Raw genomic sequence first — 1,153,433 nt, 5'->3', positions numbered from 1 at the left:
GAGTGAATGAAGGAAAGAAAAGGAAAAAAGACACATTTTTTTTTGAATGAGAGTTACAGGGTAATTCTGTTTGAAAAGTATTATAACCCTGATCTGTAAAACACTGTGTACATATAAACACATATATATATATATTTACTCCACACAAGTACGCAAAAATTGAACACAGAAGGCCATATCTTATGTGCAAAATGGAATGACACCAATTTTACAAAGAAAACCTCTTCCCACAGGTTTGAGTTTGCTCTCCTTTGCATCGCTCTGAGTCAGGAGGTCCCTGACCAAAGCCAGTCAAATCCCATCTCTGAGACTGGCTAAGGGGAAAGATGAGTATATTCTTCTTGCTGACTTGGAAAATAAAACCTGAATTTTTTTTTTTAAGTCATTCCGCATCTGCAACCTGTGATTACTGGTGTTGTATCAGGTATGGCTAATGCCACTGAAGTGGGAAGTGGAACGTTTTCTAGAGAAAACATCTGGTTTTGACCTGTCCTGACTACTTTAGCAGATTGCCACAGAGCAGTTTCCAGTGGTGTGCAAGCACGGGGGAGGCTGACCTGTACGCCCTGCTTTCATCCTCTCTAATTAAGCCAGAGCAGATACATTCCTTGTCGAAATTGATAGCTGGTGGCAGATCCAAATGAATTTTCACATATTTCTGACGATGTACAATACAGTCCCGTTGTTTATGCAGCATCATGCCGTATGCCAACATGATGCACCATACCATGTGAGACTCTGGCAAACTTACAAAGGGGAACAATTTTAATAGCTTTCTTTCAGATTGGACGGTAGGTATCTGATCTAAATGTTAGGTGATTTCTCTTGAAGTGCATATCAGTAAAGGTTGATGATTTAAACATCTCCAAATACTTTTAATCTTCAGCTATTTTAGTGCCAAGTTATTTTTAGTGAATATAATGGATTTCAATGTCGAGAACAGTGGAGAGGGTGGGGTTTTCATATACATGCAACTGCAAGCATCTTTAATGCCCTTTGAAATGTAGTAGAACAAAGCTGCTTTCTTCTCTGATTAGCCAAATTGAAGTGAGGGTTTATTTACACTAGGGCTCATTTAAAGATATATTTCTTCCTCTGCGTTGTATCTGAATGTAGCATTATAGGTAGGAAATCCAGATGGACTTTGTGTACTGTTCAAAGCCTTCTTTAAACTCTTTACACTGTCATCGATTCTTAGTTTGGCATTTAATTCAAAACTATTTTGATTGGATTCCGGTTTCCCCCATTTTTGCCTAAAAATTTGCTTTTCTGTTTATATTTTTTATATTTCTGACATTTTTAATTTATGTAAATTTGGTTAAAAGTCTAATAGTTTAAATACCTGGAGAAAAGGAGCATGGTGTTGTGGCTAGACCACAAGGCCAAAAAGAGAAGTGCATATGAAATAAGCCTCCGGTTTTGTAATTTACGGTTCCTCTTACATATCTGTTCCGTTAGCATAGTTTCCCTGTCCTATCATGAACCTCCAGCTTCCTTCTTCTGGCTCCTTATCCTGTGAGTTGCACTTTCTCGGCCTGCATTAAGGTCACTTAAGTCTCTGAGTGGATCATCTCGTATTTCCTCTCTGCATTTTGGACTGCAAATCAGGAGTCATCACAATTGGTTTCTTACATCAAATTTTCCAGTCCTTTGATGAGTGTGTTACTACCTGCTTCACAGGGCTGCTGTGGTATTTAAATAATTCATTTTTCATCATAATTCACATACGGGAGCAGTGACGGTGCCCCCCTCACCTATGTGCATCTTAAGACTGCACCTTCAGACAACAGGTCTGCACAAAAAGCTCTCTGTCGCCTTGTATGACATTAATGCAGCAAGGCACTGATCTCTGTGTAAAGTGCCACGTTTTCAAAATCACCTCACCAATCAGCACTTCCCAAAATTTGGCCTCAATTGCATGAACTGAGCTCTTTGGAAGGTCCGTCCTGATTTGTATTGAACGTGCACATTAATCAAACGTGGAGAGTGTGGCATGCTGACAATACTTTGTTCTGTAAAAATGTATCTGTGCTGATAATACCTGAATTTGTTTTGCTCCGAACCAGCTGTGAACTCACACTGGTGAGTGCGAAGTGGGTATGAGATGATGCCTAATCAGAACAGCCCTTATTTTATATCCACTTTCGACCAGTGATAAACCTATGCAAAAACAATGAAATCCACGTGCTCTAAGTGGACCGAATCTTGCATATGGTTCCATGTCTGTGCACGTTTGTTTTGCAGAAGGACGAAGCATGGTGGGAGGCTGTGCTTGATGCAGGGCTCGGCAACGGAGCGGTTGAACAAAGCCAGCCTGTTCTGAAACGGGAGTAGGAGTGACCACTTAAAATGAAAGGAGATAGATACCATGTACAGATTACTCAGGGCAAGCTCAAGGTAGAGCAGAACAGCCGTGTAAGTTGTAGTAAATAAAGGAAATATCATTCATAAATCTTAAAAATACAATACCATTAATAACTTCAGTAATAAATAAAATGTGCTGTACTACCTGCAATGATTACACGTATTGAGACTATTATTTTTGGTGACTAGTTGTAGAGATTCCGGTTCATTGTTGAAATAACAGTGTAAAGGGTCCGGGTGGCGGTGAGGATTTTGCTTCTCCAGGCTTCCTTTCACTGCCTATTGTTCAGCAATTTTTATAGACCTTGTAAAAACTGGAATTCCCTATCCTACTAACGAGACATTAACATGCAAAATGGGGTGATATGAAATGCAATATTTTTATGAAACTAGCTGTATTCCCTTAATCCTCACAACAGCAATATTCCTTGATCATATCCACGACATGATTTTACTTTGCCTGACATTGTGTTTGTGATGTGGTAAAATTAAGGCATTAAGACAATAGTTTGACAAAAACTGTCCAAGAATATGCAAATAAACTCAAACTGAAATATAAATATTAGTTTATGGTGTATAGTATTTTAAAGTAAAAAAAAATTTTGCTTTATTTGTTTTCAAAGTACGATTCTAGGCTTTAGTGTCAGAAATAGGGGGAGATCATGAATGCTGAAAAAATATATCCAAGTATACTTAAAAATTTGATAAGTAACAAAACAAATTAAGGCTTGGTAGTGCTTTGTAAATTGCAATGAGCAATTCAAGAAACACTTAAAATAGAAGCAGCAGTAGTATACGCAGTATTTGCACATCCTATCTTTTGTGACTGTGCCGTCAAAGTCCAATACAAACACAACATGCTGTACCTAGAGAATCACTTGGTGCAAAAACACTACATATTTTACAATCTAGATGTTCAGTTATGATGAATGTCAACAAAAGCAGCCACAAGAATGACCCTCCTGACTGCACTTCAAAATCTTGCCAAGAAATGTATTCCCTATACTGTCATAAACAATCTATTTGCCTTCATTGTCTACTGATAAACATTTCCTATCCATTCTTTTGAAGCACGTAATATTGACATACTCTGAGATAACAATAGGTAGTCTAAAATAAAATCCATTTGGGTTAACTCTTATGTTCAAGGTCTGCTTTCCTAATAAATGAATTGATTGTAATTGTCATAAGCAGTCATCGAATACTGTGAAGCGTTTTGGGTGTCACAACTTTAGAAACACGACAGTGTGTTAGCAGCATTATCGTTTTCAAATTGTGACACAGCTTTCTTGTGCAGAGCTGATACTCCTAAATTGGCAGCACAGTCTGAAAAAAACCCCAGGAATACCATTTCATCAAGCAGCAGTCATAAAGTGGCTTTTTTTCTTTAGCTTTACTGTTAGCAATCGAGTCAGAGCATTCTGCCAGTTATCAGTAAACAACTGATCCATAGTCTCTCTGAGACCTGTATCTCTAAACATATTTGTCAATCAATTTGCCTACTTTGTATTAACAGCTATACTGGTTGTGTTTACAATGTCAGGAATATTTACTGAATTAAGCATTGTTGTCACGCAGATGGTATTAAACCATTGGTATTAATATTGACTCACTACAGTTCCAAGCCATGCCTTTAATGCATGGTATCTTACCACAGATAAAGAGAACACAGTAAAAAGTTATTTTAAATACGGTATAATTATATCGTGCTATATTACACTGAAGTCTAAGTCAAATGGGTGTTTCAGGAAAAAAAAAAGAAATAGGTTCCACATACATTGACCTTTCATCTCAGGTTAGCGATGAGTTAACGGTCATGGAGCACTTCCTAAATATAATTTCAAGGTTGTTTTTCATGTTTTACATTAAAGGTTTTCTGAACACATATCACATCTTCTCCAACCTGTAGGAGAGAGGTAACTTTTACCACGTCCCTTTTAAGGCTTGAAAGAGTTAAAAAACTGGCATGTCTTTATTAGTCATAAATATAAAGGTGATTGTGTAAGCCAGACACTGGGGCCCTGTGTCCATACACTGTGGTCTGTCTACTAGACTGCTGTCAATGAGTCTGATAATACATAGAAATACGTTTATGACTATTTCCAAGCGGCAGGAATAACAGTGTTGAGATTTGTATTTTTTCCAGACACAAATAAATAAATAAATAAATAAATAAAGAAAGAAAGAAAGAAAGAAAGAAGGAAAGAAAGAAAAAGAAAGAAAGAAAGAAAGAAAGAAAGAAAGAAAGAAAGAAAGAAAGAAAGAAAGAAAGAAAGAAAGAAAGAAAGAAAGAAAAAGAAAGAAGAAAGAAGAAAGAAGAGAGAAACAAGCACAAATTCAGTTTTGTTTTTCGTCATCCTGTAAATTAGAAATTATTATTTATAAAAACATCCATTTTATCTGATACTCTGTACAATATACATTCTAAGATACTACAGAGCTAAGACGTCTATCTGGGTCACAATAGCTGAATTATGCAGCATATTCCCAAATAAATACTCAGAGCCCCATCGCCTGCTGCTTGAAGTCTGTAAGGAAATGCATTTGTGAGTAAGGTAAAAATCTCTTAGGAAAACTGGCAATATCTCCCAAGAATCTTCAAGATGTAGGGGAAAGTGTGTCATTTTCTCACCAACAATCTGCACTTTTATCTTACATGAAACAATTTTTCACAAAAAAAGTCTGCACTCCTTGTATTTGATAAAGAAAAAGAATTAGAAATAGGTCCAATTTCCTTTTGAAAAGCAGGCTGCTTCTGCTTTTGATTGGCCTTTTCTGTGACCCTCTATACAAGAAGACAGATAATAAATATAATGATTTGTACTGAAAAGAAAACTGTAAGGATAATGGCCCAAACAGTGTAGGTTTTTGTAATGTTACCATAGTAAATAATAGCAGCATGGTTCGCATGGTTATAGTTATGGCTGTATCAGTGTTTCCATTATAAATCCTGTTTTTCATAAGTTTATAATTTCATTTTAATAAATTTTCTCTTGGCTGAACTGCAACATAGAAGGTTTCAACAAGGAACACTTTTCCTTTAATTTAAAAAAGAATTATTTTTTTTGGCTAGTCACGAGCCATCTGTTAATCAAAAAGAACAATTTACTTGTTTATGACAATGTTTTGCACCATCTAACAGAAAAAAACCCCACAACTTCAAATGAAGTAATGAAACCAGGCAATTGATTAACCTATAGCAAACTGTCATCAGTCTTGATTGTGAAACAAGTTCTTTTGCTCATCTGCTAAATGTACTTTTTGACTACACATACTAATACCTCCTCCAAGCCCCCATTCTGCAGTTAAGCATATGCTTAAGCGCTCTCTTGAATAGGAATGCTTTCCAGAGCTAAGGCCCTAGAAATATATACATATTTAATTAGATGGTAGTGCTTGAAGATAATTCAATCCTCTCCAAACAGCATGTGGTTTTACTGACTTCTGCATGTCTAACAGCAGTGTATTTTTGCATTTGTGTTTTAATGATCAAGTATCGCTTTCTTCCCTCCACACCATTCCTTTCTCTTGATAGGCATGTTTGTTAATCAAGGAAAAGGTGAGGGTACACCTGAATATCTGCTTAATCCTACAGCGCCTCTGCATACAGCACTCACTAATTTCAAGAAGTATTTTATGTTGCACAGCCCGAGCAAAATTATAGCTTGTTTACCATGCATTTCCTTGATTGGTCTGTGTCATAGCTCTGGAATTACTGAGACGCAGAGATGTGTGTTAGTGGGGAATAGTATTCATTAAACGTAGCGGCAACAGATCTATTTTACTATACAGTAATATACTATAGTGTTTCACAGTACTACACAAATCTATTTTACTTTACATGGTTAGATATTAGTGGCATAATTTATTAGCGACAGTCTTTAACAATCTAAATATAAAATTAATATTTCATCATTTAATAACAGTGTATAAATATCAGAGATGTCAGAGATGCATGGAGCAGCCACATTTTAAGGGGCCATGCTTAGGGGAATAAAGATCGTCATGTGTGGAGATCTCTGAACAAGACAAAAGCACAACCTGGGCAAGCACCAAGGCGTCAAAGGTCCCCGCAAGAGCTACAGATTATTACTCCACAACAATCCTTCTTGTTTCTCCTGAGCTGAGTATCTTGGCTGTGAGACCATCTTGCTGAGACCATCGTGGTCTTCTGCAAAGTGGGGGTGGCATTGAGGGGAGGTGGGATAACTCTGCGGTCTTATTCAGGGGAATCGGCACCATAAGAGCATTGTGCAAAGACTGCTCAAGCGCTCGGCGGATCATGAGGACTCCGACGGTGAATATATTTTGCATTCAGAGTTCTGGGTGAATTCTGGTCTAAAAATAGGATTCAGCTTTTATTGCCACACCCTGAGCACTAGACCCATTCTTGGCCTTTATCCTGCGCTAGAGCATCTGCACTTCCTCATATTCAGCAGAGCTGCTGCCTTCCCACTGCTCAAGGACACTCCATGCCAAACAAAGCTGGTTTACGCCAACTGCCTGTGCCTGCGGCTATGGGCTCACGGGTGAGCAAAAGGGGCAATGCAAGGCTACGGCGTGGCAATATGGGGGGCATGGGGCTCCCCGCACATGGCCACGTCCCTCACCGGATCCTTTTCTTCGCTCCTTGGGCTGATGTGTAATCCCATGTATTGGGAATCTAGTAACTGGAGAGGGTGCTGTACAAAGAACATCACAGCTAAAAGCCGAATACTAATAAAACACAGGAGCCTCCATATTATCACTTGCCTGCATGATAAACAGCTCTACAAATGTTAATTTCTCCAATGTTACTAGAAGTACAAACAGTACATATTGCTTCAACGCTGCTGTGCACGGCTTGTGCATTTAGAGGGAATGTGTTTAGTTTTTATATTTATTTACTAGGGACACAAATTTTAACAACATGAAATATTTTGCTTGTATGGTACGAACACCAATAGTTTAACATAAACTATGGAAGGAATCCAGGCTGTGTTGACATATTTTATGAATGTTATGGGATGCCAGATTGGAGGTGTACATCTGTGTGGGTTGGCCAGTCATCCCACTGCCGTCTGTGTATCTGTATGCTTAAATGAATTAGCTATTATAAAAACACTGCATAAACAAGTTTAATGCTGTACACTTCCCTTTTGCTGATATAAAAGTATCTGAATCACAGTAAGGCAAGCTAACAATGACGCTCAACTGCTCTTTCACTACTCTCATGTAAAAAAGCTGGAAAGCTGTGCACTTTAAGCCATTTGATCTCCAACCCTGAGGACCCCTCTCTCCCTTTGACTCCGTCTCCCTCCATGTCATTGGCAACAATGTCCTTGCAGCTCCTGATGGCGGGAAGTACCACTGCGTAATCCTGCAGTCAAAATCATTACCCAGCGACTGCCATCCACAAGGTCACTCAAGGTCACTAAAATCCCTTCCAACCAGCCCGGGCCTGGAGCAATGACTGTCAGAAAGCGGCACCAGATTGCCCTGCTACCAGTGCCAGGATACCAATATAGAAGTCACGAGCTGCGAGATACCTCAGGGATTCCTCCTACCTGAGGCCATCATGCTGGCTATCAAGGCAGACGTGGGAATTGTAAGGAAATCTTTTTCCTCCTGCGTATCTGAAAATGCTGCTGCAATAACAGTTTGTTGCTCCCTTTTTTTTCCTTTTTTTTTTTTTTTTTTTTACACAGCACATGCCAACAAAGGCTTTGGGTTCAGTTATTGTAACCTTTACATTTGTCGGAGGATAAACATAGAAACCTCGGTGGCCAACGAACTTGGTAAGAAGTGGGATGGTCAGCACTGAGAGAAATCACAGGGGAACAGGGAAATCAAGCCATTTCTATTTTACTGTGTAAATACACACTTATAAGCTGGGCATTAGGCATCTTGTTCTAAATACGCTGGTGAAACGGAATAAAAAAAATGGATCAGAAGAAAAGTTTGTGTGTTTACTTACAGAATTTGATCTTTGAGTTAAATTAGAAACAATAAAACATTTTGAACTTTTTTTCAGCTAACAGTTTGTAGGCTAATTTTGAATTTGAATTCATTCCAAGCATGATAGCTTAGATTTGCCCCAGATGGACTTTCAGTTCTGTTCAAATCGCTTGACAGCACCATAACAGCCATTTGTAACTAAGTCTGCAGAAATGGGCTGGCACTTGCAGCCTACTAGCGTTGCTGATCTTTTTGTATGGGAAAAGCACCCATAAATCACAGTGCATTAAAAAGGCACACGCATCCCAAGCAAACATCATGGAGAATCCATTGTCCTGTAGATAACTATACAAATAAGAGCAAAGCATCACTTAAGTTTTATATAAGGCACATATTTTTTGGAAGGCAACCAATGCAGTTTCACATGCTGTACTTTTTCTAATCTGACTGACTCACAGTCTTGTGATAGTGAGATAAGCTAGGTAGGCAAATTTTTACAGAGTTGCAATTACTGAAATTGTCATTACGCTGCTCACTGTAAAATAAATATAGATAGAAGTGAAATTATGCACAGGCTAGAAGTAGAAAGTGTTTTGCTTCTGTTTGCTAAATTAATCTCTTCCTAAATGGCTGCAGGCCAGGTAGGTTAGCATTTGTGGTTTCAAAGGTTTTCAGCGCTTGCAATGAGCCATGAAATTACTGCATGCTGCTGAAAATGGCAGCTGATGAAAGGAAAAGAGCGAATCCCAAAGGCAGAAAGACAGGAGGAAGCAAAATTACAGGCAGAAAGTCTGATTTTTGATGTTGCTCATTGTGAAATGTACACCCAAACTTTTAATAAAACATAAAACATTAATAAACCTGCTAACAATTCCTTACAATTTCTTTTGAAGTCTCAGTATAATTTCTGAATACTTATTAAAACAGGCAATGATTCAATGGTGGCTGAGCAGTTTCTGTCTGTCGGATATGGTATATTGGTACACTAGTGACTTTTGAAATTAGATTTTTATTGATGTTTTTTAATTGAATTATCCAAAGGATTGATGTTTTCTGTTAATTATGTGACCCTAAACTCTTGAATTGTTGATCAAGTTTAACTAATATTAAATTAGATATTCAATGGTAAACCACACTGTCTGATCAATGCTGCTTCACCGTTCCAAATCTTCTCAACTTGGTTGGGAAAATAAATCTGGCTTCAGCTAGGCATGTTGCTATCGGGTAGTTTATTATATGATATGTATATGCCACAGGAATGTCGGCATTATTTCTGGGGAGGGATGAAACAATGATTTTAAGCACTATGAAAAGCAGGATACTAGCAGAGGAATCATGGACAGCAATAGCCGTATAGTACCATTTTAGTTTATAAGGAACATATGAATGTCCAATTCCTTTGCATCGGTATCATGACACCAATTTTTTGGCTGAATTGCCTACTACTTTCAAAGATTCACAGTGTGGTAGGTACCCCTGTAATTACTTTGCAATATTTAAGACACAGTTTGTCATAGGAGAAACTTATTGACAAAGAAAAAAAATTAATTTTCAAGGACATAACATTGAGAAATTGGCTTTCTATTAAAAAAGATACTGAACAGATTAATGAATTTTCTTAGTATCTGGTTATATTCTTCAGGGCTCTGTGCAGGCAGATAACTTGCCTTCTGTGATCAACCATAACGTAAAATGGGGTACTTCCTGGTAGAAATAAGCCCACATCTAATATCTTTGGGGACTGAGGAAGCTTACACTTTGCTGGTGTGATTGGTTATGTAAAGTAATGGATGCTTTTATAAGCCCTTTAAAATAGACAGACGTGAATCAAGCAAGGCAAGCAGGCAAAAACTGAATTCAATACTATGTCTAGAAGGAATTGGGCACGGAAAGTAGGGGCACATCCTAAAATTTCATTGATAGAGGTGACTGGCTTTAAATGTTTCTTTACCTTAACGTAGCAGTTTCAACCTGAATTGTCTCTGAAATATGTATCAATAAGTACAAGGACACAGAAATGGTCTACAGAATAACGGCAGCCACTAGAAGTAGGAGTGCAATATGGGATGTGGTGAGGGGAGAAGGCATTTCAGCAAAGGAACCTGGGCAAAAGCACTTCTGCAGTGTCACAGGCTCCTCAGGGTCTGTGTAGGAAAAAGAGTACTTTGGCTTTTAAGGTATCGTCCACCTAAGAAGGAAGCACGCAGAAAATTGCAAGGAATGCTGTTATTTACCCAGGGAGGTCCACTGAATCAAGGCAATCATGTTGTAATTTGAATGGAGACTTAGAAAAACCATAGCGTTCCTGAACAGGGCCCCAGCTGCATCCCGAACAGGGGAGCTGCAGTGGAGGCAGTCGGGCCAAATCTCTTCCCAACAGAAGAATGCAGTGGCCAGGTAAAACTGCAGGAGGAATGCCACAGGTAAGAAGAAAGTAATTGCTGAATTGGAATCACAGGCATGTACATACACACAAATTGGGATTTTGTGTGCATAAGTTCAGTGTGTGGTAACGCGTGTGCAAAATGTCATGCCCTTATCTATTCAGTTGCTCATTCATACTGTGCTAATCACTGTCTCAGCACCTAATTTTGAAGACTATAAATATTTTATTATCCATACAAAAATCAGAGGTGGTAACTGAGCTCAAGCTGTGCCCTGAGGAAAATAAAGCAAATTGTGCCACATAATAAAAGATAGATATAGAAAGCCATTGCATGGACATAATTCATATTCATGTTGAGAAGCCCTATATTATATCTAGAGTAATCACATTACTCATTATATACTGTATGCTATAGAAATAGCGAGTGTGTACTACACATATTGTAGCCTAAGAAACATTTTAATTATGTTTTTATTAAAATTTGTAAAATAAGAAGCAAATATAGAACATGCTTACCTCTCAGTGTGATAGGAAGAATTTACTGCTGCACTACAGAAAAAGATAGCAATAGCACATGTCCAACATTTAAAAACAAAATTGTGTATACTTGATCTATGGTCTTCGTTACCAGACTGAAAGAATCTTATAAGCCTGTAACAGAAGACAAACAATGCCAGCATATGCTAAGTCACACATGCACAAAGAATAGCATTGAGCTTCATGGAAAAACACAGTAATTTTGAAGCTGCCTTATAAAACCAAAGATATTTCTGATTTTTTAAATCTTAATAGCCTAGCAACTTTCCCCATGTCTTCCAGCAAATAAGAAAGGAAGGGAGGGAGAGAGGGAGGGAGGGAGGGAGGGAGGAAGGAAGGAAGGAAGGAAGGAAGGAAGGAAGGAAGGAAGGAAGGAAGGAAGGAAGGAAGGAAGGAAGGAAGGAAGGAAGGAAGGAAGGAAGAGAGAAAGAGAGAAAGAAAGAGAGAAAGAAAGAGAGAAAGAAAGGAAAAGAAAGAAAGAGAGAAAGAGAGAAAGAGAGAAAGAGAGAAAGAAAGAAAGAAAGAAAGAAAGAAAGAAAGAAAGAAAGAAAGAAAGAAAGAAAGAAAGAAAGAAAGAAAGAAAGAAAGAAAGAAAGAAAGAAAGAAAGAAAGAAAGAAAGAAAGAAAGAAAGAAAGGAAGAAAGGAAGGAAGAAAGAAAGGAAGAAAGGAAGGAAGAAAGGAAGGAAGAAAGAAGAAAGAGATAAAGAGAGAAAGAGAGAAGGAAAGAAAGAGAGAAAGAAAGAGAGAAAGAGAGAAAGAGAGAAAGAAAGAGAGAAAGAGAGAAGAGAGAGAAGAGAGAGAAAGAAAGAAAGAAAGAAAGAAAGAAAGAAAGAAAGAAAGAAAGAAAGAAAGAAAGAAAGAAAGAAAGAAAGAAAGAAAGAAAGAAAGAAAGAAAGAAAGAAAGAAAGAAAGAAAGAAAGAAAGAAAGAAAGAAAGAAAGAAAAAGAAAGAAAGAAGGCAAGCATCCCTAGGAATAAAAATCTATTTGAAAATACATGAGAAAAAATAAGACAAGAATAACAGACAAAGCTCATGGTGTGAATACACACTGAAGTCTCCATTTATAAAATAAAACCAGTAGCAGAAATGGAGATACAAAAATCTACAACTGAAGCAAACTAAATGCTGGCAATGTCCCTCTTTCTTCCCAGCCATGTAAAAGAGAAGAATTTTTGGGATGGCTACTCCATAAGGAAACAATGCTCTGTGTGATAAGTGAAGATACCAAGATATGCATTATTTGATGGATTATTCTCTAATGAATGCATGGGGAATACCTAAATGAATTTCAGTGGAGAAATAAATGTATTCCATATGTAGTGCGTTATAATTTGCTGCACAGAGTGGAAATCTAATGTAAGCAGGACTCGTAGAGGAAGTTGCAACTTACGTGCAGTTTCTGTGGGGAAGAAAAAGGAAAGAAGTCTCTTAAATCACTCACTTAGCAGGGTTGCATTATCTCCCTGCGTCGAGAGAAAGGTGTTCTGGCTCCCGAAACTGTCCCTCTTTGCTACTGAGAAAGTACTAGGTGAAGTCAGTAACTTCATTAGATACCATGTGAGTTAAAACTGTGTGTGAATTAGCATTGCATGTGTGGGTTGGAGAGTAGAGCTTACCCTTGAGTATTTTGCTGCTAAAGGCTTAAGTCTGATAGTATACATTGTTTACTAGGACCAATTAGAGAATGAAATATAATGAACACAACGTACACCCTGGACATATAGACTGCACAAAAGTCAATAGGTCTATACTACTGTCAATCAAGGCAGTCTATAACTCCGCCAAAATGATAGGCAGTATTTTCCAATTAGATTGCTACTTTTCTCCGTGGTGCTATGGGCTCACACGCTCCCACAGCAGGATTCATTTTGAAGATGGAGAGGTTTGACTAAGTGGTTTGATTAAAAGATTTGATTAAAAGTGATTAAAATCAAAGGTATTCCTTCCTCTGTAGCAGGTGGAGTTTCACAGCAAATGGTTTCATAGAAGCATGGGTTTGTTTCAATGCATTTGACCTCCTCGCTCGCAAGCACTGGATTAGAAATGAAAATGAATCTCAAAAACAAATCGCCAAAGAACTGCCATGACCTGTGCGGTTTCACCTAGCGGTATGCCCAAGAAAGCTCAAAGATCTCCATTCTGCATTACCTTAGCTGTTATCTTGGAAAACTGTTCCCTTCCTATGGGAAGCAGATTTTATTTATCCCCTTTAGAATGTAACCATCTTTCTTCATCCATTGTTACTAACAGCTCAATTTCATTTGTTTAATTGCAGGCATTTTGCAGCAGAAATTGTAATTAAAATCAGGAACCTTGAGTAACATGATACAGCTTTCCCCCCTCTGAATAAAATGATCAGAAGTCTTTGGCATCACTGAATTTGAAGCAGAAGCTGAACCACAAGAACTCTGGCACAAGATAGATAGTATGTGCCCAGATGACTTCTTTGTCTACCTATAAATGAGAATATCCTTAGAATTAAGGTGGTGTATCCTTAGTGCAACTATTACTGGAACACTGAACCCTGAAAAACTGCAAGAAGTTTGATAAAGGGTTACAGGAATGACTGACAATGTAGATCTTACTTTAATGGTAGAGAAGTATAAAGCTTGATTTCTTTAGTTTGTCAAAGAGAACGTGAAAGAAGCAACTTGATCAGAGCCTACAAGTAAGAGCTGAGGAAGAAGATTTCCACTTGCAGAGGGGTCTTTCCACCTTCAGTCAAAGACTGGACCAAATTCAATATATGGCAGGTATAGGCAGACGAATTCCAGGTGGAATTGATATAACGTTCTAAACACTGAAAATAATTACCTGTAAGAAGTTTTTTTACCTAGGGAGGTGACAGACATCACCTGGAATGCTACATTTGATGTCTTTCTAAAGGCTGTGCTTTATTGCAAAAGCATTGGAAGCAGTGGCTGAAATTATAGCTTCTATTTTATGCAGAAAGTCAAGTTAAATTATCATTATGTCTCTTCTAGTTTTAAAAAACTGCAGATATACAGGAAAACAAAAGAACAGGTGGCAGTTATAAGAACAGACAAATCAGAGAAAAAAATTAAGCAAGCCAAGCCAAACCTTTGTGAATTCCTCTTGTTGATTATTCAGGCCACATGTTCTCTTTGCAAAATTTGCCAAATCATTTGTGCTCACGTAGGAGCCCATCATACTCAAATAGCTCACATTTTTCCACTCATAAAGTAGTGGCCTGTTGGACTGTTAAAGTGATTTCTAGTGTAAAGAAACAAAAAAAAGTGCCTCCCCAGTTGAGAAGCGCATCAGGCTAAGAAATGGGTAAGGCCCCTCGGTTTCCGAGAGCAGTGGCATGCTTTTAGATGGGTGAGATGGCCAATGGCACATCCAGCTGTAGCCCAAACAGCCAGCGCCTGCTTCCCGATGTATGGAATGGAGCTGGTCCTCATCACAAGCCAGAAACAAAACTTCAGCTCGCATGTCCACATTCCTGGTTGTGTCCCTTAGCTGTACTCTTACCTCAGCCTGGCTAGGCTGTACGGGGGAAGAGGGGTGAAACCAGGCTGGAAGTGCTTCAGGTTGCCATGTATGTAAGGGTGAATCTTTTTGTTCTTTAAGTAACCACCACCTTATACACTGTTATTCTGCTGCCAATTAAGGCAATTACCTGCACACACTGCCGCTGCTGGTTGGCTGCTTGGCAAAGTTGCCACTCCAGGAAACTGTAGACACAACTGGAAAACCATTGCTTAAAGACAGCCTGACATAAAGGCTCACCTTCCTTTGAAACACAGACACGGAGACATTTTTAAGATGCGGGAAGTGAAAAATAACCTAAACTCATGGCTCCACGAAGAATGCAGCCCCACACACACTAGCGGCAGTATCGTATCAAAGGGAATATGTATTTTATTTTTTTTTATTCATTCCCCCCAAACACTGACTTTTCTGTTGCTGTTTCCGCGTGGCGGTGTGCAGGAGCAGAAGAGGTTAAAGCGCATCCTGCCTGGCTCTGGCGAGCGAGCAGGTGTTGCAGGAGGATGCTGAGGACTGCTACAGAGATGGGGAAGGAGAGCTCTCGCTCGCCAACCCGCTCACTCAGGGCTTAGCTGATCGCCAGGGGAGGGATGGTTTTGTTACCTCCCTTGATCTGTGTTTGCAAAGATCCTCTCCTACTGAACAGACCTTACTACCTTTTGCTGTATTTATTTCTACTCGGTTATTTTACCAGCCTCTGTTTCGGCACCCGCCTGTGTCATGGCCAGTGAATGAATGAGTGGAAAGCAACAGACGGATGCACGCATTAAACATATGAGAAAAAAAGAAAAACTCCAAGCAGGACTCAGGGAAAGACGTATTCAAAAAGGCATTCGGAATGGTTAAACACAGGCAAATGTGGAAATCTGCACTTGTGTTTGTCAAACTAAATTAAGAAAGGTATTATATAAATTGTGGTCTGCTTTTAGGACCCGATTCTGATTTCCCTGAATTCATAACTGTAAAAAAAGCCAGGCTTATATATATGTATACATATATATAAAAATCCTTCAAGCATTCACCTCTCTACGTGTTGCAATGTGTCCTCAAGTGTGATGCTATGTCCAGGTAAATTTATTTGTTTGTAATGGTGTAAAATTAATGCTTGTTTGCAAGATGTTACTCTGTGTTCTGAGCTTTTACATCTTTACCAAATGGTGGCATTTAATTGATGTTTTTCTCCAAATTGTTAAAACTAAGAAAACACTAATAATTATGTGGAAATAGAAAATATCGAAATCTCAAAATTCTGAAACAGAGAGAATGTGTCCTTATCAATAGCCTCAGTAGAGATCAATTTGTCAAAACCCAAATAGCACATTCAAGGTATTTAGAAAGACTATAAAGATGTTTTATGAAGATGACACAGGGAAAAAAAAAATCCCTCTCTTATGAGCAGGGAGTTCAACTTAGAATTTCAAATTAACTTATTGTATGATGCATTATTTAATAAATGTTAGCATTAATTTTTGAAGAGTTCAATTTGCATACTATTACTGGGCCAAATGGTTGATGAGGATCACAATTAAAGAAAGATGCACTGTTCATTTGGCTAAAAAAGAAAAATCAAACGAAGTCAAACCTTCATCATTACACAGAATAAAGGTGGCCTATAACTGCCAAAAATACAGATCTCTGTGACAGATGTATTTAAAGTTCTGCTGATATTTAAATTAAACTTCTTGTAGCGTGACCCTGTGCAAAAGCTCAGGATCCTCTCCTAGACTCAGTTAAAACATTTTAAAAACAAAACTTCTAGCCTACGAAAAAGATCCATCGAAAAAGTAGACTTTCTTTTAGGATGACATCTGAAATAAGTTTTCATCACCTTATCTATGACTCATTTTCTGATTTTTTTGGATGAAAAATAAAATTAAACTATTTGAGCAAAATTGTTAGTATTAACTTACCCTCCCAGCTATATAAGTTATACCAAAGAATGTTACAGCTACAAATAAACATTGGCATTTAGAAGAAATGAACCGTAAAAGATGGTAGCTCTTACAGATTCATGGATTATTATGCTGGAAGAGATGATTGTGACCCTCTAGTCTGACCTCCTGCATAATGCAGGCCACAGGACTTCTCTGAATTAATTCCTGATTGAACTAGAGCATCTCCAATAGACTCGGAGTTCAAAGGCTTCCATCACCTGCCCGGAGCAGCCACCTTTTCCATGGTATGCAGAGTTCCTCCATGCAGATCCTAGTTTACCACGTCACCTTTGCTTTTGGATTCGGAAAAAGAGATTAAATTAAATATTTTAAAACTAGTTTTCATACCCCTAAAAATCCTTTAATGGAAAAAAACCCCACCCACCAATAAGTGAAAAAAGTTAAGGCTTTCCAGTCTTTCATCAAAAACCGGAAAATGAAAATCAAAATGTATTTTGGGGAGAGGGGGAAGGGTGGAGTTGTTGGAAACAATGGTCCAGACTTCATCTATCCTCTTTTAACCTGAGCACTATTCCCTTCAGGGCCACAAGTCATAGTTTCTTTTCTGGCATAGAGTTTCGGAGGGGCCCGAATCCCCAGCTGTTCTGGCCGGGGTCCACCATGAAGGGCAGAGGGTTTCTCCCTCATCTTCATGCCTCTTGAATCCTGTATGCTTTGTCACAGCTGTGAAAGGAGGCTTCGGATGCTGTTAAGAGAGATCGATGCTGGGTGCAATATTAATGTAGCATCTGGCACTTCTGGCTTTGGACTGGGACTGTGTTGTACTTGGGACTGCACAAAACAGAACAGAAAGAAAACCATGTCACAAAGACAACATTTGGGAGACAAAAGGAGGATGATGTGTAACTTCAGAGAAGTCTGGTGTCATCTTCTCTTAATCATGAGAGGTAGCATAGAAGAAAGAACAAAAAATTGAAAGCTGGCCTACTGGGAGTCAACATCAGCCTTTAGATATTGTATCTAAATGATGAACTAGTTGGGCCTTGCACATGAAGACGAGCAGGGCATTTTTTGAGGTGATAAAGGGCAGAAAGTCATTGAAGATCTGTAAAGAGAGGATTCTCTTGAAAACTTGCCATTCCTGCAAGGATCTACAAAATAGTTGTTACAAAGACCAATATTAGCTCATTATTTTCTTGAGCTTCCCTGTCTGCCTGCACCATCTGTTGTTTTTTTAGAGATACTAAGTCATAATATGTAAAGCCGAGCCGTGGCTTGGACATGAAAACTAAAAGTCTGAGGCAAAGATTACGTCCATGTTAGTGGTGTGAGCAGCAGGCAGAATGATGCTGCTGCTCATAGCAACCGAGAAAAGTCTGGGGGCAGAAAGGAAAGAGCTTTTTCTTAGTCATATTGCACTCGAGTTGGAAGCTGCATCCATGAAGAGATATAATAGTTTAGCTTTTCAACACAAAGATTGATTTCAGGACAGAGCATTAGAGATACATGTATATGATTCATCTGCACAGAGAGGGTAGCTGAAGTTGGGTTATTTAACTAAATGGCCCAGATATCAGATGCTGAGGAAATGTTACAGCATTAACGTCCTCGAAGAGTGGAGCTGACACACAGCATAACATTGGGAGGCCAATGTCCATGGAAGCGTTATCTGGTATTGAATGTTATGGTTCATTTTATCAGAATGGTACACTGTACTTGTAGTCCATGCTTTTCCCTGGCTACCCATCTGCTGCCAGGTCAAAGTGTTGGTTATAATCTTTAAATCCCTACAAAGCTTTAGGGTCTGCAATTCTAGAGACTGCCTCTCTATTTTATGTTCTCACACAACAGTTAATCCTAGTTATGGCTGTTTCAGGTAAATGGGAAAAAGAAGCAAACGATGCTGTTTAATTAAGCCACAACTCAATTTATTTGGGAACTATTATCTGCACCATGAAGTCATTTGTAAATCATTTCCAACTGAAGAGGACTGCCACTAACTCCACCCCACTGAGCTACTGGACTGATTTGCTTATTCGATATTAGAAACTCAGCTCTGTCCCACTACTTCTTTAACAGACACCTTCCTCTAAAACCATTTCCAATGTGGATTCATGAGGAAATCTTTTCCACCACAGACTGAATATCTTCACTAGAGAACTCTCTAAGATCAACTTTGGTTAATAGTAACTAAGTAACCCCATAACTGACTAACCAGCCAGGGCAAAAAACCGTACCCCATACTGAACAGTAGAAAGGAGAGAGGAACAATATTTTGAAAGCATCTAATATATAATATCCCCAGCTGACTATGATGATCTCAGGGGTAGGGACCACTGATCCAGGCATGTGAGTAGGATTAGACTTTGGAAAGACAGCAGAGTTTTTATCCCTTCCTGTATACAGATCTACATCCAGTAACACAGATGAACAAAAGGGGAGAGGGGGAGTGGGGTGGGGGAGAATGACCCTTAAACATCTCCTCTGGTTCAATCTCAGTATTGAAAAAAACCATATTTTCTAGGAACTGTGTCCCCTCTCATGGCAACAAGATCTTAGTATTGGTTCTTGGAATATCTCTTGCAGTTTCTCTGTACTTCAGCAAAGTGGTTGGCACTTTCCCACAGCCTTCTCCTGGACAAACTGGCAAGATACAGATCGGGTGGGTGATCTGTGAGAGGGGTCAGAAGTTGTCTAACAGGTCACATTCAGATGGTGGTAATCAATATTTTTTTTACTTAGGCCGGCAGCCTGTCACAAGTGGGGTCCTCCCACGCTGTTCAATATTTTGAACATCCTCCCACGATGAAGCCCCACGCTGTTCAATATTTTCATAAACGATGTGGATGATGGGATTGAAAGCACCCTCATCAAGTTTGCTGATGACACCAAACTAAATGGTGAGGTGAACACACCAGAAGGGAGAGCCACCTTACAGAGAGACCTGGACAGGCTGGAAGAGTGGACTAGCAAGAACTGTATGAAATTTAACAAAGACAAACGGGTTAGGATTTGTGTGTCTGGGGAGCAACCTTGCTGAAAGGGATCTGGGGGTCGTGGTGGACAACAGGGTGAACGTGAGTCAGCAGTGTGCTGCTGCAGCAACAAACATAAATCGGATCCTGGGCTGTATCCACAGGGGCATTACTAGCAGAGATAGAGACATGATCATCCCACTCTACTCAGCACTTACCAGAGTGCACCTGGAGTACTGTGTCCAGTTCCGGTCCTGGCAACTCAAGAATGATGCAGACAGACTGCAGGGGGTCCAAAGGAGGACCATGAAAATGATCAAAGGGCTGGAGAACCTGCCCTGTGAGGAAAGACTGAAGGAATTAGGTCTTTTCTCGCTGGAGAAGAGAAGGCTTAGAGCGGGACCTAATCACAGTATTACAGTACTTAAAAGGGCAGCTACAAAGAGGATAGAGGCTCTCTCTCCACAAGGAGCCACTGGAGAAGACAAGGGGCAGCAGGGGAGAGCTTTCATCTTGACGTAAGAAAGAATTTTTTTACAGTAAGACTAGTCATTCACTGGAACAACCTCCCCAGGGACATGGTAGAGTCCCCGTCACTGGAGGTTTTCAAGATGCAACTGGAAAGGGTGCTAGATAACCTCATCTAGGCTCATCTAGGTTAGACCAGATAACCTTTCAAGGTCCCTTCCAACCTGGGAAATTCTGATTCTATTCAGGGCTAATAACAAGGCTTCTTCTGAAATATCAGCTCCACCCCATGATCCAATGAAGCATATATGTGATTTTCAAGGGACAAAAACCAGACCTGGCTGTTCCACTTTATTTTCAGTTAAACTTTATAATGGTTGTTACAGTTTTCCAGTTGAAATGCACGCATCCTATTGTCCAAGGCCACGTTAGCATCAAAGCTATCACTCTGAAGTTGTCTTCTCTTGTCTGCTGATATGACACTGGTTAGAACTTGGGTTCTATTTCTATCGTATTTGCCCATTCATAAAATAAGGATGGTGAAACCTTCCCTAATAAAAAGCTTTGATATCTTGCTTGAAAAACGCTACACTGATGTTACAAATTCATGTTAATCTGTTTGCCTTTTGAAGATACAGGCTAAACTAGCAGTAGTCTCACCATAAATTTTTGTAGATTGACTTGCAATTGCTATACCTGCAAAATCTGATAAATGTCTCATTTCCAGTGAAGAAAATATGGGAAAGCTTTTAGAGAGTTTTGAGCACATTTAAGCCATAAGTACTTGAAAGTGTGTTTTATAGAATAACAGCAACTGTTTTATGACAGATTATGCTAAAAAAGAATCCACATGAATACACCAGTGTTGAGCACCTTTTTCAAACTCAAATATCTTGGCTATTTAAAATATATATGTATAGTGCCAAAAGCAATTAAACCACATTATGAACTAATTCCTTGCCAAATTTTCCTGCTTACACTGCAACACGTTTCAAGTCACCCAAATACTAAAAAAAAGCCTCAATAGAAAAACCCCAAACAGCTGAACCAGTATCTTTGAAAAATTTATTTTAAAACCTCACATCACTCCCAAGCTAAATCCTTGAAGCTCTGGATGCCAAGTTACAGACTACAGTGTGGGTTTTTTTTACTATTGAGCTTTAAAACTCAGAAGTGAAAGTTTATAATGCAATTAATTATACAATCTAATTATTGTGATGCCACTGGGTGCCGCTATAATTTTCATTGAATTCTTAGACCATGAATAAAAAAAAATAACAAATACCAACAAATATAAGATAAAGAAACATAAAGGTAAAAAGCAAACGTTATTTCAGGGATTACCCCACTGTGATAATAGAGTCTGACTCTTATCTGTTGAACTGTTACTTTACTGACCCTTTATAGATCTGTTTGTCCAATAACCCTTCTTACTTACTGCAATATTAATTCATTTATTCACATTTCATTCCTCAGGAAAAAGCCATTAACACACAACAGTTCAATGTGATCTAATGCAATCTACTTAAAACAGATACTTTGGTAAGGTTAATACAAGATTTTTTTCTCTGTCACTAACAGACTAATGGGAATTCTGAAAGGTGTTGCTAAACTGTTAAATATCTGACCCTTGATAGCATCGGAAGCACTATTTTCTTCGTGCCTGAAGACCACCATTTAGTAGTTTAGAGGAAAATATTATTTTGGTTTTCTTCTGTTACAACAATGTCAGGCGGCAGTCCTATTAATAAAAGATGTCTGTTAAGAATAAATAATCCAGGTAGGGTGCTGCCAGCTGAAAGATTTGTCACCCACTAGCATGGATTGTATTATCCAATGGTGTTTAAGAGGAGTCTGGATCCAGCAGTCTTTGGGGACTAACCTCTTACAACTATAGCATGAGGGATAAAGCATATCATCTGTAAGTTAAGTTGGAAATCTCCAGAGTTTAGCTATGTTTAGTATTTTATCATCTCAGGTGTATTTAGAAGCTTTAATTATCTGTGCATAGTATTGACAGATGACGTGTCAAGTGTTTAAAGCATAAGCTGCTATCAAAGCTGCACTTCTGGTTTTGGAGAAGGTATTTAAACATATGGCTATTTCTGTATACTCCATGATGCAGTCCCAGATACCTGGCCAAGTGCTTTGCTCTCACAGGACTGTCTTCCTTCAGAGGTGGTCAACCGCCTCTGTGGTGCAGAACGCTTGGCTCTGCGGCCAAGACGTCCCCGAGCCCCACCTGAAAACTGAGGGCCCAAGGACCTTTTTTCATTGTAATGTTTTTTCAATTGGAAGTGCCTGATGCATTGTAAGAGTTCTGCCACAGCCCACCAGAGTGGTATTTTTAACAGCACAACACTAAAAGCACCTTCTGCATGCCTGGGAGCATGAATAGAGTTTGAAGGTAGTGGTGATGTGGACAAGAGTTTTGAGGCTATTTGGGATGTAAAGGATGTTCTTTTATCTTTTTTTAGATCTAGCCCATACTGTTCATCATATGGACTCTGAACTCTCTGGGAAGGACCAAGAGAGAAATATTGTCTCAGCTTGAATCACTGACAGCACAGCCATCACCAAGAACACTGCCAGGCTATAACCCTATATCTCTATGTCTGATGTGAATTACATTATTCAGAAATCTAATAATCAGGGACAGAAACTAAGTGGCAGATGAGATTTCATTACGAGTATCAGATATCATAAGGGCAAGGTCACTAAACTGAGTTCACCTAACTTAAACATGGTTCAATATAATACTGAAGAAAGTGGAACAGTTTGGAGAAACAACAAGGTCTGTTCTACTATTGTGTTGGCAGAGCCCGACTTGAGGAAAAAATTACACGTTTTCCAAGAATTTTGGTCCTTTGCCATAGGCAAGGCAAACAGCCCTTGAAAATCTAAGACATGTATCCTGTCTGAGCATTCACGTGTGAGCTAAATGAATTTGAATGCCCATCTCCACTATTAGCATTCTGCACTACTGGTTTGATTGTATTCCATGACCTGAGTTCTGCCTTTCAATACTCTGGGCAAATCATTGCATATTGCAGAAAATCACTGCTGCGCATGTGTAGAAGAAGCAACTTTCTACTTACGCTGAATGGCAGGATAGAGGAGGAAATCACAATAATTTGCATACTAATAGGGTTGCATGAGTGATATCTGATATACTTTTTTTAAAGTAATTCCTATTTTTAACATAAATCGGAAGCAGAGAAAAATGTTTATCATCATTTTTTCAGTATATTTTCTTTATTTGAATGATTGCTTAAAACATTTTAGTTACTTGTATTAAACCCTAATAAGATCCTATAGAAATTAAAAACAGGGGTTATAAGTGAGATATCAATTAACATAAGAATCAATTTAATGGTAATTTAAATCGCTAACTTATAATTTTTGCATAATGAAGTGGCCTGTGGGCTTGAAGTCCTAATCATGTCTAATTAATTTAAAGGATGTTACTTTTTATTATCATTGAAATGTCTGACAGGTGATAAAACATTTAGGGTTGCAGTCACAAACTTTTTACATCAGCTATAATATAAGGCGACAGGTTATATAAACCCTTTCTCTGAAAAATGAATATTTAAGGAAAATAGCATTAAGCAATTTGGATCAAATTCAGCCGTGGTAGAAGTGGGTGAGAGTCCCATGAAGAAATCCTGTCCGCCTGTGTGAGGCTCAATTTTATTGTATCTTTCAGTATGAACTGGATCGTGAAATTCTGGGTTTCTTTGCTATGCATACAGAGTCCTATTGCAATGAGCGTATGTATCACAAAAGGAGGTCTTAGCCAGGGGTCATTTTCACAGTCAAATTTTTCTTTTTTTTTCCTTCTGTGAATCTGAAGAAAATTAAAAGGTGACCTAATTAAATCCTAATTTGTGGTATCTTTTAAAGAAAATAATGAATTGGGGCGAAGACAGCCGCGGTTGTCTCCCCCTAAGAAGAAGTAGTTGCGACTTGCAGTATGTTTGTTGCCACACCAGTTGTGTGGGTGGTCTATATGTGCCCTGTGCATTCAGCATCATGGCATTCCAGCACGTGGTGTCTGCTGGGGCCCGCGCTCCTCCACCTCCCTCCCTGATAGCACTGGGGTTAAAAAGGTTCTGCGTGTTCTTTAGTTCTTCTGCTTATACGTAATCCAGGTTGTAGGAATCTCTAAGAGCGGGGAAAGAGGGCAGGTCATAGAGTACATGAGGATAACACATCTCAGAGGACTGTAGGCAGTGTTGGGTAGGTAATGGAGTGAGCCTTCAAAGGGCTGTCTAAGATGTGCCACTCTAGGTGAACTGCGAGCCCTCTCCCTGCGGTCAGGAGGTTGTACTTATGGGCATTTTGAATAGTCCGTCAAGGCAGCTTTTCCAAAGCAGGTATCAAGTCTTGATGCCTAGAGTAAGGGAATAAAGCTATATGGAAATTGAGACTAGTCTATCTCCAGAAGCTGTAAGAGCAGGGCTGTACCGGGCTGTAAGGAGCGCCTGTAATCTGCGCGACTCATGTAACTAGATAAGCTGTCAGAAAATTTTCAAGATTTGTCAGCTGTCACAACCAGCTCAGAGACCATGGAAGCAGCTTCCAGGAGTTATGGAGATGTTCCCGTCTGTTCTGTGAGGAAACCCTATGGGGAACCCTACAGGGAACCTGCACGCAATTTTTTTGTGAGGCTAAAGGAGGAAAATTATTACCTGACTTAAGTGAAATCCAATGTCCCTGTTAGATCCCTGTAGGTAAGACTGGAGTTACAGACAGCCTACCATGTTTCACCAGGACTGGGAAGGGTAACATGAATTTTGCCCTATGTCTTTCAGGTGACTGAAGAAATGACTGCTTTTTATTGGCTTCAGTGGAGAAATTCTTGATGTCACCCAATAAAGAATGCAAACCCTCTTATTTTCATACTGATTAGGAAGATAAATATGATTAGAAATAAGATTTTCCAGAAATGCTAGTCACCTTTCTTTACAATGCCTTGACTTTAGCAATCTATATTAAAGATTTTTTAAAAGTTTACCAAGATGAGGCACTTTTACATTTAAAAGTTACTTTATATCACAGAATTCAATACCGATAATAAAGGAGAAATTATATAAATAGGTGAAAATCGGAAAAAAAATTTTGGGGAGAAAAAATGTTGGGAAAAAACCAGACAGCGGTAGAGGCAGCATCAATAATGAAGTGTATTTTGAAATTACTAGGACTACACAGATGAGAAGAGAAAACTTGTACAGAGACCCATGAGGACATACCTGAATGTTAGGAAAGAAACAGAAGTATCAGGAGTAGGCATACGGGCCATTTGTACGTCAGAAAAAGGATGAAGAAACTGCTATGCAGACAATTATGTGTGGATGAGTAGGAGCCAAGACCTATACAAAAATCTTTACAGCACGCCACATCAAGTTACCTTGTAAATAAACACTTTTAGCACAGCAGGTTCCAGTGAAGAGTGAGCATGCCAGACTCTTTTGCATTGCCCTAAATGCAACTAAGACAAGGGAAGAATGCAAATGAAAAACACATTTTGTTTATAGGAAGATAGGCAGTTAATCGTGTTCAGTTATTATCATAGAAATTACATGTTTTCTGCTTTAGCTATATTCTGCCACAGTTAATAATTAAAACACAAACACATGAAACACTAATTTAATGGCAGACTTTGTAATTACACAAGTACCGTAAGTGTTTGTTTTGTAAACATATGTGAAGTTCTTTTGTACATACTGTAATTAGGAGATCATAAAAATCACAGACTATCGCAAAAGGAAAAACTGGCCCACTTTATTTATTTTTTTTTTCTGAAGCAACTGTAAGTGTACAGGAGCCGTCATCAAAACAGGCTTTTCACAAAGCCTTAAAGTATCTAAGCACGTCAGTTAGTCGACGCAAGTCTATTGCTGATTCTTCATTTTTTTACAAAATAAAAGCTGTTGGCTCAACCTGCTCAGAGCTGCGGGAAGCAGCCCCGCACCGGAACGGCAGTGCTCGCAGGCTCCCCGAGGAAAAGGCAGGGCTGCCAAACCCATCCTGAAGTCTGAAGAAAGGTAATGGTGGCTCTGAGGGCAAAGGCCTTCATTTGAACAGTCACAGAGAAGGATTTGGATTTGCATCCTATGGGGGGTACCTCAGTGAACAAATTCAGCTTTTGCAAATCTTTGTTTCCGAAGAACTTGTCCAGACTGCACTTTTTTGTTATGTTTCTTGGCTAGGTGTCTCTTCTTCTCTCCCTGTCTCATGGGGGAAATGAAGTAATTGGGGAAATGAAGGAGGACTTGCAGAAAGCAGGGAAGAAACATGTTTTAGAAAGAAATGAGCCGTGCTACAGGAGAGAAGGATCCAGGCTAAGGAAAGCACTGAGACCAGAAAGGAGAGCAATCCACAAAGACAAGTGGAAAGAAGAGGAGGAAGGAGAAATATGAGAGGATCTGGGATAGAAGGGTAAAGAGAGAGGGTCCTCAGCAAGGCATGAATAAAATGAGACAGGCTTCCAGTTCTTCGCCAGCCTGTTTGCCTTCTATGCTATAGTCAATCTCCTGACTTTCCTACTGAAAAGCCGGTGACCAAACGCACCCCTTCACACACCCCAGGCCCCTTCCTCCTGGGCAACTACATTCATTTCCCTTTTGTCACTCAGGTTTTGTTTGGTTTTGAACCTTTGTATTCTTGCAGCTGGACTTCTTTTTTTTCTTTTAAAACAGGGATGTTGTTTGACAACAATACTTTCTAAAAGAAAATAAATGCAAGATGGAACAGCTGGACTTCCAGCCCCTGCACTTGGTATAAACACAGATTATTGTCCACAACTTTTTCATTTCTCATCTTGCTCAGCATTTGCTTTTCATGTAGAGAGTAGAATCTCTGTAAAACATAGGGGCTGGGCTGATTTTTCTCTCTTGCCTATTACACATCTCCCCAGAGGATGTTACTGCTAACTCTGTTCCCAGCTGGACTTTCCTGGCTATTGAAACAGCCTTCTCTGGATGAAGAAGCAAAATATCCACTCGGGCCCCCAAAGCCCAACCATTGCCCACCCTGTGGTTATTTTAAAACATTAGCCTAGTTTTCTGTTCAGAAGGGACAACGTTTGGACACTGTTCTGATACATAATTAGGTTTGAGTGAACAATTTCAGGGTTTTTCTGTGATTTCTTTTTCCTTCAGGTCACCCTGCCTTCAACTAAAACCATCACCTCCCCTTCAAAGACTGTTTGAAAGCCATCTCTGTCAACACACTTCTCAAATCAGCATCCGAACAACCAGACAAGATGCTTCTATTGACTTCTGCTGCTGTTTCAGCACATAAAACATCTTCTCATTTTGTATCCCGTCTTCACCTGCTCTTGTAGTCGTGTAGCCTCATTTCAATGTTTCCTTTGAAACTCACTCAATCAGCAGCAGCTGAAATCTTTTCTCAAATCCATCCATGCGCAGTTCATGTATCCCCGTGAGCCTGCTCATTGATGCTTATCTCAGCCCCGCTTTCATTGAACTAGGCTTTTACATTCACACCAAGACTGTTCAGAAGGTATACATATGTACATATAAGCAGTCCCGCAAAGTGAAAAAAAATTCAAAAGGAAGTACTACTGCAAATGCACCCTCTTCGGAATCTCTAAGGTCCATCCACTGCAACAGAGGATATGTGTTCAGATCTCCGAAGATAAAAGGAGCACATCAAATGTAGTCAAATCTCTCTATCCTCATTGAGATGGAGGCATCAAAAGTATACACAGGGGATACGGGATTTACTTAATGGCAGAATTATGCATTTTGTTTGTGCCCTGGTCTTATCCTAATAATACCCAACTTTCTATTTTGTTTTTGTTTGTTGTTTGTTTGCTTTTAACAGCTACTGTGCGTAAGGCTAATGTTTTCTTAGAATTACCTATTACAACTTTGGGATTTCTTTACTGTGTGGTAACAGCTCAGAGCCCAATACCACATTTGCAAAATTAGGCTTGTTTTCCTCCAACTGCATTGCTCTGCATTTATTAGCACCGGATTTCGTCTCCCATTTTACTGCCCAATTAGTCAATACTGTGAGATCCTTCCACATCTCTTCAGAGCCAGCTTTCATTTTTACTACACTGAATAATTTAACATCATCAAGCTTTATCAGTCTCTACCACCTTTTCTAGATCCTGTATGAATATACTGAACAGGACAAGCCTTAGCACAGGTCTGTGTAGAGTACACTTATTTTCATCCTCTGATGACCAGTTACTCCTACCTTTTGTTTACTATCTTTTAAGACATCTGTTCTTGCTAAACTGATGATAAGTAAGTTTTTACAAGAAATATGGGAAGAGCCTTTGGAAATCTCAGGAGACTGTATCTGTTGGCTCATCCTTGTGCACATGCTCAATGACTCTTTCAAATAAATTACCTAATAGACTTGTAAGACATAAGTTCCCGGTACAGAAGCCATATTAACACTTCTGTCTATATTTGTCAAATTGTTGGCTGATTAATTTCTTTTATGATAATAATTATGATAATACAAAACTTTGCAGTCTGGACATCAGACTTGCAGAGCATTCAGGATCCTGTTTTAAAAATTGGCATCATATTTGCAACCTTCTTTTTCAGAGGCATGGAAGAAGCTCTAAGTGATAAGTCGTATACTCTGTAAACAGGTCAAGAATTTCACGGCACAGTTTCATCATAACGTGCACCTGCACGCATTCAATCCACGTCTGAAGATTTGTTATTTTTCAGACTATCAACACATTCTAAAATCTCTTTTTCTGACACTTTGGTTTCAGGCAGACTCTTTAAGATGTTTCCCATGAAGGTTCTGGCGCTGGAGCCTCTTTACATCCTCCACAGTGAACACAAACGCAAAAAATTTCTCTAGATCTCTTGCTGCAGCCAAGTTTTCTGTGAGTGTTCCCTGCTCGCTCTGGTCAGCTATTGGTCCTCCACATCATCAGAAAGGCTGTTTGCTTCTGAAACATCAGAAAAAGTACTGGTGATTAATTTTTATAGCTTTAGCAAACCTCCTTTACTTGTTTTTTTACTGTAACAGCCCTTCGTTGATCTCTTTGGAGTGTTGCTATGTGCTGTGTGCCCCAGATGCAGTGTTGTTAATTAATCTGTGAAACCTGAAAGCATTTCACCTTTTGATCATATCTATGTCACCTTATGACTGGAACCAAAGGCATTGATGCCACCCAGATTAGCTCGAAGCTAAGAATGGATCTGGAGACCTCCCCTGGGAGGTTTTAGGATCAGCTGCGTGACTAAGGCTGACCCATGGGTATGGATGCAGTGTGTCCTTCATGTTCAGCTGATGATCTGCTTCCCACCTTGTCTTCTTTTCTTCCCCAGTTTTGACAGAACTACTAAAGATAAAGGGGTTCTCCTGACACAGAGGGGAAACAAAGAACATTTCACCTTTACAAATATCAACGACCAAGAGCTTACAGCTCAGGCCACCCCTGCCTCGCCATATGCTGCAGGTTGAGAGGACGCACAGCAGACCTTGCGCTGTGCATATGCCCCCTGCTGACATCCTCTCCCATGCTTACACCATCAGGCATTGTCAGACCAAGTTCTGCAGAACTGTCGAACCATTTTGGCTGAGTTTATATTCTTTCATTTGTGAAAATATCCACTGCTATGTTTCTTAAAGTATGAACCTGAGGAACTACCTGAAGTCTTCATATCAGGCACAGCAGATAAACATCACTTTTCCCGGCCACAATTTCCTGCATGTATCTGTCCAGTGTATGGTAACACTGGAGCAATTGTATTTAAACTTGTTTCAAGCTCTGTACCATCTTTTTGATGAATTTTTGCTAGAGATTTTCTAGAGAATCAGCAAGGGGAAAAAAAAAATGACGGCAAAAATATTATTAGAAAGGCCTATTTGGATAGCTCTTTTCATTCCTATCTTTTGCCCTGAAGAACATAGCATAGTCTTGGAAATAAAAAAGGAAAACATAATAAGGGTTAGAAATACCTGCCAGCAGGAAAAGAAGGAAATGAAACAAAGAATAATAATTTGCCACCTGCATTTTCTGCCTTTGCCAAACAGAAGAAAAAAGTCCTCCTCTGCAGGGCATATTAGGTCAAAGATGTTAGTAAAAATTCAACCAGACTCAGTAAGGATTAAGCTATTTAAAAAGAAGATACAAAAATAGAAGGGAGTGTCTGCTTTCTGTGTATCTCAGCTGTATCACCTGCCTCTTTCACTGGGTCTGCTTACATCTTCTTCTCTACAGTTTTCATCCAGCTTCTTTTCTGTCTGTTGTATATTGCTGTTGCCTTTCCAGCTTCTCAGAAACTGGATTCGCCGTCCAAGTTCCAAAGCATCAGATGTGAATTTTTCCTTCATCGAATATTTGCTTTCACGTATCTCAGCTCCATTTCTACACAAGATGAGATGGCTCAGCACTCTCATCTTTTCAGAAGCAATATTCTATGGAATTAAAGTATTTCTTTTACTATCATGTGACTTTCTAATCTGTGTTGTACTCATGAAAATTTTCATGGGAAAAAATCCTGCAGTAATCTTAAAAGAATACCTTTTAACTGAGTAAGCCAGGCACCTCTACAGGGGATTTGTTTAGGAATCAGAGCCTTCTATAGCCCTTCATGTCAGATGATACTCAGCTAAGGTGCACTACATGAAACAGGAGTTCAGTTTTTCTCTCATCAGCGACATACACAGTAATTGATAGCTGAGGCAGTTTGTGAACATAATAGAGCCCCAAGACCGATTTTAAGCTCGTGTTCACTACATGGCCATCTGCTGTTATTTCAAATAGAAGTTTTATTAACTTTTACATTTTAAGCTTAGCATTTCTACAAAGGTCACAATTAAATATTAACACTTCAACTCGCAAAAAAAATTAATCGTTCCTTTTCTACTAATAACACTTGGTCTTTGCTTCTGAACATGTCATAAATGTGATAAAGAAAGTGCTAGAGTGCAAGGGAGGTTTCATCAGCAATCTGGTCAGTGAGGTTAGAAAATTTATTTGTGTATCATTTCTTTCTCTCAACGGAAAAGTAATTAGGATGTTTTGTGATGAGAAGAAAAATCATGCACATTTTAATCTTCATGTGCATACTCTTTTTTGCAAACACAGAGCAGGTCTCTTTCTGAGTACATTATGGACTAGAATTATGATGTTAAAACTATGGAAGTTGACACATACAGAAACGGTTCACTTTAAGTTGAAATGCTAAATAGAATAAACACCTGATGGTTTTGTTGAAATCAGTATTGAAGTATTGCTCACATCTGGAGCACTTATTAGCTAATGCAATTTAAAGTATGCAATGTTTAGGAATGCAGTGTGCCAAATAGGTGACAGGAATTCCGAAAGAAGCACCCGTAACTTTGAAGATAATAGTCTTGAATGCCCAGTTTAAGTTTTCTTGCACATGATTTAAGCTTCTGAAATGATTGCCTAGGAATTATTTTTTGCTTTTTATAAACAGATCTGATTCTGAAAAGGCTGAGTTCAGTATATTATGAAATCATGTTTTTTGTTGTTTCTTAAAATAATATGCAAAATTTATATTCTTGAAATAATTTCTTGTTTGCAAAACACAGGTTTAGGGGTTCCACAAGACAGGGAAGATACTCTAAAAATATGGAGCAAACTAAATAATCGAGAGGGTACTGCAATGACTCTTGGATATCAGAAGAGAATTTTATCTGCATAACTCATCTGGAGAAAAACATGAGTCAAGGGCAGAACTTACACCAAACATATCACCGGAAGGGCAGTATTTCTGATGCTTAAAGTCATAGTCATGCAGCACTAGCACATCTTTCAGCATTGAAGACAACAACAAACTCTCAAAAAGAACTTATAATCAGTCTCCCAAAGGCAAACTAAGTGTGAGGAGAAATGAAAGTAGGTAATACTAAGTGGGAAACATGAATATTGCAGAGCATCTTAGGTTCACTACATAATACTTGGGACTGTGAAAAATGTTTGGAACAGTCTTAGTATTATCCTTATCAAAGAGAGCTGAGTTAAGCCAGTAAAGACTTTTTAAAAATCCGTCTTCACAGCCATGTCTTATTTTTTTAAAAAAATAAATGTCCTAACCATCTTTGAAACATTTAGAAAATATGAATCTGGTAGTGACAATTAAACAAAACCAAACACAGCACTTAAAATAGCATGGTGCAAGAGATATGGCTTGGTATGGAAGTAAATTCCAGAAAAAATAGTCCACTAAAGTTCATTTTATATATTACAGCCACCTAGACTTCAGGATAACATGTGCAAAGGTTTAACCCCAGCCAGCAACTAGGACCACGCAGCCGCTTGCTCCCTTCCTTCCCCCAGCAGGGTAGGGAGAAGAGGGAGAAAAGGAGGGGAAAAAACCCCTCATGGGTTGCGGTAAAGATAGTTTAATAGAACAGTAACAGAAGAGGAAAATAATAATGATGATGATGATGATAATAATAGTGAAAGAATATACAAAATAAAGTGATACAACAGAATTTGCCCTCACCACCCGATGATCGGTTGCCCATCCCATCCTGAGCAGTGATCGTGGATTCCTGTCCCCCAGCCAATCCTCCTTTAAATACTGAACATGACATCTATGGTATGGAATACTCCTTCAGCCAGCTTGTCCTGTCTATGTTCCTTCTCAGCTTCTATGGGAAGCTCAAAAAGTCATCTAATGTAAGCATTACTTAGCAACAATTAAAACAATATGAGCTATCAACATTATTCTCATACTAAATCCAAAGCATCGCAGCCACTAGAAAGAAAATTAACTCAATCCCAGATGAAACCAAGACAGCATCATACACTGCAGAGGCTTAAACCTAATTCAGCTGAATCCTGGTAAGGAGCTGGAGGACACAGAAATGCACTGTGGTAGTACACAAAGAGTACTGTTTACCAAAACAGAATATTTTACCCCCAAAGGAAAAATCTACCAAACTCAGTCCTTCTCTGTAGAATGTTCTGTCATCAATACAATATTTTGTTTTATGAAACAAAAATATCTTGTCAGGAAGGTTTTGAACCATCTGAACTGTGAACGTTTTGTCCTTTACTCCTCATTGTTTCATAATAATTGGGTCATACTTCCAAGATAGTGACTCCCAAGATAGACTGAAGAAGCGAGTCATGTCAACATGCTGAGGAAAAGAAAAAAAATCTGGGAAAGGAGATTGTCCTGCCCTGCTGCTGCAAATGCTCTGTAGCTCTAGCTCTTGTTTTGCTTGGCAAGCAAACGGCACTAACTAACCCTATTTCCTGAGCATGAAGAGACTCCCCATTCGCTGTCAGCAGCAACAAGTTTGTCTAAACAGTGGCCTGAAGTGCTGAGTTGGGATCACCACGCAGGGCAGCCACGGTCCCTGGTTGACTCTGGCTGTGTCGTGGCACGTGCCTTCCCAGGTTAGTTGCTTGGTCCATCTGCAATTTGAACAGGCACAGCACTGCCAAAATACTGGTTTTCTGCTTCAAATTCTGTGGTTAATTCATCTGATGCTGTCTCAGATGTATCTGTAGATAGGGAAGAAATCTCTACTTTGCTCTTATGTTTCAAGGGACAAGAACAATAAAACACAAATAATTTCCAGGCAATTACCAGGATGTGCAGAAAGGTTGTTGTACTGTGGACTACACCTTCATGGAGAAAATATTTTGCAAACTCTCTGTCTTCTGCTGGGATGAATAAAAAAAACTTGCTATGGAAAGGTGATACTAGAGAAGTAATGAAACAGACTCCAGAATGAGAACCAATGCAGGTTTTAACCATTGTCGTTAGATACTTTGTGAGGTTTACAGAAAGGCAAATGTGACTGATATCTATCCTTGTTACTAGGGTTCATGTCAACTCATGTAGAGTTTCACTAAAGCTGCTGAAACTAGAATCAATCTAAGGTCTCTGCAGTCACTGGAGAAATGCAGGCACCAAAGTCCTAAAACATCCTCTGGAAACATCTCACTCTCGTCTCTGACTTCACAGAGTGTCAAGGGCATCTCTAGCCCTAATTTAGACACTGCAGTCAGGTGCCTAACATCAGATAACTGAGTATAAGTCTGTGTTTGAAGGTAACAAATCACAGATGATGTGAATAATGCATTTAATAAAGGTGTTGGAAAAAATACACTGAGCTTTACCATTTAAATGTAAGTATTAAGAAGCCAGATTGGAGGAAATATTTTCTTTTGCTTTATAGTCCTTTATATTCAGTTACTGTGAAGAGATGTTGTTCTTCTACACGTAACATCTTTAAGTCCCATATGCAAAATATCATGTTGCTATCGTTTAATGCGCACATCTCGAGCATATGTGTACATCACCATTGCTTCTCCATCCTTACCGCGTGGCTGTCTGTTATGCAGCACTCCCAATGTTCAATAGCACATGATCTCTAAAACCAGGTGATCCTGGACTGACTATACTATAAATTTTCATATATTACAGTGAATTAAGTATAAATTGTCACATTTTTTTAAAATATTTTGAGGAATTTTCTGCACAAGGCTTCCAATATACAAATAACCGTGATAGAGGGGATCTAGTTGGCAGAACTCTCAGGGTTCTTTGCAGTCTTATGCTTTTCCAATTCCTCAGGCTCTCTGGTCAGCTTTGCCCAGTGGCTGTATTGACCTTGACTACACACCGTTCCCTGCGGATCACCAGTAGTCTGCCTAAAAAGGCAGGGCCTTCAGGCTACGCAATTGCTATCTTTGAAATCCTAAGGTTGCTGTAGCTTTGGGATTGGGAGCATACGGAAAAGTCTTAAAGGTCTATTTTTGTCAGTTTTGCTTATCCCTGACCATAGCTTCATAGTCGTTATAGCCTAATGTAAACTCACATTGCCATTAAGGTCCTTCCCTCCATCCTCACCTACTCATTTCCCCACTGTGCTGCCCCTAGCATCTGCACAGCTGGTCAGAGAGTTGGGTGTTGTTGAGAACTAACCTGAAAACTAACCTGATCAGCTCTGAGTCTTGGTGTCCTGCGCATCACTTTCACACCGGGCACACATTTATGTCGGATTAAAATGACAATGTAACTGCAACCTCTGCAAATTTATACTTCAACTAAGTAATGCCTTAAAATGTCATTACACGATTCAAGTGTTAGGGAATTCCAGTGGAGCAGGGAAAGGAGCCTTAACACCACCATTTAAACTCTTCCTGCCCCTAATCTTTATTGTTTCCATTTGGAAAACAACACCAATACTTTAAAAATAAATTACATAAATTGGCTAGGGAATTGTAATTGTTGTCAGATTTTAGAGACTGAGCTGAACAACTAAATAAGCTTCATCTTTGGATTCATAAGCAACTGTTACCAACATGTAAATATAGATGCATAACAGATGTAAAGTGCAAGGGGTTTCCTTTTGTCCATCACTAATTCCTGCCTTCACAGCACAGGCATGCAGCCTCCTCTGTTAGGCATGCAACCTTCATTTTACTCCTGAATCAAGGATTTGAATGGTGCAGCCTTCTATAATTGGGATTTCCTTAAAAATATTGAACAGTTTTTACTATTAACTGCTATCTTCAAAATCCTAGGGCAACATTCCAAGAGCTTTGATTTGCCCCCAAATGATTTGGTTCCCAGAATGTTTCAATTTCTGGATTTAGCGACTCTGAGCTGTGGTGCAGAAAAATATATTTTAAAAAATCTTTGAAGCTAAGTGCAGAGAAGAGCCCAGTAGCCAGCTAGAAATTGCAGCACGCTTTATTTTATTTTTTCCGGCATCAGAATTCCAGCCCAGCAGGCATACAAACATCTAGTGTGTGCCAGAAAACACAACGAATGAACTAGATATCAGGATTTAACTTTTTCTAATAATAAAAAGGCAGAGAAAATGTGGCTGCTGATGTTAGTTTGGTAATTATCAGCTTCCATATTATCTGTCTTTTTTTCTGCCATTGCTGATGGACACAGCCTACTGAACTCTACTTTCAAGTTTATAGTCCTAGGAATAGGTAAAACTGTGCTAGCGTTATAAAGCCTTAAATAAAGGTAATTTTCTTTCTAGCCCCATCTCCTCATCTTCAGCAAAGGGAGTAAACCCTTAAACTAACAGTAGCTGTGTGCCAAGGATCTCGGTTTTCAAGCCTTGCTTTAGTAGTTTATATGCTGGCAAGAAACTCAAGGGGATGGGAGAGATTATACTCAGTCCTGGAGGAATCTGGATGACTATCCAGGAACTCCACCAACTAAGTAAAGAGCTGATGCTATTTTCTGAAAAGTCTTTCTGGGAAGAAAGAGAATGACCATATTATAGAAATTAGAAGCACTATCTGGTGGGTTTTCTAGGAAGACACTTTAGGTTCAGTCTTATTTAACATTTTCATTAATGAGTTGGAAGTGAAAGTAACTAGATTGTAATTACATTTGCTGATACTAAATTGAAAGGAGTTTCAAACTTCACTGGGGACAGAGAAATAACGCCAGGGGACTAACGGTACAGATATAGGCAGAAAAATCACAAAATGAGTGGGAAGGATGGGAGTAAGGGAAAGAGGAACAGAAACAGAATACCATTTTAATTATTTTTTTAATTGATTTGTGTTCCTATCTGTTAATTTGCTTTGTATCACATACAGACAAACACTAGTTCCAGGTATGGAGTAGCGAGTCAAATACTATAATTAGGTATTTGGCAGACATCTAATAGGAATATGAAGGAACTGCAGGGTAGGAATCAGGGATCTGTGGCCGTGAGGACAGTTGTGGGTTCACTGTATCTGCTTCACAAGCAGCAAAGCATTCAGTTTGTGAAGCCCTCGGCTTCAGCGTCTAGGCAGAGAGGTGCTTTGGTAAAGGTGCATGGACCTGTACTGGTGAATCTAGGGACTGAGAAGTGACTGATGGCTCTTTAAAGAGAAGTGAACGCATTTTTTTATTTGATTAATGCAGGAACCGAAGCAGGTTTTTTCAATGCCCCCTTAGTATTTTCATAACGCGACCCTTGTTCAATGGTGAAACGATGATTTGGGTTTTTCTTATTACTTAGGAATTTTTGGTGATTTAAGTGGCAGAAAAATATATGTCTGTATGTGCACATTTGCACATGAAGAAATAAACTAGTTAACAAGAATGGAAAACAAAAAAGGGGCCTTTTGCTGTTCACTGCAGAAAGCTTTCACCACGCTACTAATAAAGGCACAAGATGTCAGAAGGCAGAGCAAGTACTGTATGTTAAAATATTAATGTTAGTAAACATTGATTTGTTTAGATTTAATATAGAGGATTAAGGAACGCAGAATGAAGAAATAGGCATCAGGTAGGGCCCCAAGGTAAAATGCAGCTTCGTAGTTATGAAAATTTAATTTGACTGCATTGGGAATAATTGCTCCTGTTTGGTAGCAGGCTTATGCCAGCAAGATAACAGTCACTCAAATGGACATCACCCTGCGTACACTCTTAAGCAGCTGCATAATATTCTCAACTGGAGAATGATGTTGTATCCCATTGTTATAGCAGAACCATGCAGCTGAAAAAAACGCTAAATCAGGCTGAATAATACCCTAGTGCAATATTTTTTCTGTAATTAAGCTTCTTTTTGTTCTCACATAAAAGTCTGCTTAAAAGCCAAAAACTTTTCCTTCTAAAAACAGAAAATGTATTGCATTGTTAAAAACAAACTAACAAACAAACAAGCAAACAAACAAAAACATTTGGGTCTAATTTTCACTGAGGTTCTCCTCTCCTCTCCTCTCCTCTCCTCTCCTCTCCTCTCCTCTCCTCTCCTCTCCTCTCCTCTCCTCTCCTCTCCTCTCCAATAATGTAAAAACCTTTAACGATGTGTTTATTTTATCTATATATTAAAAAAATAAATTCTATTTACATTCAATGTAGGATATCTTGACATTTCCAGGATAGAAGGGCCTTAATAAAGCAAAAGAGTTAAGTCCTTGTGCTTGATCTGACAGATTCTTGGTTTTAAAATTTGCTGATAGCCTGAAAAAAAAAATAGCAAAAACCGGGCATTATCTTATGTTTCTTTCAGACCACTCTGAGATATAACAGAAAATAAGTGATGGAGGAACCAGCATCCCAGCTGTAAGACTCACAGTAGCAAATGTACTCATTCACTGTCTGCATTTCCTGTAACACTTTTTTTCATGCATCCTTTTCCTCTTCTCCTGTTTTCCACAACACTTCATGACTACTGAGAAAACGTCATTAATAACTGATACAAAGAATCACGCATGTGCATATAGATAAACTGAGGATGACAAAATATCAACTTGCAGCTGCTCAATTGAAAGCCGTATCTACACAACGGGTAATTACTTTTAATTTAATTAGGACTCCTGGTATTGTTTCTATCTCATAGATTACATTATAACATGTAATGTGTTAAAGCAGGAAGATGAACTGCGAGAAGACACAGAAATTATTACCTGTTTTGTCTAGAAATACCATACTTCAACGCCTCTCTAAGCACTTGCTGCTCATTGGCAATGATCAGTTCTTGCATCCTACTCTTATGAACAATTTGGTGCATTCAATACACTCAAATTAATATGATACATTTTAGCTTTGTAGAAGTAACACAAATCGACATATATATTGGGCAAAATTTTCAGATATTTTATGCTCCAGAAAATGCAAATTTTAAAAACAAACTTCAGTTAATCAGCTGCAGAATATAATCGTCAAACTTAAAGAGCAAAATATATGATTTACAGAAATCTGCTTCAAGAATAAAGTCATGTTATGTGAAATACCATGGGGCCAACTTCCTACTGGTGTAAATGGGAATAGTTCCTTTGGCTTCACTCGCCTATGCCACCAGAGAATGCACCAGTTCTTAGGAGAGCAGTAAACTGAATGAAAGAGAAATAGCCCCTAAAACCTAATAAAATTTTGAACTATTCATGTAACTAGACAGATTTTGGTGCTATTACTGACTTTTACACAGTTTGATAGTCTTTCAGTCTATTATTATGCACAATTTTTTTTATACATATAACCTGATTCTGTACTCAGAATATAGCTTCTCATTTTAACATATAACAGAGTTCATGTTTTTTTTTCTCTGATTCCCTATTATGTGACCCTTTCCTTTCTATTTATCAGCAAATCCCAATAAGAATATTCAGCCAGAAGTGCAAATATTCCTCCTTTATTATTTTATTGTGTTGGACAAACAGATCTAATGAAATCATTCCTGAAGGTTCAACCTAGCATCTGGCCCATCTCTTCCTCTTCCTCTCCCCATTCCTACCTGCCTGCATCTAACATCCTCCTGGACTGTCAATGCAGGACAAACAGCAGAGGAGATGCTATGTACGTGGTAGATTATCAGCTCCAATTATGTTCCATTTTATATCATAGCTCATTTCCAGCCTCCCTAGGAGTGTGCCATGGAAAAAAACTTTCCTTTTTGTATTGCTCAATAATTGGAGGCATTAGCTTTCAAAGTCCCTTTGTCTCTACTGCTAATGCTAGAGATGCCTTTGGGGCTGATTTTATCCATATAAGGCCTGAATTTTCCTCACTTTGTGCAATCAAATAAAAGTGAACGTGATACTAGTGTTCCAGATGTACAACAATTAATAATAATAAACATCTTTCCTATAATATGGTCAAATTCTGACATTGAAAAAATTATTTTTGTATGAGTTCAACTGAAAACAAGGATAACTTGCAATTTAGACCTGAAGAACCATATTCAAACCACCAGGGTTTCACTGGTGGCTCTTTCAGTAAATTGTTCTGTGTATTGAGCAAGTTCAGTTCTCCAAGGTCGGTGCATACATCTAAACCTAAATATAAGCCCTCATATACAGCAAACATTATGTGTAACCTGAATAACAAAAGTATGGAAACATCATCCCTTCATACTAAAGTGAATAACTGTAAATGAAAATAAACTTCAGGAATGATTAGAACAAAGATTATGTTTCAAGACACCCATTGCAAATTGAAACATCCATAAATCCTCACCGCCCCTGCCCAAAAAGAGAAAATTCCATATGAAACCAACTATACAAACCAAAAAAAACCCAGCTACTTTCTGCTAAAATGATTAATCCTCCGAGAATTGCTTTGTGAATTTGCTCTGAACTTAAGTGAATGATTCATTCACCTTGCCAATCCTGTCCTGAATCTCAAGTTTTGTTCCTGGAGTCACTCATACCACTTGCGACGTAATACTTAATAATATTCCTGGTAAAGGGGTGATATTTTTTTATACACTTGTAGAAGTATGAGTGATTAATTCTTTTCATTCAGACACTTTAAAAATAACCAAATAGCAGGACACTGAGGGATGTGGATTCCAGAACATCCTGATGAAGGATGCTATCCTTCCCTGAGATGAGTGTGTTGGAGGACTGATAAAACCCTGCAAACAGGAGATAGCGATACTAACTGACAAACTTAGACCTTTCAGAGCTGTGCTGGCATCACAAGACATCGTAATTCTTCAGAGACTAAGACTAATTAACAGAAAGAGATGAAGACCCAGGGCCCAGGTTTAATGGGAAGTTCAGAGCCACTTCGCTGAATCTGAACCCGAATGTCATCAGTAAAAGTCTTAAAAGCTGGTCTTGGCAAGAGTTATGGCACACAGAGTTTTGCAGACATTTTCCTTCTCACATACTTTAATTCCTGTTTAAATCCTGCCTGGCTGAGGTATTCCAGAAGGTGGAAATAGGTCTGTCTGTTTACCCTGACTGTCGTTGCCTACCTATAAACCAAGGTTATCCTTAAGAGAACATTTAGACTGGTTTGCTTAACAGGGAGGAAAATGAACCAGGCTTGAAAGGACTGATAATGATACCTCTTTGTAATCCCCTTGGTGATAAGCACTTAGTTATATCAAGGGAGAACACCATACATATAGAAAGTGTATAACATTTCATCTCAGTATGAATCTGTGGAAATAGACTGAAACTATTTGCATAGCTAGCAACATTTGGTATCTTGATAGAAACTACATTCTCTCCTCTTGAGGGGGGTCTGCTCTTCAGCAGAAAGTGCTCTCAGGTTCTTCTCCATTGGTTGTTCAAACTACACACACTCCAGATTGCCCTTAGGCATTTTTATCTCTATTGTTGCCCTCTGAGGTGAAACTCAGGTGCGGTCTTGTGTGGTGTTTGCTCTAGGATGAAAAAAAATGTACTGAAGTCCAAGTCTGCATCTGCGAACTTTATACCTACAAGTACTCTGTCTGTTTGACGTCTTGCCACTGCCAATAGCTTACATTACATCTTCATCATGCTGCTATAAATAGCACGTCACAGGCCATGACAGAGCTGTTACATCTTAGTCACTTCAAACTGAAAATTAAATGATACTTTAGGGTATATTTCAGAGGGGTTCCTATGGCCTGAAAATATCTGGACGAAGGTTACACATCATGGCTGAGGGGCAGCTGGCCTAGATCAGTGTGGGAGATATTTTGTACCATTTGGTCTGTAGGTCAGGGACTGTTCCTACAGCACTACAGATGCATCCAGAAATTATGAAACACTAAAGCAAATCCACCTTGTCTTTTACTTAATTAGCCCATGCTCCTTATCATTAATGAAAGTCATCTTCAAGGAGGCCATGGGCTTTGTCTAAATTAGCAGGTATCACTACTACAGGAATGGATCTGTATAACAAAAGTTTTTTTCAGGCACCATAGCCATCATGTGTTTCACAATGAGCTAGTTCCAGCCTTTCCTGCAGACAGAGCATCCTTTAGTGTCTGGCCCATACCTGGAGTGGTCCTTTTAGAGCTTCTTCTTGTTAGTTTCCTCCAAAGAGAAACCATCTTGCATGTTCTGAGACCTCTCTGCAATGCCACCCTTGGGCATGGTCAAGGGATTCTCTTCAAAACCCCACTCACTAAACTAGAGTGCAAAGATGCACCTATGCCATGAGTCTCAGTAAGCAGGACAATAAGCCAGCCTATGTTAACCTTGGTTAACAATCCCACTCCTACCCATCTGCTCACTCACTCCCCTCCACAGTGGGTCAGGGAGACAAAATAGGATGAGAAAGCTTGTGAAGTGATTTAAAGCCAGGAAGATCACATACCAGGTATTGTCATAGGTGAAACAGGACTGGACTTAGGGAAAATAGTTTTAATTTATTGCCAATTAAAATATATTTGGGAAATAATCGCTACAACTTTTACCTTTGCTACTTGGCCAGCCTTATTTTGTGAAGTAATGGTGATCCCATTCCTGTGGCGTATAATTTCTTCCTATCCATATTTCAAATCTTTACAGGTAGACTACTGAAATCAATGAAGAATAGAGGTATCTCTGGCTGTAATGATAGCTAATCTTATGGCCATGATCGAGGTGTCACAAACATTACCAATCAAAGCAGACATTAATGTTGTCTTTTTTATCAATTGCTTTTGCAACCATGGATCACAAAGTTCTGAGGCTCCTCTCTGTGAATAAATGAATGCTATACTGATCTTATATCTCTGAAAGACTCCAGAGATAACAATAGGTAGATGTTATTCATTCTTGAAGTTTTCATCCTTTAATCTTATTCAATTCCTGTGTAAAACTGGTGGGATGACCAAATTTCCAGCCTGTGGATTATTCCCAAGAACATCTCTTCTTCAACAATAATAGTATTTCGCCAGCAGAATATCTGAAGAAGAATAACGAGGGAAAAAAAAAAAGACAAAAAAAAAAAAGGGAAAAAAAAAAGACAAAAAAAAAAGGCAAAAAAAAAAACCCAAAAGAAAATTGTCCAGAGATAAGTTCAGGTAAGATGAAGGTAACATTTGGAGGAAGAGGAAAACCACTAACAACAGCAAAAACCCCACATTTCCAGTCAATAAGGTCAATCACAGTCTTGGGAACAAAGTAATTTTTTTTACTGTTCAAGTACATTAAAAAATCTGCAATGGCCCCAAACCTGTCTTTTAGTGTTGTGAAGCCAGGAAAAAAAATCTTTTTAGCTTTATCTGAATTTGTTATACACAGGCTATTATTAATATTTATCATTCATCCAATAGTAAGCAAGTGAGCCACGCCCTCCTTATCTGCAGGTTAAAAGATATGTAAAGATAAAATATCACAAAGGAGGCATACAGACAGTAAGCCATTTAACTTCAAACAAAAGACTTTATTAGGAGGAATCTCTAGAAACTTCCTGGAGGGAGCTCTAAAAATTTTCTGGAGTCCATAAAGTTGTTCAAAAAAATCTCAAACAACCTTATTAAATAGAAAAGCAATACCAGGTATATTAAAGATGCTGGAACAGAGGTTTAACAAAGAATGAAACTAAAATTAGCAGTAGAAATGGTCAAGAGATCCCTAAAGAAAAAAAAAATGGCAGACCAGATGTTATCAGTAGTTTTTGGCTTCAGTACTTCGTATTTCTGCACCCAAGACTAGCACAGGAATATTCTCAGGACTAATCATTACGATGCATGTCAGAGTAGTGTTAATTATGGAAAACAAAAGCAAGGGCCTCCAAGTAGTTCCCAACACCTAAATAATCACATGTCTCTCAACCATATGCAAACTGCTAACATTGATCATATCAGAGCAAATCCTCTACAGTGTGGTTTACCGATGCAAATTTCACATGGGAATGGAAAGGACGCAAAAGAAATACTAGTGCTTCTGGGGATCAAATTCTGATTGACACGTTGGTTATGAAGACTGCCAAAGCCAGAAAATCTCAGGACAATATGCAAAGACTATGAGGTCTTTGATTTTGTCCCTCATACATGAATAAAGAAAGCATTAAGAATGTATAGCACTACAGTAACATAATTCTTGCAAATTTAAATAAAAACATCTCAAAGACAGATCTCATGCTCCAAGATTGCAACTTATACCCAGTCCATAACCCCTGGGGAAATTTCCTGGGGGACTTGTTATCATCCCAATTTTCATAATTTACAACTTGCCATTATTCAGCCTTCAAAGGAAAATCGGAATGAAAATTTAATGCATCTTGCAAAAAATTACGAATAACCACCCCATGTATAAATAATCTCAGATGATTATTAGGTCAGGTAAAGTTATCCTAACCTCAGAAGATCATCAAGTCTTTCCAAAAATCACGCAGCTCAGGCAAATTGCAAGAAATTATTTACGTTTAACACCAGAGGAAGCCATTGAACTGTTATCCCTTAGAGAAAACTGACTCCTTAAATGGCAAATTACCAGAAACAGCCTCTCTTCAAGGGAAATAATTCCATGCCCTATCCTGACTATATGTTGCAGGGACTTACTTAGAACTGAGTAGAACTGAGGTAGTTGGAAAAATAACCAAAAAAGTGACTTCCTCTCTAAAGAATACTACATCCAAAACCAGATGCTGAAATATTAAATATACTCGGGAGGAAAGCTGGAAGAATTCAGTAAAACCTGTGTTTAGAGACTTATTTCTCAGACAAGTTTTAAAGTTGTTGGTTGCAGGAGTAATTGTGGAAAATGCAAGAAAGAAATCTGATCGTGGGAAGAAAATCAGTTTTAGAGACAGGAAGCGCTGATACAGGAAATGGGTGAAGAGACATTAAAATGTCAATAAGGACTCTTCTGGGTAAGATAGCTCAGCTAAAATCATTCACTGCAGTCCTGGCTGCAGTTGCTCGCTGCCTCTTCACACACAAAGGGAGGAGGGATAACACGTGTGAAAGACTACAGAACAGAACGCCATAATACATTTGGCACAATGTGTAAACCACAGATAGCATCAACGTTGCCCTTCACTATGATCTGTGTGGCCAATATTCCCTTCCTAGACATCACAGACAATGAAATCAGAAGCCTGATCTACTGGCAGATGAAAGAAAGAGGAAAGAACCTTTGGGATCTTGTATCTGGGTAGATCAGTAAAAGGCAGAAAAACGGATTCCAGAGACTTCAAGATCATCATCGCCATTGTCAACGCTGCCTGCCCATAAGCTTAACATAAGACAGAAAGGGAAGTACAGTTCTAATATTTCAGCACAACCACTTTGAATATAAGCCTTGAGGAGAGCACTGAAAAGGACAGGAAGGAGAATGATCAGAAGAGTACTGATTTTTACAGCTTCTTCTGTGGCTCAGCTGAAAACCCCTAGACAATCTGTCAGCGACTTGAACAATGACCTGAACATTTCCATCAGAAACTAGAGTCCCTGGGAACCTGGCTGTTACTTTCCCTGACCACACCCTGACCCTAAAGATCTGTTTTTTAGCTAGAGGTGGAACTTTGCCCATTTATAAACAATGACACCAATACATTAGAATGTTATATGAAAAAATAATAATAACAAAAATTTTGGCAATTATTCCAAGAAACTAGAGGGTAAACAAGAGAATATCACAAGGATAAAATACCCACATAAAACCAATGATCATCGCAACCTGCGAAGCATATTGTTCAAATCTGACATCTTCCTTCCAAAAAAAAAATCATGTTAAAGTTATTATCTGTTCTCTGTTGGCAAAATCTATTTCCACATGGAGCTACCCAAGCACCTGACCCACTGTCTGTGTGTTAAGAAAGTTGTGTAAAACTGAGTGTAACTTCATACAGCCCAGGAACAGTTATCATTACATGATGTGGACAAGAGGCAGAAGAGGGTGGAGTAACCCAAGACAATATGGGATGAGTTACTCTGGGTATTAGCTACTCAAAAAAAATGAATTCCTGACTTTGGAGCTCCTTGGCATAGTTCATATTAAAAAAAATAACACTGTTATCTACAAAATTTCTTTGGGATTGACTGTTGTGCTATGTCGCTGTCACTGCGGTGAAACTCATTTGTCCACTGGGCACGTGTTGACTCCATTTCTAGTAAACAACCAATAAAGAGCTTTCAAGGAAAATCGATCCTCATCATTTCACATGGTGGACTATATGTTGCTTTATAGGCAAAAACCCCAGGATTGACTTCAGCAGTTTGGATTTGCACAAACAGACAGGGTCTCTCTCACAGAGCTGAGATGGAGCAATGTTAGTGTGGAGCACAGCATAAGGAACCAAATGTGATTCTTGTTCTCATTCTTGCTTTTTCCAGTTTCGTATCATAGTGTTCAGGTCATTCACTATATGTCTTCTACAGCTGTTTCAGTGCCAGCATGCTTAGTCTGTGCTATTGCCAGAGTGAATTTTGTTAAAACAAGCAGTGATCTCAACAGTACGCTGTATTTGATCAATTGTGGCTACTGTTCTCATTTCTCTTCCCCAGCATCATTATCAGATGGTCCTGTCTCTTATACAGTTATCATTACATGATGTGGACAAGAGGCAGAAGAGGGTGGAGTAACCCAAGACAATATGGGATGAGTTACTCTGGGTATTAGCTACTCAAAAAAACTGAATTCCTGACTTTGGAGCTCCTTGGCATAGGAGTCTCTTATACAACTTGAGAAGAAATTATTTCATCTGGAAGAAAATGATACAGTTCATTGTGGTTCTATGTCTTCCTACATCCTATTTAGCTAATGGAGGTAGAGTTAAAGGTATACACATCTACTGGCACACACACACACACACGCACATGCACGCACGCACACACACACACACACTGGCTGAGAGCACAGTGTGGCATAAAGTAGGTGACTATGAGTCTACTTTGAAAGACATGACCCAGTAAAGTAGCAGAAGTTGCAAACTTCTTGATTGGGTCCAGCTGCAGGGAATCAATGTGGTTTCAATGCTCAATGAGTCATTATTTTATGATTAACAAAATTTGCAGAAAATAAAACAGTTGATTTTATCACTGATTCGTATGGTCTGTAATTAACAAACTTTCCAACAGGTATTTCAATTTAAGAAAGATTTAAAAGTGAAGCATTGCAGTAAAGTTTCCTTTTATTAAGACTTTATTATTTTTACAGAACATGTTCCATGCAATGCTATAATAAATACTTAAAACTAAACAAGAAAAAAACCCCGACATTTTGAAATACTGCATCTCGGACTTCAGATTGTCTTTTTTTGGTTTTGCTTTTTTACTCACTTGCAAAACTTAGTAAGTTATAATGAATCTTCAAGGTCTGTAGTGCAAATCATAACATTTCCACTATATTACTGTACACTAATTCTCTTTCCGTCTAACAAAATTCACAGAAGGTAAATTATACTTCATAGTTAGCATGGTAGATCTCTAAGTGGAAGATTGATGTTATCTGACTGCAGTTGTCTGAAAGCTGATGTCTACCTTGAGGGCCCTGATAAAAAAAAGGCACAATGTTTAAATACTGGACAGCAGAAGGAAAGTCCACTTTGCATCTGTGACAGGTATAGCCAGCCCAAGACAGGAACACCTGATCCACACGTGAATTTACTCCTGAACCACTGTGTCCTACACAGGTTTGAAAGCTGCAGTGATGCAGGAACTGATTAATGTTTAAATGAGATGTTTCTTCCTTAAGGGCAGAAACATTTTTCAGAAATTCGGGCAGACGACTGTGGGGCAGTAACAAACTCAGCTATCCAATTTTAATATTCTATCATATCTTTCTCAAAGCTTATACTTGTCATCTGGGCTCCCTCTGTAGACAATGGACTGAGACTTCATTGTAGGGTGTGATGAATCACTCTCTGGAGTTTCCTGCCTCTTTATTGACAACAGAAGAAGTCTGTAAGACTAGCTTAGATTATATTTCTAACTCTAGAAATACAATGAATCCCATCTCAGGTGCTTTATAGATGTCATCAGGTTGACCTTCTTTGGTTTGATACATGGCTGTGTTTCTTGCCTTGGTGCTTAATGCTAACTGTGTTTTAACTTGTAACATTCACCATTTTAAAAGATTGCTAAACCTGATTTGGAACATAAAAATCTTAGAAGTCTGGCTGCAATGCAAGTTTAATTGTTTGGATACAGAGAATTCATTAAAAGCTCTATGTCGATCAAATTTTCTTGAATTCATTTAGAACAAATTTTATTTTAACAAAGCAAAGGGTTAAATTCCTGATTTCAAAGCATGAAACACATTTACAAAGGAAAAGTATAAAAGGAAGAAAATTAAGACATGCAGTTTCACAGTCTAAACAGTGCATCTTATTGAACATACTTTCTTCTGAGAAGGACTCCATCCTGGGTTTGTCTCCCATTTATATTTGGTGGATTTCTTCTCATTGCTAAATGCTAGCAAAATTTCTGATCTTTTCTAAAATACTTCAGGTTTTCACTTTTTATTTGGAAGGTCTTAATTTGAGAAGGATGTTTTAATATTTGTTTGTCATTTAAGAAAGTGCTAGTGGAGTATTCTTAAGACTAGTTATGGCTGAATCTTCCTGATAAACAGAGTGAGAGTTTTGACTGCTCTTCCATGCCTGTTTAACTATCCACTCAAGTAGTAGCTGGATTGCAGTTTCAAATGTATGATGCAATGGTTTTTTTTTAAATAACTGTGTAAAAGTTTTTTGGCTCTCTGTAATGGTTTACTGGCAACTTGGTCTTCTAGTCTATTTGTTGATTATGTACAACACACTAAAATATGGTGATAGTCTATTGTAGAGACTATGTGCAACTTCATTGTACTTGTGACAGAGTGGGCTTTTAGAATACTTTACCCAATTTCCTGTTAGTCTTTGGCAGCTTTGAGGCTTCTGCCACCACAACAGGACTTCAGTTTTTCTGAAATATTCAATATCCCAGATATTAGCTTTTTAAAATATTGTCTCTCCAGAAGGCAACAGGAGAAAAAGCCATTGGAGCGGCCGTGATTCCACCAGAGCTTCCACTTCTTTTCTTCTGTGTTGAAGTGAGATTTAAATAGTTTTGATTCAAAGGATCTACATAACCATCTTGGGACTCTCCCTATTCCGACATGAATGCTGGCATTCATGACACTTCACTGCAAGAGCTTGGTAGAAGTTCCTTTCATTCACAGCTTATTAATTTCAGGAACAATAAAATGCTTCTGGCTCACACTTAAGAGTTCTAATAAAACACTGTCCTTGCTCCCTTTTCCCTCCTAATTCTATCCCTCTATTCTATCTCTATTTTCTCTTTTCTTTTTCTTTTTCCTTATAGTTTGATCTCAGGACGAACAAGCACATACACATGCACACAGGTGCAGCCTTCCCGTAAATAATACCCTACGGCCCCCTTTGGTTTTGACAGATTTCTGCCTGTTTGGTGGCTCCGTCAGCATCACAGCTCCAGTCAGACTTGCTCTTCACTGCAATCCTAATGGGCAATTTCAGGCTCATGATGAAGAGTAAGACAAACAGGCAAATGGCCGTAAGCACGCAAGCTTGAAGGGGTTTCATTGCCAGCTCATTATAGCTCCACTAATGAGATTTCCATCCAATTTGTGGGATAGCAGGGCTCAACTCAAAAAGGGAACAGAGCTACCAATACAGTAGGATTAGTATGCCTTATTAAAAAAAAAATAACCTTTGTTAAATCAGGATGCAGTGGTTAAAGCAGTGTCCTTATATGCTGGCGCAATACAAAAACAATTGCTGGATTATTCACATTATATACATCAGTTTGGCATAATTGCTGAAGTGATGTAAAGCTCATACAATTCACTTAGGCAGTAACAAATACGTACTTTATGTACAATCTTCAGTACAGTTAGTAAGATTTTTGCTAGCAAGTAAAAACCAGTGCTGTTGGTGAAAATGCTTTTACAATGAATCTTGGGATGCATAAAGTAAACAGCAAAAGAAATGGAGATCCTGTGACACTAAAATAGAAACTGGTGAGGAAATATAAAGGCATTCTCCAATTCTGTTGTTGTACATGATGGACTCAAATGCTGAAAGTGTGAACAGATTCTAGAAATACAGTAAAAAATTCTTTTCAATTCACCCAGAGATCTTCCACCTGTGCTCCATGATTGCTAACCTCCAAGTCCCAACTAAAGTGGTATTTATTATTTGCTTATGTATAATTATTTCTTTTGATTAACCCAGTCCCTATGTAAACCCCCTTGAAATACAGACTTACCTCTTCAAATTCTGAACTCACTAACAAAAGGTGATCGCTTTATTATTCAAATATGCAGTCATATATATTTCAATAGGCCTTTTATAAGCACAGATCTAGCATGTAGACTAATTGAAAATGGTTATAAATTTGTTTCATATCTACCAGAAGTAGATCTTAGTTCCCTAAGACTGTCTTTGCCTTCGCCACAAAGGATATAGATGTAGTTCTCTGTGTTGTGAGGGCCTTACTCTTCTGAACTTCTGGAAGTAGCAAGTAATATTCAAATGGAGAACTAACATTTGTCCTCTCCGAACATTGCTCTGTCTCCATGGAGGCAGATATTTCTGTCTAAATCCACGTGATTTTTTTTTAAAACTGCAAAGCACTGTAACAGGATTTTTTTTTCACAGTAACAAAACCTCAGTTCTGTAACCAAATGGAGTCAGCCTGGTTTAATCAGGCTATCAATCACCCTGCAGAAACTAGAGAGGAGGCAAATAATTTTTTTCCATCTCCTGCAAAGGCACAGAATACGCCATCAAAATTTCTCAGTGTTGCAGCGGATCAAATTTGGCATGGGACTTCCACCAGAAGGTAGAAATATTGGGCTCTGTTACTTAACCCACTACAAGTCATTTGTAAGCCATGCTAGGAAAAAGGCAAAGATACATTTAGGGACCTTCTCAAAAAATGCTGGAAGGTCAAAAGATCATTAGAATGTGCTACCAGACTGCTAATCTATCAGCCATCAGCCAATATTTATTGCAACAGGCTGGAGACTCAAAGCGTCTGCCAGTCATACAAGGCAGGCTCTCGAAGTGGCACACACATGCCTTAGTCTGTTATTTTTCATGCACTGCACAGACCAGCTGCTAGCTGGAGTGTCCCGGCAAGCACCAGACTTGGTGAGGAGTCATCCATACTACGGACTTTCTGGGCAAGAGGAGAGCTGTGCAGCGCTGGCAACTGGACACAGATTTCTTGAGCTGCATTCCCATGTCCTAACCACGGTCTTCTATGCAATAAACTATAGCTTGATCTTAAAGATGTTTTAGAGATGAGCCTGCCACACAAGAGATCTAATAACCCCCTGAAAAAGTGAAAACAGAAGACTTTATTAGAACATCTCTGCTCCCAAGTGCTCTGGTGACACAAACTGGAACAGTTCTAGGTTGGTGTCTAAAGTAGAATGGCTTAACTGCAGACAAATCTTGCAGGGGCTGTTTGTCTCATTAGCCTTTTCCTCAGGGCTAACCACTATCTGCCTTGTTGTTTAACCCACAGATATGCTGGGAGATCTATTCAATAGCATACCTTCTGTATTTTAAAGCCTGATTAGTTGTATTTCTAACCTGGACCAGGGGCTGCCGGTTTGTCTAAGTCAGACATTACTATGTTCCGGTATAATGATACTCAAAGGAAACTAGAGGAATACTGTTTCTTCAGGAGTCTGAAAGTAGCTCTGACATTTTTGTACAGATAAATGCAACAGTTTTATAGTTTGATGAGGAAAGAAACCACCACAATCTGCTTTGGCAGCATGTTCGCTGTGATTTCTGCAGTGTGTGAACACAGCAAGGAAAGTGACAGGGCTGAGGGGATTTCTCAGCCAAGCAGCATAAGTCAGAAACAAGTTCAACTCTGGTGAAAAATCTTCTTTGTCCTTAATTATCATCTCTTTGTATATCTATAAAATCTACTGGCTATAGGGCACAGTGTTCATGTATACTTTTTTTTTTAAAGTTGGTTCTTTCTCATGTGTTTGTCAATTGTTTTTCATCTTGACACAAATGGGGCAAGAGCGTTGGCACGTTTCTTGGGGAGTCCAAAGAGAAAGGAATGATTTACAATGTATTTGTGCGTATGTTGCTTTGGAATCATGGTCTAATGACTCTCATGGTGAAAATATCCAGCCATGGAAATCCTCCTGATTCTACAGCATTTCAGAATATTTCCCATCAAGTACTTAGGCCAACAGATACTTCAGGAGTTTGATTGCGTTAACAGTCTCAAAACTATTTTGGATCAATGCACATATCCAACCGCATTACTATCTTGTTATTCAATAGTATATTACTGAAGGAAGCCATACAGACCTGTATGTATGGAAATTAAGAACTTTGAGGGAATTGAATTAATTTTTCCTGGGGAATTAGGTGAATATCCATGCACTTTCCAGAAAATTAGGTCAATAACCGTGGGAGCAGATACAGGCATAGCAGGTACAGTAATTTCAGAACATAACTTTTATAATGGTCTCCAAAGAAAGACAGTCTGTTGCAAGGTACCCCTTAATGAACAGGTTACACTTCCTAGCTCTTTTTCACCTGAAATAATTTCTTCATGACTTTTCCTGGTCTCAAACCAGTAACCAGAATTTAGTGCACTAATTTGCCTATATAAGGTAGGATTGTCACATTGCTTGTTTCATATGAAACATAAACATAGCAGTAGAAACCTCTTCTGCCAAGGACATTGTGTTTTGGTTTCCATATAATTGTTCATGAAGGAAGGGAATTTTCCCAATGAATGAATCAAAGATTTAAAGCAAGTGTCTTCCTGGAAACAAAGAATTTGTTCTGTGACTACAAAATTAAGGACAAAAAGTTCTTATGAGTTCTAGTTCACAGCCATGTGGTAAAATAAGCCTATAAACTGCTTGTCAACTTGTCAACAGACTATGAAAAAAAGCCTTTAAAATAAGCACAGTTCCCTTCTTTTTCCCTTCTTTTCTCTACACCTGCCTTATGAACATTTTTTTACATTCAGATCTTGTACATAAATACCTTACTTGCTTTTACATTAGCATGGCTTGTGTCCTGACTGATTTTGGTTCAACTAGCTGACAACAAGGTCCCTGTCTCTTTGAACGCAAGAAACTAGCTGACAACAAGGTCCCTGTCTCTTTGAACGCAAGAGCCCTTTAACCCAAGGTTGGAAATCACCTCGTTTCACTTCCAGTGCTCTATACAAGGGCCGTACCATCAATCTGCCCAGAGGCCCTGTACAGAGCCCTGGAAGTGAGACAAGGAGCTCCGTCTGCAGCTCAGTCGGGCTGGGGGACTCAGGGCTGGGCAGGGAAGGTGCCCTGCCTGGGCCCAGGCACCAGGCAGCAGCTTGGATGTGGGCTACCAAACAGGTACTGGGTGCACCAAACGGGTACTGGGTGCACCAAACAGGTACTGGGTGCAGCCAGGATCCCCAAAGAGCATGGAGCAGTCTGGTAGTCTAATTAAACTAATTAAACACTGGAGCCTGGGAGTTGAGGAAGTCAGTTCCTTATTCTACCACCCAGTTCCTGTGTGACCATGCTAGTAATACTCATTTTTTCCTGGCGTAAGAACTGTTTTAAGTGTATGTCACACTCCAGGCAGCAATTGTATTAGAAAGATAACTGAGATAACTTTAAACAGGAAGGATAACTAGCACCTGTCATACCATGAGCCTGTAGACTAACATATATGTACTGCTTCTGGTAGCAAGACTAGCCTGGCTATCTCTGCACTATACTGCAGTTTAGGCTGAAGGCCCGTCCTTATTGCGGCGACATCTACCACAGATAAATCCCAACTCAAGATGGGGCTTGCAGTTACGATCATTGAACAACCGTTGAGATATACAATGATGGATTCTTATGTGGGTGACCAGTTCTTCTAATTTAGGCAGCACTGCCTGGACCAGACAGTGACACTTCTACCCACGACAGAGCCACACTCTTTCTTACTTGTTTCAGTTATCCCACTTGTTTCAGACTGAGCTACTGCTCAGCAGTTATGATGGTCACAGTTTGGACAATTAAGGGAAACAGCCAGGAACTTCCAAAAATGTAAATGAAATGTTAAATTTCCTACTGTTTTCTTCATTTGCTGTTGGGACATCTCATTTATCTGACTCTAACCAGACTTCTTCAGTGTGCTACAGATTTTGGGAGGTGTGCACAGAACTGCATTGTGGAAGTTGCCTTGGGCAGAGACAGGGAAAGATGAAAGATGGGATTTTAAGAGCTCTAAGGAACAAACAAGGACACAAATAAAAAACAGTAGAGGGCTGGGGTTGTGGAACAGTCACAGAAATATCCTTGATCAGCACTTAAATAGTTAACAATTGTGGAATTTATATTATCTTTAAGTTTCACAATGGACAATCCAACTGAATGAACCAGTTTGGTTACATCTCTGTTACAGATAAAATTTCAGGCTCCCTGAAGATTCAGAAGAGTGTTTTTATCAGCTCATACCTGGTGCATGTTTTAAAAGATCACAGTGATGAACATATGGTAGCTGTTTTTATTTTTTAAAGTTTTTTGATTCAACATCAAGGAGATGATTCTGCAGCCAGTGATAATTATGCATAGAAAATCCTGGGGTTTTAGTTTTAAACATAAAACAGTGCAATAATCCCTATAGACTCACTGACTGCAAAAATCTGGGTTAACCAGACCCACTCATCCCAACCAGTACTAATTCTGTGCTCTTAGGTTGTAGGCTTTCATGGGTTTTATTTTCCAAAACGTGACATCTCTGCTTGTAGCTATCTCAAGTGGCTGATCCCTTTCAAATGAATGACATGGACAAAGCTTTACTGCTCTATAAGAAGTTGCTAGGAACCATCCATACCATGGTTGAATCATAGCTTCAGTTTGGTCATTTTAATTACTGATTTTCAAAGAATGAGCAAGCCCAGAAGTGGAATTGTCTCTTTCTTTTTACCTGTGAGACTACTGTCAGTGCAGTAAGTGGTAAGGGAATACAGAGATAAGGCTGGTCATGATGGTACTAAAAGACTTCTTCCAGTGATATTACATACGTTATCAATCTACTCATGTCCTCTCATTTCTTGACCTCTCATACATGGAGAAGTTGAATCTGGATGGGTTGGGGAAGCCAAGAGTATTTTTGCAGGTCTTTACCTACCTCGGCCAGCAACACATGCTTCATCCTGGCTCTTGTCATCTAACAGCAAATCTGCCCAGTCATAAGGGGCATAAGTCATCCTAGCTCACTTGTAAAGAAAATGTCATCTCATCTAGGCTCCCTTTCCCACAAAATGTTGATCAGATGGTCTTTCAAGGTCCCTTCCAACCTGGGCTATTCTATGATTTTATGACTCTATGATATTTCTCTTCCATTAGGCTTCAGCTACAAAGTATCATTTCCCAGGTATTGCTGCTGTTGTTGGGTTTTCACGCTCAATTTGTAAAGAATCCAGTGTCCTCAAGGAGAGTGCTCAGTATAGGCCACCTCTGCTTTCACATCTCAGCAAGCTCTCCTGCTGTGTGTGGCATCCACTGTCTTCTGATTGAGAATAGTCTTTCTGGACTTAAGAAATGGTCATCGGCCTTTTTTAATGTAGTGTGTCAACTGAGAATCTCACAATGTCCTTCTGGTATTCAAGCACTGCTTTGCAGAGGATGGTAGTTCCGGTTGTTTGTGAAGCTGTCTGATTTCTCTTGATGCTGAGCAGCATCTGCAAATTTATACAGGACTGATGATCCCTGAGCACAGTCTACTATTGATGTCTTTATTGTTTTGATGGTTCAAGCCCCTTGTGTGCCATATACTGAGAAACTCCATGCTATGTCACACATAAAGAGGTAATGCCACTGTAGTCTTCTTGTGGATTCCACCTCAAATACGTTTCTGATATTTATTTATCAGAATAATAGAATTATCAGAATAATCAGAATCATAGAATTGTCTAGAATCTATCCCATAGAAGGGACCTTTAAGATCATTGAGTCCAACCACCAACATAACACTGCCAAAACCACCACTAAACCATGCCCCTAAACACCACATCTACCCATCTTTTAAATACCTCCAGGGATGCTGATTCAACCTCTTCCCTGGGCAGCCTGTTCCAATGTTTGACAACCCTTTCAGTAAAGAAATTTTTCCTAATATCCGTCCTAAACCTCCCCTTTTTAACCTCCAGTCAACTGGGACCTCTTCAGTTTAGCCAGGACTGCTGATAAACGGCGGAAAGTGGATTGATGAACACTTGCACCAGCTCCCTCAGTACACTTGGGTGGATCCCATCTGGCCCCATAAGCTTGTGTATCTCTAAGTGCTGCAGCACAGTGTGTGCTCATGCTGAAGTAGTCACTAGATGTAATAATTTCAGCCTATGAAGTCTTAGCAGCTAATGTTTTCTAAAACATACTTCTCAGTCACAATGAATCAGACTGATCCTTACAAGATTCACATACACTTTTAGGAGAATTTGCCTGGCCAACATATTGCAACTCCACATTTAAGCCTGTCAGGCTATCTTTATATTCAGTGGAGTGTAACAGGCAACTAGTTCATGTCATCTGAAGTAGACATCTAAAATAGCCTCCCTAAGACCCTGTTCTTTTCCACTAAATAAAAGACATCAACTGTTCTCGTGTCAGATGTGGTGTTATTTTTACTGTGTGCCCCTCAATATTATAGGTTACGGCAAAACAAAGGCTGTGGAGTGACTTTATAAGCATTTGTTTTGTGGAACAGAAAAATGCAGAGGATATTAATGAGATAGTTTTATGTTGGCAATGGATTAAGGTTGGAGAACATAAAGGTTGTAAACTAGGATTGTTTCTTAATATATATGAATGATGGGCAGAAATGATGAACAACAATGTGACAAAATGTTCAGGCGACACAACATGATTCAGAGTAACCAGCACAGACAAAGATAAGGAGTTTAGAGCACCATGTAAGTCTATGTGAATGGACATCCTAAGAAAAGTCAGCTCAGTGTCGACAATGATCAAAGAAGGAAATAATATATATGCTTGAATAAAGATAGGATAGACAATTACCCTAACAAGTTATATCAGCTCATTATATAAACAAGTAGTACATACTCAACTAGAGCACTATGTTCAGCTGTGGTTATCCTATCTTAAAGCAAAGACAGGAGGTAGAGAAGAGGTTTATGGACAGCTGATTACTATTATTAGAGTCATGAAAGAACTATTATAAAATGATTCTGAAAAAAAACGTGCCTGGCTGTTCTAGAATAAGCAAAAATGAGAGTAAAATAATAAAAATAGTGAGTAATAAGACATAGTGCTTTTTACTATTTTGCTTACATTTCATTCATGCTTCTAGGTAATAGGTAAAAAATATTCAGAATAAGGAACTGTGGATAATGGAAAAATAGGGTTATAAGGAGACCATCTAATCCTCCTCCTGCCCTTAGAAAGGACTTAACATCCCTAAACAGTACATAAATGTTTGGTTTACTTAATATGAAAAAGCATCTACTGGGATTGCATAAATTTCTTCATTTGTATACTCCATTGCTTAAGAATCTCAGTTACAAAGTCATGTCTAACATATAACCCAAATCTTTTTTAGAGAAAATAGTTGCAATTATTTCTGAATCTACATATAGTGAACATGAAGAACAAGTCATTTTAGTCTTTCTGTAATAAACTTTTACATATTGAAAGGCTGCTACCATGTCTCTCTCTCAGTCTGTTTTCTCGTAGACTAAACAAACCAAATTCTTTCAACCTTTCTTCATACACCATGCTTTCTAAACCTCTAATCACTCTTGTCACTCTCTCCTGGACTCTCTCCAAGCTCAGTTTTTCTTAAAGCATGGTGCCCAAAACTAGATAAAGTATTCCACCAGTAGTAGATAGACCAGAATAATTACCTTCCAAATCTCCCATCCAACAATCCTTTTTCTGCATCTTGGATTAAGATTTTATCTTTTTGAAACAACAGCACATTTCTGCCTCACATTCAGTTTGTGGTGCTGAAGATGTTTTCTCCAGCACAACATCTTTCCAGTTACTGTCCATTTTGTATGTATTTGATTTCTCCTTTCTGTATGTGTCACTTTCTACTTTTTTCCCTTTGATTTAATCTCATTAATTGCAGATGTTAATGTGTTATTTTGTTTTATTCTTCAAAGTGTCTGTAATCCTCCCACTTAGTTTTGACATTCACCAATTTTGTAACTGTGCTTCCCCATTCTTAATCCAGGTCATAAAAAATATTGTATATGGTTCAATTTGACTCCCAGTTTTATAGAGTGCTATTGATATATTCTCTTGGAGTATTGTTTTTCAACCAGTTCTTCATCTACGATGTAATTATTTAATCTAGTTCATATTCCCTTGATTTTCTTGGGAGTGTCATATATGACAGCATAAAAATCTTTACAAAGGTTAAGATAAATCATCATTATCTCTTCCAGTTTATTCCAATTACTCTGACAAAGAAAGAAAATAGATAGGGTTGAGATCATTTTGTCTGGACAAAGCCATGTTTATCTTCTATGTGCTTACAGATTATTGGCTAATAATAAAGTTCAATATAACAGAATTAACTCTACAGTGTCCTATGTCCTTTTTTTTTTTTCATTTTTATAAATCAAGTAATCTGTTTTCCATTCTTTGGCCTTGTGAATCCCCTCATTATTGTATGAATTCCTAAACATAAGTCCTTACTGGACTGTTTTGACCGGTTTGTTGAAAACTCTAGGAAAATACATCCCATTTGACAAAGTATTATCTGGCCTTTTTTCCTCTCCTCCCGTCTCCCCTCCCCTCCCTTCCCTTCCCTTCCCTTCCCTTCCCTTCCCTTCCCTTCCCTTCCCTTCCCTTCCCTTCCCTTCCCTTCCCTTCCCTTCCCTTCCCTTCCCTTCCCTTCCCTTCCCTTCCCTTCCCTTCCCTTCCCTTCCCTTCCCTTCCCTTCCCTTCCCTTCCCTTCCCTTCCCTTCCCTTCCCTTCCCTTCCCTTCCCTTCCCTTCCCTTCCCTTCCCTTCCCTTCCCTTCCCTTCCCTTCTTTATCATTGCGTTCTTTTCTTTTTTTCATTTTTTTGATTGCAGTAAAGATTTCCAGATGTAGCAGTGTTGGTTCTGCATTGGTTATGCTTCACGATAGTTTACTGCTATGCCTTTAATCTTGTCTCTCTTATGTGTGGCCAGCTTTTCTGGACTTCATTTCTCTTCTCAGAATTCTTTCCCAAGGGACTTACCTAGCCATAGTTTACTGACTTTTTCCTTTTCAAAGTTTATTGTGTTTACTTTCCTCATCTTCTTCCTTTCACTACAATCAGAAACTTCCCATTTCATGAGCCTTCTGTCCACAAATTTGTCAAAGTCCCTCCTAAGTAAATCAAATCTATATTGACTGCATCCAATTTCTTCTTTTTTCTTCCAAAATAAAAACTCTTGCCCTAAAAAAAGTCCAGACTAAGAAGAATAATGTGAAGAATAGGAATTGACTGATCTATTTAACCTTTTTTTCACAATACAAGAAAAAAGAAAAAAATTATTGATATCGAAATTTGATAAGTTTTGAGTTAATGAAAAGATTTTTTTCCCCCCACAATAAACACTTCGTGGAACTCATTGCTGCTAGATATTGTAAAAGCACAGAGTCAAGTTCACATGAGGATTGGATTTAAAAAATATTAGTGATATAAAATTTTATGCTTCAAGGAAGAGGTTCATACGAGGATTGGATTTAAAAATATTAGTGATATAAAATTTTATGCTTCAGGGAAAAATCCAGCCACTGCAATGTCTTAGAGTAGGTCCTTTGAAAACATATACTTTTTTCCCTTTTTTGCACTTTTTTCTGAAATAACTAGGGTTAGCCACTGTCAAGATAAGAAAAGTGGACTCCTAATCTGATCCAGTTCTTCTATTTCCATGGATAATCTTGGCATTTAGCTTGTCTGCAAATTCTTTCTAGTCTAAACACCAGTAAGTTAAATGCAAACCATAAATATAAAACCATTGGCGGGCCAAAAAAGGTTTTGAGGAACAACTTGCTAACGGCATAAAAACTAACAGTAAAGCCATCTTCAGACACATCAAGAAACCAGAAGTCAGACAGAGAATCTGCAGAACTGATAGAAGATGAAGGTGCAAAAGGGGAGCGCGATGAAAATAAAGCTTTAGCAGTAAAAAAAAATCAGAGAATTCCTTGCATTAATGTTCACTCTTGAGGGGCATAGAGGAGTCCAACACTGGAGTCTTTCTTTGAAGAGGACAAGTTTGACAAACTGTCTCAAACAAAAGCATAAACTGAAGAGGTTTTAGAGCCTGTGGATAAAATGAACAGTAAAAATCTCAAAGACCAGATAGTAGTCACCCAAGAGCTCTAAAAGATCTCAATATGTTGCTGAACAGTGGCCTGGTAGTCGCTGCTTAACTCTGGTTCAGTCCTGGCAGCATGGGAGGAGATAAACATGACATCAGTTTCTAAAAGTTGCTTTAAGGGAGACTCTTGGCACTTCGGACCAGTAAGTCTCGTTTCTGTACCATAAAAGCCAGTAGGAATGGAGAGATAGGTTAATCACTGCGTATAAAGGAGGAGAAACAAAGAATAGGGATACATTGGCAGTGGATGAAGGTTAAAAGAAGGTATCCACACATCTCTGTGCTGATGCAATTGAATTTCAATGAATCCAAAATAAAGTATAGGGGGAAAATAATCCTAAATGTAAATTAAATAGCAGTAACAGAATATCAGATAGGCATTACCCTTCAAAAAGAGATTCTGGAGATACTGTGGCTGTTTTTTTTTGGAAACCTCAGGTCAGTGCTGTATTATGAGCGCTAAGTGCTGACAGCACGTTAAGGAGCTGTTAAATGGGCAGCCTCTGTCTCAGGAAATCCCTAATCCATGCTGAGAGTGGCAGGATATGCCAGGAGAAGTGCTGTTCTCTCCTTGCCCTGGCTTTCTTCACTTGGGTGTTGGGGTTTTTTTTTCAGTCTGCTATTGGCAACTACTGGACGTGGGACAGCAGGCTAGATGGATGTTTCATCGTCTCCACTACAAACATGCTAATGTTCACATGAATTATCGCTGGATTTACAGGCTAGTCCTGAATTCACACTGGAGAAGCAGCCACCAAATTCCCCAAACCATACAGTGATATATTCCCCTCTGGAACCTTTTCTGTTTCTGGTTGAACATTTCTTGAGTTACCTGAGAATTTATGGCCAGATTTTTAAAACTGCACATAAACACATTTTTTTAATCAGCTAATACTGCAGATAAATCCATGCTTAGGCACCTAAAACTACAGATAAAAACATGCTTAGGTGCCTAAATACCTTTAAAATACGGCCTCACATGTCTTTGAAGACGATGCCAAGACTTCTGTGGACATCGTTAACATAGGGCTGAACTTCAAACACATTTAACAGGACTCAGATAACGTACAGAGCCCATCTTGGCACAAGCTCCTCTTAAAGGTCAAGAACTAAAAAAGGAAATTCTCCTACAAGATGGAGTGTACAAAGAATCTTTTGGGAAATAGGAAGACAGTTCTGGGCCCCCCTTTATCTTGATGAATAACATAAGGGTAATGAAAAACAAGGAGAGACAGATAAGGAAATAGAGATAAGAAAACAGATAAGAAAAGAAAGCCAAAGTTTTTAACATTAAATGCCATTAGAAAGCAATATGCCAACTGGGGAAGTGAAAAGAATATGAAAAGTTTCTAAAAGATCATTTTGAATTTTTTTTTAATGTGATGGAAGAACCTGAAGATCTCCTCGCATATATGAAATAGTTTTAACCTACACAGAAGGGCCCCTGAAGAAGAAAACTCAGAAGTCTATTCCTTTTTAGGCAAAAAATAACACAGAAGATGAGAAAATTTTATCAATAATTTCTTGCAGATTTCAATTGGAACAAATTTTGAGAAAAAAAATAAATTGACATGTCCAAATTCTGGCCTAATTGTTTCAAGATGCATACCTTTTTGTAACAAGGTATCAATGCTAAGCCATATTTCAATTCATTTGTTTACAATGAATACTAATTTATGACAGAAGAAGATCCATTGTCTGCCCGATTCCCAGTTTCACTATGCATGGTGAAAAGGGATTACATCTCTTACTGCAGATTATGGTATTCTGGCCCTAATTTTACTAATTAATCTCTGACTTTGGTCTTGAGACAGGATCATTGGTGACTAAATGACTTTTAGAAATCCTTCTGCTCTCTACATTGTACTAAGAAATTGTTATGAAGGATGTACATGGCATTCAAATATTCCATGCCTATGTCCCCAAAATATTATTAAAAATTTAAATATTAACTATTTTTCGCTGAACTAAATCTGGTCTGTCTGTGATTGTGTTCTTTCACTTTTGACTTCCGCTTTTTGTTGCCATTTATGACTGTGCAAAACACATGTTCTGCCGTACGGAAGTAGAAGCATTTCTCATGCAAACTATGGAGGTGTAAATGAATTCACGCAGAGTTCAGCCAATAAAACATTGAGGCTTAGGGGTCATTCAAGATGACGGCCACTTTTCTTATGTTAACAGTCAGCAAAAACACTTCTCCAGAGAGCACTCTAGTGATGGAGAATATCCTGATAAAATGGACTAAAACAACACCAGGAGAAACAAAAGTCCAGCAAGTGTCTGTAAATCATAATTTACTAATAAACCAGGATAACCTGAAGGATTTGTACATGTGAAGTCAAGAGCAATCACAATATGCAGTTGTAGCTAATGTAGTCAATAATTTCCACAGCTGCAGTAATGCATATATTTGACCGACTAAATGCAATCTTGCTGCTCTGCCTTTCTTGATATCCAAGATGGTTTTTATTTTGCATTTTATTGGTGTTAAGGCAGCTATTTAATTGCACTTAAAAAATGTTTATCAGTTCCATGTTATTACACTGAGCAAAATATATTGTGATAATTGTAATGGACTTTTGATGGTTTTGTGTTTATTAGTTGCACCATTTTAGTAGTGTGTAAATATGACACTAGTTATGCTCAGGAAGTGTTAATTAAAGAGGAAAAGAGAACTTAGAATAATACATAATCTCTGTAGCGTGTGCAGCAACAAAATATCGCTATCTTTATCTCACATTTCTTTACATAGTGATGACCTTAGTCATATATTCAAAAAACATTTAGTTCACGTTAATTTTAAATTTCTAATAAAAGACTTAACTCCTTTGTCTCTTTGTCAACATTGGTTTTATTAACCTCAGTTTTCAAAGATGCTTGTTAAATAGTCAGCAGTTATCATAAGGTTATGTAAATGAGAAACAAACACAATGTTTTCTTATATTCCAGACTGGAAAATAGTACAGTATCTCAGAGCCCACCCCTGGTAAATGCTTTCCCTGAGTTCCTTACTTTGGTATTTTTTTTCCAATTCTGTTATATAATGTAATTAAGAGGAGTGCCGGAATTAAAACATAGTGTTTATTTATAAAGACTGACTCGTCTCCAGAGAGTATCTCAACAGATTTTGTACTTCAATACAAAATTCATTCTTGGCTTAACTCTTGGTAGATACACCCAGGGATGTGTTTGGTCCTTCTATTTTGCAGAAGTATTTTGCACTGATTTATCCCTCTTTTATTCAGTTTGGCATCTTCCAAGACTTAGAAAGATGTAGGAATATTATTGACTATCACTTTAAATCCCATTCCACTCAAAAATCCTTTGAGTAAAGTAAGGCAACTAAATTTGAAGTTTAGAATAAGACAATCCTTGCAGTAAAAATCAGTCACTTATCAGTATACTTCCATGCAGCTCATTCGGAATTCAGAATTTGGAACACAAATTTAGAATATTGAACATGGCATTATTCATTACCTGGCACACACTCATTCAAGGCAGTTAGCCAAACAAGCTATCTCTCTACTTACAGGTGAAACAACGTTTTTGAGAATCTTAAAAATTTGAAAACATTCATAAATCAAAATACGAGAGTTTCTAAGAGGGAAGCTAACATCGTGCCAATTTTAAGTATACTGGATAGGAAAACAAGTCAGCAATTTAAAAGGCTTCTCTGACAGGCACTTCCACTTATTCAGACAATATCAATTAGCGTCTGTAGAGCAGAGTTACCTATGATGACATTTCAATTGCTGTGTTTTCCAGATGCAGAGAGACCCTATTTTTCCTCTCTTTGTTCTAGACTGCATCAAAAAGAACAATTAATATTGAAGGTTAGGACATGAATTGGGGTATAGAATGGGTGCTTAAACATAAGTTTGAAAACCTGTCAGGTCCAGAAACTTTTCCACAGTGGTCTTCACCACCCCTTGCAGTGATTTTCTCTACCAGCAATCTGTTATTCTCTTTTTTTTCGTGGCCATACACCAAGAAGCATGTGGCAGGGCTGCAATGGTAGGAAGGGCTGGTGGGAAGGAGCCCAGGAGAAGACAGAGTGGTGATCCTGGCCATGTAACCTGCTCCCAGGGGATGCTCACCTGCATCACCTTACCAGCAGCCTTTCCAACGTTACCAGTCTTGTCTGCAAATGAAGAGAGAACTCCCGGATAATTTGGACAATTGCTGGGGTTGGAAGAATGAATAAAAGAAGTGCTATCTGACTAGTTTTAAAAAATAAACTGTTAACGCTGTTCAGCTCTTTATTTCTGCCACTATAGCTAAATCTGTTTTAGACTCTGCTGAAAACTGCCACTTCATCCGTAATGTCCATCACTCCCAAGACTTTGAGTAATTTCAGCATGAATATTCATACTGGCAGGGTGTTTTGGCATTCACCTTTCATCTCTTGGTATTCCTTTTTAGGGGTAGGGGGCTTTAAAAAGTATCAGCCATCCATCAGGAATCCAGAGCAATACTATAAGGTTTAGAAGATCAGTCATGCCCTGTCGATGTCAACAACATATTAAATATGATTGGCCCCCCTCAGTGCTTCAAAAATATATCAATTGTAATAACTTTCTGAGAAAGTCAAAAGCAAATACTTGTGACTAAAATATACCTAAAATATATTATGTTCGGTTTATGATACAGAAAAAACAACAAGATACAGGAAAAAAGGCCTAAATTCATGGGAAAAAATCATTCATAACAAATAATTTAATCACATCTGCAAATATTATTCTGTCTGGTTGGAATCCCCTGGAGTTTCAGCTGGATTAGTTCTCCTTCACTTCCTGTCCTAAACATTTGTTTTATGTTTCTGTCTCCTGTTAAACAGAAATTGCCTTTCACCTCAATGGATGCCAGCATTTCAGTGACGCATGAAGAGTTTCACGTATGTATCCTATACAAAGTTAGACAAAGACATAAAGATAGATAAACGGGCAAGCATGTGGTACGTTCGTTATAAAAGAAAAGCCAACATGTACTATGCAATGCTTATAACCTGGGTTGGATTCGTATCACTAGAAATGGGTATAGCTGCTGTGATTTCAATAGAGCTAGGCTGATGTATACACTTCTATACAAAGAACACAATATTTATGTAGGTCCTTCAATTCAAAGGGATCCTAAAGTGCTTTGTGTTTTAGTAAAAATCTCTTATCTGTATTATAGCTGGGTGAATAGTACTTAAGGAATCCATTATCCAAGAAATTTTACCATTTTTCATCAAATAATGTGTTCAACAAGTAGTTTTATGAGGTGTTAGAGTAATTCTATGTGTAGTTGAACACTGTGCATGCTTGAATAAAGAATTCAATAAACAGTGGTAATATGTATCAAAAAATACATTCATTTGTTTTGGTCCTTTAAAAAGCTTCAATTAATTTCTATATAAAGAAATACTAGTATAACTATAATACTGAGCACCTTGCAAAATTTGATCAAATTTTCCCTGGCCCCAACAAGAGAATAAACATCTGAATGAGGTCTCCTATTCTCGTTTTAGAGAATGGAGATACAGAGATGTGAAATACAGACCTTGACTCAGATTTTTTTCACGTGCACAAAGACAGAATAAGACCCTTCTAGGAACTTTTACCTGCTTACTGTTGATAAATGCCACTAAATAGGATCTACATCTTAGAGACCTCAGCAGCACCAGTCAACAAGAAGTGCTGACAAAGGGTAGGTGCTTCATACCTTGCTGGCCCTTCCTTCGCTCAGAGCTCCTCATGGGTGCCTTTGTCCACCTGGGCTGCACAGCCTCGTCTTTTCCTTACCTATAGCTTAACCCACCTTTCCTTTTAAACTACTGTAGTCTTTACCGGCGCAGCCTACTTCTTGTAAAATGTCATGGTGATTAGTCCCTCAAAAAAGAAAATATCAGACTTCTTTCAATGCCCAGCTCACTCTGAGGGAATTTAAACATGTTTCCTACTGGCCGGGGGAGTAGACTGGTTGGCTTGGGAAAGGTAGGCTTGAATTGTAGACGCTGCTTGAGAAACATTTCTGTATTTAAAACTGAGCAAAATACAGAAATAAATCTTGAGTCGGGTCTTGGAAGGCAGTCCTGCCTGTTCTGTGCTCTCCCTCCCTCCTTCTCTTCTCCCTCCTTCTTTCTGTCACCGGCGAAGTCATGTTTTGTTTTGTTGATCTGCTGCACCCTCAGCAATAGTCCAGGAGATCAAATCCAGGCCTACAGTTATGTACTAATTGCTGGATCAGCCGTCTTCCCCACTTACTGATACAGACAGTGTACATCTAAATAACAATGTACCTCTGATATAGACATAGCTCTTTTATGAGAAGCAGTAATAATTTAATGAAGAAGCAGCAGACATAGTTTGTTAACCTCTTTGGGATCCTGCACAATGAAAGGTGCCTTATAAGTTACTATTAATGGTACTATGATTGTTACAAAAGCCTTCATAGTGCCGTATGCTGGACAGATTCTTGAAGCAGAAAAGACAAGGACATATTCAGTATTTTAAAAATTGTGATCTACCATGATCTTACCTAATTTTATCTTATTGGGAGTCTTCTGCATACATTTAAATAATGATCAGATCTTCCTTCATCTTTATCTTTTCACAGTGCTCATGCAGCCAGAATGATATCAAGGTATTAAAATTCAAGCGCTATTCTTTTTAAAACCAATTTTTCTTTTTCTGTAAGGATATGGTTTAATTCCATGTAAATTAATTTCGCTCAGGAAAGTATTTTTTCACTTCAAGTATCTGTTAAATGCTTCTTTTTACACCCAACCTGCTGGCAAAAAAAAATAGAGAGCAAACAAATGAGATGATTTGCAGTGAAGAGACGGGATGCCAAAAGAGCATAGTATATAATTGGAAGAGCACAGGAGAATGTTTAAAATAAGTTCAAGAACAGCGATAAGGCTAAAGATGATGTTATCTGTTGGACAGAAGAAGCCATTAACATACACCAGAGTGTTTTCAATCACTTAATCAGAAAACCCTTTTCCTGAGCACTGTTTCTTGTCCATGTGCCATGAACAAACATAAATATTTTGGATTTCCTGCATCCTTCACTCTGATAATGGGCTCTTAACTGTAAGCCCTTCCCACCTCAAAGAAAGAGCTAAAAACAAATGATAAAACACGAACCACAGAGATGATTTCTAGACCAGATGAGTTACAGAATTCAACTGCATGTTCAAAATGGCTTTTGCACCACACTGTTACTCCTCGTTTAATATGAATGTAATTTAAAATGAGAGACAAGGAGAAAAAGGCGTGGATGAGGATGAAACTGCTCCCAATGGGCTAAAATAACTAAATTATCACTGACTGCAGTGTTATATGTTCAGCAACACAGAAACAAGAACTTGACTGTTCTGTTTTTACAGCAAATACCAAATTTTAGTTTTCAGTGAAATCACATTTGATTTTTCACAGAAATATATTAGATGGAGACAATCTTGTTCTTTTTTTTTGTTCTCTTCATACACATTTTATGTGTGGAGGAAACATTCAGGAGCTTAGATATGTACTTATTCCAAAGGAGACCTCTGCGAGGTCTTGAGGATGTCGTGTCTCTGCTGCTGCAGTTTTCCCCACCAGTTTCTGATGATTCGAGGAGGAAATGTGGGTGACACTAACCCTTTTATAGAAAGAATGACTGGATGATTTCTGTAACTATAGATCTCCATCAGTTCTTCTTGCATATGTGCTGTACATATTCATTCTTCTTCATTACAGCTGAATGGCAGTCGAGTATCCTGCCCTGTGTTTACAGCACTGCAATAACACATCCAAATGCTGCATCAGGAAAGGACAGGATAGCATTCACTCTATAATGGTCACGGTATATTATCAGAAATATCCCAAGTTCGCAACAGCAGTATGGCTTCAGGAACTGTTTTCAGATAATTCTGACACCTCTGATGCAATGTTTTCCTTGGTCCAAATGAGCTGTATCAGTCATTTGAATAATAATGAACTAGAAACTGCACAGTGTGTTTCAACAAATAAATCAAAGTGGAATACTTGGGCATCAGGTGAAACTAACTTTAAGTGATGATTACATAGAAAAAAAATAGATTCATTTTAAAATGGTTTTGTACTGCTTCAAATGACCAGGAGACAAATTTGTTTGCTGTGTTACAACACATAAAAGAAATCACACACCACGTAACAGATCGATCACTAGTCAAGATTTAACTTCCCAGAAGTTATATAAAAAATAAATAGTGCCAAATAGTCAGCTGGTGTAAACAGCTACACTGCATTGAGCAATACCACCTTGCATCAGGTGTGGATCTGGCTGTTGCAATGGTTCAGGAACTTGAAAGTGGTCATTTGCGTGGCTTTAAAATACCCACGTTGGGACAAAAGTTGATATAAATTCTGAATCGGACTACAAGAATATAAAACATATATAAATGGAAAAACAAAACCGGGGGTATGGCAGTGAACCAAAGTCAGAGAAAATAATTACCCAGTTTAATTAAAATGTTTGGAAATGTTATAGCATTGAATTAATGTGCAAAATCTGCCTTTTCCCAGGTGGCATGTAATAGTTATCAGTTTTATACTTAGGTATAAGGGTCATGAGTGACTTTGCCATCACAGAATGTGTTTCTGGGCTCACACTTGTATTCCAAGTAGAAATAAACAAAACCTCCTTGAATACATGCAAAACACAGAATGCAGAATCGAGTTGATTCAGTGCTTTTGGTGAATGTTCCCTTTGTTTGTGTGTCTGAGCTAGCAAAAGGAAAACGTATGCGATTTTCAGATTTATGACATTTTCTACTTGTTTTCTTACAGGTGAGATGCACTTTTTATAATAAAAAGGTGAAAACATTTTTTTTTCTGGGGAAACTGCTAAAGAAATCTGATGGCTCATTAGAGAGACTGTTTCCTCATCAAAAACATTTCCTCTCATTACTGAGAAAACTGCCACTAATCAAACGTATTTCTGAAGTACTACAAAAGGATTTGGCATTAAATTTCAAGATAATGGTTGTTAAGTGAGGCTTGTTTCATTCTTAGTCTTCATTTTTAGTCTGTTATTGCTTTATTCTTTTTCTGTACACTGGAAAATGTGCAGCATTGTTTGTTATGGAGTGCGGGACATAAATATGAATCAAACCTGTTTACATATGATTTTGATTTTGGGGGGAGGAATTACTTCTCAGACAATCAGCCTTAATAAGTGCTACAGAAATGAAGAGAATGCAAAGTTGGTTTGTTTTTTCGTTTTAAAAAATGTTGGTTGAATCACATCAAAATCTCAAGACAATTCTAAGATGAACCGACTCTGAGAGTAAATGACCTCTTCATCTCAGTGATAAAGTTCCAGCCAAAATATTCTCTCGGCCTGAGACGTGATTCATTAGAAATATGTGCATGGTGTGGAGCTCTACTCTCTATCTGGCAGAGTCCGGCCTGCAGACTGATAAGAAGCAAATGCAAATGTCCTGATAAGAACTGAATGCAAATATTTATGATATGATATTCCCTGGGAATTATGTGCAGATAAAACAAAGTGTATTATTTTCCCGCTTCTCTTTCAGGTTTGCCAAAATGCCCTTTTTCGCTTTCGGAATTTGCATTTCTTCAAAATTGATTCGGCTTGCGTATTATGTTAAGCTATTTGTTTGCTAAGGATGGTAATTAGTTACTGTAATTACAGCAATGACAGTTGCTAAATTGTTTTTAAAGCATTACAGTGAGCCTGTGCCAGAAGATTGCAGTATTTTTTTGGATTTAAGCAGAGGCTGGAAAAACTCCCACTCTAAGGCCAGCATGGGATTTTCAACTACAAAGCTGCTTTTCCTGATTGAAATATTTTTTTTAAGAAATCATTAATTTGCATTGATTGTAAGTACTAACTTTAAATTTTGGTTTATTCACAGATCACAGAAATATTAGTGATAGTGGGCCCTGTGGGAAAGGAGATACAAGGGGGACTCCCATCGTAAATAAAAGTGAAAGCTGATAGCAGAGGAAAAATGGTATAACTATTACTCTGAGCCTGTTAATTAAACTCTTTAGCCTGTTTTTAGATAAATTAAAAACAATTTAAAAATGCCTGATTGAAAGTCATTCCTGAACTTTTCTGAGGTGCTCAGAGCTAAGTAAGAAACTCAGAAACAACTATATTCACCAAGTCCTTGCTGTATAGCACTTTCTGATTCAAGAGAGAGCAAAAGACGGACAGAGACAGCTCTTCCAAATAAACTCACAAAGTCACTTGCAAATGAAGGTTTCTAATATGGGGGCTTGAAACAGTAGTCACTGCTTTTCCATTCTTATTTACAGACTAACACTGGACACTTGCATCCGGAGTATGTCCAGGGTCAATATTTGGTGATAAACTCAAAAAGCTCCAAGTTTCATCCTTTCCTCCTTCCCCCTAGCATTTCCTCCAACAGAGGTATTGTCACAGCAGGAAGAGTGTGCAGCTCAGCAGTGGAAGAGCCCCAGGCGTCTTAGCATGAGCTCTTCCTCTTCCAAGACATGTGGTCTCGGGAGATTAGCTGGTGTGTGTGTGGGAACCCTAAGGCTTTCACCCATCTCTTCATTCTGTTCCTCCTTCCACTCCACCCCCGTATAATCTCATTCCCCACAGTTTATAGGAATAGACATAATCACTGCACTTTTCTTCCTTCAGAGGAAAGGCAGCCTCCTTTGAGGCTACAGTTCTGCTCTGTAACTAGGGAGCACAACACCTGCAACCCACCTTCCATCACCTTCATCCCTCTCTTGGATGCCAATTCACCTAGAGCCCTAGTGCCTGAAGTGCTGGGATTAATCTGAAGATTCCTCCCACCCCCAAAACCAGCCTTTCTTGGCTGGTCTTTACCATCAGTCTTGCTTCATTTGCTTTCCAGTCCCGTTTCACCTCTTGATCACTCCTGCCTCTCTGTCGCAGAAGGCCATTGCACAAGGAGCGGTAAGCGGCACACGCTGCTGCGTTACCACGTGTGTGGAGTGCGCTCTTCTTCTACTGAGGGTGCTGTCACTGTATTTAAATAGACAGCACTGCATGAAAGCAAAATTTGCTTCATGGTTTGCAGGCCTATGTTTTCATTTTGACATAGAGTCAGTCTTTCAAAGGTGCGTTGTGCTTTGCAGTACGGTTTATCTAGTCTCCAGCTAATAGACATTTCCAGCTGATTAACTAAATATCCAGTTCTCGTCCCAGAACACCAGCCTGAATCAGCTATTGTCCTCATGCTTACATAAAATTCAATTATTCTGATGATATAGAAGATTTACATTTCTTTGGACAAAAAAAAAAAAAAACACAAAAAAGAAAAGATTCTGTGCTGCATTGTCTTCATGAAGTAGCTGAAGATCCAGAGAAATGCAAGTCCCATGGTATTACCGGATCATTCAACACAGGGGAATCTTGCCGTTTCTAATCACGAGGGAATAGCATGCTAACAGCTCATGAGAAACACATGGTGTGACATTCTGAGGTCACTTTTCTATCCCATATATAAACTTACAACAGTGGATTTTGACTGAGCAGTATTGGATCAAAGAACAACTTCAGGAAACATAAGTTAAGATTCAAATATCAGCTAAGTGATTGCTTAGCTACAGAAAGAAAAACATCTCTCCTGAAGTGAGAGAGCTTTCTTGTCCTGAGTTTCAAAGGCTTATTCTTCACAAAGTTTATTGGCTTATATTTGGATTATACTCTTCACTTTGAAACTCCTACCAAGGATTTACTTCCAAGGCCCTACACTAGTTGCATAGACAATATATCAGGACATAACAGCCCCATCTGCCAGTAAGTAGATTTCTATCTAATTTATACTTGTATTTGGACGATAGTGTTTTTAGAGAAGGATGAGATAATATCTTTAAGCATTATTTTGGATCAAACTTTATATGGCATTTTCATTTTAAAACGGAGAATAAATTGATAGTAAAAGCATGTATGGTATGTTATAGAAGATTCTCAGAATCTCTATTAAAGGAGTTGTGAGCGATGAATATAAAAACCCCAGTTACTCCAGTCAGGCTTTGAAACAACTCATAACTATTGATAAATCATTGGCACATCTGGTAAACATTTAGTTCTATTTATTGACCATTTATAAATCAATATATAAGATCCAATCAAGTGAATGAGAACTGTTCACATATTGTCATGTTTGTTAGGGAAAGTGAATTGCTATCTACTTTGGATTTCTGAGAGCAACACAATGGCAGAATATATATATATTTAACTTAGATAATAAACTAGTAAATATATTTGATTACTGCAAGAGTGAGCATGACTGTAAAATTGCATACTAATTCTACAGTGTCTGTCTTCTGGTTTGTGTGTATCTATATCTAACGCTATGGTTTGGGTTGTGCATGCAGAGCCTTAAACTGTGCTGCTTGTGAATTTGGCGGACATCGTATGGTTAGATGCATAGTTAGATGCAAGTGAAGATATGCGATGTAAAGCACACAGGAGTGATATATATATTTGCGTAAACACACAAAACATAGCAATTTACTTGAAATCGGGACTAACGCTTTGGAAACACGCATCTGTCCGACTCAGAAGTTAGCACAGTAGGTTATAAAGGACATTTACAGGTTACATATTGCCAGCTTCATTTTCTAGTAAAATTAATCTTGCAAAACACTGGTGTAACCGATCAGTGTTTGCTTTATTTGTTCTTGTGTTACAGGAGAGCGACTGGGTCAGGGGAGAGTCCTGGAGGGAGAGAGGACATTGCACTGTTTCAGCAGCTGAGGGGCTCTCGGAGAAGCGGCTTCTGAAATCCAGTCTGGGCAGGAGTGAAAGCCACAGGGATTCACGGTGAGGATTTGGGAGATTGCAGATTAGGAGGGATGCTGGGAAGAACAAGGGAGAAATGCACAGCTAGGGTTTTGAGGTGATGGAAGAAGAAAGGGCCTGGGGACTAAAGAGGAGCGTGCAAAACTGGTGCCATCCAGGTGATAGTTTCTGAGTGGCCCGAACCGAGTAAGGAAGCAAAGACAGACCTGGAAGGTCTCAGATGGTTGCAGGAAAGGGCTTTCTGCCCTCCTTGTTACTTCTGTGCACTCTGACTTAATTACTTTGCTTTTTCTCTGTACAAGAAGTTGTTAATTACCCTAGGTTAGATTATAACAAAACCTGGAATTTTAAATTGAAAGTCTTTGTTTTGGGTGGGGGTTGTCACTTGCCGTGTATAAAACGTAGGCAGATGCTCCTCAAAAGTCTGACTGAGGCAGGATTCTGTCACACTCCATTACTTTTTTTCTCTTTTGTTTTGCTTGCATTTTGTTTTGTTTTGTTTTGTTTTGTTTTGTATTTTTTCTAAAAGCCTCAGTTCTTGGAATCAAGAAATAACAGAAATACATTAATTAAAAAGGAGTTCCCAGACCATGTGAATGCTGACGAAATCTTGAAATGGACCCAACTGAAACCAAAAAAGCTCAGAAAAAAATAGATCACAAATAGTGGAAAAAATACCAAGCTGTATTGTTTTAAAAATCTTGTTATTTTTAAACTAGTCTTGGGGTTTTTGCAAGTTTGAGGTTGCTAATGCCTTAACTGTTTTGCGTCTGTGCTATTAGGGGACTGGGAACACAGAGCATCACAATACATAGGAAGTTGTTTTATACTCCCTGAATAATAAAGCAAATCATTAAATAGATTTCTCTGATGTGACGCATTGTTTAAGGTGCTGTCTTCCTGTGTGCATCCTGGCAAATGATAGGGATTAAAATCCCACACAGCATTTAATTAACACCAATGCTCTGGCTACGATAAAAGTTGAACAGACAGATACAATGCTTAGAAATGGGTGTTTATTTTCTAGCTTGAAACACATGAAAAGGATTAAGTTATAAATGATTGCAGCCATCTCACTTGACCAAGGCCAATAGACCCTGACTATTGTAACAACTGTTGGCTTTTTTCTAAATCAAATAAAAAAAAAGATTATACCAACACTTAAGTGCAATGTTCTGTGTTACTATTATGTTCTAACATGACAAAGTATGGATGCCTTGACTCTGCCTAGGTATTTGGAATCTGATATGCTTTTGTTAATAATGCATTTCTGTCACTGCCTAGCACAGGTTTGCTGGAACTGATGGTATATGAAGGAGGGTGGAAAAAAAAGAGTTATGAAGTGTGGGTCATTATCAGTGAACAACTCGTCATCAGTCCCATGGGGAGCCGGTGACTGGATGCAGCTGTGATGGGGACAGGGTGGGGAGCAGACTGTGGAGACACCATGGGATTATTTCCCAACTAGAGCAAGTCATGTTAATGGGTTCTGAATGGGGAGGGAGGAGTACAGGTCCCTTTGCACTTTCTCCAACCCCAGCAGTAAATCCACCACTGACCCTGTTGTAAGTCAGAGCATCGTTGTGTTACTGCCTGAGGTGCTGTGCAAGTCCTGGATTCTTAAAATCTGTCATTTCACTCCAAAAAGCTCTTTGCTCTCCATTTCAACCTTCTGCACCAAACTTGAATTATAAATATTACTTTGGCAGGAATTTTTCACCTGAATTCTTTTTTTTTCCTACTCAGAGAATCTTCCAAGTGATCAGTTTAGATGTTTTTCTCACATTCATCATGAGGCCAAACTCAGTTCTAATGTATGATTGTACTGCCACTCCTCTATCATGTGGCATGGAGCAAGGACGCCTTACTGGAAGATGCTGGGAGAACTTTCTACAGCAGAAATTCTTAATATTTTTTTTTTCTTATCTAAATACTTTGGAGAATTATACTGAATTTGACAAGTTCTCATCAATATACAGAAAGAATTTCAGTAGACTGGGGCAGGCTGTTAGGACACACTAATCTGCCAGATTCAGTGATTCTGGGGCAGTACTGCCTAGAACTATCTTGTCCACATGGACCAGTTTCCCTGCCAGCTCACTGCAACTTAGAGCTGCCTGCACCACCTGCTTGTGATGAAGCTTGGATCTCTGTTGCAGCCAGGAGCACGGAAACTTTGCAGGACTCAGTTTGGATTGTGACTTTCTAGACTTCTATCAGCTTTGAGGTAAGGGGTTTCCCCGAATCAAGGGACTTCCCCAGAATGGTGCAGACCCCTCAGACAAGTCGGCTTTCCCGAGTTAAGTCCCATTAGTGAGAGACAGCTTCTGCACCCTTTGCCTGGGGACAGTGGGATGAGTTCCCAGGAGCTGGAATACCTGGCTGCTCCATTTTTTCCTATAAAAATGTAACAACCCATAACAATTTATTAGGAAACAAAGTAAAAGTTTTGGGTTAGATTCAGTGTGAGGTTAAAACAATGTAATTTAAGTATCTACACATAAACCTCTGTGCTAGGTATCTGAGTCAGTGCAGTTCAGCATACTGCTCTGGGTAACCTCGTGCCCTTTGAGCTGCTCTCAAATGTCCCACTCATCCTCCTGCTGCCACTGCAGAAGGTCTTTGGTCTTCTTTAGGCCCTGTGCATATTCCTGAGCTTTTGCACATGTCTGAGATACCTTGGGGCATCTCAAGTGACACTAGTTAGCTGTCGAAGGACAACTGAATCAAGCCCAGTAGAGTCAGCCATGCTTAGATATTCGTTTACTGAACACAAAGTACATCTCTGCTTTAGATGAGCTAAATCACTCCTTAGGCTCTATTAATTAGATCCTCAGTAACTATAATGAAATTTTAGGCACTTAGTGCCCACGTGGGCATCTGCCTGTAGAGTCCTGAATTTAAGTGTCTTAACCTAGAGCTGACCCCACTAAGAATAAGTTACGCCAGTAGTGTGTAGATATTTGCCACCAGTATCCCTTAGAGCAACACATATTTCAAATCACATAAAGGGGAATTGACAGTGTAACCCACACTTCACAGCTGCGTCTAACCATTTGATATAAAAGAAACTGTCCAATTTGCTTATTTGTAAGATTTTCAATTGTTAGCATAATAACACCATTTGTGGTAAAAGACTCATTTACGAATTAATTGTCTAAATAAAATTAATTATAGATTTTTGATGGCTGTCGAACAGGTATAAGGCATGTAATTTTATTTTAACTTACATCTGTAATCTCAGAGTATAAATTGCACATTGCATATTGTCTTGATGCGCAATGAAGACATATCTAAATAGGATAAAACCAACAAGCTCAGGTATTTGTAACAATTCAGCTATGGAAGAGCAGGGCTCATAATTATCTAATATATTCTGCTTTTCTACAGTCTGTTGAGTACACACATCCTTATAGTATTAAAATGACTTATAGAATCATAAAATAATTAGGGTTGGAAGGGACCTTTAAAGGTCATCTCGTGTAACCCCCATGATTAGGATTGTGCTACAAATATAAATACAATCTCTATGTGTACAAAACACAGCAGAATTTGCTAAGGAAGATAACTGTTCTGATCAAATCACTGACAAATGAGTGTAGCCAAGCCTAACACTGGATGAACCCTGAAATATCCACGACATGCTGAAACACACCAAGTGCTTGCTGGCACAAATTTGAAGATGGCTCTGTTGTGTTCCATTAAGAGGATGAATGTGTCCTAATCACAAGTCCTAAAATAGTCTCAAACTCCATCAAAAGAAATTCATTCAGTCCAGGTGCACCTCTTTTCCAATAAAGTTTTGATGGTAGATGATAGATGGTAAATATAAATTAGCTGTACCGGATCAAAGACCAGCCGTAATGATGGGGAGAGAAGAATGGCTGCATTCATCATATCCTAAAGTGGAGAGAGACACAAAATGGCACTAGTTAAGCTGAGCTGAGAATATGTGAAGGGGAGAAAAAGGAAAGGAAAACTAAGATATAGAAGAGAGACTATGAATCATCATGCACAATCAGTATCCATATCTTAAAAAAATGACTACAGAAATGTGAAAAGACCGTTATTTTCCAAAAGGACTCTGCAGATCATTTAAGATCATTTCATTATCCTCATACTGAAACCTCTAAAAATATTGTTAAAAGAGGTTGTATCCTAGTTTGGTTTTTAAATGTTGCATGTTTTAATATTAGCATTATTTTTTAATCAAAATATAAAATCCAAATACAAGCTACCCATAATCTTAAAGGTTTTGCCAAGAAAGAAATCTCCCTATAAATGAAAGCAGGACAACTTTTGCACAACAAGACAAGCACGTACCGTGGAAATTTAAGCATTTTGTATTTTTCTATATGAAACAGTTTTGATTTGTGGAATCTTATACCAGAATAAAAAAAATCAAATGGGGGGTTTCTAATCTGACTTCACTATTTAACACAGATAAATGATCCCTTTCCCACAAAACTCAAGATTCAGTTGGAAACAGAACATGAATTGTGTCTGGCTCTTCTCCTGGACTTCATTCATCTTTCATCAGGAATTCACTTTCTACAAAAATCTGTCCCTTTATATGAAAGCTTTACTCCCTCCCGAAGCACTTAATGATTTAAATTTATTATTCAAAACTATCAGCATTTAGATCCAGTGTCTGAGTTTCATTAAGCCTATGGCCACAGGCGCCAGAACTTGAAGGGCATTGGGAGTGTAAAGGGGAATCAAAATTGCTCGAGGTAAAATGCTTGGCCCCTTGTTGGGTACGAAAGGCTGAAAAGAACATAAAGATTTTCTCTAATGCTCAGAACTGACCAGAGAAAGTTGATTTGAACGGGTAAGAATTGCTTATGTTTTCATTGTTTAGTGACAAAAAAAATTTAGATGCAGCAAATGTAGCAGATCTTAACTAGAGTAAATAGATATACCAGACATCACAGAAACTCAGTCTCTCTTTTCTACCTTTTCTGCAAACCTGACTATTGCAAGGGTTCATATGTTAACTGACGCTGAACCAGGGAAGATTTTACTAAGTTTGTACTTTGCGAGCTTTGCAGCAGGGACTTTCTGTGTTTATACACCACTTACAGAAGTGGGGTCCTGGCTTATCCTAGAATTAGATCAAATAATTATAATCTCAATAATAGTCATGACAGTGGTAATAACAGCCCATCAGGCTCACCTGAGAGCTACATGTTAGCACGCCTAATGATATTTCAATTGATACCGTGCTCTTTGAAGCATTTGAAAGCTCCACTGGTGTTATGCAGGATTTCTTTGGCCTTTCTTTAAGAGCTATGCTGAATAAGGACACAATGGATCTAAAATGAATAGATAATTCATTTCCACACTTATGCAAAACAGTTTAACCTCAACACATAGTAAAGTCATTGAAGGTTTTATTTGTGAATTTTTTGTGATTATGCCTTCACTGTGAAGAAACTCTGCTGATGACCTACCTGTACCTAAGGATAGACTGGTTCTTCCCAGGAACTTGGACCTATGAACTACCTCTTAGATCATGCAAAGCAAGACATAATTTACATATTAAACAAACCAGAAGCATTTTACACTCCTTAACATGAACAAGTGGTGACAAAAGACAAAACAGAGCGGTTCATTAGAAACCCCTCTTTCACAGCATAGAAGTACTTGAAAAGTTAACCCTGCTTCTGATTACCTAGTAAATAAATATATGTTTCCTTCCAGTGAACTACCCAAGCCTACCTGGAAACTGCAGAACTAAGTTCACAGTTCAGCATGCTTCTGAGCTGACTGTGTTTCTCAGGTTTACAAAAGATTTCTATTGTGCTGTAGATGTTGTAAGACTTTACTTGAGTTTCCTTCAAAAATGATGGGGAAAATTTTGCTGCATACCAAATATTTTCTTATGTTGATTTGGCTTACCGCAGTATGGCTGAAGTAACAAAACATAAGTGGGTTTTTTTATAGCTATAAATTATTTCCTGGTACCTAGATGTTAGATTATTAGACCTACTCTAACAGAACAGAGATAAACTCTGTCTGCATAATGTGATGTGAATAGTTTTCCCTGTCATGTGGTTTTGATCCAAGTTAGATCAGTAACAACATATTGATAATTTTGATGGGTGCAGACTTAGGCCCTAACTCAAAAGAGTAACAACATGCCTAGGCTTCATGTGGCTTCTTGTGCTCCACATACAATAGAAGACAATTTCAGTTGTCCATGTCCTGCCTCCTTGTAAAACGAGCCAAGCTGTACCTATCTGGTGACTTTTCCTTTCTTTTAACCATTGCCTTCAATAACACTGATGAAACTGCCTCCTTTGGAAATAAATCCTCAAAACTGCCTTGGCACATGGGTGTCCATATTCCTGTTGTAACCACGATAGTCTAAAAATTTAAATGAGACAAGATTTGTGAATGACTCAAAGAGGCTGTGCACTTGAAAGCATGCCTATTTTTCCAGCTACATATTACCTTTTCTTAAAAGTTTTGTCTTTCGTGGGCTAAAATGCATTTATATATGCTCATGGACATTGATTCTGATCTCTGTTATCATTCTTTCAGGAACTCTGACTATATTTTCCCATCAGCTCTCACACTGATAGAAGGTCTTTGTCTGAAGCTGTCTCTTTCCCAGCTCACATCCACAGTAAGATTGTGGATGAGAAAAAGGTAGATTTTTTTCTGTGTTTGGCAATGCTTTGCTTATATGGAAGCATCTTGGAGCTCCAGACAATTGGATGCAATTTAAAGCAATTTTAAGGCTGTCCTAAATTACGCTGTCAGGTCTCCCGTAGGAGCCCAGGAATGGATGCTGGCAAAGAATCCTTCCCTTGCTCCTCATCTATATGGGACCTCATTTCATCACCTAGTTATATATTTAGATATATTCTAAGCAATGAAAAAACCACATGTTTATCTCAGAAAATACTAAATCAAGTGCATACAACAACCTGTGATTTTCATCTTATGGCTGATTTAAGAAGACTCAATGAACTTCTGGTTCTAAAAATGTGATGACCACTTTGGATCTGACCAAATAAACATTTCAAAGGTTGTAATTTCTATTCACAACCCTTTAATTGCATTGGATAAAACAGGTAGTTCAACAGAGTGATATCTGCCTGTATTTCTTACTTTATTACGCTTTGCCAACGCTTGCACAGTTGGCTTGCCAAGCTGCTCTCTTTCTATTGAACTGAAATGCACAGCTTGGGAAACACAAATAATACTTTTTTTTGCTGAGAAAAACATCATTCTGCTGGTTAATAGCAATCAGAAGTCATTGAAGTGTTTACTAGATGGCTAAGCAATGAGACTTACTAATAGCTCTTCCTTCAGAAAGGGTTATCAGCCTCTGCTTCACTTTCATGTTTTGTGTCTTTTATCTGAAAAGCACTTTTTAGGCCTACAATTCATGACAAACATAATGAAGGTCCATGCAGATTTCAGATTGCTAATCAACTCACTTAATTTGTCAATGAATGCCAACCTATCATATCTACTTAATGTATAGCATGCTTAAAATAAGCAGAACTGCAGTGTATATTAACACAAAAGGGGTATTTCACTGCCAACAAAAGACTGTCGTACACAAGTTTTTAACAATGTGTTACTGATTCCCAAATGGTGTGTTACTGATAGTAAAACTAGCCTTTATAATCATCCCTAGAGTGCATAAAGCACACTCTTGCATTTGCTGAGCATTACCTTGCTGTTTGCCTTTGAGAAAACAAAGAATTCCAGACCAGGATTCAAAATATTCGATAGCTAAAACCCTGTGTTGCTGAGTTAGTAGTAGCTAAATCCTTTACCAAAAGATGCACAACTAAACAAGGAACTGCGGACCACCCAGTGCTGTAAAGATCATACAGTTATCATAAATGAAGATGAAGCTATGCCATCTATATCAAACAGATGTGGGGCACGTACAGATGTCCCGCTTTTACTTTGGAGCTACCACATCTGCTGTTACTAAGAATCAAATTTTAGCAATATTTATAAAGGATATGAAGGGCTGTTGCCAGGCTTACTGTATTTTTTAAAATTTCAGAATGCTTGTATTTCAGCTGACGACTGAACAGTCATGTCAAACACAGAGCTAAAATTCTAAAACCAAAACTGGACATTCATGTACTCTCTTTGAACACTTGTAAAACTAAATAGTATTACTGCAGGATTATCTTGGTAAAGGAAAGATGAAAAATGTTCATGTGGCATTTTCTACATGTTTTAAAAGTGAACACTGCTTAATGTATATGTAATTCTTGCCAAATTATCATGTACTTCTGCAGCTAGTCCGAATTTCTATAATACCATTTTGTATTGACAAATCCACACATCCTACATATCTTGTCAGAAATACTGAAACAGTAACATAGGTTGCAGTTTAAGAACACTTTTCATGTAAATATTGTTATGATTCTTCCCTTGGCAGCGAGGGTTTGAAATTCAAGGTGCTTTAGACACAACCTTAATAGTATGATTTCAAACTTATTTAACAAGGCAATGCAAAATCCTTTGTTCATTTAGGAAATTTTCTATTACATGAACTGCCTTACAGATTTCGGACAGGGATGCTTACATAAGAAAAGAATACCCCAGCGAGTGAAATCAGTAGGACAGAAGCCTGATTAAGCATTTAAGATCCTTGTGTATAAGGAAAGTGCTTAAACCAGGCTCTTTTCACTGTAGGCAATTTAGCCAAGGAGCTAAACTGTCCTCTTTTCAAACCCAAGAGCCACGAAACACACAAGGATATGAAGGATCATGTCAGTGCGAGACTGTGTTTGAAGTCCATATTTTTGGCAATAAGCTAAGCTTTGCTAATGGTGGTGGCTTGGAATAAACTGTGAAGTTTCTCAGTACCTGAGCTTCGCTTTCTGTAAATGGAAAAACAACGCGCTTTCTACTGTGTACTGAGATACGCAATGCTAATGCTCACAGAACATAATGTTTTGCTAATGCTCACAGAACAATGTGAGAGTCTCAGACAAAAACTATTATGAAAGTACAACATATTATTTCAAGGACAAAAACTTTCAGTAAATTATTCAATACAAATCTTATATTCAGACCACCCACCAACACACATAATTAGTGTATTAATACTTATCATAAATACTCCTTTATCATATTTTAACATCATTGCCGAGTTGAAAATGGAGTTGTTTAGGAAGCTATGGCAAGCCAAGCCATGCACTAAAACTGCTATTCCCAACACCTGCCCTTTTACAGCTAGCGTTCTTCTTGGGTTTTAGGGCTGGCCATAAATAAAAAAAAATTAAAAAAAGAACAAAAGATTGGAAAACTGGGGAAATTAACAGAAATGCAAACCAAGAATATTAAGCCGATATTAGAATTATCTTCAAAGCTTGCCTGTTGGTATTACTGGCCTTTAAGCATACATTTGCAAGTTACATAAAGAAAGAAACCCCACAAATGAATGTTCCAAACCCTAATTGTTGTAACTTATCCATGCATTCCAGCAAAAATTTTCAGTGCTCTTCAGAGATGTTTGTTCACTTGCTGCAAACCATGTCACAAATCTTCAGTGCAGCAGCTAATATTTTACAATTGATCAAATAAACTGGGATATGTATTCTAAATATGTGACTTAATGAAAACAACTTAAAGATTTATGCTCCATTTAATGTACTTAGCTGAAGTCTCATGGGATTGCCAAAGGAGATAAAAACTGCAACATGGGTTAATGCTTAGTTATCTTTTGGTTAACTCATATAGCTTAGTAATCAAAGGACATGAAAGGAAAACCTTTGATAAAAATTAGCCTATTTTAAAATTCCACAAAAGACAGCTGCCTTTAAATATAATACAATGTAAACTTTTATACTTCCAAACCAGAGCTCGTAGCTAAACTTAATTTGCAATTTGTAGACAAGAACAGTGTAGTTCCTTGGTATCCTATTAAATATAAAAATCAGTTTGGGGAGAAAAAGGAAGAATGTGAAATGATAAGTAGTGCTGATATGTCTACATATTTTCTTCTTCCTGTCTTTCACTGTCTTTTGCAAGACAATAGTGGAAAACAAGATTCTGCAATGTAGAACATTACTAAACAAAGAGAAAGAAATAAATTATGAGTAAATAGTCATCTAGGTCTCTGTCAAGTTCTCAACATTTTGCAAACTGAAATAGAAGCATAAAATGTATTTGCTTAATCAGTCCACTGAAGAACAATGTTATTGATTTTTATAATTATATCACCTTGTGGTTGAATATTGCTGTTGATGTAAAATGGTCAAGTGGTATAACACTGCTGTTACAAATGTTAAAACAAAAATTGCTTCATAAATAAGAATTACACCTGATTGATTCTGTCCTTGAAACCAAAGTGCCAGCCCTCTTGGGATCCAAGGCAGACCGTCTACTCCAGATCTGCGTTCAGTCCTCTTAAAAGCAGTGTCTGTGTTCAAATCCAGCAGAACAACGAAATGAACATGTTATTAAATACTGGTGACTGAAAGACTGTCTTCCTGAGATTGATCAGTCTAAATACTAAGCAACAGAGGTTGGAACAAAAAGACTTCACTTGATGACATTGTGCAAAATATGGCGTGAATAAACACAGAGGATCAACCCATGGACTAATATACCTCCCTCACCCGTTATATTACAGGAAGAAAATAATTAACAAGACACTTAAGGTAGAAAAAGCAGAGACATTATTTCATATTTCCTCTATGGCTGTTTTTGCTGTTCTGGGGGGGAGGAGGGGCAGTCTGACCTGCTACCTGTGGGTGTATCTCTCTGACACATTTCTTGCCCGTGTATACCTATGAATCCTACCCGATCTTCATTTTTGCATCTTGCTTTCACAGAGACGGCAGAAAACTATTATTCTGCTATTACTCCACAGGTTATTTGCCCTAGTGAGTATGAGGCTGAGCTTGCTGGTACTATGTTACTGCAAATCATGAGAGTGACCACTGAAGTATAGTGGCTGCTGTCAAATACAGCTTTTATCATTGAGAGATTTGGGACACCCAAGAGGGAAAAAAAAAAAAAAAAAACTTTGGAAGACCTGTAGGGCTGTGTCTCTTGTAACATTCATTGTGAAACTCCATTTTGATGTTTGTGGTTCTAAAAAGACGGAGTTGAGGAAAAAATTTCTTTCTGGCTGTCCAAGCAGAGAAGGAGAGACGAGAGGGCATGCTGAGAGGCTGTATCAGTAACTCGAGGCTTCCCCCTTGATGGCTTAATGTCAGCAGGGCTGGTCTTGTTGAAATTAATCCAGTCACAATAATGGCATAAAGACATGCATTTATACCTCTATTGACTTTTCACGTTCACAGGATAATTGTTGTAACATTTTCTTAAAGGCCAAAGACCTTTTGATGATAAATATATCTCATTACATGGAATTTTATATGTAATCATCACATGAATCTCAGTGTAATTCAATGGATGTATTTACCATATGTTAATCCTAGCATAACAAGCCTTTAACCTATTTGACTTAATTATAGGCATATCATCAGATTTAGTGTAAAAAAAAAAGCCTTTTTTTTTTCACATCTGCTTTTAAAAACCCTTTTACTTGTTTAACTCTTTTGTGAATTCCTTATCAAAGAGTGCATCTTCTCCGCTCCTCACCTTGCTTGAACACAAACACCAGGGACGCATGATATCACTGTTTGCTCTGCTGATGTGAAGATAGGCAGAGCTAGAGAAGCTCCTGAGTGGAACTTTTGAATACATCTAGACCTTGAAAAGACTCCTACTGTGTTTCATTTGAAATACTTCCCAATTTAGCAATGTATAATTGATCAATTCTGATCATATTTTTCAGCCAGCAGTTATGATTACATTTTCATTGCTTATGAACATTACATATAAGACAATGTTTAAAGCCTTCCTAAAATAGAGATATATCGATACCAAACTATCTTAGTGATCCAAATCTACGTACTGTTAGAAGTGAGCCTCATGTACAAGACAAAAAATTGAGGAATTGAGATTATTTAGAGGAAACTCTGTTTCAAAAGCCTAATTTGTGGATAAATGTGAAAATACTCAAATGTTCCTCTTGACTTCTAGAAGAAGGATGAGATCATAGAATCACAGAATGGTTGATGTAGGAAGGGGCTTCTGGAGGTCATCTGGTCGAAGCCAGCTGCTCAAGCAGAGCCACGTAGAACCAGTTGCCCAGGACTGTGTCTAGAGAGTTTTTTTATATCTTTAAGGACGGAGACTGCACAGTCTCCCTGGGTAGCCTGTAACAGTGCTCAGTCACCCTCCCATTAAACGAAAGTTTCATTATGTTCAGACAGACACTACTGCATTTCAATTTGTGTCCATTGCCTTGTGTCCTGCCACTGGGCACCACTGAGAAGAGTCTGGTTCCATCTTCTTTGCGCTCTCCCTTCGGGTATTTATATACATGATGAAATTGCTTTAATTTGCAGAAAAATCATAGATTGGTTGTTAGCAAAAGCATTTAATAAACAGAACTGTGAAATATTGAGCTTTGATGGAAACTACCTTAACTAGAGGCTTTAAGAGCTGGGTATAAAATGTCTGCTGGAGCTTGTGTATTCCCCCGTGATCTTCCTTCTGTGAAAGTGGTTATACTGCACAATCTCCTGAGGTGTCTTTCGGGCTTGCAGTTGAGTAATTCTATTACTTTCCTCTTGTTACTGTTCCAATCTTGTTACCGTCCTCAATTTCTCTTGACCAGTTTTAGCGCACTACCATCACTTGAGCATAGACATACTCCTGGGAGCCAAAGCTTTTCTAAACTAGTGCTTGTACCATATGGCCTCTTTAAAATGTAAACAGATTCTGGATGTTCTTTCAAACATACACTTAAACATGGCAAAAAGTAAACGCCATAAAAGCAATGCTTCTTTCATGAAAATGCCATATCAGCAATATATTAAGAAGAAAGCCAACAAAATCTTAATTAAATCAGGTTAAAGACCCAGTATTTACATAAGTTATGTGTATTCAAGTTTACAGTGCCAAATGGTATCCAAGCACCGGGCTGTAACGATCTATACAAAGTAATCTCTGGACCATCAGTGATAATGTCCAAGATTTTGTCAAGTATGGGGGAGGTTCCAGGGGACTGAGAAGGGCAAATATAGTAACTGTTTTTAAAAAGCAGAAGAGGACCTTAGAATTACAGCCCAGTTAAAGACAGCCAGAAAGGCACACCAGCAAATTATCAAACAGTCCAGCTGAAAGCACCAAGAAGATAACAAGGTGAAAAGAAACAGCCAGCATAGATTTACCAATAACAGATCACATCAATCTAATTTCTTTCTTTGACAGGATGACTGGATAACAGCATAGTAGAAGGCAGAAGATTTGATAAATCCTGACTTCAGTAGGGCTTTCAACACTGCTCTGCATACTGTTCTCATAAGCAACAGAGAGAAATGTGGTCTGGATGATTTCATGAAAAGATGTGTGACCAAGTGGTTGAAAAACAGTACCCAAGATAATAATTAGTACTGACTCTCTGTATACTCTCTGGGCATTTCAAATAGGATTCTACAGGACCCTGTCCCTGTGCCTCTTTGTCCTAGCATGATTTTCACTTACAATCTTGATGGTGGGATGGAGGACACAATTATATTTTTTATGCTTGGCATTTATGGGTAATATTCAAAAAGTAAGTGGAATGAGACAAGAACTGCAAAGCATTTTGGCAGTTCAGTCAGAATACAAGTCATTCATCAACTCCTGGAGAAGCATTCACAAGTGAATATGAAATGCAATCAATATACATGCAAAATACTAAACTTAGTGGTGTTGTATGAGCAATTGTTAAATGAAGGATAAATACGCAGTATTACCGTAAAACAAACAAACATAGTGGGCCACAAACTAAATTATTTCTTGCTGTTGGAAGAAAGTCTGGAGCTCAAGTGGAAGTCGGGAGTGTCATGTATAAGTTATTGGAGGTGATGTTCTGCTCTCCTTGGGTATTGCTCAGAGCTCAGCTGGAATAATGTTTACCATTTTGGTCGCCACATTTCAGGGAAGATACAGACAATGTAGAGGGAATCCAGAGGAGAGCAACAGGAATGATAAGAGGTTTGGAGAACGTGACCTACAAGGAAAGGTTGAAGGAGTTGGATTTGTTTAGTCTGGAAAAGGGAAGACTGAGGGGAAGCGTGATAACGTCTTCAAATATATAGAGCTTGCTAGAAAGAGTATGGCGATCAATTATTCTCAGGGCCTGAGTGGGATTTGTACAAGAAGAAAGCAGTATAATTTGCAGCAAAGGAGATTCAGACTACAAGGTTTCCAATTGAAAGGGCCGTTAAGGGCTGAAATAGTTCACTGAGGCAGGTTGCAGATTCTCTTTCACTGAAGGTTTTTAGGAACAAGTGAGATATGTCAGGTTTGTTTTATGTATAGTCAGGATAGGGAATGAATTAGTTTATGTCTGTAGATACCTTCCAGCCCTATATATCTGTGATTCCCATGACAATGAAGCATTGATTCCCCAGACACGCAAAAGGATACTGTGAGATATATCTATAGACTGCTTCTTGACAGTCATTTGTATGACTGCATTGTGGACTGCCCTGCGTGTCCCAGAAATTAAAGAGCTCAAATGTCCCCAGTAAAGGTCTCTACTGTGCTTATTCTTCAAATAATAAATAATGTGAGTTTATACACAGGGATACAATGAGTAAGAAGGTGTCCTATTTACTCTTCACGTAAGTGAAATGAACACATTTCTCTTGGAAACATGAAATATGGAAATATTTTTTTTCTTAGAAGAAAAGTGACTGCTGATCAAACCAAGAACCAATAAGTGGCTAAAAGGAACATAAAGACAATGCCTGCTGGGTTGGTAGCCTCCTATCTAATTACAGTGAATTAGATACCCATAAAATTCTGTGATTTTGTAGCTGATAACAATCACCACATAAACTGAGACCAATATCGCTGTCTTTGATCAATGGCAGGAATTCACTGCAGCATCTGAACCTTGGAGACTAACATAACTGTTCTTCCCATGTTCAGATGAATGTCTAACTATAAACAAAGTCAGAGTGATGTGAGCCAGAATGTGAACTAAGTACATATGGGTAAGTGGTTTTTTGCATTGTCACATGAAATTTGTTAATGGAAGTGAGAGCTGAACTGCTCCCATGAGACTCTTAAAAGGGGAATAGCCCTATTTTGGTAAATCATCAGACAGGGATGCCTGATGCTCTCTTACCTATACAAAGTACTCAACATTCACAAGTCTGGCCCCTACAAACCATCAAATTGGCTTTAAAATATGGCTTTAAAAAGTGTCTTAGAAGGTATGTTTCATTTGAACTCTGGTTTTTGAGCCTGCAGTGTGCACCCAGTTCACATTTTCAGGCTTTTCTCAACAACCACTAGAGACTCATTAGCTTTTTAAGCTTTGTAGGTAGCAGGAAAAGAAGTAAGGAAAAATATATACGTTTGCAATCAAATCTTAACCAATACCAGTCCTTGAGATAGTTCGCTCTTCTTACAGATGTAGGTGAACTGCTTTGCCTTGGTCGACGTGGTGACAGCCTGGCTTTGAGCACTACAGCACAGACAACTGCACTGCTTCACCGCCGGTGCACTGCCTTGCAAAATTTTTACTCATGCCACGTAGCTTTCTCTGTGACAGCACCTGGACATGGCTCATGCGACAGCAGAAGTCAAAGCCCAGCCTCAGGACAAAACAGAAGAGAAGCTGAAATTCTTAAGTAGGACCAACAGTGTGCTTTTTTTCTAAGTTTTACGTTCATTGGCCTCAGAAAGGGAAAAGCATACAATGAGTGTGCATCTCCAAACATCGCTAAGTGACCAACGCGCTTCAATATCCAGATGCTGAATGTTCCACTTAAACTGCATGTAAATAAACAAGAAGGAAATCCTGCTACCATTAAACTCCTGCTGGCAGTATTTAACTTCTGGATTTTCACACTAAGCTTTATTGAACAGGAGGATTGCTACTGGGAGAAAGAACTGCAGTTACATCAAAAAGGAAAGAAAAAGTCACTTTGGGCTTCTCCCATGCTGTATTATGGTCTGTGATAGAAGACAGGGCAGGGTGGACGCCACAGCCTTCATACAGAAAGTAAGAAAATACAGTGAATAAATGCAAAGGGAGATATTTACATAACATATAACCATATGCAGCTTATTAATAAATAAATGTTATGCATACAGACCTAGATGAGTGTCACATTTAGATATATATTCACATACAGATATAGACACACACACACAAACATAAATACGGGATATATTTATACTCCACAGCCCCTTCCTTATCTCCAGAGCACCTCTCTCAACAGCAGCACAGTTGTAGCCTTCCTTGAAACCTGTTTGAACTTTCCCTTTACTGTGAGGACACTAAATTAACTTTAAACTAACCTCTAATTTAGGATTTCATTTCATACAAAGCAAAATCAAAAGCCAGCAGGTTACCACTGAACCATTAGAAAATGTGGCATCTCCATTGATACAGTGGGTGGGGAGAGGAAGCTATTAACATGTCTGTAACACTTTGCTTTATACACAACTACCCTGCTTTTAACTCCAGCCTTGGTCGCTAAGGTCAGGCAAGACAGAGCTGACTAATAGTGTGGCTTTCCTACTGCCTTGCGGCGTTCACCCCTGCCACAGCACGACAGCCCGGAGCTGGAGGGGTAGCGTAACACCTAGCCAGGGTGGGGGAGAGAAGAGCTAATCGGGGCTTTTCATTAAATGGTGGATGTTAGGGAAATAAGTGTCATACCGCCATAGCTATAAAGCTGTTGAAAAGAGAGCTACTTAGCCATTCATGAAACACTGTTATGTTAACACAATAATGAATAGGACAAGGTCCCTTATTGTCAAGCAGGTGGTGGACTTTCACTCCGCTTGAAGGCACCTGAGTGCCCAAATTGCTCTAGCCAAGTGTAAAAAAGCTCACAAAACATAGCTGCCAGCCCATTATTTCAAGTTTAAAATAAAAGTATATGTGATGAAACGCTCCAGCAGAAATTGAATCTTCAGAAGTTCCAGTTCATAAATGCATCCTCTAGACTGCTCTATGCAGTGGGGCATTAGTATAAAGGTATAAGCTAGCAGAGCATGAAGCACTCGTTCAGTCACATCATTTCTGAATACAAAATAAGAGCAGATTTTTTTTTTCAGAAATTATTTTAAGCATTCCTCATTGCTGTGGTTCTATTTGTGCCTGTCACTGAAAAGAAAAACGAGCCACTCTGTGAGGAGCCCTTCTCAAGACCAGTCCACTGGCCCACCAGCAAAGAGCAGTGCAGAGGAGTGAGGGCTGCGGCAATGCCTGAGACTTCCATTTTTCCCCAGCTTCATAACTTTCATGCTCAGTGCTTCAATGTGGTTAAGGATCCAGCACTCACTACAAAAAATTTTTAGCAGGGACGCAATGTGAATTTTGCCCCTGAAGCTGAGCATTTTGGCCATAGGTACTGCAGTAACTGGAAGACAACACTTGGAGGAATCTGGGCCAAACTCAGCACCGTAGAACTGAAGTCTTCTCTTGGCCTCAGAAAAATACCTAGACCAAGAAGGGCTATCCTTCTTCTCCAGCGGAAAAGCTTGGCATCCTTAATCCTTGAGGCAAAACCCTTTTTCACGACTTTTCTACGATAATTCAGATTTCAAGAATTGGAAGGTAAGCGGTGTTAATTTTATAGGTGATCTTTCTGATTCATATTATTTTAAATCCTTTCAAGATTTCAAGCAATTCAAGATCCAATTTTCTCTTCCTAATACAGTTTTTTTTATCAAATACAGCACTGGGTCATTTCCATTCATAGAGATCTGAATACACCACCCTTAACTAATGGGATAGCATACTTTATGCTAAATGCACTTGATATAACTAAATTTGTTACTCATGCTTATAATGCAATTATTGATGTAATGGATAAAAAATTGGAACCACAAGAAATTTTCAAGAATATATAACTGGGACTTAAACAGCACTGTGAAACGGGAGAACTGATGCACATTTGCATAAAATATAACAATTAATGCAGAACCTCAATTTTTTCTTAATTAATGATCTTTACTGGAAAATGAAACATATATTTGCTCATGGCATACACAGGATCACTTTTCTACTTTATAGAGAAAGCTAAGACAATAGAATTATAAAATCAGATTACTCAAAACATGATGAATGCTTCTAAAATAGAGAAAGAAAAAAAAAAAGAATTAATAGAACATCTCAAAAATAATCCACCAGATCCAAAATGATTCTCTTAGGCATGCTTCCTGAAGACAAAACTTTTCCTTCCATCAGGTACAAATTTCTGGTATTTTTTTTCTAAAAAAATGATGTAATATACAATGAAAATAGGAAAAAAGATCACAATGACATGAAAAGGATTTCAGAGGTGTCACAGAGCACCCTGTGCAAAGAGCTGGCTAGACAAAACAGGATGGAGAATTAAACCAGAGGACTGAACGTCCCAACAAAACAGATTCTTTCCTGTACAAAGGAACAGGTAATTCCTCTAATATACCCACATGGAGCAGATTTTCCAGTTCTTTCCCTTTACAGTCTTCTAGCAATTCTTTTCAGTTTGATGAAATTACAAAAAGGGAAAGGATATAAAACCTGGAGTGTTAGCTTAGCCCTTGTGAATTAGAAATTTATTTTGAACAAGTATCCTTAGATTTAAAATCAGGCAAAAGACTCCACTTCTCCACAATACCAGATGATTCATTTTACTTTCTCTAAACAGACTCTGGGTTAGGCAGACATTTGTAGATGATACGCTGGGAAGCAATCACCCATTCAGTAAGGACTTCTATTCAAAGCATACACACAGAGGTGAAGCTTAGTGAGACACCTGAAACACTGCATCCAGTTTTGAGACCCCACTGCAAGAAGGACACAGATAAACTGGGGCCGGTTCAGGATAGGGCCCCCAGGCTGGACAGGCTGGAGCACTTGTCCTGTAAGGAGAGGCTGGAGGAGTTGGGCTGCTCCAGCCTGGAGAAGGGGCAGTTTCGGTGCCTAAGAGCATCCGGCCAGTATCTGCTGGGAGGTTGTGCGGTCCACATACTTTTTGTTTTTCAAGAACAATCTGGATAAAACCCTTTATGCTCATAATGTAATGCAGACAACATTATAACCGTGTTACCCCAACTATCATTACTTATAGTGATCACCATATTTTGTGTGGGCCTAATCAATAGGAATCTTAAAAGTCAGCATAAGCCTAGGGAAATTTAGGCTAAAATATTTGACCCCACTTCATTCACAGTCAACAGAGTTACAGGCTATTGTCGGAGAACGATTCAGTGCAGCAGTCTCTGACTTGACCCCTTCAGGGTATCGTTTGTCTCTGTGGCTAGAGAGAAGACAGTATAAGATGGAGACTGATTTCATCATGAGAACTGGTCTTCCTTAGTCTCTCTCTCATTCCTTCTAGATGTCATATACTCAACTTAGAGCTGGAGGATTCCAAATTAGCTGAACTTGAATTTCTGCTATGATATTTCCCTTTATTTCACCAACGGTGTTCTCATAGCATAGCACGCAGATCCTTGGGAGATGCTTCACTGCTTCAGTGTAGCACTGGGAGTTCCAAAGGGACCCCTCCTGCTGCAAGATTTAAAAAGCTTGGAAGGTCCTGCATAATGTGTCCAGTTGTGCTATTAAAAGTAAGCACTTACTTTTCCTTTCTCCTTGAATTGGGTCCAAAGCCTTCTATTACTTCTGTGAGTCAACTCTAAATGAGGCTAGAGCTGCCAGCAAGGGAGAGGAATCACTCCTCAGTTTGAATGTATGAAGAATTAAATAATTTGTATAAATGTAGAAAAATTAAATTTTCATTTTCTTTGTGAACATTTAATTTTCAATGTTTTCTTTGATACTTACACTCCAGAAATCAATTAATGGGAACAGTGTGTCAATTAATGGGAACTGCAGAATTAACACAATGCACATCTGGATTCACTTAAGTGGAGTCAGTCTGAGTTTACAGCTGTGAAGACGAGTACAAAATCTGACCTGTGCTTTCTTTTTCACTGGAAATTTTCAGCTAAAGAATGACAACATGGCCGTCTTCATTACTTTAAATTGAAGTCTTTTCTCGCCTGTATCCCAGCTCAGTAGACAGTATTGGAGGCTGAGCATCAGGCAGGGTTCTTACAGAAAATCAAAGCAGTACTTCTTCTTACTACAGATCTGGGCTACTGTTGCAAAGTGCAGAAATACAGGCTGAACACAATAAGAAACATCTGGGCTTCAAACAGCCCCCCATCGGGGGGATTTATCTTTCTAGTAAACATTGATCTGCACTCTTCAAATGCCACTTCTCAAGATGGGAGAACTAAAAGACCTTTTGTTCCTTCACAGTATTTTCAAAATAATGTAGATACCTGGTGAATCATTTCCGCAATGGAACAATTATTTTGAAAACAATTGTTTATATTTGGTCACCATCTCAGAATGCCAGAAAACGTACATTTTTCTAACCATATGGCTATTTGCAATGTGAAAAAGAAAACCACCAAACATAATTTGTTAAATATATTCCTTGAACATGCCAGTAGAGTAAACTTGTTCTTTTTTTCCTGCTAGTAACAAAACAAGGAATTTCTACTATTTGGATAGAGTAAATGCTAATTATCAATAAAATACAGGCCCCACAGGGAAATGACCAGAGGAACATATTTATTTTTACAAGGCTAACCTGCTATACACCTTAAATATTGCAAGCCTTGTAAAAGAAAACAGTCATCATAAAAAGTGATGGACAGTTCTCCATAGAGAAGTCTTCTAAAAAGTTTCAGACGCATTTCAGAGTAGTTTGCATCAGCAATGCAACCTCACTTAGCTTCAGAAACATCTGTGTATACCGATGCATCTGTCCTTGGGTCTTCAAACTAGTTAGTTTTTCTGTTGGACTGTGCTTTCAGGGCTTTCCTCCAGGCATCATATTGAGCTGGGAAAGAATCTCACTGACAGAGTGGTATAGGTAGGATTATTTTTTCAGTTCAGGTCTCTCTCCCACCCCCTGCTTCTTAGGCCAGCACATTTTTCATGACCTAGGTGTGAATAAGCACTCCTCTGGGTCTTGCTTTGCTGAGAAAGCAAAATTCAAAGCAGGAACAGGAGAAGCTGAGAACAAAACTGGAAGATGTGTAATGATGTAACATATTTTACCAAAAGAAAGCAATCTGGTTTTCCTCACTGTGTCACATGCAGTTTAGTGAGCCTATAGAGCCCCAGGAGTGCTTGCTGGACACGGATTAACAAGGTGAATGTGGCTGAAATGGAGGAAAACTGGTTAGGCAGGAAAAGGAAACGCCATCCGAAATCCTTCTCAGTATAGAAGGAAGAGTTTTGATGCTGATAGTTGCCCTTGACCAGCTAAAATGGGTAATAATGAGAAAGATATGTAGGAAAATCTATGACCACACAGTTCCAGACACATTAGTACAATTATGACCAAGTTACAGCATACCTGTCATGCCTTGTCCTTTCTTTTCTGGTTTTCATGATAATGTATTACAGGACTTTGTGGTAATAGCTAAAAAAAAATAGAAAGTAATTTTCTAAACCATTATGATTTTGAATACATTACCCCATCTCAAACTCATTCCAGCATCGCTGCAGAATTAAAGGAAAATAGGAATTTTAACTGCACACTGAGTACAGGACTGGGGAAAAATAAAAATAAGGCAGCTGACCAGTGTCATGAGTGTTAAGGATAGAAACCCTTCTTCTTAACTTTTGTAATTCCAATTTGCATGCAATAGATTGTGGATTAAGTTTCTTACTCAACTACTCAGAGTAAATCACTGAGATTTAAGCATCACTTAGGCATTGTTAAGAATATACATGGTGGATACAGAATCGTGTCCCAGATTTTTCTAGAATGACAGTAGACACTTCCTGGGCATGAGATTTAAAAAAATAATTAGAGGATATATGAATCTATGCCTTACAAGTAGGCAAGTATATAATACAAAATATGTGAGTCAGGATAAAAGGTCCTATTGAAATAGTTGCATTCTGCTATGGCAATTCTGTGAATAACTATTTTGAAAGTTGGTTTAGAAAATAATTAAATGTAAAGTCATTTTAATATACAAATGTCTGACAGGAACTTGAAGTCCAACCCTTAACCCTGAAAAAAAGATAAAATAAATTTAGATTAAAAAAGGATTTGAATTTCTCTAAAACCCACAGAAAATGTTACCATTTAGTAATGACATTCCCTCTCCATTTGACCTCAGCTTGACATGCTGAATTGCTCTGAACATTCGCCACCATGTACAGAAAGTCTTACTTCTTAACTCTTGCTATTCTAATTTGCACACAAAAGTACATTAAAAGGGATGTTAAGGCTGGGACATAGAAAAATAAAAGCAGTAAATTCATAAGTAATTAGGAAACATACTATACAAAATGTTCTCCATTATGGCCTCCAGTGCATAAGGGCTGCTAATACATCACAGAGAAGACAGAGTTCTATGAGAAAACAATGGAGTTTTCTGATACATAATGCCATGTCCCTGTTTTAAGGGAAAAAAAAGAGTTACTGCAGCTGGGAAACAGAGACTAGCATAGCTATGTATGCTTACCAAATATTATGGCTACTTCAGAGATGAATCCAGCAGCACTCATTCAGGGGTGTGGAAAACCAAAGGACTGCCTACAAAATACTTTAGACCTTTATTCCCTTATGTAAACTATGAAAGGCAAAGAATCATATCATAGAATCATAGAAAGGTTTGGGTTGGAAGGGATCTTAAAAATCATCATGTACCAACCAGAGGTTGCCAGAGGCTGGGACACCTCCCACCAGACCAGGTTGCTCAGAGCCTCATCCAACCTGGTCTCGAACACTTCCAGGGAAGGGGCTTCCACAACTTCTCTTGGCAACCTGTTCCAGTGTCTCACCACCCTCACAGTAAAGAATTTCTTCCTAATATCTAATATAAATCTACCTTCTTTCAATTTAAAACCGTTACCCTTCGTCCTATCACTACATTCCCTGATCAAGAGTCCCTCCCCATCATTCCTGTAGGCCCCCTTCAGGTACTGGAAGGCTACTATAAGGTCTCCCCAGAGCCTTATCTTCTCCAGGCTGAACAACCCCAACTCTCTCAGCCTGTCCTCATAGCAGAGGTGCCCAGCCCTCTGATCATCTTTGTGGCCCTCTTCCAGACCTGTTCCAACAGGTCACAGAATCACAGAATCACAGAATCTTCAGAGTTGGAAGGGACCTCTAGAGATCATCTAGTCCAACTCCCCTGCTAAAGCAGGATTGCCTAGAGCACGTTACTCAGGACTGCATCCAGGCGAGTCTTGAAAATCTCCAGAGAAGGGGACTCCACAACCTCCCTGGGCAGCCTGTTCCAGTGCTCTGTCACCCTCACTGTAAAGAAGTTTTTCCGTGTATTTGAACGGAACTTCCTATGTTCCAGCTTGTGCCCATTGCCCCTTGTCCTGTCACTGGGAACCAATGAAAAGAGTCTGGCACCATCCTCCTTCAACCCACCCTTTAGATACTTGTATGCCATAATAAGGTCTCCCCTCAGCCTTCTCTTCTCCAGGCTAAAGAGTCCCAGCTCTCTCAGCATTTCCTCATAAGGGAGATGCTCCAGTCCCTCAATCATCTTAGTTGCCCTTTGCTGGACTCTCTCCAGTAGTTCCCTGTCCCTCTTGAACTGGGGAGCCCAAAACTGGATGCAGTATTCCAGTTGTGGCCTCACCAGTGCAGAGTAGAGGGGGAGAATGACCTCCTTCGACCTACTGGCCACAGTCTTCCCTATGCAGCCCAGGATGCCATTGGCTTTTTTGGCAACAAGGGCACAATGTCCATGTCCTTCTTGTGCTGAGGACTCCAAAGCTGGTCACAGTACTCCAGGTGAGGTCTCACCAGAGCGGAGTAGAGGGGTAGAATCACCACCACCCTCAACCTGCTGGCCACACTTCTTTTGATGCAGTCCAGCATCTTCTGGTCTGTGAGCGCACTTTGACAGCTCATGTCCAGCTTTTCATCTATCAGTACTCCCAAGTCCTTCTTGGCAGGGCTGCTCTCAACCCCTTCATCCCTCAGCCTGTACTGATACCAAGGGTTGCCCTGACTCAGGTGCAGAACCTTGCACTTTGCCCTTGTTGAACCTCATGAAGTTCACACAAGGTCACTTCTCTAGCCTATCCTGGTTCCTCTGGATGGCATCCCGTCCCTCAGGCATGTCAACTGCACCACTCAGCTTGGTGTCATCTGCAAACTTACTGAGGGTGCACTCAATCCCACTGTCTATGTTATTGGTAGAGACATTAAGCAGTACTGGTCCCAACGTGGACCCCTGATGCAACCACCCAACCGGTTCCTCATCCACTGAACAGTCCACCCATGAAATCCGTATCTCTCCAATTTAGAGAGACAGATGTTGTGGGTAACTGTGTCAAAGGTCCTACATAAGTCCAGACAGACGTCATCCGCAGCTCTTCCCTTGTCCACTGCTGTAGTCACTCCATCATAGAAGGCCACTAGTTTGGTCAGGCAGGACTTGCCCTTGGGGAAGCCATGCTGGCTGTCTCAAATGACCTCCCTGTCCTTCATATGCCTTAGCATAGCTTCTAGGAGGTTCTGTTCCACGATCTTCCCAGGCACAGAGGGGAGGCTGACAGGGTCCTCCTTTCTACCCTTTTTAAAAATGTGTGCAATGTTTCCCTTTTTCATCAGGACCTCACCTGACTGCTGTGATTTTTCAGATATCATGGAGAGTGGCTTGGCAACTACATCAGCCAATTCCCTCAGGACTTTGGGATGCATCTTGTCAGGTCCCACAGACTTCTGTATATTCAGGTTCCTCAGGTGGTCATGAACCTGATCTTCTCTTACAGTGGGATGGACTTTGCTCCTCCAGTCCCTGTCTTGCAGTCTATCCGCTCAAGAGGTGCATGGAGAAAGGTTGCCAGTGAAGACTGAAGCAAAAACATTGTTGAGTACTTCATCCTTCTCCTCATCCGTTGTTACCAGTTTGCCAGTTTTGCTTGTCAGGGGGAGTACACTTTATTTGACCTTCCTTTTCTGGCTGACGTACCTGTAGAAACCCCTATTATTCTTTGTATTCCTTGCCAAGTTCAGCTGCAGCTGCACCTTGGCCTTCCTCACCCCATCCCTATACAACTGGGCAGCATCCCTATAGTCTTCCCAGGATACCTGTCCCTGCTTCCACTGCCTGTGCATTTCCTTCTTTAACTTCAGTTTGACCAGCAGGTCTTGACTGAGCCATGCTGGTCTCTTGCCTTCCTTTCCTCTTTCTTACTTCTGGGGATTGAGAGCTCTTGCACTCTGTGGAAAGTGCCCTGAAAGATCTGCCAGATCTGTTCTGCTCCCTTGTGCCTGAGGGCAGTTTACCAGGGTGTCCAATTGACTAACTCCTTGAAGAGCTGCAATTTTTCTTTCCTAAAACTCAGGGTCCTGACTTTACTCTTCACTTTACCCATATCCCTCAGGACTGCGAACTCCACCAGTGCATGGTCACTGCAGCCCAGGCTGCCTCCAATCTTGATGTCACCAATTAGCTCACTTGTGTTTGTGACCACGAGGTCCAGCATAGCATCCCCTTTAGTAGGGCTGTGCATTACCTGGCGTAAGAAGTTATGCACTCCAGCCTAGAGTTCACTGTGCTACTTTTCCAGCAGACGACGGGGTGACTGAAGCCCCCCAGCAGGATAAGAACCTATGAGTGCAATGCCTCCTGTAGCTGGAGTAAGCAGGCTTCATCAATAGGCTACCCTTGATCAGGCAGCCTGTAGTAGACACCAATCACCCCAACCACCAGGTTCCCTTTGTTGCCTCAGTCTCTAATTCTTGCCCATAAGCTTTCAACCCACTCGTGGCTATTCTTCAGAGAGAGCTCTTCACACTCTATATGCTCCTTGATGTAGAGGGCAATGCTTCCGCCCTTCCTTCCTCACCTGTCCCTTCTGAACAGCCTGTCGCCATTGATAGTCATACTCCAGTCATGGGATTCATACCACCAAGTTTCAGTAACAGCAACCAGGTTATAGCTTCCTAGCAGCACGGTGGCTTCCAACTCCTCCTGGTTTTGCCCATTCTGCATACACTGGTGTAGAGGCACTTCAGCTGGGCTTTTGGCCATGTTACCTTTTTAGAGGAACACCCCTTAATTCCTTTCAGGTATTTCACTGGTGTTTCCCTCTTGACTCCTATTACCTCAGGAGCCCCTGGTTCATCTCAATAAGACTTCAAGTATGCTGCAGTGTAGCCAGCACATCTCAGAGCAACCGGCTGAGGGCCCTCACTAGTACCTCATTGCTCTAACCTTGGTGTGTCATCCCACAGCTTATTACAGGCAAGACTGATATTTTCCCCCTTCCCCTTCAAGCCTAGTTTAAAGCTCTGTCAATGAACCCTGCTAGCTTGTGAGCAAAGACCCTCTTCCCTCTTTCAGAAAGGTGAATCCCATCTGACACCAGCAAGTCTGGTGCTGTGTAGGCCATCCCATTATCAAAAAAAATCCAAAATTGTGCCAGTGGCACCAGCCACGGATCCATGTATTAAGAGACTGATCCCATGTGTTTCTTCCAATGTTGCTGTCCACAACTGGAAAGAGAGAGGAAAAAATAACCTGTGCTCCAGATTCCCTTCGTGGCTGTTCCAAGGCCCTGAAGTCTCTTTTGATTGCCCTTGGACTATGCGTTGCAGCTTCATCCCCCTGTGGCAGTGGTGTTGGAACTAGATGATCTTTAAGGTCCCTTCTAACCTGAACCATTCTGTATTCATCCCCACCCACATGGAAAAGCAGTAATGGGCAGTAGTCCGAGGGCCATAGAGGCTAGGAAGTCTCCGAGTGATGTCCTTAACCCGAGTTCCAAGGAGGCAGCAGATTTCCCTAAGAGGAGGGTCTGTCCGGCATTTTGGACCCTCTGTTCCCCTCAGAAGGGAGTTGCCTACAACTATAACCCATCTTTTCTTCCTCGAGGAGGTGGTTGTGATATGGGAGGTAGGCCTTTCTGATCTTGGCAGCACCTCTGGTGAAGATGGACTGTGATCCACATCATCCATTGACTAGCCTTCCACATCCAGAGACTCATACCTCTTGTATAGAGGCACTCTGGAAGACAGGGTGGACAAGAAGGGGGTTCACCTGCTGAGCGTGGGCTTGCCTCCATTCACTCCCCTCCTTTAAGCTACTATCTTCAACCTGGCAGGGGGAGGATACAGGATTCCCTTGATCTTGGGGTTTTTTGCTGGCTGTGGCTATTTCTGTCTCAGGGACTGTGGAATAAATACTAAATTGGCTCGAACTTTGCTCATTATAATGTCATTATAATACCAAAACACACCTCCATCCCGAAGGCTACCCGCCTCCAAGGTGCGACCACTCCTTCTTGAGTCTGCGCCCTGAATTTCTCGTAAACTATACCTTTAATTGTGAAGCGAGAGAAATTTACACCAATCATGATAAAAGTATGTATGACTAAAGTCACTCAAACTCCACCTTGAAGATAACAAATAGTATAAAAATAGCCCAAGAGAGGGGGGATACCCAGGGAAGACACCATCATAAAGAATTACATCACTGACTTCTGGGATCAGTCGACGGGCTGAGCCTCTCTTCCCCCCCATAGGGACGCCTTTGGGTAAGACTTAGATTATACCGAGTGCTTCCTCGGGAAACTTAGAAACTTCTCTAGAGACTCTCTTTTTTCTACATTTAAAGCCAGGCTGTATCGTTTATAACTTTGTCGCGCGTTTTGTATATGTAACAATACTTTCATTTGCACGTGCTTTGCAGACAGTGTATTTATCACCGGCAATCCTAAGAACCTATATATCTGTTGTTTAAATAAACTGCACTTTTTTAAGTAGCTAGTCGTTTTGGTTTCTCACTGAACGCGACCAAAGACTCGAGAGTGGCCGTGCTAGTTCATGAGCACGACTAGACTGAAGGTGCAGTCCACTATTAGTGTATCCAAATCGTAATAGTTTAATACATATTAAACGCGATTGGACTGATAGTGCTGAATTGGGCATCACTCAGAATTTAAACCTAGCCGCACCTGGCCTCCCACCTCGGTGAGGAGTGTTAGAACGCAAGGGGGTTTATCTTCTGCTAAAACCGCTTTGCCCCTTTTCACGCAACAGGGACAACAGAGCATGGTTCCACCAGTCCAACTCTCTCACATTCTCAGACTAAACTGTACTTGGAGTTTTCTCCAAATCCCATTGAAATGAGGTGTAGAGAAGATGGGATCAAACAGTACAGAGGTGAGAGTGCTTGATTCTTTGTATATATGGGTGACTGTCAGCTTTCATGCAAGGAAGGCTGAATGTGCTAGACTGATGTGAACAAAGACTTAGACATTTACTTTAATCAGGCGAATAGTTCCACCAGCTTCCCACAGGCTTCAGACACAGCAAGAGTTAAACACTAGCATGTGATCAGAAGAATGGCTCAGTAAGTAGGATGGGATTCGTTATTGGCCTGCTAACATCATTGAGACATAGGGCTACATCATGGGCCTCTGGAAGATGACATTGTAAGCTCTTTGGGAACCTGCTTTGAAGAATGGGAGCAGGAGTTGGTTTTGGATTGATTTTTTTTTTTCATATATCTAAAACACTCAGCACAATTGTAAGCGCTAGATAATTTATCGACATGGTTCAGGGACATATAAATTTTGCCCACCAGGGAATACATTGGTGATAACATTAGCTACTTTTGATATCACCCCACCTATTTATAAAAAAGGTATGAGGTCCAATTTCCCCGAATATTGTAAGAGACAACAGGTGGTACTTTTTTGCTTATATCTCGAAGCCTCATTTTGCTAGTACCTTTCCCCAGAGGTCTTTCACAGGTACTTTCTCAAGGCCAAGCTGTCAGTGTTTCTGCAGATGCATCCCTGCCACAGCTTAAGACTGTCCAAGTTGGAGCTGCCATAATTACAGCCTGTGCCCCCGCCAGTGTCACCTATTCATGATTTCACATTCACCATCCACAATGGCGACTCCGTAAAGGGCGCAGTGATATGAATGAAGATGAAACAGTGATTATTTTTTTAACAGATCAGTTCATTCCCTGAATCAGTGCACAGAGCAAGTTCATGACCAGGAATAAGCAGCCAAGAGCTGGTGAAGGGAAGGCCATTATGGATCCCACCAAGATGGGATTATGCCACTGAAGAACTGGGCTCTGGGTCTCCTCTTTATCCTTTCTTGTCTTCCTGCTGTTTTTTTGTCCTTGCACAAAATTTTCCGTAAATAAAAGCTAATGAAAGTCTTCCTACTCGCTCTTTGCAAATATATTCTGGGTAGAGACACATCTTTCTAGTCAGAAGGCGGGCTACTGGTTACATAAAGGAGTTAAACTGTTTCTTGTGGACTGCATGCCGTTAAAGATGGTGGTTACATATTCCTTCTTCAGAGGAATCCGACTAAGCCTAAAGCACAATTGTCAGCATCTGTTGATAGTCCTTTGTTGTTTCTTTTCTGGGAATTGAGGAACAATGGAAAACAGATTCATTTTTTTTCTAAATGAACAGATCAACCTCACGCTTACTCATAGGGTCACAGTGTTCATTTCTTGCAAGCATTCAGATGATCATCTAGTATTTGTGAAAATGTTTTCAGATCTGAAATTATTGTATGAACAGCATTTGTCTGGGAATCAATGCCACAACTGTACTATTTTTTATTTACTATTTTACATATATCATTTTTCTATTTTAAAAATATCTTCCAATCAAAGAGCACAAAAAGATCATATTAACTTAGGTGAAAAATGTCAGTCCTTCTACTAACTGGAAAAAGCAAACAGACAGCTCACTCTAAATGGAAGCCCAGTGAAGATACTCCTAATGGTTTCGATGGGATTTGGTGTCAGGGATCAGCAAGTATGAGGCTGCTCCAAGAGGGAAGACAAGCCAGGAGATGACCCCAGCACAGGCAGAGGCAGTGCCCTCACCAATGAGATGCAGACAATTTTCTTAAGAGAATAAGAGAGGTAAGAGGCAAAAAAAAGCCCTTGAGACAAATTTTCCCTCTAGATGTTAATAAAAGAAGTGTTTTACTCTAGCTGATTTTGAATATCTTAAGAAGTTCTGCCAAGGTCCTTTGCAAACACTTTCTAACTGCCCTAAGTTTGGGAGTCAAGATTTTCTTTGCAGCCCCTTCAAATTATCTACATTTGGGTTTCTTCATCCCAGTAGGCCCCCTAAATTATTTATTAGCATTTTGACTTTACCCAGTGAAACGGTAAAAGCTTTGATCCCCCACCAGCAGCTGAAACACACTTACTCAGCCCTAGGAACTCTTCCTCTTCATTTAATGCTTCTAGAGTCTTTTCTGCATCCCAGGTCCCATATGCCCACATGCATCTCACTTATCATCCAGTTTGCTTTCTTCTATCACTCCTACATCTCTTATTCTATAACCACAAGGTCTCAGATGCTATCACTTCAATATCTCTTGTTCTTTCACTCTAAGGTCTCTTGTTCTCTCACCCCTAAATATCTCTTGGTATAGCAGGTTTCTCCAAGTTTCACCCACTCCTTAAGTCTGTTGTTGTCTGTTGTCTGTTGTGATCTGTTATTGCAAGTGTGAAACTAGAAAATTATGTATTTTGTTTGCAAGATAAAGTAATTTTGTTATTTCCTTGCCCACATTTCTAACCTCTCTATGATCCTTTGTATCATTTCTTATTTCTTGCAGTATCTCTCAGCCAGCTTAGTATACAACAATATTGTTAATGTGCTAGCTGCTGCTTCATCTCGAGATCATTAACTACACTATTAAAGGCTGGAGCTACTAACCAAGAGTACCACTGCCCTCCACAGGAGAGAATGGCAGACATACTCAAGCGTGTCCAAAATGCCACCTCTGTAACAACCACACCTTATGGAGAATTGTCTTCATCTCATCTGGCAGAAACCATTGACTGTCATTGCAATGGTCTGAAAGGATGGAAACATGACAATACTATGTTCCACATATTGGTGAGATAACCTAGGGAATGAAGATTCTCAGAAACCATGCCCATTTATTCTCAACAGCCAGTGCCAACTGGCTGTTGATTTTTTTGCTTCTGGGTAAAACACAATGAATGAATATTCCCTCCTTAACTTTACCACTTGATCAACAGTAGACAGAAAAGTTAATCCTTTGCTCTTCTTGTTGTGAAAGCCTGCATCCTGCAATTTCCTCCTATAAGTTGCCTTTCTGTCTCCATTAATCCATATCTCCTAGAGCAAACATTCCTTGTTCTTATGAAATGCTTTCTTTTTGCAAGCTCCTCACTTGCAGACGTTCCTTATTTCCTAGTCAGAAACACTTGAGTCTTAAAGCTGATGAAATTATTTAGTGGATGATTTCCCGTAAATCCGATGCAGTAATTATCCTCCACCGAGACATCTACACCTTCTTTCTCTCAGTTTTATCTGTACTGCAGACTATGAAGTGTCCCAGTCTTCTGTGAAACTCACTTTCACAGGGTCAGTAGCTCCTACTGAACCAGATCAAAGAGAAGAAAGAAGAAAGCCCTCAGTGCTCTCTTAGTGCCACTTAGTCTACTGAACTTCATCCTTAGTTTGCTGTTATATGGTCTTGATTCACCTCTACTCCAAGTCAATTATACTGGGGTATGGCAAATGCTGAATAACTGAATTTGAAAATAGGAAGTATTTTTCACAAGGTAACATTTCTTTGGGCACCTGAATATTTTCCTCTTTATCTAGAAGCTACTGATTAACTGCATTACAAAAGATCAGTTCCCAACACAGAGAATTAGGACTGGCTACATCACTCTCATCAACATTAACAGACATGCTCATCTATAAAGTCAGTCCTTCTTTACCTTTACAAGTAGTGAAGTATTCTGAGATAAGACCATCACAGAGGGAAAGTGAGTAATATTCGCTCTTTCACTTCTGGTTTACCCTGGAGTGACTCCACCAACATCAGCAATGAGTTGTCTCCTTTTTTTGTTCCCCTATAAATAAACAAGAGAGTGACCAGTTTTGCTTCTCATTATTTATAAATAACAATGAAAAGTGTTATCTCAGAAGGGAATTTGGGTAGTGAAGTTACATATCCTTTACAAGAGGGATTTATAATAGGAAATATACAGAAAGAAGCTATACCCTTGGTATTGTAATTAAGCTTTTAAAACATCCGATAATTCCGTGTTATTTGTTTTTCCTTTCTTTGATGAACTGATAAATGTCACTTGAATATTTGCATGAGCACTCAGTAGAGAAGCTGGTTTTCTTCAAAAGAAAATAGCATGCACACTTATTCCTCCTCTACTATATATAAATTCTAAATAGTACCTTGGCAGAATTATGAAATAAAAATGAATGCTTTTAAAGGCATTTGTGGAGTCTGGGGAATAAATGATAGAATTTTCTTATATTTCTCATATATGCAGATAACAGATACATTTAATGCAAGAAGGAAATAGAATTTTAATAGAATTTTTAACTAAAGATCTTGAAACAAAACTAGACATACATTTTAATTGAATTTCTGGCTCAAATTACAGCAAACCATTATAAATCATTAGGAATCAGTTTTAAAACTGCTTTCACTTTTACCCGTATTACAAACACAGAGGTAAGCTTTTACAGCTACAGATAAGTGTTAATAAATTACCCGAATTTCAAAATTAATGGCTGCCCGGCTGCTTTGGGGAGATATCATTGTGTTTCATGAATATTTTGATTTTGTGATTAGATCAAAATGCACTGAATTCCTAAACAGTCATAACTAAGGTCTGCTGATCATAAACTGTTCTTTTTTAATAAATTATATTCCTCACAAATCTGCTGATATGGAATAATTAGAAATTGGTTGCCTGCATTTACTGTAATATTTGCATGACTTTAGATCTCCACCTACTGATCTAGTGGCTGGCAGGAAATGTACATTTTGTACATTTCTAAATATACCTTGCCTGCAGAGATAATGGTTTATATTGTGATGTTAAGAAGGGTTTTATTTGCAAAAAACAAAGAGGTGTCACTTGCCAGTTCTGGAAGACATTGATTAGGCTGTTTATGTCATTCCTATTCAGAACTTATTATTTACAGCTTTCCTGTTTCCTTTCCTTTGTAGGAGATAATGATCTGTCTCTTGTAAACTGCTTAAAGTGTGCCTATTTTCTCTCTTTTTAGGGAGTCTTGAAATACATTTTGTAGAAGGCAAGCATATTGAAATGGAATGTAAACGGTGTAAAATACAGCATATTAATCGAAAACGATATCTGTCAGTATAATCTTTAAATTAAGTGGTATACAAATATTTATAGTTAGAGAAAATGAAAATTGCAAATCCATTTTTCATTGTGGAAGGCACATGTATCTGAATGTGATCCTGTAAGACATATATATACTCCACAATTAAATGCACTTACATTTTGGGAACTATTCATTTTAACATTACTGTACACGTGCATACCTGTTTTTTGCTACAGATCATCATTGAGGGAAGGGCGTGTGCACTGTTAGCTGGTATTCAGCTCTCAGAATGGCCTAAGCACACCGTGTCCCTATAGATTCTTTACAACCAGGTGCTTTAGGGCACATTTCAAATAGACAAAGGTGTCTTCACTTTTCTGGTTTATGCAGTAAAGATTTAAGACATTGGTTAATGTTTACTGTACACTCTGCACCAACAAGGCAGGCTACAGGCTACTATATAACATACTTAAATGATAGGAGAAGGACAGTACTTGGGATATTCACATGCTAAAATTAGAATAGACCTCCATTTCAAAAAAAAGCAAATAGAAATTGTTACCATTGCTGTGGCTCTGTAATGTGTATTATAGGTCAAGGAGAAAATACTGATGACAGGCAAAATCTTCAGCCAGTTCACAAGACTTATAGTTTATTCTAATCATACTATCTCTTTTTGAAGAAAAGTTGACCCTGCTGCCTATTTTCTCCCCATTGCTACTGTAGTTGTTACTGCACCCAGTGAAGAGCTTCTTACTCCCACACTGGACAACCAGTCCTGTAAACTAGAAGATATGTAAAGCGATCAAGGATGAAGCCGTTAATTGCTCACAATCATGCTCTTTTGACATTTCAGCCAAGTCTTTGTGCTGTTTATTTTCTGGATATTTATCCCATTCTCCCTGGCAGTGTGACTACTTACATTAAAACTTAATACTGAGTTTCATCAGTAACGTATCATATACCAATTTCAACTCTCCCTCAAATCAAATGTACTTTCCTTTTTAAGATAATCAGTGCTGTAGAACAACTCATGTGCCTCCACTTGTTGAATCACGTGTACTGATGGATGCTTCATCATTAGCCCTCAAAACTGCCACAGAAACATTAATCTGTCCAGCGAGTGCTTCTTCAACCCTGAAAAATCTCATAATTTGGTCAAGCATAGATTAATAAATGTGATGACAAGAGAGGGAATCATATGTCTTACACCCTTTCCACTGTCCGTACTGGAAACCAGATTGCCTGGCGAGGTCCTAGCCTGGCCCACTGGCTGCAAGAGCCAGTGGGTTTGTTGGCCCTACTTCAGCACGTTGTTTCTGGCCCATTAATAACTTCTGGTCAGAAGCAAACCCAAATGGCAGAGTATGTCATGTGGAGAAGGTCTGCATAGGCAGGGCACTTTGCCTAGACAAGGGGGTACGTGACCCACTGCCATTAAAGACACAGAAAACAACAAAGGAGGAAGAGGCTCTCCTAGCGCCAAACCTTAGGCATTTTAGGTGCCTAAACCGGAAGTCTTTGGTTCTAACAAAGGTTTCTTCAGCAAATGTTTCAGGCAGGAAATTAACTTAGGCAGCCTAAAGTTTCCTCTAAAGGAGACACTCTGTCTTCATTAGCTATATTGGAAGCTGAGAAAAACCAGCCTCCTGACTTAGGCATGCACATTAGGCATCTAAAGTTGGCCAAGGAGAATACTAGTGAAAAGGAAAACAAATTATACAAATAGCTAATAACTGTACAAAGGCAGCACACCATGCAGATCATTAATAATTGAATTGAGCTTTTTTTTTTTTTTCTTAAACTGTTACATTAGAATCTGGGAAATAATCTGGAAAACGAGACTGAAACAGGAACAAATAAATAACCAGGCTGATGTATCCCCCAGAACTCCTGACATCCAAGGAAAATTTGATGCTCTGTAGAATGGAGACCTACAGACAGAAAAAGTACATGGCCTAGAGTCAGAAAAAAAATGTTTTACTTTGAAAGCTATGTTTGACCAAGATATCCTTAAAAAGTACTATGTAGGACATGAGAGCTGCTATGGTTACACCACTGAAGATTGTCTTACTTGAACCTAAAGATTTCTGTGAGAATCCTAATTCTACCCTTAGCAGATATTGCTAACTCCCATTGATGTTAGCTCTTCGTGGGACAAAGTTTGGGCCGGAGGATTGTTAACTGGTATAATTCTTATGAAAAGAGAATATACATTTCTTCTTGCAAAGAAATAACAAGGGATAATCTGAAGTGCTCTAAGCCACCATCAGGAGGAAGAATTATTATCTTTTCTTTTCACAGGGAAAAAGACCCTACATTTAAGCTAATATTGACAGATCTCTGCAGACCAGAAGAGAAACAATCCCGCAGCCTAAGCAAAGCAAAGAGATCAGTCTCCGCCATCCATTCAAAGACTGGCTGCTGGTGAAAGAGAACAGAGGAGCTGAGAGCCGGAGGAACAGATGTGTCTGATGAGACGTGTGCAGGGCATATTCCTGGGACCCAGTAAGTAGGCCTAGCTATTTAGCAGATTTTGTAAAGTACCTTTTGTGTGGAGAATAAATAGACTAGAATATGATCCTGAAGATTTCAGGATCATACACGGCATAAGAAACTTGGGTAGCATCAGTGTTCTGCCGCTGAATTATTTGTACCTGCGCATGTTTGCATTAGCGATAGTGACTTCAAAGCACTGTGGTGACAGTCATTCTGCATAATGCCAAACAGCCGAGCGTGTTTTAACAAGGGGGCAGGATTACATTTTCAACAGTTCTGGTGCTATTTGCTTTGTGCAAATGCTTAATTGTATGCTAAATTGACTGTAGACATGATCTATTAAAGCTCGGTTTTTCAAGGGTACCTCAGGGAGTTAGTGCCCACCTCCCCGTGACATGCAGTGTGATTTGGGCAGGGAACTCCCCCAGGCTTGTGTGAATATCCCAGCCTCATTGTACTTTTCTGGACAAACATGTGGCAATCATTGTCCTGATTGGGGTGGTCTAATTAGTTAATATTTATATTGTGCTCTGCAGACTGTACAGTAGAAGTGCTAACTGCTGTGATTACTATTATTGAATTGGACCCCTCAAGTGACAGCTACAGGTTACAAACCTGTTTGCATGGGGTTTTGTTAAAACACACGGCCACAGGAATAGCCTGGGCAATCTTTTAACATTGTATGTCAACATATGCTGATGTCTCCTGTCCCTGAGATACAGGGAATTGCACATGTGTGAGGTAAAAAGGCAGCATTATCCCCATTATCCCTATTTGGCCATGGAAACCAAGGCCAAATAGCTTTGCCTGGGTCGCCGTGAAATGCTGTGTCAAAGACAGAGAGCCCTGATCTCTAGTGTTGCCTAGCAGTACCTAAACTGCAGGACTACTTCAGTGTATAGTTAAAAAGAGTGCTCAGTCTGTGCCATATAAACTTTGGGGATTTGGGATTTTGATTTTAACTTTCCTAAGTCCTTCCTCAAGAAGCAGACTGATCCTCTTTTTGTCCTTCTTGCTTCCATCACTTACCTGATCCTGTTCTCTGCAGATCTGAGTTCCCTGGACATGGTGATCATGACGAATGACCTGATCTAGAGATCGGGAAGATTGTTTTCCCCTCATGGGTCCATTTGGCAAGGATCACAAGGGACGGACCAGTCAGGACTAAATGAATAGGAAGTTCAAGTTAGCAGAAGACATGGAAATATTGAGCATGTTGCTACTGTAGTTCCCTGCAGATGAAGACAAAAGAGGCCAGTTGCCAGAAGTAACTGAGACATGGTGTTGGTAACATTTGGCATGTCAGGACTCCCTTTTCATTTGCCTTTATTCCATCAGGGCAGAGTATGGCAGTGTTCAGAAATGAATGGTGTCTTTGGCACAGGATGGGAAAAGCAAATCTCTACTTAACAGCTATGTGGTATAAAACCTTCCAGCTCTCGCTGGAACCAATTTAGTGCTTGATGTGTGAGGGAACATCCTTATCATTATCAAGTTGAAATGGTATGTCTTCTGTTTAAATCCATCCTTGTGCCTGATTTTGTGCTTCTTAATGCACATATTATTACAATGACACAGCAAAGTAAGATCATTCTGTAGTGTAAAACAAGATCAATTTAGGAAATGAAACCCTAGCCTCTACATACTTGGAGGTTTTGCAGCAAATTAAGAGTGTTCCATTAAGCGGGAGAAACACAACGTTGGCTCGCAAGTGCTCCTATTTTTAGAGTAGCCACTGACAATGGCTAAAGAAGGGTAAATTATAGTTCCACTGAAAAAGTCAGATGTGCAAAATACTGATGCATTACCTAGATTCTGCCTCACCAGAATGACAACTGGATATGGTAAAAGAAAAGTCTGTTGAATAAGGGGAGCATTACCTATGAATATTTATTCATGTGCATGTGTGTGATAAATTTCTTCAAACTGCAGTTCCAATCATGACTGGCATGTGGAAAAGAACTCACAAATCTGAAATAGACTGAAGTCAGGTGGAGAAAATCAAGGGGGAAAGCGATATTTTAAAATATGTTCAACTCAGGACAACAAATAAACCCAAGAGTAGAGCTCCCCTAGCATGATCGTGATCATCCTAGAGGCACCTGTATTAAGTATGAGCTGGAATGTGTACCCACACAGGAAAGAAAGATTTTGTGAAAAGATAATGCTTTGGGACTCAGAAACAATATAGATGCTGTTGAAGATCATCTCTCCTGATGCCAGGGGTAGTTCCCAGCTACTAGGTGGGCTTGTTCTATGTTATTGTATTGTGTCGTGCAGGTGTCCATTAAAATCCAGTGGATATTGCAGAGGCAAGGGCAACCCCACTAATTGTTGCTCTTGCTGCTCCTCTGCCCTGTGGAGTTTTTCTGCCTGCTGTATTAGGGGCGGGAGCTCGCCATCCCTCTGGAGGGATTCCTTCTCTCTTTGATTAACTGCCTAGCCTGTGTTGGGGCAAGCTCCTTAGGCCAACATTTTCAAAATTAAGCACATCAACCAGACACTTGAACCCATGTCAGGCACTTCAAAGAGTGGGCAGATTCCTCATCATGTAAGAGCTATAGCTATAGCAAGATTGATTTGGAGGTATTTGTGCTCAGCAGCTCTAGAAACTAGGCCATTTTTATTTAGAGTCCTAAAGCCAAAATCAAATACTTAGCTTTAGACAACTTCATCCTGAACCTTGGTCCTAATCTCTTTTTTAATTCTCTGCTAAGTAGAAGGATGCAAATAGTTACTGCGTACATAAATTAGTGTTGTTTCAAAGATTAGTTAGGGCTTGTAAGAAGTTATGCAACACGTAAAGTGGTTTTATTCTGTACATTTTTATTCTGCACAGACAGTGAAAATAAAAGATAATCACCTTTATCTAACCTTTTCTATCAATCACCCACATCACAGTATTATTCAAGTTGTACATGAAACTTTTCCACATGGGTTGACCCTCTCTAAAGCCACAGTGGAATGGTTGTGAGATGCTTGCTCTGGATCATGGTCGTTTTGTTTTAAAAATAAAAGCTTCTTTGGGTTTCTGTTAGCGAATTCAATGAAGAAATAGTTTTCCACCTGCTACCAATGAAAATTGATGAAGTTGACATGAGGAAGATCAAGAAAACTTCTACTCATAAAGAGGAATGTTGTAATTTACTTCATGAACGAATGCTACAAGGGTCAAATAAAATAATACTATTTCATTTGTAGCTGTATCTAAACAAATTGTGGCTAAATCTTTATTATCTTGGATTGGTGGGAACTTATATAAAGATTTTTCCCATCTTCAAGAGTTTAGAATTAGAGTTATGATGAGAGTTTTGTGTAAAAGTTGGATTACAGAGTTTACTCTAAAAATCCTGGAATTTTGCCAGGAAATGATGAGTAGATCTTGGTGGTAAAGGGCAAATAATTTAAGATTTAGGAGGAATTTATCTACATGAAGTAATCCATTCTTAAATTGCTCCAAGAAGTTAAATGGGTTCATTGGGCAGGCCCATACATAAATTCCATTGTATGAGTAGACTGAATTTACTCTGAGGAACAATGCACACCCGTAACTGTGGTGATCCAACTGGAACTACTTTCAGGAATAATTACTTGGCCACAAGGAGCATATAATCAGTCTCACAGTCTTCTTGTAACAGTGATTGCCTCTGATTCTGTAGGCCAGCACTGACCCAAAATTGGAAACTCACAGTATCTCATGGTTATACCATTCAAAAAAAGATAATTCTGCTAGTGTGAAGTAATCAAGAAGGGTGATGCAGCTTTCTCCGTAGTCATGAATATTCATTGTTATTCATGCACATTAATTAGCCATTTTCAAAAAATAGGATTATTTAAAGAAAGTAGAGAAAATTATGGACTTGAAGAAATCATTCAAAGGAACATTGAGAAACAGAGGGTCAAGTATTATCTCTTACTCAAACTGCTTTCCAGTTGATTTGTGGTCTAAAAAGTGTATTTTATATGAAGGTCTCCATTTGTCCTAATGGCTAAGAAACCTTTAGCATCCCCAGGATATAATCATAACCTTTCAGTATGTAGTGGAGTAATTGCTGGATGGTGTGAGGTCTTGGTAGAGCTGGGCATCTGTGACAGTTGGAAACACCTCTTTCACTTGAAAGTATCTCAAGGTCATATGTTTTAGCCCAGGAATCTAGCAGGATAATAAAAAAAGGGAAGCTATATCATATAATGGAAAATTTGTCATAAGGGATATTTTTGTTTGAATGTTTGCCTACCAATTTTATATACCCAAAGTAAGAAACTATGGTATACATTTAAGGTACTTAACAGAACAACCACTCTAATAACATGCAGTATTCATGTAGAAAATAGTGCTTAGAGAACACACACTTTACCACGTACTAAGCTAAGAAATCCGTCTTATCAAACCTGAGAGCCCAGGTCTCTTCAAATGTATATACGAATAAGGTTGATTGTATTCAAAACACTGCATGTTGTAATGGAAATACTATAGACCAATATTTATTGATTGAAATTAAATATTAATTTTCAAAGTAAATTAAGTATTGAAATCTTTTCATCGGCCTTCTATATTTAAAAAGTTATATTAATTTGGTGGCTAATTCATGCATTCCCAGAAAAAATCATGTTGGTAATGTCATCTGACCTCCCATATGAGGCAGGTATATGCAAGTTAATATTCTTTATGATTAGGCAGGATTGTAACAAAAGAATACCCAAATTCTAGAATTATTTTCTCTTCATTGCAACATTCTGCAAGACCCCTAATTCCAGGCAAAGTCAGAGGAGATAGTAATAAATATTTTTTGTATTACACCGTGAAAACAATCAGTCCTTGTGGAAATTCTCTGTATTGAGGCAATGCTGGTCATACTAATTTTGCTAAAGTTGTAACATTTTCACCAGAGGACGAAAGGGCCACAATTACAGACCAAGAGAAATACCTGCTCTAACAATCCTTTCATGTACCTGAAGAGGAGGAATCTGCAATGACCTTTCCTGCTCTTTAAAAAATTATTTCAGCCATGCTACACAAGTAGCCTCCTGCCCCTGTTAGAAGTCTTTTGGCTTTTTGGGCTGAGTATGAAAACTTATATCAGGGTATCACATTTGGAATAGAAAAGAACGCCACCCTCTGCTCCCCACTTGTCACCATTCCTCCCTCCTTGACTCAACAAATGGCTTTGGGGTAGGTCTGAAAAGAAATTGCATATCACTCCAAAATTTCTCTACTGTAGAGAAATCCCCAGTGATCCTATTATGGCAGTGTCAAAGAACTGGATACCCTCTTCTTGAAAAATGTAGTTATCAGTGATTTAAGTTGGGTTCCTAAATCCTCTGAAGGAGAACCTGCATTGTCTTAAGAATATATTAAAATTGGATCAATTTTTGAGGCTTGAAATTTTTACATTAAGATAGAATTGGTCATAAGAAATATGACAAAGTTTTCCTGTCTCATTTGATGCTCATTTGACTAAAAATATTTAATGAAGAAACATTGGTGAAAAATGCTTTAAAAATATTTGAGAATCCTGTTTTGATTTTTTCAGTATGAATGTTTTACTTGTAAAGTAATTATTTATACATATGTATTCATTTCAAAATGCAAATATGTTTTAAAGATACCTAAAATATTTTCAATTTATTGAAAAAAGGATTCAAGTGGCCATTAATGAAATTTTAGAAAATGGTCTCCTCATTAAAGACCTGATCTTCTTTTATATGAACACCCAGGAGCTGCCTCCGTGTTCCCTCATACCCAGCTCTGCACTTCATCTTGCTGCTGCAAGATGACCACTCTCTTCCCCTGTAGCATGTAAACCATGTCCTCTCTTCCTTGGAAGCAGCGATTAGTGCCTGCAGGCAGGGTACAATACAAATAATCAATACTCAGTAATGTTTTGAGAGGGACTGAAGGTGAATAACTCTACCATCTAGGGCTTTTTTTCCCCCCACGTTCAATATGAGCCTTGCCCCTCTCTTCCTATTCACTCCCTGCTTTCCTTTACCACACCTATTACAGCATCATCATTCTCCTGCACTCCTGACTTTCTGGCTGGTGAACACTTCGTGAAGATACGGTTGTGTTAAAAACCAGATAAAGTGAAAAGAATAAATTTTGAATGGGTCAGAATGCCTCAAGATGGGACTGGGATCCTTCCTTTTTTGAGCATTTAAAATCATTCCTCTGTCTTCACAAAATGTCTTTCTGCCACATAGAAAATTTTGGGAGGATGAACAGTCTTCAGAGCATGAGTTTCTCAACTCAAAAGGCTCACTCAATATTTTACAAAAACTGATGATGCCAAAAGTAGCCAGTAGCTGTTTGCATTTAAAGTCATGTATGCAGAATTCATCGAAAGGAAATGGTGGTGTTGAGGCACTGATAAGTTCAAGCCAGGCGTGGGGCTGACTGAGGAAACCACTGGCTTAGATTGTATTGCAATATGTCATATCCCAGATAGCTAAAACTACACTCAGGCCAAAAGTAGCCACAAAATTAAAAAGCAACGACTATTTTGAAGTCCATTATGGTCCAGTTGTTCTCTGGTGCCGAAGCTGTTCTGAACACCTGGCTTCTAGTCTGCAATGGGAGCTTCAATGTGAAGTAACACCTGTCAAATGATCAGTCTTAAAAAAATTCTACTTCTCTAAAGCTTTTCAGAAATATGCCTTTTAAAATACATATCTTACGGGCAGCACAAAAACATTTTAATGAATGCTAACATGTTTGTAAACACAATGAAAATGGTATTTCCTACTGAGCAGTATAAGATCATTTAAATAAAATATCTGCCTTTGGACATTAGACCCTGCTGGTGATCCCAATAGGATTTGTGCTTCATTTTCCTATTGGAAAACACAGCATATATGGACACGTTTTATGAGAACTGATAAAAAGAGAAATCTCTAACAGGTGACATCTGTACAGATTTCTCCTTTTTAAATCTATGTATCTAAATAGACTTCCAAAATTCGTCCCTGAAAACGTGTTGACTTGTTCTAAATGCCTCATGCTAAGAGGCGAATATCAGTATGAGAATTCATTATTTTAATAGAACTAAAGTTTGACAGAGGTAGGAGAGCAGAATGTAAATGTCAACATTGCTGGAGGTACCAGCAAACTGATAAAGCCCATTTATTTATATGACTATATTTTCAGTACAACAGTGTCACTCGAATATCTTCAGTCACTTTATGTATTCTAGTTTCTGTATAAAGTGACTTCCATCTAACACTGAACCTCATGTCCTAACTCAGTAAATACTGAGTTCTTACTCAGTAAAATATTATTTGGGTTAAACCTGAAACCTATTAAAACCGTGAATAGAGACAGGTTTGCAAGGTGCTGAGCCCTGCACAGTTTGAACACCTTTCACTCTATGTCAGCGAGAGCTACAAGTCAGAGAGCACGAGCACAGGAAGGTGACCACAGAATCTTCCAAGGTTTGGGCTCCTGGTTTCAGTGGAGAACCTAAGCCTGAGGGCCCCGCTGGGCAACCAAGCCCAGCCACCTGCTGCCACCAGCCTTTCCACTCATCTGCTCTTATAGACCTGCTTGTTCTTGTGCAGTCAGTGGCCTTTAGGTTTTATGGCTTCTCTCTCTGACCCCATTTATAGGCAGTAGTCACATCTTTCCCAAATACTGTAGACAAAGCAAAAGAAGCTTTTTCTCTTCTGAAACTTCTTTCCCCACATGCTACTGGTAGGCCTTTTTACACCGCCTCCAGTTTGGATTAATTTTTTTTAAGATACCAATGCCAGAATTTTGTACAGGGCAACAAGGGAGACCTTATCAGCATAGTGTGTGGTGGCCCTAAGAACTTTCCTCTCTCACAGTTTTTTTTCTGTATTTGCTTCTTCATGGTTGCAGCATTCCATCAGCCTGCAGCCATCCTGGGCTGATCTGGTACCTCAGGCTCTCCTCTGCTACAGGCGTTTCCAGCTGGTGACCTCTTAGCTCTCAGTAGGGGTTTCTGATCATCTTTTTCCTAATGAAGACCAAGCTGAAACTGATGCATCACTTTAGAAATGGCCCTGTGGGATATGAACTGTAGGTAGCTCCCAAGTAGCTGTGCTTCAAACAACTTCACTTTCATGCATTATAAACTGCCCGATCTGTTCAACTCACTATGCATTTTAATTTATCTTTCTTAAAGAAAACATATTTAGAACCGATTTTTTTTTTTTACTTTACAAATATTATTTTTCTGTCCTATCAAGAATAACAGGAAGACTCAATTATACGTACCCACAGCAACCATATCTACTAGTATTTATATAAGCCATTACTGAGGCTAACGAAGGACTATTCACATTAATTTCAGTGATATATATTCAGTAGCATAATTTATGACATTTGCAACACTGGATGGCTACCGACTAGGAAATCCTAGCTATGTGAGATACAGCACTGAAAAAAAATCTGAGGGAACACATTTTTAAACGCAAGGTCTGAGTGCTGATTGACATGCTTTGTACGATAGTAAAATCTGGCAGGTGCATTAACTTGCATTCCTCTGATCTGTACACATCCACACTTGTCTTCTTAGGGTACTTGGTAATAAGCTTCTTTAAAGATCCCTGAGTAAGCACTGAAGATAATATCTGGAGTATGTAGCACTCAGTCCTTTTAGAATGGCTTTTTCCTGCTCCTTTCGTTTTCTTAAGAAAATGTCAGTTTAATCATATCTTAATGCTTTGATAATGCGTTTCTTTACATAGCTGTAGAACACTCACTTCAGTGTTTTAAAAGAATTAATGTAGATGTAAAAATGCCAGTTAAATGAGATTTCTTCCAACAGGCTAACAAAACTGAAGTGCAAGGCTTCAAAACTTGCAAGACATTTGCACATCAACACAAATGTGCCACAACAGAGGCCACTCGGCATTTAACACTGTAGAAGAAACTTGTGTTCCCATTTGGCAACTTCAGAGAATCTATATTCAAGCTGCAGCTAGCTTTTATATAAAAGTTCACTTCTGATTTCTACCTAGCAGTCCACGAGTGTCACCAACCCAGGAACCCCAATGGCAGTTCTTTGGGACTAAATATTAGTTTTCAGAACTGGCCAAACTCATAACAGTGTACCCTTCTGTTGCTGAATAAAGTAAAGAATTGTACCATGTTTTCTCACTGGCTCATTCTGTACTGATAAGTATGTTATGAAACAAAATTATATTCCCTTGGAAGACAATACAATGAAGCCCCAGTATAGGTTGTCATCAAAGAGCAGGCGCACCGTAGACCGGGTTGAGAGAAGATCCTTCAAAGGCAGGCATACATTCCTCAGCTGAGTTCTGCTTGGTTCACAGGCTTCCAACAGATACATCTCTCAAACTGCTTATATTTGTTAGCAAAAGTAACCATGCCTTTTAATGAATTTCTTCTTGCAATATATGCTCAAATACAAAACCAAATCTTTCTTATTCGTATACAGTATAAAATTAAATATTACAACATAAGTTACAATGGCATACATAGAAACCTGTAGCATATTCATTTATACATACATAGCAAAGTAATCAACAGGAAAAATAAAAACTCAACTTTCTTTTTCCTGTTCCCCAGCCCAAGGAGGATTTATGCTGCTTGACATTTAACTTAACGGAATCTGCATACTTAGGAGATTCTACAAAATCCTTTCTTCACCGTTATATTTGACTATCACTAGAAATCCACTTTTTATTATTGATTTGCAGACTCAGCTCCTCTAATAGGTATTTGTGAGCCTTGTACATTAGTTTCTAAGTTTAAAAGAGGCCCTTTCCTCTAAGAAGAGCGTAATTTATGATGTACTGCAATATATGTTGCATGAGATAAATTGACAACTTGCATGTCTTCAGCTGTAGTCACTTTCTATAAGTAGAAAATACTTCTAATTCCCTGTGAGTCTTGTAAAAAATAAATATCTACTCTGAAATACAAACGCAATTTGGCAGAATACAACGTCAAGTAAGATGATCCTGTCTTTGGTATTTTGCTTGAAATGTCAGCCAAGACTCTCCAGTGTTTCAGTAGGCGTAGAACAAAACCAAGGAAAATCCTCATCCACACCCATACAAATTTAATGAAATTAATTTAATGGATAAATGAATACATGGATCTGGAATGTTTGAGCTCTGATATTATTTTTAAAATACTCTCACTGCAAATTGCTTTCATATGAATAAATTTTTGGAGGATGTGTCCTTCTTTTTATGCCCTATGTCAGAAGCAGCATGATCAAGGCCGTAATTGTAATAGAAATAATGAAGCACAATGGTTCAGAGAGTTCGTCTTTCATTTATGCCCTTATCTAAACCCTGTGGAAGTTAATCAAAATTTTTCCAATGATACAGTAGGCTTTGGATGAAGCCCTTACATGGGCATGAATAGAAAAGAACAACCATGAAATCTACAAAGTTAGACAGTTGTGTAACAAGTGAAAATGGGAGAGAATCAAGCCCTCCTTAGCTGTTGAAGAACCATTGTTCTTTACCCAGGAGGTTTAAAAAAAATTATGTATTATACAAAAAATATATTTAATATCATTGTTGCAAATGCATTTCGTAAAGCAGTGATTGCAGCCTTGAGCTACTGAAGAGGCACTTTAGGAGAAACTATGAGCAGATTGTTATTTGGGCAAATTACATCTTTTCTTTTTGCTCCAGGAGGCTGTTTTACTCCTGTACTGATGAAACTTTTCACTGTTTTATTTTGTGATATGTTGGCTTGGTTCCAGCTCTGCTGTTTAACATCTATTTTTTTGGACTGTTTCTTGTTACTCTGCAGGCGAGTCTGTTCTTATTAGCCCCCCTCATACCCAAGACAGTGCAGGCTGGATCCACCTTTGTGCTTGTTTTACATTAGGGAAAGGCAAGGCCACCTAACATCAAGAAGAGCCATTACTTTTTGGTGAACACTAGGTGGGTCACTGCAAAGACTATTTTGAGGACTAATAATTGGACTTCTCTAAGCAGTAAGTCAAGACGCACATATCTTTTTGAAACTGAGAACTGAGAAATGGTAACGGCATTTCACAATTCAGAATAGGAATTAGAGTAATGGGGCCTTCGTCTTTGAACTCCAATATAGATATTCTGACAAAAATTCTTTGCCTGGAGAAGATGTGCTTTATTGGCAATCCCAGAAATACAATTTCACTTAGATGAGAGAGAACAAAGCTCGGATGCCTAATGTAGAGTAGCAGAAGAAAGGAAGTGGAAAGGACTGCTACTGCTGAAACAAAGAAAGTGCAGAATTTGACACAAAGTCTTTCTAATAAGTAACTTACAACTGCTCTTTCTTTAAGCTAATTTTAAACTGTTCTCCCCACCCTTCTCACCCCTTTAAAACTCCATGTGATTGTGTTCTATAGGGAGTGGGTAAAAACATGAGCCCAAAGATATTTAGAATTAGAGTTCTTGTTTTACTCTGTATCCAAATGTCATGGTTCGTTCTTATCTAAACAACAGGATGAATCAAGACTGAATAAGTCTGTAGGACTTAAGATGCTTGGAATTAGACTTAAGAAGTTTGCATTTCATTCTCCCAAATAATGATCGAGGGCTACATTTGGTAGGTGGATCTCTACCTGGGGTTATTACATTTAGATAAAATGTACTCAAAACACCTAATAGATAATACTTCCTCTGGCTGTCTTAAATATAGATGTCACAATTTTGACAAAAAAGAGAAATCTCTTTTCCATGAAGTCTAATGAATGCAAAGTCTGGCCTTACAAACTTTACCTGTACCATCTTCACAAGCTCTTTTTGTCCTCCACTGAGCCAGAAATCATAAACGATTCTAAATCAGCAAATGATGCATCAGATTAAGGATGTGACCTCTTTATCATTATGGACATCTAACATGCATTTTCTGATACCACTTACTACAGAGGCCTTACAATGAACAGCAAGTTTGCAGGGCAGAGACCACAGCATTTGGATAGCGTGCTCTTCCAATGAAAATCCAGCTGCAAATATCAAGAAATCTTAAAAACTTAGTAAATTATTATAGATGTTAGCCTATCTGATTAGCCAAGATTACCTCCAACTGGTTTTAGCTTGTACTATTTCATGCTGCATAAAGCTGTCATTATATTTGAATGCTGGGTGTGGATTTGTCAGTGTAAAACTAACAAAAAGGAATAACGATACCAGATAATTCAATTAACTCATCTTTGCCCTGTTTCAATTAGAGGTCCTAGAAACTCTAAGGAAAATTTCTTAAGCACTCCACAGATGAGAGGTATGTTTCCCATGGTGAAAACTAGGGGAAAATACCTACTATTGGTAATTTTTCCTTAAGAAAAGGCAGACTGCCAGAAGCATTCAAGCATGCGTTTATTGGGTCCTTACTCAATAAATCCTCTCCTGACATTAATTTTCTTGCCAACTATTGTCTGATTGCTAAAACTCCCATTTCTGGGCAAGATTATTGAAGAGATGATAGATAGCAAATAGTGTCTAGCAGCATCTGCTCTTAATTTTTAGACACCAATCAGTCAGGCTTCAGACCTTGACATGGCATCTGAAGGGCATCAGTTTCAGTGACTGAAAATCTCCCTAGGGCAATGGGACAATGTTCAGTGTCCTTACTAATAACTCCAGGTCTTAGTGACCTTCTGTCTTCGATGCCAGAGACTATCAGGTGCTGTTTATTTGCCTGCGGAACCTGACAAGAGCTAAAAAAAATTAGTTTATCCTTTCTTATGCTAGAGAGGATCCTAATGGGTTATAAGTATTTGCTTTTCCTCTGTAGGGAGGACTGGGGACTGCCTCTGAAGAACAATCCTGACAGCCTTAATCTTTTTCTGTGCCAAGGAGAAGACAAACTAGGAAGTGGAAGCAGGAAAGTCATTTGAGCAAAACTGGGCAAATTTGCAAATGTAAAGCTGATGATATTCCATTTGGCCTCCTATTTTTCCAGATCCTGGCCCTGAATTAAATTCTGCCAGGTAAATGTCTTGCTGGCATGGAGGCAATGCTGGCAAGGGAAAGCCTAGTAGCAAACAAGTAAAACTTACAACCCCTCCATTTAGTAAGAGTATCTTCCTGCACATTTATAAGATGATGTGCAGATATGTGGCCATGCTAAATTCATTCGGCTTCTGGTTTCCCAAATAAAGAGGATCCATATGCATGTTTCTGCTCTGCAGTTATGTCACCACCCTCAGCCATACTTCTCTTTCGCCTGGGCTACATCACAACGAGCCTCAGATATGACCTGCTATGAAATGTAAGTGACATTCACACACACCACTCAACAGTCAAAGCCCACCTAATTGGAAGAGAGTTCCTTTCTCTCTCTCTCTTCCAAACCCATCCAGGTACTGCTGTGCTGAGTGGAGCCAAGCAAGGAAAGGGTGGTTTGGGCAGTTCAGAGAGCTTCTTCTCTCGTAGTCTTATGTGTAAATCAAGTTTCAAAAATCCAGATGCAATGCAGTAAATACATGAGCAAAGGGTTGCACCCAGGTGTTGTCAGTGGTGTCTAACTCATTCTGGTTTTGAGGTTTCCTCCCTCTCTGCCTGGGGGAAAGCAAAAATAACCGTGCCTTCTCCTGGGAAATGGTTGCTTGTTTACGCAGATGCAGCAGTGATGGATGTCTTGAATTGAGAGGGAAAAAAAACAACAAAAAAAAACCCTGAAAAACAGAGAGAAGGTTCAAATAAAAATTAATGTCAACGAATGAGATCAAAGTAAGAAGCCACAGATTTAAAACCTTAACCATAAAAACAGATTCTGGAATAAACTCTGAAAAAACATCGCTTGTGTTGAGGGAAACATCAAAACATACCTTGCTGCTGTCTCCAGGACGTATTTTATGGACATTAAGCATTTCCATAGCGTTGTGGACCCTGAATCTTAGAATGACCTTCCATTTCCTTCTCCCTTCCCCCAGTGAGGTGTCTTATGTGATGAACATTCCCCCATTCTGGGTAGTTATGATGTAATGTGGCTGTCAGCAGCACTACTCACCAGTCCTGGTCAGAGCCTCCCTCCTTTCACATCTGGGTAAGATTAGGTTTTCGGAACTCTAAATCCCACTGGAATCAGTGACTGTGGCAGCCTTCCCCTTCTGGCCTCGCAGATTCAAACGGCTAGAGGAGACAGTTTATATGTAATCAGAGGGAGATCTAATAACATATGTTTAAATACGATTATGAGCCGATTCCAATACAATCTTCAGAGTCTGCGTGAGACATTTCTTGCAGTACATCAGTGGCTGCAGTGCACTACCCTGAGAGATTTAAGGCACATAGTATAACAAGAAGGGAGCAGGGGAGTAAGAGAATTTGCAAATAAACAAGGGACACAGTGCATATAGAGCTATAGATATTGAAACATTAGGGATTCTGAACAACATAAAGCAAATTTTAGTGAATTTGAATCTTGTTTTCCTCTATTACTACCCCCTGTTTGTATTATATCCCAAAATGCCCAGGGTTTTACTGCAAGGGAAATCTGAGAACCTGAGGAGAACGGCACAGAAAAACAGACCCAATACCACAGGGGCACACAACCTGCAAATTTACATAAGGCACCCATAATTCAATTTGAGCCAAGTCTTAAATTCATCTCCAGACAGAATAAGGTAAAAACAGTCTCCTCAGATATTTTGACCAGAATTGTGTTTTGCAGACAGATTTTCCTAGCGTTAAATTGTTCTAAAATCATTGGAAATATATGTCAGTGGGAACAATAAAGGGAGGCTAGCATAACTGGCTGGAAATACTAATAGCATATATTTTTCCTGCATAATGAGGGGTTCTTACAAATAAGAGACTGCATACTAGATTAATAGAATTCACCTAAATTCTAAACATAACCAGAATGTCATGCAAAATATTGAACAGTGGTGTGTATTATACTTTGCAATGCTCTCTGAAGAGAAGTGCAGGAAGCTCCATCACTTCAGTCTCTTAAGGATGGATTAAGGAAAACACAAATACACTTTGGGAGGCAAAAATTGCAATTGGTAGATGTGGAAGACTAACCGTTTCTAGCAACAGATCTTGTCCGCCTCCCCTTCTTTTCGTTTTATTAACGTGAGAAATATAGAGATGCAGAATTATGTATCATCACAGCATAGTGTTACTTTCCATGGATAGAATTTTTCTGATGAGATTTTAAAAACCCTAGTGCTACATTGGAGAAAACTGAAGCTCTCAGAAACCAAGCTGAAGCCTGAACAACATGTATTCAATTCCTAGTCTGATTATTCGGTTCTGTACAATTGTGAGAAACTAAATAAGGACTTGTCTATTGAAAGTCCTTGATTACTGAAAACAACTGCAGGGCCACAGCCCCATTTAGCTGTTTCTCTTGAAAAAGTGTTGCTTTTGAACTGCTAATACTAACCTGCATTTTTTGCCTTCTGCAACAGTTTTTCACTCAATATTCCTACTGTGGAGAATGTATCATAAATACCTCGAAAACCTGAAAAACTATAGTTTCAAGCCAGTACTCAATAATAGCCTTTCTACTCTGAATAAAATTTTGTACGTGTGACTGTCAGATACAGGTTTCTTCAAACAACAAGCTATTGAAACAAATTATTTTATAATACACTTCACTGCGGAATCTTTTTTCTCTATTGTCACTGCTATTGTTGTTATTTGGTAAAAAAAATCAATCCTAATTGTTAAACTGTAACTGGAATATGTATCTTTATTCTCAAATCCAATATTTAATAATCTTTTGTACCCAGCAAATCATGTAATCACGTCTCACTCCATTCCCCTACAAAATGGGTGATGTCCTCTGCCCTGCCTCATGTTGCTCAGCATCAGGCTTTGAGACTTAATTAGTTAGAGTCAGTTGAGTGTTTTAAAATTCCCAGACCAAATATGCAGAGACAAACTGAAATCATCCTTGGTTTTTTGCAGGTGTCTTCAATTGCCTTAAATATACACATAACATGTATTTGGTTCATATTCTTTTTATTATTCTCTGATTCTGGCAAGGTTTTTTCCCTTCTGCTATTTTAATATCTCAGGTTTAGGACTGGGAGAATAAAAAGCCCCTGTGGATGTACACAGTGTGTAGCAGCAGCTGAGATACCACAAAATAAAGGTAGAGTCAAAGAAACACACTTACCTAAATAAAAGAGGTGCTGGCAGGGAAAGTCAGTGAAAACCTTTACCCGTCTTTCCTTGGAAATAATAAGAAAGGTATCAAAAGATTTCCACATTTCAGGATTTCAAAATAACTGGAATTCATAAGTCTTAAGAAAAAGGACTTTGCTAAAGTGAAGTAAGTTCAGTCTTCGCAATGTAATTCAAATTGCACTTGTAATTCAGGTCCTGGAATTAACCCACTGAAGCAAAGCTTGAAAAGATTTAGATTTACTCAGGCTACCAACAATACAATAATGTCTTACAATTTCACAACTCCCTGTCTATTGGTGATACTGCCAAACGGCGGTAATCTGTCAGTCTGAGGCTCAGAGTTGCTAATTGTTAAAAAATGAACCTGGACACCATTGCCGAGTTTCTCTGGCTGAAAACTTATACAGACTCAAGCAATTTTTAATCAGGACGAGATAACAACTGAGCTCTTCATTGAGACACTTGGGGAATGATTTTTACTGTGGTATTTAAGTCCCATTTTCTACAGGAGAAGAGGTGCGTTCAGGTGAGAATTCCCGTGCTGTCCGACCATTGACTCTGATGAAAACAGACTCTCCCACAGAATTGTCCTGCTTGAGGTACCATTCATGTTACCTCAGCTACCACTTTATTTCCGGAGAATTCATGCCTTCGGTATTGAGCAATTGGACGTTATTTTATATTATTATTTATTTATATTATTATTATTTCATTGTATTATTTAGTTGTAATTAATGATTATTGTTATTGTTGTTATTAATAATAATTATTATTGGGAGGAGAGTGCTGGGGACCAGGGAGGGAGACGAGAGAGGGAGGAAGGGGCTGGGAGAAGGATCTGGTTGAGCATATCAGTGCGTGGCAGAGCCCAGCCAGGCAGCCTGCCTTTTGTGGGGCTGTCTGTGGGTTTTCCATACAAGCAATTTAGGCTAACTCTGCCGTTGCACCTTTATCAAATTTGGCAACAGTTCAGACAGTAAAGTAAATCAGGTCTAAAGCTTCATTTTTAATAGGTATGCTCTTTGCCTGACTACCAAATAATGCTACAAAATGAGTAACGCTATTATGATGAGAAACTTAAAATTTCAACAACATATCCAGCTATTTTTAGAAGTGTTGTGATTATTTGGAAACCCCTCTGAATCTCCAGGGGACACTGAAGCCAGCTCTTCGTTATCTTAACCTCCATCCCCAATGGCAAGTCAACTTCAGCTAACAGGGTCCCTCCACTGATTTCTGGGGGCTTTGGATTCAGCTCTCTCGAAGTAAGAGAAAGCTGCAGTAATGTACTAAAACTGGTGCTATGTAAACAGCTAAAATATTAGGAAAACATAATGAGTTCAAAATTACACACACACAGAGATAATAAACAAAACACTTTGTGCAGATGCTGTTCCCACATGGAAAAAAAAAATATTATTGGGAGTAGCACAAGGAAAGTATTGCTGGTGAAATCAGAATTCTTTCCAGCGTTTTATATGATACCCCTACAGGGATGATATTTGTTATCAAAAAATACGTATACTTTTTGTCTCATAGCTAAGACATAATTTAGTATTAGAATATTGTATTTTCTGCTAAAAACACCGTATGCAAAGCAGTGCAGTTTTACATATATTTAGCTTCCTGCTTTCTCTCTTTTAAAACATTTATTAACCAGAAAGACCTCACTGACATGTAAATTTCATTTTCTATGCCCAGCAGATTAAAATACATCTGTTTCAGACATCATTCAGTAAAGAAATAATTTGAATAGTTCATTTTATTAGAAAAAGATTTATGTCAGCATTCAACTATGACAAGAGAGGGGATAGTGGCATGTGCACAATACTGGAAACAGATTTTCCATGAAAAGTATCTGTATTGAACAGAATTGTGCCAGAAATAACGTGGGCTTTCTATGAATAGGTTAACCTAGTAGGTTGTGGACAACACTGGTCTTTCCAGGTAGAGATATTTTGTTCTTGCCCTGGACAATTCACTCGGGCTCCTGAATTAGCAGCTGAGTAAATCAATGTACATTTAATACACATTAGGAGAACGTGCATGCTGAGGTAGATGGGAGTCAGTCCTGGCGGGCGATATGGGAGCTCCGTGTGTTGAGGAGAAAAATTTTATTCTCTTGGGGGTTTAAATGTACTGTCTCAGGAAAACTCCCTTCTATTTTATTATTTTTCTTAGAGTTTGCAACAAGACTATACGTCTCTTTCATAAAGGCATAGTAAATACAAAGCATAGTAAATACAGGAATAGCACATTAAGCAGCAGTATCCTGTGCTATATGATCTAGCAGCATATTATAACACACTGGGATATGAAGGTGATAAAGTGCCATGCATGACTAGGTAGTTTAGGGAGTGATAATAGAATACAGATCCCATCTTATCTAGATCGCTCGTCTGAAGGCAACCTGTTTTTTTGTGATTGAAAGTCATTGCTATCCAATGGATTTTTTAGTAGTCTGCATGCGTTGAGACCACGATAACCTCATATTTTTAAGAGAAACTATCCCACCTAACACCAGCTGAACTCTAGTTTCTTCCAGGGCTGGACAAAAATGACTACTGTGTTTCTAAATATGTCATTCTTTTAAATGTCATGATAGTATGTATGCTGTCATGCAATCACAACGTAAGTATTAAATACTGATTTGATTTCTTCAATTCCTGGGAATATTCACACCAAGTTCAGAAAAATGCTTGAGCCTGTAAAAATTAAAGTATGCTTTTCAGAACTTGCCTAAATACAGAAGGTGAGAAGATTTCTTGAACAGTAGCACACAAGGAAAAGATGAAATGGAAGAAAGGATGTATCTGTTGAACAACTTCTTTGGAAAAAAAAATAATCACAGCATTCAATGAGCTGTTAGGAGTGTTATTAAAACATACTGGCAGGTGTATTCAGAAGGGAGGGGTGTCTCTGCATCTCTAATACAGTCATACCATGTTAGTAAATCTCAGCTGTGGGTCTAGAGACTAAATTACCACAAAACCTCAGATGCAAAATGCAAAATAAATATATGTCACACTGGTTGAGCATATTGCAGCATTGTAATGTGTTCCTGTTCATACAAATATTTGATAGTGAACAGCCAATGCAGCCTGCTACAGAGAAACAGAGTACCAAAACAGAGGCAGAAAGAGATGAACTTCTGTACAGCCATCATTAAAGCTTGGTAAAAAAGGACACAAAAAAACCATTTGCTGAAGTTGCAAATCCCTGCTTCTGGAAGAGACCTTTTAAAACATATACAGGATTAAAATACACTTGCTTTACATACCTACAAGATATAAATATTTAGAAACAAAAATATCTATAGATATAGATATCAAATTGAGAAACTGAACTAATAATATATAGATAGAATAGAAGCAAATTAGGAGGAGAACTGTAAGGGCTTTTTAAGTACTAATTATGGTATTTAGTAATCACCGTTTTTGTTCTTTACAGACAAAGGCATTTATAAATTTGCCTTATGGAATCCCAAAAGATGTAAATCTCTGCATTGCTCTGGTTCCACTGTACTAAAAACAACTGGTAAGAAACTGAAAATCTGGTTTGTTTCAAACCCATCAGACTCAGCCTTGAATTTGTCTAACTATAACTACAGATTTAGAAAATAGTTCCTCACATTGAAATACAGTTATAAATATGATCACTATTATTCATTAAGGAAATTTTGATTTTGCACAACAATTAATATCTAAATGTATGAAATTCTCTCTTAAATAAGTTTGTTGCATTGTCCTTCAAATATTTACACAATGTATTTCCCATATGTATCAATATTCAACTCTGTGTAATTTTGTTCAGTACATATATAAGCTAGTGTGAATAGTGAGCTTGTGTTTACATATATGTTATGTTCTGTATATAAATACACAAACACAAATCAGAAACTTTTACAGACTGGGGTTAATTTTACCCTAATTTTATGCTCATGTTTGGAAGCCATTGCAATATGTTACAAAGGTATATGAATACTTCCCTATTTTCACATTAAAAAATTGGAGTAATAAATGAGCTTTTGACCACATTTTCCTGTCTGCGGTGTATTGCAACACTTGATTAGAGATCTCCTGAGAAGGACATTTGTGATAAGAAGGTACTATGTGTCTTAATTTAATGATCGTTTCCCAGTTAAGTAAACCAAATTAAACTGGCCATAGCAAAAATAGCAAAAAGGAAAGTCTTCTGTACGATGCCAAACAAACATCTGCATTCCTCCTTTTGTCATGGACATGATTCCCAACCGTTTGAACCTCCTGAAGGATTTACAGTAAATGAGAAGCAGAGAAGATGGCCACTTCATTGTGCAGGAACAGGCTAGGACCCATACGCCACTTATTTCATGAATGAAATTGGGTACGGCAAGCCTTGGTTAACCCATTCCTCCTCCAGACAATCCCTGTTTTATTCAATATAAAACAACCTTAAAGAAAGCAGGCTAAAGAAAATCCTTCGGAGAACTGTGTATCTAAAGCTGTTTCCCTTAATTAAATTCTTGGCAATAAAAAAATACTTTTTATTACATCTCTGAATTAGATGCAGCGACATTCATCCTAAAGGACCGCAAACTCTCTCACAAAGTGCGCGTACGTGTTTGTCACGCCCACAGTTTCACAAGGAGGTGAAATTATCTGTCAGAATACTTTTCGGAACAATCAGGAGAGTTGCCTTTTACCACCCGAATGAAAAAGGGTGCACAAAGATGCTGCTCGGCATGTTTAGATTTTTCTTTTAGAAGAAGGAGATTCAGGCAGCTCCCATTGCACGGAGTTTGGAGAGAAAAGCCCAGCCCCAGATGGTGGTGCAGGCAGGTGGAGCGCCGCGGCCGCGCTGGCAGGATGGGGCCCGAGCGTGCTGCTGCTCTCGCTGAGCGCCGTGGGGATAAACTTGCTCTCAATGGTTTCTTCACCCGCACTTCTAGTTAAATATCGTTCAATTATTAAGGCCCGTAAAAGTCAGAGAGACTGAAAGAAAGAAGAAATCTTGGAAAGATCTGAGGGGAAAATGGCATTTTTTATTAGTATAAAGATTATTTAACTTTGGAGCTCTACTAATGATAATTTCTGTGACCAAAAATGTCCCTTTATGATTAATCAATTATGCAAACCATCCCCATTTCAAGGCTAGTAAAGACTTATTTAATGACATTTTTCATGCATCTCATGTCTTTAATATATTATTTTTTCCCTTTGCTCTGACAGGGCAATCTGCTCTGCAGAAGCAGCACTCTGTGCCATCATATAAAATCATTCCCCATATCAAGAAACAATTGTTTATTTATAATACATTCTAAAAATTGATCCTTTTAAAAGAACTGATTCGGTGTTCAGCTTGTTTCTCTGCAGCACGAATTATTCCTCCACCGGCATGTTTCAGTACAGAGTGTTCCAACATTAATGGCATGAGACACTGAGAACAACAGGCCCACTGCAGGGTTGTTTTTTTCACTGTCTCTCCTTTCTGCTGCCCGAGGAACGATCCCGTCTCACCTTGGATATACCCTGTCTCTAGAGATGCAGCAAGAAGTCGTTCAGTCCTTTCACTAATTCGTTTCTGGGCGTCTTCTGGGCAGAGACTGGCAATAATCCCAAACTGTGTGTTATATGATGTGGGCTGGCGTGTCCCTACGAAATGAGCTGAGACAGCCAAGCTCATTTTAGTTAAGGCCAGTCCGTAGCAGTGTCCGAAGGCCTGAGGTCAGTGCCTTACGGGCCCCTCTGCAAAGCAGTTTGCAAAAGCCCAGTTTACCAAAGGGAGAAGAAAGAATCGATCAAGACAGGAACTATTTAAGACAATGGCTCAAAATATGATTCACATTTTATGGCTGAGCTTGACATCGCATGAAAGAAAGAGGTACTTATTGAACCAACAACATGTTAACAAGAGAGATGATTAATTTATTACCATGTGTACAAGTCATATGGAGATTTGGGGAAGATTGAAGGAAAGCGGCTTTCACAGTTGTATTGCTCAGGTTTAGTTAGCACACAAAGATCCCATTTATGCAAATAACAATGCTTGGGTCATTAGTCCTGCCGCAAGTGAGCGACTCCGTCGCCTTTCCCCTTGTCATGATCTGTGCTACGTGGCGGTAAAGCCATTGTCACTGCAAACCGCATCCCACACTGAAAAGTGAGAAAACAATTGCAATGTGCCATTGGAATTAAACAAATAATTAGGACGAAGAAGAGCATGTGCTCTACGGTTCCAGATGCATTTCCTTCTCTTTTGAAAGATGCACTGTAACCTTAATTAAACTTGTATGTTTAAAAGTAAATATTTATTTACTGTAGATTACCCTTTCCCCAAAAAAAAACCTTAGTAAAAATATAAATGCCTGAAGAGTAAACTTGCGTTGCATGTACTTTGTCCATGATAAAACAGATTAAAATAAAGCAAAGCAGGATAAAGGAGTCTCTAGCATGGCTGACTCAAGATCCCCATCTAGCGTCCAGAAGAAGATTAACAGAACCTTTTGAAAACTAGTATTTTAAATTAAAAAAAAAAAAAAAAAAAGGAAAAAAAAGAAAAAAAACACAGAAGATTTATTTCTCTAAGGTTTTAGGTCTCCTCATTTTATGGTACAACATGGTCTAGACATGGACATATTTCATTTCATGGCGACTGGTTGGTTTTCTTCACTTCAGGAGTCACTTTGCTTATATTCTTTTCTATTCTATTCTATTCTACTCTGTTCTATTCATGTCCTTATACTGCCCTCCTCACCTGCTTATGAGGGCAGGAGGAGGAGGATGCTGCTTACGAGAATCTTTAAGAAGCACAGTAGGTGATATGACTAACATATGCCGTGATTTTTTCTCGTATCTTCTCTTCAGTAGCAAATTCTATTTAGGGACATGTTTAACTAGGCTATATCACAGCAAAGAGTGGCGTATAAGTCCAACTGCGTTTCTGTTAATTGCTTTCTGTTGTTGTTGTTACTGCATATGCACATATTGGTCTGAATTTTCACTGTAAAAAGCAAGACCAGGACCGAGTGCTGTGTGCTCATGGCAGCAGGTACTGTGATTTAAGAAACCCCTGGATTCTGTCACTACCATTTGGACCTGCCACATTCTCTTCCCATAGAAACAGCCAGCCTGACGCAGGGTGTGATGGTCACGGGATTCTGCCACACCTGATTCTGCAATGGACAGCAACACAGAAACAAAAATCAGGCAAATAAAAACCCCTAATATTTAATCCAAACTTATCATACACACTAAAAATGGTGTTTAAGAAGGCTGCTTGAAGCAGACGGGAGGGATTTCTTCCTTTCCTTCTCATTCTTGTTCTACTCCTCTATGCTTCCTATAGTTTGGGTAAAAAAATGGATGGGATTTTAAAAATCTTTTCACAGTATGCAGCACATACCTCTCAGCCAGCACCTTTTAGCCAGCAATGCGGGAAGGAACGGCAGCATGGGCTTCAGCAGGGCTGTGCGCAGGAAAGAGGCCCTCTCCCCTCGGCTGCTCGAGCCTGGTGCTAGCTCAGCTAGATCCGAAAGTGCTGGCCCACACCTCCTGACTGCCCTGTAGAATCCTACAAAGGGGCACAGAGGGTTGTTACCCTTCCATTTTATGGTCCTGGATGAAGGGGTCTCAGGGCACAGGCATGAAGGGTGCCTTGATGGCTACGTGGCTCAGAGTCTCTCTCAGGTGTGAAGTTCTGGATGTATCTTCAGTGCTGGCCACCACCAACTCAGGAGAAGGAGGAAGAGCATTGTGGGATACCAGTTGTACTTAAACACAAACCAGGAAAGGCTGAGCTGCTGAGAAAGGTTGTTTTAAAATATTATTTCCAACAGGTTTGTAACAAGTACACAAAAATTTGTAAGAAAATTTCTTCTCCTGAGATATTCCTGGACTAGGGCAGCCTGGCTAAATGAGCCTGCGGTTATATGGGGCTTGTGCTCCTTCCCTTCACATGAACTAGAACACTTGATGAGCACATTTATAAAGCCGACCATGGTTTTCATGATTTCATAGAATCATAGCAATATTTAGGTTGGAAAGGATGCTTAAGATCATCAAGGTTCCCAGGTTTTTGCAATATTCCTTAAATTTACAGTGGTGAATGCCCCTAGAATCAGTAATATTTCTGAAAGTGGAATCAATTTTTCAAGAGCAGGACTGTAACTAAGCACATTAAGGCCATGCTGAACTCAGCAAGTGAACAAGACTCTCTAAGCTGGCTCCTAAATCCAAGTGGATATTCTGTAAGGCAAGGATAAAACACTCTGTCTTTTCTATATTTAAACTTTCAGATCAGGATTGGGCTTTCTTACACACAAAGACCACATAATTTTGCTGCAATATATAGACTACTGAGGCAGTGCCTCCCAGCTCTGGTCAGAGGTTTCTCCCAGGAGATGCACAAATGCAACAGAATTTACAGGAGTGAAGCCCACAAGCCCTATTAGTTAGAAGGATATAAACAGGCTTGAAAGAAGATGACAATTATTGTAGGTGATGGAAAAAGTCATCTCAGAAGTGTCAGATTGTCCTGAAAGGGAGTCTAGGGATGGAGGTTGAGACGACCATTTTCTCAGACATCTCCTAAGTCTGGGGGCTGCATAGGAGAAAGAAGGAAGAAGCTTCTGGCAAAAGGCAACAGTAGGCAGTGACGGCAGGAACTCACAGGCTGGATGGAGGTGCGAATCCACCATGTCAAAACCAAAGCAAGACGTGGAGGATGAGAGAGAGGATGAGTACCTGAAGTGAGAAAAATACAGGAGCAAAAGGAGGTGAGAGGAGTAAAGTCCCACCAGCCCAGTGCCGCCAATGCACATTATGGGGCAGAGCAGTGTCTCTCTTCCTCTGTGAGATCACTAAAACACCAAGGGATGAGGCTCAGGGCTGTGCTTTTTGCTATTATTAATACTGTTATTTCTTTTGCAAAGCAAGAATCGACTACACCTTTTAAAGAGTAACGGGAAAATTATAAATTCATATGTGATTTTATTCTATATGCCAATATTCTTGGATTGTTAGAAGCATAAATATCTCCAAAACTTTTGAATTATTTTTTTTTAAATAAAATCTGTTGTTGACTTCTCCCATTGTTCTGTCCCCAGGTGAAGTAGTCTATTGCATGTAAATACGTACAGTGCATGTGATCTTTAATTCACAAATCCTTAGCTTTTCTTTGCCTGCACTTACATGAACTGTTAAATATTTTGTTTAACACAAATGATGGGGAAATGACAAACTGACAAATAAAATGAATATTAACAAATTTCACATGATCTTCTATATACCAGTGAAATAATGACTTTCTCAGTGGTCACTACAGCTCTTCCACCCATATTCATCAAGCCTTGTTACCCATGCTCCTGGTGCTTTTAAGAGGAGCCTTCATATCCAAATTTCTTTCCCCTTCAGATCACTTCTGGAATTCCTTCTCCACCACACTTTGCTTCCCTCATTTCCTATGATTACCCAAATCAGGTCTCGAAGCTTCCCATCTAGTATGTAAACATCTCCCCATTAGTAGTTCGGCCAGGATACATTTTGTAGGACTATGTGGTGCTGTTTGATAAGATAGCAGGAAAGAAGCTATTTTCTGATTTAAAGATAGGGTATCTCTCCTGACGGTTTGTGTGGCAGTTAAAAAGTTCTAAAAACATTTGGATTCCCATTAGTACTCTGATGGCAGGGCACAGATAAAACATGTCAAATTTTATCAACGTGCAAAAATTTCCTCAGTTCTTAAGGTGTAAACCAGGCCCTATATCAAGCATTAATTCTTTAGGTAAACCAAAAGTCACAGAAATGAAGGGACCTGTGGGGTGGGGAAGACTGTGTGACTAAAAGGTATAGACAAACTGGCCTCATTTGCAAAGTTTTTATCCAAGAAAGGGCTGGCAGAAAGAGAGTGGTCTCACTGCTGTTGGCAGGGTGGCCACTTTGCAGAGATTTCTTGGTGAAGAAGAAGCTTTCAGCTGTAAAAACCAACGAGGTTTACAGTTATAAATTGATTCTCCAGTATGCTCAGTATCTGACCATCAAGCATGCTGTCTCTCTCAGCCTTTCTCGTGAGGTGTACTGGGAGGGTTTTCCTGACACCATTGTCAACAGTAATTTTCTAGCATGGTCGGCTTGACACGTACAAGAAGTATTTGTTTTCTACTTAAATTAATTCTTTTTATAAATAATTACATCTCCAGAGTGGTGCAGTGTACTTTTGAAAAGTATCTATGGATTTGAGGAGTGGATTCCCATTGCATTTGTGGGAATGGCTTTGGTATTTGGGCTAATACTGCCTTACAGGTCGTGGGTGCTCTCTCTCTTGGGCACAACAGCAGAATTTAATAGTAGGCTCATGGCATTTTCTGGGCCTGCCCATGCAGATTAAAAAACTCCAGTACTTTTTGCAAGCCTGTAATCTTTTCCCCGGTCCCCTCCCACCAGTCTTCTTCTGATGACTTGGTATCGTTAAGGTTATATTTATGTGGCCCTTAAGCAGAGTGCTATCACTCGGTACCAACACAATTATAGACAAATGGGGATGAAAGCTGCCTCAGACTCCAAATTAAAACAGAGAATAACATGCTCAGCCCTCTACACTGCCAGTCTAAAACTAGCTGGGGTGCAGCCACAAAAGCTGTAGTCTCAGTTTTGGGGCTGGTAAAGTCTCCCTGTGTGCTCTTTGTACCCCAGGGAAATGGTTACTCATCTCTGGCTATGAATAGTCAGAAGCTGAACTACAGTTATATTTAAACCAGACATTGTTTATTCAAAAGAGAGCGGGAGAGACAGAAGATACTGACAAAGCCAAGAAATAAAATAAAAGCCTGACCAGAGCCTTCCTAGAGGAATCTAAATATCATTGTGAAATAGTGGTAGCAGTAACCTTCCACGACGCTGACTCCCTCCCCGATATCAGCGATCCCTGACAGGTTGCCCAGACGGGATGCTGCTTTTCTTCATCTTCCAAAACATTTGGTGCTCGCTTCCAAGAAGAGGCTGTGGCTGTACCGCCCCGGCTCCCCCGTGGGCTCCGGCCGGGGAAGCAGCTCTGAACTCTGCTCGCCTCAGCCACAGCAGCGGCCGCCGCTTGAGAACTGCTTTAAATCAATACATTTACCAGATGTTGGGCCCCGCCAGCTTTGGCAGCTGTACCATCTGTCTCAGTCCCCGTGATGGAGTAGACTTGGTGGGCTGCTTGTAGCTCCCACAGGTCCCTCTGCACGGAGTGTACATCGCTGGGACTCGCTACCTGGGCTCTGCCAGCAAAACGCGGGGAATTAATCCATCTGAACACCCCAGGGCAAGAACGAGGGTAATATCTGTTACAAACTGTTTCCCTCCATCTGCATCCCAGAGGAGGTAATCGTTATTTTCATGTAGAGCTCCCAGTTTCAGAAGAGATGACAGCCTTGGATTTAAAATCTACAAAGGCTTTTTTAAAGTTCTACCAATTCCTTCTTTCTTGTATCTTTTGGCTGAAGTCTGGAGAAATTGTTATCACTTGCCCTTGGAATTCAATGCTTCTCTCTTTCCAGGCTGCCTGAAGGATCTTCTCCTTATCTCTCCTTTCCACTAAAGTCACAAGCATTGTGTTCTTGGAAGGAGTACCCTTGAGTTGGTTGTGGGTGAGTATTTTACAGCATCAATCAATACAGGAAACATCCTCATTCTCTGGCAGCTCCCGAATAGCAGACTGTCATTTTTCTAGGAAATCCACTAGATCTTTTCTGTCAGTTCCAGCAGAAGATACCGAGATTTATTCACACTGAGGGTCTGGTTTAAATACTAGCTTGTTTCTGAGAATTTCAGCCCTCTGAACATGGATTATATGGCTTGTTTTAACAGATCTTTGTTCAGCCTGCGTGCAGATGGCTTTTGTGTCTGAGCCATTGATCTGTGCAGTCAATCTGATTTCCCCCACATCGACGCAGAGCAGTAGTACTCACTAACTTTGCTAGAAGCCAAACACCATCCATAAGACAAATCCAAGGTCTGCATTAGTAATCGGGATCTAAAGAAGCAATCTTACTATTCCCTTCTCATTCTTTTTCTCTCCCTTCCTTTGGAAATCAGTGAGTCATTGGCAGGGGTCTGGGACTGAGAGTTGGGGAGAAGAGAACGTTGGCACAAAAGACATCTGACGATATGTCACTTAATAACTCTCTGAGATACTTTTATTATTCAAAGTAAAAGCCCAGAGCTGTAATGACTTAACAATATGCAGAGCTATAAATTATTTTCTTTACTGGGGGACAATATCTCAGTAAAGAGACAGCTGAGGGCAGGAGAACTGCAATCTGCCACCACCACTGACCTGTGCTTCACAAACCACCCGAGCTGTCAGTGCCTGCCGGCCCCCTTCTTATTTTGTGTATTTAGATTGAGGGTAGAGGCACATGGCATGTGGTCAAAAAGAGGTTTCAAACTCTCAAGATTGCTTACAGCACAAGTTATTATTAATCATAAATTCCAAGACAAAGAGCACACGCGACAGGATGCAGTGGCTCCTGGATACACACCTAAGGGATGCACACAGTTTCCCAGCATGGCGTGGTGGGGAGCGCTGCGTGCCTGACTGCTTTCCCCGCATTTGCCTCTGAAAGGGATGCAGCCAACAGGCGTAACTGCAGGAGATGGAAGAAATTCCTTCCCTCTCCTTTGGGGGTCTGTTTATGCAGAACTGGGGAAGTGGGGAGGGTGTTACGGCCATCCTTCTGCTCTCTTTAGTATCACCTGTGAGCACCTGAAAGGCAAGCCCGCTCCTGCGTGGGGTGCAGGAGGCCTGGCTGAGCAAGCTGTGCCTATGCTCAAGCCACAGGGATGGTAAAAGAAGCAGAAATGTGGCTGGAGGGAGAAGAAGAGAAGAGGACAGGGGACAAAACCCCCAGTGAACCAAATGGCAGTGTGGCTGAGGGCTGTGAGGATAAGAAAGAAGAGGATGTAAGGGCAGAACGAGGGCAGACATCTAATGACAAACTTTTTTCTAGGAGACTTTAATCACAAAAGCTGACAATCTCTATTGAGTGCTATAGCCTTCTGCTGATGATCACAGTACCACTATATTCATTAACATCTTCAAGTCATACTTAATTATATTTATTGTCTCCTTTTCCTCTGCTATTTTCCTCCTGGATTTCATTTCTTCATTTCTCTTTCTGGTTTTGCTTTCTGCTCTTCACTTTTTCCTCTCTCTTTCCAATTCCATTAATTGGCTGATATTGTAAACATTTTGTAAAAAGGTTTATATAAAAATAAAGCTTCCCTCACTGCATGCCTGATAAGAAGAAATCACATGTTAGCACATGTTGGATGTATTAAAGGAGTGACAACTTCACTGCAAAGTTCAAGATCTCACTGTTCTGAAGGGACAGAGCGTGGAGAAATACACGGATTCCCAGTCTGTGACCCTCAGATGCCCAAAATAAAATGAGAGATGGGTGGAATGAATTCTACTGTGTCAGCTCCATGGCATGTCGGGATTACACCCAACAACCCCTTCTTTCACGGGATGTGTGCAGAGGAGCAGCGCCCCAGGGCGTGATGGAAACAACTGCATGACCTCTCTACCAGCCAGACGTTCCCTGCCCCAGGGGCACCACCGCAGGCACCGCCAGCTGGGAGCCCTTTCTGTGCAACCCACCTCTTGGGTTTTAGTACCCTGTAGCAGGCTAGATCTTCATCAGGAATAAATCAGTTTAGCTCCACTGACTGCAGGGAAATCATATCAGTGTAAATCAATTTGGAATGTGATAAAATCTTCTTGAAACGAATCGAAGTGGGCTTCATTAGGAAACTTTCAGGAGTCTAAATTGATTAAAATTAGGAGGTTATTATTTGAAATAAATTGCAGGACTCACATATATGGCAATTTTTACCTTTTCCCATTTACAAATTAACCACAAATGAGTTACAAATTTTTCAAATATACTTATTATTTGAAGTCAGTGGAAATTTTATGAATAATTTAATCCTCAAATTGTGTATCTTTGGGACTTATTAAGAATTTGGTATTCACAGTCTCAGATATTTATTTTTGTTTTGACTGAACATACAGATCAGTGATGGATTTCTGCTCATTAGTATGAACTTTATGTTCTTGCACATAAGATTTACTATCCTATAAATAATATCAGCAAACTCATTTGTTAGTATAGCCTGACAAAATGAACACAAAAAGAGTGTAAGCACAGCTGAATATAATGTAGTTAGAAACTGGATATTCGCAGAATTTGACCTTTTCAAAGCCTCTTTGTATGAGTCCAGTTTTAGTATGCTGCGAAGTAGTCAAATCTCTAATATATTTTGAAGCAAAAATGTGAATTTATGTTCCTTTACAACTTCATAAATAGTCTCAAAGGGAATTGAAAGGGTATGCTGATGAGATGCTGAGAAGGTAACAGCTGGGGGAGAAGCAGAGACAAAGAGCTGGGCAGAAGGTGGACCTTCGGCACATGATGAGAAAATAATAAAGTAAATTCAATCTGTAAATATATTGTGGGCAGAGGGAGGCAGCACCTGCTCTGAGACCGCATGGTGAGCCAAGAGTCAAAATAACCATGGCTGGTTAGAGAGATGGTTAGAGAGGTTAGGAGCTGTCTTCTTTCTTCCACTCTCACCCCCAAACTGCCCATTTCATGCCACGGTGCCTTTTTCTTGCGGGAATTTGTAGCAGCCGTGGTATCTTGCCAGAGGTTTTTCAGAGCTGAAGCAGCTCTGCGGTGCCACCTGGGTCAAGCCTGACCTGGGCTCTCAAGGCGGTGAGCCAAGCCTCCCCTGGGGTCTCGGTGGTGACCCAGGCCTCCCCAGGGAGTCTGCGGGGCTTTGTAGCATCTTGTGGATGCCTGTGCCACGCTCAAAGAGGAGTATTTCACTTCCCCTGGGTCGATTTGCTTCATTTAAAGCCTGTTATTTTTGAAATAACTTCCCCTGCAGTGTAAGTCTCTATTTGCTCTCATTTGATGTTGGTTTTCTCAGGTTGTTTGGTGCAGCATTACTCTGCTATTGCAAACGGCATAACGGCTATCTTGAAAGCAGACACCTTCTGTCCAAGTAGACTCAGAATTTGCTGGAAGGCCAGCTACCTGAGCTTCTTGTAAAAGTATAGCAAGAGGTAGAGGGTATAAACAGCTAGTTTCTTTGTATAAGCAACTATGGAACATCATGTTATATTTTAGAACTAAATGGGGAAAAACCCTTCTGTGGCTCTACGTGGATTTTTGTCTTTGGCTGCATTGGTTTGGGATGGTTTGGTCTTTTGGCTGAAGGATGTTCTCAGGTCTTGGCATTTGAGTTTGATACTTCTGTCTGTTCTCTAAATTAGAAGTGCCATAAAGCACCAGGAAGCCCAGTGCAACAAATTTACATTGCTATGTGTGGATCTTGATAAAGCTAGTGATGTGAGCCCAGATCGCTTTCAGGGTTTCTGTCACTCCTCCTTCCCTCATGCTCCAGACTGTCTCTTTTCCTAGATTATTTTTGTTGAAAGATGAGAAAAAAATGCAAAGCCCCAGCTTGCAAAGCATTTGCAATCTCAGCTGAGAAATGAGTCACACCATCATGGACACTTCCCAATAGTGCTGCAACATTTGTGTGCGTGATTTGTAGTCACAGTTCGCAGGAGAAAGGAGACACTGATTTAAGTATATGTTGTTGGCAGTGTTTCTTGATGAAAGAAAGATAGAAACACTGTCAAGGAAAAATGAGGCTTGAAAGACCTTTTAGGAGGAGGGAGTAGCTGACAAAAACAAAAATGGCGAGGTGGGGATGCCCTGGAGAAGTTGCGTCCTCTTGGACTGAGCCTGTGTTTGGAATTCCTCTGAGATGAGGCTGTTTGCGTAGCCCTCTGTCAATAAATAAAACATTCACAAACTAGGTCAAGATTAGAGCTCTGAGACACTAACAAAACTGGATGATGAGCAGCTCTTTTATGTTGTTGAATAAATACACCAAGACTCATGAGCTGAAACTATTAAAAATTGCTTGTTATTAACTTTAAAAGTCCAGGGGAAAGTGAGGACCATGTGAAAGAAATCTCTGGAAAAACTCTTTGGGCAGAATTAAGTATCCAGAATACTGCTGCACAACTTTGGCTGAAGCTGTTCAGCTTCAGGAACTTGAAGTTTGAATAATTTTTATAAGCATGAAAGAATTTACAGAGAACTGTTTGGCATATTCAGCCTCTACTGTAGAAACAAAACTGGAAATTAAATGGAAAACCATTCAAATACTTGTGTTTTGTTCGTTGTATCACTACTCAACCTATATGATTCAGTGTATACAGTGTACAGGATTGTCAGGAACGGCTTGGCAGAACTACTGGGAGCAAAAAATTTACCATCAGTCAACCTGTGATGGGCAAAGCAGATGTCAGCACACTGAAGGCATGTTATTGAACAAGACCTATCCTTCTAGTTCCCGCCAAGTTTCACTCTCTTGTTTTAGGGGTGGGCAGCATGCTCTGCACACCCTCCAACCCCGAGGCTGGGAACTGGGGCGGTGCATTGAAGTTGTTTTCCAAGGCAGTGATAACAAATAGAGGATCTCTCACAATAGCTTAGGAGACATCACAAATGGGGACTGTTGGCTGGGGTGAAACTTTAGTTGTGGTCTGGTTCTAGACCCAGACAGCGCAGGTCTGCTATGGGATTGTTACAGCAGTTCAGTTAAACCGTGGGGTTGTTACTGTTTCATTGCTCATTCTACTGTCTGTGTGGCTCTGGTGTTAGTCTCACACACTACTCACACTTTGATTTCAATTAGTCTTACAGTCTTAAGGACAAAAGTCATGCTTATTGAAACATTTTTCAGCCTCCAGCATGATGCAACCCTATTCCCAACTCAGGTGCCGCTGGCTGCTATACTAATATCTATGACCAAACTAGTGTGTTTATAAAATATACCTCAAGGGCTCGATCCAGACCTAGTCAGTCCATGGATTTTCATTGAGATTGATGGTGTTGGCATGCTGCAGAGTGTGCTCTGTTACCTGAAGGATCCACTTCCAAGATGTGCTTCTGAAGAACCACTCCTGCGGCTTACGTTGCTTCAGCACACGCAAATGGTATTTAGTGAATAGCCCAATGAATTTTAAGTGATGAAGCAAAGTGTTAAACACACAGGATTCAGAGATCTACACATCCGCAGAACAGACTTTGAATTTGGTCAGATAAATGCAAACTGTGTGAAAGAGAAAACATAGTTTCATATCTTCCTTGATTCCTGGCAGAACACATTTTATGTTTATCTGTTCATTCGCAGATGAATATGTATGTCCCTGTTTGGCATTAGCGAAGGGACGCTAATCTGAGGCATGAGATAAACTGCTGGCAAATTGGCAGCCGAGTGCTTATGATATACTCTTTACCAAGTTGTCTCTCCGTCACAGTTCCTGTTTCCCTTTCTCCTTGTTTTTGCTGGAACAGGGAGCGATGCCCAGCAGGACCTCTCTGCGCATCTGCACACAGCCAAATTCCGGATGGTACGGGAAATCGTTACCGGTAACGATGCAGTTAGCAGCAGGCTTACGGGACTTACTTGAATAGGGATGGGCGGCCGGACTGGGGCCAAAACCATGAGACCTTTAGACCCGATTGAGGCGAGTCGCTTAGTGAGGAGCCTGAGGGGGTCGGTGGGCATCCGCCTGGTCTTTCTGAGCCCTTTGGGCTTATTTTAAAAGCGGCAAGCAGTCATTCAGCCAGCAGGACCGGCCGGTTTGTGGCCGTTTACAGTCGGCGATCGGCGGGTAATCGTTCACCGGCGGGTTTTAACACCTCGTGTCAGAAAACAAGCCCAGGGAAGCGGCTGTAGTGACTCCAACTCCTTCCCTCCCCGCCGGCCCTGCCCCGCTCGGACGCAGGCGGGGCGGCCGCCGCCAGAGGGCGCTGTGCAGCCGCCGCGCGCTGCGGTGAGGTGCGGGGTTCGGCGCCGCTCCGCGGGAAAACGCCCGAGCGGCGCGTACGGACTGGGAGCGTCTCCAGGAATTTAAAGAAACTGTGGCACGTTTTCTTTTTAGTACAACCCCTTATAGGTTAAAAATAGGACTATGTGCATATGGATAACCATAGAATCACAGAATGGTTCGGGTTGGAAGGGACCTTAAAGATCATCTCGTTCCAAACCCCCTGCCATGGGCAGGGACACCTCCCACCAGACCAGGCTGCTCAAAGCCCCATCCAACCTGGCCTGGAACACTTCCAGGGATGGGACATCCACAGCCTCCCTGGGCAACCTGTTCCAGTGCCTCACCACCCTCACAGTGAAAAAATTCTTCCTAATACCTAATCTAAATCTACCCTTTTGCAATTTGAAGCCATTACCCCTCATCCTATCACTATGTGCCCTTGTAAAAAGCCCCTCTCCAGCTTTCTTGTAGGTCCCCTTCAGATACTGGAATGCCGAAACATTTCTAATCAGCCATGTTATTTAGGCAACCTGGTATTTTCATGAAGCCAGTCTGGTAGTTACGACATAATGAACAGACCGAACCCACGGCGCAGGATTATGTACAGAGCACAGGTCTTGCATCCCGATTATTATTTTTCTTCCCCTGTGGTGACCAGTGAATCAGTGACTCGTATTATATAGGCACAGTTCTGTTTATATATATTTGCACAGCTCTTGTGGGCACTTCTCTTTCGGACACTTGGTGTAAGTTGATCAAGCAAAGATCTTCCCTGTCTCTCTGCACATAGGGAGACACCTGATGGGCCTTGCATGCATGAACTCATGGCTTTTTTTTTTTTTTAAAAAAAAAGTAGCTATTTTGTGCTCTGATATATGAACCTAACCAGCTCTACATTCATACCATCATGAAAACTGATTTTCAAACCAAAATTCTTTCAGCACCAATTTTTCTAAGATTATTTACATACTTGCAGTGAACTCTGCACTAAAGTACACATTAACGCCTCTTTGCAGCAGTGCTCCAAAACTACATTTTCTAACAAGAAAACCAATTAAACCTATTTTTTTTTCTTTTTTCCGTAACAGATCATAAATTGTTTTTGTGAAACTGAATATATTTTTATATACAGAATCATAGAATCATAGGGTTGGAAGGGACCTCTGGAGATCATCTAGTCCAACCCCCCTGCCAGAGCAGGGTCACCCAGAGCAGGTTGCACAGGAATGCATCCAGGTGGGTTTTGAACGTCTCCAGAGATGGAGACTCCACCACCTCTCTGGGCAGCCTCTTCCAGTGCTCTGCCACCCTCAAAGGAAAGAAGTTCCTCCTCATGTTTAGGTGGAACTTCCTATGCTCAAGTTTGTGCCCGTTACCTCTTGTCCTGTTGCCGGGCACCACTGAAAAGAGCCTGGCCCCATCCTCCTGACACCCACCCTTTAAGTATTTATAAGTGTTGATAAGGTCCCCTCTCAGACGTCTTTTTTCCAGACTGAAAAGACCCAAATCCCTCAGTCTTTCTTCATAAGAGAGGTGTTCCAGTCCCCTAATCATCTTGGTAGCCCTTTGCTGTACCCTCTGCAGCAGTTCCCTGTCCTTCTTGGACTGGGGAGCCCAGAACTGGACACAGTACTCCAGGTGCGGCCTCACCAAGGCAGAGTAGAGGGGGAGGATGACCTCCCTCACCTGCTGGCCACACTCTTCTTGATGTATATAAATCTCACACTCTTCTTGATAAATATAAAACTATTAATTTTCAGAATTTTCCTTTATAATGACACAAATCTGTTCAGTAAATAAAAATGTGGCTCAGAATCTTAGCATAATGGCAACAGAATTGGTGGAAAAGGATTGTGTATAAGCCACTGCATGTGACCTCCAGCCACTCTTCTCTTGTCAAGCCTGCTGTCTCTTTCAGGGGTCAGGCTCTGGCCATGATGCTGTTTGCTCAGTGAGATACCTTCTGCCACTGCTGAGGGAAATTCGTCACTTCTAAAGCTATCTCTGTGTCTTTCAGTTTGCTGAAGACCTGTATCCAGAATTTCAGAATTATCCTATGGAGACAGCTTCAATTTTACAATTTATAAACTATTGTTGTTAACACTATCTGGATGCTAGATAGCACCCTTAGTCCTTTGTTGCTCTTTGCATGTGTGTGTACCTTTTTCTGTTTCTATTCTTAGTAAAGAATAACTACATCACACTGGAAAAACCTCTCCAAAAGACTGCAGGCTGCTGTGTTCTTTGTCTGCTCCTGTAGCCAAGCTTGTTAAAAGGGAGATCACAGGTCGGCACATCGGCATTTGGTTTTGGTGATCTGTAAGTTCCCTGACGCATGAAGCTTACACAACTAAGCCCCACATGTTCTTTCCAGTATCTGTCACCATTTAGCTCACTGACCATACTGGTTTCTAGGAGTGAGACGGCAGGCAGAGCTTTGTCTGTGCCTTGCTCTACGTTCATTCAAACTGATGGGGACTGCTGCCTTTTTCTTCTCTTTCCAAATTGCAGATGCAGCTGAGGGATTTATGCATTTTATTTTTAATGCTTTCTCTTATAAATGTTGTGACTTTAAGTTGCTTTTAGCTTGCATACAGGCCTGAAGGAACTTTTGAAACTAAGTCAGAAAGCAAAAAAATAAATTAACTCTGACACAGACCAGATCATCGTCATGGACAAAGTAGCTTGAAGGTGGCAGAAACAGCGATCCACTCTTTCGAAGAATCTGTCTCTGCTCCTCATGGCACTGAGTGAAGGAAAAAGAGAGGATCCTGTCCTGCAGGTGATTAATGCTGGTTTTGTGCTTCCCCAGGCTCAGAGGTTCATCTGCAAAACCACAGGGCAACGTTACAGTGAGGGAGAGTAGGAGGGAGGGTGATAGGAAAGAAGTACATTGGGTCTGAACTGCTTCAGACCATTTCTGAGATAGACAATACTTGAGGGGGGTGGAATAAAATATTTAATTTCAAGTTTCAGCCTGCAATTGAAGGTAATTTTGAGAAATGTTCTGATTTTTATTTAATTCAGAATTGGTTTATCTTGAAAATATCAAAATAAAATCGAGAGGAAATTTAGGGAAAAAAAATCTCAAATCTATTTCCTCCCTGCCCCAAACGAACAAAATTGTTTTAATAGATTTTTTTTCTTCAGCTTTCTAAAGGGATGAGGAAATTTACCCAAAACAAATATGTGTGTTTTGCTTGTGTTTTGCTTGCATCAGCTCATCCCAGTGTGCATGCAGCATGCGATCCGGGGGTGCGGCTGATGGAGGTGTTAAGTCTGGGAGGCAGGAGGGATGGCAGGCCTAGCATCTGAAAGAAGGGCAACGTACCATTCTGCCATAAGGCACACAAAGCATGTCAAGAATATGACACTAGTCCCAGAGAATTTGAATTTTTTAAAAAAATGAAAAATGACTAAACTGTGAATTATTCTGCAGAGTGGCTACCTTCCTGTAGGATCAAGTTCCTCAGCCACATTACACAAGAAATCGTCTCTTATCTGTTTTGTCCTTTAACAGGATATTTTGGCGAGAAACTGTATCTGCTTTTGCAAAATGGCATCTTAACATACAGCTACACTGATGCTTACCTGAAACCGGACCCTGTCAAGCCCTGTTCTAAGTAGCCATATCCACAAAATATCCTGCCCTCCATATAAGAAAATCAAGAGATCACTTCAGTCTTTCTAGCAGTTTCAAAAAAGCTCTTTCTATCATGAACACTCAGTGCTTCTTACCCCCATCCTTGTCTCCTCTTGGCCTGCTTTTCTTACTGAAGTATTTGAATGCCTTCCAGAAATACATTGAGTGAACTCACTGAGACCTGTCACATGTTGTTCTTTCCATCTTTCTCTCATCCCTTCCTCGTGGAAAAATATTTATCCAACTTGCTGATTCATGTAATTATGAAAGGTAAATAGCAGCATTTGAAGCAGGGAACGCAGGGTTTCACCTTTCATCCAGAAAGTCTTTTACAGACAGCAGGGTAGGGATCAGAGTGTGAGAAATGCATTCCAAAATACAGAGTCTCACAGATTTCTTAACATCTTCAAAACCAGAACAGAGACTAAGCCATCATAGCCATTCAATTGTTTTTCTGTTATATCAGCATATATCAGGAATCAAAGTGTACATAAGCAGAATTTTGAGACTGTATTTCTATACTGACATAAAATAGGATAGAAAAAACCTTCAGAAGAGCAAAGAGAAAGGACACACGCAGAAAGAGATTCACACAACTTTTTTAGGAAAAATGCTAAAAACAGTTAGTGTGTGTTGCCTCAAAGCTCCAGCGAGTTACCCCAGGGTGTCCCAGCAGAGTAACCAGGGAGCACTGTGCTTCTTGGCCAAGCCTCTGCTACGTGCTCTACTTAGCACAGAGGAAAAGGGCAGGCCGCTGTCCTTAACAGTTAAGACGCTGACAGCAGTTTAAAAAAACCACAAATGGCAGAGAAGAGTCCAACTAAGAGAGACTTTCAGAAGAAACCATGGGTTTAATAAAAAGAAATCACTTGGGATGCCATCCGGCAAGGTGGACTTCAAGGTAGATGTTAGCTGGCTGCTCTCCCTGCTCGGTGGGTGAGTACCTACCTCCCAACACAGCACTGTGTCAGGCGAGCATAAACGTGTGGCTATGTCTACTTAAAACACGTACGGGTAGTGAAAGCTGGCACACAGCTTCAGGCTGCTGTAAGCCTGCTCCCCACTTCCACCCAGCTGGGCATTTTCTGCTGAAGGGGAGACTATGCCTTAGGGGTGTTTGGGGTCCGGCAGCCTCTCAGCCTGAAACAAGTGTGCACGTGACATGATCCAGAAAAGCACCGTAACTGCTGAAATTAAACTTTGGGGAACATATTTCTCCTCCTACTGCAGAAGAGCTGCCTCTGTGGGTAACGCAAACCAAACCCACGGTGCCATAAGAGAGACAGTGAGTGTAACTTAACGACATGCATTGTCTATGCTTTTTATATTAAATATTCATTAGATTAAAAGAACAGAAATAACCCAGGGAAAAAATCCCCGGTTCTTTTCCTGTTGAGCTGACAGGTTCTTATCACTGCTGATGCTTATTTTGGAATTTGACAAACGAAAAAACCCCATGTTCTTAGACATGGAAAAATTCAAGTGAGAAGTTACAGGAAACTTTAATGGTCATAAAATGTGCAGTCTCTCAAATTTGGCTGACAAAATCACTTCAGCTGACAGCTTCCATTGTTAGGGATGTAATGGGTTTAAAAAGAGATAGGAAGCAAATTATAGGCTCTCTACAAATCAAACCCACCCAGCACATTTCTGTGGTACGCAGCAGTCATCTCTGCAGGTCTCTGCCAGGCAGAGCCTGGGGTGGAAGGCATGCTGCACCTGCAGGAGGCTGATGCGAGACGTTTGTGAGATGAATACACTGAATTGCCAGAAATACTTTGCAGGGACGTGGAATCAAACTTGTAAACTTTTATCCTTGGTTCACAGTGTTTGAGAATTTATCTTCGGACTACAGCACCTGGCACATATTTCTGAAGGACTGTGCCGTACCCTCCCTGGATAGCATTCTGTAGTTTTTCTGGGACCTAACCTAAATTACTCCCGGTTACCTTGCTTAGCTAAGACAAATTTTATGTCACCTTTTCCCCTCACCTCCACTTTTACTTTGGAAACCTCATACTGGTAAAGCACGCACTTGTTGCCCGTGGGAATGGGCAGAAAGCAGCAGGAGGAGGCAGCAGGGCAGAGCCGGAGTGGGAAGCAGGTCCCCTCCCTCCAGGGACACTGGGGGCAGCGGCGGGGGGGTGGAAGGTGTGTCGGCATCTGCTGCACAGATGTGAGGGTGCGAGTCCCCTCCTGACCTCTGTCTCCACTCAGAAGTGGCGAAAAGGTTGTGCCTGGCTGTGTGGCAATCGTTCACCATCGCCATCTGATGTAAAGCTGCTGTTAGAAATGGCACGCAGAACTCACTCCCCGTGCAGCTCTAGTCAAAGTGGCACTTAACTGCGCTGAGTGAACGCTGATGAATGTTCTTTAATTAAAGCGCTATAATAAAAAACACAGAACATCTGTGCCAAGGTGCTAAGTAATCTGTCTAAACAGATGTCTAAATTTAAGTTCAGTCACATTACAGAAATACTATACAAAATTTTCACGTAGGAAATAGAGTTGCTGCTTTTCATATGCGCATTGTATTTCTTTCTCTTTAGTCAATGAAATCTCCGCCTGCATTTGGTTTTATTTGAAGTTCAGTGAGCTATTCTCCTCCTTTGGGCTTCCAGTTAAGCAGCTGACATGCTCTGTTGGTAGAAGACTTAAAAAATTTCCCTTTTCTTTTTTTGTGATTTAACACCCTAGTATTTATTACATCTAAACTACTGGAAACAAATATACCTGCAGACATGAACTTTTATGATAAAATGGTTCGCAGAAAAGATTTGGGATTGCTTGTGTTGCAAACAATCCTTTTGAAAAAGAGACCTTTACTTGAACAAACTGACCTTGCTAAACAGCTCCGCGGTGCGCCACAGGTCTCTCTTTTTAGTAGGGAGCCTGTGGGCTCCAGCACAGCCTGACCGCTGACCTTGAGCACACCAAACTGCAACGTAATCCCGAACTCGCACCAGAGAGACAGCAGCCTGAGCTCTTCCAACAGGTATCTTCTGCAAAACACAGAATGGGATGTGACCCTGTAAGGAATTAAGTCAAAAAAAGAAGAAACTTATATCCAGGAATGATCGAGCTGATATTCACCAGCCAGATTCACATATTGGCAACCTTTCACTCTGTTTATTTTATATCCTTGTCTTCAGAAAGGAAGTTATAGGCTGGTATACCTGATGCTCCTCCTGTCACTAAAACTTTCCCAGCATCTACCAGTCAGTAAAAAAATACGATGACACCTTCCACCTTTAGATAAAGACTTCTCTTTACCTTTAAGGCTGTCCCCCCCCCGACTTTTGCTCCAGCCTTGGCATCACAACTCATCTTGGGGCAAAATGCCAGCTCTGGTAGACTTTTGCTGAAAGGTCAGAGCTCTGGAAATGGCCGGCAGCCGCCTGGGCGCCAGGGGAGCGCGGGGGGCCCCGGGCAGCAAGGCGCACTAGGTACGGTTTCGGTAAAAGGTTTCTGGGATAAAGCCCTCTGCTAAAAATAGCATCGCTTAAGGTTTGTCACATTCTGCCACAGTTTCCTAGAAACCCAGAGAAATAACATGTTTTGATTGTGCTTCCCGATGGCTGAAGTTTACCCCAGCTACAGCTTGTCACTCACTGCCCTACAGGGAGAATAACATCAAGAACAGTATTTAGAGAAAAAACATGGGGAAAAAGAAAAGGGGGAAGTTCTCTAAGCAGGGGAGTGTCAGCCTTACTTGCAAACCTGAACTATAATGAGAGGCAGAGGTGCCAAAAGACCTTTTGCCTGCCAATTTTTATGTGTGATGGGTAGATTTTTCCACAGGAAAGTGGAAATGACCCTGACTCAACCCAAACCAGTGGCTGCTGGAGCCATAATCAGAAAAAAGAAAAGGGGTGGTGGTGGTGGAATAAAGCTCCTTATGTTCTTAGGGAAAAGTGATTCTGGAAGGTGAGAGGGGGAAGGTAGGGCATATAAAAAGGTGTAATCTGTGTGCAGCGGAAAATTCAGAAAATGTTCCGTTCTCAGAAAGGACAGAAATGGTGAGTATGGATGACCACAGGGAGGGGATGGAGGAGCTGCTTGCAGGATGGGCAGAGCCCTACGTAGGTCAGGAGGGCGAATAAACACAGAGAGTTTATTCACACAGTGGAGAGAGAGAGAACTTAGGGGAACGAGGAGTGAATCCCAGGGAGAAGTGGCGGCAGGGAAGAGACCAGTGGGATCAGGAAACACAGACGGGGCTGGAAGCTGGACGGATTGGCGCTCTCCTTTCCCGAGGGGCTGAGTGATCCTGAGCTCCTCTGTACAAGCCAAAAGGTTGTCTTCTTCTAGACTACAGCTACTGTATATTTAGGTTATCTTGAATGCATTCTCCTTCTGCCTGAAAACTTTTCCCAGGTGGATTTTCAATTTTTTCTTATGTTTGTCCCAGGTTTCCTGGCATGCAGCAACCTGATCGGAGTAATTCCTCAGGTGTTCCAGCCCCTGTGCGCCGCGTCTCCAAATCCTGAGCAACTCCCCTATGAAGTGATTGTCAGCACGTTCAGGAAGAAGCAGCTGTGCTGTACATTAACTTTTCTGCATGTACGGGAAATGCAGGCTGTCCCAGGCCCATCTGTATTCACACTATGTGAACAGTGGGGGTCAGTATGAAGTTACTGTGGAGGCACTGCGCAGCCTGTGCCAGGCAGTCTTTGCATAAGGGCCTTTAAAAAAGGCTGGGCTTTGCTTGTTTTAATAAGATCTTCCAAGTTTTTTTGTCGAGAGATGTAGAATTAACTCATGCCTCTGGCTGTCGATCAAGTAGGCCCCCATCACCTCCTGGGAAAGCATTACTGAGGCATGCAGCACAACGCAGTGCATCCAATTTAATTCTTTTCTCCTTTGAATGCCCCTAGGCCATTTTCTTATGTTGCCTGCATGTGGGGATTGGTTATGCCTGTGCCCCGTTTCCTGCCCTCTATATAGTCATCTTTGTAACCTGCCCCATAATACCAAAAAAGAAACCCCTCCAAGGAAATAACTGTTGCTCCAAGGAAATACCAGCTGAGGAGTTACAGTTCTCTGCATGTGGTAGCAATAAAAGGGGGGAGGTGGAGGCCAGGGGAGCAGGTGATCCATCAGGATGGGAGGCCAGAGCCTGGCAGTCAGCTGGGTGGGATGTCCTGGAGGCCACCTGGTTTGCTGTCCTGGCTGGGCTGCCAGAGCCCCAGAGCATGAGATCTGAGTGTAATAGCTGCCTCTGATTTATGTCTGCAATAGCAAAAGTGCTGGGCAGCAAGGAGTAAGTGTTCCTGCGTGAATGGTTTCTAGAATGCAAATGCTGTGATGGAATGAGAGGAGAGGAGAGGAGATGAGCTAGAAAAGCTGTCACTCGATTTTATTATGCCATTGACCCTGTCAGGATATGGGGGGGTAGACAACCTGATGTATTGTGTTACAGCTCTACAGAGAACAGCTTGAGCCTTCCACAGAGCTCCTTAATCGATCCAAGTGCAAATGGAAACCCGGTTCCTTGGGCTGTGGAGTTGCAAGCAGCTACACACACGGGCAGCCGCCTCCTTCCATTACCACATCTTAATGGTACGCACTTATGGGGCCTCTGGGCTTGAATGGATCTTACATCTTTATGATTGTTCATCATCTGGTCTTTAAGCTATGTCAACCTTTGTCATTTGAAGGGTAATACCTTTGTCATCATAAATTGATGGTAATTGCATACAATTCCTGCAAATATACTTCTACTTTTTCTGTGCTCTCAACAGACATTTATACAGCCTTCCTCAAGTCTACCACAAGATTTACCTCCGTTGTGACTCCGTGAAGCTTGGCTGCTAGTGAACTGAAACTATTCCTTGTTTTCCATAAGGACCAAAGCAAGGGAAGACATAGAAAATGCTGTATCGATGTGTTCCATTAGTGTCTTGCAATTTAGCATACATAATTCTCAGAACAGCAAGATTTCTCAAGAATTTTCTTTTTGTCCTTGTTTGTGTACTTTCTAACACAATGGAGTCCAAATGTGTGCTTTATTATAGACCAAGAAATTACCATACTTTTTTGGCGGTAAAGAGAACGAAGCAGACAAGAAGGAGATGAAGCTTTATTTCTAAGGGCAGTGCAGAGGAAATGACTCAGAGGAACATTCTGTGGTCCAGTGCACCTGAGTCTGCAGGTAGTATAAATGATCTCTTACAGGCTTCTTTGTCTTCATGCACACAGTGCAGGACCAGCATCTGAGAAAAAGAAAGCATAGGCTTAGGTTAAGAAATAGCTAGCACAAAAAAAGAGAAAAAGTCTCTTGTCCCAGCAAGAATACTCTTCAGAGTGCTGCAAGGGTTTGCGCTTGGACCTCTGCCATTTCTAACCTACGTGAATGGATCCAGACAAATGTTCCAAAGTGAACCAGTTAAAATATTAAGACCGAATTGTTTCGAGAGCAGAATAAGTTATGTGTATATTAGCTGGAGAGGAGGAGATATCTGGAACAAATGGATTTTCAGAAAATATTTTCTGAGAGTGTGATGTAGTGGAGTACCAGGGAGGAGGTAGATACCTTATTTAATTAGACAGTCTTTCTCTCCTCTATTATTTGTTTCTTTTTTTACTACTTATTTATCTTAGAAAGTAATGCAGGAATTAACTAGAACAATGTAGAGAAAAAGAGACACTCATGGAAAAACAAATGCTGATCATATTTGCATAAATGTGTGGGCACAAAGGTTTATGAACAAATGTGTGTTGACCGCTTTGCAATATCTCTGCTTTTCCTCTTGTTTATTAAGATGTTATAATTTAAGCAGTCAAAAAGCATATGACTGGTTACATCCAATTCTGCTGCCTTTTTTTTTTTCAAGTGGAGGCGATTCACCATGTGGTTTGTGTTTTGTAGGAACGCATTAAGTATTTATGTAGCTCAAAGACTTTCCCGGTAGCTGAAAGTCATGTTTGTGTAACTGACGAGTCATAACACATTCATTTTTAATTCTCATTGGGTCCTAAGGATGTTTAATCAACAGTGTAGTCTGAACAAGTCTAGAAAATTAGTGTTGTTAATTAATAACTACTTCTGTTGCAAAGATTGAGATGTTTCCAGTCAACATGAGTAGAAGATTATTATATAGGGCAGCGAGGAGGGTGCACAGCAAGCTCACTACCCTGGACTTCAGCAGAGCAGACTTTGGCTTCTTCAGGGGTCTGCTTGGTAGAGTGCTTGGAATAAAGCTCTGGAGGGAAGAAGGGCCCAAGAAAGCTGGTTAATATTCAAGGATCACTTCCTCCAAGCTCAGGAGCGATGTATCCCGACAAAGAGGAAGACAGGCAAAATTGCCAGCAGGCCTGCATGGATGAACAAGGAGCTCTTGGACACACTCAAAGACAAAAAGGAAGCCTGCAGAGGGTGGAAGCAAGGACAGGTAGCGTGGAAGGAATACAAAGAAATTGTCTGAGCAGCCAGGGATCAGGTTAGGAAAGCTAAAGCCCAGACAGAATTAAATCTGGCCAGGGATGCCATGGGCAACAAGAAAAGCTTCTACAGGTACATCATTGATAAAAGGAAGACTAGGAAAAATGTGGGCTCTCTCCAGAAGGAAATGAGAGACCTCATTACTTGGGATATGGAGAAAGCTGAAGTACTCAACAACTTTTTTTGCCTCAGCCTTCACTGGCAAGTGGTCTAGCCACACTGCCCAAGTCACAGAAGGTAAAGGCGGGGACTGGGAGAATGAAGAACTTCCCACTGTAGAAGATCAGGTTTGAGAGTATCTAAGGAACCTCATGAGGTACATCCACTGGTCCTGAGGGAACTGGCGGATGAAGTTGCCAAGCTGCTATCCATCATATTTGAGAAGTTGTGGCAGTCTGGTGAAGTTCCCACTGACTGGAAAGGGGGAAACATAACCCCCATTTTTAAAAAGGAAAAAATCAGGGAAGACCCAGGCCCGTCATTCTCACTTATGTGCCCAGCAAGACCGTGGAGCAAATCCTCCTGGAAAATATGCTAAGGCATATGGAAAATAAGGAAGTGATCGGTGACAGCCAACATGGCTTCATTAAAGGCAAATTGTGCCTGACAAATTTGGTGGCCTTCTATGATGGCATTACGGCATTGGTGAATAAGGGAAGAGCAACTGACATCATCTACCTGGATTTGTGCAAAGCATTTGACACTGTCCTGCACAACATCCTTGTCTCTACATTGGAGAGACATGGATTTGACAGATGGACCACTCGGTGGATAAGGAATTGGGCTGGATGGCTGCACTCAAAGAGCTGCAGTCAAAGTCTCAATGTCCAAGTGGCGACCAGTGACAAGTGGCGTTCCTCAGGGGTCAGCACTGGGACTGGTACTGTTTAACATCTTTGTGGGTGACATGGACAGTGGGATTGAGTGCACCCTCAGAAAGTTTGCCGACAACACCAAGCTGTGCGGTGCAGGGTCAACATGCTGGACAGAAGGGATGCCATCAAGAGGGACCTGGACACATGTACTGTGTCCAGCTTTGGAGTCCCCAGCATAAGAAGGACATGGATCTGTTGGAGTGAGTCCAGAGGACCACAAAAATGATCAGAGGGCTGGAGCACCTCTCCTATGGGCACAGGCTGAGAGAGTTGGGGTTTTCAGCCTGCAGAAGAGAAAGCTCTGGAGAGACCTTATAGCAGCCTTCCAGTACTTAAAGGGGGACTACAGGAAAGATGGGGAGGGACTCTTGACCAGGGAGTGGAGCAATAGGACAAGGCGTAATGGTTTTAAACTGAAAGAAGGTAGATTTAGATGAGATATTAGGAAGAAATTCTTTACTGTGAGGGTGGTGAGGCACTGGAACAGGTTGCCCGGAGAAGTTTGGGTGCCCCATCGCCGGAAGTGTTCAAGGCCAGATTGGATGGGGCTTTGAGCAGCCCGGTCTAGTGGAATGTGCACCTGCCCATTGCCGGGGGGTTGGAACTTTAAGGTCTCTTCCAACCTAAACCATTCTATGATCCTATGATTCTATGATCTAGCTTGAATGTTTTCCTATTTGATTCTACTTCCAAAATATAAATATTTTGTTAAAAATGTTAGAAATAATAAACATTTTCCATCTCCTGTGGTAAATAAATCCCATCAAGCCATTCATAATAAATAATCATAGAATCATAGAATCATTTAGGTTGGAAAAGACCTTTAAGATCATCAAGTCCAACTGTAAACCTAACACTGCTGAGTCCACCACTAAACCATCTCCCTAAGAGCCACATCCTCATGTCTTTTAAATACCTCCGGGAATGGTGACTCAGCCACTTCCCTGGGCAGCCTGTTCTGATGCTTGACAACCTTTCCAGTGAAGAAATTTTTATTTCAAATAAAATGAAATTCTAAATTATCTTCTCAGTCTGCAGTTGTCTCTGTTTGCAAACTATTCACACAACATCTTTAAGTCTGTCCTGGTTTGAGGTAAAACAGAACCAATTTTCTGATTTGTAATTTTACTTTTTAGCTGGGCCTCTTCTAACTGACTAAACTCTGAAATTAACAGCATATTTTTCAGACACTGTTCACTCTCAGAGTGATAAGACCTGACTATACCAAGGAACGGTATGTGCAAAGGCTCTTGTTTAGACTTATTGCTATAACAACCAAGGTCAGCTAACTTCGCTGTTTTGCCCAGTTAGAGGGTCGGAAGCAGAGAAGTGTAGAGGGGTCCCACCCGTAGGGAGGAGCAGATGGGACAGGTGACCCAAAACTGACCAACAGGGTATTCCAGCCCATATGCATCGCACTCAGTATAAAAGCTGAGGGATCAAAGGGGCAAAGGGGGCTCTGGCTCGCTTTTTCTTCAATGGCCGACATCTGAGGAGGACCCTGTCTGTTCGTCTGCCTTTGATCCTGATCCGAGCACTCCTGACTCTAGTTCTAGAATTCAGCTCCTGTCTGTTGCTGACTCCAGTCTGGGACTTTTCCTGTGTCTGCTGGTGACACGATCGCCATCCTTGGATCTAGATACGGTTTTGTATATATTGTATACCTTTTTTTCCTTTAATTTTTATTATTCTATTACTATTTACTATTTTCTTATTTATTATTATCTTCATTAAAGTAGTTTAGTTCTTTTTCTAAACTCATAAATCTCCTTATATCTTCCTTTCCTCTCTGAGGAGAGGGGGGGGGAAGGGCCATCTGTCGTTCTGCTTGGCCAATCCGTCCAAAACCACGACAAAGTCTTAGAAATTTTTGTGTGAGGACGTGCAGCATGTACATTAGCCCAAGGCTTCTTCCCCTACCTTGGCTGTTTGTTCCTCACAGTTGGTAAGGCTTTTGCCTTTGTCAAGTCCCAACAAATGGGATTGTTTCTCATCTCTGGTCAGCTGAAACTTATTAAGGGAAAAGGAATCTGAATATCATTAATGATAGCTGAGTAAGCAGGATGAACTCAAATGTATTTTCAAAGTTAGCAGGTTAGCTGCCCAAGTACCTCAGTTACCAAACTTTGTGCAAGTTCACTTCAAACACTGTTCATGAGTGGTTCTAAACCAATTTGACAACAAAGAACCAGAGATTCTCGTGAAGCTATTTTAGAAAGCAAATATAGCTATGAGTGAGCAAATTTAGGGAAATTGAATTTGATAATAAAAGTGGAAATTAAAAAGGTCCTAAAATCAGCTAAAATATATTTATTTTCCTAGCTGTAACATTTGTACTATGTTTGCTGCTACCAATGACTTGTTTTTCATATAAAATATACACCTGACTAGTTGATACTAAATCACGTTCTTGCTGTTATGTTACTTCATCGTCTAACTTGTCTTCATCACGCACTGATTTTTGTTGGTCTCACCCACACACTGTCTATTTGCATGATGCCTGCTAGCGGCTGGGTGCCCACCTGTTGTCTTGCGTAATGGGGCTCCCACTTGCCCCAGCCATCTATCATAGAATCATAGAATCTTCATGGTTGGAAAGGACCTTTGAGATCATCGAGTCCAACCATACACACACAACCCGCCCCCCCCTACAATCTCTGCCACTAGAGCATGCCCTGAAGTGCCAAACCTACACGTTTCTTAAACACCTCTAGGAATGGTGACTCAACCACCTCCCTGGGCAGGCTGTTCCAGTGCCTGACCACTCTTTCAGTAAAGTAATTCCTCCTAATATCCAATCTAAACCTCCCCTGCTGCAGCTTCAGACCATTTCCTCTGGTCCTGTCATTATTCACCTGGGAGAAGAGGCCAACACCCACCTCTCTCCAACCTCCTTTCAGGTAGTTGTAGAGGGCAATGAGGTCTCCCCTCAGCCTCCTCTTCTCCAAGCTAAACATGCCCAGCTCCCTCAGCCTCTCCTCATATGACCTGGTCTCCAGACCCCTCACCAGCCTGGTAGCTCTCCTCTGGACACGCTCCAGCACTTCCATGTCCCTCTGGTACAGAGGGGCCCAGAACTGAACACAGCACTCGAGGTGAGGCCTCACCAGTGCCGAGTACAGAGGCACGATCACTTCCCTGCTCCTGCTGGCCATGCTGTTCCTGATACAAGCCAGAATGTTGTTGGCCTTCTTGGCCACCTGGGCACACTGCTGGCTCATGTCAAGCTGGCCGTCCACCAGCACCCCCAGGTCCTTTTCTGCTGGGCAGCTTTCCAGCCACTCTTCCCCAAGCCTGTAACGTTGCTTGGGGTTGTTGTGACCATACACCACAAAACAAATAATTACAGCTACCGTGATTTACTATGTGTGATTTGTTTGAAAACGAAAATCGTCACAGATCTGTGAATTTCAAATGAATTCTGAATGTCTGTACCATGTCGCAATTTATAGCAACTGAGTATCTGCCCTTAATACTTGAAACAAGTCTTTTGTTAGGGAGCAAATTGAGGATATTTCTACATCAAGTATGCGTGCTTGTATTTTTCTATTGTGCTGATGCACGCAGTAATTGCAAAAATATTGCCTTATGCATTCAAACGGTGATAGTAGGCACTGATCCTAGGAGTAGGAACTTGTCTGCCACGGGGACATCTTGACGATGAAACACTATTGGCAGCTGTGGGCAGGGGCAGAGTTGGTACTTGCTTAGGACAACAGACTGATGAAAGCTGTTACCTGGTGATGCCCCTCCCACTTACATTGCCTGTGGCAAAATCGGGAAAGTCACTGTAGAAAGATACAGGCACGTGTAGGCAGCCCAGCTGCACAGGATTGCCCAGTCCTCCTCTTCAACAGCAGCAAAACCAGCAACCTTGGTACCTTCACCAGTTTCCCACGACGGTTCTCCCCTTTCCCATGGTCAAAGCCCTGGCTCCTCCATCCTTGGAGCGGCAAAATACAATTTTAACAATGCATCTGAGGAGCTAAAGATGACTCTGTGCACTACAACTCCGTAGTTTGTTATTAAAATTTCTTTTCTATCCTTTTCCAACACAGAGCTTTCTCTGTCGGTGACCTCACAAAATTTTCTGCAGGGCTTCTTTGGCTTGAAGAGCAGCACTTTAGGGATTACTAAACTGCAATGTGCCCGGATTTTATCCAGCATTACAACTGATAAAAAATCCTGAAAATTATGATCTTTAAGGGTGAAAATGAGAAGTGTTGTAATTTATTTCTTTTTTAAAAGAAGATCATGTGTCTTTCGATGAGTATGAACAGCTAGGTAGATTACCCTTTGAACTGCATAATGCAATCAGTTGAAAAGTTAACACAGGACTTGAACTGAAAATGAGAATTAACCAACAGCTGATTAGATCATGATAATTATTTATTTTCGGTCATTTGACATGTTTGTTCAGTTCACCCTCCCATAAAGATTGTTAGACTGCGTACGCAGTCGCTTACCTTTTCACTTACCTGTTAAGGCTAGTGGGGAAGAAATGTAATTAACTCCTACTTTGTTAATGACTGCATGATTCTAGCCTGTTATTAATAGTAGAGACAGACTTGGTATAAAATCCAAATTCTGTATCTGGAGTGAGAGACAGACACCCTTAAAGGACCATACTTGCTCAGAGCCAACTCGGGGATTAAGCTACTTTCTAATTCTTTCTCAAGGATCAGCTAGGCAGAGCGAATGCATTCATCTTCAACTCCTTGTTCTCTAGAGGACACATGCAGGAATTCACCATTCACAGTTTTACACTTCCAAACTCTCCCCTTGAAATAGATAAATGTCCTGGTGTCAAAAGAGGCCCAGAAGACAGCTAATTTAATACCATTTTATCATGCAGTTTTGGAAAATGTTTGCACAACTGAGTATTTAAGAGTCATCTAGATGCTTAAGATGGTCCTGCTGAAATGCATGTGAACAACTTTCCATCATTACTGGAGTGCTTAAACAACTGCATGAGAGTAATCTGCCTTCTTGAAAGATTCAGGTAGATGACAGAAGTAGAAACCTGACTGCCATGCCTCCCTTTGATCCTTGTCAGACTTCTATGGAAAGGATTTTGGCATCTCCATTCAGCGGGTAATGACAAATTCCTCCTGATCCAAGGGGTGACAAGGCAGAGCTGGGTCACCCAGCCAGGGCATGGAAGGGACAGCCCAGCACCTTGGGATCATCGACAACCCCTTGGTGAGAAGAAGAGTACTGAAATGCCTTTGAGAGATCTGGGGGTTTTATTGTTGTTGTTTTTAACTGGGTCTCAGTTGAGCAAGTAATTAGTTAGTAAATGATACCTAGCTTTTAAGACCCATCTGGAGGAAAGACATGTAAATGGAAAAGAGAGAAGCATATTTAGCCTTAAAATTATCCCTGAGTTTACTACTACCATCAATGTTGCATCTCATCTTCTTTATGGCTTTACAGTCTGGGAAAGAATAGTTGCTTGACTTTGGTTAGGTGTATTTTCAATGTAATTACCTTGTTCGCTCAGCCCGTCAGGCCTAAAAGAGATTTAAAATGACAGAGCATGGACTTGAGTATAGTTATTTTCCATGGCAATTGTAAATATTTGTTGTCTATTGTAACCACTCTTTGACTTTACAGTTTTGAAGTACCTATCCAAGCATATCTGGGATTTGTTAACTGGAAAGAAGCAGAATGAGAGGATGCAGGAAGCTATAAATAACGCAGTGCAAGCCCTGAGGGGTGTACTTGCATACCTAAAAACTTTTGGCCACACAACTTCTTCCAACTGCTTTTACGTGTGCTGTAGTTCAGTGTACCCTGCCTGTACCTACTACAAGATGGATGCAATTCAGCTCTGGAAATGATGTGCTGTGGCAATCCTGAGGGAAGCTGACAAACAAAATGCTCCTTCCCTGGGGAGATCTCGGCTGCCAGGGCTGTCCTGGAGCAAAGCAGGAGGACAGAAGCAGCAATGGTGAATTTGGGAGAGTAGCTGCAGGTCCTGTCCATGTGGTTGAAAAGACCTTGGCAGATTTGGTCTCTCAGTTTTGTTCAGAGGGTTGAAGAAGGCAGACGGGAGCTGTGGGACCAGATGCACAGGACATAGCTCAAATGCCATGCAAATGTCTCAGGGCTGTGTCCTTCCCCTCACTAAATGAGGGCTTAAAGAAGGCTCTGGAAACCATCCTTTAATCTGTTGTTGACTGTGAGACTTCTGGGTGCTATTTGTTTCAGAGTGACAGAGAAAAGGCTAAGGGCTGACTTGTTTCCCAGCTGTAGCCTATGATGGGAAATCGATACTTGTGGGGGTTTCAGTGTTGGAGATGAAGATGGGCCTGGTAGCCAGGAGCTCATGCTTGACAGAATTCAGTCAAGAAACTGAACCCAGAGGCTTAGTTTGCTCCATCATTTCTTTGTTGTTGTTTGAACAGTGAGGGCAAACAATAAACCAATGAATTCTGTGGGTTGCCTACCACATTTATTCCTTTTTTTAATAAAACTAAACCATTTTAGTAGATCTACATGTTTTTAAGTGGTTTCTTATTCAAGGGTATTCTATAGTCTTGTCCATAAGGAAAAAATATTATTGCAGTGGTTCATTCTAGCCTTTTAATCCGTAAGATTTTGTTGCTACTTCACAGACAAAAGCAAAATTAATATGTATCAAACACGAGTTTAATTTCCCACAGTGCCTGCCCTCAGTCTGGTGGGAAGAAGGAGAGACAGGAAAAAGATACACAAACAAATACCATGTGAACTAAAAATAGGTTGTGCATAATGATTTTCAACTGGTTGGGGGCTTGACAAATTCCCACAGAATTGGGAAATAACATACATCACCCATTCTCACGAGGTCAGTAGTCATGGGGTGTTTCATCCTTATTCCTCCCTCCTGAAATCCACACAAGGAAACAAAGCATAGGGGGTGAGAAAACCCCAAACAGAAAATGTTTGTTCCTGCCTTGTGGGATTTGAAGCCATTTCCTAGCTCCTGAACACTCTTCTACACAGCTGTTCTTTTCCTCTGTGTTACCAGGAGATGCACATGTCAGTCCAAAATGACACCGCCAAATAGTCAGGATAACCTTTGTTCTGGTGGCTTCAAAACCCACGTGGTACCTACACGTTGATTCCAAAGCTTCTTTATACCTCACCCCGTGACCTTAAATTTAGTCTTTATGCTTGTGTAGCCAGTTCATTTTCATTTTGCTATGGAATACCCCCGGCCCCTACCAATCGCACAACAGCTCTGTTTTGAAATCTTACAGCCTGTAAAAATATTTCTCTGGGGTTTTTAATGTGTGCTACCACGGTGCCCCGTCTCCAGTCACACCAAGATGCTGTTGTGTAGCAACAGTACAGAAGCCCGGAGAGAAACAGTCCCTCTCCAACATATTAGCTGCTTAAGTAGCAAAGGGCTTTCCTTTCAGCTGGCAAATGCAGAGTTATGGCACAGAAACATGAAATGAATTGGTAAATACAAGAACTGACTCTGGCTTTTCTAATTGTAAACCCAAGTCTTTAATGAACCTGGTGATCCAGCCAATCTCTCTTCTGGCTTTGGGTTGTTCTTTGTTTGATGGAAAGCCTGTTCTTTATTATTTTCTTTTTGATTCTTAAAGCAGATATTTTGTGCAGAGGTTGCTGCAGAGACCTTAATAGAAAACACCACCTTCAGTGTGATCGATCGGTTTACTATCATTCCTCCGGTGTGACTGTTTAGGGGAAGGGTGCTTAAAAAAGCGTAATAATAACAAGAATATGCAAAAGGACAATTATAAAACAAAATTTATTTTAGTCTGATTTTTCTAAAGAAGTATATACATAATAAACAATTTCTGAAATCAGCACTGCTGATCTAATGATACGTTAACTCCAAGTTATCTTTAATATAGGAGATTAATCGATACTTTTAGTGTAGGAAGAGTGCTAATGTTCTTATTAGCAATTATATAAAAAGATCACTTAACATAGTTGTAAACTATTGCTTTGTAGGATTTAAAGCAGTTTGCAACTCTTAAGGACCATGCTATATAGATAATCTTTTCTGTATGACTAGAAAATGTGCTTCTATTGAAATGTATGTAAATTTGACACATCAGGTCAGTTCTAAAAAAGTAAAGAAAAAAGATTAGCAGTAACTAAATTGAATGAATTATGTACTTACTGACAAAGAACACTGGTATTTCCTAATCCTTTCTAAGGCTTTTTTCTGTGTGTGCAAGATTATGGATATTTGTCCTGAACATAATAACATGTTTTCAAGGGTCCCCCACCTGAATCTTCTCACCTTTGAGGAAGAAGAATTATTTCTTAAAATTGTGGGGCATTATTAACATTTTCAAACTGGTTCAGAAAGAGATTAGAAAGTTACACCCTATCAGAGGAGAGTCAACATTTTTGAGAATAAAACCTACCTCCAAAGAAAACGAAGAGTTTTGTGCGGGGTCAGTGTATTCGTAGATCACTGAGAAGGGGTTTAGATTGCTGACGTTTTGGCTGGCGATTACAGCTAACTGAAACTCTTCCGACAGAAATTTATTTTTTACATTTAAGTTCATGTGGTCAAACAGTGACGAATCTGTGTGTTTCCAAATCTCAGCAGCGCTATCATCAAAGATGGACAAACCACTGCTGTTTATTCTAGACTTCAGCTTAACTCTTGATGTCATGTTAGTGAAACATTGATATCTCTAGCCTTTTATTTTTTGAGTACAGGTTTCCTGATTATTAAACATATTGGCTTCTAAAGCATTTCAATATGTACCCAAGAACTGTTTTCCGCTCTAAGTGATCTTCAGCAACACATTGGCATGATGCAGTAAGGCTGAATTGCTTCCATTTAATTTTTATGACTTTAACTTTAGACTATAACTCTTCCTTAAGTTTACTTTAGGTATATCAGAAATGACTTTTTTTAGATATTTTCTTTTTGGGGAAAAGTGGAGGTTTTATTTAAATTTGGGGAATCTTGAGTTGTTAAAATGTCCAAGGAAAAGACAATTCCAACTTTTGATGCACCCATCTTTTAGCTTAAGCCAAAATATCATCATTTTTCAGTCATTTGTACACATATGATGGACAAAATAAGATGAGGTTAGAATGCCAGATTCTCATTCCAGGAAATTTTAGAGGCTTAAGAAAATGTTGTTCTTTATAAGACGTTCCTTTTTTTTTTCCGTTTCATTAATAAATAATAAGTAATTTTCCACACATTCTTTTCTGAAACAGAACCCCCTTGATTTATAAACACTTAATGTAAAATTTTGACATATTTTGAAAATGTTTTTTATTTTGTCCAAAATCACTTTGTCTGAGCTAATACAACTTCATAAAAGTTAACGTATCAGTAAAGTAATGTTTTTTGCTTTAAAAGAAAATATGATTCTAATAATAACAAACTCTCTGAAGCAGCCTGAGATTTGAAGTGGGAAAACCTTATGGAAATGTCAAATACAGTTAAAATACGAGCACCAGAAGAGAGTTTCCTAAAGAAAATGAAACCTCACATTGCTATAACATACTGTCAACAGCCTAATTTTTCAGATAGTTTGCTTACTGCTTATAAACTTCCCCTACAGAGACCAATAAAGAAAGAACCGACGCCTGAATTCAGCTGTGCACTTTTCATGTCTCCAACACACTAAGACAATACTAGATTCAGGATTATTTATTTCAATAAAGCTTCTGTCATCATAAATATTTTGTTAATTAAAATAACAGATAATTTCATATGCATTGATAATTCTCAGAATAATATTTAAACTACTAGATCATTTAATATGCATGCTAGTAGATAATTATCAATTTCCCCCAACACTGTTCAATCAATAAAACAGAGTTATTCTTTTAAAGTGCTCCAATTAACCTTTGGATTTCCACCAGTGCTGTAGTTCAGCAGCAGACTGAAACATGAACCATTTACAAGCCTGTGTGTGACAGTCTCTTGGTTCAGCAAGTTCAGTAAAAGATTTCTTCAGGAGGCAAGATTACACTTGCCCAACAATTTTTATATTGCATAGATAATCATGTTTCAGCTTCATATCCTGAGGATTATATCTTGATGTTATTCCTAGGAACCAAAGGGATCTTTAATTCAGCATTTTGCGAGTGTAAATGACTCAGAAATAGCTTTCTTCCAGAACTGCAGGTCAGAAGGCAAACTGGTGTGATAGTCCAGGCAATGGGTGGCCTCCAACGAGAGCTGTCTGGCTTGCAGGGTGTATTTGGTTTGTGAGGCAAGGTTTTGGTAGCAGGGGGCTACAGGTGTGGCTTCTGTGAGAAGCTGCTAGAAGCCTCCCCCATGTCTGATAGAACTCCAAGACAGACCCGCTGCTGGCCAAGGCTGAGCCCATCAACGACGGTGGTAGCACCTCTGGGATAACATATTTAAGAGGGGAAAAAGTTACTGGGCAACAGCAACTGCATCCAGAGGAGAGAGGAGTGAGAATATGTGAGAGAAACAACTCTGCAGACACTAAGGTCAGTGACGAAGGAGGGGAGGAGGCGCTCCAGGTGCCAGAGCAGAGATTCCCCTGCAGCCCGTGGTGAAGACTATGGTGAGGCAGGCTGTCCCTCTGCAGCCCATGGCGGTTAACAGTGGAGCAGACAGCCACCTGCAGCCTGTGGAGGACCCCATGCCGGGGCAGGTGGATGCCCAAAGGAGGCTGTGACCCCATAGGAAGCCCGAGCTGGAGCAGGCTCCTGGCAGGACCTGTGGATCTGTGGAGAGAAGCTCACACTCTGCAGGTTTGCTGGCAGGATGTGTGACCCCAGGGGAGACTCACGCTGGAGCAGTTTGTGAAGAACTGTAGCCCATGGGAAGGACTCACATCGGAGAAATTCATAGAGGACTGTCTCCTGTGGGAGGGACCCCACGCTGGAGAAGGGGAAGAGTATGAGGAGTCCTCCCCCTGAGGAGGAAGGAGCGGCAGAGACAATGTGTGATGAACTGACCGCGACCCCCATTCCCTGTCCCCCTGCACCGCTGGGGAGGAGGCAGAGACATGGGGAGCGAAGTTGAGCCCAGGAAGAAGAGAGGCATGGGGGGAAAGTGTTTTGAGATTTGGTTTTATTTCTTGTCATCCCACTCTGACTTGATTGGTAATAAATTAAATTAATTTTCTGCAAGCTGAGTCTGTTTTGCCTGTGATGGTAATTGCTGAGTGATCTCCCTGTCCTTATCTCAACCCATGAGCATTTCGTTATATTTTTCTCTCCCTGTCCAGCTGAGGAAGGGTAGGTATAGAGTGGCTTTTGTGGGCCACATTTTGGTGTCCCAAACCATGACACCAACACACAGGGGGAGCCTGACTTGACTGGGATTTACAGTCCTCTGTTCCTTGGCAATTTTGGCAGGCCTAGCAAAGCACTGTTGGTTAAGTTCACACTTCAGTTGTTCGTGTGATTTATTTTCCAGATGTGACTGAGAAAAAACAAGATGCTATAGTCTTGCTCCGTTTGTAGCCACTTTTGCTCTCATGGAATCACAGAATCATTTAGATTGGAAAAGACCTTAAGATCATCAAGTCCAGCTGTAAACCTAACACTGTGAAGCCCACCGCTAAACCATGTCCCTAAGTGCCACATCTACACATCTTTTAAATACCTCCAGTGATGGTGACTCAATCAATTCCCTGGGCAGCCTGTTCCAACGCTTGACAACCCTTTTGGTGAAAAAATTTTTCCTAATATTCAATCTAAATCTCCCCTGGCGCAACTTGAAGCTGTTTCCTTCCATTTGTTACCTGGGAAAAGAGGTTGACCCCCACCTCGCTACGACTTCCTTTCAGGTAGTTGTAGAGAGCGATAAGGTCTCCCCTCAGCCTCCTTTTCTCCAGGCTAAACAACCCCAGCTCCCTCAGCTGCTCCTCACAGGACTTGTTCTCTAGACCCTTCACCAGCTTTATTGCTCTTTGGACACGGTCCAGCACGAAGGGAGAAGCTTCGTTCCTGGGCTCCCCTTCCCACTGGGTTGGTCCGTGTAACATCTCGCAGCAGCACTCCCCATTTGCCCCCTGCCTCCCTATCACACAGACATCCTGCCATCTGTCTCAGAGATAAAATCCTCCCAGGTGCCAAGCTGCTAAACTCTGCGCCGGCCTCTCGAGTCTACTGACAACGGAGGGTGTGCTTGAAGTTGCGGTTGTGCTAAATGCATATTCTAAGCATATCCCCGAATAACTGTCAGAAATGTCATTCATCATTTCATATGGTACAGAGAGAAAAAATATTTCTGGACTGGAGGCTGGAACTTACAACTTTGCGCAAGATGGCCCTAAGTAATAATTTCCATTGTTGACATTTATAGGCTTAGTTAAACATAAATAGGTGTGTTTGTCATTGGCCTGTTGAAGCATACCAAGCTGCCAGACTTGTGCACTATGGACAGATCTACATTGCGGTTTTTATGTGAACCTGAGAACCTCAGCTGAGACCAGCTGAGTCGAAATGAACTTCACGTGCAAAGTATTTTGACACCTCTATTCAGGTGCTGGGTTTTGGTGAGCTTTCAGGGTAAGCAGAAAAGTTTCTCTCCAATTCTGCCTTGTGCAGCAAAGGCAGGGCGGGACTTATAGGCAAAGCTGTACAGAAAACTTCCTTCCAGAAAGATGGATGTAGGGACTGTCCAAGAAAGTTTTATTCTCAGGTTTATATTTCTGTGCATAGCAGAGGAACAGCCAAAGTGGTATTTCTACTTAAAATCATGAAGCTGTTACGATAACTTTTCAAACAGCGCTATTTCATTTTTTTTAAAAAGAAGAAAGCTAAAAAAGGCCTTGTCTTGAATACATCTGATATAAATTAAAAGCTTTTGAACTGCGCTAAAGCTTTTTATCTGAATCAGTTTAACCTTTAATTGTATTGGGTAGTTTCATGGATTTGTGCAAATCATAGAATCATAGAATCATTTAGGTTGGAAAAGACCCTTGGGATCATCGAGTCCAACCATCAACCCCACTCTACAAAGTTCTCCCTTACACCATATCCCTTAACACCACATCTAAACAAGTGTTAAACACATTCAGGGATGGTGACTCCACCACCTCCCTGGGCAGCCTATTCCAGTGTCTGACCACTCTTTCTGTGAAGAACTTTTTCCTAATGTCCAGCCTAAACCTACCCTGTTGCAGCTTGAACCCATTCCCTCTTGTTCTATTGCTAATGACCTGTGAGAAGAGACCAGCACCAACCTCTCTACAATGGCCTTTCAAATAGTTGTAGAGAGCGATGAGGTCTCCCCTCAGTCTCCTCTTCCTCAAACTAAGCAGTCCCAGCTCCTTCAATTGCTCCTCATAAGATTTATTCTCCAGGCCCTTCACCAGCTTCGTTGCCCTCCTCTGCACGTGCTCCAGCACCTCGATATCTCTCTCATATTGAGGTGCCCAGAACTGGACACAATACTCAAGGTGTGGCCTCCCCAGTGCTGAGTACAGGGGGACAATCACCTCCCTCCTTCTGCTGGTCACACTATTTCTAATACAAGCCAGGATGGCATTGGCTTTCTTGGCCACTTGGGCACACTGCTGGCTCATGTTCAGCCGCTTGTCAATTAGAACCCCCAGGTCCTTTTCTGCCAGGCAGCTCTCCAGCCACACTTCCCCAAGCCTGGAGCGATGCATGGGGTCATTGTGGCCCAAGTGCAGGACCCGGCACTTGGCCTTGTTGAAGCTCATACCATTAGCATTGGCCCATCGGTCCAATCTATCCAAGTCTCTCTGTAGACCCTCCCTATCCTCATGTAGATCAACACTCCCGCTTAGCTTTGTGTCATCTGCAAACTTGCTGATGATACACTTTATGTCCTTATCAAGGTCATCAATAAAGATGTTGAACAGAAATGGTCCCAACACCGAGCCCTGAGGGACACCACTTGTGACCGGCCACCAGCTGGATTTAACTCCATTGACCACCACTCTTTGGGACTGCCCATCCAGCCAGTGCTTGATCCAGCAGATCGTATGCTCACCCAGGCCATGAGCCGCCAGTTTTCCCATGAGAATTCTATGGGGGACAGCGTCAAATGCTTTTCAAAAGTCTAGGTAGACAATGTCCACAGCCTTTCCCTCATCCAATAATCGGGTCACCCTGTCATAGAAGGAGATCAGGTTCATCAGGCAGGACCTGCTTTTCCTAAACCCATGCTGACTAGGCCTGATCCCCTGCTTGTCCTTTATATGACTTGTAATGGCACTCAAGATGATCTGCTCCATGACCTTCCCTGCTACCGAGGTCAGACTGACAGGTCTATAGTCATGTTTTGTGGCCCTCCTTTCCTCTATAGCCTGAGCTTCTTATTGCCTATACATCTCTCTCATGAAGCATTATGGCATACTGTCATGGCAATCATGCGCTGCAGAAAAGGCTGCCTGACCCTTAGGCAGGAGGGAGGGCTCTAGAATGACAGGTCCCATGAGGCACTTCAACATCACAGGCTGCTTGCAGTTTCATGTGGCCTTCAATAAACTTTTCTTCAGTTGCTTTTAATGCAAGAAAATTAAATATGTAGATATGAAAATGATGAAATGTTTCTTTCTGGTTTGGGGAAAAAAAAGATGTTTTCTGGGTTTTTTCCAAAACATTTCAAACAATATCTCAGAACATTTTGGTATTTATTCCATTCATGGAACGAAAGTAACATCAAAATATTTGAGCTTAGAAAATATTTGAATGAACAGTCATACGAGTCTTGATCAGTACCAAAATGAAGAAAAGATACTCTGGAAGACAAATAAAGAACAAGGAATTCCCAAAATACAGTGACTGCACCATGAAATGTTGGGTACACAAACTGGATCAAAATTTCATGTGAATGACAGAGAATTGCTTGTCATGTATAGTGCAGTTGACGAGACTGAGTGACTCAAATCGTCTTTTCTTAGCCTTTTGCCTAGGATATGCTACTACTTGTTTCCTCTGTGTGGATGTACCTCCATAAATCTTCTTTTGACACCTGCACTATGCTATTATTTTATTTAGTTGAGGATCTTGATAATTTTTTTTTATTATTATTTTATTTTGATGACCAAAGTAGTGAATTGAAAGTAGCTGGCTAATGTTTCTCACAAATTTGGACTGTGGGAAACTGCACGGATGGACCAGTATCTAAGAAGCACTTTGGGTTTTGGCTTATCATGGAAATGAAATCATACTGCCTTTGTGCAAGCATATACAGATGTGCGTTCCCTTCTTAATCACTTTTGAGTTCATTGTCCCTGTGGAAATCAGCCCTCAGAGATAATTACACTCCATGAAAATAGGTGAAAGGTTAGAGAAAGGAGATACCACACATGCCCTCAGGAAAAGATGTTGGGTGAGCTCATCCCCTTTTAGACAGGAGGTAATCAACAGAGGGATGATACACACATGAGCTGGCCATAGAAGTTTCAGATGAGCTTGCGCCTTTCTAGACAAGTAAAACAAAGCGAATTACAAGCTGTAGAAACCAGGCATCATTCATTTTAGTGCTTGTAATGTTTTAAGGGAAGGTTTCTCTTCCCCTCTGCTGATGCTCCCATGGTAGCTATTCATTCAAAGAGACAAGTTCTGAACCTGGATTAAGGAGTGACAGAGAAAAGTCTTTCATAGAATCACAGAGTCATAGAATGGTTCAGGTTGGAAGCAACCTTAAAGATCATCTAGTTCCATCCCTCCTGCCATGGGCAGGGACACCTCCCACTAGACCAGGCTGCTCAAAGCCCCATCCAGCCTGGCCTTTCAGTGAGATGTTTGTGTTCCTGCAGTTCTCCAGAGCTTTCAGCCACCTTGCAGCAGTCCTGGCTGGAAAGTGTCAATGGAAGAAAAGTAACTAAAAATACATGTTAAGTATAACTAATCTATTTCTCTCCACTGTGTCATGTTGCTATCTCAATACATAATCAAGGGATGCTCTGGTCTGTGTTTATGTCACAGCGCTATGCATGGAGCAGGGCTGATACAGAAAGAAGAGCTGATGTTGGATAGGATGACGTTTATGAACTCTACTTTGTCCTCTCTTTGTTTTGAAGTCTTGCTATCAAACAGGTCTTCTGAGGAAAAAGACATGAGACTGTTAGGATTTCTAGGTCAGACTGGTATTAAATAGAAACAACTAAAATACTCGCATTTCATGAAGTTAATACTCCATGACATTTTGATTTAAAACCTCGCTTTATTTCAGAACTGGAAGACATTTTAGTGTATTTATTAATACAAAGAACAGGGAGGGGAAGTTCCAGAAGGACCAAAGTCCCTTCTTTAGGAACAATGCTATGCTATAAAACCTGTGCTAATTAAATTTGCATATTCGCAAAGAGAGCTGAAATAACAAATTACTGAGTGATGGGTGTTGCTTAGTCAAATGTCACTTTGACTTTAGTGTAAATGTTCAGCAAAAAGCTTTCGCACGAGATTTAGATCTCTTTCTAAGAGCCATGCTTCATGTAGCTTCTGGGGGGGGGCGGGGCTGGAATGCAGCCTAAATATGTGAGATCAGTAGAGATGATTTGTAATCATCTCAGTCTGAAAGCCACTAACATAGAAAGTTGGTCCCCATCTATACTGTGAATTGAACCTAATAGCCATCCAAAGTAAACACTAAATCCGTGAGGAGGTCCAAACCAAAATTTGGATGCCATGCCTTATGTGTAATGTCTAAACTTGTCCTTCCATAGTTGGCAGTGTCTTAGATTTATCTCTATTATACTGCTGTCGGTGCTCATTGATTTTGCACACTCCAGCTTGATGGACCATTTAATTAACATTAATCTGTTTTGAATATACAGCCTGCATAGGTGAAATGTGTACACTGTAGTAACCAGTTTCTTGGTAAGTACTATCTTTATACAATTAACTGTTGATAGCCTATACTTCATTTACAGATAAGCTCCTAATAAATTTCCTGTAGTGTGGCAATTCTTATTTTAGCTTTTTTTTTTTAATGCAAGGACGTCGGCAAAGTTGTAGGTGTAATTTCCTACTGTAAAGGCTGACTTCTAACACCAGTCTGGTAACTGGACTATACAGCTGGTTCTTGAAGATAGGCCTTTGAATCATTTGCCATCTGGTTACTTGGAAGTTTATGGAAAATGAATTTGGTGTCATTCCCCAGATGTCCAGCCTCTTTTGCCATTTATGTTAATTGACCCAGTGGGCTGTCCAACTCCAAAGAAGGGACAAACAATGAATAGATTGTGGAAATCAAATTTCCATCTCTCACAGAAATGACTGAAAGGTTGGCAGGATGGAACAGGAGAGCTGGCGCTCTCATAATTTACTTTCCAAGAGATTTCTTCTTGCAGTAGTCAAGGAATTTGAAGAAAATCTGAACACAATTTTTTTTGTCTTATTCAAAGAAAAGCTTTCATTCCCAGAGGTTATGGTGTCTATTAGACCAGTGGAAATGTTCATTCAAGGTGAGCAACCAACATTAGCCAAGCTGAAAATTATTATACTGGGTCACAGAGGAGTAGCTGCTTTTTTTTTTTTTTTTGTCCTATAATCAAGGTCAAGAGGGAAGAACTGAAGAATTATTCCAAGTTTTTTGTGTATGTATGGAATAAAAAATCTTATGAAGGAAGAACAGGAGTTGTCTACCTTCTCAACGTAGGTATCAGACTACAGAACCGTACTATCTAATTTGAATCATTCTTTAGGAAGAGGTGAATATAATGACTCAGAACTGTGGAAGGTGAACTTCCTGACTGTAAAGAACATTAATATTAGAAATACGAAAAGATTTGTGGTATGCCTACCTCTTATGAAAGCTAATCTCTCAAGTCACTGGGTTAAAAAAATGATACCAAGTTTGTGATTTCTAGCTCTTTGATTCTAAGATTAACCAGGGTCCAAGAATTTTTCTAAGAGGAGAACTTCAGTGTTTCTGGGATGCTGCTCACACCACAGGCCTATGCAGACCATATCGTTACAGTGATAATCATGGGAGGCATGTGCACAATACGGGAGGGAACTGAATATCCACCACATCAAGGCTGGAACTTCAGTTAAACAAGAAGTAAATCATTAGCTTTGCCTCAGGAGCTGATTTCTGTTTTTTAAAAAGGATTTGCTAGGCAGACCTGTGATCCACATCTTAATCACTGCTTCTTAGAAGCATTGATTATTAAATGCAGACCTGTGATTCATATGGTAATCACTTTCAAAATTTTGGATGCTCTTCAAGGCAAAAGGTCTAATGTCAGGTCTAGATCTCAAATCTCTTGGGATTTCACTGTGATCTTTTGGTTTATGCAGGCAAAGACTCCAGTGAGAGATGAAGTTAAAAGAGGGAAAAAAGAAAGCAGATGAACAAGTACTATGCTTCTTAATTCTGCTCTGGGAACTGGTAGTGGCCATGTCAGCAAAAATACTATTTTGCCGGTGCAAGGGAGGCTGTGGACATCCATCCTTGTCTAAGCTGCACTGTGCTGCCTGGAGATATTATTGAACCAAGGCTGCTCCTTGTTTGCCTGCCCCTGTCCACAGCCTTGCAGGTGAAAATAATCACGCCACCACTTCTGACCCAGCTGGATGTCCTGAAACTGGAGCTCTGGGTGGACTGAACCCACTGGCCATGCTGGGAGCAAGCGGAGATGGGAAGGATCCTCTGGTTTTCCGACCCGCAGAACGGGGATGGCAACAGCTCCCAGCACAACGTAGTGTGTAAAAATGCCGAAAGCTTATTTCAGGATGGTGGGCTGCTGTGGTTGCTCCTGTATAACAGGAAGGTTTTTTCTAGTGAAAACAGGTTTAAAATATTCCATAGACAGTAGCATGAAAGTGTGTGTTCAGAAAGCCTGCATGTAATGAATATGCAAGAGGTTGGTTGTGCAGACACATTTAACTTCGGCTGGTTTTGTAGCCTCTATGTATTCTGAAGATAGCTTTTATATGAAATGTATATATATAACGCATTTAACATAATCTATGCTTTTTCTATATGAAAGACTATAAAATAGCTTGACTTCCTGTGATGAAAAATTGCAAAAAAGTCTCAAAACTAATGTATTTGAATTGCCTGATATAAAATGGAGGCTTTTTTTAAAAGGCTCTGAACATTTTCAGCAGTACAGACACTTTAATTCACGCTCTGTGCTTAACTAATGGCATCTGTATTCTCCAAAATTGTACACTTGGTCCTGTCCTCCCACATGCTCTAACAGTTAACCAACAAAAGCTCTCAGGGGTTTAAAAATAATCTTACTGAGCTCAGGGCAAAGGAGTCTTTTACGCTGATGATATGCTACAGGCCTTCTGTAAATCAGTTTATCAAACACAAGATAAAGCTGAAAATCTACAGATAAGTTTTTAACTCTAATTATGCATCTGGTAATTATTAATAAACTGATGGACAGCAGTTGAATGTTCATTAGGTACTGAGTATTAGTTCTGCAAATGTCTCATTTATGTTGCTTTTAACATTCAGATATCAAAATAAATCATTAAAACAAGCTTTGGTGTTTTTAATTAGTGACAAGTCTGAATGATTTTGATGGAGCCTTAATTTTCTGGAGAACTGGTAATTCTCATCATCACTGATGCTAATTGACTGGCACCAGTAAAAGGTTTCACTGACCACAGTTTTATTTAAGTTTAAGGAGCCGTGTTTGAAAATAGGGTGCCTAATTTAAGCACATTTTTTTGACGGTGTCATGTCTAGGACAACACACATAAGACTGACGTTTTTTAAAATGTTGTTAACAGTTGGTACAAATGATCATAAAAAAGTGAGAGGAAGAAATCACCCCTTTTTCCAGAGGAAGCATTTATGTAGAAACTATTTTTATCAGCAGTACTTACTGTGTAAGGACATGTGTATTGGCACATGCTGCCTTACAGTCTTGGTACTAAAAATTCCAAGAAACTAGCTAGCAATGCAACCAGAGAAAATATGCCGATAGCTAAAAAAAATTATATAACGACCTGTTTTGCTGGCTGCATTTTAGGTTTTTCAAGGGTTTCCCCTCCATGTGGACACATGGCATAGTCCCCAGCTATGTGGCAGACCCTTGCCACTCCACGACCCTTTGTGCCACAAACAGCTGGTGACTGTGCCACAGGCAGACGCTGTGTTTGAGGTGGCTAACCATCCTTCCTTCATGTTCATAGGAGTGCTGTGACTGGGCAGAGCACACTTCGTCATTTTAGTGCTTTTATCACTTGGACCGTCCATGAAAATGTTAGATCAGATGACTAGTCTTTGACTATTGATCTGCATTTAGCTTAAGAGAAGTTCAAGGGTTGTCCCTGCACCAGGCCCACATCATACAACTGGAAGCAGGGCTGTGGCACTGCCTGACACTGTTGGATAATCCAAATACTAGGTTGGGGTCATCCTTGGGCCAGCAGTACACCCATTCCCAGTTTACAGCCAGACCATTGTTGTTTTCCTCGTTGTTACCCACTGCATTCAACTCTTGGTCTTTTGGCAAAGGGAGAATTTTGACAGACGGTTGTTAGGATCAGGATTAGAATCTGTGCTGCCAAACGCAGAGGATATGACCTTTTTGCTGTGTAACAGCCACGGAGATAAGGACCAGCCCAATGTTCCTTTGCGACAAAGAAGTATAGTAGGGCCAACAATTTCATCATCAAAGGGCTTTCATATGTCAGACATTCACCCAGAAAGATTTTGAGGGCTGGAAAAGAAGACAAGTCTGGACAAACCCCAGACATTTGGTAGCCTTGCTCACAGTCAGGGTTGTCCTGATTTACCACCTGATTCTAGTGCACTGCCGCAGCTTGCCATGTGTTATGGGAAATAAAGTCGGTCACTCTTAAAGAGAAGTCTCTTGGTGCCATCCATGTCCTCCCAGGTGCAAGCTCAGCTTTCCTCCTGCACCTTGACTCCGCATGTTGGAGGTGTAGCCAAGAAGGGAGACACCTCTACACGTGTAAGGGCATGATGCAGAACTGCAGAGTTTCAACTCTTTTTGAGCCTTACTGTGTCTGTGATTTTAACCACTGTAAATATGGGAGTCCAACTCCCCACCCCACCTGTGTTGCTGTTCTAGCACCATGCCAATGAAATGCTCCTGGCTGCTGAAATTGGAGGAGTTGCATTTAGAAACAAGAGTAGTCAGTGGTGAATCTAACATATGGTTTTTCACTGCAAGCAATCACTAGAATTGAGCTGGTAAAAAGGGATGTGGGGCTAAGCAAGGGAATAGGGAACAGTAGATAGAAATTAAGGGCAGGAAGCTAGAAAAAAAGTGGAAGGAAAGAGCCTGGGAAAATTAGGGAGGAAGAAAGAGAACGGAAACCAAAGAACCATTGCTGGAAGAGAAGGATACATCGAAAGTGAACTCACAGACACTGGCAGCACAGTGGAAAAAAGAGAAATATAGAAAAAGAGGGAAATGAATAATGTATTGCTCCATTTGCACTTCAGTTCTGAAGTGGATTTTGGAGTTATTACTGCAATCTTAAATTTTTCCAACTGAATTGGAACCAAGCCCTCACTTCACCCTTCACATCCTATTAGGCAGTTCTCAGATCATAACTTATTTATAGGTGCTCATAATCTCCCATCCTGACTATGGTAGTTTTGCTACAGCTTGACCTTCTTGAGCCTTAAATGTCTTCCCTCTGGCACACACTAAACGCAGCAACCTCTGCATCCATCTGAAGCTGGACTCCTCATCCTATAGCTCTGAGTTTTCTTTTTCCTTCTAGAACCTTTCTAACAAATTCTCTGTTTACCTCTTTTTGCATCATCCCGTTGATTGTGTTTGTGAGGCAGGCTTCCATGTACAATGCCTGTCACATCTTATATCATGTTGCCCTCTATGCCTTGAATGTCTTCTGAATACCCCCTTCTTCTATGAAGTCAAGAAAATCCAAACTGATATCATTGAAGTCTGTTTTATGGAGCAGAAGCTACATTTTAACAGAAGAAAATTGTCTTGCCAAGCTCAGTCACCAGTATGTAGCCTATTGTAAGGCTGCATCCTTTCAAGTACTGTTTGTGAATTTTATGCTCGCAAACAGTGACCTTGATGTCTGCAGAGCTGCTCCTCTCACATGTTCTCACTCGTCTCTCCCACTGTCATTTCTGTTGCACAGGTTTGGTTTTTTTCCTTCTTAAATACGTTATCACAGATGCGCTGCCAACATCACTGATGGGGTTGACCTTGGCCAGTGGTGGGTCCGTCTTGGAGCCAGCTGGCATTGGCTCTATTGGACATGGGGGAAACTTCTAGCAGCTTCTCACAGAAGCCACCCCTGTAGACCCCCACTACCAGAACCTTGCCTTGCAAACCCAATATGTAGCCCTACATCTGTTCACAGAGCGGACGGCTAGTCCTGTCCGTCGCACTCCTCGCCAAGAGAGGAAGAGCTGATCATGCTCAGTGAGAAATTGAATTACAGTCATAGCAGAAGCCCTGCTGTAATTTCATTTGTTTCTCATTGCATTCTTAAAATTATTTTGTTGTTTGCTTAAAACTTATTATTTGGCTTCAGTTATCTAGCAATCCAAAATATTTAAACTTAAAATTTTAAATATAATAATAAGATAAAGATGATCATATGTGAAATATGAGTAACATGATTTCAGCCTTTAAAAGAGAAAAAATATGAGCACTGACAAAATATCTCTAAGTCATCAAATCAAGTTTCATTTTTTTTAATAGAATTAATATTTTTAAGGTCAGTAAAATAGTCTTGTAGGCTGGTGCAGTTTGGGATTTTCAGAAAATTGAAAACTTCCATTTGTGCTTGAGAAAATTGTCTTTGCACATTTTAATGACTAACGATTTCTTGTAAAACTGTTTTGTATGTCTTTATAGCATTCTGACATTAATGGAGTTGCCAGTTACAAACAGAACCATTAAAATACATGTGAGCAATTTAATGTTTCCTTTGCACCAGGAAAGTCTGAATCCCACTGAAATTACCTATTGTATCTGAGGAAATGTGATGTTATAAACGAGGCTGTTAAAGCCTGCTAAGATATTCAGCCTGCATTTCTTCTATATGTAAGAGGAAGCAATTATCTTAGGGGGGGAGGGGGGACAGGACAGGGAGAGATGCTGTTCTGTGTTTGCCCACGATCTAGAAGCCTTACTCTGTTTCTATTCAGGCATTACGTGAATTAAACATCCATTGGCTTTTGGAGACGGTGGGACCGCTATGTATACAGCCTGAAACTGAAGTTACAAGAGTGTGGGCTATGTCTTTGGTGGTAATACTAATTTTCTAGTCTACACTTTCATCTTTCTTGCATACTCATTTCTGGTACCTCACCATTCTATGCTGGTCACATCAACTGGGACACACTGAGATGCTTTTGTGGGTCCTACAAACCTTGAAGCCTTGCAGGCCCACCTAGTATACACTTTCTCACTTTCCCACCTTTATCTGCATCCCAGCCTTATCCACAGCCCACAGACAGCACAAATCACATTATCTGGCCCTTCATCAGACTGTTAAGCGACTGTGTGACCATGCTGCCTAGTGCTCCCACGCCTGACAGCAAGTCACATGAGACCTGGGTCTGGAAGGCCATATGATGCCTACTTCCAACTCACCTAGGCTTACATTTTCCTCAATATCAAAGGGAACTAACGCAGGTTATGCCACCTGGTAGCCTGCTTCTGCCCATCCTACACAGTCAGCAGCTCTGGAGAGCCATCCCTGGGTAGAACAGCCACTGGGTAATGAGATACCGCCAGTTGCTGCTAGGACCGTGTACTCAACCACTCACACCTCTACATCAGGAATAACCACCATTATGTATTAGCATTTTTTGTTATTTTTGTTTGTTTGTTTGTTTGTTTGTTTCTGACTACACAGGCAGCGGACCTGAATGTAGCCCATCAGACTCTTAAAGAATGTTTTCCCCTCTGCATATAAATGTCAGCATCTGTATCTTTTTTTTTTTTGCTATTGCTGCAACTTTACTGGCCACCTAGCTCATGCAATGAATGGACAAGCACATATAGGCTTTGACTCATTCTGTCACCTGATATTGATGTTATTTGACTTTGGAACCGTCCTAAGGTATTTTACAGTTCTGCAAGCACTTACAGTTTAAGAAGTATTTGTCCAAAGTCTCCAGTCAAGGACAGACCAGTGTCCCATCTGCTCTTGGCAGTTTGAGAATAGGGAAACCAAAATGCAGTAGTGAGACCACATGTCCTGCCACATCTGACACAGCCCATGGCGTGCACAAAACCTCCAGGGGAGAAAAGTCTCCTCTCTTCTTTCTGCCAGGAGCCGACACCCATACGAAACCAAAGACAGACAACTTCATCAAAACAGGGCAACTCTGCCTAATTAGCAGCAAAAGAAAAACCCATCTTCTACATCACAGAGAAGATGTATCTGTCCCTCTCAGGAGAATCGCCCTATCCACAGGGACCTGTGCTTTTTAACTGTTCTTTTTGAGGTACCTGTACCCGAAAGGCAAAAATCTCATTATCCTTCTCTCTCCTTCTTGGCCTGGAAATCTTTTAAAATATTCCCTCTGGAAATCAGGTCTGTGATTTCCGGAACACATGCTTAGTGTGGCCTGTTACTCCTTCAGATCTTAAAAAGGTCCAGATGCTCTGCTCCTCCCCATCCTCTGGCTCTGAGAGCTCTCCCTCCTGCAGATTGCTGCATGGGCACTGTGGCTGGGGGCTACAGAAGCCGTGAACATGCTGTAACACATCTTCTCTGATTACAGGCAGTTTAACAGGAACGGGCAAAAATCAGGCACAGCAACTTGGCTCTGATGTTCATATTTTTCATGTCTTGTATTTCATGGCCTCATCCTGCCAGTTTGAGCCTGTACTTGGAGCTACAAGGAAGTCTCTCAGGAGTAAATCTTCACTCTCCTCTGTCTCCCAATGTGCTGGCAAAGAGGAGAGGGCAGACTCTACATTAGAAGTCAGGCTCCTGCCAGATCACTACTCAAATCCCTTTGCAAGGCTCAGCTCATTTCCTTGCAGACCTTTACCCAGGAGAATTTCCTGGAGGTCTCTGGCCCCAGGTGGCAACACCTGGGCACCTGGCAGAGATAGCTGTCTCCTTGATGGCACCATGCTGTCCGTCTTAGACACTTGACCTGGAAAGAGAACCTGTGGCCTGGGGCCCGGGTCAAGGACGTGAAGAGGATGCTTCCTTCCCTGGTACGGCCCTCAGACTACTATCCGCTTTTGCTCTTTCAGGTAGGCAGCGACGAGGTAACGAGAAGAAGTCCAAGGGCAATGAAGAAAGATTTCAAGACCCTGGGACGGCTGGTCAAGGGATCGGGAGCGCAAGTTGTGTTCTCGTCTATTCCCCCAGTTGCGGGGAATGATGAGGGGCTAAATAGAAGGACCCAGCAGATCAATGCCTGGCTTCGAGCTTGGTGCTGCCAGCAGGACTTTGGGTTCTTTGATCATGGCCTGATCTACGAAACGCCTGGCCTGCTGGTAGCAGGCAGGAATACCTTGACCTCCAGGGGAAAAAGGGTTCTAGGACAAGAGTTATCGGGGCTCATTGAGAGGGCTTTAAACTAGATCTGAAGGGGGGTGGGGATGGTACTGGGCTTGCTGGTGAGGTGCCAGGGTGTAGTTGCTCAGCGCTCGTGGGCCAGTGTGCCAGTATTTCTGAAAGCCAGAAGGCACACCACATCTCAAGGGTCAAAACTACACACACAACTCCCTCTCTGAAATGCTTATACACCAATGCACGCAGCATGGGGAATAAGCAGGAAGAGCTGGAGGTCTGTGTGCGGTTGCGGGGCCATGATCTCATTGCAATTACTGAGACGTGGTGGGACAACTCGCATGACTGGAATGCTGTCATGGATGGCTATGTCCTTTTCAGGAAAGACAGACCAGCGAGGCGTGGTGGTGGAATTGCACTCTATGTGAGAGAGCATTTGGAATGCATCGAGCTCTCACTAGGGGCTGATGAAGAGCGGGTCGAGAGCTTATGGGTGAGGATTAAGGGACAGGCAAATATGAGGGACACTGTTGTGGGTGTTTATTACAGGCCACCTGATCAGGATGGGGAGACTGATGAGGCTTTCTACAGACAACTGAAGGTAGCCTCGCAAGCGCAGGCCCTGGTTCTCATGGGGGACTTCAATCACCCCGATATCTGCTGGGAAGACCACACAGCCAGGCATGCACAGTCCAGGAGGCTCCTCCAGTGCATTGATGACAACTTTTTGACACAGGTGGTACAGGAGCCAACAAGGAGAGGAGCACTCCTGGACCTGGTACTGACAAACACAGAGGGATTGGTAGAGGACATTAAGGTTGGGGGCACCCTAGGTTGTAGTGATCATGAAATGATTGAGTTCAGGATCATGGGTACTATCCACAAAACAACAACAAGAAGTAAAATTACAACCTTGGATTTCAGGAGGGCTAACTTCGACCTCTTTAAGAAACTGCTTGGAGAGATCCCGTGGGCTAGGGCTCTGGAAGGCAAAGGGGCTCAAGAAAGCTGGTTGATATTCAAAGACCACTTCCTCCAAGCTCAGGATCGATGCATCCCTAAGAGAAAGAAATCGGCCAAGGGACGCAGGAGACCTGCATGGTTGAGCAGGGAGCTTCAGAAAAAGCTCAAGTGGAAGAAGGAAGTTTATAATAAGTGGAAGAAGGGACTGACCCCTTGGGAGGATTACAAGAATGCCACCAGAGCGTGCAGGGATGAAACAAGGAAAGCCAAGGCTGCCTTGGAATTAGACCTGGCTAGGGACATCAAGCAAAACAAAAAGAGCTTCTACAAGTATATTGGAAGCAAAAGGAAGACCAGGGAAGTTGTAGGCCCACTGCTGAATGAGGCAGGAGTCATGGTGACGGAGGATGTGGAGAAGGCAGAGTTACTGAATGCCTTCTTTGCTTCGGTCTTTTCTGCTCGGCCCAGCCCTCAGGAGTCCCAGGCATTGAATAAAGTAACAGGGAAAGAAGACGACTTCCCTTGGGTTGAGGAGGAGCGAGTGAGGGACCAATTAGATCATCTAGATATTCACAAGTCCATGGGCCCTGATGGGATGCACCCGAGAGTGCTGAGGGAGCTGGCGGAAGTCATTGCTGGGCCGCTCTCCATCATCTTTGAAAAGTCCTGGAGAACAGGCGAGGTGCCTGCGGACTGGAGGAAAGCCAATGTCACTCCAGTCTTCAAGAAAGGCAAGAAGGAGGAGCCGGGGAACTACAGGCCGGTCAGCCTCACCTCCATCCCTGGAAAGATGATGGAACAGCTCGTTCTGGGTGTCATCTCAAGGCGCGTGGAGGAAAGGAAAGCTATCAGAAGTACTCAGCATGGATTCACCAGGGGGAAATCATGTCTGACTAACCTGATAGCCTTCTACGATGGCATGACTAGATGGATAGATGAGGGGAGGGCGGTAGATGTGGTCTACCTTGACTTAAGCAAGGCGTTTGACACGGTCTCCCACAGCATCCTCATAGGGAAGCTTAGGAAGTGTGGGTTAGATGAATGGACAGTGGGGTGGATAGAAAACTGGTTGAAAGATAGAGCTCAGAGGGTTGTGATTAGGGGCACAGAGTCTAGTTGGAGACCAGTGACGAGTGGTGTTCCCCAGGGGTCAGTACTGGGTCCAGTCCTGTTCAACATATTCATCAATGACCTGGATGAGGGGATAGAGTGCACCCTCAGCAAGTTTGCTGATGACACCAAGCTGGGTGGGGTGGCTGACACACCGGAAGGCTGTGCCGCCATACAGAGAGACCTGGACAGGTTGGAGATCTGGGCAGAGAGAAACCTTATGAAGTTCAACAAGGGCAAGTGTAGGGTGCTGCACCTGGGGAGGAACAACCCCATGCACCAGTACAGGTTGGGTGCTGACCTGCTGGAGAGCAGCTCTGTGGAAAGAGACCTGGGAGTCCTGGTGGACAACAGGATGACCATGAGCCAGCAATGTGCCCTTGTGGCCAAGAAGGCTAATGGCATCCTGGGGTGCATCAAGAGGAGCGTGGCCAGCAGGTCAAGGGAGGTCATCCTCCCCCTCTACTCTGCCTTGGTGAGACCGCACCTGGAGTACTGTGTCCAGTTCTGGGCTCCCCGGTTCAAGAGGGACAGGGAACTGCTGGAAAGGGTGCAGCGGAGGGCTACGAGGATGATTAGGGGACTGGAACACCTCTCTTATGAGGAAAGGCTGAGGGATTTGGGTCTCTTCAGTCTGGAAAAAAGACGTCTGAGGGGTGACCTTATCAACGCTTATAAATACTTAAAGGGTGGGTGTCAGGACGATGGGGCGAGGCTCTTTTCAGTGGTGCCCGGGGACAGGACAAGAGGCAATGGGCACAAACTGGAACATAGGAAGTTCCACCTAAACATGAGGAGGAACTTCTTTACCCTGAGGGTGGCAGAGCACTGGAACAGGCTGCCCAGAGAGGTGGTGGAGTCTCCATCTCTGGAGACATTCAAAACCCACCTGGACGTGTTCCTGTGTAACCTGCTCTAGGTGACCCTGCTCTGGCAGGGGGGTTGGACTAGATGATCTCCAGAGGTCCCTTCCAACCCTATGATTCTATGATTCTATGATTCTATGATTCTATGTTTCCTTGGAAAGTAAAATGGGCATTTGAGTTTAGTGGAGTGGATGCTGTGCTATGGTTACAGTACATCTGCCTAATGCCACATTGACCCACACTGGACCAAAAAGTGGTCTAGCCTGGAGTGTTATAACTACTACAGGCTGTTGACCACAGCCTGCAACTGTCAGGGCTTGAAATTTTGCTATTTACATGGCTGATAGGCGGGGACTACATTTGCAGTACAGGTCTGAGGAGCTGTGTGACTAGTAGAGTGTATAACCCCTTTACTGTGACTGCTTTACTGCTGGGTGGATGAAGAAAGAACATCAAAGATGCATAAGTAGAGGTGACTGGGAGAGGGGGGAGTCTTTTGGAGAGCCTTCCTAGCCCCAGGCACTCAGGTCTGCCCATTGGCTGCCAGTATGCCCTCCATAAACAGGGGTGTGCAGAGCATGTCCCCTCCCTAAAGATGACGTCTTCCCTTCAGCCTTGCTCCCGTCCCCGGCAGCACGCTTACGCGCAGCGGCACACTCACAGAGCAATGCCACAGAGCTGGCTGGGTCAGGCAGCTTAGCTTTGACTTGCCCTGGAGGGGAGGAAAATTGTCACTGCTGTAGCCACAGGCTGGGCTTGGGCATAAATAGTCTGTCTCCTGTGTCTTGGAAACTAGTACAGACAGGATGGGTGGTCTGGCTTGGTCACAGCCACTTTGTAAAGGATCTTGTCTGGCTTGTGGTAGTATGGGTAAATCTGCTGAGCTGCTCCAGACTGAAGGTTTTTGTCAGGGGAATGAACATGTTCCGCACTGGACTTCTTAATTTGAAGTGAAATGCTTTCCTGATCCATGTGTACCAGGCCTGGGACAGATCCACTGTGACCGAACCATCACTAGTGGTTTGTTCATCCTCACCACCTCTGCTGCTGGTCCAGCAGACGCGACAAGGTGAGAGCTGCCCCGTCCAGCTGCACGTGTCCCAGCACGGGGCACAGGCGCAGTGCTCGTGCCTGGGGGCACAGAGCGAGGAGGGGCAGGATACGTCCGGAGGCGGCGAGCAGGCAAACTGGAATCCAGCGATGTGCTGGGACCATCTGTGGATGCTGTGAAACTATTTGCCTGCCTCCAAACTCTTCCTTGCAGACATATCAACATATAGGCAGTATGAAGGACTGTAGACTAGAACTCCTGCAAGAAATTCAGTCCAACAGCATAAACACATCCTCTCAGTACATATCACCACTGTCAGTATTAAGAGAACTAAAGCCATATTTTGTTTTTCAGGAGTCAGGTGATAGATATGTCTAGTAAGGAATTCAGCCATAAAGCATCAGGACATTATCAACTAGATCTCATGAGAAAGCACTGTCATTCCAATATATGGGGTTTATGCCCTAAATATTGCAAGTTCTCTCTCTCTTGCATGAAGTTTTGTGAGCAGAATCTTTGCTGAAAGGAATCCCAACTGTTTTTCCATCAAAGACGCATGGTGCCAGCACATATGTTCCTGTCTGAATTGTGAAACGGAGAAAATGGAATGTGAGACAGCTGTGACGAGGTTAATAATAAATTAGCATTTTCCTATTGGAGTGTGAAGAGGGAGGTGAGAAGCATTGTTAATTCTCAATCTCCCTAAAAAGTCTTAAGAAAACTAGTCAGTTATCTTGCAACTTAACATTTTGCAATGCTGCTTAACATTCAGCTACAGTAAGTGAAAGCCAGCACTGGCTACTGTGCTGTACTTATTAAAGCTAACAGAGCATTACAGAAAAAGATTTATGGTTACTAGCAGGGAGGGAGGAAATGTTTCCAACAAAAGGGAAAAGAAAATAATCCACAGTGCAAATGTTACTTTTATTTAGTTTGCACGCAGTATCTATTATTCACCCAGTGCCCCAAACTCAACATAGAAGTGTTTCTAAAGAAAAGGAATCCTTTCATTAAAGAAATGTACTTTCACGTAAACAAATGAATGACAAACAGTACAAATAGTTTTGTTTTCCTGACCAATTGTCTCAAGACTGAAGGCACATCCATAGATTCAAAGACCTAAGAATATAAACTGCCCTAGGTTACAGGGAGCAACTTCACTCCAGTTGGTGAAGTTATTTAGTGTTCATATCTGTATGAAGGAGATCTTTCTTTTCTATTAAATCCCCATGCATTCAGGGATACTGCACTTTTTTGACTGTTGCATGATAGTCTGCTTAATCTCGGAATAAAGTACCAGGAAACATGGCCTTATTGATTATTTCTTTAGTGATGTATTCTGAGTACAGGGCTTCATCAAAAAGGCATATACACATTTATGTACATAGCATCTTCTAAGTTCTCCAGGCTAACTGTGTATTGGGGTGTTAGATAAGGGAACCGATGACAGTAGGTATGGAGGGACAATTTGGGTGGTTTGTGAGCTGGAGGAAGCGAGCTGATAATGAGTCCAGCCGTTCCTTAGCTGGAATCTCTCCTGATTCTTCACCCTTCTGTACCATCAGAGGCCTTTGAATACCTCCACTTTAAAAACAGTCAGGACCAGTATGACTTCCACACTGATGCAAAGCTAAATAAACTTTGGTAAGAGATAAGCATTCTTATGCCTCCACCCATTTATTTGCCACCGATTTCCCATTTGTTAGGGGTGATTTTCCCACATCATGTGTATTTGGACTTTGCTCTGAAACCTGAACAGGCATGAAAGAAATCTGCTGTAGGAAGGCAGACTGTCTCCAGTGTTTATGTTTTTCGCATACTGTCAGGAAGAAAGGAACCTCTGAGAACGGTGGCAGTGAGCACTGGGGATAAGGCTGGAGAAGAAATCAGTTTTGTAATGGTCCAGACTAGGCTTGAAAAGATTCTTTTAGTAACCTTTCTACCAGGCTCAAAGCTTTATCTTGTTGCTTTTTGACCCAAGTGCTTAGCCAGTATTCAGAGCTGTGCCCAATTACTCCGCTGGTAGGGGAAATTGATTTTTACAATAAGGTCTTTCTTTAGCAAAATTCAGTTTATTTACAAAGAAATCTACACAGCGTCCTGCTTGTGTGGACAAACTAAGACCAAACAGCAGCAGGCAGTTCACTCCCTCACGTTTTCCAAGCTGTCCTTTCCCGTGAATTTCACCTCGGTAGCTGAGCCTGTTCCTTCCCCTGCAAAACCGGGTGATGACTCTGCCCTCCCCTCCTTGTGCCCTTTTGCCTTGGATCGACAGATGCACGCATCTGCTGTCAGCCCATCCGCTGGTCCTGGTGGCTTAGCCATGGCCTGGCCCTGCCGTCCTGCCTTCTGGCCTTTAGCTTCAGGTTCAGCTGCTCCTTCATTTCGCAGGAACAAAGGCCACCCTGCCCGCCCACGGACGCTGGCCAGCTCGTGGTCTGCTCATGACAATCACTGGGTTCCTCCAGCACGCCAACACAAAGGGCTCCCTCCGAAAATTCCACAACTTCAATATTGGGAATATTAATTTATTTTTATGCATGTTATGGCTATCACCTACAGAAAGTATAAGAAAGATATGGTACTGCCTGCTCCAGTTGGTGTGTTTGTTGAATTTCTTAGTATATGTTCACACTACACAAGGTATCACCTCAAAATGAAAAGGGAGACCCTTTGCACACGTGGATTAAGAAATGAAAATGAACACCAAGTTTGAGAAGAAATGTGTGTGTCTCGGCGTCAGAGCCACATTTTTGTTATGGACCACCACTGCTTACAGTTCTGAATTCCCCAGGATACAAAGAAAAATAGCAGTGGGGGCTATTTAATTTTATGCAGAAGTGTTGTAGATCCAGATTTTTTAAAAGCACAGTTGGATCACTTAAGAGAAAAGACTGCAAAGCTTAAAGCAAGCATGAATGTGAAGCTTCCTTAGGGAAGGAAAGAGACTTCCACTGATCAGAATATGGGAAAACTTCAACAGGAGAACTTGAGTAAATGTCTTACTTGGTAATAATATTGATGACCTATATTTATAAACATTTGGGTTTATAACCTATTACTATTTATAGAAGGAAGTTAAAGAATTTAAGTTAAAGAATTTAAGTTAAAATCCTAGCTGTGGTGTCATTTTGATACTATTTTACTTCCTAGACTGTTGCCATCACGTGTATTTATAACGAATAGAAATTTTTGTAATTGGAAGAGCTATCCGAAGAAAACCAGAGCTTTTATTTCACAACTAAAATATCAATATTTAGTAGTAGTCAATTGACAGTTATATCTGTCATAGTGTTGCCATTTGTTATTTTAATATAGTAACTAAGATTTCATCATTACTCGATGATCTCAAAGATCCTTTCCAACCATGAAGATTCACTGTAGCTGTCAGTATGAAAAATGCTGACTTTTAAAATATAAGGTACGAGTGGAGTGGAGGAGGCAACCTCACTAGCTCCTTTACGCTGAAAATTTTCATGATGTGAATTTCCCTAGATTTCCCACCCTTAAGGCTACTGTTGTTGTTTACATAATGCTGAACTTGGTTTTCCCTGCAGGGAGTGCATGACACACAAGCTGAATGTTTTCATAACTGTAACAACAAGATATGATGGTGTTTAATTTTCTTGCATTTGTAATGAGACTTCGTTGACTGTTTAGTCTTGAATGCTTTAGAAAATGTTGCTTGCTATGCTGGAAAAAATCACACCTGTTTTCTTTGTACTCAGATCAATGAAGAACAGCATTTGAAGAAATGCTACATCAGATCTATTATCAGTACTCTTCAAATCTATAAAATATAAGATGACTGATCGGTTACTTTGGCACTCTGCAGAACTAGCAATATAATCTCTAAATAAACTGAATATTTACTAGAAATAAATATTTTCAGAGTTTTTCATTTGGATACCTTTAGAGTACATTGCAATTAAGAAATTTTCCTTTTTTATTTCCATCATTTTGTATCACCTGATTGCTGAAATTCTATCTCCTGCATTCCACCAGTGAGCAGCTGCAGCAGCATTTTGGGCTGGGTTTTTTTTTAAGAATTATGACAGTAGATCAAATGGTAAATGGGTTATCTAACAGATGTTTTACATTTTTCAATTTACCAGTCTTTGATGATGTCTTGTTTCAAACAGTATTTTTCTGATTCAGACACTGTGTGATCCCTTTGTATTTCTGCAACAGTTAACTTGACTTTTTTAATTTGCCAGTAATTACTCTTAAAGGACTGTTTGCTGAGCAAGCTAAATAAATGTAGGTACTCATTCCACCTGTGGTAAAACTCAGAGGTTCTGTAGTATAATCAGTACAAGCTACTCTTCTGAATTAAAAATGTACAAAGAGGAAGATTCTTACAAGTTAAGCTACTTTGGAGAGGATGAAATATAGGTCAGATAACCCCCCAGATGAAAGACTGGCAGCGTAATGCTATGAAAGTGAAATGTGATTGTAAATTCCCTTCTCCTTGCAGCTGCTCATTGCTAGCACTGCTCAGACCGTGGGATAAGCACACGTACAGTCAAGCTGGTGAGGAGAGGTACGGGGATGGGCTCAGACCTTTCTGCTGGCAGCCTCCGTACATTGGCATCGTTATAGAACTCCTTACAGTGGCTGAATCCATGCGGCAGCCACATGGCATATGTGCCTGATTCCAGATATACTTAACATCCTGCATCCACACGCACTGCAGTTTGTTTTGGTGAGGAAACACTGGAGCTACCTGGCGGGATCTTTCCATTTCTCCTGCAGAAAAGCGCACACACCCCCCGCCCCCGGCACACATTCCCTTCTGCCCCAGGGGAGCAGCTGAGCGACCGCGTGTGACAGACAGTAGTCATCTTCCTAATCCCCTGCAAGATACTCAGAGACCACAGCAATAAACTCAGTGTAAAAATGTATGTTGAACAAAATAGAATTAAGTATTGTCTGCTCCCACGGGAGTTCATGGGTATTTTGTTCTTGACTGCAAATTTGTGTAGAATTCCTCCCATGCTATTTCAAGCTAATTGGAAAATTGTCTTAAAAACTTCTATCAGATTTTGAATTTATTTGTTTGTTTGTTTGTTTGTTTATTTGTTTTCTACCGAAGGCTTTCTTCATCTTTAACTAGGCAGGTCTGGATTTTACTGTTTATCATTGTACTGTCTCACTGGAGAGGGATCTCAAACTTATGTTCCTGTTGACTCTCTCCATGACTCCTAAAGTAAGTCCTATAAGATTTTACAGCTGTATCTAATAGCTATCTGATCAAATTCTGAACTAAAATTAATAAGGTGTCATATGCCTTTGCATCTGCATCCTTTGACTTCTTGTTATTAGTCCTCACTGGTGTAGGTACGTATAGATTTTCTTATTTATTATCTTGATAAAGTTTATTATAGTTCCAGATATGTTTAGCAAATTGTAATTACTAGTATTTCTTTATATATAACAAAAAAATTAATCAGTCCATCTTTTCATTTCAAATTCCTTAGATATGATTCTGGCTCTCCCTTAGCTTACAAAATATAATTACAAATCATTCAGTAATTTTATTAGTGAATACCCTGAAGACTATGGGATGCATATCTTCTAGACTGGCTCATCTTTATATATTCTGTTCCTTCATGTATTCCCTTACCTGCCAGATCACCAGATACAGTGACATAATCTTCATTACTTAATTATAATTATTAGTCAAGGGGTTTCTACCCCAGACATATAGCTTCCGAGCAGTCTGTTGAACAGATTAGCAACAGGTTTAAAAAATAAACCATTTGACACTGGGAATATTATCTGCTAGTCACCCAAGAAGAACAGTAGGAGAATAAATACCCGTTTATTATTTGGAGAACACTATGTAATGAACAAGCACAAAGACAGAATGAAGGCTGCTATGTGCATCCATTGCTAACATTTATTCCCTTTTGAATGCACTGCAGTTTAAGGTACTTTTTCCCTTAACATATAAATTATGCATGTGTGTATATGTATATCAAAAATGTTTGCATGTTCCTTATGGGGCTGGAGGGTTTCTTGGAGGAAGGAAAATAAAGGGGGGGTGGGGAGAGCTTGAAATTCCAAGAAAAACTAATTTGCAAGCTATTTGCACTAGCAGCTATAAATTTCACTCAAGAGATTTCCAGGTGTTTAGGACACTTCTATACATGGGGCGCATTTCCCAAGAAATGAAACTTAATGGCAGCAATAAAATGAATCAGAGGCCTTATCTTAATGCAGGATATTTGCATCCCTACTCTCTGTGAATCTTCATGGATGCGCCTTTCGCTTTTGCACTGTCCTCGTCTTTTTGAAAAGAAAGCAGATGAAGAGGCTTTCTACTAATGAGTTACACTAAGAGCCTGCTGAATTTCCAGACGTACATTTCATGAACGTACTCGTCATTTACAGAGGCAGTTCTTTAATTCAGTTTACTATAGACATTATAGCAGACTTGAAATCGGAATCCTTGCGCTATGGGCACTGTGCGTTCATGCAATGAGACATCCACCATCAACGGAAATGGTGGGCAAAGGAGCATTACCTCATTCTTTACCCTGGAAACTGAGACTCAGAAAGGCTTTGGTTTTTCTCAAGGTCACTGATGATAACTGTTGCAGAGTCAAAAGGTTATCTCTTGATTTAGTGCCAGTTTGTGCCAGTTCCTGTGGAAGTCCTGTCAGCACCACTCCAATCTTGTATTATTCTTGACCTTCCTTTTTTCTTTTCTGGCAAAGCCTAAATGTCACAAATTGTCGCAGAGCTAACTAGATCTTACAGCTAGGCTGGACTGTCCTATGCAGAATTGTCTGTACTGAATGAAAGTGAGACTTTAGTCTGGGTCTGTTTAATGGGTAGTTCAAGAAGGCAGCAAACTGCAATATATGTGACACGTTCCACTTCTCCGTGCTCCTGGTTGGAAGAGCGAGAAATAAGTAACTAATGAGCAGAGCTTTAGAGTCCACAGAAAAGTTGCAGCAATATGTGGAGCTTTCAGTAACCTTTCCTTTGTCAAGGACATTTTAATCCTTAGAGCAACAAGCGCCATGTCTGTACCCAGCCTGGCCAGGAGAAGCCAGCACGTCCGCTGCAAACAGCCGCCAAGCTGGAGGTTGTCTTGATAGGTTTCTTGATATCCCAGATTGTTGGAATGAAGTTTTATAGTTCTGCCCCTATTTTCAGCATGTTTTATCTCCTCCTACAGGAAGAAATTGCCAGACCAAGACGGGGATTTGTTCCTGCGCTTTATGTCCACATTCAGGCTAGGAAGTTGAAGTCTTCCAAGGAAGAAACCAAGTGAGTTTTATCTTCTCCTCGGTGTCTACAGCAGCTTCTCTAGAAAGCTTTATCTGTTTAGAGGATTTAGAGATTAACAGCATAGCCAGAGTGTATACTGTCTCTGGACACACAGATTAAGTGTGAGGAAATATTGGCTTCCCCTCAATTTCTATCCTTCCAGCTCTAGATCTGTGATGAATAAGGAGGGGGAGGAGGGCAGGCAGGGGATTGAAATGAGAGACGGGTGCTGCAGTGTCAGCTAGCTGGGTTTCTGTGACACAGCCCGGTCATCAGGGACAGGATTGCAGATAGTGATGGAGGGTTTATTACTGACAGAGCCTTTGTCTTTACCCTTTTGCCCTGGACAGTCATGAATAAACAAGTAAAATTTGAACACTGTGAAAAATAACAAAATGCCTTTCTGAATTTTAAGAGCCTCACGTGCTAGTTCGGAAGAAAACGATCCCAGCTGCCAGCATTTCCAGGAGTCCCAGATATCTCCTGCAATGCAATTATGCAGGCTCAGTAGAAAACTATTCTGCACATTTGGAGCTAAAGGACAATATAATAAATGACTGCAGTGAACTACATTGCTATTGCATCAGATTGCATCTGAATCCACTACTAGTGGGTTTTCTGGTGCTGGAAATCTGCCCTTCAGGATCTCATTGTCCTCCTGTTTGTTTGCTTATGTCCTCCTTGATACTGCAATACCAGTGCGAGTCCAAGGTAGATTAGAAGCAGCTGTTTTGTAGCAAACAAACAAAAGCCTTTGTCTATTAGCTGTTATCACTTTTTTCCAGTGGGAAAAAAAAAGCCAGCTGTCTGTTTGCAGACAAGCAAAACTTCATCAAATGGTTGAACTTTTTACAAACGGAAAATGTGGAGCTTGATCCAAGAGTGATTTCAGGAAAACCAGATATTAGTGGAGTTTCATTTACTTTGAGGAACAATGCTAATTCCTGCAGTACAGCCTGTAGCTCTAAAATCTCTAAATATTGCTGATGTTATTATCACTGAAAATATTTCAGTGTAATTGTGCTACTGTTCATTTGGAGTGTGTCAAAGACTTCTACAAGCCTGACAGGAATATATTGAAAACATCGTTTCAATAAATAAGCAGCACAATGTAGTATGACTAAAGCTTGAAAGGGAAAAATGAAGTGCAAAACTGTCTGGCACAGTGGAAAACTCAAATGTAAACCAACTGAGTCTTGTCCTAAAGGCATTTTTTAGTATATTGAAACACTTCTCCAAATGATCATGTTAATTGTACCCCACGATCTCTGTGGCTACAGAGGAACAGGGAATATGAAGGGGTCTCTTCTGCCGTGGATCTCCCACTCTCACTCACGGTAGATGCATTGAAAGATGCAAATGGGATTTAGACACTCAGGCTTTAATTTACTCCTGTAGCTGTAATGACTAGATGTAAAATGTACTGTTGGTATGCTCTCTGAAGAATAGGTGACAGAATGTGAATGTCATAATCTTAATCTTCCTTTCACATTTTCTTGTATTTTAATTAAAAGATGAAGAAACGCTAAAAAAAAAGAAAAGTAGGACATCTTTCTTCACTACAAGATATCACTCTACCACAAGGTCCAATTAAAATATTGAATTGTTAAACTCAAGACATTTTATTTGAATTTATATTGCTGAACATGGTTCTTTAATATACTAATGTGCATCTTTAGGAATACGCACTTATTCTGTCTTCCTGTGTTCAATATAGGTTTGATTTTACAAATAAAGGTAGGTTTGTATATTAGATTACAAATAAAGGTAGTTTTGTCAGAGTAGACTAGAATGGTCTATAAAATATGTTTGTAAATGGACACAAGCTAAAAAAAAATAAATTAACTGCTTTGAGTTCTAATTTACATGTGTATTTTGCACTCACTTCACAACTAAAATGTTCGTGTTCGTCTGGGGGACTTGCAGACCCTTGCAAATCCCTGGCACTCTTAGCGTATTACCACATGGGTTTTGACTTAGCTTGAATGGGTGAGCATATGGTGGTATTGCCAAGTTTTATGAGTCAAGTCATATGCGAAGTCTTATTGAGAGTCTTACGATTTTTTAATAACCATGGGATTTGGGGCAAGGGAAGGCAAGACCTAGAATGACTCCTAGACTATTTGGAATAGATACTATTACGATTAAGGTACCTAGAGAAGAGTGGAGGGTGTAACTATGTAAATGAATACAATACATATATATATAGATACACATGTGTGTGTGTTTTCTATCATTTTGGACTTTTGACAGAATAACTGTCATGCTTGGAAGTTTACACAGAAAAGTGTAGTACTCCTTGGAACGCTTTTGCTCAAGCCAGTAGCTGCCAGTTACTGTGTCTGTATTTCGCAGCGTGAGAGAAGCTCTTAGAAGCCCTCTCCTCTAACCTTGGCTAACCTTATGTTAAGGTCTTCCTACGGTTAATTAGATGATCTGACCCACAGTTGTCATGACCCTTCACCTAAGAGATACCATTGCTTTCGGATTTAAGACAGGAGATCCTCTTGCTAAATCCGGTTGAGTCACGCATTAAGAGCCAAATTATGACTTTGGAGGATAGTTTCCACTGGATGGGACAATGGAAAGGAAGAGTAACACTGAAGTAATGTAATCCCTCTCTAAACATCTAGCTGCTGTAGGGGCTCCTCCCTTTGAAGCTAGCAGCTCTCCCACAGGGTGCTCATGCCCACCTCGACAAGTTTACACCCCATGGTTTTCTTCAAATTGCACCTCGCATCTACGAAATGGCATTAGGTATGGCTAAGCCTAACAAAATCTGTGAAGAATTTTAAAACAGCAACATCTCAACTGCTGTTGTGTAAGAAAGCCAAAGCACTTCAGTCTTGGTCCTGGAGAATTGTAGAAATCAGTTTTAGCACATATCAGGGAAGGATACTGGCTTTAGTTCCTGAAAGTGCTTAAGGGCTGCAGAGCTCTCCTGGCTGAGATCCTGCCCTCCAACTCAAAGTCCTCCCCTTGGAGGTTATGGGTGCACATGACAAACAGATGACCTGGAACCGTGGCTAAAGATTAGCAGCACTCAACAAGATAAAAAAAAAATCTGTTTGGGCAAAATACATCACGTTGGTTGCGTTTACTTCCAGCCTTGTCAACATGCCGAACATGATTACCGCTATAAAACTAGAGTTCATTCTGCTTCTTTGAACTTTGGGCTATACTTCAGAAGTAGTTCACCACTTCAGATTTCATGCTGTTTCCGCCTTAATGACCAGTGGGGACATGATGTGCATGTGCAGGCCAGATGAAGGAAGTTCTAATTTAACCTAATTAAAAATCAAGAATATTACCAGTGTCAGTATGGAGCTTGAAAAGATAATTGCTTCAAAAATTGCGTGTAAGAAAAAATAAATTGAATTCAGAAAATGAAAAATTCCACAAAAGAACCTGTAAGCTTTTTAATAGCTCCTTCCACACTAGCTAATTAGCCTCTTAGGTTTTGAAAACTGCTCATGAAATGTTCTGTTAGTATTGAAGAGATTTTTTGGTTTTCTCTGCAATCGTGAAGTCTTTTGTTTTGGCCTTTTCTTTCCTTTGGCATAGGGTTTTTTTTCCATTTTTTTCCCCCTTGGTCTTTGAGTTTGTAAAATGGTATTAATAGTTCAGTTCTTCATTCTGTCCATGAATCAGCTGAACAGTTGTGCTCTTTCTGTCCTTGGATAATTATTCAAAATTATTTGAAAGTTTTATACAAATATCTTCGCCTATCAATTAATTGTTTTGACTAGACCTTAAACTCAGGCTTTCCTTGTGGGTTTATTATAATGTTTTATACAGTATTGTGTTTACATGTGTAAAAAGCATATAGGTTTTAAAAAGAGATTGCAGTGACAGAATTTTCTTCCAGGTATCAGCTAGCAGATCCTGAGAAGCTAAATCCAAAGGTAAGAGAATGGCTGCTAAGAGCAGACTTAAGTCTCTCGTGGCTGGAGAGAACGACTAGATTTTCTTCTGAGATGTGATGTGACTACAGACTCAGACTCTCTCCTGTCTTCTGATGCCAGTCAACCACGTTAGATAACCACTGACGCTCCTCTAGTGCTGTAAATCCTGTAGTAAAACGATGCTAATACAGTGGTTCTTAAGCCAATCCTGGGGCTGTTACTAAGGGTGCAGGCAGAGGAATTGAAGGCATCACCATCTTGTTGATCTTTGCCTGCCATCTAGGTCCACACTGCCACAGTAAGAGTTAAGCTGCTTTAGTTAAAAGTAAGGAAAGAACAAAAGCAGTTTTAACACCGGTGGTATTACCATGTTGTAGGTACTCACCTAAGCATTATGTTACACAGTGTAATTGCAGGCTGAATTAGGTCACGCTTTGTCACATGGCTTATTCCAAATTGAAGTTCCTTCTGTTTGATTGTCCTTGCAGCAGCAGCAATGTACTTTAATAAATGAACAAGCTTGGGCAACATTTCCAGAAATGTCTAAAACTACAAAATTAGTCAATAGCAATTCACGCAGCATACGACAGAAGTGCTATTATTGTCGGGGAAACTACAGAGCCTGTGACTGCAACTCATGATTTAATCTGAACAGTCAGTTGAACATAAAACAGTTGTAATAATATTTAAAGCATAATATCCGATACATGTAAGAGAGACGGTCCAGATTCAGATGACTAATAAGAAAAAATAACTACATTAGGGACATGAATTATTTTTAACTGAGGTAACAAATTTTGTAGGCAGTTCTTAAAACTTGCTTGTACACAAATCCCTTTCTCCTGCAGGGGATCCAGTTACTCTGTTTAGATTCTAAGCAAAGAGCTTACAAACAGTCTACAACTCTACAGTCCCCAGGTGATAAAACATGGAAAAAGAGCACTGACTTATTCCAAGTGCGCTGCAGTGGTTTGAAGAAACCAATGTGAATCCCAGAAGCAGTTACTGGACCATGCTCCTTAAACTAATAAGCTGTACAAAATTAGTTTCGGTGCAAGCTACAAGGATGCAACGGCACCGTCACTGGCTCCAGACATACTTCATTTGCAGTTAACCGAGCTATATTTGGCCTGTTTTCCACTGCACAACGTACAGCATGTCCTATGTTTGTACAGTCCTTAGCATAATGGGACCCTACTCTTGATTGGCCTCGAGACTGCACAGTGATACTAATAATAAATACCAGGGAAATAAATGATCACTTAAACACATTTGATGTATTTCCTTCAGCATGCAACAGCAATACTAATACGTATACCAGCACAACACAAGCAGATTCGGACGTATGCTATATATATTTTAACACAATGGCCTTGATCCAGGCATTTCTGGCACCATCTTCTAGCGTCTTTCATCATTTTGTAGTGAAGCTATGTAGGGTACTCTAGATTTGAGGTAGCTGTGCTCTAGTATTAAAAATAATGTAGACTAAAAATCTAGGTTATTAGCACTCTTTAGACAACTGCTGTGCAAACAACTGTTTGCTAAAAAAAAAATTAAAAAGTCACTGAATAGATGGAATGAATAATTTTTGTCCCAGTCTTCATATGCTGTGCTGCAAAACAAATGCAAGTCTGGGAGAGAAATCTTTTCATACTTTTTCATCTTTTTTTTTTCATCTTTTTCATACTTTAAGTTTATAAATAATTGTTTTGGAAAAATTAATGTCACAAAATAAGAATATTTAGTATTCCATTGATGTCCTTTTTATGATAAAGTACTTGAGTTCTTCTGCAAAAAACAGGTGAAGAGAAATTCAGACGTGCTAGAGGTCTCACCAAAAATTAAACACTGGTACTGAATATACCAACATTTCTTATGATGTCACCTGAAGGAAGGATATGGGACAGAAAGTAATGAGATTGGTAAAGGAAAACTAATGTTACTTCATTTAGCTGAGATATAGTCAACATCTTAAATTGTCCCCATTCTTACTATGTATTAAAATGGTGCTGAGAGGTGCCAATCAGGACTTGGCATTAGAGACATACTGTAAGATCATCTCCTACCATTTTACAGACAGTCAGAGCAGGAACAGAGAGAAAGGAATGAACTGGGGAGAACTTTTACAACGGGTCATAAAACTGCTGTTAAATCTGTGGGTGGCATTTGCTAACAGCAGAGTCTGAAGGGACAAAAGTAAGGGGGAACCGATGAGGAAGGGGAATGAAGAGAAAAAGAGGAGATGGTGAGAAGGAAGAGCGCGTGGCAGGCAGTGAAGTGAAGCTGAAGTGACTGTAAAACAACCAAACATTAAAAAGAAAACAATGTCGAAAGTAAAACTACAGGGGGAAAAAATCATATGCTGGTATCGTCAGTAGGTATCTGATAATTCTTGCTGGAGCTGCTTCAGTAGGTTCACGTGCCAACCTTGAGGTTCAGACAGAAGAATGACTGCCTGTTACAACAGTCTTGGTTTGGTTCAAGGTGAATCATGTGTGCACTTTCAGGATGTTTTATCTTTGCCTGCCTTCAAATAAAAAAGAAAGATGGTGTCAACTTCTGTGCCAGCTTGAAATGATTCCTATTGATAAACTTTTATTATTCATCCTCAGATAAGAATAATAACAAAAAACCAACCAAAAACAAAACCAAAAAAACGCAGTCATTATTAGAATTTCATGTATATAAAGTTATGTCTGTGATTTACTATGTACTTTTCAGGCATAGGAGACACTATATTCTTCTCCCCAAACATCAAAGAGATTAAGAGAGACAGCTCTCGGCAGAAGCCAACAAGAAGGAGCAGCAAAAAAAAAGGAGTAAGACTTTTTACTCAGATAACTTTGCTAGGAAAGAAGTCTTTTGAAATACTTTAGAGTTCATAGATTTGTTGAACTTCCTAAGGGTGCAACATGGGAAATTGTTGCTTGACATCCTGAGTGCCTTATCTGGTCTACTAACACATTCTCTTCCCTGGACTTACAAGATCCATCTCATCTCATATGCAGACAAACTGCTCCTGCAGAGGTTTTTTCTCTAGGTCATTACTTCAGTATCTCACCTTTTGCTTGCCAAGCTCTTTTGGTATTGAGGCAGGACTCTTCCACGTGTCATCCTTTGCTCTGCAACTTTGAGAACAATGTTGAAATTAAGCACGATGCCAGGGGTTGATGCTTTGCTCTCTGCTGCCATGAATGATCAACCTGGGTATACAGTAAAGGGTAGCCGCTTGTTTGCGCAAGTGATTGAAAGCAGTTTTGACAACAGAGATATCTGGGTTGTTTGGAATAGCATTTAATCTGAAAAGATAATTACTGTTGTCTTCTTTGTTATGCAACTAAAATATATGGAAAGAGAATCATATCACATCTCAATAGCATACAACTGGGTGGTAGAAACTGGGTTGAACTAAACAGACAAAAATAACTTCGGGAGGAGTGGAGGAAGGCTATGGATCATGTGCTGATTTGTTTAATGTTGACCCATCTCTATGGCAGAGAGCTCCACAGGTTCCAGTAAGGACTTGCACCCAGCATGTACAGCTGTAATTACTGTGGGAGGGTTCGAAGCCCCTATGCGTTCACAGGCTCTGTGTGATGTCTGTTCATAAAAGCTGTAATGTCTCTCTCTGTGGCTGCAGACCAGATTTCCCGAGCATCCTCCCAGTGCCCCATTGCTAATAGTTAAAAACAAAAAGAGGAATGGGATACACTGGGTGGAAAACAGGACATCTGAGGTTTCACTGGAGAAGTTGGTTAGACTGGCAAGTAGAAAGAAACCAAAAGGGCTGTTGGCTAAGGTGCTGTGAACGCTTTATTATCTGTATAAACCTATGAATAAAGGTTGTGTTTTCTTCTCCCTTGAAGTGTTAATTTTGTGTGCATACTCATGGCTTCCGACAGGTGAACAGTCACATTCCTCATAGGTTCAAACTGTGACTGGACAAATGTACTGAAGACTAATCCACTGAGGATTATTAAACTCAATGATACCATCTCTAGTACAGGGTGTTCCTGAGCCACAACTTCTGAGAGAGCTGGAGAACATTCACGCTTGTCTGATTTACCTTCCTTCTTTGGTGACTATTATTAATGCTGCATCTTTATCCAGATGTTCACCCTTAAATAAACCTCTCCTCCCTCCCAAAAAAGACATCCCCCCCAACATACTCCTCTTCCTTCCCAAATAGATGGGGGAAGATTTGGAAGTAAATGTGGGAGAAATCAGGGAACAACAAATGAAAGGAAATGGCCTCCGGCTGCACTAGGGGAAGTTTAGATTGGATATTAGGAAAAATTTCTGACAGCACTGGAACAGGCTGCCCAGGGAAGTGGTTGAGTCACCATCCCTGGAGGTATTTGAAAGATGCGTAGATGTGGCACTTAGGGACATGGTTTAGTGGTGGCCTTGGCCGTGTTAGGTTTACAGCTGGACTTGATGATCTTAAGGTCTCTTCCAATCTAAATGATCCTACAATTTTATGAAATGAGAGGAATAAGGAGAAACAGCAAAGAGCTGTTTCTCCCCATAGCAATCACCATTCGCAGGGCAAGAACTCGGCTCTGACCCAACCCATCTATTCTCACGGTGTAGCTATGAAGCCCTACCAATGTAAGTTCATTTTTGTTTCCTTCAGGAATGGCAATATTTTGTTTTTCCACGTAGATCAGTTGGTCTAGTAGAACAGAGGCAATAAACACTTCTCCCAGTCTGCAAGAGGCACTGCAAAATTCAAGCTAAATATAGAAGTTGTGCTATGAATCCCACTTGCTTTTGACACTCGGTCAAACAATTGAGTGCGACAGATAACTGCGCAACGGGAAAATGGTGTCATTCCCGGGTGAAAGCTGGACGATCCTAACTGAGTTGGCGGCGTCAGGAGTTTCCGTGGGGTCCGTCACTGGGACGCGGTGCCCCGATAGCAGTTATGCGTTTTGCTCCCACGGCAGTTTTCGGGCCTCACCGGTGAAACGCAGATTCGGAGGGCAGACACGGCGGCCGCCAGCTGACGGGGTGTCGCTGGGCTTTACGGAGCGGCTGCGGTTTCACAGGCGGAGCGTCCCCCGGGGCGCAGAACCGGGGCACCCCAACACCCGTGCGGTTATTTCGCCTCTCAGCCGGGAATCCAGCCTGCTCCGCCGCCGTAGCGACGGGAACATTCACCCTCCCTCCCCCGTTTCGGCCCTTCTCTTCGGAGGCCGATCAGCGGCACGGCCCGGGGGGGGTTAGGCCGGCGGCGGGGCCCAGCCCCGGGGGACGCGGCCTCGGCTGAGGGGGTGACGGCGGCGGCGTCGGCTGCCGGGACGGGGCGGGCGGAGCGCTGCCAAGGGCGGGCCGAAACCTGGCGACGGAGGAGGAGGAGGAGGAGGAGGAGGAAGGAGGCGGCGGCGGGGCGGTGCCGCGCCGGAGCGTGGCGGCCCGGGCCCTCCCCCGCCGTCTGGGGGCCGCTGCTCCGCCCCGCTCGCCCGCCCGGCCCGCGGCTGCCGGCAGCGACTCCATGCGCTCGGGCCGCCAGTGCGCAGCCGCGGCGGAGCCCAGCCGGGGAGGAGGAAGCGGCGCGGCGCGAGGGGAAGGAGGCCGAGGCCGGCGGAGGTGGCCCATGGCTCCGCGGAGGAGCGGGCGGATGAGGCGCGGGTGTGCGGGCCGCTAGCACTCCCCGAGGCCGCAGCTCCGGTGGGCGAGGGGGCGAGGCGCGGCCGGCCGGCCCCTCTTGCGGCGGCTCCCGGCTCCGTGTTGGGGGCGCGGCGGTGGCAAGTCCGGCTCCTCGTCGCCTCCCTTCGGGCTGGTGTTATGGCCCCTTGGGGGAGCGCAGAAGGCTCCCCGGCTTGGAGGTCAGCGCAGCTCCTGCTCCTCGTCGTCTCCTGCTGCGGTAGGTACTGGTGGGGGGGGGGGTGACGCCACCCCTCCGCCTGCCTCTGCCCGGCCGGGAGGCGGCCGCCCGCCGCGGGGGAGGGGGAACAAAGCGGCCTTTCTCCCGGCCGGCCGCCGGCGGCGGGGTCCCTCGGCCCGCCCCGGGCCCTGGCGTCTCCCGGGACCGCCGCCGCGTTCCCCACCCGCGGCGGCCCTGCGGGCGTCCCCCGCCCCCAGCCCCGTCCTCCCCTCCGAGCTCGGCTGCGCCCGCACTCGTTCCGGGCTTTTTTTTTTCCCCTCTCTGTGGGGGTGGGCGGAAATCTCCTCAGGGAAGTCCTTAAAACTGCGGCTGGCATTTGGCCCGGCCACCCTCGGCTCTCGCTCCGGCAGATGTGCGTTGCCGGGAACTCCGGAGTTGGCGTGGGGCCGCGCAAACAAACCGGCCCCAAATTCTCTGAGTCACGAATAATCGCTGTCTGTGGATCACTGGGATGCCTGGGACATGTCCCGCGTCCGGCCGGGCTGCAGGGGCCGGGAGGAGCCCCTGGGAGCGCCGAGGGGCTGCGGGGACCTGGGGGGGGGGGGTACGGGGGGGCTGGCGCTGTGCGACGAGTTGGTGACACATCAGCACAGGCCTTGAAGCCCTTCCAGGGACCTTTGCTTCTTCTCAGCCTGCTTTCAGTTCGTGCCCGAGTGGCATTTCACTTGTGGTTATGAACCCATCTTTAAACAGAACTGCTAATGAAGAATACCTGTGTAAATGCGCTGGGGAATGTGCTTATGTCGGCTTTTACGGTATGCAAGTGGCCCGGTAATACGCGGTGATAGATCAAAACGCAGATACTTGACGATGAGAGTTGTCACATGTTTTCTCAGGGAGTTGTGTTTGTTTTAGGAACTCGAGCGTAGGTTGTGTCCGTGGGGCCCCGACGCCGGGCGCAGCCTTTGGCACGGCGCTGGGCATGTGCCTTGCTGCGAGGGGGACAGCAGCGGGGGCCCTGGCTTAGCAGTTCCTCAAGTAGGTGCTTTGATTGAGCATATGGAATTGCAATCTCTTTTGCTGTGTAGCAAAACAAGCTTGAGTCTGGAACATCAAGATACTTCAGGCTTGTCGGTGCCGCGATCAGTGCAAGCTCTTAAGTGTAGATGTACCACGTAAATTTGTAAGAACATTTGCCCTTTCGCGTTTATGTGAGTAGAAGTAAGGTAGGCTTCTTCAAACAGAGCTACAGTTATGCCAGTGCCTGTAACAGAATAGTTACACTGCTATAAGTTAATTTTTCACGGAGCCTACTTGCATGAGCTAAGCAAGGTACTGACCAATCTTTTAAATGCACACCAAGTCAAGGAAAAGCGTTTTAATATCTATATTAAAAATTTGATATGTCAGAAGCTGAAGTGAAAAGCACAACTGGAAAGGAGTTGCCTTATTTATGGTAGAGCAGGAACTGGTAAATCTCAAGTCTGGATATATTAAGCTGTCCTTAATGTTTGTATACTTAATGTACTTGAGAAATTTAACTTCTGTACGAAGATTTTTAACAAACTCTGTATTTGTTTATTATGCTCTTGACAGAATTGAAATAAAAAGTAAAAATTATAATTGTTGTGATATACTTCATCACCCTGACTTCAGTAGATAGATTTGGACTGTGATGCTCTAGCTTAGGCAGTACAGTCAGCATTTCCGCTATAAAAATTTAAACCACAAGCATAATAATTAGTGAGAGAAAAAACAACCAAATAAAATTCTTGCTGAGTAACATTTTTTATAGACGTTTAATCGAGGCTTTCTAAAGTTCAACCATGAATGAAGGCTCCGTAAGTTTCTTTTTGCCTTGCTGAGAAACACATCACCATCCGTTATCGCCACTGCCTGGAAAGAGAAGCTGCTTCCGATTTCGATCAGTGTGCTGCCTTATCCTCATGAGGGATTAGTTTCTCTTAACAATTTTTATTACAGATGTCTGAAGATCTGACTAGTTTCACTGCTCAAAGGAGAAGAACTTTCTCCTCCCCAGGCTAGAGCATCCAAAATGAAAGTGAGCATTTGCTGTGTAGTGTAGCCCTTTCTTAAGCCATCATTTGGTTTCTCCTGTTTGTTTCTTTTGGGAGAAGGAAGTGGGAGTGGGAACTGTTCCCTATTAAAGCATTTTGCCTTCCTATACAACTACTTCTAGCTCTTCCAAATTAAACTAATACCGACATGAATTTGATCAAGGCACTGCTGACAGCAGAGCTTTGGACGGTGATGTTGATTCTGAGCAGAGCCTTGTAGATACCATTTTGTTACTGCGTGTTAAGGCCTTGAATGCGGTAGGCGGTGCTCAAGGTAAACGCACGCTTGGAAAAGCAGTAGTGCATCACTTTGCTCGCTTTCCATTATGCAGTTGCAGAGCTATAATATCTAGAATTTTCCACTAATTAAAGTACTAAATTCACCAAGGTTGATATGTGGGCATTGAGCTCTCCAGAGAATGTTTCTCTGTTTCCCTGTGGTTAGTGAATTTTTCAAACCTTCCTGCTGATGATGACTATAATTATAAAAATTTGAGAAGGAGGAATACTGATGAGCGAAATATTGGAATAGCACAGAGTAACGAGAATTTTAACTTGGTGGGGTGTTGGGCAATGGTATTTGTTTTTAATATGTTTGGCCTTCCTGTTGGCTTGAGAGTTTTATATCCAAGGAATAATTAATTGTATGTGTCTCTGTGTAATCCTGGCATGGTTGTTACTGGGACAAATATGAAGACGTTTCTGCATATCTCAAAGTACCTGACTGTTATCTAAGTTCAAAACAGAACCATATGTGGTGCAAGGCAGTTTCTTTAGGAGAAAGTAGTTTGAGTAATTGGTCCTGTTCTTGTGGGCAGTATTTTTCAAGCCAAAGCTTGATGATTGATCAACTGGATGTCAAATGAATCTTACTTGTTTTCTTATTAAAACACAAACTTAGATTAGAGGACTGAATTCCTAATGTTACCATTTTGTTTTATTTTTATTTAACCCTTGGCTGGATGATGGTTTGTATCTTACTGGTGCTGTGATGCAGCATTTTCAGGACCAATTTGGGAGGGATTGGTGTTCCAGAGCAGAGGTTGAGTTAGGAAAAGTCTCTGCGGTGGTGCAGACCAAAGGCTAGGACATGCTTTCCTTTGGGACGGAGTCCAGAAGCATGGGTACTTGGCTTCTTCAGAGTTCTGGAAAGTTGAATTTTTTTACAGTCTTAACTATACTTGTCGCCCCAATATATTGTTTTGAATTTCTGTCCCACTGAACAGAAGACTACAGGGAACTTTTATAGTGTTCTGTACAGTCGGTAGTAGTCAATGCAGTAGTAAAGTAGGTAAACTTCCCTGCTTCTGGCTTCACCAGATGTAATGAGTGTCAAAGAAAAATATTTACAGTAGTAGGACAGGAAGACTAAAGCAGTTTGAAGGTAGAAGTTGGAGCAGATAGAGATCAGTCTTAATTCTCCTTGTCTCCAGGGTGGGTTTGACTTCAGTGAGTACTTCTTGAAGAACCAATGACTGAGAAACATTAGCAGAGGTCAGAAAATTATTATTCCCAAAAATTGTAGGTGAAACAATGTTGTATGTTACTACTGCTATTGACATTATTCTGGCCCATTGAAGAAAGATATATTACATTTCTTATATAAGCTTTAAAACACTTAGTTTTGGGTTAGAACCATTCCATATTTCTGTGGTACAAATGTTGCTTGAGATTACAATGAGACTATATGTATAATTCATTTTCATTTGGGTTTAAGATAAGGCAGGTAAAAAGTCATAAAAGTTCACTGCACAGGACCCAAATTTTACTTGCGTGTCAGTTTGTTAATGATGGTATGAGGAAGAATGAATAGTTCTTCTGGTTCGTTCACCTTGTTTGAAAGAATAGCCTGAATCATGTAAGCAAATAAAGTCTGCCAGCCAGTGAGTTTATTTAATTTTCTAAAGAAATTGAACTATAAAGCCAGAACAGACTGTCCTAAAGGAATGTCTTGGCTTAATAAATTATTGTACCTTAAACTCTTGAACGTCATTCTTTAGTGATACTTTTGTTATATACTGAACAGATATATTTTGCAAAACTGTAAATTGTATTATTGGCAAAAGTGTTGCGTTTAATTTATTAGAATGGTTTTGTAGTCCTTGAAGTGAAAATGTCCTAATTTTAATGCCATAGAAATTTATATTGTCCAAGAAGTTGATCTTATGTCAAATTGTGCGAGTACATACATATTCAGCTGGCTGTTCAGAGCCACAGTTAGGTCTGTAGTCAAATATCTATGAGGTCACATGGACAATACTTAAAGCAGTGTTCATTTGAGGGGAGAAGAAAAAAACCACATCCTAGACAACCTCGTAGCAAAAAGAGTTTGAAAATTTAATCTAAGGTAGTTGGTGTGATTGTTACTATGCACTAAATGAGAACATCATCAGCCAGAGGAAGAGCAGAGAGGTACTTGGAACCAGAATCAGGACAGAAGCCACCTGACTCCATTCCTGTCATCAGAGCAAAGCATATAATTAGCATGGCTTTTTTGGCTGTTTCTGTCATTGCTAGGAAAGGAAGAGCTCTGCTGGGTTAGTGTTGGAAGGGCCCTACAGGTGAATCAGTTTGACTCCTTTGCTTTAGTCACTCCTATTTTAGTGTCAACTAGATGTAAATTGTGTGGGTATTATTTTCAACTAAGCCCTAAATATATTGTTTACGTTTGTCCTGGCTAAAAGTTGCAATTATGATCAGTCTTGCGGTTTGTTAACAGTCTCAAATTTTTTACACCTAGTATCTTTTGTATGTTAGGTACATCCCTCTACACATCGTTTATCTGTTATGATATGCCTCAGTTCCCAAGCTATAGACATTATTTTCATACTTGTTAAGTATAATACACTAATTTCCTTACAGTTTTTTAAAAATTCATGAGTACTGTTTGTACTGTATAAATAGTGTGGTTTTGCTTTCCTAGATGTCTCTGCATTTTCCAGTTTTAGCGTTCCATTTATATTTTCCCAGATATTTAATGATGATGTTAAATACTGGAACGGCTGAGATATCTAGCTAGGCATTAATTCAAAGAGTGTAATTTGTCAACAACCTGGGATTTTTTTTTTTGCTTGTATGCATTTTAGAATTATTAGCTGTAACATTTTGCAGTACCATTATTACTGAGGTGTCAGTTGGTTGGCAAGATTAGTACACATGGTTGTAAGAAAACACTGGGTACCAATTGCATTGGATACTGTGGAAGCTGGTTGTAGATCTGAGTTCCTGTGTTTACCTCTCAGTAGAAATAAATGCTCCAAGTGGTTTATAGCTGGCTTTTGGGGGTACTGTGGGACATGACCCAGCAACATGCACTTGCAGCACAGAAAGCCAGCCGCATCCTGGGCTGCATCAAAATAAGCGTGGCTAGCAGGTTAAGGGAGGTGGTTCTGCCCCTCTACTCCATGCTGGTGAGACCCCACCTGGAGTACTGCGTCCAGCTCTGGTATCCTCAGCACAGGACTCAGACATGGACCTGTTCGAGAGAGTCCAGAGGAGGAACACAAAAATGATAGGGGTCCGGAGCACCTGTCCTATGAGGACAGGCTGAGAGAGTTGGGGTTGTTCAGCCTGGAGAAGAGAAGGCTCTGAGAGACCTTATAGCAGCCTTCCAGTACCTGAAGGCGGCCTACAGGAAAGATGGGGAAGGGACTCTTGATCAGGGCCTGTTGCAATAGCACAAGGGGTAATGGCTTTAAACTAGAAGAGGGAAGATTTAGACTAGATATAAGGAAGAAATTTTTTTACAATGGGGTAATGAAATAGTGTAACAGGTTGCCCAGAGAGGTGGTAGATGCCCCATCCCTGGGAACATTCAAGGCCAGGTTGGACGGGGCTCTGAGCAACCTGATCTAGTTGAAGGTGTCCCTGCTCAGTGCGGGGGGGTTGGACTAGGTGACCTTTAAAGGTCCCTTCCAACCCAAACTATTCAGTGATTCTACCTATGATATGATAACACACTCTGAAGAATTGTGTTGTTCAGACTACATTTTTTTGTTTTCTACTCTTGATTTTTTGTTGCAATTGTTACTTTAATAATGCTTTATTACATAAATGTTTACAGTTGCATTGAAATATGTAGTATGGATTCTTGTGAGTATCTAGGTTTAAACTACTAAATTTAGCATAATTGACAGATCAATGCAAATACTTTCAAAAGCACTATTCGAAATTGTAGTTCTGACTTGTTTCTCTGAACAGATACTTTAAATTTGGATATATTATAACTTTTGCTACATTGTTAAGATGTTGATATCTTTTTAGCAAAGCAAGCATGTTTAGTAGCTGTCTGCTAGTTGTTTCCACCCCCACCCCCCCACCCCCCCGGCTATTCTGTTTGACACTCTGAATTTTAGGTTATGGGAGAATTCCTGTGTAATTTCTCATCTGTTTTGCAAGGAACAACTTTCTGAAACTAGTCGAAAAAAAAAAAAAAAGTTTAGAATTCCACACACCCCTGACTTACTGGTTACTGGATCAAAAGTAAGTTAGCAAGCAAGAATAAGAGCCCCCAGAAATTTAGGAGAGTTAACAAGTAGACCATATTTTGAAGGTGGGGGGGCGGGCGGAAGTCACACAAACCCAAAAACATTTGGTTTAGTAGCTTGAGTTATCATGAGATGATCTCTCTTTTCATTTAAGCATCTTGTGACTTGTTAGTACTTTCCCAAATACCTTTAGCTGGTTGTGTAATTTTTTGATGTGCAAGAGAGCTGAGCTTGCTCGGTCTTAGTGAACTATGAATTTTCCACAAAGCAATGAAAGTGAACTAGTTCTGTTTCTCAGTAAGTGGAAAGTACGCCTGAACTGTGTATTAGGCTGTGAACTGCATGTTTTCACCCATGCGATTGTGTGTCTTTAATTCATGACTACCTTTCCCTTAAACTCTGAGGCGTTTCCTCTGCTAAGTGGAAGCCCCTGGGACTGACTCTGGGTAATCAGAGCAGACTTTTTAAGTCAGTTGCAGCCAGAAAACAGTAGAGTGATCCTCTAACAAGCAGCGTGAGCACACTTTGGCATGTGGTGGAAGCTTATAATGAAGTTGCTTGTATTTAAGAGTTAGGAGAGGCTGCTGTAACTTGGTTTTATTACTCAGCTTTGTCTGAACCTATGGGGAGGCATAGATAGGTCCCTCTGAAAGTACGGATTGTGAAAGCAGTTCTTACATGGGGGGTGAAAAAAAAAGGAATTTTTTCCCTCTAATTTATACAGTGTTACTAGTAATAAGTTTGTTCTAGTCAATGTCTTTTAAAAATGCAGCGATCTTACTCATTTAAGGAACTGCTCCTTTAGAAAGAACTTTTTAGTAACTGAAGGTGAGCAGTTTAGAACAGAAAATGGAGGTCTTGTTGCTGTGTCTTGTAGAGGAAAGGCATCCGCTTCCATTTATGTGCTCTGGCTTCTAGATTTTTAGTTGTATGTGAATTCTCATAAGACTTTTTGGTTACCGCCTTTTTTCCCCACACTTTACAAAGTGTATTTGTACAATGAATTAGTATATCCTGATAGGGTGTTTTCCTTCTATGAAATTGTATTTTGAGTATCTCAAGTAATAGAAAGTAAAAGCTTCATTTAGGGATATTGTAGTAACTGGGACTGAGCCAGATAATGAATAGGTCACATGCAGTAAACAAGTCCATATATATAAGTGTTCCTCTTATCGCATGGTTTTAAGAGCAGGCTTTAACCCTCCTCTCCTTTTTTCTTGCACATAGAGCTCAACAGAGTAATTTCCAAAGATAGAATGATACTAGAGTCCTAATTAATGTGCTGTTTTATTCATAATATTGTTGTATTTACTCCAGTCTGCTCTTTGTACTGCTAAGCAATTCTATTTTTCCATTTGCTCTCTTCTAAAGAAGTGCTCAGAGAGAGCACACAGGGATTTAACTCAAAATGCGTGTCTAAACCCTATGGAAATACTTGTAACTGGACTTGAGAGAGTTCATATTTCATTTTTTCCACAGTTGATATTTTTTTAAAAGTATGGAGATGGAACATTTCTCCTCTCTGTGATGTAAACATCAGTTTAAATATTCTGAAAGAGACGCCTGTTGGTGAGTCAGGAAGATGAATAATAAAATCATCAGTCACATCTCTCTTGATCACAGACACCTGCAACTGGAAGTACTGAGTGGGATGGACCTTCCATTGTTCATGTTTCCTATCTAAAGGTACTGAAAGAGCAACCAGTTCCATGGCTAAAGTTCAGTTAGTGTCTGTGGTTAGAGATATTGATGAAGACTGGAGAGCTGGGATGGCAAGGGAGGGAAAGATTGGGACGTCTCGGGAAGGCCCGTTTGCAGCTAAAGGTGGCAGAACTGTTCTTCAGTGTGAAAGAGGAAGGCAGGCTGTCTGGGAGAGCAGCTACTGTTTGAGGCTGTGCAAGTGGAAGGGAGGAAGGGAACCAGCCCCCTTTTATTTTAAGGGATGTTATGGTGGCTGAGTGAGCATCTAATTAGTCTAAGAGGTTACTCTTATGAGTTATCAGCAAGCAAGGAAAGGGGTTTGAGTGCAGGCGGAGCTCAGGAATTGCATGAGGTGTCGCTCTCAGGCCTTCCAAGTGTTCTCAGGCAGGGGGATGTTACAGAAACATTAGGTTCTTGCATTTCACCTGTGCTTTAGAAAATAAGTGAATGAAAAAACAGGTTTTTGAGCATTTTGTAACTCAGTGTATGGCTTTCGTCAATGTTTTGAAACATCCTTTTTTGTGACCCTGCTGTGTGTTCCTCTTTCTGGCTGGTACTGGCATTTGGCAATTGTGTGCTTTTTAGCAGCGTTACTGCTGGATGTGCCTGGGAGCGGTGTGTTTCTAGAGTCCGGTTACCACTGACCTCCCTGTTGCTGCTGATCCAGCTAATGCTGTTTCCAGTGCCTGTTGCCTAGGTGTTGCTTAGCTTGTCTCCCTCCAGTCCCTGATTTCAAGTTCTCTGTTGTGTCTGTCATGTGTGCACACTAACAAATGTTCAGTGGTATCACAGTTCTCATGTAAATGGCAATCCAATATACTAAAGCTGAGTGATAATGTTACTGTTCTTTTTCAGGTCCCCAGTACTACCTTTCTGTTTTTCTTCATCCATTGTGGTAATCTGGGACATTAATTTGCATGTACAGCCCTTTTGCCTTTACACTGTATATGAATAAGGCTTGGGAGAAGGACTATATCTTTATCCTCTTGCCTCAGTGAGGAGCACAGTCTGCCTTCCCCACTATCTGTTGGAGCCACACGGCTTGTGATTGGTGCCTTTGGGGTCCGTGAGGAGTTTTCCAGGAATAAGAGATCCTGTGTTCTGAATGTGTAGATTAGGAGGAGGAGCAGTGCTGCAAACTGTCCTATGCAATGGCATCTCCCAGAGGTGACTCCCTTGCAAGACAGAGCTGCCCAGAGTGAAAAGTTGAAGGTCACGGCTGGGGAAATGAGACCCCTCTCCACACTCCTAACAGAAAGTTCTAGTAGTGCTTGATAGCGAATTTTTGGAATGAGTATCATGAAATACTCAGCTGTACATCCGTCTTAAGATGTTAATTTAAAGCATGGGGGCCAGGAAGATGTATGTGGGACTCAAATGAGTAAGTCTATGTTTGAACCTCTTTCACCAGTTTTCTGGAACTGTCCCTAGTTTGTGGCTTTACACAGGAGGTGGATCTGCACTCTGGATATAGCCGTTTAGAGCATTGAACATGAAGGAATTTGGCATAAAATGCAATAGCTTTCAGAAATGATTAATGACCACAATAAAGCTGAATTTAAATTTTTAATTTGAGATCCTGCTTGCTGACCATGCTGCACGTTTGGGAGCCAATAAAGTGCTCAAAGCACCTAATTTGAAATAAGCATGCACAGTTTCTCGGGTGTGGGTGTGTTATTCAAGTAAAATGATCACATTGAACAGGTTTTTTCAAGGGAGATGAGTTACTCTGATGGGAAGGTCTGAACTAGCTTTAAACTTGTGAGTTGTCGAGCATGATTTATAAATTATTGCTATGAATGTAAGGATCATGGCATCGGACTCTCACTAAGCAACTCTTTCATGCTTGTACTGAAATACTGTGTACTTTGGTGTATTTTTCAAGTGTCTGAAGATATTTTAATTTATTTAGACATGTAATCAGAGTATGTGTTTTGCAGTTTATGGGGTTCCATTGTCCTGGGTCTGCTTTTTTCCCCTATATCTGGAAATCTGCTATTAAACAGGAAGGATGTGTACTTAAATGAATGATATACTTCATGATATAAAAGCAGATAAATAGAAATTCGAACATGGAGGCATTATGTCTGACATTGATCTTGTACTTGTCACCATGCTATGTCACATTTTTTGCTATTTTAAAATTCAGTGCCTCCCTTTAAAAAGGGTGTAGGAGCAAGTGCTGAATTTTGTTAGCAGGTTGGCTTTTAATAGAGTGGAATATCTGCCTGTATATGTTATTTTTTGCCCTTAATTTTACAGCTGAATTAGTGCGTTGAAGCCTAATTTACCCGTTTCCCTCTTCAAGCTACGTTCCTTAAAAAGGAAACCCATAGCTATTTGAACCTTAAAGCCTTTCCGTAGCAGTATAGAGTGAAGCATTCCCTGTTGTAGCATGGTCACAATTATTTAAAAAAAAAAAATAATATTACCAAATACTGTGTTTTTCAGTTAAACTTCTCAACAGCTAGTATTTGCATATTTGTGTAGGGCAGGCTCTGTCATTAACCTATGACTTTGTTTCTTTGCCAAGACTAACTTTCCTTGTGCTTCAGATTGTCTCCTATTCTGTTGACTGTTGCTGTAGCCCATCCTTAGTGAAGTTAGTCATCGACTTCATCCATAATTTTGTGTTAGCAGAAGTTCACAAAATCAAGGTAAATCTTTGGTTTTCCAACTTGTGTATGATTTTGTGTAAGTACTACTAAGTCCTATGCTTGCTTTGAATACATATGTACATATTTGGAAGGGGGAGGGTGTGGAATTTTAATCCATGCTCAGCCTTGACTTTGCTGCGCTTTGTTGTGATCAGTTTATATTTTACTGCTGGCATCAATAAGATCGAAGTCAAATCAAAATGAGCTGCTTTTAAAAAAGGTAGTAAAATTGTTACCTGCAGTTTGATAATTACAAGCAATGAAATTAACTTTAGACCTTAGAACTTTCAGTGGTGTGTTTATTAGTTCAAAATTATCTTTATAAAAAGCTGCATTTGAAAATTTTACCCACCCGGGATTATTGTAGGACATTTATCTCTGTTGTAGGTGGTCCACATTAGAAACCTATATAATTTGTTTTGCTTTGAGAGGACAAAGCCCAACAGGAATGTCATCTATACCATCACTTTTAGCTGCAGCAGGCCTAATGGTTACCTTCTGTGGCCTGAACTGGCTAAAATAATACAAGAGCGAATATGTAGATCTCTTGAGAAATCATGTTGTCTTGGTGCCCCAACACTGGTAATGACTGAATCCATGTAAAAGTTGTCTTGTAATGTCAGTGCTGAGCCTCTGAGTACTTCTGCAGATGATCCAGAACGGAAGATCAAGTAAATAGTCAAATGGATAACAATCAGTGATGAAGTATAAACAGTGCAAAAATTTGCAAGTATTCAGTCTTCACAGTATCTACTTTATCACAAATAAGCCTTGCTTTTCAGTTTTGCAATCTATGTCAACTTGAAAGTACTTCCTAATTTTAGAAAGTGGTATATGTATATACTATCGATAAAAGATGAGGAATGGAAAACTCAGATATCATGAAATATTCCAAACTTCCTTTATATTTCTTTCCCAGAACTTGTACCTCTTGTAGTGATATCCTCTTCCTATCCTCTTCCTTTTTTGAATAGCCAAGACACGGCAAAACCAATGCCCTTAAACTGTGGCTTATTATTATTATTCATTAGGCAGAGCTGCCAGTAAGGAGTTGTAAGGGATGTAATCTGCTTTCATCAATGCACAAGTGTAACAATGCTTTTCATGCAAATTGAAAAGAAGCTACATCCCAAAGAATACAACTGCCTGTCAAGTTTGGTAAATGGTATTAATATAAAAACTAGTGTATTTTTCACATAGCTATATTTCCAAAGCATTCTTCATCCCTTTCTTCAAAAAAATCATTTTGTTTCGTTGATACACAGGTTGAATCTGAGTGTCCCAGCGAATAGCTGCCGTTTGAGTTTCTTTCCCTAGTTGACTGTTACAAAGAAATGCCACATAGGAAGTAAAAGAACGCTTGAGTATCAAGTGGTGACTTGCTGGTACTGAGCTTTCTTCTTAAAATACCAAAAGAATACTATAAACTTAACTCACATCTAGATTTACAGTGTTTTGCTGATGTGGCATGCTTGGAAACAAACCTTCAATTAACACTTTTCCTTTAAAATATTTTTTGTGTAGTTGCCTAAAAGCTCTTTATCTGAGTTTTTTTTTAAGGTAGACTAATAACCCCTCACACTGTAACGTATTGTTGTTTGCAGGGTAGAAGCTGAAGCACAGGACATAAATACCTGCTCCGTGATTGTGCATGAGTAGTTTGTTAGTCCACAGTTCTGGTCTTACACTGATTTTGTGTGTGAGTATGAAGTGGGGAGTCTTGGTTTGGCTTAATTTAAGGCAGACTCAGTGTGGGAAAAGGCAGGCTTGTTAAAAGAATGAGAGGCGACAGGAATGTGACTTCCTGATCTGAACTGCTCTTCTGAGAAGTCTCAATTCTTGGTGTAGGCAGACTAGTCTGTCCCTTCGGGAAGATAAAGGAGGAAGAGTGGTCCTAAAGTATTTAAATGCAAACAGCACCCTTTTGGGAAAGATGCAGTTGCTGAGTTTTCATTGTGGAACTGGAAATAGGCTACTTAAAGAGCAGTGCCTCTGTTGTACTTCATTTAAAGCTCCAACTCCTGTCCTTGTCTGGTTTTACAAATGTGATTACCAAGTAACTGCTCTCATCCTCAAAATGCCAATCCTCTTCTGCTCATAAGAAACACAGTCCGTTGTATATTTCAGCTGTTGTTTCTTGAAGTGAATGGGTGCAGACTGCTTTAAAAGGTTTAGTGATGATCTGCTACTGCCGCTTAAAGAGCTCCTTCAGACCAGCTATCTTCTATTGGAAGCAGACAGGTAGAACATTTTTTATCATTTTGTGTGGAAATTCTTACATTTAGCAACAAGAAACTTCACAAACTTTATGTTGGAATACAAGTGAAAATGTATAATTGTTTTTCTTGTAATGCTAATTAACTGGATTTTCGGGACTATTACTCTTCTGCCAATGTGGTAGAAATAGAAGTATTTGGAAGCTGTGAGGAATGTACAGATGTGCACAACTGCTTTTATGCTGTGTGATCCATGGGAAACTAGGCTCAAGTTGATATTCAGATTGCCGGATAAAAGTGAATATGTGCAAACTAAACAACTGAATTGGCTTTTGGAGTATCGGGTGGTGAACTGGCTGGACAAAGGGGTGGGCAGTATTTCTGTAACTTGACCTTCAGCCATCTGGTGTTTATCTGAATGACTCTCGGCAGAGATTTCCTCAGAGGAAGAGTCAAAAACACGCTTTGGTACAGTATTCCATATATTTAATAAGTTTTTTAGGAAGTTCGAGTGCAGAAGAAGTAGTTAGTTGTTAAAACTGTTCTCAGGAAGGAAGTTGATGGCTCACGTAAGCGTGTGTGGTATGTTTTTTGGTCAAGAAAGGGATAGATGAGAAGAGCTGGAAGAGCTTGTGTCAAGGCAAAAGTGGAGAGAAGATGTACAAGTGTAGGGATAGCATACTGGAAGATAATTATAAATATGACTGTCAAGGTAAATGGTGATAAGGATTTTGGAAATACCTGTTTGATCACATTCTCTTCTCCAAGGTATTCATTCCACTCATTATGTTTAAACCTCTCTTCCTGTTTTGCTTTTGCCATAGGAACTCTGTCCTGGAGAGAGCCCTCTGTGTGTTTGTGTGTACGCATTCACTCATGGCTACCTGCTTTTCCCTCCCTGGGGAAACTGGTGGTTTGGTAAGGTTTTGCAGCATACTGCAGCGGGGGGGCCTCTGTGTTTTCTTGGTGAACATCCCAGGATCTGGAGCGGTTGGGGAGCACCTGCCTGTATGAACTCCCGTCCTAGTTCTGCTGGTGGGATTGGCGTGTGGGTAAGCCAGAGAAGAGGGGTATTGGAAATGGGCAGCCCCATGCTGGCCCTGGTGAAGCTGAGAGGGATGGTACAGTATGGCTGTCTTTTGGTGAAAGGGGGGCAGTTTATTTCTTTGTTGTTCATCTCCATAGTTTTTCCATTGAGGTGGTAGCATTAGGTGGAAGCCAATGGGCCAGTTCACACTTGTAAATGTGCCTATTTCAGGCATCTAGCTTCTTGGAAATCTGCTCTTTTGAGTTGCTATGAATTTACATCTGAGACATGAAGGTTTCAAGTGCAATGAGACACCGTATTTGGGATTATTTGGTGCTGAGATAAACAAATAAGGCATGTATCATGAATTTTGTAGGCATTTCCAATTTCTTGCAAAGTGCTCCAAATGAAATGATGATTCTGCTGCCCTGGGGTACATGTATGTGGTGGACAGAGGGTCAGGGTGGGAGTACCTGTGCATGTTTGAGAAGCAAAGCAGGATGGAGTGCAAATTCCATGTTACAAGTGAAAGTGAGATAAAGCTGAAGTATGCTTCTCTTTAGTGGCTATCCCAGCCCATACCATGACACAAGCTTAGAGCTACTGTAATGTAGTAGAACTTGGGATTTTGTGACCTGTACAATGTGAGACTTTCTTACTAACTCTATTGAGAGTAGGCACAGAGAGTGCATTTAGGGTCATACAAACAGCCTTTATTGGATACTATGGCATCTACAAATCACTGTGATCTCTTAATTTCTGTAACAAACACTCCCCTTGCAAAAAGCCAAAACCAGAATCCATGTAGTAAATTAGCTGTGTGTCTACTTTAACACATTTAAAGCTTTCTGATCGTAATTTTTGTGTCTCAGGGATATAGTTTGGCAGTAGGGAAATTATATACTTAAGTGTTTTGAAGCAAACTTTATTCTGCTCTCTTTGACTAATGTTACCTACACTATGGCTATCTTGAAAGTGTGCTGTACTCTGCTGAATTGCAGCTGCCTAAACTGGATGTAAAATTAAATGCTTATTCAACTGTACAGAAAGGATTTCTTTGCTTTATTTTGCAGTTGTGGAGTCGTAATAATATCCAACACCCTTGTTTCTAGTTCCTGATAGTAGAAGATTGTGTTTGTCTGCTCTAACTACTGAGAATCCCCATGGCAAGAGGCTCCAGTACCCTGCAGTACTGTGGAATGTGAAAAGAAGTATTCTGGCTGTCAGACGTGGGCTTCTTTTCATTGCATATAAAGGTGGCAGTGTTTACTGTCTCCATATTGCCGTTATTGTTTTGCAGCTGTTTTCACATAAGCTCTTCTGTCTTTATAGCTATCTCCAGCATAATTAATGTAATTCAGAGTTTCCCAAATGCTTCCTGAAGTTTCCACCTTTGGTGTTCAGAATTTTGAACTTTGTTCTGAGTGATTAAGGGGAGAGAGGCAAGATGAGGCACAATGAGGAGTCGTTAGCACAGGATAGCTGTAAGTCAGAGTTCTGTTTCACTTGGTTTTACTATCCAGTTTGTCTGCAGTGGTTCTTTAGTACTGATAGCTTTATCACTTATTAACATTACTCAAGTTCAGCCATTCTTTCCCTTGTGCTTCCCACCACCTGGGTCCTGGGTAGATCTGTCCATGGGAAACCCAAAGGCGTCATATTTGCTTTCCTCGAACCCTCTTGACTCTGCTGTCGTTCCTATAAAGCATTGCCATTTGATGATGTTTTGGTATCTGGTGTGTTGGGATTTCCAATGGTTTTATGTGTTGTGCTTTTTTATTGTCCTTTCCTTTACCTGATAAAAATGTAACATGCAGTTTTCACAGTGAGCTCTGGAGCAAGAGTCGTTTTTCTCGTTTGTACGGATCCTGACACAATAAAGCTATAATCATGATGAAAGTTATTTGTGCTTTTATGAAAAAACGCAGTAGCATGTTACTGTGTTTTACAGATACCATGAGCCAAATAAAGAAGACTCTAAACTTTTTGCAAATTTATTTTTAAGACACTGTGTAGTGTTTGAAATAAAAAGTGTTAAACTCTTTTACAGGTATACTTATGCTAAAGTGCAAGGTACAGCACCAGCATCATTCTTGCAGGACAAGAATCACGGGATTAATAGCAGATAACATGGAAGGGGAAAACAAAAAAGAAGAGATCTGCTTTCCAAAGAGAAGGAAAGAAATACCAGTTTGGGTCTTAGAGATTTACACCTGTTTGTCTATTGGTTTTTAATTATATATATATACACATATATAGATTACTTCTAGACTTTTAAAAATATCCATGGAACTTCCTAAAGTTTCCTGTTTTAGAATCAATGACTTGAGTCAGGCAGTAGCTGTAGCAGAATTTTCCTGAAGTGTACCCAGGTCTTGGGTAAAACACTGGAGAGAAAATAAGTTTTACTGGATTATAAATTTTACTGGATATTTCCCTTATCATTTGTTTGCTTTGATGAAACTAAATTGTTTGAACAAAAGAATGTGAAAGTAGCAAGGCTGCCATGCACAGAATTCTTACATGGGTGCTGAGCATACTCATGCAAGTGTGTGTGCACACGTGTTTGTACCAGGAGTATGCCGTGGCTATTTTAAGACCTGATTCTTAATTAAATAAGTTATTAATCTAAGTAAAATCAATTTCGTATCTTGCAGGCAATCTGTCTTCTATGAATGTCTGTCTTTTTTGAATAGAAGCAATTCACAGTGTAGTTTGAGGAATGCAGTATGTTATGACTGGCAAGCTATAGCAAGTTCATCTCTTCTTCTTCCTAGGTCCTGAGGGTATTTAATAAACAGCATAGTTTAGGCAAGTCTAGAAAATTAGTATAGCTAATTAATAGCCTTTGCTATCGTAGTGATAGAAATTTTGAAGCCGACAAATAACAGTAGAGAAAGAGCTATGTGGATTGAATGCCTTTTTAATACTGAGAATGGAAGCATCTACATGTGGTGCTTCCCTCAACTCAGTGACATCTCTGCTTCTGTCTGCTGTAACTAGAGCAGATCAAATTATTCGTAATAAATAATGAAATTAATTTTGCACATGGGTGTTTGCACGAGATTAACAAAAAGCATCGTTTTACGGATGTTGAAGGCACCGGCAAGAAGCACGTTGCCTTGGGAGCTCTTCCCTCCTTTGGCAGCTCTTTTTACTGTGCCGTTGCAGTCCATATGAAGGATGGCGTGCTGAGTTAACACTGTGGAGGTTACTTCTACACTTTAATTAGTTCAGTGAAGCATTAATAAGGGACAGAGACTCTGTCCTGTATTACTGGAGGATAGCTGGGCAGACTGCGTGACATTTCGTGTAAGTTCAGTTTCAGTCTGAATAGGTGCTAGGGGTCTAAAAGCTCCAGTTGCCAGACTTTGCATAAACAAGTCTGCACAAGTATTTGCATGGTCTGTGGTTTTTGTGAACTTTTCTTGTAAATTTAAGCAAACAAGCTTTCTTGGGAACTCTGCAGTGCTTTTTAATTCTATCAGAAAGAAACCAAAACACATTTAAGAGTATAAAAGGTTGTCAAAATCAAAGTTTTATTTCTAGTAATAAGTAGTGAGAAGAGAAGAAAACACAGTTTTATCTTTCAAATGAGGATATTTTTCCTAGATGCAATAAACATGCTGTGCTTTTATGATTTTTATATTTGATGTATGTGTAAAACGTGTATGTAAATATACTGCCGCTTCACCACCTTTTCCAGTAAATGGCTTGTTTTCAGTTCAGTTATGTCATCACAGTGAATGCAGCTGGGATGCTTTGCAGTTAGTTCTAATTTATTGCTGTTACCTTCAGGAAGGCAGAGTTGAAGCTCGGTGGGTGTATACTCTTGATTCCAGTATTCCCTGGTTTGCTTAGGCCAATGTATCAGAAAGAATATAGCAAATCTGGAAATTATGTTTAGATTTCTCAACCCCCTGCTTTTGCTCCTGTCAGAAATATGAAATTTCTTCCTTGATTCCTGCCTGAATGTAACATCTTAGCCCATCTGTTGAATAAAAACTTAAAATAAATAGTTTTTGTGATTTTATTTTATGACTGCAACGATCTTTCTGGGTTTTGAAACCATTGTTCTCTGGATGTGTCTTAGGTGATGATTATTTTTTTTAATATATTATTTTTTTCCTTTCCAATATGACTGCTGTTTTTCTTTTCTCTTTTGAGTTGTTGGTCACATGAGATGTAGGCTCTGTAATAAAGATGCAGCAGTGGAGCAGTGTTTTCCTTTTTTTCAAAAATCCTCGTGATTCTCCCCCACCCCCCAATATCGAATACTCCTACACTACTTAAGTCATTTTTGGAAAAAAATTAGTTGTAATTCTGAGTCATGCTATCATTTGGAATGAGAAGCTTGGATGTTTTGAGGGTTCCTGGTAGGGATTCATGGGGTTATAGCAGATAATATTTTCATTTCTGCAAGCTTATAATAGATTTATGATGGCTGCAGTTACTAGTTTATGAATAATTATTTTGTTTCTTCTGATAGCGCTTTTTCAAAACGGAATGGAATCAAATCATTGAAGAAGACAGGATAACCAGCAGTATTGTATCATAAGAACGTATGAACTGAAGCCCTGCTTTTACTGTCTAACTTCTGATAGAGGCCTGAAATCTTCTGGTTGACTGTAAACGTTTGGTTTTGGTTTGGTGGTGGTTTTTTTTTCGATATAATATGCCAGTTATATGTAGACTTCTGCCTAGTGCCATTTGTTGCTGTATTTATAAGGAATTAAGATGGGAAATCAGTCTAAACCTGCATGGAGCAAAAACAAAACCATGTTTGTTACCGCAACAGTGATTTACAGAAACTGTAGTAGATGAAAGTATGAAGCACGTGAAGAATATGAATCAAATCTGAAATGCTCTTCCCCCTACTGTATGAGCGCTCCACAGCCCACACATCGAAATTTTCCCCTAGTCTGGCACTTCTCAAATGTGAAATACTTTTAGTATCTGAAATGGAATTTCAGAAGAAAAGAATAGTTACTGCGGTTGAACATGTACAAAGGCTCTGAGCAGTCCTTTGTTAAAATAATTGAGTTTTATTATTTTAAACATAGCTGTTTAAAATAGCTAGAAACTTTGACTTTTTCTAGGCTTGTAAGTAATACAGCAGTGGAATGTTTTCAAACAGGAGGGCAAATTGTTAGGTTTGCATTCATGATAGGGTCTAATCAGTTAAGAATAGGCACCTAAGCCTTATAAAGGAGGTAGTTCATTTAAGGGTGGGTAGGCAGTATAGTCGCTTTTGCTTCCCTCCCTCCCCGCCCTAGTTTCTGGTATACTTTTTCCTTTGCTTATCTTTTTTTTTAAAGTTACTTGAGATTTAGCTGTAATTTAGAAGTCTGTATTCACTGTTTGAACTGTTTAATTGGTTTTAGTAATCTGGTTTTTTTTTTTATACTCTCTGTCTAATCCAAAATGCTGTGCTAGATTACCACCTGAGGACACGTACAACTTTACAACCTGTAGGCATTGGTCAGACAAGTAATTTCCTTTATACCTGGCTGGGCAGAAGTATATGGTTTGACATGAATAGAGCTACTTATGTGCTTAAAATCAGGAATCTTGTTGAAGCTGAGCCAGTGTCTCTGCTAGATTTCCAATTTCCACTGCCTGCTGCCAAGTATATTAGAGCTGTCTATAAATAGTTTGTGGAATTTTTGAGAGAGAATAAAAAAAAAAAGCCAGGTTCTTTTCTGTCCCCACCTTCTTAAACTACAACTGAGAAGCTTTAACTGTTTTTTTTGCTGAAACTTTCACACAAAAATCCTTCTCTTAAGTCAAGTTATTTTAATAATTTAAAATTTTGTATTTTAGTGACAATATACTCAATTAAAAATTGTCTTATGGGATTTATGGGTGTGACCAGATGTTTTTTTTCCACCTGCAACATTAAATCAGAGTTGCTATAGTTACTACTCTAGCTTCTCTTTTGCAACCTAGGATAAAGGAACCTCTGATTTTGCTGATTTGGTGTTTCAAGATCTCTTTCAAAAGTGCTTCCTGTTCTCTCTCATGAGTCTCTCCTGTCCTACCCACAAAAAAAGAGGTTTGTGCTGCATTAAACGCAGCCAAGTACAGAACCACTGGTTGCTTTGTCTGTCTGATTGGCAATAAGGAAGAGCTGTCCCTTCCTATCCAGGGAAGAGTGGAAAGTGGCTGAGAACCCACACCTATAGAGCAGGAATGCCAGAGCTCACGCTGTAGACTGCAGCATCTTCCAAATGTTTGCTTGATGTATCCCAGTGGTGCCGGGGGCTGTGTTTGGGTGCTCCAGCATCATCTGGCTGGCAGCATCTATGTTGGATTTCGTTATGCTAGCATCTCATTATGGTTTATATGAAATTTTGTAAATTTTCTTTTGTGTGTTGCAACAGCATTCACAATTGGTGTAATATTTGTGAATAACATGTGCCTGAAGTTGAGGTGGAGCCTCCCTGGCATCACTGGAGCTGCCGGTGGGCAGAGCATACTTGAGACGTTGGGTAGCGGGGGGTGTCTCTGCATCGGCACATCCCACAGCCTGGCAGGTGTGGATTTGTGAACTAAAACAAGATAGGCTGAAGATGTAACATTTGCGCTGTGAAGATTTCTGAAGGTTTTTCTTTGGACTAGCTCTAGCATGGTCCAGAGGAGTGAGTAGCTATTACTGGTAGGAGCATGTCTTCCAGATGAGTGTCATCTAAAAGGAGTCCAGTTTGATGGTTCCAAGGGCACAGTATAACGTGAACCAAACCACATAAAGCGGAGCAGATCAGGAGATTCGGAAGCATGCTCCTTATCTGAAATAAAATACTAATGTAAACAAATCCCCATTTAGCACCATAAAATTATCAGGAATTAAGGATAGTTAGTGTTTTGGCAGAGAAGTTAGTAGTTCTGTTACGACCTAATCATTATATATTATTCAAATTCAAAGCATTTATTTATGTAGTAAACTTCTGATTTTTGGAGTACCTGTTTTAATAGACAGTTTTTGAAGAAAAAAGACTTTTTTTGGTGTGTGGGAATAATGTTACAATGCTAAAGAATGTAAAAAAAGTAGAATATTTTTCTTGGAAGATTTTTAAGTCAGTGTTATCAAGACTATAGTAATGAAGGGATGTGCTGCTCACTCAAGTACTGATTAACTTTGGCTTTAAGCTCTGTACAGTGAATGTAGATTTGGAAACTTCATGACACTCTTATTCACCAAGAGATGAATAAGGACCTGTTTTTCAAAAGTATCATGCAGCTACTTGTCACTTAAAGTACTCTCTGTGAGGAGGAGAAGACAGTATAAGAATGAGGGGGTGGTAGAAAAATGCAATATTGGATGACAGATTTTAAGTATACAGTGCTCGCTTTCGTCACTTTTTTTATTGTTTTATACCCAAGAAATAATTTTCTAAGCACAAAATGGTAGGTATTTTGGTTGTTGTAAGAAGTAAAAAATAAAGATCTAAACCTACATAAAGAATTCCATTGCAGAATTGATTCTCTAATTGTCTTAGTTTTCTAAATAAACCTACATCACAGTTGGTCTAAAATAAAAATGGTACTACATAAAATAGCAGCATTGAGTAGAGTGAAGAATTTCTTTGCTTTATGTGTTTTTACAGTGAAATTTTATGTGCTTATTTCCTGCTTTTGTATCATAAACATATTTAAATAAGCCACTATTTCAGTATGGTTTCATCTGTTAGTCATTTTTATTCTTTCTTTAATTAAAGAAATTAACTATGCCATTGTAGTATTTGAGTACACAACACTTTCTTATTTTGCGTGAACGTTAGCTTTCACTGTTTGAAATTTTAGATATATTTACTGTATCTTCATTGTAGCAGATGTTCTTCTGTTATAGGGATTTGGAATAAATCTTGTCACTCTGTTGCTCAGCTTGCCTTTAGTAGAGAATTCTGACTGATGTCTGCACGACAGTAAGGCTTTCTCTCAATGTTTCTGTCTATTGCATGTATAATTTCAGAGTAAAAGAAATGGTTATTTATTCCTTCCCTTACCTGAAAGATAATTTACATCTTGCTGCACAGCTTAACGGTTTTACAAACGACCACCTGAAACTCCTATGACTCCAGTACTTAACCCTTTTGAAGTATGGAAAGGAACTGCACGTAACTAGTTAATACCAAACTATTGCTTTAAAAATAAATAATACAAAATTTGTCATAACTCTGGCAAAAATTCTACACCTAAACTGGAGAGTATTGATCAAGTAATGCCTAAAAGTCAATACTGTCACTTCTCACGATGCTTTTTTAATTGCCTTTGTCGTGAAATATATGAACTTATGCAAAAGCTGGTATTGCCCTTTGTCATGAAAGTTAGGAGCAGTTGGGTGTGGGACAAAAAACTTCTGGTCAAAGATGCACTATATAAAAAAGAACAATAAAGACATGAAAATATGAGATGGCTGTGGATCATGAATCGTATCTTGAGTAGTTAGTCCAAAGGCATATTAACACCGATGTGTTAATTTGATTTCATGCATATCTCTAATCAAAAGGATGCAGTGATTGCAAACTAAGCCATTAGAAGGCAGGAAGTAATAATATGGTGTCACCTGTAAAGGCTGTGACTGGTTTCTGTAGGAATCTGGGAATGGCACTGCTGCTTCCCTTTGTCACTGAATATAGAGACATAACAAATGTTGCCTGGCTTCAGTGGACTGTGTACTCTCAGCTCTGCCGCACCTTAATTTCCCTGTAGCAATAACACTGTTTATTTCGCGAACTGTTCTGGGAGGGTAAGTTTCAAATGCTTAGACTCTCTCTCTCTCTCTTTTTTTTTTTTTTTTTTTTTTTTTTTAATATCTGTTTGCTCCACTTTCAGTTCCTTGTCTGGTAATGTTGAAGTTGTACATGTAGCTCTGTTCCTGTCTTCTGAGGCAAAGTCTGAATTTCTGTAATCTGGTTTAGCAGTGGTAGAAGAACACATTTTGCACAGATGAAAGAGAAAGTACAGGAGAAACCATACTCTCATAGACTTTTCTAGGTTATAAAGGATGAAAAAACAAGTCTAGTCCCTTTTGTACCCTCATGTTCATTTGAAATCATAGAAGGTGATTTTTTTCTCAGTCGCATACTGTGTACTACTCCTTCTGTAGTACAGGAGAGTTTGGCAGCAGTGTGGCCACTTACCTATGGATATCTAGCTCTCTGCTGCTGTTACAGCATTAAATCCCTGCAGCTAATGCGTTCAGTTCTAAATGCACAGTAGTTTAACAAATACGGGTGCAAAATTGTTCAGGAGATGAGGAGGTTATAAATGATGAGACGAGAAGGTTATAAATGATGAGACAAAAGACTGAGGAGGATCCTACCTAATTTTTTTGGCTCATTAACTGCATGTGACCTATGTGTAAATAACTCAGTATAGTATTTTGGGTTACATACTGAACAAATGTTTTTGTCATAGAATGGCTTGAGTTGGAAGGGACCTTTAAAGATCATCTGGTTTATCTGGAGGAGGTGCTTGTTTTTTCTGTTGGTGGCCCCCATGCTCTGCTCTGAGCTGTAACATTCAACCGTAGATTAATTGTGGGTATGAAGAGTGGGCAGTTGCCTTTGCATTCTTCTCCCACAGACTTGGCAGACGAGCGTGACCCTGGCTCAGCCTGAGACACGGCGTCTTCAGGTGGAGCTGGTTTCTGCACAACTGTGCTTAGATATTTGCAGGGTGAGGGGGTGGGATGGCCGCTGGCCGGAGCTGTCACAAAATGTGCTAGCCAAAGGGGTCGCTTCCAAGAAGCGTTCTGGAATATTACAGAGGCATCATGGATGTTTCCAGCTCCCATATCTCTAGATCAAGGAGTTTGTTGCTATTTTTGGACTAGGGCATCATAGGACCATTGCTAAGTGGCTTTTTAGTGGGGTGATATGCAAAGCAGCACCAAACTGTTCATGGAATGGATAGTAAGGTTCTCATTTTGGTGGCATCATCCACACTTGGTCAGTTAGATGCAAAATTTGGTGAAGATAAAGGCAAGGTAACTTCAGCTGCCAAGAGGCAGCGTAAACAAGTTAGGCTTGGTCTTTGTAGGGTATAGAGCGGGCAGGAATTTTGAGTAGGATGAAGAAAGGAAGTTTGGTCATGAAGTGCATTCTCTAGAGCAAGTTGAACATGTACTGTGATAAAGGGTGTTTGGAAACACATGATATACAGGAAGTGGTGTTGATCTCTTGTCCCTGATAATTGTGGTTTAAGAGAAATATCCTGCCCAGTCTGCTTATGTAGCATTTGTTATGCACCACAGTACCTTTTAGCTCAAGGTAGTTTAGAAAAAGCGCTCTCTTCGTAAGCATTCAGGTGCAGCAGTTCCTCAATTTATATAGTTCTATTTATAGGGGGGGTTGTATTTTGCCTGTTAATCTTGATATAGAAGAATTAAGCTTCAATGGAGATACGTGTGCATGACTTATTTATAGACAGTAACTACTTGGTCTAACACCAGAAATAAAGGTAACTTAAATGTGACATTTGCAACTATGGATTTTTTTTTCTCTTTTCATTTTTCATTTCAACAGTCAAGTTCATTTCTCTGTAAAACACAGTCTGTATTTAACTGAGTCCCAAGATTCATGATGTTCTTCCAAACTTAAGTATAGAATTTTACAATCACGGTGGACAAAGTCGCCTGTACCAAACTTTCTGGGTGCACTTTTACAGTATGTGTCACTTCACTGTGCGCTCATATTGCTAGTTTTACTCAAATTGAAATTTAAATGGGGTTTTCATTTAAGAGTCGTTGTTTGCTATCTCAAATATATCAGTATTTAGATGAACTTCTTGTTCTTTGTCTGAAACCTGCAAGTTCATGTATCTGGAATACAGAAGCTTGTCTTGTTTAATCTGAATGTTTTGACTAAAAGGGACACTTAGTTATTGGGGGGTTGTCTGTTTGGCCATGCTTTTTGAAAACGGCATGAATTTGAGTGAAATTTAAAGGCGAAGCTCACTTCCGGACTGTGGGCTTAGTTTTATGCTCTGAAGTTATACGCAGATAATGCTTTGGGTCTGACAGTGGTCCCATTTCGAGAGCGAGCTGTGCTGCATAGGCTGTGGGGAAGGAGGGATGTAGGGGGGAACATCCCAAAATGAAGGCATTGTGGTTAGCCTCCACCTAAGTCCGAGCAGCACCGTCACTCTCTGAGTTTCAAACATATAGAACTTGGCATTTATTTTTTCCAAACATGTCATGGTTTTCAAATGTGAAAGCATTGTTTTTTCCACAGTTTCCCCTTACAGTTTTCCTCTGCAGTTTGGTTGGAGCATTTGCTGCTGCCACATTTTCCTCATTGCCAGCCCCACGCCCCTGGCCTGTGTTTATTTTCTTATCTCTGATGAAACTCAGAAGATGTCAGTGAACTGAACACCTTCCAGGGCTATGGTTTTTATCTTCCGCATAGTTTTGTTCTCCTCTCCAGACTCAGTGTAGGAGTACAGGGCTCATGGCTGTGGGACCAGGATGCTCAGAAGTGATGTTGTGAGGGTGCTGGGTTTTTCAGGGTGGAGTGGGAGGTGTTTAACACAGTTTCATATAGACTGATAGGGGAGAAATGCCCCAACTGCTGGAAAACCTGAAGGCAAACCTAGTGTCGTTTTGCCCACTTTTGTGGTCAGTCAGCTGTGAGACACAAATCAAAAGGAATTAATTCAAGTGTTTGTGGAACTACTTGTTGTCTCTTTCTAAAACAAGACAGCGTCTCAACCTGGAGGATTTGAGTGGGATAGAAAAAAAACTGACAAAGGTCAAAGGGACTGGCTTTGTGCTGTGAAAATAAAATTAAATTTTGTGGATGAGTCTCTGAGAATCAGAGACCAACTTTGACCGTAACCTGCTTCTAACATTTAAGAGATCTTTAAAGTTATTCAAGACAGAAAGGCACTTCAGAAATTGGAGTTTGTTCCATGCTGTAAACACACTCTAAACTCATTTAATAACCAATTGTCTGATTTTGTTTATTTTTTTATTGCAGTCAAGGAACCTTTAGAGATATTACCAAGAGTGGTGGCAAAAACCTCATGTGCACTTAAATAGGAAGCCATTAAAAGTATTTTCTATACTTTTGTTTAACCTAAAGGTTACCAGTAATTTAACATACCTCATATCCTATTTACCAAAGGTTATATTTTGATTATTATTTTTTTTTTTTAGAAAAAAACATACTAAATGCCTTGTCCATTTGAATTTTTTTTTTAACTTAAATGCAGTTGCTGACTGTATCTTAAGCTGCAGGACTAAAGTTGATGAACATTTCTGTTTATTTTAAGTGGTCCATTTGTCATACGTATTTACAAAAGGATATGAAGGAGATGGGTATAGCCCCGGTTACACAAGTGATTTTTTTTTTTTTTTTAAGAAGTCACCCCCCCAAAAAAAAATTGATAGAAGATGTTAGCTTTTGAAAAACAAACGTGGTTTCTCACAGGCAGAATGGATTCATGCTAGAGCTTCTCAGTGTGTGTCTTCCAGCGCTGTGTTGTCACATGTCACACAGACTTACCCAGCTCCTGTAACTGATGTGGACAAATTCTGTGTCATTTTGTTAGGTGGCACCTGTTTCAGCTTAAAACTTAAGGTTGAAATGGGAACGAGTAGTAAATATTTCTTTAAACATCAAGAAATATGAAAGCTTACTGGTGACATAAGAATTTTTTTTTTAATATACTCATACTGTGCTGTATTAAATAGACTAACAGAAATTTCAAAGATAATGATGTTCTTGTATCTTAATGGAAGTTAATGATCTGTTATCTGATACATTGATATTCTGGTGGACTCAGTTTATATGGAACCATGTGACATAATTTTTGTGATCATATAAGGTTCACTGCCTAAAACTTTCATAAAGGTGTCAGCAGTTAGTAACGCTTAAATGGCATCTGACCACACTCTTCAGTGACGGCTTCCAATAAAAAAGTGAAGTAATAATCTGAGAGGTTTCTAAGGTTCATCTTTCATGTAACGACGGATTATTGGGAAGGAGATAATTAAAAAAAAACCCACCACCTTTTTTTGATGCTATAGTACTTGGATCTGAATTGGGGCTTCATCGTCTCACATTAGTGTTTCTTCTGACTAATCACTGAAGTTAGTTTAACAATAAATGTGACATCACTTTATGTCAAGAGATTAATTGTTAGATCATAAAGCATATTTGGATGGAAAATAATGAAGCATTCCAGTTTTGGATACAAAGTTTTCTTCTTAATTTAACTCATTAATTCTAAGTCAAGGTATACAGGATTTGCATGTGAGTTCCTGTTTTAGTATGCTTCTCGTTATTACTAATTTATAGTTTTTGTCAATTTTTTATATATATACACATTGCTTTTCTTTCCATCACTTTAGTGTTATGTCAGTTTTTTAATATTTTGTTATTGTATTTTTATCACAACTGATTTCATTAAAATTCTGGGGTTTTGTTTTCCTTGTTTTTGTATGTAGGCAGCTTGTCTGTAATTCAGATTCTGGGTGCATCAATGGAGTGCCCAGATACTGACTGTCTTCAGTGTAATTACTTTGGGTTTTTTTTTATATTTCTAAATGTTTGTGAACTCCTCCTTTTTTTTGTCGCGCTGTTCATTTTCAGTGTTCAGTAACAAGTACAGATATAGTTGTATTTGCTTATAACCCCTTTTTGAAAATACAAGACCAGTGAATAATCCCTACTGTAATTTGAAAGATGAAATACCAGTAAGCTAATTTTAGCTTAAAACAAGAGGTCTTGAAGTGTGTTAATGCTTTCCTTATGTTGATGGAAATAATAGAAAACACGACAATCAGAAATATGCTTCCATGGAATCACAAGTAAAATCACTTTACAGCAAAGATGGTGTTTATTTTGTAAATTTAGAGCTAAGTGTTACTGAAGACATGAAATCAGAGCGGGAAACACTCCTTAGCTTGTCCATTTCTATGCAAAATGGAGAAATGATTTGGGAGTAGCTTTTTAAAACTTATAGGTATGTTTTACTTTTGAAAATAGTTCAATTGGAAAGTAGTTGCTCACTAATACAGTATTTGAAATAGTTTTTCTTTTAGAATACTTCTGTCTTGAACATTGAGGGGGAATTGTTACAGTGTGGAATTTTTTTAAAATTGAGACAAAGCAACTTGGTATGTAAATATATGCAGCAAAATTAGGACGTTAAAAATGGGGGGAGAACATGTCACTTTAGAGAGCCCAAGAATTTAGTGGGCTTTTTAAAAAGAAAATAAAAATTAGACTTGCTTTTTTTCTACAAATTCTGATCACCAGTTTCTAGCTGTGTTGTGTCTTTAGGAAGTAAAAAATTATGTCTTTGTGTGTTTGGTGTCGACCCTGGGAGCAATTTCTGAAACATTTTATTTGTAACCGCTGCCGTGGAGGAACACTGAGATGCTCGATTAGGTGTATGTGTTTTAGGTCAGTTCTCTAGGCTTGGTACAAAAGGAATTTGAGTTTTCTTCAAGTTTTTAAGGTTCTTGTTACCCAAACATATCACACTTACATTGCAATGCTGGTAGAACAACTGATTTCACATGGATGAAAATCTGTGTGACATGGCAAATCATCAATATTACAAAACTTTGAGGGATTAGGAGTTGTGGTTTTAAAATCTGCGTAGTGATGTGTTTTACAGTCTAGATTCACTGCCTATGCTCAAAGGAGCTCCCTCCTTCTGAAATGCCTGGAGGATTTTATAAAAATTTGTTGTAAATGTTATAAGAAAAGACGTTGAATAAAGGAGTGGGGAACGAGAGCTGTTCAGTGGGAGAAATGTGCACAAATACAACTGGATCTGTCACATCGTGTAACAGGGCTACCACCTGTCAGCAGCCGTATTCTCTTTAGCAGACTTCTTTTACTTCGGAGGAGTATCAAGTAGCATGTGATTTGGGGGAATAACTTTTTTGTCTCTAACTCTTGATGACCACATGGGTCTCATTGTTCGTCTTTGCCAAGTATACTTGGTTTTAATGAACATTGATGGGGAGTTACTCTTGAAGGTAGCGAGTTCCTGGCTATTCCTGAAACATCTTTCTGGGTAAAGGGTATAGGCTGCAATTCTTTATCAAATAGATGGATGTCTTCCCATGGATGTCTTTATTTGCATAGCATTTACTCACAAGCCTTGATCCAGGAGGAGATGGGGAAGATGCATTGAAATAAACCTTTCCTGAAAAAAAAATAGCATTTGATGCAAAATCATGCAAAGTCTAGCATCTGAAACGCCTGAAGTTTCTCAAAACTCTTTGCTGCGATCAGTCTCTTGTTACCTTAACTTTCTAGTGTATTTAATTGCTTCTAATACACTAATGATGCTTGCTTTTTTATTTTCATTGTATAGTAACTTTTTCTCTAGTTTTTCGCTAAGTTTTATCATAAAATGAACATAGGACCTTTAATGTTTAATATTAATTAAAATAACTTCAGTTCTGTTCTTTCTGTTCTGTAAAAGGGTATCTGAAGAATTTTTACAAATTTTATCTTGGAAATTAGCTTATTCATTATGTTTAATTTTAGGAAATGGTGCTCTTGCAGAACATTCTGAAAATGTGCATATTTCAGGAGTGTCAACGGGTAAGTCATTTTTTGTAATGTTTAAATTTCATGCATGACTTAAATAGTAAATATTGAAAGCCACCTGGTATCTTATGAAGAGATATTTGGCTATAAAAATTATTACTGCCTTTTGCAGCATGTAATAAGGAATGAAGCAACTGGAACATGGAAAAATTCTCATAAGATAAAATTGATACCTGCATGCTCATGAACAGATTATGCCTTTCTAAGTGGACTGCTTAATTATTTTTCCATACAAACATTGAACTAAGAGAAAAGTTGGTTTAAGTTGAATTGATATTTTCTTTCCACAGTAAAGTTTTTTGTGAAATTAAATTTATTGAAATGTAATTTTGGACACTGCTACTATCAAATAATATAAATCCAGGAGTTATGCATTTCACCTGATTAGATTGAAGCAGTAACTGAAACTACTGTACACTTGACTGCACAGGTTCCTTAATACAAGAAAAAAAGAATTTTAAAACTCATGAAACTGATGAGATGCTGGGAGAATACTAGGTATAAAAGCAGCACACGTTGCTCAGAGGTTGCTGTGTTCTCCTGCACTAAGTCGCTCTTAGGCCTCTTCTGGGCAGCAGCCGCAGTCGGGACTACTCTGTGTTAGTGATGTGCCTGTATGTCCGTTAAGGCGTTAGGCGATACCAGCGTATAGGCTTTGTTCTTCAGATCTTAAGCAGTGTCAGCTAAGCTGCTGGTCATGTTTTATGATACAGATACTCTGTAGATGTGCAAATGGGGAGATAAGCACTCTTTTTTCAGTGAGCAGAAGAATACAAGCCTGATTCTTTCCATAGGGAAGCTGCCTCTAATCCCTTGAAATCAAACTGATTTTCACACCCTTCTCCTAAAATAAGAGCCAAAATGCAATCTCGTCCTTTTTGACAACAGCTTGCACATTGCGCTGGAGTTATTCTTGCAGTATTCCTTCAAACAGTACGTTGCTACTTGTGCACACGGTTAAGTTTTTGGATAAATTTGTGGTCAGTGGATGGTCTCTATGACACCATACTACCTCCTTTTTCCCTTTCATTGTTTGCCACTCAAAGACTGTCAAAGTCTAATTATAGAAGGTCTTTGCTACCCATTCTTGTGCTGCATCATGAAGAGTGTTGTTGCTTTTGAACACTAGTAATGCACTAAGTATCATATATAGTACATTTATGGCACACTGTAAATAATAAATAACACTACGGGTACTTACCACTGTTGGAACAATTGTTGCTGGAACTGACTTGTATGAGATACACAGCCAGCCTAAAATCTAGCTATGCAGCTTTCAGGATATGTTTTAACAATCCTTCACCCCTTTGTTTACTGCAATAGTCATGTCACAGGTCGCAATACAGGCAGAAAAGCATCTGCTGGGCAAGAGGTGAATGGAATGTTTGACTCTGCTTTCAGTTCTGTGGCCAGCATGCATGAATAGGCAGCGCCAAGAAGAGGAGAACACAATGTACTTTCTACGCAAGATAACAGCAGCTGGTGGGCAGACCTTTAACTACTGAGAAGAAAGGTCCATTGAGGACTTCCATTTAAAAATAAGGAAAAAAAATATTTTTATATATATGGAAAAAAAAAAAGAGTTGTGGTGGTCCTGTGTTCTAAAATAGCTTTCCAGCTGGGCAAGAATAAATATCATACTCTTAAAGTTTCTGTCTTAATATAAAGTGAAACTTCTTCACTGGAGAATTTTGAGATAATGGGGATGGGGGTGGTCTGTTAATGAAAACCTGAAGAAAGCATGTAGACAGATCCAGTGGCATTTTTCTTACAGTTCTTTGTATGTACGTATTAAATGTTAAGTATATGGCCCGAGTACAAAAGATGCGGATGGATTTAGATGATTTTTTCGTTTCCTTTGAAACAACCTGATTCCCCCAAACATGTTTTTGAACTTGCAGATTATATATTTCATCAAGCATACCTGGACAGCTTTGTATTTATCTGAACAATTTTAAGCAGAGTTCCTGTGACATGGAACGAAAGACATTAATCTATCTAAATCCAACTTTTAACTTGTTGTTGAAACCAAGCAAGTGATTTTCTTAGACAGTTGCTACTGAGAAGGGATTTAAAATGAAATGATTGTCTTGATGGTAGATTTCCTGTCATGCTGCCGCTGTAAGGCTACATGACCTACCTTACTAAATTATGTTTTAATAGCACAGACCTCTGTGGTCTTTGGTATTTATGCTTCTGCTGTATATTAGATCTGCCAAGTTGCAGGTACACCTCTGATATATGAGCATGCTTTTTCTACCAACAGCAATAATGGAATGTTGTCTCTTGTGTATAAGCTATCACTAGAGAACAAGTGTTTTTAAAAATCTGAACATTAAAACAAGTGCCTTTAAAATCTGAAAAATTGAGAAATATTTTCAGGTCCGTCTTTAAGGTATGTTGCACCATAATTGTCACAACTGCAAAACCACCCACCCCCCTGCGTTTTAAAAAACTTCTACAGTGGTGAAAACATTTGTTAAAGTGGTAAAAACACTGGTTAAAAACATTGTTAAAAAAAATTATAACGATTCCTTTTTACTGAGTGTGTCTCGGTACTGCAGAGCAAAAGGCATTTTAAATTAAAGCTTTTCAGCTTGACCTGGAGGCAAAGATTCCTATACCTTCTCCCCCCATAGTTCTCCAAATAAGACTTTCAGTGGCTTCTGAGAGTTACAAATGCAATAATTATCCTCCCTATTCATGGTTTAGACTTTATCACAACATTATTCTCTTTTTACTCTAAGCTGTTTTAAACACCTTCAGATCATTTATCCAGCTGCATTCATGTCCTTACCATGTCCAATATAATGCATACCTTATCATCTTGTGGTTCACATTGAAAGCTAATTCTTTTATCTTTTCAACTAATCTCCTGGCATTACTGTGAAGATAAATCCCTAATCTCCCTCTCCCTGCTTTTCTGAAGTGACTTTTTTCCTTGACATGTTGTTCGCTGTTGCTACAGGTACTTTACTTCTCTAAATGTTGCTACAGAATTTTTGCATAGTTTTCTTTATTATTTTCTTGTTATAACTTGCAAGTTGAATTTGGTACTGTAAAGTTTTCACTGTCTCTCTTCTGTTTACTGATCAACGTCCCGTAGGTAGTTTACGGTCGTGTTCTGTAACGTGGGGCAGTGAACAGATTGCAGGAAGACGGGAATAGGGAAAAACTGTTGTACATTTTTTTTTAAAAAGTCTGCAAGAAAATCCATATACACCAGAAAAACACGTGCACAGTTTATCCTCTCAGCATTTTTTTTGACCGTTATTTTGCACTTTAGTTTGTGAAACATCTTCAGTCCTAATTACAATATTGCAATCCACTGAACAGAGTTATAGCAAAGTACAAACAAAATTGCAAATAGATTGTTAATAAAATAAAGGCTCACAGAGGAAAGAGTTTGAAACAGGTAGGAGATGGATGAGCAGAATTGTACCAAACAATACAGGGGAATTGAGAGGAATGTCGGCAGAGACAACACTTCTGTAGAAATGGTTGTGCAGGAGGGAGTTGTTCCCAGCCAAAAATCTAACAGCCACCAGCTGTAATATTGAAAATATCTTGGGCGTGCATCACTGTGTATCTTTTGCTTCTCTGTGCAACCTTCTCCACTTGTTTTGTGCTTCTGCCTCAGTTACAAACTCATCTCCTTTTTTTCCTGACTCCTCTAATTTTCATTGTGCTGCTTTCTTATGTATTTTTAATACTTCCCATAAATTATTCCAAACCTAGTCAGGTTTCCTGTAATTTTAAGTTCCTATAGACAAAACTGACCTGTATGACAAATGCCTGCAGGGCTATGAGCGATTGAAATTTGAAGTACAAATGCTCCACAACTTAGATGTTTGCCTCTATTCATACATGCCCATTTTATGTGCCGTCACTTGAATTATGTTTTGATTCCCATGCTTTTCTTGATGTGGCTCACATTCTCCTTGTTTGCAAACACATTAATAAAATGTATGTTACATTATATTCTCAAAAGCTTTAGAGGAAACATCCTAGTTAAGCAGAGAGTCAGGAATTGATTTCAAAAGGTTTGCCATAGTCTTTGCAAAGTACGTTTCCTTTAAAACTGTTTTGTTTCAAAAGGTTATCCTTGATTTTAAAAATCTTTCTGAGAAATTATTCTCTCTCAGATTGACAGCGCTTCTGAAGTGCAGCTTCTACACAGTTGATCTTGACCTTTATACACTTTTTTAAGCAAATGAGAGATTTCTGTTATAAGTAAGAGATTTCAGTGCATGAATGAATACCAAATATGCAAATATATTTAGCCTATCTAGCTAACCTGCAGTTATGGAAAATCCCTTTTCAAGTCCATTCCCTTTTATTTTTTGAACCCCCACTTTGTCATATTCACACTTTCTTGAGTTTGATTTTTTTTTTCCCTCTTCTACAGCAGAACTACAGTATTGTTCACTCCATCCTGTATTTTAGTGCCTCTGATCATTCTTGCTTCTGCATGCCCTCCTTAATCTGCTTCTTTCTTCCCGTATTGGGTGGTGCTGGAAATGGTCATGTTTTGCCCTCAGCTCTTTAGTGCTAACTTTAGTGGAAACAGAGAAAAAGCCATCTTAAGTAAAAGAATATAGAAAATATAGGGATATGGCTGGTATATTAAACAAAGGCTAAAAAACCAGAATTTGAGTAAAAGTGGAAGTTTTCACGGTGCTCTGAAAATACTGCCTTGATTATATAGGCTTTCCATATGGAATTTCTTCCGTTCAAACTCGTGTAACAAGTAAAAGTGACTGCTTATACCTGCTGCAGGGATTGGATCAAGTAAATTCTAGTTGTCGGGGTGTGCTGGACCAGCATAGGAAGTTGCAAAGCTAATTGCATAGTAATTTACAGTTGCCAGCAGTGTTTGGAGGTTCCTATTCAACAGGCATTAGGCTGTATGTATATTTATAGCATGCTTAAGTCTTTGGAGGTGAAATTTGTAAAATTGAACGAACATATGTTGAATGGATTTATTTTTAATCTTCTGTAAGGTTTTTCTTTGTCAGGCAAATTTAAAAGCTTCCTCAGAAGTTCTCAGTGACAAAATCTCATATGTCAGTTTGTAAATACCTAAAACCAGGTGAATGTTGTAATAGTATAAATTTCACCTGAAGGCAACTTATTTTAAGCTGAGTACAATTTCAGTAGCAACCAAGTAGTGCTTGCCGATGTTTGCAAGCTTGGTACCTTAGTTTTCTACTTTTTTGCATGTGTTTTCCTTTCATACCTGGTAAAAATGCTATTTTACTTCAACATTTAATTGCAAATACCCAGTTCTTCTTTCCAGTCCTTCCATTTCTTGTCTGAACAGATGTAAAATATATCCAGGTCATTCACACGGGAGTAGTGTTCCAAAATATCATGGTGTTAGAGCACCACCTATAGGGTTTGCTCAAAATTAAAACCAGAAAGTTTCTGGCAAATAGTTAATTGAATATTCAAATAAAATCATATACTTCTGTATTTTGAGACTTTTCCTCCCTAGATATTAGGGCAGGTCCTATGTTCTATAGCCAAAGTATGTTAATACTTAACCATGCAGTATGAATGAAGCTCTTTAGGAGAAACATGTGAAAACCTATTTAAAGCAATGTCTTCTTACAGCTGTATGTGAAAACAGTAAATTTTTTGTTTCTAGGTTTCTATATTAAACCTAATAGAGAAAATGTGGGATTATGCCACCATTTTTGTCTTTAAATCCTTCTAAAACTATTTTTAGAAATGTATTTGTTATGCCATATAGAAATATTTTCAAGTAAAAATAATTGTTTAAGAATATATAGTTCTATTGTATTAGAGCTAGTCAATAATTTCAGGTCCATGTTGCCTTGAAAAATGATCTTAGAAGCTTGATTGTGGATATAAATGAAAAAAATATTAAGAACCTCTACAAATTACATTATTACAACTTTTGCACTATTACGGATGCAGTTCATTCTTCATCATGTTTGCTCACTGCATCAGTTTGGATTTTTTATTTTTATCAATTACATATTCAAAATTTTAGAAGTTCTAAAAGCTTTTGCTCATCAGACAACAATGAAAATGCCTCCTCATTTGTAATAATTCTTGTGTTTAAACTGCTGTGCTTAACTAATTGTAAACTTTAAGAGCGCACAAGTTTTGGACTAGCAGTGAGGAAACTGTAAAATAAAAGCGCAGAGGGCAGTTATTTTTGATGTGTTTTCTGCCCTCTGAAACTTCCTCATAATTTCAGGCTCTGTAGCGATAGCATTCTGGCCCTCCCTATTTATGTGAGGGTTGTGAATATGCTGTATGACAGGTGTTGGATATAAGGCTGCTACGGGGAAAAAAACCAAACAGCAAAACAAAACTAGTAAGTACATTACTTGAAATAAAATCAGCAGAGCCGAGAACACTCCAGTAAAAGGAACGAGCAACTGTTAAGGCCAATACAGAAAGCTACACTTAGAATAAAGTAAGAATACAAATGGCTGAGTTACTTCAGTTGCATAGAATTAGTCCTTTAAAGACAAGCTTTCTAATCCGTTATCAGAAATGTAGTTATGCAAGTCCCTTTTAAGAATAATCTCTTCTAAACCCAACTTGTACTATCTAGACATGAAGTGTGCTGCAGCAAGTGCTCTTTGCCTTTCACGCATTGGAATCATGTCTATGAAGATCATTTCCATGCCAAGGGCTGGAAGGGGGTGTTTAAGTCATGGCCAGGCACTGGGTATTCCAAAGATAGGAAGTTTCAACTACTTGATTATTTTGCTTTAATTTATTTTTCACCTTCTAATCCATTTCTCAGTATAAGATGGAAATGCATTGTTAAATTGAACCGAGTCTTTGAGAAGGCCAAAAATAAAATTAAGAAATAAAAGTTGACAAAGTCTATAGAGAGTAATCTTTTGTAATCTGTAGTACTAATTGACATTGATATAAATTTCTGCACTGACAGCACTGGAAAACGTCTTTTGGCTGACACGTGTCCATTATGAACTCCATTAGACGTTGTTTTTATTGCTACCTCATCCAGTTCAGTAGGTTATTTTCCCTAATAAGTGTTGATTGATTTTTGTCCTACTGGCTTTTTAAAAAATGGCATTAAGCAAGTTGATTTCAATATATATATATTTTTTTTTATCTTTTTTTTTTTTTTTTAGCTTGTGGAGATATCCCAGAACAAATTCGATCACCAAGCGGGACAATCACAAGTCCAGGGTGGCCCTCTGAGTATCCAGCCCGAATCAACTGTAGCTGGTACATTCGTGCAAACCCAGGGGAGATCATTACTATAAGGTAACAGTGCTCCTGTATGAACTACGTGGTTTAAAGAAAGTACTGACTAGACATTTTTAACTGCCAGTTGTGTGCGTACCAATTTCATCTTCCTTCCTGTAAACTGAGGATTTCTGTTTTGTTTGTTTTCTGCCATTCCTTTTATCTGATTTGTTTTTACACAACCATGTAGCATCTATTTTCAGCTGGAGAGTTAGTGAGTAGAAAAAGTGTCTATTTGTTCATTTATTTGATTTGTTTTTAATGTCTCTGATAGATAAGAATTTTGCATTAAAAAATGTGTAGGGGAAATTCTGTAATGCTTCATTGCTGTGAATCTCATGGTGTGCTTAAAAGTCGCTGGGAATAAATAGTAAATGAATAGGTATGATCGCAGTTTTGGAAATGCTGACTTTTGATGCAGAGAGCTCCTCGCGGTTTCATGTACCTTGTAACTTTTCTAAAGAAGTAATGTAAAAAAGCTGTAATGTAGGTTCAAGTTCTCATGAGTTCATTCCCCATTACTGCCACAGGGGAAATCTAGGCTTGTTTTAGCATCAAGATACAAATTAGTACTGCTTCGCGCGTTGATCATGAAACCGCATTAGCTGCAGATTTACTTCAGTTTCTAGTACAGACCTGCTGACCTAAGAAGCAGCTCTTCATTATGAAGTATTTGCTTTGACATTAGTTACTCTTTTAAAGTACTGCTTTTTGATTTAAGCAGTCTTTCTACTAAATATTAAACTCGCATAAATGCAATGTGAAGTAGGAAGAGCTGTTTTCATACAGTTTATTTTTCATAAAATTCTTTTTTTTTCCCCTCTCACGTTGTTTTCTTGCACTCATCTACCTAGCACACATTTCACACTTCATTACCATGGCAGCATGTCTTGATCTAGCTGTAGGCATACCGTGATGTACCCTTTTGGGTAACCAAGTAGTGCAACTGGGAGCAAATCTTATCTGAAATCCTAGTTTCGAACAATTTAGCTGTCATATCATTGGCTAAGTGTAGCATTAGCTAAAGTTCTGATGAAATGGGGTTAAATAAAACCACTTAGTAATATATAAAGTCATTAAATGAGACTCATAGAGACAGTTTCGTTAACAGTATTGTTTATTTATTTCTTTTTAGACAAAGGCTTAATGTGGGTTTTTTATAGCAGAACTGAGCTTCTTTAAGTAGTGGACGCAATATTTTGTTTGACAGAATGGATTCTTGCTGTCCTAATAACAGTATCGTCACCACGAGGTTAAATTCTATTCCTACACAGGTAGAGAAGCTGCTCTTTTTATTTCAGACCAGAAAAGAACTTACAGCTAATTTCAGTTTTTCTGCATAGCAATTCATCACCTTGGTTGTGTAATACCCAGTTCAGTAGCAATTTTGACCTTTTTTCTTTTTTTTTTTAATTTTTTTTTGTGTGGGTTTTTTTTTCCTCTCCTAGCTTTCAAGATTTTGATGTTCAGGGATCACGACGATGCAGCTCGGATTGGTTAACAATTGGAAGCTACAAGAATATTGAAGGCTACAGAGCATGCGGCTCCTCCATTCCTTCACCATACATCTCTTCACAGGAACATGTTTGGATCAGATTTCATTCAGATGACAGCATCTCCAGAAAAGGCTTCAGATTAGCCTACTTCGCTGGTATGTTTCAAATAATACCTAGTTCAGTTTTATAGTTTCATTTTTATGGTTTTCTGGTTCAAGAACTAGTTCCTTGTAGCAGGGTACAGTATATGTATCTTCTGTAGCTGATTCAAGGCTTGTTGATAGTATACGTTGTGTAGATTATTTTGATCCCATGTACAACTTGACGATTCAAAGTGGGAATTAGTGTTCACAGTAATAAGCAGAATGAATGATTGAGGGGAGAGAAGTTTACTATTAATACTAGGCAACTTGGGAGGTTTTTTTTTAACATAGCTTAAGATTTGATATTTTTTCATCAGAGAAAAATTAGCTGTTAAAATAGTTGGGTAGACTTCTGAGTAGCATAAATAGGGCAGGAGAAGGAAGAAACAGTGGGATTTTTTTTTTTTACATTTCCGTCATTTTTTCCCGTCTCCAGGAGGTATACTCTATTTTTAAAAAACCCACAATGTAAAACCTTATTAACATGATAAATTACTCTAGCCAAGTATAGACATGGGTTTGTATATGCAAAATTTTTCTTGGATAATTCAAGTACACAATATAAGCTATTTACCAGTAGTAATAGTTTTAGACTGTTTGTGGGCAATTCTTGCTCTAGTAGCTGCTGCCAAGAGAGAAGAGGAGGACAACCATGGGTAAAGACTAACTCCACTTTTTTCCAGCCTTAAGCGATATTAAGATTTCATATAATAGCATGATCATGGTTTTCTGTGTCCTGATCATCAAAAATACTCAATTACGCTTCTCTCTGTTTTCACAATGGTTTTGCGTTCTTTTGCTTCTTGGTGTCTGCCTGTACTCCACTCTCTCACCTGCCCCAAAGCTCTGTGCACTAACCCTGAACTCCCCTCCTCCATAAAACAATCCATACTCCATAAAACAATTCCTACTGTCTTACACCTATCCACTGCTACCCATCTTCAAAACTATTCCACCAAGATTCAGTAAAATGAGCACTGATCTCCTCTAGCCTAAGCTTTGTTTGTCCCTGTTCTGTGTTGTGCACTCCTACCTAATGGTTTCCTCTACCCTGTCAGTCCTTCACAAACCCGAAGTTTCCAGGCAGGCTTATCCCTTTCTAGCGCCTGTTTTCAAGCCTACAAAAAAGTTCCATCTGCACTTCAGCTCCTTGCAGCTGTCTTGGGAGGAGTAATGCAGCCTTGCACTTCATGCTGGCTCAGCTTTCAGGGCAATGTTCTACCTGAGTTTTGCTTACTGTCTCACCAAAAAACATGATGGGGGGGAAAAAAAAGCCACTCTCTAATCAGTCATCATTTTCTACCGTTTCTGCTAACGGCCCGCGCACGTGCTGTTATCCTGTGTGAGGCATTGGCTTCTGCCCTGCTTATCTCCCTCTCCTCATAGGCACAGAGGGAAGGCAGCATTCCTGCCTGGGGGGCCTTGGGAAGAAAGGACATTTTGGCTAAGGTTTGCAATGGGCAGAGGAGGCAAGCCACAGGCTCAGTAGAGTTTTTCTGAAAATCCTTTCCTCTCTTTTTCTCTGTTCTTGACACAATTTCAGTATGTAATCCCTTTTGGAGGAAGCTGGAACACTTTCAGCAATAAGCAGTTTTTACTGTTAGGTGATTTCTGCTTGTTAGCATCATGCAGTGGTACTGGGTTTAGAGTACTTAGGACTTTAATTTAGTGTTTTTAAGTGTACTTTCGAAGAAAAACAGTTTTGTTTTGGCTTTTTTGGTGATTGTTTCTTTATTGTTTTGGGGATTTTTTGGTTTTTGTTTGGTGTTTTTTTTTTCTTTTTTTAGATGAACCTTGCTGAAACTTTGGTTTGAACTTGGTCTCTATGCTTAATATGATACTTAGGAAGTATTTCACTTTGAGTGGAAGTGTAGTGTTTCAGTGATCAGAGTAGTCTTCTAATGTTGTAAGCTGACCTGTCTATAGGAGAAGAGTTGACAAATCTACTTTAATAATCATCTGATCGTTTCTACTTTCCAGTGTGAAAAGGAGACTTCTGAAGTACTGACAACATTTTTGCTGTACATTCAACTGTGCCATTATGTTGTTTGATTTCTTCTCATTAGCATCATGCAGCAAGGCTCAGTTTAACTCCTCAGCAGACTAATTAATTCAGTGTTATTAAGGCTACTCTCAAAGGTGGCATGTGATCTTAGAAAAAGGGGAACAAGTAGTAATACTTTAGTTACATGGATGCAAGTTAGGTTTACTTCTGCTGGAATGATAGAAACAATATAGATTACAGATGTAAAAGGGACCACTACAGATCCTCATTTTTAAAAACTGATGTGGAAGATAGGCCATGTGAATTGTTTGAATTAATTCTTGTTTAAAGTAAATAATATCTTCCAGGTAAATACTCATATTTCCTTTTAATCAAACAAAACAATAACAAAAAGCATTACAGTTAGGAAGGGTACTTGACTAGGAGGTAAATTTTGTGTTGCTTGTCTTTCCTCTGTCTTCCTCCCACCCCATTTAATTTATCAGCCTCTTTAATTATGGATATCAAAATGGGATGGAATTTACTAATGGTGATGTAGAGTGGAAAATAGAGTTAAGAAAAGTGCAGAAGTTTGTTTGCTGTAAATGCATGAAAGGATTGAGTTCTTCCTTTGGCTCCAACTGCACAAGGGTTCTGCTAATTGACTTTATACTATCTTGAAGTCTTTTGTGGTACAGCTTCCAAGGATAGTCTTATTTCGTACATCTCTTATTATTTTACAACTCTAATTTTTGATTCATATGTAAAATTTCCTGATGTGATGACTTCAGGATTGGTGGTTAAAACTGCTAAATCAGGATCAAGGGATGTTTAAAAGCCTGCAGAAGGAAGAGCTTTGGTTGAAATTATTTACAGTCCCATGTTATATCTTCCTACTCGACCTTTTTCCAGGTTCTGCATGGTATAAGTTTTGAGCTAGAGTATGATCAGGATTTGAGCAAGTTCAATGATTCTGCTTATTCATATTCTACTGTATTGCCCACAGCCTATGGGGTACAGTCGTTCAATTTAGGCAGACAGAAAAAGTCTATCAGTTTACTTTCACGTTTCAAATTCAATGCCAAGGTTCATACTAAGTATTTGGCATGCTAATATTATGAATTATGTGTATGAGTGTATTTTTTATATATATATGTAAAAATACATATATGTATACTAGATCTGTTCTTTGGGGTTTTTTCCTTAATGAAATAAACGCTTTCTAAAACTTAATTACTGGCAGCACATACATTTTGCTCTCCTTTCACTCTCTGTCAGCAAATTTATTGACTTAAATGCTCTTCAGCTGTGCTTATAACATTTATTACTCTTGTTGGTTTCACTTTTTCCTGCATTCATTTTTTAAAAACGTTAGCATTTGTGAAATTTTTAAAATGCTGATGTTGCACCTTTAAAAAAAATAGTTCAAGGTAGAGTATTTCTTTTTCATGTCTTTTAAGATACTAAAATAGCAAAAAGGAGAACAGAGGTGTGATATGACTTGACCTATCACAGCAGATTAGTTGCAGCAAGGGAAGTTCAGGCTAGATATGAGGACTTTTATCGCAGTGTGTGGTTAAGCACTGGAACTTTGAAAATACTTGATGGGACAAGGCCCCGAAAAACCCAACTTCAGTTAGCTTTGCTTTGAGCAGATGATTTGATTAGGTGACCTCCAGAGATCCCTTCCAATCCGAATTGTTCTGATGTAAAGGAAGGTAGAACCTGCTTCTTCTGGGAAGTCTGTATTTCAGTAAGTTCATCATGCTGTCTTTCCTGTTTCTTTTTTAAAACCCTAAGTATAGTGTTGTTTAGATTTAGTATATGTTTGTCTAATTTAGTTCCCAAATTACCGCTGTGTAGGACCCATCTGCATTGCAGATTTTTTTGAAATTTTTTTTTTGAGGAGTGACTATGGTGGTTTGTTTTATAGCCAATTTTACAGTCTCTACCGTGATTTTTAGAAGTTACAGTGATTTCAAATGATACAGCAGTACTTGACTCAGCTAAATCATTGCAGAGCTGAATTAGCTTGCGTCCCAGGTATGCTTCAGTGTTTAAAATGGTTGTAACTTTAATAAATTAATCCCTGAAAAAAATATTCTTGATGTTACAGGTGTGGTGGTAGCCAGTAGACCATATTTTCTTAGATAAAGGTGTCTCTTGACTCTTTTTTCAGAATTAAAAAACATAAATAAAACCAACAAACCACTCAACCAAAGCACCTCACACTTCTGTGGTTTCTGGAGCACTACTTGCATTCTTAACTTTTAAAGGATAATTTTGTATAGTTTTGTATGTTTTAAGTATGTGTTTCTGCATTTGCTGTACTCTACTCTTAGTTGCTGGAGGAGAGGCAGGAGCAAACAGTGGGAAGAGGTGAGCAGAAGAGGTTTCTCTGTTCAGTTGGTGGTAATAGGTAATCTTCAGCTGTCGGCTTCTCCCTTGCCGTAGATCCTTTGGTACAAAGTAGGAACCTGCAGAAACAGGAGGGAGGTCTGACTGCCTTTACAAGAAAGAATTTGAGGATGTAGCTGGTACTGCAGGACAAAATGTTTCCGTATTTCGAGGGATAGAGGAGAGAAACAGTACTTTTCTGATTTATTTTTAGCACCTTAGAAGCCAGATTTTTTTAATCATTATAAATGAGCATTGTTTTCTTGCTTGGGTTGAAGTTATTTGATGGAAAGCAGGTACGAATGAGGCTCATGCTGACAGAATTTTGACTTGAAAAAAATGTTTTATCTTGAAACTTACTGGAAGTTGTGATGACTTACAGAGAATTTAAATAGTTGTTTTGTGATTCTGAACTACCTGATGGAACAAATAAATACGTGACACAAACCATAAAGTGCTAAATTCTAAAAAGATAATATTTTTATAATTTCTTTTTTTTTTTCTTTCAGGGAAATCTGATGAACCAAATTGTGATTGTGACCAGTTTCATTGCGCTAATGGGAAGTGTATTCCAGAAAGTTGGAAATGTAATAATATGGATGAATGCGGAGATAACTCGGATGAAGAAATCTGTGCCAAAGCTAGTCCTCTGGCAGCTTCTTCCTTTCAAACTTGTGCTTACAATCAGTTCCAGTGTCTTTCTCGCTTCACCAAGCTTTACACTTGCCTTCCAGAGTCTTTAAAATGTGATGGTAACATTGATTGTCTTGACCTAGGAGACGAAATAGACTGTGATGTGCCAACATGCGGGCAGTGGTTAAAATACTTTTATGGTACTTTCAGTTCTCCCAACTATCCTGACTTCTATCCACCTGGAAGCAACTGCACCTGGCTGATAGACACTGGTGACCATCGCAAAGTAATTTTGCGATTCACTGATTTTAAACTTGATGGTACAGGTTATGGAGACTATGTCAAAATATATGATGGATTAGAGGAGAATCCACGGAGGCTGTTGCGCGTGCTAACAGCATTTGACTCTCATGCTCCCCTCACTGTTGTTTCATCCTCAGGACAGATAAGAGTGCATTTTTGTGCTGACAAAGTGAATGCTGCAAGAGGATTCAATGCCACCTATCAAGTAGATGGCTTCTGTTTGCCATGGGAAATTCCATGCGGTGGAAATTGGGGTTGCTACACAGAGCAGCAACGCTGCGATGGCTACTGGCACTGCCCAAACGGAAGGGATGAAACCAACTGTACCATGTGTCAAAGAGATGAGTTTCCATGCTCTCGAAATGGTGTTTGCTACCCTCGTTCAGATCGCTGCAACTACCAGAATCATTGCCCTAATGGTTCGGATGAAAAAAATTGTTTCTTCTGTCAGCCAGGAAATTTTCATTGTAAAAATAACCGCTGTGTGTTTGAGAGCTGGGTTTGTGATTCTCAAGATGACTGTGGTGATGGCAGTGATGAAGAGAATTGCCCGGTCATTGTGCCCACCAGAGTTATAACTGCAGCTGTCATTGGGAGTCTTATTTGTGGATTGCTGCTTGTCATTGCACTGGGATGTACTTGTAAATTGTACTCACTCAGGATGTTTGAGCGAAGGTAAGTAGAACAGATTGCCTCGATAACTTAAATTTTTAAAATATTGTCGTATCTCTTATTGTTATACTTGAAAAATTTGTATTGATGTATTTTATTGATGCCACAGTTATTGTGGCATGTGATTTCTAAAGGCATTGTCCCTTCTTTGATGGTCAAAAGAGGTTAGTTAAAAGGGGACAGAAGTATTCTGATCACTTAACTATTGACAGTTAAGCTTTCAGATGTTGTTACTGAAAAGAAAGTGTGGAAAAGCTCCGTTTCTGCGATTAAATATCTCAATTCTGTATTTAACAGCATGTTTCTTCTATTGTAGACTATGTCATAGTAGGATTACACATTCTTCAATTTTTATAAAGTAATATGAGCATCTCTCGTAGTGCCTTTTATAAGCCCGTGCTCCTTTGTTTTTAGGAATTTATTGTTGAGTTGGTTTTCTTGTTCTTGTCTCAGCTGGACAGACCCATTGGAATGACTGCAAGGACTTATCGTATATTCTTTGTCAATTCAATTAATAAAACTTCATCTGCAGAAATTTATTATTTTAATAGTCAGATGTAGTTTTAACTGTATACATCACGGTCTTATGTATTGTGAAATTTCTTTTCTCTTTGAAAGATCATTTGAAACTCATTTGTCAAGGGTTGAGGCTGAACTGTTAAGAAGAGAAGCTCCTCCATCTTATGGACAGTTAATTGCCCAGGGTTTAATTCCACCAGTTGAAGATTTTCCTGTTTGTTCACCAAATCAGGTAAGATTCCAAAATAGCAGGCAGACCACTTAAAATTTAAGGAGACTGAAATAAAGGTATTTTAACTTTCATCTGCATTGTTTTTGTTTTATAGCATTTCCTTTTTTTTTGCTTTTCAGGCCAATACTATTATACTAAGGATTAGCCATTGCATAAAATCATGATATGGTAGTGCCACACAGTTTTCGTTGCAGGCTTTTTTTTTCTTGTTAATGGATGCCAGTAATGCACACTGTAGAATCCCTCTTGCCTGAAAAGTAATAGATTGGTAGATCTAGTTCTATGTTCTGCATTGGTGGTGGTGTGTAAGTTAAGTTGCAAGATAACAATTTGAAATTTGGGAAAGAGGAACTGAGACTTCTAATGCAAAATGGTAGCTCATATCCACTGTGCATATGTTTTTAGGCATGATCATCTTCACTCTGCGTAGAAAAGATGATGGCAAAGGCAAGGCTGTAATAGCATATAAAATTAACAGGAATGAGTAACAAAGTAAAAGCTAGTAAATGGGAGTTGATAGTGTCTACCCACCTTGATTCTCAAATGGATCATTAGCGCAATTCTTATTTGGTTTATGAATGAATTTCTATCAAAACAACTTTCTCATTTAAAAAGAAATTGGCTTTCAGTTATAATGCTCTTTTGTGAAATAAAGAAAAGTCTTAGTCTAGAACTCCTGCTGTGGTGCTCTATTAAAGTTGGCATTAACCTGTATTATGTGTTGCAGTTAGTACAGCAAAGTTTACTCTTAGTTAGTATTGCTGAGCATGTAAGAAAAATACAGGGCCATGAGAAGGGGAATTGTGTTGTTTTGGGTTTTTTTATAATTTGAACGGTACTGATTTCATTACACTTATTCTGACATAGATTTCACTTGTTCTTTCATGCGTATACGTTCATGAGCAGCAGCTGTGATCTGTGACAAAGGATCTTGCAAAGGAAACGGAAAATAAGTTGCAATTTGCATGAGAGACTTTGAAAACTTATCAGAAAGACGACATTGTGAAGATTTTTCAGTAGCTAAATTAGCGCTAAAACTTAATGAGCTTATTAATGAACACGGTGGAATCCCCCATTCTTAATGGATGGGTTATCGTGGTTAAAATAAAGATCAGTATTTTTTTTTTTTAAAAAACAACTCTGTACTTTTACAAATTTGGTTTGCTGTCATCTTTTCCAAAATTAAGCTTTACCAGTTTGATGCAGCTGTGCTTACACACCTCTTGAGGTAGGGTTACCTTTGGAAGGTCTGGTAAGACAGGGCCATTGTCATGCCCAAATGTGTAAGTCCTCTGGTACGGGTAACTTGGAGCAAGCCAATGCTTCCTGCACATCCATACCCCGTATGGGACACTTCAATTTGGTGTATGTTGAACATGTTTAGGAACCGTTACAATTTTCAGACAAACTTAACTTGCTCAGACCCATTTTTCATCATGAAACCCCAAGGTAGCCTAAAGGTCTTGAGGTTTACTAAAATGAAGTCTCCCGATAGAGAGGACAATTCTAGAAGACCCAGACATGTAGTAACTGCACTTGGAGATTAGTACTGGAGCTTTTGAAAAACTGGGCAATTACTGAAATTTTCTTTTATCTTCAGTTTGACTTAAATTGAATTGACCACTGTTCCTTTGGATGTATTTTAAATTATTTTTCAGAACTAAAATATAGTGGAATTTGAAAGACTTCCTGAAAGTGGCAATCTTTCATAGTGCATACAACAAAATGTAGTTGTGTCATAGTCGTTCTATGTAACCATCATTTCACACTCCATAACAATACAGATGCACGGACAATGGTTTTGAACAATGAAAGAGTGTTAGTAAATTCCCATTGTGAAAACCAGTGTTTCTGATAAGACTTGTGGCCTTGAAAACTTAAGTGTCTATTCTGGGAAATTAACTAGCATAAAAATAAGGAATAGTAGGGAGCAGGCCATCACCTTCAAAAATAATGAACAGGTTCTATAGCATTGATGCTTCCATGATAAAAAATTTTACTCTTATTTAAAGAATCGAGTTGCATTGTTTAAAAAAATATGTTTTCCAGAGGAGAGAACATTAGTAAGGCTAAAAGCTTAAGAGACAATGTAAATTGTATTCTATAAATTATAAAGCTCAAATTAATTTTTTAATATGGTTAAGTGTTGGGGAAAGGCAGTCAGTATTAAATCAGGATGTGTTCAGCTTGCTTTATTTTGAGCAATATATGCATTTTCAGATTGCAAATCTGCGTAGGACTGAAGATACCTATTCGAGATTTCCTAGAAGTTAGTAGTGTCGAGCTAGAGGAATCTCGGTTGTGCTGGTTTGTACGTAATGCTTTCTGCCTAAAATTGGTACATGCCTTCAGAGCTGGATTTTTAAGGGTGGGTAGTGGTCTCTCCAGTAGCTTTTGAAAGCAAGGCTACTGAACATGTGTTTTTATATGCTTGAATTCAAATATCATGCTATGAACTATTGGAAGGGAAGAGGTAGGTTGTCATGAAGTATTGTTTGGATACTGTGCTGTGTATGCCCTGTGGTATCGGAAGGATTCTGGAAGGGAGCTGAAGATGACAGCATGAGAACACTGAAGTTCAGTGTTCATAAACAAAGTGCATACGCATATATGTTTAAGTGTTTAATGGGGGGGTGGGAAAGGCTGTTCTGAAGAATATTCTGTATTTTTGCCATAGACTTCATTAAAAGATGCAAATATGGACTTTATTTTGTAATTAAACACATCTGTGAATATTTTCAGAATCATGGGCATCTGGCAGATCTTCTACCCTAGTATTTGAGAATTGAGCTACTTAGCAGAGGCACTGTTTTCTGTAAGCTTGAGGAAGGGAGCCCCAAGTCAAAGGTGTTAATATGTTTGTGTTACTGCACAATTTAAAAGTTACACAAGATTTTAAGCAGAAAAAATTCAGTCATGCATTGTTCTATAGCTGAATGGCTAGAAAATATATACCAAATGCGGGAAATGTATGGTTTAGAGCACATAAGATAATTTTAATTAAACGGAAGCATTAAAGCATTTTGAAACTGGAATTAACTGATTATTCCAGAATGGGGAAGAAATCAAACTACAAGCCTCTGCTAGAGTGGGTATTTAATGTAGTCTCTATTCTAGGCAGCCCCCTGGTAGTGGATAAGAAAAGGTCACCTCTGTTAAATCTTTCTGGAAGATTTCATTTTTAAGTCCTAAACTTTTTGAGGCATGTTTCTATGTATTGTATTCTAAAATCCACAGCGACTACTTTATTTTCTGGGTAAGATTTTACGTAACAGATCTTGCGTACCTGCTGTACTGGGTCTGCACCGGGTCTGTGGACATACTTTTCTGTAATCAGTGTTCCATATCCAGGTTATAGAGCATTGGTTTTCACTTTGCCTTTATTCAGAGGACCTTGATTTTGGCAGAAACACATCTTGTATACTTCATTGCTTTTTTATTCCCCCTTTGCTTCCATACATATTTCCATTTAATTTCCCTCTTCATAATGTTTTTTCCTCAAGAGAATCTAAACTTCTTCACGCCTGCTTTGTTTTTAAAATAGCCTATTGCTACGTAGACCAGATCCTTAATATTAAAGACGCAACATCTTTTTTAATATTTAAGACTCCACATTTAACTTTGTGGTTATATGCCGTTTTGCACGATAGTTGTTCTTTTGTTAGAACAGTGGCAACATACCGTTAACACTCGATTGTTGCTTGTCTTTTCTCATTTAGGCTTCAGTTCTGGAAAACCTGAGACTGGCAGTACGATCTCAGCTTGGATTTACCTCAATCAGACTGCCTATTGCTGGCAGATCAAGTAACATTTGGAATCGAATTTTTAATTTTGCAAGGTCGCGTCATTCTGGATCATTGGCATTGGTCTCAGCGGATGGAGATGATGTTGCCAGCCAAAGTACTAGTAGAGAAGCTGAAAGAAATAATAGTCACAGAAGTCTCTTTTCAGTTGAATCTGATGATACAGACACAGAAAACGAAAGAAGAGACACAACAGGAGCAGTTGGTGGTGTTGCTGCCACCTTGCCTCAGAAGGTCCCTCCTGCAACAGCAATAGAAGCAACAGTCGGAGCGTGTGGGAGTTCCTCTGCTCAGAGCGGCAGTAGTGGTAACACAGAGAGCGGAAGAGAAGTGACAAGTGTAGAACCCCCAAGCACAAGTCCCGCACGTCACCAGCTCAGTAGCGCGCTAAGTCGTATGACTCAAGGCTTACGCTGGGTGCGCTTTACTTTAGGGAGATCAAGCTCAGTGAATCAGAACCAAAGTCCTTTGAGACAGCTTGATAATGGGGTAAGTGGAAGAGAAGAGGATGATGATGTTGAAATGTTAATTCCAGTCTCTGATGTAGCATCAGACTTTGACATGAATGACTGTTCAAGACCTCTACTTGATCTCAGCTCAGATCAAGGACCAGGGCTTAGACAGCCTTACAGTGCAACACATCACGGTGTAAGGTCATGCAGTCGAGATGGCCCCTGTGAGAGCTGTGGCATCGTACACACTGCCCAGATACCCGACACTTGCTTAGAAGCAACAGTGAAAAATGAAACTAGTGACGATGAGGCATTATTACTCTGCTAGGTACGGATTGTTTAGGAAAGATTGTGTACAAGTTGGAGCAATATCTGTCATTGTTTTGTACTTCACGATTAAAACTAGTTTTTAGTTTTAAAAAATCCAGGACAACGTTATGTTTAAACTATTTTAGCCTGTGTGGTTGATTAAACATTTCTTATACTGGATGACGTTATGGAACTATTAGAGTGAACGTTTTAATGGCTCTGAATACGTGATGTGTGTATCCAGTATAATCTGATTACTCTTTAAACTGAAGTTATCCCAGTTAGTTTCAAATTTAGTTTATCCTGGTACTGTAGTTCAAACCAGAAACATGGCTGCTTAAGACTTATTTGGCTGCCTGTTTAACCCCATATTAACAGGTGAATTTGTACAGAATTATTTTTCTTTAGGAATTGACTCTGTTGTATTATTGCCAACGTACTTGTAACTTAATATACTAAATGCTGGTAAGGATTGTTAATGTAAAATATGTACTTTTCTTTGAGTTTATACACCACTTTGTCTAAATACTCTTGAATTTCATCATAATGTGAACTTATTTAAAGGGAGGAGAGACTTTCTCCAGGAGCATTCTATTTTTCTCAGAAGTACAAAATGCAATGATTTGTGAAATTCAGATATAATAGATAAACTGATGGCAAAAGCTTTTATAGCACTGACTTTCCTAAACTGCCATCTAATATGGTACAGCCAAATAGTACGTAAAACCCCCAGCCATTAGTCTTTTTGATTTGAAGTAAAAAAGGGCCGAAGATATTACAATGTGTTAGTTCTTTAAATATCTGATATGTACAAATACACTACAGAACAAGTTCCAACTGGTAATAGATCTTTCCCTAATACTGTAGGTTATAAAGCTTGTTTGGACTCAAGGGATTTGCACTAAAATCATATTAAGGTCTCTAATGAGCTTAGTGCACAAGCACTATCACTTTAAGTACTATTATTGTCTAATATTGCAATGGCTATATATTTCCATGGCTCTTTTCTTGGGGTGTTGCATTTTTGTTGCAATTGAATTTGCTTTACTAATTCCCTATTTATTCGTTGTATTTAAAAACTGGTTTACTTGGTTGCAGACTGGTTGTTTAAAAAAAAAAAACACATCCCTTTCAGTGTATTTTTTTTTTAAATGATATTACGTGTTGGAGAAAAAAGATCAGTGGGGAAAAAAGCTCGTAACTTCCAATTTTGTAATAAGCAGGTTAATATGTGGCTACTAGTGTGACAACAAGAATCTACACCTTTTAAAAACAAAAATGTCAACTACTGTTTTATTTATTCTTTGCCAGTCTGTTTTTAGTAGGCTTAAAGATCCAGTATGAAATGTATTTGTGTGTGATTGTATGCTATTTATTAAATTTTAAATACTTTGTTGAATGTCATTTTAAAGCATGTTTAAAGTCTTGTGCATTTCTGTCGTGTTACGCTGTCGGGCAGAACTGACTAAAATGTTTTAATATGTATCAAAATTAAATTGAATTTTTGTTATGTTTTTGAGGTACTTTTAAAGACAAATCCAAGGTCTGTCTGGCTTTTTCTTTTATTTTTTAAAAATCCTCATCTCTGAAGTACAAATCACATGCAGAAGAAACAAATAATTGAATGGATTCCAAAGTGTATATACCTTCTCCCTCTTCTCTTCTTTCACAGACACTGGGATGAGAAAAATAAACTATTTTACCATCTGGTTGATTTTATTCATGAGAATTAGCAGGTAAAATCTGAGTTCAGGACACGGTTATGTAGATTTGTGCTTTTGAGGAACTTATGTGCAATACAGTTGTAAAAGATTTTATTATAATGACCATGCAGTTTTAAGTTTCAGAACAGATCACATCACACTGGTACCAGATCAGGTACAGACTGGCCCATAATTACACATACCCGAGTAGAAGTCATCAATGGCCATTTTTATTCACATTGAATAATATCTAAATCTGTGGGTAATCTTTAGTCTGACTTCAGTGGCATTGCTTATAGAGCAGGCAAATTTGCAATATGAACATGGTAACACACCCTGAAATATATGTGAACAGTATGTCCTGGTATAAAATACTGGGTTTTTAAACCTTCCTAACTAATTGTCGTTAGAAAGTGGTCGTGGAAATGTTTGTCCCCGAGGCAGATACGTTTTGAAGAAAGAGTCTTCACAGAAAACCTTTGGTGTTATATACACATGCATAAAGTGACCTAAACTTGTTCCATTAGATGCCCCAAATAGCATGTACCTACGGACTCCATATTGCAGATGTAAAAAGATCACAATGTTTAATTTGTTTTAAAAGAGAAATGCTACACATTTAACTGAGAAGTTGGATTTCATTTAGAATTTGAAAAATTGTAAATAAAATTCATATTTGTATGAGGCTAATTTGTTCCAGTGATTTCTTTCTTAATGAATTTAAAGGGAGTGATCAAATGTTCTCTTGATTGATACTGATTGCGTTTCCTTTTGGTTGGTTAGTTGTTTTTTCGGGATGGTTTGGGTTTTGGGGTTTTTTTTGGTTTTGTTTGTTTGGGTTTTTTTAACTGAGGTTTCTGTTGAGTCATGGTACTTTATTTCTTATTTTGGAGCTACTCAAACGAATGTTTTATTTAAGTGACTTTTCATACAGCTGTGTTACAGTGCTAGGGCATTTTGAATCAAAGTCAGAATGATTTACTGTGGCATTACCTTACTTTCTGTAATAAATCACTTTCATCTGAAAGCTTTGAAGAATGTGGGCTATTGTGAGGTGATTTTTCTCCTCGCGTAAAGCTTTCTAAGCACGGAAGGAGTTTGTCATCGTTCTTTTATGCGTATCACACTTTTCTTGTCGTTTGATTTGCATTGAAACATTAAGGGGGGTGACTGAGCCTCCAATGCTACAAGGGCTTGTTTCCAAAGTCAAGTCCGTTTTCTGTACAAGTTCAGCAGGTATTGCTGGTAGCTCTTCTTTCAAAACAGGTTCTCAGAGAGGATGCTGGAATGAGTTACGGTATCTTGTGTTTCACTTCCTAGCCAAATGCCAAAGCAAGAATTTGTGCCAAAGCTTGGATTCAGTCTAGGAAAATCACAGTTCAAGTTTGGGTCACAAATACTTTTTCAGTGAGTCCTTACATGAAATACTTACTGTAGATCAAAGTTAATCATGGTTTTTCCTGTTGAGATGAGGTTTTGCTTCCTTTTCTGAAAAGTGAATGTTTACTGGCCTGTTTCATTCTCCAGCAGCTCTTTGACTGCTGCAATTGTCCAGAGGAAGTAGTGCACGTTTTCCACAAATCTTTAACAGCTTTAATCTTCCTGTAGTTGTGATGAGTGATTATTTTTTTTTTTCTGTTTGAGGTTTTTTTTGTTGTCGTTGTTGGTTTTTTTGACTCTGTCTCTGTTCTTCCTCACCTGTGAGTTTCTGAAAATAAGCAGTTGGTAACTGAACTCTTCCAGGATTTCACCTACAATCCAGTTGCCCAAAATGGGGAATGTTCTGGAAGGATAAGAGAGAAGTCTGTCCTGTCCCTTTGCCAAGTGACTGGAGGTACAGGGAGGTAAGCAGATACATAGTTAAAACTGCTTTCCTTCTAGCCTCTTTTGTGATTTACTACCGTAGTTAGCTTTCCCTCATCAAAGTAAATGAGTTCATGCATATTTATCTTGATACCGACAAGTTTTATAGCAGAACGTTCCTATCACATCAATTTATTTGCCCAGTTTGAGGCTTCCATTCACATCCAGTAACACACTATGGTCTGTCTGGTGAATAGCAATTTGGGGGAAGAGAACGTTATACCCACTAAATTTAAGTATTATCTAGCAATTTGGATAGACAAAACTTCCTCCATAACTAATGGGAGAAATGACAGAAGCAGCTCTATAAGCAATCTAGGTTAGTGGTTCCTAATTGCGCTTTGAGAAGGGGCGTTTGGAGAAAGCTAGCATTAACCAAATGTAGCTAATCTCTGTGAATATGCTGACACAAATTAGTGTTTGTAGCAGAAGAGCTTAGATTTCAGCATTTCATTCCTTATGAGCAAGTTGTATCGTGTTATCAAAGTACTAGAGAAAAGATACAATCTGAAAGAACTTACTTCGCTTGCATTCAGTTTGAAAGATTATTCCCCATTAGTCACTCTGTATGCTGCTTGTGCAGGAAGGAAAGGGATGGAACATAGGAGGCAAAAACAATTAAGATAAAAAAATGAGTCACTGTATTTTGATTTTGAATTATGGTGGAGTTGTAATAAAATGGACTAGGAACTTTAAAGGGATATAATAATAATTATTACATTGTGCAAAGGATTTTTATAGTTTTTGAGATAAACAATTGTAGGAGACCCTCCAAAAGTAAGTCAAAATGGGTAGGGCATGTCAAATCAGCAAAGTATAAGAGAAGGAAAGGAGGAGTTCTGGTGTAAGGTGCGTTTCCTAACAATAATGCAAAATGTAAAGGACAAAGGAATAAGCTTGTTGTAAGGAGTAAGGAAAAGATCCCTGGAATAAGGATATGTTGTAGATATTATCTAACAGGGGCAGGTATCTGAATCTAGACCAGAAATCTCAGATTTTGTCACAGTATTGTTGACTTGTGGTGTTACAGAGGTAAGGCAGAACGATTAGCAGAATTGTGTTCGGACCCTTGCAACCAAGTACTCAAGTGTCTGAAGGCATGCCAACTGAAATAATTTTTAGCTGCTTCTCCAGGTGTAGAAAACTGATCAAGAGCAATTGGCAAAATGTATTGTTTTAAACCTGTCGTCTTTCCTATGGTCAGCTAAGAAGTAGTTCTGGAGCATCAGATGAGAAACAAAGGCGGGAGCAATATGCAGGATAATGAGGAAGGTCATAAACATATCTCATTTCTGCAGTGGTATGGCAAGGAACAGAGATGTTCAGCTTTGCTTTCTCTTGCCTGGTATGTTGGGCAGCGGTTAGAATTCTGACTTTGTGCTCCTTCAAAAGAGAGATGTTGAGTTTGAGAATCGGCCACAACAATATAAATAACATTTTACAGTGTTTTTTCCAGATAATGCATTAGTAAAAATAATAGCTTCTAAAGGAAACTAATCTCTGTGCTTTTGTGGTTGTTTCTTGGAGTTTGGAAAAATCCCACCTAGGAACTGGCTTTCTTTGGCTGTGCTTATCCACCAGGAAGCAACTGCTGCATCTGATGAGTCTCTTTCCCAGAACGTCCTGAGACTTAGAACTTAAATGCCTGAGCTGAACTGCCTTTGTGGTCTCATGGGTATTTAGAAGGTGTTTATTTTATTGAACCCTTAGTAAGCCACTAAGGGAAGTGAGTATTTAAAAGAGCACAGTATTACAGTTCCTTAGATGCTACTCTGCTGGATTCCTGGTCTTTTCTCTTCCTTGGTTGTGCTGTCTGTGATCCATTTGGGTTGAGCAGGTTCAAGGAGCAAGAAACACTTAGTCTTATGAAAATGAGAACAGTGAGTAACTGTTGTCACTTTAAAAATGTAGGATGGTCTTCAGCACATGCAATAGTTTTGGCTGCCTTCCCGCATGTCACACGTGGGGTCCAAGGCTGCAGCATCACTTCCAATATATTTGGGGGAAGATTGGCACTAGGAGCTTGGATGTGGCCCAGTGCTTACACTAAGGAGAGCATATTTATGATTGTACAGGTGACATGGAACGATGGTAATCAACTCCTTTCATCATCTCTTTTTTTTAGCCTTGTTTTATTATAGAAAACCAATAGGATGTACTTGCTAGTTCTGGAAAGCGTTTACAACTGAAGAAGCCTTTAGAGATTAGATTTTAAATCATCACCACTTGTCTGTGTCTACAAATCTGTCTCATGAAAGTAGCCAGCACCAGATTGTTCGGAAAGCTAGTTACGAAGTTTTCAGGAGAGGCACCTGACTGTTCTCACAATTATGAAGACTTTCCAGGTAGAATTACATGTAGATCATTTTATTTCATTGAATGAGTATTAAATTCCATCTGCAGAAAAGAGGAGTATGAAAGTAAATCCCAGATGAACAGGTGTTATGGATTCTTTATAGGAATTGCAGAGAAATGCCTACTGAGTATTTAGAGTGCTTCTGACTTTCTGAATATGGGAAAAGATAACCATTCATTCCCTTCTGTAAATCCAGAGTTCACCTCAAACTGATAAATCTTTACACCTGTTCTCCAAATCCAAGTGCTTTTCCAGCATTACAAAAAGTCAGTGGTATCTTTTCTGATAATTTTCTTGAGTTGAAAATCTGGTTAATGATCCAGTCTTTCTTCCTTGGAGGAAAGTTTTCAAAAATAGAAAATATGATTAATAACGCATCTTCATTAGCCGAGTTTTCTCCCCACTGCTCATCATCAGGCTCTAGTTTTTGTCACAAAACATCTTTACTGTTTGTCCAAAAGCCTATTTGTCTCCCTCTCCTGCGTTTTGGGACACATCTCTGCTTCACCAACTTTTATTTGAAGCTTAATGCCAATAAGAATCTTTGGGTTAAGAAAATGCTGAAGTGATGATAGAAGGGCTTTTCAGAAATAGCATATGGTAGGAAGGATGTGAAAATGGAAGCGCAGGGCGAATAAGAATAACATGAGATAATTACAGCAGAAGATAGAAATTAGTAACATTTTATGCTAGGAGGCAGAAGTTAAAGGTTCCAGGGGGAGGTGGGTGAGCGTGTGTATCTCAGAAGACTTTAAACTGACTGTGCCTTCATTATAATGACTTTCAGAAGACGTCCTCAAGGTCTTCTGAATGTTTCAAACTTCTTGCAAAACTATTCCTTAATTTGCTGAAGTACTTTCTTTTGGCAAATAATAGATGTGGATTGCATTTTCTTCGGGGTTCTTCATCTTAACATTAAATCAGTTAAGTTAATCATTAGTTCACTAAGAAATCTCTTTGATCATACTTCTGTGATAGCTACACTAAACAAGACATTCCAATGTTTAGATTTCCAGGATTATTTGCTTTGCTGCAGACCGCAAAAGCATTAGCGTAAGATTCAAGTGCAGGGTTGCAATTGGTGACTTTCTGCAATATCTCTCAAATCATGGAATTACTATGTAATATTTTAGGATGAGTAAGTGTTTCTTAACAGGAAAATTCCCTGCACAGTAGTGGTTTGAACCCAGCTGGCAGCTAAGCCCAGCATCGCACAGCCACTCGCTCTTTCCCAGTGGGATAGGGGAGAGAATTAGAAGAGTGTAAAAGTGCAAAAACTCATGAGTTTGAGACAGACAGTTTAATAACTAAAGCAAAAGCTGTACATGCAAGCAAAGCAAAATAAGGAATTGATTCACTGCTTCCCATCAGCAAGCAGGTGTTTAGAGCCATCCCCAGGAAAGCAGGGCTCCATTATGCATAACAGTTACTTAGGAAGACAAATGCCATCACTCTCAACTTCCCTCCCTTCTTCTTCTCCCAGCTTCTGTTGCTGAGCATGACATTGTAATGTATGGAATATCCCTTTGTTCACCTGGGGTCAGCTGTTCCAGCTGTGTCCCCTCCCAGCTTCTTGGGCACCCCCCCCTGCTCGCTGGTGGGGTGGTGTGAGAAGCAGAAGAGGCCTTGATATGAGCACTGCTCAGCAGTAACTAAACCATCCCCATGTTATCAACACTGATTTCATCGCAAATACAACGTATAGCTCCATACAAGCTACTATGAAGAAATTTAACCCTCTCCCAGCCCAAATCGGTACAACAGTGCGGAGTCAGCCACGGATTACAGAGCAAAGATTTGTTTTAAACTGTGCAAAGCGAAGGATAAAAGGTTTTGTGGGTGAGTGAAGGTTACAAAGCTGAGTAGGAGCCAGAGGCCTTGTTGCAGCAGCAACGCATATTCAGTGACCACTAAGAATATGAGGCCAGTTCTCTTCTCACAGCATTATAAGGATTATTTCTGTCCCACAGGTGGCATTTCAGGCCATTCTTTCCAGAGACAGATGAGTTGTTAAATATCAAATATTTACTTAATGTATGTAAATGCAGCTGATGTGATTTTATCTTGTTTGTCCAAATGTACTAAATAAAAGGACTGCTTAGGTAGACTGTTGTTATCTGTCAACAAGCTATTTCATGTGTTCAAAACCACCTCTGGGAGATTCAGTTTTCCTAGGAACGGCTTTATAAGGCCTGACTCTGCATTATCTTGCTGGTTTGTGGGACCTGCAGCTCTGAGTTGGGCATGAAGTTACAGGTGGGAAGGTTTGGAGACTTAAGAATAGGATCCACAAAGTCTAAATTAGCCAGGAGGAAATCGGAGGAGGAGAAATGGAGCTCAAGCCTGATCCTGTTCAGAAACAGAGGTAAATAGGGTTTTGAGCTGTGCTAGTCTTCAACATTTAGGTGTCAAAGTCTTGTCAGCCTTTTGCTGCACGACACACGAAAAAGGGAACTGAATATCCTGGTGCTTACCCTGAATACCGTGGTCTGCTGTGATGTGGCAGGCCTGCCTTCAAGTCTCCCTCTGCCCCATTTTGGGGAGGGATTTCAGCAGGAACAGTCTACCACTAGCCTAAGAACATACTTGGAGATGATTATCTAGGTCTATCACATGGAAAATAATTTTGTAGAAATAACTAAATAGTCATTGACCAGGGAGAAGTAGTAAGAAAGTGACTATTTTTGTTTGGCAATTTGGGTACTGAGCTGGGAGACCCAGAATGAAGCCTCTTTGCCAATAAATACTTAATATTTTGTTGATGCTGTTCCACTTGAAGTCATTAAACATCAATTCGGGCAGGCATATGAACTTGACTGCTGCACTCCTTGTGACTGCACATGATCAAATGAATCCTTGTCTTTGCCACCCCCTCTCCTCACTTGACAAAGGTCACTTCATCCATACAAAGTGAAACTGTTGTACCTGAGACATACCCGTCTCAGACCCCTGTCAGTCCAGCTATTCAGGCGTCCATATGCACGGTGGGAGAAATGGCTTTACTGCCTCAGCAGCAGCACAGATTCAAAGTACAGCCCCGTTACCCCATTTCATTGTCCACCTGGACCTCTTCCACCCTCGCTCTCTAATGTTCACAATTCCTGTCTTACAGGACTATAGTTTGACTGCCCTCCTGCATCTTTTTTGCCCTGCTCTTTATCTGAATAATCATATTGCTGAAACTCAGCTCTTCCTGACCCATCAATACTGTTGTAATTAGTGAGCCAGAGTTCATGACTGAATTCCCATCATAGGACCTTGACCCTTGTCGTCTTACTAGCTTCAAATGCAGCAGATCTGGAAGGTGCAGGTTACCCTTTTCCTGCCTGTTCAGCACCACACAGATTCCCCAGGAGCCCTGCATAAACGGGAATCATAAGATGAGACAATTTGAGATGAGCAGATACAAAGGCAAACATCTGGTACTGCTTTCCTACCCACTGGGAGAGAAGGAAGAAATGTGATATGCTGATGGGAAGGTGAACGTTTTCCAAATCTAGTGTTATTTGTCTATGTGTCTTTTTGGCAGCATAAGTGCGCACCCTCTTATGGCCCTCAGAGACAACATTCTGTCTTCTGAAGCCATTGTCACCGAATTGGAAGAGGCTGAGGGGATGAAGATGCTGGTGCTCAGCAGATTCAGGGACAGGCTTGAGCAGTGTCACTGCTGAGTATGCAAACCCTGGGTTACCAGAGGAGAGAAGCTGGAAAAGTCCATAGAGCAGGTGCCTCTGAGACGGTGTAGAGGTCTTCCCTATTCTTCTGCTCTAAGCCTTTAGTTCATCTTCTAGCCATCCAAATTTTATTTTCCCTCCTCTTTTTCTAGGTCTGTATTATGAAAGGCACAAGCTGCTTCTCTCAGATGGGCTCATGCCAGCCCTGTATGAAACCCACCACAGAAGCCCTGGATTTCCTTTTCTACCTGGACCTTGCTGCCTGGTGGCAGGCTCCGCCGCCCTGGCCCTCAGGAAGGAGCTGCTCTTGGGTGCAGGGGCCCACCACAGCCCGGTGCGGCCGGCGGTGGCCAGCGGCTGCTGCCTGTGCAGGCCAGGCCCAGGCGGGGACGCCGGCGGTTGTGAGGGCAACAATGGGGGTCAGCGGGGAGCACCAGCCTGAGGACACTGGGCACGGGGCTGCAATGCAGATGGCGCAAGGCAGCAGCTACCGGAAGATTGCTTTTGCACGGTTCTTTGAGAGTGACCACACATCTCTGGCGCTCGAGCCTCCTGCTGACGCGGTGAGGAGAGGCCTCGGCAGGCTCCAGAAACCCCCGAGGGGCTTCCCCCTCAGCCCTGTGTATTGTCCAAGTAGTGGCACTGGGGATGGGGGAAGGCTGCTTTTGAGTCCTGAGGGTTGTGTGTCCCAAATCATTTTCTGAGAAACGGTTCGGGAGCAGTTCCTGATGGCTGATGTCCTCCGGTGGTGGCTCAGTCCCATGGCAGCAGAATGATCCCCACCATAGCAGCCTGCTGGGGCTCAGCTGAGTGTGGCGCTTGCACCACGGCAGCCCTGTGCTCTCCCGGGCCCTCTGCACAGGCACGACTCACAGGCTCCCCGGACACTGCTGCAGGGAGCTCAGGTCACCCTCGGGCACCCCAGCCCAAGGATGGATATCTCTCTCTCTGGGGAGCTCAGGTCACCCGTGGTTTCCTCAAACCCCATCACAAAGATTTGGGTCACTTTTGGGCATCACAAGCTGACGAATGGCCACATTTTCAAAACAGCCCAGCACATTTCAAGCCCCTGGGTGTACAGGGCAGGCTGGAGTGAGTGCCATCAAAGCCCAGCCAGATACTCCTGAAAGTCTGGCCCCGCTTTCTCCAGGCAGAGTCCAGAGCAGAAAGGGCCTGAAGCCAGTGCTCTGCCAGCAGCCTGCGCTCCGGCTCGCTGCTCTCGCGGGGCATTGGTGATCCACCGGAGGTGGTAGGTGGAGCTGCCGAGGGCAGAGGGGGCAATTCCCCTGGTGTCTGTTTAAAGAGCACTGTGTGGTGTGTGTTTAGGGCCGTTTGGAGATAACCTGCTGCTCTGGGAGAAGCTGTGAAATACTCTCAGGCAAGAGCAACTTTCTGAGCTGGGGTTTCACTCTTGCCTTCTAGGCTCACATGCCTCCCCAAAAGCTGGCTCAGCAGAGACTTTTGATCAAGGGGGGAAAAGTCGTGAACGATGATTGTTCTGTGGTGGCTGATGTGTACGTGGAAGATGGAGTGGTGCAGCAAGTGGGACCGAACCTAAACCCTGAGCCATCAACTGGACTCGTTGTGCTGGATGCGACCAACAAGCTGGTGATCCCTGGGGGCATCGATACTCATACACACATGCAGTTCCCTTTTATGGGTAGCAGATCAAAAGATGACTTCTATACTGGAACAAAGGTGGGTGCACATATGCATGTCTGTGTGTCCGTCTGAGCTTAGAAAGGGATGTCTGCTGATTAATCAATATTACTTCTAAAAGAGAGACTAGAGGATGTGCAATTGTTACTGTCTCTTGGTTGGGGCATTGTAATAAGTGGTTGGGGTACTCAGAGGTCCACTTTCAACCAGTATGTTACTTGGGTTCCTTCAGGGACTTTTCTGGCTGCGGGTGGCAAGTGTTAAGCACAGTCATTTACCCTGGCTGTCACCATGCAGACTACAACTTGCATTGGTACAGGCAACAAGCTTCATATTTTCTGAGCAAAGGTTAACTAAAGCAACAATTTAACTCCCCAGTGCATCGGGAGCACTTCTATGGTAATCTGATCTTTCTCCTCTGTTAGCGTGGAGGAATGCAAGCTTTTCTTCTGTCATTGACTTCAGACCTTACTGTGTCTCTCAATGAAAGTTCAAATACACCTCCTAAAAGTATCTCATTTCTCCCAGACTTACACTCGGAGTGTTTTTTTTCAGCTTTTTAGCTAATCTCATTACATTCCCTGCATTAGCAGTGTACCAATTAACAGTATTATGCATCTTCTCCATACTGTAAAAATACTCATACAGAGGTCCCTGAAATTTGTAAGGTGCTTTTCTAAAAGCCTTGCTCTTCATGCTGAAAGCCTTGGCCCTCAGAAGGGATCACAGTGCCCTGCTTCGCTTGTGTGTTAGCCAGCATCCTCAGAGAGCCTGTATATCCTGTCCCTCTCACAGCAGCACTGCAGAGAGTGATAGTACATGGATTTCACTGATGTACATTTTTTTCTGCTGTGCAAAATGCTAATTTGCCTCTTTGGAACAGTTGAAACAAGTTAAATACAACGTATTTTAACAAAAGGTGTTGTGCAATAACGACACAACTACTAAGAACATTTAAAGTTTGCTGTCTTGCTTAGATTAACCCAATTCTTTAACAGGAAATTTCATTTCTTCCTTGCCCCATCGTGTCATGAGAGCGCAAGTTAGATTGTCTGAGTGGTGTAATTGTACATTTCCACACTCTAACAAGGTTTTGGCTTTTTTTAATGTTGAGCCCAGAGAACGGAAGGGAGGACTACAAATTATCTGTATGCTATCCTTAAAATACTGGCATATTTCTTTCAAAAACAGTATTTTTTTCAAACTCAAGATAGATTTGCTGGTGTTCCTGCTGTTACTTGAATGGAAATATTTTACACTGAATAGTTTTGAGCACTAGAATGGTTCTTCTCAATAAGCACAGAAGTTATAGTGGCTCATTATAATAGACAGTGATTATTCTGCAAAACTTTTGACAAAAAATTGTTTTGTCCATCACAGCAGATCTTTCCTGCCATAGCCAAATGGCTGCTATGTCAAACATAACCTGTTTCTCCAAGTCAAACGTAAGATAAGACGTAATTTCCACCTCCAGAACTGATAGTTGGAAAGGGATTATAAATTTGATCATGGGAATTTTTTTCCCAACTAAGTCTCTTCTATAGCTATCTGGTAGAAATGGGGAAATCTATTATTACATGGGTCTAACAATACTGTCTTTTTCAGATGTCCCTAGATAAGAAATATTTTTTGAAAAAAAAAAAAAAAATTATAGTTACTGAAATGGCTTCCACAAGCAGTTTTTGGTCTTCACGCTGCTTTTTGTGATAAATGGAGAGAAAAAAAAGCAAGTCCACAATGTCTCTTCTACTTGTCTATAGACATCACTAAGTACGTTTCCTGGCTGAATGAAGTGTAGAATTTCAGTTCTGGAATACTTAGTTTACATAATTTACAGTACACACACATTTATATAAAAAAATGTTTTGCCGTTTTCAGCAACAGTCCTTTATTTCCCTGTGAAGACCATTTTTCCAAACTAATTATCAAGAACGTATTCAGAAATTTGATATTGCAAGAGAAATCAAACTAATGTGACTTGAAGCCGGAAGAGGATTTTGTTTGACAGGAGAAAACACATAAAAGAAACAGCAATGACCATGGCTTTCTTTTAAGACGCCTTCTTAGAGTGTAAGTGCCTCCATTGACTTTAAAGAGAACCAAAGCTGCAGACTAACTCAGATGTAGGTGCCTACACTGTGAAATTGCGAAGTAGGAGAGATAAACTGTGTGCTAACTTGCAGAAAAAAAAAAAAGTAATAGTGTTTTGAGGTTTTTTTGAGTAACTTTATGATGCACTGGACAGGGAAGCTGCAAAACAGAGATTGCATACACGAAACAGGATGTCCAGATAGTCACTTTCGTGCCTAAAAGAAGACTCTAGATCCAGCCCAGTGACCACCAGATGTCAAAAAGTTGGGTATTGTGGACCTTCTTAACCCAGGTCAAAGTGTGGAAGGTGTTTAGAGCTATTTACTGAAGGTCATAATCTGAAATATTTTGGCAAGAAAATCAGGGAGACAGAGTTGTGTTCCAACTATTGCAAAATATGCTACAATGATTAGCTAAGATTTGCTCATTCAACGGAACAAATAAAGGCACATAATACTTCTCCTTACAAAGAGAGGGGGAAAAAGATGTTAGGGGGAAAAAAGAGACTTTGAGTGGAGTTGTGGAATGTATGAACTTTTTTTTGTTGAACTCTATAAATATTCTTTAATTCTAAATCCCGTTTAACAAATAAGTAGTCGATCTGTCTTGTTGAAAAAAAAATCGACAGTTTGAACAACTTCTCTTGGAAAAACAGTTTTGCTGAATTAATCAGATTCACAAATGTTTATATCACTCTCCAAACTTTGTTTTTGCAAAATATGCAGAAATATTTACAATTTTGCTTCTGATTGCTAAGTGCAGAGAAGGAAGAGACTGATTGATCTAGAAACAGGAAGAGTAATATAGCAGGCATTTGAACTGTGTATATTTTGATCTGAATGGGTTGTACCTGTTGTGCAAAGGGATGTTGTTCAGAGCAGTACAGAGGATTTCTCTGGCTAATTTGGAAGACTGCAACAATTATAGTAAAGGAATTTGGATCAATTACTATTAGTCGAGGATCTGGTTTCTGAGAGTGACTAACAAAGAGCTTTCTAAGGAAATGAAAAAAAAGGAATAATTCAATTGTCCATAAAAGAGAGTAGAAATTATTGGTTAAAAAGCAATTTTTAATCCTCATAACATACATAAAGTAAGATTTTTGTTTATTTATTTCCTTTTAAATATTTATATGGAGGATGTAAATACCTCATGCCTGTCAGTAGTAAAAAAAATTTTAAAACACTTTCAAAATCCGTTTGGTATTAGACAAGAGTTTGGAGATTTTCACACTGGATTTTCCAACTGAATCTGTTTTTCTTTTCTCTTTGTGTATCTGCCGCTTAATACTTCCCTGTCACACAGGCTTGTTTTTTCAACTATATATGCTCTGAGGAAGGATTTCTCAAGTTAACTGTGGTCTCCTGGTGCTCTTCTTTCTCGGTGATCCCACCCACTTAAGGAAACTCACTGATGCGTGAATGCTGCAGACTCATCTCCAAATCTTTGATAAGATTTTGCCCCTGTGTGAAAACTTTTCCTTCCTCAGGGAAACTCTTCAGTGGCCTTTGGCTTTTCAATGTACCAGGATTAACTATTGCATAGGGAATCAGAAAGGGTGGGAGGAAATTTGCATTCTCTCTGATTGCTAAATATTAACTTTCTTCCTTTCAGGCTGCTATAGCAGGAGGAACTACTATGATCATCGACTTTGCCATCCCTCAGAAAGGCTGTTCTCTTATTGAAGCCTTTGATACATGGAAAAGCTGGGCAGACCCTAAAGTGTGCTGTGATTATTCACTACATGTGGCAGTTACATGGTGGAGCAACAAGGTAGACACAATAGCAGATTTTCAATTTCATGAATTGGTACCACACCTGCTTTGAATTAGTTCTCACATGGTAAATATAGCTTGCTGGCAGTGTAATAGTATTTTTGTGTGTAAAAACTACATTTGAAATATTCCACACCCTTCTAAAAGTACATGTATTTGTAAAAAAAAAAAAAAGTAAGTCTGCAGATGATAGCCTATATCTTTGGATACTGCTGCACAAAGTTAAAGGAAAAGGAAGCAATTGTGCAAGACAAAGACCAGGCAGGCCAGAGGGGGCAAGAGGTGTTTGCATAAATTTTGACTCCTGTTACTTGTACACTTTATAATCCTATGCTCCTGTTGAGTCTTAGTGGTATGGGTTTTTTTAATAAGGGTATACATGAAAAATTTGACACTTAACTTTGTTTGTAAAGGAAGAGTTCTATTCCTGAGTGACCACAGTAATATCTTCTTAAAATAAAGCAGGACTGGAGCTAATAATGACTCGAATGTGAGATTATCTAAAAAACCTTTTTGGAATTTACATATAGGAGAATTGTCCTTGTTATGTGAATGTTTGCTGATAGCCTGAAAGCTTTACTGAATAAATTAACTTTTCAGGTACTTGACATCTATCTGAACCTGACCTATGTTTTACAAGACCAGTTTGGATTCTCAGAGAACACGCATCAGTACAGAGACATATTAAGTAAATTCCATTTTAAAATACGAGTATTTCCTCTAATTTTTGACTTTTAAAATATATAAACCAAAGCCTTCACTCTGCAAACACCCCATCTTTGGTCTTCTGTGCACTAAGCCCTAAATAGACTGGCTGCAACTTCTAGCTCAAAGCAAAGACGTAAAATAAATTCTCCAGTGAAGTTTGAGGAATGTGCATTTGAAACAGCCTTAGTAGAAAACAGTGAATTGTACTGAAAAATCCAATAAAACTAGGGAGGTGTAAATCAATGAAATGTTCTGGTTTATGTTAAGAAGTTAACTGTTTCTAAAGGCCAAGATTGAAAGGAATAGAAAGGTCTGATGTTTTGTAACTGTAAAACAGCTGGGTAAAGACGACTGCTATTTCATGCCCTTCTAATTAGCTATCATCTCCTCAGGATTTAAAGTATTGATTAAAAACATGCATTCCTTAAAATGCCTTCCCTTAGTCATAGCAACTAGTGAAGAAGAAAATAAATGACATGCCCCTATATTTGTGCCAGAGCAGGGCCTTATGTCAGGTATATATTTGTTTGATAATTCCCACTGAAGATATGCTCCCATCCCTCCTCTGGATAAGTCCAGAAAATTTCCTTGGGTTTTATATCAATCTCTCACCTTTCTTGGGCAGATCCAACCAGATTATTAGACAGAAGATGAATAATAATGTTTTATTTTTTGAAATGAATTCATCTTGTGGAAATTGTAATAGCATCACAGATACACGTCTATTGCTGTCACTATAATTTACTGGGAAGGAAGAGCCAAAGTCAGGTAATGGATAGTTCTAGCTAACCAGCTGTACAAGGAACCATTGGGCTAAAATCTATATCTTTCTTTCTTTCTTTGTGACATAATCTTTGCTGGGCTTCACAGATGCTAGCAGAAGCAGGGAATCCTATCAAGGAGTGCATACAAGCCTGCCCTAGATGCAGGCTTGCATCTAGAGTTTTAGAGCCATTTTGTTTGACAACAAAATATTTCAAAAGGCTGTGTGTTGTTTAGAGTCAGGACAAAGTTCTAGGAGATAAGATCTTTTCTGTCACTCGGTTATTTGCCAGAAGCTGAAACATATTACAATCCAATTTTGAAAATAAATTTTGCACAAATCTCCATACTGTATATGTTGGATACATTTGTTGCAATATTGGGCTGGGTATTTCCAGCATCAGGGGGTTTATTTGGAACAAAATTCTGCCACACTATTTTTTGCAAAAAGCATTCCCTTCCTGCAATTAGCTTGTGCCTCCAATATCTGCACTGCAGTGGTACTGGTTTATTTACTTTGAGAATCAATTTGGTACAAGAACAACAGTATAAATCAGTCTTTAAATACATGACTTGGGCTGTTTGGACTGAACATATATGTTTGATGAGTGAGTAAAGGCTCACTCTTTATACTTATAATTTCTTTATACAAAATTATTAACAGGTAAAATATAATATTGTTGATTTTAAAAAATTGCTGGCTGTCTTTCAGGTGAAGGAAGAAATGAAAACTCTTGTTCAAAACAAAGGCGTCAACTCCTTCAAGATGTTTATGGCTTATAAAGATGTATACATGGTCAATGATGAGGAGTTATATGCAGCCTTTTCCTGCTGTAAGGAACTTGGAGCAGTTGCTCAAGTCCATGCAGAGAATGGGGAGCTAATTGCACAGGTAGGCATTTGATATTTTGTCCATCAAAGTCAGTAATATAAATGGTCCTGTTATCTGAGCACTTCAATAGGTGTAATTGTACCATCACCGCATCATAGGGAAAGGCTTTTGTACCCTATTTTGCTTCCAGGGAACTGAAGACAAACATCTTGTCCAAGATCCTAATGGATGCTTGAGGTAGGCTAAGAATTGTAACCTGCAGTCCTGTGCTCGGGGTGGACAGGAGGCAAATGATCCATATAATGAGAGTTATACTTGCAGTATGATACATATACTTGCAATATAATATATATACCCAACTGACAAAGAAAGCTACAGTCAGAACCTGACCATCGACCAAGTCAAAAGGGGGAACACTCAGCCAAGTATCTAGACGTCAGGTGTGTGATGCCTAAACCTAGGTCCCTCCAAACACAGTCAGCTCATCTAACAGGAACAAACCCAGGAGTATGGAGAAAGCTCCACTGACTGGGCACAAAATTCTCAACATCCCTCTGTGCATAGTTGGCCTCACCTCATGCTTGCTATTGCCATCTTAGTGCTATGTGGAGGCACTAGGAGCATAACTACACTGATGTCTTTGAGTTTCTTCAACTATTCTAATCAATAGTGTTTTGACTCTGCCCCAGGTCCTGCAATGGAAATGAATTTGTTGCTAAGTAATCTTAAATCAGCAAAGCATAGGTTCCTGGAATACAGCAGAGACAAAATCTTATGCCTCTTAAAACCTTGGAGCCTCATTCAGAGCCTCTGCATGTGTATCTTTGTGTTTAGTAAGGATCTTTCCATTTATTTCCAGTGAAGTGTTAGTACTGTCATCTCAGTTACTGGCTGCGATCATTTAAGAGTACATATTGAGAGACAGGTGGGGTTTTCAAAAGCAGTGATTTACCCCTGCAAGCCAGTGGAGTGTGTTCTCTGAAGTCACTTAGGCATTCTGAGACCTGTGTTTATTGAGAGATATATTGGATTTCAGTTAACAATAATTTATCTTGAAAAAAATCATAACTGCCTTGTTGTTTTTTTTTCTGTGACTAGCTGCAGTGGCTGGTTTAGGATCCATTTCACTGGCAGCATGTCCACAACACCGTGGTTGCGCTTTAACTGACTCTTCTATGTTTTTGTGTGATGTTCAGGGTGCAAAGAAGATGTTGGCAATGGGAATAACTGGCCCCGAGGGGCATGAGTTGTGTCGTCCTGAAGAAGTGGAAGCTGAAGCTACGCAAAGAGCAATTACCATAGCAAATGCTGTAAACTGCCCCCTTTTTGTAGTCCATGTAATGAGTAAATCTGCAGCAAAGGTGATAAGTAATGCACGAAGAGAAGGTAAAAGTCCTAATTATTTTATGCTCGGGCAATGGCATTGGAGGAAGGGTGACAGAAAACCAAACATTGCATCGGTGTCTTACTTGTCATGGGTGCCATAATGCTCCCATGGGTGAATTTCTTGGAGTGGGACGTCTAAACTGTGTGTGTGTGTGTTGTGGGGCCCAAGGGGAGCTAAGCAGCGTGGAAGAACAGCAGCTGGGATAGAGACTTTCCCTTCTCTCCAGAAAAAACTTTTTTCTCCTTCGTACTGTATCTCCAAGGTCAAAGTGATGGCCAGGACAGAATTATTGCATAAAAAACTATGTGACCAGTGCAAGACAATATATGCTTTGCTATTAGCTTCCCTTGAGTTATAGTCTGCAAGCTTTTACCAACTATTTAGACGAGAAATTCTACAACAGAGACCACACCATGTTTTTACAAACAGTGCCATAACACGACAAGGACTCCTATTCACTGGGCACTTAGAAATCATGGTGGTGATGATGGTGTCTGAAACCTCAGTTCCCTCCAGGGAAGGGTTTCTCAGGTCATGCACTGCAGTTCTGGTCATCTAAAGGAGCCCGACCCTCTTGGTCATCTGTTGGCCAGGCTAGAAGCAGCCTGAAGGCTGTAGGGATTCAGGATATTTTACCTTCTCATCCGTAAATTCATCCAGAGCAGCCTGTGGAACCACAGCGCTGTGAGGAGACATTATATGGGTGGAAGGAACAGGGCAGAAGCACGTGATTTGGAGGGCCTAAAACTTTATGGAGTATCTGTCCTCATTATCTTTTTACATCTCAACTCGTGTTCATCTGACCTAACATGAATTGCGTACAGACCTTGGTTTCCTTATTTCTTGACTTTAGTTAATGTTTACGGAGATTATTACTAGCAAAATGCAGAGTATGAAAGCTTGACCGAAGTGCAATCAAAACCAGCATTATATCATTGTGCTAATATAGATGGATACGTTTATGTGAAATATGTATTGATTATGACTTCTAGTAAGACTTATCAGTAAATCACTTTTATAAAGGAATCTACCAGCATATTTTTTTATGAGCACATCTTTTAGTATTGTGCTATATTAGCTTCCTCCACTAGATGTCAGTGCTGCTGGTAACGTGGATGTCTGCCAGCGTCAGTGTACAGTTATTTGTACAGTCCCAGGTGTGGTGTCAACATTAATGACAAGAAGCTGTAACAACAGTTAAAATACCCGGATTAAAGATGAATCACTGGCTGTGAACATAAAAGACCTAAGGTAGAACGTGGTGTTTTATAACAAAGTAAGAAATTCTATGCTGATAGTAAATACTGTAAAATATTGTTAGGTATGTGTTGTAAGAATAGTCTGCAGTGCCAGTTTGATAACTGACTTAATATATGCATGCTTCTTCCATGTGTAAAAAGAAGAAATTGGTACAATTTATGCCGATTGCGGTGCAAATTGGATTTTATGTCTTCCTGGGTTGATGCAGTCAGAATCATCAATGCTTGCCTTTGTGCACAGCGACATATAACATCTCTCCATAATTAATTTCTATTTGCATGGAAGTATACTGTTTAGAAACAGAAATCTAGGATTGATTAAGAAATTTTGAAAGATAGCTAGCTTATCATAAAGATAATTACAACAATTATAGTTTTTAATGAGATTGATCTGAATAAATTCTGGCAATTAGAAATTCATTGTTGTTAGTTTCAGTTAATAATAATTTTCCATTCTTCAATTAAAAGTGGTAAAAGAAAAAAAAAGGAGTTCCAGACAAAAGAAAAAATAAATTCTCTAAGTATTGTATGAATGACATAAATAAACACCAAATATTTTACTGAAAGATATTCAGCATGGACAGGTTAAAACCACTCTAATGTGAAAGCTGTGTCAACTCTTAAGCACCAGAAGCATTTGAAATATTCACTCTAATGTAGTTTATTCATCTTTTCAGGATTATTTCTCCATCTCTTGATGCTAGCTTCCTGCTGTTTACAATTGTGAAATTTTTCATGTTCCTTTCCAAGCACTTAGCATGAAGTACAGGGTGTGGGTGCATATTCATCCTTGCCCGTGTCAGAGGAAGATTGATATCCCCTCCTCTTCCTCAAATAGGAACTGACCTCAGAAAGGCAAAGACTGATCATCAGTGAGCACAATCTATTTTCTGGGTGACAGTGTGATACCAGAATTGAAGCATTGCTTCTCAAATTCTCTGCAATGGTGATTTTCCTAGTCAAAGATGTAAGTCAGAGCTTGATTCCTCTTTGTCCCTCATTTAGCTATACAAGGTGAAAAATAATATTAGAGCTAGAGACTGAAGGCCTGATACAGTTTGCTGAAGACAGTAGGCATAATTCTGTTGTCTTCAGACCTTAAAGGCTAAAATCAGTCATACAGACTGTAAAGGGATACTAGTTCTTACATTAGAATAGGCAAACTTAAGGGGAATCACATGAGTGACCATCTTTCCTTCTCCCCTCCGTGCCAAAGTCCACCATCTATGTCTGCTCTGATCTCCAGCAGCACTACTCACTGAAGGAAATCTCCAGATTGTAGCAGCGTGTTTTTCATATACATCAGTAACAGCTACAGTGCTGCTGAATATTCAACAGGAAATCCAAGATTTCCATGTTGTGACTGTGTTGGAGAGGGACAGGTTAACTCATGCCCCCATCCTGTTCTTTTTTTGGGCTCTACCAGCCTGTTTGCCAAAAGCAGTGGCTCACCAGTTCTCCACTGGAGTGGGTCAAAGAGACAACCTTTCTGTGAGAACTGTTCTTGTTCATCTCAGTGGGCTGTTTCTTCATCCCTACGCAAAACATGATCTTGAATCTTACTAGAATAGGTAGAGGAACTGTCAGCTTCCACAGAAGGGCAATCTGATATCTCCATGTGCACGACAGTCTTGTTCTGTTGAGTGGAAAGACAGAGAGGATCCTCTTCTCACTATTGTGTGAAGTCTTCCCTACAATGAGAAGACAAGGCTGTAGAGCGCAGGTGTCTCCGTCTCCTTGTTAGGACTACCTGATGTGAACTTACTGGGGAAAACTAAGCCCTGTCACCCATAGCTTCAGCCAGTAATGCCTATGGGGAAGCAAGGCTAATAAAATGTGATATGATTTATACTCCCTCCCACTTAAAAATGCTTTAATTCTAAGTGTACTAAGTCCTAGAGACATGTCCCTTTGCCCATTTAACTGTGCCAAGGAAAAAAGACATTCTCGTGCAGATCAGAACTAGAGAGCAGAATTTTACTAAAAAGACATTTTTAAAAAGGTTTCTCCCATGTAAAAAAGTGCATACAAAAATACATACTTGGTCAGATTACAAGAAGCTTGCTTAGACTTATCAATTTGGTACCTCCTAATACCAGTCACAGGTTAGTTCTGCTCTTAGTGAGAGGAAGGGCATGTCCCTAGCTGGGGGTATACAGACTCTCAAGCTGATTCTGAGCACAGGAGTGCAACTAAAAATGCCACCTTTTTAGCTGGCTCATGCAGGAGAGCTCAGGTCCAGACTGTAGATAGCCTAACTGATGCAACGCTATGTCTTATTCAATAAACCCTGCCGTGCAATTCTGCTTCTTTCAGATCATAGCTGGTCAGTGAGTATCTTTGCCCCATATGGCCTTAAGTGCTTCTGAAACTTTTACTAGAATAAGGACACAGGGACCAGTTTTTCAAGCCTGTAAATGTTAGTGTTTCTCAAGATCATAACTCTTTCTGAGTTCTGATAGGGAGTAAAATAAATTGCAATTACGTGTTCTTCTTATAAAGTAATTTGTGTGAAAATAGCTCTTGCCAGCCAGTTTGAGCATCTGATGAAGAAGCCATGAAATCCACAGCTATTTCCCAGCAGCTGAGATATCATAAAGACCGAACAGCAGAACGCTTTCTGCTTACTGTTTTTATCGAATACAGGAAAATATAGCAAATGGAAAGATCTGATTTATTACCGCATTACTCCGCTTTTATGCCTATAGGCAGAAGCCAGTCAAGCTAGAAAAACCTTAAAGCAGAATTTCCTTGTTGCCAATCAGGCTAAAAGAGCCTTAATGTAGAATTTCCTTGTTATTTGAATTAAAGCAGAATCTTGTTATTTTTGTCCCCTTCAGTCTGGCTAGTCATGGTCCAAATGAAAAACAAGAAATCACACAGTCAGCAAAAGTGTCCAGATGTAGTCCATTGAAGCTGCAGTGTTCAGAATCAAAATCACTTGAGAAAATGGCTTGTACTCCTTCCCACTCATGGGAACAAGGGGAGCTGCTCAGGTCAAATTCTGACTGCAGAAATACTGTCTTGAGCTGTGGTACATGAGCTAGAATCAACTCAGCATAATACGACTGTGAGCCTGGAGACTTCTTTTCATTTTTATGTTGTGAAACTGAGATAAGAAAATTATTTATGGAAGCTAAACGTTTACTCCTTTCCTACCAGTTTAAATTTTATCATTTATAGCTATGCCCTAATGATTCATAGGTCAGGCTTAAGTATCTTTATCTTGTTTAGATGCAGCAGGAAAGACACACCATACCCTACTTCTCCTTCCCCCGCTTTCCTACTGAGTTTGCTCATGAAAAATCTGTCAATAGCCTAATAGGTTATATATTGGTTAGCTATTGGTTGTTGGTTGTATTGGTTTGGTTATATATGCAGGATTGGTTATATATGCAGGAATTTTTCTGTATGTATCTAGGTTTGTGGCAGCCTTCCCTCAAATACCGTTTGGAGTTGCCCAGGGAAGGCCAAGATCCCCCTGACTGCTGCAGCAGCTCTCAATTAAGAAAACACTAATCTGACTCAAACCTCCACGTTCACTGAGTGGTCATATCACTTCCATGGATGGCCCAAACTACAACACTCATATTCAGTGCTTTAAGTTTTGAAAATAAGGTGCAAATAACAGTAAATAACTGCTTAAGTCATGATTTCAAGTCCAAAAAATGGTGGTGGTCTTCCTCTGAGCCCAACTGTAAATCTATAATATATGTAGCTAAGTGGGACTGGGAGCTTAGAATGATCCGAGCTGAAGTGTCAATATGAGACAAGCACGTTCAGTATGTCAGAGCATGCTAAGGTGATTAAAGCAAATTAATAATGCTAATAGGGAGTCTTTAGGTCGTGGAAGAAGTTATGCTACATAGTACTTGGAGTAAATGTACAGTACAGCAATGTCAGAGCACGTCCTTGAAACCTTGTAGAAATAACTGTAAAACTATGGGTTTTAAATGGTATGAGGCCTTTTTGCAAGTCTAACACAGAAGATTTAAGGAATGGCACTACTGCAGTGGGAAACATATCTTGAAAAGAATTGAGCTCCTCAGCAGCTGCCCATGCTAGTGTAGCAGTTATAATCCAGTAGCTCACAGAAGTACCAGAATCTAATGTACAGAGAGAAATCTGCAAGGGTTTGCTTTGTTGTTTTTCAACAGTACCATGAATATATGACTCACACGCAGAAACCAAAGTTCACTGTCTTATATCAACAAGCAATTACTAGTGGAGCCGTTGCTGGGGTAATGCAGTGATAGTTCTAATAAAAATTGTGCCTGGAGTGAAATCTGGGATCCATAGGAAGATACCCGTTGTCTGTAGGGCTTAGGGGAGGGAGAAGGCTCTTGCTGGGATCTGGAAGAAGCTGCCTTTAACCAGCACCAAGCAGCCTATGAGTGGGTGCGTGAGGTCCCAGCTCGCTCTGGTTCTTTGGTGACCATCACAATCAAGGTCATTACCACCTGTCACCTACAGAACTGCAAAGGGGATGGACCACCTCCTCAGGGAGTGAAACACCTCGTTTCATCTCCCATCTTGTTCTGATGAGTTTCAAACCTGTGTTTCCTAGGAGGAAAAAATAGTTAAAATATGTTAGTTTTATCCAAAGGCTAACAGCCAGTCTGGGTGGGTATCCTCTTCTGAGGAATCTAGAATACTGTGCAGCAAAGAATTTAAGAATAAAATTTGGGAGATAACTTTTAAAATTAAATTATTTATAGTTTTTTATTTGGGAAATGTTCTTACACTCTTTAAATTTATGTTTGGTGCCATATTATTCTTCCTGCAAAAATTATACCCTGACAATTAAAAGTACCACTTTGCAAAGTCTGTATGCTGTGTATATTAACTTACATTGTTACATAGTCAATAATTTCAGAGCACCAAACAGGTGCTACCAAGAAATATATGGATCTTGAACATAATTAATGCAACTGAGGACTGTGTTCCTTTTGAAATCTCAATCACATGCCTCGTAAACAATGTGTAAAACCCATTATAATATATCTGTCAACAATTTAATTAAAAAACTTGCCCAAACAATGTTCTTATGAGGAAATATATTGTAAGATCACCAGCAGAACATTCAGAACAGAGATGCTATGTTACAACTTAGTTTATTATGTCCTTCCATATGTTGGTGTTTAATTTGAAACACTCATTCAAATTTAAATCCATTGCCACCAAAAAGATATGGAACAGCGAAAATACAAGATATGCATTTTTACGTTGTTTGATGATGATACTATTGCTTTAAATTTTTCAGGTAAAGTGGTTTATGGGGAGCCTATTGCTGCTAGTCTTGGCACCGATGGCACCAACTACTGGAATAAAGACTGGGCTCATGCTGCAGCATATGTCATGGGACCTCCACTGAGACCAGATCCATCTACTCCAGGTTTCCTCATGAGTTTACTGGCCAAGTAAGCAGATGAACAAACAGTGACAGCTGATGCTGAAATACACGGCAAATTCTGTCTGGAGAATATAATACCAGGTTGATGCCCTGGAGATTTTCTAAGTATAGAATGTTACATTATAAGGAAGGAGAAATGGAAGGTGAAACCATAGATGAAAAACATTTGTTACAGAAATTAGAAAGTGTTCAGATTTTGTTTCTCTGAACTCTTGCGGCCTTCTGTCCCCATTTGATTTTAATCAATAAGCCTTGCTTTGCTAACACTGCGGCAAAAATTGAAACATGACCAGGGTGGACAGTGAGGCTGTAAGTTGATGGGAAACGTGTACAAAGTGGGGTCACAGCTAAGGGTTCTGGGGTTTGTTGTTAGCTGCCTTTTCACTTGAAATTTGGATGCAGCATAAAAACTAAGCCTTCAGACTTCTGAAGACAGATATAAGTAATCCACTCATAACATCTCTTCAGAAGGAAGTAGGAACAGAAGTATCCTTCAGATACCTGCAATTAACAAAATGTGTCGTTTGCTGGTAATTCATTACCAATAAGTTTAACTCCACAAAAGGGTTGAATTTGACCAGAGTCTGTGAATGTATGCCTGAACACTGGCTGATGCTTGTGCAGATCCATAGAAATTTCACAGGCTATATGGATTGACACAGTCTAAAATTGCCCTAAGTGAGAATGGAACCAAGCGCTTTGCTCTGGGCAAAGTGGGACAGTCCTCCATTTGTGGGACACCTTTGACATACCCAAAGTAAAAGAGGGTTTTTTTGGTGCTTGGTTTCTTCTGAGTGGTTTCTGAAGAGGAAACTACTTTACAGAGGAACTGGCTGTTACTGTGGAGCTACTCTTGGAGAATGGGACTGAAGACAGGTTGGCAGGACATATCAGCTTTTCCTTACAGGATGGATGGCTGGATCTACCCAGCCTTGCAACAGATTTTCTGATGTGCCACTATCTGGTACGTGCTCTGATTCATAATGAACTTTGTTTCTCTGTAGTGATGACCTATCTGTGACAGGGACTGACAATTGCACCTTTGATATATGCCAGAAAGCTCTGGGGAAGGATGACTTCACAAAAATCCCTAATGGAGTGAATGGTGTTGAAGACAGGATGTCAGTCATATGGGAAAAAGGCGTTGTAAGTATATCAAGATGTCTGAATATGGCGGTAACTGATTTCTCCAACAAAATATATTCTCTCAGCAGTTATCAACTATTCAGTTTTATCAAGTGTATATATCATAGGATAACTCCTTTGACCACATACCATAACAGAGTCCTTACTAACTCTCACTTCATGGTCCTGGGAGGTAGAAGATTCTCAGTGCTTAAAACGTAGTGCTAGAGAATAATTTCCATCATTTAGCAGCAAAAGACTGCTGTTGTTTCAGCAGTAGCGCACAGTACACTTACCTGCAGCTTTTTTTTTTTTTCAATGGATTAAAGGAAAATAAAAGGAAAGAGGTGCCCAAATTTTTGACTTGGTCAGTTCTATATTTTCTCCTCTTAGACCTCTCTCAAACTTAGCTGTCGCACTACTAAACTCGCATTAGTAGTGCGACACTTCCGCACTGGGTGTCGACTTCTAATTTGTGTTCTCATCCAGAGGAAACAAGCTAGAGATAAGAAATGCTTCTCTAATATATGGCTTAGTCCTGTGATATGATGAGATGAGCATGTTCAAATCCCACTGACTTCAGATTCTCAGTGCCAACACAAGAATGCTTGGTGCTTCTCAGGACAATGCCCTTCAGGCTCCAAACAAATATGAATATGAAAGTTAGTGGCCAGGTTTTTTGGATATGGGGTAGTCTGATGAGGGGAGAGGTGAAGGAATCTGGTGAGGAATCTGCTGCTTACTGGGTGTTATGATTGCTCTGGCTAATACAATACTGTTAATTTCCAGAGGCTCTAGTTCAGCTTTCTAATTAATAATAAGTTCTCTTGCAGTAGAGAAGTAGTGAAGTTTTGTTGATAATGATGTGATGTGAAGCTTATTTATTTGTCACAGTAGAATTATCTACCTCACACACTTGATAAGGATGTGGTTCGGCATCTTGTTTATCTGTATTTGGGATTTGTCTCCAGCTGGGTGTACAAAGCAGACTTCTACCTATATTTACCTGTGGCGTAGCTCTAGTGTGATTATTTATGGTGCAAACTGGAAAATCATCTAACTTGTGGTTAGTTAGAAAGTGTATATATGAATATGTACATCAGTGCTGTTGGGCAAGATCATTTTTCAAAAGGTTCTTCTATCAGTAATATCCTCCCTTTTCTTACTTGTAAAATATCGCACAGCTGTGAGAGTTTGTCTGGAAAGCTTCCCTCCCTTCCCACACACTATTATTTAAAAGGGCAGTGTTAACCACTTTATGCTTTTCTTCTCAGATGACTGCTCACAGGCCACCATACAAACATGGTTTTCGACATTCTGATTCCTAGACTGACATATGCACAATATTACTGCCAGTGTAGCTGGTTTTCCAAGCAAACAGTCATGGAGGTTGGATTAAATTAGTTGTGTAACAGTGGACAGTCCCAAGACACATGTATATCCATTATTATTTGCCATGTCACATCAGCAAATCATTTTTTATACTGCTTGATCTCAAACATTTACTGAACTGTTCTATCCTCTGTGTTATTGCTGAAGAGATTTGCGTATCACCTTTCCTATATGACACGTAGCACCTTGCCTCTCCTTTATCACATTCTAGGCTCTCCGTAATACTGTCTTACAATTTTCCAAAACCTAGGTACTTGAGACATGTTAAGTCTCCTGAGGAAACTGCTGAGCAGGACTACAGATTCAAAGACAGCTAAAAAATTTTATTTCAGTCGACTTGGGACCGGATCCACAGCGTGTTTGGCTTTTGGCTTTAAAGCCTTTTTTTCCCTTTGCTGTGGGATAAAGTAAGAGAAAGTTACCGTAATCAGTAAATGTACATTGCAGTATGTGCATCTGAGACAAATACTTATTTTTATTTCTTTTAAACTCCTCAGTATGACATTTAAAAAATACTGATGTGATGTTTGCAGAGAGCTGTCACTCATCTGAGACTTTTCAACAGCAGGAACATTTTTTTCATTCCTTGTTTAAAAAAGTAATGAGTTTGCTTTTGTGTACTCTTCTGCAGTACAGTGGAAAAATGGATGAAAACAGATTTGTAGCTGTTACCAGCACAAATGCAGCAAAAATCTTTAACCTTTACCCAAAGAAGGGGAGAATTGCTGTGGGGTCTGATGCTGACATCGTAATTTGGGATCCCAACGCTACAAGGTATGTATGGGTAGTTATTTCCTCCCATCCAGCCTCTCTGCAGGAAAAAAGTATCTCAAAGCCTCTGTACAGCAATAAACCTTTGGGGGGAGGTTATGATGTTTTTCAACAGCACTTCACATTAATTATTTACAGGTTATTTGTCTCCTACAATAGTGTGTAAGTAGAGATCTTTGATCTCTAGATAGATTTAAAAAAAATTCTCCTAGATTGCTGACCAAATGTAAAAATAGCAAGGTCTGTACATTATGCTTCCTGGGCTTGATAACCTAAGAGTAAAAATAACCACTTTGGGATGTTAGAGTAACTGTGTTAAGTGCTGGAGTATGTTTAGCTTCCTCCCACTGCAAAGAGCAGGGAGAGGAGCCAGTGTTCCTGCAGGATGACCCATTACAAGGCTTGTGTTTTGAACTTACAGCTACCTCAAGCGTGTTCAAAAGTGGTCAGGATGATGGTGAAAGTGTGGACTCTTGCCCTTCTAATGTCTTCTCCCTAGCTGATAGAGCAAATACAGTGGTAGAACCAGGAGTGGGTTCAGTTCTGAAGCTCAAGCTGTGCATGCTTATGCTTTTATTTAAGGAGTTTTCTGATTTTATGCACAGTAAGTCTGCTAGAATAGAGCTTGTCACACCAGCAACAGACGCAGAAAAGGTGTGGTGACGTCTCACCCTGCATGACTTGATGCCTTGGTACATTCTTGCTGCAAAGGGCATGCAGTGTCTTTCTAAGAGCGTTGACTCACAGAATCACAGAAACTTCAGAGTTGGAAGGGACCTCTAGAGATCATCTAGTCCAACTCCCCTGCTAAAGCAGGATTGCCTAGAGCACGTTACTCAGGACTGCATCCAGGCGAGTCTTGAAAATCTCCAGAGAAGGGGACTCCACAACCCCCCTGGGCAGCCTGTTCCAGTGCTCTGTCACCCTCACTGTAAAGAAGTTTTCCCGTGTATTTGAATGGAACTTCCTATGTTCTAACTTGTGCCTGTTGCCCCTTGTCCTGTCACTGGGAACCAATGAAAAGAGTCTGGCACCATCCTCCTTCAACCCACCCTTTAGATACTTGTAAACATTAATAAGGTCTCCCCTCAGCCTTCTCTTCTCCAGGCTAAAGAGTCCCAGCTCTCTCAGCCTTTCCTCATAAGGGAGATGCTCCAATCCCTCAATCATCTTGGTTGCCCTTCGCTGGACTCTCTCCAGTAGTTCCCTGTCCCTCTTGAACTGGGGAGCCCCAAACTGGACACAGTACTCCAGTTGTGGCCTCACCAGTGCAGAGTAGAGGGGGAGAATGACCTCCTTCGACCTACTGGCCACACTCTTCCCTATGCAGCCCAGGATGCCATTGGCCTTTTTGGCAACAAGGGCACATTGCTTGCTCATGGATAATTTACTGTCTATGACTCACACAGCATACTCTGCATTACAGCTTATTTCTGTCTTCGGGTATATCCACACCATCAGCCAGCTCCATACTCAGGCCACTGTAAATATCTCAAGAATTACACATCTTGAGTCCTGCTCTGGCTCTTGTGCCCCTCCTGGTCTTGTTTAAACTGCCTGGAGATGGTCTGGCAGCCAGGTGTCACAGAGCCAGCTCACCTGTGGAGTTGTCTTTCTCAGCAGAGATGCCTGTGGGTAGTGTGAATGCATCTACACCGTTCAACTGCTGAGCAGGTTACCCTAAATCTGCGGGCACTTTAAGAGCTGAGTCTTACATCTGACCACATCCAGCCCCGCACACATCAGCAGCAGGTCAGGAAGTGCGCTGGGCTGGTGCCTTTGTCTCTAGTGAGCAGTGTGAATGTACAATTGCGCTGAAGGCACACATTGACTCTCCTTGAAATCTCTTCATCAGTGTCATCCAAATAGTCAGTAAATCCGTAGAAGACCGTGACCAATAACCTTAGATGAGTTTCGTGGGGCGTTGGGCATGATGGCAGTATGGCCAGGTTTCATCAAGATTGTCACGGTGTTTGTTGTTCCTGAAGCCTGAGCTGTTATAACTCAGATGGCATTAGATTTTCAGCCTTTGTTTTAAAACAAAAGAGTTGAAGACTCCCCTCATGGCAGAGGAAAGTTTTGAAACATAACTGGGTATATCCGATTTTGGAAACCAAACAGAGGGAAAAAAAAAAGCCCTAATCCTAGATTTACATTACACAAACAAAATTTTCTTGACCAATCTTCTGGGTTTTGAATTTCTGATAAAGCGATTCTTACTCATTTCAGTATATTAATGAGTATGAAAAAAATGTGAGAGAGCATTCTGGTTTAAGCTGCAAAGCTTGAGGACATGGAAGTTGCTGTTCAGAAGTCCCACAAAAAACTGGCAACACCAGCAAAAGAAGTTTCAGGAGTGTCAACCCCAATAAATGCAGAGGCCTGCCCAGCGCTGGGTCAGAGAGATTTTCATGTGCATTTTGCCTTCTGGCATGTTGAGCAAGCATATTTTGAGATACTAGCAATGAGCTATTTCAGGACAGTGGAGCTATGAACTCTGATTAAAAAAAACCTGAAGGATTCTTTTCTGAGCTTACTTCTGCTCTGCCTGGGGACAAATGAATCTAGAAGGATAGCAGAGTTCTGACATTGTTCTCAAGGTGCTTTGTCAGCTCCTGTAATTATTTATCCTTTTGTTTCCCAAACATTCCTTCTGCCTCCCTTCGCTCTCTCCTGAGTGCTCTAATTGCCTTTTTGCCCTCTGCAGCTGTGAAGGTGCAGTTTTTCTTCAAATATTTTTTCAAAGACTAAACTGTATTTTCTTACCGAGCAAGCTGATATTAAGTTCAGCCAATACTTTTTTCCTGATCTCGTACTGTTCCCATTGTTTATCCCTTCGGCTTTGCTGGGAACAAGCCTCTCTGCAGGTACAATTGTGTGAACTACAGAAGTATAAATAAATCTCACTAGCGCTTGCCTATTCATTTCACTACAAATCCTGAAGAGGGCACAAACAGCCCAGCAGAAAAAAACAGCTCTAGCTAATGGACTTCAGCCGTTTAAGATATTACACAAGGTGCAGCCTCATGTGCTTTGTTGACTCTGGGGAGTGATTTTCAATTTCACAATAGGCTTGTTCCTCTTTCTTGCCAAGTCCTTTCTCTTTTGAGCGTGACTTTTTTTCTTGTTTGTAAATCTAAATCTTGCAAGAGGAAAATGCAATTTTCCAGTTCTGATTCGATGCTGCGTTGCCGTAGTCTTAAAATACTGGCTGATACTAGCCTAGAGAGTTAGACAATTGCTGAAGCATTGCTGTGAGGAACTGGTATTATCACAATCTGTCAGAGGAAGTCTATAGGGAAGATTCTAAAGTCAATCTGAAAGGTAGTGAAGCTCTTCAAAATACCAAAAACTTGTGTCCCTACAAAATCTGCTGCATTTCCCCTCCCACATCATTGCACAATAGTAACATGTTGGGTGCTATCTGGGCATTCAGGATTTTCTCTTTCTAGGTTGCAAAAACCTAGTGAATTCAACGTGACAGCTCTGCAAGCCGTGAGCAAATGCAATTCAAGGTTCCGCTTCCAGCACTGTGCCTCTTTAGCTGAGGCTCTCCTGTGGGTCAGCGTCTTTGACTGGCCTACATCTGTAGCATTTTCTGGTAATTTCTGCAGAAAATGTTATATGAACAGTTATCAGATTTGCTACTGTATTTAAAAGCTTCTAAATACTGGGTTTAGCAGGTCTCCATGAAAGCAAGAATTTTTGAGAAGAAACACATTAAATGTATGAATTAGAAACTGCGTTAGAAACGATGGGTTGTGAGCTCTGACAGGTTAGCTCTATTTCTTAGCTTCCTTATACTTATTGAATATTCGTTAAAGAATAAACAAATACCAAAGGGACCTGTTGGTTTATTGCAGCCATGTGCTACCAAACACCATCTTGCAGACGTCAACACCCTCAGCATCCCAAGCACAGCCTGTGCACACAGGATTGTTTTGTGAGAACTCCTTGGAAAAACATATGTAGGCAGCAAATGTATACTCAGCGTACCATCTTATTTAAATCTCTGCTTCGATCAAGAATATTCACTGACTTTTTTTAGAGGCACACAAATAAAATAACAGCCTCAAGTCTGTGAAACAAAAGCAACTGTAAAGACTGTTCCAGAAGGAGAGGGCAGACTAAGCAAGGAAAAGGGAATGTCACCTGTCAGCAAGTCAGTGTCCTCTATAGCTGATGCCTTTAGCTATTTGAAAGCAAGCAAGAATACAAAATCTCTTGGGCTTGTTTCAGAAATGCTCTAGCAAGGAATCTAAATACTGCAGTACCCAATTCAGGCTGTGGAAATAGCTGAGCATCCCTTGTAAAGTAGGGGCAGAAGGTGCTAAAGATCTCATAAGAGACATTTAGCTCCTGTCGGGTATTAGGGTTCGGTAAACTCACTGTAGCCTGTTGGATCCTTGCAAATAAGCCCTGGATCATGCCCCAAGATCAAACACCCATAGGGATAAAAAACCTGTCTCAAATGGAGTTTAACTTTCAAAGTTTATCCACTTCACTATGAAAACATGCAGCCTGGGAAACCTCACCCACCAGCTTTTTTCCACTTCTGAAATATAGCCTAAAAGTTAGCTACTTTTGAATGCAGAGGCAGAGCTGGCTGTGCAGGTAGCAGTCTCTCACCCCATCCTCCTGTCTCTTTGGCAGGCCCAGCGTGTGCCACTGGAGCTGGGCTCAGCCCTGGGCAGAGCAGTGATGGCTGCAGCCCCAAGCACACATCTGCTGGAGCAGGGTCCTGAGGTGAGGAAGAGAGGGAGGAAAAGGACACCTTACTCTGTAGTCTACCGGCTTTGATTTGACTATGACGTGACTAGGGAAGATGTGGTTTCTAGACCCTGTTTCCAGTGTTATGCATTTTAGGGGCAACAGTCACTGGATGCAAATCAGCAAGGAGTCGGAGTCCCCCAGTCTGCTGGCATATGTTCCCTTAATGCCTTTGTTTGCATGTAGATATAACCATAGATAAATCTGTTGCATTTGTTAGAACCAAAATCTTCAGCCTATGTCTGTCTCATTTGTAGTCAAGTCTTCAGCTTCAGAGGCTTAAGTGGAGACAAGTTACAACATTTAAGCACTCTTTGCCAAGCAACTGCCTGTAATTTTTTGTAACATGAAAGAGGAAGAAACCGAGATGTTAGCAGATGATTAGAATAAATAATGCCGCAACTGTCTTACTCTCTTGATGAATGAGCATAATTTTGAATACTAAGTATATGGATAACTGCATCTAGACACAATGAGGCAAAATGAAATAATGTGGCATACAAATAGGTATGCATAGGACAAGTATGTTCTGGCATTTTCAATAGCCCCACATTGTTTTGCACAAGTGCAAGCGTGTGCATGCATGAATGTACACTAATTCACTACAATCAGAGTTCCTGTCAAAAGCCTGTTATCTCAAATTAAGGGGACATGGAGAAAGAAACAATGGGCACAAATTAAAATACAGGAAATTCCATTTAAACATAAGAAATAACTTTTTTTTTGCTGTAAGGGTGATCAAACACTGGCACAGGCTGCACAAAATGATTTTGGAGTCTCCATCTCTGGAGGTACTTAAAACCTGACTGGACACGGCCCTGAGAAAGCTACTTTGGCTGACCCTGGTCAGAGCAGAGTGCTTGGAATAGATGATCTCCACAGATGCTTTCTAGCCTCAATGCTGTGGTTCTGTGAACTGTAGCAAAACAAGCCTCTCTGAGAGAGCATGATGTACGTTTCCCTAGTAACTTGCTGTCTCACAAAATGTCAGTTGTTCTCTTTAGACAACTGAATCTTAGAAATGTTACCAAAAATTTTTAAATCTTTTTTATTTTCTCCTTATATAACCTTGCCTTTTTCTCCCCGATGATCACTTCCAGATTTCTTTAGTCATTGAATAGACTAACTTGTATTTTCCTCTCTTTTTATGCTTTTCTGAAAGCTTAATTTCTCATTACAGTTTCCCTCTGCCCATTATGCAGTTTGACAATTTTCACTTTCATCCCATACCTGTTTGGAGTGATTGATAGGACCAGACTGATGGTATTGTTGACAAATAAGTTACTTACCATAATCAGAAAAATAATTTTGCTGTCATTCTCTACCCATCTTAAAATGATGAATTTTAGGAGTTATGATTGCATGAAATAAAGATCCCATCTCTCAAATGAGTCACTTGGACTCAGACCTCCCAAACATTAACTTCCTACCTCTTCTTGCACCTGTTATTTTATGCACAAATCTCCTCAATTCATATGGCTGCTCAAACTCAATGCTTATTAGAAGATATTTTTTTAAGAGGCTAGAAATACAACTTTACAAATAGTTGCCTGCATGTATTTGCATGTGCAGCAATTGCAATTCTTTAATATAAAATAGGGCATGCAGGTTTTAATCCACATTATAGGCTTATAGATAGCATTTTTGCACATAGATCTTAAGACTTTCTTCTTTTTCCTCTCTTTTTTTCCCCCCTCCTTTGCTTTTCTTTGTAATAAAACTGACTCTTTAACATTAACAAAGTTCAACTTAATTATCATTATAAATGAGTGGTGACTCAGGACAGCACAGAAAGGTGAACGATCTATTTATTTTTTTCTAGATTTTAGAAAAGCAGGTTAACATTATGGACAGTTCAAAGGCATCTGAAAATGATGTGAAGAGGCAACTCTCAAAGGCAGATACTATCCTCATCAAACTGGCATTTCTCACCTACCTGCAGCTCCCAAAAACTTACAGATACTGCACTGTAAACAGTGAGACAAGTCGCTTACAGCTCAAATACTCACTCTTACATAAGTTGGCTTTCTATGGCAGCTGTCAACGAAGCAGTTATTTTCTCTTCAACAATGGACTCAGGTCATTTTAGCTGCCTTTATTACTATATTTTTAATTAAGTAAGTAATTATAAAATAGGTGTCCTCCCTTTACTGAGATGTTGAGCAGCTATTCTCGCCTCTGGGCAGTTGACTACAGCATTCCTTCATATTCCTGTACTTGGAATTTTTAAACAAAACGGTGTGAGGTATGCTCTAGTTTCCATTGAAAGTCATAACATTCTTCATTTTCTTATGCTCACCTTGAAAATTAAAGTGATAATCCTCACAGCAGTCAAAGTTTAGGTCCTAGAGCTCACTCTAGTCCAACAGATCTACCTTCACTGGGCTGATGTAGCTTCCTGTCCTATGCATTATGAGGGGTAGAAGATCACCCTAATGTCTAATGGTTTCCCTCATCCAGTTCCCCTTCCTGCCTGTATTGATATGTAATGTCTGTAATGTGTATGTACAAATAATGACTGTAACTCATTATTTAGTACTTCAGGCTCTGACTGAAGCATAGACATGTTTATGATGCCCCTGGGTTGTGTTTGACTTGAAATGAAAACTGGTGCCTCTAACTCCTTAACAAAACTTCAGGGCACAACTTTTGAGCTGACCACCTGCACAGTCTTGAATTTCACCCTACAGCTTGCTGCACTAGGCTAATCTGATGGTCTTTTCTAAATTTCAAACTTCAGTTTGCAGTTTATTTACATATAACATTCTAGGAGTGGTGTAAAGCCCTTTCTCACCTGGAGCATAAATAAATACAGGCTTACTAGTCACTGAATCCTCACACAGTCAGAGAAAATCTGGTAATTGCTCTTAGACTAAAATAATAGCTATTTGACTGTAGTAGTTGGACAGAAGCACTGTATTGAAAAAAAGACAATTCCAGAAGCATGTCTTCCTCTTTGGTACTAAAGGAATGTCAATTTTTACATTCATAGCCTAAAACCTTTTGCAAGATAGGTGTATCAGAAGCAGCTGAAGTCAGTTACATGGAAACACTGACGTAAGCAGGAACGAAACAGGGCCTGATGTCTTTGCAGTATCCTCTTTGTAGAGGAGAATGTTCTTTTCGATATTGAAGAAATCATTCTCATCTCAGTCTCCATTTGAGAAAGGGCTGCTTGAAACAAGAGCCACTGTAATTTATAAACAGAATTAGAGAATTTTACAAATTTTATAAAACAAAATCCAATACAGGTTTTTGAAGCCTGGAGTCAGAATCTGCACTCTCATGTTGACTAATCCCTTACGTCAGGCATCACATAGGATGCTGGAGACAGCTGTTACATTATACTTCACTACGATGGCAGTCTTCTTTTCTTGGATAATAAGTAGGTTACAGCTGTTCTTGTCATTAGCTGAGTGGTCAATAGCATTCAGATGTTTGGAGCAAACATTGAAATTTTGTTAAGATTCCCAGCAAGCTGCCTGCTACTGAAACAGCTGGTACAGCAGGAAACAGTCTGTTGCAGAAGGATACTGTCTAGTTCTGTTTTAATTGGTTGGTCACTCGCTACCAGAAACTTTCACTGCCATTGATAACGTCAAAGGGTTAAATCACAGACGAATTTTGGTGATCTACATCAGGGACAATACACTTCACCTTCAGGAAGGGCAGTGCAGTCTAAGACTTGTTTCAACAGAAGAGTTATAAATGAGTTCGATACAAGTTTCTTGTTGAGGCAAGCTCTGGGAAATGTGTTTTGTCATATTGTAAGGTTTATCTGTACAAATGGATATTTCTTTTAAATGTGCTAACTCCCATTCCTTTTGTATCTTTTTATGAAGGACATACTTACCTCTGAGTGATCCTGCTGTAGCACATTTAAACAGCTCATATGTTGAGTTAAAGGATCTTGCTTATTTTTCTGTTAGTTTGCTCAAATTACCTTTCCCATTTTTAATTTCAAGTCCCTGCGCTATTGTGCAAATAGATATGATGTATACCCAGCGAATGCTAAAGATAATTATATTACAATTGTTCTTATTTACTGTTCTAGCAATTGGACCCATAAGGATAGTACAATAAGCTAGAGGAATATGTTCACAAACTCTTTGTAGGGCTATTCTAACACCCGCGGATATAGTTGTTCCACAGCGTTCATAGGACTGGTGAATGCAAGAGAGGTCTGACTTCTATTGCTCACTCTTTCCACTGTGAACCTACAAGATGATGCTGATACTGGTGAGCAGGCATGCATAATTTTTCTGCCCAATGTGTGATGGATAAGGAAAAGGATTTATTCCTATGGGGAGATTGGCCATATACAGCCTTTGAAAAGTGAGTTGCCACCAAGATTTAAATGTAGCCCCTAGTAGAACCAGTTATTCTAAGTTCAGCAGAACGATACGAAAGGAAAATGAAGTATCCTTCCACAAATTCTTTTTTCCTCTATATAAATAATCATTTGAAATACTTGATACGTGATTACTTTTGAACATGGCTATAATTCAAGAAAGATACAGGTTTTGTTGGGGTTTTGACATTTTGATAAGGATGTTAACTAAAGTTTTAGAAAATTCTTCTCCAAGTACATCAATATTTTAATCTCTTAATATTTCATATTAGTTTTTACTTTGATAATTCTTTTGCAAAAGATGTGGTCTCTGGAATAATGTTAATGCTGTATATGCATGATCGGTTTTTGGTTGTGTGAGCACCCATTCTGGAAAACACTGACGGCTAGCCAAAAGCATGATGGTTCCTTCTTTTCAGAAATTAAAATGACAGTAAAAATACCAACTGTCCAAATTATTTTTTAAAAAATAAAACTGTAGATCGGAAACAGGAAGTTAATTAACTAAAATTCAAAATCTTGTGACCCATTTTACATACAGTAAGATAGTAAGTATCTCAGTAGGGAAAACAGATAATAAAGGAAGTATACTCAGCCTGCAATTCCAGATGCTAATGTCAGCTCTAGCATTGGCTCTGCTTTTCACGTAGCCAGTTAGGGTTGGAGAAATTGGCTAGAAAAATGCTGATCATAAAGAATGAGGTCTATGCATAAATGAAACAATAATACTGTAGCTCAAATGAGTACTGTTGAGGTCTAAAATTATAATTTGCTTAATACCCTTGGAGGAAAGGTGTGTAGAAGTGTGATGTTGTCATTATTATTTAGCAGCATTGAGATATTTGCGTGGTAATCCAAATGGCTCAATCCAACTCACATTAAAAGTTACAAAAATTCATTGTCATCTACTGACTTTCCAGTGAAATAGTCTGTGTTATTCGTGAGTCTCAATCTTTGAAACATTGCAGCCATACTTTTCAAACTTGAAATTGCAAGTCATTCTAGCTAAAAGGTCAGAGCTTTTTCTGACCTTACCATGTGTAGATATTTGCTTGGCAAGGCAGAATGAAATCACGTTATCCAAATAAAATACTACAACCTGATTTTTTCCCCACTAATCTCTTCCTAGTGGAAAATTTTGCGTTTCAAGGCTGCAAAGTTCTGTCCTTTTGACTCCCCCTTCATTCTTTTGAAATGCAATTACTGTTCAATGAAATGTTAATGCTCTATCCTATTTTTACAGCAGTTCCATGATGTACTGTACAATGTCGTAGTTTAATAATGCTACTAAATTTTCTTCCTTTATCAATTTCTCAAAATTTTAAAATGAAGTAAAATGCAAGGATGATAGTAATTTTATGTATTGTTTTGTTTTGTAAACACAGGACAATATCTGCAAAGACACATCACCAGGCCAACAACTTCAATATATTTGAAGGAATGGTCTGCCATGGAGTCCCAGTTGCGACAGTTTCAAGAGGCAAAGTGGTTTATGAAGGTGGAGCTTTCAATGTCATAGCAGGAGAAGGCAAATATGTCTCCCGTCCACCATTCCCTCCATATGTCTACAAACGAGTCAGGCAGCGGGAGCAGGTTAATTAAACTAATAAATCTCTATAATGCTTTGGACAACATGAGGATAACTAGCTCTTGGGAAGAGAGGTTTGGGGAATCAATGGTAATTTTCCTTACTAATCAAAATCTGCCAAGGTGGGAGGAAATGAAACTAAGGACTCAAATTTATAGTTCTTTATCTCACAGAAAAATACCATAGCCTAGTTCCTGCTTTTAGGGTAGTCTGTATAGCTCATAAACTAAGCCTGGGTACTTTTTAAAATAAACACTTCCCACCTGAAATAAAGGTGGACAGAGTTTTGCTCATGTGTAATCTGACTAACTGCTAGATTTCATCACCGATTTCACTGAAAATCAGAGAGGCTTAACATCATATGCAGGAGAAATCTTATACTGTGGCAGAAATCGATAATTCTCTAATTCGTTCAAGGATCAGATGTTTGGAGCTAAACCCTGTAGAATTTTGAACACTTGGCTCCGTTCCAGCAAGAATGTGTTAAAAGCTGAACATGTGCAAAGTGCACTGCTGGACCAAGCAAGATAGCTCTGTTCAAGCTTGTGTTCTATATTTTTTTAAAGAGGAATGTTGCAACATACATGAAGATTAAATTTTCAGTAAATATTTACCATGGAAGCATTTATGAAGCATGCTTTTGACTCCTTAGTGTTACTTATTGTGTGTAGGATTTTCAACGCACCCAGACTAAGTATATTTTAAAATCACAACCTGAAGCAGTGGGATTCACTGCAGGACCTAAAAGTTGAATCAGACGAGCATCCATGTGAGATATGGCCCTTTGAAATTCTTCCAAGATAATTCTGTATGTTTCTTCCTGCTGTTGTCTTTATGGACTGAGAAAGGCATGTAAATGTGGCTAAGTGAGGCTTTCCTTCAAAGACCACGCTTTCACAGGAGCTGGTGGGCTGTGTGCAAGTTGATGCACACAACAGAGTGGATAGGCAGGGAAGTCCCCTCATGAGTGCACAGTTTTTCCCTGGGAACTGAGAGCAGAAAACAGATGATTGCATTTTTGCATTTTCCAAACATAAAGGAACACTTTTTTTTTTTTTTTGAAACGAGTACGAGTTAGTGTAAATTAGATAAACTAGAGATATTTTTATTTGCATTATGCTAGCATCTAACTGCTCACCTACAGTAGACTCATTCTGTATTTTTACAGATTCTCTTTGCAGTGTTTCTCTTAGAAATCATAGTCCTTTGGATCTGTCTCCAGTGCAGTATGCATCATGCACAAAGTTGTATGTGCTTGTAAATCTGTTTAATCCACTGGACATTGAAAATATTTGGTACTTTGTTAACGAGGGCTGCTTATTATTACAGCACTTTCATTGTTATGCAATGTTGATCTCTTTGACTTTTAATGCAAAATAAATGCCATGTAATGGTAACAGAAACTAGCTATTGAAACCAGATTTGTACTGGCATTATACCAGCAAAACTTGGGGCATTCCTTTTCATGCAAGAGAACATGCTGCAGTTATTAAATGATAATTAGGTTCTTCCTCAAGCATAGCCGAGTCTTACTGACTCCAGATCCTGGCTTCTCTGCTGAAGACTTATATCCCATGTTAGAAGAAGATGATTATCAAAACTAAACTAAAATTTAAGAGAAATTTGATAATTATAGAATTCTGAAAGGCTTCAGTGAATGTGGTAGTTTCGATCTCCCATCAAAGCTGCAGAGAATTTTCCCTTAATCAAAACATAAGTGCAAACTGTTTTCAGAAGTGATTTTTCAACCAGCTCAATCTCCTGTAGCCAGCAGCTATGATGGTGGATGGTACATGCCCATACAAGGCAGGATTCTCTTTGTTTCACTGATGTTCATTAACCTCTCTTACCTGTATTAATCACAGAATCACAGAATCTTCATGGTTGGAAAGGACCCTTAAGATCATCAAGTCCAACCAAACAACCTACAGTCTCTGTCACTAGAGCATACCCTGAAGTGACAAATCTACATGTTTCTTAAACACCTCTAGGGATGGTGACTCAACCACCTCCCTGGGCAGGCTGTTCCAGTGCCTGACCACTCTTTCAGTAAAGTGATTCCTCCTAATATCTAATCTAAACCTCCCCTGTCGCAACTTCAGACTATTTCCTCTGGTCCTGTCATTATTCACCTGGGAGAAGAGGCCAACACCCACCTCTCTACAGCCTCCTTTCAGGTAGTTGTAGAGGGCAATGAGGTCTCCCCTCAGCCTCCTCTTCTCCAAGCTAAACATGCCCAGCTCCCTCAGCCTCTCCTCACATGACCTGGTCTCCAGACCCCTCACCAGCCTGGTAGCTCTCCTCTGGACCCGCTCCAGCACTTCAATGTCCCTCTGGTACAGAGGGGCCCAGAACTGAACACAGCACTCGAGGTGAGGCCTCACCAGTGCCGAGTACAGAGGCACGATCACTTCCCTGCTCCTGCTGGCCACGCTATTCCTGATACAAGCCAGAATGCTGTTGGCCGTCTTGGCCACCTGGGCACACTGCTGACTCATGTTAAGCTGGCCGTCCACCAGCACCCCCAGGTCCTAAGAGCATCACTGGAACATGTGATTACTTTATCAAGAACAAGCTTATAGCTTGAACATGCAGCTAGTCAGCTGTTCTGGAGAGCGGCTCAGGTGTGTGTTCTCTGTACCTGTTCTCTCCTGGGATATCCTAAATAGCCGAAGCAAGATTAAAAAAATATACAGAAACAACCAGATTAATTGATTTATTATATTAGCATATCCTAATTATTTATGTGCCATAATCTGTGTGGTTTTGCCACTCCAAGATCTGTTTGGACTAAGGACAAGAGAAGCATCAATACAATGAGGTGGAGCATGGTCAGTTGCTTCTTTAAAAAAATAGGTTTTGAATTGCTTTGTTACGGTGCTGAACAGATTGAGCACTCGGCTCCTTATGAAAGCTGAGAATTGAACTGTTTAATGCCAGTGTGAGGGAACTTTTTAGGGGAGGGGTTTGACGAAAGTGTTGAGATGCATAACATACAAAGCTGGGTTATCATAGGGCTGCTGTTTTCATTGTGTCAAATTAGCAGTTGCAAGGGGAAGAAACATAATAGTGAAAGATTTGAAATATTTTATTGCAGGTCTGTCAGCCTGTTCCTGTTAAGAGAGCACCATATACAGGCGTGGCCTCAGCAATACCCATCGAACGAAAATAACAGGCCCACTCCCCAGCTTTGGCTCTTGCAGGTAACTGTCTCTTTTCATTAGTGAAAATTACTTTACTTAATTTTTCTCTGAAACTTCAAGGAAAAAAAAGGTGCAGTGGGCCTTCTAGCTTGTGACAGGCTTGTCTGAAAGAAGCCCTCTCAGAAGCTGAGTTGTCTTGGTATCTTTAAATTTGATGAAAACATGTGGCAGCCCAGGTATGGAGGACCTCTTTCTGACTGGAGCCTCATTTAAAAATGTCAGTTGAGAGAAGCAAATGGAGTTTAACTGCTAGATTGAGACATGGGTATGAAGGCCCATAGAAAAAGCGACTTCAGTTAGCACCAGGAGTACAAACAAAGCATAAATATTTGGCTTTCAAATTTACAGAAAGAAAACGTGTGAAAAATTAATTTCTCTAGTGTCGCTGTGTTACAGAAAACTCTCCACCAATTGTGATAGATTTGTTTTGCAAGGACAACAGCTGTCTTCATGCAATAGAGGCACTGCAGTCAATGCCAGCAGTGCTCTAATGGATGCTTGAGCTACTGTAAGGCTCAGTGCTGCTAACAAGGGAATAACACTCGATGTCTCCCTTTCCCTCCTCTCCAGTGTCCACAACGCATAGCTTGCTTATAGATACTCCCTCACCTGTATATACCCTGGTGCTCAGTAGACCTTTCTGTGAGATGATTTAGTTGCTAAGCCAGCAGAAAACAATTAGCTTCCTTTTTCTGGATTGGTCTTCTGTTGGCTTAGTTGGTTGAACTGTCTCTCAGAAGAACCTAGCAAGAATCAATGCAGTGCAACACAGGGGTGGGATCAGGCAGCTGGGGAGAAGGACTAGGTGATGCCACCCCACTCTTTAACTGTTTAACAAGAAGAAGAAATGCTCCAGGAAAAAGTAAAAAAACTGAGACTTACATCACAATTGAGACATGGTGCTGCTGTACGCCAACTGCAGCTGAAATGTCTTCTACAGCAGGGGAGTTGATTTACATGGGTCAGGAGGACAGTGAGGGGCAGTAAGCATGACAAAATCCAGGCTCAGTTTTTGGGGGCGTATGTGTACCAACAATGAAATCAACTAGTTTGAGAAATGATTTCCCAATAGATGGATGTAAAACCCCAGTTGCACCTCACATAAAATGGGTCTGTTCTTAGTGCTAATTAATATGAGGACATGAACAAACCTGCAATGGTGGGGGGGTGGAATTAGCTTGTCCACATTTCATTGTATCATTCCTTTAAAGCTCCCTCACAGTGAACCTCATCCAGGGCATCAGTAGCAGCAATAGAGTGCAGCAGGCTATTTGTTTCCCCGTCAAAAGGGAGAAAGCTTTTGTAATAGAGAGGACTAAAGGCGAAGCTGCAATAGAGTGAGGGAGCAATAATCATTCTTTCTAGCTCCTAGCACACTTTCTCCATTATTACCTCTCTGAGTGACAAATTGCAAAGCAGAGATTTTCTTTTGAAAGATTATATCATATTGTCTTTTTCTTCTCTGTAGATAAAAAGCAAATGAAAATGACTCTGCTGTCCCCACCAAAGCAGTGCATTCTGGGTCCAACAACCAATCCACAATCAACTTCACAAGAGCCAACATGAATCGACAATAACCAATAAACATTATGCTGTGCTTCTGGATGAAAGTTGTCATTGCCGTTTCTTTTTAAAAGGAATTTTGTTATTAGAACTGGAAAATTCTTTTTAGAAAATGGAATAATAATAAAATAATAACTACAATTATAATGTGGCAGCAGTTCTGTAGGTTCTTAAGTTTGGGAATGGTATTTCTTAATGTTTATCTTTAGAAGGTATCAGCTAACCTATAAAGTCAAAGCAACGAGAAATGGTATTTAGGCACATTTTCTACATTCTTGCTCTGTTAGGTCACATGAGGTAAATCCTATTTCTTTAATTTCATGTGCTAGGAAGATCTCTGTTGTGTCTAACAATGCAGAGAATTCTAATCGCAGATACTGAATTTGATTTTTTGTTTTTTCTTTCCTGGAAGGGGTCAGGTACAGAAAAATGCCAGTTCAGAGGAACCGTCACTATTTTAGAGCTTCTGCTACATCTCCCGGTCTTTAAAGGAGTTTATACATTTTGTCCCTGCCAGCTGCACTGTCAAGCCTCTATTGGTGTGTTCAAGTATTTCCTTTGCTACACCCTAGCCAAACCTATGCTAACCATACTGGTGAACTCACCTACAATACTATTTTGTGTTCTCACTTTATGGAGAGATGTACAACCATAACTTGAAGGCTTATGATGTGGGATCATCAGAGAAGAGAGTAATGCATTAATTAAAAATGTTTGACTGCAAATGTGAGGTTTATCTCAATTTAACTAATACTTTGGGTTTTGTGGGACAAGATTCCTAATTTAAAAAGAAATCTCATTTGCTCAACTTATCTGATTTCCCATTTGAGAAGTAACTGTATTCTTAGAAGCGTGACTCTCTTACCATGCCTAGACAGCTTTTGCCTCAGAAACCTAGAATGTTGTTTAAAGTTGCATTTTCACATGTGATAGCCTTTCTTTTTAAGCAATTGCCACTGGGGAATATTTAAGAGAGAAATGAGGCTCACACAAAAACACCTGTACAGTGAGTTTATTCTCCTATATGTAGAAACAGTATAACCTGTATATCTGTGCAACCCATGGGCCAAACAGGCAGAGAAAAACATTCATATTTTAAGATACAGAAAGCATATGATAATTGCTGTTATTTTTGATTTGACAGTGGAAGGCAGACTTGTTCCTGCTGTATTGATAGGCATACAGTGATGTATGAGTTTGGATGAGAAACAAACTCCAACCAGGTCAGTAGTTCTTGTGTCTCTAAAGAAAAAAGGAGAATTTTCTTTCTAAGATGACGGAGGATAACCATGGTGATGTTCAGGAAGAGCACAGGTTCCCATTTCTCAGATTGTCTTTGGGGCAGCAGAGAAGCAGAACCAGGCACCCAGCACTATTACAATGACTATTGCAAGGGAATGGAGTTCACTGTTCAGTGTAGACTTCCACACTGCAGTGGTCTGCATCTGAGTTTGTTGTCTAGTCTCCCTCTGTAAGCAACAGAGAGAAAGGTGCCCCTGCAACACTGTTCATCTCTGCATCAAGATCTAAAACAGTCTAGATGAACCTGTCCAGAGTTTTTCTCCTTTCAGATGAGATGAGTAGTTTTCTTGCAATGCCAGTTTGTCTCCATTGACTACAAAGAGAATACAGTGTGACTAACTAGTGCAGATGTCTACTCTGCAGCTGCCTTCCACCTAGTCCGTCTCTGCGTCTCAGAGCTGGAACTTCCTGGTACGAAGGATGCCCGCCTGTTCTTAAATTTTGTCTTGTCAAGAGTGCTTGTCAAGCAGGAATCCATTCTTTTGAATTAATCTTTTGCTACCCTGGAAGAAGAGCAGAAATTTGGGAGGAGTAGGGGAAAAAGCAAGGGGGAGAAAGGACCTATTTCTACTTTAACAATATCTTATACTTGTATGCAGTATTTCATCTGAGACTTCGGGTTTTAACAATAATTAGAGCCTAGCAACTGCATGATATACCTATGAGACAAGCAAATATAATTAGAGTAAATTTACAGTTGTGAGAACTATGGATGCTCAAAGCCCTGCAATCACTCAAGTGATTGAATATATGTAGTTGCCTGATGTTTAACATCCAGTGTTGGCTTAAGTGAGTTGCTCAAGGCCAAAATGACTCAAATATCACAGAAATGAAATCCAAGAGTAAAGGCTGCCGGTCCTTTGGATACTGTGGATGTGCCCAGGACTTTCAAATTTCCTTTGGGCTCTTGGGACACCTACTGAGATCAAAGTGATACAAAAGACTGCGGATCATGAAAGCCCAAAGGAATAAAGTGAGTGATTTTTCTCAAAACAGATGTTTTCACAGTGTGATAACAGCAAGTAGTTTTATGAGTTATATAAACACCCATTTTGTAAACTGAGCTCTCCAAACCGTGAAAGTGTAATCTGTGGAAAAATGTGTAATCTTTTTTAGGTTTCCTACAGATTTTTGTTAGATTAGAAATGAGGAAGCTTCTCCCTGTGCAATTAGCAGAGAGAGTTCCTGATCCCTGTGTTGGTATTTACTGCTCTGTACCATGGATTATACTCCTCGTAGGAGGTATCCTTTGGATTTTGTTCTTAACAAACACCTACTTTTTAATGCCAATGACTTTTTTAACTATTGTGCAGATGTCACAGAAAAAATTATCTGTGTATTTGAAATGGGATTTACACCAAAGCACATTCTGTATTTTTACATCCTTGAGTGCAACAAGTTATTGAGGCTGTCAAGTTTATGAAATTTATCAGTATTTGTTTTGCCATGACACATGCAGGCCCTAGGACCTGAATCCTGCTACAAGGTGACAAGTAATAATAGCTCTTGAGAAACTGTGTGACATCAAAAATATTTCAGGTGTGCTATTCAGGCACTACTATTAAAGTTGAGACTGTCAGGCTCCAAATCCCTGCTATCCTTTTTCTTTTTCCGCTTATGTGGGGCACACTATAATGGTGGTATCTTCACAGGGATATAATTTTCAAACTGCCCAGGTCCCTATTCCAAAACACTGGTAATAAGTTACAGCAGAGCCAAGCACAGTAGGATATTTTTTCTAGTGGGCATGTAGTTAATTTGGGATGAAACAGGATTATAAAATGCATTTGTGTCAGCACAGGTCCGGAACTGGAGCACTGGAAGGAGCACTGAGTGGTTTCTCAGTCCTGCCTCAGCCTCTAGACACTGACAAGACTTCTGAATTTGTCCTACAACCTCATCCCAGATATCATTTTTCATTACATTCTCACAGAATTGTTGCTGGGGCTGTGCTAGAACTGTAGTCCTAAAACAACAGACGCCCCGCATTAGGTTGGAAAGCTGGTTTAGAGGTGACTTTTGCAGGACAGTTTCCTTGAGCTTTTCACGGGGAAGTTAGACAACAGTTGCTTTCCCAGATGTTTGAATCCTACCTCATTTAGCTAGAGTCTGCAGGCTTCTCCAGCACCTGTTGAGAAAAATGTTTGCTTTCTTTGATTCTTTTTGGTCACTCAGCAAGAGTGGACTATCTCTGATTGCTTTGAGAGGTGGCATTGCTGCATTAAACCCCTTTTTCTCTGAAGCAATGCATCTCAGTACACAGGAGCCAAGGATTTGTTTTGTCAAGGCTGAAACACAGAACAGCCTTTCCTTGCTTAGCAATTCTCTTTGAGATTCTGCTGGTTTCCCCTCTGCTTTTGCGTGGGAAGGTGAAGACTCAAATACATTGTTAAAGTAAGGAAAAAATGCTGTTAACCACATTTTTACGGCTCTCTCCAGACAGTGAGAAATTTGGGATCTTTAGTACCCCATTCTCCCTGGTGATGTAGATTCCAGGGGCAGAAGCACAGAAGGAATTTGGAAGGTCTAATCCTGCCATACCTAACATTGCTTTCTTCCCCTTCGTTTGCCAGCGAAATCCTCATATGGCCAATATGTATTTATTGTCCAGTTGTCTGTTGGCTATCGTGTCACTGCCTGTGAAGAACTCATGGCTGTGGTGCAAGCACACACAGCTGCAGTGCTTCTCCCTTCAGCCTGAAGTACCTGGGGATCTCCGCAGAGCAGCAATACTGGGGCATGTAGCTTTACTGGGCCACTGGAGGGCAGGGCTGGTATTATATATCAGGAATGAGATGAGAAGGAAGGATCTTACTGTCATGCACAGCAGCACCCATGAAGCTAGTTCACACATTTTAAAGTCTGTGCCCATAAAGTCGACAATAACCTCCCCATTTTCAGGCTTTATTTCATCACCAGCAGAGTGATCCTTTGATCCTTACTTTCCACTTTTGCGATGTAAAACAGAACTACAGTGAAGGCTTTGCCTGTTCATTTCTTCTTTAATTGCAAGGGTCTCTGGGCTATTTAAACTGTGGTGAAAACAAAGTGAGTCAGTGTGACAACATTGACAGAGCAGGGATCAGGGTGAAAGCAGCTGTAAACCAGCATCCCCTGACTTGGCACACCCAGCTGCTCGCATGAAATACTGCAAGAAAACTAGCACAGATGAAAAAAATGAAGCAGCCTTTAGTTTAGCTGTGAAGAAGGCCAAGTTCAGGGGTATGGGGTGATGATAAGAAGAGCTCCATAAACACGGCTGTTGAAAGGAAACTGCCTTGTTTGTATTGTGCTTCAGGAGGGTCAGAACTACTAGCGTGTCTCTCTGAATTATCTTCACAAGACAATCAGGTCAGCCTTTCATTAATTTTGCAAACCGGATTTGATCCAATTGGGGGATTTTTCACAGTAAATCAAACAGCTTCTGCACTGGTGAAGGACGTTTAGAAAGGAAGTTGAGCTCTGCGGTGGGCTGGGGGAAGGAAAGGGACAAATGAGTCAAAAGCCAAATCCAGACTTCTCCTCAGACTCTTGTTTTGAGTGCTGGTGATATATGAATACATTTCTGACAAGCCCTAGAGAGGCCGTTAGAGACAATGTCCAGTAACATAAAAGATATTAAAAATCTCCATTATGCCAATAAATTAATAAATAAAACCCTTAATTTCAACTGTACCTCTAGTTCACTTGTGCTCAGCAGAAAGAAAAAATACATGCTTTCATGTATGAGGAAGAAGCAGAAGAAAACATACCGAAAGAGGAAAGAAGATTTTGAATGACAAAGATAAGGGAAAAGAACCAAAATAAAATGTAGGAAATGTGACAAAAGGGTAGGCAAGAAGAGGAGCAGAAATAGTTGTGGATGGAATACTGATTTTTTTATTGTAACTTGTAGAGGGTTTGTTTTTTTAGAAAAAAAAAGAAAAAAAAAAGAAGAAAAAAGAACAATGTAATCATGTGGTTGAGGGTTATGGTAAACAGAGAGGCCAAAGGGAATAGCTGAACAACTTGCAGAGGAGACAGATGAAGATAAACAAATCCCTAGACTTCCCCAGCTCACAGGACAGAAACACACACAATGTGAGAAAATAGAAACCAAGTAAGGTCTGCGGAGAATGAGAGGTATGTCTTTGTGTAATGCCAAGGGAGAGACAGACTTGCCGTTTCATCTGTGCAACTAAAGAGGACCTCAATTTACTGGGTATTTCTTCTCAACCACAGGACATCTGAAGGAATAGACCTAATACTGTAGATTGAGGTAAGAACTGTTCTACTACTGAGATAAACCTCAATGTCTTTGAGGCACTAATGGTGAATTTGTTTTAGAACTTAAAAAAAAGTGTGCAGAATCTGCCATTTTCCCTGGTACTGCCATTTTCTCCTGGTTTAGGGAGATGGAGAAGAGCAAACTTACCTCCTTTGCCTGCCATCCATCTCACCTTCAGCACACGGGTGTGCGTGTGTATGGTCACAGAAGAAAACAGTGCATCAGTCCACTCACGTGCGTGACTCCAGTATGAGTGTAACGGCAACAATATTTGTGAAGTGGCACCCTGGTTTTGGCACAGCCCATTCACAAATTAACGCAAGCTTTTGTGGTTCATGCATATGTTTTCTGCAATGCTTTCTGGAAAAGTCATCACAGAGCAGCTGAAGTAGGCAGGCACCAGGCAGGTTGGAGATAGCTACTCCAACCCCACTGCTCTGAATTGCTCAGAGGCATGATTAGTTGGGTTTTGAGTATCTCCAAAGGATGGAGATTCCATAACCTCTTTGGGCATCCTGCTACAGGTATTTAACCACCCCCACATAAAAAAGTTTTTCTTCTGTTTAGGTGATATCCCAGTCACGTTCCTGGCCTTTTTGTTTAAAAATGGCCTCCAGGGGAAACTGCTCCATCACCTTCCCACAGATTGAGGTGAGGCTGACAAATCTGTGGTTTCATAAATCCTCCTTCTTGCCCTTTGTGAAGATGGGAGTGACATTCACTTTCTTCCAGCGGTCAGGAACTTCTCTGTTCCTGACCTTTCAAAGATAATCAAGAGTCACCTCACAGTGACATCAGCCAACACCCTCAGCACCCATGGGTGCCTCCCATCATGTCCTATGGGCTTAAGTAGGTCCAGTGTATTTAAGTGCCCTCTGACTATGTCATCCTTCACAGGGGTGAGTCTTCCTTGCCCCAGACTTTCCCTTTGGTCTGAGGGGCCTGGTATGGCTGAAGGTCAGTCTTAACTGTAAAGATCAAGACAAAGAAATACCTTGGGCTTTTCCATGTCCTTTATCACTGGGAGTAGGGTCAAGCATCTAGGTAAAATGTTTACCAGAACTGAATATTTTGTACAGAATTACAATTAGCACTAATCTATTACCCCATTTTCTAGAGACGAATTGCTATCACACCAGCAACCTGAACTACCTGTGTCCAGGGAGGGAGGGGGGCTTTATTTGGAAGACCCAAAGAAAAAAAGTCTTGATGGTTTTCAGTGTTTCAGGTGGAAAATAAGATCTGACACTTGGTACTGAAAAGCTTTAAATAAGTCTTTATTCATTCAGAATAAAGATAACAGAAACAGCAATGAATGGCTGTTCTGGGACAATGCACGTGTTATAGAGGAACAGAGTAGCGTTTGCTATTCTTATGAAACATAGAGAAAGAAGTTGGCTGCGGCTGAAAATCAAGAATACACTGCGTGTTGGGTGGATTTTTAGCTCTACATTAAACCTCTAGTGCCACATCAGTCAAGCCATTCCTATGTTTTTCTGCTCTTATCGTCTGTGCTTGTGTTATATGAAGGTCACAACACCAATGTTAGTCGAACAGGTGAAGCACTCAATATTGGCTCACTTTTGTTTCATTGAAATCAAAGGTGGCTTTAGCAACATAATTAAGCCCATTTTTACCACTTCCACAAGCTTTCTCGGACTGCAAGATTCAAAGCATTGTTCACCTCTGCTCTTATGCTCCTACACCTTGAAACCAGCTTGTTTACACTCACAGCACTTGATTCCTCTATTCTAGCTCTCACGAACATTCTTGCTTCTGAGCATGCTACATTATCTCTCTCATGATCATTAAAGATAGGGGACAATCTGCACTAGCAATACAGTCTACAGACATCTGAAAATGGGAGACTAAAACCAAATGAGGATTTCTGTATGGTAGACTAGGATTAGAAACTTGTGAGAGACAAATCAGCAAAAGTAAGTGGGAGGAGGAGGTAGGAGGGAGGGTTGGGCTGGGCTACAAGACTGACAGGGCATATAGAGCACTGGCCCCGCAGAAGAGAGAGCTGCAGAGGCAGGAGCAGGTGTATGAAGCTAGGAATGGGAAAGAAACAGGCTGAAGGGTTTGGGGCAGTTGAGCTTTGAGAAATAGATAGTAATGTCTACAAACTTCTAAGCTCTCTAGTTAGGTTCTTGGCCAGCCCAGAAGCTGGACAGTCTCTGCTGTGTCTTCTGTCTTCAGTGTCTGGCAAATGTGAAGAAGACAAACCTGCTGCTGCCATTATGTCCTCTGTTAGCTCAACCCAAAGAGGTTTGCGCTGCAGTCCTAAAAGCTCCAAGCTGTTTGATTGCTTTTACATAGAAGAACATGGCTTTGTAGAGTATCAGGCAATGCATAACCCAAGTTGGAAAATGAGCATTAATGCAACACAGAGCTCTCTGCAGTGGAGAGCACACTATCTCCCATGGCTTCTTTTCCACATTTCCAAAATACTACGTTTTAAAATTGAAATTCTGTAGGAAAGATGGGTGCAAAACACATGTTCCTGAGGAGCTAGAGCATCTCAGCCTTAAACAAAGATTCACTTGGTCTCTTTCACACCATGTTGTCATTTGCCACACTCCTTTCTTTCTTCCTCACTGCCTCTCTTGCCTGGAGTATTGGAAACCAAAAGTTGACCTGAAAAGAAAGAAATGTGATGCTATGATCATAGTATTACTGAGTTAGAGATTGCCCATACATTAACATCCCGTATAGTTAGCGTTGAAGGCTATTATAAAAACACAAAGTAAAACAAACTGTATGTGTCCACAGTTGTCTATCTGTATTTGCCGTAAGTACACGCATGTGTGTTTGTATTTCCATTAGTGCATATATACATATATATACAGGTTGAATGTTTTTGCAAGCAAAAAGTTCGGTTTCCTAATGGTATTTGCAGTTGCACTCCCACTGTGCTTTAAAACAGAAATATATCACCTTCTGTTTTGCTAAACAACAACTAAACACCTTTCTCAACATTTAGAGGCTGCTCACAAATGCCTAACGTTTGCTGTCTAGGTTGCAGGAATACCCTTTGTGCTGGAGGCACTTTTCATACATTCATGAAGACCAAGTTTCTTCTCTGGAGAGCCCTGCGTCTCAGGGGTATTTTCTTGCCAGCACATAATCATTTGGGTGGGCCCTTGTCGTGTCTGATGCATGCGTGTTGAAGGACAGAACAAAACAATTATATGATCCAATCTGATAGGCAACTTGTCTCTGGCCCCTGTGCAGGAGAGCACTGGGGAAAGTCTACTAGCACATAATTGAAATTAACAAGTGTTTAAGTATTTCCTGGATCTCTTCTGAGAGAAGGAGGTATTTTATTTCTCCTAGAGCTGGTGGCTTACCGTTCTAGCAAACACATTCTTCCCAGTTTTCTCTTGTAGCTTCGCTCTTTTCTTGAGTAATTTTGCATGCAAATAATGTATCCTTTTCATCTCCCTGTCAGGATAAAATGAAGTTGACACGAGTATTTTAAGTTGGGTCAGGAAGCCAGAGAATAACCCAAAAATACTTAAGAAGAAGATGATGACTCCAAGCTGGATCCATGTCGTGGAGAGAGCGAGCTCTGGCTGAGGGATGCAGTCATGCTTAAACAAAGAGATCTTGAAAGGAGCAGTCTTTTCAATGTGCTCTCCCATATGAACGATAAAGCTGTCCTCATTCCGCTGCACAAGAAAAAGGGAAAAAAAGAGTTGATTACAGCACTGATTCCCTCTTTTCTTAGTGTTTCTCCCATTGGATATTCAGTTTTACAAAGGACCATAAATGATCCAGTCCATCCAGTGTCCACATCCCAAAGGACTTGGGAGTGTTGGTTGACAGCCGGCTGAATATGAGCCAGCAGTGTGCCCAGGTGGCCAAGAAGGCCAACAGCATCCTAGCCTGTATCAGGAATAGTGTGGTGAGCCGGACTAGGGAAGTGATCATCCCCCTGTACTCGGCACTGGTGAGGCCCCACCTCGAGTACTGCGTTCAGTTTTGGGCCCCTCGCTACAGGAGGGACATTGAGGTGTTGGAGCGTGTCCAGAGAAGGGCTACAAAGCTGGTGAGGGGCCTGGAGGACAAACCTTATGAGGAACGACTGAGGGAGCTGGGGTTGTTTAGCCTGGAGAAGAGGAGGCTGAGGGGAGACCTTATCACCCTCTACAACTACCTGAAAGGAGGTTGTAGAGAGATGGGGGCTGACCTCTTCTCCCTGGTGACAAGTGATAGGACGAGGGGAAACGGGTTCAAGTTACGTCAGGGGAGGTTTAGATTGGATATTAGGAGACATTTTTACACTGAAAGGGTTATTAAACATTGGAATAGGCTGCCCAGGGAGGTGGTGGATTCACCATCTCTGGAGGTGTTTAAAAAAAGGGTAGATGGGGCACTGAGGGACATGGTTTAGAAGTGGCTCTTGTCAGGGTAGGCTAAAGGTTGGACTCGATGATCTTAAAGGTCCCTTCCAACCTCAACAATTCTATGATTCTATGATTCTATGATTCTATATGTGCTATGCTCATAACAATATGTTTACTAGCTATTTATAAATTACTCAGACTGCATTTTCACTATTTCTCTTGGGAGACTGTCCCACAATTCAGGATGTTAGGAACTTACCTTCTCAGTGGCTCTAACAAATAAATATTTAGCTAATCTGACTATAATCATTTAATATATTCCCACTGTCATGAATCAGCACAGATCCTCTTTTGGATGGTCCTTCCTTCAGGGTAAAAGAGCAGACACACGACACTGCGTTGGTCCCTTTGTGGCTGGTGGCTCAGGTCTTGGTCAGCAGTGCTTCCACACCCACCTAGGCGGGTGCTCTGACCACAAGCGTACCCCGCAAACAAAGCCACCCCTCCTCCTCTAACAGGTGCCTTTGCTTAGAAGAGCTGATGTGTTGCATTGCTTGTGGGTTGAAATGCTGAATGAGAGGGGCTAAATTAGCTAGGCTGCTGGGACCAGTATTTCCTACTGGCAGGCAACTTTCTGTTCTGCATGTAGGGACACTGAATCACCCGGCCCTCTTTTCTGACCATGCTAGGGGGATATGTTGCTCTTCCTTACGGCTCTTCTAACCACCTTGCAGAGGCCAGGCACTTCTGTTAGATGCTCATTGGAAAAATCAGGTGCCCAAAGCATGCTACCCATTTTCAGCCTGGTATCCTTTCCTGGACATTATCCTGTTTCAGTCTCTCTCTACATTTTATCCCTAAACTGAACCTGCAATAGGAACGCACTTGAACCAGGGGTATAAGTGCATGAAGAACTTTACTATTCATACCAAAAATAAACATCTCAAGAAGTCGCTGCATCTGCCCTGCTCACCCAGCCAGCTTTCTAGATTCCCTGAGATCAGCAGCCCTGAGGCTTGTTATGATAAATCTGTTGAGATTAAATTTTACTTTTTAATTGACTAGCCTTCAATGAGGTAGTGGAAACAACCCGATAATAGTATGATTTTCTGTTTTGGGAGAGTCAGCCAGCTCTCCGCAGGAGTGAACACTGCACACAAAGAGAGCAAATTCATAGTACAGGACTCATGAATCAGCCAGACAGGGTCAGGTTCAGGCTCAGGTGCACTGTCCATGGATGGTGGGACTAAGCTCCTTCTCTGCCCTGACTAGGGTCACACCCAGGGCAGGTCATGATAAGGGGCTGTGCTCAAGGTACGAAGGGTAGAAACACGGGCAAAGCCACATGCAGCAGTACACGGAGAATAGCTACAGCCGGTTGCTTAGGGCAGTGTTCAGTTGGGTTTTTTAGTATCTCCACAACCTGCCTCAAAAACCTCTTCTAGTGTTTGATCACCTGAAGAGTAAAAAAAAAAAATAATAAAAAAAATCTTATAATGAAAGGGCATTTCCTTTGATTTTTCTCTCTGCCTCTTGTCCCTGCACTGGGCACCACTAACAAGAGTCTGGCTCCTCTTCCTTACACCCCTCCCTCCAGCAAGTATTTACACACATTAATGAGATCCTCCTGAGCTTTCTCTTCTCCAGCTTGAACAGCCCCAGCTCTGTCAGCCCCTCCTTGTAAGGCAAACGGGCCAGTCCTTTAATCATCTTCTTGACCTGTTACTCAACTCACTCCAGTATATGTGTGTCTCTCTTGCACTGGGGAGCCCAGCACTGGGCACAGCACTCCAGATGGGTCTCACAGGTGCTGAGCAAAGGGAAAGGACCGCCTCCCTCAGCCTGCTGGAAGCACTCTGCCTAATGCAGCCCAGGATAGCCCTTTCTTTGCCATAAGGGCACATTGCACGCTTGTGGTAAACTCAGAGTCCATCAGAACTCCCAGGGCCTTTTTCTCTAAAGCCACCTCCCAGATGGTCGGCCCCCAACATGTATTGTACATGGGGTTATTCCTCTTCATCAGACCAATTCTCTAGCCTTTTCAAGTCCTTCTGAATGGCAGCACAATCCCCTAGTGTTTCAGCCACTCTTCCCAGTTTTATATGATCTGCAGACTTGTATGGCTACAATATGTTCCTCTGTTCAGGTTAAACAGTATAGGTTCCAGTATCTACTCCTGGGAGAGATCAAAAGTGACTTTGTGCCACTAATCAGAACTTTTTCTGTCTAGTAGTTCATCCATTTTTCAGCTCACGTCACTCCCCATTTATCTAGCCCACACTTAAGCACTTTGTCAATGAGGATGTTGTGGAACACAGCGTTGGAAGCCTTAATAAATGCAAAATCAGCATCCACTGTTCTGTCTTCATCTAATAATCCAGTGATCATGTCATAGAAGGCTGTTACGTTGGTCAAGCATGATTGGAAATGCTTGCTGACTACTCCTAATAGCCTTCTTGGCCTTCACATATTTAGAAATGGCTTCCACAATGATATTTTCCATCACTTTCCCAGGGATCAAGATGAGGCTGACCAAATTGTAGTTCTCTGGATCCTCCTTCTTGCCCTTCTTGAAGATGGGAGCAACATTTGCTTCCTTCCACTCTTCAGGAACCTCTCTCAGGCACCATGACTTTTCAAAGATCATCAAGAGTGGCCTTAGAGTGACATCAGCCAAACCATAGGGGGCTACCATCAGGTCTCATGGGCTTTGTCTAAATGTTCCCTGACCTGATCCTCCTCCACCAAGGGTAAGCCTTCCATGCTCCAGACTTGGCCTGTAGTCTCAGAGGCTTGGGATTCCTGAAGTGTGATCTTCCTAGGAAAGTCAGAGCTGAAGGTGACATTGAGTACTTTGGGCTTTTCTATGTCCATTGTCAGCAGAACCCCTACTGCACTTAGCAGTAGACACACATTTCCCCATCTCTTTTTTTTTGCTGCTGATAGACCTGAGATAGAAGAGAACAGTTAGCAGAGATAGAAGCTCTTTGTGCTGCCCTTTGCCTGCATCACCTAATTCAGCTCCAGGTGGGCTTTGGCTTTCCTGACCCAATCACTATGTAATCAGACAGTGTCCCTATATTCCTCCTGGATCCCCTGTCCCTACTTCCACCTCCTCTATGTACTTCCACCTTTTTTATGTTTGAGTTATGTCAGGAGCTCCTTGCTCATCCATGCTGGCCTCCTGCTGCCTTTGCTTGATTTATCTGGGATGAATCATTCTTCAGCTTTGAGGGGCTGATTTTTGAATATCAACGAGCTCTCCTCAACCCTTCTTCTTTGAAAGACCATATCCTAGGGGACCAGGACCATTTTGTGTGCTGGTTTGTAGATGCTAGATGTGCAGCAGCAGGATTTATATGAGGTATAAAGCCCCCTTAGCATGTGTAACAATCTGTCTCCTCAACATATCTCGCATTAGACTGACTGACCAGATGGTGAAAGCCTCTCTGCTTTTGCACAGGAATCAACCTCTCCAGGATGGGTCTGACTTGTTATATATGTGCTGATGGCACAGTTACAGTAAATGTAATGGCTTTTGCATCTACCTTGCTAAAAGAAAGTTCAGGTAACACCCCCAGGTCCTTTTCTGCCAGGCTATCACTTCCCTAATCCTTCTGGCCACACTATTCCTGATGCAGGCCAGGATATTATTTGCCTTCTTGGTCACCTGGGCACAATGTTGGCTCATATTCAGCTGGCTGTCAACCAACATCCTCAGGTCCTTTTCTGCTGGGTAGCTTTCCAGACACTTTTTCCCAAGCCTGTAGCGCTGCATGGGATTGTTGTGACCCAAGTGCAGGACCCAGCACTTGGCCTCATTGAACCTCATAGAGTTGGCCTTGGCCCATTGATCCAGCCTGTCCAGGTCCCTCTGTAGAGCCTTCCTACCCTCAAGCAGATCAACACTCCCACCCAACTTGGTGTTATCTGCAAACTTACTGAGGGTGCACTGGATCCCCTCATCCAGATCATCGATAAAGATAGTAAAGCATACAGGCCCTAATAGTGATCCCTGGGGAACACCGCTTGTCACCAGCTGCCAATTGGATTTAATCCATTCATCCCAACTCTTTGGGCCTGGCCATCCAGCCAGTCAAGCATCCCTTTGAAATCTATTTATCTTGAAATTATCAAAGGGTTATGTGCTTTTGGGAAATGTTTTAAGCCTGATCTTGCAAGCTACCAAACTGGACAGCTTTCCTGGGCCTGAGAAATCTCCAGCCTTAGAAGTATTCACAGACAAGACTCTGAGCAATCTGACCTGACTCTGAAGTTAGGCCTGTTTTGAGCATGAAATTGGTATAAGTGGGCTCCAGATGTCCCTTCCAAACTAATTACTCTATGGTTCTGTATGCCACTTTATGCCACTGTTGCTCCTGCTAGAAGAATGTTGAGATTCTGGCAACGTATTATTATTTCGTATGTATGCAGCCATGCTTTTTAAAATGATGCATACTCAGCTAAGCAAAGGTAAGCATCTCCTACGTCAGCGTCACAGCAGCATTTTGACTATAAAAGTGGTGCTTCACGACTGTCATCACTGTGAGTTTCCAATTTTAAGCTTCTGGTCTTCTCCACATATATAAATGGAGTCCTTCTTCCAATATTTACTATACTTTAGAAATATGATGACACTTTGGAAAGTGCGGAGGACTGTCTGGTTCCATCCAACATACGTATCTGTAAAGGCAATGGCCCTTTTTGAAAGAAAATGAATCAAAATGCCATGAAAGCACTGATGGCTCATTGGCTGTATGTCTGCTCCTGCAGCTGCTGAAACGAAGGGAAGTTTTTCAACACTAAAATAAGAAATATAAAGTACTGATAAGTACTTACTTGCTGAAAGAGGCTGAGTTTAATCTCTAGATCGGGTACTTCTTGGAGATGTTTATTCACAGAAATAATTAACCAATAAAACAAATAATCTACTGCAGCAAACAGAAGCCAGATGCAAAGATGAATAATTACAGGGAGGAAAAAGTACTGCATGTTTCTTTTGTCCTTCCTTGTGAGGCAGAAAGATGGGATTGTCACATAATCTTTTCTTTCTTTTCTGTTAAGTGGCAGGAGGCAGGGTCTTTGCTGTTGCTTTTGCTGCTCATCAAATGCGATGAACTGTTTAGTGATATAAGTATTCTTAAATTTGGCACTGTGAGAGCCCACAAATTTTTTGATAAAGAGGCCAGTTCCAAAAGAAGCTAGAAAAATTCCCACTACAGGAAACACTTTCTGGCCTATACAGGGCAGTATAGTCAGCATAAAAGATATCTGGTTAGCAACTCTCTGGATTTCTTGCTTTGTGTCATTTAGCTGTTGTTTTAGTTCATCATCTGAAATTGAATAAGATGGTGTGAATTCATGCCTTAGTAATAGTTCAGTGGAAAGCTTGGCTTTGTCGTAAATCCATTTTACTGCCTCAACATAATATTTTATCAAGGCAAATTGCTCATACTCCAAATGACAGGTTATACTGTCTGCCAGAACCTTTAGGTTGTGAAAAATATTTTGGACGTTGCCGGCCACCACGACGCCTGTGCCAGCAGTAATAAGAGCATTCCTGCCATTTTGCAGTCCACAAGAAAGAAGGAACAGGACACTAAAACAGCGCAGGTGCTTGAAACAGGAGAGCGCGATAGAAAAGGAGATCCAGATGAATCCAGAAATCAATAAGGGACCCAAAGGGTGGTGTGCCAGGGAGAAGTGCATGCCAAGGAATAAGAGAAAGCTTGAGAGGAAGCCAACTGCAGAGCAAACTGCAAAAAGCTGCATCAGATACTTCCAGCCAGGCTTCCTTTCGGATATGAAAACTCCCCAGGCATTCTGGGCTATTGAGACAAATGTTTGCATTTTCTTCTGATTGTTGCTGACACTGCGATGGCTCAAACTAAAAGGAAAGGAAAACAAAAATACAGTTAGTTACAGGGTCACACTATTGACGATGACGTGCTTTTAACTGGCTGATCAATAGTACTTCCCGTTGCAAAAAATGCAGGTCTGACTCAACTTCCACGTGTGAGACCCAAACCTTCATCCCTAATATCACATATATAAACATAGGAGAGGTGACTCTAAAAAGTTCTGTCTTTTTTTGTTGCTGTTCTTTTAATTTTTATACACTTTGATTTCTCATTTGGTATATAGACACAGCGGTTCATATATACATATTTGTGTGTGTGTCTGTACGAGGAGAGAATGAGAGGGACGCAAGCCTTCCGTAGCACGCAGTGCTTCCCCACAGATGTTCACTTTGCCTTACAGGGGTACCGGGAAAGGGAAAGACGGGAGCATGGAAACTTCCCACCAGCAGCCCACTGGAGGGGAGCCTGTCTCAACCCACGGGGAGCAGCCAGAGAGCTGCCGGGGAAGGAAGGAACTGGTGGAGCAGCTGCCAGGGATGGGGGATGAAGCTCTCTTTTTTCAGCTGGAGGGTGGTCAGTACAGAGGGAGGAAAGTGTGTCTCAGAGGCATCATGCCTTCTTTGGGTCTCTCCTGGGAAAATTTTTTACACTGAAGGGGTTATTAAGCATTGGAACAGGCTGCCCAAGGAAGTGGTTGAGGCACCATCCCTGGATGGGGAGACATAGCGCTTAGAGATATGGTTTAGTGATGGTTTTTGTCAGAATTACGTTGATGGTTGGACTAGATGATGTGAAAGGTCCCTTCCAACCTAGGCAATTCTATGATTCTATGATTCTATGTGCACTTTTAACCCTAATTGCTCGTACTTCTCACTATCTCTCCTGCCTACCAGCATGCCGATACTGTAAGTTACAGAGTAGTCCTGTGAGATTCAGTTCATTTTGATCAGAGATAATCCAGTGGCCCCATCTTTCCTTCTTATTTTGCAATATAATATTTATAGTGCAATTTGTCCAGAGATGCAAGATCAATTTACACGCATATTAGCCTTTTAACATACAAGAACAAATGAGATACTAATTAAATAAAATAAAGTGTTGCAATTTTATCCTGTAATAGGGAACAGTTGTCTTTGCAAATACATCCTAAAGGTATTACTTCGTCTTTTGTTTAGTTTGAACACAGCGGGTAGCCAGGAACTAAACTATTATTTTGTATACATAGTGTATTTTACTGGCATTTGACTTTATGAATTCTGCTAGCATTTGCTGCACCATTTTCCCCTTCCTCTCATTGTAATTAGTTATTAGTTATATCATTATTGGCTTTGCATGCAGCAGGAGTTGAGGGTGATTGGAACAGGCATCTGACCCCAGGTGGGACCTTCTTGGACTGCTGTGCTTGGTGTGCTGCTTTTCCTTGGTCGCACTTGGGCCTGATCCTTTCTAGTGCTGAGGGCTATCCTGAAAGGTGCTGAGTGTTTTCAGTGCTTAATTGCTTCAGCAGGGATTAATGGTGGGCAATAGCTCTCAGGGTGGGCTCAATCCCTGGCACTCTCACTCTGCTTGGGAAGGCTGAGGAAATTGCTTCCCTCCAGGGCCTCAGTGAACTCATCTGTAAAGGGTGTATAACAGCAATTAGCAGCTCCTGCACAGGAGTGAAATCAGTTAATTAACGTCCACGAAGTATTCAGGAAGCTGTAGGTAGAAGTCGCTGTGTGTTTGGGGAAGTGGTGCAAGCGTAACGGGGAGGAGAGGTAGCACACAAGCCACCGGACTCCAGCTTTGCCGTGAGCAGAGCTACCCTTCGCTTATGGGGACGGTCTGCTTTGCCCTCTTCTTACTGGACTAGAAATTAATGAGGCCTTTTTAGGAAACATAATTAAAAAGCAGATGTTCATCATCCTGGAGTCAAGCAGGACCAGACCTAACAGCCAGCAAACCCTGCCAGAGAATCCTCAACTTCCTAGGCCGGGTCCTTAAACAGTACATACCGACACATCTTCTTGGTAGATCTAAGAAAAATTGCCCTGTACAGTGCATAGATCTGGACTTCCGTTTCAAATGCTAAAAACCTAACATTTATATAATATTCTGCAAAAACTTTGGGTGAGAGAACACATTTTGAGTTTTCTTTTGCAGCATTGATTTCACAGCTGTTCTCAAACATAGTTTCTGCATGGTGTTGTCTGTGTCTATGGGTATAGTGTATTCCTGTTAACGTTTCTAAGCATTCAGTAAATGGCTGCAATATGTGACTGGGAGTTTGGTATGACTGCATCTAAGAATTGGAGAAACAGTCAAGAATAAAGCCTTAGAATGAACAGAAGTTGTACTTCTGGACCAGGAGGCTGAAGACTTGCAAAATATGGACAGAATTTGAAAAGAATCAAAAAGTCTCCTTTACTGGGCGGATTCAATGCTGTTACGTGAGATCACTGCACTACTCAGCACATACATGGCAGGTTTGTCCCTAACCTGCATGAACCCAGAGTTTTAAGGCAGGAAAGGCATCATAAAGAACCACTAATTTCTGGAGCCTGTGGCATGGACGCACAGGTGTCTCTGCACTGGGAAGGTTGGGAAGGGAGCACCCCTGCCCTCTGCAGAGCCTGTCTCTGAGCTCGGCCACCACCAGGGTCAGAGTCAGGCTCGCAGCGTGCATCTCTGTGGCTTGTCTGACACCTCTGTTTTCCCCCATAAGACATCAGCATCAGAAGTAGATATTCAGCACAGGAGAATCAGGCAAAAGATGAAAACTCTAAACCTAAAAAAATGTGAATGCTGAAAATTCTTGTATCAGCAGGCACTTAAACAGCTGTGAATGCTTGGGAAGGGAAAATAACACTCTGGCTCAGAGGTAGAAATAAATCTTTGGCTCGACTAAAGAAGCTAATCCAGTGCTTAAAGAAATAGTAAACCTTGTGAGCTTTCTGTAATGACTCCTCTTGAAAACATAAATTGCAAAAGCTCTCCTGAAGCTGTTAGGTGCAGATACAAATTCTAATTGGAGGCTGACAAGAAAAAAACCTTCATTTCAGTTGCAGTCTGAAGCAAAACAATTTTTCTTCTGTCCTGTTACATGAATTAATACAGGGGCTGCTGCCATTATTTATGTAGCATAAGGAAATAATTATTCTTGGAAAGCAGTTTCTTACTCTTAAGTGCCAGTTTTTTTCCACTGTAGTTTCTCGTGATGTGCATCACAGAGAGGAGCTGGAAACTCTTGTGCTCTGGCTCTGCCTTTGAACCTGATTTTTCTGTAGGGTCCAAGGGGAACCTCTCCATGCCTTAGTTTCCCTCTCTAGGAAATACTTACTCAGATTTGGACGCGTGATATTCATCTACCATATGGCACACTGGCAGAAGTAATTATAAGAATGAATTTTCAAACAGAGACTCTACAGCAAGGAGTTTAGGCCATGCATCTTAAGGCTTGTGATGTACTGAAATTAATGCAATATAATTAAGAAGTATTTTTCTAGTTTCATTTTTAAAAGAGAAAAATTTCAAGGAGCTTTTAAGATCATACTTGTGATAATTCAGATATTGGCTACAGTTTTTAAGTAAGCGGAGGATAAGCACATAGCATCAAGAGTCCCTAAAAAATGTATTTCCAGCTCAGCCACAAGTCCTAAAGTATGGAGACTCCTCCATATTCGTTGTCCAAGAAGTTGAGGTCCTCTTCACTACTGATTTGGTCCTGTTCTAGTCCCTTCCTCATCCTGTATCTGATGATGGCTTGCCACAGTTAGAATAGAATAAATAGAATAGAATAGAATAGAATAGAATAGAATAGAATAGAATAGAATAGAACAGAACAGAATAGTTCCATTGGAAGGGACCTACAACGATCATCTAGTTCAACTGTGATAGATTGAAATTCCTTATATTTGCAGGGAATATTTCTGAAACCTTGCCAACCCAGGCTACTGCTTGCTTAGAGGTGATCACCAGGCCTAGATTTCTAGTACAGGCAATAGCCACCCGTGCAAACTCTCTGCCAATTTCTAATACAATGGAAGAAGCATATGTCTCCTAAAAGTGTGTAGTGAGAAAAAGAATGGGATTTACTAAATAATTAGTTTTTTTAGTAGAGTCACAGCTGATTTGGCAAAGCATTACAAACAGAGGCAGATCTTTAAGTCTACTTTCCCTGTAACACAGACCTAACTCGGAAAAAGCCTGGGGATTACAAGTCCCATTGAGTTGGTACTGATTAGTACCACTCAGTTTTCGTGCCCTCACACAAAGTCTGACACAACTTTTTTCTGTGCAACACTATTGTGTGAGCCGATCTCAGGAGGAGCGTGGCAGCATGGCAGGCCCTTTCACCCGTGCAGTGAACAGGATCCTTATACATAAAAATAAAGTCTTATTAAGAAGGACATAAGGTTAAATGGGAAACTTATATCCCATTGATGTTAAAGCTTCAGCTACACAGAGATCTTTGCCTCATAAATCCTGTTTGGATTTTATACAGGAATTAAGGAAGAGAAAGCACACAATAAGAATATAAAAACAAATATTTCCTTTTTTGGCAGTTTCAGCAGGCTGCTCTCCTAGCCTAGATCAGTTACATTGAAATGTAAGAGAATTACTTCCCTTTTTTGGATACCGTCAAAAAATTACAATGCTGAACTATGGTTTAGTAAGAGGCAGAAATACAGGAGGGAGTCCCACATTATTTCCTTTGGTCAATGCAGGGCATTCAGCAAAGCAATATAAGCCCAACCTAAAATCCAGCAATGTTATTGTAACTATGGCCAGGACTTTGTTGGGATCCCTGTCATTTCTCACGTTTACATTATTTGCTTTCAACTGCAGCGGGAAGAAGAGTAAATGGCACTAAACACAAGAAACACAGGCAAGGACTAAAATATCTAATCAAATGTGTGCACATGGGAACTCGAAATGCTAAACAACACAGCAATGCAAAGAAAACAATTTATACACAGCAAAACCAACCAAACAAAAATAACAACCGATCAAGATCTCTTTTTCTTCATGTATTTTAAATACACTGCTCAGGAAAATTCTGAACACTGCAGGGTATTATCAAGTCTGTAGGATGCCACAAATTGGTTAAATGTCATCTAATATCAGATATTAGCAGTGCAATGTCCACACCTGAGCTATCTGTCTCTATGTCAATGAGGAGAAAAGGGCAGTTACCCAGAGGCGTACTTCAGATCTGGTTTAGAAGTCCACCCTCGCATGAGATGGATTGCATCCTGTGGGAGCTTTTTCTCTCTCTCAACTATGAAAAGAGTCTGGATTACTCAGACAGAGCTATCCAAAGTCAGGTGGGATGAACCTCTCCCTATGTTTCTCGATTGCAAACACAGGTTATATTTGACTGAGCTGGGCACTCAGAGCAGCACACAGAAAATGTGTTGTGGGCAGCCATAGAAAATGGACAGCTATGGAAGGAAGACAGAACAAGAAATCAACTTTCTCACTTATACCACTATGGGCTGTGTTATGTTTGGAAGCTCTGATACAGCAGAGGCACAGACATATGCTTCCCTTAAAGTGCAGGCAGGTAATGGAGGCGCAGTTTGGGAAACCCAAATGGTAGTTTGCCTATTGACAGAAACAACTCTAGAAAACACAGAAAAATCCATTATGAGGGGTGGAAGGGAACATGAGGCGTTACATCATCCCTTCTCCTATACATAATATTACCCTACATAATTTCGGGAGAGTTTAGGACTAAATTGCTTCATGAACTTCAGGAATAGACCCTCCAATCAGTAAGGTGAAAACAATTAACTTAAAGAAAGTCTTATTACCTTAGAACAGCTAACTCAGTCCATGATTACTATCCACAGTTCCTTGATATTAACCCTAAAGCATTACTTACAGGCCCTCCTGTAAAGCGCATGAAGGATCTTCACAGTGCTGTCTGTCTCTTGGTTTTGGGGAGGAACCGAGATGGGCACTAGTAAAAAATTTCCCATGAGTAATATGTTTCCCATACCCTCCCTCAATGAGTCAGGCACACTACAATTTTGAAATTATTCTGGTTTTGACAAAGATTCATGAGGAAGTAACTTATGCACAAGACCAAAATAGTATATAATTTGCAAGTACCACTTTCCACCTTTTTTCTGGCAGAGTAATAGATATCAGCAAATGAGTTCTGGGCCCAGATTTCAAAGACTTAAATTTATGTTGAATAATGCCTTAGGTCTGGAACATCTAAGCTATTTTGGTGCTCCCCTTTGAAACTAGCAGCAGTGCCCAAATAACTTTGGAGCTCTAATTTTTTTTACCCTGCAAATGTTCCTACTGAGATCGGTGTAAATATTTCTGTAGACAATCTGTCAGAATACAGTCCTTAGAATGCTGCCCACCTTAAATATCCAACAAAGACACTCAAATTATGTAGTCTGTAGAGCAGGGTGGTCTCTAAATTTGAAATATGACTTGTGTATGGAGTTTTAGAATTGTACTTCAGTATTTTTCAATGAGACATAAAATAGCAAAGACATTGATGGCGCACTTGCATTTTCAAGATCATGTGCAGATATTAACTGATCCTTGTGACACCCCTAGTCCAACAGGCTATCTTTGCAGCATGTATGAAACACCTAATTATTAATACTTATTATCTTTATTAAGAACCTTTGAGGCCGCATCCTGAACAGGGATTGCCACTGGCCTGTTTACAACAGAGAAATGGTCCTAGTCCTTGTCTAAGTCTGCCAAGAAATGACCACATGATGAGCTGTGGTCATAGCTTACCAGACAATTAGCGATTGTTGGGTTTTAATTTTTGTCGGGTTTTTTGCTTCTTTGGTTTCTTTTACAAATATCCCAAGAAGAATAAGAAACCAGAAGTTAGCCCACACTCCCAGCATACTGAAAATATCTGGTGCTTTATTTGACAAGAAATTCCAACTGAATTCGACTCTGCAGGGATCAAATGACTAGTGACTTACTTAATGATAGGAAAGAGAAAAAACAGACGTGCTGCTGCATTGGGGAAGTTATTTTGGGACTCTTAAGACATGGTGTGCTTAAATAGATGTCCCAAAGTTTTAGGGTTCTTTAACATAAAAAATATTTGCAAATTAAATGTATTGAAATTATTATCTTTATTAACCAAAGACTCATTTAATTCAAATTGTTTTTCTGGTCTTGGATGCTTAGCAGAATCCCACCCGGGGGCTGCTTTGTTCCCAGCACATTCTCTCTCACTAGAGACTGACCCTTTGCTCCACCTGGCATGGCAGCATGGGTCTCCTACATCAGGAATTGCATCTACACTGATAACCAAGTATGCGTGTGTGTCTGCATCCAGCCCAGGGCTCAAATCCTACACTCATTGCCTGCACCTGAGACTTGGGGTGGCAATTAGATGCAGATCATCGCTGAAGGAAAAGCATAAACCCTAGTGTAGATTTACCCTGTCGACGAATGGGACGTGAGTGGGGCTGAGCATTTTTCAGTGCACTCTAAGACCAGTTCTTTGGAAGTAGGTGGCTAAGTACTGTTTTATTCACCTATCTCTATTTTTGGCTCTTGATCTTCATAAATAACATAGAAACAATCAGCCAAACTAAAAGATCACCAGGGGCACTCTGATGAGCCACATCAGCCACATAATATGCACAAACTTTCTTATATTAACAACTCTGATGGTGTGATGGAGTGCAAGTTCGTGGATGATACCAAACTGGGAGGAATAATTGATATACAGGAGGATAGAGCTGCTATTCAGAGGAATTTTGACAGGGTGGGGAAATGGATTGACAAGAATCTCATGAAGTTCACGAGAGGAAAATACGAAGTCTTGTCCCTGGGGAGGAATAACCCCAGGCACCAGTTCAGGCTGGAGCTGACTGCTGGGAAGCAGCTTTGCAGAAAAAGATCTGTATCTCTTCATGGAAAACAAGTTGAACACAAGCCAGCAATGCACCCTCGCGGCAAAGAAGGCCAATGGCATTCTGAGCTTATTAGAGCAAGAATCTTGCCCACAAGTCAGGGGAAGTGATTCTTCCCCTCAACTCAGCACTGGTGAGACCACATGTGTAGTGCTGTGTCCAGGGAAGAAATTCCAGTACCACAGAGCAACGTGATCTAGCTGGACCTGCTTTGAGTGGGGATTTGAACTAGATGGCTTTCAAGAGTCCCTTCCAACGTAAATTATTTTATTCTTCACCAGATGCCTTACCAGTCAAGACTGAGATATTGCATCCATTTGAACTTGCTTCTGATCTCTACTGGCACAGCACCATGTATATGCGCCATGTTCATATTCTACATTTGCTCCAGATAAGTTTAATAACTACTATATACCCATCAAAACTACAATATTCTACCCCAGTAATAAAAAAAAATAAACCACAACAAAATATTATTACTTTGTACCTTCGAGATCCTAAAGAAATGGTGAAATCAGTCTGTCTTCCAGGAGTTTTATCTGCATAAAAGACTGCAGAGTAACTTAGGGATTCATCTTGGCATCTTAAATATCCTACAGCTTTTATAACTTGAATAAGCTGACATATGATCTCTTACTTTTGCAAGACAGTAGTTTTCTTGCAGAGAAATGAAAAGTTCATTTATTGGATGTGGAAAATGAATTTGCTTCTTGCTCATGGTACTGATAAAAAAATGGTGAGAAGTGCTAATTTGTGTTGAAACATGAAAAGAGTTGAAAATCTAGAAGAGGTTTCATTATCACAGTGATATGGCAACACAACACACAGCAGAGACTTTTAATAACTTCTGGTTCATTCGGTAGCCAAATAAGATCGTATTTCTTACAACTTTCTGGAACATATATAAGAATTTTATTTTGCTTTAACTTTGGCACTTAAAATTTTACTTTAAATAAACTATTGGTTTCTGCAGACACTACAATTTGTGTGTATATTTGTGTGTAGGGGAGAGAAAGGAGATAATTCTGAACACCCATCCCCTCCACTTGAAATGGGTCACACCAATCCTAACAGTTATTGGGTTGATCCTTTGAATCAGTCAGTTCTTTCATTCAGTTGCTGTCAGGGACATCTCATAAAGAGGACTACAGATTTACTTTAAAGAAAACCAAAGGCTGAAACGCTGATTTACAAGGACAACAGCAACAGAATGAGTAAGAGGAATCTTATCCACAATCTATTAAGCACCTATTATACCTTTCCAATAACATCCTCATACACTGTCTCTTACAACCACTTTCAGAGCTAACTTGCAGTTATAGTTTTACTGTTTATCTTTAAACTTCCAGATCCATTTTTGGAATAAAAAGTATCCATTGCTTTTCTCACAAATGTCATAGGCGATTAGGTCCATTGCAGAGATGCCACCTATTACACCTACGGAATTCTAAATTGGAGATTGACTCTCATTTAGACTCTGATTTCAAAGATCTAGAGCTGTACGTCAGGCTCAGTTCTGTCCTCAGTCTCTTTGTAGAGTCCAGTCCAATCAGCCACTACTGAAGTGCTGGCATGAACATTATCTTTTTGCCCTTGGTTGAAATGTGCCTGCATGTAATTTTCCAGCCAGCTGGTTTTCCAGCAGGTAGTGAGAGCACTGAAGTAGCAGGTCTCAGTGTCTCACCATAAGACCAGGTTTCTCCTCCAGAGAGCAGCCATACCCCTGCTGTTTCAAAAGCAGCTACTGAACAAGTTCAGAAACCTGGCAGGCAGCAAAATGAACATAGCATAATGTTCATGGCATCTAAATTATGCAGAATGTAAGGGTATAATTAGATACAGTGGCCCATCTATAACTGGAGAAAGTCTCTGTTCATTATAGGACAAACGAATGAAATGATCTTTTAGCAGAATATATCCTTCATAGTATTATGCAGGGGAAAATTCTGTAAAGTGATCCAGGTAAGTGCGTATTAAGTCGGGCCAAGTCTTCATTGAGCCCAGCACCTCAGCCTTGATAGCAGCATGTAGCAGATGTTTACAGAATCACAGAATGGTTATTCTGGACCATCTGGACATGGTCTAGGTGACCCTGCTCAAGCGGAGGAGGGTTTGGGCCACATGACCTCCAGAGGTCCCTTCCAACCTCAACCATTCTGTGATTCTGTGACAGTTGAGATCCCTGTTGGTCCACTGAGGCCACTCCGAATGACAGCACAAGCATCTGGTGTATCGGTCACTCCTCCTAGCTTTGTATCATCTGCAAACTTGCTGAGGGTGCACACTTTCCAGGTCATTAATGAAGAAAATGATCAGAGAGATGGAACATCTCTCCTATGAGGACAAGCTGAGGAAGTTGGGGTTGTTCAGCCTGGAGAAGAGAAGGCTCTGGGGAGACCTTACGGCGGCCTTTCGGTACTTAAACGGGGCCTACAGGAAAGATGGGAATGAGATTTTTAGTAGGACCTGTTGCAATAGGACAAGGGGTAATGGAATTAAACTAAAAGGGGGTAGATTTAGACTAGATAAAATGAAGACCTTTTTTACAACTAAGGTGGTGAAACACTGGAACAGCTTGCCCAGAGAGGTGGTGGAGGCCCCATCCCTGGAAACATTCAAGATTAGGTTGGACGGGGCTCTGAGCAACCTGTTCTAGTTGAAGGTGTTTCTACTCATTGCAGGGTGAGTTGGACTAGATGATCTTTAAAGGTCCCTTCCAATCCAAACTATTCTATGATGTTATGGGAGACACTGTTGAAAGCCTTTCTGAAGTCGAGGTAAACTTCACTCATCCAGCAAGCCAGTCACATCATCGTAGGCTGTCAGGTTGGCTAAGCATATCTTCCCTTTTGTAAATCCATGTTGAACATTCCTGCAAGTGGTTTCCAAGATTAGTTGCTCCATTACCTTCACAGGGATCAAGATGAGGCTGACCAAATTGTAGTTCCCTGGATCCTCCTTCTTGCCCTTCTTGAAGATGGGAGTAACATTTGCTTCCTTCCACTCTTCAGGAACCTCTCTCAGGCACCATGACTTTTCAAAGATAATCAAGAGTGGCCTCACAGTGACATCAGCCAGCCCCCTCAGCACCCATGACTGCTTTTTATTAGGTCCCATGGACTGACTTTGTTTAAACGTTCCCTGACCTGATCCTCCTCAAGTATTCCTTGCTCCAGACTTGGCCTGTATTCTCAGAGGCTTGGGATTCCTGAAGTGTGATCTTCCTAGGAAAGTCAGAGCTGAAGGTGACATTGAGTACTTTGGGCTTTTCTATGTCCATTGTCAGCAGAACCCCTACTGCACTTAGCAGTAGACACACATTTCCCCATCTCTTTCTTTTGTTGCTGATAGAGCTGTAGAAACTCTTTGTGCTGCCCTTTGCCTGCATCACCTAATTCAGCTCCAGGTGGGCTTTGGCTTTCCTGACCCAATCACTATGCAATCAGACAGTGTCCCTATATTCCTCCTGGATCCCCTGTCCCTACTTGTACCTCCCCTATGGTTCATTTTTATGTTTGAGTTATGTCAGGAGCTCCTTGCTCATCCGTGCTGGCCTCCTGCTGCCTTTGCTTGATTTATCTGGGATGAATCATTCTTCAGCTTTGAGGTGGTGATTTTCGAATATCAATGAGCTCTCCTGGACCTCTCTTCTATCCTGTGACATATCCTGTGAGATTCTTCCAAGAAGATATCTGAAGAGACATATGTCTTCCTCAACATCCACCAAGCATTCATTGCTAATCGCTTTCTTCATCTCTGCAAGCAGTCTAGAGAAGGCACTATTTTCCTCACCTGGGATGATGTCTGTCTACTACTCAATTTTTATACAGTGAAATAAAACAGCTTATAGGCACTGGCTTTATCTCTTGGCCACGGAAATTTTGCAGCACTTCCTAACCCCTCTGGGGCTCCAGGAAGAAAAGAGGTTCCCACAGCACCATTAAAAGCAGTGGGAGTGTGCAACAGGACATTTCTTTCATGACCAGCCAGTTATGGCACTGAAAGTTCGTTCATAATAACCCAAATGCTGGCCGGGTCAGCAGCTTTTAACCAAGGAACTGGGCCCAAAGAGGAGGGTGGGGAGGAAGGAATTTTTGCATCTACTTGGGCTATATATAAGAAAGAAAGTAGTTTATGGTCATCTGGGTGGAATGACTTTTTCCACTCTTTACGTTTTCAAGAACAAGGAGTTGTGGGCAGGCTTTACCCATGCTCACCAATTTGAATCAAGTTGTGGCAGTAACTGGCATTAGTGTTCCTAGCCTCTCCTAGAGAACCAAATAAACCTGTAAAGTACACACAGACAATGCAGAAATCAATCCAGCAGCCTGAAAAGTGTCCTAACATTTCAATTCCTTAAGGCCCTAGCTCCCTTCAGCGATCACAGCATGCTGATAAAGATCTTCAGCTGGTCTTTCCCAACCCGTGTGCTGCAACCAGAGACACCTCTCCAATATGCTGGTGTCACTGGGCTTTTTTGTCCATTCCTTTAAAGCACAATATTTTAGTGACCCACTCACAGTCCACCTTCACTCACAAACTGTTGTGTCAGTACAACTGTCAAACACGTTTTTTGGGATCAAGGTGGATGCCTGTTGGCTGGAGGTGGCTGAGGCCACCAGGTCACAAACAACAGCACGAGCCTCTGTCACAGGGAATATTTTCTCTGGCTAACAGCAGCTTCTGTGCCTGCCTGGTTCCTGGACTTCCCTGGTGATGTTGTCTAGTATTGGCCACTGTAAAACAGGAGGAACTGACAGTTTGCTAATTTGAACAAAAGTAGGGTAATGGCTGTTGGTTTTTTCTTCCGCTCTGTCTGCCTACGCAGTATAAATCCTTCTGTCTGCACTAAAAAAGTGAGGATGGTTTCAGAATTAGTGCATTTCTGGCCTCTTTTCCCATTTTTCTTCTTAATCCCTGCAGAATGACTAGCAAAATTTACTTGCACATAAAAGTATTAAAAACATCTCTGCTCAAGATCCTACTGTTCTGGCAGTTCCTTAATGCATTTCCACTGATAACGATGCCGTGATTAACAGAGTTTTGATAATGCTGTGCTTCAGCAATTGTAACATGCAAGCTGGATGCGTATTTCTTTGGGTTTGTCTTTAGGATGCTGAAGGTTGCTTCCTTTTGTGACATATCTGTGTGCTGCGAGAACAAAGTGAGTTGAGAGCTGTGCACACCGTGTCGTACTGAAATCACCCGATATTCTGCTCTGCCGGCTTCTGCCTAAGGAAGACCAGCTAGCAACTAACAGTCCTCCCTTGAGGCTGACTTCCAGAGAGCCAGGAAAGAAACAAAGATTAGTGTTCGTAAATATTTGTGCTCTTGTTTTTGACTCATGGCTTTAATTACTGTTTCTGTTTTACTGCTACAGCAGAAATTTAGATTAAAAATAAGACAATTGCATTTTCTTTTCTAAATATCTGAGGAAATGAAATAATGACAGTGGATCATTACTCACAGTGAGCAGGGCTCCACCGGATGAGCAGTACGTCTGGAGCCAGTGACACAACAGCTATGAGTAAATGGTTCTCAGAGTGAATCAGGATTGTGGAAACTCACTTCTGATGGGCTCCAGAGAAAAACCTGGTGCAAATACTGCTGAGCTTGGGTAAAGCTTGTGTCTGATACTGGTAGCTGAAGCTAATCTTTGCATGATATAGAGGTAGTGTTTGAGTCACTGTGAAAACACTAACATGATGCTTGCTATAAAGAACTATTCCTGCAAATTGAACTGGGGAAGGTTCCTAACAGTCTCCAGGAAAGCAGTTTAACAGAGAGTGTTCAGCTGAATAATCATCACCGAGGGCCACATAAATGCTCCTCACTTGGTCCCAGGAAAATGAGATCTTGATGCCTCTGTATGGAGTCTTAATCTAGTGCACAACAGATACCATGAAGTGACTACCCAAGGCACAGATTTATCGCATCCTTCTCTAATGGAAGCTAGAAATGCCTCTCTTCACTGTTATAAGTCACTTTGTTTATCTTTCATAACCCCTTCTATGTTGGAGATGTCACTCCCAACAAATTATGGAGCCAGCTACAGCTGCTACCTCCAACTGCAGAGAGAATAGGCATTTTTAATGAAACATAAAATCAATGTTTAAAAAAGCACTGGTAGCAATTTCCCATTATAATGAGGAGCTGCACCTGCCTAACTAGCTCTAGTAAAAAGGAGGATGCAGCCTCTGTGAGATCCTGGGTTAAGGGCTCTGTAATAACAATCTTATTTGGAAATAAATATTTGCTGGGCAATGGCTACCTGTGGGATTCCTGCCCTTCACTTTACAGTCTGAGCTGTTGGGCAAATGCATGGACACATGCTTTTGGGCTGGAGCTTCCCCTGGTGCAGTCATGCACTTTGTTTTGGACTCATCTGAGTCCCTGGACTGAGCATTACCAGCCTCCCTAGAATCATGTGCCCAACTGCTTGTGTATTCCTGCTTTAACCCATTTCAAAATCATGGTACTTAGAAAAAGGTCTATTATTAAAAAAACTTTAAATTGGTGGTATCACTTTCACATAATTTCATGGAATTTTTCAGAATTGGAAGGGACCTCTAGACATCATCTAGTCCAACTCCCCTGCTAAAGCAGGATTGCCTAGAGCACATTACTCAGGACTGCATCCAGGCGGGTCTTGAAAGCCTCCAGAGAAGGGGACTCCACAACCGCCCTGGGCAGCCTATTCCAGTGCTCTGTCACCCTCACCGTAACGAAGTTTTTTCTCATATTTGATTGGAACTTCCTGTGTTCCAGCTTGTGCCCATTACCCCTCGTCCTGTTACTGGGAACCACTGAAAAGAGTCTGGCTCCATCCTCCTTAGACACACCCTTTAGATACTTGTAAACATTAATAAGGTCTCCCCTCAGCCTTCTCTTCTCCAGGCTAAAGAGTCCCAGCTCTCTCAGCCTTTCCTCATAAGGGAGATGCTCCAATCCCTCAGTCATCTTTGTTGCCCTACGCTGGACTCTCTCCAGTTGTTCCCTGTCTCTCTTGAACTGGGGAGCCCAGAACTGGACACAGTATTCCAGTTGTGGCTTCACCAGTGCAGAGTAGAGGGGGAGAATGACCTCCCTAGACCTGCTGGCCACACTCTTCCCTATGAAGCCCAGAATTCCGTTGGCCTTCTTGGAGACAAGGGCACATTGCTTGTTCGTGGATAATTTACTGTCTGCCAAGACACCCAGTTCCTTTTCTTCAGAGCTGCTTTCCAGCAGTTCCACCCCTAACCTATACCGGTGCCTGACATTCTTCCTGCCCAGGTGCAGGACCCTACACTTGTCCTTGTTGAACCTCATTAGGTTCTTCTCTGTCCAGCTCTCCAGCCTGTCTAGGTCACGCTGGACAGCAGTACGGCCCTCTGGGGTGATGATACCCAGTTTGGTATCATCAGCAAACTTGCTGTGCATACACTCTGTCCCCTCGTCCAGGTCATTGATGAATACGTTAAACAATACTGGTCCAAGTATTGACCCCTGGGGGACACCATTGGTTACAGGCCTCCAACTCGACCCTGCTCCATTAATCACAACCCTCTGAGTCCTGTCACACAGCCAGCTCTCAATTCACCTCACTGTCCCCTTGGCTAGTCCACACTTCCTCAGCTTCCTAAGGAGGATGTTATGAGAGACAATGTCAAAAGCCTTGCTGAAGTCAAGGTAGATGACATCTGCTGCTCTGCTCTCATCCAGCCAACCAGTTATAACATCATAGAAGGCTATGAGATTGGTCAAGCATGATTTACCCTTGGTAAATCCATGTTGACCACTTCCAATAACTTCCTGCTCTTGAACGTGCTTGGATATGACATCCAGAATGAGTCGCTCCATTACCTTCCCAGGGATGGAGGTGAGACTAACCAATCTGTAGTTCCCTGGGTCCTCCTTCCTGCCCTTTTTGAAGACTGGAGTGATATTCGCCTTCCTCCAGTCCTCAGGCACCTCTCCTGTTCTCCATGACCTTTCAAAGATGATGGGGAGTGGCCAAGCAATAACATTTGCCAGCTCTCTCAGCACTCGCAGGTGCATCTCGTCAGGGCCTATGGACTTATGGATGTCCAGTTTAGCCAAGTGGTCTCTAACCTGATCTTCCTCTACTGGGGAAAACTCTTCCTCTCTCCAGACCTTCCCCCTTGCCTCCAGGGCCTGGGATTCATGAGGGACAGCTTTAGCAGTGAAGACTGAAGCAAAGAAGGCATTCAGTAGCTCTGCCTTCTCGGTGTCTTCCACCACTAGGGCACCCATCTCATTCGTTAGTGGGCCTACATTTTCCCTAGTCTTCCTTTTTCGATTGATATACTGAAAGAACCTCTTCTTGTTATCTTTAACCTTGGTGGCCAAGATGAGTTCTACTTGAGCTTTGTCTCTTCTAATTTTCACCCTGCATAGCTTCACTACATCTTGGTATTCTTCATAAGTAGCCAACACCCTTTTCCAAAGATCATAAACTTTCTTTTTTTTCCTGAGGTCCAGCCAAAGCTCTCTATTTAGCCAGGCTGGTCTTCTTCCCTGTCTGCTTGTTTTTTGGGACTTGGGGATGGCCTTCTTCTGAGCTTTTAAGAGTTCCTCCTTGAAGTAAGACCAGCCTTCCTGGGCACCTTTGCCCTTCAGGACTCTCCCCCAAGGGACACTCTCAACCATGCTCCTAAAGCAGGCCAAAGTTCGCCCTTCAGAAATCTAAGGTGGCAGTTCTGCTGGCTCCCCGCCTTGCTTCACCAAGAATCAAAAATTCTATCATTTCATGATCACTCTGCCCAAGACGACCTCCAATCTTTACATTCCTTACAAGACCTTCTCTGTTAACAAGCAGCAGCTCCAGTAGGGCACTTTCTCTAGTTGACTCCCTCACCGGCTGTGTTAGGAAGTTGTCTTCCACACACTCCAGGAACCTCCGGAACTGTTCCTTCTCCGCTGTGTTATATTCCCAGCGGACATCTGGGAAGTTGAAGTCCCCCACAAGAACAAGGGGAAGCGATCGCGAGACCTCTGCCAGCTGCTTATAGAATATTTCATTGGCCTTTACATCCTGGTTGGGGGGTCTATAACAAGCTCCCACCATGATGTCCGGCTTATTGGCTTTCCCCTTGACTCTTATCCATAAACACTCAACAATGTCGTCATGCACATTGTTAAGTTCTTGGCACTCAAAACTGCCCCTGACATAGAGGGCCACCCCACCACCTCTCCTTCCTTGCCTATCCCTTCTGAAGAATTGGTAGCCATCAATCACCGCATTCCAGTTGTGCGTGTCTTCCCACCATGTTTCTGTGATGGCAACTATATTATAGTTTCCCTGCTATACAACGGCCTCCAACTCTTCCTGATTGTTGCCCATGCTGCTTGCATTCGTGTAGATGCACTTCATCTGGGCTAATTGCCTTGCCACTTTATTGGGGGGACAAGCCCTTATTCCTACCTGTCTGCGCTCAGACATTTCTGCAGTTGCCAACCCATCACCACTCCTCCTTTGCTAGCGCATGGGTCATCATCTCCCACCTTCACTGCAACAACAGGCTGCAAGACCTTGCTAGCGCTTTTACCCACCAGCACTGGCATGCTGCTCCCAGGCACCACTTTAGTCACTCCGGTTATATCCCCGTCCCCCTTCAAACCTAGTTTAAAGCCCTTTCAATGAGTCCTGCTAACTCCTGTCCCAGAATCCTTCTTCCCCTTTTGGTTAGGCTTTCCCCACCTGTTGCCAGCATGCCTGCTGTTATACTAGCAGGTATACTTTGACACCGTTATACTGGCTGGAGATTGCACAAGAGGTTATTCCAGAAAATCTGAGAGGGGAAGTAATCTCTGCTGAGCCATAATGACGGGGATGCGCTGGGGAGAGAAAGGCAAATTCTCAGGCTGAAGATGCTGATGCTGTGTAAGCTCCTGCTTAGCTGGGGGACACCTGGGAATGCTCAAAAGCACATTTTCCAGGAGTGGGTTCCAGATCATTTTCATCAGCTTAAATTAAACCCCAAGCTATTCATACATTGATAACTGGTTTTTCATTCCTTTTTTTCCTTTGTGTTTTCCCTCTATTGTTCACTCAATAGCCTATTATCTATATTACCAAAGCAAAAAATATGCCAGACAAAAGAATTGACTCTTTTAAATGACTCTAAGGAAATGAAAAACAAATAGGATGCACCGCAAAAAGGTTTTGCCCCAGACAGTTACACTGTAATGAAATACCAAACTATTCCAGTCTAATTTTTCCACAATATATGCTATTCCAGATAACCGAAGTCAGCGTTGCTCCAGTGAAGGCGCCAATACAGCAAAGACTGCTGAAGTGGTAAAGGAAAAAGGTTATATGGAAAAAAGAGAAAATTGTAATAACAGCAATTGTTGGACCATATCTTACCAAGAAATCTGATACATTACTAATAAATTCCTTACCGTATGCTATGAAAAGAATCAGTGAGATAAGGAAAGAAATAATGTAGCCATGGAACAGCACCTGGATAGCAATCTTTGCTTAGAATAATGCAAGTAGAATTTTTAATGGATCTATCAAAGCATCTGGCAATGTCGCTATAAAATAGATCAGGCTTTTTACCCCTCAGTTACTTTGAAGGAGTTTATAACTTTGCTAACTCCATTCAAACTTGCAATAAAGTATTATATTCCAGTCTTGGATGTTTTGGTTTTGTTAGTGACTAATAAGAAAGTTGCTTCTGACAAAAAAAAATTAAAAAATCAAAAATTAAAAAGTAAGGCAGCCTAAGGCTTACAAGACAATACTTGTCACTGTTCTTTCCAAAGCCTTTCCTTGTGTTGTCTACTTCTGGCCAAAGACTGAATTTTCTGTCTTCTGTTTTCTGACTCTCACATGGCTTAGCTAAAGAATGGCTTCTTTAAATTAAAAAAAAAAAAACGAGCGATAAAGTTAGTTCAGTTAGTTCTTGTGCACAATGAGCATATGATACTAAAATCAGTACAGAAATAGAGCGTTTTGAGGAAGAAGAACTGGTAAAACAAAGGGGAAGGCATAGAATGAAACCCACAAAGCATTATAAAATAAACCTCAATACATACAAGTTTGCAGAGTTATGGAAATAGTTAGAATTTCATTAGGCATTAATATGTAGCGTTATGGATTCCCATTTGTCCTGCAACTTTACAGGACGTGCCACCTTCCCAGGCAGCCGCAGCCTATATCAGCTACAAAAATATTAACAGAATAGTTCATCTCCTCAGAGGTATAAAACCAACAAAGGCTTGAGCCTGAACTTCTTAGCAACCGAGAATATGCATTATCCAGCAGTTCCCTCAGCTAATTAGGGCAAAAAGCTGCAGTTTAATGCTTCTGCGTGGATGTGGAAAAGGATAGCATCACCTTTATTTTAGCAAGAAGAAGAAAGAAAAGAGAAAGACGTAGACAGGACAGGAAAGGGAGTGACCACCTTGTATATGGTCCTAAAACCTAATCTTGACCCTGCCTGTAACAAGAGAGGAGACAAATAAGAACACAGCTATCCTGAGAAGGACTCACAATAAGAATGATGACAAACTGAGATGGGAAAGATTCATATCAGGCCATTACAGCTTCTGTAAGGGATTTTTTTTTTCTTTTTTTGGTTTATTTATTTTGTCTGACTACGGTCAATTAAATTATTCTTTATGGAAACAAGCAAAGAGAGACGGCATGCGTTCGACTAACTGGAAGTTGCAGCTCATGACAGTTCTGGTCAGAAGGAACAAGATAACTCAAATACGGAGAAGTTAAATATTTATTTATAAATAACGTTACAACAGCAGTAAAAAAATGAGCTCGCAGTGATAAAACCTGAAGGGTAGGATGCCACTTTTCTTCTGACCTACACAGAGATTTTTTGACCTCCAAATTCACTAATAAAATCAGAGGATTAGCTGTATGACATTTTCAGATAAACTTGGTATACTGCAAAAGTAAAAGAAAAACTTTTTCTTATTAACGATAGAAGACACAGGACAATACTGCTAGTTAGCTACAAAGAGGGAGAATGGAAGAAATTTTCTGTGGTTATATCATTTTTTGGTATCTTAAACCAATTCATTACAAGTTTCAAAATAAGTCTGGTACAATGATCGCAGCAATTAGTTATTTAAGTTGCTACAGGTGAGCACCGTTAGCATGCATCTAATGAAGAGAAATATAAAAAACAACAGTAAATGTTAAAGTAAGTGATTTATAAGAAAAAGAGTTTCAGTTCCAGCAGATTTACTTCCTTCTGCACTTCTATCGAAAGCAACATTCAGGCTTCCAGTATATCATCCTTTCTTCAGTACCCACAACTTCAATTACCATTTATCAACATTTGTACTTTGTTAGGAAGAAAACAGCTAATCAGCCATTTCCTTCCTTTCCTGCAATCAAGCGAAGATTGTGTTGAAGATGAGATAGGCCACTTTAGAACTACAAAACATTGTGTAAATATGGGAAAACTGGGGAAACATACATTTTATGATCAGCTGACAGGTTGCAGCATGGAAGATTTCATAGGTAATAGGGCATTTGACAGAAAACAGGGGTGTGAGGAGGCTTTGAAGGAAGGCAACTTCCCAGCTGAAGTTAGCCAGGCAGAGCCTGGGTTTTTCTCCAAGTGCTCAAACAATACAGATCATATGCCAGCACTGGGAAAATATGGTTAAAAACTGATTTTAACTGAGAGATTTACAGGAAAGGTAGTTGTCTTGAGAACACAGTTGTGTTGAACTGTAATTACTAATGGGCTGAATTACACTGTGCTGAAAGAACTTGATAATAGCCGTGACGCTAATAAGGATTGTTTGGAGCCACCAGCCAAACCTCCTGGAAGCAGGACAGGGAGAGATCCTGCGGCTGATTCCTGCCGCGTGAGGACCTGCAGCAGTAGAGAAGTACTTTGCAAAGAGAGTTAGCCTGGGGTATGCTCAAAATTTGAAACATAGATTATGTTATATGCTAAAAGCTCTACCATACAATAATTAAAATCAATAGCTCCTGCTGAAAAACTTGATCCTAGTTGACAAATGCCCTATTATGTACTTTTCAACAATCCCAAAGAAAATATCAGCGCTATGACAGAATTACTGCATTTTCTTTGCTTCTGGCGCCCTGTAAATGTTCGAGTCAATTGGATGGGAATAAAGGAAGATGTTCAATACACTGTAATTACTTTTCCTTTTTCCTGATTTACCAAGTCCCAATGGGTCTGCCCCCCTCATCACAATTATACTGAAAGCTTTCATTCTATTTTCTTTATCCTTTCTATAGAGATCGTTTAAATATTAATGACGTGAAATGTCTATAAGAGGAAATGCAACCAAGTCTTCTCAGTAAAAGTCAGTGAATATCCTCCTTGTTTCACCAACGTTTCATAAGAAGATTTGTATCTAAGTTACTTAACTAATAGGTAGACAGTACAGGTCAGATTAGCAAAGAAAAAAACCTTGTCATACTTCCAGTCAAATTGATTTGCTACCATTTATCCAGAATACCCATGCCATGGAGAGTTTAATCTTGCTCCAATATAATGAGCCTGGTGACTATTGATGTCTGTTATGTATTAACTTTTCATTTCCTGTTGCATGTTCATTCTCTTAAAATACAATTAGTTCCTTTCACATTTTTAATGGAAAGACTTTTGTGTGTGTGTGTGTGCCACAGTCCTGATGTCCCTACCAAGGCAAAAGGCCGAGTTCTTCACACAAGTGGAATTTACGTAGGATGCATATTGCAAAATTGCCATGCAGAGGTGGTGGCGCTCTGTGTCCTCAGCCTGGATACATTAGAAGCTGGCTGAAAATGGGCTTCTCTCAGTGTCCATCTGAAATGATGCAGGCCAGATCTCCCACGGTGGACAGATTTCCTTGAAGACTGCTACAGGGTCAGATCTGTTGCATGCCTCACAGATGTTGCCTGCTCTGCCTCCAGCCAAAAGCCCAGACAGGAGCACTCTTGCAACACTCAGCCTTACCTACAGCTCCCCAGTACCAACCCAGTGCACCCAGTGCTCGCCTGTGTTCCCCCCTGCACAGTGGGAGAGGAGATACTTGTTGGGAAGGTAGCAGAACTGTGGAAAAAACTAAGCTAGCTGTTTTTAAGAACTTTCCGAAGAGGTGGGGAGGAAGGAACGCTTTAGCCTTGGCCGCTAGTCCTGGTCAACTCTCATGCCGTGGTCATTCACTTACATAGTTCTCTCTTTAGACAGGGCTGGGGATCACTTACATAGTTCCCTCTTTAGACAGGGCTGGGGGCTCCCCCCCAGCTCCAACCCCACAGATAGTGTCAGCTGTGCGGTCAGGCTTCCCAGACTACATTTGTGTGTGTTTTATGAAGAAAAAAACCAAGCAGACTTTGTGCTGTCAAGGGCAGACCAGATAGTCCTGGGGCAACGCAGCACAACAGAATGGGAAGGAAGGGAGGAAGGAAGGAAGTAAGCAAGCAAGAAAGAAAGCAAGGAAAGCGTGGTGACCCTCTCCCCTGCTTTACCTTGCGTGCTGGTGACCATGGTCACTCCACCTCTTCCTTGGGTTTTGGTGGTTTGGGGTTTTGGTGTGGTTTGTTTTTTTTTTCCTCTTCAGCTACATTTCTCCTTTTCATATAACATAAATAAAACTCACATGCTGCCTTGGCTATCAACAACTGGGCTCCTGCTGGGAGAGAGGAGCTGGCTTCCCAAGGGAGCATTCGGAGGATTTTGCCTCACTCATGTGTAAAGCTGTGTAATAACACTATGCACATCTGAAGTTTACTTGGCTTTTTGTCAGTAAAATATCTACCTAACCTTTAGGGCTCTTCCTCGATGGTCCTTTCTTTTATGTTCTTGCATTTAATGGATATTTTTCAGTTTCAGATTGGCAGGTGTGCCTGTGTGTATGTGTGGGGGGCGGGTGTCAGAAGAAACATAAGACCCTTTTGCAGCCTGACTGAAATGTCTTCTTTCCACTAGTCAGAGTGTTATAAGGAATAAGAAGAGCAAAGCGTCTCTTCAGTTGGTTGTGCATGCTGGATGCCAACGCGATACACATTACAGACAGCACATGGTGCAGGCACTGCCCTGGCTGGGCAGACCTGGTCTTCCAGGGGTATCTGATGGCAAAAGAGTCCACTGCACATCCAAAATTGGGGTTACACTCAGCGTGTACCCTAGGGCTTGCCGGTGATCCTTCACCCTGACATGACTGCAAAGCATAGTCTCAAACTACTAAACTGATTTAAAAACTCTTTGCAGGCATAGCTCCAAGCAGCTGGCCAGGATGTGTTCTACCCACATCTCAAGCTTAAATAACATTTTTAATATAGCTGTAAAATTGTAATATTTTCAGAACGTTGTCATTTCGTTTACCTAAATGTGAAGTACTTTATTTATTTATTTCCCTCCTTTTAAATTGCTAACCAACATTTGGAAGACCATATAAAACAGCCTGTGGATTTTTTCCCTCAAAATTTAAGTTCTTTACTTATACAAGGTTGAGATAAATGGCTTTAGTGAAATGGCTTTAGTGATACAAATGCATCACATTAAAACCAGTTATTAGCCTGTGTGGCAAAAAAAAAAAAAAAAGAATAGGACTTGTTTCTGTTTCCCAAACTCAAAATTATTGTGTGTATTTTACTTTGTTTTTGTTTTTAATTAAAACTCTAGTACAGCATCTTTTGTGTTTGTGGTAATTATTCTGAACTTTGTATCCCAAAGGAGAAACGTGTAAATAGTTCACTCTTTTGTGACTATTTGTTCCTGCCATTAGCTCAGGAAATGTGTTTTCCAAGCTCTGCGTTAGTTTAGCCAACTGGTGACAAAAGTAGTCATTTGAGTTAACACAAGCAGAGCAGAGTTAAGCAACAGAATAGACTACATTTCTGAGTAACATAATATGACCATCTGAGGAAACAGTAATTGTACAAAATGTTTCATCTTAAGTGTATTCTTTATTATTCATGTGCTAGTTGTCAATGTGGATGGAGAATGGTTTATAAATCACTGACAGCTGTCACTGGAAACGTTTATATTTTGAGGACTTTTCAATCTGTTCTGCTGTCCTTGAAGTCAACATGGACACTACTCCCAACTTACACAGTAATGAACGGGGATTTAGGTTTTATCCAAACATACACCGTGCCACCTGCTCTGGATTCGACAGATCCACTACAAACGCAGCCTGGGAAGGTGGCTGAGACTCTGCCCCGAGCCAGCGAGGCTGCAGCACGAGCAGCGATGCCGAGTGCCACCTACAAGCCATCAGAGGGGAAATAACCGAGTGATCCTTCACCAGCGCAAATGCAACCGGCAGGGAGGGCAGCACGGCACAGCTATTCATGAGCTACCAAATCTATGATTTTGGAGAAAGGGGGGTGTGGATAAAGCCACATTTATCCAACTCAGAAACTCTGAAGTCAGTCCAAGTCCATCAACTTACAGTGAATCCCAGTGGGGGTAAAAGTTACAGTACAAGACAGTTTGCACCATTTGGGTTAATGGAGAGTGCAGGACAGACCCGGATCCCAGAGATACTCTGGGACTCAAGCCCTGCGATGCTCCTTGGTCCCCGCCAGCTCGCTGGGACACGGACAGGGACATGGCCCCTGCGCTTACGCTGCGCTAACAAACTCCGTTGGGGCTCTGGAAGTGCAGACACCCGCCAAGCTCTTCTCCTGGCTGTACCCCAGCTCGGTGCCCTCCAAGCCCCTGCCCCACATCTTTTCCCTCTCCTCACTTCTCCCTTGAGGACCCCAGGGCTGCCACTTCTGCCACCTCCGCTGCCAGCCTGTGGTCTTGGCTGATCCCTGCTGAAAAGCCAGCCTGGGTTTGGGCTGGCAGCACCCACGTCCCTGCAGGCAGCGTGCCACCACCCTGAGCTCCCTGAGCTCCCAGCCCTGTGTGGCATCAGCCCATGCCTGGCAGAGCCCATGCCCCGTGTCAGGCAGCTGCCTGCTTCTCCAGCCCAGGAAATGCCTTTCCGAGGCACTTCCTCACTTCATATTGGGAGTCAGCATGGACAATGCACACCCCAGATAATCTGCCCACAGATTGTTTGGAGTGGCTGGTATGCACTCTCTTTTTAAAAAAAACATCACTAAACCCCTACTGTTCTACAGTGTCTCAAATACTCCTTTTTTAGACCAAAACCAGGAGCTATTCCTATAGCAAACTATTAAATGCAATAAATCCTGCCAAGTAGTCTTTGTGCAGTAATCCTGTAGGATGAAATTTCACCACAGTTTGTGCTTCAGAACTTCAATCAAATAGAAGGTTTCTCAAACATGTATTGTGTCAAACAGAAAAGCCTCCCAGGCCACATTACCTGAACGCTGATGTCCATATCCCCACAAGCCAGCTGGAGGCTGGACTAGAGCCCTACTGAGGTCCACTCTAACCTGAATTATCCTGTTATCTCATGATTTTACTGTTCCTCTCCAGGTAGAGGACTTTGCATTTGCCTTTGCTGAATTTGTCTTTTTGACCCATTTCTCCAGCCTCACTAGGTGCCTCTGAAAGGCAGCACAGCTCTCAAGCGTATTGGCTGATTCCTGCCCCCTAATCTGGTATTGTATGCAAACTTTATGAAAGCAGATGGATTATGGCCCATTAACTACTGCCCTCTGAGCCTGACCAGCCAATCAGTTTTTTACCCGTCTAGCTGTCTACCCATTCAGGCTGACACATCCCAACTTTGATGCTTGAAGGACTTAATGCTCGGAGAATAAAGCACATGCTCTGCCGGCTCTTACTTCTTGAGTTTCCTAAGAACTTCCATAAGAGTCTGTTCATCCATTTTTCATGTCAACTCTAGAGCCTTTAAGAGCTTCACTACATGTCCTTTTCCTGTCTTGAATGTGTCTCAAATGAGTCCAGTAGTGCAAAAACACAGACCATCCAAACTTTAGCTGGAGTTTAAAGTCAGCATAATCCTACGTGTCAACTAGGTTTAGAAAAATATTACATTGTAAACACTCTAAATAATGACTATTTCATTGATTATTTTATATGACACTACAGTTGACATCTGGGAGTTTTCTCTTGTCTGACTATTGCCATTGACCTGTGATGTTTGTATGTTCTGTAACAAATCAGGGACATGTGAATTAGAGAAACTAGAACTATTCAGCCCCTCACAAAATACTGGTCTTTATAACACAGTATGCTAAGGAAATGAGACATTTGGGAACTAAAGACAAGTAAGGCTTGGCTGGTTTTGTGCTGCTCTGTCAATGCAAATATGGTTTTGCTGGCCAGTGTGCTCTGACTGCTTTGGTCTGTTCTGAATCTCTCCTTAAAAGTTGAAAAAATTTGAGTGGTTTTACCACCAGACTTCATAACAGCAAAACATTAAAAATAGCAAAGGGTGTTGTTCAGTGTTTATTTATGAACTCTTTGCTAACTTTTAAAGCCCAAAGATATTTCTAGACAAACAAGTATATTAGAATGGAGATAGAGCTGCTCATCAGCAAGATAAGAATGAAACACATACCCCAAATCACCTATTCTGAGTCCAGAAAATTCAAAGTTGAGATAACTCTTCAAAGTGAACCATGTTGACTAGTACTGATGTATCGAGACAGTCAGAAAAGCTTAATGCTTCCCAGCAATGACAATGTGAAGGAAAAATATTTTAAAACCAGGTCTTTACAAAATCACAAAATTGAAGAGTACTTGAGGCCGGTGGACGCCTCTGAATATCATCTAGTCCAGCCTCCTGCTCAGAGCAGGGTCAGCTACAGCAGATTGCTCAGGGACGTCAGGTTTTGAATATTTCCAAGGATGGATTGTAAATTTGAGAAATTTAAAACCTGCCTCAAATACCTGTTCTAGCGTTTGACCAACCAAACAGTAAAAATATTTTTTTCTGTTGTTGAAATGGAATTTTCTTTATTTCAGTGTGCCCCCGTTGCCTCTTGTCCCTGTACCTGGCACCACTGAGAAGACTCTGGCTCCTCTTTACACCCCCCTCCATGAGGTATTTACTCACTGATGAGAATCCCCTGAGCCATCTCTTCTCCAGCCTGAACATCTCCAGCTTTTTCAGCCTTTCTGTGTACGACAGATGCTCCAGTCCCTTAATCATCTTGACCCTTCACTGGGCTCACTGCAGGGTGTCCTCGTCTCTCTTGTACTGGGGAGCCCAGTACTGTCCACAGCACTCCAGATGGGCCTCACCAGTGCTGAGCAGAGGGGAAGGATCACCTTCCTCGACCTGCTGGCAACACCGAGCCTAATAAATCCCAGGATACACTGGCTTCCTTGCTGCAAGGGCACATTGCTGGCTCACGGTCAGCCTTTTGTCCACACTCCCAGGACTTTCTCTGTGAAGTTGCTTCCCGGCTCAGTTGGCCCCCCAGCCTGTGGTGGTGCATGAAAATCCTTTTAATCTACTCTGTCAAGAAGAAAATAAGGGCAACATGCAAAAGTACTTTGGCACCTCATAGCAACTAAGTGAAACTTATTTACCTGTGGTCCCAAGAGCCCATCCAGTACTGCCTTCAGGTCCTGAGAGGCTCTAGGAGTGTAAGTGGCCTCATCTGCTTTTACATCGCTGTATGTACACCTGCCACTTGCAATTCTCTTTATGGACTATGTCCACATGTAGGGTACAATTTGTGCTGACTGCTTTGGCATAAAATGGGTCATATGGTGCAGCTGCTTGCATCCTTCCATCTGCTGTAAAGGGAATCTGGTTGACAGCTTGGGTCAAATGAATCCATCCCTTGGACTCCAGGCTTTCACAGGAAGATGCAGGACACTAGATGCTGCTGCTCTTTTCCCTTCCTTTTCCTGTGATTCCCACCCCTCACTGCCAAGTGAGGACACCACACCTGGGAGTCCAGGTGATGAACAGGGAACTGATCTAGACTGAAAATAAAACATAACAGAAAATGGATATTTTTTCAACTGAGCTCTGTTTCTGCCCAAATAGTTGCATCCACACTGGGGGAGGTAGGAACCAGCAGCTGCATGAGCAGAAGCAGATCTACAAGCAGCTGCAGCTAAGCACAGACTAAGTCCACCCCAGCAAAGTCATCTCAGAGGCCTGTTTTTAGAGCTGTGCTGAGCATCTGACACATGCTGACAACAAACTGTCCAAATCCCACAGGTGTGATGCTGCTCTTAGTGCAGCGGCTGTAATGGTCTGGCCTCAGGGCCACCAGACCATACTGCTTCTCCTTCACTCCTCAGCCCTTCCCTGAGTTGCCCTATGCTGAAGGCATTTTATAGGGAAGAAAAAGAAAATTACTTTAAATCACCTTGATAGTGCAAGGAACTGTCACAAAGTTTCCCTCCACTGGGCAACAGGTACACACGATGACTTCTTTCTGGCTCACTTTTTAGGGAAAGACATGTAATCCAGTCATTCCCATCCAAAGAACATGGCTGTGCAAAACCCAGTCCCACAGAAGTACCTCAGGGCTGCACTTGTGCACAGAAAAGACAGAGAAAAAAAATCAGTTGTTTTTTCACAATCATAATTTTTTATCTCTCCTTTTTCCTCCCTCTCTATGCTTGATGTGCTGATGCCAGCACTCTCTCAAGACAAATGGGATGGCTCTGGGATTCCATCTCTGAAGGGCAGAGGTAAGGATGTTTGAATGCTTTAAGGATATTTCCAGTTAGTTCATTTCAAGTTACAATCCAAATACTATTTTCCAGGTTTGTAATACACACTTTTAGTAAAGTTATAACTTTGTGATGCTCTGTGCTTCCTTCTCTGTCTTTCTTCAATGCCATCTTCACACATCTGGGAACATCAACTAGCAAACCAATTCCAGTTTTTCAATGCATTCTAAACAAATAAATTGCAAACATGGTTATTGCTAACTGAAGCTACACCTTCCTCTACAAGTTCTTCTATAAATACACGTTCTGTACTATTACCAAGAAAAATTCCTCAAATTCTGTGTATTCTTGTAATAAAGCACTTATGTTACTGAAGCTACATATGCAGGAATGACTAAACTTACCAAACCAAGGACAAAGGGCTGGAGGTTTTTTGCCTGGAATATGTATGAGCCACTGAGCATTGCAAAACCTCAGGGTCAGGCTAAGGCTCTGACAGTGACATACCCCCTTAGAAAGCAGAAGTTCCTCACACACAGAAGAAGTTGTAGTGACTCAGGCTGCAGGATTCACAGCGACTGCAGGTTATAACAACAGCTGGTCAGGAGCGATCCAAAAATATCTTCTGAACCACTGAGGGTCCCAAGCTGTGTTCACTACGACGCCACGTCAAAGCCAGAGTTGATGTGGCTTGTTTCTGTTTCAGGTCTTGCCTGAGAGTGGATGAAATTCCTCGTGTGCACTTGACATGCTGCCTGAGCGTTGCAATGGCAGTTTTTCCTTTCTTTGACTACAAGCAGAGAACACACTGCACTCTATCAGAGTAAATATCATGAAAATCAATGGATCATGCACACGCATTTCTAGATTTGCTGTGACTTCATGTTCACAGTACCTGAAACTTTTATAATCAATGAATTTCACATAAGGACTAAATATCGAAAGTAATGATAGAAATGTCAGGTCAGATACTATGGCCTAATGTTTAACAGAGCTTACCGAAGTTCTTAAACTCATGTTTTTCATGTGTGAAGCACAGCAGACTTGATGGCATAAATCAGTCATGTACCAGTGAGGTTGCTCAGTAGGAGCAATAAGGGATTCCTTAATCCCACCAGCCTCTTCACACGGAGCCAAGCAACGCGAAGCTCGCTTCCCAGCTGAGGCTGCAGGGATGGCCTCTGCCAGGAGGATACTATTGCCTGGGACAGCAGAGTTCCCACCACATTTCTTACCTAGCACAGTGGCCAGAACGGCTCACCTTCAAAGTCGTGGCACAATCAAACCCACCCCTTTAGGGGAATGCCATGTCTAACTCCATGCTTAGGACTGGTGCAGCGGTGCGTGGTGGGAAAAGGCCGCATCCTACATTGACAGTGCTGCTTTTCTGCTCTCGGTTGCTTGGAACGTCCCTGGCAGCTTCCTGCCTACCCTGAGATATTCCATGTGAGCAAGCATGGTTCAGCTCAGAAAAGATGGGTGAAACCAGAGCACACAATGCAATGATACAGCTGGAGACCATCTGCTCTCTGGACTTAGCTCTAAGCAATAGGACCTACAGATGTGTAAGCACGTGTTGCTACAAAGCACACAACAAGCAATTGTGTGTGTTGTGAGGCTGAATCTGTGAATGGGAACAATTAAATAAGTGTGGAGGCAGAGGCAGAAGTAACTCCGGGATTTGTGGAAGCAGTGCCTAGAGCATGGGTCTCCACAGCAGTGCAGCGGTGCCCTGACCTGCTGCTTCTCTCTGGTCAGTGGATACCTGATTGCAACTCACAGAATAGAAGACACTTAACAGTACGGGTAGTATATTCTGAAAACACTTCTTAGTTTGTGCCTCTCTGCCAATGTAGGCAGAGGATCACCTAGTTCGTGGATCCTGTTAGGACTAAGGCAGTGGCGGGCATGCCTAACTAAATCTTCAGATGCCAAGGCAACTTTACTGATTAAAACCTGACTGATGCCTGTGATCAGTGTGGATAACTGTTAGCAGTTGCATGATGGGGGATTTGACATTTATAGAGGCAGTTAACAGAGACTAAGGGTACACGTGCACCAAGGCTCCGCTCTATTGCTAAGGAGATAGACGTGAGCTGCTCCAGCTGGGCAGCTCCGAAGCGCGGTGCTTGAAGCCAGCACAGGTCCCTGGCACAGCACTGAAATCCCAGGGCAGACCTGCCCTTAGGGTGCAGCTCTGCAGCCTGGGTCTAAGCTGCTGCCAGGGGAGGTAGTTCCTCCCTGCCCTTACCCTGTGCCCATGTATTCCCAATGACACTTTCTGCCAGTCCTGGATTCACACAACTATGCAGCTGTTGGATCAGAGAACTAATACAAGCTAATCCTGGGCATACTACAGCTTACTTTTATTTTCATTATGCCACAGCTCAGCCTAACTTGACCTGAAATCCCACACAGATTCACATGCTTCACTTTGAGGAACAAGGGGGATCTTATACCCAATATCAAACCCAATACAAAGTGGGTAACAATGACCTGTTATCATTTTAAAGGGTCAGATGTGAGGGTGTGAACAAGAAGTGGACTCATCTTTTCCTGATAGCAAAATAATTACAGACGGGAATTTGCAGATTGCTCACATGAGGTGTCTTTGCAAGTCCTTTCCTCAGCTCTCTTCTTGGGTTTTTATAATGCCTCTTATGGGCTGATTTTCCTCTCCTTAACTTATAAGAAAAGCGTTGCTTTAAATTTCAAGGAAACTGAGTAAGGTCTGTATAGCACAGTTCCTCAGGTAAACATAAAAATACTAGGGTAGAGGTAAGAGTTGAAGCAAGCCCTCCTAGTGGCATCCGAACATGATTTCAAGTAGCATTTATCTGCTAATGATCCCTTAATGGTTGTGTCTGACAAATAACACAATGAGAGGAACTTTAAAAATGTCTCTGCCGATAGCTATGACTACTGTGGTGGGAGATACAGATCTGTCTCGGATGAGTCAAAGGTAGGGTATGGCAAACATTACAGTGACAAGTACTTGGTTTCAGATGTTTCTCATGGTCTATGGAGAAACACCAGTTATGGAAGTGTTGCATTTCATCCAACCCTGACACTGTAGGAAGAGAAGCTTTCACAGATCAGGGTGGGGATTGTAAATCTTTGTCCCCTCGCTTTAAAACACAATAGCTGGCTCAGAGAGGCAATCTTCACATTTTTGGTCTGCCTGCAGAACATGTTTGGCTGCACAACATAGCTGTGGTTTTCCTTCCTATTAAAACCAGGATATCATGTATTCAGCTATTACATTCCTTTACTTTTGTTATGTAAATGTATAATACTCAGTATTACAAGAGGCTGCCCCCAGCCTACAGCACGAAACTCCGTGTTACTCAGAAACCTTCCCACCAGTGTGAAGGAGAGCTTCCAGCCCTGCCAGTCACCTCCTGCTGCCACGCGAAGCCTCCTGTGTGCCAGCGCCTGTCTACTGCCACCACGGTGCCAAGCACAGGGTGCTCTCACACCCCTGAGGGAGGCTGGTAAAAGTAATTCCTTAAGCCAGACAAATTTTACATAAAATGTGGGTGTGGAGATAAACCATGGCTTTAGGCTCCTCAGTGCTATGTTTTGGAGGAACTATTTTTCTAATCTTCCTCCAGTTTATTTTACAACATTTTTTGTTCTGACGGCTGACCTAGCAAAGCTGGAGATCATGATTTACAAACATGGGAGGAGAGGATGCAGAGTAAACTCCCATAAACTGGAGGCCTGGTGCCCCAGGACTTTGTTGGGTATGGTACTTGAGGTGTTTTTTCCAAGTTACCTGCTCCCTCCAGGTTATGGGGGCATTTGCCTACAGGTTTTGCAGAGTCATTCCAGAGCCTTCACATGTTTGGGCTTTTTACCAGCATAATTTTGGCTTTTGATATTTACAGCAGAAGCAGTTTCTCTCAGCATAAAGTTGGTCATAAAAAATCACATCTGCTTCTGCAGTTGGTTTGCTCTTGCCCTTGCTCTGCTTTCACTGAGACAGGCAGCACATCCCCAGACCACAGCACTGGGACATCAGGGGACTGTGTACCCGTGTAGCCCTGTACTACAGTATTGCTATCACTAGTAACAGACCATAAGCTTCAACACAAGTCTGCAAGGCCTCAGGACTCAGGTCCGTCAGGCTTGTCCTGTCTGAACTCTCCCCGAGCTGCTTGCAGCTCTGGTTTACTTGGTCTAGCTGTGACAGCAAGTTCTCTAATTGTTCAGGTGCCTATGACTAAGGTCTTTCACTTTGCGTGACACAGCTGCAGGTAGATAGCAGGCAGTAGCAAGCAGTTATTCTGCACTGAATGAGCTCTCTACCACCCCAACACTAGGATGTAGTGCAGAGAAATACAGACCTGGTGCGACAGCAGAGGCCTTGAGAATCATAGAATCATAGAGTTGGAAAGGACCTTAAAGATCATCTAGTTTCAATGCCCCTGCCATGGACAGGGAGACTTCCCATTAGACCAGGCTGCTCAAAGCCCCATCCAGCCTGGCCTTGAACACTTCCAGGGATGGGGCATCCACAGCTTCCCTGGGTAACCTGTTCCAGTGTCTCACCTTCCTCAGAGTAAAGAATTTCTTCCCAATACCTGATCTAAATCTACCCTCTTTCAGTTTAAAACCACTACCCCTTGTCCTATTGCTACACTTACTGATGAAGAGCCTCTCCCCATCTTTCCTGTAGGACCCCTGTAGGTACTGAAAGGCTGCTATAAGGTCTCCCTGGAGTTGAAAACCCCAACTATCTCAGCCTGTCCTCATAGGAGAGGTTCTCCAGCCCTCTGATCATCTTCATGGCCCTCCTCTGGACTCACTCCAACAGGTCCGTGTCCTTCTTATGTTGGGGGCCCCAGAGCCGGATGCAGTAATCCATGTGGGAAGCAGGGACACGGGATGTGGCATAGATGAGCACAGGCAAGGGGTGATGAGAGGTGGGGCACCAGTTGGCACTGGAGACCACCCGGCTATAAACAGTTCCCTAACAGTCAGTTAAAGAAATACAGAGCTGGAGATGGAGAAAACTGGGTTTAGGGGTAGCAAAGAGAACAACAAATAGTATCTAACATGTGTAAAAGGCACCATTTACAGTAAATTTGGATGTAACATGGAGCTACAGACTGGTGAAGAAAGAATAAAGATACAAGGTGTGTTAGCAAAGGATGACCCAGGTGGATCTCGGAAACAGCACCCTCTAAGCACAAAAGTGAGGTACACAGAAATGCTCTAAGGTATGACAGCTTTTTTTTTTTTTTGGTAAATTGGGAACTGAGGTGCACGGGAGTATGTTTAGTGTACTTAAATACGACTTCAGTGACTCGACCATGATTTCACAAGGAGTCTGTGAAAGGCAGGCATCCCACAAAGGGTCACTGAGTACAGTCTTTCCAGTTACAGGCACCACATCAACCCCTTTAGAAACCCCTGCAACGTCTCATGGTTTATCCACACAGAATTACTTCTGCATTTACAGAAAACTGAACCAGCTATCCCTCCCTCTTGACATAAAGCTTCAGTTCCTTCAGGGAATGTTTATGCTTTCTGACTTGCTATTAATTTTATTAACATTATAAAAGATATTTTGGCACTAAGGAAATATGTGGACAATATTTTATATGGCTACTGTATAGCATCCAGAAATCTCATGTTTCACGTCTCAGCCTTAACAATTCATGAATGCATCCAGTTCCTAAAAAGGTCCCAGTAGGCACAAACAGTCCTATTGATTTCTGTTGTATTCGGGAAGTCTGGAGCCAAGGTTTTAGTGCAAGACCACGCCTGAGATATTTTCTGGAAATAGCATGAGTGGTTTAAAGTCTACCAGCATCCAGAGGCAGTGTGGGGATGCTTCTGTTACCGCTGCTTTAGTGGATAAAAGGAGACTTCACCGTCCAGGGCTATCAAGCCAGCCCTAAGTTTGTCTCCCTGCAACTTCAGTTCAGTCTCTGCTGAGAGAAGAGTTTGTGAAATCAGTTTTAGTTATCTAAACAAGATGACAAAGGGACAAAACCCCCTTGTATAGTCAGTAGAAATACTCATGCAATTTTCAGTGATGAAAGTAGTGATTTGGCATTTGCTTTCTGAGCAAGGCTTTGAGGCAATTTCAGTCAAGCAGCCACAGATGTTACAGCCTGGATATTTATCAGTCTGAAACATGTTAAACATCGAATGCCCATACTATGGCTGAATTTCTAAGGTTTTTGATCCCCAAACCCTTGGCAGTTAAAACCTGAGACGAAATCCAGTCCAGTACTGGCTATGTGCTGTACACAGTTGCGCTTGCCTCCTAGGCCAGGGAGACACTGCTGAGAAGTGAAATTGGTTGCTGCAACTAGCAGAGGTCAGTGCTTGTGAAACAACTGCACCATCTTAACACCAGTGGTTTGTAGATTTTAGGATTTAGCAGCTTCCTCTGTGTGTGAGAGGAATAACTGTGTAGAAAGTAACGCAGCCTGAGTAGACTGCAAAAGTTTCTCTTGTTTGTCTTCCCTCTCTTTCTTTCACACTCATGATTTCACGGGTCTCATTTATAAGTAGTGATTCTTCAAAAAATGTTAATACGGGATTCTCTTCCAAGAAAAAGTTCAAAATAGGAACCCATGTAGTCTGATGGTCACATAGCAAGGCTGAGTAGGACCGTGATGCATCTTACTCCTACTGAAGGGAGAAGTGCCATCAGAGCAGGAGGATGGAAGAGCGGGTGTCAGGACCTGGTTGAACAGATTCATTTCACTCCACCGCCTGTTTGTACGCTGGTCTCCTCACTGTGCCTGTGTATGCGTGTGTCTGACTCCTGTCTCTCAAATACAGCAGATTTGAGCAGATATACGTGTAGAAGAGAAAAAATGTGGAGAGAGGCATTAAAGCCCATTGCTAAATAACGCTCTGTTCTAGCTGGAAAAAGCAGTGGATGTAGCACAGTTCAGCAAAAGGCTTTTCGGAGGAGTGCTATGATGGTTGAGTGTCTGGTTGCAGCCGCGCTTTCCACGGACCCTTGCACTTGAAGAGCGAAATAATCCAACCTGAAGTTCATCTCCGTCCTGCACATCACGTGCCTGGGAGTGTGACTGCTGAGGCTGCCGCGGACAGGCAGTCAAGCAGGCAAGGCCGTGCGCGCTGGCAGGAGAGGCTGCTGCCAGCCTGTGGGTCTGCTGCCGTGCGCCAATAACACTCAGCACAAGCATCTAATGTAGAGCTCTTCTTTTTCTTTTTTTTTTTTTTTTCTTTCCTTTGAGCATGCTGTGATCTGCAGTGGAATAAATTAATCCTCCAGTAAAAAAACCCCACTATTTTCCACAAGGATAAGAAGAACCTAAACCCTTTCTCCACAGGCGAGGCAGAGCCCCCAGAACTAATTAGCAGGGAACAAACTGTACTGATAACTCTCCACTTTCTCTTTCCTGGGCCAGGGAAAGCAAAAAGATTCAGAGCACCACTAAAATTGAAATTTATTGCAGGGAGCAAACCTTTTAACATAGGAAATGGGAGGCTTTTGTGGAGATAAAACCTTTTACGTTTTGGTTTCCTGCCACTCTTCGATGCAGAAGGCAAGGCTGTTATCTGCCACCGGTTTCCTGGGGCTCTGCAGGGCCCCCAGTGACTCAGCAGAGGCTGCAGATCTTCCTCCCATCAGTCACCCTCAGCTGATTGCTTCTTTTTGGTGGCCTCGGTCTCAACCAGCCTGGAAATCATCTGCCCCTCTCCGCATAAGACTTTGTTTTCCTTTGTTAAATTCTGCAGAAATCCAGTGTTTTAGTATAGATAATACATTACACTCAACAGCTGTTGTCAACGATGGTTTAATAGCAGGTAATAAAACTTTTATGGAAGTGCTCTCCAGTGCACTGCCCTAAACCAAAAGCATGTTTAAGGGCTGCTCTTCGAACTCTGAAGCGGAGCCAGCAAACTGATGTTACACCACTGCTGAATCTGGCCCCTCGTCTGCTCACTGGGACTAGCACCGACTCCTGTTCTCCTTTCTCTGCCAAACCTTAAAGACAAGTTTTAACAGAAATAAGACTATTACTAGAGGGAAAACATTCAAGAATGCATCCTTTTGTATTGCTCATCTTAATAATCACTATATAAAAAAAACAACTTTGCATACTTTTTCCCATTCCCAAGTGACGAGTCCTTAAAAGTTGATGGACAGAAATCTACCTGGAATAGTTTTAACTGCATCAGTCAACACGAATTTTGTTGTTGACTTTGATGAAATAAGGATCAGAGACAGATATTTCCAGGGTGGGCTCCTCAGGTTTAAACAAGAAATTATTTTTGAAAAGTGAGTAAAATTCCTGGGTTGGTTTTCTATGTTCTCAGCCTGTGCTGAAATCACAGAGGCTAACTTGCAAGTTCCAGTTCCCTCTTTTATGCAATATATACAAGCTAGGGTTCAAAATAAAGTGCAAGTTAAATAACAGTTCAACTGAAGGTTAATAGCAGAGCCAGGAGACGGACAGAGAAACACAGGTAGAAATAATGGCATACAGCTTCATTTCAGCAGCTTTAGAGATAATATAAAATAATAAAAATAATCCTGCACAAACCCACTCTCCACGGCAACAATTATCTTTGTTGTTTACCAACATACCTGCAGAAATCTGGTTTGGATGCTGTGATCATTTCCTCTTCCTCTGCGTACGAAGGAGAAGAGCTGAATATGAGAAGGGATGGGTATATTTAGGCCACAGAACCCCGCTCTGAAATGCCTTTATAAAGCCACTGGTCTCATTTGATGCTGGAGGATATCTTTTAGCATGACTTGCAGACTTGAAAGACTCACAGTGATGCTGAAAGCGCTGTGTCTGCAGGTTAGCTGCATCATTAACTGATAATTTTCCAGTGTTTAAGAAAAAAAAGGGTGCTGTTGCACCACTGGAAAATGCCAAATTTTTGCCAAATGCTTAGCATTTTGCCTTTTTTCTTGCTAAGCCTTTTCTGTGGTGCTGAAGACCTGCCCATTATCAGAAGTTTTGTTCCTGAGTAGACTAGCTCTGAAAATTTGGAAGGGGAGTCTGGTAGTTATTGGTAGCGTATAGGAAGAACTTTGTGAAATTGTATTAGTGTATTTCCCTTGGTGTGTTCTGGCTTGCTTTCTTCCAGTGTCTATTTGGTTGCATGCCTCTGGAGCAGCCTCAGGGGGCACCGCTCCTCCTCTAACTGTAGTCTATGCTAGACCACAGTGCTGTCACCTCCTTGGACCTGACTGGCCCCTTGGTGTCCATAGGACTCACAAAGAAATCTTTCTTACATGTTCATGTTTTTCTCAACCAATATCATATATGATGTTGTAGGCTAGGGTCTGTGTCACAGTTCACTATAATCAAAACCACGACAGAGATGGACAGTCTCTACCCAGGGATGTTGAAGTGTATTTTATTCAGCAGCTGTTTAAATCCAAAATGCAGAGAGGTTCCTCAGATCCCAGACCAGAATCCAGGCATGCCTAACCCCTGAGCTCAACCAGCATTCCCATGTGTCTGTCCATCCCTGCCTTGGATGTCCAGCCATATAGTTTCACAGAGGCTGGAAAAGTCCCTTTTCCATCCCGTGCCTGAGAGATGCCCTTTCCTGCTTGGCAAGAGATTTGTGTGTGAAGTCTTTCAGGAGTAAGGGGAAACACAATCTCACTCTCCAGTATCTAGGTCTCATAGTATAGGTGAGAGATGAGCAATACAGTTGCCTCGGCATGCTTTTAAAAAGCAGCCTGAGGCTGAGTTATCTACCTGAGACAAGAAAGGCTGCAGCCATCTCTCTTTGGGAGAGAGTTCTCACTCTGCACCACAGAAACAACTCCTGAACCCCTACAATTTTGGACATATTCAGAGATATCTTTGCTGTCTCTGCTGGGTTAGCAGCCACTGAGGTTATTTCAGCTGCCATCCTGCAGCACTCAATACTTGTCTCCAGTAGCCTCCGGCTGGATGCCGCCGTGGTGCCTCTTCTGTGCTGGAGTCATGTAGGAGGCTTCAGTCAAAAGCCCGTTTGAGTCAATAGCAAGACTCAATTAATGGGATTCAGCTGACCGGATGTACATCTGAGCTATTCCCTTTATAGTCAGTGACGAGAATAGGTACAGCTAAGCTATGATCCATTTCCATCTTAAAGGAGACATCCAAACTGTCAGATATACCGGGTTCTAAATGTACCATTTCCACTGCCTATACCGGGACACCAGAAAGAACCACTCAGATACGCACACCCACCTGCCTGACCTCTGAAATTAGGTGAGATGAGTCCTATCCCTAGAGACCTGCCAGAGGGCAGAGCACTCTCCAGCTTTAGTACCAAGGGAGAGGGAAAATCCTAGGTGAAGGAATTTTCACTGTGTGAAACACAGTGCAGTGAGCTGGGGAAGGTAGTGGTGAAGTTGGTGTTGTAACACATGGGGCATTCATAACAACATAATCATAAGATTAGGTATTTTTGCGACCCATGCAGCAGGGACTAGAGCCTGGTGCCGGAGCAGGAGGATCTCCAATCTCCAATGGGGATCAACAGCCTCAAAATCTGTCCGGTGTCAATAGATGTGAAAGCTGGAACAGTCCCTTCTCACAGGAACACCCATCAGAGGGAGATAATGTGCCTCTTTTATGCAGATACCAATGGGTGATTTCATTTACCTGCCCTAGGGAGTCCCAGTCTGCCAGAGGAATGGAGCATTTGGCAGAGGACACTTCTCAGACACTGCACTGAAGCCGTTTGCTGGGTATAACAATTCAGTGCTGACTGGAGCAATAATTAGAGGGCAAGTCTTGGTGTTCATGGTGACTCCATATCACTCGAGAGCTTAGGAGTCCTTCCAGCTTCACCTCACCACCATTTCACTAGTCATTATTGGTACCTGCATTTTCATTTTTAGTGAGACATCTAAACACTTCTAAAAAACCCAGCCCTGGCTACATGCCATCTAACTCAGCCATGCTGATCATCCCTGAAGATCTCAAGGGATCTGTGTGGTTTCACATTCCCAGTAAGCGGTTCCTCTGAGGCTGACTTGAGCTCCTCTCCCAACAAAAGAAAGTTCCAGCAAAGGCTTAGTGGGAGACAACTGCATCACAGCTTCTTCCAGCTTCTTCTCCCCCTGTGGAGCTGTGGGTAATGGTTCTTCTTAAAACAAATTCAATTTTATTCACTTCCAGGGGAGATGATGTATGGGATTTGGCGTCATTTGACAATGGCCCATTGTGGAGCCTTGCAAGGCAGGCACTTATTCCTTAACTTTCCTTTTCTGCATGAATTGTGAGCTGTTTCCTTCCAATTTGCCATTTTCTTCTTGGCCTCTACCCAAGACAACACTTTTTTTTTTTTTTTCCCTCAGAGAACAAGCTGTATTAATAGTTATGACCTGGATACATGTGCTCAGTAAATAATAGGGTAGTAAAATGAAAACCAAAACCACATTTGGGTGCAAGGGAACTTGAGAAAGAAAGAGGGTGTCATTTAGAGACTCATAAACATGATCACCATCTCATTTCACCATTATTTGGCATCCTAAAAGACTGCAAAGCAGCAGCAAGATTATAGCTAGCTTCGAAGACCATGGGAGACACCAGCTTTTTGTTTCACCTCAGTTTGACAAGCACCCCGGATAAATGCTTCAAAAGAAAGTACATGACATTCCTTGGTAGATAGGAGCAGGATAACTTGCCCCACCAAAAAATCTTATCCTTGTCTCTGGTGCTTGCAGATCAGCTTCAGCCCTGAAACACAAATAACTGCATCCCTTCCAAAAATCAGTTAGGAGCAGTTGTAATATCATAGAATCATAGAATCTTCATGGTTGGAAAGGGCCTTTGAGATCATCGAGTCCAACCATACACACACAAAAATCCCCCCTACAATCTCTGCCACTAGAGCATGCCCTGAAGTGCCAAATCTACATGTTTCTTAAACACCTCTAGGGATGGTGACTCAACCACCGCCCTGGGCAGGCTGTTCCAGTGCCTGACCACTCTTTCAGTAAATTAATTCTTCCTAACATCTAATCTAAACCTCCCCTGCTGCAACTTCAGACCATTTCCTCTGGTCCTGTCATTATTCACCTGGGAGAAGAGGCCAACACCCACCTCTCTCCAACCTCCTTTCAGGTAGTTGTAGAGGGCAATGAGGTCTCCCCTCAGCCTCCTCTTCTCCAAACTAAACATGCCCAGCTCCCTCAGCCTCTCCTCATATGACCTGGTCTCCAGACCCCTCACCAGCCTGGTAGCTCTCCTCTGGACACGCTCCAGCACTTCCATGTCCCTCTGGTACAGAGGGGCCCAGAACTGAACACAGCACTCGAGGTGAGGCCTCACCAGTGCCGAGTACAGAGGCACGATCACTTCCCTACTCCTGCTGGCCATGCTATTCCTGATACAAGCCAGAATGCTGTTGGCCGTCTTGGCCACCTGGGCACACTGCTGGCTCCTGTCAAGCTGGCCGTCCACCAGCACCCCCAGGCCCTTTTCTGCTGGGCAGCTTTCCAGCCACTCTTCCCCAGGCCTGTAGAGTTGCTTGGGGTTGTTGTGACCAAAATGCAGGACCCAGCACTTGGCCTTACTAAACCTCATACAGTTGGCCTTGGCCCATCGATCCAGCCTGTCCAGGTCCCTCTGTAGAGCCTTCCTACCCTCAAGCAGATCAACACTCCCACCTAGCTTGGTGTCGTCTGCAAACTTACCGAGGGTGCACTCAATCCCCTCATCCAAATCATTGATAAAGATATTAAACAAAACTGGACCCAAAACTGAGCCCTGAGGGACACCACTGGTGACTGGCCACCAAGAGGATTTCACCCCATTAATCACAACTCTCTGGGCACGGCCATCCAGCCAGTTTTTAACCCAGCGAAGAGTACACTTGTCTATGCCATGATTCGGCAGCTTCTCCAGGAGAATGCTGTGGGTGACGGTGTCAAAGGCCTTACCAAAGCCCGGACAGACAACGTCCACAGCCTTCCATTGACCTTCGAGGTCAATGATGGCTCTTTATTGGAAAAAAACACCTGCATGCTGATTTATTTTTACCTACTGAAATGATTATGGGACAATATCACAGGTGCTGAGCTAGACAAGGCAACACACCGGGTGCAGCCAAGGGATGGAGAGGAAGGAATTAAATTGCTTAGTAGGTTGGGGATTTCCCCCTCTCTCCTCAGGCTTTAATTACGTTGGTTGGTTCATTCACGTTATCCTTGTTGATTGTGATTAACTAGCCATGAGTCTGTTCTATTTTTGCAAACTTGTACAAGTAAAGTAGGACCAATGTGAGCAAGGTAAATATTTGGCCAGAACAGCAGACTTCTGGGAAGGTGGAATATGGATCCTGTTGCTTACTTTTCCTGAAGCAAACCCTCAGCAAGCTGGCTGGCTCTTACCCCTCCTGCTGATGGGGGCAGGGTAACGTGCTGTAGCCCTTTCTAATGCCCCCTCCAGCTCCCACACCTGCCATCTCTCCTGTGGTGGCAGCAGCACACTGTGGCTCCTCAACACCACCCAGTTTTTTCTTTTAACTCCACATAGCTTGGCCATCCTGGGGCAGGAGAGAATTGGCCCTTGTATGCTTGAGGCCAAAGTCTGTTGTTCACAGCTTTTGTGAACAAAAAAAATTGTGAACAATTTTGTTCACAGTTCCTTTTTATTTCTGAAATTCTTGTCGACTTCAGCCTTTCTCCCTTAACAGATCTGCATTTATTTAAGCATTTATTTAAGACCAAATAGAATAAAGGAACAGGCTGCAAATTTGTGAAGAAAGGTGCCATAGAATAAAGGAACAGGCTTCAGATTTGGCAAGAAAGGTGTCATATTCCCTGTGTGGAAAGGACTGATCTGTCCTTTGCTCATCCACTTGAATTCCCATCTAGCTCTACATCCTGATGTGTAAAGGTGTCCAGGCTGCATCTGTAAGCAAGGACAGACCATACCCTAAAGCCCTGGCTTGTATCATACATACTGTGCCATTGCTGGCATGGCCTCTGCTGTGGTTTTAACCCATGAGAGACAGCACTTTCCCAGGAAACACTTCAGGGATAGCATAGGCCAGCCCTCATACCCAGCAGTTTGGGAGAGGCAATCTTATTTGAGGAATGGGAAGAGAAGGGAGGAAGGAAGAGTGTTTGGGTGTGCAGATGGAAAGCAAGCCACATTACGGGGTCTCTGTGCCTGCAAACTGGAGCTGGTGAGTTTTATTTAGCAGTGCAGGTGTGACCTAACTGAACATGGTCCAGAGGCTGAAATGAGGCAGGGACACCGGGATGATGCTGACGCAGGGCTCCAGCAGCCAGGTGTCATCCTGCTTGTCTGCAAGTAGCTTGTTTGAGAGCAGAAATACAGCCAACACTCATGCCATGGTCTGTCACTGAGGCCAAGGTCAGCCACGGTGTTGGTCTGAAGTCCTGAGGTTTGCGTGAAAAGGTGGAGAAGCTTCCTTCAGTGGGTAAATTTTTCCCTTTCCCACATTTTTGCCTTCACAACACTCAAATTCATTGTCATTCTGGTCTCAGGAGAGAGATTTTCCCAGACGTTTTCCGGGAGCAGAAAGTATTGAAGAGAAAAAGCAATGATTCTTCTTTTATGTCTTATCCAGAGGGTGGCATTGTCGTTTCGGAAGCTATTTGTGTGGCCTACCTTGGAAGCTGAACTGCCTCCTACGCAGCTGATAGTGAAGGGTGCTCAAAGTGGCTTTCCAGAGGATCCTAAATTAGAATTACCCTGGAGGGTCTCCTGTCTCTTTCTATTGAGTACAATTAAATAGACTCTTAATTTTGACCCTCTTAGTTTCACCTAAATTAGATGTCTGAAGACAGTCTGAGCATCCATCTCGGGCTCTAAGTGTGGTTTGCTGAACTGCATTGACACTCAGCTGTCACAATTAAGTTTGTTAATCAACACTGGTTAGGAAAGCAAAGCTGCTGAGGGAGGGAGGGAGAAAACTATGCCAAATTATTCTGAATCTGTTGCCTGAGGCATCTGCTCACATTTTAAGTATAAACGAGACACATATTAGATGTGGAAAGGTCACAGGAAGGCAGCTCGGTCCTGGTCTCAGTTTATGGATCATTCTTAAAGAAAACATGGAAGAAAAAACTGTGCCTAAGCAGGTAAAGAAAAACAATTACTATACAAAAAAGAGTTCTTAGTTACCCAGTGTGTAACGAAGAAAACTAGCCCTACAGCTGTACAGATACTGCGATCTTTACTGGTACCTCAGCATGCTAACTGAAAACAAGAAGACCTGGGTTAGAAATGAACGTAGTTCCCAGAAATCTGGAAGGAGGATTCTTATGTGCATTTTTTTTTTTCTTTTTCATCTTACTGGAACTTTTGGACTGAGAGCTGTGCCAACAGGGTTTTTTGGTTTAAGGTTCTTTAAGGTGCTGTCAGGAACATGTCACCTCTGTGTCCCCACTCAATATTTCCTTGTCTAGGACCTGGCTAGTGTGTTTAGGGAACAGATCAAAGATGCAGTTCTTTGCTGATTTAGTGACCTGGTTCCCTTCATGTGACCCAAACACTTCTTGGCTCACTCTGAGATCTACTTAGAATCATAGAATCATAATCATAGAATTGGTTAGGTTGGAAAACACCTTTAAGATCGAGTCCAACTGTGAACCTTGCACTGCCAAGTCCATGACAAAACTATGTCCGTAAGCACCACACGTACAAGTCTTTTAAATATCTCCAGGGATGGTGACTCACCTGTTTCCCTGGGCAGCCTGTTCCAATGCATGACAACCCTTTGAGTGAAGAAATTTTTCCTAATATCCAATCTAAACCCACCCTGGAGCAACTTGAAGACATTTCCTCTTGCCACATCGCTTGTTATTTGGGAAAAGAGACCAACCCCCACCTCACTACAACCTCCTTTCAGGTAGTTGTAGAGAGTGATAAGGTCTCCCCTCAGCCTCCTTTTCTCCAGTTCTAGCCTGGAGAAACAGCCTAAACACCCCCAGCTCTCTCAGCCACTCGTCATAAGACCTGTTGCTCTAGATCCTTCACCAGCTTCGTTGCCCTTTGGGTATGCTCCAGCACCTCAATGTCTTTGTTGTTGTGAGGGGCCGAAAACTGGACACAGTACTTGGGGTGGGGCCTCACCAGTGTGAAGTATAGGGGGACGATCACTTCCCTAGTCCTGCTGGCCACACTATTCCTGATACAAGCCAGGATGCTATTGGCTGCCTTGGCCACCTGGGTACACTGCTGGCTCATATTCAGGTGGCTGTCGACCAACAAACCCAGGTCCTTTTCCACCAGGCAGCTCTTCAGCCACTCCTCCTCAAGCTTGTAACGCTGCATGGGATTGTTGTGACCCAAGTGCAGGACCTGGCACTTGGCCTCGTTAAACCTCATGCAGTTGGCCTTGGCCCATCAATCCAGCCTGTCCAGATCCCTCTGTAGAGACTTTCTACCCTCAAGCAGATCAACACTCCCACCCAACTTGGTGTCATCTGCAAACTTACTGAGTGTGCACTTGATCTCTCCATCTTGATAAAGATATTAAAGAGAACTGGCATCAATACTCAGCCCTGGGCAACACCGCTTGTGACTGTCTGCCAATTGAATATAACTCCATTCTCCACAAACCTTTGGGCCCAGCTACCCAGACAGTTTTTTACCCAGTAAAGCATACCCAGTCCAAGCCATGAGCAGCCAGTTTTTCCAGAAGAATGCTATGGGAAACCATGTCAAAGGCTTTATTGAAGCCTAGGTAGTCAGCATCCACAGCCTTTCCTGCATCCATTAAGCAGGTCACCTTGTCATAGAAGGAAATCAGGTTTGTCAAGCAGGACCTGCCTTTCACAAACCCATGCTGACTGGGCCTGATCACCTGGTTGTCCTATATATGGTTGTCTCTCTGTACCCTTGGGTGGATCCCATCTGGCCCCATAGACTTGTGTACGTCTAAGTGGTGTAGCAGGTCACTCAACATTTCTCCTTGGATTATGGGGGCTTCATTCTGCTCCCTGTCCCTGTCTTCCAGCTCAGAGGGCTGAGTACCCAGAGAACAACTGGTCTTACTATTAAAGACTGAGGCAAAGAAGTCGTTAAGTACCTCAGCCTTTTCCTCATCCTTTGTCACTGCATTAGCTCTCACTTTGTTTCAATGGCCAAAGTGCATCAGGATATATAAAAAATGTCTTTTCTCCAACTCGTATCTTTGACAGTGAAGAATAAAGTTATCTAGTGTTGAGGTGCCATATTACCCCAGGGCTGTTCCTAGAGAGCCAGAGCTGCTGGCTTTCAGGCAGTCGTGGTTGTACAGCCAAAACACAGTGAAGGACAGGACTCACTTGTTTGTGCATGTGGCTGTGTAATATACATGCACTGATGCCTCAGGCATGTGGCAGGTAGTAGCTAAGGCTTTTGGAAGTCCAAGTTACCAGATCTGAGAGTAAGCAGGTCTTGCATTCAGACTCTGGTCTGAATTCTATTCAGAATCAGAATATGGGCTGAGAAAATGTTAAACAAGGAAAATCTTTTGTCATTTCCAGTGTCTGGTAGACTGCAAGAAGGCATTTGAAATGTCCCCAAGCTTCGTAACTGAGTTGCTTCCCATGCAGCAGCACTTTCAGTGTGCTGGTCCCTGGGAGGTGGTGCCTGGTATAAATTACTTTTCCTCATCTTCAGGGCAGCTGTCTGACACTCTTCAGGAATGCTGCAGCTAAAGTGATAATTAACCAGAAACAAAATGGGGGATCAATAAAATATCTGACCATTGTTACTTTGATAATTTCACATTCCTACTTCATCCCTCAGTCTTCCCTAAATCTGCTTTTTATTCTCATCATGGGGATAATAATTTTGACCACTATTGGCATTCAAACTAGGTTGAGATACACTGGCAAGTGTAATACTGGTCTTTTCTTCATGAGTCAAATGCACTATTCACATAGCAGGACCCGCTGGTTGAGTTTTGGCCTAGTTAAGTGTTGGTATTTTGTTTTGTTTTCCTTTCGGTGAGTGGGGTTACCTTAATATAGATATCATCTCTAAAACATTGATTGTTCCCTTACCAAAACTGCAGCTAGACAGAATGACTTAGACTAACAGCTCTTAACAACATCCCTGCTAACAGCTGTCCAGAGAAATCGAATCATAGAATATCTCGAGGTGGAACAGACCCATGAGGATCATTGAGTCCAACTCCCTGCTCCTCTCAGAACTACCTAACACTAAACCATATGACTAAGAGCATCGTCCAGACTCTCCTTGAACTCTGACAGGCTTGGTGCTGTGACTGCTTCCCTGGGGAGCCTGTCCCAGTGACCGACCACCCTCTCAGTGAAGAGCCTTTTCCTAATGCCCAATCTGAACTTCCCCTGATGCAACTTCATTCCATTTCCTTGTGTCCTCTCACTGGTCACCAGAGAGAGGAGATCAGCACCTCCCTCTCCACTGCCCCCCTTGACGAAGCTGAAGACTGCAATGAGGTCACCCCTCAGACTTCTCTTCTCCAAGCTGAACAAGCCAACAGACCTCAATCGCTGATCTTAAGTCTTGCCCTCCAAACAGTCTACCAGTGCCAAACCTGCTTCCACCTCATTGAGGTATCCTAAACTTCCACACCCATAAAGCTAAATGGTACCCAGTGCCACTCACCCATTCTCTCTTCATGCCAACCCCAGTTCAGCAATACGTACATTTTGGATGGCACTTAATACTTGGTTGCAGGAACAATCACAAAGGACAAACATTTATGACAAACTTTTCCTCAGTCCTGTGTCACGCACTTTCTGCAGATCTAGGATGCTCTTTCTTTTCTTTCTGTGTGACCCCATGTCAAATATATTTTGGGGCATTAATGCCCTATGGCTTAATTAGTATGGCTGCTTCTCTTTCTCCCTGGAGCTGGGCTGAAGAGTGACCTGACAGGGCAGCGTGTCAGATCTGGGAAATTAATTCTCAGCCATTTCCTCCCTCATCAGTCATCGGCTGCCTGCTGCCCTCAGACCTGATAATTACACAGGCAGTTCACAGACTTACTAATGAAGGACCATGGAGTTCTTATTCCTGGCTGCTGAGGCTGGGTCCGCTTCTCCCAAGCTCAGCTGCTGTGAAGTTAGACATTCAACCCAAGCCAGCCATCACTCTTTCTGCCTCTGCGGTCAACGGGGAGAGAGGGTTCTGATCTCCCTAGAGTGACTCATCCCATCCAAAACAAGACATCTGAAATAGGCAGGTATTAAGCCAATAATTCTTGAAGCTGATGTATCTTCAGTTTTAGTAGCATATAGCTTTAGTTTTTGCCAGGTAAAGCTCATTCTCATAGTCTGTCCTATACGTGGGCTGTTCTTGCCTGGGAAAATGTTTGTCTTCTTTCTCCCATACCTGCTTGCTCCTGGTAAAGGCTTACTGTAAATATTTACCAAGGAAGGGACAGAGTGGGCAGTCACACTTGGAAGATTATTACGAGACCTACAGCTCTGGTGTCTGCTCTTTGCTGCTTGCATGACAGGCAGGTGGGAATTGCACAGAGGGATGAACTAAGGAAACAAATATGAACTGCTCTAGACTCCCTCACAGAATCACTTAACTTTGTGAGGAAGCTGTGAAATCTAATGCTTTGTTAACTTTTATGTCATATTGAAACATCAGTATTTAACCTTCTGTATAAAAAGTCATATTTACATTAGTTACACAATTGTGAGTGGCTATTTGATAGTAGTGGGAGGCCATGAGAATGCAATGGTGTGCTGGTTAGCACGGGCTGGCCACACGTGCACCCTCATTACAGCAAGAGCCTCTCACTCCTTAAGCCTTAAAGGCCTGCAGTAAAGGCATGGAAGCGGAAAAGCCCCACAGACAGTCAGGGTGACATAGTGTTTTACTGCATTTTCATATTGGCACAAACACTTTGCAGAATAACCACAAGAATCAACCATCTGAGACAACTTTTAATAGTCATGAGTAAAGTGGGACTGCTAAAATTAAAATTATCTACAGTTTTGTTTTGTTTTAAATTAAGTGGAGGTGGGCAAGAAGGTGTTGGTGAGGGGAAACAGCAAGCCATCTTGAGTAGTTTTCCACTCAAGAAAAGGACCTTTTAGAAAAGTAGTATTTTGTGGTCTTTTTTTTTGGCCTGTAGAGCTGTATCAGCGCGCCTTCTCAAGTATTTGCTGAGTGTAATTGTGTTTATCTCTAAAGAGGGCCAAAGGCAGACGAGCTCTGGTGTGTCCAGCTGTGGCAGGAGGGGGGGTTGTGCCCGGCTTGCCCACCCCACCGCAGGGCTGGTGGTGATGTGCTGCGGGCGCTGGCAGCCTCACCCACTGTCACAGCCCAGCTCCGACCCAGGTACCTGCCTGCCCTGTCACCCTTGCAGCAGCAACGTCATCGCTAGCAGAAGAGAAGAGTGACCGGCTGGGATGTTGGTAGTTTAGCACACCAGAATTTTGGGTCTGTTTCCCCAGCATTCCACTTTCAGACGCAGTAAACCAAACTGTTGGAGTTTCCTTCCTCACGGTTCCCACCCAGTGCTCTGCCCAAAATACACTTGCTTTCCTGGAGTTTTTATCTCCTAGCAGTATTGCAGTGCTTTTCTTTTGCCTTACCTGAGATCAAACGCACGAGATTTTCCTGTGCAAACTGCCAGCCAGCCTCTCAGTCTTCAGTAAATTTCCAAGGCATAGCTATCCGGCTTTGCGGCAAAGCTCAAGATTTGCCCAGCGGCCACTGCCTGTGCTGCCTCTGAGGAGTCGGGCAGCGAGAAAAGCCTCCGCTCCCACCGTCTCCGTGGCCACAGAGGTGTTGGATCACTGCCTGCTCCCTGCCGCAGAGGCTGCACAAGCCCCAGCAGCCACCACTGCTGGCTGGGTACTCTGGCCTCATTTGTGCCCTGCTCATAAAAATAATAAAAAAGCTAGTTTACGGGTGGTATCAAGGGATAGGGTGGAAGATTACAAACTTACTCTTTTTACAGTCCAACCTGTTTAATATCGTAGTTCAACAGCTGCAAATCTAAGGCCACAGCTTTCATAGAATCATAGAATCGTCTAGGTTGGAAGGGACCTTTAAGATCATTGAGTCCAACCATCAGCCTAACACTGCCAAAACCACCACTAAAACATGTCCCTAAGCATGTCTACCCATCTTTTAAATACCTCCAGGGACGGAGATTGCAGCCTGTTCCAATGCTTGATAACCCTTTCGGTGAAGAAATTTTTCCTAATATCCGATCTAAATCCCCTCTGGCAGAACTTGAGGCCATTTCCTCTTGTCCTACCCCTTGTTATTTGGGAGACTGACACCCACCTCGCTACAACCTCCTTTCCTAGTCAATGAAGTGGTGGCAGGAACGCGACCTGGTCAGGGAACACTGCCAGCGTTGCTCTGGGGAGGCCGGGCAGTGCCCTCCCAACAGACCCGGGAACAGGACAAGAAGTTTGGTCCACAGCCATCCCCAACCTTGAGCGTGGCCACCCATTTTGAATGCTGGAAGCCTAACCAGGTGGCAGGGCCACTCCACACCAGCACTTCACAGTCCCGGCACATTTTGTGTGCCAGTTATACCGGAGTTCGAGCACATCCTCGCAGCCAGGATCAGGCAGTTGAGAGCCAGCTCCAGCCCTGGAGCCGGGCGCCCGGGAGAGCAGGAGCATGGCAGGAGCGCAGAGCCTGATGCCTGGCTGGGGAGAGGCAACCCCGGCCTCCCCCTTCTCCCCCTGCCTGTGTGCACACGTGGTCCAAAAACCTCCGGCAGTGAACGTGTTATCTCAAAAATGGCACTTCATTTGCAGCACTGCTCGGAGAAGAAAAGCTGCATGTGCTGTTTCCCACAAACTCCGCTAAAGGATGGGGCTGACCATCTCAGGGAAAAGCAACAAAGTGCCGCACACAAGTTCTGTAAAGAAAATGTTTTATTTAAAGTGTTAAATACCATCACCAGAATGAGTTTTGATTTACATTAGTTGGTGTTCATTACAGGCCTAATCTGCCCTTTTTTTTTTTTCCCCCCAACTGTAATTCCTTTTAACTTTTTAAAACGTACTATATACAAGACAGCAGTGATCACTGGAATAGTGCTATTTACATGACTAAACCATAAGTAGAGTTGCAGACGTGTGAAAATTAAAAAAAATACATTAATTTTTTTAAAATAAATACTGCATAATGACAAGTATGTACAAACCTTCCATGCGTCATGTCCTTGATTTTAAAATTTGAAATAATTTATATAGGACTATGCATACAAGAATGTGTGAGCGCATCTCACAGTATCAGGAAAATGGTTATGTATTTTTGTTTAATATCCTAGGGGATATTGTAGACTGCATGTAAGTAGTATTTATTTGCTGCTGGTAGACAGGTGTCTAAATTATTTCAATAAATAGAATTTTACCAGTCTGTCCATTAACTTAACAATAATCCATTATATAAACTCTGAAGACAAGACACAATCTTGATTTCTATGATATTGCACAAAGTAAAAGGCATTTTAAGTGATACTGTTATTACTTTTGCCCTCTTATGAGGCATGTACAATTTCTTAATGGGAAACTTTAATAGATTTTCAAATAAAATCAGAATAATTGTGTGTGGCCTTAAAGGTAAATGTAATGTATATTTCAAAAATTATTGCAAGGTTTCAATATTAAACCTTAAATAGGTATTAAAGGCATACAAAGACCCAGAAAAAAAGGATATTTTGTTATTGAATGTTAGCCAGTTACATTCCCTTTAAATAATGCAATTTAATGAGAAGCTTGAACTTGCAGCACCACCCAACGGTAGTTACTGTCTGCTACAAAACCCAGGGGTTTGAAGATCCATTGACTGCAGAGAGGGTTCTGGTAATGGTGTCAAATAGCTGTCGGAGTGGTACTGATAAGCTTTCTTTAAGGCTATTTTACGAACCAAAGATTTGACTCTTTCAGACTGATATTACTTATGTCTTTTGCAACACAAATGTAGTTTATGAAAATTGAACTTTACAGCAGAAGAACTGTACGAATTATTAACCTTTGTTGCTTTTGTAATCTCAAAAATGTAGCAGTTAATTTGGTTTAGTGCAAATAAAAGTGTTTAAATTTATTTCCTAAAAATCAACCAGGTACTTGATTTTTCCTCTTTCCGAAAACCTTCAAGAAATGATAGTTCAACCTTTGAATGAAAGATGCTGGTGCTGAAAACAAATTTATTGAAGACATCTTACAATGGCCACATGATTCCAGTATTTTGCTGTAGAATTCAATTTGAAGGTGAGAAAAAAATGAAAATAAGTTACCATGCACTGTACAATAAATTGCAAAAAGTTCAAATATCTTCTTTATCAAATACATGCTGAATTACATTAATGTACTCCCAAGCCATGTTGCAAAATCCTTTTCAACATGCTTGAAAAAAAGTAAGTTCTTAAACAATATTTTTCTCAAATAATTCAGAAATGCAGAACAATCTGCAACCCTGAACCAAATATGGGGCATAAGAGCGTAATAAGTCAAAAGGTAGCCATTTCAGAATATGATGATCATCCTGGGAGGTAGAGGGGGAAAAGAGCAAAAGGAAGAAGGGAGACTGGGAGGAGAGATAGAGAAAGGAGGAGGTAAAAGAAGTGTACAATTTGCACATTATGTTGAACTTTACAAGGCTTGTACCTTTTACATTTAAATAAATTTAATATATTACACTTATTTCTTGTCACATAAACAGAATTTTAAATATTTGCTAGAAATTATTTTTTATTTTTAATATACGTCTGCAAAAATACAGACCATGACTGGTTTAAAGAATGATAAACGTGGTGTGTCTTTGTATCACCCTGTTGCATTCTCTTCCCTTTAAAACCATGCACTAGTGAAATTTATTTTTAAAAATAATATAAATTGTTGAAAATGGCTGATTTATTCTTTTTTTTTTTTTGCAAGTTGCAGCCCCAAGAAAATAATTTAAGTGTTCAGCTAAATCTGTGTCCATGCAAAAAAGTTTCTTTAATTTCATACAGTACAGTATATCCACAGAATTTTATTTTTCAGAGTCCATCACATCTGGGTTTTCACTGTATCTATAGCTGGAGGTATGAAGCCCGCTGCTTTAAGTCTTGAACCTTTCCAGTATGAAGAGTTTTGGGATCTCAAGCAACTGTTTCAAACAACAGTTGACTTTTCCAGCATCCTTACATTCTTCTTTTCTTCCAATGTCTCCTAATCCACGGACTTGTAACATGGCTTCATGGGAGGGTAACTCCATTTCTGTGGCATAACCAAGCTTTAGGAGGGGAGGGCAGATAAATAAAGAAACGGGAGCAACAGAACAGATATGCCATTGAAAAGGACTTTTGTTGCATGAAACAGATTGATTCTTTTAGTTTAGTCCATGGCTTCAGATTGGACCAAAACTGAGTGTCCCTGAACTCCAAACCTATCAGTTCTTCATGACTTCAGTCCTTCACCTGAGGGCCTTCTGTAGGGCACAATGTGTGCAACTTCCTTGAGAACACAGGATCGCGTTGCAGCCCTAGAAACAGGCTCAGAAGACACAACATTAAGCATGCAGTGTTACCAGGGTTTGCGACCTGTAATTTTATTTTTTTTGTAACGCTGGTTGCTATGACAACAGTTTCACAGCTGCTATGAGCGAGAATACGAAGGTCCTGTTGAACTTTCAAGAGATGATTGGGAAGCTCTTCTAGTCAGAGGAGCTAAAGTTGGGTCTACTAGCGAAGAAGGAGGGAAGAGTTTGAACCACCCAATCACCATGTTGGACAGGTCCAGTTCATCTAAAAGTATCTGTGCCACTCCCATAAAGGACTTGTGATCCATACGTCCGTAGTCTCCCCAAACAATTATCTGTTAGCAACGGAAACACAAGAAAATAGAAAAATTTCAGCAAAAATTATGAGAGATCCAATGTAATTCTTCAAACGTCTCTGCTTACTTAATTATAGTAAGGAATGAAATATTTAACTGCTGATTTAGTTCTGTGTACACTAACCACGAGGCAGCGACAGAAGTGACCTGGGCAGTAACAGAGCAGTTATCCATGATACTAAAGAAAGCCCAGTGAGAGAAGGAGCCCATACATATAGTAGAGGCAAAATAATCTAGAACTAACTTTTGCTCAGCACTTTCTACTTGCATTGACAGTTGTTACTCTAGTATTTATGTGCTCAACAAGCGTTAGAAATAGCAGAATTGTCAAATGAAGCATGAAGGGAAGTTTGAAACTCATTCAATGAAAACTGTACATGCGACATTTTCAGATTCAGAAGAATATTGATGCAAATTACCTGTAAAACTTTGCCTTGGGGACTTTCTTCAAATGATAGAAGTTGCTGATAAAGCGGTTCCAGCGTTTTTCTTGCTACCTTTGTTTTCTTTTTGGCTATGCAGACTCCATTTTCTAATAGATACACCTTTACATATGGTGCTTAGAAGAAAGAAAATAAAGAACAGTAAGTAAAGAAGTCCAGATTTTTTACATAACAGATACAATGTTCTATCACCATATGATAAAATCTGCCATTTACTGGATATATAACTTAAATGAACACATTTCCACAAGCAATACTAACATTTATTCCCATGCAAAGCAGCCACGCATTTTCTTTACTTTTCTCTCTGGTATAATTTTTTCTTTACTTCGTTTTATATGTCTCTTTTGCCATGAAACAATTCAGATTTTGACCTGGAAAAATCAGATATTCCTATATATAGTATCCCTATACTGTACAGTATGCAAAATAGGCCTATTAAGTAAATGAATGTCTTGCACTGACTTTGGTGAGATTTGGATCAATGCTCCAAATTGTTAATAATTTAAAATTATCTACAAGGTGAAAATCAGTGAAGAAAAGACTCTGACACAATTTCCATTTTAGCAGAATAGCTTGCTAAAAATACCATTATATTGTCCTTTTCATGTAGTGTTATAGGACACCATATTATAAAATAAGCAGTAAGTATCAAACACTGGTCTACTTTTCAACTAGGTACCTATTCCACACCTATCCCCCCTCTTCACCCCTAAGATTCCTACATCACATGTTCAGTGCGTACTTTCCTTTCTGCCCCATAACGAAGGATGTATTTGTCATTACTAAAATACATCAGACACCAGTCTGATTTTTTTGTTTCCTCCTGAAGTAGGGTTGGTTTTTTGCACCTACCGCAAGCTTGTATACCATTTCAGTACATTTTGCATTTCGGTGTACAATACTGTAATCTACTGACATGTGAATTGCTAAAAGTTTACCTAATCTGAACAGTATAGCCTCAGAAGGTGGGCGTTTGTTGGATTTTTCTGGGAGAACTCTGCTCTTGTTGCTAAGATTTTTCGTCCTTACCTGGCAGTGTCTTTGAACCTGGTTTTACAACAAGGCCACGAGCTCGGATTATTTCTACTTCCAATTGTCCTTTCTTGTCCATCATTCCCACTTGGATATCTCCTAGAAAAGGAAAAGAAATCCTGGCATTGTAATTCAAAAATATCTAAATGTATGAAAAGCTATGGGAAGTTCCAGGATGAATACATGACGGCTTGTATCCCCTGCATTCCACCAGTAAGTATGATCGGGATTTTAACACTACTAGATAACTTAATATGTAGCCTCTTCACTGCTATTTATGTTAGTAAACAATTAAAAAAACCTGCAATAACACCTCGTCTCCCTTTCTCATGCCCCTATCACTTATTAAAATGAAATTACTTTTTGTCTTAAGAACTTCAGATAAAAAGGCAGCAAGGAAATTAGTACGAAGCAGCTGTGTAAAACTGCTTGAAATTTCTTCACCATGCCTCTAGTTTAGGACAAGGTTTGAAAAGATACTTACTAATATTAAAAAAAAAAGCTGTAAGCACAATAACAACAGATACTTTGCACCTAAATTCCCATTTTTATTCAATACTATCCAAGTGATTCAGAGAAAGAATTTATCTCATTAGCCACATTTTAAAGATGGAAAACTGAAGAAGAGATAAAAAACTGATTTTTTTGAAGCACCTTTCTACTTTTGAGTGTCCTCATGAGCATCCACAATTATGTTTAACTTTGGCTGAGGTTACGGTTTTGGTCTTAACTGAGCTGTTCAAAGCCACATGGGAAATCCATTTTTAAAGAATGATAATCTAGATAACGTCTATGTTCTAATTACCAGACCTAGGAGATTATGCTATATCTGTAGGACATAAATGCTTACCCATTGATGGTGTTGCCAAAGTCTGTCGCCCTACAAGCTGGGCAGGACCAAGTCCATCCAGAAAATCACTGAACTGGCTGTCTGCAGCCAACCTCACACCAGGGAAAATCAAACTAAAAAATAATGTTGGAAAGAAAATCAGTAAATACACTTGAATTTACCCTTTTTTTGTTTTCTAGATAATTTGCATTTTTGGTACTACCGCTCACAAGGAACTTACTTACACTGAAAAGATTACAAAACAATTAGTGTCATTTTCAAAACTTCCCAGTGTTCGACAAGCAGCAATTCAGCCTCCAGCATATAAACAAACAGGTGAAGGAAGCGTTAATCCTCACTGGGTCTAATTTCCACATTAATATGCTCTTTTTTCCCCAATATATTAAAGACCACTGTTAATTATTGCAGTATTCATATGAGACCAGTTCAGTAAGATACTAATGCCCTTACCAGTAATTTAGTTACATGAAGGTAAAATTGCTCACATTTCTCAGTCAACATGAGCTCAATGGATGGATGCCAAATGGATCCAGTAAAATCACTGCATTAGACTGAACACTGGTCACTATTTTTCAAATCCCCTTTTAAAATCAGCATTCATTATAAACATTTTGTTAAAAATGTCTTTGAGAATGACATATATTCAATAATGGAACTGAAATCCATTGTGGCAAATTACCAAAGTAACTTAAAATTCAAATTCTTGACATAAATTATCTGTGACCCATTACAAGACAACAAGAACTAATGAGATTTATAATGACCAACCGTAAATAAATGTCCGTCTCACGTGCATATAGTGCATCAACTTGGGCATGTAAGATAAATTGTCCAGTATAGGTGTACAGAAAAATCTTATTGTGGATAGTGATACTCATGGCACTGGATAATGTCACCCAGTGCCGTGAATATCACTATCCACAATGAGATTTTTCTCAGCAATGTCTTGGACATACCACTCAGAATTCTTTAACCTGGGCTTTTATGAAAAGCATGATACATGACAGTCTCATACTTCTGCCTAGACCATTTCTTCAGGATTAATTAGTAGAATCTTTGAAAAAGTCTTGGGCCCAGCAAATGACGCCTGGAAATACTCTGGAACTGCTTTGCTCTGCAAAGCATCAATGTATCCAAGGAGTTTTGAGAAGAGAACCTGTCCTTTTTTGTGTTTTATGCGGTGCACTGTGCCCACTTTCCCTCCTGCCACACCGCACACCGATGTCTCTGAGCCACCAGCTGCCTTTTCTGCACTGCAGAAATGATCCTCATCCTTCCCGCATCAACAACCAGAGATTCTTTCGGTCACAGGGGAAGACTAGCTAGTGACATAGCTTGTGAAAGGAATTCTGACTGAACAGGAGCGCTCTCCTGACCCCTGCCTAACTGCCGGTTTCATGGGGAAGCACCCGGTAACCACAGTAATAGCTGCTGCTTACTTTCCCTCAGAGCTGTAACTGTTCATGCTCCCATCCGTCGACTCCCGGCTGGCCTGACGGGTCATCCAGTTCCTCATCTCCACGGCTAGCCCTGTCTCAGTGCTCCTCTGGACGGTGCTCCGCAGCTTCTTGCCCCCTGCTTCTGCGGAGACAAAAGAGAAGCCCCCATCGCACCGTGCCACCGCAGCCGGCCGGCCCTGCGGGCAGCACACCATCGCTCCTCCTGTCAGAAACACTCGGAGCCAGAAATTACGGACCTGTATCAAATCTTTCATTTTAAAATTACCATTTTTTTAATACTAGGCAAGCAGCATCGTAAATCTCTTTTACTGGACCTTGGTTCTGTCGCTGCCTGCTTTCCAAGGCAGACGACAGCATACGCAAAACACAAGTCTGCCCACGGAGGTAACCAGATTTACATTATCCGTAATCCAGTGTGTTTAAAATGTTTTCTCTGGATGAATACATCCCTCTTAGGAATTCAATTAAAATGTTACCATTATGTCAAAACCTGCTACGTCTGAGGAATGTTCTAATTCAGACGAATTATTTGGCTTAAAAACATTTGGTCATTATCTGCTAAATCAAGTTACGGATATCCATTAGCGTGGACAGTAGACAATAAATCAAGAACCCTTCCCATTCTGTCTTCTCTATTCACCCTCCTCATATTTCACTAGCTACTTTAACTTTTCATCTAGAAAATACAGTATTGACTTTTATGCACAATATGAAACTTTATTACCACCTCCACGACTAACAATTTTTCTACCTGCCTGCGTAGTTTAATTTTATTTGTAAAAACAGCAAAGTGACAGCTGAGTATCAGACAAGGGAAAAAATAGTCAAAACTTAATATAGTAGCATTTGACTGTAGGAATTTTGGTCAAGACCTCATCTGGAATTTATATTGAAAGCACCACCAAAAAAAAAAAAGAAAAAGAAAAGAAAAGAAAGAAATTAGTAGGAATAAAGCCTCAGTGTTTCTTTCATGAATATGACAGTCACTCCATTTACTTTCTGACTTTAAATGCTGTTCCCAATTCTGTATTCCAATTTCTTTCACCTTTTCAATACCCTCCTGACTTCAGCACAGAGATATACTGATACTATGAAAGAGGAATAACTCTAAATGTACACGACACCAAATGATACTGGAATTCTTAAATGTTGATACAATGAGGGTAGAGTATATCCAAGATCCCAAGACATCTAGGGACTCGCCCCTCTTCTGCAGCAATTCCTAGCCTCTGCTACCCTTTACATCTCTGGCTCATCGTGTACCAGAGGACAGAAGCTGGACCTGTGGGGTCGGTGAAGCTCTAGGGATTTGAGAACGGAAATGAGAAAGGCAGGAGATTGTACTGGGACAAGGACTCTCACACCCTGAGGAGGACATACGAGCTCAGGGGCTGGCTTATAGTAAGAGGACCTGCACGCTCAGACAGGGAATAGGAGAGGGACATTGATTTCAATGTCCCCACTACGTGTCACCCTGTCCTACAGGCTGCAGTGTGGGTAGAAATCTCCCAGGAACATACCTGAGGCCCTTGAGTCACAGATAAAGAACATGGGAATTTTAGTGAAGTGGGAAAGAGACATCCAAAACACCTTGAAAATCCACTGGCCCCTTGTCCAGAAAGATTTAATAACACTGAGACATTTCTATAACAGTATCATGAGTGGTCCAAATCATATTGCTTATTACAAGCCTTCTATGCATTCCTTCAGACCATAACTTTTAATCAGTTCATAAAGAATAACAGAAGTAATAATTTTGCTCTAGAACTTCAGCTACCCACATGAATTTAGTACGCAACAGAGGGAAATATTTTTTTCACTATGTCAAAACTACTTCTGAAAATTCCCATCAATATCTGCTGCAATAAATACAAATAGAAAAGATAGAAGGCTAACATGACATACAAAAAATGAAGGGCAGAAGTCAACAATTTCATTTCTATTGGGTTGTACTGTTCCAAGTGTCTGCTGGTTTTATGATTTATATTAAACTAATGAAAGCTGGCGCCTGACTTCCAACACTGGTCCAGAGTTGTTCTAAAATCCAATCATTCATATCAAAGAAATATTCCCATAAAACTGCCTGGAAAAAATTGTGCTATAATTTTGTAGAAAAGGTACACTGTGTCATAGTTACATGTGAAAGGTTCACAACTCCTGAAGGCCCATGCTCTTTTCATTAAAGTATTATTACAGGATATTACTCTTGCGTTGTAAGAGCTCTTGTGATTAGTAAGCACTAATTTTCGTTCAGCCTTGTTGAATGGTAGTCATTCTCCGCTCATTGTTGCAAACATGAATTCCCCCATGCAAATTTAATGGAACATCTCCATCTTGCATGGTTCTTCAATCTTTTTATATCATATCTTTCAAAGATTTTGGGGTTTGGGATAACTATAACTTTGAATATGTGATGTGTGAAGGAGTATATAGTAATTTTCATTAATAAGTAAGGCAGATCTTTTTCTGAATTATAAGTCTGTGTGCCTTCAATCTAGCAGAACATTCACAGAAAAAAATCAACACATCTGTTGCACATCAATTTACTGAGAAATCAAGGCAGAACTGGTGCAATTGCCTTTCTAGTCTCCATAGAGGCACATGTGTTTCACCAGCTGTTCCTAGCATCCCTCTGAACCTTATTTCTGAGCAGTTTTACTTTCCTGCCTTCATTTTAACCGAAATAAGTGCTCTGGTTCACACGAAGACAGGCCAACAGCTGAGAAGGTACAACTTTGATACAGCGTGAAAGTTAGGCATGCACAGTATATCCAACTTTTGTATAAGTGCATAAACAAATTACTTTGACCCTAACATTGAATTTAAGGAGGGGCGAAAGGAGGCTATGTGAATAACTATTTTTGAGTTTTCAATAGAAACAGGCAGAGCCCTCTCATGGTCCTAAAAGAGAAAGATCTGACCTTTCAGCAATAAGGCGCCTCATCACGATGTTGATGCTGCTTGAAATAAGAATTGAAGATTTAACAGCAAAATGGCAATTTGGAATAGAAGTACAGAAGAAGCCCCAGTTCACAGGCATGACTCCTGAGCCACTGCTTCAGAGAGGAATATTCTTTCAGATTAAGCTTGGCTAAACTAATATGTAATAATACACATGAGAAATACCTACACGCGATTGCCCACAACCCTAGCAACACAATGGTCCCTGGGAAAATGTAACAAATCAAATATAATCCCACAATCCCTCAAACAATTTACAAGCAAAGGCAGTATTTATGTAATCCATAATTTGCATTTCATGAATTCAACATAAAAATACTTAAAACCTTGCAAGCAGCAATGAAAATGCAAAGTAGTTACTCAACTTAAATAAATAGCCTTTGGTGCCATACCTCCAATCTGTAGCTGGCGGAAGATGTGGTTGAAGGTCTTACCACTCCAGTGAATCCAAACTATTTTCCCTCATTCCTGCCTCGAAATTAAAACCTCCTCTGTTATGCTAATTCAACTACTCATGTGGCTGCATTCTGTACTGGACCCAGCCCAAAAGGGACAAACCAACAATACATTTTAAAGTTACTCTTTTTCTTTTTAGACAGATCATTTCACAAAAACAATTGTGAAAACAAACACGCAGTTGAATGAGCCCAGTTGAGGTGATGCTAATCTCTAACTAGATGAATAATTTGGGAGCATCTGCCACTAACACAGAAGTAAGCATGTAACTGGTGCCGCCATAAAAGTGGGGGTTGGTTTTATATTCATAAAGTATTTAGACAGATACACTCACCTCATGTGCACTGTCTTTAATCCCACCAAATGAAAGGACATGGAAACAAGGAGAGTCTGGTAGTGTACTTTTTTGCTAAGTATGTTGCTGACCACCTACACTGAAAATCATCTTACTCACAATTTACTAAACTCTAATTAAAGAACACTGAAAATGTTCTCCAAATTAGTATAATCTAATTGCCCTTGAAAGAAGAATTTTCTCTCAAGTCCCCGTCACAACATATGGAATAAATTATCTAAAAAACACTAGTTCAGATTCTTGTGGCCATATTGTAAAGAGTGGAATAAATTACCAGAAATAATTGCTTTGGCATTTATGAAGGCACATTCATTCTTATAGTTAATCACACTGGTAATTTAACTAATATGGTTACTGCAAATAGACTCCACAGGCCACATTTTCTGAATTACACCATGGAATTATTTGTTCCCACAACTTGGGAGTGCAAATCACTTGCAAATTAGGGGTGCAAAACTACTGATAGGATCTTCAATATCAGATGAGGACAAATCGAAAACTGCAGTGAATGTGACAGACTACCTTCCGTGATCTGGGATCTAGCCAGATGAGATCTGCCTCCAGTGGGGAGAGCGAGAGCTCTCAGCTCGCGCTCAGCAAGAGCTTCCAACAACTGCTCACCACCAGGCACAGAGCCCCAGGAGAGGACACCACTGGCGCGGGCAGAGACTCGCTGGCTGTGCCACTCCCCAGGTGGTACGTGATCTCTTGGCAGGGCTTGCACTGAGTACAGAGCAGCTGTGGCTTCAGAAACACGCTCAAGTGCTTGAGGTGCCTCTTCTCTGCTCTCCCCACCTCACCAAAAAGGCTGCATAAAAACGGCTTTGGTATTTTCGTTTGAACCCGGGAGTTGTCTGCCTGTAAGTGACCATTGTTCAAGAGTAAAGCTCTTTACGTATCTAGAGATCTGCCCTGGGCACGTTAAGAACAGGCTAGATAAAAACGTCAGAGACAGTCTAAGAACATTTGATCCTGCCTCAGAAAAAGGCGACAGGGTAGGTCGCACATTCCCTTGCAGTGGCGCGGTTCTGTGTCTGGAACAGCCAAATGCTGCTGGAATGCAGCCAAAATGCCACATCGAACAAGGCATTTAGCTCTTGTTGAAGCACTGCTGGGAACCACAGCTGAGTTATTTCTTTCCTTGTGTCACCCACAGACCCAAAGCAGCAGCCACAGATTAGGATCTACTGATTTAAGCAGGCTTTGGGAAACCCCAGTTCCACTCTCACCTCAGTTTGAGAAGCTTTGAGCCCATCCCACCGATTCTCAGAGGCCAGTGCCAATGACCGGCTTATGAAGAGTTGTGTTACAGTCCTTCTGATGAAGGTTTTTCACAGCACATGTCGTAAGCATTTATGAAGCCTAAAGAGCATCTGCAGGGCTTGGGAGAAACTGTAACCAGGGGGCTCTCCCTTACTTAGCACTTTTAAGAAGGGAAAACGTGTTCCAGTTCCTGCTCCCATGAATATCTGAACATAAAACACTGAGAAATTCCAACTGGGATGGGGATGGCCTGCCCTGGTAGCCCAAAAGCAGAGCTGCCTTCAGTAGGGAAGCTCTTTAATATGGGAGCAGCCAGGTTTGGAAAGTCTGAGAGCCTGGACTGACAACCTCAGTTTGCACTATGCATTTTTTAATTTCTTGGGAGGCCTCACTAGTATTTAATTTTCAGCCAAGAAATACTTCTTCGCTCTTGTCCTGTGCCTTTGTGTTTCCTCCTCTCTCTTTCCTCTGGCCATACTGGAAGCATGGTTAATTAAGACTAAGGTTAATTAAGACAACACCTAAGAAAAAGTGAAAGAGAGAACTGAAAGAAAATATCAACTGCAATACTGTTGCTTTAGGTTCTGGTCAAAGGCTGGTATGAAGCTTTCAGGTCCCATTCTTGATGAATCCCCATATAGAGGACCCGAGGCTGCCATCACGAATCTCTGCTGTTCCCGGGATATAAAGCTTTGGCCAGATTGCAGCATCCTTTGTCTGTATTTCATTTCCCTTTCATGGCAAGGCTGGTTGTACTTTCAAACTAGAAAAGATCCCCACGGTTTGTTGTGGCCGCGCGATGTGAAGTCAGTTTACCACGTGCTGCTGCCAAGCCATGCTGTGGTTTAAGGCAGGCACCTGCTCCTTATTCTCTCCCGCTTTTTAATGTGTTTAAAGTTGTATTCTGCCATGTTAATTTCACTGCTGTGCTGATGTCCGTTCTTCAGTCCTAACTGACCCTTCAGCAAATTCCTAAGAGCATTGGACAATAGAAACTGCTTTTATCTGTGTGGGGCATCCGTAAGATTAAGATCTTCAACACTTGTGGTCCCAAAAGTTTTTGAAACATTTTTACAGGCCTCAGTTGCTAACAAGAGCTGGTTTTCCACATATGTGGTAATTACTTAATGTTCCTAAAATTCCTGTATCCCCCATATTATTATTCAGAATCACTACTGAACATGCTACATATAAAAAGTGCAAACAGCCATCTCTGACAGCTTAGAGCTCGTTTTCAATACCAGCGCTGTGTAACACTGCCAGGAAACCCCAATTAAGTACACACAGAACCACGGCACGGAGGTTTGCTGCTTAGCCATTCCCTTGACAGAGAGTTTACCCCTGATAACAGACAGCCAACAGACTGGGAGCCATCCCAGGGAATCCAAACTAAATAACCACACCTGTAAGGACAAGAGGTGTTAGTGCTGATGTGATTTCCACTTCTGTTTTGGTTACTTGGCTCTGACTATATAACAACAAATTGGAGATGCAGATCTGGTTGAGTCCTTTGTTTTACAGATGGTGATTACACATCTTGATTGTAATACACAGTAAGAAAATAAACTTTTTTAATATATATTTTTAGTCTCCTATTTGGCCCAAGAGAGACCAGAACATCTCTATTATGCTATTTTTTTCAAATGTACAACTGCAGGGCCAAGAAGGAATATTTTCTTCAAATTTGCGTAAGATATATTTCCAAGTCAGCTGCTATACCAAGGTTTACTGAGCTAGTAAACTACCCCTTGACTAGTCAGTCCAACCGGAGATCCATAAAAGTTTGAATCTAACTTGGAAAAAATACTGTTGCGCATTCTTTACTGTGAGGGTGGTGAGACACTGGCCCAGGTTGCCCAGAGAAGCTGTGGATGCCCCATCCCTGGAAGTGTTCAAGGCCAGGCTGGATGGGGCTTTGAGCAGCCTGGTCTAGTGGGAGGTGTCCCTGCCCATGGCAGGGGGGTTGGAACTAGATGATCTTTAAGGTCCCTTCCAACCCAAACCATTCTGTGATTCTATGAAATGTCATGAATATGGGATCAAAAAAAAGTTCAGTTCTGATGCAATATAAAACCAGCATCAAATGCAGAATTAATATACTATCCTAATTACTTTTATTTAGAAATGCGCAGCTCCTGACAGTGAGAATCAGGAACGTAACTGCACAAAGCTACTCAGGTCTTTTCGGCACTTCTGCAGATGTCTCTGTTTCTGCTACTGATAAGACCATCGGTTTTCTAAGTGTGGTCAGAGGATGCACCTGGCAAAATCCTTGTACGATTGCTGTAAAACTGAACACAGAGATGGGACACTGAAGAAGCACGTGGCTTTGCAGCCCACAGCTGTATGTCCCATGTGCCAAGCGACCTGAATGAACAGTTTTTCAGGAACCCTCATTTAGACCACTTACCATTTCCACACCGACAGATGTTCTTACCATTCAAATATAATAGGTCTGACTTTGTGCATATTTTGTGCATGTGTCAAAACAGAATGGTAGCATTTTATATCCACTTTGTACATCCTGTACAACAATCTACATGACTACAGAAAGCGCAAAGCAGTGGGAAATCAGTCTCATCTCCAAGCTATTAAAATCCTGAAAAAATAGAGCAAGCAATTTTGTGGAATTACGTTCTAATTTTATATACCATTTACATAAGAAATCACTAAATAGGTGCACATCTTCACCACAAGAAATTTTTCAACCTAGTCTTTGATTTTGCCAATGACAAAGGATGACCATCTTAAGTAAAAAGAGTCCATCACTGCCGTTTTGAGTGACAACATTTTTATGTTTATACATACATTTAATTTTCTGGATGTAGAGCATTCTTATGAACTTCTTAATAACAATTATTCCATGCAGTGCCAAGGGCAGATTAAAACTTCTTAAACAGTGAAGACTGTACATATTGAGGAGCTTAGAACTTCTCTTTTATTTTTGTATTATATAAATTGAGAGATACTTTCTAAATATGCACTAATGCCAGCAACACCATTCTTTAACCCAACCTTGACTATTTTTGGTATAGCTAGGGTCATTACATACACTATCAGATGGATCTGTGCAGCATTTTTGAATGATGTAGCAAGTGTGTTGAAACAATTCAACACCCTCTATTAGGGCTTAATGAGATAGATGGTGCCAAGTAGTTGGATGGCTACTGAGATTACACAAATTAGAAACAGTTCTTCCTCCTAGCTTTGTCTAAGATGAGTAATGATACTATGCAAATATCATTATTTAAGTAACCACAGTTCCCAAAACTCTGAGCAAATTTCACCCTGTAATGACCCATTTTCAAACTACTGCTGTTAAACATTTACCTCTCCAATTGAAACAACGGCAACACAGCGTGCCGCTGCTCTGACTACACTGTTGACCTTGCCATTGCAAAATGATAACTACAGCAAGCAGACCGAAGTGAGACTGATTTTTTTCAGTTTTATGTAGCTACCACCAGAAATGGAACCTGGCATACACTGTAGTTTCACTGACGCTGTTACAGCCATACCTGAGTTATCTGTTAGCTATCCAGGTACACGCTGCAGTGTAACTAGCAGCTCAGAAGAGAAATACAACAAATATGAGAAATACAGCTTTAAAACTCTGGTGGGAATCTTATCCATCTTGGCATCTACACCTCATTCATCAGAACAGTACACAAGTGTAATTGGTAAAAACACTTGGGACTGGAGAGAGAGATGCAAATTGCTGGGAATGACTTCTGTGCTGTCTCCACCCTAGAGGCAGCCCCAGGAGCTGCAGAAGTGGGAGCCACCCAGTCCCACCGAGCTGATGGACAAGCTGTGATCAGCTCAGCCCCTGAACTGAGCCCGAGCAGCAAACACAAAAAATTATCGACCATACACTTAAATGCTGCACAGATTCCGTCTTTGGATTGATTTTTATCCTCTGAGACAGCCCACTGATACATGAGATGCACAGCAGACAATCTCTGGCGTGTTAGCATCAACAAAGCCAAGGTCTTTAAAAGCTTCATCTTTCACACTGGATACCCTGCCACAGGGCACTATACCCTTCTTTCAAATTCCACCTTGGCTCTGCCTATGAACATTCCACGTAAGCAAGGTCATCTTTACCACCAAGGCCAAAAAGTAGGCCAATTCCCCCAAGAAGATATAGTTATTCTCATTTTCTTCATTGCCTGATACTCCTACTATTACTTTATTCTTTTTAAGAGGATAATTTTAAAGCATAACTACTTCATGTGCAGGATTCTCTTCACTTTAATAATTACTGTGTTAATGAATTTATTGTTACTACTTCCCCCATTTTCTATTTCTGGTTAAATTATTGTCTGCTTGTTATTGTCTACTGGGACCTCCAGAGGGACATTGTGATCTGGCGGCCTAACCACAGGAATAGAACCCAGGAACTGCCAAGCTGTATTCCAGCTCTACCAATGAGCAAATGATTAACCGGTGAGAAATGCCACTGAAGCCAATAACAGTGCTCAACTGAACAGTTCAGCATGCATTTAAATATGTCCCGATCCTTCACTCACTAACATCAATGGCAACACTCCTGCTGATACCTATGTGGGATCAAACAACCCTTCAAGCAAGTTCCCCAGATAGTCATCAGCCAGGTGACAGGAGCGTATAATGTGCCTCTGTTCCTACTGAACTCCTGCAGCAGCACTCGGATGCTTCTTTTGGTAAGCATCAATATGCAAAATTGTAATGTATCTTCTCCTCAGTTAACACAACTAATTTTTGCTATTTTTGGCATGATTGTCTTGGGCTGAAGAACATTCTGTGGCTTTTTTTTTTTTTTCCCAATTGCCTTTTGTTTTTCTAACATACTGGGAGACCAAGATGCTTTCCAGTTCTTTCTGAATTAATTTATGTCTCAAATTATCATAAATTATCTCTTGAATTGTCTTCAGCACCTGCAAAGCATTTACTTTCCCCGTGAATCTCAGCTTCACTACCACCCAAAAACTGGGAAAAGAAGACATTAAACTGAAATACACTCCCTTTTGGCAGGCATAGTTCTGCAGGCAGATCTTGCCATGACTAACAGTTCCATAGCTGCACTCCTGGCAACCTGTTATTTAACAGTTTACATCAACACTTCAGTGTAAATGCAAATCAGAAGTGAATGTAAATAGAGTTATAAAAAGGAAACTGTAGCGCAAAGTTATTACAGCAAACAATCCACACGGTGTAATCTGAGGAAGCACTAAGTCCGCAGTCCCACTCATAAAAACAGACGTAGACCTTCTAGTTACCACATGCGATCCGGGCCCCTCTCTTCTTTCTCAGTGCATGTTGGGTAACTGTAATTCTTCTCCAGTAACCTTTTTGTATGTAAGAATTCACTTGTTCTAACACATTTTCCAGTTGTGTCACAGGAACATTTCGTAAACTCCACTACTTTTAAATATATTGCGTGCCTGAAATTTTGCACTACCACACAGACATCTAAAAGGATGTCACACACTTTTACATTGGTCCTTTGAATTCAATGACAAAATTTCCTTTAATTTCAACAAAGCCAGGATTTCAGACAATTGTGAGGCTTGGGATGCTTCAAGAGCAGCTGGAATTCAGACAGGTACTGATTTGCCCTCTGCACTCCACACCTCTCTCCAACAATTTCCATGTAATTTAAATCTGTTCCAAGCACCGCTTGATGCCAATTCTCACTTTGCAATGCAGGCTGTACGCTTTGTCATCAATGAATCTAACAAAAAATGCAAAAGACACCCTTCGATAACCTTGATACTTTGCTAGCATACATCATTTGCTCTGGTACCATCTGACATGTTAGCTCTGTGTATGCACACGCACACGTGCCAGAAGTAAACTGATGATGAAAAAACTGATTTTTCATTACCTTTTACTAGACACAGCTAAGAATAACAAACTCCTTTAAAAATAAACTTGAAGGACTCATCCAACTGAACAGCAGGTAGGAAATGCAAGAATGAAATCAGTTCCCTGGCTTGTAAATCTGGATGACCATGGCAAGTTCAGGCCTACCCACGGCAAGGTCATGGCTGCCAAGTGGAAAACTGCAGCCTTTCCACAGCCCACTTCTTCAGTACATTACAGCTTGGCTTAAGAAGTCTCTTTAATCAACTGACACTCAAATGGGTCTTCTCAATCATCATGTTCAAAAACAGTTCCTAAAATTATTCTTGTTAATACATTGTACTGAGTTACTATTCAGTTACTTCGGAATTTGACATTACTCATATTCTTTCATACGCAAAGATATACCTATGGGCCAGTGTGTTAATTTCAGCAGTTAATGAACAAAAGTATCACAAATAAATGCCCCAGCAGGTCAGATTTTCTATTTGTACTAAAAATGTGAATGAGTGGGAAATGCGAAATCACCCCTGTAGCAGGTCATCTTTGTTTAAGCTACCCATCATGCACAGAAATAACAACACCTTGAGGATGGATAAGTTATGAAGTGGATTCTTTTAATCTTTTTCAGATAACACTGTAAAAGAGCATTAAGTATGTGAAGATGGGACTGCACATACCACACACACTTAAGGACACTGGTGGTACATAATTATAATTGCATAGGAGCACCCAGAAGACAATAAATTCCAATCTGAGTGCAGAAGTGACTCGCCATCAAAAAACCCACTGCATTTTTTTCTTCCTAATCTCAGTGAGAGCACTTGGGAAAAGAGTTCAGCTGTCATGCCTGTCACTCCCTCTGTAACCTCATATGTCTGAAATCTCAGGTAGCAGAAACTCAGCCCCATAAAAACTGCATCGTGATTATATCTATTTTTTCATTGGAAATACATGAAATGCATTTTCAAGCATAGGCTACATCTAAAGAGGAACAGGTAACATAAACCAACACACCATGTAAAAAAAAGCAGTATACATTCTTTCAACACCTCTGTTTAAGTAACTTGCCAGCACAACTAAATATAACATTACAACTACCCTTAAATTAATAGATATTCCTCTACTGACTTCCATATATTACATATTTCTTTGAACCAGTGAGCAGTATTAAACATTCACAGATCTCAACCAAGGAATAAGTTAAGTGTTTCCTAGAGAAGTAAAGAATACAGACCAGAACAAAACAAATAAATACTCTGATTTTACACAGGATTAATGCAATTATTGCAACTAATAATCAGGACTGAAAAGATAACTATTCTGGAATGCTAGAGAAAAGAAATCTTCAAAGAATACCTAAGCACATCTAGCATAATTTATGATATTTTCAGTGTTTTAAAAATGTGTATTTTCAGTCTTAGTGTTTATTAGCACATCAGAAGATTGAAAATGCCCTCTGAAGCCCACCCTGCAGTCTATTGGCAAAATTTTGCAGTTCACTCCATTGTTCAAGGCCGGGCACAGGCGAGAGTCCTGCAGGACAGCACGTTTTGCCCCAGGGAGTGGCTCCCTCTTGGGAGGAAAGGGGCAACCTGGCCAGCCCCAGGGCAGGGTGCAGGGACACCACGAGGGATCACCTCGGCATTCGCATCAGAGAAGGAAGGAAAGAAGATTTGGAGAAGGGACTTCAGGGACACAAAAAGATAAATCAAGACGTGTGAAGACTGGGGACAAACACTGCCACTGAACTCTCAGCCTGAGGTGTGGAAGGCGATCTATGCGTTTGCAGATATTTTAAATACAGATTATGAATGGTGTGCATGCATAGTTCATACATGTATGTCCAGCGGCATTACACCAATACTGACATCTTAATTTGATATTGCTCAAATCTATTGAAGGTGCAATATGCTCAATTAGTCTTAATGAAATTAAAAAACTTGAATCGTTTCTGATAAACACTAGCAAGATGGTAAATTCCTCCTATACGTTAACATACTTAAAGACACCACATTATTTTCTTTACAAAACCAGCATTTTCAAAACAAGCTCATGAAACTCAAGTTGTTTCTTGCATAGGGTTTGGTGCCATGCTTAACTATGCACACACATATGTTACACACATTCCAAATAGTAACTGGAACTCTTTATTTTTCAGGTTTTTTGATAGCTGTCTTAGGTTTTGGTTTGTGTTTTTTTTGTTGGGTTTTTTTTTTTTGGCCACAGCTATACAGAAAATCCATTGCATTTCTCTTCATTGCATCGTTAATGCAATGAATGTATGGAGATGACACACGCGCTTTACTGGTTGGACTTAGTTTTATGAGTAGAGATGAACTGTGCGTGAGACCCGCAGGGTCCGTGTGTCCTACCTACACTGCTGTTCTGAAGAAAAAGTGAAACAGAGCCAGTATTTAGCGGTTCAAATCTGGTGTTCTTTGTAAATTATGTTGCAATACCAGCCAGGGGATACCTGAGCAAGTCCATGTACTGTCAGAAAAGCACTCGTGAGGAAGCGTGGTTTGTTTTCCCTACGAGTGAGCAGAAAACAAGAAGCCCCTCTACCCCATTTTTTAAAAAATATAACTCAAGCTCAGCTAATAAGTTAATTTCCAATGTGATGATACACATCGTCTTTTAAATCACACCTCGTCCTCCACTTAGGAGCCGTGTCTCACCAAGCCCTCTCTTAACAAAGTAACTCTCCGGGACCCGCGCGCCCACACGGCGCTCCCCGCCGCCGCCCGCCCGCCGGGAGCGGGGACACGGGACCGCGACCCCCGCCGCGTCCCCGGCGGCAACCCGGAGTCCCGTCCCCGTCCCGCCACGGCCCCTCACCTCCGTCCTCCTCCTCCAGGGAGTTCATGCATGGGAAGTAGACCGCCAGCGCCTCGAAGGAGGCGGAGAGGCTGCTCCGGCTCTGCGACCGCTGCATGCTGCGCCCGCCGGCCGCCGTCTGACGGCCCATCTTGGCCGAGCGGCACCCGCCTTTGGCGCGGTACAAGAAGCGCGGCGTCTTGGCGGCGGGCGGCGCGGAGCGGGGCGGTGCGGGGCGGAGGGGCGCGGAGCCGAGCCCTCTGCGGGCGCTCCGTGCTGCGCGGCGGGACGGGGGGGACGCTGAGGGAGGCGGGAAGCGCTGGGCGGGCTGCGCGCCGCGGAGCCCCGCTCTGCCCGGCTCAGCCCCGCTCCTCTGCCCGGCTCAGCCCCGCTCCTCTGCCCCGCTCAGCCCCGCTGCCGCCGCCGGCGCCGCTGCTCACGGCGGGGCGGGCCGCCGCAGCCAGCACGGGGCCGCCTATCAGCGGGATGAGCCGTCAGCCGGCGGCGTAAGTCACCGGGGCGGGGGGACGGACAGACAGACGGACGGGGTGGGGAACGGACGGCACCCGTCGTGCGAGCCTCGCCGGCGGGGCTGTAAATACCCAGCGCGCCGCGGAGGCAGGACCGGGAAGCGGCGCCGGGCGATGGCGGCGGGCCGTCCCGCAGGCACCGCCCGCAAACTTTGTTCCTCCCCGCCCGGTCCCCGCTGGGCCGGCGGCCGGTCCCAGCGCTCCCCTCCGCCTCCTGCCGGGGGGGCAGAGGGACGCTGGGAACGGGGAGAAGGTCCCGGTGGCTCCCCACGCTTCGCCCAGGCGTGGAGCGCCTTGATGGCACCGGGGTAGCTCAGGCTAGTGACCGCTGCCAGCACTCCTGACCCGCAGCCAACGGGCAAGTGTCTGCTCTTCGGAAGCGTTTCTGTGGAGAATGGTGGTTTTATGAATCACTGAACCACAGAAAGGCTGAGGTCAGAAGGGACCTCTGGAGGTCAACTGCTCAAGCAGGGTCACCTAGAGCTGGCTGCCTAGGACGGTGTCCAGTTGGCTGTGAGTATCTCCAAAGAAGGAGACTCCACAGCCTCTCTGGGAAACCTGTGTCACTGCTCACCTTCACAGGCAAAAAAGTTTTCCCTGATGGTCATAGGGAACCTCCCATGTTTCAGTTTGTGCCCATTGTCTCTGGTCCTGTCACTGGCCCGGCATCTGGCGAGGAATCAGCCCCACAAGCCACAGGCAAAACCTTCACCTCTCCTCTACTTCAGGCAAGCTATTTTTCTCTTAAGCACACCTGCCTCCTTAGCAAACACGGGTATATCTTTTCTGAATTCATAGAATTTGCTCATAGCTACAACACATTTTTATTTGTGATTCAATTTTATTTCCGCATTTTCCTCACCACTATTTAACATTACCTTTCTTTTCTGTTTATCCACTATGTTATATTAATGGAGTGTGTAGCATTTGGCAACCTTTCCCTCCAAAATGACAAGAAACTAAAGCACTGGACAACATTAAAAAGAGCTACAAGCCACTGTAGCAGTCTTTTGCACTATGAATAACTTATTCCACTATAGTTCATGACAGTGCAAAACCAGTATCAAACCTTGCACATGGCTATTGTTTTCTTACTGGCCCCTTAAACAGTAATGATAATAAATGTGATTTTTTTTTTTCAATTTTCTTTAAAAGGTCTTGGGCTCCCTCAAAGCAACGGTAAATGATATTTAGGGTTTGATCTAACAAACTTTGCAGACAGAATGCCAGTTTGAAGCCAAATTAATCTCTTCATGAATCACGGAATTTTCGGAGTTGGAAGGGACCTCTAGAGATCATCTAGTCCAGGATAAAGCAGGATTGCCTAGAGCACATTACTCAGGACTGCATCCAGGCGGGTCTTGAAAGCCTCCAGAGAAGGGGACTCCACAACCTCCCTGGGCAGCCTGTTCCAGTGCTCTGTCACCCTCACCGTAAAGAAGTTTTTTCTCATATTTGATGGGAACTTCCTGTGTTCCAGCTTGTGCCCATTACCCCTCGTCCTGTTACTGGGAACCCCTGAAAAGAGTCTGGCTCCATCCTCCTTAGACACACCCTTTAGGTACTTGTAAACATTAATAAGGTCTCCCCTCAACCTTCTCTTCTCCAGGCTAAAGAGCCCCAGCTCTCTCAGCCTTTCCTCATAAGGGAGATGCTCCAATCCCTCAGTCATCTTTGTTGCCCTACGCTGGACTCTCTCCAGTAGTTCCCTGTCTCTCTTGAACTGGGGAGCCCAGAACTGGACACAGTATTCCGGTTGTGGCTTCACCAGTGCAGAGTAGAGGGGGAGAATGACCTCCCTAGACCTGCTGGCCACACTCTTCCCTATGAAGCCCAGAATTCCGTTGGCCTTCTTGGCGACAAGGGCACACTGCTTGCTCATGGATAATTTACTGTCTACCAAGACCCCCTGATCCTTTTCTTCAGAACTGCTTTTCAGCAGTTCCACCCCTAACCTATACCAGTGCCTGACATTCTTCCTGCCCAGGTGCAGGACCCTACACTTGTCCTTGTTGAACCTCATTAGGTTCTTCTCTGCCCAGCTCTCCAGCCTGTCTAGGAGAAGAAGAACGTGTATAGAGTCACACGCACCTGGAGCGTATTTCATTGAGTTGATGCTTGGAAAGGAATATTTGTGCCTGGATAATAATAAGAGATTATAAACTGCCAACACTATTACTCTCGTGCTTTGCTAAGGAATAAGGAACAAAAACTAATCAGAACTTCAGCACTCAGGGATGGAACCCATCATCACACAATCTATAGGAACACACTGAGTTTTGACAGCTATTTTTACAATATGCACAGTATTTTCATTTCTAGATCTTTATAATGTATTCTCGTAGTCCTAATAAAACATGTTTCATGTGACACCGTAAGTACTTATTTTAGAACAAGATAAATGCTCTGTCCCTCCGCAGTAGCAATAAATGATGTCTCAGGCAACTCATCTAGGCTTTGACATCTTTTAGACGTCTCATTCAGGCCATATACCAAAATGTGTATTTAGTTGATCATTCTATGTAAGTTCATGTTTCTGTGGTTACGTGCCAAAGGCTCTCACCTCCCAACACACCTGTGACTCTTTGCTGGTTATCAGGAAGGTGAGCTGCTGAGACAGACAGCCTGCCACTCTGGTTTGAGGTGGACACCCAGTTAGCCTGAAGGGCCTCCAGAACTCCCTCTAAAATCCCCCTTTGCATTTGCACCAGTACTACATCACATTAAAGTATATTCAAGTTGCAGAATGAACTTTTTCTGTTTACAGATTACTCTAAAAAGACAGTACTAAAAGACTATAAAGCAAACAGCTCTAAAATAAATTATAATGATAATGATAGTAATAATAATAAATCTCTAATATACAATTATCACGTAATTGGCAAAAAATAATAAAACACATTGAAGTAATTGCTAAAGATATCTTTTAAGCACTTGGTGACTACAGAATTTTCTATAAACACTAAAGCAGACAAAATAACTTCAACATTTTTATCAGTGTAAGATATGGCAGAAAAGCGTCAGAGGCTTGATTGAACAGAAATTCATGACTGCTTTTGAGAAGCTGGACACAAAAAAAAGTTAATGTTCAATACATTTCATCTAAACTACTGAAGACCTTCATGAAAACAGCTGAATAAAGCTGAATATGACGACGAGGATGCAGAGAAAGGCAAAACAACAGTTGGACAACTTGGAGGTATTTACAAAAATACAGGCAAACTGTAGAATATATATTCAAAGAAAAGCAACTGATTTGTAACATCTGTTTAATCTGCTTTCACTCCCATTTGGAAATACTCCTTTTGTAAGTACTCCCTTTAGAAGCATCCCTTGTAGAAGAAATAACACCTACTGAGGAGCCAGCAAGCTTTCAAGCAGCCTGCTCTTCCCAAGTCTTCCTTCCTAAGTAAGAGGGTGAGCACCTCCATGACTTCTCCCTAAGCTCTGACCTCATCAGAAACTAGGAGTCCCCCTCTGACACAGACGTTCTGCCATCGCGACATGGCCATCGCAGGGGTGGTCAGCATGCTGCCGGTCAGGTTGGATGGGGCTTTGAGCAGCCTGGTGTAATGGGAGGTGTCCCTGTCCATGGCAGGGGAGGTTGGAACAAGATGATCTTTAAGGTCTTCCTTCCAACCCAACCCATTCTATGATTCTGTGATTCTATGCTGCGCCAAACAAGCTGCCAACGGGGCACTTTGTTGGTGGTATGTGGCCGTGGTGGGAATTTGGCTGCACTCTGAAGCCGTGCCACAGTGCTGGGGCCACCACATCTCTCAGCCCCTCAGCACTGAACAAGACCTGGCAGACACAGCGATTATAACAAGTTGATGTTTTTGCTAATATTGCACAGTATATAAAAAATGTGTAACTCTCATTGATAAAATCAGCCTCTACCAAGAAAATCACTTTAAATATTCCACAATCCGTAGTCAATTCCAAATTACCCCAAATAGAGGTTGCGACACAAGACCCCTATTCAGTAAATCTGTGAAAAAGCACCAGATCACAATCCTGTCCAAGCTTCTTAAATATGCTTTACTCTCCTGATTTTCTTTCTTTAAAACAAAGGTTTAAAGAGAAGAATATAAACAAAGATGAATAACTGAGATAAGAAAGCCACAAATTGTGAGGATTCTGAGATTTGGGGAGGCTCGCCTTGAACAGTTGTTAATGATTGCATTATACAAATAATCTAATTGATGGCAATCTAGACACATGCCTTGACTGCAGAAAACAAGATCACTACCCTGATATTGACAACATCCCCTGGTTGTTTTGCTCATTTTTTTTAAATTTTAACTGCTACTCATTGATTTGTATCACCAGTTGCAAGTGAATCAAATTCCTGTTAAAGGAACTGCATCCACATCCCATCTCAATGCTAAATATCAAGACAAAGCACGAGACTCCCAGGTATCATATTTCTTTAACATTTTCTGATAGTTTGCTGAAAGAACAGTGCGTTGTAAGAATCCAGGTCAAACAGAACAAGGTCAAACATCTGCTATAAATGTATGTACTGTCCTGAGGCAATTCTATTTGTAGCGTTGGATATATTATAAAATATTTTGGTGGCTCATCTACCAAACTAGCAACGCAATTGCTTACTAGTTGTATTACCCAAAAATTACTAAAAAATGGCATGTAACATGAAATTTGTGTCACTAGCCACATATACAGCCAGCCAATAATGCGATTCTGAATTTAATAAACGTCTTTCTCTTTTTATATAGATACACTATGTGTGGTAATTAAGAAAATTAACATGGAAATTAATGTATTCTCCATCTTTTTCCATGTTTAGACTGTAACTGGGTGTATTTCAGCAAGCATGCTCCAAGTAAGCACAAATTACTAGACTTTAAATGGGGATGCTTTGGAAACATAACGATTTGATGATTCCTTCATGAAAACGTACCTTTTTCCCTAGGGAAAAAAAAAAAAAAAAGGAAAAAAGTTTCTTTACCTTCTATTGCTACGTCTGTGTATTGAACCTGGACTTCATAATGTCCTGGACTTGAAGAATGCAAAATTATTTGTGTGGATGATTTTTTTTATTGCCTATATTATGGATTAATTGCTGAAGCCTGCTCCAGCTCCTGAACACAAGACACATTGCCATCAAGGGGTTCTTAATGCCTTGTGCATATTTTGGAGAGGATTCTCCAGTGCAGACACTATGGAAAGGTGATCTAAAGTTTCTAAACATCCCCTTTTATGGGGGGTTAAGGAAGATATTCTGGGAATGGGACTGGAAAGGAGTTATTGCCCTTTTCTTTGTCACCTTTTCTACTCTTCTGTCAATTGTTGCCCACAGCTTTCTTTTGTTTGCTACAGAAGAGATTTATTTTCATCGTGGTTGTCTTCAGAAAAGACAATTCAGCTGCCTAGCTTTCTACATGGGTTAATTATCTTTAACTTGCACTACACCTATCAACTATTAGGCATAATGTATTACAAGTATAATTCAAACTCTTTAATGACTTTCCACTTAGGAGAAATCTTTGTGCAATGTGTCACTACAAGAAGGGCAAATGGCTTCCTCTTACAACGCGAGGGACAGTCCCCGAAGCCTACCACGGAGGTGCAATCCAGACCGTGTTTTATTTAACTGAGTTTTGGCTTCCTCTCATACCCTCAGCCTTCACTAAGCAGGTATCGCTGACACACGTCAACAGAGAAGAAACACTTGCTAAGCATCAAGGGCCTCAGAAGAATTAACTGAATTATCTCCCCCTCCCCAAAATAACCCTGTTTGAAAACCCAGCATTTATCTAATTCTAGGAATACGGAAAAGGGAAAATAAATACCAGTGTTAGCTGGAGGAAATGTGATTCCCCAAATAAGTTATTATTCAAGGAATTTCCAGTAATTTGTCCAGTTTAAGTATCACTGGGATATAAGACTGCCACTATTACCAAATTAAGCTTTTTTTTTTTTTAAAAAAAAAGCTAAAACAATACACTGAAAAGATCATTAAAAGTACTTCCCAGTCAGTGTACAACAGGGCTTAGGTATGAAAACTTGTAATGTGCAATAACAAGCTGTTGCTTGCTTTAATTTGCTAAATGTTAGGACTGTGCCAGCTGTCCCTATGCCTACAGAGAGGGGCACGTGCCAACACCAGCCAAGAGCTTGGAAGGGGCAGATTCCAGAAAGCAACAAGGTCCTTCACAAAGTAATGGCTGTTTTTGCTGTTTCCCATCACGTAACAATTCACTATTCTCACTTTAGTATTTTTTGATCATGACTAACATGATGACAAACTCCATCCCAGGGCAATGGCTCCCAATCCATACAGCACTAACCTTCGGTGGTCTCCTACTCTTCTTGAAGTTTCATGACATAATGACCATTCCTACATTGTTTCTATGCCCAGCAATCAGATATAAGTTTTCTAAATTCTATTTCTTTTTTTAAATCAATACATTTTGGATTTTCTGAGCATTCCCTACTAAGCAGTCATGGAGGATGCAGCCACGCTTTTCCATCTGCTTACATGATAATGGTAAATTTTTCCATTCTCCCAGTTTTTCTGGCATTTTCTACTGTAAGGTCAACTCCACCCCAAATATCAAGCTAGGTACACAGTACAGATTTCTACCAAAATAGCTTTGCTGACTGACACAGCTGTTCTGGGAGAATTCCCTAGCTGTTAGCGCAAGTGCGGTTATATCAGCAAAACAGGATTTTCCTAGAGTTGCTTGTTTTGCATGCCCACATTAGGGCTCATTTGCTGGTACCTGATTCCAGTATTCCTACACTGGAAAAGTGCTCCCAGTGTTCCTATCACCTTAAACAGTCTCTGCCAGCAGAACTCTACCTGTAAGCAATTTAGCCCTTGTAGGGATCATTTCAAAGTCTTGCACATTTTCAGAGGATACAGATTTGAAGAGCAGAAAGCAATTGCTTTTGTTATGGCTCTTCCAAAACCACAGATTTCCATTTCTGAAAATGAAATTGGGAAATTTTAACATAAAAAATGTTTTAAAAGGTAGAAATGGAAAAGTAGCAAGATTTTTCTTCCCGGAAACACGGGAGATACCAGTTTTAGTTTCTTAAACAACATAGAATCATAGAATCATAGAATTGTTAGGGTTGGAAAGGACCTTAAAGATCATCTAGTTCCAACCCCCCTGCCATGGGCAAGGACACCTCCCACTAGATCAGGTTGCTCAGAGCCCCATCCAGCCTGGCCTTGAACACTTCCAGGGACCTTCCTTGAACACTTCCACAGAACACTTCCTTGAACACTTCCACCACCTCTCTGGGCAACCTGTTCCAGTGTCTCACCACCCTCATGGTGAAGAACTTCTTCCTAACGTCCAGTCTGAATCGTCCCATCTCTAGTTTTAATCCATTCCCTCTAGTCCTACCATTACCTGCCATCCTAAAAAGTCCCTCACCAGCTTTCTTGTAGGCCCCCTTACGATACTGGTAGGCCACTATAAGGTCTCCTTCTGCAGTTGGCATTCTCTTCTGTATTATGCCTTCTTTAATGAACATGAAAGGAATCTGTAAAAATAAGTCTCTCTTTTGCTCTAACGCCAATATTAGTCGCATGTGAAGACTGTCTGTTCTTATTTAAATAAAATATATTTAACTTTCCCCTCCAATGTTTACGATAAAACCACAAAACCAAAAGTCATAATTTTTCTAAATAACAAAGGGAGTTGTTAATGGGCTAGCGTGCAGCAAGGCAGTGTAGCTAGCTCACAAGTAACTGAGAGGTCAGAATTGGAGCAGAAAACCTCTACACAGTGAGTAATTCTATTTTGATTAAAATAATTTCACACCTTTGTGATCACAAGGCAATCTGCAAACCACAAGGTGTCTTAGAGCTCAGCAAAATATATTACTTCATAATGCTTCATCGGGGTGAGAAACAAAGAGCACAGAAATAAAAATGTACATGGTCTTCTAAGGAAAAAGCGTTCTTGAGAAAGAAACTCACAGGAAACAATATCAAGCTGTAAAAAAAACCAAAACCAAGTGGTATTTTTTGTTTTGTCTTGTTTTGTTGTTTTGGTTGGTTTTTTTTAAATGCATACATGGAAACTATCTGCTCTCTCTATTTAGATCCTAATTCACCGTTTGTTTCTGAGAGTAACCTTCTTTATAATTCATCAGACCCACCAGCTTAGAGAGGAGCTGCAGTTATTCACATATACTCTCAAATCTTATTATTTCAGCTGCCTGTCTACTCACTCCACTGAAGGTTTTCAAAGCATCTCAGATGAGGACAACGCAATTAGTTTCTGAAACCGGAACTTCATGAAACACAATTTATTTCCCTCTATAGTGCAGTCTTCAGTACAGAAGGGACAAAACCAGTACAGAGCTACTGGTGCTCGAGCAGCCTGCGCAGCGCAATGAATGCGACCAGTCAATGCACCTGTGTTGATGCAGCAGTCTGCCGATGTTACTGAAGAAGATACACTGTGCAAAAGCACCCTGTGAGCTTTATGCTTGTATTTTTCCAGAAAAAAAGGTACAAAAAAAAAATCCCTACTGAGATGAAATGCGTTTTGCAAACAACACGTGAAAATGACAAATGAGAACAACAGGGCAGAAAGCGAGGTATGTGCCTGTCACACGCTGTTCTCTGCGCTCAAGGACTGCAATGTCTAGAGAGCACACAGTTTGCTGAGGACATTGCCGCTACAATGCAGGTTCGATATGTTTCCCACATAGAGTATTACATTATCATCAAGTGGCGAAAGCTTTAGCGAGTCCAAATGTCAGCACTGCAGAGAGACATTTGTCTTGCAGGTCTGTAACGTAATTTCGACATAACCTGTAGAAGGTTAATGTATATTAAGCGGGGATGATTTTGTAAAGTTCTGTGCCTATTAGATTATCTGCTTTTCTTGAGATCACAGGCTACATTTATTGGAAACAGTATATGCCACGGTCCTGTGCATTATTTCAACGTGGAACAACCAAACCCTGCTTTTCTGAGGCTTCTTCTGCTATGCAGAGCCCTGCAGAGCCTTGCCACATCTATTTTGTAAATTATGCTCTTTCAAATCGCCTGCCACTGTGTAGTCCACAGGTAAGCAGCTCCACTGGCCAGCCAGCCTGGCTTCCATTGACACCCTTACGGTTAGTGCTGCCTGGCAGCTGGCAAGCTCCGAATGCCTGACAGTGCCAGAACGTCAGTGGAGGCCACACCATTTTAATGAGGTCATGAATTTCACTTCTTACAGGTGCAAAGATAAGTGGTGTGACTACTGCAAGTCTCAATGAGGATTTTACAAGGGATTGAGAGGATTTCGAGAATTCAATTCACTAATGAAACACTTTCATTTTAATGGTCAGCTCTAAACTCACTGACTAGAATATGAGTCGGTGGGCACTGGGATCCATCCAGAAATAACCATAAAAAATACTCTCCAAGCAAGGTCTAAATGACAGAGAGGAAAAACGTATATTTTTATCTACTGATGTCATGTTTAACTGACAAAATCACAAATTTTAGTTTTATTTTGTAAGTTTTCACACTGTTTGTATTCCTGGCAGAGAAACGTATGCTGTTGTCATTACACTGCTCTCATTTCCATGGTGTTTGAGTCATAGCAGTGTCTCTTCAGCCATGATCACACAATCACATGAATCCCAAAATGCCATTGCTGATGAAAAACAATTTTATTTTTCTCTTTTGTTTGTTTTTATTCTGATAATCCACAGCTATGTCTACATGAGTAAATACAACATCAAGGCACGCTCTGATGCACGTGAAATAGAACATTTTACTGCTACGCTTTTAGAAGAGTCTTTAGCACAGCATAGGCTTTAAGTTGTAGGGCACCTCCAATACAGTTCTGGTGGAGGAGTTGAAAGTGGCCAGAAATCACTTCCAAATGGCTGTTTTGGAGGGTAGGAGAGTATCACAGTATGGATTTGAGTAACTCTGTGCCTACTGGACTCAGTCCAGAGACCAACCCTGTGTGTTTTAATGCTGTAATACAGCAGAAACCTATTTCTCTCAGATATGACACCACTACAGATTTAAAACTGCCAGAGAGGAATTGGATTGCAGGTACAAAATACAAAGGCAGCTTGCCAAACAACTTATTTGGCCTCAGAGTCACTATGCTACAAATAACCTGGGAAATAAATTAGCTGTTTGAAAGACAGTTAGCCATGCTATCACTATATTAATGAGTTCAAACGTGATTCAAAACACTATACGTGAAGTTTTAATTGGGGTGTATAACCTGGAACTCTTAGAAACTTTTCACTCACATAGGATTACATGTAGGGCCTCACTGGACGTCTTTTCACAATTTCATATTTAAGGACTGAGAATAACAGACAGAGAGCAATAAATGCCATTACTACTAATACTGTTGTAACTACTAGTAATAGTACTAGCTAATATTGTTTACAGACCAAATGTGCTGATACAGATTTGGCCCCATGCATGACCTGTGTTGGATCCTGCAAAATGGCCAACAACTTTAGCTTCTTTACCTACATTGGCCTTAAGAAATAAAATTTACTTCTCCAGCCAGTAAGGCGTCCCACTGAAGATGATCTAAAAATATGATACTTTCCAAAGCTCCCTCAGATACGTGGTTCAATATCTTTCAGGTATAATTTAGGCTGTCACCTAAAGTGTAAGTGACTGAAAGTAAAAAATGGTGGGGGAGATATAATTGATGTCAACCTCAAGCCACTTTTGTTCATCTGCAAAATCACCTAGGAGCATGGGTCTGTGAATAATATTCACAAATTTGATCAGTTTTCCTAGGATTATGCTATATTTTGTGTCTGTTTGTATTTCAAAATGTTGGTCCTTTAGCTTCAGCTGGCTACTTTTTGTTGTCTTATTTAGTCACCATTTGCATAATGATAATGCTAGAAGACCAAGAAAGCTTGTCCCTGAATATAGAAGACATTGTATGAAGTCATAGTTTGAGTTTTTGCTCAGAAGAGCTTACAGTCTGATAGGCACAGCAGATAAAAAACACAGGCTGCAGAACAGAAAGAAATGGCACCAAATTTACACCACCCTCAGTAAATCAGCAGCACAAACTTCCTACCATGTGGATAATCTCCATCAGCATAAAAGATTTGAAATTTATTAGCAAGTAACACCCTACTAATCTTTGCCTACCTATATATATTAAGAGAGAGTTGGTATCCATTGCCATTTCACTGGTGTAAATTCAGGCTGGCTTACTGAAGTGAGGACTATGATTTCCTCAGTGGAAGGGAAAGTGAAATGTCTGCCTTTTTCTTTATCTCATTGTATCACCTATTTTCAATAAAAAACAGCACAGGTAAAATTATGAAAAGAACAGTCCATTTAACAGTACAAAATCCAGTAATTGAGTAATTGTATTCTTTTTCAAGGGTCACAGCAGTCCCCATTGCTAGTGGTAAATGACTCCTCAAAATGCAAAGGTGTTTCTCTGGGTTAGAGAAGAAAAGAGACTCTCTAACTAAAGGGAAGAAGAAAGGGGGGAAAAAAGAAAAGATCTGAAAGGTTCATGCTGAGTGACATAATGATTTTACTTGCGCAGCACAACAGAGCTGGTACTTGAGCCCCAACTTGGGTACTGCAAACTACATCAGTGCTGGGTTTGGCCAGGCTAAATAGTATTGCAGAATATGTCACTTGTTTGTCTGGAGTCAGCTCAGGTAGTTGCGGCCCTGCTATGCTGTGTAGCACTGATATGCACCAAGATTCATCTCATTTCACTTCTGCATATTAAAAGTAGGAGTCTAGTTTAAGCCAATTGTCTGAGCTCCCTCTGTAGTCAATGGACAAAAATTTGAAACAATCCGATTGTAGCAAATTGTTTTGCCAGAGTACCAACTAGGGCAAATGAAAGAGTTTTCAGTCCTGGAGAAGTTAACGGCTAATGTTAACTGAAAATAGAAAACCTATGGACTTGATTAGGAACTACATACAGCCACAAAAGTAATAGAACCAGACCTACAAGATGACAGAAACCCAAACTATCAGCAGTGTAAAAGAGGTTCTCAAACCTTTTTGGCGCATCAAGTTTTGAACTAACAGAGTGCACAGTGGTACAACATAGAACTTCTTCTGACTCACCCACACAGAAGCCCATGGGCCAGTTTCCAGGTAGATCAAACAGGCAGGTTGCCTCCCACCTCCCCGTCCAGACGGAGATGCCTACCTACACTGTGACTGCTCTTTCGTAGAACACACTTGTGTGTCTGTCTCTATGCACACGTATATTTATATTCATATATAAAAATACACACGTATGTATATAAAAATGCTAAATTATGATTTTTAACAGAAACTTGTGTCTATATCATATTTTAATGGTGTTACACTGCAGAAAGTGTAGGAGTTGATGACGATCTGGAAAAAGCAATCAGGATGACAGCCTATCTGTTTGACGTATCTCACAGACAACGTATATTTAATTTGAAATATTCTTATATATAAATGATATGTTAAAAATAAAAAAATATATGATCGCTAAGTCTGTCTCCATAAATTTCATCTGAATAGTACATAAGCTATTTTGCAGAGGAGCTGAGAAACTCTCCCTCCCACTTCTTTCGGAGGGTTCTGTCAGGAACTCTGGGTTCTCAGACCCCTAAAAGTCAAGCCAATAATTCTTTGCTTATTTCTTCCCCCCCTACCCCGCTCCTTTTGTTTCAGAAACAAAATAAAATAGATACACATTTTGTTAATTAAAATTCCTTTTTTTTTTTTTCCTGTATGAATACTGGCTATTGTTACTTTCTAAAATAATCTTTTGTGGATTTAACAAATGTCAGACTTTCATCAGGACTCTGCACCAGCATTCTTGTTTAGAGAGCTCTACAAAATTCAATTAGAAAAGAAGCAACCCACTAATGCAAATGAGTTATTTGAATACATTTTTTTTAGGTCTGCCTATTATGTAGTGCGTCAAAGATAGTTGACTCTTTTCTTAATTTTACCATGTGAGCCTTTAGTTAATGTTTTAATGAAGTTTAGTTAAGAAACTCCTTCTAATTTTCTCTACATGCTACCATCATTCAGTTGCACCACGTTTAATAATGTTAATATCGTTTAGTTTGGGGAATATCTTTAGCTTCAGGGTCATTTAATATATAGATGACTTCAGACCTGTATGCATGAAAAAAACAGGAAAAATGTTCTCTAAATACAAATGTGACAAATGACCATATGAGAACATTCTTTTTTCCTGTAAATATTTCGAAAAAGTTTTACATTTGAATTTAAACCTTATTTTACTCTGTTCTATGTGATATGTAACAGACAGGTACAGATTGCACAGTTAAACTGTTAAACAATGTCTGCTAAAGACATGGGGCCACCTCCTGGCGTTGCTTACACCTGGGCAAATACGCAGTTACTCCATGAACCTCTCTAAATTTGAGGTTTCATAGAAGTACATCAGGTAAGCATAGAAATCAGCTGCACCTTTTTGCTTTAAAATCTTTTCTAATTAACCTAAGATGATGGTTAGAATATTGTTCTTAGGGGAAAGATAAGTATTCCTAAACAGGATTAAAGACAAATAGCTTAACACAATGTGAAGCTGTTTAATTGGGATAATGAAAACCAGCTTTGATATGAGCTACTCAGACTTCTACAAAAAGTCATATAAAACTTCTAATGGATGAAATGTTCACAGTGAGGAAATGGGAGATGTTTCTTTAAAGAGCTGAATCTGCCATGCTGGATAAATCACACAGACTTCTGGTTTCCAACATCCACATAGTCTAATAATGAGACTGCTTTTTTCATGTCCCACACCAGAGACAAATATGGACAAAACATAAGAAAATAAAAATGGCCACATCAGGAAAAAACAAAGGTCCAATTATTCAATATCCTCTCTGTCAGCACGGCTAGTACCAATGCCTAAGAAACACATGTAAGAAAAAAAAAAAGTATAGGAAAGAAGACCTCTGTTTCAATGACCACTGGTTTAGAAGCTCTCTCAGTTAGGTTTTTTGTGTTAAGGCTTTTGTGTTTAATTGCCATTGCTAGGTCCAATCCAACTCATTTTGTCTGAACTCCTTTTGAGACAGTAAATACATCAGGTCCATACAGTAGCCTAAAGAACGGGTCCCACAGTTTCAATTCGTATTGTGGAGAAGTACTTCCTCTTGTTTGTTTGCCTGGTAATTGCCTGCAACGCTCTAGATTTTGCATTGTGAGAGGAATTAATAAAACATTCTGTAGTCGTTTTCACAGTATTCCTGACTTTACTCAATCACCCCCTTCAGTCATTTTTTTCTGAACTGAAAAATCCTACCTATTCCATATTTTTCATCACCTTTGTTGCATCTCTTCCTACTTGATCTAGCTCTGGGTGCTTTCTGAGGCCACGGGGCCATCAGAGATGCATATGACAGAATAATGATATTTTATGTGCTGCTTTGTTATATTATTTTCCTAACAACTGTAACTTTATATTTGGTGAAAAAAAACAAAACAAAACAAAACCAAAACCCAAACAAAACCCCCAAATATAGGATTTTGACTGTGGAGTCAAAACAGAGGCAGGAAAACATTAACAACTTTCAATTTGAGATGACTTAATAAGAAATAAACTTTCTTATTTTTTTAACAACTTCTAAGCTGTAAAGAGAGATAAAAATATTTCCCTTCTATTTTGGAACGCCTCAACACATAAAAATCTGTGTTCAGACAGTGGTCTGAGAAAGCAGTGACCAACTCTGAGTACTTGAACTCAGGGATCTATGCCTCTTTCAGCACACAAATTCTGAGTCAGGTTCTATGCTTGCCTTGCGTTGCATCCAGCAGGACTGACGTGTATCAGGTAATCACATTTCAAGGTCATGTGTGATTGACAGAGATAGAAAATTATAAGCAAAATTATAAGCCTGGATCATTTTGCTGTCATACGACAAAAAGAAACTATAGAGAAACATGGGAAACTTTTTTAGACTTCCTAACTAGGAAAGTCTTTGAAGACAGGTAAAATTTTCTGACAGGATCAGGGTAAATTAGTGGCTAAGATGCTGGCAAACAGGTAATGAAATCCATCACAGGAAGCCAGCAACAGGTCTGCAGGAGAAGTGAAATGTTAGGTGAAGATGATATATAAATGAATGACAAAAATAAGAGCAATTGCTTCTTAGGCACACACCAACAAATGACAGAATCAAAGATATATTATTTTTAACTAGGAAACACCTCAATCTGGGATTTGATGCAAATTGTGCAATTAATTTTTATGTGGGCCTAGGAGAAATCACTCATCATAGCCACCAAATTTCAACTGGAAGGAAAGAAACCTCCCTTTCATGCAGCTCGGGCTAGCCAGAAGAGACTGAACTAGAAGGATGACTGTAGCCAAGTGCCCAGTAAAATCTTTGTCCTAAGTCACATAAAAGAACCTGCCGACACAAACCCTCATGCCTGCAGAGTCCTGGTATGAAAGGACATGTCTGCAGGGACATAAAGGCTCCTGGATTGCCATTTGTACGATCCACACCCTAGGAAAAGGATTTTTGACATAGGCAACTACATGAACAGGCCAGCTGGAAGACAAATAATGGGCGCAGTAGTTCTCCTTTTGAATTCAATATGAACCAAGGATGGGATTTCTTATAGAGAAGAAAACATTTGAACCAGGAAAAGTTAATTGTGAAAGGGAACATAATAACATGAAAATTGTGAACATGGGAAAATTTGTAATATAGACAGACAAGGGAAAGCAGACAGAAGACACAGACTGGGGCAGCTACAGAAGATTGTGCTGGAAGTGTTATCTCCTGAGATTTGAGGAGCTGCTGTTGAGCTTATAACAGACTGAATTTATTCCTCTGGATTGGGTGAAACTAACAGAGAAATGTATCTATTTTTATTACTGTGATTCCATTATAGAGACCACATGGGCTTTGGTTATATTCTGGGTTCCTACCAAATGCCCAGGTAACAAGCATGCCTGACATTATAAGAAATTTGACTTTGTTTTCAGCTGACTAAAGTATCAAGTAATGTAGTCACTGCCTTTTCCACTGCCTTGAGTCCCTGAGGAGCAGGGAAGCAGGTCCTTCCAGCTGGTACTCTCTGACCAGCTCTGTCTGCCAGCTGAGGTGCACTCATGGGACAGAGACCCAACAACTACACTCCAAAGCACGACCTCCAGTTGCTGTGAGAGAGTTAAAGGGCACAAAAGGGGGTCTTTGCTCAGCACCTAAGATTTAGCAGGTCTGATACCAACAGTGCCCTCAAGTGCTTTTGCAGGTGTCCCTGCCCATGGCAAGGGGGTTGGAACTCGATGATCTTTAAGGTCCCTTCCAACCCAAACCGTTCTATTATTCTATGGTTTTCTGTTAGTCAGACTAACATTTTCTTTTGTTTGCTTGTGCTTTCTTACTACGGTCCTATATCTTGGCATCGCATCCAAGGTTACTGCTAGAAAGCTGTTTTATATATGCATGAAGGCTGTTTTATATCTTGTAAGAGGACATCGTATCTTTGATTCGGTTTTAACTCAAACACACAAATTGCCACCTAAAAGCTACCTAAATAGACACTTTTAAATTATGAAGACCTGCATTTTATGTCATGGCTACCTCAAGAACAACCTCTTCTTTTTGTAATTACTCTCCTAGTGAGTATCAGCTGTACCTAATCTATCAAACAGAAAAGACGTAAGAGCAGGGTATTTTTAGAAAAGGATCCTTCAATTTCAAATGTAGTTCCACCTAGAGACCAGATATCGTTGACTTTTAGGGGAGTCCGTGAACCTTTTCTTCTTTAGGATTTTGAAGAGGAGAAAGGGAAACTAGGAGGGAAGAAATTGTAGTTCCAGTGGACTCCGAGTAAAAGTAATAATTTAATTTAGACTTTTTAAAAAACTATCATTAATGGAAATATAAGATGATTGAAATTTACAAAATAAAACTAATTTTAACTTTTAAGAACATCATTGTATGAAAAAAGAAAAGGAAAGAAATCTGCTGAGAATCATAGCACTAAATAAAATTTGCTCTGTGAGATATATAACTGACTGTATTTAGAAAGCAACTGTTTCATTAGAGAGGATTCTTTAGTCTCAGTTTATTTCAGGTTCAGTTTGTATCAAAAAACTGACCTAGTATTTGGGGGGGTGGGGGGGGGCAGTCCAGAATACATGGCTGGAAGGGACTTTTTGGGTTGTTCAGGATGCAGGTCCCTTGCTGCAGGACTTTTGAATCCATCAAGTTTGAAGAGACTTAGCATTTGCAGGTGGCCATACTAACATCTTGACTTTTCAGTCTCTCATCAAGAGGTATTAGATGCTTTGTGTCCGCTGCCCTGCTTGTTGTACTTCTACAAGAGTGACAAAGGTGCAGCAAGCCTCAGGATCTGATTCCTTGCAAAAATCCTGTTTAGAAAGATTAACTCATGAGAATATCTGGGTCTGACTGCAAAACAATCTTTTCAGTTGTCAAGGTGCTGAGAGGAAACAGTTAATTGTAGATTAATTGGGGCAAGAAATAATGATGCCGATACAAAATAATATTATAATCATAAGTACTGAATATGATGAATCTGGGTAAATGTTCATATGAAAACCAGGTTAACAGATTTCTCAAAGAGTTTTGGAGTTCAATAGCAAGGAACACATCTGTTCTTCCTCACGACTGAGATACTTTTAGTGACCTTTTCTTTAAAAAGCTGCACTCTCAACCCCACGCATTTATTATTTAACTTTGTATTAAATACTTCTGCAAAATCAAAAGATAATGTACGTGCTCAGAGCCTCTAAATGATGAATTTGAGAGTGGAATGAAGTCACATTCCTGTTCCTTTTATGGTTCTCAAATGTCTGTCTGTACTGGCGATTTATTTTCAGAAAAAATAGAAGTAACATTGTAATTACCCTTCTATGCTAACAGTTTTGGTATTGTATGAAAAATGTTTGAAAAGGAACACATGGCATTCACTGGCATAAACACTTGTATTGTGAAATGGCTCCACTCTGCTTATGCCTGCTTCTTCGCTGATATAATTTTCCAGCAGTATGTATATATTGTATTTCTATTACTGCAAGTATTGTTTGTATTGTATACAGTATTGTTTGCTTTCACAAAATAGAAGGAAACACAGTAGTTCTCTAAATTATTAAGATCATATTATGTAATTACTTGCAACATAACTTGTTAATTCTGAGCATTTATTACGACCAGATAAAGTAAAATACAATAGTGTTCATAAAGATATCAAAACAACACCTGTAAATGGCTAGAATAATGTTTGGGGGTTTTTTGTATTGTAAGACAAAATAGGGTGTATGAGGAAGAAGTATACTGGCATACTGTTAATGCCCATAAGATTATATGAGTGAAGGTTTAACATACGTTCAGGAAGTGGGAAGAGCGCCAAGCGTGGAGAAAACCACATTTCTGTCAAAGCAGTCAGGGAGCCGATGACATAAGAGAGGTGCAGGTTGGGCAGAATCATTTTAGGCATTCGGTACGCTTTACATACAACCATGCACAGGACTAATCTTCTAATGAAAATTTCTTCCATGGAGCTCTGCCCTGCCTGATATGTTCACTTCTCCGTCACTGAACAGTATCCCCCCAAAAATTTATTTTCTGAATGTTCATTTTACCTTCCTTGTTGAATTATAATAATCTAAATATTTCTGCCATGAAGTACATTGCTGTAAATGTATATGTTAACAGAGGGAGTGAGAAAGAGAACAGTCCTTTTCTTGTCCCATAATAAACATTCTCCGTTTCCCCTCCCTTCTTTCACGGGGAGGAAACATTTTATTCACATGCCCCATTTGGCTTCCTAGCCACTGAACAATGATGTAAGCCAAGCTCGAGGGCACCAAATTGTAAAAGAGAGACCACTTGCCTAGTTTATAAGCGTGCAAGACTGTATTTGGTAATGAAGCAAAGGAATTTACTCATAAATAATGTTGAAATAGGTACTGATAATACACTTCTCGCCATGGTCTACCCACAGTTGTGAACAAGCATAATTTGTTAATTTTTATTCACTCTAAATGCTATCTGTGCATCTAGCTCTGCTGTCAGAGTGAAAGGAACAGAAGTAACTTGATGAGAAACAAAACTGAGTAAGGATAAGAGGAGGAATCCTGAAGGATGCTGAAGTTCAGGACAATGAGGTTAAATTTATGGGATAAAAAGGGACACAGAAAGTCTCTCAGAGCAGTAGACAAGGGAGATTATTTTAACTACTGAGAACGTGAGGGCATGCTGACATACAGGAGAAACCAAAATATCCTGGGCTGCAGGAGAAGTGCATATACAGCACAGAATTGTATAGCATAAGAACAGGACTTGCCTTCTTTTGGGGAAGGGTGTTACTATAACATAGTGTTTGCCTTAAAAACCACAATGCGTACAATTTTTTCCACAGGCAGGCCAAGACTAATCTCTTTTTGCCCAGAAAGCAGCAATATCAAGTCTCATCATTCCTGTGTCATACTCCTGTCCCGCAAAAATAAGTACTCTGTGCTTATTAAGCTAAGCAAGGATCAATCATAAACTGCTGAAGAAAGCAGCAGGAAAAAACAGTTCCAGGAATAATCAATGGTGAAGTATTTCATTTCATTTCATTTCATTTCATTTCATTTCATTTCATTTCATTCATTCTTTCAATTGATTTTCTTCCTGCTTAGGGCTTAGGCTTTTGCATAACAAAGCTTTAGTGCGTTTTCAAGCCGGTAAGGAGTGGGTGGGAGCGATAGTCATCACTAAGAAATCATCTCCACACCTGCATGCGCATCTCACCCTTCTCTCTTGGAGCACTTCTGTGACTTTCTTCACTCATGCTGAAATACATTAAATTTTGTACATGATCTGCATGTGGAGAAGGATCTGTAGATTGTCTCTCAAGCTCTCTCTTGACAGATCAGAAAAATCCCATACCCTTGTAACTGCAAATATATTACAAAATGAACTGAAGAACTAATACAGTGCAGAAAAACTTGCATGGAAAAGTCACAGAAATCAAGCTGTTGCATGTCTGCCAAAGAAAGCATCAGTGTAGTCACTGTTACATGGTGACTTTCTCACCATGTCTCAGTTTGGAAGACTGGAAAGAAGTGGTTAAATGAGAATAATATCTATTACATATAGAGAAAATACCAGTTTTCATGGGGAGAATCACAGAAATTAGAAACAGAGAACTCTACTAATCCAGCTAGCCTTTGCCAACGCCAGAGCAAGGGTGTCCACTCTTGGGCAGCCCATTCAGGAAAGGGCCAAAAATCCTACTGGCATGATGCTATCAGTCGCTGTATGTTGTATGAATTACATTTTTAAAAATAACTCAGCATGTCTACAATATGCTGTTAATTGTTAGAAAGAAATTAATTTACTGGCTTCACTTACATAGATTTGGCTTTAAATTTGACCGAGAGCCCAATTCACAGAATCACAGAATCACAGAATGGTTTGGGTCGGAAGGGACCTTAAAGATCATCTAGTTCCAATACCCCTGCCATGGACAGGGAGATCTTCCATTAGACCAGGAGGCTGCTTAAAGCCTCATCCAGCCTGGCCTTGAACACTTCTAGGGATGGGGCATCCACAGCTTCTCTGGGCAACCTGTTCCAGTGTCTCACCACCCTTACAGTAAAGAATTTTTTCCTGATATCCAATCTAAACCTACCCTCTTTCAATTTGAGGCCATTACCCCGTGTCCTACCATAACACTTCCTGATAAAGAGTCCCTCCCCATCCTTTCTGTAGGCCCCCTTCAGGTACTGGAAAGCTGCTGTAAGGTCTCCCTGGAGCCTTCTCTTCTCCAGGCTGAACAACCCCAACTCTCTCAGCCTGTCCTCATAGCAGAGGTGCTCCAGCCCTCTGATCATCTTTGTGGCCCTCCGTTGGACCTGTTCCAATAGGTCCATGTCCTTCCTGTGCTGAGGACTCCAGAGCTGGACGCAGTACTCCAGGTGGAGTTCACAACAATTTCCCTCAGAAAGACATAGAATCATATAATCACAGAATCTTCATGGTTGGAAAGGACATAACAAACTTCATGACCAAGCATCCAACACTTTTCACGCATCCAGCTGGCAATTCTGTGCTTGTGCTCAGCCCAGGCTGCCAAGCAAAGATGAAAAAAACTCTATTTCAGGACTGAAATATACCACCAATATTAATTATCCTGTCCTGATGCACCAAGAGCCCAGCAATGCCCAGTGCTGTGACCCGAGAGGTAACTACAGCTGCCGGGTATGAAAGCTAACTGTGTCATTTCTCAACATCTCTTAAGGAAAAGGTTCTTATATGGTTGTGCTGTCTGCCCATGTGGACATTCTTTTCTCCTTACTAACTTCTCAACCTACGGAACATTTGCATTCAAGTTTCACAGTAGACAGAGAGCGTAAAGGTATTAGTTTCCTACAGGTTTAATGAAAACAAATTGCTGCTAAGAGCTGCAAATCAGTGCTCCCGTGAAGGAGCCTGAGCGCAGGTTGGGCTTTGCACAGCTTGTCTCCCACTGGGACAGGATGTGGAAGAGAGATAAGAGAACTCCAGGGAATCAGGAGATTTGATCAAGAACTGCAGTATGCTAGGTAAGTAAGATAGGGGAGGTTACTATTGAGAGGAGAGGTGTAGCTTCCAGTACTCTAATATCTGTAGAACAACTGAAGTTAGGAACTTAAAATACGCATACAGAAAGTATATATATGTGTGCATACACATATGTGTATAGATATGTGTACACTATATACATGTATCTTTGACAGAAGTGTGTACATTTTACGCATATTTAAATCAGGCTTGCTTTCTTTGAGACTGTTGAATCTAAATTTTTTTTCAAACAATTGGACATTTTCCCCTCTGCTTTTCATTGCCAAATTAAAAGAGATATTTCAAAAAGGCACCTTAAAAGGCATCTTAACGTAACATAAAAATCCAAACGAACTTTTAATTCAAAATAAATAGAAAATTTAACACATCTGACTTATTTTTGTTTATTGCATTGAGGATGGGCCTGTGAAACTATAAATCTGATTTCCTGCCCCCAACAAAGCAGCGATATTCAATTACTCTTTTTGCTTATTAGAAGCTACAACACTTTTATAACTGTTAGATGTTAAAAACCAACACGTGATAACACTAACAATAAATAACTACTGAGCCCAAACAGTAGCAGAAAATTAATTAAGGCTTAGGAGGAATGGGAGGAGAAGAAAGGATGACACCTAAAGAAAAAAGGAATTCCTGAGTTGCTCACGTACTTTGCTTTCTCAGAAGGATTGTCCTAGTCACTTCAAGCAGTCCTACACAGTTCTCCTTCACAAAAGCTTTTCTCTCTTGCCGTATTCTTCCCCAGCTGCTATTCTTCCTCTTAACTCCCTCGTTCCTGATTCCCACACTCTAACCCGCAGCGAGACCCATGCTGTCATGTACTCCATGTGTGCCTACTTCTCCTTCTTTCACTGATGCAATTGTTGAATTTCTCCATACTCCACTTCCCTCACCTCTTGACTCTCTCTCTCACATTAAAGTCTGCCTTGCTGCCTCCTGCTGTTGTTCATCCTCACCAATCACTTCTGCTTTCAGGCTGTGGTTCATCTTTGATGAAAATCTTCTTAACGGGCTGCCTGCTACCAGCTGCAGGCGCTGAGCCCTTCATCCTGGATCTGTACATTCCTACTAGTCAGACATACCTTGCTACCTTCCTTTGGTATCGATATTATCCTATGATATTAATACCTTCCTTTCATACTGATTTAAGACCAATGACTTACAGGCCTTTGATTTCATAAGAACTGGTAGAACAGTTTCTTCTTAATATTTTTAATTATCAAGTCTTTTTTTTCTAAAATCTTGAAGATTCCTAGGACGTCACTGTTTTCATGTCTGTTTTCATGTCAAGGCTACTTACTTTCAGCCAGATCCAAGCTCTCTCTCTCTGCTGAAAACAAAAAAGCAACAAAACGTGTTCGCTTCTCTGGTATTTAGACACCGGACAGACATGCCGTAAGTCAGGGTGAGAGCTGAAGGAACTCATGGGCTGAAGGTGGAACTGAAAAACACAGTTAACTCTGCTACAGGAAAAGAATGCAAATTAGCTAAAAATAGCTAATTAGCTACCTACAAAGTATTTTCTGATGAGAACAGAATTCTTGGTGATATGCCAAAAATTTAAATGGAAAATAAGTGCAAGGATTTTAATGAGTTTTACCTGTGTGATCACTGACTGTGATTTCAGCCAATTCTATCCTGTCCATACTTCTATATATATGTAAAAAAAAAAAAAAAAAAAAAAGAATTATGAAACACAAAGCTATAAAATTCAGAATAACCCATGTGGAGAGAGAGGCTGCAGTAGAATTTACATGCAAGTAAGTATTATGAGCACACTGCCATCCACCTTATCTTCCTGACTTTAATTATCTTTGTGGTCTACTCATTCAGATGTAGATGAAATTAGCCAAGGCATTATAAAACTACCAGGTGTTAGGATGCACACAGGCAAATAAATCCTCCATCACGGAGGGGTGACTGCATGACACTAATTTTCTCAGGCTGTATTTATAGTACCAACATCTACAGAGGCAGGACACCGACTTACACACATCCTCATGACTTCTTAGCCCATTCCCTGCCGCTGTTTGGACCCAAGCCAGCAGCGCTTTCCCAAAAAACGCAGTTCAGGAGACAGCACGGGCATGGGAGGATTCCAGTAGATCTTAGGGATGAGGCAATCCTGTTCTGAGGAAAGCTTAAGACAGGTTAGCCATATGGACAGCAGCCAGATCTTGCTCTCAGAACCAGAGACAGACCCTGATCTGTTTATTTATCTGTACAGATGTAACCTTAAGTGATCATAAGATTGAGAGCTTTAGAGGTCTCTCCAGAAGGAGACCTTCAGATGCCTTTACATATATACTGCATATCTTCAAACGCCAGATACGTATAGGATGGCACCAAGGTAAAATCAAATGACAGAAATTTTCTTCCTCAGTCTAGGAAAACTGAGAATATGCAACATGGACAAAACTGGAAAATGTTTAGATTCATCTCCCCATTGAGAAGAGACAAGCATGGTGGCAGAAGCCAAGATCCAGCTTGGACCATCTGAGAAAATTCATTTCAAAATTGCAAAGAATCCTTTTCCCAGTGGGGTTCTGTTCAACAATTCCTATAATCTGCCAACACGCTGCATGAAAGCACTTGCTTAAATGGAATAGCAAAAGGCATGCAAGTTAATGACTTCTACTGCGCAATGAGCACTTACAGACCTCTCCATAAGGAAGCTGCCGAACTAACTGATCTGTTCGTTTTCATGCAGCCTGACCTCTGACGGGTACCTGCTGCTGGCACCCTGCTTCTGTCAGTACATTAACGGAGCCTCTTAGCTTGCACGCTAGCTGAGAAGTGGTGCTTTTACAGGTAACTCCTACGGCAGTATGGTCTTCAGCCACCGGGTAGCTGATGGAACGGCACAGTGAACAGTTCTCTCCAGACTTTTATGTATTTCAACTATTTAACTGCAAGTGATTTTTCTACGCTTCCTGGCATTTTTGTCCTTTTACTGATGAAGACATGACTTTGGCTATTGATAAGATGGTGACGTTAAACCACAAAGTGTAGTAACAGCAGCAGTGAGACAGCTGAAGGGTTTCTCTAGTTCTCATCTTTTAGTGGTCCCAGCAAAGAAAGAGAACTGAAGCAGAAAAAGGGGTTTATTTTGTGTGAAAAGTGGATTCATATGTCTTCTTTCCCTTTGTGAGGGTCGGTATCCCTCAAATGTACCGCTAACTTCAGTGGAACTACTCACATGCTTAATAGCAAACACATGTACTCAGCTAATTTCCAACATTCATGAATAATATTCAACCTCAAAAATAAAATCAGAATGTCTTTATGACAGGCAAATAATAAAAAGTCTGCCTAAACCTTTTTCTTCCTCCCAGTTACACATATTCATATAAAGCAATTTTATTTGCATGCTCTGGATGGGGAGCTCAATTTTCCGTCAAGTAATGCAACTCAGAGTACACAGAGATCACGAACGGAAACAACTTTTCAGTTGCCTACAAACTGCACCAAGGAACCAACCGAAATGCCCGCTCTGCAGATACGCCCAACGAGCAGGGAGCTCGTTACTGCTTGTGAAAGAAAGAGGACATATCTCACTGGGAAAGAGTGACGTAACAAGGAAATACAGCTGGTAGCAGGGAGAAGAGGTTCTTTGCCCTATTCAAGAAAAAGCACATTTCGGTGAAACACAGGCAATGCTTCTAACTAGGCCTTCCAATTCAATAGTAGTCCTATTTGAGTTTTGAAGACCCTTTTAGGATGCATGAATTTTCACAAGATAATGATTCTAATCTGCGAGTTTAAGATTTAAAAAATACTACCCAATCTTGCACACTCTTGAAACGACTGAAAATATTAAAAGACATACTAAAAAGTGATGTCAAAATTATAAAATGTTGACATTATTCAAGTCATAATGCTTATTGAAAAAAAAATTACTTGTTAATGATAAAATTCATAAATCAATGAGTAAATTAATTCAGTTATTAAATTAAAACAGATCTGTAAAGAATTTTTCTGATGTTCATGTGTCATAGCATATTTTTATGCTGTATTAAAACACAAGTAGAATATTGATTTGTTAGAACATGTGAGTTACAGAATTTAGAACATCTACGATACAGAGTTTCTATAAAAATAAGTTTTATTTTGTAAGGTGTTACTGTGATATTTTTTCCACCTGATATATTCTTTAAATATGGCACTGCCTTAACACTGCAGGTCTCACAGAAAATATTGCATTAATTTTACGTTTTCAAAAATACTTAAGATATCCACCTTATAAAAAAACCTCAGTAATGTTGGTAAGTATTAATTAATTCAGTTAATCACAGGGAAGTAATTTTCCTTCACAGTACAAATTCGTTCTTGACAGGTCTTACTGCAGCAAAAAGTAACAAGAAGAGTACATATTACTGTGAATAGTTTCAATTAAGTCTCGATGTGATTTCATAGACCGAGCTAAAAATAATTTTTGCTGGCACCAAATTCTACCTAGACAATGGCAAAACCTAAATATTAGAGTACTATAGTTACAAAACTGGATAAAATCTGAATGTAACTTTTGGAGCAGACTTTTAAGAGATAGCATATATAGTTTAACATTTCATATTGTAATAAAAGGTCATGACAGTAAAAAATTAAATGTCATTTACACAAGCACTTGCAAGCATAGGAAAAACTCCTAAAAATAGGAATAAAAAGACAACCCTCCTCCCAATATTAAGGAGGCTATGCTTTGATTACTTTACAATAAAAAGTAGGACTGCTAAGAAAATATCTCCCAAAGGGTCTGTTATTCTTATGCAGATACATAAAGAACCACACACAAATTATTTAGCTGATGAGGAAAAAAATAAATTTTTGCCTCCGTTAAGGAATCATTCACCTTTTCCTAAAAATGCTCCATTAGGAATGGTTTGAGAACAACTTGCATGTTCTCTTCATTCTGTGACATGTTCTCAATGACAAATTTTTGCTTCTTAATATACTCCCTGAGCAGGAAGAGAGAGCTTAACTGGACTCACATATGCCTAACAGTAGTAGAGAAGATCCTATCACTTTGTTCGAGCAGTAATCAAAATGCAATACTAAAACCTGTCCTATCATTTAAGAAAAATCTTCGAGCAATTCCTCAGTTGTAAACTACTAAAATATAAAAACCTGTGGCAAAAATACACAATTCACCAGCGCGCTCCTTGAACTAGATTCTCGAGTTTCCACTGAATTTAGATACACTTGTGATGTCTTCAAAACCTTCACTATCAATTCCCAAAGTATTTGGTAACTGCCAAGTACAAGGATGCATTTTATTTAATTAAAAAAAAATAAAATATTAACCTGGAGTTATCCAATAGCATAGTTAAGATGCACAATATAAACCCAAAAGGGCAGAAAAAATAATTTCACAAATTATTTTTTGTTGCGCTGCTAAAGCATGGAATAGGGGCTGACTAGTTTTAGGCTTATATTCTGACTCTCCATTGGCTTCTGCTGGTCTCAGTAACTTTTCTGTTGTTCTCTTATCCTCCCCTGTGTTTGTCTCACTTCTCTATACAGACTGCAAAGGTAAGATACGAATAAAAAGTGGTTTAAAAATGGATACAAGTGCCAAAAATGCACAGGAATTTAGCATCTCATTCCAAAGAAATAAACCTAAAAAATCCTGCTTATAGCCCCAGTGGTGCCTAAGTTTCTCAAAATGAGGTTTGTTATCCTGATTTTCCCTCTAATTTTGATTCTGTGCATGTTGACAAGGTACTGACTTGCCAAGATGGAGATGGCGGAGACCTATCCTACACATCAGCATTCTGAAAATGCAGGCCCCGCACACTCTGCCTCAGGGACAAATCAGGTAACCTTTACAAAGTGCAGCTGCAGGACTCTGCTCGAGAAATGTAGTTTTGGTCACTTCTTTCTTTTATTACATCTGTAGAGAAGCAGAAACCAAATCTCAGTTTTATATTGCAACCAAGAGGATGTATCCATGACGGAGGGAGATCTGGGTTCAGAGCCCCTCCCCTGCTGGAGAAGACTAAAACATTTCCTACTTTATTGAAGAGTACCTGGCACACACCATCTGCCACATACCTGACATGCACTATTTTGCAAACTGAAGTTTTTGCTAGCACCGAATAAAAGAAAAAGTGGAAGACCCAGTAGGCCAAATAAAGCATTGACAAGAGAGCTGTGACTGTAGGCTAAAGGTTAGAGTAATTTGTTTGTGAGTAGAGGGTTCAGCTCCCCGATACAATGGTTGCTTGGGTATTTCCTGTGATAATCACTGGCACACCTAGCTAATTTTAAATTAATATAATTTAATATGTTAACATCATTTCTCCTGTAAGTTTTGTGTTAGTGGCACATGCAAGTTTTGAGTGACAGCATCATCACACTTCTTCCATGGAAGACAATGCCAATCTAAATGGTCTGGAGACGCGTAGGAGGCATATCCCAGTTCATTATGAGGGACAACAGCACCAAGAGTCCGGAAGCATGAAGAGCCCACACAACCGTATTCTCAATAGCTGCATGATTTCCCATGAACTGTTTATCTTGTGCAGTGTTTAAAAGCAGAAGTACTAACATTTACGTCCCCATTTTATCCTATGGAGAGAAGAGATTAGTCTTATTTATAATATAAGCACATGACAGCTAGCTGAAATGGGCAATATGAAAAGTGCAGTAAAACTGAACTTTTTAAATTACATGGGCAGTGTTAAAGACATAAATTCAATATTGAGATATGACTTACTAAAGTAACTTTAACATTTCATTCCATTTAAGTAAAAGGAAGGAAATTCTGTATTATAATGAAATGTTAAATTAAAAAAAAAAAGATGCAGTCCTAATGAATCTGTAAATACAAATGTCATATTTATTTATTTTTGGTACTAAAACCACACTTCTGATAACTATCCAAGAGCAAAGTACAACAGCCCTCTTCCTGCTGGCCTTTGGAGATCTGAAGTAAATCTCCCTTCATGGCACATTGTTATTTAATGAAGGTTGTTCACAGAGCAATTTGTAGATGAGTATTATCCTTCTGGAAGAATACAAACAGTAGTCATTGAAGTGGCTATGTAAAAAATTGACAATGCTAGAAAAAATATTTCAACTGCAAACAAATAAAACTACATTTTCTTCCCTAAAGTATAAACTACATGGATACGCAGAACTGTAACTGCAGGTTAAGTATCTATCTTAGACATTTCAGGCAAACTGGAAACTGAATAATTGTCAGAGTAAAAGTACAAAATTTCCCTATAAAGTTCTTCTTTTCACTCTCAAGTTTCAGTAGGATGCAGTCAGAGCCCTTCTTCACAGAATACCCAACAATAAATTCACATATATTATATCACATGTTAAATAAGGGATTATAAAATCCCAAAAAGAGTTTTCAAACTGAAACTTTCTTAAGGAAAGCCTAAATTATTCTGTTGAATCGCTCTCACGTAACCTAAAAAAGAAATGCTCTCCAGATTTAATTAATTCTGGAAGGACCGTAATGGGGTTTCCTTATGTAACAACACAAAGAACAAATCTTGTTTACTGTGAAAACAGAAATAAAACAGCTTTAAAGTTTTTTGATGAGATGTATATTTTTTTTCAAGCAGGGATCTTAGGAGAATTCTTCTGCTCTGAATAAGAAAAGACAGCTTAGCAGTATACTTACCAAGAAAGATCACCCTACATTTCTCTCTCTATTTTTACCTCATAATTATGGAAAGAAAAAAATCTTCTGGAAGGTCAAGCTAAACGTTCTGATCTCAGTTATAGCTATCTATCTCCTTTTTTTCTCTTATTAATGAGATCAAGTGGTAACATAGGTATGCTACTTTTTAAGGAATGGGTTGGCAACACAGAAAATATTTTTTTGAAATATAAGTAAAGGTTTTTAATCATATAACTGCCTAAAACCAGGGGATTTAATTTTACTTCTACCACAGTCAGCTGGAAATCTCACAGGTGTGTGTCTCACTGAGCTGATAACTACATATTACAGAGAGTGAGATCAATGAGTAGTTTGTGACTGGGGCAGTATTGCTCAGTTGGTATACACGATCGGCGCATTTTGTCAAAAAATTAAGCCTTTTATTCTTAGTTCCTAGTCTCATTACAGGACTTCCTTCTCATCTGCCTGGAATTTCTGCTTATATATGGCATACAGCGTCTCCACACTCTGCATGTGAGAAGAGTCTTCCAGAGGACTTCCGTAGCTAGCACTGCCTGGAGTTCAGTTCTGACACCTCAGGGATATATTTCTTTCATTCCATTCATCAAGGACAACAAGAAAAGCTTCTAAAAGTATGTCAGAGATAAGGGGAAGGCTAGGGAAAACGTGGGCCCTCTCCAGAAGGAAACAGGAGGCCTGGTCACCCAGGATATGGAGAAGATTGAGGTACTGAATGACTTTTTCACCTCAGTCTTCACTGGCAAAGGCTCTAACCACACCACCCAAGTGGCAGAAGGCAAAGGCAGGGCCTATGAGAATGAAGAACCGCCCACTATAGGAGAAGATCAGGTTCGAGACCATCTGAAGAACCTGAAGGTACACAAGTCCATGGGACCTGATGAAATCAATCCACAGGTCCTGGGGGAACTGGTGGATGAAGTTGCCAAGCTGCTTTCCATTATATTTGAAAAGTTATATCAGTCTGGTGAAGTTCCCACTGACTGGAAAAGGGGAAACATAACTCCCATTTTTAAAAAAGGGAAAAAAGGAAGACCCAGGGAAGTACAGGCCAGTCAGTTTCACCTCTATGGTAAGATCATGGAGCAGATTCTCATAGAAACTCTGCTAAGGCACATGGAAAAGAAGGAGGTGATTGGTGACAGCCAACATGCCTTCACAAGGGGAAAGTCATGCCTGACAAATTTGGTGGACTTCTACGACAGGGTTACATAGTTCGTGGATAAGGGGAGACCAACAGGCATCACTTACCTGCACTTATGCAAAGCATTTGACACTGTCCCGCATGACATACTAGTCTCTAAATTGGAAAGACATGGATTTGATGGATGGAACACTTGGTGGATAAGGAATTGTCTGGATGGTCGCACTCAAAGAGTTGTGGTCAACAGCTCAATGTCCAAGTGGAAACCAGCGACGAGTGGTGTTCCTCTGGGGTCAGTACTGCGACCAATGCTGTTTAACATCTTTGTTGGTGACAGGGACAGTGGGATTGAGTGCATCATCAGCAGGTTTGCTGACGACACCAAGCTGTGTGGCGCAGTTGACATGCTGGAGGGAAGGGATGCCATCCAGAGGGACCTGGACAGGCTTGAGAAGTGGACCTGTGCAAATCTCATGAAGTTCAACCAGGCCAAGTGCAATCAGAAAGCTGGAGCACCTCTCCTATGAAGACAGGCTGAGAGAGTTGGGGTTGTTCAGTCTGGAGAAGAGAAGGATCCAGGGAGACCTTATAGCAGCCTTCCAGTACCTAAAGGGGGCCTAAAGGAGGGATCATAGAATCATTGAATCTTCATGGTTGGAAAGGACCTTTGAGATCATCGAGTCCAACCATACACACACAAAAAAACCCCCTACAATCTCTGCCACTAGAGCATGCCCTGAAGTGCCAAACCTACATGTTTCTTAAACACCTCTAGGGATGGTGACTCAACCACCTCCCTGGGCAGGCTGTTCCAGTGCCTGACCACTCTTTCAGTAAAGTAATTCCTCCTAATATCCAATCTAAACCTCCCCTGCTGCAACTTCAGACCATTTCCTCTGGTCCTGTCATTATTCACCTGGGAGAAGAGGCCAACACCCACCTCTCTCCAACCTCCTTTCAGGTAGTTGTAGAGGGCAATGAGGTCTCCCCTCAGCCTCCTCTTCTCCAAGCTAAACATGCCCAGCTCCCTCAGCCTCTCCTCATATGACCTGGTCTCCAGACCCCTCACCAGCCTGGTAGCTCTCCTCTGGACACGCTCCAGCACTTCCATGTCCCTCTGGTACAGAGGGGCCCAGAACTGAACACAGCACTCGAGGTGAGGCCTCACCAGTGCCGAGTACAGAGGCACGATCACTTCCCTGCTCCTGCTGGCCATGCTATTCCTGATACAAGCCAGAATGCTGTTGGCCGTCTTGGCCACCTGGGCACACTGCTGGCTCCTGTCAAGCTGGCCGTCCACCAGCACCCCTCGGTCCTTTTCTGCTGGGCAGCTTTCCAGCCACTCTTCCCCAGGCCTGTAGAGTTGCTTGGGGTTGTTGTGACCAAAATGCAGGACCTGGCACTTGGCCTTACTAAACCTCATACAGTTGGCCTTGGCCCATTGATCCAGCCTGTCCAGGTCCCTCTGTAGAGCCTTCCTACCCTCAAGCAGATCAACACTCCCACCTAGTTTGGTGTCGTCTGCAAACTTAGTGAGGGTGCACTCAATCCCCTCATCCAGATCATTGATAAAGATATTAAACAAAACCGGACCCAAAACTGAGCCCTGAGGGACACCACTGGTGACTGGCCACCAAGAGGATTTCACGCCATTAATCACAACTCTCTGGGCACGGCCATCCAGCCAGTTTTTAACCCAGCGAAGAGTACACTTGTCTATGCCATGATTCGTCAGCTTCTCCAGGAGAATGCTGTGGGGGATGGTGTCAGAGGCCTTACCAAAGTCCAGACAGACAACGTCCACAGCCTTCCCCACATCCAGAAGGCGGGTCACATGGTCATAGAAAGAGATCAGGTTGGTTAAGCAGGACCTCTCTTTCCTAAACCCATGCTGGCTGGCCCTGATCCCTTGGCTGCCTCGCACTTGCCGTGAGAGCTCACTCAAGATGATCCTCTCCATGGTCTTTCCTGGTACCGAGGTCAGGCTGACATGCCTGTAGTTCCCCGGATCCTCCTTCCAACCCTTCTTGTAGATGGGCGTCACATTAGCCACCCTCCCGTCATCTGGCACCTGCCCTGTTGACCAGGATTGTTGGTAAATAATGGAGAGAGGCGTGGTGAGCTCTCCCGCCAGCTCCCTGAGTACTCTTGGGTGAATCCCATCCGGCCCCATAGACTTATGTGTGTCTAGGTGCAGAAGCAGATCATTGACTACTTCCTCCTGGATTACGGGCGGATTGTTCTGCTCTCCATCCTTATCTTCCAGCTCAGGAGGCTGAGCACCCTGGGGATAGCTGGTCTGACTATTGAAGACGGAGGCAAAGAAGGCATTCAGTATCTCAGCCTTCTCCTCGTCCTTGGTTGCAACTTTCCCCCAGCATCCAGTAAGGGATGGAGATTATCCCTCGCTCTCTTTTTGTTGATGCATTTATAAAAACTTTTTTTTGTTGTCCTTTATGTTAGTGGCCAAGTTGAGCTCCAGCGGGGCTTTTGCCTTCCTAATTTTCTCTCTGTATAACCTAACGAGATCTCTGTACTCCTCCCGAGTTGCCTGTCCCTTCTTCCAAAGGTGGTAAACCCTCCTTTTATTCCTAAGTCCCATCAAAAGCTCCTTGTTCATCCAGGCTGGCCATTTTCCCTGACCTTTAATCTTGTGACACTTGGGGACAGCCTGCTCCTGGGCCTTTAAGATCTCCTTCTTGAAGAGCGTCCAGCCTTCCTGGACCCCTTTCCCTTCAGGACTATCTCCCAAGGGACTCTCTCAACCAGTGTTCTGAACAGGCCAAAGTCCGCCCTCCAGAAGTCCAAGGTGGAGGTTTTGCTAAACCCCCTCCTTACATCACTACGAACTGAAAACTTGACCATTTCATGATCACTAAACCCAAGACGGCCTCCGACCACCACATCTCCCACTAGTCCTTCTCTGTTTGTGAACAGTAGGCCTAGCGAGGCACCTCCCCTGGTAGGCTCACCTACCAGTTGTGTCAGGAAGTTATCTTCCATGCACTTGAGGAACCTCCTATCCTGCCCGCTCTTTGCTGTGTTATATTTCCAGCAGATATCCCGCAGCTTGAAGACTCCAACCAGAACAAGGGCTGGCGATTGCGAGGCTTCAGCCAGCTGCTTATAGAATACTTCATCTGTCTCCTCAATGGGGAAGGATGGGGAAGGACTCTTTATGAGGGAGTGTAGCAATAGGACAAGGGGTACCGGTTTTAAACTGAAAGAGGGAAGATTTGGATTGGATATCAGGAAAAAATTCTTTACCGTGAGGGTGGTGAGGCACTGGAACAGGTTGCCCAAAGAAGCTGTGGATGCCCCATCCCTGGAAGTGTTCAAGGCCAGGCTGGATGGGGCTTTGAGCAGCCTGGTCTAGTGGGAGGTGTCCCTGCCCATGGCAGGGGGGCTGGAATGAGATTATCTTTAAGGTCCCTTCCAACCCAAACCATTCTATGATTCTATGATCTCTCACAGAAGCTTTATGAAAATATGAGGGCTCAATTATATACCTACCTCCTCTACAGCAAATCTGTTGAGGACAGTTGCATAAATTTTGTACTGCCTTATCTTCTTTCCTAGTCTTTCCTAGCTTTTCTTTCCTACATTAAAACCGGTATCTTTTATACTATACTATATTATTATATTTTACTATTCACCTTAGTAAAATATAGTTAAAAGCCGGTGTAGTCAGCCTTCTTAGTTTGTAATTAGAGCCTATTTATTTAGTAGCGCACTCTCCAGAGTTTATTTAGTAAAAGCTGATTAATGCTCTTGGTAAAGTATTTATTATAATGGTACTTTGTCTTTGGTAAAGGATTCAGGTCACAATTCTCAACTAATCAGTAGGACAAATTGGCCTTAATCTCTTGTCAACTGCTAATCCTATATTTCTATCAATGTTATATGGGTTTATTTTGAAACTAAATCAGATTACACATCAAGAATACTGATACAAGTATAATACTACACATTAAAGCAATTTATTAACATTAGCAACCTGACTCTGGAATAGGAGAGGAAATAAAACCCCAAACAAATGGCTTGCTTCAAATCCTGAATTATATATCTGATTTTAAATAAAGTAAAATACGTGGCCAGATTAAAAGTAGTGAATGATAATTTCAGTTGCCATTTTGGCCACATAAATTAATTCTAGAGATAGAAAATAACAATGTATATTGTGAAAACAAATATACTTTTAGTTTAGTAAGTTGTTTGCTTACCATATTCTATCTCATTCCAGATAATGAAAGGCAATCAATGTTTCTCCTTTAGTTACCACTGTTAGAAGTGATTAATCATATTCTTTTTAACAGGAAATATATGTATTGTACGTGTGGTAGAAGACTGTCTTTTATATAAATCCAAACTTTAAACTGAGAAATGTGAAATTCCATACAAGACCAAGACCAATGTTCCCAAAAGATTCCCTTCAATTATTCCAGTAATTGAGGAAATTGCTCTATAGGCTACGTGGTTGGTTCATGACAGACATAACTGAGACTGTTATACTTATGAATATAGCACTTTACACTGTAGTTTCAACATCCTACAAACCATATAGAATCCAAAATTTGGCTTTTAACACACACAGAAAATAAAATCCCACTCAAGTTTTTTGCCCTAAGAAACCTACTTCTCTTACATTTTCTTCTAAGAAAAGGTGTAGTCATAAAATATCAAAATTTCAAAATACTTCAACCTTGTTTCACTGGGGTTACCCTTTGGACCTCTCCAGAATTTGTTAAAATAGAAGCACTTCGTTTTGATGAACGCTATTTAATTCTCTCAAGGGCAATCATCATTTTATTTGCACTGAATCAACTGATTCTTGCTTCTCTTTCTACAGAGAAATATAACTTCAAGAATATAATCCCATAGTTTAACCCCACCAAAATTATAAAGGATATTAAGAGAGTACAGAACACCATGACACACTGTCCCAAAACTCTACTTTTACAGCCCTATAACTTCATGCCACATGTGGCATCTTGCCAAAGTTTGTTCCCCTTCTAACGCGGGGACAGCCTTTACCTTGGTCATTAAAAAAAAACCCAACCCACAACCCAAAGCTTTTTGGTTCTGAATTTTTAATACATTTTAATACTATGTCTACATCTTGGTTGACATTGCATAGGTTTCCAATAGTTCTCCAATGCTTTCCTATAACACTCTACAGAAACAAACAAGGGCAGATTATTTCCATTCGAACACATGGTTACACCTCTCTGCAGGCATTACTGCACTGGTCACTCTTAAGTCATGCTGTTACATGCTTTTTGTCATCTATTTTAACAGATACCATCTATTGTCATCATATACCCAAAGACGTCAGGGGACTCAGTCTCTGAGAGTGCACTGGACTCTGTACAAAAGACTAAATGTACATACACACAGCAAATGTTTTAGTATCTATGATTCATGGTGTGGTCTAGATTCTAAAAAAAGTCTCGAAAACATAAATTAAACTGCTTCAGCTTTTGGATATAATCAGCCTGCAAACACAAGACACAATAGGTCTTGTGTAACTAACGAAAAGACAACATATTTTCCCAGCTAAAGGAGAAATGTCAGCCAAGTAAGGGAAGTCAAGGCACCCGGGTACCCACCTGCCTGAGGCAGTGCATGTTAAGTTGAAAAGGAGATCTAAGACAGTGTAATCAGAAGAGGCCAAAGACTTCACTCATTAATGAAATATAACTGAGAGCTACAGGTCTGCACCTGTACAGAAGCCTGATCATCAGTTCCCTCAGGGCTGCCCAGCAGGGAAAGGACTGCATTCCAGATATGAATAGCTAAGCAAGCACTGTTAAGATGCTGCTTGGGTTTTGCATTTTGTATTTTATTTTCCTCTGTAAAGAAAGCCAGCTTTTCCACTAGGAAGAATGCCTGTGGAATCAGGACCTGGGGGTTACAACATAAACTCTTTCTAACCTGCCAAATGTTAGCTTCTAGGAATGACTGATTGACCCAACTGTAGGGAGTATTCCTTTAGCTATTTTTTGTAGCACTGAAACGGTACAGGAACCAGAACTTAAATCAATTCTGATTTATCTTGCCACTTTAGAGCATCTGGTCTTTTACTAAAGTCTCATCTTAAGTAAAAGTTACCTTAATTAAAATTACTGTTGTGTCATCCAACCATTAGCTTGATCCCAAAGTTAAAGAAATTGCAGGAACTTCCAGGCTCTCTTCTTTTTTTTTAAATTGCTTTGAAATAAATCAAATCCGTTCAGAAAATACTGATCTTGTATATTCTCACATTTAAAATTTTCATTAAACCAAATAATAGGAAAAAAATACCACAGCAGTGATAAACATTGTTAAACGGAGTGTGAACTTTTAAAAAATAAATTACAACTTCCCTTTAAGCCCAAATGGAAACCAGAGAACGAGTTCTTCTATTTTTTATTCAGGTTTTCTGTATTCCCACAGTTTTAACATTGGCATTTTTTCTGCTGTTTCTTTTCCCATAACAATAGTGATGCACAGAGCACCACTTAAGATCTTTTAATGTAACGAATATGAGAACACACTTGGGTTCTCTTGCAATGATAATCTGAAAAGATCTGTTCATAGTGCCTATGTTAATGTGGTGAGATCTTTTCAACTTCTTGGAATATTATTTTACTTTCATAAATTACCCTTGATGGGCTTGGTCAGCAGAGTTAACGGATTAGCAATTTTCTAGACATTTAAGACTGTATGTGTCTGAGGAGAAAAGAGCATTACTTATTCAGGTTTTTGTCATATTTCAGATGTATGCAGTTCTTTCTCTGGAGGCCTTCCAACACAGAATATACACTAGCCACAGCTGAATGAAATCCAAATACTGGTTTTAGGTATTTGTTGTTGTTGTTGTTTTTGTTATTATTATTATTATTATTAACATGACTCCTTTTACTCCCAATTATAACAACGAATCAGCATACTCTTTACCGTAAAAACCCAAACAACTGTTCCTACCTGAATACTCGAAAAGAATTAGACCAGAATAAAAAATATCGTTGTGTGTCATTTGTGTCAGTTTCTTAATACTATGCCAAATAACAAGAAACAATATAAAATTAATTTGAAAAGACAGAAAAATGGACCTTTTAAGGCATTTATTGTACGTCTGATTCACAGTCCTGAAAGCAGTTATGATGACTTACTTTTGAAAAAACTTCTGGCATGGATTTAGTTATAAAATATGAATGAAGAAAACCACTGAAATACAATTATGCTTTACAAAACACTTGAAAAAAGTTTCAGAGATACTGGTAGGAATTTCTTCACTGACTTCCATATGAGCACACAGTTTATAAAAGCCTAGTTGCTATAAATAGGATCACAGCTTAGCTTTTTATAGAAGTAGTATTGTTATTTCATGATATCAGTATGCTTTTTCAAGCCTGATATGTAAGGAGATACTTAGCTGACCAATTGAATGATATAATTTCTTCAGAGACTGCCTAACAACCTTTTATACTTCGACCAGTTTCTGTGCGGTCCCAGTGCCTTGCCACCTCAGCATCCCTTGCCTCTCAGTTCCAGAAAACTGTACTTACAGGATGTTTACCTCACGTTAGTGTTTTGATTCCAGCCCTTGTATCGATGCTTGTACCAATACACAATTCCTTGTGTGGGACACTTACCATTTGAAAACAGGAACACGATGAGGTAAACCAGGGGAATCTATAAATTCATTAAATACATTAACTGCAAGTTTTAAACCTCTGGCATTCACGTATAACACCGGTGTGCAATATTTTCTTTAAGATGTACCGACAGATGCTTAAGACGTGCAAAACACTTCTTCGTGATGTGACCTCACCCTCACCCACCCAACAGGCCATCACCTTGTGCCACCGGAGACACGACACCATACGCATACTCATCCAGGGGCTGACGTCTGGCCACAGGCTTGCTCACCGTCTGACCAGTGACCCAACTGGGTGCTTGCGTGGCCCAACTGTTTAAATGATGCACGTGCCTGCCCTGTTTGGTGAAGCCACGTGTGCCCACCAGACAAGGCCCCGCAGGAGCGCGGTCAAATAGGGCAGCAGGAGCTGGTGGGGTAACAGCTCTACCAAAAAGCCCGATACACAGGGGCCCTTTTCAGAAGGTGGCAGCGGCAGGTGCACTGGCTGCTCTCCTCGGGGCCAGGCACGGGCCAGCCCTGAGCACAGGCCTCTCCCAGGGAGCAGCCGAGGGACAAGGGCTGCCGGCCAGAGCCGTGCAGGCTCCCCTGGTTTCTGCTGCTCCTCTAACAGCCCTGGAATGCAGTTCCTTATTCAAGAGTTTTTCAGACACCCCATTCACCATGAATTTGGTGTACCATGAGTACTTTTGAAAGAGTAACATTTCACATTTGTCCCTGACTTGAGCATCTAATCAGTTGTTGGGCAAGTGGTGGGATATAACAGAGAAAAACTTCAGATTAAAAGTCCAAATAACTAAGACAGTGTGGTATTTAAATCAAATCTAGGCGAGCCACACAATACAGATTCTCTCCAGCGCTGAGACACGCTTGAACAGCATACAAAGAGCTGACATCCTTCATTAATATCTCTTACAGTAAGAGAGACTAGATTAGGTCAGAACTAGTAATGGAGTGCATTGTATCTGACTTGATATTTAAATACATCAATACAGGTACACACCAAAGTACTATCGCATGAGTAAAATTTAGATTTCTAGGTGAGCAAGTGGCTAAGATTTTTTCTTGCCCAACCAGAAACTTCCCAGACTGCATAAAGATGACTTCATCTTTTGCCTCGCATTCATTTGAACTCAGAGAAAATAGAAATGCATATGAAACTGCCATCTCCATATCCTGCAAGTGAGTTGGTAAAACATGAGACTCCTGCAAAGTCTCGTCTACTGGTGGAGTCATCAGTGTCTGCATGATTTCAGAGCTTTCATGATATACGTTCTTTCCGCTCTTCTTCATTCCCTCCTGTCTCATATGTCATTCAGTAAGACGCACACTCAAACTGCCTGCTCTCTTTCTGTACTCCTCCTTCTGCACCCCTCTCCTGTTACCCCTCTAGCTTACCCTTCCTTTCCCCCCCTTTTTACTTCTACTCTTTCCAGGTACTTTAAATCCCCCTCCTACAAAAGATTACTTATAAATATTTACCACAATTTCTGACATTGCAAATCATCATTTTCCACCATTTACTTGTACATTAAAACTCTTATCACTTTGATATAAACTGCAAACTTTCCAGAGAACTGAAAAATCTCCTACCAGTGTTTGAGTGGTGGTTAGCAAAACGGAGACCTTCAGATAGGACCAAACACTATGGAATGCTATAAACTTATGTTAAGTGACATGACAACATTACAACAGTTTTGCTTAAATGCTGAACATATATCTTATGCATATACCTTGAAATATATAAATATATATGTGCATGAGTATATAAATTGCTTAAACACTTTTATATATATGTCATTTAAATACAAGTTATCTTTTTCCATGTAAAATACACTTGTCCTATACAGCTTCCTTAATTGACAATGAGAGCTTTTCAGAGTGCATTATATGGATTTTTCCCTGAAATAGGAGAAATAGAAAAAAATGCATACGATTTTAAGTGTTTTAGGCATCAAAGCAGAAAAACTCTCAATTTTTCTGAGGCAGAATATTTCAGTATCAAATTTCAACTGAGATGAACAGAAATGAGGAAAATTTATACTGACGGTGAATATGCTTGTAGGCTGAAAAGGAATTACTTAAAAAGCAATGAAACAGTTATACTAAAGTAATAAAATATAACATATCAGTTTTTTCCAGGAAAATTGTTTTGTTTCAAAATATGTTTGCATGTTCAAATGTGAAAAAAAAACCCACACTGAAATATGAAAACACTTTTTGTGACAAAACTAAAGGAATTTTGCAACATTACAGCGACCCTTCACAAACTCGCAGTAAGGATTCCCCCCAAACAGAAGTACGTGGCTCATGTTGGCTCCTCAGAAGCAAGGAATTGGTGCATTAAGCAGGTTCCAGCAAGCAGAAAATAAAAGCCTTAGTCCAACCTGAAAAGGATCTTTGCTAAAAAAAAAAAAAGTTTAGTAAATGTCCAGAGAAAAAAGATGGTCATTTTCTTCATTCTGTAGAATATTGTTGATCAGGCAACTTCAACAGGTTATACAAATGATTAAACCGTAACACATACACACTATGCACATTAAAATGATAATTTGAGAGGGGGAAAAAAAAAATCCAGTTCCTACCAGTTTGGCTGAGTTGTGACGTGCTACGGCTTTTTCGCGAGAGACCCACGATGGCGACCATCTTTGCACCGATGCTGGAGCGTCTCTTTTTGCCACCACCGCCAACAGTGCCCACTGCAGTGTCCGACTGGCTGCCATCATTCTTCTCCAGTGTGTACATATCCCCGCCGATGCTGGTGCTCTTAGTCATGTTCTTTCCTGAGGCGCCCATCTGTCTGCTTTGCATTTTGGATGTAAAGACACTGTCAGCCAGTGGATGGATAAACAGTGCAGACAAAGAAGAGTAAAAGGGGGAAGACAGAAAAGGACAGGTTTCAGATGGAAGGTTTTGGGAGACTGGAGGGTAAAAGCAGCTAATTCACATAGGTAGGGTTTGGTTTTTGAGAGGTAAAAGGGAGCAACTATAATTCTAGGTTCCCGTTTGGTCTGCTGGAAACATACTTGACTCATCAAAATTTTGTTTCAAATAACACATGCTTATTTACTGATTGTCTTAAAACACATCACCAGCAAGAGCACATCAGTATATCATATATGCATTTTTTTGCTTGGGAAATCTAAGTTCTGCAAACAGTGCTCTGCCTCCCTTCTTCTCACATATATACCCACAAATGATCTATATTCCTCTGGGAAACAGATAATTGATTCAATAGCATGGAAAAGGATATCAATCTGAAGTCTAGCTTTGGTTTCTAAACATTCAGACATTTCAAAGATGTTTTCAGTAATGTGGTTTAGCTCACTCAACCTATGATTTTGATGAAATTACACAGTAATGAATAGCTGTAGGTTTTTTGCTCCTTCTCTTCAGCAACAAATAAATATACTATATATGTATTTCATACAACACTTTGTTACTATATGACATAGGTCATCGTAACTGATACATGGAATTTATTCTAATATACCTAATATACCTACGTTGCTACATCTAAATTATCTGCTGCAGCATTTCGCAACATGTCCCAGTGGGACCTGACCTATCAGTGGTCCAGGCTAAGGGACCTTTCCATAGGTAAGCTTAGGAGGTATGGGTTAGATGAGTGGACAGGGAGGTGGATTGAGAACTATCTGAATGCCAAAGCCTGGAGGGTTGTGAACAATTGGAGGGCTGTAACTAGTGGTGTTCCCCAGGGGTCAGTACTGGGGTCCCGTCTTGTTCAACATATTCATCAGTGACCTGTTTGAGGGAACAGAGTGTACCCTCAGCAAATTTGCTGATGACACAAAACTGGGAGGAGTGGCTGACACACCAGAAGGCTTTGCTGCCATTCAGCGAGACCTGGACAGGCTGAGAGTTGGACAGAGAAAAACCTAATGAAGTCCAACAAGGGCAAGTGTAGGGTCCTGTACCTAAGGAGGAATAACCCCATGCACCAGTACCGGTTAGGGGTTGACCTGCTGGAAAGCAGCTCTGCAGAGAGGGACCTGGGAGTTCTGGTGGACAGCAAGTTGACCATGAGCCAGCAACATGCCCTTGCGGCCAAGAAGGCCAATGGTATCCTGCGGAGCATAAAAAAGAGTGTGTCCAGCAGGTCGGGGGAGGTCATCCTCCCCCTCTACTTTGCCCTGGTGAGGCCACATCTGGAACAATGTTCAGTTCTGGGCTCCCCAATTCAAGATAGACAAGGAACTACTGGAGAGACTCCAGCAGAGGACTATGAGGATGATCAAGGGACCGGAGCATATCTCTTATGAGGACAGGCTGAGAGACCTGGGTCGGTTTAGCTTGGAGAAGGCTGAGAGGGGATCTCATCAATGCTTATAAATATCTAATGGGCAGGTGTCAAGAGGATGGGCCCAGACTCTTCAGTGGTGCCCAATGACTGGACAAGGGGCAAAGGACACAAATTGGAACACAGGAAGTTCAATTTCAACATGAGGGAAAACTTCTTTACTTTGAGGGTGACAGAGCACTGGAACAGGCTGCCCGGAGAGGCTGTGGACTCCTCTGGAGATATTAAAAATCCACCTGGATGTGTTCCTGTCCAGCCTGCTCTAGATGAACCTGCTCTGGCAGGGGGCTTGGACTAGATGATCTTTGAAGGTCCATTCCTACCCCTACCATTCTGTGATTCTGGAATTCCTTTGTACAGAAATTACAATCTACAGTAATGACAGCAGTACCTATCCAAATTTTGCCCTGACATCTAAGTGGTAAGTGTCTGGGCAAACATCCAGACCTGGAAACTCTGGAGCACACAGGCCTGAGAACACATAAAAAATGTTTCTACTTCAGTGAAGTTCTTGCACAGAACTTAAACCTTGATTATTCTGTTCAGTACAGTGGATCTCACTGAAAAGTCCCTGCTAGGTAGTCTTAGACAATCCACGAAACAATGGAATATTTCTGGAAACCAGGGGAAATTATTCATTTTTGTGTTAAATCTCTAGTATGTAAAGGCTAACAAAGAATATTTCTAATTTTTACACAGACTTTCAAAAACATACAAAGGCTATTCCTAGAGCTTTACTGCTCAGGAAATGGCTGTAGACTAAATTTTAGTGGGTATGACCATACTCCTTTCCCCTTACCTGTAGTGGCCTGAATCTATTTCAAAAAAGGAAGGTTTTATTGATTCTTTATGAAGTTTTTATAACACATGCTCTGTCACACAAAAATTATCTCTGGATTTAATGCAATGCCCTCAAAAGCAAATGGATCACTGGCTCTTTTCCCACTGATTCAAGGGGAAATGGGATGAGGCATCAGATTTGGAACAACTGCAACTATCTAAGATATTTGAGAGGTACCCATAAAGTGCTTTGCTCTTTACTTGACAGCTGCATGTTCATGAAGGCACTAAACGCTTGGAGTTAAGCCACAACACAGAGGAAAACATAGGAACTAGTTTATAGAAGAAGTGGACCTCTGCCATCAAATCAAAAAAATATTGGGTGTGCTTCTGAAGGAAGTTATAAGGGAAAATATGAATGAGAGTTCGGATCACGAGATGGAGAGGCACAAACCAAACCTGAGAGAGAGACTTAGTGGCCTTGCCTGGACAAACAATAGCAAAAGACTGCAACGCAGTGGTAACCGGAAAGTTCTTTTCTTATCCTTTACCGGAAAGTTCTTTTCTTATTCTTTTTTAACTCTCTTTGCTGTTATACGTTAGCGCATACTGACTCACATTGGTACATTTAACACTAAGGAAGGAGTGGGGTAGGAAGTGAGTAAAGAGGAAGGCAGGGAAGGAAAAAAAGTGGATCTCTATTTCTGCAGCTTTTTAGCACTATAGTAACTTACTTGTAAGATGATAACATCACATGCTTTATTTTCTTTCAAACTAACACCTTTCGGGATGCTAGTTTAGAAACCTTAGAAATGAGATGACACAGAAACTTGTTCTCAGTTTCAACACTACCTTGCATATAAGAAATACTAGAGAGATCTAGAAAGAAGGATGTTGAGAAGAGCTAGTACCTTCAACTTTCTCTTCTGCAAAATTCTAAGAATCAGAAAATTAGGGCCCCTTATCCCGTAATGCTATTTTTAACCCAAGTTCTCTAAGGAAGTATGATTCATGTGACTGTGTTTTCTGTCAGGTCTCTCTCCTTTCCATATTTTTTAAAATCAGTTCAAATTTGACACCGGAAAACTAGAGCTATTTAGTTTCTAAAACTGTTTTGAAAACAGATCCCTGAAGAGAGATCTTATGAATGCCCCCTTGGGGAAAGACTGTACTATAAGTCATAACTGAATCTCTGTTATTTCATGTGGGAGCTCATTCGCATAGGACAGAGTGATGGGGAAGCGACATTTTTACTACCTGCAGAACAACCCGTTCCAATGATCCATTTTTCAAGTATAACATCTAGAAAATCAGTGGGTGCCTCTCATGTTTACTAATAGGAAATAATAATTATGGCATTGCTTTATAAGTGATACTAACATTTAGGAAAGGTCTTATGTCATAGCAGTGAAAACAGAAATATTTTCTTTTCTCATAAAACTTACACTGAGGAGAAAGTTCCCATTTCCTGAGTCTAATGTGCCTTTGAGGTGCTTCATGTGTCATTTCCCAAGATGTATAATTCTATTTAAGTGCAATGGATTACAATAATTACCCTTATAAAAGAAATCGATGTGCTTAAAAAGGCTGGTGTGCAAACAAAGTTGCTATAATTTCACTATGCAGTTAACTACAAAAGTACTACGCCTTACAAAAATCTGTGCCTTGGCTGCTGTCTAAAGGCTTCTGTATCAAAATGAATCTTTGCTGTTTACACCTGCCAACGACGAGGTGGACTTCATTCAGTCATGTTCTTTTGACCGACTGAGAAAAGTAGGAAAGAGAATTCAAGTATGGAAAAAAGGATTTAGATTTCTGTGGATATACCAAATACTAGTACAAATGGCTAATACTGAAAGTTCATTCACAAAACTCCATTTTTTTTTCCAGTAGACTTCTAAAAACATTTGCTTTAAATAAAGGTTTCCCCCCCATCTTTTCCAAAGCAGCAGAGAAGACATCTTTGTTATACTCGCAACTAACAAACATTTCCTGAAGAAAGCCATCACACAGCAGCAGCTTTTTATCCTCAATTCCTCTTTCAACAAGAGAGCTTTGAGAAATAAGTACTAGGAGAGTTCTGAGTGGCTTATAGTGCCTTATAGTAAATCTGCAGTGGACACAAGCACCTCCTTTACCAGCACTCTGAACCCTTTCTCGCCATCCAAACCCTCACTCACTAATTATTCTCAGTAGATGCTTGGTATCCTTGCCAGCAATGCTATCCTTCTACCTAGACTTTCAACAGTGCTAGAAATGGATTATTCCCAGAAAAATAAGGAGTTGTATGTCAGGTTTGATTCCTTTCTGAAGTAACAGAAACGTAAGATGGACTTCAGAGTAAAAAAGAGCAAATCCTGCAACCTCTTATTTTCACAGGAAACAAAATACTTGAAGTTTTCTTCACATGTACATATACACAAACATAATCACACATGCATCCAGTTAAATATGTACAACAATATTTTAAAAATGACCTTAAATAAAAGTAATTTATGAGATTATATGAGTCAACAAGTAGGTAATTCACTAAAAGCATGGTTCTCAAGGTGCCTTATAAGATATTAATCTTAAAAATATCATGTGCAAAGAGAATATGCAGCCTGGTGGTGGTGATAATTAAATAAAATAATTAACTAGGCTAGTCCCAATCACATGTGAATGGCAATGGCATAATAATCACCCTTATTGGAATCAAAACAAGAACAAAATCATCACGCAACTCCAGCTGCATGGCAGCCTACAGCCAACAGCAACAGCAGGGTGAAGGTGACAGCCAGGCCACTGACTATGGCTTATGGGGACAAACTAGTCAACAAGAGCAGGGTGACAGACAAAGCTCACACAGGAACGTTGCTTCCTGTGTTACCCCCAAATGCAGGAAACCACCTGAGCACTCCGAGAACCAGAGACGGGTCTCTGTGGAAGCAGGCTAGAAACTCTAGTCAGATGCTTCAATTTTCCAGTGAACACAGAAAAAGAAAAGATTTCTCTACGCAGTCTTCAATCACGTTCTTTTCTACTTTTTCTCAATTGTGAGAAGTAAATTTGTACGCCCTTCCTAAAATACAGTATTCCTCTGTAATCTCTTTACAAACAAACAGAGGGAATGCTCAAATGCAAATTAAATGACTAGTAACTGCTGAGTGTAAAACAGACGCTGAAATCTGATCATCAATTAAAATGGTTTAGTTAAAGCAAGCTCAAAATAGGTATTAAGCCTATTTATATTTTCCCAAGTAATTATTCCAGACAGTCAGGATCAAGTTGGGCATGTCAGCTTCCTATGTATTTTACAGCACATTTTCTTAACTGTAACCGTTTGTGGCTACTTACACTATGGATAAATTTTAGAAGAATAAATTCTCAAAGCTAAAGCAGAAAGTTCTTCAAAACAAACAAGAGAAAAATAAGACATTAGAAATTAGAGTAAAATATTTAGAAATATTTGTAATTTAAAGCCAATTCTGGAGTACAACAACCCTAAGCACTACATATTATTCTTAACAATATACCATGCTAATGAACTGAGGGGAATCGGACTGACAGATACCTATGATGGGAAATTTAATAGGGTCCTTATTGTCATTGAAGACCCCTGTGCCACACCAATAGTAGTTAATAAAATGGTTCAGGCCTGTTCTCTGACCTTGACAGCCTGCATACACACAGCTAGCTTACATCCTTCCCAAAAGAGGATTTTCTCAAAGCTAAAGCAGAATTTGAGATTCGATAAAGCCAAGTGCCAGTTCTTGCATTGGGTTACAAGAACGCCATGCAGTGCTACAGGCTTGGGGAAGAGCAGCTGGAGAGCTGCCTGGTGGAAAAGGACCTGGGGGTGTTGGTCGACGGCCAGCTAAATATGAGCCAGCAGTGTGCCCAGGTGGCCAAGAAGGCCAATAGCACCCGGCTCGTATCAGGAACAGTGTGGCCAGCAGGACTAGGGAAGTGATCATCCCCCTGTACTTCACACTGGTGAGGCCTCAACTGAGCACTGTGTTCAGTTTTGGGCCCCTCACTACAAGAAAGACACTGAGGTGCTGAAGTGTGTCCAGAAAAGGGCAATGAAGCTGGTGAAGGACCTAGAGCACAAGTCTTATGAGGAGCAGCTGAGGGAGCCGGGGCTGTTTAGCCTGGAGAAAGGGAGGCTGATGGGAGAGACCTTATTGCTCTCTACAACTACCTGAAAGGAGGCTGTAGTGAGGTGGGGGTCGGTCTCTTCTCCCAAGTAACAAGTTATAGGATGAGAGGAAAATTTCTCCATTGAAAGGGTTGTCAAGCATTGGAACAGGTGGCCTGGGACAGTGGCTGAGTCACCATCCCTGGAGGTATTCAAAAGGCATGTAGATGTGGCACTTAGGGACATGGTTTAGTGGTGGACGTGGCAGTGTCAGGTTTACAGTTGGACTCAGTGACCTAAATGATTCTATGATTCTATGATCCTCAGGCATGCTGTCTTGAGGAAACAGACCCTGACCCATGCTGTCTCCTTAGTTGTGCCTGGACTGAACTGGGGGCACGTTATCAGTGCGTCCTGCACAAAGCTATGACAAGGAGGACACAAACTGCTTAAACAACATGGATGATCACGGCATGGTGCTTAAGACTATGTCTTGGCACTGTCTAGTTTACTGGTGTAGACATAGCCTTAAATTCTCTAAGCTTTTTCGGTATTTTTTTAAAGAAAAACAGTAAGCAAGTACAAAACTGCTCTTCATACATAGCCTTCTGGAAAATGCAATGTTTCTGGATTTGTTAAAGGCATTCATCTTCAAGATCTCTTTGCAGAGGCCCATTTGTTTTCAAAACAGGGAGTGCAATTATTCTCTGAAATCAAATTTGCTGTCAAGGTTTTCCAGACTCCTTCTATAGCAGATAATCATAAACTACCTTGTTTTCTCCCCAGTTTTTGAATATCTGTGCTGAATTACAGAAATACTAGAAAACACTGGCAGATAAACCCTCCCAAAATACAATCAATGCCTAGGACTGGCTACTTGGAAAGTGATCCCTTCTGGAGTTGATGCATAGCCAGAAGTGAATACCATAAAGTGCCTGAGGAAATCCTCACAGAAGGGAGCCAGTGAAGTAAGTCTTGTAAGACCGTTGCTTCTGTCTTGGTATCTCCTGCTTTAGACAGTCCATTTCCTTGATATCTGACCAAAAAGGAAATCAACTGTGTGTGAGATTTGGCTCAAGGAGAGGGAAGATTTCACAGCGTGAAAGGATCCTGCTGTAAAGGCAGAGAAACTGTTTTGAAACCGCTTTATATAGAACAGTAGAGCTGGTAACTCTTGCACCAGTTAAGATGGACTGCGGAGTGGGCAAATGCTCCAGATCCTAGATAAACGGGTTCCAGATAAAATCTTGGTTTAATCAACATTTTTGGATGTTAAGAAGTAACAAACAAGTCAGAAACTTCATCCAACCTCTCCTAATTTCTGACTGACTTATTTGTGCTTTAGAGGTGTTTAATAATCTTACAAGAGAATACTAATTTTAGAGCTAATTGCTAATATTCTTGGCTGCTGTTAACATTTTCCATGAAGCAGCTGCAGACACACTGAATCCTCATCGTTTCATATGTATCAAATGTAAAGTCTCGTCCTGTCTCCATAGTTAAAAACCTGCAGTCTTTGGCTGCAGCTTTTGAACCGGTTGCAGAGTTGGACAGTATCTCACTAGTTTGTCAGATTCTTGCCTACAGAAACAGGAACTTTTTATAGAAACTGGCTGATTAGTACATTAAGTGCCAAATTTCCTCAGGCCAGAAAAACAAAACAAGAGAAAACACAAACTAAAAAACCCACTGACACCTGGGAGTCCTTATGTTTATCATGCCGGTTGAGGTTTACAACATGTGGCAAACCAACCAGAATGGGGATGAAGGAACTAAAGGCAATGACTCCCCCGAAAGCTGTTACTGATATAAAGAGCAATTAAGTCCCATGCGTTAAAGAACTTCATTAAGTTTTTTTGTAGGCATCCTGTGTTGCTGCACAGGGCAGTCCTGCCCATTCTTTCTGTACATTAAGCAATACAACTGCAAACAACAAGAAAGGCTAAACTAGGAAAACACACTGACTCAGTCTTTCTCCACAGACAAGAAAAACAACTGACAAGCATGCTCAAACCCAATTCTTAGGACACCACGATCATTCAAAAAACACGGATCATATCCTTTCAGACATCCTCTGCCACCATCTCATTTTTCTCTCCTTGACTTATCAAAACAATAATCAGACTCTTGTTAATATCACCTCTCCCTGCATCTCATTTGTTAAATAATATCATGATTCAGCTGCCAGCTCAAAATAAGTCCCAGGACCAGGAACTCCTGCTCTGTAGAGTGATCCACTGAACTGAACGGCTATTTCTCATAACCCACAGCTGTTACCCGGCATTTTCTCCGTCTCTTCTTCTCCCTGCTCTTCCTTCTGTAATCTAACAAACCGACAAGACAGATATTTTGTGTTGGCAAATGTAGAAAAACTTCCTCTTCCCTCTTCACTAACCTGGTAAGTTGACATTGCATCAGCAGGAGTTCTGCAGGAGTAAAGTTCTGCTATTGTTATATAAAACTGACTTTTAAATCAGACCCTGGCCCTGAACCGTAACAGTCTGTGGCAGGAGGCAGCACAGGGAGCAGCAGAGAATCCTTACACCCAGTGCCTCCATGATCACTAGCAAATTGCGAAGAATATCACTTACTCTATCAAGAATAAATAAAAAAAGCTATTCTATCTAAGTATGACTGATAGACTAAAATTATTAGGACAATCTTGGTTTTGTTTGTTTTCCACTTACGAACAAATACATTTTACTAAAACCAGTGTCATGAAGCACAGGCATTTTTCCAATCTAAAGCATTATTAATATTTTTAAATGTGAGGGAGAAGATATCAATACTATCTATTGTACTGTGTACTGTTAGTAGGATTTTTGAGGATTTTGTTTGTATTTTTGCAGTCACCTTTACAGCAGAATTGGAAATGAAAACATATAATCTGTTGCTCTGTCAAAGTGTATGTACTGGAGAATCAGATTTACACTTAAGTCATTTGGTGGGTCTTGCAGGTTTCTTTTTTTTTCCCAATGCAGAGTCAATATTACTACTTCCCTGTCATTTAGCTTAGTTCTCTGGTAATAATCCCTAATGAAAATAAAGCACCTGCAACAGTAAAAATCCACTTTGCCAAGTGTGGAGTATAGTTGTGTGCTGTGATGTCCTAGGGAAAGGATTTTAACAATTTTTCAGTTGTTGTAATAGATATTTTCTAATGCACGGCTCTTGTGAGACTGGAAGGCCAACTGAAGATTTTGCGTACAGCTTTTTACAGGCAGGAGAGGAATTTTAATGCCATTCTTAATAGACCTCTTAACTCATTTGGAGAGGCTTTAATTTCATTAATTTGCTGAAGAAATTTAACAAAAACAGCATTAAGGGGACAGCTGTGATGTAGAAAATAACATTTCCATGGGAACAATGCTTCCGGCCAATGCACGTATTCCTCTGCCAAATCACATCAAAGAGAGACACTGCAGGTTCAAAATTATAATGACTTAGTCTCCTGAGATTCACTTGGTCAAAAATTATCCTATTAACTGATTTGTGATACAAATCTCTAATAGCTACTGGACTGACTCAATTATTGGGTTTATTTTATTGAAATTATAACAAGAAAGTTGGTGGGAAACAATAAAGCAGTGATCATAATGTATTCTGCTATGTATATTACTATTAAAGGAAAACTTGCGTGCACATCTGAAAATAAAAGTAACAATATTTTTATATGAAGTATCTGTTTCAGTGGTCTCTTTCATTACAAATCAGAAATACCTCACCTGTTACAGTACATAGGCTGACTTGAACTGGATCTCCCCCACTCCGCTAGACATCAAGCTCTGCACACTGCTTTATTATTACACATTTATAGAGGTATAGCTTTTTCCATATCATGCCTAGCATGTTTTTTTTTTTTAATTGGAACGAATTTCAAAATCGTTTGCGGTCAAGCCACTGCATTACTTACCAAACACTGCCACAACAAGTGAGTGATGCAGAAAAAACACTGTAACAGATAACTGTTTCCAAACACTAGCAGCTGAATTCTTCACAGAGCTTCAGAGACTTTTGATAAAAGTTCTCACCATCTCTGAGAGAATAATTGGCTATTTTTTATATAAAATTACAATTTATAACAGATTTTTAATTTATAGCAACTTTTAAATTTAAATTAACATTATAATAAAAATTATTCTACTAATCTTCATCTACTGTTGATAAATTTTCAAGTTTTCCTTTACAAAATTATGAAAAAGGTTTGTTACCCTGCTAACAGCAGTGAACCTTTGCAGAAATCCCTTCCTATGATACAGTGAACTAAACCAGCCATTTACTCTGTGTGAATTCAAAAGAAAGTTAGTGAGAAAACTAGCTGAGGTCCAAAAGTCTTGCATTAGTCAGCTGTCACATTAATTTGATGCTCATTTGTAAATACAAGCAGTCCATATGAACTCTGAAAGCTTGGCAATAAAGTAAGCACATTCCAAACAAAGACAGAGTCAGTTTTGAACAACATCCAAAGTCTCTGAGTTTAGAAAGCATCTTCTTTAACCCGGACCAGCAAAGAAGCAGTTGCATTTATAAAAGCCGGTAAACAACAAGCTTGCCAAATTAAAACCAATAGCAAGCAACCTAATTTAACTGAGAGTGTCTCTTACAAAATTGCACCTTGCATGTACCTAATCTGAAAGTTAAATGTTATGTGCTAATTCAAAAATACTGTTGAATTACAGTCATCCAACAGAGATGGAACAGAGGGGTCATTCTGTTCTCTGTATTAACACTGCTGACTGAGTCACAAGCTGTACTGCAGGCTTGCTTAGTGCTGCCCAGATTTGTTCCTTGAAGGGCTGAAAAGCGCTCTGTGAAATGAAAAGCAAGCAGTGAATTGATAAACCAGACTCTAAATCCACTATGTGTCCCAGAACTAAAACCACCAGAGAAATAATATAAAATCAAGTCTGGAAAGTGAGAAAAATTTCAGACTTGAAGGCAGAAATTCACAAAAATATATAGAGATAAGAGATATCATGTATTGCCTCAGGGTAAGAGGAAACATGATTTATCATCTTTACTTGCTAAACTGAAATGAGCTATAAGGAAGATTTTCATATTTAGAAAACACATTGTCAGCTAGAAAACTCTGAAAGACAGACATGCAGAAACTGGATAGGATGTGCTCTGAGACTACACTAAGGGGAAAATCACATAATACACAGGGAAGAGCCAGATGACCTGAAAGGGCTTTATTTAAATACATTGCTGTAGTCAATATGAATTTCACTATAGCTGCATCTATACGTCGCTCATGAAACACTGCATGGTTGATTAGCACTGTACACAACGTGGATACGCTCATGCTCCTTGTCCTGCTTATGTGAATGTGTGTGGCAGCGGGCAGCTGAAGAATAAAGCAACTCTGACGTTTCCTTCATTCCTTGTCATTTCAGGTTGCTTGGGGACTCCAAAAAATCAGGGTCAGAAAAGGCACTGCTAACATCTCACAAATCCATAGCATCTCTCTGAATTGATCTTCTGGGACTGAGTGCTAAATGGACACGGGCAAGAGATCTGAAGCCATAATTACCTCAACCAAGGAGACATTATCTGGGACATCATGATCTTGCCTGTCTGACTTCTGTCACTTTGACAAAATGACTTTGAGCCACTTTGGGCCTCTGGGGGGAATTAGAAAAGCATACAGAAAACTTAAGACCATCATAAAAAGAACAAGTTGTGAGGAAACTTGGCATACATCTTTCTGAATGCAAGTCTGCACACTTTGTTTTTCTGTCCTGGGGAGGACAGGTCTATGACCAGAACTCCCTGCTGAAGCAACGTGCACGTTGCACACATTTACCTTGGGCCTCCATAAGAATTGTGCTTGTGTTATGGCTGCAATCCAGGAAGCACCAGACTCCCAGTGGTGTTTGTATGGAAATACATAGACTTATTTCCTACTAGAGGCCACCTGATGACACATGTCCCATAAGGTAGCACCTTATGGACTTTATAGACTCAGTACGAACACCCTGCAGGTACAGTGGTAGTACTGGACCAAAACGTTCACGTGCTTGGTCTAATAATGTTAAAATCAGATAGATGGGCAATGTCAAACTGCTGGCGTATCATCTTATCATAGGTATTAAGTAAACAATAGTAGGACCAGCACTGGGCCCCTGACCCTTCATTAAAATATTGTACTTGCCAGAGGGGCCTGGCACTGTGTTTCAAAAGCACTGGCACAAAACCACTAACTATGTTTCAGAAATACTTTTATGAATTAACAAGAAGGAGTTTTATGTTTGCTTCTTAGAAGGCTAAGTGATAAGCTTATTAATTTTTTTTAATGAAGTACATTTAGAGGAATCAAAAAAGGAACTACATTAGTTTAACAGAGTATTTTCACTTTTCTATTAAAATAATACTGAGGTAAAAATAGTGAAAACATGCAGTGCTAACATACAGAAAACATACAGAACCACAGAATCATAATATTAAAGAAAGAAAAGTCTGATGGGCTTCAACATTCAGTTCCTTGGTTTTGTAAGTGCCTGCCCCACGTTTAGTTGCTATTGCTATTCTTGTCCACAGACCTGTTGTGCTCAATCCTCTGCATATAAAGAGAAAAAAAGTCTGTCTATTGAAGAGCTTATGATTCAATCTAGTTTTAAATATCTTCAGAAAATGAGCCTTTTTTAACACACTTAAAAGTGCAAAACCTAATTTCAACATTTACCTTTGCTTCAAATCCTCATTTTAATTTGTCCCTTCATCCCTACTTCCCTGCATGTCTCCAGGGCTTTCCATCTGCACCTCTTTTTTTTTTTTTTTTTTTTTTTTTTTTTAACTACTGATGCAGTGTTTTTAAAGAACCTTTAGTAACAGCAGTACATCAGCGCTTTCTGGATCACAGGTCAGAGCTGACTCAAGAGAGGCTGAAGCGCAGGCTGCATTTCACCGAGAGGGAAGCAGTTGCAACGATATTGTGTTGCTGTCAAAGAAAAAATGCCCCAGTTCCCTGCTTGGCACCACATATCAAAGCTGCAGACTGTTTCAAGTGAGATATTTTCACTGTTCACCAGTTAATAACGTGTGCTTTCAAATTCATTACTTTATTATTTCCCAGTGGATCAAAAATAAGTTTACTAGCTGAAAAGGAGTCTATACATCTTTTGCACTTACTCCAAAGTAACAGGAAAAAATGAGTCTCCAAGGGTCTGATAGATGGTGATGAATGACTTGGAAACAGGTGAATTTGCTAGATTTCTTAAATTATTTGTATTCTACTCTCAGTACAGATTTCACAACAAATATACGAATTCATACAATTCCTTTTGAACCATTGATATTTTATATCCTTTTCCATAATATTTTTTCAGAAGGCACAGAGAAATTTCTTCCGTTTGTCATCTGTGGAAGTATAAAAAATCAAATGGCCAAATTATTGACTGTGCGTGTTGCTACAGACCCAGCTGCTATATGAATTTACAGCTTTTGAAGATTTGCCTCGATGTGGAATGCTGAAGTTAAAAAACTCACATCAAAAAGTAGTGGGTTTGAATCTATGCCTCAAATGGGGCAAGAATTTGCTGTGAACTGCTAACGCAGCAGTTCTACACAACCCAATATTACTAATGAAATCTTACTGATAAAAAAGCTTCTCTTAGGTCCTTTGACTTCTGAGTCACAAACTGGCAATACGTAAGCATCTCTCTGCTGATCTAGTCAGAAGTATGCAAAGAGCTATGTTGAGGGGACACAAAATGAAGTTGCTGGGTTTTGTTCAAGGACTGAGTCCATCCCACCTGCCCCAGCTGCCTGAAAAACTAAACACTTTGCAGCTGAAAAGAGTTGGTGAACATTGTATTCCAACCTGCCATTCTCAGGAATCATCCGGATTCATCAGGAATCATCAGGAGCGGCAAGGTCACTTTGTTGTGATGTTAAAAAAAATGTTACACCAACATCTTGGGTTGAGAGCTGCAGGAAACTGCATGCTGACATGTTTTCCCTGAAAAATTACGGGAACATTGACATAGCTCGACCCAAGTTCTCTCCCCCACCACGGCAGAAATTATGCTGGGTGAACCTTCTCTCTTTCTCTCTCTCTTGCTATCTGGGAGCACAGACTGCCTGTACTGCAATTTCGCTAAAGGATGGCTCATGCAGTGGGGACAGAGTCTCAGGCTACAGCTTTCCCCTACGAACATACGGCCTGTTTGGCTGGATAGATTAGGAACAATTAACTTCTTTCATCCAGTAGTGCGGTTGGAGAAATCATTATAATCACTCTGAGATTAGCTTTAAGAAACCAAACAGCACATGCACATTGAAAATACATTCTTAATGCTTGTTATCCTTTGCACAGTTTTTGATGTTTTATCCGAATAAAGATTTTCAAAAAATGTTACTGGCTTTCACCCCTGTGAAGGAGCTTGCACAGACTGAATTGACATGCTTTTTCATCCAGCTTTGCAAAACACTACATTTAACTGATAATAGCTGCAATCACAGTGGAAGGCTCACAAAAACTGAAATACCAAGATTACAATACAATGAAAAACTAAGGAACAAATACTCATCAGGAATCAGTTTTAAGAACTACAAATTAAATTCTTTACAGATTTTTTTGACTGACACAAAAAAGAACTAGAAAGTGAATTTGAAACAAATCTTTATATCCAACAAGGGAAAGGGCACAGAGAGCACGAAGAACCATTAGGAAGGAAAAAAGTTTTCTATCTGAACAAATCCATTACTTAAAACTACACACTGCATTCTGTTTCTTGTATCTTCAAGTGCGTCTGCAAAATTACATCCCAGCTGACTTTTTCTACTACGAATTCTCCTTCCTTGATTGTGCCATCTTCCTACTTAATCAGCTCTATTTCTTCTACAGCCCTTTAGCATTCACTTCTTCACAAGGCATGTCATTGATTTCTTCCGATACATAGCAAAACATGACCAGTTCTTCTGCACTGTCTCTGCATTCTCCTCTTTATACACTTCTCTCCCCCCTTGCCTCTGTCATGGATGCAGAAATTTCTCACTAGATCTCTTCCTCAACTGTTTGATTTGCCTGAGTGATCGCATGCTCTCTTCTTATTTCCATTCCTCCCCTACCTCTTTTGTTATTCTTACCTCTAGCCACCCGCTCATCACTGGCTCTTTCCCCGAATCTTAGAAACATGCTTTAGCATGCTCTTTTAGAAAGTAACACAGAACCCCTGATCTTGCTCTCATCAGCTCTGCAACTACAGCCACATCTCCTTTTCCTTTTCATTTCTGAATTCATTGAACACATTTTTTTAAGTAAATCTCTTGAGTTCTTGTTTTCCAATTACATTTCAAACACTTCCCCAACAACTATCTTTTCCTTCTCCGATTCGGTTGAAACTACTCCTGCCAAAGTCTTTAATGATTTCAAAAGTTCACTGTTTTCTTCTTTGCTTTGCTACAATTAACCGTGCTCTAAAATGGTTACTTCCTTTAGTTCCCACAGTTTATCCACTCTCAATTTTTTCTCTCTAACATTTTGTTCAAAATGTGCCCTAGTAGATACTCATTTTCTGCCCACTCAGTTAACTGTGGTGGTCCCACAGGGCTGTAGCATCGCCTCCTCTATTGCTGTCCTTCAAACATCATCCCTTCATCAACAGTATATCAAAGCATTATCCCCTCTGCAATAAAAACTCCCTCTTGTCTCCCCTCTCTCCTCCTGCCTACGCTACAATCACCGATCTCAACTCAGTGTCGTTAAACCCAGTATTTCCCTCCAAGACCTCTTTTCTGCTTCTTTTCCTGACCATGTGGATCATGTGTGTCATTCAGACCTGCTATTGGGGCAGGCCTTTTGATTCAGGCTTCATATTAGGTCCACTTTTTTGTGATTTGTGCATGCTTTCTATTTCACACCTCCACCTTCTCTGTCCACCCACACAGCCAATTGTTTTGTCCACTCTCTCACCATTTCAGATGCCAGCTGCTGCGGTGCTTTTATCCCGCCCTGGTAATTTACCTACCCTAACCCCTTCCCAGGATAGCGTAGGAAAGACAAGTTTCATAACCTTTAAATTTGGCTGTGTCATGTAAGAAGCTATACTCTCTTTTATCCTGTTGTAAATAATGCATCTTTATTTTCTAGTATTGTAGCCGTTGTTCCTTATCACATTTATTTTCTCGTATTCAAGACTGAAAGATCAGCTTCTGCTGCTCATCTGACCTGCCCCATCATCCACTTGATATATTTTTAGCAAGCACCTGGTGTTATTTTCTCATTGTCTCTAATGCTTGAAGAGCTCTCCAGAAACATTCACAAAACTATCTTATTTTCTTTCTTCAAACCTCCTTAGTACTCTCTGTTGTCGAAATGTCCCCAACCCAGTGCTGTAACTATCTCCTGTCATGTGGAACACTTCTTAATTCTCCTTTGTTTCCCCCTCTGGACTCATGTCACGTCATGATTTAGACTCTGTATGTTTGGAACAGAGGTTGTATTTTTCTTCTGTGTTTCAACAGTGTGTAGCACAGTGAAATCCTGCTCTGTGATTGCAATTGCTGTGTATTCATATGATAAAATGAAACTATTGTGACTATCAGAATCAATGCTTAGGATTGATATTTAGAAAAATATTAAGGAAGGTTCAGATTTAGAGTAGTCTTAAACAGATTTCCTGCAATAAAATTATGAATGCTCACACATTAGATAGATTGAAGAGGACTTTTTTGTTCCTGATATCATCAGAGAATCGTAATAAGAAATAATGTCAGGGAACTGTACATAACGAATCCTTAAAAATTACAACAGGGAAGCTTGATCCACACTTTCTGTTTACTAACATGTATTGCCAAGAAAGAACACAATTATGTTTTCCCTGTAGGTCAACCATATGCCAAGGGTTAGTTTTACAAGGTTTAATGAAGGCAAAATCTGATGCTGCAGCTATTTCTGCCAAAAAAGACTTCTTGATTTATTTTGCTCCAATGCTCCAAAAGCTAATGCATTTTATTGCGCTGAGGCACTCTTTCAAATACACATGGGATGAATCCATGATGGATATCTGTCTTCACAGTCATTTAAATTACACTGAACCCACCTATGATCTCAGCAGATTGAAGCCCTTAGTGTGACTATTACCATTACTCACAAAGTATATAAGCACAGTGACATCAAGAGGTATGATGTATCCTTAATGAGCTAATTTTTGATGGTAGAGTGACTGAGAGAAGCCCCTACATTCCAGATTGCCCAGAGGAAAGGTGACTGCTGTTCAACTAAAGATGCACCTCTGAAGTAAAAATGTATGTTGAGAATTCCCATCTGCAATATAGCTTTTCTTGATGCCCAAGATCTCAAGAACTAGATGATCATTTACTACCATTCTGTGTTGGCTGAACTGGCTGCTTTGGTTCTGTTGGGTCTCTCAAATACCTATTGACATGTTTAATTATTGAGTGATGCTTTGGTGATGGTTTAATATTGGTAGTGGGTCTGAAACATTTTTTGGAAAGCTGAAGTTGTTAACTTTTATTATAAGCATTTTATAAATTGCCAGGTATAAGGTATCATATAAATTGCCAAACAAGCAAGTGGGAGGCACTGAATTTACAACAATGCTTAGGACTGATCCTGCCTTTGGATTTGTCCACTAAATATACAAGTCATATTTCAGTATGTTAATGACACACAACTACATGTGTACATAAATGTATGCATATACCTATATCTGTACATAGTGATCAATCTGTGCTTTTCAGTTTGCTTCTTACCCTAGAAGAATCTTTAGACAATACTAAAAAGATGAGCATTTATTGTGCCATGGGAAAGGAAGGTGGAAACAGAGAAACTTTCCTTTTTATTCACAATTTACATACTAAAAGTGGTCAGAATGGTCAAAGTGAGCAAATAATACTAGGTGATTTCCATGTTGGTAGCCAAAATCCAACATAAACAAAAGTCTCTGCACAACAGTCGCCTAGTAATATCTTGTTTCTCTATCAAGTAGGGACCCCTGACTTGTGCTGCTTCTTCCTGAAGGCAGAGAGCAGCTCACGAGCGGAGGAACAAGCTGGCATGGGGAACATGAAGCTGTTTCTCGAAGAGGACTTCATTTTTTGTGAAGGACAGCATTTTGGCTGGAAACTAACCTGAATGAAAGCTGGAAACCAGGAAGGGTCATGCTTTTTGAGAGGCAGGACTTCCAGATCCATTAAAGTGGGAACTTAGTGGGAACCAGGAGAGAAAAAGGTCTTTAAAACACCCTTTCCCACACTACCATCTAGCAGTCCCTGCAATATATATGCCGAGGCAATCTTAAAGACAGCTGTTTCTAAACAATAGCTTTTGCTAAATTCTAAAATGCATTCACATGAGTGAAGGAATGATGGCACTTAATGTACAAAAGCAGTAATATGGCTACATTGGCCCATACCACCCCAGACTGAACACTAGGCATTTTGATTCTCTCTTTGTATTACCTTTGCTTTGTGCATGTTCCCGTGTGTGTGTATGTACAGGCATGTACGCAGGTAAGTTTGTAGCAAAGGAAGAAAGGGGACTGTGATAGAGTGCTCTGTGCTTACCCCAAAATATATATGGGCACAGTTTTACAGCTGTAAGTTATCTATAGGTAGTGCACACTTAGCAGGTTAAAAGAAAGTAATTTTTTCTGATATTTTCTTGGGTAGGTGAGAAGGGGTTCAAGCATATTCAGCAAACCTCAAACACAGTTTTTGCTAATGAAAAAAGAAGGAATATTGTATTTCTCAGAATGCAAATTACAGGGATTTTGCAATAGAAAATGTCACTCATTCACATTAAAAGTCATGGTTCAAAGGGAATTGTGGTAAAATGTATAAATCTAGAATATTATCTGATAAAAACAGAGACAATTGTGCTGAAATGTTTCTGGACACAATACAGCAGCAGAGGTACCTGACCCCTCCACAATACAGCAACTCACGACAGTTATTCATATAGGACAAGAAAACAAGGGAAGACTCTGCTTTTCCACATTGATTGCCGATCAATATGCATATTTATCAGCCTACACAAAGAGGATTAATAAAAAATAAATCCAAATTCTCTTCTCTAGTACTACCACAAATGAAAGTAAAGATGGTTTTGATACTGATATCACTCAACAAAAGATTTTTCCCTGAAATAATAATTCAAGCAGGGAATATCACGAGGAATCTTACAATTTCTATTGTTTATTATAGTCAAATACAAACTCTAGTCTAAACCAATTTAAAAAATAATATGCTGTAGTTGCATGCATAATAATGAGTCAAGTTAGTGTGCTGCATCATTTGGTATGCAGAACAAATTCACTGAAGCTCAAAGTGAAACTTGCTTAAAAATGAAAGCATCATGATTGAAAGCAAAAAAAAAGCTGCAGAGAACATAGATAATAAGCAAAGCTAAGCAAAGGGGAAAAAAAAGGGAAGACAAGTAGGGTCCTGGTAGAGGGGGAAGAAGAATAGAAAGAAGAAATATAGAAACAGAAGTATATTTTACCTGTCATCCTCTTTCCCTTCCTCAGCTTGGTCTTCTTGAGCTTTTTCATCCTGCCCTGATCCTTTGATTTCCTCCTTATCACAGTTCTCTGACACCTCTTGCCCTTCCCCTTTTTCATTACTTTCTTGCTCCTTTGCTTTCTCCTCCTCCTCCTCCTCCTCTTTTTCTTCCTCCTCCGGAAATACTCCATCTTGTTCATCCCCTTCCAGCCCTCCCTCTTTTTTTCCCTCCATATCCCTTGTCCTTCTGAAGTCAACAAAAATTGAAAAAGGCATGCAAAAGGAAAACAGAAAAGAATAAATAAAGTTAAGGTCATGGAGAGGAGCATGCATGAACTCACAAGAAAGGAAATGCAAAGGAAATGAAATAAAAACTCAAAGATGGAAACAGTCATAATTAAACCATGCTGGCTAAGGCTCCAGCCTACACTAGATAACATTAGGGCGTTTTCTTAGAACAGTAGCTAACTTCCTCTTCGAATAAAAGTTGCATTGCAACACATCACATTTAGAAATGTATACATAACTGCATGACAGAAACCGTGTGGTCCAAACAACGCTCATATAAGCAGATGTTTAAAGCATCTTTTCAAATGCACCATTTCTCTCAAGAGGACAAATTTCTGAGAATTGCTGAGAGATGCAGGTGGGTTACACCTTCCAAAAAATGATCTTTCATTTTTTGGATGAAAATGATCTTTTCATTTTTCAATGCTCCTCTGAGTGTGCACAGGGCACAGGCAAAGTGAGGTGCTGTGTTTTGCTCACAGATACACTATCCGCTTGTTGAAGAGCAATTCAACGGTTACACGCCTACAGTTAAATTGGGCTAGTGTAAGTATTAAATTGAGTTGGTCTGTGTAAGTACTAAATAAGGCTTCTATAAAAGTCCAGCAGCTGTAGTTTAAAAGGAAATTAAGATGCCTCTGACATTGCCGGCACACATTTTCAAGATAAACTGTCTTTTCAGCCACATTAAGTATTTTACAAAATGGTTTTCATAAAGTGCAAATCTAAGTGTGCCTAATGCTTGCTGACAGCATATGTTTGTTATTTTAGTGTATGTTAGCACAATCCAAGATGACAAAACTTGGCCAAAAACAAATACCGTGAAGGCTTCAAAAAGCATTAGGTTAAGAAGACATTTAAACCAGTATTTTGCAAATTCCCTGCGAATTTCAACCTAGGCAAAATATTAATTTGAAATACAGTTATTGACAAACGTTCGGTTATGTAAATTGCACTGCTATGGCTGGTGCTACGGCTCCTCCCGCTCACCTGATTTTCTTGTTTCCTCTTGGCCGCTCTGACTGGACGGACATGTAGCTTGTGCTGCTGAAACGTGAAGCGCTGCTTGTCCGTGACACAGCGGAGACGTCACTGACGTCGCTGTCTGAAGACTTATTGGAAACATTGTCTGAGCCTCGCTGAGGATCCCGTCCTGACCGATACTGTAAGAGGAGAGGGACGAAGATACAGATGTTGTCAATGACATTACCACAAATCAGCTACGGTGCTGGTCCCTGATGCTATCTAAACTGCCTTTGTCACCAGACTGCCTGAATTTTTATAACAAAATTTTAAGATGATACAGAATACAAGTTATGTCTTGGTTCATATTAACTTTACTCTGCTTTGCTACCTGGTTCAAGTTATCAGCTCCCCAGCTTCATCCATAGAGTGACTTGTACAAAACTTCCAGCTCTTCCACAGGTTTCACAAACTTTAGTAGAGGCATCTAAACCATCACAAAATATTCTTACCACAACTGTTTCACCAGTGCATGAAAGCAAAGCAGACAGACTTAGTGACTTGCCCATGATTACTGAGCTCATGAAAGATTGAACAGGAGACAGAATGTGCTTCAGGCTATCTATAGCCTATCTATATATATATATATGTATATATATGTCTCTTTTGGGCCCTAGCCTATTTACAAAATCTTCTGGTTGACAAATGTTAACTTTTTTTTTTTTTTTAAAGTGAATAGACAGATGAAATTATCAAACCAAAAGACAAAGCGATGTTGTGGCTGTGCAAACCAACCCCACATCTTGCTGGACCACTGGGCTGCGAAGTCTGAAAGGATGGGACAAGACTAGAGATAATTTGTACCTGACCATGTACAAACACCTCAGAAACGAAAAAATTGCAATAGTATTTGAGCTTGTTAACAGTATACCCCAAACACGGAACTGGCAGGTGACTGGTGACCAGCAGTAAGCCCATACAACATAAAGCAGTGCTGTGCAGAGGTATTCAAGTTAGAGCTAAAGAAAACATTAGGGCTATTTGTTCTTGTTACACCAGTTAGCTTTACATTAGTGCTAAGTCTGTGCCACTCTGCATTGCACTACGTGCAGATACAATAAATAGCAAACAGATGTTTTCCCCCCTCCTCTTCATACACAGACATTTCTGTCCATGCAGAAATCTGATGGGTTACTACTGATAATCTTTTCAGAAAATCAGTATTGCAAAATGAATTGCAAATGATCGACAGGTAATTGTTTTGCTGACATGGAAAGAAGACAATATGGAAAGATGAGAAGGGCAGCACACACAGGACTGAAAGAAAACAATGGGAGAAAATAATCAGCATAATACATCAGTGGCTTGTTGAACTCTTGGGGGACAAAACATTGGACTCAGCTACCTGAAGAATATCTTAATGCAGACCTGTGCAGTCCTGCAGAAGAGAAAGGTGTCCAGGTTTGGCTAACAAATTTGTCCTTTTTTTATAGTTTTAAAGTAACTGTCGTTCATGAAGTACACAGATCATTTGCTTCTGTTCTCTTGCAAGAAATAAGTTAACACTGGGAAATATCTTGAGACACTGTGCAGTGTCTAAATAGCATCTCAGAATAGCGTTTGAGTGCCTATTTACCATAAACAAATCTTACATTTAGAAATAATAGGTTATTTTGCCTGTTTTCAGAGAGGGAGATGAAATAAAGATAAGAAAGGCCAAGCACAGCCTGAACTGCAGGCTTACCTAAACTGGTGGCACAAGGCGCAGCAGGGTTCCTGAGCTGTACCGATTTACAGTATTTGTGTTCATTGACAAACCGCTCAAGCCCTCCCCAGCCATTAAGTTCCAGAGTGCACTTAGCCGGCCATAAACTCACAGAGTATCTCTGTGATTACAACTTTTAAATGTTGTAATATTTACTGACTCTTTTTATTGATGCCATTAATATTTTTGCTTGATAAAGAAGACAGTAGATATTATTATCGATATATTCATTTGGCAACATAAAAACAATAATTAAACAGCTGTCCTGATTATCAGAGATAATAGAAAATTATACCAGAATAAAATAATTGTTCTTTTGCAGCAACTCCTTTTAAAAGCACAACTACTCAGCCCTTTGGAGAATAAAAAAAAAAAAAGCAATGCCCAGTGAAACGCGTATATATTGAGTCCTGTCTATTCAGTTCCACCCACCTAACCCTCCCTAGAATAATTCTGCACTGAAGTCAAAGGTATGATTGTAGTTGGTGTTGATGTAGCCTAAAACTACCAAGACTGGGATGTACAGCCTGGGGTACTGGGCTACCACCATGCCCTGTAGAAGGGGCAAAGCAGAGCTGCCCTCCGGCCTTCGGCATTTGCCGAGGCTCCCCAGCAGATGTACTTGCCATGGCCAACCCTGTGCTGCCAAGGCCACGCTGCTACAGGCTCCCAGCAGAGCTGATGCACAGCTGTATGAACAGCTGCCGCATGGAGAGTGGCTACTGACCTCAGGGCAGACACACCGCTGGCACTGCAGACCTAACGTGGCTATCCTGCCAGGAAATTACATAGACCATAGTGTCAGATGTAAACCATTGATGGAATTGTTAATTACATTCCAATTAAGGGATAGATAATTACTTGTAGCGATTCACAGAATCACAGACCTCAACCTGCGGATCCCACACTGAGCTTGCCAAGCAGTCCATGGAAATGAGCCCTTCTAAATTAAACACATGCAAGCAACATGAAGCGGCAAATGGTATCAGCATTGCACAAAGTTATTCTAGACGCATTCTGCAGCACACTGTAAGTTTCAAAGACCTATGGTTTTGATTTTGCCTGTTTCACTTCCACACCTGGAGAACAACATTTCTTAAGATACGTTTTTCGTAGCAATGTGCTGTATATAACAAATCAGACATTTTCATTAACAAAACAACCTTACTGTGTGGATTTTTTTTAAAGCTAATGCAATAGTAATAATCTAGTCATATACAGTGAAGACTGAGAATTGCTATGGCAAGAAAAGCAACTTAAAGGTAAAACATTTTGGAAACATAATGTGAAAAAAGATCATCAGATCATTACCTTGTGTCTTTTTTCTCAGCTGTATGTAAGGGTACTTCCCATCAAACATTTTCAATTGGGTTAGACGGCACAGAAATATTATTTGACCCATGCTATTTCAGGATGTTTTAAATAGGGAAAGATAATTGATCCTTTCATTAAATCTGAATGTCTTAAGATACAATATTTGTCTTTAGAAGTTTTATTTACACATGTCTTGAGTTACAGTCTCAGCATCTACTAGCTGCCTACCAAAGTAACATCTAGAAACTGAAACTAAATTGTCTTTCTTGCTGGACAAAGCTCAGACACCTCATATTCATCCAATAACTCCAAATTACTCTTTATTCTGCTCCAAATTACTCTTTATTCTACTGCTAAGGCCTACTTTTGACCTTATATCTGACTTAATTTTGTTTAGGAAATGGATTATAATAGTAAGTGTATTGCATGTTAGTGTTTCAGTAACTGCAGCACAGAAGACAAAAGGAAACGTGCTGCTTGTCTGACAGAAGCCACGCTGGCATTTCAGTTTTAGAATTGTTTCTTAAATTGCAATTTAAGGCAGTTTCTGAACTTCCCCTTTGCTCTCTGCCTCAAAAGTAAAAAGGCACTTCCATTGTGCGAATATTGATTTTTAAAAAATATTCAGTTCTTTCATGTCATATACTCTGACTGTAAAATGCAAGCATTTTTGCATAGTTTTGCACTGTTCTTTCTTCAGTTTTTGTGTGGCTAAAGTTGCCCCAAGGCATTCCATCTTCATACGTTTCATACGCTTCCTTCTTTCCTTCCTCCAAATTTCATTTTCTTTTTTTTTCTAAATGTCACCACCTGTATGATAAGATCAACTATTAGACTGAAAAGGTCATCATTAACCGAGTGCCATCCACCCATTACATCTGAAACGCTGCTCGCGTTTCCCGTCCCTCTCCACTGCTGTCCCTGTGCCGTGCTGGAGGAGTCTGCACCGTCTGAATGCACCCTGCTGGGTAACTGCAGCCCCCGTGGCCCGATCCTGGCTGCAGCACGGCCACAGGTTTCGATCATCACAGCCAGCAGCTACCCTGTTTGCTCCAGTTTCCCTCAGAAGAGAACACGAGGACAGCAGGGGAACCACACGCGCAGTGACAGCTGCCCTGGTTTGGACAATCAGGAGGTCCGGCCTGCGGTGAAATGTACCTGCCTACTACGCAGGTTAATTAAATAGTTTCTTTAATTTTTTTCTTTATTTTTTATTTTTTAAATAACAGCCACGGCAGTAGGAAAATTGTCTCCTGACTTTTCCCATGTTGGAAATATATGTCTTTTATTGGAAAAAGGTTAAAATTTCATTTCCAACTCAATCAAGACTCATATAATATAGGCAGCATTATGGACCCATAAAGCAGGAAGAGTACTCAGCTTCTTCAGGCTGCTTCAACAATAGGAAGTCTGCTGCAAGCAGAGGGACTGATTAAAAGTCACTTTTGCATTTTTAATATTAAGATAATTTTTTCCTGTTTTGCTGTGTTGAAGCATGGGATAAATTTCATTATTACAGATTCTATCAAACAAGTGTTAAAGTTTCTAAAAGCCCTTTCCTCTGCATTGGTAAAATTAGCTGGAGATCCTAACGAAGTGACAGGTTTGTGCCAATACCTTGTAACTGCAGTAGATTACTTTCCTGTTGTGATGAATTCAAGATTATTAAAGCTGAAAAACAAATACCTCTGTTCTGCTCCGCTTCCTGATACAACAACCTCTGCAAACATTTTGACCTCTTTGTGCACTACCACTATATGACTGACAGACCACATAGAGCTACAACTGCTCTGACACTTCTTTCTCAAAAGAAATTGTTTTGGAACTTCTAATTCAAAGGGAGTTTAAGTGTGTTTCATATTGCTTTAATCTATTGTTACCAGTCTTCCATCTTGGACTATGCAATCACGCAGTTGTCCAGGCAATTGAAATTGTCAGTGATTTCCAACCATCTTCTATTTTATTATCTTTTTTTTTTCTTTTTTATAGCCTACTAATCCATTTTTATTTGCTAGCATTTACATAGGAACATGCAAATCTGGTCAATGTTTTTAGTGATCAAAATGTTGGGAAGATGTTTCAGACAATTGTCCATTGTGCTACTACAAGAAGATTAAAGAACCATTCTGGACTGTTTCAATAGTTCTTTGCCTTGCTGACAAAAGCTCTCGAGCAGCCAGAGCACAGCAATTGTATGAAATGTTCTGTAATTTCAACTGTAGCTTTCGGTGCAAGTTCACAACCTCTAAAGGCATTGCAGATTTTAGTTACCACAGATCATTTTAATGAATGTTATTGGATTGTTTGATTCTTTCTAAAACATTTGTTAATGGCTGCCTAATGAAGTCTGCCATTAAACATAAAATCAAATACTTACTAATATTTACTAACAGCAGCACTACATTTATATAAAGCAAAAGATTCTAAGTCATTTTTACAAAATACCATACACAAATGAATACACAGAGAGAATATATGTTTATCTCTAGCTTGCATACAGACGAACCCAAGATGAAGGCGATGATGAAGCTGCCCTTGCGTATATTCGTACTTAGCCAACTCAATAATCTGTGCTTACATTTATCACTCCTGTCAGGCTCCATCAAGGCAACTGAGGTACAGCTAGCCAGGTCAGCCTCTGCCAGCCCTGCTTCAGCTATCAGCTGCACATGGCATCCATCAGCCCCTTGGGAGATTTAAGGATTGACCAGGGAGATGAAGTCTTGCGCTGCTCTGCTATTAGGTATATAATAAGCTCCACAGCTGCCTTGGGCTTCACAATATGGAGCTGCAACCAGTTCTAGCTCAGACTCATTCCTGGCTGCTGCTCCTGACTTCTGCTTTGTAGTCCTGGATCCTATACTATCTTCCTACTTTTTATTCCTAATTCTTGGATCCTGCTTTCTTAGCCCTGCATTTGGCTTCTGATGAGTCCCGTCGGCAGTGTTCCAACCCTGTTCTCCCTTCAGCCAGTTCTTGCTTTGCATTAGGCACCCCTTGATCTCCTGACCCTGGCCCTACTGTGCCTCTCTTGGCACTCTTGTCTTGCAGTAGCATAAAAGAGAGAGCTACACATGGTGTTGCTACTTCTGAGCAGTACAGTGCCTGAGCCAGTAAATCTGGCTGGATGTACAGTGGTTCCCTGTACATCCATTCCTTACTCCCATTCCTTATCCGACATCATTTTTTCCCATTATTCAGAAAATTCCAATCTACTTCTACCTTGCATAAAAAGAACTGACTGCAACCTGATTTGCAAACCCACCTTCTAAACCATCCCAATTTCCAATAAAGTTAGGCCCCGAACTGAAACATGCTGGTAAAAAAGAACATCAATATTTCTATTGAACATGTGAAAAAAAACCTACTTCAGAAGTTCTCACATCTTTCCCTTAGTGGTTTAGTGCCATCCATTTATCGATTTCAGTAACCAGTGCTGATGTATACAGTTTTTACAGTCTTTACAAAGGAGCTCCTAAGGCCCGAATTCCCTATGGGACTAAGTCATGTTGCAAACAGCATCCCACTGCTAAATTAGTAAATGAAAACTGAACAATGAAAAAGATCACACAAGTCAGCAGTGGGCCCTGGCAGCAAAGAAAGGCAGCCTTGGTTGTACTGACTGGAACATAACCAGTAAATCAAGGAGACGGATTAGTACCGTTTACTCAGTATTCATTAGACCACATGTAGAATATTGTATCCCGTTTTGAGACCCAAACTACAACAATGACGTCGAAAAACTAGAATGAGTTTATCGGAGGGCCACCGAGACAGCTAGGGCTAGAGCATTTGCCCTGTGAGGAGAGGCTGGGGGAGCTGGGCTTGCTTGGCCTGGAGAAGTGATGGCTTTAGGAGTACCAGACATCAGCCTGCCAGGTCACACAGACGTCAAAAAGACAGAGCCAAGCAATTTACAGCAGCTCTGACTGGTGTAAGAAGGGACATTTTTACCACATGTACAGTAAGCAGTGTATGAGGTTGCCCAGAGAAGTTCTGCAGTTTTCATCCTTGAAGGTTTTCAAGACCAGATAAAGCCCTGAGCAACCTGTACTGATCTCACAGAGACCCTGCTTTAAGCTAGGGGTTGGACTAGACAGCTCCTGAGGTCCCCTCCAACCCAAATTATTCTGCCATGACTCTGACCTACCTAACCTGTAGGGCAAGGTAATCCAAGAGCTGAAGAAGAAACTGCAAGGGCAGCAGTAATGCAGACACCACCAAAGGATCGCTGTCTAAGGACAACTGGAAAACTAGAGGGAGGTCATCCAGAGGCACACGAAATCAAAGACTAAAAATCATCTGCTTCACGTATGTTGGCATGTGGTGCAATTTTTTTTAAGAACTCTCTCAGTGCACAATATGAAACAAATATAGGAGCACACTAGAAAATATTGTGGGATTACATCAGGAACAATTTATGGGACGTGCAAATATTTGGTAAAGTAGAAAGCAGTAAGGCAGCTCCTAAGAAGTATTTGGGCCTCTTAGTGAGCCCAAGAATTAGCTTGTCAACAAGTTTGTCTTCCTACAAAAAAAACCCCTGTTCCTGCAGTCAGTATCAAAACACCAAGTATTCTCTGTTGTTCTGATGTTCTTTTTCGTACAATATGACTTTTGGAAGATCAAGGCAACCTCTACTTTCAGCTGCTGCACTGATATCTGTTCTGAAATCAAGCTGTTATTGATGCAGAATTAATTCACAAAGATAGCTACATCCAGTCTAGGGAATTAGGTGTTCTTCAATCTTACTTCAAGTGAGGACCAAATTTTACAATTTTGAAAGGAGACAGCACTGCAAACTTTCTTCTGGGGTATATAAAGTTACCACATTGTTCCAAAGACTGTTCAAAATCACAAAAACACTGTTTAAAATCCCATCTGTCTTATGAAAAACACAGTAGGTAAAAAAAAAGTATTTTAAGGTAAATTAAAAGACAAGTAAAACAACATAGGAACAATTCTAAGCATCACCTCAAAAAAATTCTTAAACGGCAATCCAAGATGTATTACCCACTGGAGTGAAAATATAAGGTTTATAATGGCCAAGAAGGTATCTCATAATATCTCATCAAAAGCTATCTTAAAGTCACTACTCATAGAGAGAGGTTCTATTCCAAATCATCATGTCATTGGAACAGGGACATGACATTTCATAATAACAAGAGGCTACCACCACTGGCCTGCGTTCTTCAGTAGTATGCCTCATGTACTGTACAACTAGACATCTATTTTAAAAACAAAGATAAATAATTTCTATTATCTATTAAGGAAAATAAGATTTTTAAGAAGAGTTTTCATGGTCTGAGTATTAAAGTAGGATCATCTTTTTCATGGTTCTAGTTGATTCTGACAGATTAAATGAGGTAGAAGAGAAATCCATGTATAGCATAAGGCTAGGGTGAAACAGCTGTAATTTCCTACATGGAATGAACAGAAAAATCTCATGTGTCCTGTGGATGGACTTCACCTTGTTACAAGATCTGATGATTCCGACATGCCTTAACAAGTTATAGGTGAACCATAGAATGCTCTCATGTAGCCAGATCATTCACAACAATTTTTGAACAAAAGCAAAGATCTTGAAGAGATATGAGTCTACATAATATTAATATACATAAATAAAAGCTTCAAAAGAAGAACCCTTTCATGAAAATTAAGGGTAGAAGGATGTCCAAAAATCAGTCCCCCTTTTCTGACATGAATGGAAATTCAGGAAAGCAAGCAAAACAGAAAATGAAGCAAAACTCTTTCTAAGACTTATTTGAAACATTTGCTATCCAAATTCCCTTTCATATTGCTGATCTTCTCCTGATTTTTAACTGCTATTTAAAACAGGGAAGAGTCAGTTACCAAGTTTCACTTTAGAGAAACGGGTGCACAGTCTGGCTTTGTGATGGTGCGTAATAAACTTTTGATGTAGATCTTCTTGAACTTCCCAGCATCTTTGTAACTGCCACACAGTAACTTTTTGACTGTCTCATACAGAAGGAAGAAAATCTATTTAAAACAGAGATCAGCAATCCTTTAGCATTCCAGAACACTGCACCAAGTGTCATGAAGATGCATCATCATGGACACTGTTCACTGTAGAAAATCTGAGCTGTTCAAGTCAGAGTGATTACAAAAATACAGGTGTCCAGGGCTTCACAATCTACTGTGCAATTGCATTTAATGGTATCTCCAGTGTTTCATCTCCTGGTGAACTCCAGCATGTGTGTTAGGACAAACTGGTGAGCCTGCCTACAGTTAACTCACTTGTTCAGCGGGTTCAGTTTCAATAACTCTGTTTCAGTGATAACTCCGGTAACTCTGTTAATTCTGTTTCTGTTCTTATTTGGTCCTCTAACTCTAGTGAATCCTACTTACACTGGATAAACAGAATCAAAACGTGCTTCCTGTATTTGCTTCTGTTCCTCAAGTGGTTCACATGCCATTTCTGTCACCACTGCACTCACAATCTCTTGCACTTCATACAGTCCTGCCATCCAAGCAACAGCTCCTTCTTTAAAGAGTGTAACAAGGCACGATTTCTGTTTTAAGAAATCCTCTTTTGTCTCTGACTGTTCTACCTAATTTGGGCTTCTTTGAGGTGTTACCTTGCAAATGCAAACTAGGAAGTCAAACAACATGCATTTTAAACAGTTCTCATTTAACCTGTATTTTAAACTACGTTTCCATAATTTGTTTTTAGTCCTTGGGTCTCTCATAAAAACAAATTAAAAAAGATGGAAAGGCAACCATCTTTTCTTATCAGAGGATTTCTGTTTCATTACACTTTATTTCACCCCCAAAAGCCTGTGAAGTATTTCAGCATACCTGATGCTTTGGGAACAGAGATATGAACTTCCCACTTAATCCTGCTTTCTCTATATAACATTTAAATATGACTTTCACCAAATTTGTCCTAGGACACAGCACCTTTGAAAGAATTCATGCTGAAGAGAACAGCTGGATTGACACACGGGCCATCTGGTGAGTGCTCATTCTTGTAAGCAGAAGTGCCTAAGGACCATGAGTTACACAATTGCTCAAGAACAGGATATAAATATATATTTGTAGGATTCCACTTTACAAGTCCTTAAATCCATAGATATCAGAGGATATTCTCCAAAATCAAGCACGATTTGAGGGAAGGTCCCATAATCTTTTTTCTGAATCTTGTTTTCTCTGATTATTAGAATATATCTTGGAAAATACCAGTACAATAAGAAATGTATCGGCTCAGCTGATAATTTGTCTACAAATTTTCTGTTGATTCATGTCCGGCTAAAGGGGAAACAAATCTGCAAGATGTAGATACCACCACCTCCTTATCCCTCCACAGGCCAGTTAAACTGCTTAGAAAACATTACTTCTACCTAAAATGTACTTCCTCAGCAGCTTTACCCTTGTTATATTGCAGCTAGGGAGTTCCTGAGCATGCAAACCACTCCTGGGGAATAGAAAAACTGAACTCGCTCTTTTTCTCTTTAGTCATTATGCTTCAGTTCTCGAAGACAGAGTAATTAGAAAACATGTATTACTTAGGTCTGTCATATCGCATTGTAAATGCTATCATAATTTACGTCTTTGCTTACTTGTAAGGCTAATTTGAACTCACTTTTACAGAAAATATGCAACACATTAGCATTATTTACAACTTCAACTTCACCACAGAAAACACTAACAGTAGGATAATAATATGTAACATTTCTGGAAAATAAATTTTAAAAAAATAATTAAAAAATTCAATTGAAACTGTATTTAGATCATTTCACAAGAGTTATCTATATTGGAACAATTCTGGGGTCAAAAACTTCTGTGAACATTTTTGAAGATCTTTAATGTCTATGAATTATTAGAAGCCTTGAAGTTATTTTCATTTTACAGATGTTTCCTTAGCATAACATTAGCATAGCATTTCCTAAACTTATGTGACTAGAAACTAGCTTAGAATTGGGAAAGGAAACATTTCTAACTGCCTCCTAAAAAACATCCATGTTACTTCTTTACAGTTCTTGAAACTGAAAGTCATCCTGTTTACCAGAAGTGAATTTATGTTCTTGTCTCTTAGATACAGAAAACTATGTCACAGTGTTTTGAATTTTGTTTTTAGAAAATCATATTCAAACTAAAAGTAAAGCGCAGATACTATTAATTAGGTAGTTGCTTCAGATCAAAATGCAGAAGCATGCAAATCACACAATTGTTTTTTACCTGATGGCATGTGTCACGAGAGAGAGAACAGAAACAGGATGATGCATCCTGGTTCTCTGAAATTTAATGGATATATACAGTCTATATGAATAAATGAATGTAACATCTTTTAAAGATTTTACATAGTTTGAAGAAAAAAGATATATCAGATAAATTTTACTGTGATAACACAAGTTGAACTTCATGACAAAAGTGTGTATGTTTGGCTGTATGACAGATGAATTTTTTTCCTCAACATAAACTGACTCTGGAAGAAAAACACAATTTCCAAAACTTCTTTTCAGCCTAATACTTAAGGTTATTAGGTGAAAAATCTATATATATTCAAGGCAAAGATTCAGGACAAGATGCACTTTTGGGGGGGGGGGGAAAGAGGTTTTGTTATGTAGACTTTATTTGATAATTTTGTCTAAAATTTCATTTGCTCCTATCTTGGAATACTACTAGTAGAGTAAGTTTGCTGCAGTAATTTAACTATCCTACTTTTTGCATTACAGAAATGAACACTTTTTGGGTACATCATTATTCTGTTCAGAAGTAAGGGTTAAATTTTCAGAACTGTGGGGTTTTTTCTTGTCATTTCCTGTTATTAATCACTGATTCCAGACTGTCAGAGAAATCTCTGGTAAAACACTGATTTCCATCTGTAGGACAAGGACAATATTCCTTCTGATGTATTACTAAAGAAAATATTCTATTGCCAAACACTAAATCAATATCAATTATTGTAAGCAAAGACTTCCAACAAATAACAGTCAGAAATATCATAGGTTAGAAGGGTCACAGAGAGAATTTCATGTTTTAGGAACATCTTCACTAGAAGTGTTGCTGAAGGCATTAAAGCTTTACAAAGGAAAGACCTCCCTATGACGAAACTCCAAGGTCCTGACCATACTTTGATTAGCTCCATTGTGCAGAAGCAGCTTTTACAGAATAATGGTGGTGTGTTACATATCCATCCAAATCCTTCATAGACGCTACTTGCAATATGGATGCTTGAAGACGCAGTTATACTCACTAAAATTAACTGTGAGATATGATGTAGTCAAGATAATTCAAAAAAAAAAAAAATCCAAAAAAATGCAATGCCTTGGGGAAAGCTGAGAGAGATACATAGCTTTTTTCTTGCACGACAGATGGCCAGAATCCTCAAAACCACAAATCTGTTTTTTGGAAAAAAGGTTGATAAACTGGAAAAATTTCCACCGATAACTTTGGGGCTGCTATCAAAGAAAATCAACCCATTTACTTAAGAGAAACAGTTCCAGAGGCTGGACCGAAGAAAACTTCGACACTGCTAAAACTACTTCACAGGCCTCATCGTTATAGTCAGAATTACAAATGAGAACAGTAAACTCTGGGTGACTCCTCCATCTAAGGTACGCCCAGCTGAAGTACGGGCAGCAGCTCTCCAGTGGCCATCCCAGGAGCACCTTCTCAAACTGCTCAGTATAGAAAAGCTGGGAAGGGCAGAAGGCGCATGAGGCGAGGGCGCAGCCAGGTCTCCTGCCTCTCAGTCCGATAGTGCTCGGTGGCCTCTGAGCCACCTCCTGTGAAGCAGACAGTCTGGCTTCTTCATTTTGAATCCTACACGTTTAAGCAGGCTCCATGAGAGCACTGCACTGGGACTTCAGGTCTACCCTTTCTACTTGTGCCATGCTTTACTTGATTTTTCAAGGTCAATAGCCTAGTGAATTGATCTAGCAAACGTGTTTCCATCTAGCTGTAACCACCACTATACCCTTTTTATCTTCCAAATGTGAATAATGTCCTTTTTGCGCCTATTCTCCCTGCCACAGAATTAACTGCAGTCCAGTGTGATACATGTTATCATAGATTATTATTCTCATTTCTTGGAGCTCCCTGACTGTTGCAGCAATTCAATTAGCTTCATATATTCTCTATTTTTGAGTGTCACAGTTTGGCACCCAGATATTTAGTACATATTTTCCAGTTAATTTTCTTTCTTGTTTTCCGTAGACTTTCTCATTTGTTATCAGCATAACATCAGTTTCAGAACATCTTAGGTAATTAATTCAAGCGCAGTCACACTATTTTCTACATTAATTGTTACTGGGTTCAATAGCATCTTGGAACTTTACAGCTTAATTTCAGATAAGAACTGTAAACAGAAATAATTGAGTTTACTATGAGAAGATCGCCACTCTGAACCAAAATACACTAACAGTTTAGCAATTCACATGTCTATACAAAGCAGTTCCAAAAGGAAAAGATCTTCTACTACAAAAAGGATAAAGGATTTAAGATAAAGTGCAGTGATTACTCTGGCTGGAAGTTGGTCACAACGGCACCTAGGTGATTTTAAAATATGAATATTAATAGAATGGTTACAATTACTTAATCGAATCTGGCTTTGATATAAATCTTTTCATTCACACTTTGATGTATATTTGACATATATGTGTTTGATAATTTTTTTTTTCCTGGAAAACATTTGCTTTTTTGCAAAAGAATATTTAACTCTGCTGTAAAACTCAAGACTGTGTTACACTTAGTATTTTTTCTGTTTTTTTAAATGGAAAAATGTAATTTTCTGCTATTGAAAATCCTACCCTTTCCAATAAACTCCAATAAATACTGAATATTCAGAGACAAAATAGACTGATTATTTTAATTTTTTACTTTCAGGAGTATTTTTTTTTCCTTGAGATTCGTTGCAAAATTATAAGGTACTTTAACAACCTTTTGTAATGTATTTAACCTCTGCTTTCTGGATATACAATTAGCAATAGAAGCTTACACAAAAGCTAAGAAAATGGCTGACAACAGAAAGTACCTGCTGACAAATAAAGACAGCCAGTATCAGATGTTTATGTATCAGCCATAATCAAGATATGTGAACGCAGTATTTGCGTTAACCGCAGTATTACATTTAAGAATACTCTAAGTCTCTAATAGAGACATGGATACTCAAGATTAAAAGATAAATTAGAAAACCATCAAAATAAAAATAAATTAAAAGAGAGCTTGAATTAAATGAAAAAGAAAAATGACAGCAACAGAACTCTTTTCAAGAAATCACACCAATCTACATACGTATTCAGGGTCATTGAATTACTTTTAACCCATCAGCAAAATACAGTTTGATAAAAATGGAAATGATGTTTTCTGTATTACCATGCATATGGAGCTCAAATCTAGAATTCTGAATTTATTTCATCTAGCAACATTTTTAAGTCTTAAAATTGAACTTTAAATCATGTATTTATAGAAACCAGAACTGCAACATCAGCAATTTACTCCAGAAACTTTTTATAATAGAAATACAATAAAATACTTGATTGGAAATATAAATGCTATAAGAACTATGGGCCAGAGAGATTCTCTCTGCCATTGAGTAGTAGAATTCCTTACGTATCACAAATGATCATGATTGATTAGGTAACCTGAGTGCTCGCAGGCTGTTGAGAGTGACAGGACCTGCCCTTCCAGACCAGACTGCTGGTTCAGCTATCAAGTTTCTTGTCCAAAAATACAATTAGTGACTAGTCCATAGGAAAGCACAGAACACATGGATCAGGCAATAACTAAATAGTTTCCTCATATGGAAAATTCTTTTTTAGCCCAGATGGTGTTTGGTTTATCTCCTGAAGCAAAGAGCTTATTGGTGTGGAGGTGGGGAAGGGGAAAACGAAGGGACCCCATAACACTACGCACAGCTATTCCCGTGTATAAGCCTATCAAATTCTACTGGTTAGACCCTTAGTTTTACAGGTATTTTATAGAAACTAATTGCATGGAATTATCGTGTATGGTGTTGATTTTTGCCTTCTTAATTATTCTTCAGCATAGCTCCATTCTAATTATTTTGTCTTTCCAAGTTTTATCCAGATAGCTAGAATATTAGAATTTGAACTGGTATGTTAAAAAGGAATGTGTACAAAATAGATTTCCCATTTCTGCACTGTTTTAAGGGAATAGAGATATCTAACCTAGCCTCCATTTCTTATTCAATATTTTGAATATTTCTAATTACATCCTTAACAACAGAAGTTATAAGAAACAACTACAGGATCAAAGAGGAATATTCATAATTATTGAATTATTACTGGACATATCATGATCTTCCCAGAACTCCCAAACTCTAAGCTTAAATTTTCAAAAACAATTGACAACTTGAAACCAATATAAATCAACTACAGCTTATATACAGTAAGAATATCAAAGGTCTTATCATCCTATTAGCTTGGATGTTTGTTCAACACCTCCTCCACAAGGGTTTCAAGAAGAAAAGTGACAAGTGTTTCTGCTGATAATCTTTACTGCTTTGTGTACTGCTCTCTTTTTTTTTTTCTTTAATGAGGAGACAAGTGCATCCCCAAAACACCATTAAATCAAATGTTCCAATCAACAACACAGGTCAAAGGACACCACATGTAGCTGTACCAATGACACAACTACTTACAGCAGATTTCAGAGGAAAAAGGCAGTTCTCCGACACTTTTGCACATTGCAACAAGACTGAGAGTTAAGGAGATCTGCTTCTGCTGAGTTCAAACTCAACCTCTTCCACCTCCAGTGTTACAGCTCTTGCCTTCTGCACATTCTCTCCCACAAGTAACCCATAAGGTAGTACTTGATTCATTGCTGAATCAAAGTGTCTCAGTCTGAAGAACTGCAGCTTTCAAGTGTCTGCAGGCTCCAAGGGCATTTCAGCTGCACCTGCATTACTCAAATAAACGGAGCACATGCTTAACTCTTCCACAGCCTAATTTGTCTTGGTCTTGCTAACAGGTTAGAAGTTCACAAAGTAGCATGCCAGTATGCCTAATACTACTAGTCTCCTACACCAAACACAGGGAATCATGCTCCTATCTAAAACTTGAATTGTAGTTATTGATAAGCAGGGACTGCAGCATTACATACATCTGATGATGTAGAAAGTCTCGGTCTTATCATCAATATGAACCATTAAAGGTGGAATTGGAAAGTCCTCTTTGGTGTTCTGCATTATTCTGTTTTGGGTGTACTTGTTTCTACATTTGGCTAAATAATTTTGTCACCAGTTTTGCAAAAATTTCAATTTGTATCTGGTCTTTTACTTATACCCCAATTTTGTTCCTTGTTGCTCTGATATACTATATTCCTAATTACTACATTACTGACGAATACTAACTGCTATATTATATAACTGGATTTCTCTGCCTTTTTGTAGGTCATTATTTTCTCCTAATAAAACAAATAAAATGAGCCTCGTGACACCTTGAGGTTTAAATGTGCGTCAACTAGTTGCCAGTCTCTGTTTTACCTTTGTTCCTAAAGAAAACAAACTTTTTTCACTATTCTAACTCCTACATAAATCCAGCTCCCTTTAGTCTGACATTCAACACTTTCAGTTACTCAGACCCTTTTGTAGTGGCTAATATGGCCTGAGTTGATGGAATTCTACCTTGATTGATTTCTCTCTCTACATTGATTTCACACTGATTGCAAACATTTCTAGGGCTCCACATACAAGAAGTATCTTCTGTCTTTTTTCTCAGTAGCAACAAAGCTTTTTAACTCTCCCTAGTTGATCCACTGGGCATGTTGAATCATGGGGGCAAGGAGAGAGGAGTGGCACGATTCCTCCCACCCTTTATCCTTCATTTGTCAGCAGGGATTCCTGAATCTGAGCAGTGGTGGGAACGGCCAGGGGCAGGAGTTACTCACCAAGCATAGCACTATCAATTTGTCTGCCAGAGAGCTAATGGCAGCCGCACCAGGCAAGAAGCAAGGCAGAGAGTTTCAGGGAGGTTTTAAGAGGCAGTTTGGGAATTGACTTCAAAAGCCAGATCAAACAAATTAGTCCAAAGTGAATCTAGGATGCTGCTCACTCAGCTTCATCTTGGCCCTTCCCTCTTCACAGTGCAGCTTACTTAAACACTTAAGAACCGGGAAGCTTAATTTTTATGCAAAACAATAAATGAGTCCGAGGAAAATTACATCAATCAGGCTCGTGTTCAAGAGCCACGGTATGGTAAATGGCTTTTTTTTCCTCTGGTGGAACACTCTTGTGCTGCTGCGCTTTTTTTCTGTATTACCAGAACTCGGGTTTTCCCGCATGTCAACTTCTACCACCACTGCAATTCAGACTTTAGTCTACTAGTCTAATACTAGTCTACTAGTACTCAATATTCAGAATCAATAGTTGTTCCAATACCAGAAATAGTTTTACCTAATCCTTAATGCCCACACGGTTTTTCCTCTCATGTCTCCTTAGTTGCAAATATGTTTATATGAAAATCAAACATATTGCTTGCTTTGTTTATGTCTGTGGTGAAACCATACTTAAGCAACTTCTGCATTTAAGGAAATAACACTTTTACACAGTATACTACCTGACAAACTAATTTATACAACATACTATGGAAGCAGAATACTTAGTTTTCAAAAAACAATGAGGCATGTATATGAATAATAAATATACAACCTGCAATTTTATCAATCATGAGGAAAAAATATAAGGGAAAAATCAACTTCATATTTCAGCAGCTTCTAAGAATACAGATGTCTGGAAGTGAACTTTTCCCACAAGCTTCTTAACATATAACTATGCACCACAGAAGTGTATGTACCTCCCTCTAAAGCTTCTAGTACTGACTTCCACAGGTAGAACAAAACCAGAGAGGTACAATACAGGATGCCTATTTTAATATTTTAATATTTAATATAACTTCTACTGTTATACCTTTTGCTTTCTCAGCAAGGAAAGATATTTTTTCTTAACTCAAAGTAATCATGAGGGACATACAGTTGCTGTTGACTTCCATTTAAAGAAAGAAATAGAACAGAAACGTGAAAGAAAATTCCATGTGCTAGCTTTTCTGAATGTTGCTTAGTGTCTACTTAATGACATTTTTCTCAGGCATGGCACACTTGACTGCCTGTTTGTGCCAGTTCACAGATTTAAAAAATCAAAGTCACTGTATAGTATACAGAACATGAGATTTCAGTCAGCATTTGACGTATGTGTTTCAGTTCATAATTCCAGAAGAATTTTTGTAGAAACCAGGTAGATAAATTGTACTTACTCATTTTCTGTCTCTAGATAATATAAGCACTTAATTAAGAGGAATTGAAGCAGTGGTAGTAAAAAAGTGAAGACAGAACTCTCATACGGTTTATGAGAATTATGGTTCTCATATGGCTTTAAAACTACACAATTTTAAGAATGCATTTTGAATTAATACATATATGTGAATATTCAGTGTCTAGTTCCACAAGTTCATTGATAGAACAAATAACTCATTTTCAAATACTGAAACTACACTTTGGCAGAAGAGTAAATTAACTGTTTATTTCTGGAGACAATTTGTTTGATGTGTGCAATAAATAAATCACCATTTTCATAAAATATTTCCATTTATAATTTTCCTCTTTAATACATTCCAATAATACTGAAGGTAAAATTTTAATAAAAAAGATAAAAGATGGACGTCGAGGCCCAATAATATGGTGTGGGTGAAATGGAAAAACAAGGGTAGGAAATGTTTCCTTAGGTAGTTATATTCTATCCAGCTCCTTCACATGAGAGACCATTTATTCTCTTTACTCCATACCAGTCCTACTTCTGTCTCAAATTTCAGTTAAGCATTGAGGGAGCAGGAAAATTAGCAGAATAAGTCTGGTTATACATACAATACATAACGTCATATTTCTGTGGTACATACAATCATAACACTTGCGAGAAGGTCTACTCACAGAATTATGCTCACATCTAAAAGGTAACACCTTTCAAAGCCGACAATATAGACACACGTGAAAATATTTTGCCATAAGTGCCAACATAAAACATTCATCTAAACATGACAGCATACCAAGTCCCTCCTACATGTTAATAAAAATTCCTATGCCTTCTGTAGTAAAAACTACATTTGTAAAATACCCAAATAACCATGCCACACATCTACAGAGTTCTTAAGTACTTTAAGCCATTTTCACAGTTTTCTTTTTGTTTTGTCAATTCTAACTATTTTCATTAATAGTGTTTTCCATTTTGTCATGGGCTTTGCTACAGGTCTTCCTCTATTTTCCGACACTGAAATATACATTCTAGAAAGTAATTATATCAAGTGCGTTAGTCTACATTATCTGCAAAACTAATAATACTTAATAAATATGATGATTTCTTTGTCTTCAAATATTAAATGGCTCAGTTTACAGTATCTTTGTGAATCCTTGGAGCAAGGAACTACATCCTGGAAATAAAAGGCTAACACAGACTTCTTTTCCTCACTCAGGTTTTTTGTAGGTCAGAAGTCTCGTGTTTCCCATTTACAATCTGACCTCAATTAATGAAGTTTTTTAGAGGACACTAAATTATTTTTGTATAATAGAAGTTCAAATTGAAAATATCTTGATTATTTTAATTAACACACTGTATATGACATGACCCTGTTCCAGATAGGAGGAAATTTTGGATAGTATATTTGGGGCTATACTACTATGAAACAATTCAGGTTTTTGGCAAACTGACACAGCTGGGGTGAAAGCTTGTGTTGATGTATAAAATACTTTTCCATAAGCTAAACTACCACTATTAAACTAAGTAACACTACATCTTCCAGTTTTCAATAGATAAGATAATCCTGTGTTCAACTATATGAGAGCCATGAAGAGGTTTCAATAGCTCTCATTCCACCTGTCACTAAATAAACCCCTTTTCTTCCTTCTCTTTGAGCTTTTATAACATGTCACAATTGTTCTTTACAATAGATAATTACACTGGCACTTTTATTTGATGTAACTTATCCTTCTTAAATTTTAATAATCAAGAACACTGTGTTAAGGGTTTTGCTGCACATTTCCAATAATTTTATGATAGACACACAAGAAACTTCTACTAAAGAAACAACCTCCCACTCATCTATTACTTTCTAAAAGGACGTTGGATATTTTAGTTTAGCATATTTTGTTGCTTTTCAAAACAAAACTCCCTTGCCTTAGAATGATAATCTTGTTCCAGCCTGGAATCCGATCCTGCTACCTGTTTGTACTTGCTCATTTTCATTTGGCGATTCCTCTCTTCTACATCCATTGCACCTGTTAAGTTAAAAAAAAAAAAGAAAGAAAATAAATACACAAGTAGTCTTCAATTCCAAGTTTAAAGTTATGCTCATGGAACTTTTAACAGAAAAAGATGAAATCTTACTTACTTAAATGACAGTGTATATAATTTTAGTTTCTGAATTACAAGTTTGCAGAAAAACAAAACATTGCAAGAGGAGGAAAATAGTAGATAAGTAAGCAATTCAGCAGAATCTTAGTAAGTAAGTGTTGCATTATCTACACAATTCAAATGAAACCAACTCTGTGGAAGAAACAAATGTAAATGAAACAGAATGTTTCCACAGAATAGAATTTTACTATTTCAAAAATATTCAAGAGAAATGGAGTCTTTTGTTTAAAAAAAAGGAATGCAAAGACAACCTGCTTATTTTGGGTAGAGATCCTGGTTCTTCATTTGTTATAGTGTGATACCAGCATTTTTATACCAAATTACTAATCAGTAACAACCACAGGCTGACAGAGCTTCTGTTGACCATTGAGCATAATCTTAGTATGCTCAAAACAATTTAAAGATGTATAAAGGAATGTTAAAGAGCCACCCAGTGGCATCACTGTATCACATTCTAATGACACACAACTTCGAGAATAATTTCAGGATTCTTGGACCAAGTACATGATTAGTCTCAATTAGGGCTGGGTTCTTAATATATGACTTGGGCAGCAGCTGGTTTCACCAACCGTCCTGTAACACCACAATTTACGATGTAAAATAATAAGGAACTAAGTGCCAAAGCTGAGGTGGAAGAGTAAGAAATTGAAAAATGAGAGGAAGACAACCTCCCAGAATTAAAATATTTTCAAACAAAATAGAGTTATCTATTATACACACAGAGGCTTGATTCTCTTCCACTTTAACACGGGATAAATCAAGAGCAATTCATTATCCACTGAATGCTAAAAAGCATTCATTTTGACTGACATTTGTCTTAAAATCCCCACAATTTTAACGCAAAAATTGTCTAGGATTAAAATTCCAGAATCCCAATAGTCATAGATGGAAGCTTCTATACATTGCAGATATTGTACAATCTCAAATTTATTTATGGAATGGAGATGGGAATATTAGATTCCAGTGTACTATATAAATCTGATTTAAACTCTAAATCTCAGTTCTAAGTCATAATCTAATAGTAAAGTCGGGCTTTGCACAGGGCCTCTGCAGGGCCTCTGAGCTCTGTATTTTCTTTCTTGACAGCAATAATGGCAGTAGCACTAATACAAGAGAGACCTGTCAGCTAAATCTTGCAGCACTTTGTGGGAAATCTGGAAAGAAGAGGATGAGAGGAAGAGGGAAGGGAATGAGGCTAAACTGTAATGTTATCTAGAAATCCTCTGGTTTCTGATTTTTGTATTCAAGCTCTCCATCTTTACTGCCTACAAACAACATGAATGTAATGCCTTCACCAAAACTTTTAGGAGAAATTAAAATCAAGAAAAATGAATGAAAAAGAAAAAAATGGTGTTTTATAGGGAGAAACAAAATGAAGAAGACAGCAGCAGAAGAAAAATCGTAAAATAAAATATAGCTAGTTTTTCTTGTCACAATTTTCCTCAACTATTATAGGCCCCAAAGCAGTACTTGCCAATTTGTCATTAAGATGCAGTGATTTTTTAAGTACCTGGTTTTAAAAGCTCTTAAGATGCATTTTTTCCCTTGAAAAAAAACATTGTAAACTGGAAAATTATATTTTTCTTTTTTCAGTAACAGAAGTAACGCATAAGTGGTTTTGCAGTAAAACACTATAACATTTCCTTAAAGAAAGAAATAATCTTTTGCCGAAATCATAACATTCTGCGAATCCACTTGCCATTCTTCAGTAATGTAACAAAGGAGATGTTTTTTGCCAGAAGGGAAGTTTTGTCAATTTTTGTTATGAAATCATCACATAGGGTTTTTTTTTCCCCAGATATTCTGTCAAATTTCAGGAAATTACAAGTGATGAAATAACAGCTCTTGAGCATAAATTAGAAATGTCACAATTATTTGTGAAAATATTATTTCCTATCTATGATCATTTGGCAAAGTGAAACTTAGGTTTCCAATTGCTCATGGTCTGCAGAACCAAGCATTCTGAAATATGCAGCTGACGGGGAAGTATAACACATAAGCCCTCCATGTGAGTATTTTGTAGCAAAATAAGCAAAATCGGTTGCATATTGTAGTCTCAAGAGAAAAACAAGACGGCAAAATTTAGAAAAAAAATTATTCAATTCCCATAAAAGCTTATTAAAAGAAAATGTAACTTTTTTTTTTTTTGGAAACTGCCTTTAACAAGTAAGTGAATTCAGTTACACACAAAAGGAGGGAATCCTGAGGGCAATGGAAAGTTCATAATGCAGAAGATCAGCTTTGGTTGTATTATGCATGGAGCTGACATGCAGAAAGAGTGTCCAGGGTTACTGGCTGCCGCAGGCTAATTTCGATGTAACTAAAGCCAGATGCAGCCGTGATCTGGATGGGAATAGGAAAGGTTGAGAGAGTGTCACGGCACCCCCCATTCACATGGTCCAGTGTGCACACATGTTGCACCAAGTGGTGAAAATGCAGGGCTATCACCACCTCCGCTTTGCTGGCAAGTCTATACTTAGCTGAAACCTATGTGGGGGCGTTTAGCAGGAGCAGAAAGTACTTCCAGAGTTCAGTAACTGCCTGGGTGCATTAGGAAGCTTCAGCTCCTAACATGATTTTCCCAACCAAGGCAGAACATCAGTCCTATAGTAAGGACTCCACTGTAATCAGGTGGTGTTTATGGAGCGTGTGTAGACAAATCAGAACTACCCTGAATCTAACTACTACTATCAATAGTGGTGAAAGTGTAGGAGCACACTGGTAGCACAAGGCTGACCGAAGCCTTGTGTTATTCAAGTCTTTAGCTAGAACATAGCCCAACACATTGTCAGGACTGTAGAGACTGACACTCAAAAAACTGAAGCTACTTCTGATATAATTTCATGTACTGCCACGATGTACCAAAAGTGTATGTAACCAAACTGTGGCTAGGCAAAAGTATGTTCATTTGTACACTTCTGCCTTAACTTCCTTCCAGAATTTTGCTTCTAGACAGTAGCTGTGACTCCAACAGAAACAGCCGATGAACTCAAACTTCAGCCATAGGAACAAAAAAATTAAGAAACACTGATGGAGGAACACCAAACACACTGGGATAATTACACTGTAGGCAACATCTCAGAGTTTTGCTATTTTGAACAACTCTCTAACATTAAAAAACCCATGGCCTGAAGGTTAGCTCAGTGGGATTCTCATCAGCACAGGGAAATTCCTGGCTCACAAAGAGCCAGCCTTCTTCAGCTTTCTCCCCATTTCTTCCCATTTCTTCCCATTTCTCCCCATTTCTCACCCTAATTTGACTTCCTTAAAAAAGCAACGGAAATACATAGTTTCCATTTCCTAGTGTCTAATTTGAAATCCCCAAAATACATCAAAATTTTGATCCAACTCTATGGTACATATTTACTTAAACACAATAGATCAAAGAACTTAAGGGCAAAAACATGAAAACATTTTGAATAAGTCACCCTACCTGTATCCCCATTCTCTGGATCTGTTTTCTTTTCTTCTATAAACAAATGAAAGCAATATGTAAAACAAAAAGAGGGGGAGAGAGAAAATGCAGAAATAATAATAAAAGTAATATAAATCATGCATTAAAAAGGAAAAAATGAATAAAACCCACCAAATTAATTTAAATTGATGAGTTTAGTCAACCAACCAGGTATGGTGCTCTACATCCAGAGGCATATTCACTGCATGCTAGTGTATACGTTTGTGCAAACCTATTGAAGACTTACTGGAGGGAACCCATGGGGTTTTTGTGCACTTCCAGAATCATTAACACACACAACACAAAAAAGAGCAAGGCAGGTGTCAGACAGAGTTACTTTACAGTATCCTTGGATAGGATGACCCAGAAATAAAAGTAAAAAATTTGCTTGTGCTGTATGTTTTATGCAGTGCACACACAATATGCAGTCAAATGGTTCAAGCATAGAAACCGAATGTGTCAGAATGGTTTTCAGTGATCACTTTAAATCTTCATTGGTTTAATCAATTCTCATAGCTTCTACAGCTTAAAAGGTTTAATAATGATATTACTGTAGCTTGTCTTAGAATTAAAAAATGATGAAGAACAAAAGACAGTAACAACAATACTCAGAACCCAGTTCGTGCACATAAATCCAGCTAGCTGATGCCAACAAATATTCTGAATGCATACCAAAGGTTGTAAATGGCTCAGGGCATTCCTCTGTCACAAAGAAATGAAAATACGTTGGATCCCTATCAAATCGTTTGTCAGCCCATAAATACTGCACTCTGAAATCCAAGTTTGGTAATTAATGTGAAAGAATTTTAAGTCAAATGAAATTTACTTTAATTAGAAATATATTAACTTTTACACAGACTCTCTGTTTCTTTTTCCTAGTGTAAGCCAAAATGATATTAAATTCAATTAAAACAATCCCATGAATATGGAGCAACAACCCCCAAGCTCCAAACCAAAAATAGCGTGTATTAATAGAGTTAAATATTTTTCAAAAATTATCATTTATTGATGGTTGCTCACAAAATTATGATCTACTTTATAGTACACAGACTGAAGAGAGAAAAAGAGCTGTTATATTTTAAGGAAATACCATTTTGTTGATGGGTATCAAAGCAGAGGATGAAGTCATACTTAAAGAGAAATCATACTGGGGCAAGGTAGAAGTGAAAGAAAGAAAAATATGTTCCCAGAGACCATAAATAATGTGCCACACTTTGATCGGATCTGGCATCCCATCCTGTGTGGGATCAAGGTTGTTCTGCTGGCAACTCCTAGTGGAACTATTAGGCAAATTAATGGGAAACAGATACGGCAAGTCATAAGTCTACACTTTTGGAAATCAGTGCATACCAAATGGGTTCTTGACACTTCTCCCATTCCCTGATCTTTCCTGCCCCATATTGTACACAGTTTCTAAATAAGCATTCTTCTGCTTTTAGCCTTTGGGTAGCCTTGCCTTTATTATCTATGTGGGTTGTGGATATTGCTAGGAAAACAGCAGAAAGAGGGAGATAGTTGTGTTTGCTTTTCAAGCTTTCAATTTTTTATTGTTTTTAAATTGCTGTCACCGATATAAAAACTACAAATACAATACTGTCTTCCACTGACTCATTACTTTCTAAAGCAGAAAGTATGATAGCAATAGCATTGATTCAACACAATGCAAAATAGATGAAAGTGAAGTAAGAGGCATTAAAATATCCTTGAGTTTTGAGCACAGACAGAATGATGACATTTCTAAGTTATTTCATACGCACGGTGAAAAGAAATCCTTACTTTGCCTGAAATATAGTCTTAACATAGAAATCTAATACTATATAGGATAACTCCTTTTTTAAGCTGTCTAGAAGTCCATTCATTCATATGTCTGGGCCATAGTGCTATTCAACCGTGAGCCTTTTAATAGACATTGTCAAAATAGGAGAAACTTGAAACCTACCCAACTTTCACTTGTTCCTGCTCCATGTTTAAAAAGTATATGGAAAAATATTTCCAAATTGGCTTATAGAAAAGAATACCATAGTATTAACAAGCATAAAATTCTATCAGATTCTTGAATTTAGAAGTGTAATTGAAGTGCTGTGACATTTATTACAAATCTCTACAACAAATAAATCCTGTAGATTTTTACAAGAAAGGTCAGCACAGTGGATTCTACTCTCCAAACTGAGGTTTCAGTTGTATTGTGAAGAGCTGTCTGAAGAAGTACTAGAAGGGACAGAAGATTGAATTGAGAAAGAGCTCACTTACGCAGGAAGCAGCAGAACTGAACAATATCAGTATTGTCCATTGACCAAAAAAAACCAATGCTAATTTCTCAACACCAAAGATCTTCACAGCAGCTATGGGCCTAGTTATTGCCTCTTAAAAGAATTCAGAGCAGGTTCACAATGTTGCTTTTGGTTTCCCGAGTTATTAGGTGCTCAAATGAAAAAGCTATAAAGAGCCTTATGTCCTGAAAATGCTGAAAACTGTTAAATCACTATAAGATGATTTGAAAACACCTCAAACTGAGTAACAGAAAATGACAAAGTCATAAGTCACTCCTAAAAATCTTCGTGTCTTTCTGCTCACATGATCTCTTCAGTATCATCACATCAGTAAATATTTTTCTACACCACTTGAATTAACCGTAGTTTACAAAGTGAAAAGCATATAGTGTGTCACGTGGTGTAATTATCACAATTTAAGACCTAAAGTTTGTCAGAATTAAACAGTTTGGAGGAAAAAATCGGTGCTTACACGAACGCAACATTTCTGTACATTATGGAAAATAACTATATGTTTTCAGCTTAATCAGAATGCAGATATATTGAAGAATACTGATGAAATACAGAGATGAAATATAGGGATAGAGAAATGCTGAAAGATCCTCTCTCAAAACCTTCTTCCACCATCACAGTTGACATTGCTATTATAATGACCACTGACATTTCATGAAATAGTAGACACAGCCATGTTTCCCTGGTCCCATGAGGGTCTGTTCTTTCTAACAGGTACTAATATATCCAATAGGTATCTAACAATCTAACACGTATCTAGAAGATAAAATGATCAGAAAAGAATTCTAATCAAGAGGCTCTTACAGGAGCAGACTTAACAAGAACTAAAACTGATCTAGAATGGTCTCGATCAGCTATATTTTCTTGGAAATGCCTTAACTCAATGAGCTCTGCTGTTCTGATGGGAGCCTGAAGGTTCCACAGCCAAAGCACCCCAGCAAGCTTGTCCCACCACACCCCAAGAAATACCACGGAGCAGGGACCCCAAGTCCCTTGGAGCAGAACATCGCCATCTCTGTACATGTCTGAATAGAGTAACAGTTCCACAGAAGCAGCAGGACAGAAGACTTCTCCCTAGCCATGCATACTGATGGCACTGTTGAACAATTGCTCAAAAACTGCTGGCTTTCTTAAGAGGATAAAGGGGAGCTTGACTTTGCAGCCTTAAGGTTACAACTGGGAGGTGCTGGGCTCAATAGCTTTTCTCCCAGGGTTTCATCCTTTTCTCACAGCTGACTGCCCCAAACTTCAGGTTAGAGCCTGGTTCTCTCTTGAACTGTCTCCCCTGCAATGATTTTTAGCTGTGCAGTTCAACAGGTTGGTTCAGGATAGTACTTTCCCCTGGGATTCAGAAGAAAGAGATTTGCATCAGCCCAGGCTGCGGCCTAAAATAAACCTAGACTTCCTTGCTTTGAATGAAAGAAATTGCAGCCTCCAGCACCGGAGGATGTGCATCCTATTACAACAGAAAGACATGGAACTCCTTGTTTGTCTCTGAGTTTAGGCATAAGATGTAATAATGACACAAAATTTTTTAAGCTTCTATTTTTCGTATTTGCAGACACTTAAAATCATCAATATGACTTGCAATTGTATTTACAGAGGGGATAAATTAGCTTTTTAAGTGCTTTATTGAAAACTGAGTCTGAGTAGTGTAAACTATTAAATAACTTTTATTTTAAAATATTTTATTTTGAAAATCAAATGTATACATAGGACCCTACCTTTTTATAAGTACTTTTAAAAATGCTAGCCGAATTTGTTACCAGAGATTTCTCTTGAAGCGCTATTTATAAGAATATAGGAAAATCAATTTTATACTGAAAAAAATATCTGAAACAATATTCTTATAAGAAAAAAAGGCAAAGGAAACAGATTGTCTCCTAAAAGCATAGTCTCGAAGTTATTTGCTTTGAACATCAAAACTTTTGAGTTAAAGGTCTTGCACGCAAAGAATTACATTTCCTCCCATTTCCAGAGCCGTTCAATTCCAATTCCATCTATAATAAATTAGCTCTAAATTTTGTCATTCTGGCTGTCTACAGAGTGAAAAATACAACTGCCTAACTGCTACAGGTCTAGCAAAATATCAGGTGAGGTGTGATATAAATGGCCACTGAACTTCACTCCAGGGTTTTATGTCCGATGCATGGCAAATACAAAAAAGTTCTTGTTGCAGCAAGCAAGGCCTTTCCAAGGAGTCTGTGAGCCACGTCACAGTCTGAATGAAAAGAATAGGGCTGACACCTACAGAAATGTGGAACAAGAAAAAAACCAGTCGTTTAAGTGTTTTTATATTACTGTTTAAATGAGATTGAAGTGTCAATTACTGTCCTTAAAAGGGAATGCTAAAATGAAGACAATTTCAGCTAGCCAGTTTCCCAGTGGGGGAGCCTTTGCATTCCTGTTTTCTATTTGAGAATTGCTTGATGGTTTTGTTGGGCGTTTTTTCTTCTTGGCTTCAAACTTGACACACTAAACAAAGATTGAAACCCGGGGGACATTTCTCACCAATTAAACAAATTTTTATCACAATGCTTAAACCATGTTAACAATGTTACTTTGGATTATTTGCGGAATACATGGCACTGCTTAGTAAAAGAACTGAATAAGCTGGTGTGGTGATCTAGGCTAGAAAGCTAAAGAATCTCTAGAATCACGGATCATAAATGGACAGGGTCAGCTCAGGTCTTCATCACTAGGGATAGAGCAGTGCAGCTGGTAAAAGACAAAGGTCTTTTGAAGCAAGCTGGGAATTTCTATTTTGCATGTTTATTGAAGTAATGATTCAGGTTATGACCAGTTTTTTTTTATGGTGTGTGGATCCTTTTCCAAAGTGATTTCTGTAGGGTACTCTGTGACATTTTTCCTTGCTGCCTCATACAAAGGTGTATACACATTTTGGTGGCCTTTGAAAAATACTGAGTGCCCACATGGAAAAAAGAAGAAAGGAAAAAGGAGTAAGACAAGTATTATCTAAAACACCCCATTTCGCTTCTCCAAAGAATTCTGTCACATCCTCCCTATATGAATGATATGCAACAGGATTTTGAAAATGTAGAAGAAAAATATCTGAAGGGTCAGCAGGCCCTTACATTCTGTACTCATAAAAATCCATTCAGATCAGCCATGCTATAAACTCTACATTGTCTTCATGAAAGCCTGAGCACAGTCTTATTGTTAAGCTCTCCAAATCCTGTTTGCCAAGCATGCAAGCTCCTCAGAGTTCCCACCACTGGTATACTCCACAGTATAACCACAGAATATTTCACATTCTGATATAGCCACTTCAAAACATAGGCACAAACACTTGATGATAACTGTGTCTCTGCTTCCAGAAAAGCGAACAGCTATTAATAGAGATTCTTCAGCCATCCTAAGAATGCAAGACATCTTCATTAGCATCTCAATAACCAGAAATATGGTCAAAGATTTAACCAAAGAACACAAAAACAACAGTGGTGTAGACACCTGCATATAAGACTCAGGAGAATTAAGAATTGAACTACCAAACCTTTATTGCTAAAACTTATATACGTAATGCTGTTTTGTCCTTTAATTACATAATATGATATTTTTACTATTTTTAGTTCAGCAGACTGAAGATCAGCCTTTATTTAAGTGGTTCATTACATTTGGCTCTTTTAGGGGCTGGATTTGGAGGCCTTTGCTTTCTGGTTCTAACTGTAATCAAAATGAAAAATAAGGACAAAGAGCCTCCCAGCCATCCAATATGATACATCTATTAGTACCTTTAAACTGAATTTGGAGTTTACCTATCCCTTTGTTTTTTGTTGACCAAACAAAGATTTAGAATCTTTAAATGTCTCAGTCACAGTCTAAGGCATCAGATTTTAAACACGCCTGTCAAACTAAGTATCACAGAAGCCTTCAGAGATGCACAAGTCATATAATCATATTTGTGCTAAAATGTTACAAATTCCATCCAGAAATTTCTTTTCAACATCAGAAAGACGGAAACAAAACAAAGCACCATCCTGGTCTTTAAAGGAAAGTGTGTCACAGAACACTGACCATAACAGTAACTCAAAAATAGAGTGATGCCACGTTCTGTTATAAAGGGCAAGTATATCACAATAGATTCACTCTTGGAAGGCTTGAAAAACCTCTCATGATACTGTAAGACAAGAACAAATCCAAATAACTGTGCTCCTTATCTTCTACTGCAGCTGATCTCTTAAACACTCCCAATCATACAAATATTTTGCCCTCACTTTCTTCAACAATTTATGTGCCAGACCCTTCTACTGTTTGGCCCTCCACTGTCCAGGGCTACGAGCTATTGCAATTTGGTCACCCATTTTTAATAGGTTTTTTTCGATTTTGGTAGGCTTCACTCCCAGCAATCGTGTTAATACAAACATAATTTTCCATAAAAAATAGGAAACACAGAAAAAAAACATATTTCAAAGTCCTTGTCTATTTGAATTTCATTTAGCAAAAACTCTAATCCATCTTTGTGTGCTCTTAACATGACAGTTTTGCTCCAGATGTTGCAGAGAAGAGATGGAATCTCTATTTCCCTGCCTTTCATGGCCCTTTAGAAGTGAAGCCATCCCCACTACTCCATCTTCTAACTTCCATCCACCTCCTTAGAAAGCAGCAATGACTGGGCATCGCTACTCCATCCCTTCTCATCCTGGAATAAATTTAGAATCAATTAGCCAGCACCATTTCTGCCACATGTACGCTGCCTGGCATTAAACTGTCATGGATCAGCCTTTCCATAGTTTTGGTGATCAATTTTTGGGTATAGTTATTTGAGCCAGCTCACATCTAGGCCCAGATTAATTATACTGAAGGCTGAAGAACGTTTTCTGCATCCCATATGTTTGAAGACCACAGTAAGTACTACTTGAAATTGCAAGTAGTTGTTGGCATAATGGTAACTGGTTGGTCTGAAACATCTTACTGGTCAAAAGAAAGAGGTCTGCTTCATCACTAAGGTTCTTTGGCAGGCAGGGGCTTACTTCCATTGCTCATACTGAATAAACAGGGAGGTGAACAGGCATATGTCTCCCTAACAGTTTTCACAACACTTATTTCCTATGAAACATACTAAATTATTTCCAAAATGTGATTTTAGAAACAAATTGTGAAAACTCTCCATCACAAAGCTCCTCCTTCACCCAAGGAAAAGAGCGTTTAGTCATTAAGAATGCTATCAAGATGCACTGCTGTCAGATAACAAAATTTATATAAAAACATTATTGCTTTCTGAACTTGCTTTTGCACTTGAAATATACAGCGTAGCTTTGCGTGCACTCTCATAGGACTTTTCAATTAAAAAAAAATCTAGATATTTTTCAGGGAATAAAATTTTCTCATTTTTGCAATAGAGATTCTAATGTCCAGAGAGAGGAAATGGTAATATTTTTCTTTCAATAAAATATTCATATATTCAGATATTTAGCTTTCAGAACACCTCTTGGTCTAATAACACCTAAAATCAACAGCTAATCCTTTAATTCACGTGAGTGTTTGGTAGCATGGTAGATACTGTGAAAAGTATTTTGTAATGAAGCCTGTAAATGGATAATCCTAGTTCCACGCTTTTTAAAGTAAATTTTAAAACAATGGGAAAACATCTCCTTCTAAAGCTATACCTTTGAAGTGCCACCCTTGCTTTTAACTGGGTGCACAGCTGCCTAAAGTGCCTCGTACTGAAACGTGTGAGCTATTTTGTCATTGAGGACATGTAGGAGTACCCATTCCAAATGTACATCTGAAAATACGTTACTACGTACAAAACAAACTAATTGCTCCTGAGTTTAAGGGCAGTAATAACAACTTTTGCAACTGCACTGCTTTTGCATTTCTGTTAGACAGTTAAATTTATCAGTGCCTAACACATTTGTTTAACACTGTTGGTGAGCTAAACAGTGTTTTGCAAAAGTGCATCTGAGTTAGAAAGTCAAAAAAAGTTAATAATACATAGGTACTGCTGTCTCACATATGTTCAAGAAACACAGGTGATGAAAATACATGTCTTTCTGAGACACTAGATATCATTTTAAGGTCTGGTTTCTTCCAAAACCAAGAATCAAATAGGCTGATTCAATATTTTGATTCAATATATTCAATTTTGATTCAATATATTCAATAATTCAGAGGAAGGTTCTTGAATAAAAAGGTCCACACGTTTCCATTTTGCTTATTATCAGCAAATAAGAAATAGGTCATCAGTTCCTCTAATTTCATTTTTGTAATGAAAAAGATTCAGAATCACAGCACAGGAACTGGGAATGGATCTTAAGCAGAAGGTGTGTAAACTCAGTCTTTCTATAGCATAATTCATTAATTTCTAACAGTGGTGATTTACAGAAGATGGAATTCAGATCACAATTACCAGTTGTCTTCTCTATCCATACTCAACCTTTTTTACCCGGTAATTTAAGCGATTTCTATCTTGAGATTTGTTTAGTATGAAAACCACAGCAAGTAACATCTGCAGGACTCCATAAAGATAATCTCTGACTCAAGGGGATTAGGACAAGGGTAGTAACAAAGACAAAACTGAATTCTGAAGGAGCCAGCCATGGGAGAGAAAAGACAAAAATGTTTGACAAATTTCACTGAAATTTAACGGACCAGTCAATGTATTCAAAAATTGCTTCAGATTTAGAAGCTAAATGGCATGCAAGTGACTTCTCTAATTTGTTGGGATAATAGCAGAGGCATAGGAAATGAATTAGCATTTTGACATAATAATTGCAAAATTTAAATTTTATAAGTGAATTTAATTAACTTAAATATGGGGAATTTCATTGTTGTTCTGACATACCAGAACTGAACGAGCAAGGAAGTGTGAACACCTGCTGCATTTTTAGAGCTAGGATGCCTTGCTAGACATTAGCTCTCTGCCAGTATATTGAAAATTCAATAAAATTAAAAGAAAAAAAATCAATAAAATTAAAAAAAAGATTAAAATTTTATATGAAAGATAAAACCACAAGTAGTGCGCAATATGAAAGAAAAGCCATGAACAATACAGCTAAGTTAGAGCTCCTTCGATGTTTTGACTTCCCCCTCTCTCTTGTTATCATAACCTTATGTTTTACACTTTTTGGCATGAGGGAATAGCTTTTGATTACTAACAACTCTACTTCTAATCAAAATAGTTTTTATTCAATGAACCTAAGTTTGTCATTCCAGCGCATGAAATTTAACTTCCTAAAATTATTCCCTTCTCAAATTGTATCCTCCCCAGCATGAAAAATAACCAGTTATATCAGAGTTTCCATAATTTTTGTAGCAGTTTTCCAATGCAAAGATAAAACAAATTATAGATTGTTTTCATGTGCTCTTTGGAAGCTTAAAGGCTAATTTACAGCTAATGGAGATGGGAAATAAACACTGATACGACAGAAATTGAATCAGCTTAAAGTCTTAAGGTATAGCACATGCATCATCAGTTACCTTTTAAGACTTACTTTTTGTAGAGTACATAGTTTATAGGTAATAAAAATTACAGAAGCATCTTACTTAAATTCTTACAGTTTGCCAATATTTAAATATATTGAAGGAGAAGAAAGTGAAAAGTATGTGAGGTGAGCTGTGACAAAATCTATAGGGAAAGGTAAAATGAAAAAAATAACACAGAGAAAAGCAGTAGAAGAGACAGACCTGAGTTTCTTCTCCTTGATGATTCCGCTTCTTCTGTGATCACATCGTGTAATGGACAGACATAGACAAAGGAGATGGGCGTGAGAGGATGTATTCAGAAGGTAAAAACTGACACTGAGGGAAAGGGCCAAAAATTGTTTTAGAGAGAAGTCTGCAGAGCAGAGTTAGTAAATGGGAAAAAAAAAATAATACAGACACCAGAAGGAAAAAGAAAGCTGAGGAAGAAGTGGTTAAACTACTGTTGTTGAAAAAGAACAGTAAAGACAGGGTTAGTATAGGATCTGAGGAAATAACAGAAGTTATAATTGACAGCAAAGTCAATCCTTGTAATGAAGCTGAAGAAAAAGCTGGATAGTAAGAGGTATGTTAACTAGTACAAACACTTTTGTTCATAACTGTTCAACTTTTTGGAACATTGTCTACTTGAATGCAAGCATTATTTTCTCTTTCAAGTAATGAACATTAGTTTAACATCACCAATGGGAAGTGTTTTATTAGATTATTCAATTATTAAATTGTTGTAAATTATGCTGAACCCAACTTCGCATATCCAAAACAGAAAACAGAAAGGAAACAGATTTTTTCCAAAAGGATATACAAACTTAGTAATTTCAGAATCCACATAACACACTCTGGAAAGGACTGCATTATTGTAACACTCTGCCAAAGGCAATATTGTCAAGACTAAAATACAGAACATGAGAAAAGAGAATGTAAAGCTATTAACTCTCATGGTCAATTCAGCTCTCATCTCACAAAAGTCTAAGTTACTGCAATTGCATGCAAGTTAAATGCCAAAGCAACTATCTCGTTACTTACTTTATTACTTCACATTCAAAAACACACTGACATTTCAGACATGGAGAACATCTGAGGGACAGTGTCATTCTCTGTACTGAAAATCTCTTTGTAGCAAAACAATGGGAGAAATTAATCTTGAAAAGTAACAATAATTACAAAGAACTATGAAGCTACCATCATTAGCAAAACAAATGCATTCTTCCAAAAATTGTCAGAATTAATAATAAAAAAAACAACTATAAACCCTGAGCTAATTTCAGCTTGCAGTTTGTTAATGAGTCACAAAGTATTGCTCATAATTCATTAACACTGCATATGCTAGATTAAGAATTTCATAAAAGTTCATACACCACAAAAATATGCTATAATTTTACCCACATTTTACAGTCATGATCAAGATACCACCAAAAAATGCAAAATTAGAATAAGCGATATAAATCAATAAAATGAAACAAAAGGCAACACTAAATTTCATCTGATAATCACTGTGTTCTATAGTTAATTTTATTCTATAGCTGGCAGATTATAATTTCCATCTACTGTCAAATGCCAAGACTGTAGCAAAATTTTGTTGTAAACACATGCAGCTTGTAACATATACATTTAGAATGCATTTTTAGGCAATTAAGTTTGCTTACAGAATGAACACGTAAGTGCTGCATATGAGTTATGCAATATGAAAGCGTAACAGCTGGCAATTTTGACAAAGGATGCTATGTATTTACATGTTAAAAAAAAAGTAATGGCATATAAATATCTTTTTATCTGGGCAAGTACAATGAATCCATAGGATGAAATACAAATAAGTAAACACAAAGATCTACTTCTCCTTGGTGTATTATATCTTGTATTAATATAGTGCAGCTGTAATTGCTATAACCGTTAAATTAATAAATCATTATTACCACCACCAAAAACCCAGCTAAAGTATTTAAATTTTTCTAAAAATGTTCTCTACTATATATCTATAGCCCTGAAGCAAGCACTTCTACCATGTCAAAACCAGTCTTTAAAAAGTCTCTATCATGACCCTTTTATACTTCATTTATTATTTTTAATATCTACAAGAATGCATAGCTTTGGGAAATATACTTCAATAAGATAAATCTTTTTCAAGAAATTTTCAAAGGATCTTGGAATCACATTATTTCCAAATTAGGAATATGCCCGGTATGGTAATGCAAGACATTCCAGCAGTGCCAGTGGGGCTCAGCACGGACACAACTGAATACCAAGGAAGCTCCCTTTCAATATTTTAGAACCAAATGACCGGTATTTGGCTGCGTATCAACCACATGTACCAATGCTATCTAAAAATCACATTTTTAAAACTCTTCATGCAAAGTATGTGTTCTTAAAAAAATGTTTACACATCAAAGTGGCAAAAATAATTTTTAATTACAAATATTTTTCAGCTTTAAATTTGAACTGATCAAATATACTAGAAGAATAATTCTAATAGAAGCTGTAGGGGAAAATAAAAGATAATAGGTATCTTCTCACTGTGGAGATCTGTTCAGCTGATATCTCATCTCTTTGAGATAATTTGCTTGTAATATTTTTGTATTAATTGTTGCAAATATTAATGAAGTAGTAGAAATTGAAATTGTGGCATGGTAATGCACCAATTTCTTTCACAATTAACGCTGATAAGAAGGAAGTACTAATAGACTGATTAATTTAGACACAATAGCACTTATGTGAATCAATCTCCTCCTGATTAAGAAGCCATGCCATAAATTCCAAATGATAGTTTGAAAATTCTCTGTCTCTGGAGCTTGTAATCCACTAAAACAGATCTTTGTTGATAGAAATACATTAAAATCTGAGAACAAAGTCATGGAATAAAACTCTATTAAATTTGCATCATGTCAATAGGCAATCTTCATTTGCATTGCTATTGCTTTTTTGTGGAACTAGCATTTATTTGGATCAATTGTTCATCTTGACATACAAGAGTGATATGTATAAAGGTTTTACACACAGATTTAGAAACAAATTAGATTCTCAATGAATAAACTTATAAAGTAAATGAAAACCAGGTATTGTACTGAAGTCTGAATAAAACAAAATAAGTACGATCTACTTTATCATGCTCTGATACAGAACTTTTTATTGTAAGTAATGTCACTTATTAACGAGAAGTATTTAGGAACTTAGTGTTCAAAAAAACATGCTTGAAACCTTACACAGCAAACACGCCCATCTGAAATTCTAAAAGCAGCATCGGACCAAGAGATGTAAGTTAATTACTCTGTCGGGTTTTTTTTCCTCAAGGCTTTTCTTAATTTCAATTTTTTTTCCCCCTTAAAAACAAGGACCTTTCACTGCATACATGGTCTCAGAAATTTCTGTGACTTCCAGATTTGGAAAGCTTCATTTCTGTACATTCTTCAGAAAATAAGATGTGCAATAGCACAATCAAAAAGGCACAACCTTAAAACATGGAGGAGACTTTAAGATAGAAATGTTCCATGGAGTCTGTATGTTCCATAAATATATGTCATTAGTCTGGATGTGATTAGACCTGAAGAAAGATATAATGCATCTTACTCTCAGGAAAGTTATTCCCTGACACCATTCAAACTCTGCAATGCTAAGGATGCAGATAAAAGAGTAAGAGTAGATAGCAGAATAGTTAAGAGCAGAAATGTTTGTTAAAAGAAGTAAAGCGAAAGGCTATTTGACTACATTGAGGTGTGAATAAAATCCGTTTTCCTTAATCATCTTTAATACCATTAAGCCACATTTCCCAGTTACCCTTTGTATTGATACAGATCCAGTTCCACACATCTTAATTTTTTTAATGAGGAAATTCCCTACTAATAAAGGCAAGTTCTTTATCTTAAAGTGTAAATCCATACACACAAAATCACAGCTGTATACTGGAAAGATGCTGACATTTTTCCTCAGAAATATAAGCAGAGGGCTAACTAGGATAAAGAAAATACAGAAAGCAATGCAGTTAATTTTGCAATTACATAATATATGCTATATATAATATACGCTAGCTAAAGACAGTAAGAAAATGTAGGTTATACCCAAAGATCAGGATAACAGAGAAGAAAGTAGAAAAAATATATAAGAAGAAATCTTAAATATTCTCAGTAGCATGAACTCTATAAATCCAATGAAACCATACAGAATGCATTACTTTTTCACAAGTCTCAAGAGATAAACTAAATGAGGAATTCGGAGAGAGGACTTTTATGATTTGTTTCTCTGAATAAAGTTCACATTATAATTTCATAAAGGGAAAAAAAGGCAAAATAGTAACATTTCAAAATACTAATGCACTATAATTACACATAGGATTTGAAATATCATAAATCCTGAAAAGATAATAGATCTCACTAATAAGTTAGACAATTAAGGTAGTCTAACATCAATACTACTTCAGAAAAGGTACCTAACAGCATAGATACAAATACACCTTCTATTTTCAATAAAGGATAGATGAGCTATCCTAAATCAGGTATCTCCCTATTCCAAATCTATTCTAATCCTAGTGATGTCAAGACGTTTCACCACCTACAGAATCAGATTGTCCAGGAGACCACAGAGTTAAGACCACCGGAATGGTTTCCAAAACACAAAAATGCAGTAAAATGTTATATACAAAAAGCTATGTGGTTTCTTTGACATTTTCAGGACACCTCACTATTTGTGATCCATCGTAAATTACAATTATACCCCGACTTCATGCAGTTTAGCTAGGACACTGAAGTGCAATATCACTCTGGGATTAGTGCTCTAATCACTCTGAGACTGCAATTCCCAACCACGGAGTCCCCATTTCTCTCTTGAATCCAATTCTTTGTTGCTTTGGTACAGACTAGGAATATTGTCTTTCGAAGTGGTATAGGAAAAGATGAAAGCAAATTTTAAAAAAAGCAAATACATTAGAGGACTATCTGCTTTAAATACACCACTTAGTAAGCGCAAGAGTCATTCCTGGAAAGTGTGCAAAAACTAATTTTTTTCAAGAAAACAGTCATGCCATGTATTCAATCTGCATTACTTCTCACTTGTCACAGGTTAAATAGTCCTCATAGATGCAACATGCAGCTCTTTTTTGTAAATTTTACCCACTTCATTGCTTTTCAGATCCCATAGCATCTTCATAAGATCCTTTTCTGCACCTTCTTCCCCAGCCCTACCACAGCAAATTGAAACTCACATCAGGGCCGTGGACTTTTTCTTATTCCCTTTCCCAATCCACTTATTCTGAAAACTGTTTTACTGACCAGTCATTTTTCCTATTCAGCAACCATAGACTAGTCTCTAACTCCACTCTACTTTCCTTTTCGTAAGCTGATAATTTTATACCAGCCTTCTTCTTTGACGATAATTTTTGATCTACCCAATGCTCATGTTGTAATTTGTACGAAGTACTAGTGTGCTCTCCTCTCTCTCTCTGTCCCATCATTACTTAGTCTTTTCCAGCCTCATGCATTCCCCATTTCTAGCCACATCTCCCTTTTTATAATTTTCAGTCTAACGTAGTTTCAATTCTGACCACAAACTTCTTTTAAAATAGCTATCACTTTGTTTTGAATTATTTTTGACTACTGGTTTACTACTTCAACTGATTCCATGGCAATAAATAAACTACAAAATTATAGTCACAGTAAAGTTACTTCTGAATGGCTTTTTCAATGTACAGTCAAGGAATACTTCCACGCAGGAGAGAGACATAAGTGTTCCATGGATAAAACAAGCCATGATTCCTTCAAATTGAAAAGCCAACCAGTATATATAAAGACTTACCATTTGTGAGCATGCATTAACTTTGTATTTTCTGATGTGTTTAACCCACCATTCTTATGATTCCTCCAAAACTTTAGTACTGTGTTAAAGAAATATGCCCTTCTCACAAATAATTACAAGGACACTACATTTTTACTTCATTCCATTCCAAGATGTATAAATCTATTTCAACTATTCTGTGTCCTTTTGGTTAATCATATTAAAATATGTCAGCACTTTCCCATGGTTCTGTTCTTCAACTGTTGCTTTGAAATTAAAAGTGTCTGTGGTAAAGGTGGGACATTTGATGACACTGCAATCTTCTCAACAGGCAATGACAATGAAACTGCTGCAGGAGGGTTTCCAGATAATAGCTATCAAATCTACTGTCTCCAAGTAGGAAAAATAGGGAAAAAACAATAGTGTTTCCCTTGCTATCTCGTGAAGGTAGTTTCTTCATTACCTGTATCATCTCTGGATAGAGACGCAGTTTGCTAGACTGCATTCAGCTTCCAAAACTTCGGGTAGTGAGACTGATTGAACACTTCAAAAACAATTGACAGGCAACAGAAATGAGAATCACTGCCTCGGTACCCTAAACTATGTGCATTCTCCCTTTAAGTAACCCTGATGGGTTCAAGAGACTACTGATGATACTAGATGAAAATAATTTTGTTCTAAGAAAAACAGTAATTGCCTAACCTTATCTCTGTCAGTAGAGGACATTCCTACCCAGAGACTGCATCTTTAGCAACCTTTTCTCCTAAGGCATCACGTATAAAAATGCAAGACTATGTGAAAATGTTTGCATGCTGTGCTTTTTTTTTTTTTCTTCACTGACCAAGGAAATGGGATTAGACAACTAGAGCTTTATTCGCTTTCTTTCATATGCCGTCTGTTACAGCTCAGAGGCAGGGGTGCTGAAAGCAGAAATGCTTCACAATATTAGATAGGAACAAATAACTCTTCCACATGCTCTTTGATTTGGTGGTGTCCTAAGAATGCAACGTTCTCTGACAGAGTGCTGACGTCGGCTAAAAGAAGGGCACACACATTCAAGACGTGGCTTGAATTTGGATTTACGCTTACCTATGGTTCTGCAGTTTTACCCTTCCAACCCTTCAAAATCTTTGCATAACTACAGTTGACTTTTTGTAATATGGTGAACAATAATTTTGCAAATTGCCTCAAAACTTAAAGATTACAGACACTGTTAGGAAAACATGTTGATTTCTGATATTCAGGAACAGGAATTTTATCAGCATCTTCTATTGAAAAGCCTGAAACATAAGAACCATTTTACTACTTTATTTAATGACTTTAAATTGTCCTCCAACAAATTTGCTAATCTCATTTCTATTCATGCATATTTCTTGCATAATGAGGCTTCCCATGATACAGTATTACTGCTATTTTTTTCTCCTTTTTGGAACTATTTTTATTACCCATTTATGTTTTTATCTACAATTTGCTCGCACTCTTAGTTCTTCACTTAAAGTATTTATGTAATCAATATCTACTTTTTCCCACAGATTTTCTTAGCTATAATACTGCCATGGCTATTTCCATGTGACTGGTTAGGTTAAATTCTTAACAGACAAACTGAACCTAAAAACAGGACAAGTTTCTGTAACAGGCTAAGCTATAGGAGAAAAAAATCTTTGTACGAAAAGGCAATCAAAACAGGGCAACAGCAATATGAGGTGCCCATATTCCTCCTTGCTTCTCTCTGCAGATTGCCAACTGCAGCCAGGCACTAAATTGTATTAGTATCACCTTGCTGTTTTCTGTGCAAACAATATTTAAAGCATTCTCAGATGAAAGAAAGCACAATCTTGTGCAGAGGGTAAATCCCATGTTGGAAAGCCTCAAGGAACTCGAAGCTTCCTCAGGTAGATTCTGTGAGGCTACATCCCTGGTCGCGCGTGGTCACAGATACAATAGATGTCAGCTTCCAGGGGGGAGTACAGTGTTGTGGTACTTCCCAGACGTCGTGACTGCTATGCCTTGAAAATGAACTAAGTGTTTGTAATGATACGGGGATGTCTACAGGGGACAGTAGCGTGCCACGCACAGCAGATAATGCAAATCCTGGAAGCTGCGTTGATTTGTAACGCTGGTACTCCTCCACTTCCACCACTTTAGTACATAGGGCTTTTTGTCAAACAGAGAGAATCAGTTTGTAAAAGCAGCCTAGCAATATACGTATGCACTATGTGGTGCCCATTGTAAAGTGTTCAGAACCACATCAGACATTTCTGCCTCACGTATCTTTGTCCCATGCGAACATTGTCCTAGGGAAGACATTACTGATAATGTAAATCAGAGCAGAATTCATGCTCTTATCAGGCATCAGCCCTCACGGAAAGACCTAGAACTGTAGAGTGCAGAACACAATTTTTACTCAACTTTATATCTATTCTAGACTTTGGCAATTGTGACTGTGGCTTTCCAAACCAATTCTGTGTATTCCCTGCAGCACTGGAGATCAGTGGTACTGTTCCAGAGGGAAAAACAGGTAAAAATCAGGGACTTTTTAATGTCCTTTTTTTTTTCTGATGTCTATTCTGGGATTTTTGTCTTACAATTACAAGATTTCACTCATGTTCCAAAATCTAGAATGCCCCAAGAGCAGGCGTATAACAAAATATGCCTCCCATTTCCAAAAAAATTCCTAAAATTTCTAAAGAAGTATTCCTAATAACTATGAATGTGCCATCTGCTTAGACCACAGTTCTAAGCCCACTGCAGTTGTGAGGAGGAGATAATGTTCTTACCTAGCTACCACGTAAGGGAAAAGTCTGGGCAGGGGCATTAGTCTGCAGAACTTGCCCTGGAAAGGCATCAGGGAAGATCTGTAGACATTGTATTTTGAATCTGTCATGCAATAGTTAAAACACTCATTTGGAAAAGAAGATTCATTTTATTCTGATCCTGACTCTTATGACAAGTACTTTTTTTATGCTGTAACTTCCTCAAATGCATTAAAAATTAAGGGAACAGGAAATGCAACTGCAGGTCTGGCCTTTTGCTGCTAGTTTCCCTAACTCCTAGGTTACAGTCAATCCAGATTTTCCTGCTCTTCTTCAGTTCTGCACTTTCAGATCTACTATAGTTGAGCTTCAACAGAAAACACAGAAATAATCAGCATGTAGGTGAGCCTTAAACTCGGAGGTGGCAAAATTGGACAATCTTGTAAACTTTAACTTGTGTAATTGGGAAAAGTATTATCAGCATAAGTGAGGTAACTGGTGTGCCCAACAGAGAGAGATTTGTAGTCCAAAACTGAACCTAAGCATTCTTGTAACTGAAAAATTCCCATTCACTTGAGTAGACGTGGATCAACCTTCAAATACAGGATGAAACCTGCAATTTAAAGATTTCTTTTTCCTCTGCTCTCCTCTCCCCTCCTTCTCTACTCCTTACAGTGTGCTTATCACCATAACATCACAGTGCCTTTTGCAGCTGCATAAATTAATGTGATTAGGACCTTTTATTCTGTTTCAGAGGAGACAACAATATAATTATTATAATAATCATTATAATAATTATTAATAGGTTTACTTTTTATTGCTATGCATTTCTAGGAACAAAGATAGAGTTGAAGAACTGAACTTTATGTTTGGGGTGCAAGAAAGCTTGTGATAGTTTTTAGTTTCAGAAGAAATCCATTCATGCACAGGATAGAGGGAGGAAGAGCTCTCTTAGATTTGAGAATTCAAGCCATATGGAGATGGTGCAAGAAGGTTTCAGATTCAAGTCTTTAGAAGATGACTTTTCCCACCATACATGCAACAGATACCTTGGTTTGGTCAACTAAATAAGAATCAGCGTAACTCATACTTGGGTTCACACATCGATGAATCATAACAAAATTCAAAACTAAAAAGCAAGCTAAGTCTAATATTGTGCCAGAACACTTCTTTTCTAATGCATGTGCATTCTAACACAATTGTTTACAAAAGCAAATCTATTTTGGCTATTCTAAAACAGATCTATGTAATCTAAATGGTCTCTACATACTAAAAATTTCACACCAAAGTGAAAAAAATAAGGTACATCAAGCACACACGCATTACAAAAGCATGAAATGTGTTTTAATAGTCTCATGCTTTCATGTGGTTTTCCAAACCCTGACAAACCTGTCTCAGAATGGTGTTTCTTTTTCGGCAATGGTTTGTCATCAGTTATTGTACCATTCACCTTTTTCTGCTGGTCCTCCCATGTAACTTCTAGCATAAACCAAAAAAAATCAGAAATATTATGTAGCTTACATTATAAGACACCTAATATCATTTGGGACAACTTGATCTAAACAAATGTACTACTATTAACATGGCAAAAATTTAGATTAGTTCTTTAATTTAGTGGCCTGTGGTGGAGAGAATTAGTAAACATCCTAAACATGGATCAGGACATACTATACAAAAGCTAGTATCTATGCAATTTGTCAAATATTCTGCTCTCTTCAATATTTAACAATCGGAATAAAATCCCAACAAGTTATTTACACAATAATTTCTTCCATTTTTAGAAGTTAGTACTTTATAATCTGCAACTTCTTACAACATCTTTGTGTTCCTGTGAATTAAAAGGGAAATTAAAAATATTTTGGTAAAAAATAGCTTTGCAACATTATAATTAAAAAAACCCCACAAACACACCAACAAAAACTGCACCAGCAATCATGTATGTTTACTTTAAATTGACAAAGTATTTGTAACAACAAGATGTTAAGCCCAAACTCGGTTGGATTTACTTTGTAAATCTGGGATTTGATTAGAATTCAATTTTTATTTTAGGCAGATTAAGTTACTCAATAAAAACTCTCTTGCTAATTATGGATCCTGTGCCATGAAACTAGCATTTCTGACCTAATCGCTTAGAAAAAGAGGTATGAATAGGAGCACGTACACTCTCTTCCTGACAAAGACTGGATTCTCTAGACTTGCAAGACGTGTCTTTTCAAGGTTGTCAGATATTTTTGCTCTACACTTTAATTCTCCATCCTCTGACCATTAAACTGGGTGGTCAGTATTATACTATAGGTTTCAAACCTTTTGGTATCTCATGCCAAAACCAAATCTAGACCAATTAACTAGAAAGATTTAATACCATAAACTCCGTTTTTGCTTTGGGCTGTTCAGAATCTGCTTATTTTGCTGATCCTGCAAAGCACAAAGTTTCTCACAGCCATAATACAGATATAATAATTTTTATGGTCACAGGCACAGCCAGTGATGGAGAAGAACACGATAGATATGGAATACATCTTCAATTCAAAATAAATAGACATAAAGTGATATTATGCTATGACTTTTTTTTTTCTTTTTAAATGAGACTGATGGATATCTGGCATTCAAAATGTAAACATGTAAAAATTATATTTGTAGACTTTCTGCACCCTTATTTTTGGCTGTTGTGGTTCTATGACAGGCTGCTGTCCTATAAAAGGTGGCTTTGATTTTTGAAAATTATGGAGTTGTAGGCTTCAAGTAATACATCAATAAAATTGTCAGTACAATGATTCAATGACATCACAGATACACATGCTGAAACAGAAGCTGTCATCTTTTAAGTACCATGTGTAGCAAGTACTAAATAAGAAATTTCAGAAGGAACATTCTCTTTCCAAACTGTGGAAACAAAATCTTATGTTTCTTCCTAACAAAAATGTGATTATTTCTTTTTCTCTATGAAAATACACCATTAGCAGTAAAATATTTACTGATGCCATCTATGCTTTCTTTTGCTTGGATGAGTCCAGAAGTGTCTTCTTAACTAACACCCAAAAAATTTTCAATGACCTTAGTAAAACTACCTTTGAATTTAAGGAATAGTCAGTGCTAGGAAAAAAACCCAACATTAGACAATCATTTAGATCAAATAGTGGAGATACTTAAGAATTAGATAAAAAGTAGGCAGAGAATAATCTCAAACACAGGATTTTGTCAGGATATATAACAAATAGTCTGAATACTGCAGAATATCAAGAGGCCCAAAGTGATTTCCATGCTAGCTTTATGGCAGTTTTAGAAGACAGGACGTTCTTGGTCAGAGCTCCTTCTCAGAACTCCTGATTCGGTTCTGAACCTAAGAACGGTAGTTTGCTCAGTCACCAAAATCACTTATCATACCATAGTTCCCTACCAAAAGAAAAGCTTTCCTAAGCCTTGCTAATTTTTGAGAGCTGAGTATCTAGAAAAGAGTTAACCCACTCGGAAGCACTCTAAAAATGCTTCTATAATAACAGTTGAATTGACAAGCATGATGAAATAAATATCAAATAAAACTAAAACTCTTTGAATAAATATTTTTGCCATGCATCAACCTTAAAAAAGAAAAAAAAACCAAACAAACAAAAAACCTATCATAAAAAGCAATACAGGCTACTTTTTCATGTATATACCAAAAGTGATAGTATAAGCATGCAAACACCTTCAGAAAAGTTTCCAATGACCATCCTTCTATAGCTTTAGCTATTCTTACAGCATGTCACCATTAAATTCAAATGGCAACTTAATTTTATCAGCAGTTAAGTACAACTCTGAAATGGAGTATATGCAGATTGGAGGTACTCCAGATCAGGTGAAAACCTTCACTGACTTCTAGAACATTGCAAGAGTTTGGCTAGTCATGGTTATTATGTCAACTGAGAAATAAAACTAGATATATCCATTAGATTTACTTCAACATTTAACCTCTTCTTCACCATTTTCTTGTTCAGTTTCCAACTCCACGCTTTACAAACCTAAGAAAATATGTTCTTAAATTAGAGCTTTCTTTTTGGGAACTAGCAAGAGATGTTGATGAATAGGAAACATGCTAAACATCAGTGCTGCACACATCCTCTCTGGTTAGATAACGTGCATTATAGTCTCTAAAATCTCTTTTTTCCCCCAAGGCAAAGGGCCACCATCTATCCCCTTGTTGGTTTTGTTTTACAAATAATGTAAATATCTGGAAAGAAACCATATAGTTTTCTAATTCACCATTCACCTCTTACCACTGTCACTTCCCATACAAACGAACTTCAATTTGTCTTCTGTTGTGATAATCAGAAATACGTACAAAGAAAGGTGTGTAATTATTGAATATTTATACAAAAAGACCTCATGTAGATTATATAAAATATGAGATGGTTGAGTCAGAATAGTTTAGTTATCCAATGCCCCTTTGGGGCTAGCAGGATTTGACAGGTGCACTGATTCAGATTTTTCCCATCAGTATGAAAGGTGCAATCTTTAGATGGAGTTGTTTCATTAGATGCAGCTGTTGAATCTACAGCCTGGGCACTGCCCAGCACAGTGAGTTATGTAGCTGGGCTCTCCCCGCTGCATGGCAGGATGACACTTGGTTGTGTGCCATTCCTTCTTGGGAATGATACTCACTTGTGCTGCCTGAGAGAGGGGGGTGATGCACTCCAGTATATCCAATGTTAAGTATAACCTCAGCATTTCTTACATTTTTGTTTAGAACATTAAATATGAAAAAGATTAAAAACATTAAAATAACATATGATAAGAATAGTTGCATATCTCCAGCTTTTCTGAATTTCTAAAGATGCCAAGTTAGTACCAGGAATGTTGCAGTTGAACTGGAATGATGCAGAAAACTGCAGAAGTACAAGACAATGCAGCAAAATACCAGATGCTAATGATGAGGAGTTTTCTTATGCAAATACCACCCCCTCCTTTTTTTTATCCACATGAGAGACAGTAATAGCCATTTTCACTATCACCCTTTGCTTCAAACATTTCTATATACTTTCTCTTTTACTTGAATTTGTCTTTTTTTTATTAAATTGACTCAGCTTTTATATTCTTTTCAGCAACTAAAATTTCTGTGAACCAATTTTTATCCGTGCATTTCTAGTTTTAGACTTTTAATTAGGTTATCATAAAGTCTTCACTTTTTCATTAGGACATACTTAATTTAGTCATCTTTTCCTGCAAATGAAAAATCCTCAGAACTTCTTTCTATTTTTAATTTTATAAGATGAATGCTTAGAAAGGAATTATGTTCTTAATAATATATGGTGATAACTACTGTAAAAATGAGTCAAAAGTGGGTTTGGCTAGTGTTTCTCAAACACAAAGCAGCAAAACAAGCAGCCATTAGAACTGTGGTATAAACTGTCAAAAGCTGAGAAACTATGTTTTGAACAAAATTCTCAGGCATTAAGACTATAAGAAGAAGAATTAATTAAAGACACAGAAAAGGCTAAATTAATGATATACTAGTTTTAATTTACAAAACAAAGTCCCTAAGAAAAATGAAAAAAAAGCCATTAGTCTCAAGAGTTCACAGTGAGAGAAATATTCCCAGTTGTGTCAAACCTCTACTAGGGGAAAGCAAATGGCTTCAAGTCATGATACATGAATCTTCCCAGATGTACCACATTGTATCTGGAATGCATCCAGGCCCACCTTGCCCCACCACCATGCTGCTAATGGCATCTAGGCCAGATCCAAGTGACACAAAGTCAGCGGTGAAGGTTTTATGCCAAACTGCTGTTGCTCCTACGTCAGAGAAACCTACAGCTGCCTCAGTAAAATGGGGCTGATGTTCCCCTACCCTGCTGTAACAGGAAGTAGACTCATCCATTATCTGGAGACAAATTATAGAATCATAGAATCTTCATGGTTGGAAAGGACCTTTTAGATCATCGAGTCCAACCATACACACACACACACACAAAAATAAAAAAGTGTGGACAGTACAGCGGCAGGGCCAGCACCTCTCCCTTGTGCGTTTTCTGAGCCAGACAGCCCTCACCCACACAACACGCACCAACACCTTCACATGAAAGCAGTTTGCAAATTTGTGCCAAATCAAAAAATGAACGCTGGGATATGTTAATCACATTTTAAAATAAATAAATTGTTGTTCATAAATGGCTATGTAAGCATCACTTATATCGTGGGTTTAACTAATGCAACATGCCATTAAAAATTCTGACATATCTTAATTATTTATTATTTTGATTTAATCTTCCTTACTGAACTACATATTCTGAAAAAAAAACCAGCCCTGGGCTTCATTCCCTGGGGCTGCAGTGGGAATATATTAAAAGAACTTTAATTGAAGTAATTAGGTGGGCAATAAAAAATATTGCCACATACCTACATTTAATACTATCATTACTAGTGTAACAAAAATGATAGTGCACTGTAGGGTATTCCTATAGTCCAGAAACGTTTTCTTCAAATTGAGTTTAAGGCTACATTAATTATTTGTACCTGTAAAGCACTTAGCAAGCCTAGTTGAGTAGCAGTCTCTTCTCATCGTATTCCCTAGCTGAAAATCCCGTCGATTCTGTTCTAAAATTATTTTTAAAATAGTCTACTAGTAGATCCCTCTGTACAGGGAATAAATTGATTTGAATCTTCTATTGCTTATTTTAAAGAAAATTGTAGATCTCCCCAAGCAAGGTCACAGAGGGTACTTGTTGCAATATCAATTAGCAAAGTCACAGGCTACCTTTAGCTAGAAATCAAAGTATCATGTTGCCACTTCTATAAATATAACAGAGTTGTAAAACATGAGGAAAAACTTGAATGCACCAGACTAGTCAGAAGAAAAAAGTACATTAAATAGGCATATATTAATATTTAATAAATTATATTGAAATATCACAAAGTAAATATATTGGTTTTAAGCCACTGTCAAGGCTTTTTTTCCAGGCCTGTTTGGGGCAGGGGGAGGGTTTGTTTGTTTGTTTGTTTCATAGCTTCTTACATGTTTTTAAAATATGGCAGTTTTGCTCCCTCTTCTGGTTATATGCCTGAAACATGTTAGAAAGGAATGCAATACAGCTGGCCTGTTCTGAACAGGCAGATTTTGAATATCTCGGAAGAGTCACCTGTTTGGATGGTTCTACCACTACAGGTTCATGTTGGCAGGATTGATTTAAGGCAGCAGAAATGGTGCAGGGACCCTATGAGGGAGATGAAGACACCAGGTAAAGATACCATTGATGTTTCTGCAGGTTCCTGAGGCACACGTCGTAAGAGACTGGAGATCCAGTATCCTGGATAAACACTACTACACACTTCTTCCGCTCATTTTCCTTTCCCCAGCATTCACGCCTGGTCTGCTGAGGACCAGATGCCGGGCTAGACAGATTTTTAGTCAGACACGGTATGGCTATCCTCATACTGCTATGAAAGGGAAACATAAAGAAAGTCTAAATATCTCCAGAGTCTAATGATTAATGAATTAAATAAGGCAAATTACAAGTAATAGCCAACATAAATGTGGAGCAAAATGCCAGCTTCTGCTCTGCACCTCTCTCCCACAGTCTCTGCCCAGTTTGCATTCCCATTCCATGGGCGTCAGATTCTCTGTGCATGCAAGGAAATGTAAACAGCCTTACATGCAGGATGTAAGGTTTAGCTCGGTATAGGTAGTTTTTTTTTTTCCCAGCTTATTTTTATTCTTTACTAAAAAAGGTGCAATCTTATAGCAAGTCTTCAAATTTTTTCTATGCAGAAAGGTAATTAATAATTATATGACCATACATCTCTCTGTCTCTCTCTCACACACACAAAAGCTCTGCAAGCAATCACAGGTGTTCTACCCTTTTTAAGTGCAGTTAAGATTGAAGTTTATGGCAGAATTCTAAAATGTTGAAAAATGATTCAGTTCAAAAAAATGGTTCTGAAAATAAGCCAGTCATTTTAAGCACCAATACCAACCAATAAAGAAAATGCAATAAATGGCTTACAGAAAGATGAAAAATATAGATTTGTTTCTTCAGAAAGCTCTAGGTTCTCCAGAATATCAATTACTACTAATTAATAACATGTAAGTTTTCTTATTGTTCAAATTTACATGCCAATTTTTACACGCATCTTTACATGCAAATGCTGTCCACAGAAAAAAAACCTGTCCTGTATTTCAGTTTTACTTATAAAATGTTAGATTAGCAACCAGAGAAACTATGTTCGACTACCAGACAAAACAACATCACATTGTCATGTACCAACCTTAGCAATGCTACTTTATAGTGTGATGTAGTTTTGAAAGATGCCACCTCACGTTTTCTATAAATAAGTCAAATCTGAAGCTATTTATCGACAAGTTAGTAGTTAAGACTTTTTCTCATCTGCAATATTTCCCTGGTAATTTTAGAGCTAAATTTGCAAAATAGTTACCTATATCATAAGGAATTTCAGCAGAATGTACGTTCTTCAGTTTGGAGAATTTGCATCTCATCGGTACTTGACTTCTACTGTTTTGTGTTGTTGTGTTGTGGGTTTTTTTTATTTCAGGGTTTTCCCAGTGTACAGACTGCAGTTATGTGCCTGCCTACAACTACCACAGTCTCAACAGGTCTAGACCTTCCTTAAACCTTACTTTGCTTGAACTAGAATTTAAATACAATGTAGTATTACTCTAGGTACTTAAAACACATATGAATATGTTAAGTATGGTCACAGCACACATAAAACACATATTCAGTGTCATTTTCCAGCCAAAATTCAGAAGCTGTCATGGTTCTTCAGCAAAGTCTAGAGTTGGTGGGTCAAGGGAACAGAGAGCACGCAGGACACTCACGGCACTCATGTTTAGTAGTTCAGGCAAAACGTAGGCCCCATTTCCAGGAATCCCAAATGGGCTTAGATGGAAGAAGATGATCAGGTCAGCCAGCAGGATGAGACTCCCTCTGGCATGACAGCCACATGTTTGTTTTTCAAAAAACTGTATGTATACACTATTTCTGCAAGTCAGTTAAGCAGGTCCATCTGTCATCGCTTCTTTGATTGGGATCCCTTTTTTCTGCCTAGTTTGCATTTCAGTCACCTAAACTCTTTAGATTGTGTCTAAACTGTGCAGCAGGTCTGGAATACAGCACGCTTTCAAATCTAGTCCTCCAGGCATCCAGACTGCTCAGGGAGTGGTGGGGCTCCCACACATGCAGAAACCAGAGTGCACAGAAAGGGAGGACTCAGTGACTTGGGTCTTGTCTTGGTAAAGACTCAAGATGCAAATAAACTCCCACACTTCTCAACCTGGGAGATGAGAACTGGAAAGCATTCCCGATTCCCACAGTATAGACAAAGCTGTTGTGTAATTATGTAAAATATTCTAATGAGCAAGGGAACTGATAACCTGAAAAGCTTAAAATTCTGCAACTATATCATCTTTTATGCACCCTAAATTAAGACAGTAAAGGACAGAATTACCAGGAGCCTTTTCTCATAAACCCAAATGATCAAAAGGTGTCATACAAAATACATGAAAGAGAAATGCAAAAGACCTGAAGAAAAACTGAAACGGATAATGGTTTCAGCAATAAATATTTGAAAATGACCATTCTTTTGGAGTAAAAGAGCTCTGCAGAAGAACCTTCTAAAACACAAAATGGACTCCTTAGAGAAATTAATAAATACATGAAAACAAACTATGTTAAATTCAGGTTAGTAGTATTCAGTTTATTGGGCAAAGTACATCTTCCAGGCTCTATAATTAAGAATAAAAAAAATATTATTTTTGTTGAAAGGGTGGAAGATAAACTGAGACTGAGAACAGCTTTAGCCTGACTTAATCACCGATTATTTGTTTGTCAGCCTCGTCAAGTAAGTGGCAAAAGCCTCCAACATCACCAGCATTGGAATTTGGATCTTAAAAGTATAAAGCACTGAGTTATCTGGTAATTAGCATGCATTACAGTTACAGCAGTAGACTTCCAGCATTTGAATTCACTCTGGACGATGGTGGCACAGCCACAGAGTGAGGGAGGTGACCCTGTGCATCGCTCTGCCGGGCTGCCGGCACCGCACCTTCTCTGCAAAGGCACCTCATTCAGTCTGTCTACACTGGATACTAAACAGCATATTAAAAACGGCGTGGTTGTCCCTGCAACACAACGAACTAGCAAAGGCAAAGATGAATCCCTGCTCTCCTGACACCTGTATTCCCTCTGCTAAGTTATTCTACGGAGGAGAAAGCCAGGAATACCCCATAATAGTGGAACTGGGGCTACCCCGCACGTGGGCTCCTGGCAGAGATAGAAGTCTAAGAGTGAATATCCAAATTTTAATAAAGCCAAGGCACTATCTATATGATATTTCATTCACTGGCAAAAGACGTTGATAAGACAAAGTCTAAATGTAATATGGCTTTAGAAGTACATGGAAAAATAATAACAGATTTCTTCAAATCATTTAGAAGCATGAACTCGGATATAACTTCAAAGTAAGCTGTGGCTGTTCATTGCAACATTCCTGTTCTATTTTCAGATAATAAATCTTAATCTCCATGTTAACATTTTGGTGCTTTGAATTAAGCTTATTTGTACAGCATTTGAAATAGAAGGGAATATCGAACATAATAAGAACTAGACAATAGAGATGATTGCTAATAACATAAGCCTTTCTCTACCAGTATATGCTAATTAAATGGTCCAGCTCTCCTATGACTAGCAAAAATGTGCCAAACTTCTAAAATACATAGCTAAGTGACGTAAAAGTATATAGACCTGGTAAAATGTGGAAGACAATGCAGACAATTTGTAGATGTCTGCAAAATGTACTTTGTCTCCTAGAGCAAGGCAGACTGGGAATTTCCAAATGAGCAAAAGGACAAAAACTATCCTACTCGTTCTAAACAGGCAACATGATCACGTACATCATTTACATCATCAAGCTGTAAAAAACAAATAAAAAATCTGGAGATTTTGATTCCAAGAGAGATTTTAAAACCATAGACGAAACTAATTATTTTAAGTGCAAGAAGTAAAAACAGCACATTAAAATTGAACATACATGAACTTACTAATTTTGAACTAGTAGAACTAAGCAACACACACACATGCAGCAAAAAGTAAATATTTCTCAAACACCCACAATTCACTAGCAATATCATCATCAACTTGCCTTTTCGCCCATTAACAGGTGGGGTTTGATGTTTTTCCTCATAATCTTTATAACATTAAAAACAGACAATGATGATTAACCATTGGAACAGCTACTATGACAAACAACGTAACTATAGCACACACAAATATTATGCAAACTAGGTTAGCACAATTCCATGCACTATGCTTGAGTTATCACAAAATACACAGAGCAAACACTACACAGTACACACACCAGTGAACAGTACACACATAGAGAGAGGACCACAACAAAAGCAAGAAAAATGCAAAGCGTATTATAATGAAAAATGGGAAGACAAAGATCTTAAAAGACACTTTGGATGCTTAACTGGAAATTACAATTAAAAAATAATAATAAAGCTGCTTTCCATCGGCCAAATCTTGAAATTACTCTAGTATCCAGGCTTCTGAGCAAGTAATGAGCCCTATCATAGTAATTATTCCTTACTTTGTTTTAAGAATAAAATAGTGATCCATATTTTCTTCTCTTAAATAACAACGGAAACAGGTCCAGGGCATGGGATTCAAAAAAAACTGTGATTCAGGCACTTACACTTTTAAGCAGGGATGGCATTTTAGGCATACTTACACTTAGCTAGCAATTTTTCCTACCAGCTAATACTGGATGTGTTTCCTGCTCAGCTTGCCGCTTTTTGGGCCACCCTTCTGGAGCACTTAATTCTCTCCACATAACTGCAGTAATACCCTCGGTGCATTATCCTTCTCTGGGCTTCATTCCATGGGCCGTGAGGCACGTACCGTGCTGACTACTTTTAGGCAGCTAACTTTAGCATTTGTCTAGCCCCAAATATTTATAACCAGAAAAGCTTATCTGTGCTGTTCTTCCACATCCACCACAGTTGATGTATTGTCACAGACAATTACTAACAGGGATAACAAATTGTTTTTGAGAAAAAATTTAGCTTGAAGAGCTAGCAGAATGTAACCTATTAACAGTGCATGTAAATGCACATTTATGCTTTTCTGATTCTTCCTTTGAGAAAGAAACTTAAGAGCAGAAAAATGATGGTTGAACAAATCTCTAGATCTCTGCATGTCTTTGAACCTGTACAGCGTGTTTTCTGAAAGTAGAAGGTAAAGTTATATATTTTAATCACGTGGTATTTGAGTTTAAAAAATACTTGCATTTGTTTGATTTTATCATCATCTATCAGTGCTCATTACACTACCTTCCTTTTTCTACCAGCTGAACTGTCTTCTAAGCAGGATGAGGGACATTATACAAAATATTCAAAGTATTTCAACGTAACGCAGTTTCCTACTATTTTTGTTCAGCACCATCAGCCTGCCTACACAAATGAGGGAAGAAAAAGTGTCATGATACGATAATGTTTACTTCCCTGCTTGTAAAAAGTATCAATGGAAAATAGAGGGTACCACTACCGTCCGCCCAGATCTGCTAAGGCTGTAACTTGATCATAGTGACAGAGTACTTTCACAAAGAGGGATTAAAAAAAGTAAAAAAGTTATTTTTGCAGGTTGAACTCTTTTAAGCATTCACGAACTGGTAAATAAACTACGCTATATTGAATTTGTTTGTCTTGCTCTTGCATAGAATGATGTAATTATTGTCTGGATTTTGACTCTTAATATATTTACAAGCTGGCTGGAAAAGTCTCCCTACAGGCTCAGGGGAAAATATTTCTAAAGGAGATAGGCACTTGTGGTCAGACAGACCTGCCTCGACCTCCGTTTCCTGAACTCCAGTACGCTTGTTTTCTTCATCTCCTGCTGCATTTGTATAAGCAAGGTATGACAGGGGGGAAAAAGCAAGACAAAAACATGCATGCTTTGTTACAAGTTGATCAAATACGAGATAAACATCAAACAAAAGACATTCACAATAACATACAAACCCTCAGTCTGTGGCATAAATTATTTTTTGAGTGAATCAAAGAGTAAATAAATCCTTGTGTTATCTTTCGTTAATATCTCTGGGTTTACTCCAATGAGATCCCTCTGCAAGTAATGATGGTCATATGCAGCCCTTAATATCCCTTCTTGCCAATTTCTTATTAAATTATTGAAGCACTAGAAAGCAGACGATACGTACCAAAGCAGAGAAAGCAGACATATATTGGTATATAATTGGTTTAAAAGCATCTTCTGCTTGGTTTTGCTTTAGTTTTTCTAGAAATAAAAGTTCAAGCCTCTATTCTCAAAGAGCATATTTAAAATCATGTCTAAATCACAAGCAAGTGGGTATACCCAGTACCTTAATAAGTGCAGAAGAAACAATGCAAATGTTTTTCCAGCTTGGAAAAAAAAAAATCCTCAATTTGCCATATAATATGCTTTTTACCTGGACTTCAGAGTAGTTAGAATTCAGAAAGAAAGACACCTTTCCATCAGTAACTATAGTTGCCCAGAGCATATCTAAATATCAGAGAACACTGAAATAGTTGGAAACACTGTTGAAAATACAGTTAATGATAGCGACACAAGTATATTTCTTTTATGTCATTAATGAACAATCATAACTGTCTTCTGTGACAAACCTCATCTAATACCAGGGTAACAATAGTAATAACACAGAAGAGTGTTGAGCTGAATATACCCTATGCCTGCTTTAATTTAAATGACAGTTATTCATTAAACACTGTTTTGATGTGATACAATATACTGTACTTTTTCAAGGTTCAGATTTGGATTGCTAACTGATTTTCTGTGTTCTCTGTTTCCAGATTTTTTTCCAGTTCTCTCATTACTTGTATAGGTTTATGTGCAACTAAATAGCTCATTGAATTATTTGACTTCAGGTTTAGCTAGCATGTAATAATAATTTAAAAACTACTTGTTCTAACAGGTTATTGTTAATAGGGAGAGAGATTTAGGTTATAATCAAAGCCAATGCAATGGTAACTAATCTCTACATAGATTTCTGCTCCATAATTCTGCAATAAAATCAGGACATTGAAAATTTCAATCAAAATATTCATCAGGGACACCACCTACACAGTCAAGCTTCTCTCATAGAAAAGAACGTACAGAAGGTGTGCCAAAGACTTCAAAAAAATCGATTCCAGTAGAATAGAACTAAAATGTTTTGGGCATGTTGGTACCCTGAAACATAAATAAACAATGACTGTTAAGAACACAGCCTTATGACTTTTTACTCATTTTTCTTTATGCCCTTCAGATCTAGATGGTAAGACCTTCAACTGGCATATAGAAAGAGCTGTTTAATTCCTCTTTTTTGCCAATCCAAGAGAAAATTATGAACCATTACTTCCCCTGAACGGTTGGAACCTTTCAATTAAGCACCCTAAGCGCTGTGTTATAGGTAACATTTGCAAATAAAATACTTTCGCGTTCTTCAATGTCTGAGGACTCTGTCACCTCTCAGGAAAGTGAACTAAGTATCCACATATAAAACCCAAAGGTATATTTTTGCAAATTCCTTGTTGACATCAAAAGCTCAAGGAAGATTCATGCGTTATCCTAAGGCAGCCTTGTTACTGATGTTAACTACGCTATTCTCTTTACTCTTCTGTCAAGCACACATAATGCAAGTTACCCCATGCAAGCGCGAAGGTGACTAAGATCATAGAGTCAGTAGCACAGAAATACCCACGCAGACTGCTGTGTTTGACTAAGTCATCAAGTTCCTGGCCAAGCTGAAGGTAGTCCAAGTTCCTATCCTATATTATATACATGCGATCAAACACCTTTTACAAAACAAACTACCTATATGCTATATATTTTTTAAAACCTGTGAAATCAGCTGACAGAGTCATAGAATTATAACCAGTGTGAATCCAGTTTCTCTGCAATTGCATTATAATAATCTTTGTCTCCCAACAAACTACGATAGGCCACTGGAAAACACACAATAAAGTGTCTTGCAAAATTATGTCTCATTTACAAGAGAAATTTTGTTCCAAATGAGACAAAATCCCTTAAAATACACAGCATGTCCTTCTGTCTGCCAGTAGTATCTGTGTTTTCCTAACCATCAGAGCTTCTCAGTAACTTGCACTCCATACTGCATTAGTTGCAACAACAATACAATTGACAGTATGGATCTTTTCTTTTTAAAGACTTGAAATTGTATCTGAAAGATAAAAAAATGGAGTTATAACTGATAGCTATCCCTGATTAAACCTAATCAACTACCCCTGTTAATTCCATTCACAGATAATTTCATTCTGCAATAAGATCACCCATACCAGAAGTTGAGGGGACAGTTAATCAGCATTAATGTCAGCTTTAGCAGCCTCTGAGATAACTTTCCCAAGACACAAGATTATTATGAGATCATGTAATTAAAGACTGTACCACAGAGCATAAACAGAAGGGCAAATCCTCACTGAGCTCTACTGTTTGCTGAATTTCTGAGCACTTCATTTTTATACTCAAAGGTATTATTACATTTCTTTTTCCTGACATAATTTTCTAGTTTTTTTGGTTGGGTGGATGATATTTTTTTTTTTGTAGGAATAAAGAAAAAGAGGGCTATGTTTATTTTTAAGAGGAAAAGGAAAAATCTATATTAGGAAAAAATGATCCCTCTCTGATTAGTAATTAACAACAAATTGAAAGGGCTAATACTGAACACTTTCAAGAGCACTTTATGGTGTTCCATTTTAATTAGCAGCAAGCAGTCACTGAGTTCATCCTTCTATCAAGGTAAGAACAAAGAAATACACTGTATCCACATATAAATGAAAAAAAAATTGTTAACTCTTAAGAACTATAAATATTCCAGTGTTTACTTATTGTCTGTAGAACATTTACAAGTACGAAACCATTTCACTGCTAAAAACAAGTTCAATTTAATACTATTGTTTTTCTACTAATGTTCATGAGAAACTAGGCATCTCTATCCTAGAACAATTTAAAAATACACAAGTAAAAGTTCAGATAAAAAAAAAAAGTCTTCTGGCATTTCAGTAGTTAAAATGTGGTAAAACCTTAAGTGGTCTCAGACTTCTTTTAGAACTATTTTCCTGCCATCTAACATGAAAATATACTAAACTAACAAAGTCTAAAGCAAAATCCAAGCTGCCTAGATGCTTATGATATGTTCTGCCTAGATAAGATAATGGCATGCATTTCAGAGATACCCAGTCTTTCTTTTGAGCAGGTAAATCTGATACTGGCAGCAACACAGCTGTGGGAAGCTAAGGAATTAGACAAAATGTCATGACCATAAAAGATTGTACGTGGAACGCAGCTAATGATATTTGCATGTTCTCCCACTGAGCGTGTGAGACACTGAGAAAAAGATATGTAGGTCAGTACACCACTGTTAGGTATGGTCCTTCATAGCTACTCACAGATAGATTTCTTAAAAGCAAACTTCTCTGGAAATTTCAGAATTTTGAAATAAATTATTCCGGGGAAATCTAGATCTCCTGGAGCCAAAACCTGCAACCACATAACACAGTTCACTGAACTAAATCCACCACAAATCAATGTCTCCTAAATCTGATCCCAATCTGGAAAACAGCTACCCAGAGGTTTGGTTTTTTTCCTGTAGATTCTTTCCATTCCAGTTCTAGTCACGTTGCCGTAAGTACACCACATTCCACACTATACTGAGTGCTGCGCTATAACAAAACATCTTCGCAAGTGCAAATTACTCCCTTATTTCTACTTGGGTCCCTGCATCTCTACTACTAGGTATGTAGTTTCAACCCTGTAACAAATCAAGTTTATTCAAAAGTATACAGACTAAATGACGTTACTCTAGGAGTCACTAAGATAGAAGTTTTTTACAAAACTGAGATGACTTCAAATTCTTTTTTGTCTACAATGTATCTTTTACTAACTCCTTTCTTCAGTACGATTTTAACTTAATCTGGTCAACAATAAAATCCTTGATTTCAAAATACAGAAATTTTAACCTTCACGGCATGTTCCCATACAATATAAAACCCCTTCTCTCATTTAAGTCAAGTATATGCTTCTATAAGAAGAGAAAGGACTAACCTGTGACAATGACATTTTCTGGTATGGCCATACAGCCTTCCCAACAACAGGCAACTGTTTTGATTATCACCAGGGCATATAATAATACATAAAAACCTACTCTAATTTCTATGAAGTTTTCAGGTTTACTTGCTGCTCTATTTGTTAAATAATAACATAACCCCTTCTACTCTAGTGAGCGTTTTCAATTCTAATGAATTTCAGTTTTTCTCACCGGTGGTTCATTTGCTTAAAGTAACTTTTTGTAAAATTCAATTCTCCACACTAAAAACCAGCTATTAATCATAATTATGTTCTGTCACTGATAGAAGTTAGGTAATCTGCTGTTCTTGTAGAGTGTTACTCCTTTTAAAGAAAATGATTATTCCCCTTAAAGAAAAGGATTAGAAAATCCTAGGGAAGGATACAGAAAGCCTCAAAAGTAGCACCGTATTGTTATTAGAAGATGACCTCTTAATTCATGACAGAAAATTATATACAATGCTGTGCGAAAAATGTATCTATGGATTATGTTTTTAACTACAGTGTTTACCACCTTTATATGTGTAAATTCAACATGAAGTGTGTTTAGGTACTGTATCTTGAGTCGCTGATGATGCTTTGATTGTATATTAAAACTCTAATATCTGTGGATTTGACAATTTTCCATAACCCAGATTTTCCAAAAGGCTACTTTAGACGGAGGTACAGGAAAATATTACTCAGTCTTCAAGTAAAACCAAATCGAGTTCCTCAAGTCCCAGCAGTACTTACCAGAGCAAACAATTCTAGCATTCCTATAAAAAATAATTATTTTATTGTATTTAATATATTTCTCTCTATAGAACCTACGATGTAAATAAGACTGCCACCCTCTCTAATCAAACACAGTAAGATATGCAGTACTTCACAATTGCTGCCCTAAAGAGCTCACAGTCTAAATAGATATACTAAGCAAAGAGCAGGGAAGAATGGTAAAACATGAAAGCGTATACAGCAATGACAGCAAACATCATGTGGTTAGATGTGATTATTTCCTGGCATATCTAGACTCGATTTTATATAAGCATTTCACAACACATAAGACGACAAGAAAATGAATATACCAGGGTGATGATCTGAGAAAACAGAGTTCTCATTTCATGAAGTTTCGCTTCCAAAATGGAAATAAACATCGTAAACATTGTAAATACTAAATTAAAAAGCCTGATGAAACAAATACAGTAATACTACATATAGACCCTCAGTAGTATAACCAAGGACTGCAATTGATATCTTGTGGCTTGCTATTAAGGAAATTAAATGGTTTTAATGGTATAAAATATAAGGGGATTTAATTTTAAGCAAAAGAATTGTAACTTTTTGAAAGACTATCTTGATTCAATTAATTTTTGCTCCTATATTATTTGAAAATTACTTAGTAATACCTAGTACTTGTATAACATTATAACATATTTGAAATAAAAACATTGCTCTGATTAAATGCATGGCTAACATTAAACATGTCAAATAGGCTCAAAAGCTTAAACTTAAATATGCGCCTGAAGTGCTAATCCTGAAAAGGTACACACCTATGTAGGTTAACTGAAACACTTTTATTTGCTGCAGTCTAAACCCTTGGTATTTAAAAACGGGTACGTGTCTACGTACTTTTCTAATGATGATCGTATTTAGATAGTATTATTTATATTGTCTTTTTTTCACATAGAACCTTGTATAATTTATGAGCCACAGGCCTGAATATAAAAAAGACTAAATAATTATGACAATAATTCTGACTATGTCTGTGCAATCAAGTAACATCAATTGCAGTTGGGTTTATTTTTCCCTATAGTAGCCTCTCAAAAAGGTTTTTAGGTGAAAAACAAACCCTCCTTTATGTACAGACCTTCATAAGATTCTATCTCCTTGTCTCCATTGTCTAGGGAAAGTAACAAAAACAAAACAAACAAACAAAAAAAAAGGGAACCAAAGCACACGGATTAAAAACAACAGAAGTTTTATAAAAGATACAATATACATGTCAAGAAGGATTAAAAAAAAGTAGTGTATATGGCCATTTAGACTGATTTTGCACAGCACATCTAGTTACCAGAAGTGGAAGGGTGAAAATGTATTTGCTATCAAAAATGTGTTTATATACCTCTGTTTCTAAACATTTTGGAAAATGTCTCTGTTGACCAGTGCTTTTATAAGACATTAAAGATAAGAGCAATTACAGTACCAGTAAAATATGAATCATTAAATATCTTGCTGACCTTTCCTATTGTAATGATTATTACCTCTCTTCTTGCTCTTCCTGTTTCAAGATGCAGAGGTTTTATATTAGCAATCTGTAACACACTCCATGTGAACTCACAAGTGATCAGCTATTCTCCTAACTCCCACAAGAGCCAGAGTTTTATCACTAAACGACATACAAAAGATCATTTCCTGTGCCTGTTGAAGTCAATGACAAAACACCTATTGAGTTCAAAAGGAACAGGATCACGCTAATAGTTAGTCCATCTTGGTTCGTGTGTATTGCACTGTTGATGGCTATTGTACTGCTGGTGATTCATTTCAGTCAAGAGTATTGTAGACATTAAAAGATAATAGAAGAAAATACAGCACAAAATACAATACTACTATCAGATCCTAATTTTGTACACAAAAACGCAAGAGATTTCAACTGTAGTGCCAAAAGAAAAATAAGAAATAAAATCGACCTTCTCGAGCAATTTTGCAAAGTCATTAAGGAGAAAACCACACACTTACTTCTCTCCAACGTCCCCTTTGGTGGCAGCTGCGGCAACTGCCTGCCCCTTCGCCCTACTACTGGAGTACTTGATGGACTTGTCTGAACAGATCCAGTTCGAGGATGTGACCTATGAGACACATATCAAAACAAACCAGAGCCATTAAATGACAAATTCATCCTTAAATACCATCAAGAACTGATAACATGACTAAGTAGGCTTTAGATCACTTGGGAGGCTTGAAGTCCTGTAGTGAAACTATTATCTCTTTTCAGAAAAAAGACCTGATTAAAAAGAGAAATCTCTCTGTGAGAAAGAAGAAAAGCAAGCCAAACTAAGGCTGAACATCCATAAGATGCTTGTTTGCAGAGTCAAGCCAGAAAATGTATTGTGTGTATATTCATGTGCATATGGATATAATACCCACAGACACATGAATTCATTCACAGGTCAAATTCAACGATCTTTACTCAGCTTGTATTTGGTTGAATCACCATTGAGTGGCAATGACATTACAGGGATTTGTCTAAACAAATTAATAAACTGAGAAAAGACACTGGTGTTTGACTCTAACTCTCATTGGGGATTTGATGTTACTAACTAGCTTTCCAAAAACCAAAAAATGTATTCTGCAGATCTAAAATAAGGAGAGGCTTTACTGAACATCAACTAGACCAAAATGTACTCATCTTTTTTATTGTATTTTGTTTATTTAAGCTAAAAGTAATGTGTAGAAATCTTCAAAATGTCAATCAGTAAAGTACAGCACTCAAACAGGAACAATACAGACTATGGCACAGTAAAATGTAGTCAGAGAAAATGGTGGTTAAAATGGTGATTTATAGACAAAGTTAGTACAGTCCATTAAAAGAAACTTTTTTTTTTTAAAAAAAATAGTTTCATTTGGTGTTGTTATGATGGTTGTTCCATAAGCGATGTCTGATGAACACAAACAATTTCTCATTCTGTAAGAGAAGAATATGGTAAGTATGAGGTGCTTTATGTGGGAAACCATCCAGGATTCCTGATAAATGAGAAATCACAAACAAATGTAGTTAAATACTGTTAGCAAACAATTTGCAATGGCAGCCACACCATTATATCCAGAGTAGAATATAAATAGTGTGTTGGCACTGAAAGGGTTAGTATCTATTGCTACAAGTGATCAGCTAAGGATGAGGCGATACCAATTAGCTACTGGGAAAATAAAATGGTGAGCTGGTGGGGCAGAAGGGGATTAGTCTGATTGATTTGTCTGTTTCACCTCGGTAAGGCAGGTGAAGGAGGGGCAGATCTTCCAGTCATTAATGAAGGCATCGACCTGATGAGGTTTGAGTCAGGACGCTCTGTGGATCGGGAGCGGGAGCTGGTCCGCTCTAGCATAGGACGTTGCTCTGTTGATCTGGATCTTTGATATGGCTGTCTATCTGCTGCTTCACAATTCCTGTAATGTTAGTCAAAAAGCAGCTCAGTTGACCTTTGACTTTTCTACTAATGATAAAATATGCTGCATGATATTGGTTTGGAGCAAAGCATTTTGTTATGTACATTTTTTGGGGGAGGGAGGTAGATTTTCTGAGTTCAGTTCTTGATAACATACAGGTTTTTCATAAATGTATGATTTGGCTTGCTCCATATTCTTGATAAATGGGCTGAAATGTTTCCAATGTCTCAGTAATGACTATCCATGCAATAGTCTGTTTCCTGACAACTTCTGGGTAAAAATATTGTTATTTTGTTAATTAATGCATCAACCTTGGTGGAAAAGAATAGCTGGCATAATATTGTCACTAAAGCTAAGGACTCATTTAATTATGCAGTTTAATTGAGCATTTTTACTCACAACGAGTTTTTTACAGACCGCATTATCTTTAGAGGTAGTACTCTTGTTTGTAGGAAAGCCCACATTCCAGATGTTCTAATTACCATGTAGCACTGTTAACTATTATCGGACTCAGGATGTCTGCCAAAATATAGGCTAGGCTATAGTGATGGATTCATACGCGGTGCTCGGACTGTAGTCAGATGAAAATCTACAACATCATTAGTACTTGCAGAGGTTCCACCAACTAGAAAATGTTTGGTTTGTAATAAAAAAAAAAATAAATCTTCTAACCCACAGCCTGAAGAACTGTGCCAAAATAGCAATGGAAAAAGTTATCGTTAGAGATCAACAGGGAGAAAGCAGATTGAGTAAAAGAGAATTTCTTGATCAAGCAGTCTGGTCTTCTACTATCTTAGGCAATTAATTATGCCGTTACTTTCAGAAACTAATCAACCCCCACCTTTTTTTCCACAATGGAATTGGTTTGCTTGCAAGAAGTAATATTTGCTAGCAATATCCTAAAATACATAAAATCAAGGTAATTTTAAAAGTAAAATCCATACCCTGATGGAGTTACTTATTAAATTCACACTCCTCCCAGCTCTCCTTGAGTAACTGAACAGCTACAGAATACAAATGGGGAACATGTACCCTTCAGGACTTTTCCTTGAGCGAAGTCATGCATTTTACAATGAAGTCAGTTAATACAAAGAGTGACTGGATGGTGATTAAGTGTAACAAGAAGCTGAATTTTAACTAGTATCAAAAAAGAGAGAGCCATACCATAGCCTCGTTATGAAGAGTCTTATGTTATTAACAGCATTTTATTTCTAAAAGACCATATTTAGACAGGGTATAGTTTTCTCTAGGGTGGCCAACTTTGCTGAATGGATTGATAAAAGATTCATTAAAAGTAATGTCCTTTCAGGCCATCCTTGAGGTAATTACTGGAGACCCATAGAGCACAGGAAGGAATTGCCACAGACAGGTTCAGAATAATACCGTTCACCATGAACCCACATCTATAAGCTCCTAACAAGCAAACACGCCACAGTGAAACACAAAATGGTAATTACAAGCTAAGGCACTAAAGATTGGAGGAAAAGTACAATGAGCCTGGCACAAAACCACAACAAAATTACCTCACTTCTTCTATCAGTTCTGTTTCTGAATGGGAAGCTTCATCAGCAAAAACATCCACTGTCTCGCTTCTTTTACATCGTGGATAGACAAAGAAACACAACCTTAGCTTTGATATGAATGTTGCTTAGTTTAGGTAACTGTTTCAGAGAGGTTTCAGTGCTATGGAAGGTGAGAAAGGTGTCAGCCATCTACATGGTGGTTAAAAAAATTACCATGGGAATAAATTCTTAAACTATGGGAATAAATTCTAAAAAAAAAAAAATAATAAAAAAATTTCCTAAACTCAGCCAAATTACAAAACAGAGTACAACCACAGTCCAGACAACCCACCCCTACTTTATGTACCCATATGTTTAAGAAAATTAGTGAGCCCACAGAGACTTCCTTCTTTGCGTCTGTCACACACAGAGAGCCAGAACAACCCTTCTCCTGCCAGCGACTGGGGGCTGCTGGAGCACAAAGCAGCAGGGACTGGGCACTATCGTTCTGTTTTCTATTTCTCTCTCCTTCCAACAGCAAGTAGGACATACAGAGAAACAGGTGAGTATCAACCACGTGATTCTCATAACACTTCATGAGAAGTTAAGCCTCTTTCACTTATTACTCCCAAGGCCTCATTCTCTTTAAGCTGTTGTATCAAAAGTATTTTTTAGGATGTTAGGGATCTGACCCGTTGCCTGTATTAGAAGGCAGAAAGGGATTTTTGCCGTTAGGACCAATGTTAATGGCTTCATGGCAGGTTTTGAATTCTGTAGAGCATCATGGAGCCAATACAGCTTAACCACTATGCTAACAGACAAAGGCCTTAGAAATTTAATATTCGATAGTTAATTTATTCAGTTTGCCACAATCTGCAGCTGGCATTTACTTCAGGTGGAAGAACAACCAGGAGTTCCCAGAATTGAAGGATTACATGGATTTTGGCAGTGAACCTCCTGCTTCTAGATGAAGCTTTGGCACCACTGTTGTTCTGTAGGCCAAAGGATTTGAAGACTAAGGTGAATCCCAATGTGAAACCGAGTTGTTACACTCAAGTTACAGGCTACATGCCGCAAAACTCTCCATACCCACAGCAGTAAATGGAGGGCTATATAAGCATACTGACAGTCTCCCCCTTAACATCTTCACTGTGTGGTTTTAGATCATACACATTAAAAGAGCAATTCAACAGACTGTTTTACTGTCTGGAGTGAAACAGGCATGTTCTTTGTCCTCACATATTTTTTTGTCCTTTGAACAGTAAACACATGTGTGGTATGGTCCAGTCTTCAGAAATGAACTGTCCCTTTTATAGAAAAAATATCACTCCAATAACCCACTTGGACAGTGAAGCTCCTCCCCCATCACAGTATGCAACTATGCATTAATATCATAATCCAGCCATAAGTGTGGAGGGGGAGTTTTTGAAACACCTCAGTGAATTAAAAACAGAAATGCAAAATGTTTCAGATATTTGTGAGGGCTTATGCTCCCAAGTTATCCAGATGAAAGTTTCCTCTTTTCTCATTATAATTCACATCATGGGAATTACTGATTTTTAGAGGGAAACACAACAGTCTAAGTTAAAGTGTTCAACATCCATATAATATTTTAATGTATGCTCGAGCTGTTTATCTTTGCTAATGGATTTTTCATTATGAAAAATACAGTTAATGAAATGTCAAATAGTGACCTCCTCCATTTAATATTGCCTATCACAGCGTCCTTCTACCTTCGCTAAGGAAAACATGCATGGTGGGTGGCCTATTCCTCTGTCAAAGTCTACAAGACTCTTGAGCATAACTCTTCCCTACGCTGACGAAAGAGTAAAGCCGTCTTTTGCTTCTTAACCGCGCACACCTATCACCCTGAAACTGCTCGAGCTCTCTGCGAGCCACCAGGCAGAAAGCTCTGTGAGTATTCACAATCTAATTTTATATTCCAAACCCATCAAAAATGAGAATTAAAATCCCATACTATTTAGGTACCACTGTAAATTCTAGTAACTACAATATCTACCCAAAGGTGCTACAACATTTTTTTTTAACTACTGATCTATCTGCATTGTTCTATATTAATATTCTGGAAATTTCAAAAGCTAACTCTTTTCTCAATGCAGAAAATGTTTCTAATTTTTAATTTTTCAGATTTGTTACTTTTCTTAACAAATACAAAGGAGAATTTTCAACAAATGAATACATTCATTGATCTAAACTTGTGTATAGAGAAATCCTTATAAAAGATGAATATTTTTCAACAGTAAGCAATCGTTAACAGCTTACAACAGAAATAAAGCTTATTTTTTCCCCCAAAATAACCGAAAGCAGTTTATTTGAAAGCCCATGTTAAATTCTTTTACTCTGTGCAAGACTAAAGAAACAAGCTATGAGATCAGGCCAATCACAATTTTAGTACTAGGTTGTGGTAACAAAAAACTGAAGAAATAAAAATAGAATTGCTGTAGGATTACAGTACACTACCACTCAGCTCCTAGTGCATCTTTTTCATCTAGAAACACTGGTCACAGAACAAGAAAAATACAGTGATACATTTTCTAATCATCATAATTTCAAACTCCAGCTAATATACAATGGTAATACCTGTCAGTGTCTGTGGATGGCTGCTGGATTTCAATCCTTGGACATGTTATTCTTCTACTAGCTATAGGAACTTTGCTGTTTAGTCACAGACACAAGATCCTCTGTTAGCATAACATAGACAAGCATGTCTACAGACAACTGAGATTTCTAGTAACAAGGAAACTTTGAGTCATAAGTATTGTAATGGAAAATGGGAAAATGGGAAGGAGCAGTACACGGCCAAATATCTACATAAACTGGTGACCGGATATCTCACCAAATCACTCATTTATACCTATAAACAAAGTTAATACGAAATTATGCGCTGCTATAGTTTTTAAAAGCCAGGAACATAATGCTTTTAAGTAATCTTGCAAATTAACAAAAACAGGAAGCAAAGCAAGATATTTTTGCTGCAGGAATACTCTATCATGCTTTACGTAATATACATATCTCTATACACATACACGCACACACTCATACGACCTACTGACACGCACGTTACACTGTGGTGTATGTGATAACTACAGGTATATCTACACGACAGTCACAGGCGTGACTAAACTATAACATGCCAGTATCTGAACTACTTTTCTACTAGCTACTCCAGCTAAGCAGACAAAGCCGAGAATTCAGCTGCGATCCCAGGCACGTTGCGCTCCGCGTTGCTATGCGCAGACTGCTACAGCTACAGAAACTCAGTCGCTTACAGCTCGCTTAGGTATCTGTACATGGCATCGCAGCCACTTTGGCGATTCTGGTCTAGACATAGCTAATCATGCTAACACATGACAGCGTGGTACCATTATATAAATGCTTAAAGAAAGTATAGCTATATCTATGTTGATTTACTCTCCAAATGTGTTTCATCATCAATAGATTGTAACATGGTTTAATTGCTGAGGAATAGCAAAGCCCTGCTTTCTGTATGGAGTTAGACCAGATAGTTTTCTCAAGGTTCTTTCCAACTCAAATTAGTTTCTGATTCTGTGGATGCAGTCAGAGGTTCATGCTAGCTATTACAATCAAATATCAATAAAACCAGTAAGTAGTATCAATCCTGGAACAATTAAGACTGAAATGATGTGCTGAAATATTTCATATCCTCTTTATAAAATCAGATTGAATTAATTTCGTGTATTTTGCAGGAATAGAAAAGCAACTTGTACATTTGAAGGGAAAATAGTAAAAAAATGTAAGCAATTTTTTCTTCCTAGGAAATGTCAACGTTAAACAAAAAGAAGTGGTGAACACTTGAGAAAGAGGCTTTTTAACTTCCCATTAACACTATTTGTAACTGCATTCAAATGAAAGCAAACGCAAATGAGCTAATAATAAGACTAATTTCACTTAACTAGTTTAAGAATTAGTTTCCAGTATTTTACTCAAAGGTAATTTCTCAAAAAATGAACCTTGCAGGCTACTATTTCCTTAAACAGAGGTGAACCAATGAATGCAAGAAATATATCTGTTGCCTTATGTCTTAGTAATTTATTTAGTTTGCCCTAAATTTATCATATTAACATTTATTCATATTTTTATTCTGTGCCTACAATATAAAATGTTTGGAGGTATTCTTTCGCAACTAATTTAAAACTCTGAGAGAATTAGGCAGTTTTTTGCTGTGATGTAATATGTTAAGTGTTTGTTACAGTGTTGTTTCTGGTACTTGTAACATGCATTTTCATTTATATAGACAGTTGTGTTTTATAGTACCTTGTATTTTGCCAACTACTTACAACTTTCAGCAGCTTTAACATAGACCCTCAATTGACACATATTAAAAAAACCCACGCTGCAGGAAGATAAATCTCTAGCTTCATGAGATGACTCACTGAAGATCATGATAGAACTGATTAGCATTCAAAAATTGGGAACTTAAAACTCTCAAAGAAGAGAGCCGAAATCCTCCCAGCTCCAGCTCAATTTTATACCTGAATTTACTGCTACAACTCTCTTCAGATAATAATCTAAATTTTAATAAAACTATTAGCAATAGTCCAAAGCATAAGCGTTTCAGCTTTACATTATAAATTTATTACACAGTTTTTCCCATTTCAGAATAACGTGTTTCACCTACTCAACTTGAATGTTGCATCATAACGTATGAGCAATGACAGGAACATTCAAGGGTTCTAATGAACATGCATTTCATGACTGAAGAGTAAGTGGTATGTAAGACAATGCATAGAGAAGCTGGAGAGAGAAGCAACGAGAGAGAAGCATTTCCTAGTACAACTTGAATGTTCAAATGCAGTTCATCAGAGCACTTAGACTATGAGATTAATCAAGTGAATTAGTCGTAAGTTTAACATTAAGTGTGTACCTAAAGATGCCCTTGCGCAGTGCAGGACTAAATGCAAAATTTGAAAAGTACCTAGCTCTTGGTGGGTTTTGTGGGTTTTTTCCTCAGATCTTAAATCCAACTTTATTTCCACAAGGTATGCTGTATTTAGTTGGCCTCTTTTTTTCCAGTAACATTTTAAAAGACCAATAACATGGCAGACATTTAATTAGTAAAATACCGTAATCAAGGCTTAATACTGCAAATACATCTTTATCTGTCTTCTTAACTTTTGGCGCAACAGACCTGTCATTCTGACCTCACTGAAGTCAGCAAGAGTTCTGTCACTTGATGAGTCCTGGATTTCAACCAGATCATTCCAAGATAAGCAGTTATGTAAGACTTTATTATTTTTTAAGCTCTTTAATTAAGAATGTGCAAAATAGCATACTGTTTCTGCTAAAGACATTCTGTAAATCCACTGTTCTTAAAAGAATCTGATCCATTTCAGTACTCTTCCTTCTATTAAAGTATGTTCTATGCCTTATGGTCTACTTAAAAGTCATATTAGTTCACAACAAATGTTCTCATCTTTTATTTCTTTTCCCACAGCTTTCTGGAGCTAAATTTAAATGGGGACAGAAAGTACTAACAAATAAGTCTCTTTTTCAAGTTACAAATTGGGTTTTTTCCCCTGATATTTACCTACTGTAGCATCTATACAGCACTAAAACTAAGACAAGTGAAGTAAACCCGAACGATTTAATGTGAGTAACAAAAGCAAATACAAAAGCTTTGTTTACACTGAGTACTTTCCAGCCTACTTCCAATGCTGTCCATTTTCAGTATGCTTGTACACTTTCCCAGGAAGAACTAATAAGCATGGCCCTTGCAGTAAACACAAATTAACTGTATACTTCAAACACTTAAAAATGAAGAGCCAGCAAACAGTGGCACTCTGGTTCAAAAAGCTAGGGAAGAAATATGGTCTCAAGTAACTCTGTGGCTGCACTAATGTTGCGCCAAAAGACCCTTACAAACCTCTCCTCTCTAGAGAAGAGAGAATCTTCCATTAAAATATTGAAGGATTAATTCTGGGGTTTTACCAGAATTTTTTAGTTTCAAGTTGACAAAGTCACTTATGTTCTCCTTCAGTCTCTGAATTCATTAAACAGAATTCCTGTTTTAGTCAACATATACAGGACAAAAACAAATGACAATTTTATTTAAATAGCCTTAGGACTGCGCAGGAACTGTGACTAAACCCTTTGATATACACACACACGCACATACACTAATCCCTTTCAATATATAGTATCATTTTGTATGATTTGTTATATTCAACTGAGTATAGTCTGACAGACTTCCAGGGATCTGGTTTTAGCGCATAACTATTTCTCCAGAGAGATATACTGACTTGTATCACGACAAAAGAACAAACAGAAACATAAAATTCAAAGTATGGCCAGTAATTAATTTACTAATAAGTAATTAATTCAATATTCATTCACAAAGGAAGTAAGTAAAAATAAAGAAGAAAAACATGGCAAGAACAAGAAAATGCGGGAGAAGCAGTACAGTCAAAGAACTAATAGCAAGGAAAACCTGTGCACTCCCTTGATCAGGAGCCAGCTGCAGTTGGGAAGAACTGAAGATTGTAAAGTATCCAGCACTTTGCATGGGTTATGCATTAATCGCACAGGAAGACAGGTAAAACAGAACTGAGATTATTTCTAAAACTAAGAAGTATTAGGTCTCCAAGACACGTTCCCCAGCACTGTGGATGTGGGCAGGTATTATCAGTCAAAAAGCCCTTTTTCATTAAAGTGGCCCTGAACAGTGAGAGCATGTTTTAAAAATAGTTCAAACATAATTAATATTCTTTTTCTATTTATAACTGAATAAAATAGCTTCATCTTGGAGAAAAGAGTAGCACATAAATGTGCCTTAGTTCTGAGTCAAGAAAGAAAGACATCAAGAAAAATACACGTATTAGGAATAACTCTGGGACAATTATAAATGAATTCTTATCATAAAGATTAGAAATACATTTTAGCTATATCTGTAACACTACACTCTTTACTTACCCGTAATTTTCAGCTGAACCATTGACTACATGATCTGCCCATGAACTTGCACCATTGTACCACCTTTACAACGCAGTTAAAATAAAGAAGTGTTATAAAGAAACATATGTATTATTAATAACACTCTAATTCATATGACGTGACCACTTCTCAACAAAATGGGAAGCTTTTCAAATGTTTCCAAATAATTTTGTACATTCCCTACTTTCTCTTAAAACTGTATCTTTTTAAATTAAAAACCAGGCAAATGGTGTTTATTTTTTCCTTATGTAATTCTTAATACATTTCACCTTCATTCTTTTCAGTTATTTAGCCATGAATTTCAGTTTCATAAAGACTAACGGATCCTCTATCTTTTCTTACACAAAAGTCTTCACATTTTCAACAGTTATTGAGTTTGTGGAATAATTAAAAAATAATTATGGCAGTATAACATTAACAAAAATAACATTCTATATAGCAATAGTTTAAAATACTGTTTTTAACTTCAAATACCTAACTTTTTAAAAATTATTTTTCTACTTGCTAGGGTGGTTAGGGTTTTTTATGGTTTTTTAAAAAGCAGAAGAAAACTCACTTCACTCAGATCAAACAATGAAAACTAATGAAATTTTACACCTATATTATTCTTCCAGATACTGAACGCGGGCTACCTAAACATTTGCAGCATCATTTCAGCAAGTCAGCTGAAGACAACATGTGGAAGTATTTTATCTCAAGTACAGCTATGGAGAAAAGAAATAATGGGACAAAAAAGCTGCTTTCATATCAGAAACCAGGGGATAAACTGTATATGTGCCATTACTCCATATATTAAGAGTACATGCAAATCATGCGATATTTGGTTAAGAAGTTTCAACTGGATCTTTCGAGTTACAGATTTTCAGGATCCTGCGTGGGTGAAGCCTTGAAATTGCAATAATTCCACCACTCAATGGTTTCCACATGACAGTGAGTGAGAAGCAGGGCAGGGATTTTCAGAAAAGATCAAGGGACCACCACATCATCAACTTGGATATAAATCTGCCTTTGTCTGTACTGAAAATCTTAGCCAAAGTCTACATGATGAATTTTTTAATGGCTTGAATACACTTATCCAAGGGTTTCTATGAATCTGTTCCCATGAATCACAGCAGGATACATGAAATATTTTTTGCATGACTCCATTTTTTTCCAAACTTCTCAGACTTCAGAATCTGAGGTTTTATGATATGTTTACAAACTAAATGACCCCATACCTTCTGATCACTATGTTGAGGAAAGACGGTATGGAGTGCAGTATATGCTAATGTCACTCAGCTGCTCTTGCTTCTTCTATATAAATTGGACAGTATGGGGGATGGCATTTTTTTTGCATGGGTTGTAGCCAGATCAACGACTGGATGAAAGTTACTTTAGTTTAATCTAATTTGGTTTTAAATTAGATTTAGATTTAGTTCAATCTAAATTAGAATACAGATGGAGAAGGACAGGTATATATTTACACTCTCCGTGATCGTCCATATCCTTAAAACTGAAGCCAGTCTCTTCAGTTAGCCAGTATTTTAGGCAAGATTCTTCTGTAAAAGTACTTTATTATAGACACCATAAATATATAAGCATGGCTTTAAAATTGCAGTGTGCTTTAGTTTTTTGTTAAATATGACTGTACTTATACATAGCAATGAAATAAAAACAAAAATTCATGCTATTAGTTAGAAAGTAATCCCTGCTTTACCTGCTCCCTTGCTGTAGATAAAAATCATATACCGACTAAAAAATAAACAGAGAAATATAAAAAGTCTAATTGTGCAAAGGGAGAGGAACATCAACTTGTTTCTTTCTTCAGATTTCCTTCTTTTTGGACTTTGCCTAGCTCTTTAAACATGAAATGCTGCTGTCAAATAACTATTTCCAAAGATACTCTAAAAGTTTTCAGATTATGTGTCAGATTAGAGTTATACACTATACAGTAGTATATCACACTATCACACTATACACTGCATATAGTGTGATACACTATATGCATATCAAAATTTAGGAAGAACAACAGTACTTTTGGTCCCAGCACAGCAAGCACCCAAAATCAATTTGAAGGCACTTAGTGATTTTTAAGTCAATATAGGTTGTAACATGTCAAAAGCTGAGGACCTTCTTAAGTGACTCAGGATATTAAAGAATGAAACTGGCGATTCTAAATTGTCCTATAATCACTCCTAGTGACTGAAAAGGTTACCCATTAGAAATACACTGCAGATAAGTGGGGGGGAAAAATGTCAGCTGTACCTAGCTCTTCTGTACTGTTCGGTTTTCCTCCCACATCTAATGAATAAAATTTTTTTCAAGTTAAGAATTATGCTTAAAAAAATTCTAAAGTCAAGTTAATGGAGAGCTAAAAGAAAACTGAGGTACTTAAAACTATGGAGATTAGTTGTTCTGTATGTAGAGAAATACTGCATAAAGTGCACTGTAAATTCAAATACCATTAGTCTAGGCCAATTAAAAACTTTAGACCACACTTCAGAAAAAACGTATTACTCAACTTTATCTATTTTTATTATATAAATTAAAATACCTTTCAGGAGTATAGGTTGTGTCGTCATAATATGAATTAGGCACTCTTCTCTCCTGCCTAGTCCTCCTGAATATGGAATAAACAGCACAGAAATTTCAGGAATTTTAAAGGGTGCTTCTTTCATGATGTTATCTCTCACTAAATTATTAAGATAGTGATGAATATAGAGCACTTCTGTCTACAGTTCAGCAGTATATTCTGAACATATAATTTCATATATATGTCATCTTAAAATTCTACTTTCAAATTATATTCAGAAATAATTAAGAACATATTAAGTTAAGTACACTTTATTTACTGATACACACATATTTCATAGGAGTGAAAAGTTACATCAATAGGAAAACGGTACTTGAGCAACTGAGAAATTTCACCAAAAATAGGATATGGATGTTGGAAAATTTCTGCCTGGTAAAATGAAAGCCATAAAACAAAATGGAAGCGAAAGTTGTTTCCTTAAGTGAAGCAACAGAAATTCCGCCTGAAATAAACCTCACATCCTGCACAAAAAGTGCACAAACGAGCTTTTATTGCCTTCCAAACACTAACCTCACAGGCTAAGTGAAAAAAAATGAAAATAGCACATAGCGTGGTGGTCTCGGTGACTAAGTTGAGCTCTGAGATGGGTAAGTTGAGAAAGAATTTCATACAGTGAGGTTTTCAGCAGATTTTTATTTGGGATGAGCTACCAATATCTTCATTTTAAAAACAATTGGGATAAAAATCTTGAGAACGTTGATCTGTCATTAAGACCATGTCAGCCAGTTTAAAACAGGTGACTGTCAAATTATGAACTAGCCTATATAACTCTATAGGACTGTGAATTGTGGGATATAAATAAAAGCGTAAGTAAAGCTCTACATGTCCAGCCATGAAGTCTTATCTACGTTCAGTCCGAGTTGCTGCAGCAGTGGGAACTGAGACCAGCTAGTGCTACCCTGCTGGCTGTCACATCAAAGAGTCAAGGAAAACTGTAATGGGGTACTGATGTTCTTGGGAAAGCACTGGGTCCAAAGGGCCCTTGAAGTCACTGAAGCTGCACATGTGCCTATTGGCTATTTTAGGCAAATGCTGGAGTACCTTGTCAATGCCGCCTCCATTTCTTTTGGGAGGGAAACAATTGGACTTCAAAAGGGGGGAACTACCACAAAGACAAAATGATGAGTGCCGTAGCCTAAGAAGGAACTCAGAAATTAAGGGTTTTCATAATCTAAATGTGCCCTAGAACTAATGAACTGAAGACTATAAAATCTGATAATCAGTAACTGAAACAAACTTCAGCAGAGAAAAGATGAAAGAGAACCAAGTAGTCTCTCTGTGGGGAAAAAAAAAGAAAAAACTGCTAGAAGAGACCACAAGAGTTAATGGTGGCTGCGAATGACTACAAGATAAGCAATGAAAGGAGACATGGATAACAAAGAAGGCAAGTAATTTTGACTGATATATCTGTACAACATATTTGCTTGCAGGACACCCACTGGTGGATTCACAGTGACAAGACACAAAACTCTCTGTCCCAGATGAGAGACTCAGCCCTGAATGCTGGACTGTGCAGAACAATGTTTGCTATTTTGATGAATAGTGGAAACCGGAAAGTTACTTCACACGCTTAATAAAGTGAAAGACAAGAAGAGAGGTAGTTGCTTGATATCAACATGACATTGATTAAGCAGATGGAACTAAGAAGACAAGACTAATACCTTGACCTACAAAAACAATGTAATTTAAGGTAAGCATTAAACTGGGAAAAAGTGTAAAGATAAAGGAGGAAATAGTTTGAAAAGTAATTTTTCATATATTTCCAAAACATAAAATAAGGAAGAGGAAATGACTTTTCAATGGATAAGGAGGAACTGGATAAAGATTATGCTTATTGCTCCTTAAATACCTAGAGAACTGCTTGTCAGAATATGGAAATGCAAAAAGGATGAAAAACTAGGAAAAATGATAGTTGCTATGAGGTACTCAGAGCCATTCATATCTAGTAAGATGACTCAGGTAGCTTGAACGATGATGTTACCCACAGGCAGTCTGGATTCAAGAGCACTGAGAATCCAGGATCAGTTCCTAGGCCCAAGGAAATTCAAGATACTGCTTTAAGAGTAAGCTAGAGATATCCCACTTCATGTCAGATTTTTCTTTCTGACCCCAGGAGGAATTACCGTTAATTGCCTTCTCTTCAATAAAGCCTTGGAAAAGATTTACTCCATCTCACTGCTTAAATCCCAGCTTTTTCATCTTTCTGCAGTACTATCTACTTTTGCCCTTTATTTTCATTGATTTTACTTTATTTTTGAGAAATTAATTTCTATAAAACAGAAATGAAGATTTGCAAGTCAAGATCCTCAACTAAGACAATTTGATAACAGCTCCAGCTTTCAGCAGTATCTGAACAGTCACAGACACAGTTAGCAATCTGAAACAGGTTCAGATAAACGAATGCAAACGTCAGTATATAACTAAGGCAAAAAGGAGTATATAAAAATTAACTATTGAAACAGCGTAAGTATGAGCATATTTCATCACATAGTTTTAGAAACCAAACCAAAATTCCCTCCTCTCCTTATTAAAGTTTCTACAGGCAGACTGAACTATTTACACACTTTCTTTGTATTAGGTTTAATATAAACCAGTATCATTTCAAAACAAATGTTTAACTGAGTTCTAAAGGTTATAATGTCTATTATATTATAGCTTTGTAGAATTTTTAAAACGCGATATTTCTTTGGAAGGAGTACTTTTATGATACTATAAAAGTTTCAGATTCTATTTTGTTTCTGCATCCAGAAGTATTTTTACACTTACTAAAAACATGGTTATATATGATCTGAACACAGAGCAAACTTTAATGAACTTCTCAGAGGAACTCACATCCAGAGGGCGGCCATGAAGTTACTATATCTAGGGTTCTTTAGTTCTTGCTGTGGAAATTTTTACATGGCCCCTTTTGTAAAGCAATAGCCATATCAACCATTATATCTGCTATTTGAGATCTGAAGCCACCACTTCCTTTTTATTGGCTCAGTTTCTCAGATTTACATCCTTACTTCTATTCACACGCAGTCACGTAGACTATCCTGTTTTGCAATATTTTCTGAAAATATCATAATCACAGTAGTACACCAGCATGTTGTATTATATCTCTTAAAAGCCACTGTATTTCAAGTATAATTATTTCATAGAAATTATTATGGGCTCAACTTCTCTCTGCCATATATTTAATATATAAATAGGAACTCCAATGTTCTGTAGTCACACACAGGTATTGTGAATGCATAGAAGTACTCATAAATTACAGAATAAGCACTATACAAATATCTACAATGTAAGCTTATACTTTCACTTTTCTATTTTTCAGTTAAGCAAAGTATAGGATTTCAGAAAGACTCTATTTCTGTGTGCTTTGAAGTAGATAGGCTTTTCCTCACTATTTGCAAGAGAATAATAAGTACTATAAGCACTTTGGAAAATTCCAGCAAGAATAAGGGTTATACAACGACACATATATAATATCCTTATAACCTCATTTATGAAACTGACTTCTATAAAGCTATTCAGCTTCTCTTGGGATTTACCCATAGTCCCGAGTAGTCAGTTTTAGATGCATACATCCTCACAGGGTATTAAAAAACATCTTCACTGTATGTATTTATCACCTAAAACACAGACCACATTCTCAGTTTGGAAACCAAATACAGTACTGTCAAAGTATAGGCGGCAGAGCTAACGATATGCTGCACATCAGTTATACCTCTCAAGATCATAGTAAGCACCCTCAGAATAGGTACGGCACATCTTACGGGAGCGAAGTAATCTGATTGCATCTTCACAAAATAGAGGATACATTGTGTGATCCTGGCTGCCAAAACATAAAGGGTGAACACAATGAAAAGCGACACAAAGATGAAATGAGGACAAACCAACATGAAAAGCAAGCAATGCCGGCAACAGAACAAAACACTGGAACAAAACTCTGCTGGAACTTTGGTGAATTTTGCAAAACTACTTTTAAAAATTAAAGTGTATTGGCCTGCAGCTGAGACCACAAGAAAGGTATCACACTCCAGTTTTATCTATTGTAACCTTTAATACAGCCATACTTGTACGACATTCTGTATATGAAAAACACAGTATTAGCAGGTATTTGTGTTTGTTGATTTAAATAATTTTCCTTATTGAATTTTTAAAAGACGTTACAATGATGTAAATATAGCCTCATCTTCATGGACCACCAATCACAGACTACTGGCAGTGAAAATATGTTTAAAAAGTGAAACATGAAGATTACCCAGTGTTTGTCTACACACCGTATTAAGAAAGCTAATGCTGGTATTAACTAAACACTTCTATGTTTTCTACCACTATACACAGACTAATAAAACCAGAAGTGGACATGTAGGTACACAGAAGTACATGCATTATCCACACAGAGTCACACAGAGGAAAACATATACCTGGCATCTCTGTAATGGTGATCTGTGGACTGGGTGTACCGGGAACGAGGTAAAGTAACATAATGACTGAGCAGATGGCAGAAAAAAAATACAAGTATGAGACAATAATGTGGAGAAGCAATGATACACATAACAGAAGACATAAAAAACTTAGAATATGGGAGCTACAAAAGTATTACATAGAGTACTGAAATTAGTAACAAAATTGGAAATCTAATACACAGTTCTAAAGGTAAAATTATCTAGATGATTCACACATTTGTTCTGAGAAACCAGTAGGAGTCTATGGATGAAGCGGATAGCTAAAATTTGGGATTTTCTACATTATTTCAGTTAGGAGGAAAAAATGTATAAATATCTGTCTGAAAGCAAACTCAAGAAGTCAGACTGCCTGTTCCCTTGCTTGGAGGCAGTGATAACTTCAGTATGAATAATATCTTTGGCATCGGTTTACCGAGTCTGTCTGAAAGGCTACCACCGTTGGGAAATCTGTCCCCACCTAGCTAGCTCCAGGGCTTTTCCATTCCTCAGTGTAAGTTTTCCTAATATTTACCTTGTTGTGATAAAAGATGAATTTAGATTAAAGTCCTGCTATTATTTAAATAATTAATGAAGAGATATAACATCTGTAATATAATACGCCAAAAAACTAATGCATGCATTTCAAAATAATAAAAACAAGGTATTTATATTTTGTTTGTATTTTGAAAATATGTCAAAATGTATATATTTTAAATATACTGATAATTGTTATAGCACTAGATATTTTCCAGTTACCAAAAATAGAAGAATATTATTTCTCTTTTAGTATAAATATATGCACACAGTACAGGAACAATGGTTTTGAAAATAGTTTTTTTCTTCCAATTTACAAGGAATTATTAGAATGCAAATCTCTGGTCTACAGCTTCTCTGAAGCTGGGGTATTTTAAAGCAATGTCTAATGACAAAAGTCCACGTTGGAAGTGTAAACTGATTTCACAAGAAGCACGGAAAACCTCATGTTTATCTTCCACTTTTATTTCTCATATCTTAATTTGTTTATAAGTAATGATTTTGTAGCAATCAAACACATTGTTAGAGGTAGCTGTATTACCTGCACTTAATATCTTTGCCTCTTTTGCATGTGGATAAAATGTATCATCAGACACACATAAATATTCTTTAAAAGCATATTAGGTTAATTATATATAGTACAAAGATCTTTGTGCTCGTTTTTTGTCAAATAAATGCAAAAGCCGAGTCACCACTATTAAAAGTTTCTAACTTAAGTCCCTGATTATGCAATTTAAACTTTGCAATTTGTTACAAGAAAGAGAAGCTGTACACAATTCAGCAGGGCCTAATTTGACATGGTGCACTGAAAATTTGACGATGAGATCCTAAGAAGGCCTAACAATTAAGAAAATAATCATAGAGCTACATTGCAGGGTGCAAAATGTATTAGGGTTCTTAAACTAATGCACACACCTGAGTACCAAAAGCAGTCTACCCGTAACAGCTTGGCAGTCAGCAGGCTGCCAAGAAGCATTAAAAAATAATACCATCATGTTTTTAAAATTTGCTTTAGAATATATGCACACCCACGGGAAGAACAATCAAATAAAAATGTAGGAGTCTACCCCACAGCAGCTATGATATGTATGATGATGGCAAACAACTGCAACCAGCTTATTCTCACCACTACGTGGTGACACTCCCAGGCTACAGCCACATGAATCTGCCCTTAAATGATTTAGATGCAACCCTGAAATTAACACCACAAAACTGTTGCAAATATTACATTAGAATTAATAAACAATTAAGTGTTTCCAGCTGGTAGATGACATTTTCATGTTAACAATTTGCTTTCACTTCCTCTTTTATCACTCCAGTGAAGTGTTGACAAGTTTTCTTCATAGTCTTGCAAAGATACAAGACATCAATAAATATAATATATTCAACCAGTTTTCAAAGAGCAAAGCTTTACACAAAAGCAGGACTTCAAGCAGAACATGTGCTGCAGCACACGAATTTCACAGGAATGCAATTGTCACTTGCAAGCAGCTCAGCTCGCTCTCCATAAGGCGGCACACCCCAGGCTGCTCCCTTCCCTTACTTGTATGTGAATGAAACACCATCAGTTAATGCTCTCCTTAGGATTTGAGTCCTAACTACTTTTCAAATCCCTTCTAAAGCATTTTAAATGCCCAGCCTCTGGTATCAAGTTTTGTCTCAATACTTCTGGAAACTCAGAGCTCTAGTGTTCTTAGCAAGTTCTGAGACTTTTGCTTGAAAATCTACAGCAGTTCAACATTTTTTCTTTTTTCTTTTTTTAATTCAGGAATTCAGAAACAGAGAAAGCTGGCATTTAGATACAACCACTTATACAGTTTGATGTGTATTTTACTTTTAACAGGTTTGAAATATGCTGCTTCTTTACCCAGAACTACGCCTCTATATAGAGAAGTGAGGTAAGCCTTAGCTTAGACTTGACCGGATCCTCTCGCGTTACTGGCTATTTATATTTTTCCCTATTCTTTAGAGCCCATATAACATGCTATCCATGCTATCTAACTCATAATAGCTAATGACTCACTATAAAATGTTCTTGCAAGCGCAATGTAAAAAAAGGAGATTATGCCTGAATTCATCAAGAAGATAAATCAGTTCTCTATATGAATTAACGCAGTACCTTACTAGAGTACAAGGCATTCATCATAAATCAAGAATATATAACCTAACCATGCTTCAGCATTTTCATAATATCTCTAATTACAATAATAATTACAGAGATATTATTCATGTAAGCATGTGTCTGTCTGGAAGTGGTTTCTGTTGAAGTAATATTTTCAATAAAATATGCATGGTTAGTGAAAAAGAAAGGAAAGATGCATGCCATATCTGTATGGAAGAGAGAACGACTAACATCACACAGGTCAAAATATGATAATATGCACATTAGGAGGCAGCATATTTTTCTGTGCTTTATGTATTTCAACACTTAGAGCAAAATGCTTAAATGCCATCTATCTTCTGAGCATCCAGTCAGTCGTTCACTATTTGTTTCTTTATTATTAATACTTTATGTATTTATCTTAAAACCCTTTCTTTATGTTTTTATGTATGCTAACAATGTAACACCAAAAATGCCTATGACATACCTAATTCTCACTGTCCAAAACTGAAACACACGCAATTTTCATTTGGCTAAGAGCCAATCTAAAATACTTAAAATCACAATGTAAATAAATTGTAATTTAGTAAAATCACTAAGCTTTGCATTGCCTAAATGGAAGAAGAACTCCAGAAACGTTCCAGATCTGCATCCAAAATAAATATGTCTTTTTGAGCTGTTCATGAAAATCATGATCTCATATGCACATGCAGATAGGAATGTTTGGAAGACCATGGAGACATGGACAAGGTTTACATAGAGCAGATTTTTAAAAAGACAAAAGAACTCCAAGATTCTATTTTTTTTTTTTTTTTGGCAACCTTCATTTAGACTTCTACCCTTTTACCACACATGCCTTATTTGCTACATTATAGTAGACGATGGCAGAAGTATACTAGATGGTGGTATGGTAAAATGAAAATACTAGTCTGCATCCTTGCAGATTTCTGAAACACTACATATTTTTTTATAGATAGCATAGACAGAAAATTTGCAGCACCAGCTCATTTCATGTATATTAAAATAATGAAGTTAGTCTCATAAGGCAGTACTATAGGTTTTGCAATATGACCATTAAAATACATACACCCCCTGCACACACACACCCCCGCATCAAACGAAAACAGGTTTCCACTATTCTGACAAGAACATTCCAGACATGTAGGCCAATATGGCAACTTTCCTTTTTTAAGTGAACATAAAACGATGACTTAAAATTTTCTGGTATCTCCCACCTATTTTCCCATTTCTTTACACCTTCATAGAAATCCAATGAACCAGAAGGGTAAAAAACCAGAGATCAGCGATTCAGTGAGCAATCAGATTGCCTAAATGAAAGTACTTAGTTTCCAGAAGAGGTTTGAGATGCTAGAACAGTCTCAGAAGCACACTTGAAAACAGACACACACGCAGAGTGCCTCACTGAACCACCCATGACATACCTTTCTGTTCTTACTGTGCAAGGGGAGTCCAGCCTGGTCTTTACCGCTTGGGGCATCCTACTCAACAGTAAAGATGAGGCATGAGAAGATAACCTATTCCTTTCAATTTTCGTTCTCTGTGACCAGGTCTCACAATTTAATTAAGATTCCAGCTTCCCTCTTAGAGTGGGAAGTTGACTCCCAAGTACTTCTGTGGAAAGGATGAAGTACTGGGGTCCTGACAATCTTGTGCTTATTGGAATATCCGTGAATAATTCTGAATACAAAACAAGACTTTCTGTTCCACTGGTAGAACTTGCGTGAAACAAACCCAGCTGACACAAGAAACTCCTACCACTATTTATTCATTCTGATAGTCAGCTTTTTCCAGTGTATTATCTGATTGTAATTTACTTTCAGTGATACATTGTATCATTGGCAACACCACTGTCCTCCATTTTTAGTAACACTCTTTTATACTTTTCCAGTTAAAATAGCAAATTAAAAGTACGACAAGTATGAAATTATTAACATTGCTCAAATAAATATAATTTTTTAATGGTATGAATTTGCCTTTAACCAAATACTCAAAAACTTTTCAAGTTACAACTTTCTGAAAATCTGGCAATGTGAAAAAACAGGAATTAGCTTAATCAGGCTGCAGAATGAAAAACAGGTGGTTCTTTGGGTGGAAATTTCAGAAAAAAAGAGGCACTGAGGGTGGTAGAAAGGAAAAAAGAGCGGTCTAGCATATGAAATTTAGGGTAAGCACTGTGGAAAGGAATGAAGTGAAAAGCTGGGCCTGGGATGAAGTTAGGACTGCAAAATTGAGCACAGAATTGTTCGAGGGAAGAGGAGGCTGGAACTAATAAAATTACGCGGCTTCAGGGAAAAGGTCGAATCATAGAATCATTTTGGTTGGAAGAGACCCTTAAGATCATCAAGTCCAACCGTTAACCTAACACTGCCAAGTTACCACTAAGCCACCTCCCTCAGCACTACAGCTACATGTATAGCACACGTAGGTGTTCTATACCTCCTCACAGCAGCTTACGCAGTCCAATGATGGGAAGTAACTGCTACAACTGTTTTTTCGCAACAAGTGAGGCCACTGATATGGTTCTAAAAGTTCAGATTCTCAACTGAACAAAGCAGGAGTTAATGTGCTCCTTGGTAGAATGTTTTCCATGTTGCTTCATAAACACCTGGGAAATCACACCTAAAAACTACATAAATAAAATGCTAACTGTGAACCTCTAGAAAATGGCAAATGCCATTCAAGAATAAAACATTGGTTATATAATTTCCCATGCTATATTTCTTAGGAAAGATTAACAGTGTATTTTTATTTAATAGTTTAGGGTTTTTTTAATGAGATTACAGTTTTTCTTTAAATGTAAACATCAACAATTTTTCTAACAGCAAAAATGCTGTTTGTCACATCAATTGTATAGAAATCCCTGCTTATCTACTGGGATAGATGAAATCCTAGAAATATTCCAACCAATTTCAATTGGCAGCTTGAAGATTTTAACTGTGAAACAATAGCAATTATCAGCAGAGAATTTGTGACCTGACACATATTCAATCAATATGATTTTCGACAAGAAAATCCATATCATATTATCACAATGCTCCCCACAACGTACTTTAAGTCCTCGCTCCAAAGGGCACAACGCTGAAGTCTTGTATCAGAACTGCATTATTTATTTATGTCAGCATGGGTGTTTTGTATGTGTATTTTATACTTAGGAATGTATCTATGAGTTTTTGTTGTCGTTTGGTTTGTTTTTTGATTCAGCTTGAAGGTTCTGAATCATGACTCCTTACGGTTGTAGCTACATTTGCAAGACTGCACTTCTCTTGCCACGTTCCTACTCCATCCCTCTGTGGGAGGTTACCATCCTTCAGCAGACCAGGTGGGTGGTGCAGGTAATTGTGCAATTTAACAGTGATTTCACTGCAAAGTAATGTGCCCACTGTCAATAACAGCAGCCAAAGAGAAAGCACTCTCCTTTCTACCATCCTTACTGCAAGGCTAAAACACGGTAGTGTGCTAGGACTGCAATCCCTTCAGCAATTATATCCATTATATCCACTATATATCCATCCATTATATCCATATCCATTATATCCACTTCTTTCAATACCATGAAACAAACAAAATGTTCAGCAAAAAGTCTGTATTTAAATGTGCTAATGAAATCATCTCAGTAATAGCGGTGTGATAGTCATGTTAGTCCCAGTGTACCAAGGTATCATCCCTGAAGTGATTTAAAGATAATGGAGAATATTTTTTGAAATAGTCATGGCTATGACTACCTCATTACTTTCACATCATAGATAACAACTTTTGTTCTTTAAAATGGAAACTCTGCACCCCGATGAAGGGATAGCGGGCTCAAAATTTAACATGTTTTTTCTCTCTTGTTTTGTTGTACGTACATAGTAGGAAAACATTTATACTTTAGGAGATTTTTCACGTTTCCACTACAAGACTATTTGAGGTAGGCATTCTCTGAATGTCCTGGGCTACCGTATCTACATTAAATTCACCATTAGCAATTTCATGCCTCAGGGAGAGCACATCTAGGCTAAAGATCAGTTAGATTAGTTAGATTAATAGTAGCTAAATAGTGTCCAAGCTGGCTAGAGCTGTGGGCCTGAGTACAATTTCCTTATGCTGTCTTGGTGTTTGTTGTTAACTGCTGATATATCTTTCAAAAAGTAATACACAGATATAGTTTTGTCAGAGATCCTGGTTTTGGAACTATGCTAAGATTTTCAAATTGTTATTCTAATTCACTTAATTATATTGATAACTTAAATATAAAATTCTGAGGCAAAATACAGCTGTTTCCAACATTTTCTCTAGAATTTGATTAGTCTCAATTTCGGAAGTGAGGTAAAATTCTGCTGTAGAGAATTTATTAAAACATGTCGAACTGAAGTTTACAAGGTTATCCCATTACAGATAAAAGATCTTAAAGAACTTGGGGCCTTATCAGGTCATAAGGTGGATGAAAGGCTGGAAACGAGCCAACAATGTGCACCTGCAGCCCAGAATGACAACCGTATGCTGGGCTGCATCAAAAGAAGCGTGGCTAGCAGGTCGAGGGAGGTGGTCCTGCCCCTCTAGTCTGCTCTGATGAGACCCAACCTGGAGTACTGCATCCAGCTGTGGAGCCCTCAGCACAGGAAAGTCATGGATGTGTTGGAGCGAGTCCAGAGGAGGGACACAAAAATGATCAGAGGGATGGACATCTCTCCTATGAGGACAGTCTGGGACAGTTGCGGTTGTTCAGCCTAGATAAGAGAAGGCCCCGGGGAGATCTTATTGTGACCTTTCATACTTAAAGCGGGCTCATGAGAAAGATGGGGACAAACACTTTAGCAGTTCCTGTTGCGATAGGACAAGGGGCAATGGTTTTAAACTAAAAGAGGAAAGATTTAGACTGGATAAAAGGAAGAATTTTCTTACAATGAGGGTGGTGAAACGCTCACACAGGTTGCCCGATGAGGTGGTAGATGCCCCGTCCCTGGAAACATTCCAGGTCAGATTGGACAGGGCTTTGAGCAACGTGATCTAGTTGAAGGTGTCCCTGCTCATTGCAGGTGGGGGTTGGACTAGATGACCTTTAAAGGTCCCTTCCAACTCAAACTGTTCTATGATTCTATGATAAGCATTCATATTTCTTTCCATTATAAATTTAGGCTGTATCATAAAAAGTGTGGGTACTTGCAATAAATATCCTCACATTTTTACAAAAATGAACTAGTACAGCTATATTAAATACACAGGTAACAAATTAACTTGATTTCCCACTTTGAGTTTACCAGTATACACACTACAATTCTGACATTTTTGATAATACAGCAGCAGATACAAACTTTAACTATAATTTTACCCTGCCAACAAAAATCAGTATATGACTTGATAGTAACATTTGACATAGTTAAAGAGCTGGTGTTTGAAATTAAAATTATCTCAAATTAAATTAAAAAATTTATGTCTTTAAGTTTGGGGGGTTTTTTAAATAATTTGATTTTCACTTCTAACTATGCATTGAGTTTTGAACAAATATTTACATTGCCATTAGACTTTTCAGTAGGAATTTTTGTATTGGTTCCAACTAGGTCCTTGGTATCATACTTTAAAGAACTTTATGTTGAAATATCTGGAGAAGGAAGGAAATAATTTTCTTACTCATGTTCTCAGTCATATTTTAACTTAGCAACTGAGCATGTCTACAAGAAGGTACTTTTTCAAAGAACCTTTTTTGCAAACAGCTCCAAGGGATAAGTAGACCATGGAAACAACAAACCATCAGCGCTGTGGGAAAGCAAAGCGTGATTTTTTTTCAGAAGTGTGGAACAAAACAAGGATGACAAGTAAAGAGATTATAAACCTATACAAATGTTCAGGTTTTCCACCACTCCAAACCACCTGCACTTCCATCAGTTTTGAGAATCAGTAACGTTTAAAGAGTTACTTTAGGGACTAGTGTACACACCATTGTTTTTTATCATGTAACACAGACAGTATCACAGATTTTCACTAACAAAATTTGGAGTCTAATAATCTTTCCATTCACAAAACCACTGTAAGCTAACTATGAATACAAAACATGATAAATGTTTGGGAATAGTCTTTTTCTATTCTCTTGAGTGTTGCCTAAACCCAGCATGCTTCAGAGACTGTATGTTGTAATAGAGGCATAACTAGTCAAAAATCTGATTACACAGGCAACCACTCACCATGTATGAACAGGAGAACTTCTGTGTGTGTTTTGGAAAATACAGTTGACATATATGTGCTCAGAGATTCAGAGCACACCTAACAAGCAAATATCTATCCATCTATAATAGTCACGGGAAAATTCTATAATCTTATCACCAACAACTTTCTGACATTGTTTTTCTGACATATTCTAAAAAACCAATTCTCTTTCTCTAAGCCAAGCCAGTCCAGTAGGGGTTATTTGATTGAAATGATGGGGAAATATTGCAGTGCTGTATTTCAAACCACCCTTCACCGCTATGCATTTCTCTGGGAGGCAGTAAGCAAACGCACAGTGAACAAACCCAGGAGCATTCTATAAGGCGTATATGGGCTCTAATGCCAAGTTTAGATCCTATTTCAAGGATGACTGGTCTAAAAATCAACATAATATTATCCCAAAAGCAATCTGTTCTTTTCTTTTAAAGAAACAGCTCAGAATCCTTAAATTATTGCCTTCCGTATGAAAATAAGATAGCCTCATGAGCCAACTAAATAGCATTCTTCTTTTCTATAACTTAAATAGAAATATTAAATAGTTTAATGCAAAAAAGAGGTTCACTTATGATTTATTATACTTGTAATGAATACAGTTAACATTCTGGATGATGAATACTTGACTGCTTTTTAATATCTTAATTTTTTTGCCCATTTGACTTTTTTTGGCCAAATTCAATTACAAATCACTTGAATAGATATGCTGCTTTTTTTTTTTTCTTTTGGTACTCTTTTTTCTAACTTACTTAATTAGGAACAATTAATTATAAATTTTTTTCTGAAGAATTTTGTCTTACGTTCGTTACAATCACTGACCATCACATTAATGTTCCTTTAAGACATATTCGCCTTTTCTGTTCAATATTGCTACCAAAAGGCATTGATTTCTTAAATTCCTTGTATTACAGTTAGCAATGTCAATTATGTTCTTCGATGTCACTTGAGGAATAACCTGTAATAATCATCTGTAAAAGTACTAACTTCAAATACTAGTCACATAGCAGTCAATCAGATTACAAAATATATCTGTATTATTCCTTGCTATATGCAATTATGAAATGGGACAGTCATGGCTCTCTGATTATAATGTGCATGTTTTCAACTTGGTGTATAAGAAACTGGAAGACTTTCAAAATTAAAGATAAAAAAAAGCTTTTTTTTTTCTATTTTCTGACCTGAAGACAATGAGGTGGGAAAGATCTTATCAATTTTTTTTAATGTCACAAAGGCACTAGCACAATTAATTCTGCAATTTTAACTACATTAGCCAACTATTGCCTGCCGTTCTTTTTCACATCATTAAAATTCATAGAGGTTGCTCTTCCTCCTCCTAAGTTCCATTAAGCAAAACATTAGTCATGGTAAGAGGTGCCTCTAAACACAAAGGCCCTGATTTCATTCTCACACACATTTCTGTAACTTTTTTTTTCCACAAAAATGGCTTATAAAGTCGAGAAAAGACAAACACAGTGCTAGAATATACTTTTGTTATGTCTGTGAATTGCACTGTATCCAATGGGAGCATTACATTAATACTTAGCTGAAATGATGCATTTTTATGCCTCTTTATTCAGCAGGAAAAATGACCACATGTACTGTTAGATTTTTTTAAAAGACATTCAGCACTTAGATAAATTATTAATATAGTACATAGGAATATTTTTATAAAAAAGGAAAACTAAGCTATCTGTCTTTTATATTGTGCAATTTCTCATAGATTTTTCAGATTACTTCTTGGCAAAGCTACACTAACTTGACAGTTTTGTCAGCCTTGGGTGCACTGTATTTTTTTAAACGTATATCATGTAACCAGTGGATAAATGAGTAGGGAAATGCTGCTCATCTGTGGGATTAGATAAGTAATTTTGCTATTTAATTTAATGAGCTATGATGCTGAAGTAATTCTCATTGATAAGTGTAGGCTAGAGCTGTTTCTAATTTCAGTCAGATATTTACCTCTCTCTGTCCGGGGAGTAGTGGTCATCTATTACACGGTGTCTATCCATTCGGTTCAGGGTATTGTAATGCGCAGGAGTAGATCGAGTCCCTCGTGGTCCCTGATCCACATTCCGACTAAGGATAAAAGACATCAGATTCTGAGTTCTGGGTGCGCCTGGACCACATCCCCTCACTGGCTTGTACAGATAACTTTAGCAAACTTGGTGGTAACGACGTGTATTAGCTGACCTGTCTTTTGTATACTTTTACTCTCATGTAATTTTAAATCTCATGGTAAAAAAAATTTCTCCTACAGAAAAAGATGATAAATCCATGCTAGGGATAGGCATTTTTTCTTTTGTTTCAATGTTTCTTTATTCTGGAAATGAGAGGATAACTTTTTTTTTTTTTTTAATTAAAAAGGTTAATTTTAGACAAAACTTCATTTGTCTTTCCAGAATAGCACCTTCAAGGAAAATTTCCTTTCTAGCTGAAACATACACTGTAAAGAATTTTTCATGAGCTCTTGAGTTTGGCTGTACTAAAAAGATGTAAACTGTAGTAAGACACAATGAGGACTCCTGGCTGTTATGGCCGAGTGCAGCCTGCTGAAAACATTGTCATCTGAACTAAACAACAGATGCTTGTTTTGCACAGGAAAGCTTATTCTATAATCTCACTAGCATAGAATCTGAAAAAGACAGAACTGTTTAATTAGGTATAAGTGGTACACACAGTGCAGACTTCGTTAGAGAGCACCAATCACCTTTACAGTTTGGTACTATTTGAGACCAACGCTTTGCCCATCAATGGTTTTACTAAGGTTAACCACTAATAACTACTGATACACACTAACTTCACTTCTTCTGCTCTGTAAAACAAAGCCACAAGAATAGGAAGACAGAAAGACAACAGTTAACTGTAATAATTATTGGATAATTAAAACATAATTGTTTTGTATGGATTTGAAAACAACAGTTTGCATGCTTCCCTCCACACAAATTCACATTTTAGACCAATAAATTCTTCTGCCTCCTGTTCTTTCCTGCAGTCTTCCCTAATGTGGACCTCTTTTTTTTTTTCCACTCTTACACCATTCTGTTCCTATGTCCTTCCTTGTCACTTTGTCTGCCTTTTTGGGACCCGTCATCACAGAATCAGAATGATAGGGGTTGGGGAGATCATCTAGTCCAACCCCCCTGCCAGGACCTGGACAGGCTGGAGAGTTGGGTGGAGAGAAACCTTATGTCATCCTTATCCTTTGTCATTTGCCAGTCCCTGATTAGTGTTAACCTGTAGATGTGTCCTTCACTGCTGCGGCCATGCTGTTGATTATTTCTGCATGTAAGTTAAGTGCTATGAAGATGTTGCACTACACAAACTTTTGTCTCCAGCTCTACTTCATTTCTCATAAAGCATTCCTCCACTGAAACCTTCCTTTCATGAAGCCAAATAAAAAGTTTACTCTGGCTAGCAAACTTTATATTTGCCATATTAAAAATGAGGTAATTCTTATACCTTCCACTCTACAACTCTTTCCTGCAACAACTTCTCTATATGTGTTTTAACTGCCTTATTTATACCAAAAGGATAGAAAATCCAGTATGGTCTTGACCCTGCTATTGGACTCTTTCATGCATATTTATACCCTAAAACGGACGTTGACAAGGCTCCTCTGCTGTTCTTGTGAACTTCTTTACTTTTCCCAACAACCAATTCTCATTCCTCCCTTCTGAATTCTAGTTTCTGTCTGACCCTTTTCCTCAGGGTCTCTCTTTTTGTTAAGGTTTCAAATAAAACACAAACTTTCTCCCTCCACCCCCCTCCCGCCCCGCCCCCCTGCCCCCCATAGTATTATCATCATATTTTACTCTTCTTTTGAATTAAATATTTAAGCTCTCTCAAGCTTTCATTTCTTTCCAAAACTTCCCAAAGATCTGACCTTTGCTGTCTGCCCACATGATCAAAACTCCTGCCTAAGCTCTGATTACAAGCCTTAGTCCTGAAAACTCAGTACCATCCTGTCTGCTCAAATCACTTTCAATAAGATTGTGTTATTGGCTTACTCTTCTAAATAAATAATTTCTTCTTCACATTTCTGTATTATATCAGATTCCGACTTCATGCTGCTTTTTAACATCCCACACAACTGTATTTCTTGTACTTCAAAGTATTACTACTATTTCAGTTCTGTTGCACATGCCTTTGTCAGCTGGATTTACTATCTTAACAGAGAATGACATACTTTCTCCAGTGAAACATGTTCGATAAGAAAAGTTGGTTTCACAACATATGTCTTCACTTCTTTGGAACTTTCTTGCAGTTGACAGGACATATACAGAGCAACCAGATAACATGTAAGCAGGTGAAATGCTCTCATTGCAGCTGGCGATGGTAGAGAACAATGAGTCATCCTACTAGATTCACCACATCATGTCAGCCTAGCCAATTCCTATAGTCACTTTCATCTTTCTTTCTCAAATGTAGTCTTAGAAAAAGCTAAACATGATGTTGTCCAGTGCCTGCCACAGTCTAAACTCCATTCTGATCTACAGAGAGATTAACAGTCCATTAAATATATTAGCTGAAAACATTACAAGAGGAGTAATAATACGTCAGCTACTACGCAACGGGGCTTTGGTGTTTATTAACCGACTCCAGTAGAAGGAATGAGGACTGCAAAATGGCTTTTAAGATGTAACAGCAACTTGTACTTCTATGGCCCATGAGCTCCTGCCTGCAGAGGTGTCAATTAGTAACTGGGAGCTCTCTGGGCGTGCAGCATGCTTAACACAGTTAGAACATGTCTATAGCAGCACACGTCTAACAAACTCAACTGAACATTGCGCAAATGTGACTAACAACGCTTACAGCTTTGCCAAGTACATCTGGATTTTCATTAGAATTAAAAAAGGCATTTTGGTAACCCAAGGATTATGCTGCTTTTCTATAAACTCTCACATTCTGGCAGTCCAGTCCTCTGAGCTTGACCAGTCCTCAAAGAAATGATTTGGTGTGTGGGCAGGGAAATATTACATAAATAATGCATTTGATTGTGAGATCGTAGGAAACAGTTGAAACGTATTTCTCTAGAAGTTCAAAATTATATTTAAAAATTTAGCTTTAGGAAAGTCAGGAAGCAATTTCATACATGTAAAGAAATGTCAAACTACAAGAAAATGAAAAGGTTTTTCAATGGTGTTAGGTAAGCGTTAATTACCAGCTTGGGTAAAAGTTCTGCCCAAAATGCACACAGCACGAATGCATACACACACAAAGAGATTTTGCTCACATTTATGTCTATATCCCAGACAAACAGCCCAGGAGATTTAGCATAGGCAATTACTTTGACTGAAATCAGTAGAGTAGAAATCGGAACAGGCCCCTCTGTGTCTACCGTTTGTCTCATTTAAAGTCAGGCTGTATTTAGATACGGTTTTAGATTTCAAGTACAAACTTACAGTTTCTGCCTGTTAGCTGCCTGTGATGATATTGGATAATTTGGGATCCTAATACCTCACTAATTCAAAACGTTATCATTTAGTCTGTATCTGTTAGAGGAAATGGTAAGTAAACACATAAGTAAGAGAATCTGAAGTCAAGAGAATTTTAGGCTAACAAACAGAACAAAGATAAAAGAAACGCAGAACACAAGAGAATCAGAATGGCTTTAGAAGAAAGGGATACACACAAGAAATTGTCTGTCAAGAAATATCAGATACCAGATTTTCAGTATTAAACGGGAATTGTGAACATTATGGGCAAAGAAAATAACTTCCTCTTTTATTCCAGATGAATTACACCAGCTAGAAACCTATCCATACATAGTGACAAAAATGCTGGAAAACAGACTTCATTCCCCTTTACATCTATCCTTCTGCTTCCTTTATCAATGCAGGAAAACTCTTAATTCTGGTTTAAACAGTGTATTCAATCAAGTAGTAGTCCATATCCAAAATGGCTAGCTTTTGGAAGAAATGTCTTGATCTTTGTTTCATAAGATAAATAGCTAAGAAAATGTCAAACCATCACATGCTCTAAAACATGGCACCTTCTAAATAGCTCTTGAAAATTAAAACCTGGAGAAATATTTTCTTTCCTTAGACTGGAATGTACTGATTTTTGATGAAAAATAAGACAAAATTAGGTGAATTTTTGCACATCAGTATAATGTAAGAAAAAACATCATTGGCTTTACAAAATTTCATGAGATCTAACTAATTCATTGCCATTTTGAAAGTCTGGAGATTCTTTCCAGCATTGTTACAGGATGAATACCACTTAAATTTATATACCTGCATAGTTAAATAAGTTTACCTTTGTGGGGGAGGGACACTGGGAGACCACGATCTAGTCCGTCCTATACTATCTCCACGGTGAGGGGACCCTGATCGCGAGCAATGATTAGATGACATAACTTGTTCTGGCACTGATAACGTTGAACTTTGAAGATCTCTCCCATTATGTCGATAATCTAAAAAGAAATGCAAATATTCAGTGAATCTGAAATTGCACTTTTTGATTTCCTACCATACCTGTAGTAGTTAGAAGCATGATAAAAGATGCAATTTGATCAAGAACGTTGTCATGTCTTCTTGGCTTTTTGGAATAAAAAATACACAAGGAAAGTTGACTCCTGTTGTTACGCTTAATAGAAGTACAGCTATAGTTCCTATAGTTATACTTTAGAAATATAGAAATAAATTGCCATGCTCCAAACTGGGCATTTATAATAATCAAAATATCTAATCTTACCATTTATTTGTGGTCAGCATGATGCATTAATAATAAAACTAATAAAACTAACTTTTTTCCTGAGAATAACATATAAAATTGATTATTGGATTTTCTAATTAAAATTGTATTGTAATGACTGTCTATAATACACTTCAAACAGGAATGTTCACAATTAAGAAGTATTCCAGCTATTTGGGACAGAAAACTACTACAGCGTTAAATATAGAGTTTGGGTTCAAGAAATATTTGTATTTCAGAAACAATTCAAGTAACAATGACTCAATAGCATCAGATTTCACTCAGGGGTCTGAACTTAAACAACATGATTCCTTCACACAAGCGCAGGCTACACAGACACCGGCTTACATCCTGGAGCTAATCTTGCATTAGGATAATAAAAGGCATAAATGGTCTAAGCAAAAGCCTTCCCAGTGACAATAGCTTAAAAGGCTACCACATGGATATTTTACATAGGCTTTTAAGAAAAAAACTTTTTAAAAAGATGGATGTATTGAAGTGCCTGTCTGCATCTAATTGAAAAAAGTTGAATTCACTGTCCCAGGGTAAAATGCTCTCTGTGAAAAAAAGATGCCAAATATACAGCAGTTTCAATGAAGTTTCCACAAATTCTGCGAGGATCAAATTAATATATGATGATAAGAAATGAAAGAATTGCAAATATTAGCTGATGATAATGTTTTGCGGAAATGCGTCTTCAAACGGCTCCTGGTGGCTATGACAACTAATATAACTGACTTTTTGTTCTGAAGACAGTAACCAAGTGAATAATATTCAGAGAGATCCACCTGGCACTGAGAAATTCTAGCTCATAAAACTGTAATTCTTTTCCCATGAGAATCTTCTGAGAGTCCAAGAGTATTTGGTCTTCTACTCCAGACTGTTCATGGTTTTCTTCCTGGAAAACGTCTGGTAAGCACCTAAGCATAACCTCATTAATTCAGTCCCTTTTATGGTTCCATGAATGTTGCAAGAATACTGCATATTCATATTCATTGCACGGCCTTAGGACCAATGCTATATATGAATCACTCTAATTCATAAATAGCTTCTTCCTCCAATGTTTAGGTGTAAACTGCTTTGTGTGTGTGTCTGTACCTGTGTACATAAAGGCAAAAAAATAGCACAGCATCATTACCTTATGTTAATATAACGATGTTGAGGATAAGATACTCTCTCCTCACTTCAAAACAATCACGTCATGTTACGTGTAGTCTCAGCCGAGAGTCAGTAATGAACTACAGACTTTTATCCCCTGTATGAAGTACTCTTATTAGCAGACACAATGATAAAGCATGTAAGGACCAGTGTAACAGTTCTGCATGAAATCACCAAAGGAGAGACAGGGGGAATTTTATCTGTGTTTGAAACAGGGTGCTATTCGCTAACCAGTAAAGTATAGAAGATGTCTGCATAAAGTTTTTGCAAGTCAGTCTGGAAGACAATAGACTCTGCAATTCTTTAACCAAAGAGAAAGAGCTAAAGCTATTAGGAAAGCCTAATAATGTTAAAATAAAAAATATAACAAAGCAATAACAAATTTCTTAATTAAGCAAATCCATGACATAAAAATATTGTCCTCAATACAAAAAAAAATAATGCACAGAGAACTACTTCTTATTGATAAAACCAGCATTTCTAGAAAAAGCAGGGAAAGGACATAGGAGAGATTTATTTTAGTTTGCCCGTCTGGGAGCTGGAAGAACATGAATTGCACTGCAGAGCACAGAGGCAGGAAACGAAGGGGATCATTTTGCAGGTTCTTTGAAGACTCTGGTCAAGATGTCACCAAAAACAAATTCTACAGGTAAGAAACAGGCAACCAAGGGAATACAAGAGACCTGAGGGGAGCTTTGTACGCCAGTATCTGCTACCCCAGAGAGCAAAAGAGCTATAAGCAATTCTGAGAGTTAAGACCAGTAGTAAGAACTCTGTAGACTGTTTGTGGATAGACTAGAAGTTATTTTCTCTATTCTTAAGTGTTATTTTTTATATTTTACTGATTTTAGTTTATGGTATATTCATGAAGACATTAAGCTATGTGTTTCACTGAACTGATTAAAAGGCATTGTGTACAGAGTAAGAAATCTACTGAAACAGCCAGCAGCTATTATGCTATGATATCATACCATATACTGAAATAAAACCATACCCCAAATCCTTATTTTCTGCAGAGAAGCACAACTGAAATAGGGATAATTTAGAAAGGTTTGGTTTTTTACTATGACAATAGGTGATTAATTGCAAACAGCATCCTTATAATGCAAACCACGTCTTTCTAATTTCACAGTGAACAACGTATTCAGAGAATGTTTAATATTTTCATTAACAAACTGAAAATTCTGGAAAATTGCTTATCAGTTATTTTTGCTGATTATAGTAATTGAATAGTATTGTAAATAGCAACAAGAAATAAATTTCTAAAGATAGTCTTAAAGTGGTAGAAAGTCTTTAATCTTTAAAAGACAAGTTGATACATCTGGGGAAAACAGAAAGTTATCTCCAGGAAAGCATAATCTGAAAACACATGGTATTGGGTTTGCATGGCAAGGTTTTGGTAGCCAGGGGGCTACAGGGGTGGTTTCTGTGAGAAGCTGCTAGAAGCTTCCCCCATGTTCAACAGAGCCAACGCCAGCCTCCTCCAAGATGGACCCGCTGCTGGCCAAGGCCGAGCCCATCAGCAACGGTGGTAGCGCCTCTGGGATAACTGCAACCTCCGTTCCCCGTCCCCCTGCGCCGCTGGCAGGGAGAAGGCAGAAAAATCGGGAGTGAAGTTCAGCCTGGGAAGAAGGGAGGGGTGGGGGAAAGGTGTTTTAAGATTGAGGTTTTATTTCTCATTACCCTACCCTGATTTGATTGGTAATGAACTAAACTAATTTCCCCGAGTTGAGTCTGTTTTGCCCGTGACAGTTACTGCTGAGTGATCTCCCTGTCCTTATCTCGACCCAGGAGCCTTTCGTTATATTCCCTCTCCCCTGTCCATCTGAGGAGGCGAGTGATAGAGCAGCTTTGGTGGGTCCTTGGCATCCAGCCAGGGTCAACTCACCACACACACAGGTGACTAGCAAGTTATTATGAGATTATATATAATGAAATAAAAAACATAAACATGATTTACTGTACAAGTACACATGACAGAATATTGTCTATTATTATCTTAATCTTCCGTATCTATAGATATTAAAAAATGCAGAGATGTTTCTAAGAATTCTGCACACACAGAGAACATTTATAGCATTTGGAGACGAAAAACATAATGAAAAGCAGTAATATGAAGAAATGGAAAAATCGTTTTAAAAAATCTAACATTTCAGTCAGCAATTTTGTACAATATTTGGTACATACAGACACCAAAGTACAAGGTGAATGAGCAACAGCATAAGGCATTCTACCTGAACGAACACAGTGATGGGCAAGGAATTCAGTTAACAAAACACAAACAAAAACCTACTTTGTCTAAAATATTCCTAGAAGTGAGAACCAGTAAATCAAAATAATAAAACTTACTAAATCTTTATACGTATATAAATTAATCACATTTAAACAAAAAGCCTCCTCCAGCTCTAAATTGTTGTTGTAATTGACCACTTGCACATTATTCTTGCAATAAATCAAAATTTATGACTGTCTAATTAAACTGTCAAGTAGAATCCTGATCAAAAAATGTTTTACATTAAATTGGAAGCAGACATGCAACACTTCCTGGTAACTAACACTGGTAGTGCTTCCTTATAACAATTTCAAAAGGCAGAAACTATCAGCATTCCTAATAATTTTGCATCAACAAAACTAGACATGTTAAGCTGTGTTTGAAGAAACAGATTAATATTATCTATGCTTCATTGCCACAAAATAAACTTCAAAGTTTATAATTAATTCACTCAAACCAAAATTTATTATATTTATGAACTTCTCTTCTGCCAATAGGTCCCACACTGAAAAGTAGCACTTCCAGTAGGCAACCCACTAACATGAGTTAATTCCCAAATCATCTTTCAGTTTTGTCGAGTTAGGGTAGCTCTCTGCTTTATTTCACACTACATATTTTCACTAGCTAGGAGTGAAAGCAACATAGAATGCTATCTCGTACTGAAAATAACCATAGCAGACTTTCACAGAACACAACCTTCTGTGAACATCCGTAGAATTTAATTCTACTTCCATTCAATAAAAAATGTCCATTCTATAAAGTTGCAAGACCATAAAATATTAACATGTTTAATGTGGAGAGAAAGGAGTTTAGAGATAGATCCAGTAAGGTTCTTAGGTTTCTTGAGTATAGTCATTATCATTCCAACAATTTACAGCCAGAACAAAATCCCAGCTGTAAAAGAAAATATTTAAACTGTTTGAACGCATGAGGAAAATCAGGTATTTCAGAAAAATGATCCAAAAAACTACATGTTGTTAACACAGTCATGTAGATACAGCTGACAGAAGATGCCATGTTTTGAACTTAGCTCAAGGATAAAAGGAGGATGCTTCCATCCACTCAGGATCCAAAGGCCCGCATTTTCTCCTGACATAATGTATCTTTGAGTATTTTTTAAAAGAATTGAATGGGGGATAAGGTGAAAACTGTTTTTTCATTTCCTGGGAATCTAAGAAAACTGCTAGGCTTATGTAGGAGCTAGCTGACTAGTCACTCAGACTATGCCAGTTCTGAGAAACACATTCAGAGAAAAAAGTATAATCATGTTCAAAATTTTCAGATCCAAAAGATAAGAGCTTAGCAAGTTTCTTGATCAGTTTTGAACTTAAGCAAGTCTGCCTAAAGACAGCTCTGGCAGATCAAATAGTTCAGAGCTACAGTATGTGTCTTGAAGGCACTTGGTCCCAGTATATCACAGTTTAATGATTGATTGGTCTTCAAGTCTTTATATTTATTTAAAACCAAGCTTCCTTATTTATAATAGTGGACAATTTTTTTAAAATTATTAGTTTTTTATTAAAAAATGTCATTGGTTTATTGTTTTATTTACTGCTGTATTTTTACAAATAAATGCAGATTTCCAAGCTTCAGGGACAGTGTAATATTTATTCTACTTTCTGAACCTAGAGATCAGAATAGCATAGTAAAAGAAAAAGTACAGTTAATTATATCTTTTCTTTTTTAGCATGACCACTACTGTTGCAGAATGAAGCAGTTGTCTGTGCTTGAATGACAGTGCAGCCTGGTTGTGTGCCCAGCCAATGGGATTCATGTCTTTAGGTCACCTCTACACTGATTTTTTTCTCCAGCCAAAACCAGATGAAAAAGATGGCACATACTACACTCTACCTTGAGACTTCAGCTGGTATAGGATTTCAACCCAAAATTTAGGAAGTATAAGACACAACCTTGGATGCAGTGGGATATGGCAGGAATATAAAAAGTACCTAAGAAATTGTGTAAGAATGAACTTCACAAGATGAAGTATATTGAGACTCTGCTGATATCAAAATAACTGATGCAATCATCTTTCACTTGTTTATTCTTTCATTGAATTTCAGTGGCTTTTGTTGCAATTACTATTTATCAAATAAAATGCTTCCGTATATATGAAATTTGTGCCTTTCATTGACACATGAGCTTCAGAGGAAAGACGAGCAATCTGTCATTACCCTGCAGCCACAAGCCAGGCAGAGAGAGCAATGGGCTGCTCCTCAGTTACAGAGTTTCAGGAAGATGACCTTAACACAAAGCTCACATGGGAGGCTTAACAGGATGCCTCACACCAAGCCGTACACCCCAGAAGTGGCTAACTCTAATACATATGTTGAGCAATCAACGCTGGAGTTCTTCTAACCCCCAAACAGACTTTAAAGCTGCTATTCATGATTGACTGACCGTGGGATATGAAGTGGTAACTCTGGTGCTCCTAACCTGAGAACTTAATTCTCTCTAGAACGTGACTGGCTTTGCTTGCCCAAGAGTTGAAACATTCATGCCTCTCTCAAGAGAGCTGACATTCTCAACTGAAAAAGCTATGATTTAACTCCCAATTTCAAAAATATTCCATGTCCTGTAAATAAGGGTAGAGAAAAAAAGTATTTTCTTGGGGAAAGAAATTATAGACAGTAAAAATAGGTCATGAGTGCAACTTGACCAAGGAGCTGCTGTTGAGTATGCAGATAGTTATTTATACCAGTAGTAAAACTAAGATAAACATTGGAATCTGCTTGCAACTGTAAATACTAAGTCATTATCATAGAATGAAAGGCTCTATAACTATGGCAAGCCTCTTAAATCAATGTACAGAGAAGCTGATAATCAGTATAATCAGCAGTAAATAAATATGATCTGCAGACAGTTAAAAGAAGGGCACATGACAGATATCTGCAACGCCACCACCTTCTTTTCGTGGGAGGGTTTCATTTAAAACTATGATACACATCAAATGAAGGATTTTGCAAAGCACATTAAATATAGCTTCCTCTGATCTGAAGTCTTAGTTGTACATGTTTTAAGAGAGAATATTAATACATTTGACTTAAAGTATTCATCCCCATAGTATGGCTATACTGTGCTAATATTATGCTATACAGGGTACATGTTCAGTAAATACTAATATTAACAAACTGTTATCAAATTCTGCAGCTTTCAGGCACAAAATTACAGAAAATCACAAACTTCCAAATATAAGGTTCGCATCAACAGCGCTGAAAAAAACCCCAAAAAATCCAACTGAAAAGTACTAATGAATCTTTCAATTTAGATGCCTTGCTGCTTGATTGACCTGAGAGAAACTCTTTGTATGAAAATTGTTCTAGAAAAGCATATTAGAGTTGCTGTTCATCACAGACAAAATAATTGAGTTGTTTCAGACACTGATGCTAAGGGGTGTTTTCTCCACTTTAACATCTGTGCTTGATTGAGGTGTCAAGCTTTCTCTTTATCAGATATTTAATTTTTAACCCTCACTAGTGGTTGGGCTTAGAACAAGCACTAATTAAAAAAAATTATATAATCAAATTGCCAGAAATGCTTAACATACCAAGATTTCACACGTGAGCACTCCGGAGACAGTTCAGTTCTTTTATACAAATGTGCTCAGCTTCTATGGCTATTTGACTTGGGCGTCCTCTGAAAAAGTGCTGACGGTAACTGATAAACCAAATTGAATTATTAATATCTGAATGCTCTATACATTGAAGATACATTATGCATGTGTTTGGGGGTTTTTTTCGCATCAAAATATTATTCTACAAATATGGGAAGAATGAATATATAGCAAAAGGAACCAGAAAACATTACAGTAGGAACAAGTGGTTACTTGCCGCATAGTAACTCAGTTCCTCAAGAGGTGTTTTTAGCTCTACTGCACTAATGGTACGTATAGGCCCATTACACTTGAGGCAATTTTTTTGATCATTAATGCATATGAACAGCATTCCCACACAGTAATAAACCAGAGCTTGCTGAGTTTTCAGTCCTGTTCCTACACCCAGTATGACATACAAAGCTTGAAAAAAACACAGTTACTATACAGATAGTGTTTCTTCTTGTTTAAGTACTCATCCACGCATATTTTATGCTGTCTAGCAAGTCCCTTAAATTAGCCTCCTCTTGACACTCTTGACAATTCACTGATGGGAATTTATCAGTCCTTTCACGGAGCATTTCCTTCTTAGAAATGCTCATCACTACATTTGTAACTCATCCCCAGTAGTCTTTCCCTTTTATGAGAAGTACCTGTCAAGAGAGTCTCCAACAGGAATGCAACTTCCCTGCAGCTTTCCATTATCTATCAGATGCCTTTGTCACTCTGTAGATACTAGGACTGTAGTAGAACATAAACTTATTTGCTTAACTTTACTCAAAGAAGAGAACGCTACTGATAATCTGAAAATAAAACTTGAATTTAATTATATCTTACACCTTATATTTAAAAACATAAACCATGTTTTTTAAAAAATTGTATTAATTGAGAGAATTTTGATGTTTGAAGAGAAAGATGTTTTGTCAGCTGAAGAAATGATACTAAAGAAATTTTTCTGAAAATAGTAAAAGTATTACTAAACTTCACTTTTTATACATTAAAAATGAAACTAAAAATCCAAGGAAAACCTTGAAGTATCATAATAAAAGTTCCTGTGTTAAGAACTGTAGGCATAAAGGTGTAAGTAATATACACTTCTTTTCTTTAAAAGCAGAGAAAATGGTTAAGGATCCCTTGACATAAGGGGTCAGAATAAGAACTATTTTAACATTGCTTGAATTTCACTTATAATTTTGGGGGGAATTTTTGAGACACATAGACGCAAAGCTAATTTTTACTCAAGGAAGAACCCATAAAGAACAGATTTTAGAGCAAGGGAAAGGATATCAACATATAATAAACAAAAATTTAAAAGCTTGTCAATGTTTATGTCTGTAGTTACTGGGCTTTTGGGACTACAGGGCTATCCGGTGATTTAAAATGAAATCCTTCATGTTAGGAGGGGTAGAAGTCATCCGGTCTGTGTACTGATGCTGTAAGACATCTTTCAATAGGCAGCTGATTTCAAGCTGTAAGCAAAGCATTTGTGTGTTCTGTATCTGCTTTGAGGAGCAATCATCAACAGGACTCAGGTATAAAAATTCAGTTCACATTATCAGCAAGTAGAGAGAAAGACTTTTGTTTCCTCTGCAGGCAAGGCTGCCACATCACAGTAAAAGAATTTTTTTGAACAAAGGACTCCTCAGGCGTTTTGAGAAGTGAAGCAAAAATGAATAATTGCTTTTCATTCTTCTTCAAACGCAGAATCATTTTTGTAAGTTCAATAAGAAAGTCTTTACTGGTTGTTACTATTTTTTTCCAATCTACTTGTCTCTAACTGTCCTCTGAATAAATATCTTATTTGTATTCTTATTTGCTCCTGAAACATCTTGCTATCTTTTGCATAATGAGAAAAACTTATCACTATAAATGTTTTTCTTCTAAAGGCTGGAAACTGCATTCTTTTTCTTGGAAAAGCTCTTCTCTACAGAGACTTGCAATGTAGTTTATGCAGATTTCACTGCCTTACATTCTTCCAGGATCCATCTGTTGAAACATATCTCAGATTACACGTGTTTCAAAAAACCATGTAGCGCAGATGATAAATTGGTGTAGAACTGAATTTTAAACATTAATATCTCACTTAATATTTAAGTCTTACAGCAACGATAGCTGAGACTTTTTATGATTAAATGGTCTTGACAACACATGTCTCTCTGTTGATAAAGTCAGACTCAGTAGGTTACTTGTACTCAGTAGGTTACAGCATGTTCAACATACACTATGAGAAAGGATCTGGGAAGAAAACTATTTAGAAATTATAGTCCATATTCATTGAACTTTGTTAACTGTAATGCCCATTCAACTTTGGCCAGTAGAAATAAAATAAATTTTAAAAGCCCACCACCTTGCTTTACATTGAATTGTATTTAGTATTACGAAAATGTAAATCATGTTTTGTAAAGTGCTTTGGAATTTTTCTAAAATAAATGCAAAACCACTGTATTGCTTTTATCAATAAGCAAATAAGAGCATTTAAAGTGGCACGGGAAGATGCTGATGTGCTCCCACACAGAATTGCTGATGACAGACGACTTTCTGAGGGCCAAAGTTTATTGTTCAGGACAGCAAAATGAATGCTTTAAATGGCTTGAAGGTATAAGCAATCTAAAAGACAAAACCAGAACTGGTAGTGCCTCTCCTTTTGCTATCCTGTGCTAAGATTAAATCTACTAGAAATGAGATATAATAGAGATTCTGTTCTAGTAGTTTTGATACCAAAATGAAATGACTGTATATTATATGAAGAGAGCTATTTTAAAATTTAGTCAAAAATCACTTTTGCATACTTGTTTAAATATATAATACAACATTTTCTGACAGTAGTTGGCATAGAATACACATATAGCCAGAAAAATCAATCGGCTTTTCATTATTTTCTTAAAAGCCTTTCCTGTTGACAGAAATAACACTCTCCTTTATAAGAGTGAAGTTTATTAAATTTGTCTAAGCAAGATAAGATCCAAGCCACCAGAAGTGATAGTGTTTATGAATACTTTTTCCAAGAGATGTTTGAAATTTCTGTAAAAATTAAAGAAAATAATAGTGTGTGAAACAGACATAATTTAAGCATTTCATCATCAGGAAATTAATCAATGGATCACAAGTACCACACCAGTGACAAAAAACAACTGCAGATATATTAAAAATAGATGATGATGCAAGGGACTGTAGCTTATAAAGTTCCCTCTGCTTCAGCAAATATGGTCTAACACAACCTTGCTTACATACGTACATTAAGAAAGTTCTTCCATTGTTGGATTTCTACCTATCACCAGTTTACCCAAAGACAAAGTCAACTGACCTTATGGAACCAATACCAGAGAAACTATGTAAAAAGGTGTTGTGGAGAAAGAGAAAATCTCAGCTTTGATCAGGAACATGGTGAAGTCAGACAGTATGACAGTATATATCTTTCAATGAACTATAAATAAATACATACGATCAACAAAGGCCCATGGGTTTCATATGATCTAGAGTAGTGTAGTGTAGAATCATAGAATGGTTTGGGTTCGGAGGGACCTTTAAAGGTCATGTAGTCATCTAGTCCACTGTTTTGAATAAAAGTAAATTAAAGAGGAACCAAAAGAGAATTCTTACTCTTCTTAAAGGTTCCTGGAGATTATTTCGCAGGTCCAATACTTTGAACAAGCATTAATTTCATGGAAAAGATCATTGAGAGTACCCAACAGATGTTAGCAAACATACTTGATGCGACACAGTATTTATATGGCAGAAGGAAAAAGAGCAAAGTGAAGTGTCATGTTAAATAAAACCTGAAAATACAAAATGAAAGAACTGGGGTAAGTCAGAAAGAACGAAAACAAAGAGAGACAAATGGCTTCATGCAAAGAAGGCACATATTTAAATCAAGATTGTGATGAGTCTGCAAATGAACAGAAGAACTTTAAACGAGAGAAGAATGTGGATGACATGACAAGACAAGGATAAACCAAAAGACTTGCAAAGACAGTGACAGCAGCACAAAAAAGAAAGGCAATAAATAAATATTTCAAAACCAAAAGAACATCAAACTTTCCCACCCACACATCCAGTCTGAATTAAAATGCAACTAAGGTGTAGAATTGTCAGCAGAAATCCAAAAGCTAAAAGATCCTAAAGGAACTAAAGGTAGATCAAACACTCAAGTAAGGGAAGTAAGACTCGTTCACTGAACTGTAAAGACCATAATTTTACAAGTTGTCAAAAGAGGAGCTTATGAAATCATAAAACTGTACATCCAGGTGTTTTACAAGAACCCAAATGAAGTTCAAGCACCTGGTAAAACTTCTGCAAAACTTGGTACCTTTTTCCAGGACCATATAAAGATTTCTGTTTCAAAATGGCACCATAATGGGCACTCTAGACATATATCCATCAAATCCCCTTTTTTCCTCCCTTTATTATTAAACTCCAAAGTTAGGTTGACACATTTCTGATTTAATTGACCAATAGGAATACGAAAATCCTTTCCTTTGGGAGAGCAGGCAATCTGAAAGCCTTAGTGACTACTAAGCACACACAGAAAGCTAACCAACCTAAGACTGAAAGTACAGTAAGTAGGAACGAGGGACTTCTGAGGCTCACTGCCTCTCTGCTTCCAATACTTTCACAACACTATGGCTACATATCCTTCCTGTCTTCTGACTGTAGTAAAGCAAACAGGGGAATGGGAATATAAGAATGCCCTAATTTTTCCTAAATATCTTTCTAATGAAGCTAATAATCTGAAAACTGAGACTATTACTGTTTGAAGATAAATGATTTAAGGAAGTAAATTTAGTAGTCTTGCATCCACAATGTTCATTCAGTCTCTGGGAAAATTTTGGGAACCTTAAGAGTATGGGAAAATTTTTGGAACCTTAGAGTATAGCAAAATTTGAGCAGAGGTTAACAAAAATCTGAATGTTTATGCAGAAAAGATAAAGAACATATTTCTTTGGGATAGAATAAGCTTTACTGCAGAATATCTGCAAAGTTACATTGTTCCAATATGAACAAGGACAACTTGTGCTTAAAAATGTATGCTTTCTAGATATTCTAGTAAGAGACCTACAGTGAATCACAGCCAATAAATATGCTAGCAATATGACTTGCCCTGTTTGCACTACAAAGTGTGTATATTATTATGTTACTTTAAAAAAGGATTGCTTGATAAAATTTACACGCTGGTTAATAAAAAACTCCATTATCCCATTTTCCCAGCAAGCACAAGACTTATAGCAAGGGAATAGAAACGTAACAGGGTTGAAAACTAAGCAGAGCCTGAGATAACTCTGAAATAGCTGGAAATACGGGAATGACTATGTAGACAACACAGAAATGCATCCGAGCTCAGATTGGTAACAGTTTTTAAGACAGGACTGTGCAAACTCAAGTAATTAGTTAGCTCACTAAATGTTTGGATTTATCAATACCTGGCTGCACCCCATCTTGCAGTATCAAGCATAGCATATTTTACCATCTTTTTTTCTCTACCCCCAGGCCAAAGTGTATGAAAATTCCTCTGACTCCTGTTTCCTATCTACCCTTCCTTAGCCTGCCAGCAGCATGTACTACACCTGGTGTAAAAGCTGCACGTATGCTGATGGGTGCCTGCGTGGCAGGAACACATTTTGACCCACCAGCTGATCGCTCTCTTACAGCTGCTGCAGAGACCAGGCTCCTGCTCCCCCTTTGCTGAGTAAGGTACACAAATGACTATATATGTGCACTTTAGCTAGGCCTGACCAAAGGGAACCAGAAACTGTCTGACACAGACTGTTCTGAGTGGGTTAAAAACCTCCACAGAGCAGTAGGTTAACACAGCACGCGCTGAGCTGTGCAGGTAACTCTGCAGGTACCAGCAGCCATCAGTACTGGTTTATAGGTGGCATGCTGCATCCTAAATATATTCTCTGTTGGAGTCAGCAAAAACATATGATTCTCTGATTTTATTGTTTTCGGCTATGATTACAGTATTATCTTTTCTCTTAGAAGAGTTGGAAAAATACTCTTTCACATGACAGCTTTTATCTCAAATACTCATTAAACTCCCAATTCCAATACTACTTAGTAAAACAGATTATTTGTTAACATATCTCCCACCCTGCCTTATATGTTCAGGTGTCAGACCTTTGGCAGTGCTATTATTCCACCATGAAGTTTTAAAGGAGATATCAAACCCAAATGTGTCAAAAAAATTAAATAAACAGTTCTTCACATTTAACAAAAAAAACCCACTTCTGTGCTACTTTTATGATCTTATAAAAGCAACAAGGAAATTCATACATTGATTTTTCCCCTCTCTTGGTAATTTTTGTTGTTAAATATGCATTACCCATAACAATTATTTTGCGTCTTGGAAAAACACACACTTAGATTCCATTTATTTTTCACCAGGAAAACACTATAAAATTCATAATAAGAAGTTATAAATAAGAAAGATTTCTACTGAACCTAGAAGAGTAAATTTAGACAGTAATACCTGAAACAACACCAATTCCATCATCACAGTCATAATCAGACACTTCACTGTCGCTGATTCTTTTGGACCCTGCCAAAAAAAAATTTTTAAAAAATCAGAAATCTATCATTTATCTTCCTGTAAGTTAAAACTATCCTCAGTCAATAATAAATACATAAATGTAAGGATTTCATTCTAGACAATGAAGCATTAATGTAAGCATAAAAGGGAAATTATTAATGTTATATTATTGCAAATGTATTAGCATACCAACTATTTTCATCTAAATGTTTAATGTAATATACAATGAAATGTTGAAATACAGCTCCACAACATTGCTTTTATGAAATATTTTCATGTACTTCTTATCTACACATATTCATTCCATACAGAAACTGGCATCACACTGTTCATCTTCCAAGTTCTCATATACAAGGCACCATCCCTCCCCAAAGTCTTTGAACACCAGAAAAATTAATGATAGCAATAATACTAAACAAACGTAATATTTTTTGTAGGACACTAGCAAGCATTATAAGAAGAGGCAGCTTCACACATAGAATGTGTCCTGCCAAACAAAATCTCTCTGTGATACTCTAGAGGAAACGAAGTATTAAATGCCCTGTAAGACTACACCTGTCGAAATAGCTAGAGCTTAGTTGGCAAAAGCAGATTCCACATCCACAATTAGAGCCAAAATGTAGGTCACGTAGGACAAAAATATATGTCAGTTTGTGTTTTGCTTAATTTTATTTCTGTCTTCTGTGGCATCTTTTAAACAGCATTTGATCGCTGACATCAGGATTAAGCCTTGGCATGTAAATAATAATAATAATTCATTTATTTGTTTTACACATGAAAATCCCTGTTCTTCAGCGGGATGGTCTATCTGTTCTAATTCTCTGGCCATCTAATAATAGGTAACCAGTAGGTAGGAGATTTAATCTAATTGTCACCAAGCCTTCAATCACATGCAAGATTTTTTTATTTCTACCACAGGATGATTTATTCTGAAAAACACACACAAAAAATACCAGTAAAAACTGTGAGTAAACTTAAAGAAGCGCAGGACAAAGCAGGATTAATGTCATATCTGAATGACTGGCACAGAAGAATCCCCGCCCTTCCCTCCCAACAGAAAACGGGGAGAACAAGTGCCAAGAAGATTTTTGACAAAAATAGAAAAAAAATAATTTTAAAGATATTTTAGAAATTATTTGAATCATAAGAACCGCTGTCATCTGTCAGACTGTCTAACATCCATCTACCCACCAGGGGACAGTGGAAGGTCCTTCTTTAGCGGAGTGTGCTTACAAGATCTGTAGGGAAAAAAGGTTCCTGTTGCACCCTTCTAGCTTTCAGCAGGCAGAGGTCCTGGCAACTGAGACTTCTCCTAAGCCATCCTATTTATCCTAAGTCATTAATCAACCCATTATCCACAAATTCATACATTTTCTTTTTGAGTCAGAGTATTCTCTTGGCCTCTATAATATGCTATGTCAGTAAATTCCGCAGTTTAATTTTGCCTTGGTTGAAATAGATTTCCCCATTCTGTTTCTCTTACACTATTTCAGACAATGCCCTCCAAGCTTTTGTATTCTGAGAAACATGAATCAGCATTCCGTATTCTCCTGCCGTATTCATCTCTTTTTGAGCTGAAATATCATTGTTTAGTTCCTTTGCATGTGCAAACCGTTCCATACTTCTGATTGTTCCTGCTGTATTTGTTTGTGTATTTTCTACTTCTTCTGTGCCTTTTATGAGAATTCAGAAGTGACTGCAGCAATCAAGATGTGGGCGTATGAATTTATAAACTAGACGGCAGACTATTTCTTTTGGGATAAAAATTGCTCTGTTAAAAATTATTCAACTACAAAATGGTATAAGTATGATATGCATTAATTCTTAGAAAACACAATCTAGTCTTGCATTACATTATGCAATTCCAGTAGAGTGATGTTAATTATTGTTATTTAGTTGCAGTAAAGGTTGGGATTTTTACCTCACAAATAGGAAATGAAAATTAGTACAAGGAAAGCCAGGCTTTGGTTTCCTATGCCCTGAAATTCTTACATGGTAGAATCATTAGTCCATTTATTATAAAAATTTAGAAATAGCCATGCTACAATTGGGAGGGGGGAAAGGTGTCACTGATTTCAAGAAATAGCAGGAAGTGAAGTATTTCTCTAAACAAGGTATAGCAAGCAAGGGATCGCAATTAGCACTCGAGAAAATCTACAAGGTGAGGGCAGGAGTGAAGGAAAGGTTTTCAGTCTCCTAATGGACTTTCTGAGAATCAGGATTTCTAAAAGCAATTAAGTCTGACAAGGACAACATTCAACGTGATTATTTTCTTAATTATAGTATCACAGAGGCCCAATGAAAATCTCTCCTGCTTCCCAAAGAAAGAGCATCCATTCCGCCTGCGATGCTGCTCCTGCTGCCATTGTCAGCAGAGCCACTGGGGTGGTGACTTACATGCCAGTGAGCAAGAAGGATTGGTCTCCTTTCTCCTTAGCCACTAATTCAAAACCAGGCCATTAAATAAGAAGGACAACATTTGTGACCAAAAAGTAAGCAAGAGAGCCCTACTGGTCTGGCTGGGATTTGGCTGGGGTCCGAAAGGCAGAAGCTCCGGAAGGTAGTGCCCAGCAGTGCGAGTCTGGCCTGTGGTAGCCCTGGTACTGACACTGTGGCTCCTGTGCAGAGATGCCAGTGACATCACCCAGGCGCTCTCGGAGTCAGAGGACTGTGGCATGGGAAGATGGGGGCAGTTGAACAGCTTGCTGATGCTCATCACGTGGATGCTTGGAAAGGTTTGTGTCATGAAAGACGTAAGAGGGCTGAATCAGCTATGATTTGAATGAATGTCATTTACTCATCATCTAATTCATCCTTATGAATGAATCTAATTAATGACAACTGAGGTTGCTTTTTATTTATGTTTATATTTACAAGTAAGTACATATGCTTTAACATATTTTTAGAATATTATATTCTGAATTCTGGAGAAAAGATTTGCATCTATGAGGGTGAAAATAGCCAGCTGTTGTCACAGTGGGCTCTAGACTTCCCAGTTGCATAGCAAAAATTGTATGTTGTAGTAATCACAGGATACATAGGGATATTACTACCATTTTGTCTGTCAATTGGGTGGTAACAGATGGTAAATATGGACTCTTGAATGCCTTCCACCAGGATTAATGGTTATTACAGTTACAGACTGAAGGCAAAATAGACCCCATGCTGTCTGATTAGCTAATGTAAGCCACACAAAAAATGCCATAATTCAGCATAACCCCAATCCCAGTGAAATCAAAAGATATATCCTCATTCACTTTAGGAGGTTTTGGTCTAATAGTCTTAAACTATCAATAAAACTGTCTTCCAGGGACAGTTTACCAGTAGAGAACCTCCCCATCAGAACATGATAACCCTCAGCACCCTCCTTCCTTCCCGCACCTACCTACTTACTCCTTCCCTACCGCTGCTGCCCAGGCTGCCATCCCACCCAGAACAACAACTCTGCAAGAGCCCAGACACACTGGAACTGGAACTTTACGGCACTTGCGCTGTAGCTTTCATTGCAGGGGTGGGGAAAAGCTCCACGACGTAAAAAGCATTAGAAATTACTTCCTATTTAAAGTGTTACTATTTTATTATTTTTTTCCTATTTACATTTTTAGTTTCTATTAGGCAGGAAAAGAATTTAAAATAGGGTAGTTTCTTAGTGCAAAAACCTTTCCATTTTTCATCTTCATGGCCATCAATAATGTGAGGAATAAAGTGAGGTGTTTTATTCCATTTCATGAATCAAATACTTGTTTTTTTGTTAACTTTTCACAGGCTGCAGTGTTGGTGGCCATGGAAAGCTTTAACAATTTCTGAATAAAAATAACATGGAAATCACTGAAGAAAATTTTAGAGAATCTTCTTTGTATGTTCCATGCCTGTCAGTGTTTAACAGGCATTTGGACAATGCACTTAATGAAATGCTTTAACTTTTGGTCAGCCCTGAAGTGGTCGGGCAGTTAGACCGGATGATGGTTGAACTGAATATTCCATTCCATTCCACCTTACTTTGACGGAATCGCATTTCTCTCCTTAACAACACTCTAAGCAGCTGTAACTCTTCCAAATGAATGAAACAATATGCAATCAGAAATATTTTCTTGCAAGGCAACCTAAGTCTGTGGAGAGTTCTGAAAGATCTTCTGACTTCTACATGACAACTGAAGTTGGCACAGAGCTGTGCTCCACTCTATCATTACCATACAGGGGAAACAATGCAACATATCATACCTTCTGTGCTTCATATATTGCCCATTGGTATTTGTGATACAGGCCTCAAGAGAAGACCAGCAACATGTGAGGCTCAAAACTCTAATAAAGCATATATGACCAACCAATAAAGTTATCAGAACTGCCTAGGACAGGCCACAGAATGAGAAATAAAATTAAGGTGAGTCAGCTTAAATACAGAAGGAAGTGTCAGTTTTATGGCTCAGGAATTCTCTGTTTTTCTTGTGGAAAAGAAAAAAAAAAGGGGGGAAAAAGAACGCAGACCGAGCTCCTGAGATGGGAATCCTGCCTCTTGCAATGCAGGAAGCTTTTACAAGGTTTTGTGGACTCCTTGGGGGACCAAAGGGTAGTGAAGCATGCTTATGAGCTCCTTCCCTGAGGCTCACAGAAGGACTTCAGAATCACTTAAAGTAACTTAGCATTGTCGGTAATTGTTGTGTGTTCAAAGCTGACATATAAGCAACCCTAAAATCAGTCTCACAGAACCGCCTTAAGAATTTGCTTTCTCATATTCATCCAGTCTGTGTCTGAGGGCCCTTAGTGTGAGCTAATCTCTCATGCAGTCCTGCTGTCTCCATGTCAGTCTGTCACTTTATCCTCCTGCACATACTAGTGTTTTTTCAAGTTTTTGACCAATTTCATCTACCTTGACAGAGGTATATAAATACCGAATTAAATTAAATTCCTACAGATCTTTGAAAATGGCTGCTGCATAGAAGACAGACATAGAAACCCTTAATGAAAAAGAAACATTATCAAGCTAAAATTTGTGGCTAATCCACACGTGCAGAAATCCACAATCTCCACAGCAAACATAGTCTCTTCCCATTTAAAGATACTGTAAAACCTGAGAACACTGTGGGATTATTTCAGCAGAGAATGGAACAGAAGAAACATGGGAGACTAAAAGTGGATGTAATGGAAACTGGGTTTCATTAGTACTAATCTCAAGAAACATCCTGTGGGGTTTTTGTTTCTCTCCATCACGGTATTGGATCTACTTTCTTAAGAATGTGTGTTTCATTTTTTAAACATAACTAGAAGATAATTAGATGGACCAATTCTCAAAGAGATTCCCATAACTAAAACTGCAGAAACTGCAAAACGTCCCATGTGAAATGCACTACAAAATTTAAGCTTGTACAAACTGTACATTGTGAATTTATTTATATTTAATTAAGGCAAACTTTTCAGATATAGCAACTGGATTTTTAACTGGGGATTTAAAGCAATATGAAACTGTAAAACTACGTATCAGGATAAATACTGATTTTGCCAGTACTTCACTTACCCCATATCTGTATTCTAAAAATACTTACACTAGTTCTCAAACAGCTGTAACACAACAGTGTTTCTTTTAAGATAGCTTAAGCAAAATAGCATTTTCCTACTATAGTTAATAAAGCTCACTAGAGTTTACCTACAAAAGCTCTACCTAAAATAAAGGCAGGCAAAGCAAATATAGTATTACAGTGCTGCTCCAGTATTAATACTGAGATGTTAAGAATAGAGAAAGAAAGCCAACAAAAGACCTATGACTGAAAAGCAGACAAGAAAAGCCAAAGAACATTTAAGCAATTTAGCATCTGCATAATAGGTAGCAAAAGCACACCAATAAAATATCAAATTAAATTTTGCATGTATATGGACGCAATAAGCATTTCTGGCATGCTGAAAATTTACCTGAATTATATGAATATAAGCCTTTATCTGGAAAACAAATATTGAAATGAAGTAGTGTCAGGGAAAAATACATGAATCAATACATGTAACAGGGATGGTCAGAACCTTAAACTTCATTATAATTGCTGCTAGAGACTGAAGAATTTTATATTGTAGGCCATGTTCGTTCAAAACAATAAAACTCAAGCAGCTGGGAGAAATTAAACCACAAAAATGCCAATCACTTCTGGATGAACATTTACACTCAGTAGTCACAGAGGACTAGTAGAGCGATTACACTCATTTTCAAATCTGAAACACAACGGCACATTTACTATAAGCAAGTGTTTAACTTTTTAAGAGCAAAATGTTTATTCAACTAGGCATACAATATGAGCTGCTACCTTTAAAGTTACGGCACGCTGCTGCTGGCACCTCAGCGGGAAGTTATTAGCAGAACTTTCTTGAGATGTAGCTATGATTCCTACTTTAAATTTAACAGACTCAGAAGTAATATTCCAGTCAATCTTCTGCCTCCAGTTAGGTCTTCATTTAGTAATTACGTACACACATGAATATATTACCTACATATCATTGTTACCAGTACATTTAAGAGTCCTGATGTGAGTGCAATGATTAAACGCTTGCAGCATCTGATTTATTATTTGCATTCCTTAAGTCTGGCTGGTTTATGTATTTTAGCTTTCCATACAACCATACCAGTTTTTCTAAACTTGACAATATAATAGTATGCAAACATCTGTACAGTTATAGAAATATGATTTGTTACTTTGCGTTTGCAGATTTTGTAAATGTGACTTCCATAAGGTAATACAAAGAAGCCAGAAGTCAGAATAACATAAATAGTATCTTGCCGTTAGCAAGACATTATGAATATTCTTACTCCTTACAGTTGAACAGCTCACAGACACCATCTTAAATATTAAAGAGTGACAGTCCATGAGTAAATGATGCACCTCGGATGACAAGATATGACAGTGTTAGAGGAAAAATGAAAATTTCGATTTCTTGCCAACTGGTGCTGTTAAGAATTCACTGGATGACTAGGTACATTCTGGTAAGTGACACGTTTTCTGGCATCCAGTGACTAACTATTTTAACATGTAGACCATATCACTAAATAATCTGCTACTAACAATTTCTATCTCTCTATATTTTCAAATTGGGTTTCTTGATAAACATAATTAATTTTCATGGCCCAGCTCCAGAATTCCATTAGGCTATTCTGCTGGTTTTGTCTGGGCCAGTTATTTTTCTTCAAAGTGAATAATAGAGGGTTTTTTCAGCATCATTTACAAATTTTTAGACATGCGCTTTACTGCATAACTTCTCTAATATTTTTATTCCTTGGTACCAATCTCTTCTAGTTATGAATTTCATGGAAAACTGACTCTTCTTTGGCTACAAAATTATGAAAAATGGAGTATGGGGAAGTTTTCTAGTTTACTCCAGCTACATCAGAAAGACACCAAAGGTTCAAGTGTACCAGCAAAAAAAAAAAAAAAAATTAAAAAAAAAAATTACACAGTCTAGAAATTATTTATATAATTAAAAATGATGGACTTTCAGAATTTAACTTCTGGAAAGATCTGTAAAAGGGTAGAGCTTCTTGAAGAGCCCAAGAATATAAAAATACTGAGATTATAGTGGGAGCGAGGACTAAGGAAGCCATGTTTGTTTCTGTATGGTTACAACACAGAAAGCAAAAAGTCAGAATGGTGTTAAACCCATCTGAAAACTTCACCAGAACCATCACACTGCTATATGATAGCTTACTATGCTAGCGTATGGACCTATACCTTTTAGAATCTTTTTTAAAGTCACTTGACTTGCTATTTATTGACTGCCTAGCAAGGTTACTTTAACGTGTCCGAGTTATTCCAATAAAGCACATTGTTTTTCTGTCATCATTACACGACAGAAGAGTAGCTTAGTAACATGTTTCTACCAAGGAACCAGAGCAAGAATACTATAAATAATCAAATTCCCTCAAACTGCTTCAAAACAGAATTGTAAGTATTTTTGTAGTTTAATTACAAATCATAAAGCTTATTTTAAAATTTTCAAACAGCACAGAATTAATATCTAAGTAAGTTTCTTTTTTAATATTTTTTAGTATTATTATAGTTTAAGGCCTTTTCAGACACCCCTGTATCATGTTAAATACCTTTTAATTAAAGTATTTAATAAACCATAGATGTACGATAAATATAATAAATAAATCATAGGTGTATAATAAATACAATACTGGTATATATATTCATATACTATGAATAAACCATCAATGCATGCAAACAAAGAGAACATGCCCAAGGCCTGTGCTCCAGAAAAGAAAGAGAAAAATTAAGGAAGAAGCATGAAAGAGAAAAATAAGTGTTATTCTTGCTCTCTAGGGTAAATTTCTTATAATACATTCATCATTCATAGTCTGTGTCACTGACCTTAAAATGCTCCATATTATAATTTGAAAAAAAGTCACCGATGCACATTTCCATTAAGTACAACTCGCTTGCCTACTAGTGAACAGCATTATTATAATTCCCTCGAGTAAGATAGTGTGACATTGATTTAAAATTATCGTACTGACTTACCATATTCACAACATACTAAAAGGAAATTGCTGAGACAGCAAGAGACTGATTCTGCAGTAAAATGAGACTCCGCAGAGTTCCAAGGAAGTCAACAGCTTTCATTAGAAGACTGAGGTTTGAAATGCAGGGGCTCAGATATCACAGTGTAAAGTTTCAGATACATTGTAATTAATTATTATTAAACTTTAATGATTTTGGTACTACCAAGTGTATCTCTTAATGTTCTACAGTATAGACTTAAAAGTTTTAACATTTAAATACTGGAAGAGAGGGCTTGAATTAACAGTTGTAACATCCAACTCATCTTTGATTTTATGGTACAGCCACAGAACTTTCAAAAAAAGAACTCTCAGCACCCAGCAATGATGAGTCCATCCAAAAACTTTTTTTAAAAAATGAATAAGCAATGGGTTCCTTAATTTGTGAGTTCAGTCTATCAATTTGGGTTTTGTACTCAAATGTAATAAATTTTAGCATGTTAAAGTCTCCGCATTGCCTGAGAAAATATAGTCTAACTTGGGAAAATGTAGAAAGCTGACAACAGAAGATGACAAAAACTTTTGATGTGATTCAAAACACTTTGTTTATGCATTATAGAATTTTTTATTCCCATCTGAACAAATAAATAAAATTCAGAAAAGGAATGCTATAAGGTTTTTTGCACGCTATATGCAGATCTTCTTGTAGAACATAACTATACTCAATTTCTGTCCCCACAGTTTAAATACTCATTTACTGTAATTTCTCTCCCTCCGTATTTTTTTATATGCCTTAAGAATCATGAAACTCGGTGAATGGAGTCATTGATGACTTTAATTCTAGAAGTGATTGAAGTCAAATTCCCTTTAAAAGAAGGCTACTTCACAGTCTATTTACAATTATTTTGATCCTGACTGATTTTTCTGGTGTTTATTTCTTGAAAAAATACAATTTGATCCACCATTTTGGACTTCTATATGTTGATTTCCATACGCTGTCATTTCTAAAATCTCTTAGACCTTGTTTTCAGCAGTTTATCTATCTCACATAGATTTACTACTTTTCCCTTACTAAGGATGGTCAAAAATATAAAACTTCACTTTTCTTTTTCAAACCATATTGTGCATTCTCATGGCAATTAAAAGCTCTCCTTCCACTGCTGTACATACCTATGTTGTAATTAGAGACCTGAAAATGCCTGGGTTTACTGTTATTTTCATATTTCTTCCCTTGTTTTCACACTTAGCTGTTATCTACACTGCACACCCCACTCTCTGTGGTCGGCAGATCAGCTTGGTTTTAAACCTGCGAAACAACAGCTTGGTTTTAAACCTGCAAAATCTGACTTAGAAAAGTAGTGTCAGTTGCTTTTTAATCCTAAGTATTGGGGAAATTCTTAAAATACTTGAATAAAACAAAATCTGCTTCGAAAAATTCAGAGTAAATATAAAATTAAAAATAATTGGTGTTCTTCAAAATACATAATAAATCAGTATTCTTTATCAACTAAACAGTACCAGCTCACACTGCACAAATGCACACATTAGATGGACAAAACTGTAAAAGATTGAATTAGAGTGTCTCAGACCCAATTTGATGTCTGGTATCTCTGTATCCTGGGCTACATGGAGAGGAAGTAATGTTTCATTTGCAATCCCATGGTGTAAACCCTGCTTGATTTCTGTACCAGTTCTCAATGAATCGTAATACTAACAGTAACTTCCATCCCACTGATCCTAACTATGAACACAACATTCAAACCACATTCAATTTCCAATGTAATCTGTAGTAAGCGTTTTACCAAATGTCAAATGGAACAATTATACTGTGGCCAAAGCAACAACAGGAATTCCCAAATCTTTTTTAAAATAAACTTTAATTTTCTGTTTACAATCTTTTTGCAGAGGCAATTTAAAACGACCTTCGTTTTGTCTGTAATTCTAGTTAATGCTGTCTGCAATTCTTAATGTAGGGCTGATTTTGTCAAATGTTAGAGAAAATAAAGGCATTTTAAAAAATCACCTCAAAAGTTCAGCATGATAAGTAAAATAGACCTATTCATTACCTCACATTTCACATAAGAAAGAGCTTAAAATATACTCATTGGATAAAAACCAGTCATTTTATGAAAATCTGAAATATAATTAGCTGAAAGAACTAGTAAGTCATAATCCTATGTTCTATATTAGTTCCAGTTTCTAAGTAGATGTCTTTCAAAAAATACTAAAGGAAAAAGCATGGCAGCGATCCTTCATCACTAAGAAGTTAATTCATTGTGTGGATCAGATGACTGGGCAAGAGAAGGTGGACAGCTGGCTTAGATCAGTTGGTACCACAACATAATGCCCACTCAAAGATATTGAGACATAAATATGTGTAGAAACTAAGCTACTGTCTCTGAAAGCTGGTTGTTAAAAAATGGCATATGGGGCTCTGCGGGAAACTTGCGCTTTGCTACTGGCTATCTGTAAATGTAAGAGTTCAGTCTTCAGGGCTGACATTCTGCTCTGTCAGGAATGCTACAATTCAGTGATATTAAAAAGAGAACAGAAGTAAGTGGTAAGTGTAGGTGGTTCTTTTAAACTACCTTCAGAGAATAACATTTAAGTATTGTCTTCAAATATATATGTATTTATAGCTACTTGGCAATCATAAAGATAAGAAAGATTGAAAGATTAGATGTGGGGATGTGTATTTATACAAACAACAAACCATTTTGTAATCCGAAATCTCTTGTTATTTCTCACACTAATAATTTGGGGGGGCATGAAATAAAGCACTTCATATTTTACTCACTAATTCAATACATAAAGGCCTCACAGAAATTACAAAAGGTGGGACAACTGAACTGCTCGCATTTTGCAGCCCCAGAAATTTAAATCAGCCTACTGTGTAATAGCACAGTAAGTGTTCTAAGACGTGCTTTGAAAAATATAGACAAACTTGCTAGACATGCCTTGTCTTCATTCTGGAGATTTTTTTCACATTGTCGTAATATGCCCCTGGATAACATCTTCTGTTTCATCATATACAAGAGTTGTTATTAAAGGATTCAAAAAGCGCTTCAGACACAAAAAAACCTAAGAAATTAAGTCTAACAATGTTCTTTTGAAACCTTCAAAAAAGTAAAAGAACCAGACTTCTATATGTTATTAATACATTACAAATATTTTACTTAGTGAAGCCAACATTCATAAGATGTGCTGTCTGCCCTTCACCAGTCCCTGGTGATGACATTTAGGTTGGGAAGGGCTTTTTGGAGGTCACCAGGTGCAGCGCTTGTTTCAGGCTTGGCCAACTTGCTTATGGCCGTGTCCAACTGAGTTATGGATATCTCCAATAGGATATTCTACCATCTCTCTGGACATGAAGAAATACTTTTATTTCCATGTCTGAGGTGTCTCTCCAATTTAGTAAAAAAAAATAATTTTTTTTAATTTCTAAACGGATTCTGCTACTATTGCAGAACTCTGACCCGATGCTAAATTTCCATTTGGATGCCTTTCCAGTTCCCAAAAAGGAGGGATTTTAATTCCAAGAGACCTTGTTCTGTACATGTAAAACTATCTGTTTAAACTGAAAATTATTTATGACACACAAGGATTCAAGAAGTGTATATATTCCCAGGACACTAGAAAAAAAATCCTTCTTTTTGAGATGCTGATCTCAGTATGAATGCAAACAGCATAACTTATTGTAGGAGTGTGTGAATTCTCCAGCAATCACAGTGAATGTCTGACACTGCTTATTTGGCTGAAGTTTTTAGAACCTCAAGTTGTCAATGTATTGCTCTGGGAACAGTTAGGCTAAATCCTCTTCATTGAAAAGCAGGACTTCTACACCAAATCGTAGTGTTTCACCAAACTTGAAGTTTTGATAAGTCCTTCCCTCTACATTTCCAGACAGGCATATAAGATTGTTCAGTTGAGCACGTTATTTGTATTAGTATTAGTAGTATTAAAAAAAACCAACTTACTGACTTTCAAATTGTGAGTCAGTATCACTGAACAGATCTTTAGTCAAGTATTACTACAATCTTTTCCAAAATAAAGCAGTTACTGTTTTATTCATTCTTCATGGCAGTTATTAATTGCACAGACAGGAATTACTATAAATAAACAGGATTTGTTTGCAGGACTGAATATTTCCTGAAAACTGGAATTTCACTAACTTCACTTTCCTTCCAGTTGTGGGCAGTGACATTAGAAGAAACAGATGGGACCAGTCTACATGGCTCTGTGGCTGGTGTCACCAACACAATTTTGTTTTTTTCAATAATGGGATGGCACCAGGCTTGCCGGCATCAGATGGGACCCACCTTTCTGAAAGGAGGAAGAGGGTCTTTGCTCACAAGCTAGCAGGGTTCATTGACAGAGCTTTCAACTAGGCTTGAAGGGGGAGGGGGATAATATCAGGCTTGCCTGTGACAAGCTCTGAGATGACACACCAAGGTAAAGGGACAGGGTACTAGCAAGGGCCCTCAGCCTGTTGCCCTGAGACATGCTGGCTAAACTGCAGCACACCTGAAGTCTTACAGAGGGCTTCTGACGTAATAGGAGCCAACAGAGAAACACCAGTGAAATATTTCAAGGGAATTAAGGGGTATTCCTCTAAGAAGGTGACATAGCCAACAGCCCAGCTGAAGTGCCTCTACACCAATGCACGCAGCATGGGCAACAAACAGGAGGAACTGGAAGCCACCATGCTGCTAGAAAGCTACTACCTAGTTGCCATTACTGAAAGCTGGTGGGACAAATCCCATGACTGGAGTGCGGCTATCAATGGCTACAGGCTGTTCAGAAGGGACAGTGAGGAAGGAGGGGGGGAGGCATTGCCCTCTACATCAAGAAATGGATAGAGTGTGAAGAGCTCTCTCTGAAGAATAGCCACAAGCAGGCTGAAAGCTTATGGGTAAGAATTAGAGATCGAGGCAACGAAGGGAACCTCGTGGTTGGTGTCTACTACAGGCTGCCTGATCAAGGGGAGCCTATTGATGAAGCCTTCTTACTCCAACTACAGGAGGCATCGTGCTTGCAGGCTCTCGTCCTTGCTTGGGAGCTTCAACCAGCCTGACATCTGCTGGAAAAGTAGCATGGAGAGCTGCAGGTAATCCAGGAGACTCCTGAAGTGCATGGAGGATAACTTCTTAAGCCAGGTAATCGACAACCCTAACAGAGGGATTGCAATACTGGACCTCTTAGTCACCAATGCAAGTGAGCTAATCAGTGATGTCCAGATTGGACCTGCTCATCAAACTAAAGCGCAAGAAGGAAATGCACAGGCAGTGGAAGCAGGGACAGGTGTCCTGGGAAGACTATAGGGACGCTGCCTGGTAGTGTAGGGATGGGGTCAGGAAGGCCAACGCGCAGCTGCAGCTGAACTTGGCAAGGAATGCAAAGAATAATAAGAAGGGCTTCTACAGGTATGTCAGCCAGAAAAGGAAGGTCAAAGCAAGCATACTCCCCCAATAAGCAAGACTGGCAAACTGGTACGAATGAACAAGAAGGCTGAGGTACTCAACTACATTTTTGCCTCAGTCTTCACTGGCAACCTCTCTCCCCCAAACTCTCAAGCGGATGGACTACAAGACGGAGAATGTGGGAGAAAAGTCCCTCCCACTGTAAGAGAGATTCAGGTTCACGACCACCTCCTCAGGTGGACCTGAACATACAAAAGTCTATGGGATCTGATGAGATGCATTCCAGAGTCCTGAGGGAATTGGCTGATGCACTTGCCAAGCTACTCTCCATGACAGTTGAAAAGTCATAGCAGTCAGGTGAATTTCCCAGTGACTGGAAAAAGAGAAACATTGCACCCATTTTTAAAAAGGGTATAAAGAAGGACCCTGGGAGCTACCTGTCAGCCTCACCTCTGTACCTGGGAAGATCATGGAACAGATCCTCCTAGAAGCTATGCTAAGGCACATGGAGGACAGGGAGGTCATTCGAGACAGCCAGCATGGCTTCCCCAAGGGCAAGTCCTGCCTGACCAACTTATTGGCCTTCTATGATGGAATGCCTACAGCAGTAGACAAGGGAAGAGCTACGAATGACATCTGTCTGGACTTATGTAAGGCCTTTCACATGGCCCCCCACAATATCCATCTCTCTAAATTGGAGAGATATGGATTTGATGGGTGGATTGTTCAGTGGATGAGGAATTGGGTGGATTGTTCAGTGGATGAGGAATTGGTTGGATGGTCACATCCAGAGGGTAGTGGTCAACAGCTCAATGTCCAGGTGGAGACTGGTGACAACTGGTGTCCCTCAGGGGTCCATACTGGGACCAGTACTGTTTAATATATTAATCAACATAGACAGTAGGATCAAGTGCACCCTCAGCAAGTTTGCAGACGACACCAAGATGAGTGGTGTGGTTGACATGCCTGAGGGACACGATGCCATACAGAGGGACCTGGACAAGCTTGAAAAGTTTTGGGTTTTTGCCCCTTGCTGCCCCATTTGGGCAATGGTTTTAAACTAAAAAAGGGTAGATATAGACAAAGGAATAAATTTTTTACAATGAAGGTGGTAAAACACTGGAACAGGTTGCCCAGAGATGTGTTAGATGCCCCTTCCCTTGAAATATTCACGGTCAGGTTGCATGGGGCTTTGAGCAACCTGGTCCAGTTGAAGACATTCCTGCTCATATCAGGGAGGGTTGGACTAGATGACCTTTAAAGGTCCCTTCCAACTTGAAGTATTCTATGATTCTATTCTATGATTCACATACAAGCAGATTCTGAGATTTCCACTTGGTTGCAAAAGAAATTTTACATGGAAAACCTAGCTTCCTAAAATGTGTTACCAGACGGCAGAAAACACGATGCACCTTGAGTACTACGTTCATTTTTGGGCCCCTCGCTACAAGAAAGACACTGAGGTGCTGGAGCATGTCCAAAGAAGGGCAACACAGTTGGTGAAGGGCCTTGAGAACAAGTCTTACGAGGAGCAGCTGAGCGAGCTGGGATTGTTTAGCCTGGGGAAAAACAGGCTGGGGAGAGACCTTAACACTCGCTACAACTACCTGAAAGGGTAGGGAGGTGGGGGTTGGTTTCTTTTCCCAAGTAACAACTGACAGGACAAGAGGAAATGGCCTCAAATTGCACCAGGGGAGGTTTAGATTCAATATTAGGAAAAATTTCTTCACTGAAAGGGTTATCAAACATTGGAACAGGCTACCCAGGGAAGTGGTTGAGTCACCATCCTCAGAGGTATTTAAAAGACATGAGGATGTGGTGCTTAGGGACGTTTTAGTAGTGGACTTGGCAGTGCTAAGTTAACGGTTGGACTCGATGATCTTAAGGGTCTTTTCCAACCTAAATGATTCTATGGAAGAAAAATAATTTTAAAACATCACTGTAACAACAGTCATGGTACTTGAGAAGACTGAAGAGGACTGAATTGAAACAGAACTCCTTATCTGTTAACTATCATTTCTTCTTTTGTGGATAAGTATAATCTTACAGCTTGAAGGCTACACACTCTAACTCTGTTAATGTATCTATCTCAGAATATTATGATATGGAGCATTTTAATCCTCACGATCCAGTGCACAGACACAAATACTGTCAACTACTTGAAATACTTATATACAAGGGATTAGTTAATAGAGAATACACATAAGAAATATCCAAGCTTATTTGGGTGGCTACACAGGCATATGTTTCTGTGAGTTTGTGCGTAACATTCACACACACACCCACATACAGTGACTCAAAAAAACCCAAAGAATTCTTAGAAATAGGTTTCAGCTTGTTGGGGGGTTTAGGGTTTTTTTATACCAGCCTCAATTGATATTTCATGAGGTTAATTCAGTGAAGGATAGCTTTATATCACTGACAGTACTGAGCAGTTAAACTAGAGAAACAACGAAGTATTAAGAAAACAGATTTTCACCCTTTACTGTCTTATTCTTATGCATCTGTTTTTGTTAGCATATTGTACATACTCTATTTTCAAAATATCTACTGATAACATCAAACTACTGTGAATCAAGTACATGAAACTCTACAAAATAGAATTTTAAGAAAAATTCCATTTGTGAATGTAACCACGTAAAAGAGTATCAAAACAAGGCAGGCCATGGTATTAATTTAGCTATATAGGATGTTATGAAGAGGTCGCTTTATTTTTAAGAAGTATGAGCTAAAGAGAAAGGTATTGAACATTTACTTTTGGTTAAACAATGAAATGATAAACATAATATAGAAGACAGGACTTCAAGATAAAAACAGCACATTGCAAAAGACTAAGATAATTTGCTCAAGCTCAGAATCTGAACTAGGTAGTCTCACAAGAAAAAAACGGTGTATTGCACAGTGTTCAGTACTACCATTTGTAGCATGTCAGACTTTCATCAATAAACGACCTAATTCATAACAGCTACAAATGAACACACAAATTCTGTCGGCTTCCCATCTACAATAACTCAGTACACTTTACACATTGATTCAAGTTAACTATACACGGTGTGTAAAACTAACAACCTACTTTGTAACCTCCGTGTGGGACTCTCGCCATGGAGTTGTCTGCGTGGCAAATATGGTGAGGGATGGGGAAGTGGCAATGAAGAGACATCATGTGTTTGAAGTTTGTACCAGTGAGGTTCATCATCTAGTAATGCTGTCTCTAACTCGATAAGAATCTAAAAAAGAAAAAGTGGTTAAAAGTAGGAAAGCATTACATAACAGAATATTCTAAAATATGTATGTTCATAAATTTTATTCCATTGTTCTCTTATTGTTAAGGATTTTGTCTGAAGTTTTATAAAAATCTAGCATTTAATATGAAAGTAGTACCCGTGCCTTTTACAACACTAAATATACCAAAAATCTTTCACAAAACCTTTATTATCTTATGACAACCTTGACAGTATTCAAATATCTTGTAGCAACTTAGTCAGCAAAATTCCAACATTTTGGTAAAATACAACTACAGATAATACGGATTTTAACAAACAATTGTAAAAGAAATTGAGAAACCATCAGTACTATGTGAAAAGTGCAAGATCATTATTTGTTTACTACTAAGTGAAATAAGGACAAATAAAACAATTTAAAACAGTTTTGCTTTGCTATATTTAATATTTTTTTCAAAAATACTATATCTAGACATGAATATGTGAGCAACTGTATTTTATAATAACTACCAATAATTGTATACCTCTCCTAAAAATTCACTTTCTTCCTCTCGAACTCGTGCTTGGTCCCAAAGAGTAATTTCTAACATTCGTTCTCTAAACTCTCTCCGATGAACTGGGGAATAAATGAATGTCTGATTCCACTTAGGTTCCAATGTTTTCTTTACTGTTTTTGTTCTTCTTTTATTTTTATCGCTGCAAAAAACAATTAATATTAAAAATGTTCAATAGACCATTATACTGTAATAAGTACATCATGGAAAGCAGGAAATCTTAAATCAGTACTACATTTTGTAGTATTATGGGCACTACAATCTATGTCAGGATTTATTCCTTTATGATAAAATAAAGTTCAGCACATACATTCAGGATAATCCGTAACTTCATATTAAAAACTAAAGTTAGGTAATTTCCAGTTCATGTGCCAATTCCAATTTTAAGAATTTTCCTGAAAAACAGAAATGCTTTAATGTGCTTGGAAATAGCATTTTATAAAGTAAAATATACTTCTATAAATGGGATTTCCACGAGGCACAGTCTGACAGGAGAACATGTATACAGACAACACTGGGCATAGCAAAAATCTGCATTTCAGATAAACGAGCCAGCTGGTTCACTCGAGCTTCCAGTCCTACAGCAGCTGACTCTTAAACTGCAGAGTAGGACAGAGCAGCTGGCCCACATGAAGGAACGGTCAAGGAGCAGCATGCAGTGCAGGGCCTTCTCTGTAGGGTTTTCCTGACTAAGGGCTGCACAGCTGGGGAACCAGAAGCCCAGAGAACGAGTTACATGTCTTTTTACAGCAACACTGGAAGGAACAGTGTTATCAAAACAGCTCCTGAAATCCTTTGGGTCACCCCAAGGATCCACCCAGGTTGAAGGTGGATCTCAACAACAAGGCTGGCCTTATGTTTCCGAGCCCAGTGAGGACTCCAGGCAAAGCTACCATGGAACTCCTGGCTTTGGCTCCTGGGTTTTGTTGAAAGCAATGTGTTTTCCAGAATACTTCTGCTTGAAAGAATTAGGGTTTTTCTGATGGAAACAAGTTTCGCTGGAAAACACCCACGGTCCTTCAACTGAGAATACTGATAAGACTTCTCACAACAATGCTTAATTTTAAACCTGCTGATTGCTGCATAATGTAGCTGTGATAATAATTCATGTGGATTTTTTAATATGGCAATGCAGATACTGTCTGTTTGCAACTGTAATATAGTTATTGCATTTCTGAACTGTTACTTAGAAGCTGCACCAAAATATTAACTGAGAAATAATACTTTTAGACACATAGTTAAATAATGTAGTTATTTCTATTATACTAAAGATTTGTTCACCCTTGAGAACTGAAATAAGTTATATTGGACAGGTTTTTCCAACGAAATTTGTTTAATCAAAGAGAGTTCAGTATCTTCATCTAATTGAATGCTTGACTTATTTAAGTGTATTTTACCTCTAGCATGTTTCCTTCAACTACACAAGAAATCTATTGTTGCTTACTTAGCTTTTATTTTTAAGGAAAGGAAAATTAATTTGTGGAAAAAACCCACAATTCAATAAGACAAAATACTGATTCTTATATAAATGATAGGAAACAAATATAATAATTAAAGAAAAAGTTCTGAATACTTTACATAAATGGGAAGCATCAGTATAGCATAATAAAATTTCATGTTATGTAACTTTTTGTATATGTATACTTGAAAGTAATTAAATATTTTTCTTCTATGTGTTTTTAGTTATTACAACTTACACTGTGAAGCATTCTGAACACAGATATTTTTGGTAGCTTTATTAGTCTTGAAAAAGCAGATAAGATAATTTAGGCAGACCTGATTCTCAGTTTAGCACAGCTTCAGCATCTCCAAACACACTACATCAATTTGAATAAACTAAGAATCTAGTCCAGCAGTTCAAATACTGATGAGCCCAAGACAATCCATCCAAAAACCTTTGGCGTCGATGATACAGCAAATTATACAGTCACAGAAAACGTTATTGTCAACATACAGTACACAATTAAAAGTGGAAAAGCAGTGTCTTCCAGAACACTGAATAGCTTTAATTCCCGCTGAAGTCAGTTGGTACTGAATATAGTTAACATCTTCCCAATTTAGATATTTGGAAAAGCAAAGGATGTAAAAATATAAACTGTAAAGTTACATCCTATTCTACTGATTCAGCAATACAATGATCAATATTTTATATACTGAGTCAGGTTAAATCTTTGAATTACTTTGTTAATACACTACAAAATCAAGCTAAAAATTTTCCCCTACTGACACAATCTGAAGAAATATCAACTTAAAAAAAATCAACCGAAGAACACATTATCCCCTTTGCTGTTCTTCCCCCTTCCTAAGTGGAAATGGCAGAAAATAATTTTCTAAAAATGAAGGAGCTGTGCAGGAATAAGGGTTCCTACCACAGTTTAATTTTCCCTAAATGCATATATAATGACAGTCCAGATTAATACCAGTCCTGTGCTTTGGGGGAAGTTTTCAAGGTGCGTCTGGGAAGTCTCAACTGAATCCCCTTCAGCCTTCACTCACTCATACAGTGATATGAAATCTGTGGGTTTCAGATGCCAAAACTGCTGGACTGATCAGTTCAGAGATCCGTGAACCTAACTTTGCAGCATTTTCTTTGCACTAAGCAGGAAAAACTGTCATAGAAAATAAGGGCATTAAAAAAGACTAACAACATTCTTTGCAAATAACAGATCCCCATGCAATGACATATGTTTACCTTTCCCTTTCTATTCAGTATTTAATAAAATACCCAGTGAAAGCAAGTTTGTGTTTAGTATTCAAAGATACATTGCTGTAACGTAGTATGTTCAATACAGAAACTCCAAACTGTAAGATTTTTGTGTGTATGTATGACCAGTACACTCAGCTGTGCGTGCCAGCTGAGTATCAAACTAATTCTTAAATGTTCCTTGTCTTTGTGTTCACCCTACCTTCTGTCTGGAAGAAAGTAAATTTTAACATAAGGATTCCTTGGCCTCCCATCTTCCCTTGAAGGAAGATCCTTTGCTCCCAATATTGTCACTATTAACTGATGACCAACCTTGTCATACCACAGTTTTATCTGTAATGAGAAAATATTAATTAGTGAACTCGTTTCTATAACGAAGTAGCATATTAATCCTTAAAATTAATTTTACTCATAAGCTTCTATTTATATTGTTTACTTAAACAGAAAATATCATGTTCTACTTTGTATTTATAACAAAGCATAAAAAGAAATTAATACTATAATAGCTTCAGTAGTACCAGGAGTTATTCTTTTTTAAAAACCCTGTACAGTAAGTACATTATTTCACATTAATTGTTTTTCACATGGTGCTCTGGTTAGGATTATTCTTTCTTGGCAGTGATACTGTATTACTTGCATTACTGATGTATGGTATTCATATATATACGTTTCTAAAGAGTTTATGCACAATGAATGAATGAATTTTTCACATCCTGTTGTGCTGGAAAGACTATGGGATAAGACCATAAACACTTCAAATCTCTAAATGTTTTTCAAGATGCCGAGACTGATGTTGAAATCATGTAAGCTCTCCAGAAATTGTCAGATAGGAAGGCTCAGTAGTCCAGCCCTCTTCATAGTCCAACTCAGCAACAACAAGGCAAAAACTACAATTACTCCTCTGTAGAAATTATTATTAATCAGTCTTAGACTTGGTTTGCTATCCTTTTTTACTACAGGGATTAGAAGCTGCTATTTAGCTATTTCAGTTTGAATACTATAGCTGCAAATACATTACTCAAGGAGAAGATATACCTACTTTAGAGCACTCATTATGGAAAGGGCAAATGGTGCAGTTAGGACAAAACAAAGCTTTCCAAATAGCCAGGGAGTCATTACATGGGTTCCTTTATGGGGAGTTTGCCTGAGACAGAGGACAAACTACGACATTCAAAGGAAACACTGACCCTCCCTGAAATTAAGGGAATCAAAGAGGACAGTCTCCAACTCCACACCTAACCAAGCAGTGCACCTTTAGGCATGAATATACCCAAGCTAAGGTAAACATAACTAGGGGAAGGGACACTTTCTGTGGAGCCCATCTTGCATCATTTCAGAGACAAGGTCTCCATCTGCTGTCACAGGTCCTCATCTCCAGCATATCAGTCACTTGAAGAAAGGTCTTGATGCAGTTCCGAAGACTTTTGACCCACCGACAAGAGGCTGATTTAGCTTTCTGCCATTCCTAATACTTCAGTGATAGCAACTCATTCAATGGTGGCAGTGAACTTCTCCTTACTTTGCAACATCTTGCAATTCCCATAGCCACCAACCATGTTTGAATGCATATTAAAAAGGGGAGGATACTCGTCCTCTATTATCGCGCTGTTAGCCCTGCTGCTGACTTTATAGGTTTCTGCTACCAATGGTAGCTCTACGTCTACTAAAGCAGAAAACTGTGTGAGAGAAATTATCCTTATTCAAGAGACTTCTAGATGCTGTTCCTACATTTCTGCAAAGCAAGGGGCTTTGACAGTATTTTTTCTAAACTGAGAATTATCTGGATTATTAAGTATCTTCATACAGCTACAGATCATAAGTAGAAAGCTTTGCACCAACTTTAAGAATCCAAAGCAAAGCTTTAATGACCTCTGAAGTGCAAGTCAACTTAAATATTCTCTGACACTAAATGTATCCACCCACAGGCTTACTCGTGAGTCCTTGAGCAAAGGACATACTTGACTAGTCCCACACCCCAAGGGGAGTAGCACTGAATACAACCTTCTTCATCTGTTTGGGTTTTTTTTTTGAAAAATTATCCTTGCTTAAGCAGAATGCAATGTATTTGTGATCCAGCCACTATCACAAACTGTGACTGAGTGAAGGTGAGATAATCCAGCCATGGGTGCCAAAAGTATAACCAGAATTATCCATTCATATTCAAGTTAAATATTTGATATATTTGTTTCAGACTGGATTTTTGCAGGAAAACTTCAGCGAAGATGTTTGGAGAATGACCCTAAGCAGAAAGTTAAAATGCCTGACACCATTTCTTTGAGATGCTCTAACATCTGTGTTTTGGAACGAGAACTTGAAATTTGTATTGACTTGTACCTTCTACTTTTCTCTTGTTGCTCTGAAAAAAAAATGGAAAAACTTGTACATAACAGACATATTTTCCCTATAATTCCCTACTATTTGGCTTGTTACAGGAAAGGTCAGGAGGCAGAATTATGACCAGAAGGCTCTCTTCTGTGTTCACACTGCTAGCACTCCAATATACAGCACAGACACTTGTAACCCAAGAAGTCATTTAACTTGGATGCAAAGAGAAGAAAGGAAGAAACTGGGAGTGAGAAAATGGACAAAGAACCCCATGGAGGCGAGAAGAGGATTGCATTCTAATGGAGTTAGAAGGAAGAAGGGACAAATCAGAAACTGCTTTAGAATTACTGGGAAAGTAGAGAATACAGGATGCCTCTTGGTGAAACACAGGAAGAATGGAGCCACTAATGTCAGAGACCATAGAAGAACACAGCGGCAAAACCAGACTGAATGAGAGAAATGGAATGAGCTGAAAAAAGAACCGGCCATTCTGTAACTGGCACAAAATGTATTGCATGGAGAGATTGGGATGGAAGAAAATCTGACAAGAAGTCAAGGCAGGAAACTGGAAAGGAAAGTGAGAAACGAGGAGTTAGACTAGCATACTGAACATGGAAAATGAGTTTGGGAACAGGACTGATCTAATTCTGACTCTCCTGTGCATAAGCATTACGACAGTATTCGTATGGTATGGTATTTTCCTACAAGAACCTTGTCTTTTCTATTCACAAGGAAAGGATAGCCACTTAAGACAGCCAGGTACAGTCCAAGAGGACTGGATTCCATCACTTCCTCTTTCCCACAGATCTTGTGTATTGAGGGGTGGATCCCATGAAACATTTCAAGGGGTATTTACAAATTGCATGTGCTTCATTGTCTGGAAGCCTGACATGAGACCCTGAAGCCTGATTTGTTGTGCAAAGTGTTGGAATTGAAGTCTGAGGTGTGTATTATGCCTGGACAGAACCTGGTTGTCTCAGACTCTGATTGTAGTTTCTCAGTTCTTAATCAATAAATGCAGGACAATCCTACCACACCTGACAGAATATTATATATATACATATATATATATATATTATGTTGTGAAATAAACATGGAATAGTACATGTGTAACAGAGAAGATGATGAGGAAATTATTTTTTTCTTTTATAGCTTTGTTGAGTAGTACGCAGAAAAGTTCCCTAGCACCAAAAAGTGAGGAATATCTAATTATTCAATCCACAGGGTGAGAGTCCCACAAGAATGTACAGGTGTGATGCTCATCACCGAAAGACTTAAGCAGCTAACTAACCAAGCGATCTACAAACCCCCCATTCAGCAGTTTTTAACGCATGTAGGAATTGCACTTTTAAAAGCTTAGAACATATAAGAAACTGCGACAATACAATCCTGATCTAAATGAAGGGAAGACTAAAATTAAAACACATAAAATACACCACAGGAAAACCACGCTGGATGATGCTAATGTGGAACTTAACACCTGTAAAAAACTTCTTCAATAGGACTTTGTCAACCTAGATAATTTAGAAAGTAGCCACCCAAAATTCACTTAGAAAGCTGGGTAACTTGAATGCTTTCTAAAGATCTTTCCACTTGGTTGCTGAAGTCCTAGAAACTTAATTGCCACACACATGCTCATAACACTTTCTTTGCCTAGGCTCCTTCCCTGGGCACATATGTACCTAATTCTTGACTAAACTTCCATTGTAATCTACGTTCAGGCAAACAGGCATCTAAACTCAATGCATCCTGAAATTTTGAGATGATCTGTCATCCACAGAGTGGTGCATCTGCTGCACTCCTTGAGACAGGCTTACGGGTAAGAATACCTGCCATGCAGAGTGCAAGAAACAAGAACTCTTCAGCACTCAGGTGATGAAGACAGTCATCAGGGTGAAGAAGACATGAGGGTCTGGTCCCAGCTTCATAGGATTCTTTCTGGTTTTTAACCAATAGCGATCTAATACAAGATCAATACACATTTTGGGTAACAAGTCTGGAATCTGCTACGCTAAAACTAAGCTTTCTTTGCTATCACCACACACTTACATTCCCAGACACACAACACCCCAGCTGCAGATGAGACTTTATACTCCAGAGAAGAAAAGAACATTTAAAGGCACTTTAAATAAAGGCACTTTTCTGAGAGACAGGTTCTACCTCTTCAGTCAAAACAGGACTTAAACTACAGATGTCTTGTTTCTGGAATGAGTCCCCTACACATAGAACAGTATCTAGAAGTTGACTGCTGGTGCTGCATCCTGAGTGAGGATACAGCTATCTAGTATTCCTATTTGGTCCTCTGTAGCCTCAGAAGACACCTCCCCCTGGAGAATTGACTCACCCTCTGGAGCAGCCTAAGTTTCAGATAGAGTTAATGGGGATAGGCGTCGTTTATTTGGGCTGGATCACTCGCTGCAGATATTGAGGTACTTAGTTCTTTCCTTCAACTGTACAAGTCTAAGCTCCTCCCCAAGGCACCTCAGACTTATTTTAAGCACATAAATTCAGTTTACTAGATTTAATCCTTTTTCTTTTAGGTCTTATCTTAACTAGAAATTTTATTCGGAGCGCTGATTGAGGTCAGAGTTCTAGAAAAGAAGTGATCATGTAATTAGGACCCATACTCTAATATATATACAAAAGGGAAATCAATTAAGAAAATATAGGAAACATTACTATTTCCACTTCCTATATTCCTATCTCATAAATGCTTTATGGTTTACTTAACTATGCAATTCTAATGTGGTTTTGTGTACAGTACATAACGGCACCTCATATCTTAAGCAATAACTTTAGACTTAAAAACAGAGAATATTTTTCATTCTATGCCACACTTTATTTCTTTATTTGTTATTTAAGGGGTACTTCACAAAACTCACGGAAAAGAGATAAAACTTATGCCATTGGGAGATACTGCCTGCCCTGCAGCTTGATTTCTACCACCACAGCCTGCTCAAATATCACTAGGTTTGAGAGACATCTGACCAGTCGGTTTTGTTCTGCTGTTGTTCACTATGATGTTTCATGTGAGCTACCTAGCTGTTTATTAGTGTAATATCTTGAAACTGAGATATTACTTTTCTTTCTTTCTTGCATTATTCTGAAACAAGAGATACACCAGCAGGATCTACTGTTGCAAAAAAAAGTAAATAATAATTCCCAGTTTATTTTGAAAAATGCTTACAGCAATCACTTTATTCGGACTTAAGCTTATGCAGATGCAGAAACTGCCCTGAGGTGGTAAAGTCTTCGGCGTAGCTGAGGTGAGCTTCGGATGTTGTTAAACACACCTCTAACAAATCCTGACTACTGCGGGTTGCTAAACCAAACTATTATTGTTTTCTGCTTCAGTTACTGTCTGATATGCTGGAAAAAATACAAGAAAAGGCTGTCAAATTGAAGAGCTTCTAGGATATGAAGGCCAGAAAATTATGGAGGTATTTAGGCTGCCCTAATCTAGGCTTCTTTTAAAAATTTTTTTTTTAGTGGCTTCATCTTGATTTCAATAATGCCAAATGCGTGCATATATGTATTTTTATACACTATCAAATATTCTGATGTTCTGTATTAAAGCAAAAAGGATGTCTGAAATTGTTGAAGTTAGAAAAAAATCGGTGGTTTCATGTCAGCTCTGGCTCAAAAGGGGACCCCACCAAGTAAAAAAGAGGTACCGCATGGAAATCACAAATTTAAGAACAGATCGTTCCTTACAAAGATATTGCAAAGTAACCCTCTGGAAGTTAGGAAACTGCTGGTATGCTAAACTGAATCTGAAAGTTCAGGAAATAAATATGCACTTTTCCAAGTACTGCAGAGTAAGTAAAGGTTCAGGACAAGGGTGCACAGTAGGAAAAAAAGGAAATGGAGTGCTTTTCTTCCCAATAAAATAATAGTTTCTAAATCATTCAGCGATAAGAGAGCTAGAAAATGAATGAAATGACATGAAGAGAAGTGTGGCAGAGGAACTTCTGGCAGAATCTGGGACATTTATCACCAGGATCAGTTTCAGACTAACAAGTAAAGAAGATGTAAGCAAGAATAAAGATACGCATTTCCTGTTGAGAACAATGAAACAAATAGGTATAAACAGAAATGTTTGGAGATCCTCATTCTTGTAGGGAATTCTACAGACACAGCTATACCACAGCCCACAAAGTAACGTATACTGCCTGACAACCATAAACAACAGCTCAGAGCTCCAAGTTAGCTGAATTCTCATGCCGAAAAGCAACCAGAGTCCTGCACTGCTACTGGACTGCTTCTCATACCCTTGCTTAAAGATCACTGGAGAATTTCAGTTCTTCTCTACAGCCTGCGTTGTAAACATATCTTAAATTAATCCATTTTAAACTATCTGCCATCCCTACTAAAAGTGGGCAGATGGACTTTTGTTTCAGTCTAGTTGTAAAGATGCTGCCAAGGTCATAAGTTTGAGTTCTTCAGGAACTCTTGTCACAAATATTATGTTTAGCTCTGACTGTTACTGAGCTCTGCAAAAAACTGTTAGAGAGATTCACAATGACTCCACAGACATTGGGCAGAAACAAAACTGGGGCTAAAGATAATTCTTATCTACAATATCAAAAATAATCCAACCAGAGGTGAGAGAGTAAGCCTCATACACTTTCACCTCTTGCTGGATATTGTCTATCAAGCATTACACTTGTTTTATTTTCTTAAATGACTACCATAATCATTTGATCAAAGTAATATTTTCTTTTTATATTAGAGGATATTAGTCTAAGTAGAACTGAAAATTTGATGTCTATTTCTTTATTTTATATAATGTGATTAAAATAAGGAACTACTACATTATGTTACTTCTACACTACTGTATTTCATGAAACATGCAGGTTCCAGGCAAACCAGAACAATCAATTGTCATATCATTTCTGAATTTATTTTGCACATATCTAAAAAGAAAATAAATATTAGAAGACTACTTATGTCATATACAATATTTACCTTTATGAGCTACTTAACAACTTGTGGTTGAATTTGTACCCCTCTGATTTCATTACCATGAGCAGAAGTCAACTTTCTTAGTCATGCTAAAGGATGTTTTAAATTTTTAATACACAGCCAGTTTATGTCAGTGGCACATAGTAATAGGTTAACCTAAACCATTACTATCAAGACATTACTTTTTTAATCTCAATTTTTTTCTTAGAATTTTTACTTTGAATTTACATTTAAGCAGCTGTAAGGACTACTTTCAGGAAATAATATGTTGTGAAAAAAAATTGTACTTTATCAAATATGAGTCATAACCAATCCATTTCCTACAGCCTTATTTAGAATTCCTTTATAAATATATATATATGATCTGCTTTCCATTTCAATATGAAATTTAGTCATCTCATTCTGATCATTTAGATCATCCTTTACATCTTTCCTTGAGCAATTGATCAAACAAGAGAAACATTTATACAGCTCCCAGACAAAAGATTAACATCTCCATAAAGATATTTTGTAAGAAAAGCAGATAAGATTCTATTTACAAAAAACTGAAAAGCATGCAGCGAAGCAAGATAAGCACTGTAACATATTAGTAAAACCTACTTTTGCATTAATCTACAATACCTTAGGAGTTTCCTAATGAAAAAAGGCAAACAACTTGTACCTAAACAGAATTCCAAAGCTAAATAAATTGAGTAACACAACGGAAGAATTCAGAATTTTTTCAGAATTCAGAATTTTTTTATTTAAATAGAGATTTGGTCATTTTGATGTACGTTTAAAATGCAAGAACCAAGTTTCATACACAAGAAATGTGTTTCTTTAAGCAAGGTACAAATTTTTTGCCTGTCTTCCACTCAAGGCGCTACTATTACTTGGAAAATGCAAAAAAGGATGTGTTAAGTAATGACAATGACTGATTTAAAGAGACATTCATCTTTATATAATGTTCTCAAGCACAAAATTATTTATTGCTTAAACAGTACACACATTTTGTATATGGGATGCAGAGCCATCATCACTATCGAAACCTGTATGAGTTTAATATTGAGTAAACTGCAAACAAAAACTACTTGTCTCTTTAAATTTTAATTTAATATTTTAATCCCCATGCATAATTTTACAAGCTGCTCACAAGATGACATGAAACTTGTTAATATGGCTTAAAGCAACACACTAAGAATATGGGAAAACGGACTATAATGTAACGTTTTCCTACTATGCATTTTCCATAACAAACAAAAGAAAATAACACAACTTTAGTTTCTGTCAGGCAGACGAAGTCTTTACCTGAACCCTAGGAACAAAAGGCGTTGTTCTTCTACTAAGGCTTTGGCTCTGGTAAGCAAAATTAAAGAAAAAGCAATAAAACAAAACCAAAAAGGACAACACGCTGGAAACTAAAAGACCAAAAGTAAAAACAAAGACACACAACTATTACTTTAAACACAGCTTTACACCAATGACATATTTATCTAACACAAAGTATTTTAATGCAATGTACAAATTAAATCTGCAAATCTGTTACCAAATCATATCAAAATCCTGTGATGGAAATTCTGGTCTTAGGGAAGTCAGGAGGAATTTTGCCACTGATTCCCCAGGAGCAAGGATTTCACTTTACAGGTCTACAGATAACATTTACAATAGGTTTAGAAATAACATTAACAAAAGGAGCAGGTCAGCAAAGTGTGATTTAAAAGTGGGGTAGGAAACAAGTTCAGCTTGACCATCTCTTTCAGGAAGATCGTAGATGCATATTCAGAGACAGAAACAGTTCACGCACTGACAGCTTTGGTTGCTTTCTAGAGTAAAGCAAATAAAGTAAAAGGTTTTCTCTTTTCTGCAACTTTTAAAGGCAGTTCTACAAAAAGCTCTCCTAAATACTTTAAAAATGATTAAAAGAAAGTTAGGGCTATCTGGTACTAGCATTACATGGGGGAAGGTACAATCAATGTATTTCAATTCTCCAGCAATCATGACAGAAATTACACACATTATATACAGAAAACCCTTGCATGAAATGCGATCTAGAGCATTTTTGCAAACTTAGTAGTTGTACTACACACATAGATGCACTTGTAACTCTTATTTTTGTGATGTAACACTCCAGACCACATGCAACCTTGTGCCTTCCAGTGGCTCATCAAGACTACATTGGTACAGGCAACACTCCTAAATTCCTGGACTAGCTACAAACTCCAACCACTCTCCATCTTCAGCTTAGGGAGACAGCCAATGGAGTGGCACAGAACGGGTACAGAGGATGGGGAATGGACAGGAACAGGAGCACGTGTTGGCCCTCAGAGGGCCAGTGAGGGAGGGAACAGGAGCATGGGGGTACGTCACAACATCCACAGCAATCTGACAGACGAATCTCCTTTACTTTCCTCCCTGCTCAGTTTTCCTGAGATTACTGATCTATTTCAAAGGGATGGGAAGAAGCTACTACTCAATATTCACTTCCCTGAGAAATGTGCCCAAAGAAAGGAGACAGGCAGTATGATGATGGTTCTGTCACCCTCCTTGCTTACTTGGCATGCACAGATGCTGAAGAAATCTGTTCCACAAAATCTATGAAGTAATCTGTTCTCACACCAAAGCAAGAGGATATATAAAAAAAATTGACAGTATGGATCACAGGTTTTGTCTGATGTGCTCCTGTGCTCTGCGAGGTGCAGCAGCTGCACACTGCCCCCCCCACCTCGCACAGGCAGTACTGCATAGCCCAATGTATGGGTGCCAGAATATGTGACCTACTCACGTACAATAAAAGTAGAGCTTCAGCTTGCTTCTGCACCATATTACAAGAGAAATACAGATATTCCAGAATATCGCAATCCTAAAAGGGATAGAATATCTCCACCTATGCACCGAGGACCCTCACCTGCCGTAGTCTGCCTTGGAAATGGAGGGCAAAAGGCACATTGTGTGCACTACCGAGAACTTTCCAGGCTTTGATGTTAGAGCAACAGCAATGTAAATGTAGAGGTAAAAAGAGGAGAAAAGAAAGGGGAAAAGGAAAAGGTGAAAGGGGGAAGGGGAGCATGTCTCATACTTAACCTCAACCCCCCAGTATGCCGACATATTCTGTCCTTCACAATGTACAACATCCAGTTTATAATATGCTACAGATAATACAACTATAATTAATATACCTGTATATTCATTGCTTTATAAACTGAATATGTATCGAAAATCTACTGAAGTGGTTCTGGGGTTCAGCTGTACAAGGAAATAGATTAATTTTATAAATGAATCCCTTTTCTGTTAGAATTTCCACCAGTACAAAAATGAAATATTGTAATTTTATACCTGTATCCATTTAGACATTCTTCTAGTCACGTTATCAGCCTCTAAACCTAACTATTGCAAAAGCATTCCAAGTCATACTTTTCATGCAGTATTGAAAAAGTAGCCAGAATGCTGTAATGAAGCAAAGAGCACCAACACACAAAGAATACTGACTTTTTCAAAATTATATTAAAGGAAAAAACAAATCAGTGAAAAAACACAGAAACAGGAACCAGACAAAGCAAATAATAATAAAACAATAATTGCAATAATAGTCAGATATGTCCCTGAAAGAACAATGTGGATCAAAAAAGCCATAAAATAAACTGCACAGAATACACGCAGAACACAGATAAAATATTTATATACCTTAGTAAATTATAATACACAATAGTTTACTGTAGCTGCACACAATTTGTTTGTTTAAATATGTATTTGGGCATAATAATTATTAATGGAAAGATTTCCTAGCTATGTGAGATGGTTTGCTTCATGGGAAATCCTATATAGCCTGCTGTGGACTGTCACCGTAACTTCAACAGAAGAAAACAGACCAATGTCAACACAAAGGAAAACATGGAAGACTGAACACACAACATCCCTGAATAATGGAGAGGTGTCACTGCAGCTAAACTGCGACCATACTGAACATAAAGAAATACGTTCCAAAACACTATTAATATATAAACCCTTGAAGGATCTGTAGCGCTGTCTGAATAAGGATGCATCTATCCAAGTATTTATTCAATTACTTCAGACCTCCACCCGAACTGTAGGTATCTCCACGTCTGCCCACAACTCCTGTATTTCACAACCTATTACACACAGCTGCCCTAACAACGGCCCATCAGGACTACATGGTATTTTCCAAAAGTACCAAAAATACAGGAAACACCTCCAAAATCTTACCTATCATCCATTCCCTCAGACTCATCACAGCTGTCTGAATAATCCACCATCACCCAGAACATCAACTGACCACTTCCACAAAGAACAGCAGCATCTGCTGCCCGGGCTCTGCAGTTGTTCTCCTGCCTAGGTACTCACCATAAAGAGCACATCCCCAACTACATTGGAATTTAGTATTTCCTTCCATTCCATCTTACTCAGCTATTTGGAACAAATGAGTGTTCACCAACTGTTCTATCAGAAAAGAGATGATTAAAATACAGAAGCTCATCCATTTTTTAGTGTTCAAACTAAAATATTTTTTGGAACTTCAGAACATTTTTAAAATTCATTTTTTTCTCTATTACTTCACCTTTGCTAAAGGTTCAAAATTAGAAAATCTCGCAGTCCATTCTAATTTTTCAAAACATCTCCAACTCTATAAAGAGGGGTTTTTTCCACTGACTCTTCCAAAATTTCAAAACTTTAAAAAGTTATGAGAAACCAAAATTTTAAAAAGTGAAGGAGAAACTATTCACTGCACTACCTTCAAGACACATAAAATGCCAAATTTGAAAAGTCAAAAAAATTGTGATTTTTCAAAAGTAACTTAAAGTATCAGATCAAAAAGACACTACAGATATTTACTAGTTTGAAAAAAACTCTTCCTGTAGAATACTTCAGTTCTCTTAAAGTCGTCTTTTTCTAAAGATATATTTTAGTCTACACATTGTAATGTGCCCAGTTAGGTGCCACGTTGCTATCTATCCAAACCATCTTCAGACATTGTGACAACCACCCTTCCTCACAAAGTAAAAGATTTAGCACTAGCCTCCCAAAGCCTTAAGGCAACAGCAGCAGGAGCTGGCTCGTGCCATTAACACGACAACATGAAATACAGCTATTTACAACTTTTCTTTAGCTGGTGAGGTAAGATAGGTGTCCAAATTTTGAATCGTCTACTAATGTTAGGTTTCTACATTGGGACTTTAATTTAGAGAGTTACTGAGCTCTTCTGACCTCACTGTCAGTCAACTGGAGCTGTGCATTCTCAGCTATCCGCTGCTCACTGAGGGAAACAAGGATACTGTGTAGTAGGGATTACTGTATATGATTGCATACAGTATATAAGGGAATACAAAGAGGACAAACACAAGAAAGATCTTTAAATGTCTCCTAACATTATTTGTTTTCCTTAGATGGAAAGAAATACTATCAACTTATTAATAAAGGCATGTACATCTTGAAACAAACAAAAAATAATTAAAAATAGGAATGATGCCTTCTTGAGTTAAACACTGAATTTATATGCCAGTCTGAGAAATAAAACCTTGAAATCTGTTATTCTTAGTAAATTAGAATACACCTCTAAATCTCCTGATACTATTCTTATTCATCTCAAACTGCAATATCCTATCAAACCACAAAATCAACAGACTTACTCACTTTACTAATAAATCCTAATCTTAAACTCCTGAATACTTTGTTTCCAAAACTGAGAAAGTGAGGAAGTCAGTTCTGTGTGGTTCCTATTTGGGTCATCGTTCCGCAGTCTCTGTGCACTGGATGTCTGAGCACCTAACTCTGGATCTTGAATTTCGTGCTGGGAGCTAGGAATCAAAGCTTTCTGACAGCCTAATCTCTTATGAGATTTAGCCATAATAGATGTCTTTCCTCCCTGTTTCCACTATCAACAATTTTTGCTGTTTTATAAAACTAAATTGGTTCTCAGAAACCTCAATCTGTGTATTATGACAGTTCATGTCCATGTTGCCTTGTCATTGTAATTGCAGGGCAAAGCATTCTGCACTCTATAGTCAAGATTTCTAGTTTTCTATTTATCAAAAGAATTGAGTCTTTCAAAGTAGTAAAGTACAAAAGTTACAGAAAATTAAAAATTATGTAGTATAGATGGCTGGTCTGATGAGCAAAACAAATGAAGTCTCATGCATTGCAAATGGAGCCAACATGGCTGCTGAACAGACAGAAAAATATTTCTTCCTCTCCTCTATCAATACTATTAACCATTTCTATGAAACCTATACACCGTCTGCTTAGATTTGTGCATATTTTTATGGTGCACTCATTATCTTAACACAAACAACTTGGAAGAAATATGAATGTGACATTTTCAAACTTGTTTAACACCAGTTTTGCACTGCTTCCATTTGATTCAACGTGTATCAGGCCACAACTGAGCACTTTTGAAAAATCACACTTTGGAGTTGTAAATGACAGAGAAAGGCATACAAAACCCAAGTTCTTCAGTTTAGTACAAAAAATTACCCTTTTAAAGAAAACATTCAGGTAATGAACTTTGTTCTCAATCAGAGCGAAGAACAAAAGTAAGCAACACTGGTACAAAGAGTAAACAGTCAAAGGGGTATCTGGGGAAAGGTATATATGAACGCTAGTGCATAAGAAATAGGTAATATTAATGTCCAAGCACACATGTAATAAAATCTACCAACTGTACATGTAAGTGTTACAGTTGAAAAGTGTGTACACTCAACGGCACAAACATAACCGGAGGCCAAGATTAGGCCTTTATGAAAATTTGAGTCTACCAGTCTAGCTTACTAGGTATATATACATACATATATGTATAATTCAACATATAGAAAATTTACAAAAGCTAATAAAATGGCATGTCCTTATGAAACTGCTCTGCCTACACTGAGATATCTAGCATTAACAAAAAAATTTAGCTAGTTTAACAAGAAATTTATGTTAGAGGTAGCTTGCGCTCCGCAGTGAGAGTTGTATATGCTGCAAAAAGCACAACACAAATATTAATGAAATGTTTACATACTGAAAGTTGTCCAGACAAGAACTGTGGAACATCCCTTAACATGCCAGGACTCATAGGAGAAGTCACTGAAATAGAAGGTCGGTCCATTTTTTGAGATTCAAATGAACTAGAACCTGCAATTATAAATAAAAATACTTTTAAATAGTAGCACTTATGCATTTTTCTTTACAGAAAAATTGTACAAATATAACCAAACATACAATAAAGTTGTGATAAATATCACATTTATATCTATTCAAAATTACAAAATAATGATACTCAATTTTTGGTGATCAGATGCAATCAAAAGCTTTTCAAGCTTATTCTAGCTGCAAAATGTCATCTGAAGCATATAGAATAAAAAATATTTCTGACTGTAATTATGTCAGTAAGTCGAAGGCCCAAAATTCCTAAATAGTCAAGTTACTTTTCCCATTGACTATTTTACTGCGGCCAAAGGAATTCAGTCTTCTGAAGGGCACATATTATCTTGTACAATCAGATCAATTTTTAATTAATTTTTACAGAAACATCAAGATGCATGTAATGTTTTTTGTGCATTTTATTTCAAATCTATAAGGTCTGCAAACTGTCAAGAGCACAAGTTTTGACACATAGAGCAAAAATGAAGTCTTTTTATAAATACAAAAGACATTCCACATCTCACAAAACATAAAATGGATTTTATTTTAAGACTTGGCTAATCAGTGAAAAGTTATTGAAGGAGTTTTTCATATTATTATAATCAAGTTTATGCCACCACATTTATTCATGGCTTCCATTATAAGAGAGTTCTAAAATAATGACAAAAAATAACTCCAGGCTGAAATCCATCTTATCAGATCTAAGCCAAAGAACAATTTCTTTTTCCCCACATGAAATACTGCTTTTGCTGATTCAAAGAGTGCTGCATATTTCTAATAAAGAAGAAGTATTCTGATTTCAAAGTGTCTATCTCTCAGGTTGTAAATAAAGATAATTTCATCCCCATTTTTAGTTTATAAGGTCCAACTGAAATGCAAATCAACAAAACAGGAAATTAAAAATTACTATGAATGTTCTTGTACATTAGTTAGAATTATGCTTTTCTCTTCAATCAAAAATATACTAAGCTTATAACCAATTGTCAAACAAATCAAAATATCCTGACTTCTGATAGTTTATTATTAAACAAAAGTAGATAGATAATACAGTAAGATGACATATCGAGACAAATACGGACAAAGAGACAAGAGCTATGCTGACTGTAGATGACATTTTTCAATCTATTTGTGCTTACATAAAAGAGAGAGAAGATTTTCCTACCCCACAATTGAAACTTACTGGACTCCAGCTGTGCATGTGTGCTGTCAGGTATTCTGGGAATGTCCCTGAAATCAGGAAAAGTAAGACAGGCTGATCCTTTATATAACAAGCATATTCAAAGTTCAGTTACACTATAAAACTTCTCAAGCCACCATGGAATGCCTCAGGAAAGGCGTATGTTCTGCTTCAGCCACAGAGAAGATTCACCTTTTATCCAGTATAAATAATTTCAGTGGCAAATTAAAGCCTAGAGAACAAGTGGTTCGGTGAATGCAGGAGAGAGGCTGCACAATCACAAATTAAATAATTCAGTAAATAAAAAAAACAGAACAATCTCAGAGTTAATAACAGACAAAAACTGTGAGTAGTAGACTTTATTATGACATTATACATTAATTCAATTTATTGGACCCTCACTCAAACATACTACACTGCCAGTAATGGCTATCCTACTACGTCCTTTAGTGTCCTTGAACCCCAAATTTGGACAATCTTACCTTTTCCATGACTCGATACGGTGAGCAATTTCATTTGGCAAAATTGCATACTTGCATATACACGAGTGGTTGCATCACCTGTACTAAATTGTGTGTACAGCTATGGAATTTTAAAGCACTCAGTCCCAATACCTAAGTACCTCATTACGCCCACCCACCCCCCAGAGAAACATATCCTTCCTATGAGGGGCAAACATTACTGTATGCTAATAAAAACTATCAATATGCTAATAAATCATTTTGGAGGTATTTGAGCAAACCTAAGCAAGTTGAAAAGCTTCAGCTCTGAGTCACAGCAAGAACAATATTTAAAATCATGGTGTGTGTTTCAGTGCAGCTGGTTTCTCCAAAGCTACATTTGGTGTCACTGGGGCGGCCTCTGCGAGGAGAGGCCGGGGCTGCCCCATGCTGGACACCGCTGGTTCCAGCCGGCCCCAGTGGCCCCACCGCAGGGCTCAGCTGAGCCCATCAGCAAAAAAGGTGGTGCCTCTGTGATAGCATGTTTAAGAAAGGGTAAAAAACCCTGTGCAGCAGCTGTGAGAGAGAAGAGTGAGAAAAAAAAACCCATGAGATCCCTGCAGATACCCAGGTCAGGTCAGGGCAGGGCGGGGGGGGGAGGAGGAGGAGGAGTGACCGTGACCCCCATTCCCCATCCCCGTGCACAGCTTGGCCGGGAGGGCAGGCAGAAGAGCCAGGAACAAAGAAGGGAATTTGAGCTTGGGATGAAGAGAGGTGAGGGGAAGGTGGTTTTAGTTTTGGTTTTATTTCTCCCTATCCTAGTCTCTTATTAATTCCTAATAAACTAAATTAATCTTCCCTAAATTGAATCTGTTTTGCCCATGACGGTAATTGCTGAGTGATCTCTTCACCCTTATCTTGACCCATGAGCTTTTCTGTTTTTTTTTCTCTCCCTGTCCTGCTGAGGGAAGGGAGAGAGCAGTTGGGTGGGCTCTCGATGGCCAGGTAAGTCAACCCACCACAAAGGTATATGAAAAGGAAGGGAAAGTTAAAAATGCTTTCAGTGATATTTACTGTCTCATGCAATGAGAACAAGAGTCTGTACTATATGTAAATAACATTTATCTAGTTACTTTTTGGTATACCATTTCCAAACATTTTACAGACTCACTAGAAAGGTAGCTTTAGTGAGCAGATGGAGGAAACTTTCCAAGTGAACTGATGCACAGTACTTGATAATTCAACTGAATCAGAAGGCATGCGGCTGCTGTAACTGCATTACTCTACTCAGAAATACGCTCCCAGGCCTAACCTGTAGTTTCAAAAAATTATTTTTATCATATGAGATGAGAAGAAAACTTTGAAAACATTTATCACTGTGAATAGATTGAATATGAATTTTCTATAGATAGCTGAAACAATAAACTTGAAAGCTTTGAACACTATCATTTATGTTACTAAAGCATACAGATCCCAGTATTTCACAGCAGTGTGAATGATATTTCTTACAAGGAACTCTCACTGAGATAAAGCAGAAGTAGTTTTAGGCATCTCTACATTTTAAGATATGCAAGTAGATTATATAGAATAATTAATAAAACACAACACATCATTCCTTCCAATTTCAAAACAGAAGAAACTATGAAATTAACATGCATTTTAAAATAACTATTTCTGAGAATTAGAAAGCAGAAAATAGATAAGTTCTTTTATATAAGAGACAGCTAGCTCACACTGAATAGAAACTTGACCGTTAATTTTTATTTTAAGATAGAAAAAGGGATAAATTGCATGCCAAAATGGTATGACTTTGTTTTAAGGAGCTTTCTGTTTTATCTTCCTTTATCAGTTTAGCTGTCATCTTCAGTTTTCATAGCAGACCGCCCACAATAAAATGATGAAGAAATAACAATTGTGTTTACTGGAATTTGTTTTTGTATTCAGAATATCAGGATGTGACAACAAGTTCTCTTTCTTAGTTAATTGGCAGTAACTTTCTGAAGATTTCTGGCATGAGTTAGTGCGTTGCCATGAGACCATCAAGAGACTCTATAAGTAATAGGATATACCTCAAGGCAAAAGTGAAATCCTTTAAGTGGGCATCAATTATTCTAACTGAAATAATCATCACTTCTGACATCTGGTAAATCTGAACTTTTAATGATTTTAAATACATTGAAACTTTATTCCCTGGGGCAGAACACAGACCTATGGTGTTATATTTCCTTCAGCAAGCATAAGATACCAATTTCTGTAGTCCATTTAATTATGACCTGAAATCTCCTAAACTGAGAGGATAATATGGTCTTTTCAGTTCATCAGCGCAAGTCTCATGAAAAACATTTATGAAGTCATATCATCAATATCGAAATCCAAAGAGTTACATACATCTAACCAGAATCTAAAATCTTACCAACTTACAGAAAGTATTCATCACTGAGACTTCGGTTATAAACATTTAGACTAGTAACTGGCGTTTTGGAGGTGAAAACCTTCTTTTACAACTACTGCAAAAAGACACGGGGAATCAAGTACACAGAACAACCTTTTTAGGCCTGATCTGGCTCAGTTCTTCAGACTATGTGGCAAGCAGTTAATGCTGAAGAAGGTATCTTGAGAGCCCACATCACTTTAAGGAATTCTAGATGAGCTGCTCTAGTGACTGCAAGTGGAGCACATAGTAACATAACAGAAGACATGATGATAAGGAAGGTAAACACAGACAGTAAATATAAAAGCAGAAGAAAGAATACAGGAGGTTTTGAAAAATGAAGAATAAAATACAGAAAGAGAAAAAAAATTGAATATTTTCATGATGTGAGCAGTTCCTTGAAACCTTTGCTGAAAACTTCTGTTTGAGAAACACTATGAAATATCTTTCACCTGTATGAAATTAATTTGAAACCTCCTTTTCTGAGACAATATTCTACTTGTAATGCAGTCTGTCCCTTAGCATTACTATTACACCTATAACTCTCAAGTTATACAAAGGTTTTTAAGAATAGGACAGATGATAAAGCCTTTACCCTAAAGGGGTTGCAATTCAGTATGTATTTAGGAGAAAACCTCTCATCTCACTGAAAAGATAAAGCAGGTTTTGTTATTATCATCAGGTTTGTTTAAAATTGTCAAACCAAATTAAGTTCCTACACATTAAGCTCCTGATGTGTCAAACACATTAAGTTCCTATTATAGCTGAACCAATAACAAATTATCCTCACTGAAGTTCCATCCTCAAATGATATGGTTCTAGATTTTTTTTAATACTTCTTGATTTTTAGTTGTTATGTTACCCATGTTTCTTGTATAAAGGTAAGATAATTGTGTGCATCTTAAACAAAACAATGGGATAAATAGATTTATTAATATATAATTATAGAATCATAGAACAGCCCAGGTTGGAAGGGATCTTGAAAGACCATCTGGTCCAACCTCACATGGAAAAGGGAGTCTAGATAAGATTACCTAGCACCCTGTCCTGTTCCATCATATATATCATAATAAATTCTGTGGGGCAAAAGAGAAAATTCTTAACAACTGTAGGCATCTTCAAATTCAGTGATAAACATCCCTCTCTTCACAGCCCTGGTGTGACCAGCTTTGGAGCTTCCCATGGAGTAGTAAAAAAGGGATGGATGTGACTGTAGGCTGTAGGAACTTGGAAGAAAAAGAACAGGTGAAGAAGGGGAAGTATTCACAGTCTAATATAACAACACTACTATAAACGCCCTATTGCTATGCAAGAAAAATTTAAGTTTAGACATTGAGAGACAGGTCTGAAAGTAAAGAAAATGGGGCAGTGTAAAGCACCAAAGAAAAGGTCCCACATAGTGCTAATTCATTCAGATATGTTCTGTATTAGATAACAAGAAATAATTTAATAGATTTCACAGATTAAGATGATGAGAAGGTGGATTTGAGACTTTCCAAAGCATATTGATTATTTCATTAGCATACTGTATTTTGGACAAAACTCTACACTGCAGACTTTCAGTAAATAGACCAAATATGAATATATAATTTTATATATATTATATAAAAATGAGAATGGAGAAGTAAAAACCAAGAGGGAAGAATTACAACAATAAAGAGTATAACCACAGTTTCAGAGCCACTATAGGCTGGATCACCAGTTAACCACAGAAAGGAACCTATTTTTGACCATATTAGCATATTTAATACAAACATTTACGAACTTACTTACCCTATTGGTCTTGAAACAACAAGCTCCACTTGTGGCTCAGGTTTGGATTCTAAAATGATGTTATACACCTCCTCAAATGTGGCTCCTTGTAGTAGCCTTCCATTCCATTCTAATACTTCATCACCTATAATTTCAGTAATAACATTCTGCTTAGGAAGTCTGCTGTGGACTGTACTTACAATGACAATTGAAGCCATTCTACTGTCAGTTTACCGCATTGTGAAACCTGTGTTGTAGAACAAGTTTGAAGTTTTTCCTACAGTAAAATCCTAGTATTAAAGGTTTTCTGCAGCTCAGCTTCAAATACGTGAAGTTGAGTGAAACAATAATATCAAGCAGGTCGCCTATTAAATAAGATATAGCTCTTACTCGCTTTGGCAGCTGTGGCTTACAGAAATCTCAACGTGCTCTTTAGAAAATGCAGATCTTTAAAACAGCATATTTCATCAACTTACTATCTTGAAGATCCATTTACCTCTGCAAGTTTAGTATTTAAGGTTCAGACAGCTCTTATGTTAATAGTTAGTATTTCTTGCACATTCTCCAATCTAGCAATCCATTGTTTGCATGTTGGGATAGAAGCAGTTTCTTAGCCGAGCTGGTTCTGTTCACATATTCGTAATAGCTTGGTTTGGTCTAAATTAATATACTCCACAAAATGACTGGGCAGGGCATCAGTGGAATATTATTTTGAGTGTAAAATCATTACTCTATGAATAAAAATATTAAAATATGATTTTGAAGAACATGAGAATTTATATATTTCATAAAAGTAGCAATTTCAATAATCTAGTAATTGAACATCAGCTTGAATTCTGCAGTAGTTCATCACACCTATTTAACATAATTTCACATCTAATTAAACTTGGTCGCTTGTTATCACCTTCAGAAAAGCAATTCAGCAGTTTAGATCTATAGCAGATACATACCTGGTCTAAGATGCCCCACTGTATCAGCTAAGCTTCCTTTTTTAACTTTGGTGATAAATGCGCAGAGTCGACCTGATTCAGTCATCTTTCCTCCTACTACCTGTTTCAAAGAGGAAGTATTTTCATAGAATGAAAATTATTTTAAATGACTTCAATGTTCTGGCAACAGAAAGAATTCAATTATTTCCTTGTTTTATGTAGCCCAGATAAGACAGATACACTTGAGAAAAACACCACAGTCTGTTGGTTATGACAGGTTATGTTTGTACCTATTCTGTCTATTTGTGTAATTTAAACACAGTGCAAATACAGAATGCTACAGCTTTTAAACTTTAGCAAATATGTGCATAGTATTTCACTGTATTATAAATTACCACCCAAAAAAAGTAAGGTATTAGACTGCTTACTTCAATACTTTTTAACTGAAAACAGATATACTAATGTAACAGAACTCACGATGTCCACACTAAGCATCAAACACCTCAATTAATCACATTCACTTTGGCTGGGCAAGTCAGATGAAAATACTTATACTGAAGATTTCTCTACAGGAAACTTCAACAGGTTTGAACTTAATATTTACCTTAGAATTAGGAGATTCGCATATCAGAATCGGTTACAACTGCATAATCTTCAAATTCTTAAGGTTTCTTAATAGTCTTCATATTGGGATTTAAAATCCAGTTTAGGTTACTTTCAGTAATGTAAATATTTGAAAATTCAGCTCAGGAATAACTAACTGCTGAAAATCACTCTTTTCAGATGCCTATAGAGATCAAAAAGTAGCTACTCTTGAATCTAAACTATTCATGAATGTCAGTGAAGAGGTCACCCTTATAACAGAAGATTTTAGAATTTTAAACATAGAAGTTTAAACAAAAAGTACTTAAGAGTGGCACTGTTAGTTTCTTCTCTTGCATTTTCTGACATTAAAACAGTAATATACATACCAAAAGCGATCCTCAACTGGCTTCTCCACTGACTTCAAAATAAAACCATTTGTCAGTTAAATAAAAAACTGAAAAAATTCCAAAGCATGTCAGTATATAAGTAACCACACTGATTTAATCCCTATACAGAGTGTATGACTATAACCTTATCTGTGTACCCAAAGTGGAGTCAGTGTCATGCTAAATAGAGAACGGAGAATTAATCAAACTTCTTAATGATTTCTCACAACAAGGATGTTGAATCAAAATAAATACATGATTGTTTCCTTTACTGTGTATAATTCATTCTCATTCTTGTACTGGTATTGCTGGAACTTCAAATAATATCACACAAAAAATGAGATCAACATACGAGCTAGAAATAGTTTCATAATATGTTCAAAGAGTAGGGCATCATTAAAAAGATTCAAACACATTACTTTGTGATGATATAAAACAAATATTAAATAATTTTCTGTCTTGTGTATTTAAAATATAGCAAATCAAACAATCAGAAGGTAAAAAAAAACGGAACCAGGCTCTTCCATTGGCAGACTCTGCTCTGGATTGAAATTTCATTAACTTCCAGATGTCCCCTCTGTCTTCAAAAGAGGTAGTTTATTTTTCACATTTCTCCCCTCTTTTGGGGAACTGAAGTTATACCATGGTGCAATCCTTAATACTGAAGAAAGCGGACAGGGCTTGGCTTGCCCAGCAAGGATGCAATTAGTACCTCGCAGAGCAGACATTCTCAGCAAACTTGTGAAAACATGTCTAGTCTTTCAGAAAAATACAATTTTTTGAGCCTGTCAGGGACCCTGTAAAATTACTCTTGGTAATTAATATGAAATGTCTCTATATTTTAATTTTGAGAATGATAAGACATTATAGATATCGGTATGCATACACTATATAATATGAGAATACCTTCATTATAAAGGTAGCTAGTTTAACTGAAAGAGTTGTTAGTTCCAAAATTATTCATTACCAACCTTCAATCCAAGCATTGCTCCCGAGTCTCTAGGCACACTGCCATCTTTTAGTCGCTTATTTAACAAAATCCGACCAATGAGACGATCGCCGTCTTTGGATGGTTGCCAAGTTACAGGATGCTATCATATGGTGTTAATGGAAAATATAGTGAATAGGATTTTAAATAAAAATATTTCAGTAATACTTTTCATTTCCTGATATAGTTCAAAAATGCCATGAAAGTATTATGATTACACCAATATTTAATGCAATAGAATGACAGAAAACTGTGCTGGAAAATATTTATCTGGCTATATCGTCCATCACAATTTATGTCTAACATTTAATAACATTATCTATTTTACTAAATCCAATTTGTAGATATATCGAATGATCTTTACACCTTGATTAGACAGATACAGACAACTATACATAGTTATCTACACACAGTGGCAATCACACCTGAGTACTGACAAAAAAAACCCCAAACTGTAGAGGTCTAGTATAAGAGGAATACTGAAAAAGAAGTTTAACTCAAAACAGAAATTTGATGTAAGACATGTTTCCCTTTTCCAGTATTCTGAACATGTCAGTTTTCTTTAAGACTGACAAACTTCTTCAGTGTTCTATTTTCTCTCAGTAGCAGTATAGTAAAAATTATAGAATACATTAAAAGGTATAGTCGTTACCCTATTTAAATGTATTGTTTCTTTCTTGGAATAATTACTTCACATATGCAGCATAGTCACAGTGAACGTTATTATTCCATTAGTATACATGGGCACAGTTATACTTGTATATTGGCAAAATTAATAAAATTTTAACATTTTATTTTGTGTAATCATAACACTTTTTCACTGAAAAATACTATTTCATGCTCTATTTCATGCAAAATTAGCAGGCACAGACAAATCTGCTCCCATTACAACTAATAACTCTAAAAAGATTTATCATAATCTCCACCAAACAGAAAGCAAAAATAAAAAATACCAAAGCAGATGGCAAAGCCTTTAATTCTGCACAATACTGCACAAAAATGGCATGGCAACAAAACAAAAGAACAACCATGACAGTGAAAGGGAAAAAAGAAAAACAACTTTTCTGTGCAGAGAGACCCAATTTTCTCCCTTTTTCGCCTGGGGTTTAAACTATTAATTTAATTTCAGCCCCAGGAGTTTGAACACAGTAAATCAAATAAGCCAATCAGTAGAATCCTTATTGTTAATTACTTTATACTTGAAGGTAACACCATGATATGCTATTATGCAACCGTAAGAACAACATTCCTTTATGCCTCTCAATTTTTTTCTTAGGCTGCCAAACAGTAAAAGCTGCAAGCATGCAGAGACTTTTCATTTGTTTTTCTTTTCTGCACCTTAAGAAATGCTACATTGTCTCTAGAAACACCCTATCTTTTATTTTATGCACTATTTTAATGAGTGACAGATAGCAAACAAAGACCAAATGAGCAGATTAAAATGCAGGCTCCATAATCTCAGTACCTTCTCGCTATGGCTATGTTCCTCGTTTAGAGTTGTGCTACTACACGTATCTACCCCAGAGTCTTTTATCTGAGGCTCAGACCATTCCAAGTCCTCTTCCAAAGAGTGGCCACCAAAGCACACCATTTTCTTTTGCCTCTGGGATAAGGTGTTAGAATCCGACAAAACTGCCTGCTCACTAGTTTTTCTTTTTCCCCTTTGACTGTCCCCTATAGGTGTGGGATAAAAAAAAGGATACAAAAAAGAAAACATGCAAAGGTGTAAATAAAACAAAGGAAATGTGAAATGATAAAGGAAACTAAATGGTAAGGCTCCACATGTCTCACCAAAGACATTGGGGATGCCTCACTGCTATGCCAAGACGTATGGTCCAACCAGTTGTAATCCATGTCTCCTGCGAGAATCAGACAGACAAGATAGTGCAGTAAAGGAAAGGTGAAAGAAAGGATAGACAAAGATACAGTAAAATTGTAGAGACTTCTGATTATCCTAGCTGATTCATAACCTTTGCTAGCAGGACTTGCAAAGTGCTTCCAAGAAAAACTGAAGGCTCCAACAGCAGAGTACAGAGAATATGAAATACAGTGAGGAAGGAGGTACGTTTGTGTGTGCCTATGTGTGCATAAAATTATATACAGTATAAAGCGTCATTGCTTCGGAGTTTTTAACTGCTTCTATAAAATTACTTACAGTAAATTAAATGAAAAGGCAAAATGTATTGTATTCCTAACAGAATTTTCAGAAAGAAACGCATTTGAATATGGAATAAGTTTTCACCTAAAGAAACAGTTTTGTCTTCAGGAACATATTTCTTTGCTTTCCTAACACAAACTAGTATTTATTCTAATCACTTTAATAAAATACTTAAAACAATGGTACTCTATATTCAACTGTAAGTAGACGATGTTTTAAAGAAGGTTAAATGATCTGTTAAATACCATTGTTAAGAAAAACAAACATAGAAACTACTTTTAGAACAAAAAGCATATTAACTTTGCTTGAAATTCCCAGAGAAATGTCTACTGGTTAAATATCTAGAAAGAATTCTAGTAAGTACAAGTACCTCATAACTGGGAATAAATGCGTAGATTTTTGACAAAATATACAGGTGGTTTATAGAACCAGAGTTTAACCTGTATGGCAGACACATGGTGGGAAGAAAGGTTTAAAAAGCAGTTTTAAAGAAAAGGTCTAAGTTAATGCTGCTGTCCATAGAACTGGAGAATGACTCACGTATTTTAATAAAACATTCTCTTTTATGTAGGTAATTTAAATTGTAAATTATGCCCACACATTTTGCATTATTAGATTTCTCTTTTTTTTTTCCCTCACCATTGTTACTACATGTTACATGAAAAATATTTTGTTACTACATGCTCCAAAGTATTTTGATACAGGATTTTTGATGCAGGGAAAAATATTGACTTTCCTATTGAATTTCATGACCAAAAGAATCATAGAATCATAGAATGGTTTGAATGGTTTAGGTTGGAAGGGACCTTAAAGATCATCCAGTTCCAACCCAATTTCAACCTGCCATGGGAACACCTCCCACTAGACCAGGTTAAAAAAAAAAAAAAAAAAAGAAGGAACACTAAACCAAAGTAGTTCTGCTCTTTTTAGCACAGACCACAAATGACATTTTTCTGTTTCCAGGACTTCAGATCCTGCTTTGACGTTGCTCAACCTCTCCCTCTGAAACTGCATCAATAAGGTGGTGAAATATAACCAACAGGTCTGATCACGGTCCTAACACTTGTCTAGAAAACTTTACAGAGAGGATGTGAAGATACAGCCCCAAAAAACTAAGCTACAAAAAGCTAATACGTGCTTCAGAAAAGTAAAAAATATTCTCCTTAGAGAGATATCATGTACCATGAGAAACATGATCTTTTTTGACGTGTTTTCTCCTAATATATAGACTTGCGTATGCTATATGGAAAAAAAAATAATCAAGCCTCATTATTTTAAAGAAGGAAATGTACAAAATACCATGGTTTTCTTTTCAAAAAGACACTTTGAACTTGGTCCCTTACATTTTGCAGAAATACTGTAGCATATTTAATATCCTTTGATTTCATAAAAACAGTTTTATTTTGAAGCTTTAATTAATTCACATTTTCTAAGTAATAAATAGGCCTGCTCTAAATGTACTAACTATGTTTCTTGATTCTTGAAAGGAAGATAATATTTTAAAATGGGAAATTCTCACTGAAACTGTTTTCTCATGACTGTTAACATCTTGACTGTATTACAGATAAAAGTGTTGCTATCCTGCTAAAGGGAAAAGAAATATTCTTCTGAAAGCTAATAACATTTTGCTAAGGGTACTTCTGCCATGGAATTTCCAGTGCTGTCTTACCTCTGCCTCCAAAGACATTGCTTCAGGGGAACTGAGTGAAATCATCAGTGAGCTCATGAAAATCTAGCCTTTACTGCATAAATATACATTTAGAGATATCCAGAAGATAACAAGAGTTCCAGTCTACATATTGTCTGTTTTACAAATCCTGGTTTTAAAATATATTAAAAAAATCAATCCTAAATGAGAAAAACTCATCTCAGTATAGTAATGATGACCTCTCAGCTCTAATTCCATGAACATGACCCCATATTGTTTTTTCCCAGCAGTAATTTTCTGTGTCATCAATACAACTGCTGTACCCAAACCCAAAGTCTGACTAAAACGTTGTAATTGTGTCCCCTATCATTTGGTATCTAATTCAAGGAGCAGGGCACTGAAATATGATGGGCTTTATAATGGGAGCTGTTAAAACTGATCATTCTCACTGATACTCATTCCTGACTCTTTCTGAGAAATGGTGTATTAATATCAAAATGACTAAATTTAAATGTAGGTATCTACCATTAGAAATTAAGAATCTACTACTGCAAATTACTAGCCATTTTTTTAAGGTTTTAAAAATCTCAGCAACAATCTTGGCTATCACTTATAATCCAAAAGAGGCCACCAGAAAGGAAGCCAGGCGTATAGCTGTTATGTCCTTGCTGTTCTACAGTGAACATAGGACTCTACCTGTACTTTATGAAACTGGTCATGGCTTTGCCAGCTCTACTATTCATGTCTTTTCCCATATCAATTGCACAGCTTTGTATGAGCTTGTCAAGAGCAAGGATTCCTATCAAACTGAACTTTCACTTGTGTGTCTAAGTAGGAAATAAATTCTTAAAAATAGGAAAATAAGTTATTCAAAAGTTGAGGCCCCTGAGATGTACTGACCATATACACATTCCCACTGTAAATGTGCATATATCTGGTCATGAAAAACTGGTCCAGTCTTCACTTGCTACTTGCATGTCCACTATGTGTGCATACAGACATGCAAAGACTCACATTAGCTTTACAGTAACTGTACTTTACAGTATGGTTGTGCTGTGTATATATAAGTTCATCCTATAGGTGTTTATATGAGCAGTTGTTGAGCAGTGTGGGGCTCTTAAGAGTCTGGCATATGCACACCCGCATTTGAAACATACACACCGACTTTCAGTTAGAAAGTTAGAAAGTTTAGTTGTAACTGATTCCCGCTTGCTAAAAAGGTTTGCAAGAGTCCTCTCACCCATGTATTACTGTATGTTGCATCCACATACTGTATGTGTTCAAGATTAGACACATTTAGCCCAGCATACCCGAGGCATTAGCACATAGAAATTACTTACATTTCAAAAGATCCAGTTATTTTGCAGCAACAGTTAATCTTTATCAAATGGTAAACCCTGAACCTAAACCTGCACGGAGAAACACATGCAAAGCTGAGCCTGTTGCCTGATCAAAGCACTCCCACTTCTTGCTCTACTATTTTCTCCTCTCCTTTCCAGTCAAAATGTAGAAAGCTGCCTTTCATTTTAATTTAGTTGTGTCTCACACTAAATACCAAAAATTCCAAAATAAGCAACAACTCCATCCAAAGGCCGTTTTGTTCATATCAGTATTCTTTTTTCCATTAGAATATGTAGCTATATGTTTAAAAAAATTGTCACAGAACTTAGAAATGATAAAGCCCTCGTAGATCATCTAGATTTTGCCCTTAACGCTGCATTATCGTCAAAATCACAGGTCTAAATACTATAAAAGTTAATAAAATTCAATCAAACTATTATTAATAAAATATTTAAACTTCTCAAAATATATCCAGGATGACTGTCTGGAAGCCCTGTAGCATATTACATTTCTGTGAGAGACATGTATTGCTTAGTACACCCAGACTTTTTTGAGGCAGAGTGAATGACTTGGTAAACTCATTTGACACAAATTTTTCAGTACAAGTTCTATAAATATTAAAATCTCGATTGGGTAAAAGATTTGTGAAATTTTGTAAAACTAAAAGTAATACATGTAAGACACATAGTTCTTTGTTCCCTACAAAAAAAGTTGTTAAACCATAATCTTTCCATAACAAAGACACTGTAGTTTTAATTCTGGCTACCAGAGAACGCACTTGCTGGTCTCTTAGATATTTCTCTTCCACAATAGCAGATGCTTTATTAAGAATATGTGCATTTAGGGTGTGCAGCAGAAATGACTCAGGAAAAAACGTCACCTCGTTGATATATTATATAAGCTATAATATCATATAATATCAAAGCCATCTCTCACGGAAAAGGGAACTAATCTATTACTAAGCAAGACACAATCTTAGCTAATGTCGTTCAGATGCCTCATGAGTTCAGGAGTGCAGCTGGATACGAGAAAGGACATATGTGAGGTCTGCTCTTATTAATGTCAGTGGGGTCTATGTGTATATGGAAAGCCTGCATGGACAAATCAGATTTGGAGAGAAATCACATCACTGACCTAGCCTTTCTGTACAAATGATGTTAAGCTGAAACCTTTGTAAGCTTAATGATGTTTGGTATGTTTTGCTCATTTTCTTTAGCCAAAACAAAATATGCAGAGGAAAAGATTTTCTTCTTCCCCACCCAGGAACCCACAGCAATAAGAATGTCCCATAGCGGTGAGAACCTTGAATGACAGTGTCTATTTAAAAGAACTCCAGTCAGTTTCCACTCTCCTTATACTTTAATGTTTTATTATGTATTTTTTGCTTCTTAGAACAGCTTTCCCACCCAGAAATATGGTAATTAAGTATCTTTTAAAAGGCATTAAGTAATTTGAATCTAACCTACACAGATGTGTCTACTCTTTCTTGAGTGTTGCCCAAGTTCATGGTCAAGTCCAAAACCATTTATCTTCCAAACAGTGTAGACACAAGATGCTCGGTTTAATTGGCTATTCTACACATACAGAGTCATCTGGGATGCTCTAAGGTGCCCAAAACCTTCACATATGTAGATAAGCCATGCCCTTTCTGTCTAAACCAGGACTTATTTAAACTGGAAAGTTCCTCCCTTGGTAAATTAAAAACATCATCTTGCTTTGAACCAAGTAAAACATTTCTTCAAATTCAAATCTCACTGTCAAAAAGGACAGGTCACGTAACTTTAAATTCTTCAAACTTTGGAGTCTACCTGACTACATGCTGCATGCTGAATACATACTACATACTAACCACGTGAGCCAGTGATTGTGCATATGTGTCACTACTCAAAGCTACAAATGATTTAGCCTTACAATCGAGTGAGTATATTCACCCTCCAAGGTGATTTTCGGCAGGTGATTTTAAGGCTATAGTGAGCAGAGCACATCCCATGTCACTTGATCCTCCTCTTAACTGCAAGGCTCCCAGTGAAGCCCTGTACCAGAAGGGCTCTGGAGAGAAGTGTAAAGTGGACTACAGCTATTGAAGAACTTGGATTTAAACAGGTTACTTTCTATGTTTGCAGTACTATCCATCTAGACTGACACACAGTGTATGACTCCAAAGAGGAGCTACACAGCCAGAATTGCCTGGAGGTGATTATACGAGTGCTTAAACAATTGCTTTGTCAGCTCTGGACACTTCAGGGACGTGCTAGCATTTGGTGCAGGAACAAATGCAAAGTTGCCTGGCACACATAAAGCACAGAAATATTTTTCAACAGCGTCACTAACATAGTTTGAGCACTGATGACATAAGGAAGCTTCTTCTTGCAGGTCTTACAGCAGGCTTTGAAACATCCTACCATGCTTTTCAATATTTCTTGCTTGGAAATACTTATTCCTATGAATTTGTCAGCTTTTGACATGCAGCAGCCTAGGAAAATGTCTGAAGGATCTGGTCCTACCAAAACAAGAAAGAGAAGCTGTTCTTTATGTAAAGGCTATGAAGTACAGTCTTGACTTTTAATATGTGAGATACAGAGAAATGCAGTAATTAGGAGAAAAATGTATCAGTTTTCATTAGTGTAAAGGAAACTGTAGATCACACTGATGTTTGCACTTAGCCCTGACTACATAAATCGGTGGCACCTGCGCTAAGGCCTCCAGAGCCTTACCACTAGGAGCTGGGAAGTCTGGGGGCAACCAGGTAAATAAATGCAAAAGACCTAGATCTTTTATCAGATCTTCTAGAAAGCAGGCCTTGACCCACTTGTGAGATTCAATGCTTTCTTAAGAGTAAGTCAAAGATTAAGTAGTGCGATCACACTTCTGCACACGAACTTGACAGTCATAAGCACTAAGAAAATCATTATGCACAATTCATCAGAGACTTCTGATTTGGAGATCAGAATAGTAGCAGATGTTGTAATAAGCAGGAAAAGTGTCCCTCGTCTGAAAAGCAGAGACACCCAGAACTCATCTCAGGGAGTTTTAGATTTCTGTATCTAAAGCAGTTACTCTTTGCTCCATTCATCTGACTTATTTTATACATCCACTTTAAGGATTAATGAATTGTACTCAAGAAGTCAAGAAGTCTCTGTTTTTCTTCAGTGACTGCAAAAGAAGTCAGGATGATTAGCTTGGGTGTAGATGCCTAGCTTGTGGATGTCTACATTTAGTAGACAGCTCTGATATATGGATCTGCAGATTTATAGGGCCACTACATGTGATAAAGGGTCTAAGAGGGATTTTGTGTGACCTTGTGTAACTGCCCTTGTTATTGGTGAATATCCGTAAACCCATCCGTTATGGACAAGAAAGAAAAACAAAAAAGAGAAGCTACACAGCTGGAAGAAGATTCTAAACAGCAGAGTGCTGCATCCACAAGGCAGGTGAGAGGATGAATTGGAGGAGGGAGGAGCACATAATAATGCATACCGATGTGGCAGGAATGATCACATGGAGAGCATGCGGGCATTGACTAGAGATAATGGCACCAAAGAAACTTCCCTGTCTACATGAGTTGGTCATTAAGAATTTAAAAAGGTCTTTTTTTTTGAGTGATACTGTTTAGGGGAAAATGTTATTAAAATTGAAGACGCTGGTTTACCTTCAAACAACATGTAGCCTTGTATTCAACTACTACTAGTAATGCTCAACAGAAAGGGTGTTACTCTTAACAGAATGAAATATTTAATGTAAAGGGTAAAAGGGCTTCAGCGGGACTGTTTTATTCTGGCTCTCTTTCTGGAACTGAGACTTAGCATCACTGATAGAAGAGTATTTACTTGGGTATGTTTTGCTGGAAGGATTTAAATTACAGGAAATAATTTCTTCAAAATTGCATTTTTCTAAAATAAAATCAGGCTTAGTCTATTAGTCAAATATATTTTGATAAATGTCTTTCCTTTAAATAAATTGAAAGCAAGCATATCAATATGGCAAACATACTTGTATGATAAATTGGCTACTTCCAGTAGAAAGCTACTGCATATTAAAACCAGTGAGCTCGAGCCAAAAAAATAAAAGAAATACCACAATTTCTTAATGGAAGTCCACACTCAACAGACTCCCACTGGAAGAGATGCTTCCCGGCACAGCATCCTAGACCTCCTACTAGATGACCTCATACACTTACAGGCGTGCCTCTGATATAACACCTGGAGTGTGACCCTGTATGTCACACCATGGCCTCTATCATGTGGTCCAGTACACAAACTCACACTCTGGGCCACCAAGAAAATAGACCAGTACTGTTAAGAAGTCGTTGGAAACAGCCAGACATTTTACGCTGGGAACTTGCACACCTTTGTTGTATGTTCCCTGTTACTCTACTTCTACCAAGATCAGGGAAACCTGGAACTAATTAAGCATGATACCCTATGGATTTCTCTCTTGCCTTTAAGACTTTGTCTTAGGAAGATGTTTACTCCAAATTACATGTTAGGCCCTACTTCTGGCATTTTCACTTTTCCACTTCTTTCTCTTCTCTCTGTGCGAAGTTTTGAGCCTATGCCTGGAAAAGGAAATTCCTTCAGGAGAATACAAAGGAAAACACACTTTGGAAAACTTAGATAAGACAGTATTTCTGGATCATGCCCAGTAGTAAGTAATCAAAAGCAATTTGCTACTTTTTAATCACTATTCTAAATAATCTAAATTTTCAGACCCTTCTTACAGGATATGCCTTTTTTATTCCCTATTCACATGCACAAAGACCATACATATGTTCATGAGCTGACCTCACACAACTTCCTTGCTGATCTGTCTTTACCACACACCCCTCCACCCTGGAGTTCCAACTGACAGCTTCATTGCAAGTTCTTCACCGTCTCAGGCTTAGAACCAGCATCAGCAATACCAGCTTGCCTACACCTGAATGAGGGACCGGTTTAAAAAGGAAACAAGCGCTATTAGTAATGCAGGGGAGAATAAAACCTACTAATGCAATTAAAGAATCCCCTATCTGGCCTTTGTTTCAGCACTCAGTCTTCTGTAACACTGTAACGATTTTCCCATCCACTGAAAGTAGATAGCCTAGTTAGTTAGGTGTCCTGAACGAGCCTACCTTTCTTCACAGAATAGTCCACTGAAATTTAATAAGCTCTTGGATATAACGCACGTAGGAAATAACTGGTGTCTGGAAGGTAAGAAAACCCCCTATGTTTCCCAAATCGCTGGCTCAGAAAAATGAGCTCCCTTGGAAAACGACTGCTAAGGAAGCACAGCACTGTCACAGCAGCGCAGGAGATCCACGGCTCTAGGATGTGTAGGAGCTGCTGCACACCTGGGAGCCGCTCTGCACATGCACAACAAATTCCTTCCTCAGACTTTGAAAACAGTCCAGGCAAATTCAACTGCCTTGCTGCCAACAGCAAGGCAACAGTAAAGCCTGGCAAGCCAGTTGGAAACAAGCCTTTTAGCACCCTGGAAGAGAACTCAGTTCATAATTGGAGCACTGTGAAAAATTTTGAGAAACAGCTGCAATGTTTAAGAAACAGGTTTGGGTCTTGTGTGCTTGTGATACCTATTTTGGTTAGATGTTTCTTGTCGTTACCATTTTATTTACGCTCACCGAAGGAGGCTTGGTTAAACTGAAGAAATAAGTAGCTTCAGGAAAACTCTATTTAGCATTAGCGTACATATCTACTCATGCAGTTCACTTTGTGCTGGCTTGCTCTATATTCAGCTTTCCACAGATGCACGCTCTTTTTACATCCTGAAGTTGTGACTTTGGCAAAATGACTGTCAGAGTAGCTCCAACAAGGCTGCCTGGCATCTGGAAGTCTCAGGGGCATAGGATTTACCGCACATGCACTGAATCCTAAATGTGTATCTCTTTCTATTTGGACATTTTGGACGGACATATGAGCTCTCTGCCTTTGAGAGGCAGTGTTTAACCAGGAGCAATTTAACTTCTTTCAGAAATGGGCATCCGCTGACAGTCTATACCAATATTTTTTTTAAAATAATACATTTAAGGCTACTGGAACAGCTGCAGCCAGTGCAAATAATAAAAACCTATATTTATTTTCTCAACATGTATACATATGCATAGATCCTTCTAATACTTATTATCAACAGAAAAAAATACAGAAAAACTAAACCCGTATATTGTGCACTTAATTACTTTCAAGCTTTAGTGCTTTGATGTCAACACTAATTATTACAGAAAATAACCCTAAGCTACTTTGAATCAGTATATCTTAATTACTAAGTAAGCCTCAAATTTCCAAAGTGAAGACAACAGGAGACCATAAAGACAGCAAGGGAATGGATTCTTAGGAGATGTGATGTCAGATTCACAAACAAGAATATAAACATAGCATGTCAGTTGTACTTGTGACAAAGCTATATTAATTTCATCAAGAGAACAATCAACCATAAGTAAAGCTGAAATAGTGAACGTGTCAGGAAGGAAAGAAAAATCTTCTTGGCTTAAAGAAACATAAATATATTAATTCAGAATAGCTTTCTATATTTTTATCCCCAAAGTCACATAGAGATAACCCTAATGAAAGGAGACACTACTAACATAGAGATGCTTCCTATCATAGGCACATCATTATCTAGAATCAATTTCCATCATCAGCCCAACAGCCACCCATATATTATGGTTGAGGATCAGCCAGTTATTTCATCGATCACATCTCTTTTCCTTTCTCTCTACTACTTCCAGTCAGGATTCCTGACATCTTGCTACCAAAAAATGCTATTAAGAAATACTCATCTTGTGATTTTCAGTATGAGATAACCGATGAACAAATAATATATGTGTGTACCTAACAGAATAATACAATACAAATAAAAATTATGTATCATTTAAAAATAGAAATATTTAAAATTTTGAAGTGAAACAACCTTTTAAAATAATCAAACCATATCCAAGTTCCAGTTCATCATTGTTTTTTTCTGTTCAGTTATTAGGTTTTGTTTGTGAGGAAAAAATATCCTCCACTTTTACCCTTGGACCTAGCTGTTACCCTATAAGGACAGCTGGAGGGAAGGGGTAACATAAAAAAAGCTCCAGTCCACATTTCTGAGCATGGTATTCCCAGTAATTCATTACAAGCCCTCAGTGAGCTCAGAAAAGGACTCTAAATTCACTGATGAGGAAACGCACATTTTAGAACAGAAATAAGAATAGCCTTAAAAACAAAATCTTCTGTATTACATACTTGATCAACTAGGCATTTTGAATAGCAAACCACCACTCACAAGTTAAGATGACTCATTTTCTTGTCTGTAATTCTCAGTTTGCTTTACGCAGAAAGTCATAGGCAAGTTTTAAAACGCTACCTATCAACAGGGAAATACAGCTACTGTGGTATACGTCACCAGTTAATATTAAACTATTTGTAATAAGGAAATATGGCATTGCATTACAAATCATAGCAGTTTTTTTCTTTAAAGCTGATCTAACATGTCACACGTGGAATTCTCTAAACAGGTATAATTTTTAACTAATTCAACCTGCTACCTTCTCAAAACTGATTTCTAAACTGCAGCAGACACGACATAGGCTCACTTCACTGTTAAAATGATTTAAGAAGATCTTAATCACAGCTGTAAATCCAAAGTATCATCCATCCCTGGCAGCACACATGCCGTAAGGGGTCTAGAAGCATGCAGTGCAGCTGCTGATTCAGTAAGCTGCAGAGGCAGCAAAAAAAAGCAGCACGAGGGGGTTTTTCATCACCTTGACACTGCAATAAAAGCCTCTCTGAACTAGTAATTGGATCATTAATTATTGATCTCCCCTTTAATAGTCACAATGAAGAAAGTAATTTGGTATATGCAAAAACACCTATTGTTTAGAGTTTGGTTACATGTTATTTTTGTCAAAGCACCTTCTTTGAAGGAAATTAATTACCTCCTTAAAGAGAAACAGAAAACCTGAAAATGAAACTCCAGTGGATTCCAGAGCTGTCTAATCTAGTTTCATACCTTCTATGCACAGGCCTGACAGCGTGATGCTATATAATCAAATTGGTTTAGAGCAATGATCCATTATACCTGTTTTACAGTTTAAAGAGCAGATGTGAAAAAATAAAATACCACTGATGGTGTTTGGTTTTTGAGACACCTTAGCACCATCAACCTTATTTTGTGTCTGTATAATGCCATGGAGCATTAATTTAGTCCCTACACATATGTATTAATGTATAATCTGTCATAATATGATGGCAAACTCCCCCCATCCCCCTGGACCACAGTCATCATCTGTGCACAGAACAAAAGGTGTAGACTAAATAAGTAACTAATCAATATCTTTGTTTCTTCAGTTAATGACCCATTTCATTAGTTACTGAACATAATCTAAATGCAGATCTAAATACAAAATTATTTGTTTCCTGAGAGTATTTCTCTGGTGCTCTCAGAGTATGTTAATTCTGCAGGAGTCAGCTAAATTAAAGGAATTTTTCTTTGTGGCCTGTCTGCATATGAAGTCGATGCTACAACTACCCTCTTTTAAAATGAGCTGCCGATATACAGACATAGAAGTAAAAACTGTGCAATGTTCTGAACAATTTTCAGTGCCAAAATTGAGAAATATAGGACTTGATTTTTCTTCAGTAATTTCTAGGGTTGTAGTTTTGCCTTTTCCTAGCTCTGTTATACTCATTCTTAGTAAATGACAAGGATTTATAAAAATCTACTTAGCAAACAAACATTAAATTTTATTAGACGATTAAAACAAAAAAAAAAAGTCTCCCTAACATCCGTTCAGGACTGCTCATGTCTATGTACACAAACTGGATGGAAACCTTTGAATAGAATTTGCCTAAGGATGTTCTTCAAAGAGAACCAATATGGTTAGTAAAATGTTGTGGAGATATATGGGTAAGATTGCTGAAGTTATATATAGAGAGAGAGATAGATACATTCACATTCCAAAATTAATTGCGAAGCCTAATGATAAAAGGTAGTTTTTCGCTTAATTACGCTTAATTGTAATTTTCAGCATCTTCATGATTTCAAAAGAATAGAGAATAATGGAAGAAGGTTCCACGAAAGAACAGTTGGTTGATGTTAGCTCTGTAATTATTTCATTTAGCTGAATACATAAATAAGCATGTTGCTCAGGGACCTTTCCACAGGCAACATGAACTACTCCCATAATTATAGCCTTCATGGTAGCTGAAGCTGTAATAAAAGTTACATAAGGGATTTAATCTCAGTCTCCTGTTTTTATATGATCACAATTATCCAAAAATATATCTCCTGAGGGTAAATATTTCCAGAATGAGTTTAAGCAAAAGGTCCGTATTTTTCACAACGTTTTAAGGAAAATTTCCTCACATCCTTTAGTTGTTCATCTTTAGATTTCTGGAAAGTTGAGAGGAGAGGAGAAGAGTATCATAACACTTAACACCAGCAAAACCAGCAGGGAATTTCACCTCATAAATTGAACTAGGTCCTACATTATGGAGACTCTCATTGCATAATACAGTCTTTCAGCCCGTGTAACTTGCATAGCTCACACCAAGAGCTTTTCAGAAGCAAACAAATAGCGTAGATGAGCCTGGACCACCATTCTCTTCTCCAGGTAGAAGTACTATATTCACAGAATAGCAGTTGCCCATTTCTGATGTAAACCCTGAAACTATAGTGCTCCAAATGAGGCTAATAACTCATTCTTGTTACACATATACCAGGATAACAAAGTAAAATGCTTCAAAAGCCACCAAGTGAGTTGAGATAGAATTTTGTAGGATACTTGCGCAGCCATTTTTAAAACATCCTCTTCTCCCTTGCTTCAGTTGCTCATTTCCTTAGGTGTGTGCCTTATTTGATAACATAATTAATCCAGATTAACACAACCCTTCAAATAAAAGTCTTTTCACATTTGCCTTATGACTCCGCGTATCAGGCTCTCTCCATTTTTTGTCCTCTTCACAGACTTACGGACCTCACTCATGAACTACTTATTCATCTCTGCAGAGTGTGAAACTGAAAGCCTTTCACAGGGAAACATAACAAGAAATATGAAAATTACATAAACTATTTTCTTTTTTTATTTATTTTAAATTAAAAATGTCAGAAACTTGTTGAAATTAAGTTCCAGGGGATTCCCATTATTCAGATATTACTGTTAAGGAATAAACTTTTGTTGCCTTTTATGGTAAAGGAGAGAAAAGCAAGGGCAGAGGCTGCCTCTTTTCCTCATCATGTGTTCTTGCTACCTCTGTACGGGACTCAGATGTGACAAAAACAGTTGTGGGATCCAGCTGGCGCAGGTGTCATCACAATGACCTTAACAGATGTGGCCAGCTGACTTTTGAACAACAGAAGGATCATTCTCCTGATTTAAATATGGCAGTGAATGCTTGTAAACGCACCCATTAGTCCCTTGAAACACTGCTCAGCAAATTTTTCTTAGAACTCCCCAAAACATTCTTCTTTTCTGCCTGTGTCTGTTCAGCACAGACAAAATACCACAGAGCATCTTTGCTGTGCTGTAAGAACTGCAGTCCTCGCCTAAGCCAAGGATTTATAAAAAAGCAACGCCTTGAATAAGCTATAATAAATTTATTATGATTAGAATATTGTATTACTTGAATCTGTCATTTTAAAAAACTCTATGATGATATTTTAATTATTTTACTGTGATTAGAAATAATTTTATCCTCCGTATTCTTCTGTTGCTGCTTACTATTATGCAAGTAAATTTGGACTATTAGTATCTATCAAAAGAAAATAAAATTAGCTTAAAATGAAATCTTAATTAGTAATACTGCAAATACAAAGAATTACACTATTAACATTTATTACCATACATTTCATAATGGACTGTGATTTTTAATTCCCATTTCTAGAACTGATTTTTCGAAATAAAGAGATACCACAGGTTTTTGCAAATGTAGGACTGGCTATGCTCACAGCTAGACACTGTAAACAACACAAGCAGTTAATGACTTTTTAGGGTGACATTGCTGTTCCTGCCTTTTTTTTTTTAGATCATCCTCTGTCAAATCCGATAAAGTACTGGCAAGTATGATATGCTTTGGGAATAACAACTTTGGCAAACTACATGTCTCAATGAAAACAGTTATAGAATTTAACTGTTTGTCTGTCACAATTCAGCATCTTTTCTTTTTCCTTGTTCTCAAATGAGATCCTATGCAAAAAATGGCTTCCACATTTCATACATGACTGTGTTCTTAAGATCAGACTCTTACAATTTTCTTTTTTGTTCGTTTTTGCAACATCCTTTCTTTTATAAGCAAAGTATAAGCAATTTATTATTGCTTTTAGTAAAGTCAGAAGCTGCAGAGGTTGATACTACAAAAATCCCCTCCTCCCTGGCCTTCATACATTTTCAAGTTTAAGAGTGTCCCAATGGGAGAAAGGCAAAAACCTTACTGCACTTTTTCTTTAATTGCAGGTACTGCACACACCAAGAACTTAGCAGGAGTTTGCCTATTTCTAGGGAGAATAAAAGGACTTCAATAGGACCCTTCACAGTCTTTTACTAAAGTGTCCTTTACAACCATCAAATCTTTCCCTCTTCTCTCCAAAAACTCTGTCACATGCAATCAACATCATGTGGGAAGACATGGAACTAAATAAATAGGTGAATGCAAAGACAACTTTGGATACAACTTCCTCAGCTACAAAAATTGTCCCAACCTTTATCTAATGATGAGAAAAGTTCTTGAGCCAGTATTACACTACAGGCAAAGCCATAGTCCTCTCACTGGCAGCTGCAGCTTTCATACTAAATTCTAAGTGGCTCTGAACAAGACAAGGAAGCATTCCAGGCAACATCTTACTCTAAGCCATAGGTTGAGTTACCAATCCACAGTGCAGCAGAAGATCAAAGTGACCATTGACCTCATCTTCACAGCTTGGGTACATTGAGGAATGGGAGCTATCTCGTCTATGACAGGCATAGTAAAATAGTTGACTCTGCAACATTCATGCACTTTTTCACTTCCGTGGAAGCTGTCTATTCTCATAATAAACACTTTCAAAACTGTTGTGTAACCAGGAAACTGGGTATGGTGGATGTCAAGACTCTCCAGTTCTTTCCCTGGCTTAAAGGCACTCGTCAGGAGAACTAGCAGGCAGAGACGGCACAAGGATGTACTGGTGTGGATTGTTCTTTCTCAAACACTGTATAACAAAGGCATATATTCCACACTGGAGACTTCAGGCCCTGTTCCCGGCTCTGGCCTTGTACAATGTCTTGGTTACTTCATCTGCTAGCAGAGATAAATCATAAAAAGAGCATATTTAGGAGAGCTTTGAACATAGCGAAAGGGGTATGAAGTCCACATACAGGAATGAACAAATGCTAGTAGTGCTAATAGAAGAGAGTCAGATGGGTATCATAGTTTGAGAATTTAGAATATTTTGATTTTTTCAAAATCTTACAAGACCCATAGCGGACCAAAGGAAGAAGACTAGCACACAGAAAGTCAAAGAAGCAAGCCTGGGGGTTAGACTGAAGTGAACTGAATGCAGGAAAAAATTAGATCTATTGCTTTGTTTAAATGCTTTGTGTCTGAATAGAACATTACTTCAACCAAAATTTTGGCAAGTGACCCCCAACTGAAATCTAACAATTATAATGAAAGTTAACTGAAATGTGAATCTTCAGTTCTTCCCATAACAGTAATGAGCAATGAGCTCAAAATACAAGGGATCTGAATGCTAAGTTTTGTCCTGACAATGATCCATTGATTTCCAGTCCATAAAATCAAGATAACAAAGCGTTCTTCCACCTACAGAGATACAGGAATGAATGTGAGCTACTCGAACACTACTGTGATGAGTGTTCTACTAAGGACCATACAAAATGGACAGCTACAAGGCTCTTTCAGTAAGAATTAAAAGAATAAATATCTGCCTCATTTCTCCAGATATCGCCCATTCCCTACAATGAAAAACGGCAGATGCCTGCTGTAAAAGGACAATGGGGTAATCAAATTTAATATATTGGTCCAAAGCAAATGTTTAAGGAAGCGAAGTACAGCTGACCATGCCATCTTGTTAGTGAAATTTTTTAATTCATACTTGATTCTGAAACACAGCAAGAACTGGAATCTCAGCCCCTCAGTATCCAAATTCCAGTTCAAGAGAAATAATCAGAGATGGGCCCTGATTCTGTGCCTTCTCAAAGGCATTTGCCTTGAGAATCTCAGCTCAGGGCAGAGACTCATTAGGCTGGGATGCAGGAGCTTATTTTTTCACACTGTGAATTTAGTTTTCAAGAGTAATCATAATCTTTTACACCAGTATTTTTTTAAAAGGTTCTACTTCCAGTTCTTGCTTGCTTTTGAGTTAAATCACATTCTAAGCGGATAATTAGGAAAACAGAAAGAAACTACATCAAAAGTTTGCCTAGTCCAACTATGTCACGTAAAATGAATTTAAATTTAATTACTCAGCCTATGTATTAATAAAATGAAAAAAAAAATGTACTTGCAGCTGTGATGTTTTGGAGTATAGACATATAATTTTTTACTCAATTTGAATATTATCTATTTCAATAGTAAAAAAGTCTTCATTATACCTTAGCAGGTACCATGTTCTATTTAACAACATCAAAATACTGTTCTCAGTCTATATTTGACGTCAGCCAGAATGTTGTCAGCTGGCATTGCAAATACAGATGTAAGCGAAAATCTAGTCAGTGTTTCTCAAATTGTATTTATATAGTGTTTTTTTCTTTTGGCTTAGGAAAATACTTGGCTTTGTTTTATATAAATATAGCCCATTTAAATGCATACATTGTAAGTGTTGATGGTGATTTTTTTGTTTTGCTTTGTTTTCTGCTAACATCACAGAAATGAGGAGCATAGGAACAGAAGTATCCTCATTAATTAAATTACATTAAATGCACTAAACATTTTCATGGACACACTTTTTTTGTAGAATAGAGAGGAAAAATGTGTTTTTTCATACACAAAATTCTCCTTTTGGAATTTATAAAATAGTATAAAAATTAGAATACCTCACTTTCATCTGTCAAGAGTAATTATTTTTGTACTTTGAAAAAATTTGCCTTGGGTGACTAATGTCACATGGGTCATACGAAGATGAAATGTGTAAAATAGCATTATTACAAAAGCCTTATGTTAATATTCACAAACCTTTTGGTCTTTCTGTAAGCACATAATGCTGCATTTAATGGAATTGTTCCAGAACTTAATCATTACTGCTTACAGTAGAACAATCTATATTTTCATATATTTAATACAGCTTTTTTGCTCATAGAATCATAGAATAATTTAGGTTGGAAAAGACGTTTAAGATCACCAAGTCCAACCGTTAACCTAGCACTGCCAAATCCACCTCTAAACCATGTCCCTAAACACCACATCTACACATCTTTTAAATACCCCCAGGGATGGTGACTCCACCACTGCCCTGGGCAGCTGGTTCCAATGCTTCAGTTTGGCATCAAATATATTTTTACTATTTAGCTCTTCCACAGACAATCCACGTAAGCCTGCAGTCTGTTCCTCATTAGAACTTTCTGAAAGGTCTACACTATATTGTGCAGCATATGAGGAACATAATGCAATCGATAAAGAAAAATGATAGTATTATTGGTCTGTTTCATCATCACTATCAACAGTCAACATTTAAAAGTATTACCACATTGTTTCAGTACTTATTCCTGGAAACACATTTCATGTGTTTCATATTATCATATTAATTCACACTGCTAGCTACCGGGAGAATATGGAGTAAGTTATAGGTATAAACCAGTTCATTAAAGTCCTAGATTTGATTATACATTAACATTATACTTACTGAAAAAGATAACCATAATCCATATAAATGCCTCCAAAGGAAATAGAGAAATTCTCAGCTGACTTCTGAATTCATGACTTGCATATTCTGCCCTTTGCTCTGCCGTGTTCATTATTCATAACTCAGATCCCAGTACACATTAACATCTCAAATTGAAAAGTGAATTCAATTTTTGTACTTTTTCCTGCCATATTTTTCAACTACAGGCAAAAAGTATTTTTGTGCATATGCTAAAGCAGTTCTCTAAAGCATGTTCCATATTTTAATAAAAAGCTTCCCACAAGCCAACATTAGATACCACATACACTTCCCACACCGGATTTTCAGTCTCAGTTGCTAGTATTTTTCAGCCATTTCCTTTGCAGTGTTGTAAATGCCTGAAGAGGATGCTGGGTAAAAGAAATCAAGCAACTGATTTCTTAGGAACTGGCATAAGTGGAAACTCTTATACAGCTCTTACTTTCAAAACAAGAACTTCAGCAATCAAAACACCAGAAAAATGCAAAATTGAGTGTCCCAGACAAAAAGCAAATGTTGTCAATGAGTATCACAGCTACAACTGAGATTTCCAATCATTGCTTAGCTAAAAGGCACTATAAAAATGTGGAGCTCCACACTGAACTCTCAGTGATTTCTGGATGAAGTCTGCCCATATTACAATTTTAAATGGCAGTTCTTGTCACCAATTTCACATGAAAATCAACTTGCCCCTTAAGAGCCTCTTCAGGACTGTACACCACCAACCATAAATTGCTATGCAAGTAGAACTTTGCTGATGTTTAGGAATGAGAGGAAAACCATTTTCTCCCAGCTCTCTGGGGTGCTTATAAGAAGCACAGCAAAAAACAAGATAACAGAATGAAGAGATTTGACAGGGATAGCAGGTCTTTTCACTAAGATGCTAATTTTACAGTCACCTTTAAGAGGAAAAAATTTCACCCTTAGGTCTCAGAACACTTTAAAAAGAAAATCACATATATCATAGAATAATTTGTGTTGAAAGGTACCTTTAAAGGTCTTCTAGTCTGACTTCCACCTGCAATGAGCAGGGACATCTTCAACTACATCAGGTTGCTCAGAGCCCCATCCAACCTGACCTTGAACGTTTCCAGGGATGGGGCACCTACCACCTCTCTGGGCAACCTGTTCCACTGTTTCACCACCCTCACCGTAAAAAATATCTTCCTTATATCTAGTCTAAATCTACCCTTTTTTCAAGTTTAACAACATTACCCCTTGTCCTATTGCAACAGACCCTACTAAAAAAGTCTGTCCATGTTTTCTTATAAGCAGCCTTTAAGTATTGAAAGGCTGCAATAATGTGTCCCCTTCTCTTCTCCAGGCTGAACAACCCCAACTCTCTCAGCCTGTCCTCATAGCAGAGGTGCTCCAGCCCTATGATCATTTTTGTGGCCCTTCTCTAGACCCACTCCAACAGGTCCATGTCTTTCCTGTGCTCAGTACCCCAGAGCTGGACGCAGTACTCCAGGTGGGATCTCACCAGGGTGGAATAGAGGGGCAGAATCACCTCCCTCGGCCTGCTGGCCATCCTTCTATTGATGCAGACCAGGATACAGTTGGCCTTCTGGGCTGTGACCTTGCATTGCTGGCTCACGTCTGGCTTTTCATCCACCAGTACCCCCAAGTCCTTCTCAGCAGGGCTGCTCTCAATCCCCTCATCCTCCAGCCTGTATTGATACCAAGGGTTGCCCTGATGCAGGTGCAGAACCCTGCACTTGGGCTTGTTGAACCTCATGAGGTTCACACGGCCCCACTTGTCAAGCTTGTCCAGGCTGACATCCCATGCCTCAGGCATGTCAACCGCACCACTCAGCTTGGTGTCATCTGCAAAAACTTGCTGAGGGTGCACTCAATCCCACGTATCGTTCATAAAATATTTCAAATTTGAAAGATTACATGAGGAAGAACACAAAAGTGGGAATTTGTATATATTTATTTTAGAGTATAGCATCTAACAGTGTTGAGGGGAAATAAAATTCAAGTTTTCGTTCATAAACTCTTTCAAAATTTTATCATTCAAACATTAAAAAGAAAGGATAAGGAAGGAAGCGAAGTATGCATTTACTTTCTTTGTATGTAAAACTGATTATTTGTGTCCCTATTTTTGTCATTGAGCTGGAGGTGGGATTAGTTCAATCTGACACGCACATGCAAAAGGATAAATGTTCAGAGAAAAAAATATGCCCCACCCCCAGTACAATTAATTTTCTTTTCAAAAACATATGTCGGGCAATCCTGTTTCTTGACCAAATAAATAACTGAACTTCAGGAAAACAGAACAGTACTTAAGAAGCTGAAATTGCAATAAAAGATTCAAAGTTCCAAAATCAGACCATTTCATTTTTTTCTTCTACAGTGGCCATGCAGTGAGCAGCCATGAGAGAACCTGGAGGATTTGTATTAACGATGCTTTTAGCCATTTTAGCAGTCCGACTCGTGTCAATGACAGGCATTAACTTCACCATCGCTCTGCTGCATTGCCATTCTGTAGTCTTATGTGCGAATCTAGGGTGTTAGCCCGGATTTACTGCCCTCCTATCCTACTACGCAGACCTAGATCAGCCCTGTGTCCCAGTTCTCTTTGTTGCAAGTGCCTCTTGCCAGGTCCACACAGTTCCCATTTTTCTTCCTTTTCCTTGCTACCGCTATTATTTTTTTCTCTCTCTCTGCTCTCCTTTCCAACTGTTTCATTCCCTGTTTTATTCCCTTTTCTTTACTAGGGTGCCAGAAAAAGCAAAGACTGATTCTGCTGTATGACTCTGCCTCCTCAGACTTTCTGACTATCTCATTATCCAAATTTTTTCATAGCTTTGGACCATGCTAGCACTGCTGTTAGGAAATAACTTGCCAAATGTTTTACCACCAAAGTACCATGGAAATGAATCCAGCGTGAACAAACTGTGAGCAACCCAACATAAATTTTTGCCCATGATATAAAGGTTCCAAGTTTTGAAATTCTAGAATGCAATCCTAATTTAATTTCTTTTGTGAATATGTATACTTTGTTTGATCAAATCTTATCCCGTGTCAGAATAATTTTTTGAAATTTAGTTAGGTCACAAACAGCCACCTTTTTTTTTTCTGCTCCCCAAAAGCTCATTTCCCTGTTTGCTAAGAAATATAAATATTTGTAGGAGAAAAAATAAAATCTCGTTAATAGTGTTACATACATCTTACAACACAGCTATTACATTAAAAGTCTATTTTCTTAAGGGCAATGTTTAAACCAAGACTAGCAGGACAAAAAACCCAGAACATGGAAAAGACTAAAGATTACACACAGAAATATGTTCAGATAAAAGGTGGTTAATCCCAAAGACTTGAGTTATAGAGGATGATGGGGCTCCTGTATGGCAAATGTTTGTTTATTGATGTCACAGAACACAAAAATCACACAGAGGGGAAAAATGCATAGTTTTTCATGGACTACAGATTTTCCACATCCTAGATACACCTAGTAATAAAGACAGTCTTCAAAACTGTTCAACAAACTCTGGTTTGCCTACAGGCTTTGTGATGGTACTAAGGAGTTTTATTTTCTCAGTTTTCATTTATGTCCCCCAACTCTTTTCCATAGTTTATAACTGTTATACTGCAACTGTCATGTGTGGCAAATCTTTACAGTCTGCATTCATAAAGGAAATAATGAACAATCAGACAAATCATAGGACAGAAAGAAGGTCACTACTAACAAGTCTGCCCTTTTAAATTCATCTCGGTGCACGAGCACTACATTATGATGATTGCATTCTCTTGTCCTGTCCATTCTTAGCAACAAATGTATTGTGCTGTTCTCACTGCCTTAGGAGAGCATCCCATCCCAAACAAACTCCTTCTGCGCATGTTAAGTAATGTCAAACAAAAGATAAGAATGCATAGGTTGTTTATTAATAAGCTGACTCCAGAAACTAGTTATGAAAAATAGAAGTCCCTGTAGATATAAATGTCTACAACTGCAAAATAAACTCTGGGACAGAAAACTGGGAGATTAATTTAGATTAAACACTTAAAATACTCCATTGGCACTTTGACTGAATATAGTATTAAAAATTCAAAGTCTAGAATCACATTATCTCAGCTTTATCATACTTAATAATCTGTTGTGCCAAAACAGCGTTTTATTATTTTTCAGTTGAAGTGTCTGGCTAAAAGTAAAACATTACCTACCTCTTTCTCTTCTATAATTTATTCAGACTGTGAGCATTTTGTTCCATGAGGAATGCACATTAAGGAAGCAGAACACAAGTCATATGCACACTTTTCAACTGTATTGTAATCCTACATTGTATCATGCCATAAATCAAGTGTTATGACACAACCTACTTTAGGAAAAAGACTGTAAATGACATGCTTTTTACTGCTTAGTCATATGCGTGATGCTATAAAAAGATGTAATCCTTACAACCTTCTTATCGGAGAGATATTTTAACCCTGGACTTCAAAAGTGCATCTGCTATCCACCATCAGTTTCAATTTCCCTGGCCTGAATATTATTCTTCCATCAATATACTACTCTCTTGCACTGTTGAAACTATATTTGTGATGATATTTTTTCTTAATATTCTCATAAAAAGAAATTGTCAAAAATCCTTAAGATAACTCACCAGGGCTTTTATATGGGAGTATGTGTAGGAATGCAATTCAAACACTCTCTTTTACGAATAATATCAACGTACTTGAAAAGACGACTAAAAATTTCAATCAAAGATGGGACATAGCTTTACAAAAACATTACAGTCTGGGCACAGATACAATTAATTATGTGCAGATGATTTTCACGGCAGAGGTACAAGTGCTTTACGTAGCCACATCTGCACAGGCGTTTGAGAACAGAGTTCATGTGGTACGCCAATTCACTACCATAACTCTTAACAAAGGCTTATAATACTATTAATTAATCTGATTTTTTTTTCCTATTAAAGGAAATAATTAGAGTGTTCTTAAAAGGCAAAAAATATTTCATTCAAATTCGTGGCTCCCGGAAAAGATTGTTTTGATTTTGAATACTTTCTCAAAAATAAACACTGTCATTGAAAGTGTGCAAGCAAGCAGAATACTATCTTCTTTCTTTCTCTTTGAAGATTTTGTAGGATTAAAAATATCAAGCACAATAAACTAAAGGTACTATATGGATCCTTGACAGAAATGTGCACTTGCCAGTCAGATATTTAAATATTTCTCTATTGCTTAACAAACTTTTCATTCATGCTTGTGCCTGATATTATAATTTTCTGCCAGCTTCAATTTTAGGTTGTTTTTCTTGAGAAGAAGATTTCTTAAGACATCTGAGTCAAATGACCACTTCACTTACAGTTAATACAGTTTCACAAACTGTATTACTGTCATAGTCAACTTCTAATGGCTTCTACCAGAAAAATCTAGGCTGCGAGCACTAATTTTTTCAAGAAAGCGGCTGAGCATTTGCATTTGTTAAAACAGGTTAACTTGAAGGTGCTTAGATTAACTGGATTAATTTTTGTAATTAAAACATAAATCCTCATTCTAATTGATGCACATGAGAGATTTCCTGCTAAATTCAGGGGAGCCAAAATATTCTGAGCAGATGAATTTAACAGAAAATAAACTCAATGTCTACATCTTTGCATAAACTCTTCAAATTAAAGTATAAGTTTATTCAAAAATAAACAGTAGGAAACATATGTTCTTACACTGCAATTGGACACTTTAGTGGCTTTATAATCAGTCATAATGCCTCTCTCAAAATTTAGGCTGAAACCTGGCTACACTTAAGACCATGGGAAAACTCCCACCGACGGCAGAGGAGCCCAGATTTGACTGTTGCAGTGCAACTCAGAGCTACTGCTGGCCAGCAGGAACTGCAGCTCTCAACTTGCCATCCTGGAAACAAAACCTTTGCTTTCAGACTGCTTTAGTCACCATTACTCCTGCCAAAGCTGCTCTTCTTGAAGAGGCCAGATCAGAAACCTGAGAGGTGGTCAACTGAGTGAATCTGAAACAGGCTTCAAGAATACGGTCACAAGCACTATCGCATTTTCTCCCTTCACCACATTCAATTTTTATCTTCTGTCATTTTCTTGACTTTTACATAACCAGTTCCAAAACTACCTAGCTTTTGAACTGACTTCAAGCTATCCGTACCATCATAACCACTATGAGAAGCTCAGATATAGTAGGCAATATCGTCCAAACTGATAACAAAAAGAAACAAAGAGAAAAGGCAAGGCAATTAGTATAGCCTCAAATTAAAGTCTGGAGATGAAAGCCTTCCCAATCTTGAACAATATGTTTGCATAGTGCTGTACCTATCGCACTGAACAAAGCAATCACCAATTGGAAAAGACTTTCTCTGTTTCTTTATCACCTCTCTTCCTTTTTTTATCAGTACCATGATCCTAAAGTGAAGAAATAACATTAGCAAATGTAAATGAGCCAAGACATCTCATTTCATTGCCTCTCCTTTTCCACAGGAGTAACAATTAGCACCTGTGAGAGTCCCTTTAACAGGTGGGTTCTGAGGATGTTACAGAATATGAGAGTTGCTCATCATTTAACTTTCATATTCCAGTTATTTAATTCTTTTCTGTTTGTTTGTAGGTGTTATAGATGTGAATAGCAGTAACTGAAATAATTATTTTTTTGTGAATGAAAACCCTTTATCAAAGCCCCACAAACCATAATGAACTGTCCTGCTGCTGCAACAGTGAAAGCAGAGTACCTTTACACATATTATTCCCATACTAATAATAAGTATCATTTATAAAGTCAAAGGGAGCAAGGTTAATATGCTGGTTTAGATTATGATCTGATAAACTTCATTAGAAAGACATCCACTCGCACTTTAATCCACTCTGTCCTGCAGGAGGCTAGCGGTATTAGCAGATAAGCACAGAGCTAAAACAAAGTTTCTCAACTCTGTAGACAGAACTGAATTTTTCTGCACCGAGGGCTGGCAGTGTCCCGTAGCAAGGGTCAGGCAGGCAGAAGAGATGGAGCTGAAGATGAGGGTGAGAGTACATTTGTACATTCAGAGCCAGGTTTGTTGTTCGGCTGCCTCCAGGCCACAGCTGTCACTGCAGCCTGAAGAGATCGCTCGGCTCATCCCCCCCCCTCTCCAGCAGCAACCACTGCACCAAACACTAACCTCTCGTACAGCAGCAACAGCAAGCTCAGCATGCAAAATAATCAACTGGGCAATTTCACCAACCCTGATTATCCTGGGCTGCTGCCTACTTAGATTAGTCCTGAAACCCATCCAGGACATTATCTACGCAGTCAGCTGCAAAGCCCTACATGCTTACTTCTTCTACCACCTCTGCCAAAGATGCACAAACAAGTCCTCAATTGGAAAGGGCATAACTGCATTTATTGCAAATTGTGATCACGCTAGTAAGACCAGCCACTCTATTGAGCTAATTATTAGTCACATACTAACATGTGGAAATGGCTGTTGAACTGGAGTTGGCAAATGCCCCTCTAGTTTGGAGCACAGAAGGGGCTAGCACTTAGCTGTGTGGATACATTCAAGTGCTAATTTTAGCCATTTGCATCTTGTTAATAATTCAAGCCAATCCAGGTTAACATAGTACATCAATCTCAGAGACACAGAACGTTCTGTTCTTTTTAGCAAACCTGAAATACTTAGTGACACATTTATTTTAATAGTCTTGATATGTCACTTCTACATGAAAAGGCCTTGCGGAGTACATGATGCCAAGTTTCTTGAGTATCCATAGTTTACCTAAACTCTAATTTTTGCTTTTGTTCCTTCCAAATACTTTAGGATAGAGAATACGCCTTTACAAAGCATTTCAACCCCTGCTCCTTCAGGTTGGTGTTACTTGGTGCATCGCAAAAATGACTACAGCCACTCACACTTTCAGGAATGTATGTCCATTCGGCACAAACCCTCCCTGCCATCAGCCTGCAACAAGCTCCCCTCTGCCACCAAAAGCTTAGCGTTCACTCCACAAGAGCTGGTGAGAGGCTTTTTTTCAGTTTCCCACGCTGCCCCACCGGCAAGCTGGCTGGAGGTGCCTAAGAAGCTGAGAGGGGACACAGCTGGGACAGCTGATCCCAACTGACCAACGGAATATCCCATACCACACAATGTCGTGCTCAGCAATAAAAGCTTTGGGGGAAGAAAAAAGTCTGAAAGAACACAAGTTCTTCTGCAGTGCAGAAGAAAAATACTTCATGTCTGTTCTCACTCTTTGACAAGCGCATTCTTCAAGAAATGGATGATGAAATCTCTCTCTTTTATTTTCTTTGATACTTGGCTTTCAGTAATCATAAATTTAACTTTTTTTTTCCTTTTAAATATTATCTGAACATGTTAACTCAAATTATTACAGCTTTTAGATTTGCATGTAGTAAAATATGATATTGAACTTCAACCAGTTACAAATTAAATAATTCTAAGTAAATTTCTCATTTTCAAGTATATAATGAATCTTAAATGAATAATTTATTGAGTCTAATTTTAGAATCCATATTTTCTCCTCGTATAATTTTAGTAATGCCTCCCCTCACTGATTTTAAGTTCACTAAGCATATTTTTCTAATAAGTTAAATCATAGTATCATATAACATATTCTTTTATCACTGGAATGGTAACGATAGACATAACCATTATCCCCTGATTTCCTGGATCCTCATTTTAAATGGCAGAGAAGTACTTGATCTAAATGCAGTCAGTTTTGAAATGTTCCTCTAGTAAAACTTACCATTCTGTTTTCTGTAGAACTTTTCCTATACATTTTTTTTTTAATTTTACTATTTTTCCTTAAATAATATTAATCCATTTACAGGTTTTCTAGCTCACAACATCTAAATGACTATACTGAAAACCTAAAACAAATTAACCAGTTCATACATAGCAAACAACAAAGCATATCCTCAAACAGAAATGTCATTCTTTAATTAAAACACAGTATTATTTTCTCTGCTTGTGTCTTCACATCTTTTAAATTCAAAACTTCTCCTATTAAAAGGTGGAAAAGATATCTAGCTAAATTTCAGGGCAGAGCTGTTAGGAGATCTATTTAGGGATTGAACTAAGAATATTTTATGGTTTTAGTTTGGTTGAGTCCTCATAATTATTAATGAAGATGCATCCAAAGTCAGTAAGACGAAGTTTTGCCATTTGCAGCAACCTCGGGAGCCCAGATTACATGTAGGTATGAATGTTGCTCCCTGCTTCTGTTCCCACGCAGTCTGAGGCAGATAGAGAAACTTATACTTTATGATTAATACCACTGACTTTACCAGGATGATTTAGAATGCACAAAATTAAGCCTCTGTATCTTTCAAGATGAAGGTTTAAAATACATGCAAGGCTAGATGAATGTCTGGAATCTAAATCCTCACCTTAAATGACAACAGAAATCGTATACGGAAATGAACTATTAAGAGACATCATAGATTCTCATCTCTCCTTCACACAAATGCTGGATGCCTTTCAAGAAATGCCCTTTGATCAAACACAAGATGTTCTTCAGTCATACAAGTTATTGAGCTCAATAACAAATTGACAGCATGACACTGAATGGACTGTGATAAATGGCAGGCCGTATTAGATGTTGTAATGGTAATTATTCATTTTAAATTCTGTGAAACTATAAAAATGGTTTAGAAAAAACAGCAGAAATACTACACAAGTACTAAAGCAGAGCTTTTCTGCTCAATAAAGCATTGCCAGTTGACCAGGTTAGCCTCTAGACAGCAATATATTAGTTCTATTGCAATAGTACCTAAAAGCAGCAGTCAAGGATTAGGGCCCTCTTGAGTATGCCTCAGCCTGCAGTATGGAAATGCACCTACTATTTTATGCTTATGTTTTTATCATAAATAGTTCACAAGTACATGATCTGATGGGGCTGTCTAGTTCAGCAAAATCTGCTTTATTTTTACAGGGAATAGAATAGCCAAAGCATTTGGTGGATTATGCTACATAATACCAAATTTAAACCTCTAATAGGCAGGCCAGATCTCCGGCCTTGAAAAAGACCTACTGTGCACTCCTAAGCCATCAAAGCAGTCTTAGCCAGCCATCTGACGAACTGGGCAGTACGAGAAAGTTTTGGGGTAGCACAGAAATGAAAATGCCAGGTACTTGGCATATACTTGTGGAACGAAAATATTTCTGCACCACAGCAAGCTTTACCTAATAAAATATGAATTGGGGAGGCAAAAGCGTTATTTGCCTTTCAAACAAACACTAGAGATCACAAGCTGATTTGATAGAGTATAATCACAGCTGTGCAACTGTTAGTCTGCAGCTGTATCCACCATGAGTCACACTGGCATCCTATTCAGCTGGTCCCCCAAGAACAGTAGAGCTTTAAGGAGCTGCTGTATATATACCTTCAGTTACATATTAAATAAACAAACACGATGAGTAAAGGTCTACAAATGAATACAGATCCAAAGCCTGAAATGGAAGGGAAAATGCAAATCCATCAATTTATGTTCTACAATTGAGTTGAATTCCTTTGCGTCATTCACTATTAGACAATCCATTTCAAAATTATTTACAAACCTTCCTGACAAATATGATTAGAAAAGATTTGCCAACTGTACTAGCTGTTCTCATACGAGGATAAATCTTTAATAACTTCCACTCTTGCAGCAGCACAGTTTTCAAAAGGAAGTTGGAGAAAAAACATCCGTCTAGAAGGATCTAAAGAGCAACCAATACTCAGAAAACTGTATACAGCAGCAAAAAGAACGACGACATATATTAACAAACTAAAAAGATATTGAAATTTGTTTCACAGAATTCAGTACCTGAAGTTCTGCTTTGTGAGCTTACTGATGCCATTGCTGTAATCTGATAGGGACCACGCCATAGTGAACAGGAGAGACAGTTTCTATGGCTTGTTAGTGCCATAGAAATCCATTAATAATGTTGTTTAGTGCATCTGTATCGGAGGCCTTGACTGTAGGAATTTACTCAAGGAACAATATTTTTACAAGTCAAAATAAATTATGATAATGAGGTTACGTAAAGTTCAGAAAGCACTATCTGAACAATATTTAACATGTTATAATTCTCCCCAACCAATATAAGGAGTAGCTCAGTTTAAGCATGGATCTGTGACGATCTGTTCCATAAGGAACAAAATATTAACACATAGCTTTGGCTGAAAAAGGTGCTGTTTGAAAGATATTACACTACTTTCATTTAATACAATAAGAATTCATTATAGAGCTCTCACTCAAATCTCTTTAATTATTTGGTATAACCGTTAAAACCTTTTTCGGAGCATATTTCAACTTGTCAGAAAGGATCTACCATCAACTGCGCAGACAGAGGGAAAAGTGTTTTAACTTCTCTTGAAGTATTATGGGTGAAAGAATCTAATTTTCCACTGCACATATCTTCCTTCCTCAGACTTGGCTTCCCCTTGAGCAAGAGGCATTTGGAATATTGTAACAATTCCTAATATGAAAAGAAAACATATAGCAGGGACTGGAATCAGGTAAAAGAAACACTTGTTCAAGACCACTAAGGAAATGGGAGTCTTCCAAGAGTGTACTTACTGCAGAAACCCTGGACCAACTGTTCAGTTCAGATCTGCATAACTATGGTGACGTTAATGGAGTTAAATATCTATTTAAACAAAAGATTTATTTTGTTCTTGAGAGCAGAACAGTTAGGAGAAACAGAAAGGCGCTAGGCTGAAGGTCTGCTCTAGTTTAAAAAAACGATTTAAGAAAATAGAGCAAGTAGGATAAAAGAGAGAACTAAATAAATAATGGATTTATGTACTTGCAGAGTATCACAATAAGCTAATTTTAACAAAAAAATGTATCACCTCTGTTATGCGATACTCTCTAGATGTCAAATTATAATATTCAAATAATAATAATAATAAAAACCCACACAGGGAATAGAACAACAAAGGCAGATACAGTTGTAAGATCAAGTGCTCAAAAAACTGGGAAACAGCACAGTTATCACTGCCAATCCCAGTCGCGTTACCAGCTCCAGATTCCCACTGGCTAGCGCTAGTCCCCCCCCTTCCCCCTCTCCCAGCTCCCCAGCCCCAGTCTGCCCTTGCCGGAGTCAGCAGCCCCTCTCACTCCCACAGCTTTCTGCCTCACCCGTCTACTCCCAGGGACAACTCCCAGAGCTTCTCCGTCTCCTGTCTCCGCCACAGAATTCTTCTCCCGGTTTAGTAGTTTTCCTAGTGACATCACCTTTAATCCACTTTGTAAATCATTTGGTTTTCCTTTGTGGGGTCGGTATGTCAAGAATGGAGAATATACAGTCTTTCTCTTTTACTCCTGTACTGCCTTGTCCCAGGGCAGTTACAAGGAAAATCCTCTAGTGTCTATGAGTATGCAGCAGAAAACTGGATAATAATTCCTTAGGAAAAGTCCCTATATATTGTGGTTATACACAGGATCTTCAACAAGTTCAGTAGAGACACAGATATTAATGACTGAATATTAATCATAGAATCATTTAGGTTGGAAAAGACCCTTGGGATCATCGAGTCCAACCATCAACCCCACTCTACAAAGTTCTCCCCTACACCAGATCCCCCAACACCACATCTAAACGAGTCTTAAACACATTCGGGGATGGTGACTCCACCACCTCCCTGGGCAGCCTATTCCAGTGTCTGACCACTCTTTCTGTGAAGAATTTTTCCTAATGTCCAGTCTAAATAAATAATAATAATAAATAATTCTCTCCTAAGCCTACGTGAACTGTGATTTTTGTTCAGAGGCTTATAACGCAGCCAGCTCTGTGCTAGTTTTCATGGTGACATGAAATGCACACCCCCAGAATGAAGGTGATGCACTACTTCAAATTAGCGTCTTAAGTGTTTTAACATGGACAAAACATTTTTCTCTGGACTCACCCTTCAAAATGGTTGAATTACTTTTTCTGAATTGTTATGGTTTGTTTTTTGTTTTTTTTTAAATCAGCCTGCAGCACAAATCCAGCAAAGACAACTGCAGCATAAACCACCAAGTCTCACTGACAAATAAACTACAGATAAAACAATCGCGAGGTAGAAAGTGTGAAGTCTTAATGTAAGGCAATGCTATGACCTCTTTTTTTTCCAAACAGTCCAGATGACATGCAACTGTTATCTATAATTAGCAACTAAATTATATAATTACAATGTACTTTCATAGTACTTCTTACAGCACGTTTTACCGTTCTCAATAAAAAGCCAACCTCAGCTTCTCCCAGCTCTGTAAAATGCTGTGATGTGTGTCTGTGCGGAGTCACTGAAGGTCATCGCCTTCACAGGGTGATGGGATTTCACACTCACACTACACAAATGTAAATGGCTCAAAGAGGTAGGGCACTGTGTACAAGCCTCTTTCCAGATATTTAAAAAGAACAAAGCTGCTGACTAAGCACTCTGTGCTCTCATTGAATTTCATAGGCACGCTGAGACTTTAGCACTTCTGAAAAATAAAGCTTTTATCTTCCACGCCGTGGCATCTCCTGTAGTCATCTGACCTACTGTGAAGTGAATGCAAGGAAGGTGTTAATGTTAATGCTAGCAAATCAGAATGGTAATGTTTTACACCTACTTTTCAGTCACTCTGTACAGATAAAAAGGGAGTGGAGCAACACAAAATCGGGCTCAGAGAATGCTGAATGAGAATCATGTCAACATGCCTTCTATTTTTACTGCATTTTTCCTTTTTTGCAGAAAACTATTAGTGAAAAAGGCAACAGCAGTGAGCATATGATACGTTTTTCTGGTACAAAGTTTGCCATAACCATGTATCTTTGTGAACTTAACCTACGACAGTAACACAAAGTATTGCCATTGTCATAGATGCTTTTTCTCATCTTACAAAGGTGCCGTAACAGATTCTGATTTGCTCAAGGTTTCTGCTTAGGGAAGTCATCTTCTTCCAGAAGCTTGGGCTGAAAAGCCACTTATCTCGCCGGGTGTTTGTACACCAGTAGTCAGGCTCTGTAGTAAAGAGGCCACAGGCATGGCAGCTCAACACATTCTCCTCCCGTGAATATTCACCCAGGGTCTCAGCAGTCAGCATTCCCTGCAGCTCCAGCACCATCAGCACTTTAACTACTGCTCTCAAAACCAGCTCTCATCTATCAAGATGAGCTGCAGTCACACTTCGGACTGCAGTGCAGCCCTATCTTTAGATAAAATACGTGGTTTCAATTTCAGGAAAACAGGAATTCCAAGAGGTTCTCACCTCTCGAGCCACTACATGCATCACCTTTTAAAACTTGTGGTTTTGCCTATGATGTTGCCAGTGTTGCTTGAAACTCATACTATTATTTACTGCTTAGCACAAATGTGGTCCATTAGATGGCTGAGTCATCTAACAGCTCATTGTCACTGGACATGGCTGTCTTATTCCTCTTCTCCATGCCACTCCCAGCAGTGTGACTGCTCTTCTGTGACAGATCTGGTAACAGTGCAAAATACCACAGCAATTCCTCAGTTCACTAAGCTGAAAGGAAAGTGTTCATTTATTGTAACAGTTTAGATTTGTACCAGTGTAGTCACCTAGACTGGCTCACTAAAAGTCAGTTAAATATTGGATTTGGTCCAGATCAGCAAGCGTGAGAGAGGATGAGGAATGGGGCGTTCATTCTAGATGGCAATGAGCTGCTGGCTCACCGCAGCTCACGTTACTGAACCACGCTTCAAGATGAAACCTTGTGCTCTCTGCTCAATGCTTAAAGCAAGACACTAGCACTTGGTGTCTTCTTAGCTTTTAATGAGGACTTTAAATTGGTTCAGCCACTCAATTGACCTTAGTTTCCACAATAACCTTATACTTTTACAATGAGATTTCTGGGTTTGATTGGATGTATCTTTTCTTGCAATCTGCAGCTAGCTTTAGTTATACTGAATTTCATCTGTAAAGTTTCAAATACCGACCAGACTTTGCTTTTTTAAAGAATCATAGTGATTGACATGAGGCAACGGATTACATATGTCTAAAACCAAGGAACTTTCAGCCTCATAAATATATTTTCTATATTGAAGAGATAATAGCAGCCTTTTAAATTGTTCTCAGATAATTAGTCTGAAGTTCAAACCTAATTCTGATGGCCTTCAAGAGTCAAAACCTTTCAAGAACAAATTCAATTCCTTCAACTCATCAATATGCTACCTTTAAAATAAAATGCTTTTTGTCACAATTCTCTTTTTTAAAGTGTATTAAAATTGCAGGATGAAAACAGAACAGGAAGATTTTCAAAGGAACTCAGCTTTTAGGAATTCTCAGTACGAACAGATTTTCAGAACTGAGCTTAGAAAACAAATTTAAATCCAAACTATAATATGCAGAAGAAATGTTGAAATTCTTAAAAACTATAAAATTCAATGAAAAATACTGAAGGCAGTCACTTCTTAGATAAGGTATTGTGTAGTATCTAGACACTCCGCATAGTTTGTCACAAGCCACGCCTTTCCTTGTTATTCTAGATGAATATAAAAACGGCCTATAAATATGCATAACAGTAAATAGCCACGGAGATTCGTGATGAAAACTTTTATTTGATTCTTATTTAGATTATGTAACTAATGTCCATATATTTCCATTTTCCAAGTAAACAGATTATATAACTCTGGCCCTAAAAGATACTTATAATCTAAATGTTCAGAAAAGCTGAAAGTATAAACACTGGGACTATTTCTTAAAGAATGTTTCTCCAGAATACCATTGATCTGAGTACATTTCCATAAAAATTGCTATCTTCAGTCTGGTCTAAACTTCAGTGTGTGACACGGGTATTTTTGATGTACGTATTCATTCAGTTCATCTGTCTTTACACATCTCAAAGGAATATCAACATAGAGAATACCGCTGCATGAATACAGGCTATTAAACTCACTTTTCTATTGAAACAGATGAGACGTAAACCAGAACCTGCGTTACCACACACCCTTCTCTCACAATCTGCATCTCCGTGCTCATAAATGCTACCCAAATTTTCCCTTACAAGTTACTTAATCAACAAGGAAAAATGAAGACATCGGATATGTGTGACTTCCCACAGTACATGTGACAATTTAGCAAGTTAATTTTCCATTAAATATTAACTGAAAAAAACTGTTTTAAAAGCCTCTTCAACTCTGAAAGCCTCTAAGTGCTGCTGCGTGATCAATCACATCATTGCCTAAACATCATGGCTTCAAAAAAGAAGGGAGGAATAAAAACCATGTAAGAGAAAAATTACAAAATCAGTAAAAGGAGAAAGCACCACTGAATAATGTCAAGATTTTGATGGGCTCCACAAAGCGGGAAAAGGCTGCTGTGCAAGTAATGGCAATCTTGCCATGAGGAACTCAGTCAAATTTTTATGTGCTCTCTCTCCATTTTTCTCTCTTTCTTTTATCCTGTAATGATTCATTTAACATGTAACAATGCCCAATCATAACCACCTAGTAGTTTGGACCAAAGACTGCAGACTTACTTTGTCCTCAACACATCTGGATGTTCTAAGATGTAAATATTTTAACAGTAGAACATGATACATTTTATAGACTTATTTTCAGAAATAAATTATAAATTATAATTTTCAAGTGCTTTCATATGTCAAAGCCATGTAGAGAACTTTTAAACTAAAAAAAGTAATGATTTATAGCCAAGAAAAAACAACGCTGGGCTAAACATTATTATTTTTTGTTTTCTCTGTGCAATAGTCTTTAGCCTTTGCATGACAAATGGGATTAGTTCAATAGAAGAGGTGAAAATGTTAGCATATACCTTAGCATAAAACTTCACTCTTAGGAGAGATGTAGGCACTTTCTAGCCCAAGACAAAACAAATTTCTCAGTGCAACTTTACAACAGAACCACTCAACACCAATTTGATAGACTGCAATGACCCAGGTCTCTTCAACCAGTTTTATTTAATATTTTCTCAATTATCAGAAAAGTCATTATCATTACATCAATTTTTTTTTCTATCTTGACCCAAGAGTTCGGATTTTAATATCAAAACAGTGGACCATCATGGGAGAAATGTACTAACGATCCTTTGAAATTAAAGACAACAAAAACTTCAAAACACATTTATAGGGGTTTAAATATGTTTTCAAGAAAATATTATGGTTGGAAAAAGTTTGCTAGAATTTTCACAAATAGGGTAAAATTCGGTTCCTAAATCAATAATCAAATTCCTGATTTTCAAAGGCACTCATTATTCAGCAAGTCGATTTTCACTGCCCAGCTCACCTCTCACACTTGCACTGCTGCCTTCGTCACAGGACCAGCTCCAATGTTGTAGAGCAGTCCCTGAACAGCTGTAGTTGAAATTCCACCCAGACCCATTAAAGGACACAGAAATTGGTGCCGCTTTACCTAGATTACTCATGCCAAATATTTCTGGTGCCTAAACTGTGAATTGCAGTGGATGAGGCTTGGATGGGGATAGAACTGTGAAAAGATGGAAAGGATATGCTTTCCTCTGGCGAGCACATGCTTCCAGCTCTCGCCTTTGACAATATTCAATTTCATCTCAAGCAGCTTCTGTGACTAACTGCAGGTCTTGGATGCCACATCTGGGGAAGCTTGGGGCAACAGGGCTAAAGGACAGAGCATCCTGGGAAGCCAGTTTTGAGGTGAATGACATATATACAGCCGTTTCTGCCTATTCCCTCCACTTCTGCTTCTCTGCTTCTTCCCTTCTTACTATCATATCCTTAATGAAATGTACATAAATATAACAGTAGAACAAGAAAGATGCTTAAATTTTTAAAGAAAATGGAAAAAAAAGCATACTGTATTATTGATAGTATACTCACAACTAAATATTTTTTTTAATTAATTAACTAAATTTATTTGACAATGGTCCTTTTAGTTTCTGAGAGTTAATTGGGGAAGTGGGAAAATTACCTGCAAAATCAGTTTAAATATGTCATAGGAAACCACTAACATAATTTAAAATGACACTGAGTCTAATCCAGTCATTAGATCTGTGACAGATAGGTTTGAGTGTTTTGTTTTACTGGAAGTATAACGATTTCATCAAAGTACAAAGAAAATCATGCTCTGTATATTCTGGAGACTTTGCATGTCATTTTATTGCTGTTATTATTTCTGTTTGCTGGGATTCCTCTGTGAAAAGACTACAAATATCACAGCATTTAGCTAAACATTCTGAAAACTTGAGAGAAAAATTCCATTATGGCTTTTTATTTTACCATGGCATTGTAAAGAACTGAAACGCTTTACACAGAATCCAGCAGGTCTTCATTTTGGCTCACCTCTGCCAAATCTTTATGAGTTAATAGCACTTATTTCTGATGCAAGACTTGGACGACAAGTCCCAAGTTTCTAACTTAATTAAACTGAAATTTTGATTAGAAATAAGGGGATCAGGTTGGGTAATATAAGAACTCCGTCCACAGGAAGCCTTGCATTTCATACGATCAACCCCTTTCCAGGCATATTTGGACAGTAATTTCTTTTATTGCTATTTACAGTAAAAGGTCAATGAATGTTTACTGACTTTATTCCACAAATATTTCAGCCACAAAGATGTGAAAGGATAACAGGAAATTATTTTTAAACTTAAAACAAATGTCTTTTGTTATCTATTTAAATTTGAAAAAGATAAAGAAAGTCTCAGAGAAACCTATAATGCTTTTTAATCATACTTTTAAGAATGACCACGCAGATAATTCAATGGCTTACAGCTTCAACTGAAAAATAAAAATAAAAAAATCTTTATCTTCAGAATAGAAATTTTTGACAATTTCCAGGGCAAAATACATCTTCTAGTTCATGTTAAAGATATAAAGTTAAACTGAAGACAAGTTTCAATTATAAAAATTTTCCCCTAAATTAAAAATATTAAAAATCATGTTGTCCTACTAATAATCAATTTAATCTCATCTGGTACCATAAATAACTACAACTAATGCACTAAAATACTTTAAGAATAACTGATAGTTCTTCCATTACATTGTATCAGAAGATAATTAATCTGGTGCCCGCACAACACTTCTGCTATAGCTGTAGTTCCAGCAAAGTCCCAGAGTAAAAGGAAAGATGATTAAAGAATTGCCGTCTTAATGGTTTGTATATATTTGCATATAGAAGATTCAGGCTGTAATTTAGTCAAGTTTTAAATCAATAAAATTATTAGATTTTTTGTTGTAATCGAAGTCCTATGAAATTATTCATGTTCACTTATGAGAAAATAGTCTCTCTTCCCTATTATATGAAAACATTTCTTCTTCCATACTTCAGTAAATCTCTCCCTATCCTCAGATTCTCATAAAGCATAATCATTTACACATTATCTTTTCAGCATGCACCATAATATCTAGGAAGATATTATCATTTATCAGTACCATTTTATCAAGAAGCTTTGAATGTTAATATTTACCATCTTTTTGCCTAATTAGTGTTACCCCACAAAAGTTTCCTGGCTTGATGCAGTGTGTACCTGCCTGAATGTTTCTGCCGGCAGAGTGAAAGGAGTGATATAAGGATGTGAATATGCAGCCAAGAATTGGGAAAAGGCAGGGCTCTTTCTGTAAGGGATATTATTGGCTTATGCTAGGTTTAAGTGACTGCAAATTTAAAATATTATCCAGTAGATTTCTTCTAAATGCTGCAGAAGATCGCATCCCTTCCCTTTATCTTCTAAGGAACATACAAGCATATAAATAAGAGAAGGTTTGGCAAAAAATATAAAAAAGCATTCTATTAGAATATACTATTAGAAATCCCTGCAACTCTTAACATTCTAGTTCTTTTAGCATCTATGCATCTAAGGAAAATATTTTTGCATGAAAACTCTATCATAGCCAATGCTAAGAAGGACACTTCTCATTACTGTAAGAAGTACTTTAAAACAGTAGGGTTTTTTATTGCTCAAACACAAGTAAGGAGAAAAGTGTAATCTTTCTTATCTCTTAATATTTCTTATCTTTGCACTTAAAATAGAGGTGGTTCATACAAGAAAGCTGAGAAAAATAAACAGAAAAATAGAATTCTGAATTTCCAGTCAAACTCTTTATACATTGAAACCACATTTTCCTTACATAAGACGTAGAGGCCGTTATGGAAAAGGAGGATTTCTTTATAAATGCAAAACACATTCTCTCACACTGCAATATTAAATGAAATAATAATAATAAGAAATTTTGTAACTCCCTCAAATCTGGCTTTTAATAAAACATGTCAAACAGTTCAGTGCTTTAAATAATCAATTACTCTCCTTACGACTATTCAAAATTTCATACTTTGAATTCTAAGACATCTCCATACTGAAACTGTGTGGAATATCAAAGCCTCTGCATTCAAGACAAGTGCTGCATCTCAGTCCTGAAATTTTGCCTTCTAGTATAATTTGTTCCAACGAAGTTAGACTTTCAGGAACTCGCTAACCTGAATGAAGCAAATTTTAGAAACAACGACCTCATTCTGATCTAATTTAGCTCAGTGTAACTTTGAAGCCAAAGTTGTGGAAGATGTATGAAACTGGCACAAGTGGGATTAAAATCAGGTCCCTTATCTCTCAGAATTTGAAAGTGAGAGCACTGTGAGGGTATCCCACTTGCTTGGCATCTCTGCTCATGTAAGACATGCACTGGTTTTGCACTGGCACTCAGAAAGTGTGCTTTCTGCTCCTCCCACCATGAGCTACCATACATTTTTAACTTGTGACAAGAGTGTATTGTTTCCAAACAGACTTCATTCTCTGTCAAGAACTAAAGTGTATCTCTACCAGATTGGTTTCAGTACTGAAACCAAACAAGTAGGTCCTGCAAGCTGTTCCAGATGTGAGGACCTTTTTAACTTCTGTAATGAAAAAATGCAGTTATTCCTATGTTAGTAAATGACCATAATACAGCCAAGGCAAGGTTATATATCCATGTTTTCAGGGTACTTAGTGACAAAGAACTGCATGTTAACCCCTTGTCCTGCATACATACATTTCTGCTCACACAGCCTGGACTCTGCAGCTTCCAATCAACAACAGGGGGACAGTCAAGTATATAAGACTACTGGGGCCTGTCTATCCGTATATTATGCATACAAGTTTCTATGATAATAAAAATGGGCATCCACCTAGTTATCATGTTTTAATAAAAGAACAGTAAAAGCAAACGCTGAACTTAAGAACTGCGCCTCTGACAAAGCACAGACACATTTGCCTTTCCCACCACAGATTCCACCCACGTGGAATGTCAGTCACCGTCTGTGCAAGCAGATATCTCTCACAGGGTGCTCTGGAAGGTGGCTGGAGTGTGGTATGTGTGTATGCCTGAACTGTTTACCACCATTGGAAAATCTACTATGTCCCACTTAGAGCAAATTAGAGCAGTATTTAGAGCTATCACATGCCTAGATTTCCTTGAATGAATTCTCTTCCACCTAGAGACTGTCTCTTGCTGGAACCCTGTAGTTTGAGATTTGTAAAGAATTGTAGGACATTCAGGACCCCCAAATGCTTGGGGCAGGAACAGAAGGAACCCCAGCTCCAGTGCAGGTCACCTCTCCATTGCCTATGTTCTGACTGGCGGTACGACAGCCCCAGGGACCGCTGGCTTTCCTGAGCACGGCTGTGGCAAGTCTCCTCAGACTGGCACTCTGGGGATCTGCAGGTGTGACACTATTGCCACAAGGAATATACGGCAGTGCCACTGTTCGATTTTCTAACTCTACCTGGAAAGCTTGTAGACACACAGAACAAGCCAGTAGCATTCTGCTTCACATCTGCTTCATGCTGGCTAACAAATTACGGGGGCCCTTTCAGACCTGCCCTAAGGCCTGTTCCTTACAATTGCACTGACAAACATCTAACTGAAAATGCAAATAAAAAATACTTTAATATTCCCTCACAATAGAAGACACTTAAATTGGAACAAGCAATGGAGACAGCTTGGCCTGACTTGCACAGAATCCTGCTGGGGAGATACAACCTTGGGCTGTCCGCTGCCCTGATCTCCAGGACTGGCAACAAGCGCTGCAAATGGAGACACTGTCTTTGCAGTTTCAGAAGTGTGGTATTCACAGCAAGAGTAAAGAAAGGTCCCTTAGATAACTTGGAAAAAATCTTGGGAGCTTCAGAAAATTTTGAGTAGCACAATAAGAACTGTTCATCCTATGCACAGAAAAAGGCAGAGGCCATCTGGTAAATTAGTATTCAGTTATCTCACTAAAGACAGTTTTAACACGTATGAAGATCTGCACAAAATTCAATCTGCAAAATATGTCTAATTCTGGCTCAACCTAAGTTTCAAGTAAACACATGTATAATCTCAGTTATGTCCATTTAACACTGTTGTCATGCATCGTTTCCTGACCTTTTAAAGAATGAACTGGTGTGTCACACCACTGGCTCCTCGCCATTGTCCTGCGCTTCAGGTCAGTGCTGCCAGGCCCGCGCTCCCTGCTCAGGAGTCCCAGTCCCTCTCTGCCAAAGCTCCCAAGCCCATCTCAGCCCTCCTGTCTTTCTCTCTGAATGCTCTTTTCCCAGCCACTCACCGTCTTTCCCAAACTGCTGCTTCTGCTTCTCAGCCAATGTCAGAATCCTCTAATCTACCGCTCAGCCACCTCCAGTCCTCACCTTCCCAGTTACCTATATCAGATCTGTTTCCCTTACTTTATCTGTTCTTCCCAAACTACGGATAGTGACCTACCAGCTTTGCTCTCTCATCTTCTTCTCCAGCCTCAGTTTCCATCTCAATCCACTGGTTTCCAGCCACCCACTGACATTTTGTTTTGCAGTTCCTAAACTTCCTCCCCTTGTCTGCTCATCCTCCTCAAGCCTCCTGTTTCCCATTCCAATATGCCAGTCCTCAGCCTAGTTTATGACCCGGATTTCCCAGTCCAAATATAGTTGCATTACAAAAACTATACAGTATCTTAAGAATCTAGCTCTTCTCTTTTGCAGTTGAATCTCCATCTACAATGCTTCTTCACCACGCCTGCGTTTCACACAGGTGTCTACTGGGTGCCTGAGTGGCGTCTGGGTGTTCATCAGCTTTCTCTGCTCACAGTTTCCCTTGTTCCCCATAGAGAGGAGGCGGGAGCATTCCAAGGCAATGGCTTCTCTGGCCATTACCAGAGAATGGTAGAAAATGGCAGAAAAATGACTTTGCCTTGTCCCTGAAAACAATCAGATTACATTTTTAAAAATCAAGGAAAAAAATTACCTGAAAGCAGACTAAATAACATCAGAACCAAATACTTTAAGTCACAGGCATTCAGTAATAATGGATGCTCTTCCCAGAGCTCTTAATCCAGCAGCTGGTCCATGTCTCTGTTGGACTTGAATGGAATGGCTATCTTCATTTTATATGCATATATATATTCCAACCATATATATGTATCAATCCTTTTCATTTTGGAGATAAGCTTAAAAAGGCAAATTTTCAGCCCTTTTAAGAGCATATGACTATAATTTTTCCTACATTTTCAGATAATTCACAATTTTCAGACTAGTTTCTTAAAACCAATGCCAGGGGCTTGTAAAATCTCCGATGTAATTCAGAGAACAGCTGCTCCTGCAGCTCAGTCCCAGGCTGCTCCTTGCAGCTGAGCAGTTGTTAATAGTTATTTGCAGAACCTGTGAAAAGACATGGGTATCTACAGAGAAAGAGATGGAGAAAAAATTATTCTCCTCTTTTGGAGAACTCATTACTACTGCATCCAAATTCTCACTCTAACATTGCCACCCTTCGTCCCTCCAAGGTCAAATGTTTTATATTTAGCATTGTATCTTTGGCCAAACAGAGTTTGTACGTGGCTTAAAAGGACAGCTGAGAAATCATCAGGTCTAGGGAGTTTCTGAAGGGCAGAAAGCAAGTAATTTGAGGGAAGAAGAAACCCATTTTTATAGCAGGTTTTTAAAATAATTAACCATACTTTATCAATTAGTTGTATTGACAACTAATTTGTTGTATTTTATAAACTAATCAATCTAGTTCAAGGTGTCCCTGCCCATGGCAGGGGGGTTGGAACTAGTTGGTCCCTTCCAACTCTAACCATTCTATGTTTCTATGAATTAAGGAAATCATCTATTGCAATACAAGGAAGACTGTTAGGGATTTATGTGCTGGGTTCCTTTTGGTGGTATTAATGAAGAAATCACTTGCTTATAGGGACTCTGAGTGCAGGTTGCTTTACATGCTAAGAGAGATTCATGAAAACAGAATGAGGTAGGATTTTGTGGGTCTACCTACAGCAGCTGTGAAGGCTAGATCCAGATAGTGAGACCCTCTGTTCCTCTTCATCCTAGCAGATCTCTTCTCTCCTCCCGCATGCCTAGCAGAAGCCAAATCTTCCCAAATCTACTCAAACACTTCTCTGGAGCTTCCACTTCAGGGGTTTAAGAGTGGGGGAGAAGTATGAAAGGGGTTGTTCGATAACGTGCAGAGGCTGGCACCAGCTGGCTCTGGCTCCAGGTCCAGGTGTTACTGCTGGGATGGCTGCCTGTTCCATGCACGGTCACTGCCTCCCAGTCCATCAGCACGGGCAGAAACAGGACCCTCCAACTCAGGCTGGAAGCAGGCACACTCAGCAGCAGTCAGACCTCTTCCCCAGTTCAAGCATTTGCACTATTCCTCTATGAAAAACCAAGGCTGTTTTCCACACTGATTCCAGCCACAGCCGGCCACTGGGCCGTGCTGACGCAGCTACACTCTATATGTCATGAAACCTGCTTACAGTAATTCAGTCAAGCTTAACAAAGCATAAAGCAGCCTTTTTTCCCCTGTAAAATTTTGTGAGCTTTTTTCATTCGTTTATGAAATACATGCTCAATTTACCTTCATTCACTACCGCAGAAATCAGCACAGACAAGAAATTATCGTTATTAACTATTGTTATCAATAATGTTTTCTTTGACAATTAAAATACCAAATTATTTAAGTGAAAGCTGTAATTTATATCAGATTATTATGATGATAGAGAATCTAACATTGTTTGTATAGTATGATTTAAATGTTTTGTATGTTATGTGTACAAAAATTATATTGTTTGCATATTATTCTGTATACCATGTTTCCTATGATGAATTTCATTAAATAAACACTGTGTTACTATTTCCCATATATTGATTGGGTCTATTTTGCTCAAGGTTGCTACTAAGAACAAAATCATGAACACCACGTTGATAGGAGTTTTCCTACTCATCAGGAAGACTAAGGGGATCAAGGTTTCATCACAGTTGTTTCACGTAAGTACATGTCTACTTCGACCTGGGTGAAATTTCCTTCCAATTCTACGCTGTCTTGCTCCTTATTTATCAGACCATGGTTGCTCCTATCGACATATGAAAACTCAAGAGTTATTTCACTAACTCTAATTAATTACTTGCTTCAGAACCAATTTGATAGCAATATTAATAACAAATAGTAGCAAATTTTCTAATCCCAATCCATAACAACAGATGACCATTCATAAGAATTAGTAAAGGTGCACTAGCATAAGAATAATAACTGGAAAAAGTTATAACTATTGTACTTCAGACCAACAACATACACAAAGGTAAGCGAGCTAATATTATTAATTTGATTCAGTTTAAACTGGTGGTCCCCAATGCTTTCATATTTAAGTCATACATTACCTTTTAATAGGTTGGGAATCATTTCAATTAATCTTAGCTTTTCTTTCTGGCAATGGAGTAACTCAACACCATGAATCCTAAAAAGCACTAAAACCAAAAAGCGCCATAGCCCCACAGCAAAAAGAAACCTCCATTGGTATAAACTACATCAGTATTTTAAATTTGCTTTAAAACTTGAATGGGTTAAACTTATACACACAACTATTTTGCAGATCAGATGCTCTTTAACCTGCAGCAGCCAGTATGAAACTGGGATAAGCTCTGTATCATGTGCTCTAGTTAATGCAACAGAAATGCGGTCATGCGCCCACACTTGATCCAGATCAAAGATGCACTCATTGTGATCCAGGAGTACACAAATCTGGTATTAATGGACATGAAGCCAGGGCCTCATATGACAGCCCAGCTTCAGATACTTTGCAGATTTAATTAACAGTTTTTTCAATAGGCATATTTTTCCTTTAACACATCCAAATACTTCTAGTAGCTGTGATGTTGTTTTCCATGTAAATCATTAAATTTATATTTAAGTAAATGAAACACAAAATCAGAAAAAAAACAACAATTCCCATCATAACAAACTTGAGTCACCTGTGAAGGGCTGTAGAAATGTCATTGCAAGCAATTCTAATAGGTAAAATAAACATACACTGGAATGGAAACTAAACCACACCTACATAATGAAACAGTCAAAAAATTAGAAATCTTACCTTTTTCACTAACACTTTCACTTTCAATCTCTACATCATCACAACTTGTGTACTCTGGAGTGGACGCCAATTCTTCTTCTGAACTACTTAGTGAAACCTGGCGCATTTTACCTCCTTTTTTAGTTTTATGGGGCTTTGGTGGTGGAGGTCTGACAGATTCAGACTGGTCTGAACTGAGTGAATCATTCCGTAACATGGTCTCCATCTTTTCACGTTTTGTTTTCCGTACAGCAGAGTTGGGATCCAAATGGTGTTGTTTCCGTAATGAATCAGAGCGCCTCATGTCTGGTCTTTCCAGAGGAATCGGACTCCTCCTAGGTGTAGGAGGACTATGATTTGTGGTCCTCTGACGATTGGGACTTGGTCCCTGAGCCTCTCGAGTTCTTTCCATAGAGTATGAACGTTGATTTTCCATGGCAGCCCTGCGCTCAGACACTGATCTTTGTCTTGACGGTCGTTCCATCCTCAGCATAGACATCCGAGAATCTTCCAACTCGGTATTTGCCAATGAGACATCACTATGTCTCCGTTCATGACGTGCTCGGGACACTTCAGCGTGGATACGCATTTGTTCCTCATACGGTTGTGGCTTGACAGGATAACGAGCCAAATTAGGATCACTTCGGTATCGTGCCTGGTATTCCTCTTCCCTCCGCTGCCTTTCATATTCTTCCCTGTTTTGTGCATCTTCCTCTTCTACCGGATACTCCTTGGAACGCCTGCGACTCCTTCTGTTGGAATCTCTATAATCACCCAGTTCAGGTTCTTCATATAACTGAGGCCCGCGCTGTGACCGCCTATCTGAATAATCTGATGGTGACCTGGGCATCGCACTGTCTGATGTAGCATACTGTGAATATTCGTCTCTCTCGTCCCTTTGGTCGTATCTTCTGTTCTGTTCTCTTGATATTGATGGGCTTCTTTTCCTAAATAATCATGACAAGGAATAAGAAAGAAAATTCTGTCAATATTTCTTGTAGCACAAATATACAGCTAATGGTAATTAAATGACAGAATGATCAGCTGATGGAAAAAAAAAAGTTCATTGCATTTCTTTGTGAATGCGCTTGCACGTTTTCCGTACTAAATTAAAGAAAGAACGTTGTGCTACAAATCTGCTTATGGTGCACAGTTGAAATCCAAACAGCTTTAAAGGAAAAATGCTAATACAACATTATAAAATACAGTGTACAAATACCTATGCTACTTTGTAGTCATAACTGCTTTACAAGTACCAAAATTTTATAATCCTTTGTAATCATTTTACAGCAATATAACTTGACCATATACTTCTATTTCATAGAGTTTTGTAATCACCATAGGAATTAAGGCTAGATGAATCATTCAGTTAGTTTGATCTTTTATCAGCCTTTATTGCTTAAATACGTACGTTTCAGTTCCCACAAAACTAATATGAGCCAAGGGCAGAAAACAGGACAGACAAAGATCTGATGGCAGCAGTTGTCTAAATCAGATGAACTCAGAAAACAAAACATTTTTTGTGTTGCATAAGAAGGGAAAGAGCTTCAAAGTCCTGCCTGTCCATCTTGACAAAAAAAAATCCTTCCCATCCTTATAGGGATGGCAAGACACACCAGCCAGATACAGAACCACATGAAGCATTGACTGTTTGTCATAAACAATATCTAGCCATAGACAACTTCTGAGGCTTCAAAGGAAGGTGAAAAAGAAATTATCAACAGGGATTCCTTCCTGACACTGATAAATGATTGACTGAAACATGTGATTTTATTATATGCAATATTTTAATAGAGGATGTGTCTAGAATATAGGATGAATGTTACATGTTCTGTTTGTTTGATACAATATTGTTTGCTACTTGATTAGAAGGGATCAATTAAATAGGGAGTAGTGATTCATAGGGAAAAAACAAACTGGAGCTTCAGATCCTGCCTTTTTCAATCCTAACAGGGTAACAAGCATTTAAAACGCTACTTCCAGACACGTCCAGATTCGTACTTAGTTTTTCAGCCTAGATGGATCTGAAGGAGTTACCTGCAGGAAACTGGAGCAAAGGTCCAAGATGTGGATAAAAGAAACTGAGAGGTGGGCCTTCTCTGGCATAAGATAGATCAGCTCAAGCTTTCAGTAATGAAAATATGTATGTGAGCCTATTTTTGTGTTATCAACCCTTTCCTCTTATATGTAGTTCTGTCTTTATAATTAATATCCCTTTGAAAATGTTTTCTACCCTTACAAATGGCCACTGATCCTGAAGGGCAGCCTTGCAGGCAGCAACAAGGAGAACCTGCCTGGTGTCGGGAAGGACAGGAAAAAGGAGAGCAAAGACAGCCGTGTTGTTGCTACAGTTGTCCTGGAAGGAATAAGGAAAGGAAAGGCTTCAACGTAGTGGAGAAGGAAAAGCAGGCTCTCCTTGGTACCCAGGAAAGTAGAAAGGGCTCTGCCTAGCTAGTAGGAAAGAAAATGCTCTTCTGACAGCCAGAAAGGAAATGCAGTCCCTGCTCAGCATGGGGAAACCACAACTGTCTGAGCAGACTGTGGGCAGAGGGGTGACCGGCAAATTGTCATCCCGTCTTAGGTACCATACAGGGTCATTAAACTGTGCTTGACAGATTTGGACCCAGTCTTGCCTTGTAAATATTAAAGTACTTTAGCCTTACAATGGCATCGGCGAATAAGGAACCTAATTCAATCTTGCAAAAATACAACTCTTCCTGTGAAGCATGACAAGTAATATAAGCATCACTTGGATGCCTGTTTGCTTATGGTGAAGTTAAGATGTCCTATCTGTCTTATTAAAGTGTCATGTTGGTACCAGCACAAATCATAACCTCTGTAAGTTTAACAAAACTCTATGGATTCTGCTACTGGGGACTCAAGTTGAATCACTCTAATGTGACATGAACAGAGTTTCCTAAGTCTAAAACCAGAACAGCCAATGGGAACAGACAATTAGGACAACAGAACTACAAGAACCCAGAGTGTTTGCAAAGACGTAAAAGTTTTTGATAGGACAAGAGGTTAGATGTGGAAGCTTTCTTTAAGGAAGATACATATTTTTCATTTAAATACTTCAGATGACGAAAAATATACCACATCCCAAAATAAGTTGTTCCAATATCAAATTACCTACATCACTGAAAATTTCTTCCATGCCTATAATAAAAATGTGCCTAATTTCCCCAATATAGGCAAAATCTTTTATCTCTATGCAGATCCAACTGGAATAAATGGCACTCAATAGATAGGGCGTTCATCTGTAGGGATCTTCATTGCAAGACTGAGACAAATATGTGCTCACACGGAATGTACAGATACTCTACTGTTAATACTCCCACTACGTATACTCAATCTATAAAAGGGGTCTTATAAGAAGTTCACGGGGGCTTATAAGAAGTCTTAAAGGGGCCTTATAGGAAAGATGGGGACAGACTTTTTAGTAGGGCCTGTTGTGATAGGACAAGGGGCAATGGTTTTAAACTAAAAGGGGGTAGATTCAGAATACTTATTACAATGAGGGTGGTGAAACACCAGAACAGGTTGCCCAGAAAGGTGGTAGATGCCCCATCCCTGGAAACATTCAAGGCCAGGTTGGACGGGGCTCTGAGCAACTTGATCTAGTTGAAGATGTCCCTGCAGGGGGTTGGACTAGATGACCTTTAAAGGTCTCTTCCAACCCAACACATTCTATGATTCTACGAATTTATGATTCTATAATTCTATATTACATATGGATCAAGTTGTAGTCATAGCCACAGATTTTTGCATAGATTTGATCCTCCAATACATCAAAAAACTCCAGTGTGTATGGTTTATAGGATCAACTCCATCATGAACTGTGTAACACGCAAACCCATAAAGAATCTAGTTTGACAAATTTCACATGTGCCTTGGAGCAGAGTATACACATTCTTCAGGATTAAACATCTGCATACAGGTATCTATAGTAATATAAACAGAATACTAAGAATTGTTTTAGCTACATATAGGTGATTATATATATACACACACACGCAAACATGTGTGTGTGTATATATATGACTCCATTTCACAGTGTCCTCATTTGGATGCAAAGAATAGCGGACAAATCTATTCTGGAAACATTGCTGCTACAAAGTCAGGGGGGAGAGGCTGAGGGGATAAAAAAGAAGGAATCTCTTTATGAGTAAAAACACTTATTGTAGACTTTTTGCTGAAGGAAATATACCACTACCATGAAAACACATCATCTGAGGAACTGGCAGATTTACTAAAAAATCCACCCTTTTTTCTAGTATGATCTATGTTAATGAGAGGAGGATGTGCCAATTTAGCATTATATTTTTATACCTCTTACACAAACACTTTCTAACCTTGTCTGTTACATTTACCACAAGGAATCATTGCCTTTCCTCCATTCCTACATATATATAGGAACATCATCCATGGCTGACAGTAATGTAAAGATCAGCTTGGCCCTCAGTCTATTCCAACTTTTCATGAAGGGAAAAGCTTTACACAAGTGTCCTGCGTGTGGCAAGTAGCAGGCCACATGGAAGAATAAGGACCTTCCTGAAAATGCTACCCTTTTCTTCAGAGAAAGCAAGCTGATAGATAAAAGTAACTAATTTAATTCCAGGCCTATGTTGACTGGCACTATCAAACTCCCTTTCTAATTAATTTTATCCGTGCTGAAGGGATCTAACTTCACTACCAGGATCAAATGCCAGAAGTTGTAATCCTATCCATCAGAAATAAATTAACTGTACCTGTACACCTGATCAGCCAGAAACTGGGGGCAGGAGAGGGCTCATCCTGCCCAGCAGTCACCATGCCACTTAGTATTCAAGCCTGTCATTCTCTTTACTAGTCAGTACTACACAATTAGCTCCCCCTTTAGCATTAGTCCTTTTTTTCATTTTAAAAATACCTGCTACAATCACAGCTGTGCAATGTATGCTATACATTTTAAACCAGTGTTATTAAATCACAGTAGGAGAAATAGTAGTCATGAAAATTTATGGCCAGTCACTACTATTAAAAATCTGCTGTTATTTTTAGATCACAAGCTAATTCTCACTCACCTTCATGAGCCTTCGTCTAATCCATTTCTCACCATTAACTACCTTAAAGCTACCTTAATAAAAGCCTTTCCCCATGTACCTCCAGCTAGATACACCACGGGAAATGACTGCTCCTGCCTTTCCAGACTTTCCTGGAGCATTAAAAGTTAAGGGAACCTTAAATGTGTGTCAACAGCTGCGATACGCACCCTCTTCTGAAAAGGTTACCACACCACTGAAAAGTGCTCCAGGCCATTGTGATTACTGCTTCTTTGAAACAATAATAAAATAAAATCTCTATTATGGTTAGAAAACTCTAGAACCTGCACAAATTTCTTCATCAAGTACATTCTATAAATATTATTTTTTCAGATATAGAAAATGAAACTTATCTTCTACTAATTATCACTATCTTTTTTTTTATTGTCATTTATCAATACATGACATTTGGTCTTTTAACACACGTCTTAACCTTACGCTGATGGAAACCTTATTTGCAGTGCACTACAGATATCACTCATACGATGAAAAAGCAAATAGCTTGACTGTAACCTGACCTCCTGCTCATAGAGTTTAATTATTCGCCTCCCCCACACTACGATAGGAAGTACTTAAAATATGGCATAGAACAACATAAGACAGCTATTCTGCTTTGATGGGTCTGATTTTAGTAATGGAACTAAATAGCTTGGAAGTCTTCAACTTATTTTAATTTTAACTTTAACTTGTAGTCTTCCTTGAAGAGAAAACACTCTTCTGCTTTGATTTAGATTTTTAAAAAATTAATCCAAGTGTACTGAGGAAAAGGAAATTTTAAAAGGTAAGTTGCCATTACATTTCAGAAGCCACGGATATTCAAAAACATTGTAATATGTAAAGTATTTATATCACGGTCAAAACTAGATCTCAGATCTTCCTGGCTGCTTATCTTGTTCTCAGACCAATAGAAGACACATTTGAACTGGAGGAAACTTTCAAGAAAATATCATTGTAAAGATCTGTTCAAACATATGGATACCTGAATTCATCTGTATTTACTTGGAAATTTTTATAAATAAGTTTTGGGTCAATTAAGAAATAGTAAGGCTCAGTGGGCCTGAGCCATCATCAGCTACTTGAAAACTGAATATTGGTCACCTACTTGTAAATCTAAATTATAATTTGCTAGACAATAATATATTGGCCTCGTTTTCCTATAAACTAGCAAGGAATAAAATTGACTGGAAAATTAAAACCAAAAATATTTCTCCTGCACATATTTTAATTCTGCGTAACTGTTTTCGAAATGGGATCCTTTCAGTACATGAAAGATTAATTCAGAGTAGGTAAAAATTCACATTTCCCACTGGAACTCTGTCATGAAAGCCATGCAAGAGAGGGGGCTTCTTGTTAGAGACCTCAGCATATGCACTGAGCACAGCCTTGTGTCTCCTTTACTATATGGCTCCTGTCACGAAAACGGCGTTTGTTGGTTCCACAGTGATCATATGAGAGTATTCTCTTGTTCTAAACTTTTATACTACTATGTGCTGCATTCAACAGGTAGTCAGGCGCTTGTCTTAAAACAACAGTGACAGGGAGCAGATAAAACATGATCATGACACCTTGCAAAAAAGTTCCTAGACTGCAAGAAGGTGAGCTGAACACACTCTGCACCTCGCAACCAAAACTCCCATGAGTGCAATTAACCCAGAAAACTTGCCGTGCAAAATTAAGATCTGGCTGCCTTTCTCAGGGAGGGTCCTACTCTCTCACTGCTGGGTACTCTTACGAAAGCATTTCCACACACTTCCTTTGCCATACTGAAGAATCCGCAAAATGTTTACCTATTTTTGGCAGTATTTTTAAGAGACTGTCTGGTATTGATTTAACTCCTTTTCTCATTCTCCACATATAACTTTTGCTTTTGCTGAGTCACATTGTGCACAAGAAATCACTTTGCACACTGTCCAAAGCAGCTATGGCTTGCGTTTATTGAAAAAATAGCTTTTTCTGACTTATAAGCGGTTCCAATTTCTACCAAAATCTCCTTTTGCAGTTCTTCTACGCTGTCTAGTTTTATACTAGATTCATCTTACAATCTGTCTGTTCCCCTCTCCTTGGTTTCTCCTCCTCCTCCCACCCCCACAAAAAAAGAAAGACGGTAAGCAACCAATGCACGATTTGCAAACTAATTCATTTAAACAGCCTACTCTGATAAAAATAAAAGGTATTTATCATATTTCTTGAACAATATAGTTTTAAACAAGCTGCCCCGAAGTACATTTAACACTCAGATATCTAAACAATTCTCTAAGTAAAGTTCATCTGAGACATTCTTTCATTTCTCATTTCAGCCATGTCTTACAAATTTTATTTTATAGCAACCATGTTTTGAACCATTAAAAAACCTTCCAGCTAAATATCTCCAAACAATAATGAATTAAGTTTACAATGATGATTATAAAATTTACTGAAGCATGACAGTGATACTACAGATGTTGATCTCTATTAGATTTTATCTGAAAATATAAATTCACTGACTGCAGGCTGGTATCAACAGAATGAAAGGAAATCTGTAGTAACAAAACATTAACATAATTAAATTCACCACTGATAACAACTTTGCTTTGAACTTGACGTGGCTGCACAGACATATAAAGCAATACAATTACTTCAGAATCACATATTTTCTATACAAGCAAGTCAGCAAAAATTCAGCATCACAGCTTTCAGGGGCTAATTTCAATTTGAGTGGGGAAAAAAGTTATAACATGGAAAAAACAAGGAGCTACTGAACAAAACTCATGATTTTAAGTATCCTTTACTGATCTACAAATATTTAGGTAATAAATTAATTTCACATTTTTTAATTACATCAAGAACATCACAGATAGGAAAATGGGACTACTAGTAGAAAAAGCTTTATCCTCCTTTATTTTGATTGAGTTTTCAGTAGCCCTTATATAATATAATTTGATTTTAGAGAACTGCAAAGAAAGAAATAAAATAACCATATTATAATCTTACTGTTCATTGACGAAAACTTACTTTTTACAAATAGGTTAAACATCTTGAGATTTTTCTTTATTTCTACTTTTGAATATTTTAAAAAAGAATATTTTGCTAATTATCTCCACTTTCTAAGCAAGAAATATCTCACCTACTTTTCCAGTAAAATCTCTGGTTAAAAAACGTAATCATAAAAACAATGCTAAATGGATTAAATTGCTTTCGGGAATAATTGGTCAGAATGTGTATTCTAGTTATCTGTCTCAGTACTGACCCCACAGAAATCATTTGCAGAAGGCGAGAATCAATTAACAGCTGCCATACAACAGGACTCAAATGAGTTTAAAACCCGGGGTGTTAAAAGAATACTAGGTCACGGAAACATTAAAACATGAGTTAATACAAGACTGCACTGTTACTAAAAAGGACTTCAAATAATAATATAAAATACAAGAAAATTCCAAAATTCCACATATACTATTTTTATGAAATGAAAGCCAACTTTTTCATAAATATCTTTGTCACAGAAAATATAGTACAATTTAAAATACTAATTTAAAGAGAAGTACAAAACTTCGTTAAGATACTATTCTCATATATCTGAAGCACAACAAAAAGGTTTTCAGTACTTCCATTGATCTTTTTTTGCTAAAAGTAAAAAATACCTTCCTAATCATCCCCAAAAGGAACAAAAAATGCTGAGCATTACACATTGTTTTTACACAACACATTCAGCATCTTTCTTCCCTGCTTTACCTTTTGATGAGCCACTGCACATCTGGGAAGTAGGAAGCCTCGGGTTCATGAGAATACATCAATTTCTGTTCTGGCTAGGTCTTTCATTTAATCCTCTAGGTTCAGTGAAATCATATGAACAGTCTCTTAATTTTGAGACACAATTTTCTAGATATATTTTACAATCCTTTCCCTTCCCCCAAAACGCAATTACAAAATGTAAGGCATCTAGGAAAAAAAAAAAAAAAAGGAAGTCTAGTGTATGAAACAACAGCAATTCAAGTCAAAGAGCTGACCCAATGGGAAGCTATTGAGAGCATGAGAGGAGTGTTATAGTTTAATGCTGTTACCATGTGCTGTATATAGCTGGAGGTCAAGTAAGAATTTACCCTATAAGGAGGATTATGGTACTTAGCTGATTAGTGCCTTGCTACAGAACTATTGCCTACAAATGTACATGCTGGTCAAGGCATTTAATTTAAACTATTTTTAAAATTGTGCCATTCCAGTATTTCATGTTTTGTGTTACTGGGTCCAGCATCTTTTTTGTGTTCTAGGTCTCAAATGAAATTATGTAATATCTATCATTTTTAGTTTGTAACAAGTGAAATTTTGACATAATTTTCAACCATTAGGCTGAAATAGCTGTATCATCTACTTCAGTCTGATGTGATGAACATATTGTAGAACCAAAAATACTTTTTTTTACGTACCACTAACAAAAAAAGCAGTGAAATTCAACGGACTGATTATTTCTATCAACAGTCATCAGAACTCTCTTTCAACATATGGTGAGAATGTGAAAACAATAGAAAGCAAATGTGTAGACAGTCTCATTTGTATTAAATAATTATAAAAACATTTTTCCACAATTTCACAAGGAAGGTATCTTCTATTTATGCAAACTAGCTTACAAATAAATTATGTTTAATATAAAGCACCATACCCTGGGCAAATTTTACTGTAATAAATTTAAGCCATGATAAAGTGGCATGACATGGGAAAAACACAGACTTAGCAGCAACCTAGATTTTCTCCACCTCGATGACAGTGAGTTCATATTCCTAGAAAGGGCATTCTGACACCAAAGTTTATTCTCTCAGCCATCACAGAGAATATACCATAATACACTTCATCTATACATCATTGCATCTGATTTTGAGTCTAATCTTTCTAAAGTGTTTCAGTTTCTTACCACAGGGATCATTCAGCAGGGGCTTTTCCCAGCAGTTGAAAGTATCCTGGTTTTTCAAAGGAAACCTTTAAGTCTGATGAAGAGGAGAATTTTCTTTCAAAGAAAAACTCCATTATTACTAGGGCATTATCAGCATTAAATAAAAAAGATAGCTACTTCAATAATGATCAAACTGTAAGAAAATATCAGCAACATGGACAGTCGTATGAGAATTGTTTTGCCTAATAACATCTCTGCAGGCTGTTTTGGATTGTTGAACTCCTAAAACTGTAACTTTACTGATGAATGTGAGTCAGCGTATCTTTTCTCTTTTTTTTCCCTCTCTTTATCGTATCCACAATTACAGTATGTATGTGATATCATACAATGAACTTCAGTTTTAAAACATCTCTGTGGTTCATATTTCAGTCTGGAAGAGATGATATAGGTCATACTGAGCTGTTTTCATGCCTCCACAAAAGAACAAGCAGAAAATAACCACTGTGAAAATGTCCAGTTTCTTCAGTAATGTGAAGTAAATGCCCATTATTAAATCCAGTGAATTAAAAGTCAGCGGTGGCTCATCAGCGAATGCTGGGCTGCGTGCAGCAGCTTCTCCAAGACAAAGCTGGCAGGCTAAACGTGTTCATGCTAGGGAACATCAGCTGGACCACTATGAAATGAGACAGGTGCACTCAGTAACTCTTGGAAATTACCACGGTACATAAAACTTTAAACTTCCAATTCAACTGTCATTCTCAACATGCTGGTGAGATGGGATTAAACGTGTGTATTTTTAAAGCAGCACCTGACTCTATCCAACATAGGACCACACTACAAGTTTACAGAAAAATCATTTGTATTTCTGTAAAAAGTTACAGCACCTATATTATATACTGGTAGGACAGGACTTTACAATGTTTTTCAAGCTAAAAGAACTTGCTCCACAGAAATTTAGGTACTGGGTTCTCAATCCACAGTCCTTATGTGAGCTCAAATGCGCAGGATCAAACAGTTACGGCTGCCTAGACAGACCTCCTTCAGTTTAGATCCCAGGGCTCAGACAGGAGGAACAGACAGACGTGCCTGTGCTGCCTGGGTTTTCAGAGATGCCGTGTGAAAAACTCCCCACCACACTACCATGTGATCAACAACATCATGTGCGTAACAACAACCTGATTTCTTGAAATATCAGCAGAGAGCAGGGTCACATGCAGATACCCAGTTCCAATTACTGAATTAGGTATTTCTACCAGAGTTACTTTGCTTTTCTGCAGTGCTGAGACCAGCTCTGGATGTTCCCCCCTCTTAGTTCCTGATCCTCTCTTAGAGTTGTCTGCACTAGAGCAAGCCTTCCATACAAGAGGCTTAACATGCAGCTTTCCAAAGAAGAAAATTTATTCCCAGATCTTCATAAAAATCCATAAGGAAGATCACCAGCTACTGTAGAAAGTGCATGGAAGTGAACACTTGGAAGTCAAATGGGTCACCCTGGCTGCCTAGAAGCTTTGGTACAGAAAGGTAGCAGCCAGTCAAGATGACAACAGTATAAAACATACAGAGGAAAATACCGACCTCTTCTAGCAGGAAGCAAACCGCTGTTGAACAGTCCTTGCAGAACTACTAGAACACAATGGTCATGAAGAAAATCTACTGAAAAATATAACTGCCTCTTCCAAGAAAGTTGTGTGAGTATCATTAAAATGAAACAATTAAAATAAACCTAGTCTTGTGGTGTAAACAAACCCTTAGATGTATTCTGCATTCTACTGCAATGACAATAGACTTAATTACTCCAGTTTTAATAAAATAAGATGCCAGCTTTTTATATACCACAGGAGAAATGAATGCTCATTTTGTAACTTCACGTGTATACAAACCCAATTAATTAATGCTTTACAGTTCCTGCCACCAATATAACTTGCATTACCCAAGAAGCTAGTTTTCAGTAGGATTCTCCAAAGTCAAGACACAAATGATGAAATTCTACCTAAAGATCAGGGCTACGTATTAGAAGATTTTGGACCTAATGTTGGCCTCTACTTCCATCAATAAGAGCATTTCTAGAAAAGGTATGAGAACTAATAAAAAGAAGGCCAACCAAGACTGACTAGACTCAATTGCCAAATAGCTGAGAAATACTGAGAGGGAATTTTTCAAGTCATACAGGTTCTCAGTACCTTTGATAACACAAGTCTATTATAAAAATTACACCGTACTCTCAATAACTCAGTCTTCAGTAGAATGTGAGCAAAAAGCTAAGAGAACACAGTAAAAGAACAGGAAAAAGTAATTAAGGAAAATGATGTTTTAAAACATTTTGTGAAGACACTCATGAAAGCTTTTAGAGATTAGTGATGACTTCATCACTCAGTTCCGTTACTGCCAGATTGTTGAGATCTGTAGTATTTTTTAAGTTAACCTTTACTTTTGTTGTTGAGATAAGCAAGAAGAAAGGTTAAACGTATGCTCACTGAAGCACTTTTCAAGCATGAGAGCAACTGGATGTTAGGCTAGGGAGCCACGCTATCTTTGTAGGAGACTATAAAAGACATTCAGGATGCTTGAGTTGGCGGAGCAGAAAGTGAAGATCACGTTTCTATAATTTTACAGTAGAAAAACAATCAAAATGGATAGCTGGACAGATTAGACTTTTACAATTGCCAAAGAATATTTCATGGTATATAGCAATTTTGAAATGCATATCTAGGTGAACGAACACAAAACAGTTACAAGGTTAACAGATTCATATATCGTAATGACAGAAGAATAACCATGATCACATAGTTTGATGTCCTTCCTCCACAGGAAGTTTTTTTCTAGATATTAGATTAATGCTGGATCTAACTGAACCTTTGCTTAGAAGGAAAACAATAATAAAATTAAATTCCTTATATTTGGCCTTACTGTGGCACCAAGTTCATTAATCCTAATCATTAGGGTGATATTTGCCAAACAATGGATTTTGGGTTTATATGGATGACACGCTATTATTAGCACAACAAAAAGAACTTTTACCTTTCCACTATCTGGCCATTTCCCTACAGCCGTAACTCATAGAATCATAGAATGGTTTGGGTTGGAAGGGACCTTAAAGATCATCTAGTTCCAACCCCACTGCCATGCCAACCTCCCACTAGACCAGGTTACTGAAAGCCCCATACAACCTGGCCTTGAACACTTCCAGGGATGGGGCATCCACCGCTTCTCTGGGCAGCCTGTTCATGTGTCTCACCACCCTCACAGTAAAGTATTTCTTCTTAATTTAAGTCTACCCTCTTTCAGTTTAAATCCATTGCCTGTTGTCCTATCACTACTCGCCCTGCTGAAGAGTCCCTCCCCAGCACCCCTTTAGGTACTGCAAGACTGCTATAAGGTCTCCCCAGAGCCTTCTCTTCTCCAGGCTGAACAACCCCAACTTTCTCAGCCTGTCCTGATAGCAGAGGTGCTCCATCCAGCTGATCTTCTTCATGGCCTTCCTCTGGACCTGCTTATGCTGGGAGCTGGACACAGTACTCTAGGTGGGGTGTCATGAGAGTGGAGTAGAGGGGGAGAATCATCTCCCTCGACCTGCTGGCCATGCTTCTTTTGATGCAGCCCACGATATGATTGGGTTTCTGGGCTGCAAGCACACTTTGTCAGCTCATATTCAGTTTTTCATCCACCAATACCCCCAAGACCTTCTCCTGTAGCAAGGTGAGATGAACCGATGGTACTCAGTTGGAATTTTGAGTTTGATAAATCAAGGGAAAATTATTGTCTCAGATATAAACACTTAAAATACAGAAAAAATCTTGAGGGAATTACCATCATCAATACATCATAGAAAATAAACACCTTTCTAAAATCTAATTTTGTGAAAAGTAGACAGAAAGATACTACTGTGCTAGTTTAGAGACATTTTTTCTTCAGCCCCGTTTGCTTTTTTTAGACTTTGCTTTTTTTTTAGAAATACCTTCAATAGTGCATTAGAGACTATCTCTGAATGGAGAATTCAGGTGCAGTCACCCATCAATAGTGTAAAGCCTAAAAACTGACATTAATGATACAAAAGCATTTTCTAGCTAGCGTTTGCCCAATTTTAACAAAATATTGGTCATACAAAGAAAAATTCCAGTTTAGCAAAAACATGAGGAAAAAAGGTATTAGATCAGTTTAACTGAAAGTAGAAACTTTACCGATAACTTTAAAATGATATTCCATGTTATAAAAATACAGTAGTAAAGCACAAATTTCTTTTGGAAAACAGAGGAACTTTATGACTCGTTTTCTCTTTCTCAGTCATTTAAACTAACAGCAAAGCATTTACTCTGTGCTCTGTGCTGTATTACTGCTTCATCCTGCTGATAGCTCATGCTGCACTAGGGCTGCTCTTGTGACAGCTCTGGTCCACCAGACAGTTTAACCACATACAGCAAGGTTAGACTGCACCAGCATGTAATAGCAGCAGGATAGTTCCTCTGAGTGTAACTTCCCTAGAGACTAAATTTTAGAGACTAGGTTCACCTACTCTGCTTTCACAGGCACTGTAGCTGCCGTATTCCACGCATACTGTTCCCGTAGCTCTTCCTTAAAAGCACTGGCTTAAGGGAAAGTTGGGTGGATTTTTTTTACACTGCTGGAAGAAATACGAAATTCACACTTCTAAAGTCATTAGGAATAACACACATTTCTGCAAGACAGCAAACTTAACATGAAAAACATGCTCATAGCCAAGAGATTCAACATTTTGCCAGACATTCTGAAAACTCTTTGTCAAGAATCAGCAAAGATACAGGCTTACAGGCAAAGGCTGGTCCAGCAAGCCACCTGAGGGCTTTGCAAGGCTGACAAAGACTGGCAATTACGTAATTCATCTTAATTCAACCTAATAAAAAATTCTATTTTCTCCCTTTCTCAACACGTTGCCTTAAGAGAAGGCTTACTGAATCAAAAGCCATTTTCAGGTCAGGTCAGCCTAACACTGGTAGGACCATGTTGTCTCACCACCTGCAAACAGTACTTTTTAGTTCAAAATGTCTGGATTTAATAAAAGGGTCTTTCACTTATACAGGAACCTGGACTTGACGTTTCAGCTACAGGTTATCAGGGATAATGGACCTATTCATCACATAAAATAAAGTGATTAAAGATTGTAATAGAAAGAGTGAGATGATTGGCATTTTATGCACATTATGTATAATCAGAGAGACTAACATAGGAGCATAAATACTGTAAGAACCTCGAATGGGGCCTTGATCAGGACTACTCTGCTATTATCTTTTAAATATAGGGGAGCTGCAAGTAAACACAGAGATATGCATTTCAATTAAGTGGACTAAAATGCCTTCATTAATTATTTTTTTGGAAGTTGTATGTCTTAATATCAGTGTTTAGCACTAATTGATACGATGGGCAAAGAAGCTCATGAAGGAATGAGTAAATGCTAAATCCAATGAAGTTGTACTCAAAAAGATAATCAAATCTTGGTTAATAAAAATTTGATAAAAAGATAAAACTGTAAATCAACATTACAGCTTTACAAATAATGCCTGCAGAAATCAAACAAACAAACAAACAAAAAAATGCAAACACAAAATAAAATGCAATCCTGATATTTCTAATATGAGTTTCTGTCATTACTTTACATATTCGGTAATAGCAATGATTGTGGGAAACAAGAATGGGGTGTTGTACATTGCTTCTGTACACTGCACAAGAGCTGGGACTTGCTGGGTATGAGTACGGGCTGAGTACCCATGCAGGAACAAATTGTGATACGTTATTTAGTGGCCTGAATACGTGACCAGAAATATTCCTACTTTGAAGATGTTCCTTATCATTCCCATTTCCAAATTTTCAAATATCATTTTATTAGTTTATTCATAAACTTTGTCCTCTGGCTTCCTACGATAAGGAATGATTTGCCCCTTATTCTTCCTTCTTAGATATTGCCACAAAGATACTTCCAGTCTGGAACAGACAGGACAGCATTTCTTGCCTACAGCGTTCGATACGTCCTTGTCTATGAACTAAGGGAAGGAGAGGGTTAGCTGAGAAGCATATGTCCTAATCAGCCTTAGACATGCAACATGACAATAATCATTTATTCCTCATCTTTAAAAAAAAAACAACCATGCACCAAGATTAAGAATTCAAGATCACAAGGGCCTTATTGTATATACTCACAAACTCTGCAATTTTTAGTAAATCTCCTTGATAGAGTTACTTACTAGAGACAAGTAGGAGTATAAGTCTCCATGTTTCATTGTTTCAGGCACATTCAATGTGCCTGAAAATGTCTCTGGGATAATCATCTCATAAAAAAAGGGAATGACTACATGACTAAGATTAGGGCCAGTATATCAGTGCTAGGTGTCCCTATATGAACAGCATTTGGAAGTGAAGAATCATGCGTGATTTTGATGGGGAGATGTGAAAAGCAGTTTTATCACCTGATTCAATGATCAAGTTCAAACACCAGCATAAGAAGAGGGGGGTTTTTAAAAAATATATATTACTTCCAAAGACCAAGAAAAAACTAGTCCTCTGGACTTCTTTCTTAAACTAGCTGACTATTGAAGGGAGGTTCAACACAGACATGATTTCCTTCCCTGATTCCCTCTGTTGTCAAGCTAACCATTGTCTAACAATAACTATGCTAGTGTGTCATGTAGTACAGCAAAAAATAAATACTCCAAATATTCTAGTACATGGGTTCATTTGTTCTGGTGCCCAAAACCAAACATAGGTTTGTTCCAGCAACACAACCCGCACACCAGTTTTATTGCAAAAACTGTGTTCTGCTTATGCTTTTTTTTTTTAACTTTCCGGTTCTTTATATGTTCCATAGTTGGCTGGCTTACTGAGGACAATAATACAAGATTGCAAAAGAGCCAAAGAAAAGCAATACACCTTATATATACATACATTTCCTTTTTTAGTTACTCTTCCTGAGTCCACACATATTCCTGTTCATTGCCACAAAAAGTATCTTGTGACCATGGCAAAATCACAATCTTATCAACACCAGGGATCCAGGACCTATATATTCCTATACCACCTTTTACCAAAAGGCATTTAGCGTTCAGGCACAGTGTTGTGATTGTGTCCTACTGCAAATCAGATCTCTTCCATTAGAGAATCTGTTTGCATCATGCCTTTCAATAAAACATGTTTTTAAAGCATTTATCTTCAGAGCCTTCTCCTGAGAGATCATGCTATCTTTTCAGGTCATCTTTTATGACACCCCATTCTGAGGGTAGGCAAGAAAAAGCAGACTTTGGGTTGAACTGTATCTCTTCATATGAAATGGAGTCATGGAGGCTTTTCTCAAGTAACGATTCAAGATCAGTATGGCAGATAAAATTGAAACCCACTGATATCAGAAGTGGATACAAAGCAAATAGCAAGATTATAAAAAGCAGTTTAAATCAGAAGACTCACACAATTCTTGGTGTGAGGTGACCCGCACATTTTTCTTACAGTAAGTAGTACACTAAGGAATAGTGGTACAATTACTGTACAATTATTAACAATTAATTTTACAGTTGAAATGACTTAACATAGTATCTTCACCATTCTTACTCAATATTGTGTTTCAAATTGCAGTGGAAGATACCTAGCCTTGAACACAAGTTCAGGGTGAAAGCACAGAGAAAGCAGAACACTGAAGCAGCAGTTTGGTATGCAAAGTCTCCAATGCTGCAGCCGTGTGAGGAAGTTTCAATGCTGACTGTCCCATGTTCTCATGCATGGAAGCCACAACACGTATAACACCAATGCACACTTACTCTGATTAGAAATAACATTTACGTCTTCTGAATTTGTTACTTTAGTAACACATGGATAAAAAAGAAATAGGTTCATGGCAAAGATAAAACCTTTATTTGGAATTCAGATGGATAATGCAAAGGACGAGGGTATATATAACTGGAACTTCCTGAAAATTTCAGACAAATAGTTCTGCAGTGGATGGGCTACCGCACAACCAGAATGGGACCACCTTCAGATGATTCCCCTATGCCTCCAGCATAAGACGGAATGGAGAGACAAAAGAGGGAAGCATACATCTGCAGAACTTCAAAGAAAAGGCCGGGGGAAAAGAAACAGAGACGTAAGAGAGCATGTGCAGCATAACCTGCACTGACTATAAATGAGGTTCTCCACATTACATTAGGAGACCTATTTAGTGGTTCTGGCACCACCAAATTTACTCAGCTGGGAGTCTGAGATTCTCAAAAGTGCCTAACATTTGAGTCGATGTTTCAGGGCTTTTCTCAAAACCATTACTTTAAGAGAGATCATCTTCACCAGAAAAGCTGTTTTCCTCTTATTACTTATATCTCAGAAGACATGCTGCTGTTGGGGATTTAAAACCTATTTATAACTTTTCCATAACACCCAGTAAAACAGCAGTCTGAACTTCAGAAATCTATGTGAAAAATTGTTTAAAATAAACGTTTCTTAAAATAATAAGCCCTGGCTATATTATGATTACTTTTTTTCAGATTAAATTGTAATATGGCAAGACATTAATAAGTCTGAAAATTCTTTTGGAATGTTCAGTATAGAAAATTTAACAAAAACGTAAATGGTTGAAACAGAAATTGTTCTTATACTCCAACTACTATTTTAACAAAACGTTTATCTTTTTTTTTCTAAAACTTTATTATGCGAAAGAGTAAAAACGATTCTAGTATCACTAGCAATTTTCTGTTGTGTGACTACAGAACATGTATTGCCTCATCTTTGAAGAATTTGTCGCCCATTCCTTGAGAGGTGACATTCCTGCCACACAGTTTGTAGTGATGGTTAATAACACAAAAGTTATCCAGTCAGGATAACTATCAGGAGCCAGTAAGTTTCATTGAAAATGAAAATAACAAAATCAAGTCCACATACTCAGTCATATCCAGAGAATTCAAGAGATTTCAAGATTTAAAGCTGGGATTTTTCCAAAGGAGAACTGACAACAGGAAGTAATTTTTCCATATATCACTGGATTTTTTTGGTTGTAGTTGTCTTTACTAAAACTTTTCATTTACTCCTTGCTGTTGCTATAGTTAAAAAAGAAGATAATAGTATCGGGCCAAATAGAAAATGATGCATTTATAACAAAGCTAAACCTGACATCTGTGACTATCTCCTACCAAGATCACTATCAACAATAATGTGGCATCCTCTAAAGAAATACAGACCCCTAAAACTGAAAAAAAAAAAAGACGACCATAAAAAAAGAGGTATCTCATTGCTAGATCTCACATTGAGCTATATTTTCTGATGAAAACTAGAATGTCATAAAAAATGCCTATATATGAATAACTTCAGCCTTTACTTTATGCAACTAAAACTAAGTATTGTTGGGGAACCTGATTTTTAGAAGGACAGAGATGTCCAAACAGACAAAACTTCAATTGTAATTCCAGGCACGACCAACAGATACTGCCAATTTTTAAAATATGTCCAGAGACCTGTCAGTGAGATGAAAGCTGGCTGAAACAACGGGCAACCATGCCATAACTTTAATAAAGTTTAAAATCTTTTAACCAGTAAAGTGTTGACAATGCCATGAGACAGTTTCACTGTAAGCCAATTTTCAGTGCTTAAACAGCTAACATCAAAACCTTCAATAAAGTGCATTTTTATGAACTGTCTCACTCTATATAGATCAAGATTTATAACTTTATGTAAATAAAAATATTACTATTTTACCACATTCTGTTCAGTAAAACAGACATTTCTGTTATGTTTGCAATAATGAATATAAAAGCAAACATGGCAAGTAATTGTCTTTAGAATTCAAATATTTTTTCTTAGATCCCAGATTACATTACTTTTGAAATAGAAAACATTTTACAAGTACTTGTAAAATACGTTTGAAATAAATGAAGGTAAGCTTACACATGTTATGCTCTTGTAGTTAAAAAGTGTGACTGCTTTTATTGTCAGGATCTAATGGGGATCTTGCTCAAGACATAACATGACTACTGGATCAAAAACCCAGGAGGGAGAGAAGAAAAGATGCTCCCTTATCTCCTTTGGAATATTGAGCCTGCGTTTGTCACATTTCCAAAGACATTTAAATGGAAATGTCTCAATTATCAAAATTCAGTATGCCCCTGAAGTACGATCCTCAGGCTTAGAAAGCCTTAGAAATTTTTACTTATGTTTTCTTAATCATACTTCAGTGAATTCATTAATTTGAGATATCTACATATCATGACTTTTTAAATCCATAGCATCCCTTGCTTCCAAGCCAATGATGTTAGACAAACTTTTATTATCAGTTTATAATTTATATTTTTCTAGTATTTGGAAACAATATTATTTTTACAATAAGTAAACTATGATAATTATTTTATTAAAATGTCCAGACTTCTGGCATAGACTATGTAACTATTTTACCCATCTTTTCACAAAATTAATTATATAATGAAATAATTATATACAGTATCTGTTTTGGTGTCAAAGTGGGTTTATATTCTACTAATGCATATGCTTTTTGAAAAGTTGAAGGGTTTTTTTTGCAGTGAAAGGGACAGTTTTTAAAAATAACCGTAGTATTTAATTGATATCCTCTAAAGCTCCATACTTTTCATGCCATTATCAGAACTAGAGAGTACATGCTGGGGCTGCATTGTACTTTCCGGTTGAAAGAACAGCAAAAGGAGACAACTGCACATTTGCTCTGATATTCACTAGAAAAAACCTTCAATCCCTGCAAAACAAAAAACATACATGTTCACTCTGAGGGACACAATAAAAATACGAATAGAAGATCCTTTCAGCAAATAATGACTCATGCATTTAGTCTTTGTTCATTTTCTCCTATGGCTCATATGAAATGCTACAAAATACTGGGTCACTGAATATACAAAATGTAACCGCACACTTAGTATCACAAAGACATGCTCCTTTACAGACTCTTTTAATAATAGGACGCAGCTAACCAATTCAAAATATGCAATGCAGTCTCCTGAATAAACTATAAAAGCCATATGCCTCAGTCTGTATTTGTGACTATGCTTAAGAAATGTAATTAATTGGCCAAGAAACAACAGAAGAATCTAATCAGAGCTGGATTTCCCAGAGAATTCTGTGCCTTGTACAGACACACAGCTCTTCAGCAGAATTCTCAGGGAAAGTCAATGAAAATAAAATCATCAGAGGAAAATACACAGTAATACATCAGCAGCCTGCTTTTATTTCTTTTCCAAGGTGCAGACACCAAAGGAGAAGAAATATCTACAGTAATTAAGGTACTGGATCGGTTATTCAAGAGTATTATATTCCAAGAATATTTAGGATGACCACAGATTTTAAAACCTCAAAGGGAGACCGAGATCTCTTGAAAACTATTATCTTTACACTTTTCTGAATCACCAGGTATTATGCAATAGCTCTGAATGTGTCAAAATGTACTTAGTTCTTCCACCCGTGTCTGTAATAACAAATATTTAATTTAGCTACTCATTGTTTAGCCACTGCAGATCAGGGAGACACATAAAAATTTCACGGGAAAAGGCAGACAGACTTTTTGGTTGTTTATTCTTAAGAGTGAAGGGTAACAAAAAAAGATTCAAAATCTGATTTACAGCTAGCTTTTGCAGGCATCACTTCTGCACAATTATTCTCTCATATATGGAGAGTTAATCAGTTTGCCTGTTTGTAGGAATAATCATGAGAAGAAAAAAAAAAAAAAAGAAGAGAATAATTTCTTACCTTACAGTAACTGGAGTTCTCTGAGATGTATCGCTCTGATGCACAGACACCTCAGGCACTCAACATGTAATCCTAAGGCCATCGATGTTGTTGGGGCTGTACCTGTGTGCTCCCACCCTACTCCCTACAAGGCACGAAAAGGGCGATGCGAGGACCTGCAGCTCCTTTGCCACTGCAGAATCCAGACGGGAGATTCCTCAGTGGTGAGGACGGAGGAAGTACCGTGCCTCCATATGCACAGGACGCCTCAAGGAACCACAGGTATTGGCATCCGCTTTCTTTTTCAAATGACTGGTCATCAGCAGCTCATTTTTGCTGACTCACAAACAGTAACCTGATATGCAGAATCTACATGCTCCAAAACTGTCTAAAAATGACTCATACGATTCTGACAAAATGAGCAGCATACCTATAAGCCTTTATAAAGAAATAGTATCCCATAAATGTTCATAATAAGTCCCAGAGAGCAGATTTTTAAGAAAACCTACAAGCCAGTCCTGAAAGTGAGGACTCAAGTTCCAGCATGTTCATCTTCATTTAAAATAATTCACTGAAATATTAAAAATCACCTCCCCTTGCTCCCAAAATATCGTATCACCCAACATTTCACAGTATTTTATTCTGGGCAGAGGGGCTTCCCAGAAAGGAAAAATAAAGAAAAGAGGGGGAAAATGTTAATTATGCTTCTGTAAGCTTGCTTAAAATTAATTACAGGGAAGCATCATAGAACATCTTTTAACTCAGGGCGTAATAAATGTGTCGAAAAGGTTAGGCGTAAGTAAAACCTTTTTTCTTCTCAAATTCACTACAAAACTAGACTTGACCATAAAAGTGATGGTGTAAAAGGGACATTAAATTTCAGTCCTGCTAACAAAGAAAAGAATGTTTTTCTATACCATTTTGCTCATTATGCCTTATATTGCATTAACCCAGTTATCTCTTTAAAATAATTTAATTTATACTGCCAAATGACATTGGAAAATTTAAATGCTTAATTCAAAATATGTTAAGAATGCATACACAGGGATTATATTTTTGTTTTACTTTAATATATAGGTGAGGTACCTATACAATCATATTTTAGTAAATCACATTTACCTACCAAAAAGTGAATAAATACTATGCCTAACATTATCAAGATTACATAAAGATAAAAATCATACCAAGATAAAAATCATAACTACATACATTTTTGCTCTATTCAGTAGCAATAAAATGTGATCTACAATGTAATAAGAGTGTGTTTGTGTGTGTGTTTGAAACGCCCTACCTGAAACAGCGTATCTAGAAAGAATCAGAACAAGGAAACTAACACGCACATATACCAGAAGCCATATCATTCTGTACCTTAAAATAAAAATCAAATATAGCATATTTTACTCTAGAATTAACAGATTTTGCTCCATCTGACATGCTACATTGTGATACTGTATTTAAAGATGCAAAGAAAATAGATCGAGGTTAGCTATGTCTATACAATATGGGACAAGAACCTTGATTTTCAACATATACTTCAAAGGGTGCACGCTGATTTACAGGTGCTTACAGAGCATTAGATTTTCACTATGTACTTGCATGGGGATACTCAAACACTCTTTTTAAGTTAGCTCAGAGAGTCTACTCTCCCCAGGCTCCCTCTCCATTCAATGGAGAGAGGCAGACAACTCTAATGGGCAATTCAGAGCAGAAAACTAAGTTTAGGTTCTCTGAATCATCCCCAAGAGAACCTTTCTTTCTCCATCGACTATGAAGGGAGCCAGGGGAGATGAGCTTCAAGCTAAAGTTAGCATTTAGGAATCTGTTGCATGGTATCACGTTGTATAAAGTGTGAATAAACTATCACAGTCCTCATGGCTAAGAACTGGCATCTACACCTCTTTTGGACAACGCTTTGTGAAAAATAAGAAAAATCATTCATTTATATATGGCAGTTTCCAAAAAATACCAAATGAAATCTAAACTTCTGCCTTTCTGATACTGAACATTACTCGTAATCATCGTTGTCATCAATTATAAATCTGGAAAAAACGCAGCCTAAAGACACCATCAGTGTGGTTTTCAATAGAACAGCTGCATTTTTTACATTTTTATTTAAAACAAAACATTTTTTTAAATTTAAATTTTCTTTAAAACAAGTGGAACAACAAACCTCAGACCCAAGGGACTGGGTGATCTCACCTAGTTTGAGGAAACAGTAGATTAGGCACTCCAGAGCAAGCTCCCTAATTCAGCAGTCACTCCCTTAGAGTCACTAGAAAGAAAGTCTCTCACCAGTAGAGACTAAGAAATGTTAGATGTCTATCATGGGAAGAGACTAATTGTTCCCTAGAATTGCTTATTTCTCTCCATTTACTGTAAAGGAAGACTAGAAAACTAAGATACAGGCTTCTACACATAGACTTTTAAAGCTAAATGAGATTAATCCAAAATAAAGAATACCAAAAGCACCATCCCTCCAAAAAAACCCAAAAGACCAAAATACGAAGGCAAACCAATCGTGGAAAAATAGGAAATAGAGGAATAGGAAAGCCCTGCTCTGGGCTGTGAAATAAGTGACAGAAAACCAAGCTTTATTAGGATCAGAGTAGAAGAAAAAACCTGTCATTAACTTTAGGACCATTATAGTATAGGTGGGGTGTGTGTGCTGCAGCAGCTGCATCAAGAATTGAGACCAACAGCATATTGACCCAAAACTAAACAAGTAATACTACATGTAGTCTTACCTGATCTGGATGATGTTTAAGGGTCTGTCTACTGCTAGTACTCTGCCAATGCTTATGTAACTTGTCATGACATGAAAAGTCCAAATACATTGAAGCAATATTAAAATAATCTGTTTAGTAGGACCCCTCTGCATCTTGGTCTCCTTTTGATGGTGTTTTCAGTGAGTGCTAATCTACCACCAGGACAGACATTATTTCATAGAACCGTAGAATGTTTCGGGTCAGAAGGGACCTTTCAAGGTCACCTAGTCGAACCCTGCTGCCATGGGCAGGGACATCTTTCACTACATCAGGTTGCTCAAAAGTCCCATCCAACCTGGCCTCGAACACTTCAGGGATGGGGCATCCACAGTTTCTCTGGGCAACCACTCCTGTGTCTCACCACACCCATCATAAAAAATTTCTTCCTTATATCCAATCTAAATCTACTAGTGTGCACTTTAAAAACATTGCCCCTTGTCTTTTCACTACAGGCCCCGATAAAAAGTCTTTCTCCATCTTTCTTATAAACCCTTTTTAAGTACCTAAAGGCCATAATAAAATCCCTCTGGAGCCTTCTCTTCTCCAGGCTGAAGAACCCCAACTTTCTCAGCCTGTCCTCATAGCAGAGGTGCTCCAGCCCTCTGATAATTTTCATGGCCCTCATCTGGACTTGCTCCAACAGGTCCATGTCTTTCTTGTACTGGGGACCCCAGAGCTGGACGCAGTACTCCAGGTGGGGTCTCACCAGAGCGGAGTAGAGGGGCAGAATCACCTCCATCGACCTGCTGGCCACACTCCTTTTAATGCAGACCAGGATACGATTTGAATCTTTATGGTACTCTGCAACAGCTGAATAATCAATCCTCATCCTACATGATGATGAAAATATGGCATGCTAAACAGTCTCTCAGATTTTCTTATTTTAACAAAGCTCCACTAAAAGATTGGGGCAGCTGTTCTGACAGCTGAAAGACTTGGTGCAACACCAGAGCGAAGAGTCAGGGTATAGGATTATTTTACCAAAAGAGTTAATCATAATAACTTTCAAAATCAGTGTATTTCATTATCTGAATTACACCCTCAGTATTAGATATCTAATAACTCAGCAAAGTTGGCATTTCAAACATCAAAGTCCTCCGTTGATGTTTGACAAACTAACAAAGAAAAACTAGTCTGAGCATACTGACAACATAAAAAGGCTATAAGCTTCATCTTTACATGGAACTTTAACATTTCTCTTAAATCTTTCAAGATTAATTAGAGTCTTAGAAAAACACAAAACCTCTTGTAGAACAAGAACTAGAGTTGAAAAATTGTAGTGTATTTTTGCATCACTATTATGCTAGCGTTGCATCTTTGTACACTGCAAAGCCTAGAATTAACACATACACTGCTTCCTCAGATGCAAAGGATTCCTGCCCTGCACTGGTATCTATTCCATTATTCTGCAAGAAAGACTTAAAGTATCTGTTTGACATCTATATTTCTTTCCTCCATCTCGTTTCTCTTCTTGCTGCGTAAGTCACATGCTGTCTATCACCGTTACATAGCTGATAAAGAGGATGAGACCAGCTGGCATGAATGTTCTTTTCTCTCTTTCTCAATAACTGACAGCCAGGATGACGACATTGCCCTCCAAATGTCCAATGTGAACTTTTAGTGAAAAAGAGGATTGACTCAGACAGACCTTGCCAGATTTAAAGCAGGTCCCAAAAGCAAGGCCTTTTCTCTTAATAATGCCTCTGCTGGTTTTGGCTTATTTTCTGAAACAGTCTGGAAGAATTTTTTCAAAAGAAATCAGAGCTCTTTGAATTTGTTTTAAGAAGTGACTTCACAGAATAATTTAAATGTCAGGAAACACTGAAGAATTAATAAAAAAGTTGTTATAGGATCGATGTATCTTGAGTAAATGTTTTTAAACTTAAAATACGTCTCTTTAGTCCATATTAACAAGAGTTCATGACTTCTGAACTGGCATATATTCTGTTACATCTTTTCATCAAAAATTCATAAAATTTTACTGGAAAATGGCCCTAAGCCTAAAGATATTTTGTAAAGTGAAAAGAAACTGAGTATTGTGAAGTGCACCTGGAGGGTTCTGATTTTTAAGTTTATATTTAATAAAATTATTTTACATTATTCACTCAATTTTTCAGTTTCTAACTTTGAATTATGAACATCTCAAGGCTCTGTCTACAAATATGAGAATGATTCCATTTAATTTAGTCAAAATGAGTATCCTGGATGTTACAGAGCTTTAAATGATATACAAAGTGAAGCCCAGAATCATAGCATGGTTTGAGTTGGAAGGGACCTTAAAGATCATCTAGTTCCAACCCCCCCTGCCATGGGCAGGGACACCTCCCACCAGACCAGGCTGCCCAAAGCCCCATCCAGCCTGGCCTTGAACACTTCCAGGGATGGGGCATCCACAGCTTCTCTGGGCAACCTGTTCCACTGCCTCACCACCCTCACAGTAAAGAATTTCTTCCTAATATCTAATTTAAATCTACCCTCCTTCAGGTTAAAAATACTACCCCTTGTTCTATTGCTATACTCCCTGATCCAGAGTCCCTTCACATCTTTCCTGTAGACCCCCTTTAGGGACTGGAAGGCCGCTATAAGGTCTCCTCGGAGCCTCCTCTTCTCCAGGCTGAACAACCCCAACTCTCGCAGCCTGTCCTCATAGGAGAGGTGCTCCAGCCCTCTCATTATCTTTCCGGCCCTCCTCTGGACCTGCTCCAACATGTCTTTGTTTTTTTTGTACTGAGGACTCCAGAGCTGGATGCAGTGCTTCAGGTGGGGTCTCACGAGAGCAGAGTAGAGGGGCAGAATCACTTCCCTTGACCGCGCTTCTTTTGATGCAGCCCAGGTTATGATGGGCTTGCTGGGCTGTGAGTGTACATTGCCTTGAACACTGAGACAAATACATGTTTCTAAGGTATATCAGTGCCCCATGAAACAATCCAGTTTACTGCAGCAATTTACTGATACCAGTTTAGAGAAGATTAAGTTAAGCCCATTGCATCCAAGTTTTATGGGAAATTCTAGTGTTTTGTTAAACAAAGACATTTTTGCTTTCTGTTTTATTAAGCTGATCTGCCAAAGCAAAACAGAGGAATAACCTTTAAGTCAATTGTTTTAGATAATGTGAGATTTTCCTGCCAATATGTGTTTTTAAATAGTATGCTGAAGTACTATATTATTATCCAAAATACAATAGCCACTCCAACAGAACACTTCCAGTCAATTTACAAAAGCTCTATTTAAATGCTATCAAGTATAACCATTTTCTTAACTGAGTAACTGTTAGTGAAATATAAACTAATTAACTAATGATTTTTCTGAGAAACATTCAGGCACCGCTTATTACCTACTGACTTTAGTAGGTATCTTTTGCAGTCAGTCATGAATACCCCACTCCCTAACAGAGTCTGTTCCAGAACTGGAATGCTTTCATTAAGAAATTTTACTGATTTGAAGCATTAACGGGAGCTGACAGACTGACTGGCTCGTGTTCACAAGGTCAAAATGCAGGACTGTGTTAAATACACATTGTTAAACGTGGCAGGAGTGAAGAAGGGGTTCTTGGTTCTTGTGTGAGTTAATTCCATTTCAATAGAATCTGTGTTGCTTTATTAGGAGATCTGAACTTCTGCACTTCCTGACTGAGTTCTCAGCTGGTGAGTCAAGAAAAGCATGTCCTCTGAACAAGAAATGCTTAAGTAGACACTTGAAAGTCACACATGGTCATTAAGGAACCATTTTTGTATTACCATCTATAATTTTTATTTATTGAGATTACACCCAGTAACACTCAGAGATGTATCAAAGATTAGCTATTGCCCCTCATCTGATTTGCTATATATCCTCATTAATAAGCATATTCAGTCACCTTTTTTTCTCTTTACTCAAGTTATTTAGTAAGAGGAGATATCTTGCAAACTTGCTAAGGAAAACAAAAGCAAATCATTTGCACACTTCCTCTGTGTGATGCTGCTAAGAAGAAAGACCAGTTTTGTTGTCATGTAATGTACACCAAGCCAAATCACTTAGGTCAACGGTTTTAAATTTTTGAACTTCCACTTGCTTCTCACCCTTCAATCAGACTGCAGCACTTCAACTCACTCTCATGCTAGGAAATTATGGTACTACTCTAGTTACAAAAGGACTTAATTGAAACTTGGTATCGACATTCTTACATAGGCCTCAGAATCCAAATCTAATTATTTATTTGGCTTTAGATAGAGAAAATGGGAAGTTATGTACACAGCTACTTTTATACCCACCAGGTATAAGGATCCAAAGGGCAAATATTCAGAAATCTGAGACACAGCTTAGGTAAACCTTCCTTTTCCCACCCTCAGCCAAAATATACCCCAATATTATTTGTCTGTAAACTTTCACAGTAAAAAAAGAAAGATATTATGCTTCGAAGGCAATTCACATTTTTATGGGAATGTAAAACCAAAATGAAAATTAAAACTCCATAATACTCCATTTTTAATGCTAAAATCATAATAGAGAAATGTAATTTTTAACCTTTGTGATAAAAAGCTATGGAAGCCAGAATAATATCTATTTAGAGCCCATCAAAAAAAAAAAAAATCTTATGTCAAAATTAAATAAAACTGTTGGAGAGGAAAGGCTTTTATAAGAACTCTAAAAAAAGAATAAAGAATCTTTTAAGAATAAATTATTTTTTTAAAGACAAATGAAGGCTTAATTTCTAGTGAAACTTGCAGCACGTACAGTGGTCCATAAGTCTTTTACCGGAAATGGGTACATGATTCATAACGGGAGATTTAGATTGGATATCAGGAAGAAATTCTTTACTGTGAGGGTGGTGAGGCACTGGAACAGGTTGCCCAGGGAAGCTGTGGATGCCCCTTCCCTAGAAGTGTTCAAGGCCAGGCTGGATGGGGCTTTGAGCAGCCTGGTCTAGTGGGAGGTGTCCCTGCCCATGGCAGGGGGTTGGAACTAGATGATCTTTGAGGTCCCTTCCAACCCAAACCATTCTGTGATTTTATGTGGAATTTCAAATATGTTACGTGAACATTCTGGTAATACAATTCAATTTTGTTCAGAGAGAAAAAGACGTTTCAGAAAGAAAGTACAGTCCAATTTAAATACAGTGTATCCAGAGTAGCCATTGAAATAATCCAGTCACTCCAAATTACAAAAAACTTGTAGTTATAATACAGTGAAATCTGAAATATTTTGCATTCTGATCATTCTCAGCATTCTCAACTGTGCTTTCAGAGCTCACTGCAATGTTAGTCAGCTATTCATCTCAAAATAATATCAGCTTTGGTTAAAATTTTAGCATCTACATTTTGTTCTTTCAAGTTGCAAGAGTGTTAGTTAATTCACTGTAAAGCAATTTACAGAAAAAAAAAACAAACCAAAACAGTAAAAGCTTGATTAAAATTCCTTTTTTTCTACTGTTAAGGAGAAACCCCTACCTTTTTGGTAATGGAATATTATACTATGTGATATATTATGCTTTATTACATTCTATAATATATTACATGAATATTGTAGTTTAACATACTTGGCCTCAGATACAAAGCCTATTCAACCATTCAGCTATACAAAAATAACGTGAGCAAAGTAAAGTGTCTTCACAAATTATGCTTAATATCTTTTGTCCTTTATACTGGGACTTGTCAAGTGAAAAAAATCACTCTGCAACCAAAAAATGTGAGATGAGATATAATGATAGGGGTTTTTTTTAAGCAATGTTTTCATGTGTAGGAATATCCATGTTCAAGCCAGAGGCTACATGAATACCTTACCATGCAGAAAACATGATTAACTAATTAATTTCCAGTGTGATCGCATTTAAAAATTTACTTCCCAGAAATAATAGTTCATCAAGCAGTGACCATTTTCCCACATTTACCTAAGAGGTGCAAGTATTAGGAGTGTGTCATTAGTAAAAGAAAAAATAAGACAAGTAACAGGAGAATGTAAGAGACACCTATTTTAGCTGTGTAAGCATTATATATGTATAGCAGTTTGTAATTCAGCCTGGCAAATGAAGTTAAAAAAAATATAATGGTACACAAGGGATCTTCTCCTAAATGAAGCTTCAAACAAAAGCTCACGCTGCCTATGGGAGCTAATTACATAGCCTTCAAAGACAGTTGGTGTAGGTGTTTAAGGGCATTGAGAGTAAAAATAGAAGTCTGAACAAATATTAAAAAGTTCGTAATCGGGCAGTATCTCTAATCCAAACTTTTTTTGTCTAAAGTTAAAAAAAAAATTATCTATATACACTATACAGAAGCATAACTAACAAATTATCCCTAAGCAATCAAAAAACAAAACCCCAAAAGTTAGTTAAGATGTATGAGCAAGAACAACATAAAAGCAATTCTGTGTCTACAATAGTGTAATTTCACTACAATAAATAGAAATCCAGTAATGTGGAAGTGGACTAACACATTATCTCTGACCTTCATTAACAGATATTCTCTTTACCATAATCAAATACCAATACCAAATAATAAACCACAAAGCGATGGCCCAGCAGAACCCCTAATGGGAGCACGGAAAGTACAAGGTCCCCAATACTTTCAGTTTGAATCAACTGCTGTTCATTTATTCAGTACCTGAAATGCCATAAGAAGCCATCTAGCACACCGGTCAAGGATGCACTCTCTGACTTGAGGGAGCTATGGATGAGCACTTGCAGCACTTCTCCCCAAAGGGATGGTAAATTGTGTCTTTAGAGGTGGGAATGTGTAAGCCAGGATATGGGACAGATGAGAACAGGCAAAAAAATTCTTCAGCTGTCCAAGACAACGTGTCATCTAAGCTGCATTCTGAGCAGGCTAATTGGTGACTCACATATTCAAAGTTAGGCACACACTTCATTATCTTCCTGCACAGAGCTAGTCACTGGCATTTTTAAAGCCATATTTCATTACATTCATTTCATTATAGATGCCATTTTTCTAGGGATCATCCTATTTCAACCTTTTTGTCAACTCCGGTGTTAGCAACAACGTTTTTTAGCATCATCAAAGTATTTAATTAACAAAATATTCATCTCTAGATACTTTAATGAAAATGTAGCATGTGATCAGACTACACAAATCCATGTATTACTTGTCTCCCATCTTGAGTATTACCATTTATCCTAACCTACTGTATGATGTCATTCCATCTCTTTTCAATACATGCAATTGTGGTTATGCCCAGATGATTTGAACTAAGGCAATTTAAGAGATTGCATCGAAGTCTTCTGCAGAGCACAGTAAATTATGCATCCTCTTTATCCTCTCACACAATTTTGTCAAATAGAATAATTTGTTAAGCAATATCCTTTCTTCCTACTTTCAAAATAACTATTGGTTTTAGGGCCCCATGCAGGTTTAGAGATCTCTCCCTTTAAATTTTTTATTATTTTACTAGGAATTGAAGCTGGATGTAGGAGATGGAATTTGGCAGGTTTACATGCCATTGTTTCACACTACTTTCAATTACATACCCTATCTCATCTGACTACACGTTTTTTATTAAAGCTGTGTAAATCCGAGATACAGCAACTAGGCAAATTAAGGTGGAATTCCTTTTGGATATTTGAAATCACCAATGTAGTGAATAAAGTTAGAGAAAGGTAATAGATGCCTCGAAAATTAACAACAGGCTCTGATCCATCTTCTAGTGAATTCAGTGGGAGACTGTCTACTGATCTCAGTAGAAGTTGAATTAGGCCGTTAAAGTAGACAAAGGCAGTTGAGTACATACAGTTCTAAGCATAATGGAACTCAAAGAAGCACTTACACTACGAGGGACTGGGTATCCGGGGACCACATTTGAAGGAAGAAGGATGCCCTTAGAAAAAGGAAAACTCTGTGCTTCTCTACCTTTCTCCCTCATTCCACCACATTACACGTTAAAAAGGCTTGGGCTTTGCACAATCCTTAGAGCCAGCGGTTTAGGGTGGGTGGAATGTTACCAGACAAACTCAAAACTCAAGAAAAATGGTCTTTAAGGGCAAACGGAAAAGGCAAACATTCAGGAAAGCACAATCAGAGCAAGACTGCTCTGCTCTCCTTTGAGCAAAATGTGTATTAGATAACTTATGACGAACTAACCCACCATATGAACTTGTAAAGTTTGGATGGGTAATAATGGTTATAGAATTGTAAAAATACATATCTGAGTTCCCAGTTCCCTGTTTCTCCTCTATGGGCACAAAAGATGTATGCTGGTAATATTCAGTATATTTATGGGTGACTTCTATAACAGACTCAAATACTGCCACAACAGCTTCCTCAGTTATTTAGAATACAATGAAAACTCACTGCTAAGAATTACAATAGAGGTCTTACAATAATGATTTGATAATAAGCTGGCAGATAATACTAAATGTTAACATAACAGGGCAAAAATAAACCTAATGAGACTTAACTTGTAAAAGACCATAAATTAGCTACTATCTACTCAAAAAACAGACACAATGTGGACAGTTTGAAATATCAGCTTAGTGGTCAATAGTGGTCAAAAGCATAGAAATAATGCTTTGAAATGTTGAAAAGAAACAGGGAAGGCTGACAGAAGAAGATTTCAGTTCATAAAATCATGTATGAAAAGGAAAAGATAAATAGGAAACAGTTACTCACTCACTGTGTCTCCCAAACGCCATGTACCTGATGAAACCGTAAGATAACAGATATTAAAACAAACAAAAACTTTAAAACAAACACTTTTTTCCACAAAGGACATAATTCACGTGTTCCAATAGTAGCCTGTGGATGCCAAAACACTAACTGGATTAAGAATATTCTTAAAAAATGGGAGAACAGGGTTATCAGAGACAATCCAGCCATAACAATGCCTCAAGAAGTCCCTGATTTTCTATTTCTTGGCAGCTAAGATGTTCTACAGTTTCACTGCTGTTCATATTCCTCCCTAAACCTCTGTTTCTCATCACTGTCCGAGACAGGACACTGAGATACTCGAATCTGTAACCTGTATGGCCTCACCTACATCACGAAAAAGTCAGTAGAGTGGGAAAAGAAAATACAAAGATGGTGCTTCAACAGGCACAAGGAACCAGACTTTTACATCACCATTATACATCATAGTCTATACCATAAGACTAGGAGCACAGTTATAAGTGGCAACTACATAGCCAAAACAGCTGCTCTATTTTCTCTAAATAAGACGTTTGCTTTCCAATGGGATATCTAGTAAATCTTTTTGCCACTGAAGTAGCAGATGGTGAGTTCTGTGTAGTTGACCATGCTTTACCCTCCATTAATTGATGGATTTATTGCTTCTCATGAAAATTTATAGAATCATAGAATGGAATCATAGAATGGTTCAGGTTGGAAGGGACCTTAGAGATCATGTAGTTCCACACTCCCTGCCATGGGCAGGGACACCTCCCACTAGACCAGGCTGCTCAAAGCCCCATCCAGCCTGGCCTTCAACACTTCCAGGGATGGGGCATCCACAGCTTCTCTGGGCAACCTGTTCCAGTGTCTCACCACCCTCACAGTAAAGAATTTCTTCCTGATATACAATCTAAACCTACCCTCTTTCAGTTTGAACCATTACCCCCTGTCCTGTCATTACACTCCCTGATCCAGAGTCCCTCCCCATCTTTCCTGTAGGCCCCCTTTAGGTACTGGAAGGCCGCTATAAGGTCTCCACGGAGCCTTTCTTCTCCAGGCCGAATAACCCCAACTCTCTCTCTCAGCCTGTCCTCATAGGAGAGGTGTTCCAGCCCTCTGATCGTCTTCGTGGCCTTCCGCTGGACCCGCTCCAACAGGTCCATGTCCTTCCTGTGCTGAGGACTCCAGAGCTGAACGCAGTACTCCAGGTGGGGTCTCACAAGAGCAGAGTAGAGGGGCAAGAGCAGAGTAGAGGGGCACGTACATGATCTGTAATGTGTACATGATCTACACATTAGATCTGTAATGCGTAGATGATCTACACATTAAAAAGGAATCTCACTTCTCTCATCTAAAAAGCAAATATATAATGTTTTTATAAATAAGTTTCTAGTCCTTTCAGTTACAGAGAAACAGTAGAAAACCTGAATCCTAAAGATTCTGAAATGGAAATCTACAGCATCCATTCGGGGGAGGGAGCAGGGGGGTAAAAAAAAATATGATTTTACAACCAACCTGAATGGAATCTTTGAAGTCCAGTTTTGGTTTGTCTTACTCCTAAAAGTTGGCTGCGCGAGTATTGTTTTATTAATTTTTATAGTATACAGCAGAAAGTAAACATGGAAATGTGCAGTCCAGAACCATCCATGTTCACCAGCTGAATTTGAGAGTTTCCAGACATACAGAATCAAACACAGTAACAGAAATGGGAAAATTTAATATTAAAAAATGGAATCTTGCTTAAATGCAAAAACTTCTGCTGCAAACTCTGAGGTCCTTGACTGAAGCTGTTGGAGAAGGCAAGGGAGGTGTTTCTAAATCAAATGCAGGATACATGCAGTGGCCAATCACAGCATGACTGCAGTATAATTCGAAGGTGTGATATAGTGAAAAAGGCAATTGTGATTCTAGGACTACTCAAAAACTTACTTTCAGCAACAGAAAGAAATACTGGCATCATTGTAGGAGGCACAGTAAGACTCCATTTAGACTACCTTGTACACTTTTGGTCACTTATCTTCAAAAAAAAAAGTAAATCGCATAGAAGACCTACTGCAACAACTAGGAAAATGGAGAATTTCACTAAAAAGTAATACGAAAATTGGTTGGCTCATCTAGTCATGCAAAAAGAACGCCAAGAGAGAATACTATGAATCTATGTATGTAACTAGGGACAAACATGGAAAGAAAAGAATAACCTAAGCTACAGGATAATGTTGTAACAAGATGAGATAGATACAAATCAGTCATGAATAAACTAAGACTGAAAACTGAAAATGTCTTTAATCATCTATGAAGTACTCTTCTGGGATTTGGTAGCAGAGGCATGAAACCTACATTGTTTTACAACAGAAACAGTAATTTTAAACAAGGCATCATCTGACCATGATATAGAAATATAAGCTTGAGATATGAGCACCGTGAAGTCTGTTTAACTACCACACATAGGGAAATGTTGAAAAACAAGGTTTGGATCCTGCTTGTTCCACCATCTTATGTAACAAGTCCTGTGCTTTGTGACTCTCAGTGCTTGCATCTACATTCTTGTTTTCCCAGAAGCATGATTTGATTTTAGGTTTGCTAGACTTCAGTTTTCACTGATGTGTGAGAATTTGGCTCTATCTAGCAACAGATTTCTGAGAGGAGGACAAGCATGCTCCAGATGGTATGAAAAAAATCTCAGCTGTCTTATTGTTGCATCTTCCTTACCCTTTCATGGATAGACTAATTGATGCAATTGAGGTCAACAATGAACTTTAGCTATGTCAGATTGGCAGGGACTTATTTTTTGTCTTTCCCTGGAGTATAAAGTCTGGTCTACTTTTTAAGGTCATTTGGCATTTTTACCTACAGGTGTTACCCCTTTTGCAAAAATATAAGATACTGGTAGTGCTCTTGGTCATTCCTTCCCTTTTCCTGAAATCTCAAACTACAGGTCTCACATCTCTAACTGTAAAAAGAAAAGAAAAAAACCCACAACAAACCAAACAAACAAACAAACTCACAGTGCTTTGTAGTAGACAATATTTTGTAGACCTCTCAAAAGTACCTACTTGCATCCTTAACTCCAGTGTAATGGATTGGATTCAATTCTAGTACCTTTTACCCTATCCTCTATTTGAGGATATATGATCTCCTTTGAGAAGCTTTATACATTTCTGAAAGTAAGACGTTAATTAGGAGCACAACCCAGACAATAAGAGCTGAAAGATTCTCATCCAAACAAAAACTGTAAAACAGCTTTCCTTAAATCAGAAATAAGACATTAAGTCAGAGTAAGCATATTTAGTAAATGAGTGGATTCGGCTACACAGAACTGTTCTATAGACCGCAACATTGAAAGTGCCTCAAATAAATGTGACCATAGCCCTGCTTGGCTGAGCTCTTTATACACTAAGAATTTATGTGTTCTAGTAAGTTTTATTTCATGATCTCATTCATTTGAAAAAACTTTAAATGGAATCACCTTTGCACTTTTCCCCATAGGGTATAAACATTACATTTTAGTTTTTAAAGGTCTTTGTTCTCTCTCTCAAGAAAAAGGATTCTTCTTCATATTAAGGGCATGCAAAGGTTGGTGGGTTGTTCCTTTGTTGGTTTTTTTGGGTTTTTTTTTCCTGAGTAGGCAGAAGCCTAAAGGAAAAGAACAGAAAGAAAAATAGGCTGTTTGACTTGAAAGTGTGCAAACACTAGGGAAGTAAGTAAAAAAGTGACCTAAGGGACACTTCATCTATATGTCCGGTAGTGAGAAGTAAACCACTAGGAACCTCAGTCTTGCAAAATATCCGAGAGGATGAGGAACTGGAACTAAAACATAGTAACATCCTACGTACGAATGATCACAATTACTTCGTATTTGTAATATGATTCACAGTCGAGTCCAAGCCTGTAATATACATTCAATGGGGTTTAAAGAATTCTGTGCCCCAAAACTGAAAACAATTCCAAATCAGGATCCAAATCATATGAGGGAAAAAGATGTGAACTGAAAAGTGGAAATTCTGATCGAGTACTCTTCAGAACATTTTAGCAGCTATCCTTTACTTCAGCAGCAAGTGAAAGCACTGACACAAATATAACAAGTGGAAAAGACAAGAAGCTGAGAATAATTAACATAAAGCTAGAAGTTAACAGAAATCTAGTAATGGAACCAAAAATATATAAGGAAAACCCCTTGTCAAATGAGAACAAAAAATGTATGAAGTATTTCTGCAAGTGTATTAAGAGCATGAGAATTCTAACAATTATATGAGTCTTACGAAATAGAAAATTTTCATCTGACACTCACTAAGTATTGCTCTCCTGTGGTTTGGAAGGAAGCCTGATAATATATTGACTTTAGGTGGTGATGTTCGTAAATATTTCCCATTCCATCAGTAGCTAAGAAAATCTCTAATTTTAGTAATGATTGGTTTACATTTTTAAATGATACATAGTTTATAAGTTTGCACCCAGTAGCTTCAAAAGGGCTACCCAAAGAGCAAGGTGATGTGTTCACAGTGATTTTCAAGATCCTGAAGCAATGAGGGTGTTGTGCCAATAGTTATTTACACATTGATATTTACATATCTCCCAAGTAAGCATGAACTTGTCAGGATGTCACTGACTGACTAAAGGAAAGGGATAACTTCAAAAATCATGTTGCAGTATAGCTAAATGTAAATCTTAACAGACAGGAAAAAACAGATACTCCATTATCACTGGGATACAAGACTCCACACTGAAAAGCAGTCACTTCAATTTTCAGGAAAGAATCTGAGAAAAGGGGCTAATATAATCCTTGAATGTATAAATTAGGAACTGAGGAAACTGAATTCATTACAGAAGTCGTATCACTCCATTATTGCTATAATGTTATATTGCAACTGCCTCTGAAGATCATGTCCGGGTCTAATGATTGAACTCCAGGAAGCACAGATAGGCATGGTTCAACCACTGGGAATATGTAACTTAAAAAAGAATCAATTAATACAGTCTATTTAGCTTATCAAATGGGAAATAAATTTCCCAATTGGTACCTTCTTGATTTAGGAAAAAGGGTAACAAGATCTAATACATGGAACTGGAACCTAAATGATGAGGTGTGCTCCTTTAACAACAACCCTCTTAGAATTGAAGTGATTTTGAAAGATTACGATGGATTGTAATGAAAACTCTTGATTGAAATATGAATATTTTCTGAACAACATATATTATTTAAGCCGTGAGTCCATTTGGTCTCTGTATTTATGAGATGAATTGATAAGCGGACAGATAAATTGATGAGAATCATCACAAATATTTTGATGAGGGCCACTGAAAACAGCTACCTGTGGCTGGAATGGTGAATCAGCAATACCCACCGTCTGGGCAAGCTTCTTAAAATGCACAGAACTCATATCCACCCTCCACTCATTTGGACTGCTAAAACTGAACATAAGGCATGCAATACATACAACACAAAACATACAGTAGTATATATTTAAGTTAAAACTACATTTTAAATTATATTCTCAGGTAAGATACCTATCCTTTAAGGCTTGTTTTAAAACAAAATTAATGCTAAAATCAATATTCCTTGAAATGCTTGCTACGTAAAATTTACTTCAATTAAAATATCTCCTCTTGATTGACCGCAGCCGCAAAATGCAAAATTTTCTCAAACTCAGTAACCTGGTTCATTGGGAAAGAAGAACATGATATGAAAACAAATGTCTAAGGAAAAAAATTAAATTAAATAACATCATTGTGTGTAATATTTTATTAGCAAGAGGAATGGTTAAAATTAATTCACAAAGATTAATTCACTTGCTTTGAAAGTAAAATTATGTTCTCCTGCTTGTGCCGAATTAATATTGCTGCTTTTTCATGTTATTGTTTATAAATACATATCAGTTCTTCTATACAGATAAAACAATAAAATTGGAAGAATATTATGTTTGTAAGTACTAAACATAAAGACCATTTCACGTAGGAATATCTGGGTAAGAAAAGATCTATCGAATGACCCTGATGCCTAATATATTCACAGCTTTGACCTGCTCTGTGTGCATAAGCAGACCACATTACTTCTGTGCACATTTCCTCTCTCTTCCTATATAATATAGGTTTATCTCTACCTGGACACTCCCTTCTTTACTTTTACTACAACCTTCCTTATCTCCCTTTGTCTCAAATCTTTGAGGATATGGCTGTCTTTATAGATTTTTATCCACCGTGTGGCCTTTAGTTAGTTATAAATTAAATTCTAAAGGAATTATTCTTACCAACCGTCATGGTTTAACCCCAACTGGCAGCTAGAACCACACAGCCCCTCATTCAGTCCCCCCAGTTTGGATGGGGGAGAGCATTGGAAGAGTAAAAATCAGAAAAAACTCGTGGGTTAAGATAAAGACAGTTTAAAAGGTAGAGCACGCAAGCAAAGCAAAACAAGAAATTCATTCACCACTTCCCATGGGCAGGCAAGTGTTCATCCGTCTCCAGGAAAGCAGGGCTCCATCACGTGTAATGGTTATTTGGGAAGGCAAACGCTATCACTCTGAATGTGCCCCCCTTTCCTCTTCTTCCCCCAGCTTTATATGGTGAGTATGACATTATATGGTATGGGGTATCCCATTGGTCAGTTGGGGTCAGCTGTCCTGGCTGTGTCCCCTCCCAGTTTCTTGTGCCCCCCCCCAGCCTACTTGCTGGCAGGGTGATATGAGGAGCAGAAAAGGCCTTGACCGCCTAGCTACAGCTAAAAACACCAGCGTGCTATCAGAAGTATTTCTCGTCCCAAATCCAAAACACAGCACTATATCAGCTGCTAGTAAAAAAGTTAACTCTATCCCAACTGAAACCACAACACAACCCGTATGGTCTCCCAGATTACAAAGACCAGAAGATTTCTTACATCAAGACAGTAAGTTGCATTTGACTTGAAAAATAAGCTACTGAAAAATATTCAATTGTGATTTAGAGTCTTTTGATGTAAAGTCCCCCAATTCTAGAACTAAACTTCTATCCTTTTCTAGTCTGAGATGTTGCTTTCCTTTCAGTAATGGATTTTGTTGCACCTAAGAAAACTTTTCAGAGAGTAGGCACCTAACAACCATCATCAAGTTAACGTTTCCCCTTCTTTAAATATACTGCATCTTTAGCCTCTTAAACTTTAAGGCAAGTTTTCCAGACTTTGAAGCTCCCCTGCAGAGCTTTCTTAAGCTCTTCCCAGGAGTGAAAATCCCTTTGGAAACCTGAACCTAAAAATGGATACAGTTAATGATCTTACTAATGTTTTTCACACTTATCTCCCACATGGGCAAATCTGGTCATACTTGATTTATGTTCACACCTCTCCGAAAAACAGAATTTTGTCTGAAAGAAAGTAATGAAAGTCTACAGTCAAAAAAAAAATAAAAAAAGATACTGACTTGTCAAGCCATTAGGAACTCACCCATTTGAAACTGTTGCTTTATTACTTTTCTACATGACTAGTTGTCCTACAATTCTATCTCTGTCATGAGTCAACTTTGGGACTGCAATGCTCACATGAGCAGTTCATGAAATGTTAGCAGTCCAATCAATTTTTCAGATACTTGTGTTCTTGCTCCAAACTGCACCTTACTTCCAGTCCTCCTTGAGCCTTCTCACTTCTTTCTCTTTTCTCACATGTAAGATTTACTCACAAAAACCATAATAATGATAAGTCACATGCTGCTCAAAAGGTGACAGACATTTGCAGTAAACTTATGAGATGCACAGATATGGTTCTTCCTAAGACAAAGCCACAGGGAAGAGCCTCCTGATTTTTCCCTGCCTCTTTCACCCCCTTTTAATAACCCATCCTTTCCCATCCATCAGTTTGACTATACTGACTGCACTGTTCTGAGGCCACCTGGACACCATTTAACCACTTCCCACAGTACACTGTGTTGGAAAGATCTACCTTATTATTGTCCTCCACGACTTGTAACCAATTCTTTCTGCCAGGGTTTGATCACCTCTAGCTATATATTGTACAAGAATAGAGTAAGCACAGTAGTGCTCTGCAAGGTTATATAATAATAATCTACTTATGCATTAAGTAATTAACAATTAATAATGTATTTGTGGATGACGAAGTAATAGTAAAATATGTTTTTACACTGGGCCATAAATAATTTAAAATAGAGAGTTGGAAGGAAATTTTTCATTTTACTTATGTTTATAATTAAATCTTCACAAAGAGGTTTAGACAAAATGTCAAGACATAGTTTCTCTGTAATTTAGAAATCAAGCTCCAAATAGTGAAAACAGAGAACATGGAGAATGCTTTGTTTTTAAAAACAGAGAAACATTTCCTAAACATACAGAACATTTCCTTCTTAAACAAAAGGAAAAGTTTGGGTGATATATCATTGTTGTTGCAGATGCTTACCTTGTCACCTGTAATCTATGGACAAATGGCTAATACGTCACTGATAAAACCAGCATGCACTCCTGCGTTACTTCTAGCATACAGTAAAAAAATCTCAAAAGATTACTGCATCAAACCCCCCAAATATGTTTGATTACAGTCTGAAAATGTATTTCTGATACACAGTTTCACTAAATGAAAGTATTCGAATCAGTCCTGCCTCCCTCATACTGCCTCTGACAACAGACTCTGCTTTTCAAGTTTCCAAGACCAATCTCATGCTATGGGATGTCAAAGCACTCTGACCTTCCTCCATCCCACCATCACCCCCGGCCTTGGCTGCTAACCCACTAAATAGAGGAAAACAGAAGCAAGATAACTTTGTATTTTTCTTGCCAGAGACTTAACTTACCACACTACCATCTAGAGCTAAAAAACAGGAAAAAAGCTGCTAATAACACAGAAAGTATTAATCTTGTGGAGCGCTCTGCTTGGTGTCTCCGTGATCCAGTTTTGAGCTTGTGACACTCACGATACTTCCCTTTTGTCTTACACGTCTTTCACTCTAGTCACCTTCTAGGAGGCGCTTATGCTTTTGCTAACAGGAAGACAAAAGATCCCAGGCCACAGCTCTGTATTCTCATAATTAGGCCGTGTTTCTGAGTGACTGTGTCCACAGTCATTGTGTCTTGTGCTGGCCTCAGGGCTTCTCCTGTGTGTCTCTGAGCTCACCTGCTGCATCAGAGTGCCTCGCTTGGGAGTCCCATACAGTGCTACATGTTTGTTAGGTGACAAGATGTTCAGCTCCACAATACTGGTAGCATCTTCTCAGAACTGCAAGCAGTATGTAAATTTAGTCATAAAAATGTGGGTGTCCATGATCTATCACCCACTGAAGTATTTATCCACAGATTTCTATGAACTGTTTAATTTACAAGATGCACACAGATTTATTTTTCAAAACGTAAGCCAAATAAACAAAAAGAGTAATTATTCTTTAGGACAGTCATAAATTTGTAGTCATTATCAAATGTATTTAACATGTGTGTGTGTATATATGTATACATAAATACACATCTACACTGAAAAATATCCTCGATGCATTTTTACAATAATTTCTAGTCTGATGACTCTGGATGACTGAACAGAAAACTTATCTGGAACCAGTCAGACTGACAGTGCAGTTGGATATGTGTCCTGAAGCATTTGGCGAAGTATGTTTTTTACTTGAATGAATTAATTGTGATTGCCTCTGTACAGTATTTCTGAGCTATTCAGTTAAATTTTATGTAGCTTCTACCTTACAAAAAAAAATTATAAAAGGAGAAAGTTCTGGAGACTGTAGCACAAGTGACAAAGTTAGAACAGAAATAAACAGCTAACGATAAATCCAATTTTAATTTGAAACATTTATATTAAATTTTTCTCCTGTGGCTGTTCTTTAAACACAATCAGAATCAATGTAACCATCTTATTAGTCAAATAAATATCTGTCAAGCATTGCTTATTACTTCTAATGAATTAGTATTCTTATTTTTCTTTTGGCGCACAGAGCCTAAATTAATATTCTAGAAAGTGTGGCTATATTTTGTGCTGATTCTTCTTCATTTTGTGATTTGGCTGCAACAGCTGCTGTTGTCAGCCGTAAGGGAAGAAAAGGTAGGCAGCACTGTGGTTATCATTAGACTAACATGAATGTGGAACAGATTTAAGTGAAATTTGAATGTGTTGAAATACATTATTTGAAAATGTACCCTCTTTGGGAGTATGACAATTTTTTTATGAGTCTGCAACACTTTCTGAGTATTTTTTGTCTAAGATTAATTTGATATTCTCTCTTCACTTTAGAAATCATAGTATCTTCGTAAAGTGCAGGAACTTGAATGGTGTTATACTTAAATTAAGCAATGAAAGCATTTGAAAAAATAACCCTAAGTCTGAGAGCAGTATATAGATAATTAGTATAGTTTGAAATAAGCTGCTTCTATGGCAAATGATACAGTATAGAGCTCATTTTTGGCAAACCATATTAAATTGTATCTGCAGTGAATTGTCTCACAAATTTACCTTCTGAAAAGTTCCACTGCTGTCAAAACATACGAGGATAAGCAAATATTGCTGCCAGCTTGGATCCCCACTTAAAAGAAGGTTGAAAGATTTTTTTTTATTTCAATAGATTGATTTGAGTAGCCTCGAAGTTTTAGTTTTCACAGACTCAAGCTGTGGTAATTTGAATTTCATTAATCTTATATTACTTATTTAATTTTTACATAATAAAATTTTTGTATTTATTCTCTAAGCAGCATTGTTCCTCTTATCAACAGCCACACCAGCTAAGTAAAAGATTAAGACCTTTTTTTATATAGACACTACATCTCAACTACTACGGGAAAGAAAAAGATAACCCTTCTCTACCATACTATTTAAGAAATTATTTCTTTCCTATACATGTCTTCTTATAATCTAAGTAGAAGGATCTGCTTTTGCCTAAGGAAAAATGAAAATATTAATACTATAAACAAATATTTATTCTTTAGCAACTTCTGTTTTCTTTAGAAGTTATATCATCATTAAATATTTCCACATATTATAATGCCAAAACAACCACTCCAATCAACCGTAACAACGATACATCGACCTCATTTTGACACCTGATTCAAAATCTGGGTGCATCTACTAGTCATACTCATATAAGGTAATTAATATTTGTCTCACACTACTTTTCTCAGAATACTCTGAGTTTCATTATAATTACCATTAACTGTTTAATTATCTTTACCATGTAAATTGTTTGGCTTGCAATGTGAGGCTGGGGCATCAAGGTGGGATATAGGCAGCAAGGAAATTTTCAGGGAATAGTAGTAATTACAGCCTTTGCACTCACATCCCTCTGCAAATGCTAGCTCCTCAAAAAGATGAAGCTGCTACTACTTTACCTTTTCTGGTCAGCAATACACTTAAATTAAAGTAGCTGCCTAAAACATGTCAGCTGGTTTCTGCCTTGAAATACCTATGTTTCTCCACTGATTTCACAAGAAGCCTGTGGTGCTTTGATCAATATCTTAAGTTTGGCGAGACAGACCTGGGCAAAGGTCTCATTTCCTTCTGCAGCCTACAGTGTTCAGTGTTAGCTTTTGAAATAGTCCTTCTAGATTTTGAACTTTTAATACAAGCTCTGTTTTACGTGTTTGTAAATACATTGTCTGACTTTAAAAGTTTATATAACCAAAAACTATTTTAGCAATGCAAAGGGTAAAACCTTTCTGCCAAAAACTTAGAAACTGCAGATAAGTGCAGCAAGCATTAAAAATGCCTTCAGAATCTGTACATTGTGCCCTGGGGCTTTTTGCTATTTCTTCATATGGATATTTGACTTCTGAATTAAGCCTTGTAAAGAAAGACTAAATATAGAATTGGAATTTAAGTAAAAAACTTCTGATGATGTTTTAGCTACAAACTTCTCATGTGATCAGGTGACAGTGACCTCTTTGGAAAAAAGGCTGTTTGACTGGTGCTAGGTCAAATTAATTTTTAGCCTCATGGGAAGAAGCGCGTATTTTATCTGTGATACTATTCTTTAAATAATCTTCCAAGCAAATAATTTACTCTATAAAAACTTTTTTCTGAAACCGTTCAAACACTTTTTCTGAAAACAAGGTCTTTTAGTCAAAGAGATAATTTAGATAAATAAAAACAATTAATTTTCAGTTCAGTTCTTTGACTTGCCTTGCATTGGACTGAAAGCCAGTAGAATTAGCAAAATATAATAGAAGTGATGCTCACATGATGAGGAAAACAATGGAGATAGTAGCAGTAGTATTTGCTCTGTTAATAATGGTATTTAGTCCATGAGTTTTAATTAGGCTTTCATCTACTGTACACAATAATTCCTACTTAATCTTAATGAAAGATAAACTTCCAGAGAAAGTACTGAAATCTCAGCTGTTAGTATACTATACTGTATTGTCAGACCATAAAAATAACCAAAAAATGCCTCCCTTCTCTAACTTCACCTGAAAATAAAGGGCAGAAATAGAACATAGCGAGAGATGGAAAACATTTATTAGATCATCCAGTTTGTTTCCATGACAATGAAGGATCTTTCCCCACAGTACATTTTCTAGAGTTTTCTCAATCTAATTTCAGAAGTTTTTATTTTTTTAAGGCTTTTATACCATTTTCTATGTGATTCACTCCATAATGTGGAAGATTAAGAAATCTGCATGGTCATTCCGTCAAAACCTTCTATTGACTACATCACACTTCAGGATTTTTTTTTAAATCTCCTAAATAAATGTCTTTCCTTCTTGCTGTTTAAGTAATTAATACATATACACGCTACTAATCTGTCTCCTTTCAGCTCTAACTAAATCAACCTGGACATATTTCCATTTCTCTTTACTATCCTCTTCTGGATTTTTTAACCTCCTTTTATCGCTTTACTGAAATCTAGATTTGCCAAAAACCTATGTCCAGAATTATGCACAGGGATCCCATTGTCAGTGTCTCAGAGTTGCTTAGGACAGCATGTTCCACCTTGTATTTTAACAGTTCGAACCACTACACAAAACCTAAGATGGTGTTCAAAACTTTTTAATTAGGTGATAACCCGTCACTCATGGTCAGCCCCAACAGGCACCTGTGTTCTTTATGTGGAAAACATTAAATTTCCATTCTACAAATGATGTCTATCTGAAGTTCCCAGCTATTTTCTAAAAGTGTGTATTATCTGAGTCTCAGTTCCTGAGTGGCATACAATAAACATATGTTCATCACTAAGAGCTCAACTATAAAACCCCTTTTTCCAAGTAGTTCACTAGAAGCTAAAATTCTCATGAACATATAGAAAGATGGTTTAGAGAAGGAATATAAGGACGCTTGGGAGGAATACTGTAAGAGCTTTTCATGGCAAAATATATACTTATTTTATTGTATGGGGTTTACTGAGGACAGCAGTTGATATTGTAACCCTCTTTTAACAAATAAATTATTTCTTGTAGATGTAACTCAAAATTATTAAATCAGAGCAAAAAGAATCTCTATTGACTAATCAAGATCAATAACAATTCATGGAAAGCAATCTTTAGCTAGCCAGCTGTAGTCTTTTTTACTTAGCAAATCATACAGCTACAAAGAAACGGAAAAAGACTATACTAGTACCTTATTCCTTGTATTGTTTGTACAGAGTTAGAAAAAAATGAGACCCAGTATGTACATATTTAAAATATTATTTTATCAGATTAGAGATGTTTCAAGAGAAATTTAGCTTTCCTGAGAAAATGCTAGGAATACCTGAGATTTTTGTTTTCCTTCATATAAGCAACAAAGTTAAATTTCCTGCTTCAAAGGGAAAAAAAATAGGATTTAATATTAACTATGGAACCATAGTTAATCCTTGATAATACATGGACACCTGTATAAATGTAATATCATTCCCAGTTAAGTATTCAAACTGCCTTATTTATTATACATGTGGTAAATAATTTACCACAAATAAAATGCAGCAGCCCTGCAGCAGAAAGTGCAGCTAATCAGCACAAAGTAGAACGTAGACAGAAAATGTCATCAGGTGAAATGGAGGCCAGGCTTTCACTGCCGAGTTCATACAGACTTCTGCTGTGATATTGACGGTATCCTTCCTCACAGCTGCTCTCATAAACCTCTTCTTCCAGCTCAGTAATGCTTCTAAATTGGACTTCCCGACATGTCTGAGTACAGGCAAAGTCTGCGTGTATGGTCTGTATGCAAAGGTCCTTACTATGACTGTATCAGTTCCATGCTGGCATTAGTCAATTTGCAATCAGTATAAAGTGCATTACAATTAATCGTTGTAGCATTTTCCTATATTTTTTCACTGTATCCAGTTCAGTCTTTGCTAAAGCACATTCTAAAAATACGCTGCATAGAAGTGATTAAGTACAAAACCTGTCAAAATAATAGAAAATAAAATTTTCTTTCTAGATCTGCTCAGTACATAGACTAATCCAGTACAGTCCTGATAAAAATCTGAAATTAATATATTGGCCTGAGAACATGTCACCTTCTCTTGGTTTTGATTATATAACTTAAAGTAGTGTATTCTCTTCTGGAAGATAAAAAAAGCCACCAATGGCTGTTAGTGCAAAATCATTTGAAAATGTAAGTTATTTCATTTTAGCTAGTGATATGAGCAGGGAAAGATGTTGAACTTTGAACGAAGTGCTTTTCTTATGCAACAGAATGAGATTCATCCCCATAAAAAGTAACCAGGAAAGAAACGGAAGTTTTTGAAACGTGTTATTTAGGTACATGGAGATAATGATATATTCCACTCTATTGCCATAGTTTAAATTTTGCATTACATGAGGGATGCATGACACATGATTTAATGAGGATATTCTATTATTTTGCAGCATTTTCTTGTCAACATTCTTGAAGCAGGAGAAGGAAAAAAATACAGATAGGCAAGAGACAGAAATAACATACTACAGCTCAGTGAACAGGTCTATATGATAAACTCTGTTTCCTATCTTATCTTCACACTGTTGCACTCCTTAGATTGCAGTGCGCTTTTGCCACACATTTTCATGGCAATTACAATGAGCTAACATTGTTTTCTGGAGACAAAACCATATCGCATCACTAACACATCACTCCAAATTTGAAATTGTTATAATGAAACTCACAGATTACAAGTAAAGCTGATGTATTGCCAAAAATCTATTCCAACATATATTTTTCTTTCTTCTTTTTAGTTAGCTCATCTCACTTCAGCTGAAGCAGCAGTAGATTCCAGATTAGTTCTCAATCTGACCTAAAATATTGTTTCAGTATCTACTTGCTCCAATCACAGGAGTAATATATGCAACAGACTTTTTTTCTATATGGCATAAGAACAGTTCAGATATCATCCGTATGTGATCAAAATGAAATACTGATTAATGTACCTTGCATAATTTCAGTAGAAAAGTGATTACTGAGCCGGCATTTAGACACCAGTGACTATTCAAAAGGTTTCCCAACTAAAGGTAAGTAGGAAATGTTCAAATTTCGCAGCTGTGTTTATTTCTATATTTAGCTATGAGCTCTAAAATACAGACTTATTCATAGTGGATTACATCAACAGACCAGAATCCAGTAAAGATCCCTTTGGATTAACTGCATAGAAATACTGCAACAATAAAATCCACAAAAACGCAGCTCATCAGGTTTTTCCCCAGTTAACCATCAGGAGGCCACGCAACACCCCCTGCATAATAAATGATTTCTTTCTGTGCTTAACAGGAGAACAAGGTATTTCTGTCCACTAGTGCAATCTTGTGAGCGTAATCTCTCAGTATCTTGTATAGTACCCAATTTTAAGTGTCTCCATTACACTTGTCAAATATTATCAAACATGCTTACTGCACAACATCCTCACATTTCTTAAGAATTTCTTCACAAATTCATCTGCTTTATTTTTATATGAATACAGAATTGAGAAATTATATTCTGTTCTTAATGAAAAAGTCTTCTGAAAGACCTATCCCAAGAGGAAAAAAATCACTGCAGTGAGGACACATCAGCTATGTACCTCACAGTATGTAAGGAAATAATGTAGTTAGTAATATAATGCAATTTGCAGCTGGTATGATGGAGGGCATCCTTGGTGAAAGTGAAGGGTATGGCACAAAATCCTTGTGTATCTCTAAGATACTCAAGTTACTCTGTCACGTGGCCTAAAATCTAAAGATGAACCTAAATTCCCAGAAAATAGAATACAAATTTAATTTGATCTTTCACTTGCGTGTACTTACAAACCCAGGATCACAAAGAACTTTGCAAATATTTATAAATTAAACTTCAGAGACTCCCACGAAGTATTAAAAACAAAATATATCCCAGAAAACTCAAACAGTGAAGTTTACATGATTTTCCTGGCACTACAAAGGAGATGCTGACAGTGGCAGGTGTAGAATTCAAACTCCTGCACCCTCCAGTTCTTTGACTGAACATTAGTACCTTCTTCTCATGCTTTATTCAAAAATAAAGAGATTTTAATTACTATTACAGGTACTGCTTATACACCATGATTATGCTGTGTCCTACAAATGCACATAAATTATTTGAATTGCTGTGGTTTTAATATCCCAATTCTTGTTGCATTTTAAAATCTTTTCTGTCCTCCTTGCCACCTTTCCAAAACTTCCAAAAGTATGACAGTTAGATGAAGCAGGTTCCACTGGAAGATTTCTTGAAAAGAGGCCACTTAGAAGATTTTACTCTATGTTATTTGAATAATGATCAAACAGTGCTAGAGCCACTGTGATATGGAAGAGCTATAAAATTTGGGTCTTCTCTAAAAAAACACATTTTTCTTGTGATTTTACAGCAGAACAATGCCACCACTAGCAGTGAAAAAGTGAAGTCCTCACATGAATGAAATGCTGACTACGCCTGGGGTCCTAGCATCCATGCAAAAGGCACTTGCTCTGAGTGCAATCTGAAGACACAGGAGCAACAACATAAAAAATGATACTAGGAAAATCAAGAAATGTCAAGAGAAACACTGGTGTATAGAAGAGGAGAGGGCAAGAGGAGAGATTTTATGCTTGCTGCTTCAGCCAAAGTTTTTAATGTTATCCTAGATTTTTTTAAATTATGTTTGGATATCTATACTTGCAAATAAATTCTGTAGGTCTAGAAATAATAAATTAATATTTTAAGTGTAAAGTCTTCTTGAAATTCTGAGGTTCCACCTTTTAATAATGTTTTATTCATCATCTTCTTAAGTCACTTTAAAAATAATATTTTGAATGTGTTACATAGAAAAAAACCTAAAATTTGCAAAAAATATTCTCATTTCATTTTTCTACTACTTAATAATGAAGTGGGTTATTATCTACTTACAAATATATGTACATAATACGTGCCACATGGTCCCATCTTTGGTGCACAGTAGTTAAACCACGTACTAAACCGCTTTGTTTTAGAGTATTTCTCTGTGACTTTATGTATTATTGTATAGGTTAAAAATTATAACTATTTTAAAGCAATTATCATAATTGCATTACCTTGCTTGTCAGCTTACTTTTGTGCGCCTTTTAACAAGTAAAAGTTATTGTTCCTATTATAAGATATATGGCTATTACTATCTAAGAGACATGGACTAAAAAGTAATTTCTTGAAAATATTGATGAAATTTCATGATAAAAAATTATCTCAAATACCCGAAGATAGGAATTTGGAAGTATATCTTAATCAGAAAGATAAGCCAGAAATTGCAGGGAGGATAAAGTATATTAATCAAGACATATTTCATTCTTATAAATAAAGACACCACACAAATTCACGCTGACTTCCGTACAATAAATCCAACTCAATTCTTGTTCTAAAACCAGTGAAAGTTATGTTTCAGCAATTTTATCTGTAATCCCTGGCATACTTAGACAAATTTCGGACAAAAGTCTCCAATACATGACATTTTTGTTTCATTTCTCATTCTCCCAATTATTTCTTGTCAGGTTAAGGAAAAGAAAAAAGAAAAAAAAAAAAAAGGCAAAAACCAAAAAGCAGCTACCAGAAGCTGCCTTTGCCTCCCAATTGCAAAGCACATGCTGAAGTAAAGCCAAGGACTTGAAATACTTCCAACTTCTCCTTCAAACCTTTTATCTCAGAGTAAAGCTAAAATGATACTGTTACCTCCAATACTCATCTCAGATTTCAATGTTTTTCAGGGGCCAATATTATGGTTTTTATTCCTTTTCTCAGAACTTTGTAAATCACCTGAGGCGCAGATACCAGTCTTTCTTGAACTGTTTTGAAACACAGTGTTTTCTATGAGTAAATCCTCATTCCACCTTTATAGTGCAAAATCAAGGGTATATTGCTGAGAAATCTAAAGGGACGCTAGGTGCACAGTTAGCAACTGGTAGGACAGCCCTGTCCCACCTGAAAGGAAAGAACCATTGTAGCTGCAATACTGTTCTCTTCCATCCTCCCCAGTTTATCCAGACCTACACAGCCAAACTTCCCAGTTTTATTTGTGGCATTCTGTCCACCTGTAAATTGTGACAGTAGATGTTTAAATAGGTTTGGTTTCCCTTCTAATTCTCTTCCTACGCAGAATCACACTGTACCAAAAAGATCAAAAAAGAGAAAAAAAAAAAACCATCAAGAAACAGCAGGGCCCACACGAACAGAAGTGGTCTTCCTCCATTCCATTGCTTCAGTGAGTCAGTAATGGTGGGAGAAACACCTGGCAAAACTTCTCTATCAAGGAACGCAAAGCCATATCTTAGTTCTGATAAGGAAGGGTTTGTTTTTTGAAGCCCCGTGTTTCTACAAGGTATTATAATTACTGTTACTGACCTGGCAAATGAATTGTGCCATTAGTAGGCACGTTGTGCCATAAACATGAGTATGATTTAACTTACTGACCCAAAAGTAAAAGAGCTAAAAGGGTAAAAAAAGGAGTGAAAGCAAGGTAAGGGACTACACGAGTGCTGTTAACCATTTTTTTACATACTCGGTACTGAGCAAAGCAGGACTGGTGAAGCCTCTCACCAGGAGTTTTTGACCATACATCTGGGAAAACAGAAATATTTATGAATATCAGCCTGACCAGCTACAGGAAACGGTCTGGTGTATTGACTTTGCCTCATACCAATTTACCAAACTCCAAACTGAGGCAGTATGGAGCAGATTTGCATAGTATTCATGCCAGTTTTACCGGAGTGCCAGCGCCCCGAGGAAGGGTAAAATAGATAGCTGGGGCTAGTTATTGTTTCAGTCATCACAGCTCAATCTATCTCCAAATGTATCTATTACCTAATCAAGCATCATGGCTAGCAACTTTGCTTTCTGGATGTCCATGTTGGAACATGCAGTTTTCATAAACTACTGGGCTCTTGTCATTGAACAAATCTCTTTAAAATGTTTCAAGTTGAGTACGCAAAATCACTATTCACTTTTTAATACCATGGCCTCTGCCTTTTCATCTTCCAGAAAAAGAAGGTAATATCCATATCTTATCTGGATGTTCTGAGGAATGACAGGAATTATCTGAGTTATTCAAGAATTGAAAGAGATTATTTTTATATGTTCTGATCAAAAATGTTGAACTTGGTTACTCAAATATAGCTTAGATTTCTGTTGCTCTCACCCTGGTGAGGAAAAAAAAATAATTGAGTTTTAAGGCATGTTTAATCATTTCCAAATATAGGATTATTTAAAATTGTCAATTTAACGTACTATCTGAATTAAGATAAATTATCCATCTCTGACCCATCCTCTTTTTTCTTCCTGGTGGGAGGTTAAAATCATATGCCAGCTAGGATTTTATTACCGTCATCAGATAACAGCAGCTGATGCACAATGAGAATAGAGAGAAACCTGTTATGGCTGCAAATATCCACAGCTCTGTGAGATTCATGGAGGAAGCATATGTCACCTTATTAAATCTGTAGCAACTGAGGTGGAAGTAACAGAAGGTATCTCTCTCCAGAGCTGGAAGAGATGAGAAGAGAAATGGTTCTATAAGGAAACATCTTAACTTTTCTCTCTCTGAAAATATCTTTAACAGGATGTTACAGGGATGGTTTTCCTAGAAATAGGGATTTAAAAAACAAACCCAAAAAACAACAGCTGCCAAGACAGGATGGAATACAGAACTTCTCAGAAAGAAACAGCTTTGGGGCAAGTTAGTACATTCAGTTGCTTCCTCCAAGGGAAACAGAAAGATAAGATCTAAAAACTCATTCTACTTGTCCCACTTTCTCCCAAAGCAGCAAATCAAGGGGCAAAGGACGGATGGTGTTAGATATACTTATTCCAGCTCAAGGAGGACATAGAGTGCTCTATGAGAGAGACGCATGGCAAAGGTGCAAAAAACACCAAACGCACAGCTGTGAGAGTCTCTCTTTGCCTTTTATATACAACTTGCTGTCCCAGCCAGTCTTCCCCGTGTGTTTACAGTTGCTTATATATATGTATATGCACATAATTCACCTGAATTATGCACATGATTCACCTGAATATGGCTTATGTCTCTAATTTTAGGAAGAAAAAAAAGACAGAGGGTCATTTGACATGGATAACCTCTCTGAAGTAAAAAATAGACATCTAGGGCTGGTGTTGGCTTAGTTTTGGAATTCTGATTGTGTCTGATGCAAGACACAAAGAGTTAAGAGCCAGGGGAAGAAATAGCTTTGCTATGCCTTTAATTCATTAAGGAGAAAATACATCGTCTGGATTTTTTTCCAACACTGCATGATTTTCCAATTGAGAAAACACATCCGCTGCAAATTTCAAGAAATTATTTAAATCAGGATTATATGAATCTAGTATGGAGGTAAAAAGGGAGCAGAAGTGAAAATCACAACAATCTAAAATTTTTAAGGTAGTTATAGACAAGCTAGTTTTTGAAAGTGAGGAAAGACAGCTTCAGGTATTATTCACTATTGTACGTCATAATATGGACAATATACTCTCAGTTCTAATGCCATCAGTGTGTTTTCATCCTTGGCTCTTAGACTGATAATAGCTGAAAATGCAACATACTCTTAGAATTATAGCAAACCTCTTATTTGTTGAACTGATATAGAGTCAGAAAAAAACCTTAGATTGATTCTACAGCAAAATCTTGACAAAATTGTTTCCCAAGGAACAGAAAATGATCTCTTTCCTTCAATGTCAAAGTAATCATTACTCGCACCATGACAAATAACAATTGCCTGTGCCAGTAATTCTTGACATCATGTGATGGCTTCATTATAAAATGGAGCATTAGTTAATAGCTCATACAGATATTTAGGAAACAAAACAGAAAACTAAATAATGAAAATAAATCATATTTTTCTGCTAAAGTTATATTTTCTGTGTAAATATCTGGTTTCATGAAAAGACTTGAAAGGTATTTTAGTAACCTTTTGAAAATCAATGTATTTATGTAAAAGATGGGATTGAAGGGATTGAAAAAGTGAAAACTCGTAAGAATCTTTAAAAATATTGGGTTTTAATTTAATGACAGAAAATTCAGTTTATTTTTTTAAACCAAGTGTGTCTAATTTCAAAACACGGACCATTCCTAAATCTCTGCTGTACATAGAATTTGTGAACAACCTTTGTACTATTTTGGGGCTGAATGTATTAGTTATCTTATGCCCCTGTGTGGCCAACCTAGACAACAAATTCACTTTCACATAGATTTAACAAAGAGGTAACAACGTGTCATGGGAGAAACCAGGTTTAGGTAAATCCATTGCTTGGCATTCTCAGAGAAAAGCTGTTAATACATACTGCAGTGGTAAAATTGGACTGATACTGTTCTGTACAGTTTGTATCAATTTTAGTCACAAAGGATACTCGCCATTATGCAGTGATGTGTTAATCTGAATATTGCCCAAAGCAACTGTGACTTCACAAAGCATGCTGTTACAAATAGAGCATCTGACAGCACAGTATTTGTACGCTAAACTCTAAATGAAGAATGGCAACCAGAAAACCCAGCTTATCTGATAACTAAATGTTTTTAAAGACAATTAAAAACTTTATTTCAGTGTCTTTAGTCATTTGAATGAAAAGTATGTCAATGAAAGTCATCAGAAAAATTTTAGACTGCAAAAAAACCTGAAGCTTCTTTAAACGCTGCTTTAGAATTTGGATGTAAGTAAGCACTTAGTATGTTTTCAGAAAAGGTCTCGTGATTTTTTTCCCCATACCTTCTTTTCCCAGACACATGAAGAATTTATTCCACAAACTAGCTATTTGCCAAATGCTAAGAATGCAGAACAATTCTTGTGACTTCCTGACATGCGGTAATTTTAATTATTTTTCAATAGAAAGTAGCCTATTACGCAGGAAATAGCGCTACAGTCCCCAATGTAGGTGAAACAATTTTGAGGTAAAATCATAGCTCTTACTACTTCAACTGGTTGGAGTTGGTAATGTCAGAGAGAGACGTGCAGGACCAGGAGGAAGGCCCAGGAAACCAGCTATCTCTTTTACGCCCACAATAGCATCTTAGAGCAGAGTTGCCCTGCAGCTGGCAAAAGAGAACTAAACTGCAATATTCCTCCAACAGAAGCTCTTAGCAGAGGATAATTAAACCCTTTTAAAAGGTAAAATCAACCTAACTCACGAGGAGCCTAATACCATTTGGGTCCTCTCACATCAGCTACTGCAAAGCAAAAAATACGCAAATAAAAACCCAACTACTGGAAGGTTTCTACGGGAAATTACAAAAAGCAGTTTGATATATGTTCCTATTAATGTTTGGTATAATATCAGAAAGTGGAGGCTGAGATAACTGTCTTTTCTGCAACAAAATCACAGCATATCTAAACTTTCAGAAGTGAAGAACTCCAAGAACAGATCATGTGAAAATTAATAAGAATGTATTTTTAATAACAGTTATATGCATACTACCTGGTTCCCTATGACCTCCTGTTTTATATTCCATGATCTACTATACTGTTAGTACGCATTAACCTGTTTTCTTCACATCATGACTTTTTGTAAGCAGCAATTAATCGTTCTGTGCTTAATGTCAGCTGTTACCTTTCTGGACTCTGACTTTTACTTTTTAGAATTAAAAATAGAAAGAAAAACCTTCAAAAGAAAAAAGATCATCTCTTTTTAGTCTGACAAAATATTTAACTTCAAAGTCTGAAGAGACAGACCACATTATACCTCATCAAAGCGGAATCTTGTACATGCTAGAGGTATTTTTGTTTTCCTTACCACAGTTCTGAAACATTAACTCTTAATGCATGAACAGTTAGTTTTTAGCAAGTGTGTTGCATTAATTGTGCAAAGCTTTAAGTGAAAAATCTACCTAAAACATACACTATATTGATTTAATTAGAAAAAAATAAAATTTTTTTTTAAATCAGTAAGACAACAAAAAGGACTAGCCTACAAAATAAAGGCCAGCAGGATTTTTTAGTGACTATTCAATAGACAACTTCTTCAAAACCCATTTATCAAGATCAAATTTAAAATACTGATACTTATTCAGAAGACAGAATCTTTTTACTCAATAACCTTAAATAACTTTGAGCTAACTTTAACTTCAGAAGACACAAAAAGCATGACTTAGTCTCTCATAATTACTGCTGCATATTGCTGGAAAATTGCACAATGTTTTCCTGAGGTCAAAAGCATTGGTACCTAGAAAAGCACGACATCGCTCCTTATAAATATAGAAAAATTCTCATCTTAAATAAGACGTCCCATACTAGTTAGGAGGCCGGGTTTCCTACAGTCCTTTCTTATTTGCCAGTCTTCTAGAACAAATATAATTCTAAGTCTCAGGCACAGTAAATGCAATAAAATAATTCTCTGATGTCTTTTGACTTGAAACTGATACCATATGCAGCTTTTGCCAGAGACTTACAAGCAAAATACACACCTAAAAGCACCATGCACATGTATCTGTAAAAAAAATTAACAAAAAGCATGCACGTTGATCCTCAAAAAGCATGCACTTTGATCTCTGCGAAAACAGATCCAGGGAATCAGGACTTGGTTTGTAGCTGATTAGAACAGTTGCTAAGGGCTTTGTTGGTTGCTGCAGGCCCGAAACTATGCACTTGGAAATATGCACTGCTTTGCAATCACAGTTGATAATACATAAATTATTGCTCCATTTTGTAGAGCTTCAGAGATTTCACAGTACACCAAAGAGATGTAAGAAAAATCTCACGGACTACATATCTCATATATACCTAAAAAAATCTTAATTCATTAAAGTCATTATAATTACTAAAGCTGCCTCCATCATTTTGCATGCCTAATTAGAAATTCATAACCGAGATATCAAAACTTGAAAACAGTAACATTAAATATATATTAAAATGTTTATGATGGAAACACCAGCAGTAAGGCAGAGAATCCTTACAACATTCTGGGAAATAAAATGATAGTTTTCTGAAGTATTAAGTGCAAATATCACTATATTTAAGAAATAATATCCCATTTAAAAGGGATTTCTCCCAGACATAAAGAGAAGAAGATTAAAATGCTGGATATAGTCTCTGCAATACTACTTCCACCCTTTTTCCAGAATGTTTCCATCAGTGCACTATCTTTATAAAAAACTACAGGATTCTTTTTCTCCCTGATCTGCACTCACACTCTTTTGGATAAAATTCTTAACCATTTTTACTGTTAATATTGAATAGCAGTATGAAAAAGTTCTAAACATCAGTATTACAGTATGTTTACTGAATAATGTCACAAAAATAAGCCATTATTAATTCAGTTTACCCCCAAAAAATCCTAAGAAACCAATTTAATAAGCACCTCACACCAATAAACAACAACTTCTCCCTATCATTTCCAATTCCCACAAAACAATAGCTATTGATAAAAGGGCAGCCTACAGAGCTGACTGACCTGCTGCAAAGCATCCACTGATCAGCTATAATTTGGCCACTTAAAAAGATTATTGAAAAGCGTCACACACAGAATCTAAGTCTTCTAAAAATAAGAAACTGCTTTCTGCCTGTTTTGCAAATGGTATGCAGGACTACTAATTTACATCTTCCAACAAATTATGTATGGTTAAACAGACAGATCTTTGAGCATTTAATCCTTTCACTGCCACATCCACATAGAAATCATTTTCTCAGACAAATTTGTTTATGAATATTTAATATGCTTTAAGGATTACAGCTAATAATGCTAGCTTCTAATGGTAGCTAATGTATTTGAAAGATACATAACCATCTTAAATATTTTATTCTATCTTTGCTGGCTTTATTTCTGCAGATTGAGTTCTCATTTAAATCCTTACATAAAACATAAAAGCACCAACAGAAGAGACTCTCTGCTACCATAAAAACATTAAAATCTAAGAGTGCAATTATAAAAGTACCCCACTGAAAAACATGCAAATAGATTACTACCAGCATAAGCACAGAAATGATAAGACAAAAATGTTTCATTTCTACTCACCTAGTGTTGTTCAACGTTTGTCCAAAAAGATCATTTTGTAAAATATTTGGAGGGGATGAGAAAACCCCATGAAAATGAGATAAAACAGAATTGCAGACCTGGCGCAGCGTCTCAAATTGCATTTTCTCTCTTTCCTTCCCTTCTATTTTTCTTCACCACCTGTCTTAAAAGTCATCTATTTTGCACACACCATCAAATGCAAACATGCCAATCAAGTTCCATATTTCTCCTGATCTCTGTAAAAACTGTGCCTAAATGAGCAGGGGCTGATAGCTAATTGTACAGTCATTATTCTTCTAATTCAGTCGTAGAAGATTTAGTACCCGTGCGGCTTTCTCCTGACTGTAGCAAGAATTCTAAACAGCAGTAAGCTTTTTGGGCATTCCCAGACGAAGTGTGAAGCTGAGCTGCTTTCATGTACTCTACTCATATTTCTCCAAGCCTATTAAAAACACGCAGTGAATAGATGCTGTCGTCAGGAGTTTCAGCACATCTGGCTGCCAGCAATAAAATCTCAGAAGTAAAAAAAATGAGGACAAGGCATCCTCACACTGTTACTACTGTCTAAGAGGAGGAGGATTTCTGCATCTTCCCCTCCTCCTTCCCTCCCCTGTAAAAATGACTAACAACAGTGACCATGTATGTAGGTCTTTTTTTTTTTTCTTTTTAATGTAAAGGCAGCTCTGCAGGACAGAAAGACCACTCTAAAAATATTCTTCATATAGTGAACAACATGTAGCACTGAGACTGTAACAATAGACCTTTCATCTCATATCTGAAAAGCTATACCGTACCTTACATGAGATAACAGGTTTTTCAGTGCAAACATTTAAATGTAATATCAATTCATGACAGAAACAAACAGTATACATTCTATACGTATCTACTCTGTTAGGTACTGCACGTACAGCACCAAGGCAATGATGTATCACGCAAACTTGAACAAACACTAAAAGGCATGGCTGCATTATATATGTACCACATTTCACAATAAGAAGTCTTCAGCATCTTTTAAAAGTTTATTGCACAGAATCAGCCATGATGGAACCGAGCAAAATCAATCACTTTTTTGGGTGCTCCATACCTGCCTACTTCCAGGAAAACCCACTGTCTTAGGAGCCTACGTCTCCAGTACACATACAGTATAGGAAGTCAAAGAGCAAGCAGCAGAATCAGTCGTCTAATGGAACACAGTGAGATTCTGCAGCATAATATGCACAGTGAATACCATTAAATGTATGGAAAATAAGTATCCCTGACTACAAAACATATTTTTCCTCTTTTCTTTCAATGCGTGTGCCAGAGGACAGCATTACATAACATTACACAATATATTCTATGATTGTCAAATTGAAAAATAACAATTAAATAGATTTTCCTTAGAATATCTCATTTTCTATCCACAGCTTTTAACATCTTAGCACTAATTACAAAATCTCCGAATAAACCAACATAAAATGAGGGCCATTATTAAAGCTCTTCCACTGAAAGCGATTTTAATCCCAGAAGATATGGGAATAAGCAACCTTCCAGCTAATTAAAGTGTTGTATTGATGTGCTCAGGAGGGAGTACCCATCCAGGCTTCTTTGGCCAGAAGGATAGCAGCTACAAGTCAGATTTTAAAACAAAAAAAGAAATAGGAACAAATTCATCTCCGGGTGCCTCTAAAAAAGATATAGAATACTCTTTACTAACACCCATGTTAAATATTTCCAAAAAAACAATCAAGAAAATATCCGCTAATAAAACTGTTCCCAAAACTCATGTGAAAACCTATAAAGTACTACACAAAATAGTTTTCAATATCTGTTTTTAGGCCTATAGCATAAAGCACATTATGGAAACATTTCTATTTGAGGAATGTATTACAATTTATGGTTAAAAGTACTAGGCTATACATACAGCAAATCTGGTAATTGTTGAGATTGTGGAGTAGGAGCTAATGAGCATTTATGGCTATCTTGCTATTATAAAATGAAAACTTAATACTTGGTAACCACCTTGCCTACATTACAGAGAATTCATGTTTGTAATGTAAGACAATTTGCCTTTACATTCATTCCATCAAAAAGACAACGTTTTTGTATCTGCCGCAAGAAACGGAATCACCTTGTTACAAATGATTCAAGTTATTCAAATAATTATTAGTCTCATATGCACCACTTAACAGTTCAGAGACGTTAACCATGCAGCAGGTACAAGATCAATATTGTACCATACATTTCAACTATATCAACATTTTTTTGTGTGCCTTATGAATGGTCATCAAAACCAAAATGCAACCAGCGTCTGCACATTTGACATTCCCCTTTCTATGTCTTCATTTTCAGATATTTAAAATGGAAGTTATGACATAAATTCTTTTTTTGTAAAATTGTTCTAAAATTACTGACAAAATGGAATACAGACTTAAAACTTCTAATTTTTTCATTTTATTCTGGGGTAAGGAATGAAGATATTCACGTAAGTAAAACCTTTAATATGTAAAATATAAAAGTAAAAGGATATTTTTAAAGGCAAATACTCCATAGTTGCTACTAGCAGAAAATTCAACTGTAATGACAGGGTAGTTGTGCAAATACACTTTTTTTTTTTGACATCTGGAGTTTTCATCAAGATGGAACTTACTGTTGATTAGAAATACTTTTTCTTTTATTTCAAAAAACAAACATTACAGAAAAATAAACAGAACTGCCTTTCTTTCCTGACCCTTCTATTGCTCTCCAAGAGACCCTTTGGCCAATAAACAATTCCTTCCCGTATTTACTATGTGGCCTGTATTATTGTATTGACCCTATAATGTAGACTTATTACTAAGCCCGCTTCTTCGCTACTTCCACCTTTTACAAAATATGATAGCTTGGGCTGAGAAGAATCAAGGAAGCAAAGAGGCCTGGCAAGAAGGGTCTGGGGGGGATGGAATGAAGGAGCATGCGCAGAGTACGCTGCGCCCACTGAAATTCTCATCCTTTCAGAACCAGAATGGAACTGACAATCAAAAGAAGTCTGTGGAGCCACACGTAAAATTTATTTCCTGTACACAATATTGTTTGAGAATAAAACAGTACAGGTACTAGTTACCTTATGTCAATCCTGTTAGTGATCTTCAAATGTATCAGTATTTTTTATTTTAAAAAATTTCCTGTGGCGAAGGGCACAGTGATTTCATGTCATTTTTAAGATCTAGGAAATGATATCCTCAGCATTCCCAGATTAAAAACCTCATGTAACAATTCTGGAAAAAAAACTAATTATTTTTTTTTCCCTATTTGATATTTAACTTCCTTACACTTGAGATCTCTTTTTCTCTTCTCAGGTCACTCACTCTACACCATCCAATATCCATATTAGAAGGAAAAAAGGTCCTGTATGCACAGGCTTCTTTTTTCAAAACTGTGTACTTCAAGGTGCACTAGGTAAGCCAAGTACTACTTAAACACCTGTGATTCTGGCATTTCCTAACATTTGAGGGCCCGATTCAAATAATTTTGGTAGCAATTTTTATTATAGTAATCAAACATGAGAAAATCCGATCAAATATGAGAAAAAAACTTCTTTACGGTGAGGGTGACAGAGCCCTGGAGCAGGCTGCCCAGGGAGGTTGTGGAGTCCCCTTCTCTGGAGACTTTCAAGACCCGCCTGGATGCAGCCCTGAGTAATGTGCTCTAGGCAATCCTGCTTTAGCAGGGGAGTTGGACTAGATGATCTTTAGAGCTCCCTTCCAACTCTGAAAAATTCCGTGACTCCATGATTCCGTGTATTTATACTTGCATATATAGAGACATGCTCTTGCTAATTATGGTTTAATAATAATAAATTTCATTTCTACACCAATTTTATAAAAGATTTCATAGACATGAACGCTTTAAAGATACTGCACAGAATGGGAAAAACATGTTATCAGATAGTCTAAGCAACTACCTGATGTGGCTGACAGCCTATTTCAAAATGAAAAGACAAGTCTGGGAATCCATTAAACCAGGCTGCACTGAGATCCATAGAGATACCTATTTCTCTAGCCAATTTGAATCTTAATAAACACCTTCCAGCTACAAGTAGTTTGGAAGAAAAGTTATTCTAGAAAGCTCCCAAGCATGTATGCCTATTTTTCAATTTATATAAAACATTTCTATTTTAAATAAAAGATTAAACTTCTTTGAATTTGATTCCAGAATTCAGAAAGCTCTTAAGATAAACTTACTATACAAAGAAATTTGACATATGTACAAGTATGTTATCTCAAACATTACTTACATGTATCTCTTCTTTATTACAGCCACACAGAAAAGACATTTCACAGAAAGTTGTACCTTAAACAAGGTAAAGTCATGCAACCTCATTAAAGCTATACATTACAGCTCATAAGGCAAAGGTTGTTCTGTGATAAAAGATACTATCAAGTACAATTTTGGACTCAATTCCATTCTAATTTACTGGATATTACCTAAGTATCATTTGATGGAATCACAGAAGAAAATGGTAGAGATGAGTCACTTGGAGTTTGGGGGTAAGAGTGGGATTTTTTAATTGTACAGAAAGTCAAACCTCTATTTTTTTCATCTAGACACAAAATAAAATTGGGTAATTAATAGCACATAAATACCCATAATGCAGCTACCATTGCTCTCCAATATGTCCTTACCAAAGCATTTAGGATTAAAAATTTGGACTGTTTAACTATTCTCATTATGAAAACAAATCTGAACAAATGCTTTTCGAACAGGTACGTTAACAAGAGTGGCCTTGCACATCAGATGGTGTTATATTACTACCATTTATAAGACCACTCATTTGGGGTCATATTAGCAAACTGATGCTCCAAGGTGGGTCACGATTTTAAAGGACTAACTTAAACTAAATTCAAGGATGGACATTTCACTTTGCTAATGCAAGTGAAATGCAACCAGACTTTCTTTTGCATTAAAGCACACATTCATTTGTAATTCATCACATCAGTGCTCAAAGGTTCAGCTTCGCAAGAGAAGTTTAGCAAGAACTAAGGCAAAATCTACAGCTGTAAATTTAATCATATAAGAATAGGAGTTGCAGAAGCCAGTATCCTGAATATCTAGGATACGAAATAATAGAGAGAGGGATGCAGCTAAAGCCCCAACCCCAAAAGGATAACAGTACCTAAATCCGGTCTGCAGCGAAGCATCAGGCTCTGCCCAAGAATTGTAATAATGAGTCCTCTCCTTGAGCTGGCGCCTGAGCAGTCACTCAAAATGTACACTTCTTTTTATTACAGGAAGTCTGTCTGGGAACATGGAAAACTGAGTCCCAAGCTTCTCTTATGGCTTCCTCAAATGTGCCCACAAAGTTCTCATCAACACCCTCTTGGTTATTCCAAAGGGAGCTTGTCTTTGCTGTTGAGGCTGTTCTCTCTCCCGTAAAATAATTAAATATTGAAAGAACTATTTAATTCACTGAGTTAAACATTCATTGAAAATGGAAAAGTGATACTGATTTTATTCGCTGGTAGTCAGGTCACAGATCTACGATGGAAGATACTGAAATTCCAGCTAAGAGACCAAACGTTGTTACAGAAAATACCCACTAACAAAGTACAGTAATTTAAAAGAAAGCAAATTCATCCTCATGTTCAACCATCAAATATTGCTTTTTCTTGCTTGCATTTTTATCTCAGTATCTTCCACATTTCCCTGTTTCCTTACTTCCCTTTTTCAGGCATTCTATCCATAGTCATATAAGTCTTTTCAATGTCCTTCTTCATCTTCCTCCCATTTAACCATTTAGTAGTAATCTATACTCTCCCTTCAGCCTAAGTCACAAATTTTAAACCAAGAATATAAGACACAGAAACCTGGACAGTCTGTTTATCCATTTTTCTGTCCATATTTCCACCTATCACCATGATTAATATGCTTGAGGAGATGGGTAAATTTCATAGGGGCATAAATATTAAAATAGTTAAATTGCAGCAAGCTGTGTGAAAGTCAGCATCATCACAGGAGAAAGACCCAAGTCAGTGTGCATAGAGGAAGGGTGGGTAGAACTGAGCCATTACCCATTGGCTTTGGCAGTAGAAAGACAGTCAGAATATGATCAGTAAGTAGCCACATCATTATCATCTTAAGTTTTACAAAATTATCATAAGTGACAGAAAAAGGGGCTTAAGTTGTTGTGATCCTCCACCACATCACAGAGGAAAGAGGACAGACAAACGTGAGACACCATTATAGGCTGTATTGATTCTGGTGCTCATGGCACCACCTCTCTCTGTTGTATGTAGCTCCCTCATTTTTCAGTGTCTGTACTTTTCAATACTTCAGAAAATGAAGCTTAAGTGATCTGGTTCAGGTTACAGATAAGAATAATGTCAGTGCTCCAGATAAGATGTGTGAACCCCAAACCATTCTCTTACTTGCTGTGTTTAGGGTACTAGAACTTTACTGTTCCAAAGTCTGTTGAGCTACCATTCCCCGTAGCAGCAACTGTTTAGTAGCCTAATTCCAGTGAAATCAGGGATAACATTGCATGCCAACAGTCTTTGGATCAAGGCCCAAAAGCGCAGTTCAGCCCTATGCCTCTAGCGCGTTTCCAAATATTGGAACTGCTCTAGTGCCAGTGGAAGCAGTCTGTGCACTGTTCCTCAGTCATGAACTCACCCAGCAAGTACCACAACACTCCAAACGGTTAAGACGATGCTCTGATTAATCTACTTACATTAAGGAATTCAGGATAAAATACAAAGATAAGCTGTCAGTTTACATTTTGCACCTTTATAGGAATCTGCATATTCCCATCTCTGAAAATTCTCAGAAATAATGTCATCAGCACAGGGAGGGCGAAAAGGAGGCAAGGAAATGTCTATTTTTTAATGAAAGACAAAATTGACCTTGACATTTATAGATTCCCAAGAAAGCCAAGGAGTATAGACTACATCTGCCCAAAGGCCAAGTCTTGATGGGAGATTCCAGATGAGCATTGGACTTCCTAAGCAGGAAAGTGCCAACTGTCCTTAATTAGGTGTGCTGAAGTTCTGTGATGAGACAAAACAATCCATTTTCCTGTGTTTCATCATGGTTTAAGTGAGTGACAGAAATAATAATGATCCACTGATCAACATGGCTTTAAAACTTTCTAAAAGGTGACAAGCAAGTTAAACATGAGATTTTACCTGCATACTTATTAGTTTGGAAAGAATATATTTTACAAATAAAATATTTGGAAGCTGAGATTTTTATCTTATTTTGACCAGTTATGGCTTAATTAAATTCTAAATCTTTGAAAGGAAAAAATGAAGATTTATGCAAGTTAAATGCTAGATAACTTGTTTATTAGAAATAGCTTCAGTGTTAAAAAAATTACATTTTTTAAAACTCAGATAACACAATGGTAGGTCTGATTTTGCTCCTTATGGAGATACTAGGAAATGTGCCATATGTTCACTTGGGAAATCCTGCTGTTAGGCCTAGTACGGACACATACAAAAACTGGCACTGTCCATGCAAATTGCACATTCCAGGATGAGTAAGACAGAGGAAAAAACCAAATAAATTGGACACGGGAAATATGAAAGTTATCATTTTAAATACTTTTGTTATTAATGATGATAAGACTATATCACGACAGTACTACTTCTTGAAATGAATCAGTAGGTATGCCTCAGAACCAGGTATACCTCCCAGTATAATTATTTTTAAGCTATCTTTAAGAGGAATAACTTTGACTTATTGGTTAATTTCCTTAGCTCGATGTAAATTATGGCTTCTCAAACCTCTCCGTGGAATACTCTTTAATACATTAGTTGAAAGGCAATATGGGAAATTTCATTTAAATATGATAAGAATAGTTGAAAATAATTACATGAAATGTTTAAATTTAATTATTTCTCTTATCTCTGTCCTTCTTACCCCTCTGAAGATTACATAATATATACACAACTTGCATGGTGAAACAAAAAGCTTATATTGCTAGGGCACACCATAAAATAGAGAAAAAGCACAAGTTGCATCTTGTGACTTTAAAAACATGCCATGAAAATTTAAAAACTACACCATGAAATGGTAGAGTGTTGAGTTTGAGGTTTTTTTCTAGCACAAGCAGAATAAGGCACTTTGAATTTTGCTATTTTGATAACAATAATATATGCTAAGTGACACGTTCACAAAAACAACTCTGAACACTAAGTTTTAAGTACATTGTTGCCTACCTCTGGTCCTCAACAAAGCTTCAGTGCCTAGTTCCTGCCTCACCTGCCATATCCGGGCATTTCTAAGGATTCCTTGCTTAGGGAACTCTGTGCTTAAAAATGAAGATATTATTGACTTTTGACAAATTCAGATGACTAAGGTGCGTAGTTTAGAAGCTTAGGCATCTTTTACTTCCTGTATAATCAATAGAGAGAAAGAGGACCATGTGAAAAAAGAATCATGTGACCAAAAATTGCATGACTGCCCAAAAATAGGTTTAATGAAGGGTTCTTACGCTTGTCTAAGTACCTTATTTAGGAGGTATGAATATAACTCTATGCTTGCATTTCTATTGCTGGATCTGAGAACACTTTCCAGTTCCTGCCTTGGTTGTGTTCTGACACCATGTCACAAAAAAATCCAGGTGTGTGCATTTTCTCCCTTTTTCCTACCCTTGCATTGCCCCAGTATATAATCCAGACTTTTTGTGGATATGCATGTTTTCTAGCAAAATTCCTACAGAAGATAGATCTCCCATATTAAAAAAGAAGCCCTAAAATCTAGGGATACGTGGTTTTTAACCCACTGCCTTACCTAAGACATAACTTATCTAAAATGCTGCTGGGGCAGAAATTGCATTTGGCAAATAAAAACCAACCTACTTGTCTAATAAATGTAAAAATTACTTCTTCAACCCACAAGACCATGATTCTAGTTTGTACTAAAGCATTTCATAGATACTGCTAATTTTATTTCATGTCTGCAGGGCCGGTAGGCTTCCTACAGGAGAAATACGTCCGGTTTTCTACACAAAATAATGTCTGTAAATTCTGGGTCACAGAATGATCCTATAATCAGTTCTCCACTTTCCTCAGAGTGTCTGATAGCTTACTGAAATGGCTATACATCCTAAGATTTTAATCCAGACATATACATTTGTGCATGTGCTCACATGTGGTATAAAACATATAACTAACATTTTTAGAAGTATTAAAGGAATACTATTAAGATGGAAGAACTGGGCAATCAGTTAGGAAAGGTCTAACTGAGACTTCATTTCCCTGACTAAAGGAATAGCTGCGCTACCTGACAGGAACAGAAAGCTGTTATACTCTGGCTGAATAAGCAGAGGAGTACGTGTAATACAGCAGGCTCAATATGCAGTAGATGCTGTACCTTGCAGAATGTGTGGTTTATAGTATATTTCAACCAATTTTACCTTAAGCTGACTCACAATCAATTGATATTTCTTTGCACCTCATTACAGTACATGAATCCTGCTTTATGCCTCATTTGCAGTTCTGGATGGTTCACCAATGAGATGTGTCTCACTAGTCAAAAGTGCTGGCCTAGAACAGAGATTTGATTGATTTTTGAAACAATGCATTAAAAACTTCATCTGCTACAAAAAAGACTGCTGTTCTTCACTTTAATTAAAAGGTATCATTTGTCACCTTTTGAAAAAACAAAAGGTGATTTAAAAGATTACTAACAAAGTATTACGCATGATTAAAAATGTAAAATACTAAAAACAGAAGCTGAAAGTGCACGCACTAACAGTTTTCAGACACTGGTCTTTTCTCTCCATCTCAGGATGACGTATTCAAGGTGAAAGTTGATTTCCTGAGTGCTCACAGGCAGTTCGTAGTTATATCCCTTATTCTCCAAATTATGCCAATTTAAGAGAGGACATGATTAGCACAAAGCAGACAGCAAACATTAAATCCTAAAACAGTCCACTGATGATTACCAACGACGTAAATGCACCCAGCACAGTAATGATTTCCATATAGACTCAGGGAAAGAGATATATGTACTCTTTGTGAAATACACAGTTATCATCCTATTTGGATGAGATCCTTTACACAAACGCTTCTTTGTGTGAGAAGGCTGATCACAAAGCTCCTTATGATGTAAAGGAAGTAACACTGATCTTGAAGTCCATGGTGCTTATACATTGCAGAAATTGGCTCTCATTCCCTGTGAACTTGGGAGTTTAATTAAATTTAGAAATTCCTTTTAGTCACCTGCAAAATATCTTCAGAGATTTATTGTAATATCTCTACTTTCAGATGACTGATGTGGATCTTTAAAGGCCTCCAAACTTGTGTTGGGTGTCAATGTGTCCAGATCATCTGTGATGGAAACAAAGGCTAATATATGTGTAAACTAGAAGATAGATCATTCGTCAAATGACAGTAAGATTAAGATTAGCCTTTTAATTTTGTGAAACAGGAGCAAAGAGAACACATCTATGCACTGGATTGTTTATTAATTTCTGCTGTTCAGAACACTGGATGAAAGTTGGAGCCTTCCATATCTTGGGAATGAGTTCAAAGAGACTAATTTATCTTCCTTTCATGTCATTATAAGATTTATGGTCTCCTGGGTTGCTCCTATCTTCAGCTGATTGAAATACCAGAAGAATATTTTCCTGATGATCATACACCTCTGGAATTCATTTCCTTTGACAGTGTCATGGAGCCTGGATTTTATAAGCATTAAGGCAGAGCAAATATTTTACTCCCGAACGATTTCCATTTAATTCTGGGAGTTTTATGTTAGTGGAATAAAGGCAGTGCTGGCCATTTCATGACAAGCTTTGGGGAGGGGGTTAGGGTTAATTTCGTAATTGATTGTTATCATAACTGCAAGGCTTCCTGATACTTGGTGATATACCACAGTATAAATTTCCAAATAAATCTCATTTTCAGAGATAAACGCTTATGAAAGAAGTACCCATATGCCACATAGAGCATGAAATTTAAAATGCTTGTCTTGAGGGAAATCTCCTGGTTTAGTTAGCTTCACCGGGCTTAACTCTGAAAATAACTGACAGCTTTTGTGAATATCTACAAACGGGACACAAGCATAAATGCTCTTAAATACTTGAAGGAGGAGTGAAGATGTAGGTAAGAATGAATGGTCCTGAACTACACCAGTGCATCAGTCCTTACTGCAATATAGTCTATCATCATCCAAAACAAGTTTGTTGTTGAGGAGAAGCTGAGACAGTACTAGTACCAGCCTTACTATCCAAAGCTCCGGAGTTTGTTTTGAGTGAGTCTCATCTACAAAATATTCTTCCCTTTTCCATTGTTTAATGACATATCTTCCTCTTTTCCTTCTCTGATTGTCAGGGCCTTTATAATTGACATTCTCATTCAGGGAAGAATCTCTGCATCCAAAAAAAATCTGCTGAGTAGCAATTAAATTATTTTTGCTTTGAACTTCACTTTTTTCAAAGATCCAATTTCTTGATTCAAATATTGATACATATTTTCTAAATGAAAATAAATTTTCCAGTCATTGTATTTGCTTGATCTAAGAGACATAGAAAATATCCAAAATACATGGTGTTTTCTACGAAATGCAAACCCAAGTTAAACTGGATTTCTTTCAATAATTCCTTTTTGTTCCAGTCCCTGTTAATGAATGGTACAGGAAGATGAATCTTTACGTGTCGATTCTAGGACTAAAATGCAATTATCTCAGCATCATGAGGAGGTGAAATTGCTGAACTAACTGTTGAGTTGTCAAATTTTTTGTATTCAAGAGGTGAGATTGTTGAACTAATTGTGATTTCTCGTCTAGCTTAAAGTGTTTCTCACAGTTTTAACTGAAGCATAAAGATACAACTAAGGCAGGTCCTTTTTTTTCAGCCCAGCACTCATGCCAGAGTCAACAAGATTTAATTAAAATTAATCTACCTCTGTGAAAAAAAAAATGGTTTTGTGCACTGATTTGGAACTTTAGAATGCAATGTCCCTCTGAAGCTTCCCAGTTTATTTGGAATTACAAAGGAAATGAGAGGCTTTCTACTTTAATCTCATCTGCCTTGATAGCTATTTTTTTATTATTTTTTTTTTTAAGTGAGCATCAAGGAAGTCTATCATTTAAAGTCCAGCTAAGGATTTTCACAAAGTCATTGCAGAATAAAACCTCTTGCGGCTAAAATGCAGTGCTTTCTGTCAAAATATTATCATAAGAAGTGTTGTCCTTGCTGTTTCCTTTTTGGGAAAGCAAATGGGTAATCATAGAAAGGTTAGAGTTGGAAGGGACCTTAAAGATCATCTAGTTCCAACCCTCTGCCATGGGCACGGACATCTCCCACTAGACCAGGCTGCTCAAAGCCCCATCCAGCCTGGCCTTGAACACTTCCAGGGATGGGGCATCCGCAGCTTCTCTGGGTAACCTGTTCCAGTGCCTCACCACCCTCACAGTAACGAATTTCTTCCTAATATCTAATTTAAACCTCCCCTCTTTCGGTTTAAAACTTGCCCCTCATCCTATCGCTCCACTTCCTGATCCAGAGTCCCTCCCCATCTTTCCTGTAGGCCCCCTTTAAGTACCAGAAGGCTGCTATAAGGTCTCCCCGGAGCCTTCTCTTCTCCAGGCTGAACAACCCCAGCTCTCTCAGCCTGTCTTCACAGGAGAGGTGCTCCAGCCCTCTGATCATTTTTGTGGCTCTCTGCTGGACTCACTCCAACAGGTCCATGTCCTTCTTGTGTTGGGGGCCCCAGAGCTGAACACAGTGCTCCAGGTGGGGTTTCATGAAAGCAGAGTAAAGGGGCAGGATCACCTCCTTCGACCTGCTGGCCACACTTCTTTTGATGCAGCCCAGGATGCACTTGGCTTTCTGGGCTGCCAGCAGACATTCCCAGCTCACGTTGAGCTCCTCATTCACCAATAACCCCAAGTCCTTCTCCTCAGGGCTGCTCTCAATCCATTCTCCGCCCAACCTGTATTTGTGCTTGGGATTGCCCCGACTCACGTGCAGGACCTTGCAGTTGGCCTGGTTGGACTTCATGAGGTTCGCACAGGCCCACCTCTCAAGCTTGTCCAGGACCCTCTGGATGGATGGCATCCCTTCCCTCCAGCGTGTCATCCACACCACACAGGTTGGTGTTGTCATCAAACTTGCTCGATCCCACTGTCCATGTCACCAACAAAGATTTTAAACAGCACCAGTCCTAGTACCGACCACTGAGGAAAGCCACTGCAGCAAAGTTCGTGGTTAATCCTGTTACAAGCTGCATAATAAAAACTTACTTTGGCAGGTAAACTACTTGTAGGGACCCATTCAAGCATGTAATATGAGCTGATAAAACACTGGGCCAGAAACTGGGAAAACTGTCTTTGGAGTAACTTTAAACTCCTGTTACTCTATGAAGATGATACACTTGCTGGGGTCTCTGATAGCATTTCCAGGAAGCCCAGTGCTGCAAAAATGGGCACTTTTTGATGCCGCTTTCTGAAACACCAGGGCATCATTACAGGGCACAGTGCTGCACAGTGCAGAGATGTCAGAACAAGCCGCATATACACAACCCACTGCGTATCATACGTAGATATTACCTTGGATTTTAAAACTCCACTTTAAGAGTCACTGACTTGAGGTCACCTACATTTTCTACTTAACTTGAAATGACATTGTACTGCACTACTTTGCTGAAATGGGTAACTATTCCTTTAAAGTGTCTGTGGCTGTCTTCCTTTTGGTTAGTAAAGAACACAGCGAAGCCTGTTTTCACCAAAAGGCATAAAAACAATATTTCTCAAAGCTTAAGAGAGAAGCGTCCACTCATTTTACCACAAATCTGAAAGGACACTTATGAGTCCTTGCAAAATTGTTGGAAATTGATGAAGAGAGGTGAGCTGGAGCTCGGGGAAAGGAAAAAAAATGGGTTAGAGAAGAAAAGAATATCTGTAAGGGAAGGAATACCATGGATATATCTTTGAAAACACTTCCAGTGTTTAGACAGAGTTTTGTAAGAACTCATACCAGTGAAAAAGATATGATGAAAATGCGCTAATAAAATAAATAAATAAATAGATAAATACATTCCAGAGTAAACAAAGGGACAAACAAGGATTTGGCTTGAAGAAGGGGCAGAAAAAGGAAAAGAATAATCATGCTAAAGACAAGGCAGAAAACAAAATGGTATTGCTTAATAATGTAAATTTTAAGTATAACAATATGGTCACCCTGGTCCTATTAAATTCACTTTTTAGTTATATTTGTTCCTCAGGTCTGACTTAATAAAATAGATTGACATTTACTAAAATTATTAAACTTGCCATGTAAAAGATAAATGACAACTAAATTGCACTACAGAAGTGATTGCTTTATCATTTGTGACTTCTAGAGGCACAAAGAAAGAGTCAAAGAAAGAATTTGTACCAGTAACAATTATTCATTCTCATTTTTTATTTTAATTCAGTCTATATGGCTATGGTAAAAAGTATGAAAATAAAAGGCCATTCATTGAATTGCCTCCTGCAGATTCCAGAACCACTTTGCTGCCAGAAACTACAAACTTGAGTTAGCAGAGTCCTTTATTAAATGTTAGCCATTTCCCTCGGCTGCACTCCACAGATGTGACTTATTCACCTTTACACACTGATTTTGTAAATATGGAACTCAAACAAAACCTGTTATTTATACTTCTTAAGATAAATTAGCCTCCAAAGAACAGAGCACAGCCCAGCTAAGGATTATGAACACACAGTGAGCTCTAACATTCATGTTTGTGCAAGGTCAACAAAACAGTACTTTAAGAAGACATAGTCAACCCAGAAAAGTACTGGCCTTATTAATTTAAAAAATTAAAAATGTTACTACCCTCAATTTTTTTTCTGGCATAGCTTGCTTTCAGGGTCAATTTAGCTAAAATCAAAACTACATTTAATTCCATAAATGTTAGCTGTAGTTAATACTTAATAAAAATATTCAGTATTTTCATACATCTGAGATCTGTGTTTACAGATTTAGATTATTAATGGTCTTTTAGCACGGTTAAAGACATAGCTGTGATATACAGAAGCATAACACTGCAACTGAAAGCCAAACTCCACTTCACAGATAACAAATACCATCATGGAATGTCAAGATTTCCTTGAGCTCATTCTGCTGTGTAACAGTGAGAAAAGTCAAATAGTCAGTGCTAGCTTTCAGTATATAGTATGCAACAAATATGTATAATTAAGAAAAAAATCAACTAATCAGTAACAGTAAGCAAAATACAAACATCATGTTGCAATGGAATTATTTTTGAAAAGGCACTTTACAGTAAATTATGAAAATGAAATTCCCTAAAACCAACATGAGATTTGTTCGCTGCAGAGAATGATTGCTGCTCAGTTCAGATTGTCACTTAAAGCTGGAATTCAATCTCTTTTTTATGTGTTTAATTAAAACACTCTTTAATCTTTGAAAAAAAAAAACCCAGCAGTTTTAGAGTACTTAATAAAAAATAGGTTAGTTCTGCTGCATTTAGGGAAGTTTCCTCTTCCCTTTCTCTCTTCTCTGAACAGATTAGTTTTCCCTAAAAAAAGGATCCCAAATTGTACCTACTGCTGATCAGAGGCCCAACACTACTCAGATTCTACAGCTAGATAAAGGCTGGCTTAAACAACAACAACAAACAAATAAAAAAAACAAACAAACAAACCCAGTCTTTCTTTTAATCATCATCAGGAAAAAATTAGGAACAGCTAGCTCATTGGTTGTTCTGCTACACTGAGAGGAATAACAGTGGAGGGAGGGAAGCAACGCACATCTCAGAAAAACCACACTGAAGGCACAGTGCAGCTGCATGTCCTGAATGCTGTGTTAGCATTGTCACTATTCACAGGAGCCGGAGGCCCACAAAACTGACATTAGGAAACAAACAGAATTGTACAAACAGTATTTTTTCTCAGAAGACAGACAGTTCTGCAAAGGTAATAGACAGAAAAAGCTTTCCAGAGGTTAGAATAGAATAAAGATGCTATAACCCATTGCAACCTATTAATAACAGGTAAACCCAGAGTATGCCGGCATAGGTATATGCCGGTATATATGCCGGTATAACCAGAGTATGCCAGTATAGTATAGGTAGTCTGGGCTGTTAACAGACAATGTTGGTACCATTCGGGAACTTCTTACAGAGACTCTGCATGAAGACATTACAGATGGTACCAAACACTTTACTCATCCTCATAAGTAGGTGTAGCTTAATCCTTGTTCTAAGTGTCTAATTATTTCATTAAAATTTCTGCAGTGAAGGATTTCTGACTTTCTTGGACCCAAGGTACTTCTTTTCAATAATTAAATACTGCATTTTCTCTGGCTCCCTTCCCATAAATTTTTATTGCTTCCTCTGGCCATAGCTATTATTAATTTCCTTTTTATGCCATTCCAGATTGAGACAGCAGATAAATGTAGCTTTATTTTCTACCTGAAAACTGGAATAGCCATGAAATGTTAATCCACACCCCTAAACCTATATGTAGAGGAATGAAATAAGTAAAAGAGGACGTCTGTGAAGAAGAAAATAACTCATTTGTTCTAAGTTATTACCTCAAAAATCACACAAAGCATACACTGAAATGGAAGACAGACACTGCAAGAAACAAAAGCAAAACTACTGAGACTACAGTTTTCAGATTGACATTGGTTTCACTTTACAGCTCCAAGGACTGACTATCAAAGTGGTGAAAAATGCTGGAACAGGAATAGGAAGATGAAGATAAAACCTTATTTGGATGAAGTTCAAATCCCATAAAACTTAAATCTTCAGTTAATATGTTAAAAATACTGTAGGGTATCTCTAATGCCCAAATTTTGCATCCTGTTCTAGCACCAGGGAAAGTCAGTGACAGCCCTTTGCAGTCATGCATGGAAAAGAATATTGATTCAATTTTAAACTCAACCTGAAAATACTTGTACAAAGTATTAGATTTATTCATGAAGTGAAAGAATATCATTATGCTTTCTCAACAGTTGTGGGGTTTTTTACTGCAGTGGCCAAAATGTTAAAAAAATAAATTCACGTCAGTTAATTCTTAGAGAAAGAATTCTAAAAAATTTAGAGACATTGTTGTCCTTAATCGATACTTCTGGACACAAACTAATCTGCACATAGCATCGTCACTCTGCCTCTTGGATACCAACTCCCTTATTTTAAACACTGTCTCTACATAATTCTTTTAGTATTTCTCCCTGTCTAAATATGTCAGCAGGTAAAAAAAACATAAGTAAAAAAGTTAAAATGCCTCTATTTCACTTGAGGTTGCTTTCAAATATGCTCAGTTTCCACAGGCCAAGTAAAGATTGTATGTTTTTTTAAGACACCTGGGCTAAAGATCTCTTAACTCAGGTTCTCGGCAATAGAAACAATCAAAATCAGAGGCTGCACTACAGTGCTGTGTTGCAGAAGAAAAATAGCAATAATCTTGGGAAATGGCCAGTTTTCAGACTTTCAGAAAGAAAAGTAATTGACTGAGTCTTTTTGCCATGTTTTCAATTGCAATAAATTACCACCAGTGACGTTCTCAGTATCAGTTGTTCATAATCCAGGAATTAAAGAAGAGCCATTTGAAAAAGATATAACATGAAACAGATGGACACACATTTTCATTTATTTAATTTATGCTGCTCTTTGATGTTTCCCAGCTACCTTATGCCTGATTGTTCCTCTCTCCTCCTCTTCCCTCTTATTTTGGTCTTTTTTCTCACTGTTCACACCCTGACATCCCCAACTGCAGTCCCAAAAGACAGAGCCTACGCTGCCAACTCATATTGGCGCTCCTTCCAAGAACGGAAGCAAAGGGACACAGGGGACCACCTTCATTCTCCTGCCATTGGTAACGCAATAGAATAAAACCTTCCTATGTGGGAAACCCACGTATAGATTCCATAAAGAATATACGCACAAAACCAGCATCTTCAGACCCAAATAGCCTCAACAGTCTTGTTTGCTCTTACCCAGAATAAAATGCATCTTCCAAACCCACTATAGTGTGTGGAAACCACCATGCAAATCCTCTTTTTTCCTGAGATGAAGGAAAAGTGATGATAGAAAATGAACCCCTAAAATGCATATATATCTTTGAAAGGAGAAGGGAAGGAGGACGGAAGGAGGATATATTTTATCTGTGTCTGATGGCCTGGAAAATAAATACTGCTGTTGTGCAACTCTGCAGCTGCTCACTCTCTCAATTTGTTGTTTTCTTTCTGTTTTTTATGATTTAATCTCATATCTTTACAGTTAATCTGAAAAGGGTTCGGGCAGCTTTATTCATTAGTCTTGCTCCAAATCATGATCTTACAGATCATGATCTTTACAGATACCAAGAACTAATTCTCTTTTTTTGACAAGCCTCGCCTTCTGATGGACGCAGCAATGATAAATTGACTCAACAAACATTCTCACAATATTTTAACTTTTTTTGTTTTTTTTTTTTGCATTGAATCTCATGAAAAGTGTCTCTGAGGAGAGCTTTTCTTCCAGTAATAGAATGCATGACAAATATATATTGTAAACTCAGAGCTAATACTTTCAAATTTTGGAAAGCATTTTGGATTCATACAGGAGAGATTAGGGGAAAAAAACAACAACAAAAAAAAACCAAACAAACAAAAAACCCAAAACCAAACAAAACAAAGCAACCCAAAACACTCAATCATTCCCATCTACCTGAACTAATTTCAGATAGGCGTTAGATTAGAAATAGTTATGTCATCATAACCTTGCACTTGGAAGATGCATGTGTTGTTTCTTAAGAGAGCTACTGCTTAAAAAGGATTGTGAAATGCCAGGTATGTAGAAAAAAGGTTTGTGAAGCAACACCTCTAGAATGTCACAAAAGATTTAAAATTTAAAACACTGAATTCATATGTGGAAAATGACTGAAATGATCCTTCCAAGAGCAAGAAAAATAATTATGTTACAACTCAGGCACTGCAACACCACCTAAAGATCTAACAATTCAGGCAAACAGAATGACACATAAAAAAGCTTTGTATCAACATTAAGGTTCCCTGCTCCCCAGTTTTTATTATTAGGATGTTATACACATTTTAATAGGACATTATAAACATTTGCTTTGGCTTAAGCTTTGGAATGAAGAAATCAACCATTTCACAAGCTGATTGCCTGCTACAAAATGCCTGAAAAAAGATTATGCCTATTCAAACAATTTTGTTGCTAGAAAGAAAACATAATGTATTGAATTATGAGTAATGTAGGTCTTGGAAACAACAGAGTACATGAATGCTTTTGATCAAAATAAAATAAAAAGGATCCTTTTGTATAATCCAGAATTAATGTGAAATTGGATAGCACAAATCAAAGAATTGCAGTGTACACAGCCACAAATCTACCATCTGCACACAGCAGACCTCAGAATGGACCTTCTGAGCCTACAGATTACATCATAGATTAATATTTTGCATTTCTTTGATTCACATAATTTGGCAGTTTTCACAGAGTCCAGTGTTACACTACATCAGCATCCGTACTCTGCTCACAAAGTTAAGTCTGTGAATACCACTATATATGGTTACTTCTAAACTGCCCTTAGCATAAAATTTCCATGTGACACAAATTATGCTAGTCTCACCTCAAACAGTGTCAAATATAAGATGGTCAACTACTGAAATTAATGTAACACTGGATCCTGCAGTGTGGCTGCTGTCCCTGCCTTCTCCATGGGTTTTCTACACAGAAAGTAGTAAAAACACTGTAAGGCAGATTATAAATATTGGATATGAACTAGAATAAAATTTAATGATGGAAAACTGTTCTGCTGGTGGTAATTACAAGTTGCTCCTGAATAGTTTTTGACTTCTCTTTTCCTCTGTAATGGATCCAATACAAGAAAAACCTCCTTGGAGAATATGCAATCCAAAATCATCCCAGATTTTTTTAAGACAACGAATCTCAGATCAGTCCAAGAAGATCTATAATAAAGTACCTCCCCTGATGCAACTTGTGGCTGTTTCCTCTTGTCCTATCATTTGTTACTAAGGAGAAGAGACCGACCCCCACCTCTTTACAGCCTCCTTTCAGGTAGTTGTAGAGAGCGATAAGGTCTCCCCTCAGCCGCTCCTCGTAAGACTTGTGCTCTAGACCGCTCACCAGCTTTGCAGCCCTTCTTTGGATGTGCCAGAAGCCTTTAGGAAAAGCTATATGCAATTACTCAACCACAACTGCAAGTTTCAAAGGCACAAAATGAATTTTCTTAACTTGTTCAATAATAATCAATAGAACATATATGGATTTATAAATTTTAATATCTATGTGTGCCTTCATTATAAAGATAATAATATATCATCTTCTGTTCTTAACAGTGGTTGAATATAATAAAATTGTAAGCATTCCCGGTATCATTGCTGAGAGTAGCAATGGCACCACAGCATATACAGGTCCAAACTTAAGGCCTATCCATCCTTCAATTCTGGGATGGTCTCTCTCAAAGATGCTGATATTCTCCTCTAAAGGCCCATTTGAGCAATCAGACATTGATTGGGCATCAAGGAGGACTCTTTTTCATTACCTCCAACAAAGGAGAGACAGTTAATGTGAGGAACATTAGGGAAGAAAATTATTCAGAAGACCCTGTAACCTTCAAAAGCATGTCATACAATCATAGAATCATAGAATTGTTGAGGTTGGAAGGGACCTTTAAGATCATCGAGTCCAACCTTTAGCCTACCCTGACAAAAGCCACTTCTAAACCATGTCCCTAAGTGCCCCATGTACCCTTTTTTTAAACACCTCCAGGGATGGTGAATCCACCACCTCCCTGGGCAGCCTATTCCAATGTTTAATAACCCTTTCAGTGAAGAAATGTTTCCTAATATCTAATCTAAACCTCCCCTGACGTAACTTGAACCCGTTTCCCCTCGTCCTATCACTTGTCACCAGGGAGAAGAGGTCAGCCCCCATCTCCCTACAACCTCCTTTCAGGTAGTTGTAGAGAGTGATAAGGTCTCCCCTCAGCCTCCTCTTCTCCAGGCTAAACAACCCCAGCTCCCTCAGTCATTCTTCATAAGGTTTGTCCTCCAGACCCCTCACCAGCATTGTAGCCCTCCTCTGGACACTCTCCAACACCTCAATGTCCCTCTTGTAGCGAGGGGCCCAAAACTGAACGCAGTACTCGAGGTGGGGCCTCACCAGTGCCGAGTACAGGGGGATGATCACTTCCCTAGTCTGGCTCACCACACTATTCCTGATACAGGCTAGGATGCTGTTGGCCTTCTTGGCCACCTGGGCACACTGCTGGCTCATATTCAGCCGGCTGTCCACCAACACTCCCAAGTCCTTTTCTGTTGGGCTGCTTTCGAGCCACTCTGCCCCAATCCTGTAGCGCTGCATGGGGTTGTTGTGACCCAAGTGCAGGACCCGGCACTTGGCCTTGTTGAACCTCATACCATTGGTCTCAGCCCATCAGTCCAACCTGTCCAGGGCCCTCTGCAGACCCACCCTACCCTCAAGCAGATCAACACGCCCACCCAGTTTAGTGTCATCTGCGAACTTACTGAGGGTGCATTCGATCCCTTCATCCAGATCATTGATAAAGATATTAAAGAGAACCGGCCCCAGCACCGAGCCCTGGGGGACACCACTTGTGACCGGACACCAACTGGATTTAACTCCATTTACCATCACTCTCTGGGCACGGCCATCCAGCCAGTTTTTTACCCAGCGAAGAGTACACCTGTCCAGGCCATGAGCAGCCAGTTTCTCCAGGAGAATGCTGTGGGAAACAGTGTCAAAAGCTTTGCAAAAATCCAGGTAGATGACATCCACAGCTTTTCCCTCATCCACTAAGTGGGTCACCTTATCATAGAAGGATATTAGGTTTGATAGGCATGACCTGCCCTTCACAAACCCATGCTGACTGGGCCTGATCACCCTGTTCTCCTGCATGTGCCGTGTAATGGCACTGAGGAGGATCTGTTCCATGACCTTGCCGGGCACTGAGGTCAGACTGACTGGCCTGTAGTTCCCCGGATCCTCCTTCCGGCCCTTCTTGTGGATGGGTGTCACATTTGCCAACCTCCAGTCAGCTGGGACCTCCCCGGTTGTCCAGGACTGCTCATAAATGATACCAAGTGGCCTGGCGAGCACCTCCGCCAGCTCTTTCAATACCCTTGGGTGGATCCCATCCGGCCCCATAGATTTGTGCACCTCCAGGTGCTGAAGCAGGTCCCTCACCATTTCCCTTTGGATTACGGGGGCTTCATTCTGCTCCCCATCCCTGTCTTCTAGTTCAGGGGTCTGGGTGCTCAGGGAACAACTGGTCCTACTGCTGAAGACTGAGGCAAAGACTTCATTAAGTACCTCAGCCTTTTCCTCATCCTTGGTCACTATGTTGCCGGCCCTATCTACTAGAGGACAGAGATAATCCTTACTCCTCTTCTTATTGCTAATATATTTATAGAAACTTTTTTTGTTGTCCTTGACAACAGAAGCCAGGTTTAGCTCTAGCTGGGCTTTGGCCCTCCTGATTTTTTCCCTACATAGCTTCACTACCTCTTTGTAGTCGTCTTGAGTGGCCTGCCCTTCCTTCCAGAGGCCATAGATCCTCTTTTTTCCCCGAAGTTGCAACACTAGCTCCCTGTTTAGCCAGGCCGGCCTTTTTCCCCGACGGCTTGTCTTCTGGCACATGGGGACAGCCTGCTCCTGCGCCTTTAAGACTTCCTTCTTGAAAATCATCCAGGCTTCCTGGGCTCCTTTGCCCTGGAGGACTGCGTCCCAGGGGATTTTGTCAACCAGGCTCCTCAAAAGCCCAAAGTCCACCCTCCAGAAGTCCAAGGTAGCAGTTCTGCTGACCCCTCTCCTTGCTTCTCGCAGAATCAAAAACTCTATCATTTCATGGTCACTGTTCCCAAGACAGCCTCCAACCTTCACATCCCCCACAAGACCTTCCCTATTTACAAACAACAGATCCAGCAGGGCACCTTCCCTAGTTGTCTCTCTCACTAGCTGTGTCAGGAAGTTATCCCCAGCACATTCCAGGAACCTTCTAGACTGTTCCCTCCCTGCTGTACTGTATTCCCAGCAGATGTCCGGCAAATTGAAGTCCCCCACGAGGACAAGAGCTCGCGATCTTGAGACTTCTCCCAGCCGTTTATAGAATATTTCATCTGCCTCCTCATCCTGATTGGGCGGTCTATAACAGACTCCTACTACAATATCTGCCTTGTTAGCCCTGCCCCTGATTCTTACCCATAAACACTCAGTCTCATTATCACCATCATTAAGTTCAAAGCATTCATAACACTCCTTAACATACAGGGCCACACCCCCGCCTCTCCTTGCTTGCCTATCCTTCCTGAAGAGCCTATAGGCATCCATGGCAGCACTATAGCTATGTGAGTCATCCCACCACGTTTCTGTGATGGCGACTACATCATAATTATCCTGCTGCGCAATGGCTTCCAGCTCCTCCTGTTTGTTGCCCATGCTACGTGCATTAGTGTATAAGCACTTCAGCTGGGGTATAGGTCCTTTCTCCTTTTTACTGGCGGGAGCCGAAATTCTGCCACCCCCAGACTTATTCCTAAGGAGCCTGGTTACGCCCCCTATCTTTTCCAAGTCTAGTGCCAGCATGCCACCTTCAGGTTTTTTTCTAGCAAGCTTGGATCTATCCCCATCCCCCTTCGAATCTAGTTTAAAGCCCTGTCAATGAGCCCTGCCAACTCTTGCCCTAAAACCCTCTTCCCCCTCTGAGACAGGCTTTTGCCGTCTGTTGCCAGCAGGCCTGGCGTCCTGAAAAGCAGCCCATAATCAAAGAACCCCAAGTCCTGCCGATGACACCAGTCTCTGAGCCAGGCATTGAAGAGCTGGCATTTCCTATTAATCTTCTCATCAATCCTTGCAACTGTTGGGATAGAAGCAAACACTATTTGTGCTCCTGATCCCCTAACCATCCATCCCAGGGCCCTGAAGTCTTTCTTCATTGCCCTCAGGCTTCTTCCTGAAATTTCATCATTGCCTAACTGAAAAATCAATAAAGGGTAATAGTCAGCAGGCTTAACTAGGGTAGGGAGTTTCTTCTGGACATCCTTAACTTTGGCCCCAGGGAGACAGCAGACCTCCCTACATGTCATATATATTATAAATATATTCTCAGCATACTTGTGTACCTTAATAAGGAAACATTAGTATTAGTATCCAAATAAAAAAGGAAGAGGATAATCACTGAAAAAACAATCTGGATTTAAATAATATTTTGAGTCAAAGTGATCACAATTAGCAGAATTCTTCTGCTTTTATGCACAGTCTACGTTCCTCCTGTTGGTATATATTACTTTATACTGTCCATGTTTATAATACAGCCCCGCTTAGGGTAAATGCATATTACATATCTGAATTACATATTTATTTCTATATCCCTCTCTCTTTCTGCATGCATATTATATAAAAACACTTTCAGAGTTGAATTATTGCTGAGAACAAGAAGGGGTTTTGGTGTGGTTTTTTCATCACATTATGTATAACTCCATTTTCCTGGCAAAATTAAGGAAAAAAAAAAGAACCACAAGAGAATCAGTCTTTCTCTCCTGCTCCTTAGCATCAAGTTAAGCTGCCAGCTGTATTTCTCAGAGACTATCCACATAACTGAGGAGCACTCAGAGCAACTACGTACTGAACCCATCAGCCGAAATCAGAGCAAAGGGCAACAGGCTGAATAAGTAAAACAGAAAAGGTTAGATCAATTACATCCAATTTGTTCCCAAATAAGACCAAAAATAGGAAATAAAATATGATGGAATACAATAGGTGAGGGAAAAGGAAAACAATTTTAATTATATTAGCCGTAAAAGATATTATAGCTGTCTAACTTGTTTCAAGCTTGAGGAATAAATATTGTAACGAGGTCATAGCTGGGCAGAAGAGGAAGGCTGCCAGATTGTACTGCTCTGGCTGCCAAATTCCAAGGCAGGTGGAGGTCCCTGGAGAGAGAGGGTATCATTTCCATGGAAACACACGAGCAAGCTCACTCTTCTTTCCCTTCCTGCAATATTTAAAGTTCTATCCCAGTCTTGCTTAGAAAGAAATTAAACTTATTCAATGAAACACTTTTTACTTTTGTGTTCCAGTAAAATGTAGCTGCAGAGGTTGAGAGCTTTCTGGTGCCTTTTGGTATAATCCCATCAAGAAAAAGGGAGAGAATTTCCAGCTCCAGCCTCTGGCTAAACTAGGTCTTACTACATCAGTGCTGAAACAGACACAGTTTCAACCAATGCCAAGTAACACTGAGATAAACCAGTGAAGAAAAAATTTTAGAATCATAGAATTGTTAGGGTTGGAAGGGACCTTAAAGATCATCTAGTTCCAGCCCTCCTGCCACAGGCAGGGACACCTCCCACTAGATCAGATTGCTCAGAGCCCCATCCAGCCTGGCCTTGAACACTTCCAGGGATGGGGCTTCCACCACCTCTCTGGGCAACCTGTTCCAGTGTCTCACCACCCTCATGGTGAAGAACTTCTTCCTAACGGCCAGTCTGAATCGACCCATCTCTAGTTTTAATCCATTCCCTCTAGTCCTACCATTACCCGGCATCCTAAAAAGTCCCTCACCAGCTTTCTTGTAGGCCCCCTTAAGATACTGGTAGGCCACTATAAGGTCTCCTCGGAGCCTTCTTTTCTCCAGACCGAACAATCCCAACTCCCTCAGTCTGTCTTCATAGGAGAGGTGCTCCAGCCCTCTGATCATCCTCATGTCCCTTCTCTGGACATGTTCCAGCACGTCCATATTTTCATACTAATGACAAGTGAAAGCAAGAAACTACGAAAAGACTCAGGTCATCACACAAAGATTTTTCTTCAATACTATATATTGCAAGTACTGTCAGATGTTTTACTTCAGTAGCCTGAACAGCCATCATCTTCCATTAACCTGCTTTTTTGAGGCCTATTTTGGATTACTAAAATTCTGCTATAAAGTTAGCGGCCACAAAACAAATACGGGAACATTCTGTACAGTGTAATGACTATGATTTGACAAAGTTGCAGGCACATGGACAACCTCAGTCACACTATAACAGTCATTTTCTGTGGGGTTTTTTTAATGCGAAGGAACAAAGAACACACATTGTCCACAACCATCTGAACACAATAAGAGATTCCTCAGCTGCTACTTTTTAGGATTGTTTCAAAAAGCACACTATATATTTTATAAGCTACAGAATAAAAACAAGATAAAACTTTGTGGCATAAATTCAGAAGATCTTATCAGCATAAAAATTAAATACTTTCTTACCTGTCTGATGTTGTATCACTTGTTACTTGATGCTTTACTCCTGAACCATTCTTAATTGAGTCTTGTCTTGTGAGCCCTTGAGGTCTGCTTTTGTCCAAAACTTGTGTGGATACATCACCTGACGGTCCTTGGTACTGTGAATGCTCCTGCAGCTTTGCTTTTTTCTCTTGAGGTGCTTCCTCGTTCCGTAGACCTCTAACACCTTCTTGGTCAGGCTGCTGTGGTGCATTTGATCCACTGTTATAAAACCAGGCTCCTGATTTTGTGAGGATTTCTTGTTGTTTTCGGCACAAGTTACATACCCACATTACCTGTTCAGACATATGTAAATGGAAAATCTGTTAGCTTGTAAACACTGTATCCAAAGTTTTCATCAAGCATACATCAACTGACTGTTGCCATTTCCAAAGAATACTATTTTAATTCTTTCTATTAAAATTACAATAATTTAGCCACAGCACAATAAAATATGTCTGTACAACCTTCCAGGAAATTGTTTTAGAAAAAAATACAAACACAAAAATACTTTTATTCTACTTTTGCTTCATCATTTATAATACAAGGGAAAACCACAGACAGTGGCCATGTACGTGAAAAGGATCTACCTATTGACATTCCAATGGCAGTAAATGTAAGATTGGAAAATGAAGACTATAGGTTGAGGATGATAGGATGATAGAAAAAAGAAAGGAATAAAAAATTCATTAAACATTCCATCCATTCTCTTACTAAGTAAGAAACTTTGGAATAGATCCTGTGCTGTTGCAAACAAGTAATTTTACAATTCTTCAAAATGCTCTGCGGATTTACTTCAGTGGTTTTCTGTATTTACATGAAGAAGCTGACTTCAAGAACTGACTTGATTTTCGAAGCTACTGTAAATGAAAGCCATTTTATAAATAAAGAAAAATATCTCCATTTCATAGACAAGATTTAGCTTTCACTGTGTTCTTACTAAATTGTTAAAATGATTGCAGCTTCCCAGTTGTGAGAACCTGCGCATAGTAATGAGATTGTTTAATATTCTAAAATGTACTTGCTTGCAAAGCTTTTGTATCTGATCACCTTAGTCACATGGCAGTGCAGGAAACTGCCAGTGCCAATTATCTGTAAGTTAATTTCACATTCAGTTCTTATGTTATATGAGAATGAATCAGGATGTAATGAACCAAATACACCAGACCAGTTATTAATACAATGGCATATTCAAACTGGTTATTGTGTTATCTTAAAATTTGGATTTTGTAGATGTAGATAGCATTAATTCACCACAAGTTTAGTCCTTCACTCCTTAATATTCATTTTTTTTCAGCCTGAACTCACCTTTTCTGTTCCTTATGTATTTTTGTCTTAGTTCACAGACAAAATTGTATCATTTTTACTACATGTTCCCTGAATGTCTACACTCGGCCTACAATCTAGTTATCATGCCTCCAGTTCTAATCCTACACTGAGCTGCGTCTTTTCCAAGGGTTTACAGTACAGGACACCCAAAGGCTTATATTAACGCTCTTCATTATTCTTTTAAAGGCAGCTAGCCAAATGGTTGAATTACATGGAAAATGTAGTTTCTGCCTCACAATACATCTAGCTCAGTCCACCAGAAAAGGTTTCAGAAGCTGCAATCTGCAGGCAGTTATCTAATAGATATCGAATAGAAAATTTGGGCCATGCTGTCTAGTCTAGTCTCACCAAAAATGTTTTGATGAAAGGTTCATATAGAAGGTTACTTGCATGCAGGGCTGTACTCAAATTAAACTCACTGACTCCCTCATTCACAAATTGCTGGGCTGGGGCAGGAAAAGGAGGTATCGCTCGCCCATTTAATGGTGGCAATATGCCTCATCCAGGTAAATTTCCTTCTTCTTATAGTGCTGATACTCCATCTTTGAAAACGCATGTCTGCTTATTTCAACAAGACAGAACAAGCTAATCAAAGCACTGAGGGTAAAAAAGAGAGACTCCCTGAGTAGCAGCTTGCTCTCTGAAGTAGGTTAGATGTTCTGAGAACAAAGGTCAGTCCTGTGTAGGCTTCAGGCCTGGCCATCATTCAAATACTCGTGTAGGAACAGGTCTGTTCTACCTTTGCTAATTAAGTTAGAAAGTACATGAAAGCTCCAAACTGAAATTTCAGCACCAAAGACGGAAGTATTTTGGCCCTCTAATCAATAGCAATTAAAAGCCTTTAATATTTCTGATTGGTTTGTACACAGCTGAAAGAAGTTTTAAACATTCCATATATGTGTCAGCGCAATGAAAGCAAGAGATCCGAAACAATTACTGAAGTATACAAATATATAACAATTTGAATGACTACAAGATAAAATCCCCCAAAGTTTGTGTGTGCTATTTTTCCTTCTATTAGTAGATGTTAAAATGTCACAAAAACTAGATATCACAGTCTAAACACTTGAGCGACTATGTCCTTGGCTGGCAGCCACGTTTTGTCCCAGGACAAAGCACTCCAGGATGACCAGTATTATTCCCTTGTACCCAACAGAATGAGAGGTCCTTCTGAATGAACATGATTTAATATCTCCTCCTCTAAAAGTAGAATCAGGAAGAGTACTCCTGACCTAACCTCTTCATCATGACATACAGAATTTAGTGATCTGTTTCAACATAAATGGCAGCTCCTGCCAAACTGGGTAGGTGGCAATGTATAGCAGAAGAGAACAGAGCAACTGTCAGTGCTGTGAGACACATATCAAACAAGCAAACACTTTCTGATAAAAGTTCAACCAAACCAGTTCCTGATTAAACATGCTATGCCTATCTTTGTGTTCGCTATCTACTGTATCATCATCTGGTATTTTATCATCACCTCTACGTCTTGGAAGCTGTTTTTCACTGACTGTCAGTGACACTTTAAGGAAGACATCACATTATCTCCCAGGCCCTACTAAAGTCAAACTGGTTCCAACTGTTTCCATTGTGCAATGTTTCTTACAGAACGCCAAAATAATTGGGTCATACCTGCAGGAAACAATATGAGCACTTAAACTGAAAGCACCTCATGAAACAAAGAACATTATAAAAAAAAAAAAAGAAAAAATCACTTAAGGTATTTCATGTTGAAAAAAAAGCAAACACACAGCATGAAAAATGCACATATTTATGCATTTTGCAGAATTTTTTATGCCCTTTTATGAGTGTTTCATAATATTTATAGCTAACACTTCTGATAAAGCCTTATTTCCAGTATACGTCCAACATGCGGACTTCCATACTGTTGACCCAAGCAGTTATAATTTTAGCTTCAAATAATCACACACAATGAGCAGAATGGCAACTGTCACACACACATAGAAATTTACGTGCCTTCAGTGAGCACCAAGAAATTCAAGCCTTTGAAAAGTACAGGACTAAACTGACATCTCCATTTTATTGTATCATGTAGAAGCATTCTTGCAATTTAAAAAATACTGGTAATTTACAGTGCAGACCTCTCAATTAAATGACAGACACACGTGTAAGATAGTGTCATAAGAGCACAGACAGGAAGGTGGCATATTCCTGGACAGGATTTCTGCTTCTGCCCCCAGGGGCCTGTGCAGAGCGCTCAGCAGCTCGCACACACGCAGAGCAGCTCTGTCCCCGCCAAGTCCCTGCCAGGACAGAGCATTTCATGTGACTGTGACAGCAGCCCAGCACAGAGGGGACGGGGAGACTACACCAGTGAACTGCACGCCTAGTACATGCATTCTGACATGTCTGCAAAGAAGAACACACAGAAGTTTCCCTTCTAAAACAGTCATTTAAAAAGGGCTAATGCCTTACATCAGAAATCTGCACTCTGAAGTCGGTACGCTACGTACTACACCCGTTTCCCAATCTCCTAACCTCTGAACAGTTCAACAGTCGCAAACACATTTTGTACGCAAACATCAGTGTTGCAATTTCTGGGTGTCAGTTGTTCTCAGCATGGGAACGCTGGCAATTTGAAAAGGAAAAAATAGACAAAAGTATGCTTTCCAACATCTCTGATTATTATTTAAGTACTAGTTTAAAACTACACTCTAAAGGGCTAGTGGTGCTGCAGTGAGATGTGCATTTCGGTACAAAAGACTGAAACACCATCTAGTGCCTAGGATAAGAATTGCTGAAGTTCTTTTCAAATAAATTTCTCCTGTAAAGTGTGAAAATAACAATACAAAATTTATCTAGCCTGACATTTTCGCATTATCTCTTAATTTAATTTGGGTTTTTTAGGAAAAAATTCTTTTTTTTATACAACACTGAAAAGCATAATTCAGAATTTGGATTAGACAGATTTACCTCAAACCTTCCATGTGCTTTCCATTCGTAAAAATTAATTCCAGACATGGAACAAACAAATTCTACTTCTTTTGATTTCTTCGCCAATTTTTACAAGATTATTCTATAGTATGCTCTAACTTCTGCTAACACTCACCACAAAAGCTTTCGTCACATACTATATAAGCACACCAACCCAAATTCTGCAAAACCTGCAATATCCAAATAATCAGCCATTTCACATCTACACATCAGGTATAATTAAGGCACAAAACTTCACTCCTTTGTATTGTCCTAAATAAAGCATTATAAATTTGTCTAGCAGATTAAATTCTTCAAAACATATTTCACACACCCCTTTAAATTCAATAAAATAGAGAAGACTTATAAAGAAATTACGTCTGCAGACATTTTAAAGTAAACAAAAATGTTATTTAATAAAAATATATAGTATTACAGTCATTTTAATATTTTCCGATACATTACGTGAAAAGACAGCTAACTTACAAAATACCATTCACCGTTCCCCTAATTATACATGGCCTAACAGTAGCTTCTAAGAACAAAACGGAAATCTTACTTTATTTAAGGTTAGATTAAAAGGCACAATATATTTGATTACATATCAGCCTGAGTTTGATAGTTTTGGTGCTACAACCTAAGAAATAACTACAGCAAATCCTCATCAGCCTTCAGGACACTACTTTGAATGGCAGGTGTGCAGAGGTGCAAATTCCTACTGGCAGGCTTCCATAAGACAGTAAGGTTTATTATTACAGGTTTACCAAATCTCTTAGAGTTCATCTGCTTGGCAGAAGCACATAATATATTAGCATTATATTAACTGTTGTGCTTTCTGCTACAGCTCTTCAGAAAACTTCACTTGCTGTAAATTCCTTTTTTTTTGGTCCTCTTATTTTATGTAAGATACAATTCCTTAAACATTACACAAGGTAACAAGAATACAGTGTTGGAAGGAAAGGGGAGCAAAACAGAAAAGCAGGAAAACTCTTTGCTTGGGTCCAGCATCAAGGTAACTAGTCATATTTACTAACATACTAAAGTTAGTCCCTTTTTTTTTTTTCCAACCTGTCACAGATGCAAAACAACATCATTACATCATGGAGCAGTGCAATGTTTGAAGCCACTCCGTACCAAGTAAGTTTCTTCAAGGAAGGAGCACTTCATCTCCCATTAGTCACTATGTTGACTTGGAATAGACATTGCCAAATCAGTGTTGGCACTCAGTAACATTAAGTCAGCTTCCTCTGTACAGCCATGGAAGTTACGATAATATAGCTAATCTCTGCCTCTTTGGCTAATGTGTCCCTTGTATAAGTAGGGCTCAATAGTATCTTCTTTACTTTCCTTATGATTCTATGCTCATCTTTCCCCATTTCGCCTACTTGAAATAAAACAGTGTTTCTAAAGAACTGTAAGTTTAACCTCCTGTGGGTCTCCTAGTTCTGGAACTGCACGGGTCACTTTGAACATTGTCTCCCCAGAAAATGAGACTGATCTGCTTTGGTGGTTATATGTTTGTTTCTGAATACATAAAATCCCCAAAGTTTTATGGAATCATAGAAATGTTGGAAGAGACCTTTAAGATCACAGAGTCCAACCATAAACCTAACACTGCCAAGTCCACCACTAAACCATGTCCCTAAGCACCACATCTACCCGTCTTTTAAATACCTCCAGGGATGGTGACTCAACCACTTCCCTGGGCAGCCTGTTCCAGTGCTTCACAACCCTTTTGGTGAAGAAATTTTTCCTAATATAATCTAAACCTGCCCTGGTGCAACTTGAGGCTGCTTCCTCTTGTCCTGTCGTTTATCACTTGGGAGAAAAGACTGACCCCCACATTGCTACAACTGCCTTTCAGGTAGTTGTAGAGAGTGATAAGGTCTCCCCTCAGCCTCTTTTTCTCCAGGCCAAATAACCCAAGCTCCCTCAGCTGCTCCTCATAAGATTTGTGCTCTAGGCCCTTCACCAACTTTGTTGCTCTTCTTTGGTCGCACTCCAGCAGCTCAATGTCTTTTCTGTGGTGAAGGACACAAAACTGAACACAGTATTCGAGGTGTACTTTCCAGTAAGACACAACAGCACTTAAGTTGTCCTTTCCAGAAGTAAAACTTTTTAATACTCTGATATATTTTGATTTCTTGATATATTTTTAATGAAGCAGAAGCTTTTCCAGTTCATTTTCCTGCTCTGACTGTAGAGACAAGTCATCATCATGTAAACAGGAGGGCCTGTCCATCATCAATTTCTATTTTTCGAAGAAATCTTGTTTTTCTTTTCCTGCTGTTTTCTTTCCAAACATCTATTCTTTTTTGAAACATGGTAGTTTTTCTCTTTTCTTTTCCAGTATCAATCATACTTTGAGCAGGATGTTGGACTAGATGTATGCCAGGTCACTTCCAAACCAAATGATTCTATGATTGTTTGTAACTGCATTTTGGTAACTATTTTTCTACATAAAAATAAATCCAAATAACTGTTCTAAGATCAACAGAACTACTCTGGATTTATTTGATTGTAACTGAGAACAAAAAGTCCTTGCAGTGGTTACAGTACTGTGAAATATACCTTGAAGATGGTTTAGGTTTTTATTTGATATCAATCAATTTTACTGCTTCTCTTTCAAAGCAAAATGAATCTGCAAGATTCCATATCCTCTAAAATAAATTAATAATATTACTGACATTGCATGGTAGCTTCTTCTGATACTGCACTATAGCAAACAGAGATTGTATCTTAGTATTTACCCATTCAACCCTACCTTATTCTTTCGACTATACCTGTGGGGTACCTTCACCCTTTGGTCACAGCATTTCCTACTGTGAAATTAATGCATTTAGTCAATGAAGTATATTACAGAAGCAAACATAATCTCTGAATTTCTGACTGTTTTAAGAGTTGATAAACATTACCTGTTTTTCAATATTTTGCCACTAGTATGTGCTATGGTACTAACTTTCACTTTCATGCAAGCAAGAAAGTTATAATCAACCGGACCGACTGCCAGAACTGATATAATGTTTATTGGCCCTATATCCATACTAACACGGATACCCATCCCCCCAGATTGTATTAAATACACAAGGATTCCAATATCAGTTAATAAAAGTGGGTAAGCTTAAAATACTAGTACAAGACTAACATCTTTACATGTATTTTAAAGGATATGTGTATTTGCACACAAAAATTCTGAATACTGAGCGGGTGACCATACTACACATTTGCTCTGGACTTTGTGGTGAATGGATATATTATGTATGAAAAGTTATGATGGTCATAAACAACCCAGTCGGCAAAAAATGAGTATATTGCTTTTTGTGCATGAATTTGATACAGTATATATGTACATAATTCTTTTAAGCATAAGAGAAGAATATCATAAGTTACTACAATTTTAAAAAGGTATACTCACTCTTTTGTACTAACGCTGTACTTATCACCCTAATGGGACAGTGCATCTCTCTTGTATCAAGTTTTTATTATCTTTAAGGTATATACTAGCAATTTCATTCATATGTTTTTCTAAACTCAAGATTACTATTAGTGAATAAGATATCTGACTAGGAAAACAGATTATTCATGTTCAAAAAAAGTGACAAAGACCTCCACATACACAGCAGGACTAGAAACTGTTAGCTGGAACACTAATCTAGGTGGGTTAATATAAGCCAGAGCATATCCTTCCTAAAGTATAATGTATGAAAAGGAGTAGTTCCCATATAAAAGAACTGATTCTGCAAGACCTGTAAAGGCACTGATTTGCTTTTTTCATTATGGCACAGACACAACTCAACACTGTCCAGTCCAAAGTGTTTCTGATCAATGCCAATGGAAATTCCAGCGCATTGCCATACTGACCATACACTAGATGGTGTAAAGACCTCCAGTGAGGAAATGCTAATGTGAAACTGGGTGTGATCTGGACATAGTACACACCAGTGAGTGTTAAGTCCCAACAAATGCAGCTGTGCTGCTTCCTAAACAGAGTTGGTAAGTCCACACAGCACTCCACAGGGCAATGAGGGCTGATTAAGTAAGTGTGGTAAGTTTTGGTATGAAAGAAACCTGCCATAAGTGAACAGAATCTGCAACATGGTTCCACAAAGTCTTCCCTTAGCCTTGGAAACTTGCATAATTATGTAATATATTTAGAATGTAAAGCTGACCAAGCTCCACCTTTACCAATGATTCAGATTTTTAGAATCTTAAGAAAGCAAGAGAACTGAGCATACATTTGCTGTCACTTTTCTCAGCAAGTTTAAGCTCACTAAATAAGAATATTAGCTAGAATGAAACCTCTATATTGATTACAGTTGCCTGCTGCTTCCGGCAATAGGATTTTATTTAACAACTATATAATTTAATCAAGTTCCATCTTAAAATTAACTAGAAATAATGAGGCAAAAATCTGTAAAAATGCTTTTCCAGGTCCTACAGCTACAACTGAAAGAATGCCTTTTAATATCCAGTGCTTATTTATTCCAAGCTAGTTTATTGCTATTTATTCTTGTACCAGCGTTGTCATTTAGTTTAAATAGCTCCTTTCTTTCCTCAGTGTTTGATGCCTGATGTTCTTGTAGCAACCAATCACATACCCTCTCTCCTTTCATTTTTCAAGACCAAACAGATTTTGCTCTTTCAGGCCCTGCCTATACTAGCAAGACATAGCAATGTCACAGGGCCAGGTGCTGGCCCGTTAATTCTTACACTTCCTGGCACAGTTAGGCCTTTGCCAACCAGCATCTTTCAGAGAACGCCAGCACGCAGTGTAGAAGAACAGCATGAAGCAGGAACTGCTCCTATATAAGCAGCTTGGGCACAGCAATCCTACTATGGAAAACAGAATTCAGGGGTTTTGACCAGGACTGAGCCACACAGGAGTCCCTGGCCTGTAGTTCAGAGTAGAAACTCTTATTAGTCTTTAAATTCCTGATTTTACACTTATTGCTATTTAATCTCACTTGTTTTTACTCCTGGAGTTCACAAGGTCATCTGGTTTCTTATTATACAGTATCCTGTTGCTCCCCTGTACTGATAAGTATCCAAATTTGTGTCACCAAAGCATTTAATTATGGCATTCTTCTTCTCTGTGCCAAGGCCACTACTGAAAATATTAAAGATCTTCCCCAGTGCTAATGCTTGAAGAACACAGCTAGGAAGTTGCTTGCAGCATTCCCCTGTATATCATTATTCAATTAATCCTCCTTGTTTCACTTTAACCAGTAATATCTAGGTGGTCTTGTAACATTTAATCTTCTGTAAAGAAGTTACAGTTAACTGTTATACTCTAATCCCTAGCCATCTCTGCACACAAACTAGTTCCTTGAACTCCTCAGTCCAACTGGTTTTGCCTATTTGTTCCCTTAATTCCTAAAAAATAATTCTCTCTGTCGAGACTGTTGTTAGAGCAACTTTGCTGATGGATTAAAAATTTGTGATGGAGGAAAGGCAGTAAGATTTTTGGTAGAAAAACACAAATAGGCAGTTACAGATGGAGTACGGTAATATAAATAGACATTAGAATTACAAATTTTCCACAATTTTATAGCAAAGTGATTGATGCTAACAGTTCATAACACAAATCAAGGATGTTTGAAAATATTAAGTTTTATTTAAGAAGATATTATTACAACATTTTCTTATTTTCTTAAATATTTTTATAATAATTAATTCAGGCAAAATAACTACTGTGTTCCACAAGATTTGGCACACAATAGAAATCATCCAAATGACACTTCCAAACTGTTCTATTTCATAACGATTTTTACTTTCAAAGTCACTGGTAAAAATATTCGAATATTTTACTGTGACTTGATTTTAAGACTTTTGTTGCCCAGAAGTCTCAATTAGATGTTATTTATACCACTTTGTGTTCAAAGTTCTGTACTAATGCCACAGCTTCATTAAGGAATCAGCTAATAAAAATAACAAATGATCTACAGCACAGAGGTGCTGAGCATATTCATTAGTTAACACTTGTAAACTGCCTGAAGATGAATGGCACTGAATGTTCACAGGTTATTTAGTACTACAAGACATGATATCAACATCAACAGGAGGCCAAAAAGGGAGAAAATGTGACAGGACCACAATAAGCCTGGGGTCTTTATGCAGATGGCATTAAATTGAAGTCAACAGAACTACACCACATACATCATCTGTGTCATCACTCATTACTGAAATTGTCTGACAAAAATGAACGACCCAACTGTAATGAAATGTAACAGAATGGTAATAGAAAAATTGAGACGCTTATCATGCAGTTACTGTTGAATTGAAACCCACATAAACATTCTTCAACTTAACATAAACTTGCTGCCTAGACTCTAAGAATATAGTTACAGCAGCACAGCTCTCAGTGCAGGCTGCAAAGCTCAGCCAAGAAAATAAGACATATAGAATCACAGACTACCTCCAGGTGGAAGGGACCCATAAGGATCATTGAGTCCAACTCCCTGCTTCTCTCAGAACTACCTAACGCTAAACCATATGACTAAGAGCATCATCCAGACTCTCCTTGAACTCTGACAGGCTTGGTGCTGTGATCGCTTCCCTGGGGAGCCTGTCCCAGTGACCGACCACCCTCTCAGTGAAGAGCCTTTTCCTAATGTCCAGTCTGAACTTCCTGTGATGCAGCTTCACTCCATTCGTTCATGTCCTATCATTGGTCACCAGAGAGAGGAGATCAGCACCTCCCCCTCTACTGCCCCCCATGAGGAAGCTGTAGACTGCAATGAGGTCACCCCTCAGCCTTCTCTTGTCTGAGCTGAACAAGTCAATTGACCTCAGCTGATCCTCATAAGTCCTGCCCTGGAGACCCTTCACCATCTTAGTCACCGTCCTCTGGACACACTCTAATAGTTCAATGTCCTTTGCACATTGAGGCGCCCAAAACCGCAGACAGTACTCAAGGTGGTGTGTAGGGTGGGACAATCACCTCCCTCGACCGGCTAGCTATGCTGCGCTATCCGGGCTGGAATCTACACTGAGTTGAGTGCTACACATCTTTTGCCTACCATGAGATGCAGCCACAGTTAACCCTGACAGAACAGTAAGAAAATGTAAGATTTAAAAAATGTTTTACATGTATGCCAGTATGTCAGTTTAATGACTTTCAAAACAGAAAAGGAGAATAAGAGTAGAAAAGCAACAGACTTAGTGACACCTAACACAGTCGGGTATATATTACTTGTCAATATGCGGAAGAGAACAATCGTATTTCACGAAAGGAAAAAGGACTTTATGTGCAATGAAATAAAGCTAATCCTTTTAATTCCAGTGTCAAATAATCCCCTTTGTTAGGAAACACATCTGGTAAATTGCCTACAATTCTACTTTATATAATTGACAATTCTCTGTACTTCCTTCAAAATATCTATAAATTCCACATACACGAAGTCCTTCTGCTACTTCATCAGCCTGTTGAGGCAGGTAGGTGAATGCTTCCCCTCTGCTGCTAGTATAAATTAGCAGGCTTTGAAAGTGTTATTAGTGAGAATTACTGCCTTCCTGAAAATAAGTACCGCTTCACATTTCACTCAGATAATTGTATCTACAGTTTAACAACCACTTTCTGCTTTATTGTTCTTTTGCATCCTTCCCTCTTGCAAGGAAAGAGACATAGACGGTGGTAAAACCCTTCACATACACATTATGTGTATGTGAACTGACAGTATAAAGCAGAACAATGCAAAGTCTCGTACCTTAAGTCATTCATGTCCTTCAAAACTCATAATATGAGAATACAGATGAAGTAAAAACAGGAAACAAGTCACAGACTAAGTGTCTTAAAGAATACCAATAACTGAATAGGCTAGTAATCTCTCTTCAAAAAAGCACACACACTACAATTTCAGTTTGCAGCTAACAACTAGCAGACTTTTCAAAGGAGATTACCTAAGATAGTTATACAGATAATTTAGTCCCGAAAAACTTTGCATCAGAATTTGAAGTTCTCATCAGAATAAAAGGCTTTCTAGAAGCATGTCGTGGAAACTATGCCTGTGCCTTAGAAATGACATGCAGTTTTCCTAACAAAGAGCATGTAGTTTGTTAGGAAATCTTTTTAAATATGCTGTGCAGTTATTACATTCCAGCTCACAGCTGGAAGCTTTTATCAGTTTACCTTGACAAACCAGAATATTTTACTGTTGTCATCTCCATGTGGCTTCTGCTTGTCCCTTCATTTTTTTGGCATACACTACAGACAATGTTGAGTGAAGCGAGTCAAGGTCTGTGGAGACATCACATGCAGCCTACATGAATGGGCTAGGTTAAATGTTTGAGGCTTCAGAAAGAAAAGTGGTTGAACAGGCACTTTTGTTGAGATTAAATCCCGACACAATGGTGCCTTTATGTAAGAATTTTTTATCTTCTCAGGATGTGAAGTTGTATGTGTTTTCATTCCCAATTCTGGACCAGACCTAACCCACATTGAACCACATTGAAAGTGAAGACAGCAGTCTATTTCTCTCTGATAAAGCCGCCCCTTTATTCCCTAGCTGTTACATGTAAATTTGTAACTGGTGGCATGCTCTACCTCAAATAATTGCCTACACAGCAGTCAGCTCCTGTTTTGTGGATTTAGGGCATGAAAAACCCCTTACCTAAGATAACTATATGACAGGCAGATTAGAATGTGCTATAAAAGACACAGCATTATGTTACACTTTTGTAGAGTCAGATAAAAAGTAGAAGTGGAAATCATACGAAATACTGATTTGGCAATATCCTAATAAATATTTCTGGCTCCCTCTAGTGGGCTTTAGTCGTGTATCATGTTAGCAATGTTACAGCAGCACAGCAACAGTAAAAGGCTTTGGAAAGTTCTAACAAAAACTTTTAAGTCTTCTCTTAATATTTTTGGCATTTCTGTAAGCAACCCCTAAAATTAGCCAGATGTCTTTATATGTTCCTGTTTCATTTTATTTTTCTTTTCTTCTAGATTTCAGATCTAGATACTTGAAAGGCTTCAAAATATATAAGTTCATAATACTAAAATTATGACGTACAGGCCTGGGTTGAAGTGATTGGAAAGCCAAGTATTTTTCATCAACTAAAGATTTATTTGCAGAATTTCTTGGGATCAGTTATGTCCTCACTCCTATTTGACAAGCTGATTTCCTATAAGCATATGGAACATAAGACAGGGGTGGAACTGCTCACATCAAGATTAGTATCACTATATATATAACTGTAACCAGAGTTTGAACGTGATGACACACAACTGCAAGGATGAAAGCCACAGGATATGCTGGTTTTGGCTGGGAGAGAGTTAATTTTTTTCATAGTAGCTTGCATGAGGTTATGTTTTGGATTTATGCTGAAAAAACTGTTGATAACACACAGATGGTTTAGTTAGTGCTGAGTAGTGCCCACGCAGCATCAAGGCCTTTGCTCCTCAGACTGCCCTGCCAGAGAGTAGACTGGACATGCGCAAAAAGTTGGGAGGGGACACAGCTGGGACAGCTAAATGCAACTGACCAATGGGGTGGCTATTCCATACCATATGATGTCAGGCTCAGCAATAAACTGGGGGGAGGCTGGCAGGGGCCCGCTGCTCGGGAACTGGCTGGGCTGGTTGGTTGGTGGTGAGAAATTGTTTTCATTTGCATCACTTGTCTTTCTTGGGGTTTATTTTCCACTCTCTCTGTGTGGGTGTTTTTTCCCTCTTTTCTTTACAATTTTATTTATTTTATTTATTTTTATTATTTCTTTTTAATTAATAAACTGTTTTTGTCTCAGCCCATGAGTTTCTTTCTCACTTTTACCCTTCCAATTGTCTCCCCCATCCTGACTGGGGGGAGTGAGCGAGTGGCTAGGTGGTGCTTAGTTGCCAGCCGGGGTTAAACCACAACACAGGACAACAAAGCTTCTATTCCACAGTAATACTACTTTTTATGAACTTAAAATAGTAACAACTAAGGTCATTGCCTAAGTAGCATGTTTGCAATGCTTTCTAATTAACTAGTAATTAAATCTACTAATTAAATTAATTACTAATTAAATCTAGTAAAAGGTGGGATATATGGGATGAGTCTCAGTAACTTGATTATATCCTCAGGCTTTAAGAATAGTAGCCACAGCTCCCTCACTGGACAACCACAATTGTAAGATCTCATTGCAGAATTTTCAAATGATGAGGAAGAAGAACCCAACTTGCCTTTTTACATTTCGTATGACGTCATGAACTTTCTGAAGGACTGCTTTAAGGTTTATTGTAACTAAACAGAATCATATAACCAGATCTAGACTGAAGGATTTTGGTATGCATGGTAAGAGTTCTGAGTAAAAAAGAGTTCATGAGTAAAAAAGGATACTTCACATCTAGTAGCTTCAAAAAACCTATGCAAATTACATCAGGGCTGTCTAAAAAGAAAAGTTCCATTAATGCCCCAAATTCAGTGTGGGATTCCTTCTCATGTGCCAGGGCTGCTGCTACTGAGGTAAGAAATACTGGCTTTGGAGAGGTCAATAAGAGGAAACTCACAGATTTATATGCAGCTCTTCTCCTTTGGGCATAGAGACACACCCTTTTCAATTCAGCATCAGCTGTGAGAACTACTGCACTCTTGAGGGAAAAATAGGAGAGAGCACGCAGGTGTATTTACAAAGTAAATTACAAATTTACAATATATGAATATCATCTAGCTTTGTCTTTCCACATCAACAGATCTGAAGAAAACACTTTCCCAGGTTAATTAGAGGCTTGAGAAATGTAAATCACGACAGCGTCTCACCTACTGAGAGCATTATCAGTGACAGGAAGAAGGTGGCACACTGGGACAGCGGGTTTGGATCAGTCATGTCTTCACCATCCTTGAAGGAAGTAATGCTGTGTTTCCTATGCTTACTAATTTCATCACTGCAGAGTACATCCAGACTTATGGTACTATTATTCTCAGTTGGCTCAGACACTGTATGCTTTTAAATCAAATGCATACTTTTGCAGTTATCTTGTTAAAATTTTATTTATGAACATTTTTTGACAAAAGTATCACTAAGAACTGAAACAGTGACTGATCACAGAAGTTTTATGAAACTTCTGATTTAAAATATATCTTGCAGCAGGTAATTTCTGAAGGACATACACTTCACAGATGTGCTCTACAGTTTATACACAAAGCAAAACCAATCTATTTATGTTAGGGCCTGGATCTGAATCATTAAAGGACCCAGTTAGTCCACAGCCACCTTTGTTCAGCATGTGGACTATGCTCTATAGGAAGGTTCAACTAACAGAACCCCATGCTGATCTGAATGGTAACCAGTAAATAAAAACCTACCTATTTAAAAATCACTGAAAAGAAGGACCATGTTTTACTACAAAAGGTAATTTGTTTCATTTGCAAGAGGTTTTCTTTAAATAATACCCAGATAATTTGTGCTGGTGTTCTACTAAACATGAGAAGGAAAGATTAATAAGTAACTGAAAGTTACAGGAAAAGGAAAAGTATGATAAGGCTTAGATTTGTTCTTACTTCATATTTAATTTTAAATTTGTGACAACTACAATAGAAGTATCAGAATCCTATTCACAATACAAAATGTATCTATGAGATTTTATTAAGCTTTTGGCACAATAAAACTACAGAAGTCTAATGTTGCAGGCTGATAGCTATTTTATTTCAAAGTTCTTTATAAATAGTCAGTTAAGATAAATAAATGAAGACGCTACGAAACAAAAATAATCATATTAATCTAGAAAGAGTTGAGAAACACAGATTACCGCAAAAAAATCTCTTTGCAACATGGTTCATAATAATAAAGCATTTTCTCTTGAATAAAAAAATAACTTTTTTAGACATTTTTAATGAGCACTTGAGATTGGTGTCTGGATCTATAGGCTAAATTGTGAGCTGATTTTCACTTTTTGCTATAAAACAAATATGTGAATAACAATGCAAAAAATTATGCTCTTCCCAAATGACTGAGGCCAGACATCCACTATAGTGTGTTTTATTTGGCCTCTCTGAATTATGTCCATGACAAAAAGAAAACAAAACCAGGATTAGATAAAACTAAAAAATAATTTAAAGCCGATTAAGAGAGAGACATATGAATTTCCTTCCCACGTACAGAGAAAAAACAATTTATTAAAGAATGTATATAATCATCACGGTGCTAGAGTTTAAAAATAAACTAAAATGAACTAATACTGAATGCAAACAGACAACTAGACGATTGTACACAACAGGAGAAAAAAGCATTTGAGCCCTCTCTTCAATGTAGAGGTAAAAGTATTCTAATCTCTTGGAAAGTTACCATACATTGCCTACCTAGAACTGTAAGAAATCCAAATGGTTAACAACAATAAATATCACCTTTCATAATCACATGACCAAGTATCTGAGAGCAAGAACACCTTAATTAACCAGGTCATGACTCTGAAGTTATGTACCAATTACACTGAAACTGAAAGATGAACAGGTTAAATGAACGCTAGTGATTAACACTGCCCAAGAAGTTTAAACATTTAAAGATAAATGGGATGTGTACCTGTATACATAGTAAACTAAATGACTAAGATTCTAACTTCAGTTAATAAAGATACATCTACAGTTCCATCAGTATAAAAAACACTAGAGATTTATTTTGTGAAAGCATATTATCCCCAACATCAAACAGAGCTCCTGTAATTTTTTTTTATGAATTTGGTTTAAAAAGCATAGTTATTTTATTTCTTGCAGGTCTAAAATAACAAGAAGGACTTGTGAACTGCATGAAACTAATTCTCAAAAAACTACAAACATTAGTACACATCAATTGACTGAAATTGAATTAGCTACCTGAAATCCAGGCTTTTCCGTAGATCTCCTTGATGCTGAATGAAGGCATCTTTATAATAATTCAAACCAAGGAATTTTTAATTTTCAAATACCCTCCTATTTATACTTCCTAGATGACATCTCGTTTAAACACAGTATTTTTCACATTTATTTAAATTTCTCCATGAATGCACTCAAGTCCAATATCTGCTGAAATTGTCTACATGAAGTCATTCATACTATGCTGAATAATTGTCTTGCCTGTGAATCCAATATTTGATATTTTCGCCATACAAATTCCTTTTTTCATAAAGCAGATCTAACCAGCAGACAATATTAACCCAGGTACAAGGCCTTTTTCATTTAATTCCTCAACCTATCAATAAACTGTTCCTTGAAGACGCTATATAAATAAAGCCCTAAGTAAACAATTGAGGAAAAAAAAAACCACCACCTTGAGAGGTTTGCCGCTTTACTCTATTACTAGCAATGTCTTCATTATTTATATATATAGGCACTGGTTTCCAGCCACTGAAGCTGAATCTAGATAATTAAACATTTATACCATCCCCTGCTGTGCCATAATGTCTAACCGTGTCCAAAGAGTCCTAGGTGTGCTGTTACACACCTGGGACTGAAACAAGGAATTTGCTGAGCTACCTTTGATAAAGGTCTACACCTGGAACTTAATAGCACATGATATGGTTTCTGAATATTGCAACAGGTGGCAAATATAACTTACTGCTCAGGAACTGTTTCATCTTCTGGTTCCAGAATTGCAAATAGCTTTATTAATTTGAACAAAAATGAAAGCAAAAATCTGTTGATGTGATAAAGTATATAGTGTTATTACACTGTTTCCATACACATTTTAAGATAAAATTATTTTAGGATAGCCTAAAGAAGAAATTATATGGAAAATGGATCTATTTTGCCCAATTTGAAATTAAAAGATAAATTTCTAGTGCTATCAGGATAGAAAAAAATCACATAATAAAATAGTTAGCAAAATGAAAGCCAGCCCTTCTAATTCCACCAGGCTCTCTCTAAATCAGCTCTAATGGTTTTCAGAAATTCAGTACCATCTAAAAGCAAACCAATTACTTCTAATTTCTGTACTATAAAATTACACCACCATAGTGTACATGTACAGGACAAGGTTTATATTATAGGAGGAACTAGTACCTTTTACACTGACTGTTGTAGGTGAAAAAAATATACAGGCTTTTGCGCATATAAACCCTTGCTCATCTAATAGAGAAGTATATATATTTTCAGACTGACTTACTCTTCTAGTCAGTTTTCTGTTTGTTCTTAAGCAAGAAACATATCTGAGTCTGTTCTTCAAGCATGGAGTTTGCTAACAAAGGCAAAGAATCACTACATAGATATATAAAAGCCCATGTAGTCATTAGATTGAACTAGTTAACACCATTCTGAAGCTCCACTGTGTCAATAAGTTGATTTATTTTTATTTTCCAATCAACTTTCAAATACAAGAGAAGCTGGAAAAGGAGACTGGCAGCTCCTAGGATCACATCCCCCTTTCCTTGACCACTGTGAAGGGTATGCCATTGATCTGTGCATGAGGAAATCGGCCAAAGGGCATTGTGGTGAAGAAAAAAAAAGAACAAACAGAAGTCAATACAAAGTTGGTCTATAAAGCAGTGTAATCTCCCTGTCTCTTGACTGTGATGGCCAACACAGAGTGTATCTTAGTATGACAGTAAGGCCATCAAAGTTAACAATGTGGGAAGAGATATAATTTAGGGAAAACATTTGTATGCCAATTTAACCATCAGTACGATGCATTTCTATGTGTGGTCTTCATCAGGACTTCAGGCAAGATTAAATCTGCAGCTTTAATAAGATGTATATGTACTAACTGCATTCTATTACATGCCACATTGTGACAGTCTTGAAAATGCTGAAAACAGAAGGCTAGGTAACATATTTGTGAGTACAGAACATAATTTGACTGTGAATCATGTTCACGATTCATGAGAAAAGAAGCAACTTAGTACTTATATTTACAGAGAGTTCATTTTATTTATGTTTTGCAATCCAACTCCAAGAGACAGAAAGCAGAAAAACTGTGGACTTTCAGTCCCGTGTTCATTAAAAGCACCTTCTGCTACTAGAGGTGCATTCTGTAGTGATGAAGGAAACAAGACCGAGCTCTGAACACAGTAAGATAAAGGAGAGCCGCTTAGACAAATGGATACATGAGAAACAGGATCAGAGAACAGCCTAGGACAAGTGGCCCAAGACAGGAAGGTCTAAGTTGCCAACTCTCCAAATTACTTTTAGAGATCCCAATCTGAAAGACAATACTCAAGACCTGAGGAAAATCATTAAGGTTCCCGCAGCAGGGAGATATCTCAGAAAGCGATCCTAGAAAATAGCTTGTATATTCAGGAGGCTTTAGTCAGAGGTAAGTCTAGGAAATATTCTATTGCTTTTGCGAGTCGCTTTGTAAAAAAGTTTTTTTCCAATAATCTGGAAATTAATATATTTCTTTGTTAAAAAACGTATCCTTTAGAGCATATATAGCCCATGAAAAGCTTGATGAGACTCAGTGTGTCTCATAAGACACAAAGTCCGTCTGAGTCAGGTGTCAAGAATAGGGTAAGAGTTTACCCAAAAAGGTCTATTCCAACAGCAATAAGGCAGCAGTAGGAGGAGCAACCTATGGTTTCTACAAATACTTTTCACATTTGTGCAATTCCAGATGAGAAAGTTATAGGGCACTGTGAAGGTACAGACATGCAACACGGATATTTTAGAAACAATAGGATACTTGGCAGGGCCCAGGATCGGTTCAGAAAGGCAGAAATAAAATGAGAAAAGCTTTCTTTCTTGTTTAACAGTGCAATTTCCACAAAATGACAGGAAACATTCTCACCACCACCTTGGTCTCTCCTGAATGGAGTAATTCATTACTCTGGAACATGGTGAAGGAAAACTACGGAATAGGCAGTTCTAACTGCAGTAAGACAAAGGAAGGGAGAATAATGCCCTATGGTAATTGCTTTTCATCTTTTCTAATGTAATTTTATATAGAATTGTTCTTTGACATTAATTTGCTAAAAATAAACTGTCATTGTCTGAACTCCATCTAGGAATCTCAAAAATTATTAAACTGTGATTAAATTATTAAAGTTCAAATAAAAAATCCAAAGTCAGTCAAGTTATTAGGGAAATTAACCTAGGAAACTATTCAGTAAATACATTTCTGAATTTGCTTAGAAGAGTCTTTGAGATGACTTTATAAAAAAAATTCTGCAGGTTCTTAGGATTGGTGAAGGCTAAAGACTTGATTTTTAAAGACAAGCTATTTGTCTGTGTCTTAAGTGTTTCAAAATGCATAACAGTACCAAGGTAGGAGACTTACTTCAAGAAAAGTGTCAAATGTTTTATCCACTTGCACAGGAAATAAAGACAGAACAAAGAGGATGTTCTCTAGCATTGCTCCTCAGGTTTATTCTTTACAGAATTATAAAAAGTTCTGTTGAAGACTTTGATTTACCTGTAGCAGTTTAAAACAGTTTCCCTAAAAACAACTTCCTGAACCCACTAAAAGAGATGAAAGAACAAAGGAAGTATCAGAACTTCTGAAGGCCAGGCTACTGAATTGCCCATTTCATCTAACTTTAGAATCTGTCACTTGAAAACGAACGCTTGAAAAACATGAATTCATGTATCTAAACCTCAAATGTCCATAACTAAATACTGTACATGGATTTTTTCAAAGTTTTTAAAAGCCAGATCATGACCAGCAAGAGAAGTGTTTACTTGATTATGCAGAAATTTAGCTACAAAAGAAAATCTATTCTTCCAGTTTGAGTTACAGGTCTGTGTTAGAATCTGTGAGATTAATACCCAATAGTTTATAGTCTTTCCAATTTCTCTGATGAAGCCCAGATCGGGTTTCAGTGCCATCACTGCTTTCTAGGTGCTCCTTGCACTGAATTAAGTGGATGCAAGAAAATTAAGACGACTTCCTCTCACTAGCAGGAATATAAAGGAATCACGGTTTCTCTGAGGTCCCCCTTCTCCTTCAGCTTTTAAAAATATGTGTTCTCTATATCATGCATATCTCTAAACACGCATATACATCATCTTTTTGCTTCAGTTGACTCCGGTTTTATGAGAGACAATCAGCAATTGCATCCTAACTTCTGGGATGGAGGGAAAAAAACCAAAAAACATACCGCATTTCACTACTGGCAACTGGCATTGTGTAATCCAGAAAGAAATCTTCACTCTCGTTCAGACAGGGCAGCACTGATCTAAACCTTTGTTGTGAATATGTAATTACATTTCAATGTAATTTAATTAAGGCGCAAGTAATTTAGTTAAAACTGATCTTTCTATCTCTGTACCTGAGACAGTTATGAAGCAGAGTAAGAAAACGAACACTTGAAAAACAAAACACGAATCGATGTATCTAAACCTCAAATGTCCATAACTAAACACTGTACAGGGATTTTATCAACGTTTTTAAAAGCCAGCTCATGACCAGCAAGTGAAGAAAGCTAAATGAGAAGAAACCGTGTTTTCTCCTGCCAACTGTTTCCAAAAATTTCCTGTATTAGGTTGCTTACTTTTTTTCTCCAGAAGTATCAGTGATTATTTTAAAGCCAGTGCCTCCAAGAAAAGGTATGTTTAAATTCATTTAAATTCAGGAAAACATTCAGTCAAAATTGAAATATTGTACGACTAGTTCATTTTCGACGATTTGCAATGAAGATATGTTTTCACACAAACTGTATTGCACTTCTTAGTTCCTCATCTTTTTAATCACACCCTCCATGATTTTCAATGATGTAGCCATAAAATTTCACTACCGTAGCTAATGGTGTTGCTCATTTTAATAAAGTTATTTCATTAGGAATATAATTGTCAAAATCTAAGTAAAAGGAAGATGATCTTGTGAATCTTTATTTTTTTAAATAAACTTCATTTCAATCAGCCTTAATTGACTCTGGTTTCTCAAAGAGCATTCTGCTACCTCATAGTCCCATTTTCATTTAATAATAGTGACACAAATGCAGGATATCCTTTACAATGTACCTTTGTTATTTAAAGAAAAAAAATCCACAAGATGGAAAAAATTCACTAATCACACTATTTTTCAGTTTTAAAAGTCCATTGTTTCCTTCTCAGAGATGATCTTACTCTTTTATAACTTAACATAAATTATTCCTTTCTGGCACATTTGGGTCTCCATTTTGCAAAAGTACTTCTTTATATACAGTGACACCAAACTAATGCAGGAATGGGACATTTCCACATCCTGTGTGGAAAAAGGGACAGTGAGCTTTATACTCCGAAGTGGTATTAGTATGTAATAAAATTTCCCTTCTGTGCATGTTTAATGGTATACCTACAACGTTACAACATAGTCAGAATTCCTGTCCAACTCCATTTCCCACCACCATAAATAGCACCAATAGACTGGTGTATGATTGTCCTAATCATTTGACACCATGTGCTATCCTACATTTTCCTTACAATCTTAATATTTATCAAAAGATGTGACAAAATTTCTACAGGGGACACACTAAAATGTCTTTCTACTCTCTAACTCCTCACAGACCTGATGTTTTGAATACATCTCATTTTCCAAATCTGTGTTGTTTAATTCGGTCAACATACCACCAACACTCACCAAGTATCTACAGTTTTATCTAGGAACACTCTAGATTGAATTTGCCATTCCATGGTTACAAAATACAGAATAGGCTTCTTAAGAAACACTGGAATTCACACCTTCCCTGATACACTAACACTGGAAAACAAAGGATAATCAGTAATATTGAGGATTCTCTAAGTGGGTTAACCTACTGGTAAAAGCTGTATCGCATGAAATTAAAAAATCCTGTTTACATTGAAGTATCCATTTTGAGGACATCTGCATACAATGCATTGGGGTTTTTAACCTTACTGTTAGCACCAAAGCTGCAAGATAAATACCACTGCTGCCCCTATACTTCTCAGTGTTTGTACTGGAGAAAAATGTGACTTAAAATATTTCCTTTTATTTCTGCCTTCGTAACTTCTAAAACATCTATTAGAAAATAGCAGAAATGGATATTACCTAAAGCAACTTAAGGCACTGTTATTATTTATGGAAAAATCTAACTAGTTGATTAGGTAGGGAAATTCCTGTCCCTTCCCTCCTTAACACATGTACATGGTAAAACTAGGTAATCATATAACCTTATTACTGTGACCTCCTTCACTCTTTTTTGTTTTTATTTTCCAAGAGATTTTAGGATTTGATACTGCTGCAATATAGATGAGTACCTCACAGACATTGGTTGTTGGATTGACTGGGGGAATACTCTTCGCATCCATCATAAAATTATACTGAAAGGGAAAATTGTTCCTTTCATTCGTCTACCTTTTGTACTCTACAGCTAACTCTGTATTCTAGGAACAGGGGTTACTTCACAGCTTCTGTCAGTTCACAACCTTTTAAATGTGTAAAACTCTAATGATGCAGGCCAAAAGAAAACTATGTAACCCTCCAACAGACTGGGGGATCACCACAAAGATGACCTGCCCCCTAGTAAAAACATATCCTAAATGGTAACAACAGCAGACGGTTTACAACTTTTGTATGAAGCAATATATTTCTGAACCACATGTGTGAGTTCAATGGGAGCTTTGACACTGCTATCAGTAAGAAAAAATTACATTTATTGGAGAAAAACTTTTGCTGTGCATACATTCACTAGATGTGTATGAATGCTAAGGAATTCCTTTAGTCCATCTAATATAGGAAATAATTTGCCAAGCACTACAGGGCAAGCTGCTTTTGCAATTGCAGTCCTTTAGAATACACTACAGATTTTCATGGAAGAGCAGATTTACACTAGTTCAGGTAGTTTTCTCAATTCTCTTATAAAAAAAAAAATCACATTTAATTTGGTAAAATATTGAAATATATCCACGCTTATTCTCAAATTGAGCTTTATACTACCTTTTCTAAACATATTTAAAATAAAAACAGATTAAAATATTTATTTCAGGTGTAATACTAGCAAGACAAACAAGTGTCAGTGACATGCATAACATCTAACATTATTTCAACATTATGCTCAATACAATATGTGCACTACATTTTAGGAATGCGTACATACTATTTAATTTAGGAAATAATTTATATAGAAATGGATAACTATATGATACTGCTGGCATATTCCTAAATGTTTAGAATAAATATGTTTTCTTAATGTTTACTGGTATCAAATTGTATTGTCCTTAAAAATCAAAACTGAACTACCGTGCTAAAAAAAAGTTACACGCTAAAATGTTGAGTGCATACACATCAATGATATAAACATCACTATCACAGGGTGCAACAAATTATTTTAATAACTTTATGCCACTTTGATTTGTATTTTTTAAGAGACACCTATGAGACAATTACCTATTTAATTTTTTTTAAACCGTGCACATATCATATTGCAAAACTAAAGGAAAAGTAGGGGCATGCTCACAAAGGCTGCAAACAGAGAGAAATATCATGCATAATGTTCACAACAACTCACAGATTATTAGTAAGTTATCTGAAACACAGGTAAGCCTCTCATGCCAAACATTGCTTTCATTTTAATGACAGTAACTCCCCTTGCCTTCAGCAGGAATTACACCCGTGTAAATGAAAGCAAATGTAGGCCAGGAAGTAAGTCTACCCATAAAAGAAAAGAACTTTAGACAGAAAAAAGGCTCTAACCACTTTGTCCTCCTGGAGTTCATATCCACGAAAGCAAGAAAGAAAGGACAGAAAAAAGACAAAGAAGGAAAGAGTCACTTTCATTTTGAAAGCAAGCAGTAGTATTTGTTAGTAAAATAAACAAATAAATATCAAAGGAATTAATATATCTCTTCTCATTTCCCCTAGTGGTGAAGAAGACCTAGTGAAAAATATGTCATTTTAATAATTTTCTTAATTCTTTTGTGTGTGAAATTGAGATGATTTTATATATCAAAGAAAATATTTGTACAAAAAAAAACTGCACAAAGAAAACTATTTTCATAAAAATAATTGGGGAATCATGTCCTAATTACCTTAATAAAACAAATGGGGCATCTCACAAAAAGCATGCAGAATTTAGCTCTACATGCCTTGGACCCCAGGATTGCAAATGATTAGCATCCTTCAACCCTTTGGATCGTAAAGAGTCCAGTGAAATGAAGAGTGTTTGTTTACTACAGCAAGATATAGGGTATGCATAATGGCATAGCTGCATGTTAGTCACTATACAGATCTTTAAACTACTAGAGTTTAAAAGCATAAGGAGACAGTGTTTGTCCGAAGTGTTTACTGTGTGTCATGTCAGATCTATATTAGTTATACTTTCCTTTTCATACACATAAATATTAACTGCAAACATTCCCAAGATTATTTTTTTCCTTGAAGGAATTTTTTTTTTAGCTGTATAAAACTGTAAATGGAGTAATACTTTAGAAAACAAAAATATTCAAAATGCTTTCAGTCAAAACTATTTCCCATTTTTGTGAATGATGAATGATGATTTTTTTTCTGGTACCTTAATTTCACATGCCAATACAGAGACTAAATCTAGGCATGCAATTAAGCACTTAGTTGTGTTGGAAATACAACTGCTCACCAAGAAAGGGTGACAACTCATTTTATTGCTTTGTTGTTCAGATACCTATATGACATCTAACTTTGTGCTCCTACAGAAGTTTAAGATTCCCCCCCAATACCAGAGATAAAAACAAACAGAAGAGAATACAACAGGGGCCAACCGAGACAATCAGGGCACTAGAGCACACAATATACGAGGAGAAGCTGAGGGAGATAGACAGGCTTGTTTAGCTAAAAGAAGGCTGGGGTAGGGAAGGGTGCAGGAAGAGGGGAACTACTTGCATTCCTCAACTACTTAAAGGTGAGCTATAGGGAAGACAAAGGCAGAAATTTTTGGAGATGCACAGCTAATGGACAAAACACAACATTCAAGGGATTGGACTGGATATCAGAGAAAACCAAATCACAAGAGTGGTTAAGCACTGAAAGAGGTTGCCCAAAAAGGTTACAGATTCTCCATCCTTGGAGTTTTTTACAACTTGGTTGGACAAGATCCTGAAAACCTGTTCTAACTTTGAAGTTAATCCTGCTTGGAGTAGGAGACTGGTCTAGATAACATCCATAGGTCCCATCCAACCCAACTTATTCTATGATCCTATGTACAGTGGTAAAAGATTAAAGTATTTTCAAAGACGCTACAGGTTTTAGTGGCATTCTTAGTTACACAAATACGAAATATCATTGAAAGCTATCCAAATCACAGGACCACTAAGCATTATCACTCTGTGTGCAGAGACATATTTACCTGCACAGCACCAGGTGCTCTGCTACTTTCCTAGCAGGGCTTTCCATCCCACTGCAATAGAAGTGGCAGCAGTTGCTCACAGATACTTTGAATGGCAACATCTAGTGCCTCAGTTTCTCAAGTCACCTCTGAAGAAATATTAACTACTATGCAAGAGAAGCATAATCCATAAGCAGGTATTTTTAGCACAGAGGCTAAGAAATTTTTAAAATTGTAAATGCCTGGTTAGGTTGCTTTCTCAGTGAATGTCTCACAGCTGCAGGAAGGGGTAAGTAACAGCACAGAAGAGCAATTAAGTCAGAACAGACCAGTTCCCCAATTTAAGGATGCAGACAGCAATTAAAAATAAAATTTTAAAACAAAAAGCTTGAGAAAATTACATAAACCACAAAACATAGTAGGTAAAACAGCATAAGACAAAGATAAAGATTTTAAATACATTAAACTGAAGAAAAAAGTAAAGGTAGCAGGTTTCACAAAAAAATGGGAAACAGACACAGTGATATTTCAAACTAGAAAACAGGAACATCTTTTGACAATTGGCAATGAATGAAAAATGTAAATATTAAGTAGAAGATGTTAAAATGTATACAAAGTTTTAAAAGGGACAAAATCCTTAAGAAAACAAATTTTGAGATGAAAACTATTGCTATTATTATTTTTTTTTTATCATATAGCTTAGCTGACTGTTCTACCTACCTAGGCTAGCTATTCTTTAGAGCAGAATTGACAGTTTTTAGCACAGTCCTTTATGTCTTAATAAATTTTATTGTCTTCAATTTTACCTACTGTTTTTCTTATTCTGCACCGCAACATTATCCCTGAAATTTTAAAACAGACTATAAGTAAGGCCCATAGTATTTCAAGAAAATGGTTAGAAATTGTGCTATTTTCTTATAATTTGCACTACACAAAACCCGTATTTTGGTCATTTGATGACAAGTCGTGTTATGTTGATGGAAGATACATATTGAAGTATGGAACATTGAAGATACATATTGAAGTATGGAACAAAAGGCAACAAATACAGTTGGGAACATGGGAAATTCAGACTAGATATAAGGAAATTTTTATTCTATTTTTTAATCATGAGAATGGTCAAGCACTGGAACAGGCTGCCCAGAGTGGTTGCTGAATCCCTATCCTTCAAGATTCAAACATTAACTGGGCAAGGCCCTCTGAAAACTCATGTAATCCAACATTCTTTGAGCAAGAGGTTGGATAAGATGACCTCCGGAAGTCCTTTCCAACCTAATTATTATGATGTTTTATATTCTTTATACAAATTTATATATTTATATTATATACATATATTTAAACATTCTGTTTTGTCATATGGATTTCTTTCCCAATTTTATCTCTATTCCAAAAATAATGACTAATATGGTTTATCTATTGTCCTGACTACTTTTATGCTGTTCTAACATAGTACTCCAGTCTAGCCAAATCATAAGTGATAATTACATACAGAAAATTTCACCTCTTAATTATTCTAATAGTCTTCTGTAAACACACAGATGATATCCACCTCTTCATATTATGAATTACGTTCTAATCTATTTTTTTCACTTAGTAGTTTTCACCTAAGATATGAAGATTTTTAAAACACTTATGAGGAGTAAAACCATAATACACAAGGAGAAATGTAAATTCATACAAGAAAAGTAAATTCAGTTGACAACATAGTGGAGTGTACATACACACCGGTAATAGAGATGACTCAGAAATAAGAAATTTAAAACACGGGAACAAACTCTTACCACACACTGTTGCATATTTTAGAGAGGACAGTTTAAGAGTTTTGAGACAGTTTTTCTAATACCTACTCTTGTGCCACGAGGTTCTAATGTTGGCTCAGAAATACTGATCTGGTAATACTGTTCTGTTCCATCACTGTCTCATTTTGAAAAATCTTAATCATGTTCAAATCAAGAATTTCCAGAAAACAAACTTAGCTTTAATCACAGAAAAGATAAAATACATACTAAATGCATCCTAAGATTGTAAGCAAGGAGAACATACCAACTCACATTTCCCAAACCCTCAAACTATATTAGTGAAAATCATGGCTAATCAATAATTCTCATGTATCAAAGATATTATCTCACTCTCTGTTAGCTGAAATGATATCCCAAAGTACAAGCACCACTTAGGCAACAACTAAAATAATATATATATACACGTATTTATAAACTATATATTAAAATAAAATGAAAGATTTGCCTCAGAAATTAATGGCATAATGAAGAGTCTCAAACACTTCACCGTATAAAAGTGTAAGCTTTCTAACGCAAAGCAGTAATTCTAAAAATCGGTGACTTTGAAAGGGCCGTTAAGGCTCCAAATCCTGATTCACACTGTGATCATAACAGTAATCAAGACTTGGTTCACACAGTCTACCTATGTTGAATAACCTCAAGGATGAAGAGTCTCTTTTCAGAAACAGGCTATGAAATATAAAGGTATGTGAAGTTCAAGACAAGCTGTCATGCTTTACTAGACACCTAAGACTACCTCCAGCTTCTCAGCTGCCTCCCCCACATTGCTGTCAAAAATTCTTGAGTTCACAGCAGTACAATGTAAGGAGTGACATGACTGGCCACATGAGAGACAGTCTAGTCAGTTATTTCAATAGCAAAGACATTTAAGAAATTAAATTCTCAGAGAACTCCTAATGAGTGGAGTTCAAACATGCCTAGCCTCTGTTGAAATTGAGACCATCTGCTCTTTAATGAGATTCAAAACAGCTACCAACTGAAAATAGTTTCAAATGCTTTAGAGAAATCTTTTCCTCAAGTTTGTAATGTCACACGTCTTTTCTAGAGAAATGCAGAATCAAACCATGTCTCCTAATGACCAACATATTTGTATGCAGTAGGAGATTACTGAGTTTATCCCAAATCCTAGTGACTTAGAAATCCTGATCATGAGAGGCTAATTCTTTGGTGCCTGCCAATTGTCAACAGAACAAAACGGATTATGCATTAGCACAAGCATGGTAAAATTTTGTGACTCCGCATAGATGGTCACACTGCATGTCCTGCAGTTAAAAATCATTCAACAAAGAGAACTTGATGGTTTTCTGAAAATCAAACGTAGCCCCAGAGAAATAATCAGAATTTAAAGCTTTCACAGAACCGTAGGGAGCTGAGAGAAGTTCCCCACTTAGACCTTATGCGTTTCGCACACAGTTGCTGGGTCCTATAAAACAACTGAAAATCTCTTACTTTTAGTGTTCAAAGACAAAGAGAGAAGGAAGTTTCAGTGGTTTCACGTGATAGCAGGTGGCCAAACACCCTGAAACAAGGTATTTGGCATGCGTCAAATTAAGTTTTCAGGCAAGTATTAATTTCTTCCTCTACAAGAGAAATGTTGGTTTACTGAATTGGCATTCTGAGCTGTTGGAATTTATATTCACTGCATACAAAGTTGTATCTATTTGGAAGCTGTATTTGTCCAATATTTTAGCATGTAAATTTCTCAGCTGCATAAACCTCATTCTGTTGTCTCCTGCCTTGTTCATTTCCCTATATAAATCAGTATATAATTAAAAAATAACAGTATATTTTGTATATCAGTGGTACCTACATTACTAAGAACAGTTACTGCTTGCTGTCGTACAATTTATTACTTCAGTTTTAATCAATCGGAAATTGTTCATAAACATAGAAGATGACAGTTCAACGTCCATTACTCCCATGAAATTTAAGCCTCCATCCTGGCTGAATACTCCATTTACCAAGATAATAGGTAGTACAGAAGCAGCAGTACCACCATTATCAGTTTTATTTGTTGGATCTAGCAGGAACTCCCGCATAATGGTAATATTTGTACAACCTGAACTGAATTTGCACAACATATATTGAATATTTGAATATATGAATATTTGAATATATATTGAATATTTGAATATATGACTATTTGTACAACACTGAACCTGGACAGGGGAGTGGATTGAAAACTGGTTGAAAGATAGAGCTCAGAGGGTCATGATTAGGGGCACAGAGTCTAGTTGGAGGTCAGTGATGAGTGGTGTTCCCCAGGAGTCAGTACTGGGTCCAGTCCTCTTCAATATATTCATCAGTGACCTGGATGAGGGGATAGAGTGCACCCTCAGCAAGTTTGCCGATGATACAAAACTGGAAAGGGTGGCTGACACACCAGAAGGCTGTGCCGCCATACAGAGAGACCTGGACAGGCTGGAGAGTTGGGCAGAGAGGAACATCATGAAATTCAACAAGGGCAAGTGTAGAGTGCTGCACCTGGGGAGGAACAACCCCATGCACCAGCACAGGTTGGGGGCTGACCTGCTGGAGAGCAGATCGATGGAAAGAGACCTGGGAGTCCTGGTGGACAACAGGATGACCATGAGCCAGCAACGTGCCCTTGTGGCCAAGAAGGCCAATGGCATCCTGGGGTGCATCAAGACGAGTGTGGCCAGCAGGTCAAGAGAGGTCATCCTCCCCCTCTACTCTGCCTTGGTGAGGCCGCATCCAGACTACTGTGTCCAGGTCTGGGCTCCCCAGTTCAAGAAGGACAGGGAACTGCTGGAGAGGGTACAGCAAAGGGCTACCAAGATGATTAGGGGACTGGAACACCTCTCTTATGAAGAAAAGCTGAAGGACTTGTGTCTTTTTAGTCTGGAAAAAAGACAACTGAGGGGGGATCTTATCAACACTTATAAATATTTAAAGGGTGGGTGTCAGGAGGATGGGGCCAGGCACTTTTCAGTGGTGCCCGGCAACAGGACAAGGGGTAACGGGCACAAACTTGAACAGAGGAAGTTCCATCTCAACATGAGGAGGAACTTCTTTACTTTGAGGGTGGCAGAGTACTGGAACAGGCTGCCCAGAGAGGTGGTGGAGTCTCCAACTCTGGAGACATTCAGAATCCACCTGGACGTGTTCCTGTGTAACCTGCTCTAGGTGAACCTGCTCTGGCAGGGGGGTTAGACTAGATGATCTCCAGAGGTCCCTTCCAACCCCGACCATTCTGTGATTCTGTGAATTTTAATGCATATATTTCAGGAACTGTAACTAAACTGAAAAATGAATAAATCATCCAATCAGTCTGAGAATCCTAATCTAATGCTCTGACAACAGTTCAACATTTCCTTGCTCTGTTCCTGCTAAGCCAGGAGTCCTACTAAACTTGTAAGCAGGAGTCCTCCTTGTGAGCTTTGAAAGAGAAGTGTTCTTTGCAAATCTGCCTCTCCTGAGATGCATGCTGCTAACACTGGCCTGTACTCAACTTTTTAGTAGCAGAATCTGGTGTAAATGGCACGAACGTGGCTTGAAATTTGATATTATGAAAAAGGTTACAAACAGATCAAACAGCTCCATCAAAGAACATTTCAGTCAGTTTAAGAATCATCATATATTAGGTCCAAAGCAGACACATATAAACTGCCAAAAAATGTCTACAAAGACCAAAGAAAATCTAGCACAGTTAAAACAGGAATTTATCAGTCATCCTTCAAGAAGATGAAGTTGTATCCGTTAAGGGAAACAGAAAAGAATGAATTCTGGTAAATTCTGGTGGATCAAAAATAGTTTTCATGGAATAATGTGTATAGGCATAAACGAGATCATAAATAGGAGGCTGCCACACTCTGTGTCTGAATTAAATCTTTTGTATTCATGTTCACAGTGAATAGAGAGATACTTACTCTAGGATATTAATTTACGCTGAATGAACCAGAGGATATACTTCAAACTGATATTTCAGAAAGAGAAGCTATAAAGCGAGTCAACAAAAAAAACAGTAAGAAATTTTTAAAACCAGATGATATTCAGCATAAAACATCTAGTGTAAAATATCTAACTATTTACAGTGATACAGAGTCTTTCACTGACAAGAAGAATAAAAGGTGGCAAATATGATGCCAAGTTATTCATTTTTAAGGAATTACAGCATTAGATCAACTGAATAATAGACAAGGGAGTCTGACATCCACATTGGACAGATTTGTAGAAACCAAAATAGAGAATAAAATTAGCACTCATATGAATAAATTATGATAAAATATGGAAAAGTCAAATGGCTGTAGTAAAGGGAATTCATGTCTGTTACTTGTATTAGAGTTCCTTCAAGGAGTCACAGAGAAAGTGAGTAAATGGGTTTTGTTCATACTGCTGAGTTGGGCTTCCAGGCTTTTAAAGAATCTCAGCTGCCATGGAATCGGAATATTTTCATCCATGAGAAAATTTAATTGATGAAAAGCCAAGAAGAAAAGAACAGGAATAAATGGTCACAGTTTTTTAAGGGAAAGGTATCACCAGTGAAGCCTAACAGGGGATCTGTCTAGAGATGCTCTGTCCATCGTATTCATAAATTATCTAGAACAGAAATGAATGAGAGACAGAAAAGCTTATTTATCACACTAAACTATCAATAGTATCAAGAAAATAGCCAGCTGAGAAGAGCTGCATAACAGACTCATAATACTGAATGGAGAAGTTTGCTTACAGAAAGACAGATTTAGATTAGACAATAAGAAAAGCTTTCTGCGGTGAGGATGGAGAAGCAGTGGAACAAATGACCTATGAGGGTGTCGAAGAAATTCATTAGAAATCTGTCAAGAGAAGTCAGAAAAATATCTGCCCAATTCACATGATCCATTCCAAGGACAGTCTAAATGATGTATCAGAACACTTCATTAGGAGATGAAGCCTTCCTCCTAATGCACTTTTTCTATGTTTCTAAGTACATAGACATAATGACTCAAATATCTGCCCTGATTGCCTTTTATAATCAGATGAAATTAATACAGAAATTATTACATCTTTTATTACTGGCAATATGATTTAGTCAAAAAAGAAAAGTGTGAGCTTACTGAAGAAAGAAATTCAAAATTACCTTAACAAAATCCAAAGGAGTTCAAGAGATTTACAGATAATCTAAATTACTTTAATCATAAGGAAATAGCAGATTATTTTATACTTTGTCAATCAAAAACCTGACTCCATTATTTAAGCCTACCTTTCAATCTTGAAGAAATACATAACTTTTATACAATTGTCTCCCACCTTCCAAAAGATTAATATTTGCATCTTGCATGGTATTTGCAATAAACATATTAGAGAAAAAAAATAGATTTATGGAAATAAATTGTAATGGAAAATGATTATATTAATAAATATTATATTATTAAATTATTGCATTGATTTACAAAATATGTGTTTCCACAAAAGACTAGCATCTTGAGTAGTGTCATGAATATTCTATAAGAATCTGTCAGAATCTTTATCTAAAATGCTGAATAAACTGATCTCAGAACTGTTTTCTGTGATTACCTCAGTTCTGCTCAATTTTTTACTCTATGATCAAACTTCTTAAAATTCAGATTGCTGCTTTACCTGTTATACAATAAACACCAATATACTTAGCTGTAACTCTATGTTGTTAGTGCATGTGATTTTTTTCCTAAAATATTTTGACATATGTATGCATAGTTATATGTACACATACATAATGCATGTGCATATGTATGATAGATAGTAAACATTTTAGAACTCCATAATATATTGTATATACTGTTCTAACACTAATTTTACAATAATCTTGTACAGAAGGGCCTGGGCAAGCAGAAAACAAACAAATTCTTGCTCTAACTTGTAATAATCAGTTTCTCAACATTAGCATCACTAGATCACAAGATATACCCCCCTGTCTCCAATACAAAGATTCAGTCCTCCAATCAAAGAATTGTACTTTCATGAGTGTGTTAGTAGAAATGTGGCATCTATTAACTTAAAAGCCATGGTCACAAATCCATCTGCAAATGGAAATTATTTTAAATGAGGACAGATGTCAAAAGCCCCTGAAGTAGTATCATTACCTCCTTAAAGGAAATCCATTTCAGTAGCTATGTGATTTCGATGCATAAGCAATGAATAAGAGATACTGAGTTTAGCAGAAGCTTGTTACTAAACTTTCATAACTCCATACCTTATTTGACCGTAAAGACACTCTTCCTCCACAGCGTGCACAGAATTTAGTTTGGCAATATGAACAGTTATGGCCACAGCCATCAGCAAATTTTGTTTTGTGGCAGATGCCACAGGTTGGGGCATCACCCTTCTGCTCCTGCTGCTGTTGTGATTCTTCACCCATCTTCTTCACTTGCTCCTTATACATTTCAAACTGCTGATGTAATTTTCTGCAGAAGAGAGAAGATAATTAACAATTGTTTTATTTAAGCCCACACATACTTTGCAATCACTAAATTGCAATCAATTTCAACACACAAAGCAGAGAGAAATACTGTAGTAAAGCAAATACATTTAATTTATGACGCTCCAGAAGAGTAACATTCAAGAAATACTTCTTTTTCATTATAACTAAACTCTAGGAGGAGGCCCAACACTGATAACATGCATCACACAGTCCAGCTGTTACAAAGACAAGTAACTTTGCTTTAGGATGTGACCAGCTGTTAGCTGCAAATACAACAGTAGGAAACATGGGCTAAGTGATCCAAGAGCCCATGGCACTAGACAATAAACTGCTTAATACCAGGGAAAAAAAAAATGTAATTTATTCTTCCAAGTGTACTTTTACCTAATTCCACCAGACAGATGCAAATATCTTCTCTTGTTATAGCTTATCTTCATTTATCCAACAATACTGCACAGAATGACTAAAGACTAATGACTAAAATGCTTTTCAACCACTGGGTGCAAGCCCGTAACAAGTTGCCTCAGCTTAACAAGTGATTATAAACCATTTAAGCCATTCATATCATTATATAGGTACTGCTATCTCATGCCAAATGTAAAATAGAAGAAAACCTAAGAAGACTTTTAGGTGCCAGATCCAGGGAGAGTAGCTTAAGATACACACACACATTTTACCTTCCGTTTCCAGTGGACTAGGAGCACATTCATAGTCAGCTGCCATGTACATACAGCACTGCAATGATTCCTTCAGGCATGCCATTTCATTCATATTCCTGAACCCACAATAACCAAATCTCCATATATGATAATTAAAACCGTCTCACTACGACCAAAGTTACAGATTCATTTCACGTTCTATAATGGAAGTTTTTTCTCAAAGCCACTGTTTCTGGAGGTAAATGATGTCATGGGAATTTTAATTTTCATTGTAAAAAGTTAGAATTTTTTAGCTCCTGTCATTGCCCGAAAAAAGCTGGAAAATGCAACATGGCATATTGTAAGAGATTCAAATACAAAGAGAAAACAAAAAGAACTCTGACTTTTCTTTTGGCTTTATCCTTGTGATTTAAAGGGGTCTGACAGTGATCTTTAAATTTCTTAGCGTGGAATTCAACTCACCTGATTTTGCTAATAGAGACTGTAAAGTTTGGCAACCTAAAAATTATGAATATAGCTTAAGCAGTTTATTTAGCTCCCTGAACAGACACAAGCAAAACCTCAAAAAATGAAGTATTTTCTACGAAACATTAAAATGGTATACTAAGCCAAAAAATTAAAAGTGCAAAATAGATTTTTTGGGCTTTAGAATTATCATTTCAGAGATTCTTGAGAGGAGATTAAAAAAAAACATATATGAAACCTAAGACAGAACAAAGAATAACCTCCTGGAAAAAACTAAATCTGTGAGACCAACTTCCTTAATGCAGAAATATATCCTTTATATAGTTCAGATATAAATTAATGATGCAAAATTATTTCACCTGAACTGTCAGAGGCTCTTACCAAAATAAATATTACCACCATGAGTAAGTTAAAAATGATCTCAAATATTATTTACCACGGATATCAACACATAAGGCAAGAATTGCTGGGATTTGCTTTGTATTTTCAGGAAAACTCCTCTAAGAATATATTTTACATTATATCATAGAGGTGTTATAGGAACAAACCGGCAGCTCCTTCTCCATCAGGCAAGACAGGAGTCTGGAGGCACACCTCTTCTCTGTGCCAAAATGCTGCCTCGAGCTCTCAACTGCCACCGACCCTTTCCCAGAAGGGGAAAGCAGGGTTATTTCATGTTGCTTATGTGTCATGTTTCTAATCTACCTGCTCTTGTCACCTGAGTTCAATCTTGAGTCCACATGCTGCCCCCAGGACACAGCAGTTGCATGTTTTTCTCTTGCTTTCAGCCCTTTCCCCCTACATGCTTACTGAACCCTCTGGCCTGTAGCAGAGCAATGAGAGGGTCATGTCTCTGGCTTCCACAGGAAGGACATGAGGGTCATCACTACCCTCACAGGAGTTTGTGGAGTCAGGGGTAAGTGGCGTCCTCTGCCTTTTCACTGGTTCAAAAAAACCTTCACTGTTGACTGTTCTTTGTTGAATGGGGCAGGACATGCGTTACTAATAAGAAAGAGCTGAATGAAGTTGAGAACAAAATTTGGAAATCTAGAAACCTGGCGTATTTCAACGCTTTACACTGACAATAGTATATAATTGGTAGTTGGTTGTCTGGCCCGTCTCCATCAATAACACATGTAATCTCTGAGACCTTGCTTGCCTTTTAATTTTGCCAAACGTTGCATTCTTCATTTAAAGTATATTATCTATGCTGAACTTCAAGTTTATTTTTGGTTACATTCAGTTCTGTGGCTTCCTTATAATCTACAGCCTTTGTTTGTATGATGATTTGCTTACCAGTCTCACTGATGCATAAAAAGCACAAGCCTTTTGCCAATTCTTAAGCCTCCTGTACTGAAATAATTTAACTTTTGTTTCCTCTTGGGCACAAGGTCACAACTTTTGCCTCAAAGTATGAACTTTTCAAGGTTATAGTTTTATAAAATCCTTGTTCTAGCAGCAAACAACTTATCATCTGCCAAAGTAGTTTGTTACTACATCTTTTTCCATTCCAAGAAAAATATCACACATATTGATAGCTGATAGAAAAAATTAAACACAAAAGACAAAAATCTATTAAATAATTAGTTACTCACGATATGTTTTCTACTTACTGAGCAGAACCACTTGAGATGAATATGCATATTTGAAACAAAATACAAAGTATTCATTTTAGGAAGTCCATAAATAAACTTTTTGATCTATTTTACAGACCAGTAATTGTTTTTTTAATCCTCTAGCCTGCAAAGGTTTGAGCGAGAAACTAAAGTAATAACATGCAGCAATAATTAGGTGTTTAGAACAGCACAGTATTTGAAGAAAATTTGGTAAAAATTGTATAGCATATATTTTTCAGAAAATGCAATGCAAATAAAACTGCATTTTGTTCAAGTTGTCTGCACTCACACTCTACTCAGAACATTGCTGTCTGAGAGGGCTCAGGAGTTCAGTCACCAGGCAACTGAAAGTGACCAGTACCAAGGCAAACTTCAGAGCCTGGAACTAAACTCAGGTATCCCAAGACTACCCTTTCCAGTCTCTACGCTCCAGTGAGTTACTGGTAATGCAAGTGGCCAAGATTTGTGTTGTGAAACTGAAAAAACAGGCTCTTGGGATGATAGGGGTTTTTTTGATTGTAAACCCAGATAATTACATCAAACCATACAGTAACAGAATATTTAAGTGGAAAACTCGGCAATGCATATCCATAACCCATATATATATATGTATTTTAACAATGGCCTCAATAGCTCATTCCGTCTATCTGTACTGACGCAAAATCTCTCTACTTTTCTGCATTGTTTCCAAAAATACAAGTATCTACTTTAATAAACCACTATAAATTTTAGAGAAAAAGAAGTTGGTATGAATTTATGCAAAGAACTAATGATAATGAAAAGTTAGGCTGGAAAATTGATATTTAAGTTCTGCTCATTTTTGTCTTGTGAGAAAGAGTTCACTGAATCACACTCATATCTGCTGGAAGTTACAGTGGTGAAGTTCATGAGGCTTATATAACTAGTCCAGATTTTTTTTGTACTGTAAAATGTTGTATCTGAGAGAGTTGTGTAGACTTTTCAGTGTCAAAAGCAACTGTTTGTAAGAGTTTGGATTTCTCTGTCAAGGTCAAGAATAGTTTCTATTGGAATACTCGCTTTGTACTGGAATTGAGTTAATTCTGCTTACTCTTGGTTCCCCACATCTTTCTGGAAATGAGAAATTCAGTATCAGTCAAAAAGCAGCAATCTATGGGCCTCTCATGATCCATGAGCTACTGCCAAAGGCAAGTAATAAAAGCAAGTTCAGTAATCTGATGTATCCTATTATTCTGCAGAATTTGTTTCTTCCTGTCCTCCAGAAATGCCCACAAAGCTTTCAGCATTTTATAAAAAAAAAAAAAAATCTTGAATACTGACAAGTTCCAAAGCCATTCCTGACTTCTAAAAGTTCACTTCAATGATTCTGAAATTTCCAAAGCTTCTTAAAATCTCACATTAGAAGGGGGATGTTTAAGTAAGTATCCAGGGTGTTGAGGCCAGATGTAAGTGTAGTAGCCACTTCTCATTTCCTGGCTACAGTTCTCTCAGAAGTTTTATTACTGATTGTAGCCTGTCCCTCATTTCCTATTCCCAGGCATGGAGCACAGATGTGGCTGGAATCCAGCCTTCAAAAAGGGTTTGTTCGCTTTCAATTCTGCCAAGTCCATTCATTCAACAATTTTTCTGCCTGGTGGCAATGACTACCTGGTAACATACAACATTCTTCCCTGTACTGTATTAAACACTTAATGCTTTCTACTTTTACAATAGTGCTAGCTAACCCGTCTCTGAGTACACTCACTTCTCTTTGGGATGGATGCTATTCTTACACAACCCCATGTGTTGGTAGAGGTTAGGAAACAACTGTTTGAACACCAGCTCTGCTAAGAAACCCTGGAAAATAGGGTGGAAACCAGCCTATGAGCCAGTGGTGTGTGTGCTCTCATTACAAATTAGACAAATTACATATGGGGATGCATTAGAAAGAGGGTGAGCAGCAGATAAATGGAAACCGGCTATCTCATCTGAAAAATCACCTGAAAAAAAAATTAGAGTCAAATTCTTCCTGGTAGTCACAAATACAAAACAAAGTACAAAATGCATTATAATGGCACATTGGGAGGCTCAAGTTAGACATTAGAAGTTTTTTCACTAGGAGGGCAGTGCAGCACTAGCACAGGTTGTCCCAAGAGGCTGTGGGACTGCTGTCCATGGAGGTTTTCAAAACTCGCCTAGACAAAGGTCAAGCTGCCCTGATCTAGTGTTGGCAATAACCATGCTTTGAGTGGGAGGTCGGTTCAGAGATCCCCTTCAAACAGCGTTTCTGTGATTATGTATGGAACAAAACAAGAAATATGAACTCTAAACTCAAGCAGAAACACAGGGAAAAGTATTCATAACAACTATTTGGCTCAGCAGTGCTGAAAAAAAAAGAAGTGACAACTTTTACCAATAGGATAAAAAAAAGAGAGGAAAAAAAAAGAGAAAAAAAAGAGGAAAAAAACCCAAACAAACCCAAAACTTCTTTGTGCATTTTATAAACTACTTGAAAATAGTTAATTTTCTCAAAGTTTGACCAATGACCTCACATGTATTTTCAGCTCCATGTAATGTAATGGGCAGAAAAGCCCTGAGGCTGTGCTTTCGTACTGACGCGTGGAGGCTACAGAAAAGCAACTTTTTTAAAAAAACATTATGTTCAGCAATGCAAAATAGAACTTTTCTTAGCCACCAAATGACAGTTTTTCCAGTATTTGACTGAAATGAGAAAGGGCACCATATAAAAATCCTCTTCATAAGACCATGATGCTACTTCAAGTCTAGCAGGCAAAGAAAAATTATTAATCAATTGAAGACTCAAGCCTAACTTCAAACAAGAACATCACTTCCAATTCTGTTTAAAATCAATGGATTATCATACCCAGGCTGATAACACAACTACAGTCTTGATGCCATTCACAATTCAGAGTTTTCAGCTTTCATATCAGTGAAAATGAAACATTGACAGAAACTAGACGTCAGCAGAGATCATTCGCTTAATCCACAGCACTTAGACTTTCTTGCTGGCAAAATGAAATCTCCACTGTCTCATTAGAATTGACACATGATTTTAACTGGTTTCCTCAAATAAACAATAATTAACTATTTTCTACTCTCAGTAGGTTTAACTTCAGAGCCATGAAATGTCTAAGCTTAAACTTCAGTTAAAAAAATTCTAACACAAATATTTAGAGAATACAAATTGAAAAGTGTTAAAAAACACAACTGTAGCGAAAATGCTACTTTTTAATCTATGCCCTGGAATTTAAAATAACTGGCAGAAATCTGGATATTGAAAAAAGCTAGTCAGAATCTTCTAATTAAGTGGCTTTTCATTTGAGGCATTTACTTTGATTTCCTGCTCAAAGTACCGGGTTTATTTCACTAACTTTTTTTTTTTTCCCCGATCTCAGACATTATGTCCAGAAAACATTGTGGAATACCGTAAAAGATACCATAAAATCCAATATGTTTGGGTATTTACCTAAAATGTAAGAGACCTAGGTTTTAGTTTCTACCTGCCCTGAATCCCAGTCTTCCACAATCTATGCAGGAACAGTAACTGCCAAGTTTACCTCAAAACCACACAGTCTATCCTATGGGAGTTGTTGCAAATAATCTTGAATTTTTTAATCTGTTAAAGTGAAGAATGTAGGGAAAAATGAACACCACACTATTTTTTTTCAAGTGGGAAATGCATTTTTTTCCCCAACTCTCAAACAAAAGTTAACAGATACAGAGGTTTTTGCTAGCTCTTTAAGTATTTTGTTTAGAACAATCAGTTTAAATGTAAGCCATACAATGACAATATCAGACATGTTCAGCAGTGTCAAATAGTAAGATATTTCACTCTAAGGTTTTTTTCTAAACATAGAGTAAATCCTCCTTAAATTGTCAGTAGAAATAAATCTCTGAAATTTTTAGTTTTTTCACCTACATACTGTTTGAGTTGTTTTACAGATGGAGCTAACTGGAAAAAAACATCATTTTCATGTTTCCCATTCTTTAACTTATTAAGGTATATGTACTTTATTTATTCTGCGATATTCATTAACCTAAAATAGGAACAGATGAACACTGATGAAACTTTTAAGTAGAAGATCATCTTTAGAGTCTACAAACTACAGTAGTCATACAAGAAGGACTTCACAGAGGCTCTAAACATGGTGACTTACAAAAGAAATAACCTCATTCATACTAAGAAAAACGCTCTCAATGTCTCTCAAATCACAGAAGTATTTCTTTATCAATACAATACTCTAATTGAATTCACACGAAAAACAAAGTGGACAAAATCTTGATCCTAGGTTAAAAAGACACAGATGCAGTTAAACCAAGTTACTGCAGTTAACACATATGAGACATTATGTTTTCCAATAATTTCACTGAAAGAACTATTGTAGCAAACACACTTTTATTCTGAGTAAGTATATCTACTCCAAACGTAAGTGAATTATACTGACTGTGCCTGAAATGCTAAACAGAAGAAACCGAGCTAAGAAAATGGAAAGAAAGGAGGGTGGTTGCTAAATGATCTTGCCCTTGGTTTATACCAGTGCTGCTGCTCACTTGTAACTCAAGTAGGAAAAGCCAACTACAACAACGCTAATCAGCATCCAAAACTAAGATCTCGGTTTCAGTCTCTCCTTGTCGTGCAAGGGAGCAGGACCTTTTGTGCCCTAACAGCATTTGCCTCACGCTGGAGAATGGAACCAAAAATTCTCTGCTGGCAGGAACTTCATATAAGCCACTCCTAGAAGTAAAAGACATGGCCAAGGTGAGGTCTTCAAGCCACCCTGGCTCCATTCTCTCTTTTCCCCATTTACTAGGGCTTTCTGCCAAGGCTTCCAGTTCACACTTTGACACATGTTGTTCTCAGCTTATGTGACCTCCCTCGCAAAATAGCAAATATTCCTCTCATTGCACTCTTCTGACGTCATAATTGAATTAATTTATTAATCTGGTATGACCCTAAATAAATTTGTAACTACAGATGAATTGATGTCACTGAATCTAGTTTATTTTAATACATTCAGAAACTCAGTAAAAAAGACAAGAAATTATGTGGGGGAAAAAACCCTCGGTTTTCATAACTGAGTAGGATGTGACTGTGAATGAATCAACAGTTTACACATCAGCTAGACAAGAAGTCTAGCTGGAACTGGCAGGATTACCTCACCTGTCCATTTTTTTCTGTTTATAATGCTCAGTATTGACTAAAACTGCAGTCTTTGTTTATTAACTTTGTTTATTAGCAGCAGCGCGGCTGCTCTTTGGTGACAAGGTAGCAGTGAAAAATAGCTAAGTACAATAGTCCTGTGCAAGGCTGCAAGAAAAATTGAACATAGAGAAGATGAACACATAACTACAGGCTGGCCAAATTGATGTTACTATATTTCTGTGTGGTTTTAAAGCTAGATTATAAGGGATATAAAGTATATAAAGGAAAAAAGAACTCTGGCTGTACTTGTTACTTCCAGGTTTCCTCAGAACAAGAGACAGATACTTCCTTCTACGTTTTCTGCAGCAGTTCAAACTAACTGCAAGATTAAACTGAGAAGTGGCATCTTTGTGACTTTGTTTCTTCTTGTTTGTTAAAATTAATCTGTAACAGAATTGTTTATTGTATTTTTACTATCTGTAACATACAAAAAGCTATAAAGTCCCAATAAAGGTTTAAAGAGGCAGAATATAGTAACATATCCAATTCATCTAGAAATTTTTCAACACTCTTTTTAGCTATAATGAAGAGTGGCATTTAAAAATAAAGAGAATACCACATTCCTCCAATAGTTTAACAATGGCCAAATCATTCAGAAAAAGCTATCTAATTTCTCTATAACGGAAAGTTATGAGACTAAGTAAGGAAGGTTCCTTCATAACAGATGGAAATTACTCTACACCTTTGAGTATCTTCATACCACTCTGTATTTTATTTCAATGTAACTGAGAAGGTTCTAATTATCCTTTTCTGAGTCTTATTTAAAATCCTAACTTACAACAGAAGTTTCCACAACTTTCATACAAATATTTTGGTGATTATACTGGGATATTTTTTCCTCACTCTCATTAGCTGCTCCTGCATTGGAAAAAAAAGCTGTAAAAAAGCTTCTTTAAACCATTATCAGTCTAGAGATTCCCATGATGTTTTTCTCATTTGTTTCCAAGATAAACATCCTTACTTAAACTTTTCATTCCTTCTCCATTATTCTTCTAATAAATTTTGCCACCTGCTTCTGTACCTTTTCCACCTATACTCCTTTTTTAATGTTGAAGCATCAAGCAGGTGAATTAAGTCCATACTGTTATACACAACAGTGGTAGTTTTCCTTCTGCTCTTTACCCTTGTGACAAGGCTGATGCTTCGCAGGTAATTTTAGGTCTCACTCGGTAAGATTAACCATGCCAGTCGTTGAAAAGGGGAATCTTCCGGTGCCTGACTCTCCAAGGAAACTCTCCAAGTTCATTCCACAGCTGCATTCTCTAAATTAAAAATATTTTATCTCCAGTTCCATGGGCCTTGTCCCTGTGTTTGCAATCCACGCTATCCCAAAGGAGCTGCTTTGGTAAAGTGCTGAAACTGTAAGCACTAATCCTCAGCTGACAATGAAGATCAAGAGCAAGTAGTTGAACTTCCAGTAAAAGTAGGCTGCCAGGAAGTGTATGTGGCAGAGCACAAGAATAGGATCTTTAAAGATGGGCATTTGTACTGTCATTTCATTTGTATTCCATCCTGGTTATAGTAAGTAAAAGAAATTACAAGATTACAGATGAAAATTTACAGATTATTACGGTCTACTTTTTTTTTTACTAACTTGTTATGAAACAAGATGTAAGCAGTCACTCCGTGTGCCTTAGATATGCAGATACTTTCAACTTCACTTGAACAATTTCTGCCAATTATGTTGGGAAAGAACAATTGTCCCAAAGACAACTGGGTTTCAGTGACAGAAGGGAACTTTTGAAACTTTCACATCTAGGGGTAAAGATGCATCAGGAGCTCAAGCTTTACTGAATATTAGAAAGGATACAATCAGAGAGAGACACGTTACGATAGGTGATACTATTTGAATCTTCAGCTGTACTGATACCGTAATATCATCATGTACTGCTGCTGTTAAGCATTTTGAACAAGTGGTAGCAGAGTTTTCAGAAACTGTACATAGTAGCAATGAGTCTTCCAGCATTTAGTCTCATATTGCTGATGACCAGCATCTCTCCTTCATTCTATGAGAAAAGGCACGAAGGACAGGAAGGATCTGTAGCGTGCCTATTGCTGTAAAATAGGGACATGAAATGTAGCATCATATACATTTAGAATCATGACACTGTCGACTATCACCACTTGCAGTAGTCTAGGTATCAGAAAACCCCATCCAGAAACCATGATTTCTTAGACCTCTAAGTCAATCAGCCACAACAGATGCCTAGGTAAAAAGGTAGAAAGAAGAGTCAGAGCTCCTTGATAAACAGAAGCGAAGTAACATCTCATGACTTATTTTGTAACAGAAAACTACTTTATAATGCAGAATTAGGATTATATTGCAGTTACTGCAGCACTCTTATTGTTAAAAGCTTTATGCAAAAATTAAGACTCTTATTTGAATATTTTCCATGCACAGTTGACACAGACTTTCATCCCCTATACAAAAATTCTCACCTGAAACCTAAATCACTGAGGAATACACTTGGCTGAGGCTCTCATAAAAATTTCCTTTTACAGTCTATTTGTATCCTATCATTCTACTTTTTATATTTAAAAACCATGCTGGTTTTTATACCTACTGTTACATGTTTCTTCCTGATTCACTCACTTGATTGAAATGTTTTGTAGCAGAAATTTTATATTAGCCTAAAAACATTAGAAATCTAGTTGCATGTTGGCTATTTCTACATTTTATTCTGATACTGTTTGTGTTAGGAATTCAAATAAATATCAGTTTTAAGACAGCTGAGCCAGACTTATACACCTTTTAATTACTAGACCCTTATTTTTTAAACAGCCTCACTATTAAAAAGTATACCAATTACTGTTCTATCCAAATAATTCACTCACAAAAAAGGTTTCACAGTTTATCTTATATTTGATTTCTTTTAATTAATCATACTTTTACTTACTTTATACTAAATTTCATTTTAAAGGTATGCAATATTTAACAAATGTACCTTAAAAAGGTACAGTTCAGTTGCGGGCAATTAAGCACATTGCAACATTATTACATTTATAAAGGGCATCTCGAGCAGAGATAATATTTCTCACAGTCACTCGGGTTACTTTATTTGCATCATCAGTTGACTTACAAAAGGAAGCCATTGACTTCACACCTGTGGCTTTAGAAATGCCCAAAATAACTGTTACTGTGTTAAAATTTTTTATCCTTACTATGAAAGGCAAAATTATTTTTTCGTTAGACAGTTACACATACAACCAAAATAAATACATGCTAAATAATAGGTCAGACTGTCTTGGCTCGGAAATGTAACACCTCCTGACATTATAGTATCATGATTAGAGCGAGCTCATTCCACATTGTTTACAACATTCATGAGCATTTTCAATTATTAAGTAGCCCCTATCTTTTTACCTCTGTGACAGGACTGTTCCTATCTTGATGATTTTCCTTTTTCAACAAAAAGGAAATAAATTTAAGCAATGCTAGGAAAGCTAGTGTAACCAAGTCTCAGTTGTGCTCACTATATGGTTGTCTCAACTTCATCTAAGTAAATTACGTCAATGTACTTGATGCTGAATTACCACCACCAGAAGTGGCAGTAGCAATTAGCTGTGGTGTATCTTGGTTTTGACTGTTATCAGTATTCTTACTGCAAAAGCACCACCAGTTCAGACACAATGCTAGCAGCACTATAGGGGGAAATACTCTTGAAACAGTTTCCTAGTTCTCAAAAAACTGTAATTTTCCACAGTGTTCAAATTTTTAAAGTAACAAGTAAAACCAAAACACAAATTATTTTCATCATGTTAATATAACCTCTTCTGGAAACGAACAAAAGAAACAGGTCTCAAAATGGAAATTCAAATATTAAAAAAAAATGATGATTTTTTATGAGGAAGGAGATCACAAAAGAAGAGAGATGCTCTCACCTGCAGGAGAGATTTTTCATAAGTTTATGAACAAAGTGTGTAACAATTTTCCCCGTACTGATTCTATCTAAACCCATGCCTCCACACCTTCCCTTTACTCAAAAAGTGCACCGAACTCAAACTTTACTTCTCAGAAGAAAAATATAATGTTAATTTAGGTTGCAGCACTATTTCTCCATTTTAGATAAACAGTATTTGATAATTATTGAAAAGATAAGAGATTTATGCCTCAAAAACTGTATAAATAGTAGTTAATCTAATACTACTACTGAGAGATAATGCTTGAGTTTTTCAAATAATCAGAAAATTTTCAAAAAAAGAAAAATCTGTGCCAGACAAAAGATCAGAATTCAATCCTATATTTAAATCCTTTAACCTCTTAATTAGAGGTTATTAATTAACCATTAAGAGCTCAGAGCTACTGGGTATAAATGAGTGTTGTAAGAGAACAACACTGGGCCCCCAGTAGGCCTGCTGATCATGCTCTGCTGTTCATTATCCTGCAGAGTGGAAGTATTCGGTAACGGCAGGCCCTGTGAACTAGCAGAGGGAGCAAGGACACTGTGACACACAAAGGCCAGGAACTATTCTAGAGACAGCTCTGTGAAATTCTGTTTTCCTATAACACTTCAACACTTTTCCCTGCCAAGATTTTGATATCAGTTTATTAAAGCCATCTCCTGGAGTACTTCAGATTCTAGTCACATTTGGTTTAGCATAATTGTACTTAAAGAAGAAGTCTTAGTTCTGCTCTTCATCAAACAATTTTTTTCCTGTAAAACAGTTCCCATGTTCATGCATTCTATTTTTTCATATTGTTGATCAGGACTCATAGATTACTATACTGTTATGTGATTATGTAAATTGCTGAGAAAACTTTTTGTTTAAATAATGAGATCTACAGACCTAACCCCTTGAGCAGGTTCAGCCCAGCTCAGATGTTCTCTGCAAATCAAACTTGGCAGACTCTGTCGGAAGGAAAATCTTACTTTGTAGTGTTGCTAATAACTTGGAGAAAAAAATATCTATTATCATTCCCAAAGAAAAACATGGTTGATTCCACCTAAAGAAGATAAATCCAGATGTCCAAAATCAATTGCCATTCTCATTTTAGATATGTCTTTTGTATCCAGGATTGACCAGACATTACTATTCAAAGAAGGCACAACATCAATGCTGATACATTTCCGATTCTTCTTTCTGCTAATGTCATTAACATGTTACAATGGGATCTTTGTAACAATAGGTTTCCAGCATCATAAGTAGAATTTTTCTTTAAATATGGACACCCAGAAAAGAAGCTGATTATATATGCATCTCTCATCTTTCTCTGGCCCCTAAGGGTAGAGTTAAAAGAGAGGGAAAGGCATTGGCTAAGACATAAAGGCCAATACTTGAACAAATCACCAGAGGTGAGAAAGTTGTAATCCTAGCATTATCACTAGTCATGTTTAACCAAAGAAAGAATACTTATTTAGTGTATGTAGGTAATAAATATTGTAATAGCGAGGAAATATACACAATGGAGCCACAAATTCAGAAGTAAATATTTTACAGAATAGTTTCCAACAGTAACAGACAGCATAACATCTTCTTAAGAGATTCAATATGGATACTGTAAAGAGGAGAATGCAATGTAATCACTACATACGATGAAACATGGCTGGAATATATTGGTTACCTTAAATACACATTTAATGTTGAAATAGACAATATTCTGCTGTTTCAGAAGTCACCTGTTAATCAGATTTTTGTCATACAAATGTCAGTGTTTTTCGCTCTGTTGGTGAACACTGCACTAGGAACAATAAAACGTGTTTTGTTCTTAGGTACATAACTGGGAGATGGGGAGTCCAAAACTGTTCCAAAACTGTTTCCTGACACAGTTTGTATCCATGGACGAAGCACACCTGAGATGAGAAATCTGACTGTGTTCCTGTTGACGAAACCCACATTCTCTCTGCTGAATAGCCTTGCACTGCACCAATAATATCCCTTTCCTAAAATAAAACTACCCTTAGCAGTCAGCTGTGGAAGCAGGGAATATACAAGTGGATGTAAAGCTTCCTAAAGAATGAGAAAAAGATGACATGTAGAACAGGTAACTGGAATTACTGACAAGCTGTCAAATTTTGGAATCATTGAATCATGTTTGTGACAGATCAAAATTCCCAATAGACCACAATAAAAACTGGATTTTTGTTTCTATGAGACTGCTTTTTTTTTTGCTCTGTGACAATCTTCACCGTCTGTTAATGTTATTCATAGATGAGACTTTGTACCCAGTAGTACTCATCCTCACCCCAGGCTTCTGATCGACTCACCCTGGCACCATCTGTCTATGTTTGTTCTGAGTCCAAGATACTCCAGGAGCCACATCACTATGAATTTACTTCAACTTTCTCTCTACACAGAACATAATCAGAAAAACATCTTTAGGAAGAGATGAGTGAATTTCCTTCTTCTGTAGAACCAATATTACTTCAACTAGGATCACTGAAAGTCACCCATGAGCACGCATATAAAAGCAAATGGGAATGATTACACTGAAAAATTAAAAAGATTCCTTCCTCTGTAAAATAGAAGAGCTGATTGAGGGTTTCATGATAGAAATGGTTTGAGGACCATGCTCCTTTTGGAACATAGTTGAGATGTTTTGGATACCTGTTCAGTTATCCTCAAATCTCTAAGACCAGAACCAGAGTGAGGACTACCACCACATCACAAAAATATGCACCTGGTGATAAAGGACAACTGTCTCATCTAGTATGTCTTCCCTAGGTAAACATGGCAGACCTCCACATCCTGGAGGCCTTTCTACATCACTCTGATCCTTTCTTACCTCAATAAAGAAGGATAAACAGATGTTTCTTTCTTCTCGCCCTGCTGCCCCTCCAAACCTCTTCAATTAGGGCATGAATACTTCATCTTATTTTTATCTCATGAATTGACCAAATACTCCAACTATTCCTTATCAAAGGAATAACACAAGACAACAGTGAAAAGAACACTTTACTCAACCTCACTCTCTCTGAAGCACGTAACACAATCAATAAATGCAAATACATCAAAATAGAAGCATATAACTGAGAGAATAAACTCTTCCAAAGGTGAACACAACACTGATTCACATCAATTAAACAGAAATGTTCTTGAAAGGAGTAGTAAGTTTAAAAGCATTTAACCAACATTTGAACTTTCTTCCGAAAAGCTCTGCAACTGGGAAGCCTAATTGTATTTCCAGCAAGCCTAATTGTGTTTCCTGACTCCAGGGGACAGGAATTCCCCAGATACCGATGACTGACAGGTCTGGTTCTGCTTTCAACCTGCAAGTAAGCAAAAATACCCACCTTTATGTGAAACTTAGCCTGAAAAACAACTGTTGTTTCCATTGGTATCGTTAGCAGCCAGAAGTGCTCAATACTTCCTAGTAGGATTCAGCACTACCTGCAACTGGGTCATCTGTAGAAGTCATTTGCACAGGAGCAAACTACTCTGAGCACTTGCATTCAATAGCAAACATTAAGACATAGGGTTTAAACCACACAGGTAGTCTTTATGAAGTGCCAAACATCTTTCAGTACCAAAGAAACTCAATGGAGTTAAAAGGTATCCACCAGCATTTCTAGAGTTACTGTCACTAACTGTTTTAGAGCCTACTTCCTGGTTCTGAAATTGGTTATTGGTTCATGAACTTGATTTTTTTCTTTTTTTGAATTCAGTCCAACTTTTTGAGGGTAGTTACACAGTTACAATGTTATAATTGATTCAACCATGATCACTAAATCTGTCCTCTCTCCCGCATATTTATTCAACATTGCTCATTATGCTCTTTTCATGTCTCAATATAAATCATACATGATAAAAAGGGCTGCCAGTGTTTATTTTAAGAATAATCTCTACCCTTAGTGCAAAATAAAAGTATTTAGAATCCTTCATATCTCAAATTACCATTCATTAAAAATATTCCTTTGAAAGCTTTTTTTATTACACCAATCGCTACTGATTCAAGAAGTATCAAGTTGCCTTGATAAAGGTAATTAAAAATCTACAGTAAAGTCACTCTGCTTGTTTCAGGAAATGTTATTTCAACTTTTAAATAACATTTTATACACCTCTGACTTCAAATTCTTGGTCCATTTTCTTCCCAATTCATTCACTAATTTAAAAATATCTCCTAGTTATCTTCAGAAAATTTCCAATCACTCAGTAACATGTACAACAAAAGAAATGAAGGTATCTACTTGTATCAGGAATAGTGCGGTCAGCTAGACTAGGGAAGTGGATCATCCCCCTCTACTCAGCACTGGTGAGGCTACATTGAGGTGCTGGAGCGTGTCCAAAGAAGGGCAATGAAACTGGTGAAGGGCCTAGAGCATGAGTCTTATGAGGAGTGGCTGAGGAAACCGGGGCTGTTCAGCCTGGAGAAAGGGAGGCTGAGGGGAGACCTTATCGCTCTCTACAACTACCTGAAAGGAGGCTGTAGAGAGGTGGCGGTTGGTCTTTTCTCCAAAGTAACAAGTGATAGAACAAGGGGAAATGGCCTCAACTTGTGCCAGGGGAGGTTCAGATTAGACATTGGGAATAATTTCTTTACCAAAAGAATTATCGAGCATATCGAGCATCGCTGCCCAGCAAAGTCATTGAGTTGCCATCCCTGGAGGTATTTAAAAGATGTGGCACATGGAAGATGTGGCACATGGTTTAGTGGTTGGACTTCATGATCTTAAAAGTCTTTTCCAGCCTAAATGATTCTTTTGCTTGTGCTTTCTTACCACCGGTTTGTATGGAAAAAACACATGGACTGCTCTGGGAGAAAGCTACTGCTCTGCAAAGACCAAACAAATTACCACCTCTACATTAGTCCTACTCATGTATGACACTCAATATTCTGGGCTTTTATTCCATTTTGGTAAAAGCCGCTTGAGTTTTTCCAGGTGAAATGTTAAGAGGACGAAAAAGGTCAAAAGAAGGAGACAGAGGAATAAATTGAAGAGGTACTGAAGGACTGTTTGAATCTACAGCCTCATGCAAAAGGTCTAGAGAACCATCTCAGGAAAAAGTAGCTCTTACCCTGTAATACCAGGTGAGCCTGTTTACAAGAGTTCAACACAACAGTGAGCCCGAGTCAGCCGTTTTCATGTGAAAACATAAGCTGTAATGCCAAAATGAGTTCAAATTAACTGTGCCATAAAAATATTTCCCAAGTGATGAAGACAGACACCCATATCTCTGCTGTCTTGTGTGAGTGGTTCCTTAACATACGCTTTACATTTACAGTACTACTAGAGTAGCAGCATGACTCATAGAAGCATCTTTTTAGGGGAGATATATATATTTCTTCCACTGTAGTCACTAACTGGTTCCAATATCCTTTGATTTTGTAATTCTGAACACCAAGCTTGTTATTTTCTCTTGGAAACCTCAACCAAAAGAACAACACTAAGTAATAATAATCTATTTTGACACATTTTTAAACCAGATAAAGCAGACAACGCCATAATGTGTTGAGCTGTTCTTCAAATCCACTAGTATCAACTGAAATTTTCAATGTTTAGAATCATAGAAAATATTAACATCAATAACTGATGTCCGTGGGGAAGAAAACTTTAATAGAGTGGACAAGCCCAGAGCATCAAAAGAAGATACATTGGGAGACAAAACTTGCCCAAGAGAGATGGACACAGACATCTTTGAACTAAAAAAAGGGAAATCTTGAGTTTGAAAAAGATGGTCTATGAAAACATTTTTGGTACTATTAAAAGGAATTGTCTCAACTAACCAAAACCCAGAAATACTGCACTTAGTGGTAATAATTATATGCTACAAATCTCAACTCTACATATACTGCAGGGGTCCTATTTGCATGTTTACTCTACACTACATAAATTGGTGTACACTGACTATTTCTGTCAGTCAGTGTATAAGGAAACCAAAACCAACCATTTTGGCTTTCAGAGTCACAAATAAAACACACACACAACTTCATATTATGTTGCTGACTTCAGGTCCTTCTTAAAAGGAAGGACCTCCTCAAAAAAATAAAAAGCTTTGTTAACTATGTTGTTCTATGTTGCAAGAACAGAACAACATTTCCTTATAGGAATTTGGGATGTTTGTTAACTTGTTAATTACCGTATCTTGGTCCAATTTAAGTTGTTATTGAAAGTACTATCACCATTATTAGCTGGTCTTCAATTTGTAGCAGGATCAAAAGTTCTTAACAAAATTTAGTAACCCTTCCATTTCTTTCCCCCATCCCACTAGAAGGGAGTCAGCAAGTGACTGTGTGATGCTCAGTTGCCACCTGGGGTTAAATGACACCAAATTACATCACTATGCCTTCAGACAATACACCAAGCACAGTCCGGCCGTACCATATGGTTTCCTCCTTCAAGTTTCAGACTAGGATTCTGTCTGTGCAGGAATGCTCTAGAACTGCTGAGCTCCCAAGCTTCCCTTCAGTTTCAAGCACCTTAATGGTACTTTCATATGAGAAAGTTTTTGTGCTGGGTGTATAATCCCAATGGCATATTGAATCAGCAAGAATTACTAGAGGGCAAAGAATGATTTAAAGCATGCTATGAAAATTGACTCAGATAATATAAAGCCCACGGAAATTCAGACTTTGGCATTTGTTATGTTCACAACAAGAATCGTAAACCTGGCCACTATTCATCAGTATGATATCACTTCCTGTATTCTTTATTTTTTACTCAAGTACCAGATAACAAACGTTCCCCACTTGAAGAGAAAGCCAGAAGTACCAAAAAGCTGACACCACCTTGCATTAACCTGCAAACAAAACATAAGAACCAGAGGGTTCTTTTTCTTTTCTTTTGCTTAGTCTCCACCAAGTCATATCCATGAATATGACTGAGAGATTATTTTAACAAAATAGAAGCTGTATAAGAAAGCTAAGAATATGTTACTTATAACAATATTTCATGGGTTAAAAAACATGTTACTAAAAGTTACTTCTGCAACCTTGGATTTTCCTCAAAACTGATACTAATAAAACGTCATGAATTGTTAAAAACTGAGACATAATCCAAGACAAATATACATAGCAGCAGCTATGGGTGCCCTGAGTTGTCATTTCTAAGTAAAAATCCAGACGCCTCTACTGTGTAAATCTCTATTTTCAACAATTAATAATTACCTACATTTCCATATATGCTCTACCCTGAAAATGAGTCTGCCCTTTGGAAAAATCAAAGCTTTTCTTTAATATTTCCAACAAGGTTTAGTCATATTGCCTCAGCAAAAACAGCCACTCCTTTACCAGGTTACTCCCCGACACATACAAAAAATAAATAAAGGAGCAGGTATCCATAATGGACTGAAAAATGCATGGAAAAGTAAAAGCATGTTAGAGGAAGGAAAAAAAAAAATTAAGAAATGGATATTCACACCCTTCAGACGTAGGATCACGAGGGAAGTTGCTTACTTAGCACCAGAGACGGGATAGGAACTATACTGAATAGCCACATGTTGTTACACATGCAAATTGTCATTTGCAGTTTAAAATGACCACAAACATTCGGGAAAGCAAGGTTCAAATTCTATTTGGCAAGTCAAACACAACTTTTCCCATCTTTTTTGAATAATTTCTGATGAAAATAGAAGTCTTGGAACTAGTAGTATTGCAAGTAAAGCATGGTTTACATCACTTTTATTCACAGAATGAACTCATCATTTTAAGGAGAAAGACTTGAAATTATTAAGAATACTGCATAGCCAGTAGAGTGCAGCAGCTGTGATATGATCCTCTCTGGACGTTTTGACCTTCCTAAGACAAGATTTAATAAACTTTATACAAATTGAACTTGATGCATGACCTTTGTCATCAGTTCTTGATAGAATGAAATGCACAATTCTTATTTGGAAAAAAAAAATATCCATTATGTTTATGGTCAATGACAAAATGAATGGATAGCCTCTATGTCTTGCAAGAACCCCTTCTGTTACTGCCGTGAAGGCAGTTTCCATTGGAGACTGAGGTCACTGATTCAGCTGCATGTTTAACATGCTTTCGTCTTATTATAGTAAGAGTACCACTGTCTTGTTTAAATTAAGCTTAAGCCAGCATTTTCTAAATCTATTTCCTTATCTCACTCAGACAACCTGTCATCCCTCTAGGGGTACTGTCCGTTTCTTTTGGAAAGCAGTTCAAAGCAGGATGTTGTCAGCATATTAGCAGCGCCACAGCCTGTGACATCCACAAACTCAGAGAAATTTCAAAAATTCTAACAGAGAGAAAAATACGCAAATCTTTTAGGAGCTGCTTACACCATATTGCAGTCTGTGTTGTCTAGATAGCAATGGGTTTGTTTACATCTACATGTATATACATATGGAAACGTTCTGTTCTTCAGTCATACCAATTTTTTTTACTTCTTGGTACGTTGCATAACACAAAATATCTAGAGATTTTAGTATACTAAATAGTGCAGGTATAGCTCCATTTCAGCCCTACAAATAAGTGGAATTATTTTCCTTTATTACTATTTTATCTAATTTCTTATTTGAGTAAAGTATATACACTTGTATTATCTCAGTTTGGAGGGCTTTTTTCACCTTTTCCTTGCACATAATGCTAACTGCTGGCCAGCTAAGTATTTTTGGTTGTGTTCTTCTCTTTCTACTTGCAGGTCTGTTTTTTAATTCTAGATCCTAAATTTTTTTAATTCTGATCTAGTTGAAGATGTCCCTGCTTACTGCAGGGGGGTTGGACTAGATGACCTTTAAAGGTCCCTTCCAACACAACACATTCTATGATACTATGATCCTCTAGATTCCTCATTATCACATACTACCTGATTTTTGTTTAGATTTTTGTTTTTTCTTTCACAAGCAGACATTTTCTTAACAATAGGTTCCTCATGTTGTCCCTGAATATTTTTTAATTTCTTAGTATTAAGATAATTCTTAATTTATTAAAATGCGAAATCTATAATCTTTGAACCATCACATTCTGTGGGATCGTCTGCAGAATTACAAATCTGTGGATATTTTAGGATCAGCTGGATTCCAAGTTAAATCCAGAAATATATCTCTTATAATCACCATATTTACCTGTTCCCAATGTGTTTGTCTTTATCTTCTGATAAAACTGAGCTCCACTCCATTCATGGCTACTATCCTGGCCTCACAAACACCATGAACAATCCAAACAACATAAATAACTCTTTCTTATATTAAATATGATGTGGAAAAAATCTGAAAAAAGTCCAGGTCATCTTTACAAGTCAGGCAATCGTAATCTTACGCTGCAAATGGTAACAGTAAGAGTCATGATCAGTCATAAGAGTCACACAACAGAAGTTGTTTAGGTACCTCATATTTACTTTATGACAGAGAAAAAACCAGTTTTATAGTCAAGAAGATATTTTGTGGATTTATATTTGACTTTGAAGTAGCTACAATCTCCCTGTTTCTTTTTTCTATTCTGCAAATTATAATTTTATTTTTAGCTCATTTAGTCTCTGTTTTCCGTCCAGCTTACTGTCTAAGAAAATAAACACATAGAGTGCTAGACTTCTCATGACTCCAATTGCACAAGTGTATTGGTTGCAGAGGCATATTCTTCTCTAAGAAAAATACTCTTTCAAGTGGAAGTGTGTTATTTTCAAAGGTTCTATTAAAAACCATTCTGATCAGGATCTACATAGACTGCAAATAAACCTACTGACTACATATAGTGTAAATTTTATTAAGTAATTGTTTATGTGGGCTTGTTATTACACTTAGGGTAGATAGTCTGAAGAAATTCAAAGCTACCTAGTGGTTGGCAGACATATTGTTTACACAGTAAATTTAGAACACAAAAATAATGACCCACTGATTTATGTTAAGTACTTGAGAAAAGCCCATCTATTTTAACTAGAATTCTTTTGATATTCTTATAAATGGAGCAATCTACTTCAAAGATTGCTTTAATTCAGACACTGACTAAAATACCCAGTAATATTTCCTTACCAAATGTTTCTAATTTTATGAAGAAATTAACATATCTCACCTAAGAAAGTCTACTTGTCAAATGCTGAATCTGGATACTAATAAGATTGAATTTGCATCATAAATCAAAAAAAGTGTTGTATGTTCTGCATCTTACAATTTATTCTGCTCTTTTGTGCAACTTTTTATGCAACAGTGCTTTAAAGGAGATGGGGAATAATGACACTGTCGTCTTTATAAATACAATACCTGTTCTTTACAGTACACACATTCATATACTAAAAACTTCTCCGTTATGTCTAGAGTCATTTTATACCAACGAGATAGGGCATGTTAACAAAACTATGTGTATGTTCACAGACAATGAGTATTATTGTGAAAATTCAGTGTTACTTCACTCACAAAGGAATTAAAATGTGAAAAAAATCAAGCATTCTTGATGGATAATTTCTTTCGTTTACAGTTGTTTATGGAACCCTTCAAGACTATAGGAAAAGGCATTTTACCGAAAATTTTACTGGTTTGCTGGAGTGCTCTACAAATAGAAAAATTAATTTATTTTACAGAAAAACATGCAGAAAAAGGTTTCAATAAATATCATTTTACCGTAATTTTCAATCTTCATTTCCCTGTAACTTCCAGAAGAACATAAAAATATCTATTTATTAACGATATTTTCAGCAGAAAAAATCCCCCAGATTGTGCTAAGCAATGTACATTTTTTATGTCTCCTAGAATTAGTCTAGTGAATGTACTAAAAGGTAATAAAATATTTGAATATATTTATTTAGAAATATTTTAGATACAAAAGGCGTTATGCTTAATGGCTTTTGATGCTGACTGTATTTTGTCTACTGTTTATTAATAATTATCAAAGGAAGAGGAAAGGCTCAATTTCTGCAGCCAAAGTCAATGGTATTCCTCTTACAGTTCTTAGCAAGGAAACAAACCAACCAGAGACTCACTTCCAGCCTGAAAATAAAAAAAACATTGTTTATGGGAAAAGGGGGTAAAAAACACCATCTTTTCAATACTTGGATATCTTCAAGCAGCAAACATTAGAAACTTTCTTTCCTAAGCCACTGTATAAAATCATGGAGTTCTCATATCTTGAATACTGTGAGTGACACTGGTCATCCTTAACTCAAAAAGATCTAATAATAGAATTTTTAAAAGGAGAAAAGGCAACAAGGATGATCAGAAGCACAGTGTGCCTTTCATAGAAGGAGAAACTCTGACTCTTCTTCTTAAGTGGATGAATGCATGGACTATAATAGACTGCATGGAATATAATAGAAATGTGTAAAGGTTGTGCATAGTATAGCCAAAGGAATTACACAGGAATCCAAGGAATTACATAACACACTACTACTCCCCAATTAAATTAATATGCAGCAGGTTTAAGGCAAACAAAGGGTTAACAACTCTTCTACACAGCATGTAATTAAATTGTAGAATTCCTTTTCACCAAGTTCTGAAGCCAAAAATATAAATAGGTTTAAAATGGGACTGAAAATACTTATGGCAGATAGATTGCTAACAGCCATGAAATAAAAAGAGCAATATGCATACAGCCTTTGCCTCAGGAAGCCACTAAAATACCTAAAGTCAAGTGGCTGTATCAGAATTAGTCTGTGCGTGTTCTCCTCCTTTTCTGCGTTCTTAAGTATGCATTGCTGGCCACTGCCAATACACCATATTACACTAGATAAATCTTTAGTGCCTCGTAGCATGGGAATCCCTTTATTTTGATCGTAGCTTAATACCATTATATAATTTTCCAAGATTCATACAAAACAAAAAAATATAAACTCCAAGTCAAATCCTTACACACAAAGAACACCACCAAATCCTAATGAGGAACAATCTGAATGTACCTTTTACCAAATATATGCTATATGAATCTGAAGAAACAAAAATTGACAGGCTAATTGCTGAGCATCAAAAGCAGTTGCTTCAGGGAGCAGCTAAGGATTTCTACTCTGTAAGGATGACAACATGGAAATATCTTGAGCACTGCAGATAAAACTTATGATGAAGTACACAGGAGCTGGAGACAAAAGTATTCTTCATCAAGGAAGAACCAGATTTGCCAGACCACTCTCAATAATCTTGGAATGATCCTGGCGATTGGCAGAGGTGCCTGATGACTGGAGGAAAGCAAATGTAACTCCTACCTTCAAGAAGGGCAAGAAGGAGGACCCACAGAACCACAGGCTGGTCAGCCTCACTTCAATCTCTGGGAAAGGGATGGTACAACTAATCCTGGGAACCACTTCCAGGCACATCAAGGACAAAGGTGACCGGGAGTAGTCAGCATGCATTCACCAAGGGAAAGTTATGCTTGACCAACCTGATAACCTTCTACAATGAAATGACTGGATGAGGGGAGAGTAGTGAATATTGTCTACCCTGTCTCCAGTAAGGTTTTCCACGGTCTCCTATAAGAACCTCATTGAGAAGCTGACGAAGTACAGGCTGGAAGAGCAGACAGTGAGTGAATTTAAAACTGGATGAATGGCTGGTCCCAGAAGGTGGTGATCAGTGTCACAAGGTCTGGCTGGAGGCCAGTAACTAGTGGTGTACCCCAGGGGTCAATACTGGGTTCAGTCCTGTTCAATATCTTTATTAATGATCTGGATAATGGCGCAGTCTGTACCCTCAGCAAGTTTGCAGATGACATTACACTGGGAGGAGTGGCTGATATACTAGAAGGTCGAGCTGCCTTCCAGAGGTACCTCAACAGGCTGGAGAAACGGCTGACAGGAGTCTCACAAAGTTCAACAAGGGGAAGTGCAAAGTCCTGTATCTGGGTAGGAACAACCCCATGGACTAGTATATATTGGGGGATGCCCAGCTGGAAAACAGCTTGGGAGAAAATCATCTGTGTGTCCCAATAGATACCAAGATGAATATAAGCCAGCAAGGTGCCCTTGCAGCAAAGAAGGGGAATGGGATCTGGAATGCGTTAGGAAGGGTGCTGCTAGCATGTCAAAGGAGGTGATCCTTCCCCTCTATTCAGCACTGGTGAGGCCACACCTGGAGTACTGGAGTACTGCGTCTAGTTCTGGTCTCTCCAGTTTGAGAGAGACATAGACATACTGTAGAGAGTCCAGCAAAAGGCCACAAAGATGATAAAGGGATTGGAGCATTTCTCCTATGAGGACAGGGTGAGAGAGCTGGAACAGTTTAACCTAGAGAAGGAAAAGCTCAGGGAGGAATCTTATCAGTATATACAGATACCTGAAGGGAGGGTGCAAAGAGGACAGAGCTAGGCTCCTTTCACTGGTACCCAGTGCCAGGACCAGGGGCAATGGGCACAAACTGAAATATGGGAGGTTCCCTCTGAATGTCAGGAAACACTTTTCACTGTGGGGGTGACTGAGCACTAGCACATGTATTTCTAGTCCAGAGAGGTTCCAGAGTCTCCAGCCCTGAAGCTATTCAAAAGCCATCTGGACATGGTCCTGGACAACTGGCTCTAGATGACCTGGCTTGAGCAAGGGGGGCTGGACAATATGAACTCCAGAGGTCCCTTCCAACCTCAGCCATTCTGTGATTTTGTGGTACAGATTTCATGACCAAGGGTGTTACACTAATCCTGCCTCTGCCAATAAGGACACATGGTCAACCATTCTTCAAAAGTACTTTCACCAGAGCAAAAATGCAATTTGTAACATGATACCTTAGGTTTTCAATGACTACTAAGATTCCTTTTCTGCCTTCTCCCAATATATTTTGTCCTCCCTACATTAACTGTAAATAAGTTTTTCACCAGCAGAGTTGGACAGCCAGTTGAAATTCATTACAGACTCAGATCCTGACAGTGATTTCAAGTGGAAAACACCCCAATGCGTATGGATAGTGGTAAAACTTTCTTCACACATACAAGTTCCACGCTGCTCCCCAGTGTCCCACAATATTCCTAGGTAGAACAGTTTTCTGCAAGCCATTAAAGTCAGAAAAAAAAAATTAAATAAAGAAGTTGCACCATTAGTATTTCTATGCTATTTTTCCTTGAAAGTTAATTAAAATAATTAAAAATTAATTAAAATAATTAAAAAATAAATCATGTTCATTAATAAATTAATGAAATTATCACAAATAAACACTGTTGGAAGACATTTCAAAAAGTCACTTAGTCCATCCTCTCATCCCAACACAGTATCAGCTACACTTGTGTCTCTTTTAACAGGTATTTGCCAAACCCGCTCCTTAAGATTTTCAGTTACACAACTTCCACACGAGTCCTAGGCAAACTATGCAAGCATTTTTAGTTTTCTTTCCATTAAAAAGTGTTCCCTACCAAGCTGAATCGTACCTGATGCAACTTCAGTTTACTCCTTTCTGCTTCCCCACCAGAGGCATGGAGATTATTTCCTTCCACTTTTCAGCAACTTTCTGCATAATTAAAGATTTTTCCATCTCTGTCATCTGGGATTTTCTCTTCAGGACGCTAAATCACCTCATACGTTTAAATCTTTCCTTGTACATGCCATGTTTATTAGACATCTGATTATTCATTCTTATTACTCTCCACCGAAACCCAGCTACTCCACAGTATTTTTGAAGTGTGGTGTCCAAAAAAGGGCATGCTATTCCAGGTGAGACCTTACTAAAGCTTAGCAGAGTGTAAACGTCTTCACAGCACTCCCAGGCTAGTGTCTATACATTCCAATATGATATTTATCTCTTTCACAATACTGGCTCCTGCTCAACTTACATACTATTATGGCTCCCAGATTCTCTGCCAAAGAATTTCTACCTATATCATTATTCTCTATCCTATGTCAACCACATAAACTATCCCTATATATCTACATCACCTTGCATTTATATTTTGAATGGCGTCATACCCACAGTTTGGATTTTTCAGGATAATTTTGGAATATAACCCTGCTGTTAGATGTTACACTTCTCTAAGTCTTGTGCCATCTGTAAATTCAATGAGTATACAACTCAATTAATTTCTTAGTTATTTAATAAAAATGCTGAACAAAGCCAGTTCCCAAAGAGATCACTGTTAAAAAATATCCTTCCATAATAACAGTAACCATTTATAAATACTTTTTGGCAACTATAACTCAACTGTTTACACTAAGTATATAGTATTTTCAGTTTCTTCAAAGCCCTATGCTTCATATGTAGAACACTGGTAAGCAGAACAAACTCTGCTGCGTTAAGGAAACAGGGAATAAAAAGGAGGTACTGAGGTATTGTGAACAAAATGTAATATTGCCAGTATCTAACAATAACCAATAAAGAAAAACTTCACTATTGATATTATATGCAATTTTATAATAACTTAAGTGAAGATATCAGAAACAGAGCTCAGAATAATACATTGCTTTTACAGAATATCAATTTTATGGCCTATTTCTTAGTTTACTTTTGTGAAAATTTCTCACTGTTTAGTATCAAAAAATAATTCACAGCTTTCATGGCCCGCAAGTATAAAACTCCACTTAAATATACATATTTAAAAATAAACTAAAACTGACTCTGCCTGGAAAATAATTAACAACAAATATTATGCATGTTTTAAAACAGTTATGCACGGGTTCAAAAGCAAGTATTTCTTTTACCACGTGAACTTACAAGGCATTCCCCTTTAGAAGAAAGAAAAGACAGCAACTTAACTGTTTAAAGCATAAATAACATCAGAAATCACATTTAAAGAATTTGAAAAATTGAAATAATAAATATTTTTTAGTTTCTTATTATGAAAATGGTATTTTCAGCTCCATTCTTTAAGTCTTCTAAGACTGAATGTCTAGCTTTGCCAGTTTCCATTAAAGCTTAATATTTTCAGATAGCAAGAAAAGCAAAATTTTTTCATATAGGTCTCATACTGGCTTAGCACTGTAAAAGGTCCATGGATGAAATACTGGCCCTATCAAAGTCAAAATTCCCTCAGCTTTGACAGAACCAAGATTTCACCTTATATCTGCTAAAGTTTTGCAACTTTACAGATATTTTAGAAGCATGAAAAAAAATGAAATGACATTTTCCTTGTCCTTTAAAAAGCTCTTCATACATATTATGTAGATTTGTATAGCATTCTATGCATGACCAATATCACAAAAACCATGCATGTGCATAGACATGCTATATATAATACTACAGCTCTTATCATTCCAGCTCCTCATGCACAGAAAACACATCACTTAACTGGAGTATCATGTATGGAGTATTTGCAGAAAAAAAGCAAATGGAGCAGTAGTAACTACTCAGATTGTATTCTAATGTAATCGCTTAAGTTACTGATAAGGAAAGTACAACCTGATTTTCAGTTTTCCCTTTGCAAATGAGGGGTCCAAAAGCAAACAATGTCAGCTTGTAAAATGCCCTTAGTAGGATGTTCTGAATGGGCAATTATTTTAAACATACTCTCCAGTATGTTTTAATTCTATACAGATGTTACTTAGTCTACAGAGAGCGGCTTACTTACGTCTGGGGCTCCTTTTCATTTTGCTGTTTTTGCTGTGGTTGAAGAACGTTATTTACCAGCTCAGTGATCCCACTAAAGGGAAACCACCTGTTTAAATAAGCAAATAATGTGACTGAATAACCAATAAAACCACACTAGTTTAAATGTTTTCTTATCCAATGCTAATAGAAATATACAGGCGGAAAAGCTAGAGCCAATGGGAATGTTAGCTGCAGTACTAAGTCAGCCACTAAGGATGTAAGGGAAATAAAGTTTTACAGTTCACCAGTTCACAAGCAGACAGCAAGAACCTACATCCAGCTAACATGTGGATGAAGTAAGAAGCTGCAGGCAGCTCTCTTACAAGCCAGTCAGGAAGCGGATGACAAACTACCTGCAGCCTATCAGGTATTAGTGAAAGCTAATACCATCAAAGGTGCAGAAAGCAGAACATGGCAAAGGTAGAAAAGTCAAGCCTACTGCATTTTTAAGGTATTTTACTTACTGTGTCGGCTGTGGTTTTTGCTCTTCTTTGACCCTAAAAAGATAAGTTTGCACAACTGAGTGCAACATATTGTCAAACAACTACCCTGAAGTTCTATAATCTGTATCATGTGGGCAGGAGAAAGTTCTTACTTTAAGTTAAAATAAATTCATTTAATATTTGTTGTATATTTATATTAAGTTGTATTCTGTGCTTATTTCCATTTAGGATTAAAAACGGGGAATGCCAAGTATCTAAAACTTTTAGTTACAAAGTGAAATCTGTAATGTTCTATAAGTGTCTCCCAATTCTTTGGACAGAGTATCATTTTAGAACATTCCCAGCAATACATTCAGCTATAAATGGAAGGGAAGTGCTTTGATTATGTTAACTATAATCTATTTTTTAATTTTTATTTACAACCAAATTAGCTATCATAATTCAAGGTGAATTTATAACATGTAACATGCCATTTAAAATGCAATATCCTGAACTAATAGATTAAAGGATGTCGGGGTCTGCAGACAATGTAACTCTAAACACTAAGGAAGGAAAGATAAGGAATTTTACTCTCAGTAAAATTTACTAGGACTTGCTAAAAAAATAATTAGATAATACACACACTATGTCTGTATAGTACTGATTAATATTTGTCGTTAGGAAAATACTGTATCTGAAATACATGCTTTAACTTGAGTGAGCAAGACGACGTTCTATGCAATTCCTCTCCACTGAAGCCAAGAATGGAGACATATACTCACAGGAATATTTCCATCCTCCAATTGCAGATACATGTCTTAAATATCAAATTAGGATCTAGCTTCCACATATGTTCAAAAAACCCAAAAAGGTTCCTAAATAGATATTCTGAATGTCTCTATGAACGCTCTCTTACTTTAGTAAACGGGGAGTACAGGCTCCCAGTTTAAGCAGATGCTTAACGTAGGACAGAAAAGTACAGTTCACCAAAATAGATCCGCATCTTCATACGATATCACAGTGAATACCTCTATAAACAGGATTCAGTGACCACACAAGAACTAAATAAGTGGACACTAAGACACACTAAAACATTTCCAAAATTGACTACAGAAAATGAAAACTGAACATGCAGCACACAGTAAAAAGTTTTCTAGCACGGTTTTGCCTCTTCAGCACTTTAGAAATTTATATACAAAGAAATGTGGCAGATATACTCCAAAGTTAAGAAATATGAAAATAAAATTTTCTCATGCAGTCGCAATTCCACTCTACCATGCATCTTAATCACAATACTATCTTTAACCAAAAGATTCCACACTAGGTTTTCGAGAAAGGAAATTCAAATGATGAGGAGTGGAAGGCGCAGGAAATTGAAGCATTTCCATACTTTTTTCACTAGGCAGCTTAGGACATTTAGTTCAGATCCCCCAGCTGTAAGAGCCTAAAAGCTCTATATAACTGTGAGAAGGAAACACTCCCAGACAATGATTCAGAGCTCCTAAATCACAGGCCTAGAGCTAGACAGTGTAAATATTACCTCCCTGGCAACTGGACCAAGAAAACTGAGTATGCAGATAGTCCACGGTTCCTTATATTCCTCTCTGTACATGACTCCCAAACATATTTACTGGGCACTCTGAAGTTATTACTTCATTGTGAATTTTTTTTATTGAACTAAACAAAGGACATTTGAGCACTTCACATAATCAGATTACAATCAACATCATTCCTTTGGGCAGCTACCATGGTCAATTTTTTTCACATGTAGAACTGAGATCATAATAGAGTAAGATCAAAATTGCAATAGTGCACGCTAATTCTGAGTGTGCCATTTGAAATCTTTGGTGCATTTTTTTTCAAGAGGATCTAGCATCTTAACATAATATTGTATGGTTGATGACTTCAATTGCAGCTGCAAACACTTGGTATTTTTTAAAATCTTACAATCAGATTCGTAGTTCAGCACCATTAAATAAAAACATTGACCGCTAGAAGACACTTCGAAAACACGCATTTAAAATTTTTTTCTCAGTATTTTATAGGAACGCTGTGGTTTAAGTCAGGATATCATTTGACCCCACAATTCAAAATGTATCTCCTAAGAAATAATCTTTTCTCCTACAATTCTGTGTCTCGTCCACTATACACTGTCCAACACTGCAGTTATGCGAGGACAACAGCTTCCATTATTATATAACTGTGACGCATTCCTTGAGCACTCTCCATACGTCCTTCAGTCCCTGGATTAGGCAACAATGTCCCTTGACTTTATAACAAACATGGAGAGCAAACTACAATTTGAAAAGAAATTATGAAAAAATCTATTGAAAAAAATAGATTCTACTGTATGAAATTAAACTAATATTGAAGTTGTGGACCAACAGGCCTGGACACTTCAGGTGTACAGCATAGATATTTATCTTTCAAGGTCAGAGATAGATATTCTGTACCTAAATCAGCAAACCACAGGCTAATGCCTGCTACTGTCTTTCCAAAAAACTCTTCAATTAGGAGTGGAAGTTGCAGTAACTGATAGAAATAATGACGTATCAGATAAAATACATAGGAAGTTTTTAACACTGCTGTGGTTTAAATAGCTTTTTCTAGACAGAAAAGGACTGAAGGGACTCCAGATTCTTAAACCCTGTCTACATACACACATACAGTTGTATTTCCTTTGGTTACAAGAACTGCTTTGTGTTTTACTAGATTATGTGCCCCCATATACACGCATTGCTTTCTCCGCTCCTTTCAAAAACCAGCAACTAATAATTACTTAAAAGAAGTGGATTGACAGGTCAAAAAAACCCCAAGCCTCCATTTACTCAACAGACTAACTGAAAACTCCCAAGCAATATGACTGCATTCTCTTTCTTCCAGACTACCGTCTTCATTTTACCTCCCCACATCTTTTCAATCTTGTCTTCTCAAAACTCTGCCAAGAACAATGCCAGTTCTACTTATTCACTAGAACCAACTTCCAATTGATACCTGTTTACTAAAACCACCAACAGGCTGCAGATAATGTGTCTGATCAACAGTGACTGGGACAACACATACTAACAGGGCAGAATATTATACTTTATCACCTATTTTCAATTTTGATTAATTCTGTCATTATAGGAATTTACTCAACACTGCGCAAGCACCGAATTAATTCTAAAATGTTTGAAGAATCTGAAGCTTCTATCACAATTGTTTCACACAGATCATAACTCCATATACTGCTTCACTTGAAAACAAGCCAGGTTTTTTCTACTCGTTAACAACAAAGAATTTTTGCACCTTGCGCTTTGTCATCAGGAACCTCTGCCCTTTGAAACATCCATTCCTCTTGTGTTCTTCTGCAAGACCCCTTTGATCTTTTCCAAGAGCTAGCATCATTAGGTTAGATCTCAATTCTCAGTGAACACTGGTTTTATGTTAGATCCTCTCCGTGTACTAAAAATTTCCTCAAAGATTATGGCTAGTCCCACTGGCACAGAGAATGAATATGAGAACAGAACAGAAAGAAGAGGGAAGAGAACAAGAAAAAGGGAAGCAGGAGAAAAGGTAGTGAAAACATTAACATACAAAATTTTCTTGGCCATTTAAACTCCTAGTTCTTTTCTATTCTTCAATCTACTGCCTCTCTAAAATCTACTATGTCAAAACCATAAGGCATTCTTCCCAAAAGATGTGTTGCTCACAGGTAAACCAATAAGCACTCTATTATTAGACCTCTTCTCTACTTTTACATACTTGGGATACATAGCCACAAAAACACGTGGGCAGAATTCTAGCGCTTAAATCCATGAAAATGACCCATAAAACACACTGTAGACCTCCTAGATATCTCAAATGAAAGAGGTATCCAGTTATTCTCCAGTGAAGTTTGGGGAAATCCAGATTTCAGAATCAGCCATCCTTGGCAGGGATAAACATCTTACTATCTATCTCAAACCCAACAGTGCTCTCAAGATTCAGAAGTTTGCCATCAACGGACCTACAAGCACAAAGGAAATCTGATCTGCAGGAATAGTCTGGGTGTACCTAATCTCTTCCAGTTGAGTTGAGCATAAACCATACAACACTCTATGTGACTTTCATTTAAAAACGTCACAGGCCAGTAGTTCCAGTCTTTGCTCAGTAGCTTTCTATGCTCTCCTTATCTCCTAACCACCTCAGTGAAGTGGTGAGAAGAGGACAGACTACGATGGAAGCTTTTTCTAGCCTTTTTGTTGAAGTTGAGAGGACTGGAAATATAAATCAATCTTTTGTTTGGGTTTCTGTTTTCCCTCATCCACAAACAAACGCATCTAAGTATGTATTTGTTATTACAATTAATGTTGTAATTGATGTTGCTGGTATCAATTTAATGAAGTTGTTGATACTTCTGCTGTAGCTACTTTTATTAAATATATTGCCTATGAAGTCCAGAGAGTGGGACACTTGTAGGAAATTTTAAGTTTAGTGAGCATAGAGCCTAATGTCCCAAAACCCAAAGCAGAATATATGTACAGTAGTCTCAATGAGCAATACGTGTTACACTAAACTTGATTAAGAATTAAGATGAGATTAAATATTAATATGCAGAACTGTCTGGTTTTCCTAAAGCAAATCATACAGGATCAGATCTATTAAAAGAACCTTCACATTTTGCTTCCTCTACAGATACAGTACTGACATTGACTTCCATCTGTGTTCGCAATAAAGAATTAGAAAATAGTTGAGAGAAGACTGCAGCAAACAATTTTGTCTCAAATACATATTTCTAGTTATACACATAAAAAAATCTATAGAGCTGCTATCTTTCAAATAAAAACAGCATGAATGCTAACTGCTTGACACCAACATATATAATAAAGTGAATTAAACTGAATACTATCCTCAGAATTTGCATTTGTTCTTCTTTGCATTCCAGACCCCATTAGCCCAGATGACAGTACAGAGCCAGCAGCTCTCTCGAGAGTCAAGATGCCAACCCACAGTCTTTGAAGGGAAGACAGTATTCTCTCTCTCTCTTTAATAACTGCCTCCAATTATTAGCAGATTTGAAATATTCCAAAATCATTTTAATAATTAGCAAATGCCTTCTCAATGCAAACCTAATAAAATTTCAGTTTATGGATTTTAAGTTAGATACTGCTATTTCTTGCACAGAAGTCTAAAAATGGAACCACTACTAATTCACATGACTACTGTGACTACACCATTTTACAGCATATTCTGAAAAGTAAAAAGGATTATGTAGAAGCCAAGTCCTGTAAGTAGTAAAAAGAGTGTACCTCTATGTTTGTGATGCTTGTGATAGCTGCTATAACAGTGAAAAAATTTATGAAATGTCTATCACTAACAAATGCCTATCAAGGAGATATTTTTAAAGCCATCCTTTACAAGCTGATGCTTCCATCACCTGACCAAAGAAGTTCTAACCCATCTGAAAGGCAGAGACCTACATCCTTTAGGTCACACGGTTTTAAATGAAGACACTTCAACAAAAATTCATAAGCAGATAAAAAAAAACTAACTTAAATTACCTTAATACACTAAATTGTGTAGCTACCCGACATACACTAGATGAACAAATGTGTCCCATGTTTTGTGGTAATACATGCTGCTTACCAAATGTTTGTTTAAGTCTGTAAAGACTTCAAGTTACAGGTAAATCCTTGCCATATTTAAAAAGGAGAAGAAATTACCCTTGCCATTGGAAATGTTTTACTAAATATCATCAACAAGCTGGGTGTTCTGCATTTTGTGGCTCATCACTTACCTTCCAAAACCCTGATTACACATTAAAGGAGAAGAGAAAAAAAGTTGAATCCCTCCATGAAACTTCTCACAAACTAAAAATGCAATTACTATTTCGCAACAATCTTCAAAAACAATATAGCATTACCCAACACGAATTGGGCTGAAGACTGTATAGCAAACTTGTAAGGAAAGCAAAAGAGAGTGATTTCAGTCTTCAGCATTATTAAAATATTTTGATTAAGGTATGTAGCAGTCTTCTCAGAAATTTATATATTCTTATAGTACATGAACATCATAATCTTTTAAAAGTATTTACCATCACCAATATTTCTTAACGTAGAAAAACTTCCTCCACAATATACCCTGGAAACTTACACTGAAAATCAAATAAGATTTTCAAAAACAATGATAAAATTCTACCCCCCCTCCCTTCTCCTTTCCCCTTGCCTCACACTCTTCCTGACCAATAATGGCATTCGGTGTGTAACTGTATCATCTAAACCACTGCCGGTATGCCTGTTCCCTTGGTCTAACTAGGGACTGTGCTGAAAAGGGGGGAAGATTGTCAGCTCCAGACACATTCAGAGGTTTCCACCACCCTGTCTTAGGATGCACGGTCCATTAATGCATTTTCCTAGACTGCTCGCTGTGGACTCTTTCTTTTCTTTTTCTAAATCTTCATAACAGTATCCCAATGATATATATGCCCTACACCAAGTGGCAAACTTAAAAAAGGATTTGTATGCAGTGACTATCCACTGATATGTCAGAAGTCAAGATATACGACACATACACAATATATAACTTTGTCTGCACCTACTCTTGACAAAACAGTAGAGCTAACACAGGCACACAGTGAAATATGTGTAAAAACAGCTATTTCCTAGAAGGAGGGCACCTCTACAGATTAATTAAGTTAAACTATGTTAATACGTTTAACTCCAAGAAAAGAGAGTTAAGAAGGTTAGATATAAATGCCATGACAATTGGATAACTGCAAAATATTTACATATTAGCTGAATTGATTCTATGCATTGATTATCCTATTGATGCTATAAGAACATTCACCTTAATTATTTTTTATCAAAATCAGTCTTCCTTTTACATGACTGCTCCAAGTTTTTTATTAATTTAAAGAGTATAGGTAGTTGAATTAAGAAGGATCATATTTTGCATAATAATGTCTTTTCAAAGGAAGGATTTTCCTGAAGAAGTGTGTAGGTGATTTTCCTGACTAATTTTGACCTGTTTGTAAAATAAGTATGAGCAGTTTCCACAAAAACACCTCCAAGGTCAGTAGCTAATTGGACAGATAGTAGATAATTGGACATTTGATATTCATGAACAAGCAGGTGGAGAAGTTGGGTACTTGGGCTAGAAACAATTCTTGTAACACAGACTAAATCTAAAACCTATCTAAATCCAAGCTGAAACAGTTAAACATCCCTGAAGTCCCAACTGAAGTGACATTTAAGATATAAGAGAAACAACAAGGAACACACTTTACAGATAAACACAGACCTGTCCACGCTCCTGTACAATAATAGTCGAGGCTGAGTGAGCTCCCTGCATGAACCTCGGATGAACATAAATTCTGTAAGATTAAGACTACTCCGACATTTAGATGCTGGTTAGAAATGGGATGGTTTTATCAAAGGTTCCAGACAAACAAGTCTCGGCGTGAAATTTTGACACACTAATATTTTTAGAAAACATACACTAAAATGTGGTTCACACCAACCGAAAACATAGTGCTCAACAGCTTTGTACTTTCAAATCTAAAACTGAAGAGACTGACAGTACGTTTTGATTATTTTAGAAGCACAATAAAGCAGACTCTGCTTATCTTAGGATATGAACTCTTCGGGGCAAAATGTCTCCTATTATTTGTTTCTGGAGTGAGATAGAGACACTGTGTTCTACAAATTAAAGCTCTCACACTTCTCAAATATTTCCTAGCTTGGTTGGACTTTTTCCTTTCTGTTACAGTGTTGATAGTAAAACCATAAAATGAGTGTCAAAATCACAAATCAGCCCATGAGAAAATTACTGTAGTACAACTGTAATAATACATAAGTACTACACTGAATGGTAGCCATTGTGTTATGTGCAGTTCCAATAATTAATTCATGGATCAATGCTCTCTTTTGAAGGTTATCCAAAATTGCAAGCAGGAGGCCTGCCTGCACCAGGGAGGTGATATTAAAAGGTCAATGTTAAAAATCTAGTGTTTGTCCAAACCCACCACATGAAAATGGGCTACTGCGGGGTTTTCCTATATTTAGTAAAGAAAAGAGTATTTTGGTTATCACAAAGTGGGAATTTGTAACCGTCAGCATTATAATTGGTTGCCATGTGGAATACGCCAGCTGCTTCCCACTTGGGTATCTTGTGTCTGCTGACAGAACAAGGCATGTACAAAAATTAGGAAAAACAAAAATTATAAAGCAATAATTAATAGAAAGTCTTGGATCAAGCAAAGTTGTCAAAGAAGAGCAATAGAAATAGCTGGAAGACAGTAACATTATTCATCCTGTATAAACAATATTAAAATAAGAAAATAGATTCAATGAAGAAGCGTCTTCAAATCTTAAAGTTCCAGAAGTTTTTTTCAGGTTGTCACATTACCAACTTTCTTGAACTAGGAGTTTCACCAGTCTGATCTTCTCTGGGTAAATTACCCATTGCCTGTTAGTTGTTCATCTCTGAGGCCATTTATAAAAGCTGCAAGATCAGATCAGCTAGCTTGCAACATGTAAAATCAAAAATTAGCCTCTGTTAGAAATGCAGTAAGAGCAAAACCAAGATCCAATCAACGTACATGAAGGCTGTGAAGGACAGCATTTAGAAAAAGCAAGCAAGTTTTAGGGAATCCTTGAGCTATTTACTACGAGTAAATAATTCTTTAATAGAAGTCTACCTATTCAGTTTCTGTTGGCTCATTTAAAGAGCAGCTAGTATTACATCATTCTTTACTAGAATGAATTTCAAATCAAATTTCAAGGACATGAGGTACAGATAAACACCTCCTTGAATTTACTAGGTTTGTTCTGTTAGTGGACTCCTTTCTAGACAAAAAAGGCAATATTCCTACAAATATCAGTTTTCTTCTCTTTAAGAAGCTACATTGTGAGACAATAGTTTAATCATTTCTCATTTGTCCTGCAGTGTATTTGGTCCCACTAATGTCTCACCATCTGAAAAGCCCTGACTTCTCTACAATCTCAGTGCTCGTACAGGCTGAGAAGCCTCACACGGGCACCTGACACTTCTTCAAGTCCTCTACATAAGCAGTAACTGCCTTCAATCAGGATGTTCAGGGTGTTCTAAACTATGTTAACAAAATTTTAGCTGGTTAAGCTTTAAAAGCATGTATATTTAAATTCATTGAAAAAAAACCCAGGTTTATTTGGGCTTTGTTTTTTTTTTCCAATTTAATAAATGATACTGTTATAAATTCTTCAGATACATGGATATTTCAGGCAGGTGATTTACGGAAAAAAAAATACTCAAGCTAAAATAGCAGGAGTCAAATCAGAAAAAAATACTGGACTCTTCTCTCATTTTCAAAGAAGGACACAGGCAAAAATTGCCCAAATGTCATGTAAGATTTGTTACTAAATGCAATTCTGTGTAATTATGAGGACCCCATAGCAAGTCTCAGGTGAGATTCAGGTTGAAAAATGTTTGAGTTACATATACTACTACAACACAATCTCCTAACAAACAATAACTTTTCCAGATCGGATCCATTTGAATGTATCTATTTTTAAATAAAATTGAAGAAAAGTCTAATTAGCTTTTACTTTATAACTGTTGTTATTTTTTAATTTAGCCAGTTTTGGGGTTTGCTTATTTGTTCTCCTGTTTTTAAGAACAGTTTAACAAACAGTTGGAAAGAAAATTTTCTTCAATACAATCCTTAAGATAAAAAAATCACTCCACTCTTACACCTAAGGTTACTTTAAAAAAATTAGGCTTCACCATAGGAACGCTGGAATAGCACATAGGTCTTAGGTCTACCACCATAATCTTTTACATTTTGTGTGATACAAAAATACCCAAGAAGTTACCTACAGGATGTGTGAAACATACCACAATAGCTGCATTACAGTAAGCCATACTTTTCTTCTGGAAATGGAGATGACTATAACATGATGACTGTGAATTACATTGACTTGTTCATGATCAAAATGAAAACATTTACCAATATCATTGATAGTAATAACACATGCATAAATATATCCCAATGTAACATACAGGTTTACAAGCCTACTCAAGCTTGAGTAAATCTGTAATTTCCATGCACAATTTTACAAGAGTGAACTTCAGTAAAAGATAATCAAATACCATTTTAGCTGTTGTGCTACACTTGTTTTTCTTAAAAAGACAAAAAAAAAAAATGGTTTGGGGGTTGTTTCTTTTTTCCAGAGAAAGGCCTTTCTCTTAATACTTCATTCCATTTAAATGAAAATTTTAATCACAAGGATTTTTAAGGAATATTTATTACAGTGTCTGGATTGCAACTTTTCTTATTTAATGTAATTTCTATTAATTCTATATTGGAAAGATGAGAATTTACCTTTACTTATACTTCAAACTGGTTTGCAACTAACTGAAATTCTCAGGGAACTCATAAAACAAAGCACAAATTTAAAATTTAAAATACAAAAACTAGGATACTGAAATCAAACACACTTAATCTCTTTTCAGAGCACTAGTTGAATTCTACATAATATATTTTAAATATTCTGCAAAAGGATGGCCTCACAAGTAATAAATATACAGACATAACAATGTAAGTAGAGTTTCATTTCAGAACAAACAACTCAAAAAAAGCAGGTTTTGCTAGGGGTTTTGGTTGTATGGGTTTTGGGTTGTGGGTTTTTTTTTTGCTTCTTCAACAGTAGATGGCATTCCAAGCATCTCCTGCAGAAAGTGCTTTCCTAGATGCTTGTACTGTCACCAGCTGCTACAATGAAAACTGCAACCCTGGGCTCAGCTGCTAGCAGGTGAATTAAATAAAAATTCATTTTACCTCTGTAATTAATTTGAAATGCACTTTGTTCTTGATATGTTATTCTGCCTATTAAGTACGGATTTTATAACATTATTAGCTACAGTATATTGACCAGGTGAAAGTCATATACATTAAAGAACTTAACAACTACACAACAGATAGTAAGTTAGTATTTCTCAGACTGTGACATTCAATTGAGTGAAATGAATTCAGATTTCTTCCAGAATGCAAGCAATCCTAGAGAAGGATTGCTTGCAAGGGAAATAACAGGAACAGAAATAAAAAATATCACAAATTTGTTCTTGTGCTCAGCCTCTTCAAAATCAGCCCCACAGAGAGCCCCTTTGTAGGGCAGACTTATGTCCTGCACCCACTCATACATGAAGCTCTGAATGACTATCACATAATAAACAGTGGTATTGTCAGTATAAATATTTCATCAGTAAGGCCAGCTTATTAAATGGCAAGAAAAGTCAAAGTTCCCTACCAAAAAAGAAACACAATACAGTTTCTGCTATGAAAACAAGATTAGAATCTAAGATTTAGGCAGGAAATGAAAAACTAGAGGAAGAAAAATGAGAAATACAACAGTAATGCAGAGTCTATTGCCCCATACAAATTTTGTGACAATACTTTCAAACAGATTTTTTAATCTAGAAAAGCGTTATTCTTACTGACACAGACTTTATTGCGCCACTTTCTTACTAATATATCATAGATATGGCCATGATTAAGAGACGATTTATCAAGAAATCATTCACGTTTGATGATTTGCTGTTTCTGTTCACATAAATCTTTAGAGGTGGAAATTGTATTATTATTATTAAAGAAATTTTTTAAAATATTTTCTGAGGGAATAACTCCAACAAAGACCTTCTGTTATAAGACTAAAACATAAAATACCATGTTTTTTTTCTGATAATATAATTAATTGAATAAAAGTATAAATGGGAATACTTTTAGCTCACTTTGAATTCTCTGTTCACGTATTCTACAGAATTTATGTGTTTGTATCTGGGAAATCACTGGAAATTCATGTGATATAATCTCATCTATCTGTGATATAATCTCTCCACCTACATGAGATATTTAAGGTAAACACAATGCCGTTTACATGCTACTGAATGAAAAAGCACAAGTGGTTTTCTTTAAAAACAGATGTTGTCTGGTGATTCGTTTGATGCATGGAAGAGCTAGAATCATAAATAGAATATTATTTTAAACTGGCTGCATAACTAGCTATAGTAACAAAGTTTACAATAATGGAAATATTCTTTTCCATTGGTTTTATAAGCCTGAATCAATGTTCCACTAAGAAATAAAAGGTATCAGTCTATTTTTTTACAGAATGTTTTACTATTTCTGTCTCCCTGTCTCCTTTGATCAGTACTCTGTTGGGATTTGTTTGCTATTTGCATCTTTATTTTAAAGTGAATTAAAGTTAGATTATACTTGGAACTCACCAAATTTTTCTAGATTTTTTCTGATTCTTTTTCTGAGTCCCCTTGTCTTGTACTTGTTATATGAATAAAGCTCTCCTAGTCTGAGGAGTTTATTTAAATAGATATTTTTTTTGTGGAAATTTTTATTTCTTATGTTGTACAGATGTATTTACAACTAGCTAGCAAAGTGATTCTAATGCTTTATCACACATACCAATTAAACTGAGGTGTTTTAGTTGTTCACATTGATTTTTATCTAGTGACCAAGCATTAGGCTCAGGAGATGAATATAATCCTATAATATGAACATAGCCAGAATTGAAACTACTGACAAATTTGCATACATTCCACTCTCTACAGTTAGTTTCAACTTTTAAGGTTTTAAAACTGATGTTCAAAGAATACTACCTGTCTTAAAAGAGGAACTGCTTTGGTAAAAGTATTCTAAACAGAAACCAACTCATCTGGTTTAATTCATGAAGGAAATACCACTTAAAAAAAGAAAGAAAAACTTTTGCAGAACACATTGGTGAGACTAATCTTTAACAATTTTCTTTTTTTTGGCACAAAACTAAAATTCTTTCAAATAGCTTCTAGATCACAAATTGCACACTAAGCAGAGGCTTAAAAGCATTTAAATGATCTGCTATAAAAACTAATGACATTTCTTTCAAATGGTCTCTCATCAGAATTCCTTAGCCTGTCCAAATATCTTGTTTTGGCTGAGAATACCAACAGTTTTAAAAGCTAAAACTATATAATTTTGATTAATTTTCACTAACTCCTGCCACATATGGATCTCTGCACTGGCTGGTGGCTGAATCTAGCAGACTTTTCCTGGTTGAGTGAGTTGTGGTTTTACTCAGACTACTAAAATTTTGCTGCACCAAAACTTGAGAAGTGTGATGTTTTGGGTCCATTATCTAATGTTCCAGAGTACAATGCAGGCTGATGAACCAGGCTGTACTAAATTTCAGGGCTGTAGTGACATCATATATTTATTTTCTCTTTGGATATTAATCTCCTTCAGTGCCTTTCTACAGGTTATTCAGCAAATTGGTTTAATAACCAGTGAAAAAAATCTTAATCTCTCTTTGCATCAAAGAATGAAGAATGAAAGGAGAATCTGATCTGTGTAACTGTTCCCATTGCTCAATGACAGCAAAACATCTACTCTCGAAACAGGCTCCAGGCAAGAACTCTGGAATCCAAAAATGAGAGACCATAACTAAACAAACTGTATTACTATTTAGTAAATTCTGTGTTTATTTACACTCCTTTAATTGGGTTTCATAGGACAACTACTCACATACAAATATAACTATTCCTCTATCTAACCTCTGACATCTTACATAAATTATAGTCTAAATCAATAGAAGTTGTTCAAACATTCAATTTCATTCTTCTTCTGGTTCAAAAATACATCACAGTGGTCCCTGAAAGTAGTACAAACATTTCTGCAAAAATCAAAATTCTCTCCCAGAAGTGGTGAAAAACTTCAATCCTGTTATTACTCTTAACATAGATTTTTTTAAAATATAAACAAAGTATAACTGAAACTGTAACCGTCTAACAATTTTCTGTCTGACTTTACTGTCTTCTATTTATTCCTAAGATTAACTTCCGTAGTCAGGCTGCAAAAAATCTTCCAACAGAGACAAGATCAAGTGTCTAGGTTGGTAGCCTTTAAACCTTTTAAACTACAGTATTCTCTCAACAATTAACATTTCAACATTGACTCAACACCTAAACTTCCCAAAAGGATGTAATGTCTCTTGCGTTATAAAGAAGAATCTGAAGTTTGCCCCCTTTGTTTTCTGTTTCCTTGGAATAAATTCAGGAATCAATTAAGAACCTAGAACCCTCTCCCTGACACACGTTACCTGGAATGCTCACTACTTCCTTGTAAGAGTGATCAGTTTTGGATTTCAGGAACTGAGGATCGGCCACAATAGGTTAAAGGCAGTTGTAGGGGGAAGGCAGGGGTAGAAAAAAGGAACTTCAGTTCTCTCGGATCTCACGTTCTTCGTCGAGCAAAACTACACCTGTACTAAAGGCGTAAACAGAATGCTACCTTTAGAAATACTTACCTTTCTGAACATCATTCTTCATAAATGTATGTTATTCAAACTCTTCTGTGAAGTTCTAAATGTTTAATAATGGAATTCTGAGTCGCAGTTTTGGATGATCATTTAACTCCTAAGCCTTTATTGTAGTGCAGACACTCATTGCTCTCATTTCCAGCTAATTACAAGCATTCATTCATGTCTGTTTGCAACTAGGGTGCATTTAAAATGAATGGAACTGCCATTCATGAAGACACTATATATAAATGAAAATTAGTAAACACAAAGTGACATCAAAAACAGCCCAGACAATAGTCTGATGATTTAAAACGTAGCACACGCTACACATCCTTGAAAAACTCACTAGTTAACACATTTTGCAGAGCTACAACGCTAGTATCCAGTTCTAATTGTGTGTATGAAACTAAATTTTGTAAATTCAGTATTTTCTTAAAAACACACTAGTAGTATAAATGAGAAGTAAAGGTAATCTACAGAAAACATGTTTAAAAGTGATTCTCAAGCTCATAAATTAATGAATTTGTATGCTGCTGATTTGTAAGGAAAATACTAAACCCTTTCTTCTGAGGAAAGAGGTACATGCATTTTTGCTTAAAGAGACAGTGAGAGAGAAAAATACGTACTTCATACATGAAAAATCCACCCAAAATCAGTACAAGGAGTAGAGTTTCCAAAACTGAAGAAATTACTGATGTAAGGATGAGTTTACCACATTTCAGTCATAGTTATTTCATCAATCATTGTCTATCCCAAGCACAAGTTCAATACACGCAGGCACATGTAAGGGGCAAATGAGAAAACATACATTAAATAGCTTAATGAGTATTAAAATATAGACCTACTACCTTCTATCTTGTCTGAATCTCCCAAACTGCAATTTAAGCTCAATAGTTCTTGTCCCATCATCTACTACAGGCATGAAAAACAGCAGCCTTTCATTTCTTTGAAAATTTTAACATTCCCCTCGGTCTTCTGTCTTAAAGCGTATCATATTTGTTCAGCATCTCCTCACAGCATCTTTTCTAGAGATCTCACCTGGACTGCTGTCAACTAATCTACCACTATTTTGAGCTGCAATTTTCAAAACTGGACACATTCCAGCTGGGCATTTCCTGGTGCTGATTAGAAGTGAAAGACTGCCTCATAGTAATGTTTATGCAACCTATGATGGCAAATACCCTTTCCATAACAACATGGACAATTAAAGTTCATGTTCAGCGTAAGAGGCAGTTTAGAGCCTAGATATTGCACTTAGGAATCGCTACCTGATCAGTCACTAACTTCAATTTAAATGTATGACTACATCTAAGCATAGTACTTACTGAATAATGTCCTTCTTGAATATCATTCAATAATTTTCGACCATATCTCTAATTTGTCAAAATAATTTTAAACCTCTTTTCTAACATGTTTGTAAGTATACCCTATTCTATCATTCTGGACATTAATGAATGCACTTGACAACTTCAGCAAAGTTTCACTTGGTACATCTTTCCGTTTAGAAAGAAAAACATCCATAGATACTAAATAAAACCTTCTGACTACTACTCTTGGTACATATGCCTATTCCACAGCAGTTTTCTCTACATCACCTGCCCTGTCTTGCTTACAAATATGTTCTGGAAGATGATATTAAAGCCTTCCTCAAATCAAGATACGTTCCCTATTGCTACTTCTCTGTCTACGGAACGTGATACCCGTTGCAGAATTACATTAGATTTTTTGGCATGATTTGTTCTTGATAAATCCACATTGTCTGTTATTAATTTCTTTTTTATCTTCTAGATACTTACAAGAACTTTGCTTACTTCTTCCACTGTTTTTCTGCGAATTAAAACAGGCTGATTCACTTCTCATTTTCTGGCTCTTTTTCCACTCATGCCACCCTCAGTTTTTAAAGGGGGATTCTGTGTTTGCTCTTTTCTAGTCTTCTCTAAAAGCATATCCAGAAAAGGGATTCCATCAGACTTCCTCAACTCTTGAAATAGTTTAGAATAAAATCTGAGAGGCACAACTCAGTTTTATTATTACTTTGTGACTCACAAATACATTTAAATTCACAATTTTAGAGACAATCCCCACATCTCAGTAAATTAAAATATTACTTCAGCCAACAGAAACAGAAAACTACTTTCTAAAGCCCTATTTAGACCATCTGGTCTGAATACAAATCATAGAATCAAAGAATGGTTTGGGTTGGAAGGGACCTTAAAGATCATCTAGTTCCACCCCCTCCAGGGATGGGGCATCCACAGCTTCCCTGGGCAACCTGTGCCAGTGCCTCACCACTCTCACAGTAAAGAATTTCTTCATAATATCTAATCTAAATATACCCTCTTTCAATTTTAAACCATTACCCCTCATCCCATCACTCCACTCCCTGATGAAGAGTCCCTCCCCATCTTTCCTGTGGTGAAGTGCAGGTGCTGGAAGGCTGCTATAAGGTCTCCTTGGAACCTTCTCTTCTCCAGGCTGAACAACCACAACTCTTGCAGCCTGTCTTCATAGCAGAGGTGCTCCAGCCCCCTGATCATCTTTGTGGCCCTCCTCTGGACCTGTTCCAACAGGTCTACATCCTCTTGTGTTGGGGGCTCCAGAGCTGGATGCAGTACTCCAGGTGGGGTAAACAGGGAAAATCCCCTCCCTCAAGCTGCTGGCCATGCTTCTTTTGATGCAGCCCAGGATGCACTTGGCTTTCTGGGCTGCATGCATGCATTGCCAGCTCATGTTGAGCTTCTCATCAACCAACACTCCCAAGTCCTTCTCCTCAGAGCTGCTCTCAGTCCACTCTCTGCCCAGCCTGTATTTGTGCTTGAGATTGCCCCGACTCACGCGCAGGACCTTGCACTTGGCCTGGCTGAACTTCCTTGTTGAGGTTCACACAGGCCCACTTCTCAAGCCTGTCCAGGTCCCTCTGGATGGCATCCCTTCCCTCCAGGGTGTCAACCGCACCACACAGTTTGGTGTCACTGGCACACTTGCTGAGGGCACACTCAGTCCCACTGTCCATGTTGCCAACAAAGATGTTAAATAGCACCAGTCCCAGTACCGACCAGTGAGGAACACCACTCCTCGCTGGTCACCACTTGGACACTGAGCCACTGACTGCGGCCATCCAGCCAGTTCCTTATCCACTAAGTGATCCATCTGGCAAATCCATGTCTCTCCAATTTAGAGACAAGGATGCTGTGCGGAACAGTGTCAAATGATTTGCACAAGTCCAGGTAGATGATGTCAGTTACTCTTCCCTTATCCACCAACGCTGTAATGCTGTCATAGAAGGCCACCAAATTTGTCAGGCATGATTTGCCCTTAGTGAAGCCATGTTGTCTGTCGTATTAGTTTATTTTATTTATTTATTCATTATTATTATAATTAAATATTAGTAGAAAGCCTAATCTTGAGCTTCTAGGATCAGTCTTCTCAATTGATTTCAGTCTTATCCATTTCTATATACACAGGAGACACAGACACTCTTAAAAAGCATTTTGACTGTGGATTTGGTTCATTTTTTCTTCCATTTTGCCACTTTTAACTCCTTGATCATCCAAAGTGTACACATATTAGTTTGCAGCCGGGCCCACTACGGCTGAACCAAGCAGTCATCTTAATACAGAAAAACCAGCTATGAATTAGAAGATAATAAAGACTGAATACAAGTACCATCTGGCTTGGAAGGCTGAGCTTGTTTCCTAATATATATAAAAGGACAGTACTGATACAGACTGAAAAATCTATTCTCAAGGAATAGAAGTTGCAAGGAGGGGGGAGGGGAGATTAGAATGCAAATTTGAAAAGGTGAGCTTTTTAAATATTGAAACATTTTACTCACAATAACAGTGAAATTTCGTAATTTTAAGTCAATATGGGATGCATTTCTACGTTCCATTTCAAGCTCACTTTCTTGAGCTTGAGATGCAGCAATTGCTCAAAGACACTGTACTACATATATGATGGATGAAGTCAGACCATAATGGTCCCTCCTGTGACTTAAAAATCTACTTAACCACTCTTCCCTTCTCTTATGATGCACTCAGAAATTTTCCTATGTGTGTTAAATCCAAACATGCAGCCCACTCCAATTTAAGCCATCATCTGTTATGTCCTAATCACGTATTATTAACAACCATCTAAATGAAAAGTGATATATAGCTGAAATGAACATTATGTTAGTATTTTTACAGTTATGTAAACATTTTTAAAAGAATAAATAATAACATGTACTGAAAAAATAAAGGTTGTATTCTATACACACAACATATTTTAAGTTAGTAAAACACCACCACACAAATTTGAAGTTGTTTCAAATGTATACCATACAGTTGATACCTAAATAACAATGAATAGCATTGTCTAAAAAGATATGGGCTTTTTATGTGTCCATTTTGTTCATGCATTGTCAAACAAACCTCTGTAGTTTGCATGGCTAAAACTATAGAAGTCAGTTTTTCAGTATGCCTATAATTATTTTGTTTCAACATATCCGATAATAGCTGTCATAAAAGCAATGCTAAAAATATTGCAATATTATCTCATTGACTGCAGTTACTAAAAAAAGTAGCACTGTGAAAAAAAAAAAAAAGGAACTATAAAAATATACAATTATTGAGCTCCAGAAGGAGAAGATAGCAAATTCTTCCAACTTATGTGAAAAAGGATCTTCTTACTTTCTGGAGAACTTGTATACAGTGGCTTATAACACAGCTCAAAGAAAAGATCATACCTGGAAGAAACCCTTAGAAAATGGAGTGTGGAAGCAATCTCATTTCTGTACAAAATAAAAACACTCTAGACTGACCTACAAAAAACACATAAAATCACTACCTAATTAACGACACATAATGGTTTTTACTGCTAATACAATGCTGCAGAATAACACTAATTTACAAAATGTCCTTAGAACAGAAAGCAGTGATGGAAGTACTCTGCCTTCTTCTACAGTTCTCATGAGGAAATAGCAAGCTCTTTTGATTTCAATAAAATGGCATTCTATAAATAAAATGTATTTATATCTTTGCAAATAAGCACAAGAGTTACACTGATCATGGCTTTGAAATCTTGCCTAATTTTTCTACGATGCTTCAAAGCCCAGCTTAGCATCTGGATGTGCTGATTTTTATCACTTATAACGATAACAGGGTTTCACTTCTTGAACAAGATCTCTTCAGGAATGAAGAACAGCTGGTGGAAGCTGAACAAGATGAAGTGAATGGGCAGAAGAGACCACTCTGAAATGTCTGTATCCCTGTTTTGTTGAACATACATATCCTCAAACTGTCAACTCAGTCAAATACTTAAGAATTCTCTTGGAATTCCTCCTGATAATGGCCTACCATAGAGCACCTACAGCTGTCTTCTCCTTTCCTGACTTGTTAGTTGGACTCCATTATCATTACCTATGTCAACCACAGTAATGTAAAATTACCACAGTAATGTAAAAAATCAGCCATTATCAAATTCCCATCTACATTTTTCCACCATAAAGGCTGTAGCCTAGTTTTCTACTCTGTGCATTGATTTTTAACAGAAGAAAGTGTCAAGTGGAAAGTTTAATTTCTTATGTTCAAAAAGTTCGACATCTTGTGACATGCATGTCCAGGATGAAGATCATAGTCAACAATTTCACTCCTTGGGCATAATAACGGTTTTAATACACATGAAAGGAGACAATGATTTTCTACAGTAATCCTTGACTGCTAAAACACCCTGTCTTCTGTTACAGCTGCAAGGCGCACTGATCTCACCTATTCTAATATGAACACAAAGAAATGTACACATTTTAAAAAAACCACCATGTTAAAATAACCCCACTAACTGCACATGAAATTCCTCCCCTAGGGAGAGAATGTGAGAGAACAAACCAAACCTAACAGATGTTAGTCATGTCATTTAATGCATGACTGAAAGACTAAAGATACTATGTTGATGAGGACAACATAAGAACGTCTGCAGAACAGAATGGGATTAGCACTTCAGTATCTATTGTTAAAAACGAGGGAACAGTATAAAATAAAAACAAAGACAATTCTTTTTCACATTTAATTAAATTGAAAACTACAGAATGCCCATCAAAGATGCTTCAGAACTTCTAATTTGCTATAAAGCCTGCCAAAACCCCAGATGACTATGATTCAAAATTAACATTGTCAGCCACAGATGACACAGCACTGCGGTCAAACTGATCAATAACAATAATAGTCTATTTGTGATGTCTTGTGTTGTTCCTGTGCAAGGTTTCAGGATGTAAATGGAGAGATTTCACTATAAACACTACACAAACTAGTTACTGAAACCACAAATGAATGTCAAAATTCCTATAAACATTGCATTATTAATTATAGGAATTATCCCAGCATGAAAAAAAATGATTGTGGACTCAGACCTTCTTTAAACAAAACAGGATATTTGTTCTGTGCATCACCGACACTAGCTTTGAAAAAAGTGATAATTAAAATCTATTAAAAATGACATCTAAAAAAATGTATAATAATTATACTTATTGGCAGTTACTTAAAAAACTTCAGAGTTCAACCCAAACTCCCATAAAAGGAGCACTTAAAGTTTAAATGTGTTTAAATGTCATTAAAAATATTTCAGAAATGCTAACCACTTTCCTAAATACTAGTAGCAGTTAATAGAATTACTAAAGAAGGTGGTCAACAAGTAACTTAAAAAAATAGATGTATGATATGCAAACATATCTGTGGAATGGCCAATGTAGTCTTTTCTGTTGTGAAATTTAAAGTAGACAGGAAATGTAAGCTATTTTCTATAAAACGAATAGCAGCATCTGTGATGACACTGTCATAATTAACATAAATAGTCAGCTCTACAATAACTATACAAAAATATTTATTCCGGTTGGAATGTCAACGACTACTTAAAAGTTATATAGTTCTTTAAATACAAATCAATTGATGGTGGATACTGTAAGTCATTTTTTAAAGAAACAAAACACAAATTCATTACTATTCATCCTCCAGGAAAGAAGGGCAAATTCTTGGAAGGAATTATATCCCATGATTCCTAGCCTTCTATATGATTGATAGCTTGAACTTTTTAGCACTCAGAGACAAAAATCTTATTGCAATAGCCTTAGACTTTCCAGGTTTCTCATTTAAAAACAGCACTATCTTATCCATGTCTGTTTGATATTTCTTACTAAATCTGGGACATACTCATATGCTGTGGCCATAATATAGACATGGCTGTCGGGAAAGCAAACACACAGGTCTTAAACATGGCAAGTCTAAATCAGTCTTCAAGAAACAGATAACTGACCAGTTAGCTTTCCAACAAAAATTATTATTTCTCTGCATTAGGATAGCACATAGAGGCCCCAGACAACTCCCTCCCACCATTTTTATGTCAAAGTCCATACATACAGAAAGAGAGAGCTGGAGTGCTCTGTTTTCAAATAAACTGAAGGTCATGCGCAAAGACTGCAAAGGTTTATGAACATGCTTAACTTTACACAAGTCTCCACACAGGCAAGCACTAATGGCAAGATACAGTGATGACTGTGCTGCATTTCTACAAGGCCTAAAAAGTACCCCAAGAAAACTATTTAAAGTGTCTAAGTTATGCACTAAGTATATAGTTAATGAAGTTAAGTAACCTCAAAACAGAATCCAGACACTTGGATAAAAACAACAAAAAAACTGTATAGAACTAGCCAATAGAAAGAAAAGGACACTGCTGTTCTGAACTTCTGTCTCTTCCATGAATTTGGGTACCTGACTGAGGCTTCTCCACCCGTTTGAAATTATGTGCAATAGTTCCGTGAATTGTCTTTTCACAGAATATTCTTGGAGAAGTCAGAACCAAATTGAACGGATTCATTCTTTTTATAAACATGGTATTGATCTTGTAAACAGCTTGTTCAGCCAGAAATGAAAATAATGGAATGGAAATCCAGACCTTTTTACACTCCCAGACAAAGTCTGTACTTGTAGGGCTACAGAGCCAGGCTCTACAGCTTGCTTTCCTGTCAGCCTCTGAGGTTTTCTGCATTGTCTGCTTCAACAGCTGGGATAATGAATGTCCCATCAGACTTTTCACCTAATTCTTGTAGGAGGCGCGAGTCTCAAACATCCTGGGTGGAAGGTTATGGAGCAATTCCTACAGAAAGCCATCTCCAAGCACAGGAAGGAAAAGAAGGTCAATGCGAACATGCCTGAATTACCTGATTGCCTTCTGTGATGAGATGACTGGCTGAATGTAAAGGCTTTTGACCTGGTCTCCTATGGCATCCTTATAGCCAAACCAGGGAGACACAGGCTGGACAAGTGGACGAAAAATTGGTTGGACTGCCAAGCTATGCCAAGCTCAAGGCATAGTGATCAGACATTGAAGTCCAACTGGTAGCCAGGAACTAGTGATGTTCCACCAGGATCAGTCCTGAAGCCAAGACTGTTTATTATCTTTATTAACAACATTGATGGTGTCCATCATCAGCACTTTTGTGGATGGTAGCAAATTGGGAAGGAACTGGGAAGGGGAATCTGTCAATATATCTGTCAAGGAGGGCAGGGCTGCTATGCAGAAGACATCAAAGGTCTGGAAAATGGTTAACAGGAACATTATGAATTACAACACAGTTAAGCTGAAAGTACAGCATCTTGGAAGCAACTCATGGCCCAATTGGTTAGAAATCAGCTTTGCTGAAAAAAGACATGGAAGCCCAAGTGGAGAAGCTGAACAGGAGTCCTCAGTGTGCCTTGCAGCAAAGGCTAACCACATCCTTGGCCGTATTAGTAGGAGTTTAGCCAACAGGTTGACAGAAGCAATTACTGTCCCCTACTCAGCACTTTTGAAATCACATCTGGAGTACCTCATCCAGTTTGGGGTTCACCAGTGCAAGAGAATCACCAATACACTGAAACAAGTGCAGCAGAGAGCCACCAAGATGGTCACAGGTGGAGCATGTGATGTACAAAAAGACACTGAGAGGCTAAGTAGTCCTTAAGAAGAGAAAGCAGTCAAGGGGAGGTCTACTGCCTAATGGGGGGCGCAGAAAAGATGGAGACCGACTCTTCTTGGAGGTACACAGGTATAGGTCAAGAGGTGGCAGACAACATGGAACATGAGAAGAAAACATGTCATATTTTAAGGGTGGTCACATACCAGAACAGGTTGCCCAGACAGATTATGGAATCCCAATCCTTGGAGATGTTCAAAATTCAACAAGTTCCTAAACAACTTCACCTACTTGATCTTGCTTTGAGCAGGACCACTAGACCATCTCAGGATGTCACTTCCAGCCTCCACAGTCTTATGATACTATGGAATTGTCTTCTATTGTCTGGGCTCGTATTCTATAACCGCCTTCTCTCATTCCCTTATAAAAATATACGACATTTTCAATTGAATACAGACACATTTGCTGCGTTTTTTGACAGATTCAAAGCCATCGGCATTCATAAGGTGACCTCACTGTAGCTCTGATGGCACTCAGAGTTTAGGAACTTCTCTGACTAGTTTTTGTATTATGACAAGCTGAATCTTCTGTTTCTTCATGCTAAGACACTTCTGTACACATGCTAGTGCCCAAATTTAGCTTTAGAACAAATATCTTGTTGCATAGCCATGGTTAGGTATATGTCACAAGATAAATTTCGACATCTGGATCGTACATATGTTCAAAGGCTGTGAGCAACCTTAGCAATTTTAGAGATTATTCACTTTACTGAAGTTAAGTACGGCCGTTCAAAGCAAGGTAGCATATTAGTTGTTCACTGCTAGTATCACTGTTGTTTTGATTCTGTTTGAAATAGAAACAGCTCATTCCACAAATAAGTATCAGCTCCACTTTTTATATTACATTTATCCTGTCATCATTCATTACACTGCCTGTTCATTTACAATTCTTAATGCAGTTGACAAAAGCAAACATTTGAATGAGGATTCAAGGAAGCTTCTGTACAAATAAGATTTGCCATTTTGCTAAATGATAGATAACTACTAGTGTAAAAAAAAGTAATTATGATTTTCATTTAAGTAAATAGTGTCTAAAAAGATTCAAATTATCAAATTAGCTTTGTCATCTGAAAAGCTGAAACAGCAAAATCTATGCATGTTCCATTTTTGTGATTGCTGGAACTTATTGCAAAATGTACTAGCTGTAAAAGAAATTAAATAGGGTAATAAATATTTGTACTGAAATGTGCAAACACAGTTCCTGTAACTGTTCTTACCTAAAGCAAAACACATCTAACAGGCAACCATATCAAGCAAACAGGTGGTTTCTGACAGATGCCACTGACCCTTCTTTGTTTAACACAGAGCAAGCTGTCACTAAGTGACAAAGTGAACATAACATTCCTAAACATTGGCTTTTTGAAGGATCTACTACAAGTGGCAACAAGTGGACTGGCTACTTTCATTTTAAATTATTTTTAATTATTTATATTATTTTTAATATTTTCAAAGCACACTGTACAAAATCGTCTAGACGTTCATGGATATCAAACACTCATTTCCTCTTTAGTTCACAGAAGCTCCCAGAAGTTATCTAAGACATTTCAATGAACTGATAAATAAAAGATGTCTTCCTTTCCACAGAAAAAGAGAGTTACAGTTCCAACAGTTGTCCCACCATGAAAAATAAGGGGGGACTAAAATAAGTAGGCAAATGAAACATGCCCAGGAAATGTGCATCTGTACAAAATCTATGAAAGAGTAGGTTTCACCACTTTTTCTATTGACCAAAAATTTGAAAAACTATGTACATACATTAATACACATTTGGAAGACAAGAAATCATGTGATGTGCATTGACAATAGCATGGTCGGTAGCTATTATCAGTATTTCTTTTTAGTTTTACAACAGAAGGAGACAAATTCTGCTAGTCCTCATGCCGCATGTATCAGACTAGGTATTTCTAGCTCTCATAGACAAAGTTTTTAACAGAGACCACTACAAAAATTCTACGATCTGTTATACAGAGATAGATCACATGGTCGTAACAACTCCTCTTTAGGAGAAGTTCTTCATAGCTTTAAAATCTATGACGGAACGTTTTAACTGTGAACTATTGGGATGCATGCTGAATTAAGTTTGAGACAGCTCGAAACATTTTGAGCAGAACTGACCAGTAACAGTAATTTTGAAATTCTTTCTGAAGAAAAAGCCTAAAATGTCACATAAAAAAAAAATCTTACCTATGTCAAATAGTGACTATTGTTCCATTAGCATTATTTTTCTAAATAAGATTAAAAAGTTTATATTCCCTCCTACAATGGCAAGTCCTTCTCCATTTTCATGACGATTTAGAGATCACATACAAATATACAGATCTTTCAATATGAATTTAATACAGAAGACTACCGAGAAATAAAGACGCTGGTAAGTAGAACATTTAGACGTTATCATAAATAAATAAATCAGCACAACTTCTCCCTCTAAATGTTTGATTGAATTAACTTATTTCTATGGGAAGTTTTTAGTTCCACTAAAATGTATTTATTTTTGCTTTGAAAATTTTTATAATTCAAAATGGAAATCGGCAAAAAAACTGAACAACCCGTCTTTCAGTAAGCAATTATTACACTATATATGATTAATGGATACATTCTTTCTTTTCATTTACATGTACGAAAGTAAAAAGGAATTCTCAAGGTTGAAAAAGGTCAGTTTATACCAATGCAATCATGTGGTTTTCTCTGCTTGAATAGCAGGTTAATGAGACATCTTAACTGCATCAATGATAACTGTGGGTTAAATAAGAATTAAAAAAGCTTTCTAAGTTTAACACTAGTTTACAAAAAAGTCTGTCAAGATTCGGAGACCTAAACTTTGACTTAAAATACCAGCTGGGTTATTGTATTGGAAATGTGCTTCTTGAAGTCTCTGCTGGCCTGTCACTGTGCTTCGTTCCTCATGGACTCACGATATGACGATGCTGAACAAGAAGGAATCTTACTTTTGCAATAAATCAGCAATCTTGCATATTGAAGTACTATAAGGGCTCTTAAAATGCCAAATATCTTAGAACAATTAATATTGACAGGAAAAGATACAAGAGGCAGATAAAGTGAATTAGCAACTGAAAAAACCTTTCAAAAAATACTCCTGTCACCAAAGGACAGCGTGTTAATGATGAATGGTAAACTAATGAGAATATCAGAAATTAGCCTTAAATGATAGAAAAAATACCAACTGAAGAATGGGCTATGTCGGATTATTTATTTAGTCATCATTTGCCAGAAGGACAATTTGCCATCTCCTCATCTCAATAACCAAATAATCCAAATAGCCCAATAATCAAAACAATAGTAACAAGCATTCATTGGCCTGATCCTAAGAAATATCCCAAGACCAAAATTTTAAAAAAGGCATCGCAAGTAGCTATTTGTAAATCACAGAAAAAACCAAGAAGGCAAGACCCAAAACCTGTCTCAACGGTTCTTTCTCTTCTTTGCCTTTTAGTTCCTCTTTTGTCTCCCTCCTATTGCCCCCACCAGATCAGAAACTTCCTTCACAGCCACAGCCTCATGGCTGCAGCACCCCCATGAGCCAACGACGAATAAGACAGCTGAAAGCAACGACTTAACTACTTCAGGCTAACAGGACTTCGTGCTCTGCCTGTGTTCCTCCAGCAGTGAGTTGCAAATAAAAATTATCACAAAGAAACATCTTTTCTCTTGCTTTCTTTTACCTTCCCTTTGCATGTTTGTCAGTAAAAGGAAGAAGAATCAATGTAACAATGGTAGCTAAAGCCCATCTTGTCTAGTTCTTCTCTTTTTCTTAATGGGACATCTAAAAGACTGTCAGGTGTTGTGAAGGAGAGTTTTCTTTTTAAAAACTCCCTAGCCAGCATGAAAACATTAAGAGATACTGTCAAGAAAGAAAACCCTTTTAAATTTTTTAATTGTTCCTTCTTCCCCTGTCACTTAATCAAGAGCTTTTAAGAGATTTTTGTGGTCATCCTTTCCATAGGATCAAACAGGCCCAGGTCTCTCTTCTCAAAACTCTGAATTTCTTTTAGCTGTTCAGCAATATAAAGCTTTACTGTCATACTATTTGCTTAACTCGTTCATCCCCTCAAAACTGACAGAATATCACTCTTCTGTTGCAGCTCAGCCACTCTATTATTATTAATCTGCACCCTGGCAGCCTCCTGAGTGTTAAATGCTGTATGAAATTAAGGCATCACGACCTCTCCTGCACCAAATCAGAATTTTCAATCACTAAATAAAAAAAAAAGACAGGGGAAAGTAATACAATATACAAGTTACTAATACCATATACAGACAGGGTAGGTCATCACCATGAGGTCAGAAGCACATTTCGCTAACTCGAGGTTTTTGTAAGGTCAAGCAGAAAAATGGTTAGTTTCACAATTCTATTTAAGAAATATAAACACAATTTAATGAACAAAGAAGTGAACTGAATTTATTTGCGCTAACCATCAATTACATTGTGATCTGGGAAAGTTACCCATTTGCTGCTAAGACAGAAAGGCCCACGAACTACAACTGCTTAGCCTTCCATTTTACCAACTGCTAGAATGTTCACATTGTATTCAAATAATCTGTTTTCACACTGATGTAAAACAGAGTAAACTGCAAATACTTAATGTTATTTAATTTTTACTTAAATATTTAGTATACTTTTAAAAGTTAAATCCCAGTTTCCATCTCAGAAAAAAATAACTGAGATCATCCTTTGATTTACTGCAAAAGCTTTTCAGTACCACTTAAGAGATTATTTAGAATCTTAGAAAGAAAATCTACAAATTCACGTAGCGGGAAACGCTGGCACTTTCTATGCTTAGGCACTATGTGTGGATCACAGCTGAGATACAGCACTGCCCTCCTAACCAGGAGCCATCAATGGGAAATGAGCCTCCCTGCTCCACACTCTGTCGTGCATATAAGCACACTGCAAATAACACAGCCGCAAGCTGGCATGGAGAATGACACCAATACATTTTATAAAAATAGAAAGTCAGCAAGTCAATTATTTTATTCCATGTTTACACCAATCAAGCTAGATACTCTCTTAACTTCAAATCAGATTACACCTGCTTCACTTAGCATACTTACAAAAATTAACTCATTACTGTATTTGCCACTTTTTCTCTGCTTTGTACTCCTTAATAACACGAAAGAAAATGTTACATAAAGCATAAACAAGTCACGTATTGAGTACAGACAGTTAAGCAAACTATCCTACCTATTCTCAATAAAAACTAATTTCAGGACATAAAAACATGTCATCAATGCACAGTTAAAAAAAAATTAATTCTCTTTTTATGAATTTAAGTGTCAATTCTCTGTAATATGAGGCATAACACTTTTGTATATAAGTATACATTCACAGACAACAATCTCATGATTCTCCCACAAATATATTTACAATAAAAAGTCCTTTACATTTGAGTGTTCTAGAGTTCTCTCAGTGCTGCCAGAGACCATAAAATAGAGCAATTTTTTGTTTACAGTGTATAAAATAAAAAAAAATTATAATTACTGTATAATATGTTCTCTTTGTGTTTTTAAGTCACGCTTCTACTCTAATAAGTACATTTTCATTAATCTTCTTCTCCACTAATATCTCCAAGATAGCATTGCTCTGACAATCACACAAATTTTATTTCAATTTACTGGCTGATTTTGCACTTTGCTATATTTCCTGTTACCTTTAACATCTATTCATTTTTATCAGAATTATTTACCAAAATTCCTTTTCCTGATACCTGAATTTGTGCATGATGAAGAACATAAGGGGAAAAAAAACCATGAGTTTAACTTAAAATTTCCAGAATTTAAAGTTTAGAAACTTTAGATTTTGTTTCAGGGGGTTTGTCATTTTTCTGCATTCTGAAAGGCGATAGATTTAACCACATGTATGTGGAACTCCACATGCTTATTTTCATTCATCCATTTTTCATAGCATAACCACAGGACGGGTTGCCTTTAGCCTCCACTGTTCTCATACAGTGTACCAAAGCCATAATATTTCATACAGAGAGCACCAGACCCTATATCGTAACAAACATAAAATTAAACTAACCAAGTTTCTAGAGTAGATTTCAGATTTTATTTTTAGCAATATGTGTGCCATACTTTCTCATAAATTATTTCTCTATGGTAAGAAACCAAAATGAATCAAGTAAGATGTTATAATTAAAAAAAAAATGTATAGACACGCATGAATTCAGGTAGGTATAGGTTAATGAACATTCTTCCCATTATAAAATACTGTTTTCAAATTGCATAAAACTTTGTCAGTTTGCAACCATATGGCCTGACATTCTACATCACAGGTTTTCCTTCATTCTGAATTTCTTTAATAGCCTCTATAAAGATTTGCCTATTTGCATAAACAAAGATGCAAGAGAAAAAACTGCTATATTTTCAAAAATGACAAAAAAATGGGATGATATGATATCGAGCAAGTTGCTTTGGAGGAAGGCCTTAACATCTAACAAAGCATGAGCCATTGGTCATCCTGTGGAAACCAAACAAAAATAACTTTGAGAGTAACTTCAGATCACACATACTAAAGAGAATTCTTAGATTTTAGAAGCCAAATCCTCCCAACATTTCATCTGCAAGGAGAATCTTCTTCTAACCTGGACTGAACAAAACCATACCTGAAATGATAGCTCAGAGCTTCTATGAGTCACACCAGGTTTTGATCCAGACACTTGAAATGAGAATAGAAAGGCTCTTTCTCCTGTGCTCCCTGCTGGGATCAGGCATCTTCCAGGAGGTGCATTATAATCCTCTATAAATCCTAATATGTATTACACTTATTTCCCACCTCAGATAAAAACAGAACCCACAACTATCAAGCATTCCTCTGCTAATACTGCTGACAGTCACTGGCAGCGTATTCCATCGTGCTCTTTCTATGTACTCAGGCAGAAACCAATGAAGAGTCACTGCTAATACTTTATTAGCTCCTGTAACAGACTTAAGAGTTGTCATTCTAAAAGGTTCCATCCTTATGAGGATCAGTGCAAGGCAACCTGACGTGCTATGTTCACACATCATCACTTCTGTTTATAAAATGAAGAACTGAAGAGTTAGAAAATATATTAGAAAATTAGTGTTGCTTCTGTGATCTCTACTTGGATTCCATGCATGTGTTACAATAATTACATGATCACACATCATTTTTGCCAAAGATCCTGTGCCTCACTTAGCGTAGTTCAGCTAAGCAGCAGTTATTCAATATTTTGTGTTCTCGTTTCAGATCTCCTCATTTGCTCCATCCTGAATTTAATGTATACTATTCAAATCCTGCTCTCACCACATTAATTCAGTATTTGCAATGGACTTTTCACTTACTCTTGCTGCTATAATTTGAACCTTTAAAAAGGAAGTTCATTTATCACTAATAGAAAATTCTTCAAGATATGTAATCCAAAAACAGGTTACCACCAAGTGTAAGAATCGCATTTAAACACTCAAGATCAAACTTGTTAGCTTGAGAGTTCTCAAGCATTCCACTATTTCCTGTGCTGCTCACCCAATTTTATGGCAGAACTTCTCTGCCAGGTGTTGCATCACATCTGGAAGTCACTGAAGCATAATGCTTACTAAGAGTGGCTGCCTGCAGATCTCAAGTATGCATTTGATACTGTCATCATTGCCTCAGGCAGCTGACCCTCACCCCCAGTGTAACCAGCTATTTCTTATACCAGTCAAGAAACAATTTTGATAGCATTTACTGTAAGGGTCTTCATGTACGTCTGATCCAAAGACAGAAATACAACATAATTTTGTTTAACATAAATAAAATGTAAATTATTCTAGACACCCAGGAAGGAAAATGACATCCAGGATGTGAAGCAATGTCCCACTTCTGGAACAATATACAGTAAAACAGGGAAGAATTATCTTAACTGAAAGAACGCATTAGAACTTATGCTGGATCCCTTCCTAAGTGAAACCTTACTCAGAAAAACATCACATAGGGAGAATCATCCCTAAGAGTCTCTCTACTTTTCAGGCAAAAATGGCAGTCAACAGAAAAGATGTGTTTGTCCAGAGGTGGAATGACTTTATTGCCAGAGAATCAAACACAGTGAAGCACACAGGCACCAAATTAATCTACCATCTCCATCAGCGGTGTCATCTATTGATGGCTGAATGGAAGAGAAAGGTCACCTCAGGGTACAATAGTGAAAAAATTACTCCTAATGAGAACAACTGAGGAACTGAAAGTAGAACAAAGGAATGCTGCTACAGTCTCCCAAGCACTTGAGTAGCCATGTCTCACAAGTCAGAGGTTTCTTTGTTTCACACAACACCACTAGATTCTGAATAATGCCCCATCCTCATATCTCTGTGGTGGAGCTTCTTAGACAGGAACTCTGCAGGTGTACTGGGTCTGCCTGGGATGGAGCCAGTTTTCTTCATAGTAGCCTGTATGGTGCTGGGGTTTTTTTGGATCTGTGATTAACAGTGTTGATAACACACCAAAGTTCTGGCTATTGCTGAACAGTGCTTGCACAGCATCAAGGCTTTTTCCCAGTCTGTCCCTCCACATGTAGGCTGGGGTTTGCAAGAAAATGGGACAGCTGAGATAGCTGATCCAAATTGATCAGAAGAATATTCTGTAACACGTGACATTCTCCTGAGCAACAGAAGCTCAAGGAAAGGACAAGGATAGTCATGGTTATGGCATTTGAACTGTTCTGTGTGCTGAGGCGAAGCTTACCAGAAATTGGTTAAACATCTGCCTGCCAGTGGAAAGCAGTGAATGAATTATTTTACTTTTCTTGCACGTGTAGCTTTTGCTTCACCTATTAAACTGTCTTTATCTGGATCCACAAATCTTCTCAACCTCCTTTTATTTTTCTCCCCATCCCACCAGAGAAGGGAGGGAGTGAGCAGCTGTACTTAGCTGCTGGCCAGGGTCAACCCACCAAAGCAGAAGAGGGAGAGCTTCCTCTAGTGCCTCTGTGCAATGGGAAAGGGCATGATATTAAGGTCAAAATGATGTTCTAAAGACCAGTTCTGCAGATGATACACACTAGACTGATTTTAAAAATCCCTTTCTTGTTCAAGCACAAGTCCAGAGAAAAGCCCATCTGACATTCTAATCAGATTGACCTAAACTGCCAGACTGGAAATATATCTAGTGAAACTCTCAGACAAGTAGTTCTGAGACCTTTTTGCAGTTCCTTCCTATTTCTGAGCTGAAACATCTGGCAATCCCTACAGTTCTTCCAAACATGTCTTCACCCAGACAGACATCCAAGAAGGTAAGAATGGCTGTCTGACAGAAGGATGCTATACTGCATGCCAAGCAGGGCCTGAAGCCAGAGGATTTTTTTAAGAAGCAGCTTTGTGAAGAAAATGAACTGAAGTCCAGGAAAAAGTTATAAGAAATTAACTTCCCCACTGAATAAGAACAGCCAGGAAAAGAAAAAAAAATGAAGTAAATAAAATTTAAGTAAATAAAGAAAATACAGAAACAAACAAAAAAAACCCCCAAAAAATAGAAGAGGTTCAAAACAAAGAGAAGCTGTTACAGTTTAAACACATGGCACCAGGATGTGCCTCATTCGTTTGCATTTCTGAGGAAAGCATATGGGGCTGAATAGGAGTATGCTGCACAGAAATCCCTAAGAATAATAAAGCTCTTGGGACCATTATAAAAATCACTCGGTCAATATTAGAAACTGTAGAATCATAAACTAAAAGGAAATAACTGTTCCGTCAGTCATCAGTATTGTTCTTCACTGTGTAACTACAGACGCAAGGCTTAGGCTTGTTTTGAAAGAATCAAGTAACAAGAGTTCTGGCAATCCCTGTAATAGATTACCTCTAGACTAGTAGACTAATAAATCCTCATTCCCAGAATATTTTTATTAAGAATTCTTCCTTTTATTTACTTCTTCTCCTTGATTTGCTTCTAAAATTGTGCAGACTGCTATATTCTTCCCCTTTTACTATCACTAAACCCTATAATAACATGACAAAATAAAACAATTCACATTCTTGGTCCTTTCCCAGGTTCTTGTAAATGTCTTCGTAGTTCTCTGAGCAACTTTTAATCCATCAATTTACTTCTGACCAGGGGGCCTTAAAAGTGAATGCAATATTCTAGCAAAGGTCACATAGAAGATAGCAGGAGAGGAATGGTAACATCTCCAAAAGAATGGAAATTAGTTCACGCACTATGCCTAAATGAGGAATGTTTTTCATGAATAGGAATTCTAGGATACAACTGAAATATCTTACTAATTACAAAAAAAAAAAATGCTATAAGGGCTATACTTGAAAAAAATAGTCCTTTCTACTGAACATGCCATCTTGCTTAAAAAAGTTTAAGTGTGCCTCCATTCATAGTTTTGCCAGCACAGCAAATTGTTAATAACATTTTTATACTACTATTTCTGCTAGCAGAAATCTGATCTAAATGTCCCAGTGGTGCTTGGGCTTCTAAATGCTCGGATTACTTTTGTGAAGTCACCTGTCCTTCTGGTTGCAAAAGCAACTCTGTGTTTACTGGACACTCAGCAGTCTGTCTCATGTCTGCCTCTACCTTAAGACCGCATAGCAGCTGCAAGATAAATTCAGCCTAATTAAAGTTAAAAAGTCAGTCAAACTAATCTTTTTCCTTCAAAAACAGTTGATTCTTGAGGGGAAAAAAACAAAACAAAACAAACCATCTAGATTTCAGTAAACTTTTGAGCTATGCCACAGGGAAATTAATTAAACCAGTCAGAAATTGTCCCAAAAAAGATGTCATTGTATCCCATTAGAAGAGAGAGCATTAAACTGAGGAAACATAAATGGTAAAGTTCCTCTCCAATCTATTTTGGGAAGAATTTTTTTAAAAATTGTCATTAATCTCATATATAAAAGAGCACAACACATACTTTTGCTGACACAACCAAGTCAGGCACAGGACTAGAACAAGGCAGATCAACACTTTGTGCAAAATAAACTAGCTGACCTGAAGTAAAATGACAGCAGAAGCATGACAAGAGCTGGTGTGGCAGTGTCACATTGGGCTGGGACCGCTGAAGCGGTTGTTATTCTCCAGTGATTCCCCCAGGACCCAAGTGGGACCCACAGCCTCAGACAGCTGCTGCCACCAGCCTGTGGAGAACCTTCCAGAAGGGCAGGCTGAGCCCACACAGCAATAGCCAATCACCAATTGCCACTGCATCATGGGCCAATCAGAATGAGGCATTCCTCTCCCCACACCTATAAATGACAGGGTGGGGGGCTACTGAGGGGCCTCCTTGTAGAGGAGGCGGGGGAGGCAGCAGTGGCCATGGGAGAGCACTGAGGGTCTGGGGAGAATGGGCTCCCCCCACAGCACTACTCTGGAGGCAAGGTGAGGGCTCCTCACAGCCCACCACTGGAGGTGAAGTGAGGTGAGGGCCCCTCACAGCCCTGCACTGAGGGTGAGGTGAAAGCCCCCCCACACCCAGACTGCCCCCACCCGCCCAATCTCTGGGGCTGCGCTCTCTCTCTCCTCACAGGAGCTGTGTGAGGAACCGCTGAGCCACAGCTTTGCTCCTGGGCTGTGACATCCACCCTGCAGAGCAAGGAAGTCACATCGCTCGTTAACATTAAGTGTATCTGTCATTAAGTGTGTTGCCAGTATACAAGCTCACTTAGTCTCCGTGGGCCTGGTTCCTTCTCAAACTGCTACAGCCAGTTGTGCTAAGTACAAGATCATGCATTTAAGAGAACAGCATGCAAAAGGCGTTCATGCTCACCGAATGACTAGGAATGGCCAATAATTTGCAGAATGACAGAAGAGAGCAACTGGAGAAAGAGAAACCAGTGCGGCCATGTCTGCTAAAGAACAGAGCATTAATGCCAACACACTGATCCTCATAAAACTTCACTTTGAACACAACAGACAGTCCTGTTTACCCCTCTTCAAGGAAGATGAACGTACACCTGAAGAGTTGGGAGGATGATTAGGGAATAGAGAGCCTAATTTAAGAAACAGGATGAGATTTGAATTGTAGTAAAGTGAGAAATGAAAAAGTGGAGTAAAAGTAGAGGCAAATAACACAGAAAAATGTTAAAGAACAGGTATAAATCGGCTGGGACTGGTTTAAGCAGGAAATTATAGGATGGTTTCTGGCTCCAAAGAGAATGATATAGTAGCACACCTTCAAATAAGAAAAGTGAGAGCAAAACACAGTTAAACTAATTAAGCTCTACCTATAAAATAGTTATGAAATGGACTATTAAGGCATGCTTGTCTGAGAGTTGGAGTTTGAACCTGGTGACCAAAGAATCATTCATTCCTTCTAGGGACTCATCTTCCATTCAGCTACACACTAAAAAAAAACAGGAATTAAAAATAATTATCTGTTTTCCTTTTAAAAGCAAAACAATAAATGATTTTTTAATTATAACATTTGGTACTAAATATGCGTATGCCAGCAGAAACTTGGCATTTCTCGCCTTTGCTTCAAACACTTCCGTATCTTTATATGTGCGTATGCCCCCCATAAAAAGGTCTACATTTTCAGTAGTTAGTATAAAGATGCCTCAGATGCTGAAGCTTACTGGTGAGACTTAGAAAATAGTCTTCAGTAGGTATTTCTGTGCATCATGTGGAATCCTCTGGCTTGTAGGAGCCTTGTACATTTTGCAAGCACTGCATTCACAGAACACAGTGCAAATGCCATGCAGTAGGTGCTTTATAAGCTTCCCAAAGCTATCAGGAAACACTGCAATGCCAAATTTTCTAAATATAAAAAAAAAAAACGGAAATGGTTATTAAAGATTTAAATAAATAAAATTTAAAACATTAACATCTGGCAAGAACAGCACTTTGTCTGTTCTGTTATCTAAATTATAGTCACATATAACATTTTAACAAGATTTCCAGCTAAGTAAATAAATCTCGCACTATGACCATATACACATATATCTATGTTCTCTAAATTGTTCCAGTTAGCACTGCTTTACTCCTTTTAAGGCAAACTATAAATTCTTTACAATAGTTCTGAAAAAAAAATGGCAACTTTTATTACATAAGTTTATAATAACGTTTACACCACATTTTTTATAATTTCCCTTACTTTTGCATATATAACTATTACAATCAAACATATAATAAGAAAACCCTCTCTTGTAGTCCTGAGGTGCAAAAAGATTTAAGTTCAGTACCTGGAACATTAGAAGGCAAGTAAGTAATATTATATTCAAATCAACTTCTGATATTATTGATTTAATAAAATTATCAAACTACAGGAATTCCTCATCTGTACTTTACTTAGGAGTCAACAAATCCGAGAAAATCTTCATATGGGGCATTAAAAAGTTTTAATTAAAACATATGGGTTTAATCCTGTATCATCTAGTGCATTCTCGGTTTAAAATGGCAGTTCTCAAAGCTTGAATATTGTCATCGGAAAAAAAGGCAAATATAAAAAAATAAACTTTGGTGACAAAATTCCCCAATGGGTCAAAGGTACTGGAATTTGAAGCTGATTGAGAAGAATTGTAAGAAATCTTAAGACTGAACAGACAGGTAACTAAATGTTAGACAATATTCAGTGTGGGTATGTACAAAGTAATGCACATGGGAAAAACAACCCTAGCTAGAGATACAAAGCTCACTAATACATTAGCTATTATGTTTCAGGAAAAAGAACTTATAGTAGTGGTGAAAAAAAGCAAAATCAGTAACTTTGGGGGGTTATTATGAGAGACAGTATATTATATAATATATCACTTGACAAAAATGGTATCTTTAACCTCTCAGTTCTAGTTACCACCCCTCAGAAACAATAAAATTTATTCAAAAAAACTAGCAAGAAGGACAATAAGGGTGATCAGAAGCAGAGAATGATTTCCATATTGGAAAATCTATACATGATCCTTTTAAGGATCAAACTGAAATAAACTGAATAAACTGAAATAAAGATGGTCTAAACTGTAAAAAGAAGCGATTGAGGGGGAACGTAATAAAAGTCCATCCAAACACAATGAATGTGGTCAAGATGGAGATGGCTTTGCTACTTTCCTCAGGGTAGTAGAGCTATGTGGTGCCTACTGGAGTTATCAAGTGGCAAATTTAAAAATAAACACAACTGAAGGGTTTTCTTCCATACTGCTTCCATTCATTCAGTGGGGAACGTGATACACGGTATGTTGTTGAAACCAGAGGTATGAATGGATTGAAAAAAGATTAAGAGAAATTCATACAACTGATCATCAGTGTGAGTACAACACCCAGCTCAGCAAGTCCTATATTCTGGCAAAACCTTTTCCGAACAAGGATAACTATAAAAATGCCTGTTGAGATATTCTGCCCTAAACATTCATGCCTGGCCACTGTCAAAGATATCAGCCTAGATATGGGTCCATGGTGACCAATTTGGTAGTTTTTATATTTTAATCATTTAGTCTGTCATTCACCAAAAAAAAATTATTTTGTCTGTCTTTGTATTATTGAGAAGGTGAGACAAAACAAGGTATTTATTTAATACATTCAAAGAGATTTACAGTGCACAGGTAATCCAGATCATTCCCTCCTCAGCAATGAACTGTAAAAGCAGTGTAGTTAGCCTCTTTAACTGTCAAGATGAAACAAATGAAACTTTGTTCCAACTCTTTCAGAAAACCTGGAAAACTGCAGAAATAAATTATTTTTATTCCCGTTTTGCCGGGAGAGGGAAAAAGACACATTTCCTCTAGTACTTAAAGATTAGTTCCTGAATTCTACTGTATATTCTTACTAAGTCAGGTTACTACAAACAATAGTTTCCTTTACAATTTCAATTCCTGGTGCCTCTGATCTTTGCAATATGTAGATATGTAGATCAAGTTATACATCAGAAGACTCTCGGAAAGGCGTAGTGCACTGTTTCTTTCCCGGCACATTTATCAATGAACAATCAATAATTAGATAGTACAGAATTTCAAAAACTTCTCAACATAGTAAACAGCATGTCTGTCTTAACCTCATTTTACCATTGCCCATCCATAATTTTCTCAAGAGAATGGCAAACTTAGTACCTCGTATTCCTGTGGAAGTTGAAAGATACTACTTATTTCTTCACCGCTATTTGAGGTGAAAATATTAAAAGTCTAAGGATGCGCTCACATGACATCCCGGATGTTGAAGGTTGTTAATCTCCTTGGTACACAACCGCATCATTTACTGAATTAGTGAAAGCCCCCCATGGCCCCAAATCAAAACAAAGTCTTATTTGCTTCTTCTGCAAAACCCCCATTTGTCTGATATATTTGCTATGTTCTATACATCTGTCTTGAATAAAAGATCATTACATAGCAAACAATATTTCAGATACGATGTGTTTTAAAAATAATTACGCAAATCAATATCTATATCCCCAGCTTCATCCAACAGGCTTCCCATTATTTTTAATTCTATTCCTCACCAACCAGTGGGACAACAAGTGCTAGTGTTACGCACCTGATACCAAACTTTATTGCAAGCTACATGACTCATGCCCAGTAAACAGATCAATTGATAGGTATTACAAAATGTAAAACAAATTTGGTTTGCAAAATCACTTTGGTTGCGGTGCCTTCTTGCTGAAAAAGCTACCTGCAGGAAGTGAAAATAGTAGTCTAGAATTAGCAAACTTCTTCTCAGCATGCATTTATACATCTACAACTATTTTGCCTCATGAATTAATTCTTTGTGTCCCATCAACACTAGCTTCTTGTATGGCCTTTACCACAACATTGCAAAGTCTGAGAGATGTCATAACATTTCTTCATGTCTCATGTTCTGTAAAAAAGCCATCTAGCTTACCCCTTAGATTTTTCAGTCTCTGACTCTGCTATATCCTTTTTCATACATTTTCTTCAACACTTCAGAAATCACTGTCCTGGCAACATTAAACCAAATTCCTAGCCATGACAGTTGTCTCAGGCATGCATACTAGTAAATGCCATCGCTTTCTCTATCATCTTATACCCTTAGCTTGGGAAATGATCACTTATAACAATCTCTATAATATAAGAATATTTAATGTAATATGACCCTCTCTTTAACACAAATTGTAAATCCTACTATTCCAGAGAAAACTGAGCCTCATGACTTGAAAATTTGTAATACACAATTATTTTAGCATTTGACTAAAAATTAATACCTTTATCACAGGTATTGCAGGCCTATGAAAGCAATCCCAACTTCCACATTTTGCATTTGTGGTTAAGACCAAACGGCTTTCCTGTTCCTTAATTTTACGGAGGTACAACAGCGCACCCCATCTGTAAATGCTAGAATATACAAGTGAAGCTAGGCCCCTAGGGATCCCAGAAGTGGCAAAATAGCATTTCGGATAGACCTACAGATTCATTCAGACACAACTGGCAATGATCTAATCTGACAGGGCTTGAGCAGTGTTGAAATTTGGGTCAATAATATAAGGAAGAGAGAAAGGGTGAAAGAAGAGCTAAATATAGGCATAGCTATAGTAAATTAAAAAAAAACCCCACATGATAAAATGTGCTCAGTGATTTTACGTGGCCATATTACCAACAGACTTCCTGATCTGTGCCACTTCAGAAAAAAAAAAAAAAAAAATCCACCACACTCTCTAACCTCCCTAAAACTCTCCCAGAAAGTGCTGAGAATTCCTTTAAAATATATGTGCATAATATGGCACAAAATATTTCTGGTAAATGATCATATAACCATTTGGGTGGCCTCTCTCCTAAATGTTCTGTAGACCAAATAGAAGACACCAGATGAACACAAAATTAAATAGGAACCCTGATTTCATTACACGCTCTCAAAAAGTAACCCTCTAAAAATTTTATTATGCTAACATTTGACGAAGATCTGATACCCACTGTTTCTTCATTCTCTGTCTGGTACAAATGGGCAGTGACTAGACTCTAAGAATGCAAAGCTTTTTGATGGAAACACAGAGATTTCCCACTGGTCTTCTGTGATCTACTTTGTACTTGAAGGAAAAGAGCCTGCTTTTCAAAATGAGGACATGAGGAAATTTTTGAATTTTTTCTTTATTCAGAATTCTCGAAATTTCTCTGTATTCAGCTTAATCTTATAGTCTGTCAGGCTCTTTGAATGGCTTGTCATTTTCTAACTGAAAAAAAAAGAGAATTAAATAACCCAAATTTCTGAAGAACAGAAAGAACATGCTTCCATCACTATATCCTACTCCAGACAGAAGCCCTGAAAATCTTCTTGATGGTCTTCTCATCTTTGAGGACAATGAGCTTTTGATGGTCAGGCACCATACAGACACATAATCCTCCCCAGAAATCCTGCCCTTCCAACGCTTATTTAGAATGAGCAAGGAGTTCAAGATGGGAATAAAGTATCATGCTAAAAGGTAAAAAGCCCATTTAATCCAAATTTCTTTCTATGTTTTCAGTCTGCCACGGATATCAGGTACAGAGACTGAAGCCAAAAACTTTCAGAAAATCAAAACTGATCACCACACCACAAATTACTTCTATGATAATAAAAAATTCCTTCTCAGTTTCAAGGATCTTCAGAAAAAATAACCAACTTTTTCAAGAAAATGAATGTCTATCTGTAAGAAACAGTCTTGGCAGATTTGTTTTTATTTGCTATTTTATCAACAGCAACAGCACCATAGCGCTCCATGCTTTCGCACAGATTTGCACATGGAGCCTGAAAAAAGGAATAAACACAATTCTGGGAAAATGCGCCATAAAATCATTCAGGCTTGAAGCAAGAATGGTGAAAAAGAGAGGGAAGTAGTTGTATTCTCCCAAGTGCAGATGAGTAATTTGTTTCACATGCAAGTCAAGCTTTTTTCATTTGGAATGCTAAACAAACACAGGAGAAAATATGAAAATTAAATCCTCCAGTTTTTCTTAGGATATTGTCATAATTTCCTCAAGCCAGCATGGGAAGTCAGAGTAGACTGTAATTTAGTCTTACAATAAAGGTGTAAGACTACATCCTCAGCTAGTATAAATCAGCATCTTCCAAAATACTTTTGTGACTAGGACACTCACACTTCATCATTTGGAGCAAAGTCCAAAGACAGCACAGGAGAAATTGCATTTTTTCTCCAAGCTGTTTATCTGTGACTAGCTCAGACAGATTCCTCCTTCCCTCTCCTTGTGCAGATACCTATCCTTTTTTCAGAGACTGACCCCTGACTAAGGGCAGCTGGCTGAGCCTGTAGAAGTGTGCCAGTAAAGTAGTCCTGGGAGAAGAGCCCGACATGAAATTCAGATGGTGGAGGAAGCTATAAACCAGGAAACAGAAGGGAGCTATTCTCAGGCCCCAAGCTTTTTTAGAAAACTGTTCCAAAATTTTTCAAATTCTGACAATTACAGTGGCCAAAAAAATAAAAAAAAATTTAAAAAAATTAAAAAAAAAAAAACAGGTGCAAGTGTGAAATACTGCTTACTTTTTATCTTAATCTCTTTGAATAATATCTGGGGACAAACAGAAAAAGAAAAAAAAATCCACCATGTGTCTGACTTAGCAATTAGCTACAATTGTATCTAAAGAAACTGATTAACAAAGATGCAGCCTTCAAAGAAATTTAAGGTTGAAACTGGTGTTAGTTCTAAGTGTTATTTACTACTCTCCTGTTTCATTTGTAAATGTTTATTGTTGCTTCTTTGTATGTTCTCAGCATGAGATCTCTTCTGGTTTGTCCAAAAATTAACGAAAGGAAAAAGGTATATTTAAGAGCAGTTCCTTTGGGGAATGTCAGTCGCAGTTACATTTTAACAAAACTTGCAGAGAGGAAAATAGTTACTACAAATTTTAGCATAATTCAGAGTAGACATGCACTTCTAAACCAACAAAAAGTCCATTGAGCTTCCCTCAAATGCTCACAATATAAATTAGATAAGGAAGAATAGGGAAAGGTAGGAATCAAATTTGTTCCCTATTATTCTCTAAGCATGGGACTAATTTAGTTTTCTGAGGAGTTAGACAATTTTCTTGTTCTAAAGGAGACAACAGAAGGCTATTTGTTAAGTGATAACAATAATTAGAAGTACATTTGGTTTGTTGGCTGTGCTGAGTACACAGAAAAGAATATTTAAACACTATAGAATATATGTAATATCGGAGTTTTTATAGCAGAGGTTTAGCTCACTATGCTGTCAGATTCACATAACTATGAAGCGTTGGTTCCGCAAGTGATTTCAATCAAATAGATAACTAGAACAAAAACAATTTAACACTGTATGCCCATTCTGGGTGAAAACTTCATTGTTTTATGTAGTTTCAGTGGTTAGTTGGAAGATTCCGGTCCCCAGTAAAGAGAGAGGTAGTCAGAGTTAGTAATCTCTCACTGTACATATTAGCTGGGCTGAATTGTTTTTCTTACCCAAGAAACATCTTAGATCACACATTCTTAACAATTCAATATTTACATTCATATTTGTGAGAGCACTTTGAAGACATAAACATTGTTCTTTAACAATTTTTTTAACTGACTGAAGAGAGAAAGGTAAAAGAGAGAAAGGAGTTACATTAATTTGAAATACTAAAAAAATCCAGACAGGCAAACATTCAAAATCCACATAAGGAAAGGAAGATACAAGGTTCAAACCTAGCAGTGATTCCGTTTTATGGAAGAATGAACACCAAAAATTCAGAAATTTTCCACAAAGTGGAATTACTGGTTTTGACCTAGTTTAATCGAGAGTCTGGGTTTTGAAACAAACCACCTGACATGCTGCCCAGAACTAAGGGTCCTGGAAGCCCCAGCTGTCTCTGTTGCTGAAGAAACGGGGACTGAACAACTCAAAGGATGCAGTATACGGCTTCCCACCAGCCTGCCAGCAAGGCTGCCAAGGATCTGGGGAGAGGAGCTGGCAGAAATTCTGGTTTCTCCCAGCAGAATCCAGATATCAAAACTTGTCTGGCTTCTAGCAGCACATGGAAAGTACTGTCAAAAAAAAAAAAATCCTGATGAAAACTGAAAAGAGTTTTTTTCATTACCTCAGTGAACATGCAAATCCCAACAAAAGGTTGAGAAGGTCTAATGAAGCCCTGAGTATACCCAGACTTTACTGGGGATGTGAAAACAAGCCAAGAAGCCCAGCAGAACATACCCAGTTGTAGTACTTCTGCACAACACACTGCAGTAAATTTTCTCTATCGGTAGAGTTTGAAAATAAATAAAGCTCTAAATAAAACCTTGGAGCTTTCTCCCTTCAAGAACTTCCTAATGTCACTTTCCACCTGGATCTGCCTTTTAGCAATTAGACTGAACAAAACCCAGACACTCTTCCTTCTGCCTTCCTTCTCCTCACATCTCCTGAATGCCATGTCTGATGCTGCATGCCATTCCTACAAAGAAAGAAGGCATTGTAGGAGTGGAGTAATGGTCACACAGGACAAAACCTGCTTGTGTCATAGAAAGCTCTTAGTAAGAATAAGCACTGCAGAACAAAAGAGGAGAATGGAAGTCTGAAAGAGAGACAGTGAATGAAGAAAAAACTCAAGTGCTACCCAGTTTTGGCAAAATCAAAATAAACATATTTTAACCTTAAATATTACACATCAAATAAAATCTTTCCCATATCCCATTTAAAATTATACAAGGAAATTTTGTTCCCATTTTAAATGGAGAGCGCCAAAAAGATAACCTATATTGAAATGGAATGTTAGACCACAAAAGAAATTGAAAAATACAGGGAAGATTCTGAGGCTAGTTGACGAGATCAGGAATGAGTAATACTTTGTCACAGATCACTTCTTTGATCACTTCAAATGAAACCAGAGGAACTAACAGCAGACAGATTTAGTGCTGTGGTTTCTCCTTTCCTTGCCCTTTTTTTTTTATTTTTTCCCTTTTTCTCCTCTCCAATGTTAAATTACCTTTATTTCTGATCCAAAGAAATCTATGGAAGTGAGCTAAATTGATCCATCATAAATGTCCTCACAACATATAGCCTGGCTTATAAAAAGATTTTTTCTACTGTGTACAAAGCCTGAGAGAACAGGTCAAATAAACCCCACCTCATAGTATTCAACAGTAAAACTGTTAAAATAAGAATAAATGCCATTATTCGCTATTAGACTACAGCTAGGGGCACAGCAAGCTAATTGCTTCATTACAATGGACGGATTAGATTATTAAGAGTGAAATGATTATCAAGTGCACAGTCATGGGGTCATACTGGATTCTTCATTTCTCCTGGAGGCACTGTTGTACTGATGGCAAAGAGTGGTTTTAAAACCTTAAGTATCCAGGAGGCTGCACTTTTTCTTTTCAAATGAGGACACTGTCACTCTGATTCATGCTTTAATCATTTCCTGATCAGACCACTTCAACTTTTTCTAATGAGGATGAGAAAACGTAACTGCTATAAAATTCAGCAACCTCCCTGTCACACAAGAATAATCTAGAAAAACACACCTCATCATCCACTCTATGGTTAAAAACATCACTGCAGGCCAAACTACAGATTTTGCTGCTATAGATACTGCTATACTACATAGACAGTAGATACTACAATGCAATGCACACTGCAGGTAATGGAATTCAGGATGGGAGCTAGGGCAAACCTAACCAAATCTTTCATTGTATATCAGGACCCAGATATCCTCACCTGTGAATCATCCAAATCAGCTATTTTTTACAGCATGCCATGGCTCTCACCTGATCCACATGGCAATGACTCCTTTTTCTGGAAACCAGGGCACAAGGAAGCTGGAGAAAATCGTTACACGCTTTAATTTTGTCCCATTACAGAGTAAAACCTCGAAGTTGAGTTGCACACCTGGATCCAGAGAACTGGGATGTGTAGCAAGCTGCAGATATTAGGAAATGTATTCTGAGAAACTCTTGGATCCTCAGTACTGAGAACTGCATTCTCAATTTGGAACACAAGTTTTGCAACTATTTATTTTCAACTACTAGACAGAGCTCAAATTCCTGTACCTCTTAAAATGCATGGCCTACCTTCCCATTGAAAACTTTCTGCAATAATGACATCCTTCCTCAAGGACAGAAAATAACAGAAGCAGAAAGAGAGAGACAAAGATGAACACACTAAGATATGAGTCTCGTGGATGATCCGCATTTGCTCTATTTTTACTAAAAGCCCAGAGAAAGGAACAAAACCTACTTGTGCTGCTTCAGGGGCACCATTTGTTCAAGGCTGTGAAAATGTATTTTGGGAGTGCAAAGGGCTAATCTAAGTCACATTTGTTCTTGTTGCTAATCACTTCCTTCTCTGGGAGAGTGCAGACAATCCCAAAACTTGCTAACAAATGTTAAGGTCAACTCCTTCTCCACCTCTGCCCAGGAAACACCCACACAGCTACTGGAGACGGAGAGTAGCAGGTCTCCTTCCCGGCCCTGAAAAGAGCTTTGTGTCCCTCTTCAGTACCCAGGGCACTGGGTGATTTCAGGGGGTAGGGTGATTTCACTGCCTGTTCAGCATTTTGATGTCGTTCTTACAGGCGCCTTGACTCAATCCATCCATCTTCTGGAGAATTTAGATCAATCTGCTCTAACTAAAACCAGATAAAACAGCTTATTAAAATAAGGAAACATGGGAAAACAAAACTAGTGTAGAAATGTAGACTACAACTTCCTTTAAGTGTGTCTGACAGATTGAGAGAGCACAAGTAGGTTGTAGCAAAGCAAGAAAGTGAATAAGCAAGTGAAGAGAAACTGATAGCATCCTGGCTCTCGCATTTTGACTGGCACGGCTGTCTGTCACAAGGAAATTAAAAACAGCACTTCAGTTTGAAATGGTGCAGCTGACAGCGCAAAAAAAAAGCTTCAGCTATCAAACGCCAACTGTTAGAAATAACGTTAATTAAATACACCCTTTTCAAATTTATGTACTTTGATTCTTACTTGACTAGACTGGATAAATTAACTACAGACAAGAGTTAATTTTGTTAGCACCCATGAAGATGTATTCCTTTAGCAACACACATATAGGGATTTGCCACCAAAAAGAGCTAAAAGAAAGATATCGGGACAAAGATCATTCAAGACAATAAGACATCTATTTTGACGTATTATCCACTAAAGATAAAATAGCGCTGAAGTGTTTTATAGTGTAACACAGACAGTAAAAAACTTCCAATCAGAAAGATTCTCTTAATGAGACCCCCAAAGAAATTGACTTTTTATTGCTTATTTTTCAAAAATAATTGACATTTTTCATAAAAATCATATATACAGCGAGGACATTTTCAATTTTTAGTATTAGAGAAACACATGTATAATTTCTCCTTTGCACTTTATTAGTTAAATAGCTTCCTTTTAGCTTTAAAGCAGAATTATTCTTCAAATATTTTTAGATTCAAGAAAATTGGTAGAAAAACTGATTCAAGCAACTCAAATAGTGAGTGTGCTGTTAAAGGCTGGTTAACTGGCTGTAAAAAAAGGAGAATGAGAACCACTGAAATCCCTGTTGTCCTCCCTTTATCTACTGCAAACAAATAAAAACCTAAAGCTGTATCTATAGACAAGATGATGTCATAAGAGTAGATATCAAGTTGCAATTTCCTTCAACTCCCTTACTTTTTATTATTGTGAGCACAATACTTGCTAGCCATGTGATTATTCTTGAACTTTAACCCCAAAGCTTGATCATGTTTGTGGAATGTACGCAAGTTTCACTGTTTATTAAAATGCTAACCTTCATACTGTGTGTATTCCACAAACCGATGTGACACAAAAATATCTGGAGGTACAAAGTAGACAAAGATGTGCAAGATTAATGAAGTATTTAAGATATAAAAAAAAAAAAAGAAAAACAAAAATAGAAAGGAAAAAACTCTAGAAGCAAAAGTGAACTTGCTAACTTCTTCACTACTTTGTAAGTTCATTTTTAACAGGTACAGTGAATAGCTTGATTAATTTCAATAGTTATAATGGAAAACCGACATTTTACTCTCTTGCTAGAGCATTCTGGGCAAATTGTCTCACTTTCCTGTATTTATTTTACAGATTTTATCCACTTATCTACATCCAGTGGAACACTGGACATTATGATGTTTCTCCACTTCTAGAGAAGGGAAAACATTATCAATATTTGAAGAAATTACCAGAAAACACCTTACTGTGTAAGAATAATAAAGACATCAGCAAAATACTAGCTGCCAGTCTACAACCCATGCTTTCCATACAAACACCTCCAACTCAAGCAGCATCAACAGTAAATATAAGAAAATTTGGAAGCCTTTATAATGATTGTGACAATACAGTATGGTTGGCTGTATCAAGTGAAAACGGCAGCATTCTTATGAGACTGAAGAATACAATTCCAATGTGACAGAATGGGGTTTTTATTTGTTTCAAGATTTCCCCAGGATGGGCACAACACTTCACTTCAGGTTGCTGTTCTCTCCGCTCTTCCACAGGCAGCAACGCCAGTTCAGGAACTACAAATTCCCTGCTTAAATTCTACAAGAGAGCAGCAAGGCTGTCTGCAGTCTCTCACTCCCGCATAGCCATTATAGGTTTTGACATAAATGATGAGGAATAATGGGCCTAATTTTTTTTCTTTGACAGTAAGATTAAATCAGAAGTGATCTAATGACATCAGTAGACTTATAACAGAATAAAAGAATGCAAGTTAAACCAAAATCAGGCTCAATCATTTTATTATGGAAACAGAATTTTCAGGAAAGCATCACAAAAAAGCAATAAAGTGTTTTATTTGCCAGTGATGTCGTTTAACCCAAATATTTTCTTATAAGCTCCATCCATAAAAACTGAGTTGGGGAAAGTGTATAATTTAAAATTAGTCTGTATTAAAATCTATAGGACTGACAGACTTGAATGGTCATCTCCCAGAACACTTCTATATATAAAATAGATATAAAATTATGAAAATTGGAAAATCCTATCTTGTATAACCTAAATGTAAGTAAAGTTAAAAATACTAAACTAGTACTTATATAATTTAAAACATATTTGGAGCACTGGAAGAAATAGATCACTTCCTGGATGGAAAAACAGTCTTGTTTAAGATGAACATGCCCTCCATAATATCTTCCTTTTTTCAGAATTATTCCATTATCATCTCAGATATGTTTATTGAAGTTCCAGACTCATTTTCTACAGAGAGAAACGTCTAATATTAGTGCATCTTCTTTACATACAGCATTAGGAAGAAATACCTTTTAGTTTTACATTTTACTGTAACACAGACATTCAAGCCAGCGGTACAAACCAGTAATGGAGTCACTAATCCAGTCAGACACTGGACATTTGTTCAACCAGCCACTGAGACGGTCTGCATATTAACCTGTGAAAAGTACAAGCCTACTATATCCTCCAGAAATTTGTGTCTGGTATTTATAGCAAAAATGTTGAAAAGGAACGAGTTAGTTTTAATAAAATTGCTGCTTTCTGAGCGAATATGACATTTTAAAAATGTATAATTTATTCATATTTGGGGACAGCAAATCATTCCAGAAGACTGGGCTTTGATTCTGAAAGGAGGACCATCACACTCATTTGGGGATATTATCCAGGTTAACATGTTAAAATATTGCTTCTCTAGTAATTTTTACCAGCAGTCTAGAGGGGAGGCATAAGAAAGCGGACAGCTGTTTTATTTTTCAACAAAATGCAGATCAAAGATGACTGTTATAGCAATCCAAGAGGAAAAAAAAAAACCACCACAACATTTTCTAACCAATAGTAGAATGTAGCTCCTAATGAATACTGGGATAATATTAGCAACCAAGTAGTACAAAATATGTGAATATTTAGTAGTCCTACATAATAGTCCTAGTCCCAATAGATTTATTTCTCTTCTGAAAGAATGAAATGTCCCTCTAAATATAGCACTGCTTAAAAATAAGATGGCTAGGTAGGCATTCAGGAAATTGCTACTAGCATGGTGATATTTTTAATTGCTGTATTTCTCAAACAGTCAGTTTTTCAAAAAATTCAATTAAGTCAATGAGGCTACATATCAGATGCACAAGTCTGCAAGTCTATAATCAATTATTTTTATTACAATTAGAAAAAAACCAAATACTTTGATGCAACATTTGTCTTTTTGTTATGTGTTGGCACGTATAGGCGGTAGCAATGGTAAATTCACACTTTGTGTTTGTCCGCGTAATCTTACAAACTTTCAGTAGTTTGTGCGTTCAGGACCCCAGCATATTGAAAATCAATCATCATAATTGTTGTCATCTACAGGATTCACTATTTAAAATGATGTTTTAATAACAGATTAAATTACAACAAAGTTATTGATATGTCAATTTTTTAAAAAAATATCAATGTAGCCTACATTTCAAGTATATTGCAAACAATCTTAGAGCAAATGCCATCACATAATTTGAACAATGAGAAGATCTTATCTCCATAGAAAAACTGAAATACTAGGGGCAAAGCAGCTCTCCCGTTATTTTACACAATAAAAAGAGTGTCCGGTCACCTGTGAAAATATAAAAGCTTCTGTGTGCAGCAATTACAACTAGGACCTTTGCTACTCATCTTTCATTATTTATGTCCCAGATCACATTGGAAAATACAATAACACAGCTTTCTAGAGCCCATTCACTTAGCCAGCACCACCAAAGGTATTTCCTCTCTCCTTTCTTTCCACATCCTATGAGCTGAACAAACTTACTCCATTATGTCAGAAAATCAGTGTTTTAAACGTGTCTGAGAAAAAAAACCTGCACACACTGTTTGATGCAGAGACACAAAACCTAATTCTATCTGAACTAACATCAGCAATGGTCTTCCACCCCCAGTTATTCCACAGCAAAATTCTGTGAGCATTCCGTTTGTTTTCTTCACGATAAAAGCTCTGAATGCTAATTTTGGCTGCATCCACTCACAGACCTCAAATGACACCTTCAAAACCAGAAAAGACTTCATAAGTGTTGACTGCTGCTTTCTCAATGACTGCAACATGACCAGTCATTGCAGACTGTGGAAATAAAGGTGGAATAAGTCCATTGCTCCCAGAAACTCCAAAAGCACTGCAGCTAATCTCTCCCAGCCCCTCAGTTGTGCTAGCTCAGCAGCTTGCGGGACTGTACAGTAAACCGGATCAGTGCCTTTTTGTAGATTAAAAAAAATGCTCGGCCAAAATGGCAAAGGAGAAAATATTTTTCATCAGCTTAACTTCCCTGAAGCATTTTCACTAGGCAGTTCATCAGACACTTGTACCAGGGCCACAATGGTGTCATGGAGGCAGGAAGGAGCAGCTGGGGTGCCGATGGAGCTGCCTGTGCTGCACTGACAGCACAGAAACACCCAGGGCTCCAGAGCTGAATTTATCCCCTCAGAGCTGCCATCTGGAGAGGCCACTCTTTCTCTTGCTGTGTTGATTCTACAGGGAACCCAGGAAGAGTGGCATCCTTAGGCTCCAGTTAGCCTTTGTAAATATATTTGCAAAATACCACGGTGGGTTGAGCTTGGCTGGCTTCCAGACACCCACCAAGATGCTCTCTCGTTCCCCTTCTTCATCAGGAAAAGGCAGAAAATAAGATGGAAAAGCTCGTGGGTCAAGATACGGACAAGAAGATTGCTCACCAGTTACCATCGTGGGCAAACCAGACTCCACTTTGGGAAGATTACTTTAAATTATTGACAATTAATAACAGGGTAGGATAGTGGACATAAAAACAAAACTAAAAACACCTTCCCCCCACTCCTTTCTTCTTCCCAGGCTCAACTTCACTTCTGAATCTTCTACCTCCATCCCCACCTCCACCTCTACCTCCACCAGTGGCACATGTGGATGGGGAATGGGCGTTGTGGTCAGTCTCTAATGCTTCATCTCTGCCACTCCCTCCTCACGCTTTTCCACAGCTCCAGCCTGGGGTCCTTCCCACAGGATACAGTCCTTAATGAACTGCTCCAATGTGGGTCCTTCCCATGAGCTGCAGCTCTTCAAGAACTGTTCTAGCATGGGTCCTTTCCAGGGGGTACAGTCCTTCAGGCATGAACTGCTCCAGCGCGGGTCCCATCACAGGCTACAGGTCCTGCCAGAAAACCTGCTCCAGCATGGGCTTCTCTTCATGGGCTGCTGTTCCTGCCAGGAGGCTGCTCCAGCATGGGCGCTCCATGATGTCACAGCTCCCTTCAGGGCACATCCACCTGCTCTCAAGTGGGGTTCTCCACAGGCTGCAAGTGGATATCTCCTCCACCTCCATGGGCTGCAGGGAGACAGCCTGCCTCACCACGTTCTTCACCACAGGCTACAGGGGAATGTGGTCCAGTGCCTGGAACACCTCCTCCCCCTCTTTCTTCACTGACCTTGGTGTCTGCAAAGTTTCACATTTTCCTCACTCTCTCTCACAGCTGCTGTGCAGCATTTTTTATCTTCTCTTAAACATGTTATCACAGAAACACCACCAGTGTCGCTGATGGGCTCAGGTTTGACCAGCAGCAGATCCATTTTGGAGCTGGCTGAAACCAGCTCTGTCTGACATGAGGTCAGCTCCTGGTGTCTTCTCCCAGAAGCCACCCCTGCAGACCACCCCCAACACCTGGACACATAAACTCAGTACAAATACTTACTCTATACCAAAAAATAAGTGATACAATTTTTAGTTATGGATCTATCTTCTATACAAATTCTTAGGTAAGTTTTTGTTTATTATGGCACTATGAACATAATTATGAACTAAAAGGCAAAGAATAATTGGATTGATGGGCAAGAGTTCAATAACAATTCTTTCCTCCCTTTGTTTCACACATGGAGTAATTGTTTGAAGAAAAACTTTATGAAACTGAACTAAGGGTAGAATACATTTCAGTAATGTAAATATAGAATAGTTTTCAGTAATGTAAATATAAAAACTATTATGCAGATGTTCAAACCATCCCTAAAAAAGATACTAATGGTGACCAAACATATTAAGCAGTGGAAACGCACAGTAGAGCTCTTGTATAAACCTCCTTCCACATCATGATAAAACCATTCAGTAACTTTATAGATACTGAATAAAAGTTATTTATGTCCAAGATGACAGAAGATGGCAATTTCTCTCTTTTAACACAAGCCACCATCTTTCTTGTGGGCACCTTTACTGAACGCTCAGCAGTGCCAATGGGAGGCAGGAGCTGTTTTAAAGTAGGTCATCGTTATTAAGTTCTTAGTCTTACTTGTGTTAGGAACAGCAGCTGCTTTGAAAGACAAATTTTTCATGAATTACTATAGTAAAACGCTCCTAAGCCCGTGTTAAAGAAAAACCTTGTAGTTATGAAGAGTGTCAAAAAATGCTAACAATTCTAAATTGCTCTTTCTCATTTAACCTAAGAATAAAATTAGAAGTATATTATTCAATTATTTTAATAGTAACAACCAAAAAAATATACAACGGTGCCTTTACTCATTTAATGACGCACTTAACTAATGAATTTTATTGGTAAACTTTCATGAAATCCTTTTTTATTAAAAGAGTAGATGTTGTCATTTGCAAAGTATATTGTATATTCTTTATAAGTACAATGGTTAAAAACTTAAAAAAACCCAAAATGATTATTAACTATTGAAGCATGACTCAACTTCCATAGTGAAACTCTGGTTTCAGTAAATGCTTTTTTTTTTTTAAAGTACTATTAGGCAAAATTATGAAGTCTAAACAAAGGCACTATTCTAACACACACTCCTTTTAACTAATGAATCTCTTACTTGCAAATAATTTGTCCTGCTTATTTAAGAAATAGTTACTTATGTCTGAGAAGTTAAGTTGGGGCGTAAGCATCAGTGTGATCGTGGCCTAATTCTACAATTATAATCACTCTTGTTTGTGCAGAACAAATATAACCATTCATACTAATAGTTAAAAATCTAACTAAATACATATTTTTCCTCTCCCCAAATAAAAGCTTATTTTATACAAGACAATTTCTGTGTTATGAAGACTTTTCAAGTGTATAACTCAGGCCAAATTTTAGACAAGAACACAGTAAATTCTGTGGAAGACATGTTCAAATAAACACTACAAAGTAGCTAAAAACACTTATCTTCCAACCACACCTAAATAAATTCATAATATATGAATGTACATCAGTGCTCAGCTACAGCCCATTAAATTTCATTCATCTTTGGCCACCTGCATGTTCAGATATCAAGCAGACAGAATAATCCAACGCTTCAAAATACCAAGTACTTTCTCTGTACTCTACCCTGAAAATGCCTTTTCTTGGCTCAGTGCCTTCACAGCACCCTCTACAGCATTTTTTCAGATAACAAGGCCGGAAAAAATATATTTGAATTTTCTGATACACGTTTTTAAAGATGGAAGATACAATTTTCAGAAAGAAATGTGGGTGCTAGGTAAAAATGCGATTTTCTTTCAATCATATTGGGTTTTTCTTAACTTTACAACCTGCTAATGTTTGAATCTCCCTGGCCTTTTTGGTAGAGTTCAGCAGAATAATTAAAATTACTGCTTCACTTGAAATATCTTCTGATGTGATATACATTAGCGTGGAAGTAATATCAGCCCTTGAGAAATATTTCCCATTCGGTTAAATTTAGCTCCTCAACCCTACCACTTAAATGTAAATCAGACTATCAGCAAAGCATCCACACGCATAATATTACAACCAATCCAAAAAGCCAGTAAGTTATTATCAGAACAAGAAGCTTCATTCTATTCATAGATTAAAATTAAGTTCTTCTTTTTCAATAGCTCATATTGTTTACTGTGGTATTTCAAATCTGTAATGCTACAAGTAGTTTGAGAAGAAGTAAGATTTTCCTGAAGCGCTTTAACTTTAGTACAAAACACGTGTTCAATAAAAGTATAATCCTCAGCCTTCTAAACGTGACAGTGATGCTATTTTTCTAGCTGTTAGATAATACATGGTTCAGCTGTCACTTACTGTGCAGCAGTCGGTTACACAGAATGAAATGAATCATAATCGCAATGACTAACCAAATTAATGAAATCATGCTGAATCAAAACCCATGCTCCCAAACTGTCTTCAGGCCTGATTCAGCAAAAATATATTTGATTTCTATACCACACAACATTTTCCACAGATACGCATTTATCCAGGCTTTTAAAGCAAGAAGGTGATGAATTCAGAATGCATAGCAATGAGATAGTGTATTTTTACAAGCTACTATCAGAAGTGACCTATCAACTTGTAAATACACAGTAGCTAAATAAATATTATTAAAGCAATGGCTAACTGGCAGAAAAGGAGAAATTCAAAGCATAGAATCATCATAGAATGGTCTGGGTTGGAAAGGACCTTAAACACCATCTAGTTCCAACCCCCCTGCCCTGGGCAGCGACACCTCCCACCAGACCCGGCTGCTCAAAGCCCCGTCCAGCCTGGCCTTGAACACTTCCAGGCATGGTGCATCCATAACTTCTCTGGGCAGCCTGTTCCAGTGTCTCACCAACCTCACAGTAAAGAATTCCTTCCTCATTTCTAATCTAAATCTCCCCTCTTTCAGTTTAAAACCATTACCACTACAGCATAGAAGACAAAGCACATGCTGAAATCTCTCTAACTTCCATTGATTCATGGCAAAAGAGAGATCGTGTGTGAGTTGTGGAAAGAAATTATCAGCTTATATTAGTTTATAGAAGTTTTTTTCACATCTTAATATCACGCTCTTTTAAGTTTACAAGTAGTAGACAAATCCTGTGTTTGTAACTTCTCATCTAGCAATCAGACTAGCTGCAACTATGAGATTCTATCTTCTGGCTTAAAATATCCACTAATCATTCTTATTGGTGAATGGCATGTGAAGATTTTCTTTGCAATGTACCTTTTTTGATAGGTCTGCTTAATCCCACATGCTGGAAAGATCTCATATTCCACAGTCTTCTTTTAGATCTCATTCTTCGAAGGCCTTCTGAATTTAGTATAAAAGATACATCAAATCCTAGGAATAACCTTGGACTAGAAGGGAAACATACTCAGGTTCCCAGCAGTAAGTCTTAAATAGTAAAGATATGGCTAAATGAGCATGCCCTAATTAATAATTGATTGAAATATAAGCAAAAGATGCAGACTGACAAACAGGCTTCTAAAGAAATCTGGAGAACTATAAAAGTCAGCACCAGCAGGGAAAGTGGCTACGGCATTCTTATAAGACCAAATAGTGAAGAGTTACTCTCAAAGCCGGAACTCTGAGGGTGAGATTCATCTTACCCAGCTCAAGATGACTACAAGGTAGACCTCTATGTCGGACACATTCACTCTATCTTCTTTTTAAGGCCATAGCCAGAAATGGGCTCTGCAATTCACCTGGCCTGTTTGAAATGTCTAATTTAGCATGAGATGGATCACATCCTAAAGACACCTTTTTATTTCCATTTGCTTTAAATTGAATCTAAGCAATTTCAGATGTAGATGTCTTACACTGTAGATATTCACATCTGGTCAGAATCCCAGAGATTCTCTGGGCTCAATCCTTAACCCAAGCTCTAAATATAAATATCTAAATGAAAAAGATACCGAAACAGAGATAATAATTTTCATTAACCAAGAAGTTCTATGAGTGCTGAACATAAAGAAGTCGGATTTCGTGAGGACTCACAGCTAATGATTGATTTATTTTGATGACTGTGATTGGTTATGCCCTATGAGGACTCCTTGGTATGTAATATGGTGCGAGCAGACTTTTCCACAGTCAGGAATGTGGACAATCCCTTTCCACTACCCATCTACTTATTTTCATTAGACCCTTACTAATTAAGTATCTTTGGGATCTTAACTTTCTTGTCAAATGTGTTGTAAGTCAGCCAGCAGCTTCCATTTATTCCGCACCTACTTCCCTTACAACAGTGTAGCAGTTATGTCTTTCCAAGGAGGTGCAAGACCTGTGTTGTAGACCCTTCTCAGCTTGCAGAGATTTGAACATAGCTCTCTCTTCCCTATGGGCAAAACTGGAATAAGATCATTCTGCATCCTACCACTGAACTTGTGCAACTGTGCAGTCAGGAACGTGAATGTATGGACAAGCAAGAGAAAGTCTGAATAGCTCTCTGAATAGCTCTACTCTCTAGAGGCAAATCCTCATTCTTGCTCCAAGGGCTGTTTGTGCATTTTATTTAAGCACTCTAATGCAAAATTCGTAAGAGGCACCTGATACAGACAGAATACAACTCAACGGGGATGAAGACAAACACTCTGCATAGCTGAAGTAATCAACTTCGAAATACAAAATGAGAAATGATCGAATCAACAGTAGTTCTGCAGAAAAACACGTGTAAGGTATAGTAGATCACAAGCTAACCATGAGTCCATAATGCTATATCACAATAAAAAAACCCAAACACACATGACACTGACTGTACAAGGGAAGTGTTCTATGCAAGACATACGGTGATATCTTTGTGCTCTCCCCATAAACTTTTTTTGGAATACTGTGTCTGATGTTGGACATTCTATTTCAAAAAAGAGACATTAGAAATTATATAAAGAAGAGCAACGAGAATGGCCAAAGTCTAGAAAATGTGACCTGTTGAGTCTACAGAAAGGAGACGATGAGAATCTACCAGAGGAGATATGATCACATTTGTGAAATATATAAAAAGTTGCTGCAAACAGAAAAGTAACAGACTGCTCTGCATTTCCATTAAGGACAGAGTAAGTGGCAAATGTCAGGAAAGAGATGTAGGGTTAACAGTAGGGGAAAAAATCTAATGGTAAGGGTAATGACTCTGAATAACTTAGACAAATTACGCAGGGAGCTCAAGGAACCTCCATCCCTGGTTAGGTCAGTAGTTGGATTCGATGTTCCCATGCCTTTCAGTAGTAAACTACCAATTGAAAAAACTGTAAAAGTTTCATACTGGATCCAAGAGCTTTACCCTAAGATCTGTTTGGCCCACTTCTCCTATGTAGGCAGCACAGCTCTCGCAGAGCTGATTAACTCAAATTCTGTGTATTGTCCATTATGTGCCCTGGCCTCGGCCATGGCGCCTGTTTATTTCACTGGTTAGGTGGGCCCTCACAGCTGGGCATCACTAGATTAGACAAACAAGCGTCAGGAATTGCTGTCTTACAGCTGGTCATACCTCGAGGCAAAGGATGAACTGGGAGACCTCTTGAGGTCCCAACCAGCCCTATTTTCTATTATTCTATGTGTTATCTGGGCTTTAAACAGCATTACTTTTCACTGATCCTCTCTGTAAAGAGAAAAATGTATAAATGCACCAAGAGTTAGAGAAATTCTAACACACTGGAGTACTTATTTGTGAAAGTTACATGAAATATGGTTGCAAAATATTTAGAAAAAAAAAAAAGGCTGACTGCTTCTAACTCACAATATGGTTAAGATAATACACATTCTAAAGAAAGACTTCCCTCACAAATACATCCAACCAAAATGCCACATTATATCAAATACCTAGCGACGCTATGTGACCTGTGAAATATTCTGTGTACAAATACAATATAATATTTGCTATAAGAAACCATTCACCTCAAAAATATTAATGTTAAATAAAGAAAGAATAAGTCATCAGGAAGTATGTAAGCAAATTCATATGAGATTTAAGAACCAACCCCATAGAGACAGTAAAAAGAAAATAACTTTTTTATGTTTTATTTAAAGTTTAAAGATTTTCTTTGTGAATTTTTTAAGTAGAAGTGCTCAGGCTTTTTTTGAAACACAAGTTTAGCTCTCGCTAACTTCTGCTAAAACAAACAAGATATCTCACTATGGTTTTAATAAGAGTTTAAAGTCCAAATCAGAGATATTCTTTAGGGTCTCATACCAAAACTTCAAAACTAAAGACACGTAAAATAGACTGTTATAAACTCCGTCCGTATCAAACTGCATGAATTTGATTTCAGTTTATTGAAATACAACTAAGATCACTCTGCGAACATGTTTAGGCATAGAAATGTGATGACAGCTGATATTTGAATTCAAGACTATAAAAGAACTGTCTTCCACCTTCAATTAAAACAGCAGAGAACAGTATAAATTACTTTGAACTCTTACTCTCCAAAAATGATACGTATTAACTTCTTAAATGCACTACAACTCCCCTACACAATCTTGCATTGTTACATCAGCTCTTATAATCTCATTCCTGACTGATCCCTTTGCAGCTTCAAGACAATACCTTGGAGAAACAACATCACGAGGAAGCAGTCACAACATAATATCATGCAGAAGCAGCTTTTCAGCACAGCACTGATTCTGCAATTTTATTGTGTCATCAGAAGTTTAACAAATCAGAAGATGCAGTTGATGGAGTTTACTGAGTTTACAAAAGCACTACCAGTTTAGATGTAAACTGGTTTTATTCACAAACTATAATATACCCTCAACAGACAGTTCTACTTCAAGAATGTAACAGTTCCTCCTGTTACATCACGTAGTCCTACAAAAGAGAAAAAAATCTAAACTCTGCAAGCATTGAAAACAATGTGGTTTGATTTAAACTTAAGATTTATACTATGAATTAATTTGTCTGAAAGACAACTGGTTTTGAATGCCATTTTTAAACAATTAGTATTTAACGAGATTCCTCCTGCTTATGAGTCTAAATTAAGAAGACTCACTTTTGCCCACTTTTAAAGAAATTAGGTTGTCTATGATAACTTGTAGCTGTTAACCATGATATAGTAAGACATATGATTAAGACATCCCACATGATCTAATCTTAACTTAAAAAATCATCCCCACCCCAAAGCTCATTGTTAAGGTGTAATGTCTGTTGCAGTCAAACAAGTATAGAAGAGATCATAACTCATCATTTCTTGTGTTCTTTTGGGTTTTATCTCCCCAAGTTCCTGTCAAAAAAGCCACCAGAGAAGATGCTGGGGGAAAAGGAAAGATGGCAACACAAAAAAAAAAATCCTTTTTGGAAGAGGTAGGCCTAATGGACTTAGAAACTTCCATAACCTGACTGACGGTGAATACGGCAGTAAAACTTTAAGGAAGGCAGTAATGCAGAGGGGTGAGAGGAGGCATTCAGCTGAAGAAAATTCCCAAGCCTGTCAGATCTACCTCACAGATAAAAACTGTGCATTTATATACCTGGCTAATTTCACATTCCACTGGATTAAATTTCAAAGTTCAAACTATTATAACTTTTTCCTCCTTATTATAGAACTTTGAATATATGCAATTATTTTAAAATTTCATCGGCAAGGTAAAAACACATTTTATATCAGTTCTGTAGTAACCTACCACTTCTGTGTATTTTTGCACTTACAGTATATACACTAATTAAGCTGTTGTTTCAATGGAAAAATCAATTATTTGACATTCTCAGTTATTTAGACGTTACCCAGCTCACAGATGCATGCAGTCAAAATCCGGAATGGACCATTCAGTCCCCTAACCTCACCTCCAGAGACCACTGAATTTCACCCAGTCACTGCTTTCTAGGATACAGTCCCAGCACCTTAAATTATGATCTACACTCTTGTCTTTCAGATGTAAAATTAAATGTTTTCTTCTTTTTGTTTCAAAGAAGTGCAAAAGCAGATTTATTTGACAAGATTGCAGAAAGCACATACTGGCTAGTGTTAAATATCTATTTTTGGGGTTCTTTGTTAACTAAATCCTGTACCAGCTTTTCTATTTTTCGGCCTCATATGATGTCAGGCCTTTCTACATCCAACCCATCCTGCTTGTACGTCTTGAATGCGGGAACATCAGCACTATTGCAGTCTTCTGAAATATTACTCAACATTCGCATTAGTAGGCCCAGTAATTAGTGTAACTGCCAGTCTGTATAATCTCCAAATACATTCTGCTTAGTCACTAAGAGGAAGTACTACTGCTATTATTTGTAGACAGTGCCCAAAATTGTGCTAGATGCTTTAGAGAACAGTGGTAAACACTGGGTCTTCTTGAAGAGCAAATGGTACAAGCCGTAACATCCTGACAAGTATTATCTACAATATAAAATGTCTAAGCATGTGGTAAGAGGGAAGAGTAAGGAATAGTGACAATTTTGAGAGAGGCCCGAAAAGCCGTACAAATTGTTGAAACGAAAGGGGAGATGATAAAGAATATTAGGAGGGAGCAGAGTAGGAAGGGGAAAGGGCAGAGAAGATGGCAGGGCAGGACAGGGCAGGGAAGGAGGCAACTGTCTTCCTCAACAATATCTTTTTGTTTAACTACCACGGAATCACAGAATCAAGGAATCACGGAATTTTCAGAGTTGGAAGGGACCTCTAGAGACCATCTAGTCCAACTCCCCTGCACTTATTTTACACTGCATGAAGTTACTACTTTTAAAGTCACCTTGACCATATTTTGTTGTATAATACATAGAAACAAATGCAAAATCATGAGTGGTGTAACAATGGACTGTTCCGATCAGCATTCCAGATTCAGACAAAACAGTTACGGAAGCATAACTTAAACAACGTAACATTGCCTGGAGTCCTAGTTTACTATATGTAGCCAAAAGTAGATCTTTTTGCATTACGCTATAAACTTCAGAAATTCCCACATACATATCTCTGTTTTCAAAAAACAAAAATTATAATCACCACCTACGTCTCTGTCATCCCTCCAGCCCCAAAACCCAAATCCTAAACATACAATGCTTTTAAAGAAGTGTAGAAGAGCTGGTTATTTATAAACCAGGATAATTATTTATAAAGCAGCACAATAGCTTTTTGAGGCAGATATTTACACTGCTGTGACTCACAGCCATCAATCTATTGCTTCCTCTCCCCCCGGCCCAGCTTCCTGCCCCACATCTCACTCACCCATGGTGCCATACGGAGCCCACACAGTCTAGCTTCTTTGAAGTCTGCTTGTCAGAGATTTTATTGCAGTCTGTGGAGCTACACAATTTTTACCATGGCTGTGCAATCACAGACACAAAAACTGAGCACACGCAAGGCTGCAGTCAGTTGTGCCTTCCTAAAACTTACTGTGGACTTGACAGTGGTGGCTAATGGAGAGCCACCATTCTCCAGCTAGCCCACCATGTTACCAGCTTTCTTCTCCCCTTGGATAAAGCAGATGACAATGACAGCTGATTTCAGCCACACACACACATAGAGAAGAGATCTTTTGTCAGGAGCTCATGGTAAACCTGTAATGCTTTGCAAATATATGAAAAGCTGGATGATTTTATAATGAAGTTTCTCTTGGGAAAAATAGTCTTCTACTGAGACAAACTGTCTCAGTAGAAGTAGATTCATACCCATAAAAAACTGAAACGTGTGTATTTTCAGAGCTGCAAGTCTGACTTAACAAGGAGAGCATTTTGTCCTTAGAATAGTTAGGCAAAGGAGCTGGAAACTCGTGACACTGCAAGTAGAAAAGTAAATATGCACATCACACAGGCTGAAATATAAGTCTTCACAAATAATGTCAGCATCCTAACATCTTCTACAAATCTTTTTTCTGTGTGCATGCTCTCAAGCCAGTCTTTTGATATAGAAATAAATCACAAATTAAAAGTAAAAAAGCACAAGAGTGATCCCACAAATCAATCCGTATGGAGGAAATGTGCTATCTAAAATCTGTTAGAAGGCTTACACACACAAAACTAGGATTTATAAGAGGAAAGACGTGCATAATGTAAAGGAAAAGCCATCATCAAAAGTTCTATTCTATATGCATGGAAGTAAAACACCCACAAAGATAAAAGTTGAAAATATGTAAATATTCCTATAACAGCAGAGAAGGACTTACACCGCGTGTACAGGCGTAAATTCACTCTCTCTGAGTGTCGTGCATTACGCATATTAAATATTATGCAAAATATATGTTCAATAACCTTGTGAAAAAGGCACCTTCCTAACACATGACATTCAAAATGCACTCCAAGGGTCCCAAAAATTCCAGAAGAGAGACAGTCAAAGCAGCAGAGTTTGCTGCCCATCCTCCTTTTTAAAGAGAAGCTCTGCCAACAGGAACACAGTGCACAACTGTAGCTGGGCGTATTTCACAGACTGAACCAGGCCAAAGGAGAGAGCAAATCTGGAAAGCTTCTGCTTTCCATGCCATCATGTTCCAGCAAATCCTGGCAAGAATTCATGCTGACCTGATCACTATTCCTACAGATTACAACTCAATACCATCTGCATTTCCTTTCCCCAAAAAGAGTAAAACAGGCAGAAGGAGAAGAAGTTATGTATCTATTTTAAATCCACACATATTTACCCCAGGGAGTGAAAGGAAAAGAATAAATAGTCCACATTACAGATGTGAGTCACACTACTTAATGCACTTTTGGAAGATGCTCAAATACCACAGTGATGGGTACAGCATAAGAGTTTGAAAAGCACAAAATAGAAATAGAATGGAGAAAGGAAGCAGAGCCCAGGGACTAGCCATTCATACTGACACTCAATTACCATAAATTATAAAAAAAAAAATTAGAGGAAATACATGCTTGCCCCTTTCTACAACATTTGAACTGTTCTTGTGATAATATCTCTAAATGTCAACTCTTGTTTTCAGCATCCTTTTTTATCCTCACATATTTCTCCACGGAATGAAATGACACAATTTTATTGCTTAGTCAGACAAAAATACCTTCCACTTCAAAAGGAGCTTGCCTTCGAGGAGAATTACACTTGAACAAAAACTGCAGGATTTAGCTCTGTATTTATCTCTATGCAATAATGGTAGTTCATTCATATAAATATGGGGCTTTTTCTTTCTTCTTCTTTCTCATCTCTTGACAGAAGGAAAACATCTGCCAAGAGAATTAAACTCAGTAATATCTACCTAAAAATGCAGAACAAGCTCTGGTATGACTTTGGTGGAGGGGTTGTGCTTAACAAATCTGTAGATATTTTCAGATTACACAAGTACCTGATGGTTCAAGGAGCCACTTCACGAAAAATTAAACTGGTGAGTTATTCATCTGACATCAAATCACTTCTCAGTATCCCATAAAATATCGTGGGCCATCTATCCAAATTCCATTGACAAAAGCATTTCCCTGAGAGAGCTGGTTTAGGTCATCCTTTGTGTATAAACTTTATGCCATACCATTTCTCCCACAGCTTACACAGAACTTGAAGCTTTAGTGGGACATAATGAGAAACTAAACCCCACATGAAGTTAATAGTTTATCTTTAGATTTGACGAAGACCTTTCTTTTGTCTATTGTCTGCTCCCGAGATTCTAAAGATTACAAATGAAAACAGTTCTGTTTCATTCCTTCAGCTGGTTTTACCTTGTCATTACTTGAGAACAGTTTGTTCTTCATTTGTAAGCTTAACAGTTCAAGCTGATCCTAGTATCATACTGAAATCATACTTTATATTGGATCATAAATATTATCATCTGCAATAAAAGTTGCCAGGAGCCTTCTTCAAAACTGTAATGCTATTATTATATATTTAAACTGCAACTTGAAAAATTTTCCATTTTCTTCTTTGTTCACGATTTTCAAGAGTGTAGAGATTTTAGACAAAAATTTGCATTTTTTTTTAGATGCCACAGGACTTAGCCATGTGAGGGAGTTTAAATTGCTTTAAAATAAAATGTGATACTTACAATAGCAAGCAAATTGTATTGCATGAGACTGAGAGGTATTTAGTGATAAAATGAGGTATGGCACTTTATTTCCAGTGCTCACATTACACTGCCGTTCTTCCAAATGTTCACCCAATAAAATATCTTTTTAAACAGGCATTGGAATGTATTTAGGAGATCACCTCACAGTTTAGTAGCTGTCACACAAATGCTATCTGAAGTTTTCATTATGGCACTAACAATAATGCAATGAATCTTGGAAACAGACTTCCAAACTCAGCAACTAAAACCCAGAAGACAGCTTCCAGGTACCGAGCATGAAGGGCCAGTTAACGCTTCTAAGACACAACGCTAATTTTGGTATGAAAAACTGCTTAGTCCTTCAGCTTCACGGCACTCCTAAAAGTCATGTCCACGCCACCAGTAGCCTTGCTTATTTTCAAGCCGTTAGAAGCCAGCGTGACTGCTCCGCCAGCGAGGGAGAACAGTTTGCTTGAGTTTGCTTAGTGCCACGCCAGGGAAGGACATGACCCACGTCGCTCACCAGAGCCGGACCCCCGTGCCGCCGACGCGCCCGGCTTCCCCTCGCTGCTGGGGCACGGGACGAGGGGAAAGACCGGGCGTCCCCGTCCCCCCGGTGCCCGGGCAGCAGCTGCAGGACCAGACCCCGCCGCACGCCGGGACGGGGCCGCCCAGCACCGAGGAGGGCTGCAGGGGCGGCCGCTGCCGACAGCTGCCGGTGCCGGAGCCGGGGCTCGGCGGACAGCTCCCGGGGCTGGAGCGGACAGCTCCCGGGCCGGGCCGCGGACAGCTCCCGGGGCCGGGCCTCCGCGGACAGCTCCCGGTGCTGAACTGGGCCGCGGACAGCTCCCGGAGCCGGAGCCCCAGCCCGTTCCCGCGGCGGGCGGGCGGGCGGCAGGGCAGCCCCGCTTCCCCCGGCGCCGGGGCTCCCGCTTGGAAAGAGCAGCGGGGCGGGGGCGGGCGGCAGACACGTTGTCGGGGGAAGATGGCGGCTGTGGCAAACCCACCCAGCCAGCCGGCCGGAGCCTAGGCCCCGGCGGTCCCTCTCCGCCCCGGGCGGCCGCCGCAAAGCCGGGCAGGGCCTCCGCCGCCAGCCCGGAGCCCGCCGCGCCCCCGGGACGCGGCCCGATGCCGCCGATCCGCCCCCTCCGGCGGCGCCAACCGCCGTCTCGACCCACCCTCCCTTCCCCCTGATGGCACACGCCGGGTGAGAACGGCACCTGTGCGGCCATGTTGGCCGCCTTGCCCCCGCCGGCGCCGGGGCGTGCGGGGCCGGAGCCGCCGCCCGCCCCGCCGAGCGCGGCTGAGGCGGGCGGCGAGCCCGGGCCGCGGCGCCCTGCCTGCCCGGCGGCCTCCGGGCTCCGTCTCCGCCCGCTACGGGTCCCCCGCGCCGCGCTCCACACTCGCCCGGCGCCGAGCAGCCGCCGGGGCACGGCCGGCGGCGAGAGACAACCCCGCCCGCCTCCGGCCGCCCGGCTCCTCTCTCCCGCCCCGGCCGTGCCGCCCCCGAGGCCGGGGAAGAGCCCTCCGCGGCCGTGGGCCGGGAGGACGAGGAAGGGATGCGCCCGCCCTTACTTGAGCACGGATTGCTCCTTCTCCTCTTCCTTCTTCTGGCGGTCCATGACGGCCAGAATGATCTTCCGCTCTTCCTCCGTGAGGTGGCTGAGGTCGGGCATCTCGGGCTGAGGAGCCGGCGGAGGCTGAGGAGGAGCGGGGCCGCCCCGGGGCCCGGCGGGAGCCGACATGTTTGGTGGGAGCTCACCGCCGCGACGGGAAGCGCTGCCCTGACTCCAGCGGCCGCGGCGGCACCAGCGGGAGCGGCCGCCGCCGGCGCCGGGAGAAGCACATACAAATCAATACCCTGTAATCAACCGGCAGCCTAATGACGGCCCCGCCGGGGAGGGGCGGGGTGGCCGGCGGCCCCGACCTCGCACCCACCCTCCCGGCCGCCGGCTCGCCGAGGGGCAAGCGGGGAGGACGGGGAACGGCGGGGCCCAGGGGGGCAAGCAGGGGGAGCGGGGAGGGGAGAGGGCAGCGCCGGGAGAGGAAGGGCCGGAGGCGGGGTGGGGAGGGAGAGGGGAAAGGGCAGGATTAGCCGCGGGAGCGCTGTGGTTTGGGTGCGAGCGAGATTATCCTAACTCCGAGCACCCAGCGGGGAGCGGGGGGACGGAGCCAGCGGCGGGGGGCAGGAGACAAGGGAGGGTTGCAGGGGGGACGAGACGGGGGGCGGGCGACAGCGGAGCCCCGGCGCCCCGGGGCGAGCAGCGGGGGAAGCCCCAGCGGGCGAGCGCCAGTCCCGGCCGCCGGCCGCGGCTCATAATTCCTCGCCGCTATCCATGGAGGGGGCCGCGGGGCGCCGCGCCCGCCTCCCGCCGCCGCCTCCCGCTCCCGCCGCCGCTTCTCGGCCGCGCCGCGCCGCTTCCTGCCGCCGCCTCGCTTGGCTGGTGCCCTCTCGGCTGCGGGATGGAGTCCGCCTAACCCATGGCATGGCGGAGAGCCGGAGTCACGGGAGGGGACTCCGCATCGCCCCACCGCCTCCCCCGGCTGAGCGGCGCGGGGCCCGGCTGCCGCCCCTAGCGGCGCTGGGCGGCGGGGGGCGGCGGGAAGGGGGGGAGGAGGGGGGCGGCTGGCTACGCTCCTTATTTATTTATTTATCCCCGCACAAAAAAAATGGACGCGATAAAAATCACGCGAGGAAGGACAAGGAGGAGCCAAGGCACCGGCGACGCGCTGGGAGGACCGAGCCCGGCGGCCGCGCGGGGGGGGAGGTGAGGAGGGGAGGGCGGGGAGATGCTGCGCGGCCGCCGCCCCCGCCGCTCCCGCCGCCAGGGCTGTCCGGGGGGGCGGCGGAGAGGGGAACCCGCTCGGCGGGGCCCGGCCCCGAGAGCAGCCCCAGGGCGAAAGAGCTTGTGGGCGCGAGCGCCGGCCCCGGGAGGAGGAGAAGGGGGATGCAGCGGGAAAGGCGAGGGGAGAAGCGGCCCGGGAGGGTGGCGCGGCTGCCCCAGCCCCGTCCCCTCGGAGGCCCGACGGCGCGGTCTGCAGTTTAGGCTGAGAACCGGGGAGCAGCCGGGCGGGCGCCCGCTCCCCCGGGCCGGGAGCAGCAGCGCGGCTGGGCCGTGCGCATCCCGCCCGACAGAGCTGCTGCTCCGCGGCCGCCGACATAACGTCCTGCGGGAGCGTCCTTCAGCCAGCGCCAGGTGTGAAACCCGCCCCAGCGTCTGTCTGGACAGATTCCTCCAACCCAGAAGAGCAGGAACGTGAGCCCGATGAGAGGAGGCTGGAGAAGGAAGTCCTCCTCCCGCCCTGGAAACCAGGCGGGGGGTGCAATAAACCTCTCGAAACGCTTTTGGTACCTGTAAATCCCTCACCTCAGCTGTCATTTTGGTGGCAAGAAGTAATTTCTGGACAATGCTCAAAATGCTGTCCGGCCCAAATAAATGGGAAATAACCTGTCCAAGAATGCTGAAGAAATGATTCAATCCAGATCTGTGGGTTTTCAATCTCTTTACAGACAGTAGAGTTCTACCTGCTGTTCCCTCACATTATGAGACATAACTCCTATTTCACATCAGCGCTGGATATCTTACAAGTGTATGTAGCAATAATAAAGTTGGTTTGTAAGGTTTGCTTTGGACAGTTTGAAATCTCCATCACAGATCATAGATTTCTGGAGCTGGTGGTATTTCTAATGGACTATGACACCAAATTATAACCAGGTATAAAGGCCTGGAAAAAAAAAAAGGCATCTTCCTGAAAGTATCCTGGTCCTCATTAGCTGTGTTTCTACAGAGAATAAATTCTAGCATGTGCCTCCATTAGCTAAAGAGTTCTGCATGCGATGTTGGGCTGAAGACATCGTTCCTTTGGGAAAGAAGTTCTGGAGGAACAGATCACCAGAGCGACATGACAGGTTGGCTGTGGTAAAGCAAGTCTTGCTAGTAACCCATGGCTATTGTCACACACATATATTCATCAAATTTCAGTTTTGTCTAAGAAATATCATTGGCATCCTTAGCTGAAAGGAGGCTGTTCCATTTCTTGATGTAAAATTAGGTATAACAGAGCCTTTGTTATTATACATAAACCATTGTATAGAAACCGAGCAGACTATATTTAAGCAGATACCCTCGTAAAAGAAACTACATGATTTTTCATCGAGTCCCGAAAGCATTCTGCTCTTCCAGTCCACATCACCTTCACCTTTCAGACTGGATTCCAGCCAGCTGGCTCTCACCCAGTTCCTTGTTTCTTCCAGGCACTAGATAAATCTGGCATCTAAGACAAAAAGAGGAGGAAATGTAGAACTGTGTGTCATCAGATTACCAAAGATAGTACCGTCCTTATCAATCTATAAATGTTGAATGGAAGAATTAACTGGACTGATCTCTTTGTGAAACTACATTTTATCCTGGGGAAGTGAGGAAAGAGAGAAATCACTCAATCGCTTCTAAGAATAATTAAAAAGAACCAGACCACTTGAAAGCAATCTCTGCACCTTGTCGGGGTACACAGTTGTTCCAAAAATACTTCATGCCATGTCTCAACCATAAATGCTAACAATATTCCAACCATAGTTTTTGTTGCAAGACATCACTACAGTTCTTTGTGCGTTGCTTCATTCATCCGAATTTCTTTCCAATGGATGTTTACCTCTGAACTGTCTGGATTTGCAGTGCCTGCTTCTGTAATCATTTCAATGCGCCTGTGATTTTTCATCCACAAATTACAAATGCCTGCTCTCAGCATGATTGTAGAATTTCAAGAGCTTTCTTTTCTCCTTGGTATTTGCGCTGTGCCCACTAAATCCTGTACTATTAAGCGGGTAACTATAAACAAACAAATCCAGGGACAGGAACTGTAATCCCCGTATATTATCTAGCTATTTGCTTTGAAAAGAGAGAGCAGATTCAGAGCAGAAGACATCCTGTGACTCACTGAAGAAAGGGTTCCACTTGACCTTTCTGTGCTTCTACCTTCTTTTCTCCCCATCAGTTCCACCTATCACTCCTCACATTTTCCTACAATTAAATTTAAACATTATTTGTTCACATTCCTGTCAGCCTGCACAGAATTGTCTTATGCTGTTACTGTTATTTACATTAACCTGGTGACATACTGATGAAAATATACTCAGAGCACAGACTTCTCTACCTACTCCAGAGTAATGGTGTCAACAATAACCTACAATCAAACAACAAGATGAATTATTATCATGTAGTATGATCATTTATGAAACTCAGTTTTAAGGAGCATTCATTTGCGATTCCCTCATAGTGAAACGGCTCTAAATTCTGACCTTCACGTCCTCATGTCTCCAGGTACCTGCCCTTCCTGTTCACCTCAGCTCTTGTTCCAAACTCACCACCATACTCTGAAAAAACAGATTCCCATCCCTGTTTTACATTCTTCTGTTGAAATTGTTCTTCCGCTGTATAATATGCAACTGAAAATTCCCTCCAATGAGTCGAGGTACACGATACTTTCTTTTGGTGGCTTCTCTAAGTCATCTAAATGTACTGACACCAGCAGAGTTATTAATATAAGTTTTCTGATATCCTTTTTTTTTTCCCCTGTTCCTTTCCAGTTCTGTTAGACAAGAGGGGTTCCCAAGGAAACAGCGGTGTTGTAACCTGGTTTTATATATCACCACAAAATGTCTTTCACTAAGGGTCTCATTATACTTACTCCCATTCCCTTCCTCATAGCAACTACAAGAGTAAATGAGTTGGCAGATTCATCGTTCAAGCATGCTAAGTGTAATTCTTTCCTGAAAAGGTAATGCTAACATCTGTTTTATAATGTTTTGTATAAGGGAGAAATCCAGTGTAACTAATTCTTTCTGTTATTTTGGTCTCAAGCTGAAACATTCACTTGGAAAACACCTTTATGTAGCTGACATGAAAGGGGCTTTAGAGTATTCGGTTATGGATCAGTGAATGGAGAAAATGCAAAACATGTTCTTGGTTGAAAACCTCCAGTACTCAGGCTCTTGATGGATCAAATCAGATGTACAACCAGCAAGAAATGCGTCCTGTAGGACTCTTCCTGGAGACATTTTGCCTCAAATTCCTGTTGAGGAAGGACAAAACTTTACACCGCAACAATTTGTGATTCCCAGGTCCTATGCTAAGTGCTATCAAACCATCGTGGACTGGTTTACTGGTGTGGTCTTGTTTTTTTCCCAGCTTTCCCCTGTCTAAATTGAGGAAGATAATTTTATTGCATAATGCCACCTACATTTTCATTTGGTTTCTTTAACGAGGATTTTGCTTACTCTAGATGCAATTTCTTTTCTGCTCCAAGCAAATTGCTTGTAGTTGGATACTTCCCCACAAGTGATTAGAAGAACACTAGATATTTATGGGTAAAAGTTTTCTTTATTTGTTACTCTCATTTCTCATTAAAAAAAAGGTTCTCCGTAGTTTACACAGTACTGCCCATACCCTTATGTCAACTATACTCAATGAAATAACGTCCTCACAATTTCACTGGTGTAAACGATCTGTCTGCAGTAGATGGGAAAGCATTGGTCTTTCAGCTAGTGCCCCCGCTTTTTCCTCCTCTCCATGCGTGTGATCAGTATCTTCACAGACTCAGAAGGGGGAAGCCCTTAAGCTGTGCTGAAGAGTGTAACTTAATCCTACCGGCTTCCAAACCCTTTCTCTGCTCAGGAAGTACCATTAACAAAAACTTTTCAGATTAAAGGAGTGTGGGCTCACCGTGGGCATCATGGTGACTGCTGGGGGTACAGAGGAGTTTCAACCTTATTCCTAAACTAGCTTGGGTGATGAGAGGTTGATTTGCCTTTTCTCATTGGACCGAGGAGCTGGTATCCAGGTTGTATTTTGAAATGCGATGCGGGAGAGGCCCTGGCACGTAGGTGTTCTGTAAGCACAGCTGGCTGGAAACTGGAGAAAGGCTCAGATCGGTGAGATTTCAGGCTGAGAGAGTTGGGGTTGTTCAGCCTGGAGAAGAGAAGGCTCCAGGGAGACCCTACAAGAATTAAAGGGGGCTTATAAGAAAGATGGAGGCAGACATTTGAGTAGGGCCTGTTGTGATAGGACAAGGGGTAATGGCTTTAAACTAGAGGAAGGTAGATTCAGACTAGGTAGAAGGAAGAAATTTGTTATGCTGAGAGTGGTGAAACAGTGTAACAGGTTGCCCAGAGAGGTGGTGGATGCCCCATCCCTGGAAACATTCAAGCTCAGGTTGGACGGGGCTCTGAGCAACCTGATCTAGTTGAAGATGTCCCTGCTCATTGCAGGGAGTTAGACTAGGTGACCTTTGAAGGTCCCTTCTGATCCAAACTATTCTATGATTCTATGAATGGGATACTTGATAAACATGTTTTTTAGAGCTTGGGATGTTTTATTATAAACAGCTTTATTGTAAAAATTATAAACAGACATACAGTTCATACGATGGTAAATATGATCAATTCTAAAAACTTTATCATGTCTCGTTCCTGCAATTGTGTTTACATGCTCAGTTTGAAATATTCTGGCTGAACTAAGCGTGACATACAACATGCTGAATTAAAGGTGCAAGTAAGAGTCTTTACAGGATCTTAAACTTATTCAGTATTTTATGTCTGAATTTAGAAATTCAATTTTGATTGTTGTTCAGTCAGTTGAAACTCAAAGAAGGAATTTTTGAAAGAAGCTAAAAATTCCTGCATAATGAGGGTTCTTTGGTTATACATTTCTGTTTGATTCTTGACCTTTATCACCAACGTTTCTAAGTAACTGGGCAGTAATTTAATTCCAGTACTCTGAACAGGCCCTGATAGTAATAAATCAAGGATTTTGTTTTCAACAGTGTAGCAATTGTCCAGCTAATTTTCAAGAATCTTACCAAAACCATACAAGAGTCTATTTGTATTGGTGACTCATAGGCCATTCATTGGTATTTAATACTTTCACTGGTGTTAAAAATTGTCCCAAACTTGGTCACTTTGGTTTCTTTTTAACTGTTCTGAGTTGTCAGATACTATACAGGTTTCAAAATCCCAAAGAACAAGTACATAGACATTATTCAACACATAAAGCACAGGCTCACATTGGCACAGTAGGTGCTTGGAACATTATCACGTGTTCCTGAAAGGTATGGATGCAGCATTGCCTTTCCTGTTTGCTGCCCTCTAATCCCTCTTCCCCGACCCCTCCTACATTTCTGAAACTCAGGCCGCTTCAGAAGAAACACCAGTATTCTTAATTCCCGTGGGATTTTTTTTTTTTTTCATTTCAGTCATAAGGTTGTCCTTCAGAGATGGTACAGAGTATCCCGTACCAGATCTCAGGAATATATTCACGCCTATTGAAGTGACAGCTTGAAAGTCCCAAATCTCCTGATTTTATACAAGACAGAAATGATTATTTGCCCCCTTCCCCCCCCCCCCTCTTTTTTTATGGAGTTTGGGATATGATTCTGTCTCTCAATTCATTATTCATTATTAAAAGTAGTAATAATATCCCAAATTATTATTGTTCTTACAGTGATGCCTAGAAAGCCTAGTCATGTATGAAGCATCTAGTGCCCTAGATATTGGTAGAAAAAATAGCCCAGACAACAGCCTGTCGCCACAGAAAGCTCAGAGCCACAGACAAAATGCAATGGGCGGGCACTCCAGATAAATGCAGCAGGTCGAAATGAGAAGACAACAATAAAGTGGGAGATGACTATTTTTTCATGGACGTTATTATAAAATGGGATTAAATTGATGTTTAAGGAGAGATTTTGGAGGCAGAGGGGCATTGCTGGAGAGAAATTGTTTAAGCTTTTCCCAACGTATCACATGAGTGGGGAGTTCTCAAGGTAACATCCATCCATGCAAAACCAGCCCAATTACTGAGGTCCTTCTTTCACTGCACCCAGTTTAAGCTGTGGCCTCTCTGTTGTCAAGAGAAAGAAAACCCTGGCTTGGCAGCCCGTTTTCCTCAAAATCCAAAGGCTTTACCTGTTTGTATTTTCAACTAATGTTAATTCTCGCAGACCTGGAATACAGCAGCTTTGATAACGAAAACATGCCCAAAAGGGATGATAAGTAAAGTTTAGCATATGGTATTTTCTATCTAGATATCTACCTATCTTCACATCTGCCAAACAACCAGAAAATTAATCAGGAAGTTCAATTAATTCAAACAATAGGTAAAGGCAGGAGTGGTAGCACTGCTAAAATGTTTCTACAAGCGTAAGGATACAGGCAGCTGTGGGGTTTTTTATTCAAGCAAACGGTCTTTCAGTACAATTTTAGCTCCAGTACGTGAAGAAAGGAGCCGGTATTTGGTGAAAGTTCATTTTATACTCCAGAGACAGAAGGCACTAGAATGATAAAAGCCAAAGTCTAATTGGAAAACAGTCTTGTGTATTGGGATCATTAGTGCTTATTTGACACTTTCTACTAGTGTTTTCCTGAAAAAGCTCTCCATAATACTAGTTGACATACCTCGGATAAAATCAAACTGTGATGCATGAAAAGTTTATGAAGAACAGTATTAATCAACATTAATCAACTCTGGCATTTTACTAGGCTAAGGGAAAAAACGCATTAGGCCAAATGAGAGTCAGCAAACGCACGGTAACACGACGGTGCCTGCTTTGTGTTCTGCTCTCCAGACCAGGATTCTGCCGTACTTAAAAGCACAAGTATGATTAAACAAGATTCATTCGCTAGCTACATTAATATAATTACATTCATAATGATTTCCTAATAAGTAGGGAATCAAAACATTCTGAGAAGGGATTCCTGTGCACAAAAGCTTGGCTATTTTTACTAGCAATATTAGTCTAAGAAAATATACATCCTTTGAGTACAACTCTTACCTTTCCTAGGCTACAGTATCTTACAAATTGACACAAAAAGCATATGTTAGAATTGCTGACAGACAGCAAAGATGTTTAAAACATTAATGGATGATAACTTATGGGTTTATTTTTATTTCCAGCTTTTCCCGATGATAGCGAGGTAGGAGAGGCAGCAGCTTGGACGCATTCTCTGTTTCCGCAGTGGACAGAATAAAAAGCATTCTCTGTGAAGAACTGTCTTGTGAAGGAAGGGATGGAAGGGAAGAGGTAATAAAATATGAGCTGACTTTTGACATTTCATCTTGCATTTTAAAGAAGTATGTCAGAAAAAGTAAGTGTAATAAATTTCCTTCTTTGAATATAAAGGGAGTTATTTCAGTCTCAGTGTGCAAGGAATCTCTTAGTGAGACAATACTTTAGACTATCAGCTCTTAAAGCCTGCCTTGTCTCTCATAAAAGGGACCACATCTGCTACCAAATTAGTGGATGACACATTCAAAAGCACAAGGTTTATGAGTTGGAAAGGAAAAGAACAGAACTGGTAACTACCCTCATACCTAAAAAGTACACACCACCGAGCTAAAACTGCTGCTTAGCCTGGATTTCATTAACCACTGTACCACAATTCAGATCAGTGCCCCAAAGCCCAGGCAGGATACACTTGTGCAGAAAGATTTCCCAGCCTCATCTCTACTTCTGCACAAGGAAGATTTCCACAGCAAATTTACGTGCTCTCCACAGAGCCAAATGAGCAGGCATTGAAGCTTTCTCACATCCACTGCCCAGTGGATTTAGTTTGTTCTACATGATAATTTAGGGGGGCAATAAACCTGTTGCATGTGTGAAAGCAAGAAGGTGTCCAGCTGCACTGAGGGTCAGATGCTTATAGTTGTTTCAGTAACGCAGTCCTGTCCTTACAATTCTCATCTCATTACTGCGGTACTTCTTCTCTCCATCATCTTTTTTATTTTCCACCAAAGCGTTAACAGTAAATATCCAAATAAATTCCTCTTGTTATCTATGTGCATTCTTTCCTACATTTCTATCTTGAATGTGAGCTGTTCTGATGAATAGCCGCCTTTCTGTGTACATATTCTTCCCCATGCCAGCTATTTCAAAGGATAGCAAGCAAGAAACTGTCAATAATAATTGATGGCATTTTGCTGGTGATACTATGGATTTCATAGGTATTCACCTGTCATTCACCATCATTTTCAAAAGCATTACTGCCTGTCAGCAGTTCAAAAACCATAGAGTAGCCTGTAACACCCGTATCCAAAACTCAGTCATAAAAGATATAGAAAAATGAGTTCTATATGGAAATAAAGTATTGCTAGGTATGTAAAAATCATTGTGTCCTAAGAAAGAGGAGTGTAGGACAAGTCAACATTTGACAAACTGGCATTAAAAACGGGTTACTTTTCTGGTGATCTAGTTTTAATAAAACTGTCAACCTGACTTTTCCACGGAAATAATGATTACAGCAGTGATCTAGGGGTTTTCCCTCCTTGCTTTTCCTAACTATACAGACCATGGATCCAATCTCCAGGTTACAAGCTTTATCGATGATGCTTTTTGTAGAACAGAAAAGAACAGAATAGACTATTTCATTGGAAGGGACCTACAATAATCGTCTAGCCCAACTGCCTGACCACTTCAGGCTGACCAAATTAAAGCATGTTGTTAAGGGCATTGTCCAAATGCCTCTTAAACACTGACAGGCTTGGGGCATCAACCGCCTCTCTAGGAAGCCTGTTCCAGTGACTGACCACCCTCTCGGTAAAGAAATGCTTCCTAATGTCCAGTCCAAACCTCCCTTGGTGCAGCTTTGACCCATTTCCATGCATCCTGTCACTGGATCCCAGGGAGAAGAGATCGGCACCTCCCTCTCCACTTCCCGTCCTCAGGAAGCTGTACAGAGCAATAACATCACCCCTCAGCCTCCTTTGCTCCAAACTAGACAAGCCCAAAGTCCTAAGCTGCTCCTCGTGGGACACTCCTTCCAGCCCTTTCTCCAGCTTTGCTGCCCTTTATTGACCAACAGATGAGACATTTGATCTGACTTCAAAGACAACCCACTTCAATACCAAAAAAAAAAGTCATTTAGGCCATTGTCTGCAGCAGAACATCGACAACCTCATTTCAAAATAGGCAGGCAGATTTTGCTGATCTGGCTATTACTGAGAGCACTTCCATTGCTCAACACCTCAACCTTTCTGTTACAGAAGAAAAATTTAAATTCTTTCTATCCTTCTGCAGATGCAGCCTAAGATTTACAAACACAAGAGCTGCATCTAACCCGTAGCAGCAGACGACTGCAGGGCAGCTAGGGACGGCACTGCTGACTCACATCTGAAGGCAACAAGGACATGTTGGACACAAGGCTGCTTGCTTCTCTCACAAGGAAACGTTTCTCATTTCTAGTCAGAAAGTCACTTCTTGTGACTTCTTTCACATGATGTAGCATCTGAGGCTTTCATACATTCATTCATCTGCTGTTGCCCTGAAGTCCACATTGCTACTGTCCATGATTTCATATCCAGTAACTATTTAACTCCATTGTTTTATGTCATGCTTTTTTCTGTATCAGTACATAGGATGAGAAGCACATGCAAAGATGTCTCAGCTTTGCTTTACTCTTTCACAGAATAGCTTAAAGAGGAAAGGGTTAACCTGTTCTCTGCCTGACTAAATCCTTTCATAGGGAGGAGTATGTTGTCTCTCTGTCTGGTGATGCCCACGTGTGCTTATCAATGATGCTTTGCTGCGTTCAGATTTTCATCCTCAGAAGCAGGATGAAGGTAGCATGAAGGAAGTAGCATAAAGTATTCTGTTTGTGTTTACGTTAACGTTTTTCCTATTTGGTTCTACATCATGTGTATACTGATTGCCTCTTGTACTTCCCAATTTTAGTACAATGAATTCTACGTCATCTTTGAAAAAGAAGGAAAATCAATATTATTTTTTGCCCCAAAATTAAGTAAAAAATACATGACGAGAGTAAGGTGCAATAGGGCTAATCACTGGAGAAAGCAAGATCTGGGGTGATAGGAGGCAACATTTGCATGACTCAAGAAGGAGCAGAAATTTCTACAGGGCATAGATTTATGAGTCAGAACCACATATAGAAAATAAGCAAAAGACAAATTTTGATTTATAGAGATATAATTCTATTGAGAGTTTCTGTTAACTGGACCATAAACCATCTGAACTTCACTCCTGTGGTTTATAACGTCACTGAAACCTCTTGTTATAGTCTATTATGCATCTTTATTTCCCCTCATATTCTTAAACACACACACAAATGTAGGAGTCTGCAGGACCTGAAGGATTAGTTAAATACTGAAAGGACCTAATTTATCAGATTTCTAATCACATGCCGTTTAGAAGCATTTTACTTCAAGACATTATGTGAAGAAAAAAGCATTTCGAAAAAACGATAATAAACTAGTCCACCAGTCAACATATAACAGTTGTACTATTTTCTATGTAAATGAAATTAGCTGATGGTTGAGAATAGGATTTTCAAAATCCTCTAAGCACCAGATATGAACAAATAGAGGAAAAGCTAAATTAACCTGCTTAATTCTGAGTACACTAGAATACAAATTGCCAGAATTATGCGGAGTACACACACCCGCGTGCACACCCCCCCCCCCCCCCACACACACACACAGAGGCAAACCCATATTTTTTCCCTCTTTCTGAAACTAGTACCTTGCTGTGTTGGGTTGCTTAGGAGACTCTGATCCAAAGAGTTATCTCAGCAGGATTATATAAACTCCCGACAGGTCTACCAAGGCTGGGTACATCAAAGATAGAGGCCAGACAGAAATTCCTCTCTCGATTCTTCAAGCGTGGGAGCTGGATGCAAGGCTGACCACCTTCTTCTTTAAAAATATTACTGGCTAAGTCTTCGCTTTGTCTCCATGACAATTTCCATCACAGTTCCTTGGATTAGTGGATAGTCCCAAATCTGTGCAACAAGCATCAGTCCAATCCTGCCTCAGCAAGGAGCTCGAACCTTGAAGAAGCTGCTGCTCCAGAGTCACTCCATGTTATGTATAAGATTCTGGCATGTACATACAATGCTGCAAGCTGGAAAAATCAGCTCAAGTTATGAGGGAGATGGAAAATTACAGTATTGATATTCTCAGCATGAGTGGGTACAGATGGTCAGGAACAGATTGTATCAAATTGAAGAACAATAATAAAATCATGGACTACTCAGGTTCCCCAGCTGGAGGGAAAGAGAGAGTTGCATTGACTGTGAGTGACACCATGTAAAGAGCCCTGCGAGACAGACGAGGAAGCAATTAATGGCAAAGGAGCAGGTACACTGTTCAAGGTAGTAGGTGAGGATGAAAACCCTCCAAGTGCTACCATGATACAAAACCACTTTCTGGAACATCTTACAGAACCTCATTAGCAGCAGCACACTCTCATTGACATGGCTGGACATCAATGGGAGAGTAGGGACAACTAATTATGGACTGAACATGACTTGGGTACCTGGAATTTGTTCACACAGCAGCACCAATGAAGAGGTCATCCAACTTTGATAACTAAATCATGCGTCAATGGCAAGAATCACAGAATGACAGAGGTTGGAAGGGACCTCTGGAGACCATCTAGTCCAACCCCCCTGCCAGAGCAGGGTCACCTGGAGCAGGTTGCACAGGAATGCCAGGCGGGTTTCAAACATCTCCAGAGATCCACCACCTCTCTGGGCAGCCTGTTCCAGGGCTCTGCCACCCTCAGGGTAAAGAAGTTCCTCCTCATGTTTAGGTGGAACTTCCTATGCTCAAGTTTGTGCCCATTGCCTCTTGTCCTGTCTCTGGGCACCACTGAAAAGAGCCTGGCCCCATCCTCCTGACACCCACCCTTTAAGTATTTACAAGCGTTGATAAGATCCCCCCTCAGTCGTCTTTTTTCCAGACTGAACACGCTCTTCTGCCCACAAAATCACATCAGACTGGTTGTAACAAGCACACAGGCACACCAGGTTTTAACCTGCAAAAATTTTCTCTGAATGTTTGGACACGTAAGTTGTATGTGCCGACAGTGAGCACAACATGTGCTGCCATCATGCAAATAAATTTAAAGCAAATACTTGCAGAAGCAGCAAATAAGAAAATCACCATTCAGTGTATGGAATTCAAATGTCAGTTCTTAAAAAACAAGTCTTCTGCAGACAGACATCATTTTCACCTTTCACATAAACAAATTTTAGTAAAACACGTTAGTAGAACCAAGAATTTTCTGGTATTTTTCAAAGTCTAGAAAAAGGAGCGGGGGGGGTGGGGGCACTGCAGTGCTACAAAGTGGCATCATCAGAGAGGGACCAGCAAAGCAGAACCTCCCAAATGCTTAGACCAAAATGCCATTAAAAATGGAAAAAGGGAATAAATGGTTATGAAGAAACTCAATCACATTGGCAGGCAGCAAAAAGGGGGCTTCTGCGGATTGTCTTCTGACCACAAAGAGCTTGCAGGTGATTTTAATCATAGCTAGAACAAATTAATAAAAAACAAATGAGGAAATATTATTACCATCCAAAAAAAAAAAAAATTAAAGAGGAGACTTTTCACTGCATACTGAAACTGGCCTGTCACCTGAAAAAAAAAATCAAATCAATTTGGATAATTCAAATAAGACAGGAACTGTGAGAAAATCGTCTTGCATTAAGCTAAAAGTAGCTTAAAAATGAAGGACTGAAAGGCACAGGGTAGGGTAAAACAGACCAGATCTGCTCAAAGAAGACAGCAAAAAGGAACAAAAACTGACGCTCTGAATCGTGAACTGAGCACAAGAGATTTAGTCCACTGTAGAAGAATGTAGAAGAAAAACCTTCAAAAAACTACCTGAAAGACACTTTCAGCAACTGTAAAACTGACATAGCATCACAGTCTGCTAAAGAAAATTCTTCTACATACTTAAGCTGAATTGGATTTGCAACATCACTGCATCTTCAGGTGCTTTAAGAACAACAGATAGCTTTTGGCAGCCTGATCTTACGCGATGGTGTTTTCGGGCTGGGCCCTGGCACTGAACAACTGCAGCACACCAGCAACACACGGCACGTACCAAACATACCTGGGTTGTCTTGACTTTCAGAAAGCTTTCAAGAGGAACTCTGAATTTTTCAGTAACCCCATACAATACCCAGAAAAAATTGTAGTTTTCATTAAGATACCAGATGGGCCAAGATCTCTAGCCAGTTATTTTGGAGTTAATAATGAATTTACCACGTTTTGGAGGTAACAGATCTTCCAGACAGTGAAATTCTGTGGTCAGGTCACGCACGTGTAGGTCTGGACATTGCTGATGGTATCTGCCTCCTGGAGACAGTGATAAAAACCATGCCGTTACGGAACTGTCAGAACTGAATAAAATGTCCTGAAGTCAGAAAGTCAAAAAACAAAGGTGGCGAAAACCAGTGTGACCTCAGATTGCTCCGTAAGAGGGAAGTCTTGAGAAGTGCCGTTTATTAGCTTGCTTATTAAAACGGCAACTTTTGCATGGTTGCATCAGTGAGTAAGTGACTCAAGTGGCAAGCCTTGCTTTTCCGTGGCTGGCCTCCAACAGGGAAATCTAACGCCCTCCACGACAAGCTGGGAGTCTTTTGTAGCTATGCATTAAACATACACCTGCGGGTGAGGACAGAATGGACGGAGAACTGCTCTCAGTGTTGGCCTTCCCTTTGGTTACTCCGAGACGCAGTTGCACAGACGAAGGCAGGCCCCGTTCGTGGCCCTTCACATCATGCCTTTACAGAGGCACGTTTTCAACTGAGTATTAACCAAAGCAGCAGCTCAGCAAGAGAATTTGGAAAATGTGAAGGTATTGGCTTGTGATAGCACGTCTTAAAGGCAGCTGAACTCTTCCGCTTCTGATGATATGAGAAGTGGGTTGAATTAAGACAGATGGATAGAACGAGAACCTGACTGATCTGCAGCTTCTTCCTTCAGATACCTCTCGCTGAAGGACTTGACTGGTTAGTTTAGCGTCCCGCTGCACACCATTTCAACTCTTCCCATCTTGTGAATAAGGTTTTTGGTTACTAAACATTTTAAGAAAACTTTTTTTAATAGATTTTTTTTTTTTTGGAGCGCTTAGTTTTGGTCTGTTCTGCCACATTTTTCCATGTCTGCCACCACCAATGCATCCCGTAGCATGACTATTCAACTGAATTTTGACTCGGTCCAAAATTCACTACGACATTTCTTCAATGTACAGAGCTCAGTGAAAAATCTCTGTCTAGGGCAGCTCACATAAAAGACTCTCCACAGAATAAGGCACAAACCCCATAAAGGTATTTGTCTTCTGAAGCAAATTACTATGCATTGTCCATAATTTAAAGAATTGTCACTGAGCCAGATTCCTGGTTTTATTCTTTTTATTCCTGGGGGGAAGAAAAACCCTCTTCTGATTAAACCCTAGTTTCAAATCACATTTAGACATCTAATTATTGTATTAAGTTTATTCCACAGTTTGACATCAATATCATAATCCAGTTACCTACTCCATGCTGCTTTAACTTGTGATAGCGAACATTTTCTGTTCAAGCTATTGTACCGCAGCCACTGGACAGCCATAACTGACAGGATTATGTAAAAACAGTGGCTTATCATGAATGTCCTAACGTTTTCTGATGTTAAATACTCACTTGAGAGTGACGCAACTGCAAATATTGCCAGTGGTTTTGTTTGCCAAGGTTATATTTTGCCTTAAGTGATGCAAAAGAACACAGGCTCCGTTCCTGAAATAGCTGGTCTATAAATATGATACCTTTAGATATCCAGCTGAGCCAATGAATCTTTTGCCTTCAGACTTAAATGCTGGATTATCCCATTTGGGGGGGGGGGGAAGTAGTAGGCATTTTAGATATTTTGCCTTACATTCTTATAGCATAAAATAGATTGATTTTTTCCCTATCATCTTTACTCAAACTGAGTGAGAAAACTGCTGACACACTCCTTCCTTTCCCATCCGTGCGTTGCAGTTCCCCCAACTCCTGCCATGCCAAACCCCACCCCTTTGGCCAGTTTGCAAAACCTTGTTATGTTCTAGTAATAATCCTTCCCCTTTGGCTCTCCTCTCTTCTCATCCTCCAAGCATTTTTGAGACCAGGTTTCCTTTCCCCTAATACATCCCGGACACCACGTGCACCATAGTGCAGGTTCGTAGGCTTCTGCAAATGACTGAAGCAACCATAGGTCTTCCAGAGCTTAATGATCCTCATTTGGAAGAGATTCGGGGTAATGTCCCACCAGATAATATTATATGGCAGAAACAGTCTCAAGAAGTAAGTATTTCAGTTTTCTGGTTATCAAAAGCTAAGTGATACAGTAAAGTCAATGATGACCATAGAAGCAGCAAGAATTTCCGAGGTGCTATTTAGAGAAGCAGGACGTGAAGAGAACAAGAAGAGAAGAGAAAGCAAGCCGTACTGCTGGGAATTCTGTAATCCTCTGACCAAAGCAATTTTACAAATATGAAGGAGTGATTTCATCCTCAGGTACCAGTCGATCTTTACCCTACATCTCAAAGTGCAGAAAAACAGCAAACGGCTGTTCTTGCAGGGCAGAGGGGAAGGGAAATGAGTAATGACCCAACGCTGCTGCCTGGCTACCCAGAGCTGTTTGCCCCACGTAGTAAAAGCAGGAGCTTTTACTACCTGCAGCTGTTGATAAGGTTTGGCTCTATCATGAGCCCTTGGACTTGCCTCCTGCAGGTGTTTGACGCAATGGCCTCTCTTGGCAGACCTAACAGATCCCCTATCCCTCGCTACCTCCCACCGTTCACTTGTACCTTACGCCATCACAGCTTTTATACGCTGTTTTGCAAATTAATGGTATTTTTCAGGCTGCTGAAAAAAGGGAGTTGTCTAATTCTACAATAAGGCTCTTGGAAAAAAAGGCACAGCTTCAAATTATTTCCCTCTGCTTGAACACAAGTTAGAGGCTTGGATGTCATTCTTGTAATAAATACGTGAGTGCAGCACGTCTACTAAATCTATATTAAATCTGTGGTTTTCTATCATATTGTGGTTTTTAATCACATTTTTACAATGACGGTCAAAATACCAACTCCATCCATTTATCTTCTTAATAATCAGCAATGCTCCTTTGTCTGCTGAAAGATCTTTGGTTTTGCCCACGCAAGCCCTAAAAGTAGAAAACATGATGCAACATGCTATAAACTCCTGAGCGCATCCATCTACCCACTGAAAACGCATCGTTTGCCTCTGCTGAAACGGCTCCAGACTTGGACAAAATGAAACCACTAAGTATACTAACATTTATTAATATAAGAAAAAACTTCAAAATCCCAAGATCTTCCACTTTATATCCTAAAATCCACAGAGATCCCAGGTCAAACTTTCAAGGCACTGAAAAACAGCAGCTCTGCTTAAAGTCAATATAACAGTAATTACTCATCACCTTTGAAAATATGTCCTTAAATTTGTTTTGAGCTGTGTATAAAGAACATGATCTTCAACTCAGAGGAAGTGTGTATTTTTTTCATTTAATATAGTAAGGAATGACACTTTCAGCAGTTTTTAGGTGGTGGTATTTGAACTACGATCTTTGATTTTGTCCTAGAATTCTTCACATGCCTTCTAAAGTCCCAGGCGAGCACATCACAGTCTTTTCTTTTTAATTAAAGTCCCTCTTCAAATGCCTTTCCATCTTTCTCTAGTATAACATTGAGTTCTTCAAGTTTCCCACACGCTATTATCCACAGAAATTTCTTTGTCCTCAGCTACAGAACCTCATTCATCTCCCTTCAAAAGTTTTTAGACTTTTGCAATGGCAAATAGGCGACAAGAACTTCCAGAAGGTGTTCACTTGTCGCTGGTTTTGCTCATCTTAAACCTAATCGCCGCTGTGTGCGATTCTGTCCTAACCTAGATAGACACTCACAAGTTAACTAGCCACCTTTCACATCATAATGCTAGTTCTAAAATAAAACAAAGTTTTAAATCATAATATAAAGGTCTGAAGTATGAGAGAAATGTCCCCTAAAATAACTATTTATCTCCACAAGTACAGAGTGAGATCATGTACACAAAGCTGCTCACTGTGCCTGTACTGTGGACATCTAAGGTTAAGCAAGATGAATTCTACTCCGACTTGGTCCACTCTTGGTCTGCTCTCCTTGTTCCAATAACTAGGCTCAGAAGGCACCGCAGAGGTATTTTCATGGAACAGAGCGTGTTAGGTTACCTGAGTAAAGGGTAGGCAAATTAAACACAAAGCCACGGCAAGGATCAGAACAATTCGTGAAAATCAAGCACGCTGACTTCAGTTAGTCCTAAAATCATCAAAGGAGAACGATTCAGATCATTGTCCCTGGTGCAATACCCACTAAAACAAGCATAGGAAACGCCCTATAAAGCTGAGCAAACTGAGGGATTACCTAAAGGGATGTAACACTTCTTAGAGGATACAGGGGAATGAGAATTTAGGGACAGAACAGAGAGAGTTTGAGGACTAGCTAAAATTTATTACGGGATTTTTTAAGGGGATTGAAGCAATGTGCAAAACTTACTAAGGGATGTATAAGGAAAGTACTGAGGGCGCATAAAGGGAGGAAGGTAGACTGGAGAGAAACAAGCATGGAAAAAGCAAGGATAAAGCAGGGCAGTCCGATGTAGACAGCTTATCCAGTGCACTTCAATGCACCAGCCTTGCACTTCATGGCTGCGGTCCATCGGATGTCCTTATTGCACCCAGTTTCTAATTGGTCTCCTGCGCGTGCACGCACGTGCCAATGCCAGCAAACTTCACGTGGGACTAGCCCACGAGTGGGACAACAGGAGCACGAGCGACTGGAGCAGGAGACGTTTGAAGGACTTGAGGCCCTAGAGGGAGGAAGAACGTGGAGCTGTAACCCCCGAGGGCAGCCTGGGCTCACACAGGTGCCAGTGAAGGCGCTGCTCTCCCTCCCCATGGTGGTTTGTTGCTTGCGTGGTGTGTGGGTGCACACCGTGTGTAGGTGTGCTCACGGGTATTGGTCTGTATTGTGATGGGCTTGTGGATACGGTCACGGCAGCCTGGGATTCTTTGGATGGGGAGGGTAAAAATGCCCCCGGTCCCAAAGGCCAGGGGATTCTGCTACCACGAACAAAAGTGAAGGACCCCCCGCAGGGGCACTGGCAAGAAAAACTCCTGTGGAATTTTTTTAGTTGGTCTGAAATTTTTATCTATTTCCATATACGCCCCAGAAACCTGAATGGCAGTTTAGCTTGTTTTAGATATCTAGAATACACACAGAATAAAGGAAATTATTTTATTAAAATATCTGTATCATTACATAGCCTGCCTACGATAAAACAGGAATAAAACGTTGATGACTCCATAGATGCCTTATCATGAAACAGATTAAATTCACCAAGGCTAAAAATACTGATTTAAATATTTCTGTATCAAAGAAGTTATTTCTCTTTCAAAACAGTCTTTAAATATCTTCCCAAAGTAGGAATACATACAGAAGTTATCTTTTTTGATCTGCAGGTACGTAGGCACTGCATTTGGTTTAGAAAACAGCCCATCATCTCCTTTTTTTTTTTTCCTTCTTTTTTTTGTTTTCTTCAATCAACAACATCAAAATTTTGAAGGCAATCATTAACAGTTTCCTTGTATTTTCAGTATCTTATGGGATGCTAAGGATTTTATTCTACATACGCTCGGGTACACATACATTCAGATACATGTATCCATATCTTTTTGAATATAATGATTTCAATAAATCTAGGTAACTCCTTCAAGGTGATTAAGATGAGGCCTGATTACACCCCTCGAATCACTGAGGGGAAAAAAAAAAAAACACCAAATAAAAAAAAATAATTAAGAGCTCCAGCTCCTTTGATGTAATTTCTAAACCATTTCAGTGGTGGCCTGTGACAGACTTGTATGAAACACTTCTTGCAAGCAGAGCTATCACTTGGCAACTACCATATTTAAAGAAGTAAGTTTAAAAACCCTACTCTGAGTATTGTGGCATTAAGTATTTTTGGTGGATGGCCACAAAAAGTGTTGGAGGCCAACTGTAAGCGTTTCCAAAAGGGACAAGTCAACAGCAGGCAGCCCAACAGCGCACAAATCCACGGCCAGGGATCCTCTGAACAGACAGACTGCCACCGCCACCTGCAAAATTCCAAACAACTGACTTCCAACCAGAAAGCCCCAGCCCACACCTACACTGTTCTTACAACTAAGATGTTTCTAGAAGTCATAGCAAGACTTGATTTTGAAAAGCAGGCTTTTTCCTGGAATGCTAAGAGGGTGCCCCACTTGCTGACAAGACTAAGCTCTCTGAACAAGACAACACCCGTTGAATTTTGGGCCCCTCACCACAAAAAAGGCATTGAGGTGCTGGAGCAGGTACAGAGAAGGGCAGCGAAGCTGGTGAGGGGTCTGGAGAGTAAGTCTTTGAGGAGCGGCTGAGGCAGCTGGGGTGGTTTAGCCTGGAGAACAGGAGGCTGAGGGGAGACCTTATCACTCTCTACAACTACCTGAAAGGAGGGTGTAGAGAGATGGGGGTCGGTCTCTTCTCCCAAGTAACAGGCGATAGGACAAGAGGAAACGGCCTCAAGTTCCACCAGGGGAGGTTTAAACTGGATATTAGGAAAAATTTTTAGACCAAAAGGGTTATTAAGCACTGGAACAGGCTGCCCAGGGCAGTGGTTGAGACACCATCCCTGGAGGTATTTAAAAGACAGGTAGACATAGTGCTTAGAGATATGGCTAATGATGTGTTTTGTCAGAGTTAGGTTGATGGTTGGACTAGATGATCTGAAAGGTTCCTTCCAACCTAGGCCATTCTACCATTCTATGAATTTAGAAGAGGAATTCCCACCCAAATACTCAGCCTCTGAGTATCCTCCTAACTTTAAAATTCCTTTTTTCAGCATGCTGTTAGAATCTCTCCAGCAACATTTTTAGCCAACCCTGATCCTTCGAGTTGCTCCACTTGGGGGCCTGTCTGAAAGCAGCAGCACACAAAGGTCTTTGAACACAGAGATCCTGTGGACATGGCTGATGCAGTAGAGCTCCACACCAACACCACACTGTAACCAAACTAACTTCAGAACAGAAAGCTCTCTGGTTACGTTCAGAGTTCTGCACCAAAGCTAATAAATTCCAAGCGGCAGGACTTGTTCACACCAGAGGTTATCATGACTCAACAAATCCACAACCAGCAACATCAGCTCAAGCTAAACTGACAGGGCTGAAAATTTTTAATCACATTCCAGAAGATTAGTCTGGTTTTGCAAATTGTGCAAGACTTGACTACAGCTGTGTCACAAGCCATACTTTGGACCGCACATTCTCCCTCGATTTTCTCAGTGTTTCAGGAAGGAAATAAACTGTATCTGGCACAGAGCGCGCTGTGTTAGTACAACAGGCACACAGCCAGCACCAGTCTACTCCCTGATCTGTTCCGCTGCTGCTCATCATCCTACTTATAGCTCTTCAGATCTGCTTCTCTTCCTGCATCACCCCATAAGGTAAGTGATCCAGAGGGTGAAAGACACATTATGGCCTCTTATCACCAAACAGCCATAATTTTGCCATGATCATCCAGGAATCTTGCCCAAACAGTGCTGGAAGAGACAAGTGAAAGAGGAAGAACTAGAAATGCATATGGATGTCAGTGTCAGTACATACATTAAACAGGACGCTATATGAAGGCAAGTGCTCCATTTTCAGATTTAAAAAAAAAGTTAAACTATAAAGTTTATTCTAGAGTTCATAAATTGTTTTTGTGCATGAACTCAGGTAGGGTGTAGTTACAGACCGTACAGCAGTGCAAAGGCTTAAAAAAATCCTTTTGTATGGAAGATGTTACGCAACACGGTTATTAAATTATCATTTTTCTGCAAGAGAAGCCTTCAGCCTAGAAGGCCTCATTGAATTCCAGCATAGTTTTCTGATCACCTTAGTGTCTTCAGTAAAAACCTAGGTCTATCCCACTGGAAGAGAAGCAGACCATTTCCCAGACAAATAGTAAAAGAACTTTGAGCTACAGGTACCTTGTGAAATGTGAAGCTTTTATTTTTTATATATATAAACTACAAATAAAAGGCTTATAATAAATCTCACCTATAGAAGTTTCTGGTCTTTATATAACTTGTGTCATCTTTCATCCAGATTTTAGAAGTTTTAAATAAGATAAAGAGAAAAGATATTTATTAGACCATGTCATTATTAGCAACTTCAACAGTCTGAAGTTTTGTCAAGTCACATAAAATAGTTAAGAAGAGAGAACAAAATTATAAATATGTTTACAGGTATCTGAAAGTCCCATTGAATTCCTTTTGGATAAAAGAAAAATAATATATTGTACTGTAATAAGTATAATGCAGTATACTTGTCAGTTGGAATAATAAAGATTTAGCCTGTTGCCATAAGGTCACTTGTTTGCTTTATTAGATTTGTTTAAAAACAAAAACAAAACAGCGTAAGGACAACTGATTTTATAACTCTGTATGGAACAAAGGTTTTTTTGCCTCTGGCAAATCTGAATCTATTTCATCCTTCTTTTGTAGTAACGGTACCAAGGAATGACTGGAACTACAGGTGTCCTCCACCAACTACCAAGTTATCTGCTTATATCAAAAGAGTCAAACTCCACTGCAATACACAGTGTCAGGCCAGTAACATCAGACATGCAAATGGCAATAAAAGATCATGGCGCCAATTCTTACAACTGCCCAAAGCAGACGATGGCTTGAGAAATGAGAGCATGTGTATACTTGGAAGAAAAGCCACGTTTCTGGAGCCATATGCTGTCTTACCAATGTCTATCAATTTTTTTTTTTTTACAGTGGATTCATTCAATAGTGATATTTTCTTTCATTGTGACATTTTGTACTTGCGAAAACAATTATTTCACCACTGCCACAATATGTTTCTTCTTCTCTGACACAACTGGCACAGATCCTGGTTTGCTGTGCTTACGACGATTCAGTTCCCTAGAAACAAAAAAAACAGGAAAATGAAGTTCAGTAGTCAGCAGAAATACTAGCTTCCTCCTTAAGCTACTAATGGAGATACACTACAATTGAAAAAAAAAAAAAGTTAAGAATGCTCTGCTTTTATTAATCAAATGACACGTACTTCCTCCTTTGAGAAGGACTGTCCCTTTGAAAAATGACTTTAAAATCGACTAATTTAGGAAAGTTTCAAATTGAGCCCTTTCTTGGGAGCTCACCTTACTTGGTTTTCATGTCAACAGGATTTGCTGCTCAAGTTTGTAGAATCTTTCAGCTGAGAAAGATGACTAAAACCCACCACTTTTTGGTTTTACTGTTAAATTTATTAGCTACAGCAAAGCATGCCACCTTCCGCTCCTAGAGATTCCAACATGACAATGATCCAGGTGATGGAAAACACTCCTCCTGGAGCCCAACATTAAAAAAAAAGGACAAAAACCCAAAACAAACACAAAAAAACCTCCCCACACCCAAAACAGCCCATTCTGTTTCCATTGCAATGTTGCATCACGTCATGCTTAACAGAGCATTGTGGCTTCTTCCAACATGGTATTTGCTGCTGTTCCCTCAGTGAACTTTTGGGAAGCAGCCAATCCTCACTGACACGCACTTGTCTGCGTTTTCCTGATAATCAAAGGTTAATCAATCCTGTAGTTCATGATCACTTATTCACATGTTAAAAGTAGCTCATTTTTGTTCCTCCCACACGCTGTAGCTCTATCACTCCCATACGTTGCTGCTACAGCACTGCAGTGATGCATTTTATTAAGATCAAGAGAAGACAGAGCCAGAAGAGAAAGACATACTTTCGCCGACGAGCTTCTCTCATGATACGTTGCTCCTTGATTTGGCAAAATATACTTTTAGGCAAGTGACGGTGTCGGGCAATGCGTCTGATCTTTGGGTGATGCTGGAATTTTTCCTTCAGCTTCTGATTGTAATTCATAGCTGCCTTCTCTCGTGGTGCAAGCTATGGGGAAAACACCACAGACAAGCATGTTACAGAAGAACAGGGATTTAACTGTCATGATTTTCTCTACTAAACAAAATTTTGACTTTTAATTCAAACGTCTTCCTTCTAGCAAATGGCTGTAACCACAGGAACTTCAGAATTAGGGTAGGTAAGTATTAAAAAACTACAGTTTCAACAATACTCCAAGGCCTAAACACAAAACATTATCACAATCACAAAGTTCAGTGAAGTAATTGAATTTACTCCCTGAGAATCAGATTTCAATGTGCTGTAAAGAAAGAAGAGGGAACAGAAGTAGCTGACAGTAAAACCTCTCTGATCAGAGTCCGCCTGCCTTCCTAACCTCTGACGATGATCAGCTTTTGCTACGAAACAAAGATTTGCAGGCATTTTAATCACTAGTCAATGTAAGTACAAATGCTATAAATGAATTGCCTTCATGAACAGCTTTACAGACAGCTCTTTAGGTGGCTTAAATCTTACCCAGCACCTCGATCCATTAGGAAGCACAGTGCACATATCAGATTTCAAGTATTAGCTTGACTATATGGCACACAGGGAGTTCCAACCTTCATCAAGCAGCTAAAAATATCTTAGTATCACAAACACATAAAATACAGGTAAGCTAGTATCACCACAAACGACTTTAATTTTATCCATGTTTAAAATTACATCTGAGCCACTATTAACACCACTGGAAGTGAGAAATGCCTTTTCCTGACAGCTAACCTACAGAGGATATATCTATTATTTTTTTTTCCAACTAGGCATGTTTCCTTTGGTCCTAATACTTATTTATCCAAAGGAAAAAGAAAATAAAAATCAGTGTGTGCTGTGGTTTTGTTTAAAGCATTTGCTGCTTCACAAGGAGTATCAGTCTCTATGTATTCTAGATTTGCTCAGATCTCTGGGTATTTCAGCTGCATTTCCCTCTAGTGAGTTTTCATACAAACAGAAAATCTGTTAATATTAAATAGTAACAGAGGACACTCCTATCCTCTTCTTCCTACCCTCCTGCCCAAAATACACTCTATAACTCCAGTATTTCAGACATCTTAAAACCCTTCATATTTTTCAAACGAGCAGTGGCACAAGCCTTTTGTCCTCCCACATTTACTTCATCCGCTACTACCTGCGCCTAGAGTATTAAAAGCAAAACAGTAATTCAGACAACTTCTATTTATTCAGCTTTGCAAATAACTCAGTTTCACTAATTTCTTACTTTCTCAAGAAAAAACAGAACACAAGTTTCAGATGCTAACAAAAAAAACAAACAAAAGCAGCAACAAAACAAACAACTTTATTACACACACAATAATTTGGAAGTTCCACCAACATTATTAGGAAACATGCTTTTTTCCCCCCTTTATAATCAGCAATTGGCTATTTCTTCTCCAGTCTGGAGGTCACTTTTAGAAGTTACTTTTGTTAGAATATTTCCTGAATTCTGAAAAAATAAATATGATACTCAGATAAGTCTGGTCTGGAATACTACTGATGGTCTGAAAGCAAGTATTAATAAAACATATGGCAAAGGAGTTTCTCCTTCGGGACAATAAAGAAACCAGGCACCAGATGCAGAGCTGTTCATCTCTCAGAAACCTCTTTTTCAGCCATCAGAGACACATAACTCTCTTAACCTCTGTTTCTTCACGCCCTCTTATTTGTAAAAAACAAATCCTTCTGCTTTACTTACATTTATCATGACCTCTCAAATTGCAAGTGAGTAAATTTTACAATCTTAACCCACTAAAACTATTGCCCCCCGGCCCTTTACTGAAATTCCTTCTAGTGAGCCAGCCTGCATAGCTGGTTCACTCTCAATAAATCCCAGGTGTTCCCACTCCGCAGAAAACTGCCAACATAATCCAAATTAAAGAGGTTTTATTTTAATTAAATTCAATGATTTTCCTTTAATTTAAGAAGAGCAAATTGCTGCCGATGTCGTATAACCTTGATGATTCTACAGACAAGAGGTGAATCTGTAAATTAAAGATACATCCAGGACATCTTATTTAAAAAATTAATATAGTTTAAGAGGTGGTTATGTTTAAGTCTGATCCCATTTTTATGCAAAACGTGGTGTATATAGAAAGGCACATGGCTGGTGACTTTCCATTCAACTACCAAATGCCAACGCCCCATACACCAGGCTGTGCTAAGTGCACTCTCATCTACATGGTGATAAAAGAAAATTTTGCAGTAATGACGAATTTCTATTTGAGAGACGGCAGATAGCGAAGAAAGCAGATTGCAATAATGCACTGAATTCCAACCTCTCTCTTGCAAGTCATTTTACAAAGGTCAACATAAACAGCTGAAGAGAACAGCATTACTTCCCATCCTGCTTTGAGCTGGAAAAAATGCTGTAAACACAGCACGACTTAGCAAGATAGAGATTTGAACACTCTACAATATAATAAATTAGGATTTATATGACATCATGAGTGTAAGATGTGCTCAAAGATGATATATGACTCTTATCACACATTCCAAAAGTGAACGTGCAAATTTCTTCCTATATCAGGGAAACAGAAATCATGTGGCAGGAAGACAGCTGATTTGTGTCATTACCACAGCAGTATTTCACAGCAAACATCTAGAGTGAAAAGAAGGGGAAAAAGAACTCTAAAATGCAACCAAGTTGTCAGCAATAGGGAAATGTGTCCTTGAGTGAACTGCCTGTGCCTCTCTCCTGCCTCCAGATGATAGAGGCTGGTTATTTTTCCCATCTAAGCAGAAGGAAGGTAAGCATTTTTTCCAGACCCCCGACTGAAGGGCTAAAACCACCTTTAACAAAAAATTCTCCTTTTAAAGAGGGCTGTATTTGTACTGTACAGTATTTAAAACTCCACACCATTAGACTCTTGTAATTCAGCATGAATATATGAAATGGCTGTTTATCTATCCTGCCCAGGCTGCCCTTCCAGGTTAGGGCAGACAGAGCACAGAGGTAATGTATTTTTAGAATGCAAACGTATCCCAGCAGTTTTCTACATTATAGCTTGCCTTTATTTCCATTTTTTCCATTGCTTTGATGAAAGCACATTTCTAAATTTATTACCATGAAGTTTATTACTCATTGTTTCCTTGGACCAAAAACTTACAGCTTCTCTACATCTAAACGGATGACAAAAAAAGAAAGGTAATGGAGACGTTAAGAGCACAAAATCATAGCCAAAGGGATGAAGTTACATGTGCATTGAATCACAACCCCAAAATCACTATGAAATGAATGCCATGTCACAGTATCAGGTACTGCTTGTTATCAGCCTTATCTCACAATATGGAACTGTATACTAGAAGCAGACTGAAAAGATATACAATTAAACAGTTTTGATGCACTGCTGCTAATCCACTTTGCTAGTTCAAACCCAAGACTTGTAACCGCACTTTCTCCTATCTTTTTCACTCTTTACCCAAAAGCTGTTATTTCTGCACCTTGTAAGAAAGCAGCAAACCTGTGCTCCTACTGTTTCACTCACTCCTGACACTAGTTTTACACTTACTGAACCATAAATCATTCCCAAGCAGAAAGTTTTCTTCTTCAGTTGTCCAGTGCTCTGTTCTAATTCCTAACTACTTTGGAAATGAAACAGAGCCAAATTTTGCCGTTGTTACTCACAGAAGTGATGTTACTGAGCATTTACACTCTAAGAACTGCGGGTGTAGATTTTTTAAAATGCATCAATAGATTGAAGAACAATAGGGCTTTTTGAAGTTTTACTGATGGTTTATTGCTTTCACTACAATTCAAAATACACAGTCTATCCCTTTGTATTAGCTAGATTAATTGTACTCTATTAACTGAATTCCACTTTATTACTGCTGCTTTTCCAGCCTTTTCACTCAGATGAGGCTCTGTTTTCCTCTTTTCCTCAGAAGCCAGTCATTTACCTTTTCAGAAATCCCAAACCTCTCCAAGAGCCCAGGCACAAAAGCCTCAAACTTACTTAACGTGTTGTATTTTATGTACAGTATTTGAACAGTCTGGAGTATCTCAACAGTCTTGTTTAATTGAGTCTTTTGCTTCTGGACACGCAGAACTAGATGTTTACCGCTTTAAAAAACCCCCTCCTGCTAAAGTCCTAATTAATAATAGTTATTAGTTTATCAATTTTATTAAAAAACTGACCCTTGCAAGTTATTTTGAAGCAACTTTTGCAGTACCTCCAAGAGAGATTTGGGTTTTGTTACCCCTATGTAAAAGCCATAAAGACTTATTTGTCAGTGGAGTGGAGACACAGCATGCCTCTGGCTCCTCCGGAGACTTTTATCCTTACTTGAATGTTTCACTGATTTTGAATAATGAGTAGAATGCCAAATACATTAGAAACCAAAAGAAACATGCGTGTCAGAACTGATGACCGCTAGGGCAGCCACAGTTCAGAAAGTACAACTTTCCAAGTAGATACGTGTTAATCAGCCACAACATAAATACTATATGTTCACTATAACTTCTGTGGAGCCCAGCAACACTAAAAAAACCCCTAAGACTAAGTACTCACCAAAGAAAAAAAAATAGTGTTTGATTGCCATTTTTCTTTCTCTTTCAGGATGCTGGTTTCCATCCATCCCCACCCCAAAAATATCCATCTTAAAATACAATGTATTAAAAGATGTTAGCATTATATCAGAAATACAGTGACCTTTGGATGAGTCATTCAATCAAATCTTCTCAGCGAAGAAAAATAGCACAGCAAGCAAGTAAGCATTTGAGACATATTCTGACACGTCCGACAGAATTACTGAATGTTCAGCTTTGAATATTCAAAATGTTCAAAAAATAGCCACAGACTATGGAAGAACTGGACATTTATAAAATAAGCAAGCATATGTCTATGAAGATAAGAACACCAATCCTCTAAAAAAGGACCAGGTACTAAAGAAAAACAGTGGAACCTGACAAATAGCCATTAACAGTGGCAACAGTAAGATTCACAGGAACTACCAGGCTGGACTGAACAAAGATTGGTAGAGCTGCCCGAATCCAAGCAACATTTCCAAGGTATATACAAGAACGTGATAAGCCATAAAGATTCCATTCTTAAGTGGAATGAGCAACAATTATTCTTGAGACATCTGAAAAGTAAAATTTCATAGTGCTGCTAAAAAATATAATAAAAATTTAACAACAATTATAGCAGCTTCAGACAGTAACTAATTTAATATCCAAATACTGTGTCTTGCTAAATTCAAGCCTTCAACAGCATAATGCTTGAACACATTTCCACACAAGATATGGGGATGTGAAACATTATCTCTTACTATAACATAATTCTTTACAAGTTCATTAGCATCATCCGTGTGAAATGACAGCAGTTTTTCTAAATAATTCCCTACGTCCCTTGTAGGTTCTTCCTGTATTTCTAAATAATTTTGCTTTCTTTTGATGTTGCAAGGTGTTTTTTTGAAGATAGGATGACAAGTTTTGTATTCTAAGTGATGGGATGACTTTAATTTCTGATAGCAAAAAAACCCCCAACCAACGAATAAATAAAAATTTAAACAAAAAAACACAGGCTACTTGACTTGTGTGTTATAGCTATTAACTTAGTTCTCTTGGGAGCTGATAGCCAAAGAGCTTTGACAGAAATGCTTACAAACCCTTACACGTATGCATGCTACAAAAGCTGTATTTGTATGATTCCCCAACAGCAGAAGTGAATTGTATGCATAGCCTCCAAGAGCCACGTTAAACGGCAACAACGTAGTTACAAACGGGGCGGGGGGGGAAGGACAGGTTATTTTACATAGGATTCACTGTCAAGTCAAACACAAGAGTATTAATGCGCAATGTCCAATATCCGGTAGTCATAATTAGTAGCACCCTTTTTAGGCCCATCCGTGGCCAGTTTTCACTGATGCTAATAGTATGGAAAACAGCAGAATGTCATTTACCACTCTGCATTTTAAATACTTCAACAACAGCTAATGTCCCTTCGGTACATAATAATTCTACAATGCAGGAGTAGTTGGGTTTGCCCATGACTTCCCAGATCCAAGTACCCTTACTCTTTCATAAGAAAAGGGGCCAATGCCATCTAGTAGTCAATAGAGTGAATTGAGCTGTTCACACCTGAAAATACTCGGAATCATTCTATGTGAAAATAATTTTTTCAACATTCTTTTTACCCACTTGCCCGTCATACGTAGGGCACAGAGTAAAGATGCGTGTCAAAAATACCAGACAATTCTGTTACAGAACAACATCTTAGTGAGAGACAGGATGCTGTTTCTCGTTAAGAATATAGTGAATAAAGAGAGACAATTTCAGTTCATACTGTAAAACCAGATGAAAAGGGCATTGCCATGAGCATATGGATATGACAATAGGAAAACAGGCAATATTTCTGCGCAACACCACCCTGCCTAAGCAAATTCAACATAAAAGTTAAATCAAAAAGTAGAGTTCTATAATGAGCTTTGTGGAGTCCTTGGAATTAGCAAGTATGGGACTGATATTTAAATGTTTGACTAAAGCACTACATGGGAAAATCCCAAGAATCAATTCAGAACAGAAAAAACAAAAAAAAGTATTCTCAACAAAAATTAATTCCATTAAAGAAATTCAATGTAATTCGTAGTTTGTAACCACAAACAGGTTTGTACAGGCTACAAAGTTGTGTTTTGGTTTTTTACCTATAGCTCTATAGCAAAGATGAGAAAAATAATAGGACTTCCAAATTCCTATGGTGGGCCATGACTAAAGATATACATGTTGTTTTAGCTGTGCTACTCCATACCCAGTACTTCACAGGGCACAACAGTCTGAATTATCCCGTAGCCTTAAGTACTCCTACCACTCCCATTCACCTGCCACCTCTCCCAGCTCTGCTCCACTTCCCTCCTACAGAGATACTATCACTTGATGGAGCTTCAGGTAATCACAAGCAGCCTTAGACATGACTATGCAATAGATCCATCCCCTTAACTGCACAATATTCTTCCATGAATTACAGCTTCCCTTTCCTCCCCTCTTCAATCTTCCACAAGATCAAGCAGAAACTCCCCCAAGCATTATTTGACAGCTATGCTGATGGACTCAGAAAAAGCAATGTAAGCACCTCCAAAATACCCTAACAATAAAAAGCTACACAAAGGGATTGCTCCCAGTGGACAGAGTGTCAAATGCATTCTCCAAAGTCATTCAATACTTTAATACAACTGTGCAGATGAACACATGCAAGGGGTAACTGTAACAATGTTTTGGCTTTGTCTATACATAAACATTTGAACAAGTGTAACTGAACAGACATGTATCTAATTAGACCGATGTCTGCTCCCACCAGGAACACACCAACCAAAGTGACTTACATTGAACTAAGTGGACTTCAGACACCCCACTAGTTTGCCCACTTGATATCTGAGAATTATTCAGGTTAATAACAATCTCAGTTATGCATTGGTCCAGATGGTCTATTTTACAATGCATATGCTTATCACAATATGAACCACACATGAACCAGTCGCACTCCAGTCAAAATTTTTAAAAGTAGTAACCCTAAGCCTCAGTAGAATGACTTACATACTTACATATGGCAAACCAGAACTTACTGCGCTTTCTTTAGTGCAAAGGGATGAATTCTCACCTATAGCACCCAGGTAAAAAACTCTAATCTAGCTAGAACCGATGATTATTGTTAACAAGACCAAAAAAAGTCCCCTTGTGTAGCAACAACAAGGCATTTAATTTTATTATTATAAGTTGCAGTAAAGGCAATGAGCTATACTGTGCATGTCAGTTTTCAAATTAAATACAAACTACCATTTTACATTTTCCCCTTTAGAAACAAGTTTTTAGAAGTTGAATAGGCTGACCAGTTGTAATAACAAAAAAGCTCCAAACATCTTGTCTCCTGATAACAAAAAGCAAAATGCAACTCTTACCACTCCCAGTTTTTCAGAAGCATTAGCTTTCCACAGACGAATATTCATCTCATCTGAGCCACACAGAATATATTTGCTATCTGAAGTCCATTTTACAGTGATGACATGCTGCATTCGCTTCGTATGATATACCTCCCTGAAGCAAAGAAAAACATTTTTAAATGATCTATCATCACTTTTCCCATCAAAATTACCTTTCAAATAGCAGAAAGCATTCTGTTCAAGGCAAATACATTTTTTACTTCTTTAAAAAAAAACCAACCTGATTTTGTTTTAAAAACACTGCACTCATCTTTAATCTATATAGACTGAATGAAATACACTATGATGGTTAGACTGATAAAGGACCACCTAGGATAAGATGCTTTTTAAATAAGTGTTTTCAAAGAAATTACATTAAATAGATAAAGAATAACTCTTTGCAAAAGATGCCATGGGTGCATGGCATACCTGAAATGCATACCATTCCTGAAATAATTGTCATTAATACGCTGTTGCACTGATCAAGCGTCACAGAATGGGACTGCAGAACAGGTGCCAGACAATCTGACAGCATCCTTATGAACAAGAAAGAATACAGTAAATAAACACCTCCAGCTGCCCATTTATGACATGGCAATGGATTGGCTCCTCTTCATTGTAATTCCCCTCCTTTCCCCAAAAATAGACTTCCTTATCATTGTCTAAAGGACTTCTAGGAAAAAATTTTAAAACCCTAAAAACTCCAAGAAAAGTCTCCAGTCCTGCAAACAAGAACTCAACAAGAAATACCAGCTAGTAAGAAAACATTCAGAACTACATTTAATTTCTGCCAATTAGACTCCTGCTCAACAAGTGCTGGCACCTGTTGAAAAATGTTTCTACATGTTACATTTAAACTGATATTTAAATGAAACTCTTATCTAATATTCATTATGTACCAAACAAGCAGAACAATATTATGCATAAAGTTATTATTTTATTTCTGCTATAAAAATATAGGACTAAGTTCACTTTTTAGTAATTTTAATTATTTATTAGCATTCTAAAGGTGAAGAATAAGTAAGGCCTAGTTACTGTCCACTAAAACTCACTCCTTTGGTATACCAATCACGCACTGCAGCTTATAGGCCGTTCTCTTTCTTCTCCCTAGTTATTTTTACAAGTAAAATCCAAGTAGTAATGGAAAGGAAATATGGAAACAACACCTATTCAAGAGCCATGGAAAAACCAGCCTGGGGTTGAGCTGGAGGTGTTGTGAGAAAAACAACAGTAATCAATATACTACCTTAAATAAGTTTTGATAAGCTTAACTGCCTTTCGTAATTCACAGCCAAGTGATGCTCTACAAGAACAACTGTGTGGATGACTGAGCACGAGTACCTTCAGAAAACATTAATACATCAGCATTTTACTGATGTTGATGTTTAATAGCATGTGTGCACATACGCATTTTCACAAGCATCCCCATGTTTACTTTTATTGTACTATTTGGCTCAATAACAAAGCTTTTCTTCACTCACCTTTGGGGAACTAAGTACTTTTCCTTTCCTTACTCTAGATTTTCAGTCTTTGCCTCTCCTGTTGCTATCATCACAGCTTAATAAATATAATTCTCGGGGAAAGGAAAAAATACAAAACACGGCCAAATAACCAGGATGTGTCATTTAAAAAATTCACACAGACATCCTGTTCCATTTACCAAGAATTTACCAAATTTGATCAACTTTATTATAAATCTTATTTCTTATGGCTAATCAATTTCCTAATCTAAATTTTCATTTTAAAATACAATAGAAAGCAATGGGAAGTTGGGAGTTTTGCAGATTGGCAGTAGATCAAAAGTCAAAACTGGAGTATTGTCAAGATACTCTTAACTGCCCTCTCAGTTTTCCAGGTGGAATCAGATCTTCTATTTGGAGACTTTTCTCTGCTCCACAGGATTAATTTCAACTGTGCAACTCTGAAAAACCCTAGCTCCTACAGAATTTTAAGTATCACAGAATGCCCTAGTCAGCTTATATGAGACTAAGTTCTTCACTTATAAGGCTCTTCCTCACTAGATTTATGGCCATCATGTAGAAGGGGGGGGGGGGGAAAAAAGGGGGGGACAAAGAGGAAAATTCCTTCCACAGGCCTTGGCAACAATCTACAGTAATGTGGAATAAAGCCTTTTACTGTTGCATTATGGGGTCTGCAAGCTTCCTCTCAATGATGTGCTTTAACTTTGCGTATCACCACTTTTGTGAACATAACTACTCCATAGAAAGGAAAATCTGTAGGACACAAGAACTGCTTAATAATACAAGAACTAAAAAGAAAACCCAAACCAAAACAATCCACAAGGAACTGTAATACTTAATTACATTTAAAATATTATTGCAAGACTGGAAGAAAATAAAAACTACCTGTAGATTAGTTATAAAGGAAAATGTAAACAGCCCCTATCAATCTTTAATGCAGCACGGGAGCATACAAACAGTTATGCTGAATACTGCATACATAACTGCATCAATCGATAATAAAAATGTACTCCTCCCTTAATCAATATTTCGACATTACCACCCCCTAAACCACCTAGTCGCAACCTTTTGGGGAGCCAAGATTGCAGAGAGGAAGGCAAGCAGAAGCAAAATAAAGTTAAGAATAAAGGAAAAAAGAGGAAGAACTGACAACAGAGAATAACAAAGGTAGGTTTATGAAGAACAAATGATACCAGACAGATCTGATAACTTCTTCAATTTTCACCAAATTGAAAAAAAAAAAAGTAGTAATAATGGAGACACAGTAGATCAAATCTGAACTTCAGCAAAATATTTAATACACTGCCTTATGAAATCTTACATGAAAAACTAATTCAAAGTGAGTTGTATTCAAAGCATTGTCACATGAATCAAAACCTGGTTAACAAAATATGAACAAAAGGTAATAAGCATACTGAAACAGATCACAAAAGTGTCCCAAACTGATCCTCAGGAATTCATACAACAATGCTTTTCACATAACGTCTTTAGCAATCATCCATAGAGGATGAAGGTAGTCCTTAGATAACCAAATGCTACAATGTTGTAAGGCACTGCAAACTTAAGTGACAGATACAGTACAAAGTGACCTAAAAACATTAAAGATACATAAGGAGGGAAATAAGATGGGATTCATCTTGGTAAAATACAAATGAGTACACCCAAGAACAATAATCCACTGTAAATTTAATCCAAAACTGCAGAAGTACTGCTATCCATTATACACGCTCCAGAATTATCTGTCAACTACATGACCTGTCAATCTCAAATTCTATACAGAATAAGATTTCAATATTCACAGGAAGTGAATGCCCCAATGAAGATGTTAACGAATGAATTAAGAAATGTGAGGACTAGAGAGGGAGGTCACTGGAACCAATGACAGCAAGAGACAAAGGTGTAAAATCACTCACCTGCTGTGACCTTTGTCTACAGGAAAAATGCGGACAGACTTATCAAAGCTGGCAGAGACAAATTCTTTCCCAGTGGGTGAATAATCCACATCAAGAACAGCAGACACGTGATCCATATGCACCATCACAGGTGATTCAAGATAGCGCATATCAAAAGTATATAAGCTTTAAAATAAACACACCAACAGCTTAATATCGTAACAGCTCCTAAGTAAATAATACATTTTTGCTGAACAGCTGCTTTAATCATACATAAACCATGCTTAAGGCTAGATCCATATTGCAGAGGGAACTCTTTAAAACTGCTCATAACACATAAAAAGAAAGAACAATACATTGTTTAGGGCTTGAAAAAAGTTTATTAACCAGAGGCTTTAGTTATTGGATCAGACCTAGGTTTCTTGCTCACTGTCAAAGAACAGATGGTCTCCACTATTCCCTTCATCATCTGTTCACGGGTCACTGACCAAACCCATTTCTCCAACCACCACACTGTCCTCCTTTACTCCATCTTCAGCTATAAGTATATAACCTGAACTTGGACAAGCATCTTTGAATCATTACGGCAAGCCTATCAACTCCCCAAGATTTATAAGTATTCCCATATTGGGAACTCCTAGTAATTCCAAGTCTTCTGTGAAGTTCCCATTTGTTTGGCACCCTCTCCTACCACCTAATTTTCTTTAGGTCAGACAGTGTAGGAGTCCAAGGAAAGCTTGGTCCTTCAATACATGGAGATACTAGTTCAGGAGAGCACACTACCTGTAGAAAAGCATTGTATTAAAAATACACACACAGCTTGTGGACCACAGCTGGTTTGCTCTTAAGCACTTCAAAGCTTGGGTGAGGTCTACCTGTAACGCCTTTGAATCAATAAGCCCACTGACACACAGCAAGGCATAATAACCAAGTAGGTCATTGATTTGCCTAGGGCCAATAAGCAAAGGTGCTTTACAAACAAATCATTTAATGAAACATGATTAAGACGCACATTTCAGTAGAACCACTATATTAAAAACTTATAATTTAGCAGGTTTCTCACCCTCCTTGCTGCAGATGAATGCATAACTGGAATTAATTCAATGTCTCTTATTTTTATGGGCAACTATTGCTTCTTCCTTCTAAATTCCCCAAGAAAAAGTACAGTAGCATCGTATTCAAAACCACTGCTCCATATAATCAGGTAACACTTGCATTTGCGTTGTTGATACATGTGTTTGCCATTGCACTTATATGAATTGCTATAGCTTGCAAGAGGACAGTTGCCCCTGACAGTAACAGCTACCATTCTCAGTTTAGCAGGGCTGCGGGGGGGGAAAAGCTATAAACAAACAGATTAGATACCCTGTTAGCCTTGCCATACCATAACCAAAATAGGTGAAAAGCAGTACATTAAGTACAACACCCACTTTCAAGGTCTGGGCCAGATTCCATTTCCTTGGAAAAACAGCCTTAAGAGAAGTGATAAAATTCCTATGTTCTAGAAGAAAACAGTGATCTATTGTTAGATCACTGACTTCCTGGAAAAAAGGATGTGGAACACATTTTGCAGTGGCCTAGTTTTGAAGAGACAGATTTTTCAATATCAGATTAGCTGTTCACATGAATACTATTGTTCAAAAGTAAAAAACTGCTTTGAGACATTGAAAGGGTAAGTATTGCAGTCTCTGCAACTGTTTCACAAAAGATTAATTTACTTTTTTAAGAAAGGGTTTCATTAAAATAGCTTATCAGTACAATATATCAAGCTTCACAAGAGCTGGCAAGAAAATAAATACTTATATTGCCTCAGGCTCGACCAACAGTATTTATTTTCCAGGTCCCACTGCAAGTTACACTTGCATTGGTTCAGCTGCGTTTTTTGTGAGTAAAACTGCTTTTTTCCCCTGGGTACTGAAATACAGAGAAAGAGGCAGTCTACCATCAATTTTTTTATTTTAATTTTTTTTTTTTTAATCAGTGAGCCTGTAATTCTCTAGTTATTCCCTAAGTGATTCAAATTTAGAATTTAGGTATGTTTCTAAAAATGTATTTTAGCATGATGATAAATTACTAAAATGCAGATTAAAAACATAACATGATCAGGTTATCAAAAAGCAAGGTCACACTTACTTGTAATCTTCATTTGCTGCAGTAAAAATGAAAGCTTCCATGGGGTTCCAACATATTGTATTTGTCCTCATATTCAAAATAACCTGAAAGATATTTACACATTGCTACCTTATTATAGGCAGTAAAATACTTGCTCTATTCAAGGCTTCCTATATCACTGGAGAGAAGCACTTTCTAGGTACAGAATTACGTCAGAGAAAGAGTGACATGACAGGACGTTTCCTTAGGAGTGTTAGACTTGGAACTCAAGACTTCCTGTCCCTCATCATACGCTGCTTCGTAATATGCTGCATCCAGACCTGGAACCCCCAACATATGAAGGACATGGACCTGTTGAGTGAGTCCAGAGGAGGGCCACAAAGACAATCAGAGGGCTGCAGCACCTCTCCTCTGAGGACAGGCTGCGAGAGTTGGGGTTGTTCAGCCTGGAGAAAAGGCGGCTCCGGGGAGACCGTATAGCAGTCTTTCAGCACCTACAGGGGTCCCACAGGAAAGCTGAGGAGGGACTCTTTATGAGGGAGTGGAGCGATAGGATGAGGGGTAACAGTTTTAAACTGAAAGAGGGTAGATTTAGATCAGATATTATGAAGAAATTATTTACTGTGAGGGTGGTGAGGCACTGGAACAGGTTGCCCAGAGAAGCTGTGGATGCCCCATCCCTGGAAGTGTTCAAGGCCAGGCTGGATGGGGCTTTGAGCAGCCTGGTCTAGTGGGAGGTGTCCCTGCTCAGGCAGGGCGGGGTGGAACTACATGATCTTTAAGGTCCCTTTCAGCCCAAACCATTCTATGACTCTACAAATTGAGTTTTCCTCTGTAAGTCATCTTAGAAGCAAATTCTTCTAAAGTGGTCATTTAACATGTAAATATGTTAGTGATGAACACATAAACCTGGAACTTCTGAAAAATTTCACTTCTCCATCACATTTACAGGAAAACTTAGTTAAGTAATCTATAAACACACCTAATTAAATGGTTATTTCAAAAGATATAGTCATTAACTGATGTTGTGAACCAGCATTTGCAAAGCTCTTATAACTTCTTTATGTTCTACCCAGTTATTACTAGCCCTTCATTATTTTATCTCTGAAACTGCAGTTCATGAATTCTCCAGGACAGTTGCCATTTCTTGTTGAAGTGCCAAGCAATGTGTATAGAAGTTGTAATCTACTCACCACTATCACTGTATTAGCAGTGAGTCATTTGCTACACGTTCATAAGATTTGCCTGCTGCTAGTAAGCGGATGGCTCCGAAGAGGCCAGCGTACCTTGAAGTGGGAGGAAGGCAGCTGATGACAGCCTAATAAGACCCTTCTACTTTGCTAACAGTAGATTAGACATGAAGTATTAAGAAGCTGTATGTTGGATGCCCCCACCTTGGAGGACAGATGTGCCAGTAACAGCTGGGCCTCTGTAAGAGAAGGGGAGGCAGGGAGGAGGTCATCAGACACCCCATATGACACAACAGCTTTGGCTTCTGCCGAGTCTTGGAGGAGCTTCCAACCATTGTATTTTAAAAATAAATCCCATACAGTATGCCTGACATAAAACAGATGTATAATTACAGAGCAACTTATTAACAAAAACTGAACAACTCTAAACAGGATTTTCCACAATGCTCCAGGCCAGCCATAATCCTACTTGAAAGTCCTGAAATTTGGGTGTTTAATGCTATGGCACTCCAAACTCACTTTTGTTCTCAGTTTACTATACCAAACACCATAAATTTACATACGTATAAGAAGCTATAGTTACACAATTTTAACTTTTACAATAATGAACACAATGTCAAAACAAGTTAATAGTGATGGCCTCCATGGAACTGCTCCCCCAAAAGATCGTGATTTTATAAGTGTGTGCACATTCTCATGGTTCTCATTCTCCGTTAAGTCCTCATTTCCTAAGTGACATTATCCTGCTCAATATGAAGTCTGCGCTGCAAAATACTGCTCATTATCAGAAACTATAAATTGAATGTAATCATCACATGTCTAAAGTAATCTCTGCTTTAAAAAGTGACTTTACTGAAAGGATAGGCCACTGAAAGGCCCTATGTTTACAGTAATGTGACTACTAGAATTTGTTCAGATTTCAGTATTGTTGCACATATTTGGGAAGCTAATAATCAAGGAGAGTTCTTTATTCTTCCCTCTCCAAGTTTTTCAGCCACTGCAAAATGAGTACACAATTAATGTTAAAATATTTATTATACATGTAACATGTTAAATCATACCACAAAATAACTCCAATATTGCTGGAAAATCCAGCTCTTTTTCAAAAGGGGTCAGGTTTGGTCCATATCTTCTACACTATTTTTTCACTCAAATTTACAAGCACTCAGTTTATTTCAGCAGTGGCATTTGGCATTAAAATACTGCCTAAGAAAAGGATTCTCTGTACAGCTCTAGCACTACATTCAGTAACAACTATGTAAGGCAACCTGGGCTGGAACTGATTTAAGTTGCTGTAAATACATTAATAATGGCATTCCGGAACTATCTAAACCTGTAGCAGCGCGACCTCCTGACACTATTTTTTAATCAATTGTAGATACACTTAGGACATTTCATAAGAAAATCTCCTGATTAAGACAAATCAAAGCTGTGAAGTCCCTGAAGACTTGGTTATCTTGGTTTATTTATTTTAGTGGTGAACGCTTGCTTACAAAGAGATTTTGAGATTAATTATTTGTGCGATCCGGTTTTGTGTTAAGTAATCTGTTCTCCCTTACTACCTACCTAAGAATGCTACAAGCAAAAGACAACACCGTTCCTGTTAGCTGTTTAAATGCTAAACACTGTGTTTAAAACACGCTAAGCTTTCCTGCAATCCCATAGGTTACACAGGAATGACTTCTAGTTTGCAAGCGTACCGACTTCTATTAAAACATCTTCATCTTGTCATGCAACAAGAGTGCTTCCCTTCATCTTTTCCCAGCTGTTTTAGACTAGTTCCTGTTTTGCACCTAGGCAGCATCTCACCATTTTATCTGTTCCTCTTTGAAACTTAAGACTTCGAAACTCACAGACAGGAAAAATGGGCAAGACAGCTACTGCTTCATGATGTGTAAAGTTGTACTCCTATTTCTGTTAAGAAAGGGACTCCCACCAAGTTCCAAACTCAGGGCAGCGTGTGAGCTGCTTTGCTGATCAAACACCAGGAGCACAGCAGTGCTAGGAGCCAGAGCCCATACATAGGTAAGGTACCTCTAATGAGCAGCACACTTCTCTTGGGAGTTACAGAGCTCTTAGCTCTCAATGCAGAAACGGGCATTCAACCTGCCCCTCCACAGGAGAATCATCCCTATCCCAGCAGGAAACCCAGCACTATATTCACAGATAAAAGGAATTATTCATCAGGGTTTTACTCCTATAGCAGAAAATGCACCCACGCATGCTGCCTACTACAAGAGACACACATATGCACACACGTGTATATATGCACACATATGTATACTTTCATATATTTAGCATATATACATACGTAAAATCCTGTTAGATTCAAACTTGGTTCACAAAGGCTCAAACTACATCCTTTTAACTTGTCACTGCACATCTACAGCAATAGCTGTGCTCATTTCGACATTCAGGTCTCCAACTGGCATCACTGACAGTTTGTTTTGTTTTTTTTTTTATAAGCACTATCTCAGCAGCCCAAATGAAACATCACTAGAAATTGTTGGGGTACAAGGAGAGAAAGAAATACTGTTATGCCAACAATACTCCTATTTTATAACTAACTACCATTATAGTGTTCTAGTGTATATCAGACCAGTGCCATTGCAGACAGTACACAACACATCAGAAGAATATACTACAGGCTAGAATATTGTATTTCAAGAAGAAAATCGTTAAGATAGTTCTGAGGCTCAAAACTACCAAACTTCATCAAGGGTAACGTGTATCAATTACTGGCTTCTTGTTTTAAGTAAATACATACATTCTCTTAAAGATAAATAGGAATCTTCATGTCATTGGTAAATTCCACATATAAATACAATTTTGATTCCACTCATTGCAAAGGATTTCTGAATGTTTATACTAGGTGGATGGCAGGGAGGTTATCTCCATGCAAAAGAAAAACACCTTTTCAAATGCAGGGCAAGGGTCTCCAATGGTGAAAAGGAAATGCCTTAGACATTACCTTGTTTGCTTCTGCCAAGGAGGAGTGAAAAAAAAAATTAAAAAAATAAAACCACACATGCACAGACAGAATGCAATATAGGAACATAAAGTTCTTACTGGGAAATTGCTGTCAGGTCAGGTACTTTATCAAGAACTACAACAGAGTAAGCATGACAGCCCGTTTGAATGCAGAAAAGGGCCCTTCTAACTCTGCATGTTTAAATCCCAACATTAATTCAAACTCAGTTAAAAGACTCAAAATTAAGATGATGAAAACTCAGTGAACTCACAGTTCAGAGCTTCCCTTTATCATCATTAACAGTTACAGATTATTTACATGTTCAGTATGATTATTAGTGCCATAAGCAAAGATTACCTTCTTTAATGGAGTTGATTTTCTCATATCATATAGTACAATATTTCTGTCAGAAGCACAGCTTCCTAAAAGGTATGTCTGAAAAAAAAAAAAAAAAAAACCACAGAAAAGCAGTGTGTAGGGTCTTCTAAACACTTCTAGAGTATGGCTAACAGCTTACATTAGATACCTAAGTTACTTCACAAAGCTGGTAGTTAAATAGTTTATTTTTCAGTCAAGGAAGTACATTCATTGTTCTTTCTGTGCAGTTAATTATTCAGCACAAAAATTTTAAATAGCTTCCCCTGTAAGATTCCGAATCCACCCAGTCCTCCCTAATTCAAAAGTAACAAGCAATTCCTCATAAACACTTCATCGACGAGCACAGCCCAGCCAAGAGATATACAGAAACTGCTATAGAAGATCAGATGCAATTGTTTTGCCATGGAGAGGGGGAAAAGCCTTGGTCACAGGGAGTACGGCACTGGAACAGATGAGAGCTCCACACTCACATAACCACTACATTGTATGATTGAGGAATGGGATATGTATTGCTGTGGGCAGAATGGAGACCACCCCACTTCCCTTTCTCCTCTCCCCCACTGTCAGAGACAGAAGATAAAAAGATGAAAATATATGGTACTACATTCCAAAGCAATTGTAGGCATAAAAAAAAAAATATATGTATACACCCCCCAAATATTATGTTAAAACACATATCAAAAATTAAATTTGGAAAAAGCCATAAAAGATTGTGCTAATAGAGTTTAGCTCTTATATTGGAAATCACTATTTTTCTTCATCAGTATGTAACAGAAACATTACCTCAATGGGATTAAATTTTACACTGCTTATACTATCAAAACCCCATGTCAGAGAACACATGGGACTTGTCCTTTGCTCATCCCAAATGTCCACTTGCTGGCCACAGGTGGCAAAAACAGCTTCCTTCCAGTGGTGATCAATTCCTGTATACACAGTCTTTAAAAGAAAAAACAACATCAACAAAAAAACGAAAAAAAATTACAGAACCAATTGTAAAATAAATATGCAAATATGTTCTGTTACAAAACAAGATCAATAAATCATTGCATACCAAGTCTGCCATGTTTTTATTCACTTGTGTTAGTGAAAACCAAGTCACCACTGCTACCAGAAACCGAGTCTTATCAGATGTACCCTTACATAACAGACTAGCTTTCTGTGTACTCACTTAATGAGCATGCATGCACTTCTTGTTAATTTACAATGGAGTCGGCATTAGAAGCTCGTTTACAAAGTCCTGTCTGACTTTAAAAAAAAAATGGAAATTTTAAGGGTACAACTACAAATTTTCGATGAGGACCCAAAAAGATTGCATAGACAATACAATAATTAAAGATTTTCAAATCACCTATTTACAAAAAGCATTTAATGTTGTTCTTAAAATAAGCTTATCATAAATTGAAAGTGCTGAAGTATCTATTTTTAGTCTGCTTTTGTCAAAAAGAAAAACGTAAAGTTAATTTTTTTTATTGAACAGCTGCAGGGTATTGGCAGGAAAAGAAAGTTATTTAATGCAGACTAAGCACTGGCAACACACATCCGAAGAGAAGGACTACAGAAAGATGTGACCAGACTGAAGAAAGGGATGATTAGTACAGACAGATCTAAGCAATCTCTGATGGCATTTGAAAGATTCCTTTCTGGTTACATGTAAAATGTAATAAAAACTTGAATATACTTTAAAAGTGCCATTATAAAATTTGTTGACATCACCTCAGAACCCATTATGACAACAGGTGATATCAAACCATTTCTCTCTCCTCCAAAAGCTAGGTAAGAATTTGTTCAAACTTAATTCAAAAGAAGAAATGTGGGAAAAATTAAAACTTAGATTTACTACCTTTCCAAGAATCATATGAATGGGTTCTTCTTCTTCTCCATATTCCGGGCTCTCCATTTTCCACTGCTTCACAGTTTTGTCATCGCCAACCTGGAAATATTGGAGGAGGCACATAGAGTTTTACATAAATATATTCTGTTTATTTTATTAGATGTGCTTTGCAATTAAGTACAGGCAGCCTTTCAAAAGGGAATGATCTATGACATACGCAGAAATAAAACGCTGCCTATTCACTGTTGCCTTTTACACCTCCAAGCTGAAGATTAGTTCTCCTTGTCATAATATCTTGCTAGAAACTGGGAAGGTACATGTATATTGTCTGGCTGGAATGGAGTTAACATTCTTCACGGCAGCCCATATGGCATTGTGTTTTGGATTTGTGGCTAAAACAGTGCTGATAAGGCACCAATGTCTTGGCTACTGCTGAACAGTGCTCGTGCAGTGGAAAGGCATTTCCGCACCCGGCCCCGACTCTGCCCATCATCATCCCTGCTTCCCCAATGTGGGCAATAAGACTGGGAGGGGACACAGGCGTGACAGATGACCTGAACTGGCCAAAGGAGTATTCCATACCATGTAACATCATGCCCAGCAATAAAAACTGGGGTAGTGGAAGAAGAAAGGGGAGCAGGGCTGGCTTCCAAAGTGGCTGCTGCTCAGAGACTGTCTGGGGATCTGTGTGCTTGTGAAAGGAGGTGACTGACTTCCTGTTTGTCACTGTTCCCCCACCACCACCTTTCCTTCATCTATTCAACTGTCTTTATCACAACCCATGAATCTTTTCCAGTTTTCAAGAGAGATACTTCCAGGGTTGAATAGAAAAAAGGTTAGCTAGAACGATGACTGCTTTTTTAGGCTACATTTTGTGATTCTTAATCAAATAGCACCTTAAACTGCAAATTATCTACTGGATGTCATTTCGATGAGCATGTAAACAGTTAAAAGGCATTTTCCACCCCAGTTGCGCCACTTGCCCGTTCCTAATGCCATGCTATCTCTTGCACTATGCCAACACAAGCTTTTGCATGGCTGTGCAATTTTCAGGCAGAGGGATTGTCCAAAGGGCATGCTAATTTGGAGTCATTTAGAATTTTTTGCCGTGACTTCCCCTACATCCTAACTGCAGTCCTCATGACCTGGTATGTACTTCAGGAAAGAAAAATATAGTAGTGAAAATAGCTCTTCTGTGCCCAGCTCAAAAAAAGCAAAACCTCAGGACACTCTAGTCTTCAACCCAAACTTGTTGGGGGTTGTATTGGGATTTCTTGTATAATCTTAGAATTGTTTTAATGCAAACAGGAAGACATACTATTTCCAGATTTATATGCAACTAAATCAGTTGTGGCTGACATAAGTTAATAAAGCTTAATTAACATGGAACCATCTTGACTTAATCAGCATATCTTTAATCATAGTGTACATAAATAGTTACTTTTTTAAGCGTTTGTATGTCTTTCAAGGACCATAATCTATCTACTACTTTAACGAAAACTAGTTTACTCAAGTTTTAGTTACGTGACCATCTGTTAGCAATTTTCTGGTATTTATCCCTTCCACAGTCTTCAATAACATCCATATCACAGCATCAAAAAAAATGTCATCAGAAACGGAACTGTCAGGTTCACTGACAAATTTAATAAACGTATTCATACGATATTTAAATATTGGATGGCAGAGAGTAAGTTGCTCACCGGAAAACAGATGGTAAACAGGCACTCTGTACTGCTACACTGTACAAAGGAGACACATTATACTTACAGTAAAGAATGATGTACCGCAGAAACGAGCACACATGCCTCGAACAAAGCCTTCATGGGCTTGTATAGTACGAATACACTGTCGTTTGGTCAAGTTCCAAATTTTAACCTGTTAAGACCAGAAAAGTATTCTGTTGTTATTTAAGTTTTCTACAGCCCACAACTGCAGTTTATAAATCAAGTAAAAGAGATCACACACATTCTAATGAAATGGCATAGCTGGCTTGAACACTGGCCAAATTTTGTAATGTTAAAACTACTTATTCATTCCCTTCTTCAAAAAAAAAAAAAAAAAAATTTAAAAGTGCGTCCCTTTCCTTCTTACCTCTTCTCCCCACCCAAGCTGTATACTTACCATATTTTTGCATTCCCTATTTTTGAACTAGAATTCTTTCTAAAAGACAACAGAAGTTACAATTTCATCAAAAAATACCCCTCTAGAGAGAAAAGAACAAGGAAGTAGCCTTTGGAAACAACAGAATGTTTTCAGTCCAGCTGCTGTATTACACTTTATATAGACGTCCACCTCTCACAGCGGTTTAGGTTTCAAAACATTTGGGCCCATTTAAAAACCAAAGAAATGGAGGTCATTTTTTATATTTGTATGTATTTATAAGTATACAGTACTTTACTCACTCTATCAGTAGAAAAGAAATCTGTCTAACGTTTCATATAAATTTATTCCCCTCCTCTCTGAAAAGGTTAATCTCCATTACACTACTGCATAACCTATGTGCCTTCTACAAAAAGCGGAAAGCACCCAGCTACCCAGAAGACACCTTTAAAATACACAAGGACTATCAAACAAACAATGCAAGGCTGAGAGAGGACAGAGAAGACAGAAAAGACAGGCAATTTTTTTCTGCAACTGACTCCAATTAAAGTGCTCTTGCTTGCTATTTGTAATATTTATATAAAATAATCAAACATGGAGTTATCATTTTTAGGCAGTATGCTAAATTATTATTCCACAAAGTTTCTGGTTGTGTGTCCCTTCCTGCCAGCTCATCTGACTTCATGTAATCTAGCAGCTTAACTCCTCCAAGGGGAGGAGGGCAGTCACATGGGCAGCAAAAAGCAATCACTATGGACTGCAAATATTAACATTCACTGCTCCATCCTGAGGAACTGTATGTCACACCCTCTGCTCAGAGCTGAACAGCTAAAAGCTGCCGCTTGAAGATTTTTGAAACCCTTTGTGTTCTGGGAGGTTACAACTTGGAGTTTGAGAAACACTGCCCCAAAGTGGGTAGAGTTGCACCTTCTGAGAAAGACAGGGTATCGTGCTGAACAAAGACACAAAAGAAACGTAAGCAGGGGGCATTTAAAAAAAAAAAAAGAGGAAAAAAAACACAAGAGGAAGAAAAAATAAAAGACGGAAGAAAGGTACCTTGTTCGTTGTTTGTAACTGCAGCTTACCTCTCCATCACAAGCTCCAGACAGCACTGTGGACAAACTCTTTGGATGTTTGGCCATGCAATTAACTCCATCTCTGTGGCCATCAAGTGAGCTAAGAAAGGGCTTTGCAAACACACGTTCTAGCTTTGTTGCATTCAGAGCTCTTGTGTACTCTCGCGGAACTTCAAATGGATGCAATACAGGGTCATAGTTTCTTGGAACTGCAATAAGAGCAACACAGACATCAGAAACCCATGGTATATAGTGAAGTCCAAGGTAAGCTGAATTAGGAAGCTTTTCTCTTTGATTTTCCTGACACGGGAGAATTTTCTGCAACGCTAAGATTTTTGCCATTCCTACTGTTTTGCAATTGATCCATGGATCATTACTATGCTCACTTAACAAGCTCAAGTTAATGAAGTCTGAAATAACTCTGAAATTATTTGATGTCCTTTTCAAGGGTACACCGCTAAGCTAATGAAGGTATGAATATAAGCAACAAACTGGAAGTTGCAGATATCTTGCAACTGTTACTTAAAAGAACAAATACCACCACAAAGGAAAGCAAAAAAGCAAAAAAAAAAACAACCCACACCACCAATCTCCTACCACTAAACTCTAATACAAAGGACACAGCTACATGGACATGCATAAAGAGAGACAACCTAGCTCTCTTCATGTTTACTCAGCTGCCAGCCAGCCCTGGCTCAGAAATAAGACTCATTAGTTTCATTAGCTTGGTCCTGTGCTAATGCTATCTGTTTTCCTAGATGAGTGTTTACATCCAACAAGCTTCAAGCAAGGGCCTCTCTGCATCCGCCTGCATAGATACACCTTAGAACAAGTGGAGAAAGACAGTGGATATTGACATTGTGCTTCTGGGTTTTGTCTCTCATTCAGTTTCATTCAAAAAGGTTGAACAGTCAACAGAGCAACAACTGACAACAAACTGCTCATTAGGAACCGATACTTAGTCCAGTCTGCTGGTTTCCAAAGACTATTTCATGCGCATCAAAACCTCTGAGGTCTCTGATGAAATGAAGTAGGATAACACTCTGCAATATGACAGAGAATCTGTTTTAACAGCTTACACACAAATCACACTTTGAAAATTAACATGTATTCAGCTAATACCCCAGTGGGTAACTTCAATAATATTTGTCCATATTATGTTACCACTATTAAACAACTAGAAGATGCTAGCTACAGTGCTATTTCACACAACATAGCCACCTACCTCCAATTCAATCAAATAATGAAGTATATGCAATTTAAAATGCTATAGGTGTACTGTCCTGCTCAAAATAGTTTGATTTAGTGCATCCAATTCACTGAAAGTTTTATTCCTGCTTTTTCTGACAAAGGGTGACCATTTTACAAACTTTATTTCTGATACCAGGTACAAACTAAACCTTCTTTGTGTCATGTTACAGAAATGAAACTGCTCGGCTGTGTGAGATCAGTTCTACGGACGATGCGCAGAGCACAGCATGAGAAGTCACCATCCCGTCAACCAGGCTACAGCTGCTGCATCCAAGAACAAGGAATAAAATCTGCACGAATTTTGCCAGTTTTAGTAAGGGATATGCATGAAGCACGATGAGCTGTACTATGGAAGAGAGAGCAGTAAGTACAAAATTGCTGAGAGAAACCCGGGTAATACTAAGAGTAATCTCGGAGTACCAGAAGGGTGACTAACCCCCCCCAGCCGTTCCCGACCATGCTCTGGCACCCCCAAGGCCCAGACTCCAGCCCCTACCAGGCCGGCTGACAGGACAGCCAGCCGCCTTCGCCCACCGCCGCCGGGGACGGACTCCCGCGGCTCCTGCCGGCGGGCGGAACGGGGCAGACCCCGCCGGGACAGGCCCGCAACTCCGCCCGGCGCCCCTGGGCCCCACCACGGCCTCACGGATGGGACAGACCCCGCCGGGGCAGGCCCGCACCTCCGCTCGGCGCCCCTAGGGCCACCCTTCGCCTCTCGGACGGGACACGGCCACCGCCAGCGCCTCCTCATCCTCCTCTTCCTCCGCCGGGGGGGGGGGGGGAGTAGGGCCGGCAGCCGCCCGAGCGCCTTCCCGGGCGGTAAGGCGAAGGGGTGCTCACCGCGCTGCAGGTCCAGCTTGGTCTCCCGCACATAGTCGTCGGGGTTGCGGCTCAGCACCTTCACCCGCATCTTCCTCGCCGCCACCTTCCCCTCACGCCTCCACCGCTTCCGCCCCGCCGGCGCACGCGTGACCGGATGCGCCGGACCGGCTGTTCTCGCGAGACACTGCTCCCCCCGGTACCGGGACCGGCAGGCGAGTGACGGAGAAGGGAGGGAGGGAGCTCCGCCCCTGTCCCGCCCCGCCCCGCCCCTTGCCCACGCGCCGCCGCCGCCGCCGCCGCCGGCGATGAGCGCTCCGGGCCCCGTCTGCGCCGCGGAAGCGCCGGCGGCGGCGCCGCCGCCCCTGCGGTCCCTCTTCCGCCACGTGCAGCTGGAGAACCTGGCGGCGGGGCTGAGCGGCGGCGTGGTCTCCACCCTGGTGCTCCACCCGCTCGACCTGGTCAAGATCCGCTTCGCAGGTGAGGCCGGGTCCGGGGAGGCTGCGGGCCCCGCGCCGCAAGGCCTGCGGTGCTTGAGGCGGGGGCTGCCGCGGCTCCCGCGGCTCCCGCAGGCAGAGGTGGCGGCCGCCCCCGCGGGGTGTGAGCCCCCGAGGCCGGCGCCCCCCGCGTAGGCCGGGCGTGCTTCGCGCTGGGCGAGTGCGGGCCCCTCCGAGCTCGCCGTTCCCTATCGGCGCCTTCCCGAGGGGGGCCCGGCCGGGCCCAGCCTGCCCGGGTGTCCCTAGGGCTGACAACGGGCGCTGGCAGGGCAGCTCCGCGGCTTGGAATAACCCGTCCGTGGGCCGAAAGGGACGATCTCCGGTTCTTTTTGCCCCGATCCCAAAGTTTGATCTTCTTGTCGTTTCTGGGGGCTGTAAAACGTGCTGTTTTCGGTCGGATCAGAGGGCTGACTAGGCTGTACCCTCTCCTTCGCGGCCACCAGTGCCATAGGGCGCAGCGAGCCTCCGAGAGTCTGATTTTAACAGGCAGATTGTCTCCAACCAACGGTCAAAGTTCACCTTGATGCCAAAGATTTTCAACGCTCAAAGCACAACAGTAGTTTTACAATAATCCTGGTTGCTAACAGTAGCGGTATTGTTTTACAGAGAAATCTAACTTGTTTGTTTTTCTGCAGGGAAGCGTGTCAGCTTCTCCCTATTGATTTTGCTGTTACTATGAGAAACAGCTTGCCCTTTTATCATATTCTCTTTTACAGAGGTTGAAACATTTTGCTGTATGGTTGGATTGTTACCTGAAATGGATACCTGGGTGTTTAAGGTATCAAAACCAAGTAGTGAAGTATCACAGAGAAGTTTTACAAGATTTAAAGCATCACATTTCCAAACAACGCTTTTTGCAAAGTTGGATTTAAACACTTTCCTGCATGTCCTAGTGCGGGCACATCCTGGGCTGTGTTATCAAGAGTGTAGCTAGCAGAAGCGCTCCTTTATTTTGCACTTGTAAGACTGCGTCTGAAGTCCTGCCTCTAGTTTGGGGCTCATCAGTACAAGGAAGACATTGACATGCTGGCCCGATTCCAGTGGAGGCCACCAGGCTGGTGAAGGGGCTGGAGCACGCGACACAGGAGGACAGGCTGACAGGACAGGATCAGTTCGGCCTCACCAAGAAAAGGCTGAGGGGGGAGATTGTTGCAGTCTATGACTATGTGGTTGTAGGACAAGCGGGAACATGGAAAATTCCAGCTATTTATTAGGAAAAAGGATTTTTACCATGAGGGTGGCCAAATACTGGAAACTCTTACCCAGAGAGGCTGTAACCTCTTCAGCTTTGGAAATGTCTAGGAACCGACTGGACACGTCCCCGAGTAACCTGATCTAATTAGATCTTTTGAGCAGGGCGTTGGATTAGATGACCTCTGGAGGTCACTGCCAGCCTAAATTACTCTATGATTCTATATAGATGGTATCAGTTTTCTTCCTGATTTCCATCTGTCAGATTTTGGTTGGACTCACCAACACTCATGGCTTTTTTGCAAAAGTTTGTTCCAAATCATTAAGATCTGAAGTCCATCTTTTAACAGAATAACTCATGTATTGATTCTTGATACCTGGAGAATACACCTTTTGGCACAGGAAAGAATAAGTTGCTGATATGCTTTGAGTTTAGATGTCACTTAAGGACGCAGGCTCTTCCTCCCTGCTGCATATGAGTATCATTAACAGCCCTTTCCAGTTTTTGACGCTGCACTGGTATGTTTTTGAACTATACCTAAGTTATTTGCTGGTACTCCAATGTTAAACTTACTCTGCCATACCTCCAGGTAGCTTTTTAGTCAGACTGTAGAGAGAGAAAGGGAAAATTTTACACGCTTGTTTGGGTTGAAAATAACGATTCCTATGTTTTGTCTTCAATCAGGAAGTAAGAGCTGAGATCAGAAATCAAATGCTGTGAAGATTCTTGGCAGTGTCCTTGGCAGACAGACTTGCATTCCTGTCTCTGATTTCCCACCTTGCTTAATATGTTCATATACCTGATTTAATGACAGCATGATAAAAAATTCAGAAAGCTCTTTGGAAAATGTCTAGCGATGCTTATTCAGGATGGAGAAAAGAGGCATTTAATTTGTGCCAAGTTTTCAGTGACTGTCAAGGTGTTGAGGCCTTGTCACAGTGTGCTCAGAAAAAGCATTTTGTCTTTAGTCCTGAAGTCACGATGTACAGTACTGTACAGAAAGTTCAAAGGAGAATGTGTCACTGAACAGAAAACATCTGAAATTAATGATTACTAGGATTAATCTTGATGGGGACACAAAATCTGTGCTGACTGTAACACTTTGAGATTAATTTTCAGTAAAACTGCAATTCAGCCCTATGTCTGTATTAAGAATGAAAGGTGCTGCTATATTGGCGAGAGTAATTTAGGTCAGAAGAGATCTATGGAGTTCACCCCCTACTTGGATAAGGTCTGTTTAGATCGAATTGCTCAGGGTCTTGTCTGCTAGAGTTCTGAGTAGCTCCAAAGATGCCTCTTCAGGCAACTTTTTCCAGTATATGACCACTCCAATGGAGAAAAAGTTGTGGTCAGAATTCCCTCTGTTCCATCTTGTGTCTGTTACCTCTTGTCATTTCATTGTGCACTGTATCACGCATGTTGACAGCAACGAACTTACTCTCTTGCTGTTACGGTAGGAGCAATAGTAGTTACCCCTGTAAGTTGCACGAGTTTCTGTGTTCTAAATGAAATCTATCAAACAAAACCTTGCATGTTTTTTATCTTTTTGACAGTGATACTTTCTGAATATTTGGATATCCAGCTGTTTGGTTATTGGGTGGGAGAAGTGTATGCATTTGGTGTTTTCTTGCAAATCCATTTATTTAGAATAGAAATTAGAATATAATAGAATTTAGAATATAATAGAACGGGAATTTTTGATGGAAATAACCTTTGTGTGTTCTGGTAGAAACTGACTTTGGAATCAATAAGACATGACCTGTTGAAAATATTCAGATATTTATAGAACATTTTAAAGAGGAAGACTGAATTTGAGAGTTGTTATTTGGGGCTTGCCTAAACTCCTTAAAGAAATGTAGACCCCACACATATCACTTGAAATATGATGCAAAATTGCTGGGGCACTAAAAGGAAGAGACAAAAAACTTCAAAGCTGCTGGTCACCAAAAATGCACAGCAGTGCGTTTATTTAGCCTTGTCAGATTGATGGGAACTTTCCTCTTGCAGAGACCTTAAAAGTTCTTTTTCTTTTTTTTTTTTGTTTCTTTTTCCCTTTTTATTTTTCCTAAGTTCTTTAACTAGAGTTAGAAAGCTGTAAACCCCAACTGTCATGTACTTTTAAAAGAATACTTTTAAAATACAGCTGATCAGTTAGGTTTCATGTTTGTTTGCAACTTGCTTTGGGTGCTGTGTACTTATGAGGTGGCTTTTACACAGCTGAATGTCATGTTTCCCGAAATGTTTTCCATTATAATTTCTTTCTTTCGTAGTAAGCGATGGATTGGAGCTAAGGCCAAAATACAATGGGATTCTCCACTGTATGACCACTGTCTGGAAGCATGAAGGACTGCGAGGTTTATATCAAGGGGTAACTCCAAACATGTTGGGAGCAGGGGCTTCCTGGGGACTTTACTTTTTCTTGTAAGTAGAACTGTAAAATGTGTCATATCCTGTGCAATGTAATGTTCAGATATACCCTGCATCTTCTTTGGGGGGTATAAAAATGTGTTAAGTGGCTTATAAACTTGTGATTCTTTTAGTAAGTTCAGGTCTGTTACCATTTATTATGGTTTGTTTGGTTTAGAATTTAAGCAGTTTGAGTCAGAGACTCGTTAATTTGTCGAGTACAGTGCATTCCCTTGATGCTGTGAAAATACTAAGGAACTTGAGAGATGGTGACATCATTCATGAAGAATCCTCTAAAAGTGCTTAAAACCTCAGAAAAAATAAAAACCTAAAATGTCGTGTTAAAAATTAGAGAACACAATAAAGTTTTCTACTAAAGCTAAATGTTTAACTGATTTTTAATAATTTTAGTGACACTCATTTCTTTCATTGTTTCTGTGAGTTGATGGGCTTTGCTTATAAACCCTGTTTTTTAATACTCACTCTTTTCTACTTTAATAGCTGTGTAACTGACCTGATTTACTGCTGATCCGTATTAATTGAAATACTTCAGGGAATAGTTACTTGGTGTGCCTGTGCAAACCTCACTTGTCAGTTGTCTAGACTGTTATTCATAGAATCATAGGGTTGGAAGGGACCTCTGGAGATCATCTAGTCTAACCCCCTGCCAGAGCAGGGTCACCCAGAGCAGGTTGCACAGGAACGCGTCCAGGTGGGTTTTGAATGTCTCCAGGGACGGAGACTCCACCACCTCTCTGGGAGCCTGTTCCAGTGCTTGGCCACCCTCAAAGTAAAGAAGTTCCACCTCGTGTTGAGATGGAACTTCCTCTGTTCAAGTTTGTGCCCGTTACCCCTTGTCCTGTTGCCGGGCACCACTGAAAAGAGCCTGGCCCCATCCTCCTGACACCCACCCTTTAAGTATTTATAAGTGTTGATAAGATCCCCCCTCAGTCGTCTTTTTTCCAGACTGAAAAGACCCAAATCCCTCAGCCTTTCTGCATAAAAGAGATGTTCCAGTCCCCTAATTTTCTTCTTAGCCCTTTGCTGCACCCTCTCCAGCAGTTCCCTGTCCCTCTTGAACCGGGGAGCCCAGAACTGGACACAGTACTCCAGGTGCAGCCTCACTAAGGCAGAGTAGAGGGGGAGGATGACCTCCCTCGACCTGCTGGCCACACTCTTCTTGATGCACCCCAGGATGCCATTGGCCTTCTTGGCCACAAGGGCACATTGCTGGCTCATGGTCAACTTGTTGTCCACCAGGACTCCCAGGTCTCTTTCCATCGATCTGCTCTCCAGCAGGTCAGCCCCCAACCTGTACTGGTGCATGGGGTTATTCCTCCCCAGGTGCAGCACCCTACACTTGCCCTTGTTGAATTTCATAAGGATCCTCTCTGCCCAAATCTCCAACCTGTCCAGGTCTCTCTGTATGGTGGCACAGCCTTCCAGTGTGTCAGCCACCCCCACCAGCAAGTATTGGTAATGGGCACAAACTTGAACAGAGGAAGTTCCACCTAAACATGAGGAGGAACTTCTTTACTTTGAGGGTGGCAGAGCACTGGCACAGGCTGCCCAGAGAGGTGGTGGAGTCTCCAGCTCTGGAGACATTCGAAACCCGCCTGGACGCATTCCTGTGCAGCCTGCTCTGAGTGACCCTGCTCTGGCAGGGGGGTTGGACTAGGTGATCTCCAGAGGTCCCTTCCAACCCTGTGATTCTATTGTTGTACTTCAGTCCTCAAGTTTTGCTATAGGTTAGTATTGACGCTTTAGCTCCTGTTGACAGTTTCGCAATCCACAATGTCTGGAAACTGGATCAAGAGAAGAAAGCTCAGTGTATTTCTGAGCTAGAAGGTAGATACCTGTCACTGTTGCTCTCAGTAAAAAGGAGGCTATCTAATCGGTTTCTTTTAGAAGTTAATTCGTGAGATCAGATAGCTGTTTCAAGACGCAGTCCTGTTCATACTGACAGTAACACTTCATCAATTTAAATATGTATTACTATATTTCACTTTTAAGACCTAACTGCATTTGCTTAGATATCTGCTTTCAAAGGCTGTGTACCACCTAATGTTTTCTGTGATCTTAAGTGAGGTGTTTTGTTGTTTTGCTTTTTTTTTTTTTTTTTTTAGTGATGTAGGTTTGTTTTCACCTTTGCCAAAACATGTTTTACATTTTACAGTTACAATGCCATCAAAGCTTACAAGAAGGAAGGGAAGCTGGAAAGTCTCAGTGCAACCGAACACCTAGTGTCAGCTGCAGAGGCTGGTGAGTTTAAACGCAGAGAAGATTAATGTTTGCTTCTAGCGTTTCCATATGTTGCTCCCCGTCTTTGTGTGTCAGTGCTGCTTTTTCTTACAGGTGGCAAGTGTAAGTCTTCAAGTCCAAATGCAATCATTTGTTGTCTGTAAATAAATTAATGATGTCTAAGATGAATAGACGGTTCACCGCGGTCTTTTCAGTTTTGCTCAGGAATGGCAGTTGTCAAAATGCCTTTTGACCTTGTTTTCGTTGTGTATAAGCGTTTTCCATATTTAGTACTACATTGAGTCACAAAATATAACTATATAAATCTGCTGCTATCAGCTTGTTAACTCATTAAATGTTTAACGCTTAGACCTGGAAAAGAGAAGGCCTATTGAGTGTAATAGAGTAAGTGAATTGGTCTTTGAAAATCTTTATCTATGGTCCAAGTTTTCTTAGAAACTAAAGATCTGGAATAAAAATACAACTTCTGTCAGCAAGACTTTTAATATATTGTTTCTAACATATATTCTTTTACATGCTTCTATGTTGTATTTAATCTAGGCAATTGACAAGACTCTTTATTAGGATGTTGGAGCATTCATTTAATGTTGAAATATAAGCCATATTGTTTGATGTGAAAAATAGTAATGGGTTAATTTTACAACTGTATTTTCAATAACCTGTAATGCTGTAACAGGTTGCTTCTGTTAACCTGTCAATATGATAAAGCAAATTTGTCATGGCTTCCATTAAATTTTGAACAGTTGTATACCCAAAAGAATAACTTGGGCAATCAGGAGTACATTAAGAAATTACACCACTGACTGTGGAAAGGTGACGGAAAAAATGGGATGTACGAGGAATATGCAAAAGGCACATGCTCCGCAGAAGTACCCCCAGCACGAGTAGGTTGGACTTGATTGTGAGCTTTGAAGGCAGAGAGAGGGAACAGTGATGGGCATAGAGTTCACTTGTTTTAAGTAACATGAGTACTCTTGTAGGATAAGTAGCTTTGTCATTGTAGAAGCCTGTATTACACTGTACTGAAAAAACTGGGACAAGCTTTGGATTCGGCGTAACAATCAGTCTAACTTCCATCTGTTCTCAGGAGCCATGACTCTCTGTATTACAAACCCAATATGGGTAACGAAGACACGACTTGTGCTACAATATAACGCTGGTGTTGATCCATCAAAGCGGCAATACAAAGGAATGTTTGATGCTCTTATGAAGATATACAAGATGGAGGGCATACGTGGCTTATATAAGGTAATAAAATTTAAGAAAAATTCCAGGATTGGCTGGCACCACTCAGTAGCATGGTGAGATTTGTAAATACTTATCTACAAAAAAGTCATGTTTTGTATTAGCTCACTCACTTTTATTCTGCGTCTTCTTTCCCACTGAAGCGCTGCAGTGAAGAGGCTTAATTGGAAGAAAAGCTATTATACTGTTGAAATACAGGAAATCACTGAAGAATAGAGTGTAAGCTTTATGGCTAAGCCATCTTCTATTAGGTGATAATGCTGAAATGAGAGTAAACTACAAGCTGCTTTTTAATTTTTTAGAGTCTTCCTATAATTAGAATTTGGTTAAGGAGGGCAGCAATACTGTAATCTGTCTTGCTGCTAGTGCTTTCTCCCACTTCATCCCTTATCTCTCTCTTTCTGACACCTTTTGGAACATAACATATGACTAAAGTAGTTGCTAATTTTTTCTGCCACAATGGATGGTTTCACAACTGCTCGTTTGCCCTCAAGTTATTGGTCTGCGATCTGTCATCTCTAAATCCATAAAATTTGCAGAATTCGAAATATGGTCTGCATATGTGTGGGTGTTTTATTCACTCTAATTTAGGGAAACAGATGGCAACTGGATTTGGACTTTTTGCCTCCTCCTTCCTTTAGGCCATGACATCAAGATGCATTCATCAGTGCCTGGAGGTGTGAAGAAACCTATTTTAGTTCATGCTGGCTCTTCTGCGAGTAATGCTATAGAACAAGAACACTATCTCTTAGGAATTGTCCTGATTACTGAACATTAACTTCTTTTATTTGTGTGAAAAATATAATCCGTCCTATGCTGAATGCTATCCTCGTATGCTACGTAGCAATGAATGCCGAATTCTGACACCAGGAACAAAGCACCTTAATTATTCCTAAATGGAAATTGTCAGGATTTCTGATTTGCCTGCCTGGATGTCTGCTCTGTTCCATGTAGATAAGTTATAATTTCTTGCATCTCTTAGGGTTTAAGATGTCCTTCCATTGAGTTACTTTTCAGATTATTCCTGCATGTAGCACGTGTTGCCTTTGGCGCTAGACACTTCATTGTAGTGGTAATCTGCAAGTGGAGAGTTAAACCAGGTACTTCCTTTAAAAGAGCAAATTACTTGCTTAAATCTGCAAAGAAGGTGACCTAGGTAGGTCCTGAGTGACCTATATAACTAAGCACACTGAGCAGCTTTCATTCGATGTCTAGATTGTCTCATCCTTGTCTATACTGGGGAAAAAGGCACCTCTTCAGGTGGTTCTTCAACTTGTCCATACTTTAGCCTTCCTTTGTTTTCTGTTTTGGGGGGAGTTTTCATTTTTTCTCTTTCTTACTTTATTTGAAATTTGATGGTTGAAATTTTGTTAATTGTCCTGAGTTGCAGGAGCTGTAATGCATGCAAATGTCTTTGTTTTCCTCATAATCTTAATTCCAGATAGAGTTCCTTATAGCAAATAGGGGATCTCAGAGAATAGCACCACAAGTTGGAAATAAAATCTGGAAGTCATTTATTTCTGATTAATTTGAGATTAATCAACTTAGATATCATCTAAAGAATGGTATTTCTGTCCAAGCAATTCCGTATCTTGCACTCTGTTGCACAAGACGCTCTTACTGGTCTGAGCAATTCTTTCAGTCCTTGAGGCACGAGACTAGTAATGTCAGGAGGCATTGATCTTTCTACCAGGGATCAAAGCTGTCTTTATTAGCTCTGCCAGGTATTGTTCGTTCATTAAACTATAGTTCATCTGAAGCTGGGTTCCTCAATAACCTGTTCTTCTTGAACTTGGCCTGGTTTTGAAAAGATAGGAGCCTTACCTTCACTGATTATCCCAGCGATCATCCCCACCGTCCATCCATTAAGCTTTGTCCTTTGGCCTCCGTCCCTCAGATGACTGGGGACAGAGCTGCTCTGCTGCACACCCAGCTGAGGAAAAAACAGCTTGAGGTTATGCAATTTGAACGCACCTATAGATCTGTTGGAGATCTGAGCTCTAGAAATTACTTTGCCATGAAGTTGGATGTCATGCAACCAGCTTCATGTTAAGAGTGCTGTACGGTTCTTTTCAAGCGTAAGGCAGGAGAGACCAAACATTGTAAAATAATCGTAAGATTGTAAGAGTTGGCACTTTCAGAAAAACATAAAATACCTCTGAGCGCTTGGGAAACTGTTAGATGTATAGTCTACAGTGACAGGCTACTAAAAAATCCATCAGGAATGCAACTTACATTCTTCCTGGCCCCCAGGTTTCTGTATTTGTATTTTCAGTTTTGTTCTCTCTCAGCAATGATGTAGAAGCAGCAATTAGAAATAAAGCAATGCTTAAGAGACAACAGTAAAGTTAAAAGGAAGTGCAGAAAATGTAAACAGATTAAAGGAAAATATAGAGTCACCAAGACTAAGAATAATAATGCAGTATGCTAACAACAACAACAAAAAAATCCTAGCAGTAATTTGTGCTTGTTACAAAGTGAAATAGATATATCATACACTTCTGTATTGTCATTTCACCTTTGGCAGGCAAGTTTCTATACTCTGAGGATAAAGTATATTTTCCAGTCCATTAATGTCTAAGGCACTTAGCTCTCTTTATTTTGCTATGCTTTTTGCTTATGCTTTTTTTTACCTCTTGCAAATGTGAACCTTGTAAGCTAATGACTTTCTATGTCTTTGTACTTGTATGTAGCAAAATCCACTGAGATTTGGCCATCTTGATTCTAGCTTTAGTCCCAGGTTCTACAGAGAGACAGAAGTGTAAGTAATTTTCCCATAAAAGATGGTATAATTTTTCATCATGAAGGGATCAAGATGCATAGGGAGATAATGTTATACTTCCAGTGTTTTTCTGCGCAAGTTGTCAGAGCAGGGTGCTCTGATATTACTGGTCTTTGGCACTCTGAGAACCCAAATGAAGACAGCGCTGAACAGATTACAGGGACAATCTGCTGCGTTAGTTTGAAACGTACAGCAGAGGCTGCTCTGGCGTGAGCGCTCTCAGACGCTTCAGGCAGTGATGCGAGTACCACATCACCAAATGAACCTTGTTCCCTGCTTTACTAAGGAGCACAGGCTTTCCACTATATACATTTGCCTGTTCCTTTTCATTGTTATGGGCGACCTTTGAAATATTAAGCAACAGGTTGTTTTTCTTTTGTCTTGGATTCTTCGGCATTTACAGCTGTTTAAGCCAACTTTAAAATCTGTTTTTTTCCCCGCTGTCTGCTGTTCAGAATTATATGCTTTACCATTTAGATTTCTAATTACATATTTAATTCTGTCTATTGTTCTAATTCTCCAAAAGAGAATTCAAACAGGACTTCTTTGAGCAACCATTGATCCTGTCAAGCCCTCATGGCAAAAATCTTCTGAAGATATGTTTTGAATATTAAAGTAAAAAATAACAAGAAGTACATAAAATGAAATTATTTTAAAATTGGTCTGCACAGTCGCGTTATAGATGAAAAATAAATTTCAAATTCTATTAAATTTTGTAGCAAGAAGGATTTTTGTGTAAAAAAAAAAAAAAAAAAAATAAGAATAAGAAAGTAGAGTAGGAATATATTTCAAAGACTTCCTCAGCCAAGATATTTCATTACTATGAAGAAACCAGTTTTGTTTTGAAACATTTTCCATAAGAACACATTGTTTTGTATGATCAATAGAAGCCCGGGTCAGCTCTTATTTTGCTGAGGCACACTGGCCGACAGTTGCCTCACTCCCTTCTTGGATTTTTTAATATTGGCCCAACATTAAAAGTCCTTCAGTCTTTGGAAGCTTTCCCCATCAGCACAAGACTTAGACTGTGCTGGTACTCATTTAGCAAGTATCATCACTAGATGCTTTAGGACCCTTGGGTGCAAGTTATCCAAATCTGCTGGCTTAAATTTAAGAGTTTAGCACTTTTAAATGTTGTTTAACATTCTTCTTTTGTTGGTGGGGAAAATATTACCTCATTCTCCTATGATATAAAAACACCATTCTGATTCTTTCCAAGTAGAGGGCAATTATTTCCTCTGTCTTTTAACGGTTTTACTGTCTAATCATGGGCATGTTTGTGAAGATTTTCTCTGCTATCACTATACATAAATTTCATACTGTTCCTTGCTCAGCTGACTCAGATAATTTTTTCTTTGATATTTTCAATAATTTTGTTTTTCTGTGTTCCTCCTCTTCTGTTTTTATATTACAGGTTAATTTTCTTTTCTGATTCAGGATTTCTGAAAACCAAAGTTGTCCTTTTCCCTCTGTTGTGCCCAGCTAAACAAAATTCTGATTATGCTCACAGTTGATGAAATACAGATGTTTGCTTTAATTCCACTTGTTCTTATTTGGGAAATGTATTTTCTGGGACTTTAGCTAGCCCTTAATGCCTTTCATCAGTTAATGATCACTGATGATTAGTTTATGACCATTATTTTCTACTGTGAGAAGAAATTCATTCTCGTTTATCAAAGAGATCCTAAAGATCACTTCCTGAATGGCTGTAATATCATAAACTTCAGAAATCTATAGCATGCAGAGAGCTAATCTCTGAAGTGGTAGAAGCTCTCTGCAATTGTTATGCCTCCTGTTGTTTTCGGGTTGGGTTGGGTTTTTTTCTGAAAGTTAGGAGTTTATGAAGTAATTTATCATTTTGTGCTGTTAGACTATTCCAGTGGACTCCTACCAGGATCCCTTCTCTTTTTCTTCTCCTTCTCCAGGCTCTTAGTATCATACTGATAAGTCTATTCAACATTCTGGGCTTACAGTTTAGTCTAATACAGAGTTTTGTGTGTCTGGACACATCTTTTAATTCCTCTGTCTTACCTGAATGGATCATGGGAAATAAGATAAAACTGTTTGATACCAGCATTTTTGGGGAAATTTTGGTTCTTTGAGTCCTTTTATCCACATTTTGATCACGTACTCCATTATAGTTGTCCTTTTGCAGCAGTTTCCAGAAAGCTTTTGGCTCCCTTAGTCCTTTCTGGCCAAGATGATTAATTCCCCACTTATTTGTATTTTTCCAGTGTAAGCAACCAACTCTTCAAAAGAGAATTAATGCCTCTCAGAACCCATGCAGCTGTCAGCTCATCTTCAGCTGAGCTAATCCTGCCTCTGAAGGAACTCCTGCCTTGTCTTTTTTGTAGAGACACTTCAGAAAATACCTGTTTCCCCCCTTCATTTCAACTTTTTTGAACGAAAAGCTTTCTGTGTATTTTCTTATTATACTCTTACTGTCCATTACTGCCTCTTACAAATGGGGAGCATTTCCCCGACTGCTTTGTTACACCTTTGGTCATCTCTGCTGGGCTGCCTTGGGATGTGCTCTGGGTAGGGTGAGGAATGCACTCAAACTGATCCTAATCTTAGACTTATTTCTTTAATGTAAATTATCCATAAGCCCTTGTATGAGTTAGCTTTTCCAGTGTGTGTGTGTGCACGTGCGCGTGCGTGCGCTGGAGCATGTCCAAAGGGCAACAAAGTTGGTGAAGGGTCTGGAGCACAAGTCTTATGAGGAGTGGAGGCTGAGGGGAGACCTTATTGCTCCCTACAACTACCTGAAAGCGGGTTGTAGAGAAGTGGGGGTCAGTCTCTTCTCCCAAGTAACAAGTGATTGGACAAGAGGAAACAGCCTCAAGTTGTGCCAGGGGAGATTTAGATTGGATATTAGGAAAAATTTCTTCACCAAAAGGGTTATCGAGCATTGGAACAGGCTGCCCAGGGGAGTGGTTGAGTCACCATCCCTGGAGGTATTTAAAAGATGTGTATATATGGCATTTAGCGACATGGTTTAGTAGTGGACTTGGCAGTGTTAGGTTTACGGTTGGACTCGATGATCTTAAAGGTCTTTTTGAACCTAAATGATTCTATGATCCTGTATATACACACACATTTTTTGTATAGAAATGTATATATATATGTTATGGATACACATTTACACATACACATACGTATATATCTGTCTCTAGGACCTGATCACAGGAATTTTTTTGTACCTCTACTCCTGATGACCGCCTTCACTGAAGTGACGCCAGCTTCTGTCATTGCTCTTACTAGTTTCAGGTGGGAACTGAACAGCATCGTGGCAGTTCCTGGAAAGGGGCAGGCACTCAGCAGCACATTTGCAAGACTGCAACTTGATTTGTATTCTTGCAATCCTTTTCCATGTTACCAGCTTTTTAAGACCTGTGCTTTGCGCTCTGTGAGGTGGAGTCCCTAGGCCACTTGTTTTATCTTGCTCGCTCATTAGGTGTCTTTAGCCTGTATGTCATTTGGAGAAAAGTAACATCTATTACACTTTTGTGTGATGCCTGCCGTTAACAATGCCAGCCCAGAATCGGCTTTGAGTAATACTGCACAGTGACAGTTGTGCAGGCACAATTTGTAAAGTAATGGAGGACATACACATGTGTGTAAGCTGCGCTCTGTCAAGTTGTATAGTTTTTGTGTGTTGTTGTTTAACCTTGCTTTATTCCTTTTTTTTTTTTTAGGGATTTGTGCCTGGTCTGTTTGGAACTTCACATGGAGCACTTCAGTTCATGGCGTATGAGGATTTGAAACTGAGATACAACAAGTATAGAAACAGAGCAGCAGATACAAAATTGGTACGATTCTTGAGAATAAAAATGTGTTGTGGCATGTGAATAAGCGGAAATTTATTCCATTTGCCTAAGTCGAAGAACAGCCAAATGCACAAAGTATTGATACATTAATTGGAATGTAGAATATATAGAAGGAAATACTACTTTTTCACTTTTTAGGAACAAGCAACTAGTTAGCACTCTTTTCCTGTAGGGAAACCAACTTCTTATTGTGGCAAGCGTTTTGAGAATTTCGGAGGGAGGAATGTGGTTTTTTTTCTTACTTTGTGGAACCATGGGTTGTGATCTTAAACACTTACATGGAAAACTGGTCAAATGCAAGTTGGGCAAAGGTAGTTACTTTTGGAAGAAGTGTTTCACTTCCTAGGAAAGAGAGGGCACGACACATTTTACAATGATTTGTAGCACAGTGTATAGTAAACATTGCCATTTTTTTAAAATGTGCATATTATAAAGGGGAAAAATCTAGAGTATTGTTTAATTTAACATTTAAAAATCAAGTAAGATTTGGGGAAATTGGCTAATTTAAACCGTACTTAAGGCAAGCCTGGTAATTTTTGTTGCTTTTAGAACACTGTGGAATACATAATGATGGCAGCTGTATCCAAAATATTTGCTGTGTCAGCAACGTATCCCTATCAAGTTGTGCGAGCTCGCCTTCAAGATCAGCATAATACATATTCTGGTGTGTTCGATGTGATCCGCAGGACATGGAGGTAGGCATGCAGAATTAAAAGCTTACATCTTGGAAAGTGAGTCTTACAGAATCAGAACTATGTTTGCTGGCTTCCATGCTGACTTGCTGAACCAGCACAGCTCAGAGCAAACAGAACGTTAGCTGTGCAAAGTAATTTTGTGCAAAATGCCACTAATAGAAAATCTAAGGACAAAGGAGGAGATAGGAGAGGGTCAATGCTGGCCTGCATGCTTCTGTTGTTTATTCTGTCTCCCTTCTCTCTTCCCCTGCAAATTTCACTGGCAGGTTAAAATATAACATTGAGTTGGCTGTTTTGGGGCTCTTAAACAATGAAGTCTCACTTGAACTGCTTTAGGTCATCACACACGACAGGAGTGTTGTGCCGCTGGGAATTGTGGCTAATCCAAATTCCTGGCAAGAGGAAGTGAGCTAGCCAGAGATGTTTATACTGATGTCCCTGGATTACCCTGGGCCCTGACTGCATTTGTAGTCTAGTCCCAGCTTCCCATAGGACTTTTAGAGCTCACACCTATGCATATCTTCTCACAAACCCTCTTCACTCAGCTCCACAAGGCATGTGAGAGCTTTTACACAGAACTGTGTAGTTACTAAGTTTGGCCACCTTTGCAGTATGCAGACAATATTAATGTTGCTTTGGACAGTGTTTCTGGGTGCAGCATCTTGCTAGAGAGATGCGAATCGAGTCAGCTGAGTCCTGGGGTACTGAAAGGTGCCACCGGAATAAGTGAATGAGGCTGTGTTGTTCCAGGACCACCCCTGGCTTGGGGGCAGTACAACCGTTTTGACTGAAGCTGGTTCAAAGCGAAAATAGCTCTGATGTCTCAGCACTGTGCCCTTCAGTGCCGCAGTCTATAGGAAGGCTTACTATTTCTGATAAAAATGTGAATGTATACAGCCATTCCGGGGCCGCTACCGTACTCATTATGAAACAAATGCAACCCAGAGCCCTAGGGAGGGCAGTGTAAACCTCACCCAGGTGCTTTCCAGGATCTGTGTTAGCTGTACTCACCGCTCCAGGTGTCCTAGGCCTTTACGAAGCTGGAAAATAGGAAGCTGAGATTAAAAGTCTTTGAAACTTTTTAACAGCCCTAACATGAATACTCTGATTCAAACTGGGAGAGGTTGGATTCTCATTTATTGGCCAGTGGAAGCAAAGTTCTGGAGAAGGTGCTTTAATTCTCTGAAAATAAACGCTGACTTTCCTTAGCTATGTTGACCCTCAGATCACTTGCTATTAAAAGACCCAAAACCACCAAGCCTTCCAGCCCTGCTGGCTTCAGTGAGATTAAATACGTAAATGCTTTTTGGAACAGGCTGCAGAAATTTGAAGTTATTTTAATAATTTCTTGTGGCATGAAGAAAGATAGCAAATTGCCTCCTACTTAGACAATACCAAAAAAAAAAAAACCCACCACAAAAAACCCACCCAAACCCTAGGCTAAATAACTGATCTACAGAATACTATTGTATGTTCAGAAGAGAAAATGATGGGTGAAGACTTGATATATTGTAGCTCTTAAAACACTCTTAAAACAAGAAATTATTCTAAAATTGTCATTCCTAACCTAAAGTACCTCTCTCAGTGACAGCACAAGAAGAAAAATGCCAGCTTTTGTTTTATGTCTGATTTCTATTAAAAAACATTAATTAAAACTAAATGTTTTTCTGTGTCTTTAAAGGAAAGAAGGAATTCATGGATTTTACAAAGGAATTATCCCCAATGTGATCAGAGTGACTCCTGCCTGCTGTATTACCTTTGTCGTTTATGAAAATGTCTCTGGTTTTTTACTTGGTTTTAGAAAAGAAAATCATTAAAGGTACGAGCTTGTGTTCATAAGGAATCTATCCTTTATTTTTTGTATTTATGATCTCGGAGAGATTTAGTTCGTCAGGTTTTTTTGACACTGTGAATTGATCTACTTAGTATTTTGAGGAAAGAACCTGGAGATAGTAAAACCCTGCCAGCATCTCTTCTGCTGAATGTTCCTGCGATGCTGCCTTCCTCTCTGAATCAGCTGTGTCTGCTTGAAACAGATGCCTCTGCAACTGTGAAATAATAGCACTGTGACTGGGTGAAGGCAGCTGTGCAGCAATTCAATTCATCCTGGCCTGTCTGGAATAATGGACTAATCTGTTTTGACAAGTCTGAAGATAACAATTGGTCAGATTCTACTCCTACAGAAGTGGGAAACTTCATATAAAAGCAACTCTGGGGTCTGTCAAAACTTTCTTAAATCTTTATCTGAATCTCACGAAGAAAGTATGTATGTAGTTGTTTACAGCAATGTCTTCTGAATCCACCTCTGTGTTATTTGTCAGATTTTAGCATATGGAATGTTCCAGATTCCATTGTTCATCCAACACAAAAATGCTGCCTCAGTGGGGTGCAGTTTGGAAACTCAGTTTGTTTTGTAAAACAGCTGTCCGTTCCTGGGTTTGAATAATTGCCAATCTGATGAAACCCAGTTCTTGTCTCATACCAGGACAGACTTGCGTTGTGGGTTTTGGCTTGCTTTTAGCACCAGACCAAAGTGTGTGTTGTGTGCATCGCTGGCCACTTAATTAATTTTCTCTCTCTTCCCTGTCTGTCCTCTCTCTCTCTGAGCAAGATTCTGTCGCCATTACTGATACATCTGACCAAATATTACTAAGTAAATACATACTTGAAAGTAGGCGAACATTTTAAAAATGAGGGTTTTCTCTAGTAATCCCATGTGATGCTGTTTTCAAACTATTGTAACAACAATATGACCATGCTTATTTTCAATAATATTCTCTGGAAAAAAAAATTATTCCATAAGTAGTCTAAAAAATATTGTGCACAGAACTTTATTTAAAAAAAACCCAAAACAATCCATTAATGTCTTCTGATTTGGTCTAGGGAAAGGACTGTAGGAATATATTGATTGCTATCAGTGATACACTAAATTACAGTACATCTCAGTAAATTCGTATAATAATGATGTTTATTTGCATGCCAGTAATTGCTGTCAAGGAGAAATACTTTTTGGAGATCTGGGGTGTTTTTTTATTTTTTTAGTTCTTCTGTAAGAAAATACATTACTGGCCATAACATCTGCCTTATCCTGTTAGTAAGAAGGTATTAAGAAGTATCTAGAAAGTATCACTTAACTAAGGAGGAAATAAGATAGCAAAGATTATTCAACAGGTAGGGGAAAATAATCAGATCATAAGGAGCAGACGATACTATCCAGCAAAACACCTGAATGATCACTTAGAGAAGTTTTCAGTTAACAGAAGACTAACCTAAAGCAGAAATAAGGCTTTTTTATAAAAGTTTAACAGATTGGAGAATTGGTTTAATATTTTAAATCTTAATTCACCAATCCACTTGCTTGTTTCTATTGATACTATTGCCACATACCACATTTTGTGTATACTTAACCTTATTAATAATTTACACTTTCTCTTGCATGATCCCATCTACTAATACAGTTGATAATCTCATCTGAAAAGGGCATGTGGCCACGATGGCTCGTTTGTTTTTTATTATGAGGGTTTCCATGTGTATTGAGGTGAAGATCAAATTTACTGGAGTTTACCATACAAATTACTGTATAGATCCCTAACAGCTACTAACTTCTGCCTTTGGAGGGTGTTTACTTGGTTTTGTGTGTTTTCTAGTATGCAGGATGAGTTTAATGAAACACCGACTTAACTCTGCCACCCAGGGTCCAAAAAATACTGTGAAGACATACGAATAAATCATAAGAAAAAAATAAAAGTTGTGCACTTACTACCCTGGACCAGTGTGCTCTAGGCCCAGAACAGCTCACTCGTGCTCCAGGACAAATGCAAAGACGGGCTACACACATGTGCACAATCAGTTACTGTAAGGTAACTGACATTCTGTACATTCACACCATAGCTTAGCTCATAGTAACTTGTTTGTGTCCAGATACCTTAAAACCCATCGTCCAAGCCAATGAAAACAGTAGAGTTCTTCAGAGACAAAATAGCAGCTGTATAATTTGCTGGCTTGCAGCACTAGCACGCGTAAGCTGGCAGCTGGGACAGCCCGAACGCTCTCCTCGCTGCAGGTGTGTTCCTCTAGCATTCTTAACAAAAGCTGCAGACAAGAGCTACCAATTTGAGAGATGCCTGGGCAGAGTCTTTTATAACCCGGTCAGAAAAAAAAAGCTGAGATTTAATCCTAAATAGCTGAAATAAATTCCTTAACTCAGATTTAATGTTGTTTTCCTTTTAATTTCTGGGAAGAGTGTAGATTTCTGCATGTTGTACATGCTTTTTCTTAGTGTTTTTTTATTTCATTAATGTAAAATTGAAATTTTGTAATATAAACATGACTATTGTTTCCCTTTAGAATCTACAATTTTTAAATAATATTTGAGTATATCACTTGCTGCATTTGGAAGAAAATATTTAAAACACTGAAGCTAATGCTGTGCTGGCGTGATCAGTGTTGTCACTTGTCCGGTGTGGAGGCTGCAGTCAAATAGCTGTGACATCTTTCTTTCACTTTACCAGTAGAGTTTTTGAAAGCCGAGGCATTTCAACCTGCCTTACTTCTATATCTTCCAAACTATTTAATATACCTAGCTTTTAATTAACACCAAAGTGATTGTATATATCTGAAAGGCTAAATCCGGGAGCATTCTTTTACTGGGGCAATGAAACTAAGTTTTGTAACTGTAAAATTATTTAGTATCTGCATGCTAATAGTGGAGACCAGTAATAGATGTTTATACTGCCATCCAGTCTATCGAGAAGCGAAAGGGGGAAGGAGAGCGAAGACAGTCTGTTTTCACTTAGTTATTCAGGATGAGGTATTTAACGCTTCCCACATCATCTAGGTCACAGTTACGTCACCAGGAGTTTGATGGGAGACTTTAAGACTGTAACAGCAGAGCATCCTTTTGTGTTGTAGGTTCACAGGAGTAGATGTTACATGTGTTTTCTGAAGGCTAAAGCCAAGACACGAGTTTACTTTCTTAGAACTTTCTATGAAGTCTTCTACAAAAATTGTGTATCGTAACACCATGTAAAATACCTTAAACAGTCTGATGATCAATAAAATAGCCATGATTTTTTTTTTTGTAAAAGGTCTTATTTATTTGATACAAAAAGTTACAGTTCATTCTTAAAATGGTGGTGGTATATTTTCATACATTAAACAAGGAATTTAAAAAGTTAATGAACTTGGGATTGATATTTATATTCTAAAATGGTTATTACAAAAAGCCTCTGCAATGTGCAAAAGAAGGCTTGACAAACACTACAGATGCAAGAGTTTGGTGCCTTTCAGTCAAATGCTTGCATCCAACTCTAGAAATAAATTCTGAAGAAAATTGTACAAAATAAAAAAAAAAATAGAGATTATAAAAAGGGAGGGAAAGTTATTTTGGCAGTTCTTCAATGATGATTCGGGAGACTGAATTCCATCCAGTAGAAGCATCTCCCTTCGGATAATCTGAGCAAGTCCCGACCCAGATGGCAATATCCACCAAGCCGGCGTTGATCCCTTCACACAGACCTTCCACTGGTTAGAGACAAAAATCAGGTTACCTCGGCAATCGCTTTGTATTTCACAACTGAAGGGGGACACAAGTACTGAAGAAGAGCAGTTCATTGCAAGCTCATGCTATTTAGTTAAACCTGAATGGCGTTTTTAGAAATAAATACTGTTAACTTAGAGATGTGGTTACAGAGTCGTGCACTGCCTTTATCCGTGCTGCTTCCCGATGTCTGTTGCAGTACCTGAAGCAGATCACAATCCACAGCATGGCTAAATGGGAGGCGTGCCTGCTTCTTTAAATGCCCAAATTTACAAGCAGGTAGCTGGGATGTGGCTTCAGTCCCATCCAGCCAACTTTTTAGCAGTGATGGGGTGGGGGGACGGGGACACAGCCATAGCTGGCTTCCACAGCTGAGCCCTGCAAAGGTGATTGCCACCTGCAGTCTTTCCCGCTCCGAATTCACTGCTTCTGTATAAAGTTCCACTTAAGTTGCCCTTTTTGTTTCCCCACTACCACTGCTAGTTGGAGGTGGGTTAATGAGGACAGGTGGGACCTACCCCTTGACAGAAAAAAGCTCTCATAGTTCTAGACGTTGGATTTCGTGCAGTCATGAACTAGTACAGCGAGAAAAATGGCCTTTCGCAAAGAGCTGGGCTACTGGCATCACAGGGCTTCAACAAAATACAGCTTAAACCACTGATGTAACGTGGAGAGTATTCACAGCCAGGCGGCTGTTAAATTAACGCAACCTTTTTGGTTTTAGAAATACTTCTCAGGGTGTAAGTATCGACCATCAGAAAGGAGACAGAATACAGACTTCACGTTAGACCCCTTTTCCTAGTATCAGCTCCCTCCACTGATGTTGAATGACTTCACTAATTCGCCTTTTGCTTAGCCATGGAGCAATTGTTCCTAAATATTTCACTTCGGAGGTACTTTTGTGCCTCGCCTGAAAATTACAGTAGAAATTCCAGGAGGAATAAGTCTCACTTCATGGACAGATAATGCAAAAAATCAGTATTTTAAGCCAGGATGACACCGTCTACTTGGCAGCAAGGCAGTTTCTCCCTACACTAATACAGCACAGAGAACAGGAGAACTGTCTGGACGGAAATTTTTCCCATTTCTAAATCGCAGGATGTTAAGTACCATGAAATGCCACAGTAATAAAGCATCACTTAATAAATAATCCTAACACTGTTGCTGTTGCTACTCAGGTGTGAGACAGCAGGGTACCAAGCGCTAGTTGTCCACTCCTCTGCCTCTTCCGTCAGTTACTCAACTTTCTACGGCAGCCTGCACGCTCTGCACTTGGTAACTCCATTCGCTACTGGTTTCTACTCCCTCTCTGTTCATGTGGTCTTGACATACGTACCTGAAGAAGTTCGATGTATATTAATGGTAGAATTCAGCTCCGGGCTTCCTTGGTCTAAATATATTATGGCTTCAATAGGAAGTGGCCCGGCACATTCTGCTCCATTAAAAGTAAAGTACCAGCGCTGGCAACAGGCGTTTTTGCATTTTAGCCGAAGCGATCCACTGAAGAGAACACGGAGAGCACTGTTCGAGCGCATCTTTGTAAACGTACATTCCTAAGAGGAGACAAAAATGCTTTGGTAGAAACCTCTGGATTTGAGCCTATTTGTTTTCTATATACTTACATTCAGGAAATAGATTTATACTGACGAATATATTAAGAATATATTTATATTTATTTCAGAATGTTTTGGCAATTCTTTTTAGTCCCCTCCCTCCTTGAGAAAAAGAAAAAAGCAGAGCCTTGCAAATACCATACGGTGCAAAGATGTAAATCCGCAACAGCACCTCATAGATGGTAATGGAGAAGGGGGCTCGTGGAAATTCTTAACTTTATTTAGATAATACCTGCTGTTAGGTTGGCAACCTAGTTACTTTCTGAGCTTTATGTAAAGGGGTATGAGCTGTCTGAAAGCTGCACTCAAGTCCTTGCATGAGAGGACAGTACAATTTCTGTCTCCGTTACCAGAAATCCTGGATTTAACAACTATCACAAGATTTGTGAGAGGCTTAAACCCTGATAAAAGCTCTACAAGCGAAAAAGAAACACAGGTTTTTAAGAGGTTGTTATTCTGCCTTCAAAATGCTGGACATCATGGGGGGGGGGAAGGGGGGGCAAAAAAAAAAACCTAGGGACAGTTCTGCAAGTGCAAGGCAGTGAGAAATGCCTGCCCAAAAAAGTTGGTTCTCACTCCAGCCACAGCTATAGCAGTTAAATTATTCCAACCAATCTGGGCATTGCTTCATCTGGGATTGAGCTGGGATTTCTTCCCTTCATCTAGGCTTGGACCGTAGTGTTTGGAAGTTTTATACCCAGGGCCGCTGGTGGAGGACAGGCTGTTTGGGTTAGTCTGGGTAACACTTGTTAACTCTGACCAGCGCTCACCCTGTCTGCAGTAGCAGCCGGCAACTGAGTTTCAGTGAACAACTGTTTTGAAGCAGGAATTGTAAAGACATGTACAGCTGACAGCTTGAAGATGTACGTTTCTCCTGTTCCTTACGAACGAAACGGCAAGACCCTTGCCCTACTTTGGGCAAGCTGGAGGTACTTTATCGGTAGTGTGACTTTCAGCCTTGCAGTTATAGATCTGGTCCTCTATGTGCTCTTACACCAGCCACATCATAGGATCATAGAATGGGTTGGAAGGGGCCTTTAAAGGTCATCTAGTCCAACCCCCCTGAAGTAAACGGGGACATCTTCAACTAGATCAGGTTGCTCAGAGCCTCATCAAGCCTGGCCTTGAATGTCTCCGGGGACGGAGCCTCCACCACCTCTCTGGGCAACCTGTTCCAGTGTCTCACCACCCTCACTGTAAAGAACTTCTTCCTAATGTCTAATCTAAACCCACCCTGCTCTAGTTTAAAACCATTGCCCCTCGTCCTATCGCTACATGCCCTTGCAAACAGCCCCTCCCCAGCTTTCCTGTAGGCTCCCTTCAGGTACTGGAAGGCCGCTATAAGGTCTCCCTGGAGCCTTCTCTTCTCCAGGCTGAACAACCCCAGCTCTCTCAGCCTGTCCTCAGAGGAGAGGCTTTCTCCTAAGAGTTTCATTCTTTTGAAACTAATACAGAACTGAAATGGGCACGTAGCTGTAAAACACAGCTGAGATGGATCTAAAGTAGCTGAACCTTTGCAAAGTTCACCCTTACATGTAGAAAAAGGCTCCAATATGAAATCTGTACGGCTGGCGCTGCCCAGCTCACAGAGGTGGGTGAGGTGCAGCAGCCTGGGCAAAGCTAACTTACGGCTATCTTCCCGAGATCGATGCCGTAATTAAGTGCACTCCACGAACACTGCTTGAAGTTGGGCGTCCAGGACTCCTCGATGCTCTCACGCATGCACTCCCCCTTCTCCCCCTTCAGCCCGTCCCGTCCCGGGATTCCAGGTGTCCCGGGGATCCCGTTGGCTCCAGGGTTTCCATCCCGTCCAGGAACGCCACTGGGGCCTTGCAAGCACACGCCGCCGTTGTACTGAAATACAGAACAGACCTTGCTGCTTCCGTCCGTTAACTTGAGGCCAACCAAGTTAAACACAGACAAACAACAACAACAAAACACAAACCCCCTGCTGTGACACAAGCTAATGGGATATTTCTGGATCACCAAGGAAACTGTTTGAGTAGAGGAAAAAGCAGGAAAAAAAAATTTCAAAGATAAGCAGTGCCAGCAGAACTTCCTGCAAATTAAGATACCAATTATTTTATTAAAGATGCATAAATTCTGGAATTAAAAATGGGCCCAGTCCAAGGACTAAAACCTGTTGGAAAACCTCAGAAGATTCAAAACATTCCAATAGAGAAACAAAAAGAAGATTTATATGTTAATAGTTACTTTCTCCTACCCCACCATTGCTTGTGTAACTGTCTCGGCTAATAAGCTTTCATTATTATTTTGTCCTTTTAATTTTTTAAAGTAGAGAAACTTTTGCATTCCATAGACAGCGGAGTTAACACCGGTTTTCTCCTGTCACCACTCCTTTGAACCAGAATGACATTGCGACAGTGAAGCCACGCAAGTCAGACTCCAGCGCCCATGCAGAGTGTCGGTGTTGACAGGGACATGGGAAGCTGCACCCTGGCATAATCCTGACCTCAGAATCCCATCCATAGTGGTGGGAAGGCACACATGGGAGGACAGCATGCTACCTTCCTCCCTAACATCACAACATTAGGAAAGGGCAAATATTGCTCTCCCAAACTGCGTGTTAACACACGTTGCCTCCATACCATAGGAGATTTGGGTTTGCCCTCCTTGGGGAATAGGTTTGTGCAGCCCAGAGCTTTGCACGAGCGCTGGATGCCGGGGGGGAGCCCACGCGTGTGGAGCCGGCAGAGCCGGCACAGAAACGTTAAGCAGGAACCTGCAGGGGCTGGTGGCAGCAGGGCCTTCACTTCAAATGTTCTTTCCCATCTGGTGGCTGACTGCTTCCTCCAGTTTTCATCCCAGATCCTCACAGGTCACTATATTCTGCTCTTCCCCTTTCTGACTCCTATTTCTCTTTATCCATTTTAAACCACCTAGTCCTCACCTGTTTCAAAAAGAAGCGATCATGCAACTATTCCCCCTCCTGCAAGCCATGCCACCACCTGCACCGGGAGCTGTAAACCACGGCCCCTGCTCACTCTCCCTTGTCAGACTGGTGAACTTTCCTCTTCTGGGGTTGCTCCTTTTCCCATGCTTTGGTGCAAAAACCAGTACGGGCATCACAGGCTCAGTGACTCGGTGACTATATGAAGAGGTCTAGAAAGACATGAGATGAGAGCTGGACTAGTGGATGCTGGCGTTCCCTTACTACCTTCACCAAAGAAAACACTGTTGGCAAATGGCAGTGGAAACAGTGGGATATTATAATCAAGCAGGCCATGTTTAAAAAAAATTAGCAGGAGAGAAGGTAGCTTGGCACCGACTGACCTAGGGACCATGAGAATGATGCAAAGACATTTCTATTTCACACAGCACAGGTCAACTGCTTTTGCTGCTCTTTTCCCATCGGACTCTGTTTGTAACAGTGACTGGGCTCTGGTTTTACATGTGGTTACTCACCACAGAAATCCTAAGATGGGGAAATCAGCAAGAGCTGGGGGGCAGGCCAAGGCTCAGACCCACCACCCCCCTGTCCCTTGGGGTCACCGTGGCACCAGGAGGGGACAGGGCTGCCCCGAAGGAGGAGCTGCTGCCCTGAGCCACACTGCTTCCTGCCAGAGAGAGCAGCTTAGCCGCTGCACACCCAAAAAAACTGATGTGAGCCAAAGAATTACCTGGGCTTCAGGCTCCACTTCAGCTAGATTTATCTATGCTTGCCAAATCAAGTCTTTTTCATGCTTTCTTAAGCTGGAAACGCATAAAACATCTTTGAAAATGTCCGCCAAAAGCAGTATCCCCTCTCAGGCATGCTCTGGAAGGGCTTTCGCTGAAGCAGTCTGTACAACCGGGCTGTGCCTGGCTCGGCTGCCGTCGATTTACCTGTGCTTTGCTGCTCACTCCGCTGCACCCAAAAGCATGGAGCAATGCAAGAGAAATGGGGGACCCTAAAACACTGCTCCAACAGAAAACATAAGCTCCTCCATGTGTGCAGACTCCTTATTCTCGATGCAATTCAATTTCCACAATAAAAGCAAAAGGGTAATGAGGTGGTGAGAAAGGGAAGGAGCTTTGCTACCAGCGGTGCTTCCAGCACATCACTTTGGGGGATCTCTCAGGAGATGGTAGAAGAAGCGGCCATGCCACTGATTTCCTATAGGAGGTGAACGGCAGTCCTGCAGCTCACGGAAATAGCTTCACATCTGCTTTCTACATTCCAAGGACTGGAAAATCTCCCTCCTTTCTTCTGTCCCTGAGATGGGATAGTCCCAACGCATTCAGGTTTCTAGTTGCAATGGAATTGCAAACAGCGGTATGCAGTCCCAGGTGCCAAAGGGAATAACGCATTAATGCGACTCCAAGGAAAAGCGGGCTCAGTAAGCGTTCAGATGCAGTTTTCACAGGACCTAATGGCTGCTAAAGAGCAGTCCTTCCATTTCTCTTCTTGTCGTTTATTATTTATCCACTAACCTTTTAGGAACTAAACAGCATTTACCACTTAGGTTGCAAGGGTTGTAACGATTTCGGCGTCGCCCCTGCGATCTGCAGAGGGCAGGGATCAGCTCACAGTGCTGCCTTTATTCCCGCCGCGATGTCCCCCTCCCTCCCTCCCTCCATCTCTCCCTCCCTCCCTCCTTCCCCCTCTCCCCCTTCTCTCCGCTCCGGCGGGGCGATGCCGGGGAGCGGGGACTCTGCCGGCGGCAGCCGCAAACCCCACGGGCTCGGCCCCGAGGTAGGAAACACGAAGACACGCCGAAATCCAGCGGTTTCTGCCCAAGCCCGTCCAACCCTTTCCCAGCATTTTCCTGACTCGGCGCAACCGAGGCTTTAATCAAAACTGGGCGAGGGAACCCAGGCGGCGCCGGCAGACCCGGCGGCGAGCCCGGCGCTGCCCTGCCCGCAGCGAGGTTTTTCGAAAACCGGTGGGTTTTGTTGGTTTTGGGTGGGGTTTTTCCCCCCAGTTCCCTTTCGGCCGTTTCCCCCTCCCCCCGCCTTCACCCTGCCAAGCGCCCCCACCACCCCCCCCCGCCCCAGTCCCGTCCCCGCCGCCCCGGGACCGGCCGCCCCCAGCCCCGCGCCCCGTCCCGCCGCCGCTCTCACCACGTCCACCACCTCCCGCTGCCGGAGCGCCTTCTGCTTCCCCTTCGGGCTCTCCGAGCCGCCGGGCGGGGGGGCCGCCGCCAGCAGCAGCGCCAGCAGCAGCAGCGGGGCGGCGGCGGGGGCGCGGGGCATGGCGCGGGCGGGGGGCGGCGGGGCCGCGGCGGGGCCGGGGGGCGGCTGGAGCCCGTGTCCGCCGCTCTGAGCGGCAGCGCGGGGATAAATGAGCCTTTCAGAGCGCGGAGCCCGAGCTCCCTCCCCGGGGAGGCCGGGAATTTCCATCCTGTAACCGAGCGGGAACGTCCAGGCAGAGCCACCCCCCCCCCGCAGCCATTGGCACGGGGGCCGGGGGGCTCCCGCCCCCTCGGGCCGGGCCCCGCCGAGCTCGCCCCGGGCGATGCCGGCACCCCCGGGCCGGGCCGGGGCTGCGGGGGTCGCGGGCACCGCAGGGCCGCCCTGCCGGTCCCCTGGGAGCACCCTCTTCCAAGCGTGCAGGAATTTGCTCTGCGGATGATAATAACACCTTTCTGATGGGAGAGCTGTTTGGCCAAGAAACCCCATCCCGCCGCAGCGGGAGCCTGATGCACCGAGTGGAAACAGTGATTAAATAGCAGCTGGCTATAAATCACGGGTTTCATTTTAACAGAAGTACAAGGTAAAGACGCAAAATCCTTCTGAGCAGCAGCAGGATTTTGACTTTTATCGAAGTATTGCCTGAGTGAACATTTTCAATTTAATAACACAAGAAAAGTCCTCGGCAACCCAGCGTAAACCATCTCATTTTGCTCTCATTTAAAATAGTATTTTATTTTTTGTCATACTAGAAATGAAAGCGCTATAAAATAAAGAATGCCGTATGTCCTTAAGCATTAAAAATAAAAATAACAAATACTTGGAAGACAACTTCTGTACATTGCAATCTCTGTGGGAGTTGTAGAGGTAGAGTTTCCAGAAGGGGGAGATAAGCTTCAATACATTTATTTTTTTCCTGAAGTATTTAACAAAAGCACACATTTCTGCTGAAGGAATGCATGTTACGAGATGTTGAGCCATTCACACTAGACCACACAGAACCAGCTTTTTATTTACACTAAACCTCTTTACATCGGTCTGGCTGCAGCTACCTCAGTGCTTTAAGCTCCTTCTGTGTTTCTCCCCTTTCCACGTCGACTCAGCCCGAAGCACAGCAGTGAAGTGAGTTTTGCACCACAGGTCACGCTGCTGCCATCAACGCTGTCACACGCTGTCCTGGGAACTGGGATCGACTTCGGCCGCATTGCAGAGGTGTGGGCTCCTGCCTTGTGGAGAAGAGCAGCGATGCACACAGCCGACTTCATAAAACAGCCAGGAAATAATAATGGTTCCCTAAACCTGTTGGGAAAATTTATGGAATTATGTAAATCTGTAATTACAGCAATTGCTTCTGTGACAGCCTCAGTGAACACCCGCAAACACGCACGTGCAGAGCATTCATTGTCAGCAATGTCAGCTGTCAGCAAACTCTCCTGCCTCTGGTCTGGGTTGGTGGTAATACTACAAAGCAGGTAACGTTTGACTTCTCTGTAACGTGTGTGTTCACACGAGCATCGTTACCAAGTGGCTGGGGGTCCCCAGCATCAATACAGGCTGTTGCTAAGGCACGTCCCTTCCCAGACTGCCCGATTTCTGTATTACAGCATTAATTTCTTCAGGAGATGTGCAATAGCTGAAGCACACAGCACGGCAACACTGTACACCTTCCTAATTACAATTACTCAGTATTTTAGATAACAAAACTTGCACATACATCCGTATGCGCTTCCCCACCTGGGTTTGCTCGCCATTAGAGTCTGGGTCTGGGCTAGAAGCTTTTAAATCCCAAATGGCTGGCTTTGCCAGGGGAAGAAAACTGAGGAGCGCTGTAAAAGAGGCTCTTACCAAATAATGGTGGGACATCTGCTCTGGGCGCTGGTAAGTGCGCTGTGCAGTTCCTAGCACTCATTTGACTTGCAATGTGCATTACCATCTGGAGAACAGGAACATCAGCATCCTCCTTAGCCTGCTTCAGTCCGAGCAAGCCTTGCCATCTGCTAGGCTTATGTTCTCTGGGCTTTTGATGTGTTTAAGGGCTTCTAAGGGCAGCAACCGTTGTTGAATGCTGGTGAGATACTTGAACTGAATCACAACTACTGATCTACTTTGCCTTAAATATTTCCTCAACAGAAGGAGCTGCTGCAATAAACTTGCCTGAGCGTGTTCAAACCAGGATCCAAACCAGGATCCATATTATGTCAACTTACCATCAACTTACCTTCATCTTGCCCATACTGCCATATGGTATAGAATTTGTCTTTTTTATGTGTCTTTACAAACATATCAGCAAAGATGATGAGGTCATTTAAATGTCACCAAAATCTTCCACGCGATCAATTTGCCGGCTCGTGCAAGGTCACCGTGGCACCGTCAGTGCACCATACATAGCAGATGCTCACACCACCAGGCTGGTGCCATGACTGCAGCCTGTCCACTGCCACTGGAGCTGGTGTCCCCGCCTCACACAGCCTCTCAGCATCCCAAAACCCAGCCGCACAAGCCTGGAGAGGAGGATGTGCTCGTACACACACGTGTTCCCATTCATCTCAGCTATAAAATGTTTAAATTCTAAGTTCTGCCCACTGGGTCGCTGGGTCTCTCCACCTTTCTTGTGCAAACTCTTCCAGCTTATGAATACTATTTGTTACAGCCGTGGTTTGAATTCAACCAGTAAATAATCGCTGTTCATTCCTTGGTCTTCACAAGGTGAAACAGCCGCAATAGGAAAGATACGAGCATTTTATCGCGGGAAACCCATTGCCCATGGTTAATGCAGAGCCTGGGAAGGAAAGACCTGCTCCATATTCCACATCTGGTAGAAGACACCCGGATCTGGTAGAAGAGGAGGAGTGAGGAGAAGCTTTAACCTCTCAGAAATAGATTCGTCTCAGATGGGAACTATATTACTTGTGGCTTTTCACAACCAGGAAAACCAGGCTTAGGTGTCTAAATATTACAGAAGGTTCAAGGCTGAGGATCCTGAGCCAAAAGAGGCCCAGTAAGGTAAGCGCCAAGACCTTTCATCTGCTTTTTAACTCTTACTGCTTTATGCATTTCCCTGTTCTGGTGATGTTTGGGGATTCCCACTGTGATTGTCAGTCCTGTCTAAGCATTGCGTTGGGGAAGGCGGGCATACCCCGGGGCGAGCGGCAGAGCACTCAGGGTTAGCACGACAGTGCTCAGCATCACAACGCTCAGGATCTGTGCTTTTAATTGTGGAGTTCATCACTTAGTTCTCATTCGCTTTATTACTGGTGTTTTCGGGTGAGTTGTAAGTTGGTGTAAAAGGCTGAGATCAGAGAAGACTGCTGAATTTCTCGAATGGCTCTTTGCAGCCGGCCTGTCTGATCAAGGAAACAAAGAGCCGTCTGTACTGCGGTAGAGGAAAAGCAAAGTTAAGATCTCTCCGGAAAATTTACTACAGGTTTAAGAAACATATTTCATTTTCTTCCACAAAAAAAAATCTTTGGATCCGCATAAAAATCAATGGGATCGTGGCCTTGATGCCTTGTGACACCTTTTAAGTTGTGTGTTTTTATATAGCATGCTTAATATTTTAAAATAATCCAAAACTACTCTGCCTCTATTTTGTTGCTTTACTAGCACAGCCACACCTATTTAACAAATCTTCCAGTAGCTTCTACATAAACATGATAAACATGGCATTGTAGTCACAGCAGTTCTTTGCAGGTACACATACTGACATCTGAATCTTAAACATTAGTTTGAAGCAGATTTTTTAGTGGATTACAGTACTTACTGATGTCCGACTTCTGCCTTTGAGAAAAGTTTAGAAGTGTAATTTGTATCGATATTCTACATTTTGAGCTTCCATACCTGCAGGTGACAGTCAAGTCACGCTCACAGTTCACTATGCAAGCCATGAGCATCCGAATGGACTCATTGGAGCAAGCCCAGAGGAGGGCCACGAAGATGGTCAGAGGGCTGGACCATCTCTATCTGCTATGAGGACAGGCTGAGAGAGTTGGGGGAAGAGAAGGTTCCAGGGAGACCTTATAGCAGCCTTCCAGTACCTAAAGGGGGTCTACAGGAAAGCTGGAGAGGGACTCTTTATGAGGGAGTGTAGCAATAGGACAAGGGGTAATGGTTTTAAACTGGAACAGGGTAGACTTAGATCAAATATCAGGAAGAAGTTCTTTCCTGTGAGGGTGGCGAGACACTGGAACAGGTTGCCCAGAGAAGCTGTGGATGCCCCATCCCTGGAAGTGTTCAAGGCCAGGCTGGATGGGGCTTTGAGCAGCCTGGTCTAGTGGGAGGTGTCCCTGCTCATGGCAGGGGGTTGGACCTAGATAGTCCAACCCTTCTATGATTCTATGAATGACGGCCAAAAAGGAAAGGCACAAGTTAGAGCACAATAACAGAATTTGTCAAAGAAGACGAGTGGCACGTAACTGTCAGGAAAGTATAGGCTAACCCTTCAGAGGCTTGTCTGGGGAAGAAGATTCCTGTGTCCACATACAGGAGGACGGCATTTTTTGAGGGTGAGACAAAAATCCTGTGGTTAAGTGTTCATTCTTTACTTAGGTCATTCCTCTGAATAAGCACGTGGCAGTTCTTGATATTACTGTAGGAAATATTGTATCTTTGCACAACAGAAAAGACTTTATTACTCCAATTAATTGTTTCCTATCAAGATAAATCCTTAACACTGTTACCAACAAGCCAAGAACAGGACATGTCTCAGATACCAACGAGCTCATCTTGTGGGAACAGCTACTTTTAAAGCCAGCGGGAGCTTCTGGGCAGATTTTTTCTGTCCAAGTCATCAGTTGATTTATAGTTGCATTTCCCTATAGCTGTGGCTTTTACAATAGTAATGGAAGCATTGAATATCTTACACTAAATCCCATGCACAAATTGTCAGACAGAGTTAGATAAACGTCAATAAAAGTATTTGGGAGAACTGTCTGCATCACTGAGAGAGGATAACTCAGGATGTCCAGACATATCATATCCATGGTGTAAACTTTACGATGAGAAGCCCATACTGATTTCGTTGGTTGCTGGTTGCACACATCTGACTCTGACAGAGTCTGGTCTGTACCCCTGCAAGGCTGTCTCCCACACGTGTCACGCAATCCTGGCTGCAGTCATGGAAACGCCTGGGTTGGAAGGGGCATCTGGAGCTCGTCAGGTCGAAGCAGGTCTGGTTAGATCGGGTTGTCTAAGGACTCATGCACATAGTAGAAATGTGCAGTTTTGAGTTACATTCTTGAAGAAGACGGTGTTTATAGACAGCAGGAAAATGTACAGGAGGGCCTCTGGTGAATCATCGTGTGCAAGGAGAGAGCTGAGGCTCAGGAGAAATATTTGCTCATTAGAGTGGCTGTGGATTAGTCAATGGCAGAAGAATTATGTGGCTGCCTCATGAATCCTCAATGAAAAGAAAGGCCTTTTGCAGAACTTTTCAGCTAACTTTTCAGCTAACTTCCCTTGAATCCTGCGTTAGTAAATCGTTATTAGGATGTGAACTACAATGCTCCACTCAGACAATAAAGCTTCTTCAATGAAGGGAACAATCTTGTTTTTTCTGCACCGTTCATCTAGCGCACCGCCATAGGTCTGTCCTTCCAGTTTTGGAAGTAGCACCTTGAATTAGTGATAATCCTGAAATTCAAGGAATGGACTTGAACTCTGAAATGTCTATTTTCATTTGTATCCAGCACGCCCTTTGAAAAGGAGCTCCTCAGGACAAGCAAGGCAGCAATGAGGAGTGGGCTACTGGCCTAGAAAGGTCTCTGTAGAGCTACAGGGTGGCTTACAGAAACCAGAGGTCTATAGCCACCATAGCTGACACACATAAAGTATACAGAAGCCTGTGCATGCAAGAGGTTTTGGTCACAGAAACAAATGAATTGGCCCAGGACTCTCAACAGTTGCACAAAACTTCCTCATAGGCAAGAGAGAGAGAGGGACAGAGCCACAACTCAGCGACGGTGGAGCTGAACACGCATGGTTGCTGTGGCTCTGCCCATTGTATGTAGCAGTGGATCCTGGAGACCACAGCATTCCTGAGACCCAGTTTCTCAGATCCACACTGTCCCCCTGAGGTGGCCTGACCTCAGTGAAGAAGCGCCATGGCTTGCTGCAAGCAGGGCTGTGGAGCCCTGGGCAGCACCTGCCTCATCTGCTCACTTGTGGCCCACTGTCACCAAAAAGGCCATGGATTTACAGGGGTCAGGCACAGTAAGAGAGGTTCACCATCAGTGGGGTCATCCCATAGCTAGCCCTGGGGATACTTCTGCAGATAAACTCTTGAATTATAATTATTATATGTGCTAAAGTAGAAATTAGTTGACTTACATCAACAACTGACTGGTGCAATGGCACTGGAAAGGACCAAGCATGACACTGAATCCCTGGCTCACGTGGAGATGAAATTGGGTTTGGCCAGAACAGTGAAAGACCTGCCAGGCTCCCATGAAGAAAAATGTCCATTCAAGCCCTTCTTTGAGTTATATTTCTTACAGCAGGTGCTCGTCTAACTATGCTTTTGTGAGGCACGACCTTGTTTCTAGTGTGGTTTCCTTACTTCTGTCCTTGTAACGTTGCTGTAATTACAGCACCTCTTGGTTGATTAAAAATCTCATTTATGAGTTCAAGATTTCCCGTTGCTAAACAGAGAAACGTTCACTATGTGTGCCCTAAAAATATCTAATGCTGTTGAGGCTATATTAATTTAAAAGGCAAAGTCCTCCCTTGTTTTTTATTGTGCGTGCTTTCTTGGTTTTTCCTACTGGCTTTGGTGACTTTCCATTTCCCTCCATCGGGAACCTCATCTCCACTATCAGCTTCTCTCACAGTGTCCATTCTCAGGGTGATCTTGCCTACTCAAATCACATTTTTAAAAAAATAGCTGCAGTTAATTTCCATGGTGAGTCCTGACTTCAGCCAGCCCAGTACATCTGCATCTCATCCGCTCACCGGCACGTCACCCCCCTGTCAGTGCCACCTCCTCACGTTTCACGGGATGATGCGTGTCTGGATTGTCACTCCCTGTAGTGCATCCACTCGCTCTTTAGTTGGAAGTCTGGATCACAGACCTCCTGCCTGTAGGAATCTGGAAGGAGAGTGAGTCCCAGAGAGGACTGTGCCCAGTGGGCAACACTGGTCACTCAAACCCAGTGCCAAGAAACCTGTTCAGCTGCTTCAGCGTCCTCAAATCCTCCATTTTCGGCTGGGTCATTCAAGACTTCCATGCCCTCTGGATAGTAGGTATGATACTGCCAGAGCTGGGTCTGGAGAGAATGCGGCTTGCCAGCCAGCTTAAGCCATCAACTAATTAACTAACTTACTAATCATTTCCTCCAGCACCTTATCTGGCAGCCTCTTATTTTTGTACCCATGTAATTTCTTGTGATCCAGTTTCATGTGGGCAGGCAGAACATCAGGAAGATAAACCAGGACGCACATTATCTTCATAAAAATATAGATACTTCGGTCATCCTTAATACATCACAAACACAGAACATACTTTTTCCTGTTAAGATCCCTTTGGTGGCCGTGTCTAATGATCCCGCCATCACCTCAGTCACTTACAAACCTACTTAATGGAAGTACAGTTTCTTCCTCCCGTTTCTCTTCACCATGTATGCCAAGAGTGAGTCCAAAAATATCAGCGTATCCCTCTCCACTTAAAACACCTGATGTTCTTGGTGACTACACTGCCACACCTGAGAGTGCGCTCGCCAGGCTGGAGATCAGTGTCCCTCCAGTTCGCCTGCACCCAGAACCGAGGGCCCGTTTTTAGCACTCGCCTTCCACAAAACCTGCTTTCTTCCACACGGCTCTTCCTGCAGGAACTACGCTCCTCTCCAGCTCCTGTTCGTGCTGTGGAAGCAGCTGTGAGCCATGTAAGAAAGGCAGGTCTTTGTCCGTGTAAAGTTGTCTCATGTTTGTCATTACTTTATTTTAACTAGTAAGACCTGAAATAAAGCACACTTTTATTTTAGATGTAGTTTCGATGAACAAAGTTGAAATACAGGGAATAAGCATTAGGGAAAAGCTCAGATATAAATGTCCTGGCATGTTTGTAATCCTTTAATTATACTTTGCGTCTCAAGTGCTTTTTAATAGGAAGTAAAATCCAGTTAATATACAGCTGTGGATTTCATAGATGTACATCAGAAAGGTACTCGGAGCTCCGCTTCCAGAGATACAAAGCAGACAGCTCATGAAGGTGTGGTACAGGTTGCCCAACTTTATTTTTAATTACAGTTAAACTCTAGTCCATTAAAAAAACCCAAAAGATCAGTATGATAAGGGATAAAACTAAAAGCGAAAGAATAAGTGCAAAAAAAGGTAATGCATGGGAAATAACTTTTATTCTCGCAAGACTCTAAAATACCTTTGGTGCCAGCCAGCTAAATCGCCGCGAATGCCAGCGGTTAATACTGGCAGGGATCTTTCCCAGTGAGCCCAGCCAAACAGAGAGCGGCCAGGTACCTTCAGAGACGGATTCAACAAGCGGCCAGTGTCAAGGGAGAGATGGAGCATTTCTCCTTTGATGTGCCGCGATGTGAAATTGCACACGGAGCCTGGGTGGCCAGGCTTCAAAGGGAAACGTGATGCCTCATCCTATTCAGCTACAGCATTTTTCAGTGCTTTGCAGAATGCTAAACTTACTTCTCTTAAAGAAGTTCAACTTTTCGTATTTAATTATTTTTTTTTAAAATTTTGCTTCTGAAATTCAAACCGTCTTTAAACCAAGTATATTTTGCATCCTGTAAAGAAAAAGGGCCTACAGTTCTCTGTCAATCGGTTGAACAATTGGCAAAGAAAATAGTATGATGCTTCAGCTTGTTAGTGCTCCATTCCTGAATTGGTTGTTTGGGTTTTTTTAAGTTTCAAAAAGCAAAGGGATTTAAAGTGGTTTTGAAGACTGCAGATATTTTTCTTATTATCTGCTAATAGCGCCTTTTAAATGTCAAAAATATAAACAAAATAACCATTTTTTTCACATCCTGGGTTAGTTTTTCAAACTTCGGCTATTTTTTCCAATTATGTGCATAGCTTTATTTTATACTCTAGGTAAACTTTACCCCAATTTTCACTAAAAGAAATTAGCAAAATAGGACAGGAAAATACAGTACACACAACAGGTACCATAAAACTACTGTATTGGTAATTTCAGGTGCTGTCTATATCACAAATCAAATACAATTCAGTATGTTAAATTTATCTTTTCCTTTGAAAGATTTTTATCCTCAACCCGAAGCTCACCATAACGTGTACTTTGAAGTGATTTATGACAGAGCCATTAAGAGAAAGGAGAGAAGTAAAAGACCATTTGACGCACATATTTTAAGGCTCGGAGAAGTTGTCAGTACCCTTTATTCTAGCTTTGTGCAAACAAAGGCAGAAACCAAGATGAAAATGGCTGCATCAATCTTTTAAATTGTTGGATTTATAGTGCATCTTTCAGAAGATAGCCAGTCTCGATTAAATGACTTCAGTCGATGGAGACGTTCCAGAAAGAAGTTATTCTTACAGTTTAAGAAAAGCCCTTTTTAATATGAATTGTCTATTTTAATTTTTAACTTTGGTGAGCTAACAGATGAAAGCAAGTAACAGGGTTATTTTAACCTTCTTACTCCCTAGAAAGCACCCTGTGGGAACTGCGTTCCTTCGAGACACTTGTGTATTTTGTGCTACTTAAAGGGTTTTTGTTTGTGTGTTCTGAATAGCCGCTTAAGAAATTGGCTATCTACAGATGATTTATATGTATTTTTTTTAACTTTCTAACAAAAATGTTGGCAACTGTGTATTTGGTGAGTCTACTCCGCCCTGGTGAGACCCCACCTGGAGTACTGCATCCAGCTCTGGGGCCCCCAACACCCGGACCTGTGGGAGCGTGTCCAGCGGAGGGCCACAAAGATGCTCAGAGGGCTGGAGCACCTCTGCTGGGGGGACAGGCTGAGAGAGTTGGGGTTGTTCAGCCTGGGGAAGAGAAGGCTCTGGGGAGACCTTATAGTGGCCTTCCAGTACCTAAAGGGTGCCTACGGGAAAGACTGGGAGGGACTCTATCATGGAGTATAATGATGGGATGAGGGGTAACAGTTCTAAACTGAAAGAGGGGAGATTTAAATTAGATACCAACTTACGTGAGGGTGTTGAGACACTGGCCCAGGTTGCCCAGGGAAGCTGTGGATGCCCCATCCCTGGAAGTGTTCAAGGCCAGGCTGGATGGGGCTTTGAGCAGCCTGGTCTGGTGGGAGGTGTCCCTGCCCATGGCAGGGGGGGTGGAGCTAGGTGATCTTTAAGGTCCCTTCCAACCCAGACCCTTCTATGATTCTATAACCCAAACACCTTTTGTTAGAGAAACTGTTTATGACCGTCCCTATAGTCCGTCACTGTAAGGCAGTCTTTCATACCCTGGCTCATCTCTGCACCTCTTTTCTTTCAGTTTCTTTCCTCCCATCGTTTTTGTGGGCATTCAAATAGCTGTTTAACTTCCCAGCTACTGCGTGGGTATTTCAAGGTTAAAGCATCCAGAGATCACAATCTCTTTAGCTATAAAGGTCACTTTGGAATTCACAGTCCGTACATTATTTCTGGTACAGCAACACTGGAACACAAGATGCTACAGTCTCATTCTGCCACTGATGCATTTCACTTCCCATGGATGTTACGATTACTGCTTAGTATTTCGCAGTTCTTTGAAATTGTGCCTATTTTTAAGTGCAAGGTAGTGCTGTAACTTCAAAATTACTTTGTAGTTATCCTTTTTAGAGCAGTTACCACAAAACCAGGACTTTTTCTGAACTACCTAAAAAAAGGAATAATATTAAAAAATTAAAAATGTGCATCAACATTTTATGAAGGTTGCAGCAAGCACATAGTGTGGAAATACATAGTCTGCGTAATCTAAAGGAGGTCTTTCGAAGTCACAAAAGAAAGAATGCTCTAAATGTTCAGATGAAAGACCTGGTTCAGTTTCTCACTCTTTCATAATTCTCCGTGTTCACGTGAACAATTCCCAACGTTGTTCTGTCTCGGTTTCTCCCTTACACGGGAGGGATAAAGACATTGCAATACTTATTACCTCACACAGCTCTAAGAAAAAAGAACAAAACATTAAAGTGTCTTGGGTGCAAAAATACTAGAGTAATAGCAGAGCTACAAACACACTACATCTAGTTCAGAAGAAATATCAACTCAGAAGCTCTTACTATACAACAGCATGTTTTATTACTAACAAAGACAGTAATAACAAAACTACTGAACATGTGTATGAAGTTACCCGTTTACAAACATGACTACAAGGATGAAGGGTACTTGGTGTGCAGTTTTCACAGGAGATTTTTCAAATCTTTCTCAGCAGCAAGAATTCTCTGTATTTTTAATAGGGAAATCATAAAAGAAACGGCATGTCCTATTTAAGGCAATAAGTTACAAATGCTAAAATGCAGATGCTATAATAAAGGTTAATACATTCCAGTTTTAATAAGTGACGGATAAAACAAATAACTTTGGTTTATCAGAACTGTAGTTCCTGTAACCTTTGTAACAAGAAATTGTGCTCAACTGTTCAAAGCATTACCATGAATGCTGCCCAAGCCGGAAAACAGTAATTTCTCTGCATAGTATAAGAATATTTCTTAATATTTTCATTAGTAATCAAATGCAAGATGCTGAACAGTCTTACAGAACGCACTGACATTTAGGTTTAGAAAACAGCAAAATTCTGTCTCCAAATTATCTCAGGTAATAAATGACATTGGCTTCACTGGAGACAGGATTTCTTCAGAGCCAAACAATGAAATTCTTATCCACGTCAGTAGTACTCGCTCTTGAGAGCCACCCTATCATAAGAAAGGCTACATGTATTAAGGCCTTTTTGATTTAAAGAATATATACTGCTGTAGCATATAGAAAATTAAAATTTGTAGAAAAAGTGTTAAGGCCCCTTTTCAGTAAATATAATGTTAAACAAGCCTGTATATTAATAACTCAACAGGTTATTTGCTGCAAGGTATCTCTCTACAGAATTTAAAAAAAAAAATTAAGTTACTTGCATAGAAACAATGTGAAACATACACTTTCACTGCATCTCAGTAAAAAAAAAAAAACAAACCAACAACTCAAAGTGTATACGCTCCAGATCCTGTCCGCTGTGCCAGGAGGGATCTGTGGTGTTTCCTTCTTTGGCACGAGGCACTGGAGCACCACACCAGGGGGGCTCCAAGAAGCGTTTTCCTGAAGCAGTGCTGCATCCAACGCGTTGGCCCCGTAAGAGGACGCGCAGGTGCCCGAGCAGTCCTGCCCCGGACGCACAGTGTATGGTCCAGTTGTCTATAAATCCACTTTCCTCAGAACTAAGTAACTTTGTCCGATCACCACAGGACTGTCGACTTTAGTAACAGCCTAACGGAAGCACGTTAGCTTTACCAAGTTTGTACAATACATACAAAACAGTAGTTCTAATATTGACCTCATGCAGTCAGTTATTTACAAAATTTGTTTTTATGTACAAAATAAATCACTACAATTCCAGTTTCCCTTTCATATTCAGTGTACAAGCTACCATAAAACAGTGCTATAACTGATACATCATGACACATCATTTAGAGAGTATTTATAAATTTGTGTATCTCTTAAGTGATACTGCTGTTTAAGACACAGTAAAAAAGAGAAAAAAATTAACAAGTTTTAAAAAATACCAGACGCAGATGGAACTTTTATGCCCTGAAAAGTAACAGTGCTTTCTAAGCATTATTTTAATGCAATTCATTACAAAGTGTTCTTTATATTGGGAGTAATATTCGTTTCTCTCATCTTTTTCTTAAATTACTGCTAGTCAATCCAGCCGTGTCCTACAGAACTTCTATTTCCATTATTCCTGGATAGGATTAAATATAGTACAGTATTGCTAGCTGTCCCCACAACAAAACCTACGTTCTTTAAGTGCAAAGCAAGATATGTGTGTTTTTTAATAAAGCACAGAATATCTGTTATTTCCAGTGTAACACATAATCCGTATCAGTGTTATACATTGAAAACGTTCATATAAAATTTCGGTCTTTCAAGGGTTTGAACTGTTTGAATCCAACTCTCTTCTAGCGTCTGAAGCCGAGTAGACAAGCAGTGATACAGAAGGTGACTGTGAGACATCAGGTATTTGGGAACAGCTGCTTTGTAACGCAGGAGATTCAATAAAATCATTTTTAGGAGTTATTCTGTAAATAATGAAAAATAAAAACACAGGGAGACAATTTTAAGCACAGTGCATTACACTAGAAAAAATACATTTTTAGCAATGAAATTATAATATATCTTAAGCTATATTCAAGAGAACGCAATTCTGTATACTTTTCCAAGCTTAGTGTCACCATTGCTCTTTTTCAGACTTGTCACCTCTCAAAACGATTGCATTGCAGACACACATTTCCTGAGCATCAGTTTTCAACAATATAAAAAAATCCTACAAGCTGAAGCTCCAGCACTCAATGCTTAAAAAGGAAAACAAGAATCCTACAAAAATATAAAACAGCTCACACGCTAAAGATGCGTGGCCACGTGAAACGGTTTGTAAGAATTACAGTACCCTTAACAGCTGCCGAGGGTTAATTGTCTACAAAGAATATAGTGATTCTTCAGAGGGAAGAAACAGAAGACTTACAAAAATAGTGGTAATACACATAATCAAGCAAAAGATTGAGTTGAGGAACCTTACCTTCCTTCACCTACTCTCTTCATACTCTCAGTCAAGCTACTCATATCACACGTGCTATCAGCTTTGTTTCTTTTTTCCACCTGATCCACGGTCAGTTTAGAACTAGATAACATTTGATCTCCACTGTTTTCACCTTCCTCGACCCTTCGGGCTGATGTTCCGTCTGCCTCTATCTCTTTCTCAGATGTCTCTGGAGAGGTTTTAATTTCTGCAACAGTTTCTTGGCTTAAGTAATCGTGATTAGTGATTGCTACCGCAGAAGTTCCGTGATTTGTCGTGCCACCCGTACTAGTCCCCATTGACTTCGAAATGACTTTCAACCTGTGTGAAGTTGATTTGTAGTGCTTCTTTTTATGCTTAACTTTGGAATTGTGCCTCAAGAAAAATTCACATGATTCTTGCAGCACTCTTCGACTCTCACTGATTGGACTGAAAGAAAATACAAGCATGTAACTGAACGAAGAGGATGAGCTCAGCCATAACATAGTATAGCTTTGTACACAAAAACATAAAGAGCAGCAACCGACGATGCAATCTGAGCTGGATGTTAATGAACACGAGGAAAAAAACTGTATGTGAAAAGAGGAGAAAAAAAAATCTGATCATAATGGCTCCAAAGTAATTATGTCTGTGGAACAATTAAATAAAGCAGATTTTTATATTTCTTACTTCTGCAAGTAGGTCCAATGACTTCAGTAGATTAATCATCTAAGAGAGGAAAGCAGGATTAGCTCATAAGCAGCCGTATTACCAAATTAACTTTACATAAAGTAAACCTCATTCACATGAAAAAAAGGTAAGCATTATAAAATTGACTTATTTTTAAATTCTTATAGCTGAAAGTAGTTAACATCTGAAACACAAGAAAAATTATACAGGAAATGGAAAAAGAGAGGAGAGGGGAAAGGAAGCTATAAGCTCACCATCAAGGAATGTAGATGAAAAATTAAAGGAGCTTAAGGACTGCTGCCTTGGGAAATAAAAAAAAAATAAAAAGATCTAAAAACACAGTATAATTTATGAGTAACACAGATAATCTAAAAAGAAATAATCAAGGAATAAAAAGGAATGGAAAAATTGACAAATACAAGAAATGGAGATAACATTTTAAATCTGTTTAAGCCCATAGATATGTTTATTAAAATTAAGTAATAAAACTGAGTTATTCTGTTTCAGAAAAAAAAAAAAGGAACAGTAGATTAATACAATAAAAGCGATACTAAGGAGGGGTCAATGAAAAATAATTTTGAAATAAGACAAGCCTAGCAGAGGAGAAAAGCAGAGGATGTTATTATTGCATGATAGTAAACACAGCTAAGTACTGTGCCAAATGAAGTAGTCGGAACACGCGAAAGTATCTAAACTGATGGCTGAAATTATCTTCCCTCATTTGACTGGAAACCAGAGACGTATTAGCCAATGCTAAACACAACAATATGCCTTTTGCTCCATGAAATAGAACAAATCAGCAGAGGAAAATATTTTCTGTCTTCTGAGAATGTTGTCAGAAGGTCATTGCATATGTAAAACTTCCACAGACTCCAATGGAATTTTGCTGACGCCCATATGCAGCATTTAGACTCCGAAAAAGAAAGGGTCTAAGGACAACTTTTTGATTACCTGAGCTGTATTTTAAGAAACATGTCTGAAATCCAACTCATTTTTAAGTACACACTTTAAAAAACAGGAATAAAAAAAAATTGTTCTTACTCTCTCTTGCGGTTTCTGTTGAAGAAATTGGCCCACTCAGAACAGGTCTTTTTACTTCCCACCCAGAAGACTGGAGATATGCCAACAATTAATGTCAGCAAATATTTCATCAGAAACAAAAATATTTCTGGTCTTGCTAGTGCCTTTGCCTAGAAGATAACAAAGTTTAATAAATGCCAAGAAGAAAATATACTTGTTGGTTTATTTTTTAAATGCAGAAAACAATTAAATTATGTAAAAGAGAGACTCCTTCCTTGTGGCTGTTGTTCTTTGTTGAGGCTTGTGCTGCGGACAAACGTGAGACGTGTACAGTCAAGTCAGACCTGCTTCATGTCTACAGCTGAGTACACAGAGAGGAGATTAGTCAGAAGGAAATATTTTTCTTTTAAATTGAAAGGAAAGATAATTTGTGGGGGTAATAGTATTAGTAACCATGTTCTTCAGAGATAGTTTGTATGTATAAGATTTATCCCTTCAATTTAAAAGAAACAGTAAGTGGAGGAGTTGGGAGTTAATCAGATTAGACAGCATCTTCATGGAGCCTCAGGGAACTACATCCTAGTTTTCTGTTTATTGCAAAATTAATCCACCTATTTGCAGAACAGGATCATAGGAGCCAAGACATTTAACCCAGTAAGAGATTATTATCTTCTGCTCCCATGCTGCAAATTTAATTTATGTTACCTGGCTTATCTGCCAGTCCCATGTATGAAAGTCACTATTTTTGTTAGCCAGGTAACATTAGCTACTTAAACTGAAGTTTGTTTTCATGTGGTTTTGATCCGGCCAATGTAATAAAAGCCTAGAAGCCAACTCAGGTAAGCCACGGCCAAGGACATCGCTTTAAGCTCCTCCACAGTTAGCACACGCTGTTTATTATAGGGGCAGATCCCATTCAGTATGTCTTTGTGTAACATTCCCTGTTGCTATTTACTCTTTCCAATAGGTTAAGTAAAGGCTGAGAATACTTGCTTTTTCTGTGTTATTATGCCAAGCTGTTATATTTAAGCACTAGAAACAAGTTTGTTGTTTTTTTTTTTTTTAAAAAAAAGCTTAAAAGCCTTGTTTTCAACCTCATCTATTTTGGATCATTTAGGTTGATAAAGAGCTCAGTGTAAAACCTACCAAAGACAAAGTGCACTCGTTAAGAATGGTAATGGAAGCGAGAATAACCAAGAAGCCTGTGAGCTGTGCTACTCTCAGCTTACACTGACTTTAACACAGAGGATACAGAGGATGTTTAAGAATGTAGAAGGATCAAGCCTTATCATTCCATAATGCCTCTGCTTATATTCCTCTTTTTAATGATAGTTTATCGCAGTAAAAACATAGATGGTAAGTGCAAAGCAATGAAAGATGACACGAGACACCTCCATTTCTCTCAGTGATGGTGTCTTCTTTTATGTTTGTTCTTAAATGGGAAGAAACAAATCACAAATTACTTGTGATTGCAGGGAGTTTTATGTACTTACAAGAGATTTAATCCATAGAGACTACTGAACATGGTAGATTTACTTTAAAAGCCTTTCCAAGGAAGTTGGTTTTTTAAGAGTCAAATGTTAAATATGAACACTTCTGCAATTTAAAATGCTGTTGTATTTGGGGTTTTTTTTATTTGTTTTTGGTTGGTTAGTTTTTAAAAAGATTTCTTCACATTACTGAAAATCAGCCTGCAAACGACAGCTATCATGGAAAAAATATACTGGAAATTTGTTTTGTAATTTCCAGTGTTTTACAATTCTACACTTTGAAGAAAAAACATGAAAGCGATTTTAAATCTATGGTTATAAGCAACATTTTAAATCCAATTTAGACTCAATTTTCAAGAATCATTATTTCAGCTTCAACTGAAATCGATGGAAATTCACCTTAGGTACTCTGAGACCGAGCTAAGCACCCTAATACTGAGCAATTACTTTTAGGAATCGCTACTGTGAAGAATGATCGTCCCCCAACACAATTTGTAACATTAAGTTCAAATACTGTAATGATTATGTATTCCCTTTAGAGGTGTGAGTTGGAATTTAATTGCTGAGTGCTATCACTAGTGAAAAATTTCAAAGCAAAAGTACAATACCACTGATTTTGACTTAAAAAGCAATTAATCACTACATTTCTTGAACCGATTACTTAATGTGAAAATAATTTACTAACTGCACAGTAGATATGGTGATGCATAAGGGTTTTTCTTAATTTACTTTCCAGTATTATTTATAAAGGAAATTGCTACTTGCCTGGTAAGGACAAGGAATATGGTACTGGTCACAGTGGTCAAATACCCAGGTCGTTTCCCAGATTTTCCGGTTCACCAGCTCATAGACGTAACATCCAAGAAGGGCTACAAGTGGCACCAAGTATAACCCACTAAAAACTCCAATTCGGATCATAAATTTCTTTAGCTTCTCCTGGTTTCTGCCATCATGCTGTATGACTTGCCGCACATGATTTAAAGAAATAATACCAGCTAAAAGAAGAGAGAGACCAAAAAACACACATAGGCACAGCGGCAAAAGCACAAAGTACAGCGAGGCATCCACATCGTAAAGACCCACAAAACAAACTCCACTGATATTGTCCCCTTCAACTTTGTTCATTGCAAGGAGCATGATGGTTAGAAAACCAGGTATTCCCCACGCAACCGCGTGGAACCACATGGCCTTTTGTGCGATAGCTTCACAGCTCCATTTTCTTCCCGCTGCAAGGAACCAAGTGATTGTAAGGATCACCCACCATATAGTTCCCGCCATAGTGAAAAAATACAAAACCATGAAAAGGAAAGTACAGGCTTTGTTCTGGGAGCCAAGAACAACTGTTTCACCAATTTCTAACTTGTCATCTGCCTTGTTACAGGCAGTTCTGTTCCCAAGTAAAAATCCGATAAAGTACATTAGAGAGACTATGCTGTAACAGACGGAGTAATATATGATTGGCCTCTCCGGGTACCTAAACCTTTTAACATCAATCAGAAAAGTCAGGAACGTGAAAAGCGTAGCACAAAGACAAAAGATTGAAACTATTCCAATGAAGCTTTTCGCAACATCCAATTCATAATTTTTGAAGTACATATTGGGACACGGGGGTGCACACTGGTCAATTCCTAGAAACTTGTAGCCTTGTCCATTGGTAGTGTGTAAGTGTCGCGGACACCAGAATCCATAATCCCTTCGGGCCTGGCCTGGGGTCTTCTGAGTTCCATGTACGTTTGTGGTTACAGCAGCAGTGGCAGGAACAGTCTCATCACAATTGACTAGTCTACATAAACAAATAGAAGAGAAAATACCTTAATACCCCTCATTCTCAACTATCATTATTTCTCAGAAACATGAAAAAATCTCATTCTAAGCACTGTTATTTTTTATAGATAATGCAATATGCGCATTATGTGAAAAAAATCAGCATTTTAAAAAACAGACTTCAAATATTTTATGTTTAAAAGACTATTCAAACATAGCTGTTTAACTGTTGTTCTCTAGCTGTTGTTTTATTGCTTATGAAATACCACTCAAATTGCAATTGTTCTTTTAGAGTCTTAAATTCCACTAAACTTCTACATACGTACATTAAGATATTTACAGTAGTTGTTTTTTTTTAAATCTGGATAACAATAGACTGTTGAAGACAGCAAACGATCTGGTCAAAATGTAAGCTTCAATCAAGGAACAAAGAAAGAAGACTGACAGTATCTGGAATTAACTGATGACTATGATTACGATTAATATTATAATTTTTTGTGTTATAATGATATTTCTTTGTTGACAACAATAAACCTACTTAACTGAAAGAGAAAAAAGCAGAGAAGATAGGCATTGTAGAAAATGATGGCTATTTTAGCTTTTTTTTTTTCCTAGCTCCATAACGTTAATTTTAAAATTGCACAAGACTCAATTGCTCAAGGGTTTAATAGGACACAATATGTGACCTTTTTATGTGCTTAATATAGGATCAGCAGCGTTGGACGTATATTCAAACTGCATTATGTAACTATACCTCAAACAAGTAAGCATATATATATACCGCAAGCATATATACCGCAAACAAGTAAGCAAAATGGGATTTATATTTGTATGCATTCCAAGTTTAAGCATGTATTTAAAGAGAACAAGTTTTGCATTTTAGCTTTTAAAGTAAGATTCTGTTATTTCAAAACTCTTTTTTTTTGTCAAATGCTGTTATTAATTCCTCAGTGTCAGTTTGCAAGCTCAGCTTGAACTAAAAAAACCCTTCAGTTCTTTGTTTCTCTGCATTATCACGCTGTCCAAATAAATGCAGACTCATCATTAAGAAAACTGATTTTTGTAGCAGATTCTTTCATTAACCATGGGCCCCACCAGCATGCACGGGAACTTTATTCACCCATGTCTTAATATCTGTAAGAATATGTATGTAATGGAATGTAATTATGTATGTCTGTAAGAATACAAGAGTGTGAATCTCAGGATTCCAATTACTGCCCATCCTTACGCCAGCTCCTCTTCCACGGGCTCCAGCAGCAAGATCTCTGCTGTTGTAAGAACATCCTGCGTTACACGGACTTCTCTATATCAGCTATCAGGCAGAGATTATTTTGCATACGAACAGAGCAGGTTCATTTTCAGTAAATGCTAGCAGTAATAGAATATTTTAAAGCTGCAGTGATTCCTGCAAAACATGTAATTTAATTTAAATGCCATTTGAAAGATATACTGAATAACTGGATTCACTTGTAATTTTCCTGATTTTTCAAAGCAGTTCTTGAAGACATTTGCTGCGCTGAGTGGCACTACTCTTGCGTAGAAGTTGATGCCTTCTTGTTTTAAAATCTCACAACTTCAATTTTTCTGCAGAGCTAAGGGCAATGCCATTAATGCCATCTGTCATATTCACTCTGGTATGGATTTCTACCAAGGATCGTGGCACAGCACTACTGTCCCAGCTCTCCCTCAGCCCTATCACAGATTAGCAACTGCATGGGGGTTAGAAAAATGATTCGAGCTTCCACTCTCTGCTCCTTTCCTGTGCTTCTTGCCCTGATGTGCTAAAAAAACAACCCCAGAACATCTGGCCTTAATCACGTATAAATATCTGCAGCTGCACTCTTTTATGAGCAATTACTTAAACCCTGTGAAGTAAGTATGGTCATCCCTAGTTTAGAGATCAGAAACCAAAGCAAAATCTATGCTGAAACAATTTAATATTTTAAATTTTAAGAAACTTTTACTTAAAAGCTTCTTTTTGCTGCAGAACTTTGTTGCAAAGAAGTCACAAGCAGGAAATGCAGGCGATAATTCGAATAATTAAAAAGTTTTAATAAAAAAAAGTCTTACGCATAAGCATTGTAGGGGCACCAGCGATGAGGAAGCTGCAGGAAGGTGATATTTAACATTCTGCCTCAGATTTTCAACTCAGTCTACGTCAAATATTGAAATATCACCCCCACCACCTGTCAACATGACAAATACCCCACCTGGTACATTCCAGCTCTTCAGGCCATGCGATTGCAAAAGTGTCCATCAACTTCTTACAATCAGAATACACTTTCTCACAGAGGCTCCGACACGGGTGAATCACATGAACTTGCTCCAGGCAGGCAGGGACAAAGGCTTTGCACAGAAATGTGTGGACCTCTGGTGAACAGTGAAGATTCATAAGCGTAAGAAAAGGCTACGGGGAAGAAAAAGGCTTCAGTTAGTAATTTCAAAAAGATAATTCAAGGCATCAAAACTAATTTTCATCACTACGGCTCACATTTGTTCCCCTGTATGTTTGAAAATATACTAGAAAATAGTGTTCGTTCAGCAGTTTTGAACTAGCAAAACCCAGTGGCCGTGAGAAGCACTTCTAGCCCAGCCCCTGCCCCGGGATCTTGGCCAATCCGTAACTATTCAAACCTGATTTTTCCTGTTTGACAATATTAGAAATCTGAAAGGTATTATGAAAGCCCAAGATTTTTTAAAAATAGGGTAAAACATGGAGTTCCTACATTCACCGGTCAGCTTCTAAATAAGTGCCCTGAGATTTTTAAAGGTGTGTCTGTCCCTGTAGTTCCTGATAAATTATGTTTTCAGTCCTAAATGGTGTCATCATCTTCTCTTATGCTAGAGAGGTTTGTGGGTTTTTTTGATTAATGAGGTCCAAATATCATTGCTCCTCATTTTTGAAACACTGCATTTCAAAACCTCAACATGACTGAGAATTTCTCTACCTATATTACTGAGCACAAGGCAGTGAATAACTGATGACTGCTCTCACTAGAGAATTCACAGAATGAAACATCATGCATTCCTTCCCCCGCCAATTAATTCAATCCATTATTTACAGTCAGACAGGCTTTTAAGGAAAACAAAAAAAAAAACCAAACAACTTTCCTTCTCTACATTTTATCAACTTTATCATTAGGGAAAATTATTTTAGAAAAAAAAAAAACAAACCAACAGGCATTGCCAGTTCTTTTTACATAGGCTTTTTGATCTTTAGGGTCCCTTCCAACCCAAACCATTCTGTGATTCTGTGATTAAATGCTTCTTGTGTTTCAGGAAAAAGAAATCTCCTTATCACACATAAATAGTCAAATTCATGCATCGGGAAAGCTGAAACAGTATTTAACACGCTTTGAAAATGTCGTGCAGTGTCCCTATTTATCAGCACATTTCAAAGGCGGCAGAATTTTTAGTAAGATTTTTATTTAGGAAGAATTTTATTTAATTCTTTGCCACTAACAGCTATGTCTCTCAAATATGCAACTAGTGACTGGTAAAGGAAGGATTAACTTCTGAGCCCAGAATAGCTTTTAAGTATCCCAAATATGTATACACCCATACCCCAAAAGCAAGCCTTACTACTGAGCACGCAGTTTAAAAGGAAAGACATTGATAAACAAATTTTCCCCTTCAAAATGGAATATCTACAAATCCTCAAGGGACCTCAATAATAAACATAGGAATGTGTGGGGAGGGGGGGAAAGGGAGAAGATAAGGCATAGTAATAACAGAAAAACGCTTTATGAAAAACCAAAAAAATGTTGGCATCCTCCAGAGCACTCGGCTGCGTGCTGTGTCTGCAGATGCCATTACAGCAGGCGCACACAAGTCTGATCCCCCCTCTGGATGTCTGCTCTGGAGCCGCCTGTGCAGGAACCCAAGCCTCCAGTATTTTATGACAACGAGAGAAGTATATTTCTAGTATAAAGTGCTCCAGTTCCATAAATTGGATTATTTCCTAAATGTTACACGGCTTCAGATGAAAAAAAATAGTCAGGAGTTAAATCTAAATGAATTAAGTTTCCTTTGCACAATTATGATCCTTGTTTTCTTTTCAATTAAAATTTGTTTGCTCCAATGTTTAATTTATGTTAGCTCTGTTCTTCCTGGCACTTAGTGTAAAATAAAGATAATAGCCTGGGTAGTCATACACATCTCCTATAGAAACTGAGTTTACTTTTGAAATTAAGCCTTGTAGAAATTGGCAGTTCATTTCAGTTGATGAAAAATAGTTACTTTTCTACAGAAAGTTTTGAGGTGCCAGTCAAGAACTTTTGCAGAATTGGGTAAAAGAGCAGTATTTTCTCTAGAAAGTTAAGAATTAAAAAAAAAAAAAACCAAACGAAACCCAAACCCAAAACAATATTCTTATCTATGAAACCAACTTTATCTAAAGAGATATTTTACTAGCTATTTTGATTAGCTACTAACAATTTTTATAAAGCATTTTCCAACATAGCTAATAAGGCTACAGAAAATGAATATAAAGAAAGCAGTGTCTGGTGAAGAAAATCAGGACATGAAGCCAACCTTTATCGTTCTAACATAATTTCTGTTATATGAAAATATTTAAAAGCTAAAATATCACAAGAATCACTACACAATAATACTGTATATTAGAGGTAAGTAATGACAAGCAACAATTAAATGCTTGCAAGAGTTTTACTACAGCACGTTGTCATTGGCTAAATACTGTTGTTTAAAGAACGTATTTTATTTAAGTGCAAAACTACCCTAACACAGATAAACACAAAACTGTAGGAAGGAAGCTATGCTCAGCCTGTAATGTAATCAGGGTAGAAATCCACAGACTTGGCTGAGGAGTAATTGTTCTCACAACATTTCTTTCAGCTTGCTAAAAATATTTACCTTTTGACACATGGAAGTATGAGCACAAATTCAGAGCAGGAGGTTTGGTGTTCTGAAGACACAAGCAGACCTTCTGAGTCAGGCCCAACATGTGGTTCTCACCCCGGCTGGTAGCAATGGGGGTACAAGACAACAAACTGACATCCCTCCCAGTTTCCAACAAGCAATGATTTAGGAAACTTTACTAGCAGCAGCTTATAACACCAGCATTGTGTTGAAAAGACACCAACAGACCTCCTTTCTTCCTAAAACACATCTAATCCCTTTTTCAACCATTTATGTTTATACTCTTTGTAAAATACTACAGCAGTAAGTTATATTGCATAATTTAATCAGGCATTGCTGAGAAAATGCTGCATTTTATTTGTTTATTGTAACTCCTGGTTTTGCAAACTAGTTTGTGTTTTGACAGTTAACAGATTACTCTCTACTTTTTCCATGCCATTTTGCCATCCTGCTATCTTTTACATATTATACATTAGCACAAGAAGGTTTTACATTTTGATTTCTACACCTTTCATAATATATTTTGCCTTCTATTCACCTTGACTACACAACGCTGACGTCATATTTCCACAGAATTATGCACAGTGATGACATTTTCTGAGTGACAGTAACTAGTATAGTTACATATAGATAGCACATCTAATTGTATGAATAGCGGGGGTTATTTTTTCCTGTATTTACTCTGTAATGTACTCTGCATTTACCATCCCTAAATCTCACCTACCATTTTATTGTCCAATTGCATCCATCACAAGACCCTTCTACAACTCTTTAGTACTTTTTTTTCTTAGCAAATTCACTATCCACCCTCTTTCAGGTCATTTATGAGTTAGTTGGTGTCGGAGGTTTCAGTACAGATGACTAGCGGGAACCACTCTACTCATTTATTTGCCACAGGACCAAACTATCAGCTAATGATTTCATACCCTACTTTGTGACAAAACATTTATTTATTCCTACTTTTCTTCTTGTTGTTTAGGTAAGCATTGGAAAAGCAAGTTCCCATTGGGTTACCAGCATAGTTTCTTTAAAAAAAAAAAAAAAATAGGTTATGACCATGTCAAAGCCTTTTTGAAAAATGAAGTACAGCATGCAGGCTGAATCACCCCTTTCAACAAAGTTACTGAGTCCATCAAAAAAATTCCAATAGATTTTACAGGCAATGACTTCCCTCAACCAAAAAAAAACTCTACAAAATGTAAAACTTTACCGTGAGCACACAAAAATAGGATTTGTAAAGTACAGATTTATTTTCAGAAACTGCCTAATTTTACCATTTATGAACAGCTAGAAAGGTCATGAATTGTGCCTGGAACTCTGCGTATTAACAATACGCAATTAACAATTGCGTATCGTTAAATGTGGGCTTCACATCCAGCTAGCCAATTTGGAAATGTTTCATTATAGAAAATAACAGGTCCGCATTTCTGGGCGGACCATAAAAGCGAAATCTCACCAAATCCAAAGTGTTCGCTCCTGCTGATGGATATTGTGTAAGCAAAAAGTGTAAAATCGAGATCACAAGCTCACTGAGAGTATGAATTGGTTGCTTCAACGCTGTGTTATCTGTATCAGGGGTGTCCCAACCACCAACCATTTTTTACCCAAGTGGTCAGCTGGGTAACCTGCACACATGCACGTGTTGATGTCTTGAGCATCCAAGTCTGAGTTTAAACCCACAGATTCACCAACCTGGTGAATCTAGAATCTAATACCAAGTTCCTCTCCTCTTCAGGAAGATCAGGATGTGCAGGTGGCACAAACACATGAAGAGGCGCTTGGCATATCTAGCATTAGCAACCATTGCCCTGTCACACGAAGGACAGAGATGAAAACCTGCGGATCTGGTGATGGCAGTGCTAAAAATAGAGTGAAACCAGGCTCTTAAAACCAAGAATGGAGCTTCACAAAGCCAATACAAGTCCTAAAATAAAAATTCTCATCCTCCTGCCAATGGGAAAAAGCCACCAGTAAATATGAGGCAATCTAGAACACACTAACAATCTACCAGAAAAACCTCCAACAACTAATCACAAGCATAAAGCCAAGGATGATGGAGTCTGTAACAACAGGAGAAGCGCTGCCTCAAGCAATAGCTATGAAGAACAGAGGGCTGTGCACTGATAACGTCGTGGAAAGTTTGCATTTCAGAGTATGAGAAGGGCATGTGCCCTGTACAGAAACCTCCCAGTGCAAAACGGTCTGAACTGAACCCTGTGAAGCACACATGCACCCACTGTGGACTGTGAATGTGGTCAAACAATCCAAGGGAGTACGAGCACCACTAGCCAGCAAGACGAATACCCTCTGCACTGAGCAAAACACCAACACCTTACTTAGCCTGGCTTTTTGCCTCTGGATAAAATATAGTATCGATATACTTTGTAAAGAATTTGGGATTTACTATCTCAGAAATTCAGTTATAAATTCATAATAAAACAACAACACAACTGAGATGAGTGAAAACAAATGGTGCAAAGTACAGAATAAATGGCTAACATGCTCTTAAACATGCTTTGCCAACAAGTAAATTGCAACCTAGAACTGTATGTGAATCTCATGCTCAGCATGCTTCTCTGTTTTATGCTTAACAGGCTTACAAGTGCAAGACACAACAGAAACACGCTCATTATTCCAGGCAGACAGTGCAGATGCTCTGTCCTACCTCATTTCAGTTTTATCCTAGAGAAAAGTACTACCAGGGATGATCAGATGTCTGCAGAGTTGGGATGTATAACTACTAACATATGTCAAAACAACCAAGTGAAAATATTCTCCTGTACTCTGCTGATTAATGTCACAGAAATATTTAAATAATACTGAAAACAGTGGATCAAAATACCGAGGTCTTTGTTACAATCAGCTATGGTAAACATTGATTGTAAGAAACAGGAAACATCTTGAATTGCTGAGATATGCAGAGGACCAGAGCCTTTGTTCAGCCATTGAAGCCAGTTATTTAAGGCAATAGCAACCTACTCTCCCAGTCACTGAGGTCTAGCTAACAAGTTAAAACACTTAACTTAGTTAACATAGTTAACACTGAGGTTAACTAAGTTAAACAACGACACCAGCTGTCTCAGTGTTAAGCAACGGTACCTGTTTCATGATTTGATATGAATCTTGTGACCTAAAGCAACATTACAACCTTGTCATTACATAACTGTGTGTTTCAATCATGGAATCAGGCTTAAATCTCAATTTCTACAATCACACTACACTCTGTGCCCCAGAGTCCTACCTATATTAAAGATACACATTGTTATTCATGGAACGATTTACCTGCTTTACAGGAAATAACATCTCACCTTAACGATTATTAAATAATGATTAATAATTTATAGCACAAGACTCAAACACAACTACCGTTGAGTAAGTGCCATAGAATTAAAGTACAACCTCAAAACCTAAACACAATCTATTTTACATATACGCTTTCATATGTGATATGTAGCACTGTCAACCACGGTGTATATAAATGGTCTCAAAAGAATAGGCAGTAATTACTCTTTATACTCCCAGAGCTACACTAGCAATTAATCTTCACGGTATCTTTAGCCACTTTTATAATGATAATCTGTTTCAATTAAAAACAGTTAAACAAGTACGGCATGGTTGATTTAATCCTACGCTATTGTTTCAGTAGAGCTATTCTCAACTGGATGCGAATGAGATTAGCATCATACCCAGAGAGATTAATGTCTTCGTACAATTCCCAGATGGGCTGGCATGGGTGATAATTTGCTCGTGGCCACAGTGAATCAGCTGCCAAGAAACTCTGACTCCTAATTCATGCACAATTAATTAAGTCACGATAAATAAGCGTCCTAACACATGAAGCTAAATGAAGGATGAAATTTTCAAGTTTGATTAGATTCAAAGCAATTTTGAGAAAAGACTAGGTTCTTCCAATTGGCTGCTATATTGATGGGTTTAGATCAAAGGCGAGTTAAAGATGCTTTTTAAGTCGGTATGTAAGGATTTACAAACGCAGGATGCTAAGGCAGTTTAAGTGTCAGCGTCTTGTTGCTACATGTCTGCTAGAAGTTGCCACTTCAAGAGCAGAGCTGCAAACCAGAAAATGTGGGTGCAGCTTACAAATGCTAGTGCAATGTCAACCATCCTTTAAGCTACCAATGAAGATGGTATGAAGTAATTTGCTACTAATTTAGCAGGGGCCCCAAATACTCCATGTCACTACCTGAGCTGTGGGTAGTAATTGACCATTGCTGACAGCAGCAAGTATCAGTCCTAATCTGTATTTTCTAACCTCGGTCAAAATTATATGGGTAACTCCTCTAAGACAAAAGTTTTTCAGGACTAAAAATCACTGATAGGAATAAAATATTTTAGATATGAATATACATAAATTCAATACGCATCATTAGCACATGCCAATTTGACAGAGGTAGAAGAAAAACATTGAAAGCACACGAATCATTTAACTTATTAAAATAAGCTGCTTTTAAACAAAACAGCATTACTTTCTACAGCTTTCAAAATAGAATTAAGGCAAATACAATCAAGTTTAATTTGTCAAACACTTTTAAAAATGTAATCAGTCTAGCATTTACAGAGGTAAGAATGAAATCTTTTGTCACAGTAGAAATCAGGTTACCCCAGTAGTTTGTGTACCAGTCTACCCCAGTAGACACAAATAGTTTCCGTTTCCTACTCAAGGACAACCTAGAGTTCAAGCCGGGGGGGGGGGGGGGGGAGGGCGCTAAGAAAGAAAGAAAAATGGAGTCAAAAAGCAAGTGGACCAAACAATGCTGTTCTGCAATGAAAGATGTTTGCAAAGATATGGCCTTTCATCTTTGTCCTTCAGCTGAACAGCAGAGGCAATAGATGCACTTGGACTTCCAAAAGCAACAAGTTATTTTAGGGCTCCAAACAAAGCGTGGGGCAGCTTCCCTTGCCAGAGTTGACAAGCTGAACTGTTCCCAGCAGCCTGCTCCTCCCACAGCCCATACAGTATGGGAGCTGACGACTGGTCAGCAGCTGAAGCATCAAACTTAGAAAGCAAAGTCAGATGACAAATGACCTTAAAAATGCTGTGCTGTAAACTCAGTGGCTCAGGGACTGACTCGCCATCAGCCAGGTGCCCGTGCAGTGCAGACCCCAGGGGGCCAGACCCTCATCACCCACCTCAAGCTGAACCAGCCAGGCCACAGTTTGCCTGATCAATGAGCTGAATTACCCATCATCTGCACGTTCAATGTATTTGCAACTGAGTGTATCTGTAAACTCTTCACCATCATTCACCCCTACACCTATATATGCAATATACTTTAATACTTACTCCCTTGTGAACCTCCATACTAGCTGTTCAAAGCTGATCACAGAATCACAGAATGTGATGGGACAGAAATGGATGGGACTATAAATGAGAAATCCAACCAGAATAAGGACAAGGCACATGGGACAAGGTTTTCAGAGGTCAGTAGGGCAGCGAGAGGCTCACTTATTTTAAAAAAAGTAAAAACTCAAAAACCCACTCTACCACCACAACTGGGCACTAAACTTGCCATTGCCAGTATATACAGATGTATACACAGAAAGATAAAGCAGGCTTATTCTGCTTTTTACTTCTGGAGGCTCTGGGCTGTTTTGCATTAACTAGCAACTACAGAATTTCTTTCTGTAATAAAACAACCTAGTTCCATGTTTTCCCTTTAAGTATTTCTTAAGTACAAAATAAAACTACATATATCCCTATATTTCTTAACTCTAACAAAGGTTAGAAGTGTTATAAACAGGAATATTACATCTCGCTAAGAAGTTATTCTGAAACAAACTAAGTACTAGTATTCCAACACTTTCCAAAATGGCTTATTAGCAAAATTGACTGCATTTTGTGGTTCTAACCTAAATTATAGTTTGACCTAAATTATAGATATTCCAGCTTCTGCAATTTACAGTCCAAAACAAACATGAGAAAGTTTTCCCAAGCATTACAGAACTGAACTATTTATGCAACGCTTTCAATTATATATGGTTTTATCTCCATGTATACTACACAGAGCATAAAAGGCAGATAAATACAAGTTAACTGAAGGAAAGTATACTGCGGGCCCTCAAACATCTAAAGTCTAGACAAAGCTTCACTACATCTGGACTGTGGTAGCTGAAGTATCCCAAAATAATCTTAAATTCTTCATGTATTTGCCATGTATTACAGCAGTAAATGGATTTATTACTGAACTTTTTGCATAGAATACAATTTAGAAGACTACCAGTAATACTGTTGAGAGACTGCCTGTTATCTATAGAAAAACTCCTCATGTGAAGGGAATTCTGCAGAAGTCATCATTGCTCTGGTTCAAAAAAGGCAGACTAGATTCATGTTTTCCCTGTCTTTGTGAGTGTGTAGACGGACTTTAGTGGAACAGCAGCACCCAAGTTACCAGAGTAGTAACGCTGCACCATGCTTTTTTCCTTGCCTACTTCATGCATAAACTAAATCAGGATGACCTCAGTCATGACAGGATTGATCTTCTCGAGCAAACTTCTGTCAGTCTTCAGTGACACCAAGTAAAGCAATCAAGAGCCAGATCCGCAGAGGGGACTGGTTATTGAAACAGAAACTTGCGATGCCCAACTTCCACGTACTTTACAAAGTCCTCAAAAGCAGTTTCCCTATCCGATGTCCACACAGAGAAGCATTCACAGGATTCAGGAAGCAGAGATACCCTCACAGCCTGAAGAAAATGCTCGAGAGCAGGAAGAATCGAATCGCATGTATCTCCAGAAGTTAGGCAGCTAACACCAAGCTCCGAGGCAGTGTTTATGCAACAGACTACTCCTCAGAATGCTCAGGGACCCATGTTCAGACACCTCCTTTGCCAGTCCATAAAATAAAAATTCAAGCAGTCTTTAAAAAAAAAAAGAAAAGAGAGCGAGAGAGACAAAATAAAGCAGCTTCAGTCAATAGCTTAGTGACTGGTATGCTCCTAGGAGAGAAACTGGGGATCCTGTTCCACTGAGTATTTAAGTATTTTAAATAAGATGACACAGGATCAACAGAGAGAAGCAAGAGACATTTCAGTGCTAAAAAAAGCCATACAATCTGCAGTTAGAGATTTACCTGTCACTACAAACTCAGCCTGGAAGGGACAACCAGTCCTCTTCCCCCCAGGATACTCAATTCCCCTTTTCTAACCCAAGCCGTGCTAATACTAGGAGAGCATTTGATGTCCCTTACCATCACAGAGTTACCAGGATGACAAGAAAGCCAGTTCTGTGGATGCAAAGGCATCCGAACCAGCCCAGCCAGGTGCCTTTTCTACATGGCTGCTGATCCTGCTCTGAGTCCACACAGGAGCACAGTTATATGCACAACAGCTTTGGCTCAAAGCTGACCCCCTTAGACCTGAGGAAGCTCTGCAAGGAGCCATGCTGTCGCCTGCATCAAGTTTTCCACTCTTTGCAGCCCTGGGCTAGCCATGCTATTGGCTAGGTGGGGGCAGAGATATTGTATATAAATTAGAAAATCATCTGGCTTATGAAGTTAATTCCCATACTAATGGCGAATAATGAAGTGCCACCTTCAGCCTCCCAAATCCAACAAAATGAAAAGTAACCACATCCATTGATTTCTTGCCTACAACTCATAAAAATGAGACATAGCTTGTCTCATGGCCAGCCAAGCAGCATGTCAGTATTTCAAGGTATGACCAGCTAGAAATAATAAAATGAGAAGACAGAAGAAAGAACTGCAGGTAGTGAGGTAAATAAATGCAGCTTCATGGAATTCAACTCAGTCATCTGACTTGTACATGCCTGACTGACGTTGTCTCTTACATCACAACAAAGTGAATGGATTAGTGTAATTGTAAAGAAATTAGTACTTTTAATACTTTTCATGCAGTACAGCATCAAATGCTTTCTTGAACTTCAAATAGACTGGCTTAGTCCCTAGAAAATGTACTCAAGTCACTTCTGCCATGCACATGAGCTGACAACGAGGACAGGATCTTCTAAATGAATTCTCAGTAACACAGGAGCACAGACCAACACAAGTCAGACACAGCACTAGAAACAAATGACTAGAGAGTCTGAACCACAAACCAGAGACAGTTCAAAAGAACAATAGAAAACTGGATGGCAGCCTGTTTGTTTGTGTTTGGGAAGCTTTCACCATGTAGCCAACTTTCTATATACTTAGAATCCACCATCTGCCATAAATTTTGATCCAGAGCAATTTTCTGTAAAATCTTCTGGGAAGATCAGGGTGCACGCAAAACGGAAAACGAGGCCTTCCACTTTAAATTCACTTCTATAGGTATCATCTTCAATACAGCTTGAAAACATAAAATTATAATCATTACTAATAATTATTATTATTCAGAGTAGATCATTATTGTAACAGCAAAAGCAGTACTTAAGATTTTAAAAAAAGATATACATAAAATCTCTTTTGAAAAAAATGTGATATTTCATTCCTAAGTATTTCTGGGAAATAGTTCTTATCTTCTACATATTTCTTTGTGGCATTTTTGTTCAGTTGTTTATTTTTATGAAGATAAAATGCCTAAAACAATTATAACTTGAGTAGTTACAGATTTTCGATATAGAAAAATTTTCTATGCATAGACGCATAGACGTGTATGCATCTTAATTAAGTTATTTTTATTTAGTAACTTTTATTTACTCTTAGTTTTGATTTATTCTGAGACACAGGCCAACCTGAGAGGCAAGAAAAACAACTTGCTTTTAAATAATATTAAAAAAAAAAAAAATCCAAATTCTAAAGGAGCAGTTAGACCGCTGGTAAGGAAAGAAGCCAATTCCTTTACTCCACTACTTTATAACAACCTCTTCCTTCCTCCAAATGCATGATGCCCACATGCAAGAAAGGGCTCTCTTAACAAAGCTAATGATGTTACTACAGAAGCCTCTTTCTGCTTGCACTGCCTCACACAGTCTCTCCTCCATCCCTCGAAAATCTCCACCTGAATCCTTGACACTTCAGACATCCTGCCTCCTCCTGATAGTGAGAGCAAAGAGTCAAAGGAGAGACAGTTTCCCAACAGTTCATTGCTTGCTGTAGCACAGAAGTAACTTATCACTACTCAATGGGACAATCTAGTGTGAGCTTTCACCCACCCCTCAAAGCAGCCAGGTACGCCCCCAGCACCTCCATCACACTGCAGAAATCTTCATGCATGAGAAGCTGGGGGATTTAAGGAGCTCACAAGCCATGTTATCATACTGTAACCTCACAGACAGTTAAGGACACACATTTGCTCTTCTTCTCCTTCACAGATGCCTCTGATAAGGAGGTGGATGCATCCTGCTCTTTATCAGAGCTATATGCAATTGCAGCTCTTCCTTCTGCCCTTTCCCCCAGCATCTCATTCCCAGACTGCTGCAGGCAAAAGGCAATACATGCCCTGGGGGGGTCACCCCTGAGGGGATGCTGCAGCACCTTGCAGCTGAGGTGGCACGGGGGAAGGCAGGGAGAGAAACAACAATGTGCACATAGTCACTGACAGGCCCACCAAGGACACAGAAAAGGACCAGAACAGCTCTTGTCCCACCCTGCTGCCCAACTGGTGAAGGATCAGGAGGCTTTACACATGTGACAGGGGTGGCAATTTCTGCAGGAGACTTTCCACTTCCCTCCAGAACTGCCAAACTATTGACTGTAGCAGCAACCGGTGGGGCAGATGCCTGAAGGCCTGTAAGAAGTCAACCCAATCGTAGAGACCTCCATCCTTATCAATTACTGCCATTCACCCCCATCCACAGGCACCACCCTAGGGAGGGTAGCACGCAGCATGCTTGACACAGCTAGGACCCCTCGTGTTCTGACCAGTTCTGAATGCCTGTATTAGCCAGTGTTTCCTTATCGTTAGTCCACAGCACTCATTTTGTTGGCCATGATGCCTTTCCTCACATTATCTTCCCTATTTGTCCTATTCTAAAAAGAAAAAAAAAATAATCAAGGCCACCTTTTCTTCTACCCTTTCATCTTAAGATCTGTGGGCCATGTTAACCTTCAGCATATAACATTTTGTTCGTAGCTCCAGGCATACTCCTCAGAGAGATCCCCCACCCAGCTGGATTCTTAAGCTCTGCTTAAAATGGTGCACCTTGTACCTTCCTAGCAAGAGCATGAGCTCATGTGAAGCTGTAACAGAGCTGGGACATGGAGTCCAGGTAACTGGGCATTATTAGGCCATCGTGAGGCTGGACAGGTACAGTCACTCTCTGAAACGCTGCTTTTAATTTTTGTATGCAGAATAAATGTGTGGAGAATTTGGCCACTAAGTGCTTTGTGTCAATAGTCACCGGGACTGAGGAAATCTGGTTGTGCAGGCCCTCTGGGGAATACAGCACGGGCCAAACTGGGAAGGACATGGTTATTCTCTGAAGTAACTGGATCTATCAGAAATTTAAGCCCAGGAAAGATGGATGATTCTTTTTTTTCTCCCCAGGAAGTTCTTGTCTGTCTCACTACAGGGATGAAAAGGAGTAGATATCTCTGGTTAAGACGACATCCTTTCTGTCCTGCAAAGACTGATTATCCAGGCCTGTCTCTTATGTCTCTATATCATAGCAAGTTTCTCTCCCCCCATTAATAGTAGCTGCCTACACAGCTCTTACGCTCTCCTTCACACCACCCCTTCTTCTAATAGCTAAGCAGAAAGCAAACAAGCAAGTCTCCACTCATCTCCACTAAGTAGTTCAGAAGAAGAGGGCAGACATATGCATCTTTTCCTCTGGCAAGCAAATTACTACTGTGATGCAGCAGTCACAGCTGCACACAATACACAGAAAAGGTTCAGAAAGGCAACAGGAGACAAAGCAACCATGCTTGCCCCAAAGGGCTAGTGAATCAACACAAAGCAGCAAACTTTGTGGTGCAGACACTCCTACCCTCTCCTTTGGAATGGGGTAGAACAAAAAAGATGACAGAATAGTAGTTTTAGAAACTGTCATATTTAATCACTGGTTTGTCACATTGGAAAAGACAGCATTGACATTTGACCATGTCCCCTATCCCATAGACTCCTTTCCTGGACCATTCACTGGAAGTATCTTCATATTGAATTAACTGTAAATTTATATTTAGTGAAAGCAAATTAAGTGATTACATTAAAAATTTTAACTTGCAGAACTTCAGTACGAAGCTTTTGAAGGTACTTTCTTAATCCACTTCAAACTGGTTTTGTTAGTTTAAACTGACCCTAGTTCTCATACAATTTCTCCCACTGCCGCAGACAGCTGCGCCAAACACACACACACACACATTCTGGCACACGGTCACAAACTCAGAACTGAACGGAAAACTCACTACTGAATCATTTTTCCAGTCTCTGAGGTACTTTATTGTTCTCTGTGGGACATTTTCCAGTGTTTTGTATAGTCTGCTTTAAAAACTCACTGGCAAGCCTTCTGTCTTTGTACTTCTACAGACCTGTAGATCCTACCCAGGTCAGGAAGTCTTAAGGGCTTGTCTACGGTAGACACATTCCAGAACTGCAGCAGAACAGATTAAGAGATATGAACAAAAAGTTACGACACAGTAATATTCTCTGCCTTGCTGGAATAATGCCTTAATAATAATAAGGCTTTATGTTGGCAACCTATTCCGAGATAGTTATAGCACGGATTACTTTGGAATTTGAAGTGACTTGGTTTGGAGGATGACCACGAGGGGGAGTTACCCCTATTTAAGTATAGCTGTAATGAACCAGCTGTTCTGTTATGTCCATCCATTTTCCTCACTAGACAAACCCTACATCTTCAGCCTTCCAATCTGAGCTAGTAGTAACCTGAGCAGTGTTACTACTAAACTGCTTTGAGATACCAATACTGTAAGCATCTGCAAATAATTAGACTCCACTGTCATCCACCTGTTTAGCTGATACACAAAAAACCAAAACTTCACACCACAGTCACATGGTTTTATTTTCCAAAAATCACCATTTGTTGTACAAACAAAACCAATCCAAATACAAAGCAAAATTCAATTAGCTTAAACTCAATCCAAGTCAAAAGCTTGGAATAAAATATAAATTAAAAAAGGGGGCAGGAATGGAGGGTGCAACTGGAAATTATGAATTTTCTATTGCAGAAAATAAGATTCCAGAAGGACTATCACCAGTAGCGAGAATACCCGTAACAGAGGCCATAAGATTGAGTTAGTCTTTTTTCCTGCTTTAATAAGTTCATTGTACTGGTTTATAGCAGGTCATTTGGAAGAGCTGATACATGATGCAGAAATGCAAGACCACAGATCAGCTGGTAATCCACCCGATTTCCTAGCAGACATCCACCACCTGAGACAGTGGGTCCACACGATCCTCTCCTGGAGGATTACTATGAAGACACCAGGACTCGCATCAAGGTACTTTCTGCACAAAATACTTTGATTTCACCATCTTCCCTGGGATTGCATGATTAAGCAGCTTGCTCAAAGTCATTTAAAAAAAAAAATGAGGAAAATATTACAAGCTTCAATCTCAAACCCAGTGTTTACATCCTAAGACCATGCCCAGTCTTGAGAACAGGCTGTGGGGAGGGAAGGGGGAAGAGAGAGATGAAATTAAAAACCAAAGCCTTTAAGCATTCCTACTGAGGATCAAAGGAAAGCAGTTTTAACCAACACACTATTAAAATTCTTTCTTTGGTATGAACAAAGTTTGGACTGCCAATTACAGAAAAATTCAAGCTCTTAAAACCACAGAAGTCTCTTCCACCTCCCAGCCCACTGCCTCATTATGGCTGCAAAGTAAAATTAAGCAATATTTCAGAAGTCAATAGCTCCTCCTCTGCTGTAACACCAAGTCCCCTGAAATGCAGAACCCTTTGCCAATCCTGAGAAGGTTCCTTGTTGCAGTCAACCACGGACAACCTAACTATACTGATGCCATTACTAAACACCACGTACAATCACATCAAATTGCGTAAGTGACATTGGTACTCACTGGTCTCCCCCAGAGAAAAGGCCCAGCAATGAACTGCCCTAAGCTTATCACACTAACTCCAAGCTAACTGCTAGCAACAGATTCAATACAAGCTACATACAGAATGGGGGGAAGCTTCCTTACCCTTTCACCAGTAAAGCAGTTGTCTGAAAAATTCAGTTTGACCAAGCAGTCAATCAGCACTGCTGAATCACAAGTAAAGGCAGACAGATCAGCACCCATACACATTAGGTAGTTTAGAAATGCCTGCGCAACACTGCAGTAGTGAGGTATAACAAATTAGAGGCCAGACAGTAGCAATGACAGGACACTAGGAAGAAAATGAAACAGGGTAGGGAAATCAAATCCTGATAGACACTGTTGTTCCATGTAGCCACCCAGTCAGTTGGCTGAGTACTGATCAACCACTGCAGTGGTCAGAGGTGGTTATAAGGGAGACAGGATGGAAAAAGAAAGAAAAAACCCAAAATGCCTCACTACCACGCAGTTTTTATGAAGTAGCTGTATGAGAACAGGTAAGCCATGAACCTTTCCAGAAGGAACTTCCTCCATGCAGAAGGCATGCAGTAGGCACAAGTTACTGACAGTTCAGAAAAGTCAGTCATGGCAAACTATTAAAAATGGCTCTGTGGTCTTTCTGTTGTAACAGCGGCATGACTGGAAGGCACAAATACTGACAAAAGCTGGCTCAATAGTTGTAGTTAAGACACACCAAGTAAAAACCAGCAGCATACCTGATGAGATAAAAGTGGCAGACGCTGTAGAAAGCATTCCTGACAAATGATGACTGGAGAAGGCACTGCACACTAGTTTACAACTGGAGCCTATAGCCTGCCTTCCAATTTAAAACCCACAATTTATCTGAGATCTGCAGCTCAGTTCAGTTGCTTGAATACAGGTGTCTTAACATTTGATACCAGAATTTGCCACGCACCTACACTGGGCTGGCAAACGTGATGTGAGACCAAAGCCTGTGGCCTTCCAGGCTGACAGCTAGAGGCCAAACAGGGAATTCTGACTACCCTAAACAACACTAAAAAAAAATAATTTTGGCAACTGAACCAAGCTCCTCCTCCAAGCTCAGTAAAGAATATGCAACTAAGATTTTAGTAATAGTAGCCACCTTCAATACCACCTATATATTTTTTTAAACCAGAAACTTCATAATTTTCCAACTCACTTCTGTTTCACTCTCTGCACAGCACAAGACGGTAAGCTTTTCAAGACCTGTGTTAAGGTGTTCCCCCTCCTCTTACCACTGAAAAAGCCATTATTAAAACAGGTTTAAAACTTGTTTTACAAGCCTCTCACCCAGAAAGGCTCTCGCCCTTTAGAGCTATTGCTATCGGCAAAGCCTTTCCACAAGGTGGCATATTCTCAAGGGAGCTGTACGTTACAGACAGTTCAGGTAAGAAAAAAGCCTGTTGGGGGGGGTGCAGGGAAAGAATGTTGCTCTTTCTGTCAGAAGTTTGAGCATCAAGTCAGAAAACAACAGAAGGCAAAAGACACAATGGAGAATAAGTCTAGGTACTTCTCCTTAGTAGATGTAAGCCGAGAGAGCAACGAAGAGCAACTTCTAAACATTATTTTTGCACTACCTGAGTTCAGGGGCGCCAGGTTATCATACGCTACGTTCCCAGAGAACTTCAAGAACTACTCTATAAACCAGTGAGATACCTGGGCTATATGTAACCAGCTCTGCCAAAGAGCTCTGCTGTGCTACACCCATTCCTCTTCCACTTCCAATACAGGATCCAAGGTGGGGCAGGGGGGAAGGTGTCCATAGCTCCCTTACACAGTGCTTATATAACCACGCAGCTCTAGTGCACTCCAAAAAGATTTAAAGAAACATCTAGCCACTAAACATTATCTGCCTTGTCATTCAGTGCAACAGATATCACTACACCATTTCCCAATGAGAGAAAAGGTTGTTTCACAGTGTTTATTTTTACATACTACAGTAGGGGTGGGAGAACTTACCTCCATTTGGAGAGCAGCCGTGTCCTGGTCATAGTGTCCCATGATGTTTGGGAAAAAAGTCATATTGTAAGGCATTCCTGAACATCTGGAAATAGTAATTGGCTCACATGTGAATAAACTGTGCCCTCGCACCAGAGTGAGAAGTAAACTGCAAGTCGCAGAGAACGCAAGTACTCCCATTTTGTCAGGATCTCCCACTTCAGCACATAGCTCTGCTCAGTAGTTAGACAGACCGGCTTTGCACCAGGACAAAAACACGCATCTTCCTCTGCTGGTTCCAGCGCAAGGCAAGGACGCAGGCAGCAAGGCAGACGATCACACTCCTCACCGCTCCTTTAGGCATTTCCCCATCTTGGCTGACTGCAATGTCACTAAATCCCTTCTTCCTCGAGCCTGTACGCTGCAGAACCGGGAAAAGACAGGACAGAGTAATTAACAGCAGGAACAACCCGACCGCGACCCCCCCCCGTCCCAAGGCCGAACGCGGCCTCCTCACAGGCCCCCGGGAGACGGGGCAGCTCCCGCCGGAGCCGCACCCCACCCCCCGTGCCCCGCTCCGCCGGGGCAGCGCCCGCGGCCGACCCCGGACCCCACATACCCCGCAGGGCCCGCGGCGCGGCCCGTCCTGTCCCGGGGAGCGCCGCCTCGCCCACGGGGAGCGGTGCGTTTGGCCACCGCTCCCGCCCGGGCCCCGGAGCCACCGCTGCTCCCAACGCCCCGTTGTCGGCGCTGGGTTCCCAGCCCCGCCCTGGGAAGCGGCGCCCGCGGGGCCGGGCGGGGAAGCCGGCCGAGAAGTCGGCCCAGGAGCCGGGGCTCGCCTCGGCGCCGCATCCCCGCCACGCCCGGGCCGCGCCCCCGCCGCCCCCTCACCGGGACCCGCCTCCCGGCGGACGCTTCCCCCCTCGGCGTACGGCCCGGGGCGCCGCTCCGAGGAGAAGCAGCCGCTCCCCAGGGACGGGACGGGACGGGACCCGCCGCACTCACCTGGGCCGGCCCGGCAGCCGTCCCCCCCCCGCCGCGGCTGCGATGGCCGCGGCCGCCCGGCGCCACCGAGAGGATGTGGCGTCGGGGGTAGGGGGGGGCGCGCTCGCGCGATACTTGGCGGGCGGGGGCGGGGCGCGCAGGTGAGGGCCGCCTCGTGCCGTCCCCTCACGGCGGTGCCGGCCCCCGCGCCGCCAGCCTGGCAAAAATGTCCGAATCCTCAGGAGATGAGGGGTGCGGAGGGTCGTTAGATGAGGCTAAGGCTGAGGAGGAGGCTGATGTTAGAAGGCGGTGTGGAACGGCTGAATGCAATGGCGGACAGGGAGGTGATTGGGGTCTTTGCGGAGGAAAGGGGCGCCGAGGTGAGGACAAAGGGAGATGGGTGTTCAGAGGAAGGAGGAGCACCGTGGTGGCTCGGGTGCTCAGGCTGCCGCTGTCTCCCAGAGACCCGGCTCAAGGATGTGCGAACTGTCCTGCTGCTGCTGACTGAGACCACACTCTCATCAAATACATGGAGTCATGGAATGGTTGGGGTTGGAAGGGACCTTAAAGATAATCTCATTCCAACCCCCCTGCCATGGGCAGGGACACCTCCCACTAGACCAGGCTGCTCAAAGCCCCATCCAGCCTGGCCTTGAACACTTCCAGGGATGGGGCATCCACAACCTCCCTGGGCAACCTGTTCCGATGTGTCACCACCCTCACAGTAAAGAATTTCTTCCTAATATCTAATCTAAATCTCCCCTCTTACAGCTGAAAACCATCACCCCTTGTCCTATCACTACACGCCCTTGTAAAAAGTCCCTCTCCAGCTTTCTTGTAGGCTCCCTTCAGATCCTGGGAGGCCGCTATAAGGTCTCCCCAGAACCACATCTTCTCCAGACTGATGTCCAGCTGTGCTTAGCTGTGTTTGCAAACACAGGCCTGACACCTAACTATAGAAATGCTGAAGGTTACTAGGCAGAGATGACCAAATTTCTCAGCGTGGAGCCACCCAAGGTCTCATCAGGCTGCTGCTCAGCCATGCAACTCGCTCTGTGCGCCAGGACTGGAACAGGAAACACCAGATGCCGAGACATGCAAACAAGGTTCAGAAATGGTTTGAGGATGTTCAGGCAGTGCTGCCTTTTTGCTAGTGTGCCCCAAGGTAGACCGTGCGCAGTCAGAATCCACAGTACCCAGATCAGAATCCCAGTACAGAATGCACAGTACCCAGAGAATCCGTCCATGCTTGGTGGAGAGTGTGAAGCTGCACGTGGTTGTTCAGAGGACCACAAGCATCTAAAAACCCTCTCTTCATGCAGGTCTTTTGTGTATCATTTCCTGTGTCACCCCACAGAATCATGGAACCCCTCCAGATTCCCTTGCGTGAAGCCATTTTAGCACCCGTATGAATCATGAGGAGGATTATACCTATCTGCCGCAGATCCACATAGCTCTGCCATTTGAGCAAATGGACTAACTTGATAGCTGGAATTAAATTTGCTGTACAAACAAGCAACTGAATCGGGAGGTGACCAACATTTTCCCAGCAGGTTTCACCAGTGATGTTAAATGAAACGCTTTTGGCAGGTTGTGGAAGTTAATGTGCTCTACTCTGTGAAAACACTCACCTACATTATCCTTTGTCACTGCTCCAGTTCTTGTCCTCCATCTGGCTTCTGTCCTAGTCTCTATCAGCAGCTTCTTCCCATCTTAGAAGTGTTACATTTTTCTTTTCATGAGCTCTGAGAGGCTTGCACGCTGTGCGGGTCTGGCACTGAGAGCACCAGGAGCATGCAAGGGAGAGTCTTCCCATCCCACAGCTGAAGAAGCCAGTCTAGGGACGTTCTTGCTCAGCCCTTGGTGAAGTTGCTGCATTGCTCTCCACTCCGGGAACACCATCAGTTCCTTGGATATGCTGAAAACTTGCAGGGAGAGGACGTGTTCGGTGCAGATTCGCAGTCCAGCAGATTTCTATTGAATTTTCTTTCCTTTCTAGTTTCATTAATGCCTATAGGCATTTTCATTAAAACAGCAGCAGAACTACCAAGGACCTTCTATACCAAGTGAAAAGTCTCTGCTTCCTAGTATGTAGGGTACACAAATTCTCAGACAAGCTTCTGTTATAATTTGTATATGAGAAAACTAGCATGTCTTACATGATTTTCATGAAAGCTTAATAAGAATTTTTTCTGAAACAACCAGACGAAAATCCAAAGTGTGGAAATTTCAGCCAAACCACAGAACTTTGTCGAAGTTTCATATGTCACAAGCGCCTGAAAATAGCGTATTGTGAGGAACTAAGGCTGCTAAACTCTGTTAAAACAGAGCTCGGATAGTATCATACTGTATAAATATGGCGTTATATAAAGTGATGGCTTAGTTCCTTCTATCAGAATGCATTTTCATACATAAATTAAATCTCTGAAAAACAGATATGGCTAAATAACATTGTTTTCCTTCCTTAAAGACTGTCATGTTTTTGTTAGATGATGGAAAAAGGCAGAGAAAAGGAAGGATAAGCCTTTTCTTCAATCACCTTATTAATATACTTTCTTTACTCACAACCTAGTTGCTAAGCAAGTTATTCCAGAGGTTGGTTCTCAGAGCCATGATCTGAATATATTTGTTTCTGGCTCTATAAAGGTCTTGACTAACCAGAGTGAGGAATGTGAGCACTCTCACTGGTATCTAGCAAAGCACCTTAAATTATCATTAAGTATTTTAAGCATGTGCTCAAATATATTGCTGATTAGGGATGCAACTACTCAGATGTGTAAGTACTTTGCTCACCTAGCACTGGAGATACTATTAACATTTCAGTTAATGTAATATTAATTTGCTGACCTTTCTCTGGCGCTGCTTAAAATAATAGTTTAGCAATTTTTACTACAAAGAGTTTACGTGATTCAGAGCCTTGTTTAAATCCTAGGTCATCTTCAGATGCCTTTCGACAAATGTAGCAGAGGGTGTTTCATCAGTGGCCGACAGCAGCTCCATTCCAAGCTCTGCTGGCGCCTACTGCCTGTGCGATGGATGTGGTGGAACAGATCGTCTGCCCGTGCTGCATCCGACTAGCTTAAACCCATCATTGGCAGAAACACTGACAGCTTGCCTGGGCTATGAACTGCAGCACACTTTTCTCCTTCAAATTTTTGTGGGGACATCCCTCCAGGAAAGGCAAACAGAAACATGACCACATTTACCTGCTGCGGGAACACGTTAGTGCCCCACGTGCTCGTGCACTAGGGAGGAAGGATCTCAAATGGTCGGCAGTTGTCAGGAAGAAGCCTACCTCTGAGACAAAAGGGGTATGTGTGTGGGTGGCTTTAGTGCTTGGGGTCTGCACAGGAGCAGTTGTACGCTGGCTGGAGCTTTCTCCTGTTGGCACATCTAAAAGCTTCATAACTGAATTACGCTGTTGGAACATTCTACGAAAGTTTCACTTAATGTAATTTAAGTGTTACAGATTTGCCAATTACGTATTTTGATGTTGGCTGATTCAGTTATAACGTTCATAACGTTCTTATTATTCTACATTTAAAACGCATTATTCATAATTTGGTGAAATTTAAAAGGACTAAATAGCCAGTAGATGGCACCAATAAATCCTGTTGTGAGACTTAAAATTGAAAAGTATAATTCTTTTCTTTTTCTCAAATGCATTTTGGAAATGAAAAAAAACTAGACAAAACAGCATTATTGATATAATTTATACTTACTGATTTACAGTAATAATCAGGGAAAACATTTCAATTTATCAACAGAATGTTTCCTAAGTCAAAACTCTACTGTTTAATTGAACGCATAAACTCGTGAGAAAGGCTTAGTAAGAACACACAGATGTGTTACAGTAATTTCCTAGTTATTTAGAAAATCCAGTCTTTAATAAGTTAATGCCCTCTGAGTACTTCTCCAACCTCATGCAGCTGTGTCAACTTAAACCTTTCTTTATAACACTTTTTTTCCATAAAGCCTTTAAACTGGAACCTCCCCCCAACCCACAATAGCAACAAAAACAGGAGAAGGAAGCATATCGAGAGAGCGAGAAGGTTTATGCATTGTCGTGTGCTAACTGCATTACTGGGTACTCAGAACCTGGGTCATCTTCTTCCCTGAACAAAGTATGACCTATTTAGAAAAGTCCTTCAAAATATTATGGCTGTGTGGGTTGTGGCACCCACACATAAGAATATTTTGATTTCCTTTATGCTAGAAGGAACTTATCTTTCATTTGTCTGTAAATGACAACACTGTGCCTTCATAGTGTTGCTTTAATAAAACAGTGATTATGCTAATAGTATTCCTTTCCCAACAGGTTACCTCACCTAGCCTTGGATATTAAGCACAATGTAAACTAAACAGCTTGTAAAGAGTAAACTTTCCTAAGAATGATCAAGGATATTTCATTCCTTGTGGACTTTTAAGAGCCACCTTCACTCCTGATAAAGCTGCAGCCTGTCTTCTTGGGTGACAGTAGCAGTAGCAGCGATGGTGAGTGTTTTTCTTGACAGAGCCCCTCTTATCTTTTGTTTCTGCAGCTGAGGCTGTACTTACTTTGGACAAGGTCGCAGAGGCTGGGGGAAAGGAAATGTGTGCTACAGGGCATGAGTCATTTCCAATGGAAAAGACTTATACCAACCAAGCACTCTGTAAGAGTGCAGGTACAGGTGACACTGACTGCAAAACAGAAAGTCCTGACTTAATGGCCTATGTTGTAGCTTTGTTCTTCATTCCCTTCAAAACACTGGTGCTTTAACTTGACTTGAACTGTCCCTGTCAATACGATGCGCAATTAGCAAAGCAGGATTGACTTTACGCACATTTCAAATGTTGCTTTTAAAGTTGGTAGTTCAAGATATTTGTTGAAACATGAGGATGCCAGGGATACAAGAAAACAATAGTTTTGGAAGCTCAGGCGCCAGCTACTACAAGGTGTTTCCAAAGGTACTAATCAACATGTTAAGGGCAGACTAATGAGAATCCACAGCCCTGTTCCAGGGCACTGGTAATTACACCCATCCCATACGCAGCTAATGCATACTGTCTTCCCCATCATAACTATCCTGTGCTGCTGACTTCCTGAGTTCTAGGGAACTATGTAACAGAGTACTTTGTACAAAAAACCAAATATATCCTCCCAACGTCTACTCCCAGTGGGTTTTCTGGAGTGTCAGATTCACTATTTGCTAAACTGTGAAGGAAGAAGTTCAGATAGGAAGTACATTTTTTTGGTTTTCATTGCTTCACAGTCTCCTGTTCATCTTTAATAGCATTTCTTTGAAATTCTATGGAGTAAAACTACTGTTAATGCATAAGAATTAAGTAGAAAATATCATGATCACTGTATCCATCGTTTTTACAAATAGAACAGCAAGTTGTTTTCTGTCAATTTTTTGTCACTATTTATGATAACAGTAAAATTATTAGAATCTTATGTTTTAATACTCAGAAATAATTAATGGATATGCTTTTCCTAAGCATCTTCACAGGTGCTCCCAAGCTATTACAAAGCGTAAACAACATGCAGAATACTAAATATGTTTTCAGCTGAGACAAACAATTCTGCCCAAGATCAATGCAGAATACAAAAATGAGTCACACTTTCCATCTTAGGGTAACTGTAACCACATAACAACTAATTTCTCAGGTTAATAAATTCTGATGCACTCCAGGACTTGTGTCAGCATTACTGTTTAAAACTAGGATTTGCAAAATAGGCTTATGGAACCAGTTATACCACGTCCTGGGAGATAGCGCTGACCACTGTTAAGATTTACAAATTATATAAGCCTCATTTTCTTAGTCTCCTTCCGTGTCTTTCATCCTTGCTGTTTAGGGTCAGCCATCATATCACCAGTCAATGTCTGGAAATGAAGGCTGTCCATCCAGGAACCTGTAGTCAGAAAGATTATGGAGCCAACTGTGTGAGTGTGAAAGCATCTCAAATACAAATTATGTCAGAAAAATGAAATGTGAAATATTGTTCAACAAAAAAAATAAAAATAGGCAAAGCCAATAACAAATGAAAAAGGAAAGGCTTAAGGATGTGTCAGTAGTAATCGCAGTAGGTCATAAAAAGAAAAAAAGGCTTCATTAGCAAGGAATTGATTCTAAGCACAAAAATACATTTTCTTGACTACATCTAGTTAGCATTCAAATTTGTCTTCTCACCTGGCATAGCAGAGTTTCAGTAATTCACAGATATTGTCAGCCATGACTGACAGACAGTTTGAGAGAAGGGGCTAACCACTACTCTGTTACGTACTTTTACATGATTTTTGTAACAAACCGTACTGGTTCCATGTTTGTGCCTTCATTTTCTTTCTTGGACTTTCTTCCATGGGGAAAGAGGAAGCCAAAAAGTAAAGCTTCAAATAGAGAAGGGAGGCCAGGGGGCAAGTGGGAAGGGACAGAGGGAAGGACTTCTCCGAGGCAGTGAGAAGCAGAGGAGAAAGGCCAGGAGGCTCTTTGCCTCTCTGAGCAGGGTGGACAGGGGGCTGGGTGGGAGTTTACTTGCTGTATGGGGATGGAACACATCAAGCTTAGCTCTGGGCTAAGGATCTTATGAAGCATCCAGAATCACAAAGCAAAGCAAAAATGTGTCATATAAGCAATAAGAAAAGAGAACCCTGAGATGCAAGGTGGGATTTATGTGTGTCTGTGACACAGGGATCCTAACGTGCCTTTCTCAGAGCACTGGTTCATGAAGGCCTGTGGTCTTGGTTTCCAAAGTGGGAACATAGCTGAGAAATATCCATCAAGCCTTCCCTCTTTACAAAGGGAAAGTGGAAAGCACTCATACAGTTGTTTCCTGGATCCTAGAGAGCTTCTGTGAGGCAGAGACATATAGGCTTCATAGGAGACTTCTCTGGCCTTCCTTGCCAACAGCAGCCTAAGCATCACAGTTGCCTTGCCCTCAGAGGACCCAAACTACCCTCAAATGATAGGGATGCCCATGTCTCCTTCCATGGAGGCACTCATCTACATTGGTGTGATGTTCCTGTCCCACACAGAGCAGATCCTCACAGTAGCAGAGGACAATGACTTAGCAATGGCGAAATGTTCATTGTCAGTTTTAACTGCCTCAGGGCTTTAATTTTAGTCCTGCAATGCTTTAAGTTGCATTTATTCCTGTGCTGAGCCATCCGGGCACAAATGACTATGGTGAGCCCCATACCACCGGTGCTCACCGCATGCACTGGTGATCCTTTACTTAAACTTTCAGGCAGTTCAAGCACCGTCTGAGAGGTTCAACTGGGATCACGATATGCTAAAAGTACACATTCTCCTGGAACACATTTTTTAATGGTTGCATTAGGGATAAGTTTGGGATGAGGTTCTATGTCTGTTCCAACTTTACAGTGGTACCATTCTGTAGGACCAATGACTTTTTATGGTGAAAAGTGAAGATAAGCAACACAATCCCAGCATAGTGGTAGAGGCCGTAGGTCTACCGAGCATCTAGAGGGAGAGGCTGATCATGGCTGGTCACCGATACAGACCTAAAGATACCGACACCGCTTAGGGACTAGGCCAACTGAGCAGTCCAAGTCTCTAAAAAAGGGAGCAGGGACATCTAGGGTTGGCAGCACTGTTTACAGAGGTCAGAAAGAGTACCGTAACACAGCATCTGGGACCTTTTCAGAATGTCAGTAGAGCAAAATGGATAGACAAGACCAAAATCCGTTTAACTCACTCAACTCAATTTCTACTGGAAATGCAATTGGAGTAATGTAGCTAGGATTTTTCAGCCTTGCCCTTGGATTCATAAATCCAATTTTACTGTCTCTTCTTGATGCATCAAATGTCATAACAGCTAGCAAGAACTGAAAATAAGTATCTAGGAACTTCCTTCACCACTCCAGAACAGTTATTTGCTCCTGCACAAAGGGACTGAAAATAAATTCAAATCAGTAATAACAGACAAAGGTAGTGGTTTGTTTCTGTTCTCCTCTTTGTACTTGCATTATATGAACATGTGTCTCATTTTATTTTGCACCAAATTAATTCATCTTCCTTCTCAAAAGTCAGGTGAAGGTATTTAAACAAGTGTTGTGGAGTATTTTATACTAAAACCAGATACTAACATTTTTAATAGAAGTCAACAAATTCTGTTATCATATAAAAATTTTAATGTATTCATTGATTTACACTGATATAACTAGCATCAGGATTTAATCCAATGGACTGACATTTCCATAATTCCGTAATTCATGTATTTCCCTCATTCTGTTCTCCTCTGTTTTGGCCTGTTTTGGCAAGATATTGCCTGTTTTGGCAAGATATACATCTTTCTGCATCTGTGCCAATTGCTTTGTGTCTTTTCTTGAGCCACTAATGAATCCAAGGTTTCTACACTCCTGTGAGTAAAGAGAATAGTTCATCTAAGCTTTTGTCCAAGCTCTGTGTGAACTGTGTGAGTGAAACTGTCGAATGCCAGGAAAGAATTCTCAATTTTCTACCAATTTGGAAGAATCTAAAGCTGCTTTAGGACCTCTGGCTGTGTCAGTTCAAGTGCTGGCTTTAACCTGTTTCTGAATTTGAAAATAATAAACAGGGAAGAAAAGCAAACCTGCATTACTGGAGCTTTCTACTTTCATACTAATTCGTGGTAAAGCAACATGGTTTCTTCTGGATTATAGGCTATTGCGGGAGAACAGCAGCAGCATAATACATGTTGAATGAATAAAGAAAGAGGCTGTTTTCTCTTGAGAACATGCACAAAAGTAATTTATTTTTATATTATATAAAATTATATAAACAAAAACCTTGGAAAAAATAGAACCCACTGATTTCTGCCCACAGTTCAGTCACCTTCTACCACATTGGCAATATAAAGGGATTGGTGAGAATGTGCAACACACACTCATTTTAAAGCCTTTACGCTAACAAAGTAGACAGTGTGGTATGCAATGGTCTTAGTAGAAGTGAAAATCAATGTCCCTTGAATCAAAACTTGCTTTTGGTAGATGCAACCGAAGTAGTCATTCAATGGAGGAAGAAAGATGTCAGGTAGACCTATCCCCACTGAGTTTTAAACTGATATTTTAGATATATGGAAGAAAATCATAGAGTAGAAACAATTTATACTAAATTGCACTGGTGTGACTAAGCAAAGCTCGAATTTATCTGTCATGTGAAGAAGGAAATCATTCTTTCTTTTGACCTCAAAGACATCCCAAACACCCAGTAAATGTGGAAGGTGCTATTACTTTTCTGGGATTTGGACAGGCAGTCTGAGAGCAGTGTCAAGATATATTGTACTCCTTGTGTCAAAAAAGTGGTCACTTGGGTTTGCTCAAGCAAATCTCCAACGGGTTTTTGAGAGGACAGAAATATATCTAAGAATTCAGTAGTGCTAACTGTTCAAGTATGTGGCATAAACACCATTTGAATTTGAAGAGAAACAGTTCAAAGAACTGAGCAGACAATAAGTCAGGATGTCCTGAGCTAATAAGAAAAAAATCAGTAATTTACCACTGGAGAGGTCCGTAAGGTGATGATAAATGTGATGAATAAGAACCACCAGTACCTCTGCTTAGAGAGCAGCCTTCCACCTGCCCCAAAAGCATCCAAAAGAAAAGCCCTCAGTTATAATACCTATGACAGTGGGCTTCCAGAACACAATGTGCTTGAGACAGTAGGAAAGACTTCTCCATTAATCTACGTGGATAAACACAAGTAATCAAATGCATTTGAGAAGTTACCACTCCTTCCTTCTGAGCGACCAACCTCCCACCTGAGACAAGGTGTCTGACCATCCCTGGGGTAACTTCTTACTGCTTCGCAACATAATTTGTGTCCATAAACCACCAGTGGAAAGTTCTCAGAAGTATGAAAAAGGCAAAATTTGAATCACTGCAGGATCTTCCAAGGAGGACACAGAGACTGTGAGCATGGATCACTTGCTTTTGCCACGAGACGTGCTTAACTCAAAGGGTGCTGAGTCAGAGAAGCAGCGCTGACATGGCCAGGAGAAAGAGCTGAGACAAAACTTTTCAGCAAATGTTGGTCAAAGAAGTGCTGGGAGACCCTAGAGAAATTATCTCCCATTGCTTGCATCCTGCCGTGGCCAGGGCAACCTGACTTTGTATGCTCTATAAATAAACAGGACTACATCAGAGATATCTGGATCTGTCATCAAAACGTCCTTCTAAATCAAATTACGTGAATTGTGCTAGTCACTTTGATCAAAAAGGGGTAACACATAGTCAGTTCTGGAAGGATTAATTTATTGATTTTCCCAGGTATATAATTAAAAGTAACCCAGAGTTTACAAATTTATGAGTGGAGATAAATGAAAAACTTTGCCTTTCATGTGAGAAGTATCATATGAGCTGTCCTTAGCCCAAATTCTGTCCAGATCCAAATTTGGCTATGGGCAGCTGGCAGCTATGCTTCTGAAGGCATCAGGCCTATTGTAGCTTAGCTTCAAAATGTCAAGGTTAGTCCCTCCCAGAGCAGGCTAGCTGCATCCACACTGCATAGCCGGGCAGCTTGGCTTGCCTTGTACCCAGCAGCCTTTCCACCAGCTCACCCCTTGGCCTTTCCTGGTGTGCCGGGTATGGCACTTTCCTGTCCCGTGTATGGCAGTGACTGCTCCAGCAGACTCCTCAAAACTTGTCTGTGTGCTCCCCACACTGACATCCCCTTACCGCAAGAACACACTGCCCACCACTGGCGCGCTCGCCATTGCAACTGCGTTTTGGTGCTTCTGCCACTGTTGTATTGACAGCTCACGTTCATGTCAAAGAAACTTTGATGTTATCTATTGTCTGCCCAATACCTGACTCCTACTGTTGAACAAAGTCTCCCCAAAAGAGCTGAGACATCAATCCTGACAAGTAGAGCAGCCATCCATCCTAGGGGAGCCAGCTTATGGGCAGGCCGTTGCCACAGACATGAACTGCCAGGAGTCACCGGGATTATATTCTTGCTGGTTTCTCTATAGTTCAGAAAAGATCTGTGACCCAGGATAGCAGTGTCCCTGGTGGGACCAGGGTGTACCAGGACCACCAGGGATGACCAAATTCTTGTATAGGGGAGGCATCTCCAACAGTTGATGGAGGCAGCTGGCAGAAGCCTCTGGCAGAGGACAATGCTCTGAAACCTCATCACCTGTAAGACCACTGATTTAAATCTATTTAAGTATGATCATGGTGCAAGTTTTTAAAGCCATCATCCAGATCATTTATCCCTAAGTGCACTGGGTGTGTTTATAAATTAACGACTTAACCAGTGATATTGCCACAGCTAGTGGATACGGAGTGTTGTACGTGTTGTATCTGTGTCTGAATGTGTGTCTTCTGGTGGGTTGTTCTTGTTGTAAAGTGACAGAGCTGGCTCTAAAGCAAGGATGTGGACACAACTAAGCTGTGCTAACAAAACATTAACTAGGTTATCAGAAAGCTACAGCTTTATGGTGATTGAAGGAAAACGGGGTTGTAACAGGACTCCCTGAAAGTACAAGCAGAGGATGACATCAGAGGCCTTCAAGGTGCAAGTGCAGACTGATACTGAAGGTGCCAGGACTCTAAGCGCAAATCACCCATGGTCAATTATTAGTTACTAGAGGAGAACAACCCTGTGGATTGGGTTAAACCTGTTTTAGGGATAACGAAGAGAACTGACAACGAGCCTCCAATGTATAAAATATGCTATGTAAAATATGCTATATATAACAAATTCAGACAAAACATGGAACTACAAACCAATGAGGAAAGAGCAAGTAAGCAGACTGCATTAGAAAATATATAAAATTTCTCCAGACAGACCCAGAGTGAGGAGGAAGAAGCCCTCCAGCATCAGTCATACCCCTCCTGGAGAAGATGAGGTGGAAAACTATGAACATTAACACCATATTCCTCCCAGGCTCCCTCCTTCCTTCTTGGAGCAGACCTGTGCCATTGACCCTGGGACGCAGAGGGGCTGGGCAGGAGGAGGACAGCCCCAGACAGCAGGGTGCATGCTGAGCAGTGAGTCTCCTTCCTGGGAGTGCGCTGGAATAATTGGACAATTTGGATTATCAGTGTTAGTATATCATTGTATAACTGGACTGCTAGGAATTCTTTTATTGGACTCTTAACATTTTTATTAGACTAAGAATAAAGTCTTGGCTATGCATATAAGCTGTGTTTCTTTAGCCCCTGGAAATTGTAGTGACCGTTTAGGCTGGTACTGGAGGACTGGCAGGTAAAATTCAGTACAGCCACCGATGGAGGACGTGGAGAGCCCTTCTGAGAGCTCCATGGCATTTTTGTGAACAGCCCAATGTAGGCCCAAGCCTGCAGTAATGACACAAAATAACAAACTGATTTTACCCAGACTGTGATTTCTGATGCAGTGGGGTAGTACTTGTGACTTGAGCACAGCGACTGCGTAGCTGAAGTGCTGTCCATGTGCACAGGTGGGCAGAAACGATGTGATGAACGAAAGTGGAAAGAGTGGTGTATTGTGGTGAAATGCATGTGAGCAAATGCATGACCCCAGGAGGGCTGAGCTAGGGAAGAAACAAGGAATGTGCGTGGGGTTATTCTGCCTGGAGAAGGGGCATGGAGACATAAATGCTGAGGGCTTGGGCTGTGGTTGTGCTGCCCAGTTGGGTTCCCCAGGAAGCTGATAGGAACCAGCTTTCATGATGTGTGAAAACACCTTTCCCAGAGCAATCAAAGGATTGCTCTGCAGCTCACAGAAGCTGTTCATAAGATGCTGCTGATGCTCTGTGAGAGGTGCCCAGGGGCATAATGCAAGGGCGTCCATGGGTGTGCCAGGCTGGGATGCCGTGGGGTGTTGGAGGTCTTTGCAGGGCAGAGGGAGAGAGACACAGTGTAACCCTGCGAGGAGCAGCTCCTGGGCCAGACTGGTTTTATCGCAGAGGGAACTGCTTGTTTTGTTCCTGTGTTCAGTGGGAGTGAAGACCCACGTGTGCATATGTGCAGTGCAGATGGTCTGGGATCAGCATCCAGGAGCAAGTATTGGCGCTAAGTGACTTGGCAGCGTAGACTCACCTCCTGATGAAAATGCATTTGTAACATGAAATGCCAGTGAGAACTTATTAGAGGGAACTGAAAAATACCTATATAGTGCAGGCTTAAGAAGCTGCTTTCTTACCATACATGCAAGTAATTAATGCATTGTAAGAAAACACAGCATGCAGACAGATAAGCAGCAATGACAGCTATTTCCTACTGAAAAATGTGGCCTAGTATATGTTCTGGAAGTTATTCAGTTGTATTTAGTTATTATTCTTCTAAATTGTCAAAAGATTGCCATGATATCAACCACAGACAAGGGAAATCCTTGTTTGCTAGGTGTGAAAACCCAGCAAGAGTTGTAAAGCACTGCATTCCAGGAGTGGGTGTAAAATACTTGCCTCAGCAATGATTTTAAACATGTTAGTTCATCTGAAAGACGGCTTTGAATTAGAAGCATGAATAATGAATATCATTTGCATAGCACACTGTACCTGTCCATTAATATCGAACTCCCTACTTCCCAAGAGTTCCCAGAGGTGATGGTACTACTTGGGTGGGGTTGTGGCTGGATAATGAATCAATGAGACTTAACTTTGCTCCTCTGCTTGGCAGTTTTGATCACGAGCTTTAGCTTCCCCAGGTCCATGTTTGAATTGGTAAAATTATGCTCTCTGTAATATAATGTGTATAATAATGTGCTGCAAAAATTATGTCATATTAATACTCTGAATGAAGCGTAAAAAGTGTTCGGGGCATGGGGGAGAGAACAAATTTGAGGATAAGGTAGATGGCACAGCACTGCAGAAGGGCTGGTTGAGGGACTTGGGCATGACTCAGCACCTGATGTTTTAGGATCAAATCACAGAATCACAGGATCATGGAATGGTCGGGGTTAGAAGGGACCATCAGAGATCATCTAGTCCAGCCCCCCTGCCAGAGCAGGGTCACCTGGAGCAGGTGGCACAAGAACGCGTCCAGGAGGGTTTTGAATATCTCCGGAGAAGGAGACTCCACCACCTCTCTGGGCAGCCTGTTCCAGTGCTCTGCCACCCTCAAAGTAAAGAAGTTCCTCCTCATGTTCAGATGGAATTTCCTGTGGTCCAGTTTGTGACCACTGCCCCTTGTACTGTCCCTGGGCACCACTGAAAAGAGCCTGGCCCCATCCTCCTGACACCCACCCCTTAAGTATTTATAAGCGTTGGTGAGATCCCCTCTCAGTCTTCTCTTCTCCAGCCTGAACAGCCCCAGGTCTCTCAGCCTGTCCTCATAAGAGAGATGCTCCAGTCCCTCGATCATCTTCGTAGCCCTTTGCTGGACTCTCTCCAGTAGTTCCCCGTCTTTCTTGAGCTGGGGAGCCCAGACCTGGACGCAATCAGCCCTTCAGCCCTTGAGTCAGGCAAGCTGACCATTAAGCCACTTACCACTGGAAAGTGCTATCTGCCTTGCATGAACAAGCGCAATGCTTTTATTTCCTGGTAAGAGCAGACACAAATGACCATAAACACTTTCACGCCTTTTGCATTTGACAGCCCCTCATGCCTGATAAAGAATAGGCTGCTGATTAGCGATGGTGCCTTTTCTTAAGCTGCTTTTTGACTGTGAGCAAATTGTTCTTTCTATCCATGCAATAATGCCCCTGACATATTTCCCTGTATCCAAACATGTGGGTGTTTTGCAAAGGTTAATGAAAATTAAATTAAAGCTGAATAATACTGATTATAATGCAGGAGTGTGCAAGCAAGGCTAATTAATACAACTGGCAGCACAGCTCAGTCCTGACCTGTGACACCACTCTCTTCCTCAACCCTATTTTTTTCCCTTAGCAGGCACCCACAGCAATCTAAACCTGCACGTTTCAAACAGCCTAGCAAGTACAGTTTTACAGAGGCATCCCACTTCTCTCACTCAGGACTTACATGATGTTCAATCCTCCAGAAAGAAAAGAAAAGCTCTTAGATTTTCCCTTCTTCCTTCTTGCTTATGAACATCCTAGTTCTACCATTAAGATTGGTGTATTTCCTACGTTTTAGTGTTTTCTGAGTTTTTCTGTGCAAGGAGCTATTGGAAATAAACTTGTATTTTATCTTGCTGAAGTGGCATATGTCAACAAATGTCTTTTCTGGCAAATCAGCTCACTTTTTGTCCTATATTAATGATCCAATTTTGCCATTAGTTTACTCACAAGCAAGAGAATGGCTTTTAACTCTGGATAATATGCATAGGCTACCTGAGAAAAAATAATCTGAAAATCAGACTGGAGGACTTGAAAACCATGGAATGATAACAGTATAGAACAAGAGGTCTTGCATCCCTGCATCTTAGACCACCGCATCTTATTTCTTTCTGATACCTATTCCACATCCTTCACTGAGAAAATCCAGAAAGGAGGCACCTGGGAAGGCACTAGTGCAACGGGGGATGCTTGGCCTGAGTACACTGAAGGTTTAATTTTGAAACATTGCGGTGTATTGGGTTCTTCAAAATATGAGGCCAAATTTGCCACAGCGGGGAATGAAAATGTAGTGTGGATGCACTGTGTACACAGTGTTGTAGATCACGTAACACCTCCTAAGCTTTAAATTTAGAAATGTAAAGAGAGGAACAGAGTCCATTAAACCCCAACTGCTTTGGGGGCTTTGCTTGCCACAAGCTTCCCCGCTCCGTCACTCCCTGCAGCAACAAGGGCTCTGCTTGCCAGGCACCGTCTGAGCCCCAAATGGGCTCTGACAGGCCTGACTGCTGGACTACGGCTTCCTCGTGTCCCCACATCCATTTTCTTTTTGGCAGATCTGAAAGCCGGTCCTTTGATATTCTGCTTCCTTTTCCACAGGAAACAAACCAGTTGCTGTGTCAGCATCTTGGCCAGGAATCAAAGGGAACAAACTACTTGTCAAACAACACCCGAGGCACAGGCAATGAGGATGGGGATGATATTTCAGCAAGAGTAACCTTTTCTGGCACTAAGGAAAAATATCTTTAAAATTCTGCGTAATTTTGAAAAAAAAAAAATTGCTATGTGTAAATGATATGAGTTTATTTGTATGGCACAGGTTGAACAACACAGCAGGGTATTTTATTAGCTATGCATTCTAGTTGCCTCATACATTTACAACTGCGCTGACTGAACAGGGAGAATAAGCCATGTCCCCTTTACTCTCCCCCCTTCGCTGATTTTCCTGCTGGATGTGAACCAGGCTGCCAGCTGCTAATCCATTGCTGCTGGAGTCCTGGAGACCACGGATCTTTTCAACAGGCAGTGAACAGCTTTGCTGCTAGTGTGGGCCATGCGATTTCTCTAGCAGCAGCTTTGTGCTGCTTTCTGCAGCATTGTACTTGGCTGCTGTTTTTTGCACGCTACTTGGTATTTTTTTTTTTAATCTTTGCACAGGTACTGACTAGAATTTGCCATTATTTCATTGATTTTGTTTTTTCCCCGGTGTCACAGAAAACTCTAAATACCATGGATATATTGCCATTAATGGGGACCCACATGCACAGCCCTCACTAAAGTCTTGTCTCTATTGGTATGTCACTGGAGTATGTACAAAAAAGAGCTTTTTGTCCCTGCTGTGAGTAGCGGCGAGGCCTCCAGGCAGGATCCATTTCTTGCTGTCTCTTGTGGTACTTTTTAATCCTCCTCCCACCTTTGGCTACCTTTGTAGCAGTCACTCATTGCACACCCATTTTACCACATTACAGGAGGGTCTCAAACGCATCAGCAATCATTGGCAATATCTTGTGCAAGAAGAAGGGGATATGGCTATATCAAACATATCAGAAATGCCTAATGCTCTCTGCAGGAAGAAGAGGATATAGCTATATCCTGAAGCCTGAACTGGGACTGACTCTATACATTGTCCCCCTTGGTTTTTGACAGTAGCATTTTTGATAATGCCTTTCTGATGAATATAGCATGTCCTGTAGCCATTCCTCTGGATGCTACCTGAGCACTGAACAGCTTCCCATGATTCAGAAGTAAATGTCTTCTTTGCATGTTTCTATACGCACTTTCTTTATCTATTGCCATGCCATACTTATTTTCTCCAAAATTTCAAAACTTTCCTCACCTGCAGAACACTCCTACATGGCTAACATACAGACACCCTTCTCCTTAGCCAGCTTTTTTTTTCCGCTGTTGATCATACTCAGTTCCCATGTCTTGTCTCAGAGAACACTCCGTGTCCCGTGGGACAAGGACTGTCTCATCCCATGTTCTTACACAGTAATCTCAGTAAATAATCTTCTGGGTGCAACTGGTAAAAACCACAAGAGAGGGAGATGGGCAAATAGCTATCATTACCACCCAAGGAGAAGTGGGACTTTCATTCCCTCTGCATGCCATGCCTGATGAGAGCATGTCATCCCTTTTCCCCACAGTCATTACATTTGGATGAGCCCTGAGTAGTACAAGACTAATACTGTATGGCAAATCCCTTTTTTATTCATGGGTTACCTCAGGGAAGACCTCCTGGGAGAAAAAGAGATTCTAGGAAATTGAGTGGAACTGGGGTTTCTGTGGGTTGTGACAAAACAACACATGAAGTGAAGAATCGAATCAGTTGTCCCTACACCGTACAACAGATAGTCTACTGATCTTAAGAAACTTTCCTAGACAATATGTCAAGCACTTACTCAGTTTTTTTATTTTCTAGCGTTAATATTTCCAATTTCCCCTTAAGTCACAGAATCACAGAATCACAGAATGGTAGGGATTGGAAGGGACCTCTGGAGATCATCTATGCCAACCCCCTGCCAAAGCAGGGTCACCTAGAGCAGGTTGCACAGGAACGCGTCCAGGAGGGTTTTGAATGTCTCCAGAGACAGAGACTCCACCACCAGAAGTCCATTTCTTCTTGTCTTCTTCCCAGCCAATGTAAAGGAAGACCACAAGCATGCTTCCATCAGTGCTCTCACACGGAGCAGGTGGGCTTCCCCGGGCTCTCACAGGGGACTGTGCCTCTGAAGCCACCAATTGCTTTTGCTGGTCTCTTCCCGGCTTTCTTAAAGTGAGGTGCCAGAAATAGTTGAGTGGTTCAGCAAGGACCTTCCCAAGGCTGCGTAATGGGGAAAGATGACCTCAGCGTGTACCAAATTTCCTATTTAGAGAGGCAACTCTGAGGTGGCTCTGTAACTCCCAGTTCTTGGTCTCCTCTTTCCCCTCAATAATACGACATCTTACTAGAGAAAATGTCTCAGATTCCCAATGTCTTCCATTTTAGCCATGACAGCAACCACAAACTCTCCCATTTATAATTACAGAGCTACGATTCCTCTCATTTTGAGTTCATAAGCCCTCTTTGACAAATGCAGCAATTTCTTATGGGGAATGTATGTATTTTAGCTTCTCTGATACGACCACACAGCCCATAAGCCACAGCCTGATGACAGAAATATTCTGATTCCATAAAGAGAGGGAATCATTCATTATACCTTCACAGTCTTTGGTCTTAGCTCTCAAAGATAAATCGACCACAAACACAGGAATGTAAAATGCATGGAGTAATAAACAGACACTTTAAAAATTTTCTTTATTTTAATTTTCAAGTTCTAGGTCAATCTTCAGTAATTTGCAGATAAAATGAGACTACAAAAATGGTCCCGTTAGTCTCGTTTGTATTTAGATAGATTATTCATTATTTCCAAATAAAACAAAGCCTGCTTTTTCAAACACCATTTCTGTGCACAAATTATATAGCTCATTCTTTTCATAAGGCATGTGAAACAGATTTCAGTTCAAAAGTTAAAACTTTTTACACTTGGGTGTCAGAATTAAAACACAAGTAAAAGGTTCGCAAAAAACCATGGCTGAACTGCAGAACAGAAGTACACACTAAAGACATTCCAGTGTACACAGGCAGAGACATGCACACATGAATATATAAGAACATACTAGGAAGATCAAAAATATCGGTTTTCGGTTTGGTATGCGGTCTCAGTCATTTAGCTAACAAGAATGCACGTTTAACCCAGTACTCACATATTGCTTACACAATAATTATACTTTCCTATTTTTTCAGTACAAGATCCTTTCTGTCACACAGTAAAATTGCATGTCTTCCAGTCCATGTCCTACGGTAATGGTGAAATGATGAAATACATTAAGGAAGCAAAAGGGACAACATGAAGGAATACTGAAAGATAAAACTGCACTCAGTCTTTGAGAAGATGAATTTGCCTAATGATGTTTACTGGCAACTGTAAATTCTCTCCTTTATCCGATGTCCACTTTCTTTTGACTGAATACATTTCAGTGGAAGAAAATGTATTTTACATGTATATACACATCAGAGGAAAATCCAAGCTATACATTGTATTGGAATTATGGAAACATGACAAAGTAAGTTTGTTTCTGTTTAAAACCTGAACTTGTGTAAATCATAGAAACTCACCAGATGTTGCCAAATCCTTCCAGCAGAAAGCGTGTTGTTTCAGCGGAGCTGTAGAAATCCTCGGGTGCAACCGAGGGACATCGAACAAATTAATAATCTCTTTTGGGAGAAAATTACATTTCAAAAATCCTGTCATATAAGAAGACAGGGATGTACACAGGTCCTTTATCTAAAAGTCTGTGCCTTCTAACATGGTTATTTTATTTTCTGTATTTGAGCTGTTTATATTTGAAAGATGCTACTCAAAGAACAGACCCTGTGAATATGACCCTTCGCTCCTATGAAGGCCACCTGGAGTGAAGATGTCCAGATGATTCTTTGAGCTTGCTTCTTTCACTAAAACCAGCACAGCAATCTATTTTTAGGACTTTAAATTGTCTTTAGCAGTATAGACTAGATTGTGTCACCCTTAATTATACAGAGTGGTATATTATTTTCTAAACAAATTGGTTGTTTCTACTGGTGGTCGTCTTTAGTAGAAATAAAGTAAAGAAAGCATAAAAATAACGCTATCGATGTACAGAGGCAGTATTCACATCTCCACAATGTGCTCTTAGTTTTATTAAGGTCACTGGAAGCTTATGCATCGAGAACTAAGAAGCCACCTAAAACATAATATAATTTCATTTCAGTTACCACCTACTGAATAAGAACTGTAGCGTGTTACACGAGAAGAGTTTATAAAATTGCTTGTAACTAGGCATGGTTTGTACCACAGAAGTTGGATTCAGTCTTTGAATGCCCTGAAGTTAAGTTTCAGGGTATAAGCACGTTTATGGGATCTTGAAGTGGCTCAGGAAAGTTACCACGAGCAGACAGAAGGGTCACCCAGAGCAGTCAGCCTCCGCCACTCCACGGCTGCCACCCTCAGGGAGGATGGGGTCAACAGAAGCGAGGTCTGTGGTATTGCCCAGATAATTATGTACCAAGGCCATCTCCTGCTAACCAAGCGGTCACATCTCACGCTCTGAATATGAGACTCAAACCCTGCCTCCCTGCTGACATGCAGCGAGGGCTGTTCCTCGTACCGATGCGCTGTGCAGCACTGCAGGCTTGCTTCTGTTGTGTGACCCGAGCCGTCGGATGCATCTGGTCAGCACATCATTACGAAATAATTTCTTAGCTAGTAAATAATCTCACTGCCAGGACTCCTTTGTTTTTGCATCTGCTCACCCTAACATGGTATCCACACAAGGCAACTACCTGTGGAACAGCTTCTTACACAACGAACCTTCCCTTTTCCCTTCCTTCAAAATCCCCTCTACCTTTTCACACATCAGCATCGTTCATCGCTTTCTGTAACTTTCCTGAATCATGTTTTTACACTGCACCCTCTCTGCCAGTAAATCCTTTGAAACAGAAAGGGGTTACAAGTCTGGCACAGACCTGAAATGGTTCGTCTTCTGCTCTATGCAAATAATGCAGAATCCTGAACACGTGCTTTCAATTAGGTCAGTAGACATCCACCAACAATGGCTATCCGTTCCTAAATTAATATGGCTGAGCTGCTACAGCCACTGTTTATTGTTCGAGTGAGTCAAGGCCCTTCCTGTGCTATAACGTTGCCTGCAAGTTGGCGGAGAGCCACAAGTTGGAAGGGCATACGCAGACTGCTGTTGTCTTACCCGCACAACGTTATTTCCAATGTTTTTTAATTCTTCTACGTAAATGTGCAGCACAAGATCACTTACCAGATAACACACGGACCTGCAGAAAGCTTAGCACAAGTTCTTTGTCCATTTTTAGGACATCTAAAAAGAAATATTTGTTATAAATATGCTATTGTACGGAAAAATCTCGCACTGGCTCTGGATTTCAGTTTGCCTGTGTGTTGGAATAATTAATAAACAATTCCCTATTGCATAGACTTGTACTCCAAGGAAAGTATTAAATACTCACACACCTAGCAGCAAGTTATTAAAATGATCCTAATACAGAATAAATTAGGATTTTGTCCCACAATTCTATTTATACTTATTTGCCTATGTGTAAAAAGGACTTCTTGCAGTTCTTACATGGATTTTCTTCCCAATGCCATCTGTTTGGTCTGAACAACTTTTGAATAGTTATCTTAAATGGCCCTCTAAGGATACTTATATATGTCTGGTGGAGGAGGCAAATAAATTTACCTCTTTTATCTTCATAAACATACAAACTCACAGAGACTATATATTATTACTTCTATATTAAGAAATAATATGTTGAACTAATTCCTGGCCTTTACTACACTGAACATTTACATTCCTTTTAGCTGTATATTTATAATAGACATGGAGTACTATGATATAGGATGCTTACAATGCAATTATATAAGTTCTGCACAGCAAATCAACTATATCTGATCAAATAAAGTTAATCTTTGGAGCTGTCATTGGAATACGGTTTTAAGAATTATGGTTATTTTCATGCAATGTTAATGATCACTTTTTTCCAAGTCAGTCTGGGCCTAAACATAATAAAAGAGGCATGTATAAAATTAACTAAGTATCCAGAACCCTACCTGCCATCTAAGAATAGGAACTTCAAGTAAGGCTGATCAATATGAAAGTGACTGTTTTTAAGACGTAAATTTTGCCAATACAGAAAAAAAACCCAAAAAACCCAAACCAAAAACCTAAGTAATTAAAAGACTAATATGTAAAAAGGTTACTATATGACTTAACTACGTATAACCAATATATACAGTTTAAAAGAGATTTAGTGGAAGCCACCTATGTGTCTCTTTCTGAGACCTCTGGATTTGAATTTTATGAAAGCGAGCTCTTTAAATGAACTCTATGGGTTTGAATGTACACACTCGAAACCCCTTGCGACTAAAAATGCAGATTCATTTGTTCATTTCCTGTTTTAATTTGCGATGAACTGTATCTCTCATCATCCAGCCTCATCCTAATAGCAATGCAGAACGGGACACGCACAAGGAGATAACATAGGACTTAGTAAAACTCAAATGGCATGAATTTTGGCGTATGTCTGCACAGTGCCACTGCTTTAGACAAATGACATCTGAACATCCTACAGTGTCTGCAGCTGGTTTCTACAAGACGTGTTTCTGAAGGCACTCAGCAGCAGCTGCCTGCTGTATTCAACATGGAACATCTGGAGATCCTCATATATTCAGCAACTGATGACATTTAAAGTGCAGCGAAGCATTGTCAGGTCCATCCTCACTTGCACTTTGCTTTGTTAATTGACACAAGTCTTTGTTTTCCTTCTGTCGCTTTGTCTGATGCTTTTTGTAACATTAATGGTGACTTCTTTTGTGGACATCTTCTGTGCGTCCCATTTACTCTGTCAAAGTTTTACACAGTACAGTGAGTTCCACACTGACAGCACAAAGAGTCATTTACAGTTACCTCCGAATATATAAAAACAGTTCTGAATAAACAGAAAGACTCCAACATTCTTCACGCAGCACTGTGATGTGGAGGAACTTTCTCATTCAGCATGGACACAAGCTTTTATAACTGCTATAAAGGCTGTGGATACCAGTAGGCTTAGCATCAACCCTCTTGGTTACCATTAGCATCTCTGCACGTGTGTACTCTAAAAGAGGAGCAAATAAATCTGGTTTCAGTCCAGAAGTGGAAATTAGATGTTCCTTTTGATGTCACTGGGAGTTGAGTGTGACTAGCCCAAGACAGAATTTTCTCTACTTTATTTTATATTTCTTAAGTGAAAATACAGTTTCAAAAGAACACTTAGTTCTGCCTGCATATAACACCCAAATACAATATATACCTTTCAGAGCTTCATCAGATTATTTCCAAATATTCAAAAAAGTCAGTCTGCCTGAGGCATGCCAGTGCATCCCTGCTTTAAATTTATCCTTCCCCTTCGCCTAGCCTGTCTGCTTGTTGCCATAAGCAACGCGCTATACTGCGCAGCAAACTGCCTCGGTCTAGCAAAGGACACTCAGAGACACAGAGCTGAGTTAGGTGGGTTTGATTACTGCACTTCCATCGTTTCATGAGACACTTGGTAAGTGTAAAGAATGCCAGGTAAATTAGGCCTCATTTACATGGTAATGATGCCAGATGCAATAATGTCTGGTAAACTTCCACTGATGTGAATGGAAGGTACGTATCGATTTGAGAGCAAAAGCTGATGTTTATTTGCCGGTGTGTATTACTGCAGATTTCCGCAGCCTGAATACACCTGCTCCTTTGGTATCTACCCCCTCTGTGCTCCTGTTCACACAAGGACTCTCCAAAGACTACACGTATCATGAAAATCAAACCAGGTTATTGCCAGTCAGTGACATAAATCTGATGCTACCTTTGCTTTTGGGGTGCTTGACCATTCTGTTGCCTGCACTGGCATTAGGACACCTTTCATCAGCAGCATATTTTACTTTCAAGTTGTTTTGACATGACCTTCATGAGAGGACACTAAAATTTCCCAGACGCGGCCCATGTCCAACCTTTCCCTTTCGACACCACAAATTGTACCCTGTCACGTAACCGCTGGCAGGGGTAAGGCAGTAGGATGCTTTAGAGCTCGATGCCTGAGAAAATGAGAAACAGAGAGGTAAAGCAATTTACCCCCTGCTATCCCACAGGTCGATGGCAGAACCCAAGTCTCCTGAGAGCACTGTGTGCTGCATCGCCTTGTATTCTACAGCATGTGGAGATAAAAAAGTGTAGTCAATGTGAATATTCAGATTAATAAAATGGGCACATTCTGAGGGGAGAGGGGAGGGGAGAAGGAAGAGTCACATTCTCAGCTCTAGGCACCTAAAGTTTAGGTGTCCAAATTGGAAACCTGCTCATCTTACGCTTCCCTAAACAGTCAGTGGAGAAACAGAGATTCGGAACGGCAAACCAGAGCTGGAGCCTGACTTAGATACTACACTTTCACTGTAGGAAAACATATTTCTTTTTTGACTATAAGAAGTCTAAACAAGTTACCTTAATTTCTCAGACACCTGCATTAGATGCACAGAATAACGTAAATGCCCTGCTTATCATCAGACATTTTCTTTGCACTGGGCTGCAACAGCACAGATACATGTCACTGAACGTATCTTAGCCAGAAGCAGGCGGGAAGATGCATTCAAAGCCATGGGCCCCAGGTGAGGAACCCAGACTTCACTGAGTAGTCCCCTTACAGTCAACACTCACCTTATTAATATGTTGTGGGGATTTGCCCACGCTTCCTAGTAAGGCTAAATACAGAAGTAATTTCTCAATTGCTTACAAAATCAGACAAACAATTTTCTCCAACAATATGCCAGGTATACGCTATAATTCTCAAGTGTGGCCAAGTCTTTTTCAAATTGGATTAATAATTATGTTAGTTCTATTCAACCATATCCAACCTGACCAATTAATTTCTCTCTGCGGGCTACTGGCTATGACAGGCATTGATGTTTTTCATTCACAGCAAACCCCTGGCTCTGGATGTCACGCTGCTGTAGAATGCGTCCCTATACATCTGGAGCTGCGGTATCTCATGGAAAGATACAGCAGGATCCATGTCACTGGGGAATGCTTCTGTGCTACAGCAGTACAAAAGATAAAGCAGTGACGGTATAAACAGACACGTAGCAGTGTGTTGTTTGTTAGCAAATGCAAGGTGAGTCACAGGATCACAGAAAGGTTAGAGTTGAAGGGACCTTAAAGACCATCTCGTTCCAACCCCCTGACATGGGCAGGGACACCTCCCACCAGACCAGGCTGCTCAAAGCCCCATCCAGCCTGGCCTTGAACACTTCCAGGGATGGGGCATCCACAGCTTCCCTGGGCAACCTGGGCCAGTGCCTCACCACCCTCACAGTAAGGAATTTCTTCCCAATATCTAATCTAAATCTCCCCTCTTTCAGTTTAAAACGGTTACCCCTCATCCTATCGCTCCAATTCCTTTTTTCATTTGCTTAGTCCCCCTGGGTTTAAATTTGCCTTTCTCAAGGATGTGATTCCCAAGAGGGGACAGTTTCTTATGGGGGGTGTGTAGCAGCTCCACCACACGCCGTGCTGAGAGGTCTTCCCAACTGAGAAACCAAGGAAGCAGTAACCCAGCCGCAGGCTTTGGCTGACTTTGATCTGCAGCAGCTGCTACACAAACAGGGCAGCGGGTGGAAACCTGTGCGAGGCGGGACAGGAGACGTCTGGGCTCTGGTCTAGCCTCAAACCCTTGGGTTTCCATACGTTGTTGTTACCCTGGGTGATCCTTTGACAAAGTGTACAGTCGGTGAGTGGGAGAAGGGAGGAGGATCTGATCCAAAGCCTAGTGAAGTTGCTGAAAAGACTCACATTGACTTTTTCAGGCTTTGCATCCAGCCTTACATGAACCAGAGTTTGTGCAGTGCACGGAATTTAAGCAAAGCAGCAATTAAGGAAAAGCACATTCCCTTTCAGATAATTAATCCAAACAGTTTGCACAATACACGCCACAGCTGGACTGAGCTGAACAAAAATAAGCGTAGGGTTTTTTGCTGTTAACAAGTGTGCGTGTTACTCCAGTTGCCAGATAAAACATCAATTTTGTGGCCATTCAGGCATGAGCCATTGTCAGAGGTGGTAGCCTCAATCGTGCTGTGCCTGTGGCGCAGCCATTTTGTCTTACCCCAAGGCATTAAACACAGCCTGACTGCAGCGAGGAAGACAGTTGTCACAAAAATAAATTTGACCTGGTTGAAGCTAGTGCTGAGCATCAGGGTACATAATTATACTCTTACCTCTGCTGCTCTGAAGCCGTTCTGTCTCTGCGTCCTAACTCCTGTGCCATGGACCATGGGGTTCACACACTGAGGACCACCATTGTTCCTCTTCTCGGTGTTCGGCATTCCAGCTGTGCCTGATGCTGTAGTTACACCTGTCTGAACTGCTTTTCCATCCTCCAGAATACCTAGCAGGGACACGTGAAATTGTGCGATTAATACTGAGGAGCAGTTTACAACCGTGCCTCTGGCTTCCCCCAATTTCACCATCTTTGTGATAGCGCGAGTCATGGAAGGTGAGGTGCGGTATGACAGTGGGAGCAGCCTACCTCCTTTTGTCACCTTTATCCTCACATTCCCCATTATTGGGCCGTTCTCCTGTAGTTTACTGCTCCGTGAAAACACTGGCTCAGAAAACGTGGAAAACTGGTCGATGATTGCAGCGTATCGGTAGCCTTTTGGTCACCTGCAGATCTCCGTTGGCTTCTCCACACAGGCAGCTGCTTGCGTGACCGAGGGTTTAACTGAGGAGCCAGAGGGGCTCCCCATAAATCTGTTTCAGCTCTGGTAAATGAAGGGGTTAGATGTGAGCATGACAGATGAGACCGATACAGATGGAGAGGTTGCTGTATTTATGGCCTTGAGCATTTTTTTAATCAGAAGTTGAGGAAAGAAATCCAGAAAAAATGTATTTCATACTGTTTTGACTATCGGTAATCAAATAAATGATTAATTTGTTTTCTGCTGTAGCTGAGTGGATAAGACAGGCATTATACAATATGATAGTGGGCAGCCTAAAAGAATTTTCTCATCTTATTGGATTAACAAAAATCAGTTGTTATTTATGCTGAGTGCAGAGCACTAAACATCTGGTTGCAACGCTGGATCTGAAATCCAAATACAAAGAGAAGTGGAATGCCTTATTGGAGCTCTCCATTTTATTTATTAAGAGCTTTATGTTCAAATAGGAAAAAAACCCACCAGATTTACTAACTGGCAATGTAGCTATCAGAACTGGAGGGAGGAGCAAGGAGTCACATATACTAAGGGAAAAATAAATATGAAGAAAACCAATGACAATTCATTGCTACTTGAAGTGTGCATTGTGTCAGCAAAACCTTCTGCCATGAATCAGGTGGGAATTCAAGCACAGTATTAACGGCATTAAAAAGGAAGCAGAGAAAGTCCTGAATTCTTTCCCAGAAATCTGTAAGAAAAGCTGATTTATCAGTAGAAAGCAACATCAGGAGCAGCTGGCAAAGGCAATGACTGAAATCAATAACGCTTCAACCAAATATTCAAAATCTTGATACTGAAAATATCTAAAGCTGTGTAAGATTTAAGTCTAAATACGAACTAGTCACTGCATTTCCCTAAGCAGTCAGAAGATGGTGTTAGAGTTTTCCTAAGACAGTGGTCACTCAGAATAGTGCTAAATATCTCCTTTTTGATAGAAAAAAATTGAGTTGGAACTTGGAAATATTAAATTACGGTTTATTTTAAAAAAAAACCAACCCCAAAACTAAAAAATACTTCAGTCTTCAGAAGCTGCCTTTACTGATAGATATAAAAACTAATGTCATTTTCCATTGAAATCTAGAGGCAACTTCCCACAAGACAAGTGTAAACCCCTCCTGCATCTCCTGAAAGTCCATACCTACTTGTGGTTTAGGTCTTTTCTCTTCCCACCACTCCACAGTGCAAGATGAGAGGCAGAAAAATGGCTTGGTGTGGAAGAGTAAGTGGCACAGAGTGATATCATGGACAAAATCAATTGTCAGGAAGGGAGATGGAGAGGCAATTTGCCACGTGTGAGTCAGGAGTCACGCCGTTGCCTACTGCTTCACCTTGCAGTGGAGCTGCAAGAACAAGCTTGAGCACAGCTTTGGACAGCCGAAACGCTCGAGGCATTACATACTAATTCCATTAATTGAATCTTGGAGGTTTCAAACATATACGAATGGTAAGTTTTTCCTTCTGTGGAGTCATCCTACTAAATTACTTTCCACCATGTGTCCCTTTGGCCATCTGGCCTCTAAATTGTCTGGTGTTTCAGCTGTCAGCTGAAAAGCCAATTTGTTATTAAGCACAATTGTTCATGTATCAGATTGTGTTGCATCTTTTTGGTCTCGCACAGCACGGTTTTTCTTACATTAGTCTATTTCTGGAGGCTGATGGAAAATCTCTACCCTGAAAATGGCATTTCTGGTTCATTTTTTGTCCTCTCTTAGTTTGCAGCCCCATCATCCGTGTTGCATCCTGCATTGCAGGGGTGAGACTTTTTTTGCAATGCTTGTCAGAAATGAACCAGGTATCAGCACCTGAGCCTTCCACTATCGCTCTACTATATTTTTATATGGGTGACCTAATGGTCCCCAATACTAGTGCAAAAAGCAGTGCAAAAAGCTTTTTTATTTTATTCTGAAATATTTTTGCTATTCTGAAGTTAAGAAACTATTTTAGAATTCTTTTTCATTGGCAAATAGATGATTTAGAGAGCAGGCAACAGTTTAAAGGCTTCAGTGACATGCTCTTTATGTCTGAGCGCTGAGCAGAAATGCCAGTGAGAATGCCCGAGCAGTGGAAGTAAGAGCACAAGATTTGTTGGCAATTCATAAAGCGGCACCTATTTTATAGACTAGCTATATAACACAAAATGCTGATTGCAAAACAGAGCTGATGTTAAAAAAAAACTAGGAACACATGGTTGCTTTTAAAATAGCAAATATTTTTGCCTTGCTATTTAGGGTCTGCCACAGCAAACAAAAATGGAAGTTAACTTTCTTCTTCTATACCATCTGGAATTTGCAAGCTAGCAGGGTGGCAATAGTCGGGGTCTTGCCTCAGCGTCGCTTAAACCAAGCTAGCTGTCGAGACATTTATATCATCCTCACAGCGTGGGTTCGGTAAATAACCTCCTCGCTCTTTCACTGTAGAGCTTCAGTAGAAATTTAAACAAACGGGTTCAGTAATGTTGTTTTCATTCTCATGTTCTCTGCCAGGACAACCCCTGCCAAAAGTCTGTGGGCCTCCTGAGGCCAGGGAAAACAGCAGATCCCCTCACAATGCTCTGTCAAATACATGTATTTTATTTTCAAATGAACTCTCAAGCCTAGAATATTCTTACGGCTCCATTCCCAAGCCCCGAGTTTCTGGGTGATTATTGAACCCCCACCAACGTGATGGTGACCTTTCCCTCGGGAACGGTTGGTCAGGGTTTGGGGGACTGCCAGGCTGCTCCCGTTTCGGGGAAGAATGGAGGACAAGAAGCAGGTATTTCATTGCACGCAGCGAGGTTTATTTATAAAGGACACCCACGAGTTCTCTCTCAAAGGATGCAGGGAGAATACCCAAGCAGCAGCCCCATTGCTCACAAATCCAAGTCTATTTTTCCGGCATGAAACGTGCTTAAGAGAATTTGCTCTCCCACGGCAATGCTTACTGTCATCTTCCTTTTCCCCGGCTTGCTAGGCTGCTCAGGCGAGCGAACTCACGCCTTTCTTACCAGGCCAACAGGCTGCAGTTTGACAAAACGCTTTTTTCAGCAGCGCCAGGGAAAAAAAAAAAAGGATTATTTTGAATTGAAACCAATCCCTAGACTTTATTCATCGCCCAGTGAGGCGAGCAGTGGGACTGGCACGACTTGGGAGGGAGCACAGGAACCGAAACGAGGAGCAGAAAGCAGCGCAGGTTGGTGCGCGACCCAGTAAAACCAAACCAAATCCAGCCCCACTCATCCAGCTACGCTCGTTCTTCTCACCGAGCTGCCTTGCTGAGCTATCTAAACCCGCTGGAGGTATATTCACATTGCTTCCAACTACCCCTGCGTCAGGGGACGTATAGTTGTTTCACCCATTTAGCCTGGATTCACTAAAGATTCCACTTGTGCTACAGGAAAAAGCGCCCCAAAGACTTCTAAAGAAGTTGCTGGCCCAGAGTAAGGTGTGATGTGATGCGACTGACTGATTACAAATAACCTATACAAAGAAACTTTATTTCTAAAATCTCTTTCACTAAGAAATCTGATGATTTAGACCAAATGATGGCAGTTCAAATAATCTTTCCTCTTGTGTATTTTCACATTCAGAATTTGAAGAGATTTTGAAAAAACAAATTTGCCCTACTTCCCCCCCTCCCCCCCATTAAAATGCTGGCATTAAATTACTGCCTTCTGTTCAAAATTCCCAAAATACAGAAGTTTTGGAAAATTTGGATATGGACAAAAAGCAACTATATTTATTGAATTTTACAAATCAAAACTAAAAATTGGTCCGTAGGATATCTGAGTATGTTTTAGCTGATCCACAATTTAAAGAAAGGGCATTTAAGAACAGTTTCACAATTACATCAATAAGTAATGAACAGAAAGCTACCTAAAACCAGAGGTATCTCAATACAAGTATGAAGACCAGCAAGACAGAACAAATCTGTTTGAAATATATAGCCTATGTGAAGAACAACGGGCATATTAAAGGTAATATAAACTCCCAGATGAGGACAAAGAGAATAGAACGTGACAATTGTCACTACTAACACAAAAATAAAGGCACTGGTATTTTTAAGTAGCTCATATAAACAGTATAAATAATATTAACTCTCCAAGAACTGCTGCTACTGATAATTAATAGTTTATCCTAATGTTGAATATTCAGACTGCCAGTTAGCCACCAAGTTTTTCCAGTCTTTCTGGGATAACCTCCCACTCTCTCTGCTGTAAACGTAATAAAAAATTCAGTGTGTCCAAGCAACCATCAACATTAGCTTTTAGAAGGAAGACTCGGAACATTTCAATACTTCTGTTACCTTAATTATCTAAAATTGTATTTATTCATTCACAATAGTTATCATCACCACTATTTGTTGTGTTTCGCACTATTAAGTCATGTATTAATCACAGTTAGGACACACCCATTTGGTAAAGAAAACAGACAGAACGGTAGGCAGCAAACAGCATTGTTCAAAGGCGTCCTTCGGTTCCTAAATACCTCTTGGAAATCTGATGCAAGTTCATCAATGCCTTCAGAGAAGTCTGTCCGTGATGCCCTTTTCTCTCTGCTGGCTGGAACATGCTTATGCCCTAACTCCTCTCTCCCGACATCTCCCTGTCTGCCTTGGCTGACCTTCCTGGCAGGCTGCACCTCACTTCTCTAAGAGCCACCGAGTCCCATCTCCCACCATGTTCTGCAAGACCTCTTAAGCTGTGCTAGCACGTGTTCTTTTGTCTACAAGCCTACTAATTTTTAAATTTTAATGACCTTTCAGAAATTCCCAGCCAGCAGCACCCCACGACTGTGAAAAAAGAAATAAGATATAATGTACAGATAGGATTCCCTTACATATTACCAAAAATGAATTACATAATACTAAAGCCGCCCCTGCAACATTTATTTTCTGTAAGCAGTAGATACTTTAAGAAAATTCATTAATAATACTAAAGCACATAAGTTTTTAATACCTCAGGTATTTTGCATTTTAGGAGATATATATTTAAAATTGTACTCCAAAAAGTTGCTTACAGACTTGAGAGTTTATACGCATTCAAAATAAAGCATGCCTAAATCACATTTTAGAACTCTTTAAAACCACTTAAACGGGGAAGGAACAGTCTAAGAAAGGTTTTAAAAGACTCCTTTTAGTAAACAGGATGTTCATCACAGAGAAGTCAAAGAAAACGTAAGACATGGAATGGAGATTTGAGACATGTGTTTCTGATTTCTTCTGTTAGAAAATGACAACAGTAGTGATACCAAACCCGAGGACAGCCGATCCACAGACACTGCCATAGTTCTTCATACAGCCTGGTTGCACCTAAGAATTCAAATGATCCTTTATGGGAGTCTCTCATAAAGAGGAGAGGAAATTTTTACTTTTAAGATTTATCACTTTCTAACCAGATTTTAGTATGGAAATGAAGACGACGTCAAGAGGGGGGAAATGACAAAATTTATTCAGATCGTGAAAGTAAAACTGGAGTAAAAAGCAAAATTGTGTCATGGATCAACAGCTAGAACAGAGAGACAGGAAAAAAAGGGAAGTAGGGGGTCATTTTTGTGCATGGCAGACAGAAGATAAAGATACGACTTCCTCGAGGCTTTTTGCTAGACCTTATCTATGTAGTAGAAAGCTAACATGTATTTGCTAAAGATGAAGTATGGCAGAAAGGGGACCAGACGGTGACATTTAGGGGTAGCCCTTATTGATCAGGACTACAGGAAACTTCTCAAACCACAGGTGGCATGAAGGTAGGTCTGCCTGCATCTCTTTGCACAGACCTTGTCGAAAGAGCAGTTATCTCCGTAAGATCCAAAACTGAGCTGGAAAGTTCTGTGACTAACAAAATTCGGCAATGCTGCAATAGATAATGCTGGCCTGAAATTCGGGAGGGGTACGAAGCCTCGTAGTACAGAGGCGAAATGAATCTTAGCCAAAAAGGATCCGGATCCTTTTGAATCTTAGCCTATAGAATCTTAGCAAAAAGGACCCAAAAAGACCTTCTGGAGAAAATTATTCCACACGTGCTTGCCACAATATTCTCCTACCTGATTTTAAAGCAACAAATAGTGGCAAAACCAGATCGTCAATTCTGACCCAAACGTACTACAGATCTGACCCAGTACTGTGGATCCTGCGCTGTTACATGCTCTGCTATTGAATAACACGCCCGTATTTGTTTAAAGTGAGTGGCTGTTGATTAATATGCTAAATTTATATCTTTGGAATTGCCTACGAACAAACCAGTAAGGTTCAATTTTCAGGTTCAGCAATGCCCTTTTTTATTTATCGTGGCTGTTACCTTATTAATAATGCACAAGATGCTGTTTTGGAAATGCTTGCATAATGAGATACTGCACTGTAGAAATGGCCTCTGAGAAAACTCACAGTAAAGACACGTGAACAACGTTATCACAAGATGCAGTTGCTTTCGGCGGAAATATGCGTTTGTTACTATCACGGAGTTTATTGCTGTTAAAGCTACAGAGTGGTAAGTACAGAGAGCACTGAAATACCTGTTTCCTGTACCTGTTTTCCTGATTTGAAACGATTCATGTTTGGGAAAATGACATATCTGCAGGCCTGAGTGCTGGTACGTACTTCTGCTGCAGAAATAAAAGACAGTGTGTATCCCATCAAAAATGAATGGGGTGGAGACTGTGACAAAAGTCAAGCTTCAGTCATTTCCTCCAAACCAAAAGCCTCAGGGATGAGGCCAGATGCTCAGGAAAATGGCAATAGCTTTTATTTTTCCTAACAAGGAAGAATTTAGAAACTTTCAGACATAGCAGAGAGTGGGTTTGTAAGCCAGGACGAAGGATCCAGAAGATCTGCAGACGGAGGACCTGTTGCAGCAGGAAGATGTCATCAGAAACCAACGTTTTGTATTTATTGAATCAGCAAATACAATAACGCAATAAATTTGCTGCCCAGACATTCAGAGAATCCAGAATGATTTAGCTGAACTCTAATGCAATAGGAATTTTAGATGGTGAAGCAAAACAAAACAAATATATTTGCATCTTCTACACATTCTGTATCGGCCATCAAAATTCTGCGGAGCTTCTCTTTAAAGATGCGGTGGTGAGGCACTGGCCCAGGTTGCCCAGAGAAGCTGTGGATGCCCCATCCCTGGAAGTGTTCAAGGCCAGGCTGGATGGGGCTTTGAGCAGCCTGGTCTGGTGGGAGGTGTCCCTGCCCACGGCAGGGGGGTTGGGACTAGATGATCTTTAAGGTCCCTTCCAACCCGAACCATTCTGTGATCCTGTGATTCTATGCCACAGAAATGCTCCCCGCAATGGGCTGGGGACAAGGCAGGGAAAGGAGATAAGTCCTCCTCACATGAAGGCCTCCGCGCCCGGCAGGTCCCTCCAGCGCTGCCTTTGCCCAGGCAGGGCTGAGCCATGCCCCGTGCAGGGGGTCCCATGGGCGGGGAAGAGGAGGGAGCTGTGTGCCTTCCTCCCTGCCTCCGTGGGGGCCTTGTTTGAGCTCAGCTCCCCCTGGAGCACAAACAGCCTCTCCATTCTCCCTTTAGAAGGCATCTGCTTTGCTTTGAGTGCTAAGGGAAGTAGTTGATAAATAAGAGGAAATTCTGTATTTATGCAAGACAGCGAGGCTCAGATAACAGGTAATAGCAGAAGGCAAGTCAGACTCTTAGATCTGTTCTGGCCATGGTTTTGTCACGTTCAGGAGCCTTATGGAATGATGTTCTTTTGTAAGATTATAGTATTAAATGTCAAATTCGGTACAAAGAACTGGCTCACGATGAATATATTTAATGTTTTTAAATGACTTTAACTCCTGGCAAAATTGTGAGACCAAGCACTACATTTTGTGACAGCTTTGGTGGGCAGATTTGGTTATTTTCCTATTTCCTGCCACTTCGTTTCAAAGCATGAAACAAACAAGAGTCCTGTAGAATTCTGTATTTCAAAACTTCTTTTACCACCGCTGTTTTGAAAAGAGACGAGAGTCTCCTCTTTGTTAGATAAAAGCAATTTCTACGAGATTCGAAACCTGGAATTTAACATGCACATGCATAAATAAGCATATGGTAAATAGCTCTGCAAGTCTGATCACATCTATTACTATAACATGAAGATTTCTACTAGAAAGTATTCAAGAATTCTAGCAAACAAGTAGAATACAAAAAAAGCAGCATCAAAGCTGCAAACCTTGATATTCCTCACATGGCCTATTTTCCCTGGTATAGGCAGATCTTTGCATATCGGTATATTTTGATTTCAAATTATGATACAGAATCAGGGTACAACTGTCTTGTAAACTAACTCAACAGTGTTGCAACCACATCCGTGAAATTAAAGGTGAATATAAAGTTTGTATTTATTCCAAATAGAAGCAGCACAATGAAACACTCTTTAACAATGTGTGTGATCATGTCAAAGCTCAAGACAAAGGATACTACACGGAAAATAGACTCCAGAAGCAGAATAAGGGGAAATTGGTCTGACCATGACGGGAAGATAGGCAACGGAAAGAATTGTGATGAGGGTGGTAGGGAAGGACGTAACGACAGAAAGACAACAGAGTTTGATGGAGGAAGAGATAAATTTTAGTAACTGGAACAGGAAAGAAGAGCTGAATTATCACTATATTGCGGAGTAAGAATTGGCAACATTTTGGAAGACGCTGAAGGCTGAGTACATTTTATGCCTAGGAAAATTGCAAGACAGAACGGATTAAGCAATTTACCAGTGCTACATGATGTGCCAGAAACAGATCACTCATTCCTCCCAAGTGAAAAGCTAACATACAAATAGCAAACCTCTGAAGCGCTTTTCACAATGCTGCATTTCAGAAGGACAAGGCAGCGCAGGGATCTGCTTCTCCATGTCCAAAGGTATAGGCTAGGTTTCAGTACTGCCCATGAAAAATTCACCTTAAAAATTATACCCTCCGTGCACGATACCTTACATCATAGGTGTCCAAAGTAAGTCAGGTCAGCCTGTGTTCCAAAGGCGCTCACTTTTGGCTCGGTTCCTGCCTGACTCTTTCCTTAAGATAAGATGTTCCCACTATAGGAGAGCACTGTGTGAGGTGGAAAACGAGCAGCTGACTGCTGTCCTCTCACCCTCCCTTCCCACAACTCTACCCACCCTCTTTGAAGACAGGTTCCAAACAGCGGCTTGGATTTGTAGACATTTACATGGTCTTTCCTCCTCCTTCATGTGGTTCTGTCCTTCTCCTTCAGGCTGTGGTAATGAAACATCACTCGCTATGTTTTAGACTAATTTCCAACACAGAAATGGAAAGTATTATTATCATTCTCATTACGTAGCTAATCACGCATGGAATTTTAAGATGAGTAGATAGCATTGTTTCAATTAATCATACTGAGGAGCAGCAAAAATATTTAGGCAGCCTAAACAGAAGTCCTTGTGAAAGGCATCTATACGTACATGAAACGAGCTGAAATGACTCTTCAGTTTTGCTCACCAGGGTTCAGCAGCTAGAAATTGAAGCTGAAGTTCCAGGCAAGACATTGGACGTGTATTAGCTACTGGCCTGATTTACAAAGGCTTAGGCAAAAATGTCAGCCACTGGAAAGCTGTAAACTAACTCAGAATGTCCCAAATGTATGCTCCGTATGGGGATTAATTCAGGAAAGACTAGTGGGCTGTATGGCCAGGTGACGTTTCCAGCCTTACAGTCAATGAATATATGAAAAGATACTGATGACTTAACTGGCTCACGATATGACCGTGATCATAAACCACTTTGGCTTAAATATATCTGCATGCCTGTGGAAAAGTTATCACTCCCGTTTAGTGTTCATCCTAAAATAAGGGCAGTAGCTGTGTTACAACATAATGTCGTCAGTTAACAATCTACTAGATACATCCATGACATTTTTTTCGTCTTTTCCACAGAGCTAAACACTCAGAAAGCAGTTGGGCACTGGCCTTACGCAAGTGACAATCCTGATGGCCCACCTGGGGAATACTAGCGGTTGACAAGAGTGACAATTGCAATGTGAGAGGAAACAAGGAGAGGACAATATCTCGATGAAACGTACACAAACAGAAACCTGACCATATGCATTGCTAGGAAACTGGGAAAAATAAAAATCAGTCAATCAATAAAGAGCTTGGCTGATTATTTTGCTCTTCAGTAGCTGGCATCACCTGAACAGGTTAGCCTGAATCCGTGATCGTCCAGGAGGAATGAGAGGCTCAGCGTTACTTCTTTTTCATCAGCCGCTTGAAGTGCCAGGCTCAGTCAAGCAAAGAGCAAGGCAGAAAAAATCTGGAGGGTTTTGCTGGATTCAGAAAAACCTTAAAATGGAAAATCCAGCCTCGCAGCCAACAGCTGCCCATGCTAATCCATAAAACGTTGCTCCCGTTTACCTGTTTGTTTTACTTTTTACCTGTCTTTTTCCTAAACAGAAGAGAAAAAGCAGTGTGACAGTCTAGGGAAGTAATTATGCATGCGCTCATCAGATAATAAAATTGGGATAGGAACGCATTATTTATTTACATACAGTAAAGGACCAAGACACTTTTTTCCTGCAAGGCCACTGCCAGGAAATGCACGCAATCACCCAGCTTTTGAGATATTATCTGCATCATCTAGAAAAGAGCGCTGCCTTACAATGGACTCATGGCTTCGATTATTCAGTTTCTAAGTCTTAAGTATTGCTGCGTGTTGATTTAGGATAAAACCCAACTTTGAATCTCAGATTTGTTTAACCGCAATAAATTTATTTCATTTTTAAACTGCAGGAATACATAGGGAAAAAAAAAAAGTGTGACTATCAGTTCTGTTTCTATTAAGAAATATATTTTTATACCTGACTACAGATACAGAAAAGACAGATTTCTGTCACTGAAATGCTGGATTACTGTAATATGTGCTCAACGTGGGAAGTTTTAATCAATGGGCAATAAGGTAAACTACAGTCTGTATGACATACTCCTGCATGAAATACATTACACCTCTACTTTGAGATTGGCAAGAGTCTTCGCTTAAAGCTAATTCCATTTTTAAGCGTTAGGTTTGAACTACACGTTCCTGAAGTGGAAAATACAGGATTAGAAGTTGGCAGAAAATGCAAATTCATTCCTGAGGAAAAGAAAAAAGGAATTTTTAAATCCTTTTTTTAAAAAGAATTTTAAAATTTTAAAATTTTTTTAAAAAGTCTTTTTAAAAAAAGGAATTTTAAATCCTGAATCAGGATATAAGGGGCGGGGGGGGGGGAAGGAGAGTTTTTTCCACACGAAGGAGGATTTTGCAGAGCAATTTCCTTCCGAGCATCCTGCAGGCAGGACCTGTCATTGCCAAAAACCCCTGCTCAGGTTTCCTGCCCAAACCCTTGCAGACACTCTCCTTCTCCCACCATCCCTCCTCCCCACCGCCCGCTGCAGAGGCAGAGGGCAACAGCTCTTCACACCGTTAATGACAGCCCTTTGCCTCTCAGTAACTAAGAAAAAATTTCTCATGAAAGATTTCAATGCTGCAAGAAGGATTCATTTTTTTTTTCCACTGGAAAATTATCCAGAGAGAAGGTTCCCAATCACCTCTCTTGCAAATTACCTCTATTGATGCTCAACAACCTTTCTCCTTTCTGGTACTGTGACAGCTAGGAAAGCCTTTCGTGTAATTCAAGTGTTCACGCACATCGCATTTTTAGTGAATTTATTTTATCCGTGAGTAAATGACTATTCTGGGGCGAGCTGTGGGCGACCAAACCTAGTAGGTCTGCTTTAGACTGCAGGAGGGATTTAGCAAGACTGTTGGCCATTAGCTAAGTGGGAATTAATCAGAGACTAAAAGACCTAGTGGAAAAGTTATCACAGTATATTTAAAATTTTATTTTATTTTATTTTTTACAGTTTTTTTTCAGCGCTTTGAGAGACTCCTAGAGGCAGAAAGCGCAATTAAGAGGCTGCCGAGGAAGGAGCAGGCAGCGGGACTCTCCTCCTGCCGCGGGGTCACGGGGCGGCTGCTCCTGCCCGGGACACCTTCGTGCAGTACCTGAATGTCATCAACCACCTGCCATTAAACGAGATCGAAGTTTTTCCAGCAATTGAGTCTAATACCTCTCACAAAACAGCAAGCTGAAGGCTCAAAGTAGAAGACATTTTCTCATCTATCAATTATCTCTGATACATGTAATAAAATTTTGCGTGCTTGGAGTCTTCCTCTTTATGTGGCAGTTGGTATTTATTGATAAAGTATTTCTTTAAAAATACTTTTAGAGGTGGTGGAGGGAGGTTGCCTGGTGAGTTCTGATGGGCCATATAAGCATCAGTACCATTTTTTTACTGAATCAACAGAACAAAATACATGCAACGCCCACAAAGCATATAATTATACAGAATGGCCACAGTGCAAAACGGCAGCAACAGTCCCATCCAAATTACTTACATCCCCTACACATTATCTCAAACAACATTTGCATTTGTTAACAAACCTACTCTCATAATTTAGCAAAAAGCTTAAGCACAGGTAGGTGGTCTCAATATCAGTAGGACTTTTTCCATGCTTAAAAATAAGGAGATGTTTATGTTTGTGGGGTGGGATGGGGAGGAGTGGGATGACTCGGGGGTGTAAAATGAAAATGCCAAAGCTCGTGGACAATATGTTGAAATATTTTGTTGCTTACAGTCTGTATTTCAGATTTTGTTCTTAAATGACATTGAACCTATGTGAAATTCAAACAATACTAAACTGTCATACGACAGCAAAGATGAAAATGTATGGATTGGAAAACTGACAGCAATGGTTGTGCTGAAAAACATGGTTATTACAAAAAGTTGTATTTATCAGGTGACTGATTTTTCCGATAATTTAAATTCTGTCTTGTGGTGGAGGAAATACTAGTTTAGGCCAATACTGGAATCTTTCGCTGGGTTCTATGTTGAGCAAACCCCAAGTATATGAATTGAATGAAGAATGGGAATGTTGAGTAGTTACAGGTCAGTGGGTTGACAACCGTCATTTATTACAGAGATGAACCACATAATTCTATTATTTTCCTCTATTGCTATCTAAGGTTCTTTATCACTCTCTGTTTCATAGACTGATGCAAAAATGTCATTTTTTACTGGCAAAAATTGTTATTTTTCCATTTCTGAGGGAGGCACACAGCTGGGTGGTGCATCCGTGTTATTTCCCTTCTATCCTGCGACACTCCCCACCCCTCTCCCGCAGTCGCGCTGTGAAAAGTTCGACTAGAAGTCCCTAAAGCGTATGGGAATGATTAACTCTGCTGAAGCTGCGGAGTCTCTGGGCTTCTCCATTGCTTTGGCTTACTTCCACGTTTGGTACCGAGTTTGTAGTTGCAGTCCTGACGGCAAGGTTTGCTATTTATGCGGTCTGCCAAGAGTTGCAGAGGGCTGACACAAAACGAGGTGCCATGCGTAAAGAAAACCTTTGAAGAACAGTCCTACCAAATCATGCTTTTAAGAGAGTGATTTTCAGAGAGCTTTGAATTGCAATCTCCTTCTCGTGCAGATGGAAGCACCTACACACACCCTACAGAGGCACTTTACATAGAGAAGAAGTCTATTATCCATCCATATAAACGTTCACGCACAAAAAGCTGGTGTACAAAGTTGAGCAGACACATACGGTGGCTGCTTTCTGAAAGCTAGATGGTAAAAATTAGATGTGAAAGCTTTCTCTCCCAACTCTGTGAAACATCCCACATGCTATTTGTTTTCTTTTCTCCTCTTTTTGTGTGATTTAGAAAGGTTTCCTCACTACCGCTCGTCATACAGAGGCTAGTGACAACTGAAATGGCAGAGATCATATAACTAAAATCCAGAAAAAATATTAAAATGGGACCCTTTAACAAATACCATATCATTATAACTAACGTCTGGACTAAGGTGGAATAGGGGATTACTGTAATATTTCTACAGTCCAGGAAGAGGCTGTATTTATTCACTTTTACTGTAATTCTGAACTGTAATAAGGTTATCTCCTGAAAATATCACATCAGAACCACTGCTATAATTGTTTGTTAAAGATACCAGATTTTGAACCAAGCCATTAATAAATGAACAGTAGGAAACGGGCATAAGACCACAGAGAGATACTGATATACCCATATTAAGCACTAGTCAAAAGTGGTCCCTCTTTGGCTCTTAATGTAAAATAGATTTTTTAATTAATTACTTCTCTGCAGTCTGATTTAAGAGAAACCATCTGCTGCACAAAACAAGTTCTTCATTTACAACCTGATGCTTGCTTATGCCTTCCTGTTAAGCTCTTAACTTCAGGTGTACCTGGTAAATGAAGGAGCAGATGACGGCAGCTGCGGTCCAAGCCGGCACCAGTCCCTGTTGTTATGGCAACTGGTGTTCCCGCAGCCCTGCTCCCTGGATGCGGCTGCTTCCAGCCTCTCCTACGGTAAAGGATGGAAAAGCAATTTTCAAAAACTTCTCTAGGAAAGGTTACCTCCGAAACCCTGATTTCTGCATACCGAGTCTCGACCAGAGGCTCACTGCACAGACGAACCCGGTCTCTAAAACTTCCCACAGTTGTCAGCGATCACAAAATAGCAGAGCAGCAGCATAAGCCAGTCATTTAAGACAGGAATTATTCATAAAGGTACAACTATATTAAAGGCAACTACATAAAGTAAACTGTTAGCCAAACAGATTGCTAGATACTGATAAAATTTCTCCTGCGTTCCTCTGATTTTATTTATTTTACAATGGACTCGATTCTACTCCCATTTCATAGCTCTTTTGCAAATGTCTTCACTAGGGAATGAACTGATCCTAAATCGCAGATTTCATTCCTGGCGGACCACTGACCGCAGGTACATTTGCTGATGGCAGGAGCAAGTTTTTCTCCCAAGTGCATCAGGTGAGTCTGCGTGAAACGTGGATAATGTTTTTCTTTAATAGGCTTCAGGAGAAAAGACTTTGCTATAGAAACAGTGCAAAGTACAAAGAACAAAACCCAACCGTCTTTGTTTTTAAAGCCCTAGCCAATACGGTGAGTCAAGTAACGATAAAAAAAATAAACAAATGTTTTATTAGTTGAGGCGCTGAACAAATGAGTCCTTAGGCAATCAAGATGCAGCTTTTCAGTTCTGATGCAGGAGAATTATTTTTTTCCTTGGTTGCTACACCATTTAAAAATTAATTATTTTTATTTGCATTTCAGTAACAATCTCCAGCCGAGACTGGAGCCTTACTGTGCTGGTCGCTGTTGGAAAACAGTAGGGACAGATCCTGTCCTAAGGAGTTTGCAGCCCATGAGGTAAATCACGATTGTAAGGTCTCTCTGGCCACAAGGCAACACGCTGCTTTATCCACTCCAAGGCACTTTCAAGTATAATAAAGAAAAAATAATTGAATACAGCAGCTAACGTCACTGAAAAATGGAAAGCAATAGAAACAAGATAACTTAAAGCCTGCTTTAGACAAAAAGACTAATTTTTGTTATAGTTGTTAATGAATGGGTTTATAAAGCACTTTTACAGTACCAGTGCATCTTAAGCTACTAGCCTACATATATCCACATATCAGCAAGTTATCCCAATGTAACACAGCAAAAATATGCAAGTGTGTTCCAAACTACTTGACAGTTTTTGTGCAGGTTTTTATTAATTGAGCCTTTTCCCCATGATTTGTTTGTAACCCGTGGTGACTGCCCTGGGGACTCGCCTGCTCCTGTAGATTCTTACTTCCCCAGAAAGTCATTACGTGTGCTAACACTTCCACTTAGCTGAATCAGACCCTCTAAAGAGAAGGATATTTGTGCAGAGGGTTGCAAGGATCAAGGAATGGTTACTAAGCAGAAATGTAGTCTATTATTTTCCCCAGCCATAGCCTACGCAGTAGCCGAATCCCGTGAAAAGTTCTCCGCTTACATAGCAATGGATGTTCTAAAGAGAAACTGCTCTATTGTACGGGCTCACTGTGAGCCCTTCCTTTTTTCCTCCCCCCGGGAAGCCACTCACCCTAGGAACAGTACGTACGCTTATCTTCTAGAAGATGTCTTTCAATTTCACCACATGCGGTGCTTCATGAAGTTATTTATGACTTTTCTACCCTTCTTCAGCCGTATCAATTTACCCGGTTCATCATTGTCAACGCCTCAGCAGTGTAGTGCAACAAGTTGCTGCCACCCGTATTTGTGGCTGTTAGCGACTTGTCATGGACCTAGGAAAAGTCGTCTGTCTTATTTTAGCTATATTATAACAACTGATATTGTCCTACATGTCTTCCTGTAAAAAACAGGGAGACTGGAATACACTTTATTAAGATGGATGGAAATAATCAAGTAGGGAAGTGAACAAATATGCTAAGAAAGGATTAGTTGAAATACAAAGAAAGGAAAAGCGAAGGGAAAATTAAAAAACCTCATTACTTCCTTTTTAACTTAATAATATTTTAGCTTTCAAAATGCTTTAGTAAGATACAAACATTTGGCTGCACAGAGACATATAGTTCCAATAAGAGTGGACACAGAAAGCTAAATATGCTGGCTGATGAAAAGAGAAGGTTAGAATGAAATGTCGGGGTGGGATGAGATTACTAAGATTAATATATGGTAGTTACTACCCTTTCCCCATTGATACGCTTGCTGATCCTGTATGCCATACGTTCTTTCATCCCTGAGTGATTTACCCCTCTTTCCATCTTGATGTCCAATGGTTGGTGTTGTTTTTTCCACTTAATTGAAACACGTTGACAATCACAGCCACCTTTTACTGCTTGTGGCTTTTTCCTGAAGTCTTTCCTTCATCCTGCCTCTACTTCTCTCTCTTCACAGAATTTCACCAGTTTATTCCCCGTGAAAAATGACAAAGAACAACTTCACCCTCTTCTCCCCAGCCGCCTTTGCCCTGTCTCCCCTTCCCCAGCTGCCTCCTCCCTTTCTATGTCGTTGCCTACCCAACTTTATGCCAGTCTCACGTCCCATCTCCTCACCTCCCCCATCCTACTCTTATCCCCTCCCTTACTCTTCCCTTTTGTCTCTCACTCTTAGGTAGTTTTCAGTTCTCACACGAAAGGCATGTTTCCCTCTTGATGTCTTAAACCCATACTTGACCTCATTTGCCCCTCCAATTGCTGCTTCCTCTCCCTTTCATCTGTAAATTCACTGAACTCGCTGTTTCTAGTCCCTACAGTACGTCTCCTTATTCCTTTCCTTTCCTTTCCTACCCCAAACCTTACCCTACAACAGCTCCCGGCGAAGTACTTCATGACTTTCAAGGCACTAATTGGGACCAGCGTGCTTTGCTCAGGTTCCTTAAGCTATTGCCATCAAGGCTGCATTGAAGGGTGAATCTCACCCTCCCTGAAGTCCTACCAGTCCTTCCTCTGTTCCTAGTAGTCTGTCCTCTCCTCATGCCCTTCCTCTCTAATCTCTTCTGCAAGGTTTTCTTGTAAAGAGTTTCTCTTACCCTAATCAGTCTCTATTGGACTTGAGTGTTGTCCTCTTCTCCTTATCTCTGGTATTCTCATCTGTAAACACAAATTCAATTATCGCATGTTTCTAGGAAGAATACTTACCCCTTTATCACCTCCTATTCAATATCAAATCTTGGACTATCTGGCTTCTGCGTATGATGTTTAGGCACCAACTCAAAGTAAACACGGCTTAGATAACGCTAAGTGTGGATACAGAGGTCACACTCGCTGTGTTTAACCTTCATTGCTGCAGACAAGACTGTCACCTGTCATTCAAGCTTACACGCCAATATCAGCTTGAACCTCTTTACATTCCCTTATATCATCTTTAATACAGCATTTCATACACCAACTCACCTTCAAATTCTCGTATTTTCAAATGTGATTACTATGAAGTCTTTCTTCAGCCTTCAGGAGTACAACATAGACCTTCTCCCTCCCTGTCATATTTCGGTCAGTGCAGAGTCATCATCTCCCTATTCCAGTTGGCCTGCGCTGCCCACCTTTGTGAATTTTCACTCCTGCACTGTCATGATTTCTTCCTGCTGCTTTGTGGCTCACTATACAAGTCTCCAAAGCTACTTCTTTTCCTCTGGAGCTGCCTACAGGCAATTACTGCTTTATATGGAAATGATAATCTATCTGTGTCAGCGACCATTTTCATGTTGTGCTTGTACAACATCTAGCACGATGAATTTCTGGACCTAGACTGAGATTTCTAAATACCGTTGCAATACATAATAATTCTGAAAACATTTTAAGCCCCACATCAGGTCAGAGCTCCTCGTTCCCTTTCCCATCCCTGTCCCTACTGTAATACACCTCAGGTACACAACTAAGAATGTACCACACTGACAAGAACTGGGAAATTCAAAATTGTAGGTCATCTCCTGTGCAGCACACAGTCTGATCCGTTTCCTATATATCATCCTAATTTGAGGTATCGGGGGAGAAGGCTGGTGTATCACTACCTCTTCCTTCTTTTAAACCTAAATGACTTGTTTTGCTAAAAAGGAGTATTCCACAACAACAGCCTCAAAGAGCAAGTTCTCTTCCCTTCTGGTGACACTGTTACAGAGCTGATGACATTTATGTGCTCTCTCTCACAACCAAGCACCACCCTCAGAAGGTCTCCAGACACCGAACCAGCTCTTTCAGAGACAAGCCCGGGGCGGGGGTGGCTGGTCCCGGCGGGGCCGGTGGCGAGGGGCCGGTGGCGAAGGGCGGGCGCCGGGACCGCACCGAGCTGCCGGGGCGAACCCACGGCAATTTTAAGCGCCGACTTTGGCGTTTACATTTCTTGGGGGGGGGGGGCGGGCACAAACAGACGGTCTCCGACAAGCAGGTAAAGCGGATAGGTGGATATGCACGCCTATATACACTATATATATGTATGTATATTAGGGTCTCGCTGCTTCCCCCGCCGGCCGTGCCCACCCGCGGCGGGGGTCCCCCCGCCCGCCGCCCGCCACTCACCGGGTCGCGGCCCGCCCGGCTCCCGGCCGCCGGCCTCGGCGCTGCCGCCCTCCTGCGGCGGGCTCTCGGAGTCGGTGTTGGTCAGCCAGGTGGACTCGGTCTCCCGCGTCCAGCTCTCGTAGTAGCGGGGCTCGATAGCGTCGGCCCGGCTGCCGCCGCAGCCCATGGCGGCCCCCGCTCACTGCCGCCGCCGCCGCCGCCCGGGCAGCATCCCGCCGCCGGGCTCCGCTCCGCCACCGGGCACCGCTCCGCCGCTACCGGGCACCGCTCACCACCGCCGGGCACCGCTCCCCGCCGCCGGGCACCGCTCCCCGCCGGCCCCGGGCTCGGCTCCCCGCCGCCCCCGCTCACGCCCGGCGCCCCATCCTGGCTCTCCCGGCTCTCCCCGGCTTCGCCCGCTCGTCTCCCCCCTCCTCCCCGGCTTTATGATCTCCTCCAGCCCCCTCCTCCCTCCTGGCTGTCCCCTCCCCTTCTCCTCCTGTTACCCCCTTCCTTCCCCGCCCGCTCTGCTCCTCTCTCCCGTCCCACCGTCTCCCAGCTCGTTCCCGGTCTCTCCCCATCCCGGTCCTGCGGACAGCCGGCAGCCGGCACACGCCTCGGGTGGCAGGCTTTCCCCCTTCCCTGGGGTTTATACATACAGAATTTATACATACGGGCTGGCAGGCTTTCCCTCTTCCCTGGGGTTTATACATACAGAATTTATACATACGGGCTGGCAGGCTTTCCCTCTTCCCTGGGGTTTATAACTACGGGATTTATACATACGGGCTGGCAGGCTTTCCTTCTTCCCTGGGATTTATACATACGGGATTTATACATACAGGCTGGCAATACACGCCAGCCTGCCATAGCTAACATTATGTAGCAGTCCTCCTGGCCTGGTTTTGCACCCCAGTTAAGGCACCCTGACTAGGTCTTTCAACCCCATTTCATAAAACCATCTGCCCCTTCCTTGATTTAGCTGGGAGAGCTTTGCTTCCATAACCAGCATTAGCTGATTTCCCGCTGCATAACTGGGAACTGAAGATGCAATACTGAGTGCCTAACTCCAGAGAAACTTCCACTCTTTCCTCTTAGACACACACTTTGGGAATCCATTGAAAACATCAGATTCCTGCAAAATAGGCTATAATTTATGCTATTGCATGTAATCTAAGCGACTGACACAGAGAGAGATTTAACACTGTTTAGGATCATATCAATGAGTGGTTGTATTTTGTACCACAATAGCTGCTTCTCAAGGTCCCTGTCAGGGATGGAGCAAGCCCTGTGAACACTGGGCACTGTGGGATCATATCATGAGAGGGAGACTTTGTTCCAAATAAATGTTTCTCTCTAATCATTGTGTAGTAGAGCAGCAGGTATGGCTCTTTCCCTTAAGACGACTTACAGGGCGATACAGAAGCCATGTGTACTGCAGTTCATGCCGTTGCACAACGTGGCTGTGGGCTGAGGATACATCCAGTGAAACCTGGAGAAACTCAGGCTTCCCTTTCTTATTAGAGTTGCAAGTAGAAGCACAAACTCTCTGGAGCTAAAACCTTTTGTTCCTAAAGGCTGGTGGAAGATCTTTAAGAGGATCCAACAGGCCTTAGCTTTGCATCCCAGCCAGCAGGTCCCGCGTTCTGCTTCCCAAGTGATTCAGGTGGGAGAGTACTGCCCGCGTTGCTGAATCACCCATTGCGCTTCCCGAAGCAGATGACTACTGAGATATTTCTAAGCAGCTTCCCAGCCAAATACTGACTCACAACGATCTTACTTTCCTGCTGAGATCTGCTGAGATCCCTCACTACATGGGAGTGCTGCTGACATTTATTGTCCATGAACTTGCTCTACCAAGGTCCCAGGATCAGTGGGACAGTGATCTGAGAGGAAGCAGCCACTTTTCCATGACCGTGGTAATGTTTTTGTGGATTAGTAAGACTTTTTTTTATAGAAAGGGGGTTCCCACAGAGATTTTATTTCAATCACACCGCCCCACCAGCGGATAGTCCCCAGGGCAACAGAATATAGTGGTGTCTGAAGCCAACGAAGAGGTCTAACACACATCCCACTTCCCATGAGTTGTGTGTACCTTAGGCGGGCACGGGGCACGGCCCAGGAAAAGGTCCCGGGCATGCTCAAGTTTCCAGATGTAAACCTGAGCGACACAGCCCATGGCTCGCACTGAAATGGTGTGAAGCAACTTTCTAGACCGAAAGCACTAAACAACGTGCAGGCTGGAACAGAACCTCAGAGGAGTCTTTTTATTTTGTTTCATTCTGACTTAAAAGTTGGCAAGGCTCTGACAGGGTGCCATCTCCTCGCATACGTACTTTCACATCCCTTACACATAGTTCTAGTTGTTCTTCATCTTCCAACATATTTTTTTCATAGCACAGTTTTCAAACCTGGGAAAAGCCACTGGCAAGAGAACAAAAGGCTTCCTTTTCTTTTCTGTTATTACTACCACCACTAGAGAGGAATTAGACGGTAAATGTAAAGCAGGGTCTTAAAGCATTATATCAAACCACATTTGTTTTCCTTGAGCCCTACCGAGGTGCTTGCTTTGCAGTTGTAGTTTGCATCAAATTTCAAATTTTTATTTTTGGTGGAACATGGAACAAATTACTGCAGAAAAGTAGTAATATAACTATTACTGCTTTCATATTGAAGTGTCTGGTATCGTTTTTGATCACTTTATTAAATCAGTTGCACAACAGTAAGATGTCATAATTTTCATTGTCAAATAGTTAAGGTTTGACAAGGTTCAAATGAATTTAAAAAATCCTTCAAAATAAAAATGTTTTTATGACTAATACAAACAAAATACATTTGTTAGCTCTAGTATAAATGGTTTCATTCTCAGTTCCTAGTGGAACTGAGAAATGCTTTTTGAAACTGGAATATTTTTTTCCACAGCTAAAAGAACATTTGTTCTTTGGTGTGTTTTAAATCAATTTAAGAGACGAGGAGAAAAACAGAGTTTTGCATTGCTTTGTTGAAAGAGTCAGATGCGATCAATCGCAGGTACCTTTGTATCAAAATCTGTTCTGATTAATTAAGAAAATTACTTCTCACTGTCAAGAAGAGCAAACTCTTGTGCTGTGGCTCTGCAGTACCACAACCGATGGCAATGGGACGCGTGTTGTTTGACAAGAAACAGATGGTGGCAGCTTTAATACGGCAAGGTAGCAGTATGAGAATGCAAATTTAATAATATTAATTTTGCACTGATAATCATATCAGGGAAGAAAGTGGACAGGAAAGGAAATCTGCCTTCAGAAACACAGAAAATACCCAGAATCAGGGGAATCCTTGGCCTCAGTCCATCTCCTCCGGTGGTGTAATCGGAAGGGAACTAACCTGCCGGTGAGGCCGGGTGGAGAGGAATCGGTGGAGAGCAGGAAGAGGCTGATGGTAGCGTGTGAACGAAGAATTGAAATCCGCGGAAATCTTGGGGGGAGAAAATTTACAACTTGTTTTTCTTCCTTTACTTCAGCACCTGAGGTGGTGTAGCCCAGCAGGGCGGAGATTAAGAATGCGATTTTTTGGGTCTCGTTTAATTTGTCATGCTGTTACCCTCATGCCAGGAGATGATTAAGGCAGTACAATGTGACCTCTCTCCATTAATCATTAGCAGAAAGATGGTCTCCCAGAGATCCTATTAGTGGAGCTTGGGCTGTATTTTGGCTGTTCTAGTTTTATGCAACAAGGCTTTTCCTCCTCAGGCGGTCAGTAATGTCTGCTCTGTATGTGCTGGTTTCAAAATATGCTACTTCAAAAATGGAAATAGGAAGTAAAGGCACAGGGTGGACAGGGGATGAGCAAGGGAAGGGACTCTCGGGGCTTGTACATTTATAATTTTCCTAAAATAGGTTTAAGATAATAAAAATACACTCTTCCTCATAAAATCCACATGGAATTGTGGGTAGGACTACCACGTTATTGATTTTCATCGATTCATCAAATTTCATCAAAATTCATCAATTTCATCAACATTACTGGATCAAATTAATTAATTTGTACCCCAATGACCCCGATTAGCTGTATGTTAGCTTTTATATTTGCTTTCAGTGTTAAGTGCAGAAGCAGCAATAAGAGGTTTAGGCAAAAGATGTCCTGCCTGTCTTCAGCTTTTTGGGTGATATCTCCGCCTGTTCTGTTAGATGGCGTTTAGGAAGTACATAAACCTGTTCAAGTCTCATAAACCTGTTCGCTTCACCTCAGAAAGCAGATAGGCGGTCAGTTCACTCACCTATCTAGGGACCCCTGTGCTTCAAGGGCGTCATTAGGGGAGAGAGAGAGGTTTGTGTTTAAAATTTGTTCTTTCTAGTCAGGTATTTTGTGTATCTGAGGAGAAATAAAATTAATTAGCTGTGTTGTGTCCATTTGACACCATCACTCCAAGCTTGCAATATGCCTGGAAGCAGGATTGCCTCCTCACACTGTATACTTGAGTCAGCTTTCCTCCCGACAGCACATACTCACGTCAAGTACATGGTACGGCATTCATCTTTACCGTTGTGAGTACTTGGAAAATACCATTTTCTTGGCTTGATTGCGCAAATATTTCTGTCGATTTTCAAATGCATACCATACAATTACCACATTGCTCTGCATTAATTATGCATTTCTTTCAATGAGGAAACAATAGCATTCATTTATCTCATGTGGCCACTCAAACCAAGGAAGTTTTCAATTTAGTATTCACAGTTTCCTGAAAATGTATAGGTGATATTCAATATTAGCTACAGCTAATGGTAATATGTCTCCAAACAACTCGTAAATAGGAAGAAGTTAATTAACTCACTCTTACACTGCATCCGTTTCATGTTTGAAGATGACCCTGTAACAGAACCTCAAATCCCAACATCCACATAGTCCGAGAGCAAGGCTTTGAATTCCCCCATTGGAGCCTGCCAATTTAGTTTTCAATTGGATTAACACCCCTCGAAAGAATAATTTCCTAGATTCCCAGCTGTGAATTAATTGTGCCCTGGCAGCACGGAAGTTTCCCACAATGGCGTATGATCATGAAAACTTCACGGTCATTTAAGCTTCCCAGGTTTCTCAGCCTTGCCTTTGAACCACAGCTGGTCTTCAACGCTGGCCTGTCCTTCTCGACGGTCCGGTCTCCTTCCCTGCATCTCAAATGAGTGTTTCCTAGTGAATCCACTGCAAGTTTTGCATAAACAGGAGGTTTAGGATCAGAACAAGCATATTCACATTCCCAGCAAGTCATGGAGAACTCTTACATAGCAGGCATCAAAGTGTCCTGACTGTGTGGCATCTTACGGGTACTTTATGACTGAAAATTGGGCCAGATGTGCATGTTTGTGCAGCGTCCGTCGTGCTTTTTCGGTGCGCACAAAGAAATCTTCAGTATCGGTATGTGGGAAGACAAAATCTTAGCCTTGCCTCCATCTACCTTCTAAAACACTGGGAGTTCAAACATTTTAAAGTTACACCAGAACGTTTGCTTCATTGGCGACGTGAGGGTCAGTACCTTTTGCTGCACTCGGAATACAGTGTTGCCCCATTTGGGGTCAAGGATGGAAAGTGGATTGCAGCCACTCAACAGAGGCAGAGGAGTGGTGCTGGGTGACGGTGGATACCGGGTTTCTCATGCAAGCGGGGTGCCGCAGGGTTACAGCATGTTTGCCAATGGCTAGGCGTATTTGCCCTTGGGGAAAATACCTTCTCAAGTACTTTCCTGTGAATTCAAACGGTTTGAAGGGATCGGGAGAGGAGGAGGAGGTATGAAAATGGCCACGATCAAGATGATTTGGCCATATTACTTTGTCATATTGAGAGCTGCTGGTTGTTCTAAATAGCCATTTGCTTCACCGGAGCGTTCGAAGGGTGAAGTAACCACCCATGGAAACACGTCCTCCACAGCATTGCTGGGCTGTGACAGCCAAGCTGAGATCCTCTCCTTCTTAAAGAAGGTAGGACTTCCTGCAGTCCCTTTGGGTGTCCCAGATCTGTCCAAATAAACTAGCAGCTAGTGAAATAATATTATTTTCTGGTGAAAAAAAAAAATTGTCAGCTGTGCACCAGGCTTTATTTGAGAGTGTTTCAGTATCTATTGGCTAAGGAGCCTGCGCAGAGCAGATCAAGTGTAATATCCAGCGAGGATGTTAAGAGGAAGTGCAGCAAGGATAATACAGAGAGAGGCTCAAAATTGTTCCCATGGGGAATTTGTGGGTGGTGCTCCCCAGAGGAAAGAGCTATTGCGTTTATCACTAAAAGGGTGCAAATCAACCGCTGCCTCCTTGCAGAAGCTGCCATTGGCACCAACCATAAAGTCGCTGGAACCCTCAGACTGCAAACCGAGTAGAGGCACTGGGTGGGGATGGATTTATTCTCATTTGCCCCAGTCTCCGCAGAGCTCCTCCACATAAAATCTGTTTACCTTGTACTCTGTTCCAAGACTACACTTTGTCCTTAATTAAGAAGGTAAATCATAAAACCCAGCTATGAAATCAGTATTTCATGTAACTAAGTATCATACTGGGTAAACATTTATCACTTAAGATGTTCCTGGAAGAGTGAGTCTGAAATTTTATGGCCCTAATACCTAAATGTTAATTAAAATAGCTTTGACTTTTTCCTTCAGATGCATTCTTCTCTCTGCGGATATTACAAGATTAAGCAGGTACTGCTGTTTTAATTGTTTATAGGTAATTCATTTGTTTTGTTATAGACTAGATGCTGTAACAGCCTAAAGCAACAGCACAGGGAAATCTAAATGCAATTAAAAAGGAAGTAGGCAGACGCTCCATTAGCTGTGTACTGCATTAGGAAAGCTCTGTAAGTTGAGGGAATGCAAGTTCTATACACGCAGGCTCCATTCATTCAACTATAAACCTGACAAAACACAGCATTTTGCTCTCTTCTCTTCTTAGGCTTTGTTTCCACTCCCTACAGTGCCAAGAGGATGGAAAATAAGGAGAGGGAAACTGGTGGGGTTTGATTCCATTTGTGTTAGGTAAGAGTTCGATTAGGAGCAATCACGCTGAATTTTTAAATCACGCTTTGTCATTTAATAATTTAAGTGTTTTAAAATGAGAAATAAAGATCACCTCCATTCAATAAGCACTTTTGAATGTTTCTGAGCTTCAGCACAACCCTTTCCTGACGTATGAGTCTTCCTTTGAGCTCCAGTGCTTCTGCTGAGGTTTTTTTTTCAAAATGAAATCGAAAACTTACCTCTGTACAATTATTCATTAATTCGACCTCGTTCTTTACAAATGTTAATTCTGAAAGAGCCTGTCCTCCTGATCATGTCCTTTTTTATTCTGTCTAAACAGTGTGGAGTCTAGAGCAGCTTCTTCCTAAGAGTCCTCCAAAGTTTTGACTCCTTGGCACGATGTGGTCAGTCCCAGGGGAAACTCAAATAGCGGTACGACACCAGTGCCCTCTCCCAGTGCCTTTTTACACTGAGAAGTGAAATGCAGCTGTAAATATTTTGAGGTTTCAGGCCTTTGAGGTTGGCACACAGCATCTGAGTCACCAGCTGCTGCACAGTGCCTGTGTTTGCCGTGGTGTGTCAGTGCGAGGGGAGGCAGCAGATGATACCGCTATTATGCAAAATCACTTCCACCCACCCTCCTGACTCACCAGCACGTCACCCAACAGGATTTACATCAGTTTCAAAATATATCTCCATTACCCATTCCCGTCTTGGCAGATTATTTATTGCTTCCTTCCACTCCTTCTCTGAATGATGACAACAGGGCTACGCGTTTCCCTCTCGGAAGCGGAGCGGGGCTGGCGGCTGCGCCTGGCTGGTCCAGCTCCTTTTGCCAGAAGCAATAGTCCCTTGTTTACAGACGGAGCAGAAATGCCGTGTTGCATCTTCCCTCTCCGTTGAATGACTGAGCCCTTTTCCTACGAAGGAGGTTTTTCTTCTTCTTCAGCTAAGATTTTTTTTGCCTCTATTAAGAGCCGGTCCATTCGTTTGTATCCTACAGGGTTGACTCATCTGTGAATTAACGTAAGGTAGCGCTGATCTCCGCTTGCCGTGATGGGCCAGTCTGTCAACGGTGACGACTCAAGGGCTGCTTAACTTCAGACAGACTCATTCGCCGCAGTTTAAATTTGCTACTGCTTTTAACACCTTAATCGAACTAAGTGCGGTGGGAGGTCTGTCAATTCAGAAAAGGAAGATGAAGATAATCTGCTTCAGAATAGCTAGCTATTCTCCAGTGGTAACAGGCTATCCATCTCACTATTGTCAAAGCAGTAGAACTGATTTTGGCCTGTTAATGATATTAAATAATTAATTGCATTCTTATTTATTTGAGGAATTCTACTAAGTTATGAATTTCGTGGCGCTCTGCTCTGCCATACTTCGTGTCTAAATATAAGTAGATGACATTTAGGTATATTTGAATGCTTGGGCTTAAATCAAATTGAGATCAGATGGATTTGCAAATCTGAGCATCTCTGGAAGTTTGGAGGTTTAGCTCTGTGTGTCATTTCTCAAACCTGTAAAACTGCAATATTCCAGCCTTTGGGTTGCTGCCAAAGTAAACACACACACATTGTATGGGACGCCGTGCTGGTACACAAACTAGGACATAGTCTATAAAAGCAAAAAGGTCTATCAAGAGACAGATCTACCCTGCAAAGGAGCCTGGCTGCTCTCGACTTCTTTACCAGTCACCACAGACATTTTGAGCAAAGATTTGGATGCAAATAATAATTCACTGTTATTGTCCTTATTTCAAGAGCTTCACCATTAGGTATTGGTTAGGTTTTGAAAACCCATTTCGATATAACTAACTTTATTTGCTAGAATGATGAATTGTCCTGAGTTTGAAAACGATGATTTACAACTTTCTTGCTGTGGCGTGGCTGAACGATGAGCTGAAGTTTCTGCTTTTTCACACACAACACCAAAATTTCAACTTAACCGGTTGCCAGGTTCCACTGTAAGATATTTTTAATAAGAGCTGCTTGAAGTACTGTGATATTGCTGTCCTCCTTCGACAGTACAAAGCAGAGGAACTATACGCTGAAAAAAAATCTGTTGTTTTTGAACACTGTGCTTTTCCTTTTGGGTTTTCTTCCTATCTACTTTTTGGCATTTTAACCTGGCAAATCCCATCTGATCAATGTGGGAAGAAGTCGGTTCTCTAGGACACAGCTGACCTCAAATGGCGGAAAACTCCTGCTAACACAGAAGAGCCAAAAATGAGGCAAACTTTTATTTAAATTTTTAAACAGAGAGGATGGCACTGCAATAATTTAAGTAGAACTATAGCTCACTGAGGTGTTAATCCGTTTGGCTGTTTAAGACTATGTATTTTACCAGGAAATAAGCACTAGCTCAGTGAGCCGTTTTGAGCCAGCTGCAGAAGTTACTTGTTGAAACCCTGTGAGTTTTGCTCGCACATAACTGTCTTGTTGGGCTTAAACACATTCACTCTCTGGTCTTCATCAAAAGAAATTTATAGCCATGATTGAATAGAACATAAATGTCATATAAAAGCTTGTCAGCTTGGAAAATCGCCTTGGTTTTAAAAGGGAAGCAGATTGTATTACCTATGTACAAAACTATCAGAGAGCTGCCTAGGAAGAAATCGTCCCACAATGACAGGAGGTTTCATTAGCTATCTTCTGCTTTGGGTCTCCTGATAGTCTTCTCTCTTGGTTCATGAGATGAACTCGCCACACTAGAGCGCTTCCCTCAAGAGCGCATCAAGGACCGGAGATTAAGAAAAATAATTATGATTTTCTTTCTGATCTTCTCTGATGCTGGCCTAGTGCGTGAGGAGAAATGTAACAGATTTGTAGAGTCTGATCAGACCCAGACCTCAAGGTGAGGGAGAAGGGAAACAAAGCTCCGGTGATTTCTGGCATTGAAGATCCTCATGCAAAAACATGAGGACTCCTGCTCAAAATAAATCAATACAGCTGTGAGGGGAGGTCAGTGAAGTTAACTCTGGCTCTGCTCAAGGAACATTTTTCTTTTCCCATCTTTCAGGGAGAGAAGAGTCAGAGGTTTGTGCAAGATTGTATGCTGATATCTCTGTGTGCAAATAGTGTGAGAAACGATCCAGGAAAGGGAGGAGGAACTCATGCGTGACCACGGTGTTAGTCACAATTGTGAAGGCTTCGCGGCCTATTTTTATACTCGAGGGTACAAACACTTCGTGTCGGTCAGCCATATGGCCGCCTGTAACTGCAGCCTGGTGACAGCCCTGTTATCACTAGTGCCGTGGCAAATCAGAGAACGGGAGAAGCCTAATTTCAGATAAAACCAGTACATTTCTTCATCTGCATGGAGGAAAGAGAAAAATGAGGGTAAAGAAGAGAGGCCAGAGAACAAGAGCTATCATCCAAGAAAATCTCGTCTCAGCCATAATCATGAGGTTACTCTGAGCGCAGCAAGGAGACAGCGACTAAACAGTCATTTTAGTGAAAAATCAGCCTTCTCCAGATGTCACCTAGCGCAGGCAAAGCCCGCTCATTCACGCCCAGAACATTCCCTGAACTTTGGATTTACTCAGCTGCAGTTTCCGGAAGGAGCTGTGCTACAGACCCAAACGCTGCTGGAGGGCATTGCCTCTCTTGGCCATTAAGTCTGTCCACGACATCACTTCAGCGCACAGATTATTTATTCGCAGTTTCACCCTGCTCCTGGGAGCCCTTAGTGCACGCCGTGGGTTTATTGTATACATACATCTCTGTGAGCAGGCCAGCCTGCGTCAGCTGGCCTCAGAGGATGGTAGACCGATGGCTAGCAGGGCATCAGTGGTATTGTTTGCGTTCCTAATGGTTGAGACAAAGTCATGAGCCTGAATCTGCTGTTACTGGCCACAGCTGTATCACTGAGCTGATCACAGAATGGTTCAGGTTGGAAGGGACCTTAAAGATCATCTAGTTCCAGCCTCCCTGCCCCGGGCAGGGACACCTCCCACTAGACCAGGCTGCTCAAAGCCCCATCCAGCCTGGCCTTGAACACTTCCAGGGATGGGGCATTCGCAGCTCCTCTGGGCAACCTGTTCCAGTGCCTCACCACCCTCACAGGAAAGAATTTATTCCTAAAATCTAATCTAAATCTCCCCTCTTGCAGTTTAAAACCATTACTCCTCGTCCTATCACTCCACTCCCTGATAAAGAGTCACAGAATCACAGAATGGTAGGGGTTGGAAGGGACCTCTGGAGATCATCTGGTCCCTTCCCATCTCTCCTATAGGCCCCCTTTAGGTACCGAAAGGCTGCAATAATGTCTTCCCGGAGCCTTCTCTTCTCCAGGCTGAACAACCCCAACTCTCTCAGCCTGTCCTCATAGCAGAGGTGCTCCAGCCCTCTATCATTTTTGTGTCCCTCCTCTGGATCCACTCCAACAGGTCCATGTCCTCCTTGTGCTGAGGACTCCAGAGCCAGATGCAGTACTCCAGGTGGGTCTCACCAGAGCAGAGTAGAGGGGCAGAATCCCCTCCCTCGACCTGCTGGCCACACTTCTTTTGATGCAGCCCAGGATGCGGTTGGCTTTCCGGGCTGCAAGTGCACGCGTTCAACATTCAGCTGGGTTCACACCCAACAGGATGGTAACACCTTTGTTTCATGCTCTGTGTGCGATTCAACTTGAGGATAGGAAGAAAACCCACAAATTTAAATAGCTTCAAAACCACTTAAAACGCAACAGCAAAAAAAGAAAGCTTCATCTTGAAGCAGCCCAGCACAACACTGGAAAACAGTGCCCTGCAGAGAGCTCCGTGTAAGGACCGCAGCTTGACAGGAGAATGGAGACAGCGTAGTATGGAAACGCAGAGCTTGGGATTCAGCTAGAGATAAAAACATCGAACTCCATCTATGGCCCATTATCCACAGTGGGGTTCTAGGAATAGCTTGAGAGCAATTCAGCTGCCCGGCCAGAAGGGTTTCAAGTCAGGTGGATAAGCAGAGAACCTAGTGCCGCGTGATGCAGAGAGGATCCAGAAGGCTGGAACAAGATGATCTTTAAGGTCCCTTCCAACCCAAACCATTCTATGATTCTGCGATACAGACCTCCCGCTGGCCCCATGTCTTACCTGCCCATCCTGCCAGGGTATCTCAGCTGCCTTATGGTGTGTGCAATGGCACCGGACACCTTTGTTTACACTTGGGTTGTCTGTAGTGAGAGCTCAGACACCCAGCTTACGTGTAGACAACATGAGTTTTGCTGCCTAGAGCTGAATCTCGCACCTCCTCTTGCTTGGTTAAGCTGCCTTCTGTCTGCTAACTCTGCTCCCTCCATTCTTCCGCAGGAGACGTCCATGCTGATAGAGATTCCATTGCCATGTTATGCAAAAAGGTTGGAAACTTAAAATTTATTGATTTGAGCTATTATTATTTCCAAAGATTTACTTAAATCAAGCAATGGCAAGGTGTTATTAATTATGTGGAAAAAACCCACAAATATTAGCACTATAATAGCTGATCTGCTTTTAAAGATGGTTGTGAAATTCACCTTTATCTTTTTATAACTCAGACTTCACAGTTTGGGGATTTTTTTTTTTAAATTATTATTAGGAAATGGCTCAAGAGGAGGAGCCATTCCAAGGAAGTTATTTTAAATATAAATTGATTTTTTATTATTGTTCAGGTTGGACTATCAAATTCCTTGGGGTTGGTTGCGCGTGAGGCAGTGAGCGATACAAAGGCCTGAATGAGGGGCCCGAATTGTCTCCCAGCAAAGCAGAACAACAGGAAAATGATAGGTTTGGTTCAGTATTTTGAGTGTAATCCTAGTCTGAAACAAGTGGAAAGACTGTCATTAACCAAAATGGGGATGGTGTTTAACTCATTCATTTTAGCTTTTCCAGTTTTGAAGCTCTAAGCTTTGAAGTGCTTGTATATTAAAATAAGAAAAGTATTTTGATTATTACAACAGCTTTTCTTGCCTAAACACAAAAGAATCCTTTTCTTCCTTTCCTAAGTAATACCTTTTCAGGAGGTCAGCTAGAGTATTTAATGAACCTAAAGCTTTTTTTTTTAAGAATTTGAAGGTTTTTTAACAAAAGAATTTAAAGTTATTTTTAGACTCTACCTAAATAACTCATCTTGGCCATGTCACGTATCACAGATCAACATTTGTTTACAGTCGCTTTCTCCATCATGTTTATAGGTGAAGTTAAGTTGAAAAGAGGTTTTCTGTTTGCCGAAGCAGGTAACTGGTACCTGGGCAAACAGGTGGGTTTCAGCTGGACCAGTTGGCAGATCTGCCTTGGACTGACACAAGGTAGAGAACGGCAAAACAAACATGCACAGGAATAAATTAACCGTGTAATGATGTCCACAGTGCCTCTGTCCCCAGAGACCATGAATTTCTCCTGAAGAGTCTGGAAAGAAAAGGCAAGCCTCTGCCAGGCTCTATTAGAAGTTACCAAAATGCTACATTTTGAATATTTAACTTAAAATCTAGGGTTTTTTTGTGGAAGGAAAACTCGATAGCTCAGGCACCACAGGAATATTTTCACACATCAAAAAATTCAGAATTTCTCTATTTAAAAATAGAGAAAAATATTTAAAAGCCTGCGACAAAGTTTTACAGCCATCAGCTACGGGATCACTCTGTCTTTAGCCTGTGCTGCTGTGGATGCGAAGCAGGGTTGTATAATGCAAATGGAGATGGTACAGAAGGTTCAGAAGGTTGAAAGTTGAAGACTTTTGCTTTGATGGAAAAATAACATGATCCCTAATAATCCCTTCATTTAATAGTTGGTAAAATCAACAGAAATAGTAAAAAGTGTAGTTAAAGAATCCACTTTCAAAATATTGAAATCCCATAATGCACCTGAAATTAGACATGTAGAACTTTAAGTAGCAATTCTGAGTCCACCAGAATTCTGTTCCACATGTCAGTCTCTTCTCTTCAGACTCTTCAGTGAGAGGTTGAACACGTACGTGGCACCATACAAATCTCCAGGGACCATGGGGAAGCAGAGCATAATAATTAATGGACAACATTAAAAATTTCCTTAGTATTATGAGACCATGAGATGAAATCACTAAAAGATAGAACACTTTAGTTCAAACCAAAATCATTCGGTAAAGGCTTCATGAGAGTTTTACCCTGTTAGGTTTTTGAAAATAGCTCGAGATCGCTCTCTAGAGGTGAAAAATAAAAATTTCGTTTCTGAAGACTATTCAATCAAAACAATTTGTTAGAGAGCACGCACATACAGACATATTGTAACACAGGAGAAGTTCTTAATCAGCCTTGTCGTGGTTTAACCCTGGCCAGCAGCTAAACCTCATGCAGCCCCTCGCTCACTCCCCCCACTTGGGACAGGGGAGAGAATTGGAAGACTAAAAGTGAGAAAACTTGTGGGTTGAGATAAAGGCAGTTTAATAGGTAGAGCAAAAGCTGCATGTGCAAGCAAAGCAAAACAAGAAATTCATTCACCACTTCCCATGGGCAGGCAGGTGTTCAGCCACCTCCAGGAAAGCAGGGCTCCATCACACGTAATGGTTACTTGGGAAGAAAACGCCATCACTCTGAATGTCTCCCCCCTTCCTTCTTCTTCCCCCGGCTTTGTATACTGAGCACAATGTCATACAGTATGGAATATCCCTTTGGTCAGTTGGGGTCAGCTGTCCCGGCTGTGTCCCCTCCGAACTTGTGCCCTCCCAGCCTGCTCGCTGGCGGGGCGGTGTGAGGAGCAGAAAAGGCCTTGACGCTGTGTAAGCACTGCTTAGCAATAACAAAAACATCCTGCATTATCTATACTGTTTTCAGCACAAATCCAGAACATAGCCCCTCCCATACTAGCTGCTATGAAGAAAATTAACTCTATCCCAGCCCAAACCAGCACAGCCTACATAGGACAAAAGCTAAAACCACCACATTTTTTTTAGAAGAGTGATACTGGAACCAATAAATAGCAAACGGCCCTATGACATTGTGCATGCTCATGCTTCTTTTTGTAACTCTTGAACATAAAATTGCAGTTGTCTATTCAAAGCTGGCTCTCCAGCGCCTACTTTTGCTTTCCCTGTAGTTTTCCCATTGGCTCTGCCCAATGCAGGGCTCTCCAAAAGTGTCCACACGGCCGCAGCTTCTGAGGTCCCACCAGCACCACCATGTAGCCCCAAATACAACATTGCAATAATCTGCTTATGGGCTCAAATGAATCTCCGGAAGATCACGTTCAATTTAACGTGATTAAAATCACAGAAAGTGATGAAGTTCGTCTGTTTATATTGAAGCAACATGAAAAGATCCCAGGCAGGGATCCCATCCCCATGAAGTGAAGGGTGATACCATTTGCTATGACTCATCTTACATATTGTGCTCTTAAAGATATTTAAGCCAGTATAAGATAAACTATGCGCTCTCTGCCTGAAGACAAATACTAAGCTGTTGGCAAATGTTAGTCTTTCACTCTAAGAATCCAGTCCCAGTTGGGCAGAAGACAAACACTGCATTTGTTGACATAGGCGATGGAGCAGAATTCAAACTTCCCTTCTGCAGTGGGAATTCTGCCAAAAAAACCCAAATTCACGTACAAAGGTATTTGGAAAGACGTTACCTTCTAAACACTCCTGCTCAGGAATCAGTCACTGCATGAAATGTTTTTCTATATCTAATAATTCAGCAGAACATAGATGCATTTATCTTCCAGAAAGCTTTCAAAATAATTAATATCATTATGAAAATGAAACTAATACAGAGGTTTAAAAGCTGAGTGTTTCAAAATGCTATTAAAAAAAAAAAAAAAGAAACAAACCCCAGAAGCAAGTGCTTGAATACTGCAGGAGCACTCGCCACCCTCCACCCTCGAAAGTAAGAAGTCTCAGGATCATCTTATCAGTGCTTATGAATAACTGACGGGAGGGTGTAAAGAAGAGGGAGCCTGACTCTTCCCCATGGTGCCCAGTGGGCACAGACTGAGACGTGGCATGTTCTGTCTAGACATAAGAAAGAAGTTTTACTGCACGGGTGTTTGAACACCAGGGAAGGTTGCCCAGGGAGGTTGCGGACTCTCCAGCCTTGGAGATTTTCAGCTCCTTACTGGACGCAGGCCTGAGCACTGTGTTCTAGCTGACCTTGCTTCAGCAGAGCAACGGTGGACTAGGTGATCTTCAGTGGTGCCTGCCAGCCTCTACTACTGTCATTCTGTGATGCGGTCTCATCAGTGCTGAGTTGATGGGACTAATCACCTCCTCAACCCGTTGGCAATGCTCTTCCTAAGGCATGCTGTTGGCCTTCTCCACTGCAAGGGCATGTTGCTGCCTCAAGCTCAATTTCTTTTCCAAAAGGAGCCCCGGGTCCTTTTGCTGCAAAACTGCTTCCCAGCCAGTTGGCCACCAGCCTGTACTGGCACATGGGGTTATTCTTCCCCAGATGAGGGACTTCCTGTTTCCCTCTGTTGAGCTTCATGAGGTTCCTGTCTTCTGCCTGTTTCTGTAGTGTATCAAGGTGCCTCATCTGGTATACGAGCCACTCCTCCCAGTTTTGTATCACCAGCAAATTTGGTGAGGGTACACTCTGTCCCATCATAGAATTGTTAGGGTTGGAAGAGACCTTAAAGATCATTTAGTTCCAACCCCACTGCCATGGGCAGGGACACCTCCCACTAGATCAGGTTGCTCAGAGCCCCGTCCAGCCTGGCCTTAAAAACTTCCAGGGATGGGGCTCCCACCACCTCTCTGGGCAACCTGTTCCAGTGTCTCACCACCCTCATGGTGAAGAACTTCTTCCTCACGTCCAGTCTGAATCGTCCCATCTCTAGTTTTAATCCATTCCCTCTAGTCCTGCCATTACCCGACATCCTAAAAAGTCCCTCACCTGCTTTCTTGTAGGCCCCCTTAAGATACTGGTAGGCCACTATAAGGTCTCCTCCCAGCCTTCTTTTCTCCAGACTGAAGAACCCCAACTCTCTCAGCCTGTCCTCATAGGAGAGGTGCTCCAGCCCTCTGAGCATCCTCGTGGCCCTTCTCTGGACACGTTCCAGCACGTCCATTTCTTTCTTGTAGTAGGGGCTCCAGCACTGGATGCAGTACTCCAGGTGGGGTCTCACGAGAGTGGAGTAGAGGGGGAGAATCACCTCCCTTGACCTGCTGGCCACGCTTCTCCTGATGCAGCCCAGGATACGATTGGCCTTCTGGGCTGCTAGTGCACACTGACAGCTCATGTTGAGCCTCTCATCCAGGTCATTAATAAAAATGCTAAATGATATGGGCCCCCAGTAGTGACCCCTGGGATACACCACTAGTAACTGGTCTCTGGGTGGACTCTATACCACTGACTACAAGCCTTTGAGCCCATCAGTTCACCTGGTTTTCAGTCCACCTCACTGTCCACTTACCTAGTCTGTACTTCATCAGTTGGTCAATGAGGATGCCATAGGAGACATTGTCGAGGGCCTAGCTGAGATAAACAACATCCACTGCTGTCCTCATCCGCTGAGCTAGTCATCTCATTGTAGAAGGCTGTCAGGTCAGTCAGGCACAAATCCACACTGACTACCCTTAATCACTTTCCTGTCCTTAATACAGTTTGCTCCATCATCTTCCAGGGGATCAAGGTGAGGCTAACCAGTCAGTAGTTCCCCAGATCCTCTTCCCGCCCTCCTTCAAGACAGAGTGATGTTTGTTTTCTTCCAACAAGTTCATTTGCACTTCATTTTCCTTAAGTTCACTGAAATTCTCTCCCGGTCTGTCCTCAGCTATGGTGATGCTCCTCCCATACCCCTTCCGGCTCATTAATGAGTCACTGGCTCTTTTCTGCATCTGCTTAACTGCCCCTTCCACAAGCTCCTCGCTACCACATCTCCTCCTCTTCTCCCCAGTTCTGGTGATCCTGGAACTCACTGCAGGCATTGCTTTCTCACACAATTTCATTACTAAGTTTTATTTGTCAGTTTTCAAACGGTATCCATCAGCATTTCAAGATCCACATTAAATTTACTAAAATATTAGTACATCGCTATTTTAGATGCTTCTGCTGTGCAGCAGCTGTCTCCCCTTTTCAGATTTTGACTACAGACATGTACATTTTGACAATCCAGTCATGCCTGCTTTCCTATTAGGACATAAATCATCTGTTGTTACTTATTATAATAAAAATAAAATTCCCATACTCCTCACATTCCAGAGTAGACTACGTTCTTCATTTCTTTCACAAATTACTTTTTATCTTAATCATCTGGCATACTTCTCAGAAACAGAATGAAAATTTTCCATTTCTCCACAGTTTTAACCATGTTCCATTTGCCAGAAATCTTTTAAGAAACATATAAATATAATAAACTGTAAAAAGAGAAGGTTTTCGCTCTAGTATTTCCCTATAAATCACATCTAGCAGGCTAATTCCCACCCCCTGTACCCAAGGTATCTCTCTTCGCCCACTGGGAAAGCCCGATGGTATCAGACACCAGTTATTCCATGGCTGGTCACTAACATTTAATAGTCTATAATCTTCTCTTCCTTACAAACAGCAATTCTGAGTCTGTTCAGGCACAGGTAACTCCAGTCTAGACGCATCACTGAAAGGGAATGCACTGCAGGTATTTCCCCGCAGCCCATAGAGTGGACCACAGTGGAGCAGGTATTGTCCCACAGCCCATGGAGAGGTCCATGCCGGAGCAGTTATCCACCCTAGCCTCAGGAGGACCCAAATCAGACCAGGTGGACATGCCCTGAAAGAAATGTGGCCCACAGAGGACGCAGGCTAGACTAGGTTTATCCTGAAGGACCCCATTCCCCATCCCTCTGTGCTGCTGGGCAGAAGGAAGGAGCAGCCAAGGTCAACCCACCAAGGCTTCTAATGAGAATTTCCCGTATTCAAACTGTGTCCTCTGCCTCTCACCTTTTTACCATGTACCTCTGAGAAGTGCTCACCCACATGAGAAGGCTTTCTGTATCCTCTGCTCAGGCAGTCGTAAATATCAGTAACATCTGTTTTGCTTTCTCTCCATCTCTTCCCCAGTATGAAGAGACACAATTCTCCCAGTGTGTCATGGTGTCACACGCTCCAGTCCCCTGACAAGCTTGGGTAGCCTCCACTGGACTTTCCCTATTGAGGTCCTCCATTCTTTGTACTACAGAGCCCAGACATGGCCTCACAAGCACCAAATACTGGGGAAGAACAGATACCCTCTTACCAACAACACCCCAGGAGACGGTTGGCCTTTGCCACAAACGCAACTTGTTTTCCACATGCAGTCCCAGGTCCTTTTCTGCAGAGCTGCTTCCTGCCTCCTCAGCCCCCAGCCTGTACTGGTGCATAAGGGTTATTCCTCCCCAGACACTGGACTTCACAGTTCTCTTTGCTGAAGTTCATGCAGTGCCTGTCATCCCGTTTCTCCAGCATATCCACACCCCTCTGAGCAGCAAACCTGCCTTTCGGCACGCTGACTGCTTCCCTCACCTTGGTGGTGTCCTTCTGTTGTCCAGCTGCCTCTTGCTTCCATTCATTTGAGAAGTATCTAGCACTGCTTTAGCGGGCACTAGGTACCTTGAACAGGGCAAAGTATACAGCAAAGCAGTTTGTACCAGACTTACTGGAAGCCTAAGCCTCTATACTACACTTGATTGTAGGAAGGCTTTGAAAACAAAAATCAAAAGAGAACTAAGATGAAGAATAGAGACAACAGTTCAGCCTGATTCCTCCTGTGAGGAGAATTAAATGCTTCTAGTGGACCAAAAAAACCCCACCTCTTTACCCCTAAGTAGTTTATCTCAGTTACAGTGGGCTCAGAGTCAAGATGACTATCTTTGTACGTAGGAATAACGAAAGCCAGTGGAAAGGGCGGAGCTGAGCGATAAAGGGGAAAACCCCTTCCACTTGCTCACACACTTTAACAACCCGGTCAACACAGTAAGCCGCTGTTATCTTCTGTAAGGAAGTGGGAGAGAGCACAGGAGTGTGAGCACAACTGAACACTTGATCTCACTCTTTCTCCTTTTTACCTATAAAAAAAATAGTAAGAAAAGCAAATATAGTTTTACACAGTAAATATTATTTTTATAGACTTCAACCCCCATTTCGTTATCAGTACCTAGATGTAACTCTTGCATTCAAAAGCTAGCCTTCTCTTTTAATAATTAGAGATCTCAATGTTGGCTTATCAAAGACAGCAAATTCCTCAAAAGTGCTTCTGGGTCACAATTAGAGATTCTATAGCTGAAAGCTCTATAATGCTTAGATTCACAGCACTGGCATTTTCAGTTAGGGACCAAATTAGAAAAAAATCCAGTGGTTACAGTACTTCAAATACTAATTGTGACAAATCAGTGCTCCTCCAGTCTCAGTCTTAACTGAAGTCAGTTTTAAAAGGTACTCCAGTTTTTACTGCATATTTAGCAGCTAGAATACGTAGAATACTTGTAATAGCTGTGATAACTGCTCCTGAAATAGACAACCCCTCTCTACACACATTTAAAGGAAGCTGTCATATCCCCTGTATGGTAGAAAGGTGCTGCCAAAAAAAATACAGTATTTGAAGCCATAAAGTAGTCCCAAGTGTCAACTGACTGAAAAGAACAAAGAATTATCAAAAAATCCCAGATCAGCCTAGCTTGTTAGCATCTCACATTACTCCCATCTTCCCAATAATCGTCTCACATCTTTTCTGTAGAGTCTTGAATATATAAATATGAAAAACATTCATACATAGATTTGGTGGCCAAACAACATATTTGAGCATTTCTGCACAAAGCAAAAAAACACCTGCATCTCTTAAAAGTATTTGTGCTGAAGTAAATCGCATTCCTGTACCACTGCATGTAGGATGCAGCACTGGTTTTAATGCGTAATACACAGCTGTGTCTAAACTGAAGCAATCTACAGTTACTTGTGGTACAAGAAAGTGACACATTTGCACAGGCATGTTTATTTTTTCCTGTGTTTACAGTGCTTCAATTGTAATTTTAAACCATTCAGAAAGCACAATTCCATACCAATTTTACATACTTTACATCACAGTTCAACAACATTAACACAATTGTATCTACTAAATCAAATGAACAAAATGGCCATGAACATTTACACTATTCTTCTGTAAACAAGTTTTTTTTTATAAACAATGGTAAATGGAATTAACACAGACCACCATATGAAAGAGGAATGAGCTTTTCCTTAAATAAATCACTCTGTTTATAAATACTTCAATTCTCTCAATATACATTTACAGACATAGTTGATTAAAAGCAGATTACCTACACTGTTCTTTAAAAAGAAAATATCTAGAGATGGACCACTGTGTGTCAAATTCACCTAACATAAGAAGCAAGCATATGATTAGTAGAGTGTTAAAAGTATCACTGTACTTCATCCTCACTTCTGTTTGTTTACACCAACACTGAGAAGATTGTCATGTTAGGGAACTTTTACTTGAATTCCAGCAAATTACAGTCGATCTTGTAGTACACATATGGGTAGTACTCCTGCTGACTGAGGTTCAAGCCTGGAATATCCACCGTTGCCTGCAAACAAAAGTTTTAAAAACAGTTATACCCTTACAATTCAGACTCCTATTCAGAAGTAGATGGAACACATATTTTACAAGCAAACAGGCCAGGCAAGACTTCAAGCTTAAATTTTCACGTTCAAGTGACTGTTTAAGCGACAAAGTTAGAACTTTGAAAAATGAGTAACGGTATTTTTCAAAATTAAATACAGGTGATTTTTTAAAATCTAAGTAGCTTTGTATCAATAATTCAAGTCTGTTGCTATAGTAAACATATGGCCAGTAAATGGAAGTAGTACTGCAATTATGTTTTACTACTTCTAAACACAGACACTTTATGAAAAGAATAATCATTTAGGGTGCTGAATGATCCAGGAAGTTACATGAAGTTCAGCATCTTCAGTTTTCACCTTAATTGTCTCAAACCCCCTTTTCCCAAAAAGGCATGGAAATACTTTGAAAAAACAAGGTAGATTAAAAATAATATTTTAAAATTCAGCCAAACTCATTGTGTGGTCTACCTTTAGTTAATCTTTAACTATGAAAAGCACTGCTTTTCAATACAAAACAAATCAGCAGAATAAACCTCCTAGCAAATCGGCTTTAAACATGAAGATGAGACCTCTACAGATGGAAAGGATGATGCTGTCTTGACATCAATTCAGCCTCCTTCAGCAGAGGACAACCATGTTAACTTAAAAACTAAGACAGCAATGCAATCAAAAAAAAAAAAAAGCTGTTTCAGTATTAAGGCCATTGTTACTGTAGACTGTGGACAATTTATGTATTTCTTCAGGGCTCCAAAAAAGATATAAAACGTGTTTAAATTCCTTAAGCCTAGTTCAGATCAAAGGTGATTTTGTTTGAATTCTTTGAGGATATGAATGTGTATGCAGTCTGTAAGATACCTTTCCAACAGTAGTAGGAAAGAATGCAGTAAGAAGTTACGTGAAACTTTTGTACCAGACAGCTCATCAAATGCATTAGTTACAACTTTGAATACCGCCCGCTCTGCAAAAACGTAAAACAGAAGTGGCATTTTTATAAGGAGACATAATTTTCGGTACTGTGAGTGATGGAGAATGTAGACAGGTATAGCTTTTTAATAAAGCCAGACTTTTTTTTTTTGTTTAAACAGACTAAACCTAATATTGAAGGGGAGTAGCAGTTACAAAAATACTTACATCAATGATAGCTGCTGCACTGCTGTCAAGGTGCTTGTATAAGTCATACAAAACCTCCCTCAGTTTCTTCATTGTTTTCTTATTAGGCTGAAGCAGCATTGCCTGGAAGTTAACTGGCAAACCATACCTGAGGAAGTCAAGCAGGAAACTATGAAAATGCTAAAATAAGCCTCATTTTTCAAAGTAGGATTTTATTTTATTTTGTTTTGAGAAAGAATCCTATTGCTGAAGAGGAAATTCTGCTCATTTTCATTTTTGCAAGACCATTGTGTTTCTACAATTCATAAGGCATCAGTAAAGTAGAAATTCTTTCTTCAAGTTTAAAATAATGAAACAGAAGTCTAAATGCTTTTACAATCATTTTAAATCCTTAAGCACTTAGCACAATTCTCAAAGTTACTCGAAGTCTTGAACTAGGTTTTGAACATTCCAGCTGGTTCACTTGCAAGACTTTGCTTATACCACTAGGTGGAGAATGTAGTCTCCACCCAACCCTCCTTTCTAGATGTGTAGAAACATTTGCCAATATTCAAATCAAGTTCAGCTTTCTTTCTTATTCAAGTTTGTCTTCAAAACAAGCCCGTAGCAGCTATGAAATAGACTAGAATGCAAGCAAATGATTTTTTTTTCCTTTTCTCCTCTGCTGTCTCCTTTATGATAACTTATCAAACAGGCTAAAAAAAAAAAACATTTCAATTTTCTGACTAAGGCAGAAGGCCTTTCAACACTAAAAAAAAAAAAATAATCCAGGTCCTTCCTTCTGCAGAAAAACTACAGCTGTTCTTGACTCAACTTAGTCACTATACTTCCGGATAGGTATGAAGAAAAAAGCAGAGAAATTTTATAGTTAGAATATTGAACAGTTTAATACTGAAAGCTTTAAACTACAAAATTCTTAGAAAGGCATCTTTTAAAGAAAAAAGTATACGTTTCAAGATATCAAGCTATGTTACTTAAAACCTGAATATTTTTTATTTTGAACTATTAACATTTCCCACCTAAACAGACAATAAAGTAAGCTTTTTTCACAAGCAGCTCAAAGCAAGCTGAGAATTGCAAGAAACACCCTGCTGCAACTTACAGAGTACCTGTAATTCCTAAAGCACCGATGGAAAGACTATCCAAGGGGCAAGATACACAGTTATCTACCTCAAATATTCCACAACTGGCAACAAGAGCTATTGTCATAAGCCATTCTTGTTTCCTCCATCCCAGAAGAGTGGCATTCATACACCTCAGTTTGGTAAATCCAAGCTAGATGTGAATTCTTACAAAATCTAGGAAGAAAAGCACTATTCAGGTCTACCTTATTACCTTAAAACAGATTCAACAAACACTCGTAGTGCTTTCACATGAATCCACGCGATGAAAGCTTCACTGAAATTAACTTTCAGCCACCGAACCAGAGGCCCCTGTGAAAGGGAAGAGGAAAATAATTATGTTATTCAAACTTCAGAAAAAGATTCAGCTCATTAAGCATGTTTGAGGAGATACTCAGTATCTGCACCATCATAATAAAGTCAACTTAAAGGCAAAGTTCACTTATGGACATAATGGCTCAAGGGTGTTTTGATACTGAGTAAAGAGAAGTTTAATGAGACTTCTGTTGTCTCTTCAGCGCACCATCTCAGCTGCCATGGGCTAACTCTATTAAGGACCATTTCAGTACTATCTGATTATTTAATTCAAATACTTGTCCATTTTCAAACTTCATACATTACCAATTGCAGTATCAGCACTTGGCTCAACACAGCAAGGAGCATTTGTGCTACAGGAAACCCAGTTATCCCCGAGCAGATTAGCTGGGTGGCAGCTGACTACGTCACATCGTCCTTGCAATGCCTTCTCAGAATCACAAGTTCATGAAATTGTTATGCAGCAATAACAAGTCTTAGATGTCTCATGTTTCTATAATGACTACTTTATACAGACTTACAAACTGTTTCTTCTTGTCAGTTGACAGTCTATTCATTTCTTCTTTATCTGCTTTCATCTCTTCTTCATTATACTGGAAGTCACGGACCATAAATCTGCATTTGGAAGTGAATAAAATCCGAAGTGGCTATCTAGAGATCCTTCAAAGCATGACAGACAGAACACACATAAAATAAGCCTTACTTATATTCTCTGGCTTTATGCTTGAAGTCATCCACTGCCTTCCTGAACAAGGTGACGTTACAAAGGTAACTGTCTTGATCCTCAAAGAGTACGCTACACAGAAAAAAAAGTGTCAGAATTAATAAGGTTCAAGTCATCACACATCTGATATACAGTAGCTTAAGTTGTACTTTATTGCTACTAGGCAAGAACATAAATGTAGATAATCACATGGGATTAGTTCCCAAATTAAAGCCCTTATACAGAAAGTAACTGAAACTTTAGCAACTGCTCTTTTTACTCCCTCCATAAAGTATGACAGTTTCCATTTCTGGAGACTTCACAACTCAAACACTTAATACATGTCTGGATATTTGTTCAAGTTAAGATTATTTTACAGAAAAAGGAACTAAAGCTCATCTAATACTGAAAAATTTGGACTACAGAATTCTTAGAAACGTGTGTTCTAAAGGAAATGGATTTAAAATAGAAAAGGATACAAATTAAACAACAGGTTGATAAGAAAAAGTGTTTCTTAGGCTGTAAAGACAACCTCTAGATTTACTATTCAAGACAATACTGCTTATTTTGAGACTTCACCTTAGGGGAAAAAAAAGCTTGAAGAGATTTATACTGCTCCTTAGTGTCATACTGTCTTCAATACAAGCACCATCCAACAGTTTAACAGGTCACCTCTTCTTAAGCTATCCCTGGATCATAGTTTCCCAGTAATTAAATAAGAATCATTAGCAGATCTCCCACTAGGCTTAAGTTGATCCAACTCAAATATGAAATTAGCCAGAGCAAGTTCAGATTTTGTAACTGGCACAAAGCTGGTGATATCAGATCTGCCTTATCAGACCTCACCCCGTTAAAAATCAGAAACACAGCAATGCTTTATGCTACATGCTGACTTTATTTTCAATGTGGTTACAAGACAGCTAAAGTGGATTAACAGTATTATCAAATCCTGGCCTGTCTTTCCCATCACAGACATCAAGCACCAGCTTGGTACCAAGGACCTTTGTTAGCCCCTATGAGACTTCTTTGCACAGAAGAAAACCATCTACACTTACAGTTCTTCAATCTTTAACAGGTTTCAGAGGGTATATACAACTTATTTCAAGCCCTCCGAATACAAGCATTAAGCTTACAGGCTAGCTAGCATTTGTTGCTAAACCCCACCATGCACTAGCCTGAATCTGAACGTGCCTGTCCTGAACTAGACCAACTTTTCAATTCTTTTACTCATCCCACATAAATTAGTTTGATAACTTTTTTAACCTTAGAGATTCTTTCATTTTTTCCTCAACTGCAACACAATCAAGCTTGACCAGATAAAGCTATAAACCTAGACATTTTGACAAGTTTTTATCAATCTTGAACATTCAAAATCACTACACGTAAAGAACACTTATAGCACATGCAAACATCAGTTTTAGCATTTAACAACTTACTTGCTGGAACGCGGTACAACCATCTCTGCTAGTGTTTCATATTGCTTAACCCAGTCATTATAATTTAACCTAGAGAAGAAACAGGTTATGGTTAGACTTTTAGCACTGTAGTAAGAAATCTTAGATTGTTTTTCCAAAAAGTGTTAAAAACATTTAATCATCAAATCTTCCAATGCAGGTATAGGTTGTCAGAAATACAAGACATCAGGGACAGTCCTCCTCATGCTTTTTTGAAGATTAATCCTAAATAAACTATAATTACAGCAAAACCAACATTTTATCTTCAGTCTTTATGTTAAGTTTAGAATTGTAAAATTTTTGAAATCCAAGAACTATGAAATTAAATTAGTCATCATTAAGTACAGATCTCAGGGGACCAAATGTCAAGGTTTATCAAAAACTCCTTAAGTAGCTCCGCTCTTCTGAGTTACTAATAGGAAATTTTTTTCCACAATTACAAATGGGTTCCCCAGAGTCCTGCACTTGCCTGAACGACCACTGAGAATTTTGGAAGCCCTGCCTTTCTGTAGGTGGTAGTGAAGAGGTTCCACCCTTTCAACACCAAAAACAAGTCAAAGGTAAAAGAAAAGTAACTGGAGATATACTAACCACCTGTCTTCTGCTAAAGCCACTGCAAAAATATTTTGCCTTCACCAGAGTTTTACATGTGACAGAGACTACTGCTTCATGTGATAAACAGCCTACTGGCTATCTTTAGAAGTTAGAAGCTCTCTTTGTTCACAGCTCCAGAAAGACAGTCTAGCATCATTTTCTCATTTTACAAGAGTCTTAAGGACATCTGTATCACCACTTTCCTTGGCCAGGGGAAAAAGTGGGGTTTTTTGTTGTTTAAACATTTCAGACAGGAACAACCTGTTCCCTTTGACGTGACATAAGCAGATCTCCATTGATACAGACTTAGGTAAGTTAAAAAGCAGTGTCCCGACAATCTGAAAAAGTGCAGCGCAAAGGAGTCAAGAATTCACTTCATTCACTAAGTGGTGAAATCCAGCATAGTCCTAACCAGGATAATTCAATCATTAAGCCTTCTACTATAAAACAAGTCATGTTTTTACTCAGTACTTATTATTTTCATAAGGACATCTTCTGCAATGTGACTAGCCATAGCTAATATTAGATAAGAGACTTAAGTGTAATCTCCAGTTAAAGAAATCGATAAGCAGTCAGCACTCCTTATGATGAGTTCTCATGAACAATGGAATACAGGTACACAGGCTCATTTACCTCTCCTAAGCATCAAAACGTTTGTGTTAGTTCATCCAGTAAAAACCCAAACAAATTCAGATGTCCTTTCTTACAGTATTATAGGGTTGTGGGATCTATTACTTGATTTAGATTTCTTATTTTATTCTGGTCTTAGGACAAACAATAAACTTACTTCGGTACGATCACTAATAACGTGACCAAATATTCTGAATCGAGTACAAAGTCCTCTTTCTTTACAATATCAGCAAGACTTCTGGTTAGCAAGCTTCCCCTGCAGAGAAAAAAAAACAAACACGACAGACAGAGTAAATACACGTTTAACAACTGAGTTAATCTGAACAATGCTTGACAGTATAACATTTTCAAAAATATATTTTACCTAATCATTCGTTATTAGCAGAGCAAACAAAATGTCCTTATATGCATTTTATATCTGTCTAAAGTCATTGAAAGTTTTTATCAGTAGCTCCACTGCTATGCGTCATTTCCATATTCCAAACACCTCACACATTTAAGAAGCCAAGTTCTCTTTTTAAAAGTGATTTAAAAACACAAGAACCATTAAAACCATTAATTGTGAAGTCTAGTATATGAAGCCTCAGAGTTATAACCGAGCTAGTACAGACCTACATATAGACCTCAATAAAAATTTAAAGCAGCATATTGCCTCACATTCACAAAAGACTAAGAACATACACAGATTTAATGGGGCTTAGCTGACAAATTACCATGGCCTAAAATGCAACTTAAGGCTCATAAAATGGTAATCATTAGTATGACCCATGGTTCTGAATAAGCCAGCAGGCTTGTACCATTAACTGTAATGGTGGGATTGCGTCAAATGAATCAACCATATTTGCAGAGAAAAACTACTGTACCTCAACTGTATTTCAGATAATCATCACATGTACACAACAAGACAGCACACAGTCCTTGTTTAATTTATTACCTGCATGTATGCAACAGCTGTCTCTCTGCTGGTTAATTTTGAGGGGAGAAACCCAGAAATATTGATATGCTTACAGCATAAATTGGAGTGAAGGGAGACTTCCTTGTTTAGACAGAAAGCTAAATAGCAGCGTTACACACCACTTTAACGGCAAGCTTCTCTCAAAGGCTCCAGCAATTTATACTATTTGTACATGCTTTTGTCTATTTCATATTGTTTATCAATTGCAAGTGAGCCAGTACCACCAAGTCAGCTGGTAATAATGTTCTTTTATGACAGCTGCTATTCAAGATTGATAAACGCCTCAAAACCACATTAAGCTTAAAGGCTGTACCTCTTCACATGTTACTAAGTTTTCATGGTTTCCTGTGCTACGTAAGCAAAAAACAATGTGACTTACGCATTCTTTCTTTCCAAATTCTGAAGGTTCCCTTTCAGATTATTGTATGCCGAGGCTCTTGCTTTTAGATCATTGTCAATCTGGTTAACTCCCTTAAAGATAAAAAGGAAAGGAACAGCGTCTAAAGAACTAGAATAGTTTTTAAATGAATTCTTAATTTCAAAGCTTAGATCTGCCAACAAGAACTTAAAAAATACTCAAGTTAAAATGTTTATTTCTCTAGTGCTTGAAAAACTTCACTCAAAACTCAGAAAGTTCTAAGTTAGAATTCCTCTAAAGAAAAATCAGCCAATAATAAAAGTTACACATCCTCTTCTGGTATCAACTGGACACGCTACTGCACCCAGCTGACCATTACTCCATCACCTTGAGCCTACGACCCTCCATCCCAGCTGGCAGGAGAGATCATCTGAAGTTTACCTTCCTACTGTGGGACAAGTACACTTGTGAACACTGGGTATCGTTTCCTCTACCTGTTACCTCCCTTCTCATTATACTTTTCCCTCATTAGCATTTCAGTGACAAGAATGATGGTACGGTTTTATGAGTAGCAAATCAAGAATTAAGTAATCCAAAGCATTATTGCTTTGCATCATCTACAACTTCAGAGGAGACTCTGTTGCACTGTGTTTGCCCTCTGCAGTTTGCACTTTTGCTTGAGATGAACAGCCTGGGGCACTCAGAGAAAGAATATCAACTAAATGCATCGTCTGCCTGATCCAAATGGCTGTTGCTATTTACAGTTCTAAGTATTATCACAATTATTTTGTCTCCCCCTCCCCAGACAGAGCTATTTCCCATTCTGTATGTTTGCAAAGGAAAATACAATAAATTTTATCACCATCTCCCTTCACAAAGTCATTTTTATGCCGCTGTTTTACATTGGTAGTGGCTTACGACTATAAAGAAAAATCTGGTTTACAGAGACTTTCTTCATTTAGTAAAAACTTATGTATTTTGGAATGTCTGAAGTTGCACAGGGCCAGTTCCAGAGTAGACAGATAAACAGTTTCTGACTGGAATCCAATTTATTTCAGACAATAAATACATCTGTCTAATCAAGTAAAGGCAACATTCTGTGTTCAATGTCACTGGCAGCCTTCAATCCTCTTTCAAACATTCAAATCGAAGTTCCAACTATTTTATCATTTAGACTCAGACTCTCACATTTGGCTTGCCATTGCTGCTCAAGTAAGCCACCTTTCTCAAATCCATCCTCCAGGACTAATTAGAATGATTACCAAAAATGATTCATTCCCAGCTAGGTAACCTGGCAGCAAGTGGAAGAACACGAAACAAATCAAGCAATTAGTAGGTCTTAAACATCCGATTATACTCCTATCAGCATGTACCCTATTCAGAGAAGTATTTTAAAATCAATACACTTAGTAACAGTTGGTTAACTGAAAGAATGCAGTACAGTACTGGTCTGGAATCGTACTGCTGCCTAATCCCTTCTTCCCTGCTTCCTTACCTCCTACGGTATGTAGGTACAAACATATCAAAATTCACAGGGACGAGTATCTGAACACAGTCTAGGGACCCTCCCTTTATTTGGACATAGGCCATTGACAAAACATTTAGTCTGCATATAACACTTCCGCTTGTGGATCCAGATATGATTTCATTTCCACAAAATAAATCTCTTTCAAAACCTACGTCACTTCGTTATAGAGCGATGTTTATGGTAACACAGAAGTTCACTTGTCTGTAGAAGGAAGTAGTCATTAAAAGCCTGAACATTCTAGCAGTTTCATTTGGCAACACATTAACAGCTTGCACCTTTACAGATACCGCAAATACTCTGAAAATAAGACAATCTACTTTCTAAACAGATGAGTATTGAGGGTTATTTAAATTCTTTGACTTATATAACCTTTAGTAAAGCATGTGGAACATTTCAGTAGGTGTCACAAAGCATACATCTTCATGAAAACTTTTTTTATACTACAAGAAATGAGAACTTTTTATACTATAGGTAATGGCACTATTTTTATTTTTTTTTTTCATCTAGAAGACAGCATCAGGGGAAAAAATTAATCAGAAGCTATTAAGCTAGTACCTTTGTGCATTTGGACTTTTTCCCAGACCGACAACCTTCCCCTCTGCTTTTCCAAGGATCAAAACTTTCCACAGCATTCTAACTATGCATTGTTTAATGACAAAAAGCAAAAAACATTGATACCAAACACTGCCTTTATGAACTAGTTCCATTCATCATTTCCTAATTGTCAATACTCTAATTGTTCTCATTTGTAAAGTTCAGTAGCCTTCTAAAAGACGAGTGCTTAGACAAAAGCCTGTTAACTGCTGCACTGAGTTTACTGTAAATAAGAATCAGCTTTTCTTCCTATTAAAGCGTTAGAGAATGCAGAACCACAAACCTCAATGTCACGGCAGAGCTCTTGGAAATATATTTGCGTAAAACTGCCAAATGAAGCAACATAAAAGCTTCCTTTCAGTAATAGAACCAGTGGATAACTCTTAAATGTCATTGTAAAGTGAGTCAGGCTCATGATATTGCTAAAGAAAGTATCAATCCAGCATAGTGGGACTGTTTCTACACATAGCAAGCCCCAGATATTTAAACCACTTAAGTAGTCATTAGCAATCCATGAACGTCTTCCTATACCTAGACAGCTGAGCTGTTGTACTGCAAGACATACCTGGGTTGCTGAAAATGTTTGGCTTGGGCACTAAGGCTATCGAGGTTGTGTCCTTGTGTAACAGTCTTATGACTGTAATTTAAAATACAAAGAATGACTAGATTAAGTGACAGCTCTCACATGGCACATCTTCAAAGTCTTCAGTATTGACACTGGGATTCACAATACTTCTCAAAGTTAAAAGCTTAAACAAACTTGATGGATAGCTTTAGTAGATTTCCTTTTATTTTAAAGGCTTCCAACACTGCTATAATTTTTCCTTAACTGACAAACTCCCCACTGCAGTTGCCATAACTCTCATTTTGGCAGATAACAGAATCTCCTGCTACAGTGAACGAGGAGGATATAAAACCATGCAGGAAAAGTTGTATTTCATGATCTGACAAGCTTTTCAAGTTATTTTATCATCAGACACGTCCAGAGACTTCACAGATTTTAATTAATGTAGCTCTATCAATTTTCCTATACCTTCATGTTAATCACACACCAAAGTGAAGATTTTAACTATGTTAGGGACAGAACTGCTTCAAGTCCTGTGATGTTATCTCCTAGGCATCACTTCTACAAGAATGTAAGGCAATTTCAGTCATCTTCCTTCTCTTCTCCACTTTATGGACACACATCTGTGGCTCACAATTGAAAACATTTTTTAAAGTATTGGAAAATAGATTTAATACACCTGAAGCTCTCCTGAAGTCCTTGAAGCTCTCCTTACAGAAGATACGTACAGCTAAATATGCAAAGAAATGGAAACCCTCAACCAAAATTATTCAGGCTGAACTCCAATCCAGTCTAATAATTCGGTGAGGTTCCTAAATTAGACGGAGAAGAATGTAAGCCAGTTATTTAATTTAAAGTTCAGGTTCTGGAGTATAACTTTGCTGCAAGCAGATGATTTAGCTAGCAAACTCCAGGACACAGGATAACATGTAATGAAACCTTGATAATATTTCAATAAAGGGCACGTCCCTTTATGTTCTTTGATGCTTCTTCCAATAAACTTAATTCCTACAAAGCCAAGTTCTATACTATAGCAACAGGTCAGTTCCAAAAATGAGACTAAACACAGTTGAAGACTTTTTTTTCCTTTTTTAATTCAGTAACTTTCCCTCCTATTCTAAAGCCAAACCAAAGGAAAGGAACTTTTTCAAGAACCACTTCCTTGATAAGGCTTGTAGAAACCACTTCACCTTGTCTTCTTATGTTCTCTCTATCCCTCTTTGCCCACCAAGTTCATCTTCTCCCAACTTAAACTTCACGCCTATACCTGCTGTAAATAGCTGAATGCTTCATTGCGATACCTTCTTCTGAAGAAGCAAAAGCTTATGTACTTAAGGATTGTCAGATATTAAGATTATTATTTTCATCTGTGGGATATTTTTAATGTGCAAATCTTAAGTCATAAATCGGTCAGTCTTCCTCCAACAAAACTCCACACTGTAGATGTTTTCCAGGAATAGTTACTGAGTGAGATTTGTGGAGTAAATTTCAAGATACAGTGATAGCCCCAAAGAAAATATCAAAATGAAAGAGTTTGTTGCATTCTCACTCAGTTATGTACCACATGTTAAGATTTTGTAATCTCTGCAAAAATTTTAAACTAACAGTTTCAGGAGAGAAACTACCATCTAGACTAACCAGCTAACTAAACTAACTGCTTTGCAGTTACAGCAAAGCATGAGTCTGCCAGCACTAATTCCCATCCCCACCCCGATTATAGTTTCCACATATCCATCACCCAAGACTATCTCTATAGGTACCCCGAGCAGCTGCTTCTTTTTCCTGGGTTACGTATTTTATTGACACAAATAATTCCAAGCACTAGTTTGCAGATTACAGACAACAGAAAAGCAAAAAAAAAACTGAGAAAGCTGGGAAGATATTAAAGCGAGGGCAGCTCAGAGAGAACTCTTTCACTGTTTGAATGCAGTAAGTCGCTGCTGAGGACCCTATATATGCTCACAGCAAGTACAAACCAAATGAAGTCCCCAAAGTGCAAAAAACTTTACCAAGGTGTAAAGACAGGGGGAAAACCCATGACAACACTCAAATGAGCTTTTCTTACATCTAACATTGAGGACTTATTTTTCCCCTCACAACTGAGTGCTATAGCTTTCAGAAGGTAAGTTCATTCCCTGGGTCACTGCTAACAGCCCAAAAAGTTTGAGAACATCAGACAAACGGCATGCCAGTCCAGCAAAATTTAAATGTAAGTGAAATCATTTGCTAGCTATCTATTTGTTAACTCCGTGATCTTAGGAAACAAAAATCAGCAAAGACAGCATGACGGCCTTCAGGGAGCACTCTCCAAATCCTATCCCCATCCTAATATATTACTTTGGTTACTAAAAGGCAGACACTACTACCAGGTTCACTCCTATTGTTATCAAAGTTATGTGAAGCTAACAAAAATAGACAAACAGCTTTGAGTACCAAGTTCTGTGCAAAAAAATCTCAAGTTCAAATAGCAAAGTTTTACATAAAAAGTTACCTTACCTTTGCAATAATTTCTGAAATATTCTTCAAGGATTGCTTGATTGGGTATTTGGCCATATCCCACTGGAACCTTGTTATATAGGTGACCAAGTCAACTAGAATTTTAAAGAACAACATTGTTAAGACAGACGATAAAAAGACTGATGTATTTATTACATTTCATTTAGGATTGCTGTAACAGAAGAGCACTGTAACAGACTGTTTGTAGACCTTTACACGTGTGGACCCTGTTGCTTAAGAAATTTGAAAGTAAACAATCAAGTTTAAGTTATCCGTGACCTCTGCCTTCAGATATTGGTTTCTCTACCTCTGTAGACCCTAAATGATATTTACTACGAAGTCAATGATGGCTGGAGAAGCACAGACAAGACCAAATATTTTTTGCTTTGTGTGAAAAAAGGGTGGGAGAAGGGAGGGTTACGATGGGGAAAAAAGAAGGCAAAGATTATGTGGCTCACGCGAAGCAAAAGTTTTGTAAAGCTATCTACGAGAGAGACTACTCCAAGCCCCTATCTAAGAATAACCACGTTAGTTAGGACCACTGCACTTGTCTTCATGTTAATCCACTCATATTAGCCTCTCTTGCATCAACACAAGTGGTGCTGAATTTTATTAAATGGCTATTGAAAACAAAATACTGATTTAGAGACCAGTGCAACCCTTTACTATGATAAAATGGACACACATTTCCATGAGACAAGTTTTATAAAGACACTCTATCACAATTTGGGAACAACTGAATATTCCAGCATAGTTTATGTAAAGTCATACCTATTCAGATGACAGACTAATACAAAGACTGTTTAGAGCGATCAGTAATTTTTATGTTCCACCAGAGACCACTGATGACAAAATACAGCCCCAGAGGATCAAAAGGCTTCTGTAAGTGAGTATTTAACGTGTAGATCTAATTTCTTGCCTTTCTGGATCCTGTAATTCGTTTCAGGGACGGTGACTCATGGAAAAAGTACTTCCATGTCTAAACTAGGCTTTCAGAATGCCATACAGAGAAGGAACATTCAGTAAGTTGCCTTCTATTACTCTTAGGATGCACATATTACGGTTAACATTTTACCTCCATTAGCCAGAAGATTCTCTTGAACTTTATCTTTACTGTCTTCTAGAACATCAGCCATATACTGTGCCACTTTCTTTACAACACTGTAAAAATGAAAGATAAAGATATGAAAAAAAGAATGAAAAAACCTGCCATTTTGAGAAATACCATTAATGAAACTGATCTGAAATTGCCTGGGGAAAAAAAAAAATTAAGAGATTGGATCAAAAAGGAAGAGTTGATTGCTTTATATACAAACTTTCCAAGAGCACAAACTGGGATCGGTATCTGAAGGAGACCAACTTCTCAAATACATGCCAGAACTTTATTTAAAACCTTCTCTAGTGTTGCTACTCATCAGTTCTCAACAAGGTGAGGCTAGTTTCCTTGCCTCCACATAGTAAGCGTTGACTTCAGGTGTAATCTCACTGTACTCCAATCTTTTTTTGAAGGCTGTGCTACTTTCAAAATCCTAACCCCTTCCTAACAATAGATAGCAAGGTAGAAGTCATCAATAATACAAACTAAACAGAAGGCAATTGTGACAATGAAATACCAAAGATAAGTGAAGAGCTATGGAGCAACCCCAGCCTTAAGCCCTCATGCGACCTGACACACAAGACCTGCCTTCCTCACTAGAAAAGCTATGTTTAATATTACTCCCACGTGCCACGCCAAATAGTTTCCTTTTGTATTTAAAACCAACTACTTAAAATTTTTCTCATTGAAACAGAAGAAGGCACCACAGGTTCTGGTCATGTGAAATTTTGTTATATTTGCTCAGAATCTCTTTCAAAGGACCATTAGTTTCTTCAAGATGAATAGATTTTGCATTTTAATATTAATACTGTTTAATCATCTCTGTTGATTAGGAAACAACCTTCTCAAAGTCTGTAAATTGTACTCTAACTTGCTAAAAGAACAGTTTTACAGCTTTTACTGCATTTCGTCATCACTTCCTGCAGCTGTCAGGCTCATTTCTTAACAGTTCTCCAGGACCTGGCAGCACACACCACTACAATAGGGAGAACCGTCCTTCATCAATGCTATTCCACAAGTAGTTCTTTTTTTTTTTTCCTCCAAGTACAGATACTAGGAAAACCAGCAGCTCCGCTTATTGAAATTTTAGCTTGCTGACTGTCTACAGAGAATCACTATGAAACAAAAAAAGCTTAAAACGATCCATGTATTGTTAGGACTTGCAAACCATCACATCATTATTCTAATATTTTACATGCTAGTAAAAATAAACTGTTACCTCTCCACAAATGCATCCAGTTTTGCCAGCTCATCGGACAGACCAACCAAAACATCCAGTGTGCCAACCTAGAAGGAAAGATCAAAACGCATTAGCAATTGTATACAAACATAGAAGTATAAAACTAAATTACAATAAAAGCTAAATCTCCTGAACAGGTAGCTTTTCAGAACTACATAAAATACTGTACTCTAATATTTCAGACTTGGTGCTTTAACAAAGTCACACCATGTTTCATCTGCTCAAGACACCCCTAAAGCATACTGTATCAGACCTATCTCACTCTAGTTTGGGGCACAGTTTCAGTTTTGCATTCCAGCTACTGAAAACATGTTAAAACACCTTCTACATTGTGAATTGGCTGCATTTCCCACAAGTCACTTGCTTTAGCATTTGATTTACTACTTTAGATCAAATCTGAAATTTCTATAATCAGGTATCTCAGTGCTGGAGGCAATCAGAACACTGAAAACTCTGAAGATACACGAGTACTACAGCAGTCAGACCAACACGAGTCTGGACTTTTTGCAACTGGAGTAATGGAATATCTAACTTGTCTCTAAGCTTTCACTCTTTCTTCCCCTCTCCTCCAGAAAACACTTTCTTCCCTAGTTTCATGTAATAATCTAAATCAACGTGTATTCCTTTCTGGGGCTAAGGGTGATGCTATTTTAGACTCTATAATTCAGACATGAAAGTTACAGCACAGTAAAATATACTCTGTTTAGCTGTTTCATACACAAGTCTCAAATAGGTCTAAGACATCAAAAAGCATAAAAACAGTATACCTATGCTCAAGTTAAACAGCCAAAAGGTTATTATTTTTCAATAGGTCACATCAGTGTTTATTTGGTTCTCTCCTTGAAGTACTTGCACATTTGTTCATTCTGTTCAATGAAAGTAGGAGATAGCCCCAAAGAGATGATTCTCCTTATCTCTAATATTTTAGCTTCTAGTTTATATTTCTTGCTGAAATATTATTAGGCATAAGTGAATCTTCTGTCTAGTCAAAGTGCTATTAACATGATTTTTTAGTCTAGCATCTTTGTTCTGTATATTTGACCACTCAACTTTGCATGATTCCTGTTCTCTTTAGCCTTGAAGCAGAAAGGAGCACAATTACTTAAGTAACATCACAACCAAATCACTTTCCATGCCACACTTTCTTCTGAGCTACATACAGAACAAGGAAGCTAATGTTTTGACTGGTCACTTACAAGCCACAGGCCAAGTAAGTCTTTAAGCAATAAGGCTGCTGTTCAATGGAGATTAAATCCCCTTTTCAATGAGTTTTAACTAAAGGATCTCAGTCCTTAAACAGTTTTACAAGGTCCACAGAAGCCAGACTATTTCCCATCATATATAAAGTATTCTCAGTTTTTGCCCCTTTCAGGGTGTAGAAACAAAACCAATCGTTTATAACCCTAATGAGCCACATCAGTTCTTAGTGATTACTTTTCTAAATGCTGTAGACATCCTACAATTTGAAAGCCATCCTTATTCACATCCAAAGATTTCCTGGGAGGAGACGGACATTTGTTGTAGTTCCTCTTCTTACCTCTACTAATGTATCTATCGAAATAACTCAGGACAGTCTAAATGTGAATGTAAGTTCTGGCAGTTGGAAGATCCTCTTAAAAGACACTGAAGCACTTTGTGCCCTGAGCTTGTTCCTTAGCAGAGACAACAACAAGGCATCACACCACCTGAATTTGATCCATTCGGTAGACTGGTGGCATTTTTTTCCTCTTCATTTTGGTAAGCTTTGATGAGCTTTCACTCAGTTAAATTGAGCTCACAATTCTTCTTGTTCAAGAAACATTTGGGTGTCAGGATAGACCTTTTCTTAATGAAGACACTGGCTCATAACTTTTTCATACCCAATAATTGTGTTTAAGAGAAACTGCTTTCAGGTTTTGTTTCGCTTCTCACAGTAATACTTCAGTTTCCTTCCTGTTTTCTCTAACACGCATCAGCAGGTCACGCTGGAATGTGCAGCCAGAGACAGCCACTACTGTAACAGAAGACTGTCACTTTTGGACAGAGAAAAGGCAGCAGCGGTTTGATCAACCCCTGTACTTTAAATCGAGCCTTTTCACTGTATCTCAACCATAAAAGGATAAGCAGACAATTCAGAAGTAAAAAACCAAAACAAAACACCCAAAACCAAACCACAAAACACCCCCCAAAACCAAAAAACAAACAAACAAAAAACCACAAAGGAAACCGTATCATCTGAATACTCAGATCACAACTCTCCATTTTTCTTCTAATTTTCTTCTCCAGCTAACTGCTAGCAGTATGAGGTCAAGACTACTGGCCCTGGAAAAAACGCTGAATTAGCGAAGGTTCAGCTTGCTGAACCTTTAAAACTTAGAGTGACAATTTTCTGAATTCAAATTTCAGAAAAAAAAATAATTGTCTAAATTATTGTTTAGATCTACCCATAATCATCAGAAGTAGTCAGCTGTTCTCTCTAAAAAGTCTTCAAGTATTCCCCATCTACAGATGTAGCCTAAAGAAACAGAGATGATGCAAAACAAACATACTTAGGACACGACAAGGGTCTTACATACCTTCAAGTCCGGAATATTGAACTTTGAATTAGTAGAAAGATTGTTATTTTTTGTAGTTGCTGCATGTAGTTTCTCCCATGTCTGTTGACAGGTTTTTTCCCCAGGAGCAGAAATCAGCCAAAACTCGGTCATTTTTCTGTCTTTATCTTGACGTTTTCCGCTTCTGAAGACAGAGGCGAGATGCTGGTAGAAGGGAAGCAGAGTGGGGAAAAAAGAATATCTGCCATTAGTTCAGGATGCAAAGCTTTGCCTGAAGAAAAACATGACATTCCATGTTACTAAAGTGCAGCTCCAGCCACTGTAAGAGATTTTACGAAGAGCATCACGTGGTCCCAAATTCATTTTTTCCTATCTTCCAAATCACATTTACACAGTTGGAAAGTCTTTTTAAACTGCCCATCCTGCAAGTTAAAGCAGGCTGAGTTTGCAACATTAGCATTTTTCAACTGCAATTCCACAAAAGATTATAAGCAAACAATCTACCTGAAAATAAATCCAATAAAACAGGACCCAAATCGTATTTTCACAGCTGTATATATTTTCCAGCATCTGTATGACAGACAACTTTTTCTCAATGCATAAGAGGAAAAAAAAAAATTTCAACTCTGACATTATAGCTTTTCCAATCACTTTTCAGATTAGGACAGTGCTTTAAAGTGAGTAAATGTCTAAAAGAATATTTAAATACAATAAACTTTAGTTTATTCTTTCAAGCAAAGAAGGTTCTCCTGGCAGCTAAATATTTCAAGGAAAAGAAGGACACTTTCTAGTCTTGGTATCTCTGTTATTATTGCAGACCTTCAATAATGTTACATGTACTGACATAGTCAAGAGAGTATCAGTAGTAAATACAAATTATGTTGAGTTAATTTGCAAACAAGCTCAAGAAGTTAAAAGTATATATGTACATATATACATGTATATATATATAACAGAACAAAACAGTTGAGAGTTACTAGATTTTTTTTTTTTAAATAAGGGAGTGAAGAACAAAAATCAAAATGTACCTTGACAGAATCTAAATGTCAGATTTTGATATTTGCAATGTCTTATGTTGCATAAGCTGTTGCAGCTTTCAAAGAGTAGAGACTAACCAACATTAGCACAGACTGCAGCACTCAGTCGGTTTAGGGTTTGGTTTGGGTTTTTTTTGAGAGAGAATCAAATATTGTATTTGTAAGAATTAAGACACAGTAGCAAACTTCGCCCAAAACAAAACACATAAGTCCTTCATCTGTGTAATCATTCTAGGCTCAACAATTTATCGAGGGTGTTGAATTTAGAGATGAGCTAAAGAAAGGCCTGTTAGCTGATTCTTTTGTTCGGCTACTCAGGAAGCCTAAAGCTGAAGAAAGTTTACCAACCATTAAATTAATATCATGAAGCACATCTTGTCACTGGCACAACAGCCATTCTCCTTCAATTAAGGGGCCTTGTTTGTAACAAAAGATGATGACATCCAGTCATCAAGGCTCTTGATCCCACACATTCCATGCCACCTGACACACCATTATGAGGTAGCAGCACAGCAGTGCTGTAATCCTAAACACACAGAATGCCAACGCAGGTAAAAATATTTGAGAAATTGGAATATTTACAAGACCAGACACATGTCCTACTCCACACAGGCTTGTCCAGCCTGACCAAGCCTAGTTCTGGGCACTCTGCAGAGCTGGGGCCATGCACCTACACAGCTGGTTCTATTCAACAGCAGAAAGTCGAGGACCTGGAAGTTATCTGTGCTCTCCTCACTGGCACTACTCTCTCTTCTCCTCCACCAAGTTGCCAAAGCAGGGTGGAAGGAGAAGGGGTAAGAGTTCTTTGCTCCTGGAAATAGTATGGGTGAGAAAAGGGGTCCTATCTCTGAGAAGGATGGGTGAAAAGCCCGGGTCTACTTCCCCCACCATGCTGTGGCCTTGCCTGTTGGGGAAGGTCCCTGAGAGGGTGAAACCCATGCCAAGGGCCCCTCAGGCACCACTGGCCCCTCATGCTCAGAAGCATGTACTGTAACAACCCTTGGTCATACTGTACTGATGATTTTGGTACCAAGAGGTATCACAAAAAATTAAAGCAACATCAGTCATCACCAATATAACAGCATATTATGGGGTTTCTTTTTTTAGGGAAGGACTAACCAGGATTATCTCGCATAATGGTCACCACGGGAAGTCTAATTATCAATGAATTGAACAAGAGAAAAATTTCCTCTTATTCAAACTACTTTGATGTGTGATCTTCCTTAACGGATGCCAAACTCTTTGAATCCACTGCACATGATGTCTTCCAATGCTTCACTGAACTCTGGCCCTATAAAAGATATGGCCACGTTTACAGTAAACTTCATCCATGCAGGAAGACATCCCTACAGCTGACACGCACACTCAAAGTGGTTAAGCATTAAATTGTTTTTTGTTTGGATTTGACTAGGCTAGGGCTAGAACAGTCTTTATAAGAAATGTTGGATAAATAAACCAGTTTAGGCGGTGGCAGAATCAGTGTGCAAATATCCAAGTAAAAGACAGAAGAGCCATAATGTAGAAAACCAGACTTGTATTCAGTCAGATGGATGGAACATTGCAGTCTCATGTTTTCCACTAAAACATAAATAGCCCTCAAAGAATAAGTACAAAGTTTCCAGAGATTATATTATCCAAGGAAACAGTTACATGTTTACAATGACACAGTCTCATTCCCTGCATTACAGATTGGGAAAATAAGGTCATCTACTCAATGGAGGTATTTTCAAATACAAAAAAGGAAAAAAAGCTTGGTAGAAGAGTTTTACATGTTTGTTCCTATGGGGTTTTTTTTATTTTATGTAAAGGAAGGAACGAATTTGAAATCAGAACTATGCGGAACAGTGAACAAGAAGTGGAGAAAGAAGAAGTGCTACAAAACGGTAAGAAAAACAGAAACAGATGCTAGTCATCCAAAAAACACACAGTGACGCACTATAAAATGAAAGCCATGAAATTTCAAGACAAGGACCACAGAATAAAGCAGGAAATACCAAGTTTTCAAATCTTCTAAGTACACTGACAGGTATTTTTTAGTAAATTATTATTTTTTAACTTTGATCTGTGCAAATAATGGTATAGAGTCTGCATTGAGATTCACTGCTGTGGTGAATTTATTCTTTCTTTAGGTCAACAGGTATTTTTAAATTGGCAAGCTTTGGCATCTCAGCAGCACACAAAACCTACCACCAGTCTCTTTTTGGCCTTAACATTAGAATATCAGTTACATCGATAGTATCATTTATTAGCTACACCTCGCCTTGAAAGGCCTTATCTGTACTTTTGACAGTATTTTAAAATTACACTATTGCAAGTATGCGATCAGCCAAAAATTCTGGTCCAATGCAGAGTGAGATCTCATTGTACTAAGCACTGTCTGTATAAGGATACATCCCTCACTTAAACATCTGCAGTCTGAAGCACTATATGTTGACACTTACAGTTACAGGGGGAAAAACAAACAACAAAACCAAAGAAGTTACAATAAGCATGCTGACAGAAGCAAACTTTATTTAGCTGGTAGTCTTCTCATATCCCAAGAAAACTCCAAAGGCACGGTTCAAATTTTTAAGTACTTGGCTAACAACACGATGATTAAACTTCTTTCCTTTCTCTACTTTGCTTATGATTGCAACTGAAAGCATTAATTAAAGCTGAGAATCTAAAGCTGAAGCAGGGAGGATAACCCCAACAAAAAACTGCCTATCAGCTATCACCTCGCCTTCCTCTCTCCCAAAGACCATTACCTGCATCATTCCAGTCAAATTTTCTCAGACTTTCCTGCTTTTAGGTTTTTGGACAACAAACCAAGGGAATAATAAATAAATAAAAACAAAAGTAGAAAGTATAAAACCTAGAATAAGCAGTAAGAACGGACAAATGAACTCTTGTTTACACCATGTAGCTCTATGACTAGCACTTTTTTGTAACATACTATTGAGTATAGCATAGCTTCACCTCATCACTGTTAGCTGGTTTTGCTATTTCAATTGTTTCTGATGCACACTCATTAAAAGAAATAGTCATAAATAGATAGCCATATACATAAATGGAATTGTCTACAACACCTAAATCTACCAATTTAAAAACATATGATACTATAGCACAAATAGAGTAAATCAAGCTAACACTTTCAAGATGGTGGTTTTTTCCTAAACATTGTCCATTCAGTACCCTACCACTCTATGATATTAGGTGAGTAGAAATTATGGTCCTAGTTCTGCTGAAGATGGGTAAAGCCACCTGTTAAGGAGTGAAACTGCTACTGAGATGCCACTGTAAGCATTTTCTGGCCAACTTCAGCAAAAAGCATTTGCTACACAACCAAAAGAAAAAAAAAATTAAGGCAGAAACAAAGTTTGTGTGAGAATCTCTCTATAAACCACGCTGAATTAAAGTTCATGACTTCCAGGAACAGGTTCTGGAATTCCAACTTTATACATGGCACTGAGCTAGCTACTTTAATACCTACAATTGCATGGGTCACGAAATTACTATATTAATACTGATTGACCAAACCTTCTGCATCTCAAAAAGAAAGTAATTTAACCTTGAAAGATCAGAAGCGCTTTGACCCATCTTTATTTTGTTCAGTACTCACAAAGAATGTAAGCTCTTATCTATAAGGGCTTCATACCAGAAATTCATTAGAATACACTTTTCTCATTGTAGATTCAACAACTGGTCAGCATCCCATTGAGTTTCCCTTGACACTTCCTCATAAGCAAATACACAATGTAATTTTGAAGTTTAATAGCCTTCCATGTGCTGTTACAAAGAGATTTAAGTAACATAAACACGTTGCCAATATGTTCTGCTAGACAAATAAGCGCAACTCATCTATACAATGCTTGAAATATTTCTTCCCTTGAAGCTTTCCTCTGGAGAGCCTGTTTTTGGACCCTAACTACCCTAATGCCCAAAGTAAGTTCAATATGTTATTTAAAATGTATTTTGCATTACTACCCATAATTTATACTGATTAATTTCTATGTTACTAGGAAAAATGGATTTCCAATGAAAAATCCTTCATGTGGTATAGTACACTATAATCGAAGCAATAAAACCACTTAACAGCTGTTTCAATGCTGTACTTGGAAGTACATATAGCAATGTCAAAACAGAATCTGAGCTAAAACACTGTGCACTGCATTTTTCAAAAACAACAGGGCTGGGGAGAGGGGACAATTGTTTCTTCTTCCCTATTCAGCTCAACAGGAAAGCTTAATCTACTAACGTGACTCAGAAGTCTCCCAATATCCAGCACTAAGTCCCTGAGAGTTATTTCTTCAAGCTCGCTCTCAGAAATCACTTCTGACGCTTGGTGTTTGGCCTTCACTGCCTCCCTGCTTCATAAACAGAAGCAGCCACAATGAGGAAGCCAGATCTACGCCCGGGAAGGTTTCACAACGCAGAATTCACATACGCCCTGTGCAGAAGCAACCCGGGGCTGTAATACGGGGCGGGGGGGAGGGGGGAGCTGGCTTTCCTCTCCCCAGAGCGGCTGAACTGGATCACAGGGATTAGACGACAGCTCCCACAACCGGGGCAGGCGGCAGCTGCCCCCGGCAGCCACCGGCGCAGGCTCCCAGGGCCGCGCTTTCACCTCGCTCCCCGCGGGAGCCCGGCAGAGCGGCCCCCGACACCCGGCAGCCCCCGAGACTTGACAGAACTCCCGAGAGACGCGACGGGCCGCGCTGGGCCTGGCGTGAAGGGCAGCGCCGGCCGGGCAGGCCCGGCCGGCGCTGTCCTTCACGCCAGGCCCAGCGCGGCCCGCCGCGGGGGGAGGCCGAAGCGCTGCGGTAGCCGCTCGGGGAGCGTCGCGGTCCGGCCCAGGCCTTCCTCCTCCTCCTTCTCCCTCCTCCTTCCTCCCTCCCTCCGCCTCTCGGGTCCCGCCGGCGGCGGCCATTTACCGGTCACTGCTCCATCCCCCGCCGGCAGCCGCCACCGCGCCGCCCGCACACCCGCCAGCGGGTCACGTGAGGTGCCGGGTCAGCTGACGCCGCCGCAGCGCCGGTCACGAGACGGCGGAGAGGGGCGGGGGAAGGAGGGAGGGAGGTGCCGCCGCCGCGGCGGTGCGGTGACTGACAGGTCCGCTCCGGATCGGTTAGGCCGCGGGTTCGAGACCCGGCCTGGCCGAGCCCGGCGCGGTCATCCCTTCGTTCCTCTCCGCCACACAGCCAGGGCTCGTCCGGTGCACCGCCGTCGACATGGACACCGCCAGCCTCCTCCGGGCAGCGAGTCAAGCTGCCTGCGGCCGCCACGGGCACCTCAGGGCCCGGCAGGCTTCAGTGGGCACCAGCCGCCTCAGAGCCTGGTCAGCAATGGCTGCCTCAGGGCCTGGCAGACTCCAGTGGGCACCAGCCGCCTCAGAGCCTGGTCAGCAATGGCTGCCTCAGAGCCTGGTCAGCAGTGGCCGTCTCGGGGCCTGGCAGGCTCCAGTGCACCCCAGCTGCCTCAGGGCCTGCTCAGTAATGGCCACCTCAGGGCCTGGCGGGCTCCAGTGGGCACCAGCAGCCTCAGGGCCCGGTCAGCAATGGCCACCTCAGGGCCTGGCAGGCTTCAGCCGCTTCTGATAAATCTGGGCTTGATTTGGGAATTTGTGGGGAAAATACATATGGATCCAAGCAGCCTCATTCACCACGAGGAAGCTGATGGTGGTAAGAAGGCTTTATATGGTTTTCCCCTTAAGGCAGAGAAGGATAGTCAGGTTTGACAACACGTGTGTTCTTTCTTGCTGCAGTCGGCTAATTTTCCTCAGATTGGCTCTTGGAAAATGCAGTGGCAGTTCGGTGATCAAAACTATCAGTATATGTGTACTTAAATGCTATTTATCTGTGGTGAAGGACTTGGGAAAGAAGACAATATGCATGCAGGTGAAGAGTGGGAAAGAATTAGAAAGAAACTGTTGCAGTTCTGTTTTGGCTTCAGACCCCATTTTGCTTATCTCGTACAGTAGTTGCTAAGTGAAAAATAGCAGGTTGTAAATTGCTGCATTACTAGAGAAGTTACTTAGTTTTATTGTGGAAATCTGCTTATCATCTTAATTCACAGTATTATCTGGAGAAAGCAGGAACCATATACAGAAAGCAAACTACTTTGTTTTGCTGGTTTTGGTGAACCAAATGATTTGTTCCTATTTTTCTTCTTTTTTTCAAGTGGGCATGACTTAGGGTCATCGATAGCGGTGAGTGGCTAGTGGGGAACTACAGTGCAGAGGAGGCACAAATGCAATCGCAGATACCAAAAAGGTGACTTCACATAGTCCCAGCCCAGCAAAGGACGTGGCTGCATTTGTCTGGGAGCAACTCCACACCTCTAGTCCAGTGGTCTTCTCCCCCTTAAGTATTTACAGATCTAGCAGCTCCAAACGCTACTTAGTCAAGTTCACAGTGTGAATGTTATTAAACAACCCCTAATGTGGCAAATCAGACTTCTTTCATCCATTTATTTTGTTCAACCACCAGAGGCTTCTAAAAATCCTCCCATTACTGAACTGCCCACAGACATTTATAATGCTCTAGACATGCTCCTACTGGTATGATTTAGTAAGAGACATTTCTCGTATCACTGTAAAAAAGCATACTGTAAAATAATTCATAAAACCAGAAACTTACCCACATCAAAAATGGGCAAGCTTATTTTTAAATACCCACATTACAAACTCCAGCAAGAATCATTTCTTAATGGCTGAATTACTATAATTCATTCAGTTTTCAGTGGATATTCTTGCAAAACTTTACAATAGACAGATTTTCTCATTACTATTGCAAGCCATTTCCTCAAAATGTGGCAATATATGCCATATGCCAACACTAACTAGCAAATGCAAGTCATTATCTCTGTTATTTTTGGAACAAGATAAGATTTTTTTGAGTGATCCATAGCTCCAAGCTATCAGATGGAAACTTGGCATTAACCTCTATGAACAAACAGAGTAGTTAGTAAATGATACTATAAAATCAATACTTAACAGAAGAATAGCGAGCATTTCTAACCTGCATGATGACAACGTGCTTGTAAAACCGCAGGAGGGGATCCTGAGAACAAGGACTTATGATCTGCCGCTTGAAGTCAACTGCCTAATGTGGTTGGTTTATAACAATATTTGCCATTTGGTTAATTAAGATCAATGAGGTACAAAGCAGGCCTGTAGGCAACCTACAAGTCTTCACTAGAAAACAAACAAAAAAAAAAGGCAAAAAAGAATTAACACAAATGTAATAGTAGGGATATTAGTGCCCCCAGAATAAACACCCAGTAACAGTGAGCTGCAACGCGGTCTTTAAGCAAGCTGTTGGTGAGAAACCCAAGCCAGGTGTGCAGTAATTATAAACGGTATCATGGAGAATGCTGTAAAGAATTAACATTTAAAACCAGAGCTGCTACGATATGTGTGGGTATATGGTAGATTAAACAGATATGTTCACTAATATTTTTATAAACATACTTGCCTGTAACATTGCGCCGTCTGGCCTGACAGGGATACTTTTATGAAGACTCAGGAGCCTGAAAGAAATAGTGTGCACTTTTTTTTTTATGTCTTGAGAAATGTATTTGTTGACATTTCATTTGGGGAGGGGGGAACTGCAGTGGGTCTTTTTGATCTCCGTTGTTTCCTGTTGTATTTTTTGTTTAAATAATTATCTCTTCAAATCATTCCGTACAAATCTCATTCTACAGCCCAAGTTTATGTCAAAAAAAGACGTTCACATAGGGGTGTATTCAGCTTTGAATATCTGAATGACTCATTTTTGTTCAGGATAACTCTTATGCACAGGCTAAACACTGACTGACTTGAGTGTTCAGCAGGGTGCACAGAGGTATTTGCAGGTAAAACTGCTTAGGATTGAGAAAGCTTACCTATGAGTTAGGCAAGAGGCAGCAGGGGGGCAGGGTTGCCCTTAGGCGTGATCTTTTACCAGCTGCGTGAAATGGTTGCTTTTTTAGATTCAGAGAGTGGAAATAAGAACACTTGAGATGGGTTGTGGAAGTAGCTGCTGCCGTTTGAAAATCCTGGTGGTGAAAGTAACACTACCCAGGGCTAGGAGAGTCCCACAGGGCTTACACGACCCAGAGCATGTGTACCGCACCAGGCAGCGATGAGGAGTTCCCAGCTGGGGAATCTGGGGAATCCGCGCCTGCTGCGCGGGAGCCTCTGCCAAAAAGCCCATTGCAGGCTGCTGTCAGAAGCCATCCAAGGACTCAGTCCTGTGGAAGCCCTCTTATTTGCTTAGTGAGTCGAGGTTTCCATTCCACATTCCCTCACGGCGACAAATGTTTCCAAAATGAATGTGGTGAAAAGATTTTAGCGTTTCGTTCTAGTGCAGTGACTCTTGACATCTCTGAGCGTTTCTGAGGGCAATACAGATTTTATTCGAGTTCTGATTATTTACCCATTCTGTTTCTATTTATTTGTTTTAATTTGTAGCCAAATTTTCTGCAATGATCTCTGCAGAGCTGCGTGTTCTTCTTTGGTATGTAGATGACATACAACGGAGATTGGCAGGGATGATATAGATTTCCTTTGCTTTCTGGCATTCTCTGAGGCTTATACAAACAAAAGCTGACAAAATTAATTCCTGAAGACAATGGAAATATTTTTTAACATGATCACAGTTTTATGAATGTGTTGGTGGGATTTTTTTATTCTGGTGATAAAGGTGTTAAAATGAAAGACTCTGTACAATTTTCTGGGGTAAAAGACCTAAAAATGGAAAGCTATATTTTCTAAAGCTTGAGAATATCTGTTGATCAAAAGATAGAAAAGACTAATGTTGCTATACATATATCCCAGTGCCAAGTTTCACAGGATTCAAATATCTGAAAAATAAGAAATACAATGGGGTAAGATCGTGATGTTCTGTGTGACATGGGAAAACTGCAGTATCAGACCCTGTTCTCCAGCCTCCATCAGTTTGACTGATAGGAGAATGAGAGAAAAAATATTACTGTTTTCCAAAAGTTATTCAAAGGAAGTGGAGAGAAAATAAATTTGTATTACTTTGTTATTTACTTTTATTTTTCCTGGAGGTGGCTTTTTGAAAGCATTTTAATAAAAGATACCTACCAAAGCACATTGTGTTTTAATCTTTCTTGATGTTGCCTGGGAGACACAACCTTAAGATTGAAATTTAAGTCTTTGAAAAAAGATGTTTGCAAACTGGAGCAGAAATGGTATATTTTCTTCAGCCGAGCTTTGTGAAGGAAATAGAATGTCTATTCCCTGGCTGCTTCTCTGTTATAAAACTGCCTTCCTGGCTTTCGGCTTCAGAACAAGGACTTGAGGAAAATAATAAATTTGAATTTTCCAATAATTTAAAAATTTCTGAATTACCCCCATTGAAGTTTATATGTATTTATGCATATGAGCATTTAATTATTCTATATAATGTGGGCAGCATCAGGACAGGTGCAGAAGGACTTAAACCAGCATGCCTGAAAAGCTTTGGGGCAGGAGGTGCTCAGAGGGACTTGAAATCCGCGTCCAAAGCCTTGTTCCAAATCTATCAGAGAGAAGTTATGAAGAGCATTTTTGATCCTGAGTATGTGCTCCGCCTGGACAGCCATGACCACTGCCTCACTGACTCAGCGCAGGGCAGAGAGTCCTTGAGGACCCTACTGATGCTGGACTCGGAGCTGAGATATTTCGGAAAGCACCTGATTTATGGAAGGGGGCACTGGGAAGCTCAGTGCTGTCGTTAATCTGAGCCTCTGGTTTAGAGCTCTGTTGTAGAGAGAAGCTGATGGGGACTTCTTGTGGGGCTCTAGCTCCAGGCTTGGACTGATCAGGAGGGGCCGGGAAAGCTGTCACGCTGTACTGTCAGCAGTGCCTGGGGACACATTCAGCACTTCCATCCATTCAGCTGCCGCATCAGGCTTCGTGTTAGTCCCGCTCTCACATAATGCCAAGTCAGGCAATGTCCTCTTTGGCCAGCACACCTGCATCCACGGCAGAGCTCGGCCGGCCTGGCTGCACCAGCAGAACTTGCCGGGGGACCCCAGAGGCGTCTGTCAGCAGAACGGTTGGATGCTTTGGGAGCCATGGGAGCAGCCAGGAATAAACTCTGCAGACACCAGTGATGCTGGATGTCACTGCACTGGAGTTAAATGCCCAAGCTCCACTGTGAATCTTCACTGAATTAAATTTCCCTTTAGGTAATTTCAGTATCATAGAATAGTATTTAAATGAATTACATGTCTGTATATTCTGAAAAATGGAAGCAATATATAATCACAGCAGTAATAGCAATAATGGATTGCCAGCTTACACTTTATGAAAGATTGTGAAGATACGAGTGACAACAAAGTACTAACTGTTATAACTTGTCACCCAGCTCTGCAAACACTCATTTAACTAAGCAGGACATCCCTTGTGCCTTTGTAGGAGGCACCTTTGAACACAGAAGTTGCTGGCTAGAATAGAGATAATACGGGATATTACCACAGCGGTTTTGACAGGAAAAAAAAAAAGCTCTGTCTCACTCCTATATCACCTTTCTAGAGATTTTTCCTTTTAAAATTATTTTTAAAAAAACAATTTGAATAACTTACTGTATTATATTAACTTCTTGGTTTCCTCTCATTCAAGTCCTTTGGTTACAATTGTGGCCAAATGTTTTCCCACCACAGCATTATATTAGAAAAGGTTTTAGGGCGTAGCTTGATAAGAAACTGTTTGACACCAGAGCCAGCTTAGAAAGTCACCGTCTCCCTTCTGTGTCCTTGCCTGCTGGTCCTACCCCGCGTTACCTCCCCTTCTGCTCAGTGCTGCACCACCACAAGCAGTCTGGGGCCACGCAGCCAACTCACGTGGCTGAAAAACAACCTTTTTTCCACCTCCTGTTATTTTTCACTTGAATCAGTTCTTTAACCTGATCTACTCAGTGGCTGTAAATGTGCCAGCGCTTGGAAGGAGAGAGCTGGTGGGAGAGCGGGAGGCTCAGAAGGTAGAAGAGCACTGAGCTGTGCAGCTGATTCACGCAGCGACTCCCACTGAATCATGTCCTCACGTAAATAAAATTATGTATGTGTTTGTGGTTTATATGCGGCTATACATTTCTTATGCTAACTACGACAAAAATATCTGCCAAATACAAATCTCATAAATTGTGTAAATTTTACTTTTACTTAAAATTTCTGATAGAGGGCAATGTTAGTACAGCTCATCTTGTGATTCCTAGTTCTGCCCTCGTTTCTCACAGTCTATAAACGATAGTATGGCTGGCTCCTCACAGACGTGCAGCAAAGCTAATGTTTCACTCGAGGTTCCCAGGAGCTGAAGTCTCATTTTGCCCAGCATACCTCCAGGGCGACCGCATTGGCTATGTGATGCTTAACATATCACTGCCTGTTTATTTTTAATTTGCCAAAAGGGCAGTGATTTACCTGCTGGTGAATTTAGATATTTAAGTATATTCCCCAAATGGTAGTGGAAAGTCTTCCCCCTCTTCTCAGAGTAGTTTTTTTTACCAATGGGCAGGTGAACTCAAGAAGTGCTAAAATTCAGGCAGTATATTGGAAATGCTCGATATGGACAATACAGCGAGAATGAGCAGTCAGTTAAAACCAGCCAAGCCTCTGGCCAAAGCACAGCTGCATCTTCATCAGGCTTGATGACCTGTGGCTTCTTTTGCTCACCTTTCTATTATTCGAGATTTCTTCGTCCTGTTCAGTAACAGAAGCAGCCTGCAGGAAAAGCCTCAGGAAAGGCTGGTCTTGGCAGAGAGATGGTGCGAGTAGTATCTTCAGTGAAAAATTCATGAAAACTGGTGTTCTCTAGTGTTTCTTGAGCTTGGAACTGATCTTTCCAGCCCTGGTAAAAGCAGAAAACATAAGAAATTTGAAGAGTTTTGTAGAAATGTTATGGTCTCCAAAGATCTAGCTAAGTCCTCCATTACACATTTGCTTTCTCACGGGATGTTTTTCTCTGGCTTGACTGTCACCGGGAAGGAGAGTTCAGGGGGTTTATTCACAAAACCAGAATCACAAGGCTCCATTTTTCCAATCTTATAGAAGCTGCAGGTGAATGCAGCGTTGTTACGTTGCCCATTAATGAAAGCGCAGAAAAAAAAAAGTTGATTTTAATCTGATGTTCAAATGAAAATGCTGCTTGGCGTAATGTCTTTTCAGTAGTGTTATGGTCTTCATCAATTCAATTTCTGGGAGTTTTTGCATGGCTGTTGATTTTCCTCTAATTCAGGGGTAAGGTTATGGTGATGAGTGTACTCTGAAATGCGCAGTAGTTAAGTCTTAGACGTGGAAACAAAACCTCGGTTTTGAAAATGGTGGTTGAGTCTGGGAGAAGGCTGTTGTTAGCTTTGCTGTGTTTGAAGAAATATAAAGTTAAATCCTGTCAGACTAATTCAGCTGCAAAGCTTCTGTTGAATGTATGGAATAGGATTACACCCTGGGGATACAATTGAAGCATTGCAATTAAAATTGCAATCTGTGTTACGTGCAAGAGGTGAATTTTAACAGCAAGGCCCAGATAAACAAGCAAACATGCCTTCCGGCCTGCTCACCGTCGCGAGCCATGTCATCTCAGGCCTGGTTTTTTACTGCTGTGTAGCACGATGTTGATTTTGCCTATGAAATGGCCTGAAACACAGCCAGGCTAGTGGTTTAGCAATGTGTATTAGCCAAAGTGAGGTAAAAAAGATTACTTTAAAGGTGAGTTAGTGCGTGTTCATAGAGTTTGGGAGTCCATACAGGACGTTTTCTCCCAGTAAAATATTCCTCGTTGGAGAGATACTCATTCCTTCACCAGAATGAAATGACCTCACAGGAGGCACACAAATTTATAGTAGCACTTGCTCTGTGTTTAAGAGGATGAGTGATCACCCAGCAGTGGCATTTTGGATATTTTGTCTTTGACTCTGTTCTAAAAGTTTTTTCCAGAGTTCAGGCAAGGAGTACATTTTATTCTCTGCCCTCTGTTTATTCTGCAGCTGAAAATATTCAAGGTCTCTCTTTTTACTGAGCTCTCTGGACTTGGGTTAAATAATGTACTAGATTCTTCCATGTCAAATTCCTTTGAATCACATTTATTCTGCTTGGGTGAATTAGTAACTGGATCAACTATTTAAATTAAACAATGAATATAGACATGCACTCGCACTGAATTCCCTGGATTTGGAAAATACAACGTGAAACATGACCTTCCTAAGATAAGGCATGCATTGAGAACAAGATAGATAGCTAGAAGAACTGTTGGCACCTGTTACATGAATTCAAAGCAGCTGTAAGATAACGAGGCACCTTTTCTTGCCTAAAGCACAACTTGGATGGCAAACAATCAAATTTGGTAGATGCAGTTATGAATTTCATGTGAGGTAATACCTAACACATTGCAGGTGAGAAATGAGATGTAAAAGTGTCAATAATAATAAATAAGAACAGCAACAATATCTCTTTAATACCACTTTCATTTGTAAATCTCAAAGTGATACGTGTCACTCGTATATCTTTCTTTTATGGATGAGGAGAACGAAGGATTGGGAAGGGACCTGACTTGCTCCTGGTAAAGCAGTGTTAGAGCAAAGATTGAACCCAGGTCTTCACCCTAGTCGAGGGTGAGAATGGGCCTGCTGCGGAAATGGCTGCCTTTTTCAGGATGTCTTTTCTCATCAACTGCAGAAATTTAGATTTAATTTGAAATGCAACTCTACTAGTAGGGCTGCTGGTTCTTACCATGAAAGCACTGGCTGCAAGGATGCACTTCCCAGTAAAGGAGAGCTTAGAAAAGGACAGAAATGGTACAGTTCAGCTTGGAATCATTATATTTGGAGTACTGGTGGATGAAAAGCTGAACATGAGCCAGCAATGGGTGTTTGCAGCCCAGAAGGCCAACCGTATGCTGGGCTACATCAAAAGTGTGTCCAGCAGGTCGAGGGAGGTGATTCTCCCCCTCTGCTCTGCTCTGGTGAGACCCCACCTGGAGTACTGCATCTGGCTCTGGAGCCCTCAGCACAGGAAAGACATGGACCTGTTGGAGCAGGTCCAGAGGAGGGCCATGAAGATGATCAAAGAGCTGGAGCACCTCTGCTATGAGGACAAGCTGAGAGAGTTGGGGTTGTTCCACCTGGAGAAGAGAAGGGGAAGCCTTATTGCAACCTTTCAGTACTTAAGGGGGCTTATAAGAAAAATGGGGACAAACTTTTTAGCAGGGCCTGTTGCGATAGGACAAGGGGCAATGGCTTTAAACTAAAAGAGGGTCAATTTAGACTAGACATAAGGAAGAATTTTTTTACGCTGAGGGTGGTGAAACATGAGAACAGGTTGCCCAGAGGGGTGGTAGATGCCCCATCCCTGGAGACATTCAAGGTCAGGTTGGAAGAGGCTCTGAGCAACCTGATCTAGTTGAAGATGTCCCTGTTCATTACAGTGGAGGTTGGACTAGATGGACTTTCCACCCAAACCATTCTATGATTCTATTATTCTGTGATTCTGTGATTTTTATGATATTTGAAACCAACTGTCTAAGTGCTGTCTTTCTAGCTGTGTTACAGGTAAAAATGTGCTCGGGAAGTTGCCAATGAGAAAAAAATGACCTCTGGCTATGGTGGAGGGGAAGGTCATCTAGCTGTTCAGTAACTCCATGGAAAGCTTTGGTTCTTCCCATTTAGTTGGCAGACAGTGCTTCTGACAATGCAGAGCATGTATTGCTCACAAAAGTGCTTGGTGGATCACTTCCTCTGCAATTGAACAAGGTCCCTATACTAGCTGCAGCAACTGCTTACAAAACTATTATTAGGAAAGTAACTATTTTTTCCTGTCTTTAATGGTGTTTTGTGTGTTTTATTTAATCTCTGAGCAAGTTAATTGCTCTTGACTTCTTCCCTTCCATCTGCTTTTCTTCTTCTCAGTATATTTTTCCTGTTTGCAGAGTCAAAGCTCTTCCTCTCATGTTGTACATCGACCTGCTCCTCTCCTCCATGAGCCCTCCAAGGCAATGGTGACCTATGAGTGAGGGACCACTCTGGTTGCTGTGCTGTGGTAGCCCTGATTTGGGGATGGGCCTTGAGTTTCTTCCACCCCATCTCTTAAATAACAACATCTCCTGGGAGCTTTTGGCCCAGAGGCTCACAGGTTTCCAGGGTACCAGGAGGAAAAGTTGAGCCTGGGTTTAATCTCTTGTATATTCAGCTTATCCTGACCTGGTCCTCTAGTTGCATCACTAGGTTTGGAGGAGTTACACATATGGAATTATATTTATAGTACAGCTTGGTCGGAGCTACCGTATGCTATGGCCATGAGGAGAGAGCCCGTTGGGAAAGCCTGGATGTGCCTATGCTGCACACCTGGAGGAGATGCAGCAGTTGTGCAGTGCAGACCAGGCAGAAATAGGGCAGCCTCCCCGTGAGACCTGCGTAACTTCACAAAGCAACATGCTCAGCATGGACCTGCCTTCACTCCTTGTTTCTATGGCTTTTGGAGAAACGAAAGCTGAAGCTCTCTCAGGTATTCAGAGAGAAACGTTGAATAATGTAGGTTGGAAGGGACCTCTGCGGGTCCCCAGTCTGACTCCCTGCTCAAAGCCAGCGGGGTGAGATGAAACAGAAGTGAGAGGCTGGAGGTCTCCCCTGAGGGAGGGAACTGAAGCCCTGTGGCCTTTTGGCTCTTTGCAAACACCGTGGATCGGTTGGGAAGTGCCATCATAGCAAACGCAGCAGGAACGCTTGGGGCTCAGCCCCTTTCATCCAGGGGCTTTACACACAATTAAGCCTGTTCAACAGAAACAGTCCTTTTTATAGACACGGTAGGGATAGGGAACATGGGGCCTTGTCTGAACTACTTAAGTTGCAAAAGTCTCAATATTAAAATATCACATTTTAAAATTGATCTAATTAAAGTAGGGCAGTTTTTCCCTTATAGGCATGCCCTAGGGCACGGAGGGATTAACGTTGCGCTTCCTGAAGTCTGGCGCATCCACGGCTCCCATTAATTTCATTTGGGAATATGAATGCTTAACAGTCATGGAAATCTGGCCCTCAGCAATGGGGCTGAGGAGATGCGTATGTTTTGCAGCAAGGCAGTGCTGCAGGAATGAGAGCAGAAATTTGGGGTTCACAGCAGAGAAGGGGCTGAGGAAAACTGTCAAGTGGCTCTGCTGGCTGGCTCTGCTCTCCTGCCTTCCCTTTCCTCCATAGCCAGCCACCGCTGGTCACACACGTAGGTGTATCTGTACCTCCCTGGGCTGATGCAGTGCCCTGCTCAGAGCCGCATCAGCATCAGGAGGTGTCCAGGGAGACAGGATTGGTGCCTGGGGTACGCACGGCGTATCAGTTTGCTTTGCCATGTTAGCTTGTTTCTGATAAAAGTAAATTATTCACATCTCTGTGGTGAAGTGGATCTTGTGTCTGTGTGAAGAACACACGGCGGAGTAAGGGCTGGTTGGGCAGAAGAGCAGGGTGCGTTTCTGTGCGTCTTTGCTCAGGACCATAATACTGATAGTAATGCGCAAACTGCAGCCTTGTCAGCTCCAAAAACCTCAAAATAAGTACTTAAAAAAAAAATCTTACGATTGCATTTTAGAGATATTTGCTCCTTTCTGATACCACTAACGATCCCCACCTGCAAGTTTCTCTACACAGACTGTGATTTTTTTCATGTAATGAACGTGCAGATCCCTTCACTGCGGCAATTAGGCAGAAAACCCGTGTAATATCTCAGGCTCTCGCAATCCCTTAGCAAGCATTGCGACACTGCGGCTGGCTCGCTTCGTTGCAGAGAGACCTTTTGCCTCGGCAGCTCGCACATCCCGTTGGTCTTAATGTCACGCTGCCGGCCCGATGGATTAATCCAGACTTTGTGATCTGATAAAAGCTGGTGCTTGCAGAGAAATGGGAGTATTGGAGTGAGATGTAATACTTGATATGTCCTTTGCCGAGTTGGCGATGTGCACAGACTGCTGGATATTTCTGCTTGTGTGATTATTTTTTTCAATTTGACTTCTTAATAGTCAAAGTAGGCTGTTTTTACAGAGAGTTCATATATATCTAAATAGATTTCTTAGAAGTGTCAGTTTGTGGAAAGGGAGTGTGCAGAGCTAATTATGATTGAGAATTAGCATATATCTAAGGCCATAACATACCTGTAATCAGACTTTTATCTGTTTTTAAAGGGCAGTGAACAAAAACACTCCTGGGAGCCTCCACCTCCCATCCAGCCACTGGGTAGTTCGCTCACTAGATTTGACATTTTTTTTTCACTTTCAAGTTATTAATGAATTTGTACAAGAAGTGAAATACACAAGTGGGTGAAAAACTGTTTAAAAGGAATGCCATTGTCACCAAGGCTATAACTATTCCAAAGTCGCTCCACTTTTTCATGTGACATCCCTGTGTATGCCACACCAGCTGTTTTGCTGGATTAGCCACATGGCTCACGTAGTCCTATATCCTTTCCTTGCTAGTAGTCAGCAGAGGAATGGGCAAGAAATGTCCTAATCTTGATTAGCTGAGGATTGGGGTAAACCCTGACTGCTTTCAAAATTTCAAACTGTTGCAACTCCAAACGCTGGTGTTAGTATTCATGCCCTCACTGATTCCTACAGAATTTTTTGCTATCGATAATGTCTAGTAGCTGGAGTCCCGCTGTTGAACTATCCATCATGAGAACACAGCTTAACTTCACATCACTTCTGAATGTGTCACATTTCAGTTTCTTCAGCTGTCCATTTCTCCTCTCATCATGAGAGAGAATGGAAATCCGTACTACACCTTTTCTATATTGTCATTATCTGATGCATTTCTGTTACTCGTGTTTCTGTGCTTGAGAAGACTTTTCCATCTTCAGGCTTATCCACCCTGGAAATAAACTGTTGACAAGTGAGTGAGAGTGTGAATTCAAAGTGCAATACCTTTTTGCACAAGCTTCTTATCTGGCCACCCCTGCTCCAAACTTGGAGGGCTTTTTAAAATGTGTTCCAGCTTACTTCTACTGCAGGCAGACAGACAGCATGTTGCAAAATTCCAGCTTACTCCCCATAGCTCAGATCTTTTCCCACTGTACCTCAACAAGTGGAGCAGACGTGCCGAGGTGCAACCACACAGCAATACCGTCTGGGCAGGGCAGCCATGTCCCCTGGCAACCTCCACTGCTATCCTTGTGTAGGCAGCCTCTCCAGGAGGTTGTTGATGACCTCCCCCAAAGCCTCCCTTAAGCCCCTCTGACTCCATAGTTCCTGAAATAGGGTTAAGTGCTGTCATCGGGTGTGCAGGGGATGCTGGGCAGAGCGCAAAAGGAGGGGCAGAGAGGGCTGTAGAGAGATTGCTTGGCTGCAATTTTACAAATTATGGGTAATATGGAAGATTAGGCTTCAAGTGATCAAAAAAGGAGAAGGTAGGACAGAAGTGTCCCTCTGATTGTTATCTCTGCGTTTGCTGTGCAGCCACAAACTCTCTGGAGTCCTGGTCCAAGGAGAATTAGATCATATGGGTGAGTTTGGAAAGCAGCTGGGTGTAATGCCTTGGCTTTTAGAGCAATAGTATATCTCAGGTGGGACTCTGCAGAGCTGTCAGTTTTATTTGTTGGTTGGTTGGTTTTTTTCATTTACAGATTATCTGAAGATTTGAGCTACAAGAGTGATGTAGAAATCATCTGTTCTGCACGGACTTCTCCCTTAAAGGCAAGCTCACAGCGTAAAAGGTCTCCCAGGCTCTGTGGAGGGCTGGCAGCCGTTTCTGAGTGATGGCCAAAAATATGTTCTCGCAGCAGTGTTTCCACACTGATGGCACTACAACAGAGGCAGCTCCGCTAGAGACGGAGCAGGCAAACCCACGCTTTGGCAGGGTGGGGAGTTCTGCCTGCCTAGACGTAAGGGTAGCTGTCATCTTTGCCATTTTATTTGTCTTCGCCTAAGGCGGTGATAGGAATTATGTTCATACGGCAAATAAAAATAGTCCTAGAAAATATATCCTAGGTCTTTATCCTCTCGCTTTTATCTTACCCAAGAGTTATCTGCATCGCTTTGGAAAGCTGATACTCTCTGAACACAGCACAAGCCCTGTAAAGCGTCGGGTGCTGGAAAGGCGACTGATTCCTGTGCAGTTCCAAGTGCTGCAGTGAGGGAAGGAGAAGAGAAACCCCCTGCACTTTCCACGGTTTCAGTCCTGTAGCTGCCGTGGGTTTTGCACCCTTTTCAGCTGGGGCCAAGAAGAGGTTTCATATGACTCGTGCAAACGGACTGAAGTTTCAGGGTAGCACATGCCTGGGAGGACATTCTCTTCTACCCAGCTAATTCCCAAAATATAATCGGCAGGCACCGGCTGAGCCGAGCGAGCCTCTCGCGTGTACGGTGCTTTACCCCGACAGTTGACCTAGTTGTTGATGCCGGGAGTCACACACAATGCCAAGCCTGTTAAGTGACTGCAGATTTCTCCACACAAACAAGCAAGTAAGAAATTAAAGAAAAGCTTTGGCCCTGCTGATAAGCCTGTAAGGGCACATAGGGCTTGTTTGTTTGGTTTGGGGTTTGGTTTGGCCTTTCTTTGAACCCAGTTTAAGATGGCCAGCTGTGGTAAGCTTCAGCTCAGTGCAGGAGGCCAGAGGAGGCCAACCCACAGCTCCCTGGCCATTTGGGGCTTGCAAGAGCTGACACGACATCCCTCCTGCTCCGTATGTCACATCCCGCGATGCCCTGGAAGTGTTTGCTCTGTCATGCTAGTGTCTTAGTTGGAGAGATAAAAGGAAAGACTGACACCGTCTGTGTTATAACACAGCCTAGTCAAAGGCATCACAAGGTTTCTGCGAGACGAGCAGCATCAGTGACATTTCCATGCCTGCCTACCCGTGATTTCCCTATCACTGAACATGAAAGACACTGTGAGGAACGTTAAAGGGACCTGAATTTCAGAGGAAGAGTGCGTAGCAGCTTGTGATGAGTTGCTCTGTAAGGACTACATCATCCTTAAAGGATCAGCTGTGAACTTAAAAGTGCTGGTCTGCATCCTTTTCACTTCCAAAAGCACACAAATATAAAAATTGTCCTGCACTTGCAAATACAGCTTGGACTAGTCGTATGTGGTTTAGGACCATGTCATCTAAGTATTTTTGAGATGGAATGAAAAAATAATTTCAATAATATTCAGAAAATTATTTTCAGCAATAAAACTTCCTATTTAGCATCAGGCATGGGCCATGAAGTGTAGGAGCTTACGGTAACTTATGGTGATGCTGGAGGAACCTGCTGCCCCTCAGAAGCGAGGCTTGCTGCTGGAGGAAGCCTGTGGTTTTGCCCGTAACATGGATATGCAGAAACTCATTTTGTACTCTATTTTGAAAGATTATTTGTGAACACTTTAAGAACTGAGGACAGGATTTACGATGCACAGAGTGAGAAGACGGTTCTTTGCTCAGCAGTATGATTGCCCAAAGAGCCAAGTACTCTACTGGGTCATTTGCTGCCCTGATCTTTTTCAGAATGTTTTTATCAGGGTATTTTCTTGTTTAAAATATTTCTTCAGACAGAGGGAAGTGGGCCAATCATTTTATTTTATTTTATTAAAAAGAAGTACCATGAATATCCCTTCTCAGTTTGGCTGTACCTATGAGGTGAGTGCTGTGTATGCCCCATGGGATCGGGTAGAAGACCACAACCTATGGATAGTGTTCAGGGCAGTGATGCTTTAGATGTGTAACTGTGATAAGCTGGAGGCACATAAAGCTGATCTGCATACAAAATACTCTCTTAATGAACAGACAGATGAAGGAAGGCAGATCTTGCTCTGTTACAGCTACATTTTTGGGGATCCTAAAGAAGATCACAGGCTCCTTCCACAACATTTTTTGTGAGAAATTAATGCTCTGGAAAGCGTTCTTCCTATAAAAGATGCCAGCGTGGATGGAACCGTGGAAAGAATCTCCTTGTCACCAGCAGGACAAAGGACACACACAGAACTGCTTTTTATTAGTAATATATTGCACTACGTAAATGTTAATGGTCCACGGGTGCTGGAGCCAAACCTTCTGGACCAGATCCAAGGACTGCAGGTGTTACCATGGTAGTGCCTCCACCAGCTTTGAAGCAAAGTCTTCTACTTGAGCAGCTCCACTGTGCTGGCTCATGTTCAGAGCCTGGGGCCTCAGCTCAGTCCCACAGACCTACTTTTCCTACACAACCGTTGTTATGCTCTTATGCCCTTGCAACACAATTGCACAATCACAGCAAAGGTTTGTGTTCTCCATGACAGTGCTGTCAACAAAATGTCTCTTTACACAGCTTTTGGGTGGTATTCTGAGAGATCTCTACTGGAACAAGGTCCCCAGGGAAGTGGTCATGGCCCCAAGCCTGTCGGTAGTCAAGAAGAATTTGGACAACGCTCATAGATCTATGGCTTAACTTTTAGGTTGCCCTGCGTGGAGTCAGAAGTTGGGCTCAGTGATCCTCCTGGGTCCCTCCCAACTCAGGAGGGGTGTGATTCTATGATTCAAGTGTTTTCTACTTTTCCCACTTCCTGATATGTGACTACAAGAATATTAGAGCAACAGTTTGGTGAAAACTTTTAAGATCACTGGGTGCCAGAAATAAGAAGAGGACTTAGGCTTGGTTTTTTAGCTTTTAATCATACACAAAATACCAAATAATGTTGCTCATTTACTATGCAATAGAGGTATTACCTGTTAGAGAAGGACAAACAAAGAAGCTAATATGCAAAATCAAGCTGTCCTCTAGTGCCTGTTACAATGGCTGGTCGGATTTTTACAATCTGCTTCCTCTGCTCTTGTCACTTGATTCTGCCCTGGAAGTCTCTACTCAGTTGTAAGTGCCAGTAACTGATCAATGGCCCGCTAGCGCCTGGATGCACATGGTGTGCAGGGTGAGCCCCAAAGGGCCAGCAGCAGCAGCTGGCCAAGGGCCAGCAGTGGGAAGAGGTGTCTCTCTGTCTGTAAAGAAAACCATAAGGCATGAACAGGGGATCACACCAGAGCTATTGCAATATCTTATGCAATGCTTTTAAAAGGGCATTTATTGTAATGTGAATATATATTTTAATATGAATATGGAAATCTCTTTCTTTATTTTTCCCCGTAAAACATTTGTGGCTTCTTGTATTTTTTCATTTGCAGAGCTCATTCCTAGAGCAGGGCTTTTTACACTGTGATCCTCTTCAGTAGAGGATCTAACGAGAGGGTACGTACTCTGCACCTCCCGTGATGCAGAAGGCACCGTTTGTTTTATGGGAGGAGGCAACTGCAAGGTTTAGGTTTCTTCCTAACAGCTCAGTAGCTGCATTACAAATAAGACCACTACTTATATTGCCCATATTTACATAGTCTAAATATCATGTAGAATGTAGGCTGCAAGAATCTGGGCCTGAAAGCATCACAGAAGTTCCTTTATCTCCCTTCTTGCAATGCATAAGAAAAGCCTAGTCGTGGTAAAATGCTCTTTGCTGAAAATTACATTTTAAGCACAATTAAAATTCAAGGTATGAATCTGGAAATGATTCAAAGAAGGATTTCTTTCCTGGGGTTCTTTGAACTAATTCTTTGCACATCATCTGTAGCCACCAAGTCCTTAGTATTGGTCTCATATATGTATGAAATTGTGATTGTCCCGTTGTGAACCAAAGCAATGCTTTCATACAACATAGAGGATTGAGATGATGCTCGTTATCACATTGTTGTGGATACCACTGAAATAGCTTTTATTAAATTAACCACTTCAGGAAACGGGTAATATGTGATTGGACTTAGAAAAATGAGTTATTTCTTCACAACCTATTTGTAACCTGATGGCTTGCAGGAGATGAAGCTGAAAAATAAGACAATTATATCTGCAATTAGCACCGCACATCTGAAGTATACCTTGAACTTGGGGTTCTATTATATCTGGAGTTGTTTGACAAGTTTAACTGTTGTGTGGCCTTTCAGGCCAAATCCTATTTGAATAATGGTGACAGTAAAATTAATGTATATGCGGCTTCTGTAAAATTACTCTGCTGAATTTGGGCAGTTAGGATTACCTATGCTTGAGTATGAGCTTTTTGGGAAATATTTCTCTCTCTTTTAGAAGCAAAAGAGTTCGCACTAACTCCATCTCCAAACTTTTCTGGTTGATATATTTCCCCCAGTGAGTTGTAACTTTCACCTAATTGAATGAACGGATCCATATTTGTTTGCAGAGGTTTGGACAGCTTATACACCCATGTTTAGGACTTCCTAACCTAAATCACTGCAAAAGAGGAATTTAAATTTTTCCAGGGTCACCAATTCCAACTGCAATTTCAGGGTCCCTCTGATCTTTCCCAGCCCCCTGAGGTATATAAAACACAATTTCGTTCCTTGAAACTTGGTGCGCTTCTTTCCAAAGAGCCCACCTGGTGATGAGGGGATGTGAATGACTGACTGTTAATACATTCCCTGCTTTGTATTTCATTTCCTGAAATACTGCATGTAATTCGGTTGATTTTGCAATTATTGCAGTGGACACTAATATTGCAGGGATTTCATTATTATTATTATTTAAGTCATGTTATTTTTAATAGTGTTCCGGTATGTTAAATTCTAAGCACATTCTTGGCAAGGAGTCTCTGTAGCTCATCGCTCCTCCTCTCACAGCTTAGTTGCTTCAGTTGATGCCATGACTGCCATTACAGTGACACTTTCAGAGCACCACTCAAGCACATTAATGCAGCTTTAATTACTGATACGGTTACCCTGCCAATACACAAGCTCTGCTGTACCATTCAGATAATTCTTCATGGGCATTTATGTTTATGTATTTATCCACAGCACAACATCACTTGACCTTTAGTAAAGTGTGTCGCTTTATCTCTCTGTACCACGCTCCATACATTCTGCTCAAAATTTATTTCTCACAGGTTTAAAAGCCATCATTTCTACTGTCTTATTATGAATACCTGAACTTCTGCTCTGGGGCTTGGGTTGACTTTTTCCTTTTTATTTTCCCCTGTAGCTTCTTTGGAATATCGGGATTCTGATCTTCCTGCAAACCCCAAGCAGTTAAATATAACTTCGGGCAGTTTTTCTGATTAAGGGCATGATTTCGAGTTGCTCATTATAACAGCCCTGCAGTTCCAGTTGTTATCTGGCATGGGTAGGTATATAACTTAGTATTTTCACTGCAATCTCACTCATTTATTCTCTGTTCTGCGAGTGCTGGAAGCTTAATATGTCATTAGTGTTCTTTGTGGTCTTTTGAAAAATATCAGCTGAATCATTGTAACACAAGGAAAATGGGCACCTCTCAAATTTGTCTCAAGTTTCCCTCCTATTAGGGCACGCAAACTATGTGAAAACTTCATTTTTGGCTTGAGCCAAAAGCAGTTGCACGTAGAGCTGAACATTAGTGAAAACTAATTACGCTGTCCTCAGCTTCCCGGCAGTGGAAGAAAAGAGGAGTTATCAGAGGAGGATGAGCCAAGAGAATGACCTGGTTTTCCAACGTTGTGCACAGAGAGAGACATAAGCCGTGGCTGATGGGGAATGCTAATGGTATCGCGCAGCTGGCATCTCACGCTAAAGCAAGCTACCGCAGTGACAGCTCGGTACTGCCATCGGAAGAAATCAGCACCCGTCTTGCGGGAAGCGGGGCTGCGGGCTTTCTCATCAGGGACCGCCTAAGGGATTTCACTGCAGCACTTTATTATTACCTCTATTTTACACCGCACTCATTGGGTCATTAAGGATGCCGTGTGAACGTGTGATTTCAGTCTCCCATGTGGGACTCTGGCAGACGGAAATGGTACATGGGCCCCACGGCTTTGTGGTGTCACCATCCTATAGAAGCTCATCTAAGGTGTGGTAGGAAGAAACAATTTGCTCCATGGACAGCAGCCGTAACCACCTCTGCTTCTCACAATTTATGCCTTATTTTTCATACTGCAGAAATCCTAGCTCATGCTATCACATCCCTGTCTTCCTCTTTCTCCACAGCCCCACGTTCTCCCCAGGTCCCCTAACATCCCTCGCTCATGGTAGCCTGCCAAGGGCCGGCCAGGGAGGAGGCAGCGCTGCGGCTGGTCCAAGCCACTGCTGACCGGGTAAACAGAGCCGGTGATCGCTGAGCTCCCACTGATGCCTATCTCAGTGCAAGCAGCCACTCTGCTGCAGACAGGAACAACGAGCAGAATGTGAGTTTTATCCAGTGCCCTCCCACCAGGAGAACTCTATTTGCTAGATAAAACCTTTCTACCTGGCAGAAAAAGCTGAAGACAAGACCTGCTTCAGATGGGGCTTTTAACACGACTACCTAGAAATAGCCAGAAGCTCGCCTGGAGAAACGCGGACTTTGGAGTACTAAGATCACAGAGCTGTATCCGACTGGAGCCGAGGGGAATGTATAGTGCGTATGATGGATTGCCCTTGCTGCAATGACAGACTGCTGCTATCGGTATCTGTAGCCTTCCTTCAAACTGAAAAATAAAAGGCTGCCTGACACTTCCTGGTATTTCTGTTGGAAAAGTGAAGTTTAGAAGTCATGTATCATCTGTCAAAAATCTTTATGAATCTTGCTGTGATAAATGCAGGGGTGATGAATACATACAACAGAGTTTTGCGGCAGAGAAGCGGAGCTTGCTGCTTCAGGCAGCCTGAGCCCAGTCATGCAGAGTTTGTTGAGGGCTCTTTTATCAAGATGAAGAACCTCAAGGAAATGTTATCCCAGCCAAAATGTTGGCAGGAGACAGGATGTCATCTGGATGATGGGAATATTCTTCTGCCCAGAATTTAGAAAGCATACAGCTTACAGAGACAATAATGGGAGAAAGCTTTAGAGTAAAGGGTACCAAACACAGCAGCATCTTAGCTGTGGTCCTGCAAGTGAGATTACCCATGTGAAATCTCCCTATTATGGTTGCTGTTTTCATTCAAGGTGAACAGATTTATGAACACATTGTATGGACAGCAGAGGAAGAAGGATGATTTGAATGTCTAGACCATTTCTTTTTCTTCTCAGGACAAATGCTAAGATGCCCGTACAGCCCCATTTCTACATAGTCCTTGGCAGAAGGGACAATCCATGACTGCTAATTTTTAAGATTTTACTGAGAACAATATGGTATTTGGCGGGGGTTTAAATGTTCGTCATGAAACACTGGTACATTTTCTGAGTTTGCCTTTATCCCTAGTGATCACCTCTTCCTGTCATCTTCAGGGGGATTAAACTGTTGAGAAGTTTACTGTTGAGTCAGAGAACGGCTGAACTGCACTGTCCCTTGCACAACACAGAGCAAGAAAACATGGAGCTTGGAAAATGGGGGAAGGTACTTGGATGAGAAAAAATCCCTGAGGAATTAGATAAAAGGGAGAAGGAACATTAGGGAAACTGCAGAAGAGTGTAAGACTTTGAGATGTGCCTGGTGGGGCTGCAGCCAGGCGTGGGTAGAAGGGAAGGGAGGAAGGACTGGGAGAGCAAAGGGGGTTTGGGAGGGGGCAGGCGAGTGTGTGTGGGGTGACGGGGGCAGAGCACCCCAATGTAGGTGGCCCAGGGCCTGGCTTGCTGTTATTAAGGTAACCACAGAAAGGGGAATTAAATGCTCCCTTCTGTAACCCCTTATGTTATGAAAGGAAGGAATTTTCTCTAAGTGACAACTGGAATTTGCTGTGCCTGCATTATTTTGAAGTCTGGAATAAAACAAATCAAAGTGGGACAGACCTGTCCTTTGATGATAGGAGGAAATTTGAATATGGGTGAAAAATGTGAAGAAATTATTTTCTTTCTAAATCTTACAGTTGAATTTTTAAAGTCCCTTTAGTAATTCTGTGTTGCTCTTTTTTTTTTTTGTTAAAGACTTGAGGCTGTCAGTGTAGTGTGGCACGTTAAAAATCTCAGTACTCTTTCCACTGTAGCAGTTAACTCTACAGGAAGACTTTCCACAGTCTTGGAGATCTGGTATTTTTTGTGTACCCTGCTTTTGCCACGATGGAATTTCAACAGGCATCAAAATAGCAAAGCCTGACATTCACAAGGTAGCATTAATACGTTGCAGAAATGGTAAAATTCGGGCAAGACATTTTTCCTCAAGTCCAGGCACTTATGTTTTCAGCCAAAATGATTTCTGGGATCAGGTGCTTTGCCGCTACCTCTTTTCAGCTTTTTATTTTGTAAGGCATTTACATTCCTCAGCTGGATTACGTCCACATGAAGAAGGCACATACTGAAGGGACAGGGTGATAATGGAAATTTAGAGTGCAGAGCAGTTGAGTAAGCTCCATGGCAAGCAATGTGGCAGTATAAGGGCTAACAATTCATAAGATCAAATATTTGTATTCTCAGGGACTACACTCTCTTCATTAATTTGCAATTACCATGGTAAGCTCATGATAAATTTCAGGGGAAAAAAAGTAATCATTGTCTTGTTAACAATTAGAAGAGGCATTATGTTTAAAATGCCATAAGAACATTTAAATTCAGACATTTTCCTTAAGATTATATATTCATTAAGTGACCGTAAATCACTAAGAGGCAGCATAATTAAGATTTTTTTATTTATATAATGATGAGAAATCCATACAAAATTCGTACAGTTTAAGATTTCTTTGTGAAAATGATGACTTGGGCATTGACAAGGATTTATTAGACGAAACTAATTCATGGAATGACTTTTTTCTAGACTTCAGTATCTCAATTTGAAACTTATCAGTTTGCCATGGTTTATGATATATTAGACTTGTTAAATGCAAGAGTATAACCATTAGCTTTGGATAATAAATGGTCTGTTGTAAGAAATAATTTAGCATATAATCAAAGCAGATAGTAGAACTAATTGCATTCCATTTATCATTGGCCATGTCAAATCTGGTGTGGTACTTAAAAGCAAACTTTGTCTGAGAATTAAATGGAAGTCATTGACATTGATTACGCTTATGATTGTGTTTACATGTGGTAAAATCTTGGAAACACAGTCCCTAGATATTATTATAATAATTCATTTAAACTCTGCTTCTGTTACAGAAAATGGTAAACATTTTGGCTTCTCAGGGTAAACCTAAGCCCAAAGCACTGCTGCATAACTACAAAAATATTGGGATGTCCTGAGTAAAGGGCTGTCTGGGAGGTGGTTACCTTAAGTACATGCTGCTTTAGGCATTTCTTTCCCATGATGGATGAGGCTTGGGCAGCCGTCTCTCCCTCCAGCGCCAGCGGCACCTGAGCTGATGTGGGCATCCAGCTCAGCCGTGGGACTGCAGCAGCCTTCCAGATGCTGTGCTGGGTCCCTGCACCGCACTTCCAGGCAGTGGAGAAGAGGGAAAAAAAATTCTAAGTTATGCGAGAAAATTATATATAACAAGAAAGATTTTTATTTTTTTTTTTACACTTAAAGAATGAACAGCAATTATCTGCCCCTTTGGAAAACCATCTTTAACAAAAAAACCCAAATCCCAGTCTTGGAGTGACAGGCAAAGTCAATGGCCCAAGACTAGTTTCAGTGGTGTTTTTCACGAGCAGATGCAGGGTAAGCAGGCAGGGAGCAGGCACTGCGGTGTGCTTACTGGTACCGGTAATAGCTCCTCGAATAAGACCATCCCTCTCCCTCTTGCAATGGTTGATCTTGCAGGGGCTGGGCGCTTTGCTGTCCCCTGGCCCGGGAGCTCTCTGGGGGGAGGTAAGCAGCGGAAGCACAGCCCCCGCAGGACACCGTGGCTGGGAGAGGGCTGGGACCCCCGAGGACTGCCCGGGGCTCAGCTCAGCAGCTCGGTCCTCCTGGTCTGCAGCCCTGGTGGTGCTCCAGCTGCAACCCCCGCTGTCCTGGGGGCTTCCTAGCTGTGCATGACCCCACTGCCACGCACGGTATCTTCCTTGGGGTCTTGCCTTGGGGTTTTGGAGATGTTAAAACTAGTTGAGATCTTCTCACTTAGCACTTATGTCGTCCGGTTTGAGTGCGCACACTGAGCTGTAGGTTCTTGCTGCTGAAATGGGGCATGACAAAGGGAATGGGTTACTAACCAGAAGACACTGCCTGGTGCTCGCTTCATGTTCAGCTTTCACTCGCAATTTGAGCTGGGTCAGATTTGGAAGGTCCTGACTATTTTCGCCAGCTGCGAGGAAATGGAGTGTAATAAAAATAACCCAGCCCTGGCTGCCTTGCTTTGCGAACTTTCCTATTGGTTCTACAAATCTGGCCTGCGATAGCCAAGCCAGGGGATAGCACTGACACAGTATCCTGAGCAGGTCATATCCGTAGCTACTGTTTCACTTCCAGCAGTGCTATGTCTGATCCAGGACATTGCCCCAGGTTCTTCAGCAAACCATGCCTGAAGTCCTAAAAAAGATAGGTTGGCTTAGGGAATCTTAATGGCATCAAAATTAAAAAGGGATTGCCTTCCCCAGTTTTGAGGGCCACAGAAGGACTGAGCCTGAAAAAAGAAACTGCAAACTACACATCTTAGGGCCAGCCTAAGTTAAGGGCCAGCTCCAAGAGAGAAAGAGCGCCAGGTACACAAACACAGTTTCCTAGAGATGAAGGTCAAACTGTATTGCATACAATTAGGGACTCAAATGCATGTTTACAGACGACCTGTTTGAAGGCCCCGCGTACCAACAGCATCACTACCACAGTGGTCCGACAACCAAAGCACGAGTCCAGAGCCTGTTTGTTCCTAAGTGTACATGGCATGGATCCTGCAGATCCTTCTGCATGTTCTTAACTGTGTTATAGGAGTAATTATTCCATGCTGGTCACTACTGCCAGCCTATCAACTACAGGTTTTCTGGTTTTTATGAGAAAAAAAAAAAAGTTCTTTTAGAAAAAGTCTGTCAAATTCTAAATGAAAAATGCATGTGTTACAGAAAATTCAAATGCAGAGTGAAGGTAGTAGTGCCACATTCTGCTCATCTTCCTCCTGCTAACATTAGCAACTCTATTCAAGCAAGCAAAGTAAACAGGATTTATTTTAAATGGGTCAAGTATCTTTTTTTTTCAAATGTGTTGTCACTTGCTTTGCAAGCAGTGAGTTTGCTAGGGTTTTGTCTGTCTAAGAGTCCTGCCCCTTTCACCCTGGTGGGAAAGGCCTCTGCCTTGACTTGTGGTTCTCTCATCCCAAAAATGTGTGAGACAACGTTGTCAATGAAACAGAAAATGCAGGCGCATATTTGGAGGCATCTCAGGCGGCGCTGGAGTGGCATCTCAAGAGACCGCTTTCCTTCTCAGTGCGCTTGGATGATCAGTGCCCTTGGATGACAAGGGGGAGATCACCGCCACCTCTCAAAGCTGGGAAGGTGATGAAAGACATTGACAAGTGGGAAGTGCTTCTCCAGAGCTTAGCTGGAAATCTTCCTCTTGAAGAGTCTTTGCTCTCAACAAAATGCTCTACCAGCCAGGGGAAGCTCAGCAAAACTGGGGGCTGCTAGGGGACACTGTGCCTAGAAATCACAAGAATAACGTGTTCATGTTCAGAAAGCTGGAAGGCGACTGACAAGAAGGACTAGTGAGCCGAGCAGCCTGAAAACACTCTTAATCGTTGCATAGAGCTAGGACTACGTTTGGAGAGGACTACTGACACAAGAACTACAGGGCTGAGAATAAACATCTGGGAACAAAAGCCCCTTGCAAATGCAACAAACAACAACAAAGAGAGTATTCATCCCCAAAGAGTTAATAAAAAAGAATCTCTCGGTTTGGTAATCACCAGTAACAGCACATGATATGCATATTTGTAACCTCCTTGCATGGTACACAGACCACTTTATCCTGCTTTAGTGTTTGGACTGTTGCATTTTTAAGTTGATATAGTCTTATCGCTGTTGACTAGTTCACTCTTCTGGGAACCACCGCCTCCTGTTTATCCGCAGAGGGAAACTCCACGCCTCTTCTCCGATCCAGAGATATTTGTAATGAGAAATGATAAATTCCACAGAGGCCTAACCCTTGGCCTCCACCTGATCCTTCAGGTTTTAGTGATGATCCATGACACATGGAGGCTGGGAACTAGAGTGTGAGTGATTAATACACAACTCAGTATCTACCACGGAATGGGCCCAAGTAGTTTGTAACCTGGGCTGGACTTGGGCACATTTCCTAACAGTAAAAACTCCACACCCTGTTGCAGATACTTTAAGCTTTTGAGTCTTCTTTAGTAGTTAATGTAGCGTAGCCATGCAGGTCTCTAGACTCTCAATTAATGCTCATATTTGAATATTCTTTCCAATACCTCAGATACTTAGTTCACAGTCATTTTCTTTTAGTCTCTGTCCATCCAGTCTAGATTTTTTGCAGGTGAAAATATTCTAGCATTGGACTGACAGGAGGCTGCAGCTCTAAAAAGCAGAACTGGGCTTATGATATATTGCTGGATACCCCTAAAACAGAATTGAATTTTCTCTTGCTCTTTCCTTCTACCTTTGATTTTGTAAAACAACCCCAACTTAATTTTACTTACTTGTGATATCTTTATATCGTGCTTTGAGATGCTGCTTCCATTAATTTTCGTGCTTTGAGATGCTGCTTCCATTAATTTTCCATGTGTGACACCGCCCCATGGGCATCAATAGAAGCTAAGTCAGTCAAAATAATGCTGGTATATACACCTTTTTAAAACTTTCCTTTGTGTAAAAACAACTTAGCATGAGTATGAGGCCTATTCTGTAACTATTCTGTGTAAAAATTACACTTAAACTTACTCTTCTTCTGAAGCTAAACTAACCCATACTAGGAAGTTGGGACCTTATTTCTGCCCCAGTTGTTTTGATCCAGCAAATGATTCAGTAGATATAGGTGAGAGGTGACTGCTCCGTGTGAGCTAAGGCAGAGATGGCTTTCCTCCCACCACCTCTGGGCTTTTAATAATCATGAATCATTCCTCCCGCTGGTTATCAGTATTTCTGTCAACTGGACAGGAACAGTGATAGCTCCAAAATCTGCAGCCATGTAAAAGGTCTGAAGATCAGAGTATCAATTGATATTAATTCCACAAGGTCCTATTTATACAGTTGTTTTATTAAAATGAGAGACTACTTGAACTGTAGTATTTCTACAGCATTGTGGGCATGAGGGATCCAGAGCTGTCACAGCCTTTATTTTCCTTTTCTTGTGCCTCTGCCCTGCGCACGGGCATTCCTGCCCCAAAAATGCAATTGGGACTGACTCTTTCCTCCCACCACAACGGCTGGGTGCGCCGGCTGGACAGGTAGAGATTGTTAGCTATACCTGCGCTGAGTGCCGCTGCCTGCAAGAGGAGCCGGGAGAGGGACCACGTTGTCAAGTTCAAGCATTCAGAAATTGAAGCGACCTTTTCCCTACATCCAAAGGTGGATCGTTATTTCTGTTGCACTGAGTAGGTAGGGACATTTTGTTTTCAATGGAAGACGAAATTCCTGCATAATCGCACAATTCCTGCACCTGAGGCTTTAAGGAAAAACACCGACTGCCGCAGGACTTGGCAGCAGTGGGGGAAGAGGAAGAGGAGATGGAGGAGGAAATAATCTCATTCTCTCACCTGCAGGAGCGGAATCTGACCCCGCTGCTGACTCCTGGCGATAGAGGGTGCATCAGAGAGGGAGAGGAAATGGGAGAACCAGAGGAGAGAAGAGGTAGCCTGTAGGAAGACATAAAGAGAAGGAAATACTTGGGATTAGTGGGGAAGGTCATGGGGCTATGCAGCCTTCAGACATCTGTCCAAACGAATCTGAAGCTCCTGACTGCTGGGTTGCCTCGCCAGCGAGTATTTTTTGCACTCCAAAAGACGAGGTGAGGAAGGGTGTCTTTCCTGCTCTGGTTTATCTGCGTCATAGGGATAACACCTGATTTTGTCTACATCCAACTGTGAACCGTGCTGAAAAGAAAACGTGGAGGCAAAAAAAAAAAAAAGGGGAATGTGGTAGAAGGATCTCACAGTTGGAATTAAGGGGAACTCAGGGCTGGACACGTATTTTGTGCTCTGCTCTGCTTTTTATCTTTGGAGAATGAAAAGTGAATTCTTACTCTAGTAATCTATGAAATACATTGTGCATATGGAGCCATACAAGGATAGGAATCCAAGTATTAAAACTGAATGTAGAGAAATGTTAATGAGGCAGAAGGTAATTTTATGTTAGCTTTTTTACATTTTGCCCCTCCAGACAAAATAAGACTGCTGTTTTGTGTAGCACTCTACTAAAAATACTGAGCTGTGGCATCAGATTTCTAGCTCTAGGTTAATATCAGCAGTGGTAGGGGAAACACTGTATAAAGCGATCATCCATCAATTTTTTCTCATTTTGTATATAGTGACTACACAGTTCAGTCTTGTACTCTCCCAAACAGTGTGACACTCTTTTTTTTTTTCCCCAGTAGATTTGAGGGAATGAAGTTTATGTTTCTGTTTTCAAGTGTTGCTTCCTCCATACGAGCAGGAAATCCTCCCTCCCTCCATACGTTTTTAAAATAGCTGACAGTGCCCCCAATTAATTGCATATCAAACTGAAGTTCTTTTTCCTGTCCTACGTGACTGTCCTCCCCTTTTAAATAGTCCATCTGTTTTCTTACTCCCGATACAAATAGTAAAAACTTCCCCTACCTACCAAAGCAAAAACTCTGGGAAGATGAATGTAGACGAGGTGGCAGTAACTGATGTGGCAGTTACATCAACCATATATCGCTGGGATATCTTCGGACATTACCATCAGGAGATGTCTAAGAACACAGATAAAATACACGGTTCTACATAGAACTAGTATTGACTGATTCTTTGCCTCTTGCTGGATCACTTTTTGGCTGCACGTAAACGCTTCCAAATAAGTCAAGTCCTTTTTCAAGTTTTAAATCCCTTCCAAAAATGTGTTTTAAAAAAATCCACCTTCCCACAGAATACAGCTTTCTGGATTGCTCCTCTGCATATATCGCTATAACCTTTGTCCTCCCCTCTAACCCTTCCTCCTCTCTTTGCCTGTTAATGATTCACATTTATTGTGCCGCGTCCAAACTCTGCACAAATCTCTCTTCCTGTCTCTCTATACCTTTGGTGAATATACTCCTTCTCCTGCACTTACATTCTGGAATAGCAACCCAAACAAACAGGTAAGTCACTGATGAAGGGTGAAATACAGAACACACTTGAAAAAACAGCAGTGTAAACCACTCCATTTTTAGTCCTCAATGTCTGTTGTAAATGTATGGGAGAGGTCTGACTTTCCGACCAATGTGCCTGCTTTTACTGACTTCATCCATAACCTACTAGTGCTGTTATCAGGAAAGATGAGACACTGTAATGAGACTGCATATATTTGTCAGTTCACTTCCTCCTCATTTAAAATGATTTGCAAAAGAGAAGGTGACAACAGATGAAAAGAGTAAACAAACTCCATCCCTGCATGCTTTGGAACCTCAGTCTCATTTTATTTCTAAAGAGATGACAGGTGTGTATCTATTCACTGCTTTTCTGAATTCTCTCTGCTATAAAACTAAACAAACCTGGCTTTGCTTTGGGAAAAAAAATAGCCAAACCGTACTAACATACTTTTTAAAAAAGAAAATTAATGTGCCCTGAAATGAACAATTAACTTTCCAGAACCTCTTTTTGTGGTCTCAGTGAACTGGATAACTAGGTATTTTTGTTTCCAGAAAGAAATGACTACTGGAATGAGTTGGGGGTTTTGTTTTGTTTTGTTTTTTTTCAAAAAACAGCCCTATGTGCTTTGGTAAAGTTGGCATGGCAGACTGGGGCTGGCAGATCAGGGCTCATCCTCAGCTCCACCAAGGAACAATTGTGACCTTTACCTGAGGGACCTGATCCCCGAATGGCTGCAAAGCGCTGAAGGCTTTGGGATGTGCCCAGGATACCCCGGCGCTTCAGTGAAACTCTGTGCGCAAATGGATGGCTCAGCTGAAGCCTTCAGTTCACCTATTTAGTTACAGGAGTCCTGAAGGCCCGAAATTCATGAAAGACTGAGGCTTGCTGGGTACGCAATGTGATTAGTTTCCTCCAGTGAGTGTTACTAATCAATGCTCAGTGAACCAGCGCGAGTTATCAGGCTGTTGTTAACTCGGTGAACGAGGTTTCCGACCAGCCGTAAAGACCTGGCTTCGTTTCCCACCTGCTCCGAGCTGTGCTGACACGGGACGGGTCTTGGTTCTGCGGAAGCCATGGCTGTCACACGGATTCGAGTGGCCACATGGCCCAGGCGACCCCCCACCGGGCGCTGAGGGACGCCTTTAGCTTCGCCCTGCGTGGTCCCTGCCCCGCCTTCTGTCAGGAGCCACAAGAAGACCCCGGCCTCTCCCGCAGCACCCAGACGGGGAAGGCGGCCCACCGCGGACACCAGCCTGGCCGGGTGGGCCGCGTCCCCCGAACCCAGCCGGCACCTGCGCCCGACCCGACTCAGCTCGGCCCGGAGGCGGCCTCCATTTTGGCCAGCGGGCCCCGCAGCCGTGCGGCGGCCACCGCGTCCTCCTGCCCGCCGGCGCCCCTCAGCGCATGCCCGCCCCGGCCCGCCCGCCGCCGGGGGGGTGGTTTCGGCGGCAGCGCCTCCCGCCCCGCGGTGCGCTGACGCGTGGCGCCGGTCCCTCCCCGCCCGCCCGCCCCTATAAGAGCGCTGCCGGCGGCAGCCCCTTCTTCTCGCCTCGCCGCCCGGTAGCCGTGCTCCCGTCTCCGTCCCCACTTGCCGCAGCCCCGCGCCCCCGGCCCGCTCCGGCTCTGTCTCTCTCTGCCTGTGCCCCCTCGTCCCGGCGCTGCGCTGCGCTTCCCCCCGCCGGCCGCCCCCGCAGCCTATGGCCCTGGAAGGCGCCGCTGCCGCCGCCTGTATTTCTGCTGTAGGTTCCCACATCCCTCTTTAAAAATTCCGCCTAAAAAGAGAAGACGATTTACCAAATCTTTCGGGCCGTTATCTCACGTGAGTACCGGTGCTGGGGGTCACAGCGCCCCCGGCCTCCCCGCCGGGCCAGGGGTCCCGCCGCGGGGGAGGCGGCGAGAGGGAGGGATGGAGGCGGCGACGCCCACCCCGAGCTCCGGAGCGGGCCGGGCCGTCCCTTGACACCGGCGGCGGGAGGGAGTGGAAGGAGCTCTCCCCTCCCTGGGGCTTGTGGGGGGGGACGGGCCCTTGTTGCCCCCGGTGCAGGGAGGGGAAGGGGGACGGTGGCGGCGGCACCCGGGAGGGGCGCCCGGCGGGCAGCACCGCCGCCGTGGCGGTGCCGGGCGGGGAGGGGGATGGGGCCGGTTCTTCCCGCTGCCCCTTTCTCCGTTCGCCCGGCGGCGTGGGGCGAGACCGGCTGCCACCGGCGGCGGCAGATGGAGAGCGGCGCGATGAGTCAGAGCCCGGGCTCCCCCTCTCCCCACCGCGCAGCGAGGCGCCGGGCGATGCGGGGCCGCCGCCCGGGGGGCGGGTGGGCGCCGGGGACCCCCCGCGCCCCGGAGGGCGGCGGTGGCGGCGGGCGGGAGGGGGTCAGCGGCCGCCGCGCTAACATGGCGGACAGCCGTGCGTGTGAGAGGCGGCGAGGCGGGAGGGGGAGGCCGGGGACCGGGGCGAGGGCTGCGCCGGGGCCGCCGTTCCTCCTTCTGCCCCGACCCCGCAGGGTGCGGGAGAGCGGCGGGGCCGCCGGCTCCGCGGGGAGCGGGAGCTCGGCGGCCGCCCTAACATGGCGGATTCCTGCGGAGGGGGGCTGTGCGGTGTCTTCCCCCTCAGCAGCTGGGGCAGTGCCCCGCGGTGGGAGACCCGTTCCCGCCGGGCGCCGCTGCCTCTCGCAGCGTGCCCCTTCCTGGGGAGGGGGCGAGGAGCGTCCCCGCCTGCACCTCTCGGGGAGCGGGGCTCCCCGCACCCCGGCGTGCCGGCCCCTCGCCTTGTGGCAGCTGCCGGGGCTCGGGAGCACTGGCTGCCGCGCAGGTCTCTCGGCGGATCCCTTCCCCTCCGGAGCCCCCTCGGGCCCGGGGGGAGCAGCTGTGTGACAGGCTGGGAGGCCGGCCTGGCCGGCGGGGGGCAGAGGAGCCGGAGGAGCGCTGGTCGCACGGCCGCGGCGTCTCCTCGCCTGCTTCTCAGAGGCCATGTTGTGTGTCTGTAACCGTGGGCATCCATCCGAGCGCCCGCTGTCACGCTCCTCTTCTCCCCTCACCTGAGCGGTGCCTGCCTGAGGCTCCCCCCGTCCTCCTCGGCATGGTGGACAGGGGGCACACCAAGGAGCAGGGCGGCAGTGCAAGAGCTGTCAGGGCCCCGCACAAGTTGTCAGGGCATTGCACAAGTGACGCTTTCCAGGACAAGCGCTGGGATGACAGGGCAAATTGCCTTCACGCAGATGGGCCGGGGGGGGGGGGGGGGGGACCACAGAAAGTGTAGCCCTTCCCTCCTGTTCGCAGTGTCCTCCCTTTGCCAGGGGTGTTTGCTGGTCGCCTCAAGGACGCACATCTTCCCCCTCCCTGTGGTCGGTCTGTTCGTGTGGCAGTAGCAGGTTTGGTGCCACCAGTTCTTCTGGAAGTCTCTTGGTTGAGCCTCAGCCTCCTTGGCTTGGCTGCCTCTGCTGGTACTTGTGGTCCAGTTGGCTGCTGCTGTACCGAGGGCCATCGGAAAGTACGGAGAAGAGAGTCCAGTCACTGCTCAGCTGCCGGCTGGGCGCTTGTGTAAAGCGTGTGCACTGGGGTGTCTGGGTGTCCTGAGCGTGCGTCTGCTCACTGCCATGCTGTTCCCTGTTTGGTGAGAGGTCGGCAGAGGTGCCCGTTGCTGGTTGTAGCGGTGAGAGGTCTGCAGAGGTGCCCGTCGCTGGTTGTAGGGGAGCTGGAAGCACCGTGTGGGGGTTCCTGCGTGTAAGGGGGATGGCGCACAGGCAGGAGCGTGGGGCAGCTGGCGAGGCTGAGGAGGATGCTGTTATGGCTCATTACTAGGCAGCACTGCAGGTCTTTTCCAGTCGGCAGTCTGGGCTCCTTCAGAGCCCAGGAAGATGCATATCTGTGCTGGGGGGGACCCCGCTCATGGTGAAGAGGGAAGAAAGTGAGCTTAAATCTTCATTTGAGCCTTTCTGAAGTGCGTCTCCTGCAGTGCAAAATCCTGCACAGCCGACATGTGCCAGTAGGCAGGAGAAGCGCTGTGTGTCAGACCTCTGCAGCAGTCTCTGGTGACCGAGCAGGATTCGATTGTGTAGTCCCAGTCAAATATAGCCACCCTAAAGGAAAACACCATGTGGCGCCCAATAAATTGGGTTAGACCTGCTACCTTCTCAGCCAGACGTGAGGCTGGGGCTGTGTGGCAGTGGGCTGGCGGTGGGGTGGGGGGGTGCTGCCCCACTACTTCTGCCTCCACCCCGGCTGCTGGATTTTCAGCTCTGAGCATACTGCACTTGCCCGCTATTCTTCCCTGGATAAACGTGGGAGGCAGTGGTGCTGGGGGGGAGGTAGGGGGTTGTGAATAATGGTGATGGTAGGAGGGGTTTGTTCCAGTCTGGACTGGTCCAGTCTAGTTCTTTCCTTCCTGTCACCGTGTGAACAATGCTGCTGCTGCTGCCGTGGCTGATGCTTGCGACACGGCAGCCCCCTCCCCGTGTGCTTCAGGCTGTGGTGGGCTCCCTTCTCTGCCGGCCGAGCCCCCCCATCCAGTCAGCCTGTGCCCCCCCATCCCTCCCGCTGCGCCTTTAGCTCTGGGGGATGGTTGTTAAACCCCAGAAGAAGAGGGGTCTTATAAGACTTTGGAAGGGGGAGGGTGTTGTTTGGTGCCAAACAGCAATGGGGATGTTTCTGTCGTGGGGACAGTCTTACTGGAGGCAAGAGGCAGGCTTGCCGCCTTCCCGTGCTGCCGCTGGCCCCCGGGCAAGCAGCTGGTGCCACTTGCTGGTCCCTGTGCTGGAAGGCTGATGCAGGTGTGTGTTTGCAGCAATGCTGCGCTGTACAGTCTGGAAATGATTCCATCTCTCCAATTAAAAGAGAGACAGAGTGCTCTGGAAGGGAATTAAGACCGTCCCTTCCTGAAAGGAAGGCTTAATTGTGTAATGGACTAATTTGGGTATAATGGCAAATTTCGGTTCAAAATGCTGTTGATGTAGCACAGGAGCAAGAGTGCGGTTGACTGGAGAATTCCTCAGGGACCTGCGCTCCCTTCAGGACCTGCTCTTTCCCGGGGACCTCCTTGCCACAGTGCCCTGGGCTGATCTGGGAAAGGCCTGTTGTAACAGAAGAATAATTGGGTTTTTTGTGGAGCAGAGTAACTTCGGTGCCACCAAGTCTGTCAGCTGGTGTAAATATGTGAGGTCATTATATTGCTGGATTTCTAGGCTTTGGTTCACAGATATTTTAGCTCAGGTCACTAAAGGGTCTCTTTGTGGAAATGGAGAGATGCAGTGGATCATTTTCTTCCAAAAAAAATGAACCAGTGCCTGGTTTTGTAGGCCTGTCCACATCAGACATGGAGCTGAGGGGGCCAGTGAGCTGGGAAGGGCCTGGCCCTGACTGGGCTGTGGGTGCTTACGGGGCTTGCTGTGCGGACACAGTTGTTTTGGCAAAACTATGTGCTGTGGGCGACTTGGGGGCTAATTCCTTCCTTATTTGAATAGTAACACTATGAAGTACGGCATTGCTGGTGGAGCTGCAGTCAAACTTCAGACACCTGCTCGTTGAATATACTAATGTAATATATAAATGCATGCATATAGGTGTCACTTGAGTATTAAAAGGCAAAGCTGCCTTGTCAATTATTCCTGTAACTCAAGGCTTGCTGTTTAGCAAAGAACACTTTTATACCCACTTTAAGACCCTTAAACAATGAATGCTTCATTGTGGCTGATCAGATGCGCAATTTTACTAAAACTGAGTTTGTCTGTGTGGGTTATGGGCATCTAATATGCTTCTGCTACTTAAAATGGTAGTCCTGCTCTGCCACAGTAGAGCAAATTAACTCTTTGTGCTGGTTAAAGCAGAGTAAAATTACTATGATTTGAAAGGCTCAGATTGGACGGTTTCCTCTCTGAATATTTAATATTGGCAAACTGACACAAAAAGGGCAGTCAGAGTACTTTCTATACATTTGTGTAGATCCTTCAGATAAATAAGTCTCATGTAAAAAATTCTGAAGGACAATTAGAACTCAGTGCCGCTCAGGGTTTACTCTTGCTACTATTGTAATAGTACTGCAGGTGATACTTGTCTGAAGTGTGGCTTTAAGTTTTACACTACAGGCCATGTGGTGTCCCTAGAAGCACCTGTTCTTAATGACTTGTTTTGCTGGGAAGGTAAACTTAATTCATAATCACTAGAAAACTTGTACAAGTTCTTAAATATGATCAGAACAGCACTAGAAAATAGTGGAGCTACTAGTTAATTTTACAAAAGGAAAGAGTTGCCAGCTTTTGAAACTCTTGTGTGCATACTCTGAGAAGTAAATGTTACTGACTTGCTTTAGTGGAAGAAAGGGTTAGGATTAAATACCCTGCATATACATTAGTTCTAGCTGGCAAAATTTCTTAGTATCTCAATTAGTTTTGAAGACTTGAGGTTTGTTTTTAATATTATATGCTACCGGATGCTAATTTATATGGTAAAGCTGAAGAGATTGCTCTGTAGAGTTGCTGTGAAAGTTACCCTCCAGTTGCATTCACTCTGTTTATAATTCAGTACTTTATAGCATACACTAGTTTAGTTTTTAAATAGGAAGAATAAGTGGAAAAATACACTTCAGCAGTTTGCTTAACTGCAGTGTGGTTAAAAAGATGATCATTTGGGTTAAGCGATTCCCAGAAGCCAGGTTTTTGTAGTCAGTGCATGTAGTCTCATTTAAATAATGAGAGCAGCAAAGATTTATTTTTACAATAGGTTGGTACATTCCATGTCTCATGCCATAGACCACAGTAAATTTGTAGAAACTTTGTTGTATGTTGGGTTGACACATGACCAGTTCGGTGCTGTATTTAATTCCATGAAAATGACAGTTCCTTTTAGAAGGAATAACTTCTCAGCAGGACTGGTTCATGTTTCTTTGACAACTAATGTTCATTGTACTGTTTTGTGTGATTGTTTTACCTTAATTTGGGTAAGCTAGCCTTGTACTTTAAAATACTGCTTTGGTGTTGTGTGTAATAGCCTTTAAGGGCCAGCTGAATGTTTCCTCAGTCCTGATGGCAAGCATAAGTCTTTCTTTTTACTGTCTTGCTCATCTCTGGATTTGTCTGGTTGGTGTTCAGTGTCACTATATAATGCACTATTTTTCACCCACATAGCTTTTTCACCCACATGCTGTGTTCATTCATAGCAGAGGAAGAACATGGCAAGGGAATTCTAAAATAGAAAGGAAGTGGGGAGGAGAGGAATCGTAGCGGTTACAGGGTTAAAAACACTGCTGGGAGGGTAGTCCAGTATTAAGGCGTACTACCCCAAAGCAGGATCATCTCTCTGCCTTTAGTTTTGAAAATATTCCAGTTCAGACTATGAAAGATAAGTACAAACAAGCAGTTTCATGTGCCTAATTCATGTGCTTTAGCAGTTCTTCATACATCTGACTTGGCTGAGATGTTCTGGCTCAGAGTTCACAGTCACTCTTGTGATTATAAACTTCTGTGGTGGGGTGTTGCAAGCCTCCTTAAAAGCACTACTGAAAATGTGTTTGTTACCTGTTTTAAGAAAAAAAATTTATTTTGTTCTGGCTATGAAATTTATTTTTGTTACGCATTCTCTCCCACAGGGCAAAATCTCTGATCAAGTTTACAACTATCCAGAGGGCTTAGGAGAAGTGCTTTATAGAGAACAGTTCGACTTCAACGCTGAGCCACCTTGGGAACCTAGCTGATGATAGTAGGGTTCCATCTCCTAACTTGTCCATGTAAGTCTCTTTTCTGTCTCTTTTTTTCATCTGTATGCAGGAGGATGAGCACTTCCAGAAGTACAAACAGCATGTATTGGCTTTTTGATAAGAAAGTTAACTGTCTTGATGTAAATTATCAGAATTTGGAAACAGTGGCGTGCATATTATATGGGGCTTTCATTCAAGGGAGGACTATAATTTTTACTCACCTAATACTTTTCTCAGCAGAGTTATCTGATGAATTTGAGACATGTGTGTGAGTAAACTTTGTAAATAGAGTCACTTTTCTGAATTAGGACTGTTGACTGCAGGAATCCTAAAATGAAAGGCTGTAACTTCAGTCTCTCAGTGGTAACGCTGAAGTCATGAACGGGCGCTGCGTGACTGTTAGGATCAAATCATGGTTTGCTGAGTACTGTCTGATTTCTTATGGTATTTTATACTGAAATAGTTAAAACTTGCTCTTGTAAACAGTAACTAATGCCGATCATAGAGGGTGTGCCTTCCCAAATGCCTGTCTCCATTATTTGCTAATTACTGTCCACTTCCACAAATAGTTGTAGTTGAGCTACAGTAGAATGTGGAATTCTGTGTTGGATGGAAATCGTGTACCAATTATAAATGCCTTTACATTTTTAAGAGGCAAATAGTTATTAAAGAAAAACAAAACCCATGATAACTGAAAGTAAATGAATGTGTATGGCTGATCATAAGGAGCACAGAAAACTCTGGCATGTATGTGGTTATCATGTTCTGTTAACATAAAACAATAGCTTTATGTGGTTTTAACAATAGCCTTGTAGTATCTGAGTTAAGCTGATATTTTTTTTCCTGTCTAGCTGAAGGCATTTTCATTTGGCTAAAGTAAAGGAGTCACAGGATGAGCTTGGTTTATCATGATTTCTGGCTTTAACGTCAGAGTTTATGTTCTTGTTGTTTTGTTTGAAACCTACTGAATTAACTGCATATATCTAGTTCTATGTAGATGACTGCTCTATTCAAGTGAATACAGTTCACACTGAAAATTCTCTGAATATCACTGTTATTTAGTAGGTGTCACATGATTTTTATGAGCGAAAAATCAGAGAAAATTATTCCTCTCATTCAGTTTTTGAGTTTTTGCTCACTCTTGTATGCAGGTGGAACTCTTGCATGACATCTATTCAACAGGAATAAAGTAGTAAAAAGATAGGAAAGGTGTAATAATTGTTAGGAGGGAGTGAATAAAGTATAAAATCTTCAGGTACTATAAATGCATTGTAGTTTCTCAAACTGTTCGAAAGAATTTTGGCTTTTAGTGAAGCTTTTCTTTTCAAAAAGGCTGTTCTGGTATTTTCTTTGAGATAATTCTTTCTCTAACTGGTAGGCTGTTGTGACAAATAGTGCAAGGTGTAGCTTGTCCTAGAACGGATGCCACGGGATTTGCTGTATTTGTTGGCTGAATGTGTGAATGATCTTTGTGTTTATTTTGATCTTGGATCTATAATGTGTTCAGTAAAATATATATTGCACACAAATGTATGTAGCTCAGTGTTGAATGTAGTGGTGATGTAGGTAGCAGTAGTGTGCAAGTAAATCTGTACCTGTTCTGGTGTGCTGAAGCACAGGTAATTGCCTCAAACACAGCTAAGATGTGAGCCAGCTAATTGGTGGTTTGAGTCCTGTTCAACTTGCAAAGTGATTTAATGGGAAAAAGGCCAAAGGAGCTTTTAAATATAATTATTAATATTATGTTACAGTGGAACTCAAATAAAACTCTTCTGTCTGAAGGTGTACTTACATTCATATTAAACTTGCTTCCTTTTTATAATTCTCTCCCTCCCACTTTTGTCCTTGTATTACACCAGCCAAGGAAGAACTTGGTATTTGGTTCTGTTGTGCTCTTCAGGCTCTGACTTCCTGAGCAGTCTGGCAACTGTGGTCTGAAGTCTTGCTTCTTTGAAAGTCTGTTCTATTTATTGCCACATCTGGTTGATCAGAAACGAAGAGAATTAGTGATGGAAATCTAATCTATTAACAAGCCCTGCCTATGCCAAGTGGAAGCAGTAGTTATCTGAACTGGCTAGCCTTTAAAGCGCTCATGACTTAGTTTAAAGGGGAGTGGCAGATGGGGAACAGGAGGGCTGGGGGTCAATGGGAAGGCCAAATACTAATACAGACGAAGTAAGAGGATAGGATAAGGAGGTAACTTCTTGCACTTTTCATGAAAAGAGAAGTGCTGGTATAGTACCATCAAAGTACACATGCGCTTACACACGTACTCACTTGTAAGCTTTGCTAGCTTACTGGCTTTGAGTAATGTATCCAGGCTTCAAGAAAACAGAAGGAGGTTCCTGAAGGCATGGCTCCTGTAGAAGATCTCAGATGGGGCATTGTCTTTTAGTATCTACTCCTTTTGTTTGCCTACTTTGGCGGAGATGCTCTTGTTACAGTGCTCATTTAACTGTGTGGGGTACTGCTGAGAGAATGGTAGGATGCAACTAACCTAAGCTGTACAGGGAGTCTGCCAGGACCCTCAGTGGACTTGTACTGAGAGGCAGCTTGGGTAACACACGATGTCCACTGCCATTGTAAATAGACACCTGCCTCAGCAGTTAGTGCCTGTGTTTAGCTAACTGAATGGTAAGGAAGTAAGCTGGTGAAATGGCACCTTGGAATATTTTTTAAAAGATACTCCCATTATAAATAGTCATTTCCTGCACTGCAAACAGATGACTCGTGTTTCTACTCTTCTAATATACCCGTTCTGCACTTAATTGCCGATGTTAGTGACAAAGACCTTTTTTGGTCTGTTAGCTGTGAAGAACCAGTACTGGAAGGAATGTGAGATGATTTTTGCATCAGCATAATTGTTAATCTCATAAATATTTATTTTGTTTAATAAGATGTGTAGTTGATAGGCATTAATGGGAGCCTGTTTCGTTTACAGAGACTTTATTCTTTGCAGAGGAAGTTTTTAATAAAAGACCCAAACCTCAAGGTGATGTTTTTTTTCAGGCCAAGCATTATGTAGTTCTGACAATATAAAGAAAAAAAAAATTGAAAATGTGTGTATTATAGATGCTTGCATATGACAAGTGTGTGTTTAGTTAGTCACTTTTCAGAGCATTTTAATTTTCTTCTATTCCAGATGTCTGCATTAATTGCAGTGTTTAAACATGTAAACTTTATCTTGAAGTTCTTCATCTGGAAAGTTACTGTGTTAAACCCTAAAGAGCCTGAGGATGTAATGCTTACTTCAAAGAAAGCAATTGCATGCCTGTGTAGAAGTCTCATACCACTTGACAGCTTTTGTTTGCCCTAAAATACATGTCCTGAAGCACTATGCAGACTTAACATTTCAGGTGGTAAAATGGGTGGTGTTACCACACTAAGTCTGTCAAATCATGACTTCCAGCAAGTCAGCACTTTCAGCAAGGACTGAACTCTGTACTCTAATGATTTCTGACTCACCTTACAGACACAGAAGAAGTTCTGAACCATTCTCTCGATTCCCTTCTGCATATATTCATTTGATCTTTCCCAAATTTTGTCACTGATTGTCCTCCCCCCTCAGGAGGGGAGCCAGTCAGAACAGAGGTTATAGCACAATGCCAAATCCTACTGCAGGTATTAACCCCTTAAAGAAACATTTCTCAAGTATGTGCTGTTTTGTGCTGTAGCAGTGCTAGTAGGAATTTCAGTTTTCTCTTTGTAGAGTATTCTTCCTATCTAGTTCTCAACAAGACTGAAAAGATGTCATTTCTTCCGGAGTAGGAGAAATCACAGAGGAGATGAATGGGCTGTGACTCTGAGGACAGAAGTTGATGTTAGCTTTTTTACTAGATGGATTTTGCTAAACGAAAAGCTTAAATGTTGTGGACAAGCTTAGAAAGCAGCCTAGGAGAGGTTATAGTAGGTTGTTTATGGCTTGTTGCAAGCTATTTTATTAAATCTGTTTTAGCATGGATTCCTTTTCGTCCCTGCCTCTTGACTGTAAGATTTAGGAAGTGGTCGTCATCAAAGCTAACAAAAAGCTCTCGGCTGCCGGATTAATCCTTGCTGTTGTTCAGAGTTGATGAGGTCAATTAGTTGAGTAAAAAACACAAATGTCTTTACCATTTCTTTATGGAACAGCCTGCTAATATGCTTACTTTTGCTCTCAAACATAGATTTTTCTTAAAATTTTTTGGCTTAGGCTTAACTTTGACTTAATCTGCTCACTTGCCAGATAAGCATTTTTTTGTTGCTGTTGGGTTTGGGGTGCTAGTGCTAAAGAGTCTTCCACCCCACTGTGCTTTACTTAAACCAGTTCTCACCCTCCTCCTGAGGATCCCCCCAAAAGTAAAAGGGCAACTATAGACACCACAGTCATTAACTATGCAAAAACCCTTCTTTTAAGAGTACTGCAAAATTAGCTTAAATCTACTCCATGTAACTCGGATGAACGCCAAGACTTGAAGAAAAAGAGCTAGCTGTTGTTTAAATCCAGCTGCTTCATTTGAAATATGAGGCACAAGCAATTGGGCTGCAGGAGGGGTGTATGTGTCTGTGTCTAAAAACTCATTGAGTGCTCGTTCAGGGTTCCACTGGGTGTACTGAGACCTCCCAGCAGGGCAGGGGGGTGTATTCATTCAGTGGAAGGCACTCCGGACCATGTGCACGCTTCAGAGTGTAGGAAGTGGCTTGCAGTAGAAAAAAAAAAAACCAACAACAAAAACCCCTGAAACTTTAAAATCTAGCTAGCAGTACCCTTGTATATACATAAATCCTTAAAATGCTTTAGTTCTGCCTTTCAGGTTTTTTAACAGGTTTGTCCAATATGTCAGGGAATTGTGCTCTTATGATCAGAAACACAGGGCTTGTCCAACTTGAATAAACAAAAAGAAGCTCAGATAGGAGGCTTCTGCCAGCCCCAGTCACTTCTCACGTGCATTCAGTCACAGGTACTTACAGTACTTACTGGTCGGATGTGCGCAGGGAGGGGGAAAGAGGAACTGGGATCATGGAAGCTCATCCTCTACAGAGTTTTACTGTGTCAAAATGTTACCACTGAGTTTTGTTGAACTTTTCTGGAAGTTCCAGCACAGGTTAGATGGGTTCTAAAACATATGATAGATTTAGATGAAGTATAAAGCACATTTGTCCTCAGTGTCACAAAAGGATTAAAAAAACTTGCGGTTTTTGAATGGTTAATAGATCTACATTTGAATAATCTGTTGCAAATGGAAATCGTTTTGCTCTTGCATGTGTTCAGAGTGGTTGTTTACTTATTCCTCTTTGGGTAGTATGTGTCTTGCAAGAAGACAATAGAAGAGCTGTTATTGTAGAAGAAAAGTTTAATGTGTTTTGCACAACCAGCAAGTTCCTGAGGATGCATGAAGTTCTTTAAAACTTAGTTAAACATTAGGCTGTTTAAGTCATAGTATAAAGAATTATGTGCTAAAAGAATTAAACTGTGCTGTTAGCTTTTTTCTTCTTTTGATCTTCACATTTTGAATATTCCAGAACTGTATCAAATTTTCAGTAAAATGCTGATGCCAGCTTTTCTTTCTGGGTGGGGGAACCCAAACCAAACCATTTCTGATACTCCTGGAAATCATGGATATTTTATGGAAGTAAACGCGCTGAGGAGTTTTGTGCCAATCAGCTACCAAATCTGATGAAGTACCTGTACCCTGAAGAGGGTGACAGTAGCTACATAAACATGACTGTTGTGTTCGTGTTTGTTTCACTGATTCGAAGTCCATCTTGGTTCACAACGTTGTCTTTTTTTTTTTTGTTTGGTGATGTCTTTTTCTATGGATTTTAGCTGTTATCACAAACTTTAAACTGAGATGTGACTGACTGAAAACGTTTTTCCTGGTTATTAAAGTGTCTACCACCTAGTCATTCTTTCTATAATTGTAACTTAAATCCTTACATCAATGTGATAATTATCTTGCTCTTTCATGATTGTTTTAGATCTTCAGGATTCAGTTAAATAAGCGTATGACTGACTCACTGTATGTGTGAGACAAGTATGTTCTTACCCAGTGCACTTGTCTGTATCATTCAGTTTCTGAATATAACTGAAAAATCTTGTCGCTGCTGAGTTAAATTCACCTGGCAGTAGCTGTTCCTCTTAAGAAACATAGGTGGCATACTTGAGTTAGGCAGAGAGCATGCAACACTGCGGGCTCTTTTCCCTGTTACTGAGCAACTGCTGCTTAGCTGTCTTAATATTAGCTGGAGCAAAAGTAACTTTGTTCATATTAACAATGTTAACTTATGTTGTGAATTGTGGATATTTTTTTTGACTGTAGGGAGGTGGTGGAAGTAGTGTGAGACAGTTAATACCATGGCCTTGTGACCATTTGAAGTCAAAATTATCTTCTTAGCTTTTAGAGTCTTGGTGAAGCATTTTTTACCTTCGTCTGTAATGCTTCTGGTTTCTATCAACACTTTTAATTAGAAAATAATTCTGTTATTTTAAGGACAAGTACAGGTGCCTTAAGAAAACAACCATCTCTTTTTTTATAAATACCGTGCAAATTCTCTTGAGAGATTAGAAGTCGTCTAGGGTATTCATGTAAAGAAGGAATCTAATTAGCTGACTGGTTTTGATCAGTCTTGTGTTAGTTGTAAAGATGACAATTGAAACAAAGTCTGGTCAGTCTGTTGCTCTAAGCTAATAAACTGCTTTTAAACAAAACCTACCACTTAATGGAATGTAAACTGCAGGTTGTTGTATTCATCAAGTAAGGCTGATGAAGGTATATAATCAGCTGTTGGTAGTTTTCTGCTGATTTTTTTCACCTGAGATGGAGTATTTAATCTGTATTCTAAGACTGTATATTTAACAGTATTTTCTGTCTTTGGATTTTGTTGATTCAGGTTGTCTTTGGAAAACACTGCTTATAAACAAGATCTAATTTACAGTGAAGGTTTGAGGATAAACAAGATGCAAGTATAGCTAGGCTATAACTGTTTCTTTCTTTTAATACTGTTCCTGTGTACTGAGATTGTAATTTTTAAAACTGCTTCTAGCTAGTGGCTTCTTTCTGTTAACCTCTACTGAAGATTTTTAAGTGTTGTAGGTAATCTTCAGAACAAAACAACAAAATAAATAAATACAGTGTGTGAAGGCAATGGTTATGAACGAGCACCTAAACAAAAAACATAATGTTAACACAAATGTGAATCTTGACGAATATCAGTGCTAACATTTAACCAATAAACTCCAAGTTTTCTTTAACAAATTCAGAAATGTTGTATGACAGACAGTCTTCCAGTTGCATATTTGAATACTAATGGCACTTAAGATGCTATACTTAAGAATAGCTGAGCTGAGGTGTTTGTACAAGTATGCTACACTTGCAGTATTTTCATAGTTTGCATAAGCTCAACACAGATCAGTGTGCATACAGTCTGGGATGCTTCTCGAGACCAGACTTGCATCAGTGGTTTCCTACTCTTCTTTACGTTAGTATCAGATTTAAAAGATGCAGCTTCTGCCTTATTCTTGGCTTCAGTAGAATTGCACTATCCTTATCCCCAGCAAATGGAAGGTGGACAGCATAAAAAAATATTTGATTTTTTGTAGAGAGTGTATGTGTGTTACTGCTTGTGACTTTTAAATAGTGGCATAGTGTGCTTTGTGCCTCTTTTTTCATTGATTTATGTTTTCTTTGTACAGTTTGTTGCATAATTTAAGGACCCGGATTTAAGGCTTGGAAGCCCATCCCTTGTGTTTCTTGGTTTATGACTGTCGGCTTTGTGGAATACGGCTGAGATGAAAGGATTTCTCGAGGATGCAAATTACTCCATTGGCCTGTTGGATGAAGGAGCAACTCTTGCAGATGTTATTGACAACTGTATTTATGAACATACTCATGTAAGTTTTATAAGTTTTCCAAATCTTCTGGTTTAGTCCTGGAAGTCTTCAAAGTAGGTCACAGTATTTAGCGCTGATGAGCTGACAGCAATAGAGGAACAGTCAGCTAAAACTCACCTTATGAAGTAGTTTCCTTTTCTAATTCTACTTCTTTGCTGTTCCTTTACTTTGGGCTGAATTCTGGGGAAATTTGGGCAACAGTTGTTACCTCCCTCGGTGTGGCTAGTAGGAAAGTAGTCTTGCTGTTGTAATTAAATTCAGGTTCCCATCTCATTGTTTCAAGAGATTTTGTTATCAATGGGGTTTAGACCAAGTGGCTCTTGCTGAGTTAGAAACGTATTTTTTTTTGCTCTTTCCCTAAAAATATACCAAAGTCTAGACAAATACGTATGCTGAGCCAGTTTAAAGCCATGTTTAAAATTTCTGTGGTCGATCACTGTTGCATGGTTATACATCTTCCCGTTACCCTTCTCTCTGTTGGAAGCACGGCTACAAGCGTATTGTGAGGTGCTGCCTATTTTCTTTCAAGAAAACAAACTGGTCTAAAAGCTATTAAGGTTTAGCAATCTAATGGAAAGAAACAAATAATTCTGTGTATACAGTAATAGTTTTATTGAGTAAGGCTTCACTCACTACTAAGGAGGCAGAAGATGTTGTAGTCTTTGTTTTATAGATAAGATTGTAAAAAGCTTTTTAAAAAAATGAAGTTTCATTGAGCAAATACTGTGTCCTTAATATGTCATACCTGTGAGTTGTTCACTTTTCCCTTGGTTTAGCAGAACTAATGTTCAAATGCAAGTGGTCAACTATAGTACAGCAAACAGCTAAATCCCATGGCCTTCTGAACTCAGGTGTAGGATTCCCAAATCCTGATTCCTAATATTCTTTTTCTGTCTAGCAAATAAATAGGTAAACTACTGGCAACATGTCATGTCTCCAACCACTGGCTGGCTCACAGAGGATAGCTGCCTCCTGCTGCTTTCATTTACTCCTTTAGCTCAAGGGGTAGAGGCCTGTGCCATGGATCTAAAGCTCCAGATCCCATTCCTGCTGGTGACCCGTACAGGGGGTCAGTATGCTTCCACCCGATGGAATTTCTATTTGTGTTTTTTGAACAGAAATAAAGACATTGTATACAATAAGCCACAACATAGTTTCATATCTGCGAAATTCAAGTGCTAGAATTCACATTTGATGTACAGTCTTAATTCAGATTGATCGTGTATCTTGTGATGGTCTTTAAATGGCAGAGTAGGCTATTCGTTTACAGGAGTCTTACCGAATGCACATTCTAAACAATTATAGAATGATCTGTTTGGATTTCGATCTACTACATCCACATCATGACTTGATATTGAGAAAGACTATGGTAACAGATGCACAAGGAGGGCTGTTAAGTTTCCACAAAAAGTGTCTGTGCATTTTCTTGAAGATTATGCACTTGATTCTGCAACCTTAACACACTGAGTTTAGTTCTTAAAATTCTGTTTGAACTTTGTGCTTCACAAGATATGAACAGTCTCAAACTCGACTTCCTGAATTAAAATACTATCAAACAAATTTTCGGTAAAATGAGCTGTTAGCTAGATGTTAAAAATAGTGGTAGTACATTAGATTTTGTTCCTTGTATAATAAGTTATAAATTATGTTGAGACTGTGGAAGCTTTTGTCCCAGTGGATTTTCTTCCTCCAAAAAGTTGCAGACTTCTGAAAATATGAAGTCGGAAGAGATTTGTAACCTATTCTGTATTTTTAGATTAAAATCAGCATTTGGCATTTCAGTAGTGTCTCTTGTTCAAGAATCTCAGAATATTGTCTAAATAGCATTCATAATCTCTGAAGTGGTAGGTATTCCTTTTGACTTTTATTGTTTTTCAAGCTAGTTCAGGTTGCTAGGTGAAAGGAAAAACGAGAGGACTGTTCAAGGTCAAACCTAAAAGTTAAAAGCAGGATGAAAAAAAATGTACGCAATTCTTTAAGACTTAGTTTCATGGGTTATTTTATGTTTTGACAGCAAACCCACAATTTCAGACATTTTATTTTCCTGTTTTTCCTTTTATTTAGAGTGGGAAAAGAGCATTTTATGTTGGTGATCTTGGAAAGCTTGTAAAGAAGAACACGCAATGGCAGAATGTGATGGCACCAATAAAACCATTTTATCCTGTAAGATGCAATTCTACTCCAGGTGTACTTGAAATTTTGGGAACCCTTGGTGTTGGATTTGCATGTTCCAGTAAAGTAAGTTTTTGTTTTCTGTGTATCTGTGTGCATTGTTTTCTTCTATCTGTCTGATGTTTTAAAAACAGCTTTTTTGGTGTGAAGTGCCATGGTTATATATAATATAATTTAAATTGTGAACTTCTGTGTAACTGGCTCTTGCAAGTCTGTACTTCCACCCTAGCAGCAGTGCATAGTTTTCTCTTTAGTGTATTTGACTATGTAGCACAGTACTAGAGTAAATAATAATTTTTATTTTGTATATTTATATTTATATATTTATAATAAAATTTATTATATTTATAATAAAATAAAAATTCAGTGTCAAACTCCGGTATGCTCCTGTTTTTCAGTCTGAAATGGTGTTGGTACAAGACCTGGGCATTTCTCCTGAAAACATGATATATACAAATCCTTGCAAGCAAGCTTCTCAGATAAAGTATGCAGCGAAGGCTGGGATAAACATCATGACTTGTGACAATGATATTGAGCTGAAGAAAATTGCACGTAACCATCCAAATGCTAAGTAAGTGTCAAAATTCTGGTTTTGTTTTTTTATGTGATGGAAATCTAATTTTGCCTGTATTCTGGGTTTTTGAATTGCAAGGAAGGTACATGGCTTCTTTAATACAATTCACTTGTACCTATTTTTCTCTTCTGATGTCTCTTTTGAAGATAGCTTTTTTGGAACTTTTTCCCTAATGGGTCTTGGCTTCCTAACAGTAAGGCCCTTATTTCAGGAGAAATCTTGCCTTTTGATTTTGTAAGGCAATCTTCATGAAGAGGTTTCAGTGATTAAACTTCAGAAGTCTGTCACCTCATCATCTGCAAGTACATCTTCCTTCTGCTCTGTTGTGGCTTCACTGTTGTTTTTTTTTTCCCAGGGTATTCAGCTGAAGCCACTAATAATCCAAACAAAAGTCAGGGCTGAGACTATCAGCAAAAGAGCATGAGCATTGGGTCCCATCTAGGGCTTGGGTGTGCTCTGCAGGTTGATTAAATATACCTACAGGTATTTCCCCACTATAAAAACAGTGAGAAATTTGACTCCAGTTCTATTTTTCAGTCACTTCAGTATTGGCCCAGATACCCTCCGTAGAGAAGTGATCAAAGATAATGTTCTGGTTGCTAAATAGGAGAATTTTATTGCTGCCAATGTATTGTGGTCCCTTTTGGACTGATAGGCACTCATGTCATAAAGCATCACATCCCTCACGTAGGAATACTTTGTCTGTGGGCCATACCTTTAAGAAATTTGGAGTTGGAGCCTTAGTGAACGTTACAGTGCTTTCCACTGATTAACAGGGTATAGCTTCCCACAAATGTCATCAGAGTGCACTAAGAAACTGAACTCCTGACATCCTTTACAAAGCCCTTGGTTCTAGACAGTCCTTATTAAAGTGTCATGTCTTCTCCCTAAACTGTGGCCATAGTTGTAGAATTGGGAAGATTCTATTGAGTTCAGTATCTGGAGACTCTGCTCATACCACCTGCTTGCCTCTTTTTTTTTTTGGACTACCTTGACAGTTAATATTGCTGTTGCTAATGATTACACTTCCTCCTTGTGGAAGCCTCAGTGCCTTGTGTACTGGAGAGTACTTCCTCTGCAAAGCATGTTATCTGTGAGAAATAACTTTGTGTGTAAAAATCTGGGCCTTGATATACTCCACACACCTGAAAGCCTTAGCAATGCTAAAGCTGTCTCTCAATCACTAGTGCTGTACCAGTTATCACTGGTGTTTTCTTAATTTTTATGTTGATTTATTTCCTTGAGTCTAACAGCCTCTTCTAGAAGATGTCTATCATAATATCCACAGCAAAAGTTAGGATGCAGATTTTTCTTGAGTGGCAGAATGGAGGAGTTTCATGAGCTAAACAACGTAAACTCTTTACTTCCTTTGAAGGACCCTGTAGTCTAATAATGGAAAAAGTTCCAAGGACAAGAAACTCAATTTCTACAAAAACTGCAATTTGCCATCTAAAGTTTCTAGAAACCTGATCTCCAGCTCTCCTATTGGGTAGAGATTTGTTTGCTTGTTTTATTAGAATTCTCTTATTCAGGTCATTAAAGCTTTGGTGAAGTGAAAGCTATGAGTTTTCCTCTTTCTCTTCCTTGGCATAATTTCAAAAAGTCACAGCCTTTACATAGCCTTGTTCTTCCTGTGTGTGGTTGTTAGAGCTAGGTTGGCTTTTTGTAGATGAAGCTAATTATGCTTTGGATGAGGAAATACTGCTTAGAAAGTTGTAATTCTCATTTTCTGAAAATTCTTTCAACTTTCTGCACTGAATTCAGTAATGGGTGGGTCTCTTATAATTCACATTTCTGCTGTTAGAGGTCTTAGTAACTGGAATTGTTGCAATTATTTATATTTTTTTAAGAAGGAGGAGGAGTGTCAGAAAGGAGTGTTTAGTCTTCTGTTTCTATATACCTCTGGATTTTTCCAAACAAAATTTAACTGCTAAGGTTGCTGGTCTCCTAAGAGCTCCAGTAAGAGGCATGGTTGTTATAAGTATCAACACTTCCTTAAAAATAAACAAAATCCAAACCCTAATCACACACATCAACCTCTAGCCCTACTTTAACTGGCTGAAACACAGGAAGAAGAATCCTACTAGACTTCTAGAATTACATTCTCAGTGGTTTGCACGAGAAAAATATCTTGCCTAACTTACAATGCTGCCATAACAATGAATCAATAAAATTTAACATTGTATGTTGTCTTTAGGAAACAGCTTTGTGTAATCTTAGTGTGAGGTTACAAGCAATAGTATTATGGGTTTGATTTCTTTAATATTTTAACGAATTTAAATTTTAAGTTTTTTGTTACATCTGGTAGTCTTCCCAAATGCCTTACAAAATATTGTTTGACTACAAATTTATTGAACAGAAGTGTTTGTGCTACTGGAGCAACAGGAAGTGAGAGGCTGATCAGTTTCTTGATGAAGTGGTATAAACTGCAATTAACAAGGATTGCTGGGCAACCTGTGAGAACTCTTATAAATACACTTCAAACACATCGTGAGACATTTGGAAAGGACTTTTAGAAGTCAGGGTAGCTGTTAGCTTAGCCACTACAAAATGCGTTGGCTTAAGTTTTGCTTGTTCCTTGTCTTGAAAGAACAGTTTCACTTTGAGTGCAGAGTTTTTATCACTTGTTCACACTGTCCATCTTGGTTAGCTGTGGTGTGCTCTGTGCTGTCTGGGTGTATGTCATGACACACATTCTGTTTAGTTTACTACATCACTAATTCATTGATCTTTCTTGTGGGGGGAGGAAGAAGCCAGTGACTTTCTTAGTGGGCAGCGGTTTGAATTTGTGAGTTTTGGGGGTATACCTGTAGAGGTTTTGGTGTGAATGTGCCTTTGCCACTCAAGTGTTAATTTAATGTAGCAAACCATCGACACTGGCACTGCAGTTTGCCAAACATAGCCGGAATGGGGCTCTGACCGAGGGAGGAGGCTGTCACGCTGCCTAAGGCTGTACACGATGGTACTCGTTTCCTCCCTGCTCCACAAGTGCCCTGGAAGAAGGGGCAGGGCATGGACTGACGCTCCCAGTCCATGTGCTCAGCCAGGAGGGGAGGTGGAGGGATGGGGCCAGGCTGCACTTTGAGTGTGTCAGCCTGATGTTCTCCAGATGCTGAGTTTAACCAAATCTTGATAGATGACTGACTGAAGGGGAATCTCCATGCGCTCCTCTTGGCTAGAAAGGGGTACAGAGATGGGAAAAGCATATTGCAGTCTCAATAGCTTTATGAGGAAGTATATTTATTAGAAGGTAACATTCTTTTTTATTACAGCACTCAACAGACTCTTGCTGCTACAAAAGAGTCTTTGTTGCTGCATTTCGAAATCCCTTGTCCTTGTTGGCTCCATGTTTTAGCCCCTAATTGCTAGTTTTTTCTCTGTACAGGATTGTTTTTATTAGGTTCACTTGACTCATCCATCGATGGAGCTGGAGTACTGACAACATAATCAACACACTTCTGACAGTCTTCAGGCTTCACATGTGCTGATGATGTAAACCAACTGCCCAAATCATCTTCCCCTTCTCTTAGGCTCTTACTGCACATTGCCACAGAAGACATTACTGCTGATGAGGAGATGAATATGAAGTTTGGCACCACCCTGAAGAATTGTAGGCACCTCATGGAATGTGCTAAGGAGTTGGGAGTCCAAGTAGTTGGTGTTAAGTGAGTAACTTTATTGTTCTCTGGCTGAGCAGACGTTTGTGTGATGTGCTTGAGACTTAGAATACAAAAGAATTTTTTCGCCCCTTTGGCACTATTTTACAGGGGTTTTTAAAGAAAAAACCCAACTTCTGGGTCATGAGTTTTCACTTGCAAGCAAGTGTTGATATCCAAGCAAAAGCTAGTATGAAACAAAGTAACTATTACAGACATCAAAGCAAGTGAAATAAAGGATTAGAAATCCTTCGCTCAGCATAAAAGCAAAGTTTAGAAGCTTCTCTTGTTTTCTAGCTATGTTCTTGAACTTCTGTGGTAACTTGATTAGTATTTTTCCAGCAATCGACAGCATAACAGATAAGTGCTGGTATAGCATGGGATAGCTTGGGCAGACTTTGAACAAGATGAACATGGGGTTGGATTTTTGAAGTGTTATGTCCTATGTCACTCTTTTTGATCATTATCAAGATAAAATGCTCAGATGAGGATTTTACTTGGTGTTCTGAGAGCTTCCAAATGATGTGTGGTATCTTAATCTCAAGTTTGACATGAAGATTTTACTATATGGAGGAAAATGCCCGCACAAGTCTTTGTTCTGTCTGCCTTCAGCTATTAATTTATCACATGCTCATGAATGTTTTAAGAAAGCAACCAAACAGGTAAAGGAGTGGGCCATCAATGCAGTAAAAATAGTCTTTAAAATGGAAGCTAGGTTTTGAGGATGTAAACCACAATTGTTTTGATATAAATCTGTTTGATGTTAAAGTATAAACGTACTATAATTGTTACAAATGACCAATGTATTTAAAAATTAGATGATACCACTGAGAAAATGTACCTCTCAATGTCTAAACTAACTTTAACAAAAATCATGTGGCACTTTCGTAGTTTTTGTTAAAAAAAAGTTAAAAATCCACATGCAGATTCATGCAAGTTTAAAAGTGACCTTTCCCTCAAAATAGCATTTCTTAAAGAAGCAAGTAGGCTTGGAGTAGAGAGCATGGTGGCTCAGATGGGTATGTGCATGGTCTGCCCAGAACCAGCAGACCATCCTAGTCTTTAGGAAGCCCATGGGAACATTGCCACATTTTTTGGCACCTGAGTTACTGCTGGTATTATGGCACTACTGAAACCTTTTGGACAAGGAACCAGAGGGGATTCAGGAGCTTGTGGGGGGCATCAGTACTTCTCTGCTTCTGATGACCTGCTCACCACCCTCTTCAGCCTTGCTATGAAACTAGGACCTGGCCTGGGGTGAAGAGGCTTCAGAAAAGGGCGGCAGTGGGACATGTCTCTCCTCGCCCTCTCCCAGATGTTGGAGAGAGTAGGGAATGTGCATAGTACAGCCTGAGCTTTGAGAAGAAAACTGGATGGACCAGGAGAAAGGGTGTACAGGCCAAGGCAATACAAAGTAGGGTAACAGAGGGCAGACTGTATGCAGGTACTATGTTAGCGTTGGACCCACTGACAAACAAATTTTAACTACTTTGATGGTGGAGACTGAACAGTTCAGTAAATCTGTTGTTGTTTCGTAAAGATAAGACTATTGTAGGACATTCTTAGCATTAAGAGCAAGATGAGCCTCAAGTACAAATCCGATGGAATAGAAGGCAATCTTCTGGGTTTATTCTTTCCACAGTTACTGTATTATCATGCAAGCTTGTCTTGAGCCACTTGGGAATGAATTCCTTCCACTGCTGTTCTAGGTGATAAAACAGTTCGCTTGGTCTGAAAGCTGCACAATTCAGTGTATTAACTGTGTTTTCATTTCTTTCAGATTTCATGTTTCAGGCTCTTGCAAGGAACTGCAAACGTACATTCATGCTATATCTGATGCTCGATGTGTGTTTGACATGGCTGTAAGTAGAGATATACTCACATGCAATTGCTACAGTGGAGGATCCATTTTATTCTAATCATACTAACAAGCCAGCTACTTTACTTCCAAAATATATTAATGCAGGAAATAGAACTTTTAGTAAGGGACTAAATGCTCCATTGTGAGACATATGGTAGAGGTAAAAAAAAAAAACCAAAACAACAACAAAAACAAAAAAACACTTTAAAATACTTATTGTGGACAAAGGTTAATGAATACTGTCCCACTGACAGACAGTAGCTTTATATGCTATTTTCAAATCAAAAATTAGTTTCCCACTTTTGATAAAGGCTTTTTGAAATTCAAATCTCAGTCCTGCAAATACACAGTCGCCACTCTTATATTAAAATTAAGCATTAGTGTGCTGGCATTTATTGTGATATAACCACTAACTTGGGGGTATGTGATTTCTGATATTAATACCTAAGCATCGTAAGAAATAAAGGTGTTACATGGGGGGAGGGAATATCCAAATTTGTACGAAGAGGAATGAATTTGTTGGATGCTTCAGGTAGCTCATGGGAGTCTTATGTTCTATGTGTATTTCTCATATTGCAAAATTCAAAAATCCCTTTTCTGAACATCTGTCTTCCTATAAATGAGAAGCTTGTAAACTAAGTAGAGAAGACTGCAAATCTTTTTACTCTTATTTACTGCAGTTAGTGCATTAGCTGTGACTGGTAACACATGGAGGGCAACAGAACTGAAGTTCTCACTCATCTTTGTGCAAATTCATTGTAGCCGTCTTGTCATGTAAGCCCTATCCAAAAGACTTGCGTTATACATAGTTGTAAATTCCTGAAACTTTCTTTTGTCAGAATGCACCACGCTGGTTCAGTAAGTACTGTCTGCATATAACAAATGCCACAAGATGGGAGTTGATGTTGCTGTGGGACTTCTACTTGAGAACTGTGTGACCAGCCTCTATTGACATCCCAATGCTATTACTACTAGGTTTAATGGACCTGTACCAACTCCACAATGCTGTTACTCCCTCGCTAGACATACTCTGTTAAATACACTTAGAAGTATCAGTACATAGAAAACAACCACAGTAAGGAGCAGCAAAAAATATTTTTACGGTTACAGTTGTCCATGTGCTTATGTTCTGCCTCTGCATTTTAGGGAGAATTTGGCTTTAAGATGAACATGTTGGATATTGGTGGTGGCTTCACAGGTTCCGAACTGCAGCTGGAAGAGGTAAATGTATTGGAAGTTGAAACTTTAATTTTGATTTAGGAAGTTGAAGTGTTTAACCAATTGAACTGCAACTAACACTGATAACTGAAACCTAGTCTAAATTCTGTGTTAGACTGTAATTCATAAGGCGCAAGTAACTGGTTTTATATTCTTCATTATGGGTAGTGTAATTAGCCTTTGGAAGGAGGTGATCACTGTTTCTTTTTAATGCTGCTCCTACTGGGCAAATGGTGACTTAAGCATGTCACAGATTAAATTAGTATCCTAAGCCACCTTAACAGCAGTAATTCCATTTTTTGGCAGTTGATTATTGTCCAGCTGGTTACTCTCTTGCATGGTTTGGGCCAGGATTGCTTACATCCTTTGGATCATAAGCCATATTGCTACTGCATGAACGCTTCTGGTACTCTGCTTTAGAACTGAAGGCTAAAGGTCTTGCTTTTATCTTTGCTTTGGCCAGCTTTACATAAAACTCAATACTGATTTGGCCTAAATGGGATCTTTAGTATGCAGTAGCACATAAAACAGAATGATAACCTGTTCACACTGTTACATTGTTTTAAAGACAAACTCCTTCAGTGTACAACAGTGATTCAATTAAAAGTTACTAACAACAATCAGGGACTTACTTTCTTAGTTCTAACTGTTCTTTTACTTGTCCAAAATACTTGTTAATCCTCTAATATCTGGCTTTAGTGTTAAATAAGACATTCCATTTCTAAAATTTCAGTATTAAGAACTGATCACAAAAATGCCCTTTTCCTTGTTCTTCTGCATTCATACATAATTTTACATTATCTGTTGTGCTGGACAAACTTTGAAATTACCTGTGCAGTCTTGAGTGTACCACAACTTGAACTTTGGCCCTGAGGGGGGACTGTGTAGTACTTGGACTCAAGGTACTCAGTCTTCAGTGTTAGCAGAATGACCTGTTTTCTTAAACGCTTCTGTAAATTTTGGACCTCTGGTGAGGGCACTTGGCAGAGCATGGAGGAACAGAGTAAGCTTTTGGCATGCTTACTGGAACTGTTGCTGACTGAAAGTGTGTGTGTCTATCTGATACATAAATAAGCTGAGTTTCACCGATCTTACCTCTGACTCTAATTTCCTAGGTTAATCATGTCATCAGGCCATTGCTGGATGTCTACTTTCCTAAGGAATCTGGTGTTAATGTGATTGCAGAGCCTGGACGTTACTACGTTTCATCTGCATTTACACTGGCAGTTAACGTCATTGCAAAGAAGACTGTTGAGTATGATAAACTTCTTCCTTCTGGAGGTAAGGGTCGTGTGTGTCTTTTACATGATACAAATCAGTACAGGTAACTGCCCACTTTTAGTCAGGACAGACTACCTTGTCTCAGCATATATTGAATACATTCCCGTATGCTTGCACTGTAATCCGCCTTTTGGGTTATGACCACATGTTATCTGCGTATCTCACTTTGTTACGTTTATGTGGCACTTCTTGTTTCCTTACTAGGTTTGACTTTGCAATGGTTAAACCTATATTGGGTGTTCTACAGAAGGTGTATTAGAAGGTTCTGTATTAGAAGAACATAGAAAAACGTATGGTAGAGCCCACTACTTCTCTGCTGAAGTAGATGTTAGATTTATGTCCTTGAACAGTGATTATTACTGAAAGTATTCATTTCATTAAGCCTCACACTTCATGTTACAACTGAATTTATAATCTGGTCTCATACAGATTATTCTGCTTGTAATTCTCCCATTCCAGTATATATGGAACCCCCTTATCAGGAGAAAGCAGTTGACTTAAGTTAGATTGTAAGAGGACTACTTATGACAAAAAATGCATGCAAGACAACTTCTCTTTTATTTCCAGTGGAGCAAACCAGGAATGATGATGAACCAATATTTACCTATTACATAAATGATGGTGTCTATGGTTCTTTTGCAAATAAATTGTCTGAGAAACTGAATACTATCCCAGAGGTTCACAAGGTGAGTCCTTCTATAATCTATAGAGTTAGTCCTTATCCATATGGCTTTTATATATATTTAACACTTCATACATATATAATTACGTATTTTTTTATAAAATTATCCTTATGCGTATTTGAAAATGTTCTTAGTTAATGAACTAAAGTCTGAATTGCCTGGATCATTTCCATATAGAAATACAAGGAAGATGAGCCTCTGTTTGCAAGCAGCCTTTGGGGTCCATCCTGTGATGAGCTTGATCAAATTGTGGAAAACTGTCTTCTTCCCGAGTTGAGCGTTGGAGATTGGCTGATCTTTGATAATATGGGTTCTGGTACCTTGGGTGAACAGTCTACCTTTAACGACTATCAGAGGCCACTGATTTACTACATGATGTCTTTCAGTGACTGGTAAGAAAATTCTCTTGGTAGTGGCAAGATAGTTTTCACTTCTTTCAAGCGCATACACTTACAGCAAAATGCGAATAATATTTGATGGCCAATACAGGATGATGCAACTGAGCACAAGAGTGTGACTTTTTAGTTTGTTTATTTTTTTACTATTCTGTCTGACTTTGCTAAGACTAAATGGAGAGCTGTGATAAAATGCCAACTTAGGGTTGACAAAGGAAAACAAAATATCCAATGTGGACTGAGTTCAGTGGTAGTTGTTGCTGAGTAATAGCCTTTTACTGCTTGACATCAGCTGTTGAGGTTTCCTGACACTAGTAATTGCAACTTGCCTACAATATTAGCACCTGTAGGCAGGAAGGGCAGAAGTGCTGTTGTGGTGATGATGAGAGTTGGGTAACCTGTTCCAATACACAGGCAGCCAAGGCTCCGTGCTTCTGCCGGTAGAGAGTCATGGCTTTTCTGTGTCTGCTGAGCACTTGCGTAGCTGATTCTCCCTTCTGCTGGGACTGGGGACAACCTATCCAGGGGCAGCAGAGCTCAAATGCTATATTCGAGGCTTGTTTCTGATATGAAATTGTACGTGAAAACACCTTATTACAACTCTCATCCTTCTCTGATGCAGGGATGAGATGCAAGATGCTGGAATTGCTTCAGACACATTGATGAAGAACTTCTTCTTTGTGCCTTCTTGCATTCAGCTGAGCCCAGAAGACCGCTTTTCCACTGCAGCTTAAACAGGCATTAACGCTTCATTTAGACCTGCAGTTGCAAGTCTGTAGTTTGTCTGGTCAACATTCCAGTGTGGAAGAAATGGAACAATCTTGAATTCAATTCATTCTCTTCAAAACTTGAAAAAATAGTAATAGCTAATGGGGACCAGGCAAAACAAGCTACAGCTACAATTCATGGGGGGGGGTGGGGGGGGTTAGATAATGGCATCCAAATTTAAAATCAAATTCATTCAACCCCTGAGCGTTTAAATATGCAACAAAATGGATGACTTAGTGGAGATGGAAACCCATCACTTGGGTTCTTCAACAGTTTACATACAAGTACACAGTTTTTATACTAAGGATTCCTGTTAGAAAAGTCTTGTAAAGTTATTGTCTTTCGCCCAGATATATCAAATGTCAGTGGGAGACCAGTGTGACTTCATTAGATGTTTAGTGTATTTAGAATGTGTAAATTTGTGCTTTGAACTGTAGTTTAATAAATGTAAAATTGCATCATAGTATTTGTTGTATTTGACCCTTGATGTACCCCTTGTATGATTGCAATAAAACTTTGTGTAGATTTTACTGTTTTTCAGGCTAACTTTGGGAGGGGCTAGGCAGAAGAGGTAGCTATCAGATAGATGTACACATGCTTGTTTTGAGAAGCCTTCTTTTCTCTAGCCCATTATTTCAGCTTTGTATTGAACCATGAATAATTCAAGCTTGATAAACTTATATGAACTGAAAGTCATACAAGTTCCTGGAAGGCTAAAAGGTAACTTTTGGTGGTGGTTTTTTTTTTTTAAGAATATGACCTTAGATTCAGTTCTTAGCAGCAAACCTGCGGTAGATAAAGAAGTACACAGAGAGAGGTAGTCTTTTAGCTGGTGTGCATGTAGTGCCCCTGAGGCAGCATGGGTTAGTACAGCTCTGCCAGTTGTCACAAACTTTAACTCTTTTTTTTTTTTTAATGTTGTTTATTGGAGAGTCTAGCTTTTGACTGCAGCTAGTTCTGTATAGTGCTGACTCCAAAGAGAAGGGCTACACAAGTCTTCAGAAACGTCAATGATCTCTTGCGCTGGACTTTATTTAAATATATATCCATGAAGTAAAGGGTAAAGCATGCTACTAGACGTGCATATGCCAACTGCAGTGAGTAACTGGAACTGCTGAGACTGTTTAGAGGATTTCTTTATTATGTTACTGGAGCCTCTTGATTCCTTCGAGGTCCTTTTCTTCTCATTTTAACTTCCCTTCTGTGAAAACTGGGGGGAGGAGGAGAAGGGGTGTCAGGGCTTCGAAATGGTGCGATAAGTTCTGGATCCTGCAAAGGGGACTCTTTTCAACCCTTTTATTTGAGGTAAAATTCTGCCTTTTGGTTGCAAGTGTATTTTACATCAGTGCCAGCTGGTAGGAAATCTTAACTTCTAGCTCTGTAAAGCAAAGATTTCGTAAAACTTGAACTTCTACTTGAAAGTAAAGAGAACTCAATTTGGACTCACTTGTCAGAACAGTTTTACAGGCCAGCTGAGAGAGGTACAAAATGGCTTATGCTTTGAAGATGCAGTTTAAGAAATTTATTACTGGAATTAAATATGGAAGTAGGCAAGGGAGTAAATAAACAACAGCAGGAAAGCTGTTGTGGGTTTTGTGTTTGTTTTGGGTTTTTTTAATCCCCATGTTTCAAGAAGTGATACCCACTTCATTCAGTCTACCAGCTGAGATCTTTCTCTAAACAAAACGTAGGCTGCTGCGTGGGTTTTGACTAAATACAAGTTACGGTTGCCTAAGATAAGTGAACAGGATTCTGCTAAGCAGTCTTAAGGAGAGGTTTTTGGGGTTTTTTATGGTAACTTACAGATCAGTTGAAAAAAAATTCCTCTATAAGTGATACCGTGGTCAGAGCAGAGAGATTCATTGTACTTGAGGACAGTTTGCCATTAAAGACAACCTGGAGTTTGAACACAGTATGTATTTCAATTTGATTTGCTGAGTGTTGCTATTTATAGTGTAATTGTAATTCAGAATTTTACTGAAAATATAAAAGCTGGATGGTTTCTATGTAGTACTTGGAACTAATGCAGCCCTGTCCTGCTCAGTACGTGTCTGCAGCTCCTCTTGCAGCCCGGCTGGTACGGCGAGCTGCAGTAGCTGGGATTTCTTTGGTGCTGATCTATGCAAAGAGTGTTTTGGTGTATAATATAATTTCTCCATTGTGCATGCCAAACAGATCCCACCTGCTTTGGCCTGAAGTACTTCCCCGAGACAGCCCTTCAGCCTGCATACCATTTCCCAAGGAAGATCCAGGGCCGCAAACCCCAGACAGCGCTGTGTTACTAACGGTGCCAATTATTCCTCGGGAAGGGGAGAACACGATTCTGCCTTTCCCTTGTGTGTCTAAGCAGCTGTGCAACTGGCTCCAAATAAAAGTCGGTGCCCTGGATCCACCATTGGATGTGTTACCACTTCATCTGTACTCTTCACTCCCGCTTGGGGGGGGGGTTGGGGCGGGCAGTGGAGTAGTCTGTTAGTGTGTTTCATAGTAAGCTTATACAGGTTTAAACCCTGCTTTTTTAAAAAAATAAAAAAACCTGAAAAATCCAAAATTAAGCAGAAGCTTTAGAAGATAGAGCATCCAGTGAAAAATCAGGTTTGTAGCTCTACTTACCTCTTGGGCGGGGGGGGGGAACCAAACCTAAACCTGCTTTTAGTGCCTGTTGGCTGGGTAACTGCCATGCTCATTGCTGATGAGCTTTGTTCTGCTCCCACTCCCACAAAAATCATACCTTCAGTCTCGTCTTGCATGGGAAGTAGAGTGTTGGTGCTCTCGGGGCTTTGCCAAGGCCTTGGTCAGCAGCTGGAAAGCAGACAGAGCCCTGTGGAGAAGCACCGGCGGCAGCAAGGCCCCTGTGCTGTGCTCCCAGGGCAGGCTCCAGGGCTCTGCCTGTCCCCCGACCAGGACTCCCGGGTCTCTTTCCATCCATCTGCTCTCCAGCAGGTCAGCCCCCAACCTGTGCTGGTGCATGGGGTTATTCCTCCCCAGGGGCTGCACCCTACACTTGCCCTTGTTGAATTTCATGAGGTTCCTCTCTGCCCAAATCTCCAGCCTGTCCAGGTCTCTGTGTATGGCGGCACAGCCTTCTGGCGTGTCAGCCACCCCACACCCCCCAGCTTTGTGTCACTGGCAAACTTGCTGAGGGTGCACTCTGTCCCCTCATCCAGGTCACTGATGAATATATTGAATATATGACACACATTTAGTTTTTCCGTGCGCTGGAAGCACTATGCTGCCTGCCGCCTGCTGGCTCGTTCTCTGAACCCTTATTTCCTCCCTTGATTAAAATTTCAAGTAAGTAGTGGTGCGTAACCCACTACCACAACTTACTACTATTGCTTTAATATGTGATGAGAGTCCCGCGCCTCAAGTGCTTGCCCTGAGGGTTTGGGAAAAGCCTGAGCCCACAGACAGGCTCCAGTTTGCAGAGCTGGTTATGGGTCTCCAAGAGACGGCAGGGGAAGATTTTTTTTTAACCCAGGACTGCGGGGCTGTTCCCCAGAGCAGGACAAAGATGGGCATGTGTCCGCTCTGCAGACGGGGGAGGCAGGGTGGGAGTAGCAAGAGCGGTGCGGATCCCCCGCTTATTACAGTCCCTATCCTTGGAATAACGAGCTTTCTCTCACTTTATATTTTAATCTCATTCTAACTGCATAGTCTTTAATCTGAATTAGGGGCATTAATAGGATTAGCCTGTCAGCTACGCAGGACAAAGCTAATTGAGCTTGTCAGCCTGAGTCAGAGAAGAGCAGCTTTCAGGGAGGTGGAAGAGGAGCTGGTTCCCGCTGCCTTCAGTCCAGCTCCTCCTCCTCTGCACTGAGCCAGCCGCCGCCTGTTACAGGTATGTCTCCCTCCAAAGACTCTGTGTTGCCATTCCCATAACTTCTGATGAATATAATTCTTTATTTTAATGTTCTCTGACTTAAACCCTGCGGTAGTCAATAGGGCGGACCACAACATCTGTCAAACACGCATCATGTAACGATGCATGTCAATACCGGGCAGATACTTGCTGTATCCGTCAAAAACGGGAGGGAAAACTACTTCAGGACCAAGAATTAATAGCGTGACATGCTCCTCCCAGTCAATCCCCTCTAAAAAAAAATTAAAAAAATGAATTAAAACAACCTAGCCAGCCCTACTGTCGGGATGCTTGGAAGCGGCGGCTGAAACGGCGGCATCGGGGCATCATTTTTCAGCCCGATGATGGAGCTTTGGCAGATGTTGGCTGGTTCCCAGGGCATCCCAGCCGGCGCAGGGCGGGCGAGTGGAGCTCCCTGCCGGCCGCAGCTCCCCTTTGGGGGAGCTGCGGCCGGCAGGGAGCTCCACTCGCCCGCCCTGCGCCTGGAGAACCAGAGCTTGGAGTCAGAGGGTCCAAAATCTTCTCCTTCCATGTAGGTACCATGTTTCCCAGGTGGGAGACAGACTCCGGCATGCAGGACCCTGGGGGGGGGACATGGGGGACGGGACTCCCACACATCACATTCCCATTGAAAGTTTTGATTTCAACAAGTTACTATTATTTTCTGACAACTTCCCAACCGGCTCAGTGGGACCCACTGCGCGGGCTGTACCGAGATGGGTGGCGGCGGCTGGGGGACAGTGGGGACAAGAAGGAAAGACATCCCTTGGCATCTGGATAGTGCGGGATGGTTTTTTTCTGGGCTGGGAGGCATAACGGAGGCGGCGGCCGCCATGCAGTTTGGAGTCTCCATCGTCCCCCACGCTCCCCCTGGGCTCAGGTTTCCTCTCTCTCCCCTCCGGAGCTGCTGGCTCGTGACACTGGCAGCCGCTGCCAGCCCCATCCCTGCCCACGTGGCAGCTACGGGCGCCCGCCGAGCCATCCCTGCCTGCCTGCGGAGCCAGCGGCAGCCGGGCCTCACCTCCCTTGACCCCGCCAACCTAAATCACTTCAGCTGAAATTTTCCACTTGAGACGCGTGTGAGACCAGAATAGATTTCCAGCGTGGTTTGGGTTGTTTTTTTTTTTTTTATTTTTTTTTTATTTTATTTTTCCTCCTCCCGCTAGCTAGAGGAAGGCCAGAGAGTGCTTGGCAAGGTTTGCTTTTAAAACCTCCTTCAGACAGCGTCAGGGCGTCCCCATGGCAGGGGCGGCCCCGCAGGGGAGAGCCCCTCGGCCTCTAGGTTGCCAGGCTGGGGACGCTGGCCCCCCGGCTCCCCCAGCAGCCCCGGCCCTTTGTCCCTCGGGGCTGGTGAGCTGAGTCATAGAATCATAGAATCTTCATGGTTGGAAAGGACCTTTGAGATCATCGAGTCCAACCAAACACACACAAAAAAACCCCCTACAGTCTCTGCCACTAGAGCATGCCCTGAAGTGCCAAATCTAGACGTTTCTTAAATACCTCTAGGGATGGTGACTCAACCACCTCCCTGGGCAGGCTGTTCCAGTGCCTGACCACTCTTTCAGTAAAGTGATTCCTCCTAATATCCAATCTAAACCTCCCCTGCTGCAGCTTCAGACCATTTCCTCTGGTCCTGTCATTATTCACCTGGGAGAAGAGGCCAACACCCACCTCTCTACAACCTCCTTTCAGGTAGTTGTAGAGGGCAATGAGGTCTCCCCTCAGCCTCCTCTTCTCCAAGCTAAACATGCCCAGCTCCCTCAGCCTCTCCTCATATGACCTGGTCTCCAGACCCCTCACCAGCCTGGTAGCTCTCCTCTGGACACGCTCCAGCACTTCAGTGTCCCTCTGGTACAGCGGGACCCAGAACTGAACACAGCACTCGAGGTGAGGCCTCACCAGTGCCGAGTACAGAGGCACGATCACTTCCCTGCTCCTGCTGGCCACGCTATTCCTGATACAAGCCAGAAGGCTGTTGGCCGTCTCTTGGCCACCTGGGCACACTGCTGGCTCACGTTAAGCTGGCCGTCCACCAGCACCCCCAGGTCCTTTTCTGCTGGGCAGCTTTCTAGTCCTGCAGAGCCACCACACGTTTTTTCCAGGGCGCTGCTGGGGCCGGGTGGGATCCGGCGAGGACGTGGGCCAGCGGTGGTGGGCCGGGCTGCCACAGGCAGGGGACAGGCAGGGACAGAAGAGACTCCCAGCTCCAAGCTCAGCTCCCAAAGCGGCGTTTGATTTGGTGGCTTGTGAAAAGAAACCAACCATCAGGGCAAAGCTGGTTTAGCTTCGTGCAACTAACCCCGTCTGCAACTCCCCGGAGCAGGGGCTCTCCCGCCGCCCGCGCTGCCGAAGGGCTGCACCCTCGCTCCGGTGAGTCCGGTGCCCCACGGCACTCGCCCGCCCACAGCTGCTGCCCCCCAGCCCCAGGCGTTGAAGGATTTCACCTGCTCAGGTGTTTCCATGGGGTTACACCACCTCGAGCCCCAAACCAGGCCGTCAGCAAGCTGGGAGGAGTCGGCCGCAGCCCGGCTGCGGAAGGGCAGGCACATGAAGCTCAGCAGCTCCCTCGCTGCCCGTGCACGGGTCTGGCTCTGGAGCTCGGTGCTCAGGGCTCGATCTGACGGTGCCACTCACCCGCCTGCAAGCACTCACAGCTGCAGGTCCGGGCACCAGCCCGGCACAGCCATGCAAAGCCCAACTGGTCACTGGCAACCGTGAGGCACCCCCGCCTCGCTCAGAGCAGGGCAGTTTCTTTGACATCAAACCTCTATTAAACCTGCAGACCAGGTACGCTGGGTGCAGTGCGAGCGGGAACAAACTCCTGGCAGACGAGCTGCAGACCAAAGGCCCCGGTGGAGGCTCCGGTATCATCCACACTCGTCAGCCAGAGCCGCGGGCTTGCCAGGACAGGGCTCAGGAGACAACTCCAGGCATGCCACGGTCAGTGGGGCAGAGGAGAAAGGGGACGCAGCGCCCCAGGTGCTCCCTGCCACGCCAGAGCCTCCTGCAGTCCCTTACGGCACCCGAAGGATCAGGTTTTTCTGGCAGCTGGGGCAGGCCACCGGTGCTGAGCCCTCCTGCCCCGCGGGCTGCCCTTGGCACCGGCAGGGCATGGAGAGAGGGCGGCTGGGCTCGATTCCACTGCCTGTTCCCACACAAAATGTGCTGGGCTCTGGGACGCTTCTGCGTCATGTCCCCGTGGCAGACACTCGATAAACGGGTCATTTCTTTACCCAGTACAGTGCCTAGCTTCTCACCAATTATGCACTCAAATGAGATCTAAGGTTATTTGTCTCATTTTTAATTTTGAACGACTGACCGCAGATCCCAGGAGTGGGGCTTCCGATAAGGGATACAATGGAAGGGTGAAGCTGAGGACACGCGCCGTGACATATAAAGCAGCCTGGGCTGGAATAAGCTATGCTCAAACCAGCCGAAGGCCCTGACAGCACGTCAGAAGGCATTGTTTCAGCATTAAGTAGGTTGTTAATTTTTTCAAAGAAATGGAAATACTCAGCTTCTGCAGTGGGCTCTGCTGCCCCGTGGAGCACGCTGATAAAAGCAAGCTCCGGATTGAAGCCCAGTGTTTGGCTTGGTGCCCAGGTCATAATTCATGTAAAGTTTCTGTGCTGTCTACAAATCGCAGGGCAGGATGAGCAGAGACAGGCCTGTTAAATGATTCTAGCATTTGTGATCGTTTTGTTTTCGTGTTTTGTTTGTTTTTTTTTTTTTAAATCAGCGATCACGGTGTTTCGCAATAGGTTTCCAGAAGGCCCTTTTGCGGTGGTTCACAGGCTGCCCTGTGCCTGCGGAGAAGCAGCAAAGCAGGAGGGTGACGTGGTGGTTTGCCAGCCTCCCGGAGGCCTCTCTGGCGCTGGCACGACTTGCGGATGAGGAACTGTGTCCGCAGGCGCTCCTGGAGGACGACAGGCACAGCCGTCACTCCCTGCGCCCATCGTCGGCACTTTCACCCACGGCAGAGACTTCTCCCACCAGGAGCAGGGCTGCCAGACCCTCCCCAGCGCCCCGCCACGATGCTGGGACGCACTTGCGGCAGGCAGCGAGGCAGTGGGGCCCTGGGGAAGAGGGTCCGCCGCCGCTCCTGTTCAACCAGAGCGGAACCAGAGCGCGTCTGGGGACAGGCGAAGGGAGCACATCCTCAGCCTGGGGGTGCAGGTCCCGCAGAGGGGCTCACACCCATGGCAGGTGCCACGGACACCTGGGACAGCCACAGGCTCCTCTTCTCCTGAGTGTCACCGGGGCGATGTGCCAGGCTGCAATTAAAAAGAAAACCCAACAAAGCTATAGGATACGAGTGTGGAAGGTGCTGGTGCCCCAGGCAGGTGGCTGGTGCTCCACAGGAGTGCTCAGCTCTCCCCTGGCAGGGGCAGCTGCAGGGAGCGAGCGAGGTCCTTACGGGGCTCGGAGACTGACTTGTCGGCTCCTGTTCTTCAACTCGGAGAGGAAACGAGGGAGGAAAAAAAAAAGCCTTTGATAAACTGCTGGGGACAAATGGTCAGTGAGCATTTTTCTCTGACAAAACACCTGCACCGTTTCCAGCACTTGCAAGCAAAACGAGAGCTAAGGTCCACGCTGGCAGGGAAGGCAAAGTAATGTTTAAAAACCTGTCTAAACCCTCTCGTTCGTATCTTCCTTCATGTGTGCTTAAAGCATGGCCAGTCTGAGTAACAGACTCGGAGCTCACTCTGAGTAACAGCAAATTCCCCGGAGTCCTGTTTATTTTGGTGTGTTACTCCCAAGGAAAACCCCCTCCTCGGTGGGATTAAAACAGGAACATGTCACCCTACACCAGAAGTCAAACCCAACATGAAAAGAGTGACAACAAGGTCCAAGTCCGGTGTGCGGGTGGGTTTGCTTTCCCCGCACGTGGGCTGTCTCCAGCACACCACAGCCCCTCAGCTCACCTCCTCCATCGCTCGGTGTTTTACTTGCAGCAGGGCAGCTGGGGGGGCAGCGGGACGGCGCACCTCCGTCTGCAGCTCCGCCGAGCTTCCAGCAGCGCTTGGCCAGCCACGGGGATGCGGGCAAGGAGCCGGCTCGGGAAGCAGCACAGAGACAGGCTGTGCTTTCCTCCTCCTGCCCCAAAAACAGCCGGTGCCACATGAGTGCTTCCCGCTCAGCCCTCACGTAAACGCAGCACACGCGGCCCCCGCAGCCTTTCACCCACTAAACTTTGCTTACGTGTTTCACTCCGCGCTTTTATTTCTCTCCCTGCTGCAAACCAATACCTTTGTGTGTGTGAGTGTGTGAGTACTGCATTTGGCAGGGCCATATGGTGTTTTCATGACACACGTTTGAGGCCAGGTAGGTAACTGTACTGCTGAGAGATTTAAGACGAGAAAATCTTTCCGGGACGTTTAAGCCATATAAATAATCATAATCAAAGGCCTTCATAAATCTGTATGTTTAGTTCTGACAAGCTCCTTGCTACTCTACTCAGTACTAAATATAGACAGACTGTGACTTAAGAAAAACGAAACAGCAAATGAGTAAGATAAATGGATATGTTTAGAGAAACAAATGCTTCTTAGAATTCCACTTAAACACATTTTTACTTTATGGCAGCAAGAAAAGAGTACTTAGAAATTATTTTAACAGGGAAAAGGTCTTGCCCCGATGTACTAAAATAAGCAAAGCGTTATGGCTGAGATTTTCAAATCTGCCTAAGGGATTCAAATCCGCAACTAAACCAAACAAACTGAGCATCCAAATCCTTTAAGCAGCCTCGAAAATCCTCCTATCCGCGTGCAAAGAGCTGCGCATATAAAAGTAAACAGAGTTCCAGGAGTAAAAGACTTAACATTTCTTTCACCAAAGTGACTATGCAAGGGATTCCGAGTATATAAATATAGAAAAATGAACTCCAGTGAGCTGCGGTATTTGAAAGAGTGCTCGGTTGGTCTGTCATATGATCTAATCAATACTCATTGTTTATTTAACAAGAGTAAATTTGACCCAAAAGTTTCTAAAGCCTCGAGCTCTCCAACACCCCGTGCCAGCAGGATTATTTACGGGCATTCACACTGAGTTGCCAAATAGCCCTGCAGTAACCAAACAGACCCACACACCATTTGAGTTTGGGCTGGCCATGCCCCGTGCTATTAATAGTCATCCCAAAGAGGGGAGAGGGGTCTGTGCATGGAGGGCCACACACAGCTCCGCTCCTAAAAAACACGGCGTTGCTGTATCACCTGTTTCCGATCCATACAGTTTCCTTCAGCATGGGTTGCTACGCTGTGTTTCTTTAGTTTAAGAGACGCTTTACAGACGCGGTCTTGTTTTTCATATACGTACGTTAGCCTCTCAGCTTTGCCTTCCACAGGTGTGCTGAGCAGGATGGTACACCATGGATTTCACTACGACTGCAAGCATTCACAACACCTCTAGCTGCTCTTACATGAAATCTGAGCCTTTAATTCACTGCACATAGGGAAACGGATCCAAACTGTGACAGACTGAGGATATGTGACAACGCCGCTCACGTAGGGCAGAAAATACTGGGATGGAGGAGAAGGGGCTGTCACACCCGCTTTAGGAGTTTCAAGGACTTCTCCAGGAGCGAGAAGTCCTGTGAACCTGAAGTCCTCTGCCTGACCGAGGAGCAGGCAAAGGTTTTTGGAGAATTGTTATGGATGTTACCTGGTCCAGAGAACTATACATTACAGCTTATACCATACACGGTCTCATGAGGTTGAGCTGGATTTGAGGTTAACATCAAAGCTTCCTGAGGACAAAGGAAGCCAAAAGGCTTCCACCTTCCTCCTTTTGTCCATACTCATGTTCCAGCACTGGTGCCAGCCAGTTCACTGATCATGAACAGGACCCATGAGGATGCCATCCGCCGCCTGTGCGTCCAGGTTTGTGCAGGGGAAGGCTGAGGACACAAGCAGAATCAAAGTGTGGAAAATGTGACCCACCTTATCTGACAAAGCCTTTTGTGGGCACAAGAACCCCCTGACCCTCACTCGCTGCTTTCTCTTCCACCCACACTCACGTTGGTGCTGGAAATGTCCTTTTTTGGAAGGGCTCTGAAGACGGTTCCTGGTAAGCGCGTGATCCTGACCGCAGGGCGGGATGGAGCTGTTTTCTGATAGTTAAGGCTGTTCCAGCTGCAAAACAAACACGTTACACACACAAACATTACAACATCAATGTTTCTTTTACAACTGGTTCCATCAAATAAGTGAAGATGGTCTTCAGCAGCGCTTCTCGAAATCAGCAACTGGATGCAAGCTTTCTTCTTTCTTTCACACTCCGCCTTTCAGTGCATGCTCAAAACAGTTCACTGCACTGGCATCAGCAAACAGTAGAATCACACCCTCTTTCTTTCTGCCCAGTATCTGCATTTTCAGTCCCCAAACAAAGGGAGATGAAATAGTATTTTGCAAGAATCACTTTGTCCTGCCGCTACTGCAAACCAGACAGTCACTTTTCAACAGCACCCGTGAAAAGGCCTCACGGAAATTCATGCTGAAAATGAACGCGTCAGTCAAGCTTCAGCCATTCCTCTTGGTGCAGAAATAGAGCTTACCTGCAAAACCCACCTCAAGTTAACTCAGCAATAGGGAAATACTAGAAAAATGTTGAAAGTGAAAGAAAAAACTTTCACAAACCCAAACATTTCTGGAAGTAGTGAGAAATGAATGTCAGTTCTCTCCTGGGAGAATGGAGCTAGTTATATGCAAGCCTTCTCCTGACTTTTATTATTTTAAAATACAAGCTATGCTTCTGAATCAACTCTGAAAACGGCAGAGATCACAACGGCTTTGACCCCAGTCTTACGGCTACACCCAAAGAGACAGACCCAGGGGCCTGATTCATGGTGGTCAAGTACATTTCTAAAAACCCATCAGAACAGAGCCACCACCCCTCGGCAGAGCAAACCTCCAGGAGATGGTGACAGTCAGCTGCCATGCTGCCTACCACATCGAGGGGGAATGGGGGAAAATGGAAGCTCCTGACACAGCACAGAGGCAACCAAGCTCTTCCCCGGGGCAGCTGCTTTGGGAGAGCCTGGTTCCCTACAGGGTCTGAAACTGTCCTCTACGTGCCCCATCTCAATAGCTGCATTATCCCTTCTCCTCCACTTCCTTTGTGCCTTGCAAGATCCTCAGACTTCCTCAACTTCTCCTAAATTTGAGTCCATCACAGTATCTCCTCTCTCCCCGCAGTTTTTACCCAAGTGCCCTGGCAGTAAAGGGCAGTCTGTGCTATGTCCGAGTTGCAGCCACCCACACGAACACGCCAAGCAGACAGCAAACAGGCAGCCCCGAGCCCGCTCGGAACGTCCCTCCACAAATCTCTCCACTGCCCAGCTGATGGTTCTCGTTAGCCTCGCAAGCACTGATGGTGGGATCCACCTCACCTCACTCCACCTGCTTTGTAGATTCGCCCACCTGTGGCAGCTGCCCAGGCTCCCGTTATCAGCAGGGGAGATGGAGTCAACAGAGCTCAGAGTGCAATTCATCCCACATCAGAGAAAAATTAAACATGACCGAACCCTGTGGTTTATATTTACTAGCACTCCACTGACTATAAAAACAGCTATAAAAACAGACGCTTGTGTTATAAGCACCTAATCTCAGATGAACTCCACCCATAGTGACTCTGGGTACATTTATATTCACTTTGCTATTTGAACCCGAGGACAACCTTGGGCCCAGGGTCAAACAGTGCAAGATGGCTCGCTTCCTGGCTGCTCACAACAAGGAGCCTCTGGAGCAGATGATTTGCATCCCTGGAAAAGCTGCGCTTCCCACCTCCCCAAGCCTCCTCGGTCTCCTGTGCCAGCACGCTTGCTAGCTCAGGCCACATTCCACAGCCCTCCATGGCTGTTTTGCAACAGACCCATGCCTACGCATCTACACCCTTCCAGGCATTGACCTCACCCACCATCCCTTCTTCCCCTCACAGAGCGGAGACTTTGGACCAGGGAGACAGCAGTCACAGGTGGGTTCAGATTGATGAGGTCTTCACAAGGCTGGCTGCCAGCTCTTTAACACCGGCACATCACTCCCTGGGTCCTCATCTCAACGGACCAGAGGCTGGCAATCACTGCAGAGTTGTGGGTACCGTAACTAGCTACACGGGCTCAGTCTGCACCGCAGATTCTATCGGTAAAGCATGCCCTGCCTACTATGGACAAGCCAGTGTCCTCTTCTAGAAGAGCCTCCATGAGGTCAGGGTGCCACTTTGCATGTCGTCTCAAACAGGGCCCACACAGTCCATTCTCCTTGTTCCTGTGGCTCCTGCAGAGTGAACACCTGTGGGACCAAGCTGCAGCACGTCTCCAAGGACAAGTTGCGGGACAGAGGGGACTCTCTCCAAAAGTGAGCTGCAAGACCAACAGTGAGCTGTGTATCTCCCATGGCGAGCTGCTGGGCTGAGGCACTTATCCCCATGGGGAGCTGCACAAATGAGGTGCGTGTCCCTCAAATTGAGCTGCAGGAACAAAGCCAGCTGCACAGAGGAGAGCCGAGGGAAGAGTGAGATTCCAGCACCCTGCTGCAACGCAGGTGGTTGGGATGGGCTGCACGTTGCACAATCTGTGCGATCTCCAGCTAAACCACTCCACAGGGATCAGCACAGTCCAGGGGTTTGGCACACCTGATGAAAATCTTTGGGCGAGTTTTTCTGGTCAATGAGAGCAACCCCACTGACAGGGGTTCCCTCCCTGTGGTCTCTGACAAAGCCAACAGCGTCTCTGCGCATTGTGCTTTTGGAGAGTAAATAGGGATCTCCTCCCCGGCCCCTTGCATAGGTCTCACATCACAGCGGAGATACTTGCATTGAGCAGCACCAAAGCTGGCTTTCACATGGGCTCTTGTTTGAAAAACTTAAAGTAGTATTGCTCAATTCTTACATTGCTGCCAAGAGACTACCTGAGCAGCAAAGCTGTGACTCTTATGATGTCTCTTTAAACGAAATGCAAGGCCTTGGGGCCCCAAGTGTGCCCTCTGCCCTTAGTTCCTGTGACATCCTAAGGAAAAAAAAAATTAAATCAATTATTAATAGTGAGTAGATTGCTTAACAGCATGCCAGTGGTGTGTTTTGTACCATGATGCCAAGGGTGTGGCATGTGAGCCAGGCATTTGGCAAGGGACAGCAGCGGGATATGGGAGAGCTCAAGGCCTGCTGACACGTATGGGAGGAGTGTATCGAGTGCAGGGAGCTGAACCGGACGCACCTTAGTCTGTATTTTATGTGGGACATGCTACCTGCATTTTTGCACCTGCATTTTCCTATCCAGGGAGTATTTGCTTGCTTGAATATAAACCAGCAGGCTTGCAGGGGGGGTGGGATCAAGTATTAGCATCAACAAATGAACACTGCAGGAGCTATCAACATCTCTATCTGATCTGTCACGTGGGACTGAAAGTAGCCAATAGTTAAAAAAATATTAAAGGTAAATAGGTTTAAAGAAAAGAAGGACTTTTGTTCACATGACTGCTAACAAAATACCTATAATGGGGGTGTAGAAATGCTGTTACCTGTGTTAGGAGGAAAGGCAAAGCTGTCCCTGCTGACTTCCGTACCATACTGAAACATCACCACTGTCTCATCTCCTTCATACCTCCACGATTTAGCCCATCCAAGGAACTCTTGAAATGCAGCAGCCGTTAAGTCACTGTATAACAAGTAAATGCTGTTTTGGCATGGAAAAGCACAGAAATGTGTTTCTAATGCTTCCATCAGGGATAAAACACTTATGTGATCTCATAGCATGCACAGGTGGCTTTGTTAGCTACACTAGCTCATTCTACAATGCTTAGAGGCTGTCTCCTTCTCATCTTGCTGGCTGACAGTTCAGCTTCTAAGTACATGATTTTGTTAGCAGAAATTCAAATCAATCAGTTAGGTTTTCTACCAAATAGTTGAATAAATCATGACGCTGGGAAAACTCTGAATATAATAAATACACCATTCAAAGTGGTGGAACACACAGACCCGTATGTCATCCTCGCAAGCAGAAAAGGTTCTCAGTTGTGTTTTCTGGTATTTTCCAAGCTCTGTCTGCAAATAAGCAATGCCACTTTGCCATACACTTCCACAGTTCTTCAAAGGAATCCATGTTGTTGGAAAATTTGGGAAATGGCATATCTCCACACCACGCACAGGACCCAACAATGTTGCCCTTTACTGGAGGTATCAACAAAACCACCAGCATTGCACGAGCGAAGAAAAACCACACAAGATACTAAACAAAAATAAACAAACGGTCACACCATGTGAAGTGAAACAGGAAGCATGATCTGCACGGAAAGAATCAACCAATCATTCCAATATTAACTCCTGATTTCCACTACAGAGAATTCCCGGGATTTCTTGGACCAAGACATGCAGCAAGTATGCAACTTGGCTGGTTTGAGATGAGCAGACACCCATTCTGGCTGCCCTTCCAAAAAGATAGGTGGGAAGCAGGGCTGTAGCCAGCACCATTGTCCTGTCCTGTGGCCTGAGAAGGAACACAGTTCTTGTGACAGCCACAGGACCTGGGGAAAGTTCTGGTCCTGTGGCTGGTCCTGCACTGAAGGAATTGAATAGAAAACCTCTCACAATGTGTAGTGCATACTGAAGCAATCATCTACTCACCTAGGTTCTTCCTGCTCTGAATAAAATAACCGTCTGCCCCATAGTTTTCTGTGAAACATCTAACATCAGAGGCTAAAAATCCCCTGTGGTGTCCTGTCACAAGCGGAAAACGTCTCTTGCTTATTAGCATGTAGAAGCCAAGAGTTTAGGATAAAACGCCTTAAAACGCCTTCTTAATTCCATGTCCTAAAGCCGAGATAAGCCACAGATAACAGAGCTGTATTTCTTAAGAGCAGGGTGAAATTCTGGAGTTTTGCCCGACAGCCTCAGCCCCCGGACTGCTGGACAGGACTGCAGTTACACAGCTGGCCAGTGATTTACCAGCCGCGTTGCCCATTCTCTTCCCTAATTTATCTTTCCGATCCCATGACAATTTAGCTTTCCACATCAGAAGAATATGACCTGCAGGCTGAATAAGTGGTTTTCTGGGAAATTTAAACTTAAGATACAGTGTAATAGGCATACATAAATAACCCACAAGCACTTAAAAGTCAAAATCCCTAAACATCTTCCCAAGGAAAAACGCAGACATGTCCGTTTTCTCCTGGGCGGCGTAAAACCACAATCCTGAGCTTCTCTGTAACTGAATGGAAAATACAGATACATGTGAACTGACAGTTATCCTTTAGCTGCTTCCAGTGATTGCCAGAGAAAATCAGTTTTACTGAAAACTGCTCATTTGCCAAAAAGAAGTTTCTCTTACCTGTCCTAGGCTTCATTAGGGGTGTTTGAGTTTTTTTTTTTTTTCCCCTTGCCAGGCTGTCTCCTATGGCAGCAGTGCAAACATCAGTGCTGCTAACAGCCTCTGAAGCCTTCCATTGAACGGCGCTGAGCAGGCACGGCAGGACTGGAACTGTGGTGACTCAGGAACAGCCACAAACGCTCTGGAGAAAAAGGGCCATGAGCAATACTGCGTAAAACGCACGTACGCAGAAACTAGGGTTAGAATCATGTAGGGCTGGGGAGGAACTAAGCGCTGCCAGCCAAACAGGACTTGCTCCGTCTGGCAATTGAGACTGGTAAAGCAAACTAAAATGCACAAACTGAAGTCTTAATGACAAATAAGTTCTGGTTTTCACCTGGTATTCTAATGAGCAAGTGCAGAACCGGGACAAAGCAGGTTCTTCCTAAGGCTGGGATGTGTGAGAAAAACGGGGTATGAAAAGACTTTAGAGGAGGCAAAAAAGGAGACAAGCTGCAGTCTTGCTGATTATATGGTCCACCTCCTCAGATATCTGGTTTATAAATCTCTGCAAGTGCCGTCTGTAGCAGCATTTTTCCAATTATTAATAAACGAACACGAGCAGTAGTAGGCGTGCCAGAGAAAAGAGAACAGCCCCACACTCTACAACCCTCTCCTGCCCCGAATTCGCTGTCTGCTGCCTCCGGCCCTCCTTCCGCCCCCTCCTTATTCTCAGTTTTGCCACCTTCCTTCCGTCCGTCCTTCCTTCCTTCCGTCCGTCCTCTCGTGTTCCCCAGCTGCCACTTTCCTGCCATTTCAGAGCTGTCTCTCCCTGGCCACCCCCTCAGCCTCAGCTGCTTTCAGGCACCCACCGCATCACTCCGCGTATGAAAATGAGCTGTCACATTTTCCAACCTCTAAAGCAGAGATTATTTTTGGGAGAGGTGGTTCTGACAGCTCTGTCCTGCAGTGCACAGGCAGGGCACAGGGCAGGCTACGTGAGTGCAGGGGGAGAAGAAGAGGGAGGGTACAGCGGTGCCACACACATGCAGGGCTCCTGGCTGGGTGCCCAGGTCTCAGGGGGAACACGAAGCTCTCGTGGGGTACAGGAGTCAAGGAGCTGTTAAATCTCCTCACTTCTGAGGGCTGCTCTTTCCCAACCCAAGGCCAGCTGCAATGTGGCTACAGGACATGCCACTGAGGTGACAGTCGAGCCTGCCTGTGGGGGACACGCACAGCGAAGCCCCTCTCCACCCTCTCACCAGCTGCATCCCTGTCACCCACAGGCCACCAGGCAGTCTCTTACAGAGCCCAGGCTCCCTTCCAAGTACCACAATCAGCATCCAGACCTCACCCGAAGATCCGACCTAAAGGGCCTGAAGAGGGAAAGCACAACAGGATTTTGACCCAGCCCCAGCCATTCTGCACACTTCGACTTGGTCAGTGTATAACATGAAACTTGCGGGGCCAGAAGGTCCTGTGGCACCTGGACGGCAGCGGCATTAGACAAGCGCTGATGTGGCGGGAACAAACCCCAAGGGTGAGGGCAGACACTAACGTGGGAGGAGGGAGAATGAGCAGGAGGTTTCCTAAGGGACTGGAATAGCAGAGACTGATGACAGGAGCAGCTGCAGAGGGTTGCTCTGGAAATTAAAGTTGAAATGAGCTGGTTAAAGGAAGCAAAGAAAGATGATGGTTGTGGAGGCAGAGCTGGGAGCACCCTGGGGGTGTCGGTGGGGGAGGAACCGATAGGGAGAATCCAGAAACAGACGATGAGGTGGCAGGGAATGAAAGGCCACAGGTAGCGTGGGGCAGGCTCCGGCAGGTGCACCGCGAATGGCCACAGGGAGAGGCTTTCATGGAGCGAGAGCAGCCCAGATGTCACAGGAAGGGAAGGTGCATTAAGAGGTATTAAAAGCAGGGTGTGCGCGAAGGGCACGTGAGATCAGCAACGGGGAAAGGTGAGTGGTGACAGCTGGTGGCGAGTTACCACTGGAAAGGGTGCTGCGAGGACCCACAGCTACAAAAGCAAAGAGCCAAGAGGTCTTATCGGGAAGCCAGAGCGAGTATGGACAAGGAGGCAAAGCAAGGACAGGAGGAGAGAGAATTAGAGCAGCAAAAGAAGAAAACAGAACGGGCCACTCAAAGCAGGAGCTGTTACGGCAAATCAGCCCTTCGTTATTTTCTCATAGTTATGCCACAGCGGAGTCCAGAAGCACCTGTCTGGGCCACATCCTACTCCACGTTGCATGAACTGAGAGAGATACGGCCAAAACTCCCAAGTTTTTAAAACTGCCTCGCGCGGTGTCCCCTGAAAGCTACCCATATGAAAAATTGCAGAGGCACACGATCCACCTCAAAAGCCACTATACTCATTTCTTCATCTTTCCATTTTATTTGAAAATAATTGAAAATATTTGAAAATAAATTTGAAAATGATTTCTCCAAAGACTAGTTTACTTCTTCTAGAAAATTACTGCAGAATCACCATAACTTCCACAAGTACAGCATCACATACCTCCAACATCTTGCCATAGCAAGTAAACTAAAAATAGTAATGCTATTTCATGTTACAGACCTTCAGTTCATGTTGGCAACTGGATTTTTTTAACACTAAAGTTATCATTATATCAATAAAAATCTTGTGTATATGCATCACATATGTTTAAGGGTGAAAGAAGTGACAAAGATCTACCTAATTTTCTGCTGAGGTGCAGGTAGAAGCTATTAGTTTTGGGAGGTTATTTATCACAGAGGTTTAAACCAAAAAGCTGGTGAAAATTTTACAGATTTGGTTTTAGGGGCAATAATATGCTTCGAAAAATATTTCAAAATGTTTTAAATAAACACAATTACAATCACAAAAAACCATAACAGAAGACACAGAATTTCACCAGGAACTATGGTGTATTAGTTCCACAGCCTTTATTTCAGCTGGAGCGGATGCAGACAGATGCACTTACGAGCCTGTAAGTCTTTTCCCAGCTGTGCCTCGCATGACAGTAGCACCTTTTGGCAAAGGAGAGCATGTTCCGGGAGTCAAGCAGCCATTTCATCAACATTTTTTCCTGTTGATTTCAGTGGGGAACACACAGTAAACACACTTTCTCCTGTGAAGAAACCTTGAGATGTGGGATCCAGGGGAGTAATTTGTAAACAACTGCTTGCTACTACTAGTGAAAAGCATTTGGATCATCCTGAAGTGAATTCTCTTTCGGGAACTCCCTCTAGATAGGGCATTCAAACCAATCAGTTTCCCTGCAGGCACAGCAAGGATCTTATAAAATCTGGCCAAAAGGCGAGCAGATACTCAGGTTACACAACAGAAACAGAAGATGGGAGATGCAGATTTCCCTCTGTCAAGCAGCACGTTTTCCCAGACGTGACAACTGTGGAAGCTGTAGGAGTAAGGAGAGGGGGATCTCACTGGCAGCCTGGTGCAGGGGGGCACAACAGGAAAGTGCATCCCACTAGATGCATATGGGTTATCAGCGTGAAGCCGGATAACAGAAATTGCATCAGTGGAAATACTGGAATTAAAGCAATACCAAAAAAAAGTGTCTTCCTGAGAACAAAATAACCACTCTTCTGTCAATACACAAGTCTTTGAACTAATTAAGAACTGGTTTAAATTATATTTTACTCTGTGCTTGTGTTTTGCAACTGTTATAGCCTCATTCTTCCTTCAGGCTGAAGAAACTGTTCACTGGCTACTCTTGCAGTGTTGTTTTTTTTTTTTTTCACTTGCACACATAATTAAACATTCTGGGAGGTTTCCAGGCAAGTTACAGGAGGACATAACCTGCTGGCAGACCCCTTCTGTCAATTGGGATCGGCTGTCAAGGGGAAGAAAAATTAAGCAGAATGAGAGAATACTGGACTACGACACCACTGAAAAGGGGAAAGGTGGGAAGCCGTATCTTAGAAGAAGAAAAAAAAAATAAATAGAAAAGTGCTCTGAGTGAACGAGGCTGGACTGCCTGGGAGGAGAAGAGATCTCTGAAGTGAAGCTGAATAAATAGGAGGAATAGAACTGAACCGTAAGGAAGCACGAGCAGCGTTTCTAGAGCAGAATGGCACCCTGGCACAAGCGGCACCCACAGCCGTAGCCCGGCCCAGGGTCCCGCTTCCCGGCTGCTGACACACGCAGCCCCCTTCTCTGCCTTTACCAAAACTTCCTGACAGTAAAAAGAATCCGCCTCAAACTCTGCACCAAGCAGAATATATCAAACCGCTTCTGGAGCGCCGCAGCCTGCAGTGTAACGTAATTAGCTGTGACCCGGCTAATTGGCAGCTGTTACCCAAGCCAGCTGAACGGCAGCTGCCGGGAAGCGGGGCGAGAGAGCCCGGGGGTGGTCTGCAGGTTTAGAGCTGGGCCCCGCCGAGCCGCGACACCCCCCGAGACTGCGGAGCCAGGGTGCCGGCAGGGGGCTGGGGTTCCCCTGACAGCTCCCGGCCGCCGCACAGGGCTCCGGTTCGACGCAGGCAGTGCTCGGGAGCGGGAGGGGGGCCCTGTCTGCCCTTCGCGTCGCGGCCGCGGCCTGCAAACGAGGGGCGACCCCGACGCGTGGCACCAACACACCCACCCCACCCCGCCTCCGCGCAGGGGCGGCTGCCTGGGCCTCCTCCCTGCCTGGGCCCGGGGGCTCCCAGCCGCGGTATTTCCTTGTTGGGGGGGGGGGAAGGCCCAGCGAAGCCTGCGGAGGCCGGAGCTGCCGGGCCACCGCTCCCCTCCACCCCGCCCGCGGCCCCGCTTCACCTCATGCCGGCGGGGAGCGGGAGGATGGGAGGCGGCAGAGCGGGGGCGGGGGGGGCCGGAGCTGGGCCCTGACTCATCCGGCGGCGGGGACTCACCGCGGGGCCGCGCACACGCCGCGCCGACACACAGGCCACGCCGCGGGGCAGCCGCCGATCACGCGCGGGCAGCCGGGCGCCCATTGGCCGCCGCCTCACACACCTTTGCCGGCGATTGGTCAGAGAGAGGCCGGCAGCCCCGCCCCCCAGCCCCCGCCGCCCCGCCCCGCCCCCCCGCGCGCGGGGCCGGGGGGAGCCACCACCTGAATGGGGAGCGGCGAACAAAAAGAGGGAAATAGGGGCGGCGGGCGGAGAGCGGCGGCGGCGCCTGCCCCGGTCAGCATCGGTTCCCCGGCAACGGTGAGCGGCCCACCGGCCCCGGGGAGAGCGGGGCGTGCGTGTGGGGCGGCGGGGAGGGAGCCCCCAGGGACGGCAGCATCATGAGGGAGCGAGTCGCCGTCCCGGCGGGAAAGGGGGGCTGAGGCGGCGGCTGGAGAGGGTGAGCAGTGGCGGCGGGGGGAACCGGGGGAAGTCTGAGGGGAAGGAGCGGGGGGAGCCCCTGCGGGGAGGGAGGGAGAGCCTGCGGGGCAGGCGGGCGAGGGGACCCCGCGGGTGGGAGAGGAGGTGCCGGGAACCCGTGTGCCGGCATGCCCGGGCGCGCCCTCAGGCTCGGCGGCCACATGTACCAGGCGGTGGCGGTAGGAGGGAAGCGCGGCGGGGGGGGCGATGGTGGGGAATCCCGGCGCGGCGGGGAAGAACCAGGCGCAGCCCGCCGCCGCAGCCCCGCTCTCGGCGGGGACGCCGCTCGTCTTCACTACTCTTTCGTTCCCCCGCGGCGGGAAGGCGCCGGGTGTGGCGGCGCTGACCCTCGCCCGGCTCCCGCCCCGCTGTGAGGCGCGGCGGCCCCAGCCCCGCCCGCGGCTGTGGCGGCGGCGTTTGCGTCGGTGTCGGGCCGCCTTCCTCTGAGGGAGGAGGGGTGGAGGATCCGCGCGGGGGAAAGTGGGTGAGAGGTCGGCGCGCCGCCGAGCAGGCGCTGATCACGCTTTGTTCACATGCTCCCCTCCCCCGGGGCCGCGCCTCGATCGGCGCCGGCCAATAGGAGCCGGCGCGGCGCGGGGGAGCCAATCGGGGGAAGGCGGGGGCGGCGCGCGCGGGGGCGTGCGGGCGGCGGGGTGCTCTGAGGTGAGGGTGGCGCGCGCCCAACGGCCGCGCCCGCCCCCGTCCCCTCAGGCCGGGGCTGTGGGTGGCAGCGGGGGGGCCGCTCTCCCGCCCCCGCCGCCCGCCTCTCCTTAAAAAGATGCGCCTCACCCGTGACTGGAGACGCGGCTTCCAGAAAGGAGGCTTTTCCAGCCACACCATCGGGGCGGGGAGGGCAGGAGCGAGGGGGGGGGGTTGGGGATGGGTGGGGGGAATTAGTCGGCAGCGGCGGGCCGTATCCCTCAGAAATGGAAAGCTGTGTTGGGGATGGCGGGGGAACATACGGCGTAGGAGGCTTTCTGCGTGGGTCGGCTCTGTGTGGTGATCGGTCAGATAGTGAATATACATATATATGTTTCAGTTCTCCAAGTCGCTGATTTTTCTCGCATGTATCTTTGTGTGAGAGAGACCTTTTGAAGAGTTCTCTGGAACGTTTTTGGTAGCTAATGTCTTTAGAATAAAACGTGCGTTAGTCCCAATACGCTCCTTTCATCTATCAAAATAAGCACAATACGGAGGGCTGTGTTTAAAGCAAAAGTGGAAGGAGGGTGGGAAGGGGGAGGAGGCTTTGTTTTCTTTTTTTTTTTTTGGGTGATGATTTTTGTTACGCTTTCAGACACAACACTTGCAGCATGGAATAACTTAAACTGTTGCTTAAGATTTGTGGGGCGTTCTTTTGTCTCAAGAAAATATATAAACTTTATCAGATGGCCAGATTTCTCCACTAACAACTTCATAAAAATATTATATGAATAAGACAGGTCAGGAAAATACAGGCATACTCCTCCATGTGACCAAGTGTATTTATCTTGCACAGGTTGCTTTGTTTGGTTTTTGTGATGCCACTCTATAACTAGCTGCAAAATATTCAAACCTGGCGTCAGTTTTAAAGTTTCCTTTTTTTCCTCTCACCAAAACAGGAGGAAGAAATGGAGATGATGACTGAGAAACAGAGAGATACTAGGTATTTCTGGAACCATGCTCCTGAAAAAAGCGATTATGAGGCTGTAGAAGCCCTTATTTCTATGAGTTGCAATTGGAAATCAGACTTCAAAAAACATGCAGAAATGAGACCTATAACTCCAGCATCTGATATGTCAGAAGAGAGTGACGAGACTTTGCTTCCTGGAGCAGCGGACTTTAATGCGATACCAGCATTTGTAAGTTTTTGAATTTGTACGTGCGTGTGCCTGTTTTTAACAATCGGTGTGGTGGTGTGTTGGTAACGTGCCCCTCCCTTACTGTGTTTCTCTCCCCACACAGTGCCTGACCCCCCCCTACAGCCCTTCTGACCCTGAGATGTCGCAGGTGGTCCATCCCGGGACACAAGCACCTGCTGCAGCGCCTGGCAAGTGGCTGGCTGAGGCTGCCAAGCCTCTGGCCACCCCTCGGAGAGAGGTGGAGAGGCCTCCAGCAGCCGGCCCTCTGAAAGCTCAGGCAACCAGTGTTATCCGCCACACGGCTGATGCCCAGCTTTGTAATCGCAAAACCTGCCCGGTGAGAACAGCCAGCGTGCTGAAATACCAGGACAGTGTTTCAAGGGAAACAACCAGTAAACAAAACGCCGAAGCAGAGTATGTGGCGTGTTCTGCCATGGCACCGAGAAGAGCCAGTGATGAGAGTGGTGAACTGCCGGTGGCAGAAGGAAAAGCCGCAGAACCAGCTGGCAGCCTGGTGCCCTTGACAAAGCCCTTGGTCGGCAGGCATCAGCCTGTCCCTGGGTCGGTGGGGGTGGCACCGTCGTGCCCTACCCAGGGCAGTGGAGCCCCCCCTGTGCCAGTGATTTGCCAGATGGTCCCACTGCCCACAAACAGCAACGTTGTGACAGCCGTAGTGCCCAACACCACGCCAAGCCAGCAGCCGGCTCTCTGTCAGCCCATGGTCTTCATGGGCACCCAGGTTCCCAAAGGCGCTGTGATGTTCGTTGTGCCCCAGCCGGTTGTGCAGAGCACGAAGGCTCCCATTATTAGTCCAAATGGCACGAGACTCTCTCCCATTGCCCCTGCTCCCGGCTTCGTACCTTCTGCGTCAAAAACCACTCCTCCGGTTGATTCCTCAAGAATAAGAAGTCACATCTGCAGCTACCCAGGATGTGGGAAAACGTATTTCAAGAGCTCCCATTTAAAGGCTCATGTCAGAACACACACAGGTTGGTCACTGTTCCTGGATGTTAGCAATCAATGTAGGAAGTTGCGGCTGTGTATACAACGTGTTAAGGTTTTAGCTATTACCGGATTTGTTCATGGAACACATTGTGGGGCAGCAGTGAAATACTTTTTTTGCTAGTGTGTGTTACAATGTTGCCTGATCTCTGACAGGAAATCTCCCGGAGGGGAAGTTGACTCAGCAGTTTGTTTGTGCTGGACTTGCTTCATGTCAGAAGGCGTTCAGTAACGCTTCTTACGAGTGGGGAGGCAGGGCCTCGCCCAATGTGCAGTATGCTTGGGCTTCTCCATGGGAATGCCTTTTATGAAAGAACATAGCTATCTACTCCAAACTATTCCTGCCTTGGTTATTTTAGAGTAACTTCTCCAGAGCTCTGTTGCATAAAGCCTTATTGCAGGTTGCCTTTCAGGGCTAGTTTTGGGCATGCTAAATTGTCATAATCTGCCGTTCATGTGGAGCAGAGAGTTAAATTCAGCTGTCTTGAGATGTAAAAAGTGTCTCAAACTATTTGGTTCCAGAGAGTTGTTAACCCTGTGTACTACTTAGCCATTGTGATAGTGAGTCTGCATGTTTAAATATTGATACATAAACATTTTTTCACATTTTGTGTTTATAAAAATAATTAATATTTATGTAGTTTTTGGCTTGACTGTCATAATAGAAACTTCTTTAAAAAGAAGTCAAAATCCTGCCAGTCAAGGCAGTAGTGTTTGTTGCTCGGTCAGTACTCACAGGGGTTTTTTTGTCCTTTTTTTTTTTTTTCCCTTTTAGGAGAAAAGCCATTTAGTTGTAGTTGGAAAGGCTGTGAGAGGAGGTTTGCACGGTCTGATGAACTGTCTCGCCATCGCAGAACGCACACTGGGGAGAAGAAGTTTGCCTGCCCGATGTGCGAGCGGCGGTTCATGAGGAGTGACCACTTAACGAAGCACGCGCGCCGCCACTTATCGGCTAAGAAGTTACCAAACTGGCAAATGGAAGTGAGCAAGTTAAACGATATTACCGTGCCACCAACGTCTACAACCACGCAGTGAGAGGACTTAACTCTGAAGACGGTGGAATTAACTGTTGCTGCTGGGATATGCCAGCTAAAAAAAGGCTTTTGCTCCTGGCCTGTGGTTCTCCCGCTGGCGGTGCAGCAGAGGGGCGAAGGCAGCCTGTGCTCCGTCACAATAAATGTTGCTGGGAGAACCAGTGGCTGACTGGAATAGCGGGTGTCTTTTGCACTGGTAAGGAGAGAGAAAGGGAAGGTTCTAGAGCAGAGCAGCATGCATTGTGGAAGTTTTGAATTTTGCAAATTACTCATATATACTCCAGATCAGTCACGCATAAGTGTTGCTGAAGGTTTGCTGCTGATGCTGGAGACCAACTCCGATTGTAACTTCAGTTGTCAGCCTTCAGTACAGCACAGACTAGGAAGATGGCAATGTATGGGCGCAGGCTTGGAAACCCAGAAGGCACCTGCATAAGATAATCTAAGTCGGTTTTCCTACTTCTGCCACCTTTTGTTGGTAGGAATCTTTTCTTCCCGTCCATTCTCCAGCCCTGTCATAGGCAATGGTTTGGTGCCAGACTCCTGGAGATTCTAGAGCCGTTCCCCTGCACGGGGTGTTGAACACACCCGGCCTTATGAGCTGTCTGGGGGGGTGCGGAGGGAGCGCTCGGGGCGCTGTGGGGGCAGCTGGAGGGTAGGAACATTTGTGAATCCTCATTAGCTTTTGTAATATTTTCCCAGCTGCTTTGGCAAGCCTTGTGATTATTACAGCTGCATGTACCTGGGCATCGTACGGTGCTTCTGCTTTTGTGTTGCTTGGGGTTCCCTTTATACCTTCTGACGGATCTGTACCACTGCGTTTTCCATAAACGCAGCGCACTTTGAAGAGAAACATGGCAACTGTAAACTGCTTGAGTTGATTAAGGAAGAAAACCAAGAATTTTAGGCTTCTTGATGATGTTATTCGTTGAAAGACGGTTTATACTAAAAATGAAATGGATATATTATGTATTGTTTTAAATTAGAAAGTTGTGATTCGAGAAGTAAAATGAGGCAGTAAAGACACCGGCCTAGAACTTAAACTGTAGCTTTTGTGACAAACAATGCATCGACTTTCACTATTTCTATTTTATCATATAATGTTAGAGGACACATATCAGAAAGTGAACAGTTTGAAAATAGTGTATTAGATACGCTTTTTGTGACTACTTTAAAGATTTGCACATTTCTTATGTTGTACTTTATACTTTGTTTACAATAAAACCGATTTTCTTTAATATAGACATCTTTTTTTTTTCCGTCTTTTTTTTTAATTCATAGCAGAACTTATCCCTTTGCAAGGAAAAAAAAACCTCAAGACATACGACAGTGTCTGTCACTGTGTGTCTCTGCGGGGGCCAGTGGGGACTCCGCACTGGCATGGAGTCGGGCGCTGGCTGTCGCTGTTCTCTGGAGCAGGGGTTGGCTGTCTCCCTGGGGAGGAGGGCAGAGAGCCGGGGTCTCGCCTCCTCCGGGCAATGGGTGGGCAGCGCTGTTCTCTGCCTTCTGTTGCCACCGCCTCGCAGGGGATGGCCATTTGTGGCCGCTTGGTGCTGTTGATGGGGGCTCTTCTGCCTCCCGCTCTGCCCCCTGCCCGCAGGGATCCCCGAGTTTCACGTGGCGGGGCTGCTGACTTGCTGCCCGGCCCCGTGGGGTGTTTGGGGACGGGCCACTCCTTACCTTATCCTGTGTGACGCAGGGCATCATGTAGGGAAACCGTGAGTCATCGCCCTTTCCTCCTGCTCCAGGAGGGAACACGCCACCGTCACAGCCCAATGCAAAATGGAGGCTTCCCCTGGAGCCGGAGTCCCGCTCCACCATCTTGCTTCCAGGTATTTTATATTTCATGGGTGTAAGATAAAATACTGTAACAGCTCCGGGTGTGAAACCCTCCCACGTCTGCAATTAGCCATTGGGCTAGGAAGCTGGGTCCCCTCGCCAGCTCTGCCTGGCGCAGTGAACCTTGAATCCAGCCCCACGTAAGGGGGGGCATATAGAAAGTGCCACCCCTGTGGTTCCCGGCTGGGCTGTGGCTCTGCTGGGCAGCGTGTCCCGTGAGCTTCCAACCCCCTCCAGCTCTGTGGGGAGCTGAGCTTCAACCTGACTCCCCAGGCGAGTGTCTCATCCTGCCACGCGATAAAGGGGGAACAAAGGGAGTTTCTGGGCTGTGGCCATCTCCGCTGCCTGTGTTTTCCGAAGAGAATCAGCTGCTGGTGGGTTTTTGTGTGGGATCCAGCTCTGGAGGTGTGTGTGCGGATGTGCCCTGAGAGCACTCGCTGCGGGGGCTGCAGGGGAAAGCCTGTTTCTGGCATGGCTGTGAGCTAAGTAAAACAGTTTCTCACCCTAAACACAGAATCTGTCAGTGAGAAGTGCACTTCTGACTGCTTCCAGCCAAGGGCGGGGCTGTAATTATGAATTTACCTCACATGCTATTTTTTAAAGCTTAACCATGGAAGCCAACTGGAAATTAAACCAGCCACTCGGGGGTTTAATTCCCAGTCCAACCTGAAAAAAGTAGTTGACGGGACGTTATTAGACACCTTTTCAATGCTGACTTTATGGTGCAATCAACTTCGGTTGCATGGTAGGAAACTTAGTTTTTGTGGATTTTCGACAGCTGGGGGGGTCTGTGGGGGGCGGAGGGTGCCTGCCCGCCCCGGGGGTAGCGCAGGAGGAGCAGCGGGGCCAAGTCGGAGGCGTCGGGGGGCTCAGGGTCCGGTTATCCCAGCCCCTGCCTAAACCAGGATGGATCAGGGATAGGGGACTGCAGTGCCAGGACACCCCGCACGTACCCCGAGCGTGCCTTTGCCAGCGCTCGCACTCGGGGGACTTTAATCTCTTCAGAGAGGACGGAGCAAAGGCTGGAAAAAGCAAGCATTTTCCCTTGTGGTTTGGAGAAGAATAATTTCCATTACAGCGGGAGTGTCTGTGGGAGGCTTAGATGCTCTACGAGTGAACTAATATGTATTTTAAAAGAAGAGGGGTCCTGAGCTGGGACAGCTTGTCTGGAGCCGCAGGCACGGCTGCGATGAGAGCCAGGGCAGCCCGTCTGCCCCGCCTGCCTGCGAGATCGGCTTCCTGGGGTTTCTCCCTCCCGAGCTTCACCATCCGGCGGTGCTATTTCAAGATGACCTTCACCAACCGGTCCTGTGGTCCTGGCAGAGGGTGGGCACGGCCGCGGTGCCGGGGTGCGTGCCACACTGCAGACACGGCACAACCCCGGAGGCAAGAGGAAGGGCTTTACCATCGGCTGGGCCGGAGACTCGCAGAGGCGTCAGGTATTCCCCTGGCAGCTCCCCGCTTTTACTGTAAAGAGATGATTCATTTGTCTGCTTTGGCAACAAACTTGGATCACCAAGGAAACGCTCGCAAGCTGTCAGAAAAGTTAGAGCACAAAATCAGGTCAAGAGGAATGATGAATGAATGAATATGTGCGTTATGGGCGCGGGCTCCCTGTTCTCCACCACAGATTTTTCCGCAGAAATGTTTGTTCCTCCGGGAGCCTGGGGTCAGGGGGGTAATATTCAGCTAGAACAAGTGTTTTTTGGAATATGTCCTACGATGTAATTGAGCTCTATCACACAGAGCTTCTATGTCTTTTCTAGGTTGGTGGGGATCTGGAATGCTTTCTGTTGTCACCAAGAGAAAGTCTGATACTTTAGCAATAAGAAAACAAGAGCACAGCACGTTCTTTAGCCGTCTCATATATTCAGGAGAAGAAAGGGGCTAAACTAGGTGTGTTGTGATATAAATCAGGTAATAATCATATAAAACGCATTAAATAATTCAGAAGCTTTCTTAGGCACACCACAGCTTTGACGAAACTTTATACTTGCTTGTGTATTTTGGTCTGAAAGTCAAAGTTATTGTCTGGTGAAAAAAAAATATTCCGCTGTTAATACTACTTCAGCTACTCGGGAGGTTTTGGTAGATGTCAAGGTACTCGCGTGGCAACAACTTCCCAAATAACGGGGTGCAGCAGCCGCGGGGCTGCCCATGCACTGACAGCTGTGCCGAGGCAGGAGCAACCCCCCCCCCGCCTAAATATTCCCCAAATATTCGGCAAAACTCGAGGAATATTCAAAACAGCTTTGAATATTTGAGGCGTTTGTCATCTCCCCTCTGCCCGCCTCATCTCCTGACTGCTTCCAACGCCTGCAGGAGGCACTGGCAGTTGTCAAGTCTATTTTATTTATTTTTTTTTAAACCTTCGCAAACTTTTCATTAACGCCATCTGGGCTGAATTCCATACGGTTGTCATCGTTGGATTGTGAGGGCTGGGATCTTCGCGGCCATAGCCAGGGGGCTGGCACGGGGCACTCACTGTGAGCAGCAACCTCAGGCAGGTTAAACGCTTCGGCGTGGGAAACGGAGATTTTCATGTTTAATTGCCCAGTGGGCAGCTGGAAAGTACAACCCCCGCCTCCCCAAAATGAAAAGGGAAAGCGAGTATGGCGTGCAACCTGAGTGAAATTAAAGAAAATACAGAGTAGAGAGAGCACGTTAACGGCCTAGAATGCAGGGTGGTCAAAATGTTAATGAAACCCTCATCAAGCAAACAATAACGCAACTCCCATGACCACCCGTCAGCCACCGTGTAACACCAGCGGTCATTGCAGTCACTAAATAAAGGGATAGTTATCAGCTCCAGCATCGCAAGAGAACGGAGCAGCCATCTTCAAACAAGCTGTGCAATCAGCTTAATGAAGGCGTAATTCTTCATCAGCTGCAACCAGTATTCGTCGGGTAATCCCGACTCGGGGGATGGAGTGCGAGAGCGAGGGCCGGGTTATCCAGAGGGATTCCCCCGTTTGCAGTGGCAGGCAGAGCAGAGTGGTGGCCGCGGGAGCGTGGCAGGGATGTCCCTGGGAGCTCCTCCTGCCCCGCACCTGTGCGTCGAGCTGGGGTCTGATTGCTATGCAGGTTTAGGGAGCAGTTGCCTTCAACGCTTTTGGTTGTGCATAAGCGGTTTTATTTCCTTTTCTTCTCACCGCCAACATTACCTGCCTTCACGGTGCCACGCAGGTGCTCTGGGGCTCTTTGGGCTCCCCAGAGCTGTCGCCCCCCTGCCCTCCTAGGGACGGGAGCACCCGTTCCCATCTGCAAGTAATTGCCCTCCGGGAGAGGGGCTCCCCCGCACCCCCGGGCTGTGGGGTGGGTTACGAGCAGCTCCCACCGCCAGGAATTAGCCCACGTGCTTCCCACCGGCACCACAGCCCTTCCACCTGGCAGGTGACTGCCACCCTGTCCCCCTGTCCCCCCATTGCCCCAGCACCCCACTGCTCCTGGGTCCGCTCCGGCTTCTGCAGCCCAGAGCAGAGCTTGGGAAGTGGGACACCAGAAGTATCCCTGCTGCATGGGAGCCTTCGCTGGGGGCACTGGCACAGCTCGAACCCCGCGTTGGAGCCGTGCCACTGACTGGCCACGTCTCTCACTGACCCTGACCCATGGCCTCACCCTCCCCACCGGCACCGGCGCTCACTGAGCCCCCCAGCCCTGCTCGGCAGTGTTCCGAAATCTGGGTCTCTTCTCACAAAGCCTAGGAGATGCTAGTGTCTCACCTCCTCGCTCGGTCGTGGTCAAGGTGACTCATGAGCTTCCCACGCTGACAGCAAAGCTGGCGGCCGCTCAGGAGGCCGGTGTGATCACCTCCGTCTCCCGCTGGGAAACCACACGAGCAAGGGAGTCTTGCCATTTTCTGAGATAAAGGGGAAACTGCGGCGGCCCCGTGAAATTCTCAGTGCAGTCCAGGGGCCAAAAATACCCGTCACTGAACGAAGGAGAATGAAATTGTTACCGTCTGGAAGCACCCAGGGGGAAGCAGAGCGGGTGGAAAGGACGAGCACTTAGGGATTGTCTGGCCTAGATAACATCGCCTGTGTCTCGCACCCATCCATCTTAGCAATAACCCTCCCAGCAGGAGCTGGGAGGCAGCAGGAGTTATTGCAGGTCTTTCCGTAGGAAAACATCCCAAGTGGTTAGTTGCTAATCTGTAGCTGGGGGGATCTTTTACATTACTTTGTTTTCCATTTATGCAAGAGGCTTTTCAATTCCCTATTTAAATGAAGCAACAAGGATGATGAGTCGGTGATGAGTCACCCGGCCAGGAACAAGGCTGCAGGAAGGCCGGACTATTTATAAAATGTAAAAGAAAGAAAGGAAATATATTCTAGATGCAGATAGATCTGGAAAGTGACTCCCACTTCATTTGTGGGATTGCGTATTCCTGGGCACCAGACAGGAGATTTCCCAGGAAGGCGGGGGAAAGCGCTGGCGGGGCGGGGGGGCTTTTTTGGAAAGGATTCCCTGGCATTGCCCGGAGCAGCATGTGCCGCAGAGCTTTGCTGCTCTCCTCTGAGGGACGTGACCGTGCAGCCAGGCTCCCCCTCCTTTATCGCCTTTGCTCCGGCTCTGTGTGCCGGGAGGGGAGCGGAGGCAGAGAGGTGGGATGTGAGGTGGGAAACGCGCACTCCAAAAAAAGCTATTTGGCAATAATTGTGACGCCTTGGCAGGGCTGGCAAGAGCGTTACTGAGTGCGCAAACTGGCCCAGGTGGTCCCACAACCTGGAGATGCCTGACACTGGGCTTGGGCCGCCGAAAGCAGTGGAAGCTTCACCTCCGCCAAACGCTGCCAGAGCTGTCTCCAAGAGCACGTGCAAGCACCGCGGTGTGGCCTCCTCACACAGCAGACGATGGCACGTCTCCCTGGGTCTTGACAGTTAAATTCTGGATAATTGTAGCTGCTCTGGGAGGTGGTTGGGCAGGGGCAGAGGGAAGGACCTATTGCCAAAAAGGCCAAGGGCACCCGAGCTCTTGAAAGTCCCACCTGCAAAACATGATCAGTGTCTGTCGGATGGGGTTAGAACACACCAGGACCTGATGCTTTCGGCGCAGAGGGGTCTGCAGCCCGCTTCGTTTGGGTGGCCAACACAGCTTCGTCCTCACGTCCCTGTCCTGTGCTCACATCGTCCCTGCTTCCGACACTGGGTCGGAATCCAAAAGCCTGTCATGAAACTGTGTCATGGCACAGTTAAACAGGTGCTTAAACAGGACACATGGACTTTATCGCTTTAGACACGGATTACGTGCTGGTGGCCTGATTCAGCGCTTGCAGCTCTCACCCAAGACACGGTTTGATGCTGATGTCCAGCGCACGCCCCAGTTTGTGGGATAGCTGCACACCTAATGAGATTTAACCTGTTTAGGAGTCTATTTAGGCTCTAGTTCCATAAAGCACAGGGTCAGGGGAAGGAGGAGGATGGATCTTTAGTATTTAAGTGATAATTTCTCTTGACTGAGTGTACACAAGATAAAAAACGGTCAGCACTCTTTACACAATGTTTCAGGCTTTGAACAGACAGCAGTTTGACAAGTAAATAGCGTGAGCTGGGTGACAGCTCCTCAACTAATGCATCTTTAAAGAAATCACCAAACCCAGCATGTTTCTGGGGGGAAATCAAAGTGATGCCTCACTCGAGAAAAGTTAGTTTTGTTTGCTAAAGTTAAGAGAGTTGGCTGCCTTTGTCACCCACAGGAAAAAAAAAGAAAGGAGCACCCGATCTGTATGTGCTTAAAGTATTGTTGGTGTTAGAAGGTAACATGAAAAGAAAAAGCAAAGCATTCCTGAGAGGCTATTTCGGTGGCTTTTACCACCACCGTCAATGGAAACTTTGCGAGGAAGTATTAACGGATTTAGTTTTGCAACACTGGTGCTGGGGAGGAGGAGAGTTCTTGGCTTCATCATGTCATATCTAAGGAATACAGGCTCTGCCTCCTGAAAGCTTTAAGCCTGTGTTCAAAGCTGTTCCAGCACTGAAGCAAACTTTTAATTGTCCTCAAAGGTGGTGTTTTCTGGAATCACTTAAGTAAAAATAAGGAATCGATCCACTTTATTTCTGTGCATTGCTAATGTCGTTGGTCGGCTTAAATAGGCTATAAAATAAACCATTTATTCTGCCTGAGAAGTGCGGTTGCGGTACGCAGTCTGCGATGGGTGGGAGCTCTTGGGAGGGCACTGCCTTATCCCACAGAGACTTTGCAGGGTTTGCCGGGTCTAGCGTCTTCAAACGCAGTTTCAGAAGTTATGATATATCCTCCTTTACTTTGGTGGCAGGCAGGACAGCCTGCGGTGGTTAGGTCTGCGTTTTGGAGACAAAGCTTGGTGTCAGAGTCTGATGGGAGAGGATTTAGGGCTTTGGATTCTCACCTGCCCGTCTTGAGCTCTGAGCCTTTGGTACCTTGTTACTCTGCGAAAGCTTCGGTTCTTGTCTTATTGACCACTACGCTAGACCTGCTTGGCAGAGCACGGCATTTCTGGAGGAGCGTCAGTAGGACCGAGCATCCCTTGGGCTCAAGGGCGTGGGGCAGGTTTCACTTCCCCCTCTTCTTCCTCTCCCCTCTGCATGCCGGCCAGCTGGGGAGGGGGGAGCCATGCTTCATCCTCCCCCCGCCTCCCCGGGCCTCTGCACTAGCACCCCTCAGCAGCGGGGCCTGGGGGGGAGGAGGAGGAGCCGGAGGAGAAGACCAAGGAGGAGACCGAGGAGAAGGCTGGTCGGGAAGAGCGGAGGGAGGGAGCCACCCCCTCACCCACCTGCGCCGGGAACCACGGCCAAGGCACGGCCTTGCCACTAATTAGTGTAATTAATACCCATGTAACAGGAACTCTTTACAACCCTGAGCACTGATTGCATTGCAATTTCAGTGCTGGGTTTGAAGCCACAGGACTCTCTCTTAACGTCACCGAAGTCAAATAACATGCTGCTATTAATTAACTCTTTTGCCTTTTGGCCTGTTTTTCCCCGATACTTTTTGTTTACAGGCCGATACTCTCTGTTTTCCTCACTGCTGCCTATTTCGTTCTCTCTTTAATGTTTATCAACCAAATTTAATTCCCCATCCTCTCTGCAGTCGCTTCGCTGCTGTTTTAATTTGTCCCCAGCTTGGTGGGTGCGCTGACGAGAGGAAGCGGGATGCCCTGATGCGCTGGGTCGGATTCTCAAGTTTTGACAAATACAGATATTTCCCAGGGCAACAACCCCCATAACGGTACAGCACCCAGTGCAGACCTTGCTCTTGCAGAAGACAAATGTAGCTCTGCAGCACCGGCTGCTTTCGAAGCAGATGTTTAATTGCAGATGGGATATGAAATGGGATCCTGGGCCCGGGGCAGGGTGGGGGGAGCCCCGGGGGTGTGCTAGATGAAACAAAATTAACCACCGAAATTTACTGGATGTGACCTGAAACTCTGCAAAAAGAAGAGCTTGCAGTTTTTGCTAGGACAGTAGTTGGTGAAAAAGCCTCCTTGAAGAAAGTCCCCCCTGCTCTGGCGCCCTTCTGGGTGCCACCAGGCAGCGGGCACCCCTGCCTCCCAAAACGCAGGCCAGCGGGTTTCACATCTGGGCACTTTGCTGCCCGAGACGTCAGTGCACTAAACAGTCATCTGAAGGAGGGATCTTCAGAGCAGCCCAGGACGTGCCGCCAAGGGAGCCGGCTGGGCTCGCCCAGCTGCAGCCCGGTCTCCGGCCTTGGTTTGCCTCCTGGCTGGCCAGGGTTGGAAATTCAACCACGCCATGCTGTTTTCTCTACGTCAAATTTCTAAGGAGATCTTGAAAAATCCTCCTGACCCTAAGGCCACAGGAAGAGAATTAAATTCATTTTATTCTTCCCCCTCACCACTTCCTTCAGAAAAACGGTGGTGTTCCCTCAAGCTCTACTTTCTTGTACTACCATGGCCAAGACTGACCGAGCCAGCTTGTATTTCAGTGTTTCAGAGAAAAACATATAGTAGTCCTAGTAGTACTGCTCCATTTTTTATTTTTTTTTAAAAGAATGTCCAGAATAGTTTATTCCTGATATTTTATTCTGAACAAGCACCTATACAGCTGCTTCCTGAGAGGTTCCTGAAAGGGACAGCTTTTCTACATGATGGCGTAGGACACATCAAGTGTCTTCTAAGGCCTCGCAAACCCGCCTTTGCAGGCGTAGCTTCAGGCAATTTGCTGTTTTTTAATGCAGGGTTAAAAGAGACAGACCATGCTTGTGTCAGCCACTGCTATGGACGTGTCCCCTCGCTGCCTTGTGGGCTTTGTCCCCAGGGTATCCCCCATGCTTTGGGTCATGCAGCATGCCGTGGGGATGGGAAATGCTGGTCCGGCCACCGCAGCGCGGCAAACGGAGTTAGTTACAGGACGAGGAGGTCCACAGGGAGCTGCTGGGGACGAGGAGGCCCGGGTGCCGGGGTCGAGTCGTGGTGCAGGAGGCTTGCTGCCCCAAAGAGGGGAGCTGGAGGAAGGCAAGAGTGCAGGGCAGGGGGACAGGGATTGCAACGGGTCCCTGAGGAGCGCAGGGTAGGGGGTAGGAGGGGATGTCTCCAGGCACGCTGACATTTTGGAGTGGTGGCCCACTGGGTTCGAAAAAGTGGTTCCCTGGGACTATGCAAAGCGTAAAAACTGTAGAAGGAATGAATTTAGCTGTAACTCTGCTTGCCTCTCTAATTATAGCATTTTTTAAGGAGCTTCCTGCAGAAAATAAGCCCAGATAGTGTTTTCCTTTTGTT

The 1,153,433-nt window shown here is 39.8% G+C and overlaps 12 protein-coding genes and 1 long non-coding RNA gene across 76 annotated transcripts; 5 read left to right on the top strand and 8 right to left on the bottom strand.

Moving 5' to 3' along the window:
- The first annotated feature begins 200,410 nt into the window (after positions 1 to 200,410).
- LRP12 (LDL receptor related protein 12) lies at positions 200,411 to 253,151 on the top strand. The gene is made up of 7 exons (XM_063327380.1): positions 200,411 to 200,850; positions 230,493 to 230,549; positions 237,698 to 237,833; positions 239,264 to 239,466; positions 244,345 to 245,446; positions 246,062 to 246,194; positions 249,914 to 253,151. Exons 1-7 carry the CDS (start codon positions 200,772 to 200,774, stop codon positions 250,775 to 250,777), a joined length of 2,574 nt encoding a protein of 857 aa, XP_063183450.1. The 5' UTR covers positions 200,411 to 200,771; the 3' UTR covers positions 250,778 to 253,151.
- Positions 253,152 to 261,626: 8,475 nt separating this feature from the next.
- Positions 261,627 to 295,133, top strand: DPYS (dihydropyrimidinase). Its single transcript, XM_063327379.1, has 10 exons — positions 261,627 to 262,052; positions 265,719 to 265,877; positions 268,062 to 268,241; positions 269,378 to 269,567; positions 276,091 to 276,247; positions 277,245 to 277,386; positions 279,389 to 279,531; positions 290,035 to 290,242; positions 293,335 to 293,440; positions 294,909 to 295,133. Exons 1-9 carry the CDS (start codon positions 261,783 to 261,785, stop codon positions 293,407 to 293,409), a joined length of 1,524 nt encoding a protein of 507 aa, XP_063183449.1. The 5' UTR covers positions 261,627 to 261,782; the 3' UTR covers positions 293,410 to 293,440; positions 294,909 to 295,133.
- Positions 295,134 to 301,903: 6,770 nt separating this feature from the next.
- Positions 301,904 to 359,759, bottom strand: DCSTAMP (dendrocyte expressed seven transmembrane protein). 2 transcript variants are annotated; one of them, XM_063324043.1, is made up of 4 exons: positions 359,727 to 359,759; positions 309,764 to 310,811; positions 303,926 to 304,246; positions 301,904 to 303,212 (listed from the first exon to the last, which is right to left on the bottom strand). In XM_063324043.1, the coding sequence occupies exons 2-4, from the start codon at positions 310,772 to 310,774 to the stop codon at positions 303,129 to 303,131; spliced, it is 1,416 nt and encodes a 471-aa protein (XP_063180113.1). In that variant the 5' UTR covers positions 310,775 to 310,811; positions 359,727 to 359,759; the 3' UTR covers positions 301,904 to 303,128. The 2 variants fall into 2 exon arrangements, with proteins under 2 accessions (XP_063180113.1, XP_063180112.1); XM_063324042.1 differs by lacking the exon at positions 359,727 to 359,759 and adding an exon at positions 316,652 to 316,692.
- Positions 359,760 to 361,048: 1,289 nt separating this feature from the next.
- RIMS2 (regulating synaptic membrane exocytosis 2) lies at positions 361,049 to 854,691 on the bottom strand. 50 transcript variants are annotated; one of them, XM_063327352.1, is made up of 36 exons: positions 854,440 to 854,691; positions 789,299 to 789,331; positions 788,815 to 788,901; positions 760,372 to 760,582; positions 750,798 to 750,809; positions 726,003 to 726,313; positions 641,569 to 642,494; positions 597,141 to 597,208; positions 595,333 to 595,452; positions 593,412 to 593,511; positions 592,483 to 592,606; positions 587,842 to 587,888; positions 586,540 to 586,652; positions 580,836 to 580,883; positions 572,461 to 572,591; positions 569,525 to 569,696; positions 568,853 to 569,006; positions 557,791 to 557,817; positions 551,827 to 551,895; positions 537,901 to 538,057; positions 533,602 to 533,718; positions 518,338 to 518,403; positions 515,784 to 515,846; positions 507,151 to 507,330; positions 505,906 to 506,015; positions 505,037 to 505,069; positions 477,780 to 477,812; positions 467,830 to 467,865; positions 464,160 to 464,260; positions 443,965 to 444,137; positions 422,584 to 422,825; positions 367,748 to 367,889; positions 366,309 to 366,421; positions 365,456 to 365,557; positions 364,400 to 364,539; positions 361,049 to 363,959 (listed from the first exon to the last, which is right to left on the bottom strand). In XM_063327352.1, the coding sequence occupies exons 1-36, from the start codon at positions 854,607 to 854,609 to the stop codon at positions 363,741 to 363,743; spliced, it is 4,950 nt and encodes a 1,649-aa protein (XP_063183422.1). In that variant the 5' UTR covers positions 854,610 to 854,691; the 3' UTR covers positions 361,049 to 363,740. The 50 variants fall into 50 exon arrangements, with proteins under 50 accessions (XP_063183422.1, XP_063183397.1, XP_063183402.1 ...); XM_063327327.1 differs by lacking the exon at positions 597,141 to 597,208 and adding an exon at positions 596,815 to 597,023; XM_063327332.1 differs by lacking the exon at positions 597,141 to 597,208 and adding an exon at positions 596,815 to 597,023 and having other exon boundaries at positions 422,584 to 422,801.
- A 22,063-nt stretch (positions 854,692 to 876,754) lies between these two features.
- Positions 876,755 to 903,855, bottom strand: DCAF13 (DDB1 and CUL4 associated factor 13). The gene is made up of 11 exons (XM_063327323.1): positions 903,685 to 903,855; positions 901,603 to 901,802; positions 900,185 to 900,292; positions 898,427 to 898,516; positions 897,367 to 897,522; positions 896,563 to 896,640; positions 892,066 to 892,148; positions 889,954 to 890,118; positions 886,539 to 886,674; positions 878,482 to 878,645; positions 876,755 to 877,654 (listed from the first exon to the last, which is right to left on the bottom strand). Exons 1-11 carry the CDS (start codon positions 903,752 to 903,754, stop codon positions 877,567 to 877,569), a joined length of 1,338 nt encoding a protein of 445 aa, XP_063183393.1. The 5' UTR covers positions 903,755 to 903,855; the 3' UTR covers positions 876,755 to 877,566.
- Positions 903,856 to 903,903: 48 nt separating this feature from the next.
- On the top strand, positions 903,904 to 923,647 carry SLC25A32 (solute carrier family 25 member 32). Of its 2 annotated transcripts, XM_063327325.1 has the most exons (8): positions 903,904 to 904,143; positions 907,623 to 907,773; positions 909,935 to 910,020; positions 911,108 to 911,268; positions 917,746 to 917,859; positions 918,427 to 918,572; positions 920,254 to 920,391; positions 920,499 to 923,647. In XM_063327325.1, exons 1-7 carry the CDS (start codon positions 903,972 to 903,974, stop codon positions 920,387 to 920,389), a joined length of 966 nt encoding a protein of 321 aa, XP_063183395.1. In that variant the 5' UTR covers positions 903,904 to 903,971; the 3' UTR covers positions 920,390 to 920,391; positions 920,499 to 923,647. The 2 variants fall into 2 exon arrangements, with proteins under 2 accessions (XP_063183395.1, XP_063183394.1); XM_063327324.1 differs by having other exon boundaries at positions 903,905 to 904,143; positions 920,254 to 923,647.
- Positions 923,648 to 923,837: 190 nt separating this feature from the next.
- On the bottom strand, positions 923,838 to 930,932 carry CTHRC1 (collagen triple helix repeat containing 1). Its single transcript, XM_063327326.1, has 4 exons — positions 930,789 to 930,932; positions 927,354 to 927,578; positions 925,448 to 925,664; positions 923,838 to 924,095 (listed from the first exon to the last, which is right to left on the bottom strand). The coding sequence occupies exons 1-4, from the start codon at positions 930,918 to 930,920 to the stop codon at positions 923,953 to 923,955; spliced, it is 717 nt and encodes a 238-aa protein (XP_063183396.1). The 5' UTR covers positions 930,921 to 930,932; the 3' UTR covers positions 923,838 to 923,952.
- Positions 930,933 to 942,045: 11,113 nt separating this feature from the next.
- Positions 942,046 to 970,338, bottom strand: FZD6 (frizzled class receptor 6). Of its 3 annotated transcripts, none has more exons than XM_063327321.1 (7): positions 970,277 to 970,338; positions 969,293 to 969,692; positions 951,707 to 951,903; positions 948,498 to 949,515; positions 946,264 to 946,412; positions 944,554 to 944,982; positions 942,046 to 944,056 (listed from the first exon to the last, which is right to left on the bottom strand). In XM_063327321.1, the coding sequence occupies exons 2-7, from the start codon at positions 969,470 to 969,472 to the stop codon at positions 943,903 to 943,905; spliced, it is 2,127 nt and encodes a 708-aa protein (XP_063183391.1). In that variant the 5' UTR covers positions 969,473 to 969,692; positions 970,277 to 970,338; the 3' UTR covers positions 942,046 to 943,902. The 3 variants fall into 3 exon arrangements, with proteins under 3 accessions (XP_063183391.1, XP_063183390.1, XP_063183392.1); XM_063327320.1 differs by lacking the exon at positions 970,277 to 970,338 and adding an exon at positions 969,891 to 970,131; XM_063327322.1 differs by lacking the exons at positions 942,046 to 944,056; positions 970,277 to 970,338 and adding exons at positions 945,223 to 945,261; positions 969,891 to 970,132 and having other exon boundaries at positions 944,849 to 944,982.
- A 5,404-nt stretch (positions 970,339 to 975,742) lies between these two features.
- BAALC (BAALC binder of MAP3K1 and KLF4) lies at positions 975,743 to 1,016,056 on the bottom strand. 3 transcript variants are annotated; one of them, XM_063327318.1, is made up of 4 exons: positions 1,011,947 to 1,012,707; positions 1,011,027 to 1,011,145; positions 996,301 to 996,470; positions 975,743 to 976,151 (listed from the first exon to the last, which is right to left on the bottom strand). In XM_063327318.1, exons 1-4 carry the CDS (start codon positions 1,012,006 to 1,012,008, stop codon positions 976,116 to 976,118), a joined length of 387 nt encoding a protein of 128 aa, XP_063183388.1. In that variant the 5' UTR covers positions 1,012,009 to 1,012,707; the 3' UTR covers positions 975,743 to 976,115. The 3 variants fall into 3 exon arrangements, with proteins under 3 accessions (XP_063183388.1, XP_063183387.1, XP_063183389.1); XM_063327319.1 differs by lacking the exon at positions 975,743 to 976,151 and adding an exon at positions 992,921 to 993,167; XM_063327317.1 differs by lacking the exons at positions 975,743 to 976,151; positions 1,011,027 to 1,011,145; positions 1,011,947 to 1,012,707 and adding exons at positions 987,941 to 992,912; positions 1,015,647 to 1,016,056.
- Positions 1,016,057 to 1,036,439: 20,383 nt separating this feature from the next.
- ATP6V1C1 (ATPase H+ transporting V1 subunit C1) lies at positions 1,036,440 to 1,060,465 on the bottom strand. The gene is made up of 13 exons (XM_063327315.1): positions 1,060,338 to 1,060,465; positions 1,054,409 to 1,054,591; positions 1,051,833 to 1,051,900; positions 1,050,593 to 1,050,678; positions 1,049,518 to 1,049,612; positions 1,044,356 to 1,044,447; positions 1,043,179 to 1,043,277; positions 1,041,780 to 1,041,848; positions 1,040,344 to 1,040,436; positions 1,040,162 to 1,040,255; positions 1,039,540 to 1,039,637; positions 1,038,226 to 1,038,352; positions 1,036,440 to 1,037,057 (listed from the first exon to the last, which is right to left on the bottom strand). The coding sequence occupies exons 2-13, from the start codon at positions 1,054,538 to 1,054,540 to the stop codon at positions 1,036,962 to 1,036,964; spliced, it is 1,149 nt and encodes a 382-aa protein (XP_063183385.1). The 5' UTR covers positions 1,054,541 to 1,054,591; positions 1,060,338 to 1,060,465; the 3' UTR covers positions 1,036,440 to 1,036,961.
- Positions 1,060,466 to 1,090,928: 30,463 nt separating this feature from the next.
- AZIN1 (antizyme inhibitor 1) lies at positions 1,090,929 to 1,119,927 on the top strand. Its single transcript, XM_063327314.1, has 12 exons — positions 1,090,929 to 1,091,197; positions 1,096,952 to 1,097,089; positions 1,104,729 to 1,104,926; positions 1,106,991 to 1,107,164; positions 1,107,497 to 1,107,669; positions 1,111,203 to 1,111,337; positions 1,113,109 to 1,113,190; positions 1,114,336 to 1,114,410; positions 1,115,523 to 1,115,688; positions 1,116,256 to 1,116,374; positions 1,116,549 to 1,116,763; positions 1,117,389 to 1,119,927. The coding sequence occupies exons 3-12, from the start codon at positions 1,104,825 to 1,104,827 to the stop codon at positions 1,117,498 to 1,117,500; spliced, it is 1,353 nt and encodes a 450-aa protein (XP_063183384.1). The 5' UTR covers positions 1,090,929 to 1,091,197; positions 1,096,952 to 1,097,089; positions 1,104,729 to 1,104,824; the 3' UTR covers positions 1,117,501 to 1,119,927.
- A 4,778-nt stretch (positions 1,119,928 to 1,124,705) lies between these two features.
- Positions 1,124,706 to 1,138,634, bottom strand: LOC134512178 (uncharacterized). 6 transcript variants are annotated; one of them, XR_010070064.1, is made up of 6 exons: positions 1,134,437 to 1,135,995; positions 1,133,713 to 1,133,893; positions 1,131,908 to 1,132,044; positions 1,130,310 to 1,131,396; positions 1,128,335 to 1,128,948; positions 1,124,706 to 1,126,493 (listed from the first exon to the last, which is right to left on the bottom strand). It is a non-coding gene; the product is annotated as an uncharacterized LOC134512178 (long non-coding RNA). The 6 variants fall into 6 exon arrangements; XR_010070062.1 differs by having other exon boundaries at positions 1,128,335 to 1,128,526; XR_010070063.1 differs by lacking the exon at positions 1,130,310 to 1,131,396 and having other exon boundaries at positions 1,124,706 to 1,125,670; positions 1,126,322 to 1,126,493; positions 1,128,335 to 1,128,526.
- Positions 1,138,635 to 1,138,707: 73 nt separating this feature from the next.
- Positions 1,138,708 to 1,144,122, top strand: KLF10 (KLF transcription factor 10). Of its 4 annotated transcripts, none has more exons than XM_063327308.1 (4): positions 1,138,708 to 1,138,845; positions 1,140,603 to 1,140,842; positions 1,140,946 to 1,141,831; positions 1,142,620 to 1,144,122. In XM_063327308.1, exons 1-4 carry the CDS (start codon positions 1,138,753 to 1,138,755, stop codon positions 1,142,877 to 1,142,879), a joined length of 1,479 nt encoding a protein of 492 aa, XP_063183378.1. In that variant the 5' UTR covers positions 1,138,708 to 1,138,752; the 3' UTR covers positions 1,142,880 to 1,144,122. The 4 variants fall into 4 exon arrangements, with proteins under 4 accessions (XP_063183378.1, XP_063183381.1, XP_063183379.1 ...); XM_063327311.1 differs by lacking the exon at positions 1,138,708 to 1,138,845 and adding an exon at positions 1,138,854 to 1,138,984; XM_063327309.1 differs by lacking the exon at positions 1,138,708 to 1,138,845 and adding an exon at positions 1,139,897 to 1,140,146.
- The last annotated feature ends 9,311 nt before the right edge of the window (positions 1,144,123 to 1,153,433 follow it).

Source organism: Chroicocephalus ridibundus, chromosome 2, assembly GCF_963924245.1.
Source record: "Chroicocephalus ridibundus chromosome 2, bChrRid1.1, whole genome shotgun sequence".
In the NCBI taxonomy this organism is placed as follows: Eukaryota; Metazoa; Chordata; class Aves; order Charadriiformes; family Laridae; genus Chroicocephalus; species Chroicocephalus ridibundus.
Note: the sequence above shows the minus strand (reverse complement) of the source record. Positions and strands in the feature narration are given on the sequence as shown.

Coding starts and splice junctions, on each gene's coding strand:
- CTHRC1 (XM_063327326.1), bottom strand. CDS start 930,920: ATGCCCCGCGCCCCCGCCGCCGCCCCGCTGCTGCTGCTGGCGCTGCTG. Junction 925,665..927,353: donor TCGATCTCGGGAAGATAGCC/GTAAGTTAGCTT, acceptor GTCTCCTCTTAG/GAATGTACGTTTACAAAGAT. Junction 924,096..925,447: donor TATACATCGAACTTCTTCAG/GTACGTATGTCA, acceptor GTCTCTAACCAG/TGGAAGGTCTGTGTGAAGGG.
- KLF10 (XM_063327308.1), top strand. CDS start 1,138,753: ATGGGGAGCGGCGAACAAAAAGAGGGAAATAGGGGCGGCGGGCGGAGA. Junction 1,138,846..1,140,602: donor GCATCGGTTCCCCGGCAACG/GTGAGCGGCCCA, acceptor TCACCAAAACAG/GAGGAAGAAATGGAGATGAT. Junction 1,140,843..1,140,945: donor TTAATGCGATACCAGCATTT/GTAAGTTTTTGA, acceptor CTCCCCACACAG/TGCCTGACCCCCCCCTACAG.
- SLC25A32 (XM_063327325.1), top strand. CDS start 903,972: ATGAGCGCTCCGGGCCCCGTCTGCGCCGCGGAAGCGCCGGCGGCGGCG. Junction 904,144..907,622: donor GGTCAAGATCCGCTTCGCAG/GTGAGGCCGGGT, acceptor TTTCTTTCGTAG/TAAGCGATGGATTGGAGCTA. Junction 907,774..909,934: donor TGGGGACTTTACTTTTTCTT/GTAAGTAGAACT, acceptor TACATTTTACAG/TTACAATGCCATCAAAGCTT.
- BAALC (XM_063327317.1), bottom strand. CDS start 1,015,812: ATGGGCTGCGGCGGCAGCCGGGCCGACGCTATCGAGCCCCGCTACTAC. Junction 996,471..1,015,646: donor GCCGGGCGGGCCGCGACCCG/GTGAGTGGCGGG, acceptor TGTCCCTGCTAG/GTATTCTGGAGGATGGAAAA. Junction 992,913..996,300: donor ACGGCTTCAGAGCAGCAGAG/GTAAGAGTATAA, acceptor AAACTTTGACAG/AGTAAATGGGACGCACAGAA.
- DPYS (XM_063327379.1), top strand. CDS start 261,783: ATGCCTCCCCAAAAGCTGGCTCAGCAGAGACTTTTGATCAAGGGGGGA. Junction 265,878..268,061: donor TTACATGGTGGAGCAACAAG/GTAGACACAATA, acceptor GCTGTCTTTCAG/GTGAAGGAAGAAATGAAAAC. Junction 290,243..293,334: donor GAGTCAGGCAGCGGGAGCAG/GTTAATTAAACT, acceptor ATTTTATTGCAG/GTCTGTCAGCCTGTTCCTGT.
- RIMS2 (XM_063327374.1), bottom strand. CDS start 854,609: ATGTCGGCTCCCGCCGGGCCCCGGGGCGGCCCCGCTCCTCCTCAGCCT. Junction 597,024..641,568: donor TGAAAGTGTTAGTGAAAAAG/GTAAGATTTCTA, acceptor CCACACCTATAG/GGGACAGTCAAAGGGGAAAA. Junction 518,404..533,601: donor TACTCCCCGGACAGAGAGAG/GTAAATATCTGA, acceptor TTCCATATTCAG/GAGGACTAGGCAGGAGAGAA.
- DCSTAMP (XM_063324043.1), bottom strand. CDS start 310,774: ATGCAAACATTTGTCTCAATAGCCCAGAATGCCTGGGGAGTTTTCATA. Junction 304,247..309,763: donor AACTCAGCCTCTTTCAGCAA/GTAAGTACTTAT, acceptor TTTCTTGTGCAG/CGGAATGAGGACAGCTTTAT. Junction 303,213..303,925: donor AGAATGTGTTTGCTAGAACG/GTAAGCCACCAG, acceptor CTTTCTTTTCAG/GTCAACTTTTGGTTTCCAAT.
- ATP6V1C1 (XM_063327315.1), bottom strand. CDS start 1,054,540: ATGACCGAGTTTTGGCTGATTTCTGCTCCTGGGGAAAAAACCTGTCAA. Junction 1,043,278..1,044,355: donor AATTTGGAAAGAAAGAATGC/GTAAGTCACATT, acceptor TTTTCTCTGCAG/GGGAAGCTTGCTAACCAGAA. Junction 1,038,353..1,039,539: donor TTTGTTGAATCTGTTTTAAG/GTAATAAGGTAG, acceptor TGACTTCCTCAG/GTATGGTTTGCCAGTTAACT.
- LRP12 (XM_063327380.1), top strand. CDS start 200,772: ATGGCCCCTTGGGGGAGCGCAGAAGGCTCCCCGGCTTGGAGGTCAGCG. Junction 230,550..237,697: donor TATTTCAGGAGTGTCAACGG/GTAAGTCATTTT, acceptor TTTTTTTTTTAG/CTTGTGGAGATATCCCAGAA. Junction 246,195..249,913: donor CTGTTTGTTCACCAAATCAG/GTAAGATTCCAA, acceptor TTTCTCATTTAG/GCTTCAGTTCTGGAAAACCT.
- AZIN1 (XM_063327314.1), top strand. CDS start 1,104,825: ATGAAAGGATTTCTCGAGGATGCAAATTACTCCATTGGCCTGTTGGAT. Junction 1,113,191..1,114,335: donor GATGTGTGTTTGACATGGCT/GTAAGTAGAGAT, acceptor TCTGCATTTTAG/GGAGAATTTGGCTTTAAGAT. Junction 1,115,689..1,116,255: donor TAAACTTCTTCCTTCTGGAG/GTAAGGGTCGTG, acceptor TTTTATTTCCAG/TGGAGCAAACCAGGAATGAT.
- DCAF13 (XM_063327323.1), bottom strand. CDS start 903,754: ATGCGGGTGAAGGTGCTGAGCCGCAACCCCGACGACTATGTGCGGGAG. Junction 898,517..900,184: donor GCGGTACATCATTCTTTACT/GTAAGTATAATG, acceptor CAATATTTCCAG/GTTGGCGATGACAAAACTGT. Junction 892,149..896,562: donor AATCAACTCCATTAAAGAAG/GTAATCTTTGCT, acceptor AATATCTTTCAG/GTTATTTTGAATATGAGGAC.
- FZD6 (XM_063327321.1), bottom strand. CDS start 969,472: ATGGGAGTACTTGCGTTCTCTGCGACTTGCAGTTTACTTCTCACTCTG. Junction 951,904..969,292: donor CGGCTGCTCTCCAAATGGAG/GTAAGTTCTCCC, acceptor TCTTCCCCGTAG/CCTTTTCTTACGCTTATGAA. Junction 944,057..944,553: donor AAGAGAGTAGGTGAAGGAAG/GTAAGGTTCCTC, acceptor CATTATTTACAG/AATAACTCCTAAAAATGATT.